The sequence below is a fragment of the Idiotropiscis lumnitzeri genome, chromosome 4, assembly GCF_059441095.1.
Source record: "Idiotropiscis lumnitzeri isolate Australia: NSW breed Sydney's pygmy pipehorse chromosome 4, RoL_Ilum_1.0, whole genome shotgun sequence".
Lineage (NCBI taxonomy): Eukaryota > Metazoa > Chordata > Actinopteri > Syngnathiformes > Syngnathidae > Idiotropiscis > Idiotropiscis lumnitzeri.
In genome coordinates this window covers 24899657-25975745 of record NC_142394.1, presented here as the reverse complement: position 1 = coordinate 25975745, position 1076089 = coordinate 24899657, and the positions used below count along the sequence as shown (strand labels likewise).

The 1076089-nt window shown below is 44.2% G+C and overlaps 130 protein-coding genes, 9 long non-coding RNA genes, 5 other non-coding genes and 2 pseudogenes across 232 annotated transcripts in view; 72 read left to right on the top strand and 74 right to left on the bottom strand.

Moving 5' to 3' along the window:
• LOC148338871 (uncharacterized) overlaps positions 1-7414 on the bottom strand; it is a 7761-nt gene extending 347 nt beyond the window's left edge. The window contains exons 1-8 of one of the 2 annotated variants that reach the window (XM_088295037.1): positions 7220-7414; positions 5915-6024; positions 5667-5751; positions 5370-5565; positions 4183-5183; positions 2739-3523; positions 1680-1883; positions 1-1029 (exon numbers count right to left, since the gene is read on the bottom strand). The exon at positions 1-1029 is cut by the window's left edge and continues 347 nt beyond it. In XM_088295037.1, the coding sequence (XP_088151163.1) occupies positions 737-1029; positions 1680-1883; positions 2739-3523; positions 4183-5183; positions 5370-5565; positions 5667-5751; positions 5915-6024; positions 7220-7311 (2766 nt within the window). In that variant the 5' untranslated portion in view covers positions 7312-7414 and the 3' untranslated portion in view covers positions 1-736. Of the gene's footprint in view, positions 1030-1679; positions 1884-2738; positions 3524-4182; positions 5184-5369; positions 5566-5644; positions 5752-5914; positions 6025-7219 lie in introns of those variants that run through there. The other variant, XM_088295038.1, reaches the window with a different exon arrangement.
• Positions 7415-7783: 369 nt separating this feature from the next.
• Positions 7784-25041, bottom strand: LOC148338869 (uncharacterized). The gene is made up of 4 exons (XM_088292799.1): positions 24876-25041; positions 10878-11203; positions 9090-9401; positions 7784-8750 (listed from the first exon to the last, which is right to left on the bottom strand). The coding sequence occupies exons 2-4, from the start codon at positions 11046-11048 to the stop codon at positions 8604-8606; spliced, it is 630 nt and encodes a 209-aa protein (XP_088148925.1). The 5' UTR covers positions 11049-11203; positions 24876-25041; the 3' UTR covers positions 7784-8603.
• Positions 16352-24718, top strand: LOC148338870 (uncharacterized). The gene is made up of 13 exons (XM_088293512.1): positions 16352-16502; positions 16675-16696; positions 17317-17376; positions 17461-18036; positions 18277-18642; positions 18763-19857; positions 21310-22292; positions 22364-22422; positions 22491-22678; positions 22745-22914; positions 23396-23457; positions 23701-23849; positions 23928-24718. The coding sequence occupies exons 2-13, from the start codon at positions 16693-16695 to the stop codon at positions 24014-24016; spliced, it is 3801 nt and encodes a 1266-aa protein (XP_088149638.1). The 5' UTR covers positions 16352-16502; positions 16675-16692; the 3' UTR covers positions 24017-24718.
• An 8666-nt stretch (positions 25042-33707) lies between the features above and the next one.
• On the top strand, positions 33708-34641 carry LOC148338868 (uncharacterized). The gene is made up of 2 exons (XM_088292801.1): positions 33708-34150; positions 34262-34641. Exons 1-2 carry the CDS (start codon positions 33861-33863, stop codon positions 34485-34487), a joined length of 516 nt encoding a protein of 171 aa, XP_088148927.1. The 5' UTR covers positions 33708-33860; the 3' UTR covers positions 34488-34641.
• A 6237-nt stretch (positions 34642-40878) lies between these two features.
• LOC148338867 (uncharacterized) lies at positions 40879-42640 on the top strand. The gene is made up of 4 exons (XM_088292802.1): positions 40879-41184; positions 41560-41618; positions 42054-42202; positions 42284-42640. Exons 1-4 carry the CDS (start codon positions 41122-41124, stop codon positions 42370-42372), a joined length of 360 nt encoding a protein of 119 aa, XP_088148928.1. The 5' UTR covers positions 40879-41121; the 3' UTR covers positions 42373-42640.
• Positions 42641-46584: 3944 nt separating this feature from the next.
• pde5ab (phosphodiesterase 5A, cGMP-specific, b) lies at positions 46585-58531 on the top strand. Of its 2 annotated transcripts, none has more exons than XM_088292538.1 (22): positions 46585-46926; positions 47875-48349; positions 49203-49376; positions 50255-50344; positions 50484-50555; positions 50682-50771; positions 50853-50993; positions 51555-51619; positions 52751-52862; positions 52940-53024; positions 53091-53266; positions 53395-53445; positions 54654-54800; positions 54867-54992; positions 55267-55361; positions 55445-55532; positions 55601-55701; positions 55817-55894; positions 56139-56202; positions 56671-56745; positions 56817-56900; positions 57401-58531. In XM_088292538.1, the coding sequence occupies exons 1-22, from the start codon at positions 46847-46849 to the stop codon at positions 57518-57520; spliced, it is 2589 nt and encodes an 862-aa protein (XP_088148664.1). In that variant the 5' UTR covers positions 46585-46846; the 3' UTR covers positions 57521-58531. The 2 variants fall into 2 exon arrangements, with proteins under 2 accessions (XP_088148664.1, XP_088148663.1); XM_088292537.1 differs by having other exon boundaries at positions 52937-53024.
• mad2l1 (MAD2 mitotic arrest deficient-like 1 (yeast)) lies at positions 57913-61906 on the bottom strand. Its single transcript, XM_088292540.1, has 5 exons — positions 61667-61906; positions 60911-61057; positions 60206-60326; positions 59092-59195; positions 57913-59019 (listed from the first exon to the last, which is right to left on the bottom strand). The coding sequence occupies exons 1-5, from the start codon at positions 61728-61730 to the stop codon at positions 58847-58849; spliced, it is 609 nt and encodes a 202-aa protein (XP_088148666.1). The 5' UTR covers positions 61731-61906; the 3' UTR covers positions 57913-58846.
• Positions 61907-62943: 1037 nt separating this feature from the next.
• Positions 62944-69269, top strand: sh3gl2b (SH3 domain containing GRB2 like 2b, endophilin A1). The gene is made up of 8 exons (XM_088292539.1): positions 62944-63169; positions 65801-65869; positions 65939-66155; positions 66822-66955; positions 67032-67190; positions 67291-67394; positions 67460-67590; positions 68548-69269. Exons 1-8 carry the CDS (start codon positions 63125-63127, stop codon positions 68742-68744), a joined length of 1056 nt encoding a protein of 351 aa, XP_088148665.1. The 5' UTR covers positions 62944-63124; the 3' UTR covers positions 68745-69269.
• Positions 69270-72204: 2935 nt separating this feature from the next.
• Positions 72205-75804, top strand: LOC148338863 (acidic leucine-rich nuclear phosphoprotein 32 family member D-like). 2 transcript variants are annotated; one of them, XM_088294033.1, is made up of 7 exons: positions 72205-72371; positions 73498-73647; positions 73731-73853; positions 73932-74115; positions 74203-74303; positions 74905-74980; positions 75064-75804. In XM_088294033.1, the coding sequence occupies exons 1-7, from the start codon at positions 72318-72320 to the stop codon at positions 75144-75146; spliced, it is 771 nt and encodes a 256-aa protein (XP_088150159.1). In that variant the 5' UTR covers positions 72205-72317; the 3' UTR covers positions 75147-75804. The 2 variants fall into 2 exon arrangements, with proteins under 2 accessions (XP_088150159.1, XP_088150158.1); XM_088294032.1 differs by having other exon boundaries at positions 75061-75804.
• On the bottom strand, positions 75247-80211 carry LOC148338862 (coronin-2A-like). Its single transcript, XM_088294034.1, has 14 exons — positions 80075-80211; positions 78666-78866; positions 78484-78600; positions 78262-78411; positions 77993-78193; positions 77817-77933; positions 77607-77711; positions 77420-77516; positions 77077-77192; positions 76920-77010; positions 76700-76839; positions 76390-76548; positions 76095-76163; positions 75247-75995 (listed from the first exon to the last, which is right to left on the bottom strand). The coding sequence occupies exons 1-14, from the start codon at positions 80087-80089 to the stop codon at positions 75930-75932; spliced, it is 1644 nt and encodes a 547-aa protein (XP_088150160.1). The 5' UTR covers positions 80090-80211; the 3' UTR covers positions 75247-75929.
• Positions 80212-80464: 253 nt separating this feature from the next.
• On the bottom strand, positions 80465-82635 carry LOC148338861 (uncharacterized). Of its 2 annotated transcripts, none has more exons than XM_088294413.1 (9): positions 82486-82635; positions 82306-82371; positions 82126-82232; positions 81908-82031; positions 81806-81835; positions 81658-81737; positions 81500-81590; positions 80898-80969; positions 80465-80831 (listed from the first exon to the last, which is right to left on the bottom strand). In XM_088294413.1, exons 1-9 carry the CDS (start codon positions 82514-82516, stop codon positions 80719-80721), a joined length of 714 nt encoding a protein of 237 aa, XP_088150539.1. In that variant the 5' UTR covers positions 82517-82635; the 3' UTR covers positions 80465-80718. The 2 variants fall into 2 exon arrangements, 1 of the variants encoding a protein (XP_088150539.1); XR_015842916.1 differs by having other exon boundaries at positions 80750-80831; positions 80898-81196.
• Positions 82636-83332: 697 nt separating this feature from the next.
• On the bottom strand, positions 83333-90646 carry LOC148338860 (FHF complex subunit HOOK-interacting protein 1A-like). Of its 2 annotated transcripts, none has more exons than XM_088294812.1 (16): positions 90465-90646; positions 90205-90388; positions 89488-89709; positions 89256-89418; positions 89067-89178; positions 87444-87545; positions 87295-87351; positions 87142-87228; positions 86753-86920; positions 86608-86687; positions 86265-86437; positions 86084-86195; positions 84941-85908; positions 84491-84669; positions 84174-84294; positions 83333-84054 (listed from the first exon to the last, which is right to left on the bottom strand). In XM_088294812.1, exons 1-16 carry the CDS (start codon positions 90567-90569, stop codon positions 83825-83827), a joined length of 3063 nt encoding a protein of 1020 aa, XP_088150938.1. In that variant the 5' UTR covers positions 90570-90646; the 3' UTR covers positions 83333-83824. The 2 variants fall into 2 exon arrangements, with proteins under 2 accessions (XP_088150938.1, XP_088150939.1); XM_088294813.1 differs by having other exon boundaries at positions 86265-86419.
• Positions 90647-93351: 2705 nt separating this feature from the next.
• On the top strand, positions 93352-103251 carry LOC148338859 (carboxypeptidase Z-like). The gene is made up of 11 exons (XM_088294464.1): positions 93352-93665; positions 94495-94524; positions 95379-95753; positions 97643-97870; positions 99220-99461; positions 100123-100284; positions 100379-100537; positions 101199-101334; positions 101466-101605; positions 101688-101787; positions 102088-103251. The coding sequence occupies exons 1-11, from the start codon at positions 93578-93580 to the stop codon at positions 102438-102440; spliced, it is 2013 nt and encodes a 670-aa protein (XP_088150590.1). The 5' UTR covers positions 93352-93577; the 3' UTR covers positions 102441-103251.
• A 706-nt stretch (positions 103252-103957) lies between these two features.
• On the top strand, positions 103958-123695 carry LOC148338856 (uncharacterized). Its single transcript, XR_015842875.1, has 4 exons — positions 103958-104005; positions 105423-105487; positions 113079-113186; positions 123007-123695. It is a non-coding gene; the product is annotated as an uncharacterized LOC148338856 (long non-coding RNA).
• On the bottom strand, positions 110888-114403 carry LOC148338858 (homeobox protein HMX3-like). The gene is made up of 2 exons (XM_088293864.1): positions 114035-114403; positions 110888-112133 (listed from the first exon to the last, which is right to left on the bottom strand). The coding sequence occupies exons 1-2, from the start codon at positions 114369-114371 to the stop codon at positions 111715-111717; spliced, it is 756 nt and encodes a 251-aa protein (XP_088149990.1). The 5' UTR covers positions 114372-114403; the 3' UTR covers positions 110888-111714.
• On the bottom strand, positions 117163-119577 carry LOC148338857 (alpha-2 adrenergic receptor-like). Its single transcript, XM_088293863.1, has one exon. It carries the CDS (start codon positions 119393-119395, stop codon positions 118094-118096), a length of 1302 nt encoding a protein of 433 aa, XP_088149989.1. The 5' UTR covers positions 119396-119577; the 3' UTR covers positions 117163-118093.
• On the bottom strand, positions 120668-133523 carry dok7a (docking protein 7a). The gene is made up of 14 exons (XM_088293859.1): positions 133380-133523; positions 133236-133281; positions 132717-132947; positions 131638-131838; positions 130940-131059; positions 127736-127834; positions 126837-127519; positions 126616-126664; positions 125736-126227; positions 125288-125323; positions 124817-124902; positions 124436-124505; positions 122992-123171; positions 120668-121147 (listed from the first exon to the last, which is right to left on the bottom strand). The coding sequence occupies exons 1-14, from the start codon at positions 133431-133433 to the stop codon at positions 121011-121013; spliced, it is 2484 nt and encodes an 827-aa protein (XP_088149985.1). The 5' UTR covers positions 133434-133523; the 3' UTR covers positions 120668-121010.
• hgfac (HGF activator) lies at positions 133516-142781 on the bottom strand. 2 transcript variants are annotated; one of them, XM_088293861.1, is made up of 14 exons: positions 142491-142781; positions 142356-142407; positions 141820-141913; positions 141588-141661; positions 140262-140405; positions 139813-139944; positions 138658-138768; positions 138090-138264; positions 136604-136701; positions 136247-136508; positions 135859-135998; positions 135533-135673; positions 134630-134772; positions 133516-134176 (listed from the first exon to the last, which is right to left on the bottom strand). In XM_088293861.1, the coding sequence occupies exons 1-14, from the start codon at positions 142554-142556 to the stop codon at positions 134003-134005; spliced, it is 1806 nt and encodes a 601-aa protein (XP_088149987.1). In that variant the 5' UTR covers positions 142557-142781; the 3' UTR covers positions 133516-134002. The 2 variants fall into 2 exon arrangements, with proteins under 2 accessions (XP_088149987.1, XP_088149988.1); XM_088293862.1 differs by lacking the exon at positions 139813-139944.
• Positions 142782-144110: 1329 nt separating this feature from the next.
• Positions 144111-167753, bottom strand: rgs12a (regulator of G protein signaling 12a). The gene is made up of 18 exons (XM_088294593.1): positions 167578-167753; positions 164301-166079; positions 163681-163773; positions 155765-155786; positions 155019-155182; positions 154341-154433; positions 154131-154274; positions 153781-153963; positions 153531-153681; positions 153366-153463; positions 152698-152889; positions 152440-152513; positions 152231-152357; positions 151981-152080; positions 151216-151274; positions 150913-151027; positions 149614-150159; positions 144111-144979 (listed from the first exon to the last, which is right to left on the bottom strand). The coding sequence occupies exons 2-18, from the start codon at positions 166044-166046 to the stop codon at positions 144717-144719; spliced, it is 4170 nt and encodes a 1389-aa protein (XP_088150719.1). The 5' UTR covers positions 166047-166079; positions 167578-167753; the 3' UTR covers positions 144111-144716.
• Positions 167754-168630: 877 nt separating this feature from the next.
• Positions 168631-170623, bottom strand: msantd1 (Myb/SANT-like DNA-binding domain containing 1). The gene is made up of 3 exons (XM_088294458.1): positions 170163-170623; positions 169771-170082; positions 168631-168969 (listed from the first exon to the last, which is right to left on the bottom strand). The coding sequence occupies exons 1-3, from the start codon at positions 170417-170419 to the stop codon at positions 168684-168686; spliced, it is 855 nt and encodes a 284-aa protein (XP_088150584.1). The 5' UTR covers positions 170420-170623; the 3' UTR covers positions 168631-168683.
• A 3037-nt stretch (positions 170624-173660) lies between these two features.
• Positions 173661-182130, bottom strand: dtx4a (deltex 4, E3 ubiquitin ligase a). Of its 2 annotated transcripts, none has more exons than XM_088294739.1 (8): positions 182003-182130; positions 179561-180599; positions 176817-176878; positions 176059-176220; positions 175919-175980; positions 175517-175837; positions 175330-175419; positions 173661-174380 (listed from the first exon to the last, which is right to left on the bottom strand). In XM_088294739.1, exons 2-8 carry the CDS (start codon positions 180391-180393, stop codon positions 174150-174152), a joined length of 1761 nt encoding a protein of 586 aa, XP_088150865.1. In that variant the 5' UTR covers positions 180394-180599; positions 182003-182130; the 3' UTR covers positions 173661-174149. The 2 variants fall into 2 exon arrangements, with proteins under 2 accessions (XP_088150865.1, XP_088150864.1); XM_088294738.1 differs by lacking the exon at positions 182003-182130 and adding an exon at positions 181421-181803.
• Positions 182119-182190, bottom strand: trnaa-cgc (transfer RNA alanine (anticodon CGC)). Its single transcript has one exon. It is a non-coding gene; the product is annotated as a tRNA-Ala (tRNA).
• Positions 182191-183903: 1713 nt separating this feature from the next.
• LOC148338849 (uncharacterized) lies at positions 183904-185545 on the bottom strand. Its single transcript, XM_088294916.1, has 2 exons — positions 185449-185545; positions 183904-184417 (listed from the first exon to the last, which is right to left on the bottom strand). The coding sequence occupies exon 2, from the start codon at positions 184413-184415 to the stop codon at positions 183924-183926; it is 492 nt and encodes a 163-aa protein (XP_088151042.1). The 5' UTR covers positions 184416-184417; positions 185449-185545; the 3' UTR covers positions 183904-183923.
• Positions 185546-186056: 511 nt separating this feature from the next.
• On the bottom strand, positions 186057-192438 carry coro1b (coronin, actin binding protein, 1B). Of its 2 annotated transcripts, none has more exons than XM_088292829.1 (12): positions 192241-192438; positions 192062-192169; positions 190833-191041; positions 190639-190761; positions 190423-190552; positions 189274-189455; positions 189087-189206; positions 188400-188504; positions 188184-188329; positions 188043-188100; positions 186964-187251; positions 186057-186564 (listed from the first exon to the last, which is right to left on the bottom strand). In XM_088292829.1, exons 3-12 carry the CDS (start codon positions 191034-191036, stop codon positions 186442-186444), a joined length of 1479 nt encoding a protein of 492 aa, XP_088148955.1. In that variant the 5' UTR covers positions 191037-191041; positions 192062-192169; positions 192241-192438; the 3' UTR covers positions 186057-186441. The 2 variants fall into 2 exon arrangements, with proteins under 2 accessions (XP_088148955.1, XP_088148953.1); XM_088292827.1 differs by having other exon boundaries at positions 192255-192438.
• A 620-nt stretch (positions 192439-193058) lies between these two features.
• trnar-ucu (transfer RNA arginine (anticodon UCU)) lies at positions 193059-193147 on the top strand. Its single transcript is given in 2 exon segments — positions 193059-193095; positions 193112-193147. It is a non-coding gene; the product is annotated as a tRNA-Arg (tRNA).
• A 153-nt stretch (positions 193148-193300) lies between these two features.
• Positions 193301-201275, top strand: LOC148338846 (oxysterol-binding protein 1-like). 2 transcript variants are annotated; one of them, XM_088292825.1, is made up of 17 exons: positions 193301-193646; positions 193856-194028; positions 194899-195107; positions 195398-195569; positions 195923-196034; positions 196483-196669; positions 196945-197062; positions 197152-197209; positions 197724-197888; positions 198012-198257; positions 198403-198523; positions 198616-198719; positions 198829-198924; positions 199024-199211; positions 199614-199849; positions 200169-200207; positions 200309-201275. In XM_088292825.1, exons 2-17 carry the CDS (start codon positions 193892-193894, stop codon positions 200449-200451), a joined length of 2331 nt encoding a protein of 776 aa, XP_088148951.1. In that variant the 5' UTR covers positions 193301-193646; positions 193856-193891; the 3' UTR covers positions 200452-201275. The 2 variants fall into 2 exon arrangements, with proteins under 2 accessions (XP_088148951.1, XP_088148952.1); XM_088292826.1 differs by lacking the exon at positions 200169-200207.
• Positions 201276-202321: 1046 nt separating this feature from the next.
• Positions 202322-205362, top strand: LOC148338845 (N-acyl-aromatic-L-amino acid amidohydrolase (carboxylate-forming) B-like; annotated as a pseudogene). Its single transcript, XR_015842911.1, has 6 exons — positions 202322-202490; positions 202617-202812; positions 202903-202996; positions 203251-203358; positions 203429-203541; positions 204074-205362. The product of XR_015842911.1 is annotated as an N-acyl-aromatic-L-amino acid amidohydrolase (carboxylate-forming) B-like (transcript).
• A 227-nt stretch (positions 205363-205589) lies between these two features.
• LOC148338844 (claudin domain-containing protein 1-like) lies at positions 205590-208619 on the bottom strand. Its single transcript, XM_088294249.1, has 4 exons — positions 208127-208619; positions 206844-206951; positions 206512-206649; positions 205590-206184 (listed from the first exon to the last, which is right to left on the bottom strand). The coding sequence occupies exons 1-4, from the start codon at positions 208416-208418 to the stop codon at positions 205964-205966; spliced, it is 759 nt and encodes a 252-aa protein (XP_088150375.1). The 5' UTR covers positions 208419-208619; the 3' UTR covers positions 205590-205963.
• Positions 208620-210667: 2048 nt separating this feature from the next.
• Positions 210668-212703, bottom strand: LOC148338843 (uncharacterized). Its single transcript, XM_088293792.1, has 4 exons — positions 211822-212703; positions 211651-211715; positions 211227-211372; positions 210668-211128 (listed from the first exon to the last, which is right to left on the bottom strand). Exons 1-4 carry the CDS (start codon positions 212461-212463, stop codon positions 211043-211045), a joined length of 939 nt encoding a protein of 312 aa, XP_088149918.1. The 5' UTR covers positions 212464-212703; the 3' UTR covers positions 210668-211042.
• Positions 212704-214267: 1564 nt separating this feature from the next.
• LOC148338842 (uncharacterized) lies at positions 214268-219933 on the bottom strand. Its single transcript, XM_088293511.1, has 10 exons — positions 219815-219933; positions 219412-219647; positions 218756-219038; positions 217855-218216; positions 217696-217781; positions 217579-217622; positions 217291-217535; positions 215908-216632; positions 215392-215450; positions 214268-214730 (listed from the first exon to the last, which is right to left on the bottom strand). The coding sequence occupies exons 1-10, from the start codon at positions 219931-219933 to the stop codon at positions 214268-214270; spliced, it is 2622 nt and encodes an 873-aa protein (XP_088149637.1).
• Positions 219934-220538: 605 nt separating this feature from the next.
• On the bottom strand, positions 220539-228811 carry LOC148338841 (uncharacterized). The gene is made up of 10 exons (XM_088293510.1): positions 227096-228811; positions 225884-226442; positions 225179-225834; positions 224852-224970; positions 223688-224535; positions 223286-223471; positions 222523-223009; positions 221540-222330; positions 220799-221475; positions 220539-220625 (listed from the first exon to the last, which is right to left on the bottom strand). The coding sequence occupies exons 1-10, from the start codon at positions 228809-228811 to the stop codon at positions 220539-220541; spliced, it is 6126 nt and encodes a 2041-aa protein (XP_088149636.1).
• A 6939-nt stretch (positions 228812-235750) lies between these two features.
• Positions 235751-267773, bottom strand: LOC148338840 (uncharacterized). Its single transcript, XM_088293508.1, has 82 exons — positions 267743-267773; positions 267497-267657; positions 267359-267423; positions 267117-267287; positions 266871-267081; positions 266725-266789; positions 266473-266642; positions 266019-266236; positions 265870-265934; positions 265618-265787; positions 264296-264513; positions 264147-264211; positions 263895-264064; positions 263447-263664; positions 263298-263362; positions 263046-263215; positions 262592-262809; positions 262443-262507; positions 262191-262360; positions 261737-261954; positions 261588-261652; positions 261336-261505; positions 260888-261105; positions 260739-260803; positions 260487-260656; positions 260039-260256; positions 259890-259954; positions 259638-259807; positions 259190-259407; positions 259041-259105; positions 258789-258958; positions 258341-258558; positions 258192-258256; positions 257940-258109; positions 257492-257709; positions 257343-257407; positions 257091-257260; positions 256637-256854; positions 256488-256552; positions 256236-256405; positions 255788-256005; positions 255639-255703; positions 255387-255556; positions 254933-255150; positions 254784-254848; positions 254532-254701; positions 254084-254301; positions 253935-253999; positions 253683-253852; positions 253235-253452; positions 253086-253150; positions 252834-253003; positions 251362-251579; positions 251213-251277; positions 250961-251130; positions 250507-250724; positions 250358-250422; positions 250106-250275; positions 249652-249869; positions 249503-249567; positions 249251-249420; positions 248803-249020; positions 248654-248718; positions 248402-248571; positions 247919-248142; positions 247241-247305; positions 246992-247158; positions 246584-246910; positions 245007-245593; positions 241890-241954; positions 241638-241807; positions 241451-241546; positions 240915-241030; positions 240384-240866; positions 238216-240197; positions 237234-238182; positions 237083-237147; positions 236836-237011; positions 236484-236683; positions 236305-236366; positions 236047-236195; positions 235751-235952 (listed from the first exon to the last, which is right to left on the bottom strand). The coding sequence occupies exons 1-82, from the start codon at positions 267771-267773 to the stop codon at positions 235864-235866; spliced, it is 15453 nt and encodes a 5150-aa protein (XP_088149634.1). The 3' UTR covers positions 235751-235863.
• A 1791-nt stretch (positions 267774-269564) lies between these two features.
• zcchc4 (zinc finger, CCHC domain containing 4) lies at positions 269565-275669 on the bottom strand. Its single transcript, XM_088293999.1, has 13 exons — positions 275232-275669; positions 275037-275155; positions 274717-274799; positions 274350-274622; positions 274031-274111; positions 273875-273947; positions 273582-273732; positions 273401-273501; positions 272584-272705; positions 272407-272482; positions 271959-272010; positions 271645-271783; positions 269565-271456 (listed from the first exon to the last, which is right to left on the bottom strand). Exons 1-13 carry the CDS (start codon positions 275317-275319, stop codon positions 271360-271362), a joined length of 1455 nt encoding a protein of 484 aa, XP_088150125.1. The 5' UTR covers positions 275320-275669; the 3' UTR covers positions 269565-271359.
• Positions 275670-276186: 517 nt separating this feature from the next.
• On the top strand, positions 276187-291886 carry ablim2 (actin binding LIM protein family, member 2). Of its 6 annotated transcripts, none has more exons than XM_088292945.1 (21): positions 276187-276434; positions 279991-280140; positions 281789-281972; positions 283106-283218; positions 283303-283429; positions 283742-283835; positions 284169-284256; positions 284343-284401; positions 285010-285087; positions 285197-285340; positions 285436-285553; positions 286536-286595; positions 287430-287537; positions 287903-287956; positions 288283-288320; positions 289056-289164; positions 289251-289309; positions 289492-289552; positions 289733-289740; positions 289842-289922; positions 290053-291886. In XM_088292945.1, the coding sequence occupies exons 1-21, from the start codon at positions 276422-276424 to the stop codon at positions 290164-290166; spliced, it is 1860 nt and encodes a 619-aa protein (XP_088149071.1). In that variant the 5' UTR covers positions 276187-276421; the 3' UTR covers positions 290167-291886. The 6 variants fall into 6 exon arrangements, with proteins under 6 accessions (XP_088149071.1, XP_088149070.1, XP_088149076.1 ...); XM_088292944.1 differs by lacking the exon at positions 276187-276434 and adding an exon at positions 277552-277682; XM_088292950.1 differs by lacking the exons at positions 276187-276434; positions 286536-286595 and adding exons at positions 277552-277682; positions 285719-285946.
• Positions 291887-292184: 298 nt separating this feature from the next.
• afap1 (actin filament associated protein 1) lies at positions 292185-309902 on the top strand. Of its 4 annotated transcripts, none has more exons than XM_088292942.1 (18): positions 292185-292298; positions 296598-296726; positions 297022-297104; positions 300688-300796; positions 300879-301090; positions 301299-301478; positions 303334-303414; positions 303586-303661; positions 303756-303911; positions 304557-304768; positions 304887-305032; positions 305129-305243; positions 306111-306275; positions 307219-307348; positions 307709-307873; positions 308201-308391; positions 309187-309354; positions 309481-309902. In XM_088292942.1, exons 2-18 carry the CDS (start codon positions 296600-296602, stop codon positions 309505-309507), a joined length of 2343 nt encoding a protein of 780 aa, XP_088149068.1. In that variant the 5' UTR covers positions 292185-292298; positions 296598-296599; the 3' UTR covers positions 309508-309902. The 4 variants fall into 4 exon arrangements, with proteins under 4 accessions (XP_088149068.1, XP_088149067.1, XP_088149066.1 ...); XM_088292941.1 differs by lacking the exon at positions 292185-292298 and adding an exon at positions 294252-294412 and having other exon boundaries at positions 300688-300769; XM_088292940.1 differs by lacking the exon at positions 292185-292298 and adding an exon at positions 294252-294412.
• A 2026-nt stretch (positions 309903-311928) lies between these two features.
• senp3b (SUMO specific peptidase 3b) lies at positions 311929-319631 on the top strand. Its single transcript, XM_088295056.1, has 12 exons — positions 311929-312283; positions 313565-313690; positions 314075-314743; positions 314962-315075; positions 315189-315300; positions 315401-315548; positions 316756-316803; positions 316898-316975; positions 317044-317181; positions 317310-317393; positions 317479-317529; positions 318729-319631. The coding sequence occupies exons 2-12, from the start codon at positions 313603-313605 to the stop codon at positions 318837-318839; spliced, it is 1641 nt and encodes a 546-aa protein (XP_088151182.1). The 5' UTR covers positions 311929-312283; positions 313565-313602; the 3' UTR covers positions 318840-319631.
• An 870-nt stretch (positions 319632-320501) lies between these two features.
• On the top strand, positions 320502-325269 carry LOC148338834 (eukaryotic initiation factor 4A-I-like). Its single transcript, XM_088293673.1, has 11 exons — positions 320502-320628; positions 321679-321721; positions 321797-321929; positions 322015-322154; positions 322244-322412; positions 322983-323092; positions 323185-323328; positions 323397-323534; positions 323622-323711; positions 324371-324450; positions 324542-325269. Exons 1-11 carry the CDS (start codon positions 320606-320608, stop codon positions 324684-324686), a joined length of 1215 nt encoding a protein of 404 aa, XP_088149799.1. The 5' UTR covers positions 320502-320605; the 3' UTR covers positions 324687-325269.
• On the top strand, positions 322740-322880 carry LOC148338835 (small nucleolar RNA SNORD10). The gene has a single exon (XR_015843032.1). It is a non-coding gene; the product is annotated as a small nucleolar RNA SNORD10 (small nucleolar RNA).
• Positions 325270-326088: 819 nt separating the features above from the next.
• On the top strand, positions 326089-328620 carry LOC148338833 (uncharacterized). Its single transcript, XR_015842919.1, has 2 exons — positions 326089-326167; positions 327242-328620. It is a non-coding gene; the product is annotated as an uncharacterized LOC148338833 (long non-coding RNA).
• A 623-nt stretch (positions 328621-329243) lies between these two features.
• On the top strand, positions 329244-333362 carry LOC148338832 (transcription factor Sox-19a-like). The gene is made up of 2 exons (XM_088294279.1): positions 329244-330290; positions 332149-333362. Exons 1-2 carry the CDS (start codon positions 329632-329634, stop codon positions 332405-332407), a joined length of 918 nt encoding a protein of 305 aa, XP_088150405.1. The 5' UTR covers positions 329244-329631; the 3' UTR covers positions 332408-333362.
• Positions 333363-337973: 4611 nt separating this feature from the next.
• LOC148338831 (mannose-P-dolichol utilization defect 1 protein-like) lies at positions 337974-341776 on the bottom strand. 4 transcript variants are annotated; one of them, XM_088294106.1, is made up of 7 exons: positions 341523-341776; positions 340342-340407; positions 339916-340048; positions 339762-339847; positions 339249-339367; positions 339046-339156; positions 337974-338282 (listed from the first exon to the last, which is right to left on the bottom strand). In XM_088294106.1, exons 1-7 carry the CDS (start codon positions 341647-341649, stop codon positions 338115-338117), a joined length of 810 nt encoding a protein of 269 aa, XP_088150232.1. In that variant the 5' UTR covers positions 341650-341776; the 3' UTR covers positions 337974-338114. The 4 variants fall into 4 exon arrangements, with proteins under 4 accessions (XP_088150232.1, XP_088150233.1, XP_088150231.1 ...); XM_088294107.1 differs by lacking the exon at positions 339046-339156 and having other exon boundaries at positions 339219-339367; XM_088294105.1 differs by having other exon boundaries at positions 338143-339156.
• An 892-nt stretch (positions 341777-342668) lies between these two features.
• On the bottom strand, positions 342669-345297 carry LOC148338830 (mannose-P-dolichol utilization defect 1 protein-like). The gene is made up of 7 exons (XM_088294578.1): positions 344918-345297; positions 344593-344658; positions 344197-344329; positions 344037-344122; positions 343683-343801; positions 343113-343223; positions 342669-342985 (listed from the first exon to the last, which is right to left on the bottom strand). Exons 1-7 carry the CDS (start codon positions 345042-345044, stop codon positions 342848-342850), a joined length of 780 nt encoding a protein of 259 aa, XP_088150704.1. The 5' UTR covers positions 345045-345297; the 3' UTR covers positions 342669-342847.
• Positions 344105-345797, top strand: lto1 (LTO1 maturation factor of ABCE1). The gene has a single exon (XM_088294581.1). The coding sequence runs from the start codon at positions 345362-345364 to the stop codon at positions 345785-345787; it is 426 nt and encodes a 141-aa protein (XP_088150707.1). The 5' UTR covers positions 344105-345361; the 3' UTR covers positions 345788-345797.
• A 915-nt stretch (positions 345798-346712) lies between these two features.
• On the top strand, positions 346713-348352 carry mblac1 (metallo-beta-lactamase domain containing 1). The gene is made up of 2 exons (XM_088294579.1): positions 346713-347125; positions 347963-348352. Exons 1-2 carry the CDS (start codon positions 346715-346717, stop codon positions 348203-348205), a joined length of 654 nt encoding a protein of 217 aa, XP_088150705.1. The 5' UTR covers positions 346713-346714; the 3' UTR covers positions 348206-348352.
• On the bottom strand, positions 347827-354047 carry LOC148338826 (uncharacterized). Its single transcript, XR_015842936.1, has 3 exons — positions 353834-354047; positions 349717-349869; positions 347827-348201 (listed from the first exon to the last, which is right to left on the bottom strand). It is a non-coding gene; the product is annotated as an uncharacterized LOC148338826 (long non-coding RNA).
• tm4sf21b (transmembrane 4 L six family member 21b) lies at positions 349713-352926 on the top strand. Its single transcript, XM_088294580.1, has 5 exons — positions 349713-349916; positions 350815-350880; positions 350964-351115; positions 351779-351965; positions 352673-352926. Exons 1-5 carry the CDS (start codon positions 349725-349727, stop codon positions 352673-352675), a joined length of 600 nt encoding a protein of 199 aa, XP_088150706.1. The 5' UTR covers positions 349713-349724; the 3' UTR covers positions 352676-352926.
• A 4-nt stretch (positions 354048-354051) lies between the features above and the next one.
• gal3st4 (galactose-3-O-sulfotransferase 4) lies at positions 354052-364504 on the top strand. 3 transcript variants are annotated; one of them, XM_088294576.1, is made up of 4 exons: positions 354052-354149; positions 360286-360402; positions 360724-361024; positions 361615-364504. In XM_088294576.1, exons 2-4 carry the CDS (start codon positions 360287-360289, stop codon positions 362689-362691), a joined length of 1494 nt encoding a protein of 497 aa, XP_088150702.1. In that variant the 5' UTR covers positions 354052-354149; position 360286; the 3' UTR covers positions 362692-364504. The 3 variants fall into 3 exon arrangements, with proteins under 3 accessions (XP_088150702.1, XP_088150701.1, XP_088150700.1); XM_088294575.1 differs by lacking the exon at positions 354052-354149 and adding an exon at positions 359050-359326 and having other exon boundaries at positions 360727-361024; XM_088294574.1 differs by lacking the exon at positions 354052-354149 and adding an exon at positions 359050-359326.
• On the bottom strand, positions 359790-366408 carry LOC148338824 (uncharacterized). The gene is made up of 3 exons (XR_015842935.1): positions 366133-366408; positions 365022-365104; positions 359790-360467 (listed from the first exon to the last, which is right to left on the bottom strand). It is a non-coding gene; the product is annotated as an uncharacterized LOC148338824 (long non-coding RNA).
• trappc14 (trafficking protein particle complex subunit 14) lies at positions 365834-371844 on the top strand. The gene is made up of 11 exons (XM_088294573.1): positions 365834-366420; positions 366854-366937; positions 367468-367597; positions 367833-367919; positions 367996-368116; positions 368253-368400; positions 368608-368669; positions 368734-368906; positions 368986-369119; positions 370018-370169; positions 370798-371844. The coding sequence occupies exons 1-11, from the start codon at positions 366040-366042 to the stop codon at positions 370925-370927; spliced, it is 1602 nt and encodes a 533-aa protein (XP_088150699.1). The 5' UTR covers positions 365834-366039; the 3' UTR covers positions 370928-371844.
• LOC148338822 (IgGFc-binding protein-like) lies at positions 371830-417885 on the bottom strand. The gene is made up of 120 exons (XM_088293507.1): positions 417824-417885; positions 416782-416807; positions 416161-416310; positions 415813-416081; positions 414107-414191; positions 413884-414033; positions 413637-413801; positions 413250-413347; positions 413093-413171; positions 411952-412053; positions 411313-411506; positions 411096-411237; positions 410745-410989; positions 410495-410643; positions 410130-410258; positions 409857-409995; positions 409625-409766; positions 409306-409502; positions 409078-409216; positions 408932-408982; positions 408656-408849; positions 408439-408580; positions 408088-408332; positions 407838-407986; positions 407475-407603; positions 407213-407351; positions 406981-407122; positions 406662-406858; positions 406434-406572; positions 406288-406338; positions 406012-406205; positions 405795-405936; positions 405444-405688; positions 405194-405342; positions 404831-404959; positions 404569-404707; positions 404337-404478; positions 404018-404214; positions 403790-403928; positions 403644-403694; positions 403368-403561; positions 403151-403292; positions 402800-403044; positions 402550-402698; positions 402187-402315; positions 401925-402063; positions 401693-401834; positions 401374-401570; positions 401103-401284; positions 400995-401050; positions 400723-400916; positions 400506-400647; positions 400155-400399; positions 399905-400053; positions 399541-399669; positions 399268-399406; positions 399036-399177; positions 398717-398913; positions 398489-398627; positions 398338-398393; positions 398067-398255; positions 397850-397991; positions 397499-397743; positions 397249-397397; positions 396886-397014; positions 396624-396762; positions 396392-396533; positions 396073-396269; positions 395845-395983; positions 395699-395749; positions 395423-395616; positions 395206-395347; positions 394855-395099; positions 394605-394753; positions 394240-394368; positions 393967-394105; positions 393735-393876; positions 393416-393612; positions 393188-393326; positions 393042-393092; positions 392765-392958; positions 392548-392689; positions 392197-392441; positions 391947-392095; positions 391582-391710; positions 391309-391447; positions 391077-391218; positions 390758-390954; positions 390530-390668; positions 389206-389322; positions 388218-388342; positions 387038-387183; positions 386740-386883; positions 386444-386551; positions 385595-385764; positions 384773-384975; positions 384001-384145; positions 383679-383929; positions 383122-383299; positions 382570-382678; positions 382295-382389; positions 382016-382192; positions 381117-381470; positions 380010-380107; positions 379620-379931; positions 379261-379388; positions 378276-378547; positions 377916-378124; positions 377115-377259; positions 376732-376982; positions 375952-376081; positions 375643-375847; positions 375368-375529; positions 374649-374779; positions 374293-374495; positions 373729-373864; positions 373171-373308; positions 372944-373040; positions 372604-372644; positions 371830-372192 (listed from the first exon to the last, which is right to left on the bottom strand). The coding sequence occupies exons 1-120, from the start codon at positions 417883-417885 to the stop codon at positions 372137-372139; spliced, it is 18435 nt and encodes a 6144-aa protein (XP_088149633.1). The 3' UTR covers positions 371830-372136.
• A 1705-nt stretch (positions 417886-419590) lies between these two features.
• zanl (zonadhesin, like) lies at positions 419591-466845 on the bottom strand. Its single transcript, XM_088293506.1, is given in 90 exon segments — positions 419591-419624; positions 420358-420404; positions 420536-420580; positions 421273-421369; positions 421493-421630; positions 422074-422209; positions 422635-422837; positions 422996-423126; positions 423464-423625; positions 423739-423943; positions 424031-424160; positions 425086-425336; positions 425467-425611; positions 426868-427076; positions 427228-427499; positions 428008-428135; positions 428318-428629; positions 428708-428805; positions 429915-430268; positions 430814-430990; positions 431091-431185; positions 431365-431473; positions 432230-432407; positions 432785-433035; positions 433107-433251; positions 434058-434260; positions 434876-435045; positions 435373-435480; positions 435721-435864; positions 436022-436167; positions 436773-436897; positions 437725-437841; positions 437996-438134; positions 438217-438413; positions 439046-439187; positions 439263-439398; positions 439475-439603; positions 439689-439837; positions 439929-440173; positions 440253-440394; positions 440478-440712; positions 440714-440804; positions 440900-441038; positions 441510-441706; positions 443729-443870; positions 443946-444081; positions 444158-444286; positions 444372-444520; positions 444612-444856; positions 444936-445077; positions 445161-445354; positions 445437-445487; positions 445583-445721; positions 446193-446389; positions 448416-448557; positions 448633-448768; positions 448845-448973; positions 449059-449207; positions 449299-449543; positions 449623-449764; positions 449848-450041; positions 450124-450174; positions 450270-450408; positions 450880-451076; positions 453103-453244; positions 453322-453457; positions 453534-453662; positions 453748-453896; positions 453988-454232; positions 454312-454453; positions 454537-454730; positions 454813-454863; positions 456318-456396; positions 456475-456575; positions 456855-457019; positions 457102-457251; positions 457334-457418; positions 458519-458580; positions 458670-458685; positions 459555-459823; positions 459899-460048; positions 460290-460391; positions 460659-460737; positions 460816-460913; positions 461196-461360; positions 461443-461592; positions 461675-461759; positions 462599-462867; positions 462947-463096; positions 466794-466845. Coding segments are annotated over 90 exon segments (13467 nt in total). The 3' UTR covers positions 419591-419592.
• Positions 466846-467463: 618 nt separating this feature from the next.
• trnas-uga (transfer RNA serine (anticodon UGA)) lies at positions 467464-467546 on the top strand. The gene has a single exon. It is a non-coding gene; the product is annotated as a tRNA-Ser (tRNA).
• A 2489-nt stretch (positions 467547-470035) lies between these two features.
• Positions 470036-473868, bottom strand: c4h4orf54 (chromosome 4 C4orf54 homolog). Its single transcript, XM_088294552.1, has one exon. The coding sequence runs from the start codon at positions 473866-473868 to the stop codon at positions 470179-470181; it is 3690 nt and encodes a 1229-aa protein (XP_088150678.1). The 3' UTR covers positions 470036-470178.
• Positions 473869-478055: 4187 nt separating this feature from the next.
• On the top strand, positions 478056-484185 carry LOC148338818 (solute carrier family 2, facilitated glucose transporter member 4-like). The gene is made up of 11 exons (XM_088292853.1): positions 478056-478263; positions 479400-479495; positions 479778-479938; positions 480818-480942; positions 481010-481125; positions 481204-481366; positions 481682-481869; positions 481934-482038; positions 482587-482688; positions 482772-482975; positions 483188-484185. The coding sequence occupies exons 1-11, from the start codon at positions 478231-478233 to the stop codon at positions 483404-483406; spliced, it is 1512 nt and encodes a 503-aa protein (XP_088148979.1). The 5' UTR covers positions 478056-478230; the 3' UTR covers positions 483407-484185.
• Positions 484186-484193: 8 nt separating this feature from the next.
• On the bottom strand, positions 484194-488406 carry LOC148338817 (Y-box-binding protein 2-A-like). Its single transcript, XM_088292854.1, has 10 exons — positions 488221-488406; positions 487260-487323; positions 487148-487181; positions 486994-487083; positions 486040-486279; positions 485488-485570; positions 485129-485318; positions 484947-485060; positions 484800-484873; positions 484194-484713 (listed from the first exon to the last, which is right to left on the bottom strand). Exons 1-9 carry the CDS (start codon positions 488303-488305, stop codon positions 484838-484840), a joined length of 936 nt encoding a protein of 311 aa, XP_088148980.1. The 5' UTR covers positions 488306-488406; the 3' UTR covers positions 484194-484713; positions 484800-484837.
• An 841-nt stretch (positions 488407-489247) lies between these two features.
• serpine1 (serpin peptidase inhibitor, clade E (nexin, plasminogen activator inhibitor type 1), member 1) lies at positions 489248-497215 on the bottom strand. 2 transcript variants are annotated; one of them, XM_088294974.1, is made up of 8 exons: positions 497063-497215; positions 492191-492438; positions 491640-491864; positions 491153-491347; positions 490875-491073; positions 490066-490166; positions 489736-489822; positions 489248-489573 (listed from the first exon to the last, which is right to left on the bottom strand). In XM_088294974.1, exons 1-8 carry the CDS (start codon positions 497185-497187, stop codon positions 489449-489451), a joined length of 1305 nt encoding a protein of 434 aa, XP_088151100.1. In that variant the 5' UTR covers positions 497188-497215; the 3' UTR covers positions 489248-489448. The 2 variants fall into 2 exon arrangements, with proteins under 2 accessions (XP_088151100.1, XP_088151101.1); XM_088294975.1 differs by lacking the exon at positions 497063-497215 and adding an exon at positions 493697-493845.
• On the top strand, positions 496958-499750 carry trmt10a (tRNA methyltransferase 10A). 2 transcript variants are annotated; one of them, XM_088294977.1, is made up of 7 exons: positions 496958-497569; positions 497746-497851; positions 497974-498045; positions 498205-498279; positions 498451-498600; positions 498705-498810; positions 498898-499750. In XM_088294977.1, the coding sequence occupies exons 1-7, from the start codon at positions 497382-497384 to the stop codon at positions 499074-499076; spliced, it is 876 nt and encodes a 291-aa protein (XP_088151103.1). In that variant the 5' UTR covers positions 496958-497381; the 3' UTR covers positions 499077-499750. The 2 variants fall into 2 exon arrangements, with proteins under 2 accessions (XP_088151103.1, XP_088151102.1); XM_088294976.1 differs by having other exon boundaries at positions 496961-497569; positions 497746-497914.
• A 643-nt stretch (positions 499751-500393) lies between these two features.
• slc1a1 (solute carrier family 1 member 1) lies at positions 500394-508882 on the bottom strand. Its single transcript, XM_088294568.1, has 12 exons — positions 508108-508882; positions 506731-506871; positions 506556-506648; positions 505761-505875; positions 505637-505679; positions 505461-505559; positions 504955-505139; positions 504408-504515; positions 503984-504106; positions 503489-503683; positions 502762-502896; positions 500394-502253 (listed from the first exon to the last, which is right to left on the bottom strand). The coding sequence occupies exons 1-12, from the start codon at positions 508205-508207 to the stop codon at positions 502013-502015; spliced, it is 1578 nt and encodes a 525-aa protein (XP_088150694.1). The 5' UTR covers positions 508208-508882; the 3' UTR covers positions 500394-502012.
• Positions 508883-509642: 760 nt separating this feature from the next.
• On the top strand, positions 509643-517640 carry rap1gds1 (RAP1, GTP-GDP dissociation stimulator 1). 2 transcript variants are annotated; one of them, XM_088294566.1, is made up of 15 exons: positions 509643-510084; positions 511442-511549; positions 511616-511738; positions 511813-511938; positions 512953-513099; positions 513418-513546; positions 513842-513967; positions 514323-514466; positions 514536-514667; positions 514751-514885; positions 515031-515156; positions 515742-515881; positions 515969-516095; positions 516173-516301; positions 516921-517640. In XM_088294566.1, exons 1-15 carry the CDS (start codon positions 510081-510083, stop codon positions 517046-517048), a joined length of 1824 nt encoding a protein of 607 aa, XP_088150692.1. In that variant the 5' UTR covers positions 509643-510080; the 3' UTR covers positions 517049-517640. The 2 variants fall into 2 exon arrangements, with proteins under 2 accessions (XP_088150692.1, XP_088150693.1); XM_088294567.1 differs by lacking the exon at positions 512953-513099 and having other exon boundaries at positions 509644-510084.
• Positions 517641-519472: 1832 nt separating this feature from the next.
• Positions 519473-526325, bottom strand: LOC148338812 (tetraspanin-5-like). 2 transcript variants are annotated; one of them, XM_088294570.1, is made up of 10 exons: positions 525881-526325; positions 525408-525458; positions 524589-524735; positions 524304-524474; positions 523501-523626; positions 523364-523411; positions 523057-523173; positions 522916-522977; positions 522240-522339; positions 519473-521802 (listed from the first exon to the last, which is right to left on the bottom strand). In XM_088294570.1, exons 1-9 carry the CDS (start codon positions 525959-525961, stop codon positions 522267-522269), a joined length of 876 nt encoding a protein of 291 aa, XP_088150696.1. In that variant the 5' UTR covers positions 525962-526325; the 3' UTR covers positions 519473-521802; positions 522240-522266. The 2 variants fall into 2 exon arrangements, with proteins under 2 accessions (XP_088150696.1, XP_088150697.1); XM_088294571.1 differs by lacking the exon at positions 522240-522339 and having other exon boundaries at positions 525881-526322.
• Positions 526326-527138: 813 nt separating this feature from the next.
• Positions 527139-531272, top strand: LOC148338811 (eukaryotic translation initiation factor 5A-1). The gene is made up of 6 exons (XM_088294419.1): positions 527139-527419; positions 529403-529590; positions 529658-529762; positions 529834-529965; positions 530634-530708; positions 530868-531272. The coding sequence occupies exons 2-5, from the start codon at positions 529423-529425 to the stop codon at positions 530694-530696; spliced, it is 468 nt and encodes a 155-aa protein (XP_088150545.1). The 5' UTR covers positions 527139-527419; positions 529403-529422; the 3' UTR covers positions 530697-530708; positions 530868-531272.
• A 245-nt stretch (positions 531273-531517) lies between these two features.
• gps2 (G protein pathway suppressor 2) lies at positions 531518-536207 on the bottom strand. The gene is made up of 11 exons (XM_088294417.1): positions 536035-536207; positions 534923-535040; positions 534712-534821; positions 534337-534449; positions 534180-534259; positions 533981-534060; positions 532638-532800; positions 532474-532557; positions 532042-532118; positions 531875-531970; positions 531518-531791 (listed from the first exon to the last, which is right to left on the bottom strand). Exons 2-11 carry the CDS (start codon positions 535014-535016, stop codon positions 531699-531701), a joined length of 990 nt encoding a protein of 329 aa, XP_088150543.1. The 5' UTR covers positions 535017-535040; positions 536035-536207; the 3' UTR covers positions 531518-531698.
• Positions 536208-536463: 256 nt separating this feature from the next.
• On the bottom strand, positions 536464-538557 carry gabarapb (GABA(A) receptor-associated protein b). Its single transcript, XM_088294392.1, has 4 exons — positions 538302-538557; positions 537220-537298; positions 537008-537126; positions 536464-536926 (listed from the first exon to the last, which is right to left on the bottom strand). Exons 1-4 carry the CDS (start codon positions 538389-538391, stop codon positions 536846-536848), a joined length of 369 nt encoding a protein of 122 aa, XP_088150518.1. The 5' UTR covers positions 538392-538557; the 3' UTR covers positions 536464-536845.
• Positions 538558-540225: 1668 nt separating this feature from the next.
• On the bottom strand, positions 540226-546084 carry LOC148338808 (serrate RNA effector molecule homolog B-like). 2 transcript variants are annotated; one of them, XM_088293799.1, is made up of 18 exons: positions 546041-546084; positions 545799-545909; positions 544955-545077; positions 544680-544790; positions 544464-544607; positions 544340-544400; positions 543956-544253; positions 543437-543582; positions 543079-543369; positions 542941-543002; positions 542798-542876; positions 542553-542717; positions 542326-542478; positions 542081-542234; positions 541139-541251; positions 540818-541049; positions 540507-540699; positions 540226-540431 (listed from the first exon to the last, which is right to left on the bottom strand). In XM_088293799.1, exons 3-18 carry the CDS (start codon positions 545071-545073, stop codon positions 540356-540358), a joined length of 2397 nt encoding a protein of 798 aa, XP_088149925.1. In that variant the 5' UTR covers positions 545074-545077; positions 545799-545909; positions 546041-546084; the 3' UTR covers positions 540226-540355. The 2 variants fall into 2 exon arrangements, with proteins under 2 accessions (XP_088149925.1, XP_088149924.1); XM_088293798.1 differs by having other exon boundaries at positions 543079-543372; positions 546041-546082.
• ift46 (intraflagellar transport 46 homolog (Chlamydomonas)) lies at positions 545453-548508 on the top strand. 3 transcript variants are annotated; one of them, XM_088293801.1, is made up of 6 exons: positions 545453-546595; positions 546693-546794; positions 546869-547179; positions 547404-547497; positions 547571-547702; positions 547864-548508. In XM_088293801.1, the coding sequence occupies exons 1-6, from the start codon at positions 546554-546556 to the stop codon at positions 548209-548211; spliced, it is 1029 nt and encodes a 342-aa protein (XP_088149927.1). In that variant the 5' UTR covers positions 545453-546553; the 3' UTR covers positions 548212-548508. The 3 variants fall into 3 exon arrangements, with proteins under 3 accessions (XP_088149927.1, XP_088149929.1, XP_088149928.1); XM_088293803.1 differs by having other exon boundaries at positions 545454-546618; XM_088293802.1 differs by having other exon boundaries at positions 545967-546401.
• Positions 548509-548860: 352 nt separating this feature from the next.
• radx (RPA1 related single stranded DNA binding protein, X-linked) lies at positions 548861-555700 on the top strand. The gene is made up of 19 exons (XM_088292927.1): positions 548861-548942; positions 549745-549847; positions 549915-550089; positions 550244-550338; positions 550400-550510; positions 550588-550751; positions 550825-550981; positions 551631-551742; positions 551856-551944; positions 552020-552136; positions 552214-552309; positions 552373-552528; positions 552655-552779; positions 553240-553385; positions 553459-553506; positions 553579-553622; positions 553692-553958; positions 555159-555308; positions 555385-555700. The coding sequence occupies exons 1-19, from the start codon at positions 548880-548882 to the stop codon at positions 555504-555506; spliced, it is 2340 nt and encodes a 779-aa protein (XP_088149053.1). The 5' UTR covers positions 548861-548879; the 3' UTR covers positions 555507-555700.
• On the bottom strand, positions 555646-558582 carry asgr1a (asialoglycoprotein receptor 1a). Its single transcript, XM_088292929.1, has 7 exons — positions 558417-558582; positions 557754-557861; positions 557559-557648; positions 556503-556568; positions 556303-556395; positions 555972-556242; positions 555646-555882 (listed from the first exon to the last, which is right to left on the bottom strand). Exons 1-7 carry the CDS (start codon positions 558472-558474, stop codon positions 555735-555737), a joined length of 834 nt encoding a protein of 277 aa, XP_088149055.1. The 5' UTR covers positions 558475-558582; the 3' UTR covers positions 555646-555734.
• Positions 558583-558651: 69 nt separating this feature from the next.
• On the bottom strand, positions 558652-561186 carry cyb5d1 (cytochrome b5 domain containing 1). 4 transcript variants are annotated; one of them, XM_088292930.1, is made up of 6 exons: positions 561039-561186; positions 560420-560939; positions 560259-560342; positions 559422-559498; positions 559140-559358; positions 558652-559061 (listed from the first exon to the last, which is right to left on the bottom strand). In XM_088292930.1, exons 2-6 carry the CDS (start codon positions 560502-560504, stop codon positions 558831-558833), a joined length of 696 nt encoding a protein of 231 aa, XP_088149056.1. In that variant the 5' UTR covers positions 560505-560939; positions 561039-561186; the 3' UTR covers positions 558652-558830. The 4 variants fall into 4 exon arrangements, with proteins under 4 accessions (XP_088149056.1, XP_088149057.1, XP_088149058.1 ...); XM_088292931.1 differs by having other exon boundaries at positions 560420-561186; XM_088292932.1 differs by having other exon boundaries at positions 559769-560939.
• On the top strand, positions 560465-567199 carry plod3 (procollagen-lysine, 2-oxoglutarate 5-dioxygenase 3). The gene is made up of 19 exons (XM_088292928.1): positions 560465-560818; positions 562103-562194; positions 562250-562386; positions 562460-562623; positions 563019-563131; positions 563208-563271; positions 563349-563446; positions 563550-563651; positions 563732-563863; positions 564379-564500; positions 564574-564678; positions 564769-564894; positions 564979-565120; positions 565220-565333; positions 565422-565493; positions 565808-565912; positions 566013-566159; positions 566352-566477; positions 566560-567199. The coding sequence occupies exons 1-19, from the start codon at positions 560695-560697 to the stop codon at positions 566713-566715; spliced, it is 2241 nt and encodes a 746-aa protein (XP_088149054.1). The 5' UTR covers positions 560465-560694; the 3' UTR covers positions 566716-567199.
• A 624-nt stretch (positions 567200-567823) lies between these two features.
• Positions 567824-578087, top strand: camta2 (calmodulin binding transcription activator 2). 3 transcript variants are annotated; one of them, XM_088293781.1, is made up of 26 exons: positions 567824-567904; positions 568394-568487; positions 568565-568653; positions 569198-569265; positions 569334-569469; positions 569547-569618; positions 569775-569922; positions 570006-570134; positions 570420-570603; positions 570894-571632; positions 571737-572207; positions 572498-572624; positions 572715-572849; positions 573276-573460; positions 573527-573708; positions 574357-574435; positions 574513-574714; positions 574783-574920; positions 575935-576059; positions 576136-576308; positions 576435-576639; positions 576731-576802; positions 576978-576998; positions 577233-577429; positions 577508-577582; positions 577648-578087. In XM_088293781.1, exons 2-26 carry the CDS (start codon positions 568451-568453, stop codon positions 577700-577702), a joined length of 4044 nt encoding a protein of 1347 aa, XP_088149907.1. In that variant the 5' UTR covers positions 567824-567904; positions 568394-568450; the 3' UTR covers positions 577703-578087. The 3 variants fall into 3 exon arrangements, with proteins under 3 accessions (XP_088149907.1, XP_088149909.1, XP_088149908.1); XM_088293782.1 differs by having other exon boundaries at positions 567897-567996; XM_088293783.1 differs by lacking the exon at positions 576978-576998.
• LOC148338801 (stress-associated endoplasmic reticulum protein 1) lies at positions 577934-578683 on the bottom strand. Its single transcript, XM_088293784.1, has 3 exons — positions 578413-578683; positions 578227-578302; positions 577934-578166 (listed from the first exon to the last, which is right to left on the bottom strand). The coding sequence occupies exons 1-3, from the start codon at positions 578494-578496 to the stop codon at positions 578126-578128; spliced, it is 201 nt and encodes a 66-aa protein (XP_088149910.1). The 5' UTR covers positions 578497-578683; the 3' UTR covers positions 577934-578125.
• A 1147-nt stretch (positions 578684-579830) lies between these two features.
• On the bottom strand, positions 579831-581196 carry nppcl2 (natriuretic peptide C-like 2). The gene is made up of 2 exons (XM_088295083.1): positions 580993-581196; positions 579831-580079 (listed from the first exon to the last, which is right to left on the bottom strand). Exons 1-2 carry the CDS (start codon positions 581092-581094, stop codon positions 579831-579833), a joined length of 351 nt encoding a protein of 116 aa, XP_088151209.1. The 5' UTR covers positions 581095-581196.
• Positions 581197-582852: 1656 nt separating this feature from the next.
• On the bottom strand, positions 582853-588008 carry eno3 (enolase 3, (beta, muscle)). The gene is made up of 14 exons (XM_088293780.1): positions 587873-588008; positions 586885-586974; positions 586672-586767; positions 586541-586599; positions 586161-586230; positions 585950-586083; positions 584668-584784; positions 584484-584589; positions 583761-583958; positions 583609-583685; positions 583412-583536; positions 583218-583326; positions 583065-583123; positions 582853-582993 (listed from the first exon to the last, which is right to left on the bottom strand). The coding sequence occupies exons 2-14, from the start codon at positions 586967-586969 to the stop codon at positions 582924-582926; spliced, it is 1305 nt and encodes a 434-aa protein (XP_088149906.1). The 5' UTR covers positions 586970-586974; positions 587873-588008; the 3' UTR covers positions 582853-582923.
• A 1757-nt stretch (positions 588009-589765) lies between these two features.
• Positions 589766-592048, bottom strand: slc25a11 (solute carrier family 25 member 11). The gene is made up of 9 exons (XM_088292869.1): positions 591847-592048; positions 591308-591460; positions 591122-591239; positions 590944-591032; positions 590701-590791; positions 590516-590606; positions 590337-590436; positions 590216-590267; positions 589766-590126 (listed from the first exon to the last, which is right to left on the bottom strand). Exons 1-9 carry the CDS (start codon positions 591909-591911, stop codon positions 589971-589973), a joined length of 915 nt encoding a protein of 304 aa, XP_088148995.1. The 5' UTR covers positions 591912-592048; the 3' UTR covers positions 589766-589970.
• A 312-nt stretch (positions 592049-592360) lies between these two features.
• Positions 592361-598491, top strand: trappc1 (trafficking protein particle complex subunit 1). 3 transcript variants are annotated; one of them, XM_088292872.1, is made up of 5 exons: positions 592361-592418; positions 597290-597388; positions 597823-597893; positions 598073-598211; positions 598286-598491. In XM_088292872.1, the coding sequence occupies exons 2-5, from the start codon at positions 597290-597292 to the stop codon at positions 598412-598414; spliced, it is 438 nt and encodes a 145-aa protein (XP_088148998.1). In that variant the 5' UTR covers positions 592361-592418; the 3' UTR covers positions 598415-598491. The 3 variants fall into 3 exon arrangements, with proteins under 3 accessions (XP_088148998.1, XP_088148997.1, XP_088148996.1); XM_088292871.1 differs by lacking the exon at positions 592361-592418 and adding an exon at positions 596708-596901; XM_088292870.1 differs by lacking the exon at positions 592361-592418 and adding an exon at positions 596920-597188.
• LOC148338797 (voltage-gated potassium channel subunit beta-2-like) lies at positions 592644-595581 on the bottom strand. The gene is made up of 15 exons (XM_088292868.1): positions 595379-595581; positions 594911-595184; positions 594643-594686; positions 594537-594574; positions 594368-594447; positions 594255-594299; positions 594138-594182; positions 594025-594068; positions 593830-593916; positions 593658-593743; positions 593458-593578; positions 593283-593377; positions 593091-593211; positions 592931-593019; positions 592644-592836 (listed from the first exon to the last, which is right to left on the bottom strand). Exons 2-15 carry the CDS (start codon positions 595180-595182, stop codon positions 592744-592746), a joined length of 1260 nt encoding a protein of 419 aa, XP_088148994.1. The 5' UTR covers positions 595183-595184; positions 595379-595581; the 3' UTR covers positions 592644-592743.
• Positions 598492-598643: 152 nt separating the features above from the next.
• Positions 598644-603408, top strand: LOC148338795 (7SK snRNA methylphosphate capping enzyme-like). 4 transcript variants are annotated; one of them, XM_088292864.1, is made up of 8 exons: positions 598644-599162; positions 599816-600113; positions 600333-600577; positions 600761-601031; positions 601391-601916; positions 602001-602213; positions 602308-602393; positions 602463-603408. In XM_088292864.1, exons 1-8 carry the CDS (start codon positions 599114-599116, stop codon positions 602464-602466), a joined length of 1692 nt encoding a protein of 563 aa, XP_088148990.1. In that variant the 5' UTR covers positions 598644-599113; the 3' UTR covers positions 602467-603408. The 4 variants fall into 4 exon arrangements, with proteins under 4 accessions (XP_088148990.1, XP_088148989.1, XP_088148992.1 ...); XM_088292863.1 differs by having other exon boundaries at positions 598852-599162; positions 602285-602393; XM_088292866.1 differs by having other exon boundaries at positions 598855-599197; positions 602285-602393.
• A 1125-nt stretch (positions 603409-604533) lies between these two features.
• Positions 604534-614436, top strand: LOC148338794 (disks large homolog 4-like). Of its 2 annotated transcripts, XM_088293590.1 has the most exons (20): positions 604534-604575; positions 604667-604777; positions 605359-605429; positions 606104-606220; positions 608587-608637; positions 608741-608865; positions 608924-609093; positions 609161-609297; positions 609406-609556; positions 610270-610538; positions 610621-610723; positions 610819-610915; positions 610979-611155; positions 611235-611272; positions 611349-611387; positions 611703-611804; positions 612682-612854; positions 612982-613091; positions 613164-613255; positions 613519-614436. In XM_088293590.1, exons 1-20 carry the CDS (start codon positions 604557-604559, stop codon positions 613623-613625), a joined length of 2259 nt encoding a protein of 752 aa, XP_088149716.1. In that variant the 5' UTR covers positions 604534-604556; the 3' UTR covers positions 613626-614436. The 2 variants fall into 2 exon arrangements, with proteins under 2 accessions (XP_088149716.1, XP_088149715.1); XM_088293589.1 differs by lacking the exons at positions 604534-604575; positions 604667-604777; positions 605359-605429 and adding an exon at positions 605797-605841.
• Positions 614437-615367: 931 nt separating this feature from the next.
• Positions 615368-622351, top strand: LOC148338792 (uncharacterized). 3 transcript variants are annotated; one of them, XR_015842860.1, is made up of 3 exons: positions 615368-616076; positions 617042-617140; positions 620743-622351. It is a non-coding gene; the product is annotated as an uncharacterized LOC148338792 (long non-coding RNA). The 3 variants fall into 3 exon arrangements; XR_015842862.1 differs by lacking the exon at positions 615368-616076 and adding an exon at positions 616741-616954; XR_015842861.1 differs by lacking the exon at positions 617042-617140.
• Positions 615400-619093, bottom strand: LOC148338793 (rano class II histocompatibility antigen, A beta chain-like). Of its 2 annotated transcripts, none has more exons than XM_088293716.1 (6): positions 619005-619093; positions 618319-618591; positions 616938-617151; positions 616808-616875; positions 615928-616041; positions 615400-615851 (listed from the first exon to the last, which is right to left on the bottom strand). In XM_088293716.1, exons 1-6 carry the CDS (start codon positions 619057-619059, stop codon positions 615754-615756), a joined length of 822 nt encoding a protein of 273 aa, XP_088149842.1. In that variant the 5' UTR covers positions 619060-619093; the 3' UTR covers positions 615400-615753. The 2 variants fall into 2 exon arrangements, with proteins under 2 accessions (XP_088149842.1, XP_088149843.1); XM_088293717.1 differs by having other exon boundaries at positions 618319-618564; positions 619005-619062.
• On the bottom strand, positions 619262-623057 carry LOC148338791 (H-2 class II histocompatibility antigen, A-U alpha chain). The gene is made up of 4 exons (XM_088293718.1): positions 622909-623057; positions 620753-620998; positions 620278-620565; positions 619262-620167 (listed from the first exon to the last, which is right to left on the bottom strand). Exons 1-4 carry the CDS (start codon positions 622964-622966, stop codon positions 620046-620048), a joined length of 714 nt encoding a protein of 237 aa, XP_088149844.1. The 5' UTR covers positions 622967-623057; the 3' UTR covers positions 619262-620045.
• Positions 622899-624143, top strand: LOC148338790 (uncharacterized). Its single transcript, XR_015842863.1, has 3 exons — positions 622899-623081; positions 623254-623365; positions 623596-624143. It is a non-coding gene; the product is annotated as an uncharacterized LOC148338790 (long non-coding RNA).
• Positions 623149-632133, bottom strand: ctc1 (CTS telomere maintenance complex component 1). 2 transcript variants are annotated; one of them, XM_088293713.1, is made up of 24 exons: positions 631955-632133; positions 631576-631663; positions 630958-631048; positions 630681-630885; positions 630342-630553; positions 629575-629704; positions 629218-629490; positions 629033-629155; positions 628200-628435; positions 628001-628142; positions 627298-627512; positions 626680-626843; positions 626473-626587; positions 626054-626411; positions 625629-625718; positions 625387-625556; positions 625203-625288; positions 624967-625102; positions 624817-624885; positions 624596-624749; positions 623970-624025; positions 623752-623908; positions 623567-623663; positions 623149-623335 (listed from the first exon to the last, which is right to left on the bottom strand). In XM_088293713.1, exons 1-24 carry the CDS (start codon positions 632012-632014, stop codon positions 623250-623252), a joined length of 3513 nt encoding a protein of 1170 aa, XP_088149839.1. In that variant the 5' UTR covers positions 632015-632133; the 3' UTR covers positions 623149-623249. The 2 variants fall into 2 exon arrangements, with proteins under 2 accessions (XP_088149839.1, XP_088149840.1); XM_088293714.1 differs by having other exon boundaries at positions 624596-624746.
• A 1663-nt stretch (positions 632134-633796) lies between these two features.
• Positions 633797-637846, top strand: LOC148338788 (high mobility group protein B2-like). Its single transcript, XM_088293719.1, has 5 exons — positions 633797-633984; positions 635828-635986; positions 636111-636262; positions 636368-636542; positions 637120-637846. The coding sequence occupies exons 2-5, from the start codon at positions 635837-635839 to the stop codon at positions 637243-637245; spliced, it is 603 nt and encodes a 200-aa protein (XP_088149845.1). The 5' UTR covers positions 633797-633984; positions 635828-635836; the 3' UTR covers positions 637246-637846.
• A 660-nt stretch (positions 637847-638506) lies between these two features.
• LOC148338787 (phosphatidylinositol 4,5-bisphosphate 3-kinase catalytic subunit alpha isoform) lies at positions 638507-647044 on the bottom strand. The gene is made up of 28 exons (XM_088293720.1): positions 646801-647044; positions 645615-645724; positions 645441-645544; positions 644987-645149; positions 644710-644919; positions 644296-644363; positions 644001-644129; positions 643886-643939; positions 643640-643749; positions 643436-643577; positions 643288-643373; positions 643007-643112; positions 642763-642915; positions 642555-642686; positions 642356-642480; positions 642199-642280; positions 641488-641652; positions 641281-641384; positions 641111-641210; positions 640966-641037; positions 640787-640893; positions 640466-640587; positions 640321-640399; positions 640082-640252; positions 639795-639912; positions 639585-639736; positions 639371-639519; positions 638507-639101 (listed from the first exon to the last, which is right to left on the bottom strand). The coding sequence occupies exons 2-28, from the start codon at positions 645697-645699 to the stop codon at positions 638977-638979; spliced, it is 3213 nt and encodes a 1070-aa protein (XP_088149846.1). The 5' UTR covers positions 645700-645724; positions 646801-647044; the 3' UTR covers positions 638507-638976.
• Positions 647045-647741: 697 nt separating this feature from the next.
• Positions 647742-651883, bottom strand: tsc22d4 (TSC22 domain family member 4). The gene is made up of 5 exons (XM_088292420.1): positions 651579-651883; positions 650328-650848; positions 649452-649573; positions 649338-649374; positions 647742-648407 (listed from the first exon to the last, which is right to left on the bottom strand). The coding sequence occupies exons 2-5, from the start codon at positions 650829-650831 to the stop codon at positions 648198-648200; spliced, it is 873 nt and encodes a 290-aa protein (XP_088148546.1). The 5' UTR covers positions 650832-650848; positions 651579-651883; the 3' UTR covers positions 647742-648197.
• A 631-nt stretch (positions 651884-652514) lies between these two features.
• On the bottom strand, positions 652515-655595 carry mogat3a (monoacylglycerol O-acyltransferase 3a). The gene is made up of 9 exons (XM_088292786.1): positions 655317-655595; positions 654863-655041; positions 654729-654789; positions 654520-654663; positions 653933-654063; positions 653821-653864; positions 653621-653711; positions 652805-652913; positions 652515-652719 (listed from the first exon to the last, which is right to left on the bottom strand). The coding sequence occupies exons 1-9, from the start codon at positions 655408-655410 to the stop codon at positions 652565-652567; spliced, it is 1008 nt and encodes a 335-aa protein (XP_088148912.1). The 5' UTR covers positions 655411-655595; the 3' UTR covers positions 652515-652564.
• A 2422-nt stretch (positions 655596-658017) lies between these two features.
• Positions 658018-664394, top strand: atp1b2a (ATPase Na+/K+ transporting subunit beta 2a). Of its 2 annotated transcripts, XM_088292782.1 has the most exons (9): positions 658018-658296; positions 660248-660376; positions 660456-660560; positions 661037-661116; positions 661187-661312; positions 662329-662388; positions 662492-662518; positions 662710-662805; positions 663242-664394. In XM_088292782.1, the coding sequence occupies exons 1-9, from the start codon at positions 658191-658193 to the stop codon at positions 663404-663406; spliced, it is 894 nt and encodes a 297-aa protein (XP_088148908.1). In that variant the 5' UTR covers positions 658018-658190; the 3' UTR covers positions 663407-664394. The 2 variants fall into 2 exon arrangements, with proteins under 2 accessions (XP_088148908.1, XP_088148909.1); XM_088292783.1 differs by lacking the exon at positions 662492-662518 and having other exon boundaries at positions 658022-658296.
• Positions 664395-664560: 166 nt separating this feature from the next.
• Positions 664561-668254, top strand: eif4e2rs1 (eukaryotic translation initiation factor 4E family member 2 related sequence 1). 3 transcript variants are annotated; one of them, XR_015842797.1, is made up of 8 exons: positions 664561-664728; positions 665473-665548; positions 665630-665764; positions 665830-665934; positions 666027-666179; positions 666899-667035; positions 667291-667430; positions 667579-668254. XR_015842797.1 is itself a non-coding variant. In XM_088292785.1 (7 exons), exons 2-7 carry the CDS (start codon positions 665484-665486, stop codon positions 667328-667330), a joined length of 630 nt encoding a protein of 209 aa, XP_088148911.1. In that variant the 5' UTR covers positions 664561-664728; positions 665473-665483; the 3' UTR covers positions 667331-667496. The 3 variants fall into 3 exon arrangements, 2 of the variants coding, with proteins under 2 accessions (XP_088148911.1, XP_088148910.1); XM_088292785.1 differs by lacking the exon at positions 667579-668254 and having other exon boundaries at positions 665473-665543; positions 667291-667496; XM_088292784.1 differs by lacking the exon at positions 667579-668254 and having other exon boundaries at positions 667291-667496.
• A 1018-nt stretch (positions 668255-669272) lies between these two features.
• LOC148338782 (retinal guanylyl cyclase 2-like) lies at positions 669273-679905 on the top strand. 3 transcript variants are annotated; one of them, XM_088294022.1, is made up of 24 exons: positions 669273-669406; positions 671059-671306; positions 672049-672279; positions 672349-672504; positions 672742-672884; positions 673797-673952; positions 674051-674200; positions 674265-674481; positions 674568-674643; positions 674823-674907; positions 675232-675348; positions 675414-675497; positions 675555-675731; positions 675803-675956; positions 676120-676263; positions 677032-677180; positions 677253-677416; positions 677566-677689; positions 678274-678342; positions 678445-678619; positions 678740-678838; positions 678943-679028; positions 679457-679542; positions 679670-679905. In XM_088294022.1, exons 2-24 carry the CDS (start codon positions 671066-671068, stop codon positions 679755-679757), a joined length of 3171 nt encoding a protein of 1056 aa, XP_088150148.1. In that variant the 5' UTR covers positions 669273-669406; positions 671059-671065; the 3' UTR covers positions 679758-679905. The 3 variants fall into 3 exon arrangements, with proteins under 3 accessions (XP_088150148.1, XP_088150151.1, XP_088150149.1); XM_088294025.1 differs by having other exon boundaries at positions 678445-678635; XM_088294023.1 differs by lacking the exon at positions 669273-669406 and adding an exon at positions 669471-669678.
• Positions 679906-681329: 1424 nt separating this feature from the next.
• Positions 681330-690951, bottom strand: LOC148338781 (uncharacterized). Of its 3 annotated transcripts, none has more exons than XM_088292477.1 (33): positions 690804-690951; positions 690657-690716; positions 689659-689724; positions 689520-689582; positions 689400-689441; positions 689210-689236; positions 689082-689120; positions 688145-689002; positions 687971-688072; positions 687797-687889; positions 687654-687716; positions 687535-687594; positions 687427-687462; positions 687272-687337; positions 686732-686776; positions 686603-686671; positions 686447-686518; positions 686279-686365; positions 685462-685524; positions 685277-685357; positions 685089-685199; positions 684980-685021; positions 684854-684907; positions 684641-684733; positions 684411-684530; positions 684233-684343; positions 684105-684146; positions 683974-684036; positions 682793-682867; positions 682680-682719; positions 682526-682577; positions 682106-682451; positions 681330-682018 (listed from the first exon to the last, which is right to left on the bottom strand). In XM_088292477.1, the coding sequence occupies exons 1-33, from the start codon at positions 690822-690824 to the stop codon at positions 681617-681619; spliced, it is 3564 nt and encodes a 1187-aa protein (XP_088148603.1). In that variant the 5' UTR covers positions 690825-690951; the 3' UTR covers positions 681330-681616. The 3 variants fall into 3 exon arrangements, with proteins under 3 accessions (XP_088148603.1, XP_088148601.1, XP_088148602.1); XM_088292475.1 differs by having other exon boundaries at positions 684233-684340; positions 690804-690842; XM_088292476.1 differs by having other exon boundaries at positions 684854-684904; positions 690804-690842.
• Positions 690952-691466: 515 nt separating this feature from the next.
• On the bottom strand, positions 691467-701560 carry ndrg2 (NDRG family member 2). 3 transcript variants are annotated; one of them, XM_088292481.1, is made up of 16 exons: positions 701254-701548; positions 697561-697645; positions 696552-696593; positions 696368-696473; positions 696166-696286; positions 696008-696070; positions 695867-695927; positions 695695-695781; positions 695562-695618; positions 695182-695285; positions 695072-695110; positions 694938-694989; positions 694818-694865; positions 694695-694730; positions 693149-693200; positions 691467-693065 (listed from the first exon to the last, which is right to left on the bottom strand). In XM_088292481.1, the coding sequence occupies exons 2-16, from the start codon at positions 697633-697635 to the stop codon at positions 692902-692904; spliced, it is 1107 nt and encodes a 368-aa protein (XP_088148607.1). In that variant the 5' UTR covers positions 697636-697645; positions 701254-701548; the 3' UTR covers positions 691467-692901. The 3 variants fall into 3 exon arrangements, with proteins under 3 accessions (XP_088148607.1, XP_088148606.1, XP_088148604.1); XM_088292480.1 differs by having other exon boundaries at positions 696552-696596; positions 701254-701547; XM_088292478.1 differs by having other exon boundaries at positions 694818-694989; positions 696552-696596; positions 701254-701560.
• Positions 701561-705710: 4150 nt separating this feature from the next.
• On the top strand, positions 705711-709298 carry LOC148338779 (uncharacterized). The gene is made up of 5 exons (XM_088294066.1): positions 705711-705862; positions 706866-706924; positions 707043-707113; positions 707194-707365; positions 708286-709298. The coding sequence occupies exons 2-5, from the start codon at positions 706892-706894 to the stop codon at positions 708466-708468; spliced, it is 459 nt and encodes a 152-aa protein (XP_088150192.1). The 5' UTR covers positions 705711-705862; positions 706866-706891; the 3' UTR covers positions 708469-709298.
• Positions 709299-709540: 242 nt separating this feature from the next.
• LOC148338778 (kelch-like protein 33) lies at positions 709541-711362 on the top strand (annotated as a pseudogene).
• Positions 711363-712213: 851 nt separating this feature from the next.
• Positions 712214-715051, bottom strand: LOC148338777 (kelch-like protein 33). The gene is made up of 5 exons (XM_088294306.1): positions 714310-715051; positions 713670-714235; positions 713195-713565; positions 712943-713113; positions 712214-712857 (listed from the first exon to the last, which is right to left on the bottom strand). Exons 1-5 carry the CDS (start codon positions 715049-715051, stop codon positions 712338-712340), a joined length of 2370 nt encoding a protein of 789 aa, XP_088150432.1. The 3' UTR covers positions 712214-712337.
• A 455-nt stretch (positions 715052-715506) lies between these two features.
• Positions 715507-717295, bottom strand: ltb4r (leukotriene B4 receptor). The gene is made up of 3 exons (XM_088294248.1): positions 716778-717295; positions 716427-716703; positions 715507-716362 (listed from the first exon to the last, which is right to left on the bottom strand). Exons 1-3 carry the CDS (start codon positions 717245-717247, stop codon positions 715979-715981), a joined length of 1131 nt encoding a protein of 376 aa, XP_088150374.1. The 5' UTR covers positions 717248-717295; the 3' UTR covers positions 715507-715978.
• A 487-nt stretch (positions 717296-717782) lies between these two features.
• On the bottom strand, positions 717783-722946 carry LOC148338775 (leukotriene B4 receptor 1-like). The gene is made up of 6 exons (XM_088293594.1): positions 722056-722946; positions 721048-721231; positions 719724-720279; positions 718783-718983; positions 718670-718710; positions 717783-718411 (listed from the first exon to the last, which is right to left on the bottom strand). Exons 3-6 carry the CDS (start codon positions 720267-720269, stop codon positions 718114-718116), a joined length of 1086 nt encoding a protein of 361 aa, XP_088149720.1. The 5' UTR covers positions 720270-720279; positions 721048-721231; positions 722056-722946; the 3' UTR covers positions 717783-718113.
• On the top strand, positions 722155-723580 carry LOC148338774 (uncharacterized). Its single transcript, XM_088293505.1, has 3 exons — positions 722155-722209; positions 722276-722617; positions 722698-723580. Exons 1-3 carry the CDS (start codon positions 722155-722157, stop codon positions 722808-722810), a joined length of 510 nt encoding a protein of 169 aa, XP_088149631.1. The 3' UTR covers positions 722811-723580.
• Positions 723005-730664, bottom strand: tec (tec protein tyrosine kinase). 2 transcript variants are annotated; one of them, XM_088293592.1, is made up of 17 exons: positions 730572-730664; positions 728041-728246; positions 727857-727961; positions 726715-726796; positions 726501-726629; positions 726348-726400; positions 726094-726269; positions 725871-725936; positions 725713-725767; positions 725404-725486; positions 725199-725332; positions 725027-725101; positions 724770-724941; positions 724402-724683; positions 724210-724328; positions 723954-724111; positions 723005-723880 (listed from the first exon to the last, which is right to left on the bottom strand). In XM_088293592.1, the coding sequence occupies exons 2-17, from the start codon at positions 728176-728178 to the stop codon at positions 723797-723799; spliced, it is 1911 nt and encodes a 636-aa protein (XP_088149718.1). In that variant the 5' UTR covers positions 728179-728246; positions 730572-730664; the 3' UTR covers positions 723005-723796. The 2 variants fall into 2 exon arrangements, with proteins under 2 accessions (XP_088149718.1, XP_088149719.1); XM_088293593.1 differs by lacking the exon at positions 730572-730664 and adding an exon at positions 728490-728846.
• On the bottom strand, positions 729655-733509 carry mrpl48 (mitochondrial ribosomal protein L48). Its single transcript, XM_088293596.1, has 8 exons — positions 733235-733509; positions 732713-732741; positions 732615-732646; positions 732448-732536; positions 732207-732376; positions 732026-732128; positions 731172-731261; positions 729655-731095 (listed from the first exon to the last, which is right to left on the bottom strand). Exons 1-8 carry the CDS (start codon positions 733304-733306, stop codon positions 731018-731020), a joined length of 663 nt encoding a protein of 220 aa, XP_088149722.1. The 5' UTR covers positions 733307-733509; the 3' UTR covers positions 729655-731017.
• Positions 733510-733644: 135 nt separating this feature from the next.
• LOC148338771 (E3 ubiquitin/ISG15 ligase TRIM25) lies at positions 733645-739018 on the bottom strand. Of its 5 annotated transcripts, none has more exons than XM_088295134.1 (9): positions 738895-738997; positions 738218-738278; positions 736156-736788; positions 735967-736075; positions 735322-735420; positions 735006-735239; positions 734902-734924; positions 734672-734820; positions 733645-734609 (listed from the first exon to the last, which is right to left on the bottom strand). In XM_088295134.1, the coding sequence occupies exons 3-9, from the start codon at positions 736773-736775 to the stop codon at positions 734278-734280; spliced, it is 1566 nt and encodes a 521-aa protein (XP_088151260.1). In that variant the 5' UTR covers positions 736776-736788; positions 738218-738278; positions 738895-738997; the 3' UTR covers positions 733645-734277. The 5 variants fall into 5 exon arrangements, with proteins under 5 accessions (XP_088151260.1, XP_088151261.1, XP_088151262.1 ...); XM_088295135.1 differs by having other exon boundaries at positions 738872-738919; XM_088295136.1 differs by lacking the exon at positions 738218-738278 and having other exon boundaries at positions 738895-739018.
• Positions 739019-739974: 956 nt separating this feature from the next.
• LOC148338770 (FACT complex subunit SPT16-like) lies at positions 739975-748917 on the bottom strand. The gene is made up of 24 exons (XM_088294765.1): positions 748583-748917; positions 747636-747728; positions 747389-747559; positions 747152-747304; positions 746931-747077; positions 746711-746862; positions 746291-746463; positions 746126-746216; positions 745990-746063; positions 745783-745895; positions 745424-745489; positions 745255-745353; positions 744869-744984; positions 744637-744790; positions 744436-744563; positions 743887-744149; positions 743697-743815; positions 743374-743612; positions 743163-743238; positions 742881-743050; positions 742681-742810; positions 742477-742603; positions 742317-742391; positions 739975-740319 (listed from the first exon to the last, which is right to left on the bottom strand). Exons 1-24 carry the CDS (start codon positions 748646-748648, stop codon positions 740219-740221), a joined length of 3096 nt encoding a protein of 1031 aa, XP_088150891.1. The 5' UTR covers positions 748649-748917; the 3' UTR covers positions 739975-740218.
• Positions 748918-749414: 497 nt separating this feature from the next.
• On the bottom strand, positions 749415-755419 carry LOC148338769 (TOX high mobility group box family member 4-B-like). 2 transcript variants are annotated; one of them, XM_088292895.1, is made up of 9 exons: positions 755296-755419; positions 754087-754155; positions 753728-754012; positions 753393-753653; positions 752767-753090; positions 752603-752683; positions 751933-752535; positions 751503-751657; positions 749415-751402 (listed from the first exon to the last, which is right to left on the bottom strand). In XM_088292895.1, the coding sequence occupies exons 1-9, from the start codon at positions 755299-755301 to the stop codon at positions 751345-751347; spliced, it is 1842 nt and encodes a 613-aa protein (XP_088149021.1). In that variant the 5' UTR covers positions 755302-755419; the 3' UTR covers positions 749415-751344. The 2 variants fall into 2 exon arrangements, with proteins under 2 accessions (XP_088149021.1, XP_088149020.1); XM_088292894.1 differs by having other exon boundaries at positions 754269-755416.
• A 379-nt stretch (positions 755420-755798) lies between these two features.
• On the top strand, positions 755799-757942 carry anapc10 (anaphase promoting complex subunit 10). Its single transcript, XM_088292899.1, has 5 exons — positions 755799-756016; positions 756128-756250; positions 756522-756612; positions 756682-756802; positions 757589-757942. Exons 2-5 carry the CDS (start codon positions 756136-756138, stop codon positions 757820-757822), a joined length of 561 nt encoding a protein of 186 aa, XP_088149025.1. The 5' UTR covers positions 755799-756016; positions 756128-756135; the 3' UTR covers positions 757823-757942.
• Positions 757848-764410, bottom strand: LOC148338767 (F-box/WD repeat-containing protein 7-like). 2 transcript variants are annotated; one of them, XM_088292898.1, is made up of 13 exons: positions 764165-764410; positions 763227-763309; positions 763008-763143; positions 762166-762300; positions 761932-762055; positions 761611-761726; positions 761428-761541; positions 761159-761340; positions 760785-761010; positions 760123-760189; positions 759916-760059; positions 759710-759859; positions 757851-758916 (listed from the first exon to the last, which is right to left on the bottom strand). In XM_088292898.1, the coding sequence occupies exons 1-13, from the start codon at positions 764201-764203 to the stop codon at positions 758735-758737; spliced, it is 1698 nt and encodes a 565-aa protein (XP_088149024.1). In that variant the 5' UTR covers positions 764204-764410; the 3' UTR covers positions 757851-758734. The 2 variants fall into 2 exon arrangements, with proteins under 2 accessions (XP_088149023.1, XP_088149024.1); XM_088292897.1 differs by having other exon boundaries at positions 757848-758916; positions 761428-761726.
• A 203-nt stretch (positions 764411-764613) lies between these two features.
• trmt44 (tRNA methyltransferase 44 homolog) lies at positions 764614-770036 on the bottom strand. Its single transcript, XM_088292896.1, has 11 exons — positions 769538-770036; positions 769062-769179; positions 768673-768892; positions 768286-768354; positions 768108-768215; positions 766929-767000; positions 766664-766770; positions 766401-766584; positions 765895-766165; positions 765626-765742; positions 764614-765152 (listed from the first exon to the last, which is right to left on the bottom strand). The coding sequence occupies exons 1-11, from the start codon at positions 769848-769850 to the stop codon at positions 764917-764919; spliced, it is 1815 nt and encodes a 604-aa protein (XP_088149022.1). The 5' UTR covers positions 769851-770036; the 3' UTR covers positions 764614-764916.
• Positions 770037-771044: 1008 nt separating this feature from the next.
• tnk1 (tyrosine kinase, non-receptor, 1) lies at positions 771045-778597 on the top strand. Of its 2 annotated transcripts, none has more exons than XM_088295140.1 (15): positions 771045-771184; positions 771443-771534; positions 771997-772309; positions 773305-773514; positions 774133-774203; positions 774293-774463; positions 775378-775530; positions 775601-775878; positions 776011-776137; positions 776210-776451; positions 776766-777014; positions 777096-777154; positions 777411-777817; positions 778030-778125; positions 778269-778597. In XM_088295140.1, the coding sequence occupies exons 4-15, from the start codon at positions 773358-773360 to the stop codon at positions 778443-778445; spliced, it is 2187 nt and encodes a 728-aa protein (XP_088151266.1). In that variant the 5' UTR covers positions 771045-771184; positions 771443-771534; positions 771997-772309; positions 773305-773357; the 3' UTR covers positions 778446-778597. The 2 variants fall into 2 exon arrangements, with proteins under 2 accessions (XP_088151266.1, XP_088151265.1); XM_088295139.1 differs by having other exon boundaries at positions 777093-777154.
• Positions 778598-778861: 264 nt separating this feature from the next.
• Positions 778862-783792, bottom strand: LOC148338764 (phospholipid scramblase 2-like). The gene is made up of 8 exons (XM_088294951.1): positions 783587-783792; positions 783109-783155; positions 782688-782962; positions 782427-782469; positions 782143-782363; positions 780745-780906; positions 780191-780352; positions 778862-780096 (listed from the first exon to the last, which is right to left on the bottom strand). Exons 2-8 carry the CDS (start codon positions 783113-783115, stop codon positions 780037-780039), a joined length of 930 nt encoding a protein of 309 aa, XP_088151077.1. The 5' UTR covers positions 783116-783155; positions 783587-783792; the 3' UTR covers positions 778862-780036.
• Positions 783793-785671: 1879 nt separating this feature from the next.
• LOC148338763 (uncharacterized) lies at positions 785672-787735 on the top strand. Its single transcript, XR_015842890.1, has 5 exons — positions 785672-785781; positions 786789-786872; positions 786970-787109; positions 787421-787490; positions 787573-787735. It is a non-coding gene; the product is annotated as an uncharacterized LOC148338763 (long non-coding RNA).
• Positions 787736-787738: 3 nt separating this feature from the next.
• phf23b (PHD finger protein 23b) lies at positions 787739-791994 on the bottom strand. Its single transcript, XM_088294103.1, has 5 exons — positions 791450-791994; positions 789864-789895; positions 789699-789791; positions 788986-789526; positions 787739-788776 (listed from the first exon to the last, which is right to left on the bottom strand). The coding sequence occupies exons 1-5, from the start codon at positions 791475-791477 to the stop codon at positions 788583-788585; spliced, it is 888 nt and encodes a 295-aa protein (XP_088150229.1). The 5' UTR covers positions 791478-791994; the 3' UTR covers positions 787739-788582.
• A 50-nt stretch (positions 791995-792044) lies between these two features.
• On the top strand, positions 792045-794870 carry elp5 (elongator acetyltransferase complex subunit 5). The gene is made up of 8 exons (XM_088294102.1): positions 792045-792349; positions 792419-792479; positions 792557-792637; positions 792823-793034; positions 793194-793363; positions 793438-793518; positions 794454-794554; positions 794636-794870. Exons 1-8 carry the CDS (start codon positions 792265-792267, stop codon positions 794736-794738), a joined length of 894 nt encoding a protein of 297 aa, XP_088150228.1. The 5' UTR covers positions 792045-792264; the 3' UTR covers positions 794739-794870.
• Positions 794871-795662: 792 nt separating this feature from the next.
• Positions 795663-800002, top strand: LOC148338760 (CTD nuclear envelope phosphatase 1A). The gene is made up of 8 exons (XM_088293943.1): positions 795663-796270; positions 797329-797395; positions 797476-797594; positions 797670-797741; positions 797822-797938; positions 799160-799271; positions 799343-799427; positions 799539-800002. The coding sequence occupies exons 1-8, from the start codon at positions 796166-796168 to the stop codon at positions 799597-799599; spliced, it is 738 nt and encodes a 245-aa protein (XP_088150069.1). The 5' UTR covers positions 795663-796165; the 3' UTR covers positions 799600-800002.
• A 1181-nt stretch (positions 800003-801183) lies between these two features.
• LOC148338759 (kinesin-like protein KIF1C) lies at positions 801184-815667 on the top strand. 2 transcript variants are annotated; one of them, XM_088293830.1, is made up of 27 exons: positions 801184-801419; positions 803882-803997; positions 804096-804172; positions 804244-804322; positions 804402-804502; positions 805057-805122; positions 805190-805368; positions 805527-805638; positions 805696-805773; positions 805848-805913; positions 806007-806082; positions 806779-806857; positions 806932-807080; positions 808176-808375; positions 808460-808539; positions 808608-808683; positions 808802-808881; positions 808962-809056; positions 809432-809515; positions 809588-809768; positions 809855-809927; positions 810011-810109; positions 811041-811202; positions 811297-811566; positions 812298-812411; positions 812481-812673; positions 812852-815667. In XM_088293830.1, exons 2-27 carry the CDS (start codon positions 803892-803894, stop codon positions 813577-813579), a joined length of 3603 nt encoding a protein of 1200 aa, XP_088149956.1. In that variant the 5' UTR covers positions 801184-801419; positions 803882-803891; the 3' UTR covers positions 813580-815667. The 2 variants fall into 2 exon arrangements, with proteins under 2 accessions (XP_088149956.1, XP_088149955.1); XM_088293829.1 differs by having other exon boundaries at positions 801185-801419; positions 806004-806082.
• A 315-nt stretch (positions 815668-815982) lies between these two features.
• gp1ba (glycoprotein Ib platelet subunit alpha) lies at positions 815983-819147 on the top strand. Its single transcript, XM_088294547.1, has 6 exons — positions 815983-816181; positions 817207-817302; positions 817375-817566; positions 817665-817760; positions 817826-818005; positions 818132-819147. Exons 1-6 carry the CDS (start codon positions 816020-816022, stop codon positions 819041-819043), a joined length of 1638 nt encoding a protein of 545 aa, XP_088150673.1. The 5' UTR covers positions 815983-816019; the 3' UTR covers positions 819044-819147.
• Positions 819148-819691: 544 nt separating this feature from the next.
• Positions 819692-824676, top strand: LOC148338757 (uncharacterized). The gene is made up of 4 exons (XM_088294549.1): positions 819692-820006; positions 820310-820468; positions 821731-821954; positions 823090-824676. Exons 2-4 carry the CDS (start codon positions 820318-820320, stop codon positions 823225-823227), a joined length of 513 nt encoding a protein of 170 aa, XP_088150675.1. The 5' UTR covers positions 819692-820006; positions 820310-820317; the 3' UTR covers positions 823228-824676.
• Positions 824677-824735: 59 nt separating this feature from the next.
• LOC148338756 (uncharacterized) lies at positions 824736-828038 on the bottom strand. The gene is made up of 6 exons (XM_088294548.1): positions 827932-828038; positions 827250-827506; positions 826300-826445; positions 826083-826222; positions 825834-825992; positions 824736-825098 (listed from the first exon to the last, which is right to left on the bottom strand). Exons 2-6 carry the CDS (start codon positions 827498-827500, stop codon positions 824919-824921), a joined length of 876 nt encoding a protein of 291 aa, XP_088150674.1. The 5' UTR covers positions 827501-827506; positions 827932-828038; the 3' UTR covers positions 824736-824918.
• Positions 828039-829086: 1048 nt separating this feature from the next.
• LOC148338755 (uncharacterized) lies at positions 829087-833877 on the top strand. Its single transcript, XM_088292393.1, has 5 exons — positions 829087-829234; positions 829915-830374; positions 830547-830711; positions 830781-830985; positions 832056-833877. Exons 2-5 carry the CDS (start codon positions 830230-830232, stop codon positions 832762-832764), a joined length of 1224 nt encoding a protein of 407 aa, XP_088148519.1. The 5' UTR covers positions 829087-829234; positions 829915-830229; the 3' UTR covers positions 832765-833877.
• Positions 833878-833898: 21 nt separating this feature from the next.
• cyp17a2 (cytochrome P450, family 17, subfamily A, polypeptide 2) lies at positions 833899-836582 on the bottom strand. Its single transcript, XM_088292391.1, has 9 exons — positions 836043-836582; positions 835831-835951; positions 835622-835760; positions 835125-835354; positions 834980-835066; positions 834712-834906; positions 834478-834644; positions 834312-834415; positions 833899-834243 (listed from the first exon to the last, which is right to left on the bottom strand). Exons 1-9 carry the CDS (start codon positions 836240-836242, stop codon positions 833948-833950), a joined length of 1539 nt encoding a protein of 512 aa, XP_088148517.1. The 5' UTR covers positions 836243-836582; the 3' UTR covers positions 833899-833947.
• Positions 836583-836765: 183 nt separating this feature from the next.
• Positions 836766-838484, top strand: LOC148338753 (uncharacterized). Its single transcript, XM_088292390.1, has 2 exons — positions 836766-837136; positions 837257-838484. Exons 1-2 carry the CDS (start codon positions 836773-836775, stop codon positions 838165-838167), a joined length of 1275 nt encoding a protein of 424 aa, XP_088148516.1. The 5' UTR covers positions 836766-836772; the 3' UTR covers positions 838168-838484.
• Positions 838485-840286: 1802 nt separating this feature from the next.
• LOC148338752 (uncharacterized) lies at positions 840287-846272 on the top strand. 2 transcript variants are annotated; one of them, XM_088292389.1, is made up of 5 exons: positions 840287-840540; positions 840997-842972; positions 843112-843210; positions 845156-845472; positions 845547-846272. In XM_088292389.1, exons 2-5 carry the CDS (start codon positions 841000-841002, stop codon positions 845582-845584), a joined length of 2427 nt encoding a protein of 808 aa, XP_088148515.1. In that variant the 5' UTR covers positions 840287-840540; positions 840997-840999; the 3' UTR covers positions 845585-846272. The 2 variants fall into 2 exon arrangements, with proteins under 2 accessions (XP_088148515.1, XP_088148514.1); XM_088292388.1 differs by having other exon boundaries at positions 845156-846272.
• Positions 846273-846628: 356 nt separating this feature from the next.
• Positions 846629-850274, bottom strand: LOC148338751 (uncharacterized). 2 transcript variants are annotated; one of them, XM_088292394.1, is made up of 5 exons: positions 850129-850273; positions 849906-849971; positions 849377-849523; positions 847757-848734; positions 846629-847223 (listed from the first exon to the last, which is right to left on the bottom strand). In XM_088292394.1, the coding sequence occupies exons 3-5, from the start codon at positions 849491-849493 to the stop codon at positions 847176-847178; spliced, it is 1143 nt and encodes a 380-aa protein (XP_088148520.1). In that variant the 5' UTR covers positions 849494-849523; positions 849906-849971; positions 850129-850273; the 3' UTR covers positions 846629-847175. The 2 variants fall into 2 exon arrangements, with proteins under 2 accessions (XP_088148520.1, XP_088148521.1); XM_088292395.1 differs by lacking the exon at positions 849906-849971 and having other exon boundaries at positions 850129-850274.
• A 291-nt stretch (positions 850275-850565) lies between these two features.
• cnga1b (cyclic nucleotide gated channel subunit alpha 1b) lies at positions 850566-857757 on the top strand. Of its 2 annotated transcripts, none has more exons than XM_088293337.1 (15): positions 850566-851934; positions 852048-852124; positions 852874-852921; positions 852987-853037; positions 853165-853245; positions 853588-853692; positions 853761-853867; positions 853935-854109; positions 854187-854323; positions 854399-854571; positions 854631-854756; positions 855725-855877; positions 856027-856258; positions 856348-856523; positions 856595-857757. In XM_088293337.1, the coding sequence occupies exons 2-15, from the start codon at positions 852063-852065 to the stop codon at positions 856778-856780; spliced, it is 1812 nt and encodes a 603-aa protein (XP_088149463.1). In that variant the 5' UTR covers positions 850566-851934; positions 852048-852062; the 3' UTR covers positions 856781-857757. The 2 variants fall into 2 exon arrangements, with proteins under 2 accessions (XP_088149463.1, XP_088149462.1); XM_088293336.1 differs by having other exon boundaries at positions 852045-852124.
• trnag-ucc (transfer RNA glycine (anticodon UCC)) lies at positions 850911-850982 on the top strand. Its single transcript has one exon. It is a non-coding gene; the product is annotated as a tRNA-Gly (tRNA).
• Positions 857758-857801: 44 nt separating the features above from the next.
• nfxl1 (nuclear transcription factor, X-box binding-like 1) lies at positions 857802-863428 on the top strand. 2 transcript variants are annotated; one of them, XM_088293333.1, is made up of 25 exons: positions 857802-857931; positions 858307-858509; positions 858589-858765; positions 859079-859188; positions 859267-859397; positions 859472-859516; positions 859581-859714; positions 859790-859875; positions 859958-860033; positions 860110-860207; positions 860288-860402; positions 860467-860591; positions 860680-860802; positions 860868-860958; positions 861034-861154; positions 861341-861497; positions 861581-861672; positions 861742-861763; positions 861826-861948; positions 862064-862218; positions 862370-862439; positions 862659-862763; positions 862843-862923; positions 863009-863062; positions 863145-863428. In XM_088293333.1, the coding sequence occupies exons 2-25, from the start codon at positions 858350-858352 to the stop codon at positions 863355-863357; spliced, it is 2664 nt and encodes an 887-aa protein (XP_088149459.1). In that variant the 5' UTR covers positions 857802-857931; positions 858307-858349; the 3' UTR covers positions 863358-863428. The 2 variants fall into 2 exon arrangements, with proteins under 2 accessions (XP_088149459.1, XP_088149460.1); XM_088293334.1 differs by lacking the exon at positions 857802-857931 and adding an exon at positions 857942-858246.
• A 119-nt stretch (positions 863429-863547) lies between these two features.
• On the top strand, positions 863548-872988 carry corin (corin, serine peptidase). 2 transcript variants are annotated; one of them, XM_088293704.1, is made up of 24 exons: positions 863548-863686; positions 864496-864640; positions 865308-865547; positions 865917-866028; positions 866105-866209; positions 866271-866452; positions 867673-867786; positions 867872-867979; positions 868083-868193; positions 868266-868388; positions 868470-868541; positions 868640-868871; positions 868981-869123; positions 869202-869309; positions 869386-869499; positions 869746-869856; positions 869934-870057; positions 870171-870299; positions 870403-870452; positions 870543-870729; positions 870846-871008; positions 871107-871215; positions 871355-871488; positions 872059-872988. In XM_088293704.1, exons 1-24 carry the CDS (start codon positions 863642-863644, stop codon positions 872242-872244), a joined length of 3147 nt encoding a protein of 1048 aa, XP_088149830.1. In that variant the 5' UTR covers positions 863548-863641; the 3' UTR covers positions 872245-872988. The 2 variants fall into 2 exon arrangements, with proteins under 2 accessions (XP_088149830.1, XP_088149829.1); XM_088293703.1 differs by having other exon boundaries at positions 868266-868541.
• LOC148338747 (uncharacterized) lies at positions 865253-868531 on the bottom strand. Its single transcript, XR_015842859.1, has 3 exons — positions 868248-868531; positions 865659-866490; positions 865253-865576 (listed from the first exon to the last, which is right to left on the bottom strand). It is a non-coding gene; the product is annotated as an uncharacterized LOC148338747 (long non-coding RNA).
• Positions 872989-873125: 137 nt separating the features above from the next.
• LOC148338745 (sodium/hydrogen exchanger 9B2) lies at positions 873126-875965 on the top strand. Of its 3 annotated transcripts, none has more exons than XM_088293705.1 (13): positions 873126-873373; positions 873449-873536; positions 873731-873901; positions 873975-874117; positions 874184-874311; positions 874372-874453; positions 874545-874638; positions 874706-874812; positions 874884-874955; positions 875132-875240; positions 875306-875442; positions 875531-875705; positions 875869-875965. In XM_088293705.1, exons 2-13 carry the CDS (start codon positions 873449-873451, stop codon positions 875943-875945), a joined length of 1383 nt encoding a protein of 460 aa, XP_088149831.1. In that variant the 5' UTR covers positions 873126-873373; the 3' UTR covers positions 875946-875965. The 3 variants fall into 3 exon arrangements, with proteins under 3 accessions (XP_088149831.1, XP_088149833.1, XP_088149832.1); XM_088293707.1 differs by having other exon boundaries at positions 874884-875033; XM_088293706.1 differs by having other exon boundaries at positions 873444-873536.
• A 1197-nt stretch (positions 875966-877162) lies between these two features.
• LOC148338744 (sodium/calcium exchanger 1-like) lies at positions 877163-913567 on the top strand. 4 transcript variants are annotated; one of them, XM_088293196.1, is made up of 17 exons: positions 877163-877346; positions 900005-900216; positions 900427-900566; positions 900649-900801; positions 901204-901431; positions 901650-902042; positions 902137-902247; positions 902312-902464; positions 902557-902653; positions 902741-902932; positions 903863-904055; positions 908799-908905; positions 909037-909161; positions 909463-909498; positions 909894-909993; positions 910303-910575; positions 911314-913567. In XM_088293196.1, exons 1-17 carry the CDS (start codon positions 877303-877305, stop codon positions 911691-911693), a joined length of 2937 nt encoding a protein of 978 aa, XP_088149322.1. In that variant the 5' UTR covers positions 877163-877302; the 3' UTR covers positions 911694-913567. The 4 variants fall into 4 exon arrangements, with proteins under 4 accessions (XP_088149322.1, XP_088149323.1, XP_088149324.1 ...); XM_088293198.1 differs by lacking the exon at positions 877163-877346 and adding an exon at positions 884045-884172; XM_088293199.1 differs by lacking the exon at positions 877163-877346 and adding an exon at positions 896157-896264.
• Positions 913568-914511: 944 nt separating this feature from the next.
• leap2 (liver-expressed antimicrobial peptide 2) lies at positions 914512-916549 on the bottom strand. Its single transcript, XM_088292906.1, has 3 exons — positions 916320-916549; positions 916070-916221; positions 914512-914880 (listed from the first exon to the last, which is right to left on the bottom strand). Exons 1-3 carry the CDS (start codon positions 916398-916400, stop codon positions 914826-914828), a joined length of 288 nt encoding a protein of 95 aa, XP_088149032.1. The 5' UTR covers positions 916401-916549; the 3' UTR covers positions 914512-914825.
• An 806-nt stretch (positions 916550-917355) lies between these two features.
• On the top strand, positions 917356-943866 carry shroom4 (shroom family member 4). Of its 2 annotated transcripts, XM_088292903.1 has the most exons (12): positions 917356-920339; positions 920597-920945; positions 927216-927367; positions 933730-933915; positions 936291-938826; positions 938925-938983; positions 939397-940119; positions 940331-940969; positions 941058-941184; positions 941273-941545; positions 942161-942303; positions 943134-943866. In XM_088292903.1, exons 2-12 carry the CDS (start codon positions 920823-920825, stop codon positions 943288-943290), a joined length of 5118 nt encoding a protein of 1705 aa, XP_088149029.1. In that variant the 5' UTR covers positions 917356-920339; positions 920597-920822; the 3' UTR covers positions 943291-943866. The 2 variants fall into 2 exon arrangements, with proteins under 2 accessions (XP_088149029.1, XP_088149028.1); XM_088292902.1 differs by having other exon boundaries at positions 917356-920945.
• Positions 918251-920225, bottom strand: bmp15 (bone morphogenetic protein 15). Its single transcript, XM_088292905.1, has 2 exons — positions 919749-920225; positions 918251-919508 (listed from the first exon to the last, which is right to left on the bottom strand). The coding sequence occupies exons 1-2, from the start codon at positions 920074-920076 to the stop codon at positions 918637-918639; spliced, it is 1200 nt and encodes a 399-aa protein (XP_088149031.1). The 5' UTR covers positions 920077-920225; the 3' UTR covers positions 918251-918636.
• A 174-nt stretch (positions 943867-944040) lies between the features above and the next one.
• btr12 (bloodthirsty-related gene family, member 12) lies at positions 944041-949203 on the top strand. The gene is made up of 8 exons (XM_088295121.1): positions 944041-944178; positions 944849-945303; positions 945383-945574; positions 945651-945746; positions 947252-947485; positions 947690-947837; positions 947912-947938; positions 948015-949203. The coding sequence occupies exons 1-8, from the start codon at positions 944172-944174 to the stop codon at positions 948551-948553; spliced, it is 1698 nt and encodes a 565-aa protein (XP_088151247.1). The 5' UTR covers positions 944041-944171; the 3' UTR covers positions 948554-949203.
• On the bottom strand, positions 944332-946711 carry LOC148338740 (uncharacterized). The gene is made up of 3 exons (XR_015842986.1): positions 946545-946711; positions 945488-945656; positions 944332-945427 (listed from the first exon to the last, which is right to left on the bottom strand). It is a non-coding gene; the product is annotated as an uncharacterized LOC148338740 (long non-coding RNA).
• Positions 949204-949970: 767 nt separating the features above from the next.
• LOC148338738 (E3 ubiquitin-protein ligase TRIM39) lies at positions 949971-953179 on the top strand. The gene is made up of 6 exons (XM_088294129.1): positions 949971-950765; positions 950951-951046; positions 951117-951347; positions 951437-951584; positions 952166-952192; positions 952260-953179. Exons 1-6 carry the CDS (start codon positions 949971-949973, stop codon positions 952811-952813), a joined length of 1851 nt encoding a protein of 616 aa, XP_088150255.1. The 3' UTR covers positions 952814-953179.
• Positions 953180-953434: 255 nt separating this feature from the next.
• On the top strand, positions 953435-972402 carry pea15 (proliferation and apoptosis adaptor protein 15). 2 transcript variants are annotated; one of them, XM_088292980.1, is made up of 6 exons: positions 953435-953501; positions 958849-959041; positions 961474-961581; positions 970944-971153; positions 971228-971383; positions 971597-972402. In XM_088292980.1, the coding sequence occupies exons 4-6, from the start codon at positions 970982-970984 to the stop codon at positions 971659-971661; spliced, it is 393 nt and encodes a 130-aa protein (XP_088149106.1). In that variant the 5' UTR covers positions 953435-953501; positions 958849-959041; positions 961474-961581; positions 970944-970981; the 3' UTR covers positions 971662-972402. The 2 variants fall into 2 exon arrangements, with proteins under 2 accessions (XP_088149106.1, XP_088149107.1); XM_088292981.1 differs by lacking the exons at positions 953435-953501; positions 958849-959041; positions 961474-961581 and adding an exon at positions 964525-964882.
• Positions 954158-961174, bottom strand: casq1b (calsequestrin 1b). The gene is made up of 11 exons (XM_088292979.1): positions 960439-961174; positions 956390-956483; positions 956206-956306; positions 955917-956028; positions 955766-955839; positions 955508-955638; positions 955387-955432; positions 955255-955309; positions 955083-955183; positions 954898-954972; positions 954158-954797 (listed from the first exon to the last, which is right to left on the bottom strand). Exons 1-11 carry the CDS (start codon positions 960673-960675, stop codon positions 954576-954578), a joined length of 1248 nt encoding a protein of 415 aa, XP_088149105.1. The 5' UTR covers positions 960676-961174; the 3' UTR covers positions 954158-954575.
• A 1922-nt stretch (positions 972403-974324) lies between the features above and the next one.
• Positions 974325-981281, bottom strand: LOC148338735 (broad substrate specificity ATP-binding cassette transporter ABCG2-like). The gene is made up of 19 exons (XM_088293668.1): positions 981231-981281; positions 980652-980705; positions 980452-980579; positions 979930-979989; positions 979727-979841; positions 979326-979478; positions 979104-979261; positions 977986-978088; positions 977871-977919; positions 977695-977793; positions 977532-977630; positions 977309-977454; positions 977156-977238; positions 976610-976699; positions 976408-976532; positions 976103-976257; positions 975941-976030; positions 975620-975696; positions 974325-974870 (listed from the first exon to the last, which is right to left on the bottom strand). The coding sequence occupies exons 2-19, from the start codon at positions 980685-980687 to the stop codon at positions 974723-974725; spliced, it is 1914 nt and encodes a 637-aa protein (XP_088149794.1). The 5' UTR covers positions 980688-980705; positions 981231-981281; the 3' UTR covers positions 974325-974722.
• Positions 974741-987426, top strand: LOC148338734 (protein phosphatase methylesterase 1-like). 2 transcript variants are annotated; one of them, XM_088293669.1, is made up of 16 exons: positions 974741-974942; positions 977299-977467; positions 980958-982345; positions 983119-983295; positions 983633-983822; positions 984150-984207; positions 984364-984415; positions 984984-985138; positions 985338-985428; positions 985504-985569; positions 985635-985785; positions 985988-986150; positions 986738-986802; positions 986995-987059; positions 987156-987181; positions 987306-987426. In XM_088293669.1, exons 4-16 carry the CDS (start codon positions 983237-983239, stop codon positions 987308-987310), a joined length of 1146 nt encoding a protein of 381 aa, XP_088149795.1. In that variant the 5' UTR covers positions 974741-974942; positions 977299-977467; positions 980958-982345; positions 983119-983236; the 3' UTR covers positions 987311-987426. The 2 variants fall into 2 exon arrangements, with proteins under 2 accessions (XP_088149795.1, XP_088149796.1); XM_088293670.1 differs by having other exon boundaries at positions 974745-974942; positions 983119-983352.
• Positions 987427-988323: 897 nt separating this feature from the next.
• Positions 988324-993322, bottom strand: rnf150b (ring finger protein 150b). Its single transcript, XM_088293372.1, has 6 exons — positions 992505-993322; positions 991804-992054; positions 991388-991542; positions 991124-991220; positions 990799-991042; positions 988324-990289 (listed from the first exon to the last, which is right to left on the bottom strand). Exons 1-6 carry the CDS (start codon positions 992959-992961, stop codon positions 990171-990173), a joined length of 1323 nt encoding a protein of 440 aa, XP_088149498.1. The 5' UTR covers positions 992962-993322; the 3' UTR covers positions 988324-990170.
• Positions 992564-1006860, top strand: sh3tc1 (SH3 domain and tetratricopeptide repeats 1). The gene is made up of 20 exons (XM_088293373.1): positions 992564-993026; positions 994429-994490; positions 994675-994737; positions 995100-995230; positions 995522-995627; positions 995705-995845; positions 996268-996466; positions 996903-996979; positions 997633-997828; positions 997911-998041; positions 998184-998222; positions 998307-999608; positions 999811-999951; positions 1000038-1000256; positions 1000376-1000556; positions 1001423-1001573; positions 1002044-1002166; positions 1002397-1002547; positions 1002645-1002841; positions 1003723-1006860. Exons 2-20 carry the CDS (start codon positions 994460-994462, stop codon positions 1003954-1003956), a joined length of 3813 nt encoding a protein of 1270 aa, XP_088149499.1. The 5' UTR covers positions 992564-993026; positions 994429-994459; the 3' UTR covers positions 1003957-1006860.
• A 1624-nt stretch (positions 1006861-1008484) lies between these two features.
• Positions 1008485-1020446, top strand: ache (acetylcholinesterase (Yt blood group)). Its single transcript, XM_088295046.1, has 9 exons — positions 1008485-1008673; positions 1012006-1012499; positions 1013414-1013637; positions 1013718-1013978; positions 1014761-1014983; positions 1015051-1015251; positions 1016461-1016650; positions 1016728-1016906; positions 1017043-1020446. Exons 2-9 carry the CDS (start codon positions 1012070-1012072, stop codon positions 1017162-1017164), a joined length of 1830 nt encoding a protein of 609 aa, XP_088151172.1. The 5' UTR covers positions 1008485-1008673; positions 1012006-1012069; the 3' UTR covers positions 1017165-1020446.
• A 109-nt stretch (positions 1020447-1020555) lies between these two features.
• On the bottom strand, positions 1020556-1034430 carry phka1a (phosphorylase kinase, alpha 1a (muscle)). Of its 2 annotated transcripts, XM_088295044.1 has the most exons (35): positions 1034295-1034430; positions 1033746-1033993; positions 1032794-1032952; positions 1032096-1032143; positions 1031835-1032003; positions 1031673-1031755; positions 1031499-1031579; positions 1030800-1030898; positions 1030025-1030171; positions 1029866-1029919; positions 1029660-1029782; positions 1029441-1029536; positions 1029266-1029373; positions 1029115-1029193; positions 1028450-1028584; positions 1028276-1028385; positions 1027600-1027744; positions 1027440-1027518; positions 1027192-1027352; positions 1025982-1026143; positions 1025818-1025912; positions 1025514-1025659; positions 1024508-1024661; positions 1024266-1024424; positions 1024069-1024198; positions 1023849-1023950; positions 1023655-1023770; positions 1023120-1023155; positions 1022854-1022889; positions 1022591-1022620; positions 1022204-1022248; positions 1021920-1022081; positions 1021697-1021750; positions 1021223-1021423; positions 1020556-1021147 (listed from the first exon to the last, which is right to left on the bottom strand). In XM_088295044.1, exons 2-35 carry the CDS (start codon positions 1033821-1033823, stop codon positions 1020974-1020976), a joined length of 3756 nt encoding a protein of 1251 aa, XP_088151170.1. In that variant the 5' UTR covers positions 1033824-1033993; positions 1034295-1034430; the 3' UTR covers positions 1020556-1020973. The 2 variants fall into 2 exon arrangements, with proteins under 2 accessions (XP_088151170.1, XP_088151171.1); XM_088295045.1 differs by lacking the exon at positions 1023120-1023155.
• Positions 1030769-1038721, top strand: hdac8 (histone deacetylase 8). 2 transcript variants are annotated; one of them, XM_088295047.1, is made up of 14 exons: positions 1030769-1030943; positions 1031191-1031295; positions 1031373-1032216; positions 1033917-1034865; positions 1034945-1034997; positions 1035071-1035201; positions 1036239-1036380; positions 1036450-1036562; positions 1036631-1036708; positions 1036800-1036908; positions 1037046-1037218; positions 1037669-1037763; positions 1037977-1038082; positions 1038324-1038721. In XM_088295047.1, exons 4-14 carry the CDS (start codon positions 1034752-1034754, stop codon positions 1038344-1038346), a joined length of 1137 nt encoding a protein of 378 aa, XP_088151173.1. In that variant the 5' UTR covers positions 1030769-1030943; positions 1031191-1031295; positions 1031373-1032216; positions 1033917-1034751; the 3' UTR covers positions 1038347-1038721. The 2 variants fall into 2 exon arrangements, with proteins under 2 accessions (XP_088151173.1, XP_088151174.1); XM_088295048.1 differs by having other exon boundaries at positions 1031191-1032216.
• Positions 1038722-1039601: 880 nt separating this feature from the next.
• LOC148338728 (uncharacterized) lies at positions 1039602-1053169 on the top strand. Of its 4 annotated transcripts, XM_088294911.1 has the most exons (16): positions 1039603-1039760; positions 1041324-1041464; positions 1044699-1044993; positions 1045070-1045234; positions 1045488-1045549; positions 1046436-1046538; positions 1047826-1047911; positions 1047997-1048097; positions 1048230-1048300; positions 1048378-1048485; positions 1048619-1048689; positions 1048767-1048884; positions 1049059-1049223; positions 1049985-1050080; positions 1050156-1051393; positions 1051556-1053167. In XM_088294911.1, the coding sequence occupies exons 3-16, from the start codon at positions 1044805-1044807 to the stop codon at positions 1052307-1052309; spliced, it is 3327 nt and encodes a 1108-aa protein (XP_088151037.1). In that variant the 5' UTR covers positions 1039603-1039760; positions 1041324-1041464; positions 1044699-1044804; the 3' UTR covers positions 1052310-1053167. The 4 variants fall into 4 exon arrangements, with proteins under 4 accessions (XP_088151036.1, XP_088151037.1, XP_088151035.1 ...); XM_088294910.1 differs by having other exon boundaries at positions 1039602-1039760; positions 1044734-1044993; positions 1050156-1053168; XM_088294909.1 differs by having other exon boundaries at positions 1050156-1053167.
• Positions 1053085-1056359, top strand: LOC148338727 (maternal B9.15 protein-like). 2 transcript variants are annotated; one of them, XM_088294914.1, is made up of 4 exons: positions 1053085-1053216; positions 1054091-1054228; positions 1055367-1055495; positions 1055657-1056359. In XM_088294914.1, the coding sequence occupies exons 1-4, from the start codon at positions 1053137-1053139 to the stop codon at positions 1055904-1055906; spliced, it is 597 nt and encodes a 198-aa protein (XP_088151040.1). In that variant the 5' UTR covers positions 1053085-1053136; the 3' UTR covers positions 1055907-1056359. The 2 variants fall into 2 exon arrangements, with proteins under 2 accessions (XP_088151040.1, XP_088151041.1); XM_088294915.1 differs by lacking the exon at positions 1053085-1053216 and adding an exon at positions 1053370-1053960 and having other exon boundaries at positions 1055367-1055553; positions 1055657-1055838.
• Positions 1056360-1057473: 1114 nt separating this feature from the next.
• Positions 1057474-1074802, top strand: ehbp1l1a (EH domain binding protein 1-like 1a). 7 transcript variants are annotated; one of them, XM_088294819.1, is made up of 31 exons: positions 1057474-1057918; positions 1059312-1059369; positions 1059471-1059566; positions 1059660-1059713; positions 1059782-1059960; positions 1060034-1060179; positions 1060346-1060414; positions 1060533-1060727; positions 1060953-1061093; positions 1061203-1061322; positions 1061428-1061571; positions 1062286-1062462; positions 1062606-1062665; positions 1062743-1062833; positions 1065898-1065954; positions 1066318-1068362; positions 1068452-1068503; positions 1068626-1068823; positions 1068959-1069405; positions 1069675-1071066; positions 1071196-1071256; positions 1071332-1071498; positions 1071616-1071664; positions 1071758-1072258; positions 1072638-1072677; positions 1072757-1072800; positions 1072886-1072997; positions 1073086-1073185; positions 1073255-1073328; positions 1073447-1073561; positions 1073623-1074802. In XM_088294819.1, the coding sequence occupies exons 1-31, from the start codon at positions 1057815-1057817 to the stop codon at positions 1073714-1073716; spliced, it is 7182 nt and encodes a 2393-aa protein (XP_088150945.1). In that variant the 5' UTR covers positions 1057474-1057814; the 3' UTR covers positions 1073717-1074802. The 7 variants fall into 7 exon arrangements, with proteins under 7 accessions (XP_088150945.1, XP_088150947.1, XP_088150948.1 ...); XM_088294821.1 differs by lacking the exons at positions 1061428-1061571; positions 1062286-1062462 and having other exon boundaries at positions 1057475-1057918; XM_088294820.1 differs by lacking the exons at positions 1060346-1060414; positions 1060533-1060727 and having other exon boundaries at positions 1057478-1057918.
• The last annotated feature ends 1287 nt before the right edge of the window (positions 1074803-1076089 follow it).

Genomic DNA, 1076089 nt, shown 5'->3' with positions numbered 1-1076089 from the left:
ACTATACAAAAAATGGTTGAAAAGACGCAGTCCATGTCTGGGCCTTGAAAGCAGCGATTCCCAACAACTGTGCTGCAGGGAAATGTTTCAATTTTTAAACTGATAATCTGAACATATCTGCAGTATGAACATCAGATTTTAGCAAGCGCATTTCAAAAATACAACTTTATTCTTTTAATAAGACAAAAAAATATATTTTTGGGGGACGGTTTTCTCTCTTTTTTTTAAGGTTTATTATGTTTGCCACTAGTCCACATACGTAAGTGTGTATTTTTTGTTTAAATGATGTTTCATTGCATTTCCCACCCCTCACGCTACACATGGCGGACCACCGAGTATCCCCGGTTGGGCGCTAGTTTGAGAACCACTGCTTTCAAAGGCCGGAACGACGAGCTTTACACATTCATGTTTGGTCATCCGAATGGCTCCCTGTGATGCTACTACATGTGCAGTTTGTCCACGTTGCACAATAACTAGACTGCCCCACCACACCCCAAAGTCAAACGCCGCTTTTTTTTCTTTGGCTTTTTTTTTTTGTGTGTGTGTGTGTGTGTGTGACGAAAGGGTGCCACTGACGGTAAAAGAGGAAAAGTGTGATGATAAACTAAATCCTCTACCCATCCCATATCATGTCCTTCCATGCTCCATGTATGATGAATTTGCCCGTGGGCATTTATTTTACACAAAAGAGAGTTTGCTGGTGGATCCTACCTTACCCCGCCGCCTTTGTTCTGGTTCAGCAGACGGCGGCAGCAGCCGCGGCGGCAGCGGCGGCGGCAGCCGCAGCAGCAGCTATGGCGGCGCTTTCTCGCCGGCCTTGCTTCTTCAGCAGCTGGATGCGGTTGTGCACATAGAACTTGATGGCGCGCCAGTCGCGCTGATTGCTGACAAGCAGCGGGCAGAGCTCCAGGCATCGCTCGCAGTCGGCCTTGGCAGGTACGCGCAGATCAGCCAGGTTGCGCTTGAGGTGCGTCTCCACGGCGACGCGTTCCGCCTCCGACCAGGGACGCTTCAGCACGCCGCGCTTCCCTGTGGGATGTAAACGCATTGCGTGGATGAATGCATATAGTAAAATAATTTTGGGGGATTTTTTTTAAGTTGCAATAAATAAATACTTTAAAATGCCAAATATAAAAAAAAAATACAATAAAAAATATCACGCATTTACTTATTTTTTTGTCTGATTGTATCGAAACATAAAATAGTTCATACAAAAAAAATAAAAAAATAAATAAACACGTTTTTAAAATCAAATTAAAAATACCCATAGGGTGAATATTATTAAATAAAAAATGAGGGGGGGAGTCTATTCTAGGGGGACAAAATTTATTTTTTTAATTCATTGTAAAATTATTTGACACCCATTGTGTCAAAGTGAAGTCATTTATAAAGAAAACATTTTATTCATTAAAAATGAATAAAATGAGACACTGATTAAAAGAAAAATGTAAAAACGTTCAGTGTTATTAATATTAAGATAAAAAATTTAAAGTTCTTACAAAATTAGGAAAGTTTGGGGACTGAAGTTTTTTTTCTAAGGAACAGTCCAAAAAACAAAAGCAAAAAAAAAAGGAAATCATGAAGAAAATCAAGAAATGACTAAAGCCCATTATAGACTTACATGAAATAATAAAGAAGCAGAGCTGGCGCTCACGTGACACACTAGCAACTCGCGTTACCTGATTTGGGCGGGAGTGACCTCCTCTTCGGGGCACTGGCGGCTGACGTGTTGACTGGCGAAGGAGTGGGCGCCCTCTTTTTCTTCGGGGGTCTGCCCGGTCCTTTCTTCTTCACGATCACCTCCACCTTTTCCGGCACCTCCTCTTTCACGTCCTCCGCCTCCGAGCCTTCCGAGAAGGAGTCGACAGAATTGCCGGACATCACTGCCGTACACAAAAGACGTCACATAGTCAAGTTGTCAGCGTAGTTTGCCAATCATCTCGGTTGTGGGAATTCTTTATCCTTCAATCCAAAAGGTCTTTTCAGTTCTACAAGGTTGGGCGTGTAGAATTGTCGTTCGCGCTTCTAAACGCACTCAACTCGACAAGAAATGCTGATTATTAAATGTCTGAACTAAAGTCTGCAGATGTTTGCAGAGGACGCAGCCCTGAACAGAATAGATGGATGCTACCTGTACATCAAAGTTTTAGAATTTGGAAAAGACCCTTGGAAAACTATCATCTCAATGTGCTATTTTTTTTTTTAGACACAGTCTAGTCCAGGGGTGGGCAAACGTTTTGATTGGCGGGCCACAATGGGTTCTAAAATTTGACAGAGGGGTCAGACCAGGAGCAGATGGATGGAGTGTTTTGGTAACCTCAATAAATACATTTCATTTGAAATGAAAGTGAACAAAAGCATTACAGCAATATATACGTCTATGAAAAAAAACAACAGTATTTAGAAAATAAAACATGAACAAGGTTTATTCATTCAATTTTTTTCAAGTTCGGCGGGCCGGATTAAAACGTTTAACGGGCCGCATGTGGCCCCCGGGCCGTAGTTTGCCCACGCCTGGTCTAGTCTCTCACTAAGATTTTGCAAAGACTACAATTTTGTAAGGCGACTTAAAGACAACTAGATTATAAAACATTATTATTATTAATATTAAAATGATTCTAAATTCTAAATGTTCAAAGAGGCAACTGCTCGCATGTGACTAAAATGCAAACCTGAAGGACCTTTTTGGATTAAAGGTGAAACATCTACAAGTGGCTTCCTTGCAAATGGAATCTTACCGTCTAACTCCAGACAAATGTGCTGCAGGCTCATCCCGCGGAAGAGAACGCCCTCCTTCTCGCCGTACAGAACCACCCGGCCCACCCGGCCCATCAGGGCGGCGTCCCGCGAGATGGAGGAGCAGTTCTGCGTCACGTGGTACTCTGTCTCCAGGAAGTTCTCCAGGCGCTTGGTGGTACTGCCTTGAGCCTGGCCCTCCTCCAGGAGGAGGAGCTGCGTGAGGATGGCCACCTGCCGGCGCACCCGAGTCCCCGTGATGGCGCCGGGGTTCTTGATACCGCTTGCTCGCGCCAGGTTCCTCAGGAGGTCCGTGCCGCGGAGCGGGGTGGCGGGGGAATGATAAGGGCGGGAGAAGACGTAGGGGCTCTCGGGGTCCACGCCCACATCGGCGCTGGTTTGAAGGAGCAGGTCGAGGCAAGACTCGCAGTTGGGCGGGAGTATGAGGGGCTGGACGCGGCCGCGCTTTCCCATGACGCCGGCCCTCGGGAGGTGACAGAGGACCCTGCGCTCAAAGGGCGACAGGAGGGCCTCGGTGCCGCCGCAGGAGTTCTCCTGCGGGGCGGCTCGCTTGCCGTAGTCCTGGATGCTCAGCTTGGCCACCTCGCACTCGCGGTGGCGGTTGTAGAGGATGAGCAGCGACAGGCTGGCGTGGCACAGCTGGCGCCAGGCCTCGGCCGAGCGAGAGCGGCCCAGGGACAGGAAGGAGGCGTGCTGCTGCTGCCGCAGGTACGCCACCAGCGAGGACAGCGAGGACAGCAGCGGAGACATGTGGTGCCGACGTGACCTGGAAGGAGGACAACACTTGTTGGAATGAGTCCTGAATGGCGCGTTCACGCTTCCTCGTCAACAGCAAGTGTGTTCAAGTGGCAGTTCCTGGAAGGTTTGAGATGATCATGCTAATTCCAATTAGCTCCTCTCTGGCATTTTGCATGTCAGGTTAACATTACGCGAAAAGCTTTCAGTCGAACATTTTGTTGTTGGAATTAGGCAAAGACAAATTCAGCATTTTGACGATCAGAATCGATTTATCAGGCTTCCGCAGAGCTTGCCGATGAGCTCATTTGAATCGGGAACATCTCAAACATGCAGGATCGGGGCCCTCGAGGACCAGAGTTGGAGACCCCCGCTTTAAACTCATTGTAAATGTAATATTTGACGATACAAAAACATATGGACGATGCTGGATGGGTAAGTATTTAAGATGACTTTGATATTAGATGAAAGTTTTTTGGGGTCATAGTCTGTTGTTTAGCAGAAATGAATTGTAATTTAGCGATCTAAGAATAACGCTGACGGCCTGGGCCAGCCTGAAATAATGACCAACTGATGAAGACCGACTTCCGGGTCTACCGCTGACGAAAGACGGAACTTCACTGACTATCACCCACGAATCGTGGGGGGGTTACTGCACTAGAACAATTCTCAAATGATTCAAAATCCAACCTGGCGGTCTCGCCGTTCTTCTCCTCCGGAACGTCGCCGTCTCCATCCGCACTCAGATCGAGATCTTCTTCTGGATCGATGTCCGGCTCTGGCGTTGGAGGAGGAGCCAGATCTTCTTGAAGCCGCTCCACCTCCACCTTTTGCTGTTCTTCGAGCTTCTCCCTCTTCATCCGGCGACCTCTCCTGGGAGGGGACGGGGGAGGAGGCGTGGGGCTCTTAACTCGGGGCATCGTCGGCGGGGCGGCACGTTTGGTGGTTGGCGGCGACGAGCTGGGCGCCGCCTTCTTCTGAGCGGGCGGCGACAGGGAGAGTGAGAAAGAAACGCCGCCCGAGCGGGTCCCCGGCGATTCTCGGTCCCTGGCGAAGAGCGAGGGCGCCGGACCGTGGGCGGAAGGCTGCGGGACGGCGAAGGAATGACTGTGAGTTGCAGAGGCGGGTGAGGGGTTGCTGTTGGAGTGCGCGCGGAGATGCGCCAGCTCCATGGCCGAGCGCACCTCGGGCTGATTGGCGTGATGCTTCTCCAGGTGGCGCGCCAAAGAGCGATAGTGGCGCCCGCAGTACATACAGTGCTGGCGCCTGCTCACCGGGGCGCCGCTGGAGCTGCCAATGTTTATGTTGATGTTATTGTTGATGTTGGTGGTCGGAGGGGCCATGGCGCCCACCGGCTGCGGGTTGGACCTGGCGGGAGGCGCCGAGAAGGACGAGCAGGGACGCCCCGGCCCCCGGGAGGAGGTGGACGCCCCCTTTTTCTTCGAGTCAACCACGGCGGCGATCTTGCGTTTCTTGCGGCGGCGAAGCATCCGGCCTCGCATCTCCTCCATTTCCTCCTCCTCCTCTTCCTCCTCCTCATCTTCGTCGTCGTCCTCTTCCTCGTCCTCCTCACGATCCGAGTCGCTGGGCTCGGAGTGGGTGAGCGGCGAGGATGAGGGCGACAGCGACCAGGAGGGGGTGAGGTAATCGGAAACGGAGAGGGACAAGGGGTGGGGGCCGGCCTCTTCGTCCTGTTGGGTGCACACGCAACAGGTGCCAAATATTAGCATGATCAAAGTTGGTATACAGCCAAACGCCATTAAAAACAGTCCTGCCACAGATTGCAAGAATGAATTTTATTCTAAATAGATGATATCAAATCTATTCGGCGCCACGCTCAACCTACATTTGCATGACCATTATGAAATATTTCTCACCATGGCATTCTCGCCCCAGTCCGTCAGGCTGTAATCCACCGTGATCTCTTCCCCTTTGGCGATGTCTCGGATCGCTATGACCACCAGTCGCACCTGAGTCCCGCAGTGCACCTCGCGAATGCGACAATTGGGAGGCGGGTGGAAGAGCACGGGCCCCCGGACGCCGCCCGCCCCTTCCTCGCCCAGCTCCGGCACGCTGGCAAAACAAAACAAAAATGCGCATGTGAGTATTCGGTAGACCTCGGCAATGAGGGAGGCGGAGTCTGCGTAGTTACCATGGTAACGGGTCCTCCTTACCAGAGCTGAGCAGGGTCTGTTAGGTAGTAGGGACTCCCCGGGGGAGGGAGGCCATCCTCGGTGCCCTCCGGATATTGGCCCTCACCTGAACGGACAACAGATTACCTATAGCACTACTCACACAAAGTAAAAGTAATAAACAGTCCAGCAAGGACTTTGTGAGATTGTTGCAAGTGCGACAACTAATCGTGACATTCCGGAGGGAATGAATAGATGAAGAGTGTGTGTGTGTGTGTGTGCCTACTGACCAGGACTGTAGCTGTGCTCTGACATGCTCTCTTCCTCCTCATCTTCCGTCACGTACGCTCGGTCGCACACCTTCACCGGCGTCCCCTTGCGCTTCCTCCCACAAACGCGTCTGGAAAACCAAAAACAAGACGTCTTTTCTCCATCAATGTATAACTTTTTTTCTTGAAAATAAATGCTGTAAAATGTCTTGGGCTGGTTGTCACATTTGAGGTGCATTATGAACTAAGAGGGTACACTTATTTCAAAGGCAATATTGGGACTACTACCTTCATATATATTTGTGTCTTAATTACACAGCAAAATTAATAATATATAATATGCTTTCATTCCCCTATGCTCGTATGGTTTTGGTAAAGAGCTTTTGTTTATTTTGCTCCTTTTTCATGGAAGTTAACTGATGTAATTTATTTTAACACTTTCATCCAAACAGAGTTTTTGAGACAAATTCCACAACATGCATTTGTTTTTAAGAAAGAGTTAGTAAAATTCAATGTTCAATATGCAACTGTATTTTATGTTAGTTGCCGTCTCTTGGCCTGGAGTAACTTGACAAAGAGTTTTTTAAGATCATTGGAATATTTCCTAGATAAATAAAGGATAATGTTTCCTTGGACAAAATCTGGAAAATGTCATCATGGAAAAAACTTAATTTGCTATTTGTTTTTACCGAAAAAATATAACGTATGGTGCTTAAATAATAACCTAGTTTCCTACTTCTATAGTTTAGTCCTTCCATCCTTGCGATAATAAATGTTCAAAAATACTTTGAACAGCTGACCCCACTTAATGAGGCTAAAGCGTCCCAGTACACATGCTTTAAATGGCTTATGTTTATGACGTTTATGTTTTGATGTTGCTCAGATGATGATGATGATGAAGATGATGATGACGAGAGTGCGGCCTGGGCTACCAGTCCATCTGATCTGTAATCGGCTCGAATCTAGCCAAAATCCAGTTGATGTTCCCCACTGGGCTCTTGATGCTAACGCCGCGGCTAACCAGTTAGCTTCCCCACCGCGTCAAAACATCACCACTAACCGGGCCGGGGTGTGTGGAGGGCGGCACACGCTGACCAAAAAGCGAAAGTGAGCTAACGGCTGCGAGGGGAACTGCACCACCGCGACTCACAAACGGACGAAAAACACAAAAAAAAAATACTTGCTTTTTTCATTAAAATCCCACATGAGAAGGGGGGGGGGCTGAGAACGCGAGCCTGCTTCGAGTCCTGATAAAGCCAAGCTAACAAAGCCCAGTAAATAGGAGGGGGAACTGTGCAAAAAGCAGGCCCGATCGCGGTCACTCACCCCCGCGGCGGCGGCGGTTTGCTGCCGTCCCCGTCGCTGTCGAGCGTCGGTGGCTCCCGGTAGTCGAAAGGCGAGCGCACATTCTCCGCCATTAGGACTGCCAGCCAGTGCTTCCCTCCAGTCGGCCGCCGAGGTTCCTCCTCCCTGCTGGAGGTGGTGGTGGTGGTGGTGGTGGCGGTGGTGGGGTGGAATCGACTCACTGCGCATGCGCAAAATATCCTTTAGCGAAGAGGCCGTGCTCAAGCTGTTCAGATGCGGCACTTTCGCAAAGAATTACATCGGTTTAAACTTTCAACTAATGCTCGAACAAATCTACATTAAAAAAATAAAATCATAACCCTTGAATTTTCAGCATGTGAAATATGAATGAAATTAAAAAAGTCATTACATTACTACTACTTTGTTTTTATTCTCGTAAAAGGACTGTCGTGGAAGAGAAGCTTTTCTTGAAACAATTTTTTTTTGACAAACATTTGTTTTATAGTTTATATAAATATAATTCATTTTCCTTTCCTTTGCAACATGACTTTTTTTTCATCAAAACATCTACAAGGACACCATCAAGATTTTTAAATGTGATTTATTTCTGGCGACACAATAAAAATTGATCCGCGCCAATTTTGGGTCCCCGACCCCTGAGGTTGGAAAACCTCTGGTGGTTCCAACAGTGTAGCAGCAGCACATTCAAGTAGAACATCAGGAGCAAATCATACACACAATAAAGTCCATCCTTTTTTGGAAGAATGCAGAGAGAGAAAAAAAAAACAGTCACAGTTTGTCAGTCAGTCAGACATTTTTGGCTACTTCTAGCAGTTAGTTTGTTAGTTTGTTAAATAGGTTCTAATAAATAGAATAAATTACACACAGGATTTTTGGAAAGTGGATCACTGCACACAAGCCTCAAAGCAAATGGTGACCAACTGGAGGTCAATTTAGCACTCGCAGAGGAAATACCACCAGGGCAAAGCCGGGCCTTATTAAAGGAGCTTAGTTGTTAGTGAATCAGTGTGTTGTTCCACGGGATTTGGACAGTGACAGTTGAGTTTGCCTTTTATACACCAGCTCCAATGATAACATTGTCGGACAGAACAAAGTATTAAATATGACTGCAAATAAACCAGCGTCACGTAAAACGATGCATTATTATGAATGTCAGGTGTTCTGACAAAAACGATGTGGGATGGAGACGTTTATTCAGTGCGATTCAAACATGACATGAATGCCACCGCAAAAAGGGCCAATCAGAGTTGAGCGTTGTTACGCTGGATTGGAAGTAAAACTAAGATGAGGAGTGGTGTCGAATAAAGGGACCGCCACTGTCCAAGTGGTCACATATTAATGATGGGATGCCGGCGGTTAGTGTGGAGTGAGTTCATTTGCCGCTTTAGACGTCCTGCGTTGCTCCTTCCCGCTGCGCGTGCAGAACGTGTAGAGCCCGCGTGGCGTGGTCGGCCCAGTGGACCAGCTCCAGCAGCACGCGATGTGTCCACATTTTGAGCTGGAAAGCTCCCCCGCCCCCGCCGTCGGTTTCCTGGCCACAAGACAGCCAAAGAGAGTCACCGTAACATTTTGCATCCGGTCGTTTTGTGACATGATTACGAGTACACGTCGTGTTCAATTCTGCCAGAAGGCGTATTATGAGCACGATCCTCACATTGTGGGCGGTCAGTCGGCAAAGCTGCGGGACGAACAACTCTTGTATTGGATTTCATTGGACTGTGAATAATGTTGTGTGATAGTAGACAGAATGCTGACTTCTTAGCACCATGACATGGTGAAAAGTGAGCGTTATTATCGCCGTTATTATATCGTGGGTGGTCAGACTACAACGTTGTGGGACGGACCAGTGGATAATATGCAAAGGGCGTACCTCATCACTCCGGATGTCCGGGGTGACTTCCAGTGTGGCACCGTCTGTCTGCAGAAGATGTTTGGTGGTGTGAAGTAAATGCTCTAGCCGGATTCGGACGGTGTGGCGCAGGGTCTCGTAGTCGCCCTCCAACTCGCCCCACTCCTCCTCGGCTTTGGTGATGGCGCAGTGCAGCAGGCCCAGGCACTGGCGCAGGGCAGCGTGCAGCCGGCGAACGGCCTCCTCCGGGTCGGGTTCTTCGGGGCTCGGGTTCAGGGACACCATACGGCCGCCCTCGGGGGGCTGCTCTGACAAGAAGGTCTCCTGCTCCGTCTGGAAGCGGTTGTGATTTCACAGTCGTATTGATTATTAGATGGATCGTGGCAAAAGAAGCCAGGCACAAAAATACACAATCCATTAGGGAGGCGGGAGATGCGTGGCGGCTTGCTTTTAGTCTGATTACTGTCCGCATCCTGGTGTGCTCAGGACACGCGAGAGCGTTTCCACGGGCGTGCTCGGCCAACGCGCAGCGCCAACAACTCAAAGCATGAGCAATCTTGCGTCATCCGTCCACGTCGTATGCAAAGCCTTTTTGGATGAGAGGCGAAATGTTTTCTAAGAAAATCTAGTTGTGTCTATTGGCGATCGATTCAATGCCCGGAGGAAGAAATGAGAATATCCACAAGTTTCTAGTATATTGTACACGCATTCAATTCGAATGACAAAATCCCCTGGACGACGCCTTAAGATGATGACTGTCGAAGACAAGATGATTTGAGAAAATGAAGCTATTGTTAAAAAACATTTTTGTTATACAGTGAACATGAAACCATAACTTAAATTTAAATTACTTTTGCAAAAATTCCATGAAGATAAAAAAAAAAAGCTCCAATTAGTCAAAACACGAAATAACGAAATAATAAATAGAATAAATAAAAATAAAATGTTCTATAAAGCTGCAATTAGTCTAAACATGGCATTTTGATAAATATTGCGTTTGAGGAATATAAAATAAGCAGCAAAATCCACTTGTTTTTATCCATCTCAGGGTGTGGCCATTTTGCCACGTGCTGCGGACTGAAAATGACATCAGTTAACAACCAATCATGGTTCAGCTTGCGAATGTCATGTGACCAAACTCAGAAAACAGGTGGATTATATTAATATTAATCATAATGTGCTTAGGCCAGTGGGGCGCATAGAGCATATTGTAAAGAAAATTTGGGAGTTGACTTCCCCTTTAAGATTTTATATCCAAAAGGCAAACATGTAGAACTGATTAAATTAAATCAAACCATATCATTTAAAATAAAAAGCAAAAATATATGGATATTAAAATATTAAATTTAGCCTATTTTTTTCCCCTCAAAATAAAAAATATAGATATAAAAACTGCAAAAATATCAATCATATAAGAAATAAAAACAAAAATTATATTTAGAAAAAATAAACTAAAAATAACACACCTATCCAAGTCTTCTCCCAAATCAACATATAATATAAAAAGTGCAAATGCAAAAACATGAAATTAAATCTGAACTAAAAACAAAATCATTTTTATATAAAGTACATTTTTAACAAACCCCCAATGTGAATTCTCCGTGTCAAGTCAACCAAAAAAAAAGTGAGCCCTATAAATAAAACATTTATCTAGCTGGGCTGCATCAACATTATTTACGTTACGACTTGTGATGCATTGCAACTACCCGCTGCCACCCGCGGTACTAATTCGAAGAATTAACGGACCAAAATAACGCATTCCAATGACGGAACGGAACGGTGCTGGATGTCAAAATAAGCGAGACTCACGTATAACTGCAGCAAGCGTGAACATTCGTATTGCAGCAGCCGGGCGAGGGACAGCGCTTTCCCCGTCGGCGAGCCACCAGGCACCGGCGAGCTGGGCGACCTCGTCCCCTCCTCCTCCTCCTCCTCCGGTAGCTGCTGCTGCTGCTGCTGCTGCTCCTGCTGCTCGGCCATTCCGCACAAATACGTCCGACACTTCGGTCACGGCCCACCCACCGAGCGAGGGGAGATGCCGAAAGGTGCTCGTTTGGGTGTTGCAGCCGTGGGGGAAGAAAGCTTGTCTTGGTCGCTGTTGCGGGAGGGGGACGCTAATTGGTTCCGGCGAGCATCTGCGGCCAGAGGGCGTTTTTAGGGGGACGTACAGGAGAGACAGGGGGGCTTTTTACTGTGGCAGCAACCCACCCATACAATTATGGCAAACATGCCTTGCATTGGCGTTTGTGATTCTTTGCACCTTCGCCGCCCCGCTTTTTTTTTTTAACTACAACTTTGTCACCGTTTCGATGCGGACCCAAAAAAATGAACCTTTTAAAATGAACGTATTTTGTGCTTTATTTATATTTGAATATTCCCCATTTGATATTAGATGTCATTTATTAAAAATTGGGGAAAGAATATTTTGTGTTAGCTCCAATTTAAGTAAGATGTAAACTTAAAAAAACAGCTCAGCGATTACAATGACTGAATATTTACGATAAGTATTCGTGCTAGAAGCAGTAATAGAATAAGTAGTAGTGTAAATTCATTATTCCTCTAAACTCGAGTTTGAACAGTTCTGACACCTACCACCAGGTAGCGCCAAAGGACAAATCGCATTTCAAGTCTGGGTTGCTTTTGGTTTCCTGCGACTGTATTCTTTTAGTTCACCACCAGATGGCAAAAGGTTCTACACACTGTGCCGTTGAAAAAAAAAATTATGATGACGGAGAAGAGAAAATCACCTTTTTTTCCTGTCACATACAAATGCATACACAAAATTTGACCTCTGCATTTGATCCTTCACAATGAACACACGTTAGCCGGGAGCCATATAGATACCGGCATCGATATAAAAAGGCTGAATTTCATCCATAGAGGTGGGATATTCCTTTGGCCAATCCGAACGAGCGTCATGAATACCCAGACTGCACGTGCGCTGTCTTGACGGAAATGTGTAGTGACATCTTCATATACGCACTTTGAATCAAGAAGCTGCTTTGATAAAACAATTTAAAAAATGTGACTACTGTGCTGAATAGATGAATGAACTCCATCTTGATAAATCACGTTATGTTATCGATCTATACGTGTCACACGGCTGTTACGCGGCTGATCTGATTAACGAGTTGGAGCATGCAAACGGGGGATCGGAAAATATCTTCATTCCGTCTCCACGGAAACCCGGCTGTTCGTGGCACCCGCTGCAGTTCAGGGTACGCGTGCCTTGCTCAAAGATATGCCTTCCTAAAATGGCATCTTGCGATCAAATTTAGCGTTCATAATGCGGGCGCGCTATTTGGGCAAATACAAGATGGAAACGCCAGATATTTCTCAAACTTAACAATATTTCTTCATTTTCTCATCAATACCTCGAAATGGGCTGATGGCGCTCCACTCACTGTCTTAATTTATAATAACAAATCATGTGAACCTGATGTCATGTCCAGTCCAACAATGGAAGCACTACGACATGTGACAACACCCAAATAACAATGAAATGATGACGTCTGTGATTTTGCCGATAGCTGAGCAAGAAGCGTAAAGAGCCTTATTGAATGAGTGTTTTTTTTAGCATAGCGATATTACCCAATTGAAAAAACATTTTGCAAAAAAGATATGAAATCCAAACATCACCTTGCAAAAACATGACTGGAGACTTAACTACATTTACCATCAGCAGCTAACCCACAGCTCAGATTATCAGCTACTGTTAGCTGTCTACTCCACATTCTTTACGAGTTTGAATTCCAGAGTCTTGCTTGATGTTTGAACTGTGTTTTAGTGTGTATAGAAGCCAGCCTGCTAGCCTAAAGCTAAAGCTAGGAATAGGCTAGCCTGTTTGCTAAATACTAGCTGTCTGGTTAGGTTATTGCTAGCATTAGCAGTCATTAGCAGTTACTGTAATAAAACGATAAATCATTCAGCCCAAATTCCAGATTTGGGTTCAATGTTCGTACCATGTTACAGTCGGCAAAGCAACTAGCGGGCTAATCTACAGCTAGCGCCAACTGCTAACATTAGTGTTCAAATCATTTTGGTGCTTAGGTTTTGTTTGATATTTGGAGCGTGCTAGTGGGCAACCTAACGCTTACCAGAGATGGGGACTAGTCTCTAAAGCAGGCGTGGGCAAATACGGCCCGGGGGCCACATGCGGCCCGTTAAACGTTTTAATCCGGCCCGCCGAACGTGAAAAAAATTAAATGAATAAACCTTGTTCAAGTTTGTGGTTTTTCAAAGACAGATATTTTGTTGTAATGCTTTTGTTCACTTTCATTTCAAATTAAAAAAATTAAAAATTAAAATCCATCCATCTGCTCTTGGGCCATTCTGTCAAATTTTAGAACCTATTGTGGCCCGCCAATCAAAAAGTTTGCCCACCCCTGCTCTAAAGCAAAATCCAAGTCAAGCCTCAAGTCGACGACCCACAAGTCCAAGTCAAGTCCAAGTCTTTAGATGCCAAGTCAAAATCAAGTCCAAGTCTCTGATCATGAGTCCAAGTCAAAAGCAATAACGCACAGCAGCGCTGCAGTAGCCTCTTGTTCCTCCTGTTTGGAAAATAAAATAGTGAATAGTAAAAAAATAACAACTTAAGTCTCTCACGAGTCTGATTTGTGAATCCCCAGCTCTGCTGCTTATTGAAGCACGGGGTCAACCGTTTTAAAACTGAGAGCTACTCCTTGGCTATTGATGAGGGCGAATGGCAACCAGTTTGATAAATACTTTTAAAATAATAAGTGTGCTCAAATTACGTTTATATACTATAATTTAAGTATTCTACAGTCAATGAAATTTAAATACACTGTAAATTTACATTCATGTGATATTATTATTATATGTTGTGATTAATAAATATATGAAAAGAAAAATGTGTTCATTTTGTAATTGTGTCGGTTCGCTTTTCCATTTCGAAAAAAAGCGGCCGAGGACACCACGTCACGGAAATGTACTTTCCAACGCAAAAAAAATGGCCAATTCTGTGAGGACAGTCCTGATAACAGTCAGCCACTGCAAGCAAGCCTGGTCGCTAGACAACAATCTGCAGCACAAATTCGATGTTAATCAGCAGACAGACACTCAAAGACGTGGGAAGTAAGTATGCCAGACATGTGGACAATGCGCTTGTGTGTACGGCGTAAAAAAAAAGACACAAAGGCTGAAAAAACTTTGACGTTGGTCTGTCGCTGTCATCGATGGATAAGCATCATTCGCCAACGCGAATCACTCGAAGGGTTTCAACATTTTCAGAACCAAGAGCAAAAATAGACCAGGGCTTCATTTCGAGGCTTGAAATGTTCAAAAGCAAAAACATATCATTCAGAATAGCAATTTCAGAAAGTAATGTATTGGCTTACATTTCATGACATTTGATAGAGTCGAGTTGCTCTTTCTCTTTCTGCCCACCTACTTTTGATGTTGATAAAAGTATTATCTTATGTCATCAAAATCAAAATGACTCTATTTGACATAATGTCAAAATGCTTTCACCTTTGGTAAAAGCAAGTAAGTAATCATTTTTACAATGTATTAGTCATCAAGATATATTAAATAAATAAGTAAAGGCTCAATTACATCTTTATGAAATAATGGAAATAAATGATCTAATATGAATAATCTTTATCAACTGTATGGGCCAAACGTTTATAAATTCACCTACTCATTAAAAAAAATGTTTTAAACAACTACTTTTTTATTTTAAGAAGCGAACAATTGGTTACAAATATAAATCTTCAACAAGTAGGTTGTTGTTTTTTATGACCAAAAAACTATTCAACAGTGACTCGTATTTTTTTTTGTAAATGTAAAATGACAAAAAAAATAAAATTTGTCAGAAAAACATTCATGCAGCATATTATTTTTTTTTAATATTCCTAATATTTAAATCAAAACGATTTGCCCCCTGCGAAAGTATACATTTATTTCCAAACATAAAAGAATCATAAAATGTCATTGTAATAGTAAAATAGTGAGTGTGACAAACAATTTGAGACAAAAGCTCATGAAAGCTTAAATCGTGGAACAAGGAAATTAATTGCCGTTGGGGTTGAGCGCATGCGCGGATCACGTGATGTCGCCGTAAAATAACAGTGACGCTCTTCCGTCAACCCCCCCCCCCCCCCCCTCCTACAACAAAAAGAGCTCAAAGAAACAAAATTGTTCCTCCGATAAGACACACCTTGACAAACGTGTGCGTGTGAGACTCTGCACCATTTCTCATGAAATCGTGTCACCCTGTTGTTTTCAAGGACATTTATGTGTGTCGATTTCTTGCCTGGATTCCACTTCCGTTGCCAACTGGACTGTCAGTCTGTTTGCCAAACGCAAATTTGACACTCAAACAATAAATGTGTCATTCATGTGTTTCATCATGACTTAATATGTTTGCGTGTTGTTCAGTATATTTACTTTTATTACACATCAGGTTCGTTAGAATGATCAATTATATGTCATTCATCAATATTTTTGGTGTGTAAATTCATTAGTCTATGTTGATAAAATCATTTACGGCGTACAGTCTGGGATTATTTATTTACTGGACAAAATATCAGTTCCAATCATTAATAAATAAATTAAAAATAAATCTTATTGATATAAATATTGATCAAATGTAGCATTGAAATATTTAATATTAAAGTCCATACTATGGAGTTAAATATCGTTGACTTTACCAGCTAGAGTATGATTGAAAATTTTGCATTTTCCTTTCAAAGTGTCCAATTCATTATTAAATAACATTAAATAATTATTTAAATAAATTTGGAAAGGAACTTATCCCTTTCACATGCAAGTAACATGTAATATGTAATATATTACATTTTGGAAGTAACTTGCCCAACACTAATGTCAGTATAATTTCCCAGTTCAAATCCATCATTAAACAATTCATGTTTTTAAGTATATTTTACGCTTTCTTAATGACTCACTTGAGCCAATTCAGACAGCAAATTGGCCTTTTTTGCAAACAGGTGCATCTTTTGTTTTCTTTCTATTTCTTCTTGACAAGTGTGCTTATTTTGCGCCCCAAAATTCCTTTGTCATGAGAAACTGGACCTGTTGCAACATGCACAAAAAAATATTGTCGCATGTTTTCAATAAATATGTCGCCAAGTTGGTTGACGCAAGTGGAATGTTTGACTTATTGTCTTGAGAAGTGACCGGGGGAATGGCACAAAGAAATGACAGTGGTTGGGGCAGTTTGGTTTCTTTTGTTCTCTCTTTGTCTGCATCACTTGATGCCACGAAACCTTCGGCACAATTTGTGACCAGCGTCACTTCCCTTCACCTTCTTCCATACAAATACACAAGCACGTACAGTATACATGCAAACACCGGAGACCACATTAAGACTGAGCAACCCAGCAGGGTGGACAAAACCACATACACTTCTGTTTTAAAATTATGCAGATATAAAAAAAAAAACAGCAGGGACAGGTAAGTGTTTTGTAAGTCTCAAGCTATTAAAATATATTTGTAATTATTTGTAAACATGGCAACCACTGCTAACATTTTAAAAATAAACCTTTACATGAAATATTTCATAAATATCTAATTATGTAGAAGTCACAATTATTTGGTAACACTTTTAAATTGTTTGTTTCTGTAGGTATTTTTCAATTTGGGAATGGGTAAGTGCATTTATTTCTTTACATTGAAAATGTGATGAAAATTATTTTGAAACCGAAATTAATTAATTTCTTTTTATTTAGATATTTCTAAGGTTACAAATATTAAAACATTTCTTAGGAGATATATGTTTAAATCTTTGACACAAAAGACCGTAAAACATGAAATCCTTTATTGGAAAATGAATTAATTAAATTTTTTAAACTAATTCAAGTTTTTAAAAAATTTGCACATGATCATTTTTCCAATAAACTATTTTAACCTGAGATTTTATCTCAATGGAGAAATAAATAACACACTTTCAAAATAATTGTTACATTTTATTTTACAATATTCTGTCATTTATACACGTAGGAGAAAAACATGTTATGTCTTCATAGGGAAAATATATTTTAAAAAAATAAATAATTGAAATAAAATGTTAATATAATTGTAATATTGTGGAATAAAATGATGAAATGACACCTATATTATAAAGCATACTGACACAAATTCACATTTTGATTCATTCATACAAAATTACAACTGAACATGACATGAAATTGAAACTCAACTGCAATGACAAAAATTATCGTAATAAAACTGACTGTTCAAATGTTTAACTGAAATTTGTGTTTTGCAGGTCCAATAAAAGAAACAATGCGTGCTGCAGAATGCTTAGTAATTTGTCTACTACTTTACGGTAATTCATCTCTGCGCTATGAAGAAAATGACCGGTTTAAAAGGTAGATGACTAATCTTTCTGATCTTCACATCTTCATCCAAGTTGGTGCAGACACCACTGAAATTTTGAGTACAACTGGAGAAGCAACAACTGAAGTTGAGGCAACAACTGGAATAGCGACAACAAATGAAGCAGAGGCAACAACTGAAGTTGTGACAACTGGAATAGATACAGCAGCCGGAATAGACACAACAAATGAAGCCGAGACAACAACCATCGTAGCGACAACTGGTGGTGCAACTACCACTGGAGGTTTAACTACAACTGGAGAAGCAACAACTGAAGTTGTGACAACAACCGAAACAGCTACAACAACTCAAGCAGAGACAACAACTGGAGTGGCAACAACAACTGATGGCGCAACAACCACTGGAGGTTTAACTACAACTGGAGAAGCAACAACTGAAGTTGTGACAACAACCGAAATAGTGACAATAACGGAAGCAGAGACAACAACCGGAATCGCAACAACTGGTGGTGCAACAACCACTGGAGGTTTAACGACAACTGGAGAAGCAACAACTGAAGTTGTGACAACAACCGAAACAGCTACAACAACTCAAGCAGAGACAACAACTGGAGTGGCAACAACAACTGATGGCGCAACAACCACTGGAGGTTTAACTACAACTGGAGAAGCAACAACTGAAGTTGTGACAACAACCGAACTAGTGACAACAACGGAAGCAGAGACAACAACCGGAATCGCAACAACTGGTGGCGCAACAACCACTGGAGGTTTAACTACAACTGGAGAAGCAACAACTGAAGTTGTGACAACAACCGAATTAGTGACAACAACGGAAGCAGAGACAACAACCGGAATCGCAACAACTGGTGGTGCAACAACCACTGGAGGTTTAACTACAACTGGAGAAGCAACAACTGAAGTTGTGACAACAACCGAAACAGCTACAACAACTCAAGCAGAGACAACAACTGGAGTGGCAACAACAACTGATGGCGCAACAACCACTGGAGGTTTAACTACAACTGGAGAAGCAACAACTGAAGTTGTGACAACAACCGAAATAGTGACAATAACGGAAGCAGAGACAACAACCGGAATCGCAACAACTGGTGGTGCAACAACCACTGGAGGTTTAACGACAACTGGAGAAGCAACAACTGAAGTTGTGACAACAACCGAAACAGCTACAACAACTCAAGCAGAGACAACAACTGGAGTGGCAACAACAACTGATGGCGCAACAACCACTGGAGGTTTAACTACAACTGGAGAAGCAACAACTGAAGTTGTGACAACAACCGAACTAGTGACAACAACGGAAGCAGAGACAACAACCGGAATCGCAACAACTGGTGGCGCAACAACCACTGGAGGTTTAACTACAACTGGAGAAGCAACAACTGAAGTTGTGACAACAACCGAAATAGTGACAACAACGGAAGCAGAGACAACAACCGGAATCGCAACAACTGGTGGTGCAACAACCACTGGAGGTTTAACTACAACTGGAGAAGCAACAACTGAAGTTGTGACAACAACCGAAATAGTGACAATAACGGAAGCAGAGACAACAACCGGAATCGCAACAACTGGTGGTGCAACAACCACTGGAGGTTTAACGACAACTGGAGAAGCAACAACTGAAGTTGTGACAACAACCGAAACAGCTACAACAACTCAAGCAGAGACAACAACTGGAGTGGCAACAACAACTGATGGCGCAACAACCACTGGAGGTTTAACTACAACTGGAGAAGCAACAACTGAAGTTGTGACAACAACCGAACTAGTGACAACAACGGAAGCAGAGACAACAACCGGAATCGCAACAACTGGTGGCGCAACAACCACTGGAGGTTTAACTACAACTGGAGAAGCAACAACTGAAGTTGTGACAACAACCGAAACAGCTACAACAACTCAAGCAGAGACAACAACTGGAGTGGCAACAACAACTGATGGCGCAACAACCACTGGAGGTTTAACTACAACTGGAGAAGCAACAACTGAAGTTGTGACAACAACCGAACTAGTGACAACAACGGAAGCAGAGACAACAACCGGAATCGCAACAACTGGTGGCGCAACAACCACTGGAGGTTTAACTACAACTGGAGAAGCAACAACTGAAGTTGTGACAACAACCGAAACAGCTACAACAACTCAAGCAGAGACAACAACTGGAGTGGCAACAACAACTGATGGCGCAACAACCACTGGAGGTTTAACTACAACTGGAGAAGCAACAACTGAAGTTGTGACAACAACCGAAATAGTGACAACAACGGAAGCAGAGACAACAACTGGAGTGGCAACAACAACTGATGGCGCAACAACCACTGGAGGTTTAACTACAACTGGAGAAGCAACAACTGAAGTTGTGACAACAACCGAAACAGCTACAACAACTCAAGCAGAGACAACAACTGGAGTGGCAATAACAACTGATGGCGCAACAACCACTGGAGGTTTAACTACAACTGGAGAAGCAACAACTGAAGTTGTGACAACAACCGAAATAGTGACAACAACGGAAGCAGAGACAACAACCGGAATCGCAACAACTGGTGGCGCAACAACCACTGGAGGTTTAACTACAACTGGAGAAGCAACAACTGAAGTTGTGACAACAACCGAAACAGCTACAACAACTCAAGCAGAGACAACAACTGGAGTGGCAACAACAACTGATGGCACAACAACCACTGGAGGTTTAACTACAACTGGAGAAGCAACAACTGAAGTTGTGACAACAACCGAAATAGTGACAACAACGGAAGCAGAGACAACAACCGGAATCGCAACAACTGGTGGTGCAACAACCACTGGAGGTTTAACTACAACTGGAGAAGCAACAACTGAAGTTGTGACAACAACCGAAATAGTGACAACAACGGAAGCAGAGACAACAACCGGAATCGCAACAACTGGTGGCGCAACAACCACTGGAGGTTTAACTACAACTGGAGAAGCAACAACTGAAGTTGTGACAACAACCGAAACAGCTACAACAACTCAAGCAGAGACAACAACTGGAGTGGCAACAACAACTGATGGCGCAACAACCACTGGAGGTTTAACTACAACTGGAGAAGCAACAACTGAAGTTGTGACAACAACCGAAATAGTGACAACAACGGAAGCAGAGACAACAACCGGAATCGCAACAACTGGTGGTGCAACAACCACTGGAGGTTTAACGACAACTGGAGAAGCAACAACTGAAGTTGTGACAACAACCGAAATAGTGACAACAACGGAAGCAGAGACAACAACCGGAATCGCAACAACTGGTGGTGCAATAACCACTGGAGGTTTAACTACAACTGGAGAAGCAACAACTGAAGTTGTGACAACAACCGAAACAGCTACAACAACTCAAGCAGAGACAACAACTGGAGTGGCAACAACAACTGATGGCGCAACAACCACTGGAGGTTTAACTACAACTGGAGAAGCAACAACTGAAGTTGTGACAACAACCGAAATAGTGACAACAACGGAAGCAGAGACAACAACCGGAATCGCAACAACTGGTGGCGCAACAACCACTGGAGGTTTAACTACAACTGGAGAAGCAACAACTGAAGTTGTGACAACAACCGAAACAGCTACAACAACTCAAGCAGAGACAACAACTGGAGTGGCAACAACAACTGATGGCGCAACAACCACTGGAGGTTTAACTACAACTGGAGAAGCAACAACTGAAGTTGTGACAACAACCGAAATAGTGACAACAACGGAAGCAGAGACAACAACCGGAATCGCAACAACTGGTGGCGCAACAACCACTGGAGGTTTAACTACAACTGGAGAAGCAACAACTGAAGTTGTGACAACAACCGAAATAGTGACAACAACGGAAGCAGAGACAACAACCGGAATCGCAACAACTGGTGGCGCAACAACCACTGGAGGTTTAACTACAACTAGAGAAGCAACAACTGAAGTTGTGACAACAACCGAAACAGCTACAACAACTCAAGCAGAGACAACAACTGGAGTGGCAACAACAACTGATGGCGCAACAACCACTGGAGGTTTAACTACAACTGGAGAAGCAACAACTGAAGTTGTGACAACAACCGAAATAGTGACAACAACGGAAGCAGAGACAACAACCGGAATCGCAACAACTGGTGGTGCAACAACCACTGGAGGTTTAACTACAACTGGAGAAGCAACAACTGAAGCAGAGACAACAACTGGAGTCGCAACAACAACTGGTGTTGCAACAACCTCTGGAGTTTTAACTACAACAGGAGAAGCAACAACTGAAGCAGAGACAACAACTGGAGTCGCAACAACAACTGGTGTTGCAACAACCTCCGCAGTGTTAACTACAACAGGAGAAGCAACAACTGAAGCAGAGACAACAACTGGAGTCGCAACAACAACTGGTGGTGCAACAACCTCTGGAGTTTTAACTACAACAGGAGACGCAACAACTGAAGCAGAGACAACAACTGGAGTCGCAACAACCTCTGGAGTTTTAACTACAACAGGAGAAGCAACAACTGGAATCACAATAACAACTGGTGTTGCAACAACCTCTGGAGTTTTAACTACAACAGGAGACGCAACAACTGAAGTGGAGACAACAACTGGAATAGCGACAACAACTCAAACAGAGGCAACAACTGGAGTCACAGCAACAACTGCTGTTGCAACAACCACTGGAGTTTTAACTACAACTGTCGTAGCAACAACAACTAGTATGGTAAACACAACCACTCTATCGACGACATCCACACCAACAACGACCACCACAACCCTTGCACCTGCCCCGGTTGTGATTGTTGTGATAGTAGTTGCTGTAGTGTTTGAACCATTTGTACCGCAACTGGAAAATGTCAACAGTCCAGAATACAGGGAACTTTCTGCTCGAATCCTCTTGGTGGTGAGTACAATCATGGTTTGGTGTTTCATTGTTTGGTGTCACTGGAGCGAACGTTTGTTTTCTTGCCACAGTATGACGTCATATACAGAAGGTTCACAACCTACAGACGCTGTGTCGTGAGAGGCTTCCGGTAACATCAGCTCCAAATCGATGTAGATGTTGTCATGTATCAATGTCAATAACACATTTCGAATGCAGCCGAGCTGGGACCGGCATCCGAATAGATAACACCGAGGCGGATGTCGACATCGAGTTCAACGAGAACACCACAACTGGCGAAGCGATTCCCAGCACACAAGCCGTGGCCGATACGTTACAAGAAGCCGTTGCCGACTCCAACAACAACTTCAGCCTCGCCTTTGACCCGCAGTCCATCGAAGCTTTTGGTCAGCTATCGCTCGTTCAATCCGGAACCACTTCTGAATTCATCCACTTACGATTGATTTTTACAGTGAGCAGCACAACAAGCACGACGACTGTTGCGCCGGCGAGCACAACCAGCGCCGAAGCAATCACAACGCGACGGGTGACGTTCCGATCGGCGGGAGAGCAGTTCATCACCGACTTGTTGGATTCATCTACGGCGGCATTTATCAGTCGCGCCTTCACCATCAAGACAACAGTAAGCACAAGAGATAGCACTGACATGAGACATGAAATGCCGTCAAATTTCAGCATTTCTCTCGTAAAATGCCAACATTTGTCTCATATTTCACAATTTTGGCAACATTTCCACTGTGCCAAAATATCAATTTATTCCTATAAAAGCTGACATTTTTATTGTACAATCACACCATCCATCTTTATCGTAGTTCACCATAGGTGTGGTAACATTCCGACTTCAATTGCGCAAAATTACGACTTAACGCTCATATAATTCAATGACAATTTCTGATTGGCATGATCTGCGTAGTATCATTCGAACCTTAAATGTGCCAAATTACAGTACACACACACATACATATATATATATATATATATATATATATATATATATATATATATCAAATTACTTGATCAGTACTGTATTTGAAAAAAAAATGGAGAATTTCTTTGGTGTTTTGGTCGTGCTACGACTGCATCTTTTGTTTGTGTTTCAACAGCTTGAACCTCTGTACCGAATGAAAATCTCTTCATTCCGAACCCTTGACTTGGTTTCATTCAGGTCAGTTGTTGATCAAGGCACAATGGACAATAACAGTGTTAATCATAATAATAATTAGGGATGGGCCAGTACCAGGTACAATTCTAGGTACCAGACCTTATTTTAAGGGGTCAGGTACTCATGGAGGAGACTGAAGTACTGTACTTGTATCAGTCTGGGAAAAAAAGTAGCACAAAATATATCAAATAGAAATGATGGCAATATGGATACAATGCATACAAGTGTGCCTTGTACATCTGGCAGGAACGGCTCCATCATCAACGACATGAACTTGAGGTTTGCGTCGAGCTCGGTGCCCAACAACAACGTCATCGCTAGCGTTTTGGTGGACGCTGCGGCCAACATCACGGCCTTTAACGTGGACACGTCGTACATTTTCGTGGACGGCATGCGTAAGAGAGCCAAAAAGTGTCCAGAAGCCGTTCGACTGAGTAAAATCAATAAATGACATTTCTTGTTTTGTTTTTCAGAATTTTCAAGTGGAACAAGCCTCAAAACGAACCTGATCAGCACCTCCTGCCTGGTGCTGCTCTCATGGTTACTGGCAAAGCAGCAGTAATTCGGCTTTTTTTTTTTTTTTCAAAGTCTGCATTCGAGGGAATATATGATGCCCTTTTTGACATGTACTGTTTTTTTTTCATATATTTAGATATATATTATAAATTACAAAATCAAGTGTGGTCCCACTTCAGCTTTAAATAAACCAAATTATGACATTTTCTTTTGTAAAATGCCAACATTTCGTGTCTCACCAGTCTGCTAGTTAAACAACTTTTAAAGTGCAATTGTTTTTGTAAAAAATCCGTTTCTGGTTCAATGACAACATTTTGATGATGAAATATGGGAGCATTCTGACTTCAAATGTGTGAAAATGAAAAAGACTTTTTGCAAAATGCTAACATTTGTCTGATATTTCGCCAGGGTGCTTAACAAACATCTTCACACATGCCAAATTAGGAAAATAATCCCTTAAAATGTGATGTTAATGTTTTTTTTCTGTAAACTACCAACATTTACGGCACAGATCTGGTGACAATACGACTTTAAATATGACAAAGTGCACAGCTTTTCTAATAAAACAACTTTTTTTCTCGTTAATAGCAACATTTTTAGCTGGAATGAGACTGATCAACTAATGTTGAGAACATTTTCTTCTACATTCGCTTCTTGGACCAAACTAGTTTTGTGCTGAAAATACGACTAACTATCCCAAATCTGTACTTGTATTGTTTGCGTGACAATAAAGCAATTCTACATTTAAGCATGTGTATTTTTTCTGTTCACAATCCTCCCACACACACTTGGGGAGAAACGAGTCCATGAGGAATTCAAATACATGGATTAAAAAAAAATGCAGGTTTAGTTGGTGTGAAGATAAATCAGGTAAACTGAAACGACAATTGTTCGGTAACACTTACGTCACTGGTGTGAAGGCCACTTTAAAAAAACAAACAAAAAAAAAAAACAACCCACAATTGCTGAATTGAATAATACAGCACCGGCGATCAGCGTCACCTGCTAATGGCTAGCAGCTAGCCGCTAAACGAGTGCCCCATAAATGCTGGCAACAGCCGTTGCACTTCTTTTCAAAGGGAGGTTTATTCCAGAGGTGAAAATGGACTCTCTTCCTTCTGATCAGTTTTTTTTTTTAACAAACCAGGCTTAGTCAAATGTGCTCTTTTAGCCAGCAAAATTGATATTTTGGCAAATAGCCCCAAATCTCACCTACTGTTTTTAGAGAAAATACGGTTTTCTGCTAAGCACTGTTTAAATCGGGTGTGGGCAAACTACGGCCCGGGGGCCACATGCGGCCCGTTAAACGTTGTCATTTGGCCCGCCGAACGAAAAAAATTAAATGAATAAACCTTGTTAATGTTTTATTTTCTAAATACAGTGGTTTTTCAAAGACATATATATTGTAATGCTTTCGTTCACTTTCATTTCAAATTAAATGTATTTTTTTTTTCTACGATGAGGTAAGGTTACGTAAACACTCCATCCATCTGCTCCTGGTCCAGCCCCTCTGCCAAATTTTAGAACCCATTGTGGCCCGCCAATCAAAAAGTTTGGATCATGCCTTTTCTGTTGCCGGTCCTTCCCTATGGAATGACCTCCCATTAAATTTGAGGCAAGCCCCCTCTCTGTCCATTTTTAAAACTCCATATGGAAGGCGCTTTGTTACAGCTCCAGCTGTTGTGAAATGTGCTATATAAATAAAATTGTATTGAATTGTATTGTATTTTTAAAAAAAAAAGAAAACGAGTTGGTCATTCATTAAGTGAAATGTGCTATTTTTTCTTTAAACCAAGCATAAAATAAAAAAAAAAAAATATATATATATATATATATATATTATTATTATTTTTTTTTAATTATGAATACTCGATTATTCAATAGCTGGGGTATTGAAATACAAAAATATTAAATAGCTACAGCCCGAATACATCCATGCAGATTGTTTTTAAAACACCTTATTCTGCAGATTGCTAGTGAACCGGTAGAACGTGTGGAAAACAAAACAAAACACGTCAGGAATGCACAGCCAAAAAACACAAGCGTTGCCTTTTTCAGCGTTATTCACAGAATAAGGAAGCGAGCGGAAGCGTTATGAGACGAAGCAGCCGCTATAGAAAGCGTTGCCACCGTAGCGCCACCCTCCGCGCAGCCGCCATCTTGATTTGTTGAGTGAGCGTTGTCGATAAAGCAGAGCTTGCCGTATTCTGTGTCGCGGTCACAGGAAAAGCAGGATGAAATAGCTCGTAGAAATTGCAACAGTTACCGAGAAATCAACGCAAGGTTGACGCAGAGAATATGTACATTCTACAACTACAACAAGTCCTCCAGTTACAACGTACTTCACGTATGATGTTTCGACTTTACGACGGCTGTGCCTTGTCTGACATTTTAGGTCCTCACTGCAGGCAAATGCGACCCAAGTCAGATTTTATTTTTTGCGTGTATGTGACATGTATTTGATTTTTTTTTATTATTTTTTTTTTGGGGGTAGTCTGATTATGTGTGGCACCCGATTATAAGGCTTGCTTCTATGAATTTCACACACTGGCACACTCGTACACACAGAAAATTTGAATTTACCACATTCACCCCACTCTTCTACACCTCAACCAGTTTTCTTTTTTTTTTTTTTACCTTATTAAAAAAAAAGGGACTGTTTTATCAGCCTCAGGGGGGATTTTTTGCCTTTTCTGTTGCCGGTCCTTTCCTATGGAATGAGCTCCCATTAAATGTTAGGCAAGCTTTGCTCTTTGTCCACTTTTAAAACCCGTTTGAAGACACATTTTATTTAGCCTTCGACTCAACACGAGACTGTCGCTGTTCTGCTATTATTCTGGTGTCGATTGTAAATGTGCTTATGTGTTTTAATTTCAGTTCTAATCACCTGCTAATTTATATGACGCTTTGTTACAGCTCCAGTTGATGTGAAATGTGCAATATAAATAAAAGTAGATTGTATCGTAGGCTGTGGCGCCACCTTGTGGTTTTTGAGGGCAATACACTTAAAACCAATTATCCTTGTATTTCAAAAGGTAATCAATAGTTTTCGTGAGAAAAGCATTATAACAGGATTATAGTACCTGCATGAGAGTCAATGGGACCCAGAATGGTCCTGTAGGAATGGGAGTGTAGAGTGTGTGAAAATAGATAATTATAGATTTCTAAAATAAATCGTCTGATAGATTTGCAATAGAAGCCCATCAACCTTTAAATAAAGCCATCTGTGGACTATGGGGGGGGGGGGTAATGACAAAAAAGTGTCCCAAGGTGGATCAAGGGTTAAAAGTGGGTCGGTGGGGTTGAAGTTTGAGGCTAAATATTTGAGATTATGTGATAACACTGGTCAACAGCATTTCTTTTATTCAGAGATGGCTTTATGTATCCCTAAATAAATTTTTGAGAAAGATTTAAAATATTTTTTCTTTTTTCAAGCATACGAGCAAAAATATTTCTACTATATATTACATATCATATTAATGTTATTATTGTCACCATTATGAAACCTTGTTGTGCCAGAAAAAAAATGAGAGCAAATTTGGAATCAGTGCAAAAAAAAAATATATCATCCAGAAAAGTTTACTTGCATCTCTGATTAAAAAAAAAAAAAAAAAAAAGCAAAATGTTGACCAGTGCAATATTTATGATCATAATCTAATTTAAACTGACTGTGAAACCATGTTCACACCTGCCACCAGGTAGAGACAAAAAACAAGTTATACACTTCAAGTCTGGGCTGCTTTTTGTTACCCGCCACACCGAAAGACTGTTCTAAAATCTTTCTTTGATGCTTGAATACGATCTAAACGGAGTCATCTGGACGGGCATTTTTCTTCGAAACAATTCTCAAAACGTCTACAATACATTCAGTTGCGCCCACAAGCACCACACTCCAGCAGTGTTGATTTGCGAGGCCCAGTGGGAACTTGAGCAGGTTTGCTTGCACTTCCTTTGACCACCACTAGGAGCTCCCGCGTCTCCTGCCTGCCTGATGTCACGTCTGGTAACAATTTGCACTTAAGTGGAGAAGATGTAGAAAGGTGTCATGTGTCATCATCAACAAGGGGGGGTGCGGGGGGGGTATAGATGCTGGAGCCTATCCCATGACTTCAAGCAAAAGGCAGACTACACCCTGGACTGGTTGCCAGCGAGTCGTGGGAACCCAAGATGCCCGCGAGCACGTGTCATCATGGGAAAGTTAGAGTTAAAGTGTCGTGATTGTGAGCTGATGTTGTTTCTGTACTGTAATTTTTAAAAAGATTTATCTCCGTACATTTTTATTTACAAAGCAAGAGTTTTGGCGATAACGTGATTCTTTTTTTTTTTTTTTTAGCAATTTCTCTAGCTTCGGAAAACAATCTCACAAAGTATTGCTGGCGTGCCTAAAAAGTGGAGACAGCCAAAAGATAGCTAGCTAGCTAGCTAGCCGGCTAGCTAACAAGATAGAGAGATAGACTGACAGTTGAAACAAATCTCCCGCTCCTTTGTTGATGTGACTTGCGCCCCGAGGCACAGAAAGTAAAACTAACCTTGAAACATTTCAAACAAATATTTCATTTGCCAATTTGAGATCAAAGTTTTGGAATCCTTTCTTCTTTTTTCTTCTGGATCCCTATCACTCTGACTTGAAGGGAAATTACGTGTGATTCATTCAGCAGAGACGCAAGCCGCTGACAGATGCCGTTTCTGATAAGGTTCCTCGTCTCACTTGCAGGTCGCAATTGCAAGCAGGCTGTATCGGTCACGTGACTTTTTCTCCACTTTTTCCGATTTTCGATTCACTTTGATTGATTTTCGATTCAATGAAGGATTTTACGCCGTATCAATTTGACTTTTGTATGGAAGGCATTCTCAGAAGAAGCAATGCTGCAATTAGTAGGGACTTCTTGCTGTAACGACGAGTATTAATAAACATATTCATATTTATATTAAAAATTGAAGCCTTCCTGATCAAAACAATCAATACATCTGCCTTCATGCTTGTTGCCGCTTCCGCCATTTTGTTTTGAGAAGCAACTTTCGCTTAGTGACAAATCTCGCGTGAGGCGTGAAGTCATGTCAATTTATGGGGAAAAAGACATTATTAAAAGTATCGCGGAATGGTTTTATGAATCAGTATCGGGCTGAGAATAGAAAAATCGATTGAAATTGATATATCAATTTTTTTTTTTTTTTTAAAACCCAGCACTACCTCATGGCTGATTGTCAGTCACCAGACTCCATCGTTGAACCTCTATTGATATCTCTTTTTAAAGCACTGATGAACTTTCTGAATAATTGCACACCCAAAGTTGCATTACATGTGTATATATATATATATATATATATATATTACTGTTTTCAGAATTGTAAGTATGGCACCACCGATCACTGTCGCTCCGCTCTTATGACTTTCCAAATCGTCGCATCATATACTTACTTGTGTGTCTTTAATTGATTCTGATTATTTTGTAGATGAGTTGGTTCCCTTTTTTTTTATTGAATGTCACGACACGTCAGGGTGCATTCCAAACAAATGTTTCTTTTTTTTTTTTTTAAATAGCCAGTGCAGGACCGTCGCTAGACAACAATGTGTAGCAAAATGAAACACAAAGCACATATGAATCATTTGCAAACATGACCCTGTTAAAAAAATTTTAAAAAATGAATAGGCCAGCATGGTGGTGTTGGGTTTTCGTGCCGGTCGTGTTGGTGTGGAAAATCACCCAACTGGTTTCAGTTTCAGTTTTATGAAAAATAGATGAGGGTTACTTTTTCGGCATTGAAATGTTCAATTCTAGTACAGATGATTGTATTTGGACCGCTAGTGTGCCCATTTTAGTTCTCAGTGGCTCAATTATTTCTTTAGGAAATAATACAAATAATCAAATATGAATAACTTAGCAATTGTATTGGCCACACAAGAATAAAAATAAATTCACCTGCTTCATTTAAAAAAAAAAAACTAAACAAAAAAAAAAACGACTACTTTTGAATTTAAATTTTTAGACAAAGCCTAAAAAGGAGTGACCTATTTTCAAGAGGGAAATGTTTCTGGACCAGGGTCAAACTGTCACCAAGGTAAAATATCCTTGTCATTGTCTTACAGTGTTAATTAAAAATACATTAAATGACTGACATTAATAAAATGCTAAATGTTAGTTGCAAAATGTGAATTCTTGTAATTAAAAGAAATGAAAAAACTGCTAAAAAAAAACTTTTTCTAAAGATTTGGGATTGAAAACATTTGAATTTAAATGAAAAAAACATCTCAGTCGAAAAAAAAAATTGTCAACAATAATTAATATTTTCTGTAAGAATAAAATGAACAAAGAAAGAAACTAATTGAAATAATGTATTGGTTAAATAATATAATATAATACAATACAATACAATACAATACAATACAATACAATACAATATAATATAATATAATATTGTAATAAAGTAATATTAAAAAAATTTGCCCCCCTGCAAAAACAAAATATATATTTTTTTTTGTTTTAAATGGAAGAAAATCCAATTTAATTCAAATGTGAGATTAGTGGACGCAACAAAGCTTTTCAGACAAATTTTAAGATCATAAAATGTTTCACATAAAACCAATAGAGAGGTAAAGAAATTCATGAAAGATTATTAAAAATTTCTGAAACATCACTGGAAAGCAACGAACCGCCCAAATGTGCTATCAAATTCCAAACTTTTTTCATGTCATAAGAAAAATGGAAACGGAAACTAACTTCAAGACGTCTGGACCGAGACACATGCACGAATGCATCACGTGCCGGTCCCTCGTGATAACGTCGCTCTTGGTCAACTACTTCGTTCCACAAAAAGACCTTCACAAATGTGTGTGTGTGCGAGGCTGTCCAGCATGCTAAAGCATGACATGTCAGTTTAAATTCCCAATCCAATTATAACATTAAAACAAGGAATATTTTTATGCTTGTTATACTTCTTTTAGGCCGCTCACGATAAATTAACTCATTCACTACCAGCCGAGTAAAAAAAAAATGGATCTTTGACGTCTTTTTCCGTCAATGGTAGTAAATGAGTGAAGTGCAATTATCTTTCAATTCTCAAGCATATTGATCATTTGCATTGGAATGTAGAACAATAACATATCTTAGATTTGAAAATATAAAAATAAAAATGATTGAGTCTGTCAAAAAAAAAATTAAAAAAAATTGCGCACCCAACCGCTTACTGCCGGTAACGTCAGAATCAAATGAGATGCCTTATCTCCCTCACAATGGCTGTTTTGCAACTCCACATTTTTTTTTTTGGGCAATCTGTACTGTTTATCTCATCTGCAGTCAGATTAAAAGTTCAAGAATGATCACAACAGGCGCACGATGCTCGCAACATTATTATGAGGGCCATTGTAAAAGATTTTTATTTCATTTTTTTTATTTCTCTACCGAATCGCACTGCACTGCCGCACATTTCTGCCATCTGTGTAAAAGATTTTCGTATGCCTTCTGTATAGAATTTATTGGGTTGGGTTCCACTGATGAACCTTTTGAGCGGACGAAAGTGGTGGAAATCGGACAAGGGCGAGGTCTGGGCGACAAGAGGGCATGTGGGAAGCAGGCCACAACCTAACTGGTTGACAAGCATGCTGATGCTGCGTCCTAAAGTTCCCCGCCCTGCAAACATGGAGCTAGACCGAAAAAATAAAATAAATAAATAAATGCAAAAATTGATGTATGATTCGCTTGACGCAAACCCTTATTGTCTCAAGAAGTGACCGAGGAAACACACAAGGAAATGAAAGTGGTTGGGGCAGTTTTGGTTCTTTTGGAGGTGCCACAAAAACTTCAGCACCATTTGTGACGTAACTTCCCTTCACCGTCCTCTTTTTCTCCATGTATAATAAAGACGGTGCAAACGCAGGAGATCACAACACCGAGGATCAAACCGCGCTCATCTGATATAAAAGTTCAGAACAAGAAGACAACAGGTCAAGGTAAATTCTTTTTACATTTCAATCGTGATTAATGTAGATTTTTCTTTTTTTTAACATTGGAAAACACTTTTAAGTAGATTATTTTTAATTAATTTATTTTTTTTTAATCTGCCATAAATGCATTTGATTACTTTTACATTGAACATTTACGTTAAATGTCATTGTTTTTAAAAGTGCAATTTGTTTTGCTGCATTTTTTTTTTTACATTCAGAGTATTACGTAAAATGTAAAATTTCTTGTTTTTTTAATCAGTGACTACTACACTTTTGGGTGTAAAACACAAAATGCTTTAGTGAGAAATATAATTTTTTTTTTCATGGAACCAAACATCTCAGCAAAATAGTGATCATTAAAAACTGAAACAGCAAGAAAAATTCCTTGAATGTTTGACATTCATGGCCAATCAATGTGATTCCAATTCGAGGAGACTAATTTGGAACTTTTTTTTTTTTTAACCACATGTAGATCGATGCCTGGATGATGAAAATAATGTTTAGCAATGAATTAAAAGGTTAATATTTATCGATTATGTATCTAAATATTTAGTTTGATAATATATTTAATTTAATAAACATTTTAAATAAAAACATTTTATGTCTCGATAAAAGATAAAAATAAAAACTAATAATTATTTAAATTGAAATAAACAGCGACGATGATTTTGGATTTTTCATTGTAGTTGGATTTCATTTCATTTGAATTTTTTTTCAGTGAGTATTTTTCAGTTTCAAGAGCAGGTTTGTAAGTTTTAATTATAGGTAGTTGATTTTATTTATTTTTTTAAAATGTTTTGTTTTAGTTTAGGTTTTGTTTGTTTAAACTTATTTGTCATGGACAAGAAAAAAACAAAAGGTCAAAAACAAATTATAGCGTAATAAAGTAAAAAGCAGTTGTCAAAAAAAAAAACTACCTTGAAAGCTCATGTACTGAATGATATTAATCGACAAAGTCAAAAATAAAGTGTGAAGTGTGTTAGTTTTGTAAATATAACGTAAGGTAAGCCGTCTTTATTTATACAGCGCATTTCACATTTCAAGGCAACTCGGGGAAAATTCATAAAGAATGAGCTCCGGCCATCGCTAACTCCTTCAATTGCCGTTCATTCGCGTCGACGGTTTTCTCTGTCTTAGCAGAAAAGATATTGCGCTACTATACCAGCGCAGACACAATCCTTGAGAGAATTTGCCTCTCGATGCGCTTCACACAACAAGAGACACAGGAACTGTAATTTCAGTCTTCAATTTAAAAAGTATTTTTGCTTTCACTTCATTTTGTTAACAAAAATGTTTTTCTCAATCATAGTTCCATTCAACTATAATAACATTGACACCTAAATTATACAGCATATTTACTTATTTTTATGATTATTATCAGTTATTTATCTATGAGACAAAACATTCTGATTTTTTCATACGAAATAACCCCAAAACCTTTCATAAAAATGGAAAACAAGGAAAAGACAACCCAAACTCCAAAAAGTATTGACGCAAAAGCTTCTTGGATTTTTTTGTGTTTTCATATTTTGCAGAATCAAGGAGAGAAACAATGGCTGCTGCGCGATGGTTAGCAACTTTGCTGCTGTTTTTCGGTAAATCTGCCATTTCTGTGTAATGAAGCAAATGACTGGTCATTTTAAAAGTAGAAGACGAATCTTTACAATTGTCACATCTTCACCCAAGGCGTAACAGCAACAGAAATTGCCATAGAAGCCAGAGCAACTGGAGTGACAACAACGGGAATTGGGACAATAACCAGTGGTGCCGTTGGTAGCGCCAATCCATGTGAAACACCAGGCTCAACAACAACCACAACAGCTGTGTCAACAACCGCAAGTCCATGTAGAAATCAAAGCTCAATTTCATCCGCTCCAGGTGCGACAATGACACAGGATCCAAGTACAACATCAAGTGCAACAACAACTGTGCCATCAACCGCCAGTCCATGTGGAACATCAGGGGCAAAATCACCTGCGGCAGCTACAACAACAACCGCCAATCCATGTGCAACATCAGACTCCACAACAACCACAACACAGGTGCCAAAGACTGCCAATCCATGTGCAACATCAAGGCCAACATCAACTGCGGCAGCTACGACAACTACCACCAGTCCATGTGCAACACCAGGCACAACACCAAACACAACAACTGTGCCAACAACCGCCAATCCATGTGCAAAATCAGACTCAACAACCACAACAACGACACCAACAACCGCTCATCCATGTGCAAAATCAAGCCCAAAATCAACTGCGGCAGCTACAACTACCACCAGTCCATGTGGAACACCAGGCTCAACACCAACCACAACATCTGCCCCAACAACCGCCAATCCATGTGCAACATCAGGCCCAACATCAACTGCGGCAGCAACGACAACTACCGCCAGTCCATGTGCAACACCAGGCACAACACCAACCACAACAACGGCACCAACAACCGCTCATCCATATGCAACATCTGGCTCAACAACAACCACAACACAGGTGCCAAAGACTGCCAATCCATGTGCAAAATCAAGCCCAAAATCAACTGCGGCAGCTACGACAACTACCGCCAATCCATGTGAAACACCAGGCTCAACACCAACCACAACAACGGCACCAACAACCGCTCATCCATATGCAACATCTGGCTCAACAACAACCACAACACAGGTGCCAAAGACTGCCAATCCATGTGCAAAATCAAGCCCAAAATCAACTGCGGCAGCTACGACAACTACCGCCAATCCATGTGAAACACCAGGCTCAACACCAACCACAACAACGGCACCAACAACCGCTCATCCATGTGCAACATCTGGCTCAACACCAACCACAACAACGGCACCAACAACCGCTCATCCATATGCAACATCTGGCTCAACAACAACCACAACACAGGTGCCAAAGACTGCCAATCCATGTGCAACATCAAGGCCAACAACAACTGTGGCAGCTACGACAACTACCGCCAATCCATGTGAAACACCAGGCTCAACACCAACCACAACAACGGCACCAACAACCGCTCATCCATGTGCAACATCTGGCTCAACACCAACCACAACACAGGTGCCAAAGACTGCCAATCCATGTGCAACATCAAGGCCAACAACAACTGTGGCAGCTACGACAACTACCGCCAATCCATGTGAAACACCAGGCTCAACACCAACCACAACAACGGCACCAACAACCGCTCATCCATGTGCAACATCTGGCTCAACAACAGCCACAACAACTGTGCCAACAACCGCCAATCCATGTGCAACATCTGGCTCAACAACAACCACAACAACGGCTCATCCATGTGCAACATCTGGCTCAACACCAAACACAACAACTGTGCCAACAACCGCCAATCCATGTGCAAAATCAGACTCAACAACCACAACAACGACACCAACAACCGCTCATCCATGTGCAACATCAGGCCCAACATCAACTGCGGCAGCAACGACAACTACCGCCAGTCCATGTGAAACACCAGGCTCAACACCAACCACAACAACGACACCAACAAGCGCCAATCCATGTGCAACATCTGGCTCAACAACAACCACAACAACTGTGACAACAACCGCCAATCCATGTGCAAATTTTGACTCAACAACAACCACAACACAGGTGCCAAAGACTGCCAATCCATGTGCAACATCAAGGCCAACAACAACTGTGGCAGCTACGACAACTACCGCCAATCCATGTGAAACGCCAGGCTCAACACCAACCACAACATCTGCCCCAACAACCGCTCATCCATGTGCAACATCAGGCTCAACAACAACCACAACAATGGCAACAACAACCGCTCGTCCATGTGAAACACCTGGCTCAACATCAACTGCGGCAGCTACGACAACTACCGCCAATCCATGTGATACACCAGGTTCAACACCAAACACAACAACTGCGCCAACAACTGTGCCAACAACTGCCAATCCATGTGCAAAAACAATCTCAACACCAACTACAGCAATGGCACCAAACACCGCTCGTCCATGTGAAACACCAGGCTCAACAACAACCACAACAACTGCGCCAACAACCGCTCATCCATGTGCAACATCAGGCTCAACTGCAACTGCAGCAGCTACGACAACCACGGACGCGAGTACAACAACAGTCTCAACAGTAACCACAACATGGACGACAACAACCCCGAATGTAGGTGAAACAACAGGCTCAACAGCATCTACAGCAACAACAACAACCACGGAAGAAGGTACAACAACAGGCTCAACAGCATCTACAGTGGCAACAACAACAACCACAGAAGCAAGTACAACAACAGGCTCGACAGCATCTACAGCAACAACAACAACAACCACAGAAGAAGGTACCACAACAGGCTCAACAGCATCTACAGCAGCAACAACAACAACCACAGAAGAAGGTACCACAACAGGCTCAACAGCATCCACAGTACCTATGAGACCAACCCCGGAAGCAAGTACAACAGGTTCAACAGCATCTACAGCAGTAACAACAACAACCACGGAAGAAGGTACAACAACAGGCTCAACAGCATCTACAGTGGCAAGAACAACAACCACAGAAGAAGGTACAACAACAGGCTCAACAGCATCTACAGTGGCAAGAACAACAACCACAGAAGAAGGTACCACAACAGGCTCAACAGCATCTACAGTAGCACCACCAACAACCACGGAAGAAGGTACAACAACAGGCTCAACAGCATCTACAGTGGCAAGAACAACAACCACAGAAGAAGGTACCACAACAGGCTCAACAGCATCTACAGTAGCACCACCAACAACCACGGAAGAAGGTACAACAACAGGCTCAACAGCATCTACAGTGGCAAGAACAACAACCACAGAAGAAGGTACCACAACAGGCTCAACAGCATCCACAGTACCTATGAGACCAACCCCGGAAGCAAGTACAACAGGCTCAACAGCATCTACAGTAGCACCACCAACAACCACGGAAGAAGGTACAACAACAGGCTCAACAGCATCTACAGTGGCAAGAACAACAACCACAGAAGAAGGTACCACAACAGGCTCAACAGCATCCACAGTACCTATGAGACCAACCCCGGAAGCAAGTACAACAGGCTCAACAGCATCTACAGTAGCACCACCAACAACCACAGAAGAAGGTACCACAACAGGCTCAACAGCATCTACAGTAGCACCACCAACAACCACGGAAGAAGGTACAACAACAGGCTCAACAGCATCTACAGTGGCAACAACAACAACCACAGAAGCAAGTACAACAACAGGCTCAACAGCATCTACAGTGGCAAGAACAACAACCACAGAAGAAGGTACAACAACAGGCTCAACAGCATCCACAGTACCTATGAGACCAACCCCGGAAGCAAGTACAACAGGCTCAACAGCATCTACAGTAGCACCACCAACAACCACGGAAGAAGGTACAACAACAGGCTCAACAGCATCTACAGTGGCAACAACAACAACCACAGAAGAAGGTACAACAACAGGCTCGACAGCATCGACAGCAACAACAACAACAATCACGGAAGAAGGTACAACAACAGGCTCAACAGCATCTACAGTGGCAACAACAACAACCACAGAAGCAAGTACAACACCAGGCTCAACAGCATCTACAGCAACAACAACAACAACCACGGAAGAAGGTACCACAACAGGCTCAACAGCATCCACAGGAGCAACAACAACAACCACGGAAGAAGGTACAACAACAGGCTCGACACCAAACAAAACATCTGCCCCAACAACCGCTCGTCCATGTGCAACATCTGGCTCAACAACAACCACAACAACTATGACAACAACCGCCAATCCATGTGCAAATTTTGACTCAACAACAACCACAACACAGGTGCCAAAGACTGCCAATCCATGTGCAACATCAAGGCCAACAACAACTGTGGCAGCTACGACAACTACCGCCAATCCATGTGAAACGCCAGGCTCAACACCAACCACAACATCTGCCCCAACAACCGCTCATCCATGTGCAACATCAGGCCCAACATCAACTGCGGCAGCAACGACAACTACCGCCAGTCCATGTGAAACACCAGGCTCAACACCAACCACAACATCTGCCCCAACAACCGCTCGTCCTTGTGAAACACCTGGCTCAACAACAACCACAACACAGGTGCCAAAGACTGCCAATCCATGTGCAACATCAGGCTCAACATCAACTGCGGCAGCAACGACAACTACCGCCAGTCCATGTGAAACACCAGGGTCAACACCAACCACAACATCTGCCCCAACAACCGCTCATCCATGTGCAACATCAGGCCCAACATCAACTGCGGCAGCAACGACAACTACCGCCAATCCATGTGAAACGCCAGGCTCAACACCAACCACAACATCTGCCCCAACAACCGCTCATCCATGTGCAACATCAGGCCCAACATCAACTGCGGCAGCAACGACAACTACCGCCAGTCCATGTGAAACACCAGGGTCAACACCAACCACAACATCTGCCCCAACAACCGCTCATCCATGTGCAACATCAGGCCCAACATCAACTGCGGCAGCAACGACAACTACCGCCAGTCCATGTGAAACACCAGGCTCAACACCAACCACAACAACGGCACCAACAACCGCCAATCCATGTGCAACATCTGGCTCAACAACAACCACAACAACTGTGCCAACAACCGCCAATCCATGTGCAAAATCAAGCCCAAAATCAACTGCGGCAGCTACAACTACCACCAGTCCATGTGGAACACCAGGCTCAACACCAACCACAACATCTGCCCCAACAACCGCCAATCCATGTGCAACATCTGGCTCAACAACAACCACAACAACTATGACAACAACCGCCAATCCATGTGCAAATTTTGACTCAACAACAACCACAACACAGGTGCCAAAGACTGCCAATCCATGTGCAACATCAAGGCCAACAACAACTGTGGCAGCTACGACAACTACCGCCAATCCATGTGAAACACCAGGCTCAACACCAACCACAACAACGGCACCAACAACCGCACATCCATGTGCAACATCTGGCTCAACAACAGCCACAACAACTGTGCCAACAACCACCAATCCATGTGCAAAATCAAGCCCAAAATCAACTGCGGCAGCTACGACAACTACCACCAGTCCATGTGGAACACCAGGCTCAACACCAACCACAACATCTGCCCCAACAACCGCTCGTCCTTGTGAAACACCTGGCTCAACAACAACCACAACACAGGTGCCAAAGACTGCCAATCCATGTGCAACATCAGGCTCAACATCAACTGCGGCAGCAACGACAACTACCGCCAGTCCATGTGAAACACCAGGGTCAACACCAACCACAACAACTGCGCCAACTACCGCCAGACCATGTGCAACATCAAGCTCAACAGCAACCACAGCATCGACGACATCAGTCCCGGATACAACTACAACAACTTGCTCAACAGCAACCACAGCAGCTACGAACACAACACCGGATACAAGTACACCCCCAGACTCAACAGCAACCACAGCCTCGACAACAACCCCTAATGTAGGTGAAACAACAGGCTCAACAACAACCACAGCCTCGACAACAACCCCTAATGTAGGTGAAACAACAGGCTCAACAACAACCACAGCCTCGACAACATCAACCCCGGACGCAGATGAAACACCAGACTCAACAACAACCACAGCCTCGACAACAACCCCTAATGTAGGTGAAACAACAGGCTCAACAACAACCACAGCCTCGACAACATCAACCCCGGACGCAGATGAAACACCTGACTCAACAGCAACCACAGCAGCTACGAACACAACACCGGATCCAAATACACCCCCAGACTCAACAGCAACCACAGCCTCGACAACAACCCCTAATGTAGGTGAAACAACAGGCTCAACAACAACCACAGCCTCGACAACATCAACCCCGGACGCAGATGAAACACCTGACTCAACAGCAACCACAGCAGCTACGAACACAACACCGGATCCAAATACACCCCCAGACTCAACAGCAACCACAGCCTCGACAACAACAACCCCTAATGCAGGTGAAACAACAGGCTCAACAACAACCACAGCCTCGACAACAACCCCTAATGTAGGTGAAACAACAGGCTCAACAACAACCACAGCCTCGACAACATCAACCCCGGACGCAGATGAAACACCAGACTCAACAACAACCACAGCCTCGACAACATCAACCCCGGACGCAGATGAAACACCAGACTCAACAGCAACCACAGCAGCTACGAACACAACACCGGATCCAAATACACCCCCAGACTCAACAGCAACCACAGCCTCGACAACAACCCCTAATGTAGGTGAAACAACAGGCTCAACAACAACCACAGCCTCGACAACAACCCCTAATGTAGGTGAAACAACAGGCTCAACAACAACCACAGCCTCGACAACATCAACCCCGGACGCAGATGAAACACCAGACTCAACAACAACCACAGCCTCGACAACAACCCCTAATGTAGGTGAAACAACAGGCTCAACAACAACCACAGCCTCGACAACATCAACCCCGGACGCAGATGAAACACCAGACTCAACAGCAACCACAGCAGCTACGAACACAACACCGGATCCAAATACACCCCCAGACTCAACAGCAACCACAGCCTCGACAACAACCCCTAATGTAGGTGAAACAACAGGCTCAACAACAACCACAGCCTCGACAACAACCCCTAATGTAGGTGAAACAACAGGCTCAACAACAACCACAGCCTCGACAACATCAACCCCGGACGCAGATGAAACACCAGACTCAACAACAACCACAGCCTCGACAACAACCCCTAATGTAGGTGAAACAACAGGCTCAACAACAACCACAGCCTCGACAACATCAACCCCGGACGCAGATGAAACACCAGACTCAACAGCAACCACAGCAGCTACGAACACAACACCGGATCCAAATACACCCCCAGACTCAACAGCAACCACAGCCTCGACAACAACCCCTAATGTAGGTGAAACAACAGGCTCAACAGCAACCACAGCCTCGACAACAACAACCCCTAATGCAGGTGAAACAACAGGCTCAACAACAACCACAGCCTCGACAACATCAACCCCGGACGCAAATGAAACACCTGACTCAACAGCAACCACAGCAGCAACGACAACAACGACAGATCCAATTATATCACAACTGATAAATGCAGCAGCGGCAAAGTCCACCATAACACGACGGGTGACATTCCGATCAGTGGGAGAGCAATTCACCATGGACTTGTTAAATTCTTCTACGGCATCATTTATCAGTCGAGCCAACACAATCCAGTCAGAGGTCAGCACCAGAGCTACACTTACTGATATGAAACATGGTCCAAAATAACATCAACTGTCGACATTATTCTCGTGAAATTTGTCTCATATTTCACCATTGTTGAGAACATTTTGACTTTAACCGTGCCCCAAATTTTTTTCCTTGTAAAATCCATTGTTGTCCAGTTGCAGCGCCGCCAAAAATGGGAACGCCCCATTTTGAACACAGGAATGAACGACTCCTATCATTTTTCAACTAAAAGATTTGCATAGTAAAACTAGACCAGCGTATTAACATCACAACTTTATATGCGCCAAATCATATTTTTTTCCCGCCATATTTCATCATTGTTTTGGAAGTATTCCTTCACTTTGTCCTTTGCTTGTGTTTCCACAGCTTGAACCTTTGTACCAAAGCGAATTCTCTTCATGCACCGTGGACGTGGTTTCTTTCAGGTCAGTCGTCGCTTATGGCGCTGGTGACAATAATGATGACAAAAACAACGATAATAACAGCAAAAAAAAAACAAAAAAAAAAGGCTGAGATCGAGCAAGTCTTTGGCAGTCGTTGGTGCTATACTGCGGCAGTTTGACACATGGGAGAATCGTCATCTGCTGTAGAAATAACACTCTTTGTTTTTGACTTAAGTCATTCACTCCCATTGACGGATATAGACGTCAAAAAGTACATTCATTCTACCGGGGATGGCAGTTAAATTTTATGTACCAAAAGGACAACCGGTATGAATACTGGGCATCGGTGAGTCGTACTCAAAGAGTGAATAATTGTACAGGCATCAGTGTGAAAAAAAATGTGGTATCAAACATCCCTAATGTTAAGAATAATAACACGGATATATGACGGACACGTGTATGTTTCCCATCTGGCAGTAACGGCTCCATCATCAACAATGTGGACCTGAGTTGTCCGTCCAGCTTGATGCCCAACCACAGCACCATTGCTCAAGTTTTGATAGACGCCGCAGACAACATCACGACCTTTGACGTGGACACGTCGTACATTTTTGTGGACGGCGCGAGTAAGATCTTCATTGGACATTCGGGTTCGTCAACTCAATAAATGGCGTTTCTTTCCAATTGTTTTTGCTTTTGTTTTGCAGAACTTTCAAGTGGAGCGAGCCACAACGCCAACTTGATCAGCGCCTCCTGCTTAGTGCTGTTGTCATGGTTACTGGCAATGCAGCATTAATTGCACTTTTGTCACGTCTGCATCCGAGGGAGCTTATTGAATAAATATAAATATGAATATTGGCACGTGCAAAGTGCTGCATACTGCAAGAGCTCCCCATGCGGATGGTGTTGTCGGCCGCGCATGTGACGTGGGCAATGGAGTGGTGCCGCGCGGTCAGGCCATTGCCAGTAAAATTATGATTTGTACAATGGGTTTTGACAATGAGTTTGAGAAACTCCGTTAACTCAGTTGGATTGAATTAAAAAAGAATTTGCATACTTTGCAAGTATTGTACCATATTACTAGTACATCTTTAGGAGATCATCTCAGAACAAAATACCGCACTCAAGTTACCACTGGGTCTTGCAAACTAACACTGCTGGAGTGTGGCGTTTGTGGAGCAGTTTTGAGAAATGTTTCCAAGAAAAATGCCTGTTTAGATGACTTCGTTGAGATCATATTCAAGAATCAACGAAAGCTTTTCGAACAGTCTTTGAATTAATTATACTTCATATTTGGTGATTTTGCATCAATTCCGAGATATTATTCAAATAAATATCTGTTACAAGCTTTGCAAAAAATTGTAGTTGAAAAATGTGATTAATCGCGATTAATCATGGAATTTTTTTGTGATTTAATAGTTTTAAAAGAATCTAATCACTTGACAGCACAATTTGAAATATAGCTTTTATTATTGATTGAAGTTTTCTTTGTAGGATTAACACAAAAATATATTGAATTTACTCTGAACTACCTTTTTGGAGGGGGACTTATGCTCCTTTTTTACAAAGTTGCCAAAGGAAATTTTTAGATTGCAGGAGTCAATTGTGAGATAATTATAAATAATGAAAAACAAATGGAACTTTATGTATAAATCACAATAAAATCTCTCTGTCTATAACAATGGCAGCAACTGTTATCATTATTTTAATAATTTACTGAGTGTCCTCAAAGTCATGTTCTACCCTGCTAGTTGGGTAGATATAATTATATATATATATATATATATATATATATATATATAAATATATATATATGTAAATATATATATATATAAATATATATATATATATATAAATATATATATATATATATATATATATATATATATATATGTATATATATAGAAAAAGAAGGGCAGACTAATTTAAAAAGATTTAACGCAGTTAAAGTATTCAAATTGCGAACATGTGTCTCATATTTCACCAGTGTGCGAACGTTACAACTTTAAACGTGCCAAGTTATGGAAATATTCTAATAAAATGTACCATTTTCGTAACTAAATGATTTTTGTTTCTTCTAAAATGCAAACATTTGTCTTCCACTGCGCTGTTCTGGTCGCATGACGACGTCAAATAAGACAAATGCCAACGTCTTTCTCTTCAAACAGCAATTTATTTATTTATTTATTATTTTTTTGGGGTTGTTGTTAAATACCACACGCAGTTGATAAACCCGCATAGATTGTTTTGAAAACACAGAAGCCGGCGGCGGATTGCGAGCGAACCGGTGGAACTTGCCAAACAAAATAAAACATGTCAGGAATCGACGGCCAAACGATACGAGCTAAGCGTGATAAAAGCGATGGCGGGCGTCATGGCCACGTTACACGCGACACTTCGCATTTGGACGCAGTTCAAACAAAAACGAGAAAACGCCGCAATTTTTTTTTACTTTTAGACAGGGTTGAATAAAGTTGTGCAAAATTTCATAGAATATATTATATTGTAAAGAAAATTTTCAAGTGGACTTCCCCTTTAATTCTGACCTCATATAATACCATCATCACATATTTAATGAGCTCTGTGATTCCCATCCCCAAAATAATGATATTGTGATGTCATTTTCCACGGCAGTGTTTGGAATCACTGGTTTATGGTAGAAATAATGACCAATCGTACAGGATTTCCTCACAATATTCCGTAAATCGTGAGAAAGGTTTTTTCGGTCAATCCTAGTTGTGTGTTTTGATGACCGTAAGCGTGGGCAGGAAATGACTTCCCAGATGATCCCGGTGAAGGAATGAGCACTCGGTGCCTCTCATGCTCTTCCTGTGACATTCACTTTTGTTTGACATTGTGCAGACACGTTTGTCTGGGTTTTGTCAAACTTTCTCCGTATCGAGGGAAGCCATCACAGCGGCGATTTGAGTCGGGCTGCCGTGCCATTCTGAAGCTAAATTATTTGAAATTGCAAACAAGAAAAAGTTTGGGGAGAAAAAGTACCTCACATAACAACAAAGTTGCGATATTACGAGACTTTTGCAAGACAATATTGCATGGGGGGGAAAAAATGTGAAGTTTTAACGAGACCAGGAAAAAAAAAAGCAGAAATAGTCACAGAAAATAGTCGGAATATTGCAAGAAAAATTCACAACAATAAGATTGTAATATAAGGAGAATTAAGTGGAAAATTATTTTGTGAGGGGGAAAAAAAAAATCCCAATCCTGTGTTACAAGAATATACAGAAAGATACATATATATATATATACACACATATATACACATATATATATATATATTTTTTTTTTTTTTTTTTTTTTATATATATAAAATGTAGCGAGAATAAAATAATTTTTTTAAGAGAAAAATGACATTTGGTGAGAGTCGTAAAACTAAAAAGTCAGAATGCTAAAAAAAATGTAGAAGATTAACAATATTTTTTTTGCCACATTTCAAAAATATTCTAAATAAAAAATATACACGCGTAAAATATGTACCGTAATTGACATATCCCTAAAAACGTTTTTATAATAGTTTCAGATCTAAATAAAATAACATGAACCTCAATACACATTATAAATTCAAACTTTCATTTGCCATAACAGATGATTAGTTGGTAAATATGCACTCGAAAGGTATGCGACAAACAATCTCTCCAAAGATCTTCCGCTAACAACCCAGGCTGAAACGCACGTATCACTTAAGCTAATGGTTAGCCATATATATATATATATATATATATATATAAGTAAATAATAAAACAAATATAAGCTTGCTACTTTGCAGATTTTCGTCTTTGAAAGCAAAAGTTTTTGTCTTTTTGCGTCACCAACATGGAATAGACTGCTCGATTGGGAGACCCTGCAAATGTAATGTCCAGCCACCCCCCACCAATTCCCTCTTGCCCTCCTCCAGGGACATCGAGCCACCATCTGCCAGTAAGGAAACACCACCCGGCGGGGGAAGGGGGGGGGGGGGGGCACGTGTCCATCTGGAGGGACCAAAGTCAAACCAAGGCAGACACATAAAAGGCTGGAAGCCATGAAACAATCAAAGTCAACCACCTTCAGGTTGCCCTATGATGTCTATAAAAATAATACGAGCGTTTGACTATTGTAAAATGTCTGTTTTCTTTTGTGCGGACTAACCTTCAGTGTGGTTTTATCTGTTTGAGTCAATACATTACACACTGGGAAACGTTGCAATATACAGTAGCGATGATTAAAATGCTTTATTACGGTTAAAAAACTTGTGAAACTGAGAATTCATTCACATTTTTGTTGGAAAAACTTGTAATGTATTTTGACGAGGCGATTTTGGAAAAAAAAAAAAAAGAAATGAGGATTACGCTGAAATTGCGTGAAGACAAATTCCAATTTGATATGAACAAAGTCAGTTGAGCAACTTTGGACGTCTTACAGAAATTACGTAACATTTTTTTGCGAGAAAAGAGTTATGCTATAAAAAGATCAAAGCTGCTAAAATTGTGTAAAGAAAGCTCAAATTGTGAGAAATACGTATCACGATATCAAAGTCGTAACAGAACGAGAACAATGTTGGCATGTTATGGGAAGGAAGATAAATCTAATTTCTGTTAAAAATATCTCGAAAATCTTCTGAGAAGACAATCTTTTCCCGAAAATACAATTTAGGAGGAAAACAAAATTCTGTCATGTCAAAGTATAACAAGATTAAAACTGTGATAATAGAAAAACATTTTTTTTTTAAATAAAGTCCTTTGGAAAAAAACCCGGAATATAACAGGAAACGGAACTTGTGAACCGCTAAATAATTTGCAATAAATGATGTTTCATTTAACACCGTGGTAGGACCCAAAAACTTTGAGAAGCCCTCCATAAACTGAATCTTTGAAGTGTTCCGATGCTTTCTGGGGCTTGGGGGGGGGGGGGGGGGGGTGGAAGGTGGGCGTTGTGCGACTTTGCCCCCGACGCTTGTAACCCCGCGCACCGCCACTGCGCGTCCGTCGGAGTCGGTTGCTGTCTGTGTTATCTCCGCATGTTTGACAAGAGAGGAAGTGTTTGCCTGATCTCTTTCTCCCTCCCCTCCTTCTCTTCTTTGAATCTTATCCCGCACACACAAAAAAAAAAAGAAGAAGAGAAAAAGTGGCGTCCTGCCTGTGATTCGCGCGTGCTACGCGCTGTTTACTTTTTCGAGCTTGCTTCCGCGCATTTGTCTTTTTTTTTTTTTTTTTTTTTGCCATATGGGGGACAGTCGCGCTATTGTGGATATATAGAGGCATAGACACGCCATGGAGGACGACATGATGGAAGCGTGGTTGGACGACCACCTCGACTTCACGCACTCTTACTTTGTCAGGAAAGCGTCCAGGTAAAAACGAGCGACGAGCGCGTGCGCGCGTGCGTGCGTGCGTGCCTGTTTTTGTTTTGTTTTGTTTTGCTTTGAACGCGCCTTTATCGTGTTCAAATGTGCGCTGACTTGCAGTGTGCATGTCACATGAAAATTGCGCAGGGGTCAGTCAATGATTAACTTTTACAGCGCATTGTTTAATTTGTGCTCTCCAATGCGTCCTCGTGACAATTAGACAAGGTAAATATGTGCGCACTTCCAAGTGCGTTATTTATTGTTTAATTTGACGAAAGACAGGCACGAAGCTGAAAGAATAATAATGGCTAATGGCTCATGTTTAGCCATTTTAGAAAAAAAATCAATAAGAATCACGAAATACTTTTTTTGATCAAGCAGTTGCTAATTTAAATAGCAAGCAAAAGTCTACACACCCCTGTTCAAATGCCATCAAAAACTGCGAGGAAGATGAAACATTTAAAAATGTTTCCACCATTCATGTGACCTATAACCTGTCCAACTCAATTGACTTTTTTTTTCAAGCTTTTAAAGAGCGCAAGTAAAAATAAACTGCCATAATGCGATTGCATAAGTTATAACTGGTGACGTATCACATTCAAACTCATTTTAAATTGGAGTCCGCACAAACGTGCCACCATTTATGTTCTTTATATTCTTTAATCGTTTGAACAAGGGGTGCGTAGACTTTGAAAAAGAACATGTCAAGAAGACTCTCCGCAACGACCCAGGCTATTGTAGCTCCTCCCCGATATGAGGGGGTTTATTTTAACAAGCTTCCTTGGAGCAAGTGTCCTATTTTGCTATTTAGACCGGGCTTTTCGTGGCATCATGAGGTGATTCAGAAAGAGCACCCTGCCCTCCAAAAGTTTAGCGGACACTGAAGACCTGAGCCTATGCTGGCTGCCTCGGTCGCTGATGATCAATGAATGGACTTTTATGTCCTCCTAACAGGGACATGGTGAATGCTTGGTTCGCTGAACGTGTCCACGCCATCAAGCCGCCTGCCTCCAAAGACAACCAGTCCTCCACGGATCCCGCCGGCCTTGGCCTTTCAGGCAATCACTCCGCCGCAGCCAACGCGGTCCCCAACCAACCGCCCGCAGCCCCGACTCGCAAAATCTCCGCATCCGAATTCGACCGCCCTCTAAGGCCCATTGTGGTGACGGACGAGGAGGGCTCAGTGACGTTTCTGAGCGACGCCGAGCACAAGAGTGTCGCCCCGCGCGGCGCCGCAATGCCGGACGGGGACGTCGGAGGCGAAAGCGCCAAGGCGGCGAGTGGCGGCAGTAACCGAGGCGATCGTTGCGCTCGACTGCTGGAGCTGGTGAAGGACGTTTCGAGCCATCTGGACGTGACAGCACTCTGCCATAAGATCTTCCTCCACATCAACGAGCTCATTGCTGCCGACCGCTACTCACTATTTTTGGTGAGGCGGGGGGGGAGATAAGGAAATCAAAAGACCAAATGTGTGGTTTGGGTCAGACAAGTCATGTCCGGCTAACATAGTTTGGATAATCAGGATTAATTTTTTTTTTTTTTGTCCAAACAGACTTCAGGCTACTTTTGGTGTAAGGTAGCAACCAGCATAAAAAAAACTCTCTGAGTAATAGACACTCCCCTAAAAAGGTTTAAAATTGCTTGTAGATGCCACTAGATGGCGGCAAAGCACCATTTTCATCTAAATGAAGCTCCTCAAATCATTTCAACGTAGTTGCTTGAAACCAAAATGGCAACAAAGTACTGATTTTGTCTAAACAAAGCTCCTCAATCCACTTGAACATTGTTCCTTGGTACTATGATGCCACAAAAATTACAGTGAGTTTTTCAGTGAGTAATGTTGGATAAGTTCCCCCACAATAAAACGTAAATTGGTGAATGCCGAACCACATCGAGCGTAAACGGAGTTTTTCTGTATTAGGAACTTTCTTTTACTCATTCAATGCCATCCCTAGTTGAATGAATGTACCTTTTGACGTCTATATCCGTCAATGGCAGTGAATGACTAACCAAATTTTAAATTCGATTTTCCAAGTCTGGGATTTGAGAAAATTAATCTGAGTGATATGATAGCTCGTTGTGGCCATGATGGATCGACACTCAAACAAAATAAAATCCACATGGGAGGGCTTTAGTTTAATAAACTTTTAAGATCAGTTTTTAACTTCTACGTTTGTGCGATTTGTGGCAACGCTTGGTCCTTATCACTAAATTGGCTTTCATTTGCTCTTACGATACTTCACTTTGTCTAATAAGGCAGCATTTTTTGGGGGCTGTTTCAGGTGGGCGAGGACAGCTCCAACACCAAGTTCCTGGTCAGTCGCCTGTTTGACGTGGCCGAGGGCTCCACGCTGGAGGAATCGTCCAGCAGCAGCATCCGACTGCAGTGGAACAAGGGCATTGTGGGACACGTGGCGGCCACGGGACAGCCGCTCAACATCAACAACGCTTATGAGGTCATGTTGACGTTTACACGTGACGCAAAACATTGCCTGAGTGATTAGTGGCATTTTATGATGACATTATTTGCCGTCATTCGCTGCGGTAGAATATACAGGAAGCGTAGACGGTGCTCAAATTTACCATCTTTTGTTTTGTGTAATTGTCCATTTTTTCCCTCCTTCATACTGTAAAATATTTAATGAAAGCACATTGTAGTGTTTTCCCGGAATCGTGTCAGTGCTTTCATCGTGCGGTTGATTAAGCCTGTTCCCTCTGATTGCTCTGTCCAATTAATGCTCCTCTTTATGTGAGTGCTCTTGAGTGTTTAAGTGTGTTTATTATTATGTGTTTATTATATTTCGTCCGGTTCAAACAGGCTAACGCCACATCAACTTTAACAGATACTCGCGTTCGATTTAAGTCAAAATTATCCCCACAGCCTCTGACGCGGGATAAAATGAGATTTAACGATATGGATTGTGACGGTTCGTTTTAATTTTTGGGTCAAAAACGTCAAAATCAGGTGGCTGGATTTGAAATTTATCTAAATTATGCTAATCAATCCCATCGATCTTTACCGTAATTGGACGGGTTTTCAAGTCAATCATTTAACTCATTTAATCTCAGATTTGTTCGCTAGAGGAAACCCCACAATTCCAGCGTTTTTCTGGATTTTGACTGAATTTGTGAGGCCAACAGAATATTCTGTTCTAATGCTAAAAACACGGAACTATGACGAAAAAAAAAAAAAGGCTAAGACGTATAAATACGTCTTTGGGAGGCAGGGACTACATTTTTGAAAACGTATATGTATGTCTTATGCATTGTATGAGTTAAGACGCATTTTATTTTTATTTTTTTAATTAATTAATTCTGGTTTGCCGACCCGCAGGACCCTCGATTCAATGCGGAGGTTGATATGATCACAGGTTACAAGACGCAGAGCATTCTGTGCCTTCCCATCAAGAACCACCGAGACGAGGTAACGATAGTATTGTGCCATTATAAAAGCAAAAAGGACCTCAGAATAAAATTTACACAAAAAAAAAACTCCCCAAAAAAAACATACATGGTCAGTGTAAATGTAAAGTAATGAAATGTCTCAAACCAACCAATGGTAGGTTGTCGGAGTGGCTCAAGCTATCAATAAGAAAAACGGCAACGATGGAGCCTTCACCCAACAGGATGAAAAGGTACGTAAAACTCACATTTGAACATTTTTGGCCATTTTCATCAGTGGCTCTTTCGTCCCCATTTTTTGTTGTTCTAACATCGAGAAACAAAACAAAACAAAAAAAATGGCTTTTCTTTCAAAACAGGACTTCTCAGCTTACTTGGCCTTTTCCGGCATCGTTCTGCACAACGCCCAACTCTATGAGGCGTCGCAACTAGAAACTCGACGTAATCAGGTACACGAATCCGCCGAATCTCACTCTAAATGATACCATATGTCGAATAGAGACAAGTCTTAAAGGTGACGATTTGCTCAGGTGCTGCTGGAACTGGCTAGTCTCATCTTCGAGGAGCAGCAGTGTCTCGAGGTTTTACTGAGGAAGTTTGCGGGCACCATCCTGTCCTTCATGCAGGCCCAAGCTTGTACGGTCTTCATTGCTGAGAACGACTCCACGGAGGTCAGCACCAAAGTGACCCTAGGACATCTCAGGCGGGGCCGCATGCGGGCCACGGGCCATAGGTTTACGCACCCTTCGTTTTCGGGACTTTTACATGCCTGCAGAAAAAAAAAAAACATCTTCTCGAAACTACTTAGCCTTGCCAGTGACCCCAAGACGAGTCCAAACATTGGAGGATCTTTTTCTATTTATAGCCCGTTTTATGACCTAAGGGAGTGACGGACTGCAAGGGTAGGGGAGCAAAGTTTTCCTAAACAAAAAAAGTGATTCGTTTATCTTTAACATCCTGTTAAAATGGGAAAATCTTATTGGGAGTGCATGTCGAGTGAAAACAAGTCCCTAAAAGGAGGGCGGGAGCGGAACAAAGACATGGAATGTTGAAATAAACTCCTAATCTGGCAATGCTTGACGTGTAATGGACCGTTTGCTTGTAACTTGGACGAGTTGCATCGTCTTAATGGCTTAACTGAAAGATATAAAAGTTGATTTGTCTTGTAAAAAAAAAAAAAAAAAAAGTCAAAGGAAGAAAACTTCACTTTTGAACTTTTTTTTTTTTCGCAGAACCCGTTTTCCAGTGTCTTTCATATGGAATATGAAAAGAGTGAAGTCCATAATACCACCGAAAGGTAAGATCAAGGCAAAGGGTGAATCCATTAAATTCAATATTATACGATGAGAAAGTTGGCCTGTCATAATGTTGAAAAAATGCTGAAAAAAAAAGATATGTTACCAGAAAAAAAGTCGTTAAGTGACGAGAGGAAAATGAAACTTTACATGAATAGCGTAATTTTCAGAGAAAAGGTTATGAGAAAAAAGTTAATAAAATCATGATGATAATAAAAGCAAAGGATGATATTGTTAGAGCTGCGCAATTAATCTAAATTAAATTATAAATTATTACACTCAGTGATTACAAAATTGCCATAATCATAAAAAAATATATATACGTATTTATTATTATATCTAAAACATTGCTAAAAAAATAAAAAATTTACAATGTCTAATTCTGTAGTGAGTATACTTGAGTTCAAAATTTTGGCATTCTATTGAAATTGTTTATTGAGCTGTTACAACAGTTCTATGGCAATTTAAGTGAATTTAACAAAAAAATACAATGCACTTTGTTTACACAAGGAAACCATACTCGAATTTTTTTTGTTTGCTTCTTTTTTCTTGTTTTTTATTTTTTTATTTTAATATAAAATAAATTTGATTTGTCTTAATATTGTTTCCATTCAAACATTTTCATCAAAAAATAATTGTTTGAATAATCGTGATTTCAATTATTACCAATAATCGTGATTCATATTTTTTTCCCCCATAATCAAGCTGCCTTAGATATTGCAGGATTAAATACAATAAATTGCAAGTTTATTTCATAGCGCATTTCACAACAGCTGGAGCTATAATGAAGCGCTTTCCATACGGTGGAGCAGTTTTAACGTACAAAAGAAACCGGTTGTCATGTTAACAGAATTAAGTCGTAATTTACAAAAAAAACATCTATAATATTACAAGACAAAAGCTGTCAGACTCAAACAAGTCTGACTTTATTTCAATAAATCTGACTCTAGAGTATTCCCTAATAGCATTTTTTTGCCTTCAAAGGCCTTTACAGCACGCCCATTTAAACTCTCTGGTTCCCCGTGTGGCCAACAGTGGTACTGATGTCATACTAAATTCATGGAAAATAAAAAATACAGTTTAATGCGAAGAATTCCTATTTTAATAATCATTTTTGCTGTAAATCTCCTCAGAGAATCTCCTTGTGTCAACCAGATCAACTACATGTACGCTCAGTACGTTAAAAACACCATGCAGCCCCTCAACATTGCCGACGTCACCAAAGATCAACGCTTCCCCTTGACGGTTTGTCTTTGAAACAAAATTGGGGTATCTTCTTTTTCCTACTAAATTATTGTCTTTTTTTTTTTTTATTCTAGCAGTGTGAAAAGCAATATCAGACCAGCAAACAGACAATGAGTTTGCTTTGCACGCCGATCAAAAATGGCAAGAAGGACAAAGTCATAGGTAGGAGGTGTTGCAGCAATTGGTGTCAGTTGCTTAGAAATCACAGAAAAAGTCACACGTCTGTAGGTTGCTGCCAGTTAGTGAACAAGATGGACGAGGTGTCAGGCGCCACAAAAACGTTCAACAGGAACGACGAGCAGTTTTTGGAGGCCTTTGCCATTTTTTGCGGCCTCGCCATCCGGAACACGCAGATGTACGAGACCGTGGAGAGAACCATGGCCAAGCAGCAAGTCACTCTCGAGGTCAGTACACGCCAAATAATGTCGGGAATCAGCTCAGTGATCGTCGAAAGGATCCGAAGTAGAACCTCGAATGTGCGACTGCTGTCGTGTGCGGTTTACTAAATAAACGCTGCCCGTGTGTTTTGCAGGTCCTTTCATATCACGCTTCGGCTGCTGCAGAAGAGTCCCAGGGGCTGCAGGTAACTATATTTAATTGGAATACGCACACACACACACACTATACAAATATACAGCGCCATGAAAAAGTATTTTCCACAAACAAAACAATCAAAGAAATTTTAATATCTCAAACACAAACAAAGTAAATATGAAATGTAGATTTTAAATTAGCATTTAATCCATTTATCCAAACCTATCCGGCCCCCATGACAAGAAGTTAATTGCCCCTTGAACCTAATCGGTGGTTGCAGCACCCTTGGCAGCAATAACTGAAATAACGTGTTTGCAATTACTGTTGCTGAGATTTTGCACCGCGGTAGAGGAATTATGGCCCACTCTTCTTTGTAGAATTGTTTTCATTTGGTCATATTGGAGGCTTTTTTTTTTTTAATAGGAACTGCCTGCATAGTCATACCACGGAATCGCAATTCGCCATTGGTGGACTTGTTAATAATATGTTTAGGGTCCTTCTGGAGCTTGTGGGCACGCAGTGATAGCCGAATGTTCAGCTGCAGAATTTTATGGTGGCCAGAATTTATTGTTGCATTAGTCAGAGTAAGTAGTCCAGGTCGTGAAGGCGCATAGCAGCCCCAGATTAAATGTTACTTTTTACAAACGCCAAACACCTTCCGAAGAGTTTGAAATTTTTGTCTCGAAGGGGTGGGGGGGTCATCAGGGATGTTTCTTTCAAATGTGAGCCAAGCCTTTTTTTTTTTTTTTTTTTAAATTCATCGTGGAAATCTGCCACCAAGGCAACCCTCCGCCAAAAAAAAAAAAAAACAAGTGCATATCTCATGGCTGAGTCATTCAGTGATCGCAACTGAGATTAGTGAGGCTTGCAGTTCTTTCAGTGTTGTCTTTTATGGTTTGATTGTGACTTCTGGGTGGGTCTTCCTTGCACTCTTGGGACTCATTTTGGTTTCGAGTGTGGTTCGCTCGAGTGCCAAAGCCTTGGAAAAGTCACATTTTCCAGACTTAGTTTCACATTTGTTCTTGATTTTGTCTGTCCGGTACTTAGGTAGAGGACTTAAGTCATTTTGCGATTCAACAAATCTGGCCTAAATCAAACTTTGGTTCGGCCAGTGAAATAAACCTCCGATTTGCAAAAACACTAAATGATTTAACAAGGGGGTTTATTTGTTCACACCTGAGTGGTTCTTTCAAAGGCCGTTAAAACATTTTAGTAATGGTTAACCACCACCATCCGATCCATGTGTCCACTGGGCAGGCAGCCACAATTCCATCGGCCCAGTCGCTGCGACTCTTGGACTTCGGCTTCAGCGACTTCGACTTGTCGGACACCGAAACCACGTTGGGCACCGTGCGCATGTTTGTCGACCTCGACCTGGTGCACAACTTCCACATGAAGCACACGGTAGGCGTCATCGTCAAAAACCATCCGAAGCGGATGAGCAATAACAATAACTTCTACACCGTTTAGAATTTATGCCAGTGGATTCTGAGCGTGAAGAAGAACTACAGGAATAATGTGGCCTATCACAACTGGAGACATGCTTTCAACACGGCCCAGTGCATGTTTGCCCTCCTTAAATCGGGACGTTTGCAGGTTTGTCATATTGTATGAGTTGGCAAAAAAGAATTTCAAGAAGGCTGGCATTTGTTTAAAGGTGGGGTTGCGGTGCAAGTCCGGTTCTCATGGTCCCCCATCCAACTTGTTTTTGATGTACACAATAATCAGCTTATTGGGAAGCTCTGAGAACGATCGTGATCATTTGAAATTGGCGTGTTGGAAAAGGGAGACATCAAAAACAAGCTGGATAGAGGGCCCTTGAGGACCGGAGTAAGAAACCCCTGGTTTAAAAGCATTTGTTTCCTGACAGAATCGTCTTAGGGACTCAGAGGTTCTGGCTTTGATGATTGCGACGCTCTGCCATGACCTGGACCACAGAGGAGTCAACAACTCGTACATACAGAGGTAGAGAAGCAGTAGATGAGTCACAAAAGTGTCCGTTTTAGTCCAAGTCAGCCACTGGGTATTGAACTTGTGTTCATTATCAGGAGTGAGCACCCACTGGCGCAGCTTTACTGCCACTCCACCATGGAGCACCACCATTTTGACCAGTGCCTCATGATCCTCAACAGTCCAGTAAGCATAAATGCAATTTTTATCCCCGTTATGACACAAACAGGGTTCCCGTTCTCTGACCGTTTCAGGGCAACCAGATCCTGAGTGGCCTCACCCTGGATGAGTACAAATGCACTCTCAAGATGATCGAGAGAGCTATTTTGTCCACCGACCTGGCCCTGTACATTAAGTAGGTACAAAACACGACTACTTTATCAATATTTTCCGACTTATTTGACATATCACTTATTATGGGTCGTAAAATTGCAATTTTTTTCCACATGAGCTTTTCTGTCTGCCAACAGGAGACGCGAGGAGTTCTTTGAGCTCACTCACAACAGACAGTTTGTCTGGGAGACTGATCACCACCGAGACTTACTGAGGTGAGATGATCTCATCCAGCCTTGGGGGTTCATTTTTATCTACCGTATACACTATATTGTCTATATACTTTTTTAACAACTAGGGCTGCACAATATATTGAAAAAAATATTGATATTGCGATATGCAAGTTTCGGAATTGTATTCTTTTGTCTGAATTTGACCAGTTAAACTTAAATGGCTTTTTTTTTTTTTTTTTTTTGCAATATCGTGCAGCCCTATTCACAACAGTTCATGTCTCCTTAGGTCAATGCTGATGACCGCATGTGATATATCAGCAATCACCAAGCCCTGGCCAGTGCAAAAAAGGGTAATGAAAAACAGAGATTGTGCCAAAATATTATATTTAAGAATTCCAATTTTGTTCCAGTGATTTTTTTTCTTCTTGAAGACATCTTTGTTATTGTATGGCTTTCACCCGCTTGCTTGTAATAGCACAAATGTATTCTCGTACCGTCTCTTCCCCGTGAGAAAAAAAAAATTATCCTTGCACAAGGCATCTTGCAGCTGCGTCCCAACTATTTAATCTCCCTAGTGATCTTTGTTAGTCTGCACCTTGTTGGTAAGCACAAGCCTGGTGGAAAAAACACAGAGCCAGTCACTCGTAAATTGTATTTGTTTACATGTGAGAACGCGTTTGAAAATAATTATACCCTTCGGAAAAAAAAGAAAAATTGAATTAATTAACTCCATTTCCCTCCATGTGGCCCCTGAGCTAAAATGAGTTTGACACCCCTGACTTAAGCTATTGTCTGAACTTTGTTTGTCCCTTGCACAGATCGCAGAGCTGGTGGCGACGGAGTTCTTCGAACAAGGGGACAAAGAGAGACGAGTACTGAACATTGAGCCCAGTGTAAGACAATATCAGAGGGAATTGCATCCTTTAGTTATTACACTTGCAACTACAATCTTATTTTATTTCAGGATTTGATGAATCGAGAGAAGCGAGATAAGATTCCCAGCATGCAGGTCTCCTTCATTGATGCCATCTGCACGCAGTTATATGAGGTAAATTAGTGCAAAATGGTTTTGGGATTTTTTTTTTAATTAATTAAAAAAATAATATATTTTTTTTATTAAATATATATATTCTTAATTAAATATATATTTTTTTAATTAATTATATTTTTTTAATTAAATATATATTGTTTTTAATTATATATATATATATATATATATATTTAATTAAATATATATATATATTTTTTTTTAATTATATATATTTTTTTATTATATATATATCTATATAAATAAAATGTAAACAGAACATTTCCAACAGATATTCGTTAACAGGATTTTCAAGCATAAAAACTGTCACAGTGGAATCAAATTCACAAAGCTCACTGTTGTCATAGAAACGGATGACCAAAATGAAAAGCTCACCAATCTTCTGTTCAATCAGTAATGTAATTTTGTTAACAAGATCGCGATAAGATAATTATTGATCAAGCATACTGCTCATTGTGGCGTACTTGTTCAGTCACCGTTGCACACTTTTATGATCGCAGACCTTGGCGGACATGTCTGCGTATTGTTCTCCTTTGCTGGAGGGATGCCGGACGAACCGTCAGCATTGGAAATGTTTAGCTGAGGAGTACGAGAAGGGCCTGGTCAAAAGTCTGGTGTGATCGTCAACACGGACGGACGCCCTTGTGGCTTGTTCACATTTTTCCTGTCTCACTCACTTTATTCTTATTTATTGTATTTTTTTTTTAACCTATTCTTTTCTAAGGTGATGAAAAAAGTCATTTCACAACACACACCGAACAACGCTATCAAGAACAGCGGCCTCCTGAGGTCATTACAAGCTAAAACTAACGATACAGAAATGGTTTGCCAACAATGTAATTGTGCAATATACTGAAAGAAAATTAGCGGAATTGAGTAAATCATACACACAAATACAAAATGGCGATACTGTACAACAGTATCACGATAAAAAAAAAAAAAAACTGCGATAAGTTACATCACTAGATACAAGACGAGTTAGGGCTTTTTTTAACACCCATTTTCTTATTCATTGCATGCATTTTCAACCACGGGAATATGTAACAATCAGTGGTTGCCATGGCGATAGTCTGGTGTATCAGTGGACCAGCAAGGACAGCTTTCATCATGCGTAACAGTTTGTGTGTAGTGCTTATCACAAACGTCATTGGTCATTCTTGTTTTATTTTTTGTTTAGTCATTACAGTACAGAAGCTATTTATTCTTTTTTTTTTTTTTCACCGAGTGGCTTTGAAGTCATAGCGTACAGGTATGAATATAAAAAAAATAATAATAATTTACATTGGGATGCAGATTTTATCTACACACTATTGCAGTGTCCGTCTCACGAAGTACAGTCAGCTTGCATATTTATTTGTTTAATATATTTATTAGGTTTATGTATATTGTCTTTTTTAAAGCACTTTTTCAGAAGAAATTTTTAAATTGTTATTTTTCGTACTAACTAAAGAAAAAAAAAAAGCTTTCTCCACTGCCTTGACAGAAAATTACAAATGCATTTTTTAGAAATGTACACAATGATTGAACTCGACATGGATTGATCGCCTGAATTATGTAATTGGTTACAATGTGATTATTTGGACCTACCTCTCTGACGACGTTGCCCCATGAAATAAATTCTGTTGAACTAAGATTTTTTTCTTTATTTTTTTTTAAACGGGGGTCTTTATAATGCCACACCTCTGATAAGAAATGGTTATTTCCAGAAGTTCATCAATTGGGAACACAGAATGACATGATGAACTTGTCCGTACCTTTCGTGCTTGCTTCATAGATGCTTCAAAAAGGTGTTTGCATTAAAGCAGGGGTGGGTGTACGAGTTGTGACTTAATAAAGGCCATACTAAATATATGAAAAAAAAAAAGGTTTATTATTATTGTATGAGTGGGGTAAATGTCTGTGGTTTTCTTGAGTTTTGGTTATGTTGTCCAGGCTTTAAAGACATTTTAAAGTGGGCACGTCTTCTTGTAAGTGACCATGCTGCACACCTTGTGGATGGACGTGGTGAAGGAGCGCAGGCGCACCTCCTCCGGTTGGTTGATGCTGTGCGGGCCGGACTCCTCCCACCTGTCTGGAATGGCGAGGTCTTTGTCGGTGTAGATCAAGAGGTTGAAGCCGCCTGGGGTGAAGAAAAAAAAGAAGACATCAGTGAGGGGAAAACTGTGGCAAGTGAGCGGACGGCGGGTCTTACATGGCGTTTCCAGCAAGGGCAGGAAGGTCACGGAGGCGGTGATCTGTCGGAGAACTGAGCGGATCTCACCCTGGATCGTTTGAATGGGCTTTTCTCGAGGGGCACTAACAAACACACCGCAATCAATACTCAGTCTAGGATTTTTTTTTAAAGAGACATAAACATACTTTATCCATGAGTGAAATTCACTGCTCCAGTAAATAAAAAGCAAAGAAATTAAACCAATTATGCGGTATGAAGTGAACAAAGAGCTTCATTTTGACAAGTGATGGGCAACTTAAATCGCAAAATTCTTTCATTAGTGCTACTCAAGTTTTTTGTTTTGAGTAAGACCTATATTGAATATTAATTCCTTTTTTATAAAGAATTTGAAGGATTAAAAAAAAATTTTAAAGGGGGGGGGGGAGTGGGATTTTATTTATTTATTTTTTGTAAAATCAAGCACTCAACAAAGTGTAGTCAAGGTACATGCAGCTAGCCAGTTGGCCATTCCTGATTCAGATGATAGTGTCTATATCTGGATGCCTAGTAACTAAATTTTAGTGTGTTGGAGTTTCTTATGACGCAAAAGTAATTCTATGCTGCCATCTTGTGTGGAATGGAAAATTTCACATTTGATATTGTAAAACTGGTTTCAGTAATTGTAAATTGCAACAACTTGTACAATTACAATATACAAGAAATGACTCCAGTCTGGTGGAGACGTGAAGCCGACTGACCGCATTTCCACGAAAGGAAGAAACTACGGGTTTAACAAAAATCAATTTAATTCAGAAAATAGGTTTTAATTCAAAAAGATAGTGTAGCGAATCGCCCAGAAACATTCCACTTTACAATATGTCACGATACAAATGTAAAATGACAATAAACTCAATAAACCCATTACATCATACGCTCTCGAACTGAGCCGTACCAAATCAAATCGTAATGCCACTGAATTCTACTGAATCTTAAAAATCAAAACAGCAATTTCCAAGATATTTACAGAATCGCCTTTTATTGGAACGATGGACGCCTCTAGGAGAAACCCCCTCCCTTTTGGCTTTGGACTTGTAAGTTTACTGTAGTAGGTAAGCAAGTAGACAACAGTCAAAACAAAAATGGTGACACCCACCTGCACTCCATGGCCGTCTTGTCGCAATCGATGTCAAACTGCCAGCGCTCCAACACCTCATCAGTGTTCAGACACGTGACCACCAACACCAGCTTCTGCACCGTGCAGTTGAGCAGCCACTCTGTACCATGATACGTGGAAATTGCAATATGTTCTGATGTGTAAACCAGAGTTTTTGCCTTTAATTGGACTTAAAGCGCCGTTTTGTTTCAGACTTCCCCTGAGAGAGAGCCCATTAAGCGTACTGACATATATTAAAAGGGGCCGAATGATTATGGAAATTCTACCTTTTAAATTTGTATATAAATAGTTTAGTCAATTGCATAATTGAAGTGACTTATAGGTCAGTTAGCGGCCAGAAACCGGCCCGCTGGAAAGCAAAATGGCGAGAAAAAAAAAATCTATCATTTTGAAGGAGGTGCATTTTTGCAAATTCTGCAAGTATAAGCTTAAATTTTCAAAAAATAAAAATCTAAAAAAATCAGGTCAGAGAATACTGTGAAACCTTCCACACACAAACCTCGTATTCCCAGTACCGTGCAGACAAAATTGAAAAGTCACAGCACATTTAGAGGGCAGAAATTACACAACGCACGCAGCTTCAGCAAAAATTAAAATTTTTCCAAGTTTCATGTCATGACTGCCAGCAACACAACACACTGCAACTGTATTCAAGTTAGCAAACAACACACTCTGTCGACTAACCTTTGACCTGCGACACGACACTGTCAAGATAGTTCTTCAGTTCAGGATCTGAGGTGACTTGGAGACTCATGTCATACTGGCTGACTCTGGTGAACTGCTCCGGAGGATAGATGCCACGCTGGTACAGGATGCTGTTGATGCCAAAAGCTGTGGAATGACCAATCAATTAATACATGTCAGCATAAAACATCATCGTTCAATCAATCAATCAATGCATTATTGATCAGTTGATTAATCATTGATTGGATTTGTCATTATCTTGACATTTTTAATGCGTTTATATGTTTAAGGTTAAGTCACTGGTGTCACGTAGCATTTTTGAGAAGTACAATTCAGGCTAAGATGTAATATATGTCACAAGATTTTTTTTTAATAGTTTGGAATTGATTTTGATTATGAAATGACTGGTAACTAACATTTTTTAAAAGGAAGAAGGCATTTTGAAATAAGATGCCTTTGTGCCAACCATGCTTGGGCCTACAATTGAGATTTTTTTTTTGTTTGGTTTGAAATGATCCCTTACAACGTCTGAAAAGTTGCCATGAATGCACACATCGAGTGAGATTTCCAAGACATTTGAAGTCTGCTGCCGTTGGTTCTTTTATGGGTTAAGTAGTCTGAGTACATTTGCCGTTACAGGAAATGTACTCGACAGTACTGTAGTCGAAAGAGGATAATTTAACGTTCATTGCCAAATTACTTCTTTACGCCATTTTTGATAGTGGCACGCCAAGTTATGTTCGGATAAATACTTACAAAAAAAGTCAGCCACAAGCTCCGCGCTTCCTTTGAGCGTAATGCCTTTCAATGTGCTGGTCATCGTGTGGTTTGATTTTCGTCGCTTTTTGTCTTTTTTTAAAAGCTTTAGCAAACGTTAGGCGTGTTTTCTTTCTTGCTCAAATGCTGCCCGCGGTTTGGTTTGAAAATGGCCTGGAGTTGCGCATGCGCGAGAGCTTTTCTCTTTTTTTTCCACCTTCTTCTTCTCCTTGACTGCTGTGCATATGGTTACCGAAAGAGCGTATTAGCGCCATCTATCGTCGGTTTTGGATAGTCTGTTTTTCTGTCTGTCAATCTCAATCGCTATTGAAATAAGAGTACTGTAAATTTCCCCAGACGGTTTTGGAATGTCTGTTTGTCTTTCTGTCAATCTAGCTCTCTATTGAAATAGGAGTACTGTAAATTTCCCCAAAGTTGGGATGGTTTTGACAATTATACTAAAGTACATCTCCTAAAGTTACCCTGGTTACAACAAGATAACTGTAAAATACCAAAAGTCCCACAAAAATGACCATAAATTACCCAAAAATGCTGTATTGGTTGTGAAAGGAGTAGCGTAAATCTTGCGCTGGTCAAAATAAGACTATGGTTACAAATGAGCCTTGAGATACTAGTGCATTAACTTGTGCTTTTTGTTAGATACGAGGTACCACTTGTTTGATTTTTTTTTTTTTTTTTTGCGATGTGAGCAAAAATCAGAGATATGAGTGTACTTCAAACACTAAAATTAGATGGCTGAAGCAAACTTCAAAACATCCGGAGACCTTCAATTCCCAACCACCAATAAAAACCCTCCAGCCACCCAACATACAGGCCGCTTATCCTCACGAGGGTCGCAGTCATGCTGGAGCCTATCCCGGCTGTCTTCGGGGTACACCCTGAACTGGTTGCCCGGCAATCGCAGGGCACAAAAAGACAAACAACCATTCACACTCACAATCACATGTAATTAACCTACCATCTAAAAGGAAACCGGAACACCTGGAGAAAACCCACGCAGGCACAGGTAGAACATGAACGTTCCATTTTATGCAATACAGTGGAGCCCCGTTTACTAACAAATAAATTAATAAAAATACATATAATAAAATAAATGAATAATTGAAAAACAAACAATTAAAAAATATATGAATAAATAAAGCGTCGCTCCAAAGATCGCTTATGCTAAGCAGATAGCGTCTCGGTTGAAGCGCAAAAAGAGCCTCGATCCCAGACTTTTGCTAACCATATCGCAATAGACGATCTCTGACGGACCATCCTCCTCCTCCTCTTCCTCATCTTCCTCCTCCCCTGTTGTCTTTTCTGTGGACTGCAAAGCGAACACAAGGCAGCTACCTCGCTGCGTGCAATCATCCTCACGAGTGGACGCCGAGTGGACTAAGGTCTCGTCCGTCACCGTCTTTTCATCGCATTCGAGTCCATTTTGGAGCCGCGGGGATGTCCGTCGCGGGGTTGAAGAAGCAGTTCCACAAAGCCACGCAGGTACGGCGTCGTGCGCGCGCATCTCCAGCATCCTCGCCAACATCCAGACGTAAACACGACGCGCCCGCCAGGCTGCCTTCCAAGCAAATATCCACCACGTTTTGCTACATTTCCTTACACACGTGTGGTCCTCTTGGAGTTAGGCAACCATTTTTAAAGAAATTGTGTGTGTGCCCGTGCGAGGAAGCGTGTCTTCTGTGTGACTGATAAGTGTACGATGGGATGTAATGTTACGTAACAGCGTGGCCTTTGAGACAGCGCTTCTGATTGGCTGTTGCTGCACACAACAGGGAATTCCCTCCATCCTCCATCACAGCATCTTTCCCTTCTACACGTCACCTCCATCATCCTCAACTCCCCGGACCCTCCCAACGCAAGATGTTCACCCACAAAACGTTCATATTGAACCTTTGACACTGCCCACAATTGTGTGTGTCCTTGAATGCATCACTGCTATGATCCAGTTTTGCCAGCCACAAATATTCCCACCCAGGAGCTCAGAAAGTGGGACAAATCTCAGCGTGTGTACGTGTTTGTGTGTGGGTGTGCGTTAGTTAGCGCTGCGGTGCCGCAGCGTGGCCGCCGCCATCATCTAACGTGGGAAACGTGACACCTTCGTCACCTGACTGAATAAAACATGAGAAGAAGGGCGAGGGAAGCTATAAGGCCTTGACTGGTTTGATACAGTGTCCCTCGCTTACGTTCGGTTGAAATTGTGTGTTGGATGTAGCATTGTGTGTGATGTTACAAGCTGCGGTAGTGTTCGAGAGTGGTTTAGATCCTATTTGGCAGGGAGGACATTTTGTGTTAGCCTTGGGTGCCCTGAGCCCTACTCTGCCACACTGCCATATGGTGTTCCACTAGGTTCAATCTGAGAGCCCCTGCTGTTTTCATTGTATTTGCTGCCCCTTGGAGTTTGGCATTTATTTTCACTGTGGTTGACCTTAAGATCTATGTCCTGCAAAAGCCAAAAGAACGCTTTCTCCTTCTAACCATTTTTTGACCTGTGTGGAGGATATTAAAGACTGGATGGCACAAAACCTCTTGAACGTGTTTGAAAAAAAATAGAGAGAGAAGTTATGGTCTTTGGTCCCAGTGGCCATTGTAGTTCTCACCCTGTTGACCTGCCCCCCCACGCCCCACCCCCCTGGACTCTTACCTAAAGCCAGCTGTCTTGAATTTGGGATTTAAATAGGACAGCGGTTTTAAATTAAACGGACTGGTGCCATTGTTAAATGCAGCTTTTTAAAAAAAATCTTTATCTGTTCGGAAAAGGAAAGCCTCTCCTTTCATAATGGCACTTAGAATCAGTAATCCATGCCTTTATTCCTGTATATCTCGGCTGGATTACTGTTATGCGCTTCATTTTGGTGTCAGCCAGTCTTCCCTCAAGCTTCTCGAGTTGGTCCAAAATGCTGTTGCTCGCTTCTTAACTGGAGCTCGTTGGAGGGAGCACATAATTCCAATTCTGCCCTCCCTTCACTGGCTCCCTGTACATTTTATAGTTCATCTTGAGATTCTTTTCTTTGCATTTTAACCTTTTTAAAATCGTCTGAACTCCTCAAGCTCTACCTTGGCTTTCGACTCAGCCGTATTTTAGTGTTTTACTGTGTTTACTGTTTTTATGTTACTAAATTATTATTTTAACAGTTTTTGTTTTCATGTGTTTTTTATAATATAAAAGACTTTGAATGAAGCCGTGGTTGTTTTTAAAGAGCTTTATAAATAAAGTTGAGCTGAGCTACAGCCAGGTAGCTCGACACTCATTCGCTGGCGTCACAGATACTTCAGTAGGACGTGAGGACGGAGACCCCAAGTGGACAAAAATAATGCTTTCACCTCACATGTACACTACATGTTATCGTGTTTCTCCGTCCATTACTCGATTAAAAAAATAGCTGTAGCCCTTCTCATAAATTAGGGCACTTGCAAGTCAAGGCATCGTATTAATCCCAAACGAGTTTGTTGCCAGGTCGCCATGTTTACCATCCTCGCGACGGCACCGTTGTCCTTAATTTTACAGCGAGCTGAAAAAGCCTTTTGTTTTGGCGGGCTCTTGAATGCAACATGTAAAATTCCCCCTCGCTGTTCAGAGGATGGTGTCGCCATGGCAACCGCACACATGTGAGAGGCGGGCGAGTGTGACACACGCTGCGGTTGGCCGGGTCAATAATTGATGGACCTCGAGGGAATCACACGTGACGTTCGTTTGTGTGTTTATGTGATGAGGTTTGTGTTGACTCGCGAGTCAAATTGACGAGGTGCTCATCAGATGCCGTAGAAGGTCTCGGCAGTTGAGTGTTTCCACTTCCTGTCGGATGCCTAGACGCATCTGGAGAGAATGCATGCACACACAGACGCACACACGAGGCCCCGTCTGAGGAGGACATTGTGGAATAACTTCCGGAGATTGCTTATGTAACATGAGGAGGGCCCAAGGGCTGCGTTTCCATGGTAACTGCATCCTCACGCTGCATGTTTGTGTCTTGATGCGCTTTTGTTTTGGGGGTTTTTATGCCCTTGAGTGGGCGGAGCGGTGTATTTTGTTTGACCCACCTGGTCACGTGGCAAAGCACAGCTCAGTTGCGCTCATCATCCTTACACTCTTCTTCTTCTTTACGCTCAATACAGAAAGTCAGCGAGAAAGTGGGCGGCGCGGAAGGAACCAAGCTCGACGATGACTTTAAAGAAATGGAGAAGGTAAGTGTGTTGACGTGATGAGAAAGAGGATGAGACGCAAGTGTCTGTAAGCGCTTACGTCCCCACAAGAAAGTGGACGCGACCAGCCGAGCAGTTCTGGACATCATGACGAAAACCACAGAGTACCTGCAGCCCAACCCGGCCTCAAGGGCCAAGCTAAGCATGATCAACACCATGTCGAAAATCCGCGGCCAGGAGAAGGGACCTGGATACCCGCAGGCCGAGTCCGTGCTGGGAGATGCCATGTTGAAGTTTGGACGAGAACTGGGGGAGGACTCCTGCTTTGGTAAGGAGGCTCCTCCTCCTCTTGCAACGCTCATCGTCATAATTATTACACCTGTGGCGGGCCGTGCACTTCACACGTAGGCCTTCAGTGAAGTCCGACTTAGTCCGACTTAAATCAATCCCCCTCATGATATCATCATTTATGACACCACGCCTGGACAAATAAGATACAGAAGCACACTTACACACTACTGAGTGAGTGTTGGACGACCTAGCTTCTCTTGTAAGGTCCGTCTTGAAAATGGCGTCGCGAGTGTAAATCCACACTTTTCCCTCTGTCTATCAACTGTATGAGCCCCAACACTCACTCTGAAGAGACGCCCACTCAATTGTATCTGAAAGCCTTGGACGAATAGTGCGTGCTACTGGTATCATGAAATCTGCCTGGCAACACCAACTAGCTGAATTCTGATTGGATAAAAACTCTCAGCTAAAAATACAACACTAGGATATAATATGACATCAATGTGAAGAATATGATCAGAATTTGTTGATTTTGTTAGGCCAGCAGTGAAGGCCCGGAGCGTCCGCCACTGCATTACACACATTCTCATGCTCATTTTTTTGTATCATTCGTGTTGTATTCTTTTCACCTTTGTCCTTGTTGCCGTCCTCCTCCTCCTCCCCTTCATCTTTCTTAACCTCAACCTGGTCCTTCCGAACTGAGGCCTGGCACTCATTGATGCGGGCGAGGCGATGAAGGAACTAGGCGAGGTGAAGGATGCTCTGGACATGGAGGTGAAACAGAACTTCATAGACCCACTGCAGAACCTCCACGACAAAGACCTGAAAGAGATCCAGGTGAGCGGTACAAGGTAGTCAAAGGTGATGATAACCAACACACTCACGTGTCCTCCCCGTCACTGCTCCTCCTCAGCATCACCTGAAGAAGATGGAAGGTCGCCGTCTGGACTTTGACTATAAGAAGAAGCGTCAGGGCAAGGTGCAGGACGACGAGATCAAACAAGCTCTGGAGAAGTTTGACGAGAGCAAGGAGATTGCCGAGCAGAGCATGTTCAACCTTCTGGAGAGCGACGTAAGCCCGCCACATCCTCTGTGGATTACTTTAAAAGTCCGTCATTGATTAGGCATCAACCAGAGTATGAGATTCAGTATCCAAAGTACTCACGTTACAGATTGAGCAGGTGAGCCAGTTGGCGGCACTGGTCCAGGCCCAGTTGGAGTACCACAGTCGCACCGCTCAGATCCTCCAGCAGCTTTCCAGCAAGATGGACGACAGGTAGGGAACAACCACCTTGTCGTCATGTTTCGTCGTTATTCTTCTGAAAGCTTCCAAACCTTCAGGATAAAGGAAGCGTCCAGTAAGCCCAGGAAGGAGTTTGTTCCGAAACCGCGCATGACCTTGGAGCTTCTGCCGCCCAGTGAGAGCCACAATGGTGGCCTCCACTCTGCTAAATCCCCCGGAAGATCACCAGGTACAAAAATGAACACACCTAGGTACTTATCTACCTACTTACCTAGATATCAAGATACCTACTTCGGTAGCAGCTGGGGATGACCGGGGTCGTCCAGAAACCTGTAGGTCCGCTGTTAGATTCCCGCGCTTCCCAGGTCATGTGACGTTGCATCCTTGGTCAAGCCACTTCACTTACCTTCCCTCCAGTGCCTCATACTCGTATACGGCCGGGTGTGAATGTTTGGTGGTGGTCAGAGGCAGCGCGCCAGCAAACCACGCTTCCCTCAGCCTGCCCCAGGGCAGCTGTGGCTTCACCACGTAATTCACTGCCACCGGAGTGTGAATGCTTGAGCGCATGAATAATGTAACGTGAGCGCTTTGAGTGTCTGGTTGTCAAGAAAAGCGCGATATATATCAGATTTGGTATCAAATAACCAACCTGTGGACCAAGCGACTGACGAACCTAAGTAGTTGGGTCACCATGGTTTCTACCTACCTTGGTATCTTAAGTAAGGCTGTGTTTGAGAAATCTATATATGAATTTGGATCCATTTTCCTTTTCATAGCCCGACATCGATTCATAAAACCAGATATTGATACTTTTAATAACGTCTTTTTCGCAATAAATGTGATACAGCAAAAAGTGTGTACTAATTGCAGCATTGGTTCTTCTGAGAATGCCTTCCATACCAAAGTAAAATTGGTGCCGCGTGAAATCTTTGATTGAATCGAAAATCAATCAAAGTGAATCGAAAGTCCAATCGAATCGGGCCCGTGTGTACCGAATCAAATCGATTTTGGAAATTTGAATCGATACCCAGCCCTACTACCTAAATACTTACCTACTACTATATACTGATGTGTCAGCTCCCGAGCCCCCTTCTTCCCCCGCCGGGGTGGCTTGGCTGATGGCAAGTGTTGAAAACTGCTCGATGAACTCCGATGTGTCTGCGTCGTGTCTGTGTCTGTGTCGCAGCCCCGCTGGACCAGCCGTGCTGCCGGGCGCTCTACGACTTTGAGCCGGAGAATGAAGGCGAGCTGGGCTTCAAGGAGGGCGACGTCATCACGCTGACCAATCAGATCGACGACAACTGGTACGAGGGAATGATCCACGGCCACTCCGGCTTCTTCCCCATCAACTATGTCGACATCCTGGTGCCGCTCCCGCATTAAGGCCCCGCCACCCACACGGCCATCGCCACGGTCCTGTTTTAGCATCCTCCTCTTCTCCTCCTTGTCCTGTCTTCTTCTTTTGCTGTGCTTTGTGCGACCGCGTTGATTGTCGGAGAAGGCAAGGCTTGCGGGACTCGAAGGGAGCGAGCAAATGACCACATGATGTTTGCTGGCTCGGCGCGTCGCGCCGCTACCGAGTGGGGGTAGTCCCACTGCGTGTGTGTGTTGAGTAAGTGTGTCGTCTTGTTTGCGTCGTTCCTATCAGGGCGCCGTCGCATGGCACTCGCCTCATCTTCTTTTCCTCCTTCTTACACCACTTTGGGCTGTTTGCATGAGCTAGCCCCATCTGAGTGAAGCAGCAATGCATCATGGGATCATAGCTGCTCAGCAATAAGTTAAAAAAAAAAAGTGGGGGTGTTGGGCAGGGTTAAGCGGACACTTCCAAGTTGAGTGTTTTGTGTTGAGAGGCTGCTTGTTGACTTTTTATGTGGCTTTTGCATGCGGGACGGATTACTTGATTGATTGATTGATTGATTGATTGATCGGTGTTCCATATGTCACAAGGTCACAGTGGTGAATTGTGAGTGATTTAGTGGCAAAAGCAGCAGTAGTTGTGGCTTTGTTAAACATCACCAGTCAGTATCTATCCGCTGTGTTCAACCTAAACAACAAACCAAACCACACGAGTGTACTGTACAATATATTACCATGGTGAGGCCACTCAATGGCGTCCATTGTGCTCGCATGCCGGCGTCCTCCACATCCACAAAACGATTCCAAACAGTGTTCAGATCTGCTAACGGTACGGTATTCAATGACAGCGGAGGTCGATAATGGCTAATCTGTTCACATACTAAGTGAGTATTTAACACAGTTGCGGGATGAAACAAAGTACAAATACTCCCTTACTGTACTTTGGTTGCTTTTTTTTTTTTTTTTGCTTGAAGCGGGAGTTTTGCAATTTATTTATTTTAAGAATCCACAGGGAACACCCCGGCAAGCTTCGCTTGGACTTCAGGAGCTTTTTGATTTTGAATTGATTTGACATTCCAAAAGATTTGGTGTTATTCTAACACTATTACAAATAAGCTAGCATGCTACCAACATAGCAGCTGTGGCGAATGTCAGCTCGTTTTCAGTGCTAATGCTAGCTTACTCTTGCTAGCAATGTTTTGTTGAAGCTTGACAACCTTCTCTTTGACTACAACAAGTCACTTTCATAATCGTGTACGTCATTGCGGCGTGAGGCGACATTCAAATCTTGCTATGCTAACTGCAAACTCCCTCTTGAAGTATTGATTACCTGATAACTTTAATTCTACTCTCGACAATGAATTTGCGATGACAACAGACTTTCTACACCTGAATTTGTCAAAATAGTCTTGTTAGTTTTTTCCAACCTCCACGGATGATGGTATGACGTCAACAGACGGAGGAAAAGGAAAATCTGAGCTCTCGAGTGACTAAAATCTCGGGCAGTGACTTTGAGGAACGTAAACCGGGGAACATAAAACGATACGGCAACAGATTTGGAGAGGGAACTGATTAGTGTTGTCAGCTACAAGAATGATTAGTGGCGAATGTGTTTTGTCTCGTGCCAGCCTAAAAACCACCAGTTTCTGGTGTTGACAAATTCTGTCTTAGCTAAATTCAAAAACAAAATGGGTGTGTTTTTCCATTCGTTATTGTCAGCTAATTTAGCATGTTTTGTAACTTGAGTCACAATGTTAGCAAAGCTATGGGAACACGTTTTGCTTACGTAAAAGTCAAACGATCTCGCTTTTTTCCGATAGCATAAATGTCGAGCCAACGACTTCTTCTGTACTGAAGGAGACTGAGTCTGTACTTTTTTTTTTTACCTAAGTGATACCTGTTTGATCGCTACTTCCACTTTCACCAGGCTTTTTTTTACACTGTACTTTCACTCACGTACAGATTGGGAGTACCTACGCCACCTCAGATTTTGAAAAGCACAAGTTGATATTCTCGGGAACAACTGACCCTGCATAAAACACAACACGAACACTATCAATATGATCAGCTATTCACTGTGAGGGCAATAAAAAAATAATATTCTAATAAACTAATCTACGTTTAGGGGCTGCATGCTTTGCATCATGGTGGCCTGATGCGCTGTTGTGTACCTCCTAGTACCCTTACTGAGAGCTTTTTTTTTTTTTTAATGATTTCGTCTGTCGATGGCGGCGTGTATTTTGACCTCAGTGAGGGACCCGTGCGGCCTTCGTCGTCACGTCACGTCATCGCTTAGAGTGAACATACTTGAAGATGTATGCAGTGGCATTTTGCCAGTCGGACCACAATTGGTGTGATCGTGTGACCTTGCTTTGCCTTGCGGCTGTATAAAATAGCCTCATGCCTGCCTGGTGTCTTCTGCTGAGCTATGTGTTTACCTTATTTATTGTATTTATTTATTTATTCCTGTGTCTTTTTATTTGTTAACGTTAAAGAGCATACACCTGTGGCGTACTCTGGAGACGCACGGTAGAGGGGGTGTGGTAAAAGCTAGCCTGTAATACTAACTGTTGCTCTCCTCGTATTGGATGATAATGATGATATATACAACTCGTATATGTATATCTGCTTGTTGTGAGAAGACCTGCAATGTACTGACAATAAATGATTAACACGTCAGATGCTTACTATTTTTCTGAAGAAGCTCAAGAAATATAGTCTAGAAAATGGCTGAACAGATAAATGCATGTCGAGAAGGATAAATCAATATAGTTTATCGACATTGAACTAAAAAGCAATTGATTCTCGTGTAGTTCGGTCATGTATCCACCGGGGGCGCTGACGAGAGTTGTTTTCGTCTCGATTCCGTTTCCCTCCTTTCCGCTGACGCATTTAGGTGTTCCCCAAACTGTCGGATATTTGTTGCCTTCTACAAGCTACGTAAAGTCGTCATTTTCGACGAATACCCACTTGGAAGAGATTACGCGTGTGCGTTCGAGTATGCTCAAAATAAATTTGCTTGTATACTGAAAGAATAAGTCAACAAAATCACCCCCTACAACCTATTTTGCAGCGAATCATCAATTGAGCTCGATGATTTGATAGGTTAAGCCACCAACTATATTGTTTATTAGTTTTGATAAGAGAACAGACGTTTAACATGGAAATGCGTTCAAATAATTGACAAAGCACACGATATTTAGCGCAGTAAACGTCTGACCCACTTCGCACGCAGCATTAGGGCGAGAAAGCCAGACAGGACTAGTACGATACCTCACCGGAAGTACAACATCAATCATAAATTAAACGAACGTAACCTGAAAGAAAACACATACAAAGAACGTGTGATGATTTTTAAAATACGTCTTAAAGCATTTTTTCCGCACACATATCAATTGATTAAGTTGTACTATTCTGTAACTTCATTTTAAATGACACTCGGAGCGTAGGTTTCGAACAATTTGAAAATCTCCACCGGAAGTAATAATTTTCTCACAAAAAAAGACTTCACACTCATCCGGCGTGTTTTGGACAAGCGAGGATCGCGGAGAAACAAGTTTGTCGAGCCAGAGACCCGAACTGAAGCGAAAGCCGGAGGAAATGGACTTAAAGAAAAAGCTTTCGTTGGAGCTGCACCAACGGTCACCGAAAGACGTAAGTATCCGTTTTATAGTTGTTTGCGAGAGAGACGTTGCGGCCCCCCCCCACAAAAAAAAACGGCACCGAGTGAGGCTGACGAGCACATGGCGCACTTCTCCAGATTACAAAACGGTCCAAACGGAATGGAAATGTGCGAATGATATGCCAGACCGAGTCAGACAATCATGGAGCGAAGGTGGGGGATGAAATGGCCAAATTTGGCTGACTTAGGAAACCGACGTCTTTCATCTCTGAGCTGGCCGCGGAGACACATGGCGCCATGTTCTTTATTGTAGTCAGCTTGTGTGTTACGCGCGTACGTTTTCGTCAACTTGTGTACCAAATAGAGGCAACTTCTGCAATGCGGTGTTATGGGCTTCGTTTGATTTTGTATCTTAAATAAATAAATCCCTAAACCTATATGAAGTCGATCGCCGGATAAGCGCACGTGCTCGAAACGCAGTGAAGTTGAGAAATAAGTTACGGTCTGATATCGAGCGCAAACTAAAAGAGCGCCTGTTATATCTTTAGTCACCACCATGCGTTTTAATGGCCGCGTGTGTTGTTTCTAAGACGGTTCCAGGTATTAGTCGGTGCCCCGCTCAGTGGCGCGCAGCTAACGGCGTGCTAACGCTAGCTGCGAGCTAGCCGAAAGGTTGTTCGTTACGAAGACGAACTTCGACGTGACTTTCTCTCGAAGTCTGAGCTCAACGTCAACCTTCCATTTGTCTTGTAAATCTCTTTGTATGCGACACCACTACTGCTAAATGGTATATAGCTTGGCTTTAAGTTAGCAACGATTGTTTGTGACTTTCGGCTTGTCCAGCGCAGTGAGTTTTTGGCTTTATAGTTGAATTGGTTATATTTTAATGGAGGAAAAGAAATAATCACAAATAATAATAAAATGTTAAGAAAATTGTTTAGATAAAGTGGAGTAATTACAAGTGTTGAATTTGAATGTTGCGTGTTTACCTTTAAGGGGTGTGGCTTGGTGACACTACAAGTTGCAGTAAAGTCTGGCGGTGTGACCTCACTTCAATTTTCATGCCAGTGTTTCTGCGTAGTTGGGCAAAAATATGGCAAAGTGTTTCTAAATTCCAGACTAAAGTTTCACTCACGCTGTTGATTTAACCACACTCAGGTTCAGGATCTGTTTCTGAACAACTGCCCTGCCACCGATGGGAGAATTGAAGGCATCACAGAGGAGTTCTGCAATCTGGAGACGCTGAGTCTCATCAACGCCCGCCTGACCACTTTAGAAAATATTCCCAAACTGGACAAACTGAAAAAGGTGGGCACGTATATTTATATGTATTTGTTCTTAAGTGCTAGTTATTAAAAGTGTAGAAACTGAGTGTGTTTGGTTTCTTGCAGTTGGAGCTCAGTGACAACAGTATATCAGGAGGTTTGGAGGTTCTGGCGGAGCGGCTGAAGAGCTTGAAGCATCTTCACCTCAGTGGCAACAAATTTAAAGACATCAGCACCCTGGAACCGCTGGTTGGTCTAGCTTGGAAGCTAAATCAGGGGTAAAATAACGCCTTCACTAAAACTCTTCACATTCCTCCTCCCAACCAGAAAAATCTGCCTCAGTTGAAGAGTCTGGATCTCTTCAACTGCGAGGTGACTAACCTGGCTGACTACAGAGAGTCCATCTTCAAGCTGCTGCCCAACCTCACCTACTTAGACGGCTTTGACATAGACGACTGCGAGGGGTCCAACTCAGAGGGTGAGGTGGATGGGGCTGAGGACGATGATGAAGGTGAGACTAACCGTCCTTGTCTCCAGCTATTTATCCAACTCAGCCCACTCAACCTGTCTTTTTTAAAAAAAAAATTTTTTATTCCAGGCTGCGAATCGGAAGACTTTGAGGATGAAGAGGATGAAGACGAAGAGGACATTGTGGCTGTAGAGGACGATGACGAAGATGACGACAGCGGCGATGATGAGGTGAATGCAACACAACACGCAAAAAGCTAGTCTATGACCGGTGTCGCAGGGGATGGAACATTTCATCTAAATTCCCTTGGAATGTTAAGATGAGGGATTTGGGAAATAAGCTCAAATGTGTACACTGTTTTGTCATAAGTAGACATCCATGCAAAATAATGTTAAAAATCATAAAATTTCAACACTTACATAAATAGAATTTTATTGACTCAATTCTTTCACTAAAAGAGCGAAAATGTGAATGTTGAGTTAAATCTTACATCCTCTGCCGCAACGCATTCAAAAACGAATATAAAATGCAACCCACTCCTCATTCAAAAATACTATAATACTACACTCTCCATTTTATGCTCTTCAGATTCTGCTATACTTGAATATTATCTTGCTGTTTTAGTCTGCATTAGGCCAAAGTACATTTGTCTAACTGTTTATCAGTTCAGTAAGAGTCAACCTCCAATTTTAGAGTTGATTATTAAAGTAAGAGATGAAATTATTTTCAGCCACCACGTGCTTGCTTTGAATGTGATGACGAAGCGATTAAAAGCGCACCTGAAAATCCTCGCAACTTTCGAGCCCTATTTCTAACATCTTCTTTCTGCAGGACGGACACGTAAACGGTGATGTTGACAGTGATGAAGATGTGGACGATGAAGAGGACGATGAGGATGATGATGAAGGTGTGTATACAAAAAAAAATCCCTCACCCATCCACAGACGGTTAATGCATGTATATCTGATGGACATTTTGTTGTCCCAGTAGATGATGGTTCGTCTCCGGCAAAAGGAGAAAAGAGGAAGAGGGACCCTGAAGATGAAGACGAAGACGACAAAGACGACGATTAATTCCCATCCTGATCTCTCTCGCCACCTCCCGGGCTGCATTCCATTTCTCCAACTGGTACCCACCTATTGACGCCATGTCACTGTATTTTGTGTTTGTGCGTTTTGTTTTTTTTTTAATATAACTGGCATCGAAAATTATGTTGACTTTAAAAGTTTGATGAGACATTATTGAGTTTAGTGCCAATGGTGTCACTGATGTCATCCCAAAGTTTCTCAGGACTTAAAGCTCCTGCTCTGCCAGCACGCGAAGGTCATTAAGCGTTTTCATTAAACGCATCTCAAGAAGTTCTCTAGGTGTTTTTTGTCATCGATTGCTGGAACAGTCACTTTTACATTTAGATAAGGTATATCGGCAATGCCCGTGGAGGTAATTGCGCCAATATGTCCCCCAACGAACCAACTGATGATGTCATCAAGTGCTCAGGGCGAAATGTTACCTGTCTTTTTTTTCTTTGTTGCCAATTTTTTTCCCCCTCCAGAAATGTAATTGATTGACCGGGGGAGAGCTTTTTTTACCCACCTCCTCACCCTTCCCTCTTTGCCTTTTACGTTTACACTGACTCGTTTTGTTTTTGTTTACTTTCTGTAAGTTAAAGGAAAAAGTACCAAAAAAATACAAAAATGGAGTTTGTAAATAAAATCTTAACATTTTGCTTTTTTTCTGTCTCATATCTGGATTGATTTTCCTGGATCTCCGTCAGCCCTCAGTGCACAAATAAAATGTTTTTTTGTTTTCTTTTCTCCCTATTCTTGTTGCGGTTCTGTGCTGAAACGTATCAGATGTCACTGCGTCGTACTCTGGTCATTGTTGGTGTCTCTGACTTCCTCTTCCAGCTCGGCGATCCTGACCTGTCAGTTGGCAACCCAAAAACTAATGTTAGTGAGGGCTGAAGCCATGAAATGAATACAATGGTAGAAAGATGGACGCCGATGACCGCATGTACAGACATCTTTCTGGTCGAGTAGTTCTCTGAGACCTCTGATCTCCTCATGCTGTTTGTAGAACGCCTCGCGGAGCTGTGAAAACATGGTCAACGTCAGATTCTGAACTGAGTGCCCACTAGGGGGGGCAATTAGATTTGAGCTAATTTTACAGTATGTCTCTGAAAGCGCACCCGCAGCACAGGATAAGTAGCGCAGAAAATGGTCAATACCAGCTAGTCATGGAACCTTTAGATTTGAAGGTGGCTACGTCTGCATTTTACATGTTGGGGGAGGGGGGAGAACCCTGACAGGGTTTTACCTCATCCTCAGTGGTGGGCGGCGGCCTCTCTGTGGGCTCGCAGCAGTGGGGCGTGACATCGTACATCCACTGCTGCAACTCTTCTGGATGCCACCCTGAAAGCTTGTACGTCTCTCTGCGGTATTTGGCATCCTGATAAGCCAGCTGCTCCAGAAAGTTCTAGTGCATCCATAACAACAAAATTAGATGTCTTCACTTCTGTTTGGTGTCGTTATTCGGAAGTGGGTGGGTTTGTGTATTTGTCAAAATGATGACTTAATGTACAGCATCAATTATCCTAAAAACTCCCCTTAACGCCATGTGTTAGGACCTTTTCGATGACGCCAGGTGCCAAGCGGGGTAATACTTCTGTGGCCAGGGCCTTGGGGTACCAGCTCTTGTCAGCAAGGCTTTCTGTGTAGGGGTTGACTACTTGAGTGCCAGGATGTAGCGACATCAGGACTGGGCCTGCTGGAACCAGAGGACGAGTTTCTGCCCAGTTAATGTGGAAAACCGACCTCTGTTGTTATTGTTCAGATGGTTTCGCTGACCCCTGTTGGTTCCTGCTAGCCACTCTTGAGCCGTCATTGCGGCCCGGTTTCCCGCCGTCATTGGGTAGAGATCCTCGTGGAATGTCGCAGACTGATGGGACAGACGAAACATTTGAAGCTTTTAACGTTGTCAACCGGTCTTGCAAATGAGACCAACCTTCTTTCGTGGCACGATCATGGACAGTGGCTCCACCAGACCTTTGACGGCGATCAGGCGATAGAATCTGAAAATCTCGCAGACATTGACATCCAGGCCACGCTTTGGCATCACCGCTGCGCTGCCACGGAGGTTAGCGTAGCTCAAATTAAATTGTTTGGCCTTTACAAATAAGGCATATGCTTGAACTCTGAAAGTTCCTGAAAAAAGTCATTGTAGCACTGATCTATGGTGTTTAATGTTGGAGGTCGATCACTGATGATTTGGTTGTACTTTGTTTTAAAGAGTAGCCAACGGATTTGAAAATTTTTCTTGAATTGTGTACGCTTCGAATTAGTCTCACCGAGTCCTTTGTGAGGCAGCGGAGACCTGAACTCAGTCAGAAAGCTGATGTAAGGTTTCGCCGAACTCAGCTCATAGTACTTGATGTTCCCGTCACCCTGCAGCACACAAGCTTGAGTTGACATTCGAGCGTTGATCTGCAATGTTGATGTAAAGCCAGCTTTAGTGATTCACGTGGATGCACTGACCTTCCCAGCGAGGTAAAGCATGTCAGTGTCCGGATCAAAGAACGGGAAGAGGACTCCTGCAGAACCGTCGAGATCTTCTTCATACAGAGGGTCTGACAAGTCATCCTGCTTACAGTAAAACACAAAAGGCTTCTGCTTTCTTCCTGTCTTTCTGTACGACCAGTGAATATAATTTGACTTTCTTTCCACTTTAGAATGAAGTGATTTTACCGGGTCCCAGAGTACGAGCTGCCTGTGGTTCCAAGGCGAGAAACCGGTGCTCAGCAGCATCCTCAAGCCTCCGATGTACACAACCTTGTTAGCCCTGTGAGACTTGTTGCAGGACACCTGCAGCACCAACGCACAACGTCAAACGTTGTCACAAGTCTCTTAACGCCAAAACACACCTGGAGAGTCTTTCCTGTGCGAGGGTCCAGCACTCGAACACGTCTGTCTTTGGACGCGACTGCCAGACGATTTCCTTCCTGGTTGAAGCTGACGGACAGTAGCAACATCTCTGATGGAAAGCGGTGGTGGACCGGCGCCATGACTACACGCACCGGGCACCTGAGCACCACTCCATCCTGAGACACGTCCCAGAGGAGGACCTAGAGCCCAGAGAAAAGATTTCTTCTGGAATTACTTTTACGACCACCGCCTTTATTTTGGACCTAACCCTGTAGTCGTAGGCGGAGCTTAGAAGAAGGTTCTCAGCAGTTGGATGCCACTCGATAAGCCCCACCCTCCTGGAATGACCTATCAGAGTCTTCCTGGCCTGGGTGAGGTTCTGTTGGATGCCACAGAGCGGAATATCCCAGATCTTTACCTGTGCGGTGGCACATTAGGCCATAAGTGCCAAGCGAGCAAGAGTGGAAGACATAAGTCAATCTGCAAGCACCGTGCAGTCCTCCGAACACGAGGCGATGCAGCTGTCATCAAACGGGTTCCACTTGACGTCAAGAACCTGAGCCCTGTGACCGCACACCCTCGGGTGCTGAGGGTCCACTTTGCCTGTCTGGAAGGAGACAAGTCAAATATTTCTTTCCTGTGTCCGATCTCTGATGATCATGGTGTGCCTACGTGATGGATGGGCAGCACCAGGAAGGACCCGCCCCCGGCGCACTCGGTCACCATGGCAATGAAACAAGGATTGACGGAGCAGTACTGGTTGTCATGGACGCTGCGTGTGATGGGAACGCCGTCGTAGCTGCGCTCCTTGCTGGAGGCTTTCCCAAAGACATGGCGGAACTTGGAGCAGTGGAAGGACGAACGCCACGACATCTGCAGAGTAACGAGAGTAACGTAGACTGCGTTTGTCTATTGCATGATGTGTAAGGAGCCAGCCCGCATGGCTCATGGCCCCTTGTCCATTAGGGGGCCCCAAAAATGTCAGGATATTTTTAAACATGTTGGACCTTAATCAGTACTGCCTTGAGTGCCCCAACGTACGAGTTTTTCGAGTTACACACTGTTACTTGGTCATGTTGGGAGGGAGGCCCGAAATTAAATTCTGCTTTCGGGTCTGTAAAGGCTTGGACTGCATTGTGTGTGTGTGTGCTGAGGTCCATGTGCTGCATGATCAAGTCAAATTAATAATGCAAATGTCATTATTGGGTTTAATATTCTCATTCATAATAAATCAATACACATGCACACAAAGTGACGAATTGGTCATCTGTAACAGATCACCCACCTCTCTCATTAACTATTCATACGTGACATTTAAATTTCCTGTTTGGCAGGTGGAGGAGGAAAGCAAGACACTAAGATGCACTGAGAACACCTGAAGGAATCACATGCTACTTGATGAAAGTTAATTGGAAATGACTTTTTTGTGCGTCAGTAAATCAGATTATCCAAGAACACAACATAGAAGCTAAAGGTTGTTTCATGGTAATGCTAATGTTGCTAAAGCTAAGCAACAACGAACCCCCTTTTTCACAGGAACACAAACACTCACTTGTGAGAACTGTAAAAAAAAGTTTTACCATCCCTAAACTAGCAGGACAGTCCTGTTTTACCAAGTAATGGTACCAGATCCCAAATTTGCTGCCCAGTTAACATGGTTCTCTCTATACAGTGGTGGAGGTTTACCTGAAAAAGGAAACACTGAGGAGTCTTGGCTTTCAATAAAAATGTCTCTATTTACACACTCAGGAGTTACCAGAATCAAATGCATCGACGTCCAACGTGACAGCTGCGGTAGTGATCAGAAGACGTCGCGGGAAAACTACTCGAGTGGAAAGTCCACAAAGGTGCCCACATTTTCCAAACAAACACCAATGACATATGACACAAATAGAAACGGATTTCATATAGTAAAGCCGAACTTCGTGGCCACACAAAATGTGCAAGCCTGAAAGCGCCACCGACCTCGACCATCGTGACCACATGACAACGCAACTGTTTGGCTTAGTACAAAGTCTGGAATTGCAAAGGAGCCATGTGTCACTAACTCAATCAAAGTCAATGTTCATACTCTGTCTTACCTCGGACACGGCCATTGAGAGCTGACGCCTGGCAGAGCCTCGATGCCAGCTGGAACAACACCTGAATGCAAGCTAGGTGGTGTCAAGTAGAAGTGCTAAGTGACTGACTTGTGACAGCCACTCACGGCCTCCACCCGGCAGCACGTCACATCGCCTCCTGATCTCTGATGTTCTGCCTCCCCGGGCACATGAGCTGGGACGGGTTTATGCACGGCTGCCCACACACAAACACACCGTAACATGTGACACCGTCGAGGGACACACTGGGGTGGCCTGCTGATCACGACTTAACTGCTGCAAAAAGGTGAAAGCTGAGTTTCACACATCCATCCTAACTCAACGGATAAAAAAAACTTTTCAAATTGTTTTCTGTAGTATAAAACAACAGAGAAGTGTTTCACAACCTTTATTGAGCCAAATATCGCGGGAAAACATCAAACAAAAATGTGACAATCACTGTTAAAGTTAGATGAATGAAAAGATCTCATCAGTCCAAATAGGAAGATGAGGATGAGGAAGTGATGCGCAGGATGAATTGCAACATCTCAGCTCAACAGAGAAGAAGATAGAACCACAAAATGTTATTCCCACACAACTCACTCTATCATTCAAACTTGTGCTCCCTCACGTTGGGTGATGCCATCTTAGTTAGGCTCTTTCTCAGCGGCGTCCGATGGATCGGACACCTCGATTGCCATGTTGGAGTCTTCCGTGTCGGAAGCCTTAAAATGGTTTACGTGCGTTTCTTCATGTGGTGCTAAAATGGTAAGGTACACTCAGAATTCTGTCACATCTTAGCTGAGCGTAAAAGAGATAGCAGTACCCTGTTCTTCTGATTGCGGAGTCGTGCCATTGACCGCTGTAGATATGGAAAGGTCACAGGGAGTTTCTCGGCCTTGCGGGGTCACAAAATATGTTAGCATATGTGATCATGCTGAGCTGACGAAATTAGCAACTTTTTTTGCTTGCAAACCTGGCGCCAGATTAACAGTAACTCTTTGCTTGGGTTTTAAATAGGACAGTGATTTTAAATTGGATCGGCAAATCAGTGCTGTACTTTGATCCAGCTTCTTCCATCGTAGGCAGCTGGCTAAGGTGAAGACCTTTCTTTCACAACAGCACCTAGAAACAATAATCCGTGGCTTTGTTACATCGAGATCACAGTAATGCACTTTATTTTGGAGTCAGCCAGTCCTCCCTCAAGCGTCTCCAGTTGGTCCAGTGCTGCTGCTTGCCTTTTAACTGGAGCTCGGAAGACGGATCACGTAACTCCAATCTTAGCCTCTCTTCACTGTCTCCCAGTACACTTTAGAGTTCGCTTTCAGATGCTTCTGTTTGTCTTTAAATCTTTAAATGGCCTCACCCTGTCTACCTCTCTCAGCTCTGGTACCAGCTTAGCGTCAAAAGGGATATTTAAAAGCGCACCTTGGTCATCCAGGTCGAAGGCCTCAAAGTTTCCCACAGGATCCCCCGCATGATTGCCAGGAGCCCCATGCCTTAAGTCAAACGAGTACGTCTACAACATCAAACAAAGAGAATGAGAACTGATCTGCTTATGAGGTGTGCCAATGTGCCACTCTTACCCGGGATGCCCTCCTCATGATATAGAGGATAATTAGAAGGATAACGATCACCAGAAGCAGCAGCACCAGGAGGATGTAACCTAAAGAGTGGGGGTGGCATTTTGTCAAGGGTCTGAACAGAACATGTTCACCATCACACAACTCTTACCCCAGAAATGAGTGGAGCCCACGGGGGATGCTGAAAGAGACATCCATTGTCAGCAATGGCATCGATTGTATTTGGTGCTGGTGAACGTCATTGTGACCTTACCCGCCTCTTTTGTGACACTCAGCACTATTGTGGAAATCACCGTGATGTCTTCCGTTGGTATTATGGGCTTCGGCTCATTGCGATCATGGACTTTGTCGTTTGGCGTCTCGTGGTCAAGGTGCCCCTTGAAGAGTCAAGCATTTTTTTTCCGACGGTACTAAAAATTTGATAACCGCTGGCTAAGGATAATGACGGATTACGACAGAGATAAGCGGCACCATTGCAGTTGACAGCACATCAGGTTGATTTGCCGAAGTCCGATTCTGATGAGACGGCATTGGTGTTGTTGATTCTTCCATGGTGGGGGGCGCTAACGTAGGAGCATCTGGAGAAAACACAAAAGACAAGAGATGAGATGTGGACTGGCAGGAAGACAAACATTTTCATTTTGACCGTACCTGAAATGCGGTTCCTCAGTGTCGCTGTCTGGTTTTGTCCTCGGCAAACACATGCTGCTGCCAAAACTGAAAAGAGCCGATCTGTTTAGCTGAATCTCGAGACTTCATTTTGACTTTCCATGTGAATGATCTGCATGAATGTGCCTTGCTCCAACATATGAGGTTTGCAGCTGCACCCACCGAGGAAGAAAAGTCCAGGGCTCATCTTCATCGCAGTTCAACTAAGATGTCGACCCAGATTCGCGTCTCAGTCCAATACAAGCCCTCCAGAAAACTCCTTTGCTCGTTTAATAGCTGGTATTTTTATCGCACGACGCTCGCAGCGCTCTGTTGCCCTCACTTTCAGGAAGTGAGACACCAACCACAGGGCGAGCAAAGGCCACAAAGACACAGGATGTAGTTGCTCGCTCTCCTCACTTATCACACGAACATGAGATCATTTCATTTAGTCTGGGTTGTGCGCTTTAAATCAAGTCAAGTCAGTTTTATTTAATAGTCGATCTACTGAACAAGATGGCTGTTTCGTGACTGTCAGCAGCTGAATCAATTTTCCTCCACAGGGTCTCTGGACTCTCCCTAAGAGTGATTAGTTCTATGCCCTAAATGGGGAAGCTCAGACTCGAGCTGCTCCTCCTCCACATTGTGAGGAGCCAGATCAAGTGGCTAAGGCATCTGTTCAGGACTCCTCTCTAAGCGAGGTGTTCTGGACATGCACCACTGGGAGGAGGCCCAGAGAATGACCCAGGAGCCGCTGGGTAGAAGTCTTCCTGCTGACCCAGGGATGCATTGGAATTTCCCAGAGGCGGTCATTCGTCAGTGCTTTATTCCGTCTGTGAGTTCTCGTCAGTATTTCAGGCCTTGCCAGTTGGTCCGAGTCAGCCAAACAGCTTGAGTACGGACTTACCAGTCACATGTCACATGCAGGTGACAAAAATGAAAACTAAAACCGTGTCGTATCCCTTTCAGTCCCACAAACAATGACATTTCCCATAGTGGTTTTATCTCACAAATCACCACACAGTGCATGTGTGTGTCTCTTGTTTTTATTTATTATTTTTCTGTATATGACCTTGTGTGGAGCCTGCATGTGTCATAGAAATTATGTACTCAACGCCAATTGGCTGTTGCCGACGAGGGACGGGCTGGGCCCTTGTGGGTCCTCCTGAAATACTGACAGGAACTTGGACTGATAATGCCCATCTCTGGAAATGAATGTCGTGTGGTTCTCACAAAAACTCATTCAAGCACGATCAGAACAGGACCTTCCCCAAATTGTCCCCACGAAGGTTACATTTCAGGTATGTCCATCTTTTTTGAATTTCATTTCATTTTAATTTCATGATCTACAAAGACAACATTGAATACACAAAAAGACATCAAAAAGAAGGGTCAGCGCTTGTATTCAACATACATAAAATCATTTTTACATTGTGCTAAACAGTCCAAAAATTCCAGGGTTTTCAGGACATATAAATAAATAAAGTGGCTCTTCAAAGTTTTCAGATGGGTTCTGCCTCCTCTACTCCTCTGTGGTCCAATCCGGAGTGATGCTATGCTCCAGGGCGAGAGCGGCCAGCTCCTTCAGGAATTCTGCATATAGAACAATGGCGAACACTCTGCTCTTGTCTTGGAGTGGGATACTCGGACAGGGAGGTAGGAGGCCGAGGTGGGGGGATGCGAGAGAGTTCCTCACAGAACCATTGGGAAGAAGGCCGTCCGGATCTTCAATGACCTGAGCCTGGAGGCTCTCTGGAACAAATCCAGATTTGCTGGGCTTCAATGCATGTCATCTTTTAACGTAGGTTTAGTATTGTTTGATTAGATTTTTTTTTTGGCGAGTAGCCACTGGAGGAGTAATGCTCACTAACCTCGGATCTTGCTGTCGTGGTCTTTAGCCAACAAGAACCTCCATGCTTGTATGACCAATGCGGGATACTCTGGTCGAGCTTGGATGTAGCGCTCAATTTGGCCGTGCAGTGAGACCAGCACCTATGCAAACAGACACGCATTTGGAGCCTTAAGGCACTGGTTCCCAAAAGGGTCCGTGAGATAATTAGCAGGTCCATTTTTCCGTTCTCAAAAGCCAGCGACAATGGGTGCAAATTGTATTCAACTCAATTGAACTTAAGTGCCTTTCTATTAAGCAGATCTTGATCATGACCAGGCAGGTATGTGTGTGTGTTACCTGGTGCAGTGTACACACACCAGCCTGCTGGTGTGTTTGTGTACCGAGCAGAAACGCCGTCAGCAGAGGTTGCGGGTACGACGCCAGCTGAGCAAGGATGCCCGTCACCAGCAGGTTGACGGCGATGGAATTCTCCAGTAGGTTCTCCAGCCGAGACAGAAGGACACTGATAAAGGGCCCTGTGGTATCATGGGACAAGGTTAGTGTGAGTGACAGAAATTTGCAGCGAGATCTCAACAACTAGTTTGTGATGATATAAGTTTATTGAAGCAACCTTGCAAGATGGACAAAGTCCACTTGGGTCACTTGACCCTGAACCATGGAATTGGACCGTCTCTTTTACAACTAGATGGCTCTGCCTGTAGAGGTTGCTTACTAATAATGCAATCGAAGAAAGTGTCATCGTTTTCCACCTGGAAGCTTGTGTTATGTCGTGGTCTGTGAACCCACCTGTAAATGGAACACTGTGCTTCGCCCCAACTTCTTCTTCCTCCTCCTCTGTCATCTCTTCATCCATTTCCTCTCGAGCTTCACAATCCTCATCAACCAATCTATGCTTCAGTTCTTGAATCCGCCTCCTGAAGGTGGAGATGTCATCCAGGATGTTGTCACACTCCGGCTCCGCCCCTAACGAGCGCATTAGCTCATGGTACTGGGAGAGGAAGTCGCTGTTTTCACTATGGAATTTGTTGTCGGGCGTATTTGGCATCTGACACGTGGAGTCTTTGTTTGTCAAATCCGGAAGGCCGTTGAGTGAAGTGTGACTTTGTGTGTCCAGAGTGCCGTGTGCATCACAAACATCTGTAATGTGATTGATGATGTCCTCGCAGCTCCTCGATTGGCTTCCGTGATCCTCACTCCGTCTTTCCTCCTTTCCTCCTTCCTCACTCATCCTACGTGATGACATGATGTTGTTAACGGTTTCATGTACCGTTCTTCCTGTTATCGCAGAGAAGACGCCGCCTCCACGTGCTCGTCGATTTGCTGCTATCATTCTTTCCAAAATGGCAGCCTTGGCATCTTTTTGGGCGACAAGATCGTAGACCAGAACATCTTCCTCAAATTCACTCTCCTCCACATAAGCGCCGTGCACCAGCTTGATGGCACTGCGTCGCATCTCTTGGATGTGGCGAGGAGGTAAGGGTGGGAGAGGTGCAAAAGAGCCACCAACTGAGGATGATAGATCCTCATCCACAAAAAGGTCATCCCACTCCAGCTCTAGCGCAGAACCGGCTCTACCTGCCTGGTTACCCTTGGAGACCACGTCCACGGAACAAGAGGTCGGGGAAGCACCAACAGAGTCGCTCTTCAGTTGGCGTTCCATGTCATTCTCATTTGTGTCGTCCACTGTGCCAGAACAGTCTTGGACAGGTAGCGGATTATATCCGTCATAAGGTGCAGACCAGCGCCGACAAGCCCTGAGGGACGCCACGATGCATCAGTCAGGAAAGTTATGATCACTTGTACAGCACCACAGGGTAGTGCCACATGACCTCACTAATTAAAGTTGATGTCGTTTCTTGGAACCAGGATGCCACCAAATGGTGCCAAAGCAATATTTCTATATCTTAGCTGTTGGGCGGAACCACTGACCTGTTCGAAGCTGCGATGGCTTGTCGGGCGTCTGAGAGGTAATGGAGGTAGTTGGCTTCCATCAGGAAGTCAGAACCTCGCCAGTAACCAACACTGTCAGCTACGGACACATCTGACCAGCACATACCACAAGTTCAAACGTGTGACCGACTCACTCACACCATCACCAAAAAACCATCACCTGCTCCTTTGGGCCAGTGGATGTGCTCTGAGGCTCCGTTTGTGTTCGGCAGGTGGATGGGGCACCAGGAGGGCAGGAGGAGCAGAAAGGAGGTGGCACTCGAGGAGCACCATGCCTTGTGCTTTAAGGAGGACCGCTGCTTCCTGCTCAGGTGGCTGCAAGCAATTAAGAACCTGAAGACACATGACACGCAGCTAAACAAGTCATCTGTACTACACTCCCCTAGAGCAGGCATTCTTTAAAAATGTGGGCTGCAGGGAACCCTCACAGGTTCGTGTCATTCAACAAAACAAGCATTTGTACCCTAAAATGCCAGAGTTGTTATTTTTTCCAACAGGCTTACCTGAAAACGAGCTGCAGCATAACGTCCTCGCAGAAGAGACCAATGAGCGTCCTGAACAGAGCCAGCGACACTGTGCCCAGCTGAGGAGCATCAAGACGAGGTCTTTGATTTGGATCTGCTTTCGGTCACACGTCGGGCACGTTACCTGGAAGGGTGTGTTGACTCTGCTGACCAGCGTGTCCAAGATATGCACGTTGTCGTGGGTGTGCAGCAGTATGAAGGACAGGAAGGTCTGCAAGAGGGCGGGCTCTGAGATGGAGCGCAGGAACAAGTCCAAGTAGGCTGTGGTCGTCATGACCTCCTCCACAGTCAGCTGTACACAGACGCACGTGTACTCTTTAAAAACTTGGACATCTCAGAATTACGGACATGTATAAAAATGTACTCGAAAGCTGCAAATAGACAGAGACTGTTGTAAAAGGTGAATTTGTAAATAAGGAAATACAAATAAACTGGGGATTGCTGTACATACTAGTGTAATAATGTTGAAAACTTCAAATCAGCATGATGAACTACAGGGATGTGTTGGAGTACCTTATGCAGAGCAGGAGCCAGCACAGGCACTAGGAACCCATTGTGGATGTAACTCAGAAGCTGGGAGCGGATGGAAGGATGAGTCACCTAGGAGAAGGTTAGGATGAAGAACAATGTCGCTGACTCTAGTTTGTGTGAGAGTTGGTGCATTACGCTGGTGACGGCGCTGCAGAAGCCCAGCGAGTGCAGGAAGTGGACGAGAGCCGGAACCTGTGGAAACATCAGAACATCGGCATCATTAGGTCGTGCGCTATAATACCCCTCAATGAGTCACGCTTTCTGCGTGCCGTTGTCACGGTTACCTGTTGCCAGTCGGGCCGGTCCAGACAGTGCCAGTCTTCGCTGTAAACCTGCAACCTGGCTGGCAGAGAGGAGTAGAGGCCAGAAAGACCTGTGGCCAGAACCTGCACCCAGTACACAGTTTGATATTTAGTAGTCCCTGCTAAATCACCTTTTTGTTTTTAAATCAAAACGATCTGTAATTTTGATACAAATGTCAGATTTGTTTAAGTGATGGGCCAGATCATTCCCGCGGGCCTTGAGTTTGCCACCGGTGGCTAAAGGCAGCTCCATCACGCAGAGACGGACATCTTTCAAATTATCAGTGAGTGGAGGCGGAGACAGCAAGATGCCCTTGAAGTCTGGTAGCCAAAAACGAAAAGCGGAGAAAGAAGCCAAGGGTGGATAATATGTCATCTGGTTCTCCTCTCGGCAAGCTGTGTAAATGGTTCATGTGATGGAAAATTCCGGAGCAACAGCTAGCAATAAGATTTCTTCCCCTGCCTAAAGGTGAGTACAGTCACAACACAAAACCAAACACATGGATCAAAATTCTAGCGTGGGATTATGCGGGAAAAAAATGAGAGGGAGATTTTATTTCTCATTCCTTCGCCGATGGAAAGGGGAGGAGCCACAGATTCAAGCGCCAATCAAAACAAGAGCAGTGTCAGTGGCGGCAATGCTGCTCCATTCACATGCAGCAGATTTGCTAATCCTGCTCTGGACTGCCGGCCAATCTCGTGCTCATTTACTAATCTCTCTCCAAGAAGATTGAGGTCAGCGTGGTCACATGGCCTTAAATCTGAAGGCAACATGTAATGTTAGTTGCCATGCACACTGTTGCTCGTCAATCGGTATGCATGTTTTGTTTTTGTATAGTGGACTATATAGTTCACGAAAAACAACTACTCAAAAGACCATAATTGTGATCAGGAAGTAGAGATTAATAATTGATTCCAAAGGCAGAAAAATAAATAAATAGAATCATTAGCGAGTAAGGAATAAGTGATGATTCATTTCTGATAGAGCCAGCATGGGCTACTGTTAAACAAAAAAGTTTGCTAGAGTCCCTGAAGCCGTTTTTTTCACAAGTGGCTGCTGGTGAATAATGCACAGCGCCCTCAGGTGGCATGGAGTCGTCACAGCGCCTCCTTAAATTATACAGGGAGTAACTTTCTCTGCCTAACCAAATGCCTTGAGCTTGTTAGTAGTGATGGGTAAATGAAGCTTCAAATCTGCTTCATGAACCAGTTGTAGTATTTTTGGACTCCCGTAGATGGCACTCTCGGTTCAACATTGGGCTGAAAGCACATTGACATTTTTTAAAGCCTTTATTTAAAACAACAGTGCCATCTAGAGGACTCAGAAATACAACAACTGGTTCGTGAAGCAAATTTGAAGTTTCATTTTCCCATCACTACTTGTTCGGTTGTTACATAATGTGAGACAGTGAGATCACATCGAATTCTGCCACTTAACTCAACAAAAGCAACGTTCTCCTTGGATCATGAAAAGTGTTCACCAACAAACTCATTTGCTTTTTATTCTGAATCGAGGCTTTTTGCTCGAGTAGCATTAGCTGCGCACATTCTCGAGTAGTGGCGGTGTTGTTTGCTGATGTATGTTGGGTGTGTATGAGGACTTACCGGACAGAAGTATGTGTTCTGGGCAATGTGCTGGGCCACGCGAGGCTCCGAGGCTGAAAGCGACATGATGAGCAGAAGAGCTTCTCGGGCCTGCTGACCTACTGGGCCTTGTCTGAGGATGTCGAAGGTATCATTCAGCGTGTGCTGCTTGAAATGATTTTCACTCAATGTGTGTGTACGTTCAAGAACCTGTGTGTGTACGGGATAAGGAGGGAAAAGAGCAGGAAGTTGGCGGCACCCTGGTCCTCACTGGTGTGGAAGAACAGTTCCAGCACCGAGGGGTCCTTCACCAGAGCCGCGCACAGTTGGTTCAACAGTAGGACCAGCTCTGCCTCCACGCAGCCGCCTGCGTCTAAAAAAAAAGAGTATAGAAGGTCAGCCGAGGAGGTCGAGTCTACCGAGGCGACGTAGCGTTGCATACCCGCGCCAGCGCCGCCGCAGGAGGCCAGCAGCGTCATGAGCGGCCGCAGCAGCGGCTTGTGGTGCAGGAGCGGCTGGTGGGCCTTGGTCAGGAGCATCTGGTACATTCTGAGCTGCTCCAGTTTCATGTCTTCTGTGAACTGTCGCCTCAAGCTCCACAGGAACAGGCGCTCCATCACACCCTCAAGAACCACAAACTCCAAAATGGGACCCATCGCTCCTCCTGAGGATTGAGATCACCAGGATGTGTGTTTATTGACTTGACTTTGCTGTCCAAGAGACTGGACTTGACTTTGACTAGAACATGACAAGTCAACATTTTGTTCTTTCAATTTGCACCACCTGGCAATATAATCAGCATCACTTGTTGGTATGAAGTGGCTAACTATATAACTTCAAAAATGGGAGCACCTCCGTTGATCACGACATTTGATTATCTATTCCGATTATCTTGTCGATGATGTTGGCAAAAAAAAAAAAAAATCATGGTTTGCAACTCACAGAATGAAGAAACAAGAAGGACGTCTAAATTCATTCGACTGCAAAACCCACAAAGACGGACGGGTAAGCTAGCGATGCAAAGACCGATTAAACCCGTTGGTTCTTTTATCTCAGACTTAAATTTGGATTTTTAAATGTTAATGCGCTTCCTATAAAAACATGTTTGTTTCGTTGACAGCTTGTTTCTTCTTGAAAAACTGATTCTTTTGGCTCTCACCTTGACCTGCCTCCTCCTCCATGAGCAGGAACAACATGTGTTCCACATAGTTCTGAACGGCGCTGGCCTCATCGGCCGGGATGGAGCTGAGGCGGGCGCCGCCGCTGCCAGCGTGACCTGAGAGGAAACTCAACGCGCTAGTGCCGCTGCGGCCCGGCTCGTGTTTCTCCAGGATCTTCACCACCTGGAGGCCAAGGAGACCCGGTGAACTGGTGAAGCCAATCACGGGACGTTGACGGTGTTTGGCACTCCACGCTCACCTGCGCCCAGTGATTCTTAAACACGATCATGCACGTCTCCGGATCTACTCCTTGCAGCGTCAGCGACTTCCTGCTGTCGCCGCCGGCCACGGCCGAGGCCATCATCCTGACTTTTGGGCGGATGGCTGCGGCATGGTGCGAGGGCGATGTGGTGATCCGGCCGTTGCTCTCAGCCAAGGATCAACGGCTGAATAGTGGAAACGTGTATGAGCGTGCATGCACAGTACATGACACCAATCAAGTGATCTTTGAGGGGCCGATCAAGTACAGTTTTGCCTTCAATTCAATGCACAATATGCTGCTCCTTCTGTCATGTGTGTCTTGGCTACTTGGGGGCAGTACAACACACATGAACACTTCTTTCACAACTAACTTAGTAAATTCATAATGTTATTTATTTATTTATTTTCTTGCAGAAAATATAAGCCTGTTCGTATTGTTAGATTATCTGCAGGGGTGTTCCAGTCTGGTTTATGCTGCTCATTCCGACGCCGACCATCCATGAGTGAAATCGGACGATACCGATGACGATCAACAGGATTAGCTGCGCATTTTTCTCACTAACAATTATTTTAAGAATCGATAATCTGTCAATTAATTTTTTCAATTAAGTGAAGAAAAAAATCATTCAATCCAATTTTCCATTCCTTTATTATACTAAAACGTGACATTATTTCAAATTGAATTTGCAGAAAATGCACAAACATTATGATTCAGTTATTTATTTTACTCAAAGGGGAAAAAAATGTCCAAATGATGACTCATATCTCGAAAGCTTGTAAGTAAGGTCATTCATATCTGAAGGCACACGCTGTACTTTATCATTACAGACAGGATTTTGAGAAAACAAATTCACACCACCTCTCTACTAAATTATCCTAAACAGCAACAAGAGATTATCAGCGGCCAAAAGTAAACAGGAAAAAGGGAAGGGGACCCACCCAGAGTGTCTGGGACATTCTGTGAATTCCCAACTTCAAGAAATCCTTATTAGCACCTCCAGCACCGCAACAGTAGCCGCTTCTGCGTAGCCTGTGAGAGAAACAACATCAAGTGTTGACAAATGGTCACTTTCACAACATGTCAAGGAAATCACAATATCCCATCACAGTTGCACTGTTTCAAGGACAAGCCAATGGGCCACTGGGTGCTCCAACTGTGTTGCCCTCACAAGACTGAAAACCCAAACATGTTTGTGGAGTGGGGGGATTAATCCCAAATGAGACGGTGATGTTTAATCCCAAATGGCCACTGTGCGTGTGTGTGTGTGCGTGTGTGTGTTGTTCCCATTAAACTCAGACTGTCACATGCCAGCACTCAACCAGAGATTAAGCAAACAACACAAAAGGTTTTCCTCTTTTTGAATGTACTGTTCATTTAAATGTCTTTTACTGATAGCGACACTCCTTTGACACCAGAAAGTGTCCTTTTTGTATGTTTTAGAGTTTGGATGGACAAACATTTCTACAGAATGTGTCTCAAAAAGATCAACAATAAAATACATATTTTAATAAATGACATTTTCAACATTTTATTCATATGGGATATTAAATAACGTCATTTGCAATGATGTAATGGTTGATGTTAAATTGCTGTCAATTGCCTATTGGTCCGGAATATAGGGACCCCTTTATATAATATTATATTTAAAAAAGTCAAACGGAATTCAATGTTTTTATTTACCTTGGCAGTTGTGATTTAGGGGGCTGGCAGTCACTCCTGAGGGACGTCCCAAGTACTTTGTGAGCTCAACTCCGCTCCTGGGGCTTTCAGCGTTCCAGCTGTCAATCATTACTAGGTCATTCCTGACCACGCCCACTGTTTTGAGCAAGCCACGCCCCCGGAGAGGTGGAAATGCTCTCGTTCCGCTTCCTTTCCATTTGTTTAGAATTTTAAATTCCAAAAAGTCATTCTTTTCGGATTAAGGCCGCCAGTGAAAAAACAAATATACATATTTGTCATAATTTTCTTTTCTTTCTAGATTTCTTTCTTTTTTTGGGGGGGAACAGGTGACTCTTATGATACTTAACTACTTTAAACATTTGTATTAACTCAAAAATATTATTTTCCTGGACATATTTGACCTCATAGGGCCATCATACTGTACATAAACAATTAGTTATATTGGACACAGGCGCACCAAACAACAACAAAGTCCATTTTAATGTCTTGATCGGAGCCATTGCTGTGCTCCTCAGGTTGGCTGAGCTTCTTCATTTATGAATGTGGACCGCCACTGGGGATCATCATTAAAGTTACACTCGGCAGGATTTCGCCCCAAAATATCATACACGTGCACACGAAGAACTGAGTGCGCATTTTCATTCTTTGACCACAGGTGGCAGTAGCAATTACAAACTCAAAATCCTGCTGAGTTCAGTTTTAAGTGCTAGACCTACTTCAAGGTTATTGCCAACATTGCCAACCACACACTTAGGCCTACTGCACGACTGTACTGTGGTTGGAGACCTGAGAATTTTGGAAGTTTTGACAACCACTCTTATTGAAAATCACAATTATTTGGGGGGCGTCACACTGATACTTTTTTTTGTTTTCGTGAGAACCACACTTTTTTTTTTATTAAAGCAAAGACAAAATTTTGCCATAAACGCTGCTAGCTTAATGCTAACACACAATGGGAAAAAATATGTTGTAACCCTTTAAAGCTCTTGTGAAATGCACTATATAAATAAAGTTGTATTTAAGAAACCGATATTTGAATGCTTACAGTTGGAGAAACACATGTAGGCAGACAATATAACAGTACTTAGCTACTTATTCAGACATCAACCACTTAAAATGCCATCAAGTAACACCTAAATACACTTCCTATTATTTTACGCGACGTCACGTGACCAAATTCAAATTTTACAACAGCTGTTTGGACTTTACGTCGCGTCACCTGTCAGCCAGCCAATAACGGGGCTCGGAGTTCTCAAATAGTCACTTTTTAGTGGGTTTTAACTTGGCCTCAAAATATTATTTGGCGCGCCTGTAACGTGATATCAAGACTGCGGAAGTTGGAATAGAGTCGCCCTCTCGAAGGAGATTTTTTTGGGGGGGGGATTTTTTTTTTTTTTTTTGCCACATCGCTGGAACAGAAATTGTGGAAAATGCGCATCATGCTCCTCGTTGCGCTACAAATTCTCAGCGCCGTGCTGGTGACGGCTTTACCTCCACGATGCGACTCGCAGATTCGAGGTAAAGTTTTTGTTTTGGTTTGCCATTTGGAAGCGTTTACCAGGCAGTCATTCCGTGACGCGTGCATGCTGCGTCAAAACGCACCATGGCTGCGTTTCTTGCCTTCCTCCTCTAACCTTGCCGAAGGCTTTTGCAGCTTTTTCACAATCAAAACGTTACCCCAGATACAATATTTGAGTCAATATTGAACCGAAGCACCATTTCCTAGTCAGTCCATTGAACCTCATGTTATGCCAAAGTTGCCATTAGCATTTTTTATTTATTTATTTATGACTTTTTTCTATTTCGTGTCCACAAAGTCCCAATAAAGCACCTGTGGGAGGCTAAGTGTTCCTTTTACACAATATTTCGTCACGTTAGGAGAGGGGAAGTGGCAGTTTTTATGTGAAAGTTGGAACAAAAAATGCAGTTGAAGTGTATGTAAAAAAAAAAAAAAAAAAAAAAAGTTAAATTTAACAGGCTAAAAATAATTATTTGACAATTTTACAAATATACCATTAAAAAAAGAAAGTCAGAGTTTTACAAGCACACAGTTGGAAATTTGTATGTGACTTTTTCATAAAGTTTTACCTGAATTAAGTCATAATTAATGTAAACTTCAGAGAAATGGTCATAAAAAGTCAGAATGTTCCATTGCTTCAAAGTTATGTTATAACTCGGAAATGTACTTGTAAAAAAAATATTTTTTGCAACAACAAAGCTTTTCCTGAAACCAAACTTTACAAGGACAAATGTAACCAACGTGAAATCACAACAAATTGCTAAGAAAAAGTTGCCAAGGTGTTTATTTGACCAGAAATCTTGTCTTGACTGCCTGCATGTCTTCCAGGTCACTGCAAGCCAATCGTGGAAGAAAAACGTGAGTGTTCAACTCCTCCAAGGAGGAGCTTTCAAGACGTACAGTAATTCCAAACACTAAGTCACACTGATGGAATGTGGAGTCAAAAACTATCCGGGCCTGTGTCGCATGTGTCACATTTTTAGATGATCCACAGCTGCATGGAATGTTCACATTCTCATTTGCCGCAGCGCCAGGCTCATCATCAAAATGCCGAATAGAGAATACAGCAGAACAATCTCACAGGACAAAAAACAAAATGGGACTGGAAAAATCTCTTCTCAATTTCTTTCTACTCATTCAGTGCAATTTTAAATACTTTAGTTTGGTTAATCATTTGTAAAAAAATAACACCCACACGAGGCTATGAAATGAAACAATAAAAATGTGCTTTAAGTGGAGAGTCTGACCTTTTAGATTTCGGATATTTCCATCCAAATAGAGCTAGTAGGAAGTACAACACATTTTATATGTATTTTTTCTTTACATGGTTCTTCTGCAGCTACGGATGTTCAGCAATACCAAAATAAAAACATTTCAAATGAACCGCAAAAGTTCAAGTGTCATATTAATTGACAACAATTAACACAAAGGCCCTTTTTGATATAATTATGTGCAGTTTTTGATTTTTTTTTTCATGACTTTTCATTCGCTGCATTAACCTCGATTCCAAGGTGTCGCCATTTCTCTCACAATCGACGTGACCGACTGAGCTTCATCAAATCAAAAATCTTCAAAAATCTTTGATCTCAAATCCAAAGCCTTGCAACACCGCCATCTTCAGGGATCTGTTAGTCATTACAGTGGCTTACAAAACTGAATTTAACTTGTAACTATGTTGCTGTCCATCCCTGCTGCTTGATTTTGTACTCCAGCCAAATGCGAGGAGATGCAGCTGTCGTACTGCGAAGACATGCCGTACACGCACACCCTCTTCCCCAACATCCTGGGCCACAGCAGCCGCCTGGAGGCCGAGAGTGGAGTGGAATACCTCCTCCTGAGCGTGCTGGAAACGCTGCTGGGCAGCGAGTGTCACCTGCAACCACGCATGCTGGGCTGCGCCGTGCTGGCGCCACGGTGTGAGGCCGACAAGGTGCTGAAGCCGTGCCGGCGGGTCTGCGAGGCGGTGCGCAAGCGCTGCGTCCACGCCTTTGAGGCGATCCAGATGGCCTGGCCCTACTTCCTGGACTGCGACCGCTTCTTTGTGGCTGACGAGGAAGGATGCTATGACCCGCTTCACGACCTCAACGGTGAGCGCCACCCACATGCATGCATGGCTGCTCTCTTTTTTACATGGAAAGTACCCAGACTCGCCTGCAAGAACAGAAACCGGAACGGAAAGCCGGCAGTACATGGATGTTGGTGATGAATAGGGGAAAATGACAGTTTTCATGCAGGAACAGGAAGGGACGGCCTGCAGGAACGAGCACTCAGATTTAGGAAATCAAAAAACAGTCCTGTAAGGATTTTGACATTGAACAGAAGCAGAAAGACAGGATTGAAAGCGTTGAACATGGGGAAAAAAAAAAGGGCAGTTCTCCAGCAGGAACAGGAACAGGAGCACAAAGCTAGCAGGAACAAGAGAGCAGGCTAAACACTGTACACCCACTAAACAAGAAAAAAAAAACAACACAATAAGGGTTATGACACGGAACAATGAAAAATGACGATTCTCCTGCAGGAACAGGAACTCCAGTCAAAGACATTCCGGGAAAAAAAACTACAAGGATTAGGGCACTGAATAGTTTTTATTAGTTTGGGATAATGCTCCTGCAGGTGCAGGAACAGAAAGCCTGAGAGCTTGCAGGAACAGAATGCAGATTTGATAAATGAACTCCAAAGCAGCACAGCGGCATTGTGACACTCAACTGTTTAATAAATTGGAAAATTCCTATTAAAATGTGCGACCTCTCACTCTATGGTAGGAACAGAAAGAGGAAGTCAGAAAAATGACTTTTTCCGCCAAAAGCAACACTATAATGATTATGACACTGAATGGTCTTTACGAATTGAAAAATGACAACTTTCCTGCAGGAACAGGAACAGACAAGGAACATAGGTGAAGGAAATTACGATTAGAAAAATAAGATGGGGATAATAAATGGCCTTTATTAGTTGAAAAGTTAAATTTCTGCAGGAAGAAGAACAGAGCATCAGGAACATTGGCAAACAATCAACGGAGGCAAATCACATTTTGGAGATGTGTATTTGTTTGCGGTACATTTGCAATTGAATCACTGCTCTGAATTCAGTATAAATAAAAAAAACAACATCATCCGTCTTGCCTGCCAAAATATTGTTTTCTATTTCATATAGTCAATAAATTTGCAAAGAAATGCAAATGCAAAAATTCTTCCTTGAAGTCTTGTATTTGAAGTGGTTTCCTCTGCATGTCCAGGTTCCTGTTCCTGTTTCACATTTGTTTGTGACTCAGCTAATTGGAAAAAATCAAAGTAAAAAGAAAAAAAAAAAATCTAAAGGTCTGTTGAGCTCAGGGAAAGGGATGCTAACAGTTGAATTCTGTTGTTGCGGAATGTTCCCATCTGGCGTGCACACGTGCTCGTCTGGCTCCAAGAAAGTCCGAGCGGAATGCCAGATTTCCCCCAGCCTCCCTTTCTTGTCTTCCATCTGTTTTCATTGGACGCTTGTTTGCATTTCATTCCCGACTTGTTTTGCTGTCACATGACCCGAGCTCAGCCTCCAGTCCACTTACAAGTTTTTAAAAATCTGTAATCATCCCCCCCCCCCCCCTCCTTTCGTTTGGTGCTTAAATGTGGTCGAAAAAAAAATGTTTGGGAGGATTCAGCAAGCTCAAGAGTCAGAATAATAACAGAAAATAAGTTTCATCATTACAAGAATTTTTTAAAAATATATCTATTTATTTTTATTATTTGAACAACTATTTAATTAATTTATTTGGTTATGCATTCATCATTTGATCTTTCTTTTGAGAAATTGCACACAAAGTTGTATTTTTTTTTAAATTTATGATGCACCAAAAAAATCCAAATTTTACACGAAAAATCTTAATCATTTCAAGATGCGTCTCACTGCTCTGTATTAAATATCTATTTTGCCATTTTATCACCCTGCTGGTTGTGTACCGTTTTTAAAAGCCAACCTTCTTCTTTTGTGGCAGCGCAAACGGACAGCGACGACGACTACATGTTCTTGGACGTGCCCCCGGTGGAACCGGCGCTGAAAATCAAGTTCACGTATCACTCCAACGCTCAGCTGAACAGCATCTTGAAGCGGACGGAAGAGGAATGCGCCGACATCGCCAGAACTTACAGCATCGGCCGCAGCGCCGAGGGCAAGGAGCTGCTGGTCATCGAGTTCTCCGACAGCCCCGGACAACACGAGTTGCGTAAGTACGCTCCCTGTCCCACCCGTACATTCAGAAATCGGAATGAGAATGACCTCAGCGTACGACGAGATTGGACAGCTTCCCCTCTCCACTGCAAATATAAATAAATAAAATAAAAAAGACACACATTTAAGATGTACTTCCTTAATATTGGACTGGCCATCCCCCAACTAAATTCCCGGTCATAGTTATATCTCGTGAAATATTCTCGGAATAACTGGCCTCTCTGCGGACTTGCGCCAGACAATACGGCGCCAGATTGTTTACGTTTTAGCTCGTAAAAGTCACACAATGGTAAAGATTTGTAGGTTGTAGGCAAGGGTGAACAGAAACATTTTTTTTCGAGTGAGCACTTGAGGTTGTTGTTTGGTGCTCCATTTTTTTCTTTTTTTCCTGACCTCATGAATGAATTTGGATTTACGGCACATCTGGACGAGATTTATCCTTAATGTGTGTTTAATATAATTGTCAGCATAATAAAAAAAAAAATGTATTGCCTTCCTCTGACTTAGACTATGTTCACGCTCAATTCAGATTTATTTATTTATTTATTTTCCAAATCTTCCTGGACCTCTGATGTGGATAGAAATCATATATACCGTAGTAGGTGCGACGCGTCCGCGATGTGAACGCTCTTCCACACACATCAGACCTATCGTCATCAAAAGTCATCAGAATTGCTCCCGGATATATACATGTATATTTAATTTTTTTTTGTGCACATGCACATCATGGACAATTTTTTTTTTTTTTTTTTTTACGTGAACGACTACATAAAAAGATCGCATTTAATAGAAAAAATTCAAATAGGGCATCACGCCTAGCCTTACAGTATGAGATTCAGCGAGCTTACTCAGCACAATTCTCCAGGGCAGTCGTCCTATGTCCACTCTTTTTGCACCACGGACCGATTTGACGTCAATTCGTATTTTTATCTATCGCGTAAGCCGTGAGGCGGCAACACGGTTTTTATTTTAAAGTTGGCTCTCCAAAGCCGTCGTCGCGGTGGCTGACTTGACTTTGAACTGAGCTACAAAACTGAATGATTGGTGCTCAAAAGTAAGGAGACACACTTGAAATGGAGCCTGGTATTCAATTTGCAGTGCTCATGCGCACCAGCGCACCCCCCGGTTCTAGTTTCATGACGTTCCAATACACTGATTATTAGAGCGATGTTTTAGATTCTTCAGACACAACCTTGTTATCAAAATAAAACCGAATCAATCAAATCTAGCTGCATCCAAAAGTTTCTTCATTATTCTCCATCTTTATCTTGGCGACTTCCAGAATTGTGAGTCTAACGCAAAGAAATTCCCTTGACGTGGTCCTGAGCAAGTATTTTTGCACAGTGGAGCCAGAGATGAAGTTTGTGGCCAACATGCACGGGGACGAAGTGGTGGGTCGCCAGCTGCTGGTCTACCTGGCGCAGTCCCTGTGCTCCGAGTACCGCCTGGGCAACGAGCGCGTGCGCACCTTGGTCAACACCACGCGCATCCACATCCTGCCCTCCATGAACCCGGATGGCTTCGAAGCGGCGTTTTCCAGCCACCACGACAGGAACAGCGGCGCCGACGATGACGATGACGAAATGGTCGGTAATATTCAGGGAATATTTTTATTTATTTTTTTTTACATCACACTCAAATATTTTTTTATTGGTGCGAAAATAGTCTTTTTTTTAATCTGTAGAATTACATCATTTTTTTAAAGTAAGTTTACTAATATGAAAGACACACTGTTTTGAATTTAAGCTAAATGACCAAAGCGTTGAATGTTGCAAGAATTAAGTACATGAAAAAAGGTGGACGTCGTATAACACCACTGGCTCAAATTTCAGATTAAATATGTAAATTTCAAAGGAAAAAGATGTCATAATCCAAGACAGAAAGTTGTAATATTGCAATTTTTACAATATTAGAATCATACTTCTATCTGATACAGACTAACATCACTTTTTTTTAATAAATAAAATTAATCACATTTGGATTATAAAGTTGCAATGTTATGAGAAAAAAACTATTGCCAAAAGTATGAATGGAAGAAATCATTACGATGCAAGTCTTTCTGTTATATTTGAGTGAATATAGATCTGGATTTCAAAAGTATTAAATACGTTTTCAGCAAAAAAATTCTGCTTGTACACTGCTTAATTATTATTATTATTTTTTTTAAATCATTATGGTAGTCTTTTGGATTCAATGGTTTGAGAACCACTACACCGCAGTTTATGTTTTGTGTGGATTTTTTTCCAGGGTCGCAGCTATAGTTCCGCCAACGTGGGCAGAAACAACGCCCAGAACATCAACCTGAACAAAAACTTCCCCGATTTGACTTCCATCGTTTACAGCCGCCGCCGCCAAAAAGGCTACCGGACCGACCACATCCCAATCCCTGACCATTACTGGTTTGGCAAGGTACGGCATGACCTTTGAGCCACGCAGCAAGCTTCCCTGAATCTCATGAAGTCAAACTGTTCTGTTTCTTGCTTGGGATTGCCACACGGGCAAGGTGGCGCCAGAGACGTACGCCGTGATGAAATGGATCCGCTCCATCCCGTTTGTGCTCTCCGCAAATTTCCACGGCGGTGATCTGGTGGTGTCCTACCCGTATGATCGCTCCAAGCACCCGCTGGATCTCAATCTGTTCTCCCCCACGCCAGATGACAAGGTCAGCAGCTTCAGAGGTTGTTTTAAAATTGTATTTTACTTTATCACACAGTACATTTTCATTGTGCACTTGACAAATACTCTATATATTAAAAAAAACAAAACTAAAACCAATTCTAATGCTAATCACATTAAAACCAAACTAAAATTAGCCATTTCAGAAACAATTAAAACTACCAAACCTGTTTTAAAAACATATTTAAACTAACTGGATTTCCATAGCAAAAATCAAAACAAACTATGATGAGAAATCGAAAACTATTCTAACCCTGATTTACAATACAAGTACAGTATGTATTGTATCTTTAGGTGAGTGGGTGGGGGGGTTACTGTGGTTGCCCCCCCTTCTTCAGGTGGATGCCTGCGACTGAAGCCCCTCTCATCTCCTCCTTTGCCCACCTCTGCAATAAATATCACTGTGAAGCACTTGAAGCCAAATCAAAAGGAATGAGAGAACAATGGGCACAACATCACCAACAATAATCATCGCATTTTTATAAATCTCTGCGATGGTTTACATGTTCTAATTGTCATTCTTAGGAAATTACAATGCCCTATCACTGAAGAGCTATTTTTTAGAACAGGCTATTGGGTGCCCATGCTTGTAGGATCATATGTATTTCTGACTGTTTTGGAAAATAAGAGAAATGAATGTTTTTCAGGTATTTAAGTTTCTGTCCAGAAGTTACGCCAGCACGCATGAAAGTATGTACACCGGAAACACTCGCTGCGGCTCGGCTTACCCTCACAGTCACAGAGGAACGGTGAACGGAGCGCAGTGGGCCAGCAGCGCAGGAGGTGAGACAGTACCGGCCGTGGCCACCGGAGGGAGCCAAATGACCAAAGTTCCCCTGTCGAGCAGCTCTGGGTTTAACATGCATTTAAATTGTATTTATTTATTTTTTTTTAACTTTTTGTCTGGTGGCCAGGCATGCAAGACTTCAACTACCTCCACACCAACTGTTTCGAGGTGACCGTGGAGTTGGGCTGCGAGAAATTCCCGCCTGAGGACGATTTGTTTATCAGTTGGCATGAAAACCAGGAGGCAATGATGTCGTTTATTGAAGCGGTAAGGAATCGGCGCCTTTCTGTTTTCCTGTGTCTGAGATTATTAAAAATAAATAAATAAATTAAAATACTGTTCTCCTCAGGTCCATCGTGGTATCAAAGGCATCGTAAGAGATGCGGAGGGAAATGGAATCAAAGGTGCGAGAGTGTCGGTTCGAGGAATACGCCATGACATCATCACAGGTATGGCATGTTCATCAGTTATTATGTTTCGATTCAATGTAAATAATGATTGAGTGTTTAATTGTGCATCCCTCATGTACCGTAGAATAAGAATCAAGAGAACGAGCGGTTCGGATAACAGATTTTTTTTTTTTTCGCTGTTTTGCGTCCTAGTCAAATTTACAAAAAGGTTCTATTGGTTAATTGTAATATTTTTAATAATTTTAATACAGATTGATATGTTAATTTTTGTTCCTGGTTAAGTGGCCTCTTGCCACTTGCACAGACAAATTCTCTGACATCCCTTCCCTCTTGGAGCAGCTGAAAACGGAGAATACTGGCGCCTCTTGAGCCCGGGCATTCACATCGTGTCGGCCGCTGCGCCCGGGTACACTCGAGCGGCCAAGAAAATCCACTTGCCTCCCATGATGCACTCCGCCGGACGGGTGGACTTCATCCTGGAGAAGGAGGCGCTTGAGCCTGGCCAGCTGGAGGAGGAGGAGGCGGCGGTCGCGGCCTACCAACGCTTCGACCCCAACAACCAGTACGAACGCTACACGCAGATGGCGGACGTGAGCCAGGTCCGCACGGAGAGAGTGGAGAAGCCCTGGTGGTGGAACTACTTCGTCCTGCCGGGGATGCCCTCTCCCACCTGGCTGCTTATGAGTCACTAACTCACATTTTCATGATTAACGCTTTGCTCTCTTCTATGACCTAATTACATTTGTGCACACTATTTCACCATGCAACCACTTGTACAGTCAACCACCATTTACTGCAGATTCCAGAGTATAAACCATAAATGTATATTTTTTTTGTGTAGTTTTATCCCTTGCACATGCTTTAAATGCATGAAAACCCTTTAAAACTCACCTAAACGTATTAAAACACATTTTTTAAAGTATTCCCAAAGGCTTGTTCTCGCTCTCGCTCTATCTCGTTGTGAACAAATGGGAATATAACATCACTTGAAGGAAAAGGAAAAGAAGACTCCAGTTCCATGTTTGTGCATTTGATTTAATCATTTACATTTCACTGCCATTGTTTTCCAAAGAGAGGATTCTTTTCGTTGACTGCATCGTAATGACATCATTTCTGTTCAGTGTTGAGTTTAAGTCTAAGCAACACGCCATCGTTTTCCATCCAGGACACAACATGATTTATGGCTTGTGGTTCCACTGACCACTGTCCCGTCAATTGCAAGTCATGACTAACGCATGAGAAGCAGCCAAGTTCAGACCCTGACGTGAATAATGTTGCTAAATGACGAGTTTTCGAGCCTTCAAATCTTTTACGCTGCATCGCTTCCGACAACAGCGCGCATAAGCGGCCCACATCACAGTGCGGTGTGGTGTAGTATTTCTAATGGTTCGAGTCTTTGGTCTTAATGCCATTTCCTTTTCCATTTTCCAGGACAAATGTAAAGTACATATTATTTTCGAGAAAAAGTACAACTTTTTGAGAATACAAGTTATATGATCTTGACTTTTTGACTCAGCACTTTTCTGTTACCCATTAGAGGTCTTATTAGGGTATTTTGAAGAAAAAAAGTTTTAAAAACTTGTAAAATTGTAATGTTATGAAAATAAAAATATCCATCCATCCATTTGCTTCCATTCCATAATTAAAGGGCTCATCCAAAAACATTTACATCCATGTAAATGAGAAGCAATTAAGGAGCAATTAAATATTTACGGACCTATTCATGTTGCAATATTTATCATCACAAGTTACATACATTGTTAGTTGTAAACTCATGAAAACATTAAAAAGTATCTTAAAACATTCAGTGTTTCAAAGGACAGTTTGGCTTCCAAGCAGTGTCACGATTTTTAACTGTGGTTACAAAATTGGGTTTAAAAAAAATCGAGTGTCATTATGTGTGACTTTGCGATTTAAACACATGGAGTAAGCAGTTAAGAATTCCAATGACCCATTCAATATGGCGGTTGCGCTTACGTATCCAAGTCCTTCAAGGTGTTTTCAATTAGTCTCACTGGAGCGTACCAAAATAACTGAGGAGGCGCTTTGGAAGAGAATTTTATCAGGTAATGTCCTCTTTTGTATGTTTCGTGAATATAAAGAGTTAATCTGTATAAAGGAAAAAATGAAATTATGTGAAAAAAATTACGTGTGTAGTCAATTTAATATTAAAAGAAGTGATGTATGTTCTAGTTTACGCAATACCATTTCCAGCCGTGGTAATGGTTCATGCTAATGTCTTGCTGTGGCTAATTCGGTGAGTAGCTAATTAGCTTCTTAACTGGGTTTTTAATTTCAACAAAACAAAGCCCAATATTCCATTATTGAGTAAAGTGACTCTAAAACTTTACCAGACATGTGAGCCAGAAAAATCTAAACTAGGATTAGGCTCTTTTTTTAGTGCGCATGAGCAACCGCAGCATCATATAAACCACGTTAGCTTATGCTATTGAGCGCTAATGTTTGTGGTAAGCGAAGCATTCGTCTTTAGAACGTTATTTGTGCTCAATTCTGTTGGTAGAAGAGCATTATATCATACGCCTAAGCCTTTCTAATCGTTTACCCCTCGTGAGATTACTATTACGGACCAATTATTTCTAGTTAATTTGACAGGATGGATTTTAGCTAGTCACCTACTTTATAAAAGCACAGCCAGTGTTTCATATTTAACAATTTGTTGGCTATATTTGGCAATTTATCTGAGTGCTCTTTTAAGAGCAACAAAGCAAAAGGCTATCAGTGAGTTTGATTCCCACTAAAAAATAGATCTGCATCATTTTAACTTGGTTGAAGACAACGTATCAAAGACTATGTTGCAAAAGTCATTTATTCACTCATTGCAAACGTTTGACCCTTGATGCAAGAGCAAGCTGGAAGGGGTGTGGCTCGGGTAATTCAATACCACTTTTTTCATTTATTTAATTTTTCCACCTTTAGTACCAGCAGCCTCTTCAATACCCCATTATTAAAGCCACATACTAATACCTTGATATCGATACTTGCCAAGCCCTTGGTTTGGCATTACTCTTCAATACATGTGCTTGATTGTCCATTGCTGAAAGTTAATTTAGGAAGTCGTGTCACTGCCATGGACGTTTCTGTTCATCAACTGGGATACATACATTTGGAATGAATACATTTGGCAAGTACATTTCTTAACATGTAGATGTGGAAGATTGTCTCGCCCAGCTTGTCTGTCAGCACAGCTTCAGAGTAGAAGATAAAGATTTGGCAGTGAAGCTTGACTTGTCGTTTCGATCACGATTTTTCAGGGTTCAGACCCTGCAGTTTGGGGCTCAAAGTGGTTCTAATAATGACTTTATGATTTATTTGCACCTATTGTGATATTTCTCATTCGCGTAAATGTCAAAACATTATAGGATGTTTTCACATGCTTTTTATTGACTGAAGACCAATGTGAAGGCAGTTACTTGGAAGGAAGCCCGAGAGCTCTCAGATGTCCCCCATTTAGCCGCGACTAATGTTTAAGTGGAAGAGACACAACTTGTGACCCCGACCTGATCTTCGAATAACACCCGCAGCCACCGGGAGCCTTGTCTGTGCCCATCTCATCCCAAGTCTGTGTTTTGTTGCCAACCACACTGAAAATGACACCGCTAACCGAGCCAAATGGTCACGTGCTTCCTCCCTAATATTTCTTTGTGTTTTTCCAGAAGCGAGCGACAATGCGGGGCGTCACATGACTGTTGTCTTCAGGGGTCAAGCCAAGATTTTGAAGGTAAATGTCAACATTTTGGCGAGTACGGTCTTCTTTTAGCACTATACCGTAGCCATTAAGGAATATACTGTATCAAATTTACTGTTATATGAATAAAATATAAGCCTGTGTTGTGGTAAAAAAAAAAACTGTTGCAGTCTTATGAGAAGGAAAACACAATTGTATGACAGAACATGGCAGCTAGCCGCTTGGAGCGACTGTGAGTCGGCAGCGGCTGGCCGAAATGTGGCAGTGAGTGTCGGGCCGAATCAGCGCACGCTTCTCAGGGTTCCTTCGGCCGAGACCCGGGGCCTCTCGTTTTTCCGGCCCCCTTTTCTCAAAAGCGGTTGCAGTTATGGGCGTGACAACTTTGAGCACGAGCTAATCGCCTCGAAAAAAAAAATGTGCAAAGAAACACCCAACATAGCATAGCCTGGAGGAAGAAGGTTGTGCTGCAATGATCTGAGCAGATGACACTGAATACTCACACCAGTATTTTTGTATTTGGCTCTTTTTAGCTGTAATTTTTTAGCATATTTAGCTGATCATTCTGGTATGTCGTCGGTCCGATTTCACAAGCCTTACTTATGCTAATCGGCTGTGAAAATCGGACAAAATGGATTCCACTGCAGTTAATTTTCGTCAATTCATACTCAACTCATAATGTCGAAATATAAAGGCAAGAAATATTTTATTAAATATTAATAAATTTTAGGAGTAAAATCTTTTTACAAGAAAAAGCTCAAAGTGTTCTGAGAAGCAACTCGTAAGGTGTTGGAATTTAGAAGTATCGGTGCAACCATTCATAGAATTATCGATTATCAAATGAATCGTAAACTATTCTGAGAATGGATGTATCGTTTAGAGACGGTTCACTTAAATGATTTTTATAGTCTTCCATGAAAACAATTTACCTTATTGGTTAATCAAAACGAGACATTTGCAAACATCTGCTTTTACTCTGGAAAACAATGATCTCCATTTTTGCTCATTTTCTGACGGATGTTTTGGATCAAAGCACTAAGTGAATCATCAAGTTGTTTGTGGATTATTTTCTTTGCACTGTCAATTTCAAATAATGTTTTTAAACGCTAAACCAATCAGCCGTAATGAGCCAGGTAAATCAATTATTAAATGAATCGTTAGTTGCAGTCCTAAAAACGCAACGTAACATTTCAAGACAAGACAAGAACGAGGCAGAAACAAACACCTTTGCGCTTGCTAATAAAGGCTATTAGGTAATGGTTTCCTCTTCTTGTCATCATCCATCATAATTACACTGCCGTTTCTTCACCTTGCATCCATTTGTCGTGTTGACATCAAACAGCCCAGCTAATCTGTAGCATGTGCCGCGTTAGCGGTAGCAGCTTCTGCCTGCGGCTGAAATGCAAAAACAGGCTTTGACAAACATTTGCGGTTCAAGACCCCAAACTTGGTACAATCTGAATCACAAAGCATTTCTGTTGCCATGACTACAACATGTACTCTACATTTATTGTAAAGTTCAGAATGTTACCATTCTTGTAAGTGCTACGACATCATTCTGGTAATTCAATTCTTACCCCCCCCCCAAAAAAAAAAGTGTCGTTACAATCACTTAGAGTTGGGCAAAGTCAGACTTTGTGCCTCCTGGTCACATGTTTGTCAGTCGATAAATGTCCATTAAGAACGGCTGGGCTGTCAAAGCAACCTGTGACCCCGCCCCCCCCTCCTCTCCTCTCGCCCCCTTGGAGCCCAACTGGCCTGTGATGTCCGTATCAATATGAATTCCAGCCTCCTTTACAATTCCCACCGTCCATTAGTGTCAAGTATCAGTTTCCTCCCATGTGCTATCGATTCCCGTATGTAAGCTCGTCTTAAAAAACACCTCGCAAGCGCTTCTGAAGTCTCTTTAAAGAGCAAGTAGCAGTCATTTGTGACGGTTGGTCGTTTGTGAGGTTGATTTCATGTTTTGCTTTGTATTGCAAAACAAAACGCGGAAGGAAGAGATGAGCTTCAGATAGGCTGCCGCTAGAGCAAGGTGAATAAAATAATGCCCTTGCACGTGGGCAAGGAGAGGCAGAGTTTCTGATGCCTTCTCAGGTGATTACATTGTATTTGAAAAAGAAAAGAAATCAACTTTGTTCTTCAGATTTTTTTTTCGTGCTGACTCAGAATTTGCCCTCATTATTTTTACCACTTCATATTTTCATAATAATAAAAAATAATTATATAATAAAAACAATATAATCTGATAGTATATTTTAGAATATTTATGAATTATGGGTTAGGTTCAACAACAGGCAGAATATTTTTCTGAAACGTCACAGCTCTGAATTAGACTTCATGGTAAAATTTGGATTGCGCAAGGTTTTATAGGTCAAGCTTAAAAAACAAAAATGAAATTTATCTAAAAAGCCGGAGCTACATTTTTTTTTTAAATCGGCGTCAAAACTATGTTTAGGGACACACAAATCCATCTCTGATTCAAATTTGCTGTTGACTAGGATTCATTTCATCAGCCATTTTTGAATGTAGTCTCACTTTTAGCACATTTAGTCAATCTCATCCTGATTTGATTTAGTTTAGTTTTAGTCTTTATTTTAGTTTTTGAGTCGCTCTCTGTCTTCTTGAACGAAACCTGCAGTTCAACTGAAGTCACAGTTGCCTCATCAGTGACGTGCTGTATCTCAGTTAGCACATATTCAACTTCGCACACAAGGGGCAAACACTCACACACAAACTAATCAACCCACCCGACTCCAGCTCCTGATGTCGCTCACGAGGCCACGCCCCTTAAAAGCTCACATCCAGTACATACCAGTTTAATATTTTTTTCTTTTGTCTTTTTATACGTTTTTGTTTGTTGTTTTATTTAGTGTCATTATTTCTTGAAAAGGTGATTTTTTTTTTCTTCCTTTTTTTTATGTATTAACACATTTATTGGCCAAACATACTTGGCCAATAAAGATGATTCTCATTGAATCTGATTAATTTCAGCAGGATAAATCAATGAATTAATTTCAACAGAATTAATGTTAGACACATTTAATGAAATGAAGTTAGAATATTATCAGATAAATGTAATGTTGCAAGAGTCACGTTACCACAATAAAAGTGTTATTACAATTTTATGACAACTGTCACACATTTAGCTACTTGGGGTTTCCCTTTGGGATGAGCATGGTTAACCTTTGGCCTCAGTGATGTCGCCGCCACACGCCCCTTTCATCTGATACAAGCGGGTTGTAATCCCTCAGCCCCCATTCAATTTATGGAGAGCCTCTGTCACTGCAGACCGCAACGACCACCACAGCCGCCAATCAATAAGTCCCCTGAAAGCCTGTGAAGAAGGCCACCGTCCCCTCAGGTCGCGATCTAGTTTCGGCTCCTTAATGAATGGGCTCTTGTTTAGGATGTAAAGTGCCGTGTCACTCGGCCCCTTTGAATGAGTTGCCCTCGGAGCGCATGCAAATGAGCTCCTTCACTTGCCTCTTCAAAATAGGAGGACACAGTTGGACCAAGCACATGGGAAAGAAAAAAAAATGGCATTGAGGAATTCAGATTATAAAAACAGTTAAAGTAATGCAAGGAAAAAATGTTTTGACGATGCTTTGAAATTGTGAAATGATCGGATTTGAAAAGTATATCGCAAGAAAAATGTAATAGAAGAATTCATTGTAAAGATGCAAGAATAGATTTGGAACACTGTGAAACTGAAACATAAATTATCGTGTAAATGTCATAATTTTAGAGAAATCTACCTATAAAATTTCACGAACAAAGCCATAACGTTTTGAAATAACCTGAATACAAACATAAATTTTGAGGGAAAATGTTGCAATATGACAAGAAGTCGTAAAGTTGCGAGCATAAATTTGGAACCCTGTGAGATGACCCAAAATGAAATTTAAAACTGATTCATTATTTAATGTCGTAACTTTTAAAATGATACATTTACAAGAATGAAGTCATAGCGTTTTGAAATGACCTAAATTGACCGGTAAAATGTCAAAATATTCCAACAATAAAGTCTTGAAGTTACAACAATAGCCTTGTCATGTTATGAAGACGATCAAAAGAAAATATTTAATATTGTAAAGTTGCAGCATAAAAAAAAACAACAACATAAAATTCTGAGAATAAAGTTAGAACAAAATGAGAAGAAAGTTACATGATAATTACATTAAAAGTTATGCGGATAATTTCCAACATCTCAATGCCTGAAAACTACCAACGAGGGCTGCATAATCACTTGCATGTAATGCTGAATTGAAACCATGTGACGCTCAAACGGAACCGAGCACGCTGACAGCGCTGCTTGGCCATGAAGAGGTGGCGGGTCGGTCGGGTATAATATCCACCCTGAATGCGAACCAAACAAACTTTGTTGCCTGCGGTGGCTGTGGCTCAATTGCACGTACGTAGCATAGATGTGCATATGGCGTCCTGAATTTGGCGTGGCTTTTTGATCATTTTTAATGGGTTTGTCTTTACCTCTGAGAAATGAAGGTGGGTGGCGGTTTCGGGAGTAGGGCGGGAGGGCGCTCAGACACAAAGCGTGTCAAAGTGTCCGACAGCACAAGCGTCAGGAAGTCTGGCGAGCAGCTCAAAGCTCCTCGGGCGTCCACCTCCGCCTATATCCAAGCCGAGCGCAATCTACTTTAGCGATGCAAGGCGCTAACAATGTGACGCAATCACTTGGGCCGTATCGTATGGATTCTTAAAATTAGACGAGTCGAAACTTGCAGGGTGAAACCTTTTATTTTAAAAAAATGTAACAGACAATTTAAAAACAAGTGCAAGTGTAAAAATTGCAATCCAAGCGATTCATTGAAATACGAATTCAATTTGTTCCATGACCACGCTTGAATTTCAAACACACTTTCCTGTATTGAAATGATTGCAAAGCCAAAAATCCACAAAGAAACACGAATGTTTTTGTTTCTTTTTTTCTGAAAAGGAAAAGTAGCACTTTACACTAATTTATAAAAACAAAGTTGTGACACAATAAATTCATTATGCTGCTCCATCTGGTGTGCCCGCCCACCTTGGCAGTTCTGCTGGAGGCATGACAGACACAAATAAAAAAGAATAGATTACTTTGACTACTACTCAGGAACTTGCTGTTTTATAAGTCATTTTTCATTGGGGATAAATACTGCATTCCTATGATTATTATTATATTATCTGTCTCCATGTGTTGTTCCACCACTTGTGTTCAAATTTTTATTGCAGTGTAAAACTGCAACCATTAATGCTAACCGTTAGCGTGTCAGTGGGATTATCCATTATATTTTAAATTTGTTGTTTTAGTGTTGTAGCTTGGTCTGTTTTCAAAACGCAATGTGTAATTCTCTTTTTTTTATTTTTTTATTTTGATTGGAATTGAGCTGGGAGTGGTTTTTATACTAAGCTCCTTTTTTGGTAAATTGTTCACTATTTGCCAAAGAACTGTTTATTGTGAAGTCGGATGAATTGTGTTCACTGCCAGCATCAACACTTGAAACTCAAATTTGCGCTCATCGTTTGAAACCAAAAAATCAGCCAATGGCTGCTCATATCTCGAAAAACTCGCAAGTTGCGTGACTAGTGCCACTGTAAAATGTGACTGCAGCATTATGGTGAAATACAAAAATAAAAAAAAAATCCACCTTCCCAAAATTGCATGCAGTGCATTCAAATGTGGGGGGAAAAAATGCATTTGGTGTGCAACCTACCTATGGCCCACAAGCGCACTGAATGCGGGCCACCAAGCAATTCTAGATGGAAACATTGTTTCAAATGAAGCTCCTTTGTTTGTAATTATTGCGTAATACATGATTAAAGATGATTAAACGTTCACAGACTGGTTGTAAACGCTCAATGCAAATTGATGCATTGATTCCCAACCAGCCTCACCTAATTATTTTGGAAATTATTCTTTTACGACAAATATATCGTTATTCTTCTGTCTATCTATGCCAGCGATATATAATGCCAGCCGGAACAATTGTGTGCTCTTCCACTAGATGGCAGAATGCACTAGTCTATGATCCCTTCGACTCCATCAGTTACCATTCATGCGGCAGAAGAATAGCCAAAACGTTTCACATCAAGTTCTTTGAGATGAGATTGCTCTACACGACATGCCGACAAAAGTCCGTGTCGCAAAGTCAAGGCCGTCTCTTGTCTTTGTGGCGCTGCGATATTAAATGTCAATTTCAATTTCAATTTCCGCGTTGTCCAAGTGGAAATTGACTCCCTGCGTCTTTCGGTTGTGGCTCTCCTCATCTATCTGCATCGAAAAGTCCAAAACATTTTGCCGTGTTGGAGAAGTAGAAGGTGTTTGGATAGAAGACGGCGGGGAAGGCCGTTGGGAGCAGACATCCGCCCAGTAGGCAGTCGCTCTCTTTGTAAATGCCGCGCACGGGCGCGCTCCCGGGCCCGTCATCGCCCACCGACAGTTGCCTCTTGAGCTTGTTGCGCCGGTTCTGGAACCAGATCTTCACCTGCGTCTCGGTGAGCTGCAGCGCGCTGGCCAGGCCCGCTCGCTCGGAGCTGCTCAGGTAGCGCTTCATGTCGAACGTGGCCTCCAGCTGGAAGATCTGCCTCTTGGAGAAGATGGTGCGCGTCTTCTTTTTGCTGGCGTTGGGGCCGCTGGCGCCGGCGCTGCCTGAGGCGGGCCGTTGTTCTGACGTGTTGAGGGCTGCGGATGAATGAGTCAATATTCCACAACATCAGATTCCCTGTGACCTTGTTTTTTTTTTTTTTTTCATTTTTTGATTGGCAAACAAAAGTCCAAAAATATTTGATCTGCTTTTAGTCAAACACAGAACATGACGATCGTGCTCTGGACTGCTTGTATCTTTACTTGTGCTCGTTATCAAATGATCAATTCTAATAAATGCAGCCCTGTTGACCATTTTTTATTTTCCTATTTTTATCTGAGGGTAAAATTGAAGTATGAATGAAGATGATTAGGGTTTTTTTTGTGTACGTAAATAATAATCGCTTTATTTTTTGATTTCCAAATTGAAAAAAATTGGATGGTGGTTTGCGTATTTTGTATTGTATTGAAGTGAAATCCAACGCACACACTCTCAGGTTTTGCTGTTCTTTTATTTTATATAGAGTATGTATTTTATATGCATTGCATTCCAAATCTATACTGTAATTATAATATAATTGTTATTACTGTTATTACAACAAACACTTTTTTTCTCCAGCAAAACAAGTCAAATGTGCTTATTGTAATTATATAATTTTCTGCATAATGTAGTCTTCAATGTTTTGCATATTGGATGTCTGTGTATATAATAAATATGTATAAAAATGCTTTAATTGTGTCGTGCTTTTATACAAAATCAAATTTTTAGAGCTGCATATAACCCGTTGTAACTATCATTTTGTTATGTTAGCTAACTACATGGAAAAGTGTTTTTGTTTGTTTTTACTGCAGAAAAAAAGCATTTGGAAATAAAATAAAATATTGATTTCTGTTTAAGTTATTCTTTTTTTTACCTATCATAATGCATTTTTATAAAAACAAATGTTGCCATCAAAATAATCTTTACTTAGATACGGATTGTCTGCATTATACTTTACGTCCTTGTGTGTGTGTGTGTGTGTGTGTGTTTTTTTTCATTACTAGAACTCAACACGTGAACTGGCACGCGTTGAAAGCCATGCAAAATACCAAAAAGATTTGAAGTGCTTGACCGTCCAATGTGCTGAATTGCGCCAGAGGAACTAAGTCAAAGTAAGTTTTGCTTGTTTGTTTGTTTTAACTTGAGTGCCTCATTTTGCTAAATAAGTAAACAAATGGATAAATGTATAAATTACAAATAAATTAAAATGTAGAAATTATTATCATTACTTTAGTAGTAGTAGCAACAGTATTGTTAGAGCCTAAGAACGGAGGATAACTCTTCTAAAATGTTTCTTTTTGATAAATTGCCATTATGGACACGATAATATTCACTCTAATAATATTGAATATTATAATAACAGAAGTAACGGTACTATTATCTTTGTTTGTCTTCGTTTTAGTAGACTTGGCGCTTGAATGGAGAATGTATTGATTAAAATGGCTTTCTTCATTTTACAAAATGGCCTTTATTGGGCCATACATTATTATTATTATTATTATTATTGGTGCTAATAGTAGTAATGGTAGTCGTGGTAGGGCCTAGTTAATGAGGACAGACTTATTGTAATATTTTCTATTATTACAGAATTTCCTATATGGGTGCTTTATTATTTTTATTATTCTAGTAATAGTAATAGTAGGGCCTAGGAAAAGTAATCATTAGAACAGCAAGAGTAACTATTAGTTACATTGTATTAGTTTTAATCGTCTTAATGCTTGAACAAAGAACAATCCTATTAAAATTGCTTTGTTCATTTTGCAAAATGGCCTTTATGGGGGCATATCTTTTTATTATTTGTGGGGCTGGAAAAGGATAACCTATTTTTTTTGTTTGTTTTATTTCTGTGCTGTGCTTGAGGTCAGTCTTAAATTATTATTTTATTTGAGGCTTTTGTCAATCTAAAGTTGAGTGTCATGTCATGAGGCAAGGCAATAAATTTGTCATCCAGTTTGCTCACCTGTTTCCCGGGGTATACCCTCGCGCCGCCTCGGGGCGTCCCACACCTCGCCAAAGGCGTGTTTTTCGTGCCCGTTTTGCCCTGAATCATCCTTCCCCGGCCTCAAGTTGAGGATGTTGTCGATGGTGAAGTTAAGAGAAGCGCTCCGACCGGCGGCGGTCCCCTTGCTCATATTCCTCACCGTGTCCCGACGTAACTCCGTTTCGGGCGTGGGGGGGCGCGCGTTGCTGCCAGCCGCATGGCTACAGAGCGCGCTAGGAAATGGCCTGCCGTTTCTCACACGACCCCAAAAGGCTGCGATGTTCTCATAGGTCAGCTTGTGGGCAGGGCTTGCCATGTTGAAGCATTTTACAGTACAGTGGGTCGGAGGGGGTTGGGGGTGCACCACAATTTGAAAATCCCTCTCCTCCCCTCTGAGCTTGTGACGCGCACACACACACACACACACACACATGCTGATAAAAAACAAACATCTGTTTACTAGCCGTTTTTAGTAACCTGTTATTCACAGTATATACAAAATCCTGATTATCTTGTCGGAATTTACTTGCACGTTTACTATGCTTTTGTGAAGTCTGGGCCTGTTTTTTCATTTGTATCCTTTGTTTTTGTTTGTGTCCCCCCCCCCCAATTTAAGAGTTGTGTGCCAAGGGCCACAACATGCAGGGCAACACTCATCTGAGGTAGCGTGAGCCACCATTGGTGTTTTTGCGGCGTTAGCTAGCACACAATCGCCCAAACAAGTGGGACGGGCACGTTATGCGTATGTATTGTACATACAGAAATGCGAGGGCTGCATTTTGAGATTGAGCCATCTTTCGAAAGGATCATTTTCGGGATCCCAAAAGATGTGAATGCCTTTGCTGATACACGGAAACGGGGCCTGGTGGATGCGACAAACGGATTGAAGTAAGCACGCTTCGCCTCTTGCTCTTTGGTGCAAGCGAGCTAGGATCGTTATGAAAGAGAATATTTTAAAAAAATAAGAATAATTTTAACAACTTTGTATATTTTAATGTTGAAATGTGTTCAAAGCTTGTGGGGGCGGCAAAACAAAACATATTTCATGTTTCATTGCAAATCTTTGCAAATTTTTACTATGTTGTGGAAGAATCTGGAACATATCCCCTACAATGAACGGGCATCCACTTTGTTCTCTGCTTGGGAAATTTAGTTGAAATCTTTGCTATTATTCTGTTGTATGAATTATGTGTTGGTATGTTGGAAAAAAGTTGGCGCACTGCCCCTCTCCTGTAAGCACACTTGTAAAAATTGTCGAACCACAATGTGACAGCCGTGTCGAATGGTGGAGGGCTTCCCAAACTCTGGTGCATGAGCGCCCTCCAGAGGATGTGCAACGTTAGACTGGTGTGGTCATTATTATAATCATAACAACACATTAAGAATGTTCTTTTTTTATGGCAGACTCATGATTTTATGAGCCAAGGTTGTTTGATGTACTGCACTGAATTGGTTAGATACTTAATCCATTCACAAGGTAAATTCACTTATGAAGATGAAACACTTCAATATAATTGCACTCATTCAAATCTATAATAATGTGCTTTTATTATTTTTATATCTTTATTAATACTTTTAAACCCATCTCTGTATTCGTTTTATTGAACAGGTGTACCTAATGAAGTGACCGGGTGTGTGCACTTTTCATCAGGACCACTTGAGGTCAGTGTGCATGCATTTCATGCAATTTCACACAGATGTCCGTCAAATTAAAGACAGACAGCAGACAAGGTTTCTCCTCCTCCTCAGTATGCTCTCGTTATGCAAATTAATGTTCCCGCATTATAACAGAATCTTTTAAGAGGTGTTGTCCATATTAACAGCCATTAGAGCGGAGCGAAATAAGGGTGAGAAAAGAAATGAGGTTTGTCCATTATCTTCTGGTGGTTTCAGGTAGTTAATATTAAATTCCTACGAAAATGTTCCTGCTTGAGATTATTTAATATTGAGAGACAAAAACAAACTGGGGTGGATAAACACCACAGAAGGGAATCAAATTTGAGTCTCAAGGTTCCACTTTGCTCTCACGTCATGTAAGATTAAGGTTTACTCCTGGGCACAGCAGACCATAATTTACTCTACAAAACCATAAAATTTGGAAAGCCTGAAAATTTCATGCTACTACCTTGACCCCTTCGGATGCCTTTTTCAATGCAATTCACAACCGGTGAAATAATTTGTGAAACGGTGATCATTTATTTTTCTAACTTCACACATCAGACCACAAGGCCGCCAACAGAAGGTCAGCGTGATTTCATTAATTGTGCAGGACTCAAAACACGTTTCACATTCAGGGACATTCTGCCTTTCCCAATATAATGAATCACAATGTGTCCGCGGGAAGCCTGCAGCTTGAATAAAACCGATCTCACGAGGCAGCAGTACGTGTCTTCCATTTATGACGGGCGTAAGAAGAGCTTGACAGAGATTCATAATGGTAAAGAGAAGCTCGGAGACGTCTGTATTGTTCAGCGAATGACAGCTTATTCCCAAACGGTTCTGTTCTGTTTTTTTTTCTTTTTTTTTTTTTTTTTTTTTTTTTTTTAAATATCATCTTGACTTTTGCTGACAAGTGGGAGAAATTAGACAACGATTCCTGTTAGAATTGTAAGACTCATGCGTCCCTACCACAATTCCTTGGAAAATCAGATTTGATTATACTCTCAAATACTCTTCTGCTAGCGAACTCCATTTTTAAATGTATCTGTTCGCCCTCTGTGAGCAGAATAGTTATGACTGAATGAGTTGTTCACATCAAGGCAATCTAACTGGTGATGCAATGACATCGTCATTTGAAAGTGCAGAGTTTTTTTGGGCATGTTGAATTAATTAGCATTTTGAATTGCATACATGCATCCTACAGCACTGCCAGTACACCAACACTCGGATTGTGCTCGGCAAACAAATGCTGCTGCGGCCTCAAGGCATCCAGTCCGCATATCCTCCCCAGCAAGAGCCAATAACTGGAAGGAAATCGAAGCCGCTTGGGTGCGGAGCCAAGCGTTGACAGAAATTGTACCCACGTCCTATATGGCATGAGGAATTTGGTTTGCTTTGGATTGAAATGTTCAGCCACCCCGTTCTTGTTGGCGCTCCCACACTTTGACAGCAGAGAATGCAATTAAAATAAATTGGAAGCTGGTAGAACATTATTTTAATTCAGTTAAATTTATTCCGAGTGGGAAATTGTCATATCCAATGGCAAAAATGAATCAATCGATTGATTGATCACATCTGAAGAAACTGAGGCAGCATGGGACACACTACTTGGCTGCGATCAACAGAAGCGCTGTTGACTCTCAACAGGTTTGCTGGTCCATAAAAGGGACAGAATAGCTTCAAGAGCGGCATTCACATGAACTTTGGCCGCGTTATTTTTGCTCAGGGCCACACTGTCATGGAAACAGGAGTTCAGAACATTCAGAGAGATTCTTCCATGGTCCTTTTCCATGTCATCAAAAAAGTGGGATGCCAAGGAAGGTAATCCCTCCAGTTGTACAAGTACCTGAATAAAAACCAGAACTTGGAACTTGGCAAGCAACCTTCTCTGACATTTTGATTAATCTCCAAAAGTGCTGCTTTAAGTTGTGTTTAAGCAAGTTTAGTTTTCCGCTTGCGGAGCAGATTTTCACTAGATGGACTGCGATCACACATGGACGGGTCTCTGAACAAACCACACAGTCTGTTGTTGAAGATCAGGAACCGTGACTTGAAACTGCAGCCTGAGATTCCAAGTCGCCACTCTGAAAGGACTGCATGTTATTATCAGGAAGGCCCGTCAGAAATTGCGGTTGAGGATGGTGTAAATGGCTGGGTCTCGAAGCAGAACTCAAAGACGGGTTTGGGATTTATGTGATCTTAAGACTTGAAACGGAAACCTTCTGACATTTGGTGTTTTTCCCACATCCTGCATGTTCTACTCTGGAAGGCCTTCCTGAAGTTGCAGTTGAAGACGCTTGTTCCTGGCAGGGTTGAGGGGCAGACCTTCATGAGGGTCCAGGACTTGAATCGGAAACCTGAAAATTCAGGTTTGCCACCCTAAAAGGACTTTTTCCAGGATTTGCACAGGATCCTTTGGAAGGCACGTCTGAAGTCACGGTTAAAGATGGTGTATATAGCCGGGTTGAGTGAGCTGTTGCAGTACCCAATCCAGAAGAAGAATTTAAAGAGAGGGTCTGGAATCTTGCATGAGTCCCTGCACACGCCATACAAACTGTAGCTGAAGAAGAACGGAAACCAGCACACAACGAAAACCCCCATGACCACGGCGAGGACGAACGTGAACCTCTTCTCCCGGGCTTGGGAGAGCTTCTTCAAGGCAATGGAGCTCCTCCGTTTCCTCCTGGAGGCAAAAATATCAATGGATTTGTTGCTGACCCTGGATTTACATGCGGCCTGTTTGGTCAAGGAGCCCCTCTTCGGGTTCTCCCGAGGGGAGTCTGGCTGCTTCCTGACACTTTTTCCCTCTGATGAGGAGCTCTCGTCCAGGTCGGCTTCCTCCGTGTTTTGCCCCTGGGTGGCCGTCCGGTGACTCGGGGTGGGCGGGCACTGGCAGTGCCCATTCTCCGATTGAATTTGAACGGCACCGCCGTCTGCCCGCCTCTTCTCCGACATGCTCCTCGTTCTGGTTTTGGCCACCTGGTAAATCCTGACATAGACCAGAATCATGATGAGGCAAGGGGCGAAAAAGGAAGCTACGCTGGAGGAAATGATGTACCAACTGTCGTCATTGAGCTCACACTGGGGCTGAGTGCTTCTGTCCTTGTTTCTCTCCATAGACAACAACGGTGGCGAGGAAATAAAAGCAGATATGAGCCACACAATTAAGATGATGCACTTAACCCGCTTGGGAGTCCGCTTTAAATTATACTCAACTGCTTGCGTGACGGACCAATAGCGATCCAGGCTTATTGCACACAGATGAACAATGGAGGATGTGCAGAAAAGAACATCCAGCGCCAAATAGATGCCACACCAAACTTTGCCAAAATACCAGTAGCCCATGAGTTCGTTGGCGAGACTGAACGGCATCACCAGAGTGGCCACCAGGATGTCGGCCGTGGCCAAGGAGACTAGGAAGAGGTTCTGTGGGGCTTTGAGTGCCCGGCTTGTCAGCACGGCGATCACCACCAGCACGTTGCCGATCACGGTGAACAAGATGAGGAAACTTACGAGGGCAGCGATGCTGGCGACGGCCGCTGATGAGTAGCCGTAGGATGAGTTGAGTTGGATGACCGTGTCCAGACCGGTGCCATTGAGCCAATCCATCCTGGCGTCATAATAATCATAACAGTAATAATAACTCCCGGTACAATCCTTGCGCAATGAAAGGCAACACATGCAATGTGTTGTGTGCGCGGCGCGGCGCGGGCGCTCCCTCCCCCGCTTTTTCTCGCATCCCAGTGATGCTTCATGTGTACCGCCTCCTCCCCTCCTCTCCTTGACTCTCCTCTTGTCTACTGGCAATCTTGAACACAATTGATTGATTTTTACTCATCAAAATGGCTTGTGCAGTGGGCAGTTTAGTCTTGATTTAATTTCTGGGATTTAAAAAAAAATATTTATAACGTGTAAAAATCTCAACTTCAACACCAAAACACGAATGGTATCGCTTTGAAGAACTTTGACGAGCTGGTGCAAATGACTTCCTGATGCTTGTTGCTGTCGCCATCGTTTCCCGTAGTCCATTCTGGTGATTCTTTACTGGACCCCAATGGGACCAGCACATTGATTCTGTCGCCCTCTTCAATCCATTATCACGATGGTGAGAAAGCCTGCGGTCATCTCATTCTGCATTTGATAAGCAACTTGGAAAACAACCTAAAACCAAACTTTGCAATTATTCCTTTCTGCGTGAGAGCGAGCGAACCGTCTTTAATGCATTTTCCTAATTTACCGTTAGAACGAGAACGAGAAAGTGGTACAAATGGAACTTTATCACACTCAGTGAGCCTGTTCTTGCTGTTCTTTAGCTGTGTGTTCAGTTTTGCCCAACATGTTCACGCCTGTGAACTGGCAACAGTTCGAGAATGGCCGCCTGTTTTGCGCAATTATGTAACCGCCGCCCAGACAACCACAACAACACATTTCACCTGCTGGCCAGAAAGGAGCCGCCAATAGAAGAGAATGCATTGTACTGATTGCCTGTCGCTTTGATTTTGTGTGAATGCTGAGAGACAAATGTTTATTTTTTTTGTGTAATGTCGCCATGTCAAAATATGCAGAGTGTGAATGCTGAGAAACGAGCAGTCGCACCACTGCTGTTCTGCGATAAGCTGTTTATTCTCACAATTTGTTTTTCTCGTGATATTACGGATTTAATTCTCACTTTATGACCGGCACGAGCCTAGTAACTGGTGGGTGGATGGATTTGATTGGGTTTGGAAAATGTGACCAAAAGTCTGCAGTCTTTGAGAAATTGTGAATTAATACTTCTGACAAACAAACTAAGCGCTAATGCATTTTTGGTCGATGTAAACTAAAATGTTTCTTGAATACCATCAACAATGCAAAAACTCATACAAACAAACCAATTGCCTGTTTTCCTTCAATTATTTTAATGTTTTACGAGCAGAATTTGGTATCCAAGGAGAAAGACGGTAGCAGTGGTGTCATTAAAAAAAATCATTGTTTTACAATAGAAATGTGTGCCATGTACATGTACTTATTCCTCACATATATATATATATATATATATATATATATATATATATATATATATATATATATATATATATACTGTACGTGCATGGGGTGTGATATGTAGCAATCCACTTCAATCTCAGAATACAATTTATTTACAGATATATAAAAAAAAAAATTAAGTTATTTTTCGTAATTATTAATTGGGCACACAGTATTAGGAACAATAGTACAAATGCTCACAACTAGAAATTCAGAAAACAACAGTACTTGTAAATGTAGGCGTTTTGCAGCCATTGGCTGGTCCTTGAGGTCAATGTGGCGTCCCCTTCCTTCTCCTCTCCAGGGTGTGCAGGCCCTCCTGGCGACCCAGAGCATGCTGGGTGCCCACCTTGTGGGCGGTCTCTGTGGCAGTGATGTCAATCTGGGCATATTTGGTTGAGCCTTTCCCTGTCCACACACAGCAGAAAGCGTCTCTGAGTACAGTACAGGACATAATGGTAACTTTCAAGATACAGTTTAATATTTTTGGCGACAGGAGTTGCTTCTATCACTTGTCGCACATAATTCCTGAATGGTTAGGAGTACAAATGTGATGATTTTTTTTTTTTTTATGGATTTTACTTGGGGACCCAGTTAGCCTGGGAATTCAATGCGGTGCCCAACAACGACGCCCAAATAAAGGTTTGTCTGCACATCTCATTTGATCTTTTCTTCATTTCTCATCCATTGCGTCTCTTCATTCCACGCCAGTCTTGTCAGGTCCTTGTTCTACGTCTTCGTCCAAGTCGTTTCCTTCTGAACCTGTCCCCAAGTCACCTTCTTTCAAGCCAGCGTCTTCGCCTTAACCTGTTCCATTGTTTTTTCCAAATTTACCTTTCCTAGTTCAGATACACTTGGTCTCTCTTGTATCTTGTGCTCCCCAACATGAATGGCGGCAGGCTCCCATCCCTTTTCCTCAGCGTTTGCAGGCTTCCGTACCTGCTCTCCGGCTGCAGACTCCCGATCTTGTTACATGGAGGCTGCAGGCTCCCTTTCCTGCGCCGCGGCAGTTTCATGCTCCCGTTCCTGTTTCTTGGTGGATGCAGCTTCCATCCCTGTTCTGCGGTGGCTGCAGGCTCCTGTTCCTGTTCGTCTGCGGCTGCAGGTTCCTGTTCCTTTTCCTTGGCGGCTGCAAGTTCTTGTTCCTCACTGGTTGAAAGATCCAATTCCTGTTCCGCGGCAGCTGGAGGCTCCTGATCCTATTCCATGGTGGCTGCAGGACCCCTTTCCTGTTCCTTGGCGACTGCAAGTTCCTGTTCCTCAGCGGTTGAAGGATCCAATTCTTGTTCCTTGGAAGCTGAAGGCTCCCATTTTTTTCCTCAGTAACTGCAGGCTCACATTCCAGCTCCTCGGCAGCTCCAGGCTCCCATTCGAGCTCCTTGACGGATCCATACTCCCACTCCCGTTCTTCGGCAACTGCAGGCTCATGTTCCTGCTCCTTGGCGGCTGCAGGCTCCCATTCCTCGGCAGCTGCAGCTTCTTGTTCCTACTTCTTAGCAGCTTTTTGCTCCCAATCCTCTTCTTTGGAAACTCGAGGCTCATGTTCGAGCTCCTCGTCAGTTGCAGGCTCATGTTACGTCTCTGCAATGGTTACAGGCTCACGTTCCTGTTCCACGGTGGCTGCCGGCTCCTGTTCTGGTTCCTCAATAGCTCCAAGCCAGCTTCTTCACCCCGTTCCATCCCAACAATGGAGAAAACTCCATCGTTCACCTTCCCTAGTTCCTGTACATTTGGTCCCTCGTGTTTCTTCTGCTCCCAACCTCTATGGTGGCAGGCTGATGAGCCAGATCTCCCTTTTCAGGCGGCTCTCATATAACCTGTGTTTTTGCTGTCTGGATTTTATTTGGTTTTACATTTTTTTTTCTCGTATTTAATTTATCACCCAGCTAATTCGTTTTTTTTTGTTGTTTCCACCTGTCCTTGTCAATCTGGTCCCTTGTGTCTTCCAATCCCTCAGCCACTCTTGACTTGTCCAGGTGGTCTTTGCGATCTCGTCATTGTACTCGTATTTAGTTCCTGATTTCATTCAGTCTTTGACGGCTCATTGTGTTTTCTACGTCTGTTTCTGTCATTGTCAGAGAGGTTTTCACCAAATCATAACTTTTTTAATTTTGCAGTGACTTAATGCCACTTTTTGGCTTTTGGTTCATTTCTGGACTTTGTTATTTTAGTTTTTTTTCCCCCTCCCAGTACTTTTTGGTCTTGTTAAACAGTGCATGATGTCAAAGGGAGTTAGTTTATTCTGGACACACCCTTCTTCTGTCCAGTTGCAGGTACCACAGTACCCCAGGTGCCAGTTTCCTGTAGTTCCAACTCCATGTAGTTGAGCTGCTTCTTGGATGTTGGACTCACTGGAATATTGACATACGTCACGTTGTCACTGCGAGACCTTTCGGCAAGTGAAGCCTCTGGCGGATACGCTAACGCTGTGCCTGCAAGAGAAACAGCAAGATGGTTCATTTTGAGTTAAGAAGTGGCATCAACAACGCAAAATGTTCATAGAGGCAAATTATTGTTTGTCAGTGGTCTAAAAACTATGGCTCAGTGTCTTTTTTTGTTTTGCCCAGCAGATTATTCTAAAATTGATAATTGCCATGAACCCATGTCTTCCTTCACTCTTGTTCAATTTTCACTATGTTCATTTTGTATTTATGAATAGAACTTTGTTTTTGCCGATGTTTTTTTAATTTATTTATAATTAAATTGAGTTGTTTTCTACTGATGCTTTTATTAAGAGCGTTTCTGGATTAGTAAGAAAAAAATATTCCGCAAAACTATTTATTGTATTAGTAAAATAGTACACCATTTCTTTTCATAATATATCAAATTAAAATTAATTCAGGAAACATTTGCAAAAAGTGTGAATCACACCTGCTGTGATTTTATCCTTGACTTTTTTGCTTAATCACTTATTTTCTTTTCTTGTATTTTTTTTCTTCATATAATATACAGGTATATACAATTATAAAACCAATGCATTATTGCTGAGTATGTCTTTATGTACACTGATAGATTGGGTTTGTTACTGTAAATAAAGGTGATGAAAGCCCATTTTATCCTTGCATTGTTCTGTGTCCTGAATCTCCTACAACGCGGGAGTTTTGGGCGACAAAAGTTGTGTTTTGCCTCTACCATACTCGTGACTCACAAAAACAAAAGATGTAATGTTTCGTTGATGTGTTCTAACCATGTTACATATGAATTCAAAGGTAGCCGTTATCAGGAGCTCTGTAGCAAAAAGCCCGGGGGGACACTCTATGAGAGGCCATTAGACGCCGGCGGAGCCTTTTGGCGATGTCTTAAAGAAGCATTGAAACCTAATTGATCCTTGCACAAGCGCTGTGTTCTATAATGGCTCCCATTACAGCAAGTGACTTGTACCCACATTGAGCATGCATCGGCGGAGCGTGGCGAAATGTTAACTGCATTTGAAGGGAAAGCTCATCTAATTGGAGGTGCTCCTCAGCGTACTGAATAATGGTACTATTGTCGTGTATATAAAATAATACAATGGAACCACTATTCTGGACCAAATTTACAAATAGGGAACCCGAGAAGCAGAAATGATCTGTAAAAAAAGTATGTTATATTTTAGGATGACATTGAGATATCAAACCCAACATTTTGCCCTACACAAGTAACGGTGGCTAGTTAATAACATCTGCTGTGTTGATACTGCAATGTGGTCATCCTTACCTTCCGTTTCTTGAAGCAACTTTTGTGGACCACAGCTGAGCATCTGTTCGTACTTAGTTTTTTCTTCCGCCTGCAAGACAAATACATTGAAAAATACCCATGTATCTAAATCTAAATCGATGTGCCGGTTTGAGTGATCCGCTATTCTGCTATGAAACAATTTCCGCTGCTCATATAGCGCCAATTCACAGCAAGGTATCATGGAATTTCTAGAAGTCTGAAGGACAATGTGCATAATACAGCATGTCACACATTAGCTGTTTATAGCTGTTATAATAGTAATAATAATAATAATTGCTTGAAACTCAGTTTGTGCCGCAGTTGGGGGATGTCAACAGTCAATAGCAGAAAAGCTGATTGGGGAGTTTTGTGTCAGCCTACCTCTAAATTTCTCTCTGCTCTGGTCTTCATGATCTCATAAGCAGGATCATCTCTGTGCTTCTCCCCTCTGCCACTGGGCCTTTTATCTGGCGAGGGTTGGGAAAATATGACAGTAACCTTAATTTTTCTGCAGCATTGTGATGGATGATTCCTGGAATGAATAAGTGTAATACAAAACAGCAGCACACACTGGTAGGTTTTCATCATGAGTATGAAGGAACACACTCAAGCTGCATGCAAGATGCAAAAGGGAAGTAGCTGTGTTTTTTTAATATCATTGCATTACTTAAAAAAAGGTAAATTGTGATATTTCTAAATATGCATATATCCAGGAAGTCTGCTTTGTTTTCGAATATGTCAGGTTTATAAATACAGAATAGTTAATCCTTTAACATATGTTTCACTTATAAGCTTAGTGCATTTCCATCAATATTCAAGGTTGTGGGCACATGATTAATGAAAGCAAACTACCTGCATCAGTGTAGTGGTTGTAGCCCCGAAAGTCCTCTACAAAGAAAAGGGAAGTGAATGTGTAAAATATTTGATGTTGCTCTTTCGATACTACACGATCAGAGATAATGTGATGTATCACAATATTGGATTATCTTTCACACCTCTAAGACATGGGTGTAGCCTCAACAACAAAAATAGGGCATGTGCCGTGATATATCACAAACAAGGTTACATAACCACATCAGACTGTAAGTAGTGGGTCATTTCAGAGTTGGAATGTAAACAAATGCAATCGTTGATACTTCAAAAGGACCTTGTAAGCAGATCCAGAGCAAAAGGAAAATAGAAAAAGGTGGCAGGATTGGAGAGAAAAAAGTCCCAGACGAAAATTCATGGTTCAGTTGGAGATGCGAGAAGAGGGGGAAAAAAATGCTGCAAGGACGCGAAGGAAAAAGAGGCCTCTTACCTTCACTGGCCAATGTCTGACAATTCATCTCCTCTTTTGGACTCACGGCCTGAAGCGCCTCGCGAGCAGAACTTTTCTCTTCTGGGCTTTTCTTTAGGTGCAGCCCGGTTATAAAGGTCTGCACACTGAAGATTTTGCTGCGGCGTTGCACTTCGGCACGGGTGCCTCGCGACGGCAGGCGACAGCGCGCGCCATCGCACTTGGAACAGTTTTCGTAAATCACATCTGCCACTGATGCATGGGCGCCAAATGATGGCGGTGGCTTGAGGTGGAACGCAGGGCTCATGGCTTCGTACAAGTTATGGCGTTTGAGATTCGATTCCTTGGGTACTCGGGAATTATGCAGGATCTCGGCTAAAAGGCTTGCAAGTTTCTCCCATCCTTTTTTGGGAAGTGGTGAACCCTCACGTGTCCTCTCTAAAGTGCGACTGCGAACTGGGACCAGAATGTCGGCATAGCTTCTGAGTCGGGATTTGTCAACAATTTGATCTGCTGGATGGGAAATATCACTCGGAGCATGCAGAAAACACATTCTGATCATGAAAGCTTCAGATCATGCAGGCGTTCATGCATGTAAGAGAAAACACATCGATGTGCAAAAGTAGCTGTACAGTGAACCCGTATATTCATGGTTGGATATTTGCAAATTCATGTATTTTCTATTTTTTTATTTGCTTCTGCTTTTGGTGTCAAAGAGGTGAGTTGGGGATGTTCACTTATACATATGGACTGCTATGCCACCATCTTGTGGCATCCAAAAGCAATTACAATGCTTTGGGTAGGGACATCAATGACTTGCAAAATTTTGCTTTGCACCACAGCTAGCCACTATCCCCAGCGAATAGTCAGGGTTCACTGTTTATCAGGCGATTCTACCTACCTGGTAACGCCGGTATCGGTGCACCACTTGCCGGGTTGAAGGGCATCCCCTGTTAAATGTGAAACATTAGGATTCAAAACATTCACTTGGTGGATGAATTGTTTTTGACTGGGAAAACCAAACACAATGGCATCTCCACCTACTGTGGACTACAAAAAAAACAAACTTGCACTATGGTATGACCTGTAGAAACTCCATGAGAACAAACAATTTAGTCTCACCTGAAGTCCACCGCATACCGAGCAGAGGGTCACAATGGTTTTGTTTGTGCTGGACTCCACACTGCCACTAGGGGGTACGCCCCTTGTTTTCCTGCTGTGTGAGCTGACAGTTTTGAGGTGACACTCAGCGCCCCCCTTTAAAGGCTCCGCTACAGGCTCAGGAGAGTCCTTAGCTAAATTGGGGCAGTCCTGTGCAAGACTCCTGGGAGTGTCATACAGATACCTGAGCGAGGTTGGTACTTTGTACTCGTGTCCTGAAACATTGGGGCATGAACAAGGGCTGAGGTCGTGAGCCAAGTGGGGAGGCAGACAAAAAAACGACCCAAAGTCCTCACTACCGCTAACGTCCAGACTTCCTGTGTATGAGGAGAAACTTCCAGAATAAGAGGAATGACTACCAGTGGCAATTCCACTGTCTAAGGAGCTTTGGCGACCGATTTCCTGTAGCTGCCTGGGGTCTTTGACTCCCGAAGCGTTCCCGCCACCCTGGTTGGCCAATTGCTTTTCCACACTCGCAATTTTTTTGCCCGCAACATTGTTGTCTGCGAGGTTACTGCCGGATTCGGTCCAAATGGCCAAACAGCTGGAAACACTGCTGTCCGATTGACTGGTGTCTGAGGTGTCTGAAGAACCGGATATGCTGCGGTCGTCGCCTCCAGGGGTTGCACAGTACATTGAAGACGCTGCAAACAAGACATGCTTAAGGGTCTTTAATCAGCAGCTCATACATAATGCAGCAACAGTTGCATGCTGCGTCATGACAACAATAAATCACAAGAGTGAGTGAAGTGAGACTAACGGGCTTAATTTGTAATGTGATGGACTGTTCAACGGGAGAGACACTGTGGGTATGCAAACAATAAAAATGCTTCGAACGGTCAGGAAATAGTAATATGTACCTGTGCTGTTCCGATTGGAGAGCATACTCAGTCTCTTCTCCAGTTCCCGCGTCTCATGATTCAGCCTCTCCTCAGAGTTGGTCTGACTGGTATTTGGATCTGTCAAAGAGAATGACAAGATGTTAACGGCAGTTTGCTTTCTTTTTCATGGAGACTGATGATCAGATTCAATGGACCGTGATTCTCCATTTGCATTATGGAGTTGGAGTAATGTTGTACTATTACATTAAAGTATGCAACCGACTACTATTAACTATCCAGTCATCCATTTATCTATCCATCGATCAATTTTCTTCCACTTATCTAAGGTCAGGTTGCAGGGCAGCATCTTTAGCAGGAAAGTCTAGACTTCCCTCTCCTCAGCCACTTTGGCCAGCTCTTCCAGGGAGATCCTTTGGCATTCTTTGATCAACTGCAAGAAAGAGTCTCTCCAGCGTCCATGTGGCCTCCTCCCAGTGGAACCTGCCCAAATTGCCTCACCAGAGAGACATCCAGGAGGAATCTTGATCATATGTACAAGCCACCTCATCTGTCTCCTCTCAATAAGGAGGAGCAGTGCCTCTACTCGTCTATGCTTCTCACCCATTCTCTAATCGAGAGCATATGTGAGAGTAGTATGTAGTATCTTGTTCATTCGGGTCGAATCCACAGCTTGTGACCATGGGTCAGATCCACTGGGAAATTGAGAGCTTTGCCTTTGGCTCTGCTTTTTCACCACGACAGCAATCCACCTATCGGATCTACCAATCCATCCTCTCGCCACTTTTGAACCCCAATATATTTGTTATGGACCATCTGAGACAAGCACTTAAGTCCAGCAACAAGACACCTCTCGGTTTCAGATTATCATGCACATTTAGGCCTTGTTGTCTTTGCCCCCGCAGAATGAGGGAGTCCTGCTCTCCAGCACACCCTCCAAGGACACCATAAAGGCAAATTACTTCGAACTGCTGTTTGGTGCCTCGGCACAAACAACAGTCAGAACCCATCCCCTCACCTGCAGGCCCCACCGGGCTGAACCACAATGTACAGTTGCCAAGCCAAGGCGCAATAATTATGCATGCACCCACTCGGCACCTCCCATCGTGAGCAACTGTAGAGTGGAAGAGAGTCCAACCCTTCTAAAAGTTCTGGTACAAGAGCCCAAGCTGTGCGCTGAAGCAAGCCCAGCTATCTCTAATTGGAACTTCTCGACCTCACACACTAGCTCAAGCTCCTTAACTGCTAAAGAGATGACGCTTCATACCGCTAGAGTCAGCTTCTGTAACTGGGCAAAGGACATCCTTGGTCTGCTGTCCACTTCACACTGCACCCGACCAATTTGGCCCCTCCCACTGACCGGAAGCTGATGCGAAGAGGGACCCACATTGCCTTTTAGGGCTGTGCCAGGTCGGGTCCCATCGCTGCAGGCTCTCACCACCAAACAACTCTAAGCCTTTGCCCAAACCAGTTACTTCTCTAGTACGGTGAATAATGAATACAGCGGCTACATAACTCCAGCCTACCCGAAGCATATCTAATTTTATCGTTACCTGAAAGCTCAGGATCTTCCTCTGGCGCTTAGAATCACTGCCAAATGTGTTGGAGGACACTGTGAGGCTTAAATCAAAACCAAAAGTATTCTATTGGAGAATGTGTGATGTTCCCAGCTGCCAATCAAAGGTCAAGAGAATGAAATTCCAGCGAGTCCGCTTAAATACGTCATTGTTTTAGCACCATCCCCACACACTAAGTCCTGACTGACGACCTCCACTGTAATCAATATGCACAACGTCAATTGAATTAGCACAAAAACAGAAAGTCTTTGAGGCTTAGTGGCCATGTGTGCAAGTAGCATGTCCTTGGAGAGGGTCACACGGGGCGTTTGTGCAACACGACATGGTTTATTAATAGCGCTGTAAGCGTTTCGCGCCACTCTGTGTCCATGTGAACGACTCTTTCATGTTCTTTGCAGTCTGCAATATGCTATTATAGTTTTGTTTTGTTTTAGTATTACTTTAGCACCGCATATCGATACACAAACCTGCGAGAGTGCTTTTTTTTAATCCCTCCCCCTGTAGTTTATATTTAGTATTTAGCGGTTTAGCGGTTTTGGTAATTTAATTACATTAATTCTTCTAAAAGGAGAGGTTACTAATTTACTATTGAAAATTATAATTGCAAATACAATTAAGGTCCAACTCTGTCCCTACTGTAGGAACAAATACGAGGTTGCAAATGGCAAAATATTAATATAAATTAATACAGTAAATTGTCTATTTATTTTAAGTAATTTTAATTTTGATTAGGGTGCACGCTCAACCCACCCAGAAACGATATCAGAGAATGCTGTGGCTGATGGTACATGGATGCCTCAAGTGATTAGGAGGCTTTGTCTGCGCCGCTCATGTGAAACCCTCGCGTCTATTTATTCTCCGGCGGGAATTGATCGCATTTAAGTGTACAGATATGGAAAAATGAAGAATATCCACAAGCCCCCGCAGGTGAAGCCAAACACATTTACTGTGATGTCGGCAAGAACATTGGCTGTTAGAAATTGGAGAGGTGTTAAAAGTGGACAGAATGAGAGCAGCGTTAAATGTGGTGTTAAAACGCACGAAAAAAGTTGAGTTAGAATACTTTGAACTTGCACATTGTTCTGGAAATTCACCAGAGCAAACTGCTACCTACGATCACATGATAATCACTTTGTGCCTGAGGTTTCCCTTTGAAGGCTTTATACTGTATGTTCCAGGAAGTAAACATCCTCAGGTCTGTTTGATAGCTAATGTTTATCCCGCCGGACTGATCGCGATTCATGTCATCAAAATATAAAGCATCTTTTTTTCTAATTTCTTTCAGTTCATATTTTAAGACTCGCCAGTCCATTAGCATCCTGGAGCGAAAAGTGTTGAAGCTTTCGCTCTAGTTTCCATCGTGTTCTATAAACAGCCAACTACCAACTGAATTTGCTGCTGTAAATTAGCCAACCTTGAGGTTTAGACAGCAGCGGCGAATTCAGGTGGTGCTTAGAGCCCTCAAAAGGCCACTAAAGATTAGATGGGGAAAAAAGCAGCTGCCGGTCATAATTTAGTGGCATCTAAGGAGGTCCGTCCACTGTGGAATCCTTTGGACTCTTTCTCCCATTGCACTCGAGGAATGAAGCACACTGAGTTGCAGCTCCAGTGTGTGGGATGCGCAACATCAAACACCTCCAACACTGACCTGGCAGGATGGGCTGCAGGCCAAAAGGACCCCGGGTAGGGGAGACACCTCGGACAATGCAGTCGAACAGAAAGCTTATCTGCTCGCTCTCGGAAGACGTGAGCAGGAAAACGCCAGCCCCTGTGGAGTGCAGGTGGAAAACTGTTCAGGACAGGAATATATTCCGTGAAACAGTTTCTACATTTACAGACGTGAAATTGCTAGAAATAAGATATTAATTGCACCTTTGCAGAAATGATAGCCTCGGTTTTTCCTTGGAATGCTTTCTACAACATTGAAGACTGCCCCTCTCTGACCTCCTTGTGACAACAAACCTGCTGACACCCATTAAAGGTCCTTGTGTCAACGCCATACCGGAGACCACCCACCCCTGACAACATTTTCTGGTCCCCTCAAGTCAAAGTGATTATCTTGTATTCATTATTAATAGTCATTCTTATTATTATAAAGATGAAGTGTTTGGCTCATTCAAATTGTGCCTTTAATTATCACTCAAAACACATTGCTAAGACAATAAAACAAAGCCAATGAATGACTCATGCATGTGGGGGTTGTTTTTTTTTTTGTTTTTTTGTCAGGACTGAATCATTCCTTGTAAAACATTTATACCCGCAGATGTTCTCCATTGTCCTTAACCCAGAGCGACTAAAGCGACTTGTGCAAAGTTATTCCCGTGCCCACATGACCGGTCGACTTACAGTAGCCACAGCGCGTTCCTCCCTCGAACACAAATCCGTTTGGTACGGGCCCATATCGGCGCAGGTCCGTAAGGTTCCAGTGGCCCACGACGACGGGGGATGCGTCCCGGACGAGAGCTAGCAAGTTGTTGCACAAGTGGAGGGTTGCCGGACCGCTTTCCAACTTTGTTCCCGCCAAGACACCCACACTGAACCTGTGAACTGGGCATGACAAAAATAACAGTCATCAATTTCATGCGGTATTGTCATGTACGGTTCTACCTACACCTAGACATGAATTCTGCTTGAGTAGTGTGTGATTTTTGTGTTTTGTATTGTTAGACAGACTCCAGGCACTTTTTATGACTTTGATTGCTCAATGACTTCTACATGGCATAAACATCCCTCTCCTTTAGACTGCTTGTTTTTGTTATTGTCAATCTGAGGAAATGTCAACCTCTTAAAAAAAAGCTTTGGTACACCCACGGACAGGCAGGTGACATTTCTACTTGCCATGACATACTCCTCTCAGTGGCATTAAGCGGTCAACTGCACACACAATAGACTGGAAGGTGCCCGAATGTAACCATTAGTACCCGCCTTAACATTCAGCTGGACCGCCGCCACCAGCTATTAGTGGCGCCTATGAGTTTCTCCCTTATGTAACATTTAGTGTTCCCATATAGCACACGGGGCAAAAGCAGACTTTAAAATCTGTACATACATTCTGCATCGTTGACTCCTGAATTGATCCAGAAATATTTCAACCTCTTTCAAATGAGCAGGTGCCCTCTTGTTAATGCTTAAAATCTGATCTACAAGGTTCACAACCTGCCACTAATCAACAATTACATTCTTGACATCTTGCAAACTTCATCCAGAAAAGTCTGATCTTAGTCAGGTCCTAGTCGGCAATTGCACTTTTGTTTTCACTTAAAGATGTTCTATAAAGATTTGAAGGAGTGAAAAAAAAAGCACTCCTAAAGGTGGCCCAGATAGGTCTGATCCTACGACCAATTAGCAGGTGAGCTCATGTGGACTCAACAAGATCTAGAAAGGTCCCAATCTGAAGAGGTCCTCACCACAGCGCCTCCTCTCACCTTCTCCAAGACTATAACGCAGACGCACTTCCCACGCCTGCAGAGTCTCCTTGCTGTCGAAACCCAGCAGAGCCGCCTGCGTCAGGCAGAGAATGGCCAGCGTGAACGACGCACCCTCGCACCACCGTCCGCTTTCCAGGCCGCAGATCTCCTCCAGAGTGACGCTGGCCCGCTCCTTGTTCCCGTCGGCTTTGTCTGACTTGTCTTTAAAAATCAGCAACACGAGGCAATCTGGAGGCGTCAAAGAGTATGTGGAGCATGCAGTTACAATCAATGTCAATTTACAACTAACGCTGACAGCTGGAATAACACCGGCAGGAAAGAGCGGACCAGAGCCAAGTGGCATTTTTCTGGAGAACGAATGCGGAACCAACACATACTTAATCCAATTAATTGGCGAATATTAATGGGCACTCCAAACGAGCATGTTAGAATTTTAAGAAGGTAAAAAAAACTGGATTGTATAATTGCGACAACATTTTTATTACAATAGTCATTCCCAAGATGTTTTTTTTTTACCTGCTACAGGGGACGGCTTGCGAAGAACGATCCACCTAGTTTTCCACTGCCAATGACAAACCAAAAAAGAAGTTCAACTTGTTTCATTCAAATTCAACACCAACATTAACACTCCCCCTCCCCAACAATCAAATGAAGCTTTACCTTTTTTCCGTCTTTGAGTCTGGCGTATCCCTCCACGACAACCGAATCGGTCATCTTCAGTCATGGTTCCTGACAGCTGCACAGTTGGCTGCCCCAATGAGGTGGGTCACTTTCAAAATAGCTGCAGCGCCCTCGCTCGCTTGCTAAGCCACCCCCACCCTCACCCTTAAGTCCCCGCCTTTGACAACAACAACAACAAGAGCAGCATGGAAAATGGCGTGACCGCACGAAGAAATGCATACTTTGCATGCCAGTGAGTCGCAAAAGCTTTAGCACGACGGGCCAAACACTCGTTCTGTGTAATTTAAAGTTAAAACCGTTTTGAGGTACTGTTTGTCAAATTTTAGAGGGAAGTTGTTCTTGAAAGGGGAATGGTATACTAAAAAAGTTGCGACGCGGTACAAGGATAAGGGGTGTTGAAGACGACACACGACAAAGACTGAAGTACTACGACAATAAATTTTTATTTTTATGATAAAGTTGACATAAGAAAAAAAAATCATTTTTATAGTGAAAGTATTTATTCAGTCTTTTATTGTTTCACAGTGGGAGAGAGGTCATCAGCCATTAACAGCTAAACAATAAAAAAAAAAACTACAATTAAACTCTTGACAAATCTCATTTCACGTCTTCTTGGCTTTCCGTTTGATCACAGAATTGATCCAGTCCATGTAGTTGGCCACTTTAGTGTAAACGCCCGGCTTTCCTGAGCGGCCGCAGCCCTCCCCCCAGCTGATGATCCCATACAGGAAGTTGACGCCGTCCTTCGCACAGGCCAGCGGGCCCCCAGAATCTCCCTGACGAAAAGTGCATGTGCATAGCTGCGTTAGCAATGGCCATTACGTACCCAAAGAGAACAAAGCTTTTGGGACATCGCTTTGTTATACAAGACACTAATTGGAGATCTCACGCTAATTGCTAATGTCGCGCTAATCGCTAAACTCATTAACCAAAACTGCTCTTAAGATGTCACAAGATGGTGGCAAATATTCGAAATTACATAATCTATATTTTATTTTTAAGGGTAATGTTGTAAAATGAGTTTCAAAGTAGATTAAAGTGTTGTGTGATCCTAGTTTTGGCATAGATTTACATTTAAAATTATTATTCTAAAAAAAAATGGTGGACCGTCAATTCCATCTTTGCGACTGGAGGGTTTATTGTGTGGCGTTCAAATTAAGGAATTTAGGTCGGACTTGGATCTCAGAATCTCTTGGTCTTTGCCAATTTTAAAGATGTCACCCTCTTACCTGGCAGGCGTCCACACAGCCGTTGAGGCCAGCACAGATCATGTCTGAAGTGACGTGGTTGCCGTACACGTCCGGCTTCCTGCAGGTGTCATGGCGGATCAGCCTCACTCCCGCCTCCTGCAGGCTAGAATAACCATCTGCTTCTGTAAAAAAAAAAAAACATAGACTTAGTCATTGTCAGTTACATGCTAGTTCTCTGACTTGAACATATATGTGCGTTCAAGGCTTTGTTTGCCTTTGTGACACACAAAAACAAAATGACCACAAAAGGGCCTTGGCTGGCTAAATTATTAATTTACTGATATACTACGCCACCTTTCTACTACTTACTGCGCAAATGCTCCGGTTTATACATTTACATACTATGTTTGAGTTTGGCCTGCGTTTACTTGTGTGACTTCTAATGTCTCGGCTATTTCGCTTCCTCAAAATCGACAAAACAAGCTGCAGTTGATTTTTTTTTTCTTTAACTCAAAAGCTGTGCTGATCTCACATCCTAAGTTACACACTATGTACAGGGATCATGTAGTCATCACAGTGGTTCACAATCCTGAATTTCAAAGACAAGCTGGACGAGACCCTCTTTCACGTCTACCTGTTGAAAAGGGGACTTGCAAGTGTATTTTGTTAATTGTGTCAATTTTACACTTTGAACATCAACTGGGAAAGGCAAAACAGCAAGCATCCTGGCCTCTTATTTGGAGAACTGCCCAAGCGAGTTTGTGAGAACAGGTGTGACGATATACTTGGAAAAATTGTCTGCATTTAAGTTGAAGTGTGTGTTTATGTTCTAATATATTAACAATGTATTCACAATGCGTTCTAAAAACGGTTTCAAATTGTGCTGGCAGTTCTTTTAAGGATTAAACTATTTAAAAAATATGTTTGTAAGCTCTCACTCACTCTCATGCATGTGTCCCCAGCCACTGATGCAGCAGCAGTAGTTGTCCGGGAAGGCCACGGCTTTTTCGGGAAGACAGATGGGCCTGATGAACGGCGTCCGCTTCACACAGTGACCGTCCTGCTTCTTCAGTTTGACGAGAACTGGTCCATATGGGAGGTCAGGGAAAAAAAAAACAGCCGGTAAACTTTTTTTCTTGTTGTTGTTTCTTTTATGAGGGGCGGGGGCGGGTAGGGACGCAGCTGCTTAGTGACGTACAGCTGTGCACGCATGCATGAGGTCATTAAGTTTGGGTGATTCATCAAAGTGCGTTTGCGTGTTTGACTACCAATGTCATGGAGCGTCGGGTTGAACACGGAGAACTGTTTGGGAAAGATGTACTTGTCCACTCCAAAGGTGCGTGTGTCGGGACCACTGACGTTGAAGTGGTGCTGGCCGAGCACAACGCGAAGCTGCGACATCAGGGGGCTGATGCAGTCCCAAAAAAAAATCACACACCACCCACATGGTCAGAAGTACGGCTGTGTAGTTAATCAAAATTCAATTACGATTACGATTATTTCGCTCAACAATTACAAAAAATATATATATACAGAATTATTATATAAGTAATATTTTTAAAGTAGTACTCATTTTCTAATCTAGTTTTACAAGCAATGAAGAAAGAGAATCATTTTGGAGTAGCCAACTTGTTTTACAAAGAAGTGGGGACATACTTGCGGAAGAAGCAGTGCGCCGCCGAGATGACCCAGCAAGAGGCGATCAAAGTCCCGGCGCAGAAGTCCGACTGTCCGATGTAAATGGCCGCCATCCATGGGTGACTTCCCGGCAGAGCCGAGTTTCCTCCCATGATCCTTGCCCTTGCTACGGACACCCGCTTCTGGTGTTTTGTCCCGCACACCGGCTTCTTGGCTGGCACGGAGCGGTCCGAGTCTCCCAATTCAGGTAACATGTTCATGTTCATCCTACGGGAAGATGCTACAGAAACAAATGTTTTAGTTATTCAATTTTCATTAATTTACATGCTAGCATTTATATTTTTCCAATGACCATATTTTTCTGTCTATACTCACAGACTGGCATCCGGCAGGAGGGAACTGCACAGTACTCCCAGGAGATGGCGCCCTTGCTCAGAGTGTAGCACCACGGCATCTTGTCCCGATCAGGATTCCTGCACACACAGGTATGTTCTGATTCCATTGAGACATTTTGAAATGTTTATGTCCATACCAGTCAGATTATTTGTTGGATTTTTTTTTTTTAAACAAAATGTTTTGGGGATTTTTTTTTCTCTCACAAAGGATGAAAAAAGATCTGGTAAAAACGTTTGATCAGATTTTATTAATTAATTAAAAATCATTTATTTTAATATTAAAACATTTGAATAGCGAAAAATACAGGCGTATTTGATTCGCTCTCTAAAAATGTTTTGAATTTCCTGTATTAGTAGTTTAAATGACATATTAACCCCTAAACTGTGATCAAACTGATTTGATTTTGAAAAAAAATGTATCAAAAGACATCATTTAAGTACACACCAACCCATACTAAACTAAGGTCCACAAAAACATACAAAGCTTGTTTTTCAATCAAGATGTATGACTTAAGCATACTTCCTTGACACCAATTCCGAATTTGACAGTGCTCTGGTGGCAAAAACACCAAAAGGTGAATTAGTGAATAGTATCGTCCCCTGTAGCCCTATCAATTCACTCAACTTTATTTCTAGAGCAGCTTTAACAAGTCACCTGTATGTAATAATGATCAAACATAAAACTCAGTAGCTCATAACACCACAAATTAAATAAATAAAATATTCATTTCTAATTATAATGGACTTATTTCAAAACAAACTCTTGCAGCGCCTCGTCCGTGCCAGATCTTTATTGGCCGCCTGCTGTGCGTAATTATGCCTGATCCCGAGGTTCTATATTAAGCAGCGGTAGAACTTAAGCTGATATGTATTACCTAACATCACACCATTTCTGCACGGCACATATTTGATGTATTATACTACATTAATATGTTATTAAATACCACTCTCCATAATTACAGTGCTCACTAATTGTACAAATATTAGGCAAGGCAAGCTTTATTTATATACCACGTTTTGTACACACGGCAACTCAATGTGCTTCATACAAATAAAGACATGACTATACTTTATACTTGCTGACCAAACAGTGCATCATCTTAATCTTGTGGGGTTTTTTTTTTTTTTTTTTTGGTAAAATTAGATTTAAATTTCTTTTAATCCCTTCACAATGCTTCTCATTATTTTTGGGGGGGGTTTTATTGGTTCTACTTCATTAATATATAAGCGTCTATTGTATGTGTTAAAATTCACAGGCTATATAACGAATATATTTAAGTCATCAGAATTAGAATACATACATGTGCAATTAATAATGCCAGTTTATCTTCAATAAATAATGTAACTTTTTTTTTTTTTATTATTTCACTCTCTCGCTAGCTTGCTTTTTTTTTTCTTTAATGGATAGTATAAACATAGAAAACCACTAAGGAGGGTGTCGCCGCATACGAACACAACATACACACCTGCAGTAGGCATGCTCCCCGAGGCCCATGAGGGGCGCGGCAGCCACCGTACCCACATGGAGCTCGTTGTACAGCAAGTCTGAGTTCCACGGCAGACAGCGGGCGCCAGACGTCGTCGTGGACACCACGCCTCGGTAGCTCGTGCCCCGGCTGTTGTAGCACTCGCTTTCTGGCTCTGTTTGGGGAGGAAAAACGGAAAGTTTTTCGATAGTTCCCCTCCAATTTGGGGAAAAAAATGATTTATATTCGCCCTACCCCTACAAGTTCACATCTGAGTTATCAGGTGCATCAGTAAGCTACCTAACTACGACCTTAAAATTCCCTTCCGATAGTTCACTCGGATTGCTGATTTAGAACGCCTCATTGTTGGCTGTGAGTGCATGCACGTCACAGAAAAAAAAGTCAAACATGACAGCCAGCATGTGGATGTGGGCTTAACACTGGCATAGCTAATTTAGAGCGCCCTGTTGTTGGAACTTGGGCTATAGTCCATATGGTAGAAGGATGCTGGAAAATGAGCCAAAAGGAAGAACCAAGAAGAGTCAAAGTCAGATTTGGTTATACTCACTGAAGCTACAGTGCGGTCCGCCGTAGCCGTGTCTGCAGTTACACACCTCCTTGCCGGTGGCTGTGATCATCCGGCATGTTCCGTCATTTTGACACGGGTTGGAGCTGCATGCTGGATGCATAAAAGTGCGTGATATCAGGTCGAGCGTGACGGGATTGAATATCGTCGTCATTTCTTATTGAGGATAAAGAATGTGTGCCGGTGAATATCGTTATATTACACTCGTCAACAATTTGTATCAGAGATGGCTTTATGTGTTGCTAAACAACTTTTTGACGCAGATTTAAAAAATGTCTACTTTTTTCCCAGCATGACAGGTTTTGGGGATATCTTATTTTATTTATTTAAGTTTTACCGATAAAAGCTTGCACAATACCGATTTTACCATTCATAGCAAAAAAAAAAGAAAAATTCCACCTGTTGCCTGAGCTTACCATTAAGTCTGAAATACTACGTATTATATTATTGTGATTATACTATTATTATGAAAACCTGATGTGCTAGAGGCGGAAAATAGGGCAGATTCTGAATCACCACAAAAAAAAAAAAGTTTGCTTGCATCTCTAATTAAAACATTTTGTAAAAATGTTTTGATCAGTGTTATGTGTACAAAGTACATTCTTGATGGGTTGTAAAACCGCAATCAAAGCTAACATTAGCATTTCAATGGCTTTTTCCTTTCGTGTTAGCAAGCTAGTTTGTGGGAGTCAGGCAACATAGTTTACTTGTTTTAAATACACAAAGTGTAATTCTCTGTTTATGTTTGATCATTCAAGCATTGGCCATGAAATATGGCCGCGAGGGCCCGTCTAGTGATGCTTGGAGCTTTAATCAGGGTCCCTTTTCTCCCTGGATAAGATCGGCTTGGCTCCCGGCCGAGTGAAAGCACCGTTGCGGCTTTGCTCCTTTCTCCTGTGAATACGCATGAACCCCCACCCTCCACCTCCCACCTCCAACGGACCTGTGGGTGTGTCCCAAAATACCGTTCCTTAGTCACCGTGAGTCATATAATCTGTCTTTTCTTCCCGGTGATCAAAGGAAGGGTGTGGGGGCATGTTTAATATCTTGGCCGGGAGCTGGGTATATTTAATTTATGTGCTACCGTATGTGTCGGTAACGAAAGCAAACAAGACAGCCGTGTCGCGTGAGTCTTACGCGTGTAGCGGGCCCGTCGGCACTGGATTTTGCCGCCGAGGCACGTGCACTGTTCCACGTTGCGCAGGTGAATGCGGCCCCAAGACTCTCCGACGTCATAATGGCGCAGGTGTACGGTTTCGTAGCACTGTTCTAAAAACAAAACAAAATGCACAGCGGAGACAACAAAGGCGAAAGAAACGAAAAAAACCTGACTGTGCGGTTCTGGACGCCTCTTTCCAAGCAGTAATTCAACGTGTAGTTCATGCTATTTTTTTTTTAGAGTTAGAATTTCCTTTTTATATTTAATGCAAAAGTGTGTGTTCATAAACATTCAAAAGTGTCCTAAAAAGCGCCTTCAGCTCTACGTTTGGCACACCAGCAATCAGCACTTTTGATGGATCCACGTTGGTGCGCCTTGCGCGTACGGCATCAATGTGCGTCCGTATCCCCACACGTGGCATACTCACTATGCTCGCATAATCTTCCGGAAAAGCCGTCGGGGCAGGAGCACTCGAACGTGGGCCCCCGTAGGATCGGCGTGCAGATGCCGCCGTTTTGACACGGGTTCAACCGACACGCATCGGTGATCCTTCGTGACGTGTGCACAGAGACTGGGGGGGAAAAAAACAACAAAATGTACGTTTATATACACTATTCACAGAAAGTTACGGATATTTGGATCTGGGGCATTTTTTTTCAGAATGGACAAAAAAAGAACTACTGTATTTTCCGTACTATAATGCGCACCTGCATATAAGCTGCAGCAACTCTTTTGGGGAGAAGGGGTGGACATACAAAAAAAACATGATATACAAGCCGCACCAGGCTGTAAGCCGCAGTTTTCTTTGTTGAAAAAAAAATGTTGTGAAGTGAATATATACAGAACGATTTTGTACTGTGAATGGACCTAAAGGTCGATAAACAGATTGTTAAAAGAGTGCCTTTTAACACGGCGACAACTTTGCTCATTAAAACAGAACAAACCCAACAGAAAAAAAAAATCTCAATTATTTAGTGTATTTTCTGAACCATAGAGCGCCCCTAGTGGTGAAAGAAAAATCCACGGTAAATACGGTACTACTACATAAACGCCACTGCTTCAAACCTCCGTCGAGCCAAGGCACATATTTTACATTGGAAAAAAAAAAAAATCTCACGACGCACCAGTAATCCGCCCTCGCCATATCACGATTCACTTTTTGCGGTCTCACCGTAAATTTTTACATAAATTGTAAAAATCCAATTTCAGATTGTGGATTTTTTTTTTTTTTTCATGTTTCCACATCCATGAATGACACGGCAGATTTATGAATCAATTAGCGTGTGTCAGGAGAAAAAAATACATAAATGACAGAAAATGTCCAAAGTTTGGTATCATTTTACACTGCAAAGCAGAACCGGCTTCTACAATTGCACGTTAATGGTCAAGCAAATATTTTTAGCTAATTTAATAAAACCTTCCACTGCTTGCAACAACCAATTATTGTCGGGTTAATAAAAGTATGCGGAGGGTCATAAATTTATGGTTGCTGCTTTGTGGGGCGCTTCTGCAAAGTAACACCCCTGCGATGCATTCGGGACGATTGTATTTTTAGCATTTAATTGTTGTGCTTGTCACTACACGTCGCAGGCATAGATAGATGAACAAAGATGTCGATCATTTTAGGACCCTCTGTGTCGCGGCACTGTGCTTCCGAATCAACGACAAATACAACGGTGTGTTTTCAAGGAAAATATGACATTGTCTGGGTGAGCCCAAACTTTTGAAACGTAGCGCGTATGCTAATGCTAACCATTGGGATGCCTTCGCTCTGACGCACAGAAGCCCCACTTTCGGTCCCGGTCGAAATTAGACGTAAGAGAGCACCTGTGGGAAGACAAAAGAAAGCATCTTTTGGAGGACTTTGCATCAAAAGTTTGCCGTTTGTATTTAATACAGAGCAGGAATTGGCTGTAAATGCGTAAAAAAAAAAAAAAAATGACGGCGCCCTTGACTGTTTTTGTTCTCCCGCTTTGAGGACTCACCACGGTCTCGAGGTGAGGACAGTGATGCAGTGGTGATGAATTCTTCCGCCCTGGCGAAATGGAAGTGCACATTGCTTGCCAGTTGTGGTGACAACTGTTAACGGAGGGAAACAAAAGTTTCAACATTTGACTCTCAGCATTTTCACGGAATATATTTGCGGATGCTTATCTCCGAGCACTCCTGGTGTTTACTTCTGAAACATCGTGTTAGTGTCCACGTTCGACTCTTGTTTTCCCGCAACATATTTTGACCGTATATGTGGGAATGCTTGCCTCTTAGCATTTCCAATTCAGAACAATAATTTGAGTGTGAGTGCCTGACTTTAAGCATTCGTGCTACTCATTTTGTTTGACAATGGTAAAAAATTAACCGCTTCAAATTTCAAGATTTTATTTTGATTTTTTTACATTAGTGTGACTGCTCATTCAGCATGTCCACAACATGGTGACAGTAATGAAAAGTTGACTCTCAGCATGCTCACTATTTTCTAGAACAACTTTGAGACTGCTTGAAATGCATGAACGTGTTGGGTTACCTTTTTGGCTCTTTGCATATGGCTCTTTGGAGATAACGGTCTCGCGCGCAGCCTGAAAACAAATCAAAAGCAAAGTGCGCACTTGATCACAGAAACATTCATGTTTAGCGTTTTTTTTTTTTATGTTCTACTTACCCCCTGCGTGCTGAGAACAAATGGAAGAAAAAGTAAGAGCCCGTATGTCATGGTGGAAGTATGCATCGACGTGCTTGGGGAAGGGAGGAAAAAAAAAAAAAAAACGAAAGCTGCCGTCACGTCATGTGTGGAAGTTTGAAGCGACTCATTGCGCTTTTACGCGCGTGGATCTTTGCAAGTATTAGCCTGTCCCGCGTTGAGTAAATCCATTGCGTCATGGGGCTTGTCTATGTCCTGGCGTATTCCGTCGCCGCCTCCCGCCCGGTGCTTCCGCCGCGGACGCCCCGCGCGCGCTGCCTCGTCTCGACACTGACAAGTAGCCTCGGAGACCTGCGTGGGATTTTTTTTTTTCTCTCGTGTGCATATCTTGACACTTCCAGGGGAAAGTCTTAGCTTAAATGTCTAAAAAAATATATATTTTACTGAAGTAGAATATCTCGTTGAAATGAATTTAATGAGAATTTGCTTTTAGAAATGAGAGAGCTTTCTCAGTAAATCTCCCAAAAGTTTCCAGTAAATTTTCCACAAGATGGTGAGTTGTGTGTAGTGCCTTGTGATAAATTCATGTCATAAACGCTTGGATCTCAAATCATATTTCCCCTCTGTAATAAATGGAAATTGCATCTATTACAGTCGTGGGCAAACTACGGCCCGGGGGCCACATGCGGCCCGTTTAACGTTTTAATCCGGCCCGCCGAACTTGAAAAAAATTAAATGAATAAACCTTGTTCATGTTTTATTTTCTAAATACTGTGGTTTTTCAAAGACGCATATATTGTTGTAATGCTTTTGTTCACTTTCATTTAAATTAAATGTATTTCTTTTCTCCGATGAGGTGAGATGACCAAAACACTCCTTCCATCTGCTCCTGGTCCGGCCCCTCTGTCAAATTTTAGAACCCATTGTGGCCCGCCAATCAAAAAGTTTGCCCATCCATGTATTAGAATATTACATTGTTAAACTTTCACTTTCATAATATTATGTTTTAATCTTTAAAAATGCGACTTAATTATCCTGAAGTTGCAACTTCTTACCCCGACCGAAGTCATTCTTCTTTTTACGATTGCTGCCTTTTTTCCCCATAAAAAAATAAAACTAAAACTTTCTTCAGAAATGTATAACTTTTTTTATCAGGCATATCGGGGAAAAGGTGCTCATTATGTTTGTTTAGTATTAAATACAATTCTCCTCTGTACCCCATAAGGTTGAGAACAAAACCTTTTTTTTCAGGGAGAAAGGCATGCTTTGTGGGCATTCCTGCAGGGACATGTTGTGTTTAAAAAAATAACAGCAAAACACAAGAACCCCATCCCATTATCCAACCTCTAATTTCCCCCAGCTGGTCCAGATGCTCGCAAGCTCAGCATTTAAAGAGACGGCTGCACAACCTCAAGTGGAAGTCAACCCCAAACCTTTCTGAACAAATGCAGCCCCACAAGTCCAAACGCAACATTCAGATTGGATTTTGCTGCTTAACTCATATTCCACAAACACAATATTAACCAGAATGTCATGTTTAGACCATAAAAGATCATTGAAAATATTTTTGGGGGGTGACTTCCCCTTTAGTCAAACTTTTTGATTACACTTTACAAACAACTCAAAAAGGACTGACAGCCATCAAGGATTTGTTTTTAATTGACAACTTCAACCACAGAAGCAGAAAGTACAGGAAATGTTCAGCCATCAGGAATCAACACAGGAAGCACAAAGGAGGAATTCATTTGTTGGTCCTAAAAAAAAAATGCAATGTTTTGGTTTCAAATTTTTAAAAAAATGAAAAAGGGTACTTGGGGGCGGGGGAGTAAAATAAATATACATATGATTTAGGAACCTTAGTCCAAAATTGATCCTGTTCAATGGAATTTAAAATAAATCAAATCATAATTTACTTTGGATTGTTGAGTAAATATCAAATAAAACAAATTATTTTCAAAATCCAAATTAAAGCAATAGATTTTGATAAAGTCCTCAGAGGGACATACTAAATGAAATAATAAAACAAACACAAACAATATGCCATATTAGATGTTATTTTTCATCAAAAACACAAAATTCCACCGACAGAACGTACCAGAATTCCAATTTACAATAACTATCCTTTTCATAGAGGGGCGACCTTCACGTCTTTGTACATGCAGATTTGTTTGATCCTTCCCTCGTGGCTTTCAAAGTGCAGCAGTGGATTCGGAAGGAGGGGTGAGGGCGGGGGTTGTCGGGGCTCTGTTAAACCACGGTAGCCTTAAAGAGGTCCGCCTTGCAGTCCGACTCATCTGGGCGAACGGCGCCGTGAGGCATCTGCTGGGCGTTCCTCATCCGACTCTGGCACTGGCGCAGCTCGGCCACGTAGCCCTGGAAGCTCAGGCTCAGCTCCGACTCGTCCCCGCGGGGGCTCTCGGGCGGCGCTCCCTCTTCCAGGTGCACCCCTTCCACGTCCATCACTTCCTGCGCCAAAGCCTCTTTCTCGCCAGGGGCTTTGGTGTTACCGCCTGAAAATGGAAGAAGGAACGCTTAAGATGGTTTCTTCACGCGACGAGAACAAAAGCAAACAATTTGATGTAATTTTTTTTAAAAAGCTTTACGATTGGTTTTTATTTAAAAGCCCTGCAGACCATTTTAAAAAATGGTTATTTTGAGTCCCGACACCCCCGGGAAATTTCTGAATTCAGACCATCGCCAGGCGCGAATTTAGGAACGCCATTTCCAAATGGTCTATCCCTGGGGTGGGCAAACTTTTTGATTGGCGGGCCACAATGGGTTCTAAAATTTGTCAGAGGGGCCGGACCGGGAGCCGATGGATGGAGTGTTTTGGAAACCTCACCTCATCGGAGAAAAAAAATACATTTAATATTAAATGAAAGTGAACGAAAGCATTACATTATATGTCTTTGAAAAGCCACAGTATTTTGAAAATAAAACATTTACAAGGTTTATTCATTTAATTTTGTTTGAAGTTCGGCGGGCTGGATTAAAACGTTCAATGTGCCGCATGTGGCCCCCGGGCCATAGTTTGCCCACCCCTGGTCTATCCTTAATGTTTCCATCGTGTATCACTTATATCACTATTTACGCCGTCATCATCAGTTAACAGTGGATTGTTTTAAAACCTTTATTTTTAATTTTGCTTGGAATTTGAAAAAAAAAAACAAGCGGTTTGAACTGCTGTCACATAATTGTTTTTAGCTACTTAATCCAAAAGATTGACTGGCCTCGTGGTTTTGGCCTTTAATCATCAGTTAGAGATTTATTGCTTTCAAACATTACTATTTTTACTCTCATCCAATTCCAACTTGGATAAAAGGTTTTGGAGGGGGAAATGTGCTCGTCAGGACTTTTGTATCAGCCGACAGCGTTGCGCAATTGCGGCCAGCTGCTGAATACGAAATGGTTTCCCCTGGGATTCACTTAACAAACAGACAGTGATTAAGTGCCACTTCAGTGCTGATGTAAACACCGCCTCCAAACTACAACAGCTGACCTCCTTCAAGGAAGGGGGGAAAAAAAAAAGGATGACACAATGCGGAGGGATTGGGTAACAACCACACCAGGAAGTGATGTGTTGAGGCTGGTATGTAGCGACGCAATTCTGTCACTTCCAAAAAGAGTAACCATAGTTTCCCAATATTTTTCATGACGTCTGTAATTTCTTTTTTTTTTTACTTTTGTATTGAATTTTTTTGGGTTGTTCTTTTCTGTTCTCTTTTGTTTTTGCTCCAGGGCGCATTTGGGAGAAATGTTTAAGATTCTTTCCAGTTATAGTTACATATTATTTAATTAATGGTACCAAATCAACCACTTTATTATTAGTAATATTTGTTTTTTATTAATCGTATGTATTATTATTATTTCTGTACTCTTCCGCACTAGGCTAATTGTGAAACTGGGGTCATGGTGAAAATGTTAGTCTGTGCGATGTCTCCCTCTAGTGGGCAAATAAAAAATGATGCCTGTCTATCATAGTTAATAAAACCCTAGATGCATTCAGAATTTCGTATTAATATACAGAATAATATATGTTTATATTTAAATATTAGCGTCACTGTTGGACATTACCATCAAAGTTATTGTGGGTTTGGACCAAAACGGAATCCATTGTTTTCTCGCCATATTATTGTATTATATTGGATCAGCGGATCTGATAATGGATGGATGAATATTATATTTTATTTTTGTTATTCTTCGTTAGTTTCAAAATAGAAAGACGAATGGCTAGATATCAATGGTGACACTTTGGAAGTGCCGAGATGAGGTTACCATGGCGCCGAGCGGCAGCGGGAAGAATCAGGCAGAGGCGCTCGGCAGCCGATAACACGGCAACCATTTTGAGTGCGAGGCGGTGAGGTCGGAGCAATGTTTGAGTCGGTGTCTTTTGTGTTTGAATTGGTGTGTTTTGTGATTTTGAGGCGCTCGTTCAAGGACCATTCTTTGATTGCTGGAGGACGATCAGAGCACTTAGCCAGTGTCCATCAGATTGCTTTACAGCAGTCATTCTCAAAGCATGGGGGAATAAGAAGAATCAAAAAATTAAATGTTCACTAATTAATTTGTTTTGAATCCTTTACAGTACATTAGTAAAGCACAGTTCTGTTGTATTTAACTTTATAGCACAATAAAGTTGCATTTAATCGTTTCAATTTTTTTTTTTTTGACCATTTTTTTAAATCAGAGATGCAAGTAAACTTTTCTAGATTTTTTTATGCTGATTCCGATTCGGCCCTCATTTCTTCTCAAGCACATCAGGTTTTCCTAATAATATAATATGCACTGGAGTAATATGTTTCGTAATACATTTTTAATCAAGGGTTAGATTCAGCAACTGGTGGATTTTTTTTTTTTTTTGTGATACATCGCAGCTATAAATTACAACACGTGGTAAAACCCATATTGTGCAACATTTTACAGGTCAAACTAAAAAAAAAACAAAAAAAAAGAAAATATCTTAAAAACCTGATGTGCTTGAAAAAGACAGTCAGGACATGTTTTAAAGAGCGTCAAAAATGCCTTTGGAACACACACACCAAAAAAATATGTTAAACAAGACTCCAGTATATCACTTAAGAGTTGCTTGTTGGCTTTAGTTTATTTCTTAATTTTTACTGTTGCGTTTTACTTTAACGAGAATTAAACGAGTGTTACTTTGCCTTTAAAAACAGTTGTCTTTGAATTTCTGCATCTTCTGTGGCTTTGGATTTGCTGCATTTTTCCATAATGAGATTCACCCTTTACTGAGTGAGTCGACAATGCAGTAATCTGTTTTTAAAGATAATTAACTATATTTTTTTTTATTTTTTTATTTGCTTGTTTTTTTTTATCTAAATTTGTGTTTTCTTAGACAAAAACTCAGCCGGGAGTTTCAGCCACCGTTCCGGCAAACCGCTACACTTTGGTTCATTCCATTGACTGCATTTCTTTTGTTGTTTTAAGCCGTTTACTTCTTCTAACACATAAATGCCTGTTAAGAATGTTAAACTGTTCCTTTTTTTTTTTTTTTTTTTAAGATGTCATTTCCATTATTTCCAACGGGGAAGAATGTTGAATTGCAAATGATCTTGTGGAAAGCGTCAGACAGGAAAGGAAAGACGTGTGTGCATGGGCAGAAAGTCCAATCCAACACCACAGCATTCCTATCACCCGCTACGATATGCCGCAACCCAAGAAGATGGCATCCTAACAAGCCTTTGCAAACAATCCACAATGCGACACCCTAAAAGTAACCACCACCTACACCACAGAGCTGGAAAGAGGCTAACGATAGAAGCCGAGCGAGCATACATCATTATTCACACCCCCGCGCCATCAAGAAGCGCATGCGGCAACACCAAAAGGATTTGATGAGGACGATGCTAGCAGGCAAAGAACAGAGAAGGCATGCGGAGGCGGATCAAAGAAAAAAAAAAAAAACAGCATCACATCCGATTGGAGCTTTTATTCCATGGACTAAATGACAGGTACACAGTTGATTGGCAGATCCAAAGAGAGATACAGAATCACAACCATCGGCGGCGCTATTGCTCTGACATACTCGTCTCGTCTTCCTGACAGCGGAAAATAAGTTTGGAAAATAACGTCCCGCAACGGCGTGGCAAACATTCACGACACGTCCTCCATATGCCGTTCACACGCTGCTTTGGGATGGCCTTCCGCTCGGGTCGTCACGCAGTCATGAGCAGAGGTGGAAGGACGTCAAACGTCGTCTTAATTTGAAGCAAATCACATACGACCGGAACAAAAATCCAGCAAGTCAAAAGGAGTCCCGCTCAATTTCAAGAAAGTCGAGGCTAGTCATAATTTGAGTTATGTAAGTCATAAATGAAGTTGTAGAATCTTGCTCATTCACAATATACTTGATATTTGAATGTAGCCACTTTGTACTCAGGGCTTGCGTTAGGCTTCACACGATCCAGACTTTGGAGCTGATCACTCGTCAAGTCAGTTTAAAAAAAAAAATAAAACTACGGACAATCTGATCAGAAGATGGATCAATCTATTTCGACGATTCAACTTATTTACTGTACAGCAAATACCAAACCAGCCAAAAAAAAGCCCAAATTTGTCTAAAATTGACACCCATTTATATGCATTGGGGGGAAAAAACGAGTTTGATGTGGTCTTTGCTGTGTCTCAAATCTTGGAGACTGAAATTCTTGAAAACTCCCTTTGTGATCGCCTCAGTGCGGCTTGAGAGCTTTGCATGCACTTACACAAGAAAAAACTTCCAAAAACAAAACAAATGGCAACTTATCTTGAAAGTGCAATTTTTAAATGCAGAGTCACGTAAAGTCAAGTTGAGTCAGGTCATGTGACTTGAGTCTCCCACCTCTCCAAATGAAGGGCTTCCCACAGCAGCGTGTGACCATTTGGACGTTGCCCTCTTTATGCAGGAGCTTTTTAATTCTTCCACATCCTACCAGGCCCGCAAACTGCTGTGAGATGGCGTTCCATAATTGACACAAATTCCCCAACTTATTTTCAAAATTGTACTGCCAACAATCCAAATTCTGGACCAAATATTTACAGGACAGTGTCGACGGATGAACAAATCGAGAGAATCCAAATCCATTAAAGTGCACGAGGGGGTGAAGTGATGGAATGGAAACGGGAGCGCTGGTGTACTACGCGGTACCTGGAGTGGACTTTGCGTCGGCGTCTTGAGGGTGAGGGTGAGGGCAGGGCGGCGGCGGCGGGGTGAAGTTGGCCTCGGGAAGGCTCCCCTCCAGGGACGGCATGGGTGACGGGGACGCGGGTAGCAACGTGCTGTTGGGGCTGTTGATGTCGCCCTCCCCCACCAGGGTCAAGTCGGCTTGAGCGTCCTCCTCCACGGTGTGGAGGCTCGACCGTGTCTCCGGGGGGCGCGGGATGGGGGACAAGTGGGAGCCGAAGGGCGAGTGGCGAGACGGGGGCATCAGGCACCGCCTGGCCCCGGAGTGTCCGAGGGAGGAGTCCAGACTCTCGGAGCGGAGCCCTGAGGCCAGCGGCCCTCGGGGGTGGCCGCCATTCTCACGGGTTTGCTTCAAAGAGTCCGGCGTGGAGCACGCCGGGTCCGAAGTGGCGCAAGCAGGAAGGGGGACCAGGCGCAAGAAATCTGGAAGTACCAAATCCTCTTTGGTCAGTAGTCCACGCTGGTCGTTGGCCCGGGTGCTCTGCGCCCGGCTCAGCAGCTCGAAGAATTCTACCAGGAAAAGGACAATTTTTTGTGCATTAGTTTGACAAACTGGCGAGAGATACATTTGGCATGCAGATAGGCCAGGAAAGCGACCCCACAGACCAAAGTCGGGTTGTCTCCCATGTTGGATTCAAGCAGCCATTTCCAGTCCTTCAAAAGCAACCTTGCTCGCAAATGTGGCGCACGTGTAACAGCCCCGTGATCCTCCACTGTGTCGTGACAGATCATCTCGTGTGCCGTGAAAAATGTGACTGGACTGGTATGAAAATGATGAGTGATTTATTCCAAATGTCTTTTATCTCTCTATGCCAGTGACTTATCGTAGCAGGCAGAACAATTACATGCTCTTCCACTAGATGGCAGAAGGTGCCATTAAACGTGTCTTCAATTGAAGCGCCGTACAAGAGAATACTGTGAACTCATTTTTGGTCTGTTATTTGGCTCACGGCGGTTTGTCTAATCTAAGAAATATTAGTGGAGAAGCTTCATTTGGTCAGGTCATACATACGCAAAAAACATTTGCGCCTCCATGTGGCGTCTATCTGCAAACTTGACAACTTGCCCTAAAAGCAGAAACTCGCGTTGCTGACATGAAATTCGCTCATGTGTACGCCCACAGAAGGGACAGAAGTCTGTCAATTTGGTTTCAGGCGGCTATTTGAGAGATTTGATCCGATTGTGACGAGTTTCCTGCAAGGTTTGCGATGCCACTTTGAAGCAGAGCTAAGCTGTGAGAGGTGAAACAACGGGGAGGTTTACCTTCAGCTTCGTCTATATTAATCTTTTTCTGTTTTCTCTTTTCGCCAGGGAGCGCCAAGTCCGGTCCACCTGCTCGCCCGCAAAACTCCTTTGGCGCTGCTGACCTCTCATCTCCCTGCAGACGCAACAATGATAACGCTGTTAGGGGGCGGCCAGATGGGACTTTTGTCGTCCGCCGCGTGGCAAGGATGTGAGTCGGTTAGTCAGCCGGGTTAGGGTGAAGAGGAAACCCCCGCTCATTGCATGGACCCAAATGTTAATGCGGGTGAATGGAGACGCGGAAGGAGACGGTGCGGAACTTACTGTTGCCGAAAGACTCCTGGTCGGCGGTTGGCTTTTGAGGGAGGAGCTCTTGGATGCGTCTGTGGACCACAAACGGCACGTGAGACCTTTCAATTCGAGTCCGTTTAAGGCAAAAAGTCAAATCAACCTTTTTATTTTATTTAACACACTAATTGTAACTGAAAAATATCATTTGGAATTTGTTAGCAGTAGACCATCTGTACAGATTCTGGAGTATGAATAGTAATTCAAATAATTGTGTTTTACATGATATACACTACTCAGGGGTGTCAAACACACTTTGTCGTAATTACGGTTTCCCTCAGAGGGCCGTTATGACCATGAAGCCATAGAAATGCCTTACATTATCACATCACAACAAGTTAATCGAGAACTACTTTAGAAATGAGAAGCACAAAGTTGACATGCATGATTTGCCTTCGCCGGGCCCCTTTAAATGATGTTGCGGGCCAGATCAGGCCCCCGGGCCGTGTTTTTGACACCTGTGGTGTATATTTTTCTTTTTTTTAATAAACTGCGGAAGTGCATGCTGTTAATTAGACGACAGGCTTCTGCAGTGTTGTTTTGCAATTAAAAAAAAGAAAAAAAGTTTCTTGATACTCAGGTGCAGTGATAACTTGCCATTTATCCGAGGCAGACCTTAAACTGTACACATTTTTGTGATACTGTCAGAAGGGGCCTAACTGTACAAAGGAAGTTTTAAACTGGTGGAAATATGAACTAAAATCTATTTTCCCACTATTTGACAAAAGCGAAACGCCGTACCTTTGGCTGAGGCCGCCGCGTCAATGCGCTCCAGCACGACGCGTAAGCCGTCCAGACTGGATATGGGGGCTCCTAAGTCCAAAGATTCCGTCTGGCCGCTCTACAACAAAGCACACAACGCATTTGAACTGCCGGCGTAACACGGGATAAAAGTAGAAAGCCGCGGGACTCAAATAAACCCCATGAGTGACGAGGAGTAATTGTAGCCCCGGTACTCCACCCTGTGGCACGCCAAGCCCACACAACTTACTATTTTCACCACCAGTTCAGTGAGCAAGAGGCCATACTTGGCCACCACGGGGCGTAAGACTTCGGCAACCGGCTTGGTGGGTTTGGCTTTCAGCCCCACCGAGCGGTTAATGGGCACCAGGTCCAGTCTGAAAGGAAAGAGAAGAACACGATCGTCACAAGAGTCAACATGCACGCGGCACGACGCGTTGTCACGTTGACGGTTTGCACCGAAACAAGGTCCTCTTCTCCAGTCGCAGATCTCGGGAGCTGAGGGTCATGCAGTCTTGGTCCAATACTAAAGGCTTTCATTGAAAAATGAAAAATAATAATAATACATTTTATTGATGAGCACAGATTATTTAATGGCAGAGTTGTTCAGTTTTAAAGTAGTGTTGTGTCGAGTAATATTTTATTTGATATAAACACAATACCTATATGTTTTCGTTCATGTGTATTTTTCATGCGTCCTGGACTTGATTTGTTCACCTTTTCGCCTCCCACCAGGAAGAGATCCACCGCCGCCACGTTGACACTGATGTTGTGACACAAAACTTGGAGGACGTCTCGAATGGAAGCGCCAGGCCGAAGGGTGATGGAAGAGCAGGAGCCGTCCGGCAGCGTCACATTGCAGTGTTTCGGGGAGCGTTCCCACGCACCCACCGAGTGGCGATTGTCTGACTGCAAGTGAGTAAAAACAACAAAAAAAAAACATTTGGGGGTTTTAATGTTTCTCAAGCCCCCGTGTATTAAGTAATATTAAGCCGTCCCTCAATTGGCATGTAACGATGTCTGAATTTCCACCGTATTTGTTTTTGAATCAATTTAACTTATGAAATGTAAATTATGGCCAGCGTAAGAAATTTCCCCCGACTGACACGTCACATCCAAACGGCAGTAGTAAAGACAAAGGCTAAATCATCTTTCAAGCTGATTCCTCTCTTGTCTCAATTAATCTGCCTCCAATGACAAAGAATTTTTTTGTTTACTACTGTTGCCAGTTGTCACCACCTGGAAGTCCGTGTGTGAGTTTGTCGCTGCTTAAATGTGCGCCAAGAAAAAAAAAATAAATCTGAGTGGGCTAGAAAATAAGAAAAATGAAAGAAAGAAAGTTGGCTCTGTGTGTTGCCATGGTGATCTGCCCAGTGGAATGTTACCTCCATCTTGCCGGCCGAGCAGGAAGTGGGCATCTCCAAGCTTGTACTGGAAGACAAGGAGCCCTGAGACTCCCTTCGGCCGTTACTCCCCCAGTAGTCTGCACACAGAATCAGGGGAAACCCCCTTTAGAGGGGAAAAAAAAAAAAGTTGTGTGTGGCACTCACCGAGGTTTATGTCACCAATGTCCTTCTTTTTGGGACCCTTGCCGAAGCTCCGATTACGAGACCATGAAAAGAAAATGCCGCGTTTTTTGTCGGCGCTCTCGTCTCTGCTATCCTCGTTGAGCGACCTCCCGGAGCGCTGCTTCCTCACATCCTGCAAGGTTAGACGGCAGACGATGTAACAACTCGACTGATGTGGAGGGTTTTGGGTTTTTTTTTTTCTTTCAAAAGGCAACCCAAAAAAAAAAAGGACCTTCTTGGGAGTGGAAAGGGTGGAGCGGTCCGAGCTGGCGCTGTGTTTAGATGGCGCGGGACTGCAGGGGATCTGGTAGGGATCCGGCAAGGGGAGGCCGTCCACCTCGGCACGCATGCACTCCTTGTAAAGGGAAGACTTGAGGAAACGCGAGTAGCTGTCAAACTTCATCAGGTTGAAGATCTGCAAATGGAAAACCGCAGGACAAATTAGGCTGGCGAAAGAAGTGCATGCTGCATCTTTTTTTTTTGGGTCCGCCTCATGAGGAGAAAATCAGTTCTACTGTAGCGGGACAAACCCAAAATGGGCTCGCATGTTTGTAAATCACAACAACATTTGCGGTGGCGTACCTGCAACTGCTGCGTCTTGAACATGTCAGGCCTCGGCGACGTGAGGACGTCGTCGGCCAGCTGAGCTTGGCTGTCGATGTTCACCGGCATGGTCGCCTTGCTGGACAAGAAGCTGTTGTAGATCTCGCCGGCTCTCTGGGACAGCTGCCGGAAACGCACCTCGGGTCATCTTTGAGAACACGGCGGCGTGATGACATACGGCGGATTTACCTGTTTTTTGTCACTCGCAGGAACATGATTGAAGTATTCGCAGGCTTGCCAGAACAAGATATTCTCCTCACTAAATTCTTTCTTGAGAAATTCCTGCCGAGACATCAATGACGACTTCTTATTTGACTTCCAAACGTCTGTTGCAGTTTAACTTTATTTACATTCCTGCTTTATTGATGATGCTGGCGAAAAAAAAAGTGTTCAAATCAGTTCCTCAGTAAAGTTGAGCCAGATGAGCGTTGCGCAGAATTTGATTCCGATTTCATGCACTTATGAAAAGGCACCAAATAAGCGGTTTTGCAAAATTAGCAAAACACGTTGAACAAAACTGAGAATCAACCGCCGTTCTAAAAAGCTCTGCTGAAGTCATTAATGTGAAAAGTGATCCGCGAAGAAAAACAAAATTGAACCTTTGACTGTTTGAAAAATAGCAGAAGCATGTGGTCTCTTCTCATTGTTGTCCTTGCTTTGTGGTTTTCAAAGGTAAATGTTGCTCTTCAGCTGGTGTCGCTGCAATTTGTTGGATTTTGGCTCAACAGTTGTGAAAGCAGCCGAGGCACATTATCATTCCTGTGTCTTGTTGATATTTGACTTGCTGTTTTGCTGGCGAAATTTGCATTTGAATTGCATCGTGGTGCTGGAGAACAAAGCGGAAGGAGGAGGGGGGGGGGGGCGTACCGAGAAGTAGCGGACGCCGACCGGGTCCTGGAGAAGGCGCTCGAAGCAGGCGGCCCAGCTGGCCACGCGTTGTTCCGGAAGCCCCCGGTGGCCGCCGGGGAGGCTGCCGTTGCTGTTCAGGCTGCTGTGGCTGCAGCATCCCTGCAACTGAACGCCGCTGGAATCTGCAAGGTTCAAAAGGCACGCATTAGATTGACAATTTCACAGTGATGAGCTTCTTTTGGTGAATATTGTCACTAACCGTCTAAATGTTTTTTCTAAGAATCAATAATCAACAATATTTTTATCAGTTTATTATAATAATAAGAAGCAAACTGTGATGCAACCCACCTTTATTGTGTCAGTTACACCATTGTCACAGTTCTTACTTTTTACATTTGATAGTCATCAACGGCTCTTGGCTACCCAATGCGACTCACTTTGCATTGTCGCCTTTGTCATTAAAGGTAGGCCGTTTGACTCGTTGGTAACATTCCAGCTGGCCGAATCAGATCAGTTTGCTCAAGGCGTAGAGCAATAGGAATAGGAGTGGAACTGTTTGCAGATACAAAGTGGTCACTTGAATAAGAGGAGAATAATTGCATTGCAAAATTCAATCAAAGTCTTGCAAAGTTGTTTTTTTTTTTTGTTTTTTGTTTTTTTTTTTTTTTGCTCCGGTGAACACAAAATGGTCATTTAACAAATCTGGGACCAAATCAAGAAGGCAGACGCAACGGGGTCCAAACAAAAAAAAGTGCATTACTCACCGCCGTCCGAGGAAGCCGCCGACTGAAAGAGAACAAAGAGAGACATGAGTGAGAAGCTGCCGTCATGACCTCCTGCAGGGTGTGCAGACAGCAGCGAGTCTCCGGGCATCTCAAGATTGGTCTTAATTTGTACGAGGGGGGCAGAAGGGTAGCCTCTTTAAAACTTGTTCACACCTCCACAAGGAGGCGGGCGAGGGGGGCGGGGCGTAGGCACCGCCTCCCCCTTGTTTGATTTGCTCCTCAGAGCTGCCGGAGTGGCCATCAACGGCTCTAATGGTCCTCCATTCACTTGCTAATTGCACCATTGAGTGCTTTTATGTGCACGTGGACATGTCCTCCACGAAAAGGGCAAGCGGGAACAGACGAACAAAATATAGGTATTTATTTCAAATTAGGTGTCGTTGTCTACGTAGGACAGTGACATATAAAGTCAGCCACTACATGGCAGAAGGTGCAAAATGAATCTGTGTTGGCAAAATTTGCATCTTGGGGTGCCTTGAAATTTCTACAAAGATACTGAGAGATGAGAAGACTTGCGGAAAGCCATGGAAGGCGACATCCTATGATTTTTTATTTTTTTTTTTGTAATGATTTCTTCTCTTCAACTCCTTGTTAGAGAACAGCGCTTTGTGCAAAAATGACTCAAACACTGGAAAGTTGTCCATGTGTGGTCAAAGGTTTGATTGTAAAAAAAAAAAAAATCCTGCTGTAAAATTTGCCGTGTATTTCATATTCACCCAAACGGTACCTACATTTTGGGAGTATATGCCTTGGCTCAAGTCAAAAAAGGTTGGGCGAGACTTTATTCAGGCACACACTGAGTTGTTATAATATGACCAGCCCTTTGCATGTTTCAGTCCAACGAGCTGATTGGTTAACCAAAGACAATGACATGCAAACCGTGTTGCGTATCGTTTGCCCAGATGACTCGACAATTTTGTTTTGGTCACCGTCTTTTCAGAAAAAAAAAAAGTTGGATGTTGGAAATGAAAGCAAGGAACTCCGTGTTTTGTTTGGCAATCTCTGGATATTCTGCCGTTGTTTGAATGCAGGCTTGTCTCTTAATGGCGGGAGATTGTCACGCTAACACGCAAGCGTAAGGGGTGGTGGAAAGACGAACACGATTTGAGACTCGATACGTTGTTTTCAACGTTGTCCATGAGCCGCAGCACAGGCTCGGACATGTCGTGTCCATCGCGCTGTCTGAACCCCGATCATGACGTTTGTGACCACATGTGAAAGCTCCATCGGACGCAACCCACCAAACCGCTAATTGTCTGCGTAGCCTCTTTACAACCCTCCAGCTGCCGTGTTCAACCCTGTGTAGTCGACACCCAGGAAACGCCCCCCCCCGCGGTAGCCGCCATGTGTGTGGAGCGGCTGAGGAGAACACAAGACTGACCATCTGCGTGTCCCTTTGGAGCTAAAAAAACCCCCCCCCCAAAACCTCAAACCGTAACTACATGGGGACTGCGATAGGTTTTAAGGTAGGAAGAAAGACATCACACTTGTGACGTTCTGTTTGCTTTTAAGCAAAGCAAAAGCAAAAGTGGAGAATTTGTCAGACCTACCAAAATGACACATGTGAAAGACATTCGCCTCTAGGAATGGAATAGAAAGCTGTAGACGGAATCACTTCTTCACGTTTCCTAATTTTAACATCATGTTATTCACAACTCCAGCGACAGCACATCTCAAAGTTGATCGTTGACCCGTTCGAATGCGACTAGCATGGTAAATATCACAACGTCCAGAGGCTATGAAGGTCTACGTATTCATGCGGGGACCACACACATAAGCGGCCCCTGTCCCCTAAGTGACACTACCCCAACTTGACCACACACTCCCTTCCTCTCTTGACGCCTTGGATGATGAGTTGCCTCACAGTGGGTGGCTACAGAAAAGGGGGACCAGTCCTTTGAGTCGCCCCCAACACGCACACAGAAAGTCCAGCAAACGGGTTAAATCTCGATTCGCCTGGATGGATCGAATACCGTGTCGATAAACGCAACATTTCTGTGGCTGCCGAGTCTGGCGTGCCCAGTCGTCACGTCGATAAAAAGTGCAAGAACCTGACAAAAATAAACTAATCCCGATGCAAATAAGTCACTGCTTAGCACCTCTGCTGGCGTCGCTTGGTGTTTCCTTTTGGGTTTTTTAAGGCATGATTTTGGAATTAAAAGCAGATAAACGTATCCAGAGTCAACGAAAAAAGTGACACAAATAAACCACAAGCCCACCACAGTTGGTCCCGTGCGAGGGACGAGCCACCGAGAGAGAGATGGGAAGAACAGCTGACTCGTACAAAAACAGGAGTTGGCAACTGCAGGGGGAAAAAAAGAAAGCTTACTTACAGTGTTGAAGTTCCACGTCCTCTTGAAGGAAAGTCTCTTTTTGAGACTCATTGTTCCCTCGACTGCTCGGCGAGCGGCACGCAAGGCAAAGAAGACGTGCGCATACCTGAGCATTCCCCACCCAAAGCGAGGCCAACCATGTCTGTACAAGTCGGCGAAAGAGAGGGAGGGGGAAAACCCTGAAATTTGACATGGCACTGGACTCGGAAGCAGAAGAAGAAGAAGAAGCAGGGGGTGGAGGGGAAGGTTTCCTCACTCGGCAGCTGTTGCCATGGAAACCATCCCGACGATACATACCGGTCTCTCCAACATCGACGAGAAAGAATCATAAGCCCCCGTTCTTTCCCCTCGACAAAACCACAATAGCCCCCCCTTTCCTTTTTGTACGCTGGTCTCGCTTGAAAAAGAAGAAAAACACAGTCGGGGCAAATTGAAACCATATGGATTCCGTTGAATCAAACGTCAAAGTTTGCAAAGGGGAGTTTGTGTCGTTTGACTGACTTCACGTGAAAAAGTCGCACATTTCGCATTCCAAATGTGACGAATTGCTGTTTACCCGCAAGTGTCACATTGAGCCGATCAAATCCCTAACTTCCCTTGTTGCCACCCAAGCAAAAGGAAGGGAGCGCGTGACGCAACCAGGAACTCGCTAACATGTAGCCACCTAGCATCAGAACACAAACGTACGGATGCAAACACGTGACGTCGTATGTTAAACAAAATACAAGGCAAAGTGAGCGGGAACTTGCGAGAAATCTCATGCGAACATGAAGGCACCAAGCATTGTAAGAGTGGGAACACACGACATAACCGGGAACTAGCCAGAAAGCTTAAAACCTTCATAGATTGGAAGACTAACACATCACGGCAAAGTTGAATAATGTACAAAAGCTTTTGTAACAGAAAAAAAAATCAGTTAAACCATCGTCATCCAAATTTGTAACTTTTTTTTGTTAGTTCCTTGATATACCTCAAGAAATGAAAAAAAAAAAATCAAATACACACCAGGCTTTGTTGACTCCTTGTGGGGTCTTAAGCATGTTTGATTAGGCTGACTAATACATATATTAGCATTATGAGAATCAAACTGTTCCGAGAAAATATATTGGATTTTACGGGACTCTGGCGTAAATTTAATGAGAATAAAGTCATGAGTTTATGAGGGGAAAAAAATGTTACTATAATCCTTGCAAAATGCAATTTATGAGAACAAAGTGGCAAGTGGCGGTTTTGTTGGTATGGCAGAGTAACAAATGGTTTTCTTGTGATGTTTTTGCTTGTCACAAGATGTCTAATTACATATTTAGATTATCGCAGTTATCTGCTACGGATGACAAATGAAAATAACATCAAGGCGACTTCCTTTTGGAGGAGAGGGAGCGACGGGGTGCGGCGGGCGACTGATAAGACGGAGGAGAGATTTCCTTCCAACGCAAGGAGAGAGTGTCACTCGCCAAAGCGAATGTCATGCTTCTGTGGTTAATGTGCGTGGAAAATGTCTATTTTATAATGACGTAATAGTCCGTTTTTATGAGACTAGAGTCGGAGAAAAAAATGTTGGGAACAAATTTGGAATATTACGCAATGAGTACGAGATCAAACATCGTTCTTATGAGAGTTAAGTCCCGTTTTCTTGTGAAAGGGGAAAAAAAATAATCTTTTTTTTTTTTTTGCAAGAAAACAATGTGTGAATAAAATTGGAAAAATGACAACGGTGTGCGCGAACAAAAAGCAGCTTAACCAGGAAAAAAAATTGACTCTGCAAGTAAATTGACAATATTATCAATTTGTGAATAATTTCATCATTTAACGTCATTGCACATGTAAGTAAAGAGGAACAAACATTCACTTAAAGCTACAGCAAGTCCAAGAGATGTTTAAAAAAAAAAAAAGACCAACAGAGGGAGTCAGCATAAAAAGCTTGATAGGTTGTCAGACAGCGCCCTGATTTTCTTAGATGAAAAAGAAATATATAAGGAAAGGAGAGTGTGACAAGAAAAAAAAACAAAAAAAAAAAACATTTCAATAAAGTGTCATTTTAAATTTTTTTCTTGAATCGGCAAAATCGACGAGGAAAAACACAAAGTTTTCCGGGAATAAAGTCGCAGTTTATCCAGGAAATTTTTTTTAGCTGAAAACCTATTACGAGAATATATTTATATATGTCACGACAAACGCTACAGGAAGAAAGTTTCATTTTTTTGTTGTTGGAATGTTGGCCCACAGGCCGTAGGTTGCCCTCCTGGAAAGCATCCATGGGGCGCGTAACGCAATATGTGAAATGAACGCCCGAGTCCATAAAAGCAAGCGATAGCCCCTCCCCCTCAGCGTATATTATCAAAAACGAGGCCCCGCGCTCGCATAAGCCTGGAGGGCAACCACATAAGACACGACCACACCCTCGCGCTGCTATTCCTCTCCCATAAAAAAAAAAAAAAAAAAAACACCCCAAATGGACTTTCCGAGCTTGAAACCCGACACGTATAATTAGCCTGGTGACTCTTGCCCCTGTTTTCCCATCTTGCAACAAAGCTCAGAGTGGGTACGCTCGGCGTGATGCGAGGGCGAGGGTGATTGCTCACTTCCTGAGTTTACGTTCTGCCGTCTAATCGCTTTGGTCATGCAGGGAAAGCTGATCTGCTTGAAAAAGAAAGAAAGAAAAAAAAAGCGTCTGCTTTATTCTTTTGGAAGGACAAATTCAAATATCCTCACACCTGCAACATTTGTTCAATAAAAGGCCGCCATTCAACAAAGTAATAGAAGACATACCCAGCTCCGCTTGAATTAAAAAAAAAAACAGCACTCCTCTAATCGTAGGCTACGTTCTAATTAAAGACTTGCCCCAATCGATGAATTGCTTTTGTTCACATAAATAACAAATGTCACACCCCACGCAAACGCTCGACAGTATTTCCTCTCGCTGAGCTATGTGCTCCGTTCTGATCGAAGCCATGTCCCGTTTAATCGCCAGGCGCATTGAATACAAAAACACAAAACAGATGCCCTGTTTCTACTTGAATTAAAAGGAGAAAGAGTTTTCCCTCCAATTGACACCCTTATCTTCAGACGCCCCCGTAAAAAAAAAAAAAATTCAGGTGGCACCTGTAAAGCTGACAGTGAACTTTCGAGATGGCGCCAGAATAGACTCATTGAGCGCTGCCCGTTTCAAAACCCCGCATGGTTGTCTGTGCAGATGACGTCGAGACAACGCGAGATTTCCAGCGGTGCTCGGAGAATGAACTCGGCAACCGCACTCACATCTGCTCCTCGCCTATCCAGATGCGGAGCACGTGGGGCGACAGAAGTCAAAATGAAAGCGCTGAGAAATCATCTTCTCATTTTCCCAACCACACTTTTTGCTGACAATCAAATGCGTGCTGTGTCCGGCCTGCGTCGCCAAACTCAACGGCGACTTCTTTTTTCCGTCCAAACGCCCACACGACACCGATGGACTTTTACAAATACCGTATTTCCTCCAAAAGCGGGCCCTGCTCAAAATGCCCAAATTCTTTGCCAGGTCCTCTTGAAGACAAAAACACCACACCACAAACAGACTACCAGCAGTGTCTCCATTTATTTCGAAGCCATACCCTGATTCATTGCGAATACCACTCGTAAAAAATGCCTGACCTCCAAAATTCAGCTGATGGTATTTCCTCTCATCGTAATCTCAATGAATGAATTCGTCGCCGGGTCTTCTGAAATGAAAAACACCGCACTCCAAAAGAGCCAGCCGGCCGTATTTCCTCTAATTATGGGCATCCCTCCCGATGGGAGCCCGAGCCCAATGAATTAATCACCACAGATGTCTGACTCCAAAACAAATCACTGGCGGTATTCCCTTTAACAATCCAAGGGAAAACATTCCCCGAGTAATGATTCGCCTGGTCCACAAACGCTTCACTCCAAACCAGATGACAAGCTGTATTTCATCAGATAATCATCTCCATTCTTCTAGAAGCGATGCCACAAGTATTTTCCAGACTTTCATAGAAGACAAACATCGAATAATCTGCTGCACCCCAAAAGAGACTACCTTGCAGTATTGACAACAAATCGCTGCATTTGTTCGGTTTGGAAGCCATACTTCAATTAATCGGTACTTCAATAATTAAAACACGGCCACCTCAATTAGACACCCACTCAGAAAAAGAATGTTCTCTCTTTGATGGATTGAATCGTGGTGGCACAAAACGCCGGGGAGAGAAAAGTCACCTTTTGGCCGTTCACGTAGGAATCAAAAACATCAACTTGATCACTTTGCATTTTTGCAAGAATCAGATGGCCCGACGCAACGCGCCACACGAGAAACAATCGGCAGCAGCCCACAAAGCCGGGGAGACGAGAGGACTTACGGAGTTGAGGGTAATTGTGGGCTCCATGTATGGCACGCAAACGGGTCCATTCGCGGGAGCCGAACGCGCCGAGTGCGGGAGAGCCCAAAATCCCAACAGCGACTGGGAGTCGAGTACCGTGACTCTCGCTCGCTCTCCCTCCCTTCCTTCTCTCTCTCTCTCTCTCTCTTTGGTCGCAGCAGATTCCTCCTCTCTGTTTACCTCCCACCTCCCGCCTCCGTGTCTTCTTCATGCCTTCCCTTCGACGCCCACAGGCGCCACGGGAAGAAAAAAGTCAGTCGTGTCTAATGAGCAACTAGGGTGCAAAGCAAGTAGGACAAAAATGCCGGGTGGAATTTCTTCCGTTTATCCATTCTACCCCCCCCCTCAAAAAAAAAACCTGGACATTCTTTGTTTTGTGTTTTTTTTAAAAAAGACAGATATTGCTGCATTGTATAAAAACATAAAAGTATTTCAAGCCATAAACTAGTTTTATGAAGTCCAATGATGGTTAGTCAGATATGTGCCGTGGCGAGGCGTGATTTCTGGTGCTGTAAGTCTGCATGTGAGTGGGTGTGAGTTGTGGACAGGAGCAGCTCCTTGTGAGTGTTCTCATTTCATGTTTGTGCTTGATATGCATCGGCGACTGTGGCTCTTCTCGGCCATGTGTGGGCATAACGTTACTTTGTATTCGCCAACGGTTACCAACGGTTGACTGCCATCGACGGATATATTCATCAATAACAGTTTTCAATGGGTAGGCCTGGAAGATTGCCTTCCCCAGCTCGTCTGTCAAATTCAAGCCTCTACGTAAGTGTAATGATGAAGAGGCGTCAGTAGATGGCGAGATGGAGTAGCTTTGGATTTGAGAAGATGAGGCAAGGAATTCTGGTTTGTCACGTTAGGGCTGCACAATATAGCGAAGAAATATTGATATCGCGATATTGGAGCATGCAATAAGTTTCCCTTGGAACTTTATGCTTTTATTTGAATTTGACCAGTCAGTGGATCGCCATCCAATAGTTGAACATTATTTAGGGGAATTCCAATGAATTAGCTAAGAATTCAGCCTGCTTATTTTGCTGCATGATTAAAAAATATATAATTCTTTCATTCAATAATAAAAATGTCATTTATTTAGGTACACGCTAAATATTGGCCGTAAAAAAAATTTTGACATCAAAAACAATTCCCAGCCTTGTTTTTGCACAGTTAATGTAACGCTTACCTCAAGGTCATCCAGAGATCGGGCCAGGCTAAGACGTTTTGAAGAGCGACGTTTGGAGGCACGGAGCGCACCCAAGCCCCAAAACCTGGAGCCCTGTCACAAGACAAATGGGGTTTAGTAAAGTTTGTTCTTCAAATATAGTACACTGATCTCCTGCTCATTGCAAGAGTTACGTTCCAGACCCATTAACGATGAGACGCAGTAAAAACATGTTTTATGTACTTTAAGCTTTCACGTACCCTTCTAAAACCTGTTCAAACACGTTATGTATGTATTTTAACAATTAAAAAAATCATAATGTCGAACAGATAAATCTGTGATGTGGCGTCAAAGAGAGAGAAAGTCATTCTTGAGGTGTGTTTTGCTAAATAGAGCCACAGCTACATCTTGTGGCCATAATAAGAATAGCAACACTTTGGCACAATATTACAAGAAAAAGCCCGAAACATTTCAAGAAAATGTTTCAATTTGTAATGGAATCAAGTTGTAATGATATAGATAAAGGTTAAATAAATCAGTAGATATAAATGTATTTTTGTTAAAATTCCAACATCCTCATCGTGTTATGAGAAGTCCAAATTGGTCCTGTAATTTGAAATCAGTTTAGCTTAATTACTCACATTTTTCCCACGCCCTTTCTTCCGGTGGACAAACGCTTGGGTCAATTCTTCTTTGGGGGGCATCATCAGGAGGAAGTCCGCAGACCGATACCGGTCTGGGGGAATCTGACTCATGGGGGGTGGCAAGTTCCGCGTGCCGGCACCCAGGCCGTCGCCATCTAACCAGTTGTTGTCGTCGTTCCACGTCACCCGACTTTCTGCATCACCACTGAGGGATTTGGGCCACTTTGGCTTGGAGAACCAACGCTGGCTACCACGGAGACGCTCTTCTGAGATGCTATTTTTTTTATCCAAAGGGGGAACAGGAGGCGGGGGCTTGAACTGGAATTTGAGGCGAGGCGGAGGCCCGCCGTAAAAGTCGGTGAGCGAATCGGGCCCAGGTAGTGACTCTGAAAGGGAGTGTGTGCTGCCACAGTTTGACGGATGATATCGTTGACCATTATTGTAGAGGTTTCTCGGGATATGGTCTGGGGATGAGGGATTATCCCATGGACAGGTGGGAAGGAGGACCCCGGGGTGGTTTTGGATTACAGAAGGGAAATCCCTGGCGGCTCTCTCCTCAGGGGGCGAGGCGTTGTCAATGCCGCTGTCTCCGTTACTACTGGCGCTACCTTGTTGGACGTTTTCCTTGGCTTGCTGCTGAGCCTCCACGTCCAGTTTGACTCGAAGCCTCTCCACCGCGTCTCCCATGTCGCTGTACAGGACCGTGACAAAATGAAGGACATCCGGCGGAGTCTGGGGGAACTCCAGGCAACCCGAGGTGTCCGGATCGGGGGTGCAGTTGAAACGGAAGCGCCCGGCGATGCCTGCGTGCTCCTCGTGGTTTCCCAGTTCTGGGTCTATGAAGAAAACGTGACAGGAGGCCCTTAGCGGAGCGTCCTGCGGAGGACAACCATTGATGATGTGCGCGGTGGTCACCAGGCAAAAAAAACGAGGGTCCTCGGTGCAAACAGCCCCGAGGACAAGGTTCTCGGTGGGAAAGGCCGCCAGAACGGCTCCCATATCATCGCAAAGTCGAATGCAGTCAAACGTGACCCTCATCGCGACCAGCGTGTGGGTATCCTGCTCCGTTCCCAGCTGGCGTATTCGTTCTCGGATGGCCTTCAAGCTGTCGTCCTCCAATTGAGACGTATTTAAGATCAACTCTGTGGAGCTCAGGTAGCCCACCACCAAAGTCATGTTTAAAATGCTCCAGTCTGGATTCGCCTCCTCGCCATCCGTACAAGCAGAATGCCGTTCGTCCTTTGGCTCTTGCATTTGAGCGATCTGCTGTTTGGACCACTGCGACATGTCCGGCTCTGACAGCGGCCTCTGCTTGCCAGCCGACACTTGGTGCCACTTGTTGGAATTAGGTGAATCATGCGAGATGGCGCGGAAGACTCCAGCCTTTTTAGGGCTTATTAAAAACTTTTCATCTTGTAGGATGGGGTTCCCAATGACCCGGCCTTCGGTGTGCACGACTAAGCGCAGCGGCCCGATGCAACGGCCGATCATCTGCACCACAGTCTCGTGCAAAGCGGTCGACACGTCGGCTCCGTTGATCGCCATGATGCCCTCGCCTTGTTTGAGTCCCACCAGGTCGGCGGGACTTCCTTCCAGGATGCCGCTCAACAAACATGGCCACTGTCCCGAGATAGTGAAGCCGTAGCCTGTCCGACCACGGTGAACGTCCACGCGCCGTAGCTCGCCAGATGTGTTTAAATCCAGGCGCCTCCTTGCCCCCTCTGGTTGTCCCTGGATCCTCATCTTGGTGGCCAACACTATTGTGTTGTTGTCATGCTAGAGTGACACAAAAAGACAAGGACAGTTAAAACTGTGGTGAAAAGATCGTGAGCATAAACTGTTAATCATCCTGACCCATTTGCTCTTGTAATGTTATAATTTGCCGATTGATTAGTTACATCATTAATCGAATCCGCAACGTCGTTCAAGTCCAGATAAACTCGTCTTGCTGTACCTCATCAAAGCCTTTCTAGCTAGCGCGTAGCTTGCTAGCTGCTAACAAAGAGACACACTTATTTTCACCTGGCTCAGCAGACATTAAGTCTAAGTTTAAAGTGTTCTGATTCTCATGTGATAATGTGTACGCAAGACCGATGAAAAATGTTCCATGATATTCCATCAACATCTAGAATTTGTACATAATTAACCGATTAATGTTGAACGGCAATGCAAACTAAAACTTGTGTGGGTCGGCAACTAGGTAAGCATCCCATGTGCCTTGAATTTACAATCAAAGGTTTAGATGCACTGCACATGAACCAGGAAAAAAACCTGATATTAAGTGATCAGAGCAAGTCCTTGTTTGGTTTTAATGGTGAAAAGTGGTCATGTCAAAGATACCCATCCAGATAGCCATCACGCTAATCTTCTTTCATGCGGCTTCATTTTCCCCCCTGTTTTACAATCACTGAGTGACTGTTGCAACCGTATACCGCAAAGGTGTTCACCATTGCTGTGACTTGCGAACATAAAACTGACAGTTTGCCCTCAAGTCGACCGCTTGCTCTCGAACATGGCCCATAAATGTGACATCAGAGTCAAAAGGTCTATTCAATGGTTCTCTGCGTTTTGGGGAGTTTCTGTTTTTAAGGTTTAATTGTTAATATATATATATATATATATATTTATTTAATTTTTTTTTTTTTAAACTTACTGATCAGTGATCGTCTCCAAAAACTGGACCTTCTCTAACCCTAACTGGTAACACCAACCCTTACACTTAACTCTAACCCCAAACCCTAACCTTGCGAGACCAATCCACAACTGTGGTTAACCTCGTTTTACACTATTAATACTACGTTACTTCAAACAGTTACTGAAAGATTATGATATGATGGATTATTTCCGTTTGAAATAATTTCCGACAGGAAAAGTTGTTCAAGTCCCATTCATACAAAAACAAACTCATGATCAAATATCACGTTGAAATGAGTAAATGGTGAGTAAATGATCCAAGTGTGTCTGGTTTAGTTGAGTTATTATCTGTCAGGGATAAACGCACAGAGGGCTTTTATATCCTCCCCCGAAGCAGAGTGCCAGCTGGCTCTCAGCCTCAACAAAAACTGTTTAATGACGACCAGACGTTTGGTATTCGATGACTTTTTAAAATGTCACACATTTCAAACACTTTGGAAGTAAACCACAGGAAGCGTTTTTTTTCTTTCTCTCTTCCTGTATCGCGTTTTACAAACCGTAGCAAGACATTAGTAACTACCACAACTACTACTACTTTAATACTATCTTGTTACTACACGACCGAACTTTTTATATTTACCTGTCGGACGCTCCCCCTCCTAATAAAACGTCCAGGCAGCTTTTAAACGTCCAAAATTGTAATTTTCCCGTCACGCGACCCTTTTTTTAAGGGTCAGTTATTACAAACAATACATTAGGGTTGTGATTTAAGTCTCCCCTATATGCGGCCGCGTCGTGAACGCGCCATCTCTTGACGCGCACGCGCACAAGACTGCTTGAACAAAACGACATTGACGAGTAACCATAACAACGCAACGTCTTGCGTCACCTGGTCCGCCCCGTTCTCTGTGTTTGGCCAATCGCCGCCGCGCTCAATATTCAAAACAAATAGTGCGATCCTATTGGCTGCTCATCTTAGTAGGCGGAGGCAGTCCAACACTGACGTAAACAAACGGTTTAAAATACATTGTAAAATATTTTAAAAATGCACATTTTAACGTGGTTTAGCTATAATTCAATCTAAAATATTCGATTTAATATTCTAAAATATACATTTAACAGCAAATAAATACATTTTTTACTTTGAAAAGTATTTTACACCAAAAGACTATTAAAAAAAAAATTGCTCAGTTCTCAAGATGTATTCCTCAAATATAAATTTGATTCAAATGTATTATTTAATTTGGTTAAGATAGTATTAATTTTTTAAACAATTATATGACATGGATTTGGTGCAGTATTGTATTCCCAAAAGGTTCATTTATTTTACAGACATACAATACATTAATTTTTCCTTAAAAATATATTTGGCACGGTATACTCAAAATTATTTCTCTAGCGTGATTATGTTCATTTAATTTTTGTACACTACTTTGTTTCGCCTACATTTTTTTAAGTGCTCAATGAATAAAGTTAAGTTGAAAATTTGCTTACGCATCCCCCAACCGTGCCTTAAACAGTACAACTCGGGTCAAAGTACTCCGACTCATTTTCAGTCCCGCCCCCACCATTTGCGGAACTGCAGAAGCTCATCAGGCCACAGAAATGACTGAAAAAAAGCATACAACTATATAATGTCAAACTATTAGGTTTAATTCTACAGCAATTCAAACAAGTACTTATATGCGTTTATTTTTGCTTGTGGCGGAATTAAAAGCTTGAAGTCAAAACAAGCAAACAAAAAAACTAAAAGGATCCCACATTGGAATTTGCTATTTGCTTCTTCCCGCTCGTGGAGGACGGCAGAATCATCTTCTCCAGAAGGTTCATCATGCGCTCCTGCAGCTGCATGCATTGGACCTGAAGCAGGTTCTGCTGGTGCAGGGCCCGCCGGACCTCCCTGCATGTTTCCTCGATGGCTTGGTTGGAGCGCTTTTGTTGCCGCAGCATGGCCTGCATCAGCTGCAACTTCCGCCGTTTCAGGGAATGCTGTTTTTTTGTGCTCTTTTGCTTGCTCGAAACCGGATGGGAGCTGAGGAGAAGATAAAGGAACGATCAGGGACAGCGCAAGATCAGAGCCAAATTGTCATGGATGCAGATTAGATGTGAAGATTTTTCATTGAATAGTGAAACACGCAAGACACTCCAAATTATGTTCATTTTCGTGTTTAAGTAATTTGGATTTTACCAAAAAAAAAATAATAATTCTGGATGACACAGCTATGTTTTTTTTTTGGGGGGGGGGTTCTTTTTTTTTAATCTAAACAACAAATTTATGTTCATTTGAAAAAATATCTGTGGGAATTCCTGATTTCCCGTGAAAAGTCTCAATTGATATCGCCATTTTAGTAAATATTTTTAGTTTGCTTTTTATCTGAAAAAGAAAAATAATTTAGATGCCTACTTTCAATTTACAAAATGTGATTACGCGTAGCTTTATGTATGCGGGGATCGCTTTGTCAAAGCCACTTCTAAAACGACAAACTTGGCGCCACATCGCCATCTCTAGGTTGGTGGAAGCATTTGCAAACCCATGTGGAGATTTATGATTCGTTAAGTAATTTAGCAAGACATAATGGCGGGCCTGCTTGTAAGTGACTGCATGACATCATGTCACTGTCAATCTGTGCCATTAATCGAAGAAACAGAAAAATCAAATGATCGGTCAGACCCTCATTGATATTGTTTACTATGTCTGAATTTCTACATCCCTTTAAAAGAGAGAGAGAGAGATATTTTTCTTTCCGTGGCAAATATCCCTTACATTTGGTTAGTTAAGTTTGGAAGTAGTCAATTGTATTGCTTTGTGATTTCATGTCAAATTGGGCATTACCTGGAGCCTCGCGTGTGCTCACTGTCAGAGCTCCAAGAGTCCAGCTCCTGCTTGACCTCCATTTCGTCCGAGGATCCCGTGTACTCGGGCAGGAAGCCCATCACCTCCTCCTCCGGCTGGGCCAAGGGGGTGTCGGTCTGTGAGGAAGTTCCGGCGCTCACCGAGGTCTGCGACTCGGCCTGCGACTCGGCCTGCGACTCGGCCCAGTTCCCTCGCCCCACCTCCAAAGTCTTGGATAGGATCTTCTCGATGGCCTTGTAATACGGCCAGTCGGGCGTCTCGACACTTTCCGCGGCATTGGATTTAAGTCGCCTGTTCAAAAAGAGAAAAAAAAAAAAGAACAATGAGCAACACTTTTCAGGGCGGGTTGGAGATGTTTGAGGTAGACTGGCCTGTACTGGAAGGACATATTTGTGATCTTCATCTTGATCTCCTCTTTGAAGCGTTGCTCGCCCGTCAGCTGGAAGAAGCGCTGTGACATCTTCTCATAAACCTTGGCGTTCCTTTTGTTGGTTTTCAGCTCGTTGTGGTTCTCATCCCAAACGTAGAGCAAGGCCTTCATTTCGCCGTCAGTCCAGTTGGGAGCCCGCCGGTGCTTCTCGCCATGGGGGGGAGGAATAAGATAGCCAAAGTCATCACCCGCTGCCATTTCTCCCCCCGAAAGGGCCTTGGCTTTGAAAGGCTTTTACGGTTCAGTGTGGTGCGGTGAGCTTGCGAGGCGAGCGGGGAAGCGCACGCTAAGGCCTGCCTTTGCACCTCCCCCCCTCCTGGACAGACTGAAAGAGCACTCAAAATGGGGCCTAGCGCCGGAGAGGAATCCGGTTAAAAGCTTTTAGTGCTTGATGATGTCACAGTTGCCCCGGCGACGGCCGAGGGAGGCCCTTGTTTTTCACCCTGACCACTCCCACAACCACCCCCCCCCCGCCGCCCAACCTTCCTTCCCGCTGCTGCAGTCGGCTGGGACATAAAAAGCTTTTAGCTGAAAGGCAGCGGGGTGAGCGGGCGCCATATTGTTGAAATGCGGGCAGGGGGGAGGGGAGGAATGCGCAGACTGGCTTTTGTCTCCTTGATGACTCGGCGGCCGAGACGGACTGCGCTGCCTTTAAAAGCTTTTGTCGAATCACTTCATTCCCTGCTGTGTGTGCTTCGCCAACTGGGCTCCCCAAAATAAATTATCACCATGTGCCATTTTCACAAACTGCATACATCTGGAGATTGGCGCACCAAGAAAACTATCATACGAAAGCAATTCTTATTTTTAGGCCAGTTAAAAGCCCCTCTATAATTGTGACATAGCCATTAAATATGATATTGCTCTGCAGATTAAGGAGAATTTTTTTTTAACACAAACGGTATTTTATGACAGGAATAAAGCCCTATATTTTCAAAAACAACAAAAGAATTGAAACACTAATATTATGAGTAATTTTTTTGTTGAAATTCACTTGTTAAAATAAGACTTTCTTTGCTTGTTAACATTAAATTTAACGCAAACATAATCATAATATTTTTCATTTTGAAAAAAAAAATGCAGCTTTATTATGATGACTGTGCATTTTTTCTGTCTAAAGTTTTTCTTCTTTCTTGGAAAATTCTTGTAAAATTACATTATAACATACGAAAATGTGCAAAATGCAAATTTGTGACCACAAATTTCATGGCTGCACCATTGCGCCAATTCATCAGGCAACTCCCGAATAAATTTACTTTTAAGACTGGCCACACACAAAAATAAATTCGACAAAATGATGATTGCAACACCAATTTCCGCAAGAGACAAAAAAAGGTATGAGCCGACTGGCTAACGTCTCTTTTTCTTTTTCAGGGTTTAAAGTGGAAGTAATCCAGACTGTTAATCCAAGGGGCAGACTAATCTACAGATAAACCAGCCCGGCGCTGCTCAGGTCATTCAACTAATTCACTGTTAGTTTTATTGAAAAGAATTGTGCGCGTGTAATCCATCCAGTAAAATTCCATTAAGGGTTTACATTTTTAATTTATTAACATAATACAGAGAAAACTGTATTTATATTTGAGTATTCTTTTAACACGTTTAATTAATTTTAATGGCTTCATTCATTTAAAGAATATTTTATTAGGATAAAATAAAAAAATCTTTTAAATTCCGACATTATGAATAAAATAGTATTTAAGTGTTTTAAAGACATTTTTCAAATGTGAATTTAATATTGCAAAAGTAAAAATACAGTTGATCATAAACGGACATTTAAAAAATAAGCTGGTTTAAAATAACACACGCAGAGGAAAAAAAACAAACTTTAATGCAAATTTATCCACATATATAACACATACATACGAGGTGCATACATCCATACATAAAATATAAATGCTTTTAATAATTACGTATACCATTTCATAGCAAAAATGACAATAAAATAAAAATGCTGCATAAATAACTAAGAAATGTCTCTCCGTACCTAAAATAACACCAATAAATAGAAAATCAAGTCAATGCAAAATCCAAATACAAACACGTCAGCTGATGATTTTTATGTTGTCAGAAGTGACAAAATGAACAAAACGGAATGTAGTTGCCAAAAAGTAACTCTAGAGGTCAGCAAACATCCATGCGCAAATGAAGTCACCAGGGTGGCACTTACATTCTTGACATGAAGTCTCACAGTATGAAGTAAATTGAACACTGACTGACTTGGACTGGATGTGCACAGTGGTGTCAAAACGCAATATCGCAGGTCATGCAGCCGATCACGGTTGACGCGTTTTTTTTCTTCTCTGTCACTGTTCCTTTAAGACGGGGGTGGGGAAGTCCTCAGAGCACCATTGTAAATTCATGGCGAAAATATGGTGAAAATGTTACATATGTAACAATTGAAAACGAGAATGATTTTATGATTTGAAGTGGACTTGAAGGTTCGTTCAACATTAAAAAAAAAATGTTGGTGACGTGACGATGTTTTGGAACCTGAATCAGGCAAAAAAAAAAAAAAAAAAAAAAATGACAGCATTACTGTTTCCCATGTAAAAGCTAACGCGTTTGAAAGACGATATAAGAAATTTGCCCAAAAATGCGAACAGTGTGCGGGAAAAAATATTAAAATGTAGAAAAGTTACGCAAAACTTGGACCACCGCTTCCTAAGCTACATTTCTATTTTTAGGATTCGTTTATGTGTGACGGTTGGATTCAAAATGTTGTCGGTGTGTTGGCTATTTTACATGACATCATCCTTTTTGGAGCCTGACAACAATTGCGTTACCAGTTTCCATGTAAACGTGTAACGCATCGGCCGGTAGATGGATGCACTTGACAATGGGCGCAATGAAGCAAAGGTTCAAAGTACTGCTTCGGAGGCGACGTTAACGCATCAAAGACAAGTTGAAAATGGTTCGATTCCACATGACATCATTTTTTTTTTTAGCCAAAAAGACAAACAATTTTAAACTGGTAACAACTGTGTCGCTGTTTTCTATATTATGCTAGGTTCACGCCAAACTTGTTGCAAGATTTCTGGCGGCGGAATTGAATTGAAGTAAATGGAGTTTGCGCGGATGATGCGTTTGGGATGCGTAGCGAAGCATCGAAAAATTGGCCCGTTCGCCCTTTCGGCGCGCTCGAGGCAGCCAATCAGCTCCGGGACGTGCTACGTCACACTTAGCTTCATGTCCACTTGTCGGGTTGTTTGAAAAGAGAAGAAAGAAGAAATGAAGGAGAAAATAATTGTTGCCGTCTATGGACATCCAGAGCTTTACAACACTACTCGAGGGAGAAAATATTTTTTTAAAAAGTGAACGGAATTGGAGACAAGTGAGCGAGGAGCCTGGGGTGCCTGCTATTTTTAATTTCTTTTTTTTTAAACAGCTGTTTAATTTGATCAAGACGGCCATATTGTTTCCATTAGCATTAGCATACTGTTACCAGAAGCTTTGTCGTCGTCACAAAGCAAAGCCCCTCCTCTTGAGCGTGTATGAGCGGCTGCATCGTCAACACCCGCGCGGTGAACTATCTAACGGATTTGGTGTGAACCTAGCATTAATGCTAAAAAAACTACAATCTGTGGGGGGGGGGGGGGACGCTAAGACAGACGCTAACGTTTAACATGCGCTAGTACCTGTTAATGCGTGAAAGACGGATTTAAAAGTTTGCTGCTTTGTCGATAATTGTACATGAAATTGGTGTTTGGAGCTTAAAAACACAAACAAAAGTAGTTTTTCAATTTTACCGCTATAAACAGCGGCTATGTGCGATTCTGCCAAAGTATATAGGAGTGTTGTGGGACTTTCTTAAACAGCTCCTCTGAGGTTACAGATCAAAAGCTAGGTTCCCCCACCCCTGTTTGAAGGTAAAAATCCTGACCTCCCCCAAGGATGCTTTTCCACATGATCCGTTTTAACGTTTGGCTCATTCTCTGGGAAGACATTCGTCCTCGGTGATGCCCTGAGCCTTGAGCTCCTCCAGAACGTTGTCCAGGTGGCCCGGGTCGGGGTAGCCGTGGCCCGTCAGATTGGAGCCAAACTCCGTCTTGTGGTGCACCTCGTTCCAAATGACCGTGTCCGACTCGCCGGTGGTGCTTGACGTGCCCACGGAAAATATGAGGCGGCGGTCCCACGCCACCAGGAGCAGCCTCAGAACCTGAACAAGTAAGGCTGTCTTAATACTTGGTGAAGTTTCATGCAGTCGTCACATAAAAGACTTCTCAATGCTGCACAGGAGTTTCGACAGCAGTGATTATCATACTGCACGTGTTCGTGGGCTCCCTCTAGTGGCAGTTGGAAAAAATGGGCTTCAACTTTTCTCAAGTGCAGCTCTGTTATTTTAAACTTGAGTACAATCCAAATGCATTTAATCTTTCAGATCAGTTTGGTTTAAAAGCTTTACAGTTGACTCATGCGTAGTTGCGCCTCGACATTTGCAGATTTATTAAAATTTTCTTTTACTTTTTTTTTTTTCTTTTTTTTTTTTTGTTCTTTCTGGATTTTTTTTCAAACCAGATTCCTCCCCACATTTTTTTGTAGATGATAAAAATCTGTCTATCAGCGTTTCTGTGAAGAATTTTGTGGGTTTGTAAGAATTTTTCCCTGATGCATTTTAATGGGTTTCAATTCCACACAGATTTTCGCTCTTCATACGCCGGCCAGGTCCCCGGTTATGCAAGTCGACTATTTTTAGGTACAGTTTTATTTAACTTGTGCAATACGTTTGAATGGATGGAAACATGATTTAAGTAAAGTTTTACATGACTTAACATTTTTTCGGCGTTACTTCGGGTAAAAAGAAACGTTTCATATCTTTAACGCACGGCAAATTAGTTTTGTTTTCAAATGTGTTTGTCGTATGTTTAAAAACCAAGCGGGAATTCTCTCTTCCAAGAAGAGCAGCGTTTTCTGCTCCTAAATACTATGAAATATATTCTGCTATATGCTTTAATACTTAAAGACAAGTTTCGCATATTGGAATTTCATTTTGATACCACATCTCCTACAAACATTCCGAAAACCGTGGCATAGGAAGTCCATTGTGAATATTTTTTTCCCTGACAAAGTCACTCGCTCGGGTCTCGTCTGTGAATATCTAACAATACCTTTCGTCCCTTGTCGCTGTCCGGGAGGTAGCAGTGTCTCGGGAAGCCGCGGGCTGTGAAGGGTTTGCCGGGGTTTGGGTGCTCCAGGCCCTAAAGAGAAACAGGTTCATGACCTCGGGCAAGGCGACAAAAAAAACAAAAAAAAACAGACACACGCAAGTTGTGCAAAATATGACAGCCGCTCTACCTGAATGCCGGGAGGAATGTTGTAAATAATGCGGATGGTTTTGCAGTCAGGGTGTCCGGGAAGCGAGTGGGGGATGACGTGGTACTCCATCTTGCCGGGGGGCTGGTTCCCGGTTTTGACGCCATATATGGTCTTGCACGTGGGGCACTGCAGGCTGCCATCCTTGTTACCGTTGTTGTACATGGCCACCAGGCACTGCAGGTGGTACTGATGGCCGCACTGCGCCAGGCGGCCCACCGACTCCGCGCGTGAGATGCCGCCCACGCCGGGGCCTTTGTAGCCCGACGGACCCGACAGAACTTCCATGCAGATGGTGCAGTCCTGCAAAGTTGCAATCGTTATAGTAAAGCCGACATTTTTGGGGACACATCCGATATTTTTGGGGACTAACTTAGAAGTTACCTCTTCAGGAGGATTGCGGACTTTCTGAAGGTATCTCTTCACCACCTCCTCCGGGGTCCTACCTATGACAAGAAAGCAGAATGAGAGTCATTTCAATGCACTTTTGAGCATGTTTTTTTTTTTTCTGTCTCTTTGCAGACCTTTGCGGGCCTGCTTCTTGGTGGTTTTACGACAGCAGTGGCCGAGACCTGGCACGGGTTTGATGTCGCTCTTGCTGACCGGTGGTGGATGGAGCACCAGCTTGGGAGGACGAGTCAAGCAGACAGGAAGTCCCGCCGCGCTCATGAGGATGCCGGTAATCCCTAAAAAGAGCATGCACAACTTTTTAGGATTTTTTTTTTAATCCAAATTAAATATGACTATTGTGTGTATGTTGAAATGTCATCAGATCAGATCTGATCAGTGATCAGCAAGTTTACCTCCCTAGAAATGTTTTTTTTTATTTTATATGCAAATAATAATAATAATGAATTTGATTTTAAGGCATCTCACTGTTACATTATGCTGTGGAATGAAATATTTAAAAGAAAAAAAATGACTACCAATCATCAATTTTGCATAAAATGCAAAATTTCTGCCGATCCGATCCAGTCGATCAGATCGGTGCAATGTTTAATAATAGCACACCTTTTATTCTGAAAAAAAAAAAACAACATTCTTTGCAAAAAAAAAAAAAAAAAAGCAGGAAAATATTCTTGAAAACGCAATTTGTTCTGGGGAAAAATTACTTTATTCCTATACTAATTCAAATTCCATGGAAAAAAATAAAATATTTATACAGGGATTTAAAGATTTATGCAAATGAGAGCTTTGAATTGGCCCAAAGACGTTTGTTTCATTGGCACACCCTGAATGTGCTGCGTCGTATAGTATGGAACGTATTCATGACTAAGCTCACCTGCCAGGGCAGGGTGCACAGGACTGGAGCCATTCAGGTTCTTGACAGGAACCGTTGGCACCCTGCAAGACAAAGACGACGGCCATTGATACGTGACAGGTCAGCATTAAGGTTCCAAGATCCGATCAGTCTGGTGCGAACAGGTGGTGTGAACGCCACAGCTGGCCGCAGCATATGTCAAGTTCGACCGCACATCAGCAGGTTAAGGAGCTTTTGCACAGTCACGGACGAGAGAGGTTCAGCTAGAAATCTCTTTTGCGGCTTAAAAAAAACAAAAACAAAAAACATTTTAGCGGCATTGTGTCATCACATAAGGGCCTATTGACACAATATTTAGAGAACCGGAAAGCACTGATCAAGTCGAGAGTGCTCAATTGATTTTAGTCGTGAACCGGCATACCGTTGCAATCTCAAAGAACAAAATGTTCCATTTGTGTCGGGATGTTAAAGCCAGTGTGGGTCCGAAATACAAGAACAGTCAAGTCAAGTATTTTCAATTTTAATCAGATGTATTTTTTATGCGAATTTAAAAAATGTATTTAATTTTTTCTAGCATAAAAGGTTTCTGAGACGTTTTCCTTTTTTGTTTTGAAGGCAAGGCAACTTTATAAAGCACATTTCAGACACAACACAAACACAACATTCAAAAGCAAAGCGGAGAAAAAAAGTAGCTTACAAAAATGACGTACATTGGCAACATTTAAACACGTTAACAGAAAACTTTAAAAGCGTTTAAAAATAAAGTCGAGAAATAAGTTTCTGAATAACTTAGAGTATTTTTGTTTAAAAACTTGGCATATAAACGCTTGCGCAATATGGACTGTACCGACTTTTAGGAAAACCTGATGTGTTAGGAAAAAAATGAGGGCAAATTTGGAATTACCGCGAGAAAAAGCAATCGGAAAAATTTACTTGCATCTCTGATTAAAAAAAAAAAAAAAATTTATAAAAATATCCAGAAATTTTTTTAAATAAAAGAAACATACAATCTACTTCATACTTACGGCCGGCCACTCTTGATTACAGTCATCTCCGAGAATATTTTGATAATCCAGACAGGGGAAAAAAAAAAGCGCTCTGCTTCGGCGGTTGAGTTGAACGGCGACGTGACTTGTCGCGCCTCGCCTCAGCTCGCTCTTTTATAGCGCTAATCCGCCTTTTCCCATCTGGTGACTTAACTCGAGTTGTAGGCCATTCAGTCGTCACATCACGGATTACCCGTCAGGCCATAAGGAAGCTTATTTGGCCAGCATAGGGCACCCGTCTTTACTTCCGCAAACTTTCACACAATTTGGCTAATCCTTAACTGGATTTGAAGCCATTTTTGATTCTATGGAGAAAAAAAAAATCTTTTTTTTACCAAAACTAGCATATATATATATTTTTTTTTTAATAATTTATTTACAATGTCAGTCACCCCTTTCAATGCTAAATTTTGCACATTTTCGGTAAAAAAAATAAAAAAATTTAAAAAATAAATAAATATATATAATTTTTTTTTTTCTGTTTGTTTTTGTTAAATTATTTTATATATAGTATGATAACATATTTGATTCTGGAAAAGGGCTAACAAACCCATTCATTCACCTGCAACACATCGTTCAACTGTTGTGGCAATTCCAGCTCAGTAATGCCAACCGCCTGCCTTTTTCTCCAAATCTCTCACTTAGACCACCCAAACGTCAAGTCGTCTCAAGGAACAGCGATCAAAAATGAGCTTAGCGTACTTCCTGTTCTGGGCAATATCATCGCACTCTCCCTGTGGCTATTTCAGTTTGTTTACCAACAAGGAAGGAGAAGCATGTCAGCAAGTCACGTTTTTTGGATTGCGGCTAATCTTCCGGCATTAGGCCAGCCTCCATCTGGGACTGGGAAACCTTTGTGCATGAGCAACTTTTAAATGCAGGAAGAAAATTTGAATTAGACAGACAGAATTTCATTTCCTCTATTTTTTCTTCCATTCTCACATGTTTTGTGCCCAACTATAATAAGTCCTGATTTGGAGAATCTTCATTCACAACCTGTCACATGGGTCCTATTGGAGGCAATAAGAAAATGTGAATGGCAGCCTTCACTGTCAAGGTTATCCTATAGTCACTATTTTTCCAGATTTTCTTTTTTTATTGCAGAATATCAGGCAATTTCACAACTATTCCACATTAATACATCAAACAAAAGAAAAATCTTATTCCAGCACAGTAATTTTTTTTTTCCACGAACTACATTTTGTTGAAAAGAATAAAAATAAACCAATATATATATATATATAATATTAATAATAAACCATAATAATTTGGACTGTTTCCCAAATTTACAGTTTGGGCAAAAAAAATAATTTCTATTGCAGCATATCATGCACTGTTGTGGCCTGGTCCATCTTAATACTGTAAAATAAACTGATCCAAAAACAAAATGGAGGTGAAACTACAAAGTCACACACACACACGCACACCCCGATTTAGACATGTAATACCCCTCTTGTAATCCTGCTAACTGACAAACCAAGTGACCAACATACTTTAAGATAATCAAAACAAACTTTTCCCCTTTGCACTCCTGGCCGAGATCATCAGTGAGCAGCAGGTGGAGCGCTCTGTGGGTTTTGATCTGAAGGGCTTTTGATTTTCTGACGTGGGTGCCAGCAGGCTCACCCATCTGCTGCATGGACTCTCACCTGACAACGTGACCGACCGCAAGTCCAGTGTCCTGATAAATGTGCAAACGTGTCAACTGGGTCTACTCACCCGGAGGCGATGAGTGCGCGGGACTGAGCCATGGCGAGACGCTGCAGCGCCGGTCGGCTCAGTCCCGCCAGGCCGGACCGCGGCTGCAGAGATGTAGTCAGCGGCCCCAGGACGCGGGCGGAAGGTGAGGGCGCGCAAGCCGAGGCAAGAGGTGGGCCTGCGGGTGGCGAGGTGGAAGCGTGAGGCGGGGTGGCCAGGGGGGGTGGAGGAGGCGGGGGAAGCGATGGCGGCGGCGGGCGGCCAGAGTTGAGGGACAGGGTGGTGGTGGCTGAGCTGAGAAGGGAGAGTGAGTGTGCAAAGCCTGCACCCGTGCCTGCACTTCCCATACCCAGACCGCTACCCGCGACACTGAGGCCGCCCGTCGCCCCGACGATCGACGTCCTGTGAGGGGAGAGCGACCGTGAGATAGAGGGCAACCGTGGGAGGGTGAGTGACAAGGCCCCTCCGGGGATCAGGTGGCTGTTAAGTTTGGGACTGGGTGCTTTAGTCTGCGGCGGTCTCCGACCCAGCGTTTGAGCGCTGGCCATGGTGCCCACCTTGACACTGAGCAGCAGCATGCACTGTTGGCAGGCGCACGGCGCTCCCAAAGAGGTGATAGCTGAAGCGGGCAGCGCCCCACTGGGGTACGCGCTCCCATTGCCACCCCCGGCGCCAGCCATCCTGATTCCCGCACCCACTGGGGGAACGTCCACAGGTCCTCCGGGGTGAGGCACGGACGTGGGTGCCCACGCATGATGGGATTTGGGCAGAGGCCCCGACACCAAGGGGTACGCCAAATCGGCGCGACGCTGGATGCGGCGGCAGCGCTGCGTCTGCCCATTGATTTGGGTCATGCTTCCGAAGTCGATGAGGTAGCAGAAACCCAGCGGCGCCAGGTCCAGCCAGGGCTGCTGGCGGTCGCGGGCCGCCTGGATGGCGATGCCCACCTCCGTGTCGTACGCCGTCCAACTGCCCACGTCGTTCTCCCACTCCCACAGCCAGCCCTGACCGGGCGCCGAGGTGGGCTCGTAAAAGCTGCGGCGGACCGCTCGAAGGGTACCTGGGGAAGGGCAAAAATGGCTACGTGAATAACCCAACTTGAGTACTTTCAAGTTATACAATTTTATGCATTGTGAACAAAATAATTCTTTCTGACACAGATGATGATTTGCCAATGTGTCAAACTGATGCAGTATAGCGCCAACTACAGCCGAGGAGGACTAACGCCAATTTTCTTTCCATTATGTATCGATGGCTGGTATCTGCAGCCTCCGCGAGTACACAATACCTCAAAATGAGGCCAGCGTTAGCCTGATACAGATACCTGGTATCGGTACTTGCTCATCGTGAAACCAAATGCATAGAATTCTCATCCCGATTCTGTCACGCAGAAGACAGAAAGGTGGTAAAATCGGATGTTTTCAACGTCAACGAAAGAAGAAACGTGTGCTGCGCAGATTGCCGGGTTGAATTACCCCCTATGTCATTCACGTTTACACAAAATGTGGTAAGAAATGACGCTATTCGGGGCAATATATTGAAAAAATACACATCAGGTCATTGGTACTTCAATGTTGGTGGAAAATGTTAGGCTTGGCTTCTTCGTTCCTTCATTCGGCGTCGCTGCCTTTTACACAGAACACGGAAAAGCGCCGGCTTTAAGTAAAAGGGGCGCTTATTATGCCCATTTTAAATATTCCACCTAAATCAACTTGTTCCTCTGCCTATTGATGCTCTGTAATTCCTTGGGCGTGTTGACTTACGCCCACCGCGTCCCATTACTTTCGGACTAGTTGCACAAGCACAAGTGCAAAAACAAGACGTCATTTTGCGCCAGAACGGAGGTAAGAAAGATGCCTCCGGAGCGGCCCGCTCACCCACCCGTGTCCTGGCGAAACTGGTGCATGGACTGCAGGTCGATGATGTAGGGCGAGAGGCGAGAGTCCACCTGGCCGAGGACCACGCTAGCGCAGCGCGGCTCGCTCCGGATGACCGCCTCGATGTGATGACACACCGCCGGGCTGTAGGGCCGCCAGCGGCCGTGCTCGTTCAGCCATTCCCACACGACCACAGCGGACGCGAGTAACATCCTACTCGGCGTCGTCCCGACACATCAACGCGGCAGCGGCCACAGCAACATCGCGACTACACGCCGACCACCATCTTGTTGTGTTGCTCGTGTGCGTTATTTGCAACATATTCGGCACAGATGCAAATCGTACCTGCCGTGTTTGTAGTTCCGGGTGTTGCAGCAGCAACTGGTCGACCCCCCCCCTCCCCCCAAAAAATAAATATATACACACACGCACTAAGCCTTAAAATAAGAGATTAATAAAATAATTAATAGTACCGTCGTTTAAATTAAACAAATACGCAGATGAGTGACGTCTCATGAAATCAAAAACCGTTTTGTATATTACGGTTAATCCTCCGACAGCCAATCAAAAATAGAGACGAGCCTACCTTCAGCCAATCATAAAACGAACTTGAACAGATGCATCGTTGTTTCTGTAATGTTAAGCCTTTACTTTCAAGGCAGTAAAAGCCATTTAACAATCCGCTGTCAAAAAAAAATATTGTGGAGATGCCGGGGATTGAACCCGGGACCTCATACATGCGAAGCATGCGCTCTACCACTGAGCTACATCCCCACGTATCGTGTATTCCGCAAAAAAGTAGTTTTAACTGAATATTGTATGCACTACAATTTCTGAAGTCGCGTCGCTTTTTGGAGCAATAACACATTTCTAAACCCTCCGTATGAAGGAGGGGTGGGGTGTCTCTATCAGATCAGATGTGGCATTTATCAATTTAAATCCACCGGCAATGAATGGATTCATCAATTTGAGCGGAGGTAATTTGCTGAGGATATTTTGAGACGACATTTTACCGAAGGTGGCACTCGCAGTTGAATTGGGGCATTTAATAAAGAGAGGCCACTATTTGAGGAAATACATTATTTCTGACGTCAATTAGGACGTTTGGCAAAACTGCCTTGCAACGGAGGAGATTTTACGTCCCATCCATCACGTTTTAATATAATGCACATACAAAATACTAAAGCAGTTTCTCAGTAAATGTTTCTTGACCGCAGAACACATCTAATTTAAAGAAACTAAGCGAAAAGAATGCTTTCAAATAGTTTTAAAAATACCAAACAAGTCTAGAGTGGCCCCCCCAAAAATAAAATTTTCTCTTGTCCCACCCCCTAATGACCAAATTGAATCTCGAATTAAACAGTTAAAATGAAATTTAAACCATTTATTTCATTCCTGTCTCTTGTAACCATGGGGACATTTGTTTCAATTAACATTTTTCAAATAATAATTATTATTCATGGAACGTGTGTCAAACAACATTCACGCAATTTATGTTACCTTGGTAGAAGAAGAAAGCAGTGAATCACGTGGTACGCTGGACGTGACATCGTCAAACTGTTTTCCAAAAGAATGGGTAGAGCAAAGGTATGTCTTCTCATCTATTTTTCATATTTTTATAACACTCATTCGACCTCATGCAACCCTGTCATGCCCATGGTCAGAATAAGACTTTTGTTTCCTTAATTTATTTCCACAAGTATGTTTGTCGCCTTGGTCAGGTAACTGTTGGCTAAACAGCTAGTTTTTATTCCTGACATTTCTGCGATATTATACACCGATTCTGATATTGAATTACTTCTCTTCTTTTCACTTAACTACGAAGAGAGTGAAGGTTGATTAAATTATAGTATCAGAAGGTTCTGTTTTTCCTGAGAGGTGTTAAATATTCAAAGTGAAACGTCACAAAGGCTCGTTAGATAGGAGACATTCCGGTGAGTACCGTAAATCACAAGGGAGCTCTTCTCTGGTAATCAGATTATTCTTGGGATAGGATTATTATTTTTTTTTTTTGTATTCCGAGTTGACCAAATGGTTCTGGGGGAAAAACACTGTGGGGGGGACTCTACCCCCTCCTCTAAAGGCTTTTGGGGGGGATTAAAAGAGGAAGGTGTTTGAGGTGTAGTTTTAACAGGGTTGCACCTTCTCCAGGTTACTCCGACATCAGAAACTAATATTTGTAATTTTGTAAACTAATTGAGGTAAATTTTCAATCATTACTTTTAAGATTGATGATTATGTAGCTGGAAATCATAAAAGGGAAGGTTTATTTTTCAGGAGTTTGACTCTATGTAGGAGACTATTTAAGGTGTGCCATTTATTTATAATCATTAAGTGCAATGACTTAAAGTAAATGCAGTTTAACTGAGCTCAGTGGGTTCTCTTTGAAGAACCCTACATGTATGAAGTTCATGTCAACATGAGAAGCAGGCGTGTATTTGAGGTGTTGAGGTGAGGCGTGTATTTGAGGTGTTGAGGTGAGGCGTTTATTGACGATTGAATGGGAACTATAATCTCTGATGCTCATATGTTATCTGGTTTGCGTCGTCCTCTGACCACAAGACACTCCCAGAGAACTGATTTAAATTGACAAACACATCAGCTTCCTTTGAATCCTCTTCTGTGTCACTGTCTTGCCTTGCCATGACGCCCCAGCCATGTGGTTGGCCATCTTCACTTTCATTGGACTGGCTCCCGTCACTTCCTCTACTTCTACAACGCTGCTCCTTTTGTCTGGGCTTGTCTTGAAAATCCTGCATTTCTTCCCCGTCCTCATCGGAATTGTCGCGGGGCCGCAATTGGACTCCCAGGCGGGTCTCCAGGATAGCTATCGCCAGTCTGGCGCGGTCCCGGAGCCCTCCTTCCTTATCGACGACACGCCGCAAGGTGTATTCCCCGTTGGTCTCCCTGTTCAACTTCTTGTACAGGATGATGAGCAATAGGAGCAAGCCGATGAAGATGAAAAAGAGCAAGACGATAGTCTTGGTGGAGTCAGCCATACCTAAAGCAAAGATGGTCGCGGCATGAAGATTTAGATTTCTTCAAATTAATTTGGAAACATCACCAAAAAAGAAAAGTACCATTGATTAAGGATCTGTTAGAGGGGAAATTCCATCATCACTTTTAGTGTACTTGGCCTCCAGAAAGGTTCTATGCAGGAATGTGAATATTGGGCGCCGCACTATTGCGTTTCACAGCCAGCCACCAAATGTTGGCGTTGATATTAACCGTAAAGTTGGACCTTTTAAGTGAGCCGAACGGTAATTGAAATGTTCTAAAAGCTCAGTGTGTTTCAGTGTGATTTACTTGATGGGTTATACCAAAGTCCAAATGTCAATGACAACAATAGTGGCAAATCCATTCAAAATTGCGCTTTCCAAGATGAGTCATTTTTCCTCCTGCACGCGGAAACATGCGACTTCAGCATCCTCACCCGCTGTGCCCGTTGTGATTGCATTTCAAAGCAACCCGCCAAATAATGAAACTGAAAACTCCGTAATTCGGCTTTATTACCCCGATAACTGTGATTAGCTCAAAATTGCACACACGTTTACATTAAATAATTGGTGTAAATAGGAAATTTTACAAGAATTTTACACTTTTAAACATTTTAAATTCATATCAGGTTTCAGGCCATTATCGAAAGATTACAACTCCGTTTTTTGCGCCGCATTTAAAACGGTAAGTCTGAGCATAAGCCACGCTGTTGTTCCAGTGTCAAACAGTAAGTAGATACAGAGAAAATAAGTCGGCATGTACAGGAAGTGGGGAGACTGCATGCAGTTTTGCTGGTTTCCTGAAGCGATGGCAACTAAGCAGCATCCGACACGCTTGCATTGCATGGAAGCTATTCTCATGTCTATCTTTGAAAAACTTTATTAGAAGAAATAAGAGCTAACAACCCATGTGGTATCAATGGTGACAATACTCAAATTAATGAAGCAGTTTTGTTTAAAAAAAAACACAATTTGAAAATTATGAATTTAAAACAAAAAGCATTTATATGGCAAAAATAACAAAACAAAAACTTACCAAAGTTGTGAACAAGTGGATCGTTGGAGGGGTAAAAATATGTCAAGTGGCGCAAGAGACCTGACTTGTTTTGAGCACGACGTGATATTGAGGGGAGGCGGAAAATGCAAGATGATTTGAAGGAGGGATGAGGCGGAGGAATAGCAAATACTGTACATACGATATTTATAGAAAGAGGAAGACATTTCATAAATAGAGGTTAATTTTAAAAAGTGAAACTGCAATTTGGATGACCAAGTATTATGATTTTGAATTAGATTTAAGTACATACATTAATAAAAAATAAACAAATATATTGATAGTTATGTCATAAGAATGAGAAAAAGTCTTCGCATTAAAAGTGTAATTTTACATTTGAATATATGTAATATATTGAATGTTTTATTTTTTTTAAAATTCTCAGGAAATCAGAATTGTATGACAATTAGGATGTATTTGTTTCACAATTAGGTCATATAAATTTCATATTTTGCAAGAATTCTGAATGATAATGATTGAAAATGTTGTATAATAATAATAATTATCATAATACAGATCCCCCGTTTTCTTAAAACTATTTCAAGATGACCTGACCTTTATTCCAAACAAACACGTAGATCACAAAACAGTTGTGTGAATACAAACGACACTTTATTCCATTTGCTACAACCACATCCAAAGTGTTGCGATCAGTGCATATAAAGATGGGAATGTACAACAGACTGAGTAACAAATCATTCAAAATCTACAAAGTAAATAAAAGCAAAGCAAAACAAACTTGAAAAGCCACGTTCAACTGACACCAAGTTCTAAATTCACAAAACTCATCAGCTAGTCGTCACAGTTGGATTCTTTTTCTTCCACGAGCCCCGAATCAAAGATTATCAGATGAGGTTACGCGCTACATGATAAAATTGAGGTCTTGGATCTGATCACAGTTTAGCAGCGTTCAACTACCTGATTAAATAGCCCTAGAGGTTCTTCTTCTTCTACGAGAGAGCGAAAGGCGCTCGTTCATACGTCGCCGTCCTCGATGCGAGCCAGCTGCCTCTCCAGCAACTCGATGCGCTGGCTCTGAGCGAGCACCACGGCACGCAGCGCCTTCATCTCCGACAACAGCTCGTTCAGAATGTCGTCCTGGAAACAAACGCAACGTCCGTTGAGTGTTTCTCAGATAAAACAAACAACCTCCCGCTAGCTGTGGCTGAGACCGGGGATGCAGAATTTATTAGTTTTAGTATTAGTTTTATTTTTTTAATAGAGTATTTGTCAGGTGTTGTGTAATAAAGTAAATCAAATTACAATTCTTAAATGACTATTTGGCCATTTCACTATAATTATAATTAGTTTTACTTTTTTAGAAAGGGAAGCTGTAGTTTCATTTTTTAAAATTTTATTTTCTTAGTTTTCGTTAATATAATAACCTTGAAACATGAGGAAAAGGGGACATTGTTGGACCAAAATGACCGCCCCGCATTCTGTACTAGAACTTTATTTATTTTTTTTTAAACAAAAAAATGGCATGTTGTGACACACCTCTCGCTTAGGCCTCTCCGTAATGCCGGGTGTCTCCCTGGTGGCGGCACGTGGCTCTTCGTCCTCAGGCTCCTTGGCGGCGGGAGTCGCCGCTGGTGCCGAGTCCTGCGAGGCCAGCTTGGGCTGGCTCCTGAGCGTGTCGCGGTGCTTGGAGGGCGGCGCCGCGTAGCCTCCGCTCAGGGACACCAGCAGCGGCGCTGCGTCCCGGCCGGCAATCCATTCGTCGGCCAGTAGCGCGGGCTCTAAACCGGCCGTGTCCGGGTAAAGGTCCCCTTGGAAGAGATCGGACTGTACGAGCCACAACAAAGAAGACCAAGTGAACTGATGCCCACCAACGGATACGGTAATATAAGAAATTCATGCACACTTTGTCTGAGTAGACCACTGAGCGTTAGCAAGAGGCCTGTAATAGTGGTCACATTGATATTGACATTTTTTCCTAAATGTGGCTCAAATGTGTTCTATTAATTTATCTCAATTGTTAACTGAATGGATTTATTTCAAATGATACACAAAAAATACCTCTCCAATATCCAGTAAGCAATTAATTTTTTTAACTAAATAATTGACATGAAATTATTCTTTATTGACTTACACTGGGCTCTTTTTTGCGTAAACGGGGACAAAAACGGCTCATCTTCATTTTTGTGCTAGGGTGTGTAGTTTGTGAATTTGGTAGACGGCGCTCTGCCATGCTGGGCGTGCCGGTGGCCTGAGGGTGTTTTCTTTAACACGCCCCCCGGCGCAACAAAACATTTGGTGTCAGAATCTAGAGTAAACCTTAGAACAGCAAAAAGCAGGTCAAAGTTGTGGCGCCGGTGGTGTAACGCGATTTTGGTGTATTTAATCAAAGTGCAGGCTCAGATTCTTCACTCTGCTTGTTTGTGCGGTGGAAGTCAACGTATTTTATGTATAAATATGACAAGAGCCGTGCCTCTAACACTCTGAGTTCTTGTAGAGGTACATGGATTGAATGCATTACCTTAATATTTATTAAATTTTTCTTTAAAACACCTCCCTTGGCTGTGGCAGAGCTATGCCAGTAGCATTTAGTGACCGGCAGAACAATCACGTTTTACCTTTCTTGGTACGGTCATCGAAATGGGTTCCACTTTCCTTTCATGCAATTTGTAGAACCTACGACCAAAGAGAATTTTTTTATTTTATTTTTTGCTTTGTCATAATCCTGCATGGCAAATTTGGGTTTGCAGAATTCTTACCTGGCAATTTCACACTTGTTGACGTCCACCCCTCGTTTACTGAGGAAGCCTGCCCCTCTCTGGGGCTCCTTGCTGCTGTATAGACTAAGGAAATGAACGTAGGGAGATTCGTCCGTCACCTCAAAGTAGCGAATGGTGCAGTCTCCCTGGAAACCAGATGACAATCACGTTAACGGCGGGCCGAGCAAACGCCAACACGTGCCCGTACGTCCTCACCTTGCCCAACAGGTACACCATGTTGGTGTCGGGGTCGTAAAAGGGGAGAAGAACGCCATTGCTTGTATCCATCTCCTGCACCGCCATCGGCTCTGAGAGATCTTTCTGCAACATGACATACAATGCTTGTAATTTCATAGACGTGCATTCAAGAATACTGTTGGACGAAGATTGCAGTCAAATGTCTAGAACAGGAGTGGGCAAACGTTTTGATTGGCGGGCCACAATGGGTTCTAGAATTTGACAGAGGGGGCCGGACCAGGAGCATAAGGATGGAGTGTTTTGGTCACCTCAGCTCATCGGAGAAAAAAAACAAAAAACATTTAATTTGAAACGAAAGTGAACAAAAGCATTACATCACATTAATCGTCTTTCATTGATGATATCTTGGAACGTATGAGAAATTGGGCTGCTTAGCTTGACATTTCTTGTATGGAGGAGAGCAATCGAGATTTAAAAAAAAAAAAAAAAAAAAATCTTTGTGACAGTTGCATGAAAAAATTTTGTTTCATTTCCGCTTAGCATATGATTTAGAAAAAATACCAGCTTTAAGTTACTTAACCGGAATTGCTGATCGTCGGAGGGCAACGACATACATCAAGCGTGCAGTCTTAATTTGACTGCCGTAAGAGAATCGACCACTGGGCTTGACATTTGAAATACACACTGGCAGGCTTGTGCTTGTACCGTATCCCATAGCGCCACTTGTCTGTCACTCATCCGGCTGAAGCCAGTGGTCAGGATCTTGCCGTCAGAGAGGAACACGGCTCGCATGGGTCTGGTGCCGTCGTGGACTTTTTCCCTCACCTGGACGCATACGAGGCCGTCATTCAATTTCCGAATTGAAAGCTCTCAAATGAGCGCCGCGGGCTACCTTGAGGACGGCGCCCCTCCGCGGGTCGATGACGCGCAGCGCCTTGTCCTTGCACACGGTGCAGACGGCACTTCCGTTCTTGTTCCAGCCGACGCTGTAGATCAGGTCCGGGTGGGCGTCGGCCAGTTGGTACAGCAGCTCCCCCGTGCCCACGTTCCACACCACAATCACGTTGTCGCAACCTAGGGGGGGAAGCACATGTGGCTTTGTCAACTCACTTTATTTACTTAGCTCAAGAGATAACCAACCAGCTGTTTGTTAGAGGCAAGGACTTGAGTAACTCATTTTTTTGCATGGTCTCACGGTATCTGCTGTGAAAACATGCTTTCTCCTGATCACCTTGATTTGTAGGAGGACAACTCGTCCTTGGGTAGGTTTCAAAGAAACTGTCTAATTGATATCATTTAGTCTTACTATTTTAAACCGAAATGTAATGTTTTTAAATTCATCTTATTTTCAAGTTATTCGTATAATAAGGTAAGGTATAATTATTGCCATCGCCTGCTTGGGATGTGATCTTTAGCTTCTAATAAATTTCAATTTTTTAAATCATATAGTAATGCTATAAATAAATAAAAAGAAATGCTGCATTGAAAAATTCTTTGACATCAAATCACATGTGCCACAGTTCTTAGCACCCCTCGATGTTAATACTTTGTACTAGCCCCTACTGCCAACAAAACCACGCCTAATCTTCTCCTGAATGTGTGCATGGGTGAATGTGAGGCTTTGTAAAGCACTTTGGGCACCTGACTGGGTGGATATGATTTGTGGATGGTGGTTCTTAAAATTCTTTATGATTTTTGTTGCAAAGAAATTCCTGTGATATTTTTTTAAATTTTGCACAAAAAATGCACCAAATAATGATAAAAAAAAAAGTAATACTAAAACTAATAAAAGCTAAACTAAAATGAAGAATTTGGGGGAAAAAATAAAACCAATTAAAAACTAACAAACCCACTCTCAAAATGAATTAAAACTAACAAAATGTAAAACACGCAACTATAACGAACAATGCAAAACTATTACAACCATGCGCTACTGTCGACACGACGAGGTGCCGAACAGGGCTACTAAGCCATGTATGAACACAGCCTGTAGGGGGCATCTTTGCACGGTATCTGCAAAGCAAATGCTCACTTTTGTTACCTGCAGTTAAGAGGATGTTGAAAGCAGTCGGATGCCAGGCCAGGATGCCCACCCTTTTGCTGTGCCCCTCCAAGGTGACCACGGCTTCTGTCATGGGTGCCGTCAAGCCCCCGTCCGGGATCTGCCACACCTGCCCACACCGGAAGTGACATACCATATGATAGCACAGTAGCTCCAGTCAACTAACAAGAAGAAACATGGATGAGGAAGTCGGACCTTTACGGTGCAGTCCTCCGAGGCGCTCGCTATGATATTGTCGTCATGAGGAGACCACTGAATGTCCAACACCGGCGCTGCGTGGCCGCACACCGTTGGGCACGACTGATCGATCCTGCCGCTCTGTTGTTAGGGACAGTGCTGTCAAAGGGCGCCGTAAAAACCCCGCAAAAGTGGATGAAACGTGCGGAAACCTTGCCGATGGGGACCACTAGAAAAGCCCCGCCACCTCCCGCTTCGATGATGACGGCCAGAAACTTGGGGTTGACGGCGCTCAGCGGGCTGTCCCACGTCACCCGCGACACTCGCACGTCGTCCAGGCAGTGCTCGGCTTTCCATGCCTGCGCAAATACGTGGCGAAACTTGCTCTGTCGCACCACACCTCGCCGGAAAGACATTTTGCCTGTCGAGGATAGAGGTTTCATGGTCTCATGGTGTACTTTTATAGTGACCGAGGATGTGTGTTTACTTGTCTGCAAAGCGGACCAGACATCAGGAATTTATCAGCGCACAGCCTGTAGGGTAGGAGTGTCAAACTCAATTTTTGTCACAAGCACCATTGTAGTTACGATTTCCATCTGAAGGCCGTTATAAATGTTTAATTGCCTTTATACACAACAAATGGATGGATAACTTGTTTTAAGTCAAGAATAATAGTTGCTCAAGTTACATAAACAGAGGTTTATAACAAAAAAATGCTGCAAATATCTGCAGATTTTTTTATTTATTTATTACATATGAAAATGTGAAATGTTAGCAAATTTTAGAAAGAATCATGGAAGGCGAAGCACAGGATTTGCAAAAATAATGTGGTGGGCCAGATCTGGCCCGGGGGCCTTAGTTTTGACACCAGTGTTATAAGGGGAATTTTGTCTGATAGTATCTACTCTGACATATTTGCTCAAATAGTGACCACCAGCTGTGTTTACTTACTGACCAGCAAAAATGACCAGATGTGTTTTAGGGGTGAGGAGTCTAGATTTCAAGGGGCGATTGTGCATCGTCTCGCAATACGTGACGTATACTGTTTTGCGTGTAATTGCAAATCCTGTTAATCTTCATTGCATTCATGTTTACTTTTATTTTATATTGTTTGAAATATCCACTTGTCGTATAATGTGTGCAATGTAAAGTGGGTTGGACTGGTAACTCTACACCCGCAGTGAAATAATAACAGCAATGTTCACTGGAAGGAAGGAAGGAAGCACAATAGGTCCATATAGGGACTGCTATCCTCCTATTTAAACAGGGCTCACAGTGTGTACTGGGCCTGTGCATCATCGCTTTTGTTTCTCCTGTCTTCGTGCAGCAATAACGGGGTTCCCCGTTCCAATTGTTTGCTGGGCGAAAACAAATGCGCATGCGTGTGATGAAACGTAGTCATAGAAAAAAAAAACGCATAATGTTGCATTTCAGTGCCTACCTGGCTTCTTTTCGGCGACTTAGCGAGAAACAGCGTGACAAGAAAGAGCAGGCCAATAATCCAACTGTAACTTAATCCACTCCCGAGTCACGAAGTGGCGTTCACGACCTACAAAACACGAAATACTGGCATGCATTTTCAAAAAAATCGAGATGCCAGTTCTTGGGAGCGACAATTACGCATGTTCGCTGACATGATCAAGAGCGTCGCCGTTGTGCTGTGACTGGAAAACGGCGTGGCTGGAGACGGGGGAGATGAGGAGGACGAGGATGATGATAATGGTGGTGATGATGAAGACGATGATGATGATCGGAATGCGCATCGAACAACGGAAGGCAGGCACCTATCTACGGAGAGGGAAGGGGAAACTAGCTTTAGACATGTGACGCGGACAAGCCAATCATATTGAGCCCGCAGACGTAAAGTTCTTCAATTCGATAATAATTGCACGTTTAGTGTGCGATATTAATTGTAATTAAAATGACAAGAAATGTGTATATAGGAAGAGTTCTTGTAACATTCGGTGCTTGTGTAAATAGGATTTGTAGCCTTTATGTCACATACTGAGCCATTTTAAGTGTGGAAAACCGAGCTATACTCTTCATTGAGACTACATGTTCCACAATGCACCTTCGTGTCGTTTGTGCAATGAAGATGTTCAGCCACTAGAAGGCAGTGGTCGTCCATAGTTACATAATTTGAACATAAATACTAAAATGTTACTCATTTCAATATGTAGCTGTGATATTGTATATTGTTCTTGTACATATTTTTAAATAAACGACACACAGTTGTCAACACAGATTGGTTACGTCGTAAATGACGTAACGCCCCAATTATATATACTCAGGCACGAACGTGAGCAGTGTTTTTCCGAATATCCCTCGTTTTATGACAAATTGAACATTTTTTTACTCTTCGGATGCGTGTTGAGGGTTACACCGGCGCGATTGTGTCTTGCTATATATATATGTCATATTAAGGGTGACCAACAGGTGGCTCCGTGGCGCAATGGACAGCGCATTGGACTTCTAGCTTGAGTATGTAGTAATTCAAAGGTTGTGGGTTCGAGTCCCACCGGAGTCGCATTTTTCGCCATCATTGTTTGTACGTCAGCATTGCTTCCACTTGCTTTTTAAAGGTGAAATACCGATTTTTGTTTGTGCACAAAGCAGAAGGTATTGGGTGAAAAAAAATCCACGTCGATACTTTACAGACAAATCTGCGCATGCGCTACGGTTGTTTCCACACGGAGTGCAATTCTTGTGGCACCGGGTGGACCCACCTAGCACTATAGGCTAGTTAGAAGTAGCTAGCTAGAGTTGTGCGCAGCTGTACAACTGTCACTCTTCACACGCTTAGCGAGAAATGTTTCATCCATTTAACGGCGGCATTTTAATCTACAGCCACGACAGCTGCTCTTTTTGGACGCTTTTCTCCGCGTATTGTCCTCCGTTGTCGACGTTAGCTTGCTGTTCAGTTAGCCTCCGTGAGCTAAGTAGCCATTTTTACTTACTACTGGTGTAGGTCTCACTATTAGCAGTGACTTCGCTTGTCTGAGCTGTCATCTTAGAGACACATCAAGGTAAACATGATATTTTGTGTTTTTGTTGCACGGCAAAGCATGGACGGGACAAAAAAATTACGTGTTATTTGCACTGCAACTAGTTGCACTTTGACCTGTCAAGCCACAGCATATTTAGAGTAGACTCAGTGCCCAAACTTATCACACTGGAGTATCTAAAACGCTTGTTTTTCTTCCCTGCCCTCCTTTTGTCTTCCTGCGTCTTTTAGGTTCTGTGCATCAGTGTCTGGGTTCTGGGGATTGTGATGTCCGAGCCCAAGACAGCCAATCCAACCCCAGCTGGAGACACATACAAGGGATGGGTGTTCAAGTGGACTAATTACATCAAGGGTTATCAGAGGCGCTGGTTCGTCTTGAGCAATGGCTTGTTGTCCTACTACAGGTATGACAGTGCTGAAAAAGAAAGGGAAAGCCCCCAGTTTCATTTGTATTTGATTAAAAGCTTCCACAATGGAAAATGGGCTGTCACTTGCAAAGCACTTTTCTACCTTCGCCACTCAAATCACTTCACACTAACCTGATGAAATACTTAATTGGAAACTAAAGGATTATCAAATTAATCAACAAATTGAGAATCGAATTGTTTAGAGATTTTCTTCCACTTCACATTGTCGAAATTCTTGGAATTCCTGCCTGCCAACAGCAAATTTTTGTAGTTCATGAAAGGAGACCGATTGTCATGGTGTGGTTTACAAACATCTGTTTTTGCTTTGGAAATCATTGTCATTTGCTCAATGCATTTTATTTTAGTTGTTAATTCTTCATTAATGTATTTATTGCGTTCAGGACCCACGTGTAAATGGGCTACACATTTTTTTCTTTTAATTATGGCATCTTCATTTTTATTTTTATCATTATTTGTAATTTAAATGACCTTTTAGATTTCTGAACATATTTTAAATGCATTAATCTTAAACCTTAAATTCCTCAATGTTCTATTGATATTTCCTCCATGAATATAATTCATCATTCTATTATTTTTGTAAAGTATTATTTTGTGATTGCTATTTTGTAATTATTTTATTGTCTTAAGTTGGCTTTCATAATACAGGTAGAAATGTGCCAAGCATTTTTTTCATTATTGTAAGAGTATTAGTAATAATCAGTATTTTATTAAAGGTATACATTTTTTAATTACTTTGAAAGTCACATAATTATTTCCCTTTTGAGTATTATATTTATTGTTTGTCTTTTTATTCAACAAGTTATCATTTCTGTCATGAATTGTTTTGTTTCCCTCTCGACTTTTCAGGACTCAAGCGGAAATGGGCCACACTTGCCGCGGCACCATTAACCTGGCTACGGCGACCATCACCGTGGACGATGCGTGCAATTTCGTCATCTCCAACGGTGGCGCGCAGACGTACCACCTGAAGGCCAGCTGCGAGGTGGAACGGCAGCGCTGGATCACCGCACTGGAGCTGGCCAAGGCCAAAGCTGCACGCCTTCAGCCAGAGTCGGGTAAAACAAACAAAGTAGCAAAGACACTCGAGAGGCTTGTCACTGTCAACGTTACGTCATTGTGATTATTTATGTTGTAAAACTAACTATTTACCTTCTGCACTACCACTCCAGTTTTTTTCTTGTATTTGGGACTATTAATGGAATATGAGAAATTTTATTTTAAAATATTACAACTTGATTGTTAATACACTTCTCATGTATTATGTTTTTTATTGCTTATTGAAATAATGTTAACGGTCAGCGACGAGGAAATGGAATTGATTTCCTCTCGCCCTCAATGTGACTAGACGACTCGGGTGACGACTTCACTCAGTTGGCCCCGACTGCGCCTTCCGGACAAGGCGGCGGCGGCTCGCAGAATTCTGAAGTCCAGTCGGCGCTGCGGACCCTGGGCAGTAAGGTGGAGGATCTGAGCACGTGTAACGATCTCATCTCCAAGCATGGCTCCGCTCTCCAGAGGTCGGTTCATCTTAATCAATATAATCCTCGTGTCCCCGTGTTTTTTCATCTTCAATTGGCAATTAAAAATGAAAATATTAAAAAGGGATTGGTTAGTTTTGTTAAAAACATTTTTAATCCAACACAATGAGGACAGATTTTTTTTTTTATCATTAGATTCAAAATTCCCTCTCCAATTCAAACTGAACATTTAAGAAAAAAAAATTGTGGTGTGTATTTAACGAAAACAAAACTGAAGAAAGTCACCTATCTTAATGCTAATATACCATGCAAAGATGCCATCGACATGCTAACAAAACTAGCATTGGTTAAGGTTAAGGTTTTAAAACAAAATGTTGATTGCTGTGGCGCAGGTCTTTGTCGGAGCTGGACAGTTTGCGTCTAACAGGAGAGGCGGGAGATAAAATTCGTCAGGTGACGGAGAGAGCCACGTTGTTCCGCATCACCTCCAACGCCATGATCAATGTCAGTTCACACTTCTTTCATTCTCTTGTGCTATCTTTATTCTCCGCTTGCTGCCATTGGTGTCGTTTCAATTAGTGATCAAAATGACAATTTTACTTTTGTTTTTTCTTGTATTTTACCTTATAAATTTCCACCTTAACTTGCGTTACTTTACAAGGTTTTTCTTGCAATTATTTATGAATTTCATGTTACAACAGTTTTTTTTTCTTGAATTTATTTTGTGATGTAAAAATCCTATGTTTACATTCTTGTGATGCTTTGGCTTTTTACCTTTTTAAAATGACATGTTAAAAAAATGAATACATATTTTTGCTAAAATATTAATTTCCCTTGTATTTACAATATTTCCATAAGTTTGACTTTTTATTGTGTAAAATGAAGACTTCATACTTGAAAGTGTCACGTTTCTTTGGCGTAATTGCGTTTTTGTTTCGGTGGAACTTTGAAGGCGTGCCGAGACTTCCTGGCGCTGGCGCAGGCACACAGCAAGCGTTGGCAGAAGGCGCTGCAGGCGGAGCGGGAGCAGCGGGTGCGCCTGGAGGAGACTCTAGAGCAGCTGGCCAAGCAGCACAACCACCTAGAGCGAGCTTTCCGCGGTGCCGCCGCGCAGGCCAACGCCACCGCCGACAATAAGAGTAAACGGGCGCAGCGGATGCTGACTTTAAAAAAAAAAGATCACCACATCATTCTCATAATACCACTTCTTTATGGATTTATTCCGTATGATTTAATTTTTTGTTCTCACATTGAGTTTTTTCTTGTTGGATTAGGTCATTTTCTCTTAGTAAACTACAAATTTTTATTTCATTTTCATGATAGCCTTTATCGATAAAATTATCATTTTTATCTTTGACTATGCTTATACTATCACAACAAATTCCAATAGTATTTTCCTCATATGATTGGACAGGCGCCGTTGCTGCGGCGAAAGGCGAAGCCAGCGATGAGGACGACGACAACGAGTTTTTTGATGCCGTGGAAGAAGCCCCCGAGTTCATCACTGTTCCCGCGGACCCTCACTTCCACAAGTCAGTACCCCCCACGGAGACACAAACTGCCTTTTTTTTGTGCCGGTGTTGTTTGTTCTGAACGTGAAAATGTTCACCTTTTGTTCCAGGAGGTCGAGCAGCAATGCCAGCGGATTTAATAGTGAAATGTGTTCCGATGATCAGTCGGTAAGTGACTTTTTTAATTGCTATTCTACAAGTAGCGAAGTCCGATCATAACATGGACACATTTTTACACCGATTTTTAGATTTATTATATATAGCAGAGATATTTTATCATCTCAAATTGCATCTTTATTAATGTTACTTGGTTCTTCCTCCCATTACTGTTTTTTTAATTCTCATGTTAAAATGACGACTTTTTACTCATCCATTTAATTACATTTAATGGTGTCATTCTCAGTTTTTCTTGTGATTCTGACTTTAGCTTTTGAAATCTTGTAATCCTTGTTACTCAGATTTTTACTTGAAATTGACTTCTTTGTAATAATATATTTTAAAAATTATTTTTAACTGTTAATGCTACCAGGTTTTTATCGTTTTATCCTCTTAAAGCAGTCCTAAAGAGGCGACTTTATTCTTGACCTTTTAATGGTGGCCTTTATTCACATGCTGTAAAGAGGTTCTTTTTTTCTATGAAAGGAGAACTTGAATCTGTTAAAAATATTTGCTGCCTTTTCAGCTGAACGAGGAGCCCCTGGCCATGAACCAGGAGTCACCCTCGCAGGAGTTGTTGCCGCTGAAGAAGCGGCGCACGCGCATCCCGGACAAGCCCAACTACTCCCTTAACCTGTGGAGCATCATGAAAAACTGCATCGGCAAGGAGCTCTCCAAGATTCCCATGCCTGTGAGTGGACAGGATTTCACTATACTGCACATCTACATACGTGTTACTCGTCCTTTTTTTTTTTTTAAAAAAAACTATTTTTTCAAATAATCTCCCACTCTCTTCTCATTTTGCATCCCGAAGGTGAACTTCAACGAGCCAATTTCCATGCTGCAGCGTCTGTCCGAGGACCTGGAGTACCACGAGCTGCTGGACAAGGCATCCAAGTGCCACAGCTCGCTGGAGCAGATGTGCTACGTGGCCGCCTTCTCTGTGTCGTCCTACTCCACCACCGTCCACCGCACGGGAAAGCCCTTCAACCCGCTCCTGGGCGAGACGTATGAGCTGGACCGACGGCGCGAGAGTGGCTACCGCTCCCTCTGTGAGCAGGTGAGGTGGTCAATCCAAGATGAAAACCGCTCGGTTACCTTTGTGCGCTTGTCACTTGTGAGCCAAAGAATTCCGATACTCTACATTGTATACAGATGAGGCAGGAAATGCTTTAAATACGCTCGGCGCTTGTTGCTCCCTCCAGGTCAGTCATCACCCGCCGGCTGCGGCCCATCACGCCATCTCCGATCGAGGCTGGACTCTTAGGCAGGAAATCACCGTCGCCAGCAAATTCCGCGGAAAATATCTCTCCATCATGCCGTTAGGTAAGAGCGCATCACAACGCAACACAAAACGAAGCGACGCCTTCTTCCTAGCTTGTTGAAAACCGTGACTTGGACGCTGGGCATCCCCGCAGGCACCATTCACGCCATCTTTGAAAAGGGCAACAATCACTACACGTGGAAGAAAGTGACCACCACCGTGCACAACATCATCGTTGGGAAACTTTGGATTGACCAGGTGAGATAAAAAAAAAAGCAGTCTTTCTCTATCAAATCCATAACCAATTTCCTGTTTTAATATTAGTGCTTTTCTGGGTGATAGTTACAAATGTCCTTTCTCATCTTAGTCAGGAGAGATTGATGTGGTTAACCACACGACAGGAGACCGCTGCCATTTGAAATTTGCGCCTTACAGTTACTTTTCCAGAGATGTGGCCAGAAAGGTGAGAATTGCGCGCATTTTTTTTTTTTTTTTTGGTCATCTTCATTTACTCCTTTGGTGCAATCTCCTCGCGCAGACTTACGTCTCTGTCCCTCCTCAGGTGACCGGTGTGGTGATGGACAAGGAAGGAAAGGCCCACTACGTACTATCGGGCACATGGGACGAGAAGATGGAGTTTTCCCGCGTGATGCAAAGCAGCCGCGGCGGGGAGAACGGCTCCGAGGGCAAACAGAAGACCGTCTATCAAACCCTGAAAGCCAGGGAGGTGTGGCGGAAGAACCCTCTCCCGTAAGTGTGTGGGAATATCAGTGGAATTGAGGCGTGTGTTTGAGCAAAGGCAACTAGGTGAGGAAAATCAGTCATCCATAACAATAATAAGTCAGTAAGGACTTGTGTTGAAATTAGCCCATGTGTGTACTTTTCAGGTGTGGCATTCATTTAAGTTATGAATCATGCCGTATATTACAACACAGGCCACAATTTGAGGAAATGCAGTAAAATGAAGTCAAATGAGGAATTTGGTAGAAATTGATTTCTGAAGTCCATATACAAGGCATGTATTTCAAGTGCGGCATTTACTTATTCAAGGTTATCCATCGATTGTCTATTAGAATGGAAGCTGCTATTTGAGGACATTTGGCTACTTCCTTCGAGTAACCTCGACAATTTGTCATCTCCGCCTGTCCGCAGTGACGGCGCAGACACAATGTACTACTTCACCGCCTTGGCGCTCACTCTAAACGAGCCTGAGGAGCCCGTGGCGCCCACGGACAGCCGACGCCGTCCCGACCAACGGCTCATGGAGGAAGGTCACTGGGACGAGGCCAACGGCGAGAAGCAGCGGCTGGAGGAGAAGCAACGCATCGCCCGGCGCGAGCGTGAGAGGGAGGCTCTCAACCAACGCTACTCCAGCCACCCTGATGAAGGTTTGAACCCGTTCTATTCAATACTCTTCCTTTCTCTCCGACTGGAATAGGGCACTCCTTCCAGGATTTCTGCTTTTAATTTTGGGCCAATTCCAGACTTCTCCTTCTTGAGCGTTTGTTTGTTTAAATGCTTTTCACCTTGGTATCTTGGTTTCTATATCTGTAATTTGTTCATTTTTTGCCAAGTGGTGACCCGTCATCATCGGGAAACGGTTAATGACGTGGCTTATGACAACAAAATCCTGGAGGGACTGATAGAGGTGTTTGTAAAGTAAGGGATCAAAAAAGAAATCCATGTTGCAATTCTCTTTTTCAAAAGCTGTCGATGAGGATTCTCTTTCCGATCCATCACTGAAAAGCAAGTATTCCTTCCTTCCCTTGTCGCCTTCCCGTGCTCGCCTCAGTCCCGTCTGGGATTTTCGCTCCTTCGTTAACGCCGACTTTTTCCACTCTCCCCAGGCGCACCTCACGATCTGTACAAGGCACTTTGGTTCGAGCGCTGCCAGGACCGAATCACTGGTGAGCAGGTCCACATCTATAAGGGCGGCTACTGGGAAGCCAAGGAACGCGGCTACTGGGAGGGCTGTCCCGACATATTTTGACCACCGGCTCAACCGGTTAAAGAAACGGAAGAAGAAGAAATCTAAAAAAATAGCTCCTTGTAGGTTCTCTGTTCTAAGAGACCTCCAGGACGGTGGTGGGCCCACAAGCTTGTTGTGAGTAGTGCTTCCTTCCACATCCATCATTCAAATATGTGCGATCAATCGGTGGCCTTCATGAAGACAATTTCTGGTTTATTTGATTATTTGTGTCTTAACGTAACATGGCCTACTGTGTGTCCGTATGTTGTGTGTGTGTGAGAGTGCGTGTGTGTGTGTGTGGAGTGTGCTGGGCAGCGGGTGTGTTATCTTGTTCAACTGTGATAGAATAGTGTTCTACATTTCTCCTCGCCTTAGACAACCTGCGCTCACTTGTCAGAAAAAATGTGTGAGTGAACTGGACGCTCAGGTTTTAATACGGTTGGAAGTAAAACAAGGCCGAAGTGATTCTTTTTTTTTTTTTCTTTTCTGTTTTAAAGAGAAATACTTGTTTTATGGTGTGAAGAATAGACACATTTAAAGTAAATGCAGTGCTGATTTGAAAAAAAAAAAAATTGCAAGCACACTTTGACACCAAAAAAAGTGTTTTGTCTTTTTTGTTCTTGTTGTTTGTAAGTGTACTTAATCAAGACAAAGAATCTAAAAAAACATTTGATTTTATAAATGTATAATAATGGCTGGAAAAAACGGTGAGGCATTTTTCTGTTGTTTCATGTCACCAAAAAGGGAGATTTCGTGCTCGACCGAGAGAAGAGATAATAACATTGTTTGCGATTTTGTACCCAAGGACGAGGAAATCTTTAATAAACGCTGTAATGTCAAACAAATAGCTTTTGATTACTTTTATTTTTGCTTTGCATATTATGTGCAAAAAATGCTTTCCCCCCATTCAAAGCATGCAGCAAAATGTCACATCTGTTTACTGTATTCCGCCTTGCTATTGAATTTCTTTCATGTCCAACTGCATTTTAAGCCTGCACGGCGTGTAAAAGTTAAGTAAAAAAATATCTCGTATATCGAACCCAGCCAATATTCAAAACATGTTACTTTTATCAGTTTTGATTGATTTTATTTATTTATTTATTTTTTAAGCATATCGACTGTTAGCAGGCTATCATTCGATGATGGAAGCGCCGGAGCACTTTTTGTGCCCAGGTTGTTGTCCTTGAGTTAAAGAGAGCATGTCAACTTTTTATTGACACAATTTACAATCCCTATCCATGTACTCTAGCTGTCTGTCAATTTGTTATCATAGCAGCTATTTACTGTCTTTGCAAGTCGCATTGCCCCTGGCACATTCTGTGCTCAGCTTGCGTTCTGTTTAAATCAATAAAACCTCGCGTGCAAACAGTATAATAAAAAAACTAATCGTTATCGGGAAGCGCAGAAGTTTTTATTTTTTTCTAACTGCTGTTAATATTCTGAGAACGTAATATCTGATGCAGAGCTTTTTATAAGTACTTTGTACCACCTTCCTAGACCCCATAAACAGTTGATTAAATAAATGCCCCCCTCGGCCACTATTATTTACCAGACGGATGATGTCATTCTCCGCTGAGCTTGCGACCTCATCTCAAGGGTGAATCATTAAGTCTCCCCGCTCTCTCTTCTGAAACCGTCCCGGGACACACCCTGCGTGCAAAAGTGAGAGTGCTGACTCAGTGGGGGGGGCGTGAAAGCCCAGGGAGAGGGTGCAAAGGGAAAACGGCCGGGCGAGAGAGAGAGAGGGGGGGGGGGACAAAGCTAATGTCTTCATTTGGGATCTTTGGATGCTGAATAGTCATTTTATTTCATCAAGTGAGGTAAGGTGTTCCACTTCCTGCACGTTTCCACCAACGGGAGACCAACGCTAAATTGCCTGCTGTGCAATCAGATGGAGGTCCGCCTGCCGAGGTTGAGCCGAGTTGCCGTCTGCGGCGGTACCCATGGCAACGAGCTCTGATGAGGACGCCGACGGGTGCGGATGTGTCCGTGCGGGCGGTGCTGGCCAACCCGCATGCTACCCGGCTGGGCCGCCGATGCTTCACCCACGCCGCCCTCAAGTAAGGCTGCCGCACTTTTTGTCTCATCCCAAGTGTCCCATCCTACTGCTCCCATTCTGTACTCAGGCTGTCGGCATGTCAGCATTTAATCGGTTCTTCACGTGACACTCTTGTCGTCACCCTCAGTGCGCCCGTGACCGACGCAACCCCCTAGGAGATGACCCGAGCCCGGGAACGTGACGCCCTGCTGGGGCCCAAAGGGAGTCGGCGAGCTGTGGATCTCGTCTGTTACCTCCACAACAGCACGTCCAACATGGGCCTGTGCGTCATCGCTTTCTCCGACCGTGACTGGATCTGCTTGCATGTTTTCCGTCACCTGCAGGTATGCACCGAAAACTCAATTTTACATGTAAATGCATCAATTTTACCCGTGATAATATATGTTGATGTGACGCGTTCCGTGTTTTTCCAGAGGCAGATGCCAGATATACCTGTGAGGTACATTCATTTTGACGTCTCCAAAAAGGAATCATTTTCTCTTGATTCGGTGGGAAAACATGGTTTTGGTATGTGTTATTTCTGGATGAATCACTTATTCATAAATTCCCCTGCAACAGATATAAAAATGGTGGAGCAGCACATTTAGACAGATATGACAATACCATTGGGTATATATTCTTTATGCGCTACAAAAAACAATTCTTAACTCTGTCAGCCTGGAACGGATGAATCTAATTTCCACAGAGACACTGCATCGGCATAAATTTACTGTACATTTGCAAGCCACTCATAATTCCAAAGTGCTAATCTGTACTTTCAGCTTTAGAGATCGGTCCTCAGCCTCACGGCGTGGTGAGATCCAACATTTTCACGGCCATGAAAGACGGCCTGCGGGACACGCTCGACTGGGTGCGGCTCTTCAACTCGGGTATGTGAAAACACTGCGAGTCCGCGTGCGAAACGGGTCCTGCCTCATTTGCTCGTCTTCTGTGGTTCAGGCGCCGTTTTCGAGGGCGGGCACGTGGACGTGTTCACCGTGGTCGGGCACGTCGACTAACCGAGAGAAGGCGACTCTCAAAACATAACTGCGGCGATTCATCCGCAACTTCAGGTACAAAACTCCTGTGGAGATGCGAAATTCCACTTTCTCTTCGAGATAAACAAATCTGATGATGATTTGGAGCAAATTACGACCTTGTTGTTTGATTGCAACTTTGTAGAAAAAAAGTAACAATTCGTTCTCTCAATATTTCTATTGAGAAAATGCCAGTATTCTCTTGGATTTCCTTGAGTCTCTTAATTAAAACTTAATTAAAAAAAAAATCAAACTTTATTCCCTTAAGGTTACAGGACAAGACTTGATTCTTATCTGATCTTTTTTGGAATGGGAGATGTTTTATATTTTATTGTACTCAAAATTTATTTTTCGGAAAAATGCGATTTCATTCTTTAAAAAAATGTAAGTTTGTCTTTTTCCCCCAAAAATGACTTACTGAAAACCATTTGGGTGGTAATTAAAACGTTATTTTGTTGAAGGGGAATCCATTTTGTTTGCTGACAGTTACAACTTTTGACTGCAAAAAACAAAGTTTATTTTCCTGGGAAAATCAGTTGGTATCCAAAAAAAATGTCCATTCTGGTAGGACCGAGACTTCTGCTTGCTGCACCCTGATGAGCCCAATTTTCAGACGTTTTCGGGACAAACGCTGCACTACGTGGGCAGCGAACCTCTTTATCCCTTATTCATCAATGAGTGCGCCTATTACGAGAAGGGCGTGGCGCTCTACCTCGCCAGGAAGAGGAGTGTCACCCTGCCTACGCTGCGGGTGCACAAAGAGGACCATCCGGCTCACTTTGTGTCAGAGGAAGAGTAGAAATGAGACCAAAAAAAAAAATGTTGACAATCAACACAAACTTATTAAAAAAAAAAGGTTTTATTTAAAAACAACACATGTACGCTTACATCAAGAGGAGGTCACATACGTATTGAAGCAACATCGTCATTAAATATGTCATAGAAATCTGATTTAAGATGGCTGAGCAGAACTTCACAATCGCCCGCAGCTTTTAGAAATAATCAGGCAACAGCTGTATTGCAATATGGCCATTAGTGTACATTCATAATGCTTGACAGCAGGGATATTGATTTTACAAAATAAAAAATGGCTTCTTGACGCAACATATTTGAGTGTTGTTTCTACACTCTGGTGGTGTGTGTGTGTTGATGAAACAAAAACGGGACACATGAAACTGAAAACAAACACAAGGAAAGAAGCTCTTATAAGTTAAATTAATGACTAACCCCGACAATGTAAAAAAACAATTTGAAATAATAAATAAATAAATAAATACAAACTTAGTTTACAAAGTAATACACAGTTGTAATTATACACCGAGGAATTACAGTCACTGAAAAGAAGCAAATCTGAAGGGAATTTTCGACAGGGGGACTTGGCAGTATTCCCTTTTGAACCTAAATGCAGCAATGACAGTTTTTTTATCACTTTGTTCCCAATGTTTTGCCCCCTCTAGACTGACATGTTTTCTCCCCGCGGAATACATTTTCTTCTAAATATTTCATTATTTTCTTTAAAAACTACAACCCCATTTTGATAGGATTCAAGCTTCTTTTCTTTAATTCTCATCACATGCATTGCCAATTGATTCTTGTGTGAGTCAGGGAATGTATTTATTGAACTTTTTTCACACTAAAAATGAAATTTGATACTTGTAACCGAGTGGGGTTTGCCTCAAATTATTCTATCATGTAACATTATGGCCTTTTTTTGGCATAGAATTAAAAAAAATTGGAGTGAGAAAAATAAAAACCTAAGCCTTTCAACGGTATGCTCTTTTTCCCTGCTCATAAAAAAATCTTTTTTTTTTTTTAAATAGAAGAGCACCTAATATAGTGGATGGATGGACAAAGTGACATATTTTTCCCCCAAATACTACTTTTCTCGCAACGCCTTTATTTGAATATGACCTCGAAAAAAATACTACATCCATCGATTGTCGTAGGTTTATGACTTTTTTTGTTCATGAGAAGAGTAAAACTTAAGCCTTGCAATGTTAAATCCCCCCCCCCACAATAAAATTTTAACTTAATTTTAGTTTTTCTAGGAGTTGAATTTTTTTTAAATGCTTCCCCCAGAATATTATTCTACTTGCATCTTCCCCCAAATATTTTCTCACGAAAAAAGTAGACTTCATTCTTGTGACATTATTTTTTTTTCCTCAAAATATTTTTTTCAAGGAAATTAAGACTCTTGACATTAATAAAAACTAAAATGTATATCCATTTTTATTGTCGTATATTTTAGTAATTTATCGGTGTATTCTTCCCCCCAATGTGGTTTTCATACATAAATATATTCACCCCATGGATACCCGTTGGATAATGATGGCATACTTGTGATGTCATCAAAGTGCGTCTCAACATAGCAGCCGCTGTGCCACTAAGTGCAGTTCCAAACGAACAACAACGAGTCCGTCCGTTTGCCCAGTCGAGGACCAGGGCGTCATGCCGCCGGTTAAGCCACGCGGTAGGCGGCCATGCGGTAGTAGTTGCGGCCGTGGCTGCGTGCCGCCCATACCAGCAGGGCGGCCGCCATCATGTGGAGGGGCGAGGACATGAGCGCCAAATAGAGGGACCAGCCCAGGGAGTCGTCCACCTTGTCGGGGAGCACGGAGACCCTGTGGAGCAGGTCCGTCCCCGCCAGGTAGCAACACACCGTGGCCAACGAGCACAGACCTGCGGTGTGAATCAAATTTGAGAACTTTATTCTTTTAAGATTATAACTTTTTCTAATATATATATATATATATATATATATATATGCTCTTTAATATCTCTAACAATCAGAGGCGGTGAAAGATTTTAATCATGTCTTTTGAGCGAAAAATTATATTTTGAGACTACATTTCACCTCTATTGGTTAAACAAAAATAACTGTTCTCCCAAGACAATGACTTTTCCCCCTTAAAAAAATACAACGGAATTATTTTTAACAGCATTACATTTTTTCTTCTCAATATTGCTTTTTTCTCTTAAAAGAATGAAGCAAATAAAATGTGTTACCTGTTAACAGGTGAAGTACACCAATGGCGAGTGTGGGCGCGAGGCTTTGGCAGAGGCAGGCACAGAATCCGATGAGACCCGCCAAGACCTCCAGGCCCAAAGAGACGAGTGGCAGGAGGAACTGCAATCGCCACAAGTCTACAAAAACACCAGGCAGGTTGGGCTGTTTGGTGGCTGATTCATTATGATGGATTTGTGATTAATTTGAAAATTCAAAACTATCACATTGCGTCAGGTCACTTGTTGCTAGGTAGAATAACTACACCAAAGACAGATGATGGTGAAAAGTCATTTCCCAAAGCAATTCTTACATATGTGGCCACTGGACTTACATGTGCGTATCATGTCCTCTCCACTGTTGTGGTTTCCGGGTTCCTTGTATTTGGGTGTGAGCTGCTGCTGCAGAGTGAAACTTCTGCACCGCAACGCCATCTTGGCACCTGAGATCACCAAAATATGTGCAAGAATGGCAATTTAAGTTAAGATAGCAGTGATGTGATGCGTGTCTCACTCAAAATGGTCATCAGAGGAATTGGTGAGTAACAATATCGAATGGCCATGTAAAATGTCAACTTTACAGAAGCTAAGTCAACTGTCCGCATTGCGGTCTGTCTGAGGAATAGCATTTAATTGTGTATTTAGTGATCCAAGTGCATTGAGTGGAGTGCATCAAGTACTGTTGTTACGAATTAATATTTTATGAACTTTTCTAACATTGTTTAATTATCACTGTTATTCCTAGTGAATCGTTTAATAAATGGAATTTGAGTGTTACATTTAGTTTTGTAGTAGAAAATCACTCCTTACATGTTGGCATTTTTAATGAAACAAATACAGGCTATGTATTGGGTTTTTTTTTGTAAGATTTAAAAAAAAAACAAATGTGTCCGTTAATATGACAGAATTGTTTTTGAAGACATTACATATTACCTCCAATTACATTTTACTGTTTGAGCATATTTGTATTTCATTGCATTAGCAGCAACATATATTTGTAAAAGCAACCGATGGAGAACCCATATGACTATATTAACATATTTTTATTACATTTAGCAAAATACTTTAAATATATCAATTTACATGAATGTAATAATATATTTCAGTGTTTTGAGAATGAATCTAGTAATAGATATTTTACAAAAACATATTTTATGAATGTGTGACAATGACAGAATTTAAGCACATTATGAAATATATCAATTATAATTGATTCGAGAATTGTGCTCTCTTCGGCGAACCGCAAGACTGGTTAAGTCGCCAATCGTCCACCAGAGGGTGCTGAAGTAGTCAGAATGACCAGTAACTGGATTTTACTTTTGTATTTTCCAATTACTTTTACGCGAACGTCTTTCTTTTTTTTTACAGTCAATCGTAAATATTTTTTTTCTGAGACACAAATTTACAAAATATCTGATAATGATATTTGAGTATGTACTGCATATTTTAGGAGAACCGCTCTTTTAAAATAGGGGTGACCAGGTTTTTTCCGCCATTCGTCCACAAGACGTCGCCAAAGTGACGTGACGTCATTCGACCATTGTCATTCAGGACGTTTCAGCGTTTCTCCCGGACTGCCAAGCCCTTAATATAAATAACGCGTGTCGCGTGCACGTACCTGGCTCCTTGTACCAGTGCGGGGTGGCGGGCACGAGCACGCAGCGCCACCATAGTCCCACGCTGCCATTGAGTCGGAACAAAGTGTCGCTGTACGTCTTCTCGTCGAACTCTCCGTCCATGAACTCATCGTAGAGGCTGCGCAGCTCCGACACGTTGGCCTCGCCTCGCACCGGCGGGCTCCTATACTGGTACCAGTGCTGCGTGCCCACGCCCACGCACAGGTACACGGTGGCCATGAGGCTGAGCACGCAAGCGATCACCAGCGCAGTGGCGTAGCGGTTGTCCACCATTGTTGCACGTCACGAGTGGAGGAGGGTCGTGGGGGCAAGCATCACCCGCCTGAGTCCTCCGAAAGGCCGCCGTCGATGAGCGTGTCCCCGCCCCCGTGGCCCACTTCCACAGATGGCGCTCGGCTTTGCGCTCGAATCCGTCGTGCGGTCTCGTTAATCCGTCGCCTTTCCTGTTCCGGTCGGCTCCAAAATAACGCCGAGGAAGTCGATTGTTAGTACGTTGATGGATTCCAATATCACGCTCATTCTTCTGTTTTTATTTTCTCGTCAAAGAAATCAACAAAAGGCTGGAGATGAGAATCTACAACGAAAAAAAAAATCTTATCTGTAAGAAAATAATTAAATAAATCCTATCATTTGTTTACCGGATTAGCAGATCACAATTTTATAATGGTCACCAGAAAATTAAATAAAAGGCGTTTCAAGCCCTTGGTTGTCACCGAATCCTATAAAATTCCAAAAACGCAAATGACAGAACTTTTAAGATTCAATTCAAGGTGTAAATGATGACATACTCACTGGACAAAACTTGGCTCAGGATTGTTATCATTTTTTAAATAGATTAAGACTGTGCAATTCCTCTGCGCAGTAAGAGGTTCTAAGGAACACAATACAGGAGGAGGTTAAAAGTCAAGGCCTTCGCTAAGAATTTGAGCAAATGTTACAGCAATAACTACACCTGCCAACACTAAAGCAAAAACCTTCTTTGCTGTCATTGCCTTCATGGATATATTTTTTAATTGTGATTTCATTGTGTGCCTCTTAACTATTGTTAATTACTAATTATAACGTATATTGTAATGTGTGTGAAAGACTTAGTGTCTTGCTCTCCAAAATGTATTCCTTGGAATTGTACTTGCATTTTTTTTTTTTAATTTCTTTTTTTTATTAATTAATTTTTTTACATCATGGCCAGCCAGGAGACGATGAATGAAAAATAACCTTTTGGCTAATTCTGGCTTCTTTTTTTTTTTTTTTAAACCATGATTTTTTTTTCCCCATTTGATCTGTAAAATTACATTGTCCCATTTCAAATAAATGAATATAAAAATGAATGTATCCTTGAAATGTTTTTCAGCAATAAAAAAAAAGAACAAAAAACTCATGGTAATAATTAAATATAATCTCCCACTCTCTGACAAAAACTAATTGTAATAATTAAATATAATCTCTCTCTCTCTCTCTCTTTCAAAAACTAATGGTAATAACAATTAAATGTAATTTTTCTCTCTGGCAGCTCAGTGGACAACTGGTTAGCGCATCTGCTTTACTTCTCGTCGTGCACTGCACGGTAAGTCAACTGAACACTTAGTTGTGAGCGTGAAAGGTTGTTTGTCTATGTGTGCCCTCAGGTTGGCTAGCAACCAGTTCAGAATGTACCCCGCCTACTAAAAATAGGTCTGCTATTTTTATTTACGTATAATTTTGACCTGCTAATTCTTTATTCATATTTTCCTTTTAAAACGTGTTCTCCCATTTGCAACTTTCCATACAAATAAAAGGTGATTGCTGTTGAAGTAAATATATTTTTTTTATTCACTTGTATGTAGCGTCAATATTCACATTTTAATGTTCTTAGTAGCGTTTCTTCAAATAATTAGTGTTCTTCACACAATTATGATAGTGAAGAATACAACTGATGCAATTATTTTTGGGGTGTTTACACCTTTTTAAATTGCTCGCCGGTATTTTCATAGTTGTTGCTTGTTTGCATTGAGCAATTAATTCCTATTTTCTCTGTTTGGCTTGACGCCGCATGCTTTCTGTTGACGTCAAGCATCGCCTTGTATGTTGAGGTGTGCCTCGCAATGTATGCTCATCTAATACGGCTGTTATGAGGAAAAGTTGCTTTTGAATCGCTTTGCTTTTTGTGTCTGTGGGGGCAAAAAACCAAAAAGCAAACAAAGCGCCACATTAAGTCTCTGACAAAGGGGCCCTGCCTTCTGTTATTATTCCGCCAAACCTGATCCACTGGCGTTAAGAACAACAAGCGTACACATGTATTGTGTCGTGTTATTGCAGGAAATGTCATCGGGCGTGCTTTTCATATCCCACACATAACCGGTCAGAACCTTCAAATAAATAACCGTCTGACAAACTTGAAAACTCAAATTTATTTTATTTTTTTAAAAATTTTTTATTGGGTCTCATTGCATTAGATGCATACATAATAGACACGGCATTGTCCTGAATTGATAAATAATAACCACCATTGTAGCGCTTTAAATAAAATACATTAAAATGAGAATTTAATAACCACAAAAATACCTCTGAAAGTGCTTGTCTGGTTTGAAACCCTGTGTTAGAATTAAATAATTAAAGCTGCAAGTTGGAGAGGAAGACGGCATCTTTGCAGTGATGTCTGCCAGGAGGGGAGCATGATAAATAACTTTGGGTGGGACCTCTGTCGCTTAAGTTGAAGAAGACATTCATTTGGTATGGCTCATAAATAAGCCTAAAATGGCCGCTTCACACCAAAATGCGTGGGGTAGGGGGGGTGACTCCTCCCACCCCTAGAAAAAAAAAAGTTATTCAGTCATTAATGGAATTTTTGCATTGAAAAAAAAAAAAGAAATTAAATGAAATTGATGGCAGTCCTGATGTGAATCCATAAGCGGTGACGCTTATTGCTGAGTGGACACGATCCATGAAAGAGCCGCAAGAAAGGATGCGCTGACCAGGCTGATCTTGTGGTTCGGCCCGCTCGAAACTGGAAAAAACACAATCACGTTGGCGTTCGAAATGGAACCAATTTTAAGACCTGTTGGAGTTTGATTTAAGTAAATTTAAAAGAAAAGAGAAATGTACCGATTCCTTCGATGGTGATGGAGCTTTGCTCGATGTCGAAGCCGCTGACGACCGAGGCGGCATTCGTCAAGACCGAGGCGATCGCCGTGTTATTTGGCGCCGTGTTGATGAACTGGAGGTCCATGTTGTTGATAACTGAGCCAGGTCTGCCGGTGAAAAAGACCAAATACAGCGCAAGATTAAATAATATAAATAATGTTTTCTAGAAGTTGAGGCAAAAACCAGAAGAGTTGACACTGAACTGAAATTCCGTAAAATTATTAATAGCTGCGTCACTGCGGAGGGGGATTTTTAATATACTCATTTCTAGTATTAATATAATGATAAATGTTCAAATTAAGATCAGTGAGAAGTACAGGACTGGTTTTCCCAATTTTCTGTATGAGCGTCATAATTCCTTTTTTTTTTTTCACAAGCACGTTACCTGAATCCAATGATAATCAGGACCTTGAAGATGTTACGAAATTCCCTTTGGAATAATGGTTGGAGCTGCAAAAAAACATTAAAAAATAATTGAGTGTTTTCATGCTTATTGTAGCAATCCGACGGTGACGTGAATAAAATTATTTTCCCAAATGTTTTCATTTTTTCTTACCTGACTTTTGATCATGGTCGATCGAATCATAAACCGGGAAGACGACTGATTCCACAAGTCATTTGTAAACGTGCTTTGAATAGATCGGAAAGAAACTCGTCTGACTATTACAGTAACGGCAGTCGCCGTCGTCGTAGTTGCCGCTTGTGTTGCTCCTGGCAAGGTTGTTGCGACAATTCCTGTCACTGGGTTTGTCGCGACATTTGTCATGGGATTTGTCGCTGCATTTCCTGTGGTGGATTTGGTTTGTGAAAGTGTTGATGTGTTTGTCGATGCGGTTGATACTTGTGCTGGAGTTCCCGTCACTGCTGCAGTGGTTGGTGTTCTTATCGTCGGTGTTCCTGTTGCTGACTTTGTCACCGTTGGTGTTGCGCCTTCCGCAGTTGTCGGCAATGCAGTTGCTGTTGTTTGGACTGATTGCGTAGTCGTAGGTGTTTTCGCCACAGTGGTTGCTTGCATTGTTGTCAGATTCGGTGTCTTCGTAGATGCAAATCCTGATGTCGATGCCTGTGAAGTTGTTGTCAGGATAGGTGTCCCTGTTTTTGCAGCAGAAGTTGTCAACACATCCGTCGCTGTTGTTGGATTTAATGGTTGTGCAGTTGTTGTTGTTGTTGTTGCCGCCTCCGTTGCTACCGATGTCATCACCACTGCAGTTGTTATGGAAGCTGATGTTCCTACGGTTGTCTCTGTGGTTTGTTCAGATTCAGCGGTTGGGACTACAGTTGTTTCACCAGGGGTTGGCACCGCAGTCTTTGCCGTTGCACTTGTGGCTGCAGATGTTGCTGCTATTGCTGATGTTGCAGGAGCTGTCTCCACAGTTGTTTGATCTGTTGTCACAGATGCTGCTGTTGTGGCTACAGCTGTTGTTTCGGCAGTCGCTGACCCAGTTGCCACCCCAGCAAGTGTTGATGTTTCACTTGTTGCTGCCGATGTCGTCAGTGCTGCTGTTGTGGCAATGTTTGTTGTTTCCACAGGTGTCTTGAATGCCGTTGTCGTCGATGCTATTGTTGTGGCAACTCTTGTTGTTTTGGCAAGTGATGTTACTGCTGTTGTTGTGGCAACTGTTTTTGCTTTTGCCGTTGTTGTGTCAACAGTTGTTGTTTCAGCAGATGTCATTACTGCTGTTGTTGTTGAGTCTGTTGTCAAAGCTTTCGTTGTTTCTAGCGGTTTTGTGGCTAATGTTGTGGAATCTGTTGTGTCTGCTCCTGCTGTTGTGGCAACTGTTGTTGTGGCAAAGTTTGTTGTTTCTGCAGGCGTTGTAACTGCCAATGTGGTAGAGTCTGTTGTGGCAACGGTTGCTTTTTCTGCCGCTGTTGTCGAGTCTGTTGTTTTGGCCACTGTTGTTGTTTCTGCAGGTGTTGTCACTTCTGTTGTTGTTCCTATTCTTGTTGTGGCCACGTTTGTTGTTTCTGCAGGCGTTGGAACTGCCATTGTGGTAGAGTCTGTAGTGGCAATGGTTGTTGTTTCTGCTGCTGTTTTAGAGTCTGTTGTTTTGGCCACTGTTGTTGTTTCTGCTGGTGTTGTCACTTCGGTTGTTGTTCCTATTCTTGTTGTGGCCACGTTTGTTGTTTCCGCAGGCGTTGTGACTGCCGGTGTGGTGGAGTCTGTTGTGGCAACTGTTGTTGTTTCTGCCGTTGTTGTAGAATCTGTTGGTTTGGCCACTGTTGTTGTTTCTGCAGGTGTTGTTAATTCTGTTGTTGTTCCGATTGTCGTGGCAACATTTGTTGTTTCCGCAGGCGTTGTGACTGCCAGTGTGGTAGAGTCTGTAGTGGCAATGGTTGTTGTTTCTGCCGCTGTTGTAGAGTCTGTTGTTTTGGCCACTGTTGTTGTTTCTGCTGGTGTTGTCACTTCCGTTGTTGTTCCTATTGTTGTTGTGGCAACATTTGTTGTTTCTGCAGGCGTTGTAACTGCAATTGTGGTAAAGTCTGTTGTGGCAACGGTCGTTGTTTCTGCCGTTGTTTTAGATTCAGTTGTTTTGGCCACTGTTGTTGTTTCTGCAGGTGTTGTCACTTCGGTTGTTGTTCCTATTGTTGTTGTGGCAACATTTGGTGTTTCGGCAGGTGTTGTTACTGCCGGTGTGGTAGAGTCTGTTGTGGCAACTGTTGTTGTTTCTGCCGTTATTTTAGATTCAGTTGTTTTGGCCACTGTTGTTATTTCTGCAGGTGTTGTCACTTCTGTTGTTGTTCCTATTGTTGTGGCAACATTTGGTGTTTCGGCAGGTGTTGTTACTGCCGGTGTGGTAGAGTCTGTTGTGGCAACTGTTGTTGTTTCTGCCGTTATTTTAGATTCAGTTGTTTTGGCCACTGTTGTTATTTCTGCAGGTGTTGTCACTTCTGTTGTTGTTCCGATTGTCGTGGCAACATTTGTTGTTTCCGCAGGCGTTGTTACTGCCGGTGTGGTAGAGTCTATTGTGGCAACTGTTGTTGTTTCTGCCGTTATTTTAGATTCAGTTGTTTTGGCCACTGTTGTTATTTCTGCAGGTGTTGTCACTTCTGTTGTTGTTCCGATTGTCGTGGCAACATTTGTTGTTTCCGCAGGCGTTGTGACTGCCGGTGTGGTAGAGTCTGTAGTAGCAACTGTTGTTGTTTCTGCCGCTGTTGTAGAATCTGTTGTTTTGGCCACTGTTGTTGTTTCTGCAGGTGTTGTCACTTCGATTGTTGTTCCTATTGTTGTTGTGGCAACGTTTGTTGTTTCCGCAGGCGTTGTTACTGCCGGTGTGGTAGAGTCTGTTTTGGCAACTGTTGTTGTTTCTGCCGTTGTAGTCGAGTCTGTTGTTTTGGCCACTGTTGTTGTTTCTGCAGGTGTTGTCATTTCTGTTGTTGTTCCTATTGTTGTGGCAACATTTGGTGTTTCGGCAGGCGTTGTTACTGCCGGTGTGGTAGAGTCTGTTGTGGCAACTGTTGTTGTTTCTGCCGTTGTTTTAGATTCAGTTGTTTTGGCCACTGTTGTTGTTTCTGCAGGTGTTGTCACTTCGATTGTTGTTCCTATTGTTGTTGTGGCAACGTTTGTTGTTTCCGCAGGCGTTGTGACTGCTGGTGTGGTAGAGTCTGTAGTGACAACGGTTGTTGTTTCTGCCGTTGTTTTAGATTCAGTTGTTTTGGCCACTGTTGTTGTTTCTGCAGGTGTTGTCACTTCGATTGTTGTTCCTATTGTTGTTGTGGCAACGTTTGTTGTTTCCGCAGGCGTTGTTACTGCCGGTGTGGTAGAGTCTGTTGTTTTGGCCACTGTTGTTGTTTCTTCAGGTGTATTCACTTCTGTTGTTCCTATTGTTGTAGCAACGTTTGTTGTTTCCGCAGGCGTTGTGACTGCCGATGTGGTAGAGTCTGTTGTGGCAACTGTTGTTGTTTCTGCCGTTGTTTTAGATTCAGTTGTTTTGGCCACTGTTGTTGTTTCTGCAGGTGTTGTCACTTCGATTGTTGTTCCTATTGTTGTTGTGGCAACGTTTGTTGTTTCCGCAGGCGTTGTTACTGCCGGTGTGGTAGAGTCTGTTTTGGCAACTGTTGTTGTTTCTGCCGTTGTTGTAGAGTCTGTTGTTTTGGCCACTGTTGTTGTTTCTGCTGGTGTTGTTACTTCCGTTGTTGTTCCTCTTGTTGTTGTGGCAACATTTGTTGTTTCTGCAGGCGTTGTAACTGCAATTGTGGTAAAGTCTGTTGTGGCAACGGTCGTTGTTACTGCCGCTGTAGTCGAGTCTGTTGTTTTGGCCACTGTTGTTGTTTCTTCAGGTGTATTCACTTCTGTTGTTCCGATTGTTGTAGCAACGTTTGTTGTTTCCGCAGGCGTTGTGACTGCCGATGTGGTAGTGTCTGTTGTGGCAACTGTTGTTGTTTCTGCCGCTGTTGTAGATTCAGTTGTTTTGGCCACTGTTGTTGTTTCTGCACGTGTTGTCACTTCGGTTGTTGTTCCTATTGTTGTTGTGGCAACATTTGTTGTTTCTGCAGGCGTTGTAACTGCAATTGTGGTAAAGTCTGTTGTGGCAACGGTCGTTGTTACTGCCGCTGTAGTCGAGTCTGTTTCTGCAGGTGTTGTCACTTCTGTTGTTGTTCCTATTGTTGTGGCAACATTTGGTGTTTCCGCAGGCGTTGTTACTGCCGGTGTGGTAGAGTCTGTTTTGGCAACTGTTGTTGTTTCTGCCGTTGTTGTAGAGTCTGTTGTTTTGGCCACTGTTGTTGTTTCTTCAGGTGTATTCACTTCTGTTGTTCCTATTGTTGTAGCAACGTTTGTTGTTTCCGCAGGCGTTGTGACTGCCGATGTGGTAGTGTCTGTTGTGGCAACTGTTGTTGTTTCTGCCGTTGTTGTAGAATCTGTTGTTTTGGCCACTGTTGTTGTTTCTGCAGGTGTTGTTAATTCTGTTGTTGTTACGATTGTTGTGGCAACATTTATTGTTTCCGCAGGCGTTGTGACTGTCGGTGTCGTAGAGTCTGTTGTGGCAATGATTGTTGTTTCTGCCACTGTTGTAGATTCTGTTATTTTGGCCAGTGTTGTTGTTTCTGCTGGTGTTGTCACTTCGGTTGTTGTTCCTATTCTTGTTGTGGCCACGTTTGTTGTTTCCGCAGACGTTGTTACTGCCGGTGTGGTAGAGTCTGTAGTGGCAATGGTTGTTGTTTCTGCCGCTGTTGTAAAGTCTGTTGTTTTGGCAACTGTTGTTGTTTCTGCTGGTGTTGTCACTTCGGTTGTTGTTCCTATTCTTGTTGTGGCCACGTTTGTTTTTTCCGCAGGCGTTGTGACTGCCGGTGTGGTAGAGTCTGTTGTGGCAACTGTTGTTGTTTCTGCCGTTGTTGTAGAATCTGTTGGTTTGGCCACTGTTGTTGTTTCTGCCGTTGTTGTAGAGTCTGTTGTTTTGGCCACTGTTGTTGTTTCTTCAGGTGTATTCACTTCTGTTGTTCCTATTGTTGTAGCAACGTTTGTTGTTTCCGCAGGCGTTGTGACTGCCGACGTGGTAGTGTCTGTTGTGGCAACTGTTGTTGTTTCTGCCGTTGTTTTAGATTCAGTTGTTTTGGCCACTGTTGTTGTTTCTGCAGGTGTTGTCACTTCGGTTGTTGTTCCTATTGTTGTTGTGGCAACATTTGTTGTTTCTGCAGGCGTTGTACCTGCCAATGTGGTAGAGTCTGTTGTGGCAACGGTCGTTGTTTCTGCCGTTGTTTTAGATTCAGTTGTTTTGGCCACTGTTGTTGTTTCTGCAGGTGTTGTCACTTCCGTTGTTGTGGCAACATTTGTTGTTTCTGCAGGCGTTGTAACTGCAATTGTGGTAAAGTCTGTTGTGGCAACGGTCGTTGTTACTGCCGCTGTAGTCGAGTCTGTTGTTTTGGCCACTGTTGTTGTTTCTGCAGGTGTTGTCACTTCTGTTGTTGTTCCTATTGTTGTGGCAACATTTGGTGTTTCGGCAGGCGTTGTTACTGCCGGTGTGGTAGAGTCTGTTGTGGCAACTGTTGTTGTTTCTGCCGTTGTTTTAGATTCAGTTGTTTTGGCCACTGTTGTTGTTTCTGCAGGTGTTGTTAATTCTGTTGTTGTTCCGATTGTCGTGGCAACATTTGTTGTTTCCGCAGGCGTTGTGACTGCCAGTGTGGTAGAGTCTGTAGTGGCAATGGTTGTTGTTTCTGCCGCTGTTGTAGAGTCTGTTGTTTTGGCCACTGTTGTTGTTTCTGCTGGTGTTGTCACTTCCGTTGTTGTTCCTATTGTTGTTGTGGCAACATTTGTTGTTTCTGCAGGCGTTGTAACTGCAATTGTGGTAAAGTCTGTTGTGGCAACGGTCGTTGTTACTGCCGCTGTAGTCGAGTCTGTTGTTTTGGCCACTGTTGTTGTTTCTGCAGGTGTTGTCATTTCTGTTGTTGTTCCTATTGTTGTGGCAACATTTGGTGTTTCGGCAGGTGTTGTTACTGCCGGTGTGGTAGAGTCTGTTGTGGCAACTGTTGTTGTTTCTGCCGTTATTTTAGATTCAGTTGTTTTGGCCACTGTTGTTATTTCTGCAGGTGTTGTCACTTCTGTTGTTGTTCCGATTGTCGTGGCAACATTTGTTGTTTCCGCAGGCGTTGTGACTGCCGGTGTGGTAGAGTCTGTAGTAGCAACTGTTGTTGTTTCTGCCGCTGTTGTAGAATCTGTTGTTTTGGCCACTGTTGTTGTTTCTGCAGGTGTTGTCACTTCCGTTGTTGTGCCTATTGTTGTTGTGGCAACGTTTGTTGTTTCCGCAGGCGTTGTTACTGCCGGTGTGGTAGAGTCTGTTTTGGCAACTGTTGTTGTTTCTGCCGTTGTAGTCGAGTCTGTTGTTTTGGCCACTGTTGTTGTTTCTGCAGGTGTTGTCATTTCTGTTGTTGTTCCTATTGTTGTGGCAACATTTGGTGTTTCGGCAGGCGTTGTTACTGCCGGTGTGGTAGAGTCTGTTGTGGCAACTGTTGTTGTTTCTGCCGTTGTTTTAGATTCAGTTGTTTTGGCCACTGTTGTTGTTTCTGCAGGTGTTGTCACTTCGATTGTTGTTCCTATTGTTGTTGTGGCAACGTTTGTTGTTTCCGCAGGCGTTGTGACTGCTGGTGTGGTAGAGTCTGTAGTGACAATGGTTGTTGTTTCTGCCGCTGTTGTAGATTCTGTTGTTTTGGCCATTGTTGATGTTTCTGCAGGTTTTGTCACTTCTGTTGTTGTTCCTATTGTTGTTGTGGCAACTGTTGTTGTTTCTGCCGCTATTGTAGATTCTGTTGTTTTGGCCACTGTTGTTGTTTCTGCAGGTGTTGTCACTTCGATTGTTGTTCCTACTGTTGTTGTGGCAACATTTGTTGTCTCCGCAGGCGTTGTGACTGCCAGTGTGGTAGAGTCTGTAGTGACAATGGTTGTTGTTTCTGCCGCTGTTGTAGATTCTGTTGTTTTGGCCATTGTTGATGTTTCTGCAGGTTTTGTCACTTCTGTTGTTGTTCCTATTGTTGTGGCAACATTTGGTGTTTCGGCAGGCGTTGTTACTGCCGGTGTGGTAGAGTCTGTTGTGGCAACTGTTGTTGTTTCTGCCGTTGTTTTAGATTCAGTTGTTTTGGCCACTGTTGTTGTTTCTGCAGGTGTTGTCACTTCTGTTGTTGTTCCGATTGTCGTGGCAACATTTGTTGTTTCCGCAGGCGTTGTTACTGCCGGTGTGGTAGAGTCTGTTGTGGCAACTGTTGTTGTTTCTGCCGTTGTTTTAGATTCAGTTGTTTTGGCCACTGTTGTTGTTTCTGCAGGTGTTGTCACTTCGATTGTTGTTCCTATTGTTGTTGTGGCAACGTTTGTTGTTTCCGCAGGCGTTGTGACTGCCATTGTGGTTAAGTCTGTTGTGGAAACTGTTGTTGTTTCTGCCGTTATTTTAGATTCAGTTGTTTTGGCCACTGTTGTTGTTTCTGCAGGTGTTGTCACTTCGATTGTTGTTCCTATTGTTGTTGTGGCAACGTTTGTTGTTTCCGCAGGCGTTGTGACTGCCATTGTGGTTAAGTCTGTTGTGGAAACTGTTGTTGTTTCTGCCGTTATTTTAGATTCAGTTGTTTTGGCCACTGTTGTTGTTTCTGCAGGTGTTGTCACTTCGATTGTTGTTCCTATTGTTGTTGTGGCCACGTTTGTTGTTTCCGCAGGCGTTGTGACTACCGGTGTGGTAGAGTCTGTTGTGGCAACGATTGTTGTTACTGCCGCTGTAGTCGAGTCTGTTGTTTTGGCCACTGTTGTTGTTTCTGCAGGTGTTGTGACTGCCGGTGTGGTAGACTCTGTCGTGGCAATGGCCGATGTCGTCTCTTCTGTTGTTGTTGCAGCAGAAGTTTTTTCTTCTGTAGTTGTGGCAACATTTGTTGTTTCTACAGGTGTCATCACTGCCGCTGTGGGAGAATCTGTCATTGGGACTCTTGTTGTTTCAGTAGATGTCATTGCTGTTGTTGTTGTGGCAACTGTTGTTTTTTCGGCAGGCATTGTCACTTGTGTAGTTGCTTCTGTTGTGGTCAAAGTAGTTCTTGCGGTTGCAGTAGATTGTGTCGTTGAAGCAGCTATGGGTGTTGACTCAACAGTGATGGAGCTGGTTTCAATATCAAAGCCACTGACAGTTAAAGCCGCATCGGACAAGACGTCCGCAATTTGTGTGTTACTTGGCGTGGATGAAGCTGTGAACTCAACATCCATGATATTCACAACTGAGCCCCTCCTGCAGAACAAATTGCAAAACACATTTGTAAATTGTGATTACTCCAAGATGTAGTTAACATTTTTGACAAAAAACAACACCATGGAAGTACCTGAATCCAATGATAATGCAAAACAAGAAGGAGGGACCGAATCTCGTAGAAAATATCTCTGTAAGCTATGGAATTGGAAATAAAAAAAAATGACAATCAGAATTCACAATGAATTGCGTTGTGTTGCACTTTTTTCTTCTAACATGACTTACTTGTGCAATGATCATGGCTGCTCTGTTTTGGTAAGCTGTAGATTTTGGATTCAGCAAATCATCCAGAAATATGCTTTGAAGAGACCTAAAAGTAACTCGTTTTGTAGTTGTGTCAATATTGTCTGCTGTGGCAACTGTTTTAGAGGATGTCATTCCTATGGTTGTTTTGGCAAATGTTGTTTCCGAAGGCGTTGTCACTGTGATTGTTGTTGCAATAATTTCAGCAGGTGACTTGACTTCCATTGTAGTAGAGCCTGTTTTTGTGCCAACTGTTGTGTTTTCCACAGGTGCAGTGGTTGCCGTTGTGGTCGAGTCTGTTGTTGTGGCAACTGCTGTTGCTTCAGAAAGTGTTGTCACTGCAGTTGTTGGGGCAGCTGTTGTTTTTTCTGCCGCTGTTGTGGAAACAGTTGTTGGTTCTCCAGGTGTCCTGATTGCCATCGTGGTCAAATCTGTTATTGTGGCCACTGTTGTTGTTTCCACGGGTGTCGTGATTGCCGTTGTTGTCGAATCTGTTTTTGTGGCTACTGTTGTTTTTTCTGCTGTTATTGTGGCAGCAGTTGTTGTGGTAGCTGTTGCTGTTTCCACAAGTGTTATGATTGCCGTTGTTGTCAAGTCTGTTGTAGGTACTGTCGTCTTTTCTGCTGTTGTTGTGGCAGCAGTTGTTATGGCTACTGTTGTCTTTTCCACAGGTGTCGTGATTGCCGTTGTTGTTGACTCTGTTGTTGTGGCAATGGTTGTTTTTTCTGCTGTTGTTGTGCCAGCTGTTGTTGTGGCTACGGTTGTCTTTTCCACAGGTGTCGTGATTGCCGTTGTTGTTGAGTCTGTTGTTGTGGCAATGGTTGTTTTTTCTGCAGTTGTTGTGGCAGCCGTTGTTGATTCCACAGGTGTAATCATTGCGGTTGTTGTCAAGTCGGTTGTTGAAGCCGCCGTTTGTTCTGCTGTTGTTGTGGCAGCTGTTGTTGTTTCCACAGGTGCCGTGATTGCTGTTGTGGTAGAGTCTGGAGTTGTGACAACTGTTGTTGTTTCCACAGGTGTCGTGATTGCCGTTGTTGTCGAGTCTGTTGTTGTGGCAACGGTTGTTTTTTCGGCTGTTGTTGTGGCAGTAGTTGTTGTGGCAGCATTTGATGTTTCCACAGGTGTCATAATTACCGGTGTTGTCGAGTCTGTTGTTGTAGCTACTGTTGTTTTTTCTGCAGTTGTTGTGGCAGCTGTTGTTGTTTCCGCGGGTGTTGTGATTGCCGTTGTCAAGTGTGTTGTTGTAGCTACTGTTGTTTTTTCTGCCGTTGTTGTTCCGACTGTTTTTGTGGCTCCTGTTGTTGTTTCCACAGGTGTCATGATTGCCGTTGTTGTCAAGTCTGTTGTTGTCGCTTCTGTTGTTTCTTCTGCCGTTGTTGTTACAACTGTTTTTGTTGCTCCTGTTGTTGTTTCCACAGGTGTCATGATTGCCGTTGTTGTCAAGTCTGTTGTTGTAGCTACTGCTGTTTTTTCTGCTGTTGTTGTTCCAACTGTTGTTGTGGCTACTGTTGTCTTTTCCACAGGTGTCGTGATTGCCGTTGTTGTTGAGTCTGTTGTTGTGGCAATGGTTGTTTTTTCTGCTGTTGTTGTTCCAACTGTTGTTGTGGCTACTGTTGTCTTTTCCACAGGTGTCGTGATTGCCATTGTTGTCAAGTCTGTTGTTGTAGCTACTGTTGTTTTTTCTGCTGTTGTTGTGGCTGCAGTTGTTATGGCAGCTGTTGTTGATTCCACAGGTGTCGTGATTACCGTCGTGGTCGAGTCTGTTGTTGTGGCATCTGTTATTGTTTCCACAAGTGTCATGGTTGCCTTTGTTGTCGAGTCTGTCGTTGTAGCAACAGTTGTTTTTTCTGCAGTTGTTGTGGCAGCTGTTGTTGATTCCACAGGTGTTGTGATTGCTGTTGTGGTCGAGTCTGGAGTTGTGAAAACTGTTGTTTTTTCTACAGGTGTTGTGATTGCCGCTGTGGTCGAGTCTGTTGTTGTAGCTACTGTTGTTTTTTCTGCAGTTGTTGTGGCAGCTGTTGTTGTTTCCGCAGGTGTTGTGATTGCCGTTGTCAAGTGTGTTGTTGTAGCTACTGTTGTTTTTTCTGCCGTTGTTGTTCCAACTGTTTTTGTGGCGCCTGTTGTTGTTTCCACAGGTGTCGTGATTGCCGTTGTTGTCAAGTCTGTTGTTGTAGCTACTGTTGTTTTTTCTGCTGTTGTTGTGCCAGCTGTTGTTGTGGCTACTGTTGTCTTTTCCACAGGTGTCGTGATTGCCGTTGTTGTTGAGTCTGTTGTTGTGGCAATGGTTGTTTTCTCTGCTGTTGTTGTGCCAGCTGTTGTTGTGGCAGCTGTTGTTGTTTCCACAGGTGTCGTGATTGCTGTTGTGGTCGTGTCTGGAGTTGTGAAAACTGTTGTTTTTTCGACAGGTGTTGTGATTGCCGCTGTGGTCGAGTCTGTTGTTGCAGCTACTGTTGTTTTTTCTGCAGTTGTTGTGGCAGCTGTTGTTGTTTCCGCAGGTGTTGTGATTGCCGTTGTCAAGTGTGTTGTTGTAGCTACTGTTGTTTTTTCTGCCGTTGTTGTTCCAACTGTTTTTGTGGCTCCTGTTGTTGTTTCCACAGGTGTCGTGATTGCCGTTGTTGTCAAGTCTGTTGTTGTAGCTACTGTTGTTTTTTCTGATGTTGTTGTGCCAACTGTTGTTGTGGCTACTGTTGTCTTTTCCACAGGTGTCGTGATTGCCGTTGTTGTTGAGTCTGTTGTTGTGGCAATGGTTGTTTTTTCTGCTGTTGTTGTGCCAGCTCTTGTTGTGGCTACTGTTGTCTTTTCCACAGGTGTCGTGATTGCCGTTGTTGTCGAGTCTGTTGTTGTAGCTACGGTTGTTTTTTCTGCTGTTGTTGTGCCAGCTGTTGTTGTGGCTACTGTTGTCTTTTCCACAGGTGTCGTGATTGCCGTTGTTGTTGAGTCTGTTGTTGTGGCAATGGTTGTTTTTTCTGCTGTTGTTGTGCTAGCTGTTGTTGTGGCAGCTGTTGTTTCCACAGGTGTCGTGATTGCTGTTGTGGTCGAGTCTGGAGTTGTGAAAACTGTTGTTTTTTCTACAGGTGTTGTGATTGCCGCTGTGGTCGAGTCTGTTGTTGCAGCTACTGTTGTTGTGCCAGCTGTTGTTGTGGCTACTGTTGTCTTTTCCACAGGTGTCGTGATTGCCGTTGTTGTCAAGTCTGTTGTTGTAGCTACTGTTGTTTTTTCTGATGTTGTTGTGCCAGCTGTTGTTGTGGCTACTGTTGTCTTTTCCACAGGTGTCGTGATTGCCGTTGTTGTCAAGTCTGTTGTTGTAGCTACGGTTGTTTTTTCTGCTGTTGTTGTGCCAGCTGTTGTTGTGGCTACTGTTGTCTTTTCCACAGGTGTCGTGATTGCCGTTGTTGTTGAGTCTGTTGTTGTGGCAATGGTTGTTTTTTCTGCTGTTGTTGTGCTAGCTGTTGTTGTGGCAGCTGTTGTTTCCACAGGTGTCGTGATTGCTGTTGTGGTCGAGTCTGGAGTTGTGAAAACTGTTGTCTTTTCCACAGGTGTCGTGATTGCCGCTGTGGTCGAGTCTGTTGTTGCAGCTACTGTTGTTGTGCCAGCTGTTGTTGTGGCTACTGTTGTCTTTTCCACAGGTGTCGTGATTGCCGTTGTTGTCAAGTCTGTTGTTGTAGCTACTGTTGTTTTTTCTGATGTTGTTGTGCCAGCTGTTGTTGTGGCTACTGTTGTCTTTTCCACAGGTGTCGTGATTGCCGTTGTTGTCAAGTCTGTTGTTGTAGCTACTGTTGTTTTTTCTGCTGTTGTTGTGGCTGCAGTTGTTATGGCAGCTGTTGTTGATTCCACAGGTGTCGTGATTACCGTCGTGGTCGAGTCTGTTGTTGTGGCATCTGTTATTGTTTCCACAGGTGTCATGGTTGCCTTTGTTGTCGAGTCCGTCGTTGTGGCAACGGTTGTTTTTTCTGCAGTTGTTGTGGCAGCTGTTGTTGATTCCACAGGTGTCGTTATTGCTGTTGTGGTCGAGTCTGTGGTCGAGTCTGGAGTTGTGAAAACTGTTGTTTTTTCTACAGGTGTTGTGATTGCCGCTGTGGTCGAGTCTGTTGTTGTAGCTACTGTTGTTTTTTCTGCAGTTGTTGTGGCAGCTGTTGTTGTTTCCGCAGGTGTTGTGATTGCCGTTGTCAAGTGTGTTGTTGTAGCTACTGTTGTTTTTTCTGATGTTGTTGTGCCAGCTGTTGTTGTGGCTACTGTTGTCTTTTCCACAGGTGTCGTGATTGCCGTTGTTGTCGAGTCTGTTGTTGTAGCTACGGTTGTTTTTTCTGCTGTTGTTGTGCCAGCTGTTGTTGTGGCTACTGTTGTCTTTTCAACAGGTGTCGTGATTGCCGTTGTTGTTGAGTCTGTTGTTGTGGCAATGGTTGTTTTTTCTGCTGTTGTTGTGCCAGCTGTTATTGTGGCAGCTGTTGTTGTTTCCACAGATGTCGTGATTGCTGTTGTGGTCGAGTCTGGAGTTGTGAAAACTATTGTTTTTTCTACAGGTGTTGTGATTGCCGTTGTTGTCGAGTCTGTTGTTGTAGCTACGGTTGTTTTTTCTGCTGTTGTTGTGCCAGCTGTTGTTGTGGCTACTGTTGTCTTTTCCACAGGTGTCGTGATTGCCGTTGTTGTTGAGTCTGTTGTTGTGGCAATGGTTGTTTTTTCTGCTGTTGTTGTGCCAGCTGTTGTTGTTGTAGCTGTTGTTGTTTCCACAGGTGTCGTGATTGCTGTTGTGGTCGAGTCTGGAGTTGTGAAAACTGTTGTTTTTTCTACAGGTGTTGTGATTGCCGCTGTGGTCGAGTCTGTTGTTGTAGCTACTGTTGTTTTTTCTGCAGTTGTTGTGGCAGCTGTTGTTGTTTCCGCAGGTGTTGTGATTGCCGTTGTCAAGTGTGTTGTTGTAGCTACGGTTGTTTTTTCTGCCGTTGTTGTTCCAACTGTTGTTGTGGCTACTGTTGTCTTTTCCACAGGTGTCGTGATTGCCGTTGTTGTCGAGTCTGTTGTAGTAGCTACGGTTGTTTTTTCTGCTGTTGTTGTGCCAGCTGTTGTTGTGGCTACTGTTGTCTTTTCCACAGGTGTCGTGATTGCTGTTGTTGTAGCTACGGTTGTTTTTTCTGCTGTTGTTGTGCCAGCTGTTGTTGTGGCTACTGTTGTCTTTTCCACAGGTGTCGTGATTGCCGTTGTTGTCGAGTCTGTTGTTGTAGCTACGGTTGTTTTTTCTGCTGTTGTTGTGCCAGCTGTTGTTGTGGCTACTGTTGTCTTTTCCACAGGTGTCGTGATTGCTGTTGTTGTAGCTACTGTTGTTTTTTCTGCAGTTGTTGTGGCAGCTGTTGTTGTTTCCGCAGGTGTCGTGATTGCCGTTGTTGTCAAGTCTGTTGTTGTAGCTACTGTTGTTTTTTCTGATGTTGTTGTGCCAGCTGTTGTTGTGGCTACTGTTGTCTTTTCAACAGGTGTCGTGATTGCCGTTGTTGTTGAGTCTGTTGTTGTGGCAATGGTTGTTTTTTCTGCTGTTGTTGTGCCAGCTGTTGTTGTGGCAGCTGTTGTTGTTTCCACAGGTGTCGTGATTGCTGTTGTGGTCGAGTCTGGAGTTGTGAAAACTGTTGTTTTTTCTACAGGTGTTGTGATTGCCGCTGTGGTCGAGTCTGTTGTTGTAGCTACTGTTGTTTTTTCTGCAGTTGTTGTGGCAGCTGTTGTTGTTTCCGCAGGTGTTGTGATTGCCGTTGTCAAGTGTGTTGTTGTAGCTTCTGTTGTTTTTTCTGATGTTGTTGTACCAGCTGTTGTTGTGGCTACTGTTGTCTTTTCCACAGGTGTCGTGATTGCCGTTGTTGTCAAGTCTGTTGTTGTAGCTACTGTTGTTTTTTCTGATGTTGTTGTACCAGCTGTTGTTGTGGCTACTGTTGTCTTTTCCACAGGTGTCGTGATTGCCGTTGTTGTCAAGTCTGTTGTTGTAGCTACTGTTGTTTTTTCTGATGTTGTTGTGCCAGCTGTTGCTGTGGCTACTGTTGTCTTTTCCACAGGTGTTGTGATTGCCGTTGTTGTCGAGTCTGTTGTTGTAGCTACGGTTGTTTTTTCTGCTGTTGTTGTGCCAGCTGTTGTTGTGGCTACTGTTGTCTTTTCCACAGGTGTCGTGATTGCCGTTGTTGTCAAGTCTGTTGTTGTGGCAATGGTTGTTTTTTCTGCTGTTGTTGTGCCAGCTGTTATTGTGGCAGCTGTTTTTCTTTCCACAGATGTCGTGATTGCTGTTGTGGTCGAGTCTGGAGTTGTGAAAACTGTTGTTTTTTCTACAGGTGTTGTGATTGCCGTTGTTGTCGAGTCTGTTGTTGTAGCTACGGTTGTTTTTTCTGCTGTTGTTGTGCCAGCTGTTGTTGTGGCTACTGTTGTCTTTTCCACAGGTGTCGTGATTGCCGTTGTTGTTGAGTCTGTTGTTGTGGCAATGGTTGTTTTTTCTGCTGTTGTTGTGCCAGCTGTTGTTGTGGCTACTGTTGTCTTTTCCACAGGTGTCGTGATTGCCGTTGTTGTTGAGTCTGTTGTTGTGGCAATGGTTGTTTTTTCTGCTGTTGTTGTGCCAGCTGTTGTTGTTGTAGCTGTTGTTGTTTCCACAGGTGTCGTGATTGCCGCTGTGGTCGAGTCTGTTGTTGTAGCTACTGTTGTTTTTTCTGATGTTGTTGTGCCAGCTGTTGTTGTGGCTACTGTTGTCTTTTCCACAGGTGTCGTGATTGCCGTTGTTGTTGAGTCTGTTGTTGTGGCAATGGTTGTTTTTTCTCCTGTTGTTGTGCCAGCTGTTGTTGTGGCAGCTGTTGTTGTTTCCACAGGTGTCGTGATTGCTGTTGTGGTCGAGTCTGGAGTTGTGAAAACTGATGTTTTTTCTACAGGTGTTGTGATTGCCGCTGTGGTCGAGTCTGTTGTTGTAGCTACTGTTGTTTTTTCTGATGTTGTTGTACCAGCTGTTGTTGTGGCTACTGTTGTCTTTTCCACAGGTGTCGTGATTGCCGTTGTTGTCGAGTCTGTTGTTGTAGCTACGGTTGTTTTTTCTGCTGTTGTTGTGCCAGCTGTTGTTGTGGCAGCTGTTGTTGTTTCCACAGGTGTCGTGATTGCTGTTGTGGTCGAGTCTGGAGTTGTGAAAACTGTTGTTTTTTCTACAGGTGTTGTGATTGCCGCTGTGGTCGAGTCTGTTGTTGGAGCTACTGTTGTTTTTTCTGCAGTTGTTGTGGCAGCTGTTGTTGTTTCCGCAGGTGTTGTGATTGCCGTTGTCAAGTGTGTTGTTGTAGCTACGGTTGTTTTTTCTGCCGTTGTTGTTCCAACTGTTGTTGTGGCTACTGTTGTCTTTTCCACAGGTGTCGTGATTGCCGTTGTTGTTGAGTCTGTTGTTGTGGCAGTGGTTGTTTTTTCTGCTGTTGTTGTGCCAGCTGTTGTTGTGGCTTCTGTTGTCTTTTCCACAGGTGTCGTGATTGCCGTTGTTGTTGAGTCTGTTGTTGTGGCAATGGTTGTTTTTTCTGCTGTTGTTGTGCCAGCTGTTGTTGTGGCTACTGTTGTCTTTTCCACAGGTGTCGTCATTGCCATTGTTGTCAAGTCTGTTGTTGTAGCCACTGTTGTTTTTTCTGCAGTTGTTGTGGCAGCTGTTGTTGTTTCCGCGGGTGTCGTGATTACCGTTGTTGTCAAGTCTGTTGTTGTAGCTACTGTTGTTTTTTCTGATGTTGTTGTGCCAGCTGTTGTTGTGGCTACTGTTGTCTTTTCCACAGGTGTCGTGATTGCCGTTGTTGTCAAGTCTGTTGTTGTAGCTACTGTTGTTTTTTCTGCCGTTGTTGTTCCAACTGTTTTTGTGGCCCCTGTTGTTGTTTCCACAGGTGTCGTGATTGCCGTTGTTGTCAAGTCTGTTGTTGTAGCCACTGTTGTTTTTTCTGCAGTTGTTGTGGCAGCTGTTGTTGTTTCCACTGGTGTCGTGATTGCTTTTGTGGTCGAGTCCGTTGTTGTGGCAACTGTTGTTTTTTCCGCAGGTATCATGATTGTCGTTGTTGTCGAGTCTGTTGTTGTGGCAATGGTTGTTTTTTCTGCAGTTGTTCCAACTGTTGTTGTGGCTGCTGTTGTTGTTTCCACAGGTGCCATGATTGCCGTTGTTGTCAAGTCGGTTGTTGAAGCTACTGTTGTTTGTTCTGCTGTTGTGGTGGCAGCTTTTGTTGTTTCCCCTCTTGTCGTCATTGCCGTTGTGGTCGAGTCTGGAGTTGTGGCAACTGTTGTTTTTTGTACAGGTGTCGTGATTGCTGTTGTGGTTGAGTCTGTGTTTGTGGCATCTGTTGTTGTTTCTGCTGGTGTTATGACTGCCATTGTGCTCGAGTCTGGAGTGGTGGCAACTGTTGTTTTTTCTGCAGTTGTTGTTGCAGCTGTTGTTGTTTCCACTGGTGTCGTGATTGCTGTTGTGGTCGAGTCCGTTGTTGTAGCAACTGCTTTTGTTTCTGCAGGTGTTGTCACTGCTGCTGTTGTTGTCGCAACTGCTGTTTCTTCAGCAAGTGTCGTCACTGCTGTTTTTATGGTAACTGTTGTGGTTTCTGCTTTTGTGACAGCAGTCGTCGTTGTTTTCACAGGTGTCATGATTGCTGTTGTTGTCGAGTCTGTTGTTGTGGCTTCTGTTGTTTTTTCAGCTGTTGTTGTGGCAGTTGTTGTTGTGGCATCTGATGTTATTGATGACATTGTTGTTTCAGTGGGCGTCGTGACTGTAGTTTGTGTTGAGTCTGTTGTTCTGGTAACTGTTGTTAATTCCGCAGTTGTCTTCAACGCTGTTGTTGATTCTGTTTTTGAGGTAACGGTCGTTATGTCTTTCGCTGTTTTCCCTGAAATTGTATCTTCGGTTGTCACACATTCAGGCGTTGCCATTATGGTCGTTGTTGTTTCCCATGCTCTGGTTGTCCTTAAACCTTTATTTTGAAAAAATGACTTTTGAACTCTTTTCTGTTGTGTACAGGATTATACAACAAATGTGACGCACAGATCAAGTTACCTGTTAGAATCAGGAACGTTGTCATCATCCGTCGAACGAGCATCTTGTTTGGTTTATTCTTTACAATGGAAAATATTAATTAGACAAACCTGCAGATGGGTGGCAGCAATGTGGGTTCTTGTCTTAGTGCTGCCCCATTCAAACATTTTAATAAACAAACTTATTGCCTGTAATTAATCAAATTAAATAAATATAAAAGTGACTCATCACTATTTCCCACCAAACACACTTTTGTTCAATTCTATAATAATAATTATTATTATTGTAAATTAACACATATCAATGAAAATCAGAATTGAACGTAAAATGAGATACAATATGATATTTGTCTTTTGTACTTTTGATATTTTAGCTAAAATTATATTGATGATATTGATAATGGTATTATTAAATTAAATTGTATATTAAACTATGTCAAACACTTCAGCTTTAATATTTAAAATAATATCTGAATACAATTCAAACACTGGAATTAAAATGTCTTAAAAACTAATTTATTAAAATGATAAATCCTGCATAGCACATTGCTTCTACTTTTTAATAACATTGCTGATATGTTTAATTATACATTAGAAAATATTAAATATATTGACAAAAACAGAAAATATTCATTAGTGGTGTTATTTAAATAAAATGCACAAAAAGTTTTGGTCTTCTATAAATCTAAAGTTGAATTTACCAAATGTATTTTCACATTCAAGAGTTAATAGGCGAAAATAAATACACATACCTTAAATTATGATCAAATCAACGCTGAAGCTTATCTTGTGTTGTATTTTTTGTATTTCCAGTTTTAGACGTCACCTTGTTGAGTGTCACCTCGCATCTTTCTCAGTGGCTTTTATAACGCGACGCTACAAAAGGCGTTTGGTGTGACCCTAAAGTGATGCATTTGGCTGCAATGTTGTAAAACATTATTGAACAATTCCTGGATCAGGGCTGTCAGCTGTCACTCACACCCTCCATTCTTTTGTCACCGTGCATTCCACCTATTTACCAATGTGACATTAAGTAAATAAAGAATGAGCAACGAGGGCGGAACCCATGTTTTTTGCGTCGCTCACTGCAAAAAAAAAAATTTTAAAAAAAAGCTACACCTTCATACAGTACATGAAGTGATGACATGAAAAAGTATGTATTTTTTACCTTGTCAGATTATGCTGTTTATATTTTTTTCTTTGCTCAGATGACTTAAAAAAAATGTAAATAGAGAGTTGAGATCTTTGTGTACGGTGGTAAAGAAAAAGAAAAGCACCAACATGGAGAAACACGACGCAGGGAGAAATGACATCTTCCCCATTGATGTTTTCATTTAAAAACCTACTGAAGTTCGATGTCCCCCAAAAATTATTGGTTTGTGATCATGTCAAGTGACTTATTTATTTCCCTTCTCAGTACACAGATCGTGCAAATTTGATTTTTTTTTTCCCCCCTCCTCATGCCAATTATCAAAATGGATCTTGAAGATAAGTGATTGTATATTGGATCTTGCTAACTGTAATATGTCTAATTTTAGCGGCAAGGATCCACTCCCAGGGTTCTATTGTACTGCAGCAATGAAGAGCTGAGAAAAAGATGATCCCCGTGACGTCTGCCTTCATTCATGTCACACGGTTGTTGGTTTAACGTTTCGAATGTCGCACTTTTGGAAACAAAACGACTTCAACGTGACGCCTCCGTTTTTTTGCACAATGTGTACATAACGCTGAGAAAGCCACCGATTCCATGATTCATCCGTTATGTCATATGAGGACAAAACATGCGTGCGGGATATTGAACGAGTAATTCGAGTTTATCGTAATTAAGTTTTAATGCGAGTGTCTGCCTCGTACAGTGCTTCCCGCCCACCGCTGAGGAAAAGCATCGCATTTACTTTAATTGGCCGGAAAATTATTTCTTGACGACTAATAACGCAGATTTTTTTCATCTATCTATGCCAGTGATGTTTTGTGACGGGGAGTATAATTAAATGCTCTTCCGCTAGATAGCGCAAGGTACATAGATTCACCTGTTGGGATATGTTCCCTTGACATTGCAAAAGACTTTTTGATTTCAAGAGGACAACAAATCGCTGCTCTGTATTAACTATAAAGTCAATATTTGAAAGAAAGAACATCAGGGCCATTCAGTGATCAAACCCAAAAGCACTGGACACTCAATTTGATACTTGACCTGCCTACGATGGCTTTAATTATTATATAGTGTGCAAAGGCTTTAATTTCTATAAAGACAGTGGCCACACCACAAATAATAGCGTTGGTAAATCCCAGAAAAACAAGTTAATTTTTGTAATTATTTTTTTAATCCCAGTCACAATTTTCAGATGACTTCTTATGAGTTGTTTTATTCATTTTTTGGGGAGTGTCTAAAGGTTTTATTATACAGCGTACAAAGGCTTTAATTTTTATCCAGTGCTCAAAGGGTTACATTCTCATACAATCGACAAAGGATTTGATTAGTATACAATGTATAAAAATTTAATTCTTGTACTTGAAAGGTTTCAAGTCTTGCATAGTCACCAAAATCTTTAATTCATGGCCTTGTATTGAAGACTTTGTTATATTGTGTGCAAAGCTTTCGTGACTAAAGGCTTTATTCTTGTGCAAAGGCTTTAATTACTTTTGCATCTTTTAAGTGTTCAATTCTTAGACAGTGTGTAAAGGCTTTCATTTTGTATACAATGTGAATTGGCTTTAATTAGTATACAGTGTACAAAGACTTTAATTCCCATAGAATGTTTAAAGGCTTTAATTATTATTCCGTGTAGTAAGGCTTTAATTATTTGTGCGTGTTTAAAGTGGTCAATTATTAGACAGTGTACAAACACTTGAATTCTTGTGCTGCCGAAAGCAGGAATGTCCGGTTCCGGTCCTCGAGGGCTTCTGTCCTACATGTTTTTGAATGTCTCCCACCTGCAACACACCTAATTGAAATGATCAGCTCAGAAAGCTGGGAAGAAGCCAGAAAAGATTCCTGAACATTTGAATCAGGTGTGTTGCCGGAACAACACACCGAAAACATGTAGGACAGTGGCCCTTGAGGACCGAGTTTGGACACCCTTTGTCTAAAGGCTTTAATTTTTATTCGGTGTGCAAAGGCTTTATTATTCATACAGATTACAAAATTGTCTAATTCATATACAATGTGCATTGAGTGATAAACTCCCAAAAATGATAGCATACAACATTACCATATACATGGTTATAAGTTAATAATAAGGCAATCGTAAATCACCAGGGACCAGTTTTGGGCCACCCTAACCCTTATATGGCAAACTGGCCCAAAAATGCCACTGCTGGCTCGCCGGTAAGTCTGCGTGGTGAGTGACGTAGCGCTCGTAACGGGATTCTTGGTGGCCGGCCGTCGTTGCTGGAGCCGCAGTGGTGTTGGCTTTTGCTGTCGTCGAACTTGTTTTGTGTGGAGATTCTGGCAAGGCAATTGGAAGACTCTTCGTTAACTTGTGTCCACAAAACAACTTTACGATAACAAAAATCTCTCCCTCTCTCTCTCTAATTATTTTCATATGAATGAAAAGTATGAAAAAATTAAAGCCTTATAACCTATTTGTCTTCTGCTCTTTTGACAATTTAGCTAAAATGATTATTGTAAAATAAATAAATAAATTACATGTGAAATTATTTACAGAACATTTGAACTTTAATGTTTAAAATAATTTCTAAAAAAAAAACAATTAAACCACTGAGATAACTATTGTACTTCTTCCTACTCCCTTGTACATTTAAACTGAGTTGATCATAGACATCTACCGATGATTTTCTTGCTTCAATTGTATTTTTTTATCTTGGAATGTTTATATTCGACCAATCAATACATTTAAAATGTTTTAATAATTAAAATTAATCCTCCATATCACATTTCTTCTATTTTTTAACATTGATGATATGGTTAAATATACACTACAAAGTATTCAATATATTGGCAAAAAAAAAATGAAAATACTCATTAGTGCTGTTTTTTAAGTAAAACTTAAAAGTTTTAGTCTTGGAGGAACACAAGGAACGCAAATTTATTAAAATGATAAATCCTGCATACCACATTCATTTAAATTTTTTAATAACATTGCCAATGTGTTTAATTATACACTAGAAAATATTAAGAATATTGACAAAAACATAGAAAATACTCATTCGTGCTGTTATTTCAATAAACAAGTTTTAGTCAAAGTTAAATTTACCAAATGTATTTTCACATTCAAGAGTTAATAGGCGAAAATAAATACACATACCTTAAATTAAAAGAAATAAAATCATTTCTGAAGCTTAGCTTGTGTTGAGTGTCACCTTGCATCGTTCCCACTGGCTTTAATATCGCAATGCTATGAAAGGCGTTTGGCGTGAACCTCAAAGTGATGCATTTGGCTGCAATGTTGTAAAACATTATTGAACAATTCCCGGATCAAGGCTGTCAGCTGTCACTCACACAAGCCATTCTTTTGTCACCGTGCATTCCGCCTAATTTCCAATGTGACATTAAGCAAATAAAGTTGAGCAACGTGGGCGGAACCCATGTTTTTGCGTCGCTCACTGCAAAAAAAAAAAAAAAAAAGATAGACCTTCATACAGAAGATGAGGTGATGACATGAAATTTAATTTTTCCATTAAAGATGAATATTTTTGCTCTCTGTTCTTTGGCAAATTATGCTGTTCATATATATATATATTTATTTTATTTTTTATTTTTTTTGCTCAGACGGTGACACGACTTGCGTCGCTCATTGGGAATAAAAAAAAAAAAAAAAAAGCTAAACCTGGCGACAGCGCACTTAAAGTACTGCAGCAACGAAGCGATGGAAAAAGATGATCCTCGTGACGTCTGTCTTCATTCATGTCACACTTGTTGGTTTAACATTTCTGCGTCATTCAAGTATTGGCGGACATTTTACGCGCATTGCCCGGCAAGGTTTAAATAATCAATATACAAAATTATTAAAACACATCATTTGAGTAAATTTGCTGGTCCTCAGGCCAAACCTAATAAATAAATATATAAATAAAAGAGAAATTAATGCTTGAAAATAGTACAATAAAATACTTAAAAAAATAATTAAATCTGGAGTGCCCCAAAAAAAAAATGCCATTTTCTCTTGCCCCACCTCGCTAATGACCAAACTGAATCTCAAATAAAATTAAATTTTAATTCATTTTTTTGTTGTTGTTGTTGTGGTAATATCTTTCTTTCCTGTCTCTTGGGACTGAGGGAACATTTTATTTAATAAACATAATCTTTCAAATAATAAAGATTATTATTCATAGAACATGTACCACACAACATGCACGCAACTTATGTTCCCGTAAACTTTTTAGCATGGGAGAACGAAGAAAACATAGTTACTTTATGCAACCGTGTTATGCATATGATGAGAATAAGACGCTTGTTTTTTGTTTTTTTTTGTTTTATTACATCCGTAAGTTAGTCCTCTTAGTCAGCAGTAACAACTAGCTTAGCGGCTAGCTTCTACTCCTGACAGAAAGCTAACATTCCTCCGCATCTATTACCTGCAACCCCGTTTCTGTGATTGCAGTGACAGAGTTCTACGACATGAAACGGGTTCTCCACTTTACTCAGACCTTAGAAACTATCATTTGTATTTTTTAATCATTATTATTACTTTTGTAGCATTAGTTAAAGGTTTATTTTCCAAGAAATATGAAGCCCAAATGTCCTCCACGTTTGATTGCGAGTGTCCATCTCATACAGTGCTCCCACCGCTGACAAAAAGAATTCAATTTACCTTAATTGGCCAGAAAAAGATTTATCGACGACTAATAATGCAGATTTGTTCATCTATCTATGCCAGTGATGTTTTGTGACGAGGAGTACAATTAAATGCTCTTCCACGAGATAGCACAAGGTACATAGATTCACCTGTTGTGATACGTTCCCTTGACATTGCAAAAGACTTTTTGATTTCAAGAGGACAACAAATCTCTGCTCTGTATTAACTATCATGTCTATTTTTGAAAGAAGGAACATCAGCCAGTGATGAAACACAAAACCACTGGACACTGCATTTGATATTTGTACAGCTTACAATAACTTTAATTATTATCTAACGTGCAAAGGTTTTATTTTTTTTTTTAAAGGCAGTGGCCACACAACAAATAAGTGGCGATAAATCCCAGAAACACAAATTATTGTAATTTTTCCATATTACTTTTTCCCCACTTTTCTAAAGGTTCTAAAATGTATTGTACAAAAGCTTTCATTTCTATTCAACGCTCAAAGGCTTTTGTGCTTGTACAATCTAAAAAGGATTTCATTCGTATACAGTTTGTAAAGATGTTAGTTCTTGTCGTCGAAAGGTTTCAAGTCTTAATACAGTGACCAAAAACTTTAATTCAAGGTAGTAGTATCTGGAGACTTAAATTTTTATACAGTATGCTAAGTCTGAATTAGCATACAGTGTATTACGGCTTTAATTTCAAAATGTTTGAAGGCTTTAATTCTTACACACTGTGCAAAGTCTTTAATTTTCATACAGCTTACAAAATTCATATACAATGTGCGTTGAGTGATAAATGCAACATTTCCATATACATGTAACTTAATGATGCAACAATCGGCGACCCCCAAGGGACCCGTTTTGGGCCCCCCGACCCTTATTTGTCAAACGGGCCCAAAGAGGCTACTGCTGGCTCGCCAGTAACCACGACAACAGCACCACGCCAAATGCGGTGATGCGGCTCGTCTTATGTCTCGCTCCACTTGAAACCACTATTGAAAAAAAAATAAACACATAAATCAATACACCTCGAAACATTGTGCAAAATCACATTTTTTAAAAAAAATTTTTTATGATATAGCTTACGTATGCCGTCCACAAAAATGGATGAGGTGTTCACGTTGAAGGCCGTGATGTTGGGCGCGGCGTTGATTAAAACGTTAGCAATGGCGTTATTGCTGGGCACCAAGCTAGATGTGAATCTCAAGTCCATGTTGTTGATTATGGAGCCGTTACTGCAAAAAAAAATATATGTATAATAATTATAAAATCCTGATTTATGAATACGAGACATAGAGTTCTACTTATATGGTGTTTTTTTATTTTTTTTATTTTATACATTACCTGAATGATGTTACTGTCAGGTCTTTAAACGATGAAAATGTGATGTTGTAGAGTGGCTCAAGCTGCGGAGAAAGCATCATAACTTATCAGCTTTGTTTTTCTTTGAGTTTGAATTCTGACAATGAAAGCATTTTTCTTCTATTAATAATTTGGTAAAGAGAGCATTCCTAGCACCTCACCGTCGTCTTGATGAGAGCTGCTCGACTGACAAACGCGGTAGACGACTGATTGAGCAAGTCGCTTGTGAAAGTCTCGCCAACGGACGTAAACCTCAAAGTCCGCGTGATGAGTGACGTAGCGCTAGTAACGGTGGCGGTCGTTGCTGGAGCCGCAGTGGTGTTGGCTTTTGCGGTCGTTGAATTTGTTTTGTGTGGAGATTCTAGAAAGACAATTGGAAAACACTTGGGTAACTCTAGTCCACACAACAATTTTACTCCAACAAAAATTACAACAATTTCCGATAATACCGGTCGAACAGACAAAATGATGGCACAGCAAAAATCCAAAAGGTTTTCACGTCAGTAGACTCACGAATGACTTGAATGCTTTCGGCGACGAGGCTGACGTTGAACGTGTTGTTGGGCTGACCGAGTGTTTCCTCTAAGGTGGCGACGACAACCTCATCCGCAGGAGTCGAAGATGTGTTCCTGAACTCCAGTCCGACGTCCACGCGTGTATTTTCCATTCGTGTCAACAACACAGCACGGCTGTATTGCAAAAACGAACAATCTAGTCTCTGTTGGAAATACTCTAATGCAAAACATTTGCATAAACTTACAAAATCCGAATAACAAAGGTGCGGATGAAGATAAAACCGAATCTCTGCCTGTAGATTGCGTCACACTGTGACATGGAGGGGAAAAAAAGACAAATTAGATAATAGAAACAATAGAAAAGAAAACCATACTCAAGATGACAACTGGACCCACAGATGTGACAACTCTATTTTGAAGAGCTTGGTACTGTGCACTGTTGACATTATTGAATTCTTCCACAAACGGCTCCTCCAAAGTTGCTGACAGCACAACAACCGGTGGTGAAGATGTAGGGACTGCTGCTTGAGTTGTTGGATTCGGAGCAGTAGTCCTTTGAGTTACAGGGACAAGGTTGGTGGTTGGCCCTTGAGTTGCAGGGACATGGGTGGTGGTTGGCCCTTGAGTTGCAGGGACATGGGTGGTGGTTGGCGCTTGAGTTGCAGGGACATGGGTGGTGGTTGGCCCTTGAGTTGTAGGGTCATCGGTGGTGGTTGGCCCTTGAGTTGCAGGGACATGGGTGGTGGTTGGCCTTGGAGTTGTAGGGACATGGGTGGTGGTTGGCCTTGGAGTTGTAGGGACAAGGGTGGTGGTTGGCGCTTGAGTTGTAGGGACATGGGTGGTGGTTGGCGCTTGAGTTGCAGGGACATGGGTGGTGGTTGGCCCTTGAGTTGCAGGGACAAGGGTGGTGGTTGGCCCTTGAGTTGCAGGGACAAGGGTGGTGGTTGGCGCTTGAGTTGCAGGGACATGGGTGGTGGTTGGCCCTTGAGTTGCAGGGACAAGGGTGGTGGTTGGCCCTTGAGTTGCAGGGACATGGGTGGTGGTTGGCCTTGGAGTTGTAGGGACATGGGTGGTGGTTGGCCTTGGAGTTGTAGGGACAAGGGTGGTGGTTGGCGCTTGAGTTGTAGGGACATGGGTGGTGGTTGGCCCTTGAGTTGCAGGGACATGGGTGGTGGTTGGCCCTGGAGTTGTAGGGACATGGGTGGTGGTTGGCCCTTGAGTTGTAGGGACATGGGTGATGGTTGGCGCTTGAGTTGTAGGGACATGGGTGGTGGTTGGCCCTTGAGTTGTTGGGACATGGGTGGTTGTTGGCCCTTGAGTTGCAGGGACATGGGTGGTGGTTGGCCTTGGAGTTGTAGGGACAAGGGTGGTGGTTGGCCCTTGAGTTGTTGGGACATGGGTGGTGGTTGGCCCTTGAGTTGCAGGGACATGGGTGGTGGTTGGCCCTTGAGTTGCAGGGACATGGGTGGTGGTTGGCCCTTGAGTTGCAGGGACATGGGTGGTGGTTGGCCTTGGAGTTGTAGGGACAAGGGTGGTGGTTGGCGCTTGAGTTGTAGGGACATGTGTGGTGCTTGGCCCTTGGGTTGTAGGGACATGGGTGGTGGTTGGCCCTTGAGTGTTAGGGACATGGGTGGTGGTTGGCCCTTGAGTTGTTGGGACATGGGTGGTGGTTGGCCCTTGAGTTGTAGGGACATGGGTGGTGGTTGGCCCTTGAGTTGTAGGGACATGGGTGATGGTTGGCGCTTGAGTTGTAGGGACATGGGTGGTGGTTGGCCCTTGAGTTGTAGGGACAAGGGTGGTGGTTGGCCCTTGAGTTGTAGGGACATGGGTGGTGGTTGGCCCTTGAGTTGTAGGGACATGGGTGGTGGTTGGCGCTTGAGTTGTAGGGACATGGGTGGTGGTTGGCCCTTGAGTTGTAGGGACATGGGTGGTGGTTGGCCCTTGAGTTGTAGGGACAAGGGTGGTGGTTGGCCCTTGAGTTGTAGGGACAAGGGTGGTGGTTGGCCCTTGAGTTGTAGGGACATGGGTGGTGGTTGGCCCTTGAGTTGTAGGGACATGGGTGGTGGTTGGCCCTTGAGTTGTAGGGACATGGGTGGTGGTTGGCCCTTGAGTTGTAGGGACAAGGGTGGTGGTTGGCCCTTGAGTTGTAGGGACATGGGTGGTGGTTGGCCCTTGAGTTGTAGGGCCATGGGTGGTGGTTGGCACTTGAGTTGAAGGGGCATGGGTGGTGGTTGGCACTTGAGTTGAAGGGACATGGGTGGTGGTTGGCCCTTGAGTTGTAGGGACATGGGTGGTGGTTGGCCCTTGAGTGGTCGGGATATCGGTACTGATTGGCCCTTGACTTGCAGGGACATGGGTGGTGGTTGGCCCTTGAGTTGTAGGGACATGGGTGGTGGTTGGCCCTTGAGTTGTAGGGATATCGGTACTGATTGGCCCTTGACTTGCAGGGACATGGGTGGTGGTTGGACCTTGAGTTGTAGGGACATGGGTGGTGGTTGGCCCTTGAGTTGTAGGGGCATGGGTGGTGGTTGGCACTTGAGTTGTAGGGACATGGGTGGTGGTTGGCCCTTGAGTTGTAGGGACATGGGTGGTGGTTGGCCCTTGAGTTGTAGGGGCATGGGTGGTGGTTGGCACTTGAGTTGAAGGGACATGGGTGGTGGTTGGTGCTTGAGTTGTAGGGACAAGGGTGGGGGTTGGCCCTTGAGTGGTCGGGATATCGGTACTGATTGGCCCTTGACTTGCAGGGACATGGGTGGTGGTTGGACCTTGAGTTGTAGGGACATGGGTGGTGGTTGGCCCTTGAGTTGTAGGGATATCGGTACTGATTGGCCCTTGACTTGCAGGGACATGGGTGGTGGTTGGACCTTGAGTTGTAGGGACATGGGTGGTGGTTGGCACTTGAGTTGAAGGGACATGGGTGGTGGTTGGTGCTTGAGTTGTAGGGACAAGGGTGGGGGTTGGCCCTTGAGTTGTAGGGACATGGGTGGTGGTTGGCCCTTGAGTTGTAGGGACATGGGTGGTGGTTGGCCCTTGAGTTGTAGGGACATGGGTGGTGGTTGGCCCTTGAGTTGTAGGGACATGGGTGGTGGTTGGCCCTTGAGTTGTAGGGACATGGGTGGTGGTTGGCCCTTGAGTTGCAGGGACAAAGGTTGTGGTTGGCTCATCAGTGGGGGCTAGCCCTTGAGTGGTGGTTGGCCCTTGAGTTGCTGGCACATGGGTGGTGGATGGCCCCTGAGTTGTAGGGACATGGGTGGTGGTTGGCCCTTGAGTTGTAGGGACATGGGTGGTGGTTGGCCCTTGAGTTGTAGGGACATGGGTGGTGGTTGGCCCTTGAGTTGCAGGGACAAGGGTTGTGGTTGGCTCATCAGTGGGGGCTGGCCCTTGAGTGGTAGTTGGCCCTTGAGTTGTAGGGGCATGGGTGGTGGTTGGCACTTGAGTTGAAGGGACATGGGTGGTGGTTGGTGCTTGAGTTGTAGGGACAAGGGTGGGGGTTGGCCCTTGAGTGGTCGGGATATCGGTACTGATTGGCCCTTGACTTGCAGGGACATGGGTGGTGGTTGGCCCTTGAGTTGTAGGGACATGGGTGGTGGTTGGCCCTTGAGTTGTAGGGACATGGGTGGTGGTTGGCCCTTGAGTTGTAGGGACATGGGTGGTGGTTGGCCCCTGAGTTGTAGGGACATAGGTGGTGGTTGGCCCTTGAGTTGTAGGGACGTGGGTGGTGGTTGGCGCTTGAGTTGTAGGGACATGAGTGGTGGTTGGCCCTTGAGTTGTAGGGCCATGGGTGGTGGTTGGCCCTTGAGTTGTAGGGACATGGGTGGTGGTTGGCCCTTGAGTTGTAGGGACAAGGGTTGTGGTTGGCTCATCAGTGGGGGCTAGCCCTTGAGTGGTGGTTGGCCCTTGAGTTGCTGGCACATGGGTGGTGGATGGCCCCTGAGTTGTAGGGACATGGGTGATGGTTGGCACTTGAGTTGAAGGGACGTGGGTGGTGGTTGGCGCTTGAGTTGTAGGGACATGGGTGGTGGTTGGCCCCTGAGTTGTAGGGACATGGGTGATGGTTGGCACTTGAGTTGAAGGGACGTGGGTGGTGGTTGGCGCTTGAGTTGTAGGGACATGGGTGGTGGTTGGCCCTTGAGTTGTAGGGACATGGGTGGTGGTTGGCCCTTGAGTTGTAGGGACATGGGTGGTGGTTGGCACTTGAGTTGAAGGGACGTGGGTGGTGGTTGGCGCTTGAGTTGTAGGGACAAGGGTGGGGGTTGGCCCTTGAGTGGTAGGCATATCGGTAGTGATTGGCTCTTGACTTGCAGGGACATGGGTGGTGGTTGGACCTTGAGTTGTAGGGGCATGGGTTGTGGTTGGCTCATCAGTGGGGGCTGGCCCTTGAGTGGTGGTTGGCCCTTGAGTTGCTGGGACAAGGGTGGGGGTTAGCCCTTGAGTGGTAGGGATATCGGTAGTGATTGGCCCTTGAGTTGTAGGGACATAGGTGGTGGTTGGCCCTTGAGTTGTAGGGACATAGGTGGTGGTTGGCCCTTGAGTTGCAGGGACATGGGTGGTGGTTGGCTGATCAGTGGGGGCTGGCCCCTGAGTGGTGCTTGGCCCTTGAGTTGTTGGCCCACGGCTGATGGTTGGCTGTTGAGTGGTGGGGACATGGGTGACTGTTGGCACATCTGTCGGTGATGGCTCTTCAGTTGTTGTAGTTTCTGATGCTTTGGCTGTTTAAAAAAAAATAATTGACAACAACAAAACGTTTCATTAATGCTAACTGAAGATAATTTGGTGGTGATTACAGAGGTCTTAACTTACAAATGACTGCAATTGAGTCTGGAGCAAAAGTGAGCGGGAAATTGTTGATGCTACTGTTCACAGCTTGTACCAATGTCTCAACGACAACATCAGCTTCTGGGATATGATCAGTCGGTGCCGAATTGTTGAACTCCAGGTCCATTTCGACTTTTGTGTTTTCCTTCTGTGGACTAAAAATATAATCAAAGATTATGTATTCAGACGGGAGAACAAGTTGAAATTGCCACATGCTTCCTGTATTTAAAATATTACCTAAATCCATTAATGATGGTCCGAATGAAAATGGTTCCAAATTCTTGCAAGAAGATCTGGTCACACTATAATAAGAATCAGTTCACTTCAGTTAAAGTAAGTGATCACAGAAAATGGTTGCATTAGCTCAATATGTCATGAAACAGTCTATCCATCCATCCATTTTCATATGTACATGTGAGTTCGGGTGACAGGGGCCTCAGTCTAACCATAGAGGTATAGACTTCCCAGTCTCCAGCTCAACTGGGGACAACCCAGCCCCCAGGCATTTTCACAGTTGAACGTGCCGGGAATACAACTCCAGTATGCTTACGTGTTGCCTCAGCCTCCTCTAGATCTAACAAAGAGTGGGAAAAATGGGCACCCTCTACACCAATGTGGTGCATGGACATTCTAGCCATAAAGATACAGAACCCGTGACAGAGGTCAGCCACCACAGAGTCCAACTAAAAGTTTTTGCCTGTAATTAAAACACCTTAAATCTTTACGCACCATTGATACCACTTGTGTTTCAAGTTCTTTGTATTGTTCACTGCTCTGATTTTTCAATTCTTTCACAAAAGTTTCTTCCAGAGTGCCTTCAATAGACACGACTCGTGATGGAACTGAGATGACTGCAGTTGTCTGAGTTGTTGATTCATCAGTAGTTGTAAATTCATCCAGTGTTGATCCGTCAGTAGTAGTTCCTGATTTGTTAGTAATGGTTGTTGATTTGTCAATTGAAGTTGTAGAGTTTTCTGTCGTAGCTGTTGATTTGTCAATAGTTGTCGCTCGTTCTTCAGTCGTTATTTTAGCAGTTGTTGATTTGTCGATATTAGTTGATTTTTCATCAGTAGTCAATTTGTCGGTTGTTGCTGATTCATCAAAAGTTGCTGACGAGCCGTCAACAGTTGTTGGTCTGTCAACACCAGTCAATTCGTCAGTAGTTGCGGTTGACTCATCATTTGTAGTTGTTGATTTGTCCGTAGTAGTTGGTCCTTCAGAAGGTGTTGGTTTATCAATAGTTTCTGTTGATACGTCAAGCGTAGCTGTGGATTTGCTAATAGATTCTGTTGGCTTGTCAATAGTTGTTGATATGTAAGTAGTAGCTGATGATACAGCAATAGTTGTCGATTCTTCAGTAGTTGTAGTTGATTCGTCAGTAGTTATTGTCAGTTTGTCGATAGTTGTCGGTTCAACAGGAGTTGTTGATTTGTAAGTCGTTGTCGATTCGTCAGTAGTTGTTGGTGATTCATCAATATTTGTCCGTTTGTCGATAGTTGTTGATTTGTCAGCAGTTGTAGATTGGACAGCAGTTGTCGGTTCGGCAGGAATTGTTGATTTGTGAGTGGTAGCTGTTGATACAGAAATATTTTTTGTTGATTTGTCAGTAGCTGTGGTAAATTCCTCAACAGTTGTCAATTTGTCAGTAGTTGTTGTCAATTTGGCAGTAGTTGTTGATTTGCTAGTAATAGTTGTTGATACAGCAATAGTCTTTGTTGATTCGTCAACGGTTATTGTTGATCTTTCAACAGTTGTTGATCCTTCAACAGCAGTTTTGTTTTTAGTTACTGAATTGTCCGTTGTAGCTGTTGACTTGTCAACAGTCACTGTTGGTTCATCAACAGATCCTGTCGATCCATCGATAGCAGCCGTAGTTGATTTGTGAACAGCAGTTGTTGATCTGTCAAATACAGTTGTTGATGCATCGACAGAAGTAGTTAATTCAGCAAGAGTTGTTGATTTGTCATTAGTTGTCACTTGTTGTTCAGTAGTTATTTTATCAGTTGTTGATTTGTCAAAATTAGTTGATGATTCATCAGTAGTCAATTTGTCAGTTAGTGTTGTCGATACATCAGCAATTGTTGATGATTTGTCAACAGTTGACGATTTGTCAGCATTTGTAGACGATCCCTCAACACTTGTTGATTTGTCAACAGCAGCCGATTCGTCAATAGTTGCGGTTGATTCATCGGTAATGCTTGTTGATATATCCGTAGTAGTTGTTGGTCCTTCAGAAGGTGTTGGTTCATCAATATTTTTTGTTGATATGTCAAGCGTAGCTGTGGATTTGCCAATAGATTCTGTTGACTTGTCAATAGTTGAGATGTAAGTAGTAGCTGACAATACAGCAATAGTTGTCAATTCGTCAGTCGTTGTAGATTCGTCAGTAGTTGTCTGTTTGTCGATAGTTGATGATTTGTCAGCAGTTGATTGGGCAGCAGTTGTCGGTTCGGCAGGAGTTGTTGATTTGTACGTGGTAGCTGTTGATACAGGAATATTTTTTGTTGATTTGTCAGTAGTTGTTGTCAATTCCTCAACAGTTGTTGATTTGTCAGTAGTTGTTGTCAATTCGGCAGGAGTTGTTGATTTGCTTGTAATAGTTGTTGATACATCAATAGTCTTTGTTGATTCATCAACTGTTATTGTTGATCGTTCAACAGTTGTTGATCCTTCAACAGCAGTTTTGTTTTTAGTTACTGAATTGTCCGTTGTGGCTGTTGACTTGTCAACAGTTCCTGTTGGTTCATCAACAGATTCTGTCGATCCATCGATATCAGCCGTAGTTGATTTGTGAACAGCAGTTGTTGATCTGTCAAATACAGTTGTTGATGCATCGACAGAAATAGTTGATTCAGCAAGAGTTGTTGATTTGTCATCGGCATACGTTGATTTGTCAATAGTTGTCACTTGTTGTTCAGTAGTTATAATATCAGTTGTTGATTTGTCAAAATTAGTTGATTCATCACTAGTCAACTTGTCAGTCGGTGTTGTCGATTCATCAGCAATTGTTGATGATTTGTCAACAGCAGCCGATTCGTCAATAGTTGCGGTTGATTCATCTGTAATGCTTGTTGATTTATCCGTAGTAGTTGTTGGTCCTTCAGAAGGTGTTGGTCCATCAATAGTTTCTGTTGATATGTCAAGCGTAGCTGTGGATTCGCCAATAGATTTAGTTGAATTGTCAATAGTTGTTGATATGTAAGTTGTAGCTGATGACACAGCAATAGTTGCTGTTGTTGATTCGTCAGAAGTTGTCAGTTTGTCGATAATTGTTGATTTAGCAGCTTTTGTTGATTGGGCAGCAGCTGTCGATTCAGCAGGAGTTGTTGATATGTAAGTAGTAGCTGTTGATACAGCAATAATTTTTGTTGCTGTGTCAGTAGTTGTTGTCAATTCCCTAGCAGTCGTTGATTTGTCAGTAGTTGTCAACTCGTCAGTAGTAATTAATTTGTCAGTAGTTGTTGGGGACTTGTCAATTACAATTGTTGCACTAACAACAGCTGTTGAGTCATCAAAAGAACTTGTTGATTCATCAATAGTAGTTGATGCATCAACAAAGGGTGTTGATTCTTCAACGGTTATTGTGGATTTGCCAATTGTAGTTGTTGGTCTGGCAGTAGCTGCTGTTGATTTGTCAAAAGTAGTTAATTTGTCAGTAGTTCTTGATCCGTCAAATACAATTGTTGATCCAACAACAGCTGTTGATTTGTCAATGGCAGTTGTTGATTCGTCAGTAGTTGCTGTTGGTTTATTAGTAGTTGCTTTTGATTTGTCAGTAGTTGATTTGTCGATTGTTAATGTTGATTTGTCAAGAGTAGTTGATTCGTCAATTGTTGTAGATTTGTCGATCGTTAATGTTGATTTGTCATCAGTAGTTATGTCAATAGAAGTTGATTTGTCAATTGTCGATCCGTCAACTTCAATTGTTGATCCAACAACAACTGTTGATACATCAAAATAACTTGTTGATTCATCAATACCAGTCGAGCCACCAACACCAGTTGTTGATCCAATGACAGCTGTCGATTTGTCAATAGTAGTTGATTCTTTAGTAGTCGTCGTTGATTCATCAAGAACAGTCGGTCCGTTGACAGCACTTGTTGATTCACCAACAGTAACTGTTGATTCAGCAATAGTTGTTGATTTGACAACAGCTGTTGATGTGTCAATAGTGGTTGAGCCATCAACTGCCGTTGATCTATTGACATCAATTGTTGATGCATCAACAAGAGGGGTTGATTCATCAACAGTAATTGTGAATTCATCTATAGTAGTTATTTTGTCAGTATTCACTGTTGATTCAAAATGAGTTGTTAATTTGTCAATAACGGTTATTGATTCATCACTAGTGGCTGTTGGTTTGTCAAAAGTAGTTGATTCATCAAGAGTAGTTGATCCATCAACAGCTGTTGTTGATTTGTCAAAAGCAATTGTTGACGCATCAGCAGGAGTTGCTGAGTTCCCAATAGGAGCAGTTGATTCATCAAGAGTAAGTCTTGATTCCTCGGTTATTGCTGTTGTTTCGTCACTAGCAGTTGATTTGTCAGCACTTGTTAATCTGTCAAATTCAATTGTTGATCCATCATCACCCGTTTGAACATTAACAGTAGTTGATTGGTCAATAGCTGTTGACCTGTCAACGATAATTGTTGAGTCAACAACTGTTGCTTGGTCAATAGTTGTTGTTGATCTATTAACAACTGTCGGTCGGTCAAAAGTAGTTGTTGATTCATCAAGAGTAGTTGACCTATCAATGACAGTTGTTGATTTGTCGATTGGAGTTGAGGACTCTTCAATTGTAGTTATTTTGGCAATTGTAGTTGTTGATTCATCAACACTTGCCGTTGACTTGTCAAAGGGAGTTGATTGAACAACAGTAGTTGATTTTTCATTTGCTGGTGTTGATTCAGTGACTTCAGTTGTTGATCCACCAACAGTTGTTGGTCCGGCAGTAGGAGTTCTTAATTTATCAACAACTGTTGATCCATCAACATCCGTTGTAGATCCGTCAACAGCAATTGTTGATGCATCAAAAAGAAGTGTTGATTTGTCAATATTGGCTGTCGATATATCAAAGGTAGTTGTTGATTTGTCAATAGTCTCCGTTGAGTCGTCAATCGATGTTAGTTTGTCAGCAGTTAAACTGTCAACAGTTGTCTTAGGTCTTGTTAGTTCATGAGTTGTAAGTCCACGAGTTGTTGACATAGGACTGTTTGTTGTTGAAGATTCCTGAGTTGTTGTTGTTGTTGTTTCTGTAGCTAAATTGAAAACAAAAGGAAAGATTAGTAAATAACTTCTGAAACAATGTTGAAAGAAGAGAATGTGAAATTTTGACTTACAAATTACAACAACAGAGTCTGGGTCCAAAGTGAGGTGGAAATTGTTGTTGGGACTCTTTACAGCTTGTACCAATGTTTCTACAACCACAGCAGCTTCTGGGATTGGAGCGGATATTGTATTGTTGAACTCCAGGTCCACTTCTACTTCAGTGTTTTCCGTTTGTTGACTTGAATGGAAAAAGTAAGGAGTAAGGAGTCAAGTCTGGATTATGAAACAGGACCAGACAGTTCATATAGTTCCAATATTACCGAAATCCAATAACAATGGTGCGGATGAAAATAGTCCCAAATGCTTGGAAGAAGATAAAGTCACACTGGAAGTAGAATCAAAATTCACAACAAATGAGCAACAGTTAGTGCTTCATTTTAAGAGAATTATTGCATTAAATCAGGTGACCCTCCAAAAATAAATACCTTCTTGTAGTTTATGGGTTTGATTGGCAAAAGGATCCTATGACCTATGTATGCTTTCAAAGGCTAAATTCCCCTAGTTCTTTCTCCCAAGGTCAAGTGGTCATTGCAAACAGGCAGACAAAGAGTGCTTCAAAAGACTTACAGAATCATCCATACAGACAGACTGTAATACGCCCAGACACGGAACAACCGGAACCCTACCATGGGGAGAGGGCTGGGCTCAGATCCCCACACAGGATCCCCAGCCTGCTCCAACTGCAAGGAACGCGCAGGGAAGACCTACAACACTCTGTAAGGGCAATGTCTTAAAGCGGCCCTGGAAGCAGCTTTGTGTATCCCCCTGTTAGACCAAGAATCTGGGTCTGGAGACAGGGAAGTATGGGCTTCCCTACTTAGTCTGCTGCACGCTTGATGCAAACTCAAATATTTTGAGGAAATCAGTTTGATGAATGGATGGATGGATAGATGAGCTCATAACATTGAACTAATGTATTCACTTAAATAGATACCCACCATTGATACTACTTGTGTTTCAAGTTCTTTGTATTGTACACTGCTGCGATTGTTCAATACTTCCACAAAAGGTTCCAGCAGAGTGGCTTGAACAGATACAACTGGTGTGGGAACTGAGATGACTGTAGTTGTTGTCCGGTGGGTCGTTGTTGATGATGAGTCATTAGCGCTTGTGGTTATGCCAAGGGAAGGCGTTGGTCCTTGGGTGGTTTTCGTTAGTTTTGCTGTTTCGGTGAAAGTCATTTAAAAGAATAGATCAATGTTTTGACAATGGCATTGAAAAAAAAGAATATAGAAATGACTATGAATTCATGGAAACGTGCATTGTCCCTCAAGGCAAGCAGAAGAAGGTTGATGTACAAATGAGGCCGTGAGACGGAGTTCTGCAGAACACCATTAGTTGTGAAAGTGATGCTGAATGTGGTCAATATGATTCGACCGAAATCGGTTGAAATCTGAAGGAGAGAATATTGCATGACTTACAAGTGGCTGTAATCGAGTCTGGATCAAGAATGAGGTTGAAAGTGTTGTTCGGACTAGTCACAGCGTCCACCAATACTTCTTGGACCACATCGGGTTCAGGGATAGCTCCAGCCGGTGCCGAAATGTTGAACTGCAGTTCCACGTCTACTTGCGTGTTTCCCATTTCTGGCCTTGAATGTCAAGAGTGCATTATTTATTTGAAATGGGCGTCATTTAAATGGTCGTACACAAGTCATTTCTTTCAAATCTTACCGAAATCCAAGGACAATAGTGCCAAAGAAAATGGAACCAAACGTTTGGAAAAAGATGAAGTCACACTGTAAGAGGAATCAAACTTAAGACAACATGATCAATTGAGAGATTCCTCAAATTCAGATTGTTTCAACATTGCTTGTACGCACCATTGTTACCACTTGTGTTTCAAGTTCTTTGTATTGTACGCTGCTGGGGTTTTTTAATTCTTCCTCAAAAGGTTTCATCAAAGTGGCTTCAACAAACACAGCTGGTGGGGGAACTACGATGGCAGTAGTCGCTTGGGTTGTTGCTGGTGGTGAGCCGTTAGCAGTCGTTGTTAAGCCAAGAGAGGGTGTGGGTCCTTGGGTGGTTGTCGGTAGTTTTGCTGTTTTGGTGAAAGGAATTTTAAGGAATGGATCAATATTGGTTTGGACAATGGCTTTATTGTTTTATTTTGCCCCAATTAAATGTTAATAAAGCAAATAAGTCTCTGAACCAATGTGGCCCCCAGAGCTCTGCGGAACACCATTAGTTGTGAAAGTACTGCTGAATGTGGTCTACATGCTATGACCGAAATCAGTTGACATCTGAAGGAGTAAATTTTGCATTACTTACAAGTGGCTGTAATCGAGTCTGGATCAAGAACGAGGTTGAAAGTGTTGTTCGGACTAGTCACAGCGTCCACCAATACTTCTGTGACCACATCGGGTTCAGGGATAGCGCCAGCAGGTGCCGAAATGTTGAACTGCAGTTCCACGTCGACTTGCGTGTTTCCCATTTCTGGCCTTGAATGTCAAGAGTGCATTATTTATTTGAAATGGGCGTCATTTAAATGGTCGTACACAAGTCCTTTATTTCAAATCTTACCGAAATCCAAGGACGATAGTGCCAAAGAAAATGGAACCAAACGTTTGGAAGAAGATGAAGTCACACTGTAAGAGGAATCAAACCTTAGATTTCATGATCAATTGAGAGAATCCCCAAATTCAGATTGTTTCAACATTGCTTGTACGCACCATTGTTACCACTTGTGTTTCAAGTTCTTTGTATTGTTCGCTGCTGGGGTTTTTTAATTCTTCCTCAAAAGGTTTCATCAAAGTGGCTTCAACAAACACAGCTGGTGGGGGAACTACGATGGCAGTCGTCGCTTGGGTTGTTGCTGGTGGGGAGCCTTCAGCAGTTGTTGTTAAGCCAAGAGAAGTTGTGGGTCCTTGGGTGGTTGTCGGTAGTTTTGCTGTTTTGGTGAAAGGAATTTTAAGAAATGGATCAATATTGGTTTGGACAATGGCATTATTGTTTTGTTTTACCCTAATTAAATATTAATGAAGCAGAAATAAGTCCATGAACCAATGAGGCCTTCAGATTGTGCTCTGCGGAACACCATTAAATATGAAAGTAATGCAGAATGTGGTCTACATGGTATGAGCGAAATCAGTTGACATCTGAAGGAGAGAATGTTGCATTACTTACAAGTGGCTGTAATCGAGTCTGGATCAAGAACGAGGTTGAAAGTGTTGTTCGGACTGGTCACAGCGTCCACCAATACTTCTGTGACCGCTTCGGGTTCAGGGATAGCTCCAGCCGGTGCCGAAATGTTGAACTGCAGTTCCACGTCGACTTGCGTGTTTCCCAATTCTGGCCTTGAATGTCAAGAGTGAATTATTTATTTTAAATGGGTGTTATTTAAATTGTGGTACACGGGTCATTTATTTCAAATCTTACCGAAATCCAAGGACGATAGTGCCAAAGAAAATGGAACCAAACGTTTGGAAGAAGATGAAGTCACACTGTAAGAGGAATCAAACCTTAGATTTCATGATCAATTGAGAGAATCCCCAAATTCAGATTGTTTCAACATTGCTTGTACGCACCATTGTTACCACTTGTGTTTCAAGTTCTTTGTATTGTTCGCTGCTGGGATTGTTCAATGCTTCCTCAAAAGGTTTCATCAAAGTGGCTTCAACAAACACAGCTGGTGGGGGAACTACGATGGCAGTAGTCGCTTGGGTTGTTGCTGGTGGTGAGCCGTTAGCAGTCGTTGTTAAGCCAAGAGAGGGTGTGGGTCCTTGGGTGGTTGTCGGTAGTTTTGCTGTTTTGGTAAAAAGAATTTAAAGGAATGGATCAATATTGGTTTGGACAACGCTTTTATTGTTTTATTTTCCCCCAATTAAATGTTAATTAAGAATACACAAGTCCATGAACCAATGAGGCCCTGAGAATGAGCTCTGCGGAACACCATTAGTTGTGAAAGTAATGCTGAATGTGGTCTACATGGTATGACCGAAATCAGTTGACAGCCGAAGGAGAGAATGTTGCATTACTTACAAGTGGCTGTAATCGAGTCTGGATCAAGAACGAGGTTGAAAGTGTTGTTCGGACTGGTCACAGCGTCGACCAATACTTCTGTGACCGCTTCGGGTTCAGGGATAGCTCCAGCCGGGGCCGAAATGTTGAACTGCAGTTCCACGTCGACTTGCGTGTTTCCCAATTCTGGCCTTGAATGTCAAGAGTGCATTATTTATTTGAAATGGGCGTCATTTGAATCGTGGTACATGGGTCATTTATTTCAAATCTTACCGAAATCCAAGGACGATAGTGCCAAAGAAAATGGAACCAAACGTTTGGAAGAAGATGAAGTCACACTGTAAGAGGAATCAAACCTTAGATTTCATGATCAATTGAGAGAATCCCCAAATTCAGATAGTTTCAACATTGCTTGTACGCACCATTGTTACCACTTGTGTTTCAAGTTCTTTGTATTGTGTGCTGCTGGGATTGTTCAATGCTTCCTCAAAAGGTTTCATCAAAGTAGCTTCAACAAACACAGCTGGTGGGGGAACTACGATGGCAGTAGTCGCTTCGGTCGTTGCTGGTGGTGTGCCGTTAGCAGTCGTTGTTAAACCAAGAGAAGGTGTTGGTCCTTGGGTGGTTGTCTGTTGTTTTGCTGTTTTGGTGAAAGGAATTTTAAGAAATGGATCAATATTGGTTTGGACAATGGCTTTATTGTTTTATTTTGCCCCAATTAAATGTTAATAAAGCATACAGTAATACCCCGGTTATCGCGGTTAATGGGGACCGAGACCACCCGCGAAAACTGAAAATCCGCGAAGTAGCGGCGCACCTTCAAAAAATAAATAAATAAATAAAAAAAATAAAATAAAATACTTATATATATACTTCGCACCTATATATATATATATATATATATATATATATACGGGTAGAGAGAGAGAGAGTGAAATTCATGTTATAACAAAAAAAAAAATTATTATTAAAACTTATTATTTTTTTATTCCCCAGCCATTATTTTTGTATTTATTCAATTACCTCTTTTTGTACTTATTTATTCACTTCGACTTTTACCTGCTGGAACGCCGTCCGGTGTGCTCTGTGAAATGAAAGGTGGCATTTTTCATTTATTTATTTATTCATTCATAACTGACAGCCTCGCGCTCCCCTCATGCCCGGGCGGAAGGTGTTCCTCTTCGGCTTAACTACCACGCACGCCGGCCCGACTCCTCCGGAGCTCTCGCACGGTCTCGAACGAAACGAAATGTCGCCGCGCGAGTTCCCGGGCGGAAGTTGTTCCTCTTCGGCTTAACTGCCACGCACGGCGGCCGGTCTCCTCCGGAGCTCTCGCACGGAGCGAAATGTCGCCCCGCAAGTGCCCGGGCGGAAGTTGTTCCTCTTCGGCTTAACTGCCACGCACGCCGGCCGGTCTCCTCCGGAGCTCTCGCACGGAGCGAAATGTCGCCCCGCTAGTGCCCGGGCGGAAGTTGTTCCTCTTCGGCTTAACTGCCACGCACGCCGGCCTCCTCCGGAGCTCTGGTACGGTCCGAACCGCGCAAAACATCGCCCCAAATCGTGTCCGGGGGAACGTGCTCTTCTTCGTCCACTCTCTTCTTCGTCCACTCTCCTCTTCGGCGCACGCCGGCCGTCTAACCGCTCCAGCGCCCCCTCGTGCCGCTCGGCGAAACTACAATGCCCCCGAATATTTTTTAGACCCGCGAAGCACTGAAGCCGCGAAAGGGTAACCGCGAAGTAGCGGGGTAATACTGTACTTAAGTCCATGAACAAATGAGGCGCTGAGACTGTGCTCTGCGGAACACCATTAGTTATGAAAGTACTGCTGAATGTGGTCAATATGATACGACCGATTTGAGTTGACATCTGAAGGAGAGAATATTGCATTACTTACAAGTGGCTTTAATAGTTTCTGGATCAAGAACGAGGTTGAAAGTATTGTTCGGACTGGTCACAGCGTCGACCAATACTTCTGTGACCGCTTCGGGTTCAGGGATAGCTCCAGCCGGTGCCGAAATATTGAACTGCAGTTCCACGTCGACTTGCGTGTTTCCCATTTCTGGCCTTGAATGTCAAGAGTGCATTATTTATTTGAAATGGGCGTCATTTGAATCGTGGTACATGGGTCATTTATCTCAAATCTTACCGAAATCCAAGGACAATAGTGCCAAAGAAAATGGAACCAAACGTTTGGAAAAAGATGAAGTCACACTGTAAGAGGAATCAAACTTAAGACAACATGATCAATTGAGAGATTCCTCAAATTCAGATTGTTTCAACATTGCTTGTACGCACCATTGTTACCACTTGTGTTTCAAGTTCTTTGTATTGTACGCTGCTGGGATTGTTCAATTCTTCCTCAAAAGGTTTCATCAAAGTGGCTTCAACAAACACAGCTGGTGGGGGAACTACGATGGCAGTAGTCGCTTGGGTTGTTGCTGGTGGTGAGCCGTTAGCAGTCGTTGTTAAACCAAGAGAAGGTGTTGGTCCTTGGGTGGTTGTCGGTAGTTTTGCTGTTTTGGTGAAAGGAATTTTAAGGAATGGATCAATATTGGTTTGGACAATGGCTTTATTGTTTTATTTTGCCCCAATTAAATGTTAATAAAGCAGATAAGTCTCTGAACCAATGTGGCCCCCAGAGCTCTGCGGAACACCATTAGTTCTGAAAGTACTGCTGAATGTGGTCAATATGCTACGACCGAAATCAGTTGACATCTGAAGGAGAGAATATTGCATTACTTACTAGTGGCTGTAATCGAGTCTGGATCAAGAACGAGGTTGAAAGTATTGTTCGGACTGGTCACAGCGTCCACCAATACTTCTGTGACCGCTTCGGGTTCAGGGATAGCTCTAGCCGGGGCCGAAATGTTGAACTGCAGTTCCACGTCGACTTGCGTGTTTCCCAATTCTGGCCTTGAATGTCAAGAGTGAATTATTTATTTGAAATGGGTGTCATTTAAATTGTGGTACACGGGTCATTTCTTTCAAATCTTACCGAAATCCAAGGACGATAGTGCCAAAGAAAATGGAACCATACGTTTGGAAAAAGATGAAGTCACACTGTAAGAGGAATCAAACCTTAGATTTCATGATCAAGTGAGACAAACCCCAAATTCAGATTGTTTCAACATTGCTTGTACGCACCATTGTTACCACTTGTGTTTCAAGTTCTTTGTATTGTTCGCTGCTGGGATTGTTCAATTCTTCCTCAAAAGGTTTCATCAAAGTGGCTTCAACAAACACAGCTGGTGGGGGAACTACAATGGCAGTAGTCGCTTGGGTTGTTGCTGGTGGTGAGCCGTTAGCAGTCGTTGTTAAACCAAGAGAAGGTGTTGGTCCTTGGGTGGTTGTCGGTAGTTTTGCTGTTTTGGTGAAAGGAATTTTAAGGAATGGATCAATATTGGTTTGGACAATGGCTTTATTGTTTTATTTTGCCCCAATTAAATGTTAATAAAGCAGATAAGTCTATGAACCAATGTGGCCCCCAGAGCTCTGCGGAACACCATTAGTTCTGAAAGTACTGCTGAATGTGGTCAATATGATACGACCGAAATCAGTTGACATCTGAAGGAGAGAATGTTGCATTACTTACTAGTGGCTGTAATCGAGTCTGGATCAAGAACGAGGTTGAAAGTGTTGTTCGGACTGGTCACAGCGTCCACCAATACTTCTGTGACCACATCGGGTTCAGGGATAGCTCCGGCCGGTGCCGAAATGTTGAACTGCAGTTCCACGTCTACTTGCGTGTTTCCCATTTCTGGCCTTGAATGTCAAGAGTGCATTATTTATTTGAAATGGGCGTCATTTAAATGGTCGTACACAAGTCCTTGATTTCAAATCTTACCGAAATCCAAGGACAATAGTGCCAAAGAAAATGGAACCAAACGTTTGGAAGAAGATGAAGTCACACTGTAAGAGGAATCAAACCTTAGATTTCATGATCAATTGAGAGAATCCCCAAATTCAGATTGTTTCAACATTGCTTGTACGCACCATTGTTACCACTTGTGTTTCAAGTTCTTTGTATTGTTCGCTGCTGGGATTGTTCAATGCTTCCTCAAAAGGTTTCATCAAAGTGGCTTCAACAAACACAGCTGGTGGGGGAACTACGATGGCAGTCGTCGCTTGGGTTGTTGCTGGTGGGGAGCCTTCAGCAGTTGTTGTTAAGCCAAGAGAAGTTGTGGGTCCTTGGGTGGCTGTCGGTAGTTTTGCTGTTTTGGTGAAAGGAATTTTAAGAAATGGATCAATATTGGTTTGGACAATGGCATTATTGTTTTGTTTTACCCTAATTAAATATTAATGAAGCAGAAATAAGTCCATGAACCAATGAGGCCTTCAGATTGTGCTCTGCGGAACACCATTAAATATGAAAGTAATGCAGAATGTGGTCTACATGGTATGAGCGAAATCAGTTGACATCTGAAGGAGAGAATGTTGCATTACTTACTAGTGGCTGTAATCGAGTCTGGATCAAGAACGAGGTTGAAAGTGTTGTTCGGACTGGTCACAGCGTCCACCAATACTTCTGTGACCGCTTCGGGTTCAGGGATAGCTCCAGCCGGGGCCGAAATGTTGAACTGCAGTTCCACGTCGACTTGCGTGTTTCCCAATTCTGGCCTTGAATGTCAAGAGTGCATTATTTATTTGAAATGGGCGTCATTTAAATGGTCGTACACAAGTCCTTGATTTCAAATCTTACCGAAATCCAAGGACAATAGTGCCAAAGAAAATGGAACCAAACGTTTGGAAGAAGATGAAGTCACACTGTAAGAGGAATCAAACCTTAGATTTCATGATCAATTGAGAGAATCCCCAAATTCAGATAGTTTCAACATTGCTTGTACGCACCATTGTTACCACTTGTGTTTCAAGTTCTTTGTATTGTTCGCTGCTGGGATTGTTCAATGCTTCCTCAAAAGGTTTCATCAAAGTGGCTTCAACAAACACAGCTGGTGGGGGAACTACGATGGCAGTAGTCGCTTGGGTTGTTGCTGGTGGTGAGCCGTTAGCAGTCGTTGTTAAACCAAGAGAAGGTGTTGGTCCTTGGGTGGTTGTCGGTAGTTTTGCTGTTTTGGTGAAAGGAATTTTAAGGAATGGATCAATATTGGTTTGGACAATGGCTTTATTGTTTTATTTTGCCCCAATTAAATGTTAATAAAGCAGATAAGTCTCTGAACCAATGTGGCCCCCAGAGCTCTGCGGAACACCATTAGTTCTGAAAGTACTGCTGAATGTGGTCAATATGCTACGACCGAAATCAGTTGACATCTGAAGGAGAGAATATTGCATTACTTACTAGTGGCTGTAATCGAGTCTGGATCAAGAACGAGGTTGAAAGTATTGTTCGGACTGGTCACAGCGTCCACCAATACTTCTGTGACCGCTTCGGGTTCAGGGATAGCTCTAGCCGGGGCCGAAATGTTGAACTGCAGTTCCACGTCGACTTGCGTGTTTCCCAATTCTGGCCTTGAATGTCAAGAGTGAATTATTTATTTGAAATGGGTGTCATTTAAATTGTGGTACACGGGTCATTTCTTTCAAATCTTACCGAAATCCAAGGACGATAGTGCCAAAGAAAATGGAACCATACGTTTGGAAAAAGATGAAGTCACACTGTAAGAGGAATCAAACCTTAGATTTCATGATCAAGTGAGACAAACCCCAAATTCAGATTGTTTCAACATTGCTTGTACGCACCATTGTTACCACTTGTGTTTCAAGTTCTTTGTATTGTTCGCTGCTGGGATTGTTCAATGCTTCCTCAAAAGGTTTCATCAAAGTGGCTTCAACAAACACAGCTGGTGGGGGAACTACGATGGCAGTCGTCGCTTGGGTTGTTGCTGGTGGGGAGCCTTCAGCAGTTGTTGTTAAGCCAAGAGAAGTTGTGGATCCTTGGGTGGCTGTCGGTAGTTTTGCTGTTTTGGTGAAAGGAATTTTAAGAAATGGATCAATATTGGTTTGGACAATGGCATTATTGTTTTGTTTTACCCTAATTAAATATTAATGAAGCAGAAATAAGTCCATGAACCAATGAGGCCTTCAGATTGTGCTCTGCGGAACACCATTAGTTCTGAAAGTACTGCTGAATGTGGTCAATATGATACGACCGAAATCAGTTGACATCTGAAGGAGAGAATGTTGCATTACTTACTAGTGGCTGCAATCGAGTCTGGATCAAGAACGAGGTTGAAAGTATTGTTCGGACTGGTCACAGCGTCCACCAATACTTCTGTGACCGCTTCGGGTTCAGGGATAGCTCCGGCCGGTGCCGAAATGTTGAACTGCAGTTCCACGTCTACTTGCGTGTTTCCCATTTCTGGCCTTGAATGTCAAGAGTGCATTATTTATTTGAAATGGGCGTCATTTAAATTGTCGTACACAAGTCCTTGATTTCAAATCTTACCGAAATCCAAGGACGATAGTGCCAAAGAAAATGGAACCAAAAGTTTGGAAGAAGATGACGTCACACTGTAAGAGGAATAGAACCTTAGATTTCATGATCAATTGAGACAATCCCCAAATTCAGATTGTTTCAACATTGCTTGTACGCACCATTGTTACCACTTGTGTTTCAAGTTCTTTGTATTGTACGCTGCTGGGATTGTTCAAGCCTTCCTCAAAAGGTTTCATCAAAGTGGCTTCAACAAACACAGCTGGTGGGGGAACTGCGATGGGAGTAGTTGCTTGGGTCGTTGCTGGTGGTGAGCTGTTAGCAGTTGCTGTTAAACCAAGAGAAGGTGTGGGTCCTTGGGTGGTTGTCGGTAGTTTTGCTGTTTTGGTGAAAGGAATTTTAAGGAATGGATCAATATTGGTTTGGACAATGGCTTTATTGTTTTATTTTGCCCCAATTAAATGTTAATAAAGCAAATAAGTCTCTGAACCAATGTGGCCCCCAGAGCTCTGCGGAACACCATTAGTTGTGAAAGTACTGCTGAATGTGGTCTACATGCTATGACCGAAATCAGTTGACATCTGAAGGAGTAAATTTTGCATTACTTACTAGTGGCTGTAATCGAGTCTGGATCAAGAACGAGGTTGAAAGTGTTGTTCGGACTAGTCACAGCGTCCACCAATACTTCTGTGACCACATCGGGTTCAGGGATAGCGCCAGCAGGTGCCGAAATGTTGAACTGCAGTTCCACGTCGACTTGCGTGTTTCCCATTTCTGGCCTTGAATGTCAAGAGTGCATTATTTATTTGAAATGGGCGTTATTTAAATGGTCGTACACAAGTCCTTGATTTCAAATCTTACCGAAATCCAAGGACAATAGTGCCAAAGAAAATGGAACCAAACGTTTGGAAGAAGATGAAGTCACACTGTAAGAGGAATCAAACCTTAGATTTCATGATCAATTGAGAGAATCCCCAAATTCAGATAGTTTCAACATTGCTTGTACGCACCATTGTTACCACTTGTGTTTCAAGTTCTTTGTATTGTACGCTGCTGGGATTGTTCAAGGCTTCCTCAAAAGGTTTCATCAAAGTGGCTTCAACAACCACAGCTGGTGGGGGAACTACGATGGCAGTAGTCGCTTCGGTCGTTGCTGGTGGTGTGCCGTTAGCAGTCGTTGTTAAACCAAGAGAAGGTGTTGGTCCTTGGGTGGTTGTCGGTAGTTTTGCTGTTATGGTGAAAGGAATTTTAAGGAATGGATCAATATTGGTTTGGACAATGGCTTTATTGTTTTATTTTGCCCCAATTAAATGTTAATAAAGCAGATAAGTCTATGAACCAATGTGGCCCCCAGAGCTCTGCAGAACACCATTAGTTATGAAAGTACTGCTGAATGTGGTCTACATGCTATGACCGAAATCAGTTGACATCTGAAGGAGAGAATGTTGCATTACTTACTAGTGGCTGTAATCGAGTCTGGATCAAGAACGAGGTTGAAAGTGTTGTTCGGACTGGTCACAGCGTCCACCAATACTTCTGTGACCGCTTCGGGTTCAGGGATAGCTCCAGCCGGGGCCGAAATGTTGAACTGCAGTTCCACGTCGACTTGCGTGTTTCCCAATTCTGGCCTTGAATGTCAAGAGTGAATTATTTATTTGAAATGGGTGTCATTTAAATTGTGGTACACGGGTCATTTCTTTCAAATCTTACCGAAATCCAAGGACGATAGTGCCAAAGAAAATGGAACCATACGTTTGGAAAAAGATGAAGTCACACTGTAAGAGGAATCAAACCTTAGATTTCATGATCAATTGAGAGAATCCCCAAATTCAGATTGTTTCAACATTGCTTGTACGCACCATTGTTACCACTTGTGTTTCAAGTTCTTTGTATTGTACGCTGCTGGGATTGTTCAAGCCTTCCTCAAAAGGTTTCATCAAAGTGGCTTCAACAAACACAGCTGGTGGGGGAACTGCGATGGGAGTAGTTGCTTGGGTCGTTGCTGGTGGTGAGCTGTTAGCAGTTGTTGTCAAGCCAAGAGAGGGTGTTGGTCCTTGGGTGGTTGTCGGTAGTTTTGCTGTTTTGGTGAAAGGAATTTTCAGAAATGGATCAATATTGGTTTGGACAACGCTTTTATTGTTTTATTTTGCCCCAATTAAATGTTAATAAAGCAGATAAGTCTCTGAACCAATGTGGCCCCCAGAGCTCTGCGGAACACCATTAGTTCTGAAAGTACTGCTGAATGTGGTCAATATGATACGACCGAAATCAGTTGACATCTGAAGGAGAGAATATTGCATTACTTACTAGTGGCTGTAATCGAGTCTGGATCAAGAACGAGGTTGAAAGTATTGTTCGGACTGGTCACAGCGTCCACCAATACTTCTGTGACCGCTTCGGGTTCAGGGATAGCTCCAGCAGGTGCCGAAATGTTGAACTGCAGTTCCACGTCGACTTGCGTGTTTCCCATTTCTGGCCTTGAATGTCAAGAGTGCATGATTTATTTGAAATGGGCGTCATTTAAATTGTCGTACACAAGTCCTTGATTTCAAATCTTACCGAAATCCAAGGACGATAGTGCCAAAGAAAATGGAACCAAAAGTTTGGAAGAAGATGAAGTCACACTGTAAGAGGAATAGAACCTTAGATTTCATGATCAATTGAGACAATCCCCAAATTCAGATTGTTTCAACATTGCTTGTACGCACCATTGTTACCACTTGTGTTTCAAGTTCTTTGTATTGTTCGCTGCTGGGATTGTTCAAGCCTTCCTCAAAAGGTTTCATCAAAGTGGCTTCAACAAACACAGCTGGTGGGGGAACTGCGATGGGAGTAGTTGCTTGGGTCGTTGCTGGTGGTGAGCTGTTAGCAGTTGTTGTCAAGCCAAGAGAGGGTGTTGGTCCTTGGGTGGTTGTCGGTAGTTTTGCTGTTTTGGTGAAAGGAATTTTAAGGAATGGATCAATATTGGTTTGGACAATGGCTTTATTGTTTTATTTTGCCCCAATTAAATGTTAATAAAGCAAATAAGTCTATGAACCAATGTGGCCCCCAGAGCTCTGCGGAACACCATTAGTTGTGAAAGTACTGCTGAATGTGGTCTACATGCTATGACCGAAATCAGTTGACATCTGAAGGAGTAAATTTTGCATTACTTACAAGTGGCTTTAATAGTTTCTGGATCAAGAACGAGGTTGAAAGTGTTGTTCGGACTAGTCACAGCGTCCACCAATACTTCTGTGACCACATCGGGTTCAGGGATAGCTCCAGCCGGGGCCGAAATGTTGAACTGCAGTTCCACGTCTACTTGCGTGTTTCCCATTTCTGGCCTTGAATGTCAAGAGTGCATTATTTATTTGAAATGAGTTTATTTTAAATTGTCGTACTCAAGTCCTTGATTTCAAATCTTACCGAAATCCAAGGACGATAGTGCCAAAGAAAATGGAACCAAACGTTTGGAAGAAGATGAAGTCACACTGTAAGAGGAAACAAACCTTAGATTTCATGATCAAGTTAGAGAATCCCCAAATTCAGATAATTTCAACATTGCTTGTACGCACCATTGTTACCACTTGTGTTTCAAGTTCTTTGTATTGTACGCTGCTGGGATTGTTCAATTCTTCCTCAAAAGGTTTCATCAAAGTGGCTTCAACAAACACAGCTGGTGGGGGAACTACGATGGGAGTAGTCGCTGCGGTCGTTGCTGGTGGTGTGCCGTTAGCAGTCGTTGTTAAACCAAGAGAAGGTGTTGGTCCTTGGGTGGTTGTCGGTAGTTTTGCTGTTTTGGTGAAAGGAATTTTCAGAAATGGATCAATATTGGTTCTGACAATGGCTTTATTGTTTTGTTTTACCCTAATTAAATGTTAATAAAGCAGATAAGTCTATGAACCAATGTGGCTCCCAGAGCTCTGCGGAACACCTCTAGTTCTGAAAGTACTGCTGAATGTGGTCAATATGATACGACCGAAATCAGTTGACATCTGAAGGAGAGAATATTGCATTACTTACTAGTGGCTGTAATCGAGTCTGGATCAAGAACGAGGTTGAAAGTGTTGTTCGGACTGGTCACAGCGTCCACCAATACTTCTGTGACCGCTTCGGGTTCAGGGATAGCTCCAGCCGGGGCCGAAATGTTGAACTGCAGTTCCACGTCGACTTGCGTGTTTCCCATTTCTGGCCTTGAATGTCAAGACTGAATTATTTATTTGAAATGGACGTCATTTAAATCGTGGTACACGGGTCATTTCTTTCAAATCTTACCGAAATCCAAGGACAATAGTGCCAAAGAAAATGGAACCAAACGTTTGGAAAAAGATGAAGTCACACTGTAAGAGGAATCAAACTTAAGACAACATGATCAATTGAGAGATTCCTCAAATTCAGATTGTTTCAACATTGCTTGTACGCACCATTGTTACCACTTGTGTTTCAAGTTCTTTGTATTGTTCGCTGCTGGGATTGTTCAATGCTTCCTCAAAAGGTTTCATCAAAGTTGCTTCAACAAACACAGCTGGTGGGGGAACTACGATGGCAGTCGTCGCTTGGGTTGTTGCTGGTGGGGAGCCTTCAGCAGTTGTTGTTAAACCAAGAGAAGTTGTGGGTCCTTGGGTGGTTGTCGGTAGTTTTGCTGTTTTGGTGAAAGGAATTTAAAGGAATGGATCAATATTGGTTTGGACAATGGCTTTATTGTTTTATTTTGCCCCAATTAAATGTTAATGAAGCCTACGCAAGTCCATGAACGAATGAGGCCCTGAGACTGAGCTCTGCGGAACACCATTAAATATGAAAGTAATGCAGAATGTGGTCTACATGGTATTAGCGAAATCAGTTGACATCTGAAGGAGAGAATGTTGCATTACTTACAAGTGGCTGTAATCGAGTCTGGATCAAGAACGAGGTTGAAAGTGTTGTTCGGACTGGTCACAGCGTCCACCAATACTTCTGTGACCGCTTCGGGTTCAGGGATAGCTCCAGCAGGTGCCGAAATGTTGAACTGCAGTTCCACGTCGACTTGCGTGTTTCCCATTTCTGGCCTTGAATGTCAAGAGTGAATTATTTATTTTAAATGGGCGTCATTTAAATGGTCGTTCACAAGTCCTTGATTTCAAATCTTACCGAAATCCAAGGACGATAGTGCCAAAGAAAATGGAACCAAACGTTTGGAAGAAGATGAAGTCACACTGTAAGAGGAATCAAACCTTAGATTTCATGATCAATTGAGAGAATCCCCAAATTCAGATAGTTTCAACATTGCTTGTACGCACCATTGTTACCACTTGTGTTTCAAGTTCTTTGTATTGTGTGCTGCTGGGATTGTTCAATGCTTCCTCAAAAGGTTTCATCAAAGTAGCTTCAACAAACACAGCTGGTGGGGGAACTACGATGGCAGTAGTCGCTTCGGTCGTTGCTGGTGGTGTGCCGTTAGCAGTCGTTGTTAAGCCAAGAGAAGGTGTTGGTCCTTGGGTGGTTGTCAGTTGTTTTGCTGTTTTGGTGAAAGGAATTTTAAGAAATGGATCAATATTGGTTTGGACAATGGCATTATTGTTTTGTTTTACCCTAATTAAATATTAATGAAGCAGAAATAAGTCCATGAACCAATGAGGCCTTCAGATTGTGCTCTGCGGAACACCATTAAATACGAAAGTAATGCAGAATGTGGTCTACATGGTATGAGCGAAATCAGTTGACATCTGAAGGAGAGAATGTTGCATTACTTACAAGTGGCTGTAATCGAGTCTGGATCAAGAACGAGGTTGAAAGTGTTGTTCGGACTAGTCACAGCGTCCACCAATACTTCTATGACCACATCGGGTTCAGGGATAGCGCCAGCCGGGGCCGAAATGTTGAACTGCAGTTCCACGTCGACTTGCGTGTTTCCCAATTCTGGCCTTGAATGTCAAGAGTGAATTATTTATTTTAAATGAGTTTATTTTAAATTGTCGTACTCAAGTCCTTGATTTCAAATCTTACCGAAATCCAAGGACGATAGTGCCAAAGAAAATGGAACCAAACGTTTGGAAAAAGATGAAGTCACACTGTAAGAGGAATCAAACCTTAGATTTCATGATCAAGTGAGAGAATCCCCTAATTCAGATAGTTTCAACATTGCTTGTACGCACCATTGTTACCACTTGTGTTTCAAGTTCTTTGTATTGTTCGCTGCTGGGATTGTTCAATGCTTCCTCAAAAGGTTTCATCAAAGTGGCTTCAACAAACACAGCTGGTGGGGGAACTACGATGGGAGTAGTCGCTTGGGTCGTTGCTGGTGGTGTGCCGTTAGCAGTCGTTGTTAAACCAAGAGAAGGTGTTGGTCCTTGGGTGGTTGTCGGTAGTTTTGCTGTTTTGGTGAAAGGAATTTTAAGGAATGGATAAATATTGGTTTGGACAATGGCTTTATTGTTTTATTTTGCCCCAATTAAATGTTAATAAAGCAGATAAGTCTATGAACCAATGTGGCCCCCAGAGCTCTGCGGAACACCATTAGTTATGAAAGTACTGCTGAATGTGGTCTACATGCTATGACCGAAATCAGTTGACATCTGAAGGAGTAAATTTTGCATTACTTACTAGTGGCTGTAATCGAGTCTGGAACAAGAACGAGGTTGAAAGTGTTGTTCGGACTGGTCACAGCGTCCACCAATACTTCTGTGACCACATCGGGTTCAGGGATAGCTCCAGCCGGGGCCGAAATGTTGAACTGCAGTTCCACGTCGACTTGCGTGTTTCCCAATTCTGGCCTTGAATGTCAAGAGTGAATTATTTATTTTAAATGGGTGTTATTTAAATTGTGGTACACGGGTCATTTATTTCAAATCTTACCGAAATCCAAGGACGATAGTGCCAAAGAAAATGGAACCAAACGTTTGGAAGAAGATGAAGTCACACTGTAAGAGGAATCAAACCTTAGATTTCATGATCAAGTGAGACAAACCCCAAATTCAGATTGTTTCAACATTGCTTGTACGCACCATTGTTACCACTTGTGTTTCAAGTTCTTTGTATTGTACGCTGCTGGGATTGTTCAATTCTTCCTCAAAAGGTTTCATCAAAGTGGCTTCAACAAACACAGCTGGTGGGGGAACTACGATGGCAGTAGTCGCTTGGGTTGTTGCTGGTGGTGAGCCGTTAGCAGTCGTTGTTAAACCAAGAGAAGGTGTTGGTCCTTGGGTGGTTGTCTGTTGTTTTGCTGTTTTGGTGAAAGGAATTTTAAGAAATGGATCAATATTGGTTTGGACAATGGCATTATTGTTTTGTTTTACCCTTATTAAATATTAATGAAGCATACAGTAATACCCCGGTTATCGCGGTTAATGGGGACCGAGACCACCCGCGAAAACTGAAAATCCGCGAAGTAGCGGCGCACCTTCAAAAAAAAAATAAAAAAAAATACTTATATATATACTTCGCACCTATATATATATATATATATATATATATATATATATATATATAGGTGCGAAGTAGTGGCGCACCTTCAAAAATGCTTAAAAAAAAAAAATATATATATATATATATATATATATATATACGGGTAGAGAGAGAGAGAGTGAAATTCATGTTATAACAAAAAAAAAAAATTATTATTAAAACTTATTATTTTTTTATTCCCCAGCCATTATTTTTGTATTTATTCAATTACCTCTTTTTGTACTTATTTATTTACTTCGACTTTTACCTGCTGGAACGCTGTCCGGTGTGCCCTGTGAAATGAAAGGTGGCATTTTTCATTTATTTATTTATTCATTCATAACTGACAGCCTCGCGCTCCCCTCATGCCCGGGCGGAAGGTGTTCCTCTTCGGCTTAACTGCCACGCACGCCGGCCGGTCTCCTCCGGAGCTCTCGCACGGAGCGAAATGTCGCCCCGCTAGTGCCCGGGCGGAAGTTGTTCCTCTTCGGCTTAACTGCCACGCACGCCGGCCTCCTCCGGAGCTCTGGTACGGTCCGAACCGCGCAAAACATCGCCCCAAATCGTGTCCGGGGGAACGTGCTCTTCTTCGTCCACTCTCCTCTTCGGCGCACGCCGGCCGTCTAACTGCTCCAGCGCCCCCTCGTGCCTCTCGGCGAAACTACAATGCCCCCGAATATTTTTTAGACCCGCGAAGCACTGAAGCCGCGAAAGGTGAACCGCGAAGTAGCGGGGTATTACTGTACTTAAGTCCATGAACAAATGAGGCGCTGAGACTGTGCTCTGCGGAACACCATTAGTTATGAAAGTACTGCTGAATGTGGTCAATATGATACGACCGATTTGAGTTGACATCTGAAGGAGAGAATGTTGCATTACTTACTAGTGGCTGTAATCGAGTCTGGATCAAGAACGAGGTTGAAAGTGTTGTTCGGACTGGTCACAGCGTCCACCAATACTTCTGTGACCGCTTCGGGTTCAGGGATAGCTCCGGCCGGTGCCGAAATGTTGAACTGCAGTTCCACGTCGACTTGCGTGTTTCCCATTTCTGGCCTTGAATGTCAAGACTGAATTATTTATTTGAAATGGACGTCATTTAAATTGTGGTACACGGGTCATTTCTTTCAAATCTTACCGAAATCCAAGGACAATAGTGCCAAAGAAAATGGAACCAAACGTTTGGAAAAAGATGAAGTCACACTGTAAGAGGAATCAAACTTAAGACAACATGATCAATTGAGAGATTCCTCAAATTCAGATTGTTTCAACATTGCTTGTACGCACCATTGTTACCACTTGTGTTTCAAGTTCTTTGTATTGTTCGCTGCTGGGATTGTTCAATGCTTCCTCAAAAGGTTTCATCAAAGTGGCTTCAACAAACACAGCTGGTGGGGGAACTACGATGGCAGTAGTCGCTTGGGTTGTTGCTGGTGGTGAGCCGTTAGCAGTCGTTGTTAAGCCAAGAGAGGGTGTTGGTCCTTGGGTGGTTGTCGGTAGTTTTGCTGTTTTGGTGAAAGGAATTTTAAGGAATGGATCAATATTGGTTTGGACAATGGCATTATTGTTTTGTTTTACCCTAATTAAATATTAATGAAGCAGAAATAAGTCCATGAACCAATGAGGCCTTCAGATTGTGCTCTGCGGAACACCATTAAATATGAAAGTAATGCAGAATGTGGTCTACATGGTATGAGCGAAATCAGTTGACATCTGAAGGAGAGAATGTTGCATTACTTACAAGTGGCTGTAATCGAGTCTGGATCAAGAACGAGGTTGAAAGTGTTGTTCGGACTGGTCACAGCGTCCACCAATACTTCTGTGACCGCTTCGGGTTCAGGGATAGCTCCAGCCGGTGCCGAAATGTTGAACTGCAGTTCCACGTCGACTTGCGTGTTTCCCATTTCTGGCCTTGAATGTCAAGAGTGAATTATTTATTTGAAATGGGCGTCATTTAAATGGTCGTACTCAAATCCTTGATTTCAAATCTTACCGAAATCCAAGGACAATAGTGCCAAAGAAAATGGAACCAAACGTTTGGAAGAAGATGAAGTCACACTGTAAGAGGAATCAAACTTAAGACATGATCAATTGAGAGAATCCCCAAATTCAGATTGTTTCAACATTGCTTGTACGCACCATTGTTACCACTTGTGTTTCAAGTTCTTTGTATTGTTCGCTGCTGGGGTTTTTTAATTCTTCCTCAAAAGGTTTCATCAAAGTGGCTTCAACAAACACAGCTGGTGGGGGAACTGAAATGAATGATGTTGTTGTTTTCGGTCCATGAGTTGTTGATGGTTCAAGTGCTGGAAATCGCAAAAGAACCGCACAAGACTTGTTAGTCATAATACTGTTTAGGTGTAAGGCCAGATAATAATATTTTGCTTACAAATGACTGCAACTGATTCTGGAATAACCCTCAATTTGAAAGGGTTGCTGGTACTGTTCACAACATCTATCAATATGTTTACAACGTCATCGTCTTGCGGGATTGGCTCTTGCGATGTATTCTTGAACATGAGCTCCACTTCCACTTGCGTGTTTCCCATTCGAGAACTTAAAAATGGGGGAAAAAAATGCTGAAGAATTGAAAAGTTCACCTTATTCAATGAGTCGTTAAACATTACCTCAATCCAATCAAGGCAGTGTTAATGAAATTAATCCGAAATGCTCTGATGTAAATGAAGTCGCACTGTCAGAAGAATCAAATTTTAGTCACCAAGAACTCAGAAAATTAGTTTCTTCTATCGTAAACTTATACACACCATTGACACCACTTGTGCTTCAAGATGTTTGTATTGTTCACTGCTGCGATTGTTCAACTGTTCCTCAAAAGATTCCTCCAGGGTCAACACAAGAGGCACAGCGACGGTTGTTCCATTATTCAAATCATATCCGCCAAGAGAAAAGCCAAATACCATGGTCCCTACGGCTGGAAAATCACGGTTAGAATTCTGAAGTCATTTATTTGTCACTCAAGAGTTGAATGGTTCTTTTTTTTTTTAACTCACCCAGAAGGACTGTAATAGTCCCAGCACCCATTGCGTCCCCTCTTTCACCTGCCAAATCATTCAGTTTACATTTTTTTCTAAAGATTCTTGAAATTTACATATAATCTAAGATCTGATGAATGTTCTCAGAGTCTTAAAAAGTCCTCATTAATTTGAATAAAAATACAAAAAGAAACCAAATGTTATCAAAACTCTAGTTCAAAGGTAAATTAATTTTTAAAATTGTTGATCAGAGACAAACCTTAAAATATATATTTTTTTAAACTTGCCTGCTTGAATAATTATTCAAAGTTCCTAAAAAAAAAATTATAATAATCATTTTCAGCCAAAGTTAAGACAGCTAAAAAAATTATTACAATCCCTGCAAAAATCCTTACGTTTAATGTCAAGTCAAGTCAAATTTGTTTGTTTGGCCTTCAATCACCGAAAGTCTCAGAGGGCTTCACATACCCATGAACAGCTTTTATTTTTTTTCCTCTCAAATAACCAATTATGTACATACAGTATATATCATTTGTAATACAAAATGTTAATTTTTTTTTATTTGAATAATAATACTTTGAACCAAATATAAGATGTTTCCATCAAATGATTATCCCTTTTTTCATACAACATAACATAGTATTTCCTTTCGAACCTATAATTTCATTTGTACATTAGTGATGTTACGTACAGTAAGAAGTTCTTTCACATTGAACCATCGAAGGTTCAACTTACCCTAAGTGGCAGAAAGTTAAATGAGTCCTTTTTGAGAAAAATCCTGCCCCGTCGCACAATTCCAGGAACCAGTCGTCCTTTTGTGGCTTACCTTTCGGACATGGAAGCCTTTTATTAAGTTATGCGGCAGCCATGAGACATCTTACAGAAATTTCAATCTTAATCCGCTAACAATATGCAGCCCTCAACATGACAGCACCTAGGCTCGCTGAATTCTAGGGTCCTCCCTGCCTTTTGTTTGACAATAAAATTTAAAACAACTCCTTGAGATCGCCTGTCAATCAAAATGCCACTTTGATGATGAGGCTGTTTGCTGACGTGCTTCATGCCAGAAAAAGGTTTGAACAAGACACGTGACAACAATAAAAAAATGAAAGGGAGAAAACGATTGCTTTTGAAAACGAACGAAATCTATTCTCATGACAAGCTGTCTGGTTTGGACTTGCTGCCGAGCAATAAGACCGTGCCAATTGCAGACGCGATGACAATATTCTTAAGATCAGTTGTATTTCTTGTAAGGTCTGAATTAAGTCGGAATCATGGTGAGAGAATTATTATTATCATTACTAATGTTAATTTTTTGAAGAATCAGTTCTTGGTATGATGAGAAAAAGTTGCACCTTTATAAGTTATAATACTACAATAAAAAAAAGTCAAAAATTGTCAGTTTTTTAAAGTAAAGACTTAGTTTTAATTAAATTAATATGACGTAATTTTGGAGACTAAATTTGCACGGAAAATTAATTCAGAATTTTGCAAGCGAAAAGGAGAATCAAGGCAACGAGGTGCTGCCTTATTTATATGGAATTTTTCATGCACAAGGCTTCACACTCGATGTGCTTCACACAACCTAAAGTACCCCATTTCAAAGCATTTCGAGTTTCAGTTCAAGACATTCAAAAGCAAAGAAACAAAAAGTGGCCAACCCAAATTATCAAGAGAATGTAAATTAACAGAATTATATGAGCATTTAGAAGAGTCAAAGACTTTCAAAAGCATAGCAAAGAAAATGAAAGTGCAATTGATGTGGAGGGGGGAGAGCATTGTTCTTAATCTGGATTTTAAAACAATCAATTGGGAATATTGTCATAAAAACTTTAAAGAAAACTGACAAAAGAAATGAGAAACTTTATAAGAACTTTACTCGTCCGTGTTAAAAAAATAAACAAAAAAAGTGAAACACATGCAGATGTGGTTTGACGTGTATTTATACAATACAATACATGTCTATTTATGTAGCGCTTTCACAACAACGGCAGCCGTAACAAAGCACTTTCCAGAGCATATAAAAACATTAATTGACGCCATTTGGCCACCACGTGCTTAATCTTGCATAACGCCTAAAATGGCAATGCTTGGCTTCTGTCGATTGGCCGCCAATTCCTGACGCGGTTTATTTTGTTTTCCGCAAGTTCCACCGGTTCACTTGCAATCTGATGGCTTAAGTGTTTCCAAAACAATCTGCGTGGATATATCAACTGTGTGTGGGAGGAATGTGAAGTGAAATTACAATACGTGACAATACTGTATCACTATTTTTGGACACCTCTCGCGCTGACTCAGGCGATACCGCACGTGCACGCTAATCACTAGTGATGGTAAAATGAAGCTTCAAATCTGCTTTATGAACCAGTGGTAGTATTTTTTTTTTGACTCCTGTAGATGGCACTCTTTATTTAACATTGTCCTGAAAGCACACTGACTTGCCATTTTTTAAAACCGTGATTTAAACCGACAGTGCCATCTAGAGGACTCAAAAATACAACCACTGGTTCATGAAGCAAATTTGAAGCTTCCTTTTCCCATCACTATTCAGTCTTCCTTTCACTTGGTTTTCACTAAACAGATACAAAATATCAAACATTTAAAGCTGCTGTGTCAATATGGTATATTTAGAAAAAAAAATGTGCAAAACCGATATTTTGTGGGTGGGAATTAAAGAGTACTTAAATGAGATCGAAATGTTTCTAGACAATAATAAAGTTGCGTTATAACATAAGATTGTAACGCTGAACTAACTATTCAGTAGAGTTGGGAATCATCAGTCCGTCACCAAGTTCCTGTCAGCATTTCAAGCTAACCCAGTCCGTCCCTCGCCGGCGACAATCGACGTCAAGGACAAAATGTCAACATCGCACGCAGATGCCGCGCAAGCAGACACTCAGCCAAATAATAAAAGAAAATGGATTAAAAATAACAAATAAATAAGAAAAAAATCAGTGTGGTGATCGGTGAAATCATTACAAAATGGGACAAATATCGTTGGGGTCTGTTGTACTGCGAGGGACACGTCACGGTTTTATTTTTTTATTTGTTTGGCTATGTGTTGTGGTACCGGTTAGTCAGTTCTCAACGCCGTTTGGCTGACTCGGACCGACTGGGCGGGCCTAAAATATTGACGTTAACTCACAGGCGTAATAAAGCATTGATGAATGCCCAACTCTGCTTCTCGTCCACTTCAACCTATAAAATATAAAGACGATCAGCGCAATAGTTTCAATTTCGTCGTGATAGTGTTTTTTTTTTTTTTTTTTTCTCGTATATGAGCTCACATTTGATGTCAATAAAATCACAAATAATCACATTTAGATTTTCACAGGTTGAAGCAGACAAGAGTAGGAATGTGGGTTTGTATTTAGGTGGCCATTGGGCACCATTTTAGACACGATGTGAGAAAAAGCGACAAGGCAAGCCAGAAAATAACCGTACAATGTTTGCCTCCTTACTTCAATGACATCGTCTGACTGACGTGTCAATCAAGCAGTCTCCTCACAATTTTGCTGTAAGTCGTCAAAAAATTTTTTTAAATTAAATCACTACAGAGTTTTTCAAGGGGGTCAATATTAGTGCTGACAACATTTTTGCGTAAAAGTGGCAAGTGAAAAAGGGAGACTTTTTTTTCACATCTTTTTATTCCCTACAAACGCTTTTTCTTTCTTTCTTTCTTTCCTCTGCTTTGTCTGGACGACGCGTCCTCTCTGGGATGTGGACCCACGACTGCGGAATACAAATTAAAAATTCAGTTACAAAATATCAAAAATAAAAATAAATCCTAAATGATTTTACTAAAATGTTTTGAAAATATAGGTGACATACAAATGAATTGCATTTAACAAATAGAGTTCTGGATTAAAAACCAAAGTTGAAGCCACCATAACATTTTGCAGCGTTTGATTTGGACTTGCCTGCTGATGCGTTTTCGAGGACAAGCTTTGTGTTTGTGCCCCGGGCTGGCACAGTTGTAGCAACCTTCCTCGCCTCTGCTTTGGTCACACGGGTGGTCCGGTAGGGCGCAGCGGCCACATGATTGACAGTGTCGCCATGCTTCGGGAAGGGCGGGGAGAAAGAAAAGTTCAGCGGTCAAGAGACACATTTGGCCACATTTTAAATCTGAGAAATCGCTGCCATTACAAACTCGTTTCTGGTTAAAAAGAAATGCATATAAACTTGAAAATTATAAATCAAATCTGAAGAAAATGAAGCCTAAATATGCACTCACATGGTTTCACACATCGCTCACAAACGGAACAATGTTTCCACTGGCGTCCATCCTGTAAATTGAAAAGATAAAAAATCGAACAGAAATTTTTAGTCAACTGCCATCATTTTTGACGGAATATCGTCACAAGCTAATAAAAAGCATATATCGCGATGTTTAAAGAAAAAAAAAAAGGTCTGACTTTTTATCCCGTTATGGGAATTCATCGTAACGTTGCCATTTGTTTTCTTGTAACGCTCATAAAATTAAAACTCGGTTTCCTTGTAAGAATTATTATTTTTTTTTTTTTTTGCGACCCTGGCCCACGGCACCCTCCCGCCAAATTACAACCTTGATCTTTTTCTTCATACTCTTATAGGCAGCAGACCTTGGATTGTGTGCTCAAAACAACACAAGATAAGAGACCATTTTTTGGAGTGGTGACAAAAGAGATAAAGATGCATTTTACCTTGGATGGGCAGACGTTGCATTTGGTACAGTGCTTGTTCAGGGACCACACGTATCTCTCGCAAACGGCGCAAAATCTAGCAGAATGAGGAACAAAAAATGTTTTCATCGGTCACAAAAACTTTCTGGAGGTTGTCTCTTTTTTTTTTTCATTTTTTGGGGAAGAATATGGGACGACCTGTAACCCTCTTCCTCGGGGAGGACAATTTCCGAGGGAGTGATGTTGGTGAACAATCGGACTGGAGACTGCTTCCTTCCTGTCTTCCCGTGTTTGTACAGGGAATGGTTGTCATAGTCGACCTGGGAAACAAGGACAACCAAGTCCACTAAAATGGAATATGACGACGGTGAAAAATTGTAAACATTTGACTACGCTGGGAAAAAAAAAAAATCACAAGCACAACATGGATAGAAAATAATGTATTGAATTGTTAAATCAGGTATTTTTAATATAAAATGAAGCTTCTGAACTCACTTTGAGACTCTTTGGGACCAAGGTTGTTAAAGTTAATGAAAACAAAAAAAATCACTAAAATTGAAAAAAAAAATGAAAAAAAAAAAAAGCTTTCAAATAAGAAAACTGAAACAACACCTTACATTTATAAGACTCACTAGAACTAACTACAATTGCAGTGAAAATGTCCTTCGTTTTCATCTTTGGTCATTGATATCACTCATGAGTTGTCAGGATTGATTTAGAAATATTTATTTAGATATCACTATACATTCATACAGAAGAAGGAAGGTCAAACAATTGTTTGAGGATTGCAGTTGACTTTATTACACAATACTCAGTGACCCTTAAATCTTGCACTTGATAAATGCTCCACATGTATAAAAAATAAACTAAAATGAAGCATTAAAAAAACTAACAACGTTGCTCTAAAAACTAACTGAATTAAAAAAAAAAATAAATAATTGCTTGTCACTAAGATGATGTCACTAAAACGCCACAAGAGGGTGGTAAAGCACATTCTCACAATGCCCGCCCTTACCTGATAGTCCAGCATAGTAAGAGAAGGGAAGCAGTCGAGGATGCGAGCTTCAAAGAAATACGGGAAGATCCATATCATGGGCATGTTGACATCACTGCTGTCTACATGAACAGAAATTAAAACCAGTAAAACACCTTTGCCCGCATCAGAATACTCCGGATGCTGAATAAAAAGCACTGACCCGAGCTTTGCTGATCCGTCCATGCCTGTGAGATACGAGAGAAGCTGTTGGCCAGCGGTTTCACAAGACCTCCGAACGGAGGGTCGGCCACCATCACCACCTTCTCCCCGTTCGACTCTCTGAGAAAGTCCTGGACCACTGCCCTCGAGACCTAAGGTAATAATGAGCATATTCGTTACACAATTATTCCTATGATTCATATTTGGCATAAAATATCTGCTATTAAGCGGTCATTGATATAGTTGAACAAAAATTGCAACGTCTGTTAGTAGGGGGGGGGCATCATTAATTACCTCATTATCAAAGAAATGATGATTGAACATGTTGTAGTGGCAGAACTCATCTTGGCTGTAGAACTGGGCGTATCTGAGACGTAAAGGACATAGGAGATTAATGTGTAGGACACTGGTGAGACCGAACGTTTCCGATGATCATACGTGCGAGCCGACCTGATGTCGATATCCAGCAGAAGGCTCTTCATTGGTCTTAGCTTTCCGCCAGGGAATTCCAATTTAATCAGCTCGTGGAGTCTGGGGAGTGAAAAAATCCAATAGTTTTACCGCACAGTCTTGTTGGCTGACTCCCGAATAGGCCCCACCTTTTAAAGCCACACACATTCACAGATACGACAAGTGTACATAATGAGGATGGTGACGCCAAGTGGAGAAAAATAAAATCTGCACCTCACATGCTTATTTTGTCTTGGTATTAAGCGTAAAGCTTTGGGAAGACTGTGTTGGGTTTACTGGCAATGTACAAGTGGCTCACCTGGGCGTGCCCACGCACAGCACCTTATTGAAGCGCAAGGCAACCAGAGTACCCAGCAGGAAGTGGGTGGTACGCTCTGTGAACAAATATTGCGCGTTGCTCTTCTTGTTGTCCAGAGGACGCAGCAGCCTGCTGGGCCGCCGCAACTGGGCAGCGGCCACGGGGACGCAAGCATGGGTGGCATGCGCGGCCGTCTCGTCGGCAAGGAGGAGAAGCTGGCAATCTTGACAGAATTTTTTTTCATCAAGCGGGAGCGAGATAAACTGTTGGAACCTGCCGGGGTGATGCGTAGTCACATTTGATGGCCGTCTGGCACAAATTAAGAACATGATTTGGATTAAAGCCTTAAAATAGCCATTACTCTTACCTTGCACTGTACTGCTGCTGGCTGAATGGTGCCTGCCTCCTTGTGTTCTCCGCCTCCCTCGCCGACTGACGGGCCTCTGACACCTTCAAATAAAGCAGATATGAAATAACATCCTTAGACATACTGTATGCTTGTGTTTTGCATTTTTATACACAATTGAGTCAGGGCAGAGATCACATCAGATTTACTTACACAGGTTAATTGTATTTTATATCATCTAGTGGAAGAGCATTTCATTGGTCTGCCTGTCACTTTACATCGCTGGCATAGATTAACGAGTCAACAATGATGACGATAATAACATTCTTTCAAATGCCTACTTTTTCGTCTTCCCACTGGAAAAAGTTGCAGTCTTTCCGGTCTCTGCAAGCCGAGCATGAGTAAAACCTCCTTCCACCCTCGCCCCGTTTCCCAACTTTCTCAAATAACAAAGTGGGTCCTGCAAACGAAATGGAAATGTTACCGAAAATATCTCGACCTAATGATCGATTAGCTGGGTCTGGATTCTTGTTTACCATGTGGGCAGCGCGGCGTTTCTGTGTCGTCACCCGTGAGAATAACCTCGTACCCAAAACAGTTGTCGTCCAGACCGACTGTATCCATGTGGTATGCGTGTAATATTTTCTTTGTATAACAAATTAAAATATTAAACGTGTGGACTGATGCTGTCGGGACGCGATTGAGTTCGCAACGTCGTCCCGCTTTGAAAGGCGTGGTCTTGTGCGTAATTGGACGCTCACGAATCACGTGCGCTGAAAAAATGCGGGTACTTCCCCTTTTTTTTTAATTGTACGTACAGTTTAAAAAAACAATCAAAAATTACACTAAATATACAAATCAACTCGCCAAATATAGGTTATTAAAACAAATGTCGAACAACATCAGTGTATAGCCCGTAGTGAGTCACATGATCAAGTAACTTCCGCTTCCTGTTGTTTCGCACTTAGCGTCTGCTCTCGTCACTGTTTTCTTTTTTCAAACCAGGAATTTTAGTCACATTTCTATTAGGAGGAGCAACTGTGGTCGCATATACATTCACACACGGTTAGCTATCGCCACTTCAGGACCGTTAGTATCCTTTCTACAAGCTTGTAGTCCAAACATGCCGCGCTCTAACCAAAACGAGTGCGGTTGCATTCCTTTGGGGACTACAATTCCCTCGCAAAGCTGTACCGCCCCCATCACTTTGAGCTGTCAGTTTCGCACCGTGCCGTTAAGGAAGATAGGAAAGTCCTTTCAATGTAAAAACTATAAGCCTTGGAGAAAACGTTTTAAATTCCTCTACCCGTCGATACACCTTATTAACTGTATATCAGCAGGACTATAATTACTAAAATGTATTGTTTTTGTAATTGGGTTTATTTGATAATAAATGCTAGTAAATAATTAGCTTTTATTTCGGCAGCCTACCAAGGAAACTAGTAGGATTCTATTTGTGTCTTTACATGGCTTGTTTTGCAAAGTGCGTCCACGCCCAAGCTGTCTGCGTTTAGAGAGGCGTTGCCGCAGTGTCTGCGGGCCCCAATACATCAGTACCATCAAACCAGGAGCCACCGGGCCTCTCGGCGGGGCTCTCCTGACGAAGAACTCCCCCACGCGCCCACATAAGGTTGTTAGTGGGCGGTGCGCCGCAGCTGCTCGCATCATTCATGCTGGACCGGTGAGGAGAGGCTCTTTATTTGCAGCGCATCATCTGACTGACACCATGAGCAGCACTGGTAAGACATTTTGATGGGAGCTAGCCCACTATGTTGAAATATTGATACTCTGCGACCAGAATAATGGGAGGAAATTTATTTACTAACATTCGTAGTACAATTTACCTCCTGTCATGTTGTTTGGTACCCCCACAATCCAACTTATTTACCCTTTGGGTCTTGCTTGGAGTTCTGATGTTGCCACTGCGGATGGTGACCCCAAGTAGGAACGTCCACCCTGCAACCATCCCAAGACAAAGTACTACAAACTAGTCTCTGTCAAGGTGTTCATCCCCCGACAATCCAAGTTTTTTTTCTTCCTTGCACCCATCATTGTGTTGTGGGATTTCGGCTCCAGGTGGTGGATGGCATCCCCAACAGGAAAACCCACACAGCTACTGTCCCCAGACTCAGAAAGACAATAGCTCTCCCCAGGTGTCCATCATTGGGTTCGGGGATTGCCACTGCAGGTGGCGGATGGTGTCCCCGACAAGACCATCCACCCAGCAACCGTCCCCAGACAGAATACAACAATCTAGTCGTTGTCAAGGTGTTTGATTTCCCCTTGTCCCAACCACTGGGTTCTGCGGCTGCTACAACTGTGTCCCCGAACTAATAATCTCTCTTTGCTGTAGCCCCTGTCGAAGTGTTTGGTTATGTTTTTTGGTTCTGAACTTGTTAAAAGTTCTGGTGATTGTTTGCATTTTAAGGTATATATTTTCAGTTTCATATCATATTCCAACGTTATCTTGGAAAACTACACATTTGTTCTCATGTCATTACAACTCATTGCATTTGTCATCATGTTACGACATATTTTTGGAAAAGGGGCATTTTTTTCATTCCTAGAGCATTTCGAGGTACACATTTTAGTTCTGGTTATTTGATATTAGTATTATGACGGGATTCTTGGAAACATGTCTCCCCTGTAGGAAGTGCCTGCATCCAGGAAGTTTGAGAACCCCTTATATAGGCGACCATAAGGCCCCCACCCCAATAGGAAAAAACAATTTCCCCACCCACCTCGTGTCATTCTCTTTGCGCGCCATATGCTTCTATTTATACCACATGTCTGGAATAACACAGAGTGAGAGTGAGCGAGAAAGTCACATGACCTGCAGCTCATTCCAGAGCTGGGGATAGAAGGCACGCTCTCATTTATTATTACACCACTGCTGCATAGCCGACAATCCAGGAGCTCTGAAAAGCTTGTTTGGATATCGTTGACGAAAAGAAGGGCTTGATCGGTGGCAATGCCAGAGGAAACAGGTAGGAACGAGCATGCCGTTCCATGAGAGAAGACCAAAAAAAAAAAACCCATAGTGGGCTGTTTTGATGAAACACCTGCAGCAGGATGAGCCTCCTCTTATGTAAGTGTGGAGCACTTTCTGTATGGAGAACAGCTCGAGCCTTGAGGTTGCCTGCTTTACCGATGGAGCAGTTCATATTTGATGGTAATCACTTGAAAAATTCTTGGGGATATCTCTGAGCGTTTCGGACTCTGTATCTTCAAAAAAACAATATATATATATATATATATATATATATATATATATATATATTTTTTTTTTTTTTTAATATAGATATTTTTTTAAGACAAATGTTTTGTTGTGGCCTAATAGTCTACTCCTCAAATTATTTTGAAATATTTGTATTAAAAAAACGAATTTTCAGTGATTTACTTTAGTTTAAAATGGTTTCATGAAATACATTCATGATTATTTTATTCCCTTGGCCCTCTTCCTTGCTAAACCTGCTCAGCTTGTGTTTTGGCCGTACAGTAGCTCTGCTTCAAGAGTTAACAACAATCCTCAAGGCTTTGTGACTCATACCCGCCCACTTTGAGATTTAAGCATCCTTTGTATGTACGATGACTTGTCAAAATCTTTTCAGTGTTCAAGCCATGGGAGAGTTTCCGAATATTCTGAGCTGCAAGTGTCGTCTTGCCATTTAGTGAAGGCATGGGCATCAGCGCTGTGGGAAATTATTTTCTTGGACTCTTCTTTAAATATGGCGACTGGAGGAGTGGTTAGCACATGTGAACGCGACCTGATTCGTTCCTGCAGATTTCGCTGCGGTAGGAGGAGTAAGTGAGGTTGGATGCAAGGTGAAGCAAGAAGTAAAACGGGCCAAAATCCAGATGTTTGAAAGTCAGGCGAGGTGGTTGACTAGTTCCGTACAAAGTGTGATTAAATCCAGCGGCCCTCAACTTTTTTTTTTTTTTCACGGCAGACGGGTGCACGCAAGTCCATAACTTTTGCGGACTGGCAACCACGTGCTCGGGGTGGGAGGTTGGTGTCGACTGACTAATAAAATGCTACGACGACAAACGCAAATGCACTGTGAATTTTTATGGACCTTAAGATGGTCACTCGTGTAAGGCGACACACACACCACAGTACGACGATAAAGTGCATGAACGCGAAACACAAAATGTTTGTGTAACGATATTCGCAGCATCTACCTGCAGAAAGAGCGTATCAGCATATATAACAATATAAGACAAGTAACACCTTGACACACGTCAAGAGTCCATCATCGATTGATATAACGGAGAGAAGCCGATTACTTTTCCGAATAAAATTTGTTTTTTTTTAAATTTTGAATAATTAAAAAAAAAAAAGCGCAATTACTGTTATTTTCTTTTTTCTTTCATCTGATCCAAAGTGGCTCGGTGTTTGGGGATGACTGATTCAAACAATAGAAAGAATCTAGAAATATAAATAAGTCCTCAGTGGAGATTAAAGAACCGACAGTTTGCTACATTCGCTCTTGAGCTCGTCCTTCAGCGTGACGTGACCCCCCCCCCCCGAAAGAAACGGCACAGATCCGTCACTTGTCGCACCAGCCTGGGAACCATTTCAAAGATGAATTATGAGCCACATGATCAACAGAATTTTCCCGACATGTCACTCATGAGCCGAACCACAAGAGAAGTCAAGAGCGACCATTTTTCGGTCATTTTGGCCATTTTCCGGAAGTCCTGTTTCGCTAAATTTAAGAATTAAGAAAATGTTGAAACAATTAATGAATGGACGTAGTGGTGTTGCGCTTCCTTAGACAGCAAAGTCAAGTCAAAGTTGCCCGCTGTGGTAATGTGAGCATCGAATGCGATAGTCCACAAACAGGAATGCTGTGGAGTATTATGGGGTATCCTATTTTTAGATAAGTCATCCAGTATAGCCTGGCACCTCGAAAAGGGATTCATGGTATAGCCCAAGAGCTCATGTTTTACTATTTAAAAATCTCTTCCGGTTAAACACGAACAATCATGACCTTGGCCAATCAACCACATGCTGCTTCATCACATCTGAAGACAAAAACATTTTTATTTTCTGTCCAAGGTTGTAGCGGGTCTCAATTCGTAAGTGAACTTGAACCTCAGGGCTATGTACACGAGGGGGTGGAGATGAAACCGGTTTGCTGACATAACAGCTTCCCGTGAAAATGAAGGCAATTAAGCCAAACCCTTTTTCGAGCAGCCACCTTACCAAGCTCCTTCACCAAAAGAGAGAAGCAGTTGTGTCAAATATGGATTCTCACATTCCTCCGCGTGTGTGTGTGGATTGCCCTTTAGTGATTCAGCAGCAGGCTGCGCAAAGCCCGACGGCGCAGCAGAAACCGGCACGAGGCCCCGTCGCCTGCCAGAACTGTGGGAAGCCTTGCAAAGGGGAGGCCCTGCGAGTCCAAAATAAACACTTCCACATCAAGTGCTTCGTTTGTAAAGGTGGGTACCTCTCACTCGTTCGGCCTTCCACCTTTCATGTTGCCGTCAATGCCAACAGGGATGCGCTGACTTTGGCGGTCTGGGGAACTGGACTTTATTACTTTCTCTGTCTGGATCGTCAGTCCGAGAAATGAAAAACAACTGCTCTTCGCTTCTTGAAAATGAAAGGATGGCAGATCCAATCAGTCTCGATACACGAAAACCGTAAAGTCAGCGTTAAGTTCCTGAAATGACAAAGGATGCCAACCTGGCTGACATTACTCCCTTAAATTCAACACACAAATGTAGCAAAGTTGGAGCAGTCCAGTAGAAAAAAAGTAGCTGCTCTTAGACAACTGAGCGTCCACCATGATGACCTGCTTGCTTCCGAGGCAACCTCGGCGCATTACTCAATCAAGATACTGTCGCTGCTGTGAAGAAAAACAACAGCGAAATGAAGTGACCGAAATTCCAAGCATGTCGACATGTTGACTCGCTAACGTTGCCAGCCTGGGGAACCTTACGCCATTACTCCGTCAGCATAACTCTGTAGTAAGTGCTACTCCAGTCCAAGAAAACGGCAGTTCTGCATCGATATGACATTTTGATGGGCGAACTTCGCCTTTTTTGAGGAATCTAACTTAGTACTTACTAACTCCTGTTATTTTTGTTTGTCAGGAAGTGCAATGGAGTTATTAAATCTATTTGAGCCTTTATTCAAAGTGCAGAGCACAAATAATAATAATAATAATAATAAAAAAGTGTCATTATTAACTGTATTATTCATCATTGCTTAATATTTATTGGAGATCTGATCGGCTGGATCGGATCGGCAGATATTTCGCATTTTACGCAAAATCGGTGCTAATCATAATTTTGCCGATGGATCGATGACGTCATTGATCTGCAAGAAATTACAGCAAACTCCACCTTGTTCACTTCGAGGACGCTCTGTGCGGTTATTGTTGATATAATACGAGGTTTTTCAGCATATTCATTCAGATCTTTTTTTTTTTAATTTATTTTTTTTGTCCGCCCCGCCGAATATTTTTTAATAATCTGCCGATTTTTCTTTTTGGGTGGTTGGGTGAAAGGATTGCAATGGGTCAGTGTGACTTGCAACCAAACAGTAGGCAACTTTTCATATTTCAGTGAAACAATTATCGCCAAAATTCATTTCATTTTTTTTTTTACCCTCCCGTAACATTTGGTTGTTTTTTTTTCTTCAGGATCATTAATTGTGATCTTAGGTCATTTTCATCTATTATCCCAAAAAAGGTCAGAAACGGGAAATGAAAAAAAAAAAAACATGTATTTACACTTAGTAATTAAAAAGGCCAGACATTTTACAATGGCCAACATGGTAGGAAAGTTACGTAGCGGGCATCCATGGATACGACATCCTGACTTTGTATTCGGGACAGGAATGGGCGAATAACTTGACTGTGCATACCTCTCACATTCTTGCCGAAAGCCCAAACAAACCTTCACACCTTACTGCAAGTTTGCATGCGTGTTTGTGCAAAATGCTTCGGCTCGGAAGTCAACATGAAAGTCCAAGCAAAGTACCGATGCAGGAAAAGTGGACTTGCGCCGATTGGCTGCCATGTATTGGAAGGCTTCCTTATTGTGCGATTGATGGAGCTGCCTGTTGTTCGTCTCTGGCCAGTGTGCGGATGCGAACTGGCCAACGGAGGCTTCTTCCTGCGACAGGGCGAGTACATGTGCACGCTGGACTACCAGCGACTCCACGGGACTCGCTGCTTCAGCTGCCAGGACTTCATCGAAGGAGAAGTGGTGTCCGCCCTAGGCAAGACCTACCACCCGCATTGCTTCGTCTGCGCCTCCTGCAAGTAAGAAACCACAAAAGCAAAACACGATGTTCACATTGTGTACGTGATGACGCCCAGTTATTTATTTGGAACAAAAAAGTGTTTTTAGCTGTCGTATCTTTGGAACACAAATTACATCTACTCTCAATTGGAATGAATTTAGCTTGCAAATTTCTTAACTTTGCTCAAGTAAATTGAGCAATATGAGCTTGCTTAGCCGATGTCTTTACTTTGTCCCCTCTCTTAAACCAAATTGTATTTTAGCTCTAACGTATGTGAATTTAGCCTAGAAAATTTCTTTTTTTTTTTCCTTTTTCACCATGTGACTTTTTTTCTCTTAGCAAAGCAATTTTGCTAATCAGTGACTACATTTAATTATTTATTTTAAGGAGCAATTTTATTACAATTAATTCTAGGGACAAGGGTTTTATTAAACAATAAAAATATGCCAATGTAACTTGAGGGTGAATGTCGGGATGTTGCTGAGAAATATTTTCTTATTTGACTATCTGACAAAAAAATCTACGGAATAATCATGTATTTGGATAAAAAAAAAAACGGTATATTTTGACTTAATGCGTTTCAATTCATAACAAACAACGTATTGGTTTCCTTTTTTTAATTTTTATATAATCAACAGTTTTTATTTCTTCAATTCACTTGGTGCTTTGCTGCAAATTGGATTTTACGGTCCAGGAACATTTTCAATGGGGCAGTTTCAAACACAATGAAAGGTTCAACTTAAATTTGAGCATTTCTTGTAAAACAGTACAAGAAAGACTTTCACAGCTTTTGTGCCACTTCACTTGAGCAGCTTGCATTTTAGCAAACAACATCATTAATAAAGTAGGATCATGTCTGTGCGTTTATTATCTTTGATCGGCATACTCGGAATAAGACAAAATTAATCTATCAAATGAAGACAGTTTTGCATTTCAGTGTGATTTGATTCAAAACCGCTTATTTCGAGCCTTGGCGTAGGAATTTGAAATCTTTTTTTACGTTGGCGAATTTAGCTGAGCAGGATTCCTTGTTTTGCTCAAGCCGTCACCTCTCTTACCGTAGGAACCAAAAATCCATCATGTAAGCCTTTCAACGTGAATGGGTGCTTTATTTTTCTCAAGATGCCGCATCATCGTCAATTTATGTTGCAGGCAGCCATTTCCGGCGGGTGACCGAGTGACTTTTAACGGAAAGGAGTGTATCTGCCAAAACTGTACCCAGCCTCTTCCTGCGAGCAGTCCTGCACCCATCCAGGCTGTCCACAGTCAGTATCGCTTTCATGACCCCGTCGGTTTGCACATGTATCTGTCCATATCGAAAGTCAGCTGGACTGTTGGCTCCCGTCTAGACTGCTGCGGCTGCGGGAAAGAGTTTAAGAACGAACAGTCTCTCGTAGCCCTGGACAAGCACTGGCATCTCGGCTGCTTCAAGTGCAAAGTGTGCAACAAGGTCCTCAATGCTGAGTACATTAGCAAGTGAGTCCTCCGACGACGTTCACCACCTCGATGATATTTGTTTGTGTTTTTTAACTCATTCAATCTACAAGACGTACATAGACATTTTCAAAAATATAGTGCCCGCCTCCCAAAGACGTATTTATACGTCTTAGCCTCTTTTTTTTTTTCTTTTGCCTCATAGCTCTGTGTTTTTATATTATTAGAACACAATATTCTGTTAGCCTCGCAAAATCAGTCAAAATCCAGAAAAACGCTGGAATTGAGGGGTTTCCTCGAGTGGAAATTTCTGGGATTACATAACTTAAACGGGGTCCTTCCTATTTGTACAAGGGACGGGATCCCCTTTTGCGAGATGGACTACCACGCCATGTTCGGCATCCAGTGTGAGAGCTGCAAGAAATACATCACTGGAAAAGTCCTGGAGGTAAGACGGTGTTATCGCCTTTCACCTACCGCAAAGTTCTGTTGATATCCTAAATTCAAGTCGCCACGCACGCTTACAGAAGGCTACGGTATGGCTCCACCTAGTGGTCAGGTGACAGTTCCAAGTATCTAGACCAGAGGTGGGCAAACTTTTTGATTGGTGGGCCACAGTATTTTGAAAAGAAAACATTAACAAGGTTTATTCATTTCATTTTTTTTCAAGTTTGACGGGCCGGATTAAAAGGTTTAACGGGCCGCATGTGGCCCCCGGGCCATAGTTTGCTAGCGCCTGATCTACACCCTCTTGGTCTTCGGTTTGTTTGTCGCTCAACAGGCCGGGGAAAAGCACTACCACCCGTCATGTGCCCGCTGTGCCCGTTGTGAGCAGATGTTTGCGGAAGGAGAAGAGATGTACCTCCAAGGTTGAGCTAAAAGACTTTTGAATAATTTCCCCAAACGTAGGCAGGCGGCAATCATCGAGGACTAAAAACTTGTTCATATCCTTTAGGATCTTCAATCTGGCATCCCCCATGCAGACAAGCAGCCAAGCAAGAGGAGAAGAATAAGGTAAGCGACCATCAGACGGTCAAAAAGTCCGACATTACTGGACAAAAATACAGAATGGGATAAACTGTATTAAAGAGTAAGGAAATTAATTGGGCCACAGCGTCGTTTAGAGCGCCGGTGCTACAAATAGTACAATGCAGACTGCATATGTTCCAGACAGGGTTATTATAGTTAGCAAAAACTCACAAAGTGACAAAAATTAAAATTGAAAAAATTAACTGAAGCAGCATCTTACGTTTGTAAAACTTACTAAAACTAACTAGAATTATAACGAAAATATCCTTGGTTGTTGTCTTTGTCAATTAATATCAGACATGAGATTTATTTGATTATTTATTTATTTATTTTGTGCATCTATAGCTAGAGTTGTATTGAGTTTTGCATTTTACTTTACTTTATTACACAATACTTATTAGCTTTTTTTTTGTTTGCCCTTGACAAATAATTCATATATATTTAAAAAAAAAAATACTAACAAAAAAAACTAAAATGAAACATTTTCGACAAATAAAAACTAATCAACTCCCCCTTAAAACTAATTAAAGTCAAAATGAAATTAAAAATGATTTATAATGAAAACTCACAAACTATTATAACTCTGATTCCAGGTGACTCGCACTTCGTCTGAGAGCATCACGTCTGTCCCGGCGTCCAGTGCCTCGGGCTCTCCCAACAGAATCATTTTTGTAAGACATTGCCGGCGATTCGACTCAACTGGACTCTCCGGTTGTTAGTGATTTATTTATGACCATTTTTTTTGGGGGGGGGGGGGGTCGGTGTCATCTCGGTCACCAGGCTAAGCTCGGAGAAGAGATGCTGGACTACAAGGACCTGGCAGCGCTTCCGAAGACCAAAGCCATCTACAACATCGACCGCCCGGACATGCTCTCATACTCGCCCTACGTCAGCTATGCGTCCGAAGAGCGGCACTACGGCGAGGTACACTGGGTCTGGTGTTGGTGGGGGTCCGGTATCTGCGCTCCGCCATGTTGCAAAAAGTTGCGACTTGATTCTTCTTGGCTTTATGCGTCCAGGGCGATGGGGAGAAGTCACCATGTCAGCATAGGCCCTCCAGCCCCAGTTCCAACAGCTCCTTGGGAGGCTACGGACGTTACACTCCATCCCGTTCGCCTCAGAACAACAGCCGACCAGGTACTGCTGTTGACTATCTTTCAATATTGTCTCGCTTTAAGTATGATCCATTGAGTATGCTGTGTTCGGCGCTCTTCCATCCCTCATGAAAAACGGAGTTCACCTTTAGACCTTCATCATTCGTTTGCATTGTCCTCATTTTGTGACGCGATATGTGACATTCAGGACCAGAAGTAGCGTTCCCGGGTACACTCGGGCCTCTCGCGGGTGCCGTCAAGTTCTCTTCCAGCTTGACCAGGGCTTCCCCTCCCCTCCCCACGCACCATTCCCAGGGGACAGACGGCTGTAGCAGTGCCGCTAGCACCACGCTATGGGGTGGCGGTGTGTCGTTACACCTGAACCCCACCACCTTGTCCATGCTGCAACAGCACAACTTCATCCCTTACTTCCGAGGTATCCCTCCACCGAGGCCTCATACAATGCAGACAGTGGATAATTTGCTGGTGGGTGGGACAAAAGAGCCCGCAAAAGACTAGAAATCTGTGAAGGAGCGTGTTTTTCGCTTATTCATTTGTGCTGATACGTCGATAATTCATAAATAAATAATTATATATATGTTATTATATACATATAGATCCTACAGCCTAGGGCTGAAGGACGAGAAAATGTCAAGGCAACAGTCTTGATCATTTCCTTTTATTTATAATAAGAATGCTTAATGAATCCAAACCGTACTGAATATGTTATATTGGAATTTATGAAATAAACCAAAAATGATCAGATTGTGTTAAGGCTTCTGCGGCTCACGGAATCGTAGATTTGTGTTCTTTTCGTCTTCCCATTCATACCCATTGTCACCTTCGGCACGGTGTCTCGGCACCTTCGACCACGCATCGACGGCACCGGCAAATCCCGCATTGTCTGTATTTCATTTGGGCTCCAATGGACGTGAAGAATGGCGTGCTGTGATGCATCCTGACTTTTTCACCAATCAGTTTTGAGTGAGGCATGACCTTCTAATCATCTCCTAATTATCTCTCAGGGTTCAAACAAGACCCCCTACCTAGGACATCCTTGCATCTCGCTTTCCCTTCCCCTAATGGTAAAACACCGGTTCTTTCTGTACCTCCGCCTCAGTGGAACAGTTAGCCGCTTTTTTGTGATGTCGTCTGTTATTGTGTTGTCGTCAGGGCCATTTGGATTTCTCGTTGTGTTTGCTCCACGTTCATCTGTGTGTGGACTTGTCAAGCTTGTTGCTACGTCTGGGGTGTCGGTAAAGGTGTGCAGTCTCCACATATTTTGTCTGTTAACCGGATCATCGTTTTTACTATCGTTTTTTTTTTTTCGACCATATGTACACACACTCCGTTCAAGTGTGAGGTTCCTAAACTTGGCCGACTTCCTCCCGTCATCAATGTGACAAGCCAAGATTCATCTCCAAATCTATGTCTTCCACTCAAAAGCTGTGCTGATTTCAAATCCAAAGCCATCGGCGGGGATCTTTTTTGTCAGCCAATAAGCTGAATTTCAAAGACGTTGGGCGAGACCATCTTGGTCTCTCTTGAAGACCAGTCAGAGCTGCTTTAACTGCACTGCCGTGTGTGTGTGTGTGATCCGAGTGACGGTCTTCCACTGCCTGCGACAGTGAAAGGGTTCTCAAACTGAGGGTTCGTGAGCTGTAGCGTGGTGGTCCACAAAAAAAAATTCTGATAAATTAGGTTGTTTCGTTTAAAAAAAAAGTGGGGTACAAATGGTTATTACGTTTAACGGGCCCTTGTGAAAATACCGTCCCCAACGTTTGAGAACCCCCATCATTATGTGGTGCATCCGTTGAACACATTACTCGTGAGGATCGTCCGTAACTGCAGCCACTCACTAACCCAACTCCTCATTGCTCTTTGTACCCGATGCTCACCCGTCATGTTCCCGACCGGAGGTAGTGAAAGTGGTCGGAGTACCCCCAGCCTTTCCACCTACTCTGACGGCAAATCCCCATCGTCCACCTCGACGTACATGGCTGCCCCTCGCCATTTCCACATACCAGGTAGGCACGTAACTCACAAGGTTGTTGCTCCAATGATTTATTTGATGGATTTCGTCATCAATAAACTCTTATTGCCCTGCAACACAGACTGTGTTACATTTACTAATTGAGTGCATGGATGATATGATTTTTTTATTTTTTTTTACTTGGAAAATAAAACATTTGTCTTAACTGGAACTTTGCAGTGCAATTATTTTGGCTTGTCATCCCCAAATAACTGCTAACTCATGCTTCTCTCTCTCTCTCTCTCTCTCTCTCGCTCTCTCTCTCTCTGTGTCTCTCTCGCTCTCTCCACTTCCTCTCTTTGTCTCTGATGTTTGCTTCTTTCATTTGATGTCCCTCTCTTTGCCTATTCCCATTTCCAGAGACTGAGGTCAAAGATAATATCTATAGAAAACCCCCCATCTACAAACAGCATGGTACAGTCCACTTCCTATTTAACACTTCCCGCTCTTGGTTCAATGTGTTGCATGCCCCTTTTCTGCTCCTCATTCCTCGCAGACTCATCAGAATTACATGCATTGAGTAAATGTAATGCGTTTTCCATAAGCGTAGCGACTTGCTAAATATGAAAACGTCTCGAATTGAGGAGAGACGAGACGCATTTAAGCTTCATACAGGATGAACTATGATACCTTTCTCGTCTTGATCTTGGGAAAATGCAACTTTCTCAATCTGTCGAAAGATGATGACTTTTTATCCTGCTCTGTGTGTGATTTTGTTCAAACTTTTGACTCTTTTGCAGCTTCCAGAACATCCTGGCAGGATGGTGACGATGGCAAGGTGAGCAAGTCATTTCCAATTTACTGTCGCCATTCTTTGTTTTACATCTACCCTAATGTCCTTTTTTTTCTTGGTTGAATATCTTAAGGGACGTAGAATATATAAATTGTAGCAAAATTTATTAGCCTACTAGAATATTTATTTTGGGTTAATCTGAGGCGCTTTAGAGGTGGCAGGTGTGTGCTGACGCTGCTGTGAATGTAATCGGTTAATTGTGAATGCAGCCATAAGCACCCAGATACAAGAGGGTGTGCACACTTGTGCAAACACATTATCTCAGTTGCACATTGTTATTTCATCTCGAATAGAATTCTATTGTTTGTTTTTTTTTTCAAGTGAAGTACTGCATACGAGTTATGAATCATATTAATGGTGAAGGTTTGAAATGATTTGGCTTGTTCTCATTTTTTTACATGACAAAAGCCTTGCATTTAAATAGGGGTGTGTAGACTTTTGTAATTCTCTTTAGTCTTCTTTTTTTAAGCACAAAATGGTCAATTATGAGTTATATTTTTTTAGCGTAGCCCTAAAAACAAAGGGTGTATTTTTTTTTTCAAGAATGTAGTTCCCAGTTCTTCCAAAAAAATTTATTTTGGAAATAAAAAAAGAAAAAACACATTTTATATTTTCTTTGAGAATTTAGCTCTTTTTCCAAGAACAAAATGCATTTTCTCCAGAAATAAAAACCATAGTTTTTCAAGAATAAAAGGCATATTTTTCTTTCTTCCATTTTAGAGGGGCAGTTGGATGATCATGAAAAGTGACATTGATGGCCACATGGGTCCCGAAGACCACGACCCGTCCAAGTCAACTTGCAGTTTGCCAATGAATTCCTCTCGGCCAAGTGAGTCTCGTTTTTATTTGGGAAGGTGGTGCCAATCACAAAGACCTGCGATTAAGCTAATTGTGTCTTTTGGAATATTTTGTCAGATTTTCCTCATAATAAATCTGCATCCTTACCTGGTTACGGGCGAAATGGCATCTACAAGGTAAGCGACAAAAAAAAAAATATAATACAGCAGAGCGCAGCAGGTGCTTGCATCAATTTGAAGGGAGGATGTGCATACTTTTGCAAATACATTGTTTCACCTGTTTGCTTTATTTCAGCTCTCTAAAATATTATGCAGATGCTTTATTATTTATTATTATTATTTCATATGTTTTTTTAAAGGCTGCTGAGATGGTTGAGGACGAAGCTGATCCAGATTCCCAAAGCTGGGGAGGCATGAGAGGTAAGATGTTTTGTTTTTTTATTATTATTATTATTATTATTAATTCATGTATTGTTGGTTTTTTTGGGGGGCATTTTTTTGTATTTTTTTTTTCAATGGCTGCTAGTACAATTGACATTTTTTAGGTGTGTTTCATCATATTAACTCAATTTTTTTCCCCTTTTTTTTGTTGTTGCTCAGAGTACAAGGTGAGATGATTTTCTTTTTTAATGTGAGCATATCTGAATATTTTAGTTAGTTACAGCTAATATGTGCATTGAATACATTTGGTTTCAAATGATATCTGCAGGTGTACCCTTATGAAATGCTGGCGGTGACATATCGAGTAAAAGTGAAGCTTCCCCGAGACATCGATCGCACTCGACTGGAGGTGAGCATCACTCAACGTGGGGATTTTTCAGTAGGACCGATCTCGATCTTCGATATAAAAATCCCAAAATAGCGATTAAGCGAACGTTTCCGAACCTAGCCGCTAACTTTGATTCTCCCCGGTTGGTCAGAGACATCTGTCGCCCGAAGACTTCCAGAAGGTGTTCGGAATGACTCTGGATCGCTTTGAGCGTCTGGCCTTGTGGAAAAGAAACGACTTGAAGAAGAGGGCTCGTCTTTTTTAGAAGAGAAGGCCACCAGTGGTCAGCGTTTGCCGTCCCCGCGCCCCTCGCTCCAAAGCTTTATGTGTGCAATAATTATGGCCATGTTGGACTGGCGACCTTCCGGATGAGCTGCAGTCATGTTTGCATGCCCCGTGCTCGTTGCGCCACTCGCACTCAAACATCTGCTTTAAGCTTTTTTCGCGTCTGAGTTTTCTCAAAGTCATTTTTCCTGAAAATCCTAAATTCTCGTCAACCGCCATAGAAAGTTCTCCATTTTTCTGCATCCAAATTAGCATTTTTTCCCCCGATTAATTCCCGTGGAATTACCATCTTTTTTTTCAATTTATTCTTGTCACATTACACTTTTTTCCTTCGGCATATTGCAACTTTCTTTTTTCTCATTAGGATTTTTTTTTTTAATTCGTAATATTACAGCCTTATTCTTATAATTGTATGTCTTTTCTGCATCAAATTAGAAAATCTTCTCGCAATGTGAATGGACAAGGTATTAATGTTACGAGAAAAAGACATATTACAACTTTTGTAATATTACGACTAAGTTCTTATAAAATGACGACTTTTTCGTCAGATCATTTTATAGGCTATTCTTGTTAAATGGTAACTTTTTCGTAATATCGTCACTTTATTTATTGTATTTTGACGACTTTATTCTCATTATATTACAACTTTGTCGTCATACATTCATGACTGGTAAAATTGGAATTGAGAATTCTTGAAAATACGACTCTTTCTCGTACAACTTTTTTTTTTTTAATATTCCGGCTTTTTCATGTAATATTACAATTTTATTCTCATAGCATTCTGACTTTTTTGTGAGGTTAAAACTTTATTTTTGTTAAGGTTCAACTTTTTTTCTGGTGATAGTACAATTTTCTTCTCATAACATGATTTTTTTTTTTTTTTTTATAAATTCCGACTTTATTCTTGTAAGTTTCCATCTTGTTCAAGTAATAGTTGGGTTTCATTCTCATAACATTACATTTTCTCATATTATGACTTGATTCTCACAACATTCTGATTTTTATCTCATAATATTACAGCTTTATTGTTGTAAGTTTGCAGCTTTTTCAGGTAATAGTACAATTTTATTGCCATAACATCATGACTTTTCTGAGTTTAGCTCTTTTATCATTGCTTCTTTTTCATTTTTGTGGTTTGCTGCTAAATTAAGAACATCAGATGGTTTTTTTGTTTTGTTTTGTGTGTTTTGCACTCGCCTCTCAATTGTTTGGATTCGCACACACTACCATCTTTTCTTTTTATATTTTGTGATTGACTGTTGAAGCCATGAATCCAAAACTACTATAATATCAGTTTAGCTTTATTTATTCATCGCTTTTTGTTTGTTGCTCGAAGGCATCACGGCATACTGGAAAACTAAAACTCATGACAATACTGCAAGATGTACTGTATGTACGTAAGCATCTACTACTGACTAGTACATATTCATATACAGTATATTGTATAGGATATATTTCTGTATACAAGCCATTGCATGATAATGATACTTTTCTGTTGAGAATGATATTAAGTGAAATAATGGATCAGCTGCTCGTCATAACTTATTTAATTGTGATATAAAGGAAGGGATTTTATTTTTATTTTTTTCAAGTTACATGCGTGCATATCAAATTTATGTTGCGCCTTGTAATTAAAACACTAACTAACTGTTTCCTGTTTCTAATACTCCTCTGCCATTAAAGTGCTTTATCCAACTGCAGCCTGGACACATGTCGACTGAAATTATTATGCCAATACGGCACTTTTATTAGTTTAGATTTAAATTTGGTTTTGAAAGTATGTGTATTTTAGTTTATGTATACTATTCTAATACAAATATAAATGTTTTAATATTTAAACATTTCTTTACATTTTAAAAATTACATGTCTAGAATTGAACAAGAATGAGGACCAATGGCATTCATATTTTTTTAATAAATATAAAAGTCTATATATTTGATTATTGATATATATTTCCCTTTATATGATTTGATTTCTTATGCCAACGCGCTATCAACAAATAAGCCTCGCCCCTTTAGCTCTGATTGGCTGTAGATTGTGTCGTCACTTCCGGCCTAGCCTCTTGATTGCCACCGCTCTGTGAACAATAAGCAACCTGAGAAAGGAGCAAGGTGAGCCACGTTTGCATTGATTTCACTCACTTTTATGCTGCTTTTTTCTGTCTTTATGTGTTTTCACGTATTTGTGCGAGTGAATTGTTACTTGAGGGAGCATGTGGCTGGAGAGGGGAGGAGGGCTGGCTGGATATGGTGAATGGCTGGGGGGGCGTAGTATTGTATTGTCCTGTCATTGAGAACTGGATGCTAGTTATATTGATCGTCAAACAGACACACGATGTCTTGGCAAAAATGGGGTTTTCTCATGCATGTTCCTTAAAAATAAACAAATAAAAAAAATCACATTTGTGCTGCTTTTTAGTTTTTCTAAGCAAGTTATATGTATTTCAGTATGTTTGGTTTTCCTTTTGTTTAAATTACCACATCATATAAATTTTTTCCGCGTAGTATTTATACATTTTGTTCTCGTAATGTGAGCAAAATATTGTGAGACATTACCGTCTTACGACTTTTTCCAAGTCGGAGAAGACTTTCACCTCATATTATGAGGTCGTTATTTTTGCTACATAGGCAGAATTTCCCCCTTTTCTTATTCTCATAATATTTGAACTTTATTCTTCTGACATTACGAATTTTTATTTCCTTTAATATTATATTTTTCTTCTCACGGGTTTACGACCTTTTCTAACAAGATTGTAATTTTTTGCATAATATTTTTACATTTTTTTGTAAAAGTTCAACTTTTTCGTCATAACATCCTGACTTCTTTTTGTTCCTGCCGCTTTAATCTCACATGTTGGCGACACTTTCTAATTGGATTATGATGCTTTTGTGAAAATACTGCAACTTTATTCTTGTGACATTACAACTTTTCTCTTAATATAGCAAATGTATTCTCATGCCATTGCAACTTCATTCTCACAGGTTTAGATCTTTTTTCTAGATTACAAGTTTTTTCTTTTGTTATGACAATTTTATTCTTGCAATATAATAATCCATTTTAAGATTTTCTTTTTCTCCTTGATTTCTCATAATATTACATATTTCTTGCTGTATTCTTCGAACATTTCAACTTTATAAGTTTCTGACTTTTCCCAGAGCCGCATGAAGTCAGTCATTCCGGGCATAGTTGGCTACGCTGTGAGGACAAGGCTTGCCTGTCTCCTAATGAAATTTTCCCAGCCGAAATGGCTCAACAAGGAGTTTTCTTTCTCCTTTATTTATTATTGTATAAAAAAATATTATATTTTTTGTTGGAATATTATGTTTAATCTTGTAAAATTATGTGTTTTCTTTCCCTCTTGTTGGTACATTATTCGCCTGCCATTACAACTTTTTCACTTGAACAAAAAGGATGCCTTTTTTTCCTCATAATTTTTTTTCTGATAACTTTATATACTTTCTACTAAGATTATGTTTTTCCCCCTCATACCGCAATATTTTTTTCCACATATAAGTTTCATGGGGAAATTGTTTAGCTTTGTTCTTGTATCGTACAACAACTGTTTGATTTTGACTTTGTAGTAACATTTGGACATTTTTTTGCGTATTGTGATAGGGTTTTTTAAAAAGAAATTTCTTGTAATATGAAAAATTTCTAATTAATATAACATGTTTTTGTCTTTTTTTATGATGACTGGCGGTATTATCCCTGCATAAAAATGTACCCTCATACCTTACTCTTTATTTTGACAAGATTACGACTTTTTTTTTCCATCTCGACAATTAAGTTTGTTTTTGGAGTGATTACGATTTTCGGTTTCATTCTTTTTCCTCATACTATTACAGTTTTGATTTTTTTTCTTTGCTAAAAGGGTGAATTCGTTTATTTCCTCTAAGTATCGTTACAATAGTGTATATAAACGAAACTTTTACATTTCTATGGCATTTGGTGGTACACGTGGTAGTTACGTTTAAACCCTCCCAAAAAAACAACACCGTTATGTCCGAGGGTTCGTGAAGGCGTCGCGTGGAGGGCGGTGAGGAAAGAAAACGGTGGGGGGGAAAGTGAGAAGGAAAAGGGAGAAGAAGGAGGAGGAAAATTTGTAGGGGGAAAACGCCTGCAACCACGGCGAAAAGTAACAGCGTGGACGTCTAACCGTGTATGGACCGTCGTTTGGCGGATTACATGATGAGGAGCGAGCCTGTGCTTTTTACTTCCAGCGGGGGTGAGTTTCTGACTGAGTTCGTGAGTGGCCTCAACTTGGATGCTTTTTTTTTTTTTGTCTTTTTTTTTTCGGACCTGACGGCGAAATGTTCCCCTCTTTACTACACAATGACTTCACTCTACATTAACACTCAACACTTTTTCTTTGTGTTTCGAGTTATCTATCGCCTAAATGTATTTTGTTGTTACGAGATGGATCTACCACTAATTAAAAACAGTCTTTGTGTTCAGAAGAGTAGTACTTATATAGGTCATAAGACCCCGCACCCCCCCCCCTCCCGTAATGCTCCGACCGACCTCCATTCACTTACCTTTTTTTTTTTTCCTTAACATCTATTTTCACACCTCCAGGCTAGTTCCAGTCTAATTGTGAGGTGGTGGTGGTGGTGGGGAGCAAATGTGTCCCTATCCACACTGCTTACAATTTGTGGGCCTCTTTCACTCATTGGTAACAATGTAAACTCAATTCCGTAATCAAACTGTCCCACGCATTTTACGAACAGTTTTAAACAATCAAAACTTCGAAAGGAAAAAAGTCATTGTATAAATTTGTATACAGTTACATAGCTTTTTTTTAGCCATTTCATCAGTAGGAAACACTAAATTAAATTCCACAGTCAAATTGTCACACAGGAGTAACAAAGAAGGCAAATGCAATACCTTATTTTCTATGATAATTATTTATTTAATAAATATTTTACCACAATGAAGTAAAAAATGTTGAAGAAAAACTCAACATTTAATGAGAATCAAGTAGTAATTTTCTAAGGATAAAGTAAAGCAAATGTGCTTTTTTTCCCTTAAATATGGCCTCTTTTTTTTGCTATTTCCTTCATTGGACACAACAGAGTCAAACTGTCACACAAATGAAAATAAATGACGATGTAAATTCACACATAAATTGTCCATCCATTGGAAACAACACAAAATTACTTAATATTCATTCAACTAATTATGTCTTATCAATACCAGTATTCGCTCTTTTCGTATTGATGTCGCTCATTCTATTGATATGTCAAATTTCATTGAACAAAATGATGAAAATTGTGGACAACGACCTTTCTTTCTGAAGTAGATGTAGTTACACCGATGTGTCCAACTGCCACAGTATGGCACCAACTACTCCTGAAGAGGACTTCCTCAATGACAGATTTTATTTGCCTTTAGTATCTGTGGCTGGTATCGACAGTCTCGACAAGTACTGAAACCTTAAAATAACAACTATTGATCGAGATTAGAGGTATTAGAAAAGCCGCTCTAAAACCAATTACGGATACCTGTAAAACCTACTTAACTACAGTATGAATGTATACTTGGTTACTTCCCACCACTGGTTATATGAATGTTGCTCGCTGTGTAACACTCACATCATTCATCCCAGGCTGTTCGCAGTTTGGAGGCTTGTGGTTAGCATCGAAGCACCCTCTAATTATCTTTGGGAAAGAAATACCAGAGGGCGCATCTTCACTCTCTCCAATCTGACTTAGCCCTGATCCCTCCAGCGCCACGCGGAGGTTTCGCAGATGTATACTTTCGGGTCGGAAAACATCTGCTTGTAGGTTAAACCACCTGTTTGATAGCAATCAAACCAGCCCTGTGATGTTTCGACCGAGCTTTCAACGGAATGACGTGAGCGCCGCAACGTTGTAATTACAGATCCGAGACGGCTCGTCTTTCGCCAGAAACTAATGCCGCTGCGGCCTCCATCCTGTGATTTGTCCGTACCGTTCTCCCGTCAGGCGCAGTGCCGAGTAATGCTCGAGGAGAAAAATACTTTCATGGCTCTTTGAAAAAAGTCGTACTGTTACAAGAATAGCAATGCAATACTCTGAGTAGAAGAAAAAAAAATAATGTATGAATGAATGTTCAATTGTTATACAAACTATCGTTCAAGTTATTGTAATAACGTAACAGAAAAATTCTTGCAGTATGTCAATGTAATTTATTCCTTATGAATATTTGAAATCTTGCTACAGATTTTGGCAAGCATCGTGAAAGCTGGCATGCTTGATTTGCTTGTGCAGGTTGCATCAAGCGATGTGTTGCGACCGATTTGGCCCTCGGGCCTTGAGTTTGATACCTGTGTGTTAGGAGTGTAGGCATTTTCTTCACCAAAGTTCTATTAGAATTATTATTCATTTTATTTTTTAAATGTGACTGATCACATTGTATGGCGGGTGTTGCAGCAATGGAGGAGCTGGTGTACGAGCTCCGGCTATTCCTCGACCTGCTGGACCGGGAATATCTAAGTGCCGGAATCCGTGAGAAGAAAACACACCTCTCCAACATCCTAAACAGAGTCCTGTCGGAAAAAGGTAACACTACACTTTGCGGCAAACTCTCAATGACCCCAAAAATGAGATGTTTGGTGATGTTGTGACTGTTTGTGTGCCTCTGTGAGTGCTGCTGTTTTGATTAGCAACCAAGTTCAAATGGCTTAACTCTCTGCTGTTCATGTCTGAGCTGTAGCCTGAGATATTTCCAGTTACGGACTGTTTTTTTTTTCTTTTAGGCAAGCGCAGGTGCCTATTCATTGAAGTGGACGGTGGGAACTGCAATTTACGTGTTGCGTGAAATTAATACCGAATGCATTTTGTCACTTTTCCACAGAGCCATTATGTAAAGCAGAGATCCACAGTGGACTACCGGCCCCACCTCAGATGCCACTGCCTGAAATCCCCCACCCCTGGCTGGTAAGACCAGACTCCATTTTTTTTGGGTGGTTTGTGGTGTTTTGTTTTTATGTACAAGAAAAAAAATGTAATCTTTCTCAAGGAAAAAGTTTGAGCTATCACGATATTGAGAGAAGAAATAGCACTTTTATTACAGGAAAAATGTGGAAAAGTTTCTCGATAATCAAGATTGTGATTTTGTGGGTAAAATGTTGTTAATGTTTTGATTTTGCAAGAAAAGTCATAAATATGAGACGTCGTAAAACACCAAAGGATAGACATTGCTATAGTAATGGGGAAAAGTTGTAATTTTGAGGAAAAAAATTAATTTGAGAAGTGCAAAACAGAAATCTTGCAGGAAAAATGTTTTCATATTACAAAAATAAACAACTATTACGAGAATTCTTTTTTAAATATTACAAGAAAGTGGCTAAATAGGGTCCAAACCTTTGGATTTAAGCATCACATTCAAAGAAACAAAAGGACACAAGGGTCACTTTTTTTTTAAAATTCTTCAAATTTAATTTATTAAACACGCTAAGATCAATCACGCAAACGATTATATTTAGTTTATTTTCAAGTTGATATGATGAACTGAGTTTAAAGTCATCGTGATGAGGTTAAAAATCGTCATGCTGTGATTTAATGTCGTCATGACGACATTAAAAGTCATTATGATGGCTTTAAATCTCATCATGACAACACCCATTCTCATATATTGGCCACCGTGTTCGGAACAAAGTTGAACGACAAAACTGCAATTTAAGGAAACACGAGCCTATTTTGCGACTCATCAATCACCGTTATATGTCGACTTGTGATTTCATGTTTGGGTGTATCCTGGCATCACTTTATGGTACCATGGACATCCTACTTTTTAGAATACCCTCGTCAACGAAATCTCAGCTTTTTTTCTCGCTGAGTGACACCATTACGCCATCGTATAATATAAGAACACAACAAACAACATTTTTGCTGAGGTACAAGATTCTGGGGTTTGTGGGGGTTTGTGGGTGTGTGTGCGTGTATGTGCGTGCTTGACTGCTACCTTTCGTTGCAGTAGGCTTCAAACAAACTTTGCAGGCTGGAGTCACTTGTTTTATGTCTGTCGCCGAAAAGCCAAACCACTTCCAAACAACTGCAAGTACTGCTCCCGGGAACACATTTTTTTCCCCCTATTTTGCCGTTGCCATGTGCTCTTGTTCCGCTACTCTGAGAAGCATAACTTTGGGATGGAAACAAGGGGCAAGGTGGAAGCTACGGAAGCTCATGGGGCGAACGCGCACTTCAAAAAATTGAAATAAAATCAATAAATCTTGATTTGATTTGTATATTTTCCAAATTATCCACAACAAAAAAAGTTTAATTTAAAAAAGGGCTACAAATATGACAGAAGTAAAGTTGTCTTTTATAAAAAAAAAGAAAATACATGGAATTTTCACAAAAAGTACAAACTATTACCCCAATTGCTGCTTTCGAGAAAGAAGTTAGCAGTCGTGCATCAAAATTAGGAGAAAGAAATCGCACTACTAAAAAAAAAAAAGAAAAAAATGTTGTTACCTTGCCGATGGAGCCGTGAGAAAATAAATCCCCATCTTAGATTTGAATAAAGTTTTCGCTTAAGCAGACTACGATTGGGTGTGTGGCTAAAATGCCGCGATCTGTGAGCGCGAGAAGTGAACTGTGTGCGAGCGGGTCGGCACGGGGGAGGAAGAGACAGCCTTGACCACAGTCTGTCTGTGACCCGCGCCAGCTCGGCCAAACCGGCGCGCTTCGGCGAGACTTCCAGCCTGCGGCTTTTCCGAGCTCTTCGAAACTGTGCTTTCCATGCTGCAGTCTGCGCTGGCCATTTGGATGAATCGCGGCCACTTCGGGGACTGTCGGCTCCCGTTGAGTGGCGGCCTGCGTTTAACTCATTCATTACCAGCTGAGTAAAAAAATGGATCTTTGACGTCTTTAGCCGTCAATGGCAGTCGATGAGTTAATAGACTATTGCCATACTGGCCCGCTTATAATTACAGCTCAGATGTTCATAGGCAGAATCACTTGTGGGCCTACGAAGGCTCGCAGGTGAGTCGCCAGCCAATCACAATTCCATTTTGCAACTCTTCGGGAACGGCCGACTGGCCAGGAAAATGTTTGGCAGTCCTTCACACCTACTTCCAGTTACGTCACGCTCCACATTTTGCGCAGCGCTCGTTTCGAGGGCGCACAAATGATTTCCATATGTGTTGATGTTGGAGAGCGATGACGCCCCCCTCCTCCCCTCTCGCTAACCCCCTCGGGGCGGGACCCTCCCTCTGCTTGGCAAGTCAACACACAGGGCGTTGCGTCACGCGAGCGCTAAAATTCCAAAGCATACATCATATTTATTTATTTTTTTTTGCCTTTTGTTTTGCTCGGCGTATGTAGGTCACCGACATGTCGACACTGTTCTATTTTCCTGGCTCCGCAATGGTTGGGAGAGGTGGGCTTGAGGACAGTGTGAATTATTTGTAAACATATTATAATATTTAATTTGCCTGGTCATTCTAGAAAAAATAATAACGACCATTATTTTGATTCACATTGAAATCACGATTATTCAAACATTTATTCATTGATTTCACAATGTTTTCCTTGAACTCGTAAAACTCAACTACCCGCAGCTATTATCATAGCATAGCCTAGTCATGCCAGCACATTGAACACTTTATTCTTGAACACTCTATTCTTTTTGTCAAGTACAAAATGACCTTGTGAATGTCATGTGAAATTCAAGCCCCTTTGCGTTTTGATTCTGCTACATCCACACCTTTGATGCCTTGCATCTTGGCATACATTGAAACCTTGAAGAAACATTACCCTTATCTCATTCTCATATTTATTTGAACTTGTGTTATTTTCACAAATCTTAGGACTTACTGGGCAAACCTGGGATCTCGGGGATTGTATTTTGTGCCATGTCATGTGGAAATGTGTGTTGGTACGACAAAAGAAAGTCCTTGGATCTTTGTATGCTTGGATTTTGAGGAAAGGGAGAAAAGAAAATCGCTTTGGGATGGCAGAATCATATACGCTAACACGCCTGCTGCACAAGCTTCATCATACATTCGGGGTACTTTCATGTCGGGAACTTTGATCAATCGTCCAGCCATACAGTTGAATATGATTCAAATACTCTACAGACTCTTCTCTCGGAATGGAACACCCTTACCAAAAAGAGACATGAATGTCATCATCCAAAGCATGTCGGCATTTTCTGTTCATTTTTCAACTTTGACTTTCTTTTTTACAACTCCAACTCAATTCCATTCATCGTTGTGAGGCGTAATTATACATCTCTCAAACCCAAAGTTGTCCTTGGCCTTTGCCTTGTTTTCATCTGTCGTGCAGTACCGTGTAATTATTGTCTTTTCCCCCTCGCAAACATTCCTTCAACTGATCCTTTACTGCATCTCATCTCCTTTTTTTTTTTTTTTTTTTTTTTATTGACTTGTATCAAAACATTCAGCGCAGATGCCAGATAAGGTTTTCGATAGATGAAATTCCGATGTTCTTTGTCCAGCTTCTGCCTATTTGGGAATGTTGTCCCTAATTTATCCAATTTCTATCCTCCTCACAGGCTCCAAATAACGGGCCTCCTCCACTACCCAGCTCTTCTCTGCCGGAAGGTTACTACGAGGAAGCAGTGCCTTTAAGCCCCGGTAAAGCTCCGGAATACATCACATCAAGTGAGTGATGTGATCTTTCACAACAAACCTTTCGATCCGTCTTTTTTTTTTTATATTTCACTCTGACGGTTTCCGCCTGCAGACTACGATTCAGACGCTATGAGCAGCTCCTACGAGTCATACGACGAGGAAGAAGAGGACGACAAGGGTCAGAAGACGCGCCACCAGTGGCCCTCCGAAGAGGCCTCCATGGATTTGGTGAAGGACGCCCGGATATGCGCTTTCCTCTTGCGCAAGAAACGCTTCGGCCAGTGGTCCAAGATTCTCTGCGTCATTAAAGATAACAAACTTCTGGTGAGGAGTGATTCTTCCTCGTTCGGCCAAAATTACTGCTTCGTTGTAAAACTAAAGTAAAACCACTAAAGCAAGGGATCAAAATTGAAAACAAACTGATTGTTTTGTGGAAACAGGGGCAGATTTAATGTCCTTTCAAATCAAACTTTCTCTTTTAGAAAGTGCAGCATTAATGCTGCCATGTGTTTTTGTTTTTGTTGCTCCGTAGTGTTACAAAACATCCAAAGACCACACGCCCCAAATGGAGCTGACCCTGTCAGGTTGCAGTATCAACCACATCCCCAAAGACGGCAAGAAGAAACGGCATGAACTGAAGATCATCCATCAGGGGGCAGATGCCCTGGTGCTCGCCGTGCAGAGCAAGGAGCAGGCCGAGGAGTGGCTCAAGGTAACAATATGCAATGTACAAATGAGAAGGAACAATTATAAAATGATCGTACAGCATCGAACCCAGAATCTCTAAACCACAGGTGTCAAACTCAAGGCCCGGGGGCCAGATCTGTCCCGCGACCTCATTTTATGTGGCCCGTGAAGGGCAAATCATGTACGTCAACTTTCTGTTTCTACCACATTTTCTTCCCTTTTAACAACAGTGAGATATGCCATATTGTCATTTATTTGTAACCAATCCTCCCCTTTTAAAATTGAAAAATTGCTCAACAAACTATTACTTACTGGCTTCTGATTTCAAAACTTGCTTTCCATCATTTTTTTGTGTGTACATGAAAATGTAAGGTGATCATACACTTATATGGTTTCACAGTCATAAAGGCCCTCTGCGGAAACCATAACGACGATGTGGCCCGTCCACAAAAATGAGTTTGACACCCCTGCTCTAAACTGTGAGGCGGACGTGCTAAGCAGTTGTCCACCGTGCCGCCTTGATCGTATTTTGTTTGGGATAAAAAAAAAAACTTGGAGGATTACTAAAATAAAGCTAAAAATTTCCAAAACAAAAATTGGAAAATATATCTAAGTCAAAGTTTAAGGGGGATGAAGCTCTATTTTAAAAAGTGAATTTATCAATTTTCATAATATTACCCCTATAGGACTTTTTTTTTTCCCGGAAGTATTTTTTTGCCATACAAACACACTTTTCCACTTGGTATTTTTTTTTTGGGGGGGGGGGGCACCACTTCACCTAAGTAGGCGTATCCCTTTTTTTTTTAATGAAACAACATAGTGACATATTGATTGCAAAATATTTTGTGTAACCCATATGTGAGCTGCTTTACGAGTCTCGGCTTCAGAGGTTCCGGTGTGCATGTGTCTGCCGCACTCACTGGCCTCCCTCTGCCAAAGCCATGGAGCCGCAGCCTGTCATTTCCCCCTACTGCAAACATAATTGCCGTATGCTCTCCCTAAGCCAAGAGCAGCGAGCTGAGTGCACTATGGCTCGCACCACAAGAAGAAGCGAGTGGACGTGCATCACCCAACCTCACTGGCAGATCCAGGTCCGCCGTGCACGAGGGTGACTGTAATGAACGCTGGCGCCCAATGCAGCCCTGCAAATCTCATTAACCCTTACTTGGCACGATTGCACCAAGATTCCTGAGCCATTGTGAAAGTCTGGGCCACTTAATGTGTGTAGCTGCGGTTTCGCTTAGCAACGTGAAATTTGGTAGGCATGCCACAAAAAAAAAGTCTCAAGAAGCCATGCCTGAAAAGCTGCGGCAAGTCTGCCATTTTGTTTTGTAGCAGCCATTTTAGAATCGTTTTGGTCATTTGCAGGGTGCTGTGTTCAAAATAACGTCATTTATATCTTCTTATTGCTGAATAAATTAATCTATTTATCGTAGTTTTCCTGCGTTATTTACATGGGTTGAAAAAAAAATAGTCTTAATGTATTTTGAAAAAGAAAGGAATGGGACATGCATATCTGTCACTTGAAAAATTGACACTCACATGCACAATTGACTACTGGTCAGAAATGTGGAAATTCTCCTCCGGACTCTCCATTTTCCTTCAGAAGCTCCACATTTGCAAATGTAGCAGATCTTCGTGGACCCTGCCCCTGTATACTTATGTAATCTTAATGAATGAGCATCTTAACTCTGTGGAAATATTTCAGGATTCCTAATCCAGCCATGTTTTATGGTCCTAACTTTCCGCTAGCCAAGCGAGGCTCAGCACCATATAAACCCATCCGCAATCCGCAGAATGTGTGCGGATTTTCCACTTCTTTTAATGACGATGACAGTCCCTTGTCGCCGATACCAGGTTTCTGATTTACATGTTTCTAGGTCATGAGAGAGGTGTGCGGTAATGGGACTTTTGAATTGGACCGCTCTGGATCACCTGTCCACAGACCTGAACTGGAAAAGGTAAAACCCCCCAAAAAAACGTGTAATTGTATGATCATCAGGTGATTGCACTCAACTGTAGTCAAGCATTGATTCTTTGTCGTAAAAACCTTTCAACATATGCTGCACTTTTTTTTTGTTTGTAGGTTTTTACTTTTTAATTAAAGCATTCTTTTGGTCCACTATTTTTAGAAATCATCATGTGACAGGCCAAGCTCAGATGGTGAAGCAACACACGAGAACGGACACGTCGACAACAAGGACCACGGTACGTATCAATAAAGAGAGCTTTTTTTGTTGTTGTTGTTTTTGAGGCTCCCATGCAAATCCATCCATGGGATCCTTCTCTGGTGGCATTCCAGGAAAAGGAAAGAAAAATTCCAAGTCCGAGCAGGGCAAGACCGGGACTGTTGGGAAAGGCGCTGGGAAGAAGATCACCAAGATTATTGGGCTGGGCAAGAAGAAGCCGTCCATGGATGAGCAAACTTCATCAGCAGAGGAAGATGTACCCACGTGTGGTAAGCTATGCACTGTTAGTGTTGCAGTCGTGGAAAGCAACCAAAATGATTTGTGACTATACTTAAGTAAATATTCCAGATATTTGTACTTTGCTTGAGTATTTGTATATTGGATGACGTTTTACTCCCTAACTTTGGAAACATGAACGACAATGATGACACATTGTTTGATTTATTTAAGACAAGTATGGAATTGTGCATCACATTCCCAGGAATCCCACATTTCCCGCCCAAAAAATGCAGTGATTTTTTTTTTTTTTAGGGTTATTTGCTAAGTGTTTTTAATGACGAAAATAGAAGGGATACTCTATAATATTGTGCTTTACAAAATTATATAGCATAGTATAATTAAGTGGAATGTAAAGAATTAAACCTCATCATTATGGGTCTTTCTGCTGTACGCAACTTGGCCACCAGTCGGCGGTATAATATATTTAACAGACTGTATTTAACTCCTTTCTTGTCCGATTCAAACCATCCCAACAAAGCATTTCAACAAAACATTTTAAAGTTTAGTGTAGACTTTTCAGACTTCAACATTCAAATTCCCAAAATGTTATTCCACAACAAATTTATGTTTTTACTCCTATTGTGCAAAAGAGCCTGTTTTATTAACTTCCCAACCTTGTTGTTTCCCATTGAAAGGCTACCTGAATGTGCTGTCCAACAACCGCTGGCGGGAGCGCTGGTGTCGTCTCAAAGACAACCAGCTGCTGCTGCACAAGGACCAGGATGATCTTAAGAGCCACATCGCTTCGCTGCCCCTCCGAGGTTGCGAAGTCAGCCCCGGCCTGGATCACAAGCACCCTTTTGCCTTCCGCTTGCTTCGCAATGGTCAGGAGGTGGCTGTACTGGAGGTACTTGAAGCCGTCATCAACATCGAGAGCTTTTTTTTTTTTTTTTTTCAATCACATATGCACACTAATATAAATAAAAAGAAAATTCTTTTGTTTCATTCTTCTTGGTTCTGTCCAGGCATCCTCCTCTGAAGCCATGGGTCGCTGGCTGGGAGTCTTACTGGCCGAGACAGGCTCCACCGCAGACCCAGCTACCTTGCATTACGACTACATTGACGTGGAGACCACCGCCAACGTAATCCAGCTGGCCAAACAATCACTCTGGTGAGAGACGTGCGACGGGTGGCCCCCGTCAGACGTCAACCAAGTCAATCGACAGCGGTCAGAATTCTTTAAATGACTTATTAATGTTTCTTCCAGTTTTACAAGTAAGCGTGCAATCTCCCCTAACCCGTACTTGGACAATCCAGTCGGCAGCTATGCCTGCCCCAGCGGGATGGCTCTGCACTACCATGACGTACCCATCAATGGAATGGTAATGCTCACGTTTCACCTTTTCCCATAGGAAATTATGGAAATAATTCATTCCATTTGGGGGTGGTGAAAGACAAGAGAAGTGGTCATTTTGACTCACCCAAAAAAAAAAAAAGGCTCAGAAAAAACGTTTGACTAGACCACGTGGTGTTCATTTCAAAACGTGAAATTTGGTAGGCATGTCAATGATGTGCCACCAAAAAAAGTCGTTAGCTAGTTTTGGTTAAAAATGGCCATTTTAGTGTCATTCTATATATAGTGCTCATATAGTGTCAAATTTTGAAAATTCAGTCCCAAATCCGATTTCTCTTACCAACACTAAATTTGGTAGTCATGTCAGTCATGAGTAACCCACAAAAAACGTCTCAAGCAGCCATGCTCATAAACACAAAAGCAGTCTACCATTTTGGTTGGAAGTTGTTGTGCTCCAAACCTGATTTGTAAATAATAATAATAAATAAATAAATAAATCATCCCCCAAAGCCTGTTTCACTTTGCAACATGAAATTTCGTTGGCAAATCAATCTTGAGCAGAGCCACAAAAAAGCTGTGAAAAGCCATAACCGTAAAGACACAAGAAATGTGCCATTTTTGTTTGAAGCTGTCAAACTTGTTCAAAAGATTTTGACCAAATATTGTGGCCATCAAATTTGAAGCGTGTATACTTGACACTTAATCCCTAAAAACGGGTCTTTTTGTCATAGCGTTGTCTGAGCAAGGCGACCAAATTTGGTGACTCGCATTGATGAGAACTCGGTGGGAGGGCCTTTATCCAAAGATTCTCATAATCTACTAACATTTCTCCTTCTAACACCTTTATGTCCCCTTGTATCTTCTCTTTCCTATCTCTCTTGGCATTAACGTGCAGCATTCCAGTCCCGGCACAGGTGGGAAGGAATTGCACGATGAGAACTCCTATGAAAACGTACCTTCAGCCAAGCTGACCGTCTCTACAAATCACTATAAGACACCTCTTTCTAAAGTCTCTTCTAAGTTCCTCACTGCTGATACTAAAACCAAAGCTGCTGCTCAGGTGACTAACATTGCTTAACACTTTTTGCTATTAACATTCCAATCAAAAAAACTGCTGATGTCTTAATAACAAGCTTGCCCTTTCACTTGAGTCTGATCAACCAGAAAGCGTGCAAAATTAGGCCAGAAGATATCGGTCTGTGACTTTTACGCGGAATTCCCAGCGACGTAAATGTGGCAGAATTTCTGTGCAAGGACTAACACAAATTCAGGAATTTGGACACCTAACCTTTCCTGTAGTTTTTGTGTTGAAAGTATTTTATGCATTACCAGAAAGTTACAGCTCCAATACTAGCGCCGGAAGCTGGAAATGTGCCTTGCTGACATCATCCCCACCAGTTTAGAGCAATAATAATTCTATCTTCTATGTGACTAGCGATTATTTCGGCCTTCTGGTGTGGAGTTTGCTTGTTCTCCTTGTGCCTGCATGGGTTTTCTCCGGTTCCCTCCGACATTCAAAAGACATGCATGGTAGTTTAATGGGACATTCTAAATTGGCCCGAGGGTTGAGTGTGAGCATGGATGGTTGTTTGTCTTTGTGTGCCCTGCGATTGGCTGGCAACCAGTTCAGGGTGTACCCCCGCCTACTGCTTGAAGACAGCTGGGATAGACTCCAGCACCCCCGGCGACACTTGTGAGGAGATGCGGAACAGATAATGGATGATTCAGTTCCGGGTTTGGTAGCTGGGATATTGCCAACAATGTTCATTTTTGTTTTTCAAAGTAAAAGCATATGTTTGCAATTGGTTGCAAAAGTCTTATTTTGAAAAATACAAAGATAATCATTCTGCTTTCATAGAGGACTGCAGAAATCTGAGAATAATTACTATTGAGAGGCTGAAATTCTTAGGATTTAGACAATATGAAGTTAAACAAGGATTATTTTGGTAAATGTTTAGTTGTCGATTAATTGTTGCAGCTCTGCTGTGTTCTGTTCCAACTAGTTTAAGGGAAAGAAGGGAACCACAAGCAATGGGTTGGCATCCAAACTGAAGGCAGATCCAAGAAGTCAGCAAAAGAAGAACGGAGTGGCGTGTATGAACGGGACAGCATCACTGAAACGCAATAACTCCAGTAAGTAGCACTAAATGTGCAATACTTGTTTTAAATTTCACTTGAACGAACGTTCCGTCTCAATACTAGGTACATGTTAGATAATAATACAAAAATATCTAGGATGAAAGCGATCAAATCCTGTTTCTGTCACCAATTGTTTGATTTGAAAGGAGAAGAAGAGAGGAGAAGCGGATGGCAAAATCCAAATGTCTAATAGAATAATTTATATGGCCGTTCGTTACTGTGTCTAATGTCAAATTTAATCTGGATTTGATCCGGATTGGCTACAATTGAAATTTGCCATCGGTGAATCTGGATCTCATTCAAATGGCGTCTCTGGCACCAATTTCAATCCGATCCGCTCGTTTTGTGTTCCAGATGCGGAGCAGTATAAATACGGGAAAAATCGCGTGGAGGCAGACGCCAAGCGGCTACAGGCCAAAGACGACGAGCTGACCAAGAAGAAACTCGACATCAGGAACCATCTGACCGCTCTGAAGAAGGAACGGAAGGATTTGCGCAGTGCTATTGAGGCGGCCTCAGGTGAGACGGAGAATAGAGGCAGGCTTACGTGCCAAAAACAATCGTACGACTTCAGTGTTGCCTCACTATATGGTGGTCTATCGGCAGGTTTATAGCCATCAGAAATTTCAACTCCCTGTTTTTAAATTCATGTTGCTTCAAGCGTCATATCACCTCCTCATAGATGGTACTTGTTTGCCCATCTATGGCGTTTTCCCATTATGCGTTAGCATTAAATTAGTGGTCTTAAATGTAAAATTATGTGCTCGTTTTAAATACAAAGTGTAATTTTCATTTATTTTTTTTATTAGTTCGACAGTAAACTCCAACTGTTTTTTTTCTTAACAGGCAAACGATCACAGGCCTCCCTGTCTGAACGTCTGAAGAAGGTGGAAGACGAGTGCAGGCAGAAAGAGGAGGAGCGCGTGAACCTGGAGCTGGAGCTGACCGAGGTCAAAGGCAGCCTGAAGAAGGCCCTGAGCGGAGGCGTCACCCTCGGCCTCACCATCGAACCCAAAGCCGTTCCGCCGACGGTCCAGGTCACTACACCACTGCCGTCACGTCAGCTTCATATTGATATGCTTGGGTTTTTTTTTTTGTTGTTCTTTAGTTAGTTATGCTTTGGTTTTTTTACTTTTATCCAGCATGAATTAAACACTATCCATCCATTATCTGAACCACTTTTCTTCGCGAGGGTCGTGGAGTGCTAGAGCCTATCCCTGATGTCTTCGGGCTGTCGGCGGGGTACACCCTGGACGGGTTGCCAGCCAATCGCAGGGCACACATAGACAAACAACCATTCACGCTCACACTCATGCCTAGAGGAAATTTAGAGTGTCCAATAAACCTGCCATGCATGTTTTTGGAATGTGGGAGGAAACCGGAGTACCCGGAGGAAACCCAAGCAGGCACGAGGAGAACATACAAACTTCACACAGGAAGGCCGGAGCTGGAATCGAACCCACGACCTCTGCACTGTGAGGCCATCGTGCTAACCAGTTACCCACCGTGCTGCCTAAAATTAGATATTCACAAATAAAATTTTCATTTTAATATTAACATTTTAGTTACTGTTTGTTTCTCTCCTAAAATTTCAACCTTGTCTTGTACTATAGCAGTCTTTTTGTAAAATTTTTTAAATTGATTTTTTCTAAATTTTTATATTGATCAAGTTGTATAGCGAGGTTGCTCACGCTCAATATTGTAATGCCAAGGACAACCACGCTCTGTATGAGATAAGGATTATTAATGTGTATATCTGCATGCATATACAGTTTATAAATTGCCATGTTTGTCTAGTAACTGGTGTTTCTCCTGGCGCTATTACAACATAGTCGCCGGCGTCCTTACGACGGGTCCAGGAGTCTTCACCCTTCTCCAGTTGCGACACCAGCGACACAGAGACCTGCTCCCTGCCCGTGAACAGCGCCTCCCTGCTCCGCCGCCAGCAGGGCCTCCCCAAGGCCTCGCCAGTGCGAGGACACGTCCTGAGGAAGGCCAAGGTCAGTGGTAACAAAAACACACAAAAAATCGCAACAATTATAAAATACTGTTTGTTCCATTGTAACTGCATATTTCATAAACAAACAAATAGTCCATCAATAAACGTTTGCCTGTTTATTTTCCAGGAATGGGAACAGAAGAGTGGCACATAAAGTCCTTCAACTTGCTCTTAGCTTCTCTTTTTTAGGAGCCACAGCATATGTATTTATTTGAGATGGTCTCGACCCACACACTTTTTTGTTTACCCAAAAAAAAAAAAAAAACAACAACAAAGAAATGCTGTTGCTGTTTTCAGACACTTTTCTACTGCATGCTTGGTGTACATACTGTTGATGTGTGTGTCGTTTGACTTTCTTTTTGTACTTTTGCTCCAAAGTCTCCACAGATTCAGTCCAAATTCAATATTTATTTGTAAATGTTTCAAGAAAAGAGGTAGTAGCTTCCTTCTATTTATGTTGATATATTTAAAGTATATATATAGAAAAGGAATTTCTTTACACCGCCAGTTTCCCCAAACTTGGGGTCGGACCCTTGTGGGGGAGGCATTTTGGGTCCAGATCCGCATTTTGGGTAGCCTTGCTTAACATGTTAATACTCTTGCTTTATTTGGAACGCTTATGGGTCTTAATTGCTCCCTAACAACAATTACAACCAGTCTGAAAAGAGAAAAAAAAATCACTTTAATACTCGACCAATCCCAGTTCTGTGCGCATTTTGCATTTATTTTATTATTGACGCAATGACATGTTTGCGTAATTTTAATTTTATCTCATCATCGGTATTTTATGAGGAAAAATGTCTTGGTTTTGAATTAATAGAAGGAAAAACATAAAAATAAAATAGAAAATAATAGGAGAGCAAGTTGTAATTTGGGGAAAATGGTACTCAAGAAAAATTACTCGATGAAAGTTGCAATTTGAGAAACAAGTTTTAATTCAAGAATTTCCCAAAAGAGAAAAGAAAATCTTAATTCTCAACGAAAAAGAGAAAGTTCAGAGATTGTTGTCACTTTACAAGAAATATGTCTTAATTTTACAAGGAGAATAAAAATCTTAATTTAAGTAAAAGACCCAATTTGGAGATAAGATTCAATTTTACATGAAAAAAAAGTTATTTGGGGAAAATATTTCACCAAAAGCTGCAACGTTAACGAGGAAAAGACCCAGTTAAAAAGATAAAGTTGCAATTTTACAGGAGAAAAAAAAAATCATTTATCAACAATACAGGGTAATAAAAAAAAAGGAAATTGGCTACAAATAAAACTTTGGAGATAGTTATTTTGGGAGAGCAGAACCTGATGCAACACAATATTAATAGGGAAAATGTTATTATTTTTTTCATCTTTTCAGTGTGGGCCTCAGGGTCCTTGGTCGTCTTGTAAAGTAATCGATAATATTTACGTATTATATATGGTAAGTTTTAGCCTTTTAGCATGTTGTGGCTTTACGCTGCCAATAAATGTGAACCTGCCATATGTAGCATAGCTTAGCTTAGCAGATCGGTTTGGGGAGAAGTAAGTTTGTCTGTTTTGTTTTTTTGCACCTTATAAATGTACTTTTATTTCACATTGGACAGTCGTCAGCTTGACGACGGTAACATGCTTTGTATATAATTTGAGAGACCCTCTGTTTACTGAATTATATCAATAAATATATTATAAAGTTGCCTTGTTTTTACCTTGTTAATACAACTTTATTTGTACAGCGCATTTTATAACAACACATTTAACTGAATATTATACTACAAATGACTGTTTCACATACTATTTTACTTTATGGGTGTCTTTTTATGGATGTCTTTAATAATAAAAAATGGATGAACAAAGACATTAAAATCACGTCATTCTGTTAAAAAAAAAAAGCTAAATCACTACCTTTCTTTCATTGTTTCTTCCTACCTTCCTTCTAAGCAATCCTTAATGCTTCCTCTCCTGCTTTTGTGCTTCTCACCATCTCTTTTAAACCCATGTGTTCGTCATATTTTCCTTGTTTACTTTCCATACTCACTATTTTGATTTAATTCAAATCGTGCATATCAATTTTAGCCCAACCCAATATATGTGAGTGTGTGTGTATTCTATTGCCTTCCATCCTCTAATGCCGAACGTGTATTCTCCTTTGGATTAGGGTCAAACGTTTAATATTTGAAAAGAAATAAAACAAACTAAAAGTTCGTGTGTTGATCTTGAATTATGAATAATATAACAAGCATACCTTATATAGGTCTATAATACACTTAACGCTCAGCATCAAGTGAAATCCTCGTACCTTCAAAATCGTCACTTTTCGGGAAACCCCAAGATCAACATGTTTGTTCAACCATTGATATTGTCTCACCAAAGACCATAAGTAATTTTCAACACCAAAGATTAGTCAATAATTCGTAAAAATCGCATTCACACATATTTGTAAATATAGAAATTACATGAAATTTCGTCCCGATATCACATATATTCAGCAGTAAACAAAGGATGCGCAATGTAGTATAGAATTAGATCGTTATATTATATATTTTTTTTTTTTGAAAAACCTACAAAAAAGATTTTGTGTTGGCATTTCATCTCGGAACTGTCCGCGTGACGCCTTTGCTGTGCGACGGCCTCGCAGATATGATGACGAGAGCCGCTCTCATCTGTTAGCTCTCGGAGCCAAATGAGACATTCCATTTTCACATTTGGCGTTATGCGGACACTAAAGTCATCTCCCTCGAACGTTTGCTGAAATTAGACCGTCGCGTTGAGGTTTTTCGGACGAGGAGGCGACAGCTGGCTTACTCCAGTCTCCCGACAGCCCCCCACACCTGACTTCATTCAATGAAGTGTTAGCATCACACTTAGCATCTGGGCTTTTTGTCACAAAAAAACGACGCACTTTCGACACGCTTCAGCCTCCTTCGGATATACTTTTACACAACATCGGTGACTAAACGGTAAGCGTACGCTTGTGCCGCGTAGCTATGCCTCACGGTGGTTACGCGATGTGACGTTACGATTTAAAAAAAAACGTGCTAACCAGCTAACCTAGCTGGCATTGCTAACGACAACATGGCTAACCCGCCGGCAAAATAAATAAAATCAAAAAGAACGTGGGCGTCGATGTTAAGACGATTATTTCCCCCTTAAGCCTTTTCATGATATAGCGCCACTCTTGCTTTAACGGTTCCTTCTTTACGATCGTAAAATTGGTTTCCACAGAAGCTTCTTTTGGCTAACATTAGCATGCGAACGAATTCTTAAGTGTGCCTTTATTGTGTTCCACTTAGAGCACAAACGTTGGTTTAATTTTTGGACTAATTTGCGAGTATCAGGGCTTCTGAATGCTTTTTGGTACCCGTGGGGAAATGAGTTTTAATCCACCTAAACATCTGTGCCCTGTGAACTCCTACATGCTGTGGAATTTGATTTGATTAAAATTTTTTAATCAACTTGAATATTCACGCCTTGTGTAATATATTATAAAGTAACCTTACTAAATTATATAGGATTAAATTCTCTATTTATCCACCATCAGTGCTACCTTCATCCTTTCCTTCTCCTTCCTTCCTTTCTACCATCCCGATGTCATTCCTCACATTTCCCCTCGCTTCGTCCCTCCATCATTCTTGCCCCGATTCTTTTTCATTCTATCCAACTTTGCTCCCCTCATATGTCTTTCCTTGCTACCTTCCATTCTTCTTTTCACCCTTCCATACTTCATCATCCCTTCCTTTTGTTATTCATCTTTCCGTCCTTTCTCCTGCCATCCTTCCCTTCTACCAATTCTTTCCCTCCCTTCATCCTTTCTTCCTTCCTTTCTGTTTTCTTTCCTATCTGCAGCTTGCCGTCATTTCTTCCTTTCTTCCTTTCTTCCTCTCTTCCTACCTTTTATTCATGCTCTTCCACCCCTCTTTCTTTCCTTTAATAGTGCTTCCTACCTTTCTTTCCTTCCTCCTTCCTTTACCAAATCCTCTTCATTCTTCCATCACTTCTTTCTTCCTCCCTTTTCATTTATCATTTATTTTTTCCATTTTTTATGCATTCAGTCTACATCCTTCCACATTCTCTCCATCCTACCTTCATTCTCGTCTTCCTTCCTTTATAAGGTAATCTAAAAAGTGTATCCATACTTTTGGCCCGCCCAATACATATTATAACACCAAGTCATTCTTCAACAAATAAAAAAAGCACTGTAAATATTCCTTTCTGTTTTCACTGATTGTTTTTGCGTGTAGGTGACGCGCTGGCGCAGGTCGCGGGGTGTCCGTGGATAATGCGAGACAGTGGGGGTAGCCTGACCCAGAACCGCTGGCAGGGAGATCTGGGTCTGACTGCTGTGGGCCAGGAAGACACTGGAGGAGGTATTTTTTTTTTTTTGGTGTTCATTTTGAATGGTACGGTGCCTGGACAATGTGGTCTGCCCCATCAAGTGCCAATTTCTAGCAGAAATCCATGTCTTGTTTTTTGAAATCTGCTATAAAGGGAGGTCGCCACCCTAGAAATATTAAACAATGTATCATGCATTCAGGCAATGTTGCTATTCTGATACAAACATAAATAGTGATATTGTTTGGGGTTGTATTTTAGTCATTTGAGTGCTGTCTTTTCTGGAAATTAAAAAAAAAAGGGGGGGGGGCATTTAGAAAATAATTTATATCAGGTAATATTGAAAATATTGTTTGAATGCTAACATATAACATGATTTTATTTTCCCCTAAACTTGATGAATGTTTATTTGCCAATAGGTGGGATTCCTGGAGACCACCTCATTGTCCCGGTGTCCGACCATAGCATCCCCAGCCCCATGCACCTCCGCCTTGGTCATAAAGAAAGGGTGTGGAGCGGTGAGGACGAGGCTGAAGAGGACGGAATGGGCCACATCGACGCAGAGGACGCTGACGACGAGTTTGAGGGCGGCTGCTGGGATGAGAATGAGGAGGACGAGGAGGAAGAAGATGTAGAAGACGAGGAGGAGGAAGAGCAGGCCGCTGTGGTGGAGTGGGACATGGCTGACTTTCCCCACCAGTCCACCCAGCATTACCAACACGCAAACTTTGGAGTGTTACAGAAGAATGAAGAAATGAGGACGGAGGAGGACGAGGCGACGCCGGTCACTCAGGCTGCAACGGGACGACAGACATCGGATCCCCACCTCCACAGATTCTGGGCTCTGCGGCGCGCCCGGTACCGGCGTCCGCAGCGGTTCCACGGCGCACTGGGCTCTCGGCTGAGCCAACACTGGAAGAGTTGGCGGCAGCGGGCCCAGCGAGTGTACTCCCTTGGCCTCCGTTGGAGCATGAAAGGACAGAAGTACAATTCTTACAGCAGGCAGAGGAGGATAAAACGCTATCGAGCATCGCTGTACACTGACGATGATATCAGCGACGACGAGAGATTCACAGAGGCCGGTAGAGGTACTAAAATCTGAATTGACATTGACTTACTGCAAATCTCACAACTGTTCCTCTGGTTAACATTTCTAAAATTAAAATTAAAATCAGAACTACCTGAAGTCATTGTGCTTAATATAAGACCACCTTAAATTCCCCAACAGTTGAAACAAGACTCAGGCAAAATTGCCCAGAAGTTGCACGGAGAACAACTGCAAATGTTTGTCATCTCCTTTGTTTAGACAAACAGAGTAGCGGATGCTCTCCGGACAGGCAAGGGGACCGAGGAAGACGGGAAGTGGAGGACAAACGAGCGGAGCCGGCGCTTTCCGAGGAGCACATGAGCTGTATAACAGGTCTGCGTCGTTTGTCCCTTTTGCACAGTCCCCCTACGTCACCAGCTATTTTGCTGCAGACGCGCAGCATCGAACAATCTGATAATCTGGTGTCTTTTATTGTCGCGGCCCAGATATTCTGGAAGAATCCCTGCAGAAATACGGCAGTTTGATCCCAATCCACGTCGAAGACATTGTGCAGAGGCTTCAGGACATCTTCACTGAGAACTTTGCACAGCCACACAGGTTTGACGCACTCTGTAAACTTTTTGTTTGTTCTCTCGTGCAATCTTAAATTGTTGTATTTCTTTATTCCCCGCTCTCTTGCTACCTGGACGCTGTTTAGGAAAACCATGGTCCAACATTTGATACAATCCTTCCAGCGTTCCTCGGGATCAGCTCTAGCCAAAACCTTCCGAGTCAACTATAAACGCCATGTTCTTACCATGGATGACCTCGGCACTCTCTATGGACAGAACTGGCTCAATGACCAGGTACGACCACAAGCAATATACCCTCGTCTTGAAAAGTCACAAAATTCATGCAAGGAACTCGAACTGTACAATTCACAACGTTAATACAACTAATCCTGACAGTTAACAAAATGACTAAGCATGACAATTCCCAATATTAATATGACTTGCCCTGATAGGTCACAAAATGACTACAATCACATTAAGTAGTACCAAGTAATGTGCTACAGTAATACATCTACACCAAACCTGGCTATTCACAATATTAAGGCAACTGACCCTAATCATTTAAATTATTTAGTTGAACTAATACAAATAAAACAAATTAGAATGTGTTTAGCTTTCAGCTATCATTTCATTGCTCTTTACTGATAACATTTTGCCGGGGTATTGTTTCCCTTTTTTGTCTTCTTTTAAAAGTATACGAAACAAATCACTGTATTTCCCAGACTGTAAGGCGCACATGTATATAAACCGCCCCCCCCCCCAAAAAACATACAAGCTGCACCAGGATATAAGGCGCAGTTTTCTATGTTGAAAAACAAATTGTACAGAACAAATTTGTACTGTGAATGCCCATAAAGGTACAGAAACAGAAACAGTGCTTTTTAACACAGCAAATATTTTGCTAATTAAAACAGAACAGACCCACGAGGGGAAAAAAATCTAGATTTTGCGTATTTTCTGAATTATAGAGCGCACCCTACTGGTGAAAGAAAAATCCACCGTAAATATTCACTGTTGTATTAGCCGCATGATTCAAAATCTAGGGGAAAAGTCTGGAAAATATGGTACCTGTCTTGTCAGCTGCTGCTTGTTGCAAACCGTTATTAATGCAAAATATTTAGCAAATATATTGAGCCACTATCAATCTTTACATCATGCAAAACTACGGTCTTCCAATTGTAGCTGACCTCTTAAATGGGAGCGGTACGGGATTGGAAATCATGCTGAACGGTAGCAGGACGGGCGTCGGTTTTTCTGATGGGACACGAGTAAAAATCCACTCCTGTGTCACCTTCTAATGTCGACATCCTACACATAGATTTGATGATGAAACACTGGGAAGTCGTTTTTACCAAGGCATAAAAGATAGCTGTCGGCATGTGTTAAAACGATAAACCCTAACATGACCTTTCGCAATGTTCATACTACTCAACTTGCTCAGTTATAGTTGATTTGTCTTAAAAGCTGTTACTAATTGTTGTCCTTCGCTTGTTCTTTTCAGATTATGAACATGTACGGCGACCTGGTCATGGACTCCGTTCCAGAGAAGGTGCGCACCAAGCAATTCAAACTTTTGAGGTTTCCACCAGGATTCTCTCACATTGCATCAGATTGTGAGAACTGTTTTTCTGTCCTCTCTCCAGGTTCACTTTTTCAACAGCTTTTTCTATGACAAGCTGAGGACAAAAGGCTACGAAGGAGTCAAACGGTGGACGAAAAATGTAAGCGAGCGCTATGAGAAAGGTGAAAGCAGATGATGCATGTATACTTAAGGCTCCCTTCCTGTCAGGTGGATATCTTCCAGAAGGATCTGCTGTTGATCCCCATCCACCTGGAGGTTCACTGGTCGCTGGTCAGTGTGGACATTCCTCGGAGAGCCATCACCTACTTTGACTCCCAGCGGACCCTCAACAGACGCTGCCCCAAGGTAGCGCAGCAAAGCCAATGATTACATTTTGCTCACTGAACATTAGACTCCGCTGTCTCTACCCTATGTTGTCAACCGTAATACCTGACCCGAATGTCTCTGTGTGCTTTTTCCTTTGTCCCGCTCAGCACATTTATAAGTATCTGCAAGCGGAGGCCATCAAAAAAGACCAGCAAGATTTTTTGACCGGCTGGAAAGGCTTTTTCAAAATGGTGAGACACTCAATCTGTTTTTCATACCGGAACTGACTCGTTTATGCGACGTTACTGAGACTGCGGGGGGGGGCGTGTGTTTCAGAAAGTGGGCCGGCAGAACAATGACAGCGACTGTGGGGCGTTTGTGTTACAGGTAAGTCTGTAACGGCTTGTGTATATTGTGTTTGAAATGCGCTATATAAATAAAGTTGTAACGTGAGGAGGCACTTACTTGTTTGTGGCGTCGTTGGCAGCCATAACACCAAATATTCTGCAGGTGCCTTGGCAGGACTTAGTTGTGAACAGACAATCGGTGATTGCGTAATCCTCCTGCCGTTTAGAGTATTTCAAGTTGAACATGAATTATGTCTTTCAAACATTTCATTGTTGCTCTGAAAGGAACGTGCCTTCCTTTTGCGATGCAAATCAACTCCCACATCTGCACCCAAAGAAACTGCCGTCTACTCACAACAATGTCTACATTTACATGCAGTCAATATTCAGGTTTAGGTCAAAATTCCGCTTTCTGAAATATTCGTAAGCTGTTGACCTGCCGGGGCGGACAGAGTATATATCCGCATTTAAACGGGGCAACACATGGACATCATCATGACGCAAATAGATGTCATTTGCGGTTGTTATTTTTTGTTGATATTCATTCCACAGGAATAAAACAGGCGGTTACCTCTGAGTTTCGTTAGGATTGTTCATCACTGATTGTGTATTTCTGGCGAGTTGCACGTCAGTCATGCGGACCTATACACACGTAAATGTACGTCTATATACGCACTATTGTTTTTGTCGTAGCGACAGAAAATAATGTGAAAACGCTGCAAAGAAATAAATGTGTTCAAGTTAGGTTCACTTATCGAGTGGCAACATAAGACGGCCAATCGGTGGCTTCTTTTCTCACGAGTGGCATCACCGCTGATCTCCGCGCATACAAGTTACAAGTAGTTCCTACACTACAATGATGTTGGTTGCCTTGATTCAAATGCTTTACTGAAGTAAAAAAAAAACTCTCTTTCTCTCTCTCTCTCTCTCTCTCTATATATATATATATATATATATATATATATATATATTAAATATTTTTATATTTTTTTTAAATAATACAGTGGTCTGTACAAGCTTATTTTTGTGCCTTCATGCTTCTTTTGAGTGTTTTCATTTTGTATTGGTGTGCTTGACTGTTTATCCCATTTAATAAACGGCTGAAAGTGGATTCGCAACTTTTGCTCTCCTTGCTCTCCACTTAGGGAGCATCTGCGCCACCTCGCGTTCAAAAGCAGTTTGGCCAAGTTGGACTGACTATTTGTTCCTTTTTCTCTTTCTACCACCTCAACTGTACAGTACTGCAAGTGTCTGGCCCTGGGGCAGCCATTCAGCTTCGGTCAACAGGACATGCCTCGCCTGCGAAGGCAAATGTACAAAGAACTTTGTCACTGTAAGCTCACGCTGTGACCCCCCCCCCACCCCCCTCCCTACCCTCACCGAAACCACACCAGCCACAGAGAGATGGAGTGGGGCTGGGGGCACCCAAGACCGAACATTCTCAGCCAACATCGTAGATCGTCGCAACCATCTTGTGGATTCTTCAGCGGATGCTACTCATGTAGATAGCCCCCCAAAAGGTTCTCACTTTCTTTGCTTAATGGTGTCTGAGTGTAAAAAAAATGTCCAATGGTTCCTCCTCGTACTGGTTATATTGATAGAGCAGGGCTGGGGGAACCATTTAGTGATCAGACCTGCAAGCGTTCTATGCCCCTAACATATATCAAACTTCTGTCTTACTTTTTCTGAAGTATGATTTCATTCAAAAGGTTCCCCCTTCCCGGTGCTGACAACTCTGCAACTGTCTCCAACACATTGTGTGTTTTTAGTTTTTTTTTTTTTGTTTGTTTTTGACACGTCTTTTATTGAGGTAATTTACTTTGCATTTATCTTATTTTTTTTTATACATGCGTACATGTCAAAAAATATATTGCTATGCTTTGACAACTGTTAATACAGGAGGGGTACTTTATTTTTGTTTGGGGGGGGGCAAGAATGAATTTGCTAGATTTTGTTTGTTTTTTTTCCTCATCGAGCGAGTTATCCTCGCAACCTTTTTTTTGTAACAAAATACTTTTGGCCCCTACTGTCCCCTCCTAAAAGTTGTGATTCAACTGAGTTGACTGTTTTATATATCTTCTACAATGCATAATGGTTGCTAGAAATTAAAAAAAAAGAATAAAAAAAAAGTTGGCCAATGGCTATTTGTGTGTTTCTGTAATGGAAGCAAACCAATACAAATCACTTTGCATGTCAGTACATGGCAATGGAACGTGTGTTTTGGCTGGACACAAATCAAAACAAAGCAGTTCAATAAATTGTATCCTGTTTTTTTCCTGACACCGGGATGCACCATTTAAGGTGGAAGGTCATCCTAATGAGGACAAGCTTGGCAGAGAATGGACACATGCTTGGCCCAAGCAAAAATAACCCCAAGAGTTGCACCATGGGCCAAGAGGGATCATATGGAGGTTTTTCGACACTGGTCAATGCAAAACTGTTGCTAATGGCTGTTCAGATGCTTCTGGAAGCAGCGGTACCTCCTGTTGGTGAAAGGGAAACAAGAACAATGAACGTAGTAGCAGTGTTGTCTGTGGCCCCTGGCAAGCGAGCATAGGAACAGACACAAATTGCCAGGAACCAAAAAAACAAAATGTTGGTGACAACTGTCTGGTAGTCTAATTGCAAACTGCATTAAGGCGGGGAATAACTGGTAAACAGAAAGAATACAGATGAATAGAGGGGAGTACCAGACGTTTTGGTCAATTGTAAAAAAAAAAAAAAAAAAAAAAGTTATGATCTGGACCCGTTGAAATGTTCACAAATTGACACCCTGTGTTCTTATACACGTTACAAACCTGTGACTCGACAAAAATAACAACGTGTTAAAGCCGTAAAACATGATTGTTTACGTAATTCCGAGAATAAGGGGAAAAAAACGATCTTTTGTCTAGAGGAGAAAGTTGAGCTATTTTTTAAACCCATCTCTTAGCGGACGTGACGTAATTTATAGAGTTTCTGGCCCACCCATTCACCGTAGACGTACATTTGAACCAATCACAAGTCGCTGTAGGCGGGACTACCTGTAAATGACTGCGCTCGGTTGCAATGAGAAAGCCTGGTTGTGCCGTCGACGTATATAAGTAAATTTCGCCATACTTTCTTTCTTTGTAATAATGTCGGCTAACAACGATGAGAGGTAAGCAGTGTTCGTGTGACCAAACGAGTTACACAAACTTATTGGACTGGATTTTGTATTAATCGTCCCTCGTAATGTATTTTTATTCGTGGAGTATTGTACAAATGGTGAAAATTATCCCGTTAAACGCAACAAGATTGAGTTTGTGTTGGGGCCTGTTAAAGGGGAAGAACCCGATCGTCCTCACGAAATGTGCGGGTTTTCGCCACTACAGCGTTTGCCTGTTTCATTTTGCGTTTATATGACTGGTTAGCCGTTAATTGTTGAATGGTTTTAACAAATATTTGTGTTGGGCTACCGCTTAGCCGTTAGCTGGAGCTAATGTTGCCGGGTGGTTTAGCATGTGACTGCTTGCGGACGTAGCAGTAGGTTAGGCCTCTGGTGGAATAATCTCTTATTACTATACAATCCGGGTCGTGCTGTGAGCAGTCTGGTCGGATTTTGGTGTGATATTGCTCTTTATAAATCGTCGCCAGTCGACTCTGAGGTGTGATGTGTTATAAGGAAGTCTTCTCGGCTTTTTCGCTGGGTGAGGCTGGCACATGTCGGTGGCGGACACGCCTGTGGTAACAATGTCGGAAGAGTAGGCCGCATCCCGTCAATCGTCGGGAAAGTTACTTTGTTCCTTTTGTACGGGTGGATTTTTTTTATAATCTCCGTTTCAGCATCACCGGCGGAGATGCTGAAGCCACATGAAAAAACAAGGAGGGAGGGGGCCGCAAGGAAAGCTAGCGCCGCGATGCTAAGGATAATTAGTTTTTCTTTTTCACACATCCGTTGCTATTCAACGCGATCTAGTTGTGTCGAATTGTGCAAATAAAGCGGAATGAGTCTGAATTTAACAGATCGAGCAAGGACGCGGTTGCTTTTTTGTCGCATGTCTCTCTTATCGACCGTGGAGCCACCATCTTGGACACGAAAAGCTAAAATGGCGGACTTACTTAAATCGACGTGTAGTTGCTCCTTTTTAATTAAAGGTTGATTAAACTTGGTAAGCCATACACATTTAAAAAGGCGCGAGGTGCAATTAAAGTTGTTGTTCATCCACAGAGACAATGGCCCAGAAGGCATGGAGCCAGATGGCGTCATCGAGGTAAGTTTCCATTCGAACGTCAGATGATTCCGATTTAATTTTGGACAGTAAAAATGGCAATCATTCATCCTGCAGAGCAACTGGAATGATATCGTGGACAGTTTTGATGACATGAACCTGCGTGAGGATTTGCTCCGGGGAATTTATGCTTATGGTTTTGAGAAGCCTTCTGCCATCCAACAGAGAGCTATTCTTCCTTGTATCAAGGGTGAGTTTTTAGACTAAGATGTCCCATTATGTTACACTTAGTTTCAGCAACAGACATCAATCTTCTGTCTCCTATTGTGTTTCAGGTTATGATGTGATTGCCCAGGCCCAGTCTGGCACTGGAAAGACTGCCACTTTTGCAATTTCCATCCTCCAGCAGATTGACGTGACGCTGAAAGGCACCCAGGCTTTGGTCTTGGCTCCCACTAGGGAGCTGGCTCAACAGGTAAAACCTTTTGTATGGTCACATATGCAGGATCCTCAAGTTGACCAACCTTGAGGAAAATGTCATCCCTTATGTTTGCTTTGATTCAGATCCAGAAAGTGGTGCTGTCTCTAGGTGACTACATGGGCGCCGGATGCCACGCTTGCATCGGCGGGACCAACATTCGCAATGAGTCCCAGAAGCTGCAGGCCGAAGCCCCCCATATTGTGGTGGGGACCCCAGGCCGTGTTTTTGACATGTTGAACCGCAAGAACATCTGTGAGTAAACGCTGCACAATTGTACATAAAGGTTCCACTCGTATCTTTAAGCGCCTCGTTTTGTATTTTTACATTTCCTCAAACACGGCCTTTTTGCAAATTGTCCTCAGAGAACACAGAAAAAAAATATCCTCACCGGCAAACAGTCTTTCCACATACTATCCAATTTGTCTCTTTTTGCAGGGTCATCCAATTGAAACAAAATTGCTGTTTGTGGGTTTTATTCTGCCATGTGTTGTCGATTTAATGTCATAATTGTGACCTAAACACCGCGACTTAAGAATAGCTTGGCACTTTGTCAGCAATTTAAGTAAATGAGCAACTTGCTGTATGTTGATGAAACCCATGCGTGTCAACTGACTCTGGAAGCCTTCTGGTGCGCTGCAACTCTGGGTGACGTTTTGCCAGCCAGAGTTTGCAGCTTGCCAGAGATCCCGAGATGTGATCACACTCTCACTTCTGAATACAGCTTATCTCAAATTGCAGTTCTTTGTCTCCCCACTTAATGGTTGAGACCTTAATGTCAGCGGCCTGACATTGGACTAATATTTCTTTCTTTTTCTTTTGAAGCTACCAAATACATCAAAATGTTTGTGCTCGATGAGGCCGATGAGATGCTTAGCCGAGGCTTCAAGGACCAGATCTATGACATCTTCCGGAAACTACCTTGCACCACACAGGTCTGGCTTCCTCGGGACTCTGTTTTTGAACCATGCTACTTCTGTCGCTTTTCTGTCTTAATTTAAAGGATTTCTGCTGTTGTTTTTTTTAGGTTGTCCTCCTGTCGGCCACCATGCCAGCTGATGTGTTGGATGTGACCAAGAATTTTATGCGTGACCCTATTCGCATCCTGGTCAAAAGAGAGGAGCTGACCCTCGAGGGTATCCGTCAGTTTTACGTCAATGTGGAGAAAGAGGTTTGTGTGGGCACTGGACGAGGGGCTGGGAATGCAGGCTGCTGATTGACCCCTGTTGACCGTTCCAGGAGTGGAAGCTGGACACTCTGTGCGATCTGTACGAGACCCTGACCATCACCCAGGCCGTCATCTTCATCAACACGCGGAGGAAAGTGGACTGGCTCACTGAGAAAATGCAGTCCAGGGACTTCACCGTTTCAGCCATGGTAAAGACTCCTCCGCCTCCGAACAGTTTGGACACTCGCTTGTCACCTGTCTGAGTTGTTACCACATTCTTTTTGTGTATGTTGCAGCACGGTGACATGGACCAGAAGGAGCGAGACTTAATCATGAGGGAGTTCCGTTCTGGCTCCAGTCGAGTCCTCATCACCACAGACCTGCTGGTATGTGCCTCCATTTTGTTGACACGGCCGCAAGTAAAAGTGGGTGTGACATCCATTTGTAGTGCCTCTCCCCACATAGTCGTTTCACTTATTTCTTTCGGCATTGTGTTCCCTCTGCCTCATTTATTCGCGTGGTGTGATATTGAAACTAATGCTGATACTATGAGTTCTGAACTCTAAATATGCTTACCAGAAGTGTCTTTTTTTTATAATGAAAGGCAGAAAGATGTAGTATTTAAATTACAGATTCCTCATTAAATGTTAGTTTTAATATCATTGAGTACTTTCATGTGATTCCATTTTTATCGTGCTTTAGTTTTCTTTGCTTAAATGTATTTTCTACTACAGGCAACTTTGCTAAGGAATATGGGAATTAAAATGGTTGTTAAATTGGTGTAAAAAAATCTCTTAATGATTCAGCAGTTGAGTAATGGCATTAGTGGGAAAAAACATGCCCAGGGTTTCCTCTCCTCTCAACTGTGGTGTTGGTGAAGGACTGAAAGTTCCTTGGTAGAGAAGTTGCTGTCTGACCTCCACTGTGGCTGGGCTCTTATCCCGGATCGACAACTAATTGGCAGACCACATCCCCCGCGTGTCGTTTACGTAAGGAATAAGGAATGCTATCCTGGCCTGACAAGTAACCCGCACGTCTCTTGCAGGCTCGCGGCATTGACGTGCAGCAGGTCTCTCTTGTCATCAACTATGACCTGCCAACCAACAGGGAAAACTACATCCACAGGTAAGTGGCGTTGTCGCCGTCCTAAAAAAAGAGAGGGGTGGGAGAAAAAGAACCATGCCCTCACTTCGCCACTTATTTGCTCCTTGGTCAGGATTGGTCGCGGTGGTCGTTTTGGCAGAAAGGGAGTCGCCATCAACATGGTGACCCATGATGACAAGCGTATCCTGCGGGACATCGAGACCTTCTACAACACCACCATTGAGGAGATGCCAATGAATGTGGCTGATCTTTTCTAGAGAAAAAAAAGTGATGAGCGAGCCAAATCCATCCGACCTCGTTCCTCCTCCCCCACCTCTCCAGTTTTAAAAAGACGAGGGAAAAAAACTCCAACTTTTTGTTTGTGATGAATTCCAATTGATGAACATGACCGTTACCCCCCCCCCCCCCCCTTTGGGGAAGGAAGACTTCTCAGCCTTGATTCCTTCCCCTCCCTCCCAATTCAGTTTTTGACCTGACCTGCTTAACATGGTTTGCCACATAGTCTCACTGAAATTGAATTGAATGCGGACATTCCAGCATCCCCCCCCTTGTTCTTGTGCTAATTTGCATCAACATGACGTTTTTAACGTGGACAGCCCCCCTCCCACCTCTCCACTAAAAAGCACAACTGTTGTGACGGCATCCCAGAACAAGGACTAAACGATAACATCAAGCAACAGCATCCATAAGGCCACCTCTTGAAACATTTGAAGTGAATGCTGAAAGGAAACAAAAAATGCAAACGGTGTTAAGGCGACCTCCAGTGTACTTAACCAGCTCTTTGGGGTCTTAGACTTGCACAGGACATGTTCAATAAAAAGACCTGTACAGTAAAATCAATTTTAACCGTTTGGAGCCTCTTAACTGCTGTTTTTTTAATCTAGAGCAACCCAAAAAAAAGTGGATAGAAGCTTTTGTTGTTTTGGGTTTTTTTTTTTTTAGTTGCTCAAGCAGCATCCTTATTTGTGCCTCTTTTGGCCATTGAGTGGAGGACTGCTGCCATATGGATGTTTACGGTGAGTCTAGTTAATGCTGGTTGGGGTTTCTTTTTCTTTTCTTTTTTTTCTTCCTGGTCTTTGTTTTATAGTCAAGACCCCTCCTCTCAACTGCCCGCTCCACTTTGTAGTTTGTATCTCTTGTTTTTTAAAGTGTTGCATTTATTTTCTATTAAGATGGTGGCCACTTTGTGTGATCTACCTCAACAAAAATGTATGCCCGGGGGGTGGGGGGGTTTGCTGTTCTTTAAGGACCAAACTTGCAGTTCAGAGATTCCACAGCCTCTTAAAACCTGCCTGGCAGTATCTTGTTTGGAGGTGTTTGGTGTTTTTTTTTTTATTTTGTTTTTTGAAATGAAAAATAAATTGTTAACCTTTTTCAGGCAGAAACAGTGTATCAAAATTTTATACATTGGATTCTGTATAGTATTTATTTTTAATGGTCTTTAAAAAATAATAAAAGTGTCTCCTTTATAACAGTGTAATCTACCTTGTTGAGTGTAAGTGTAAAATCAAACTGCTTTAGTTGGCAGATCATAGCTGAAAGATGGAACGTCACAACTGCTTCACTTTGACCAATCAGGTCTCGAGGACACGTCCTGTTTCCGGTTTCGTGACGGTTGCGCCTGAAATTAATTTGCTCAAAAGTTGCAGTCGTGGAGGACTTCGTCACATTGATTGTCGGTCAACCCGGAAGTTGCTGCACTTGTTGCTGAAACATTTACACGACAGTGAAGTGAAAGGTAAAATAAGTTGTTCTCGTTCGAAAGTAGAACGTCAATACGTTAAAGTGACGACCAAACTGAAACCTGCGCCTAACTCTGTGCCAATTTAACGAGCGTCATCATTTCTCCACTCGAGGTCGCCACTGTTGCGCCTTCATTCAAATTAGTTGCGTGAGAAGAAATCCTACGTTACGTACTTTAACTCTTTCGAAGGTCACAAAACTTGAAATGTCTGTCATTATTTCTATTCAGTAAAAGTATTGCCTGCTCGCTAAGTGCCGTTCAATTGGGCGGTCTGTTTGTTTCTGCTATTAAGATACGTAGCTAGCCAATATTTCTGCAGAAGGAAAGAAAATTCCACGAGGGGGCGATAACGACTCCCTCAGTACTCTGAATCGTGTGTGCTTTTAAATGTACCCTTATCATAAATGTTTACACCTGTTCGACATCACATTTGAAATGGGATGATTCCAAAGTCAACTCTTGCTTTTTTTGGTAAAATCTGGGAGGACAAAATGGTCCGTTATTTTTAAAACGTGTTAGGAACTCTGCGTCACACTATATCAACAAATTGAGTATTTTCACTTACTTTTGGTTATTTTTGTCCCATAAAATATTATTTTGCATGTTTGTTATTCTTTTCACACCACCACCATGAATGCTCGCTATGACACGCTTCATGAAATGGTGAGTAGTTTGACTTCATTTTAGTCTCATTATACAGTGGCAGTTTTACTTCTTTTGTCTCATCATTCATAAGTCATGTTACTGTTTGATTTACATCTGTTCTTGCTATTCAACAGTACTTTCATTTACATTTGTCTTGTACTGTACAGTAGTCGTGTTAGTTAAATGTAGTCGTCTTTTGCCTCATCACGCTACATGGAATGCTGAGTACTTTTCCTTAATTATAGTCTTATCCATAACTTTTATGTCTTCTACTTTCCACTTTAGACATTTGGCACGCCATGCTATATGACCTCCCGTACGGGATGCAGAGTAATTGTATTTAATTTTAGTGTTATTATGAATGCTCCAATTCCCCACATGAGTTGGGAAGCGCCGTATGAAATAAACGGGTTGTCGTTCTAGGTGGCCCCTTCTACTCCTTCTTCTTCCAGAGGCATTTTGGGAGCTACGCCCCATGCACGCCCATCCCCCCCCACTGGCCCATCACACACACCCCTGTCACCCCCTGTTGGGTGCTGGGTGGGGGGATTATGCGGAGTGGGAGGCTCGTAAAGGGTCTGCCAGGCTCTTTCTGTTGTGTGACGGATGGCTGGGAGGCTGAACGGGGACCTGCTTTGCATGAGAAGAGGAGCCAGCAGAGGGGAGAATAGAGGCCTATTCAGGGAGGCCTGTCACCCTCAAATCACCCCCCCCACACACACACACACAACACTGCCCCCCCTTCCTCATCCATCCCCTCATCCTTTTCATCCCTCCTCCATTTCGGCCTCCATCATCGTGGCCATCCTTACTTATTGATTTCATCCCCACTTCATTTCTGTTCCTTCACATTTCCCCTCCTTTCCATCAACACCTCACCCCCCCCCCCCCCTGCACTCCCCCCTCCAAGCCATCCGGTGAGTTCCGTAACATGGGTGTCAGGAGTCAACCTATTAATGCAAAAGCAAGTCATGTGAAGCCGCATCCATACTTGGGGAAGCAGGAGAGTTTAGAACTTTTTTTAATGGTTTTATGTATTTGTTGTTGCAGCATAATGTAAAGTTGAGCCACTAGGGGGCAGAAAACGCACTTAACACTTAAAGGAACGTCAAACACAATATGAGTGCTTTCCCGGTCCACCAATGTTGGCAAATGCAAAGGGCAAATGTTGCCCACCCATCAAATGTCTATTTAATCTTGTAATTATTTTATGTATTTTAAAATGTTTTTCCATGTCTTAGTTGTGGTTTCATTTAGTATTTATGTAATTTATTATACAAGTTTTTTTTTATATGTAATTAAATGTATTTGATTTAATCATTAACATATTTGCATTTATTATTTGTTTAGTAATTTGTACATGTGCATTTTTTGGTATTTACATTTTATATCTTGGTTGTTTGTATTTTGTGTTTTATTTGTAATTATAATTTGATGTTATCAAATTGTGAATTTGCAATTATTTTAATTTGTCTATTTAAATGTATTTATTTTTATCCATTCATCCATCCATTATCCAAGCCGCTTCTTCTCACGAGTGTCGCGGGCGTACTACAGCCTATCCCAGCTGTGTTCCGGCACCCTGAATAAGTTGCCAGCCAATCACAGGGCACATGAAGACGAACATCCAATCACTCGCACAATCACACCTATATATTTAATGTTTACTTGTTTATTTTCAGTATTTTCTGTAGTTAGCTTTAACATTAGATTTTGTCTTGTATGAGTTATCATAGTTGCTATGACTCAGTAAGCTTTTGTAACAGTCATTTTTGGCAGAGGATAAACAATATATACCTGTAGGTATTGTCTGTCTATATGTGTTGCTGCACCGTTTGTGAAATATACATCGGTACTTTGTGAAATATCCATCACTACGTTATGTATTAGCCTGTCTATCGCATTTTCACTTAAGCTAGCGGGGGCATTATTAAGACAGCGTGTAATTCTCTCGTGTTTTATATTTAATTTGACAGTAAACTTACAACTGTGCATGTTAATGAAGAGCTCGAATTTTTTATGCTTTGTTTTGCCAAACTACTACTTTTTTCAAATAAGTCGTGATTATTTGACCTCAACCATAGAGCAATCATATGTTAAAAGTGTGACCTCCCAAGGAAAAGCAAAAAAAAAAAAAGTCTCATGATCGCTTGTAGCTCAAGGTGCCACTTGATATGCTGTACATAGAATTTTATTTGATTTTTTTTTTTTATGCGGCCCTTGAAAAAGTTTAGACAGCCCTGCAGCACTTGGTTTGTAGACCTTGTTTTCCAGTTCAAAGTAAAGCTTGTTGACGTTAGTTATGAAGGATTGACTGATTGTGGAACTTGTGCAACTCGCTCCTCGTTTTCCCCTTATTAAGATATTGGCTCTTCGTCCTGCGCCCTAAAAAAGTCTTTGAGATGCTAATCGTCGCGCTCACTCCTGATTGGTCGGCTGCAGGCCGGCTTGAGAAAAGGATTGAATGGGCAAGCGAGGGGGTGCAAGTTGGGCTTGAATCGGGAGAGCGCGCTCGAACAACAAGTGGTTCAGAATAACAAGTTGCGGCGAAGAGAGCCAACTATTTTTTTGTCTTCGGAGCATCTGCTAAAACAAAAGAAAAAAGACACAAAAAAAAAAAAACAGGACAAAACAAAGTTGTGCGTGGTTTAGGCCGGACCTGAAGAAATCGCCTGTCCGGTACGCGTGGAGACTAATTAGTTAACTCGGTTCACCCGGTGCTCCCGCGCAAGCTGCGGGAACACCAGGTGGACTTTGCCGGCCAGGTTCACTGCGACCCCCCACAAGAGGCGAAAATCAACTCGGCGTCGAACATGTACAGCATGATGGAACACGAGTTGAAGCCCGGCGGGCAGCCGGTGCACCACGCGGCGCAGGGCATGTCACCGGCCCCTCCGGGCAGCATGACCCCGGGCAACGGCCTGCCTCACCCGGGCTCCAAAAGCGCCCTGCAGGCCCCCGGCGGGGGCGACCCCATGGATAAGGTCAAGCGGCCCATGAACGCCTTTATGGTGTGGTCCCGCGGCCAGAGGCGCAAGATGGCCCAGGAAAACCCCAAAATGCACAACTCCGAGATCAGCAAGCGGCTGGGTGCAGAGTGGAAGCTGCTGAGCGACGCCGAGAAGCGGCCGTTCATCGACGAGGCCAAGCGGCTGCGCGCTGTGCACATGAAGGAGTACCCGGACTACAAGTACAAGCCCCGGCGCAAGAGCAAGCCCGCGCTCAAGAAGGACGCGGTGCAGGTGCCCAAGTACCCGCTGGCCCCCGGCAACCTGCTGGTTTCGGCGCAGGGCCAGGGCGCCAGCCCCCGGATGGAGAGCTACGCTTGGGGGCCCGCGGGCGGCTACGCCAGCATGCAGGGTGAGGCGCTCGGCTACACGCAGCAGCTGCATCGCTACGACCTGTCCGCACTCCAGTACCCCCCCGCCATGACCGCCGCCCAGACTTACATGAACGGAAACAACTCGTACAGGTGAGCTCACCGACAACTTAAATCAGGTGCACAAGTCTTCTTTGAAATACTGTCACTGTTTGGAAAAATCTTTTTTTTAGTTTGTGCAAGAAAGTCGAGCAATGTCTTGAAAGTGGAAGAAAAAGGTTTGCATGTCTTTATTAACGTAAGCTAAGAAGTCTTAAGGCCCACATTTGTCTTGTTTTTAAATCTTCAAGTTCAAACTGAAAAAAAACCGATGTGGCCTTATGTAATTTTTCAAAAGATATATGCCAATAACTTCTAAATTTAAAAATATGATTCGGGTACATTTTGTCTTCAAAGTCTTGTATACATCTTTTTAAAACTTGTTTGACGGTATCTTTTAAACCATTTTTTTTTTAAACACAAGTGACATTTTGTCCTTTCGCACTCCCCCCATTTTTTCAAAAAAGAAAATTCGACCTAATATGCACAAAATCTGTTTTACGTGACATTTAGTCTTTTTGGTGAATATGCAGTGTGTAAAGTAAAATGTTTAATATTTATTTTTTTAATCTTTCAATTACAAAAAAAAACAAGAAGCGTGCCTATATTCAACATATCACCCTTTGGAGAAACCTTTGCACAAATACTTGTCAAACTTTTAGTCACTTCTTTTTAAATAATCATTTCGAAAAATGTTTTTCTTTTGATCGTGGCTAAGTGTGTCACTGCGCATAAGAGACGAAAGTGTCTCCTTGCTTGTTCTGAGTGCGCCTCATTCGTCCGGGCTCGTGGCTGGAATGTTGATCAGGAGCACTTGATGCGAAACGTGTGTGGTCTGTTTACCCACAATGCCTCAGTACTGCCCCAACACCTTACCCCTTATACTAATACTCTCTGCAGTTGAGTAAACGCATATTGTAATATTCACGTAACATGTACAAATATTAAAAAATTCATTTGTACAGATAAACTCGTTTCCCATGAACGCCTCATTCAAAATAAGGCGTCAGGATCTCTGTGCAATGGAGTAAATAAATACTAATTATTCATTAGAGAAAATATAAATTCATGGATGCATTTTTATCGAAGGCCTCATGGTGCCGTATTAGGTGACATATATCAGCTAACTGAACTAAAAAGACATCATCCAGCAACAAAAAAGAAAAAGTACAGGTACTCGCTCCAGTTGAGCAAATTCACTTCGAGAAGCCGTGCACTTAATGAACCCTCTTAAAACTGCTTGGTCAAAAATAATACATTTTTGGTCACAAATTAGACCAACGAGTGGTCAATTTTACTGTTACTTTCTGGGTTGTTTTATTTAAAACAACCCATTTTAATTTTTTCTGTAGAAAAACAACCCAAAGTTGAGTGATATTGACCGAAGTACTGGTCTGTAGTTTGATTTATTTATTAATTTTTATTTATCTTTTCACCCAAGCATCGGTTTTTAGGGAGTGTACTGCACTCTGCAGCCGAGTAAATGTACAAGTACCTCTTATTTGTGAAAATAATAATGCATATACATTTTTCGGGACAAAAGGCCTCGTCCCAAATTAAGGCCTGACCAAATATCAGTCTCTGCTAATTTACGTCTCTTGTTTTAAAATGCACGTTTGAATGCATTTCTAAATGTTGACACCATAAAATATTTGTGCCCAAATAAAGAAATAAAAGCCTTGCCCGTAATAGACGCTTGCTATTCTCTACAATAAAATATTTGATTGTGAAGCAAATGGTATTAAAACCCCAAAAAGTAAACATTAACGTAATGCAAGATGCCATAGACGGGCTAACGGAAACGAGCGCACTGCTGCTTTTGGCACACGGAGCAGCAATGTATACAAACAATGCATGTAAATTGATCCTTTTGCACGTATCCGCTGCTAACCTTTTTTTTAACCAACCCCAGCCCCATGTCGTACAGCAGCAGCCCCCAGCAGCCCAGCCCAGTCCCCATGTCCATGGTGAAAGCGGAAGCCGTGTCCCACTCGCCCCCGACGCCCACCCACCACCGGGGTCCCCTGCAGGGTGACCTGCGGGACATGATCAGCATGTACATCCCGGGGGGCAGCGATGGCGGCGACCCGGCGGGGGGGACCGCTCCCAGGGGCTACGGCGGCGTCCAGCAGCACTACCTCACCGGCACCGTACCCCTAACACACATCTAGTAGAACCGCATGGGACAATCTGCACTCGCAGCCAATGCCGCTCATTTGGGGCATCTTCATTCTGCATTATACATTGTTTTTAATACATTTTTAGGTTGTGTTTTGCTTGTTAAAAAAAACATATTAGGTGAGGAGTTTGGAAATGCTGCATTTGAGTAGCTTTACGTCAAGGGTGGTAAAGCACTTTTTTCTCGCCCTTCCTTCCCGCGCCTATCAATTAGATTTTATGTGTATAAGATGTATCCTGCTAACTTTGCTGTTTAACTTCACCTGTGGGCCCCCACTAAGTCGCTTTCCAAACCAGTAACACCCAGCCTTGCCGGACTTTATTACAACAATCTCCCGGCGCACCATCAAATGTTACAAAAGAAAAAACATTTTGAAAATAGCAATTTGCTCACAAATGTGCTTTCCTGTTGTACAAATGTGAACTGGTGGTAGGTTAATTGTGCCTTCTGCCATCTAGTGGATAAGCATAGAATTCTTTGACGTGATTTTTCTTTTTTTTTTTTTTTTACCCCAATTTGAAATTGGATAATTTTGTTGTGAATCGCTGCTGTAAACCCAACAAGCACGTTTTTTAAATTTTTATTTTTATTTTTTAAAACGTTATTTCCCCTCAAGATTGGCAGCCATTTACAGCATGCGTGTTTGTATATACTGTACATTGTGTAGATGCTGCTATGGACCTACAATTGGTTTACGTCTTCATCCATTACTAACTATATACTGTACAATTCTTTTAAATGACATGTGTGAATGTTTACATTTTTAACTGTTCTGTATTTTTTTTTTTATCCTTTCTGTAGAAACCATTGTGCGGTTTAGATAATGTATGTAGCGCTCTTGTAAATAATGTACACATTTTAGACTCTTATACTAAGAGTCTTGATGCCTTTTTGATTAAAAAAAATCTTTATGGCTTTCATGACTATTAATAAAAAAGTAAAAGTCATGGCGTCTTTATTTAATATATGTATGTCGTATATATTTATATGAACATTAACGGGTGTATTTTTTTATCCTCTTTGAAGAATCACTCTTTGTGCGGCTAAGTACAAAATAAGTTTATTTAGACTTTTATCCTGGCGCAAAACATTGAAAAATAATTGTTTCATGGGTAGAAAAAAAAACTGCAGCGAAAGACCCTTTTTAAAACATATGTCGTAAGGAACTTTCAGACGGAATGGTCATGTAAGGCGTTTAAAAATGTTATACGGATGCGTTTTAAGGAAAGGCTATAGTTAACATGGTCTTATGTAGTCCAAAACTGATAAGTTGTCTTTATTTAAGCCGATCTATCAATCTATCTTTTTTAAAATCACGTTAATTTTTATCAGCCCTTCCGGACATTCTCTTGATTTGATTTTTTTGGTAAAAGCTCTGCATGAAGACTGTCCATGCATTGGCCACAAGGTGTCGCCAACTCCACCGGAAGCTGAAGGGCGGTGCCAGGTTCAAAGACTTCCTGTTTGCGTATTGGTGACGCCCGTACCCGGAAGTGGCGCTGTTTTTCAACTGTCATGGCGCAAGAGTATTTGGATTGTATGATGATTAATGTGTTGTTTTGTCTTCGTTTTGCTTTCGTTTGCAGTGTCAGGCTTCAAGATGATTGGGAGCAATTAAGTGCAGTGCACTAAATGGCCACAAGCTGCAATATGGCAAGCAACTGGACTGCTTTTTCTTGAGCAAGCTAGCACAGTATGTAGTTGGATTTGGAAATTGTGAAATTATTTCACTTTTTTTTTAAAGTTGCATTTTGTTTTGCTAAGGTTTGACGCTAGCAGATCAGTCAGAGGTGGGTGTTTTACAAAATTTTGCCCATCATTCGTCAGTCCGTCTTTTTTTTTCAAGCCGAACCAACATGTAATCATCGATTGGTCAGTCAGTCGGTCAGGTAGTTTGTCAGTTTGTTTGTCAGTTTGTCATCGTTGTCCGTCAGAAGTCCGTTGGTCTGTCAGTCGATCTGTTTCACATACACTTGCCAGTCTTCTCATCTGGTGGTTGTTTTAACTCCTATAATACAAAAAAGTTTTAATTTGGCATATATAGATATATAATGTTGAATTGTTAATTTCTGTCTTTTTTTAATTTTGTTGTACGACGTTAGATTGCAGTCTAGGTCAATTTTTTTTCTTTTTTTTAATGCACAACTCAAAATAAATGTGTGGTATTGGAATTATTTGCTGCTTTGCTATATCAGAAATTGTTATTGGTTGCGCAATAAAATTTTAAGTTAAGGTTACCATTATTTTTATCCAAGCCTGTTTAACTCATTTACTGCCATTGACGGCTAAAGACGTCAAAGATCCGTTTATTGTTTTTTTACTCGGCTGGTTGTGAATGAGTTAATTACCCCCCCCCCCTCCCGCCGATAAAAATATGTAAAAACAAAATTCAAAAGCAGTGTCTGGTTTTCATTGGTTAATTTTCAATAATTTGCAACAAATTATGTCCGTTTCAAAATGTTTCCCTGACCACTATTGTTTTTTTCTTTTCCTTAATAGAGGGGTAATAACAATTTTGCCCACGTGTGTATTTAGTAGCACTTTAAACATGACGTCATGCCGATACATCAAGGATGACGTATCAGTCCTGGCCTTGGCTGCATGGGAACATGTCGGTGAACCGGGGTGGGGGGGATGATTTAAAGCTTTACTTTCTTATCTTTGTCCTCTTTAAAATTCACTTTCTCCCCAACCAACACACACACACACAGACACGCGGACACACGCATTCGCACACGCACAAAAGCTGTGCGCACGCACGCGCTCGCGCACACACAAACATGGTGGATGTCCCGCGCGTAATTGGCCGTTTCGGAGGCGCATTGTCCGCCGCCTTTCAGCACGCAGGTGCATATAGTAAAGCCGGAGTCTCCGCTCCTCCCTCAGGCGTCTTTGTTCCCATCTCCCGGCCCCCCCGCTGTGCAGAAAATGAGGGCTGCTTTCTGCTTTGCTTGGTCCTCACAGGCTTAACCCTTTCACCGACCGCCGCCTTTCTCATGGAAATGGGCCAGAACCCTTGCACCGGCTAATCGGTCGGCGAGGGGAGGGGATGGAGGTCGGGAAAAGTGGGAGGGGGGCCAGGGGAGGAGGGGGGCTTCCATAATCAACTAAGATTTACCAGCCAGAAGTGTTCCAAACTTCCCCAATGCAGTTTGTATTTTTGAAACATGAGCAAAATGTTTTCAGCGGGTTTTGTGAAGAATTTTCAGGCGAGGATTATTACTAATAAAAAAAAGTGAAGAAAGCGCATACTTGGTGGATGTATGCCCCCTACTGGTGCAATGACAAAAACCGAGAAGTTGTTAGACAATTCCAATTCTGAGAAGGAAAAGTGCCGTCACACTACTTTTTGGTTTGACTGACATGTCATTGCAGATGCCTCTTAGAAAACATTACGCAGCTTCCTGGTGTGTTTGTGAAAATTGCGACAAGGAGACGCCAATCAGTTATGTTTGTGGCTGTCAACTTCTTCTCAGACTGCCCACCCTTCAACTTGTTGTCGAACGGTATTATTATTTATTTCCGTTTGGGATTTTTACTCCCTTTTACACAAGTCCGGCTTGTCGAAATGTTCTCATGTCGATTTGCGGCTGGATTTAATTAAAAATCATGTCAAATTAATGATAAATGGCAGTGTTGTTTTGGCTGGAGACCACGGGGGGGGGTTCTTGGGGGTTTGGAGGGTGTGTGTGCGTGTACGTGTGTGTGTTTGGGGGGGAGGGAGGGGTGTCAATGGAGAGATTTTCTGGTCCAGTAGCTCCAATCACCTAGCAACAGGCAGCGAGGCTTCAACAAGTGGTTGCCATGGAAGCGCTGAGACTGACTTAAAAGTTTTCGACAAAGAGCTGCATGTGTGTGTGCGCATGTGTGTGTGTTGAGTTTTAATTGTCCACATTTTCGAAACCAATCATCAACATTGCCAACTTATATTGTACATGAATGTATGTGATCGAAATGATGGCCCGCTTCTTTTGTGCTGCAAACTAACTTGAGCGGCAAAATGTTGACGGTCGCAAGCGTTGAGTGGGACGTTTGCTTGATTACTCTGGTACACAAACGCACACGCACACGCACGCACGCACACACGCACCGCCTTTTGTGTTCACTTTTGGGTTGTTTCCTTTTGCTTTGCAGAGTCACGATGGAGCTGGGTGGTTGGCGGTTGCGAGTGTTGTGGAGGTTTGATCGCTAACTTCAGGTTTGCTGTCGTTGCTCCCCGACAAGTTAAATGATAGTTGAAGCAACAAAATAAATTAAAAGTGAGTGTTTGGAAAAAGAAAACAAAATACTATTTTGAAACCCTATGCCGAGTTAGAAACCCTCAGCCTAGTTTTAAAGTCTAAATTGAAACCCTAACCCAAGTGTGAAATCCTAATTTGGAACGCTAACCCTAATTTTAAAATCAAATTTGAAACCCTAACCCTGGTTTGAAACCCTAATATGAACCATAACCGCAGTGTGAAACCCAAATTTGAAACTCAAACCCTTACCCTAAACCCTAACCCTAACCCTAACCCTAACCCTAACCCTAAACCCTAAACCCTAACCCTAACCCTAAACCCTAACCCTAACCCTAAACCCTAACCCTAAACCCTAACCCTAACCCTAACCCTAAACCCTAAACCCTAACCCTAACCCTAACCCTAAACCCTAACCCTAACCCTAACCCTAAACCCTAACCCTAAACCCTAACCCTAACCCTAACCCTAACCCTAAACCCTAACCCTAACCCTAAACCCTAACCCTAACCCTAACCCTAAACCCTAACCCTAACCCTAAACCCTAACCCTAAACCTAAACCCTAACCCTAACCCTAACCCTAAACCCTAACCCTAACCCTAAGCCCTAAACCCTAACCCTAACGCTAACCATAACCCCAACCCTAGCCGCTAACCCCGAAACCCTAACCTTAAACCCTAACCGCTAACCCAAACCCAGAAACCCTAACCCCTAGCCCTAACCCTACCCTACCCCTAATTTGAAACCCTAACCCTAATTTGAAACCCTAACACTAGTTTGCAAGTGATCAATTCAGGGAGGCGAGGAAATCGAACAGACAAGAAAGTACCACTGAGACAGATTATGAATACAACTAAATTCAACAAAATGTAAATTAAACTTTTGAAGTCTTTAAATGGCGTCTCCCTGTGTTTGTTGTCTCTCACTCCGATTGCCATGAATGCGTTCACCTGGTCTTCTTAACGATGCTTTTCATCTCTGATTAACTACAAAACAGCGTTTTGTTGCAGTGCTTTTCTTTGGTGGATGTATAAGTTGAACAAAAAAAGAATTTTCTCAAACAAATGTGAACCGAACATTACAGTCCATCTTTATTTGCTTATACAATTACACGACAGTGAACATTTCTCAATATGCTTTAGTCCATACATAAACTAGTATACATGTGGATTATATTCATCGTTGACAAATGTGTTTAAAAGTTCCCAATGGCCTTCTGGAGCTCCTCCCTGATGGCGTTAAGCTCCACCCCTCCATCATTGAGTACATTGGCCGCCTCTTTGATACGAGCCACCACTTCCTTCTTGAAGGGTCTCTTCGGGTTCCGCGAGTCCTTGAAGTACTTTTCCATGCCGCCGTTAAGTCCGTGGACCAGTTGTAAGATGGCGTCCTCCCAGTCCTCAGAATAGTCCTGCGTGCCGGACCGGACGAAGACGCTGGACGAGACCTTCGTATGCATATCAAATTCTTTCGGGCACGTGTTGATCACTTGGGAGAACGACAGCATCCTGTTGTTGCTGTAGAAACTTTTTGGTGGCCTTCCAGTAGTAGAGCACCTGCGCGACGACGAGGCCGTTGCAGGCCACCGACACCACGTAGGTGACAACCAGCAGCATGTCGCCCGTTTCCTGAGGATGCAAGGTGCACGCTTCAAAAATAAACAAAAGCTCAGAGGACACAAATGGTTGGTTGCAGGTTAAGACCGGCATCATAAACCTAGAACATGGAAAAGTCAATAAAAACAATAAATAACAACGATAAAAAAAACAATTTTGTGTCATTGGTGTAAATGATTGTTATTATTGTGATTTATTGGAAAAAATGATTAAATTTAAATTACTAGTATTGAAAGCTTTTCTACAGTTGTCACAAACTTGATTTATCTGAAAAAAATATGATTGATATTTTGAGGGAAGGGCGATTATAAACTACTTTGGTGCACCCTCAAAAACTCACGGCTTGGAACAATTAAATTTAAAAAAATATATATTTTGTTTTGTTGTGGGATTTTTTTTAGGGTCGGGAAAATACTCGTTTTGTGAAGAATGTAAATTTGAGGTTTATGACCGTTTATGTAGAATTTTGTGGTTTTTACTGCAAAAACAAAAAGTCAAATGCGTTTCAGTGGGCATTAATTATACGTGGATTTTGGTGATTTGCAGGCTACCCCAGAGGTGTTCAAGCATATAGTTTTAAGTTGTAATATCGCCATTCACCACTGGATGGCAGACACTGATTGGTTGTGCTTGCACCAATTCTTATATTGCCCTTTCCTACAACGTGAGTACCCTTATCATGTTTTGCAGCTTTGAAGTGATATAGAGGAGAAAGATAATATCTATTTAAAATGTCATTTTTGTCACTCATCTGGTTAGAAAATGTGTGTTGTACCTGCACTGAAGTGAAGATGCGTGCAAGTGAGCCAGCAAACAATATGGTAACGGTAAGAGCGGACAACTGGCCCGTGTGTCCGTTGCGAAGGTTGGTGGCCGCCTGAATAATCTGCAGACATGATTGACCGCCAATTACCCCAAAAATAATAAAGAAAAAGTACAACAAGTCACTCTGATTTGGGGAAGGTTTGGCCCGCCGACCCTGCTGACGATGATGGCGGGCATGTTGGAGGCTTGCATGGCGGTGAGAACAGACGCGGGGGCCAGCGGCGATAACAGGAACGACAGCACGCCAAAGTAGAGCAGCACAAACAGCACGCCTGCACACAAGAATGGGATCGTGGTGGCGCGGGAGGGGTGCGGGCGACGACAGTCACCAGCAGAGGGCGGCAGATCACCAATTTCAATTTGGACATACGCCCCCTGCCAAGGTGGTCACTTCAACAGGCCGAGATCAAGTCAAGTAATTATTAAAAAGCCTAATCTAACAGTTTCATACTTTGTATTAATTATATTCTTTAAATGGGATACTACTTGCGCAGTAAATGTGCGTGTGTGTATGTACTCCAACTTAATTAAGTTGCATTAAAATCTAATGAGAAATTCATCAAAGAAGATTACTTGATAAAACACCACACTACCAACCTCTGTTGTATTACGGGAAAAAAAAAGTGAAAAAGTAATCTTACAAATAGCTCTTTCATTTCATCTCACCTCTACCGGTTCTGCCTCCGTAATGTTGAATGAGGAAGCCGATGGTGATCGTCTGCAGCATGACGAAGAGCGCCTCGCCCCAAGCGCTGATGTGACACACGACAGCGACAGGTGAGTCGATTTCCAACGGTCACTTTGCCGTCACGGGCCTCACCTGAAGGGGAAGCTGTGGGCCACGCTGTAGGCCAGCGATCCCGTGATGGCGAGCAGCTCACCGAGCAGTGACAGGAAACTCACGCCCTTGGCGTTCTTGGCGCCTATCAGCTTCGCGATCTGAGGCAGCTTCACTGGGAGAGGTGCAATCAATTTATCATTTAAATCAACTATTATATTGTTTTACTTGGATTTAAAAAAAAAAAAAGTTCCATTATATACGTTGTTAATAGAAGATATTTATAAAACCAAAAAATTGACCAACATTTAATTTATTGTAAAAATAACAGGTGAGAATGCATCTATTATAATAAAATACTTGACACATTTACCTTGTCTGTAAAACTCAATGTGGCACTTGAGAAAAGTTAACAGTAAAAGTGTCTGGGCTTGATTTAAAGAGCAAAAAGAAGTTAAAGTAGCATACCCATCATTGATCCCAGGATGATGACAGTCCCCAGACATTTGCTGAGCAGAATTTTCAGACATGGCCCTGGAAGAGAAAGGCTCACTTGATGTTAAGGTGGGGCAGGGGGAGTCTGGGTCAGACCTTCCTCATGCACAAAGTTCCTGCGGGTTGTTACAAAGCATTTAAAGACATTCAATTGCTTTTGCGGCCTTAAAAAATGTGCAGAAGCATTCATTCGCTAAAAAACACCCCATCAATATGGCGCCAGTTAGCAGTTAGCACTGAGCTAGCTCTCAAAGGGGTCTGCATCCAGACCCCTTTACAAGAGTACATCTCCCTCTTGTCAATTGGAACGACTCCAACTCTCGCGCTCTTTCGACTTGAGGTGCGCAACTCCCGACGATAGCTCAGGTAACATCGTGGGTATCATTTCCCGGTCATTTGCAGAACAGCTGCGTCACTAATGACGAATCAGTTTAAACGTTAACAAAATCATTGCAAAGAGTGTTGTGCAAAGGCGTGACGAACATAATTTAGCAATAATAAATATCTATCCATCCATCAACCAAACCACTTGACCTCACAGGGGTCACGGGCGTCCTGGAGTCTACACGTTGCTTCATGTTCCAATTGATTTGCTCTTAATTTGCAAAGACAACACACTGCTTCTGTTACCAGGGCTCAATATTTAACGTCTAGTCGCAGAAAAATGACCTTCACACTACTTTTAACTGTATAGTTTATCTTTTTAACTTCAAATACCTTTATAAATGACGATGAAATGACTGCATTAATTCAAAAGATATATTTGTATTTGGTAAACCTATTTTTCCCATATTGTTCATTAACAAATTTGGAGGAAAAAAAAAGACTTGAACAGATATAAACGTGCAATTAATTGAGTTATGAAAATTATGTGATCAATTATGATGAAAAACTTTCATCTGACAGCCAAATATACGTATCTGTGTATATGCGGTAAGAAATGGGCAAAATATTTGTTTTAAGTTGCATTAAAAAAAAAACATTCAATTAGATTTGCTGATACCCGCAGAAATCCCGCGTCATTGGGCGCTGTGGCATGTCAATTATTACACCAAGCACACTAAACATTGCTGAGGTGTTGTTTACCAACTTGTGAACGCAGCCCACAGACGCCCAAGAGGCTGATGGAGGAGCACGAAGCGACATACACTCACCGTCCGTAAAGTTGAAGCGCCGGAAAAAGGCGTCGGAACATGACTGCGGCAGCAAATATTCCAAATTCGCCCCCTCGAAAGGATCCAGCAAAGATGTCCCTTTATGCAAAAGGTTTACCTCCGCCATTTCTCTTCTGTTTCAAGGATGGAACATTTCAAAGTTCAGTTTGACCGTACCACTCGCATGCTCATTGGACCTCAAGTCATATTGTAAACAGTCAACATGCAAATTCGACTCAGAACTGACCGTACTATTAAAAATAAGAACATTTGTGTGGAAATATTCACGATAGCTTACAATCATTTGATTTTACAGAATACTTGATTCAGGGATAACGTTTTTTCTATAACAGCATTTAAATGATTAAAAAAATACAATTAGTAAGATGTCATATTTGATGAGAACTATTAGAGGGGTTTTAAAAATTGTGAATAATACAAATCAAGTAAAAATCTAAATGACATGCAGACACATTTAGTGATCATGAGAAACTGTACAGAAGTATATTTTCTACTCTGGCATAAATCTTTGCGTATAAATAATTAATCAATGTAATCATTAATATGCAAGCTCAATATTTCAATATTTAACTTCTTCCCTTTGAACAAGTAAACCGCTTTGATCTATGACATCTGCTGACGATTTGCTTTCACTTTCTTCCTGTTTTTTTGTTTTGTTTTATAATGTTCAATAATTCAATTTTACATTATAGACTGCACATCCTTTGCGCTTGTGAATACCGTACCTGCGCAATTAAAATAAACGATTAAAAAAAATGGGACAGCAATTCGTAGACTTTCATGATATACATTTTTGGTGTTCAAACTAACTTGACTTCGTATAATCGCATTTGCCTTGGATGTTTAGTTATTCAGATAATCCTATAAAAAGTTGTCTTTTTTTTGGGGGGGGGGCAAGAAGTGTATATTTACAATTATTATTTTCATCGTTATCAAGATGTGTGCACAATATGTTAACTCCACCCTGCTTTGCACACAAACACACAGATAAGAGATTGGCTCAGCAGGGCCAATGTGCAAAGGTTCATGAAACGCACACGCCGTGGAGGAACATGTGACGCCACCAAAAACGTTGCAACTCGGTCAAATAAGCCAAGGCACTGACTGACAAAGACGGCAAATCAATCAGCCTTCGTACAGTTTTATTCATAATCGCAATCAGAATGATTTTCAAACTTTAAGGAATGTCATTTAGTGGTTTTTGTTTTTTTTGGGACGGTGTGGCATGCTGCGTTTCTCATCAAGTTTCCCAGCCACCTTACAGTTGCGAGAGTTGCGAGAGTAGCGGCCGAGGGATTCTTGCTCTATTCTCGCTTCTTCTTCTTTTTCTTCTTCTTGCGCTCTACCGAGCTGTTCCAGTAGTAGAGGACCTGCAGGGCGATGATGCCGTTGCACGCCGAGGAGATGACGAAGGTGAAGGCCATCAGCGCGTCGCCCGTTTCCTGCGGACACGTGCAAAAATAAGTTCATTACTGGGAAGAAAAGAAAAAAACTGAAAAAATGTCAAGAATGTTTCGGTTGACATCGCAAAGTGGGACTAGAGTACGTTCCAAACAAAATGGCCGCTACCTGCAGTGAAGTGAAGATGCGTGCCAGCGATCCAGCGAACAAGAGAAAGACGGAAATGGCAGATAACTGGCCCGTGTGTCCGTTGCGGAAGTTAGTAGCTGCCTGAATCAGCTGCAACACACACACACAAAAACATAAACACGACATCTAACTTTCATTTCATAGACAGTAATAGTTTTAATTCGCTCAAATTATTTTTGAACGTCTCAAAGAATTATAGATCTATTCTCATAACATTCTCACTTTTTTCTGAAAAAGATTCAACTTTACCTTCAAAGTAAAACCACTTCTAGCATTTCTTTTCTAAACAAACATGAACAGACTGAACTAATTTATATCGGCTAACTGCAAGCGGCTAATCCTCGCCGGGAATTTGCAAAAAAAAAAAAAAAAAAAAACGGCGATGTCACCACACCCTTGTGGGTGGCTCCTGATACGTAATAAATAAATAAATAAATGTAATATACATATAGATGCTGCTTTTCAAGTCTTGCCTTCATAAAAGTAAAATTGAAAGCCAGCTCCTGCATAGAAACATTTTCTAGTTGGCGGAAATTAGACGGTGCCTACCCGTCCGACGACGATGGCAGGCATGTTGGAAGCCTGCAAGGTGATTACCACCGACTTGGGTGTGACCGGAGACAGGACGACAACCAGCAAACCAAAGTATGCCATCAGAAAAAGGAAACCTGACAAATACAATTTGTCATTACAACTTTTTTTCTCCACCCCAAAAAAACATTAGAACTGACATAACATTACAACAAATCACTCCTTTCTCTCTCAAAATATAACTTTTTTTTTTTTTTTTGGTAAAAGTTTGACTTTCCTCCCTATATATTTCAAGAGTGTGCACAGTGAGCAATGATTTCAATTCCTCAGTACTTTCTCCCCCAAAATCTTGACTTCTGCTTCTTGTCTCACCTCTTCCGCTTCTCCCAGCGTAGTGCTGAATGAGGAAGCCGATGGTTACTGTCTGCAGCATGAGGAAGAGCGCCTCGCCCCAAGCGCTGCCAAAATAAGCACAATGTTTCCTTAAACAAGGCATGGCTCTGTAACTGTGTGGCCTGAGCAGGGTACGCACCTGAAGGGGAACTTGTTAGTGATGCTGTAGGCCATTGTTCCCGTGATGGCCAGCAGCTCGAGGAGCACTGACTGGAAGCTCAAGCCCTCGCCGCTCTTTGCGCCCATCATCTTCAGGATCTGAGGCAGCTTCACTGGGAACACGGCAAGTGGCAAGACAATATTTTCAGAGTTTTCTTTTTTTTAATACCGGATACCCCGTTTCAATGTGTGCAAAGATGCAATGCAGCAAAGGTGTTGCTGCAGGAGAATGACATGTAAGCGGCTTGAATTTCACTTGATATTTACAAGGTTTTTGTATTTATTTTTTCCATAATTGCCCAGCCCTAATACATAATATTGCTCCGTTGTAGTTATTTAAAACTTAGTGTTATCATAACAATGAAGGTTGTTTTACCCATCACTGATCCCAGGATGATGCCGATCCCCAGGCCTTTGCTGAGTAAAATCTTCAAACATGGTACTGAAACACAGAATACGAATATGAGACAGTCTTCTACAATCGGGACAAGAGGTGTTACTAATGCCGGAAAATGCATTTGAAATGACAGCAAAAATCATTCACAGAACATACACATCTTACAAACCAAGAGACAAAACGCCTCAAAGGGCATGCAGTCTGTTTCACTTTCCATTCTCTCTCTTCAGGGGCATTTGGGCTTCGGGTAACCCACATTTGCGACTGTTCAAGAGAACAAAAACACCCAACACTTGCTACTCACCATCTAGAAAATTGAAATTGAGAAAAAGCTCATCGTAGCACGATTCTGGTATCAAATATGTTAACAAGACGCCTTTAAAGGGGTCCATGAAAGAGGAAGCTTTCTCTAAACCGACTTTTTCCGCCATTGGTGCAGCGGTCAAGTCACGTGTCCCGACTTGTGCAATAGCTTAAAGAGTCCCTAGCTAACAAATCCATGGACGCAGAGGTTCCGTGTGGAAATGGACTTTGTACATGAATTCCAAAAAGCATTATCATGCGGATTTGTAGAATAAAATCGTCCTGAAACAATTAAAGGATGTAGCTATCATTATTTTATGCGAAAAATGGGTGGGGGGGAATCTGTTTCCACGTTCCCTTAACGGTAAATCGTCGCCTCTTGATTACGTCACCAACACGCTTCACCGATCACGAGCTGTTTGAAAACAAAAACAGTCTGGAGACTATGGCGCTGGAGACGGGAAACACCGATATATTTGATTGTATTGTCATGGCGGAGGAAAAATTCCGTGGGGAGGGGTACCAGGAAGGCTTCGAGAAAGGGACTTACCAAGGTCTGCAGACTGGACGCAAACACGGAGCCTCTCACGGGGCGAAACTATCCACAGAGATCTCCTTTTATCATGGATTTGTCGTTACGTGGAAATGTCTTCTCCAGCACGGACCAGACCCCAAACTACGAAAACGAGCCAAAGCCCTTGAATCTTTTCTGGGTTTGATTCAAAATTGCAGCTGTGATGACCCCAAATCTGCAAAGCTGCAGGAGGATATGGAGAAACTTCGATGCAAATTCAAGCAGGTCTGCTCCATGCTCAGCATTCAGACTGACTTCAAGGATTACACCAGAACGTCTCATGAAGCTTCTTTCTGAATCTTGACAAAACGTAAGTGGCCAATGCAAACACGACGGCTGGCCTACTTTCGGTAAACACAAGGGTCTCCAAACTGAATTTCCATTGAGACATGAAGTTTTTGGAGCGTGTTTGTTCGTTTTTATAAGTAGTCTTTCTTTCCGAACTACTTTGAAGTTTGTAAACTTGACAACCATGGGCGATTACTCATTTTAAGGGGTTCCTTATGTTTGAATCCAAACGAATTATCGTCTTCAAATTAAAGTTTATTTTGTAAGGGGATGTGGGGACATATTGATGGAGACAAAGCAGTACAAAAAGTCCAAACAAAAATTTAAATTAACTTTTTTTGGTAAACCTTATTTCAACGAAGTCACAGAGAATAGTACAAATGTCACGAATATAGTAGCCATGTCACCAGTAGAAAACACCCTCAATAATAAAGTTATCACTATTAATGGAAAAAAATAAAGTTTAAACATGAAACATTACATTGTATGGTGAAGGCATTGGGCAGCATCATACATCACTTAAATTAGTCTCTCACTCATCTTCGTCGTGGTGAGGCATCTTGTGTACTAATATTACTTAGTATACATGCAATATAACGACAAATATATTTTGTTCTCTCAATATAATCGAAAAATACAAGTCTTAAAATGATCACTTCCCCTCCACAATATTGGACTTGTCACAGCAGCAGTGGCATCTCTAATCCGCCAGGTGGCGGCATTGACCAGATGCGGCTCGAAATATATATTTTTTTAACCATGTAGAGCCACATAACACAACTCAGATGTGCTTTGTTTGTATTCAGTCTGTACAATTCACTCATCTTGAGACAATAGATACTTATTTTCCCTTATTTATTCCGTAAACGTCGCTTTTGTACGTCTTATTTATGCGACAGCAATGACGTCATTCACGGCGCGGCCGCGTGTAAGTGAATGGCTTCCGTTGTTGACTTCCAAAAAATCCCTCTGCGTGAAACTCAGCTGGACTTCCCCGGCCAACCTTACTCAGTGTCGGTACTGAAAGTGGGCTACTACCACCCGCAGCCCGACGGAACGTTTCGAGCCGACGGAACCGTCACGCTTGTCACGGGAGCCGGCAACAACATCCTCGTGGACACCGGCGGGCCTTGGGACAGGGATTTCCTCGTGGAGAGCCTCCGCAAAAAGGGGCTCGAACCCGGGGACGTCCAGTTGGTCGTGGGGACTCACGGCCATTCTGACCACGTGGGGAACCTCAATCTTTTCCCGTCGGCTGTCGTCATCGTGGGATATGACGTCTGCCGAGGCGACGTGTATCGGCCCAATAAGATGGCACAGGGGCACGCGCACGTCGTGGACGAGCACGTAAGCGACGTCCACAGTGTCTAGTTCTATAATAATATTACAGGAAATAGTTTGTAATTTGACGAGAACTAAGAAATAATGTGCTATAATGAAATTGATTCTGAAAATCTGTAATTTTTCGAGAAAAAAAATCGTAAAACCTTTATACATTGTTAAACGACGACTTTCACTGATGAAATAAGAAATGCATAAAACGAGTGACCATAAGTAAAAAGTCGTGTTTTTTTTTTTAATTAATTTATTTTTTTTCTTAAAAAAAAAAGATTAAAGCTATCCCAAGGTGAAACATTTTTATATACCTGAAAATCATCAGTGGTTCAAATCAAGTAATTAACTAAAATGTGTTATTTTAAAAACATGTTTCTTCTAAAAATCAGACTTTACCGATCAGCTGAAAAACACATGATTGGCCCTGATTTCTGATCCTGTTGTTTGGGTCAGGACAACCCGAAAATATTTTGACTATATTTTCTGAGGAAATTTAATATTACTGTAATACTTTCATTTTTGGGGTAAAATGTTTTCATCCATAATATTCAATATTCAGACATTTTTTCCTCATGAAATGTGAATATGTATATTTTTTAGTACTCACGTATTATCTCCGATTCTTCCAATTGTCTCATATCCAGACTTTCTTGTAATATTGCCACTTGGTCATAAAATTACAATTTCATTCATGTGAAATGCAGAAATTTTTTTTGTCCACTTTTTTTTTGTAGTTATGACAGAGACAATATAAATGGGAAAAACACACATTTAGTGATGACATAACATTTTCATCTAGCAATAATCATATTCAACAGACCATTCTCCTCACCTGTGTGTGTGTTCCAGGTGTGTGTGGTTCCCAGCCCTGGCCACAGTGGACAGGACGTGAGCGTGCGGGTGAAGGGAACCTCAGCGGGTACAATTCTCGTTGCGGGGGACCTCTTCGACTGTTGTGCCGACGAAGACACATGGCGAGACTTGAGCCTGAATCCCGCCGCGCAGGAGACGAGCCGCCAGCAGGCGCTCCGCACAGCTGACGTCATCATACCGGGTCACGGCCTCCCTTTTCGAGTGCTTCGAAACTCCTGAAACCAGGAGTCGGGTGCTCGGATTGACTTGACAATTCACATTTCAGTACGAAATGTATCACAAAGAAGACTTTTGTTCATACTACTTCCTTGTGTGTTTGTCTAACATGGAATTAATTAGTCAATAAATTGTTCTTGTAATAAACTATATTTTGATGTCCTCATTACGACATAATTGCAAAATGAAGGAATTTATGAAAAGGTGTAAATTTACGTGTTGTAAATTATTTGACTGAATGAAATGGAAACATGATAATTCATGTGTAATTTTATGAAGGGGGAAACGAAACCTGAAATAATAATTTATCACAATGTCGCTTGATAAAAAAAAATCATAGTCTTACATCGACTAAATTGAAATCTGGAAGAATATTTACATTTTTGCATCCCGTAAACATCTTTTTATCTCAAAATAGTTCAGACTTTTGCTATCTTAGCTTGCGCCACCGTAGCTTGCGAAGTCTTTTTTTTTTTTTTTTTTTTTTTAAATCTTGGTGTTTTGCAACTTTTTTTCCTCTAAAATCTTCATTCCTGTGACATTTTATTCTCGACTTTACTCTGGCAAAAATGATTTTGTCTATGTGTCATTTGGCAAACTCCTCCGTGCGGCATTATCATAATTCACAATTCTTCCCTTGAGGGTGGTAGTGCCAGGCACTGAACACTGTTTACATAACCGCGACTAAAAACCTCAGTGCGTGTGAGTGAGTTTCAACTGTCAGCTATGGGCGCTGACACACCCTAAACATCTCAATAGCGCCATAATTCACTGATAAGATCGTCAAATTACAACACGCACGCACACACATGCATGCCCCCCCCCTCCAACCTCATGGCAATCAATGCAGTTGCTTTTTTATTTGCAACTTATCTTTGCATGTTTTGCATAAACTGAACTATTTAATACACGGCTAATATTTGGACAGATAAGATTCGCATTTTGATGTGATATGCTTTCACACTCTCTCTTTTTTTTTTTTTAAATTATGACTTTTTAAAATCATCCATTATTCCATTTTCTTCCACTTATCTGGGGTCGGGTTGTGTGTGTGTGTGTGTGTGTGTGTTTTCTTAAATATTAAATGACCTATTTAGTTCTAGTTTCATTCTTAATTTTGTCGAGTGTTAACACTCCTTTTTGCTTAAGAAATTTTGCATCTTCCATTTCGAGAATAAAAAAAAATAATCAGATTTTCTCTTTAGATTTTTGTCATAACTACTTCGTTCTTGTAAAACACTTTTTTAAAATCCTTTAGTAATTCACATTTTTCTCCATAACGTAGTATCGGAAATGAAAAAGGTGCAAAGCAATCAAAGCAGACTTTTATGGCTCTCATGGAAACTGTCGATACACACGCCCAGAATGTAAAGTCCAGGCCATAAAATGTCTAATCAGACTGTGCGCGCTTATCGCTTTTTGCACGCCCACCCTCCCACACATCGGAGCCTTCATCATATAAATAGTAATATTGCTCAAACAGGAATCCCCTCTGTGTTAATTTGCGCTTTCACCTGCAAACATGTGTACGGGAGCGTGCGCCAAGGTCATCGCCGTGCCGCTCTACATCCTGGCGTTGGTCTCCATCATCTGCAACATCGTGCTCTTCTTCCCTGACCTTCAAACCCAGTATGCGGCCGAGGACCGGGACGGACAGCCGCGGATCACTGAGGAGGTTAAATACATGGGAGGAGTGATCGGAGGAGGCATAATGGTGAGTTTGTTGGGATGCATGAAAATGTCCGTAAAATGGCCGCTTGGAACCAAAATGGCAGACTTGGGTTCTTCTTCTTTTTGGCACTTTACTCATGGTCCACATGGCTAAGAAATTTAATTTTGCAAACTAAAACGGGCTTTGGGGGGGTGAATGTTTGTTTCAAATCTGATGAAACTAAACTATGCAATGACCGCCCCCCCCAAAAAAAGAAAAGAAGCGTTTACAGATAAAAAAAAAAAAAGAAAAAGAAATCAACGTTTGTAATGAATTGACAGAAGAATGTGATAAATATTATCTGTGAACAAAAAGCAATCTCTGCAATGCAAGAAACCACTCTGCCTGAGAAAAACGAAGATAAAACGACCAATCAGAGGCAGAAGGTGTGACTTATCAGGTGTCAATCATTTGTTGTGCACAATGTGCTCATCAAACCGTTAACATTTTGGGTTTTTGTTCACAAAGAAAGTGCGCGTGAAACGTGATTTTCTTTTCATATTGGAAACTCTGACCATCTGGAGTAGAATACGTGAATTAAATTTGGTCCGCTCAACAAGTTTGTCTTTGAGACGACTATAAAACGGCTGCTGCTTTGAACCAAAATGGCCGACTTCCTGTGTGTTAGTCCGTATCGGCTCATGATTTTTTTTTTTTTTTTTTTGTCGGTCAGCTCATGATTGAAAATAGCTATTAACTATTACATTGTGACATAAAACTAGATCTGTTCATCTTGGAGACACCCCAAAATGGGTGCTTTGGACCAAAATTGCACATTTCTTGTCTGTTTTCCAGCATGCACTCTTAAGATAAAGCATAAAAAAAAAATCTAAGAAATGTCCATTATTTATTTTCTTTTTTTAAATACCATGTGTCTTTTCTTGCTGCTTCTATCTGCAAGGTCCTCATTCCCGCCATCCACATTCACCTGACCAGTTCTGGCAAATGCTGTGCTAACCGCTGTGGGGTAAGTGCAAAGAACAACAAAAAAAAAAAGCCCCCCCCTCAAAAAAATAAATGTCGCTTTTGACACGGTGTCCCTCCGCGCAGATGTTCCTGTCCATCGGCTTTGCGGCTGCCGGCGTGGCGGGGGCTATTTACAGCCTGAGCACTGCCGCCCTCGGCCTTGCCAACGGGCCGCTTTGCTTCTGGAGCAATGCGCAAAATCCCTTTCCAAGATGGGGGGTTCCCTTTGCAAACAGGTATCCATCCATTGGTTGGATGTTTTGCTTGGAAGGATTCTAGAATAATAATTGACGACCATAATTCAAATCCTCCGACCTGACAAAGGTGTCAAATTCAGGTCTCGAGAATGAACCCTGACATTGTTTGTCTTCAGCCGTAGGTGCTTCTATTCAGCCGGGAGGTAAACAAGCTGTTGAGTAGAAGCACCTGTGGCGAAAGACTTTTTCACTGAGGATTAAAAAAAAAAAAAAAAAAAATGCTTTTTCAAATTTTTTTTTTGTGTTGATTTTTGTTCAAATACGGCGACTACTGATGCAACGACTTAGCGTGTCGACGGTGCTCCAAATTGTGTGTTAGCTTAACGCCAGCGAAGGCAAATTTGTTTAGTTTGAGAGTAAACTTCAAATGGGAGTGATATTAAACAACCTGAAGCTTTTTTTTCTTTTGGGGAGGGGGGTGGGGCTTCTCTTTCTTCGGCTTAATGTGAAGCAAGTTGAGTTTAACTTCACTGCTACGATACGCTACTCATATCTCAAATAAGTGTTTGCAAGTCAAAGCATAAAAAGTCGGATCACTCGAACCTCAAGGTACAACCACATACACGACCTCCAGAAGACGACGTCACACATGTCGGATGTCCACTGATTGCCGGGCATCCCTCTGCTATTTGTCCCTTGCAGCAGTGGGAGCTACTTGACAGAAAAGCACATGTGGAATTGGTGCATCCTCCCTGAGGGTGTCGTTGAATTCAACGTGGGGCTGTTCTCCACCCTGTTGACGGCAGCCTGCCTCGAACTGATCCTCTGTCTCATTCAAATGATCAACGGGCTTTTCGGATGCATCTGCGGCACCTGTTCCGGAAAAGAGGTAGGGGCCACGGACCCCCTTTTCGTATTGCATTAGTGGAGTATTTTAAATGGTGATGATAAGACACACTGCGGTGCTATTCAGTACTAAATTCCGTTGCACTCTCTTATTTATTTATCTAATTTATATATTTGTCTGTATTATTGTTGTATTGCACTGGAGAGGGGAGCCCTCTAATCTCGTTGCACACTTGAGTACAATGACAATAAAGGGATTTCTAATTCTAATTCTAATTCTAAAATGATATTTCGGTATCTTGAAACTTAATTAAAATACATCAGTCTATTCTCAGTGCGTGTTCTAAAATAAAGTGTAATTGCACATCCACTCCAGTAGTTGGCAGTGGCGCTCTCATTGCCATCACTGCTGGTATTAACTCGCCGGTGTGGGTACGTTTTGCAACGAAAATTCTTTTATTTATAGTTGAGGTGGAGAGTGAGTGGTGGGATTGGGGCACGAATTGTTTTCTTCTTGCTGGGGGGCGTAACATAAAATAATTGAGAAGCACTGATATCATTGAGAGGGGAAAAAACCCCCAAAAAAAACATCAATAAATGGAGTCAATTTGAGGGTTAGAATATCATCTATTGTGCTAGCATTGCAACTTTCCAACTATATCACGATACGGCAATTTCAAATAACAATTGCAATCCATATTTAAAAATACCGTATGCTGATAGTAATGATGTCTGCGTGTCTTCCAACAGTAAGCCAGGCGAGGCAGACGCTCCAAGACGAGACGACCCGCATTGACGCCATCAAGCGTATCGACTTCGCCCTATTGTGCAATTAAAAATACAGTCTGGCAAATTTTTAGTCCACAGTGTAGGCCCTCCGATTACTCGATGATGCGATTCCTTTCTCTGCTTTCCATGACTGGCAACACTCTTAATGGCTATGCTGTATTTCTGTCTGCGTGTGTTGTACATGTTTGAACATATTTTTTGTTAATAAAGCTTACAATGAACATAGCGGCCTCATGTGTCCTTCGGGTATTGACGGAGGGTGTTAGGAAGGAAGGGAAAAAAACAAGGATGGATTGAAGAAGGCAAGTGAGGAGAATTAAGGAAGAAGGGAAAGAAAGGGAAGAGGATGGAAGCAAGGTAAAAAGAATTGCAAGTTGAAGTCAGGCGTGGGCAAACTATGGCCCGTGGGCCACATGCGGCCCCGTTAGACCTTTTAATCCGGCCCGCCGAATTTGAAAAAAATGAAATGAATCAACCTTGTTAATGTTTTATTTTCTAAATACTGTGGTTTTTCAAAGACATTTTGTTGTAATGCTTTTGTTCCCTTTCATTTAAAATTAAATCTATTTTTTTTTCCTCCAATGAGGTGAGGTTACCAAAACCCTGCTCCTGGTCCGGCCCCTCTGTCAAATTTTAGAAGCCATTGCGGCCCGCCAATCGAAAGGTTTGCCCAACCCTGGGCTGGATTAAGAGGACAGAGGCAGCACTCGGATTTCAAGCGTTGCATGGAGACGTCATGGGGAATAAGCATCTATTTAGCCGCTTACAGAATAAAGCAAAATATTTGTTTTATGGGTTAGGAGATGAACTCCAACTGGTTGCCTTGCGCATGTTATGGATGGCCTTATGGCCAGAGAAGGGATGACCACGCAGAGGCAAGTGTTTGAGAGCAGTGACACTGGCTTAATTCAAACAACACGAGATGTCGTCGCAAGAGTAAAAACTAGTTTGCACTAACAAGGACTCGTGGACGAGAACCAATGGAACAACAAGGCTATTTACAAAAATTAAACAGAAAGTGACCAAGAGCACTTAAACAAAAACGCACCTTACATACTCTTGGTCTGCTAACTAGACTTGTACCACAAACACAAAAACACAGTAGAACTTAGTTTAACTAACCTTAAATACTGCCGGCGCGAAGACAAATTGATCCAACTCGAGAGACCGCGGGATTTGGCAAGCAGCAGGACCACATGCAAGGCAATATTCCGGCAGTCTTGTTTGTTTGAGGCTGAACCTAAATACTACAGCCTGCTGATTAGGGACTGATTGGAATTGCTTCCCTTCTGTGACTCCGCCCACTACTCCACCAGGATGGCCTGTGGGTGGAGAGAACATACTAGCAACATAACACAGGACATGACAGCGCAGATGAGGAGCAACAGATTTATTGATCAGCGCCGTAGCCCACATTTGCAAAATATTCCAAGAGCAGGTGAGTAAATTGGTCACATTAGTGTGTGAGAACCAGTTTTGTAGGTGGGAATGATTTTTGCATTGTACTTGGAAATTGTTTGAAATGAGAAATTGGCAATATAAGTGGTTTGGATATTTGCAGAATCATCTTTTTCACTATCTTCATATCAATTTCATCAATCAGTAGATATGTTTTCTTTGCAACCAATAACGAATATAAATGACTTCTTTTTTTTTTACAATGGTTTAAGAAACATTAAACTTGGATTTCTTTCAATTAACTAATTTATTCCCAGCCGTTTTCACGAGAGGAAACACCTCAATCACAGCGTTTCCCCCCCCCTCAGTTTTTTTTTACTGTTTTTGTAAGGCCTGCAGAATATTGTGTTCTAAAGATAAAAACATGGAGCTAGGACGCCCAAAAAAAAAAAAAAAAAAAAAAGGCTATGACGAATAAATACGTCTTTGGGAGGCAGGTACTACAATTTTGAAAACGTAAATATACGTCTAATGGATTGAATGAGTTAAGTCACTATAAGTATTGTTTGTTGCGTCAAGATAAGGAATTTTCTTTGCCAGGTTTAGTCCAACACTGACGAAAAAAAATCAATTCAATCTATTCACGTCATCCATATTATTCATGTTTAATTCTTTTTCTATAAAATAAGGTGGATGGTTGTGCTTTCTAAAACTATTTCTAATGATATTGTTGAAAAAAAAATCCAGATTCCTTTAATATCATATTTATCATTTTCTAATAGTTTGGTATAATATTAATTTTTACATATTTTCAAAACTTATTTTTATATTTCTTGTATTTGTTTTGTGCTTCTTTAGTTTTGTATTCCATAAATTCCCTATATTGTGTTTTTCTTTTTGCAAGCATTTATTATTGCTCAGGTTTTATTTTGTATTGTTTAATTAGCCAGTTAATTAAATATTAAATTCAATATTTGAAGAAAGTCATCATAAGCTTTGTCAATCCCTTTTTTTTTTTTTTGTATTCCAATTCTCTTTCAGTAAATCGTTTTTTAAATCTCCCATAGCCTCCTGAGTTCTTATTCGGCTGGATTGTAGTTTCCTGTCATGGTTATGCTTGCTATGTTTACAGTCAGAAATGATGAATACTGGCAAGTGGTCACTAATATAATTTAGCAGTCGTCCACTCAGCACGTTCAACAGTGTTGTATTGTTCATTTTTGTTGCTCACTCAATATATTGAAAATTATTTCGTTCGGCTTCATTGTATTGCGCAATTACGTGTGTTAATTGTGCGTCGGCGGGATGGGAATTTGATACGTTTGTCATGAAAAACTGGTTTAGTCCTTGAATAGTATCTGGTTTATTTTCATGATGTGGTTTTGGGTGTGCGGGCGGGGGGGTAGTAGTTTAATTACCACAGGCCTCAGTTTGTCCCCTCTTTGTTTGCCAACGCGATGAGCTCTCTCTATTTCCACTTCTTGCTGCAGCTTTAACTTTTCAGTCTGGATCTTTTTTTTTTTTACATTTTCTTCTGTTGTCAGCCATGTTTGTTCTGGTGCCTCTGGAATCCCGTCAAACACCAACTTGTTCCTCCTTGACTGGTTCTCCAGCTATTCCTTTTTGCCTGCGACTGCCAGCAAGCTTTTGCAGACTTTGTAGACGTTACTCTGCAGAGATTTGCATTGATTATCATCTGTTCACTTCCTTTTGAGTCAAGTGTAAGCTTTGTTTTTATTTCCTGCAGCTTTTTTGGTCAGTGCGTCTATCAGTTTGTTAACTTGTGTCAGTGAGACAAATTCTTCATCGACTTTTGCCTCTGCGGCATTTTTTACGTCGTCAGGCAGTGCTCGGTGTGTGGCTATCTTCGACCACGAGGGTGGAGCTTGCAAACTCGCCTTCACCCGTGCCCGGTTGGCCTTCCACTCAGGCTTCAGCTCGAACTTCACGCACAGGAATCCATGCACCTGTGATCTACTTGCTTCAAAACTTAATGCCAGGATTTGAAGGGATACAATTTTCAAATCAATTAGACTATTTTGGGGGGTGAAGGATCTTATTTTTTGCAACTTTCTGTCCTATTAAAAGTGTTTGTGTTTAATATAACCCAGCAGTGGAAATTTCACGGGTAATTTTGTGAGATATTGCAAGCGTTGACTCCTACTTTCAAGTGCTTTGTGTTACACACTTTTTTGGGCCAAGTATAGACAAGTTGAAATGTGGGGAAAGCCTGCAGCTCCATGAAGCAAATGTTGCTCTAGTTGCTTCTTGTCCATACATGCGCCTTGCTTTAAGGCCCGTTCTAATTCCCCACTTATCAGCTTAGAGTGGAGGCATTTGGCACAACGGTTGCGAGTAATCTTGTTTGACTGATCCTGCACAAGGAACTGAATGGGCACAGGTTAACGCCGCTCTGGTATAATATACACTTGAATAATGTACAGGCCGAAATGCTCTAATGTAAGCCACAAAGTCAGAAAAGTTGCAGTCATTCCATGTTGTATCACAAGTGAAAAAAAAAATTACAAGAAAAAATAATTTGTGGAATTTGATATCTTTTTCACATTTTTTTTAACCTTATTAAATTAATTTTCCCATAAGGGCTTAAAAAAAAAACGCGTACCCTCGGCTAAAACTAGACTTATATATACACAGTGGTACCTTGAGATACAATTTTAATTCGTCCCAGAACAATCGTTGTATGTCAAAAAAGTTGTATGTCAAATCAAAATTTCCCATATTAATACATGTAATATGTATTAATGCATTCCAGCGCTATAAAACCACCCCAGAAATCAGTTAAATAACATTTAATCTAAACAATTTGTATAGAAATAACCGAGTAATTACACACATAATTATAAAAAACGTAAGATAATGTTAATAAAATCAATAGAAAAACTATTTTTATTGACCTCAGTGACGGTGAGCTGCGGCGTGCAGGAGGAGGACTAATAATACGTAAACACTACAACACTTGTTTCTACTTGCGTAGCCCAAAAACATTTCAACACTTATTTCGACATTTGTACAGTATACAAAATCTAAACTTATTCCAATTTTTTTGGCAGCTTTTCTCCATGCCGGATAACGGAACGAATACCACTTCGTTTCTTAAAGTTTTAAAACCATCCACGACTGGCTTTTAACTCTTCACTCCCTTGCGATGATTTCCCCTCCGTCTCGGCTGCTTCACACTTAAGGTCTTTGAAAATGTCGCTGACTTTCTCACAGATGATCGCTTCCGAAACGGTGTCGCCAGCCAATTCCTTCTCCTTTATCCATATTAACAGTCGCCGTTCCATCTCGTCATGTATTTCAGGACGTAATTCATAAATAATGTTGCGCTTCTTTATGTCTTCCTTCTGTTTGATGATCGTGGATGTAGTGGAAGGATTACGACCATATTCCTTTGCCAAATTGACGATACGAATCCCACGTTCATGCCTGGAAATAATTTCGTGTTTAATTTCCATTGTGATCATTTTCTTCTCACCACCTTTATCTTTGGGACCCATGGTTAAAAACAAAATCGCGTATTATTTACCAAAATAATACAAAAACCAGCACAAAACACTACGAATCACAAGACGTGTGTGTAAACAGTGAGGCGTCAGCAACCAAACAAGAGTCCGACAGTGTGACGTCACCACAGACAGAGCAGGCAGGCGCGTTCGTATCTCAAAGTTTTCCGTCGTATGTTAGGACATAAATTCATGAATATTTCCTTTCGTATCTAAAAAAAATCGTATATTAGGACGTTCATTCCCTTGCGATCATTCCCCGTGTATGTATATATATATATATATATATATATATATATATATATATATATATATATATACAGTGGTACCTTGAGATACAAACTTCATAAAGACATAAAGAAGCGTCACTGAGGTAAATAAAATTAGTTTTTCTATTGATTTTATTAACATTATCTTACGTTTTTTATAATTATGTGTGTTATTACTCGGTTATTTCTATACAAATTGTTTAGATTAAATGTTATTTAACTGATTTCTGGGGTGGTTTTATAGCGCTGGAATGCATTAATACATATTACATGTATTAATATGGGAAATTTTTATTTGACATACAACTTTTTTGACATGCAACGATTGTTCTGGGACGAATTAAAATTGTATCTCAAGGTACCACTGTGTGCATATATATATATATATATATATATATATATATATATATATATATATATATATATATATATATATATATATATATATATATATATATATATATATATATATATATATATATATATATATATATAGAGAGAGAGAGAGAGAGAGAGAGAGAGAGAGAGAGTGTGTGTGTTTTGGAAATGACATACGTTCTGCTTACAGAAGTCATTAAGCGGAAGTTACAAAATTATATATTATTTAGTGCTGTCAAAATTAAAGCAATTACTCGAGATTAATTTATATTTTTTAACGCAATTAGATATTTTAACTCAGTTAACTCCGTTTTATTTACTTCAAAAAGAATCTGCATGTCTTGCAAAGCCAAATTCAAACACTGTACCACATTAGGTGAACATCTTTAGCACTTCATCCCAGAAAAAAGCACCCTGCTCAAGTTACCACTGGGCCTTGCAAACCCACACTGCTGGAAGGTGGTGCTTGTGGGTACAACTAAATGTACTGTATAGAATAGAAAAGAAAAATGCCTGTGAAGATGACACCGTTTATATTTGGTGATATTACGTTACATGATATTATTCAAGTAAATACCCGTTATGAGCTTCACAGAAATAGTAGTAGAAAAATTAATTGTGGATTAAAAAAACGAATTCAATCGCTTGAAAACATTGTTATTATTGCATTTCTTAAACATTGAGGGGGGGAAATGAACTGGCCAGACTTGGTTTTATTTTGGAAGTGACCGGATGTGCTTCTCACCTTCGACAAGCTTTTATTTTGTAAGTAAGCGGAAGTCTTCTGGCATCTTTTGTCTCGCTCGCGCGCCGCCAGCTCATCTCTCTTGCGTGCACAATTAAGCAGCTCGAGGAGATAAAAAAAGCGCAAAGCCTACGACGTCTGTGGCCCTCGCTCCCTATCCGAATCCCAGCCCCGGCCCGGTTTACTTCATTCCCGCAGCGAGATGTTCCGAGCGCCCGGCGGCTGCACACGAACAACACCGCCGCCGCCGCCGCCGATACCGGTCCGGGGACACAGCGATGCTTTTCAAACGGAGAGCCAGGTAGCGTTCGCTTTCTGCGAAAACGGTGCAGATTGAGAAAAACCGGCGGAATTGCTTTGCGGGGATTGTGTAGGGAAATAAACGCAGAGATAGCGGGGGTGGGGTGTGGGGGATCCTTCCCTCCTCCTTCACACGCAAAGGCCTTTCTCGTTTTTCATTTCTTTCTTTTTTTTTTTGGGTTTATAACTGAGGTTGACAAAGAATGGCTCGCTACGTTTTTAAATCCGTCCCATCGAGCATATATTTTCAAGAGTCCTGTAATATTTGTTGCATCTGTTGAATTTTAGAGAAAAAAATGTTGCGGTGCTGCGAGAAAATATCAGGATGCTATGAGAGTCGAATTACAAGAAAAAAAGAAGTCGTGATGTTGCAATCTCACTGGAGTAATATTGTGGGGGGAAAAAGTCAATATTTTGCAACAAAATGAATGTCAGGAGGAAAAAAATACAATGTGACACATAAAGAATGCGCTCAGAATTCATTTGTAGTATTGTAAAAATAAAATCCTAATTGGTGGGGAAAGAGGTGGAATTCTTTAAAAATCCTTGAGGAAAAGGTTTTAATATTGTGTGAAAATAGCCATAATGTTACCAATACAGTCGCAGTAGTTCAAGAACAAGGTTGGAATAGTGTGAGGGGCAAAAAATGGAATGTAACAAGAAAAAGGTAGTGACGTTTTGATAATGTTGTGATATTGAAGAAAAAGTCAGAATGTTACCACAATTGCACAGAGTGGAAAAATAAGAAAAAGTCGCGAATAACATCAGAATGCGAGGAAGTAATCGTAACAAGCAAAAAAGTCGCAACGCTATGAGAATAATGTGTAATTGCAAGAAAAGAAGTTGTCACATTACAAGACAATAAAGTCTAAATGTAACAAGAAATGAAAGTTGTTGAAGTGGAAAATGTCCCAAATGTCTTGTCGAGTCATTGGGTTGATTCCGTCGCGCATGTGGCAGGATGTTGCGAGGGCTGGTGTGCGGCAGGCTGGGCCCGATTTGGATGTGGAAAGCTCTGCTGCTCTTCGTGGCCATAGCTTTCGCCGGACAACTGCTGGGAATTATCTTCAGCAAAAGGTAAATAGGGATTTTTCTTATTTTTTTTTCTATTAGTCAAATTGTTGCTGGAACAAAGTCGTAATCTGGAGAGAAAAGGGGGGGAAAAAATCGTAATGTTACGAGAAAAAAAAATCTGCAGTGTTTAAAGAACACATTGCGGGAAATAAATCTCGCCCTCGCCAGTAAAAATGCGTCATTTTTAGACCATTTTAAGAAAGTCACACTGTTGCAGAACTAAAATTTTACAATTGCACGGTGAGAAAAAAGTGGCAATATTGCGGGATAACTAAGAACAAATATGCTTTCTTCCTCGTTGATTTGAGTTTCCATCTTTTGCAGCAGCGTCCAGCCAGCCGCCCATTCCATCTTCTCGTCCCCTGACGCCCAGGGTCCGTCTCTCGGCGCCTGTCGGCCTCACACCCACATCATGTTCCTCAAAACCCACAAGACGGCCAGCAGCACCGTGCTCAACATGCTCTACCGTTTCGGGGAGGAGCGCGGCCTCCGCTTCGCACTGCCGCTGGGCTACCAGCTGGGCTACCCGTTGCCATTCAATGCGCACAGGGTCAAAGGTTACCGCGGCCCTCGAGTCCTCGAGTTCCACATCATGGGCAATCACATGAGATTTCATAAAGCAGAGGTGAGCACGTGAGAGGGTCGGAAAAAGTAAATGTGTTATGAGGAGAAAACTAAGGGTTGGGGGGAAAGGCATAATGCAACCAGAGATAATGACGTTTTATGAGGAAAAATAAATCATTGTGGCGATAAAAAGTAATTAAAAAAAAAACATATTTGGAGAAAACTCTAATTTTACCAGAAAAACATTGTAATGTTTCAAGAAAAGTTAAATTAACGTAACCCGAGAAAATGAAACGTTTGAAAGTTGCAAAAAAAAAAAAAAAAAGTAGATCAAAAGTCATAATGGTAATAGAAAAACATCCCAATATTTAATATTTCAGAATTATATATAATTATAATATTTTATACAGGCTGAAATTTAACCAGAAAAAAATCATAATGTAAGAAAAATTCAATCAAACCAACACATGAAAATGAAACACTATTGGAAAAACTCGTAATGTCTGAGAAAGAAAGTTGGAATTCATGATTCATTCAAAGATGAAATGTTACCAGATAAAAGACGCATCACGGGTTATAAAGAGAAAATGTCGTAATCTTGCGGGAAAAAAGTCGGAATTTTGAGGATTTCCGTCTTTGGTGTTCTCGTAGGTGGAGAAGGTGATGCCTGCAGACACCTTCTACTTCTCCATCATCAGGGACCCCGTTGCTCTGGCCGAGTCGTCCTTCGCTTATTATAAAGAAGTGGCGCCCGCCTTCCGGAAAGCCAAAGGCTTGGGCGACTTTGCGGACGATCCCGGCAAGTACTACGACCCCCGCGCCCGCAACAACCACTACGCCCGCAACTTGCTGTGGTTCGACTTCGGCATGGACCACAACGCCAACTTCTCAGAGGTTCTGGCGCGGCGCGGCGAGGCCGCGGTGCGTCGGACCTTCAAGCTGGTCCTGGTGTCTGAGTTCTTCGACCAGTCCATGATCCTCCTGCGGCACGCCCTGTGCTGGCCGCTGGACGCCGTCGTGTCGTTCAGCCTCAACGCGCGGCAGCAGAAGCCGGACGGCGGAGGCGCCGCCGCTTTGGCCGACGGTTGGGTGGGCAAAGTCAGGGGCGGGCGCTCACCAGCCAAAGCGCCGCCCAATCTGGTCCTCACGGAGGAGCAGCGGGAAAAGCTGCGCCAGTGGAACGCTTTGGACTGGCACTTGTATCGAGCCTTTAACCGGACCTTTTGGCGGGAAGTGGCGGCGTTCGGCGCCGCCCGGATGGAGGAGGAAGTGGCTCTCCTGCGGAGCCGGCGCAAAGCCCTCGCCGGGGCCTGCCTGCGGGACGGCGGCAAGCCCGTGGAGGCTCACCGCATCCGAGACAAAACCATCAGGCCCTTCCAGAGCGGCTTAGTGAAAATTCTGGGCTACGAGCTGCAGCCGGGACTGGACAACGGCACCAAGATGGCCTGCCTGAGGATGATCCGCCCCGAGATCCAGTACAAAGATGCGTTGGACGCCAAACAATTCCCGCGGGCGCAATTGCCGCAAGCCCCGCCGGGGCAGCAGAGCCCAATGTTAGCCTCTGATAGGTCTTTTTTCAAGCAAGACCCATCCAGGACAGGGGAAAAGGGGCGGGACCCGGGAGGGAGGACAGGGGACGAGGGGCCTCGGGATTGGGACGGAGGTCGCATACTGAGCCGCAACCGCAACGAGTCCGCGGCGAGGACGAGGAAGCGGCCAGCGGTTTAAGAAGACTGCTTGGACAAAACCTTTTCATTGTACTTCCACTTTCTACCCGTTTGCTTTTGGACGCGGGCAACTGCAAGACTGTTTTCTTCAATCAAAGGACCTACGGATGAGTGCATTGAGGCCACACGGACGAAGTAATGTCAAGTCGTGAGAAAAAAGTCAATTGGGTGGTGGTGTCGCAAGAAAAATGTTGTCATTTTGCGAGAAAAAAGAAGAAAACTTGCCTGTTTTTTTGTGAATGAAGTCGCAGTATTGCGAGGAGAGTCGGAAAGTTACCAGAAAAAGTTGCAGTTTTATGGGAGAAACGTCACATTCTTACAAGGAAAAAGAAAACATTGTCCGGTTACTGGATGAAGTTGTAATTTTACGCAAATAAAGTCAGAATTAACTCATCTGATGTTAAGGTTACGAAAACTGAAATATTACAAGAATCGCCTTTTTTTTGGGGGGTAAATTTTGCAACAATCAAGTATTATAAGAAAAATAGCCATTAGCTATATTGGAAGAAAGCTGCGATGTTGAGAGAAAAAAATTCCTAGTTTTGCAAGAAAAAGAGAAAGTATTGTGCGAGTAAAAAAAAACATTTTCAGACAAAGGCCAAAACAAAAAAAAAAAAGTCATATAGTTAAAGGAAAAAACATGGAAAATATACAGGCAAAGTCACAGAGTTACAGGATGTCGCGAGAACTGATTTTAATTTGAATTTTGAGAGAATGAAGATCAAGTATTACGGGGCGAAAAGTCATACTGCTACAGGAAATTCAGACGTAACAGGAGAAAAAAAATCTTATTTCAGCAAGTGTAAAAGTGGAGCGGAAAAGGTTTTTACGACAAAAGATTTGCAATATTACGAGACAAAATTCATCATAAGCTAATATTTTTATTTGGCTAAATGATGCAGTTTTTGCCCCCCCCCCCAAAAATACAACTTTTTCTAGTAATTTCTTTTGACTTTTTGTTTCATTGCAGACCGGGCCAGTACTTTTGTTAGACTTCAAAAAGGTTCCAGGCTTTTCCCGTTACTGTCCCCTTTTGTGTATTCATACATGCTTGAAAAGGTACTTGGAGTATACTTTGAAAGGTACTTTGTCAGACTGGAATGGAGTACTTCCTGAGTTGCACATCAATGGCTGCAAGAATGTAGAAGCAGTGAAGCAAGATGAATGACTGGAACGTTCACATCTTTTTCTGAGATTATTTGAAGAATCGTCATGCTTTTATTCATCAAATGATGACAACAATAATACAGATGAAGCCTTTTATTCAATTTCCCTCTGCAAAGTAAATTCTTGTGAGACATTTTTAGGAATCTTATCCAGAGATGTATACCAAAAATTCCTCAAACAGTGGCCGTCTGTTTATTTATTATTTTTTTAAACACCGTGCCTCTATTAATGCCACAAACAAATAATCAGCCTTTTTTAATTATTTATTAAAGTAGACATGTTATTTTATTGATGAGTATTTATTTTTACGGTCTGATGTTAAATATTCAAAAAATGCTTTGGTACGAATGAAGGCCTTTTCTGGAATTAACACCCAGCACTCTGCACTAAATAAATTCCCTTGGCCACTATTTGAGGAATACATCGCCACCAGAGAAGCCAAATCATGTGGCACTTGTCTTTTTTTTTTTTTCTTTTCTTTTCTCTCTCTCTCCCTCTATCTCACCCTCTCTCTCTTTTTGTACCACTGCATGGTTTACCAGACCCAACAATGCGTCCATTGATAATTTGTCACCGGACTCCTGAATATTTGAGTTGACAATAACTTTAGTGTTCAAGTCCATGAAATAAAAACCAGAAACAGACAACAGGGTTGCGACTTAACTTTCTCTGTTCGACATGGACATCTACTCCACATCAAGTAACAATAATGAACCACCAGATGTGAATTTTAGCTCCGTTTATGTGAAATTAAAAGTATTGACAGTACCTAAGTGAGTAAATATGAATGAAGTCCTTTTTTTTTTTATTGTATCTCGATGACGATAAAGTGGCTATTTTGAATAAATATATATATATATATATATGACCTAAATATGTAACTGATTTAATTTTATTTTTTTCCGCTGTAAGACCTGATCAGCAAAACCCAAAGAAATAAAACCTTGAAATATATTGATTTGCATATTATTCGTTTATAAAATACGGTAAAAGACGACAAAATTTTCAGGATATTATATATAAATATATATATATATAAATATATATACACACACACACACATACGGAAAGAATGAGAGATAAGGAGAGAGAACCGGAGTTGCTCATGCACTTTCAGCCATTTATTGACGAGCCATCCCATCAATACAAAATGAGAACACTCACAGAGGTGCCAAAGGCCACGATTGACATCCAGACGCTCACACGCCAAATGGACGCCAGCTGATGTCATTCACTATATCACGCCCCTAAAAGGCAAACAACCAACACATGAATGTTACAGGACATAGAGTCATAAACACATTATAAAAGCAGTTTATTTCCATGTTCTTTTTCAATGAGAATTTATTTTCATACAGCGAGTACTGCTATTTTTCTTTATTAAAAATGAATAAAAAGTGTTTAATACAATAAAATAGTGACATTGTTATGAGAAAAATGTGTAACTTGATGAAAAAAATGTTCAATGGAATGACTAGTTACAATTATTTTTAGGTTAAAAATAAAAAGTTGTAAATTAGCATACAATAGTTTTATTTAGGAAAAAAAGTAGTCACATTACAATAAGAAAGTTGTAACACTCTGAGAAAAAAAAATGTAAAAATGCCCCATTTGATTAAAAATGTAACGTGAGTGAAACACTACCAACAAAGTAGTTACACTATAATAAAACAGTCGCAATGTTATGAAAACAAAGTTGTGATATGATCAAAAATCCGTCGCATGAGAAATATGAATTAATGCATAAAAAGCATTTTAATATTAAGGGAACGAATGTCAAACATTTTGAAAAAAAATATTTAGCCATTTTTGTTTGCTATATGAACTTAATCTAATGTGTGCGATATTATTTTAAATATATATATTTAAATATTTTTTTCCCCACAAAGTACAGTAATAGCCAACTTCGACCAATCAGCTCAGGGGCACTCGTCGATCGATTACTTTGGTCTGCTACAAACTTCAACCCCTGAAAAGCCGCATCGATTAAAACGCTCTACTTTTTACCCCCCAAATAAGCATCAAATGCGAACTAACTAACTGCGGACTTTTTTTGTTTCTACGCCCAGCGGCATTTTCGGTACGCACGTCGTGGTCGCATGTCCGCCTTTGACTACGTCCACGTTCCCCTGTTTGTTTACATGGCGACATATGGTTAGTTAGCGTAACGTTTTCGACAGCCATGGAGTCGCTGTTTGAACACACTGTGTATTTTCCCGCCGCGGGGGAGGCGGCCGACCCGGCGGACTGTGACGTTCTTCGGCAGAGAACTTACTTTTACCTCGGGGAGACCGTCCATTTTCTTGTGGTGCTGCGGAAAGGTCGTTTGTTAAGGGCAAAGCCAATGGGCGACTTGTTCGCTGTGGCGACCGTTAGCGCCCAGCTCGACGACAGCCGGCTTCACTTGAATACGAGCGTAGAAGAAGAAGGGGACGCGGAGGAGGACCAGGGTGACATTTTGGATGGGCACCGTAGAAGAAGTAACAGCGCCATTCGGACGTTCGTAGAGTGTTGCCCGGTTCTCAACCACAACAATGCACGTCATAGGATAGAACCGGTAAAGGTAAGTTCCATTTCCTTCCACCCGGTGGCGCCGTTTACCGTTAAAAAATATCAAGTGTAATTACTGTAAGTGCTGCAGCATTTGAGTGTTGAATGTGTACCTTTAAGGGGCGTAGCCGCGGCCCACGTGTGAGTCGTGCCTTACTGCAGCTCCTTGTGAGTGTTCTTATTTTGCATTTTGTCCCTGTCCTGTGAAAAACGACAAAATGTCTAATTTGTGTTTGTAACACAGACCATTTAATTCACATAATAATAAACAATTCTGAAAATAAATGGACATAAGTGTTTTTCACAGAACAACGATGATTTGCATTGTCATCCCGTTCTATAAATCTGAAAGTGCACTGGCAACCGTGGCTCTCCTTGCGCACATTGCGAGGGCATTGCAGTCTCTGAATTCAAGGGTGACATTTTGTGCTCTGCTTGTCTTGCAGTCGACGCCATTATCAGAAGAACAGATTTCCTTCCGTCTTACAGTTACTCTGGACAAGCTCGCGGTCAATACAATCCAAGCCGAGGTATATTTGCCAATTCCCACCTTTAAATGAATAACTTTTATTGGGTGGAAAGACACAAAATTGAAAAACTTCCAGCAATGAGACATGATATAACAAGAAAATATACTATTATTGTTATTATTATTATTTTTTTAGGACAAAGACATTATGGGGGCGGACTGTTTCATTGTTAAAAGAAAATACACAATACGAAAAACATAATTTTATGAACTAATTTATTTTTTTTCTCCTGCAAGATTTCATCTGAGAAAACAACATTTTGGTGTCACAATAATGCAAGTCTGTATTTTATTACTACATATCAGGGACAAAATTGTTTAATGTAATGAGGAAAATGTGTTCTTGGACAAAGAAAGAAATAATATTTGACAATTTAAAAAAATCTGTTAAGGATACAAAAAAAAAAAAAATGTTGGATTTTATGAAATTAAGTCATAATGTTGCGCCGCGCCATAATGGTTTTTTTCTGAGTCACTTGATGCACGGCCACCATTTTGCATCGCGTTTCATGTCTGCTGTGCTTTTACCAGATAGTGGTGAGCATGTGGGAGCAGGATGAAGACCAGCTGGAGGTGAGGGAACACGGCTACCTCGGTCTCATGCAGCTCCGCTCGCCTGCACGCACTTTCCGGGAGGATCTCAACAAATTCAAGGCACAGGGTACGAGTGCTGCAAAGTATAGCGACGAACCGTCCACTGTGCGCTGTGAGAAATGATCCGGTTTCACCTAATTGTAAAATAAAAATAAGCAGCATACAGTATGAATTTAAAACACAGAGGATCATTGAAGTAGAATATACCAATATTCAGTTTGGATTGATATATATATTTGTGCTCTTAAACGCTATTAAGTCACTTGTAACTTTTGACCTGTGGCCTCCTCCTCCTCCCCCAGTCAGCGCCACATTGAATGTTCTGCCGCCCCCCAGCGTCGGGTGTCAGCAGCTGACCGTCTCTGGAAAACACCTGACGTTCCTCAAAGGTCAGGCACGCGTTGCCAACCCGCGCGTCGCATGGCGAGGCTTCCGGCTTTGACGGCCCCGCCCTCTCACCCTCAGTTCTGAACGGCGGCTCTCGGGAGGAGCTTTGCATCACAGACGTGAGGATCCTTCCCAACTACAACTCGTCCTACCTCCCCATGATGCCGGACGGTTCTGTTTTGATCGTTGACAATGTCTGGTAAGTGCATCGGGTCTCTGTATTGAAGCGAATAAAAAGGTTGCCCATAAAAAAAAATAAAATAAAAAAATGGCCATTTCATGGTGTTTTTTTTTCTTTTTTGGTTGATTTTTTTCCATATCTGACATTACTGCAGCCATCAATCAGCTGAAGTGACCACAGCTTCGTTTTACCGCGTGGACAGCGAGTGGTCGCGTCTCCCGAGCACGCTGCGCACCCTAGAGGAGCACAACTTTTTGTTCCGGCTGCATCTCCAGGACAAAGATGACCAGCACTCCAGTGAAGTGAGAGGCTAAAGCCGCACCAGATCATAAGGCGCACTGTCAATTTATAATAAAGAATTTTAAGGGCGCCGTAGTCTCCAAAATATGTCACCTGCACCTCACGTGTATATTTTGTGTTGTAGCTTGAAATGTCACCTGAAAAGACTGAATATTGGCAGCTTTTTTTTTTTTTTTTGTGAGTGATGTCTTTTTGGATGTTTTGTGTAGGGTTTGGAAGTCCCACTGATTGCTGTGTTACAATGGCGGACGTCAACACTCCCCCACGCGAGGTGACCACTCCATTATCGTGCGCCGCCTGGTGACATGGCTGACATTCCTTTATTTTCTCCCCAGGCACATCGCCACTTTTTACGCACTCCCCAGCATCCGCTTGAATTGTCCTCGGCTGGTGATGACAGCTTCCTGTCCAAGCGCCGTCAGGCCTCACGAGAGCTTCCCAGTCAAGTACACCCTGGTCAACAACCTGCGCGACTTCCTGTCCGTTCGGCTGCGCTGGAATTTTCAGGGTGAGTTCTCCCGCCATGTTGCCTCGTCTCATCCGGGAACTGACTTCCTTTCTGTCCTCCGCTCATCCGCCTCACGCAGAAGAAAGCCGCCGGGACGCCGAGGGGAAGGCGGTGGTGTGCCAGTCTCCCTTCAGAAACCTGGGACGTTGTAAGAAAGGCGCCAGCGTCTCTTTTACTATCACCTTCCAGATCCTTGGAACGGGAATCTTTGAGGTAGGGTGCCAGCGAACCACAACGTTTGCATTGTCAGCTGTTTCATCATTTTTTTTTTCATTTTCTAGCTATACCTCATTTCTATTTATTTTACAACTGAGATTTTTTTCATCACAAAATTTACATATTGTAATTCGTCATTGTAATGTGCTTTCTTTCAAAATGCTTCTCAGACATGCTAATTAGAAGGAACAATTTCTTTCCTTATACAGTTGCCAAAAGTGTTATTTTTTAAATTTTCAATACAATTCTATAAAATTTAACATTTTACATTTTATAAACATAACTCACTGCAAACTTCACTGCAAAACAATTTCATAAATTCATCCAGTAAAATGTTGTATTTTGCTTAGAAATTGTACTACTTCAAGAAATAACCTAAACTAAAGTATATTTAATAGAAACTTCCATTTATTTTTTTTTCCATGTCCATAAGTGATCATTTGAAATATAATTTTATACATTGCTTTAATACTGTGATATGGCCATTTTATTTTATTTTATATTTGTTAAACATTTAATTCTACAAATAAAACATTACACTTAATTTGATATTTTCCTATTTCACAACAGCCATAAAAGTGCTAATTGTTAACAACTGTCATACATTAATAATTCTATTTTATTTATAAAAAAAATTAAACATTTGTACAGGTGCTATTTTCACATTTTCACTTAATTTTACTTCTAACGTATTTTGTTGTACATAAATATAAATAAAACAATAGATTTAAAAAAAAGCATAAACCTAAAATATTTAATCCACTAATAATGCATGTCAAAAGCCTTGGCGTTAAAATCATGTGACGTTATCAAATCTTGAGACTTCAGCTCAGCAAGCATCTAAAGGATGATTTTTTGTTGTTGTTGTTTTTTTGCTGCCTCCCTTACACCTCAGTTAAGCCAGCACATGAAAATGAAGCTCCAGTTCACGGCGCCACCCGAGGAGCCCCGGTCACCCCAGCGGCGCGCGCCACCCTCGGCCGGCAGCGTGTCACGATCACTGAGCTTCTCCCACCAGCCGCCGCCTTCCAGACCACAACACGTCAGGTATGGAGGACCGCGCAAGATGCTAACACTACTTAGCAACTAACATTTTTATATGGATAACAAGTGGCCAAGCGACATCTAATTTAGCGGCTAACCAGTCAGCGGCTAGATGGTTAACTGCAACTTAACAGTTACGGCTTTCCATTGCATTCACTGTTAAAAAGTGCGAAAAGAAGTCAACCAGCATATGTACAGTATAAAGTACTAGTGGCACTCTGTATCAATACTGGCAAGTACTTAAGAGTGAATAATTGAATTGGTATTAGTCCAAAAAGAAGTGGTATGAAACATACTTAGTATAAAGTAAAATCAATGAATAGCTGAAAAAGTTGCCACAACGGCTCGGTAGCTAGCTGCTACTGCTATTTAGATGCTAACTCTAGCAACTAACAGGAAGGTTTTCAAGTAATTTATGAAACATTTTTTTTTAAAACAGGCAATGACTCATTTAGCGTCGAGCCAGTTAGTGGCTACTGCTACTTAGTGGCTAATGCTAGCGGCTAATGTTAAGATTTTTAAGTGAAAACTTAAACTTTAGGGGCTAATCAGCAGGTTGCAATGTAGTTAGCCGTTGTAATTTTCGGGAGACTTTAGAAACTCTTTTTCCTAATGCTGACTGGCTTTTCAGGACGGGCAGTATGATGGAGGGTCCATTCATCAGTTCCCCCTATGCCAGTCCACAGCAAAGCCTCGTTTCACCGGACCAGGTTGCTAAAAGGCAATGTCATGTGTTTGTGCTGGAAGACATTAACAGCTAAAGAAACGAGATTTTCACTCAGTCATTGCGCACGACTCCAACTTAAGTGCTTTTACTGCGCTGGCGGCCATTTTAGTAAAATACCCGTCCATTTTCTATTGCGCTAATATCCCTATTGGGCTAAATTCGAAAAGATAAAAGAGGACAACCTCGGCCTTTTTGACACATGGTCTAAAACTGGATCCAGGGTCAATATTGCTTGACTGGTTGCCAGCAAATCTCAGGGCACATGCTGTATAGACAAACCACCGCTCAGTGGACCATTTGAAGGTGTTTTGTGTTATAGAACGGGTTATGGTCAACCAAACTGAAGTCTTTACACTGGTTTGATTTGAATTCTTAGTTGAGTTATTTTTCAAATATTTATTTTCATTTGTTCACTCATTTCAATGCTTAATATACTGTGCAAAGCCATGTTTGCCTGCTCACAGACTTTTTTTTTCTCATAATGTTTGAATTTTATTATCTTAATGTGTATGTGTTTCTCCTTCATTTACGATATTTGTGAATCTTTTGCTCTTATAATATTTGGGCTGATTTTCCTGTGAAACTTGCCTTTTTCTCCATGAGATTTTATTTTTGGTAAATTAGTTATTTTTGTAAAACAGACAACTGCAACATTTCCTCTTAACATTTCTGCTTTGTTTCATGCCATAATCTACCTTTATTTTCATATTTATAACATTGTCATTATTGTTTTTTCCTCTAGACTATTCTAGTCTTCGCTTCGTTTCTAAAGTTTACATAATAATTTGAGTTTGTTGTAATAATTTCATTAATTGGTACAGTGCTTTGAAAGAATGTGTATTTTTGTTTGTTTTATATTTTAAGAATAAGAATGTGAACCTCTTTCCCTTCTGAAATGCAGCTTGACAAATTGGATAAAAAATATAATAAAAGAAACTCATTTTAATTTGACATGACGATTTGACACATTTCAAATCCAGATACGTATTTTTTCATCTAAATAAAACAAATAGTTCATGCATGAGTCTAAAAAGATTGTTTTTTTTTAAGTTGGTATTTAATTCACAAAAACATACAGAAAAGCACTGGTCATTGTTTCCAGTAGTTTTTGACTGCATAAGTTAACAATGCAACACAAAAATGGCGTGCATAAAATATTGACCCTTTCCATTTCATTTCTATTGAAGAATAAATTGCAAATCGCACCGGCATGATAAATGAAAAATGATGATGATTATTAATTCTACATATTTGTCATGTTGTTCCTTCTCTTTTCATCCATGTTCTCATAGGGGACACCTACGAAGAGAATTGCAAAACAAATCCAAATCAACTGATGTACTGGATATACATATATGTGTATATTTACGTATCTACACTTATGAATATGTGTTTGTATAATATTTATATTCATATATTCATATGCACATATATACTCGTTTAATATTTTTTTTAGTAAATAATCTGGTAACCCTAATAGTCTGGATTCTTTAACATTAAACTACGTTGATTTTTAGTAACATTAGAAACGAATTGCGATAGAATAATCAAAATTGCAAATAAGGATTACATAATGAATGCAACTGTCTTTATGGCATAAAAAATACTTAAATCAGGTTAAATAATAAAACTATTTTAAATTATGTGGTTTCTTGATTCAAAATGAATACAAACCCAATATCAATATTGGAAAATATTGGCGCTACATACTTTGTGACGTCATTCGGAGCTCGTCTTTCCTCTTGCTTTTCCTGTGAACACAATGACATTATCATTATCGCAGTAATAATTTGGTGTAATACATTTTTAAAGTTAATGCAATTAGTTTTAATTTAGGCGAAACAAAAAAAGTGCAGATCATTTTGATAACTACTTATTTCAAAAATATAAATGTCATTACTTTTTGAATTTACATTAGAATACAATAGTTTTTCTTCAAATTGACATTATTGGCTTTTAATTATTTTTAAAGTTTTTTTCAACTCTCATTTGTATCATTGTTAAGAGGACAAAAGGAAACAAATAAACAAAAATATAAAACGTGACTTACTTGCGGGCGCTTTTGCAAACGCACACAACGGTGATCACAATGATGACGACCACGGCGACTGACACCAGCACAGCAATCACAATGATCCAGTGGGTTTCTGGAATGCAATTTCAATTTCTTGTCATGTGACTTCTATATTCATCTGAATATTGTGACGTAATTCCCATGATGTGTTTTTTTTTTTTCTTGTCCAATTCCGTTGGTGTCGCTCTTGAGTTAGTCCTTACCAAGTCCTTGGATGTCCGTAATCTGGTCCTGGCAGTTGAAGCCCCCGTAGCCTGGGGCACATGTGCATGAGTAGGACGTGTTGTTGATGTCGTTACACGTTCCTCCATTCTGACAGGGACTGCTCAGGCACGGACTCGCTGAAAAGCAACACAAGTAAGGACAGAACCATGTTTTATAGTTGAACCCCCCACCCTCACCCAAAAAAAGGAATAAAAAATAGAAAGATGAGTTTATTTTCGCATTTTTAGAGTAATAAAATGATAACTTTGTGTATTGATTTCGTAGCTTAACTGCTTTTTATCTGTAATATTGAAGCATTACCATAAACGCTTTCATTTTATAATGCAATATTTTGACGGTTTTCCTTAATTTCAACTACTTTATTCATGAAAAATATCTAGGTTTTTTTCTTATTTAATTTTATATATATATATATATATATAACCTTAATCACATAAAATGCAGGCATTATTCTGAAAAAAAATTGTCTGCTTTTCACAAAACATTCAAACAAGTTCTTCATATCGCTTCATTTCCTCCACATACACGAAACGTACCTTTGTGACAGTCGCGTTTGTAGTCGTAAATGGCGCAGACGTAGCCTTCCTGGCAGCTTTTGGCTTGGCACACGGCACCCGTGGAGGTGCATTCGCACGCCTGAGCGCAGTCTTCGGTCACAAAGGTCTCCTTCAGCTGCGCGGAGCCCATAGGAAAAAAGAAATATGAGTCCTCGTCACATTCTTACATCTTTCTTTACCTTGTGTTGTCATCTGCGTAGGTTGGAAAAAACTGTAACAAGCCTATTAACAGAAGCATCTTGGAATCAAAAATACTCACAGGCATAGATTCCTTATCCTCTATTTTGAACAACTAATATTATTACTGCAGCTTCTTGTTCAATTGTGATCGTCTCCTTTAAGTCTAGCCATATGTCTGTATTATGCTGCCACCTAGTGGCCGAGGCTTGCACACCAGAACAAGAAGCGCAAAGTTGAAGCAAAAAAAAAAATGCTTTCAACGGGGAAATATGAGAATGTTAACGAAATCAATTTGTGTCAACGTTTTGAAAAGTTGGGAATCCAAGTAAATGCAATAAATGCATTTGTAATCCGTGTACTGACCGGGTAGTATCTGTTAAGGAAGCTGCAGCCGCACTGCGCGTACGGCACGCAGCCGCCCTCGCTCATGACGAAGCCGGGCGCGCACTGGCATCCTTCCATGCAGGAGGCGGCGGCGCACTCGGACGGCGCCGCCAAGTTGGCGCAGGAAGCCGGACACGCAGACATGCACGGCGTGTACGTGCTGTTGCCTCCACATGACAGCGCTGACGCACACAAAACAAGAATTGAGGATTACCGCAATTATAATATGACAACTTTATTCTGTGGGAAAAAACTGATTTTAAATTTCCTTCATCCACTCTTGCTGCAAAAACAATGCAAAAGTTGCCATCGTGCGACGGCGAAAGGTTTCTCACCACAGCCCAGCTGTTGTCTCCAGAGCCCGAGCGTGACTTCGGCCTCCTGGCAGGCGGCGGCGTAGGCATCGTAGCTGGCACAGCGCAGCTCTTCGCTGCCCTGCTCGGCGCACAGGTCGAACACACAGTCACTGCGCAAAAAAAAAAAAAATAAAAAAATAGTAGTGAGACCTAATGTTTTCAAAAACTCAATTTCAGGCAGCAGAGAACAGAATAGCTATTGACACACTTTTACTGAATAAATAAATGTAGGAGAATAGAAATAATGTTGGGGTGATGATTAGAAGCAGGGATGGGGGAGTACCGATACCAGCTAGCCTTATCTAAAGGTATCGATACTCAAACGGCAGCTGATATTATTAACTGAGAACGTGTTATTTTTTTAAATTTATTTATTTTTTGTGGTGAACTGTAACATGACTTCAAGTGTACAACGCAAAGTGAATGTTCTTCCATTTTGTCGGAGCTAAGCCAAAGGTATTTCATTGAAATCATCTGTCTTTGTTCAATAGGATTTTTATGTATCAAAATTGCTCGTGGGATCAGTTAAATTGGATCGGTATTGGGGAGTAATCAAGAGATGAGTGTTTGTGTTGGTATCGGTCTAAAAAAAAGTGGAATCGAACGTCCCTATTTAGAACCATGTTGGAGTTACGGTCAGATTTGTGTTGAAATCAGATCGGATCCACATTTTTTTGGATTCACGGTTGTGGACTCACTCGTAGTAGGTTGCGGGCGGCAGGACGGCGTGACAGGGGGCAAAAAGCCCAGCGGGATCCGTCAAGGCGCCGCAAACAGCGGGACCGCTGTAGATGGCCAGTTCGTCATCGGTGCAGTCGGAGGTCTCGAATCCTGAATCTGGATCAGTGTCCACTTCTCGCCTGAACTCGACACAAACGGCCAAATGTGTTTCTCGTTATCATGACTTTGCAGCTGGCAAAATTAACATTATTTTTCTTGTGAAACGACAACTTTAAGTGTTCGATTGCGATACCTTTGAACGTGGACGAGGCTGGGCGCTAACGGGGCGCTGTGAGGAGCGCGCACCGATCGGTCGCTGACCCTCCAGCTTTCTCCGAAGGCGTTCAGGTTCCTGATAACCGTCCCGTCCGGCTTCATGTACTCGTTGCTGCGGATCCCGTCGTAGTTTCCGCACAGCCCTTTGACGGCGTTCTTGTACGTGCTCGGCAGGATGATCTCTGCACGTGCAAAGGTGGATGTGTGAAGGAAAAAAAACAAACAAAAAAAACAAAAAAAACGAGGTGACAGCAGGTTCATCGACGGCTCATCGAGGCTCCTTTACCTCCACGACTTCTGCCGTCAAAGCGCACAGTGAGTCCGAAATCAGTGGTGAGCTGAACCTGCCTGGAGTTCATGGTGATGAGTAAACCTTCCACCGGACTCAGAGGGAGTGAAACGCGCTCCCCGTTCACCTACGGCAGAAACAAAAACCCCAACTTTACAATTATCCCGCAATTCTACCAGTTTTTCTTCTTGTAAAATTTTTTAATCATAAGCGCCGATCTTCTTCGAGCAAATTGATCAATTTTGTTTTTTTAATCAATAAATACTTTGCAAATTTATCTTGTAACTTTTTTTCCCTGGACTATTGTGACGTCGATGGCCTCACAGTGCAGAGGTCATGGGATCGATTCCGGCTTCGGCTTTCCTGTGAGGAGTTTGCATGGTTTCCTCCCACATTCCAAAGACTAAATTGGTCTCAGGTGTGAGTGTGAGAGCGGACGGTTGTTCGTCTTTTGCGTGCCCTGTGATCGACTGTCAACCAGTCCAGGGTGTACCCTGCCTACTGCCTGAAAACCGCTGGGATAGGCTCCAGCATTGCAACGTTACCTGGTATCTTTACAATACTTTTCTTGTATGATTGTGACTTTAATATCATAAGTGTCTGCTTTTTCGGCGATTTTTTTCCCCTCTTGTAATGTGTACGACATTTTCTTGTAAAATGACACATGACTCTGCTAACGTCAACTTTTTTTCCCCTTATCGTTTTTTTTTTGGCTCACTAAAGCATGACAAGGATTAGGAAGAGAAGGAGATAGCAAATGCAAGAAAAGCAGCGTACCAGGACTTGCTTCCGCTGCATGAAGCGTACGTTGACGCCATAGACGTCGACGAACAGCTGGTCCAGGAAGGACACCCTCCTGTTTCCACCTCGTCGGATATTCTTGCCCCTGACCGTCAGAGAGGGCAACGAGCTCTGCGGCGGCTGGAAGTCCTCCGTCAGGACGTACGTGTAAGGCCCCTGGAAGTGGTGTGTGAAACCGTCGAAGGTTCGGTAGTGAGGATCTCCTGCAATGCTGCACTTGGAGAACTCTAGAAAAAGGATTTTAGGGGTGAAAAATGGTTACTTTGTTCTCTGAAAATGTACAACTGTTTCTTTTGTTTGACTTGATCCCCTAAAATAACAAAATTTTTTTTTTTGAAGGCATGAAAACGTGGACTCACTGGTCGGCTTGCAGTAGACATCGCCGAATCTGTCCAGGTCGCACACCGAGTTGGAATCACAGCGGTGCTCCGTGCACGAGACCAGGCCACCAAGGTTACAGCGACACTTGGAAACGCATTTCGCCGTCAGCCAGGAGTCTCCCACCTACAAAATCACACAAAGAGATACACGAAGAAATTTAAAAAAAGAATGCACTCAAAATTTGCTTGCATGGGTTTCCTCCTGGTACTCCACTTTCCTCCCACATTCCAAAAACATGCATGGCAGGTCGATTGAACACTCTAAATTTCCCCTAGGTATGAGTGTGAGCGCGGATGGTTGTTCATCTCTGTGTGCCCTGCGATTGGCTGGCAACCAGTTCAGGGTGTCCCCCTCCTGCTGCCCGAAGATACCTGGGATAGGCTCCAGCATGCCCACGACCCTCGCGAGGAGAAGTGGTGCAGATAATGGATGGATTTTCGAGTGGAAATACAACTTTTTCCTCAAAACTAATTTAGATTTGCAGTGTTTTGAATAATTTTACTGTAATATAATGTATTCACCTTTTTACCTGATCGAACTCAAACGTTTTTATGATAATTGTACAAGATTGATCTCACTATATTGCATTTTTCCCCCTGTGCAATTACAACTTTTTACCTAATAAAATTGTGATTAATTCTGGTAGTTTAATGAAATTCCTATGCCCCCCCCCACACATTTTTGTGATAAAACTACATTTTTGTTTTATCTTCATCAGCATTTTTCTGGCCATGTGAATTCAGGTGTGGTCCTCCTGACTTTGGCATTTGCAAACTTACGTCGTGGTACTCGCCGTCGGAATCAAGGCAACCGCATTTGTCCAGTGGCACACATTTGCCGTCGCTGAGGACGAAGCCGGCATCACACTGGCAACCCTCCACGCAGCTGGTGGGCGGCAGGTGGCACGAGGTGGGGAACAGGTCCGAGCAGGTGGGAGGGCACGGAGCCGTGCAGTCCGAATAGTGGCTGTTTGGCGGGCATGGCAACGCTGCAGAAAAACAAAACCATAATTACTTTTTTGTAATATTTATCTGTAATCTTGTATCGTATTGTGACTTGACTTTTTTCCTGGCAATATCGTATTATAATTCCTGTCAAATGACAACTTTTTCCATAGAGATTAGCAAAAGTGGTCTTACGGCAGAAGGTCCGGTTCCTCCAGCTGACGGTGACACCGGCGCTGCTGCAGGCCTGAGCGTAGGCCGCCACGTTGTCGCAGAGCGTGGCCTGCATGCCGTCGTATTCGCACATGTCGTACACGCAGTTTCCCGTGAAGGCTTCGGGCGGCACCAGAGCGTGGCAGGGTCGGAAACTGTCTGACAGGAGCACGGCGGCGCACTGGGAGTCGAACGCCGCCTCTTCCTCTACCGTGCAGTTGGGGTGCACGTTGGGCCGATTGTCTGGCTGACAGCTAAAAATAGAAGAATGCCCAACAACAGAGTTTATTTTAATTCAAAAACATCAAGATTTAATTCATATTTTTAATTGACTTAATTTTATCTGGTTGGATAAAATTGCTTGGAATGGAATTGTTTAAAAAGAGAAATACACAAGTTAATTTTGCCCATATAGATTACTCTCTTGTTTGACTCTTTAATTGATCATTTATTCTGTTATTATTTAATTAATTGTGTCAGAACATTTACAAGTGTATGTGAAATACGTTTCAGCATATAAGTCATACAACACGTAAAAAAAAAGGGGGGGGCTTTAAAGTGTCTGTGTAATTGCCCATTTTGATAGAATACTATATCGTCTCTGATAGATTTTTTCAGAAGTTAAATGTCATATTCAAATATAAAATTGTTCCATAAGTCACTTCTTTAATTTGATGCTATCTAACCCATTATTCGCTAAAATATGTAAAAAAAATATAAGTGTAAAATTCTATTGTCTAAAATATGAAAAAATATATATATTTTTTAATTTAATAATGCAATAATCTTTATTGTATTCATATCTCAACATTTTTTAATAAAATCCTTAAAAATGTTTTAGCATGTAAAATATTCATAATTGATGTTTTTTAAGTAATCTATAAATAATTAAAAAATACATTTGAATTATTTACTTATTTTCCAATGTGTACGGAAAGTATTTGATTTGTATGACGGATTTGCTGACCCGGGATCGCTGTCTCCCTCGGACTTCCAGCTGTTGCCCAGTTGGATGACGTCCTTGGCGGGTTGCTTGTCTGGCTTCAAGTTGTCGTCAGACGTGTTGTGGTTGTAGTTGCCGCACATGCCGCACAGCTGACAAACAAGACAGAGACAATCAGACTTCCTCACAATTGGGGTTTAGGATTGCACAGCTCCAACTGTAGAGCCCGCGCAGATTAGTACTTTATGTACAAATTAGACCTTAACACTTACACCTAACATTACTAGGGTTCTTTTTTTTAATATTGTGAATTCCAAGAGAACATTATCAGGAAACCTACGCTGAACATGGCCCACATTTTCAAATGTGCGAGCGATACGCACCTTATTGAAGTATTGACCGGGTACGGTGATCTCCAGGTGATGAACGCCGTCGAATTTGACTTGCAGACCAAAGGTGGTGTCCAGGAAACTGTAGGCGCCACTGGTAATCACCTTCGCTCCCGCCGCGCTAACGAAAATCGGCGTTCGTACCCGCCGACCGTTTACCAGAACTCTACGGCCCTTCTGCAGCTCAATCTGGGTGTCGTGAGGCAGGAAAACCTTGACGGAGCGGACGTACGAGGCCTCGGGTTGGCCGCGCTCCTCGTTTTTCGCCACGATCCGGAACGGTGTCACCATACTCGCGTTACACACCTGACGGAGAGATAGGAAAGGTCAGCGTCACGCCTTGCGCGCCGTCCAATGGGAGCGGAGAAAAAACGGGCGTCGTACCTCAACGAGAGTGTAAGTGCAGGTGCCCATGAAGGTGTGCATCACGCCGTCAAAAGTGTAGTAGTGAGGGTCTCCGGCCACGTGGCACTTTCCTTTGTCTGAGCAAATCAACAAAAAAAATTCTCACTTTATCCACGTAAATTTAGAATGTCTCTTTTTTTTTTTTTTTTTTTGCAACTTTATTTTGGTCAAAGTACATTTTTTGTTTGGACGAAGACAGGACCTTTTTTTGTATATTTACAAGTCCATTGGAACATTGGACATTTTTTTAGGGTTAGATAATGTTTTTCTCCCAAGGACTTTATTCTAAAATGATTTAAACTTAACTGACTAAAAACTTTTTTTCTCACATTGCAACTATTCTCCAAAACGTATTTCATGTAAAATTAGTTTATTTATAGTTTATTAATGTTGTTTCTTGCAATATCAGTGACTTCAATCGGGTAAATTAATATTTGCTCAGGTGAAGTTCGGACTTCAGGTTCAATTACAGCTGAACAACATTTATTTCTTGATTTTGTGTTATTACAACTATACTAACATGTTAATCATTTAAATTATAATGTATTTTCTTATATTATCAACAAGTAAAATTATGATTTCATGTTTGTAAATTGAAATTTTTGTGGGAAAATGACAACTTCATCAGAAACCTTACAACTCATTCACATAAATTTGCAACAGTTCTCCTAAAAGTTGTTGATCTTGTAGAATTTTAGAATTTTTAGCGCAAACAGCAAGAAACTTTTTTTGCTCATAAAATGATGACTTTATTCCTGCAAAATTAGAAAAACATTTCCTGTAATTTTAGTGATTCGTTTAAAAATTCTTTTTTTTTTCAGGCAATATTTCCTCACATTTCCACTATTCTCAGAAAATTTGCTTGCATGTGAAATGTGTCTTTTCTTGTGATATTTAGCAACTTTATTTTTATTGTTGCTATTAAAAATAGTAATAAGAATAATGAAAATTTCTAGTTTAGCCAAAGGTAGACTTTTAGCATCATACAACAACTTCCAACTATTTTTGTGACATTATTCTTATTACACTCAAATTTTGGTTTGGGTAAAATGTAAACGGGACGTTATTAGGAGTATGATGGCTTACCTGTGGAATGGCAGTCCAGCACTCCTTCGAGCACTTTGCACTCCTGCGCGGGGCTGCAGCGCCACGGCTCGCATGTGACGTTGTCGTTGCCGTTACACTTGCAGCGTTCCGAGCAGTCGGCTTCTGTGAACCAAGTTCCGCCGAGCGGCCTGTACTTTCCCTTGTGGTCGGTGCAGCCGCACTGGCTGAGCGGCACGCATTTGTCCCCGCTCAAAATGAGGCCGAGGTCACACATGCATCCCTCCACACACGGCTGGTCGCAGGGGCCCTCCGGGTCAGCCGGATCCTGACAGCTGGGCTGGGCGCAGGCGGACCCGCACGGGGTGTAATGACTTCCAGCAGGACATTTGAGAGCTATGTCGGGAGGCGAGATGGAACATTACTCACAAAAAGACGTAATATCAGGACTATGACCACTCTGGTAATATGACTTTACCAAAGACAATATAGTATGCTAAATTTGAGTGTTTCTCTTGTGACTTTATTCTTGTAAAAGTAGGATTGGTAATTTAAATTTATTCTTGCGAAATTCTGACTTTCTGGTAAGGTAACATTATGACTTTTTCTCATCAAAGTGACTTTATTCTTGTGATGTTAAAACAATCTGGTAACTTGACAATTTTTCCTCATAACAATGTAAATCTATTGTTGTAAAATTGTGATTATCAGGTAACTTATGACCTTTTTCTCAATGTTGTGACTTTATTCTTGTAAAACGAAAACTTTGTTGTAAAGTAACTGACTTTTCTTGTAGTTTTGTTATTTTTATTTGTATAAAATTCTGTCTATTTGGGAACTTCAAAACTCTTGAAAAGTGACTATTCTCCAAATAAATCATTTTGAGAAGCGATTGAATTGTCCATTTTTAAGTGAGTGCTCGGTGACAATGGCCGACTCACGGCAGAAGGTGTTGTTCCTCCACGCGATGGCGACTCCCGCCGTGGCGCATATGTCGGCGTAAGTTTCCACCGCCTGGCACAGGGCGACGGTCTGCCCGCCCGTGGCGCACATGTCGTACACGCAGTTTTCCAAATAAGGCTGAGGGGCGACGACCGAGTGACATGGCTTGAAGATACCTGAGGCCAGATCGACAATTTTGGGGTGTTATTTCCCACCACTTGTTCTGTAAAAATGAACCAAGGCTAAAAAATGTTTTGAAAAATAAATAAAATTGTTACCGTTCGGATCGGCAATCATGCCGCAGCTCGTTGGCTTCTGGGCTTCCTCCTCCACTTTCGGGTCGCAGTCCTCCTGGCCGCCACCATTGGTACAACTGGACAAAAAGTGCGAATGACATTTACGATTTTCAATAATACAGCAAAACCCCGGCATTTCTCGAACGGTAATTCTTTTCTGCAGGACAACATAAACTGCCTAAGTACAGTTAAGTTCTATTCATCCTTTAACTTCAATCCTATTACGAATAGAAAGTGTTGAGGGTGTATAAACTTACTAGGGCCTTGGGTCAGGAACCTGCCAGCTTTCTCCGAGTTCATTGGTGGTCGAAGCGGGCATCTTGTCTGGTTTCAGGTTATCGTCTTTGGGATTTCCGTTGAAATTTCCTGTCGCCCAAAACAAGCTTGCCTTTTACATCAACACAGGACTTTGATTTGGAATATTCCTGTGACCCGACTTTTTTTTTTTTCAGAATATTAGCTAATTCCATCCATTCATTATCCGAGCCGGTCATCCTTAGAACTGAAAAAACAATTCTTTTTTTGTTCGTTTTCAGGGAAATTTAGAATGTAGGTTGATTGGACGCTCCAAATGTCTGTAGGTGTGAGTGTGTGCGTTCGTTATTGTGTACCCTGCGATTGGCAGGGAATCGATAAACGGTGTACCTCGCCAACGTCCCAAAGACGGCTGGGATAGTCTCCGGCACGCCCACGACCCTTGTGAGGATAAGCGGCTTGGATAATGGATGGATGTTTCATAAGGAGCCCAGGTAAGAGATTCCATCCAGGCTGCACTTCCAATATTGTACGTATACGGTAAATGTTCTCACCACACATTCCGCAAAGCTGTCCGTTGTAGGAAGAGGGCACGGTGACGTCGGCGTGGTGGATACCATCAAATCTCACCCGCAGGTGGAAAGACGTCTCCAGGACGACAAATTTGCCACTCAAGTAGATGTTAACGCCGCCGATCCACGCAACCGGCGGGACCACCGCCGTCCCGTTTACCTGGGGGTCAAATAAAACGCTTTACTGAGTTGGACAATAAAAGCAAAGCCGCTTTAATCGGGTTTCATTCAAAAATTGCTGATGTAAATATAAAAAATAGGTACTATTCTCATGAAATTAGACTTTTGTCTCATAATATGTCTTTTTTAAAACTGTATCTAAAGGTTTTTTTTACATTTTCTTTTGCTCGTCAAATTACAACGAACATCACAACAGACTCAGGCCATCGGATCTGTTGACAATCTTTTAAAAAAACAAAACTCTTTTTGCCATCTGACCACTGGTGACAACTGACAAGAATGACATCATTTTGTAAATGTTTTTTCAGTAATCCTTTTGATCTAACCAACTGACAAACGAGGCTCAAGACAATGTTCACCTGGACAGTTCGGCCCTTGCCGAGGATGACGGTCACACCGTTGACTTGGACCACGACGGCCCGGACGTAGGAAATCTTCTTGTTGCTACCTCTGTGCTCGTTCTGGGTGTCCACGCTGAAGTATGGCAAGCCGGAGGACGAAGCGTTGCAGGGCTTGGTCAGCGTGTACGAGCAGGCTCCCATGTAATGGTGGGTGCGCTTGTCAAAAGTGGTGTAGTGCGGGTCACCGGACACCGAACATATACCAGTTCCTGTTTTGTGAAAAATTACATTCAGATTTCCACAAAATTTGGATTTGTTTGTAACATTGCAAATAACCTACCCAAAGGACGGCATTGGTACTCTCCGTCGTGCAGCTGGCAGGTCTCGGTGACGGCTTTGCAACTGCTGTCGGAACAGCGGATCACGCCTCCGTCTTGGCACGTGCACTTCTGCTTGCAGCCCTCCAAGTACCAGCCGTCGCCCACCTCGTACACAAAAACATCGCCATTAAAGACTCCACACATGAGCTACTCAAACGCGGATTGATGTGACGGCGTTTCTGTCGTGTGTGAGCGTTTTAGTAGCGTTCATGAGAGCATTTTGGTTGAATGAGAGAGAAAATATTTTCACCAGTGAAATGCGGGAGCATTTCAGTCATGTGCATCAGAGCGTTTCAGCAATGAGTGGGTGCAAATATTTTTTATACTGTGTATCGTGGATATATAGTGTAATCTGAAAGTTTCCATTGCACGTGTGAGCGTGCAAACACTCGCAGAAGGGAGTTTATGTTTCAGTAGAATGGGTTAGTGAAAACTATTTCCGACGAGTGGGTGAGAATGTATCAATTGATTGCATGTAAGAAAAAAAAAATCAAAGGTTGCTTGTGAGAGTGTTTTGGTCATTAACGTGAGCAACGATGTTTTCAGAAGCACACGTGAGTGTTACAGTAATATGTGTTAGGGTTGAAGTTTCGTGTGTCTCAAAACTTTTGGCAGCAGTCTATGTGGGAGTTTTTCAGTATGCGTGAGTGTGTGTCTAAGTGTGTATATCTGACTGTGAACGTGCATGTACATGGGTGTGCATGTGAGTGTGCACATTTTGGGCCAACTCACCGGATGGTACGTCCCAGTGGGGTCGAGGCAGCCGCAGTCTTTGCGTGAGACACACTTGTCGTCGCTGAGGACGAATCCCGGGTTGCAGGCGCAGCCCTCCACGCACGCGTCGCCGCAGCCGGGCGCTCCCACCGTGCCCAAGCACGTCTCTGGACACGAGCTCACGCACAACGAGTAGGAGCTGTTGGTGGTGCAGTCCAGGGCTGCGCGGAAAAAGTGCAAATACTGTCATGCGTACATCAGATGCTCAATAGCAACAATCAGGGGCTGCACATGATGCGCAGGCCAAAAAGAGCAACTGCCGCTAATGTTAACAGCTGGCAATATTTTACCACATCTCATTGTGTTAAGGGGCTTTTTAAAAATTTTTATTATATATTTTATTGACTGAAAGTTTTTAGACATAGTCAAAAACACACACACACACACATATATATACATATACATATACATATATATATATATATATATATATATACATATATACATATATACACATATATACATATATATATATGTATCAACCTCTCTCTCTCTTTCTCTCTCTCTCTCATCTAATATAATTTTATATTTTACATAATGAATACATTTTAAGGCTTAGAATTCAAATTTCTATCCTGTTATTATTATTATCTATTTCACATACATTTTATTTGTATTTTTTTTTCAGTTGAAATAAATTTACAATGTGTATTTTAAGTTTAAATATGTTTCAAGTGTGTTTTCACATTGCGCAGTATCTCCAGCGCATCCCTTTTTAACGTCATATGCATTATGAACCCTTATTGCATAAACGCTGAGACAAGACTGATGAAAACTTACGACAGAAATGGGGACTCCTCCACTGGTGGACTTTGACTCCGGCACTGTGGCAGGCCTCCGTGTAAGCTTGCAGCTGGTCACACAGAACCTGCTGCTGCCCGTTGAACCGGCACATGTCGTACACGCAGCCCTGGAAGAAGGGAGTGGGATTGACCACGCCGACGCACTCCCTGAACAATGTGAGGGAAGCGCAGATAAGACTCACACTCCATAACACAAAGCAACCAATGTGCCTGTTCACTGTAGACCAGAGTCCGACATGTAGAACTATAACGCTAATCCGATTTGAGAGCCATGCGTATGACGTGTTCTAATCTTTATGGGTGGATGCTGATAACCGAGGTCACATTTTACACGACAGAACTACCCACCTGGTAATCTGACAGAAAAACTCAAAATCAATGAATAAACTACAGTGGAACCTCGGTTCTCGACCATAATCCCTTCCAGAACCCCGTTCGAAAAGCGATTTGTTCGAACACCGAATTAAATGCAATAGTTGTACGCACTACTTTTCTTTTTTCGCTAGTAGCAGCTTTGTTGCTTGCACTGACCTTCTTTGGAGGCATGATTAGGGGCTAAAACACTTCGCAGCACGTAGCACGTCCGCACGTGACAACAATTGGTCAATTGGCCGCTCAGCCCCCACCCTCGCGTGCGCACTCACGCGTCATACCGGCGTTCGAACTCCGATGTTTGTTCGAACTGCGAAGCAAGAATTTCTCTTTTTTTTTGTTCGAACTCCGATTTGTTCAACCTCAGAGTCGTTCGAGAACCGAGGTTCCACTGTAAATGACCACGATCAACAAATGTAACAAAAACGTCAACTCTCCAAAATAAGCAACTCACCGGAATGGTCCAGCGGTATCATTGAGTTTTCCACATTTCTCCGGCTTGACCACCTCTGCTTCTAGTTTGGGATCGCAATCTGGGTCGGGATTGGTGCTTGGGGAACACCTGAGTAACCAAATAAGTACGTACTAAATACATCAGCACACCTTACTGTTGAGATTTAAAAAAACAAAATAAAAAATTGATACAAGTGTCGGTTGAATTCATTATTACAGGTATATATATATTTTCTAGTTCCTTTTAATTTGGAAATGCAATTATCAGTCATCATATTCCCGAATGCAAGAATTTACGTGTCGTCCTCGTCTTCTTCCGTCTGCCAGCTGTTGCAGAATTCGTTGACGTCTGCGACGAGTATGCCATCTGGTCTGGTGAAGTCGTCGTTCGGGTTCCCGTCCAAGTCACCGCACAGACCGCACATCTGGTCGCGGTACGAGCTGGAAAAAAAAACTGGATTAAGAAATGTAAACAAGTGGGGAAATGATTTTGAATGACAATCAACGTTACATAAGAGGACTGGGACATAAGAGGACAAAAGGTCTTTGAAAAACCCATTCAAGTTTTACTCTGGTAAAAATCCCACTGACCAACCTGGGCACTGAGATCTGGGCAAAGTGATTCCCATCCCAGCGCACTTGGAGGCCGAAGGTCGTCTGCACCGTGACGTACTGCCCGGCACGACTGATCGTCACCTTGGGAGACGGGGAGTGAGGTAGCGCCACTCGTAGGCCGTTCACCTGTGAGGATGAACGATTGCGCAATGTTGGTATTGCACTGTGCCCAATAACAATATTGCCGTTTGCTTTGTTGCTGGCTTTTTGTGGAATGTATCCAGTTATGTGTCACAGAAATTTTGCTCGATTTGTTTGAAAATGAATGTATCCAAGCAGCCTTGTGGGATTTTCCATCCTTTGCCACATTCCTGGATATCACAAACCTTTTGCAACAAGTAGTACTTAAAAAAAAGAAAAACTACAGTAGCGTAAGTAGATGTGTTCATCAAAAGCAAGAAAGCTGTTTTATTCCTAAAATATATTAAATATTATGCTAAGCCAATGACACATTATGCACAGTTTGGAACATTAAAGGGAACCCCAAAAATGATTTGCAATAAAATGTTCTATGGGGTCGAAACATGGCATTCTGATTAGTATTGCGTTTGCGGAATATGAGCTAAGCGGTAAAACTCACCTTTTTTAGCCTTCTCAGGGAGCGGCTGTTTTGTCATTTCTGATGACAGTTGCTCAGGACTCAGATAACGACCAGCTTCAGAGAACAGGGGAGCCATGATTGGTCATTACCTGAGCCCCAAGCAACGGCGTAGATTTTCAGTAGACGGAAGTGACAAAATGTCTGCCCCCTGATATGTGGATTCTACTGCTTAAATATTATTCAACAGACGCAATCCTAATCAGAAAGCCATGTTTAGAATAGTGAAGGCGCATAAAACATTTTAGTGCAAAGATTTTTTGGGGTTGACTTCCCCTTTATAATCAAACTTAAATAAAAGCTTGACTACTACTAGATTTGAAATATGATGACTCCCAAGTAGTCAAGCATATAAAATTAGTGAGATTATGGCAGGAAAGATGAGCAAGACAATGAAAAAATTAGGCAAAAGGGTGCAAGCACTTGACTGATATACAAGAACACTAAACCAGGATTAGCGATGCAGCTGGCGTCAAGAATAAAGTTGGAACGTTGTGAGAGAAAAGCAACGTGTAGAATTTGGTTGGTATTGGCGTACTTTGCTCCAGGGTGCCGTACTGACCTGGATCCTCTTGCCTTTCATCAAAGTCACGGTGATTCTGTCCACCGTGATGTAGAGTTTGCGCAGGTAGGACACTCCTGGTAGCCCTCTTTCCTCGTTCTTCCCCTCCACTGAGAACCAAGGCCCTGCTCAAAGGGACCAAAATACCAATTATTATATACAGGAGGCTACTTTTTCTTTACAAGTATGCTGCTCCTCAGAAGACTCAAACCGGAAATGGCCATAGGTAGGGAAAAGGTTATGCGTAAAATAATTATTTGAACTACGATTTGTCCTGAAATCATCAAGCTATTTAAGGGGTGACTTGAATGAATGTATAATAAATAAATAAACACCTGAATAGGAAGTCTCAGTAGTACCACAAAACATGAACTTTTTAAGGTTAAAAAAAAGTAAGTTCTCGGGATAAGCGGGTGGGTTATTTATTATTTTTTTTGTCGAGTCCAATGTGGGAAGATGAAGATAAACTCTAAATTGGAAAGAAAAAACATGTACCCAATAAATAAGTGTCTGTAATTACCCTGACTCTTATAAACACATACGCAACCTACAGAGGAGCTGCCCCAATACTGACTGTGGTCGCCACATTACTTTGCATGAAGACCAAAAAAAAAAAACAATAAAAACATAGGCCTTCAGTGGAGTTCTACTTAGCTCAACTTAAATAAATACCCCTCATAACACCAGCATTTATGACGCCACGGGTGGGAAAAATAAAACACAGACACACTCACCTCGGCTCACGGGAGAGCTTCTTTTCAAAATGGCCTCACAAATATATCTAAAATCAAACCTAGACTTTTCCCTCCTTCGGCCATTGTAGGTAAAAAAAAGAAAAGCAGGAATATATTTTAAATTTTCGAACGGTCGCCGGGAAAGAATGTCAGGTGTCGATTTCCGCACAGCGCCGCACTGTCACAAGTGAGTATCGAATCACAAAACGCGTTTATATCTCCCGACAGCGACAGTATGTAAATATTGTCCTTACCTGTGTTGTTCCTGCATGTTCTGGCCAGCGTGTAGGTGCAGGTGCCCATGAAACTGTAGAATCTTTTGTCAAAAGTGTTGTAGTGTGGATCTCCACAGATGATGCAGTCTTGGGAGCCTGAACATGCCGAGTTCAAGAACAAGACACGAGAGCTTGTTACAGGTGTAACCCACTCATTAAACATTTCCTTTCCTTTCCTTTAATACTGTATCGCCTGCAATGGCATTTTTCGTCCACCAGAGAGCAGAAATAACTCTTCTCAGTCAAACGAGTGAGAAAGCGCAAGTGTTGCAACTATCGCGAGTCATTACGATACCGCAGACGAGAGTTGCGGAGAGAGGAGCTAATGTGAGAAGTGTGAGACGTACAGTTGAAACAGAGGTAAAAAAAAATGTAGCAAGTTTTAAAACAAGGGTTACCCGAACCTGTTTAATATGAGTTTTACAGACGACTGTAAACAGGACTGCATTCTCCGGTGAGTTCATTATTTGCCGTGCTGCGCGGTGCCAATGACGCTATTGAAGCTATGCTAGGCTGCGTGTTGAAGAAGCCATTTTGTCAATGCCATTGTAGTTGACTTTATATTGTCATTACCGTACTTGATGAGATGCGGTAAACAAAAAAAAAACAATCGGAGGATTGATGAATATTTGTACTGACCAAGTTAAATATATGTTGAGTTTGTGTGACAGAAAATTACTCTACATATTTCAGTGTGGTTTCATGTATTAGAGTTGTCCATGATTGCTCAACTATTAAAATTCCTAATGGTTGATGTGAAAAGTGAATATGAAATGTTAATTCGATTGACAAAGAAATATAATTCACCCTGCTTATGCAGATAGATTTGTTTCTTTGTATACATGGGTGTATGATTACGGACACTAGCTCCTTTAAAAACACACTACCTGGGAAGATGAAAAATATTTTTTCTCAGAGCTCTGGATTTCTTGTTTTCTTTGTTTCTTTTGCATTTCAACCAGAGGTTGAGACAGAAGAAAAAACACAGAGAGAAGTGAAAAGTTCATATAGTTATTGTTTTAAATTATTATTTAAAAAAAAGGAAGAAGTAATTTGGTTTTATTTCATGCATCTCCTAGAAAAAGTTCCTAAAAAAAAAAAAAATCACCTGTCCATTTACCACTAAAGTGTGCTATACAAGTGCTGTATAGATAATCCCCGTTACACATGGTAAAAGGTGACATCCTATCTGTTCTGTTCTATTCTGTTGAACAAATTGAGTTGCCTTGTGTATGAAATTAAATGTTAAATAAATTTCCCATAGCTTGCCTTGCTCTTACCTGCTAATAGTAGAGTTACTGACCTGTTGGATAGCAGCCCAGCTCTCCCCCCTGGACTTGACACTCGTGCATTGGGGGGCATTGAGACGCCTGACAGGTAACAAGGGGTGCGTCACAACGACACTTCAGATTGCAGTTCTCGACGTAGAATTCCTCTCCAGGCTGACGGACACACACAGTTGATTTATCGGTTCGGGCTTTAGTTGTATTTCACAGTCCGAATGGACAGTTGCTCGTCCATCTCGGGGTACCTGATAATATTGGCCATTGGTGTGTTTGCAGCCGCACGAAGAGTTGGTGACACATTTGCCAGCACTCAGGATGTAGCCGGGATCACACACACAGGACTCGGTGCACGGTCCGCTGCAGGAGGGGGGTCTGCCCGAACACGTCTCCGGACAGGGGTCCGCACAGGACTCATAGTGGCTGTTGGGGGGGCAGCTAAAAGCTGTGTGGAAGACGAGAGGGCTCAAGTTAAAGCATTGTCTTTTGACTTAAGAGCTGGCTGGACACATTCAGAGAGAAGGCTACAGCCAAGTCCCACGTCAATAATCTGCTCGTTCTACTCACGGCAGAAGGTTTCGTTCCTCCAGGGTCCGATGTTAACCCCACGGTCCTGGCACTCATTGACGTAGGCTTCGATGGCCTCACACAGAATGGAATGAGCTCCATCGAGCACGCAAAGGTCAAAGACACAGTCCTTGACGTACGCCTGAACGCAAAACCAGCATGCCACATCCGATCTTGTGACTCAAAATTCAAATTTTTGGCCGCACGCTCGCTCCATGTACTCGTGACTTACATTGGGGTTGACCTTGGCGTGACAAACGGCAAAAGGACCGTTCTTATCCAGCAGGATGCCACAATATCCAGAGCTCTCATAGAGTTTCTGCTCCTCTGGCTCACATCCAGGATGAGTGGTGTTGGGTTTCTTGTTACACCTTGTGCAAAAGAAAATATTACACAAAAACTAAACACAGGACAACGTTCACAATCTGAAATGATTCAAAAGACTGAATGAATGAGGGGGCAATCTTGTTCTTGTCGATAATGACATTTAAAAAGTAACACTCACTGTGGATCAGTGTTCCAGCTGTTTCCAAACTCATTTGGATTGTTGGTCAAAGACCAGTCCGGTTTGCGGAAATCATCTTTAGGCTCTCCATTGTAATCTCCACACAGTCCACATAGCATATTCTTATAGCTGTGGGCGACAGGTTACAAGATCCTTTATTCCAGAACTTGAGAAGCAAGAGTGTGAGACATGGGGCCTGTGAAACTATTGTAAAATTCTGCTTTAGACATATTTTTGCAGTTTTTAGAACACAGTTCTGTGAAAATAATTCCTTGCTGTGGTCAAAAAAATAAATAAAATAGAAATTGCAATCTCATTATAATCAACAGCAGCACTACGAGGACAGGGTTTCAGGTGACGCTCACTCTTTAATCACTTTGACGTCCATAAAGTGGTTTCCGTCGTAACGCACAGTCACACCGAAATCCAAGGACACGGTGTAGTGCTTTCCTGATTTGAACACAGAGACGCCTGGAAACGGATTCACTGGCAGGTTTACTTTGAGTCCATTTACCTGGGTGTGGAAAGCAGGTGAGACTCATAAGTGAGCCGGCAGGGAAGGAAATTAATCAATTTGATCACAGTATTGACGAGATTTCCCTCATCCCTTCTTACATGGACAGCGCCGCCTTTGAAGATGGAGACGCCACCGGATTCGACATACACATGAACCGCCTTCACATAGGATATTGTGGGTCGGTTGTAACGATTTTCGTTGTCGGCGTAGACGGCAAAGTTTGGCAACGCAGACGCATTGCAGACGCCAGTCATCTGGTAACTGCAGTTGCCCATGAAGTTGTACTTGCGCTTGTCAAAGGTTGTGTAGTGCGGATCCCCGGACGCGATGCACGAGGATGTACCTTCATGGAAAACAACAAAGCTCAGATGACCGATGACCATTTTGGAGACCGACTGACCAAAGTGAGGAGTTGAAATGAACAAGCAGAAGATTTCTTGACGTGTTACCTTTCGGGTAGCATCCGGCGGCACCGTTAACCTCGCGGCACTCCTCCGTCGGATCACAGGTGTTATCCACACATTCTAAAGTGTAGTTCCCCGCACAGCGACACAGCTTGGAGCAGCCGTCTCCAAATACGATCTCACCAGGCTAAAGCGCAAAAGTCAGCAACTTGGTCAGAGGGGACCGCCTTTATGCTGAACACAGGCGTTGTACTATTCTGACCTCATAATAGTTATTGTTGTGATCCAGGCAACCACATTTCTCCAGTGGCACGCAGTGTCTCCCCTTGAAGACAAACCCTGGTTTGCAAAAGCAGCCGGTGATACAGGAGCCGCTGCAGTTGGTGGACGGTTCCATACAGGTGGGAATGCAAGCTGGGCCACATTCGATGTATTCTGCATTTGGAGGGCACTGAACTACATGGTTGGGGGGGGGGAGTAGGATTGATTTAGTAGCTACTGAGGAGCTGTTGGATTAGCCTTTTAAAAATATACCATACCTGGCTTTGGTGTCGTCGGCCTTGGAGTTGTTGGTCCGGGTGTTGTTGTGTCTAAGATGTCATTGACATTCATTTAAAATTACTATAACAAAGATTTCTTTACTATGGTTCAATGAAAGAGAAAGGTTGAAAGGATGGGAGCATACTTGTGGGATAGCAGCCAAGCTCCCCCCCCTGGACTTGACACTCGTGCATTGGGGGGCATTGAGACGCCTGACAGGTAACAAAAGGTGCGTCACAACGACACTTCAGATTGCAGTTCTCGACGTAGAATTCCTCTCCAGGCTGACGGACACACACAGTTGATTTATCGGTTCGGGCTTTAGTTGTATTTCACAGTCCGAATGGACAGTTGCTCGTCCATCTCGGGGTACCTGATAATATTGGCCATTGGTGTGTTTGCAGCCGCACGAAGAGTTGGTGACACATTTGCCAGCACTCAGGATGTAGCCGGGATCACACACACAGGACTCGGTGCACGGTCCGCTGCAGGAGGGGGGTCTGCCCGAACACGTCTCCGGACAGGGGTCCGCACAGGACTCATAGTGGCTGTTGGGGGGGCAGCTAAAAGCTGTGTGGAAGACGAGAGGGCTCAAGTTAAAGCATTGTCTTTTGACTTAAGAGCTGGCTGGACACATTCAGAGAGAAGGCTACAGCCAAGTCCCACGTCAATAATCTGCTCGTTCTACTCACGGCAGAAGGTTTCGTTCCTCCAGGGTCCGATGTTAACCCCACGTTCCTGGCACTCATTGACGTAGGCTTCGATGGCTTCACACAGAATGGAATGAGCTCCATCGAGCACGCAAAGGTCAAAGACACAGTCCTTGACGTACGCCTGAACGCAAAACCAGCATGCCACATCCGATCTTGTGACTCAAAATTCAAATTTTTGGCCGCACGCTCGCTCCATGTACTCGTGACTTACATTGGGGTTGACCTTGGCGTGACAAACGGCAAAAGGACCGTTCTTATCCAGCAGGATGCCACAATATCCAGAGCTCTCATAGAGTTTCTGCTCCTCTGGCTCACATCCGGGATGAGTGGTGTTGGGTTTCTTGTTACACCTTGTGCAAAAGAAAATATTACACAAAAACTAAACACAGGACAACGTTCACAATCTGAAATGATTCAAAAGACTGAATGAATGAGGGGGCAATCTTGTTCTTGTCGATAATGACATTTAAAAAGTAACACTCACTGTGGATCAGTGTTCCAGCTGTTTCCAAACTCATTTGGATTGTTGGTCAAAGACCAGTCCGGTTTGCGGAAATCATCTTTAGGCTCTCCATTGTAATCTCCACACAGTCCACATAGCATATTCTTATAGCTGTGGGCGACAGGTTACAAGATCCTTTATTCCAGAACTTGAGAAGCAAGAGTGTGAGACATGGGGCCTGTGAAACTATTGTAAAATTCTGCTTTAGACATATTTTTGCAGTTTTTAGAACACAGTTCTGTGAAAATAATTCCTTGCTGTGGTCAAAAAAATAAATAAAATAGAAATTGCAATCTCATTATAATCAACAGCAGCACTACGAGGACAGGGTTTCAGGTGACGCTCACTCTTTAATCACTTTGACGTCCATAAAGTGGTTTCCGTCGTAACGCACAGTCACACCGAAATCCAAGGACACGGTGTAGTGCTTTCCTGATTTGAACACAGAGACGCCTGGAAACGGATTCACTGGCAGGTTTACTTTGAGTCCATTTACCTGGGTGTGGAAAGCAGGTGAGACTCATAAGTGAGCCGGCAGGGAAGGAAATTAATCAATTTGATCACAGTATTGACGAGATTTCCCTCATCCCTTCTTACATGGACAGCGCCGCCTTTGAAGATGGAGACGCCACCGGATTCGACATACACATGAACCGCCTTCACATAGGATATTGTGGGTCGGTTGTAACGATTTTCGTTGTCGGCGTAGACGGCAAAGTTTGGCAACGCAGACGCATTGCAGACGCCAGTCATCTGGTAACTGCAGTTGCCCATGAAGTTGTACTTGCGCTTGTCAAAGGTTGTGTAGTGCGGATCCCCGGACGCGATGCACGAGGATGTACCTTCATGGAAAACAACAAAGCTCAGATGACCGATGACCATTTTGGAGACCGACTGACCAAAGTGAGGAGTTGAAATGAACAAGCAGAAGATTTCTTGACGTGTTACCTTTCGGGTAGCATCCGGCGGCACCGTTAACCTCGCGGCACTCCTCCGTCGGATCACAGGTGTTATCCACACATTCTAAAGTGTAGTTCCCCGCACAGCGACACAGCTTGGAGCAGCCGTCTCCAAATACGATCTCACCAGGCTAAAGCGCAAAAGTCAGCAACTTGGTCAGAGGGGACCGCCTTTATGCTGAACACAGGCGTTGTACTATTCTGACCTCATAATAGTTATTGTTGTGATCCAGGCAACCACATTTCTCCAGTGGCACGCAGTGTCTCCCCTTGAAGACAAACCCTGGTTTGCAAAAGCAGCCGGTGATACAGGAGCCGCTGCAGTTGGTGGACGGTTCCATACAGGTGGGAATGCAAGCTGGGCCACATTCGATGTATTCTGCATTTGGAGGGCACTGAACTACATGGTTGGGGGGGGGAGTAGGATTGATTTAGTAGCTACTGAGGAGCTGTTGGATTAGCCTTTTAAAAATATACCATACCTGGCTTTGGTGTCGTCGGCCTTGGAGTTGTTGGTCCGGGTGTTGTTGTGTCTAAGATGTCATTGACATTCATTTAAAATTACTATAACAAAGATTTCTTTACTATGGTTCAATGAAAGAGAAAGGTTGAAAGGATGGGAGCATACTTGTGGGATAGCAGCCAAGCTCCCCCCCCTGGACTTGACACTCGTGCATTGGGGGGCATTGAGACGCCTGACAGGTAACAAGGGGTGCGTCACAACGACACTTCAGATTGCAGTTCTCGACGTAGAATTCCTCTCCAGGCTGACGGACACACACAGTTGATTTATCGGTTCGAGCTTTAGTTGTATTTCACAGTCCGAATGGACAGTTGCTCGTCCATCTCGGGGTACCTGATAATATTGGCCATTGGTGTGTTTGCAGCCGCACGAAGAGTTGGTGACACATTTGCCAGCACTCAGGATGTAGCCGGGATCACACACACAGGACTCGGTGCACGGTCCGCTGCAGGAGGGGGGTCTGCCCGAACACGTCTCCGGACAGGGGTCTGCACAGGACTCATAGTGGCTGTTGGGGGGGCAGCTAAAAGCTGTGTGGAAGACGAGAGGGCTCAAGTTAAAGCATTGTCTTTTGACTTAAGAGCTGGCTGGACACATTCAGAGAGAAGGCTACAGCCAAGTCCCACGTCAATAATCTGCTCGTTCTACTCACGGCAGAAGGTTTCGTTCCTCCAGGGTCCGATGTTAACCCCACGTTCCTGGCACTCATTGACGTAGGCTTCGATGGCTTCACACAGAATGGAATGAGCTCCATCGAGCACGCAAAGGTCAAAGACACAGTCCTTGACGTACGCCTGAACGCAAAACCAGCATGCCACATCCGATCTTGTGACTCAAAATTCAAATTTTTGGCCGCACGCTCGCTCCATGTACTCGTGACTTACATTGGGGTTGACCTTGGCGTGACAAACGGCAAAAGGACCGTTCTTATCCAGCAGGATGCCACAATATCCAGAGCTCTCATAGAGTTTCTGCTCCTCTGGCTCACATCCGGGATGAGTGGTGTTGGGTTTCTTGTTACACCTTGTGCAAAAGAAAATATTACACAAAAACTAAACACAGGACAACGTTCACAATCAAAAGACTGAATGAATGAGGGGGCAATCTTGTTCTTGTCGATAATGACATTTAAAAAGTAACACTCACTGTGGATCAGTGTTCCAGCTGTTTCCAAACTCATTTGGATTGTTGGTCAAAGACCAGTCCGGTTTGCGGAAATCATCTTTAGGCTCTCCATTGTAATCTCCACACAGTCCACATAGCATATTCTTATAGCTGTGGGCGACAGGTTACAAGATCCTTTATTCCAGAACTTGAGAAGCAAGAGTGTGAGACATGGGGCCTGTGAAACTATTGTAAAATTCTGCTTTAGACATATTTTTGCAGTTTTTAGAACACAGTTCTGTGAAAATAATTCCTTGCTGTGGTCAAAAAAAAATAAAATAGAAATTGCAATCTCATTATAATCAACAGCAGCACTACGAGGACAGGGTTTCAGGTGACGCTCACTCTTTAATCACTTTGACGTCCATAAAGTGGTTTCCGTCGTAACGCACAGTCACACCGAAATCCAAGGACACGGTGTAGTGCTTTCCTGATTTGAACACAGAGACGCCTGGAAACGGATTCACTGGCAGGTTTACTTTGAGTCCATTTACCTGGGTGCGGAAAGCAGGTGAGACTCATAAGTGAGCCGGCAGGGAAGGAAATTAATCAATTTGATCACAGTATTGACGAGATTTCCCTCATCCCTTCTTACATGGACAGCGCCGCCTTTGAAGATGGAGACGCCACCGGATTCGACATACACATGAACCGCCTTCACATAGGATATTGTGGGTCGGTTGTAACGATTTTCGTTGTCGGCGTAGACGGCAAAGTTTGGCAACGCAGACGCATTGCAGACGCCAGTCATCTGGTAACTGCAGTTGCCCATGAAGTTGTACTTGCGCTTGTCAAAGGTTGTGTAGTGCGGATCCCCGGACGCGATGCACGAGGATGTACCTTCATGGAAAACAACAAAGCTCAGATGACCGATGACCATTTTGGAGACCGACTGACCAAAGTGAGGAGTTGAAATGAACAAGCAGAAGATTTCTTGACGTGTTACCTTTCGGGTAGCATCCGGCGGCACCGTTAACCTCGCGGCACTCCTCCGTCGGATCACAGGTGTTATCCACACATTCTAAAGTGTAGTTCCCCGCACAGCGACACAGCTTGGAGCAGCCGTCTCCAAATACGATCTCACCAGGCTAAAGCGCAAAAGTCAGCAACTTGGTCAGAGGGGACCGCCTTTATGCTGAACACAGGCGTTGTACTATTCTGACCTCATAATAGTTATTGTTGTGATCCAGGCAACCACATTTCTCCAGTGGCACGCAGTGTCTCCCCTTGAAGACAAACCCTGGTTTGCAAAAGCAGCCGGTGATACAGGAGCCGCTGCAGTTGGTGGACGGTTCCATACAGGTGGGAATGCAAGCTGGGCCACATTCGATGTATTCTGCATTTGGAGGGCACTGAACTACATGGTTGGGGGGGGGAGTAGGATTGATTTAGTAGCTACTGAGGAGCTGTTGGATTAGCCTTTTAAAAATATACCATACCTGGCTTTGGTGTCGTCGGCCTTGGAGTTGTTGGTCCGGGTGTTGTTGTGTCTAAGATGTCATTGACATTCATTTAAAATTACTATAACAAAGATTTCTTTACTATGGTTCAATGAAAGAGAAAGGTTGAAAGGATGGGAGCATACTTGTGGGATAGCAGCCAAGCTCCCCCCCCTGGACTTGACACTCGTGCATTGGGGGGCATTGAGACGCCTGACAGGTAACAAAAGGTGCGTCACAACGACACTTCAGATTGCAGTTCTCGACGTAGAATTCCTCTCCAGGCTGACGGACACACACAGTTGATTTATCGGTTCGGGCTTTAGTTGTATTTCACAGTCTGAATGGACAGTTGCTCGTCCATCTCGGGGTACCTGATAATATTGGCCATTGGTGTGTTTGCAGCCGCACGAAGAGTTGGTGACACATTTGCCAGCACTCAGGATGTAGCCGGGATCACACACACAGGACTCGGTGCACGGTCCGCTGCAGGAGGGGGGTCTGCCCGAACACGTCTCCGGACAGGGGTCCGCACAGGACTCATAGTGGCTGTTGGGGGGGCAGCTAAAAGCTGTGTGGAAGACGAGAGGGCTCAAGTTAAAGCATTGTCTTTTGACTTAAGAGCTGGCTGGACACATTCAGAGAGAAGGCTACAGCCAAGTCCCACGTCAATAATCTGCTCGTTCTACTCACGGCAGAAGGTTTCGTTCCTCCAGGGTCCGATGTTAACCCCACGTTCCTGGCACTCATTGACGTAGGCTTCGATGGCTTCACACAGAATGGAATGAGCTCCATCGAGCACGCAAAGGTCAAAGACACAGTCCTTGACGTACGCCTGAACGCAAAACCAGCATGCCACATCCGATCTTGTGACTCAAAATTCAAATTTTTGGCCGCACGCTCGCTCCATGTACTCGTGACTTACATTGGGGTTGACCTTGGCGTGACAAACGGCAAAAGGACCGTTCTTATCCAGCAGGATGCCACAATATCCAGAGCTCTCATAGAGTTTCTGCTCCTCTGGCTCACATCCGGGATGAGTGGTGTTGGGTTTCTTGTTACACCTTGTGCAAAAGAAAATATTACACAAAAACTAAACACAGGACAACGTTCACAATCTGAAATGATTCAAAAGACTGAATGAATGAGGGGGCAATCTTGTTCTTGTCGATAATGACATTTAAAAAGTAACACTCACTGTGGATCAGTGTTCCAGCTGTTTCCAAACTCATTTGGATTGTTGGTCAAAGACCAGTCCGGTTTGCGGAAATCATCTTTAGGCTCTCCATTGTAATCTCCACACAGTCCACATAGCATATTCTTATAGCTGTGGGCGACAGGTTACAAGATCCTTTATTCCAGAACTTGAGAAGCAAGAGTGTGAGACATGGGGCCTGTGAAACTATTGTAAAATTCTGCTTTAGACATATTTTTGCAGTTTTTAGAACACAGTCCTGTGAAAATAATTCCTTGCTGTGGTAAAAAAAAAAAAAAAATAGAAATTGCAATCTCATTATAATCAACAGCAGCACTACGAGGACAGGGTTTCAGGTGACGCTCACTCTTTAATCACTTTGACGTCCATAAAGTGGTTTCCGTCGTAACGCACAGTCACACCGAAATCCAAGGACACGGTGTAGTGCTTTCCTGATTTGAACACAGAGACGCCTGGAAACGGATTCACTGGCAGGTTTACTTTGAGTCCATTTACCTGGGTGTGGAAAGCAGGTGAGACTCATAAGTGAGCCGGCAGGGAAGGAAATTAATCAATTTGATCACAGTATTGACGAGATTTCCCTCATCCCTTCTTACATGGACAGCGCCGCCTTTGAAGATGGAGACGCCACCGGATTCGACATACACATGAACCGCCTTCACATAGGATATTGTGGGTCGGTTGTAACGATTTTCGTTGTCGGCGTAGACGGCAAAGTTTGGCAACGCAGACGCATTGCAGACGCCAGTCATCTGGTAACTGCAGTTGCCCATGAAGTTGTACTTGCGCTTGTCAAAGGTTGTGTAGTGCGGATCCCCGGACGCGATGCACGAGGATGTACCTTCATGGAAAACAACAAAGCTCAGATGACCGATGACCATTTTGGAGACCGACTGACCAAAGTGAGGAGTTGAAATGAACAAGCAGAAGATTTCTTGACGTGTTACCTTTCGGGTAGCATCCGGCGGCACCGTTAACCTCGCGGCACTCCTCCGTCGGATCACAGGTGTTATCCACACATTCTAAAGTGTAGTTCCCCGCACAGCGACACAGCTTGGAGCAGCCGTCTCCAAATACGATCTCACCAGGCTAAAGCGCAAAAGTCAGCAACTTGGTCAGAGGGGACCGCCTTTATGCTGAACACAGGCGTTGTACTATTCTGACCTCATAATAGTTATTGTTGTGATCCAGGCAACCACATTTCTCCAGTGGCACGCAGTGTCTCCCCTTGAAGACAAACCCTGGTTTGCAAAAGCAGCCGGTGATACAGGAGCCGCTGCAGTTGGTGGACGGTTCCATACAGGTGGGAATGCAAGCTGGGCCACATTCGATGTATTCTGCATTTGGAGGGCACTGAACTACATGGTTGGGGGGGGGGAGTAGGATTGATTTAGTAGCTACTGAGGAGCTGTTGGATTAGCCTTTTAAAAATATACCATACCTGGCTTTGGTGTCGTCGGCCTTGGAGTTGTTGGTCCGGGTGTTGTTGTGTCTAAGATGTCATTGACATTCATTTAAAATTACTATAACAAAGATTTCTTTACTTTGGTTCAATGAAAGAGAAAGGTTGAAAGGATGGGAGCATACTTGTGGGATAGCAGCCAAGCTCCCCCCCCTGGACTTGACACTCGTGCATTGGGGGGCATTGAGACGCCTGACAGGTAACAAGGGGTGCGTCACAACGACACTTCAGATTGCAGTTCTCGACGTAGAATTCCTCTCCAGGCTGACGGACACACACAGTTGATTTATCGGTTCGAGCTTTAGTTGTATTTCACAGTCCGAATGGACAGTTGCTCGTCCATCTCGGGGTACCTGATAATATTGGCCATTGGTGTGTTTGCAGCCGCACGAAGAGTTGGTGACACATTTGCCAGCACTCAGGATGTAGCCGGGATCACACACACAGGACTCGGTGCACGGTCCGCTGCAGGAGGGGGGTCTGCCCGAACACGTCTCCGGACAGGGGTCCGCACAGGACTCATAGTGGCTGTTGGGGGGGCAGCTAAAAGCTGTGTGGAAGACGAGAGGGCTCAAGTTAAAGCATTGTCTTTTGACTTAAGAGCTGGCTGGACACATTCAGAGAGAAGGCTACAGCCAAGTCCCACGTCAATAATCTGCTCGTTCTACTCACGGCAGAAGGTTTCGTTCCTCCAGGGTCCGATGTTAACCCCACGTTCCTGGCACTCATTGACGTAGGCTTCGATGGCTTCACACAGAATGGAATGAGCTCCATCGAGCACGCAAAGGTCAAAGACACAGTCCTTGACGTACGCCTGAACGCAAAACCAGCATGCCACATCCGATCTTGTGACTCAAAATTCAAATTTTTGGCCGCATGCTCGCTCCATGTACTCGTGACTTACATTGGGGTTGACCTTGGCGTGACAAACGGCAAAAGGACCGTTCTTATCCAGCAGGATGCCACAATATCCAGAGCTCTCATAGAGTTTCTGCTCCTCTGGCTCACATCCGGGATGAGTGGTGTTGGGTTTCTTGTTACACCTTGTGCAAAAGAAAATATTACACAAAAACTAAACACAGGACAACGTTCACAATCAAAAGACTGAATGAATGAGGGGGCAATCTTGTTCTTGTCGATAATGACATTTAAAAAGTAACACTCACTGTGGATCAGTGTTCCAGCTGTTTCCAAACTCATTTGGATTGTTGGTCAAAGACCAGTCCGGTTTGCGGAAGTCATCTTTAGGCTCTCCATTGTAATCTCCACACAGTCCACATAGCATATTCTTATAGCTGTGGGCGACAGGTTACAAGATCCTTTATTCCAGAACTTGAGAAGCAAGAGTGTGAGACATGGGGCCTGTGAAACTATTGTAAAATTCTGCTTTAGACATATTTTTGCAGTTTTTAGAACACAGTTCTGTGAAAATAATTCCTTGCTGTGGTCAAAAAAAAATAAAATAGAAATTGCAATCTCATTATAATCAACAGCAGCACTACGAGGACAGGGTTTCAGGTGACGCTCACTCTTTAATCACTTTGACGTCCATAAAGTGGTTTCCGTCGTAACGCACAGTCACACCGAAATCCAAGGACACGGTGTAGTGCTTTCCTGATTTGAACACAGAGACGCCTGGAAACGGATTCACTGGCAGGTTTACTTTGAGTCCATTTACCTGGGTGTGGAAAGCAGGTGAGACTCATAAGTGAGCCGGCAGGGAAGGAAATTAATCAATTTGATCACAGTATTGACGAGATTTCCCTCATCCCTTCTTACATGGACAGTGCCGCCTTTGAAGATGGAGACGCCACCGGATTCGACATACACATGAACCGCCTTCACATAGGATATTGTGGGTCGGTTGTAACGATTTTCGTTGTCGGCGTAGACGGCAAAGTTTGGCAACGCAGACGCATTGCAAACGCCAGTCATCTGGTAACTGCAGTTGCCCATGAAGTTGTACTTGCGCTTGTCAAAGGTTGTGTAGTGCGGATCCCCGCACGCGATGCACGAGGATGTACCTTCATGGAAAACAACAAAGCTCAGATGACCGATGACCATTTTAGGGACCGACTGACCAAAGTGAGGAGTTGAAATGAACAAGCAGAAGATTTCTTGACGTGTTACCTTTCGGGTAGCATCCGGCGGCACCGTTAACCTCGCGGCACTCCTCCGTCGGATCACAGGTGTTATCCACACATTCTAAAGTGTAGTTCCCCGCACAGCGACACAGCTTGGAGCAGCCGTCTCCAAATACGATCTCACCAGGCTAAAGCGCAAAAGTCAGCAACTTGGTCAGAGGGGACCGCCTTTATGCTGAACACAGGCGTTGTACTATTCTGACCTCATAATAGTTATTGTTGTGATCCAGGCAACCACATTTCTCCAGTGGCACGCAGTGTCTCCCCTTGAAGACAAACCCTGGTTTGCAAAAGCAGCCGGTGATACAGGAGCCGCTGCAGTTGGTGGACGGTTCCATACAGGTGGGAATGCAAGCTGGGCCACATTCGATGTATTCTGCATTTGGAGGGCACTGAACTACATGGTTGGGGGGGGGAGTAGGATTGATTTAGTAGCTACTGAGGAGCTGTTGGATTAGCCTTTTAAAAATATACCATACCTGGCTTTGGTGTCGTCGGCCTTGGAGTTGTTGGTCCGGGTGTTGTTGTGTCTAAGATGTCATTGACATTCATTTAAAATTACTATAACAAAGATTTCTTTACTATGGTTCAATGAAAGAGAAAGGTTGAAAGGATGGGAGCATACTTGTGGGATAGCAGCCAAGCTCCCCCCCCTGGACTTGACACTCGTGCATTGGGGGGCATTGAGACGCCTGACAGGTAACAAAAGGTGCGTCACAACGACACTTCAGATTGCAGTTCTCGACGTAGAATTCCTCTCCAGGCTGACGGACACACACAGTTGATTTATCGGTTCGAGCTTTAGTTGTATTTCACAGTCCGAATGGACAGTTGCTCGTCCATCTCGGGGTACCTGATAATATTGGCCATTGGTGTGTTTGCAGCCGCACGAAGAGTTGGTGACACATTTGCCAGCACTCAGGATGTAGCCGGGATCACACACACAGGACTCGGTGCACGGTCCGCTGCAGGAGGGGGGTCTGCCCGAACACGTCTCCGGACAGGGGTCCGCACAGGACTCATAGTGGCTGTTGGGGGGGCAGCTAAAAGCTGTGTGGAAGACGAGAGGGCTCAAGTTAAAGCATTGTCTTTTGACTTAAGAGCTGGCTGGACACATTCAGAGAGAAGGCTACAGCCAAGTCCCACGTCAATAATCTGCTCGTTCTACTCACGGCAGAAGGTTTCGTTCCTCCAGGGTCCGATGTTAACCCCACGTTCCTGGCACTCATTGACGTAGGCTTCGATGGCTTCACACAGAATGGAATGAGCTCCATCGAGCACGCAAAGGTCAAAGACACAGTCCTTGACGTACGCCTGAACGCAAAACCAGCATGCCACATCCGATCTTGTGACTCAAAATTCAAATTTTTGGCCGCATGCTCGCTCCATGTACTCGTGACTTACATTGGGGTTGACCTTGGCGTGACAAACGGCAAAAGGACCGTTCTTATCCAGCAGGATGCCACAATATCCAGAGCTCTCATAGAGTTTCTGCTCCTCTGGCTCACATCCGGGATGAGTGGTGTTGGGTTTCTTGTTACACCTTGTGCAAAAGAAAATATTACACAAAAACTAAACACAGGACAACGTTCACAATCAAAAGACTGAATGAATGAGGGGGCAATCTTGTTCTTGTCGATAATGACATTTAAAAAGTAACACTCACTGTGGATCAGTGTTCCAGCTGTTTCCAAACTCATTTGGATTGTTGGTCAAAGACCAGTCCGGTTTGCGGAAGTCATCTTTAGGCTCTCCATTGTAATCTCCACACAGTCCACATAGCATATTCTTATAGCTGTGGGCGACAGGTTACAAGATCCTTTATTCCAGAACTTGAGAAGCAAGAGTGTGAGACATGGGGCCTGTGAAACTATTGTAAAATTCTGCTTTAGACATATTTTTGCAGTTTTTAGAACACAGTTCTGTGAAAATAATTCCTTGCTGTGGTCAAAAAAAAATAAAATAGAAATTGCAATCTCATTATAATCAACAGCAGCACTACGAGGACAGGGTTTCAGGTGACGCTCACTCTTTAATCACTTTGACGTCCATAAAGTGGTTTCCGTCGTAACGCACAGTCACACCGAAATCCAAGGACACGGTGTAGTGCTTTCCTGATTTGAACACAGAGACGCCTGGAAACGGATTCACTGGCAGGTTTACTTTGAGTCCATTTACCTGGGTGTGGAAAGCAGGTGAGACTCATAAGTGAGCCGGCAGGGAAGGAAATTAATCAATTTGATCACAGTATTGACGAGATTTCCCTCATCCCTTCTTACATGGACAGTGCCGCCTTTGAAGATGGAGACGCCACCGGATTCGACATACACATGAACCGCCTTCACATAGGATATTGTGGGTCGGTTGTAACGATTTTCGTTGTCGGCGTAGACGGCAAAGTTTGGCAACGCAGACGCATTGCAAACGCCAGTCATCTGGTAACTGCAGTTGCCCATGAAGTTGTACTTGCGCTTGTCAAAGGTTGTGTAGTGCGGATCCCCGCACGCGATGCACGAGGATGTACCTTCATGGAAAACAACAAAGCTCAGATGACCGATGACCATTTTAGGGACCGACTGACCAAAGTGAGGAGTTGAAATGAACAAGCAGAAGATTTCTTGACGTGTTACCTTTCGGGTAGCATCCGGCGGCACCGTTAACCTCGCGGCACTCCTCCGTCGGATCACAGGTGTTATCCACACATTCTAAAGTGTAGTTCCCCGCACAGCGACACAGCTTGGAGCAGCCGTCTCCAAATACGATCTCACCAGGCTAAAGCGCAAAAGTCAGCAACTTGGTCAGAGGGGACCGCCTTTATGCTGAACACAGGCGTTGTACTATTCTGACCTCATAATAGTTATTGTTGTGATCCAGGCAACCACATTTCTCCAGTGGCACGCAGTGTCTCCCCTTGAAGACAAACCCTGGTTTGCAAAAGCAGCCGGTGATACAGGAGCCGCTGCAGTTGGTGGACGGTTCCATACAGGTGGGAATGCAAGCTGGGCCACATTCGATGTATTCTGCATTTGGAGGGCACTGAACTACATGGTTGGGGGGGGGAGTAGGATTGATTTAGTAGCTACTGAGGAGCTGTTGGATTAGCCTTTTAAAAATATACCATACCTGGCTTTGGTGTCGTCGGCCTTGGAGTTGTTGGTCCGGGTGTTGTTGTGTCTAAGATGTCATTGACATTCATTTAAAATTACTATAACAAAGATTTCTTTACTATGGTTCAATGAAAGAGAAAGGTTGAAAGGATGGGAGCATACTTGTGGGATAGCAGCCAAGCTCCCCCCCCTGGACTTGACACTCGTGCATTGGGGGGCATTGAGACGCCTGACAGGTAACAAAAGGTGCGTCACAACGACACTTCAGATTGCAGTTCTCGACGTAGAATTCCTCTCCAGGCTGACGGACACACACAGTTGATTTATCGGTTCGAGCTTTAGTTGTATTTCACAGTCCGAATGGACAGTTGCTCGTCCATCTCGGGGTACCTGATAATATTGGCCATTGGTGTGTTTGCAGCCGCACGAAGAGTTGGTGACACATTTGCCAGCACTCAGGATGTAGCCGGGATCACACACACAGGACTCGGTGCACGGTCCGCTGCAGGAGGGGGGTCTGCCCGAACACGTCTCCGGACAGGGGTCCGCACAGGACTCATAGTGGCTGTTGGGGGGGCAGCTAAAAGCTGTGTGGAAGACGAGAGGGCTCAAGTTAAAGCATTGTCTTTTGACTTAAGAGCTGGCTGGACACATTCAGAGAGAAGGCTACAGCCAAGTCCCACGTCAATAATCTGCTCGTTCTACTCACGGCAGAAGGTTTCGTTCCTCCAGGGTCCGATGTTAACCCCACGTTCCTGGCACTCATTGACGTAGGCTTCGATGGCTTCACACAGAATGGAATGAGCTCCATCGAGCACGCAAAGGTCAAAGACACAGTCCTTGACGTACGCCTGAACGCAAAACCAGCATGCCACATCCGATCTTGTGACTCAAAATTCAAATTTTTGGCCGCATGCTCGCTCCATGTACTCGTGACTTACATTGGGGTTGACCTTGGCGTGACAAACGGCAAAAGGACCGTTCTTATCCAGCAGGATGCCACAATATCCAGAGCTCTCATAGAGTTTCTGCTCCTCTGGCTCACATCCGGGATGAGTGGTGTTGGGTTTCTTGTTACACCTTGTGCAAAAGAAAATATTACACAAAAACTAAACACAGGACAACGTTCACAATCAAAAGACTGAATGAATGAGGGGGCAATCTTGTTCTTGTCGATAATGACATTTAAAAAGTAACACTCACTGTGGATCAGTGTTCCAGCTGTTTCCAAACTCATTTGGATTGTTGGTCAAAGACCAGTCCGGTTTGCGGAAGTCATCTTTAGGCTCTCCATTGTAATCTCCACACAGTCCACATAGCATATTCTTATAGCTGTGGGCGACAGGTTACAAGATCCTTTATTCCAGAACTTGAGAAGCAAGAGTGTGAGACATGGGGCCTGTGAAACTATTGTAAAATTCTGCTTTAGACATATTTTTGCAGTTTTTAGAACACAGTTCTGTGAAAATAATTCCTTGCTGTGGTCAAAAAAAAATAAAATAGAAATTGCAATCTCATTATAATCAACAGCAGCACTACGAGGACAGGGTTTCAGGTGACGCTCACTCTTTAATCACTTTGACGTCCATAAAGTGGTTTCCGTCGGAACGCACAGTCACACCGAAATCCAAGGACACGGTGTAGTGCTTTCCTGATTTGAACACAGAGACGCCTGGAAACGGATTCACTGGCAGGTTTACTTTGAGTCCATTTACCTGGGTGTGGAAAGCAGGTGAGACTCATAAGTGAGCCGGCAGGGAAGGAAATTAATCAATTTGATCACAGTATTGACGAGATTTCCCTCATCCCTTCTTACATGGACAGCGCCGCCTTTGAAGATGGAGACGCCACCGGATTCGACATACACATGAACCGCCTTCACATAGGATATTGTGGGTCGGTTGTAACGATTTTCGTTGTCGGCGTAGACGGCAAAGTTTGGCAACGCAGACGCATTGCAAACGCCAGTCATCTGGTAACTGCAGTTGCCCATGAAGTTGTACTTGCGCTTGTCAAAGGTTGTGTAGTGCGGATCCCCGCACGCGATGCACGAGGATGTACCTTCATGGAAAACAACAAAGCTCAGATGACCGATGACCATTTTAGGGACCGACTGACCAAAGTGAGGAGTTGAAATGAACAAGCAGAAGATTTCTTGACGTGTTACCTTTCGGGTAGCATCCGGCGGCACCGTTAACCTCGCGGCACTCCTCCGTCGGATCACAGGTGTTATCCACACATTCTAAAGTGTAGTTCCCCGCACAGCGACACAGCTTGGAGCAGCCGTCTCCAAATACGATCTCACCAGGCTAAAGCGCAAAAGTCAGCAACTTGGTCAGAGGGGACCGCCTTTATGCTGAACACAGGCGTTGTACTATTCTGACCTCATAATAGTTATTGTTGTGATCCAGGCAACCACATTTCTCCAGTGGCACGCAGTGTCTCCCCTTGAAGACAAACCCTGGTTTGCAAAAGCAGCCGGTGATACAGGAGCCGCTGCAGTTGGTGGACGGTTCCATACAGGTGGGAATGCAAGCTGGGCCACATTCGATGTATTCTGCATTTGGAGGGCACTGAACTACATGGTTGGGGGGGGGAGTAGGATTGATTTAGTAGCTACTGAGGAGCTGTTGGATTAGCCTTTTAAAAATATACCATACCTGGCTTTGGTGTCGTCGGCCTTGGAGTTGTTGGTCCGGGTGTTGTTGTGTCTAAGATGTCATTGACATTCATTTAAAATTACTATAACAAAGATTTCTTTACTATGGTTCAATGAAAGAGAAAGGTTGAAAGGATGGGAGCATACTTGTGGGATAGCAGCCAAGCTCCCCCCCCTGGACTTGACACTCGTGCATTGGGGGGCATTGAGACGCCTGACAGGTAACAAAAGGTGCGTCACAACGACACTTCAGATTGCAGTTCTCGACGTAGAATTCCTCTCCAGGCTGACGGACACACACAGTTGATTTATCGGTTCGGGCTTTAGTTGTATTTCACAGTCCGAATGGACAGTTGCTCGTCCATCTCGGGGTACCTGATAATATTGGCCATTGGTGTGTTTGCAGCCGCACGAAGAGTTGGTGACACATTTGCCAGCACTCAGGATGTAGCCGGGATCACACACACAGGACTCGGTGCACGGTCCGCTGCAGGAGGGGGGTCTGCCCGAACACGTCTCCGGACAGGGGTCCGCACAGGACTCATAGTGGCTGTTGGGGGGGCAGCTAAAAGCTGTGTGGAAGACGAGAGGGCTCAAGTTAAAGCATTGTCTTTTGACTTAAGAGCTGGCTGGACACATTCAGAGAGAAGGCTACAGCCAAGTCCCACGTCAATAATCTGCTCGTTCTACTCACGGCAGAAGGTTTCGTTCCTCCAGGGTCCGATGTTAACCCCACGTTCCTGGCACTCATTGACGTAGGCTTCGATGGCTTCACACAGAATGGAATGAGCTCCATCGAGCACGCAAAGGTCAAAGACACAGTCCTTGACGTACGCCTGAACGCAAAACCAGCATGCCACATCCGATCTTGTGACTCAAAATTCAAATTTTTGGCCGCATGCTCGCTCCATGTACTCGTGACTTACATTGGGGTTGACCTTGGCGTGACAAACGGCAAAAGGACCGTTCTTATCCAGCAGGATGCCACAATATCCAGAGCTCTCATAGAGTTTCTGCTCCTCTGGCTCACATCCAGGATGAGTGGTGTTGGGTTTCTTGTTACACCTTGTGCAAAAGAAAATATTACACAAAAACTAAACACAGGACAACGTTCACAATCTGAAATGATTCAAAAGACTGAATGAATGAGGGGGCAATCTTGTTCTTGTCGATAATGACATTTAAAAAGTAACACTCACTGTGGATCAGTGTTCCAGCTGTTTCCAAACTCATTTGGATTGTTGGTCAAAGACCAGTCCGGTTTGCGGAAATCATCTTTAGGCTCTCCATTGTAATCTCCACACAGTCCACATAGCATATTCTTATAGCTGTGGGCGACAGGTTACAAGATCCTTTATTCCAGAACTTGAGAAGCAAGAGTGTGAGACATGGGGCCTGTGAAACTATTGTAAAATTCTGCTTTAGACATATTTTTGCAGTTTTTAGAACACAGTTCTGTGAAAATAATTCCTTGCTGTGGTCAAAAAAATAAATAAAATAGAAATTGCAATCTCATTATAATCAACAGCAGCACTACGAGGACAGGGTTTCAGGTGACGCTCACTCTTTAATCACTTTGACGTCCATAAAGTGGTTTCCGTCGTAACGCACAGTCACACCGAAATCCAAGGACACGGTGTAGTGCTTTCCTGATTTGAACACAGAGACGCCTGGAAACGGATTCACTGGCAGGTTTACTTTGAGTCCATTTACCTGGGTGTGGAAAGCAGGTGAGACTCATAAGTGAGCCGGCAGGGAAGGAAATTAATCAATTTGATCACAGTATTGACGAGATTTCCCTCATCCCTTCTTACATGGACAGCGCCGCCTTTGAAGATGGAGACGCCACCGGATTCGACATACACATGAACCGCCTTCACATAGGATATTGTGGGTCGGTTGTAACGATTTTCGTTGTCGGCGTAGACGGCAAAGTTTGGCAACGCAGACGCATTGCAGACGCCAGTCATCTGGTAACTGCAGTTGCCCATGAAGTTGTACTTGCGCTTGTCAAAGGTTGTGTAGTGCGGATCCCCGGACGCGATGCACGAGGATGTACCTTCATGGAAAACAACAAAGCTCAGATGACCGATGACCATTTTGGAGACCGACTGACCAAAGTGAGGAGTTGAAATGAACAAGCAGAAGATTTCTTGACGTGTTACCTTTCGGGTAGCATCCGGCGGCACCGTTAACCTCGCGGCACTCCTCCGTCGGATCACAGGTGTTATCCACACATTCTAAAGTGTAGTTCCCCGCACAGCGACACAGCTTGGAGCAGCCGTCTCCAAATACGATCTCACCAGGCTAAAGCGCAAAAGTCAGCAACTTGGTCAGAGGGGACCGCCTTTATGCTGAACACAGGCGTTGTACTATTCTGACCTCATAATAGTTATTGTTGTCATCCAGGCAACCGCATTTCTCCAGTGGCACGCAGTGTTTCCCCTTTAAGACATACCCTGGTTTGCAAAAGCAGCCGGTGATACAGTCTCCGCTGCAGTTGGTGGACGGTTTCATGCAGGTGGGAATGCAAGCTGGGCCACATTCGATGTATTCTGCATTTGGAGGGCACTGAACTACATGGTTAGGGGGAAGAGAAGGATTGATTTAGTAGCTACTGGGGAGCTGCTGTATTTGACTTTTAAAAAGATACCATACCTGGCTTTGGGGTCGTCGGCCTTGGAGTTGTTGGTCTGGGTGTTGTTGTGTCTAAGATGTCATAGACATTCATTTAAAATTACAGCAAATACAAAAAGGAATGAGTTGGCAAGGTGGAATATGTCACCCGGTGTGATCCCAGCATGGATCCTACACTTGTTCATGACAGGAGTCACCAACGGCTACCCCAAAAATGTGCCCGGACTTAATATCACATTTGTACCAAAGTGGCCCTTGCATAATTAGATTTTTCGTTAAACGGCCCTCAAAGGAAAATGTTTGGACACCGCCTGGTGTATGCTAAGTATCCCACCGCCAACAACAACAGGGATGGCCCAGGCTGCAAAACAAGACATGTCATACTTGGACTTGGCGTAGTTGGTCTAGGAGTTGTGGGTTTTGGCGTTGTCATTCCATTAGTTGGTGTTGGAGTCGGCACGGATGGCAGTGGCGTGGTTAGCTGACCTTTTAATGAAAGAGTTTGAGTCCTGTCAGTGAGGATAGAGTGCTTGATATAGCAATTTGAAATTACTGTATTTTCATCACTATAAGGCGCACCTAAAAATCCCAAATCTCCAAAATGGACCATGCGCCCTACATTAAGGAGCGTCCTTGTGTGGACCGAGCACTCCGCTGGGCTGACTAGGAGCATTTCCTGCCTTTTTAAAAAATTAAGCTAGCATATGTTTTAGCGTGTATGCATGCTAAGGTATTCTAACGTCGCTTTGAGGCGGGAGCACTCCCAGAATGCTTTGCAGCACTTGGGTTATGAATGACCCGAGACGTACATGTTTTGTGTTAATTTATTTATTTCTTCCTTGTTTTTTTTTTTTTTATTTATTGTTTGCTAGGCCTACACTAATATGCGATTCAGTGGATGTTGGGTGAGAGTTTTGATTTTAATGTAACATCGTAACCATACATCATTTGTTCATTAATGAATTGCTGAGAAGTTAATGTGACTGCTTGTATTGCTGTCGGCATCACATCTGAGGGGCTGCACGGCAGCAAGACTAACGGCAATGACGTCCTTCTTGGGTTTGACAGAGAACTATGAGGACTTGGTGCATTTGTGGATGAGGACTGATCAAAAAGCAGCTTTAGAACTTTGTTAAAAACTAAAATAAAGTACAACCGAACTCAATTTTGCTCCAAATGTCTTTCTAAAAATACACGCTAGCATGAATCCTCGGTTATGTTTGTGCCCAAGAATATAGTGCACGTGTTAAATTCAGAAATAACACCCGTAACTGAGACTGTGCTCTTTAAATACGGTGCACCCTATGGTTGTGAAAATGCAGTCATCATTTCCAGAACAGGCAGATAAAAATCAAAGAAGATTCACCAACAGTGAAATGTCTCATTCATGATTGACATCAAAAACATTCTCAATAGTGTTGAGGTCAGGGGATGGTGAGTTGTTTTTACCTTTTATACGATTGTAATGTTTGTTCATCTTCAATTGCACAGATAATTGTAACACTCTGTAAATACATTTTCTTACCTTGACAGGCCATGACACACACGTCATCAACAGCAATATCGGTCTGAAGAGTCTCTCCGTAGGTCCCCACAATAACAAACTGAAATTCAACGTGAACAGATTTTTTTTATGCTCCATATATCAGTGTCCATACAGAGATGGTAGCTTGAGTATTTACCTGGATGTCAGCATTGCCGAAGTGACGGACTTCGACAGGCACCCACGCTCGACCCTGGTTGCCCCCGACAGTGAAGAGAGCGGGCTCAAGGATTCCTCCTGCTAAGTAAGACCGCAAATCCAAGACCAACAAGAGTCAAGATTAGTTTTGATGAGTAGAGTTCAGATTTTGGAGATAAATCTGGATGCCAAATATTGGGAAAAATCTGCAAAAAATAACTCCTTGGATCCAAAATAGTCATCTGTTTATATGTTTTGCAGTCTGGGTCCCTGGCTGATTTTCACACATCATGTGTCAACTAGTGTCGAGTGCTAATACTTTAGTCTCGAGGGGCGCCACAGAATAAGTTTGTAGGTGGTCACATTTGTGATTGAAAACGTCCCCTACCTGTCAAGGTGCGAACACTCAGCTGCATGGTCTGGCTGGTGCCATATAGATAGTAATAGAACGTAAGCTGCAGGCATCCAGAAGAAGCGTTCATCACAGGACTTCGAATTTGACCCTCAAGTCCAGGCACAGTATAGGAAGAATCCATAAGCATGTAGGATCCAACTAAGAGGATGTTAAAGCATTAATGAGGTGCTTGGCTGCAAACCTTGATGATGTGTCTATTCAACCCGCTCCAACTACTTACTTCCCGGCATGGAGAAGTCATCATCGGGTCCGGTGCCTTCAGTGTTGGTTGGGCCAGACCATTGCTCAAAGCCAAATATGGTCTCGTCATGTAAAAGAGTCCACCCACAAATGTTTTCCGAAATGTCGAAGTTGCAGCCAGAAACACAAGCTGTGGACCAAACATTAGATTTATGTAAATTACCACTGGCAAAGTGTTGAATTAACACTGTGAGTTTACTTACTAGGACATGCTCCTTCACTGATGACGATGTTGTCGAGTGCCGTATCACAGGAATCGCTAAAGCCTCGCTGAGCCTCAAAGACAATCTAGTGAACCACAAGTGACACAATCGTCCAAGTATTGGCAAAGTTAATGCATCAAAAATGTGGGAAGTCCAAGTAAAAAGCCTGAAAAATTAACTAGAGTAAATTACAGATATTTGAAAAATCTACCATTACAATAAAGTATTTGCCATGTGTTAGTTCGAATCAGTGCAAACCATGCACGTGAGCGTGTTGAATAGCGTTATCACATATGGCTAGGGGTGTGGCACAACCTCAGTGATTCCGAAACAACCATAATTGCAAACACGGGTGTGACTTTATGATAGCTATAAAACAATACAAGGGCAAATGGTTGAACTGAGACTATATAAAGCGATAACGCGAGTTGCTCTCTGAACATATGTTGCTGCACTGATTAGATTATTGATCAGTGCACACTTTTCCATTTCCCACACCAAAGTCCAGAGCAAATCGAGGGTGGATAACAAATTGCCAATTTAAAACCATATTTACATCATAAAAAGTTTTTGTTTTTTGTTTTGGCGAATGCAAACTTCAACTTCAATTGCACATATTGTCGAGTCATTCTCTTACCTGACCCGACCTAGACGCTACTTCTTACCCAAACCTCAACTGTCGCGCAAACCTCAACTTTAATACTTTACCAAACTTGAGTCTTACGCCAAATTCTAAACCGAACTCCTAGTCCTCACCCACACCAGCTCCACGTGTCATTCAAGTGTGGAGCCTCGTCCTCTGATCTAACTTTACTCGAAACCTTAAACCTCTGTCTCTAACCCTACTCCCAACCCCAGCTTTGACCCAACTCCAAACACACACAATTAACTCTAACCCTTAACCAAACACAAACTAACCCTACTCCAAACCTGTATGCCCAACTGTAACCCTAACCCCTTATCTTACCCCTTAACCCAACCTTGCCTAGAGGAAATCAAAATCTGGATGTCACTTAATTTTCTGAATTTCAATGAAAAGAAGACAGAAGTTATGGTGTTTGGTCTCAGTGGCCCTTCTACTCTCAACATCTGTTGACCTTGGCCTCCTAACATCTCATCTAAAGCCAACAGTCTCAATCTTGGGTTTTAAATTGGACAGTGATTTTAAATTGGATCGGCAAATCAGTGCTGTTGTTCGATCCAGGTTAGGAAGCTCGCTTAAGTGAAGCCCTTTCTTTCCCAGCAGCACTTAGAAACAGTAATCCATGCCTTCATTACATCTAGGCTAGATTACTCTAATTTACTTTATTTTGGAGACAGCCAGTCCTCCCTCAAGTGTCTCCTACTGGTGGAAATGCTGCTGTTCACCTTTTAACTGCTCTTTGGTATTTGTGTTTATGTGTTCTAATTTCCCGCAAATTTCTATTACACCATATGGATAGCGCTTTGTTACAGCTCCTGCTGTTGTGAAATGCGCTATATAAATAAAGTTGTTTTGTATTGTATTGTATAACCCAAACATTAGACCGCAACCCCACTCATCCAACCTCTTAGTCCTAACACTAACTCTCAGTCCTAATCCCAATTTCAACCTTTAAAACTACGCTTAATGCTAGTCACTAAAAATTTCTTCTGATTTCAAACCCTCAACCTGCATTTGAAGCCACAAAGTATTATATGTGCTTTGCTTGGAAGCAATCACTTACAGTGTGTTCCTGATCGCTTGAACTGGACACAGTCACGGCACCCTTCAGCCACGATGGACTCTGGAAACCAGTTTTCTTCCACAGCTCTTGCTCACTATTTGGCCTCTTCACCAGTAGCCTCAACACATTGGAAATGTCCGAGCCGTACATGTAATATCGGAACTGGACGCAGATCTGAGCCTCCGCCGTCAAGAAGATCGTGGGACTCAGCAGACGAGTGTTATGCTCATCTGGCACATTGTCGCATTCCTGGTAGATGTAGAATCCGTCTAGGAAAGAAATTGCATTGGATTTTTTTTTTTTCACAAATGATTTTAGTGTTGACTGCCAGTCAGGTGCAGTACTGACTTCCATCTGGGTAATCGCCCGGAGGACCCGTGCCAGGTGTCGGGGTTGGACCTTTGTGCCTGGTCCAGTCGCCACCGTCTGACGAGTCCTGGAGGAAGCTGCAGAATGGTTTGCTATTGTTGTTGAAGTTGCAGGACGTCAGCACGACAGCTGGGGAGACGGAACAAGGGAAGCAATAAAAAGCCTAGAGCTGGGCTCGGCAAAGAAGGTTCTCCCCCAGTTGAGCTGGAGCCGATGCCAGCTGTCCAACATGGCCAGTTCCGCAGTCTTCTATAGTGCTTGACCTCTTATTTTGGAAAGTTCCACCTCAAATGACAAATAACCTCTATTGTTTCTTCCTTTTGACACCCCGAGGTCCAATTTTCTTAAATTATTCTTGGCCCTCAATCCAATATCGTCTATTCTTGCAATTGAACCCCCCCATGTACACTATTTCCCACTCTATTCATTCACACCCCTTGCGCTAAAACGGTCTGTTTTAACAAGTTAAAATGTACTGGGGTTGAATATTACTCTGGAACTTATAAACTAGTTTTAATGAAATGTTACTCGGTCGTCATAGGATGGCAACCGTTCGTCACGTGCTAATCACTAGCTCACAAAACTCATTCTTGAACTCACCATCGTTGGTTGGGTCACTCTGGAGGCTAAAAGAGAAGGACACAGATCAATTATTCAACATGTCACGCCTAAATATGACTCATGTACTTGAGAAGCACACCTATATTTAACGAACAAATAAAAAAATACAAATGTATTTTTTTTTTTTAGTCCAAGATCATGATGTGAAAGTATGTCTAAAGGATTATTAATATTAAATAGTGTGATGTAGTTTTATAAATATTTTAATATTTAGAAGTTATCCTTTTCCGACAGTTATTGTATATGATATAAATTATCGTAATCACTACTTTAACAAAACATGCAATTTTAGGTGAGGGAAATTCAATTTCCATTTTAAATCAAATTTACAATTCATCTTGGAAAAAAATATATCAGTACTTTATATTGTTTGCAAGTTCATCAAAACAGCACCAATACTCGTGTAGTAACATCAAAAAAACTTGAGCTGTGTCATTACTGATTATTGGCGAAATACATTTTGAATAAAGCAGTTAATATTTTGATATCGCTCTTAGAGCAAAACACTAGTCATCATTTTTAAAGCAGTCATATAATTTAACACTGTGATCATCCATCCATCATCTGTACCGCAGGCGTGCTTGAGCCTTTCCCAGCCGTCTTCAGGCAGCAGGCGGGTACACCCTGAACTGGTTGCCAGCCAATTGCAGGGCACCAAAAGACGAACAACCATCCGCGCTCACACTCATACCTAGGGGCAATTTAGAGTTTTCAATCGACCTACCATGCATGTTTTTGGAATGTGGGAGGAAACCAAAGTACCCAGAGAAACCCCACACAGGCACGGGGAGAACATGCAAACGCCACACAGGAAGGCCGGAGCCGTAATCGAAGCCACGGCTTCTGGACTGTGAGGCCATCGTCTTAACGAGTCAGCCAATGTAAAAATATTTATGAAAACATTGATATAGATTCAGAGTGGTGAAATTTTCTTTGGTAAATGAGTAATGATTAAATAATTTAATTTTTTTAAAAAGTCAACGAAATGAAATGAGATAAATGTATTTAGTTTGGGACTCACCTCTGCTGCTTTGTCAGTGGACACATCCATAGTAGCAAAATAAGAAACCGCATTGCATCCATGGCTAACTGTGCAGTTAGCAGGGGATGAAGACACACGGACACAGTGGGAGACTTTTATAGCCACGCAAAGTATCGTACTTGCGCCGTGAACCGCTATTGGGTGGAAATTGTACTGTATACTCTGATAGTTGCAAAATGTGTCAATAAGTAACAGTGCTTGATATGGACAAGGGTGTGTTCTTTGAGAGCGTTGTCTGCTTTTTGAACTCTAAGCACTTCACACAATGGGTGTGGATGCCCGGCACAAACTAGTTTATAAAATACCAACTTCTTCCGCCAGCTTGCGCAGAGACTGATGAGTGCACATATAATAAAATAATTAAATAATGACGGTAAATGTGGGAAAATGTGCTTTGTATTGTGTTGTAAAACAGTCCTAATGTTTTTTAATCCCAAATTCAACCAGTTTTCCAGAAAATGTTTCGGGATTTGTTATATAACAATCCTAGTGTTGCATAATTTGTCATTCAAATCAAAATTTGCAAAGAGAAAAAAATAAATACATTTATATATATTTTTTTCTTTTTTCTAATTTGATAATTAGAATATAATTTGGCATCCAATTAACTCTGAAACGCTCAACTGAACTGATGATTTGTGCTAATCTATGAGCGTGGGAAAAAAAAATCTGTTGTCATGAATTGAGGCTGTGAATAAAAGTGAACTTGAATATCGTATAAATGTTGTGCGCTGTGCGTGTTTCAAGGTTTATTGGATGGCCGAGTGGTCTAAGGCGCCGCGTTCAGGACCCAGTCTCCCCAGGAGGCCTGGGTTCGAATCTCGAATTTCCCCATTGTGGGACTAATAAAGGGCATCTTATCTTATTTATCATACACATGACAGAAATGTTTCCATTCACTTTTGATCTTTACACTTCTCTCCTTGAAGCCGCCGCCCCCCCCCCCCCCCCCTCTATGTCCACACGCACGCACACACAATTCCTTTACAGGCCATAATCAAAGCTGAAAGATCCCAATGTCATGCCACTTAAAATAAACACAACAGCAACATTTTGTGTCTCCAAGGGAGTGGCTCAAAGGGTAATTCCACGCATTTTCTGGCAATGAAAGCGCATTTATCAACAATGAATGGACTTTCAGCAAGTGATAATGTAAAAATGAATCAGACAAAATTCCACCAAAGCTTCTGTCATTGTGTTACACGAGTACCACACGTTTATGACAATGTGGATGATAAGAGTATAATTTCATGGAAAATGCAATTTTTGTAGAAATTATGGATCAATGCTCAAGAGCTGGTGCTGAACTGAAATGTCGCTTTCCATATGGTGTAATGTGAATTAGCTGGAATTAGAACACAAAATTAAAAAACATAAACAATAGATACCAGAAGAACGTCTCATGTTGAGTCGATATATATATATATATATTTATATATATATCCATTATCTGTTCTGCTTTTCCTCACGAGAGTTGCAGGGGTGCTGGAGCTTAACTCAGGAGTCAAATCATCTTTTTTTTCCCAAAATCAACTTTTTTTTCAGTTGGTATTTAATTGCCAAAAACATACAGCACTGGTCATTGTTTCCAGGTACAGTTTTGACTGCATAAGTTAACAATGCAACACACAATTGGAGTACAAAAAATATGGACCAAAACTACTCCTTCCCATTTCGTTTCTACTGAGGAATAAACTGCAAATCACACTGTTGTTAAAAAAGAAAAATTATGATGAGGCTTATGAATTCTACATATTTGTCATTTTATTTCTCTGTTCACCTACAAAGAGAATCACACACAAAAAAAATCCACATCAGTTCATGTACGGTATATACATTTACACATTTCATATATATATACAGACACACTATCTTTTTCATTTTTTTATTCAATAAAAAAATGGTAGTTGTTGTGATATTAGAATAATCATAATTGTACTGTATTTTGACGACCATAAGGCACGCCTAAAAGTCCCAAATTTCCTCTTCTAATGTACCGCGTGTACGGATTTGTATACGTGTCTTTCTTGAGCAGTCAGCCTGACCAACTGGGAGCGTTTCACGTTGCGTATTAGCACCCTCTGTTGAGACTACAAAGCGCTGCAGAATCGACTGGGAGAAATACATTATTTTGCTTTTGATGTAAAACCCTGACCGGAAGTCGTGTGGTGACGACTGACAGCCATGCCCCAGCATAGTGTGATCACGTACCGTTTAAGCTCATTTGTCTGACACACTGCTCGCATGCGTGCTAGTGCTAACTGCGTCCGACGTATGTGTTAAATAGCGCCCACAACTGAGACTGCACCCTTAAATTCAATGAGCCCAATGGTTGTGAAAATCCGGTAATTAATGATTACATATGAATGCAACACATTTTATTGTATTAAAAAATATATACCTAAATCAGGTTAAATGCTAAAATGAACCACTTTACACGTGGTTTATTGATTCAAAATGAATGCAAACCCTGTATTAATAATCATATAGAGTAAAATATGGGTGCTACATACTTTGCGAGGATTGTGCCATTTGGAGGTCGTCTTTCCTCTTCTTTTTCCTGTGAACACAATGACATTGACTTGCATTAAACAGGACCATTCTCCTATTTTCATATTCAAATAAAACTTAACAATCCAAGATGAATCAATAACTAGAGAACGAGGGGGAAACTAAAGAATGGATTCTCACCGACTGTCAGACGCCAGCAGCTTCTGAAGGGTATACATGTCTGACCTGGAAACAAAAAAACTCATTACTTGGATTTAATGTTGCAAATATTGCCAGCAAGCCCACTTGTCCCATTAGGGGTCGCCATTGCGAGTCACTCGCATGATTTGGATGGCATCATTTTTCGTCCCATGCCCTTCCTCACACAATCTTTCTATTTTAATGGGACAGTTGATGTAAATGCATGTAACAATTTTTTATACAAAATTATCAAGTGTCAAAAAATGTTAATTTAAATGATATTAAAATAAGATTACATCATGTCATGTATTTATATTTACATTTATGTATACTTATAGTATATACATATAAGTTATCATAATTAAAATAAGATTTTTTTAAAACAAAGAAGTGAATAAATTATTGTTATTTATGAGCAATTATATATTTTCTTTAAGTGGTCTGACACTAATGAATGTAATTTAAGTGTAATAAATTATGACTTAATTGTAAATGATTCCATTGGCTTTTAAATTAGATAATTATCGCAATAATAAAATTTGGGGTAATACATTAATAAGTTAATTTTAATTTACACAAAAGTTCAGAACATTTTGATAACTACTTATTTCAAAAATATAAACTTTTTGAATGTATTTACATTAGAATACACTCATTTTTATTTAAATTAACATTATTAGATTTGATGTTATTCATATTTTTATCATTGTTAGAGGACAAACGGAAACGTGACTTACTTGCCGACGCTTTTGCAAACGCACACAACGGTGATCACAATGACGACGACGACGGCGACTGACACCAGCACAGCAATCACAATGATCCAGTAAGTTTCTGTAATGCAATTTCAATTTCTTGTCATGTGACTCTGAATATAGTGACGTAATTCCCATGATGTGTTTTTTTTTTTTTTTCCTTGTCCAATTCCGTTGGTGTCGCTCTTGAGGTAGTCCTTACCAAGTCCTTGGATGTCCGTAATCTGGTCCTGGCAGTTGAAGCCCCCGTAGCCTGGGGCACATGTGCATGAGTAGGACGTGTTGTTGATGTCGTTACACGTTCCTCCATTCTGACAGGGACTGCTCAGGCACGGACTCGCTGAAAAGCAACACAAGTAAGGACAAGAACCATGTTTTATAGTTGAACCCCCCACCCTCACCCAAAAAAAGGAATAAAAAATAGAAAGATGAGTTTATTTTAGCATTTTTAGAGTAATAAAATGATAACTTTGTGTATTGATTTCGTAGCTTAACTGCTTTTTATCTGTAATATTGAAGCATTACCATAAACGCTTTCATTTTATAATGCAATATTTTGACGGTTTTCCTTAATTTCAACTACTTTATTCATGAAAAATATCTAGTTTTTTTTCTTATTTAATTTTATATATATATATATATATATATATATATATATATATATATATAACCTTAATCACATAAAATGCAGGCATTATTCTGAAAAAAAATTGTCTGCTTTTCACAAAACATTCAAACAAGTTCTTCATATCGCTTCATTTCCTCCACATACACGAAACGTACCTTTGTGACAGTCGCGTTTGTAGTCGTAAATGGCGCAGACGTAGCCTTCCTGGCAGCTCTTGGCTTGGCACACGGCACCCGTGGAGGTGCATTCGCACGCCTGAGCGCAGTCTTCGGTCACAAAGGTCTCCTTCAGCTGCGGTGCGCCCATAGGAAAAAAAAAATATGAGTCCTCGTCACATTCTTACATCTTTCTTTACCTTGTGTTGTCATCTGCGTAGGTTGGAAAAAACTGAAACAAGCCTATTAACACAAGCATCTTGGAATCAAAAATACTCACAGGCATAGATTCCTTATCCTCTATTTTGAACAACTAATATTACTGCAGCTTCTTGTTCAATTGTGATCGTCTCCTTTAAGTCTAGCCATATGTCTGTATTATGCTGCCACCTAGTGGCCGAGGCTTGCACACCAGAACAAGAAGCGCAAAGTTGAAGCAAAAAAAAAAATGCTTTCAACGGGGAAATATGAGAATGTTAACGAAATCAATTTGTGTCAACGTTTTGAAAAGTTGGGAATCCAAGTAAATGCAATAAATGCATTTGTAATCCGTGTACTGACCGGGTAGTATCTGTTAAGGAAGCTGCAGCCGCACTGCGCGTACGGCACGCAGCCGCCCTCGCTCATGACGAAGCCGGGCGCGCACTGGCATCCTTCCATGCAGGAGGCGGCGGCGCACTCGGACGGCGCCGCCAAGTTGGCGCAGGAAGCCGGACACGCAGACATGCACGGCGTGTACGTGCTGTTGCCTCCACATGACAGCGCTGACGCACACAAAACAAGACTTGAGGATTACCGCAATTATAATATGACAACTTTATGCTTTTTCCTCCTCCTCTCTGTTTACAACATCAAGTTTGCATCCAATTTTTTTGTCTTTTAAATTTCCTTCATCATTGTGCGACTGCTAAAAGTTTTTCACCACAGCCCAGCTGTTGTCTCCAGAGCCACAGCGTGACTCCGGCCTCCTGGCAGACGGCGGCATAGACGTCATAGCTGGCACAGCGCAGCTCTTCGCTGCCCTGCTCGGCGCACAGGTCGAACATACAGTTACTGGGCAAAAAAAAAAAAAAGAAATAAAATAGTCAGCGAGACTTAAAGTTTTCAAAAACTCAATTTGAGGAGCAGAGAACAGAATAGTTATTGATGCACGTTTACTGAATAAATAAATTGAGTCTGATGGAAATAATGTTGGGGTTGTGGTTAGAACCAGGCTTGGGGGAGTACCGTTACCAGGCATCAGTATTGGGCCGATACCAGCCTTATCTTAAGGTATCGGTACTCCAAACGGCAGCCGATACCATTAGCTGAGAACGTGAACGAGAATGTCAGATTTGTGTTGGAATCATATTGGATCCACGTTTTGTTGGATTCACGGTTGTGCACTCACTCGTAGTAGGTTGCGGGCGACAGGACGGCGTGACAGGGGGCGAAGAGCCCAGCGGGATCCGTCAAGGCGCCGCAAACAGTGGGACCGCTGTAGATGGCCAGTTCGTCATTGGTGCAGGCAGACGTCTCGAATCCTGAATCTGGATCAGTGTCCACTTCTCGCCTGAACTCGGCACAAACGGCCAAATGTGTTTCTCGTTATCATGACTTTGCAGCTGGCAAAATTAACATTATTTTTCTTGTGAAACGACAACTTTAAGTGTTCGATTGCGATACCTGTGAACGTGGACGAGGCTGGGCGCTAACGGGGCGCTGTGAGGAGCGCGCACCGATCGGTCGCTGACCCTCCAGCTTTCTCCGAAGGCGTTCAGGTTCCTGATAACCGTCCCGTCCGGCTTCATGTACTCGTTGCTGCGGATCCCGTCGTAGTTTCCGCACAGCCCTCTGACGGCGTTCTTGTACGTGCTCGGCAGGATGATCTCTGCACGTGCATAGGTTGATGTGTGAAGGAAAAAAAACAAAAAAACAAGGTGACAGCAGATGGGACGGCCCATCGACGATCATTCACCTCCATGACTTTCGCCGTCAAAGCGCACAGTGAGTCCGAAATCAGTGGTGAGCAGAACCTGCCTGGAGTTCGTGGTGATGAGTAAACCTTCCACTGGACTCAGAGGGAGTGAAACGCGCTCCCCGTTCACCTACGGCAGAAACAAAAACCTCAACTTTACAATTATCCCGCAATTCTTCTTCTGAGATTAGCTTCCTCCAACAAACGTACCACTTTTTAATCGTAAAATTCAAACTTCAAGCAAATTGACCCCCCCCCCCGCTCCCTCATAAAACTACGTTTATCCAATGAGTTTTTGTAACATTACCACTTTTCTGCTACTTTATTTCTACTGAAATGACAACTTTAATGATCAAATGTAGCCCTTTTATTCACATAAAATGACAACTTTATACACTAATTGTACCGTGTTTGTTTTGAAAACAACTACTAGATAGAAAGTGTAATGTTTTTAGGTCAATTAACACTACCTCATTAATACTTGCATTATAAGTTATCTGAAATATTGTGACGTTGCTTATGTGAAACTGCAACTTTATCTGGTAATTTGGCTACATTTTAATCCCCACCTAATATTATGAATTTATTTTCGTAAAATATTTCTGTCACTTTTCTCGTAATATTGTGACTTTAATCTTGTAAAAAATTATATATATATTTTGAATCAGGAAACTTCACTTTTTTTCCCCCAATAGAATTGTGACTTTACTTCTATAAAATTGCTAACTTATCTCATTTATCTGGTAATTTATCTGGTATTTTTGTGACTTTACCACAGTTTTCTATACTAAGATTGTATTTTAATTCTCATAAAAACACAACTTTAAATTGCAACATTACCTTGTATCTTTACAACAATTTTCTTGTATTTATTGTATTGTGATTTTAAATCTTAAGTGGCCTAATTTGGCAATTTTGGTCCCCTCTTACGATGTGAATGACATTTTCTTTTAAAACGACATCTACTCATGTAAACTTTTTTGGGCTCATTCAAGCATGACGAGGTTTAGTAAGCGAAGGAAAAAGCAAATCTGAGTGCGAGAAAATCAGCCTACCAGGACTTGCTTCCACTGCATGAAGCGTACGTTGACGCCATAGACGTCGACAAACAGCTGGTCCAGGAAGGACACCCTTGAGTATCCACCTAGTCGGATATTCTTGCCCCTGACCATCAGCGAGGGCAACGAGCTCTGTGGAGGCTGGTAGTCCGCCGTCAGGACGTACGTGTAAGGACCCTGGAAGTGGTGTGAGAAACCGTCGAAGGTTTGGTAGTGAGGATCTCCTGCAACACTGCACTTGTAGAACTCTAGAAAAAGGATTTTAGGGGGAACTGGTTACTTTGTTCTCTGAAAAATATACAACCGTTTCTTTTGTTTGACTTGATCCCCTAAAATAACAATTTTTTTTTTTTTGAAGGCATGAAAACGTGGACTCACTGGTCGGCTTGCAGTAGACATCTCCGTATCTGTTCAGGTCGCACACCGAGTTGGGATCACAGCGGTGCTCCGTGCACGTGACAAGGCCACCAAGGTTACAGTGACATTTGGAAACGCATTTTGGCGTCAGCCAGGAGTCTCCCAACTACAAAATCAAGCAAAGAGATAAAAAAACTAAAAAGAAAAATTCGATAACATTTCTACTCTCCGAATTATTTTTAAGTTTTGCTGTTGTGAAAATAGGCGAAAGAACCGCTGTGCCTTGTATTGGTCCCCCAACTTAAAAGATATACTGTACTTGTGTGACCTAAATTGTTTCCATAAATGTCAATCATTTACATTTTAAAGTTGTTTTAACTCCCCCCCCCAAAAATAATCTAACTTGTGTTTGTGCAGTTTCTTCAAATAAACTGCATGCAGAGACCAAATAATAATCAGATGCAGCTATGCTGCTTGCAGAGTAAATGTGGCATCTGTAAAGCTGAACTTCTTTTTACAGAGAAAAAAATTGTCACTATGTGACAACTTTATTCGATTAAAAATTGTTGTTTTTTTGCCAAATTAAAGTTACTCACGGCACTTTATTTTTTCCACAGCCTTTTTTTACGGCCTCATTCCAAAATAGAATGTGATGTCGTAGGTTATTTTTTAATTATTTTTCGTAAGTTTGCAAAAATTTCAGAAAAACTTCCATTTACATTGTCCTGCGGGGATAGAGTGCGGAATTTTGAGGAAAATTTTGAATTTATTTGATTTTGGAATAAGGCTATTAACATCAAACACAGTAAAAAAGAAGAGCTGGTAATATTTTAAAATTGTCTTCCCCTATAAAGTTACAATTATCTCTGGTGACTTTGTCACATTTTTTTGTAATATTGGATTTTTTTTTTTAACGAGATAAAATTGTCTAAAAATTGTTATCTGATAATTTTAGAACATTAATCTCCGAGTCTCAACATCTCATGATTACGAGTGCTCATTTAACGGCAATTTTATCAGAGAATTTGTGAAAATTTTCTCAATAATAACTCAATAATTACAACTTTCTACCTGATCAATTTCTGACTGACCAAAATCTAGTATATATATTTTTTAAATGTATCCAATAATACTGCACATTTTTATAGTAAAATTACAACTTTTTCTTCAAAATTAATTCAGATTTGTAGTTTTTTTTGTAATAATTTTGCTGTAATATAATGTATTTACCTTTTTACCTGATAAAACTCAAAATTTTATCTGATAATTTAACAAGATTGATCTTGTGCAATGACAACCTTTTACCTGATAAAATTTAGATTTAGTCTTGGTAGTTTGATGAAATTCCTCCTGTAATACTTCCACCCAATTTGTGATTATACTACATTTTTTATCTGCATCGTTTGGCATTTGCAAACTTACGTCGTGGTACTCGCCGTCGGAATCAAGGCAACCGCATTTGTCCAGTGGCACACATTTGCCGTCGCTGAGGACGAAGCCGGCATCACACTGGCAACCCTCCACGCAGCTGGTGGGCGGCAGGTGGCACGAGGTGGGGAACAGGTCCGAGCAGGTGGGAGGGCACGGAGCCGTGCAGTCCGAATAGTGGCCGTTTGGGGGGCACGGCATCGCTGCAAAAAAAACCCCAAAACAAAATAAGTTTTTGGTAATATTTATCTGCCATCTTATATTGTAACCTGACTTTTTTTTCCTGGCAATATCGTATTATAATTCCTATTCAAATGACAACTTTTTCCTTTGTGGTGAGCGAAAGTGTCTTACGGCAGAAGGTCCGGTTCCTCCAGCTGACGGTGACACCGGCGCTGCTGCAGGCCTGAGCGTAGGCCGCCACGTTGTCGCAGAGCGTGGCCTGCATGCCGTCGTATTCGCACATGTCGTACACGCAGTTCCCCGTGAAGGCTTCGGGCGGCACCAGAGCGTGGCAGGGTCGGAAACTGTCTGACAGGAGCACGGCGGCGCACTGGGAGTCGAACGCCGCCTCTTCCTCTACCGTGCAGTTGGGGTGCAAGTCGGGCCGATTGTCTGGCTTACAGCTAAAAACAGAAGAATGCCCAACAACAGAGTATTTTAATTCAAACATATCATGATGTAATTCATTTTTATAATTTATTTCAATTTATCTGGTTGAATAAAATTGCTTGGAATTCAATTGTTTATAAACGTAAAATACATAAATTAATTTTGCTCTTATAGATTGCTCTCTTGTTTGACTCTTTAATTTCTAACAGTTAATTCTGTTATTATATACAATAATAATGCAATACAGCATTATTTATGTAGCGCGTTTCACAACAGCTGGAGCGCTTTTCATTTGGTGTAATATTAATTAGTGGGAAATTAGCACACAAATTAAAAGAAATTAAAAATTAAAAGACAAAAAATGTTGATACAAATTACGGTATATAAATGTATGATTATGTGTAAAATACTATTGAAGTTATTTTTTAAGTAATGTATAAATAATCCTAAATACATTTTAACTTTTTTTTTTTTTTTTAATGTGTACGGAAAGTATTTGATTTGTATGACGGATTTGCTGACCCGGGATCGCTGTCTCCCTCAGACTTCCAGCTGTTGCCCAGTTGGATGACGTCCTTGGCGGGTTGCTTGTCTGGCTTCAAGTTGTCGTCAGACGTGTTGTGGTTGTAGTTGCCGCACATGCCGCACAGCTGACAAACAAGACAGAGACAATCAGACTTCCTCACAATTGGGGTTTAGGATTGCACAGCTCCAACTGTATCGGCCTCGAAGATTAGTACTTTACATTCTCAAAAAGAAAAGGCAATATTCTTAATATAAAAATGAGGACAGCTTGCTCCTGTCAAATGAAAATTTTAGTGTCGATACGCACCTTATTGAAGTATTGGCCGCGTACGGTGATCTCCAGGTGATGAACGCCGTCGAATTTGACTTGCAGACCAAAGTTGGTGTCCAGGAGACTGTAGGCGCCACTGGTGATCACCTTCGCTCCCGCCGCGCTAACGGAAATTGGCGTTCGTACCCGCCGACCGTTTACCAGAACTCTACGGCCCTTCTGCAGCTCAATCTGGGTGTCGTGAGGCAGGAAAACCTTGACGGAGCGGACGTACGAGGCCTCGGGTTGGCCGCGCTCCTCGTTTTTCGCCACGATCCGGAACGGTGTCACCATACTCGCGTTACACACCTGACGGAGAGATAGGAAAGGTCAGCGTCACGCCGTGCGTGCCGTCCAATGGGAGCGGAGAAAAAACGGGAGTCGTACCTCAACGAGAGTGTAAGTGCAAGTGCCCATGAAGGTGTGCATCACGCCGTCAAAAGTGTAGTAGTGAGGGTCTCCGGACACTTGGCACATTCCTTTGTCTGAGCAAATCAACAAAAAAAAATTCTCATTTTATCCACGTAAATTCAGAATAACTGCCCCCATTTTTTTTTTTTTTTTTGCAGTTTTATTCTGGTCAAAGTACATTTTTTGTTTGGACGAAGACAGGACTTTTTTACAACTTCATTGGAAATCTACCAACTTGCATGTAATTTTGCAACTGTGCTGGAACAAAGGACATTTTTTTAGGGTTAGAAAAGTTTTTTTCCTCAATATTAGTAATTTTATTGTTGTTAAGATTTTTTACTTTTCTTGTAAGAGGATAACTTTATCAGGAACGTTTCAAAATCTGTTCTCACATTGCAGCGATGCTCAAAAGCTTATTTCATGTAAAATTTAAATTTTGTTCCTTGTAATATTAGTGACTTCATTCTGGTAAAATTATTTTTGCTCAGGTGAAGGTCGTACTTCACGTTCGGTCACACCTGAACGACAGTTATTTTTTGATTTTGTGTTATTACAACTCTACTTACATGTTAACCATTTAAATTACAATGTATTTTTTTTTATATTAGCAACGTCAGTCAAGTAAAATTATGATTTAATTTGTATGGAAATTAGAACCTCACTGGTAAAATAACAAATTCAGAAACGTTACAACTTCATCCACGGAATTGGCAACAGTTCTCATAAATGTTGTTGATCTTGTAGGATTAAGATTTATGGCACAAACTGTAAAGAACTTTTTTTCTCATAAAATTGTTATTTTAATCTCGGAAAATTAGAAAGACATTACCTGTAATTTTAATAACTTTATTCTTGTGAAACCACAATTTTTTTCATGCAAGACTTTTTTTTTCACATTTCAACTATTCTTGGAAAATTTGCTTTCAAGTGAAATTTGTCTTTGCTTGTAATATTTAGCAACTTTACAATAATTATTTCTATTAATAATATTAACATCAATAATAATGTCATATTTTAGTTTATCTAAAGATGGACTTTTAGCATAATTCTACGACTATTTTTGTGGAAATTGCAACATTATTCTTGCAACAGTCCAATTTTGGTTGGGGCAAAATCCGGTCCAAATTACTACCTCAATCCTGTAAAATGTAAACGGGACGTTATTAGGAGTATGATGGCTTACCTGTGGAATGGCAGTCCAGCACTCCTTCGAGCACTTTGCACTCCTGCGCGGGGCTGCAGCGCCACGGCTCGCATGTGACGTTGTCGTTGCCGTTACACTTGCAGCGTTCCGAGCAGTCGGCTTCTGTGAACCAAGTTCCGCCGAGCGGCCTGTACTTTCCCTTGTGGTCGGTGCAGCCGCACTGGCTGAGCGGCACGCATTTGTCCCCGCTCAAAATGAGGCCGAGGTCACACATGCATCCCTCCACACACGGCTGGTCGCAGGGGCCCTCCGGGTCAGCCGGATCCTGACAGCTGGGCTGGGCGCAGGCGGACCCGCACGGGGTGTAATGACTTCCAGCAGGACATTTGAGAGCTATGTCGGGAGGCGAGATGGAACATTACTCACAAAAAGACGTAATATCAGGACTATGACCACTCTGGTAATATGACTTTACCAAAGACAATATAGTATGCTAAATTTGAGTGTTTCTCTTGTGACTTTATTCTTGTAAAAGTAGGATTGGTAATTTAAATTTATTCTTGCGAAATTCTGACTTTCTGGTAAGGTAACATTATGACTTTTTCTCATCAAAGTGACTTTATTCTTGTGATGTTAAACCAATCTGGTAACTTGACAATTTTTCCTCATAACAATGTAAATCTATTGTTGTAAAATTGTGATTATCAGGTAACTTATGACCTTTTTCTCAATGTTGTGACTTTATTCTTGTAAAACGACAACTTTGTTGTAAAGTAACTGACTTTTCTTGTAGTTTTGTTATTTTTATTTGTATAAAATTCTGTCTATTTGGGAACTTCAAAACTCTTGAAAAGTGACTATTCTCCAAATAAATCATTTTGAGAAGCGATTGAATTGTCCATTTTTAAGTGAGTGCTCGGTGACAATGGCCGACTCACGGCAGAAGGTGTTGTTCCTCCACGCGATGGCGACTCCCGCCGCGGCGCATATGTCGGCGTAAGTTTCCACCGCCTGGCACAGGGCGACGGTCTGCCCGCCCGTGGCGCACATGTCGTACACGCAGTTTTCCGAATAAGGCTGAGGGGCGACGACCGAGTGACATGGCTTGAAGATACCTGAGGCCAGATCGACAATTTTGGGGTGTTGCTTCCCACCACTTGTTTCCGAAAACATTAACGGAGAATTAAAAATAATAACAATAATTATCGGCGTTACCATTAAGATCTGCGATCATGCCGCAGCTCGTCGGCTTCTGGGCTTCCTCCTCCGCTTTCGGATCGCAGTCCTCCTGGCAGCCACAGTTGGTACAACTGGAAGAAAAGTGGAAATGACATTTACGATTTTCAATAATACAGCAAAACCCCGGCATTTCTCGAACGGTAATTCTTTTCTGCAGGACAACATAAACTGCCTAAGTACAGTTAAGTTCTATTCATCATTTAAGTTCAATCCATTACGAATAGAAAGTGTTGAGGGTGTATAAACTTACTAGGGCCTTGGGTCAGGAACCTGCCAGCTTTCTCCGAGTTCATTGGTGGTCGAAGCGGGCATCTTGTCTGGTTTCAGGTCGTCGTCTTTGGGATTTCCGTTGAAATTTCCTGTCGCCCAAAACAAGCTTGTGACCGCACTTTTCTTTTCGTAATGTTAGCAACTTTCATCCATCCATTATCCAAATTGCTTATTCTTAGAATTGGAAAAAAAATAAACATCTATTAATTTATTTATATCATATTTGTATTTTTTTGGTTTTTTTTCACAGGAATTTAGTGTTATGGCGTTCAACTTGTCTACTTTTTCAATAGGCTTCAAATTTTCCTTTTTCCCCAGACAAAAAAAACTTTTTCTTGTGGAGAGCAAAACTCTTACCACGCTGACAGTTTTGGCTGCCGCTTCAGCCTTCGTCAGAACTGTCTATTTTGAAGGTTGCCTGATCCGATCAGCTGTTTCAAAACATGTCACAGCGTGTGCGTGTGACAGCTTTGACAAAGTCTGAAGTGACCACCAAAACTGTCAGCGAGATAAGAGTTATCATGCTCAGGACCAGAAAAACATTTTTTGTCGGGAAAATAAAAACTTGAAAACCATTTTGGAATGTAGGTTGATTGGACGCTCCAAACTGTCTGTAGGTGTGAGTGTGTGCGTTCGTCATTGTGTACCCTGCGATTGGCAGGGAATTGATAAACGGTGTACCTCACCAACGTCCCAAAGACGGCTGGGATAGTCTCCGGCACGCCCACGACCCTTGTGAGGATAAGCGGCTTGGATAATGGATGGATGTTTCATAAGGAGCCCAAGTAAGAGATTCCATCCAGGCTGCACTTCCAATATTATACGTATACGGTAAATGTTCTCACCACACATTCCGCAAAGCTGTCCGTTGTAGGAAGAGGGCACGGTGACGTCGGCGTGGTGGATACCATCAAATCTCACCCGCAGGTGGAAAGACGTCTCCAGGACGACAAATTTGCCACTCAAGTAGATGTTAACGCCGCCGATCCACGCAACCGGCGGGACCACCGCCGTCCCGTTTACCTGGGGGTCAAATAAAACGCTTTACTGAGTTGGACAATAAAAGCAAAGCCGCTTTAATCGGGTTTCATTCAGAAATTGCTGATGTAAATATAAAAAATAGGTACTATTCTCATGAAATTAGACTTTTGTCTCATAATGTCTTTTTTAAAACTGTATCTAAGGGTTTTTTTTACATTTTCTTTTGCTCGTCAAATTACAACGAACATCACAACAGACTCAGGCCATCGGATCTGTTGACAATCTTTTAAAAAAACAAAACTCTTTTTGCCATCTGACCACTGGTGACAACTGACAAGAATGACATCATTTTGTAAATGTTTTTTCAGTAATCCTTTTGATCAAACCAACTGACAAACGAGGCTCCAGACAATGTTCACCTGGACAGTTCGACCCTTGCCGAGGATGACGGTCACACCGTTGACTTGGACCACGACGGCCCGGACGTAGGAAATCTTCTTGTTGCTACCTCTGTGCTCGTTCTGGGTGTCCACGCTGAAGTATGGCAAGCCGGAGGACGAAGCGTTGCAGGGCTTGGTCAGCGTGTACGAGCAGGCTCCCATGTAATGGTGGGTGCGCTTGTCAAAAGTGGTGTAGTGCGGGTCACCGGACACCGAACATATACCAGTTCCTGTTTTGTGAAAAATTACATTCAGATTTCCACAAAATTTGGATTTGTTTGTAACATTGTAAATAACCTACCCAAAGGACGGCATTGGTACTCTCCGTCGTGCAGCTGGCAGGTCTCGGTGACGGCTTTGCAGCTGCTGTCAGAACAGCGGATTACGCCTCCGTCTTGGCACGTGCACTTCTGCTTGCAGCCCTCCAAGTACCAGCCGTCGCCCACCTCGTGCACAAAAACATCTCCATTAAAGACTCCACACATGAGCTTTATTAATTTGTTTCAGTCATTCAGTATAAATGGAATTAAATGTATAAGATCAATAAATAAATGCACCATTAATTAAATAAGTGTCATCAATTAATTAATTACCAATGATAATTTGTAAAAAAAAATTTATATATTTATTTCTGTATTTAATTAATTCAATCTTTAATTCTTTATTTCTGCATTTAATTCATTATTTCATGGTCCCGCATTGCAGTGTTTCATGAATTTATCTCATCTGTCAAACTCGCCCACCAAAGATTGGTGGGCAGGTCTGAACAGCTGATTGGTTGGGCTACTCATCAAGTCAAGGCAAATCAATTCCAGGATAATAGATTGATGCCAACCGCCTCTACATTGGTTTGAATACTCAAGCAAAACCATTAAATACAAGCGCTCAATCAAGGGAGCTCATGAAAGTCGTCCGTCATCGCAGCCGCCATGCTTGCAAACACTTCAAGTCAAAGCAACGGCTTAGACAAGATTTGAGTTCGCCAGCGTTTATCCCCGCCCACTAACTTTGATGGGCGAGTTTGACAGATAAAACAAATTCATGAAACAGAGCAACACTGGACCATGAACTACTTAAATGAGAAATTATTAAATACAGAAATAATTATGTTGATTTTATTTCTTACATAGATTCATTGGTGATTTTATTTTAAATAATTACACATTTATTTATTAATTCCATACTTAATTTATAAATGAAACCTTTAATTAATGAATGACAAATTTAATTAAAAACAGGTGTGCACACTCACCGAATGGTACGTCCCAGTGGGGTCGAGGCAGCCGCAGTCTTTGCGTGAGACACACTTGTCGTCGCTGAGGACGAATCCCAGGTTGCAGGCGCAGCCCTCCACGCACGCGCCGCCGCAGCCGGGCGCTCCCACCGTGCCCAAGCACGTCTCTGGACACGAGCTCACGCACAACGAGTAGGAGCTGTTGGCGGGGCAGTCCAGGGCTGCGCGGAGAAAGTGCAAATACTGTCATGCGTACATCAGATGCTCAATAGCAACAATCAGGGGATGTACATGATGCGCAGGCCAAAAAGAGCAACTGCCGCTAATGTTAACAGCTGGCAATATTTTACCACATCTCATTGTGTTAAGGGGCTTTTTAAAAATTTTTATTATATATTTTATTGACTGAAAGTTTTTAAACATAGACAAAAACACACACACACATACATATATATACATACATACATACATACATATGTATATATATATATATATATATACACATATACATATATATACATATATATATGTATCAACCTCTCTCTCTCTTTCTCTCTCTCTCTCTCATCTAATATAATTTTATATTTTACATAATGAATACATTTTAAGGCTTAGAATTCAAATTTCTATCCTGTTATTATTGTTATCTATTTCACATACATTTTATTTGTATTTTTTTTTCAGTTGAAATAAATTTACAATGTGTATTTTAAGTTTAAATATGTTTCAAGTATGTTTTCACGTTGCGCAGTATCTCCAGCGCATCCCTTTTTAACGTCATATACATTATGAACCCTTATTGCATAAACGCTGAGACAAGACTGATGAAAACTTACGACAGAAATGGGGACTCCTCCACTGGTGGACTTTGACTCCGGCACTGTGGCAGGCCTCCGTGTAAGCTTGCAGCTGGTCACACAGAACCTGCTGCTGCCCGTTGAACCGGCACATGTCGTACACGCAGCCCTGGAAGAAGGGGGTGGGATTGACCACGCCGACGCACTCCCTGAACGATGTGAGGGAAGCGCAGATAAGACTCACACTCCATAACACAAAGCACCCAATGTGCCTGTTTACTGTAGACCAGAGTCCGACATGTAGAACTATAACGCTAATCCGATTTGAGAGCCATGCGTATGACGTGTTCTAATCTTTATGGGTGGATGCTGATAACCAAGGTCACATTTTGAACTGCAGAACTACCCCCCCCCCTCCAAAAAGAGAAATTAAAAAAAGACAACCTGACCCACAAACTCAAAATGAATAAATAAAATAAATGGCCACGATCACCAAATGGAACAAAAACGTCAACTCGACAAAATAAGCAACTCACCGGAATGGTCCAGCGGTATCATTGAGTTTTCCACATTTCTCCGGTTTGACCACCTCTGCTTCTAGTTTGGGATCGCAATCTGGGTCGGGATTGGCGCTTGGGGAACACCTGAGTAACCAAATAAGTACTGGACTAAATACATCAGCACTGTTCAGATTTTAAAAAAAGTGTGATGAGAACATGTTGCGATAATAGGCAAATGATGTCCTTAAAAAATAAATAAATGTCCAAAAATACATGAAAGAACGCTCAAGATTCATGTCGGAATGTCATGAGGAAAACATTTTGTTATAATGATATCTTATTCATCAATTTCCCGAATTATACTATTATATCTTATATACATACATGCCGTCCTCATCGTCTTCCGTCTGCCAGCTGTTGCAAAATTCGTTGACGTTTGTGACGAGGATGCCATCAGGTCTGGTGAAGTCATCGTTCGGGTTCCCGTCCAAGTCACCGCACAGACCGCACATCTGGTCTCGGTAGGAGCTGTAAAAAAAATAAATAAATAAATAAAAAGCAGGATCACAGGATGTAAACGAGTGGGGAAATGATTTTGAATTATAATCAACGATATATAAGAGGACTGGCAAAACAAAAGGTCTTTGAAAAACGTTTTCGTCAGATAAAAATCCCACTGACCAACCTGGGTACTGAGATCTGGGCAAAATGATTCCCATCCCAGCGCACTTGGAGGCCAAAGGTCGTCTGCATCGTGACGTACTGCCCGGCACGACTGATCGTCACCTTGGGAGACGGGGAGTGAGGCAGCGCCACTCGTAGGCCGTTCACCTGTGAGGATGCAGCGAGGAACATTGCGCAGTGTTGGTATTGCACAGCGGTCAATAACAATATTGCCGTTCCCTATGTATCCACTTGTGTGTCACAGAAATCTTGCTATATCCTGAAAGTCTTTGTTTTACAGTTTTTGAAAACTTACCTACTAATCAGAATGAAGGGAAAATTACATTTGTACGTAAATGAAATGTGTAAAAATGGGTGAATATTACTGCTTAACTCGTAAACACACTCTAAATGAGAAAGCCATATTTAGACGAGTGAAGGCACATAAAGCATTTTAGTGCAAAGAATTGTTGGGGCTTGACTTCCCCTTTAAAATCAAACTTAAATAAAAGCTTGACTCCTAATAGATTTGAAATATGATGACTCTCAAGTAGTCAAGCAGATGAAATTAGTGAGATTATGGCAGGAAAGATGAGGAAGACAAAGAAAAAATGAGGCAAAAGGGTGCAAGCACTTGACTGATATACAAGAAACCTAAACCAGGATTAGCGATGCAGCTGACGTCAAGAATAAAGTTGGAACGTTGTGAGAGAAAAGCAACGTGTAGAATTTGGTTGGTATTGGTGTACTTTGCTCCAGGGTGCCGTACTGACCTGGATCCTCTTGCCTTTCATCAAAGTCACGGTGATTCTGTCCACCGTGATGTAGAGTTTGCGCAGGTAGGACACTCCTGGTAGCCCTCTTTCCTCGTTCTTCCCCTCCACTGAGAACCAAGGCCCTGCTCAAAGGGACCAAAATACCAATTATTATATACAGGAGGCTACTTTTTCTTTACAAGTATGCTGCTCCTCAGAAGACTCAAACCGGAAATGGACCCTTGATCGGGGAAAAGGTAAAATAATGATATGAATCGTCGTATTTGTCCAAAAATCATCACGCTATTTAAGCCGTGACTTTAATGAATGAATGAATAATAAATGAATAAACACCTGAAATAAGACGCATTTATGAGGTTAAAAAAGTAAGGGATCGGGATAATTGGGTGGGTTATTTATTAAAATATTTGTGGAGTCCAATGTGGGAAGATAGTGATTCAATCTAAATTGAAAAGACCAATTAAAAATACGTGTCTGTAATTATTCTGACAATGATGAATACATACTGCCGCAATTTACAGAGGAGCGGTCCCGCAACTGACTGTGGTCACCACGTTACTTTGCTTGAGGACAAAAAAACAAAAACAATGAAAACATTGATGATAAAATACCACTTTTACCACATCGCTAATATTTAGATGTGCAGGATAAATATGCAGTTCAAGATGTGATTATAATTAAATTTGTTTTGTTTGACTCTATTGTCTAATTTTGTGACGCATTTCAGGTTTGAGTCTTTAAAATAAAATAAGTGTCATAAAACTCTACCACTACTACATTCCGTGGTAGCCACGTAGCATTGACACGTCAACATCAAAAGTCTGTCTGACTGTCAACCACGGATGTACGTTTGTGTGCATCGCTTTTTTTTTGGAATTCATGAAAAGTAGCAATTTTGGAGTTGCGAGGATTCAGCCCGACAGCAACAACATAAAAATATTGTCCCTACCTGTGTTGTTCCTGCAGGTTCTGGCCAGCGTGTAGGTGCAGGTGCCCATGAAACTGAAGTATCTTTTGTCAAAAGTGTTGTAGTGTGGATCTCCAGAGATGATGCAGTCTTGGGAGCCTGAACATTCCGAATGCAAGAACAAGACACGAGAGCTTGTTACATGGCATAAGGGAACATCCTATTCTGATAAGCTAATTAAGATGCCTTGTGTATGACATTTCCCAAAGTTTGCCTTGTTTACCTGCTAGTAGGACAGTTGAAGGTTACTGACCTATTGGATAGCAGCCGAGCTCTCCCTCTAGGAGTTTACACTCATGCATTAGAGGGCACTGAAATGGCTTACAGGTGACCACTTGTGCGTCACACCGACACTTCTGATTACAGTTGTCAGCATAGAACTCCTCTCCAGGCTGACATAAAAAAACACACACAATATTAGGTTTTTGAGTGCATTTCAAAGTATGAGAGAACAACTTTTCTAGATCTCAGTACCTGATAATATTGGCCGTCGGTATGTTTGCAGCCACATAAAGTGTTGGTGACACATTTGCCAGCACTCAGGATGTATCCGGGATCACACACACAGGACTCGCTGCACGGTCCGCCGCATGAGGGGGGTCTGCCCGAACACGTCTCCGGACAGGGGTCCGCACAGGAATTGTAGTGGCTGTTGGGGGGGCAGCTCAACGCTAACGAAACGAGAGAGGATTTTCAAGTAGTAGTATGTCTCAGTATCAAAATGTGGGATTTATTACAAAGCAAAACTGATTGATCTCTTTGCTGTCTGTAAGCCCAAGCTTCAAAACAAACATGGTGAAGCGGCATTTAGTTGTTATGCTGCACGCAAATTGAATAATTTGACATTGGAAGTGAAGTCAGCCACAAGTATTAAGGCTTTTAAATCCTGACTACAAACTAGGGTTTTTTTCACCCTCCATTTCTTAAGTGTTTTAAGCATTTTTAAAATTATTCTATGGTCTTTAATTTCACAAATTTAAATAGTTCCTTTGCTTTTAAAAAGTGTTGAAATCTTTTGGTCGTAAATGTGCCAAAATGTCAAAATACTTTCTTTTAGGAATTTTAATAAGCTACTCTTGTTCTCATCACGCTTGTTTTGTTTGTTCATGCTGTCAGATTTTGCTTTTGGGGCTGTGAAGCACATTGAGTTCGAAATGTACAACAGAAAGTGGCCTTGCCCTTTTTTATGGCTGATGGAGAATCACACACCATAGTTCAGTGTCTCCCTAGTCTTTACTAAGCCAAGGTCCTCACCAAAAAAACAAAAAAAAAAGTAAAATTCATACAGTTCAGTGCTACTTACGACAGAAGGTTTCGTTCCTCCATGGTCCGATGTTGACCTCACGGCCCTGGCACTCATTGACGTAGGGTTCAATGGCTTCGCAAAGAACGTGCTTGGCACCATCCAATGCGCAAAGGTCAAAGACACAATCCTGGAAGTAATTCTAAACACACACACACATTTGAAACTTCCCACCATAATCCTGCCAAATTTTTAGATCTCAGTTGGTGTGACTTACATTAGGGTTGACTTTGGGATGGCAAACAGCAAAAGGACCATTCTTGTCCAGCAGCAAGCCACAATAAGCAGAGCTCTCATAGAGACTCTCCTCTTCTTCATTACATCCCGGATCGGTGGTGTTGGGTTTGTTACACCTGTTGCAACAAGGGCAATGTTTCACCTCCTCCAAATTGGATTGTTGTGAAGTGAACTGCTGTTTTCAGTACTCACTTTGGATCAGTGTTCCAGCTGTGTCCAAACTCATTGAAATCGCTGGTCAATGAGCCATTCGGCCGGCGGAAGTCGTCCCTGGAATCTCCATTGTAATTTCCACACAGTCCACAGAGGACATTCTTGTAGCTGCGGGTGACGCGTTTATAAGATTCATTCTTCCAGAACTTCAAAAGCAACTATTCAAATTTCACCTTGTCCAGTTTGTACTCACTCGCTTATCACTTTGATGTCCATAAAGTGGTTGCCGTCATAGCGCACAACCACACCGAAATCCATAGAAACAGTGTAGAGCATTCCAGATTTGAAAACAGAAACACCCGGAGCCGGAGTAACAGGCAGGTTCACTTTGGACGCATTCACCTGAATGAGGAAAAGTAGATTAGCGCACAAGTGTGAGCAAGTACAGAGAATGAATTGGTTTGAAAACTCAAAACCAAGTGTATTCACTTACAAGCACCGAGCCACCTTTGAGGATGGAGACCTTGACTTTGTGTATATCCACGTGTACGCTTTTCACATAGGAGATGTAGGGATTATTATAGCGATTCTCGTTGTCGGCGTACACCGCAAAGTTTGGTGAAGCAGTTGCACTGCAAACGCCGGACATCAAGTAGCTGCAGTTGCCCATGAAACTGTAATGGCGCTTGTCAAAGGTCGTGTAGTGTGGATCACTCGTGGCACTGCATGTGGACATGCCTACGCAGAATCACCAAAGGTCCAAGACCATCAGGGGTGAGATACCAATTTACTTTTCTACAATTTCTGGGCAGTATACCTTTCGGGTAGCATCCTGGTACGCCGTTAGCCTCGCGACACTCTTCAGTGGGATCACAAGAGCTATTCACGCATTCAAAAGTATAGTTCCCTGCACAGCGACACACCTTGGAGCAGTCGTCCGCATACATGATATGTCCAGGCTAAAACGACACAACAGCGATTCACTTTGTAGAGGATGCTACTCAGATTTTTTTGCTCTGAACATATTAGTAGCTTTACTGACCTCGTAATAGTTATTGTTGTGATCCAGGCAACCGCATTTCTCCAGTGGCACGCAGTGTTTCCGCTTTAAGACATACCCTGGTTTGCAAAAGCAGCCGGTGATACAGTCTCCGCTGCAGTTGGTGGACGGTTTCATGCAGGTGGGAATGCAAGCTGGGCCACATTCGATGTATTCTGCATTTGGAGGGCACTGAACTACATGGTTAGGGGGAAGAGAAGGATTGATTTAGTTGCTATTGAGGAGCTGCTGTATTAGCCTTTTAAAAAGATACCATACCTGGCTTTGGTGTCGTCGGCCTTGGAGTTGTTGGTCTGGGTGTTGTTGTATCTAAAATGTAAGAGACATTCATTTAAATTTAATCTAACAAAGATTTCTTGACTATGGTTCAATGAAGGAGAAAGGTTGAAAGGACGGGAGCTCACTTGTGGGATAGCAGCCCAGCTCTCCCCCCTGGACTTGACACTCGTGCATTGGGGGGCATTGAGATGCCTGACATGTAACCAAGGGTGCGTCACAACGACACTTCAGATTGCAGTTCTCGACGTAGAACTCCTCTCCAGGCTGACGGACATACACAGTTGATTTATCGGTTTCGGTGTACAGTGGAACCTCGGTTCTCGACCATAATCCGTTCCTGAACCCTGTTCGAAAAGCGAATTGTTCGAACACCGAAACCATTCCTTTGCTGCTTGCACTGACTTTCTTTGGAGGCATGATTAGGGGCTAAAACACTTTGTACACCTATATAAAACGCGAGAGCAAAACGCAGCACGTCCGCACGCGACAAGAGTTGGTCACAAAGAGAGCAAGAGAGCGATCTACACCCGTACGCCGCTCAGCATCCCACCCTCGCGTATGCACTCATGCGTCGTACCGGCGTTCGAACTCCGATGTTTGCTCGAACTGCGAAGCAAGAATATCTCTATTTTTTTGTTCGGACTCCGATTTGTTCGAACTCAGAGTAGTTCGAGAACCGAGGTTCCACTGTATTTCACAGTCCGAATGTACAGTTGCTCGTCCATCTCACAGTACCTGATAATATTGGCCATTGGTGTGTTTGCAGCCACACGAAGAGTTGGTGACACATTTGCCAGCACTCAGGATGTAGCCCGGATCACACACACAGGACTCGCTGCACGGTCCGCTGCAGGAGGGGGGTCTGCCCGAACACGTCTCTTGACAGGGGTCCGCACAGGAATCGTAGTGGCTGTTGGGGGGGCAGCTCAAAGCTAACGAAACGAGAGAGGAATTTCAAGTATGAGTATTTCTCAACATCAAAATGAAGGATTTAATACAAAGCAAAACAAATTGATCTCTTTGCTGTCTGTAAGCCCAAATTTCAAAGCAAACATGGCTCAAGCAGTCATCCCCTCCTGCTTGAAAACTTCCACCATAATTCCTGTCCCCAAAAAGTCACCCACAGTCCACCTGAATGACTACCGTCCTGTTGCTCTCACACCAGACATCATGAAGTGCTTCGAGAGGCTGGTTCTCCAGCACATCAGGGACTCCCATCCTCCCACACTAGACCCCTACCAGTTTGCATACCGGGCTAACAGATCCACTGAGGACGCCATCGACACTGCTCCGCATGTTGAGCTGGGCCATCTGGAACAACGGCAGGGCTATGCCAGGATGCTCTTTGTGGACTACAGCTCGGCATTCAACACGATCATCTCAGACATCCTCATCACCAAACTGGACATTCTCGGCCTCCCTGCCCTCACACGCATCTGGATTAAGGACTATCTGACCAACAGACCCCAGACTGTGATGCTCGGCCCCTACACGTCCTCCACCCGAACCCTGAGCACCGGGTCCCCTCAAGGATGCGTGCTGAGCGCTCTCCTGTACGCCCTCTACACCAATGAAGGCAGCCCGGCCAACGGAAACAACACCATCGTCAAATTTGCTGACGATACGACCGTGGTCGGTCTGATCTCAAAAGGTGACGAGACAGTTTACAGGGAGGAGGTCCAGAGATTAACGGCTTGATGTGAGGACAACAGACTACAGCTCAACATTGCAAAAACAAAGGAGATTGTCATCGACTTCAGGAGGCAGAGGGACTGTGCCACCCCGCCTCTACATCAAAGGTGTGTGTGTGGAGAGGGTCCACACATTCAAGTTCCTGGGAGTACAGATCTCCAATGACCTCTCCTGGACACAAAACACCACAGCAGTGATTAAAAAGGTCCACCAGCGTCTGCACTTCCTGAGTATCCTCAGGAAATTCAACTAGGACAAGAAGCTGCTGCTGGCCTTCTACCACTCATCCATCGAGAGCCTGCTGACGTACTGTGTCTCTACCTGGTACAGCAGCGGCACTGAGGCAGACAGAGTGAGGCTCCAGAGGACGGTCAAAACAGCGCAGAGGATTATTGGCTGGCCTCTCCCCTCCCTGTCGGACGTCTACACCACCCGGTGCCTCAGCAGGGCTCCCAATATCGTCAAAGACAATACTCACCCGAACTCACACCTGTTCAACCTGTTGCCCTCGGGCAGGCGCTACAGGTGCATCAAATCAAGGACAAACAGACTGAGAAACAGTTTCTTTCCAAGAGCCATCTCCATACTGAACTCTCACTAACACACACACACACACACAACCACCCTTACCTTGCAGAACAGCGACATGATGTGTTTTTGTTTATCGTATTTATTTTCCATTTCATTATTTATTCTCTAATTAATGTAATTTATATATTTAATTAAATTATTGTTGTATTGCACTGGAGAGGGGAGCTTTCTAAACTCGTTGCACACTGTACAATGACAATAAAAGGATTTCTGATTCTGATTCTGCTGTCTGTCAGCCCAAGTTTCAAAGCAAACATGGTAAAGTGGCAATTAGTTGTTATGCTGCACGCAAATTGAATAATTTGACATTGGAAGTGAAGTCAGCCACAAGTATTAAGGCTTTTAAATCCTGACTACAAACTACGTTTTTTTTCACCCTCCATTTCTTAAGTGTTTTAAGCATTTTTAAAATTATTCTATGGTCTTTAATTTCACAAATTTAAATGGTTCCTTTGCTTTTAAAATGAGTTTATATCTTTTGGTTGTAAATGTGCCTAAATGTCTATATACTTTCTTTTAGGAATTTGCCCTTTTCAATGGCTGTTGGAGAAACACACACCATAATTCAGTGTTTCCCTAGTTTTTACTGAGACAAGGTGCATATTTTACCACCCAAAATATAAAAAATAAAATTAAAAAAATGAAAAGTCTTACAGTTCAGTGCTACTTACGACAGAAGGTTTCGTTCCTCCATGGTCCGATGTTGACCTCACGGCCCTGGCACTCATTGACGTAGGGTTCAATGGCTTCGCAAAGAACGTGCTTGGCACCATCCAATGCGCAAAGGTCAAAGACACAATCCTGGAAGTAATTCTAAACACACACACACATTTGAAACTTCCCACCATAATCCTGCCAAATTTTGAGATCTCAGTTGATGTGACTTACATTAGGGTTGACTTTGGGATGGCACGCAGCAAAAGGACCATTCTTGTCCAGCAGCAAGCCACAATAAGCAGAGCTCTCATAGAGACTCTCCTCTTCTTCATTACATCCCGGATCGGTGGTGTTGGGTTTGTTACACCTGTTGCAACAAGGGCAATGTTTCACCTCCTCCAAATTGGATTGTTGTGAAGTGAACTGCTGTTTTCAGTACTCACTTTGGATCAGTGTTCCAGCTGTGTCCAAACTCATTGAAATCGCTGGTCAATGAGCCATTCGGCCGGCGGAAGTCGTCCCTGGAATCTCCATTGTAATTTCCACACAGTCCACAGAGGACATTCTTGTAGCTGCGGGTGACGCGTTTATAAGATTCATTCTTCCAGAACTTCAAAAGCAACTATTCAAATTTCACCTTGTCCAGTTTGTACTCACTCGCTTATCACTTTGATGTCCATAAAGTGGTTGCCGTCATAGCGCACAACCACACCGAAATCCATAGAAACAGTGTAGAGCATTCCAGATTTGAAAACAGAAACACCCGGAGCCGGAGTAACAGGCAGGTTCACTTTGGACGCATTCACCTGAATGAGGAAAAGTAGATTAGCGCACAAGTGTGAGCAAGTACAGAGAATGAATTGGTTTGAAAACTCAAAACCAAGTGTATTCACTTACAAGCACCGAGCCACCTTTGAGGATGGAGACCTTGACTTTGTGTATATCCACGTGTACGCTTTTCACATAGGAGATGTAGGGATTATTATAGCGATTCTCGTTGTCGGCGTACACCGCAAAGTTTGGTGAAGCAGTTGCACTGCAAACGCCGGACATCAAGTAGCTGCAGTTGCCCATGAAACTGTAATGGCGCTTGTCAAAGGTCGTGTAGTGTGGATCACTCGTGGCACTGCATGTGGACATGCCTACGCAGAATCACCAAAGGTCCAAGACCATCAGGGGTGAGATACCAATTTACTTTTCTACAATTTCTGGGCAGTATACCTTTCGGGTAGCATCCTGGTACGCCGTTAGCCTCGCGACACTCTTCAGTGGGATCACAAGAGCTATTCACGCATTCAAAAGTATAGTTCCCTGCACAGCGACACACCTTGGAGCAGTCGTCCGCATACATGATATGTCCAGGCTAAAACGACACAACAGCGATTCACTTTGTAGAGGATGCTACTCAGATTTTTTTGCTCTGAACATATTAGTAGCTTTACTGACCTCGTAATAGTTATTGTTGTGATCCAGGCAACCGCATTTCTCCAGTGGCACGCAGTGTTTCCGCTTTAAGACATACCCTGGTTTGCAAAAGCAGCCGGTGATACAGTCTCCGCTGCAGTTGGTGGACGGTTTCATGCAGGTGGGAATGCAAGCTGGGCCACATTCAATGTATTCTGCATTTGGAGGGCACTGAACTACATGGTTAGGGGGAAGAGAAGGATTGATTTAGTTGCTATTGAGGAGCTGCTGTATTAGCCTTTTAAAAAGATACCATACCTGGCTTTGGTGTCGTCGGCCTTGGAGTTGTTGGTCTGGGTGTTGTTGTATCTAAAATGTAAGAGACATTCATTTAAATTTAATCTAACAAAGATTTCTTGACTATGGTTCAATGAAGGAGAAAGGTTGAAAGGACGGGAGCTCACTTGTGGGATAGCAGCCCAGCTCTCCCCCCTGGACTTGACACTCGTGCATTGGGGGGCATTGAGATGCCTGACATGTAACCAAGGGTGCGTCACAACGACACTTCAGATTGCAGTTCTCGACGTAGAACTCCTCTCCAGGCTGACGGACATACACAGTTGATTTATCGGTTTCGGTGTACAGTGGAACCTCGGTTCTCGACCATAATCCGTTCCTGAACCCTGTTCGAAAAGCGAATTGTTCGAACACCGAAACCATTCCTTTGCTGCTTGCACTGACTTTCTTTGGAGGCATGATTAGGGGCTAAAACACTTTGTACACCTATATAAAACGCGAGAGCAAAACGCAGCACGTCCGCACGCGACAAGAGTTGGTCACAAAGAGAGCAAGAGAGCGATCTACACCCGTACGCCGCTCAGCATCCCACCCTCGCGTATGCACTCATGCGTCGTACCGGCGTTCGAACTCCGATGTTTGCTCGAACTGCGAAGCAAGAATATCTCTATTTTTTTGTTCGGACTCCGATTTGTTCGAACTCAGAGTAGTTCGAGAACCGAGGTTCCACTGTATTTCACAGTCCGAATGTACAGTTGCTCGTCCATCTCACAGTACCTGATAATATTGGCCATTGGTGTGTTTGCAGCCACACGAAGAGTTGGTGACACATTTGCCAGCACTCAGGATGTAGCCGGGATCACACACACAGGACTCGCTGCACGGTCCGCTGCAGGAGGGGGGTCTGCCCGAACACGTCTCTTGACAGGGGTCCGCACAGGAATCGTAGTGGCTGTTGGGGGGGCAGCTCAAAGCTAACGAAACGAGAGAGGAATTTCAAGTATGAGTATTTCTCAACATCAAAATGAAGGATTTAATACAAAGCAAAACAAATTGATCTCTTTGCTGTCTGTAAGCCCAAATTTCAAAGCAAACATGGCTCAAGCAGTCATCCCCTCCTGCTTGAAAACTTCCACCATAATTCCTGTCCCCAAAAAGTCACCCACAGTCCACCTGAATGACTACCGTCCTGTTGCTCTCACACCAGACATCATGAAGTGCTTCGAGAGGCTGGTTCTCCAGCACATCAGGGACTCCCATCCTCCCACACTAGACCCCTACCAGTTTGCATACCGGGCTAACAGATCCACTGAGGACGCCATCGACACTGCTCCGCATGTTGAGCTGGGCCATCTGGAACAACGGCAGGGCTATGCCAGGATGCTCTTTGTGGACTACAGCTCGGCATTCAACACGATCATCTCAGACATCCTCATCACCAAACTGGACATTCTCGGCCTCCCTGCCCTCACACGCATCTGGATTAAGGACTATCTGACCAACAGACCCCAGACTGTGATGCTCGGCCCCTACACGTCCTCCACCCGAACCCTGAGCACCGGGTCCCCTCAAGGATGCGTGCTGAGCGCTCTCCTGTACGCCCTCTACACCAATGAAGGCAGCCCGGCCAACGGAAACAACACCATCGTCAAATTTGCTGACGATACGACCGTGGTCGGTCTGATCTCAAAAGGTGACGAGACAGTTTACAGGGAGGAGGTCCAGAGATTAACGGCTTGATGTGAGGACAACAGACTACAGCTCAACATTGCAAAAACAAAGGAGATTGTCATCGACTTCAGGAGGCAGAGGGACTGTGCCACCCCGCCTCTACATCAAAGGTGTGTGTGTGGAGAGGGTCCACACATTCAAGTTCCTGGGAGTACAGATCTCCAATGACCTCTCCTGGACACAAAACACCACAGCAGTGATTAAAAAGGTCCACCAGCGTCTGCACTTCCTGAGTATCCTCAGGAAATTCAACTAGGACAAGAAGCTGCTGCTGGCCTTCTACCACTCATCCATCGAGAGCCTGCTGACGTACTGTGTCTCTACCTGGTACAGCAGCGGCACTGAGGCAGACAGAGTGAGGCTCCAGAGGACGGTCAAAACAGCGCAGAGGATTATTGGCTGGCCTCTCCCCTCCCTGTCGGACGTCTACACCACCCAGTGCCTCAGCAGGGCTCCCAATATCGTCAAAGACAATACTCACCCGAACTCACACCTGTTCAACCTGTTGCCCTCGGGCAGGCGCTACAGGTGCATCAAATCAAGGACCAACAGACTGAGAAACAGTTTCTTTCCAAGAGCCATCTCCATACTGAACTCTCACGAACACACACACACACACACACACACAACCACCCTTACCTTGCAGAACAGCGACATGATGTTTTTGTTTATCGTATTTATTTTCCATTTCATTATTTATTCTCTAATTAATCTAATTTATATATTTAATTAAATTATTGTTGTATTGCACTGGAGAGGGGAGCTCTCTAAACTCGTTGCACACTGTACAATGACAATAAAAGGATTTCTGATTCTGATTCTGCTGTCTGTCAGCCCAAGTTTCAAAGCAAACATGGTAAAGTGGCAATTAGTTGTTATGCTGCACGCAAATTGAATAATTTGACATTGGAAGTGAAGTCAGCCACAAGTATTAAGGCTTTTAAATCCTGACTACAAACTACGTTTTTTTTCACCCTCCATTTCTTAAGTGTTTTAAGCATTTTTAAAATTATTCTATGGTCTTTAATTTCACAAATTTAAATGGTTCCTTTGCTTTTAAAATGAGTTTATATCTTTTGGTTGTAAATGTGCCTAAATGTCTATATACTTTCTTTTAGGAATTTGCCCTTTTCAATGGCTGTTGGAGAAACACACACCATAATTCAGTGTTTCCCTAGTTTTTACTGAGACAAGGTGCATATTTTACCACCCAAAATATAAAAAATAAAATTAAAAAAATGAAAAGTCTTACAGTTCAGTGCTACTTACGACAGAAGGTTTCGTTCCTCCATGGTCCGATGTTGACCTCACGGCCCTGGCACTCATTGACGTAGGGTTCAATGGCTTCGCAAAGAACGTGCTTGGCACCATCCAATGCGCAAAGGTCAAAGACACAATCCTGGAAGTAATTCTAAACACACACACACATTTGAAACTTCCCACCATAATCCTGCCAAATTTTGAGATCTCAGTTGATGTGACTTACATTAGGGTTGACTTTGGGATGGCACGCAGCAAAAGGACCATTCTTGTCCAGCAGCAAGCCACAATAAGCAGAGCTCTCATAGAGACTCTCCTCTTCTTCATTACATCCCGGATCGGTGGTGTTGGGTTTGTTACACCTGTTGCAACAAGGGCAATGTTTCACCTCCTCCAAATTGGATTGTTGTGAAGTGAACTGCTGTTTTCAGTACTCACTTTGGATCAGTGTTCCAGCTGTGTCCAAACTCATTGAAATCGCTGGTCAATGAGCCATTCGGCCGGCGGAAGTCGTCCCTGGAATCTCCATTGTAATTTCCACACAGTCCACAGAGGACATTCTTGTAGCTGCGGGTGACGCGTTTATAAGATTCATTCTTCCAGAACTTCAAAAGCAACTATTCAAATTTCACCTTGTCCAGTTTGTACTCACTCGCTTATCACTTTGATGTCCATAAAGTGGTTGCCGTCATAGCGCACAACCACACCGAAATCCATAGAAACAGTGTAGAGCATTCCAGATTTGAAAACAGAAACACCCGGAGCCGGAGTAACAGGCAGGTTCACTTTGGACGCATTCACCTGAATGAGGAAAAGTAGATTAGCGCACAAGTGTGAGCAAGTACAGAGAATGAATTGGTTTGAAAACTCAAAACCAAGTGTATTCACTTACAAGCACCGAGCCACCTTTGAGGATGGAGACCTTGACTTTGTGTATATCCACGTGTACGCTTTTCACATAGGAGATGTAGGGATTATTATAGCGATTCTCGTTGTCGGCGTACACCGCAAAGTTTGGTGAAGCAGTTGCACTGCAAACGCCGGACATCAAGTAGCTGCAGTTGCCCATGAAACTGTAATGGCGCTTGTCAAAGGTCGTGTAGTGTGGATCACTCGTGGCACTGCATGTGGACATGCCTACGCAGAATCACCAAAGGTCCAAGACCATCAGGGGTGAGATACCAATTTACTTTTCTACAATTTCTGGGCAGTATACCTTTCGGGTAGCATCCTGGTACGCCGTTAGCCTCGCGACACTCTTCAGTGGGATCACAAGAGCTATTCACGCATTCAAAAGTATAGTTCCCTGCACAGCGACACACCTTGGAGCAGTCGTCCGCATACATGATATGTCCAGGCTAAAACGACACAACAGCGATTCACTTTGTAGAGGATGCTACTCAGATTTTTTTGCTCTGAACATATTAGTAGCTTTACTGACCTCGTAATAGTTATTGTTGTGATCCAGGCAACCGCATTTCTCCAGTGGCACGCAGTGTTTCCGCTTTAAGACATACCCTGGTTTGCAAAAGCAGCCGGTGATACAGTCTCCGCTGCAGTTGGTGGACGGTTTCATGCAGGTGGGAATGCAAGCTGGGCCACATTCAATGTATTCTGCATTTGGAGGGCACTGAACTACATGGTTAGGGGGAAGAGAAGGATTGATTTAGTTGCTATTGAGGAGCTGCTGTATTAGCCTTTTAAAAAGATACCATACCTGGCTTTGGTGTCGTCGGCCTTGGAGTTGTTGGTCTGGGTGTTGTTGTATCTAAAATGTAAGAGACATTCATTTAAATTTAATCTAACAAAGATTTCTTGACTATGGTTCAATGAAGGAGAAAGGTTGAAAGGACGGGAGCTCACTTGTGGGATAGCAGCCCAGCTCTCCCCCCTGGACTTGACACTCGTGCATTGGGGGGCATTGAGATGCCTGACATGTAACCAAGGGTGCGTCACAACGACACTTCAGATTGCAGTTCTCGACGTAGAACTCCTCTCCAGGCTGACGGACATACACAGTTGATTTATCGGTTTCGGTGTACAGTGGAACCTCGGTTCTCGACCATAATCCGTTCCTGAACCCTGTTCGAAAAGCGAATTGTTCGAACACCGAAACCATTCCTTTGCTGCTTGCACTGACTTTCTTTGGAGGCATGATTAGGGGCTAAAACACTTTGTACACCTATATAAAACGCGAGAGCAAAACGCAGCACGTCCGCACGCGACAAGAGTTGGTCACAAAGAGAGCAAGAGAGCGATCTACACCCGTACGCCGCTCAGCATCCCACCCTCGCGTATGCACTCATGCGTCGTACCGGCGTTCGAACTCCGATGTTTGCTCGAACTGCGAAGCAAGAATATCTCTATTTTTTTGTTCGGACTCCGATTTGTTCGAACTCAGAGTAGTTCGAGAACCGAGGTTCCACTGTATTTCACAGTCCGAATGTACAGTTGCTCGTCCATCTCACAGTACCTGATAATATTGGCCATTGGTGTGTTTGCAGCCACACGAAGAGTTGGTGACACATTTGCCAGCACTCAGGATGTAGCCGGGATCACACACACAGGACTCGCTGCACGGTCCGCTGCAGGAGGGGGGTCTGCCCGAACACGTCTCTTGACAGGGGTCCGCACAGGAATCGTAGTGGCTGTTGGGGGGGCAGCTCAAAGCTAACGAAACGAGAGAGGAATTTCAAGTATGAGTATTTCTCAACATCAAAATGAAGGATTTAATACAAAGCAAAACAAATTGATCTCTTTGCTGTCTGTAAGCCCAAATTTCAAAGCAAACATGGCTCAAGCAGTCATCCCCTCCTGCTTGAAAACTTCCACCATAATTCCTGTCCCCAAAAAGTCACCCACAGTCCACCTGAATGACTACCGTCCTGTTGCTCTCACACCAGACATCATGAAGTGCTTCGAGAGGCTGGTTCTCCAGCACATCAGGGACTCCCATCCTCCCACACTAGACCCCTACCAGTTTGCATACCGGGCTAACAGATCCACTGAGGACGCCATCGACACTGCTCCGCATGTTGAGCTGGGCCATCTGGAACAACGGCAGGGCTATGCCAGGATGCTCTTTGTGGACTACAGCTCGGCATTCAACACGATCATCTCAGACATCCTCATCACCAAACTGGACATTCTCGGCCTCCCTGCCCTCACACGCATCTGGATTAAGGACTATCTGACCAACAGACCCCAGACTGTGATGCTCGGCCCCTACACGTCCTCCACCCGAACCCTGAGCACCGGGTCCCCTCAAGGATGCGTGCTGAGCGCTCTCCTGTACGCCCTCTACACCAATGAAGGCAGCCCGGCCAACGGAAACAACACCATCGTCAAATTTGCTGACGATACGACCGTGGTCGGTCTGATCTCAAAAGGTGACGAGACAGTTTACAGGGAGGAGGTCCAGAGATTAACGGCTTGATGTGAGGACAACAGACTACAGCTCAACATTGCAAAAACAAAGGAGATTGTCATCGACTTCAGGAGGCAGAGGGACTGTGCCACCCCGCCTCTACATCAAAGGTGTGTGTGTGGAGAGGGTCCACACATTCAAGTTCCTGGGAGTACAGATCTCCAATGACCTCTCCTGGACACAAAACACCACAGCAGTGATTAAAAAGGTCCACCAGCGTCTGCACTTCCTGAGTATCCTCAGGAAATTCAACTAGGACAAGAAGCTGCTGCTGGCCTTCTACCACTCATCCATCGAGAGCCTGCTGACGTACTGTGTCTCTACCTGGTACAGCAGCGGCACTGAGGCAGACAGAGTGAGGCTCCAGAGGACGGTCAAAACAGCGCAGAGGATTATTGGCTGGCCTCTCCCCTCCCTGTCGGACGTCTACACCACCCAGTGCCTCAGCAGGGCTCCCAATATCGTCAAAGACAATACTCACCCGAACTCACACCTGTTCAACCTGTTGCCCTCGGGCAGGCGCTACAGGTGCATCAAATCAAGGACCAACAGACTGAGAAACAGTTTCTTTCCAAGAGCCATCTCCATACTGAACTCTCACGAACACACACACACACACACACACACAACCACCCTTACCTTGCAGAACAGCGACATGATGTTTTTGTTTATCGTATTTATTTTCCATTTCATTATTTATTCTCTAATTAATCTAATTTATATATTTAATTAAATTATTGTTGTATTGCACTGGAGAGGGGAGCTCTCTAAACTCGTTGCACACTGTACAATGACAATAAAAGGATTTCTGATTCTGATTCTGCTGTCTGTCAGCCCAAGTTTCAAAGCAAACATGGTAAAGTGGCAATTAGTTGTTATGCTGCACGCAAATTGAATAATTTGACATTGGAAGTGAAGTCAGCCACAAGTATTAAGGCTTTTAAATCCTGACTACAAACTACGTTTTTTTTCACCCTCCATTTCTTAAGTGTTTTAAGCATTTTTAAAATTATTCTATGGTCTTTAATTTCACAAATTTAAATGGTTCCTTTGCTTTTAAAATGAGTTTATATCTTTTGGTTGTAAATGTGCCTAAATGTCTATGTACTTTCTTTTAGGAATTTGCCCTTTTCAATGGCTGTTGGAGAAACACACACCATAATTCAGTGTTTCCCTAGTTTTTACTGAGACAAGGTGCATATTTTACCACCCAAAATATAAAAAATAAAATTAAAAAAAGGAAAAGTCTTACAGTTCAGTGCTACTTACGACAGAAGGTTTCGTTCCTCCATGGTCCGATGTTGACCTCACGGCCCTGGCACTCATTGACGTAGGGTTCAATGGCTTCGCAAAGAACGTGCTTGGCACCATCCAATGCGCAAAGGTCAAAGACACAATCCTGGAAGTAATTCTAAACACACACACACACATTTGAAACTTCCCACCATAATCCTGCCAAATTTTTAGATCTCAGTTGGTGTGACTTACATTAGGGTTGACTTTGGGATGGCAAACAGCAAAAGGACCATTCTTGTCCAGCAGCAAGCCACAATACGCGGAGCTCTCATAGAGACTCTCCTCTTCTTCATTACATCCCGGACCGGTGATGTTGGGTTTGTTACACCTGTTGCAACAAGGGCAATGTTTCACCTCCTCCAAATTGGATTGTTGTGAGGTGAACTGCTGTTTTCAGTACTCACTTTGGATCAGTGTTCCAGCTGTGTCCAAACTCATTGAAATCGCTGGTCAATGAGCCATTCGGCCGGCGGAAGTCGTCCCTGGAATCTCCATTGTAATTTCCACACAGTCCACAGAGGACATTCTTGTAGCTGCGGGTGACGCGTTTATAAGATTCATTCTTCCAGAACTTCAAAAGCAACTATTCAAATTTCACCTTGTCCAGTTTGTACTCACTCGCTTATCACTTTGATGTCCATAAAGTGGTTGCCGTCATAGCGCACAACCACACCGAAATCCATAGAAACAGTGTAGAGCATTCCAGATTTGAAAACAGAAACACCCGGAGCCGGAGTAACAGGCAGGTTCACTTTGGACGCATTCACCTGAATGAGGAAAAGTAGATTAGCGCACAAGTGTGAGCAAGTACAGAGAATGAATTGGTTTGAAAACTCAAAACCAAGTGTATTCACTTACAAGCACCGAGCCACCTTTGAGGATGGAGACCTTGACTTTGTGTATATCCACGTGTACGCTTTTCACATAGGAGATGTAGGGATTATTATAGCGATTCTCGTTGTCGGCGTACACCGCAAAGTTTGGTGAAGCAGTTGCACTGCAAACGCCGGACATCAAGTAGCTGCAGTTGCCCATGAAACTGTAATGGCGCTTGTCAAAGGTCGTGTAGTGTGGATCACTCGTGGCACTGCATGTGGACATGCCTACGCAGAATCACCAAAGGTCCAAGACCATCAGGGGTGAGATACCAATTTACTTTTCTACAATTTCTGGGCAGTATACCTTTCGGGTAGCATCCTGGTACGCCGTTAGCCTCGCGACACTCTTCAGTGGGATCACAAGAGCTATTCACGCATTCAAAAGTATAGTTCCCTGCACAGCGACACACCTTGGAGCAGTCGTCCGCATACATGATATGTCCAGGCTAAAACGACACAACAGCGATTCACTTTGTAGAGGATGCTAATCAGATTTTTTTGCTCTGAACATATTAGTAGCTTTACTGACCTCGTAATAGTTATTGTTGTCATCCAGGCAACCGCATTTCTCCAGTGGCACGCAGTGTTTCCGCTTTAAGACATACCCTGGTTTGCAAAAGCAGCCGGTGATACAGTCTCCGCTGCAGTTGGTGGACGGTTTCATGCAGGTGGGAATGCAAGCTGGGCCACATTCGATGTATTCTGCATTTGGAGGGCACTGAACTACATGGTTGGGGGGAAGAGAAGGATTGATTTAGTAGCTACTGGGGAGCTGCTGTATTTGACTTTTAAAAAGATACCATACCTGGCTTTGGGGTCGTCGGCCTTGGAGTTGTTGGTCTGGGTGTTGTTGTATCTAAGATGTCATAGACATTCATTTAAAATTACAGCAAATACAAAAAGGAATGAGTTGGCAAGGTGGAATATGTCACCCGGTGTGATCCCAGCATGGATCCTACACTTGTTCATGACAGGAGTCACCAACGGCTACCCCAAAAATGTGCCCGGACTTAATATCACATTTGTACCAAAGTGGCCCTTGCATAATTAGATTTTTCGTTAAACGGCCCTCAAAGGAAAATGTTTGGACACCGCCTGGTGTATGCTAAGTATCCCACCGCCAACAACAACAGGGATGGCCCAGGCTGCAAAACAAGACATGTCATACTTGGACTTGGCATAGTTGGTCTAGGAGTTGTGGGTTTTGGCGTTGTCATTCCATCAGTTGGTGTTGGAGTCGGCACGGATGGCAGTGGCGTGGTTAGCTGACCTTTTAATGAAAGAGTTTGAGTCCTGTCAGTGAGGATAGAGTGCTTGATATAGCAATTTGAAATTACTGTATTTTCATCACTATCAGGCGCACCTAAAAATCCCAAATCTCCAAAATGGACCATGCGCCCTACATCAAGGAGCGTCCTTGTGTGGACCGAGCACTCCGCTGGGCTGACTAGGAGCATTTCCTGCCTTTTTAAAAAATTAAGCTAGCATATGTTTTAGCGTGTATGCATGCTAAGGTATTCTAACGTCGCTTTGAGGCGGGAGCACTCCCAGAATGCTTTGCAGCACTTGGGTTATGAATGACCCGAGACATACATGTTTTGTGTTAATTTCTTTCTTTCTTCCTTGTATTGTTGTTTTTTTTTTTATTGATTGCTGGGCCTATAACAATATGCGATTCAGTTGATGTTGGGTGATTGTTTTGATTTTAATGTAACATCGTAACCATACATCATTTGTTCATTAATGAATTGCTGAGAAGTTAATGTGACTGCTTGTATTGCTGTCGGCATCACATCTGAGGGGCTGCACGGCAGCAAGACTAACGGCAATGACGTCCTTCTTGGGTTTGACAGAGAACTATGAGGACTTGGTGCATTTGTGGATGAGGACAGATCAAAAAACAACTTAAGAACTTTGTTAAAAACTAACATAAAGGACAACCAAACTCAGTTTTGCTCCCAATGCTTTTTTAAAAATACACGCTAGCATGAATCCTCGGTTATGTTTGTGCCCAAGAATACAGTGCACGTGTTAAATTCAGAAATAACACCCGTAACTGAGACTGTGCTCTTTAAATACGGTGCACCCGATGGTTGTGAAAATGCAGTCATCATTTCCAGAACAGGCAGATAAAAATCAAAGAAGATTCACCAACAGTGAAATGTCTCATTCATGATTGACATCAAAAACATTCTCAATAGTGTTGAGGTCAGAGGATGGTGAGTTGTTTTTACCTTTTATACGATTGTAATGTTTGTTCATCTTCAATTGCACATTTAATCGTAACACTCTGTAAATACATTTTCTTACCTTGACAGGCCATGACACACACGTCATCAACAGCAATATCGGTCTGAAGAGTCTCTCCGTAGGTCCCCACAATAACAAACTGAAATTCAACGTGAACAGATTTTTTTTATGCTCCATATATCAGTGTCCATACAGAGATGGTAGCTTGAGTATTTACCTGGATGTCAGCGTTGGCGAAGTGACGGACTTCGACAGGAATCCACGCTGGACCCTGGTTTCCCGTGACAGTGAAGAGAGCGGGCCCAAGGATTCCCCCTGCTAAGTACAGACCGCAAATCCAAGACCAACAAGAAGTCTCGATTAGTCTTAATGTGTGGAGTTCAGATTTTGGAGATTTCCTAGGAAAAAAAATCTGCGAAAAATAACTCCTTGGATCCAAAATAGTCATCTGTTTATATGTTTCGCAGTCTGGGTCCCTGGCTGATTTTCACGCATCATGTGTCAACTGTCGTCGAGTGCGAATACTTTTTTACTCTCGGGGGGCGCCACAGAATAAGTTTGTAGGTGGTCACATCTGTGATTGAAAACGTCCCCTACCTGTCAAGGTGCGAACACTCAGCTGCATGGTCTGGCTGGTGCCATATAGATAGTAATAGAACGTAAGCTGCAGGCATCCGGAAGAAGCGTTCATCACAGGACTTCGAATTTGACCCTCAAGTCCAGGCACAGTATCGGAAGAATCCATAAGCATGTAGGATCCAACTAAGAGGATGTTAAAGCATTAATGAGGTGCTTGGCTGCAAACCTTGATGATGTGTCTATTCAACCCGCTCCAACTACTTACTTCCCGGCATGGAGAAGTCATCATCGGGTCCGGTGCCTTCAGTGTCGGTTGGGCCAGACCATTGCTCAAATCCAAATATGGGCTCGTCATGTGAAAGAGTCCACCCACAGATGTTTCCCGAGATGTCGAAGTTGCAGCCAGAAACACAAGCTGTGGACCAAATATTAGCATTCCCATATGTTGCCATATTGCCGCCATCAAAGTGTTGAATGAACACTGTGAGTTTACTTACTAGGACATGCTCCTTCGCTAATGACGATGTTGTCGAGTGCCGAATCACAGGAATCGCTAAAGCCTCGCTGAGCCTCAAAGACAATCTAGAGAACCACAAGTTACACATTTGTCAAGTATTGCATCAAAAATATGGGATGTCCAAGTAAAAGCCTGACAAATTAACTCAAGTAAATTACAGCTATCTGAAAATCGACTACTACAATCAAGTATTTGCCATGTGTTACTTTGAACCATGCAAACCATGCACATGAGCGTGTTAAATCGCGTTATTTCAAACAACCATAATTGCGAACACGGCGGTGACTTTATGATGGCAAAAAAACAATACAAGGGCAAATGGTTGAACTGCGACTGAACAAAGCAATAGCCTCTCCTCAACTGTAGCGCAAACCTCAAGTTTAGCCCTTTACCAAACTTGAGTCTTACGCCAAACCCATAGCCCCAAATTCTAAACTGAACCCCTAGTCCTCACCCACACCAGCTTCACATGCATAGTTCAAATGTGGAGCCTCGTCCTCTGATCTAACTTTAATCGAAACCTTAAACCTCTGTCTCTAACCCTACTCCCAACCCCAAACACACACACACTTAACTCTAACCCTTAACCAAACACAAACTAATCCCACTCCAAACCTGTATGCCCAACTATAAGCCTCACCCCTTATCTTACCCCTTAACGGTTATCATCAACAGTGACACCGGTGCATCTTTTCTTTTTAAATTCTGATGAAGGACTTTGCTACCATCCCCCAGAATCCTCACATTCTTACGTCTTGTCAAACTCTGCAACAGCACAAACAAATCTTCAACAAAACTTAAAACTCATGTGTATGCAATTTTGATAAGCCCTTATATTATATATTGTAAACGGGTTTCATGTGTTAAATGTCTGATCATTTTCTTCAATGTGCATTATCTGGATTAATTAATTGAGAGAAGAGTTGCTTCTTTGATTTACAATATGTAATTTTCTTCTGAATCCTTTGAGGTTGTGATTGATTGAACATTTTTTTAAGTTTCAAAGTTTTATAATGCAAAGTATAATTTTAAAATATATCACCAAATGTGACCAATATAGGGTAGGTGTGTCCAGAAGTAACCCTCCTTCACAGCACATGAATTTGCAAGAGAGGCCTGGTTTGAGGAACGAGGAGGAAGAAGCTGAAGCAACTTCCTGTCTCACGCTCTCTTTAGTGTCACTCTCTTTCTGTGCTTCTTTTGTGCCATTTGGTTCCTGCTTCACTTCTGACCACATGGGTGCACAGCCAGGGACATTTGTTCTGGCACATGTTGCTTTTCATGAATCTTTCCACGATGAACAGTTAACTGCTCACCGGTCTTGGAGCGGTACTGTGAATGAAAAGACACCAGCTGTACATAAAGGCATGCTTATCGAGCCCAACGAAACTGTTGGCCAGAGCAAACGCCCAGAATGCTGTCGAGACCTCCTCCTAAGGAAGGCCTGAGACGTCAAGCAGCCTAACACACACCGCCCACACGTGTGATGCCAGACCACTTTTTCATTTTCCTATGACTTTTCCTGACACCTCCTGTCTTCACCACTTGGTCAGCTCGACTGCAAGGCTCGAATCAGGACGACCTCCTCACAGTCATCCATCCCGAGGACAATCAGTGAGTGCAAATTATCAGGGTATAAAACGAAATTGGTGCTTAGAATTTATTTAAAAGGAGGTTAAGTTAATCATTGAGCCACATGTCCAGCTTTTGGGAATGTTAAGACTAGCTCGCGCCAAGATAATTTATTTTTAATTGCTTTTATTCTTTTAGTTTATTTCACTATTATATTCTGGTTCTTTCCCACCCTTTCTACCATAGTTAGTCTTTTTGTGATGTATTACTCCCAATTCCCGCGTTGATTTAAAGAATAAATGTTCATCTCATTAAACTACATTGTGTACTGTGTGTGTGCTTGAATAAAAGTTAGGACCCTCTAAGATTGAAAAAACGAATAACAACTCTAAATCTAGCAGCCTTCCAACGAAGGACTAATTTCAGAGGTTTTTCATCAGTTTAGGCCTTTTAAAATTGAACAAAGAAAAAAAACATGGTGCCCCTAGTGGCGGCTGAGTGAACAGCAGCCAGCAAAATTCAGCCACTGTTAATTAATAAAAAGAAAGCTTACGATAATCGCTACACCCTCAACCTGCATTTGAAGCCCCAATGTATTTTATGTGCTTTGCTTGTAAGAAATCACTCACAGTGTGTTCCTGATTGCTTGAACTGGACACAGTCACGGCACCCTTCATCCATGATGGACTCTGGAAACCAGTTTTCTTCCACAGCTCTTGCTCACTATTTGGCCTCTTCACCAGTAGCCTCAACACATTGGAAATGTCCGAGCCGTACATGTAATATCGGAACTGGACGCAGATCTGAGCCTCCGCCGTCAAGAAGATCGTGGGACTCAGCAGACGAGTGTTACGCCCATTTGGCACATTGTCGCATTCATGGTAGATGTAAAATCCCTCTGAGAAAGAAATTGCATTTGATTTATTTTCACAAATGATTTTAGTGTTGACTACCACTCAGGTGCAGTACTGACTTCCATCTGGGTAATCGCCCGGAGGACCCGTGCCAGGTGTCGGGGTTGGACCTTTGTGCCTGGTCCAGTCGCCACCGTCTGACGAGTCCTGGAGGAAACTGCAGAATGGGTCGCTCTCGTTGTTGAAGTTGCAGGACGTCAGCACGATAGCTGCGGAGACAGAACACGGGGATCCATAAAAAAAACAAAAAAAACAATGGCAGGTCTGGGCAAGGAAGGGTCTCCCAGCTGAGCTGGAGCCAATCCAAGTTGTCCAGTGGCCCTTGCATAATTAGATTTTTTGTTTAGCGGCCCTCAAAGGAAAATATATTTGGACACCTTCTGGTATTTGCAAAGTATCCCACCGCCAACAACAGGGATGGCCCAGGCTGCAAAATAAGACATGTCGTACTTGGACTTGGCGTAGGTGGTCTAGGAGTTGTGGGTTGCGGTGTCGTCATTCCGTTAGTTGGTGTTGGAGTCGGCACGGATGGCAGTGGCGTGGTTAGCTGACCTTTTAATGAAAGAGTTTGAGTCCTGTTTGTGATAGACTGCTTTATGGATTGATTTGAAAATAATCATTTATAGAACAGGCAAATAACAATCAAAGAAGATTCACCAATATTAAAATGTCCCATTCATGCTTGTCATCAAAAACACAGGTTTTCAATAGTGTTGAGGTCAGGGGATGATAAATGTTCCCACCTTTTATAACATTGTAATGTTTTTTCTTCTTCAATTGCACATTTAATCGTAACACTCTGTAAATACATTTTCTTACCTTGACAGGCCATGACACACACGTCATCAACAGCAATATCGGTCTGAAGAGTCTCTCCGTAGGTCCCCACAATAACAAACTGAAATTCAACGTGAACAGATTTTTTTTATGCTCCATATATCAGTGTCCATACAGAGATGGTAGCTTGAGTATTTACCTGGATGTCAGCGTTGCCGAAGTGACGGACTTCGACAGGAATCCACGCTGGACCCTGGTTTCCCGTGACAGTGAAGAGAGCGGGCCCAAGGATTCCCCCTGCTAAGTACAGACCGCAAATCCAAGACCAACAAGAAGTCTCGATTAGTCTTAATGTGTGGAGTTCAGATTTTGGAGATTTCCTAGGAAAAAAAATCTGCGAAAAATAACTCCTTGGATCCAAAATAGTCATCTGTTTATATGTTTCGCAGTCTGGGTCCCTGGCTGATTTTCACGCATCATGTGTCAACTGTCGTCGAGTGCGAATACTTTTTTACTCTCGGGGGGCGCCACAGAATAAGTTCGTAGGTGGTCACATCTGTGATTGAAAACGTCCCCTACCTGTCAAGGTGCGAACACTCAGCTGCATGGTCTGGCTGGTGCCATATAGATAGTAATAGAACGTAAGCTGCAGGCATCCGGAAGAAGCGTTCATCACAGGACTTCGAATTTGACCCTCAAGTCCAGGCACAGTATCGGAAGAATCCATAAGCATGTAGGATCCAACTAAGAGGATGTTAAAGCATTAATGAGGTGCTTGGCTGCAAACCTTGATGATGTGTCTATTCAACCCGCTCCAACTACTTACTTCCCGGCATGGAGAAGTCATCATCGGGTCCGGTGCCTTCAGTGTCGGTTGGGCCAGACCATTGCTCAAATCCAAATATGGGCTCGTCATGTGAAAGAGTCCACCCACAGATGTTTCCCGAGATGTCGAAGTTGCAGCCAGAAACACAAGCTGTGGACCAAATATTAGCATTCCCATATGTTGCCATATTGCCGCCATCAAAGTGTTGAATGAACACTGTGAGTTTACTTACTAGGACATGCTCCTTCGCTAATGACGATGTTGTCGAGAGCCGTATCACAGGAAGCGTTTAAGCCTCGCTGAGCCTCAAAGACAAGCTAGAGTGACACATTCGTCAAGTATTGACAAGGTTAATGGATGAAAAATGTGGGAAGTCCAAGTAAAAAAGCCTGAAAAATTAACGCGAGTAAATTATAGCGGTCTGAAAATTCTACCAGTACCATCAAGTATTTGCCATGTGTTACTTTGAACCAGTGCAAACATGTTGAATAGCGTTATCAAGTATGGCTGGGGTGTGGCACAACCTCAGTGATTCCCTAACAACCATAATTGTTAACACGGCTGTGATTTTATGATGGCTATAAAACAATACAAGGGCAAATGGTTGAACTGCGACTGAACAAAGCAATAGCCTCTCCTCAACTGTAGCGCAAACCTCAACTTTAACCCTTTACCAAACTTGAGTCTTACGCCAAACCCATCGCCCCAAATTCTAAACTGAACCCTAAGTCCTCACCCACACCAGCTTCACATGCATTGTTCAAATGTGGAGCCTCGTCCTCTGATCTAACTTTACTCGAAACCTTAAACCTCTGTCTCTAACCCTACTCCCAACCCCAGCTTTGACCCAACTCCAAACACACACACACTTAACTCTAACCCTTAACCAAACACAAACTAATCCCACTCCAAACCTGTATGCCCAACTATAAACCCAACCCCTTATCTTACCCCCTTAACCCAACCAAACCTTAGACCGCTGCCCCACTCATCCAACCTCTTAGTCCTAACACTAACTCTCAGTCCTAATCCCAATTTCAACCTTTAAAACTACGCTTAATGCTAGTCACTAAAAATTTCTTCTGATTTCAAACCCTCAACCTGCATTTGAAGCCACAAAGTATTGTATGTGCTTTGCTTGTAAGAAATCACTCACAGTGTGTTCCTGATCGCTTGAACTGGACACAGTCACGGCACCCTTCAGCCATGATGGACTCTGGAAACCAGTTTTTTTCCACAGCTCTTGCTCACCATTCGGCCTCTTCACCAGTAGCCTCAACACATTGGAACGGTCCAAGCCGTACATGTAATATCGGAACTGGACGCAGATCTGAGCCTCCGCGATCAAGAAGATCGTGGGACTCAGCAGACGAGTGTTACGCCCATTTGGCACATTGTCGCATTCCTGGTAGATGTAGAATCCCTCTGGGAAAGAAATTGCATTGGATTTTTTTTTTTTTACAAATGATTTTAGTGTTGACTACCACTCAGGTGCAGTACTGACTTCCATCTGGGTAATCGCCCGGAGGACCCGTGCCAGGTGTCGGGGTTGGACCTTTGTGCCTGGTCCAGTCGCCACCGTCTGACGAGTCTTGAAGGAAGCCGCAGAATGGGTCGCTATTGTTGTTGAAGTTGCAGGACGTCAGCACGACAGCTGGGGAGACGGAACAAGGGAATCAATAAAAAGCTAGAGCTGGGCTCGGCAAAGAAGGGTCTCCCCCAGTTGAGCTGGAGCCGATTCCAGCTGTCCAACATGGCCAGTTCCGCAGTCTTCTATAGTGCTTGACCTCTTATTTTGGAAAGTTCCACCTCAAATGACAAATAACCTCTATTATTTCCCCTTATTGACACACAGTCTAATCCACAGGTCAAATTTTCTTAGACTGCTTGTTTACTTTTGGCTCTCCATCCAATATTATTTATTCTTGCAGTTGAGCCCCCATGTACACTGTTTCCCACTCAACAGCGGTGGTTCACACCCCTTGCTGTAGTGTTAGTTTTTTATTTTTTTTTAATATGTATCTGTCTGTCACTGGTGTTTTAAAGTGTGTCTTAAGTGTACGTGTAGGTGGGTTGTAGTTATTTTAAAATGTTTTGTTTATATCGATATTGCAAATTTTTATTGTTTAATGAAATGTTACTCGGTCGTCACAGAATGGCAACCATTCGTCACGTGCTAACAAAACTCATTCTTTAACTCACCATCGTTGGTTGGCACACTCTGGAGGCTAAAAGAGAAGGACACATATCAATTATTAAACATGTCCCGCCTAAATTGGACTCATTTACTCTAGAGGCACACCTATATTTAACGAACAAATTTATGAGAAATATCTATGATTTGAATTCTTTATCGCATAACAATTTCACTTCAAGATCAGGTAAAAAAAAAAAGTATAAAAAAAATACAAATGTATGGAAAATTTGTATTAATACAAGACCACGATGTGCAATTATGTGTAAATGATTAGTAATAATAAATAGTGTGATGTCGTTTTATAAATATTTTTAAAGGTGATCAGAACACTGAATTGCAAGTTATCCTTTTCATACAGTAATTGTACAATATAGAAATTATTGTACTTTAACAAGATATACCATTTTAGGTGAGTGAAATTTGATTTCCATTTCAAATCAAATTAAAAAATCGTCTTCAATCGGTCAGTAAAATAGATCAGGACTTCAGATTATTTGCAAGATTATCAAAACAGCACCGGTTTACGTGTAGTAACTTTTAAAATACATAAGTAAAAAAAAATCCTTGTGAATCATTACTAATTATTGGTGAAATTAAATTTGATAAAGCAGTTAATATTTTAAGAGAGCAGAACACTAGTCATCATTTTTAAAATGGTATGATATCATTTAATCCAATACAATACAACTTTATTCATATTGCGTATTTCACAACCGCTGGAGCTGTAACAAAACGCTTTCCCATATGGTGGAATATAAATAGCGGTAAATTAGAACACAAATTAAAACACGTAAATACATTAAAACACAAACACATATACAATAGATACAGCGGAACTGAAACAGTCTAACGTTGAGTCGAAAGCTAAAGAATAAAAATGTGTCTTCAAACGGGTTTTAAAATTGGACAGAGAGCGGGCTTGCCTCACATTTATTGTTGAGGTCAATCCATAGGGAAGGACCGGCAAAAGAAAAGGCATGAAGCCCCCCATCCCCCCACCAAAATAAACAAATGTCTTTGTAATTCAAAGAGTACTCATGCATTGAAAAAAACTGTTGATTGAAAGAATCAAACACGACAAAAACAGGTAGTAACTTAAATTATGTTTATTTTAAACACTATTTAAATTAAATCTAAATAAAATAAAGGTGCACTGCCGCAACATTATCAAATAAAACATTTTGGGGAAAAAATGTTAATACTATATTTAAATGATTTATCTCCGAAGATGATTTTTTTTGTTTGTTTGTTTGTTTGTTTTAAAGTTATTTCCTTCTGACCATTCTCAGTTTGGGACTCACCTCTGCTGCTTTGTCAGTGGACACATCCATAGTAGCAAAATAAGAAACCGCATTGCATCCATGGCTAACTGTGCAGTTAGCAGGGGATGAAGACACACGGACACAGTGGGAGAATTTTATAGTCACGCACAGTATCGTACTTGCGCCGTGAACGTTTATTGGGTGGAAATTGTACTGTATACTCTGATAGTTGCAAAATGTGTCAATAAGTAACAGTGCTTGATATGGACAGGATGAAGCACTTCACATAGTGAGTGTAGATGCCCAGCAGATATTAGTTTATAAATTACCAATTTCTACTGTGAGCATAAACCAAGTTTGATTCGTGCACATAAACATCCCGATTGTCTCATTGAATAATGCGAATAAATGTGTCAAAATGTGCCTCGTATTGTGTTGTAAAACAGCGCTAATGTTATATAATCTCAAATTCAACCAGTTTTCCAGACAATGTCTCGGGATTTTCTTTATAACAAACCTGGTGTTGTATAATTTGTCATTCAAATAAAAATTTGCAGGAAAGAAAAACGTGCCTTGTACTTTGTGTTAAAAAAAAGGCAACAACATTTTTGTAACGTCAGAGGCAAAACATTTCCACCCCCCAAAATGACCTTTTTTCCAGGTAAATTTAAGTTTTACTCCTGGTATTTTAATGTGTGCTAATCTAGGAAAAAAAATCTGAATTTGTGTAGGGAGTTTTTACAATTGAAGTTGGAGTATTTTAGTCATTAATCGAGATTTTGGACAAAAATTTGCTTCGTCGGACTGTTGTGTTGCCAGCTGTTATCAAACACGTGACAGACATGTTCACTTTCACTTTTCATCTGACACAACTCTCCTTCGTCCACCCCACCCCTAACACACGGCACATGACCGGCTGGTTAGCCGCAGAGGTCGCCGGTTCAACTCCGGCTCCAGTCTTCCTTTGTGGTACTCCAATTTCCTCCCACAATTAAAAACATGCATGGTAGGTTGATTGAACACTAATTTGTCCCTAGGTACGAGTGTGATTGAGGATGGTTTAATGTCTTTGTGTGCCCTGCGATTGACTGGCAACCAGTCAAGAATGTACCCTGCCGACTGCCCAAAGACAGCTGGGATAGGCTGCAGCATATATTAGTGCTGTCAAGTGAATTTTTTTTAAACTAATTAATCACAAAAAAATCCATGATTAATTGTGATTAATCACATTTTCAACTACTATTTTTTGCAAAGCTTATAACAGATATTTACTTGAATAATATCTTGGTGATGCAAAATCACCAAATATGAAGTATATTTAATTCAAGGACTGTTCTAATAGCTTTCTTGGATTCTTGGATACGAGCTAAATGGAGACATCTTTGCAGACATTAATTTTCGAAACATTTCTCAAAACTGCCCACAAGTGCCACACTCCAGCAGTGTTGGTTTGCAAGGCCCAGTGGTAACTTAAACACAGTGTTTTGTTCTGAGACCTGCTAAAGACAGCTAATATGGCACAATATTTGCAAAGTATGCACATTATTTTTTAAGTAAATCAAACTGAGTAACCTGAGTTAAATTTTTGGGGATTAATCACCTGAGTTAATGCTTTAATTTTGACAGCCCTAATAAATATATATATATATATATATATATATATACAAATACACATACGCATACACATACGCATACACACACACACACACACAATACAATACAAGTTTAGAAAGGGAGTCTTTGAATTTATAAAATGTGAATTGCTAAAAAAATTTAAGTGCGATTTTTAACGTATAGTTCTCCCAAAAGGCGGCCATTTTACGATTTACAAGAAGTCAGTTAACTAACTTGCCTATGACAGCACAACCGTTGTCACATTAGTTAATGTTTACCTGGTTTCTTTGCTTGAGCGCTGAATGCCGCATCAAACTCCACAGTGCCCATCTTGTTAAGAAGGCGTCCATCTTCATGTCCACTAGAACAAAATTAAAAGCGTCCACCTTGTGAGGTTTCTCGCAGCCCCAGGTGCGTTCAAATGCAGTTTGGTTTTGTCAAATTTACTAACCAATACACACGTAAAACGTGGCTAAATGTAAACTTTAAAACTACAGTACTTATTCGCTCTTTGTGTGTTGCTTGAAAAGCAAGAACAGTGGTGATTTGAGTGTGTAACAATGTGATATAAGTTTACTACCGGCACGTCGAGGGGCAACCATAAAACGTCTCAGGGGTCCTGGGTGAGACGACTTTTTTATAATTCTATTTGTCATGAAATTCGTGTATATAATCATGACCTGGAAGTGTTTCTCATTCAAATATTTTTTAAGAAATCTAATTACGTCTTCACTTATCACAGGCGAGTGATACGTCGTTTGACTTTGACAGAAATACGTCGTAGGTGTGCTGGAAATTCCACTATCTGACGGGCGGACAGAGAGGTACGATCGTAGACTGGGTTTACTCTAATTCGAAAAAAAATATTTATTAAAAAAATATAAAAAATAAAATCCTCTGTGAGAAAACCTGTGTTAAAAGCGTATGCCAATAGTCATGGACATCACAGCTGCGATGGCCGAGTGGTTTAAGGCGTTGGACTTGAAATCCAATGGGATCTTCCCGCGCAGGTTCGAACCCTGCTCGCAGCGACAGTGTACTTCTTTTTAAGGCCAAAATTCATATTTTAAAATAATCCATTATTTTTCGCAGCGCTAGTGTGCTTTTTTAAGGCCAAAAGTCACATTTTAAAATAATCCATTATTTTCGCGTAAGTTCGAACCATGCTTACAGCATAGGCGTTTTGCATTGCAAGACTAACTTCAAATGTTAAAATAATCCTTTCTACAACCTTTTTTCCCCATAAGACTACAACTTTGTTTCTCTGTGTATTATGACTATGATCTGCCTACACCATTGTAAAAATACAAAGAAAATAAAAATCAGAGTTATTTTAACTGGTGTTTAAATCATGGCTCTGCCCCGTCCCCCCAAAAAAGTTTCAAGTTGAGTCAAGTTGTAAAACACCAGTCCTATATTACATAAAAGGACCAGAGGAAGTGCAAAGCAACTGATACATCAAGACAGGTCTAGGAACAACCAGTCACAACTGCTAACTAAATAGAAAAGTACTGATATTTCAAAAAAAGGTATTGTGGTTGTGGGGATTTAAAAAAGGATGTATTACAGAAATACTTTTTAGGAAAAAAATAACTGCTGTACCCAAAATAAACATGAGTTACTGCATAAAATATAATTATAAAATATTTTTTTCTTAATGGGTGGTACATGAACACCTCACATCTAATTAAGTTCAACAGAACTAAAATAAATATCTTTGAGAAAAAAAATCTGAAGCCCAAATACAGACAAGTGGCTCAGTAAATTTGAATCGACATTTTATTCAGCATTATTTAGATACAATTAACACCTTAACCGTAATAAAATTTAGCATAAAATGTTATATATTCCACGCAGACAGACATAAACTGAACCAAAGGGGGGGGGGAGCAAGCGTGGGGGTGGGTAAAAAGTTTATTGAAACGCTTTTCCAGATATGAACACAAGTCATCAGGTTGCTGACGTGCAAATGTGAAGTGAGAAAACAAAAATATGGATTTCATTAAGATTTCCTTCACATTTTTTCCCATTTAACATGTTCAATGCTCTCAAGCAACGCTGCTCACCTTCCCATCCAAATTGCAACACGCCACTCATCTCCCGCTTTCCGTGAGCCGTTCCCATCTCACGTTATAAACTACATGAGTCAGTATATATGCATATGAACATGTTATTAAATCCTGATCTGTTTGCAACATCAACCTGAAAACAACAATGACAGTCATATAAAACATCTACTGTATACATTTCACCGTATTATCCAGTCATTCCGACACAGAGAGGAGACACTGAAACTAAAGCAATCCAATCCAGAAGAGTGACATGTCCACGCACGTCTTCCAGCCTGCTTAGAAAACACAAGAGAAAAGGAGTCAAGGGCTGCAGCAGCATTTACATGAGCAACCAACCTACCTACAACTTACCCATTTGACCAACCATCTATACCAAGTAAATAATTTCCTTCATATCAACCAAGTAGATACTTGCTTGACTACCTACCACCTAGACACAACCTACTTGAAACCTATTTTCCTACCTACCAACTAAATACTACAGTACATACTGACCAACTTACTTAATGTACCTACTACCAAGTAAATCCAATTTCGCCTACTAATCTACCAGCTGACTTGCACACCTCCCTACACTACCGACCTTGTTGCCAAGCTATATCTACAGCCAACGAAGTACTTACCAACCAACCAACTTTCCAACATACTTACCTACCAACTATATATACTCAGCTACTGACTGACTTACAGAATGTAACTAACATTACTTAACTACCTTCCAACGTAAAACATACTGATTTACCAACCAACTAGGCAGCCCACTTGCATACATGCTCACCTACCAATTATACAAACTTTTCTACCTTGCTATCTACCAATCTACATACAAACTTAGCTAACATCCACTTTCCAACTAAATACTGCAAGCAAAACCCCCGCTTTCATAACAACCTACGTAACAATCTACCTACTTTTGAGTTAACAACCTTTCAACTTTCTTGGTCTTACCAACTTACAATTTTTTACTCTACCTACCAACTAAATACTTGCTTACTACCCTACTTCTACACTGAACCTACATATCGACCTAACCGATGCTGCAATTGTGTTTGGCCCAAGTTAAAATAACATGCATACAGTCCTACCCCTCGGTATGCGGGTCTGACAAGAAAGGGCAGCAACCACGTTGCATGCTGTGTTTATATAATTGGTGTTGATCGGAAGCCGGGAGAATTTGACTTGTCACTCTTGCCGTCTCCTATAAAAAGCCCGCTGAACCTGCCGCCACCCGACTAAGCGGCTTCTTGACATTAAGCAACAGCTGAAGGCATCCCAGCGAATCTGAAGCTGCCCTTGGGTCCTCTGTTGCACTTTCTATCTGCCTACGTAACTCCCTATCAACACATTTGACTAGGCACTAGGCATCAAACAACCGATTCTTCTACCTTTTTATACGCACTCTAACTCTCTGGCCTTCAACTTGGCTACGTACCCACCTTGCTACTTAATCAAATTAAGGATACTCGCTTAGGGTTTTTTCATGTCGATTCATGACAATTCAGGTATGACAATGAGAACAGTTTGTCATGAAGTGTATTAGAAATTAATGTGTCCCTTTTGTGGGATATGAATAAGAGGACTCACTTCTTTTTCACCTGTGCTCTACCACAAAGCTCATGGTTGTCCCGTCAAACGAGGGCGGGGCAATAATCCGGGGCCCCTGCTGCGACGTGATGCTGACGACCGGCTGCTTGCCTGCACTGATGCCCTGCTGCGGTCTGGCGATATTGACCACATTTGGCGTCCCTGATGCCACCTTTCCAGTGGTCATGTATAAGGGGGTCTCCATGTACATGCTATCCGACTGGTGAGGCGATGCCTTCTCACTGGTGTCGGCCAGCATCTGCGGCTGCACAAGCGTCCGGGTCGAAATCAGAGGGGGTGACGTCATGAAACCGGGGTAGATCATGTAGGTGTGTCCGTAGGCAGCAGAACCCAGGGCCAAAGGGGAAATTGGCATGGGAACGGGTGTCATGGGAGGTTGGGGCATGGGTACCTCAACAAAGTGTCCTGTTTCGGGGTCAAAGAGGCGTCGTGTGGCTGGTGGAACCGGGGTATCTACCAGGTAGTAGCTTCCACTGGTGGGATCCAGGAGCATCTTCCTCTGTGTGGCCTGGAATGGGTCTAGTACAGGTGCAGGGGTGATTGCAGGGGAGAAACAGTACACCTGTGGCTGACTTGCGGACATACCCAAGGGCATGGAGTGATAAATGGTTGCAGGGAGGACATCGGGTGAGTGGGTTGCCGAAGCAGTGTTGGAGCTTCTCTGGGACTGCTCCTCCTGACCTTTAGTGGCTGATGTGGGGATGTGGAAGGGAAGACTGGTTGGGTGGGACTGGCCCGTAAACACAGACGAGCCTTCTTTACTGCCGTTGGCATGAGACTTGACCGGAATGGTTATGTAGTTCTCATTATCAGAGTTCTGCTCCACGGCCACAATTTCGTTTGACTCACCGCATGTCTTCGTCGGGTGGACGTTCAAGGACATGGGTAATTTTGGCGACTTGGGGGCAAACGTTTTGGTGGTGTTAGACACAGGCGCGGCGTTGTTCGGCTGCGGCGTCTTCACGGTAACACCCATGGTGGTGCCCGCAGATGCCTTGAGGCTAGAACTGAGAGGAGCGGCCGCCAACCTGGTTTTGAGGCGGTCGTCTGAATCTGCAGCAGTCCTTAGCCATCTCTCACCTGCCACGGCTGGTGGCGTCTCGTTCAAGTTGGGGTATGACTCCCTTATCGCTATTTTCTCCACAGTGGAGCCTCTTAGTGCTTCCTCCTCACTGTTCTCCTCACTTGTAATCAGTGAGAGCACATGGCTGTCCATCAGGTGCCGCGGCTTATTTTTCCTTTTCCATTCATTTTTGTCAAACACATAAAGCTGTTCCATTGTTTTCACTGCTGCCTGAAGCTTTTCCAAAGCCCCTTGGTTCGACATTTGTTGCTTATCAGTAACCTCGGACACTTTGTCTTTCTTTGAAGCCAATCTGCTTTCAATTCTTAAACTCATCTCCTCTAGGGGATTATCCATGATCCGTGGGAGCGCTTTCCCGTCCACTCTTTGCATTACTGAATTTTTTGTGGCCTCTGGAGAGGATCTATCTTCAGATAAGTCACATTTGCTGCTGTTTGTATTCACTGACTGGCATTTTATCACAATGGGGGAAACAGATGTAGGATGTTGGCAGTCTTGGTGGCTGTCAGCAGTGGCAAAATTGGATTTATGATCCAATGAAACAAAGTGATAGGAGCTTTTAACTAATTTACGCACGTCTCGAACTTGGTGTATGGGCGTCTGCAGCTTTCCTTTACCATCTCGAATGTCTCGAACCATAAAATGCGGCACTTTATCCGAGGACTCACCCTTCAAAGCTGCAGCCAGGACCCCCTGGCCTTTGGACTCATCAGGTCTGATCAAACCGGCTGTGTTACAGCTCTGGAGATTAATTTTAATTTCTGGGGATTTGGACGCGGCCCCACTCCTGGAGTTTGCTATGTTTAAAGTGTAGTCAGATTCGAGCTGGAGATCCCTCTCCATCACCCCGCTACTGGCTACGCGTTGGATGTTTGGCACAAACAAATGTGACTTTTTAGTCAGTTTGCCACCGCTCGCTGAGTACCGATCCCCCATTCCCTCTGGAGGTGCCATCTCTTCTCGAGTTTTATCGTTTTTACGGTCCTTTGGAAATTCTAGCTCTTCATTCCTCCAGCATCTGAAGGCGCTATTTTGGCTGTGAAGCAAAGTCCCCTTGGACGCTTCCATTGCGCCCCTTTTAGCATCCATTGCTTTAGCCGGCGCCTCCGACTGAGCGTCTTGCACCAGAGAGTCGCGTCTCGAGCCGCAATCCATGTCGGCCAAGTCCTCCGCACTGTCAGAGTTGCTCTCAGAGAGTTTGGAGCTCTGTCTTTGCACCCCCTTGCTCCTGTGGCAGTCACCCTTGTGGTGAGGCTCCCTTACCTCCCCCCTTTCCATCCGGCGCTCCTGCTCAAACTGCATCTTTTTGGAAAGCACATTCTGAATCACGTTGGACGCGAAGATGGCTTTCTTGTGAGTGCACTCCATGCTTTTCAACTTAGCAGTGGCCTCTCTCCCCCTGCTGCCCTGCGAACTGTTAACGGTAACCTCATCCGTGGAACGTGATCCCACTCCCGTGGGGTTTGGAGCGACATTATCGCGCCTTTCTCCTGCGGACATTCCCGATTTTACGTTGCAGTGAAAATTCAGGGTCTCTGTAAGTCGTATCATCCCGCTGTGTCCTTGACCAAACTTCCTCATTAGTTCTATTTTCTTAGTGGTCGACGCACGGTGAGGAGCTCCATTTCCATTCAGCTGCTCAACAAAATCAGTGCTATTTGCCCCCCTTTCAGCTGTTGGCTGGGAAAGAAGACTCTGGCTCACGTTGGAGTACTTCAGGTCAACAAACGTGGACCATTTGTTGATCCCGCGTTCGGATGTGGAAGACTCACTGGAGGTGCTGAAGTTGATGGCATCCAAGTAAGGATAAGCCAGGCTCTTGAAGGATCTGGCCGTCAGGTTGCGCACCTCCTTGTCAGCGTCGTCCAGCTCGCTAGAAGCACAACTGGAATATTCTGTGCTTTCCTTTGCTTGCAATTTGCTGCCCGGTGTGGGAATGACACCCTTCGCCCTATCATGCAGCCCCTCAATGTTCCCATCCACTCCCCCCACCGCCGTGGGGCTCGTATCGCCGGCGTCTTTGGCATGATAAACAGTATTTTCTTGGATCGGGTCATTTATAGCACGCAAAGTGGTTTTGATTGACGGGTGGACCTGTCCACCACCCGCACCACAAGCGCCAAACTGCAAGGACGGATCGCTTTCACGCAGACTGCTGATCGCTGCGTCCCCCCCCTTCTTCATCATCAGCAACCCATTGCAGTCGAACGAGGCATAATCCACAAAGGAGAACACCTGCTGGCCATCCTCCGCGCCCCACGTGGATGAGGAGGAGGAGCCGGCACCCGGGTCCGAGTCGCCGTCGTGGCCGTCGGACAACTCCGAGAGCCGGATGGCGTGCGTGGTGATGTAATGAGACTCATCCTCGGTCAACACAGTTACGTCGTCGTCATCCTCATCCTCGCACTCATCGGAGTCTGTTTCAATTCCCAAATCGGACATTTGTTGACCCACGTCTTCACTGTCCTGCTTCAAGTGATCAAATTCACTCGACTTCCTGCTGGAATCTACAATTTGGAGGAGATCCGTCACCTCCCGGAGGCTTGTAGGCTGCGGCAGAGGACTCACGGCGTGGCTTTGTTCATTCTTCATGGCTTCAGCGCCGGGAGTGAGAGCACCCCAGGGTGCTGCTGCTGCAGACGGTGTGGCGCGCTAAACACCCCCCTACCCCATTCCAGCTGACATGGAAGAGTATAAAAAAGGGGGTGAGACATTATTAACTCCTGTCTGGGCCACATGATACTCTAAGATGTTCACCAATGGCAGGCCTTCCTCAAAATGAACTCATCCGTCCATGTTGTTCTCAAGCACTACAGGCAAAATCTGGACTGAATTAATCAATCTTTAATTAAATGGGAGCCTGTGTGAAGATTGAAAAAAAAAAACAACCGATATGCTGCAGCTTACTTAGGCACTAAGTTGTGAGACTCAACTTTGTTTGCCTGTTTAAATGTATTATACTGCCCCTCCAATGACTAAGACGTGGCATATGGGGGGGGGGGGACTCTTTCGCTTGTAGCCCAAGAAGCCAGAAGATAGCACCAAAGTCTGAATTTACAGCAAAGTAGAAATTGGTGTCAAGGAAGTTTGTTCCAAGTGATACATCTCGACATTTTAATATCTTTGAATTTTGGGGAGGAGCAAATTTAGTCAGGTTGGTGGTGCTCGCTGGTAATAGTATGGGGCGTGATTTTTTATTTATTTATTTATTTATTGCTGTTCACAGCAGGTCTCGTTCCATTTCCACTTCCACATCACCATTAAAAAATAATTAAGCGCCCTTAAATATAATAATTAAGCCAAAACATGTATTTGTCTGCATTATCGTTTGGGACGTATGATATTGAATGGATAGGACGCTACCATTTGCATTCTAGGGCGGGGGTTTCTGTTTACGCACACGGGTGCTTTATTTAGCACAGTATTGGAGTCCAACTACAGGACTTGAGGATAATGTTACTTCTGGAGAACGCATTAAAAAATTGTGGCCAAAAATGGATGTTAATGTAGAAGTAATAATATTATTCATATGCAATATTTAATCATTGCAAATGTATTTTAATATGCAATTAAGTTCTTTTAAATTGATATTTTAAGGTCAAATGTATTTTTTTCTTCTCATGATCATTCTGTATAATATTCACATTATTGAAAGTATTTACTTGTTAAAATGATGCAAAGTGAAAACAAATGTTTACAAGGCCTTGGATGACCTTTCAGACAAGAGGAAGTGAGCTTGCCAGTGCTTGGAAAAATTCTCTTGATTTGTTTTACAGCTGTCACTTAGCATTAGCATTAGCATTAGCAGCCAAGTGTATGTGTCATGTGGGTTGGGCGAGCGGGTGATAAAGTGTCATTTGTTCCTCATAACTTTTTAGAGTCACATCATACAGCGAGCTTTCACAGGATGATATGGATTGCGTTTAAAAGAGTACAAAAGAATTTCCATGAAATGACGAGGAAAGTTTTACCTTTAAACCTAAATGGCCGACTTCATGTTGTTGCGAAGCCAAAACATTGTCACGCACGTGAAATGGCCAAAATGACCCTAAAATGGCCCCTTCAAATTAAATCAAATGTTTAACTGAGAGAAAGCTGTGTTCTTACCCTTCCTTTGCCAGCAGTTCCGGGTCTTTTGACTTCCTTTGGTATTTCATATTGAAAACCTTCAGGCAAATTGAACAATTTTTAAATCAATTAAAATCAAATACAAAGTAGAAAATTCGCCTTTGTGGTGACTAACCGGCAAGTAAATCATCGTCTACGTCCGCTTAGAGGTTGGCTTGGGCTTTGAAATATGAGAATGGACCAATGCTGCATCTACGAAAATACGAAGAATCTACACAGAGCAGGGCTGGATTCAGAAGACAAGGAATATAGAAGCCAAATATGGGACAAACGGTTGCATGCGTTACTTGTGTTGAGCACTGGGTGGCGCTGTCACTAAGCATATAAAAGAAAGGACGGAGAAAGAGTGGACAGGTGTTGATTCAAAGTGCATATTGGTTTTTGACCGCTTTGGCTTGTGTTTTATAGCAATTTTGAGTTTGGAAAACTATTAATTAAGTATACACTTTAGTAAATCACTTATGGACTCACTGATCAATGACACAGCCAAACAACAACAGGATAACGTCAAACCAAGCCACAGCAAGTAACGACTGGCTAGTATATGGAAGAATGCTTATACTCTGAATCAAAGAAAACTTGACGTACTGACAACGTGTCACTGAGTAACTGGAGCGGAAATACTGTAGGACAGGAAGCCTATCTGACATAATAAAGGATCAAAGCTTAGAAGGACAATAGCAACTGCCTATCAAATGATACATAAGAAGAACCAGTCGCAAAATACTGAGCATACATTATGAGTATTTGTGGGGAATCAGAAAATTTAGCCCCTGAAGCCAGCTTCACTTACCAACATGAAAAATGTTCGGCATGTCTAACATGAATTGAGCTGTGGCAAAGTCACAAAAGGCCATCAGGAAAAGATACAGGAAGTCCTAATCCAAATATAGAGTATAAAAATGGTACAATTTTAAAAAATGACATTGAAGCATTTTTGTTTATTAATTCATATCATCTCATTCAAATTTTGGCCCTGACAATAAATCAAATATTGTATAATTCCATTTTTCATACCGTAAGTACGGGCCACAAGCCCCACACGAACAGACTTCATTGGACGGCAACGCGCAGCACCTGCCGGTGGGTCACGCGACTCCATTTAACCAGTGCATGATTTTGCACCAGCTGACCTACATGATACACGCATATGTAAACACACAGCCACGCCCACGTGACCGCGGGTGGGATGGGGGGCGGGTTGGGAACTGAGGGGCCGGATTTGGATGGCCGGTACCACATGAACCACAGCGGATATTTTCGGAAGAATGTCTTCCTAACGTACACCGACGACTGTCTAGTGACAAATGTCGCAAATCAAAATTGGTAACGATACATGACGGGATCAATATTCAGTCTTCAGGCAGTAAACAGCGTTTTGGTGGTATCATTAAACTAAAATTGTTTAACTGTCGTCGAGTTTTTGGGATATTGTTCGAAAAACTTCAAGTGACAATATCCTTATTCGATAGTGTTGTGTGGTGTCAATAACAATACATGGTGATATCACTAAAATAAGGAATACATTTTATTGATTTCCAAACACCAATGGTAAACTAAAATAAACATGGTCATTGCTGTTCTTTGACTCTTTTGAACAAAATTCAAACAATGCAAACAACGGAAAAACAGATTTGGTTTTATTGATATCACCATGTATCATCATTGAGTTAAAAAACTACTGATACACCAGATTATAGAATATTCACATCACACCTTGCAATAACAATAAAACTACTGTATTTTACGTTCCATAAGGTGCACTTTTTTTATAAGCCGCAGCAACTATTTTTGGGGCAAAAACAAACAAACAAGAAAAAAGAAAAAAAAAAAAAAACAATATACAAGCCGCACAAGGCTATAAGCCGCAGTTTTCTATGTTGAAAAAAATGAGTTGTTAACTGCATGTACAGAACGATTTTGTACTGTGAATGCACATGAAGGTACTTAAACAGATTCTTAAAACAGTGCCTTTTAACACGGCAACAACTGCTAATTAAAACAGAACAGAGCCAAGAGAAAGAAAATTGCAATTTATTTAGTGTATTTTCTGAACTATAGAGCGCCCCTAGTGGTGAAAGAAAAAAAAACACAGAAAAGCCGCACCGTCGTAATAGTCGCATGGTTCAAAATCTAGGAAAAAAGTAGCGACTTCCGGAAAATACGTGAAATGTTTGTTTTTGTTTTTTTTAACACTGTTTGGATTTTGTACGGAGGAGTCGTCACTTTTGCTCACCATATGACACTGATACATTGCGTAGAGATACACACCTTATCGATTAACAAATGGGTCTCAGTACCATAAAGTGCATCCCCAAATTTAGGTTGCACCTGTTCTGCTACGGCTTTGTTATGCGACTACAACATTAGCAGGGGTGCATGGGGTGAGGTGGAGGGGGGGGCAACCTTTTGGCATGTGCGCTAAAATAGAACTCCATTTATGAGTAGCGGGAAATACAGATAATGGCAATAAGTGGGTCAGAGACAAGCCCCTCTTCCAGAAAAGTGTTCTTTTATTGGAATAGCTGTCTTTTTTGACCTTCTTCTTTAAGCTGCAACACCACCACCGCCCCACTCGAGTCACTCCCAGCACCAACAACCAAAACCCCCCTCCCCCCTCCTTTTGGATAGGGGTATGCACGTGGTTGCACTTGGTGTCACTTTACAGGCCAGCCGTGGACAGTGGACAGTGTTGCTGAAAGGCAGGACAGGGCCACGTTTACTTTTTTGGATCCGATCGCGTTTTGTCTCCAAGCTTGAAGACCAAGAGGGGAGCTGCCGGGCGCGCTCTCTCTCGGGTAGAGCTTGACGGAGCTGCCAAAAGTCATGCCGGCCGGCTTTCAACAACTGGGAGGAGAGGTCAGTGGCCTTGGGAGGTATGCTTGAGAGGGATTTCGGCAGAGCAGCCCATCGCCATCTGGATGAAAAGTTTTTGGAGTGTTTTCCGTGAAGGTCCGGTTTCCAGAAACAAAACAGTCTTGGTTTGCTTCGGCGCTTTGACCTTGAGGCCGCCTCGTTTGACTGCTTCCTGCACAAACGTCGACTGTTTATGCTTCCCGCAAGATTATGATTTCGTTGTAGATAGTGGATATCTGATTGCAAAAAATTGCCATGTTTAGTTTTTAGTTCAATTTGTTTATTATAAATATACTGCTTAGATGTTTTCCAATTTTGATTGAACTTCTTTTTTAATTTAAAAAATATTGTTTAATTTTTTGGGGGAAAATATGTATGCATATATTTTTAAAATGGAAAATATCAGTTTCCCCGTGGCGAACATAAGCAGTTTATATTTTAAAATACTTTATCATATATATATATATATATATATATTTTTTTTTTTTTTTTTTTTTTTTTTTTAATTAAACAATCTTCAGAATGTCTTATAGAACCTTTTTGGTGATGTACTTTCATTTCCTTATGGATAACAATATAAACAAATTGACTAAAACGTTTTAAATATATATTAATATGCATGCAATTTGGTTCTATGCTTTTTTTTAAATAAAAATAATATTTTTTATTTTTATAATACATTGTTTTCGAATTGTTAAGAATTTATTGTTATATTTATAAATAAACAATGGTATCTCAGCTTTAATTTTAATTTATCCATATCATAGTCTTGATAAACCGTATTAAATAATTCATTAAAACAGTTTATTACTATATTTTGATTATTATTCATACTGCAAATTGAGGCATAATTAATGGAAGTTTTTTTCCCATGCGACATTTTAATACAATGAAAGCTCACTGTTCAAATGAGTAAATGATTTTGTGTCCTTTATTAGTCCCACAATGGGGAAATTTGAGGTGATTATTATTATGTTTGACTTAGTGGGTGGCCCCATTTAACTAAAACATTTTATCAGCGAGTGGAGGGAAGGTGCCATGTCTGTCACCATGGAAACAGGTGCCTGTATTGTGGCCTGATGGGAATATCTGGGTTATATTTATATACGTCAATATTAGCGTGTGTGTGTGTTTTGCAGACGGTGACTGCAACCCTTGCCCTATCCGTGTTCACTGCTGTACTCGGATCACTGGAGTTTGGATACAATATTGGCGTCATCAATGCACCTCAGAAGGTACGAGCAAAAGCGCCAAATTCAATTTCATTTCATTCCAATCAGATGAATTAAATTGTAAATATAATTCTTGACAAACCAAAAGAGCTTAGATATTACATTTAGCCATTCATCGAGTGAGGTTAAACCTAGAGGCCGTCACTGGTGTGTCATGTGACCCATTTCACCTTGAGCATCACGCAAACACCAGCTGACAAAACCAAAATAGGGGCCGAGATATTTATGTTGAACACAGGACTTGGTGCACGGCAAGCTCGTGACATGATGTTGCCGTGCTCTTAGATCATCGAGGAGGACTACAATGCCACATGGGTGCACCGCTACGGACACGCGATCCCGGCGAGGACCCTCACGTCCCTGTGGTCCCTGTCCGTGGCCATCTTCTCCATTGGAGGCATGCTGTCCTCGTTCTGCGTCGGCTTTGTTTCAGAGTGGCTGGGCAGGTAAGGGAGCGCTACTTGAAATTTCTCTTGCCAAGGCCGGGGGAAAATTCGAAAATATTAGAAATTGAACCCAACACAACTGGGGCCGACTCCATTGCAGAGTGTGGCCACATTGGAACGTTACATTGTGTGATGTAACGCGTGGCCCGGAGATGTCGCGTTCCAAAGAATAAAACGGAATGTTGTAGGTGCGTCGCCTACAGTTGAAAAACTGGAGCCAATCCTCGTCCAAATAAATGTGCATGTGTACTCCTTCCCACTTCAGCCTCTGTAAATATCCTGACTGGTGGTTTATGACCTGCTCGTCTGTATTACCTTTGCTATCTTCCACAATTACTCATATAAATCAGCCACGGAGAGGAAAGGATGTCCACATGAATTTTGGTGAAAATTGACCACCGTTTTTGGACGTTATAAGCATTGAAAGTAAGATTTCCAATGAAGAGAGAGAAATCTGTCCCTTCCGTTTACGCTGCAGTACCATGAGGGAGAGCAGAGGGGGGGCGTGGCCATATTCCTCATTAAAAGTATAGTGGTTTTTCACATTGTCTCTTATTTCCAAATTTCTCCAAAACAAAGAGATAAAAAGGTAATGATAACTCATTTCAGTTTCCTGATAAAAAAAAATATGTAAAAATATATAAACTGAACATGTTAGTGAAAATGGGCCATCTCTTTAGTATTTAAATTGTCTTTTTATCATGTGTTAATTAATTATTCAACCAAATGTTAGATTCTGTTTTAAATTACACGTTTATAGCTAGTCATAGTTAATAGCTTTTATATTTTATTCGTATCATTCTTTGTGGGGTTTTTGTTTGTTTTGTTATTTTGTCATAAGAAAAGTCAAAAGATAAAATCTTAAGTGCCTTTTTGTAGGAGAAAGGCCATGCTCATCAACAACCTGCTGGCCTTCGTCGGCGGGAGCCTGATGGGCCTGTCCAAGTTGTGTCGTTCCTTCGAAATGATGATCCTCGGACGCTTCGTCATCGGCGCCTTCTGCGGTGAGCGCCTCGCCGCAACGTCGAGTTTTTCTTCCGTTTGACGCCACTCAAAATAGTTCACCCCCAGGGCTGGCGTCCGGTTTGACCCCCATGTACGTGGGGGAGATCGCGCCCACCGGTCTGCGCGGGGCGCTGGGCACGCTGCACCAGCTGGCCATCGTCACAGGGATTCTCTTGGCACAGGTGAGACGGCTGGCGATTTTTCCATTAAAAGGACGGTCGTGGAACAGTCAGTGATTTTTTTAAGGCTTCTCCGTTCAGATTCTGGGGTTGGAGCAGCTGCTGGGAAGTGAGGAGCTGTGGCCCGTCCTGATGGGTTTGACGGTACTGCCGACCGTCCTCCAGATGGCGCTGTTGCCTTTCTGCCCCGAGAGCCCTCGCTTCCTCTACATCGTCCGATGTCAGGAGCACCACGCCAAGAGAGGTAAGCAGGGGCGCTGCCAGCGATTTTGGGCCCCATGAAAAGAAATCTCACTGAAAATATAATGATGGAGGGTCTTAAGTGGGATACACAGATTTCGGACGGGGCAATAGGACCCCCTGGACCCGGTATAGCCCCATCCCTGATTCTTGTTTTTCCTGTTCCTCCTTCCACCTCATCTTGTCTTATCTTCTTCCTCTTTCCACCTCCTATACTCCTTCCATTTAATCTTCCTTCTTTACTTCCACCTCCTCCTCTTCCTTCCGTGCCGCCAAAATCAATACCTTTGCTAATAAACAAACAAATGTGGGTTTACAGGATTGAGGAGGTTGACAGGCCGCCAGGATGTGGGCGACCTGCTGGCGGAGATGAAGGAGGAGAAGCGGAGGATGGACATGGAGCGGAAGGTGTCCATCCCAGAGCTGTTCCGCTCATCGCTGCACCGCCAGCCGATGGTTATCTCCATCATGCTGCAGCTCTCCCAGCAGCTCTCCGGGATCAACGCGGTAAGCCGTCAACATCACATGGGCAGGATCCATCCGATGATGTTTTTCTCTCACTTCCGTGCAGATTTTCTACTACTCCACCAGCATCTTCACCAAGGCCGGAGTCCAAAGTCCAGTTTACGCCACAATTGGAGCCGGAGTTGTGAATTGTGCTTTTACCGTGGTCTCGGTCAGTGGCAACAATTTCTCCTTTTCAGACTAGAGCGCAAGGCATTCAGAGCGCCACAAGCTTGGTACTCGAGCTCCATCAGGTTGAACTGGCAGCCATTTTGTAGTATGAGCTGCTAGCAAGCGCCACTGGACTCTTGTTCGCTGACTCCCATGTCACTCACCAATCAGGCTAAGCCACGCCTTTTAAAGCCACACGCATCCAAAGTCACAGAAACTACTGTGAAGAATAGGTGTGCAAAACTCATTTTATCGCAGGCCTCATTCTAATTATTTACGCATTATAACTGTGAACGCATATAAAAGTATGACCATCTCATATTGTATACACAAAAAATTGATGGACAACTAGTTCTGAAATCAGAAGCCCGTAGAAAAAAAAAATATTGGTTTCACTATGACTAATTAAAAAAACATGTTGGCAATATATCAACATTAAGAGTGAATGTCTCCGCCCACTTTTAAAACCCGTTACATAAAATGAGGGAAGAGTGGAGCGCAGTGATTACTTTCCAGATTTGCCAGGAATTAACAGCAACTTCTTGACAGCTCTTCCTAGTTGAGCGGATGGGCCGGAGGACGCTCCACATGCTGGGACTGGGCGGCATGTGCATCTGCGCTGTGTTCATGACCGTAGCGCTCACGTTATTGGTCAGTTAACCCTCCCCAGCGTTGCATTCCGCCCGGAGCCATACAGGCTATTTCCTGACGCTTGTCCATCCCGCTCCTTACAGGACACGGTCCCCGCCATGAGCTACGTCAGCATGTTGGCCATCTTCGGCTTTGTGGCCTTCTTCGAGGTCGGTCCGGGTCCAATCCCTTGGTTCTTTGTTGCCGAGTTGTTCTCGCAGGGTCCCAGGCCAGCCGCTATGGCCGTGGCAGGCTGCTCAAATTGGACTGCTAACTTCATCATTGGAATGGGCTTCCAGTATGTTGCTGTGAGTATGTTTAAAAAAAAAATTATCATCATCCAAAGCATACCACACGATTCCTTGATTAGATGCTCATGATGTGGTATGATTTGGATCGTGAAGGGTAACTTTCACTAGATAATGGATGACACTTTTGATCAAACTTTTTCTCATGAGAAGTAGTCTCCTGATCCAAAGTATAGCAAAATACATTCAACCCATTTCTCGTCCACCCCAAGGAGCTGTGCGGACCGTACGTGTTCTTGATCTTCGCCGCTCTGCTGCTCGTCTTCCTCATCTTCACCTTCTTTCGTGTGCCGGAGACGCGGGGCAAGACCTTCGACCAGATTTCCGCCAACTTCCACCACGCCTCGGCCGACGCCATGATGGACATGGACATGGAGCTCAACAAGACCGGCACGGAACTGGACTACTTTGGGGACGAAAGCATTAATTGACACTTTCCATGATGACACTGGGACAGATTTTGTTGCATTGATTAAACAGGAGTGTTGTGTTTTGACAAAACTATTAACACTTATTTCCAGGGATTACGTAATGCACATATTTCTAATTCCACACACTGGAATTTTTGCACTTTAATGACATATCCTAGTGGTCATTTTAAAGAAAAGAATTTTGGGTCGGTGAAAAAAAAAAAAAAAAAAAAATCCTAACCAATTCTAACCAAGACAGAAACTGACACAAAAATGTGATTGCTTTCATCTTGGCGTGTGATCAAAGTTTGATAATGCAAAGCCTGATAAAAGGGACAACCAAGTTTGTTTGTTAGACTGCTAAAGTTTTAAATGCGTGTGTGTATATAAATATTTAAAAAAATAAAAATACTGCTGGCATTCAAGCAAAGTTTGACCACCAACTACACAGTTTTAACTACTACCGGACGAGTGATGTTAAATTACAAAAATAAAAAAATATTTCTGTCATAGCGCGGACAAAGTTTGAAATCAGAAACTCAACAACTCCCTCGTCCATTTCAATACAAACTCGTCTTTGACATTTTGGGTCAATCTTTGTCCAATTTTAAGCACATACAAGACAGACGGCCAAAAATGTTGCCAAATATGCATCCTTGTCAATAACATTTCATAGCCAGTTGTGCTTTGACTCTTTTCCTATTCCCGCAATACCTCTTGTGTAGATATAAAATTGAAACAATCTTAAAGTTTGTGTACATTTCCTGCCCCATGATGTAAATAAAAATAAATCAACAGGACTGAATGCTTAGAATTGCAAACACGATTTTATTCACATTGACTTTTTTTTTTTTTTTTTTTACATTGCACATAATCCCCTCCATGAAAAAAAAAATTCACAAGTAAAACTAAGCTTTTCCATTAATAATTCACCCTCAAACGAGGATAACAAAGGGAACCTTTAAGAATTGTCAGGTGGTAACTAATGCCAGCCCCGTAAATGCACCTGCTTTGTTCTCCCCTCTTCAATTAAATTAAAACGTCAAATAAAAATCAAGGCTAGTTCCTGGAGTAACTACTTGATGCATCAATTTAAAGAAAATACTTTTTTTTTTCTTTTAAATGGGGAATTGGAACAAATTTTTTTTTTGGACCCATTTTCCTTTTTATGCCCCTTCTACACACCTGTGTCCTTCCTGCCGATGGAGTAAGGTGGGGGGGGCAGAGGCGTTCCGAGGGGGTGACGCAGGTTTGGGGGGGGATTACGGGGGCGTGCAAGGAGGGGAGACGTGCGTTCTCAAATAGGGCGACTCCTTCAACCCGTGGACCTTTCAAAACAAAAACGGTTTATGGAAACATGCTAGCCATAATTTGGCAAAGCGCTTGAAAACTGAACTAAAAGGTTATTTCCCACCTCTTCCCAAGGGTTCCTTGACTGTCCGCTCGGGAGCGTCACTCGGTCGGTGCCGGGACATTTGTGTCGACGGTCTGCAGCAAGTCAGGGTCAAAAGGTCACGGAGGTCACCCGCAATAACAGGCGGTGGTTTACTTGGCGCCTTACCTCGGGTGATTTGGGCGAGCTCTGAACGGAGCCCTTGGGGGATTTGGCTTTCAAGTCATCCTTCGACGTCTGAGGAGGGGTACCGGGTTCCGAGGCAGATTTCTCTGTGCCGTTCTACGACAGAGAAGCTCAATTCTAGTAAAAATCAAACCAAACGCGGCGTTTCGGAGACGGCGGCTCACTTTGGAGGCTGATGACTCAGAGTCCCTCTGCCGGCGGCGTCTGGGTTGGCGTTGTCGCTGCTTCTGGCCCTCATTGGAATCGGCGTTGTTTTCTGATGAATCTGGTTGCTCCCCGGGCGGGTTTGCCTGCTCCGGCTGAGTCGGATCTCCCTCCTTGGGTTGGGCCGAAGCAGGCCGTGGACGGAACGGTCTGGAAAGGTCAAGGTAAAGGCACCATAAAGAGTCATCCATCAATTATCCGATCGGTTTCTCCGCCCGAGGGGGTGCTTGAGCCGATCACAGCTGTCTTCGGGAAATAGGCGGACATGCTAACCAGTCAATATCAATTAATCAGTCGGGAAAAATAAATGCAACATTACCGCCGATATGGCCGCCAGAACCAACGCCGTGGCGGTCTTTGTGTTTGGTCTCCTTCTGCGGCTTTTGGCTCATCAGTTTCACCCTGACAAAACAAAGCATTGGCCAGTACAATCTGGGGAAATTGAACAACTTGATAAAATGCTCACAAGCAACTAGCTGGTATGATAACATGTAGCATTCGTACAAGAGTTTCGATTACAGGGGTGGGCAAACTTTTTGATTGGCGGGCCACAATGGCTTCTAAAATTTGACAGCGGGCCGGACCAGGAGCGGATGGATGGAGTGTTTAGGTAACCTCACCTCATCGGAGGAAAAAAAAATTAATTTGATTTTATATTAAAGTGAATAAAAGCATTACGACAATATATATGTCGTTGAAAAAACACAGTATTTAGAAAATGAAACATTAACAAGGTTTATTCATTTAATTTTTTCTTCAAGTTCGGCGGACCGGATTAAAACTTAACGGGCCGCACGTGGCCCCCGGGCCGTAGTTTGCCCACGCCTGGTTTAAAACATGCTTGGACACTAATTTTCAGCAGTTGTTTTACATTTGGCTGCGGGCGCGGTCGGCGCGGCCTTGGGCGCTGCTGCTGCTGCTGCTGCTGCGGCGGCGGTCTGCCGTCATCTGCGCGCCCCTCCTCATCGCCACCGCCGGGGGTTTGGTCATCCGCCGGCTTGTCCCCGGGCCGCGGGAAGAACCGCCGCCGGAAGCGCCGTTTGTTGGGCGCGTAACGGCTGCCCTTGACTGGCGCTCCGCCGGGGCCCGTCACATTGGCTGCTTCCGAACCCTGCGGGAGGTTTCAAATTAGTCAACTTTTCCCGACTTGACAAAATTTCAAGTTCTCACTTGTTCGCCAGTCACCATGAAATGCATAAAGCGCTCTGAATATTTAGGGCTGAAAAATACAATGCCCTCATCGCACAAAAAAAATAAGCTTATAAATCTGCATAAAAGGCTCAAATGTCCTCATCTCCCCCCAAATAAACAAAATGGAACCAGATGACAAAAAAAGGGGAGGTAAAATTACATCTATAAAGTCCTAAGAATTGCACACGCGAAAACATGGTGGTCGCTGTGTACAAAAAAGGATTTTTTATTTTAAGAGAAATTATATAAAATTCAAACAGTGTGTTTTAATAGTAGTTGGCAGAGATTGCATTTTTTTTTATATTCAAGACATGTTTGTCATTGTCAGGATTCTTTTAAACATCTTTATAAAATCCATTTTGTGAAAATAAACAAAGTCAATCTATTTCATAAAGTCTTAAAGATATTTTTTTTAATTATATGAACATTAATTTAAATCACTCAGACTTATAAACAATACATCTTGACATTTGTCCAGTGTTTAAAAAAAAAAAAAACATTTTCTTGTTTTATCAATTTCCTTTTTCCAAATGTCATTTTTTAACTCGTTTTCATCAATAGAATTGTACTTACCATTTGGTACATTTAATATTTTTTTTAAAAAATCCTCCATAAGTTATTTGCTTGATCTTACTTTGACCGCGTCGATCACGTCGAACTCGACCACTTCGCCATCGCCAACACTCCGGAGGAACTTCCTCGGATTGTTTTTCTTGATTGCAGTCTGAGAAAAGACAACAAACGTCACCGAAAGACGTTGGCTGCCGCCGACTATGGTCTCACTTTACCTGATGAACAAACACATCTTCCTTGGTATCATTCCTGAGGGAAAGAAAACAAAATCTGTCACTTCTACTTATAAGGCATTGATCATTTGTAAAGAAGAAATTAATAACATACCGGTTAATGAAGCCGTATCCATTACGTACGTTGAACCACTTCACTGTCCCTTGTACCAAGGTGGCTGAAGCAACGCAAAAATTGGCTTAAAAACATGGCCGACAAAATCTACACACAATGCTAATTATGCTAACAACTAGCCCCATGGATTCTGATGTGCGTGTTTGAGACAATCATTAACAGTAAGACTATGTAATGAAGTGCAGACCAGGTCACTGGGAAGGGCCACAATGTCATAAAGTGTTAAGTTGTCCATTTTTATCCCATCCTATTTTTCCCCTACATTCCTAACAGTAAACACAATCAATTTACGAGTTTAAATTGTTGTCTTGATTGAATGTTGTTCACATTTGGCACCTGACAAGTCTTCAACAGTAGACCGCTTCAAAGAGAAGTGGCGACTGAGCAACAAGTTGTTCCAGAGATACTGGAAGAGCCACAGAAAGATGTACAAGTGATCAACTACCAGTTGTGAATTTTAGTGCATTCATTGACCACTACAGGCATGGCCCCGAGATTGTTGTTATTTTTTTTTTTTTCCCCCTCCCAGGGAATAAGCAGTCCTTGACAGACACGCAAGGCCACTGAGAAAAGAATTTACACAAATTTGAGATCATCAAATAAAATGGGACTACACTTATTTCTGACTGGGTTCAAGCACCGCCTACCCCCGGTGTAACAGCAATGCAGCATTAAAAAAAAAAAAAATCCTAAAAGTTACATATAAACAGTACTTGCAAATATAAACACACACATTATAATTAATTTCAAAACTCGTGTTGATTACACTGAAATTTACATCGGAGCACGCACAACTATATGTAGGCTATATAATCAGCAAGTACTCAGATTGCAGAACCACCATGCAGTTTCACCCGCACATGAGAATTGGACTACAAAAATGGCTGCGCAGGTGAGCTCACTTACGCAGTGATTAGTCAATAAACACACTTTGATTCACCTAGGACTTTCCTCTCCGCTTGTGGCTTGTCTTCCACGGGGCCCGATGGTGGAGCGATCTGCGCCTCGGAGTCGGCGTCGGTCATGCTCGATGTCAGTTTATTGGCGGTGGCTCCTCGTTCCGTTCAGTTCCCGTGGTTCGTGCCCCGATCGAAAGTACTCAGGCCGGGGTCCACCTGTTCAGGTTTTTATCCAGGCGCAGCCCGGGGCCACCAGACGGAAGTCGCTTTCTGATTGGCGGAACGAGCGCAAGGGCGGGATTTTGACTGATAGTCAGCGGAAGTGCAGATCAACTCGTTTGTGTATTTTTTAACGTTATTGGGGGGGCATTTTACTCTTCTTGACGAACATCCATGTGTCAAAAAAAGTTATCTTCGTTTGACGAGAAGAATAAATAAAATCAAAACTTTAAGAGGTTTAGCACTTGTCCATAGTGACATGGGTGGTCCCATCTTAATCCATGAATATAAACTGTTCGCACCGTTATTACATTTACGTAGTTTTTGTACAATTTGTCCAAAGCTTTTCTAATAAAAGAAAAATAAATGTAAAATTATGACTTTTCACAATATTTCTAAAGTGTAAAATAACAAATTACTTCTCATGATCAATGTTAAAACTTTTACAGCATCATTTTTTTTTCAATTTTGTCTTTTTGTTGTTGTTGCCTAAAGTAATGACATATGCATGTAAAGTTCCTGCTGCTTTTCCATGTGAAATAAAGACTTCTTGCTTGCCGTTTTGTCACTTTTTACAGTACAATTTGCATTTTATTCTTTTAACAAGCTGTTTTGAATGCAAAACAAAGATTTTATTATTGTAATGCTGCAACTTTTCTCGCAAGTCATAATGAGTGAATTCTCATAATTGTTCCACTATTTTCAATGAAAAAAAAACATTGAATTCTTTTTTCTCATATCATATAAAGAGCTACTTTAATCTCGTACATTCCAAATTTTTGGGTGAAAAATGTGCCTTGCGGCTGTAACTTTTCAACATTCACACACACACACAAAAAAATAAAAAAATAACTTTAAACAGAATATATATATCTTTTAATAAATACAACATAAATACAAATGTAGCATGACAACAAGACAATGAATGAAAAGGAGTAGAAATAGGAAGTGCATCAGTGTCATTCATGTCAGTAAAGTCCTGGTTTTGAAAAGCTGTCTTCATGGTTTCCAGCAGTAGTCGGGCGCAGTGGAAGTAGTCGGATTCGCTTCTTAAGCAGGATGATTGAATTGGCCCATGAACAAAATGGCCCCCGTTAATTGGTGCTGGATCAAAAAGAGAAAAGGCCGATCCAAAGTGAGCTCCTCCACGGCCATTCGGGAAAAGAGCACAGCGGCTGAAAAGACACACAAATGCTTTACTCGACAAAATGTTACCACTTTTTTTCATAGAAATTACAACTTAATTTTCATCATGTTCTCACTTATTCGCATTATGTCGAGTTAACTCAACTTTTTGTCAGTATGTTCTCCCATTTGCACTTGAGGAAATGCATTACCTGTTGCCGCCGCTCCCTTTGTTCCTTGCTCGTTGACCTCAAGCTTGACTGTCTGCAGGACCTTGGACAAGCAAAGCCTCTCGTCGGCTAAAGGGAAGAATCAACCATTAAATACACTGTGGTTCCACAAATAGGGGGTTCAACTCAAATAAATGGCAGCCCGGCTAAAATAATGCATTTTTGACATCTATCGTCGTCAATGGCAGTGAATGTGCAATCTAATTTCCAATGTGAGACAAAAACAATCAAAACCGTGAGCAATTACAACTTGAATAATATCTCAAATAGTATGTGAAAGTCTGTTTCGTCCAGTTTTGTTGTTTGACTCACTTGTAATGCGGCTGAAATCAGCTGTGGCCAGATTGAACATGTTTCCCAGGCCCATGCTGACGAGTGCAGCCTTCAAGTTCACCTCCGAGTTCAGAGTAAACCTGCAAAAAGCAAAAAAAAAATACGCTACGTCATGCTATTCTAGGTCAAAAGGCTGAAAAGGAGAGAGCACGTTTACTTTTTTTTTTTTTTTTTTGGGGCATAAAATTAGGACATAATCAGGTCTTTTAAAGCATTTCAGTCATTATTTCCAAAATCTTGTTCTTGTGCTGTATGTTCCTTTAGCATCTTTTTATTTCGTTACTTTCCGTTGAAATGTCTTAAACTGTCCTGTTTTGCGTGTGTTTTGTTGTCTGATTTTACGTGTTAAATTCTTTCATTAAATACCTTTAAATGTTGTATTTTTGAATTACCTTGTGTATGAAATTGAATCGTCTTGTGATTTATCTCTACCTAAAATTCCAACTTAATTCTCACGACTCTCAGAACTTTTCCCACATGCAATTTGGATTTTACTCCGGTAAAATTACAATCTTTTTTCACGCAAATCTATAACTTTCTTCTTGTCCTGTTGGGCCTTCGTTTTCTCCATAATTTGACTTGTTTTTGGTAAAAGTACAACTTTATTCACAATTTTCTGAATTCTTACACATTAAGTTACGACTTTATTCTATTAATTTAGGACCTTCCTTTTTTTTTTTTTTCATATTATGACTTTTTTTCCTTTTACTCTGGTAACATTATGACTATTTCACATCATCTCACTACTTTCTTCAGTCGGAAATATTTTCTCTGGCGAGATTCCTTACCTGGGCATGGTTAACTGTCTGCGAACGCTCCTCAGCTCAGCTCGCCACTGCCGGATGCGCTGACTGCTCAGGTCGTCACTGAGCACGCTCAGCGGCATGTCGGCCTCGAAGGGCGATACCAGCAGCATGCTCAGCGAGTCGCCCTCATATGGCACCTCCACCACGTCATAGTCCACACCGCTGGCGGTCACAAACTCTCCTGCGGACGCAGGAGAAGAAGATTGTAACTCAAGAACTACAAGTACTCGAGTCGATTTTTCCGCTATTTTGACGCTAACCGTAGTTGAAGCGGTTGGTGAGTGTCATCATGTGAATGGGTACGGCGCTGCCGTTGGCGCAGTGGAACATCCTCTCGTGCGTCAGCCTGGGCTCGAACGGAACCTTCCAGAGTCCCTGGAAGTGGAGGGCGTTGAGAAGCACCAGACGGGTCTCGTCGCTCAGAGAGCCCCGGGGCAAGAATGCGGGAATTGCGCCTGGAAAAATGAGCGGCAACGGTGAAAACAGGTTAGATATCGGCGACTATTAGAGATACACTGAAAAGAGTGGGAAAAAAAACATTGACGAATAAGAACAAGTTACAAAACAAAAGGATGAAATTCGCACAGCATTATTAACTCATTCACTGCCATTGACGGGTATAGAAGCAAAAAAAAAAGGGACATTCATTTTACCTAAGCTGGCAGTGAATGAGTTCAAAAGTGACGTCATTCTTACTTTTGCTCGTAAATCACAACTCAGAGCACTAAAATTGTGACTTTTCAGTACCTGCAGTGTGGTCCGAGACCCAGGCGTTGATGACATCCACCGCCTGGTCGGGCCTGGTGAAGTCCACTTGGTGCGGGTGGCTCCGGAAGGCCTTGGACAGGGCTTGGCGGTATCCCTTTTCCAGGCTCATCTTCCTCTCCACCATGACTCCGCTGGCCATGTCCAAGCCTTCCTCCGAGTGGAGGTCGCGCTGCAGGAGGCGCTGCTGTCGAGACATTCCTCGCTCTGCCGCAGAGACATTGGCATTATTTCACATGCGAGAACTTTGACGCTATCTGTGGAAAATGACCGCTGGGTTCACGAAACGTTATGATTTTTGTTTATGGAATCATCCAGTGAATTTCCCTTCATGAAACTAAAACATCAATTATATTAGATTTGTTCGTTAGTCTGCCGTCAAACAGGAGTAGGCACAACTTGGAGAGCTGTTGCAACGACTGGACTGACAAACGCAATATGTCTCAAAAAGAGAAAATGCAGAAATGCGTCTCAGATTTTTTTTTTTTTTTTTTACAAATGAAAAAAATATATAAATGGATGAATGTTCTCACCTCGCAAGGAAAATCCCATGGCGGCAGTCATGGCCTTGTGAGTGTTCCCTGCCGCGCCGAGCTGCGCCATCGCCAGGACGGAGGAAACGCCGTACGGGGAGAAAAGCACGTTCCGATGCGGCGAGGCTCCGGCCAAGTGGCCGAAAACCTTCAAGCCCAAGTCGCTCTGTTTGTCCCGCAGAGAGCCCAATACGGCGTTTCCGCTCACGGCCACCAACAGCACAACGCTCACGTACTTGCGAAACATCCTGGAGAGGAAAACGTGGTTGTGATGAACATCTGGACTGTATTCTTAGAAAATCGAATTTTTTAAAAATTTGATATAAAATTGTGCCTTTTTTCCCTCTTATTTTTTTCTTGTAAAATAACAACTATATTTAAAAAAATATATATATATATCCCCTGTATTCTCCAAACAATTTCCCGCAACATGATTCTATTATTCAGCTCAAATGATGACGGCAATCCAGTAAAGTTTCCCCGGCGAGACGTGTTGCCGTTCATACTTGTTGTTGCTTTTTGGCCGGTGACCTTTCACTCACGTTTTGTTTGCATAACGACTCACTGCTAGCATTGCGCAAACATTGCAGCCCAAACTGCAAAAGTTGACATTTGACCAAAATGTGGCTATATTTATTCAAATAAAATGACAATTTTCCTTTTGTAATAATTTATGTTTTTTTTCTCAGACTAATATGTTTCCTCTTGTAACGACATGATTTGTCTTGTAACTTTACGATTCTTTTAATAATAATAATAATAATAATAATTTGCCCTTTATTAGTCCCACAATGGGGAAATTCGAGATTCGAACCCAGGCCTCCTGGGGAGACTGGGTCCTGAACGCGGCGCCTTAGACCACTCGGCCATCCTGGCAGCCCCCATGATATATTTATTTCTTGTAATAAAACGTCTGTCTTTTCATTCCACATGCTTTTTTTTTTTTAAATAACTTTCTGACCTTTTCTCATAGCTTTAAGAAACATTATAATTTTTTTTCATCTTGTAAAAATGTGACCATTGCTCATAACTGCTAAATATTTTTAGAATATGATGATTTTTCCCCCGAGAATTTCACCAATGTAACTTTTTTTGTAACATAATGACTTTCCCTTGAACAGTTTGGATTTTTTTTTTTTTTTTGCAATAATATGGCCATTTTTTGACATTATGATTTTTTTCTTACAACAAAGACAACTTCTTTTTTTCATTATACAATAACAATCATTACAATATGACGTTCTGTATTAACATTATCAAGTTTTTCTCATGACATGCCAACATTTCCGCAGAAAAATGCTCTGTTTCCTGTTCAAATATCGCAATTTCTTGTAACATAAATCTTTCCTCATAACCGCGGCGTTTTTTTTGGGGGTAAAAGAACAACTTTTCAACTTCATCCTGGTGTCCTCAAAAAGAAAAATTAAAGCTTTAATTGAATTTTCTCAAAATAAAAGACACCCTTTATTAAATATAGCTGGCAAACAATTAGGAATAAGTTCTTACCTGGTCGCTGGCGTCTACTAGACTGTCTGGTTTACTGCAACTACTGCTTGAGTGTAAATGATGCGGGGAGTTCCTTTGCTTTTATAGGGTTTGCACGCACACACACACGCACACACACACGCGCCGTATGTCACGTCAGGTCTGAAGCCTCACCCGCCCCCTCCCTGGCTTGTGCACACAGAGGTTATTTGTGATGATGATGTCATTTGGCAGTGTCTGGAAAGGCTTCCTTTTCATACACTGACACATACAAGTCCCCCTCCCTCCCCCCTTCACGCGTTCCTCTGTTTGGTGAGTGGAAAAAGTCACGTTAGTGTTTTCTCCTTGCCAATAACAACACACACACACACACACATCCCGATGGTATGCGGGGGAAAGTCACTGTCACCAGAGGGGGAAAGCGCACCCTTGGCTGTGGTCAATACCACAACAATGAACTAAAGTATCTCCAAAAATTGTTTTATGCTTACTAAGACCGGATCTGTGGTGACAGGCAAACATTAACGTCATTCATTCCAGATAATTCTATTTTGCTAACAGCCAAATTCCTTATTTTGGTCCTATGAAATCTAAAAAAATAAAATAAAATAAATGACGATTGACACATGGAGCTCCCAAAGACTGCATCAGCACTGAAAAGACAACGAAGGCGGAAGAATAAATGCTGACTCATGATCTTGCAATACTACAGCGCTGTGGCGTATATGATATCATGAGATGACATATCTAGCTGACCGACTTAAAACAAACTTGCCTTAAGAACGGCATGCTAGCGTAATGCTAAAAATTGTCAACGAAAATCCCATTGTTAATAGTTAGCATCGATCGTCGCAGCTTTCCAAGTCGATAAGCGTTGGCTATTTGAACACAAATTGTGCAGCAATACCTAATCATGCTCTAAAGCATATTGTCGTTATCCTCTCTGAAAATCGACTTATTTTTGATTAATTGACCACTAATTGATTATCAAATCATCCATTCAGCCATCAATCGATAATTATTTTTGATAATCAATGAATCATTTAGACCAAAAATTGTCCAAATCCGCCAAATTTCAGCCCCATAAAAGTAAATTGTCTCAGTTTTTTTTTAGTCCTTGATGAAAGCAGATTGATTATCATTGTGTTGATTCAAAATAAGAAACTGACAAGCATCTGCTTTTATTTTGGAGAAAATTATCGACATTTTTATCTATTTTATGACTTCTCATTGAATCATGAAAAAGTGCATTTTCTGCACTAACAATTTGAAAAAAAAAAATTTGAATATAGGGATGGAAATGAAAACATTTTCTTAAATCCATTTTATCGATAACTAAACAAAATAATTGACGGATTAATCCATTGTTAAAATAATTGTTAGTTGCAGCCCTAAAAGTAATTAATATTTTTGAAGTGGTAGTAGTAGAAGTACTGTTTTTCTTCATTTGTGTATGCATGACAGTAGACCATTATACTGCCTCCTGGTGGCCAAGGTGGGTACGACAGTAGGAGCAGCACAATTAATTGAATTGCTGAATTGCAGCATTAAATGATGATGTGCAAACGGTTTAATGCTCTACATTGGAAGCTTGGCAAGAGAACAAATAAAACTTGTATCTCAAGGTACAACAAATACACAAGTCGTCAGGTATTCGTACACTTTGCTGGCCGGTTTTGACTAGAACGTCCATGGCCAGCTTTCCGTAATGACGTACTAACCCTTGAGTTGGCATGCATTTTTTTCACATTTTTCCACACGTATTATTACTGTATTTCCCCCGAGGTACATTTCCGATATAATTCTCGTCATATGCTATTTTGCGCATGACAAGGGACAACTATTTATAAACCCATGCGGAGCACTTCCAAGAAAAAAAATATTTTAATTTATCTTTAATACAGTCATTCATGTAAGCTATCTCTGAAGGGTGACACATAAAAAGAACACATTTTCAAGGGAATACCAGCATTCCTTATCACGGTAGTCACCGAGCATCTGGTATAAACGGGAAATAACATGATTTTTCCATTCTGTGTAGGGGGTCAGATATTTGGCCACCCTCAAAAAGTCCCAATGGGCTCATTTCTTATCTAACTGGAAGACTTTGAGGCACCCACACCATAAATGGAAAGGGAAAGTTTGAGACAGACTTGGACAATAGTGTCTAAATATAAAAAGATGCATCAACACATCTGCTTGCTATTAGCCTCATAACCCGGTGATTTCTTTTTTCCGGTTCTGGAAAAAAGACCCATAAAAGGTTACACATGGCAAAAGCATCCAAGAGCACATTTGAGGATTTTGATATGCCCACTAAAACGTCCGAAACACCAAAAGCAATATTTCATGAAAAAAAAAATGTAAGATGATGAACACTTATTAGTACTCGCTTAGTTTTCTGTTTCTGATGATGGCGTCTATCGCCATGGCAACCGTCCAGTACATACAAGCCGTGACAGGAGGATTGTATAAGAGGAGCGTGAGTGCGTTGTGTTCAAAGTTGGCCGCCGCCTTGCTGACTCAGCAACACTTCATCCTTTCCATTCCTTCTTACCGCTCGATGACTGCTGCCGTATGTTCACTTTAGTGACTTTCTAAAAACACTGACGTGGAAATATTGAAAAAAAAATAAAATACTACAATGAATGTCTTTATCCCAGTGAAATAAAACACATGACTGGGGTAAGAAAACTATTTAAAATAATAATAATAATTCCACACATCCATAATGAAAGTATTTTAAGTATAGTAGAAAATGAAGGATAAAGAGGAGGAAGGAAAGAGATGGAAGGTATTCAAGGGTGAATGGAAGTAAGGTAGGGCGGTATGAAAGAAAGGATTGAAGGAAGTAAGGAAGGAAAGAAGTCAGGAAGGAAGGAAAGATTTAGGATGGTATGAAAGGCTGGAAGGTAACAAGGAAGTAAGAATGCAAGGTATGAATGGAGGGAAGTGTGAAAGGCTGAAAAGGAAGGGAAGGAGTGGTGGAAGGGGGGGGGGAATAATTGTACCAAAGGAGGATGTCTAATGTAAAGGAATGAAGGAACGAGGAAGGAAGAAAGGAGAGATTCCTTGGAAGGTGGAAACAAGGACGGGTGGAAGGAATAAAAAAAGAATAACATAAAATAAAGGGTGAAGGGACAAGGGAATGATGCTGAACTCGAACTTGGGACCCTAAAACGTGCCACGTGTCCCCAATTTGAAAACTTCACCCATGTTTAAAACGCTAAACCTGATTTACTTATCCAGTCCAAACCATAACCTGGACTATTGACATGCCCATTTACGATGCTAAACTTGAATTGAATTTCACGTCTAAAACTTTTTTCTGTCTATGTGATTTCTGATTTTAAAACTGTAAGTGTAAGTTAAAGATGTTTGGCCCACCTTGTGTTGGAAATGGCGTCTAAATCACGTTTCAAATGATTGAAAATCGTCGACGATGTGGTAAACGGGGGTTTTGAACGCAACACGAGGCGCCCTGAAATGACGTCACATTTTCGCGCTGCCATGTGTAAACTCAGCTCGACGTTGACGTGCTTGTTTACGCTTTATTTACATCTTACTTTGATTACAATCGTATGTCAGACTCCTGTTTGTATTCGAACACGTCCCTTTCTTTCTTTGGGTTGTCAAGATAAATACCAGTAACACCCGTGAGTTGATTACTTTGCGCCTTTTGCGGTAGGACGTGGTAAATTAACAAATGGATGACGACGACAGCGTTAAGCCCGATGACAACAAATTCCTAAATAATCATAATATTCACAACAATGATGCGGTGGGTGATGGCAAAGTAGACGGAGAGGACACCGAGAAGCAAGATTTGTCCAAAAGGCAAAGGAAGAAGCTTCTAAAGCAGCAGAAATGGGAGGAGGAGAGGGAGCTGAGAAAGTAAGATGATATCACTCACAATAAATAAATCAGTCAATCAATCCAACATTGTACCTCGATTAAACCAATCAGCGCAAGTGAAACATGCAGGCTTTTACAAGAAATAATGATTTTTGACTTTTCTCCCATAGAGATCTTGTGACTGCCCGATTAACTTGAAATGTGTCGTGATACAGGCAGAAGCGCAAGGACAGAAAGCAGCAGCGGCGGCTGCAGAGGCAAAGCAATCATCAGGAGGACGAAGGCAAAGACTGCAGGGCCAGGAAGCGCCCTCGGCAAGAGGTGATGCCCACCTCAATCAGGCTGGTGGTGGACTGCAGTTTTGACGACCTCATGTTAACCAAGGTGAAAGAGATCAATTCCGAAATGTGCTTCCCAATTCTCAGTCCTTCCCTTTTGCTCAGGATGTGCACAAACTCCACAAGCAGATCCAAAGGTGCTATGCAGAAAACAGACGAGCTTTGCGTCCAGTCCAGGTGGGTCGCTTGCTCACTTGGCACGTTTTATTCAGGAGGAGATGATGGGCAGTGAACAAAAAAGTCAGTTTTCCACTGCATGAATGCCTCAGTGGGAACAGTGTTTTATTCAAGAAAGTACAGGAAAAGACATTTTAAACTTGTGTCCCTTTTGTTCAGTTTTATCTGACAAGCCTTGGAGGACAACTCAAACAGAGTATGGATGAAAAAGACAAAGGATGGATCAACTGGAAGGTAAGCACACAGTTTCAATATGATGAAAAAATAATGTTAAAGAAAAAAAAAGTATGTTTACAAGAAAAAATAGATGTTTTATGAGAAAAATAAATAACATTACAAGGAAAATATCTTCCATGAATAAAATTATAATTCTACAAAAATGGAAAATTTTACATGTTTGTGCAGGATATCAACATTAAATTGGAGCACTACAGCAAAGTAATGGCCAAGGAGGATGTGGTCTACCTGACGTCGGACTCACCCAACGTGTTGACGGAACTGGACCCCAAAAAGGCGTATGTGATCGGCGGACTGGTGGACCACAACCATCACAAGGTCTTGGCCACAAACACAGAAAGCTGCCTCTGAAAAGAGCCGCGGTGTTCCACAAAGCGCGCCTTCCCGCCCACCTTCATTTCTTTCTCTTACCGACTCTTCAGGGGATCACGTTGGAGCGGGCCCAGGATCTTGGAATCTGTCACGCTCAGCTTCCACTCAGCAGCTTCGTCCAGATGAACAGTCGCAAAGTTTTAGCGGTGAACCACGGTACTGAGGCAGGATTACGTTGTTTGGCATCATTGCCATGCTGGACTTCAGCCTTTTGTTGAGGGTGCGGTGTTTATTCCCTGTCAGTGTTCGAGATCATCCTGGCGTACGTAGAGAAAGGGAGCTGGAAAGACGCCTTCTTCTCCGTTCTCCCTCAGAGGAAAGGAGCCAAGGCCGTGGATGCGGGCCCGGGAGATGACGACAGCAAAGAAGACAAACCAGAGAAGCACTCTGAATTTCACGAGCCCCGGCCAAGCGATAAGTGAGCCCCAAACTCGAGTTCCCGGATTATTTATTGAGCGCTATAGCCTCCTAATGGGCTTTTTCCTTCGTTCGATTATCAATACAACTTGACTTTTTAATTTCTGTATTGCTGAATTTTGCTTTCTGATTGTGCCAAATTGATTTCAAATCCAATGGGATGACATTATGAATGTTTGAGTTTATTGAAATGCTACGCAGTCATATTAGAGACGCATTGAATGAAGTTGTCATTTTATGGGAATGAAGTTGGAATGTTGAGGGGGACACGTTCCCTAAGTTAGTAAGTTTTGTATTTATGAAGATTAATGTCATTTTCTCATGACTTAATTTGATTTTTTTTTTTGCTCATAATGCGCCTTCATCCTTTAAAAAAATGCTCAGGATGTTACAACTTCATTCTTAAAGTCTTAAGAATTTGCCTTTTCTTTTCTCATTTCTCAAGAAATTGTAATGACAGATTTTTTTTTTGTAAAAAATGTTATGGTACAACTTTCTTCTTTTTTTGTAAAATAAACAAAAAAAGGCTCATTATATGACAAATAATATTTTTTTGTGAAACTACAATTTTTATTCTTGGTTTTGATTCTCTTCAAACGCGTGTTATTTTCTCATTACCACTTGAAATTCAATCAGAGATGCAAATAAACTTTTTAAGATTATTATTTTTTTGCACTGATTCAAATCTGCCCTTGTTTTTCCTCAGCACATCAGGATTTTATGATAATAAAATAAAATATAATTTAGTAATATGATTTAAGGGTTAGAGTCAGCAACAGGTTTTTGTTTTTTTTTAATTACATGGCATGGTAAAATCCATATTCGCTTTTTGGTTAAATTTATCGATAAAAAAATGAAAATATTCCCAAAACCACATATGATTCTTATTTTTTGCACTAATGATTTTATTCTTGATATAACTCTATTCTGATTGAATTCTCTCATAATCTAACTCGACAAAGGTTAAGTTAATGTTTAAAAAAAAAAAAAATCATAATTTTGCGACTTTCCATTGGGACAAGAACACAAAAAGAGTCGACGAGCTCCCGAGGCAAGACCTCAAGGTGCTTTGACTTTTCGAGCGGCGCCTAGATAACCGTGCACACTTGCGTTAAATCAAAGCGAAGCCATTAAAGGCCAACGGCGCAGCGAGCGTCCGGCGCCGTAGATCAGCAGCTACACCAGGAACATTGGGATCTATTGCACAAGATGTGCTGAAGCGAGCTTCTATTTCCGTCAGCTTTTTTGTCCCCCCCCCAAACCACATCGTAAATAACGGGACCGAGCAAATTACCCGCTTGGCAACAATCAATAGTCATTCGTGCTTTGGAAGCGACTTGTTTTTATTCATATACTGGACGGCGAATACATGAATCGACAAAATCATCAAGCACTCCAGCCACGTTGTCGATTTGCTCCGAAGAACCTTGTCCGCTTTCGATGGCAAAATGCGTAAGAGGATATTTAGTCGCGTCTTGGAGGACACGCGGAAAGCTGACCGGGGGTCACGAGAGCAAACAGTACAGTACGTTGGTCTCCTCGGTGCGTGTGTGTGTGCGCAAACCCCCCCCCCCTCAAAAAAAAGATTCTCATCTATGGTAGTTTGTAACAGCCTAAACACAAGACACTACTCAAGAAGCCTGTTCTCGGGAGAATTTCCTACTATATTTGACGTATTTTGTATATTATTTGAATATTATATTGTGTCATAAAAGTAGAGGAGAAATATTAGCAAAATATTTAATTTTGGCAATCACCTTGAAATCATTCCCACTTTCTCGCTACATTACCTACGAACATTTGTGTATAATTTTTAAATAGTTTAGCATAGGACAATATGAATATATATTTCTTTACAATGAATTTGGTATTTTCTTAAATGCAAATCTTCAAAATGTCACCTTGGAAAATTTTGATTCCTATTTTTTCTTTTCATGCCATGACATTATTTTTCCTCTCACATTGGCATTTTTTTCACTATTTTACAAGTTCTTCTACACACTTTTTCCAACCTTCATTTCTCAAGTTGCAATTTGTTTTTTCTTGTGATATTACAACTTAGCAACATTCTGACCTGACTTTTCCCCACACAGTACCGGCCCCTTTTTTTTTTACACCCCTCTGAGTCTCGTAACATTGCAACTTTTTCTCCTATCGTTACAATCATGACAATATTACGATCTTTTTCTCGTATTCTCTGTATTTTTTTCCAAAATCGACTTCTTTCTCAAATTCCAACTTTTTCACTTCATCCTTTTTTTCCTGTAACATACTGACCAACTTTTCCCTCCTGTAACCACATTTTCGCAACATTCCGACTTTTTCAGATATTACCCATTTTTGCAACATTGCGATTTTTTTCGCAACATGACTTGTCGCAATATGACAACTTTTCATCATAATATTCAACCCCCCCCCTCATGACCCCTTCAACAACATTCTTTTTTTTTTTTTCCAACCTTAATCTCATTGTTTCCTCTCCCTCGTCATATTCGCAAATTCCTGCGCCGTTTTCCCCCTGAAAAGGTCTAAATTCTCGCGAGAACAGGGCGGTACGCTTATTACGCGGCCAAAGTTCACAGTGTTTCACGACTCGAGCCTTCAAGTCAACTCACCTCGTCACAGGCATGGCACAGTTGTAACATTCTGTACAAATAGTTAATAGGAGCCGTGCGTTTCTACTCAGAAGCAAATAAAGCTGCAATGAGGAATGTCGCTGCTCAATAAACACACCTCGGATCCATCCATCCACTAAGGACTTTCCCAGGAGTATAAATGTATCGTTTCAGTGTAAAAAGGAAGCACTTGAAATCGGTGGTAAATGTCAGTGATGATGAATGGAAGCTGCTATTGCTGATGATAGGTGCTGATAGAAGGTTTTATCCCTCGGGGTATATGGCACTTTCTTCAGGCGGGGCATGGGGGCGGGGGCGTCGGAGGTCTAGAACTGTGACGTTTCGGTAAAGGAGATGGCGTCCGTCTTGTCGACGGCGAAGCCCCCGTTGACGTAGGATTTCTTGTCGCACTCGTCGCCATCCGGCGTGACCTCCAGTGCGAAGGGGTTGGCCACGTCCACGTCCGAGATCAGATCCATCCTCTCCAGTTCGCGCTTGGACAGCTTCTGGACGATGCCGGCGCCGTAAGCGTCGCCCAGCACATTGATCATGGTGCGGAAACGGTCTCTGCGGCAGAAGCACTCATGAAGTGGAATATTAACTCATTCAATTCATAAGACATAGATATACGTTTTCAAAAACGTAGTCACCCCAAATCCCAAAGACGTATTTATACGTCTTAGCCTTTTTTTCTCTTTTTTTTTTTAATAGCATTAGAACACAATATTCTGTTGGCCTCGCAAAATCAGTCAAAATCCAGAAAAACGTCGTAATTCAGGGGTTTCCTTGAGTGACATTTTTTAAATTTAAATGAGTTAACATGGCTTCACTCATATTCGTACTTTTTTTTCTAAAGGCTAAACAATTCAGAGAATGGATGAAAGGCATTCACGCTTTTTCTCCTAATCTGACTTGTGTATTTTTTTTCCTCTCTAAATTATTCTAACCACCCATGACGAAGAGGAATTGTGTCATGAAATGGAACACGTCGCTATAAAGTGGAAGCGACCGAACCGGCGCACACGATGAAGATGAACAGATCTCAAAGCCAGCTGTATGGAAACGTATCACTTACAGCAACCAATCCACAGCGACGATGAGCGTGACATCACTGGCAGGTAGTCCAACGGCTGTCAAGACAATTACCATGGTGACCAGGCCGGCGTTAGGGACACCTGCAGCTCCGATACTTGCCACTGTTGCCGTAATGCTACAACAAAGAAGCGATAACTCGTGAAATGCGCCCGACTGCGTTAGATACAAATAAACGTACAATATTTGAAACATGAAATGCAATCAGCTTGTGGCTGCGCGTACAGCCTGTCAACTCTAGAACGCTTCATTTTTTACATTTCAAATACCGTAATTTTTTTATCTTTAAGATTATTTGTTTTTAGTAGACGTATACTGATGAGCGTTTTATGTTGCCGATTCTGCTCATCCATAAGTGAGATCAGCTGATACTGATTCTACGACCGATCACGTGGAGTCACAAAACATTTTTTCAATTTTAGAGTTGCTCATTATTGATTATTTGAATAATCAATTAATCTGTCATTATTTGTTTTTATTGATTCATGAATCAAATTAAAAATAGAAATATCCAAATTCCCATCCCCTTTACTATGCAATAATTGTTTAAAATATAAATTTGTAATATTAGGCGGACAAACTTGCAACGTTATAAAAAAAAAAGTTAACGTGACAATAGAATATTCATAATAAGGGTTACGAAAAAGTTTCAGTTGTGGTGCACGTTATGCCCCCCCTCGCCCACCCTCAGGGAGCTTGCATGATCATACCTGATGGTGACAATCTGGCCCACGTCCAGGGCGTAGTCATTAAGCTGCGCGATGAATATGGCGGCGACGGCCTCATAGAGCGCCGTGCCATCCATGTTAATAGTGGCCCCCACGGGGAGGACGAAGCGGGTGATGCGTTTATCCACGCGGTTGTTTTCCTCAGCGCAGCGGAAGGTGACGGGCAGGGTGGCAGAGCTGCAACACATCATCTATTCACAGACGGTAGACTGCCGTTTGCCTATAGTGCACAGTTTTGGACGTGCAACCACATAACTTGCCATTAAAGTCCACTAGCTTAATGCTAACACAGAATGGGAAAAGCCATTGACCGGCTAACACTTAGCATAGATAAAAACCCTTGAAGTAATGGTTATTTGAACACAAACGATGCAGCAACACATACAGACATAATACGCAGCGGCATATTTTCTTTATCCTCTGCAAAGAAATATGTTCTTTTAAAGGCTTACAAGGTAAAATGAAGATTAATGGTACCTGGAGGAGATCATGAGTGCCGTCACGAGGGCCTGCGCCATCCCCAGCGTGAACGTGTACGGATTCTTCCTCACAATGACAAAGAAGATGAGCGGCAGGCAGACGATGGCGTGGATGGCGAGTCTATGCGAAAACAAACACGCGTCGTGAGTGACGACGCTGCCTTTTGACCATTCAAAGCACGCAGCAAAAATGCGCGCAAGTGGCCAGTGAGGTTGGAAAATGGCGTGGGCGTGTTTACGTATCCTTCTTGAGACCTTACTGCAGAGAATGCACTGACCCTTACTTAGATTTACAGGTGTGAGCTTATAGCTTTCATTACGCTATGTGCAGGTTGAGCAGTTTCGAAATGTCCTTGCCTTATCTGTGGCCACTGGACGGGAGAATTGGCCCAAATGTCAAGCATAAATCCTCCCCGGCTTACCCGCTCAGCACCGTCACCATATAAAGACCCATCTTGCGGAAGATCTCCCAGTCTTCCACTTCGATGATCTTGGCGGCAATTAGGAACAGGATCCCGATCGGCATATAGCTGACAAAACAAACAGAAAATGTAAGGTACCTTCATTTATTCGGTTCTAACGACAACAATTGTCACCTTCCCACAAACGGCTGGTAAGTTGTTTTTTTTTCACCTGAACATCCTGTTGTGCAAAATGTACTGAAAACAGGAGTTCTAGTGAGACTAGAGATGGGCAGGGAAAAAAATTGATTGTGCAATCTGGCAATTTAATTTAATTTAATTTAATTTAATTTAATTTAATTTAATTTAATTTAATTTAATTTAATTTAATTTAATTTAATTTAATTTAATTTAATTTAATTTAATTTAATTTAATTTAATTTAATTTAATTTAATTTAATTTAATTTAAGGAACCCCAGTGACAAAAAAGAAATGCTGCCTAAATTCAATCAACACATCCAAAATGGTTTTAAAATAAAAAAAAAATAATAATGGCGCGTAACCTACCACATAATTATATGCACCAGTTTCATTGTGGCATCGTTGAGGGCATCGAAAAACTCCAGAAGAATACGTCCCTTTTCCCCCATCTTCCCGATGACGAGTCCGAACGCGACGCAGAACACGATGAGGCCCAAAACGTTGATTCCGTCCGAGTACGTCCCGCTGATTTTGTAATCTTTGGTGATGTTCTGATGAGAGTGAGCACATGGAGGCCGTTCATTCACATTTCCGTACCTCCTCTAATGAAGTGAATAATAAAAAAACTAATAGGCTACACCTCAAAGAAAAATATTTTGTCTTCCACTTGGAAAAAAAAAAATTACACTTGACCTCAAACTGTGCTAACATTTGTGCTTATTTTCAAAACAAATTGGCTAGTTTTTTAGTAACTAATTAAGGAGGAAAATTAATAATTAATAAATTATTAAAATTAGTGCACAGCATGCTGTGTGTGGCACACCTGACATCTGTAAAGCTGATATGTGTCACATGAAATCAAATTAGCCTACCTCCACGGCAGCCATTACAGTCGTCGCGAGAGGCGGAATGTCCGTGGTTTCGACCGGAACCTTCTGAACCGGCTCCAACTCCTTGCGCTTTGTTTTATACTAAAGCGAGACACATGTTAGCGTTAGCGTTAGCTGCACCTGACGTGACACCCACCTGCTGCTGTACGTTTGCTTACCTGTTGGAAACAAGCCTGCACCAGGTTTTCCGGAAACATGTTTCTGGTCGTCAGAAAATGAAGACGGTTAAAAATGTGTCATAACATAAACATAGAGCAGAAAATGAATATTGAAATGGCGCACCTGAGGAGGTCGAGCAGCGTGTCAATGGTGGTGACGTTGGGCGTGGTTCCGGCTCTGTCGATGTGCTGCGCAGTTTGAGAGACTCCAGGCTTGATGGTCATCACCAAAATGATGCCTGCCAAGGATCCATGAAGACGCCATCTGGTATTTTTATTTGGCCATTTACAGCAACAGTGTCCAAACTACGGCACAGGGGCCATTTGTGGCCTGCCCTCCTTTTTCTGTCATGGTCCGATTTGTGAACATATCATAATAATGTCCTCAAGTATGCTTCAGCTTACAACCACAAATTGTTCTTGCTTTGGTTGCAAATGTGTAGAATGTGGGATTCAAAGGGATAAGGAAGATGGCGCCGTCACTAGTGGTCGCCTCGGTGTTGCGCTCTCTATCGATCCATGCACACCAAAACCAGCAGACATTTAAACAGCTTCTTTCCTTGATTCAAACTCTATGGTGGTACTTATAAATGTAAAAATTATTATAATAATTATATATATATATAAATATATATAATTACATAATAGTATACTAGTATTATAATTATAATATTTTTATTATTTATTATTATCGTAATTGACTGTAATACTAGTGTAGCTCATACAGCCCGAGACAAATTCCTTGTGTGTTTTACATACTCGGCCAACAAAGATGATTCTGATTCTAAAAAAGCAGGATAGCAAAATCTTCTCAAAGGTGCGGATGGCTATTGGCGGTGGTGATCACCTGCTAATGGCGAGCCGGAATCCTGTCCGATAAATTAAAAAAAATAAAAATAAAGAGAAAAATTGAACTCACCAAGGATGACAGCAATAATCGTGGTGGAGAAATAATAGATGACAGCTCGCAGGCCGATCTTGCCCGACACCTCCGAGTCGAGGGCTGCAACACCTGTGCACGTGACGCACATCACACTCAGCATGCCTCATAATTCACAGAGGTCGCATTTGTGGCTCACTCGTGCTTTTTTGACCTGTTATCATGCTAGAAATGATCAGCGGGAGGATGACCAGCTTGAGCATTCGCATGAGAATCTCTCCCGGGAAGCCGAAATACTGCTTGTGGAGATGAGACAGAGAGGTGTACTCTCTTACGGCAACACCCAGACTGATTCCTGCAATATGATCAGAACGAAATGCAACAACAAGACAGTAATGGCGCGAGACACTCTAATGGTATCCACGTACAGTACAAGAGTTGTGTCCCCATTAAAAAAGGCTCAACTCAGCTATTAGCCATTGATTGTAACTAGTGCATATGGCTCGTTTCGTGCCAGTTTGATTGAACGCAACCATTACGAATGACAAAAGCACAGCAGACTTTAACAAATCTCGCGAGACTTTAAAAGGTTTTATCCGTAATGTGGCCAGAGTAAAGTATGATTACAATAAAGTCGTAGTGGTAAGGGGATAAAGTAAGTTTATGAGAGAGAAAAAAAAGACATGATACGAGAGTAAAAACAGACAGTAATCTTGTGAGAATGAAGTCGTAACGTAACAAGACCAAGGTCATAATAGTACGAGAATCAAAATGTGCATTTTATGAAAATAAAGACCAAAATCGTGTTAGAATGAAGTCAAAATGTAACAAGAATAATGATGTAATTTGGTGAGAATAAAGTCGCAATGTTACGAAAATAGACATTGTGTTGTCGTAATGTTGATGATAATGAAATTGTAGCGTTACTCGAATAAAGTATCGTTACGACAAATAGTTTCATGATGCGAGTTGCTTTACGTTCAGATTTTTTTGGGGGAGAACAAACACATACTACATTTTCTTTTTTTTTTGCAAAATTAAAAGAAAAAATCGTTCATATTTCAAGAGTACCATATGCTACAGAAGTCGTGATGCAACAAAGACATCTTATCATTACAACAAATATCGGCGCAGTGACGAGAGTAAACAGATTAAATGTTATGACAATGAAGATATGACAATATTTTGAATAAAAGCTCACCATGAAGTTGAAACATCAACAACAATGTAATATTACAACAAAAGTTGTAATATTATTAATATAAATGAAGACCCACATGACTATAAAAAAAACTATTATGGTAACACTAGGACTTTATTGCGGTCATATTATTGTGAGCAAATGCAATTTGGTTGCATGGAATCAAAACCTGGGAGGAACCAACCACATCGTAATAAAACATTGAACCCACAAGTGCTGCATGGATGCTTGCAACCTGTTTTGTTTTTTTCATACATGTTATATGCCCGCCTACAAATACTCAATAGGGAAAAGGCTCCCCCACCCTTGATCTTAAGCATCACGTATGCGCTCGGCGTGCACCGCAAAAAGAGGCTGAAGGATAAAATGGAGATGGATGCACATGCATACCGAGCAGCACTGATACCACCGTGGCGATCAGCAGCCAGTTCTTCTTCAGCAAGCCTTTGCAACTGAGGGGTCGCCGGTCTTTGTCGCCCATCATGTCCATGGTGGTCCACGAAGAAGGTTTACCCCCCTTCCTCGCTCGGGCACAAAAGCCGAAATGTCACGAGCAGATGAGGCGCTGCTGCGTCGCGTCAGACGCTGCTGATGGCCAGCGACAGTGTGAGGGACGGGGGGGGGGGGGAAGGAAACAGGAAGGATGGAGACTCCAAACCCCCCCAACCCGACTCCTACTCCCTCACAAGGTGTATACCTGACATTTTCTCCTCAACGTTAGAATCCAGCACAGGAGGGGTATCAGTGATGGGAAACTGGTGGGGCGCATAATAACAGGACGAAAAAAAAAATCATTTGAGAAAGAGAGAAGAATTTACCAAGAAAAAAAGCAGCGTTACGAAAAAAATGCATAAGGCCACAATTTCATGTCATTTATGTCGACAAAAGGTCTGAGTGAAGGCGTAATATTACAAGAAATCGTTTTTACAATATTAATAGTCGGATGGGGTTAAAACGCATATGATGGATTCGCAAGGCAACAACTAATCAAATATTTGCATTTTTCACTGAAGCAAAAAGAGTAAGCAAGCCTGAGAGAAATTCAAATAAAAATCTACGTGACAAAAGTTACTGGTGCAGGAGACTCCGCCCACCAACACTCGCCACATGGAGATTGCAAAAAAAGAAAAAAAGCAAAGCACTGCGCCAACAAAACATTATTATGACTTGTGTGTCGTTTAGAGGGTGGAAAGAAATGTAATATGACACAAATAAATTCGCAGTTTTAAAGTCGAAATCATATGAGAAAATGGTTACAGTTTCACAAGATTTAAATTATACACAGTAAATTCCATACAGTACATTTTTGTCGAAATATATATTATATATAATATTTATTATAGTCCAAATAGGCAGAATAAAATTTACTCCGGGAATTTTACGATGAATATTTTACGATCAAAATGTACTCTATACGAAATTTACTCTGTAATATTACGAGAAAGGGTTTTCATAATTTTTCAAGATTGAATTTGGAATATTCTGAGGGAAATTCATACGAGAATATCGAAGAAATATTAGACAAAACGGGGCCCATCCCGTGATTTTGATCTGATTTGTATCTGCTGAAAAGGTCAGATTTGTACATTTCTTAAATCAAGAAATAAATATTTTAGTTATTTACTTGATTTCATCCACTGCTGATATAAACGAATATTCCAAGTAAAACTAAGATTTTTATGTGAAAAACTATTAAATTTTTACAACAAGAGTTGTTATCTCGCACGAGGAAGTCACAATCCCACCGAAATATTTCAACAAGAAAATGAAAGTTTGTGAGTAAAAAGCCAATCTACGTTATGAAATTGCCAATCATTTTATAGCGGTAATGACGTTTTATTTTTTAAGGTCAAGCCGGAAGTATTGACTTACCGACTTATCGCCGGCTTCACGTAGAAGGGCGTGTCTGCCCCTTTTTATTTTGAAAGCTTATCCGGAAAACTTCTCTTTACTTGCGACCTCACTCTTTCACCAGAGTGGTTCTGTACTTTATAAACGCCTTTCCTAAAAAAAAAAACAAAGAAATACAACAACACTCGAGTCTTGGCGTGGGGGTAGGGGGTGCAATGACAGGAAGTTAATCATATAGCAACAGCGAGTCGCAGATTTTTACCCTTTTTGAGGGAGTTGCTGACTGGCTGAGTGCTAGCTGGTTAGCTCACTCGCCACATCAGCGAAGACGTTGTGCGCGTAAGATAAGCGTGGCGAAAAGAAGAAGAAGAAGAAGCGGTAGCGGCAGCAGCAGCGCGTATGTGTGTATCGAGGGGAGCTGGCCTTCATTAGACCCCGCGACGACGAGCTGGAGAGCTTCCACACTCCCCCCCCCCACGTTCTTGTCTTTCCCGGTGCAGCATCCCGTCGAGATGGGTGAGTCGCTAGGCGCTCAGCTAACAAGCTAACCTGTCAATCAAAATCATCTTGGAGGGGGTATATTTTTAATATAATGACGTCATCACAGTCGCTATCTCAGTTGCTATGTTATTAGCGATATAAGGAGGAAATGGCAGTCTGGCGGGCGGGATATCTTGTGTGTGCGCGCGCGTGTGTGTGTGTGTGTGATTAGGATGCTGCATTGCAACGACAGTAAATAGTGTTCTGCTTCTCGGGAGGCTTGGGTGTGGGCTCCTTCGTCGGAAATGACACCGCCGGTTGCGCTGCTGATGGTGCAGATGGCACTCCTCCATCTTTACAGCTGTTACGCAACACAATCCGCCTGCATGTTACTCCGCTGGAGCATTTCTTTCTTCATTTAGGTCAGGGCTCGGCAAAAATAGGGCCACATACGAGCCGCCAGTCAGGACCAGCAAAGACTTCTGTGCTGGCAGAAAGACTGAACTACGTTGTGATTCTAAATTTGAGTATTTGAGCCATGAATTTGCGTGGACTTATTCCCAACTCTCAGGGTTTCTCTTGACTGCACCGCTTCTAATATCTGTTGGATTTATTTGTCCAAGCAGATTTGCACCTCTATGGCCCGCCACATACAGTGACATAACTTGAACTGTACAATCCATCCATCCATCCATCCATCCATTATCTGAGCCGCTTATCCTCACGAGGGTCGCCGGCGTGCTAGAGCCCAGCTATCTTCGGGCAGGGTACACCCTGGACTGATTGCCAGCCAACAGCAAGATGAACAACCATCCGTACTCACAAGCACACCTAGGGGCAATCCAGAGTGACCAATCGAGCAACCGTGCATGTTTTTGGAATGTGGGAAGAAACCAGAGCGCCTGGAGAAAACCCACACAGGCACGGGGAGAACATGCAAACTCCACACAGGAAGGCCAGAGCCGTAATCAAACCCTGCGCCTCTGTACTCTGTCTTATAAATTACATTTGCCAACTCACCCGTGCATATTTATTGTTGGAAAGCTGAATATCAATTCTGTGGTATGACTCGCCGGCTGGACCTCTCTTGGTGCCCGGAAACATTGATTTTATCTCTGTATTTTTTTTTTGTAGGGTGCTTTTTCAATGAATGACATTTTGCACTCATTTCTACGAGGAAAGATGAGTTGAGATAAATATGTTTTGTGTTACAAAGGTAGCCAGGGAACAAATTGAGATCAGATCTCAAAGCACTCCTGTACATATATATCATTTTTATCATATGTATTATTATGAAACTGATGATTCAATAGTATTTTTCATCTCAATCTCGCACAATGTGGTACCAATCGCTAAATACAGCCGATTCTCAATGAAGTCTTTTTGGTTCCAGACAACCTGAGTGACGCCCTGGCGAAGCTGAAACTGGCATCCGCAGACAGCGCCTCGGACAGCGTGGAGAGCTGTCTGGACTGCCTGCTGAAAGCGCTGCTCAACAATAGTAAGCTTCCAAATACGCTCACCCCGAGCTCCGACCAGAACCATTAACTGGATGCGTTTCCCGCAGACACGGAGGCCAGTGTGAAGATCCAGGAGATGGGCGTTCTTCCCTTGCTCTCCACTCTGCTACACCCTCAGTCATCTTGCACCCCCAAAGTCGCCAATGTCATCGCAGAGGTGGCCAAAAATGGTGAGGGCACATCTCCATGCAAAAAAAAAAACACATTGCGTAGTTTATGACCTGTGCAATGTTTTCCTTTCTAGAGTTCATGCGGACTCCCTGTGTGGAAGCCGGCCTCATCCCTCCGCTCATTCAGCTGTTGAACTCCACCGATCAGGAGATTCTACTGCAGACGGGTCGGGCTCTTGGCAACATCTGTTATGACAGCCGTAAGTTAGCTGTGTCGTATGAATGTTGAGTCCCGTAAAGGGTTTTGGCTTTCAAGGGCCCGACAGGTTGCGAGCGTTGTGGGCTTTGGGATATGATGTTTGCAGGCGGAAAAAAAACAGCCGAGCCACCAGTCACGCATATCATCTTCATGATGATTGTTTTTACGCAGTTATTGAAAAAGTCTGTCTGTCTCATCACATTCAAACAGTTGTTTCTTTCTTTTTTTTTTTCTCGGAAATGCAAATGACATGCATTGGACGGCTATTGATATACTTAATTGTTGTGTTTTTTTTTTTTTTCCCCCGCCTTTTTTGAAAGCTGTGATTGATACTTTCACGATATACCAACTGCTTTCGAATTTATGGACTTCTTGATACGTTTTAAAGACGGATTAAAGCACAGCCTGCTGTCGAGCTTTCAATACCAGCTGTCGGTTCTGGCGCTTTGTGTGCTGGAAAGCTCGCTCATCTGTGGAATTCTGTGGGATGTGGCATTTGTTCTTGGCTTGATTATGGACTCAATGGTGGGAGTGCGAAGAAGCATGTCGCTCATCCTTTTGCTGTTTAAAATGGTGGTGGGGAAAAAGATAAGAGTCGAGCCTTCCTTAGTAGATGTTTGTCTATTGATCGCTCGATCGATATATCGGTGCTGTCGAGCGATTACAATTTTTATCTAATTAATTGTAAGATTTCCTTAATTAATCGTGATGATCACATTTTTCGACTACTTTTTTTGTGAATCTTGTAACAGATATTTAACTCTTCTCGAAAAATAAATTTCTAGTTAATTAAGTGTATTATCCGTCTTATAGCACAAAATATGACCCCCAATTTCTTTGGATTTTTTTTTTTTTTTTTTTTAGATTTGTTGACTACAAATATTCTGTTGACTGTATGGATAGAACAATACATTACTAATAATTTCCCTTTTTTTTTTTTTTTTTTTTTTTTTAAATAATTAATAATTTTTTTTCTTTATGGTTGATTTGTGTCCCGGCCTCTTTTGTTTTGCAGATGAGGGCAGGAGTGCAGTTGACCTGGCAGGAGGGGCTCAGATAGTAGCTGAACACATTAAAAGCCTCTCCCAAAATACAGAGCCGGAAAATGAGAAGCTCTTGACAGTCTTTTGTGGCATGCTGATGAACTATAGCAATGATAATGGTAATGATCATCTAATACGCCGGTCTTCTCTTGTACGCCATTAAAAAAAAAAAAAAAAAAAAACTTTTCTCATCTCTCTGCCATGCTCAGCTATTTTTCCAGCTTTACCTCTGAAGTTAGATCATAAACTAATGATAACTTACCGCATTCTACACGCGAGGCAATGAAAATGGACCTGCGAGCAATTTGGGGCCCTTTGGTGGACAATGTGTTAAAGGTGTGCACAAGCTTTAATCGCGTCCTTCACGGTCACAATAGTTTTAACAAAATATCCGTCTGATTTTACGTTCCCACCGACACCCCCTTCCCCTTGTGTAGATTCCCTCCAAAGCCAACTGATCAGCATGGGCGTGATCCCCACTCTGGTGAAGCTGCTCGGCATCCATTCCCACAATTCTGCCCTGACGGAAATGTGTCTCATCGCTTTTGGGAATTTAGCCGAACTCGGTGAGTTTAGCTGCTCAGCCCACACGCAATCGGGAAAACTCAAATCCTTCTCGTGTCCGTCTGTTCTGGAGACGGAATTGAAAGGTGATTGCATTCAGGCAAAACCTCATGTTGTCTTTTGAAATGATTCTAGAAGTGGCCAAATAAATCCCACAGTGGCCACAATGGTGCTAAAATGACTGACAGTAGCCACAAAAGACAAATTAAGATGCGGAGCTTTGCCGAAAGCTGATGTTATTCAACATGGAGATGACGTCGTTTGTCATTTCTGAAGTGGCCGCCATTGTCTCGTCAGAGTCGAGCAAGGAGCAGTTTGCCTCCACCAACATTGCTGAGGAGCTGGTTCGCCTTTTCCGGAAGCAAGTGGAGCATGAGAAGAAAGAAATGATATTTGAGGTCCTGGCTCCCCTCGCGGAAAATGGTAATGTACCATGTTGTCCTTTTAAAAAAAAAAAAAAAAAAAAAATGTCTCATTCATAATATAAAACCTGGCCATAAAAACACCCAAAAAGTTTTCTAGTTCACTTAATTAGTCTCATCTATGCTTGTGATGTACGGTGACAGGCGGTGCAATTAAATGTTCTTCCACTAGATGGCAGTAAGCACAGTTCACCTGTGCATCCACCTGTTGCTAATCACACAACAGAAGGACATAAATAAAAATTTAATCCATCCATCCATAATCATACTTGTCATTATTAGAAGTAGTCATATGATTATTAGATTTGGAATAGCACACAAATTCCTGACTCATCCTTTCCTTCGCTCCCATGCAGATGTGATCAAGTTGCAGATGGTGGAGGCAGGCTTGGTGGAATGTCTCCTGGAGGTGGTGGCCCAGACTGTGGACGGCAAGCGGGAAGAAGACGTCGCCCAGCTGAAGACGGCTTCTGACCTCATGGTGCTCCTGCTGCTCGGAGGTAAAACGCCACTTTCACATCTGCGTCCCCGGCTCCATCCCCGTTCAAAATTCTTGACGGTCTGTGCAGACGAGTCCATGCAGAAGCTGTTTGAGGGAGGCAAGGGCAGTGTTTTCCAGAGGGTTCTTTCCTGGATCCCGTCGCACAACCACCAGCTGCAACTGGCTGGTGCGCTTGCCATTGCGAATTTTGCCCGAAATGGTAAGACTTAAGAAGCTGCCGATTTGTTGGATCACGTCGATAATTCAACGCCCGAACCCATTTTTTTTTTCCTCTGTGGACAGATGGCAACTGCATCCACATGGTGGACACTGGTATCGTACAGAAGCTTTTGGAGCTGTTGGATCGGCACATTGAAGAAGGCAACGTCACAGTTCAACACGCAGCACTCAGTGCTCTTCGGAACTTGGCCATACCCGGTGAGCCGAGTCCGAATAGTCGATATACTAACAGTCAACAGTTTGGACACGCTCTCCTGCTCAGGTCCAAACCTTTGACTGACAGTCTTTCTAAACGTATACAATCCAATGCCGTAACGTATGATTCTGTGTCATGTCGCACTAGTTGTGAACAAATCCAAGATGTTGTCAGCTGGAGTCGCAGATGTGGTGTTGAAGTTCTTGCAGTCAGAAATGCCGCCCGTCCAGTTTAAGCTTCTGGGGACCTTACGCATGCTCATCGACACACAAGGTAGACGTCCCATCCTTCAAGTCATAGCAATAGAGGGAGCGCCTGATTATCGAGGGGGATTACCTTCCAGGCCCACCCGCAGTTGCTGAAAATCAAACCATGTTTCCGGGTCATGATGACTTAAGAAGTTGCAATAACCTCCCCAAAAAAGATGCTAGAGTTATCTGTACAAATGAGCATTGATTATGAAATGTAGGAAGGTGGAAATGCCATGTTTGGGTTTTTTTTTTCATTTGTATTTATTTATTTTTTTAATTTTTATTTATTTTTATTTTTTTAACCTTTGTGTTTGTTTGGGTGGGGGGATTTTGTTTATATATATATATATATAAAATGTATTTATTTTATTTTATTTTTTGAAAAAAGGAAATACACTGTCAGATATGATGCTTGTAATAATGAGGTATGTGTTCAATACAGAAAAAGTTGCAAAAATTTCACTGATACAATGAGGATTATGCAAAAAATAATAAAATAAATAAATGCACAATACAAGGTGGCTGCAGAAGGTGAACTGCGAAATGACATCACCATGAAACAAGTGGTGATGAAAACGCCCTGAATCTGCCCCGTTGTTGGTTTCAGTGGAAGCTGCCGACCAGCTTGGGACCAACGGGAAGCTGGTGGAGCGGCTGGTGGAGTGGTGTGAAGCCAAAGATCATGCCGGGGTTATGGGCGAGTCCAACAGGCTCCTTTCTGCTCTCATTCGACACAGCAAGTCCAAGGTCTGACAGCCAGCCAGTTTGATTCGAAGCACACTGACTGATTATTACAGATTTATTATTATTATTTTTTTTAATATGCTCTGTCAGGATGTAGTCAGGACAGTCATCCAGGGAGGAGGAGTCAAGCACTTAGTCACCATGGCAACTAGTGAGCACATGATAATGCAGAATGAAGCGCTGGTGGCGCTGGGCCTCATTGCAGCTCTAGATTTGGGTGAGAGCAATGACCAGAAATGACTTCTGATTTTGAAACAGTCCCTGAAATAAGCTGTTCTTATCATCAATTCATAGTTGCAGCGGAGAAGGACTTTGAGGAAGCGAACCTCGTTGCTGTGCTTCACAAGCTCTTGTCTGATGAGAGGAGTGCGCCGGAGATTAAATACAACTCCATGATCCTCATCTGTGCCGTCATGGGTTCCGGTGAGACTACACACGTGTTTAAAAATGACACTTCTGTGGTAAATGCATAAGATAGTGATTTATTAATTTCTTTTATTTTAGTGGGTTCAGATGTTGCCTTCGTATCCCATTTTATTGAAATATCAAATGTAGTGTTGGTGGTGTTTACCACTCAACATTTGTGAGAGCACTGCAAGCTGAAGTGTGAAGTGATGGAATTGGAAGTGTTAGTGGAAGACAAATTACAGTTTACAGAGAAGAATTCAACTGCTCCAATCATTTTTGGGAAGCCAGCGTTAGCATGAAAGGTCTCTTTTTATGTTTGTGTTTGATTTCACTATTCCAATGTGGCCATCCTGCATATTTAAAATGAAAATGCAAATTCAAACACAAAATTGCAGATATTTGCTGTCGGGTGGGATCCTTTTTATATTGTCCCAAATCGCAACTTTTCAGGAAATGGTAAACACCAACTTCCTTGAGTTTCCATTTTTCAAGTTATTATTTTTGCTGTATATTGCGCACCAACATATCAGGAAAACACCAATCCAAAATCATGCTAAGCAATATGGATGGATTCACGTTTACATTTGTGGGTTAGTCGTGTCGAAGAAGCCTTGACTCCTCTCTGCGCTCTCAGAGCCACTCCACAAAGAAGTCCAGAGCCGGGCGTTCATCGACGTGGTGTCCAAGCTTCGCTCGCATGAAAACAAGACGGTGTCCCACCAGGCGTCGCTCACGGAGCAGCGGCTAACCGCCCAGAGCTAAGCGGCCGGGTTCCACGGCAACACCAACCTCCCCCCTCCCCCTCCCTGCACCTGATGAATGCGCCCCCCCCTTGTACTGTAAGCCCATCGTCACGTGCCAAGGTACCATGTTGCATTAACTACCGCACCGACATCCTCTTGCGTCGCGTATGAATATGTCATTTACATTTGCAACCGTAAAAGCAGTCGTAACAATGAGATTTATTGAGGCGAGGTAGCAGAGTTCCATGCGTCAATCTTTCCTCGACCTGTGCACGCTAGAGTTGTCACGGTACCAAAATTCGGACTTCGATACCCTACCTGTGTGAAGTACCTCAACACTGACGCTGAAACGATACCGCGGCAAAAACCTGAAACCGACATGGATGATCCGATTGCTCATGTTTTTAGTATTTGTGTCAGATTATATGTCATTATTAAATATAGGGATGTTCGATACCACTTTTTTTTTTACAATCGATAGTTGTACATGTATTTACTCTTGAGTACTCACTGTTATTTAAGTACCGATACTGACAGTTCTTTAAAAAATACCCCATTTTAATTGACGCAATATTTTACAGGAGACTATTAAATATCTTGATGCAAGGACACTCTGACTCCTTTTTTTTTTTTTTTTTTTGAGAACTATTTGTAGAAGCAGTGGTACTAAAAATCCGTGGTATTGTTTCATTTTTGCCGCTGTGGTATCGCTTTTGCAGTTCCGGTACATCGCGCAACGCTGGTGCAAGCGCCTTCGCAGCACTCTTAGAACGAACATAAACTGTGACGCCAGCTGCCATATTAAGTGTCGTTCTGTCGTGTTGCATGTTTACTTTGGTCCAGTTTATCGCTGATGCAAGAGTGGGGAACCCCTTTCAGTTTTTTTAAGAGGTCATCCATTTTTAGTAAATATATGAATATAAAGCTTTTTTTTCTTTTTTTTTTATTTATTTATTTTTTTTAGACTTGCCCGGCCGGCCACGCACCATAAACTACTCGCAAAATGTGAAGGATAGTTTAATGTGTGCATTAAAAATTTTAGAGGTCAGATTCCGTTCACCAGTTTGTAGTGCATTTTTAGGCTCATCCAGAAATTTCACGAAACATCCCCTAATTCTTTTTGGTGACTTCCCCACCTTTGTTCTGCTTGATTTGTTGAAGTTTAAATCTTTTTTTTGTATTTTTCTTCATTTTTTTCATTTAACGTTGATCCAGTACGTGTTCGGGCTGCTGACATCGGGTCTACAGATTTATGGAGAAAGTCGGAACAAACTAGTGAGGCACTTTTCATAAGTCGTGTCTCATTCACTAAGAAAACAACCGCGTTACCTCATGGATCGGCTGTTTATCTACTTAACTGCAGAGTGTCAGGCATCTGAGGCGGGTCGCTGGGGGATCCTTTTACACAAAACCCTAGCCAAGGCAGGATCTTTGAAATTTGCTAGGCATGTGTATCACATCACAAAACATCTCAACACACCCTACCTGAAAACGTACAGGAAGTCAGCCATTTTGGCTTGAAGCAGCCATTTTTAGGATGTTTTTGGTCATTTCCAGGAGTCTTTGAGATGTTGTGACACATATTAAACATTTGCCTTTTCATCATCGCTTGTGGTCAGCTTTACAGATGACATGTCTGCTCTGGGCATCCGGGCTAAGGAAATGCAGACCGCAAATTACTTTGCATCCCCCTCGGTTTGTGTCTGTGCTGTTTCTACTGTAGATGAAATCAAATGGAGTGCAGTGTCCATGAGAGTGAAGGCCACAAATTGGAAAGTACGGTTTATATCGGGGGCGGTTTTGTGAGTGGTTCACCCCCTTACCTGTGTCACTGGTGCGTTGTCGAAAACCTGTTGAGATATCATAACATTATTCGTTGGGAGCACAAAAAAAAAATATTAAAAAGTAAAAATTATTATTTTATTTTTTTTACACTTTTAGCAGTGATAAAAGCGCAGCTAGCGCCGGCAATTAAATGCACATTAGTGAAAGAAATGCATGAGCTGCCACCCCAATGGATATCTGAAGATTGCTTTATCATATCACATCGAATATACTGTAAATCTTGGCATGTCCAAAATCTATAACAAATATTATCATATTGTTGTTTTTTTCTCCTTTTTTTTTTTTAAAGGTATGAGTGCTTATTTATCAGATGTGCTCTTCATGAGTTGTATCCATAGCAACAGCATACAAGTACTATTAACGTAAATGTTTGTTGTAAATGTCAAAAAGTTGTACATTTGGAAGATTGTAACAGAAGATAATTAAAAGCTGATAGCTAGCGGGGGTTAACTGTCTTTGTTTCTTTAATATCCGAACTGAAAAATATATATATTTTTTTACGATAAACGCAAAGCAATGGCGGTGAATGAATGCAATACAAACCCCCGGACACAGCACGTTGGCTACACATTTTTAAAGTCCCTTCACACAATCTTGGTCAACATTTCAGTCATTTATTTTTAAACCCATCCCCCATTTTCAAGGTTATGTGTGAGAACATATGTACCATAAATAATACTTTTGTGGGAAATACCGTGACCTAAAACAACCCAACGAACAGTGGCCAGTGATGAGTATTTTACACACTCATGAATCATATAAAATACAATGCCTTTTTTTTTTTTTTTTTAGGAGTAAGTCATCGTGTTTATAAAAAAAAAAAAATAAAAAAAAAATCAAATACAAGATGCTTGTGCCAGGTTTCATTCAAGTGCAGAAACACAGTTGTCACAAATGAGCTGCAAAGGTAATATTCAATTAACGAAAACATGACAGCTCCCACCGCATAACCAAAACTAAACGATTAGTACTCGTTACTGACACATTTTTAAAACAGTGCATTAAACGCCTTCCAAAAACAACTACTTGTGCCCGAAACCTTTCACAACATTGAAGACCTCAAATGACACTTAACTCAAAACAAAGGGAAAAAAAACGTCTGAAAATTTTTGAACCCTCAAACTCGTTATGTGAAATGTGACGTGAAACATCATCAGTAAAGTAACGTTTTTTTTTTGTTTTTTTAAATGGATAAAGTTAGCACCCTCTAACGGTTCATGGTTTACGTAAAAAGTCACATAAAACATTATACAGTAAATCGAATATTTTTTGATGTCTAAAGTTGTACTAGAACCAAAGTCTAATGCAGTGGTTCTCAACTGTTGTCACGCTGGGACCCGCAGCTTCCCGTTGTTGCAAGGTTGTGACTCACTTTCCTCAAAGTTAAAAATAAAACATTTTTGGTTTAAAAATCGACTTTGAAAATACATGGTACGGTGCATATTTTTAAAAGCTGTTTTCAAATGAATTTGACCATACCGCCATTAGCATAGTGCTAGCAGTGATGCCCGTGAGCCACATTCCATATGTGAACTTTCATATTGTACCGAAAAAAATCAATTACTAATAAACGTCATTTTTTTATACGCTTTTCGGTCCAACAACCAGTTGAGAATCACTGGTCTAATGGATCATGTGTCACAAAAATAAATACAGCAGGGCTTTGTTCTAAACTAGACACAATACGGAAAAATACTGACCTAATGTTAAATGGGAAGTCAACCCCGAAATATTCTTTTCAATAAAATGATCTATGCACCTTCACTAGTCAAAACATGGCATTCAGATTAAGATTGCGATTGTGGACCACGAGTTAAGCAACAAAATCACGGCTCACCTGTTTTCTGAAGTTTCACCCTGAGCGACTGTGATGTCATTTTCAGTCGACAGAGGTGACAAAATGGCCGCCCGATGAGACGGACAAAACCGGGTGGATTTTATTGCTGAACTCGTATACCACAAGCAAAATATTCACGTATTTTCCGGACTATAAGCCGCTACTTTTTCCCTAGATTTTGAACCACGCGGCTTATACAACAGTGTAGTTTTTCTGTGGATTTTTGTTTCACCGGTAGGGGGCGCTAGTTCAGAAAATACGCTAAATAAATCTCTTTTTTTTTTTAATTCTTTCTCTTGGGTCTGTTCTGCTTTAATTAGAAAAGTTGTTGCCGTGTTAAAAGGCACTCTTTTAACAATGTGTTTATGTACCTTTATGTGCATTCACAGTACAAAATCGTTCTGAACATACAGTACATTTTTTTCAACATAGAAAACTGCGGTTTATAGCCTGGTGCGGCTTGTATATCTTTTTCTTTTTGTTTTTTCCTTTCCATGGGTTCACCATATAGTCCGTAAAATACAGTAATCAGAATGCCAGGTTTCGCCAAGTGGGCCTGCATAGAACAAATTTTTGTTCAGAACTTTTTGGACGGGATGACTTCCCCTTTAAAAGCATTTCTCAAATGCTCTGTGTAGTTCTCAAATGCAGTCATTTGAATCCCTCAAAATTCAACAGGTGGTCCTTTTTGAGTGGTCCAAGGTAAGCAATGTATTAGCCATGTTAGCTCAAAATGCTAACGTGACGCTACTATCCGTCAGCCCTAGCAAGCTTAATCTGTTAAACTAACGAGGCTAGTTCCTAGTTGTCCGCATTTAAATAATCTTATTGCTGTTTTTAATGATTGTAATGGAAAATAGACAACTAGACAACTTTACCGGAACAGTGTTTTAACTACAACAGTAAAAGGACGGGCAGTGTTATTCTTTTTTTTTTTTACATGTGTCTATACTGTACATACATCATCTTTTTCACACAGTAGTAGTGCCTTAAAAAAAAGGTGCTGGCTCAGTGAGTAGTGCAGGTGAATGTCCCCATCATTGACGTCCACACGGAGGCCTCAAGTCCTGCAGCTGACTCGTCAAAATCCACTAGAACAAGAGCAAGATAAAAAAAAAATTAAAAAAAGATCAAATTGGGTTGTTTTGTTAGCCATGGATAGACACATTTTTTTTTTGGGGGGGGGTTGCTTGTCATTGGCAATAATCTGACAAATGACAAACGGGGGAAAAAGAATGAGGAAGTACTCCCGTAGAAAGCAAGACAAGACATCACAACACATTTAAGCAACGTCACAACAAAGACACAAAGCACTGATGCTAACGCTAACGCAAAAAACAAAAAAATGTCCTGGCTGCTCCACCAATCAGGTGATCCCGTGTCACCATGACACCAACAGATACGATTCTCTTCATTACAAGCCAGTGCACATTGACGCCATTTTGAAATTTCCGTGATCTTTTTTGTGCTAAACGACTGGTGGTGCAAATGATTCTAAATGTTTCACATCAAGCCAACCAACACCCACCGGATACAAACACGCATAGCATGTGCCTCATGAGTAGTACGCCAGAGCGTTCTTGCCCGATTGAGGCGGGGGTCGACGTATGGAGAGTTGGGGGGGCACCCTGATGAAGCATGGGGGAAGAAAGATGGTGAAGTGACTTCCTGTATTGCCTGCTTGGAACCTCTCAAGTCAAATTTGTTCTCAAGCCAACCCGAGATGTTCACGAAAAATACCCGACACTTCTTATACACCAGTGCTTCTCGATTATTTTCTGTTGCGCCACTCCTAGCAAGAGGAAAACAATTCACGCCCCCCCCCACCGACTGTATGTCACAACTATGAATAATAGCATTTTGGTTGCAAAATAAACCTACATTGTAGAGTTAAGACTCGTTGCACACAATGAGCAAGGAGAGCGCCACTGCCAACTACTGGAGTGGAAGCGCAATTACACTTTATTGTAGTAAGGTGGAAAAAAACGTGTTTTTGTTCACGCATGCCACCCTCAGCATCGCACCGCGCCCCATTATTTGAGAAGCACTGTTATACACGCAAAAAAAATCTATATTTGACTTTAGAGATTCCACCACATCCTGGTCACGTAGCAAAATGGAAGCTAAAATGTGTTGAGATGAAGTTGGACCAATTAGGGAAAAAAATAATAATAATGTCAGTGGCATTGCGGTTATTTCCTTACCAACTCGCGCGCACGGCTTCTATGTCACTCACTAAGTTCTGCGCCAAACAAATTCCAAAGATCTGTGGACGAAAAAAATATAAACTCTTTCGACGAATTTTGCTGAATTAGCCAAGAGTGAAATAAGTTGGCGAGACTGACCTGGAGCAACGCAACGCCAATGAATATTCCCGCCACTAGGGTGAGGTTATCCTGTAGCCACTTCTCAAACTGCGGCACGCAGCCTTTCACGTTGATGGAGTCCTTCTGCACCGAGTCCTGTGTAACGCAAACACAAAAGTCACGCTTCATTTATTTATCTTTTTTTTTAAGAAAAACATCACTAAGAGCGTAAAGGCTTAAGCTACCAGCAAAAGTTACATCTCGAAGGTGTCAGTGTCATGACTCCATTCTGTATTGCTTGGTTGAAAATATGATTAATAATAATGTCTCTAAATGACACACTTACTGGTTTTGCTCGAATGTCATATCCACATTGCGTGTTTATTACATCCTCCTGAAGATGGGAAAAATAATAAATAAAATGATCCACCTTGTTTAAATAATAGCAAAGTGTCCATATAGACCAGGTGTCTTTGCACGTACTGCGGGGTCCTTGGTGCAGCAGGAGAAGGGAACGCCGCACTTTTCTCGACTGGGGTTTGCATCGGTGCAGTTAAAGTAGATGTTGAGGTTCCAGTCGTCCGCTCCAAAAGCGCCGCAGCACTCCCACTGAAACGCGGCAGTTGCAAAGTAAAACGTGTTACATTATTTGCCGTGCCTATTTTAGGCCACTAAAAACTAACACTCTTAATATTGCACGTTATAAAAAAAATACAGTATTAACATTATTAAATAGATCACGGACGGGCAACTGGCGGCCCCACGACCACACTCTGAGGGGCCACTTAATGATTTAAAAATTTATATCGAATAAAAAAAAATTATCATTAAAAAATAATAATAAATTAAATGTGTTTTCTTGTCTCAGCAGTTTTTGCCATCCTTGAATGGTAATTTTTAATTATTATGCAAGAAAAATGCACTGGGGAAAAGAAAAAAAATCACTGTATTTTTATTTAGTTTTTTGTTTCAAACCCTTTGTTGTTGGACTTGGACAGTGATACTTTTATATATGCATTGGAAAATGTATTATCAAAAATGAAATATATTACCAGCACGTACTTTGTCCATATTCAAAACAGCATTTTTGACAGCTGGTTCGGTAAATGTGTGGCCCTATGTGATGCTATTCGTTAGTCCGTCTATGGCATTTCAATAAGCTAAGCACACAGGATGAGGTTTTAAATACAAAACGGATAAGAAAATTAATTAATGGTGTTATTATGCGGCAATGCTTAACTCTTCATTATTTTGAAATAACTATTGAGCGTATAATTTGATCTTACATATTCCTGAGTGAAATCGATGAGGTTCTGCAGGTCGATGTCGTCCCGGTAAGCCCGGATATTGTTGTTGATGAACAAGTTCAACTGGTCCTTAATCCAGTCCTTGAAGACGAAAGCCAGGATTCCGGTGGTGAGCTCCAGAAAAAAGATGATTCCCAGGAACACCGAGAACTGCGGGAGGAAAAGATTTTCAGCCACGCGGAAAGAACGCCGTTCACACTCGGCCGACGGTTATCGGTCACGACTGAATGGAAGTTGAGCGTTCGCTAAATGCATGCAACGTACAAATTTGAGCAGGAAGGTGTTTTCCCGCAGTGCTCCGATGCACCCGGCGAAGCCCAGAATGAACATGACACAGCCGACCACCATGAAGAGCCACACCGGGTCTAGACCCCCCAGATCCGTGATGGACGAAATGTTGGACAGAACCCCCTGGAAGAGAGACACATAATCACGCATCACAGCGACAAGGAGCCGCTGCAGCACAGTGGGACCCTCGCGACGTCGGCTCAAGTGAGGTCAGCTAACATTTCACGTTAGAATATTGCTTGATAAATTATGTTGTGGGGTTAGGGTTAAAAAAATATATGTGACAAATGTCCAGCAGGGGGTGCTGTTATATTAGTTTTTTTGTTGGATACCCTAAAATGTTAAGAGAAATAGAAATAATACAATTAAAAATTCTACTTTTTGCTTTTTAAGTTGAATGTCTACACTAGAGGTGCAACAATTTTAACAACAACTAATCAATTCTCAAATTAATCATTTTTTGTTTATCAATTAATTGTATAGATACCTTATTTCAATTTAAAATGTTCTAAATGCCCAGAAATGTCAGCTTTTAAACACATTTCTTTGTGTTGCGTCACAATAAAACATTTGCTTAACTTTCAATGATCAAAATTTTTTTTTCTGAGATACAGATCAAACCAGTAACCGAATCATAATTAAGTTTTTGTGCATTTTTTGTAATGTGAATTTCAATAAAGGAATGGATAATCCAAGATATTTCTTATCCTATTGATCAATTTATTTGACAGAAATAATCAACAGATGAAATGATTATTAAAATAATTATTAGTTGCAGCCCTAGTCTCCACTCACCTTCTCACTCCATGCCCACAAGCCAATTCCAACCAAGGCCATGCCCAGCAGCTGCAAATTTAAAAAAAATGAAATAGAATTTGCACAAAAAAAAAGAAAGAAGTGAAATGAAAAACACTTGATAAACTCGAAATGCTTGCCATGAGCGTTAAAACAATTTTAAGCTGCCGATGTCTGTCCACGAAAACATAGAGAAGCACTTAGAAGTCAGCAAAACAAGTGTACAATACACAAAATGAAAATATTTTGGAAAGTGACTTGCAGCTTTCCACAAAACTTGTGTTTGATGTCTTTGTAAGGCTGACAATGAAGGGCACCAACAAGCCGATTAGCAGCTGTCACCCAGCTTTTGGTACTGCACCAGCAGGGCTCCATTCCGTTATTTACGGCGCAAAACGCGTCTCTGAAAGCTATTTGGCTGAATCTCGATTCGGAATCGGAACAGATGTGACGACGCAGGCCTTCTCGCTTACCCAAAAGAGGATGTTGAATCCAAAAATGAAGTATTTGATGCAGCAGCTGACTTCGTGGCCTTTGTAGTGATTCCCTGACATGTTTGCTCATTATCGGCTACTCGAGCGACAATAAAAAAGAAAAGGGGAAAGGAAATCGAGTGCAGCACAATTGAAAACAAAAACACGGACGGGCCTGCTTCACGGGCTTTGTGGAGCGGGTTCAAGAAGCACTCCGCGGATGCATCTCATCACCATATCCGCTAGTCGAAATGTTCTCAAAAGTCGTTCGCTGGTCAGTTTAATGTCATGATGAGGCGCTCCCTTGGCACGTATGCACGCAGTAATCCAAATTTAACAAGCGCCTTCGTCCGTTTATGGCCGTGTATTCAAAGACGCGTTCCTTCGCTTTGGGATAGTGCGCCCCACGGAAGGCGGAACCGACGAGGCAGGTGCTCTGCTCTCATTGGCCGACGGCAACATTGAAGGATACCACTGCAAACCAATCATAACGCAAAGGGAAAAATGCACTTCCGGCGCAGTAATTACTCATTTCCTGTTAAGACATAATTTTCCGACCAACATTCTTTATTCACCAATACCAGCATCTATTATCCCATGAAACTGAATTGCAAAATGAACAAACAGCACACAACCGGGCAGGTATGGAGCCGCTCAGAGAGGCAATGTGGAGCGAGACTACGAAAGAATCTTCAAATGAAGTCTAAATGGAAAGGGAATCAGTGGAAGCAGGCCAGAATTGGAATTATCTGCTCCCTCCTAAGAGCTCAAATAAGGGGGTGAGCAGCAGCATTTTGGACCAATTGGAGTCGGATGAGGGAGGAATCAGAATCAGAATGGTCCTTATTGACATCATTCTCAGTGTTCAACATGATTGGAGGGCTGGAGGACTGAGTGACTCAAAAATAAAGTGCATTACAGTAATCCATCTGAGATGTGACAACGTCATGGATTACTGTTTTTAATTGTTGAGAAAGGAGAGCCTTTACGTTAGCCAGCTGCCTTAATTAAAAATATAAAAGCTAGATTTAACAACGGCACAATTTCGCTGGTCCAATTGAAATGCACTGTCTAATTTAAAACCCAAGTTCAAGACTGGTGACATTACGAGGTGAAATAAGCGACTTAAATGTACAAAGTGACAAAAATGTCGGGCGAACGAATACGCCCCCCCCAAAGAAAGACAGTTTTATTGTGAAGGTCCAAACCGGATGTTGCGATTTCTGCTCCGTTACAAGACGGCTGGATGGGAGAGCGGAGGGAGGGGTGGGCTGGACCGGGGCCTCTGACGCCACATCCAAATAACGGGACCGTAGGGCGGGCGTGTTCTCTCTGGTCCGGTGTCGGACTTTTGACGATTGAGCCGAGTGGTTAAAAAAAGACGCAGTAGCGCGCTTAACAAAAATATCAGTAACAACGCCAATTGAGTCTGAAATGAAAGACTAATAACGACGAGCGAGCCAGACAAGTGGACGACGAGGCCACTCCGCAGGGGGATTTAAAAGTGAAGTCACACAGGAGATTCTTTGTCCATAAAGGGTGAGTTACGTATGAAAACATATATATGTGTATGTATATATATATATATATACATATATATATATATATATATATATATATAGAACATAAATATTGATATACTAGATAAATATGTTCTACATTCATATGAGTCGGCTTTCTCCGCTCAAGTCCGCACACCTGAAATTAAGCTAATTAAACATCGACAACACTAAACCTTCAAAATAATCTCTACGGACGTATTCGCACGTTTTAAATCAACACGAGTTCGTGGACTCGTGTATTTTGCAGAGTTTTCTGGCTGACTTTAAATCGAGAGAACGAGGTGAAACAAAAGTGTAGCATCAAGTAATGGCTTAGTCATGACAGCTGTAGCTTAGCTCGCACCAGCTACGTTAGCGGGCCAACGATCAACTGGAGAATGAGGAAGACTCGTGCAAATCGCACATTTGCGTGGGATGTGCTATTGTGACGTGTTTGCAGCGTGGACCTTTTTTTTTGGGGGGTGGGGAGCGGGGGGGGGGGGGTGATGCGGTCGTTCACGCCGACTCAGGGCGGTCATGGCACGCACGGACTAGGCCTCGGGCATCAATAATTCAAATAGGAATCAATAATCAACATTAAAACAAAACTTTAGTCTCAGTCACTCGATTCTGAGGATCTGCAATGCATTAGAGGGGAAAAGAGTACATCGAAATTATCTTATTTATCCTCATGTGGTTTAGTTTGAATACTAAAATATCCCAATATGATTCCTAAAATACGACAGTAAATATAATAAAGCGTTTATTTTTACATATGGAATTTATTTGGGTGGGAGCCTTTATTTTGCACCAATTATTGTATATGCCGATGTTTTACATTGAGCAAAAGTATTTGAGGTGAGGCATTTATTGTGGACTTGATGATTATTCCGTGCACGGCATCAGGGATGGGGGATATGGGCTAAAAAAAAATATCTATCAAAATACATTCTAATGATAATTTGGCAGTATTCTACAAAAAAAATCTAAGAAAAAAATTATAAAATTAAAATCTACATTTGCTTCATAGGACAATTGAAACAACAACAGCCATTGAAATATAGCGATATCCTACAGCAGTAGTTAACATTAAATAAATTCAAATTATGTCCATGTCAAGAGGGTAATGTTCTACTATTTCCAGTTACTTCAGAGGTCTGAATTAAAAGAAAATGTGATTTGTGCCTCATATTTCACCCTGGACTATATCATATGTGGACGGTAAGAGAAATACAACCGTAGTCTTTTGCCAGGTCGTCTCCAAAGTGTTCCTACACATACTGCAGATATGATATAGTTGCAAATGTCGCTGAGTATGAGCGTGTTACAACTGAATATTGAGTGAATATCGAACATGCGGCAAACCTTTACCCCCTCACATAAACCAATGCAGGTGATGGCAGAGTTGTCTCAATATCGTTTACCTGCTTTGTTAACGCCACAGTGCGTTTTTGTTCAATTTGGCAAGAAAGTCATTAGAGTATTGCTCAGCTTTACTTTATCTTTTCTTTAGAGGTAGTTGTGCTTGTGAAGTCACGTAAATGCCTCATATGTTCCATGGTGGAACAGACGTATCGGCAAATTGCTTTTCACTTCGACCTTTTTCCGTCACATCTTACAATATTTTTCAGTCTTGACGACCCTGAATCATTTCCAGGCTAGGGTCGTGGACTTATGTCTTGCTGTTAAATTACTCGCTAAAACGAGAGACTCCTCCATTTCTCCAATAACTCAATTTGTAAAAAATGCCCTCTTCCGTTCTACTTGGGCCAACGAGTCAAGTAACTGATTCTTGCCGGCTGATTTGCCGAATGAGGACTTTCATCACTTCCTCTTACTTTGTAGCGAATCAATGGACCGTGTTTTTTTTTTGTTTTGTTTTTTGAGACAGCATTAATACTCTAATGTTAAACTGAGCATCATGAAAACAATATTGACCATAATATTGATGACGATTGATTTGATGACGCTGTGTTCAAAGTGTGTGGCTCCACAGCAGACATGGCGGATGCAGAGCTGGACTTCCAGACGGGCGACGCCGGCGCGTCGGCCACCTACCCCATGCAGTGCTCGGCCCTGCGCAAGAACGGCCACGTTGTGCTTAAAGGCCGTCCCTGCAAGATTATGGAGATGTCCACTTCCAAGACGGGCAAGCACGGCCACGCCAAGGTTAGCTACCACACTCCATCTAGCATTCGCCACGCAAAGCCAAAACGGGTTTCGCTTGCTTCCGCAGGTCCACCTGGTTGGCATCGACATCTTCTCCGGGAAGAAATATGAAGACATCTGCCCTTCCACCCACAACATGGATGTCCCCAACATCAAGAGGGTGGACTACCAAGTGAGACTTTGCAAACACCGCTAGCTGCCAGTCCCCACATTTGCACAAACCTCCCCTTTCTTCTCTCCTAGCTGATTGGGATCCAAGATGGCTACCTGTCCCTGCTTCAGGACAGCGGGGAGGTGAGAGAGGATCTGAAGATCCCGGATGGCGACCTGGGCAAAGAGATCGAGAGCAAAAACGAAGCCGGGGAAGAAATCCTGGTGCGTATTTACCAAGGTTATTGTAGTTAATGAAAACTACCAAAAAAAAACTCAAACTAAAATAATAATAATAATAAAAAAAAACATTAATTAATTAATAAAAACAGAAGGTCACACAGGTAGTTTTACTTAATTGCACATTACTTAGTGACCTTTTTTTTTTTTTAAATACACTTAGCAAAAAACTAATAATAAAAAAAATAAAATAATATAAATAATAAAAACTAAGCTAAAATAAAGCATTTTCCAAAAAAACAAAAACACACTAAAACTAAATGACTATTTTGAAAAATTCCAAACTATTATAACATTGCCAGTTACTCAACTGCAAGTGTTAACGTAAAATAGAAATTATATGATAGATACGCACCCACTGAAGTTACTCAAGTTTTTTTTTCGGGCAAGTCTTTTATTTTGAAGGAGGCCTTTATTTGTGCTCGTACCACTTCACCTGTTCCTTGAGCGGGAGAAAAGCCTGGCGTGTATTTGAAATGAGGCATTTCGAAGCATGAAGCCAATGACGATTAATCAAGGCATGGCATCGATCAGAGCAAAGGATGCTATTTGCAAAATTGACACCGCCTGTTGTTTTTTTTTTTTTTTTGGAGGGGGGGGGGGTCGCCCCATGGAGACGTCCATTTGAGGCGAGGCGTTGACTTGTGTTTCAGGTCACCGTTCTCAATGCAATGGATGAGGAAGCTGCCATCGGCATCAAAGCTTTGGGAAAATAAAGCGGCGGCAAGGTAAACAGAGCATACATATGAGCTCCATTTTGTCCATTTTAGTCATGTCTTCATTTGAGGCGTGGCAGCACAAAACCTCCTCTTGATTTTCCTTCTGGTTTCTGACTGTTCTTTCCCCTTTTTCTCTTTTCAACTTTTCTTCTTGCAACTGTGTTACAGGGGCTGGAAGGAGGGGGAAGGAGGAAATGTTGCTATCCTCCTTTTGTTCTTTCTTTTTCATAGCTGTCCCTCTCTCTATATGTCAGAGCACGGGTTTCTAACGTTTATTATTATTGTATATTATGAGCATTTTGGGTGAAATGTCCTCTATCCACGAAAACACAAAAAGATTTGGGGGAAGGCAGAGTTCAAAGTGGCGTGAATGCTGCTCTATTTTTATTTGACTGTATTTTTTACTTGTTCCCCTGTTTTGTCAAAAGGGCTTCATTGCAAAAATAATGGAGACTTGCGTTACATTGGGGTTTCCTCATTTTAAGTGCGGCCATATTCATTTCCTGCCCGTGTTTATTTTCCAAACGCTCATCACAGGAAGTCCAATTAAAACGGAGGTTACCAACAAGTCCATTTGTTGTAACTGAGTGTTGATTCAACTCATTTACTGGAGCACAACACTGGTCATTGCAAACACAGAATGTTGCATCATTTTGGGTTGGTATAAAAAACATCTATAGCATATAATATATATATATATTACACACATAGAAAAATGATCAATAATGGTCTGTTTAAAAAAATTGTCTAAAACTATTTTTTTTTTACTAAACAACTGACGCATTGATCAACAGTGAATCAAGGGACTAACTCATGGATTTGCTCAACATTTTATTAAGCAATATACAGCAAAAGCTCTAATTGGAAATTTGTCAAAACATAAAGTGAGCATAAATTTAAAATAAACAAAACCAGGGGGGGCAGAATCCACACTCGCATGACCGGGCAGAAACTCCAAATGTCAAGATGAGGTGTGGAAGATTCGGGACCTAGAACGAGTTACTTGGCGTGGTGGTAAAACCTCTGGCCGCTCTGGGCGTGGGGCAGGAAGCTGTGGCGTGGCGCGGCCTGTGGCGAGCTCTGGAATGCGGCCTGGTTGACAACAGAGAGGGAGGGGTGTGTCGTGTCACGAGTAAGAGAAGCGGACGACTCGCTGCGGGGGGGGGCGGGTTTACCTTTGCCGCGGGAATCTGGACGGCCATGGACGGAGTGGGCAGCAAGCCCTGAGCCGACGGATGCATGGCGGGCGGGTGCATGGGCCTCAGGGCGCCCTGCGGGGAAAAGCGCAAATGGCGGGTCAGTTGGGTCGCCGTTTTCCGCTGGCAAAAAAGTGGCCACGTACCGCATCGGTAAAGCCCGACTGCTGATTGGCGTGTTCCAGCTGCTTCTGGAGTGGGATGCCGGCACCTGGGATGTAGCCTGACAAGCAACAGTAAGTCATATCAACTACTCAGCCCATCGTCCAACTTCATACTTTTTCTGTTTGTAAAAAAAATAAAAAAATCCCAATTCCTCCCCTTTTTTTTCATAGAAAGCATTGAATGTTTATCAGTGTTTTATGAGGAATCGTTTGTTTTTAACTTTTTTTTTTATCTACTCTAAAAATAACATAATAAACGATATTAAGTAAAACAATAGAGCAATAATTTATAATTGAACAATAACTTACCCCAATGTCAATCAAACAAATTTAATGTAAAAAAAATAAAATAAATAAATGGACAAATTTCTAAATATATAGATGCACGCCAGTCAAATATTTCCACAAACTGACCAGGCTGAGAGGTGAAGTGACTGTGGACTGGGTAGGCAGGTTGCTGGTGGGGCAGATACTGCATGGCCTGAAATGCGGACGCTCCTGGAGGTGCGAGATGGGAAAGTCACACGCTTGTAAATACCGCCGTCACGTGGCATTCCACAACGCGTGCGCGGCCGTACCTCGGATCTGTGAGCCACCGGCGAAGCTGACCGGCACGGACGGTCCGGGAGCGTAGGTGGCGGGATGCTGGGCCTGCGTCACCCCGTAAGACTCGTGGGCCCCGCTGAACTGGCCGTGTTCCGCCGAACCCGAACTGAACGCGGGCGTCTGGTAGTGACGTGTCTATTTCAAGAAAGGACATCTGATTCAAAATCCTTTCCCAATTGACGATATCGTTAGTCGGTCGTTTTGCAATGCCTTCAACGGGTTGGCAGCCTTAATCGACGCATTGTAAAATGGCGTGAACAAATGATTCTCACTGGGCAATCACAAGTAGTTCAAACAAAATTTCCCTTTCTGGGGAATTGCTTCATCTTCAGCATAAGACAAATTCACAAGTTAGATTTATTTAGTAAACAACCCAAAGATGAATGTTTTAGTGTAAATTTCAGTTTCAACTATTATTTTCATCGACATTCTGTCCTGGTTTTGGTAAAACAAAACAAAAAACAGGACTCAGCGATTCATTTCTCGAAAGTAAAGGCATCCGAAGTGTTTGCTAAGTTGTAGGAAAATGGTTCACAGACGGAAAGGCCTATTAACAGAGCTGGGCACGTGACCCTTTTTTTTGCCGGTCAGTCCTCCGCCGTTTGGCCACGATCTCTGGGACCCTTCGGCCTGATTCATAAAGATTGTCCGCCCCCGAATTAAAGCACAGTTTTGCCACACTTTTATGGGCCACATGGTGTCTTAATTAACAGTCACATTCAATAGAGAAATTGAGTAAACAAACTACTGACATACTTTTGACAGGTCGACGTTGCCAACTGATCAGGAGGCTTTCACTGGTTAACATCAAATTTTAATCAAAGGTGGCTTGAAGTGTCCCTAATTATCTTTTTGACACTCATATTGTTCGAACATTATTATTATTTTCTGAATCACATTTTTTGAGGGCCGTGACATGACCAAAGATTCACCAAACTTTGCAAATCTGATGTGCTAGAGAAAAAATTTGAATAGATTCTCAATCAGTGCAAAAAATACAAGTTTACGTGTCTGCATCTCTGATTTTAAAAAAATTATTCAAAATGGGTTGACTTAACTTGTTAAGTGGGTAATGCACCTTGCCGCCTGCTGAAGCCTATTTATTTACAGAACACAAAACAAAGTTCTAGTGGCAGCCATTTGATAAAGAAAGCGATGTCAAAATCACTTTCTAGTGATTAGGAAGTAAGAAATGGTCAATGATTAATTCCCTATGCGCTAATCACGAGATGGGAGGAGCCAAGTTCCCAAATGGTGGTGGGTTGACTGTCCGCAATTTTGTTAAAAAAAAACAAAAACATTGACAGCAACTTACAGGAAGAACAGCGCTCTGGAAAAGCTGCTTACTCCGATCTCCGAGCAGTGCGCCGGGTCGACTGTGGCTGACGGGACTGCCTGAAGGACAAGATGGGCATTTTTGAAAACTTAATTGAAAGGGCACCTATCACATTTGAGCATAAATATCCACATTTAATTGTTGTAACATGTTCCAGGGTATCCCGAGTGCGACTCACCTTGAATGTTGAGGAGGTGCTGACCCGCGTGCATGGGAAGACTGGCCTGGTAGCTGGCCGACGTCAACGTGGTGATGTCGCTGAAAGGACAGGAAGTGAGCAAACGTCGCATCGGCAAATGAGGGCTTGCGTCAGGCATCAGGTAAGCGGCGCCCACCTCTGCTCCTTGCGCCGTCTTTTCTCCTCTTCGTGGAGGACTTTCTTGAGTTGTAAGAAGAGCTGATGCTTCTCCTCTTGAAGCCCCTGAAGCTTTTCGCCCATCTTCATCACCTGAACAAGGATTCAAATTCATTATGAAGTCGTGGAAAAATACTTTTGGCACCTTGTTTCACATAAAATTGTCCAACTCCTTGGAATTTCAACTACTCAACACTAAATCAGTTATTTCTTATTCTATAAAAAAAAAAAAAATCTTATTTACTGTATTAAATAACACTGGCCAACATTTGTTTATGCTGGTTCAGAATCGGCCTCTCGTTCTTTTTACAATGAACAATGACACATAATTTGCATTGATTTTCTTGATCCAAACCTGTTCTTTGGTTTCCTCCAAAGACATTCGCTCCTCGATCTCCTTGGTCCGCTTTCTCTCCTCCTCTTCCTTCATCTTTTGCTCCATCATCTTGTCAACTTCCTCCTCCTCTGCGGAAAGAAATACAAACGAACAAACCAAAACATCCAGAACGTCATGTCGCTCGCCGTGTGTGTTGAAGGAAAGCGGGAAGGGGCGGTCTGTGTCTCGCCTTGTCGCTTGCGCTCTCGTTCTCTCATGATGTGCTTGTGGAGGGCTCGGGCCATCGCGTTGGACAGCTTGGGTCTCTCCAGCAGGGCGGGCATGGTGACGGGCAGTGGAGGGGCCAGCTAAAAAGTAGCATCACATCTTCATGGATGATTGTTATTATTAGAATTATTATTTTTAATTTATTTGCATTGATCCCAATAGAAAATGTATGAGACAAACGTATTCGGTGGGATAATTAAATATTAAATTTTTTTTTTCTTCATTTCAAAAATTTTTTTTGCTATCCATGCATCATCTGAATCGCTTAAAAAAATTTAGCCATAGTGGCAGCTTATCTTAGTTTGTTTATATGTTTTTAACACAGTTTTTTTTATTACAATACAGATTTCCTTTAATCTGTAGTACTATTACCGTTATAAAAAATAACTTTTTAATATATATTTATGTTTTGTTATTTCTTACAATAAAAAATAGCTTTTTTAATTCGTCAAATACTTATTTTCATTTTTATATTTTTCCCAATTGCAGATTTATTAATGCAAACACATTTATAGTTCTACTCCTGTGAATATAAAACAATCATAACCTAATGTTGTTGTTTTTTTTTTGCGATAAAATAAACTTTATTGCTTATCATCAGTCTACACTCTCTTACAATAAAAATCTATATTGTTTGGTTACTTTTATCACGTACTGGTTATTGTATTTTGCTCTTGAGTCGGTTCTTTTACTCCTGTCAAATAAATACGGGAGACATGAGTCGCCCAAAATAAAATGCAGAGTTATTAGAACTGATAATAAAAGCTGTTATACTAGCTTGTAATAGGTTAGTTAAGGCCTTACACGCCAAACCAGCAAGCCGATATGTTAGCCCTGCATTAGCAAAGGAAGCAGTGGTTACAAATATGAATGAATAATAATGTATGAATGCATAATAGCGTCTTAAAACGTGCATTTAAAATCAAGTAAGAGCACAAAGCATTTCGGGTCGCGCCACCTTCCGAAATGCAGCAAAATGGATCCAGTTTAGCTTGACGTAGCTAACTAGCTAGCGGCGTCAATTGGCTGGCGCGGGGATCGTGAAAATAAAATACAAAAGTGCAAAACGCTTACTTTTGACGTCGTGCGTGTCCTTGAACGTGAGGTCAGTTGAACTGATAACTATATGTCACTCTTAATTCAAAGCTAGGATTTTATACAAAAGATCGGCAGAATTTAGCCACTATAAACAGAGCGATGATGCCGATGGCAAAGACGCACTTCTGGTGTCTGATGCATTCTGGGAAATGTTGTTTTCTTCAGGCAACGATTTCTCTCGCGAGATTGACGTTTGTGGAAATATTGCATAATCAGTTTCATCTGCAGTCATATGATCACTGACGGTAGAGATTTTTTTTATGCTGTGTTGTATTTTATATGGTTAAATGTCACACGTATGAAACATCCATACATAAAAGTCGTATTTTCAAAATGTTTATCATTTACTATTTTAGGCATTCATAGTATATGCAAACATTATTGAATGAAGACAGGAGACACAAATAACTTTTGTCAAATTTTATCATTTTATGCTCACGAGTGGAGAGAAAGCGCCAGTAATGCAGCTCTATAGAGTTCTTTAAAAAAACGAAAAAAGAAAAATTGCACTCAATTTCACAATAAGCTAAATAAAGCCATCTAAAATGAACAATAACCACAATGAATTATAGTCAACATAATAGTTCCATAGCAGTTGGGAGGTAAGAAATGGAGGCTGATAGATAAACCGTGAGACTGACTAATACAGGAGATGCGGGGGACAAGGGTGAAAGTGCATCTGACGCCTTTTGCTCTGTGAACTCCAAGCTGCTGAGCTAGATTAAATATTTCCAATGGATGGATATACGCGTCACGGGAAGGCGGCGGGGAAGCGACAGAGCGGGGATCACATTTCCCTTTGGCTGCTCCCGTACACGCTCTCGTCGCTGTAGGCAATGTAGAGGAAAAAATCCTCAAGGTGGTGCTCCTAACGTGACAAAAATAGAAAGAGACATATTTAAACCACAGTGGTGTCTAGAATGGTAAACAAAGCGACCGATGAGCTCACCTGGTACAACAGTCCCATGGTGGCCGAGGTGGGTGGAATGACGTTGTTTACAAAGAAGAAGAGTGCATCCTCCGCTCGCAAGTGGATTCGTTTTCGGATGAGGAAATAAAACTGGCCCACTGGATTAAGAAAAAGAAAACAAAAATTGCAGTGGATGTTTTTATTTTCTCATGTATGTTAACCAATGGTTTGAGAAATAAATGTTTAGCCACCTGTCAGGTCGGAGGGGACGAGATACTTCTTCTTATCCAGATCACCTATTCTGGCTTTGGGAGCTTTCTCCACAATGACCTGGAAGATATACATTTTTATCATAATGGATGAATAAATCATGAATTTCATGCATTCATTGTTAAAATACATACAAAATAGGTATTAGAATATTTTATCTATTAAATTGATAATTCCATCAATTAATTGAATAATTGGATACTATTTTATTTTTGTACAAAAGTGATCGGAACGTTAAACCATTTCTCCATTTATTGTTTACTAACCAACTGTTGTTGTATAGTTGGTATTGTTTTGTGATTAAAAAAAATAATATCACACGAAAGTGATTAAGGTAATCAGCAACCTTTAGAAACAAATTCAGTTACTGGTGCAGATAATTTCCAAAGTAAAAGCAGATGTTTACCAACGTCTTAAATTAAATGTAAATCAAATCAAATAGTCTGTTTTGATAAATGCCTAAAATAATAAGTTACTGTTAACAGGATTTGGACAAGGTTAAGTTAAAAAAAAATGTCCAAATGATTACTCGATATGAAAATACCATAGTGGTGATTAATCAATTAATTTTCATGGCTCTGATACAAAATGTTAGATATTCTTGTTATTTGTTCTTAATTTCACCAGGAGTTACAGAATTGAATAAAAAACACAAGATTGTTTTCTTTTAATTGTTATATAATTCATGCTTTTTTCTATTACGTGGAATTATTTCAAGTTAAACGCGTATTTTAGCTTTCACGTTCACAACAAATCAATGACGCAATTACTAGGTGAGCTGACTAAATAAATCAATTTGAATTAAGCCAATTTCGTAAGTCGTGTCGCTGCCAAATGCGGAAGCTTTTTACTACGACGTTCAAGTGAAAGCTCGCGGCCTGCTGCTGCCCAACGAGGCAGCGTTCTCGTCAACATCCCCGCAAATGCGTTATTTTGCTTCATTTTCAGCATATTTGTAGAACGGGCGCGTTTAAATCCACACATTCGGCCAACACGAGTCGTGTTAGAAGAGCTCAAGAGAGCCACGCTCCAAGTTAGCCGCTAACGTTAGCCGACTACTTACGGGGACCCTGTCCGGGTACTTCTTCCGAATCTTCTCGCCTTCGGACCGCCTTTTCTCAAAGGGGTGCTCTTCTTTGTACTGGAACTTCATCGTTACGAGAGATGACAGACGACGAGTCGGTCGGTCGCTCGTTCCGCGTTTAGGCTCGGGTTAGGGGGGGAAGAAAATAGCTGACAAACCGTCCACGACAACAACAAACGATGCTAAAGTGGCTACCTATGGCGCGCGGAGGGATATACAATAACAACGTGACGTAAGGGGGCTACATCCACGTACAAGTCACATCGACGTATGATGGGAATTCGGTTGGTATAGTACAACAACATTCCCATTGCAGAATGGCGACATAGCTCAAAGTAGAGTCCTTGTTTGTGTGTTATTTAATAGAAGAGTTAAGTGGGGACTACTTTATTTTGATCATACGCCGCGCCTGACCACGTAGGGACAGGGTAGTGATACGGCTGCTGCCCTTGTCATATGACACTGCGGTTCCGCTGAGTTCCGCTTTGAACTCGAAGAGTTACGGTAAAGCGCCGCTTTCAAAATCTAAATCGGCTGCCATCAGAATGATTTTAAGCCATTGCAGTCATTAACCTTCTGCGAGTTACTAGACTTTACTTGGTTGACCCAAAGGAAGACGGACCTAAATATATTATTTCGCAATAAAAGCCCTTTGAAATCGGTTTGATGTAACTTTTATGGACAGAATTTCTAGGCGCAGGCAAGGCAATGAGGGGGTCCAGTTTGGTGGCTCCAACTCTCACTGGAGCGGTTCGCACCTGAGCGTAAAACAGCAGGTTGAGATGAAGATCAGCACCTCCAAATCTGAAACCATGGTTCTCAGTCAGAAAAGGATTGGAGTGCCCTGTCCAGGTCGGTCGGGAAGAGATCCTGCTCCAAGTGGAGGAGTTCAAGTATCATGCAGGGTCTTGCTCACGAATGAGGGTGGGATGGAGCGTGAGATCGAGAGGCAGATCGGTGCAGCGTCTGCTGTGACGCAAACTCTGCATTGTTCTGTCGTGGTGAAGGAGCTGAGGCAAAAGGCGAAGCTCTCGATTTCACGGGTCAATCTGTGTTTCTACCTTCACTTAACATCTCGAGCTGCGAGTTGTGACCAAAAGACTAAGATCTCAGATACAAGCGGCTGAAATGAATTTCCTCCGTAGGGTGTCCAGGTTCTCACTCAGAGATAGGGTGAGATACTCGGTCCTCCGAGAGGGACTCTGAGTGGAGCCGCTACTTCTCCAAGTTGAGAGGAGCCAGGTGAGGTGTCTCTTGCATCTGATTGGGATGCATCTTGGACGCCTCCTTGGTGAGGTGTTCCGGGAATGTCCCATCGGCAGGAGGCCCAGAACATGCTGGAGAGATTGTGTCTCTCAAATCTTGTGTAGTATTTCATAATAAAGGGCTTTAGTGAACTAGAAATAGAACATGTAAATTTCGTGACATTTTAAGTAATTTTCAGTAGTCACATTTACAGATTGACTTTATTAAAAAAAACTCATAATCACAGTTAACACTGAATTGATGCAATAATTTACAGTGATTAACAAAGCTGTAAAAATGAAAAGCATAGCTAAAAAGTCTATCCAAAAAATAAAATGAAAGAAAGTATTTGGGGTTATAAAGGCAATGATGGTCAGCAACTCTCAATTATGTGGAAGTTGGTCAGCTTCCGCTGCAGTCCATTCATACATTCTGGAGTTCTCCCGTATCAGTGGGAAAATATTCTTCCTGAACACTTGAGAGGACAAGCGGCGAGCACTCCAGCCGAATTCATTCTCAAAAAACAAAACAGCCTTTAAAAAAAGTGACAATGTGTTAAACACGTTACGGGCTGCTGCCAACATACAAGTCCCGTTGTATCAGTAAAATAAAACTAAGCTGTGTCACGATGGACTAAAATCATTGTCAAAGAGGAAGGTGTGGTTATTGTTGTCTTTATTATGACATCATGACTTGCAAAAGTGACCTTGGTCCAGCTGGAAGGAACGCACTCACGCACGCGCACACACAGAATAGAGGAAATCCTGGGAAACAAGGCTGCCGGTTGTTTAAAAGAAGTCCAGGTCATCGGGAGCGTCCAAGTCTCTGTACTCAATGATGGAGCGCGGGTCTCCTCGCATCCCCCTGACACGCACACACAGAAAATTACACAAAGTGTACACCGACATGGACGATCACGTGTCGTCGTCTTTTCATTACCTGTTGTTGGGATGTTTCCCCGGGAAGCCCAAGTTGCCCCTGAAGTTGTCATAGTGACCGCGTCCGGCCCCAAACTGGTTGGCAGGGTAAGGAGGAGCGCCGGGGAAGGTGGGAAGCAGAGGCCTGATGCCGGGCGGGTATCCCAGAAGGCTTTGCTGTTGAGGCGACTGGGCGGGAAAGTTGGCGGGCGGAGCTAAAGGGAGAAATGCAAAGGCGGGGTCAGGGGATCACGTGCCAGGGGTTGAGCTCACCTTCAACCGGGGGCAGAGCGAATTTGTTCTAGGGAAGCGCTCGTCACTTTTCGAGCTTACCTTGACTTGGGGGCGGCGGAGGCTTGTTCTCAGGCAGTGCCGGTCTCTTGGCGTCCATCAGGTAGTTGTTAAAGTAGTCCACTTCCTGTCGAACGGCGTCCACCTTGTCACCGTGTTTGTTGAGGATGTGTTTACGCACAAACTCGGGCGCCTTAAACTTCTTGCCGCTCAGAGGACACAGCCACTTGTCTTTGCTGAGCTCCTGCGTGTTGGCCGTCAAGAACTTCTCCACCTGCGTGCACCACGACATACGCCGTCAATAGTCGCACGCCAGATCACGCGATAGCGGTGGGTGGCGGAAGGATAGGGCCAAACTCTCACTTCCTGTTCCGGGTCTTTCTTTCCCAGGCGCGTGGCGTCGTCCGCACTCACTACCTCGGGCGGACTCAGCAGAGGAGCCAGACGTTCCTCACACATCTTCAGGTGTTCACTCACTGGTCGACCACAACAAAATACGTCACAGCTGGTTCAACCGCGCAGGTATGTGCATGCGTGTCAGAACAGTTTGGGATTTTACAACTTTGAAGTTCCTTTGACTTTTGTTTTTTAAATTCTGTTCATTTTAATTCGTTTTTAGAGTAGGTTTCTTTAGTTTTTATTTTTTTCATTAATTTATTCTTGATTTGGTTTTAGTGGTAGATTTAGTTTAGTATATGGAGCATTTGTCAAGTGCAAGATAAAAAAATAAAAAAAGATTCATTAATTGTTATGTCATGAAGTGAACTACAATTCTCAAGTTACTGTTTGAAATTCCTTCTTCTGTACATACAGCAATACAATTAAAATACTTTTAAAATGATCTCTGATTACTCATGTATATTAATTAACAAAGACAAAAATGAAGGACATTGTTGCTAGAACTATAGTTTATTTTATAAACATTTTTTGTAAGGCATTTTCATTTAGATTTTATTTTGCTTATGAAAATGTATTTTAAATTTGAGTTTTAGTTCTTTCCTTAGTTTTCATTCACTATAATAACCTTGGCGTAATTGAGTCGACGTCTCTTGGAATTTGATGGGGTCTACAACCTACTATCGGGGATGGGATCTCGTCTCGAGAGGCGGTTGAGTATTTCCTCTGGTAACTGAAACCTTCCGTCCGGACACAAACTTCTTGCCTTGGTACAAGAGCCTTCCTTCAGGAATACAACTTTCTCTTGCGACCAGACTCTTCTCTTGAGACTAGTGCATTCTCTCAAAACGAGGACCACCTCTCATGCCCGCTCAATGCAACATCTACACTTTTGTGTATGTGGTATACCTTCGGTTGGAGTGATCTTGGCCACGGGAAGAGGTCCTCGCACATGTATCAGTCCGCAGCGATGTGGCATGTGGTCCTCAGCGGGGTACTGGCAGAAGTTGTAGTAGTCCAGCGAGTGGACCACGCGCAAGTATATCAGCAGTGTGTCCAGAACCTGCACACACACACAAATGCAGTTGCACATACAACACCGCTCCCAAAAAACAAACAAAAAAAAAAACACACGGACAAAAAGCTGGTCCCACCTTCAACAAGTTTTTATCCGTCTCCACCATAACCTCAGAGGAAGTGGTGTCTTTGGCGTCACCCGCCTCGCCGCCTGTCAGCTCTTCCTCTTCGGCGCTCACCTCCTCGATGAGGTAATCGGTGATGTTCTTCAGGACAGGGTTGGTGCCCGTCTATGGTGGCGCATTCACACATGGGTTTAGAGTCAAACAGGAAGTGACGGAGGGAGGACAACGGGAAGCCGCACCTGTTCCTGCCAAAGCTCCGCCCTCTGGTCCAGCGTGTGCACGAGCCTGGCGGCCAGGCGGACGTCGTTCCTTGCCACGGGCTTGTGCTGAGTCAGCCCGTTGACGCTTCGGACACGACGACACAAGTCGCGGTTGACCACCGGAGACAGCTCGCAATCTCGGAGCTGCCAGGGGGCCGCGGAAGATGGTACCAGATGAGATGAGATGGGACGGGACGGCTTCAACAACTTGGGACGACGGTTACCCGAATATTCTGCAGGTTCCAGCAGGTCTCCTTGATGTTGACGCCGCGGTCAAATGTCAGCCAACACCGTCGGAAGAACCTGATGCACATTTGTACTGTGATGCGCCACCGCCACGTTTGACCATTGCGCACTTTCTACTCACCCCCTCTCTGGCTGAGGGTCTGACAGCGCCACCCGCAGGAAGCCCGAGTACCTGCGACACAGCTGCAAATACGGAGCAGGTGAGAGCATGTTCAGGGACGGTGGAAGATGCCCGCGAGAGAGCAGAGGCGGCACTCACTGCAGCAATCTCGTCTTTGGAGGCGTCAGGTGGGACGCTCCTGATAAAGAGCGAGGTGGTGAGGTGCAGCGGACGGGGAACGGCCGGCGACGGGGGCTCCTTCTCGCCGTCAGAGTGCGAGGAGTCGGAGGCTGAGCCTTCGCCGCTGTCAGCCGACATGCTGCGCTTCCTCTTGTGGCCTTTCTTGGCCTCCTCCTCTCCCTTCTGCTCCTTCTCCTCCTCCTCCTCCTCCTCCTCTTCCTCTTCTTCCTCCTCATCCTCATCTTCTCCATTCTGTTTGCCGTGTTCACCCTTCTGAGGCGTAAAATTCGTCAGTGCCATTTATTCAGATAGGAAGTCTGAGAAATTCTATTCTCACTTCACTTCGCTTTTTCTCCACATCGCCGCCAGCCGGCTCCTTGCTCGGGCTCACCACCGAATCGCCTCCACTGCCGCTGCTTTGCGCCCCGCCGGGCTCTAGCACCTTCAGGTCCAAGTCTGTGCCACCCTCCATCTTGATGACAGCTGCGGACGACAAAGTAAGACGTGAGGACCCGCATGCAACCTGCTGCCTCCTGGAACACGGCTGACCTGCTTCAAGATTATTTTAGTTCACAAAAACTAATGCAATAATTAAAATTGAAATAATTTTTTTTTTTTTGTTTCATGAAATCACGTAAAAAAAAATCTTTTTTACCCCATCATAGTTACGGTGATGTTTTTTTTTTTTTTAATCTTGCACACAAATGATAAAAAATTAAAATTAATACTAACACTAATGAAAACTAACAAACTCGCCCTGAAAACTAATTAAAACTAACAAAATATCATGAATAAAACTCAAAATTAAATAAAATCTAATTATTGATTAAAATTCCAAAGCTAATGTAACCCTGACCTGCATCCAGCACTTTGATGATGGCAGTGGTGTGGTCCATGTCCAGCGACACATCCTCCAGCCACTTGTTGTCCCATAAAAAGAGAAACACGCCCAGGCGGCGTTTGAGGGCGGCCAGGGACTCCGTCTTCCGTGCTGTGATGTCATCAGGGTGGTACTTGGAGCGGAACCACTCCTGCTCTTTGTGCTGGACGAAGAAGTCCTGCAGCTGCTGGCGTCGGAAATCCACTTTGTACTGATTATAGCGCTTGACCGCCTCTGTCTCGTCAACGCTGTCCTCTGTGTTCAGTAGGAAGTCCTGCGTGACACACGCTACAGCATCAGTCACGCGTCTTCTTTTTTTTTTTTTTTTTCCTTCATGCCCTCACCGGTTGCTTCACTCACCTTGAAGCTCCTCATCGTCGGGGGTCCGGGAGGCGGCAGGTCAGGATCCACCATCGCCAACCTGAGGGAAGGCAAAGTTGCATCTGACATTCCGCCAAGCATGCGAGTGCGCTTGTGTACACACCTGCCCTGAAGTGGGTGAGCTCCATGATGGATGGGCAATTGGGGGATGTCGGGGGGCCAGCCCTGAGGCCCCACCCTTGGGAACAGACCTCCGCCTCCTCCAAAGGGCTGCTCGAAGCGGTACGGCTCTCCTCGGTGGTCATCCCTGACAAAACCAGGACGCCCTGAGCTGCGATGCGTCAAAATGTACGCAGACTACACACAAGCAACCACTCACCAGTCTCTCCTCATGCGCTTATGCTGAGGGCTCATATGTCTTGGCGGCGAAAACCGCTCCCTGCGACCACGATCGTAGTCCCGTCTTCTCTCCCTACCGCGCTCCCAATCTCTGATTGTTCAAATGTTTACTTATCACAAGAGTCATCCAGACATTTTCACTCCATTTTTGAGTCAAGTGGTGATTCAAATTCAGGATCGCAGAACTGTGCATGATGCCATCATAACATGACCACAATATTATTATTATTTATTTATTTTAAATCTTAGTTCCACCTGTCAGGCCAGTCGTCGCGCCGCCTCTCTTCTCGCTCTCGGGATCGCTCCATGTCACTCCTCTCTCTTCGGAACTTGTCCCGTCGCCTCCTGTCAAATTCATCATCGCTGTCCCCCATCGGTCTGCACACAAATACACTCTTTGGTCTCACTGGCCGCCGCTGTACTGTTACAAAAATGTGAGAGAGGAAAAAAAATTCCAGAGATCTGGGTTTGTCAGTTAGTAGGCTACTTCCTGGTTTTTAGAGGATGTTCCACGAGATGTCAAAGGGTACAGTTTGCCTCATTTTGCCATTCATGCAATTGAATGATAGCTTTTTGTTCAACTAGCAGACTCCGATTTCACACTGGGGACATACATTTCTGATTAAATTGGGTCATCATCATTAATTCATCACATACATTTATTTACTAAAATAAAAACATGTGCTTTGGCACAAAAACGGTTTGGAAACGCTGCATTAGTAGTGGCTCAAGATGTTTCACACGGTACTGTACATAGACTAAATGAATCATGCATGCACACAGACATACGAGCCGCCTGATAAGCAATCACTTATAATATGCGAGGGTACTCATCATCGTTATTATTTAAGAGCTAAAATAGACAAAATAATTAGTCAAATTTGCTGTTTAGTGTAATGTAGTACATTGATCGAATACTAACTTTCCATTAGCGGCTAACGGCTAAGGTTCGCTCGACGTTAGCCTTCCTATAGCTTAAGCGTGACTGGTTAGCTCCACTCTCGCTCACTGGGCTTCGGACTACGACTTTAAAGCGTATTGAACAAAACTCTGTTGACAAGTTTATGTCATTAATTTTTGATGGTGCAGCACAATTTACCTGAAAACGTTGCGAACGAAAACAAGGAGACCAGCTCACACGCAACAACGGTCCCGCCGCCACAACGACCAATCAGGACAGCCTACCGGGCCCAAGTTGCCCTCTAGTGTCCTGGAGGGACAAAAGGAACTGTCTTTAGATGCACTTTTGGTGTTGAAGGAATTAATGAGGTGCCATTTTTTACTTCTGTGACTTTTAATGTGATATTGGTCCATTTTGTCGTCGAGAGAACGCTTATTTACCGCGTGTATGCACCAGTCCACGCGGTGGCGGTAAAGGATTCTTGCAACAAGCTGCTTCGTTTGACGATGGGAGAGGAAGAAAAACCCACCCGACGTCAGGCGAAGAAGAAAACAACATGGCGTCTCTGGTTGCTAGGCTACAGAAGCTTTCGCTGTTGTACTTTTGAGGCGTATCTGAGCGAGCTTAGACTGGGAATGATACTTTTCTACATTTATTACACTGTTTTGTTTACATTGCATTGTTTTTATGTGACCGGAGACTCCGCTTAAGGACATTGGTGACTGGAAAACCGTCGCGGAAAATCTCAGTTTGACCACAATTTTTCGTTTTTCGCTGATGCTAGGTGGCTAACGCTAGCATGTAAGCTATGGAACGATGTCACACATTAAATAAGAATAAGAATAGAAATTCACATGTCTGTTAAATGTAAATTACTGGTAAAGATTCTAACGTGTTAAAATCGATTTAAATCCTAGTCAGAGCATAAAACATAATTTGATGACTCGTGAAATATGTTGAGTCGTGAATTCAACCGAAGTTCAACATGTGACATGGTAAAGGCTCAGTATGTTAGCATGTAAGGTACAATGCCAAACGTCCATGTGCTTTGTATCTTATTGTTGTATCTCATTGAATATTTTGTTTGTGCAGTTGTTCATGGAGCGAGCCGACCGTCGACTTGTGAAGAACCAACCGTACGACGAGAGTGTGGAAGTGAGCGACTCGGCAGAGGAGGCGAGCATCCGTGGCCAGGTAACAAGGGTCCGCCCTCTCGTATCCTCATCCTCATGTGCCTGAGCAGCTGTCACCCATTTTTACTTTTGCAGGCCGAGGTCGGGAGGAACATCAAAGGGCGCAGCCTGCTGTCTGGTAACAACAGCAGCAGTGACGAGATGGACGAAGATCGCGAGCCTCCAAGGGCCAAAGGGCCAATCAGTCGGCAGCCCGGGGTCGGCCCCAACGAGGAAGATGATGAGGACGAGGAGGGAGAGTCAGAGGAATCGGAAGACGACGACGACGAAGACGACGATGATGACGACGATAGCTGCGAGGCTCCCGAGGGTGCGTACGACCCAGCCGATTACGCCAACCTGCCTGTCAGCACCGAGATCAAAGATTTATTCCAGTACATCGTACGGTGAGTTTGGAGTGATGTCTTTATGGTAGGGACACCACCCACCTACTGAATGACTAACTACTGGCTGACTGTCACTGACATTGACTTAAGTGAGTTAGTGATTAAGACTGACTGCCTGACACTAAGTAACTAGCACTAACTACCTAGTGACACGGACTAATACTTATTGGCAATTGCTGACTGATGGATTGACTGACTGATTTTGTGAACGTGGTCTCCGCTAGGTATTCTCCTACCTCCATCGTGCTGGAACACAGCCTAAGACCATTCATTCCGGATTTCATTCCGGCCGTGGGTGACATTGACGCCTTCCTTAAGGTAGCTTCCTCCTTGCCGCTCCGCTTGAACCCAAGTCAAAAATTCACCCGTTCGTTTCCCTTGCGGCGCGCAGGTGCCGAGGCCGGATGGTAAAGCGGACGGGCTGGGCCTTCTGGTTCTGGATGAGCCCAGCATCAAGCAGTCGGACCCCACGCTCTTGTCACTGTGGTTATCCGAGGAGACCAAGCAACACGCTACGAGCGAGGTACGAAACCCCAGCGAGCCAAGTTCAACTGACAATATGCAGTTTTAGTTATCTTCATACATGAATACATTCAATAGGCAATGTCTCTACTGAGTAGGAGGCTTTTTATTTTTATTTTGTCAATTTATCCGATAAATATTGATTTCTCACGTGTCTCCCAGCTGAAGGTGACCAGCGTGTCCAGTCCTCAGTCCAACCCTCGCGCTGTGGACAGCTGGGTAGAGAGCATCGGTGCCCTGCACCGCTCCAAGGCGGCCGCCAGCGTGCAGTACGCCCGCGCCATGCCTGACATCGACGCTCTCATGCAGGAGTGGCCGCCAGAGGTGGAGGAGATCTTGGGCCGTGTGCGCTTACCTCCTGCCCGTCTCAACTGCAGCTTACCACAGTACTGTGACATTGTGTGCGCTCTGCTGGACGTCCCTGTGTACTGCAGCCGCATCCAAGCGCTGCACCTGCTCTTCAGTCTCTTCCTTGAGTTCAGAGACTCGCAGCATTTCGCTCGTACTTGACCATGCCCTCTGCACCACATGCATTATTGGATTTTTCATGTCTCCTTTTTGAAAACTACCTTCAATCGTGCGTGTACCCCTATCTTGCTTTACAAGCCAGGCTGAATTTGGCAAAGTGTCTCTAGTCGAGATCACGTCAAGGTTCACCAACATGGACCCAGCAGGTACCAGGTAACTCCTAAGGACCATATGAGTAGCGTGCTGGTTTTCTGAAAATATCTCACTGGTGATGGAACATTGTGATTTCCAAGGAATGTTGTACAAAGGATTGTTTGAAAATAAAAACTGATATTTATAGACTGTTGTATATTGATTTTCATTTTCCTACCTTGATGAACCGTATGTAAAAGTTACTGTAAATGTCTTTAATAGAAAAGTTCATTAATTATTAACAATAACTTGAAATTAAAAACAGGGCTTTGGCACCACTTAGGCAAATTTAAGGCTTTCATTGTATTATTTTGTTGTTGTATATCTGCATGCATATTTTGATAGTATTTATAGGTCTTATAAGGACCAAAAAAGTCTTCAATTTAAAGCGATTTTAAATGATGTCATTTATTTTCCGAGACTTTGTGAATGTCTTGTATTTTGTCTCGTAACGCTTGCCGTCGCACGCATGCGCACTCGCAGTGCTGCGTCACAACAACAATCTTGACATTTGCAGCATGGCGGCGCCCGACTGCATTTTACGCCGAACTCTGGCGCGGTCCCGACCCGCTACAAATCAGGTTCTTAATCGTCATATTTCTTTTTGGTGTCTCTGAAATAAATAAATAGAAAAGCAGGATGTTTAAAAGCATGTTGACGCTTAACGTGAGTTTCGCAACAATGTGTGAGAAATGGATTCTAAAGCATTTCATTTATTGTTGTTTTCAGCAACTACTGTAATAAGATTTTATTTAACGTAATTTTTAAGGGAGGCCTTTATTTACATTTTGTGTATGACACCGAATTGTATATTTTCCCTCAGAGGAAAGGGGTGTTCTATTTGAGGTGATTTTTTTTAGTTAACCATAGCAAATTGGAATAACTGCAATTACGAGCACATTTTACCTGATGAGAGTCAATTTGAGACGTAATTTTTTTGTCTAAAGGTGGCACACTATTCTAAGAAGTATTTCAAGATCAGCCTAATTTTTGCTGAAGAGATTAGAAAGATTATTGAATGTTCCAATCCTCTCCCATCCTGCGTTTTATGCCTACAGAAAGTGAAGGTTCATTTTATTATGTGCATATTTGGACATGAATATTGATTGTCTGATTGTCAATGTTTCATTTGATGTATTTTATTATATTATTGTTATTTTATGTTAAAATGTTATTCTGTAAAGTTATTTGTTACAGCTGAAGCTGTTATGAAAGCGAAATACAAATAAAGATGTATTGTATTTTATTGTATTAACTTGACAGATTATTTTCGGATATTGGAGCGGATATGCCAGGCTAAGGACGAGCATTGTAAAAGAAAAACAAAACAAAACAATCATTTATAAGTCAAGGTGCCAATGTATCACTCAATTTTGTCTTCAGCGCTCACAGGTGGTTTGTCGGGAGACGCTCTACTTGTTGGATGTGTTGCGCTACACCAGAGACCAGGGCTCCTCTGTCTACTTCCCGCACACCGTCTTCACTAGTGAGTACGGCGTCCCATTTTGGGGCCCTCTTGCTGACCTCTGACCCCGAGCCGCTTCCATATCCAGGTGACAACCTGTACGACGTCACTCTAAGTGATGGCGACTGCTGCCTGCGGGTGACTCTGGATCCCAAGCTTAACGGGCTGGTGGAGAAGAATGTGTTGCAGCGGGGAATGGCCGTGCGGAACGCCACCCTGGCCCCCACCATGGCGGGCTTGGCGGACCGCACAGAGGATGAAAGGTAGCCCCTTAGCTTGTGAAGGGGTGGAGCATTTCCTGTGAATTTTTAATAAGACATTTATATTCCCTTATTGACAAAGCACTCAGAGCAGGAAAGGGGGGGGGGAGGCAATAAATTAGGCCAAACACTCACATGTGAGTCTTTCTTTGTGCAGCTTCATCATGGTCAGTTTGGAGGTGAGCGCCTTTGAGGGTCGGCAAGACTTGGACCGGGAGTCGTTAACTTGGAGCGGCTCGTCCGACGTGTCAGGTGAATGAACTCAACGGCGCCCAACGCCGGTATGCCGTTGGTTGACGTGCGTGTGCTTCAGGTCCTCTGCTGGCCAACCGGAAGCTCTTTCTGCCGCTGTGGAACAATGTGGACTTTTACGGGGACGCCTGGAAGAAAACGGCGCCTCCCCCGGAGGAGCAGGAGGGGACGGGTGGGTGCAAATTGTGCACCATGCCTCCACACCGAAGTACATACTTGATTCCTCTCTCTCTCGCGCTCTGGCCTCAGATCTCCGTCCAAACATGACCGTCGAAGACCTCCGCCAGGGATTCTTGGCCCGGGAAGTTTGGGCTCTTAGCACCATCCGGCGTCGGCTGATTGTGCGCGTCACGGCCAAGTCGCACCTGACGTATTACGGGAGAGCAGACAAGAACTGCACGTGCCCCTATCAGGTGGGTGACGGCGTCGCCTTCAAGGGAAGAGGACGCAGCAGCGGTGGCGTTTCGCGTGTGCTTGTGCGTGCAGGCGCAGTTGGAGGTGCACGACTCCTCCGGTAGCGTGTCGCTGGTGTTGTGGAACAGCGCGTGTGTCGATTGGTACCGGGTGCTCAAGATCAGCGACATCATCAGACTGAGCCACTTTCGCGTTAAGGAGCTCTACCAGTCAGACGGCGACGACATTGGTACTTCATTCCTTGCAGCCATTCGTCCTTCCTTTTTACCTTTCTTTCCTCATGTCTTTCTTTAGATTCTTCATTTCTTCTTTCTTATTTTCCTTGCTTCTTTCTTGATTTCTTCCTTTCTTCTTTCTTTCTTTTTGCTATTTCTTTCTGTCTTCCTCTTATCTTTCCTTTATTCTTTGCTTCCGTTCTTGTTTCCTTCCTTTCATTCATCTCGTTTTTACTTTTCTTCTTGCCTTAGTTTCTTCCTTCCTTTCTTTTCCCTTTTCTTTCTTTCTTTCTTTTTTTCTTTCTTTCTTTCTTTCTAAATTTCTTTCTTTCTAAATTTCTGTCTGTCTGTTTTTTCCTTCCTTCCTCCCTTCCTTCCTTCATTCTTTCCTTCCTTCCTTTCTTCCTTCGTTTGTTCGTTCCTTCCTTCCTTCCTTTCTTCCTTCGTTCCTTCCTTCCTTCCTTCCTTTCTTCCTTCCTTCCTTCCTTCCTTTCTTCCTTCCACCCTGCCTCCCTCCCTCCCTCCCTCCATCCTTCATTCCCTATTACCCTTCTTCTTTATTTCATTTTTCTCCCCCTTCCTTCCCTCCGTCATTTCTTTGCAAATACACACGCACGCATCCACAGGAGTGTGACGTTGATGACTGTCGCCATGTGCTCACAGAAATCAGCGTAAACAGCCGCAATCCAGCCGCTCACATCGCTCTGCTCCAGGAGGCGTCCGTTGCGCCCGACTGCCTGCCGCCTCCCACGCCGATTTACAACTTCTGCGACAGGTATGGGCATGCGCGCTTACCAACATGGTGACATTTTCCCAATGACGCCATTTTCAGTTTAGAAATGGACACCACGTCTTTGACACGATTGACTTCCGCTTTTCTTGTCATAGTGAGGAACTTGCATCTCGCTCGCACGGCGCCATGTGCGACGTCATCGGCTTGCTGACTTTCATGGGGCGTGCCGAGCGAATGAGAAAGGGTGAGTGATATCGCCGTGGCGACAGGATGCGAACACCCGCTGGCTCCAACTCATTACCGATTTGCGTGCGCACAGGGTCAGAGTTGTTGGAGTATCGCTTGCTGAGGTTGCAGGACGGCTGCAGCTCTCGTCCAATCTGGATCCAGCTTTTCTCCACCTCGCAGCCGCAGATGCACCGCGGGCTCCACCCATGTAAGATGAAAGAAAGGAAGAAATGAATGATTTAGGGAAAGAAGGCATGTTAACAAGAAGCGTGTGTATGTGCGCAGTGTCGGTGTTGGTGTGCTCTCATCTGAAGGTGGTCCAGACGGCGACGGGACTCTTGTACTTGACCAACACGCCGTACACGCAGCTGCACCGCTCAGGTAGCATCTCTTTTTGCGACTTTGTCATTGTGGCGTCACGTCAACGGCGGCCTTGATTGGCAGGTCACCGCCACAGCCAGCTGCCGGCAGTGCAGCGGTTCCTCGACTGGTTCCGGCGGCAGGACGAGAGACGCCTGTTGCGCTCGGCTCTGATTGGAGGATTCTTTGTGTACCCGCCCCCGCCCGTCTCCTTGGAAGCGTACATGAGACAAAGGCAAGGTCAGCTCTGCGCTTGAAAAGGAAATTGAGCAGGTCCTTCTCTCCTTCTTACCCACTTCCCTCCTTTTTTCCTTCATTTGCATCCTTCCTTTCTCTCTTTCCTTCCTTCCTACCTTTTTTATTCAGGTGAGCCCGGTTTCCTCCAAGGAACAGAACTTCTGAGGCAAATCAAGAAACTTGATTACAGGGAGCGACATACCTTCTGTATTCAGGCCACTGTTACCATGGTTACGTTTTGTCGCAGAGGAGAGGTATACACACCCCAATAATTCCATTGGTTAATTGTTTATGTATAATAATAACACTCAGCGAATTTTAATCATAGATGGCTTTTTGTGTCTCGACATGTATTTTTGATTGATTAAAAAAAAAACGTCTTTACTTTTTTTGAGACATTTTCAGTTTTTGGTTTTTCAGTTTAACCTATAAAAGTTTGACATTTCCGGAAAATAAATCCACCCGTTGCTGAATCTAACCCTGGATTTATGAATTTTACATCCACCCATCTGTTATATGATCTGCTACATATTATATTAATCTTATATTGTGATAATTTTCATTAGTATTAGAAAACCTTCTGTGCTTAGAGGGAAATTGAGGCCAGATTCGGAATCAGCACAAAAAAATAACCCGGAACATTTTACTTAGAAATTTGGTAAGAAATTGTTCACCAGTGCGACTCGGTGCCTAATAGTTTGATTCATGTTTTAGGAGGAGCGTTGCCTTTTTTGGCAAGATGCGTCTTCATCTCTGTCCTCCACCCCACCCTCCTCGGCGACGGCGTTCTCCGGGCTTTTGCTATCGCCAGCTGTCAGTCAGTCGACGCCCCGCCCTCTGTCATCCCCCACCGCTGGCAGGTAACAACGTTTCCGGCCTTGGCTTTCTCAGTTAAATCTGCTTTGTTCGTACAAGCGTGTTTGTGTGCAGCAGGTCGTGCAAGAGGAAGCTGCAGCTGCACTCGGACACGCCGCAAAAGGGGTGAGTGAGACTGGTTAAAAATGAAGCTCTCCGATTGGCCGAAGCGATGACGTAGTCCTTGTGTCTCAGCAGACGACCTCGTGCGACCGTCCAGCCAGAAGTCAGCAACAGGACAGGTGCGCCTCGCGTGTACGGAACATGACATGAGATGGTTAGCGTGCGTGTGAACGTGTCATCTTGTGCAGCCATGCTTTTCGACGCTTCTATGGAGTTCCTCCGAGACAACCGTGACGACGGCGATGATGAGGAGGAGGAGGACGAGGACGAGGACATCTCGTCGTACGCCACCTGCCCCTCCCCGCCAGATTTCCCTCATGTCGCCGTGGAGACACTGGCCATGCAATACGACCCCGCCCATGAGAAAAAACAGATTGTTGCCGTGGCGCTGGGAGGAACCCTGACCTGTGCGGCCGTCTTTGCCAGTGAGCACTACTACACGCTCAGGCTTAAAGGTGCATGATGTCAGAGAGGGGTCTGTTTTCCTTTTGTCCTTCCTTCCTTCCTTCCTTCTTTGATTGCTTTCCCATTCCTTTTTCTGTCCTCCCTTCATTTCTTTATTCTTGTCTTAACTTTCTTTCATTCTTTCAAACGTTCCTTCATTTCTTCCTTCCTTCATTCCTTCCTTCCTTCCTAACTTACTCTATTGCTTCTTTCTTTGATTGCTTTCCCTTTCCTTTTTCAGTCCTTCCTTCATTTCTTCATTCTTTCGTGTCTTAAAGTTCTTTCATTCTTTCAAATGTTCCTTTCCTTCCTTCCTTCCTTCATTCATTCATTCATTCATTCTTTTGTTCCTTCCTTCCTTTATTCCTTCCTTCATTCCTTTCGTCCTTCCTTCCTTCCTTCTTTGATTGCTTTCCTTTTCCAGTCCTTCCTTCATTTCTTCATTCTTTCGTGTCTTAAAGTTCTTTCATTCTTTCAAATGTTCCTTTCCTTCCTTCATTCATTCATTCATTCATTCCTTCCTTCTTTTGTTCCTTCCTTCCTTTATTCCTGCCTTCATTCCTTTCTTCCTTCACTCCTTCCTTCCTTTTTTTTTGATTGCTTTCCCTTTCCTTTTTCTGTCCTTCCTTCATTTCTTCATTCTTTCATGTCTCAATGTTCTTTCATTCTTTCAAATGTTCCTTTCCTTCCTGCCTTCCTTCCTTCCTTTATTGATTCCTTCATTCCTTTCTTCCTTCACTCCTTCCTTCCTTCTTTCGTTCTTTGATTGCTTTCCCTTTCATTTTTGTCCTTGCTTCATTTTTTCATTCTTTCATGTCTTAACTTTCTTTCATTCTTTCAAGCATTCCCTTCCTTCCTTTCCTCCTTACTTTCTTCCCTGCCATCCTCTCTTCATTTGTTCACTCTTTATTTTCCCCTGGCCTATGTCTTTCCTTTTTTGTCTTTCTTTCCTTCAGTAGGAGAAATCAAGACAAAGACGTTCTTTCCAATATCTTCCTTGAGTGCTGTGTTTAGAGTTGTGGGGGTGCAAAGATCTTGAAAAGAACATTTTTTACTTGACTTGCGGTTTAATTCCTTTCCTTTTCCTTCTGCCTTCCTTCCTGACTTTGTTTCTTTCTTCCTTCCTTTTCCATTCTTCCTTATATTTCTTTTCCGCCGTCCTTTCTTGTAAACGCCCGCCGACACGTAACGCATGACGTTGACCCCCACAGCTTTGTCGGACGGCGTGTGCATCCGCACCATCTTCCTTCCTCAGTCTTCCTCTCCCTCCCTCTCGCAAGCCTCCCACTCTCACGGGAACACCTGGGCCTCCATCTTGTCCCACGGAGCCTTCTCGTCTCACGCGCCCCCGCCTTCGCCAAGTGCGTACCTTCACAGTCATGCATCACAAAAACTGCCTCTCATAGGTGACAAAGGTTCCTGTCTTGTTTTCACCAGGGGACCTCATCGCCACGGCAGCATTGCTGGCCAATCAAAGGCTGGCGTGCTTGCTGGATGTGTGTAATCTGGGCGGAGACTCAAACGAGGTTGTCATCAGCCGGGCCTTCCCGATGACCTGAGGATACTTTTTTTTTTTTTTTTTTATACAGCGCGTTTGCATTGTGGTCAATCGCAATTTCAAATCGTTTTGTACATTTTTCATGACTTTTTTGCCCTTTTCATCATGTTTTACAGAAAAAAAAAACTGTTACACACCTATTACTGTGTGGGTATATTTGTTGCAATTTATTCTTTTATTAAAAAGTTTCAGCAACAGGCGCTTTTTTTGACTGGTTTTCCTGGCGTGGTCAGGCGTGCCTCTGGCAGAGGAAATCCAGCCTGGTGGAGCAGTGCAGGTCATTGAGGCGTCCGTCCGTGTGCACGTGAGCGCAGTCCTCATCTCCGGGTCCCAGACCGTGGTGGGTCCAGCTGTCGGGCTGCCCTGGCCGCCAGTGCCTGAGCCAAACAACCCAACCCCCCCGCCATTAATAAGCGCTTCACTTAAATCAGAGGATTAGACGGAGTGATGGACGGATGCAACCTACCTGCGGTTCATGATGTAAGGCGTCTGGTTGACCCACTCCCACGAGCCCGTCCTCTCGTCGCTCAGGCCCACCCAGAAGAAGTGGCCCGGCGAGTGGCGGCGCACAAAGTCCCACTCCTCGTCTGACAGGATGATAGCCAGGTGCGAATCGTGTCCGTTGCACCAGTCCCGAGCGTCATGCCAGGAGAGCAGCGACTGACTGAACCGGTAACAATTTGATCCCAACCTCTGCCAGGCCAGAGGACAGCAGCCGCTGCCTTCTGGTGCGGAACCTTCAAAAGCACAAGCCTCGTCAAGTCTGGTCAGCGTGTGCTTGCGTGCGTGTAGTGTACCGTTGTTGACGATGCGTTGGATGGAGCATTGGAGAGCGGTGACCGTCTTGCTGATGGTGTCCAGGGTGGTGAGCTGCTTCAAGGCCTCAGAGGCTGAAAAGAAAAAGTTAAAGAGTCAACATGTGATTGAGGTATGACAACACAACATGACATGATGATGTCATAATGAGGTGTATGTCACAAGTTTTGTCAAGTCTCACTTGAGCGCAGCTCATCTCTGTTGCTCGCCACTCCAAACTTGAGTCGCTCCATAGCTTTGGCGGCGTCTGTGACATTAACAACAGACAAGCACGATGTGGTGTGCTACGACATAACAACATTGTATCATTCAGGGGTCTTCAATCCTGTTCTTCAAGGGCCGCTGTCCTGCCAATTTTCCATCTCTCCCTGCTGCAACACACCTGATTCAAATGATCACATGATAAGCAGGGTCGATCCTGATCATTTGAATCAGGTGTGTTGCAGCAGGGAGAGATGGAAAATTGGCAGGACAGCAACCCTTGAGGAACAGGATTGAGACCCATGTATCATTATAGTTCATTTTCATTTTTTTAATTCAGTTAATTTTTAGAGCATTTTATGTTAGTTTTTTTTTTTTTAATGGATGGAAGCTTCATTTTATTTTATTTTTTATTATTTCTATTAGTTTTCATTTTTTAGATAAATAGGAATGTTTCTCCATAAAAAAAATGAAGGCCAGTTTCACTCGGATTATAATCCATTTTATAAATATAAGTTTCAGTTACTGTATTTTCCGGACTGTAAGCCGCTACTTTTTTCCTCGATTTTGAACCATGCTGCGAATACCATAGTGCGGCTTTTCTGTCGATTTTTCTTTCACCAGTAGGGGGCACTCTATAGTCCAGAAAATACATTAAATAAATCTCGATTTTTTTTTTTTTCTCTCTTGTTGCTGTTCTGTTTTAATTCGCAAAGTTGTTGCCGTGTTAAAAGGCATTGTTTTAACAACCTGTTTTTGTACCACTGACAGCATTTTTTAAACAGAAAATGGCGGCTTATATCCTGGTGTGCCTTATCTCTTCTTTTTTTTTAGTTTGCTGCGGCTTATATGCGGGTGGCTTTTATAGTCCGGAAAATACGGTAGTCATTTAAAAAAAAAAAAAAGCATTTTCACTTTTATTACATTTCGTTGCTGTATTAGTTTAAGTTATTTTGTTAGTTTTTATGACTTATGATAACCTTGCATTGTACAGTAGACTATCATTGTGCGACATGACAGCAAAGTAGAAGGTTACCTGCAGTGAGCTGCTGGACGTCGCTCAGTGATTGGCTCATGTTGGAAACACTTTGCTCTGCCAACCACAAACGACTCGACATCCTCGAGTCTGTCACACAGACACACACACACACACACACACACATTTCTTTGCTGTGCGTGTAACAGAATTGTAGATGGTTGTGTTCAGTGTGCGCATTTTATTTGTGCTCACAGCTGGCTGCCAGTGCAATTGTCAGAATCAAGATGGCTGTGCCGGTCAGAATAGGAAACAAGCGGCGGATGAGCCTGGACGTGCTTGAGCGAGGGCTGAGAGGGGGATCTGGTACATGGAACAAATGTGAGCTATCGCACACGACGCGACAAACACGCAAACACACAACTTAAATCATACAAACTATACACTAGGGGTGCCCATGTCTGGTCCTTGAGAGCCCCTATCCAGCCTGTTTTCGATGTCGCCCTCCGCCAACACACCAGATTCCAATGATGAGGTCATCAGCAAGATTTGCAGATGTCTCTGGAGATATCTAAAACAAGCTGGATAGGACTGGACGTGGGCGGCCCTGCGATACAACTTACATGCAACACACCACGCAGACACACATACACACACGGTATCTACAAGTATGAACGCACACACCATACAACGCACAATCACATTCTATAGAACACATGCTCCAACACATACAAAACTAACACATGCCATACATGCTCCATATAACATACATACATGCTAAGTTACAACACACATATATGGTACACGCATAAACACATGAGACACGTGTGCACAAAAGACGCATGCCATACAACACCATACACACAAGACACGTTTAAACGCCATGCAACCTGCATAGACCACACACGCAATTTGTACTTTTGTTCCAAAAGGAGCCGCTGTCCTCGTCGACGTCATCATGGTATTCTGTCGTCATGGTGATGAGCTTCTTTGCGTCGTCTTCGAGATGAAGAGGAGCGCGGCCACATAGAAAGTTGACGACAACTCAAGGTGACTGACCGCCGAGCGAACGAACTTTGAACCGGACCATTTGCCGTGTGTGTTTGTGTGTGAGTGATCCGGTGACAGGGTTAAAAAAAAAAAAATCACACACTTCAAATGTTCACAGACGTGCTTTATTTGCACAACTAGGTCCTCCGTCACAACACGACATGGCGTTGATATGACAAAACTTGGCATTCTATTACACTAAATGGTCCAACATGGACAGATTGTACGACACGGCGTGATTCATGACAACAAAATATGGCATGTTGCAAATCAGTACGGCATTCACCCCTCAGTGAGGTCGTCGTTGAAGTGAAGGAGGATGGCGGGCGTGAAGAGATCGCAGTCGAGGCGCAGCTTCTGCAGCTTGAGGTCGTCGTCTGGGACGTTGTTCTGGCTTAGGGTCTTGGTCATGTCCAGGCTGACGCCGTTGTGCTTCCACGTGTAGCTGCATGCGTGTGAGTTGTATGGCAGGTAGCGCTCCAGGATCTCCGCCAGCGTCTCTTCAGAACACACCTGAATCAGAAGAGGGTAGGGAGAGGAGCCATGAGCCTAGCTTCTCACGAGTGGCGGGAGGCTCGGCGCGTGGTCCACCTCCAGCCGCTGCTCCTGCGACGTCAGCGTGTTGATGACACGTATCCACCTGGTCTTGGCAGACAGCCGTCCCACCTCATAGCGCCGGTCGTTCCACCAGGCTGGCTCGATATCGCTGGCCCAGTCGGAGCGCGGCCCAGCCGGCGGGATGTGGATGAAGCGACCGCGCGGCGTGTAGTAGCTCACACAGTCGGTCAGAGGGTGGACGAACGTCAACACCTGCGCACAGGGTGAGCAATAAAAGCCGCTGTGCGATTAGTTGCTGTGTATGTGCACACTCACATCTTCGGTCTCGGGGTCGAACCAGCTGCTGATGTCCTTGCCTGCAAACTCCATGATGGGCAGCAACAAAACATCACCTGGGTTAAATTAGTCCAATTATTATGATTGTGTGAATGCTGAAGAGTATATTCCAGTATTTCACATTTTCCATGACAAAATTCTCAGTTTATATAATCATATCTCGACCAACTCAAACCATTCCAACTTTGGATGGTTCAGCTCATTCAGGGCATCAATGAAACCATTTTTCACATTCACATTCTGTTAATTCCACATTCTAACACTAACATTCCCAGTTCCTCTCGTTCTAATTCTGATTATAAAACTCCGATGGTCATGCCCCTCACCCTCATGCTGCCTCATAAGCGGGGTTAGGTCACACACTTTGCCCAGGAAGGACACCCAAAGATCAGCCGCTGTGTTGTGTGCTGCCACCTGAGCAGGTGTGAAGAAGCGTGGCCTGTTTGGCATTATACCGCCGCTAAATTTAAATAATTAACAAGTGGCAGCTTTTTTTGTCGCTATCTTGTTGCTGGGTTACCATCACAACAATGGGCGGTGCTCACGACATGTTTTTTTTATAATGGCAAAAAAAAAACGCCTAAGATGCCATCCCTCTTACCCCGCAAATAATAAAAAGGATATATATTTTCATGGCATCATATGTGTTTAAAGTATCACAGCAGCCTGTAGGTTGACAATAAAAACGTTAAGAGTTAAAGTGTGTGACGTGGCAAAAATAACTTTCTATAGCCCCAGGACACGGAAAAAAATATCTTCCTGTGATTGGTTCGTTCGTCGACACGCCCGATTGGCGACGGGCCCCGTCAGCCAGACCTGTCGAGCTTCTTATTGGCCACCTCTTCAAGCGTGGGAGGCCAGTCGCTTCCCATTGACGCAACGTTGTGTTCGGTGTCCGACCTGCAAAGATGCATTTTCATGACGTCATAATGTGTTTTTAAAGTTGTCACTGTGCTTCTTAAGTGTACAATGAGAACCTAAGTAGTGAACCAATGCGACGTGGTGAAGTTGAAGTCCTCCTTCGCAAAATTTCTGTAGCTCGAGGACAAGAAAAAGGCACATTTGCTTTCCTGTGATTGGCAAGAAGCCCTGTCAATCAAGGCTATCGGACTTCTCATTGGTCTCCGCGTCAAGGACGGGTGGCCAATCACTTCCCGTTGACGTTTACTTGCCAACTGGGATTGTTGTCCTCGCGAGATTACGCCAGGCTTCCATCTGAGCTGCGGAGTGGAGAGAAGGCGACTAGTTAGCGATGGAACGCAGACGTTTACATGGTCAAGTGGCCGCTGCCATGTGGTCTTGGCTCCTCGGCTTGCTAACATTCGGTGTCGTGCTCTCCGCTTCCTACGGGTCTCAACCGCGGAGCCTCTCGCCAGGTAAGGCCTCTCTGGAGGGTCTCCAGGCGGGCCAAGCGGACCGCCGTGTTCCGCTGAAGTCTCTCTACGCCTTTCCTTCTTGCCGTCTTCCACTCACACGAGCGCCACTCATCTTACGTCACTGTAACGTTAACATAGTGTTGGAATTTCTAACTTTAAATGTACCAAAAGTTCGAATTAATTATCTGACCCCATTAATGGTTAACCAAACACGACCTACATTCATCCAACAATTATGCGCGCTCGTTTTTGAGAGAAAGATGCCCAGGAAGCCGGCACCTTCACACGGGAGTGGATTTATTCCTAACAGGAGATCTAATACAAATCTGGGGCTCGGGTCCCTACCATTACAGCTCTGCGCGTCCCTGTACCCAACAGAGGACGACGCCCCCCCCCGAGTTGCCCAGGATCATTTATACATTTCAGCAAACAAAGCAAAGATATCCTACTATTCTACTATTGGCTATATGTCATCTGCAGTTAACTTTAGCTTTCTCTTAGTGGACGTCTTCTGCCCGCAAGATGACGTGTCGGCTCGTCCAATCTCACACAGCAGCGCCTTGATGTCGGGGAGGCCCTGCGTCAGTACCCCCGTTATCAGAAGTGCGGCTCGTCCTGTGCAAAAAATATCTGCCACCTACGCATTTCACACAGCCTGCCCTGACCTTCCACTGCACATCGAATCAAAGCACAATCAGCAAATATCTTTATTGCATTAAACTGAATCCATGTAACTTGTAGTCAATCGTATAAAATCCTTTAATAGTGACTTTTCCACACTTACTTCAACTCTTGTGAAGTCAGTCATAACTCTCCGTTAGATGGCGCCAACTCCTTGGTTATGTGCCCCCCCTAAAAGACGCAAGGCCTGTACATTGAACCCCTTGCGTATTTGCAATATGGCACCCAAATTGACAGATGTTCTTGGGATAATATCCTTTGTCATCACCTATTTGCTGTTTTGTGTTCAGGTGGAGCCATGTCTAATATAAGAATATTGCTTTGGCTCCACCTAGTGGCGTCATGGTGCTGAGCGATGACATTGACCTGAGGCGTTAGCCAGACTCTTGGCTCTGTCATCGCCGCTAAAATTGCCTAAAGTCACAATCATATTGTATGCCCTAGTCTGGAGGGAGGGAGTTAAGCTAAACTACACTGTTGTCATGGAAACAACTTTTGCATTGTTCTAAATGGCCCTGAACACTCGTCCTTCCCCACTTTTTTTCCCACCTCAGTGTGGAATGCCTTCTTTTGCAAAATTCCAACGTTTGTGTGTGCATGCAGAGAATCTTCTGGTCATCACGGCTGCAACGGAGGAGACAGACGGCTTTGTGCGCTTCATGAGGACAGCCAAAGAGTTCAACTACACTCTGAAGGTAATTCATTGATGATGATGATTTGCTGTTTGGTGATGGTAATGCTGGCATTCAGGTTCTGGGCCTGGGGGAGGAGTGGAAAGGGGGCGATATTGCTCGTACGGTGGGTGGCGGGCAGAAGGTGCGCTGGCTGAAGAAGGAGCTGCTCAAACATTCGCAACACGAGGACCTGGTGATCATGTTTGTAGACAGGTAACGCCCACCTTCCTGTTTCATGGCACTGGCCCGGATTTCAAGTGAACCCGGTGTCTCTCCCTCCCTCCAGCTATGACGTCGTATTCGCGTCGGGTCCCGAGGAACTACTGTACAAATTCTCACGGCTGGGCCACCGCGTGGTGTTCTCCGCCGAGGGCTTCTGCTGGCCAGACCAGAGGTTGGCTCCCAAGTACCCCGCCGTGCATTTGGGGAAACGATACCTCAACTCAGGAGGTAAGAGCACCACTTGGGCGTTGCTGAGAAGCCTTGGGGTCATGTCAGGATTACCTTCCTGGCTCTATTTTGCTCGTTTGGCTTAGCTGTAACAGTTTTACTCAGACCAACCAATCGGAGGATGGAAAAATGCTGATGTCATTCTTAGGTGAATTTAAAATCTGATTGGTTAAAAAAAAGTAGTCCCATTACTAATGTAGTCTTGGCCATTACTTATACTGAAACCCCTGGACAAATTATTGACATGGCAACACAACAGAGGCTGAAATCTGATTGGATACAAAATGAAACATACTCATATGGGAATAGTACGTTTGATGTTTTTGATTTTGTGAAGCACTTGAGTCCTCTCTGCGAGAAGTATCTAAAAATGAAATATCTTATGTGTCTGTCAGGGTTCATGGGCTTCGCGCCGGACGTCAACGGCCTAGTCCAGCAGTGGAAGTTGAAAGATGACGACGATGACCAGCTCTTCTACACCAGAATCTACTTGGATCGGACGCAGCGGGTATAATGTCGTCCGACCTGCCACACTGCCGCCATATGAGCGTTCTTTTTTGTCACAGTCACCTTCCCACCCACAGACCAAATTCAACATGACACTGGACCACCGTTCCAGAATCTTCCAGAACCTCAACGGCGCCGTTGGTGAGACCCCGCTAGCTGTTAGTTGCATTAGCAAGCGAGGAGTGACTCAATGCGCGACTGAAGGACGTTTTTGTCAGATGAAGTCGTCCTCAAGTTTGAGAGGGCCAGGGTCCGCGTGAGGAACGTCGCCTATGACACACTTCCTGTTGTCATTCACGGCAACGGACCCACCAAGGTAGGCTGCTCGGCACTTTCTGGATCATGAGTATTATTTAATTATTCAACCTATCACTCTATGAAGCAAGATACATTATTTGTTTGTCACTTGTGCTCTGCAGCTGCAACTCAACTATCTGGCCAACTACGTCCCGACAGCGTGGACATACGAGGAGGGTTGCGGCAACTGTGACGACAACCTACTTTTCTTCGATGAAGTCGACGTGCGTAAGCTGCTGCCACTGGTCCTGGGCTGCAGGTGGACCGTATCAAATATTTTCTTTTCCTGTATGTTTGACTTTAGGACGAGGACATGCCACTGGTGCATGTGGCCGTGTTCATCCACCACGCCACGCCCTTCATGGAGGACTTCCTGGAGCGGCTGACCACACTCAACTATCCTATCGGACGCATCCGCCTCTTCATCCACAACAACGTGAGTCGGTGGAGCAGCCTCTGAAGCGCTCGTATTGATGAATAATAAAAACGGCAAACTGATTATGCTGCAGAATTGAGTGACATGCTAACATTTAGCAAAACGGTCACCTGTGAATGGAAAGCAAATGTCCTGCTTGAGCTGAAGTCGGAAATGTTTCAACTGGTTTTGAAATGTGGAAGAGAAAGGTCAATGTGTAAAATGGCTCTTCGCTTGGGAGCTTAAATGTGAAATTCTGAATAATTAGCTGGTATCGGAATGTGGAAAATGAAAGCCGACATGTCCTTAATGAGCGGAATATTTTCAAGTTAGAATGATTTGAAGCGGTGGTGTTAATATTGTCATAGACAGCATGGAATGGCAAAAGTGGTGAGTATTTCTGCAAATGTCCATAAATAAGTATCGAATTATGGATAGATGAGTTAAGTTTGAAAAGCGACTCCGGCCTCTTCAATGGGATTCAATTTTTTCCCTGTAAAGTGTGCCATTGTCATCATGCAACCTTTCCTTGGCAGGTGGTGTTCCACGAGCGCCACATTCACGAATTCTGGCAGCGCCACCGTTCGCTTTTTCCCGACGCCGTGCTGGTCGGACCCGAGGAGAACCTGCAGGAGGACCAGGCTCGCAAGATGGCTGTGTGAGTGCTCGACCAGTCACGGCGAGCTCGGATTCTTCCGGAACTTAACTTGCCATTGTGCGTGTGTGTTTAGGAAGGCGTGTTGGAAGGATTCCAATTGCGATTACTACTTCAGCATCGACTCGGATGTTGTCTTGACCAACCCCGACACCTTGAGGATCCTCATGGAGGAAAACAAGTAAGCGTGAAATGTGAACGGTTTAACTGGGATTCGCTGACTGTATGATTTTTGTCATTCCTGTTTGACGAATGCCGAAATGTTTTCCAGGTCCGTCATCGCGCCCATGCTGTCCAAACCCGGGAAGCTGTGGAGCAACTTCTGGGGCGCCCTGAGCGCCGAAGGCTACTACTCCAGATCGGAAGACTACATCGAGATTGTTCAAGGGAAGAGGATGTGAGTCTCTGCAGCCAAGACGTTCTCGTCCCCCTCAGATACCCGACCGCTTGTTGACTGCGTGTGTGTGTGTGTGTGGTGCAGCGGCCTGTGGAACGTTCCGTACATGTCTCAGGCCTACTTGATCAAAGGGAGCGTGCTGCGCTCCAAATTGTCCAAGGTCAACCTGTACGAGGACCCCATTTTAGACCCAGACATGGCGTTCTGTCGGAGGGTCCGAGACCAGGTAGCTTTCATCGCCGCAGACTAGCACGTGGGGGAACAAAAACCGTCAACGTAAAAACACACACACTTAAACATCTTTCTCCCTCTCAACAACCCACAGGGAGTGTTCATGTTCGTGTCCAATCGCGACGACTTTGGCCGTCTGGTGTCGTCCAACAACTTCAACTCGTCCAGGTTGCACCCGGACATGTGGCAGATCTTTGACAACCCTCTGGTGCCCCCCAACACACACAAACAACTCAGCATTTATCTTAATATATTTACTCACTTAATATTTACACAATTTTTTTTGTCTGTGGCAGGACTGGAGGGCCAAGTACATCCATGAGAATTACTCCAAGATCTTTGAGGACCCCAAGAGCTTTGTGGAACAAGTTAGTTATTATTATTATTATTATCGATTCAAAAGCATGTACACTTGGGACTGAATTCACTTCTGTTTGCATCTTATTTTATTTGCATGCAGCATAAGCGCTAAATGCCGATTCACCATGTTTGCTTTGAACTATTGGCTCCAGTAATTGACCAAGTCCGCAGACCTCGGAGCCCGACTTGGTTTATATTCCATTAACATATCTTTCATGTAATCGGGACTTAAACTATTCAGCGATTTATAGACCAGTAGCAGAATTAAAAAATCTATTTTACATGGCAAATTATTCTGCTAACTATTTGTGCACCATAACAGCCATGTCCGGACGTATACTGGTTCCCGGCCTTCTCGGAAAAGATGTGCGACGACCTGGTGGAGACCATGGAAGACCACGGCGAATGGTCCGGCGGCAAGCACAAGGTGACCCCCTGACCTTTCTACAAGATGGTCAGAGGTGATATATGGTGCTAACTGTTGGTTTGTGTTGCGTGCGTGCTCGCGCGTTTGTGTGTCACGCAAGGACGAGCGTCTGGCCGGTGGCTACGAAAACGTTCCCACTGTGGACATCCACATGAATCAGATCGGATTTGAGAAGGAATGGCTCAAGTTCCTTAAAGAGTACATTGCGCCCATCACGGAAAAACTCTATCCAGGATACTCGCCTAAGGTACAAGTTCCCTCGGTTCTCAATAAGAGTTGATGTCAGGGATGATGTTGACGCCATTGCTATTTGTAGGATTATCTTAATGTGAGGCTTTTGCCTGATAGAAACTTTAATAAGCCTTTATTGGAACAAACCCATTTTGAATCACACAAATTTAAAAATATCCTCAATTTTAATTCCTTGCGCCGCATGCAGGCTCAGGCTATCATGAATTTCGTGGTGCGATACCGTCCCGACGAGCAGCCGTCTTTGCGGCCGCATCACGACTCGTCCACTTTCACCATCAACATCGCCCTCAACAGCAAGAATGTCGACTACCAGGTACTTGCACTGGCTCTATTAGCATCACCCAACACACACACACATCCAAGGCTTGACTTAGCGACGGGTTTGCTTACATCAGGGTGGAGGTTGCCGGTTTCTGCGTTACGACTGCACTGTGGAGTCGCCCAGGAAGGGCTGGTCGTTCATGCACCCCGGCCGCCTGACTCATTACCACGAGGGTCTCCCCACCACCAGCGGAACCAGGTACATCATGGTGTCATTTGTGGACCCCTAGGCCTGTGAAACGAGAAACTTGTTTAAGGAGCTTTGGGATTTCACTTCTATAGCTTTTTGGAGGGATTTCTCTTGTTTTTTTTATGGGATCATTTTTTCACAGTGGTGCCTTTTTCTAGAAACTCCAACACACTGTGTGTGTGCATGTGACTTTTAAGACATTTTAGAAAGAGTGAAAAAGATTATAATGTTGAATATTTTTACCTTGGTCATGTAAGTGGGGCTTTTCCGTGGACTATTTATATTTCAAAAAAAAAGGATCCACCTCCATGCTTGGCTTTGTATAAACTGCTTTAAATTATTTAAAAGCGAATGACTAAACTTTTAAGATTTTTTTTAAACAAAATGAAAATACTCCAAGCTCTTGTGAGTTCATCCCAATTGTGTTGGATCAAGAGCACCACTGATGGTGAGAATGTGAGCTGTGCTGTTATAACAGTGTGAAGAAAAGTGCTATACAAATAAAGTATAGATGTAAAATGACAGTGAATGTATTTGGTGTTTCTTGTTTTGGCGAAGCGAACGTAATACCGAATATCCACACAGGCACAGTTGACCAATTTTAGTGCTCATATCATGTTCTTCAACCCATCAATCCTCATGCTCTTGTCTGACATATTTCTCTTTTTAAAAAAATGAAATATCTATGCATCATTTGGCTGTGTTGTTGTTGTGCTTTTTGCATCTTTTTTTTTTAACTGGAAAAGCTCTTTTGTTCACAATTTTTAAAACCAAGGCTGTCTTCCGGACTTATTTTTACATTCGGGAGACCTTTTGTGGCCAAAAACTAAAATCACTACAACGTTTTTTACGCATTTCTTTCCAAAAAGAAGTGCGAATTAAGTAGAGGTACATATACTTGTATCAAGACAATTTTTTTTACTAAAACACTGCCGCCTGGTGGCCAAATCGCGCACCCGAGAATAAATCAGGATGCAAAAACTGTTTAATTCTTGACATTATATCCATTTATTATATGGCTATGATTTCACAAAGCGCAATGTTATACGGTTCTATTTTCCTTATAAAATCACATGCAAGCCTCGGTTTCTCCATCCCAAGCTTCAAGCCTTCCAGGACCTCAACTGCTGTTGAGCCGGCATTACGGTAATACCATTCTACTGGGCATTACGGTCTCAGCTCAAAGACGTCAGAGGAAAGGAAGATGGCAGCCGGGCTGAAGGCGGAAGGTAAAGTAGTTTGTGGAGGTGTTGGTGTCGAACTGCAGTTATTGGCGAAGTGTCTCTAGCTTTAGCGTCGTCTGGCACCGCCACCCTCGGAGGTAAAGTCTCGCTCAGCTTTTTCCGATGGAGGCAAATCATTAGTTAGAAAGGCTAGCACAGCTGGCCTATCTGAGCAGCTAAAGATAAATATTATTCCCACTTGACCACTTTGACACGGAACAACGCTTGTTGGTTTAGTCGAGCGTGCTGTGGAAAAGACGACGCGTATTCTAATAGTTTAAAAAGCAAAACAAAAGTTCACCTCCGGGAGTGGCACAGCTCGTAGCCGGCAGAGATGCACCCACAGTCGAGGAAGCAGCTAGAGGAGTACGCGGTCTGATTCAGGCCTCCACAAGCAAGGGCTCCCTTTTACGGTGGTTGCTAAGCAACACGGAACTGTGTTTTCTCATAGTTGGCCACTGTGAGTTGAGCTTGCGTGTTTGTGTGTGCGTGTAGTGGGTCTGTGTAGGTGGCCGTGCGTCGTGTGAGACCACCTTGCATGGACTCGTCGCCATGAGCAACAAGGAGATGGTTTCCATAGGTCACACTGGTCAGTGTCAGCTCTGTTGCTATGGTAACCGTGTACATGGGAATGTCAAGTTTTGATGGATTGTGTGTCTGTGTCAGAGAGTAAAGGACAGAGAAACAAGCTGCTGGAATGCCTGCCTCGCTCGTCCAGTCTGCCCAACGAGTGGCTGAGATGGAACACTAATGAGGTCAGTGTGAGCTGTGTTCAAATTAACGGAGCACAGACGCTCCCCAACTAATGGTCATTTGTCATTTGATAATTTGGATTGAATGCTGTTCTAGCCAGTTGCGGACTGGCTATTTGGTACGCTTTAGTAAGGACTTACTTGGCTTAATTCCACTTCTTCATACTGTCATAATTACATCACAATGATATTAAACATTCAAGACTAAACAATTTGAACTTGGCTTGTTCTGATCAGCCACTAAGACGAGGGGGAAATGCTGATGCTATTAGTTGAATTTGAAAGTCATTAGTGAAAGAAACATCCGATTGGTAATATGATTTATGTTGCATTGACCAGCACTACTGATTTTGAAAGATCTGGCCTTCTACAATGTGGACAAGTGAAATGAACAGAATTAACGAGTTTGTATGCCATTGTTAAACCCAAAATAAATACTTCCAAACAATTCAAATTATAAACTACCCTCTGCAATTCATCTTTTTTGTAACCAGGTTAGATTATGTATTTTCATGCTGAAGCTTTGATTGTGTGCGTATATATGCAGGAGATCGCGTCTTATCTGGTTAGCTTTGATAAGCATGACGAGTGGCTCTCCTGCACCCTTAAAACCAGGTACACGCACACAAACACACACATACACACACGATAGATGGACTCTGCTAACCATGCCCCCATTCCAGGCCAAAGAACGGCAGCATTATCCTCTACAACAGGAAGAAGGTCAAGTACCGGAAGGATGGCTACTGTTGGAAGAAACGCAAGGATAGGAAGGTCACCCGAGAGGACCACATGAAGTTGAAGGTGCAGGGCATGGAGGTGAGCAGCGGCAACCCCCTGAAGCTCACTCATAAGTCTCGCGGTCTCATTGGGGCGTGACTTCACTGTGCTTGCAGTGTCTCTACGGTAACTACGCCCATTCCGCCATTGTGCCAACATTCCACCGCCGGTGCTACTGGCTTCTGCAGGTAATCCCACAGACATGTACGTTAACGCATGTGCTTCCCAACCTTTATTGGGCCAAGACACATGCACATATACTTCAAACCGAAAGTAAAACACACACACCAGATGCATTATCACACGCTCGTGCAAACATAAATGTTCCCTTTTTATTTGAAAAGAACCCAGACATTGTGCTGGTCCATTATCTGAACATGCCCTCCTTGGAGGATTCTGGCAAATGCAGTCCGCTGCTGTGCGCTGTGACCAGTCGCCACGACAGCGTGAAATGGAGCCGTGACGACTTGCTGAGTCAGCTCAAGCCCATGTGTAAGAACGTGCGCGACAGCAAACACCGACGCACGTAATATACGTCAAAGTCGTGTGTAAGTCAGTATGTGTGGGTGTCTCAGTTCACAGCATCAAGTGCTCCAGCGGGAGCGCTGATTTCAGCATCGAGGATCTGGTGCAGCTCATTTTGGAGCGCCAGAGAACCAAACCGCAGCCGCGCACACACGCCTGCCTCTGCAATGGCAGCCAAGGTAACGCGCACCTGCTGTCATATCTCAAATATGCGACCCAACAAACATAAAGGGATGAAAAATGAAGTCATTTTAAAAAATGAATGTATTCATTTAATATAGTTGTTAATAGTAAAATATAAGAATTTACTAAGTTAAGTTAAGATGACATTTATAAATCCCCCTTTTTTTTAAGCCTCATCGACGAATAAAAAATGCCAATTTGTGGTGTAGAGTTAGAAAGGGAAACGTGTTCACACAGTTACCCAAACATTGTGTGTGTGTGTGTGTGTGCGTGCGTGTCAGGAGGGAACATTCCCCATAGCTGCAACAGCACCAAGCACCGGATCATCTCGCCCAAGCTGCCGCCGTCGTCGTCCTCGCCGCTGGCCTCAGAGACGGGGGAGTTGGGTGGCGGAGGCGGTGACGCCAAACTGCCCCAGCTCCAGGCTCAGGAAAGCCCCGCCCCCTCTCCCGGCCCCGCCTCCACGTAAGTGAGCCTTAATTGGTTTGTTACAGTGCAATTATGTACCCTCAAATAAGAAATTCAGCCGTGTTGTAGAGTAAAAACACGACTGCCGCTAATTTATTCTCCTTCCTTGTTCTGCTTCTGTGGTGTCTATCGGCAATGTTTTTATTAATCGCACCTGACTACAACTAATTGATATTTTCCTTCCACTGCACGCGAACCAATGTGAGCAGACGATGATCATAATGTGAAACAAATGAATGTTAAATCCCTAACATGTTAACGTGACCTCCTGTAATGTCCGTTTGCAGCTCAGCCACGTCCCCTCCACTGACCACCGTGGCGCTGCCGCACAACGCCGTCATCGTCATGGCGACCACCGCCGCCATCTCCGAGGGCAGCGGGGAGGATACCCCCAAGGAGAGCCTGGCGCTCACCCGCTCCAGCCAATTGCTTCTCTCGCCCCCACTCCCTCCCCATGGAAAGTCCCCCTCACCCTCTCCGCCCTCCCCAACAACTTCCTCCCTGCCCGCTCCTGTGCACCACACCCTCTCCCTCACCCTCCTTCCCTCCCCCGTCATAGGAGGCCTGCTCCTCACTCCCTCCTCTTGCGCCTCCCCTCCCTTGTCGTTCTCCTCACCCTCTCTTCCCCCGCCGTTCCTCCCGCCCGCTTTTGACCCCGACTCCTTCTTGAACTCCCCTAAGCAAGGCCAGACGTACGGCGGGCCCCTTCCTCCGATCATCTGCTCCTCCTCCTCGCCGCTCTCCCCCTCCTCTCTGGCGCTCTCCCCCACGTCCACCCCGCCCTCGTCCATATCCCCTCCCTCGTCGCTCTCGTCGTCCTCCTGTGAGACGGACAGGAAGGACTCGGCCTCGCTTCCGCCCTCCTTCCTATTGTCGCCCACTTCCTCTGCGCCGTCGCCGCTCCTGCCGCTCTGTCTGGAGCTCGGAGCTGTGGGGGTCTCGGCGGAGGAAGTGGGAGGTGACCGTGAGGAGAAGGAGCGGGGACATGATGCTCACATCTTAGCGCCTCCCACAAAGTTGTTGCAGGTGAGGTGTTCACGTTCTTTGTTGTCATTTGGCTCAAACAAAGCAGAAAGCAAAACATGTTTTAAATAATGTAATCGCCATGGCAACGTGTCTCTGTGATGCAGCCCAGCCAGTCGTCAACACCGGGAACTGGCACCGCATCACAAGAGCAGCCCTACGGTCACCTGCCCGGTTCCAACGCCTCCCCCAACCCTCAAGACATCACCATGGAAACCTCCATCCACGCGTCACTCACCCTGCAGGGGAAGCAGGTCAACGGCCTGGCCCCTGATGCCGACCCCCCTCCCATGGACACGCAGCAGGAAGCCGAGGAGCTTGAAATCACCTTTGACTGCCAGTTCCCTGACCTCATCTCTGATCTCATCACGGTGGAGTCCAATCCCGAGTCGGCGGCGCCTACCTCCGCCCCCGTCGACACGGCCCCCGGTCCGGCCGTCTTCTCGGCCGGGATTCGCTACATGGTGCCCCCGCAGCCCTCCCCCTCCACCTCCTTCCTGCCCTTTCCTCACCCGCTACCATCTTCGTCGCCACTCGCCTCCATCACGGACTTCTCGCCGGAGTGGTCGTATCCCGAGGTAACCAGCAACAACAACCTACTTTTGTGGACCTCCTGTTGTCTCTTGTGCTGAAGGGGCAAAAGTGCTCACCCTCTGTATTTAAATAGACGCATAGAGACTTGTGTTTAAAAAGACTGCTAAAAGTCTAGACTCAATTCCTGCACAAGTTCTGCTTATATAAAAAAAAAAAGGCATTTAAAGTTCAGATTTTGATTTCAAGTTTAAGATGTAAAAAGCTGCCAGGAAAAGTAATCCTCCGTCTGAAAAGCTACATTAATCCCATTTTGTGTGTGTATGTGTGTGTGCAGGGTGGTGTGAAAGTGTTGATCACAGGACCGTGGAGTGAGCAGTCGGGTCGATACTCGTGCGTGTTTGATCAGAGCGCTGTCCCGGCTTCACTGATCCAACCTGGCGTGCTACGCTGCTACTGCCCTGGTACACACACGTGCACACTCACATATGTGCACACACACACACACACACACACTCAAAGTCTAATGGCACCATTTGATCTTCTCACTGCAGCCCACGAGGCCGGTCTGGTATGTCTTCAGGTCGTAGAGTCCGGGGGTTCCGTATCGTCGTCGGTTCTGTTTGAGTACCGTGCCAGGAATGCCAGCTCCTTGCCCAGCTCGCAACTTGACTGGCTCTCATTGGATGGTCTGTCTTCCATTATTAATATGATCCATGTTTTCCAAAGTATACCAAACTGTAACGCCAAACCACCAACCATATGGAGAAAAAAATATAAACAAAATAAATGAAGAAGCTCGTCTAAAACAAAAGAGTGCATTTCAACAACAAGCAAGCTGATACGGTGACATAAGTTCCAAGTCGTGTTTTTCCGCTCTGAATTACAGTTTAAAAAAACACGTGTTGCATCCATTTTCTTCAAATAAGCGATAATGGAAAAAAAAAAAGAAATATTTTATTTGAGTCGTTCTCTTAGTATAGTTTTGAAAGTGCTTTTCATTTTAAACACGAATTTACCTTAATTCTGTTATATCTGCACAACAGTCATTCTGTCTATTCTATTCTCATCAAATGGAGTGACCCCTGAGCTGTTTTTGTCCTCCTCTCCTCCAGACAATCAATTCAGGGTGTCCATCCTGGAGCGCCTGGAGCAGATGGAGCGCCGGATGGCGGCCATGGCGGCCCGCGACGTCGCGCAAAGGCAGCAGCAGCAACATCAGCAGCAGCGGCAGCAACATGGCAGCCAAATGGCCGCCACCGCACCGCCTCCTCCGCACGCGCCCGAGGACCGCGAGCAGGTGAGGAAGCCCGAGCTTCAGCCGCGACAACGTCGTCGTCTAACGGCGTGCGCGTTTGTGCGTCAGTCGTCCCAGTGGTTCGAGAGGAGGATTGTGCGCGTGTGTGAGAGGATGATGAGAGGAGTGCAGTGGAGCGAAGGTGACGAGGAGCGGCTTCAGCACTCGCCGCGTCACCGCGGGATGACGCTGCTCCATCTGGCCGCCGCGCAGGGTTACACACACCTGATACACGCGCTGATTACCTGGAGGTACACGCGCACACACACATCATGACTCAATTCTTATTCTTTGTATATGTATATGTTGAAATTATTTAGAAAAATTATTGAATCAAGTTATTTGGTCTAAATAATTTTAACATGTAATTTAATTTAAAAAAAAAAAAAAAAAAAAAAAATATATATATATATATATATATATATATATATATATTTAAATATTAATATATATATTTAAATATTAATATATATATATATATATATATTTAAATATTAATATATATATTTAAATATTAATATATATATATATTTATTTATTTATTAATATATATATTTATTTATATATATTTATATTTATTTTATGTATTCTGTTATTTGAAGAGATAAAACAAAATTATTATTCTCATTTTTTTAAATTGCGTTTTAAACAAACTTATGATCAATTTACCAATAATTTATTAAAATAAATAAATCTTTTGTGAAAACATTTCACTAATATTCAACCGAGCATTTATTGAGACAGATGGATAAATGAATGAATAGTAAATACAAATACCTTATAATCCGCCAATTTTCTGAAAACCTGCTAAATCAATGTAACAAATGTTTTGGAACGCTAAATGTAAATGCTCAATTGGCTCGATTAAATCCCGTACGTCCCAATGTTGTCTTTTCTAGGCGTATACACAGTGACAGTTTGGACCTGGAACAGGAAGTAGACCCTCTCAATGTGGACCACTTCTCCTGCACGCCGCTGGTACATCTTGCACCGTTCTCTGCTCTCTGATCAGAAACCTTGTCAAAACCCTGTTGCCGTGGTTACCTGCGTTTCAGATGTGGGCGTGTGCTCTCGGTCACCGGAAGGCGGCGGAGCTCTTGTACGGCTGGAGCGCCGTGGCTCTCGGCATCCCGGACTCGCTGGGCCGCCTCCCTCTGGCTGTGGCCCGCTCGCGAGGTCACACGTGTCTGGCCGCCGCTCTGGAGGAGCTGCACACGCACGCCAACGCCTCGCCCGCCTCGACCAGCCCGGACACAGGTGACGCGCACGCCGTCATGTTGGACGCCGAGCTTAGGCCCTAAACACGCCTCTGCTTCTCCCCGCAGGCCTCAGCTCCTCAAGCAGCCTCCCATCGTCCCCCTCCCAGTGCTCGGCAGCCCCCATGGACACCTCCCCTTCATTGCCCATGTCCCCGTCCTCCTCTTCATCGTCATCCTCCTTGCCTTTAGAGGAGCCACACGCAGGTAATATTTGATGAGCACACACCACAGTGAAGGCGTGCCTAGGTTTGCTATTCATTGCATATTATTGTGTGTTCTTCTGAAATGCCGAAATAAGAATTAGTGTCAAGGAAGTCTATTGAAGTCATATCTCAAATGAGGGACAAGTTTTTTGTGTGGCAGGGAGGAGCAAAGTTAAACTCTAGTTGTTCGAGGAAGTTACAGAGTAGGGATGTTCAATACCACTATTTTTAATACCGATAGTATCAGTGCGAAACACTTGAGTAGTCATAGATATCGTTAACACTGGTACATTTGATAAATAAAATGTGAACAAAAAAAGAGAGCATTTTAAAGAAAGGCCTATATATTTCAACATGTTTTCCTCAAAATTGCATGAAATTAATGGCAATTTTCTATGATCTTTCTTCCATTTGTTGATAAAATACATATTTTGTACAGAAAACACAATAAAATGAATTTAAATAAACAGAAATGAAACAAATTATCCAGTGGTCAGCCAAAGTGCTCATCAAAATATGTGGTTGTATTCTCTTCGACGAATGCAGTGGCGTTAAAAGAATAAAACCTACTATTTAACCAGAGTTTTGGAAACACAAGTTGTCACTGTTTTAATTGTTGTCTCAGTCTGAAAATTGGGTGGCACCCACATAACGACGTACAAGTCTTGGAAGAAAAACACATCTAGACATCATGTCATAGAAGTCTCCTGTGCTGAAAATAATATCAATTAAAACCAAATACGAGACTGTCGAGAATTACACCACGGACCAAGAACGAATGTCCAGTACAGTCCAAGACGGTGACCTCCGCCCAATTTCAAACTATTTGTGGCAATCGGAAGCTAGATGCTAATCACGTCCATGATCGTCAATCTTTTAATCCGAGTCACGGGTGTCATATCTAATCTTCAATTGTTAGATATCTGTGATAATGACTGTTAAGCCACTCGGTTTCTAATCAAAAGTGGAGTGTCGAGTGTTCACTGTAGAAATACGATGTCTTGGCTTCTTGCAGCTTTGACTCTCTCGGCGTGTGCAAGCGAGGGCCCCGCATCCCCCCGCTTTCCCCCCACCCTGGCGGAGCAGCTTCTGAGCTACAGCGACAACGTGGAGAATGAGGAAGAGGACGACGAAGACGAGGTGGTGGTACTGCCGCACAAATGTCTGTTGTCACGGCAACGCAGCGTGTTTACACTTTGCTCTCCCCGCGTGACAGGTTGACATGGCAACGCTGGCGGAGCAAATCATCGAGGCGACGCCGGAGCGAATCAAACACGAAGACTTCCCCAGGGGGGCCGAATCGCTGCTCCGTGAGAGGCGGGACGTCGAGGACACCTGGCTGGCGACCTACCTGGACACGGTCGACGCCCACACTCAGTCTCTGCCCAGGTAGCCTTTTATGCCCCACGCATTCCTGTGGTTTCGCTGCAAATATCGGCCCGATAAGTGAAAACAAATGTTTAGTTGGCAGTATACAACTTGTCCACATTGCAACCGTGGTGTCCATCTGTCCAGGCGGGTGCGCCCCCCCTCACCCCTCAGCGCGTTGGCCCTCCAGAGGCTGCGGCCGCCCTCCTCGGCGGCATGGGCCGAGTTTCTGAACGCGTCTGCCAACGGGCGGATGGAGCGTGACTTTGCCCTGCTGACACTGACGGACGGCGAGCAGAGAGAGCTCTACGAGGCAGCCAGGATCATCCAGAACGCCTTCCGGAGATACAAGGTAAGCTTTTTCTTTTTTTACACTCGCCTTTACTGCCCCCTACTGGGCCTTATGCTCATTGCCTCTGTGTTTGTTGGCATACGTGCTGCAGGGTCGCAGGTTGAAGGAGCAGCAGGACATGGCCGCAGCTGTTATTCAGAGATGCTACCGCAAATATAAGCAGGTATGTGCATGCTCGTTTTTTTAAAAATGGGTTTTCCATCTTTATAATTTAATAAAAATACCGTTTCTGCTTCTGAAAAGTATTGTTTTGTAAGGCCATGTTGCCCGGCCCTAGTTTGTGTGCTCCAGCTTCACTAACACTTAACTGCTGTCTCTCCACCTCTCTCTCTGGCTAGCTAACATGGATAGCTCTCAAGGTAATATGGTGACCAGTAGATGTAGATGTGTGTGTTAGTGTGTGTGTGTGTGAAGCCCGTAACTGAACGCTACAACAACCAACCCATTTAGTCAGCAAACTAGTTAAGCTTGTAATGCGCCCATGTATAACCAGTTTGGAACACAAACTGGTTAAGCCCCCAGAAAACTTTAAGCTACAAATGCTATTGGTTACCCCCCCCCCTAACACATCTTCCTTTGCCCCGCCTCCCCAGTACGCCCTGTACAAGAAGATGACCCAGGCGGCCATCTTGATCCAGTCCAAGTTTCGCTCGTACTACGAGCAGAAGCGCTTCCAACAAAGTCGGCGCGCAGCTGTGCTCATCCAGCAGTACTACCGCAGCTACAAGGAGTACGAGAGGCTCAAACAGGGCCCGGGTGGCGGCGGCGCAAATCACAACCCCAAAATCAAGTAAAGACAGTCGGTAGTTGCCGTGTGCCAGTCAAACGGCCAATCCAGTGTTGGTTGTGAGCTTGCTTTGTCCATCAGGGGGACCTTCCTGACCAAGAAACAGGACCAGGCTGCACGCAAGATCATGAGGTTCCTGAGACGCTGCAGGCACCGGTAACTCACACACACACACACACACCAAATAATGAGCCACTGATTGCACACACATGTTGCCGCAGGATCAAGGAGCTGAAGCAGAACCGGGAGCTGGAGAGACGAGGCCTGACCACGTAAATCCACTGCTCTGCATCCTAATGAATGTAGTTCCCGGCAGGGAGCACGTGGAGGCAATTGTCCATCTCTGTTCTTATTGACATGTTGGTACGCATGCATCCATACATATAATACACGGGACTTTTGAAATGCTGTTATTTATGACTGCAAGTGAGTCTTAATGAACTGAACTGTGATTGGGAGGTCGCAGTCTGGCTTGTTTTGCATGACGCCATCGACAAAGGAGCGGTGTAGAGAAAAATATCGTCTTTAATTCAGACACGGTTTGAACATCAACAAAACAAAGCATTGTGATATGTGTCGTTCACTTGCTTTGTGTGTATGTGTAAAAAAAATCTAAATCTGATCTACAATGAAAACAAACTAAACAATGACTAAACGAGAACAGTGTGTATGTGTCAACATGGGTCGGGGAACAGCTCATCACATGCCTTGTCTGATACTCTGGATGATCTGGAAGATGGCTGCAACACACAACACATGTTATAGTGGGAGACTGTGCGATGGTGTCTTTATGAACTCACCTGATCCACAAACCACGAAGACGAAGAGCGCCAGAAGCCACGGACCCACCGGAGACTTGTCCTCGTTGACCGGTCGCTGCAAGGCAAAAGTGGAGCGGAAGCAACTCCTCGTCGTTATAGACGTTTTCAGTGGAGATAAAAGACAATTAGCCGAGTTAGCTGTGTAGCTTAGCAACGAGTACCGACCGAGGTTTTCTGAACGTGTCCACGCTGCGTGATGGTTTTGCTGTGTCGCTCGTTCGCCACCTTCATTCGCTGCACCGCCGACATGGTTGCGGGTGAGACGGGGACGGGAGGGCGACGACGCGGATTGCTGTCGAAAAGAAAGCCGCTGCTCCTCGCGTCCGATGCTAACTGTTAGCAATAGCCAGACGGAGACCAGCTCGTCACGTGACGTGCTGAGGCTTCTCCGCGGCACTAACGCGCTTCAGGAGCTCACACCGCCACCTGCTGGACGGCGGCGTGATTACTAACACCTTTTTTTTCCAGGTTGCACGAAAGTTTATCGCCCGCTCTACTTCTACGTGCCTGTCTGACGCCTTTATATTTGTCAAATGCAGTCAACGTCACTTACCAAGTCACGGTTTTGTGCATGTCACAGTCTTGTGACGGCACCCAGTAAATTAATAAAAAGAAATAGTAAAGAGCGTAATTTCGCGTAAGGTCACAGTCCAAGTCCCATTTCCTCTTGAAATACTCAAGTAAAAGTAGACATTAAGATGCATTAACACTACTCTGAGTAGAACACAGGTCATCAAAGTGTTACGATTTATTGTATAACCATGCATGTAAATTCCGAGATTTTTTTTTGTTGCTTCCGAATTTGCCCTGTTTTTGTCTAGCATGCCCCCCCCAGATTTACAGTTAATATAGTTTATATAATATAGTAATGTGTGTAATAAAATTGATGGTTAACATGTGGGATGTGTTCTTAAATATAGCTTTAAATTTCAACACATGCTAAAATCCCTATTGTGCAAGCTTTTAAAGGTCAAACTTGAAAACAATGAAAGTATCTGAAAAACATGATGTGCCAGAAAAAAAAAGTCACGACATTTTTGAAAACGGAAGCAAAAATACATTTAGGTACACATAAAGCCGTTTCAGATTAAAAGTTTTGGTTGATCAGTGTAATATATCATCCCTAAACACTGAAATAAATAAGAATGTAATGTAAGTATTTTATACTACCCATGCATGAAATTAATCTTCAGGTGCTGTTCAATATTTGAGCTGTTGAATATCTTTCAACACTGGCATGCACCAGTTTGTTTGAGGTGGAAATTTACCCTAATGAGGACGAATGTGAGAGAAAATGGATAAATGTCAATCAAAATTGACACAGCTGTTAAGGCCAGAGACAAAAGAGGAGATTTTGAAAATGCCATAGACGAATGAATGAGCAAACATCAAATTAACTTTTTCTTCTTTAATTCAGGTTCTCTCTCTTTCACACACACACACACACACATCCAGTAATGGAATGTTGTCATGATACTACAACTTGTCAAAACACAAAATGCACATATTTAACATATGCTTGTCTTGTTACACGCACGTCTTCTAGCATCCTTTGCCAGGCGTCAGAGGTAGCATGTCAGAGTTCAGCATCCAAGCCCGCTGACGGCACCGATGCGATCCATCTTCAAGCCGAAGCATCCTCGCCCTCCAAGCGACGTCCACTTCCCGCCGCGCCGCCTAATCTTGGCGTGCCGCCGCAGGACGTCCATGACGAAGCGTGACCCCATCGCCTCATCCTCCTCCCGTTTCGGGGGAACCGCCGAGCCTTCGGACTGGGGAGGAGCGGCCATGAGGAGGGAGGAGAGCCGCGATCCAAATAGTGCAGTCATGGCCTGAAGACACAAGCAAGTATGTAATTGGTCAATTTGTTCACTTGGAATTAATTTGTATTTTATGGCAGCGCGGTGCACTCGTGGTTGGATTATTGTTATGATACGAGACGAAAAATGTTGAAAAAGAAATTTAAAAAAAATCTGGACGCTTCATCCCAGTTTTTCAATTCGCTTTCAGTCTGGATACCGAGTAGGTCACTGGATGTCTTATTGAGCCACTCCTTTGTTGCCTTGACAGGCTCCATTTCCGCCTCTGTGCTGGATTGTGAGGATGGAGTTGTTACAGTGTACTTACTTCTCGTCTCTTCACGAGGCAAAGTCTTGCGAATAATTTCAACTCAAGGGAATTTTGTGAGCCTTCCATACCAAAAGTTATCTCTTTCTCACAAGCCTTTTCCTGATAATTTTGTAACCCATTGCAGCCTTGTTCATATCTTTTTTTCTGATCTGACATTTTTAGGCTTGCCCTTAGTGAAGTGCTTCTCAGTTATTTTTTGATGCCCCCCCACACCCCTAAGGGGAAAAATAAAAACTTTTCACGCCCACGTAACTCTCTGCTACAACTATAAATCGCGTCATTTGTCTTTAAATTTGTTGTAAATACACCTCTTCCGAAGAACCAATACTCATTGTGAACTCTGACAAAGAGAGTGACACTGCCACCTGCTGTAGTGGATGTGCAATTACACTCTTCTAGTATGGCCAAAAATGAAAAAGTTCCCTGGGGTTACTCCCGTTATATTTTTCCCAATGACCGCTTCATAATCTTTAAACAAGCTAAATATTTGTACCTTCAATTAAATACCTTTTCAAGTGAAAAATCATAAAGTTGACTCATGACATCATGACTTAAAGACTAAAAATTTCTCTTGGTTGGTGATGGAAGACCATCTGGATCTGGATCTGGACCGACCTTGACATCGCTGCTCGGAGGTGCCGGCCGGGATTCGACGGCAAGGGTTAAGATGAAGATGATGACCAAGAGGGAGAGGAAGGAGGTGACTGAGGCGTCCATATTCAGGTCAGCAACGCTGCGCTGTGATTGGCCAGAAGCTGCCACTCGTTGTCGTTTCGATGCGTGTCCCAAAATCCCGACACAGCTCGTGTCGGTCGTCAATAGCTAGTCGATAGAAAGTCCTCTCAGAGTGATAAAAAAAAAAAAGTTCCTCCCAGTCGGGACGCGTCTGAGGATCGAGGTCCCGGACGGCCTTTTATAGCGATTCGGTGGCGTGATGTCACGCATGCTTGGCACTGGGGTCGCCGTGGTGACTGAGTCGCTCTCTCACGCATACTCACAAAGTGAAGGTCTGCAAGCGTTGATTGGGAGGCGGGATTGATGAGTGGATGGGAAGCCACCTGGACATGATTCCATACATGTTATATCCATCCATCTTCTTTAAGGGGCGGGGCACACCGTGGACTGCTCGCCAGCCAATCGCAGGGTGCGTAGCAAGATACAGCCATTCGCATTCGAACCTGGAGAACTTAGTCTTCAGTGAACTTGACATGCTTGCATATTGTAAAACCGTGCAAGTTAGGTTGATTGAAGCAAAAATTTGCAAACCGATCCATTCGTCGCCGGCCAATCGTACGGCATATCTAACAAACGACCATTCTGATTCACACCTCTGGACAATTTTGGTTCCCTTTGTCACCTCCATCCCGGTTTTTGCAAGGAAAGTCATTGGTTAGCAACAGGTCGGCCTTCATCATCATCATCATCCTCACTTTTTTCCACACGGTGACCCCCGGACTTTGCATCCCGCCCACTCGTAAAGTGTCGCCGCGGCGACCGGGTCGTCCCGGTGAAATATTTCCTCCGCGAGGGGGGCCTGGGGGGGGGCGCTACGGAGGTTCACATGGTGCAGAGCCGAAGGTGCGGCTAACGACCCACCCCGCCCCGTTTTGTCTCGACCCCCTTTCAGCAGATTGACGTCATCGCACACATGCTCTGATGGGCCTTTTTTCCCCGGTGATTGATGTGCTATTGTGTCTGTTAGCTGCCCACACACACACACACACACACAAATATATACACACATGGAACCGTGCTTCCGGATAGTATTCACAGTGCTTCACCTTTTCCTCACTTTGATGTGCTGCAGCCTTATTCCTCTCAAAAGACTCCATGCAACCCCCCATAACAACAAACCAAAAAAAAAATCAATCAATCCTCAAATTTTTAACTGCTGAATTGATAGGACATGATTTGTAATGAATAAAAGATGAAGTGCAAGGAATTGTCCATAGAACTGCACGGCAGGATTATCGTGAGTCGCCCAATTGGACTTGGAAGAAGATTGTGAAATGATTTCCTGCTTAACCTGAGGCAACTCCAGAGGAGCCAAACTGGCCTTGACGTTCCAATACTTTTGGAGGGAACTTCAAGCGGGCCCAGCTTGTGGCATCATATCCAAAAGGCTTATTTTTAACTTTCTTTAGATTTAAAAAAAAAAAAAAAGTTTAAATGATGGGGCAGGGGAGAGAGGCTTTCATTATGGGGTGTTTGTGTGTGCGCGTTTTGCTGGAACCTCTCTCTCTCTCCCTCCCCCTCTCTCTCTCTCTCTCTGTCTCTCTCGTTCTCTCTCTCCCCCCCCCCCCCGCCCCCTCCCACTTGGACACAGACGATGGCAATGGTTTTGTCTTTGATGCTGTCTTGTCACATGGCCGCCGCTCATCGCCTGGCAACTGGCGGCCTTCGCCCAAACGTCCACGTTTGACGTCACAGAGGCGTGTATGTGTGTGTGCATGTTATTGACTTGGGGCCGTTAAATTGTTGTTTTTCATTGTTTTTATTGTTGTTATTGTTGTTTTGTCTTCTGTAGAAAACAGCGGCCGCGGCCCTCACTGGATCTTGGGGTGGCGGAAGTCCTTCCCAGCGAACTTGGCCTTGTCGCCCAGCTCCTCCTCAATCCTGGGGGGGGCGCAAGGAAGGAAGGAAGTAAACCAGAACGTAAACCAGAAAGTAAACCAGGAAGTGCTTACCTCATCAGCTGATTGTATTTGGCCAAACGCTCGGACCTGCAGGGGGCGCCAGTCTTGATCTGCAGCACATACAGTAGGTCATGATGTTACTTTATTTTCGCAAAATGCAACATGTGATCTTTCTTAACGCTTTTTGTTTGTTTCGTGTATGACCTGTCCAGTGCAGAGTCCGACCACCAAGTCGGAGATGAACGTGTCCTCGGTCTCTCCAGAACGATGGCTGACCATCACGCCCCAGCCGCTGCTCTGAGCCAGCTTGCACCTGCCACACACACACACACACATAGGTGAGGTCAAACACACGCGCACACACACACACACAAACAGACCGACAGGCGGGCTCTTACGCGCGAATGGACTCGGTGACGGAACCGATCTGGTTGACTTTGAGCAGCAGGCAGTTGCAGGCCTTCTTGTCTACCGCCTGTTGGATCCTCTTGGGATTGGTCACTGTCAGGTCGTCACCTACGATCTGATGGGTCGCTGTTTTAGCTCAAGCGGACTGGCAGATGTTGTGTGTGTGACGTGGGACGGTGGCAGTCACCTGGATGTCCGTGGAGGCCGTGAACTTGGCCCATTGTTCCCAGTCGTCCTGGTCAAACGGGTCCTCGATGGACTGGACTGGACAGAGAAGGCGGTGGTTAGCCGGCTAGCTGCTAGCCACCTCACAGTTTGTTTTTGTTTTTTTTAACCTACCGGGGTAGTTCTTGATGAAGCTGCGGTACAAGTCGCCGAGCTTCTCGCCGCTGATGTGTCTGGAAGGGTCGTCGGGCGACTTAAAGTCCAGGTCGTACTTTCCAGCGCGGAAGAACTCGGACGCCGCCACGTCCATTCCGATGATGATCTTGTCTGGGTAGCCGGCCTTCTCGATGGCCGTCTTCAACAGCTCCAGTGCTGGGGGCGGTACCATGACAATGTCATCAACATGTCAGGAGCACGGACATATATACAAATATGCGGAACATATGTACACCGCTCCGCCATATTGGATGTGTCAAAGTGGAGCAATGGCTAATGATTGATTGGAGTTGTAGCATACGAAAGAGCGTTTGCTCATATTGAAAAAATATTTTAGCAATAGAGTTTGCTGACCTTGTGGCAGGAAAGTGTGTGTGACTGTAAGGTCTGCTAAACAGTGTGTGTTTGAGAAAGAGAGAGAGAGAGAGAGAGAGAATGTGTGTGCGACACATTCAAGTATGTTGCGTGCATGTGTGTGTGAGTGTGACAAAAACTGTGGTGTGTATGAGCTAACAAGAGGGATACTGTTAAGTGGCCGCAAGCGAAACTGAAATGCGTCAATGTGAGTGAGTTAATGTCCATTGACTGGTAGAGATCTGACACATTCAAGATGGCCGACAGCTGACACGCAGCAGGCTGAGTTTGATTGTATTTGACGCTGACGTGCTGCTGGCGTCTTACCTTCGTTATTTTCCAGGATGTTGGGCGCAAAGCCTCCCTCGTCTCCCACATTGGTGGCATCCTTGCCATACTTGGCTTTGATGACGTTCTTCAGGTTGTGGTAGACCTGCGGGACGGACGTGGTGCAATTAAATCACTGGCGCCGCGACAACTGCCGCTATATGCGGGCAGGTCGCCACCTCACCTCAGCGCCGATCCTCATGGCCTCGTGGAAGTTGGCGGCGCCCACCGGTAGGATCATGAACTCCTGCATGGCCAGCTTGTTCCCGGCGTGACTGCCCCCGTTGATCACGTTGAATGCCTGCGAGTGACACGAGCACCTAAGACGACAGGCTACTAATGCCTTTCTAGCATTTTGTCCAGATCGTACTAGTGCACTAAATCGTCCCTACGAGTAAGGCAATTCGAACGACTGTCTGATTTGTGACATTTTTGAGAAAACAGTTTTCACGACATGTGAAACATTTTTGCACGCTAGTAGCACAACTACGACGCACTAGTAGAACGACTGTCCTAGGAATGTTGATGCTACTACTGGCTGACACTGCAGTGCACTAGTAACACAATTATGTCTTAATTATGTTATTTTTTCCCTTGCCTGCTAGCTTTCACTACTGATGACATATATATCTCTGCATTAGTAAAAAAAAACTAGGGCACACTAGTTGACTGGCTTATCTTACTATAGTGACATTTTTAGTGAGGCAAAAATGCACTTGTTGCTGTGTGCTATCAGGGCGACTAATGACATTCTACTTGATGCATCACCAGTGTATACTAGTGCCAACTCCAATTGTAATAATGACGAGGGGGCACTAGTAGAACAACTAGGGTGCACTAGGGATTTTTTTTTTCACACTATGTCACGTCGGACACCCTAGTAGAACAACTACATGTTACTAGTCAGGCAAAACTGCTTGTTGACATCTGTCTGATACTAGTACTAGAAACATACTAGTGACACACCTGATTCAAACGATCAGCCCATTAGCAAGGTTTGCAAAAGCCTGATATCGACACCGTTGATTTGAATCAGGTGTGTTGCAATAGGGATGCACCTAAATCATGACAAAGGATCTCGAGGACCAGACTTGGGCAAGCTTGCACTAGTAGAACAAATGTCTTACTCGTGAAGTTTTTTCACAAGTTCTGTATGACATTTCTGTGTACAATTAAGACAAATGTCGCCCACGAGGTCGAGCTGTGCACTTGGCACCTGCACTCTATCATGCCAGTGACAAGAAATTCTTCTCATTAACACCTAGTGCTTCACTAGTGCTGCTAGTAACAGCAGAGGTCAACTAGTGCACAGTTTAGCTTCACTGATAGCTACTAGTGCGCCCTAGTCATTCTACTAGTGCATTCCATTGTCTGACTAGTGAGGACAGAGTGTACTTGTACGCTGACATTTGAGCGCACTAGTAGGATACGGACTAAATTCTCAAAGGCTTGCCCAAAACACTGACGGGAACGGGAAGGATGACGTCCTTGTGTCCGGCCAGGTCGGCAATGTGGCGGTAGAGGGGGACTCCCTTCTCCGCGGCCCCCGCCTTGCAGACGGCCAGCGACACTCCCAGGATGGCGTTGGCGCCAAACTTAGCTGCGGAGAAACAGACAGACGACGGGTCAGACGTGCATAGACGAGCCCGAGATGCACGGAAAGACAGACAGACTCACATTTGTTGTCGGTGCCGTCCAACTCCAGCATGAAGTTGTCGATCTTCTCCTGCTCGACGACGCTGAAATTCTGGAATGTGACAAACATCTGCTTAGTGCCTTAAACCAAAAGTCCCAGCGAACACACATGTACTACTTTCCTATCAGATGAGCAAAAAAAAGCAGCTATTGATGCTACCTGTTAGCATGTCAATGCTGTTTTCCAGAGAGCCATCCAAACGGCAAATTTGTTTGCTTGATTTAAGTACCTAATGTGTAATTCACTATTTTTAATGTTTAATTTCAAAGTCAATTTTAATTGGGAGAGGCGTTTAAGCCTTTTATTTTTCTTTTGATGATAATGTTCTAATCGTGAAATTTTAAGACACGGCTTTATTAACCTTGGCAATGAGCTGGGGGGCGATTTCCTTGTTGACATGCTCCACCGCCTTCAAGGTCCCTAAAATAAACAAACAATTCAAGGTCTGATTGTTGTCGCGGCAATGTGTTGAAGGGCGCCGATGGCGCGTACCTTTGCCCAGGTAGCGGCTCTTGTCGCCATCTCGCAGCTCCAAGGCCTCGTGGACGCCGGTGGAGGCGCCGCTGGGGACCGCTGCTCTGAAGTGACCTGAGGAGAACGGACACCTGAGTCTTTGTGATTGCTAGGCTAGGCTAGGCTAAACCCAGCTAAGCTAAGAGAAGATAAGGTAAGATAAAATAAGATAATCTTTGCTATGCCGCTCACCCTTTGCGGTCCACAGGTCCACTTCCACTGTGGGGTTCCCTCTGGAGTCGAGAATCTCCCGAGCGTGGATCTTTGTGATGGACATCTTGTCTGAGGACGAGAAGTAGCGCATGTGAAAATCATTTAACCGCCCCCTCCTGCTGCCAATTGGAATCAGTATGAAAGCTGTGTGCGTGTGTGTGTGTGTGCGTGTGGGGGGGTGGGCAACACTAGTACTTTAGAAATATTTGCGCTATTAATACTGTGACCTTCTCTAATCATTTCAGTGAGCTAAAGGATTGGCGCCGTGCTAACTTCCCAGCATTTGTAGCTGCTGGAACTACTTGGCAAGAGAATGAAAAGTTCTTTCATTTTCTTATATTCATTGATCAGTTTTTTCCCTAAATGTATTATTTTTATTCTATTATTATTAATTTACACCATAAATAATTTAATTGACAATATTGTAAATATCAAACCTTAATATTTGTGAGACAGAACAAATGATTGGTAAATACCTTGTAATTATAAATAATAAAATAAAACCATTTTAGGGCATTATTATATAATGATGAGCAATTAAAAAACACTGAAAGTAAATTAATAATTTAACATTTTATAATTTATTGGATGGCAAATTACAAAGTGATTTTATTTTTTTTTTCAAACGCACGTTTTTACCTTATTAAATAATTGTTTAATTCATAATGGTTTAATTAGCAACAACACAAATTCGAATTGCTTTCTTAATTAAAACAATATTCCATTCACATTTGACCTTTTTTTTTTTATATGTATATAATCTAACAAGAATGACCTTTTTTTCTAAATCTAATCTAAAAAAAATATGTCCCTTGAGCTCCCGTTTTCCCACCCCTCTGAACTTTGTCCTGACTTCCTGTTTGTCTCAACTTTGACCTTGTGTTGAAGGTCGCTCACAAATGACAAGAAAATAGCACAAGTGCAAGGGCTGGAGGAGTGTGAGTGCTTGGGGGCGGAGGGGGCCTACCTCAGCTGTCTTCAGTGCAGGGGGGCTGCTGGTAGGGGTGGTTTGTCCGATCGGAGAGGAAGTGTCCCACGGCCACGAGGAAGTGTCCTGCAAGTGGGGATGCAAGTGGCCCTTTATGGACCTCGGCAGGCCTGGGGGCGGGCCCAGTGGGAGGCCAAGGGACCGTGGAGAAATGTTTGCAGCTGTCATCTTCGAGCTTGCGTGTGTGACGCTGTATGTGTGAGAGAGAGAGAGAGACTAAAGTGGCTGTGCATGTGCGCGTGTGAGACGAAAGTGTGAATTTAAGCGTGAGAGAGCTCCCGATATCAATAACAAATATCGGGCCGATATCAGCCGAAAAAATAAGATCAGATTATATCACTCTACTTACCAAACTCACATTCAAGCAGTCCTTTCCAGACTCTGTTCGCATCATATACTGAATGTAAAAAAAAAAAAATATTCTGAATGTACTGAAGTAAAGTTGAATTGTTTTTTTGCACTTCAAAGTGTAGAATAACTTTTTTATTGATTTTATTAGGGTTATTTCTCAAGGTCCTTTCCTTTACTTTGCATTTTTTGTTTTCACTGTTTGAATAGTATTACTTGATCAAGTCTTTTCTAACATTCATCCATTATGCAAAACCGTCACAGGGGTCGTGGGTCTTTTCATATCATACTAAAAAAATAAGAGCATGTATCATTCCTACTGATATCGGTTCAGTATCATTGGAATATCGGTATTGCATCGGAAAGTGAAAAGGTTTGTGTGTGTGTGTGAGACTGTGAACTCATGTTGAGTGTGCACGTGTGTCGGGGTGTGTGTGTGTGTGCGTGTAAGAGAGACAGACTGTAAGGTGTGTGTAAGCGATGTGAGGGAGTCTAAAGTGTGTGGGTGTGTGTTATTGTGAGCGCAAATGAGACTGTGCGTGCATACGCACGTGTGTGCGATGGCAATGCGTGTGTGTGAGTATGTCCATGATGGTCACATGATGCAAGAAATTGCCAACTATCAAACTTTTGAATTGACCCTCCACATTATCATCATCATCTGTCGCTATGGTAGCTCTGCTTGTATTTGTTAAGCCACAAATTCAGTAAATACACATTTATTACAATCCTGTCAACCATAAGAATAACGTTGTACTGTATATGTGTGTGTGTAATAGTCAGACAGTCCCTGATGTGCCCCAAGAGAAGGTCAGAGTTCATCAAAAGGAGAAATGTGACACGCTCAGCCTTCAAGCAAAGGTCAGTCACACAGCAGCACACACACTCCAACCTTTCCGTTCACCTTTAGCAGCGGAGAGCAGAAATAGAAAAGTCATCTTAAGAACTGCCCGGCGCAGCGCCCAAGCGGTGGGCACGTCTGCCTCGCAGTTGTGAAGCCCGCAGTTCGAATCTGAGCTCGGCCCTCCCCGCGTGGACGTCCAGCCTTTTGAATGACTGCATTTTGTGTTCAGTGTCACATGACCACATTGGCTCTTTGTGTCTTATTGTGTGTCCATGTTCCTCGCTCTCTCAGCGTTACTGTTTTAGTCTCCATTTGTGTGTCTGTCTACAAGCTAGTGTGCGTCCTTCAAGATGTGTGTCTGTGTTGTTTTTGACTCATGTCTCTACATGTCAGTTTTTGTGTCTCTTTGTTTGTGTGAATGCGTCTTTCATTTGTGTGTCTTCATGTCTGTGTGTCCCATTGTTTGATGCATGTCCATTTGCGTGCGTGTGCGTTTTTGTCTGTTTCCATATGTCCATCTGAGAGTGTCTCGGTTTTTGTGTATCTTTGTTGTGTGTCTGTCGGCGCGTGTGTCTGTTAGTGAGCGTCCCTGTTTGTCATCTCCATGTTTGCGTGGACGTATCTCTGTGTGTTCATGTCAGTCACATGATGCAATAACATGGCATTGACAAAGTCCAACGTACTGTCCCAAACTTTTTAATACACCATCATCATATTCAGCATTTGTAACCATAGTTACTCTTGCTGCTGTTGGGGCGTTTAAGCGACATTATGCTCTAATCCATGACCTAAATCCCCATTAGTTCCATTCTTTTTACAAAAAGAATTAAATTGTAACACCTGTGCATGTGCGTGCGTGTGCGCGTGTGTGTCTCTGTCCGCGTGTTAGCGTTCGAGAACGTAGGTCTTGTACAGGCGGTTCATTTGCTCCAGGAAGATGAAGGTGAGAACGGTGTGCGGTCCGAGGCGAGCGTAGTACGGCGTGAAGCCTTTCCACAGTGAGAAGAAGCCCTCCTTGCCCACCACGCGCATGAGCACCTCCTACAGGTCAGAGCGCACATGACACCGGCACGCTTACGTCTTGATTTTTTTTTTTTCACCGTTTAGTTAGTTATCGATTTCAGACTCACCAGGCCGTTCTTGTACTCGGGCTTGCCGTCGATCATCCTCATGTTCTGAATTCTGGAAAAAGACAATTTAGGGAGGCGCTGAGAGGCGCACGGCTCGCTCCACCAACTGCCGGGGTCTCACCTGGTCTTGACGATGTCGACGGGCATAGACGCTGCTGTGGTGACCAGGCCGCTGATCATACTGGCGCAGAAATGACACAGGATGTCGTCACCGAAGTAGCCTAAAAGGTACGAGACGCACGTGAGTGGTCACGAGCGAGACAAGCCTGAGTGCGAGTGTGTACGTGTGTGTATGTTTACCCGAATCTAGCAGTGCCTGTTTGGACTGTGAGTAAGATGCTAGTTGGGCGGCGTTGACCACCACTGCCCGCGCCATGGTGGGAATGCACCCCTTAAAAAGAAAAAATAAATAAATAAAAAATAAAACAGTGGGCTAATGCAGCCGAACAAATGCGCTTATGGTCGGTAGGCAGGCAAGCGCTCACCCTCCAAAGCGTGGTGACGCCCTCTTCACGCATGATTCGAGCCAGCGCGTTAAACACGTTGGTGTACCCTCGTCGCTGGTCAACAGGAAGTCTGTGTACATGATATATTTTGAGCGCACATCACAATTGCACAATCGCCCTTCGTCCGCTATGTAGTGGTGACGTATGAATGATGTATTAGTGCTACAGGAAGGACTGATGGATACAAGAGTAGTGGCGGTGGGATGATAGAGTGACCCTTACCGCCCGTCCGCCGTCATCCGGATGAGCGCCACCTCGGCCGGCGTGCCCACAAACGCCCCTGTGGCGCCAGCCGTCATCCCGATCAGCGCCTGCGGGGGGAGCATAGGTCAGCGTTAGAGCTAAGCTCCAATTGGTGGGGGTCTGGTGGTGAGGGGAAGGCAGCTGTTGCGTCGGGCACCTTGAGGAAGAAGTTTGGCGGGCGACCGTCGGCCGACGTCATCTTCTCGAACAAGATGGTATATATGCCGAGACGGGTGGTAGTGTAGGTTGCCTGCCGCAACAGACCTGCAGACAGTCTGAGACACGCGCACAAATGTTGGACACTCACCACTTGACAGGAGGGTGAAAGGTCACGGCGGCCTACCCAGTGTAGATGCCACCTATGCCCTCATTCTTCAGGATGGAGGCGAGCGCGTGGAAGCTGGTTTTGTACTCTCGAGCCTTGGTGCCCTGACCACTCAGTTGCATGCGGTTCTTCACCAGGTCCAGGGGCTGCACGAACACTGTGGCGCCCATTCTGTTTGCCTCAAACACACACACGCACGCACACGCACACGCACACAATCACACCCAAATGCACACGGTTAATCTGGTTTGAGGCGTTCATAAAAGTTGGCTTTGTTCCAGCAGCTTTCTAATTTAAAACCGGTTTACCATTCACCAACAATGCTGGACTTGTTCTGATTATTTCAACACTTCTATTCATATTGATCATGGTAAATAATGTACAGGATATTCTTTATTGGCCACAAAGATGGGGGAGAAACAAAAAACAGACTGTCAGTCAGATATAAAGAGCTCAAAGGTGATCGATAAACTCGGGACTGGAAGCTGCTAGCTGGCTAAATAGCTCGGTTACTAGCTGTTAGCACGCTTGTCTGGGAAGCTAGCAATGACGCTTACCCGGCCAAGCCTCCGAAGAGGAACTTGATGGCCTTCGGAGACGTCTTGCTCTTCGGAGACGTCATGGTTGGCCCGCGTCGATTCCAATTCCCGGCTCCCTTCCTGTCTTTGTGCCTGCCTGTGGGCCGGACAGTCCACCTGCAGCAGCCGGGGCCAAGGTGACACTGAAGAGGCACGGCGGATCACGTGAGATGACGGGCCAATCAACAGTCGCAGCCGAATGTTTCCGAACACATGTTCGGGCAGCGGACCAATCAGCAACCGTGGCCGAATAGCTCCGAAAATGCATTTGCCTTTACCGAAGCTAGAAAATGTGAAAATTGGAGGCTAACGCACAGTTAATGTTTAGATTCTGGCTGTGACAAAACAAAAAAAGTTAAAATATTTTATTTTGAGCTGTTTGGGACATCTGGCATATATTTTTCGTGTGACGTAAAAGCGAGTCGTTTACATACAGTCGTCCGTTCATTGGTTGAGAAAAGAGGGGCGTGGTTAAGTAACATTTAAGGAATCGTAAAAAGCCTCAACCAAGAGTCGTCAATGGGAACTCGGTTACTGAAGCCAAACACGAGGTACTCTTATGTCATTTTTAAATAACTTACGAGCTATCATAGGTGGTGTTCTCTCGAGAGCACACAGTAAAGCACCGTGTGTGATCAGTACGAAATATAGACGCAATGCAATGCTACCATCTTGCGGATAGCTCTACTAACTACATCAAAGTGAAAATGGAACTTCCGTCTTCTGCAAATGACGTGCGTTTCTGAGTGTGAGTCAGTGTTCGTTCAACAACAAAACACCAAAACCAAAAGTTTTTTTATTCGTCAAATGGGAAGTGTTTGTCATTGACATTCGGGATATTTTTTCTACGTCCCGCCATTTGCATATGGCTGCCTCTCAGGATTTTTCCTCCCTCTTGGGCTTCCGGGGCTTGTTTCCTAGCAACGCGTCCATCTCTGCAATGAGGGCTGGAGTCAGCTGTGACAGGACCTGGGAGACAGAGGGAAATGCTCCGTTTTTCGCGCTGTGCGAGTGCTTGGCGTGCAGTGATTCTGATTGGTTGGTGGTTTTTGCCTTTGGTTACCTGGATGGAGCTGAGGTTCTCCATTAGCTGCTCTGCGTTGGAGACGCCCAAGAGAACCGAACTGACGCCTTCACTGCGCAGACACCATGCTGACACACACCAAGTTACGTCTTTATACTTCGTACTTGAGTGCGTTGTGCGCGTGTTCGCGTGCGTGTACCAATGGCAAGCTGAGCGGGGGTGCATTCCAGCCTGTCCGCCAGCAGGTGGAGCTCTTTGACTTTACTCAGCTGCTGCTTGCCCTCGTCGCTGCAGAGACGCTCCTTCAACCACCCGTGACCCTGCACATGCACGATTGGTCACCATGGCAACAGATGCATGTTCAAGATGATGGTGGTTTTTACATGCGCACCTTCATGGCCGCTCTAGAACTTTGAGGGACCCCACTGTTGTATTTTCCTGTGAGCATTCCGCAGGCTAAAGGTGACCACGTCATAGCCCCGACACCTAAAATATGCCACATTAACCCGGTGTGTGTGTGTGTGTGTCTCTCTCTGCGTGTGTGTCCGTTTATGTGTGTGTGGTACCAATCTTGTGGTAAAGTTCTGGCAAGTGGAGTTCCACTTTGTCTCGCTGGAAGTAGTGATACTCGGCCTGCTCACACACCGGAGGAACCAGATTGAACTGTCGAGCGATAGAGTATGCTTCCTGTCAGACCACACACACACACACAAGACATAGTTGAAGCACACTGAAGTTTCAATCTTCAGACCAAGATGGAGTTTACCATGATCTCCATCGCATTCCAGCGTGAGGTGCCCCAGTACATGGCCATGCCCTGGTTGATGACAAATGTCATCGCTCGCACCACCTCTGCATACACACATGAACACACACAACTGTTCGCTAGCAAGCTAATCTTAGCATTGTCGCTTTGGATGCCAAGTACGTTCCCGAACCTTCCATGGGCGAGTTGACGTCCCTCCTGTTTGCAAAGACGATGTCGACGTAGTCCAGCTTTAGCCTGGCCAGAGAACCACGCAGCCCTTACACACAGGCGCGCACACGCACACACATTCTCAGCTGCAGCTTTGAGTTCTTTCAAGCTTTTGTTTGTGTCTGCGCATGTTTGTCTCTCTTGCACGTGCGTTTACCTTCAATGATGTGTTTCCGCGACAGCCCTCGCTCGGTCTCTGCCCTGCAAAACGCAACGCAAAAGCAACATCTATGCACGTCTTGTGATTGTGTGGCTGTCAATCATACTCACTGTCCTCCCCAGTAGATTTTTGTGGTCACCACGTAGCTGGACCGCCTTGTCAACAACAACAACGATCACAACAAAAGCAGGACACGCGAGTCATCATCATCTTCGTGATCACTTTACCTCCAGCCTTTCTTCTCTAGGATGTTTCCCAAAGTTGTCTCAGCCCTGAAATACACACATGGTTGCATGATTACTTCTCATACACACACCAACACACTTGGTGTGTCGTGTACCTGCCGGAGGCGTAGACTTCAGCTGTGTCAAACAAGTTGATGCCGTTGTCGTACGCCAATGTCATCACGCTTTCCGCCATCTATGCACACACACACACCCCCACACACCCACAGTCAAGGACTCGTTTGGTAGTTGATCACAAAACCACACCCCCACACACACACACACCTCATCTGAGATCTGACAGCCAAACGTCACCCACGTTCCTGTGAAAAGATAATAAGTATTTAAGTGTGTGTGTGTGTGCGCGTGTGCGTGTGCGTGTGTTGTTCACCTAGTCCCAAACATGACACTCTGAGTCCAGTTTTCCCGAGATATCTGAAAAAAAAAATGTCGGCATTGTATCTTTGGAATTGAGAGAAATAAAATGACTCTCTGATAAAACCCAAACGTAAAACTAGATTTGAATAACTGAATAATTTGTTTTTTTTCGGTAAGCGAAGTGGAACAGTCAATGAAATTCACTTGTGGCCATGGGATGTGATGGAAGTGGAGTGCCCATATAAGGAGGTGCTCTGGGCGTGTCTGCGTGGCTCACTCACCTGTAGGGCATGCCGCTGTCCTCCATGGTGACGTCACACTCCCTCATGTAGATTTCCAGGCGCCGCCTCTCCATCACCCGCTTGGCCGCCTCCAGGATGTGAGACGCCAGCACCGATTCTTCTTTCTCCTTCGGGTCCTTCTTGCCGTCCGCTTTGTCCGCTTTCCCACAATGCCCTCTGGTCACCTTGGGCTTCTTGGTGAAACCGTACAGCTCTTCCACAGAAAACTTTGTGCCTTTTCCCGCCGTCGCTGGTGCCCGGCTCGCGAACATGGCTGAAAAAGGAGCGCCGACTTTACCGCCAACACTGGCGACCATGCAAGAGCTTCAACGTTAGTTTCCGAAATCAGTTTCCAGACTTTACGTTAGCTTCCATGTTAGCTTTCAAAGTTAGCTTTGATTGTTAACATCTGGAGACTTACGTTAGAGTTAGCTAGTCTTTGAAGTTAGCTTCAACGTTAGCTCATACCTGACCTCTATTGGAATCTTCCGTCACGCTGCTGTCTGAAGTCCAGTCGACCGATCAACCAGTGGCCAATGCTCGCAAACATTGAACGACACTAAACTTTAATATTTATTTTAGCAGCGATGTAAGATGATAATGCTATAACTAACAATGCTAACGCTAATGACGAAGTATTGCGTTTGACTACCTGGTCATCCGCGCCGCGTCCGTCTGTCCACCTGATACGCCCGCACAGCCACATGCTTTTTAAACCGTGCTCCTGCACTAATCCGACCTATCACAGCTCACGTATCCCGATTAAAAGTTAAAAAAAGAAAAAAAAAAAGCCAAATTACTCGAGCCTGTGCACAGATGTTACACGTGGACGCTTGCCCACTTTTTGATTTCATCTAATCCCCTTGACCCCCCACCCCATCATATGTGGTTACAGCTGTGATGTCTCCGGACTTGAACTAACAATCCAGGATGACCTTGAACGGAGGACAGAGGATTTGGTTTCTCCTGATTTGCCAGTCTTTCAGGTGCATTAATCTTGATAACCTCTATTATCCCCTCGTGACACATGATCTAACCCAGGGGTCGGTTTTGCTCAGGCCATCAATCCATATTTCTATACCGTTTATCCTCTTAGGGTAAATTTCCCTCTCAAATGATAACCTGGTGCAGATTAGTGTCGAAAAAAACCCAGCTATTATCCCAAATGTTGACATGGTTGATTCCATGGGTCACTTTCGCTAAGGCCAGCCATTCATCCATCAGTTTTATATTGTTTGTCCTCATTAAGGTCACAGTGAGCTGCTGTCAATCCTAAATGACTTTGTGTACACCCGGGACTGGTCACCACAAGTCAATCGCAGGCCACATAAAGACCATGGCAACCGTCATATTCACACCCATGAGCAGTTTTGAATCTTTAATTCACGGAAATGAAAAAGACATTCGCACACACGACCTCTCGATTCCCCCTCCCACTGAGCTATGTTTTTAAGTCTGTCTCTGCTTGGAATGAGGGGACGTCAGTGACGTGACGAGGCCGTTCGTTACACGCTTGCTTTCCCAACCAACCGGGTTATGGTTGAGGCAATCATCTGCCGCCACCTGCTGGACATTTGTAGACTAACAGCTCCGACGTACCAACGAGATTGTTCATTAGATTAAGTCTCACAACAAATGTTTAGTAGGTAGTCAGGCATTGATGAACAAAACCCCGATAATGATTTCATGACAGACATTGCGTCTTTACAAGTTTATCGCCGCTCCAAACGTAGCGTCATTGTGACACTAGCAGGACCACGGGACAGCTGCCCGCTGATGCCGTCAACCTGCACTCCATGTAGGAATTAATTTAGTTTCAAAGCCAAGCACATACGCACGATTCGTTTAATGAATTAAATAATCACCACTTTCTTTTACTTCAATTTTCCTTTTTTAAAAGTGCCAATCATTATACGGCGCGTATATTGTAATCAGGCAATTGAGCAGTCTACTCTGGATTGGGGGGGTCCATTGGGTAATAGGAAAACAAGGTAAATTTGGATTTCATTTCATAAATGTTCTCTTTATTTTGACTTTAGACTTGATTTCCTTCTTTCAATGAAAGCCATTGCATTGTAATAATACGGTGACGGCAAGTACGGTGCTTGTGAGGGAAGTGAGCGTTTAAATCGCTCGAATACAAATGTATACCGGGGAAGTCGGCAGCACTTAAAAGTGGTTAGCACGTCTGCTTCACTGTTCGGTTGTTGGTTTGGATCTCTCTTGCATGTTGTTCTCGTGCTTAGTTGGAGTTTGTCATCCCATATATCAAAAACAGGTTGCTTGCTCGGCTGCAGTTCTAAAAAAGAAAACATCATAGTAAATGGATTTGTCGAAATGGTGATCTAATTCTGATAAGTTTGTTCTTGTGTGTTTCAGATGACAGTACATAACCTGTATATATTCGACCGAAATGGAAAGTGCCTCTATTACAACGAGTGGAACCGAAAGAAGCAAGCTGGCATCTCAAAGGAGGAGGTACAGAAGAACTTCATGTTTTGGATTTACAGTAGGAACTTGAATTACAAATTTTCCAACTTCAGAGTTATTAATGGAGTTAAAAACGAAACTAACATCGATGTTATAGTAGTTGTAAACAGCATCTAACAATAATCTTAGGCATATATATATTTTTGCTGCGAAAAATAACTAATACTGTTCAAAATGTCAATTGAATTGAAGCATGAAATCATGTAAAGTTGCTAAATTCTTTACACTCTATTTAGGTATGTTGTTACTGCATGTTTCTTACAGTTAGTTATAGTCTTGTAAAAAATTTCATCTGTGGGACGGATTAAAAGCATTTCCATTCATTGCAATGGCAAATTTTTATTTGAGTACAAGTGATTTGAGTTTATTGAATGACTCTTTTCAAGGGAGATTTAAAAAAAAAAAAATTGTTTTGCCTGCAGGAGTACAAGCTGATGTATGGGATGCTGTTCTCCATCCGATCCTTCGTTAGTAAAATGTCTCCTTTGGACTTGTATCCTTTGGACTGCATGGTCAGTCTGTTTGTCATCCATTTATTTTCACATGGCGCCAGTTCTCATGAGGTTAGATTTCCACTTCTACAAATGAATAACCTGGACACGTGTGTCAAATTACAGCCTGTCAGTCAGTCGCTCTGTCCACATCGTGATTGTGTTCCTTAGCCGTTTTCAGGAAGGAGGGCTTCCAGTCGTTTCAGACCAGCCGCTATCGTCTTCACTACTTCGAGACCCCAAGTGGACTCAAATTTGTTATGAACACCGATCTGTCCGTGAGCAACGCCCGGGAAGCGCTACAACACATCTACAGCAATGTCAGTGAGATGTCACATAAAGCCACACCATTGACCCCATGTGAATGATGTGCACGCATGCGTGTGTGTTTCAGCTGTACGTGGAGAACATCGTCAAGAACCCGACGTGTGTCCTGGGTAACACATTGGACAGCGATCTCTTCAGCACAAGACTGGACGCTTTTGTCAGAGTTCTGCCCTATTACAACCCTCGCACCACTTGACACGTTTTTCATTTTGAGGGTTCTGATGGAGGCAGATGGATGTTTGAGTTAAACATTAAAGGGGTGCAATACTCAAAGCTTTGGGTCTTTTATTTACACATGTAAAAAACATCAAAGTTTGAGGCTTCCTCTGCTTCATCAATTCTTCCTTGATCATTTTTTCCTTCAATTTTTCTAATTTTTTTTTCCACAACAGTGACGATCAAGATTTCCTACTATATTCTTACATTCTTTTTCCCTTCTCTCCTCCAATTATTCCTCATCTTGACCCCTCCCTCCATCCTTATTAATACAATCCTTTTTTCCTTTCTTCATGTTATACGTCCTTCTTTCCTGCTTCCCTCCATCCTACTCAACCTTGAACACATCCTCCTTCACTCCCTTTCATCCTGTTTCGTTCCACCCTTCCTTTTTACCTTACTTTCACAAAAGCTTGTTCCTTTCAGTCGCTTCTGACTTCTTAAAGTCTACTTAAAAAGTGCACAGTTCCTTTTAGCCCACCCGTATATCGAGCTGTGGTTTGTTTTTATTCAGGCGCCGCGAGGGACATCTCTTCTCTCTGATTGGTGCATTTGTGGGAGGCGGACAGACAGCTTGTCTTGTGATTGGTCAATCTTGTCGCCAATCACCCGTGCTGGCGTGTCGCCTTGCTCTGACTGGTGTAAATTAATACAGGCCGTCTCGCAACTACGAGAGACGATGCCAAACAGCTCACACGGACTAACGCTAGCTATGTCGCCTCGTCGAGGTACATTTGACACGCACATGCACTCCAAACCCACGGTATGCAATGTTTCTTCTCGTTGGACTTCGCGGAGGAGTCGAGTTAGCACCGTGCTGGTCACTTCCTACAAACTGCTAATGAAAAGCTAACTGTCCGCTGGGCTTGGTCCGCGATTGGCGTATTTAGCTTCCGGTGGGCGGGACTAGAAAAGAGCACTTTACTTTTCTATTTTTGCCTGTCACACACTTGGGAGAGGACGTGAGAGTCTTTTGGCAACAACACACTGGAGAAGACGCAAGTCTTTAGACCAAGTAAGTCGCTCCCACAAAAAAAAAACAGAGGTTTGTACGAACTAGCAAACATCATGACAGCATCCTGCATAAAGAAGGGAAAGGTGCAAACTGGGTGTGTGGAGACATGCACAGAATTCCCAAAGCTTTATAAATATTTAGTATAGTGGTTGTCGACTGTTCTTACCCATGTACCGGCAGTTGAAATTGAAATCTTTAAAAAAAAAAAAAAAAAGATGCAAGCATACACTAATCTTAAAATTGTGAGTAGGTTTTACGCATGAACTGTAAAGCCTTCTCTCCTTCAATCCTGGACTTAATTGATCTTTTGTTAACTTTTCAGTGCACTTGTCAAACTTTTCAACATTTCACAACTTTGTTCTGTAGCAAGGACCTGGATCAGCTGCAAGATGATGTCACTGGACAAGTCGGAAAAGATTTCCATCGGTCGTCAGCCCCGAGCCCCAACAAACGTGAGCAGTCAGAGCACACTGTCGGCGCCCGCACAGCGCATCCCAAGGAAGCGCTACTCTGTAGGTGTCACCTTCAAGGGGCCGGCCAAGCGCCGTCGCCGTGTTCGCAGTGAGAGTCAAGTGGAATCCTTGCTGCCCTCTCACTTCTTGTTGGGCGGGAACATCTTCGATCCACTCAACCTGAACTCGCTGTTGGATGAAGACGTCAACAGGTGAGGAAGAGCCTAGATCCGGAGGTGGCAAAATCTCTCGCCCCTGAAAGGCGCATATTCATTAAAGCAGTTTCTTTCTTTACTTACATGTTCTTAGTGTTTGTACATATTTGTACTTGGTTGATTCCCACCACTGCCAATATTTATTTTGTAGTTTGCCTGTAGCAGCCCAGCTGTTCTTTGCTGAGCTGGCGCCTTTTTTCCATTCGTCATCATCAGGGCAACCAATCAGACGACTCCAGAGTGTTCACCCCTGCCATCCCGCAGCAGGGATCCCGTGGATATTCTTGTTCCCCGAGACATCACGGACCCTTTGAACCTGAAGGGCGAGGGAAGACGAGGCGGCGAGGCGGAAGGCGTCCTACTGTCCCCTCTCAAGTCCAGGAAGAGACACAGGAACCATCATGGCAGCGACAAGGAGGCTGTGACCCGTCCCATCTTTCCCTCCTCAGATGGACTGACTGGTGAGACACATGCTGACATGCATACAGTACAGGCAACCTCGCTTTTAAATGGGTTGGGGACCGTGACCAGTAATAAATTGTCGGGAAAAGGAAAACCTTACTATCTCTTTTGCCCATTCACACGATTGATACTTTCTGCAAAAAAACAAAACAAACACAGCTCATGATGTTTTATTGTGACAGTTCCAGTATTGTCCATAGAGGGCAGTGTTGCAGTGTCTCCTCTGCCTTGTGAACTCAACACGGCCATCACCTGTCGAGAGGACATCGCCCCGCCTCCGATCCTTCCCAGGAGGCATTCGCACCCTCCGCTAGGTTCTGCACGCAAATCCGGTGACCGGCGGCAGAGGGGTCGTCGGCGCACCACCTCGGCCAGGTCAACACGTGCCGTCACCGACACGGTGGATGCAACCCGGTTCCACACCCCATTAGCAGGAGGACCAGGACCCGATAGGTGAGCGTTTCGGGATGGCATTGACGGGTTGTAACGCTGTCGACAATTTCTGGTTAATTTTCTGATTCATTTCCTTGTGAAGACAAAGGTGAGAAATTTGAAACAGCATCATAGTCATATAATATTGTATATAAACATTTTGTTTTGTCCAAAGAAGAATAAATAATATAATTAATTTATATATATATAATATTATTATTATATTAATTAAATAATTAATTGCTAATATATATATATATATATATATATATATATATATATATATATATTAGCAATTAATTATTTAATTAATTGAGTAATAGCATTCTGTATATTCAACGAGTTGTTTTAGTCAGGAATTGCATTGCATTGCTCTTCAGGTGCACGCGGAAGCCCCCGGAGAAGAAGGACAAACACCGCTACCAGTATGGCAACCATTGCCGCTTCTATGGCTACCACGGTTTCTACGGCAACGAGTGGGAAGGCCGCGTGGGGTCGGCGGAGGACGCACGTCTCCGCTTGTTGCAAGCCGATTGGTTCAGAGACAAGAAGGTGCTGGACGTGGGCTGCGGCGCCGGTCACCTGACGCTCACCGTGGCCCGCGTCTTCAACCCAGCGCACATCCTGGGGGTGGAGCTGGATGGGCGACTGGTGCACGCTGCCAGACAGAACATCAGGCACTTCCTGTCACATGACTTGGTGGAGGAAGAGAGGAGCAGGAGGCGCTCCCTCGTGTGTAGAGATGGAGCCAAAAAGGAGGCGGAGCTTAAGGAGGATGAAGCTGCGCGTCTCATGGCCTTCCCGCTGTCATTGAGGGTGAGTCGCGGTCCTTTGGCCGCGCCCCCTCTCCTGCTCGCCGCTCCCCCGCCCTCTCGCAGATTTCCCAACAACATCTCCTTCATCCAGGTGAGTGTCGCTCACTACAGTACTTCCCGTTTCTGGTCATCATGGCGTGAGAACATTTATAACATTGTGTGGCTCCTGCCACAGGGGGACTACGTGTCAGAGCAGGAGGCGTGGCCCGGGCAGGGTCAGTATGACATCATCATGTGTCTGTGCGTGACTAAATGGGTGCAGCTGCAAGCCGGCGATGAGGGCGTGGCCCGACTCTTCCGACGAGCCTTTCAGAGCCTGTCGCCCGGCGGATTGTTCATCCTCGAGCCACAGCTGTGGCGACGCTACGGCCACAGCAAGAAAGCCTCGGTAGCAAACACGCGCACATTTATGAAGGTTCACTTTATGCTTTGATTGACGGGACTGCTGTTGTCTCCTAGGCAACCACATACCATCACTACAGGAGTTTACAAGCGAGACCAGAACACTTCACTGCCTACTTGATGGACAATGTCGGTTTCAGCTCCTACAGACTCCTCACACACACTGGTACATGCGCACACACACACTGGCACACACACTGGCGCACGCTCACACTGATCTGAAGTTTGTTTCCAGGTGAGAAACAGCCCATCTACTTGTTCCACAAGAAGTGAGGAAGCCCCCATGGTGACGTGAGCTTGCGATTGGATTACGCACCGCAGACAGGAAGGGTCGCTCATTTGTTTGTGTTGTGCTAAGACGGGACGTTTGCCCCATCACGCATTTGGAGGTGATTTGAGATTGTTACCCAGAAGTCCGTGTGGCGGTGTTCCCGCTCACCTGTCAGGTGTCCGCCGTTCGATTTTGAAAGAGCATCCATCCGTTTTGTACAACACTTGCCCTCTTTGTGGTCGCGGTTGAGCTGGAGCCTATCCCAGATGATTTGGGGTTTGAGACGGGGGGGAAGTTGGATCAGAGCTCACCTGCGGAGTCTTCTCCGGAGTGAGACAACGGAACTTGAGGTGACAAGACTTTGTGTTTTTAAAGTCAAATTGTAAATGTAAAGCTCCTCAGTATTTTACTTGTAGGGTTTTACACTGCGGGTTTATAACAAAGCATTTTTAATCTTTAAAAGGTGTGAAATGGAAACCATAGTTTAGATTGGGGCCTGGCCAATATTTTTTTTTTGTGGCCAATTATTCACAAAAAAAAAAAAAAGTAACTTCTCTTTTGGTGCAGTAAATTTTACAGCAACAATTTGAATAAATATGAATTACAGGCAGAACATTTGACTTTTTTTCCAATAGTTTTCCCCTTAATATTGTTTTTACTTTTGCAGCAGAGAGGAGTATTCAAGTACAAAATCACGTGCAAAAAAAAACATGAACTGATGAATTTATCTTTCAATTCAGGCCATCGACCTAAGCACTATAAAAGCCACATCATGAGATTATGCCACTGGCCCAAAAATGTATTTATGCAGCCCCATGATGCCCTTAAACATTAAATACCATTTCCTCTCTTCTGTTATTTTGTTTTACTAGAAGTGATGACTTCAAAATAAAAATCAGAAGTACCTTTCTCTCATGTCCTACCTTGCATGTCATGTTTGACAGAGTTACATTTAAAATGATGATGAGCACAGAGAAAGTTCAACTCCTCCGTTGAGCTCTTCCACAATATTGCCGCGCAATATAAATGTGAAATAAATTTAATTAAAAAGGCCATAAAACACAATTCAATAATTACTCATCCAATATTGTATTTCTATGACATAAAGCCTTCACACACTTGCACGCAATACAGTAATCCCTCGCCACTTCTGCGCTTCATTTTTCACGGCTTCGGAATTATGCATATTTTTTTCTAATTATTCCCCAAAACAAAAAATACAAAATATTGGCAGCCATATTGCGGAAAGACGTGTCCTTTCAAATGGATGAGTTGACTCGGAGGCTTTGTACATACCTACGGGTTCTCATACAAGGCACGTGATTGGTTCCCGGACACTCACAAACACACCGAGGGACAATTTAGAGCAGGGGTGGGCAAACTTTTTTGATTGGCGGGCCACAACGGGTTCTAAAAATTGACAGAGGGGCCGGACCAGGAGCAGATGGATGGAGTGTTTTGGTCACCTCACCTCATTGGAGAAAAAAAAAATAAATTTAATTTTAAATTAAAGTGATTAAAAGCATTATAACAAAATATATATTTGTCACACCACATTATTTAGAAAATAAAAAATGTATTCATTCAATTTTTTTTTTCAAGTTTGGCGGGCCGAATTAAAACGTTTATCGGGCCGCACGTGGCCCCCGGGCCATAGTTTGCCCACACCTGATTTAGAGTGTTCATTCAACCTGCCATGCATGTTTTTGGAACGTGGGAGGAAACCGGAGTACCCGGAAAAAACCCACGCATTCACGGGGAGAACCCACGACCTCTGCACTGTGAGGCCATCGTGCAAAAAAAAAAAAAAAAAAAAAGAGGTCCCAAATAGACATGCGTCATGTTTCGCAAGTCTACCCCCCCGTTTGCATGTTACTTGCCTGATCATTAAAATCAATCAATCCATTTTTCATGAATGATGTCGGTGATTCCTTCATGTCTGATTGAGTCCTGCGTTTGGCTTTGAGTGGAGTCCATCTTTCAAGCGGACTTCACTCCCCAGCATGCAATGCGGCTGACAAATCCCTAAAGAGGATTTCCGCGGGATCACAGGACAACATGCCGCTGAAGCGAGACGGTGAGAGATGACCATTTTGTCATTTTCAACAAATGCTTCTTTGCATTGCGTGTGTGCGGTGCTTTGGCTCACGCCTTCCGCGTCTTTCCAGACACTCAGCGAGCGCTGCAGCTGATGGAGGCCTGCTCTGATGGGGTCAAAGGGAGAGAAGCCGAGAAGCTGCTCAACATCTTCCAGAGTGACCTGTTTCAGGCGTTGCTCGGTACTGCAATTTCTAGCGTTGATGAACATACGGTGGATATAAAAAGTCTACACACCCCGTGCTCAAATGTCAGGTTTGTGTGACGAAAAACCGCGTTCAGACTTCATTGCGTTCAAATTCATCTTAAATGGGAGTTGGCGCTCACCTATCAGCATTTAAAATCTCCCTCAAATATTCTAAAAGGCATTTTACATCATGTCATATTAATATAGCCGCTTAAATCCTCATCGGTTTGGAATATATCGTCACGTGACTACGAGGCGCTCTAAAGCGGCCATGCCAGTGCGATAACCCGGTCGACAAGCTGGCCGACATTTTGAACCTCGCTCGGCTTCCTCTGCACACGCTCACCGCTGACAACGAGGCGCTCTGAAAGCAGTCGTGACAGCAGACTATCTGACGAGAAAAATGCATTTTCGTGTGTTTACGCCTATCTCCGCTACTGATTAGTACGTCGCTCTCAATCTTTACCCCTTTTCAGCAGTTATCTTCCAACATATATCATATCGCTTGAAACAAATCTCTGAGTTCCCTTCAAGTCTTTGTATTTCCAAGCACTGAATATATAAACATGTGCGCAGACATCCAGGAGTTCTACGAGCTGACTGTGTGTGAAAGCCACGCGGCGAGTCGTCCACAGACACCTGTCCAGGTATGCTTGCCGTCTAACAGCCGGCCGCCGTTCCTTAGCAACAGCTGCATCACACCATGGCAACGAGTGCACAGCCCCCTCCTCTCCTCTCTCTCTGTCGTCAAGGAGGTGACCCCCCCCCGCCCCCCCAGCAGAAATAACACACTCGTTGCATCGCCCCCCCCCCTTCTCCGCCCCCTCCTCCTCGTTGGCTCATTGTCGACAGACGGTGGGAAGCGGAGGAGGAGAGCAGCGGAGAGAGGGGGGGGGCACAAAGCGCTATCGAAGTGTGTGTGCGTGCGTGTGTGCGCGGGTGTGCGCGCGTGTGTACGTGTATGAAAATGTGTGTGTGAGTGTCTGCGTGTGCGTGCGAGCATGCGTGTGTGAGTGTGTGTGTGTGGATATGGACTGCCTCTGCATTGTCACCACCAAGGTAAGAGCAGAGCGACACACATCAGCATGCTCGTGTGTGTTTTAACATAAGCCGTCCGTACTTACACCTGTGGGTGTGTGTGCGTGTGTGTGAGGACTAGAACATACCACTCGTGCGTCTTCCACTTCCTGCTCCTCACTCGGGTCACACAAGTGTCGGAAGACGGCGCCGCCGGCTGTTTCCGGGTCACGCTAGTCGCCGAATGCTAAATCTCGCGTTGTGACGGGGTGTGTGTGTGTGTGTGTGTGCCCCCCCCTTGCAGAAATATCGTTACCATGACGACGACGACCAGCCAAGCCCTGGAAACGTGACTGACGGACACACCCCCGAGTTTGCGCGCACACACCTGGACACCCTCACACGGCCTGCTGCGCTCACTGTACGTACTGACACACCCACACGCACATGCTTTGCTGCTTGTCGCTATAGCGATGGACAAGAAATGGGGGGATGGAGGGGTCTCCATGGCAGCAGTAGTCTTCGTGTGTGTGTGACATCACGCAGGGGAGGTGATTCCTGGCATGGGTGGGGGAGGGGGCATAGAGCGAGCGAGAAGAAACGCAGCAGTTGAGTTGAGCACAGCGAGCGGGGGAGGATGAGGATGAGGATGACGAGCGCCGAAGAGCGTCGTCTTCTCATCGGCGGATTTGTTCGTTAGGCCTTCTTTTTTTTTTTTTTTTTTTTTTCTTCTTCTTTTTGCTTTCTTACCGGGATGAGCCGAGTCAACGATCACGGCAAGACCTAACGAGGCCGCTCGATCGTTCACCCGTCACTCCTCCATCTTTATGTAACGCCCCCCTCCCCACGACCCCCCCCCCCCCTTACCGCGAAGGGGGCAAGACGCCGCGGAGACAGGAAGTGATGTTCGTGTCGGTGTGGTACGCCAAGAAGATGGGACGACGCTTCATCAACAACGTGCGCAAAGCCAAGAGACACCGACAGAGGATGATGGTAACGTTACAAGTTCACCTTTTGCCCGGCTCAACCAATCAGGGGGTACGTGTGGGGGAGGGCGGGCGGGGATTTACCGCCCGGCTTGTCGGTTGCGTCGGTCAGCATCATGGGCAGCATGGCGTCGGGGGGGGTTTGTGTGTCTGCCTCCGGTTCTGAGGTCGGGGCTTGATTCTCTTTTGTGTGGGGTTTGCCGGTGTACCAGCTTCCTCTCACATTCCCAAAAGCTTCAAGACGGTCGTCCTCCTCCTCCTCCTCCTCCTCCTCCTCCTCCTCATTGCGCGATAAACGTTCGTTTTTTGACCTCCACACGCACGCGTATGCACACACGGAGGTGTCATGGGAAACTGAGTGTGAAGTGTAACTAACATTGCTGTTACATAATCACCGACTCCACAACCTCCTCCTCCTCCTCCTGAACATAAAACGTGTCATCTCCTCATCTTTCCACCTGCCGCACACCCATTCCGCTCCCCCGCTCAAGTCCGAATTTGTGACCTCCGCCGAGCATGACGCCCCAGTCAACCCCTGGAAGCGGCGAAAACCTGCCCGTAATTGGCGCTCTCGGCTAAAATCAATCAAATTTGCCGGTGTCAATAGTTGAAACTGTAAGTACATCCCTAACTATGATCCCCAAACACTTAAATGTCATTTTAAAGTCATCCTTTAACATTAATCCTAAAGATGAAATATCAAATGATGTGCAATTCAACGCAATTCACAGTAAGTTACAGTTTGTCTTGAGAATGCCCACGCTAGCTTAATGCTAACACTAAATGAAAAACACCATAGACGGGCTAACGGATAGCATTGACAGTTGTGGTCTTATATCCCTTTAAGCCACGGCTATTTGACCACAAACGGTGCAGCAACATTGACAAACAATCTCACATTATACACTCACAGACCGATATTCTTTATTTTGGAAAAAAAAACAAAACAAAAAACAGAGCAACTAATATTACAGGAGTCTACAACGTCATAGTACAGTGATTGTAAGTAGTAGTGAAATTATTCTTCATTTGTGTGCGCTTGACGGTATTATCTTGCCAAAAGGGGACAACCCAGTCGGAGCAGCACAATGAATGAAATGAGCTCATTAAATCGCGATGCACAAACAATTGAATTCTCTCTCTTCTCTTCACCAGCGCTATAAGAATGCTGATTTCCTTATTAACTCATTCACGGCCAGCCGAATCTTTGACGTCTTTAGCCGTCAATGGTAGTTAACCAGTTAAACATTAGACACATGACTTGAAAAGGATACAGCTTGAGTCAGAAACGAGCATTTGTGTACGGTGGAGAGGAGCTGAGTTTTAACCCGGGTTGTTAGTGGAGAGTGCACGTGTCTACGGTGCTCTTCGCCTGTGTTTTCGGGGGGTGAATTAAAATCGTCGGCAAGCTGTGTCTTTTTAATGATGCGAGATGACTTTGAATTGATATTGCTTGGGTTGTTTATCATTTAAATTATTAATATAAGCGATTGTTAATATTTTTAAAGGGCGGATGTCAATTGGTCTTATTTTTATTTTTTTTTTTATGCTGCCATCAAATATTGTACAATGCCTCATTGCACAATCCTCACGCAGGACAGGCGGAAGTGATGTCATAGCAACGGCTGTGACTTGAGAGAGCGTTAGAGAGAAAGAAAGAGACGCTTGCCATGGCCGCCTGGGCCCTGAAGGCGACTGTTGCCGTGGCAACCGGTCTCCAGGAGTGGGCGGGAGTTGTCGTGGGGGTTTGGTAGGTGGTAGATGCGCGGAATGCGATTTAACTCTTAGTGCGTTTTCACAGATGAACGGTTCGGAAGGAGAGCTGGAGTATGAGGAGATCACACTGGAGAGGGTGAGCACGTGCACGCGCACACGCACACGCACACGCACACGCACGCTTTGCTTGCATCTCAAAGCAACTGTGTGTAGTTTAACCGACACGTGTGTACGCGCAGGGAAACTCAGGGTTGGGTTTCAGCATCGCAGGAGGAACCGACAACCCTCACATTGGAGATGACCCGTCCATCTTCATCACCAAGATCATTCCGGGCGGAGCCGCCGCTCAGGATGGACGTCTGAGGTACGCACGCGTGCGCATGCACACACGCACACGCCAACATTTGCGCGACCGTCCACAGGGTGAACGACAGCATCGTGTTCGTCAACGACGTGGATGTGCGTGAGGTCACTCACTCGGTGGCTGTGGAGGCCCTGAAAGAGGCGGGGCCCGTGGTGCGGCTCTACGTCCTGAGGCGACGCCCGCTCAGTGAGCACGTCACCAAGATCAAGCTCATGAAGGGACCCAAAGGTAGGAACGGGGACGTTTGAGTTTGAACCCCCGTCGGAAAGGAGTGATTTTGATATTTTGGCGTCAGGTCTGGGCTTCAGTATCGCCGGCGGGATCGGCAACCAGCACGTCCCCGGTGACAACAGCATCTACGTCACCAAGATCATTGAGGGCGGCGCGGCACAACGGGACGGTCGGCTCCAGATCGGCGACAAGATCCTGGCCGTATGTAACCCGTCTCACTCTGTATTTATATTTCAATTTTTATATTGGTGTGCGTATTGTCATCCACTTGTGCCATGCTACCTGACTGGTGAGCTTTGACCCCTCCAGGTCAACCATTTGTCTCTGGAGGACGTCCTGCATGAAGACGCCGTGTCAGCCCTGAAGAACACGGGAGAGGTGGTCTATTTGAAGGTGGCCACGCCCACCACGCACTACATCCACCCGGCCGAGCGATTCAGCCCGCCGGACCTCACCAGCTGTACGTCTGCTGTCAAAATAACCGTGTTCTATGTTGAAATGAGCTGGAGCTTAATATTTATGTCTATATATGTATGTATATATGTATATATATATATATATATATACATATAGTGAGAGTGAGAGAGTGCGTGAGTGAGAGAGGCGAGAGTGAGAGTGTGAGTGAGAGTGCGAGTGAGAGTGTGAGTGTGAGAGTGAGAGTGTGTGAGAGAGAGTGAGAGAGTGGGTGAGAGAGTGAGAGAGGCGAGAGTGAGAGTCTGAGAGTGAGTGTGAGAGTGAGTGCGTGAGTGAGAGTGTGTGAGTGTGAGTGGGAGTGTGAGAGTGAGAGTGTGTGAGAGAGAGTGAGAGAGGCGAGTGTGAGAGTGATTGCGTGAGTGTGTGTGAGAGTGAGAGAGAGAGTGAGGGTGAGAGAGTGAGAGAGGCGAGAGTGAGAGTCTGAGAGTGAGTGCGTGAGTGAGAGTGTGTGAGTGTGAGTGGGAGTGGGAGAGTGAGAGAGAGAGTGTGAGAGAGAGTGAGAGAGAGAGTGTGAGAAATACAATTTTCCTGTGACATTTTCTCCATTTATTTATAAAACACATATTAAGGTTAACTGTCCAAAACAAATCCCATTCAAAACATGTTTGTCCGACAACTTTGAACAAATACAATTCTGGTTCTCGTCTTTTGCATCCCGGCCTGGCCGCATTTGGACATGTTTCCGTCTCCCCCATGCAGCCTACATGGAGCCGGACTACATGTGTGATTACCCACAAGCCCTCCCGCCGCCGTCCCCGCGCCGCTACTCGCCGCTCCACCGCGGCATGATGGTCGAGGACGACTACGGCCGAGAGCCCCGTCGCGTGTGCGTGCAGCGGGGCGGCAGCGGCCTGGGCTTCAACATCGTGGGCGGCGAGGACGGCGAAGGGATCTTCATCTCCTTCATCCTTGCCGGGGGGCCGGCGGACCTCAGCGGAGAACTCCAGAAGGGCGACCAGATTCTCAGTGTGCGTGTAACACACGCGCACACACACGCGCCATCGCCGTGCTATCACACCCGTTCGACAGTATGTGTGTGTGCGTTTGCAGGTGAATGGCGTGGATCTCAGGTTTGCCACGCACGAGCAGGCCGCCGCAGCGCTCAAGAACGCCGGTCAAACGGTTACCATCGTGACACAGTACAGACCTGAGGGTGAGTGCCCGCACACGCATGGACGCACCGGTGTTGCTTTTTGTGTGTGTCTGCGTGTGTACACGTGTGTTCTCTGTGTATGTGCTGATGTGTAGAGTATAGCCGCTTTGAAGCCAAGATCCACGACTTGCGGGAGCAGATGATGAACAGCTCGCCAGGAAGCCTGCGAGCCAACCGCAGCTTCTACGTCAGGTAACAGACACGCACACGCGCAAGTAACTCAGCGATTCGCCAACGCCATCTTGTGTGTCACAGGGCCTTGTTCGACTACGACAAGACGTGGGACTGCGGCGTTCTGTCCCAAGCTCTGGACTTTAACTTCGGGGAGGTGCTTCACGTGATCGACAGCTCGGACGACGAATGGTGGCAGGCCAGGCGGGTCAACCAGCAGGGGGAGCTGGAGGAACTGGGATACATCCCGTCCAAACACAGGTGAAGCCCCGTCGCCACCGCCGAGCCCGCCTTGGCTTTGCGACTGACGCCGGGCTTTTGTTCACGTGTGTGTTTCAAGGGTTGAGAGGAAGGAGTGGTCCCGGATGAAGACTCAAGGTGAGTTGCGTGCTGATGGCGAACGTGATTCGCGGATGACGAGGCAACGTGTGACTGCTGTGGTTTCCCCCCGAAGGGCTGGTCCAGAGCTACGAGGCGGTGGCGCAGACTGAAGGTGGGTTGGGGGGGTTTGAAACATGGGGGAAGTGAAGCCCTCGTATTTGCAGGCTAACGGGGGGGCGGGGGGTCACTGTAAAGTGAAAATTTGATAAATAAACAAACCCAATGACCTGTCATCTTCTAAAAGGACGAATGATGAGTTGAGAAAGAACAACCAAAAATTGCATCGGTCGATTGTTTACAGGGAAGTGCTGAGTGCAATAAAATAAAAAGTCAAGGATTGCAAAAAGTCGGCGGGCCGCCCCTTTTTTTTTTCACATAGAGAGTAAAACGTGAGCAAGTGACGAGCCACTAACTGCTATCTCCGCAGTGGACTACGCCAGACCCGTCATCGTACTCGGACCCACCAAAGACCGAGTCAACGACGACCTGCTCACAGATTTCCCGGACAAGTTCGGCTCCTGCGTGCCACGTGAGTTGTGAGGAAAAAGCTCCACTTGACGGCGACATGCACGGTGATTTACCGTTCTCCTGAATTATGGACCGTCGATGAGAATGAACTGCACTTTGGCAAAGAGTGAACAATTCTTCTTCTTCTTCTTAAAAAAAAAAAATTGAGTTTTCAAGCTGTTTATTCCAAATCCCTGTTGAAGTTTTCCGTCAAACTAAACCAAAAACTTGGAGAATGACACTTTTTGTTATTAAAACAAGCAAATATCTTAGTCCAGGGTGCCCAAGTCCGGTCCTCAAGAGGTCCTATCCAGCCTGTTTTAGATGTCTCCCTCCTCTAACACACCTGATTCTAACGATCAGCTCATCAGCAAGCTTTGCAGAAGACCGATAACGATCCCGATCATTTAAGACAATCTAAAACGGGCTGGATAGGTTGCACCCCTGTCTTTGACTTTAGCCTGCTAGCCCAATGCTAATGCTAACATTTAATGGCAACATTTGGAACGACTCATATTTGCGTGCATCGACACTTTAGATATAAGATTACTCCCAGTCAGCCTTTCATCCATACTGGGATAGGCTCCAGCGCCCCCCACTTGTTCAGTGCACTGACTCGCTAGCTGACAGCCAATCCCAGTGCTCAATTAACCCGCCAGCCCGACCCGATTCTAATTGTTAAATTGGCCGAACACGCCCCCCAAGACGCCCCAACAATGGCACGCTACACCAAACCGATGGAGTGTACGGAGTTTCCGACGGGAAACGTTGGATTGGTGTGTAGAGGGCGTTATACTGCCATCTGGTGGCCAAGTCGGGTATCCATTCAATTGATGCCAAGTGTGAGCATTTTCTTGAATCATGTGCTTGCAATATTATAAATACTTGCACCTCCACAGACACGACTCGCCCTCGCAGGGACTACGAGGTGGACGGGCGGGACTACCACTTTGTGGCGTCCCGCGAACAGATGGAGCGCGACATCCAGTCGCATCACTTCATCGAGGCGGGCCAGTACAACAACCACCTTTACGGCACGTCGGTGCAGAGCGTTAGACAGGTGGCCCGCCAGGTGAGACGCGCCGCTCGCTTTGGCCATGGGCTGCGCCTGGCTCAGCTTGAGTTTGCCATGGCGCTGCTTGAACGCTAGATGTGATCAGCTCTGCTGTGTGTGCGCGTGTGTGTGTGTGTGTGCGTAGGGCAAGCACTGCATTCTGGACGTGTCGGCGAACGCTGTCAGGAGGCTGCAGGCCGCTCAGCTCCATCCCATCGCAATTTTCATCCGACCGCGATCTCTGGAGAACATCCTGTGAGTCCGTCAGGCCGCATGTGGACCGACCGGCAGGAAATATGTTCATTTTGCGTGTGTGTGTGCATGTAGCGACCTGAACAAGCGTCTGTCCGAGGATCAGGCCAGGAAAGTTCTGGATCGAGCCATCAAAATGGAACAGGACTTTCTGGAGTGTTTTACTGGTAAACATTTACATCCTGTCATTCCATATGATTTTCAAGTTTTCTGTTTCAATTAAATTTTTTTAGGGCTCAGATAGCCACATAATTAAATTATCATTAAATGACATTATTAAATTAAATTTGTATTATTTATTTTTTTTTTGCCTTTTGTAAAGGAAGCGCTGTGGTTTGTGAATACATTAGTGGATGCACTTGTCCTTTGACGTTTTTTTTGTACGTGACTGTTAACGTGTGTGCGTGTGTGTGTGTGTGCGTGTGCGCAGCCATCGTGCACGGGGACACCTTCGAGGAGGTGTACCACCAGGTCAAAGTGGTCATTGAGGAGCAGAGCGGGCCCTACATCTGGGTGGTGACCCGCGACCGGCTCTGATTGGTCAGCAGAGTCCCCACCCCACCTCCTCCTCCTGCGCACATGTTGTGTATCCGTGGCAACGCCGGAGCGGGCGATGTACGATCAGTGTAGAGTGTAGGTAATGTGTTTATATTCTACTTTATTTACAGATTGATTGATGGATGTTATATACACGCAGTGTGCGTGTGTGAATACAACAATGGGGCTCAAACACATATTCGCGCACAGACTTCAGGGCTTTGAGATCACATGATGCTTTGCTTCGAGCACAACACTGGGTCTTGTCCGATTTTTTTCTTTTTTCCCCCAACAAACACCCTCCCTCCCCCAACATGGACTACATCTCCCACAATCCCGTTGTGCAACACTGTGGCCACGCCGCGGCTCCCGCCACCTCCACTGTACAGCACAGAGACTCAATGAGCTAACGCTAACGCTAACGACTGTCAATCGACACTTCCCAATGATTCCCCCCGCCGCTGCGTCAGCGGGAGGAAAAATGGCGAACGGATTTGTGGAAATCTTGGAATAAATTGCTAAGAAAAAAAAAAAAAAAAAGCCAAGTCTCCTGAGTCATGACTCCGGCAAATTGACATAAGGGCACTGTCTTTTGAGCACTTATTTGAAAACCGACCAGTGCGCTGAATGATCCATGTCGTGGCGCAAAAAGTATGGATGCGGCGCAAAGGGGCGCCAAAGCGATGGGAGGAAAATAATTTTTGAGTGGCCATTTGATGTGTTAAACAGCTATTTGTTAACGGGTTTGGTTTGATCAGTGCGCACGGCCTCGAGTACGCGAGCGGCGAGTGTTCACAATTCAAACGTCTGGTGACGCAAAATAGAAAGTGCTGCAAAATGAAATGTTCAATAAAAATTGGATACGAAAGTTTAATATTCCCCCCCAAAATGTATTTATAGGCTACATAATTTTTTTTGGGGGGGCGGGGGCTGTTATGTGTCCGCATCCCCCCCCAGAAAGTAGGTAGTTGCGCCCCTGCATGTACTCGTAGATTTTTTTTTTTTAACTCACTAGAAAGACAATTCAGCGCGCTAGTAAAACGAGTAAAGCGCATTAGACGAAATATTTTTCCACTTTTCAAATTTCATTCTCCTCATGCACATTTTTTGTTTTACAAATGATACAAAAGAGTGTCTGAATAAATGCTCAAATGGCTTTCCCTACTTCTTGGCTGCTGGTCCTGAAGTCCTCAACATCCTCACACACAAAAAAAAGAAAAAGTCATCACATCACAATTGATGACGTTTATTCATAAAAAGCAAAGCAAAGCCGTCTTGGATGATTTAGTCCGGACTGGTTTGGTCTGATCTCATCGCATCTTGTCGGGTCTTGCACCGTTCTAGTCAGGTCTGTTGGCTAATCTCGTTGTGGTCGTCACAGAACTTTCTAGTTTGAGCGAATATAGTCTGTGCTGGTCACGTCCGTACCAGGATGGGCCACACTTTTTTTTTTTTTTTTTTGGGCTGGTCTAGTCTGGTCTGTACTGTTGTTGTAGTCTAGACTGTTCTAGTCCAATATGTAGATTTGTCTGGGCTGTGCAAGCCTTTTTTTTTTCAATTGAAATTTAATGTGGTCTGTTGTAGTCCACCGAGATCAGGGGTGGGCAAACCTTTGGATTGGCGGGCCACAATGGGTTCTAAAATTTGACAGAGAGCAGATGGATGGCGTGTTTTGGTAACCTCACCTCATCGATGGAAAAAAAATCAATTTGATTTTAAATGAAATTGAACAAAAGCATGACAACAATATATATGTCTTTGAGAAACCACAGTATTTAGAAAAACATGAACATCATTTCTTTTTTTTCCAAGTTCGGCGGGCCGGATGAAAACATTTAACGGGCCGCGTGTGGCCCCCGGGCCGTAGTTTGCCCACGCCTGATCTAGACTATTCTTGTTTATTCTGCTTAGTCTGGTCCAGACTGTACAAACCTGCACTAGTCTTACTTCATCTGATACAGACATTTCTAGTCTAGACTTAGTTTAATAATAACGCGCTAATCATTGTGTGCAGCGAGGGCACTTATTCGGGGACGGCTGGAGTCAATCAAGGAGGACAAATTGGCGGCCAAATCACTAAGAGTTGCCAAATTAAGCTAATTGCTGAACAACCAATCCAATCTATTGATCACACCGCGCGAACAGAAACGCGCACAATCTTGATCAAACGCCGCAAGCAGGCTGGTCTGGGAGCCGGTTTACTCGGGGGGGGAACCAGAATGCGACCTGCGTCCAAAAGTGAAGAAGAAGAATAGTCAAGGAGAGGCGGAAGGAATCCTTTGACGTGATGAGCAAGTCTTACCGTGACACTGCTTGCGGTAGTACACAAAGCCTCCCAGGGACAGGACCACACCCAGAGTCAGTCCAGACGCACCAATGGCTAACTTGTTCTTCTCCGACTTGGGGAGGGACGGATCTGCACGGAGCCGAGAGAAACACGCATGCAAACAGGTGAGTGAGAGTGAGACAGATCAAAAACATGAGAGCTTTCCCCCCTAAAGTTGTATTATTGGGGGAGAGAGCTGATTTTCAAACTGGAAATTATTTTCAGTATGAATAAAGTTAACAGGAGTAAAGTCAATATATTTGGAGAAGAACAAAAAAAAAAATCAACATTATTCCAGCCTGAAGTCAGAATATAAGAAATACAATATGAAAAAAAGAGAGTAAACTGAAAACAAAACAACAATTAAGTTGGAATATTACATGACAAATGAGTAATTTACGAGAACCACGTCAAAATAGTATCAGCACAAACTTGAGACCTTTACAGGAATAAAATTGTTGCGCAAATAGTCACGTGAAAAATTCTATTAGGAAAATAAAGTTGTATTATTGCGAGAAAATAAGACATTGTTTGACAAGAATAGAGTCAAAATATTACAAGAAGAGAAGATTACGAAGTTGTAACGTTACAAGACGCTATTTTAGAATAGAGTAATCCGCGGTAACATTATGCAGTTTGAAAATGAACACTCCGCTTGAATACGGGGGAATTGTTATTTAAATGACTTTAATAACGATTCAATTAAAACGGATTAAATGAACACGTACTATGAAAAAAATTAAATAAATACACCAACTATAACGAGTTACCACTAGGGGGAGCCCTCCTCCCACCAAAGATTCTGGTACCGCACTAAGAATTACTGCGTTAAAGTGAGAGACAGTCGGCTTTTTACCCCAGTCCACTTGAAGAGGTTTCTCAAGGCTGGCGTGTTCCACCACACAGGCGATCTTCTCGCCGGACCTTTAGAAACAAATGGCAAGCGTTACTTTCTTTTCATTGTCATGAACGGCGAAGGGACTCACTTCGGCGTATAGAGCAGGTGCGAGTGGACCTGGTAGTACCAGTCTCCGTCGGGCATCTCGTCGGTGGACGTCACCTCGTCAGTGACTTCCTTTCCGTCCCTCAGCCAGGTGACGCGGACGAGTTTGGGGTAGAAGTTGTAGACGCTGCACGCCAGCATGGCGGAGTGGTGGCGGTCCGGAGGCAACTCCGAGTGAAGTCTGATGTAAGGCTTGGCTGCAACGCATCACGCAAGTAAAAGCGTCTGGCTTTCCGGTGAAAAGCGTTTCGAGCAAGGATCTGCAGCGCTTTGCTTTTTCCACACTTTCTTGTTGGACTCTTTATTTTTTTGCTCACAGCACTCAATAATCTGGAGGAGGGCGGGGCGGGGAGGGGGCGGGGCTGTTGATTACTCTGCTGGCCGATGTTATCGCTTCGGTAGATTTTTTTTTTTAACATTGCCACTTTACAATATTTGACAAAAATCTAAACTGACCTATTTTTCTCTCGATTGTAAAGTTAAATACTATAATATCTTGGAATGAATGTAAAATCAGCAAATATTAAGTGTATTTTAAATCAAAGACAGTTCCAACATATTTCTTTGATCCTTGAAATACGATCTAAACTGAGCCATCTTTACAGGCATTTGCCTTAGAATCAATTCTCAAAACTAGTAAATTATTATGTGGTAACTTGAGCAGGGTGTTTTATCCTGAGATGATGTCCTAAAGATGTGCACACAAAATGGTACAGTGTTTGAATTTGGATTTTTTTTTTTTTTTTTACTTTTGGAGAATCCTCACCTCGTATGAGTCATTGTGTACTCGTGGTATGACAAAGGTTTTGTGGGTCCACAAGACCAAAAAAAAAAAAGTGGAAAGTGGGAACCACTGGTCTTGTCCAGTGATTGCCCAAGTGGTCGTAGTACGTGGTACTTTTCCGTTTCATCCAGCCATCCATTATCTGAACTGCTCTATCCTCATTTGCATTTAATCTTCAAGAATTTTTTGTTTTAAATAATTCATTTATAGATGCTTTTTTTTTTTTTAAACTTCTATTTGTGAAACATTTTTAATGAATAACAATGTGTTTTTTCGTCAGTGTAACGTTCAAATTGCATGCTATGAAAGTGGCTTGCAATACTATCAAATATAGTTTTTGATGTACGCTACTATTATTTCAATATTGTTCATAAAAGTGCTACTTGAATAGTCGTGCTGTCATGATGGAGTGTTTGAGTGCACACGTGAATTGAATTTTGCCAAACGGCTGTAACATAAGAGCTGCAAATACTTTCCAGACGCCATGTTTGCTATTACAGACAAACACACTTTTTGGATTTTACTCTTAAGTGGCTGAAGAACATGTTTTTTTTTTTTTTGTTTTTTTGTTTTTTTTTACCTGACTTGGTGAGCACATTGGCATATAAATTCTTAACGTTGGTGAAACATACGACTTCCTTTGCGGCTCTCGCCCTTCTGATGATGTCCTCGTCGTGGTTCCAGCGGTCGGCCATCTTGATGCCAAACTCGGTGTAGCCGACGAATCTATCCCAAGTGCTGCTGAAGCGCACCAGCTCCACTTTGTTGTAGTTGTGCGACTGGTAATACTCGATGTCATTCGGATCACTCGAGTTGAACACACAGCCTTGGGGCGCATAATACAGGTAGGCATCTACGCAGACAAATGACATGATTTATTTCACTCTTATGCTTCGTACATTTTTATGGAGGACTGAAAGTGCCAAGATTAAATCAATGAATACACCATGACATGTTTAATTGAAATTGTCATTAATGGTTTCATTTATTCATTACATATGGGATTAAATAAATTAGATAAATAAATAAATTCACCATTAAATAATTAAGTGTGTCATTAATTAATTAAATGACCAATGATGTTTTATATAGTTATATAGTTTAGTTCCATACACCTATTAAATTATCTACACTTTACATTTTTTATTTAATACAGTAAATGTGCAGTTATTAATTTATGTGGTCGTACACATTTTCGTTATATAGAAATATATGTAGTAGCAGACTGTACCTTCTGCATATATAGTTGAATGTATATACACGTACCTGCCATGTAGAAGGTGACGAAAAGGAGACAGACAACTTGAGTGAACGAAGCCATGTCTTCAAGTTCACAAAAATGAACCGATGAGGAAGTGACTCTTCCCAAAAAAAAAAAAAGGAGCAGGTCACATGACCTGTGTCACTTGTTGCCAGGCAAACGAGTCAGCTAACCTGAGCATAAACCAGTCACAAGTCCTAGGATGCAGTCCAATGTGAATCCAGGAAGAATATTCGGAAGACCAATTGAATCGGATAAGGAATAACGAGAGGAATATCCTTTTATTTTTCACCATCTTCAAGGAAATAAAAATTTGGCAAAGAAGCAGACGGAATCACCAGAGATGAGAATGTATAGTGAACCCCCGAATATTGGCGGCTCCTCTTTTGCGCCTACGCTGTAACTGCAGATTTTTAAGCGATTGATGTTGTATGCGTTTTTATTGTTATAAATGCTAATTTCCCTTAGCCAGTCTAATGTACTTTCTGTTACATGTTAGCATTAAGCTAGCAAATTTGTGTCATTCTAATTGGGGATGTCCGATACTACTTTTTGTCACACTGATAACAGTACGAGTATTCAACTCTTTGAGTACTTGCTGATATAAAGTGCTGATACCTCTAGTTTTATACATAAAATCTCATTTGACACAATGACCCAAAAAATACGAACAAAAACCTTTTTTCTGACACAAATCATGATTCGCTGATGTGTGAAATTGCCGCTGTATAGCGTTAACTGCAGAGGAGGACTTACTTGACTCATTCACTCCCATTGACGGGTATATACGTCAATGATCCATTTTATTTACTCGGCTGGTATTAATGAGGGGGGGGGGCGAATATCAGTGGCTTATCGGCAAACTCCACGCGTAACCGATCCCTTGAAATAAGTGCATGGTCAGCACGATACGGATACCTTCTACCTTCGGCCACCCCTAATCATAATGTTTGTCTGTATATTTTGTTGTTTAAAACCCATCCATCTTCGGCAATAAACCGGGGTTCACTATACTGTTTATTCAAGCAGGAAAGAAGGTGACATCATCAGTTCCATTTGTTTCCTTTGATGAGAAAGAATGTTCCGGTGGCTACGCCCACGAGTCCCACCGTCAGCCCCAGTGCACAGAAGACGGTGGCTCTGATACCTGGCTGCTTCAGCTTCACCCCTGGAAACAGGAAGTTGCGATTAGCATTTGTGCTTGCAATGCGCTTATACCTCCTTTATCCTCTGTGAAAACTTTTGCAAGCCGAGCGTTTGTTTGTGAAGCTCACTCACTCCAGAAGGTACTGCGCGGCCGCTCCAGGGCCATGTGTTCCACCACGCACGAGTAGATGTCGCCCTGTGCGGGGGTGAAGTCCAGTTGGAAGGTCTGGTAGAAGAAGTTGTTCTTATCGACGTGGGCGCTGCTGGCGGCGCCACCTGCGCCCGCCAAATGCTCGCCGTTTTTGGTCCAGTGGACTTTGACGGGCGCAGGATAAAAGCCGCTCACATGGCAGATGAGCTTGTTCTTCTCTTCGAGCACAACCTCGTCTTTCGGGTAGACGATGGGAAGGGAGGGAGGATCTGAAAAGACAAACGCATGCGTGTTGGGACACAAGTGTGTTTGTGTCTCTCTGTTTGGATGTCTGTCTCTTGTGTGCTCACATGCGCATGTCGCTGTCATGATGTTTTGTGTCCGTGTTTGTCTTTAATTTGTGCTCGTGTGTGTCTAGAATTGTGTGTATTTTTGTATCCATGTAGGTCGCAGTACCAGATTTCGGCTGATCCTTCACTGCTTTCTGGATTTGGTTGAGGTTATATCTGCATATGATTGCACCGGCCTTCGCCAACTGAAAAGCGTCTTTGCCATAGCTGATGTGATCCACAAAGCTGGGCTGAGTATCCACGCCCCTGTTGGCAGTGAAGTCCACAACCCAGATGTCCTCATCGTCCAGCTCTATGAAAGCGACGTCCTCTGTGTCTGAGCAGCCAAGGAATTGCATCTCTCTGTGGGGGACTAAGAAAAAAGTGGCCCATCAAAAATTGCCTCTCCAAGAGATGACACTTCAATGCATGTCCAGCAACTTTCGTTTTCCACGCAAGTCCCACCACCAACAGCAAAAAAAACAAAAAACAAACAAGTAATTGACCCCCATCCAAAATGTTTATCGTTGCGGTGCCCTTGCGATACGAGTCACGCGACTCGCGACTTTTTCAAGATACAAGCTGCCGTTCGGCCGGTTATTTGCTTTGACTTGAGATACGAACGCCACATGGCGACGGTAAAATCAACTCAACTCCATGATCAGTAATTTGGGAAATAGTGGGGATGTAACGTGAATCGTTACAAGCCCCGATTCTATTTCGGATTTTCAGTTCCCGATTTTCGATTTGATTTTATATATATTTATTTATTGATTTTATTTTAATTTTTTTTAATTGATCCTACGCTTGTCTCTTATGTGGTGCTGCAGCCACCCACAAACGCAATGCGTATTAATGTTTAGCGCAAGCGTGTAAATGTTTGGTGCATTTTAAACGGAAACAAAAACTATACAAGCCGAGTTGCACTATTACTATGAAACTCATTATAAATAATAATAAAAAACATAAACATTTCACTTTTCATGCACACCAATCCAGGTTGATGCTAATAATTAGCAACTATGATCATTTCCTATAACCCTTTAAGCAAGGGACTGAATACAAAGGGCCAACATGTAAGCCCTCAGTCGCATATTCTTTATCCCGTGCGAAGAACGATTAGAGATAAGAGTGTTCTGAGTAAGGGGCGTGGTCCGAGCAAATGAAACTTCTGTTGAGGGACTGCTGTAATTTAACCACTAAAAATACAAAAAACAATAGTCCTTCAATATGATTTAAAACTCTTTTTACCATTCAAAATAAATGTCTTAGTGATACGTTCATATGGAAAAAAAATGCACGGAAATGTACATGAGCACGGCAAAGACTACCTTCTGCTAACAGCCCAGGCTAAACTTGGCTCCTCCCTAACGTACAAAGTTTGTCTTTCAGTTAAGATGTATTACTTGAACACGAGCTGTAAAAATTCAGTACATACAGATGATAAAACTTGTGACCTAAATTATGTCCGTTATAACAAAATAATCGTTCATGCTGTAAGGTGCTACAGATTTTTTTTTCCTGTGGTGCATTTCTTTGGGATGCTTTATTTTGGGGTGAATCCTGTTACTGTTGTCTAGAAGTGAAAAAAAATGGAGTTATTTGTAAGAAAATGTTAATATTTCTATTTTTTCAACACATTTTGGGCCTGATAAGTGATTTTATTTTTTGTTTCATTCTGCAGTACAGTATTGTATTGTAAAATAACAATAAAAAATAAAGCTGACTACCTCGCGGATTTCACCTATCGCGGTTTATTTTTGGAACGTATCCCCCGCGATAAACGAGGGATTACTGTACAAAACACTACAAAATCCGACGAACATTTTGGCTGCTGTGAACTAAGCAGCACAAACGCGGAAGAGGAGTCCTGCCTGGACTGTGTTAAATATACCGCGAGGGGAAGATTATGTAAATAAGAAGCAGGTGATTAGTTTTTAACTTCATTTATTCTCTCTGCCTGTGCGTCTTTGGGTCACCTAATTTCGTCCATGAGCCAACACGCAAAACGTTAACAAATACAATGCACACCCACGCAGGGAACTAAACATAAAAAGAAATAAGAAATAATCACTCATTTGTAATAAATATGTTTACTTCCAGTATTTACGTACATTTTATATTGGCAAATGACGTTCAATGCTGAAATACAGTAAGTGTCAGAAACTTAAAAAAAAAACTTCGATTCAAGTTACTCTAACAGTTGATTTTCGCAAAGACCAAAGTGATTTCCTGTTACGTTGTACTGCTACTCAAGTATTGCTTTTAGGTGTCTACATTTACCGTCCGCTGCACCGTCGCCACAACGGAGGAAGAACACGAGGAAGACGAGCGCTATCATCTTGAAGACTTGAAGCTTCTGCTGCGCGACTCGAAACCTGACAAGCAACTCGAGAGCAGGAGCTGACCTCGGGCCAATCACAGCGCAGAGAATTGCAGGTGTCATCAGTAACCGGGTAGGCCAATCTCAACATTACCAAGTCGAGTTAGTGAGTGTCAAACGAAATCAAGGAGACTCAGAGCTTGTTTCACTTCACTTTATTTTACATTTGCAAAAATCATGTGACTTTCTGTTATGTTGGCTGTTGCCACGGAGACCGCACATACACAACTATATTGTTGGCTCAGTGTATTTGCAGGCAGGTGAGCTTGAGGGGGGGCGCCATCCTCGTCAGAAAGTCCATCTTGCCACGTCTCAACATTTTGACCTCTGAAACAAACCACTGTGCTGATCCATGGGGTAACACATTTAGCCATTTTGTGCGTGTTGTTGTGATTTGTGTGCCTTTGTAAGTAAAGTACTATATGTCTGTACGTGTGTTTGTTTTCGTATATGTAAATATCTCCATTTTGGCGTTCGTGTGTGTGTGTGTTTCCGTGCAGGTACGGCGTATTTGTGAGTGTGTGTCCATGCATTTGTGCGCGTGTGTGTGAGTGTTACCTTCTTTGGCCTGGTTTTCGATGCTGCAGGTCAGAAACAACGAGTTGACGCCTTCCACGCACAAGAAAAGGAAATCAAGTAGCCCGTCATCACACATCTGCAAGAAGGAAGCGGGAACCGGCTCACTGATGAGCGGCCAAACACCTTCGTTAATGGGGTGAGCGGATCCGGGGGTCCGGTCTGACCTGGCTGCGCCCACGTGGGTAAACTTGGATGTGTCCTCTGGCCTTCACTGCTCTTTGAAGCCCCTCCCATTGGGAACAGCTCAGTCCCAGGAGCTGGCGCACGAGCGCCCCGGTGAACTGCACGTGAGCTTGGCCTGTGCCGTCCTCCATGACCAACCTGGTGGCCATCATCGCCGTCATCATCAAGGTAAGCTGTTGCCGATAATGATAATACTTACTTAGCAGTGCAGCCAAAGACAGCTGAGGGCGAGAGACACTGACCACGGCAAGTTGACTGAGAGAAAGAGAGAGAGATTAATCCTCTCCACCCCAATTTTATTTAAATGATTTATTGTATTTTAATCCCAAAAATTCTTCAAACATGCTTTTAAATATTTAGTATATGTTTTCTATGAAAAATGGGAGGAATTGTGGAAAAAGAAATCCCCCCAAAACTGTGAAAAACTGAAAGTATATAAAAAAAAAAAACAAATTAAAAAGTAAAATGAATCTGAGAATATTTGAATCCATGGCTGCCGAACCGTGAGTATGCAAGGGTCGACTGTAGTTTTGATTATTCGCTGGAAGCAACTAAGTTTATCAGTTGGAACACTAAACATTGTGTATTTGCAGTGTATTCCATTGGTTGAACATGATTTGAAAATCATTGTATTCTGTTTTAATTCACATTTTGCACAACGTCACAACAATGGAATCGGGGTTGTACCCCTGGTTAGGGAGTGCGTGGATCGACGTGTGGACACAAAATCCGCTTATTTTCCCCACTTAACCCCTCCACTGCAGGAATGAATTACGCACTCTCGTGTTTTGGTCTTTGTGTGCGTGAGTGTGTGTGCGCGTGTACCTGCACGGACACACTGCCACATTCAAAGCAGTTCCACTGCAGCTGCAGGAAGAGGAAACACACCACATGACCTTTGACCCGGCCCACAGTGCGACTGCGCTGCGTCCACAGAGCAAGGTGCATGATTGGAGCAGTTGGGCGGTCCTGCCACCTGCTTGAGAACAAGTTCAGGTGATGCGCGTGCATGCGCGAGACCACTCAGAATGTTGGACGCTTGCCACCTCTCATCTCGAAGGCGCAACACCGCCACCCAGCTGACTGATATGTTACTGCAATACACACGTCCTGACCTGAAAAACACACACAAGCAGTCATGTACATCCCGTGTGTGTGTGTGTGTGTGTCTTTCTGAGTGTGTGTGTGTGTGGCACCTGGATACCCTCCTGCGGAATGCAGACAGCAGCAGTGTGTTGCCCGGCAACAGGCCAGGCGGGTACGTATTATGGTTGAAGTTCAGGAAGACATGGAGGCTCCTTCCAGTTTGGTCACACATTGTGAGGCGCATACCTACACAAACACACATTCCCAGTTGGTGAATTGCTTTCTTTTGTCAAACGTGTGTGTGTGTGTGAGAGAGTTAGAGAGTGTGACACACACACACACACACCAATGTCAGTGTGTCCAATGTCCCTTGTAGTGTCATTCAGATTGATCCGGTCTGAGATGAAACCCTGAAAAGACACTACATCAGCACTGCATTGCACACACACACGCACACACACGCACACACACAGAGTTGAATTGATTGATGCATCCAGTGACAATGACATCACATAACGAGCGCCGCCCACCTGCCGTCCAGGACTTGTGACACCGTTGACTGTGCAGGCCGGACGCTCCGTTGGCAGGCTGGTACGAGGAAGGGGCGTGTCAACGTGTGGAACTTCCAATCAGACTGGACCGCCAGCGTGACATCCTGGCTCCACGGAGGGACGGCGTCGCCCGCCAGAACGGTGACGTCCTGTCAGACGGCCAACATTGAGAGGGCGGATGGCGAAGGAAGATGAGAATGATGATATGCTGGCATACGTACGTGCGTGCTGCTCGCCACCAGTCTGTAGAAGCGTCCCGGCTGCAGGAGAGGAAACCAGCGAGCCGACGCGCCTGAACACAACAGGGTCACCTGTGCGCGCACACGTGCATCATTTGTGAGTTTGTGGTTCTGTGAGTTCATATCCATTGGTGTGTCGCTTTGTCTGCGTGGCTCCATGTTCATGCGCCCAGCTGTGTGTGTGTTGTGTGTCAGTGCACATTCACGTGGGGGTGCGTTGTGTGTGCGTGTGTGTGTGTAGCCGTATGACTGTGTCCTACATGTGTATCTTAGTGAGTATCCTTATGGACAGGTCCATTTTTTTTGTGTTCCTCAATCGCCATCTATTCGAGTCGCTCTGTTCGCGTGTGTGTGTGTGTGTGTCTGTATTATGTATTTGTGCTGAAGCCCTTAAGTTGACCTTTCACCTTTTTCTCATCGCCTGTCTCAAAATCTTTCATTGGCCCGTTCTTGGGGTCCTGCCCCCAGGCCGCCACTGTCCCAATCAACGCTGCTGTGATGGAGAAAGACGCCTCCTCCTCCTCCCGCCACATCACGCCGTCCTTCTGCTCCACCCGGAGGACCACCGAGACGCAGGTTGTCGCTGAAGATGAAGGCCTCGTGGGCTCAGGGTCCTCGTCCTTTCGTCTTCGCTTCCTCACCACGACTTCCTTCTCTTCTTCTTCCTCTTTCCCTGACTCCACCCCTTTGTCACCTAAGTGCATTTCCATGGCAACGGATGGACTCAAGATTTGGATGCTCTCCTGGGAGAACTGGAGGTAAATTCTGTTTCACACACACAAACAATCAGAAACCACACAAGTATGATGTGTGTGTGTGTGTGTACCTGCAGTGTTTGTGTGTGATGAACTTGTGCTGATCCAGATGTTGGTAGGAGGGGAAATTTGATTGGAGGAATCGCTCCGTTACCATGGTGAACTGCTGGAGACACACAAGGCAACCTGAACGCATTCGCGCGCACACACACACACACACACGCACGAATGAGTAAATACAGCTTGTACTTTCTGTCAATCGGTGTGTGCGCGTGTACCGAGCCATGCCGTGTTGAAGGTGGCGCTGTGGCCTCCCGTCGCTTCCTGGATGGTTTCCGTGATGATGCAGGCGATGGTGCCCGTGCGGTCTCTCAGCTGCAGCGTATGTCGGGACGGACCTGACGGCAGCTCCAACACGCCCACAAGCAGCAGGGGGCGCTGTCTGTGAGCCAATATATGGTCAGGTGAGAAGCTCCAGGCACATATTTTATCGGACAAAAATAACCCATATTTGGTCAAATACTTTTCACATTTGCAGTTTTTTTTTTTTCATTTTGCAAGGCGCAACCCCAGATTTATGGCTTTTTCCACATTTTCAAACATTTAAAAAACCACTCTTTACATATTGTGGAGAATATGTTTGATGGCTATTTTATTTTTTTCCACGTTTGGCAAATTAAGATAACTTTTCTGGTACATTTGATCATTTCGTTAATTTTGCAAGGTCTTTTTTTTATTCCCATTTATTTGTACTTTTTTAATTATTTTTTTTAAATTAAACAAACCCCCCAAAAAATCCAAACACACAACAACACACATTAGCATTTCCCCCCCAACTTTTGGAACAATACTTTCCCCATTTTTTTGTTCAGGCTCATGCAGGGCTGGAGGGTTACCTGAGCGTCTCTCCGGACTGCAGCTCGTGTTTGGAGTCCGACGTCAAAGTTCTGCTTGACCAGGCCACGGCGGCGTTCATCTGAGCTCGAGTCAGACCACTCCCAGCAGGTGGCAGCAGAGAGCTGAGACACAAGGAAGACCAACAGTCCTCCTGAAGCGACTCTCGGAGTTCTGACAGGCTGACATATTGATGCTGCACCGAGTCACCGTCATACTGGAAAGATACGCAGGTACAGACCCGCCCACAATGGGTGAAAATCCACAGCACACAGAATGCATGGAAAAACATGAATCGCTGAATAGAACGGTCAAACTGGATTATGTTAGTGACTTCAAAAAAAGAATATTTAGTAGAGTTCAGTTGTATTTAATTTGTAAGTATGATATACTGTATTTTCATTTCATCTTACAACTTCTCAGTTTCAATCACTTATCAATTATCCGAGTTTCATTTACCTTACATTCAAATTAATTATAATTTAAGCACAGTTTCTTTCCTATATTTAAGTCTTGATGTTTAAACTACAAAACGTACTCTGCCTTGCTTTTGATGAACTCTTGGGCCTGCTTGAAGATCTAAGTATCTTTTTTAAGGTGGTGCTTGAAAATCGCAGTATTTACAATAATGTAAAAAGCTGTTTAAAAAAAAACAAAAAAAAAACAATGGATAGTGACATATTTCTGTTGCTGTGGCGCGTCTACCTGTGTCAGCGGACAAGTGTGAGGCTCATCCAACATTTCAGCGTAGATGTCTCGTCTGTGTCGCTGTCCTGGTCCAAACGCAACCTCCATCAGTTTCCATGCCAACACGCACGTGCACTGTGGCGACGTACTGGGGAGCAAGCTGAGACGGATACATGAGTTAGTGTGGGAAGGATAATCGAGGCCTTCCACTTTTTACCTGTGTCGGAGTTGAGAGCACAAGTGGCACATCCAAAGATACCGGGACACGTCCGGGTTCCTCTCCACCAGTAACCGCGGCAACACGCCGTCGTCGGGGCAGTTGCAGTCCGAGTCCAAGCCAGAGCGTAGAACGGCACTAAACTTTGTCACCGTCACAGTGGAGCGCAGGCAAGTGCAAAGCATGCTGGGGGGGAAGTCGGGACACAGCTGGTACAGGAAGTGAACGTGACGGAGCTGGATTGGGAAGGCAACATGGATCCTTTTATTAAATAATCACGCTTTGCAAGCAAGTACGGTGGCTGAAAAAATAGAAGGAAGGAAAAATGCTAAGTGGTATGTTAAGCGCTGGGCAGAAAGATGGAAGGATGCATGAATAACAAGTGGATCTAAAAGGAGGAAGGCCAGAAGGAAACAAGAGGTCAGAAGGTTAAGATGCCAGAAAAAAAAAATACAGGAAGGCAAGAAAGAGGTTTGACCAAAAGTAGTTTCAGCAAACGAAAGATGGAAGTAAGCCAGTATGAATGAAAAATAGGTGTGACGGATGGAAGGAGAGCAGAAAAGTAGGTTCAAGAGGAGGAAGGCAGGATGTACGCTGCATGGATACAAAGCAGGTTGAATAGGAAGGAAGAAAGAAATGGAACAAAGGAAGGAATGCAAAAAAATAGGGTCGTGAAGCATGCAAAATGCAAAGCGGTTCTGATGCAAGGAAGGAAGGAAGGAAGGAGGTGAAAAGCAGGTTGGAGGTGGAAGGAAGGCGTAAATGAAAGAACAAGCTCACCTAATTTTGGCTAACATGCAAAGCTTGGGCCCGAGTGGCTAATCGGTGCTCACCGCCAGCGCATCGCCAACTCGCAGCTTTCTCTTCAACTCGGGCTGATAGGCCAGGCACAGGCCCAACTTCCCGTCCATGATGTAAAGCCCCGCCCCCGCGCTCACCACCTCTGTGACCGTTCCCTAACACGAGAAAGAAGTGGCATTAGGTCAGGCATCCGCAAAGAATTTCCACCGCTTCTCACCTGGTAACTGATGACTCTAGACTGTTTGGTCCTGCTGTCCGATTGGAGCTCACATCTCTCGGGCTCTGACATCGGTGGTGAGGGGGGCGTGACCGGCGGCGCGTCCTCAGCCGGTGCGCGCTGTCGATCGTGCGTCTTTTGCACCCCGGAGTGATCGGTCGTGCACAGGATTTTCTTCCCTCCCAACGGTCGGAGAACACACACACGCAACGCTGTCACGTGCACACACTCGCCAACCGACACGCACTTTGCCCACCAGAGCTGCCTGCTGTTCTACACACACACACACACACACACACATCACAAACAAAAGTTCAAAACACAATGACCACCGTTCATGTGTGTGTTTGTGGCTACCTTAACCAGGACGGGTAGTGTGTGCGTTTCGTCTGACAGCGTGAAGAAGAAGAAGGAAGTTCCTGAGATGACCAGCAGGGGGCAGACGGAAGACACCTTGCCGAAAATGGACAGACGCAGTCCCGGCACCCTAACGGACAGACAGACAAGAAGTCAGAGGGAAGTCAAACTATTTGCTGAAAATTTGTTTTTTTTTCACTGTAAACACTTCTGAGAGCGCATTTTGTGCTAGGATCGCTGTTTCGGATGCAGATGAATCTTGAATAGCACTCGCGATATACCTTATAAGAGAAAATGTCAAATCGCATTCTTACCGATGAAATGTGTATGTAGCGCTTCTCCCAGACTCATTGGACCAACTGTCTGCTAATGTTGATGCTAACAATGGAAGCTGACATCAGCTATGGTAAGTAGACAGAGAGTTGTTTGTTTTGTCTGTGGTAACGAGTATTGGGAACGAAAATCTGGCACTCTTGAAGAAAAAAACGAACTGTCGTCCGAAAAGCGTTCGCACACACGCCAGAAAAAAAATGGTTCATCAGGCAGAAATACATTACGTTCACGTTTGCTGAGAAAATGAACGAGTTCGTGAACTTTTGTTCCTTGAACTCATTTAGGTACAACACAGCTAATAATATAATAATATGACTAATGGGAAAGTAGTCTTTGGTACTTTAATGTGTTGCGACATACACTCCAGCATCCTCACACCTCCAGATGTATTTTCCAAAATAACGTAAGTTTGGAATGATGAAAGTGTGACACACCTGTCGTGCATTATGGCCGCAGCCTCTTTGATGGCGACAGGACTGGCGGCCAACCCCTGTGCAGGACCAGGACACAGCAGAACAGGAGAGCCAATCAGCTCCACATAACCTGGGGCTTCTGGCTGCGCTTGCCCAAGTGCATCATGGGGGATGTAGTGCCAGTGGGGGAGGAAGACGAGACGACCCATCCACAGAGGTGAGGGAGAGACAACCTAGACAGGGAGACGTCATTTCCAGAGCGCTACAGAAAATGGATGAATGGATGCTCTTACTCGGTTATGTGAAACGGAATCATTTCCTGAGACACTCCTGGTGATCAAAATGGTTGCGCTGACTCACCTCACACCCGACGCTGCCGCTAGCGTCCGTCAGCATCCACTCTCCACCATGGCCGTGCGTCAGGTGGCCCATCAGCAAGAGGTGCGCCCGGGGTAGAGCCCGCCGACCTGGCAGCGCCGCCGCCCGCTCCTGACTGGTGCTCCACGACAGGTTACTGACGCACGCCAGCCGCTGATGAGAGAGAAGCTCGGAGATGCACACCAGCCTAGTGAGCAGACGGCAAAAGTCAGCAATGCGTCTCAATGCCGGCAGAGGGACGGGGGACAGCATGTCTTGCCTGTAGCTGACAGGCAGCGTGAGTGTGCTGGACATCTTGCCTCGGATCCTCTTGAGCACAGTCACACTCAGGTGGGACACACCCTCATCAGCTGCAAATCATAGATTCTAGTCAAACGTGGAGAGAACATGCAAACTCCAAACAGGGTGGCTGGAGCCTGATCTCCACACACATACATACATTGTTTATAAATCTTTCAGCTTCATCACCTCATGCTATTTTCCAACCTCATAGTTTCATACATAACAGCTAACAGTTGAACCTATATTATTTTTGCACTTCAATTTACTTTAAACAAAGACCAAGACTCAATGATTTAGATTTATTCTGCCATTTTATTTATTACAAATTAATTCTAAATCAGACTGAGTTTTTGTGTTTTATTTTTAACTTAATTAATCCATTGCAGAGTGACTGCTCTGCCGTGTGTCAGAAATACACAAAAGATCTTTCTTTACTAGAAATTTTATGTATCAAAAGTATCGGTTACATGCTATTGATGAGCACTCAAGAGATGAGTATTCGTACTGGGATTACTCGAAAAAAAAAAAGTGGTATCAAATACACTCACACACACAGACAAGTGAGAGAGAGAGAGGGGGAGAGGTTGGGATTCACCTGTCTGACAGCAGGGGGCGTGGTCAGAATTCAGAGGCCACAAATGCTCTCTGACGAAGTGAAAAAGTTCCTCTAACCATTTGGCCTCCTGTAGACAACATTAGAGAAGATTTTACATTTTAGAACCTTACCAATGTGAATGGACTCTTTTACTCAATAGACAAGCAACTATTCCATGCGAGTTGTATGGATGTGTCGAGTAGTCACATGAAACACCCAAGATCGATCGCATCTGGTGCTTGGGTGGAAGTCGAAACGTTTTCAAAGACAACCGGAGGGGTCGAATTTTGATCGAGTTAATGCCCAGAGAAAGGAAAAACATGGGATATATGGCAAAACTGTATTCACAAGAAAGAAAATCCACTTTTGTGATACTGACGGCTTCACTCTGCGGATTGAATTGATCCCGGAACAGCTGCACGGCGTCCATGTCATCCATAAATTGTACATTTGATTTTTATAAAACGAACAAAGGCGCGTTGATGATCGTCCGTGGTTTAAACATGAAGCTTCCTGGACAGCTACGGCGGCCGCTGAGGCTCCAACAGAACGCGAATGTTGCCGCTTTGTTTCAGCTCACTGAGCATTTACATCAAGTCCTTTAGTTTTTATTCCCCTCAGATTGGGGCCTCAAAGTGTTTTTATTATTATTATTATTATAGATTTGGACAGGATAAAATAAAACAACTAACTAATAATATCTTAGTATTCGTATAATACTACCTCAGATATAGTAGTAATAGTTAACACTGCAAACACCACTGTACAACATTATATAATATTATCTACAATCGAAATAATACTTACTCGGCCCAAATGCTTCCATTCTTCTACATGTAGAAATGTTTTTAACAAAGACGGTAAAATTCACTTTTTAAAGCATTTTACCTATTTTACATCAGATTGTTGCATGATTTTTGCAGGGATTTTTTAATACGGTGTCTTTTGTAATGTTGATGTATTCTACACATTTGTTGTCAAATATGTGTTAAATCATTTGGCATAAATAATTGTTTACGTCCTTAGACTTGCTCAGAATTACCAGAATACTGAAGGACTTGAACCTTTTATTATTTGACTCCTTGAGTTTTAATTACAGTTTGAAAATGAATAAATAATTGAATTATATTCCACTTAATAAATAGTAGTGGTGATTAGAGACATGTCAAATAATTGGCAGCAAAATTTTAAGGATCCATAATAAAGCTAGTAATATAAGAATTATTTTGGATTAAATTGCTGGGGTTTTTTTTTCATTTATGCATACATTATGAAAATGAATTCATGATGAATAATGGGTTGAAATCCTCAAAATAATTAGATACTCGATCTTTTTTTCTTTGCCTGTAGTTGAGGGATTCATATGGGCTGATATTTGTGCCACTAGAAACTGAATATTTGAATTGAAGACTGGATATTTGAATTGAAGATTGAATATTTGAATTGAAGACTGGATATTTGAATGGAAGACTGGATATTTGAATAATTAATAATTAAATAATTCAGTTTTCAGTTCAATAATTCAGTTTTTAATTCAAATATCCAGTCTTCAATTAAAATATTCAGTCTTCAATTCAAATATTCAGTTTCTAGTGGCACAAATATCAGCCCATAGATTCAACCAAATGAAACTATGAAAAGATCACGTATGATGATCGCATGGAGTGCCCTGCGATTGGCTGGCGACCAGTTGCGGGTGTATCCCGCCTCTGCCCAAAGTCAGATGAGATAGACCCCACATCACCCGCAACCCGAGTGAGGAGAAGCGTTTGAGAATGCGGATGGATGGATTTTATTATAGTTTGTTTGAATGTGCCAAAGGGGTAGTAGACCTGGGTTAAATCTGACAACTACATGAGAATACGTGTATATTGCTTGGGTTGTTGTTACTTTATGGAATATGTATTTTTTATTTCCTCCAATTACTGTGCAGAGAAAATAACGGTGTGTTTGTTGACAAATGCAGTGATAACTCTACAATAGCTATTTCTGTCGGCGCCATTTTACCAAACAAAACAACGTAATGTGACCACGACGTCATGCTTTGATTGACATCGGCTGTGACCAATTGTGCAACGCTCTCAACTTGCCCCGCCTAGTCAAAACGATAATTTCCGCCCCGCGTCAAAAATGCAGCCAATCAAATACGAGTATTGACCCAAGCCCCACCCCGGGCACCACCTTCCCTCCGCCCCTCTGATTTGGAAGAAGCGACGTGGGGGGCGTGTTCTGTGGGCGGGAGCGGTCCTCAGCTCGACCCAGTTTGAAAGTGAACGGACGGTCCAGTCTCCGCTTCAGCCACCAGACGTCAACAATAAGCTGACTTGTCAACAACAACAAAAAAAGAAAAAATTAAACAAAAGCACCGGTCCCAAGTGTGCTTCATCCTGTCGCCGGCCCTCCTAACGAGTGAGTACAGCCGGCCATCTTGTATGGGACGCGGGTTTGCAAAAGCTGGGGCACAGCGCTCCATTCACCTCGGCCAGAAAAATTGCATAAAATGCACTGCGGCCGGGCTCAAAGTGTGTCTCTATTACTGTCATTTTACGTGCGTGACCTCTGGTGACTTTTCTAGCCGCGTTGCGGTGACCAAGAAACGCCCATTTTGAGGCACTCTTAACGCCAGGAAATAGTCTACGCCGCCCCGTGCCTGTGCCTCACTCACTCTCCAAAGCATAGCCGTAGCCCTCGTAGTTCAAAATGCGTTGCACTGTGGCATCGGGGACCCTATTTCCATTGCAAACACTAAAGTGTCGCTCGGGTAAGCAACGGAAAATAGGCGATTAATGCTTTCTTCTCCGGGCCCCTTTGTGTTCCAAAACGGCCCTGTTGTGACGTCTTGTAGGGGGATGGGAGGCTCGCTCCGCAGAGGGCGGGAAGCAAATGGTGGCTCATTGTTCTGGTAGCCAAGCTAAGCTAACCGTTGCTAACTGCTTGCCCACCAACCATCCATCCATCCATCCATCCAGCCCCCGACGCTTCTTCTTTTCCTCCCCCGACTTCAAGCGGCTTGTGCGCCGCGGCATTCTATCCCCTCTCTCCTGCGACACATCTCGGCCCCCTCACGTTGTGCCACTCCGACTGAGGAGAAAATGGATCCTCATCGGTTCTTTGTTAGTAGCCGGAGGAAGGTCCCGTTTTTTGGCCCCCGAGTGGGGGGTTATCGTCAGGCTTGTTTAAAAGTAGCATGTCCATCACTATATAAATTACGTTATTGTTCCTACTAGCTGTAATTATTATATTGTTGGTATTATGAAAAAATGTCACATTTGGATTTATATTCAAATAAATGTGCCATGTGATTGGCCGGCGACCAGTCCCGGGAGTAACCTCTCGAGCCAAGGACATCTGGTGAAATGGGGCTTGAAAATGTCGAAAGATCACCCTCACCCGCCAAGAAAAGAAAATATATATATCTGTCAAACCACAACAATCGGTGAGCCGCTTACAACAGGCAAAGTGATTGAATCTCTTGCTTGGAAAACGCAGAAAAAAATCCATTATTACTACTTGACTAACAGCTAATATATCAGTTAGTCAGCCAGGATAGGCTGCAGCTCACCCTAATTTGCGTAAGTGTTATAGGAAATAAATGGATACATAAATAATATGTGGGTGGGACTTGGGTGGTGATTAAGAGTCCATAAAATAGCAAGCAAAGATTCTTTTTTTTGAGGTGCAAATGGTTTAATCTGATGGAGGGGAAAAAAAAAAAAAAAATATATATATATATATATATATAATAAATATATATATATATATATATATATATAATAAATATATATATATATATATAATAAATATATATAATAAATATATATATATATATACACAATAAATATATATGTGTATGTATCTATGTACGTTATTTGCAAGTGCACTGCTATGAACAAAAGCACTTAGCCATATTGTATGCAATTTCCCTAGAGCTGATCATGAACAAAAGCAAAATGTTTTTAGTGCCTATTCAATGAAAATGTGTGACAAAGACAGCAAACCACACATATAAAACCAAAAAAAGGTCATCAATGTGACTGGTGCGTATCAGGGTCATTATAGTTTGACATTTTTCATTTTAGTTTAATTTTTATTTTGTTATGACTTTTATAGATCCACTAATTATAGCGACAAAAAATGTCATTTCATTAGGTACATGTTAAATATCGCAATAATATCTGTACCACCATAGCCAACATTGTGCAGCCCCAATGTACAGTATGTATGCATATTGAGCCTCTCTGTCACATCTCAGGCCGCCACCATGATGCGAAAGGACGTGAACAAGCCCAAGGGGAAGACGTCGGCGTATGCCTTCTTCGTGCAGACGTGTCGAGAGGAGCATCGCAAGAAGAACCCGGAACAGTCAGTCAACTTTGCCGAGTTCTCCAAGAAGTGTTCAGAGCGATGGAAGGTGAGGTCCGCAATTGGGGTCGGGGGGGGGGGGGGGGTTTACGCAGCATGATGGGCACGCGGAAGTGGGTGCACACTGAGGGAGTCAGGGATTCTGTCAACAGTGAACATTTGTCTCTTTGTAGGGTTTGTCTCCCAGTGACAAGAAGTGCTTTGAGGACATGGCCAAGGCCGACAAAGTGCGCTACAACAGGGAGATGCGAGACTACGTCCCACCCAAAGGCTTTGGAAAGAGGGGCCGCAAGAGGAAAGACCCCAACGCACCCAAACGGCCCCCGTGAGTGTAATTCCTCTGATGAGGACCATTGGCGCCTTCCCTCCACCAGAGGGCGGCAACCTTCTTGAGCTGACAAGCGTGTCTGTGTGTGTATGTGTCTTGTAGGTCGGCGTTCTTCGTGTTCTGCAGCGAGTACCGTCCAAGTGTGAAGCAGCAGTACCCTGGCCTCTCCATAGGCGACTGCGCCAAAAAGCTGGGCGAGATGTGGAGCAAGTTGTCGCAGTCCGACAAGCTGCCGTACGAGGAGAAGGCGCAGAAACTCCGGGAGAAATATGACCGGGTGAGAAAACGCGCACACACATGTACGCCATACACCATCATTGTAGCCCCATCCCTCCACTCCTATCCTGCGTGCTGCTATATTGCAATTTTTTGTGGAACAAATTTACTTTACTGTTCAATATTGAAAAATTGAATAAAATGAAGTAAAAAGTCAATACGTGTTTAAAATAATCTACATTTAATCTTATTCTCGTGGGCTCTGATTGGCTTCTGGTAACATCACACATCCAATAAAATAATCTTAGTTGGGTTTTAAGCCCTTTAATGGCACCTGAAAGTTTCTAGTAGTGAGCGTAAGTGTCAGAGGAAGATCTTGACCATCCAGAAGAAGATGAAACTCCTGAATATGCTTCAGGAAGGACTTCATTACCCTGCTGTTGTATAGAGAACGCTTTAATTCTATTCCCTCAACACATGACCGCCTGCTTGTCATGACGCACAACAACAACAAAAAAAAGTATTTTATTTTGGCATTTTATGTTGGAATACATCTGCTATGGATTTAAATAGTCTGTTTAAATGTGTTTAAAGCATGTAGCAGGGCTTAGACTTCATTGTACTTCCTGTCCTCCTAGGATATGGTCGCTTATCGGGGTGGCGTCTCCTATGCCAGGAACCCCGGTTCTTCCGCTCAGGGCGGTGAGGAAGAGGAGGATGACGAAGGCGAGGATGACGATGAAGAGGATGATGATGATGAGTAGGGACCCACGGTTGTGCGTACGTGCGTGCGTCTGTGTGTGTGTGTGTGTGTATGTGAAAGGGAGAAAGAGCATCAGAGAGAGGAGGGGTAAAGTAATACATTTAAAAAAAAAAATTGTTATTTTTCTTTTAAGACAATACGTCTCCAAGCTGCTGATTGGCTTATAAAGTGGCAGGGGCGGAGCTTCACAAGAGGCTCGGTTAGAGCCAATCAGAGGCACTTGTCTTGCCACGGTGATAGCCACTCCCCCCAATGGGCTGATGCCTTTTTTAAATTTTAATTACTTGAGTTCTCAAAGCACCTTGCTTCCTGTGTGGTGGTTTCCAGATGTGACATAAACACACTCTGGATGAGTGATTGTGCGAGTGTGTGCGTGTGTGTAGTTGAGGTGAGGTCAGAGGACGATGATAATAGAGCCCACCCCGCCACCACTGTTGCCATGGTTACCCCTACACCAGCCCCCTCCCCTCAACCAAGCTTACCTGTATGTTGCCATGGAGACCCTGGACTCTTCATTGTTTTTGTTTTTTTTTTGTTTGTTTGTTTTTGTTCACAGTCAATGTAGAAACAACTTTTATAATAAAACAAGAGAGGAAAACGCACACATCTGTTTTTTTCCCCCCCTGTTTTAAAATCTCTATTTGTCATAGTGTCCATCACGTCCTGGGCGACGGAGCGGTGAGTACCGGTACTCTTGGTGAAAAGTCATGGTGGAGGTTTAAAGCAGTGTTTCCCAACCTTATTGAGCCAAAGCATCTAGTTTACGCAATGAAAATGTCGCAACAACAGAATAAGTCTTACTGTTTTATGAGTGGCAACAGGTCAATGGTACTGTCGGTGTCCTGCCTGTTATTATACATCATTGGCAAAGATAAACTAAAGATACACTATTTCTAGTCAATAATTTTCAGAAAAATCAAGTGAAATTGGATCTTTTCATGTGTTGTAGCAGTTGGTTGGGAATCACTCGCTTAATGTTGCATCATTTATTTTTGCCGAGATGGGCGAACAACAACTTTGTTGCACGCCGGAGGCCCCGGTGAGGATAAGTGGTTCTGAAAATGGATGCACCATATGGATAACATACGCCATGACACCGCACTGTGTGGTTCTGGTCATAATTACAGGTAATACTTGAAACAGGAAAAGAAGGAAGCGAAGCAAATCATGCACCTGAGTCGTAGAATCTCGCGCTGTGATTGGGTTATTAGACCTAGATGAAGTTCCTGGTTGATTACGTGGGAGCAACAATTGAGAAACAATTCTTTAAATCATTTATTTCATTAATTTATTTAGCAAAAGTCACACCTTGTTATAGCAAAGTACTGTCACACAGTGCAAACATCACTATACATTTAGTGGACTAAATCAATACACAGTGATTGCATCATTAACCAGTCGTTCTTCATCATTCACTAATTATGCCGTCGGAAAAGGAGATATTTCAAAGGTTTAACCCTCCCCTTCCAAAAGAAGAGTTTACCAGTGCTAATGAGATCTCCCCCTCCCCCTGCTAGGCCAGGGCTGATTGTCTCAAAGTTTTTATTGCTTTTTTTTTTTTTGTCTTCACAGCAGCTGGTCAATAAAATTTGCTTCAAATGTATGCTACAACAGCAGCTCACTGGCTTAACATTAGCACCGAAGAAAGGGACGACGCCTTTGGCATTCTCGGACCCGCGACCCTGAGATTGGCGTTGCTGCGACAACGCTGTTGTGCGTGTGCGTTAATTAGTTAGTGCTCATTGGGCATGTGTCGGATGGTGTGGAAGATCCAGTCCATCTTGGTGCTCCAGCCTCCATGATGAGCGTCATTCATCTGTTTGCTGAAGTACTCCAAAGCCTCCTGCTGGCTTTTCTCTGTCCCCCCCCAAAAAAATACTTTATTAGATGCCATCGGAGCAAGCCGTTGGAGCTTTTAATCAATATCCTTGATTTCCATCTTAAGATCACCAATAGTATGCCCTCAAACGGCCCCGAATTGTCTTACTGCCAAAGAGAAAGAGTGTACTAGTAAACGGGCCTCAAGATGGAAATTAGGATATTAAATAAATGATCCAAGGGTTTACCAGATGCTGTGATTGTTTTTTTTTTTTTTGGTGTGTTTGCACGTGTGTATGTGTGTTTACCCAGTGCCAGGGTTTTCCTCAGGTAGGCAATGTCGTCAAAGCTCTGCAGTTCAGGCATCCCGCATCCAAGCAGCAGTGAGAACAAGTTGATGAAGAGGCTGGCATGCTGGCGAATGGCCAGGTAGGCCTTGTAGCACATCTCCTGAAACCTGGCAGCGAGACGGGTGGGTGAGAAACTTCCTTGGACACAAACAGAAAAAAAATACACGACCACCTGTCAAACTCTTTTGTCTTGGTCGACTCCTGGACTCCTTTGCTGATGACGATCAGGAAGTCCTGTGTGAGGACAAAGGGAACGCGCTCCCGCTTGTAGCCGAACTTCTTTTTCTTGTGGTCCAGGAAATGACCAAAGTCAATGTGGAAGAGCTGCGGGAAAGCTGCAGGTCAGAGGTGGGCTGGGCATAGGGTGGGTAGGACAGCTCACCTGTCCGTTCTCCTTCACCATGATGTTGGAATTGTGGCGGTCGCCAATTCCCAGAATGAACGTGGCCACGCAGTAGCCTGCACACGATCTGGTAAACAAGTCGATGGCACGGTCATACCTGAAAGGGTGAGGTTAAACTTGTTAATAACGGCTTGGATCCCTGTCCAGTTGTCCCACTAAATTGCAGTTCACCTATTGTGGACATGCAATATCAGAGATTTCTCTCCTGGTGCAGATGACAATTTACGCCGACAGACAGACACACATATAGACAGACAGATACTGACGCCTCGCCGCGGTTCTTGTCTTTAATCCAGTGGTGTAAAGTGTTGGAGTTGAATTGCAGCGCCCCCTTCAGGCCACCTTTGCACTGAATCTGCATGATGGTGAAACTGCTCTTCACTACCTCGATGAGACCAACACAGTCGCCAATGGACAGGCATCCATATGGGAGCATGCTGAGACCAACAGACACCAAGTGTGAGTCATGTCTCATGGGTGTCCGCCATTTTCGTTGATGTCTCACCGCAGGTCCAGGCCTTGGTTCTGCCAGATATTCTCCATGATCTTGATGATCTGTAGCGTCAGCATGTCCTGCCGTAGATCTGCAAAACACACAAAGTGGTTACACGAGGAGTATATCACCGACAAGCGCATGTAAGACATCCTACCATCGCCATTCTTGAAGATGATCTCATTGTTGGTGAAGAGGAGTTCCGACATGATGTCAGGGTTCTCCCAGTTCAACCACAGGGGACGCTTAGCAGACGACATTATCCTGCACTCCTCCAGCCTGACAACACAGGTCAAGTTTGACAGGCTCACAGGTAGGAGGAGCGAGTCATAAATACCCCCCAAAAAAGTCAAGTGGAGTCTTTCCTAAATTTTATTCAAGGATGTCCCACTTCCTAAAATTGGTGACTTAGGTCCGTCTCAAATCAAACGCTCCACTTTGTGTTGCACAGCAGCAGCAATGGAGGAGGGAGTATCACCTGAGGTGTCCCAGCTGATGCACTGGGTTCAAAGGGGAGACGAATCCTTGCAGAGCTTCCATGTAATCAGGACGGGACATGTGCTCAACCAGGAACTTCATCTGAGTCTAACAACCAATCACAACATGAGATTATATTACGAGTCAGACTCAGGTGCATGATTCGCTTCGCTTCCTTACTTTCTGCGTCTCGTCCTTCTTCTCCTGTTTCAGCGTATCTGTGAGGTTCACCAGTTTGTCCATGGCCTCCACCTACCGGCACACGTGCATAACCCCTGTGGATCAACCAATCAAGAACCAAATAATGACAGAAGGGCCTCCTCACCTGTCGATTCAGATGTTTGAGGTACATGCCACAGGCTCTGCAGAAAGCTTCCAGCAGCAAGCCAAACCGACGCGACACTGTCTTGTTGTGCATCTCTGACCTGTCGAATCCAAAATATTGCTTTCACGTGTTGATCTCACAAGTCATCGTCCTTTGGCCATCTTGCTCACTTGAGATGCCAGAAGAAGAAATGTCCAATCCGTTGATTGGTCAGTGCTTTCTTGATAAGGAAACGGGCCAGCGGGTTGTCCAAGTACATCTCATACTTCAACACCTGAACACATATTACAAATATACTTGTGCTTGTGTTCCATGGTGGCATACCTTTCCTTTCTGGACCTGGATTTGCCACCTCCGCCTGAGGGTGAGTAGCGAACCTGTACGAGCTGCAGTAGGTACTGGGATAGCTTGTCATCTGTCAGACTCTGGACCAGGCAGCGTAGCGCAAACTCTCTCACCATCGGGTCAGGAAAGTTGCAGTCCAGCAACTCCAGAGCTGACTCAGACTCCATCAGAGGCCACTCTTTCAAAAGGCAGTACATCTGATCATAGGGGAATGGGAAATAGGTGAGGTAAGAGAAATTGGGCAAATTGGGACCTAAATTTAGGTATGCAAATTGTGCCTGTAGTGAAACATTTTATATTGGACATTGTAAAACAAATGTTTGTGTGTTTGTTTGTCTTTTATTACATTTAATAGCGGATTGCAACAGTTCAAAAGACAAAAGGTATATCTACTCTGTCTGAACAATAGCGAAAGGTGGAGCTGGAAGCCAGATGTGCGCAAGGAACCCTCTTAGCCTTTGAGATCTCCCTGTTTGGCCACATGCTGTTTTTTTACTTTGATCACCTGACTGTGACTTGACTTGACTTTGACTTGGTATGCGTGAGTCTTAAGTTGAACTAGAATACATGATACTAATCAAGCAGAGTACGACTTGCTTGCTTAACCCAAGTAATGACTAGACTTGTTTGAAATTTGGTGTGGAATGTTCTCAATTTGACTGGCTAAAACTTGATATACTTCTGACGTGCACATGTGTGCCTTACTTCCTCATGACTTTGGAAACTGGTTATACATCTCTTACCTGAGATACTTCATCTCTGGAATTCCATTTGACGGAAAGAAGCAGCTTGGGAAGAGACTCTGGGATATTGACACAGTAATGTCTGCAAACGAGAGAGACGCACACAAAAAAGAGAGACTACATGCTTGGTTGCATGCGTGGGAAGTTTGGTCCTCACCTGTGTCTCCACAGGAAGTCCTTCTCTTGTTCCGAGAGTTCGTAGAGAGGATCTTTGGAGCAGAGGCATCGAAGCTGTTCAGCGTCTGCTGCTGAAACACTGCTGTCACACGCCAAGCGACTGTTCTACACAGTGAGACAGTCTCCGTCTGTCCGCCTGCCAGGCCATGCGTGGATGTTTGTGTGTGTGCATGTGTTACCAGGCCATGTGTGTAGTTGAAGCCCAGCTCCCTGCTGATGGTCCAGTTGGCGTGTTCTTCAATTTGCTGCTCGTCTGGAAAAACAACCGGCTGGTTGAACCAGGAGAACTCAAGTTCGACACAAGGTGATTCCTAGTAATCAGGAACAACCAATTAGGAAAGCTGATCTAGGACACCAGACCATACTCAAAAACCCCAGGTGGCATACTTTGTTAGGATTGGAACCAGCCACCCCAATCGGGTTCAGCAAGTCCTCGAGGCCGTGAGGCACGGGCCATAAACTGAGCGCCACTTTCCCTGAAACCAGAATGTCCTTATAGTCGAAAAGGTTCACGTTTCCCCAGGCCAGCGGACAATGTTCCTGACAGGCAAAGTGCATAGAGACATTCATTTGGTGGGTTCTATTCCTCTGCTCTTCAACTTCCCGTTTCCTTTCTCCACTCCTTTTCTACCTCCTTAGCTCCTTTCCTTCCCTTTACAGAGCAGATAGACAGGCAGAGTCTGGCTGAGCGCGGCAGGTCGGCCAGGTAGATGTCGTAGGTCAGCCATTCGTTCCATCTGTGTTATGCAGAGGTGGCAATACTACTCAAAGGTGTACTTGAGTTGAAGTACGGATACTAGTGAAATAAAAAGTCCAATAAAACTAGAAGTAATTTTCAATTCCTTTACCAAATTGCAGTAAAACAACAAAAGAAAAGGGAAAACTAAGTGTCACAACTGTTGAGTGTGTTACCTCGGGTTGGAGCATGGGACTCTTTGTGTGTTGACATTGTCGCAAAGTGGCTCTCCTCCATGATAAATGCCCGTTCTTACGTAGATCTACCCACATCGTTAGACAGAGTCAGACAAAGAATTTGAGAGACAAATACGGCCAGACAAACCTTGTCGATGTCTCGGATGTTGACGTTGACATAGGTAGCGCAGAGCAGTCGGACCCGCAGACGGGTGTTGAAGGCCCACAGTGAGCGTGGTGGAGAGCCGTCTGCCCCTCCGGGACAGGGAGATGGCTGCGGAGTCCGACGGCTGAAATAAACACAAATAAGTCCTCAAACCTGATTGGTTGTCAATTTTAGCGGTAACCTTGCCTGTAGGAAGGCGTGACGAAGCTGGAGGCGGGAAGTTGACAGTAAAGACTGTCTTTCGACACCAGCATGAGATGAGGAAGACGACCTACGATGATACAGGAGCGGATGTACTGCGGACAGAAGTCAAAGGTGAGACTTTGTTTTTTTTTTAACTTATTAGTATATGAACCTTCCGGTCATATGGAATAAATACTCAAACAGTTTTCCATATAGGGAGCGGTAGGATCTATCCATGAAAGCTGTTACCTTGTACTGACTGAGTGGATACTTTTCCAACAGGTACTCGTCACAGCCACACACCTGAGGAGATAGTGTGAGCGTGAGTCAGACTGCCATGGTACGGGTCGAGTTCCGTGTCTACCTTCAGGATGTACTGGCCCTGGTACTCCTGTACACAGAGGCGGAGCTGCTGAGGGGAAAGGTGCATGGATCTGCTCTTCTTCCGGATGGACTCTGCTATCAGCTGTTCAGGAAGGCTGTCATGGGTCACCTCCCGAGAAAAAGATATCTTTCAGGTGAGTTATTAAAGTAAAAAAATAACAACAACCAATGTGGCAAGTGCCCCCATTATATTGCAGTTTGTCTACCGTGGCACAGCTATATTATAACTATGGCCTCTCTTTCTCAATATAATATTTCGCTGTATTCAAGGTTACCTTCAGCGTATATTTCTGTTTGGAGTTTGTTGGCGACACAATCACCCAGATAGTTACAATCAATCTGCCTGTGGAGAAACACAAGAAAGCAAGTCAGTTCTTGTCATTTCTTTGATGGAAGGGCCTAGTGCAGGAGTGGACAAAGTTTCTTCCTGTCCCTCAAAGAGCCTACAGGACTCTCCATGTCCCTTCAAATCTCTTCATTTGCTTCATAGTGTCTATGTATCAACAAGTCCCTATAAATCGTGTCTCTAAAAGTCCTTTAAACTCCCAACGAGTCTCCCAATGTCTCTAAAAGTCCCTAAAATCCATGGCTCTACAAGGCACTACAAATTTCTTCATGGCCTTACACATACCTATAAGTCAGATTTATTCAGACATTCAAGGTGCAGTTTGCGGACCCGAGTCTTATACCTTTGTCCAGCTTGCTGTAGATGTGCTGTGGGAGTTGGGGGCTGGACTCTACATTTGGAGGGTAAACATAGAGTGCTTGGCTGTGGGCGCCGCCCCCCTCTCGCTCCTCCATGGCCTCCCTGCACACACCCAATATGGCTCGACGGAAGTCCTGAACCTCTGGGTCCTTCATCATCTCAAACTCGCATACAGGCATCCCGATGGCGAATCCTATGGGTCAACAATGTGGCGTTGTCTTTTGGAACTTTGCCACCCCGACCTGCTCCCCACATCTTACCGATCTCTCGGTTCAGGATCTTCTCCTCCCGATTTCCCAGCGGCTCGATCACTTTCAGGATGGGGTGGAACAGGCGGAGGTCGCACAGCCGTCTCGTCTCATCGTAAAATTCTTCCCTCTCTGCTTCCTGGGTCACACCCACAAAGATGTAGCTGGACTCCTCCTATAGTCGGCCAGAGAGCAGAAGGGCCTACATTTCACTTCATGTTCCTACAACCAGTACCTTCAGGTTTTCTCATTCCCCTGTAAGTCTCAAGTTTTTTCATGTTCCTAAAAGTCTCTTTATGTCCCAACAAGTTACTAGAAGTCCCATCTTGTCTAAACAGGTCCTGACAAATCTCCGTGTCCCTACAAGTCTCTCTGTGTCTTTCAGTTCCTTACAAGTCTCTTCATGGCCCCCCATTAATCCGTCAGTCCGTATAGTCAAGGGTGCCGTTCCTGAGGAAAGCCGTACCTGCAGAAGGTGGTAGAGGGGATACTTCCTGGCCTCTGTGAAGAGCTGCTGCTTGATGCTTATGAGAGGAGTTTCTCGAAGACACTCCAGACTCACCATCATCCCTGCGCACGACAAATCACAGACATTGGAATCTGTCGGATTGGAGCACAAAACAGGGGAGCAAACTCTTACCGTTGGGAAGGCAGCAGTCCACCAGGATGCGTGGGGGCATCAGGTGGAGACCCCATAATTCTCCTGACGATGGTCGGGGTGCCATAGCAACCACCTCACCTGCGGAGCACCTGTCAGACAGACAGGTGCACGTGATAATGTCTGTGGCATTTGTTCATCTTACTTTCTGCTTTGAGTCTCTTCATGTCCTTACAAGTCATTTTTATAGCCGTAAAAATTCCAACAAGTCTCTTCAAGTTCCTAATAAGTTACAACTCTGTTCATGTCCCTTTCAGTCATGTCCCTCCAAGCCTCTTAATGTATCTAAAGGTCCCCACTAGTCTCTTCCTGTTCCTTCAAGTCTCTATGTGTCTGTACAACTCTCTTGCATCTCATCATGTCCTGAAAAATCCCTACAAGTCCTTTCCTGTTCCTAAAAACTTAAGTCTCTTCATTTCATTACAAGTCTCTTCATGTCCAAATAATGTCCACACAAATCCGTCTCTAAAAATCACTGAATGCATTCTGATATTTCTTCAAATCTCTCTCTGACGACAATGTCATGCGAACCATGTTACCCTATCTGTGGCTATTGTTTCTTTGATTGTTGTCTTCAAGTCTCGTCCCTAAAAATCCCTAAAGGAAATTTTAACGTTCCTACAAGTCCCTATAACTCTCTATGTCCCTCCAACCCATGTCCTTTCAATTCCCTTCATGTCTCTGAAAGTCCCTACAAGTCTCTTAGTTCCCCTGACAATGTTGAGGGTGCCATGGCAACCGCCTCATCTCCGGCAGCTGACACAGACAGACAGTCAGTCAGACAGGTGGATGTATGTCTGTAGGCCTTTTATTCCTCTTTGTGGAACCTTTTTGATGTACTCGGCTGTCTTATTTTCTCGGGAATCTCCGTTGGTGTCTTCACATCTTTGTGTGTTTTCTATGGAGCCGTCAAACAAAGGCCACAAAGTAGGACACATGCGCGCACACGCACATGCACACATTTCCTGTTGCTCTGTGCAGAAGAGGATTTGTCACTAAAATGATTTATATCTGCTAGGTAGACCATGACTTGGCTTTATCAAAATGAACCAACCACCTCCTCTTATTGTCTCCTCCTCATGACTTCAGACTATGATATGGTTACCATGACAACTGGAAAGGTAGCATCAGGCTGAGATTACCCCTTTGTTCAGTGTGTGTATGTCACCTGAGCTTGTTCCCAGTCCAGCGGCGTGTCTTCACTCAGAGCATCCTTGTAACCACCCGGTGTGTCTTTGTCTCCCGTTTGAGTGTCAGGCTCCTAATTGTGCGTCATCAACGGCGACCAGGCGTTCCAACCCGGCCCTCCACCGTGGGGCGTGCGTCCACATCCAGCCTAGGCGTCCGTCAGTCTGTCCGTGTGTGTTTGCCGCGGAGGGCGGCGTGCGGAGGAAGCCGCTTCTCGCCGGCAGTGGCAGAACAATGTGCTGGAGGAAGGGGGTGGGGGGAACCAGGGGGGGACTTATCTTGCTCGCTTCCTCTCTTAAAGGGGCAGCATCCTCCGCCAAAGACAGAAACAAAGTCCTCTCACTCTGTTATCAAAGCAAGAGGCCATTTTGTCCCAGGTTTATTCCGATTGATTAGTTTCTGATTGGAATTTTTGAAACTCTTGTGTCGTAGACACCATTTAATATTTGGAAGTGTTTGGAGGAAGAACAATGACAGAACATTGTTGGGTGCCGCTTGAGTACCAGAGTGATTCCTCTGTCCATAGTTGACATCTCTAAAGAAGCAGAGGATCAGTGATGTCACATCAGCTGTTAATGGTACACACTCTCCCTCTCTCTCACACACACACGCGCATGTACACACGCATTCTGATGGTAGTTGTCAACAAAGAGAATCTAGGCAGAGATTAGGGGTGCGGGGGATTAACATAATGTGTTAGGAAAATCATGATGCATATTTTTTTGTGTGATTTTGATGTCGGTGGTTATAAAAAGCACAAGTCCGAAATTAGAACCTTTGAGAAGCAGTCATTGTTCACTTTCTGCGTTTGAAAAAAAAAAAGAAAAAGTTTTGTTGTACAGACAATTTATTTTAAGACCACTACATCCTTCACTGATCACTTGTCAATCACACAGAGACACAAAGCGATCAAACATCACATCAACTGCCCATGATTGTTTATTTAATGGACTGCACGTTGGACTAGTGGTTCACGTCTGCCTCACAGTTCTGAGATTCTGTGTTAAAATCTCGGTTACGGCCTTCTTGAGCGTGGATGTTCTCCCCCATGTTTGAGTGAGTTGTGTGTGGGTTCCCAAAGGTATCAAGGTGAAATAAATTTTTTTATTTTTTATTTTCTTGGGCCAAAAATTGTTCATAAAACTAGCCGGCAAATAGTCCATGGTGTGCCCTTGCCAGTATACAAAATGGATGGATGGATGGCTTCAGAAAAAAATGATCCATGAATTAGTCCATTTGAAAAGAGGTGGCTAATGGAGGTTGTTTTTTTTTAACAGTCACCATTTTGCTATTTGAAGTCTAAATTTGCAAGCACAATAGAAAGTGGACTGAAGTTAATTTGACAGAACGTCAAAGGTTCTGTTGGTGTGGCAACCCTCACGCTCCCCCCTGTGTCGGACTCTTGTCTTGTTGGCTCATTGGTGCAGCGGCAGGTGAGGGAGGCCTTGGATCTGAGTGTGTATGTGTGCGTAGGACGCGGTTCTCGGCCTCCAGTTGCTGGTTCCTCTCTTGTAGCTCCCTGATTTGCTCCCTCAGAAGCTCCACCTCTTCTCGTACAGCTAGCATCAGATGACTCTTCACCAGGTCCTGAGTGTGGACAGAGGGTAAACGTCAGATGGGAGGAGACATCGCAAGACCCAGCTCAACCCAACACCCTTAAAGGTGTCTTCGTGTCCCTAAAGGTATTTTTAAGTTTCTTCGTGGCCCATATAGTCCCTACATTTTCTTCCAAATTCTGACCAGTCTCTTCAATCCCTTAAAGTCATTTCTCCACAAGTTCAGACAAGTCTTTTAAGTCCCTAAAAGAAAGTCTCCTGAAAGTCTTTTCAGTAACTACAAATGCCTTAATGTCCCTACGTTCGTCTCTTAATGTTCCTAAAAGTCGATCCATAAAAGTCCTGATAAGTCTTTTCAGTCACTATAAGTGTCTACATAAAGTCAAACAAGTCTCTTCGGTCTCTAAAACTCCTGAAAAGTTCTCTCCTCTTCATTTCCCTAAAAAACACATCCCTCCAAGTTTCAGCAAGTACCCCCAGTCCCCACAAGTGTCTCCATTTTCTTCATAACACAAGTTCTGACAAATCTCTTCAGTCACAATAAGTGTCTTCATGTTCTTATAAGTCCAAAAGAGTCTGTGCTTATGATGATCACTTGTCTTTCCTTTTTAAATATTTTACTTCTGATTAAATTAATTTCTGTTATGCGTTTATATGTTTAATAAATGAATCTCCTTGTATGTTCCGACAAGTCTGTTCAGTCCTCAAGTGTCTTCATGTCCCGAAAAGTTCATACAAGTCTTTTCAGTCCCTAAAAGTGTCCTCATGTTTCCTTACGTCCCTTAAAGTATAATAAGTTCTGACAAGTCTCTCCATCCCCCCCAAGTGTCTTCAAGTCCAGAAAAATCTCTTCATGTCCCTCAAAGTTCAAGTCTCTTCGTCAAGTCTCTCAATATGTAAACCACAATATAGTGGGGTGCCCCATTAAAAAAAACGCTGTTTCCTGATGTGACCCACTCACCATGGCCTGTTCAATCTTGTTGTCGATGGCAACCACACTGGCGATAGACAAAAACACATTTAATCATAAAAAGCCCTCTCCAGTTTTGCTGTCTCCAGACCCACGCAACCCTACCTGATGTCCGCTGGTAAGCTGAAGGTAGCGCTATGGTCCAGGCCGAACGCTGCCGGAGTAGGGATGAGGGTCAGAGTGGGAGGGGGAGAGCTTGGCTGAGAGCGAGACAGCCTGAGGACAGACTGATACACAGAGAAAGCAAAGATTTTGTGAAATACTTTGAATACTCTCATCTGTTATTCTTGATCAAATGCAACCTCAACGTCATCTTGGAGTTCACCATTCTGCTTTCTCTCAGACTTCAACCCGACTAAATTGCTGCAAGTCTTTTTTGTCTCCCTACAAGTCCTTCCAGGTCTTTTCATGTCCCTAAAACACTCTTCATGCTTCTACTAGTCCCCTCATAGCTTTACAAATCTCTCCATGTCTCAAAAAGTCCAGATGAGTTTCTTCAAGTCCCCAGAAGTCCCAACAAATCTCTACATGTCCTTTCAAGTCTCATGTCTTCGTCATATTCTTTTCCATTTTTTAGCTTCCTGCAGGTCTCTTGATGTCGTTGCAAGTCTTTTCATGTCTCTTTGTGTTTCTACAAATCTCTTCTTGATCTTACAAGTCCCGCAAAGTCCCTATGCGTCGAAAAGTCACGTCTCTTCATGTCCATAAAAATCTTTTCAGTCCCTACAAGTTGTTTCATGTCCGTCAAAGTCTCTACATAACCCTAAAAGTCCCTTTCTGTCCCTAAAACTTATATTGGTACAAGTCTCTACATGCCCCGACTAGGCATGTCCCTATTAGCCCCAACAAGTCTCTTTGAGTCATCTCCCAACAAGTCCTTTCAAGTCTCTTCATGTCTCTTCATGTCCTAACAAGTCTAGTCATGTTCCTAAAGGTCCTGCTAAATTGCTTCATGTCCCTATTGGCAATTCTTTTTCATACCTGTCCCCCGGGATTAGAGGCCAAGCGTAATGGAAGAGGTGGGGAAGGAACTAGTCGTCCCACCATTTCCCCGTCTCTGATTGGCCGAGATGGTAAATGGACTGCTCCTCGGATTGACTCCAGAGACTCCAGTGATTGGGCGTGTCTCATGCTGTCCATTACCCGCTTCAGCCCCGGCCCTTCCGTAAAGTCCGTGCACATCCAACGGCCACGCCCATATGTGTCGCCATGTCCTCGCCCGCCTGTACTGCCTCCGGCCAAGCGGACCAGGCGGAACCTGGAGGAGGTGCCTGCCCCCTGCCCTAAGGCATCATGCGATATGTGTTTCCTCTTCAGGGAGGGTGTCGTGGGCTGGGAAGAGCAGCCCCGGGGACTATGGGAGGCAGACGATGATTGGACAACTGTCAGTATCACGCCAGGAGCTGATTGGCCAGCCCAGGTTTGACTGAAGTCGGATTTCACGCTGGTGATCTGGAATCCACTGCGCTTTTTTTCACAGGTCATCACCGAGCATACGCTCCCTGAACACACACATACACACGCACACACGTACAAAGAAAAGTAGAAATTGAAAATTAATGGCTGGATGGATGACCTTAGCAAAATTGATCCATGAGTTAGACCAGTGCTTCTCAATTATTTTCTGTTACAAACCCCCCTCCAGCAAGAAGAAAACAACTCAAGCCCCCCACCCACTCTCCGCTGCAACAATAAATAATAGCATTTTCGTTGCAAAACAAACCTACACTGTAGAGTTAATACTCACTGCGCTCAATGGGCAAGGAGAGCGCCACAGCCATCTACTGGAGTGGGTGTGCAATTACACTTTATTGTAGTGCGGTGGAAAAAAAGCATTTTCCCCAAGTTCACGTTCTATTTGAACCCTGCGATTGGGTGAAGACAAATCCAGATTGTACCCCTCCTCTCACCCTAAATCAGTTGGGCTATATCTCAGGCAAGACCCAAATGAGGACAGGCGCTCTGGAACATGGATAAATGAAGACTGTGGAACTGCCAGTTTTACCAGATCGTTCTCCAACTACAACTTAAATAACATATCAAAATATTTACACAGAGGGAGGAGACATTCCCACTCCTATGGTGCACTAAAATTGGGAATTTTATGAGGATTAAGTAAATGCTCTATTTTTAATCTAAGCACAGTCTATTTTAGCGCAGGTTCATCCTGCACATTGATTATGTTGTTTAATGCCACCTGGCGCTATATAGTTTCTTTAAGCATTGTCTCACCTGCTTTTTTTGCGTCTTTGGAATTGTTGTCAAACTTCCTGTTTCTCTTCTTTACTTTTCTTCTTTGCTCGTCCTGTCAGCTGCCGCCTACGTTACTGCGCGTGCGCCAAGAGGCTTCTCTTGTGAAGGGCGGAAAATAAAAGGCAAGAAGAATTAAACCATTGCGAACGCTTGCACGACGGGTCGCAATAGTTTTGTCGTCTTCCACTTTTGCGACAATGCGGTTAAATGGCATTTTCGGTACGCGTGACGTCACTGGACTCGAGTTGAACACTCGGTGTAAACAGCTCCTCCTCCGTCCTGCAATGATGTCACAATGGAGCGATTCTTTTCTTTTTTTTTTTGTCTCGCACTTCAGTGGGAAGGGCATACCAGCTGAGTGCGCATGCGCGTTTTACGACCACTGGCCTCGTGAGTTCCGGTGAATTTTTGCAAATGAAATGAAAAATTTCATTTACTGAATTATTTTCTTGATAAATTTGACAGGAATTCGTAACAGATGTATTTACTGTAACTAATTGCAGCTCTTTAAAAAAAAAAAAAAAAAGGTCACGTGATGTCACTTGAATGTTGAAGCTTGTTTTCACATTGATTTCTCGTAATGTATTGGATTGAATTGAGTTTCAGGATATATATATAAATATATATATAGAGAGAGAGAGATTCGTAAATCTGTGTTTAATTAACAAATTAGTTATTGACTACACATAAAAACCATATATTTTTAGAAAAAATAGCAAGGTTAATGCTACAAACAGAGTATTTATTACAGTACTTTTGATCATGTAAATGCTCATTGGACCAAATTCCAAATATGTTGCCCGCCCCTTTGTATTAACTTATTCAGCTATAGAAGCCAAAAAGAACATTAATTTTACAAAGGCTGGCAGTGAATGAGTTAAGCAAAAAATATAGATTCATATTCTGTCACTCAAGCAATTTTTCATATGATTTTTATTTGACAGAGAAAGAAAAGTGCAATAATGTCAGGTGAAGTTCAGGTGTTGGTGCTCCTGCAGACCATATTCATGTTTGTGCCGCTCAAACAGCTCGCTCAGATGCTCCAGGTAAACTTTATGAAGACGGTCGATATCCTCGCTGCTCGGACTTGGACTGGTTGTGACTGGGATTGGCTTCCCCACTGCAAACAGACACGCCGGTGAGTGGCGCAGAGAAACAGATGCAGACCCCGAGGGTGGGGGTTGACATGTCTGGATGGATCGTACCAACTGTGAGTATGGCTTTCCTGTGTGGCATCAACCCAAAGCTGTACTGAAAGACTCCTCTGCCGTTGATCAAAGGCAGTGCTATTCCCATAATGCTTTGCAGTCGGTCCTGTCACAGAACAACAGACTTCATGTCCCTACAAGACTCTCCATATCAAATTACTACAAGTTTTTTCACGCCCTTAAAAGACATGCTCCAGCAAGTCTACAAGCCCCTTCATGTCCCGACTAGTCATTTCCCTTTCAGACTCATATCCTTACAAGTTCCTGCAAGACGCTTCATGTCTACAAGTTATGACGTGATAAGTTCCTACAATTCTCTGTCTTGTCTAGTTCAGGGGTGGGCAAACTTTATGTTTGGCGGGCCATAATGGGTTCTAAAATCTGACTAAGGGGGCCGGACCATAAGCAGATGGATGGAGTGTTTTGGTAACATCACCTCAATCGGAGAAAAAAAAAATACATTTAATTTTAAATGAAAGTGAACAAAAGCATTACATTAATATATGTCTTTGAAAAACCACATTATTTAGAAAATAAAACATTAACAAGGTTTATCCATTTCATTTTTTTCAATTTATTAAAATGTTTAACGGGCCGCATCTGGCCCCCGGGCCGTAGTTTGATCATGCCTGATCTAGTTCCGATCAGGCCCTTCATGTCCCAATAAGAATCTTCGCTGTCATAAAAGTGCCTAAAAGTTTTTTCTTGTTTCTTCGCGTTCATGAACTTCCAATAGACGTGCAAGTTGTACCCACCTCTTTTCAACGAAACGGCACTCATGCATACTAGTGTAACTATGGCAACTAATCTCACCTGCAGTGTCCTGAGAGGAGAGCCGGTCGGGTTTTGAATCTGATCAAACAGCTCGTTTTCTCCAAACGAGAAGACGGGTACCAGTTGAGCTCTGCGCACACGCACAAACACACAAGAAAAAAACAAAAAAAAAAGCAGGTCAACCTGCCTGTGCTAGCCCCCGGCCACCTCCTTCAGACCCTCATGCCGAAGTCACACACCCGTGTCTCAGTGCCAGTTTGATGAAGCCCTTCCTTTTCCGTAGCTGTAAGAAGAAGAAACTTTATTAAAACGAACAAACACACGTTTTAATTCCATGTGCCCATTTCACACCTGTAGCGTCAAAGCTCCTGGCCGAGCATCCAGCGCCTCTGGAGCTGCGCCCACTGCAATGACGGCGACGTTTCCTCCTTGAGGACGACTTAGCAGGTAGGAAAGGCTGGACTTGGAGCTTGATACCAGACCTGAGAGACATACAAGTGCCACATTGTTTTCCTTGTCAAGGTTTCAAACGGGTCAGAACCTCTGGTGGAATTTGTAGCACACCGGACAGACAATGAGGAGGCAGGATGTGGCCTCCTCTGGTCACAGCTTCATATGTCCTTACCTGTCCTTAGAAGTAAAAAAAAAAAAAATGTTTTCCTGTCCCTACAAGTCTTTTAACGTCATCACTTGTACCAAGAAGTAATGCTCCTGTTAGTTCTTACAAGCCTCTTTGTGTTTGTACAAGTTCCTGCGAGTGTCTTCATGCCACTAAATGCCCCCACAAGTCTTGTGTCCCTACAAGTTGTGTGTCTACAAAGTACAAATCTCTAAAAGTCTGAAGGTCTCAACATGACTCCATATTCATTTCGGGACCAGGCGGTCGAAATGCAAGCGGACCAACCGAAAGACAGTCAGACAGACAGAAACGTGTTTACCTCCACACATGATGTAATCTCTGAAGAGCGGCACTTTGAACCAGAAGGGCAGCAAGAGCAGATGAGACGTGAGTCCAGGAAATAGACCGGTGAAACCCGTCGATTCAGTGCAGAAGTTACAGAATGCCCCGGTGGCCAGCACCCCTGGCGAACGACACAGGGACGAGTGAGACAGGCAGCCTTGGTGTACAAAAAGGCGAGCGTCTCACCATGTGGATGGAATCCAAATATGTAGTTCTTGCCAGAGTCCAGGTCAACCGTTTTCACCAGCTGAAGATAGATGAGACTCGTCAAGTCCATGTCGCGTGGCACACTTGTGACTCTGTCATGCAAGTGGAGACACCTTTATGGGGAAGTAGTCGCGGAAATATTCCCACACGCTCCAGCGCCGAATCCATTGCCACCTGCGACCTCCGCGATTGGGTGTGTCCCAGTCCAGCCACAACCAGCCAGCGTAAACCAGCGCCACCAGCCACCAAGCAGAGAGAGACAGGAGGATGAAGGTGGCCAGACAGCATTGGGCTGATGGACAGATGGGTAGGTTGGAAGGAGGACATGTCCGTACCAGTATCATTATTGATCATTATTTTCTTGCGCCCCCAAAACAACAAGATTTAAAACATTTTGTTGCTTCGATGGTAATATAAAAACACATGTGTATTTTGTATACTTTGATATAATTGTCTTCAGTTAAAATGTTTTAATCAATCTTTTATTCACTCACACTGTTATTCTTCCAATGCAGCGACAGCGTTGAAAAAATGTCGTGAGAGTAAATATTGGCAAATTCTCTTTACCTAAACCCAGGAAGGAGAATATCCACTGCAGCACGGCAGCAGTCTGCAATCTTCGCCTCAGCGGCACGTTGAGCGGGGCAATGCGGATCTGCATGGGGGATGGCGTCAGGGCGAGTCACGCGGACTCAAACTTGTTTGAAGTCTGGCGGATATTCTCGCGGAAACTTTTAGCACGGACAAACTTTGTAAACACCACTCGTCGCTCTCTACTACGCGCGTATGCAGCGTCCGTGGGCGGTATGGCGCTGGCCAATCACAGCACTCAGTGGAGTGTGTTCATGTGGGTGTGGTTAAATGATTGGTTAAATATTTGCGTATTCGAAGTTCGAATGTAACTTCTTAGGCTAATGCCGTTTTTATATTCTTATTGTGTTTTTATCGTCCATTCATTATTATTTTTTTCCTGTGTAACATATATCATGCATCGAAATTGAAGAACATTGAGTGACGTTTCACGCGACGTGACGTTTTGCCTTATGACCAGCAGGTGGTGAGCGAGTTAATGCTCATTGGTTCAGGGACACAAACGCCGAAGAAGACGGCGTAGCCGAAGGAAGACGAGGGCGGGGGAGGCTGCTGTTTACTGGCTTGGGTGTTCGCGTTTCTAACCATCATTAGTCTCATTGTCCATGTTTGTTAGTTGACGCCAAATAGTAAAAAAAAAATACAGGCTACGTTTACTGGTGTGAGATCGATCTGAAAATGCTAACGTTTCAAATCGTATATAGGGGTCGTATTCGTGGTTCCATTTTCGGACCCTGCGTGACCCAATTTTTGCACTATTCCTACTTCTTACACGTCTTCCTTATAAAGGTTGTCCCCAACTCGATTGCAATAACAGAAAAACAAAATAAATTAAGATGATAAGCAATGGCAGAACGATGGCATAAATACAACCAACAGGTTAGCGCACCTGTCCCCTGTGCAAGTCCTAAACTATCATCATAACAAAATTATGTGTCATAAATCAGGTCATGTAATCTTGTTTTATCGCGACAAACACTTTTGTCACTTTGCACTCAGTACAACGGTAAATTTAGTTGACTGTACCAACACATTCTCAATCACGTCCCCTTTTTGCGATTTCAAAGCCAGGCTACTTCTATTAATTGTCTTCTCAATTAAACAGTATGAAGCTTAGTTATTGTTTCACCAGCTGTCGTGCGTTGACTTCAGAAGATAAGGTAGTTTACCTGTCTTTGTGGGTTTTATAGTGACAGATAAGCTTAAGTAGTTATCTCTTATCTTGCATTATTAAGATAATATTATATTTATATATCATACATATTTGGGCCGATGGTTTGACCCTCAATTTTTTTTTTTAAAAATCGTGCATTTCGAAATAATATATAATTATAATAATATATAATAATCCAATAAAAAAAATTGTTGCTGTCTCGTGTGACTATGGGGATTGCTTTGAGAATTAAAAAAAATGTTTTTCTTTTCTTTTTTTAATTCTTTACCTTAGTTTGTGTTGCATTGCTGGATGGAGTGTGGAGCAAGGAAACAGAAGACAAATTATTTGGGAATGCAATTGTGCCAAAAAAAAAAAAGGCAACAGAGAGAGCATCCCAAGCTTCCGGCTTGATCTCATTTTGGAGTTCTCACTGTACACTTGAAATAGCTCCCTCTGGTTAGAAGGGCCTTTGTTTCCATGACGACGACTGAGAACAACGCCAAAGTTCCTGTGGCTGACTGCAGCATCTGTCCAAGTAAAGTAATATCAAAACCAGATGGTCCTGGTCTTGGGGGTGCTGGAGCCTATCCCAGCTATCTTCGGGCAAGTAGGCGAGGTTTGTCGAAGCAACAATACAATCTTTAAGATCGTTTACAGGAAAGATTTATTTGCAGATACCAAACTAGATCCAACTACCACAACATTTTTCTTGAGACTAAATTTCTTAGAGATTATTTGACTTTGAAAAAATGCACCAGAAGTCCAAGGACACCTGTGTTCATGTTACCACTTTGCTGCCCGTCAAAATACCAATTACTACTTTCCTATTAGCCATTTTATGTAGTTTTTGATTCAGTGAATTCCAGAGAGTTTGTGGCCACTGTAAAATGTTTTGTTCAGTGAAAATGTCTTATATTGATCAGAAATACAGTCCAGACGGTGTTAATGTGGTAAAAAGAAACTGGCGCACTTACTGTACCTTATGTTGAGCAGCTATCTATACTGGAATTGAACCCACGACCTCTGCACTGTGCCGCCTCAATTTTAGTTCAGTCCTACAAAAAAAAAAAATGCAAGTGGGTATGGGTTTGCTGTGGTTTGCTGTACATTTAATTAGCTAATCCATTTAGTTTGCCTGACTCAATGGGATGTACTGAATTAAATATTTAACAGTGCATCTTGGGAGTGTTTAGGAAGACCATTTATCCTGAAACTAGTGCGCGGTCTGTGCACTAATCAGTGGGAAGTTATTCATCTTAATCGACCTCTTTGCCACAACTGTCACGTTGCAAATATAGAAGCAATTAATTCTATACAACAGTACGCAAGTGTGCCACTAATAGCAACAGTTCACAATCATTACCTAATCACGTGACAGGTGTTAAGTGCATCTTGTGTAAAACGTATGGATCATGACATGTCAAAAATATTGTGGATGCTAAATGTCATTCAAGTGTTTTCTGTCCTGAAGCATTTGCGTGACGTAGCGTTGAGCGCACGCGCAGAGAGCGGCGTGCGTGACGTCACGCGGGGAGGTGCGCTGCAAGTGACGTCATCTCGTCCCTTCGACTGTCCTTCCCTCCTCGCAGAGCATCCTCCTCACCTCCGCCATCGCCATCGTCATCGTCGCTCGACTCTCGTTTGTGTCCTTTCGCCAGGCCTTCGTCCTCCTCATCCTCCTCCTTTTCTTCATCATGTCCGCCGCCAAGCAGGAGGAGCGCAAGGGCTCGGGCGAGTGGCGTGAGTTCTTCTGGAACCCGCGCACGCACGAGCTGCTGGGTCGAACCGCGGCCAGCTGGGGTGAGTCGCGCGCACGCGCGCACTAAATTGCGTGCCGAAAAAGTGATGCTTGACTTGAAATTGCGTTTTACGTAATCGCGTAAATGTAATCTTCATGGCGCGTTGGGGAAGTTGTCTATTATTTTTTTCGAATCAGTTACTTGAATGTGTGACTGGTTCATGACTGCAGGATGTCATGTTTTTTTTTTATTTTTTTATTTTAATTATCCAACATTGTGAAAGCCGCCCCCTGGTGGCTCTCATGTTACCTCATTTTTTTTGCAACACACACACATTAAAACATAAGGACATCAACTCTTTGCATAACCCCCTGTGATGATGTCATACATCCCAGCATGCACCAATGCAGTGGCGCTTTGGCCTTGATGGAGGCTGAAGGACAACACACACACACACACACACACATACACGCAGATGAACAAACGCATCTAACGGAGGGGGGGGGGGGGTCTGTGTGTGCATGTAAGTGTGTGTGTACTTTAATCAGGATTATTTGCCAGGACGCAGTTGAGTGGATTGTAATCTGTTGAAACATTTTCCATACCTCCGAGGACCAACGTGTGAGGAAGTATGTCTGTCACATACTTGCTCTGCTTACCGTTAAACACAATGGGAGTGATTTATTATTTTTTTTGTTTGCATGTTTCAATATAAATATTTAGGACTATTTTAATAGTAAATAACATAGTTGGATTGATTGTCGCTTAATATTTATCCGTCGTTGCTAGCTGAGATGCGGGCAGAAAAGTTGAACACATTTTTACAAAGGAGCTGCTGTAGGCCACAGCTCACGCTGAGATGACGTCACACGTGCGCTTGTAATTTTGTATGTGTGTGTTCAGAAATGTGTTTTCCTTATACAGATGTTTAAATCGTGTGATATGGATGAACATTTATTTTTATTCTATATCATGGTTTATCGCCAGTTGGCTCTTGCTTTGCCGAATTCTATTAAAGCAAGGGTGCCAAAACTCTGGTCCTCAAGGACCGCTGTCCTCCTCGTTTCAGATCAGGGGTGGGCAAACATTTTGATCGGCGGGCCACAATGGGTTCTAAAATTTGACCGAGGGGCCGGACCAAGAGCAGATGGATGGAGTTTTTTGTGTTTTGTGTTCACCTCATCAGAGAAAAAAAACAAACATTTAATTTTAAATGAAAGTGAACAAAAGCGTTACAACAATATATATGTTTTTGAAAAACTCACAGTATTTAGAAAGTAAAACATTAACAAGGTTTATTCTTTTAATTATTTTCAAGTTCGGCGGGCCGGATTAAAACGTTTAATGGGCCGCATGTGGCCCCCGGGCCGTAGTTTGCCCATGGTTGTTTTAGATGATTCCCTCCTCCGTCACACCTGATTCAAATCATCAGCCAGCTAGAGCTTGACACCTGCGTAATAAAGCATGCAAGGGATGAAAGTGAAAATAAAAAGCCTTTAACTTGTCGGGCCTGGACCCGGTCCAGTTCTGCCGTGTGAGATCAGTGCAAGGATTGCGGCAAATCCTGTTAGTCCAAACGCGTTAATCTTCCGCACGCAGCAACACTTTTAACGAATTTAAGTCTGCACGAAACCTGTACGTCTGGAGCCACGTGAGAACCCACAGGGCTCCTCTTGAAGACCCTTTCACGGTGTTCCCGATTTCTTTTGTGGTCCTGGAATGAAAGGCCAGAGAAGATGCTTTGGCGTGAAAGAAAGTACTGTCGGTAATGTTGGATTTCTGGGATAAGAGGATTTTAGGACTCGGGTCTGTTGCTGGCTCAAAAGTGTCAATAAGTGACAAAAACAACACGCGTAGCAACCTCCCCCCCTCCATTCATTCTGAATTGGGTCATCAGTGGAGGAGGCGGGGCTTAACAACACAAGAGGATTACAGACATTGAGAGCATGACGGGGGAGGGGGAGACTGCTCCCCGAGACCCAAATAATGAGTGTGACCCACCCCCTCCCTAGGTCTGATCCTGCTTTTCTACCTGGTCTTCTACCTGTTCCTGGCCGGCATGTTCACGCTCACCATGTACATCATGCTGCTGACGCTGGACGACTACAAACCCACCTGGCAGGACCGCCTCGCCACCCCAGGTAGCGGAGGGGAGGCAATTGCGATTGGTCGATAAGGTCCAGATTGTGACCGGCTGACTCTGTTGTTGCCATCTTTCAGGGATGATGATTCGTCCGAAGGGCAATCAGCTGGAGCTCACCTACTCTTTGTCTGAAACCAAAAGCTGGGAAGGCTTTGTGCAGAATCTTGATTCGTTTTTGACCCGTAAGACGTCCCTTCGTTTTATTTACCTCAAAACAAAGTTAAGTTACCAATTTTAGGATTTGAGGAACATTCAATATTTGCATTTTCCTGATAGTGTCCTCTATTTTTTACTGTGACACGTTTGACCTCAAGTGTGTTTTGAATTTTTATTAACTCGAGCTTTGAATAGACAACACCACAAGGGGGCGCAATATTCCAATACATAATGACAATGTCACGCATACAACACCATATCATGTCACATTTTTCAATTTTATTTTGGGATGAGTTGACTGCCGCCGTGCAGCAGTCGCCACTGCGTGCGAAAACATGTTTGGACTTAACTTACTTGAATTTTATTGGTGATTTTTGCCTCAGTATCTTGAGACTTATTTCTGAATTTCACTTATGTGGCATACTAAGACCTCCGGGATAACGATAGGAATCCTCTTATTTTATGAATGGCGTTCATGTCCCCTTTTTCTGTCTTTGCGCAGCGTACGACAACACCCAGCAGGTTCAGATGAATGACTTCTGTCCTCCCGACCAGTACTTCATCCAGGAGGACAGTGCGGAGGTAAATCCATCTATCTCACACCCAGCTGTCTGCACTCGTCTCACCTGTCTGTTTGTCGGTCTGTCTGCAGGTGAGGAATAATCCCAAGCGCTCCTGTCAATTCAATAGATCAATGTTGGAGGAATGCTCAGGGTCACCCGATCGTTTCTATGGTTACAGCCAAGGGCAACCCTGCGTGCTGATCAAACTCAACCGGGTATGTTGAAACCTTTTTAAGAAGTTGTCTGTGCACATGCAGGCTTCATATTTTTTTGACCTTGCAAATTGTATTTGTTAAATCGTTTGACGTCTAGACACAAGCAAGCCACTAGGGGGAGCTCTAGGGCCTTCTGTTTGTATCCTCATTAGGTTTGCAGGCGAGCTGGGGCCGACCTGAGTTGATCCTGGACACTTATTATGTTATGTTGTGTAATAGTACAATGTTTTTAAAAATTGTAGTATTAAAGATACAAAGCTATTTCCCGCACTTTGGTTTGGTTAATAATTTGTAAAAAAAAAAACAACCCAGATAAGGATTGACCAATAGTATCAATTTGTGAATCACAGAAGCACATTTTTGCTTTCATAATTGAAAAGAGTTTCCTGATGTAACATGCTTTGTTTGAGAACATTTCACTTTCTGTAAAAAAAAAAAAAAAATATATATATATATATATATATATATATTATGCTTTTCTCTTAAAATGGTATTAATGGTTCTGATTGGAATTTTTTTTTATAAAAATATAAAAAATATTTTTGAAGTGTGACTTATGTAGATTCCATTCTGTACATTCATTTTAAGGATAACTACAGTGGGTTAGTCATATTTTCCTGTTCTACTCAGAGATTCATTTAGATTAAATAATATATATATATATATATATATATATATTAATTATTTCATTTGTTTTATTTTATTTTTTAATTGTTATTTTTAAGTCCCAGTTTCTACAGTGTGTCCCTGTCTCATGCAAATGAGAAACAGTCTACACAGCAACACCCAGGTGGTTTGTTTGGGGCTGAAACAGATTCACAGACATTTAGTTCATTTTGATGGGGACAATTGAGTCACGTGAGTCGCAGTACAATAGTGCAGTACAGTACGGACTTTTATGATTTTATCAGAATATGACCAGTCAGATTCAAACTTAAATGTGCCTTTCAATAGTGGAACATTATCGAGGGGAAGGACAATTCCACCCTAACAAGGCCCTTTCTGTCCACCCGCAGGTGATCGGGATGTTTCCGGGAAAGGATGGACAGTCTCCTTTTGTCACCTGTGCAGCCAAAGTAGGCCTATCCGTCTGAACATCTGTCTGTCTGCACATCTGTCTGTCTGCACATCTGTTGGTCTCTTTGTGTACACGGCGTGTCACCCTCCTCTCTTCCTCAGTCGTACAACGTGGGAGAAGACGAGTTGGTAAGACGAGTAGAACCTGGCAAAGTTTCCTAGGACTCGCCCCGTGGCTTTCAAATAGAAGGAGCCGTTTTTAGCCACAATGGAAGTCTTTCTCAGAAGCACCCTATAAATGTTGAATGCAGGACTTGCAAATGGTTATTTCCTTTTTGACCAATCAAATGGCATCCGTGTGTGTGTGTGTGTGTGTGCAGAGGGAAGACAGCGATAAGATGGGACCGCTGGCTTATTATCCTCCAAATGGAACCTTCAACCTCATGTATTACCCATATTATGGCAAGAAAGCTCAGGTGACACAAATCTACATTCCACCTTCTTGCGCAGAACTGAGGTTGGATGTCTCTGATGGCCCAAAGCTGTCAGAAGCACTGACTTTTATTCACAGCCTGAGTTTGAATATTTGTTCTGTCGAATTGGATCAATGTAATCCCGGTAAAATACTCTCTTCATTTTGTGACATTTCTCTCTCTATTTTATTCGCCCAATCAGATTCCGGCTTCTGTGTTGCCATGTTAATGTAATCTGCCGAGGGCTTTCAGAATCAGTCGTGCTGTCCCTTGTAATTTCAACTATATTAACAACGGAACAGATTGCTTAAAAAATCACAAATACGTCTGAAAATGATGTACAATATTTGGACACTGCCGGACCAGGTACGAAATCCACCGCCCACCAGTGTTAGAAGTTGATATTGATGTTGGGCTTCTTGTGTGTTGTGTTTCTCAGGTGAACTACACTCAGCCACTGGTAGCCGTCAAGTTCCTGAACGCCTCTCTCAACACCGACATCGATGTCGAGTGCAAAATCACCTCCAACACGCTCGCTCCCGGCAGCGAGCGGGACAAATTCGCCGGCCGCGTGTCCTTCAAGCTACGAATCGACAACAAGTAGCCGCACGGCGCAGACGCGCAAGGCCGCAAACATCACCGCACTGCAATCATGACTCTGACCACTCCCAGTTTTCTCCCACTTCACGCGCAAACTCGCTGAACAATCACAGCCCCTTCGCAGTTTGACGTCAGCTCACCAGAATCTCAGTCTACCTTGCCTAACCTGAATCAACCCCTTTATTTATTTATTTATTTATTTATTTATTTATTCATTCATTCATTCACTCACTGTCACCATATCCTGGAACCTTGGCTGGCATTTGGCATCGTGCACAAGCCGTAGCCCGAGAGTTCACAAAATAATTTGCAATAAGATAATATTTCATATCATTTTTCAAATAAGTGCATACCTACGAATGAGGTAAGGTGTGTCAATAAAACAAACACAGCAGTTACTCCTCCCTATTTTATTGTTAGGCCAATTAAGAGCTCTAACCAGATTATGTATCATCAAGTACGTTTGAAATTGAGGAATAAAATCATGTTGTTTTTTTTTTCTAGAAGAAAAGGTGTCATTGTATGAGAATTAGGTTGTAAAGGACTTCTTACCCTCGTTAAATTTTGACATTCATATCATGTCTTTGACAAAATGTAATTTATTCACAAAGGATAAGAACTGTTTGTAAAGATGACTACTTTTGCTGAAAAAAAAATCTGACTTCATTCTCATAATAGAAGAGTTTTTTTTTTTAATGAATTGCTTTTCAGTAAATCACTAATTACGGGTCAAATGTTGGACTTGTTGGCAGCCACCGTCTGTCCGATGTCACGGTGGTATTTTTTTTCTCTTCAATTTGGTATTGCAATTAGTTTCTGACTTCACAATTAGTTGAACAGTTTGTCTCATTGATTTTTCCTCACAAGTCTTCTCTCTTCCATTCACCTTATTTTGTGTGCAGCCAATCAAGATGTTGTATGATGTCATGTGACTTGGGTTGTCCTGTCTGAACATAACCACGTGATTAAAAACACAACGATTTTGTTCCTTCTTCGGCGATTCTGTGCCTTCTTCCGTCATATTTTACTTACTTTTTACTCTCTGTTGTTATCATAACAATCATCGAGCCACTCATGAATAATTAATCCATAATGCTGTGGATGAAACGCTGAAGATATCTCGATTGTCCTTTAACGAGCGCCGTAGTATTACACTGTTAACGCGCATGCGCGTTCGGCCACCACTATAGGAAGCAAATCGTGACGCGATGATGAGAGTCACGCGTACAAATAAAATCAAGTTTTAAAAGCGACGTCAAAACAACGTAGCTCCACTGCGCAAAGTTGCAGAGGACCCGTCAGAAAAGCAATGAACCCGCTGGACTGGTAAGACACAACTGAATCTGAGAAATAGACCCAAAAAAAGCATCTGAAAAGTTAGCCGCTGTTAGCATACTCAAGTGTCACACAGGTGGATTAGTTTCAGCAGGGAGTTTAACACATTTTAGCACAGGCCGAGACAACAAGTGATTAAACAAATTATTGTTATATTACGCTCGTCATTGTTTTACACCCTCGCGTTGTTTTCCGATTCGCGCCCACGCTTTATTTTCTCTATGTTTGCAAATGTAAGCAAATAAATCATCTTCAAGAATGCTTGCTGAGCCGTTTGATAAATCTTGTTAATAAAATGTTTCAACATCAATGCCACGTTTTGTTCTTGTAGTCCTGAAATCAGGCTGTGCATTTGCACGCTACAGTCGAGACAAAGATGGAAATGATCACTGTGACGATTGTTCTTAATTTCTGCAGTATCCAACGAAATTATACAAAATAATAATAGTAATAATTAAAAAAAACTGTATAAGCAATGTCCCCAAACTTTTAGCTGTATATTTCTTATAAAAAAAAGTTATTTCCCCAAGCCCCTTTTCTTAAACATCGTGACATTTGATTTTCACATTGTAAAATTATTGAAGTTTTGTCAAAGCAAATATTAAATGCAAACATTTTTAGGTATTGGTTGTTAAAGGGATAGAGAGAATATTCTTAATGATCCAATCTACAATGTTTTTGCAACACTGACATCACTCAAATAATAACAGTGAGATTCCTTATTTGCATTTGCAGTCCAAATGTAGATGTGGAAGAAACCAGATGTCGTCATGACAACGGCGAAGTTGCTAACAACAGCGGTCGCGGCAAGGTTACGTCACCACCACCACTGTGTCATCCCTGTTGTCTGTCTGTCTATATCTTTGGGTCTGCCTCGTGTCTGTGTGTGCAGACAGTGAGTCCAGCCGCGGGAGAACATCCTCTACAGTACAACTACACATTCTGGTACAGCCGAAGAACGCAGCGTCGTCCTGCCAACACGCACAATTACGAACAAAACATCCGACGGATTGGCACTGTGGCATCGGTATGCGCATCCTCAAACATGCTCCCTTCTCTGCATTTCTGGTGCTCTAAAGTTTGTGTGCCCAGGTGGAGCAATTCTGGAAGTTCTACAGTTATCTGGTGCGTCCAGGAGACCTGAGTGGACCCAGTGACTTCCACTTGTTCAAGGAGGGCATCAAACCTATGTGGGAGGTAAGGATAGACTTCTGATGGTTAGCTAGCAGGTTGTTGTCTGTCGTAAAGTGCGCACCGACCTCACCGTTGCGTCTTCGTCCTCCTTTTAGGATGAGTGCAACCGCAGCGGGGGCAAGTGGATCATCCGGCTTCAGAAAGGGCTAGCAAGCCGATTCTGGGAGAACGTCATTCTTGCCATGGTCGGCGAGCAGTTCATGGTGGGGGAGGAAATTTGTGGCGCCGTCGTATCAATACGCTTCCAGGTATGAGAATATGATTGGGATTTTGCCACCGGTAGCAGTTTATGCAGATGTAATTCGGGTTGCAAATTTCGGCAATTTTCCAAATTGGAAATTCTCAATTGGATTGAAGAGGAATGAGCATTTTTTTTTTTTTCAAAATAAAAGGGGAACGTAAATATTGTTGGGGATCGAGGTACAACAATTAATCGATTAATAACTAATTGATGATCAAATTAATCGACAACTGCTTTGATAATCTACTAATCATTTTCTTGACCGCATTCAAATTCATCAATCCTCAGAATTTCAATTTCTCAACAGTAAATATTCTCAGATTACTGTAGTCCTCCATGAAACGCGACCATTTATTTTTGTATTTAATAAAAAAATAAAAGATTTGCAAACATCAATATTTTTGAGTGGAAAAGTCCTGAATATGTATCGTCACTTGTACCTCAAGGCACCGCTGTATCCTTCACTTGGCATTCTTACATCAGAATAGTTGCAAAGAGTTCAACTCAACAGGCCCAAATTTCACACCCAATAAATTTGAGACTGAATTGAGACTGTTATTACCTCACTATTAATAATTAGATAAAATCCAGAATCCCATTGTATTCTTGGTAAAAAATATTATTTTGCCACCAGATTGAAGAAAGTCAAGTGGATTTCATTTGCAGCCGCCAGAAGTATCCGTTCAAGCGAAATGAACTGTTTGTGTGTGTGTGTGTGTGTGTCAGGAGGACTTCCTTTCAATCTGGAATAGGACGTCCAGTGATCATACCACAACATCCAGAATCAGAGACACTTTGAGACGGGTTCTTAACCTTCCTGCCAGTACCATCATGGAATACAAGACGCACGACGACAGCCTCAGGTATGAATCCCGCAATGACTTCGTTGTGGCAGTCAAAACGAGGCATCGTAACAGTCAAACGCGATTTATTGTAACTCCAGCAAAGCATACCGGCAAACGCCTCCTCATCCGATACGTAACATGAGCGCGGTCCGTGTTCTGTTTAATGTCCACCTGACTGTTTCCATCGAGCGTCAAGCGCAGTTTTTCCTTTAATACCCCTGGTAAATAAACTCACAAATCAATCAATGACCTTTACGATGTGCTCTGTTTTAGGGACAACTCGAGCTTCAGAAATTTGAAGATTTCCCACTGACGGTTGTTCCTGCTTGCTCTCCTGTCCGCGTTTGGAACGGAACGCCCCTCGTCATGCCCTTGTTTTGACTTTTTAGAAGTTACCTTGCAGCAGATTGTGTGTGAGTGTGTGTGTTTCTTTGATTATTGTGGCAGTGAACCGATTAAACCCAGTGCGAGTAATTTAACTATTTGCTTTCTTTTTATTTTTTTTTGCCTCTAACGTTTGACTCTGAAAATGAGAACAGCACTTATCCGACTCTCTTCCAGACCTCACCCGGCTGGGCTAATCCCGTCTCTATTCCTGGCCGCGGACCAGCTGGGACAGTAGAACTAATCCAGATCTGGATTATTAGATTGGCTCTCAATGGCGAAAGCACTGTACCCAGTGAAAGTCGAGTCTTGATCTAAACTAAGCTGGAGCTGCACTCACATCCACTGTATCAGTGATTGCCAACTGCTGTGTGTCAACCATTACGTGTGCCTTGGGAAATGAACCAGTTTCACTTAATGACTTACTACGATCTAGGCCCGTGATGTAGACTGGCAATCGGAACCATTTAATGCATTAGATGGCACAAAGCATATAACCTGTTTATCCACTTTTGGTAGTGGACTTGAGACTTTTTATCTTTTTTTGTGACATGTGAGCGGATGGATATCAGACTCACACGGACTTCCCAATGTAGCCTGATTAAAGTGTGCACAAGAATCGACAAAAAATTAAATTTGAAGAGAGAATGGAGAGTTGTGCCTGCGCAAATGTAGTCTTTCATGTGGCCATCAGATCCAGAGATGGCAAAAATTGTACTCAATTGCAAGTACAGATACTTGTGTAAAAATGTATAAGATATGGGACTTAAAGTCAAAAGTATGAAATGAAAAGTACTTAAAGGGGAAGTCAACCCCCCAAAGAATCTTTGTAATAAAATGTTCTATAAAATCACACATTTTTAGCTATCTCAAAGAGCGACCATTTTGCCCCTTTCTGTCAACTGAGCAAATGTGATGTAATTTTCAGTCGACAGAGGTGACAAAATGACTAAAAACGGGCTTTTACTTAACTAATGTTCCGCAAACACGATATTAATCATAATGTCATGTTTTCACTAGTGGGCCTCCACATAGCATGAATAAAAGTAGGTTGACTTCCCCTTTAAGTACAAAACTAAAACTTAATCATGTTCATGTTACATTTTAGAGCTAGCTAGCGCTCTCACGGTTATGCTAACACTGTAAACTGAGTAACATAAAAATGCTGACTTATCTAATGCACACAACTGGGGAAAAATACACTGGTATAATTGGTAGTCCTGGTAGTATCTTCTACTTTCACCGAAAATTAGTCGTCCCAGGGGCTTGCATTCAACGAGTCTGCGTGGAGAAACGAAGGAAGCACTGGAAGTCCTCGCGTTCGGTTATTGACTTGAGGTGCGTTCAGTAACCACTCACAAAGTAGGACATCTCAAACTTACGTTGAAATACTCATTCAATGCACCAACCAGCAATGACAAGTATCGTGAACACGTTGTAGGATGAACGTGCAAACATTTTTATTTAATTTTGAAAATCTGGTCAACCTGTAGGCCGACATCACGTTTTTCAATGTAGCTTCTGTTCCTGCATTTGACCACCTTCTAAATCCCGAATATCTCCATGAAGCTCCCTACTACTGTTGACCTTTGCACTTTTCATTATTGCCTCTTATTGAACGTCCAACCGTTATACATGCAAGTTGAAATAAAACGTAAAAAGAAAAAAGTTGCCAGAAACAAAGTTCAGATAGCCTAACTGTAAAATTCACTTTGTACACACTAACTTTGTAAATGAGAAAACAAATGATCTGTTGTTGGTCACCTTCTACTTCCCACCACTGCTCAGTTGAATTTCTTAACAGCTGATTGGAAGACCTGGGCTCTGTTTCGCCAGCTCACCTTGCACTCGCGCACACACACAGCCATCAAGTTCTCATTAGATGTCACCTGAAGTTAAACAAGATTAAAGTCAAAGCCTCTTTCTCGCCCTCGCCGGCTCCTTCGACCTGACTCAGCGTCAGTTTGCTGGCTTTTCTCTGGACAAATGAAGCTCGGAGACAAAGGTAAATAGTGCGTCCTTGTTACCCGGTCTTCATATACTTATTGCTGAAATATTTGCTTGTAAAATGTCAAGTGCGTTTGATAGATGGATTTCTTATGCTGAAAGACTAGTTTTTTTTGTTTGTTTTTTTTAAACGCAAACGTCCTAGATTCATAATTAGAACGATTGCAACGCCCTAACAACGAAAATGCTTTTATTCGACAATCTCCGGTATTCTTTGGGAATGGAATGACGAGTCGCCAGTCGCCATTGTACTACGTCGTTGATTGTCCGGTGAGCTGATCAACTGACATTGTTTTGGCATTATTTGGTGAATTGCCTTGGCGCTGTACGGCGATGCATTGTTCGCATACAGGGAAGCATTTGTTTAAGTGGCCAAAACAGAAAAATAGGGCATGTAAGTGAACCAACTTCGTTCTGGCAAAGAGAAAGAATTTCAAGCCATTGTTTTTTGCCGCAAGCATTTCGAAGATCTCTGCTTTCTCAACCATTTTGCAGAAATAGGTGGGATTTACAATCCATTTCGAAAAACGTGTGGCGTGTTGCGTGTATTGCGACAGCTTGTGTGCTTGTCTGTGATGCATGTATGTGGATTGCGCATGCGCTGAAGCAGAACGGCGAGAAAGGAGGAAAAAAAGACGAATGCGAGTGACGACTGTTGTGTAAACAAGGAGCCGAGGGTAACGAGCGGGCGGGTCCCCAGACGATATATTTTCCCATTCTTCCAGTCTCAATGAGTCTTGTCTCCACTCCAGTCGTTCAGGAAAAATATTTTCATTCTCCTCAGCATCTGGCTCCTCCTCCTTCAACTCTTCAATTATGTGGATCCCCTCAAATACGTTTGATATTTCGCTTTCTGAGTCAATTTCCGACTGGTTCAATATTCTCTTATTTATCTAATTTATATATTTTATTATTGTTGTATTGCACTGGAGAGGGGATCTCTCTAATCTCGTTGCACACTTGAGTACAATGACAATAAAGGGATTTCTGATTCTGATTCTAATACTTTTTATCAATCCCTTGGAATGACGTCACACTTCCGGGTTTGTCGCTCGGCAGAATCTAACTTCGGGAAAACTATTATTTTGTCAAATATACCAAAACAAATTTTTTCCATGCTTTATTATTTGTCTTACATGTAAATACGTTACTTGTCAAAAAATATTTAATTTGACATTTTTGAACTAACTTCACACTACGTCTTTAATTGAACGAAATCACATGTTGAATTTTAAGGCTTTGGTACACTGTGCATTATTTTGTATTGAATAGGTCACACATTGGACTGTGGTATGCACCAGGAGTTGTTTAAAAATGTTTGTTTCTCAGCTTTTGATGATGACCTCCTTGTGTTTTTTTTTCTGTGGAAGTCCAGGGCAAGCGCTAGTCTAGTCCTTTTATTGCAGTTGTGCAGGAATTTGGAGGTAAACGACTTTTGCGACATCAGGTTGACGGTCACAAGTGTTGTGTGACGTTTACTGCTTGCTTGACTGCTCTGGTGAGGTGTTTAATCCTGTAAAGCTGCCAAGTAAAAATATCTCTGAAACCAGGATTAGACGCACGCACGCACGCACACGCACGCACACACACCCACGCACGCTATCTTTTGTGTTCAATTGGGTCTTTGGGTTGTTTCCCTTTCCCTTCCAGAGTGAGCATGTTGCTGCCCAGGTGGTTGCTGGGGCTTTGTTTGTGGTGGCTGAGTGTCGCAGAGGTTTGGACCGCTACCTTCAAGTTGGCTCTCATTGGTCCCTGGTCCTGCGATCCAATGTTCTCCAGGGCGATGCCAACGGCGGCGGCCAATTTGGCGCTCTCAAGATTACGGGTTGACGGCAGCCTGCGCCGAGGCTATTGGTATGATGTCAAACTGTTGGATGAGGAATGTTCCACTTCCAAAGGTGTGTATCGTGGTAATAAATTGGGGTACTCGTATTGTACTGTATATCGATTTGAATCAATACCATATATTGATACTTTTGATAACATCTTTTCCCCTATATATATATATATATATATATATATATATATATATATATATATGACGTGACTTCACACTTCACGCGAGATCTTGTCACCACACAAAAGTAGTGTATCAAAACAAAATGGCGGAAGCAATGATGTCAGCGCCAACGAGCATAAAGGAAGATTTGAGAAGTTTGTTTTAATTGCAGCAAAGGTTGAAAATGCCTACCATACCCAAGTAAAATTGGTCCAGCGTGAAATCCTCGATTGAATCGAAAAATCAGTCAAAGGGAATGAAAAATCAAATCAGGCCTTTGTGTATCGAATTGAATCAATTTTGGAAATTGGAATCGATACCCAGCCCGGCAGTCAACCACAAACCCAGTGGGTACGCTCAAGCAGAAGCTGCTGTTGGCCACCGCTCACACCCCGACACTCACACTCAGACTCGCCGTTGTCACCGGCCGCCCTACCATGCACGGCCTCTTCAAGTTTTGTCTTTTCTTTCCTCCTGTGTTCATATATATTTATGTGTCTAAAAAGCGCATTTGAATGAGTCGCAAGTCAAATGTCTTCTGTATCTCCTGCGAAGAATTTGAGCTAATTGTAAAAGTAAACTTGCTAACATTAGCGGAATTGTTTGCATACTAACAACTGCTGCTCGCTGTGATTTTGAAGCTTTAACAGAACTTGGTGACATGGAGGGTTACGGCCACGCCTACGTAGGACCTTTTAACCCCGCCCTATGCCACGCTGCCTCTTTATTGGCTCAACACTGGGAGGCGGGGCTAGCGTCACCAGGCTGTCTGGATGCCGATTGGCCTAACCTGCCCCCCGTCCCCCGCCCCAGCGCGGTCCTGTTCGCCGTGCTCCGGTTCTTCCACTGGGCGCACGTTGGCATCATCTCGGGTCAGGAAATGTGATGTCAACTTTGTTGCGAGCGTTGAGAGCTGGCTTACCGATCCGCTTCTCTTCCAGTTCCGGTGGACATTTGGAGGAGTACCGGACAGGAAGTGGCCTCCGCCCTCCGGGCCCTCGGCTTGCCGGTCGGCCCCGTTGTTACCATGGAAACAAAGACCAAGGACGGCCCTCGGGATGCTCTTCAAGCAATTAGAGATGCGGACAAGGTCAAAGGTGAACACCGCTTTGGGTTCACACTTGGGTTGACTTTGTTTGTTCTCGCGCCGCCTGAACATCGTTGACTCTGTTGGGGGACACCTTGGCAAGTTTTCCGTCCGCGAATGCGTGATGTTATCAGCAGCCTATCAGAGAATGAAAATCCCGCCTGTTCACTCAAAAACTGGGCGACCCTTAACACGGTAATGGTCACGTGACATAGAAGAGCCCTGAAGTTGTGTTTTTTTTCTACAGTGGTGATCTTGTGCATGAGTTCTCTTCTTATTGGAGGGGAGGATCAGCGAAAGCTCCTATTGGCCGCTTTGGACATGGGCATGGTGTCTACCGGCTACATCTTTATTCCATATGACGCGCTACTGTACGCTCTGCCCTACCAGGTAACGAACTGAACATCACAGGAAACCACATTGGGGTCCGTTTACATCACCAAACTTGTTTTCAGGAAATGTCAAAATCAATAGTTTTTCCTTTTGGGAAAATGTGACATAGTTTGAACTTGAATTTGCCATTCTTATGAATTCCCAAAACTTGGAGCCCATTGAAAGCATTCCAGAAGAGCAGTGGAGGGCTGTGGATTTCATACGTTGGCCTTCAGTGAAGTCCTACTTAATCCGACTTGAATCAGTCCCCCTCATGATATCATCATTTATGACGCCACGGCTGGAGAAATAATGAACAGAAGGACAGTCTGACTTGAAAATGGCCTCGCAAGTGTATCTGCAATTAAATCCACACTTTTCCCTCCTTCGGCCGTTGTGGTTTAAAAAGGCAAGAATATATTTTAGAATTTTGAATGGTCGCCATTCATGACATCCAGGTGTGTTGATTCCTGCCCCGTCACAAATGAGTATCCAATCACAAGACGCGTTCATCACTTTCAGCGTAAGGCCAGCGAGAAGGCTCACTGTAACCAACTCGTGATCTGATTGGCTATCGCAACTGTCAATCAACTTTAAAAGCCCCCTTAAGACACAGAAGAGACGCCCGCAAAATTGTATCTGAAGGCCTTGGACGACTAGTGCGTGATTCTGCTATCATGAAGTCTGCCCGGCAACACGAGCTATCTGAATTCTGATTGGATAAAAACTTGAACCTAAAAATTCAACACTAGGATATAATATGACATCAATGTGAAGAATATGATCAGGATTTCTTCGTTATGTTAGGCCAGCAGAGAAGGCCTTGAAGGCCTTGTTAGATATTGTACACAGCAATTTGTTTGATATTTACATTTAGCAGTCAGTGAGCGCCTCCTGAAACCTTTTTCCTTCCTTCCTTCCTAATTTAAGGACACAGCGTTCCCCCAGCTGACCAACAGCACCCAACTCCGTCACGCCTACAGCTCTGTTCTGACTGTCACCATGGCGTCGGATCAGAATTTCTACGAAGCTTTCCGTCAGGCCCAAAGGAAAAGAGAGATCAGATCGGCCGTGGCAGCGACGGAGGTACAAACATGAAAACCAAAAACACGGCGATCGTGTTGCTTGACAAATGTTAAACTTTGACAAAAATGTTCTTTTTTTTTTTTTTGTCTTCCCAACAGGTGTCTCCACTCTTCGGGACCATCTTCAACATGGTGTACTTTGTGGCAAAGGCCGTGGAGGAGCGTCGTCAGGCGGCCGGCGGGCGCTGGGTGACCGGTGATCAGTTGGTCCAATCGGACGGAGGCTTTGACTTTCAGGGATTCAACCAGGTTGGTGTTTGTTCCAAAAGCAAGCAGTGCATCGTTCCTAACACGCCGCTGCGGCTGCCACCAGGTGTTGCACGGCGGCAGGGATGGCGAGGGGATGCAGGCCGGCTATGTGGTGCTGGACTGCGACGGCGACAAACTTGTGCCCACGCACACACTCGCTCCAACGCACACCATCGGGCCGGTCGGAAGTCTGAAGCCGCTGAGGCGTTCCTTCAGCTTCCCGGGAGGGAAACCCCCGAGCGCCAGCTTTTGTTGGTTCAATCCAGATGAGGCTTGCACAGGTGTCGTATGAGCCACTCGGTCCGTTTTAAAGTCTAAAGTGTCTCAGCAACATCACAAGGTTATGATATTTTCTTTTTGTCTGTAGACACCGGCGCTATGATGGGCTTCTTGTTTTTTATGTTGATCTGCATTCTGCTTGGAGCCATTTTCTTTTGGATCAGGTAAGGAATAGTAGCAGTAAGTATTTGTATGAAAAACACTTTTAGGCTGTAATTATAAAACAATGAAGCAATTTCTTATTTCTCTTTGGTAACCTTGAAACGTTGGTACGGTCGTCAAGCGAATGTCTTCAGTTCTTTCCTCCTAAAATAATGAACCCAATCACAATTTGTTTGCACAGGAAGCGCAGAGGGGTAGAGAACACCTCGAAACTCATTTTGACGCTCGATGACATCGTCTTCATTGACACTCAAGTCAGCAAAAAGGTTCGAAGTTAAACACACTTTTACAACATTACCGGGCGTAATTTTCAAAAATAAACAATTTGAATTTAAGAAATAAAAACTGTTGATTTTATTAAAAAAAAAAAAAGTAACCCAATTGTTCATTTATTATATTTACATATTTTTATTGATTAATAAAACACTTGTTTCAATTTCCTTGGGGGAAAAAAAAAAAGCAAAACAAAGTTAAAAGTAGCTCCTCAAATGAAATCATTGGGCAGTTTTTGGAAGACGTTTCGTACGAATCGACACAATTGTGAGCTGGTATCGGTATCATACGTCCTGTGTTGTGATTGGACTCCCCAGAAGCTGAATGACGAGTCAATCATGAGGAGTCTTCTCGAAATCAAAACGCCATTCCGCTCCATCGCCAGAAGTTACATTCTGACCACACCCGAGAGCTCCAACATCGGCATACTTGAGGTACGCGTGTTCTCCGGCCGGAAGCGTCCGCTCGCTTTGATTTCCTAATTCGGCTCTTTTATCAGGGCGACTGGGTTTGGCTCAAAAAGTTCCCGGCGACGGGGACGATGACAGCTGTCAATCAACACACGCAAAAGCTCTTCAGCCAGGTATGAAAGCGACGCGTCCCAGGAGTCTGCCAGGTCTCTGAATTGCTGTCTTCCCAGTTGAGGGACATGCGACACGAAAACCTGAACCTCTACTTGGGCATCTTCGTCGACTCGGGAATCTTTGCCATGGTCGTGGAGCACTGCCCTCGCGGCAGCCTGTCGGACCTGTTGGCCGACGGCGACATGAGATTGGATTGGATGTTCAAATCTTCCCTGCTAATGGACCTCATCAAGGTGACGACATGACCGCCGCGTTCAGGTCCAACCGGAAGCGCAGCTGACCTGAAGCGCCGCGTGTTTTTCAGGGGATGAAGCATCTCCATCTACGCGGTTTAAGTCACGGCCGTTTGAAATCCACAAATTGTCTGGTTGACGGCCGCTTTGTGCTGAAGGTCACGGATTACGGAATTCCCATCCTCCTTCACTCCGAGGGCCTCAACATTTCGGACGACCCGCAAGGTGACGACGACGAGTGTTAGTCTGACCACTGCTCCACACACGTTTTTTTTTTGTTTTTTTTTAATTAATTCTACATCCAACAAACACATTTAGGAGATTTTCCCCCAAAAGGTTACCCCGATTGCATTTTATTTTGTGTGTGTGCGTGTGTGTATTGTGCCAGAACTGCTGTGGACTGCGCCCGAGATCCTGAGGCGTCCCGTCAGAGGCGGCACCATGGCCGGGGATGTTTTCAGTTTCTCCATCATCATCCAAGAAGTCATATCACGAACTCCGCCCTACGCCATGATGGACATGCCCGCCCCAGGTGAGGACGTCCTCTGATGCGATGTTCCCCAACCTTTTTTTCCCGCCGCTGACCGGTTCATCCAACTCTAGAACTTTTGCGGACCAGTAACGGAGGGTGGGTTGCTACCTGCATACTTTGCAGAGCGGGCTTCATACATTACTAATTTCGCGAGATTGTTGGTTTAATATTAGCGTAATGCTAACGCGACAATTAGCATCTTGACACGCATCAACTACAAGATTATAGTTTTTTTTTTTCATCTGTGCGGCGAGCCACGGCCCGGTGTTCTGAAATTCCTTCCTACCCATCGAGACGTCCTTCCAATGCCTAGTGCGCATGCGCACAACGTCGAAAATGTTTTCGTGGGAAGTTTGGAGCTTTTTGTCCTACATGTCGTTTCTTCGATTGAAAGTGGGGAGTACTTAATTTTTTTTTATTTCCATTGAGTCTTATTTGAATTTTTCATTGCCTCAAAATAGACCGACGTGTGTTTCTGTTGAGCACTTTCCACACGCAGTTGTATGTAAGCCACACTCGTTTGATATCGCTCGTAACAGTTGTTTGTAAACATATAGATATATAAATTAAACTGTCAGGACGTCCGACCTGCTTATGTCTACGTGTATTTTACTCAGGCATTTTTTATTGGTTCTACCTATATGCTTGAAAACAAAACAATCTGAAAGTGCACGGTAATACTGGCGACAAATTAGCCACGCCCCGGGGATCGCTGCTCGGACGTGTGTGTGTCAAAAGTTGACTCGCATCACTTATCTTGTCTGCCAGAGATCGTGGAGCGGTTGAAACAGCCGCCCCCTCTCTGCCGGCCCCTCGTTTCGGTGGACGAAGCGCCGGCCGAATGTCTCACGCTGATGAACGAATGTTGGAACGAAGACCCCGCCAAGAGGCCGAGCTTCGACGAGATCTTCAAGCAGGTGAAGCGACTGCACAACATTCATCTGATGTTGGAGATCTTAGTTTAGTTCTTAGTTTTCATGTTGCCGCAGTTTCGGGGCATCAACAGAGGGAAGAAAGCAAACATCATCGACTCCATGCTGCGGATGTTGGAGCAGTACAGTTCCAATTTGGAAGATCTGATCCGAGAAAGGACGGATGAACTCGAGGTGGAGAGAAACAAAACGGACAAGCTGGTGGGACAACTGTTGCCCAAGTGAGACACGTTGGAATTGTCGATCCTCGTTGTGCGTTTTTTATTTGATGAATGAGAATATCCGCACGCATGTTCCCGCTCTGGTCATCATCGTGGGCAGTTTTTGACATGGCAAAGTTTTTATTTTAAAAGATGCTAACTTTTTTCAGGTCGGTGGCTCAGGCTCTGAAGAAAGGGAAGCCGGTTCGGCCGGAGCATTATTCGGACTGCACGCTCTACTTCAGCGACATCGTCGGATTCACGACCATCTCGGCGCTCAGCGAGCCCATCGAGGTACAAGTCGCTCAAGTCCAGCAGCTGTGCGACTTGTAATTGACGTCATTCAATTATTATTATTTTTTTTGTAGTTTAAAAGAAGCCTACCACATCATCATGTTTTCAAAAAAGTCCTCTGTGGAAATGATGAAATAATACGAAAAAAAAAACGTAACTATAAATATTTTTTTTCTTTTTAAACGCCTTGACTCAAGTCCATTTTTTTGCATCTTTTTTAAATTGACCCACGTCGTTTTAAAAATGCCTTCTTAAGTTTTATTTAAAATCAGCTCATTATTTTCTTTTTAAGTACATCACAACATTTAAGATGCCTTATTCCACATTTTTACATCATGTCATTTAAGAATAATCCTTTACGGACTTTTATTTATTTATTTTTTTTACATATACCAAATATCCCGTCAAAAAGATGTATTACTATGCATCAAGTCCTTATTGTTTTTTTTGTTTTTTTTTAAGACCTTAACATGCATCCAGTCCTTTCAAAACAATTTTTTTTTTTTTATATATTAAAAATTGTCTTCCAATTCGTCATGTCGTTTCAAAATGCTCTGTCGTATAAAATGATCTGTTTCTCGTAGGTGGTGGACCTGCTCAACGACCTTTATACCATGTTTGATGCCATCATTGCGTCTCATGATGTCTACAAGGTAGGACTCAACTCAAGGAAGGATTTGAAGCAAGCATGAGGGTTCCCGTTTTATGTCAAGCTGATTATTATTTGAATTTATTTGCTTTGCGTATGTGTTCAGGTGGAAACGATCGGCGACGCCTACATGGTGGCGTCCGGCGTTCCCAACAGGAACGGCAATCGCCACGCGGCCGAGGTGTCCAACATGTCGCTGGATATCCTGCACTCCATCGGAGCGTTTAAGATCAAGCACATGCCCGAGATTAAAGTCAAGATAAGAATTGGACTTCACTCTGGTATAAAAAAAAAAAGGTTCAGCAGCTAGCATGTTTTTTTTTTTGTTTTTTTTAGCAATGGTTATTTGAAAGTAATGAATAAAAAGAAATGTGTGTGTGTGTGTGTGAATGTATGTGTAGGTCCAGTTGTGGCAGGCGTGGTGGGTCACACAATGCCCAGGTACTGCCTTTTCGGCGATACTGTGACCACCGCCTCGCACATGGAAGCCTCCGGTCTTCGTACGTGCAAACTTCCAATTGTTTGTGAATCTTGGATAATGTGCCCAAAAAAACAAAACAATTCCATGATCTTTTTTTTTTTATTTTTTTTTTTTTATTTGCAGCGTACAGAATCCACATCAGTCTGTGCACAGTGAAGGTCCTGACCAGTCTCAAACTGGGTTACCACATGGAGACCAGAAAAGCTCAGGTATAGTACGGGATACTTTTCGAGCCCAAGGGCTAATGTCTGTTTTGTTAGTCGGGCTTCAACGGCAATTCGAAGCATGTGCTTTTGAGGTTTAAAAAAAAAAAAAAAAAAAACTTTACTCATCCCTTTTCATGCGATGCCAATGCATAATCATAATGATAAAAAAAAGAAATAAATCAAGAAAAATCAGCCTTTCAGTTAATGCATTTCTGTATTTTATTTTTTGTCATTTTATATTTGTCAAACATGCATTATGATAGAGCACGTTGCTTAACCAAAATCATTTCTCTGACTACCCATCATGCTTATTTTTTTAAGGCTTATACATATTGGAAGATTTGTCACACGTACAAATCGTCTGAATGTACACATTTAAAAAAAGTGCATTACTATGATGTGAAACAATTTTTTTATTTTTTTTATTTTAGGTGAAAGGTTCAGAAGACACCTTTTGGCTGGTGGGGCGAGACGGCTTCAATAAACCTTTGCCTGTTCCTCCGGACCTGAAGGGAGGGTAAGGATGGACGTTGACGCGCAACACCTGACACACTTAAATAAAACGTTGATAGTGTTTTAGGAGTTGTGGAGGGGGGGGGGGAGCACGTCACTGAAGTGTGTGTGTGTGTGTGTGTGTGTCGCAGGGCCAGCAACCATGGAATCAGTCTTGATGAAATCCCGGTTGAGAGAAGACAGAAGTTCCTGGATCGACAGAAGAAAATGAAGAAATAGACATTGCCAATGGATGCACACACACATTTACGCACGCACGCGCACACACACACACACTACCTCTTGTGTCTGAACAATTTAGTGTAAATAAAACAAAAATGTGATTTTTTTCTTTTTTAAGGAAATTAATAAAAACTGTAATATCTGAGTGGACATTTTATTCTCTTCAACAAACCAGAAGTTTCCTGTTGAAATCGAAAACGGTTCATTGTGAATCATAAAAAAAAGCAGAGGAGCTCATTGCAGAGAAGCGCATCGCCAGACCTTTTCTTCATTTGAATTTTTGTGGCGTGAAATCAAAGCAACAATTTCCACGGTAAGACAACGCGGTCATCGGGACAGCTCAGAGGCATTGAACATGCAGAAGAAGAAGGATGGCTCGGATTGGCGGACGTCAGGCCTACAGGTCATGTGCGCATTCAACAAGCGCAGTCACGGATGCATATCTGGATGGACTAACAAGCAGAATTTTTGTTCACTGAAACTAAGAAAATAGCATGAATATGCTGCAGAGAAATCAATGTATTGAAGTTAGGTGAATTTAGCGGATGGCAACAAAGGATGGCTGACATTGTTATGCTGCATTTGAGGAAGGCAGAAATTCCCGACGTTGGTTTGTATAAAGATGTATAAAAAAAATTCACTTTGAAACCCAAACCCTAATTTGAAACCCTACTTTGAAACCCTAACCCTAATTTGAACCCAGCTTTCAACAAACCCTAACCTGTTTGAAACCCTACTTTGAAACCCTAAACCTAGTATAAATCCGTACTTTGAAACCCAAACCCTAAATTTTTTTTAAAGAAATGACCATGTATAGAAAGGTGGTCTTTTTAAAAAAAAAAAAAAAAAATTGCTTTATCAAATGACCATGTAGAGAAAGGCGGTCTTTATTTTATTTTTTTTTAAATCTTATTTTTTTAAGAAAATCATGGATAGTGGGGCGGTCTTTTTTTTTTTTTTTCTTTTTTAGAAATTACGAAATATAATAAGGCAGTCTTTTTTTTAATCTTATTTTTTTTAATAAATGACCATGTAGAGTAAGGCGATCTTTTTTTTTTTTATTTATTAATTTTTTTTTAAATGACCATGAAACCCAAACCAGTTTGAAACCCTACTTTGAAACCCTAACCCCAGTGGCGGCATTTGTTTCGTAAGGCGGTCTTTTTTAAATTTTTTTAATTTCTTTATCAAATGACCATGTAGAGAAAGGCGGTCTTTTTATTTTTTTTCCTTTTTTTTTTTTTTTTTAGAAATGACAAAGTATAGTAAGGCAGTCTTTATTTTTTTAATCTTATTTTAAATTTAATTCAGAACGTTTCTTACTCCAATTCTGAGACAGTTCGCATTCCCCCTGGCTGAACTCATGCTTGCATGTCTGCAGAGAAGTTTAATAACATTATTTTAAATCCAAACCACTGACATGCATGCAGGAGTTTGTCAGCTTTTATTTTAAAGGTGGCCAACCTTCAGCCATACGTGACCTTTTTTTTTTTTTAAAACTGCATTCAAATGTGTGCAGTTGCATGCTGCACGGATAAATTGTACAAGAAAAGGATTCTCTCAAACAAGTGTGAACAGATCATGACAGACCATGTTTATTCGCTTATATAATTACATGAGTGAACATTTCTCAAATGGTGTTCTATACATAAACAAGTATACATGTATACATAAACTAAGACACCTCCAGTATATTAGTGGTGCCTAAATGTAATCCTTTATTGGATAGCAGAGAAATTGCCTTACAATCAGATGCGCTGCAAATGTATTCAATCAATTTCATATTGATGACTTCAACTTGACATGACGTTGCAGTCTTTACAGTCTTCAAACAGGTCCATGTTTATGCTTGACAATTAAAAGTTCCCAATGGCCTTCTGGAGCTCCTCCCTGATGGCGTTGAGCTCCACCACTCCATCATTGAGCATATTGGCCGCCTCTTTGATACGAGCCACCACTTCCTTCTTGAAGGGTCTCTTCGGGTTCCGCGAGTCCTTGAAGTACTTTTCCATGCCGCCGTTAAGTCCTTGGACCAGTTGTAAGATGGCGTCCGTCACCTCCACGGCTCGCATGACGGGCGAGTCCACCAAGCTGATCATCTGCACCGCCTTGCGCACCTCCCAGTCCTCAGAATAGTGCTGCGTGCCGGACCGGAGGAAAGGATGCCCGCGCAGTTTGTACAGTCCGTGATTGACAAAGTGAAGAATCTCGGCCAAGGCCCGGAACTCAAATTCATACTGTTGCAGCACCGCCTCCACCTGCAAACCAGCGCACGTTGCCACAGACCTTCGTATGGATATCAAGAATATGCAATAAAGGCTTGAAGGTCTTTCCATCGCGCTTACCTTCTTGCGCTCCTGCGTGCTGTTGACATTATTCGATATGGACGCGGAAGCCGAAGTGATCCCTCCGGCGGTGGCCACGCCCACCCCGACGGCTGTGACGATGAGAGAGGCGCCTAAGGTGAACGGTGCCAAGGCCAGGCCGGCGATGGCCGTCACGCCGCCGACGGCCGCCGTGGTACTGCCGGTGATGCCGGCCGCTTTGGTTTTCTGGTGGAAGGTGCTAAGTTGGTCGGCGAGGGCGTGGAGCTTCACCACGTGCTGCCAGAAGACCTCGGCGCGCTCCGTGAAAACCTTGTTGAACACGCACAGGCCTCGGTTCACCTTGTCGGCCAAAACGGTGAAGGACCTGTCGGAGGTAAAAGTTGGTGAGCTGCCAAGTTCTGAAGAGAGGGGGAGATCGGAGCACTTGGAAGCACATACTCGGAGTCATCGAGCTGTTTGGTCTCGTCGTCCGATGGCAACTCGTCCCATTCTGGAAGACAACCCGGCGACAGACCGCAGATGAACACGTGAGAAACAGCTCTCCAAAAGTTTGCAGACTATCGCGATTTTCCGTTTTTCTCCGGTGACTCACTCTCTACGGTGTACCACCACGCCATCAAGCTGTCCGTCTCCTGCGACGAAAGAAAGACAATGAGAACAACGAGCTGACGGCGCTGGCGTGACGCACGTCGATAATGCACTGACCCCGTCGCCTTCTCCGTCGCCGTCCTCCAGGCCCGCCGCCACACGCTCGTCCTTCTGCGCCGCCATCCACTCGGCCTGGAACCCCAAAAAAAAAAAAGAATAGAATGAAATTTTTTTGTCATGTAAGAGTAGAGAGCAATGAAAAATCATTTAAAACAACCCGTTCAAGAGATTAAAAAAAAAAAAATAATGACCAGCAGAGGGAGACAAAACGAAGAGATTTGCCAAAACAGTGCACATTTCCTTTGATGAAAAAGAAAATATAAGGAAAGGTGAGGCGGGGAAAAAAAAAAATCCAAGCTTTGCTCTCATCACGGAGGCGCACAGTATGGGACTGGGAAAAATAAAACATTGCACATGAATAGGACATCTACACAACATAACTCAATTACTTGCGCATGTGATGAGGAGGCGGTGACGGCAAAAGCGCACGAGAATGAGATGAGGGGTGCTGCGCCAGCATCCGACATCAAAAAACGAGTCCGAAATACCGGTGGTTTTGGAAACAGACTGTCAATAATTTCAATCTGCCTTTCTACGGAGAGTTCAACGGGCAATTCTTCAGTTCAAGTGTCTCAGATGTTGCATTCAACCCGCAATTGAGTTCACTCGTGCCGAGTGTTGACCTGCACGCCGCAGTCCATCAAACACGACCGGCATCCAACCATGATCGGAATCACTTTATCCCCACGAGAGTCGCAGGTGTGCTGGAGCCTAACCCAGCCGTCTTCGGACAGTAGGCGGGGCTACATCATGAACTGGTTGCCAGCCAACCGCAGGGCACACAAAGACAAACAACCATTCACACCCAAAGCAGGATTTTTGGGAGAAAGTTGCCGCAGGGAGGCTGGAATGATCACTTCGACGCAAGACTGCACAAGGCCGTCAGCAAGCGGAGGGGAGCAGAGTTCGTCGAGAGCCAAGAAGACGGGCGATAAGAAAGTCATTACGTCTCTCAGCAGTCAACACGTCTCTGAGTAAATAATGAAAAAAATTCCAAAAAAAACCACGGGTCGTTGCGTCATGACAGACAGTGAGCGCTATGTTGCCGTGCCAGTTGGCAGAGACCGAAAAAACTAAACACGGACTTCTTGTGTGTTTACATTCCACGCGCTGCACTTCCAGCTTTTCGCAATTTGCGTCTTCAAAAGGAAGTCATCGGATGAGCATCCCAAACTGACCTGTGCCGCCTCAGACAGGTGGTTGACTGCCACGTCCTCCGCAGTGGCTTCCCACACTTTGTTCTGCCAAGAGACACAATTAGAAACACGCCTGATCACAAAAAGCGTCAATTAGCGCTCATGCCGCTCACCTTTGCTTTGTGCTTGCGAAAGACTTTACGCTTCACCTTTTTCTGTCGAGGAAGAGCAAGAGTGTGGTGAGTCGCTCGCCGGCGTCAAAGAACCTAACAAGGTGATCCCGTCCGTCCCCGACGTTTACCGGTTTGTGAAAGCCCAGCTCATCCTGTTTGTAGTTGTAGTCCACTACGGGATCCGCGTGTTGTCCTCCGCTCAAGGAACCGTCGTCCTCATCCGGCCAGTTGTCCGCCTGCTGACGTTTAAATCCATAAAAGAAGCCAAAGCACGTTCAACGAACATCAAATCCAAAAAAAACGTACCCAGGATGTCTGTGCGAAAGCAGCTTGGCCAAACGTCATCGGCTCGTCCGGTGCAGGGGAACTGCGGCTTGGCTTTGGTTTGCGCGGCAGCGGGACCGGGGCCTTGAACTTGTTCTTTTTCTACATAGAAACAAATATTGACGATGACATGTAAGTATTACCGAGGACCAATGACGGTGAGGAATCTGTGAAATAACGAAAAAGAAAAAAAACAAAACAAGCAAACAAACCCCTGTGTAGTTGTCTGCCACAGTCGGCGCGTCGTAGTTGAGCTGCTCTGCTGGGAAGTTGTTTTGTTTGGGATGTAGGACAGGCACGTCCTCCTTGTACACGCACAAAAAAAAAAAAAAAAAAAAAAAAGACGTGACGCTTCGTTTCCTTCACAAACAACAATGCACTTGATTGTCTTCATGTATGAAAAAAAAACAAAAAACGACACGTACCTGGCTGCCAGAATGAAGCCTTTTCATCTCATCCATGTTGTCAAAGCTGCGCTTCTGGGACAATATCGATTTTATTTCATTAAAAAAGTCAAAAAACAAGAGTGCATGCCAGGTGTTTGACGGTACCTGCCACATGTCAGCACCACCGAAAAACTGCTCTTCTCTGTCCTGGAGGAAGTCAAAGACACGAGACTGTAGATCACATGACATCGCATGAACTCATTTTCGTCGGTACCGTCGAGTCCTGGCGAGGGGTGTAGCCATGCGCCCCCTGGGGCAGCTCTTCGCGAGAATGACTAAATCCTTTATGAGGGCCAAACTTCATCTTTATCTTCTTTTTGCTTTTCTGGAGAGGAAACGCACATTAGCAATGCGCTCAACCTGCAAACTGCTTGGAAAGATTCGTGCATTTGACAGACTTACGCCGGTGTAGGCGTCCGCCTCGTCCAGTTGCGCTCGCGCCATCTCCTCTTCCTCACCTTTGTCGTAATCAAACATGGCCTCCTGCAAAAGAGCGGCATTAGTGTGTTGTTGTGGGCAGCTGCTTGGGAATGCATTCGTGATCGTACGAAAGGGGTGGCTGCCTGCCAATCGCGGAACATCAATACCTGGGAGTGCCATCTCAGGGTAGATTCTTTCATGTTCCTTTTTTTCTTGAGGAAGTTGTCGTCCTGTCGTGTGACGAGAGGCACGTAAGCGGGGAGAACAGTTGACGTGTTTGCATGTGTTCACTTCAGCAATGACTGTATTTTGCCGCTACTTTTTTCTGAGATTTTGAACCACTAATAGAACCGTGTAGCGTTTTTTGTGGATTTTTCTTTCACCAGTAGTTCTATAGTTGAGAAAATACACAAAATCTTTTTTTTTCCTCTTGGGTCTGTTCTGTTTTAACTCATTTAATCCCAGACATTTTCACTAGAAGAAACCCCTCAATTCCAGCGTTTTTCTGGATTTTCACTGATTTTGCGAGGCGAATAGAATATTGTGTTGTAATGCGATAAAAACACGGAGCAATGACGCAAAAAAAGACAAAGACGTATAAATACGTCTTTGGGAGGAGGGGACTACGTTTTTTGAAACGTATATGTATGTTTTATGGATTGAATGAGTTAATCAGCAAAGTTGATGACGAGTTAAAAGGCACTGTTTGAACAATTTGTTTATACACCTTTATGTGTATTTACAGTACAAAATCGTTCTGTACATGCAATAAACAAATTTTTTTCAACATCGAAAACTGCAGACTATAGCCATAGCCTGGTACGGCGTGTATGTATATATATATATATATATATATATATATATATATATATACACATATTTATTTTTTTTATTTTTATTTTTTTTTATTCATTTTTTTTCTCCAAAAAAAGAGTTGCTGCGGCTTATATAAATGTGCACCTTATAGTCCGTAAATTACAGTACCTTGCTAGCTGTAGCCGGAAGTCGCTGGACGAGGCTGGTGGACGCACGCCTCAGCAGCTTGTTGACGGTGTTTTTCAGCGGCTTTTTCTAGAGAAGAAAAAGAGGTTAAGGGAGTCAGACTTGGAAGACACAAAAAAAAAAATTTGAAGGGTACGGAAAAAGTCTTACTTTGCCCTCAGACCAACTTTGCTCTCCATCTTCCCTCTTGGCTGACGGGACGTTCATCTCGTAGAAATTGCCCTGAAAGAAATAAGAGCAAAAATTAAGACACAGGAAGGATTCGCCTTCATCTCACTTCACTTCAAATGATGCCGGCTGATTTACCTTTGAGTATTTCCCTTGAGCGGGTAAAGTCCAGCTCCGGTCATCCTTCATGTCATCAAACAGTTTATCCTGGCGAGGAACATATTTGGAATCACACTTGAAATTCTCACTATGAGCTGATTGTTGTACCTTTGAGCCTCCTCTGGTCAACAACAAAAACTTCTTGTCCTTTTTCTGTGAAAGATGTAAACAAGGAGATGAATGAAGAAGCGTTGACGTCGTAAAGCAAGCAAGACGGAAATCGTTGTGCGGGATAAAACAACTCGCGTCAGCAGAAATATTTGGGTCGGTTTTTTACGGCGCTAGAATTTTTGCTCGAAAGGAAAGTGTCTCGAAACAGAATCGTGGAATACCACCAATGATGAGAACGCAAAATTTCTATTCCAGGACCGAAAGGATTCAGCGGATGCTTCGGAACCTGTCTCGCCTTCAGGTCCACGACCTCTCGCTTGACGTCTTTGAGAAACCTGAAGACGATAGACTCTCAAGCGTCTGCTGGATCGAGCTTTGTGGATTTCGGTTTCCAGTGCAGCCAGGGACAGACTTTCCATGGCTTTGCTCAAACACAAATCAAACGCCTTGACTCTTCAACTGAATTGCTCTTCACGAACTAAGAAAAAAAAAAAAAAGTGTTCGGAATCTGAAGTGCACAAATGCTCATGCTATCACCTTGACGGATACGACAGCATCTTCCTGATCTTCTCCTCTTGCTCCTTCCTCGGACTCCTTCATGACCTGAAAGGAGAAGCTCAGCTTGGTTGCTTTGACTCTCGACTAACGCATCCAAAAAATTTTTTTTTTAAAAATGCAACGTCGCCACTCACCCTCAGGGATTCGCGGCGGAGTCGAAGTTTTCCGGACTGGGAAGACAAAAACCACAAAAATGGGCGCCGATGTGAAAAGCGGCGAAAGTGCGACCGAAGTTGACTTACTGGTTTGAAGTCGGGCTGGGACTGAGGACTGTCTTCCGGCCAGTCTTCCACACACTTTTCCTGTCAAGACATTCCACTTGTTGCATTCACAAAACAATCAACATTTCCTCGGCGCTCACCTGTCCAATCAGGAGGATGTCCTCAAAGACGTCGCAGTCCTCCCGTTTGAGCGCTTTCTCGTCCTAAGAGACACGCAAAGACAATCAGCTTGGATGGGTATTTGGATCCAGCACACGCTGCCGTCCGCAACCACGCGGCGCACCTGAGGCTTGCTTGTGGCGCCGATGACGGAAACAGGGAGCGCTTTGGTCGGTTTCGGAGGAGGTTTTGGTGGCCCGCTTGGGTCAGGCTCGAACTTGACGAGCAGAAGAAGGTTATTCACGCGGCACCGACCAACAGACGGCTCGCAATGCTGACGGAGGTGACGACCGTTTACCATGTACGCCGGTTTGGTGGACTTATCCGGCACGGGGGGCTTGCCCAGCCTGGGGGGTCTGGAACGAGGAAGCGGCTTCGGCGGGCGCCGGGTGAGCGTCACCTGGTGACGTCCAAGGAGACATTTAGAAAGAGGAAACATGATTTGAAATCGCAAAGAGCAAACGCTACACACGTGATCCAACTCGGTCGGCGAGGAGTCGGGCGACGCACTCAGATTCCGGGCCTGGCTGAAGGGGGTTGGTCGGAGGATTCCGTGTTTGCTTCCTTGAGGAGTGGCGAGCACTACGTCACGTGGCGCGTCAGAATACATGGATGGGACGCTCCACTCCGAGAGGTCCGACGTTGATTTGGTCAAACCGCTCCCGGCGAACGTTTCGAAATATTCCTTGCTGTTGGGACTCTTGGCGACGAACTCGCTCGAACTGCCGCCATCTGTGAATAGCTCCTTGACGATCGTGCTCGAGGCATTCGACGAAGGGGAGAATACATCCACATCTGATCCGGATAATCCGGAATAAGACAATTTGTCGTCATGTGAGGATTTTCCACCGTTGGTCTGAAACAAATGTGACGCAGTGGTTGAGGACGCGTAAAACGGATTCCCGGGAGGATCACTTGAAGAGCCGAACAGATCGTCCGTCGTGTTGGAAGAAGACTGAAATGGAGGTTTATCCGAGACTTTCCCTGACGATGCCTCGCGGCTAAAATCCTCTGGAGAACCTCGTAAAAGATCCTGCAGGCTGGCGCTCTGCAGGTTCTTGAAGAAGTCCTCAGGACGGTTTTCGGTCGCGGTGCGTGATTGCCCAGCAGCGGCGTCACTTTGAGATGTGGGAAATCTGTCCGCCATGTGGTCTAAGATGAAGTTGTCGCTCAGGTGCTTCTGAACTTCAGACGCCGTGGCTTCATTTTCCTGCCAAGCCAAAGGAGAACGCTCGAATTCCGGCAGAGGAACGACGTGGCCATCCGATCGCGCTTGTTGATACGATTTGCGTCCAACATCCTCGCCTTCGCCATACTTGTTCGCAGACTCCTAACGTGACGATTGGAAGGGGGAAAAAAAAAATGAGCCGCTGTCGAGAAACCGATCAAGAAATGTTGCTGGTTCGTACCAATTGATAGGAATAAAACGGGTTACTGTAGGCTACGGGCTGCAGGGAATAAAAGCGAAAAGCATGTTAAATTGGATGCGGATCATCTCACAAGTCAAGATGTGTGAGGTGGGCGGCATCAACGGTACCTGAGGGCTTGACCCGTGTGCTCCGTTCTATAACATGAAAGCTACACATTAACAAAGGCGACTTGCAAACTGGTTGTGCACATCACCAAGTGTGAGTAAAAGGCGAAAACCAGGAAAAAAAAAAAAAAAAGGGCGTGTCGTGAGATTGGGTGGAGGAAGCAAGCAATCCAAAAAATCATTTTGACCTCACCTGTGTCAGATCACTGGTAGGGGTCACGTTTGCCAAAGAGTCCTATCAAAAAAAAAAAAATCTATTGTTAACACAAATTTCCAGTGTGCATACGATATCACTTTAAAAATCTTCTCTCACTTGGTTGCTTCGCGAGCCCTCCGCAGGCGACCAGCCGGAGTCTGAAGGCGACGGAATGACAGCCTGAGGACAACGAAGCGGATGATTAGTCCCGTCCCGTCGTCACGGAAAAATGGGACGCTGGCAAAGCGATAATTACCTGCTGCTGATTGAGGAACGGGCTTTGAGGGATTTTCTTGAGCATGTTTTGCAGCACCACAATACTCTGCAAAAACAATGACTCAGTTTTCTAGTAAAGCAGTACGAGACAATAAGCGCGGTGACAAAGAAATCAGGTCAGGTGGTGTCATTGGACAATTTGTTGTTTACTTCTAAATGATAGAGCAGACGGGCCTCTGCGAATGGTGTGCGCTCAATAAGATATTTAAACGTTGACGCCACTCTCACTTTCCTTTTCGTGCAGTGCAGTTCTGTTGTATTTAACTTTTTAGTACAATATTTACAAATATTTACTTAGGTAGAAAATGGCTATTGCGTAAAATACATTTTAATTAAATTAATAAGCACATCATTTTCTCCATTGGGGGTGCCTCATGAAAGCATCCAATTTCACTTTACTTGGTCAGATTTTTTTTTTTTATTGTCTTTGCTCATCTATGTCAGCTATTATTAGTGCAAGTCAGAACAATGAAATGCTTTTCTATTCGCAGAAGGTACTAATAACCTTTTGTGTGCCCATGTTGCCATTCATAGAACATAATAAATCAAACCAAGACAAACTCATCATCACTTCAGTATTCATACTTCTTGAGAGAATTTTCTAAACTGCCTTGACTAAACAACTGCCCAGACTACTAGTTCGACCACAAAATTTCCCATACTTGATGCCAGACCACAACTGCTATAATAGGCCGCTGTACTTCATAATATATGGTAATATACAAAATACAGTATATGTGCCATATTACTTTTTATCTCGACTCGGTGATGTATATTAAAAGCTAAAAGCTAAAGCTAAACGTTAATTGTGAAAAAAGAAGATATAAAAAAAAAATGTAAGTTGAGTTTAAACGATGATGTCACATGATAAAGTGCATGACGATGCAAAACACTCGTTCTCAGTGGCGTGCTTCCTGAGTACAATAACATGGATGACAACAATCCGAGAAATAATAATAATAATAAATAATAATTTACGGGTCGTCTTTGGATGAGGTCGCTCTCCCCCCGCTCGCCGTTCGCCCCCTCCTCAGCCTCCTAATTTGAACAACATTGAAACCAGATCAAACTCTCACAAGAATAAAAGTGAGCAGGAGAGTAAGCGTCATATTGTTCGCAACTTACCGTGCTCGTAACGGCTCTCATGTTTTGTCTTTTTACTCGCTTTTTGCTCGTTTCTCCGGTTGTTTGTGCTCATTTACCATCCAGCTGCTGAACGCACCTGTGTCAAGTCACCGTGTGGACGGCGCAACATCCGCTATTTGCCTTTCAGCGTAAAGGTCCCATCCAGGAGTGGTGACAAAAAGGGTTCAGAAGTCGTGCTAAAGTGCTACTTTTAATCGGATTTAAAAATAAAGATGAGGGACTTAATTTTTCCCCCAGGTTCGTCGCTCCTGATATGTTTTATTCCTATGTTGTGCGTGTCGCAAATTAAAGTTGAGTGACGCATTTCCGGTTTGTGTCTGACAAAGTTGACTTGACACAGGTGCCTGCGTCCTCTTTGACTTCGAGCAAGCCTCAAATCTGGAAGATCACAATGTAAACCGACCGGTTGTCCTCGCCCTGCTGCTCTTTCGTAATGATCCACCTCCACCCTAACTTAAAATTGAATTGAATTTAACATGAAAACAAACTTTATAGGTTAAGGGTCAAATCATTGTACATGGACACGCTGCTTGCAGACACCTGAATGACTTCACAATTTAATCTGAACGCTTAATGGTGGATTTGAATGGAATTGTGCTTGCAAAAAAAAAAGCATGTTGACAGTTGCAAAGACACAAGATGTCCATTGTAAGTTTTTATTGACGTCTATGTTGCACACTTACTTTTGTCACACAAGTAAATGGGATTGCATTTTCTTTTCAAAGTTTATTACATGACTTTGCCTAACGCAAAATAAAATATGTATAATAAAGTTACAAGTGAAATATCACACAGTGGACTAAATGAGCACTTGGGGAAAGATCCTCACAAAGATGAGACACACAACTAGGGAAAAAATAAGGACAAAACGTCACACATCCATTTTTAAATCATCACGTGAGAGCTGCTCATGTTCCCTTTTTTTATTCACTTCCTTTGCCTTCACTTTGGCTGAAACCTTCAACATTGTTTTTCTTCTTCAAAGTATACCTTTATTAACAACACAAAATGTGTCAGCCTCAGTCCACGTACGTTTGTTGAAAACACGGCTAACGGACCTCCTGGCAGTGCTTTAGCTTTCCTTTACCTCGGCGAGCGTCTTCCCCGCTTAATCTTTTGGAAGGTTCGCAACACTGCAGATATTTTGACTCCAGTTGCATGTGAGAAAGGATTCAAATGTAAAACCAATCTAGAATACAAACTGATTATCGCTCACTTTTTAAAAGTGTCTCATTGCATTGCTGGCAGTGACATTTTAGCAGTACAGCACTTTCTTAACAACATGGCGGTTGTGAGGAGTTGCTTTGAGCGCACATAAACTCAAGTATGGCGGCTGGGTTTCGTTAAGAGGTATCTGAGGTTTGGAGAGTGTAAAACCCAAAAGATAACGCAGTGATCCCTCGCGTGCTACGTAGCGACGTCACTGCGCATCCTGGACACAGTGCGGGGACTGGAAGCACTCGGCAAGCGACCGGCGTCCTCACGTTTGCCGTCTGACGCATATTACGAGTAGTCATTGGATGAACGAGCAGCCTTGAAAAGCCGACACCCACCCAAAAAAAAAAAAAAAGAAAAGCTCCCCGTCTGTCTCCTTGGTTGGAAACACAAAACGGCAAACGTAGGCTGGAAGACGTAACAACAGTACAAATATGCTAACGTAAACTAGGCTAAGGAGTCGAAATGAAAAAGTAGCTCGGAAGGTCGTCAAGACATGATTTCTGCTATCGGCTACCGTTTGTGTACAGCACATCAGTTGTCAGCTTCTTTTTAGGACTAGGACTATGAGTTAGGGCCTCTAGCGACCTCATACTTGTGCTAATTTAAAGGGCTAACAACAGAGCTGGGGGGCGCCATGTTGTGCCCACCTCCATTTATTCACAAAGAATCTTTTCTTTCCTTTTGGACAGCGGGGATGCAAGGATTTGGACGACTGATGTTTCCCCCCTTTTCCCTTTGCGATTTTTTTCCTGCCTAGCTGGGGAATGACGGGAGTTGTGACAATGAAGGGAACCCATTGGTCTCGACCTTTTTCCATCTCTCCTGGCTTTCTCCCCCCCCGTCCGCGCCCGCCTTCTCTTCAGCAGGACACCTCCATGGTCTGTGAGGGGCTGGGCGGCATCTGCCCCCCCTGCGAGCCCTGGGAAAGCGTGCGCGAGCGCGAGCGAGAGCCCTCCATGGAGTACGAGGACGACAGCGAGGTGGTGCGTGAGCGGGACAGGCGGGTCATGCAAGATGAAGCCACTGCGGGCACAACAGGCCAGGCGGGCAGGTTAGAGCGCGCACGTGGCACACACGCAGAAAGGAAACGCGCGGCGCTCACTTACTGTAGCCCATTCCCTGGATGAAGTACTTGAACGCCTCGGTCAGTTTTGCAGGCTGCAAAGGAAAAGATTCTCCCGTCAAATGTGCACTTTTCACTCGTCGGAACAGGACGTACAGAGGCGCCTTGAGATGCGAGCGACAAAATAGTTTACAGATTTGAGCTGTCAATCAGATGATTGCGAACGGTGTGTGGATGTAGTGAACTCAATGCAGTTTGGCAAATAGCCAACAATTCGTCAGAAACGAGGCTTCAAGCTCTGTTATGTCACACCAAGCAGTAGCTTAAAAAAAAAAAAAGAAAACAGAAACCACATAATTACACGTGTATTTAAAAACAACCACAATTTTTGTGATGGGAATGTCCGCTGAGCTTAATGCTGTGAAACAACATTGAAAGTCATGGTTTTAGAAGCCATGGATATTTAAACACAATTGTGGAGCAGCACATTTATACAAATATATATTAACATTATTCACAGGCATATACTGTTTTTTTACGGCCAAAAGACGCAATGTATCAAAGGGTGCAGCACCAGTTGAGGGTGCTATTTCTGTGATTAATACTTAAACTGGGCGCGCATGCTAGCTCGCGCATGCTAGCTCGCGCATGCTAGCTCGCGCATGCTAGCTCGCGCATGCTAGCTCGCGCATGCTAGCTCGCGCATGCTAGCTCGCGCATGCTAGCTCGCGCATGCTAGCTCGCGCATGCTAGCTCGCGCATGCTAGCTCGCGCATGCTAGCTCGCGCATGCTAGCTCGCGCATGCTAGCTCGCGCATGCTAGCTCGCGCATGCTAGCTCGCGCATGCTAGCTCGCGCATGCTAGCTCGCGCATGCTAGCACCCATGTGACTAAGGGATTTCTGCCAGGAGCAGCACCTCAGACCAATGAGAGTCTTTGCCGTGTGTCTCGGCATAACTGCATTTTACTACCACCAGGCAGTAATAAAAAAAAAAAAAAAAAAGAAGGAGCAGCACATCAAATAGGATTCCAGAATTACCCATAGCGCACAAACTGTTTCACTTTAAATTCTATTTAATAATCAGTCAGTTGTAGAATAGATTTTAAAATTCTGCTACTGGTCCTGAATAAATAAAAGAAACGCTAACGGACTACAAGCCAGTAGGGCACTGAGGTTTGCAGACCGAGGTCAAATTAGTGGAGCTCAGAGTTCAAAGCAAACATGGTGAAGCAGCATTTAGATGTTATGCGGCACACAAAAGAAATAAGTTGCCAACGAGCGATTTTTTTTCATTTCTTTCCTTTTAAATGTCTGTTTTGTTTGTAAATGTGCTTTTCTCAAGCACATTGAGTTAGCTTGAGAAGGAAATAAGTATTAAATTGCCTTGCCTTAATTATGCTATTATTCAGTTTTTTATGAAATAAAATATTACAAAATGCTATTTTTCATTACGACAAAAGAAAAAAAAAAGTTTAAGAGGATTATGACCTTTCCATTCATTTCAATGGAGAGCTGATTTGAAATAAAGTGTTTTGAGTCAATCTAAATCTCAAGGCACCACAAAAGTGACATTTTAAATTTGCATTACCTGAGTGAGCTGAGGGAGGCCGCCAGCGTCAGCCATCTGAGGAAACAAGGGATGGTGCAAAAAAAAAAAAAAAGAAATTGTCACGACAACGATATTGGCAGAGAAGGAAAGCAAGAACGTCACCTTGAGGAAGGAGGTGGTTGTGGGGTCCAGTTTGCTGTTGCATTCCACCTGTCGAGTGACAAACAAACTGTGAGAATTGTGATGAGGTCGACGAGGCGGCTTGCTACTCGCTACACTTACGGCGGCGTCCTCGTACGGCGCTTGGTCCCCCACCACCAACATGACGGGACACCTGAGCGGCCGCACAGAGAGAAAACATTCATCAACCGGACAAATCAAATGATTTGAATTATATCAATAAATAAAAACGGTACTTGAAGGTGCTACTGCGGTCCAGGTTCAAATCTCTGCGGCTGTAGGGATAAAGAAGGTGTGATTGCCGTGGGTGCCATTTGTCTGCAACTTTTTGTGCGTGTGAGATGACCTGTTGTAAGTTTTCCAGAAGAGTTCGATGTTGAGCCGGTGAGGCGCTTTGTTGATGCGCTCTCTGTGAGACTGCACCACGTCTGTGTTGGAGGACAGCTCCTCCTGAGGGGCGTGCATGTTACATGCGCACGTGCCAATTTACAGATGCGAGAGAAAGCCCCAGAAATTTAAAGAAAAAAAATTGGGTTATCATTTCAGACGCAAAGGGAGAGAAAACAATATTTGGAAAGATGGTGTGGGGGTAAAAAAAAACAAAAAAAAAAAACACCACATGGCTGTCACAAAGGCGCAATAAGTGTGTGCGAATGAGAAATTCAAACTTTCGCACGTACAGGCTGTTCGTGAGTGTGTGTACATGCGTTTCTGAAAGCGACGCACCTGGCTGAAGAGGTGCGTCATGATCTGCTCGGTGAGCGAAGACGTCACCGAGCTGAGCTGCGGACATGGAATCGTTCACATCCGTCAACCCTCAGCTAAGCGACAGCACCATCCATCAAGAGTGGCTGCTTACCTTTTGGGCCGCCCAGTCCATCCAACCTCGGGCGTTTGTGTCGATGTTGACCAGAACCAAACCCTCCACAGAATCTGGGTTAGCGAGCTACAAACAGACACAAAGAAGAAATGACGGGACATCTTTTTTTTTTTTTTTTTTTTTAAAAGGGGGACCGGCCGTCGATGCTCACCGTGAATTTGGTCAAGATGTAGGCTCCGGCGCCCACGCCCACTCCAATTACGGTACGGAAGCTGCGGGATACGAGGACGACTTTAACACGGGGACACCTTCGCAAGTGAGCGGCGACACCCTGTGCTTGTTTTGAACTTACTTGAAGAACTGCAGAACGGCAGGGATCATCTCGGCGATGGTCTCCATGGATGGGTACTGGTAGCTGTTGGTAAAGAGAGGGTCAACATTTATCACGCGGATCTCCAAATTCAAAATGATTCCGTGAAAAATGAGGACAACGAGGGAGTGTAAACTCACCCGGCCGGGTAAACAGCCGCCCCGTCCTCTTGACCCGGCGCATCGATGTGGATCAGCGTAAAATTTTTAACGATCTCTTGCATCTCCTCAAACTTGAATAAGGACAGGAAGCAGCTCTTGCCTGCCAACGCGACAGAGAGACGTGAACGGCGTGCGCGGCCAAGAAAACAACAACAGCGGCAGCGACGAGGGAGCCACGCACTGTCCAGGCCGACGTCGTGGAAGGTGAGGATGGCGGGCCGGCGGCTGTTCCGGGTGCCGTGAAGGGTGACGTGCAGGATGCCGTGAGGGGTCTCCACGCTGTGTTCCTGCAAACGGACGCACAAGAGTTCATGCTGATCCTGCACCCGGTCGCACGTTAAGATCACGGCGTGCCGTATTCTCACCTGGCCCTGGTCCAGGAGGATCCTGGCTGCCAGCTCAGCATCCTGCTGGAAAACACAGGAAGACAAAAGTACACTTTCCCATTGGACAAGTTTTGACACTTTTTGCTTTGTGTTGCGAGCCGAAATTTTGAAGTTCTTCGTCAGTCCGGCACCAGATGGTGGCAACAAATAACGCAACTCATTTCACATTAAGCAGCAGTTTGGCACAAAGGGCTCACATCAAACGGTTTGTTGCCACTCCCAGGTGACGTCAACTGTCAGACGTTGAGTAATTCAATTAACCATTAGACAAAATTAATGCTAACACAGCCAAACAAAACTAGCCACAATGTGTTACTGAATGATATTGCAGCCGACCAAGTCACTTATTTGTGAGACTCTTCTTCACGTACAATGCATATCAGTATTATACTGCACTCTGGTGGCCAAGTCAGGCTAGCCGAAAGTTGCTGCTCGATTAATTAATCATAATTCACATAAACCCCAGAATGCAATTTTTCTTCAATAAAACCTCAAAAATGCTAAATATCAGTTTTTATTGAGGGGCTTGAACAGATTCTTCAATTTCCAGTCATTCCAACGGGAAAATACGATACAAGAGGTTTGAGTCATAAATGTGGTGATCAAATGGACAAGACACCGCTGTCTTCAGACTGTGTCGGCTTGTACTTCCACCTTTTGCCACCAGGAGTCAGTAGCGAGAGGTTACGAGCAACATCAGCAGGAGCAAAACCGGAGAGACCACCTCCCACCACCACCACCTCCTCCAAACTCCCCCAGGGCTTTGACGTCAAACTAGCTGCATCACAGCCAGCCAGCACTGCAGCACATTCGTGTGCGTCAAACACACACACATGCGCACGCACACACACACACACACATACATACTGTGCTCAAGGATGATAACACACAAAAGCGGGGCAGCTTATTGAAATGGCACGCAGCATGTAGTGTGTACATAGTGTGCGCAACCGTATACATTTGTGTGTGCGTGTGTGTCCTCTCTGACCTTGCTGGAGTCAGCCTGACTAGTGAGCAGCGGCTTCTCCTCCGTGATGGTGATCTCTTGCATTTCCGTCGTCATGGCGATTCGTCTTGGCAGAAGTAGAATGCAGAAGACACCAAAATGTCAAAATGTGCCGACAAACACACACACACACACAGAGAATATGTTGTTGAGTTCTTGTGGCGGCTCATGAAAGTCAATTAGTAATTAGCACCAGCAGAGATGAGAAGAAAAGATTTGGAGTGAATGAACGTGCTCCTCCTAAAGACTTTGCATGTTATCATACAAGCATACGAAAAGCATTTTTGGATTGTTGACGGGACGGCATTTCGAGCAGCTTTAACTAAATGTTTGCCGACTCGGACATATCATGAAAAGTACTCGTCGACGTGCACGGTATGAAGATGTGCGGCCAGACGCGCAAGATGGTGGTCATATGACCACAGTGATAACGCAGCTCCGTCGGTCTAATCTGTTCCCCCTTATATCCTGTCACGTTTTAATCGGCCTAACGCTCCGATCATGGCGGAGCCAGTGAGCACTTCCGCTGTGGTGAGCCCTCATGCCCCTCTCCACAGATTGGTACAGGGACACTCGGGCCACTTTGGATGTCCAAGAGAAGAAGAGAGCAAAAGCAGTCAAACACAAATGGGCCCTCCAGTAGTTCTACACCGGAGTTAAAAAAAAAAAACACGCTTGTTTATTTTTTTTTCTTCATGGAAAACCAATAGCAAGCCCGTAATGTTTGGCCTCATGGCGCGAACCCCTGTTGTGAAGAGACGTGTGACACCATGGCAAGAAATCGATCACGGATCAATGGATTGGATTTGCCAGCAGGAGGCCGATGGGTTTATTTTCAGACACACGTAACGTACCGACGCCGGATTCACAATCGGGAGATTCCTGAGAAAGGTGCAGGAAAATGAGACTAGGCAGTTAGAACTGAGAACAGAGCAGCTTTGTGGCCCGTTAGCATCTGGACGCCAGCCAGCGGGAGAAGAGCTGAGCACCCCAAGCCACCTCGCTCCAGGACCGTCGCTCTCACATACATAAAACATGTTCTCGCACACTAGCGGGTGTGCAGTATCTACGGTGTATGCGGAAGACAGTAAAATTCTGGTCTACGGTGGAGAAACACAAAAAATCTTGTTGATAGCGCATTTATATCTGTCTGTGTGTAAAAATGGAGCTGACTTTTTTTTTTTTTTTTAATTTTCCTAATTTATTTTGAACGCCGCACCACATTGAATAGTCGATCCTCTCTGCTTTCTCGGCTACTCGCGAAATGGAGGAATGCGAAGCACAAAGCGAACGTGCCCCGCTCCAGACATACACTATGTTTACAAATGTCAGCTAAAAGCTGCGCTTTGCTAGGTGGTGCCGCTAAACGCAATCCTTGCTCTCCTCTAAGAAACTAATCCTCGCCTCGGTGGCGGCCAATAAGATGACAAGTGTTATCACAAAAAGGGTAATGAGGACTAACGACTGAGCAAGGAGAAAAAAAACAGGAGAAGTGGAGAAGCTATGCTAACCGCTAAATTAATGTAAAATGGAGACTGTGAGCAGAGAGACATACTTTTTGTGCGTGAACAGGAAATATTTACTTTTAAATAAATCATTCAGAAATATTTTCACTGCAAAGGGATTCAATTTATAATGCGATGTGAATTTTAAGCCATATTGCCTCAGACTTATTAACCAATTGGTCCCTCGCGGCTGAAGCCAGAGAGCAGCCATCTTGCTTTGCTAATCTTACGAACAACTTCTGTTCGGTTTCAGATTAAAACACACTTAATAGTGTTTTATGCCAGAATCCCTTAATTGATCATTGAGAGCCTCTAAAACAAGTGTGGGCAAACTATGGCCCGGGGGCCACATGCGGCCCGTTAAAAGTTTTAATCCGGCGCGCCAAACTTGAAAAAAAATTAAATGAATAAACCTTGTTAATGTTTTATTTTCTAAATACTGTGGTGTGTCAAACACAGATATTTTGTTGTAATGCTCTTGTTCATTTTCATTTAATTTTTTCTTTTCTCCGATTTGGTGAGGTTACCGAAACACTCCATCCATCTGCTTCTGGTCCGGCCCCTCTGTCAAATCTTAGAACTGATTGTGGCCCGCCAAGCAAAAAGTTTGCCCACCCCTGCTCTAAAAGAATGAACTTCACTGTTTGCATCGACTGTCCATTCACAGTATGTCATCTAAATTTGGAGAATTGTAACTGGTTAGTTTTATGCTGCAGACGAACCTTAGTGTTTTGATATACCTCACAAGAGAAGATTTCTAACGGCATTCATACAGGTGCAATGTGCAAGTTGCGCTTTTCCCAGACTCATCAATGCAACCACACGTGGAGACTGAGAAATAATAAAAACGCTGCGGTGAAATCAATACATTCAATTTAAGCGCGCTTAGCAACACAAGATGGCCGCCCAACCACGTAAGTAACATTGTTGGTCCATCATAAATATGTCTGTACAAATTGCCCACACAACTTGCAGATCTATCAACGCCAGAGAAAGTCTCAGCCGAGACATCAGTGAGACGGCTTTCCTCGCATGGACTTCCACAAACCGGACACCCACAGAGTCAACGCTGAACAACAACAGCTCAAGTTACAGGAACCCCCAAAACGGACTTTGCAGGAAGTCGAGCCCACGCAGTTGAGCTCAATGTCAAGATTAAAAGTGTTGAAGGCGCACAAGGCAGAGACGCCTTCCTTCAAGATCGCTGCCAATGGCCAAGAAAACAACAAAACGGTCCGGATCGAGATTTGCTCCAACCCTCGTGCACCTTTTTTTTTTTTTTTAGCCAATAGATTTACACAAATTAGAAGCAGTGATGACAACAGAGCTTCGTCGATTCCGTTAATATCGACTTTGGACATGTCAGGTGCAACCACCCAAACATGAGAATTCAGCCCTCCCTATTCACATCACAGGTCATCTGAAGGTCAAATTGTGTTTTTTTCCCCCCACTTTTGTCTATCGAGTTAGGAGGCCTGGAAGCAAAATAACAGCAAGTCCCCCCCCCCTTGCACTTGGTAAGAGGGTGAGTCGCTGTGCATGTCTATGTGTGAGAGACTCCAAATGCGGCATGACTCACGGAATGTGCACGCACGCGCTTGCTGAAAAACAGTCTGTGCGCGTGCCTGTACGTGCACGTGACCCTTCATTCAAATCAAGTGCAGCGTTTCTTTTCTTTTGCCCTCCAGCCAGCTCTGAAAAGGTGGACAAATGAGACACACCCCCATTTGACATTGAGGAGCATTGTATGTGCTGGACCCCCCCCCCTCCGCCGTCCCCCCGTTTCTTCTAAAATTCCACCTATCACCTCTTGAAAACACAAAAAAAAAGAAAATTCGTGCACCAAAAAGAGTTCTGGAAGCTGACCTTAATTTTATGACATGAAAGCGCGTGCACGCTGTTTACTTTAATTGTTCAAGTTCATACAAGAGGAGAATGTCAATAGTGACCTATTTGCAGCTGTCATGATTGGGGGGTGGGGGCGGTGGAGGGGGGGCTATGCCACGTGTGCGCGTCAATAAATGCACACTTGGGAAGTGGACAAAGAGGGTTTTGTGGGGGGAAGGGGTACAGTGACATGCATTCATATTTACAAATCTCTCACGCGCGCGGGTCCAGTTTGTTCTCATTCAAGCGCAGCATCACCGCGACTACATCCGGGTCATGTTACCTGGTTGTGCGGCGCAAGCTTGGAGAAACGGCTCACAACAAGTCCAAGTCGGGCCAACGAGCTCCACACGGGTTCTGGTGCCGATCGACTGGGTCCCAGGTCGTCCGCGTTGGTTTCCGCTCTAGTCCGCTCGTGTTTGCCTCTCCAGCGGGAGCGGAGTTCTGCACAAGGGGGGAGGGGGCGGGACTGGCTGAGCCCGTCAATCAAAAGGCGACATCGAAAGGACTCGGTTGGGGGGTGGCAAGTTCTATGTCCTCACATGCGCCACAAAGCGCTCACAGTGGGTTTATTGTATAGTTCGTTGGAGGTACGCGCGTGCGTGTACACTGCGTGACGTGCCCGCGCGTGCAAGAATGGAGAGGGTCCTGAGGAGCCCCCCCCTTATTTTCAGACTTACAGTGGTACAGTCCAGCCTTGTTTAGCACGCAGATAAACTATCGTTATATAATATATGATATGAAACCACATCAAGAAATTAGGAGAACTTATAAGTAACAATTTGGATATGCACGAAGCTCTTTTAAATCTGGTTTACATAGGCTACTTTAAATTTTAATTGCGTGTATGTATTTATATATTTATTTCGTGCAGTTGGCAACAAAGAAAAGAAAAGAAAAAAATTGTGAAACTGGCCGAAAAAATGTAGGACAAGTACCAGATTTGACATATTCATACATTTAAAAAAAAAGGAATGCGTAGCTGAATGTTGCTTTGAGATAACAGTAATATTCCAATATTCACAGGGGGCTTTTGAAATCGCAATTTAAAATTGAGATAAAACATTGCAAGTATAAATTATATTGTATATAAAGTATATATATATAGGCCTACATACACATATTGGTGTATATATACAGTATACAGGTTGTGCCCCAAAATCTACATACACTTTAAATACAATGAAATTTAAAGTAGGTGTTCATTAAAATTCATTCAATTATATGTTGAACACATACAGGGCACGGTGGGCGATTGGTTAGCACGATGGTGTCAAAGTGCAGAGGTCGTGGGCTCCGGCCTTCCTGTGTGGAGTTTGCATGTTCTCCCCGTGCCTGCTTGGGTTTTCTCCGGGTACTTCGCTTTCCTCCCACATTCCAAGAACATGCATGACAGGTTGATTGGACACTCTGAATTGCCCCGAGGTGTGAGTGTGCGCGTGGATAGTTCGTCTATGTGTGCCCTGTGATTGGCTGGCAACCAGTTCGCTGCCCGAAGACAGCTGGGGTAGGCTGCAGCACCCCGCGACCCTTGTGAGGAGAAGCGGCTTAGATAATGGATACAAAACAATACAATCACACGTTGTTTATATAGCGCATTTCACAACAGCTGAAGCTCTAATTTAGCGCTTTCCATATATGATTTATATAAATTAGCGGAAATTATAACACAAATGAAAACACAAACACATATACAACGGATACCAGAAGAACAGTGACAGTCTCATGTTGTGTCGAAGGCTAAAGAATAATACCAATGTGCTTTCCAAATAATTCAAACGGGACAGAGGGGGGGTTAATCTAGATACATGGATAGAAATAGTACACACGTAGTTTTTTATATATATATATATATATATATATATATATATATAAAATGTGTGTGTGTGAACATTACACATTACCAGCAGTTTACACTCTTATAACAAATTAAATCTGTGTGTGTGTGTGAGTGTGTAATAAATAATACATAAAAAAAAACATAAGCATGCAGGACAACTGCTGCACACATGTCAATCGTGTTGGACATTGCTGGACGCAGGCTGCCAGCTGTCCTGCTCGGACAGATTAACGAGCGAGCCCTCGAGTGATGTAACCCACAAACAACACAGCACGACACAAACACGACACACCTCGAGTGTGTCGCACAGCAGTCACACTTGTGCTTGAGAGTGGGCCTTGTGTATCCAGTTAACACGCGCACACACAGTGTCAAACATTGTGTTTAAGTGGTATCTATTTAGCCTATACATTTATATTCTTTCAAAGCATAATAATAAATAATTGAGATACTAATACGCATCTTACTGAATCATTTATGAAACTCTTCTTCTGTGGGAGTCACTATATCTGCATTATACTGCCCCCAGGTGGCCAAAGTGCGCATGCCAGAAGGAGCAGCACAATTCCTTATAAAGTGAAGCAAATAAATTGAAGCAAAAACGCTTAAATTTTGTTTTTTTTTATATTAAGATCAATTTCATCATTGTCATTTGCTTTTTCAGGCGTCAAGCGACAATTCAACCATGTTGTTATCACCTATCAACTCCAGCGTTTGCGCCTTTGCAAAGTTTCGGCCGAGGATCAATTGGACTTTGGCAAGGTGAAATAAAATCCAATGACGTTACTATGGCAACGTGCTGGTTGCCATCATAATCGGTGAGTGGCTCAAAATAATTGATGCTAGCATGTGTTGACAGGAGACACTCACATGAGTCCTTTCGCCTGATGGGTCAATAAGCCGCAAGGGTGCATTTGTTTCGCTTCACTTCACATGCAGCGCTGGCATTACGCTAATAAACCTCGGGTTCATATTAAAAAGATATCCCCCACCCCCTCGGTCCACACCCCACAATTACTCACACGCACACACACAATGAGGGCCCAGTGGGATTGTTTGATGCTGCAACTTGAAATCAAAAATAGCTTCACAAAAACTGCACATCACAGACGTCCTCTTTAACACTCCATAAGTGCTTTGGAGAAGGAGCGCAAAGAGGTCTTTGAGAGTTTTGTTTTATTGGAGTGTGGGGGGGGGGGGTTTATAGATGAGAAAGAAGTTCTCAGAGATGATGAAGTGTAGCTGTCCGTGTGACTGATAAGATAATATTCCCGTTATTAGTCCCACAATGGGGAAATTCGAGATTCGAACCCAGGCCTCCTGGGGAGACTGGGTCCTGAACGCGGCGCCTTAGACCACTCGGCCATCCTGGCAGTGATGTAAGTACAAGCTCCTTGTGCTTGATTGAGACGGCTTCAAATAAAATGGAAGTGGAGTGGGAGGGGGTGTCAATCTTTTGGGGTTTTTTCAAAGTAAAAAAAAGAAGAAAAAATCGGAGGGGGCTGTTAGTTATTGGCTACCGGCTGACTCCGGTGTGACATCACAATTTGATGACTGACCTACTTTAAGCGCCCGTGACGTTGCATTTATCTCCTCCGTTCTGTAACTCAAAATCCCCCAAAGCCCCCCCCCGCCCCCTGTCCTGCTGAGCCCCATGATTCATTTACACTTGCCAATAACCTCCTTTCCAAAGATGAAAGATGCGCTCATGAATATTCATGCCGTGACACAACAAAACGCTCTGACGAGCTGCGGCCATATGGAACACACCATCGGAGATTAGTGCTACAAACTGCATTTTCAAAAAAGAAAAGAGAGCAAGAAAAAGAAAAAAAAATCCCCGTGTTCCATACAAGAACGCATGTTTTGCTCGTGACAATTATCTATATTTAAGATTAATTTACTCCAAATGACAACATCTGTTCGTTTTTTTAAATTAAGAAATACAGCACTGCACTATTTTGTCACTTGAGGTGCGTTTGATTTGAAGCTGCCGATGTAGGTACTAGCGTTGCTGTTCATTGTGCTTCCATGAGATGGCGCTAGAGTGTGTTCGTTTCGCATGCAACGACAGCCTGAAGATTAGGAAATACAGTGGCGCGTCGACATTAATTGAATTTTGTTCGACAATTGACCGCCAGAGGTTGGAACATGTAAAGTTTGTGGCCTGCCGCCGTCTCGCAGCCCACCCTTACCCTGAACGGCGATGGCTTACACCGTCGCAATAGAACATTCTGCTTCAGGTAGAAGACGTCTTGGTGGTCAAACAATACTGGTCAACAAATGTTTGCTGTTTTTTGGTTTTTTTTTTATCAGAGACGCAAATAAACTTTTCTAGATAATATATATATTTCTTACACTGACTCCAAATCTGTGCCCGTTATTCCTCTTGCACAGCAGGTTTTCATAATAATAATAATAATAATAATAATAAGCGGCCTATGGAATTCGTTTCTGAACGTTATTGCTATAAACATGACAATACAGGTTAAATCAGGGTAAAAACAAACTGGTGTGCTAAATAAAAAGACATTAAAGGAAAGTAAATATATTTTTAAATGTCCTGTAAAAAGCACCTATGTCCATTTTTTTCAGATTTTTAATCTTTACATGAATGGGCTTTCTGGTTTACATTATATTAAGGTGGAAAGAAAATTGGACATAAGCGTTTTTCACGGACAGCGACAATATGCTGTTGACGAGTGCAAAGAAGCCAAAAGAGTGCATCTGCATCACTCACCTGCTGTTAGGAAGGCTATATATATATATATTTTTTTTTTAAATGTTGCTCGTTAATAAACTAAATGTATTGCATGAGAACATCGCACCGCATAGCGTCCACGTATACGCTTTATTTTGAAATCCATTAATTCTCTACGCACTTCCGCCCTGAATCCCACTGATATTCCCGTGGCCAGAGCTGTCAATCATCTCTACGAGTGACGTCATGAGGGATTTGCGACAATGTCAAACATCGTCGCGTGTGTCCGTTTATAGCGTCCAAGCACCAGACTCCATTTAGGTCGTATTGCGTCTTCCACATGTGTTCGAGGTAAGACTCGCTACTATCTTCTTGATTTAAATTGTGACTGCGTCAAATGATTCGTTTGGGGGATTTTCGGCTCGTGCGAAAGTCAGAAAAGCGGTCTGCTTCGTGCTGAATGGGAGTTAGTAACGTTGGCGGCATCATTCGCCGTCTGGTCCTGATGTGAAAAGTTGCCTGTTATGTAACGCGAGTGCGGCACGTAATCGACATCAGAACACACGTTACCGACAGGACGACACATGTCGTTAGCACAATCGGATAGTTGCCCAGTTCATGTAAGAACGATTTAGGAAAAAAAGGACGAAAAAAAAAAAAACATAATAAATGTGACAAACAGTCAGGTTGCCTCGACTGAACCTTCACCAATTAATTGAATAATTTATTTCGGTGAATCAGTTCTAATCAGATCACAGTTTTTTGTTTTTTCAGAAAGCACATTGGTATTTTTTTACTTGATATTGTGACAGTAAGTTGAATGAGCCAGTGGTTCTCAAATCTCTTTACACCATACCACCTAAAAAAATACTTTCTCTCCAACTACCACCACAATGGCCAACACTCCAAAAAAATTCTATATTATTACTAAAAAGTATACTTACTACATTTACTTAATACAATTGTAAGCAACGGTAACGCTGTGCACCGTTCGAAGATTAGCACGGCCCTCAAATATACTAAAGAAACTCCTAATCATTCAATTAAAATGTACTGTACATAAAATTGAAATCCAAAATAATTTTTTTAACCTGAACCGGTTTTTGTGAAACAACGTAAATGTTATTAACTTAAATATTAAACACCATTACTAGTAGTATCAATACAACTTCTGCAGTGATTCTTATGCATACCACAAGAGGGCGCTCACGCATCACACAAGGAATTATGCAGTTATGCTGATTGGTTAACGACGTTATTGACAGAAGACGTGTTAAATAAACTGGAACATTATTGACTTTTATAATTGACATATTTGCATGTCCTATGTTTTTTTTTCTTGTGTGATTGGCAGGAGCAACTGAATTTAGATCAGTCACCATGACCCGTAATTCTGAGGGATACGGAACCGAGGTACCCTAGAATCGCATCAAAAACACAAAATACTTGATTTGATATTATTATCAGTCTGACCTCTTGGTTTTTCCCAGTAGCGGCACCAAAGTTAACATTCACTTTCCTACATACGCAGGAGGAGTGCGTGCTGTCCGATCCTCAGGGAGAAAGCGACGCAGACGCCGACATTGAGGACGCCGACTGCAGGTGGCGCCGCTCCCACCCGTCGGCTTCACCACAGATTGCAAGCTTTTACCTGACTGCTTCCGATAACATCTTACCTCTAGACTCCAAGAGCCCGGTTCGCTCCAGCGAATCAGCTCACGGCGCCGCAAACGACAGCGTCTGGCGCGGCAGGACACCACCGAGAGCGAAGACGATGGCGGCCTCACCCACACTTCGCATCGCTGGAACTTGCGGCTCAGTCCGGACAGGACGCACAGCCGCACCATCCTGGAAGTAAGCGTAACATGCATGATGATGGAATGATTTGCTCTTAATAATACGGAGAATACCCGAGAAAAATCATTGAAAAAGCTTAGTCCAGGTGTGGGCAAACTACAGCTCGGGGGCCACACGCGGCCCATTGGAAGTTTTAATCCGGCCCGCCGAACTTGAAAAAAAAATTAAAAGAATAAACCTTGTTAATGTTTTACTTTCTAAATACTGTGGTCCGGCCCCTCTGTCAAATTTTAGAACCCGTTGTGGCCCGCCAATCAAAAAGTTTGCCCACCCCTGACTTAGTCTCATATCAAACAGTGACGAGGTCCTAAACACTGATTGACACACATGACCCCTGATGCAAATAGAGAAAATCCAGCAGTAATTGACACCCTACCCTAAAAAGGTTTACGATGATACTGTATCTTTGTGTAAATGAAACTCCTGAACTCATTTCAACATAGTTCTCTTCCACTGAAATGGCCCAGGATGGTGACAAAGCACTACATTTGTCTAAATCCGCAACTCACCTTTACTTAATCCCTTGACACCAAGGTGACAAGACGGTGGCAAAGCACTATTTTTGTCCAATTCAATTTCCCCCAACTCACTTCAACATAGCTCGTCAACACTAACCCAGGTCCTCGAGGGCCCCAACCCGCATGTTTTAGATGTCTCCCTCCTCCAACACACTTGATTCAAGTGATCAGCTCATCTGCAAGCGCTTGAAAAGCCTGACGACAATTTGGATCATTTAAATCATGTGTGTTGGAGGAGGGAGACATGTAAAACATGCTGGGTAGCGGCCCTCGAGGACCCTTATCTCAATGAAGCATCTCAACATAAGCACACGATGGCGTCAAAGTAATACATTTAATATAAATGTGAGCTGGAAAGTGTAATGGCAACAATCCTCACTTCTCATGACGTCCGCACAGGAGAGCATCTCGCAGGTGAGGCCGCTGGTCATCTCCAGGCACAGTGCCGACACGCGGACGGATGCGGGCCCAGAACCGCACACCTGTGGGTGGGCGCCGCCCCTCGCGCCCCCGCTGGTCGTCCTCTTGCTCGCCCTCGCTGCCGCCATCGCGTCCTTCCTGCTCCCGTGGGTCAGAACCTGACGAGCCGAGCGGAGAGTCGGATGGGATCAAGCACAAACATGAAACACGTCAAACATCAGAACATTCACGTGTCTCGGGTGACGATTTCGATCAGACTCGACTCACCTCATCTTCAAAATAGATGTGCACTCCCAACAATGACGACTATGCAACTCCTCGGTTTCTTCTGCGCTTGTTGGCCCGGCGCTGAAGAACGCCCCCGATGTCCTTGTCACCATCTCAGCTCCACCCACCGCCCTCTTCAGGGGGGGGGGGGGGGGGCAAACAGACCCGATTTAAAAAGCAATAGCAGGAGATGTCCGCCATTTTAGAACTTTATGTACCATCATACACTCGTAGCTGAAATTATTGAACAACACCTGCTGGAAAATCCGTTGTTGAAAGCAAAACTGTGATTTTAATCATTTTAAGTGTTTCGAGGGTCCACAGTGTTTCAAATAAAATGACCTTTTTAAATTTGACTTCATGTGGTAATGACTTAAAAAAAAAAAAATCATCATCTTGTCAAATTCGACTGCGTCTCTGTTCCTAATGAAGTGGCCAGTGAGTCTATTTCCAGAGCGTCACAGACGAATCAGTACCACGACAGTTTTAAGGTTGACAAACACGCGGGCTTGAGAGCTGCGAGCGTGTTGACAACCTTCCGCAAGTGACAAACTCCTTGAAAAAAACGTCAACTTGACCTTGTCGTGCTTGACTCCTTCAATCCGACGCCACTGTGTGCGCCTTCCGAGCAATCATTCAAACAATATTTACACACACCTATTCAGGATTTTGAGATACAAAGTCAAATGTGGAGCAGCAATATGTAATTAAAGGCATTTATTTGATCCGTTTTTTTTTTTTTTTTTAGTTTAGTTCAGACCACAGCACAAAATTCATTTCCAAGCTTCTGATGAGCTTCGAGTGTCCGTTGGTCAACGCGTGAACGAGCCAGCTGTTTGCTTCCCATCACAGCGTACACTGCAACAACAGGTGTAAATGTGTTGTCTCGCCCCGCGGGCCTCCACAAGCCTCTTGATCCTTGACCCAGATTCCTCAGTGTTTGGATGCACAAGGCGCAATGTGAACCCACGACGGTAGAAGGCTCCGCCTACATTCCACCGTGATGGCAGCTGTCAGCTCCCTGGTGAAGAACAATTTGAAGCACAATGTGGGTGAGGGAGAGCACAGGTACTCGATTTCTTTGGCTCCAGACGTGGACCTCCGTGGGTTGGATGCAATCGTGGACTTTGCCTACACTGGATGCATATCCCTTCTGGAGGAGGACACGGTGATGCATGTGGAAGCTGCAGCTCAGCACCTGGGCGCCCACAGGGTGTTGGATTTTACCCGGAAGAAGGAGAAGGAGAAGTCCTCTACCTCCGCTGCAGAACAATTGGCCATCAGCCTTCATTCGATTAGAGAGATGCGGATGGACCGGGTGGGATGCGATGTTGTTCTCGAAGCAATCGGAGCATCGCTTCCTGGTGAGTAGCAAACCCAAAGAACATTCAAACACATGTTCTAAACCAGAGGTGTTCAATCCTGTTCCTCGAGGGCCGCTGTCCTGCCTGTTTCCCATCGCTCCCTGCTGCAACACACCTGATCGAAATGATCAGGATCGTTGTCCAGTTTCTGCAGACCTTGCCGATTATTGGATCATTTGAATCAAGTGTACCCTCGAGGAACAGGGTTGAATACCTCTGTTCTAAAATTTACCGTCCACTTCAGGATAGGATGTGTCAAGTGTGATTGTCCTGCCTCCAGCTCTCAGGGTCATCCTGGCAGCCACCAGCGACTTCTTCCGGGGAATGTTCAGCTCTGGGATGAAAGAGTCCGCTCAGTCCCATATCAGTCTTCCGTACCTGTTGGCTTCAGACTTGGAGGTGCTCATTGAAACCTCCTACAGTGGCACCGCCCCCCTCAGCTGGAGTCGTGTATTTGAGATCAGCAGCACCGCCTTACAGCTTCAGTGCCAACCGGCACTCTCCTTGAGTCTTGACTTCCTGCACCGAGAGCTCAATCCGCTCTTCTGCCTGGACGTGGTATCGTTCCCAGATGACACAGCTTCTCGAAGTCGCCAACGATTTTGTGTTGCGACAATTCCAAAAGGTGGCGTGCACCACCAAGTTTACGGACCTGCCGGCCAAACAGCTCTTGAGATACCTGAACAGCCGCTCGCTTTGTGTTCCATCTGAGTTGGTCGTGTTCAAGGCGGTGGCAGACTGGATCCAAGCCAAGCCCAAGACCAGACTAAAACATGCCAGGAAGCTCATGAAAACCATCCACTTCCCACTCATGACGTTTGAGGAATTCAAAGAGGTTCAGTCTGTGAACTTGTGGTCCGAACACAAGCTGGCGGACCTCTACGAAGCAGTGTGGGAGCAGTTCTGTTCCAACAAGGTGGCACCACAGAATCAGTGCCGCGTCTACCTGCTTAAACAAATTCTCGTCTTGACCGAAGGGGATCAGATTTCTGAAGACCTGGGCGGGCGGTGTATGAGCAAAGAAGTCTGGTTCGGGAATTCTCTGGTGAACCACACGGGAATAAGAAAGGCGATGGAGTGGAGGCGGCTGAGCGAGATGCCAGATCCGGCAAGATTTTGTCATGAGGCTGTGGTGCACAAAGGCCAACTGTACGTGTTTGGTGGGAAAAAGTACTACGGCACAGAAGACATCCTGAACTCCGTTTCTCGGCGCTGCCAGTGCCTCATGTGGGGGCCGGAAGTGCCGTTCTGGAGGGGAAGTTATACGTGTTGGGCGGCTACAGTCAGGAGGACTACAGCGATACTAAGATGATCCATCGCTACGACCCCGCCCTCTTCAGGTGGGAGAACATGGGAAAGATGCCGGGGCCGAACAACGACCTGCGAGCATCTGTGCTTCTTTTGCCACCACATGTACGCGTGTAGAAGGACATTTTCTAACATAAATTGCTTCGGCAGAGCTTCAAAAGTAACGCGCATTCTCAAATAATGCATTTCGTGATACTTTTGTTCGTCTGAGTGTTTGTTATTACAGAACCTATCTTAAATAAAAACCAAACAACCACAAAGCTCTTGAGCATTGTACTTGGTGGAAAAGAATTTCAAAGCTAGGTAGAAACTGACCACTGGTCAGCATCAGTAGGTCAACCTCGTTTTTGTCGCGGTCATTCTTGAGTTGTCTTTATGTTGAAAATAAAATAATGAACACGATGTACAGGAATAAACACACAAAACACTTTTACTTTTGTACTGCTACCTGTGTCGGTCCATTTTGTTTAGAAGTTCCTCCCACATGGATCTGTGGTGTCCGTCCATTTCTTGCAAGGACGTCGTCACTCGCTAGTCGCACCTCACTTGAATGTATCGAGTTTGCCGCAGCATTTTCCACATTATTTTCTATCTTCACGGCTGTTATGCCACAGTGGTACCAATAATTCCGGGAGAACCGCTACATGCACATTTCATCAATAATACAAACGGAAAGTGATTATAAATTTTCTCTTATAAGTCGGAGTGCTACTCAAAGATCCGTCTGCTTCGTGGTGTCAGAACCATCGACAATGAAATGAAAGCAAAGTCCAAAAATTTGGGACAAATGCAAAGCTAAACTCTCATCACTCAAAACATGGATCTTGCCGTAAAACACGCACTGATAACTGTTTTTAAGAGACGATAATTGGAGTTGTCAGTAGCAACGGCAACGTAAGATGGCTGCCCTCAATCTGGCTTCAGCGGCGAAGGGCCGACTTTTATTCCGCTCACATATGTCCGTATTTTCTTCATGTTGACGTGGTATCACAAAAATTCAATGGATTTTAGGTTGTCATTTTTGTGTTGGAGAAGTTACATGCTCTAGACTATCAGCACATTGGTGAGGAAACGCAATTTTAGCTCTGCAAGCTAGCATCTCATGTGCTGCGGTAGTTGGAGCACACAGGCTCGAATGTCAGTAACAGCTGCTGGCACTTTTCCCATTCTCTCCCAGCGTTGTGTGACACGATTAAACCTGTGGACGAGTCCAGATTCGCCATAATCCTCCTGGCTGTACCCTCCCAGGAGATAGACATTCTCCTCCAAGACGGCTGAGGCCGCGCCCACATGAGGTACGGGCAGCGGTGCAAGGGAGGTCCAACAATCAGCAGCGGGATCGTAAACCTCACAAGTGAGCTGGTCTGTGTAATATTTCCTCAGGTTGCACACACCGCCGGCCACGTAAAGGCGACCGCGCAGTGCCTCCATGCAGTGCTGGGCCCGATCTTGAATCATTTCTGCCATGCGGACGCTTCCCGCCTCGGGGTCGTACACGAACAGAGAAGCAACACAAACATACTCAGAGTCAAAACCTCCAGAGACGAACAGCCTTCCATCGAGGACTGTGGCGGCTTGACCACTTAGTGGATGGTTCAGAGGATGGACAAAGCTGAGAGAATCCAAGAACAGCATGAGGACGAGATTCAAATCAAGCTGAGCCAATATGTAACAAGCTACTTCCGCCGTAAGCTCACCTCCAGGTATCGGCATCGGTGTTGTACATCTCCACACTGTTTAAATTCGTGTTGAGCTGCTTATCTCCACCAATGGCACAAAGCTGACCTCGGTGGACCACCACTGAGAAGTTACTTCGACATTCCTGCATGTCAGTGCATCTCTTCCAGAGGTCTTGCGTGGGGTCATAGCTTGTATGATACAAAGAGACAGAAATGAGCGATCATCACGGCGGAAGCACCAAAAGGGATGTGCGCATCAATCGTGTTTACCTGTAGGTGGATTTCATCACATTGTCCTCGGCGTAGAAGTGACATCCTCCAATCACAAACAACCGTCCCCCGAGGCTTGCGACGCCATGTCTGAACTTTGGCCTATCTGGAATCTGGGTCAGCTTCCTCCACTCAATGTCCTTCACCAGGCCGATGCCCGATCGCAAGGAGTTTACAAACCACATTTCGGAGCTTGGTATACGTTGACCCATATCTGGGTCCAGCCGGTCCCCACCGACAAGAACCAGGGAGTCTTTGGGGCGCCTCACCCGACAGTGCTCCTGCACTGAGAGGGTAGATCCAAACTCCTTAAAAGCAGAACCATGAAGGTGTACATCTTTGGTCTCCATGCGCAGGTTAATGGCCCTGACCTAGACCAAAGTTCACAAAGTGGAAGAAGGAGTGAGTCATGCGACTTCATTTTAAGCAATTCATTAATATGCTTTTGGTCAGAGTCTCAAACCAGATCACTCACCTCCCTGAACTCTCGAAAGGTCATGAGGGGGAACCGAACGCCTCTCATCAGTTTGCCGGCATGCCTCAGTCGCTCCTCAGGATCCGCCTCCAGCCAAGAGACCAATGCTCGAAACACAACAAGCTCAGATGGCACGCTGAGACCATCGCTACAAAGAAAGTCTAGAAGCTTCTCAGCTTGCAGGTCCAGAAACTTTTCAGTAGCGGACACTTCCAAGAAGTTTCGTAGCACGTAGTCATTGGCTTCCTCAAGGAGCTCTGACATCTCATAAGCTTCAGCAAAAGAAGCCACGTCCAGGCATGAACCTGATCCCATTTCCTGTTTCATAAAAAGGAGGCAAAGCGAGACGGCTGACCGGAACTGAAACTGGAGTGCCGTGCAGGCGAGTTCGAAGACGCAGTCCCAGTTAACAGGAAGTACCCCGCAGTAGCAGAAGCGAATCAAAGCAGTCATCTCGGGGATTACTTTTAAAGGAAGGACAACACGGGCTTGACGGGACTCCCTCATCCCGCTGGTGAACATGCCTCGGAAGTAGTCACTGCTCGCAGCCAGGATCACCCTGTGGACTAACAGAAGAGGTCGTTCACACCGAGCCAAAGCAACAACAAAACAACTTCAGAATAAGACTGACTGCACAAACCGTGGAACAAAGCTCCGCTCACATCCAAAATGACATCGCAGCCCACACCGTCTACCCACAGCTGTTCTATGGAACGAAGGGTTCGTCTCATTTCCTCTTCGGCAGAAATGACTTGTTCCTTTATCGGACTTGCCTTCGCTCCTGCAATTTGGGCACAGAGGTCCAACAATCTTGGAACTCCAAGTGCACCAACTGCTGCCTCAATTTGTGGTAGGTTGTCATTTGTTACAAGATCCCCGGTGTAGGCAAATTTGACAACCGCCTGTAGCCCGCAACGATCCACATGCGGACCCAGAAACAGACACCACTGGTTGGGAGCCACATCGCACATTTGAGTTTCTTCAATCACCCTCGCCTTAATGAAAGCGCTGACAGCAGCAAGGATGGGAGAGTGAACGTGGAAGCAGCTCCCATCGTCCGTGGTCAATGTCAGATCTGTGAGGAGACGCGATTCAAGGAACTCCCACAGGATCTTGAACATCTCACGAGGAACGCTTTCGCTCAGATACGGTCGGACATGGTCTCCAGGACTCACGACCTCGCTGAGCTTGGACACGCATAGTTCCGCCCTCTCAGTTGTCAGCCCCAATCTGGAGTCATTAAAGGCCACGATTCTTCTTAGCTCACGTTTGTCCTGCTCAACACCTTCGCTTCCTTCTCCTAAGACTTGTTTCCTCTTTTCCTTCTCACTCCTCCATTGCTCTTCCCATCCCGCTGGCAAGTCGCTCCTGCTCGCCTCCATGTGGATTCAACCAAAGTAAAAATAAATCAAAATAAAAAGGAAAGTGTGCCTTGTGCACGCTTCGCTCTCTGTGAGACTCAAAGTTGCCTGCTCGCACTCCCACTGGACGGAAACAAGATGCTATTCTAAGCGTGGCCGTCACTCAGATTCGCTTTCACATCACGTTGGCACAATCATGTGCCGTATTTTCCGGACTATAAGCCGCTACTTTTTTGCTAGATTTTGAACCATGTGGCTAATAAAACGGTGCAGCTTTTCTGAGTTTATTTTTCGTTCACCAGTAGGGGCGCTCTATAGTTCAGAAAATTTTCAACATATGACACTGCAGCTTATACTCTGGTGCGGCTTGTATCGCGGGTTTTTAGATGCGCTGCAGCTTATATACGGGTGCACTTAATAGTCCGGAAAATAATTTGTGAGTCTAATTCCCCACATTCAAACTCAAGAGGTGCATATTACTTTCCAACAATCACTTTATTGGGTACTTTAGCCGCTCTAAAAACATCAATTTGCTCATGTAAAGATTCTGTTCAACGTGACAATTACTCAAGCGACCTCCGATTTGGTCCTAAGCTACCATGTCAAGTTTTGTAAATAATGTGGTGAAACAGACAGGAAGTGTCTTTCGACAGATGAAATCTTGTGTTTGTCGCCACAGATCTTGATCGCGCAATTTACGTTTGGACCTGCTCTCTGTGGTGCAATACAGTTGTTCATTACTACAACGACAACCGATATGATAACGATAATAAACATATTGGTAAATGAATACCGCTCACGCAGGCAGTATTAGCTTTGAGAAGGTACCAAAAGTTTCTGTAAAAGATGGACGTGGGTGGAATTTTAGGTATTCAACAACGAAAGCAAAATGAAAAGTACAGTTTGAAGAATTCGAAAGAAAATTGATCACGGCATCAATCAGATGCGTTATTCTAACGGCTCAACACTTGCCAGAGTCTTGAGTTCTGGCTCGTCCATCTCTCTTGTCCTCGCGTTGCTTCCGTCTCCCTGCCTGCCTCGGAACGGCTTCCCCAGTTTGATTGACAGCGTCTGTAGCACCGAGGCGTCCTCCCGCGACGAGCTGGTGCGTCCGCTGCGAGCAAAGGTGGACGTGCTCCTGCTCTCCGAGTTGGTGGCCTCAAAGAGCTTGCCCATGAAGTTGAGGCCGGCCTGGCGGATGTGGGAGCTGCCGGCAAAGACGTACAGAATCGGGTTGACGGCGCTACTGAAGTAGGCGAAAGCGGTGACGTTGGGACGAGCCATGAGGGCGGCCGCCACGGTCGGCCGGCTGCCCTGCGAGAGGCCGATCACCTGGCGGAGTGGAGCAAAGGGTTAATTAAATGCGATCGTGGACCTCGGAGGTTGACAGAATCACCTCGATGATATTGACGATGTGATACGGCAGCCAGAAAATGGCAAAGGTACAGATGATCATCAGGATCAGCCGACTGCCTTTGCCCCGCCGATGGAACATCGCGCTTTGCAGGCGGCAGATGACGGACGAGTAGCAGGTGTTGATGAGGGAGAAGGGCACCAGACAGCCCATGATCGTCTCAAAGGTGTACTGAAACATCTCATGGCCTGCACTTTTCCAGTGGTATGGCACGCAGAATTTCAACGTGGTGTTGTTTGGAAACCTTTTTATCAGGTTGCTGCACAGACACACGCAAGAAGACAAGGCTGCAATCGGGTGGCACAGCACTAGCCGTGCACATGCAGGACTTACCTGCGGTAAAAAGGCATCGGAACGGACAGCAGGAAGGCCATGACCCAGATTCCGAGGAGGAAAATCAGCAGGGAGCGCTTAGTCCGCATCCTCTGCGATAGGAACGGCCTGGAGACGGCCAACCAGCGATCCATGCTCATCAGGCCGATGAGGTAGATGGACACGTACATGTTGACACTGCACAGGTAGTGCACCAGCTTGCAGGCCGCCGAGCCAAACTCCCATCCGTGCCCCCCGGCAAGGTAACGCAGGAAGATTGGTGCCGTGAGCAGCACCAAGGCGTCTGCCACAGCCAGGTTGAGGACCAGCAAGCACGTCACTGAGCGCTTCTGGACACGGCAAAGCACCGACCACACCACAAAAAGGTTCCCAGGGAAGCCCAGCGCAAAGGCCAAGGTCAAGATGCCGATGCCGACCTTGGCTGAGGTGCTGATGGGCACGGAGAAGCTGGCGGTGCTGTTGGACACCATGGCTTGATCTGTTGAACGCTCTGACCTCTATTGTAGACTGCGCGCTTTCATAGACGGAACAGGAAACAGGATATGTTGAATTAACAGCAGCCAGGCAAGCTGATCTCTGCTGAAGTCACGTTACAACATCAACGTTTCGCAATAGTGAACAATAAGATGGAGATTCCACACAAAATGAAATCAAGTTACCCCGAGTGGATGAGAAGGACGCTCTGGAGGCTGCTGTGGAGGACACAATTTGCGCTGATACAACCTGTGCGATGATGTAGAACTCCGATGATGCTTTCAGCGGACAATTCATTCCGTATAACGGTATATCGTTAAGTGTCAGAAAGAGGTATTCCTAATATCCGGTTAACAACATGATCGGAGTTCAATTATTAGATAAAGCTCTCACTGCGATGCCGTGCAGTTCTATTGTTAAAGGACAAGTGTAGAATATTTATTTGGCTTGTACAGTTTTACCCAACGAGAGGGCGTCCAGTTGTGCAAGCGGAACATGAATGAACAACGACACAAGAAAAACATCAGGAAGTCTCTTGACGGCAAGTCCGGGATGTGACGTCTCCAGAGACTCGTCATCTTGGATTTTTTATTATTTTTTTTGTAACATTGTCGCGGGGCAGCGGGAATAATACTTTACATTTTGTTTATTTGGACCTTTTCTGTCACACAAACACATTTGCATAATACAAAAACATAGACCATTGCAGGAAAAGATGGATGTGAAGAGGTGCCAGAGCTTTTCTTTTGAGCTTTTGAGATAACGTTTCGCCGTTCTAGTTGTTCATCAGGACAGCTCACGGCGCCATTGGACGGACGAGACATTCAAAAAATGCGGCGACGTGATATCTGACGCTTCAACGTCACCTCTGAGGCTTCAGCACTTTGACAGCCGAGCTCAAGTCGGGCTCCTGAACTTTGTCCTTTAGCATGACGTCTTCCGCCTCTTTGTCCTTGTCTCGACTGTTCTGGCTGTTCTGACGACTCTTCCTACTGACCGAGTCCAGTCCGGCCGCCTCAAATAGGCGGGCCATGAAGGCCAGACCCTCGCGGCGGATGTATGACTTGCCGGCGAAGAAGTAAAGCACCGGGTTAGCGCAGCTGCTGATGAAGGCCACCGAGGATGTGACTGCGCGGCTCCGGTGCCAGATTTTTGCCAGCCTTTTAGGAGGAAAAGCTCTCATGAATGACAGTTTGAGATGAAACGGACAACTTGAAAATACAGGACCAAAACACTTTCGGGGGAGTTCCTGGTTCGGCCAAGCAGAGAACTGGCAAAGGGGAAACAAAAGAAAGAGGGAGAGGGAAAACCTCAACCGAGTCCAGCAGCAGGAAAAAGACGAGGTAGAGCCGAAAGACAACAGCCAAGCGGGATGATGGAGAAAGGCACAGGTGTAAAAAGGACACCAGACGACTTACATTGTTTTGAAAGCACCATCGGGACAGAGCGCCCATGTGACCTAAGGACACAAACGTCATGTAAATGCCTCTGTGGACGACACGTGTGCACGGCAATTTTCACTGGCACGTACGTGCACCATGTTGACAATGTGGTAGGGCAGCCAGAAGACGCAGAAAGTCACCACGATGGCCAGGATGAGTTTCTCGCTACGGATGCGCCGGCGGAATTTGGTCTGACGGATTCGGCGCAGAATGCAAATGTAGCTGACCACCACGATGCTGTACGGGACCAGGAAGCCTAAAATCAGCTCCAGCGTGTACTGGATGACCGTCTGCACATAAGAAGACAACCATCTGTGAATGTTGGGTAGCGAGTGCTCGCGGCTGGGTGAGTCAACCATTGAATTGATTGGACAGAAAATTATAAATCAAAGATGGCTTCATGTATCCGAAACGCAATTTTGACACTGATTTTTAAAAAAAAAAATGCCTGTACTTTTTGTATATGTATAGCTATGACGTTTCTGAAAAAAAAATTCTACCTGTTGCTGAACCTAACCCATGCGTTTGGGAGATTTTGAAGTTGAAATTTATTGCAAAAAGTATTTTTGGCGCAAACACAATTTGGACAACTTTTCACCAAAAGAACATCTTATGTGGACCATAATTTACGAACAGTTCCAAACTTCAGGCTTATGCTAAAAATATCTTTTTTTTTTTTTTTTTTTTTTAAATCAGGAAATGTTGACTAGAAATATCTTTAAAATATTTGGGGTTAATCAAATGCCCATAAAATTTATTTAACATGAGTTTCAGGTCACATTATAGGTGTTTGATCATTTTTTAAATATTTATATTTATATTGATTTTTATATTTATATTTATATTTATATAACCATGACTTAGCATTTGGAGTACTGCTATATATGGACATTCAGATCCACGTTGGTGGTGGAAGAAGCATAAAATAAACTCCTGACGTAGACAGTCTTATCTTCCTCTCCATTTCCTACCGTCTGCTTGTTGTTTTAACTGAAGGAAATTAAAAAAAAAAAAATCAGAGACAACTCACGTGACTGTTTTCATCGTGGTAGGAGTCGCAGATGGCGCGGTCAGCACTCGTCCTCACGTCACGGAAGACGATGGCGGGCACCGAGGCAAACGCCACCAGCGCCCACATAATCGCCAGCGTCCACGTCACCATCTTGTGGCCCACAATGGTGCTTACGCGCTGCGGTCGCAGCACGGCCAGCAATCGATAGAGACTCATGAGCGTGATGATGTGGATGGAGGCGTACATGTTGGCCAGGCACAGGTAGAAGAGCACCTTACACATCACCGTCCCAAAAACCCACCTCTTCATCACCAAGTAGGCGATGAAGAACGGCGTCAGCGCCATCAGCGAACCGTCGGCGATGGCGAGGTTGAGGATGAGGAGCGTGGTGATGGTCTGCTTCCGGGCCCGGGCCATGATGCTCCAGATAACAAAGAGGTTGCCGGGTAAGCCCACGAGGAAGACCAGGCCGAGGATGAGCGCGCCCATGGTGGTGGCGGCCGTGCTGTCCACGATGCTCTCGTTTTTCACCAGGTGCGGCGTGGAACTGTTGGCTGGCGCCATCGCGGCGCAGCTGAAAAAAAAAAAAAAAAAAGAAAGAAATAGTCACAACATGGCTCAGCATGAGCAGGTTTTGTCAAGTGTGTTTGTGTGCAGGGAGGGGCGAGCTTAACGGGTTTAAACAGAGACTCTTAATTCCAGAGTCCAGACCAGACATGCTCGAGGTTGAGCAACATTTGATTCTTTACCGTCAAGTAACTTTAATGGACAAAACTATCAAATAATTCAAAGAAATGATCACAATCAATTCGCCATCCACATTTTCAAAATGCCTCCCCGCTGAGTTTGGGCAAAATGAAAATAATCCCAAACTGTTGGGACGTTTGCTCCAGCACAGCGACGCTCTTCTCGTCCAGGAAGTGTCCGATGCTCACGACGTTGCGAGCAAGCGCGTTGCTTGGGTGAAGCAACCACCAGATGTTGAAAGGAGGAAATTGGCGCAAGATCTCTTTCTCAACATTCTGGTTGATTGTCTGGCCCACATTGACAAAGAAAACTTGTTTGGGTTGAAAAGATCTCTTTTGGATCGCCAGTCTTCTCCAAAACATCTCGTATTTCTCGCCTATACCCAACTCATGCCGTCACTCTCCACCACCTTGCTACTGAAACTAAAACATTGCGCAATCCGTTTTGCCTTGTGAGTGGGTGCGTTTTAGTTTCCTGTGACTCACAACCTGTAAAGTAATCATAGCCACAGCACACCCTTCTCAAATCGGAGCCGCTCGGATAACGAATACGCAAACACTCCCACGGGGACAAGGAAGAGCAGGCCAAGACTCACCTGTGAAATCCCAAATGGGAACCCGACGGCGTCCGGAAAGAATTCTGAAGATGAACACGTTGGAGTGCCTTTTTTTAACCTTTGCTCCCGCCCACCGACCTGTCGAGGAGTCGCGCCTGCTGCAGCGCGCCGGCTTTGTAGGGCGTGGGAGGTGCTTCTTCTCTACCTCTCCGCCTACGCCTACCTGGATGGTGAGCGTGATGCAGCAGAAAAGGACAAGGAAAGCCCACAAAGTAAATGCAGATAGTGAGACGACGTTCACGTTTTGGTACATTCTATTTTTAAATGCAAAGACTTGAGGCTCAAGAGAATTCCGCTGGCACCTTATATTCCTGTGTAGAGTTTGCATGTTCATCCCCGTGCCGACGTGGGTTTTCTCCGGGTACTCCGGGTTCCTCCCACATTCCAAAAACCCGCACGGTAGGTTGATTGAACACTCTAAATTGTCTCTGGATGTGATTGTGAGCGTGGATGGTTGTTTTTCTTTGAGTGCCCTGCGATTGGCTGGCAACCGGTTCAGGGTGTCCCCCGCCTACTGCCCCAAGACAGCTGGGATAGGCTCCACCCCGCCCCGCGACCCTCGTGAGAAGAAGTGGCTTGGATAATTACATGGAAAAATATAGATTCGAGTGACTTTCTCTAAACTACAAAGGCAATGTAAACATACACATCAAGCGATGTGGCAATGACGTGTGTCCACATAGCTGCGGGCTAGAGAGAAGCTTAAGTTCTGAAATGTACACAAAAAAAAAAAAAGAAGTGGTGGGGGCGAAAGGGAGTGGCCTGCACCCTTTTTTCAGGTGTCACTCGAGCTGTCAGACTTCACTTGATCTTCAGACATTTAGAACATTCTACACACACACGCGCGTACAAACTACTGCTGATGTCCAAAAGGGGCGTGGCCTGTTTCAAATTCCACAATTGGTTTGTTACCAAAGTGATTTTGGATGCTTTGCCACAAAATGACATGAGACGTAAGGTGAGTTTCTGCGTCTTCCAACGACTCACCACAGACCAAAGATTGTACGTTGACTTTGACGGGCGCCAGGATTTTGGGTCGTCTGGCAGAGTGAGTCCACCTGAAGTGCTCGCGGTCGCTCCAAGAAGATGACGACAATCTTCCGGGTCACTCTGCTCATCGGCCTGACATCCAGCTGCGTTTGTGAGTCGCCCTCCTCCGACACATCCAAAGCGGAATGATCACGTGACCTCACGTTGACTCCTCCAGGCGGATTAGTCGTGAACGGGACTCAGGACTCCTACCGGGCTCAAGAGAATGACAACATCACTCTGGGTTGGACGTTTACCAGCCATGCCAACGTGTCCCTCGCCTCGCTTCGGATCCTCTGCGAGCTCTTCAGGGAGGGCGAGGTCACCGTCCTCTTTCGACTACAGGACGGCGTAGTGGTTCATTCGGTCGGACGTGTGCAGTGCGACAGGGATGCGCTGAGACGGGGACATATAAGCCTGCAACTGTCCAGACTGAGAATAGAAGACTCGGGCGTGTACCGATGTCAAGTCAACACCAGCACTGGTGTAGATTCTGGAAAATCTCAATTAATCGTCACAGGTAAGCCTCAAAAACGGATTCATGAAACATAAATGGCAGTTGAAGCGCATCCTTACTTTTGCTGTTCGTTGCCACTGCAGTCGACAGGACAACAACGAGTCCCCCAACGGAGAATGCGCAGATCCTCAAGGGACTCCTCCTGTTCGTGGCGGCGGCGGCATTTGCCGCCGGCTACCTGCTCTCACTGAGTTGATTTGATATTTGACACCAAACGGAGCCTTGGCACTGGCAGCAGAGGAGGCCAGAAAAAGCTCGATGGCTTCACTTCTTTTATTGTTAACAGAATTTTAAAATACTGAAAGAAATTGTGGTTGCATGTTTCAAGTTCAATTTCAAGTGCATTTGGAGGGGATCAGTTGCGATGAAATGAGAAACAATTTTGCATGCTTTTTCGGGCAGGATTTTAATGGCTCAAATGCAATCTGGACACCGGTTTGAGAATTTGGCACAGTGGTGCCTCAAGATACGAGTTTAATTCACTCGGTGGCCATGCTCATTACTCAAAACACTGACATCTTAAATCATCTTTACTCATTGAAAAAAAATAAAGTATCAATAATCCATTCTTGCCTGCCCGCCCTCCTCCCAAAAAGAAACATTTTGGTAACTTGGCAAAAAAAAATAAATCTATAATACTGTGCCTTGTAAGTTTTTTTTTTTTATTTATTCGGGCGCTCCTTTTGGTGTACTCACTTTGGCCACTAGGGGGCAGTATAATTCAGTCGTAAAGACAAAGGAAAACAGGTCACCACAACTCTCAGTGGCTCAATAAGACACATTGTCTGTCAACATGCGTTGCTCAATAGGTTATCAAACTGCTACAATTAAATCTGTCAGTCCATCAGTGGAGGTTTCCATCATGTGTTAACATCAAGCTTGCAGGGACATTCCTACGGAAATGTTGTTAGGATGTTTTCAATAAATGTGTAATTGTCTTTGTTTTATGTACTGCGAGAGGATTAAACATCTTGAAGCATATTTTTTTTTTCTCTCGTCGCTTACTTCCTGCGTTGACTTGACAGCGCTCGTACCTCAAGTTTCTGCCCACCAGTCCAAGCAAAAAAAAGAAATCGTCCAAATGACAGCACCTAGAAAGTCAGTTCACTTTTATCTCAAGGCGCTTAAGTCTTCTTCTTGGGCAGCTCACCGACACGCATGAGACGTGGATAACGACGCCTGTCAGTTGGCGAGTGCAACATCGCCCTCCAGAACATCAGAGATCATGAGGCAGAGTTGAGAGAAGGATGGACGGTCCTCCGGTCTCTGTGGACACAGCAACAAGAGTCATTCGTGTGTGGTCAGAAATGACAACATGCCGGGTGTGGGGTGAGCTGACCTCCTGCCAGCACATCTGCATGATGTCATAGATAGCTTCTGTGGCAAGTTTGGGCTTATAGAGGCGGTGACCCGTTGTTACCAAGGCAACAACCTCACGGTTGTCACTCTGCTCAAACGGCATGCGACCTTCTGTGAACGCCTCCCACATCAGCACCCCTGCATAGTCAATGAGATGAAAACGCAAACGTAAGCGCAGACAGTAAATCACATACACAAAATGTATCTGCGGTTTATGGTCAGTTGTGACGTCGGACCGTAGGACCAGACGTCAGACTTGCTGCTGTATTTGCAGAAGTTGAAGACTTCTGGAGGCGACCACTTCACGGGGAACTTGGAGCCCAAGGACGAGGTGTACTGGTCGTCCAAAACGTACCTGCAACACACAGCGGGACACCTGCCAATGCTGTTTTATTCACTTGATGGAGGGCAAGCGACGCCACGCTCACCTGGCCATGCCGAAATCAGACACCTTGACCACCAGGGCGTCATTCACCAGGCAGTTCCTGGCGCCCAGATCTCTGTGAATGAAGCTGCTGTTCTCCAAGTGCTGCATGCCCTCGCAGACATCCAGGCAGACACTCAAGAGCGAGGCGGCGCCCATGCTGCCCCGCCGATTCCGCAGGAAGTCCAGCAGGCAGCCGTGCTCCATGAACTCGGTGACGATGTAGATGGGCCGCTGCTGGCTGCACACGCCGTACAGCTGCACGAGTTTGGGGTGGGACAACTTCCTGGTGGGATGACAAAGTCTCCGGGTAGAATACAATTGTCCAAAAATGCCATCGCCAAAGGGTTGGTCGCCATCTTTCTAACGTACATCATGACCTTGGCCTCCTCGATGAAGTCCTCTTCATACATGGCGCCCTGCTTGATGGCCTTGATGGCAACTTTGTGCTGCGCTCGCCACATGCCGAGCCGCACCACCCCTGCCTGACCGCTGCCAACCTCTTTCATGAAGGTCAGGTCGCTGGGGTTGATCTCCCACTTTTCTGGAGGTGAAGCCAGATGTTGCAATATCTCTTCATCTGAGTAGCATCATTTAAAAATAAATAAATAAAATAAAAAAAGACCCACCGTAGCTGAAGCCAGCTGTGGACGGAGCAAACCTGTCCTGTTTCCCGACAGGATATCTTAATCTGGTGACGAGCCCTGACGTGACAACAGTTGTTCCATTATTGTTACACTGCAGGTCATCTACGACTCGTGACACCGATAAACTCTTTCATAACGGCCGTGTGTGGTGCACCTGCCGCGTTGTGCTGATGGTACGTGATGAGCTCGGCAATGGATTGGAACATGTGTTTTCCTGCCAGGTAAAACCGCTTGGGCGAACCTTTGGTCTCCCTGATGCGGTAATGTTTAATGGCTCCGCCTCCCTTCCTGCGGACCAACGCAACAAATGTGACAACCGCTGTCATCCGTCAAGGCAATCGCAAGTGTGTTGCGTTTACCCTGCCAGGGACTTGGTGTAGAGCGACACCGTGTAAGTTCCCCTGGTGCTGGACTCCCTGACAATGAAGGTGCCTTCTTTGTCCTGTAGGGGGCGACAAAGACACAGATAGTGAGGTGATGCGTATTGCAGAGATATGTTCCAGACCCAACTGTAATAGGGAGCAATTAAAAAAAAAAGGCATATAAATTTAGGAAAAAAACACCTTTTAAGGCATTGTAAAAGCAAAAGACGGACTGCAAATATTTTAATTTACTACAAGCTGTGAGAATAGCACCAGCTTTAAAAAAGGTATCAAGAAAGTCCTCACCTCTTTCCGCAGGAGCTCCTCCGCCTTGTTCCTGTTGACGTGTTTGCTGTACCAACTTGCTTGACACACATGACAGAGACACACACACAAAAACACACACACACATTCTTCTGGGGAATTCTATGAAGCTCACAATTATCGTGATTAAAACAACTCACGCAAACTGCGCCAGGTTGCCAGATTTCTTCTCTGTGACATAGTTACTTGGGATGTAGCCTTCCTCCCTGTGTGGGGAGATGTTGACGATTGAGAAAAACACGTCGCTACCGCTCAAAGAGTGTCACGTGGTGACTGAGTACCGAACCCATTTATGTGTACCGTTTACCAGTCTGGGTAAAAGTACATGAGTGCGGACGTGCCAACGTGACGTTCCCGACGTACCCGTCCTGGTTGAGTGCTTTGTACCAGTTGACGTCGCAACGCTCCACGATGACGTATTCGCCTCCTTTGACCAGCCTCAGGTCGTGCGGCTCGCTGCCCGCAAAGTCGTAAAGCGCCACCACCGTGTCCTCGGCGCAGTCGTCCTCGCACGCCTCGGGAGGGAGCGGTTGCAGGTGCTAGAGGAGTGAGGGGCGGGTAAGAGAAGACAGTGAGAGTGGGTGGGTGTGCGCGGAAGTGCGCGAGCGGGTGGTTACCCTCCCATATGTGCCGTCCTCAGTGGGAATCGGGGGCAGCGGTTTCCTGGAAGCTACAAAAGAGGAAGGGAAAGTACAAGATGAGCAAACGAGTGTGAGTTGTGTCGTGTTGTTTGTGCAAGCCTTTAGAATGAAGGAACGGCGGCCGCTCACCATTTCCAAACAGGTTGTACTCCTCACAGCCGGGGGCCTGCTTCTCCACCTGACGGCAGCACAGCCACTCGCCCTCCCACCAGAATTGCGGATGGAACTTGGTCAGGATCTCCAGGTTGTCTCGGATCTCTGCACACGCACGCGCATCGTCCGACAGGTTGCGTTCTGACATTGGCCTATCGGAGGAATGCTGAGAAAAGCAAACAGAACTGACCCTCTTTGATTCGCTGGACCCAGGCACTCCTGCTGTCGTGGCTTGGCGTGAACACGTACAGTGTGTTCGTGTTGTGCACCACCTGTAGAATTGTTTTGAAACGTTAGCAGAGGCGGCTTATAACACGCTACATTTACTCACGTGCAAGCATTCTCAGAGTAGTTTCAATGTAATGTACTTTTCACTAACGCTGTTGATGAAATCAAATGACATCTATCCATCCATTGTCTAAGGGTCGCGGGCGTGCTGGAGCTCATCCCTGCCGTCATTAGGCAGTAAGCAGGGTACACCCTGAACTGGCTGCCAGCCAATCGCAGGGCATACAAAGACGAACAACCACTCGTGCTCAGACTCACACTTACGGCCAATTTAGAGTGTCCCATTAACCGACCATGCATGTTTTTGGAATGTGGGAGGATACCGGAGTGCCTGAGGAAAACCCACGCAGGCACGGGGAGAGCATGCAAACTCCACACAGGAAGGCCAGAGCCAGATCGAACCATACACTTTGCACCAGTCGTCTACCATTCCACTGGCACCAAATGACAATATTTGTCTTTTTTTTTTTTTTAATTACTGTACTCGAGTACAATTTTGGGCTACTCAACCCAACTCTGATTAGTACTAATGAGGAGGTGGTCTGTTGGTTTTGTGTATAAAAGTGAATATAAAATAATTACATGTAGGTGCAAGAACGCTAAAAGTTAAACATGATGATTTCACATAAAAACGACAACGTAAAATGAACGTTGCTTGTGTAAACACATTTTTTGTTGCAATTTTGATATGTTTGATGATTACATTAGATTCACCCCTAACACACAACACACTCACCAAGTATTTAAATATACTTTTTTTTTTAAGGTTAAGTCTAGGTGGTTAAAAATACTTTGATCACATTAACTAGATGATGTGTTGTAAAATGAATTCAAACAAATTCAGAAATAGGCTGCAACGTGTAAAAAGGGAAGTGCAGTGAATCCTTTTTGGATGCACCGTAATTAATGGTTGCTAATAACCCGGCTCTTGTTATGACATATCTTAAGAGTGTGTGGAAAGGAGTGGCTCTTTTTTTTTTCCAGTGTGATTGAGGTAACGTTGAAAAAGATCTGCATTTTATTGAATGAGCTCACACAGCATACCTGGAAAGGATATTTGTTCTGGCAGGGGTTGAGCCCGCCCACATCTTTGACCACCTCCACACATCGGATGCGACTCAATTCGATGGAGCCTCTCTGGAACTTTTTCTGTGGACAACAAGAATAACAATTTTCCAAGCTGCTCTTCACTTCCTGTGCGCGCGTGATGACAAACGAGGAGCGTTACCTCTGCCCTGCCGTCGTAGTAGCTGAGGCTGCTCTTGGTTAGAACAAACAATCTCTCCTTGTAGTTGAGCGGAGACATCCTCCTCTTCTGCTGCGATCGCTTGATCAGCTTCTCCTCCAACAGCGGCTCGCCACTCATTTTGGCCCCGCATCAGTTCAGTCATCCCATCACCGGTCGCTGACACAAGACACTCGACTCTATCTGAGCTGTGGGACAATGAGTGTTCTTGTTAATCATTTGTCCCGCAACGACCTGGGCAAAGAGCAACTCGTGCGCCACTTAACCGCAGTTTCTAACCAAGTCAAAATAAATAACACTCAGTGTTGAACGTCGGTATTTTTTTGACATGGCGTTTGGCATTAACTCCGTGAACGGAATAATTGTTTCTCACGATCGTGACACACAATTTCTAGAAACGTCCAACCCTCGTTGGATAATGAATGCCTCACCTCTGGTCCCGGAGAAAAGTAGCTTATTGCTAGCAGACATCTTTAGCGGCTAACTGACGAGTTTTTTTTTTTTTTGGCTACCTGACACGTTAGCAACTAGTGCATAACCACCTGACATCATTAACAGCTACAAGACAGCTATGTGAAATCGTCAGGAACTACCTGACACCACAACAGCTCGATGATACAGTTGGCCGCTAGCTGCTAATTGACCGACATTGCTATTGAGGCGCGAACCGCTAAGTGACGTCATTTGCGGCTAGCTGACACCATTAGTAACAAATCACTTATAATATGCATATACGCCGGATTCTATTAAAAAAGAACAAAATTGTGCCTGGAGGGAATTCTCATATTGTGGACATAAATTGGGAAAAAAAAGCATGGCTTTTACCTGATAAATTATGTATTACTAATAAAGCCAAGGTAACACATTTTAATATCTTACATAATATATATCCGGCTAATTCCTTCATATTAGCAATATTAGCTCTTTCTGTGGGAATGACACTGAAACAATATCTCATTTATTCTTTGATCACAAAGCAATTTTGGGCAGATTTCATGCTTCATTTCTTTAAACCATCTGAACCCCCCTGTGTTCTTAATATGAAGGATGTTGTTTGCTATTATAGTAACCGAAATGATCACAATTTTGCATATTTAATTAATTTTATCATTCTTTATGCAAAAATTGTTATTCACAAACAGAAATTCTCAAATTTGTGCCTTTCCTGTTCCATTACATATAAGTAACAATAAACCCACGTTATTCTCTGTCCATCGGGGACAAGCTTTGCTACGAATCGTACAACTCTGCAAACAATTAACTTTAAAGAGGTTTGTAATTGCATGTAAATTGCTATGGAAAAAAAGTGTTGGCCCCCTTCCTCATTTCTGTCTTTTTTGCATATTTATCACACACAGAGGTTTCATTTCATTAAACCTATTTTAATATCACACTGAATCAACACAAGGATATATAAAATGCAGTTTCTAGATGATTATTTTATTTACCAAGGGGGAAAAAAACTATATAAACCTATCTGGCCCTATGTAAAAAAGCTAATGCCCCCCTTTGTAAAATCACAGAGTAACTGTGAGTCACCAAAGTTTTGGGAAAGCTGAGTTCAATTTCACAGGCAACACCCAACCACCGCCTCGGTTGAATCAGAGAAATCACTTTAATCGAATTTGTTGGACAAAGTGAAGTAGGCAACAAAATCTCACCAACAAATGCATCATGCCACGATCCAAAGAAATTCCAGAAAAAAAATGATTGAAATCAATTTGGCTGAACTCGCTATTATGTTGAGGGGGCAATTACCTTTTCACAGCAAAAAAAAGTCTACATTGGCAGTTGAGTAGCTAACAGAAGCAGAAACAAACTTTCACTTTTGAATGTTCATTCAATAACCTGCCAACAAAACAAGACGTCTCAAACACAGATGGGTTGCTAACACAACCAATGAATTAAATTTAACACCACCACCAAGATTCCACCACACGGTGCCAAAGTGATTCTTTCATTGGTTTGGCCTGAGTTCAAAAACAGCAAATAGATGAGTTTTAAGCTGATAATCAATATACAATGTTAGCAAGGTGCTAACAACCTAATTAGCGCACTTAGCGGCTAGCTGATATGTCTGTAAGAAGCTACAAAACGACGAGAATTTCAATTTCTATTGTAATCAGTCTGATTGAGAAAACGTTTAAAAATATATATGCTAATTTAATGTCTCTCATGATAAACTAAAGTGAACATGCCAACATTCGTTTCTTAAACCAAATCAAAGAGAGCTACTACACTCCAATACAGTTCAGCTGCTTGTAAGCGAAATACGGGCATGTCATAGAAATATTTTACATTGAGGAACACTTCAGCATAGAAGCAACTCGGCTTTAGCTTTATCAAGATACGCTTTTGCTCACCCTTCATCATGCCACGCAGTGGGCAAAAAAAAAAAAAATGAGGGCTTGAGGAAACGAGATGGGGTTGGACCAACAAATTCAATCACAGCATAGATTACTAGATTTTGTTCTTGAAAATGTCCAAGCATGCAAATATGATAAATGACTTACACATTGGGTGGCACTTGTGTGGGTGTCACAGCTGTCTGGTGCTGGATTTTCTTCTTTGTCTTCTTTCATACTGTTTCTAAAGCCATAAAGCTGATGTGACTGCCCCCGCCCCCCCCCAAAAAAAAAAGTGACGTGATGTCACGTAATTTGCAACTTTCACTTCTCCTTTTGATGCCGTCTACCTCGCATGTGTTTGACACACGCATGCATCGGTCCGAGTCAACTTCCTGCCAAAAACAGATACTGAATACAAAGCGGGAGAGCAAATGTTCAACTCAAATCAATGATTAATTCAGACTCAAACTTGATAATGATGAATACTTGAAATGACTTATTTTCCCCCCGCCCATGGACAATAAAAGAAAAACACTAATAGGAAATCAATTTTTTTTAACTCAGCATACAGTGCCAAAAAAAACGTATACACACACAAGCAACATTTTTTTTTAATGGCCCATCTGAGCCACGAGACCCTCCAGCTCGGGTCGCGCCTTGAAGCGGGCCAGGAAGTCTGCCTCCGTGTGCTGGGGGCAAAAAGAAAATGGAAACATTACGTCGTGTACATTTGGGAGAGAAGGTTGCCCATCAAAGTCAACTCACCTCCTTCACTGACAGGTCGACCCCCTCTGGCTGGTTCTTCAAAAGGACGTCCATCAAGACTGGACACAGCGTCGTCTTCAGACTGCTTAACTGTGTGTGTAGCAAGCTCAATTTAAACATCAGACACTTTGGATGTAAAACGGTGCCTCGTGATATGAGACACTTGACAAGAAGCGGCAACTCTTTCATTAGTCTATGGATGAGTGCTGCCCCCCTGTGGAGAACAACAGAAGGAGCAGCACAATGAATTGACTTAATGCGCAAACTGATTAATTATTTTTTGTATTGAATTATTTTTGCAGAACATGATAGAGTGCTATTTTTCCTGTTTAGAAAAATGCATACAATTTTTTTTCTTAAGTTTTCTGGGCAAGCCCGAATAGATTAATGGCACTTCCATTCGTTCCAATGTGGGATGATGATGTGAGCTACGAGCTTGGTCAAGCCACAGACGAAACTCATATTTTCAAAAAGCATACTTTTCTTTTCAACTACATGCAAATGTCGCTGTTAGTCATTTAACTGCTTTATTTTGTTGGAAAACGCTGCAGAGGGAGATGCCTTTCCAAAACTTTGTTCTCAACCTGCAAGACTTGGCGACATGAACTCCTCGTGCATTTCAACTCCAGTGACTTAAGAACTGATTTAAAACATCATGAATAAGAGGGAATGTGTGACCTGGAACACTACGACATCATGTGACTCTTTTTTTCAGAGCTCAGCCCTATGACTGGCTGAAATGAGCTTTAAGCATTTTCTTGTGGACAGAGATTCATGTTTTTGGATGGGTACGTATATATTTTTTTAACTGCTTGAAAAATGTAACATCTTAAAAATATCTGTGCAAGTGTTACCTGAATGACACGTCTATGCGTCTTCAGAAGCGAGTCGACGTACATCTTGGTGCCACTTTCCTGCATCAGCAGCACCTCAGTGCTTTGGGTGGGCAGTGCATAGCTGAGTGGGAGGAACAACACACACAGTTTTTCACACGTCTACAGCTTTTGAACATTAAAAAGAGCTGTTTTGTTTCACCTCTCTGCCACGCTGATGTCAAGTCGGTTGCACAGGTTGTGTATATACTGAGCGAAGTGTTCCACCGTGGTCATGTCGTAGCCTGACACGTGGACGTTGAGGGTCCCGTATGCCTCGTTTGTAGCGGCCGTGATACTCGGCATCTGATGCTTGTCTTTGTTTCTCTTTGACTGAACATGAAGATAAATTATTTCCAAGCTGTGATGATGGAATCCAATTCAAGGTGCTGGCAGTCACTCACCGCTTCTTTGGGTAAGAGATGCCGCCACCTCCCGATGCCTTCGGTCGGAGAGCCTCTGTATCGCCTTTCTTGTGTCTGAGACACGCCTCCTGCACGCCACATAGTAACATCACATGTAACCAACATGAACGGCCACAGAGCAGCACACATTTCTCGTGTGTGCTTACCCCACGCAGGAAGTCGGTAGCATGCTGGAGCCCTTCAAATACAAAAGGAGGAGTCAATGCCAAAGGAAATTTGACTGAGAGCAATGTGGGGTACTTGCCTGCAGAGTATCAGCGCTTGACTCCGCACCTGCTTAAGTCAAACAAAACATCAGACTATTAAATGGATTATGTAGTAGGAAACTTTATGGCAAAATGTCATTTGCAGAACTGAACAACACTGATCTAATTGGACAACCTGCTTATGCAATTGTGTCAAATAATGTACCTCATTGATGAAAATAGGGAGGGCAGCCGCCACACACGTGACCCAAAAAAATGTAATCATTCGAGTGACTTGTGGCACACCTCATGGGACATGTCCAATGTCGCAACATGTATATACTGAACTGTATGTCACCTGTCCCATTTTAACGCGCAAGGGAAGCTCCTTCTGTTTAAAATTAAAAAAAATAATTGACATGAGTAGTGGAGTAGCCTATTAGACGTTTCATGTTAACCTTCGTTTTTAAATTCAGCTAACTTTCAAAAAGGACGCCAACAACACCGAAAGAAGCTAAAGTAGATGACTTAAAAAACTGAATTAAGGAGCAATCCAAGTATAAAAAATATGCATACTGTACCTTTTGCAAGACAGGATTCATATTTGCGCCCTTGTGCAACTCAAAAGGGCTAACCGGAAACTGGTACGTCATTTTCGCTAGTCCGGGTATAGGACAAACATGTGCTTTCTTAGCATGTTTTTTTTCCCTTCTTTACATTCAACTTTTATCTTTTTACAGAAAGAAATATAAGTAACTCACCAGACTAAATATTTAAACACAACGATAAAAGCAGTAATTTTAAAAGCTAATTATAAGAATGTCGCAAGTGCTAACCGGATGTTAGTATTTCCCTGTGCGCGCGTGCAGGTGCGCGCGTGCATTTACCCATTTTAAATTTAAAGGGACATATGTAATAGGTATGGGTGTATTTTTTTGGTATTTTGACAAAATATTGTAATGAATCAGAAATAAGTAACGATTAGACAAACTTTCATTTCAAAAAATATTTTATTAATGTCCCTTTTCACAAAATCCACCTGTATCAAAACAGATTTCTTTCCAACATTCAAATTTAGTAGGCCGAACGTAGCATAGCAACCCATTAAATGTAGTAAAGTGCAAACTCTGGCTTACATTCCAAATAAATTGCCAAGCAATCATTCAGTTGCTAGCGCAATGCAAACCATCTTGAATTTCTGCACACAAAAAAAAATTTCAACTCTTTGGCTAAATTGCATGCTTGAAGGAATTAATGCGAGACAATAAAGTCTCCACTGTTTGTGGCTGGCTATATGCGAGAGGCGGTGACTGGTCGCCAGTCAATCATAGGTTGCATTATTGACAAACAAGAGTTCACATATAATCTAATGTCTCCAAACAACCCAACATGTGGATTTTTTTTAAATGTGGGGGGATAAAAGCCACAAAAGCACTGTGATAACATGAAATCATCATAAGGGTAGGTTTGAGCCACGATTTGAACATTGCTTCTAAGTTTTTTTTAGTTTTTTTTAAGGGAAAAAGACAGTATCATGATAAAAATCAACAATACTGGAGTCACATGCTTGGATTTTACATTCTGCTGTGTGTTCGTGCGTGTGTGTGTGTGTGTGTGTGTGTGTCTAATCGCCCTCTTCCCCATCATCAATATCGTCATAGTCCGCTTCTTGAGCTTCCTCTCCCCCCTCTTCTGAATCTTCCTCCTCCTCCTCCTCCTCTTCTGGGAGGTAAAGTTCATCATAATCACTCAATTCACGACCGTCATTCTCCAGGCCTTCCTCCTCCTCCTCCTCCTCCTCAGCCTCCTCTTCATCCTCGTCCACATCCTCCCCGCTCATCTCATCCTCGCTACCGTCATCAAGTCCATTGCCATCATCAGCTTCGCCGTCTTCGTCCGCCTCCCTGGCCATGTCCTCATTTTCACCTCGCTCCTCCTCGTTATCACCGAGTTGACCTGATGGGAGGAAACGTATCAGCTACAACTGTTGCCGCTCGGTTCGAGACGGACCGGCTTACGTATTAAATTGATGGCTGCAAAGATGTAAAACGTAAAATCCAGATTGAGCAATTTTTGCATTTCCTCCTCCATAGTGATGCCCAGAAGCGCGGGGTCGATGTCTACGTATTCCGGGTCGAACATGTTCTTTTTCAGCAGTTTATGACACCTGGAGTATGGGAGCAAAGTTTATCAAATAAAGTACGTCCAAAAAATAAATAAATACTGCAATAAAGAATTGGATGCTTACTGTTTTCCTGTGGTCTTATAGGCCTGAAGGGAAGACACAACATGAAAGAGTCATGAAACCAAGGGGCCGGTGCGCACAAACTCGTCTACAAAGAAGCAACTCACCTCAATGAAGCGGAACGGGTCGCTTTCCTCCATGAGGCTCTTGATGCCGCAACGTAGCTCGCGCAGACGACTCAGGTCCTGGCAGATGCGGGTGATGTTCTTCTGGATGGTGGACCCGTTGCTTTCGCAGTTGCTGCGCACGCAATCCATCAGTCGGCTCACGAAGGCCGACACTTTCTCCTCCAGATCCTGACGCAGCCTGGCCAAGCAGACCTCGCAGCCCTCCATGAACTTCTGTGGGAGATCAACAAGGGGGCGTGGTCACGGAGAAGCGCGGATCATGTGACATGCCGGAGAGGCCCCCCTCCTCTCTCACCTTGTTCTGTCGTTCCCGCTCTGTCTCCTCGTGGAGCGTCCTCTTGGCAATGCTGTACTTCTTCTGGGTCTTGTTGAGCTGCTTGTGTAAAATCTCTTGCTGGAAGGCACCAAAAATGGCTTCGTCAAACATGCGGTCGCTGTCGGGCGTGGTGACTTTTACATGTTCTCCCAAATTCATTATTGCTTTGTGCCCCGTGCGTATTTCAATACGTTTTAACCAATTTCAGGGACTGACCGATTAAGCCACCGATAATAGCCCTTCAAACATTGAGCATGAATGTTCGCTCTCTCTCTCTCTCTCTCTCTCTCTCTCTCTCTCTCTCTCTCTCTCTCTCTCCCTCTCTCCCTCTCTCCCTCTCTCCCTCTCTCCCTCCCTCTCTCCCTCCCTCCCTCTCCCTCCCTCTCCCCCCCTCTCCCCCTCTCCCCCCCTCTCCCCCTCTCCCCCCCTCTCCCCCCCCCCTCTCTCTCTCTCTCTCTCTCTCTCTCTCCCTCTCTCTCCCTCTCCCCCCCCCTCTCCCCCCCTCTCTCCCCCTCCCCCCCCCTCTCCCCCCCTCTCTCCCCTTCCCTTCTCTCTCCCTCTCACTCACTCTCCCCATCCCTCCCTCCCTCTCCCTCTCTCACACTCTCTCTCGTTCTCTCTCACCTTGATATCGATCATCGTGTTCCTCAGGGTCTTGATTGTGTGTCCCGCATGTCGTCCTTCGATGGTGCATGCATTGCACACGCACACTTCATCATGAAGGCAATAGTACCTGCAAAACAACCAAATTTGAGACTTCCTGAAGGAGTATTGTGGATTCTCGGCGGTGCATGCGCCTCCTCCGACACGTACTTGAAGATCTCATCATGGTCAGGGCACTTTCTCTTCCAGAAGTCCCTGATGGGTTCTGTCAACGGATGCTCTCGAAACGCCGGCAGCTCCAGATGCGGTTTGACGTGCTCAGGGCACATGGACACTTCGCACTTGAGGCACATTTTGACTGCCATGTTGGAGGCGGCGGCAGCCGATGGCATGTCTCCTTTTTCTGGCGATCCGCCGGTGTCGACAGGAGCGACAGCACCTGCTGACTCTGCGGCGGGAGGAGGGCAGTAGTCACATGGGACGCAATCTTGTTGGCCGGTCGGGATGGATGCGACACAATCTTTAAAAGCCTGAGCGGACACGTTGGATGCGGTAGTGGCGGTGGCCGCTCTACGGCGACGGCGGAAGTCGAAAGCAATGTTTGCCAGCTTGAAATTCTTCTGGAAGCTCCTGTTGCAGCGGTGGCTTTCGCGGCACTCCGGGCACTGGAAGCGGCTCTGATCCGTTAATCGCCGCAGCCGATCCAAGCATATCTTACAAAAGTTGTGGCCGCACGGAAGCAGGCGCGGGTCATGAAAGACGTCCAAACACACGGGGCAGGTCAGCTCCTCTTGCAGGACGTTGGACTGGTCTGACAAGCCCGTTGCCATATTGGCGACGGCGCTGAGGAACAAGTGATGCGACAGATGAATGAAGTTCGGCAAATTTGATTATACTATTTGCAATTGACTCCCGACCACTCCAGTCTAGGGTGTAGCACATCCTTGCCCAAAGCGCTACAGGGCAAGGATGAAGGAGAACATAGCGAGAATTTACATAACAATACTTTGATTTTTACGCTCTGTACTTTCTTTAAATTTACCACTCTGATGACTTTACTTACGGCACACATATGACATTCTGATTGCTGGCCTGACATATTTAAATTGTTATATTGCACATGAGAGGGGAGCTCTCCAATCTCGTTGTACACGGAGTATGATGACAATGAGGGGCATTCTGATTCTGATTCTGATACTTTCCAGGTAGGAGCCATCTCATCTGTGTAGAGAGGGTGATTTACGGGAATCACGACAATTCATAACCTGCGGTATTCTCAAGAAGCATTCTTGTATTTCTTTTTACTCGCCTGATTTTGTCTTGAAACACACAGAGCGATACCATGGCACCCAGTATATCCACCAAGGTTCTTATCGCTTTCATCTTGTCTGTAATACTTTTAAAGAGTGCCCCCTAGTGTTCAGACTGAGTGGCACACCATATACTTGAAATGTCTTATAGGCGACATAAAGAAAACTGGGCAAGAATGACGAAACATACAGTTGAATAGTAAAAGGTCCCATGTGACTAGGGATGGGTATTGATTCAGATTCCCAAAATCAAGTTGATTCGCTTCACATGGACCTCATTTGATTTACTTCGACTTTGGATTCAGTTAAGTATTCCATGCAGTACCAATTTTACTTTCATATAGTGGACATTCTCATAAGAATCAAAACATAATCACGATCAAATATATCCGCAAATCTCCCTCACATAATTGCAGGGTAGCATTTCCCACGATGCTGAGCTGTGCGCTGCCTTGCGGCGGTATGAGGTATTACCTCTAAATAGAGTGCGTACACAGGTCTACCAACATTCTTTTTTATTAAGGTAACAAATCAATTTATGTTTTATGAATCGGTATTTGGCTATTAAATGAAAAACTTTTTTTCAACCAAGCTCTACTTATGACAAGTTGTTGCTGTAGTGTATTTTTATATCTACTATTATGGACATTTTAGTAATTCTCTAATAACTGAGGGAATTGGAGACTATCTGCATACGACGAGAAAAAAAATCTCTTTCAAACAAAAATGGTGACAGAGAAGTTTTTTCCCCATCACCAATTCTGCCATGCATAGCGACCCGTCCGGAGGGAAGCTGAGCCAGACCCACACATCAACAACAGAATATACCACATTACTCATATTAAAGTGTTTAAAGTTACGCGAGGGGATACGATCGACAAGTCCAAAGTACAAAACAATCAAGTCAACAAGCTAGCAAATCCTCTTAACGATCTCGTGATTTGGGGCTGCCGTGTACTCACCTTGATGAAGGGACAGACGGGCGGCCTGCTGTCGAAGCTCTCCGGCCAAAAGCGAGGCTGTCTATCACGGAAAAAGGCTGTGAGGACGACCGACTTGGGCGGTCTGGACTAACTGGCCGAGGCGAACAATCCCGAAGCCGCAGTGCACCTGCCTGCCTAGCTCCCGCGTGACGTGTCCATAAACACAATCCGCCTTTTTGACCGCCTGCTCGTTGTACTATTGTTCCAAACAGCGTTTCTTCCTCGAAATTTCCGTAGGTTACACGATAGTGCGGGACGGAAGGATGTGGGATTGACACGAAAACGAAACTGACAGTTGCCAGTTGAGGAGTGAGGCTTTCATCCAGCTACTTTCTGTATGGTACTTGCTAACATCTAAGGAACGCCGTTACACTTTAACAAATGTCGTTAAAATAACATGGCGGTCTGATTAATATTGTAAAATGTCATTTCGTGTATAATAAAAATAAAATAAGCAATATTGGAGTTGTCTAAAGTGAGAATGACGAGACGAAATACTAATGAGACGTTCAAGGTACGCTCCGAAAATTGAGCAGTTGTCAAAATGTGCTCTTAATCTCCTCTTACTTTTCAACTACCAGCGGAAAGTCTCACATTTGACTGACTTTGTAGAAGTAATAATACTTATAATACCTCAGATAGAACAGAACGCTCACCTCCAGTTGGTGCCCGCAGGGAGTTTACTGTGACGTTTCAAGGCGCTTTGGTGCTCGTGACGGTGCAACACGAGTCCAAGAGGTAGCTTTGCGTTACGTCACAGTGACGTTGGTGACCCTCGCTTGCCACGGTTTGTACAATCGAGCAAAAAACTAAATTATAAAAGGTACTATTATGTACGGAAGAGAATTGCATCCTCAGTTTTTCTTGATTCTTCTTGGCAGTCTTGTTGTCAACTATGGGCTGATATTTGTGCCACGAGAAACTGAATCTGAATATCATCTAATTTGAATATTTGAATTAAAAACTGATTTGAATTGAAAAGTGAATTATTGAGTTACATAAATTGCATAATTGCTTAGTTTGAATCAGAATTTTTCCATCCACAATTTATGTAATTCAATTTTCAATTCAAATATTAAAGTTAAGCAATTCACATTCAAATTGATATTTAGATTCAGTTTTTAGTGGCACAAATATCAGGCCACGGGGGTGCCGCTGGATTCCAGATACATAGATCAGAAAAAAACTTCCATCTCACTCTTTGCGAGTGTGATCCTCATTGAAATGAAACAGAAGCGACATCAACATTGGGTATCGATCACATTCTTGAAAGTTTAGCTTGAAAGACTGAGATGGTCGCCCGAGGAATGCAACATGACAAGCAACAACCTCGACAAAGTGACAACTTGACGATGGGGAGTCCATGGAGGCAGGAAATGCAAAATGCGAAAAATTTAAAATATTGAAAAATGCAAATATTTATGCTGGTAGATGCGCGAGGCAGTTTAGAGGGGGGGGGGGGGGGGGAGTGCCTGCTCTTGACACTTCAGAAACAAGTCCACACAAACAAGTCATTTCTTCCTTTTTATTTTATTACAAAAAAAACAAAATCATTCTTAGAATTAAGTACAACAAACATCTACTCAGAAAAGAAGAAAGAGGGGGCAGACTGTGTGTGTGTGTGTTGTTTACAAACCCCATTAAAAAACAAAACAAAAACATCCCCCATGAAAAGTTGTTGAACGTCCTCGGTTGCACGCAACACAAGGGCGGGGCTCATCCGAAAAACACTTGTACTGAGGCGTGTCACGTGTTTTCTTTGGGAGCCAAAAGAAACATTGGTGGTAAAAACGCATTTTGCGCGCGCAGACACACATACACAATTTAGACGGATGAGGAATGAAGAGAAAATGAACTTTGCTGGTTCATCACCATGATGACGTGACGTGACATGGCGGGCGGGCGGTCTCCATGTCCACACACACATGGTGTGAGCCAGTCAGAGTGCAGGAGGGCGGGGTGGGCTGGGGCGGTGCACGTCTAGGACCGCCTCTTCTTCTTGACTGGCGGCAGCGTCGACGAGCGGCTCTTTCGCTTTTTGTTGGACGTGTCCTCATCCTCGTAGTGACTCTCCTTGTCGGCTGCGTATGACAAAAATGAGATTGGGTTTCATCCTCAATTTTACTACCTGGCCATTTTTGGCCAAGTTTACGGCTATCCATCCATCCATTATCCGCCGCTTATCCGGGGTCGGGTCGCGGGGGCAGCAGCTTCAGCAGGGAAGCCCAGACTTCCCGCTCCCCAGCCACATCTTCCAGCTCTGCCGGAGGGATGCCCAGGCGTTCCCAGGCCAGCCGGGAGACGTAGTCTCTCCGGCGTGCCCTGGGTCGTCCTCTGGGCCTCCTGCCGGTGGGACATGCCCGGAACACCTCGCCTGGGAGGCGCCCAGGAGGCATCCTTAACAGATGCCCGAGCCACCTCATCTGGCTCCTCTCTACGTGGAGGAACACCGGCTCGACACCGAGTCCCTCCCGGATGGCCGAGCTTCTCACCCTATCTCTAAGGGAGAGCCCAGACACCCTGCGGAGGAAACTCATTTCGGCCGCTTGTACCCGAGATCTTGTTCTTTCGGTCGCGACCCACAGCTCGTGACCATAGGTGAGGGTAGGAACGTAGATCGACCGGTAAATCGAGAGCTTCGCCTTTTGGCTCAGCTCCCTCTTCACCACAACAGACCGATACAGCGTCCGCATCACAGCGGCGGCTGCACCGATCCGCCTGTCGATCTCTCGCTCCATCCTCCCCTCACTCGTAAACAAGACCCCAAGATACTTAAACTCCTCCACTTGGGGCAGGATCTCCTCCCCGACCTGGAGAGGGCACTCCACCCTTTTCCGACTGAGAACCATGGTCTCAGATTTGGAGGTGCTGATCTTCATCCCAACCGCTTCACACTCGGCTGCGAACCGCTCCAGTGAGAGTTGGAGATCACGGCCTGAGGAAGCCAACAGTACCACATCATCTGCAAAAAGCTGAGCTGAAATACTGAGGTCACCAAACCGGATCCCCTCATCGCCTCGACTGCGCCCAGAAATTCTGTCCATAAAAATTATGAACAGAATCGGTGACAAAGGGCAGCCTTGGCGGAGTCCAACCCTCACTGGAAACGAATCCGACTTACTGCCGGCAATGCGGACCAAACTCTGACATCGGTGGTACAGGGAACCAACTGCCCGTATCAAGGGGCTCGGTACCCCGTACTCCCGAAGCACGCTCCACAGAACTCCCCGTGGGACACGGTCGAACGCCTTCTCCAAGTCCACAAAACACATGTAGACTGGTTGGGCGAACTCCCATGCACCCTCCAGGACCCAGTAGAGAGTGTAGAGATGGTCCACTGTTCCACGGCCAGGACGAAAACCGCACTGCTCCTCTTGGATCTGAGATTCAACCTCCCGACGGACCCTCCTCTCCAGTACCCCTGAGTAGACCTTTCCAGGGAGGCTGAGGAGTGTGATTCCTCTATAGTTGGAACACACCCTCCGATCCCGCTTCTTAAAAAGGGGGACCACCACCCCGGTCTGCCAATCCAGAGGCACTGTCCCCGATGTCCACGCAATGTTGTAGAGGCGCGTCAACCATGACAGCCCCACAACATCCAGAGCCCTAAGGAACTCCGGGCGGATCTCATCCACCCCCGGGGCCTTGCCACCGAGGAGCTTGTTAACCACCTCGGTTACTTCAACCCCCGAGATAGGCGAGTCCACCACGGAGTCTTCAGGCTCTGCTTCCTCAAAGGAAGGCGTGTCAGTAGGATTGAGGAGGTCTTCGAAGTATTCTCCCCACCGACTCACAACGTCCCGAGTCGATGGTATACGGCTATATTATCTCTCTATCGATCCATCCATTTATATCTATATAAAATGTTTTTTTTTTTTTATTGTTTTAATAGACCAAATAAATTAAGAATAATTCCTTAATCAGAAAAAAATATTTTGCAACAAAATTTTACTCAACATAAATTGTTCAATTAATCGAAGGAATAACTGCTAGAATAATCGTTTTCAAAATTATTCAACAGCGACAGCCCAAGTTGAACCCAAGACTGCTGACAATTAGATGAGCAAGCGCCACGCACCTTTCTTGGCCTCTTCCTCCAGCTCGTCCCAGTCCTTGCCGCTCTCCTCCTCGCTGCCCAGTGATGCACTGTAGTCTGCAGGCGACGTCGCACGGCTTTATTGGTCAAGACGCAAGTTTCGCATCGACGGGCGTTCGAGGGAGATGGGGCACAAACGTACCGGAATTCTCCGTCTCGGAGCTGTAGTCTTCATCGCTGTCTTCCTCCTCCACTTCCGTCTCGTCGGCAGAGGGGTTAAATGTCTCGTCCTCCATCTCGGACTCGGAATCTTCTTCGGCACCGCTCCCCTTTGTGGGCAAAGGACACAAATTGAGCCGAGGGTGGCAGCGAAAAGCCACGCGGTGCGGATGAGTGCCGGAAGGACCTCGCTCTCCGGGTCCAGGAAGGACCAGCCTCCTTGCTCAAAGAAGCCCTCGGGGTCATCCACTATGGTCTTCATGATCTTGGTCCAGTTGAGGGACTGGACACCCTCCGTGTACTTGATGTCGCACGAGCTGCACAAGAGAGGAAGAAGGTTTGCTGAAACCGGTGCGGCGGGTGCCTTTTCGGCAAGGGCGTTCTTACTTAAGCCACTCCTTGATGGGGTCCAGGGAGTTGACAGGCACGGCGTTGATCATGGTGACCTTTTTGTTGTAGTCCTTGTAGACGATAACCACATCAAAGTTCTTCAGGTGGAACTGCACACGCTCAAAGTGGACCAGCTCCACCTCGTCCAGAGTCACCACAAACGGCGGCTGCGTGCGTTCATGATTTTGGATTAGGCTTTAATAGTGTTGCCGTTCAAAATGTGTTTCTTCTGTGATCTGCATGCCATGTTTAAAAACAGGTGCGCCTGTGTTCCCTCACCCATTCCGTAACGTTGACGAGGGAACTGGAGGTGGGCTGCAGCAGGCAGGTACTCCTGTAGGGGGCGCCCTGGAAGCTGCAAACACATTGGAGTGCATGTTACTATGGCTGACAGATTCAAAACAAATATTCCAGTGGAATAAATTGCTTGAAAACAGTTTAACAAATGAATTTTAACAAGGGTCGTTACATCAGAGGCGGCGAGACTCACCCCAGGTCCCGGAAGGGAACCTCGAACTCCAGCTCTTCTCGGGTAAGCGTCTCCACTTTCTCGATGAAGTTCTTGAAGGCCGACTTGAGCTTGTGCCGCATCTCGCGCTCCATCTGCTCGGCGTAGAGGTCGTCGCGGTCGTGCATGTGCTGGTGCTTGCCCAGGTCGGTGGTGATCTCGCCCACTTCCGTGTAGAACTGCACGTCAGTGTGGCGGCGCTTGCCGAACATGATGGCGTTCTACGAGGGGAGAGCAAAGTGGACACTCTTCAGCCTGACTCGGGAAGAACGTGGCCGCGTTTTCCCTCGAGCACCTGGCGGCACCTTGAGGTGGAAGTGCAGGACGATGATCATCTCGCCGTCGCACGGCTGGAAGATGGCGTGCTTGATGTTGTTGTAAAGGATGTCCACTTTATCGCCGCGGACAGACGTGAAACGGAAACCTGGCCGGGGAGACCAGCAGGATTGAAACGAAGAAGGGTGTCGCGGGCGAAGGCGCGACCTCCGACCTTACCGTTGGTGTGCGCCTCCAGCGAGCCCTGCATCCTCTTCTGAGCGATGTTGGGTCGGATGTAGAGGTCTTTGAGTTTGGGGTTGCTGCGATTTAAATTGATGACCAGTGAGTCCTGCTTGACGATGCCCTCCTTCTCCTTCTCCTCGGCTTCCCGCGTCTTGTAGCGCTTCTGCACCTCCTTGATGATGCGGAAAGCGTTCTGCAGGTTGGTGGATGGCACCGAGGTGTCGCCGGGCGCCTTCAGGTTGGACGCGCGGTACGTGCTAAAGGCGCAAGAAACAAGCGTCAGTTGACAGCTGGAAATTCACGTCGAACATTACTAGTCCATCTGGTGACGCGATGCCAAGACCAGGAAGACGAAGACGACTGAGATGAAGAAAAAGGCTAAGAAGAAGAGTGCCGGCCGGACGGAAGTGCAGTTAAAAATAAATAAATAAATAAATAAATTTTAAAAAAGGCAGGGTGACGATGATGAACGGGTGGTCCGGCAAAATTTACCGACGCGCCCACGTTATTCTCAACATTAAAACAAATCAGTCCAATACGTACATTTCTTTAACAAAAGTGGCGTCCGGATTGGGGAAGATGTTCCCTTCCTGTCGGCCCAAGGAGCTGCCGGGAACGTAGAAGTTGATCCTCAAGTACGTGTAATCTCCTTCCACAGACATACTGATGTTCTAGCCAACCACAACAGAGGTCAGGAGTAGTCAAACTCGGCAAGTGGCGAGAAAGGAGGCCGAGATGGCGTACCTTGATAGTGGCGATGTGAAAGGGCGTGGCAATGCCGAAGATGGGCATGACGACCGTCTCGTATTTCTTATCAATGAAGATCTTCATATCTCGGATGTCTTTCTCTCTGGGCATCTGGGACACGTTCTTGTAGGACACGTTGGATTTTCTGGCCCTAAAGAGAGAGGAAGTTGTCGGAAGTGGAGTCCGGTTCTCGAGCTGCTGCTGATTTTAATCTGCAGCCGACACTCACTTTTGGATCTGCTGCTCGCCCTTCTGCTCCGTCAGTCGCCGCTTGGCCTCCTCGTTCAAACTGTTGGCAAGCTCCTTTTGGTGGGCGCGCCGCTTCTCCTCTGCCGTCATCTCATTCTGAGCACACACACAAATTCACGTCATGGGTGGATCAACACACGAAACACAAACACACATGCGGTGGTGAAATGCTGATCATGGAAACATGAATATACAAATACACAGGCACAAAAAAAAAGAAAACACTTTTTGTCATCAGCGAGGGATTTGAAATGAAATGCTGACTACTTACCTTCCCAAGTAGCTAGTAAAGACCAAAAAGACGCACACGCTTAGTCAGCAGCTCTCACGTGCGCATCAGGTCAACGCACCGCCACGTCAACTCACCCGGGTTCTGTCGGCCAGGAGCGCCGCGCCGCGAGCGCCCTTCCCCAGCAGCTCCTCGGCATCGTCGCCATCCTCCTCCTCGTCTTCCTCGTCGTCGTTCTGAGAGAGGCCACGCGTTCAGAAGACGGCAGCCACACAACAGCGGGACTTGTCGAGAAGTTGCGCTTACCTTGAGGAAGATCCCCACGTTTTTGATCTTCTTCTTGACCGGCGTGAGGACTGTCGCCGCCTCCTCCTGTCACCGCCACACGCGCACGATTTGTGGGGCAACAACCGACGACAAACAAAATCGATTATCAAATCATGTTCATCAGTTTACATCAAACAGCTTTTCGCTTCAGAAACGGCGAATGAATCACTCGCTCTATTTGGTTTTGTTTCATAATTAACACTTTTAGAAATAGTCGTCAAAAAAAGGATTTTGAAAAACTTTATTGCCAAGTTAATTTTTAATCCTTTCTAAAAATCAAATCGATTCTTTAAAAAAAAAAAAAAGGGATTGCACCAGCTTGCGTGAGTTCAACTCACCTCGTTGATCTGCACCGTGTCACCAACAAACAAGGCATACTTCTTCTGCTCTTCTTTTTTGCCGTCTTTATTCGTAAGGTCGGCAAAGCCTAAACTGACACTCAGCACCATGCCTGCCAGACACACGCACACGCACCAACAAAGAAAGAAATGAAAAACCCCGCCACTGGCCACTATTGTGGTCAGAATTTAACACGACATTGGTACCTTTCTTCAGTTTGTACTGATTCTTGGAGTTCAACACCAAAGAACCTTCTCGGAACTCGATGCCCATGGCAAACCTGCAAACGATCCACATGTGAGACGAGCGTGCTACGGTGCGCCATTCTTCCCGGGAACCTACCCGAGGTTTTTGGTCAACTTGGCGACGAGATCCACTTTCTCCTTCTTTACGTATTCTAGAACAGTGTTGTACGCGTCACAGATTTTCACACCTGGGGAAAAGCACCCAAGTCAAATAAACAAACAAAAAGTCCCACGGCGCCCATCGCCGAGCTCATGAACGCACCGTGCTTGAGCTCCTTCAGCAGCTCCTCCTCCACCTGCAGCAGGAAGTTGTAGTTGTCTTGCATCTCCTGGGGGGGGTCCACCATGAGTGTCCGCACCAGGTTGGAGCAGTACGACTTGTAGCGGATGCCCATCGCACACGTGATGGCACCAAAGTGCATGTGGTTCTTGTCACTGGCCGGGAGAAAACAAATCCATTTAGCAGTCTCCTACTTCTTTGGCTTGAATCAAATTTTGGGCATTATAAGAATTTCGGTTCTTGGACAATATGCCGGATCTTCTGTGTATACTTCATGCTCTGATATGACTTCAGATATCAGAATCGGCATAACACACTTGAGTCGTGACAATTATATTGAAAAAAAATAATAATAATACAATAACAACCATATGAACTGTTAAGAGGCAGTTAACGACCTACCTGACGACGCTAAACTTGAGGCTGTAATTTCCGCCGCTCTGGATGATGGGAGGGTAACACATCTCCACAGTAGAAGGGTCCACCCCACCCAAGTACTTCTTCTCCTCGATTGCCTTTTCCACAGACTCGGCCAGTTTGCTGTGGCGCACTTTCTGTTGGCGGGGGAAAAAAACAGGTGAGGGGGCGGATGCCGTTTTTGCCCCGAATTAGGCGTCCTCACCTCATCCGCGTCGACAATCTCCATGACTCGCTCCTTAAAAAACTTGGAGTACATCTCACTGGTGATGGCCGCCGCTTTCTTCATCAGGCCGAGCTCAACGTCCTCCTTCACCGCCATGGTGTACGCCACCACGGCGCTGATGTCCACCTGCAAGCAAAGAGGAAGTGACATCACACTCCTTTGGGGAAATGCCCGGCCGGCAGCCGCCAAGCTCGACTCGCCTTCTCCAGTCCCTCGGCCGTGAGCGTGTCGTTCCAGCTCTTCATGTACTCGCCGGGAAATTTGTCCTTGCTAAACACACCAACAGTCTTCCCTTCACGGCTGCCGCGAATTGCCTCTATCATCCTGTCAAAGTTGGGCTTATTGCTCTCATTCTGAAAGACAAGCGGCGTCCACCAACGTTACTTTTTTTTTTTCCCCTATAAGAAGTCGAATGAGGGTAGGTCGGCGCATCTTACCTTTTCTCTGGTAAGAAGAGTGATGGGCGGGACACCGTTGGCGTTTTCGTTGCCCTTCGTTATGGCCACCTGTTTCAGGAAGTCCACTTTCTTCTTGCTGGCGAGGAAGAGGATCTTGGTATCACAAAAGACCATGATGGTGTCCGTCACCTCGTATCCAAATAGCCAAGTCTGAAGACAGATTAAGAGCGTTAATAAGACAAGGCCTCGTTATGTACTGGCTGATTCATGAACCACATGCTCTCACCTGTATGGCTGTGGATTTGGCATAGACAATTTCCTCATCCACTCCAACAGACACCACAATGGCATCAACTTTACCAAACTCATCCTCTCCTTTCTGGGAAGAAAAATATGATATAGAAGCTTATAATGACAAGTCTTTCGAATTGAGTCACTGACAATTACAGCTGGCTTGCTCAATTTTAATCAAGTTAAGTGAGAAAAATTAACAGCGAAAATGCATCTTTAAAACGAATAATGGTCTGGCATGTAGGGACACTCGGCACTAGCGTCCCCTTGTGGTCTGAATATGTAACTACCGATCTATACACAAGCCAGATACGCATTTGCAAATCGCCACACGCTTTTGTCATCAGTCTACGGCAGGACTGTACCAAAAGTCACAAATAATACACATTACACATTTGTGACTGTGGTTACAGATACGGATTCTTTTTACACATTTGTGGATCGGGCTTTTGCTGCAATAATGGACCCATATAGGTGCACTTTCACTTCTTTTAAAAAGTGAAAACTTTCCAAAGGTTTGCCTCTGGGAAATTTGACATATATCACTGGCATCGTCTTTAAATGCCCCGTCTGATCATACAGATCTCGTGTGACTTCCAACACATTGATGCGGACCATGTGTTACGCTCGAGAACAAAAGTTGAGCTGCTCTTGCCTATTTGCACGCCTCCTCTCAACCACTCACTTGCCTGCTAGCACTAGCATGAAGCAGAATTGCTGGTCGTGGCGACAAAACGTCAGCGCAATCGACTGTCAGGAATTTCTTGGTGGTAGCGCGTTGCCTGGGTGCAATTTCTGCCCCGACGACGCGCACCTTTGCAGAATAGCAACTGCGTTGATTCGGTGCTGTGCTAGCTAGCGAGCTAGCTAGCGGGCTAGTTAGCTTAATAGTGATCTGGATTCGACTGGACCGGCAGCTACGAGTGCCGCTCACATGTTTACCTTCCAGTTGCCATAGAGTCTCTTAATCCGCCGGTAGTACGCTTCCTTGTCCAGGTTAGCCGCCATGGTGAGTCTGGTGCCGCACACTCTGCCGCCGCCGCCGCCACCGGCCTCGCGTTCAGCTCAGCAGGCCGGATGGTGAAGATGAGGAAGATGATGATGATGATGATGCGTGTGAACGAACACGACGCGGCGTCGTCCTCTTCTTCCTCCGCGCACAAATGATGCCGCCGCTAATACCACTCGCTTTTAAGATGTGGATAGGCAAAGGAAATGTAACGGATTCGTGTTTCTCTTCCTTCCGAACACGCGCACCAATAAACGAGTCCACCTCCTGAACCCCCGCCCTTTTTCTGAGTGTCTAAAATAATAATAATAAAATAAAATTGTCACTTCTAAGCTCAAAATCTCATCCTTTTTATTTACATTTTTTGGGATGGGGTCATGCTTTAGTTTATTTTTTTATTATTTTTATTAATTTCTGTTATGTTGTGATTCTTTTCCTGTCCTATTTTGCGTCTCTCAACAGCGCCCCCTGTCGTGTGTTGACTACTCTGCTATTTTCCCGCCACACTGGGTCTTTCCCGCCTGGGTCATTGAACGTCGTCAACCGCCTCAAATCTCGCGACAAAAAAGCGAGAGGATGACACGGAAGTAAAAGTTTAGGTTTTTTTTGGAACAATTAAACAAACAAAAAGGAACCCATATGAACATACAACGTCTCTTTACATCGATTGAGAATAGGAACTATAAAAATGCAATTCAAAATATAACATAAAAGAAAACAAAATAAAAGATAGCAAACAGATATTATATTTGTAAGGAGGCTTTCTACAGTAAATCAAACATTTCCAATAAAGAAAATAGGCAAAGGGCTTTTCTGTCCCTGATCAAGGTCAGAGATTTACAAATAAATTAAGAAGTTATTTTTGCAGTGCAGTAGACACGGCTTTGTTCTCAAATACAAAACATTCAAGACAAATTCCCATTTCTTATCTTCCTGAAACACATTAAACTAAATAGCCTCTTCATTTTCAGATTGCAACCAACTCCCTAAATCACTCCAGAAGGAATATGCAACATTGCAATGGGAAAAAAAAACTAATGGTTTTGATTACCAACATCATCACAGAACACACAATTATTCAAATCAAAATCAAACATAAAAAACATTAAAAACTCCTCTGTCGGGTAAATTTCGTTCAAGATTTTAAATTGGACCTCTTTTGCTTTGGAAATGAAATATTTATGTTTGTTTTTTGTGTTTTTGCAGGTTTGTGGCACTTAGAGGTGCTGCCAGCGGTGACTGAGAATGTGCCTTTGCTTCCACTAGCAAATATGTAGCAGTTCAATAGTAGTTGTTCAGTGTTCCTTCATTTGTTTACATTGTTTGATTTGCTTATAAATTATCATCAATATCAGTGTTAATGTAAAATATTAACCTTTTCAAGGGTATTATTACCTTATAACATTTTTAAGTTTGAATTATTTGTGTGTGTACCTTATGAATGTAGATGTATTTGTATGTATGTGGCATAAAGAATAATCTATGAATATATCTGACGCCATTAAAGATTTTGAATGGTTAAAAGCAAAAATGAGAAGGATTTAATTCCACTTTCAAGAGCACAGTCACTTTTTTTTTTGCTCAAATCACTCCTGCAGTTATATTTATTGTGACACACAAAAAGATAAAACTGAACTCTTTGGTATCATTTGTGAGGTCACAAGACATTAAAACACCAGCTATATTAAAACATAAAATATTTTATTAGCCATCCCCCGTTCCTGCTGAATTCCTCAGCCCACAAGCATTTAATATTTGATATTCTTTTTTTTTTTTTATTAAATGCTCTTAAATTCATTTTCAGTAGCATCAACAGGATTGATGTATTTTTCACTCATGACACTTTCACCTCAGTTGTTCCACACAACACGAAATATGCATCACAGTTAATAACAATAATCCAAGCGAGAGGACTTTTTTTTTTTTTTTTTTCTGAAATCGTAGCACCAGTTCTTGAGTGTTGCTTTGTCCTGAAAGGACGCTTGTACGAATTGGCGACCACCTCGCTAAAAAACCTTGAGCCCTCTCTTGTAAACCCAAACTAAAACTTGTGTTCATACCGAAAGTCGGTTTTATCCCCACTCAAGTCGGAAGCTGCCTTTTAGTGGTCACCTCGCGAACACGACAAAGGAGAGCGACAAACGTGATCCATCGAGCCAGATGACAAACAAAAAAAAAAAAAATTAAAAATTGTGCGTGATGGTATAAGATGCGTTTGATTCACTTTCTTTGTCAACACACAAGGAAGCTGCTGCCCAAATGTTTACGGAGGAGCTCACTTTTCACATTTCACTCACACACCTCAATCCTCAATATTACACAAACACACAGTTGAATCTTCGCAAAGAGCGGAATAAAGAAACGCCTGGCATCAACGTCTCGACTCCTAACAGGATCGAAGACGTGTGCCGATACCTGAGCCTCATCTGGCCTTCACTTCACTCGCTCACTTGTCCTTGGTCATGCGACGGGGTCACCGACTGTCGGTGTGAATGGTTGTTTGTCTCTATGTGCCCAGTGGGTGGACTGGCGACCAAGCCAATGTGTAGTCCACCTTTCAGCCGCTGTCAGCTGAGATGGACTCCAGCTTCCTCTAACCCTGAACAGGTTAAGCACTAAAAATATTTAAAAAAAAAAAAGAAAAATTAAAAAAGAAAACTGATTGATGAATGGACCGGTCACAAGGGTCCCTCCGCTAGGTGACTGTTGTGGAATTCTGCCCTCGGATAGCGCACCAGGCTGTGAACACGTCCCTGGAGAGGAGTAGGTAAGGGAAACTTAGATAAAAGCTGCCATTGAGGAAAATAAATAAATAAATAAATAATAAACAAGAAAGTTTGAAGGAACATCCACCTGCAGTGTGTGGCGACACACTCGTTGCTGCAGTACTCTTTGTCCCAGTCTTTGCTGTCCACTGCTGGGTTGGAGCAACCGGTGCGCACGCAAATGTTTGCACTGGCAGCGGGTGTGATGCCAGGCCCGGGGGCCACTTTCACCTCCACCTCCATCTGACACACAAGCGACATTGGCAACATCAGTGTTAGTTTAAAAAAAAAAACGGAGTTTTATCAAAACAAGAACAACAACATCAAATGAGGATCACATTTGAAACCTAATCTAAAGGATTCTTCACACTGCACTTAGCATTTCGACCATTCCTTGCACCATCACTCCATTTTATTTGGACTTCATAAAAACTATGCGAGAGGGCCAGTCAGAGACTGGTTAACATTGCCACCAGCGCCCTCTGGTGGGGCCAAACTACAAAGTCAAAGATACATACCCCTTCCTCGGTCTCCATCATTTCACCGCCTCTTGTCACGGCAGCAGCGGCGCCCGACTGTCCCGCCACCTTGGCCAAATCCGACGTTTCGCAAGCCGATGTCACAATGAGCGGCGTGCCGGGATCCGCCTGACGTACAGACGGAACCACCTTGATCTGTAGCGGCGGGGGAGCCGCAGAAGCCACCGCGCCGCCTCCCCGAGGCTTGGCCTGCAGGGGGGGCGGAGCTTGGGCGTGCACCATCTGCTGCAACCTGGGCGGCGGCGGCGTGTTGTGCATTTGCTGCAGCGGCGGCGGTTGTCTCGACGATGAGACGGGCATGGCCGTGACCGACACGCCGCCCGAGGGCAGCTGCGTCTGCTTGATGATGATCTTGGCGACGGTGGGCGGGTTGGAATCGGGTGGAGGTTGCGGTCGAATGGCACCCGTGCGGGAGCGCGTGGTGACCTGAGGAAGGTCCAAGATGATGTTGGAAGTGCAGATGTTGGTGATAGTGTTCTCTTCGGGGTTGTACTGTTGGGCTCGGCTTGGACGAGACGGGGTTGGGGCCGGGGGCGCCGCTGGGGGCGGCGACGGCGCTGAATCCAACACTTCAATGGGGACCTGTAGAAAAGGCGGTTGGAGAGTAAAACATGTCGGCCGCTCTCATGAGCAAATAAGATCGTCACACCTGACAATTGAGGGTGGCCCTGTACTCTGCAAGCGCTCTCAAGTAATCCTTTTTGGCCAATTCATTTTTCCTCTTGTAAACCTGCAGGAGAGAAGAGAACTATTTGTTGCTTGTGAAGTCACTCGAAAGTCAAAGTAGCCCCGCAGACATATCGAGCACATGACCTGCTTCTGCTCCTTCCCGAGGCTGTCCCACATGGACGCCACGATCTTCGAAACGTCTCCTATGGTGGCTTTGGGGTTTTGTCCTTTAATGGCTGCCTGAGTGTCCCTGAAGAAGAGCGCGTACGCTGGCACGGGCTTCTGAGGCTCCTTGGGGTCTTCCTTCTTCTTCCCCGCCTTCCCACCTCTGCCGCCCCCTCCCTTGCGGCCGGTGAGCGCCGAGATGCCGGAGGAGGGGCCGGACGACGGCGCCTCGGCCAAAGTGGGGTCCAGGGAGATGACTCCGGGGCAGTAGGTCTGAGAGACCGGAGACTCCACCAGGATGCTCTGATGGGAGGGGAGAGAAGAATGTGTCGCATCACAAAACTATACAAAACCACTATATAAACCAGAAATTTACAAAACCAAAGGTTGGATCTGAATAGGGAACGTAAATACAGAACCATTCTGACAAAAACAACCACATTTATGCAAATATAGTTGAATATCTGAAGTTTTAATATCCCTCCTCTATGGGTCGGCTAACATGCGTGCTTGTCTGCTTATGAAAAAAGAAAAATATTCATGCTTGAAGATGATTCCTTTATATTCATCCTCTGATCCAATTACAAATAAAGCAGGAAACTCACCCTACGGAAATCATCCATGTCGTCATCCTGCAGCGAGCTGGTGGGTGACGCCGTGGCCGAAAGCGGGCGCTCCGGCGACTGTGGGCGCTGCAAAATATTCCCGGCCCCCAAACCGAGACCCAGCTGAGCGCTGAGCTCCGACTGGTCGATGGTGGTCAGCTGGTTGGAGCCCAGCAGGCTTTGGCTCATGTCTCCCAGTGGAACGTCAATGGTGACCGGAGACGAACCGCTAAACTGCGAGCCGATGGGATGACCCAAATCCTGCGCACACGGGAAGGAGAGGAGCGTGGTTGTGTGCGTCCAACCAACCGCGGTTCGGTCGGGAATGTCCTTACCATTCCCAGGGACGAGCCCAACAGGGCACCTCCGGACTGGTTGATGACTCCCAGACTCAGGTGCTCCAGACCCTGAGAAGGGGGGTGAACAAAAGTGGAGGCAAAAGACGGGTCATCGCCTTCCACCACGGCATTCCCAGGGACCACCACATTGTCGGACGGACTGGCGTCCGACAGCTCCCCAAAATGAGACACCACGTCGGAAACAGTGAGGGATGAATCCGGGTCCAGTGAGATGGGAGGGATCTCGAACTCCTCATCGCCCAGACTGGGAGTGTGGAAGGTCTGGAAGGGGGGGGGGGGAGATGCAGCAGTAGTAACAGTCAGATGACCCGGGACCTACTGGACGGTTTACTTACCTCTGACGGAGCCAGGAAGGGGTGACCCGACCCGGAAATTGTCAGGTAGTTGTCACTGCCACCTGGGAACTGCAATAATGGCAAGTGTATTAAAAGATGGAAACAGGCAGTAGTAATTAATTAAATCGGCGAGGCGTGGATTACAAATGACTACAGCACCCCATTCAACACGCTCGGGTCACCTTGTTGTCTGTGTCAAATCCGTTGAAGGACTGCGGGTCCAGGAACTCTGGATCGCCGTCGTGCTGCCCGCTTCCGCCGGTAAGATGGGAGTAAAAATTCAGGTCCATCACGCCCCCCACCCCGGACCCCAATAAATAAAAATAAAACTGAACGGCGAGTCGTGGCTCAATAATCACAATAATATTGTCACTCTATGCTTTCGACAGAATGTACAAAAAGCCAACAGAATCGGCGACAGCGGCAATCCAACATGTGGACGCCCAAAATAACCCCTCCTAACGTGGTTCTTCCCACGTCGTACGACCGTTTAGCTTTTAGCCGGATTTGACGCAAGGCTGCGGTATTGCTGCTCACTCGGCGATCGCTCGTCTGCTTGTTTGCTTGTGTGTCTCCCCCGAAAACAAACGCCACTTCTCTTCCCAGTCAGCCGGCACGCAACTACCAGGCTCCCGGCATGTCACCGCCGGTTCAAACGACTTCAAGCGTGACCGTCGCGTCCGACACAAATCGCCGACGTCTGGCACGGCCCAGGCTGCTCAATGGAACCCGAGCCATCGATGGGGAGGTGGAGTCAAGGTACGCGTAATGACACGGCGGATATGCAGCCATGTTTGTTTCAAAATAAAAGCAGCTGAGTTCCTCCTTCGGACAACAGTCCACTACTCCACAGCGCTGCCGTGTATCGAAAGCTTTACTCAGAAACGCTGTCAAACTCCAAACTAGTTCAATTGGCGTGTGCTTTTACGATGACAAACGCGACACACCCGGCGAGTGTTGCATCGCGCGCAACAAATATAAAGTTAATCTTGCTTCAGTTAGAGGTGTGCTCATTGGGGTCCACAACACGCGCACAAGCACACACGCATACAAATTGCGTGGAGTCAAATAAAATCACGATTTACGACAACCCTTAGTTTATAACAGGCAATATATTTTGTTTATGTTTCTTAATCGCCGCTAGCCATCACTCATGACGACAAATGTCGTGATCATTTTTACGTCAATAGGCATCACACTCCCTCTTACCTCCATGGTCACTGTCAAATTGTGCTTTTAGTGGAGTTTTGGATCCACTTTGCCGAGTGAACTTCGGCCACAATCGATTTCCTCAACCATCACAACATGGCACCGGCGGCACCTACCGGATTGGACAGTGTCCGATTGGAAGTGACGTCAGTAAATCCGAGTGGGGCGTTTGCGGACCCAACCTCAAGGTAGTACATATAACATCTCAGCGACATAACACAAGGTAACACGTGTATGTCGAATTGCTGGTATTACAAACGTAAAACAAAACATCTATAGAAATAATTTCCTGTATTTTTTAAGATGAAGTAAAATCCTTCCATCCATCCTTCAAATGTCTTTTGTTCATCAGAGGTTAGTTTGAGTAGGATCCAACAAGGCAATTACCACATGATACGTTTAGAGATGACTCCATATTTTTATACTTACAAATGGCAACGACAAACAGCAGTAACAGTCTCTCTCATTTCATTAATGTATGACTTCGTGCCGTTCAACTGCTTTCCGCTCCAGTTCGGAAGGTGGCAGTACAAGCGAAAATTTATTCAAAGAAGAAAAGCAACAAGCAGAAGCGTCTCCCATCTTCTGCGCTATTTTACATTACAGTAGTGGAATTTCGCAACTTTTCCTACACCAAATGTTGTTTCTAAGCAGCAGGGGCCCGTCGTAAACCGCGTCAAAAAGTCGTGAACACGGACTGAGGGGGCGTTTAGCTACAAAGGTAAAAATTAGCAACACAAGTGTTGTGTGTAATACAGGTTCTGTTTCGCCAGATCCGCAGACGTCAATGCAGTCCGCTTTGTGCTCTTATGTTATATTTCTCATTCCTCAGATCAGAAGATGGCCACGCCGAGCAAGACGCCGCCCGGAGCCGACCCGAAGCAGCTGGAGCGGACCGGTACCGTTCGGGAGATCGGCTCGCAGGCGGTGTGGTCGTTGTCATCCTGCAAACCGGGTCAGCTCCCACCTCCAGAAGTTTTAGAACCCAATGAGGTTTGCCCGCCCAAAAAAAAAAAAAAAAGAGAGGAAAAGAAAAACATGACTGTTATGAAGTTATTGACATAACAAAACAATAAGAAATATTTACCCAATGTAAGTGCAATGTATCAATAACCTGAAGCGTGGGAGGGGGGGCAAGGATTATGAAAACACAACCAAGTACGCAAGTTTGCAATTCATACTGGTCCATGATCTGACATCACCTGACCACTTTTCCCCTTCCTCAGGGTTCGGTGTGGACCAGCTGAGAGACGACAACCTGGAGACATACTGGCAGTCGGACGGATCCCAACCACATCTGGTCAACATCCAATTTAGGTACGCGCTAGTGTCCCTGCTCCCTTTTGTGCGCCACCGTTTTGTCGTCTCACTGCTGCGTCCATGCAGGAGGAGGACCACGGTGAAGATGCTGTGCATCTATGCAGACTACAAGTCGGACGAGAGCTACACGCCCAGCAAGATCTCCGTCAGAGTGGGCAACAACTTCCACGACCTGCATGAAGTCAGGGTGAGAAGGTCCATATCTCGATTTTTACAGTCCACTATATCAAAACTCTCTTGGCTGTGATTCAGGAAAGGGTAAATTATTACTGCACACTATCATTGATTTGTTTTATAACTTACTGCTTTTTAATGAATTATTGCTATTTATGTTTTGCATTGTTTGAAATCATTCACTCATTCCGGACTAGTCAGCAGTTGTTCCCGCCACTTCCTGTTTAAATTTACTCTAAAACCAAACATCCTTTTTGCAATGGATGGAACACAATTGGTGCAGCAACATAACAAGACAGACAATATAGTAGTACGTAATGATTCTTTATCTACCATAGAGTTGCAACTAAAGATTATTTTTACGGGCAAATACCTTATCGATTAATCGATGAATGAGATCGAATAACATGTTTGGATTTCCATCCCTTTATTCCAAAACGGGACATTTCAAATTGACAGTGCATAACGCTGCTCCCTAAAAAAAATGTCGAATAAAAAACTAAAACTAAGACGAAAAGATCGACTACCATTAGTGCTGTACTGATGAGCTCAGAGGAGTTGAGACATCTCAGTGAAGAGTCTCTGCCTCTCTGTGGTCATCGATGGAATATATGATCTAAATATTTTAACACATTGTATTGTTTCAAGCTGGATGATTTTCATCCAAACAAAGCATCTGTGTTGCTCTCTTTGGATTCAAAATGTGTCTTGAAGGTATTCAGAGAACGAAATCGCGCTACGTACCTGACAACCCGTTTGCTTTTCTTCTTCATCTTTTTCTTCTTGTTGGTGCGAGCAGCAGTTGGAGATGGTGGAGCCCAGCGGCTGGATTCACGTGTCGCTCCTGAACCAGCGGAGCAACGAACCCGTCCGGACCTTCATGATCCAGATCGCCGTGCTGGCCAACCACCAGAACGGCCGAGATACGCACATGCGGCAGATTAAAGTGTACACGCCGGTGCAGGAGAGCTCCGTGGGCAAGTTCCCGCCGTGCACCACCGTGGACTTCATGATGTACCGAACTATCAGGTGATACGCGGCGCTCCGAGGACTTGTGCTCACTTTGTTTCTTCTTTGTACTTTAAAATGTTTGCCAGAGCCACAGTTGTGCCTCCCCTGGTCTGTGCCCGAATAAACTTCTTTTAAACATGAACTGTCGCTGTTGTGCCTGCAACGTCTTTCAAAAAGTCGTCTTTATTGACATCTGCACCGTTTCGCCGTTAGTTTAGCAAAAGCACAATATGTACACGCTTTTCTTGGATTTACACTATCTTACAACTCTCACACACCACGGGTGCAACAACTAATCGATTTTTTAAAAAATGGATTAATCGTTTAGTATGGAAAACGATTCTCACAGTTTTTTTTTTGGCCAATTTTCTGACAGATGCCGCAGACTAAAGCAGCAGCTTGAATCATCAATTTGAAACGTCGTACTTTTCAATCAAGGGATGGAAATTTAATCAAGTTAAAAAATAAATAACTGGCAGATGAATCGATAATAATCGTCAGTTGCGACCCAAACACACACACACACACACACACATATACATACCTGCGTCTATCTAGTGGATGCAAGTGTTTAGCTTTGTTTCTGGCAGGCGGCGGGGGTGGAGTTCCTCCTCATGAATATATTGAGAATAATCAAGTGATTCTTTTGCATTCCAGTGAAAACACTTTGATTTGGCAATCATATTCTCACTCTTTACAGCCGACGAAGTCCCCAAACTACAGACTAATTCGCGATAGCAAGACATTTTGGCCACGGGAAAGTCAACAAGAGCAAAGCGATCCCAGCAAAGCGTGCACTGGGGATGTCAACCATTTGGACCGGTCTGGCGTGGATGGAGTTCCTCGTTGGTTAGCAGCAATGGGAAGTCAGCACTTTCTGGTGCCGGAAATGTTTTGCGTCGTCAAAACGCGGATCCGGCGACAAATTTGTTTTTTAATGAACGGAATCCTCAGCGACGGGTTCTTGGTCCGACTCGGTTTGTTCGCTCTGGTCCGTCTGCGGATCATCTAGGTCGAAATCCAGCACCAGCAGTTTGGTCTCCTCGGTGCCCATCCTGCTGCCGGCCGCGCAAACCAGCCTGGTGTCGGAGGCTTTGATGCGCCACACCACGCCACCTGGTCGTGAAAAGTGGATTGTTTACCGTGTTGCTATATTGACAATTTCCAATTCCTGTTATGATATTCCAACCTCAAAGTTTACAATTTAGACAAACAAGCACCGTATTTTCCGGACCATAAGGCGCAACTGCATAAAAGCCGCAGAAACTCTTTCCGAAAAAAAAAAAAAATAAATAAATAAATTTAAAAAAAAAAAAAAAAAGACATAGGCTGCACCAGACAATAAGCTGCAGTTTTCTATGTTGAAAAAAAAAAAGTTGTTTATTGCATGTACAGAATGATTTTGTACTGTAAATGTACATAAACAGATTGTTAAACCAGTGCCTTTAAACACGGCAACAACTTTGCTCATTGAAACAGAACAGACCCAAGAAAAAAAATCAAGATTTATTTAGCATATTTTCTGAACTATAGAGCGCCCCTAGTGGTGAAAGAAAAATCCACAGAAAAGCTGAACCGTTGTATTTGCCACATGGTTCAACAAAAGAGCACCGAATCTTCTCGTAATATTTCACGAGATGGGAAAATAGAGTAAGAGGGATCTTTAGCTCGCTCCACAGGTTTTCAATGGGGTTGAGGTCTGGGGATTGACACTGACTGACTTGTCTGGTCAACCATTTCTAACATTTTTCTGCATGAGAGTATGCTTATTCAATAAAAAAACGCAAATTTTAAGGCTTTGAACACATCTTAAGCAGCGTTGCCACTAATTATGGAGGGCACCGTATACTTCAAATTGGTTTCAGAAGCACGACCTCAGACAACGACGCGTGTGAAAAACGGCGCTTACCAGATCCACAGCTCTGCAGCGCCACCACGTCGCGCACCCAGGCGCCCGTTCGGAGGTCCCACAGTTTGACCGTGCCGTCGTCCGAGCTGGACAGGACCAGACCCCGGCAGAACTGCAGGCACGTCACGGCCGAGCGGTGCTTGTTGGGACCTGACGGCGACGCACCGTCAGTGACGGGCTCGCGTTACACGGCGCCGACGCCTCACCTTGCAGGGTGTGCAGACAACGTCCCGTCCGGATGTCCCACACGCGAACGGTGGAGTCGGCGTTCCCGGATACCAGGATGCGGTCTCGCAGCTCCATCCCGCTGGTCAGCGACTGGTGGCCGGTCAGCGTGTGGACGCAGGCGCCTGCGGGGAGACACGGCTAGTGGAAATCACAGCCCCCTCTTCACACGCCATCAAACATCCCACCTGTTTCCGCGTCCCACACTCGGATGGACGTGTCAAGCGAGCCGCTCACCACAAAAACGCCATCAAACTGCACAAAGCACACCGACAGAATGGGGATCAGGCCTTTCGAAGTTCTCGTGTTTATTCAAGTCAACATTTTTACTTGTGATTTTAAAATGAGCGCTTCATCAATTTGTTATGTACATATATGTAATAACATGATAATTAACCATTGTGAGAATAAGCGGATCAGATCATGATGACTGAATGGGTTCACAGTCATAACGGACCGTAACTACAATGTGGCACAGGACAAAAATGAGGTTGACACCACTGGCGCTGCTTTGATATAATAAAATTGAATTTAGCACAATCATCAAATATTGTGAGCAAAGAGCTGACGTTCTGACCCAGATCATGCTTCGCCAATGTGACTGCCGAGGAGGACGTACTGGATTTTAGATTTTTTTTTTCGCTTAAATATCAGTGGCTAGTATCGGTAGCCACTATGAGTGCCCAACACCTTAAAATAAGGGCGGTATCAGCCCAATGTCGATACCTGGTATCGGTACTTGATCATCCTTGGTTTGCAGAATCATCATTTGTTTTATGGCCGAACTGTGGCTAACCAACGACCAGATGAGACAGTGTGTGTGCGTATGCGTGTGTGTGTGTGTGTATACCTGTAGTGAATACACTCGGTTGGTGTGTCCCTGTAGAGTGTGGAGACACGCCTCCGTTTGGGGGTCCCACACCTTCACCATGTAGTCGTAGCCCCCCGACACCACGCGGCGGCCGTCGAACTGTACGCAGCGCACAGCCGCCACGTGGCCCGTCAGCACGTGCTCGCATCGACCGCTCAACACGTCCCACACCCGAACGGTCGTGTCACGGGAGCCCGACACCACCCTGAAAGTGGCACACACCAGCACACGCACACACACACACGCACATGCACACGCCGCTGTTTATGTTTTCCAACCTAAGGGATACAAATTGTCCGAAAAGTCATAAAGCAAATGTGCAACGTCTGTACAGAAAGTGGACGTGTTGTTACCGGTTGCCATGGAGATGCATGCAGCGCACGGTGGACGTGTGGCCGTGCAGCACGTGGTCGCACTCGCCGCTGTCGGCGTTCCACACACGCAACGTCCGGTCGGTGGAGCCGCTGATCACCACGGCGGCCGCCATCTGACTGCACCACACGCCGCCCGTGTGGCCCGTCAGCGTACGCAAACACTGAGCACAACATCGGAAATGCACACAAAGTGTTTGCATAAGTGTGCACACCCCGCGATTAATTGGGACGTGGCAGGCAACTCCCACCTTGCCGGTGATGGCCGACCACACTTTGAGCGTGTTGTCATCAGAGCCGCTGACAATGAGGTCACCGCTGAACTGGAGACATGTGATCACATGGTCGTCGTGACCTTTCAGCACCTGCAGGCACACGCACTCAGTCCCCACGTTTATGTGTGCGCGTGCGCGTGTGTGTGTGTGTGTGTGTACCTTGGCTTGGCGCTCGTCCCCATTCCTCCAGTTGTCGTCGATGCGGTGTTGTCGTATGTACGTCGACTTCCACGTGACGCACTTCCTGCGGCGAGGTGACGAGCACTCGGACACGCCTACGCACGTAAGAGACAACAAACGTCAGATTAAGAATTACATAAAGTTTTTTTTGTTTTTTTTACTCGGCTGGTAGTGAATGAGTTAAACTACCAGCGTAAGAAACAGTGGAAGCAGTGATAATTAAGATTGAATCTGCAACAATTTCTGACAAAAGAAAACTTGCGTCGATCTCTCGATGGCTTTGATGACCGGCCGACTCACCTTCCTCACGGCACTTCTCCCTCCACAGCAAGTTGTCCTCGGCCAGGATCCGCCAGTACCTGCAGGTCTGGGCTGCCCGTAGCAGGTCTTCGGGAGCCAGGAAGTTCAGCACGTACAGAGCCAACTGAGGACACACACAGGGGTGTTCATGTATCGTGTGTGCGTGTGTGTGTGTGTGTGTGTGTAAAAAGGGAGAGGGAGGGGGGGGGGCTTGTGTGCCATCTGCAATCTGACCTCTTTGGGCAGCAGGGAAATGAAGTCCCTCTGGAAGTGCGGCTGGATGAGCTGCATCACGTGCTTGAGATGGCCCGTTTCACACACATCGATCAAGTGGTCCAGCGCCAGCAGCCTCTCGGGTCCACTCCATGCCTGCACACCAGGATGTAATTGTTCACTTGACACGTTGCCCAACACCGGGATAGATCTTCAAGCAGGACTGATGGTCAGCCATGGGAAAGGATTCAATGTTCATTTAGCGATACCATTAATACATAGAGAATGGCTAAACAATTAAATTCCGCTCCACTAGATGGCAGCACAAGAAACTTTGGTCCATTTATAAGTGAACGGAGACCAGATCATCAAGTTTCAGAATTTACACCTTTAGTGGGGCCACACCAATATAGATTATTTTTTTTTGCGCCGATTCCGATATTTGGGAAAACAAATTCCCAATAACCGATTAATTGGCCAGTTAATTTAAAAAAAATATGAAATTAATAAAATTCATATATTTTATTTTTGGTCCCTAAATAGTTACGTCAATAAAAGATGACTGATTTATAATACTTTGTTCTTTGGTATTTAATTTTTTATCATTTTCTTAAGTTGTTATGAGTTAATATGTAAACAAAAAACAATTGTCAAAAAAAAAAAAACTGACAATTTTAAAAGAGCTAATATCATCCGATTAAATCGGTTCACCTATCAACCAGGCCCTAAACTTTTATCTTATGGTGTGATTTCTCAAATTAAAAAAAAAAACAACACTGCTCTGGTTTCATCTTTGTCACTCTGACAACTACACTCACGAGCGTTCCAACAACAAACACGCCAATAGGAGAGGAGGGCAGTGCCTGAAAGGTGTGAAGCCAGTCTTGCAGGCCGCGAGGGGGCGGGCCCGAGGTGACGCGCCGCCGCTGAGCCGAATGCCCGTTGGCCAGTCGGAGTTCCCCAAATGTGGTGGGTGCGCTCTGAACCGCGCCAGGAGGACTGCAAGCCCAAAGGAAGCCAGGAAGGAAAGCTGAATAAGCCAACAGTCGTAAGCATTCGGACGCCGCAGTGTCCCAGGGTACCTGAAGTAAGCATCGCCTCTGCAATGCTTCTTTCCTGAGGAAAACGGCCGACCGTCGGGACCGTAATCCAGCTTCCTCTTCACCTGAATGGAGGACAGCAAAACAAGCATTTTTCAGCATTTGCCGCTTATATTATATAGGGACTTTTTCCATCATGAGCTACACAAGGGGTCATCAATGTGTTCAATTCAATTGTATCATAAATTGTCAATAACATATATTTCTGTTTTTAATTAATATTATTATTGTTCAGAAGTGTATCAGGGGAGCCCTTCGCATTAATGAGCAACCAAGAAGTAGCTCTCATTTTCAAAAAGGTATAGATGGAAGTATATCTGTGTCAATAACAAACAGACAACTCCATCCTTTCAAAATATTAATCTTGAGAAATTCAACGTTGAGCTTCGAAACGTAGCCATGCCAAGCTAGGCCTGCAGTCAAGGCATCAGCATTCAACGGCAGTTTATCACGTTTAAGCCCCCTCGATTGGCTGACTGCTCCATCGGTTGCTTTGGCCTGGCTTCTCAAAGTGAACCGGAAGTGACATATTGCTAATTTGCAGCTGAATGTGGAAAATTTGTCGCTGACAAGTGCACATTGAATGTTTGATGGCAATTCAATTCAAACTGGGAATGTTCTGGCCCAGACATGCCATAGCAAAGCCTTCGCCATCACGTGCAAGGTGACAATCACGCAGCAATTCCCATTTGTGAGCGAGATTTTCAGACGAGAGCAATCAATTCTCCAAGATGTCATTCGGGTTATTATTGCCATCGTCGTTTTTTTTTTTTTGTGGTTCTTGTCACGAGCGCTCTCCTCTTCCTCCGAGCCGCAGTGGGCCACGCGCACGCGCATCGCAAAGCGCCTCGTCATCGACAACGCGCGCACGCTCGTCTCGGTTCTTTTGGGTGGGAAATGTTTGCCGCTCGCTGACTCACCTTGTAGAAGATGAGCTTCAAGGTCCCGTAGAAGCCCATGGTCGCGTCTCTGAAAGCTGCCAAGGAAGGAAGGAAGGAAGCCCCCACAACACCAAAGGGTCGTCTCGTCTCGCGTGCGCGTTCACGCCGACGCTGAAGTTGGCTGCACCGTCGCGTGCTCGTCTATTCCATCCTGCGTTCAAATATTGCAATTGCGCTTTGATCCTGTAGGTGGCACTGTTTACCGGTACAGACGCTGCTTCTACAGCAGGGATGGGCAACTTCAATGCCGGGAGGAGCCGCAATTAATTTATCATCAGTGCTACTGGGGAGGGGTGCACATAGAACCATCCACTTCCTAACCAGATACATGACAAAAATGACGATGTGCAAAATACGTACCCTTAATATATTTATTTTTTGATCAGACATTTTTCAATGTATGTATAAAAGATCCACTACGCTAATCCCAAAGGGTTGGAAGCAAAAAAGAAAATTCCACCAGTGAAACATATGATGGAATTGTGTAGTGGCAAATCGAGATGTATATTTTCTTGAGTCTTCATTTTGCAAAAAAGAAACCACGCCTCTCACAAACAACTAAAAAGTCATAATTTTTTACCAGGGTTTATTTGTATTTTCTCCAAAAATGGCACGAAATGTCCTGAGAGTAAAAGGGCATTGCAAGCAAAACCCTGGAAAGCGAAGGAAAAGCACCTGGTGCTAATATTGCAAAAAAAAAAAAAGTCAAACCACATTTGAAGGTGCAAAGCTCAAATGTGCCCATTTGTCTTGTTCCTCACAGGTCTGGTGGACTCTCGCAACTCTTCAAGTCCGTGAGCGAAGGTACACTTTTCCGCCAGTAGGGGACAACCCTGAGGGTGATGCCGGTCAAACCAGCAGAGGCGAGTTTTAAGGGCGCCAGGGGACACCTCCGCCTTCCTCTTGCCGTGGGGGCACCTGGGCTTTGTGTCTCGCCAGTCTCGGATGCTCACCCGTCCACCTTCCACTGAAAGACAAATTGGAGCGCCTCCCGCTATTACACGCAACTTGAAGAAGAAAAAAAATTATATCATCGTGTGGTGACCCACAAGGGAGACCTACATCCTCCTACATCATTCACCGCAGCGCCACGATTTTTTTATTTTTATATTATCAAGGAAAAATGTTCAAAGTTATTTGACGAGGATTAAACTGATTCAATAATATCATAATGCAATTGGATGCAACCTTTGCAAAATAAATTTAAAAAATCAATAAAAAACATCCAAATACATTTTTATATAAGATGTAATCTTTTTTTCGGTTCGACTATAACGTCACAATGCTACAAAAATGTGACAAAAGTTTGCGTTATGAGAAAAAAGCTCAGATGATTATAACGAGAAGTCAACCATTTTTTTTTAGAATAAAAAGCTAGGCCAAAGACGATGAAAACGAATTTCACATGCTTGCCATGAATGCGCCGTGTGCGGGACGTACCTTGAAAAACTTGATGGTTGTTCTTGAGGAGCGTCTGCAGGCCGCCGCATTCGTTCTTGAGCTGCTTGAGCGTGTCTTGATGCAACAACGCCGCCACCTCGCCTACACACAAGCTGCCTAAAAGCAAAAGGCAAAAAAAAATTTGCATTTTCGCATCATAAGGGTCAAAATGGTAGGACAATAAAGTCGTAGGACTAAAAGAGAGAAAGAGTTCCGACGATTTAAGTGAGTTAGGGCTGGCCTTTTCGCCCCCATTGACGTTTGTCTACCTCCTCGCTTCCAGTCCCTTGAGGGTCGGCGCTCGTCGGACATTCCCAGAAGGGCCTCTGCCACGCGTAGCACCACGCCGTCCACCAGGTCCCGAGAGAGCGCCATGCAGTTGCGCACCACTTCTACCCTCTCGCGAGGTCGGAACCCCGATTCCCGGCCGCCCTCCCCTTCGGATGCAGCGCATCGGCTCTGGATGTAAGCGGCTCGCCGATGCTCCGCCGAAGTTTCGTCGCTCTCCTCATATGTCCGTCTTTTTCCCAGCAGACACACCTGCACCAACAACAATCAAAATCTATTTCGGGCAAAAATATTTTAAAGCTGTGCCCTGCGGCTGGCTGGCGACTAGTTCAGGGTGTACTCCGCATTTCGCCCAAACTCAGCTGAGAGAGGCTCCAGCATCCTCACACGACCCAGGACAAAAAAATATGTCAATGTGTGAACTGAAATTAAAAACATGCCCATAAGATATCATTGGCCTTTTTTTTTTTTAGGTTTTCCGCCGCACCCGTTTGGTGGAGGGAATCCTGAGGCAGTCCTGTAGCGTGTGGAAGCCGCTGACTTGGCTCACTTCCTCGATGAAGTCGATGTATTCCTTGTACTGAGACTTTTGGCTGTTCCGCCGCCGGTACTTTCCGAAAAAGTCGAAGAAGCAACAGGGGAGGACCAAGTAGCGGCACGTGTACGACGACCTGCAAAGCAAACCGACGGCGTCAGACCGACATCCAAAAGTCCCTCCCTCTTAACCAAAGCCTAAACTTAACGACTCACCTGGCCGCCATGACGGGGATCCACGGCGTCAGCTCGTCCGAGTGGTTCCCGATCAGCCAATCCGTTTGCGGGAACAAGAAGTTCTCGCCGGGAGTGATTGCTTCCTCCTGAAAACGCAGGAAATGGAACCAAGGAAAACATTGGGCTGCTCTGTTCAACATTTTGCGCTGCCATAATGAAATGATCAATATGTTGACAAGATACTTTGATTTCGGATATGATCATTATGAGATCCAGTCAATCACATAGCCTTTAATTTGCTCACCTGCAGGACAGTGTGTGGGCCGTACATGTCCCAGATCTTCCGCTTACGAACATCAATGCCCTTTCCAGGGTGCTGCAAAAAAAAAAAAACGTGCCAATTATATTACAATAAAGTCGCAATGCTCTCAGGGATGATGTCACTTGAGCAGAATAAAGTTGTAAAATAAGAAAAAAAATGCATCAAAACTTAAATCCTGATTTTACGAGGCAAAAGTCCGAAATTTACAGAAAAAAGCCAAATTTTATGAGAAATATTCCAAAGATTGGAAAGCAAAAGCCAACATTTTACAAGACCAGTTGCAGTTGCATTTTACAACAGAAAAGACATAACATGAGAAAAAAATACATCGAAATGTAAGTCAAGAGGAATAAAAAATACCCAAATTACAGAAAAAGTCAGAAGAAAAAACCTTTTGTTTAAAAAAGAAAAATCACATTTTACAAGGATAAAATTCAGATAGAATAAAATTATATTTAAAGGAATTCAGTCATATGCAGTAGAAAAAAGTCCTTAAATCATGAGGAATTTTTTTTTAAACTTTACAAGAAAAATGTCATATTTTATGGGAGAAATTAAAAGCACAAAAATAATCTAGTTAGTTAATAATAACAAAATTACAGGAATCATTTTGTAACATGACATGAAAAAATGCGCACAAATAAAGGTTTTAAATGGAATGAAACCTCACAAGACAAAGCCGTTTTTATGGTGAAATATCATAGGTGGGCAAACTTTTTGATTGGTGGGCCACAATGGTTTTTAAAATTTAAAAGAGGGGCCGGACTTGGAGCAGATGGATGGAGTGTTTTGGTAACCTCACCTCATCGGAGAAAAAAAAAAAAAAACATTTAATTTTAAATGAAAATGAACAGAAGCATTACAGCAAAATATCTGTCTTTGACACGCCACAGTATTTAGAAAATAAAACATTAACAAGGTTTATTCATTCAATTTTTTTCAAGTTTGGCGGGCCGGATTAAAACGTTTAACGGACCGCATGTGGCCCCCGGGCCATAGTTTGCCCACACCTGTTGTCCATGGACTAAAAAAAAAAAAAAAAATCCTTAGCGTAATGAGTCAAGGAATATAAAAACGCTTTTTCAGGGACCAGAGTTGTAATTTCAGAAACTAAAGATTTACTGTGGCCCAAAAATGAAACGTGTGAAATATGTGACTCACCCCTTCGTTGGTGAGGATGTGCACCAGGAGTCCGTTTCCGCAGCCCAAGTCCACGAACGACTGGCGGGCCTCCACGTCGAGTTCTGCCCGCTCCTCGGACCAAAGCACCTGTGGCAGGGGCAGCATTTGTAAAACTAACGCTCAAGTCCCATCCATGGAAATGAAAAGGAGCACCCACCAGGAGATATGTTGCGATGGCGACGTCCTCGTAAACAAATTTCTCCGGATCCGTCACCTCGGGCCACACCTAAAAACACCCGAGAAATTTGTAAAACAAACTTTTTTTTTGTCACAGCATTATAATATTCTAAAAATATGGCGACTTTAGTGTTTTTTTTTTTTCAACTCTCACTGCAGGATTTTTTTTTTCCTCTCTCTTTATCTTGACTAAATATTTTTGGGGACAAAATTGCACCTTGATACTTTTGTTGCTGTCTGCAGCCATTGTGGCATTATAAATGAGAATCGATTCTCAACTGCCTTAGCTAAAGTTTCAATCCTTTGCCAAAGTTTCAATTAAAAAAAAAAAAAAAAGATACATTTTTGTTGTTGTTCTTGCACTCACCTTCACCATGGCCTTGTACTTGTCCTTGAGCTTTTGGTACACCAGGCTGTACTTCTCGACGGGCAGTAGCGACAAGGTGTTGGGGAAGTGGCTGCTCTTGCACGCGACGGCCCAGCGCAGCAGCTTGGGCAGCAGGTCGCCCTCCAGCCAGGCCAGCTTGGGGTAGGCCACGCCGTCTGAGTACCACGCCTCCGCTGTCTGCACGAGCAGCTCCAAAGCCCTAACAGTCATGATCAGCAGCAACATTCAGCTACTACTTTGGGGGAAGCCCCAATTTTTCCATTTAAAAGTCATAATATGCACAACAAAGACTTAAAATACCGGCGGGAGGCCTTCATAGATGTTCAATACTCTCTGCAGTGGAGTGTGATGAAAACATGGCCACTCACCATTGGCCAGAGTCCACCAGGCACAGCTTGATGCTGTAAATGTTGTTTTTCTTCACTAACACCTGGCCCGCTTCTGACTCCTCGAAGGGAACAAACGTCACCTGCTGTCCATCCAAGTCTATGACAAAGATGAGATGATGCGAGGAAGTCAAAAGATAACAAGATGACAAAAAGCAACAAGATAATAAGACAAGAAGAATATAACATGAAGACAAGCAATAAATCCCCAAGGGGACAAGACAGCAAAACAAAAAAAAATTAAAAGAAGAAGGACAAGAATGTACGACGATAAAAAGTCAATTGGAAGACAATTTTTAATTGGACGAAGGCAAGAAAAAGATGACAAAGACAAGCAAGAAACTAAAAGAAGGCAACAAGTAGACTGGATACCAAGACAGGAATATGAGACAACGACCAGAAGTCGAGAACAAGACAAGTGTTTGCAGTTTCGCTTAGCCTTCGACACCAGCTTTTACCTTTGACAACGAGCTCTTTCTGTTTGCGTGTACCATATATGTCAACTTTGGGGATAAACGTCCTGGCATGAGAGGACAGACATGTTCGGTGAGTGCCATGGGTGCCGCTGCCGCTGAGCAAAGCTACAACATCCTGCGGCAACAACCGCAGCGCTTCTTCTTCATCGCCTTCCACACTCTCGGTCTCCTGGACGCCGCACAGGCGCTTGTTGACGACGTGGGGTTTCTTTATCCACACGTCCACGGCTGACCAGAAGCCATCGGGGAGACTTTCACATTCCGCCGGGAATTTGATTTCAAATCGTTTGGACATCGTTGAGCGTCTGCGACACTACAGCCACACGTGTTTTCGAGCAACAAGATCACTTATGGATTCATTTTTCCAATATAAACGTCCGCTTGGTTGAACATAAAATCTTGCTTTGTGCGTAAAAATAAAAAAAAAGTGAAAACAATCCCTCAACAGAACAGAATGTTTGTTTGTGTTGCCGAATCATTGTCGCCGTGTGATGACGTTTCGGATAGAATTACTAAAGAGGGCGGGGTTTATTCGTCCAGAAGATGTCATTCTGTTACCACAAGAGGACGCACGAACAACGTCCAAAACAACCTTTACACTATTGTTTTAGATTTTTGAATACGTCCTGTTTTAATATACTGTTGTATATTTTCCGAAAATAACAAGAAAATATTTGTATAATAATAATTAATTCCGAATAATTCATTAATAATAGTTATTTGAGACGTTCGTTAATTACCCAAACTCTTTGTACAATACTAAAGCCCAGAAATATGCGCTTTGTAATCAATAGCGGCGTAGAATTGTTACTAAAATATCAAATACACCTATTCAGGGATTTAATCCCTTTTTGAAATCTCAGTTTACCACGAATGAAGATAATAATTATTGTCGCTGCGTGATGACGTACCACGAGGTAAAACTACTTAAACGACAGCTACATTTGTTGTGAAATACTCATGATTTATATCACTAAACGTTTGTCAAATTACTGTGTCGCAATTTTCATGAACTTTACATGAACTGTAATGGAAAAAGGTTCACCGCCTGTTCCGCTGGTAGAGAATTATGTTATGGCACATCATATTTCTCAGACAACATCTTAAATTCCACAGCAAGCCAGTCACCGACTCGTGAAAGAGAAATTAAAAACAATTTCTACACTGGAAGTATCAGGTGTAACTACACTTCCTGTGACTCCCAAAAATTGCTCATCCAGTCCTGGAAATAACAGAGTTGCGCAATACAACCTATGGGCCTACAACATTCTAAAATAATAAATTATTTTAGACCTACGGGCTGGATGGTCCCCACCCCTATTGTAAATGCTTGTTATCGCCTTTTTCCTCACTATAAAGATCAGCAAAAACATCATCCTGTCAGGGGGGAGGAGCGACTGTGGCAGGAAGTGCAAAGTTCAAGCGAGACTGGCTACTTGCTGACAAACACGTCAGAGGCTGCAAAAAAAAAAAAAATCTTGCTGAACCTGTTACGCAGCAGCCGCTGTGGAGAGAGAGAAACTCTTGAGAAACACAAAACTTCACCAGAGCACTTTTCAAAAGCCAAGTGATATTCATGAAGCTACCGCAATACTTATTTTTTAGCGAACACATTATCCATTAATACAGGTGAATACTTAACACTTGTCTGGAAAACATGACAGTGGTAATATGTTTATTTTTTCCAATAAAATGTTTGGGGGGGTTTTATTTTGGTATGATCAATAATTAAATCGTGTTTTGTTGAATTGTCTTAAATGAGGCAAACTGCAGTAATGGTAATTATCATCATGACTAATGCAGTGGTGACGGCTAAATGTATATCCAAAATGTTATTTTTTTTCCAATGGCATTTCATTATTTTATTATTTTGATTCCGGGCTCCAGCCTTCCTGTGTGGAGTTTGCATGTTTTCCCCGTCCCTGCACGGGTTTTCTGCGGGTACTCTGGTTTCCTCCCACATTCCAAAGTCATTCAAGGTAGGTTGATTAATCACCGAGTTGTCCTCCAGGTGTGATTGTGAGTGGTGAGAAAGTTTGTTTGTCTATATTTGCCCCTGCAATTGTGTGGCAACCATTTAAGGGTGTACTCCGCCTACTACCCAGAGACTTCTGGGATAGGCCCCAGCATGCTGGATGGACAATATTGTAATATTGCAGAAATCTAAGAAAATTATCCATCCATTTAATTTTTATAATGTTGCAATGTATATATAATAGTTCTGTTTAAATAGTGAAAGAAAGAAAGACACAATGGTATTTATTTATTTATCTGCACATTTGAACTTTTAATACGTCAGCTTGTTCCAGTGGTATAACTTTCAAATATGTATTACGTTGCTTTTAGATACTTTTAAAATCTAAAATCTTGTTCGAGTGATATTTGCCTTGATTTTTTTTTATTTATATATAAATATATATATCGTTTGCCTGTCGATTCAGGTATGGCACGACCGGAAAAAGGCGTGCCCAATCCCGGAAATGAAAAAAAAAAAAAAGCCGCCCGGACAGGTACGATCCTCGAGTCTCACTCGCTCGTTGTTGACTTGCTCCAAAGTGGAACTGAAAAAGGCTCTAAGCGACGTTTGGCATTTTTTTCACTCTTTGTGGAAGAAAAGACGGATTTTGTGGTATTGTGACACCTTTTGAGGACTTTCCACAGATTTGTGGGGTGGGGAGGGGGGAACATGTCGTCTGGCGTCAAGGTGTGTGTGGGGGGGTGACAACGAGCTGTCAACAACATTCGTCGTTTACAGTAAGTTTCACACAAATCACACTGGAAAGATATCTAGAAAACTGAATATCGTTCATTTCTAATGAATTGTAGCAGTTACTAACAGCTAATTGCACTGCTATGCACATTCCTTTATATGCTCCGACATGAAGACGTTTTATTATCAAGAATCATTTGATTATTTAGAAATAATAGAAAACATATGTAATATCTATAATTAAAAAAAAATGTATTTTTTTTAAATGTTTTAAAATATGGTAAATCAGGGTTTAGTGTTTAGCACGTCTGCATTATTGTTCTGGGGGTCTGGGTGATATTCTGTGCACTAATTTAGCCGTTCAAATATGTTGTTAAATTGATAAGAATTCAATGAAAAAAATGATGAAAAACGAATGTAGATATTTTATTCCACACATTTGAACTTCTTTTATTTCAAGCTTGTCTGTGGTCTATCTGGTCATGTCCACCCATTAAAAAACTAAATTCAAATGTCCAAAGATGTGAGTGCCAATGCTTGTTTGTCATTAATGTCCTGCGATTGGCTGGCGACCAGTCCTGGGTGCATCCTGCCCAAAGTCAGGACAAGTGATGACTGTCAAAATGAATGAATGGATGGATGCTAAATGACCAATGTGTTGACGTTACGGACTGCGCTCCCAAGGCATCAAAAGTGTTTTCAGTAGCCAAGCCGGTTAACGATTCATCACTGTGCACATAAACGTTAGCATCACAGGCACTCACTTTGCTAGTTCCTGTTCATTTTTGCACACCATGCTGACAACTTGGCATATTTGGAGGCAGATTGAGCGGCTTCGGAATCAGAATAGTTTGTCATTGTACCACTGGGTGCAACATAATGGAAAAGACACAAACCCATCCTAGAGACAGAAAAACAATGACCAACACAAGGATACAGTTTGCTGGGTCACCTTTTACAGTTCTCAAATGAGAAGAAAAACAAGGAAGGTGGGAGGGGGAAAAACAACCCTAGACAAATTTCTGTGAAACTGTTGCAGAAGACCTTCATTATTGTCCGCCGGCTGCCTGGTTGCGGTGCGAGCGCCCGCCGATGGAGCAGGACACGCAATGGTTGTATCAACTCCTGGCCGACGTACAGCTGGAGAAGTTCTACCTGCGCGTCCGCGACGGCCTGAACATCACTCGCATCGAGCACTTTGCCTACGTCAAGGAGGCTGACCTGGAGCACATCGGTATCAGCAAACCCGGTGAGTCTCATATTGTCGCATCTCCATTTTGATATTCATAACAACGTTGACATTGAAACTTGCACTCTGTTGGATTTCATTGGACGGTAACAACATCCTCGACAACTACAAGTGTGCTGTCGGAGAAGATATTCGGCTCATAATACGGATATGTTGCTAGTCTACTTTCTTGGTTTTCAATGGACAGCATCAACATTTGTTGCTAGAAAAATGCTACTGTGACGTGAAAGGACCAATCAATAACACAGTTAAAACAAAACAGGGCTTAACAATGAGCCCTGAGGAACGCAAACGGGTCACTCTTTGAAGCCGTGAGTCAGCTTTACTTGCATGTACATATTGAGATCTGTTGTCCCCAAAAAAAAAATGCTGATCCGAGAAAATTCCACACTAGCTCATGAGTCACTATATCAAAAGTTTTGCTCAGATCATAGAACAACCCAATATCGTACTTTTTTTTGTTCCCAATTGCGTTTGATATAACATTGTGTGATAGTTGGCCAATGTATTTGAATCAACTGCTCATAGTTTTCATTTTTCACTGCATAGCAGTAATATTTGATGCTAATAAAACAATCTTGACATGGCAATTATTTATTTATTTATTTATGACCAAAGCCCAAAGAAGATTATGGGACGCACTAAAACGCCACAAGACATCCCGAAGCGGTCGCTCGTGGGTGCCCAAGGTATGACTATATGAAAAAAAAAAAAACGCAACTGCTCTCACGGCGGATGAACTCTGAACCTGATCCGCTGTGACATCTGCGCATTGCAGGGGCCGAGCGGTCGCGGTCCCGATGGAGGCGGCGAGCCCAACCTGGAAGGCGGCGGCCGAGCGCTCCCCAGCCTCATTCAGGACAGCGAGCTGGTTCTCGGCGACAGGCTGGGCTCGGGCTCTTTCGGGGTGGTCAAGAAGGGGGAGTGGCACACGCCCACTGGAAGAGTCGTAAGACAACACAAATGCAAATATGGAGATAATGACAGCTATACGCTCACCTTGTAACAATTTACACTCCAAGGATTTGTTGTGAGTTCAGGCAGAGGCAGAGCTATGTGGCCACACCTTGTCACACTCTTAAGCTCAGTAAATTGTTCCTTTTTACTTTGACTTGTTCCTGCTTGATTGCGAGTGTGATGAGGATTGTTCTGGATATGTATGAATTTTATTTCATGGCTGTGGAGGATTTGTTAAGGAACGTTACACACACACACACACACGCGCACTAATGGCCACCCTTCAATGAGGTGTTGTGTCATCCTGACCGTCCTGCTAAAGATTTTCTGGCTACGCCGGCGTGTTTTGAGGCTTTTGATAAAAATGATACCAAGAAAAATGATAAAATCATGAAAAAAAAGAACAAAATAATTTTAAAACAAAAACTTAACCCAGTGAGATGAAAACCCAACTAATATAAATTAAATAAATAAAGACATCTGCGAGTAAAATGAATGAGCAAAAATGAAAGTGCATTATGACATGAAGCCAAAGCAAAATACAAAGCACATTGTAAAATAAAAAAATAGATATAACGCACAACACAACATTCTATAAAATCAGTTTAAATAAACAGAATAAGAATATTATGAAATAAAATGAAAGAAATTAAAATATTAAACAAATACATACATTGAAAACACATCTTAAACAATAAAAAAAAAGTTTCAATCAAATATTCATCAAATAGTAAACAAAGAAAAACTGTAAAATGACATTTATTAAAAAAAAGAAAAAAAAATAATACATTATTTACAAACACTCAAACTCCAAATAAAATGATAAAGAATTCAAAATGAATGCAAAAAAAAAAATAAAAGAAGAAAACGTTATTTTGTTTTGTCATCCTGCCTGTTGTGTTGCAGCTGCCCGTGGCAGTGAAATCCTTACGGAGCAGCATGTCCCGCCATGCGGAAACCTTGACGGACTTTTTACAAGAAGTCACCAGCATGCAGTCGCTGGACCACCCGCACATCATCCGACTTTACGGCGTGGTGCTCACGCAGCCCCTCAAAATGGTAAGCGGACCCCCGCCTACCCCCCCACCTTGCCATCTCCGTGCCGATGAGCCTCCCGCGCTCCCCGCAGGTCACCGAGCTGGCCTCGCTGGGCTCGTTGTACGACACGCTGCGCTCGCGGCAGTTCGAGTACCCGTTGGCGCGCTTGTGGCTCTTCGCCTGCCAGATCGCGGCGGGCATGGACTACCTGGAGACGCGGCGCTTCATCCACAGGGACCTGGCGGCCCGCAACGTCCTGCTGGCGTCCAGGGAGATGGTGAAGATTGGCGATTTCGGCCTCATGAGGGGCCTGAGCCATGACGCCGACCATTATGTCATGTCGGCGCATAGGCGCATTCCCTTTGCGTGGTGAGCGCTCGTGTGGATGATCGCGCCACCTAGCTTGCGTAATATTTGGCTTTTCTCCCTTTGATCTTGGTCACTCTTTGGAAACTTGACGCCCTGGTTGCCTCGCTATTCATATATTTTTGTGCCTGCCAGGTGTGCTCCGGAGAGTCTCCGCGTGGGCTCCTTCTCGCATGCATCGGACGTGTGGATGTTCGGTGTAACGCTGTGGGAGATGTTCACGTACTGTGAGGAGCCGTGGTTCGGCCTGTCGGGACGGCAGGTAAGCGGGTAGCCGGGCCGGCTGGGTGAGCACTTTACGGGAACGCCAACTGAGCGTACGTGCGAATTGCAGATACTATGGCGCGTGGAGCGCGAGGGCGAGCGGCTGGAGAAGCCGCCCGACTCGCCCCAGGAGCTGTACGCCGTCATGAGGAAGTGCTGGGCGTGCGAGCCGACCGAGCGGCCCGACTTTGCGCAGCTCATCGCCATGGTGACGGAGGCCAAGCCCATGGAGGTCCAGGCCGGTCGGGAGTTCGCCGAAGCCAGGAAGCTGGCGCTGGCGCCCGGCGACCTCGTGACCGTCGTCGAGCACGGGTAACTCGCCGAAAGTCCGCATGGCGTCTGTAAAGCCGTCGCTAACAGAGGCGAGGTGAGCAAAAGGTGATCGAGGTTTGAAAAGGTCAAGGGGTGACGGTGTTCGTCACCTCCAGAGCTGGGCACTTGACCCTGTTTTTGACGGTCAGTCCCCCGCAATCTCAGTACCGTTCCGGCCTCGACCCCCCCGGCCTTATTCATAAAAATTGTCGGCCCCCGCCTCCATTCCGCCATGTCTCGCTCAATTGCATTTGTCTGAGACAAGAATAATGAAAAAAAAAAATGACTGAGCTGATTCATTGTCCGCTCTGCAGCCTGGAGCTCAGCGAGTGGCGTGGCCAGAACCAGAGGACGCTCAGCGTGGGCTGGTTCCCTCCGAGCGTCATCGTGCCACCCATTCCGGCACCGGCGCTGGTCCCTCCCGTTGTGGTCGGCCCCGCCAACTCGGCACCCAACCCCGTCTTCAATTTCATCTCGGCGCCGGTGAAAGGCAGCCTCCACCACGCGGCGCACGGGGACGTCCATATGGATCGCAGCTGGGGATCGCCTGAAAACCTCGACGAGTCAGTCGCCGCAATACATTGGGGGAATCACCTATATTCGGGGGACGGCGTTTTTTCTTACTGACTTCTTCTGTGCAGAAGCTGTGGCATCGGGAGGCAAGCCAGGGAGAAGGAGGCATCCAATCTGCTCAAAATGTCAGGTGCCGCATTTACTCAAATAATGCATGCGCTCCCATCCGATGGACGCCCTCGCCCCATTCATGTGCCATCCACGTAATTAACTTGGCAATGATGACCTTCTGATGTGGGTTCAACTTAGTTCATTCCATCATGACAGATGGCATCGGCCAAACTTTTTTTCCCCCCTCAAATAAATACATGTAATCTTTTGTAAGGCAAAGTTGAATCAGAACTCCGTAGCGGCGTCCAGTATGTCCTGATGGGTGCCGTCCGCAGGTATTTCCCGAAGCCTGGAGTCAGTGTTGAGCGGCCGACAGTCGCGGGCGCCTCCGCCAGCCGTCGCGGGCAGGCCGGCGATTCCGGTGATGGCGGCCCGCAGCGTGGTGATGCAGCAGGATACCCGGCGCTTCAGCGAGGCCAGCGTCCTGCCGCCTCCCCGCCCACCACCGCCTAACCTCAAGCGCGGCAACTGGAAGCCTCAGAGGAGGCCCACCATGCACCCGGTCCCGGGCTCCTCGTGGCCGCCGCCACCTCCGCCGGCCGGTGGCACCAACCTGGCCAAAATGTCCCAGCTGGCGCGTTCCACACCTCAGCTGGATGAGCAAGTGGACGGAAGAGAGCGGCTTCGCGAGAGGGAGAAGTCGTCTCCCGTGCACTACGCCAGAGACTCGCTCATCTCGCAGGTAACCCATCCCTTTTTTTTTTTGCCAAGAAATGTAGATTAGAATTATTTTATTAAATACATATTTCTCATAAAATTCCAACATTGTCCAATAAAAAACAAAACAAAACACAATATTCCTTTTTTATTATTTCTCGTCAGATTACAACTTTGTCGTCTCGTTTGTCAAGAACCCAAACGCGTACTGCAGTCTTCCTGTTGTGTTGTCTTCAGGTGATGGAGGCCGTGCACGGCGTGACCATCGAGGAGGCTCACAACGCACTGCAGCGCAATGAATGGAACCCGTTGCGAGCAGAGCAACAACTCAAGGCAAGTAATCAAATTTTCCTTGACTTTGATTCCCCCCCCCCCAAAAAAAAAAAAGGAATGCCATCTAGGACAAGATCTTTGCCGCCGCGTCTTTTGCGGCAGTTCACGTTAACCCTAACCAGAATGTTGCACCCCATCCCCAGTTGGAGCAGCTCTACTCGCTGAGTCTGTGCTCGCGCGAGGACTGCCTGCGGATCCTGTCCAGGTACCAGTGGAACCTGCAGCTGGCCAGCCGCTACTTGATCCGCTGGTCACGCGACGACCGATCGGCTTCGGGCGAGAGGGAGCGAGCGGCGCTTAGCGGTGAAAGGCGCGTGTAAAACTGCATTGTCACTTTTTGAAAGACACTCACTGGTTCTTACACTTTATTTTAGTATTTTTAATATACATAAATGACTATTGATGGGACCTTTGTTCATATTTCCTGTGTATATTCTGTTAAATAAATTGATTTTGGAGGATGTCCAGCATCTTTAATGTTTTCGACTACTATTCACTCTCATTCTGAAAATGGTAGAAATGGTTGACCAGACACAGAATCAAGCTCCGCCCATGGCCATGTCTGTCCCCAGACCTCAACCCCATTGGAAACCTGTGAAGGGGACTAAATAGGAGAGGACTGGTCAAAGATTCTTTTTCTGTATTCTCCCATCTTGTGAAACATTAGAGAAGATTAGGTGCTCTTTTATTGGCAAAAGGCTCTTATACAATGTATTAATAATAATTGACGCACTCATGATTTTAGGTTGTTTTTATTGTGGTGCTGTATTATTATAAGACAAAAAGTATATTTCAGCTAAAGAACAATTACTGTCAATAATTACAGGGGAAGTCAACCCCCCCCCAAAATTTTTTTTAACAATATTCTGTTTGATATTGCGTTTGTGGAATATGAGTTAAGCAGCAAAATCCATACATTTTTATCCGTTTTAAGGACGGCCATTTTGTCACTCCTGTCGACTAAAAATGACATCACAGTTGCTCATGGCTCAGCTTCTGAAAACAGGTGAGCCGAGATTGCTCCTTACCTGAGCACCTGTGATGTCACTTTCAGTTGACAGAAGTGACAAAATGGCCGCCGACCTGAGATGGCAAAAATGGGTGGATTTTAGTGCTTAACTCATATTCTCCAAACGCAATATTAATCAGTATACCATGTTTAAACTAGTAAAGGCACGTGGGACATTTTATGGCAAAAGTATATTTGAGGTGGACTTCCCCTTTAAGGAATGTGCTGTCTGTCTATAGGGAACACATAAAAACAACAGCGTAAGACATTGTAAAAGCCTACGCTTTAATGTAGATATATGACATTGGTCTTGTAGCACACAGTGTTTAAATTTTTTTTTTTATATTCATCCTGATTAAAAATGTCACAAACGTCGAACAGGGGCGTAGAAAAGTGACTGTGTTGGATCAGAGGTAGCGTCAACATTTGGTAACATTTCTTGGAGTGGTTAAACAATCAGGCACGCTCATTGGAAGCTGGCACATTCGCAAAAGAGAACTGCGGCGTTGGGTTTTGCAGGCACCGCTGGATGACTGGCACAAGTTCAGTGGAAGCAAATGCATGGCAAGGCGCACTATTTACAATTTGCACACATTCGGACTGAGCCCGGAAGTCTATCACATAGAGTCGGGTTTCCCAAAATGAAAAACACATTAAAGAAAAGAAAATGTTTTTTCACAAAAAGCCATTTTAAGAGAGTAGGATTAGATTTTTTTTTTTCCTGCCAATGGTCTGCAAATCTGTGTTTATTTACGTGCAGTCCACCGAACAGGGAAAGCACATTTGGACTATTTCAATAGAAATGTAGAAATATTCCACCAAACACACACAAAGCGAAACTTCCTACTGGAGTTTTTTTCAGTGGCGGGCGGACGAAAATGCTTGCCTCTTCATTTGCCGTTTTAGGAGAAGACGGAGCTGCGCTGGTTGGCCTCGCCCACCTTCTCAAAGAACATGAAATCCTGTCAAAAGGGGACAGCAAAAAAATAAAAATAAAAAAGAGAAGCAATCAGCGTTGCGTTTTGAACCAATGAGAGAGACAGGAAGCAAACGTACGATGAGGAAGCAGGCGCCCAGGAGGACGGCTTTCATCTTCACGTCCAGGTCCAGAGGGAACTGGATGCCGAAGTTGTCCGTGTCGGTGAAGACTTCCTTCAAGAGACCGCTCCACTGCTTGCTGATGCGACCGATCGCCTGACCGCCGTCTTTGCCCGTCAACTGCACATCCAAAACACAAAATACAATTGTACAAGATTTTTTTTTTAAAAAGCAGAATTTTTGTATGAGGATCATTTGGAATTTTTTTTTGGAGTCACTCTCCACTCCGAACAAATGTGAAAAATTGCACTTTTTCCACAAAAAAAAAAAAAGAAATCGCTAATTGACTTGTTTACTACCATTGACGGATAAACACGTCAAAGATCCATTTTTTTATTTTCTCGGCTAGTAGTGAATGAGTTAATTATATAATAATAATTAAAAGTCACCTCGTAAAAAGTTGCATTTTTACATAAAAATAGGTGCAATTTAACAGTTTATTATATTATTTATTAATTACAAAAGAAAAAAGGGCTACATCTTAAACTTAAAGGCGTTGCCGCTTGTGTGACCTCAAAGTTGACGTCCCCGCAGCAGTTGCAGGCGAAGCAAGGCCCCTCCAACTTCATCAGGGTCTCCTTGTTGGGCCCCTGGATGGAGAAGCGCGGGAGGAACGGGTGCCAGTCCTGTTTGACGAAGCCCACGGTGGTCCCTGGCGGCGCCTGCACCTCCATCTGCGGGTCGCACACACACAAGGGGGGCGGGGGGGTCATGGAATGGCTTGGGCATGCATGGCTGCTCCTGGAGCGGTTAAACTAGTCTTTATGGATGATGGAACTCATGATGTCAGCAGCAGAATGAATGTTGAAGTCTACGAAACCATTTGGTCTGGCAAGTCACAAAAAAAAAAAATGCATGTACACCCCGGACTGGTTTCCAGCCAATCACAGGGTACACAAAGACGAACAAACCATCCGCGCTCACAATCACATCTAGAGACAATTTAGAGCAGGCGTGGGCAAACTACGGCCCGGGGGCCACATGCGGCCCGTTAAATGTTTTAATCGGGCCTGCCGAACTTGGAAAAAAAATTCAATGAATAAACCTTATTAATGTTTTATTTTCTAAATACTGTGGTTTTTCAAAGACATATATGTTGTTGTAATGCTTTTGTTCACTTTCATTTAAAATAAAATATTTTTTTTTTTCCCAATGAGGTGAGGTTACCAAAACACTCCATCCATCTGCTCCCGGTCCGGCCCCCCTGTCAAATTTTAGAACCCATTGTGGCCCGCCAATCAAAAAGTTTGTCCACCCCTGATTTAGAGTGTCACTCACCCTATTGTGCAGGTTTTTTGGAAGCGGTAGGAAACCGGAGTACCCGGAGAAAACCCACGCAGGCACAGGAAGAACATGCAAACTCCACATAGGAACGCCGGAGCCGGAATCGAACCCTGCACCTCTAAACTGTGAGGCGGATGTGCTAACCAGTCACCCACCGTGCCGCCTCTAAATATTATAATTAATAATATTCTTCTCATACTTTTGAAGTAAACTGAATACGCAAGGATCAATTGGCAGGTGAGTCACTGACACTAGATTGTTGCCGATTGTCGCATACACGTGGCGCCCGAACGGCTCCGTTGGGACGCCGTGTGAGCAAACATCACGGAAGAGGCATGACTCCAATTACGAGCGCAAACAACAGCCCCGCAGTCTGAGGAGAGCACAAGCGACCTTGTGTCCAGACAAACCAGTTGCTCGGCTTTTCATTCTGCAAGGCACGGCGGGTTTCGGAAACTGGACTGGATTTGAGTTGCATGAAAATTGAGTGAACAGCGAAAGGTTGACCAAAATATCTGATCACCAATCAGATTGCGACAGCGCTAGGCAGGGCAGACTAAGACTGACACGGCGACACAAAAGCTAAAATCCGATTGGAGCAGCAAAACATATGAAGGAAAACAGACCTCCTGCAAGCAGCACGGACACCAGCACGAAACGCAGCGGAAGGGCCTGATGAGGCGGATGACCTCGCGGTCGCTGTTGTCTTTGATCTTCATGTCAAAGCTGCGCAGCGAGCCACAGCAGTTGCGCGTGCAGCAGTCGTTCTTCTCCTTCGCTTTGTAGATCTTCTGGCCCAGGCTGTTCTTGATCTCGTACTGGTTGTTGGTCTCAAAGCCGATGAATGCTAGCAAACGACAAGCGGTTAGCGCGCGGCGGCTTTAAACCAGGCGGCGCCAGAGCGGCCTACCTTCCAGGAGTTCCACTTTCTGGTGGATCAGTATCTGGTCGATCTAACAAGGAAACAAACAAGCTTTTGGCACAACACATGACCTATAAAATTCTCACTTTTACACAACCCTCCACGGCGCGTCGTTCAAAGGGCAGAGAGCGGCACCATGTAGGCAGGCAGACCACACCTTTGATCGAGATTTTTTTATTTATTTAATTGTTATCAAACAAGTAAAAATACTGAATACAAACTGAAACATTTTGAAAAAAATGGACTTACCTGAGTGAGGTATTCTAGTCCTGGCGGGACCCCGACGGCAACCACAGGAGCAGGCGCAGGCGTAACACCCCCGGGCGACCCGCCGTAAGCGGGGGCCGCCCCCATGGGTCCCGGTTGAAACATAACAGGAGGTGCACCTTGGTTGTAGTTCATGTTGAAGCCGGGAGCGGGGGCTTGAACGGGGTCCCCATAGCTGCCCTGAAATGCTGGGTAGGGGGCCACCGATTGGCCCCCCTGGTGCGGCGGCACTGGGTAGGGCGCCTGATGGGTGTAACCTGGAAAAAAACAGCCACCGGAAACTTGGTATGCTGATGGAATGTTACAACAACCACTAACATTGGGACACAAAAAGTGGTGTGACAGGACCAGGGAATTTGTGTTAAACTGCGTGAAAAGAAATGACTTAAGTTAGTGTACTGACCGGACATGATGACTTTGTGTGACTTCCGGTTACTCCTTCCTGGGAAACTAATGGGAGGGGAAAAAAGAGGGTTGAAACATTCTTAACGATAACGTCAATTTAAACCAAACAATTATTTTTTTTTTCAAATAGATACATACAAGCAAAATAAATGCCCCAGTAAAGAAAATTTCCCCGTATTTTAAGACAACTTTATTTTCATCGCTAGCGCTTGAGGTCGTACTTCATAAGCGCCTCGAGGCCGGGTCGCTTCGTGCAATTCGTTAAATGGGTGAAAATCTCCGTTGGTGACTAAAATGACGTTAAATGGCAACATTTAAGCGAGTGGAAACGAAACATGGTTACTTTTTCGTCAGACTCCTCCTAGCTTAAACAGCCCAAAAGCGAAACAAACGTTGTTTATGTTTTTGGGTTTTTTTGTTTTGTTTTTTGGTTACTGTTATTTTCAAAGTTGAAGCTACGCACAAAATAAACTCACCAGCAACAGTTTGTGCTCCTCCAAGAAGACAGAGTCCACACTGGAATCGTTTGGGTCGAATGTGTTTTGGTGGATTCCTCGCAACCGTCTTCCCGACTCCTCCACGCCCCCTTTTTTTTTTTTTTAATTCATCGGCGTCAATGAAGTGAACGGAAACGCCCAATCCTTAAATCCTGAAATGGTCAAGATTGAGGCTCCATAGGAAGGCGAAGAGACGCATGATGACGTTTGTAGGTTGCACTATTTCAACTTCACTGCGAAATGAGCATTTATAGAAACTGACGTCAATGGACTTTCTGCTGTTGTGCCACTTACGTTCACAAGAGGGCGACATTACTCCACTCACGCATACACCCCCCATCCCAAAGAAAAATTGAAAACACGTTTACTGTAGTTGTTTTTCAATTCATAAAGAAAACATGAAATAATTAAATAAATAATTGTCTTCATGGAAATAAATAGTTGTTGACATTTGATTAAAACAAATTATTTGGCCAAGTTCCTCTTGACCAAGTGCAACTCAAGCAATTTTTTTTTATTACTTAATCACCAATTGAATCTGCAATTAATTACGAAAAATCAAAATGTTCAACTACTATTTTTTGTGAAGCTTGTAACAGATATTTACTTGAATACCATCGTGGAATTAATACAAAATCACCAAATGTGAATTTATTTTAATATTAATTAATTAAATGTAAATTTTAAATTAATTAAATATTAATTTCAATATTTTAATTCAAAGACTGTTCTAATAGCTTTCTTTGATCATTGAATACGATCTAAAGTGAGTCTACTTAACAGGCATTTTTAACAATTCTCAAAATTTCTACAGTACACTTAGTGTTGGTTTGCAAGGTAACTTAAGCGGGGTGTTTTGTTCTGAGATGATGTGGTACAGATCTACAATACAATGCAATACAACTATATAGTACATTTCACAACAGCTGAAGTTGTAACAAAGCACTTTACGTATAGTGTAATATGAATTAACAGAAAATTAGAACACAAATTAAAACGTTTACAGTAGATGTATTTGAACTAAAGATGTGAAATCATTTTTTCAAATAAAAATAAAAGTATCAAATTAATTAATGAATCAATACATGGAATAAACCCATGTATATAATTATTAGTTCAGTTTTTATTGTCTAAATTGCCTGGATTGAGACTGTATACGGTGTCTGTCCACACTGGGTGGTCCCCATCCACACGAGGCCTTTGATGAGTCCTCGATAAGAACACTAATCAGTCAGTACGTCACAATACTGGAGCTGCCTCGCTTTATTTACGTCTGTGCTCGCTTGCGCAATGCTGGAAAATGCATCTTGCAGTTGCAGGAAAAGAGCAGACGTGCTCAATGTGCTTACCTGTGGGAATTCGGCACGTCGATTCGGCACCAAATGAAATATTTCACAAAACTTAGCATTGATGTAAATTACACTTTTAGATGATAATAATACTTTCACAAATGAAAACAGTCACAAAAATATCATTTGTCGTGAATAACAGCAGTTACAGATTTTTTTTGCAAGCGAGTCACTTAGTTTTATAACTCTTCTTTGAACCTGCTTTTATGTCTGCTTTATACTGCCCCCTGTTGACCATGGCACATACATCAGGAATCATTAAATCGCGATTCACCTGCCGCTTTATTCCTCAAATTGTACGGAATTATGTGAGCATTACATGTTTTTGTATAATACAATTCCGACGAGTGCCTTTTATTTATATATATATTTTTTTAAAAACTCCAATTTACGTCGGCATTTTTCAGGGTGCTGGAATGGATGAATGGCATTTCCATTCATTTCAACAGCTGACGTTGAGTTGTATGCATGCTCAACTCAAGTCTACATTTTCAAGACAAGGAAAAATAACTATATTACGAGAAGAAATTGTAGCAAAGGGATTGTTTGGGGACGTGAAGAGATTGCTCCGATATGTTCTTATCTTGGCATGTGAACGTGTGCCAAGGCGTGTCGTACACATTTTTCCTGTTGTTGATAACGTGAAGATGGAGATGGAGCGTAATTGTCTCGAGTTTAGCCTAAACAGCCCTCCTTCATTTAAACCCGCCCTGGACGCGGTGCTACAAAAGCCCGCACGCCGCATTTATCCGCACCGCAACGCCGCGCCGCCGCACGCAACAACGCCGTCGTCACTCCGCTGCAAAGCTGAAAAGCTGAAACGAGGTAAGCCCTTCAAAGGACAACATCTAAATCCCATTTTCCATTTCAATACTTATTTAAACGCTTAAATTGTCCAAAATTAAGTCAGGATTTTATGAGGTACGAGTTTGCAAAATAAGAAAACAAAAGGTCATATAATTTCCAAGAGAAAAGAGCAAATATGACAAGGAAAATTATTAATTTTTACAAAGAAAAACTAATTATAAATTTTCCAGAGAAAGTCATCATTTTAGTAAAAAAGTGACAATTTTACAAGAAAAATGTAAGAACTTTATCTTAGAAAAAAAGTCAAAATTTTACAAATACATTTCAAAAGAAAAAATTCGTACATTTTAAGATAGGGAAACTTTTTTTTTTTTTTTTTTTACAAGTGATTATTTTATAAAATAAGACAAATCGATTTTACAAAATAAAATCACAAATTTTACAGGAAAAAAACGGGAAAAGTAATCAATTTTCCCCAAGAAATAGTCATACATTAAAACAAAGCTTGTAAATTTTAAAAGATTTAAGAACTGTACAAAAGAGTCTGAATTTTAAAAGGAAAAAGTGAACTTTTCAAAGGAAGTCATTTTCCAAGGGAATTTCTTTTGTTGTATTTTAGTTTTGTTTTACAAGGAAAATTATTATTCTAAAAAAGTCATCAATTTTACAAGAAAAATATAAGAATTTGCTTGTAGATGGGGGGGTAGTCTAAAAGAAAAAAAGTCAACTTTTCCCAAGTCCTTACTTTCCAACAATAAAGGTAAAAGTCCTACAACGCCACTTAGTCTTTATTGTATAGCTAAAATTAAAATTTCTGAGAAAAGTCATAACATTGTAAGATTATAAGAATAAACATTTTACGGCAAAAAATGTATCGGTTTTAATTTTTTTTATTCCGTTTATTTTTATTTCAACAAAAAAAAAAAAAATCAACGTCAGAATCAATTGTTTGCTTCTCGTGAAAAGTCAAAAAACCTTGAGCTTTTTTTGTTATTTTTATTCCCCCCATCCTGTCTGCGATTCAGATGCATTGTTCCAGATGTGCGCTGTCCTTGTTGGCTTTGTACCTGTTCCTGGAAGTCGTGGCTGCAAGACCCAGGACCAGAAAGGTAGCCCCTCCTCATCATTTTGAGAGCTGCTATGATTTGCTACGATGGGCCTCCATTCTCTCGTTATTCTCTTGTGACGTGTCTCTCATCACATCAGGAAGTCAGGGTGCTGGAACAGGAACAGGGGAAGGAGCAGGCTGCAGGCTGGGACGTCTCCGCCGCGAGTGGCGAGCACAATGCACAGCCGACGGTGGTCCTCCGCACTCGCCACAGCCAACATACCAGCAACCAACGGAAGTAAACAAGAAATTTTATAATTAAAAATCGACTGACTAATGTTAGTAAGCAAATCACAGAGCAAACACTAAATTAAAAAATGTTTTCCTTTAGGCAGTTGTCATTTTTTCACAAATTTATGAAAATAATGGTCACAACTTTTCAAGGAAATAAGTCCTTTTATGATATTGCTTGACAACAAAACCAAATATGCAGCCGATTTTAACGAGTCCGAAAATTACATTAAATGAAAAATAATTTCGCAACATGCCGAAGATTTGAGCATCAAGCCTGATTGTGAGGAGACTGAGGAGTTGCATTTGTTTACGCAGGAGGAAGGCGAAGGTGGCTCGTGTGGATTCCATCAGCAGCTCACTGATGCTGACTTTCAGGAAAGCAAAGGTGGCCTTTCCAAAACCAACTCACAATTAACACGCGGATGGTTGTTTGCGAATAACGTTGCGTTCTTTTTTTGTTGTTGTAGGAGTAACCAGACGACAACCGACAACGCCAAATTCATTTGAATTATTATTGTAGGCGTCTGATGACTGGCTGTCTGCGGGGGCCAATGAGAGCTTTGCATGATTTTAAAAATCACCCCCCCCCTTTTTCTTTTTATAAATATAAATACTGTACAATTCGTTTCAGTGTTATGTTCCCAAAGACTTTTATTTTCTTAAACTACAATTAAAGAAAACAATATTGGACTGCAGAAAATATAGATTTTTGCATTGGCTTTCACATATGTACAGTTGACAAAGAGGAAGATATGTACAGACCCCCCGCTACCCCGTAAGAAGCAAGAAATTGCCAAAAACATCCAACACATTCTCCAACAGGGAAGAAAACAAAAAAAAACCTGATGTGTTCTTTTTCGCAAGGTGGAGACAAGCCTAACAAAGATGAGCTGACCCATGAAAGAAATTCTGAAGAGCCCACGACATCTTTTGAAATAGGGGGGAAAAAAATAAAAAATAATTGGCATTGCTAAGCGCTCCGTCGTGAACGTACTTCAGACGACCTCCATTCCAAAAAGTGCAATGCTTTAAATGTCTTTTGTGCTGTCAACAAAAAAAAAAAAATTGCCATAATTCTTCATTTTAACAAATATTACTTAAAAAGTGAGGGTTTCCAAAAATGGGACTTTTATCAGGTGCTTAAACTTTAATTATTTTTCTTATCATTAGGCAGATTTTGCTGTCGTTTTCTTTAAAGTGACATATGGCATCAGTGTCCTTACCACTGACAATTACGCCCCCTCCCACCCGAAAAAGGGGGGGGCAGTGGGGTAAAGACATTCTCTGGTGAGAAATTACATTTTCTTTAGGAGGCCAGTAAGAGAAACATAACTGATTCTAAAACGCTGATTGTCAAAAGAAATCATCCGACTGTGGTTAAATGTGCGGCTGTTTTGGCTGTAGGCAGGGGGGGGGGGGGGGTGGCAGAGGGAGGGTCAACAAAGCAAGGACTTTCTTCTGCTGTTTTCTTTTTTTTTCAAGTGTCTTTCTTGTGTCCCGAGCGCCTGGAGTGCATGCACTTGTGGCAGTAGAAGATGTCGGGCACGTTGGACTTCTTGATCTTGACGCAGGACAAGTGCACCCAGATGGCGCACTGGTTGCACTCGATCATCGGCCGCCCGGCGAACGGCTTGCCGCAGTAGCACGTGATCAGGTCCCACGAGTCGTCGCCTGAAACGCACACATACCGACTAAGCACATGCGTGACTACAATCAACGGTAATAACAACCACGCAGACACAGAGAACCCGAAAATCGGGGTGGGGGGGAGGGAGAGAGAGAGAGGCAAGAGAAAGGAAGAGTGAGAGTGAAAGAGGGTGAGGGGGTTTACAGAGCCCCGCCCACTAAGGACACATCCTCCCGACAAGATAGCGACCCACCTGATTCCACCATGATGTCTTCGTCTGCGATCCAGGTCTCGCCCTCGCTGGAGCTCATCTCTGCGTCTCTGACGGCCTCGTGTGGCGGCGTTTTGTCGTGGGCGGCATGTGGCGAGGGTTCCCCGCGAATGGGCCGCCACTCCTCTGAGTCACTGTGCGGCGGCGGCGGCGAGCTCTTCAGCTTCTTGGCTTTGGGCTGCTTGGAGTTCTTGCTGCGCTTAATGCGCGCCCGCTTTTCACCCTCGCTGCTGCCGCTGTCGGCCGCCGCCAGCGACAGCCGCTTCAGCTTTTTGTCCTTTTTTCGTTCGGCCTTGGCGCCGGGCGCCTGGCTCTCGTAGAGCGAGTCCTTCAGGCGCATTTTGTCCAGCAAAGTGCTATCGGGGTGGACGCTTTTGCCCTTGTTGGCGCGGGCTTTGTGGACAAACGTGTGGATGGTGTGGATATCTGGGCCGCCGTCTGCCCATGTGCCGCTAACGCTGCCAACGCCATCCGCAGATGAACTGTGGGCGGAGCTGGACGACGTCGGCGACCACGAGCTTTCCTACAAGACAGGAAAGACACGTTTTGTTTCTGAACGAGTGACTGTTCTGTCATCTCGTTTTGCAGAGTTTTATTATAAATGAAAAAAAATAATCCATCAACATCATTGAAACGTGCCATATAAAATAACGTTGCTATTAATCATGATTATTATTATGAATAGTGAACCTGACCTCTTTGGGACTTGGGATGTAACCAGCATAAGCCAGGACAAAACTGCAGAACTTGTTGAAGTCCTCCACAGTCCTCCTTTTCCTCTCCGGGGGCTACACAAAAAAACTTTTGTTAAGTAAACAACAATTTTGGACCAATGTGAAGCGTCTATTTAGGGTACTTACCAAAGGTTCGGTTTTGCACGTCAAAAGCGAATCTGTAGGCAAAGAAAGACAACAATTTGTAACGTGGCCAGATTTGACAAAAATGACAGTCTAAAATGCTAAGTTTGGTTGGAAGGATGACTTTCAATATTTTGAACATTCCTTTATTGGGGATATTGATGTTTTTTTTAGGGGGTAGGGGGTTTTGGGTAACCTTTCAATTAAATTGCTTGTAAAGAATCTGGAACTTGATTATTTCTGGCCTCCTTTCATTTGATCTGCTAGTCAGGCAACCCCACACTAACGTTCCAGTTCAAAATATGAATCCATAAACAGGCACAGGCCAAAATTCTGAGGAGTTTGTCATGTCAAAATGACCACAAGGTCGCTTATCATGCAAACTTTACAGAAATAGCACAAATGTAACAGAATTGGTCAAGTCTCTTCATTTGACCCCCCCCCCCCCGAACTTATTTGTTGTGGGGGACTTTGAAGTGCTCATTCCATGTATTAAGAAAGTTCCACAAAGATGGCAGCCACTTGTCAAGTCGCTACATCAAGTTAGCCAGTTGCTCTATAAATTTCACTGGTCGTTATCATCAATAACAAGCTTTAGCGCACAATTTCTGGCGTTCCATTCATTTGTCGAAATGTATCCCCTCCCAAGGGCCACACGTTTCGGACGTTGGCCAAGCTAACTAACGCTAGCATTAGCCGCTAAACGGCTCAATATCTTAAAGGGAGATTATTCAGTGATACATGCGTAGTGACCCAAACACAAATACGGTTGAGTCATTAACAACTTGCTAAGCAAGACACCGAAAACGATAGCGACGAGTATACGCGGGCGGTAATTAACCATATTTGAAGACATTTCAAGCGTGCGTTTAATGCATAAAAAAAGACGCTGGTTGATTGGTCGGGCAACTTGCAGCATGTTTGAATTGTCTTGGAGCTAATCGGCTAACATTAGCCGACAGCCAGGTCACCGAGAGTGCAGCGATTTAGCGTTCCCATTCGGTGGTCATTCGATGGCGATGAGACGATCTCGATAAAAAAAAACAACAACAGCCAGTGGCAAAACGTCAAGGAAAGGAAAGTTGACTTAGCCGTTAGCAGCTAACGTGCTAATCATGCCGGAGCTTTCGAGAGTCAAGTGGAAGGAGTCTCAATGTCGCTTGTCAACTCGCTTTTGGGGTCAATAGTCGACGTAGATTAGCTTCGTTTGCTGTGGGAGAACAGTGTCAACTCTCCCCACACTAAAGTAGCGCAACTTTAATCCGATATGCGTGTTGGGCAATGTCGGCGAGCTCGGCGCGGTTACCGACAGAGATAAACCGTTCAAACACAAAAAGCATGCACCACCACCCAAAATGATAGGACCAATCTCCATCAAGAGAGAACTAAACTGCATTATTTAACATCAACAACTTTGCGCTCGTTGTCGCGAAAATAGAGAATTGTGAGCGACGCAAGCGAACGTAACGGCAACATTAGCCGCCGGGCTTTCAAAAGCTCAATTTCCCCTCAGTGAACGTGCTTAAAGCCCAAAGCGCAAAGCAAAGCGGCTTACTTTATGAAGCCCTCATCAATGCCACAAAACATACCTTGGTGCTCGGACATTATGTCAAGCATTGTCCCTTCGACGAGCAGGCCTTAAGGTCCGAGAAACGGAACCAGCAGCGGGCGCGCTAGCCTGAGCGAGGCGGCCGTCGCGCTGTGCGTTCTCCCGGCGCGACTGCGCCCAAACTGTCAAGAAACTGCTGGGCCACCGAGGCCAGAAACGAACAACAAAAAAAAAAACGTTTCTTCAACAACTACACGAGTTGCAAAGGATCACTCTTCACAGTGTATTGCTCCGTCCAGGTGTCGCCACGCTATCGACACGAGCGAGAAAAAGCACTTTTTCTACCGCTCGTACCATTCCGTTGCATTTAAAATCCGTGCCGCCAACGTACAGCTCGGCTGTAAAACATTGTTAATTTCAAGCCAATGGCAGTTGAATCGCGCTCGGAACTTCTCCGATATATATAAATATATACGTCGATATATTAGCTCCCGGAGTCAGGCTACACAGCAGGGAGGATTCCCAACAGGTCTACGCGCGGTAGAAGCTTGTAGAGTGCATCGGAAGAATGGTTCGCCCCAGAGGACGATGGGTAATGAAGTTTGAGTAGGTGACGAATTATTGCGAATCTGCCCTCATTAAACTACATTTCCCGTGGGGCACTCGGACATAAAGGCATCGCCGATATGATTTCGCCAGGCTACGCCACGAAATATTTGGACCAGGCGCGGCAGTCGATGTATATGGATTTGTGAGACTATAAAGTTAAGTTAGGTTAAGTACAGCGGGAATGTTGCGCAAGCCGTGCTGCCACTTAGAGCCATTTCGTGGCAAGCGTTCCACTGTAGTAGGCATATGCTAATTAGCTTTAGCATCTGTAGCACCATGTTGCATGACTTGCTACAAGGAACTGACCCCAGAGGCTTTCTGATCATACAAGGTACCTGGGATTCAGCATGCTTTACAGTGACATTTAAAAAAGACTAACGAAACCTGTACCGAATCAAAGATTCCTGTAGTTGTTCGGGCCGACGGCTTCTTTGGAGCTTCATTAAGGCTGCGTTGAACAGGTTGTCAAACACGTTGCCGTATAGTTAGTAGGCATCGGATTGACTGTTGAGACGTGAATTAATGGTGTGAATTTTAGGACAGAAGCAGTCCATCTCCTCAGCTTTGAGGTCAGCGAGGATGAGCTGAAAACTAGCTTGAAGGGATCCCCCATCGAAAGGTATTTATTATACAACTTTATTTGTATAGCACATTTCACGACAGCTGGAGCTGTACAAAAGCACTTGACATATGGTTTAATATCAATTAGCAGCAAATTTAAACACAAATTAAAGCACAAAGGGCTGCCACCATTGCAAGGTTGATTATTTATATATATATATTTTTTTGCGGCTGTCTTTCCAGGCTCCACTTTCACAACGCTTACAGCGACCCCCTGGGCTGGACGGGGCGCGCTGCCTTCACAGTGGACCAGTTCTGCGGGGAGAGAGTCATACAGCTTATCAAGCAGTCATCACAAGTCAAGCCAGCCATTTTAGCCATCGACTCACTCTCTTGGATCCTGAGACACGTCAACCCGTCTGACGTCTGCAAGACTCTCCAACAGATTAAAAATGGTGATCTACAATCGGTTTGTTCCCAGAACAAATTGCGTTTGCGATATGCGCTGATGTCGCACTTGAAACTTACGTGACCTTAGACGCATTATTTTTAAGAAGCACAAGAGGTTTCCTGTGTAAAATGGCAGATTTAAGTGTGCACCTTTTGTACATCAGATGGATGTGTGGGAAACGTCATCGGACTCCTCCATTCAGACATGCACTCGCGAGGTACGGTGGGCAGCCTGCGCCACTTGGCCACGTCGCTCATCACTGTGGCGGCAGAACTGAAAGGTGACCAAGCAACGTTAACCAAGCGCTTAAAGTCTGGAAAGGTTTTGCAAGATGTAAGTATTAAATGCGTGATGAAGACTTGTGGAGGGGGAGACTGAAAGAACATGAATTATTTGTCGATACGTAGGTGGAAGTGTTCACCATCACAGAGGACTTGATGGTGGTCGGACAGAGCAAGCCCAGCCGGGCTGAGCCACAAGAACAGAAGGTACTGTCAAAGTTATTACAAATTGTTCATATCCAACTTAGTCCTTGTAATATTAATCTCATATGACCACTTTCTGTAAATACAAAAAAAAAAAGGTCTCACGACATTGCGCAAATAATAAAATGGTATTCCTCCAACACCGTTTTACTATTCTCATCATACTTTTTTCCTATCACGTAATGGAGAGGGCACAATTTCTTTTTTAGCAATTGTGGCACGTTCAAACGACATAACTTCAAATAGATGTTTAACGAGTGTAAATTATTTGGCGACAAGCAAGCTCCGTCCTCGTTTTAGCCTGTTCAAACCTTGAAATAACTTATGTAAATGTATTGCTTACCTTTTAATCAAATGTGTCAAACTGAGGAATCTCTTATTCTATGATAATGCTTATATGAGGCATTCAACCAAATGTGTTTCATTTGCATCCTCAGGCAATTCCATGAAAATGCATTTTTATAAAGTGATATGTAATGTGTTTAAAGTTAATATTCAATTAGCGTAAATGTCACGGCTACAGTGCCTATATTTGCTCGTTCGATGCTAAAAGCCCACTGTGAGTTTCTGTACAAAAAACAGACATAATAAAACAATTTCTGCAAAGTTGTTCAATATGTGTGTCATCGAGTGATTTGTGGTTGTGGTCCATATTATTTATGTGGATAATAAATACATAAATACATATCATGTACACACTGATGAATGTATATTATTATGTTAAATTGAACAAAATCAGATGCACTCACTTTTTGAATTTATTGTCGGGGTATTGGATTGGGACTCGGGATGGGCACATACTTAAAATCAAAGACTTGGACTCAGACTCGGGCGCCAAAAACGGCATGATCGGGACATCCCTACTATAATGTATGACATGGCGAAATGATTTGAAATTAATTAGAAGTACTAAATGAAAAGTGTGGTTCTTCTTGCAGGCAGACCCAACAGCCAATTTGACCTTCAATCTACGCTTGTCTGACAGCCAGCGTGAGGCCAAAGAGAAGCTAGCGCTGCCCTTCGTCTTCAGTAGTGAGAAGTAAGAGACACTCTTGAGGTTTTCTTTGTCATATTTCACTTTTCTGGGCATTCACATTTTGCTCTTGTTTTTGTCTGGTAGGAAAGCAGCTCTTCTCCACACCGGTTCAGGGAGAATCGTGTACGAGCCCGACGCTAACGACGACTACGACCAGGAGGATCCGGACGATGATCTCGACGTGTGATCGTCTTGTTTGCTTTCACTCGTGCAAACTTTGTGTTTTTAATGGCTTTCAATGAATTGTTGAATCTTTAAATGTAACAATGGGTGAGTAAAAAAAACATACAATAAAAAAGTGTCTTCTGGTGTTCCATAACCATTCTGTACCTGTGTTTTGAATTTGACGTAGGATTGGGTCGATGTTCAGTGTATATACATAGTTGGCTGACAGTAGGTATAAAAATTATTTTCGTACATACACAGATTTTATTTGTGCTCCTTTTACTCCCTGGCCTGCTTTTAATTTTGCGGCCCTTCCTTGCTTCAGTATTTGTCAGACACTGCTGTAGAAGAAACTTTCGTTTTCATCACCACTAATTTTTTGCCATGATGAAACATACTTTAAAACTACTGACATGTTTTGTAAAATATGCAGCTATTTTTTGGCCCACTCTGTAGAGATGAATGAAGCAGGTCAGTGATTCCTGAGCACTGCATTGTAACCTATTATCAAATTGCTCATATTTGTTCTTCTAACTATGCCAGCAAAGTATAGTGACAGGCGGATACCAATAAAATGCTCTTCCGCTAAATGTCAGGAGGTGCAATTAACTTGCCATTTATAGAACAGCTTTTGTAGAAGAGCTCAGTCAATCTGTGAGTAAAATGAGACGAAAAAGTATTTCAGTATCAACATTTTGCAAATCTCTTGGATCTATTTTTATAACAAGGTTTGGGGCGAATCGTGTAATTATTCGAGAAATCGGGTGACTCTCATTTCAAGTGACTAATTTTTTCGTGTCATTTGTTTGGTGACGTGAGATTTTCTCAATGTGAAATAACTTGGCTGAGTAAAGGTTGGGAAACAGCCAACTAGAAGATTATTGACTGAAAATATGAAACGAATGAATGAAGTGACCGAATCGCCGTCCACGTCTGTTTATTTTCCTTCCACGTGGACGTGCTGCGCGCGACCCCGAGATTCCCTTCCGGAAGTGATGTCACGTCGCCAATGGCGGCTCGCAGTTTCATTCCGGATTTCCAGTGGACTACAAACTGATTTTAGCCCCACAAGTTGAACTCTGGGGGAGTTTTTTTTAGAACGACTTCGGACTCCGCGCATAGCGAAGTCGAAACAGACTAGCGTGTGAATACGAATCGCCCGACGGCCGATCGGCTTATTTTGGAGCCGGGTACAAGGTGGTCACCCTGTCGAGCGAGCTAGCGGGAGCTAACGCCGCTTAGCTCAACGAGGTCCAAAACAGCAGCAGCCCTTCCGAGCGCAATCGCGTTTGCTTATTATGCCAATCTCCTCCATTTAATGGTCATCGTGCCACAAGCGTGCAGATCGACGTCCTCACGCCTCTGCCACGAAATCGCTCGATTGGCGGCTAATGCCGACTGTCAGCTGCAGTTCTTCCGCCGACTGCTGACTTGTCTTGGCCCGTCAACATGCTGAAGACCCGCCAGTGTTTACTCGGCATCCGCACTTTTCTCGGTGTCACGTCCAGAATATGGGGCTTCTTTATGTACATCCTCAGGAAGCACCTGCGAACGGTAAGATGTGCGCGCCCGTGAGGCACACCTGAACGAGAGAGAGGTGCCTGTCAAAATGAGCAAATATACTTTTCAGATTGTTTTCCAAGACATTTGGCCTCTTCGGTACTTTCTGCACGATTGGCTGTCTTATTATAGTACAACTCTAGCCTATCTAGTCCGAGTGTTAGTCTCGGAACTCAACTATTTGTCTCCCACGTTAGTGGCTTGCCCCAAACCACCAACGATGTTACTGCTTTGCGATGCAAAACGACACTTGATACACAAGTGAAGATGCATTTAAAAGAGTCCCTCGCCTGCTAAGTCATTGGAGTGACATTACCCTTGTTCATCTTCCACGTAGTTGTACCAATGGTCGTGGAGGCACCAAAAGTGTCTGTGTTCTTCCCCCAATGTTTGATAAAGGCTAAATTATTGAGTTACTTTGGAAGGGCATTGATATGACCTGAACAAAAGGACCACATAAACAAATTTTCCATTCCTTGCCCAAGGCCTGGCTGTTTCACTTACTCATCTTTAGAGACCACCAGACACCCAGCATTTTCTGCCAATACGTAAACTTTAAGATGACAACTACAGCCGATTACTCACAATGTGGCATTATTTTCCTAAAAGCTTTGTCGTAATAATCATTTTTTTTCTCAAAGGATCATGACTGAATTCAGTGGCTCACAACCTTTATTGAAACAAGGCATATATTTTACATCTGACAGCACACCACCAAACAAAAAGGTCTTAAAAAGTATAAATCTGAATCATGATATCGTCTCATCTTATTCACAAAGTGATGAATTGCAGGAAATGTGACTAATTCTGTTGCATGAATTGCAACTCGCAGCTTCGCAGTTTGAGAGGAGCATGTACTCCTGCTCGTCACTATTTGTCACTGCCATAGAGAGATGAGCAAAAATATGTCATGAATAATTTTTGGGATCAGTGAATTGAAATTTGGTAATAGAGTCGTAACTTACTTAATTCTTTCTTTCTCGAAATATTGCCCACGTGTCTTTTCCCTGACTGTTCCGAATTTTTCCAACTGCAACTGTTATGCTTTGCAGATCATCCAGTATCAGACTGTGCGATACGACACCTTGCCTCTATCGCCTATCTCCCGAAACAGACTAAGTGAGTATACGCTCGCCTAACAGGCCGACTAGCACGCGTGCATAAACATAACGCCGTTGGCTTCTTGTCTTCTGCTCCAGACGGAGTCAAGAGGAAGATTCTGGTACTGGACCTAGACGAGACCCTGATCCACTCTCACCATGACGGGGTCCTGAGGCCCACGGTGAGGCCGGGAACTCCGCCGGACTTCATCCTCAAAGTAAGTGCGTCATATTTCGATTGGTACATGACTTCTGCCTCGCCGCGACTGACTTTGATTTGTCTTTCCGCGCAGGTCGTCATTGACAAGCATCCGGTGCGATTCTTTGTACATAAAAGGCCACACGTGGACTTCTTTTTAGAAGTGGTACGTGTTGTAGGTCGTGTTGTGTGCGCGTGTGTGTGTCTCCGTGGACGCATTTGTAACGTGTGGCATGGGTTGCGCAGGTGAGCCAATGGTACGAGCTGGTGGTGTTCACAGCCAGCATGGAGATCTACGGCTCAGCGGTGGCCGACAAGTTGGACAACAATAGGAACATTCTCCGACGCAGATACTACAGACAGGTAGCACACAAAGCCCTTCAAAAATCATGCTCACGGGAACAGGTCAAAATAATGAGAAATAATGTTTGAAAAATTCTTGTCAAGATTGGAACTTTTTTCCTCTCAGCTTTATGATTCTCCAAAAATGATGACTGTGCTCTGCGTATTATTCCAATTAATATTGCATCTTAACTGTGTTTATCCAACAATTTACATTTGAAGTGATTTTCTGTGGGTCTTTCAGGTCACCGTCACATTTTTTACATTGCGCTCGATGAAAACAAACGTGCGCATTTCTAGAATTCGGGAGTGAGTTGTCATAGACAGCAAATATTTAAATAGACTGACGTTGTTTGCTGCAAAACTGGAACTGTATGCAAATTTGAAAGATCATAGATGATTAAAAGGGATTGTTAAAAATTTGATTGGTTCCAAGGGGGTCTATATTTGAACCACTTCTCTTAATTCTGAATATCAATGATTTTGTTAACGCTTGGAAAGTGCTCCACAATATCGCAAGTGAGCGCTACCAAATTTCCAGGAATAAACGTTGATGAATCGCTAAAGCTTAGAAATCATATTGATTCTCTTGTGTTTAAAAAAAATAAATAAATCAAAATATGTGCACCTCTTTTTTTAAACTCTGATATTTTCTTCAACCTCCAACAAATTAGTACAAAACTTTCCTAGCTTCACAAAAAAAAAAAAAAAAAAGTCCCGAGCTCTGCAAAATAAATTGGGATTTTTTTCCTTGTCCGAATGCCCTCACTCGCCTACTTTTTCGTCACTATGGAACATCAAGAATCCCTGAGATCGGTATCCACCACAATCCATGTTTAATGGATCAAGTAATCAATAATTTGAACCGTGACCTCAGCAAGCTTTTTCCAACTACCTCCTCTCAACATGGACAAAACACCGGAAATAAATGGAAAGAAGCGAGGGCTTCAAACTAACATCTTAATTTAGTGTTGTGTGTTTTGGCCCACAGACCTGGAAGCATCTTAATGCACACACCAAAACTGCCCAATCCCTCCCTATTGTTATGAGGAACTTAAAAACGGAATTATTGACTAGATATTCATAATTCGGCTGAATCTACTGACTGGAATCCACTTCCTGTTTGTTTGCAGTCATTGTTGTCTTGATTTGTTTTGTCTTGTATGTATTTAAATATCTCGAGCCCCCACCCAATCAGCTTGAAGTGAGTGATCGGATCTCTGTCTCTCTCTTTTCTGGCAGCATTGTACATTGGATCTAGGTAGTTATATCAAAGACCTGTCGGTAGTACACGACGACCTGTCCAGTATTGTCATCCTCGACAATTCGCCCGGTGCTTATCGAAGCCATCCAGGTAACGAAACCATCCCGACCTCCCAGTGTCAAATGTAAGTGTAAAAGTAAGCCAATCCTTGTGCTCTCCAGACAATGCAATACCCATCAAGTCCTGGTTCAGTGATCCCAGTGACACAGCACTTCTTAACTTGCTGCCTATGCTGGATGCGTTAAGGTCAGCATTTATGTGTGTGTGTTTTTAAATGATTACATTTCCAATTAAAAAAAAAAAAAAAAATCCTGACCTTGGGTTATCATCATACCAACAAGTTTGTGTCTATTTTAGGTTCACCGCCGATGTGCGCTCCGTCCTCAGTCGAAACCTCCACCAGCATCGGCTCTGGTGATTGGCCGAATGGAGAGATTTGGTCAAAAGATGACCCACCGGCGCCCCCTCATCGGAGGGGAGGGTTGGGATGAACACTTTGGGTGCCAGATTTTTAGCCCCGCCGCAATTTTAGTTCTCTATTTGAGCCCTCGCCCGACCCAAACAAAACAATGAAACGGGTCACCTCCAACGCCTTTCTAACTTTTTTTTTTCCTGAGCCGGTGATGAAGGATTCACAAAGTCACCAATATTACTTCACATTTTCATGATTTACTGATCAAATATACGTTCGACCCCCGGTTTTTCAAAAGGATACAATGTTTTTGCTTGCAAGACATCTCTCATCCTTGGATTTTTTTTTGTGGGTTTTTAAATAAACAAGACTGAAAATCACGAGATTAAAACATATGGCTTGTACCCATTCTATGGACTGCTGTGCCATCTTTCCATATCCATCACGATGAAATAACTTTTCAGTTTGCTCATGGAATTTGCAATGGCACCCGTCCCCTTTCTATTTTTCTTGTATTTGATTGACAGCCCTCCCTTTACTGTATGGATTTGAGAGCCTTTCAAAATGCCTTCAGAACAACATGTCCAGGCTCTGAAGCCACGGCTTTATTGGCTCTGTCTTACTAATTAAAAAAAAAAAAAATACTTGTCAGTATCAGCTGGAAGAACTGATATTTTTATGTTCTCGTTGAGCATCAAAAATGTCCTCCTGGAAATAAATCGGACCCCGTCAGAAAGTCTTCATTATCTCGAACTGACGGTTTCAAGTGTCACATCATTCAGGTGCAACAATAAGCTTGAAAAATGAACTTAGTTACAGTACATTATTTGTATGTTTTCAATTATAACATTTTCCCCATCTTTAGAAAAAGCAGATATGGCATTTTACATAAATAAAACCTCACCAAAGTACTGAATACTGAAATAATAATGTGCATGAGCTCCTAATTTACTGACAAATGCACTTATGTGGGTCTTTCTTTTTGAATAGTAACAGACGGATAATATAGTTGAATTAATTGTGCCTTCTGCCACCTAGTGGAAGAGCATTAAATTGTTCTGCCTGTCACTAAGGATCTGACATCAAAAGATGAACAAAGACTTTTCTGTCTTGTTTTTTTTGGTCAGCACATAGACCCACTATGCTACTGTAATTTAATTTAATGTTGGGCATGATGGTGGTTGAGTTTTGAAGTAGAACTTGGAAGCACGTGAGTGCTGCTTTACATGATTTTAAGTCAATTTTCAAACTTGCCAAGTTTCCAAACAAATATAGAACAATTTAAAAAGCAGCTAAACTCGTTGTTAGAGACTTTTTGGGAGGGTGAATTTGCTAGTGTAGTCTGAAAGGTTGCTCATTTTTCCCCGAAAAAGTGCCATGTTGGCATAAATGGTTGCCTCTCGCAGGACGTTTCCCTGAAAATTCCATCCAAATGTGATGTAGACTTTCAGAATAAGAGCCAACCATTCCGGTTCTGGCAGTAACTCGACTCCTGCTGGAGACTGGGCGGGCCCACGCGGGTCTCGAGGCTGTGCGTCGCGAACGCGCCCGTCAGCTCAGGCACGCACCCGCCGCGCGGCCACGCCACCGGCCAGGCTCCCCCCCCCCTACCCCCGTCTCCTTCCTGTTGTTCCAACTCCATTTTCCCCTCTCCAAAAGCCACCTGGCCGCGGTCGACCGCGGCCACGACGCGCGGAACAGCGGCGAAGCGCCGAGGGTCGCCGGGGCCCACAGTCGCCGCCACCGGGTCTCGAGTCCGCCGAGTCTTCCACTCGCCCGGCCCGCAACTTTTCCAGCGGTCACGGTGACGTCAGCTCCGTCACTTCGTAAGTCCTTCAACTTTTTCTTGCGCCCGGCGTGTACGAGCGCTCGTCGCCAACTTTATGACGGGGTGTCCCGGTACCGAAAGGCCGGGAACGGAAGCAGCGCGCGGCGGCTTCCGGACATGGTGGTCGCGTGAGGCGATCGTGACACTTCCACCCCGCAGCAACGACACACACACTCGTACACGCTCACCCGTAAGGTAGAATTGAGTTGAATGACGTCACAGACGGTGAGCTTATTATGTAAGCGTGTTGTTAACAGAATAGCTTGCATGTCTGGCTCGCACTTGTTGGGTTCTAGGTTCGAATCTCGACTCAAGCATTTCTGTGTGGAGTTTCTATGTTCAACCAGCTTCCGCTTACATTCCAAAAACATGTCATTGAAGTCCTGAAATTGTCAACCTGTGCCTGTAAACACTTGTTTGTTTATAAGTCCCCTGTGATCAACCAGTACACCTCTCACCCAGATTCAGCTAGGATGGGGTCCAGGTGACCTGTGACCCCAATGAAGATACGCTTGGAATATTTCCAATATGTGATCACATTGTGTTTGTTCGTCTGCGGTTTCGCTTCAATCAGCATGGCGGTTTCAGGTTGGAATTTAGACTCCGGCCTTCCTGTGTGGAGCTTGCGTGTACGTTCTGCAGATACTTCCTCCCACATTCCAAAAAACACACATGATGGGCTGGCTATACTGTTAGTGCCATTCACTTGTGACGAGTTCAGGGCTACAGATAATGGGTCGACTGATGATGGATATCATTTGCTCAGGGGTCACCAACCTGTTTGAATCTGAGAGCTACTAATTGGCTACTGATTAGTGCGGAGGGCCACCAGTTTGATACACACATTTGTAATAACAAATTTGCTGAAATGATGTTTAATTAAGTTGTTATTCACGTTATAATCAGGGGCAGGGGAAAAAAAGGTGACTAACTCGTCGGCTAAGTCGATCACAAAAAATTGGCAGACACCAAAATTTCTGCCTCAGAATGGGGTGGTTCGATAACCCGTGTAATGGATGGAATAACGCTATCGACAAATTTTCCTACATATTTAATCAGCGATTCAAGTAAACTTTTCTAGAGGATTCTTTTTCAGAATCTGGCCCAGGTTTTTTTTTTTCTCAAACACATCAGGTTCTTGTAAAGTCATGTACGTCTTCTTCGGCAGTTTGACACATCAGCGAATCATCAGCGTCAGAAAGAAAGGTCTTTGTTCACAATTTTATTGTCATTGTGTGTATTTATGTTTGTTTATATCAAAAGTACAAGGGTCGTCGGTTTTGATGAGTACTCAAAGTGTGAATACTCAGACTGGTATCTTCTGGAAAAAAAAGTGCGATCGAGTATCCTTAATAACGATAATATAATATGTAATGTATTATATTTACTTGTAATTAAAATACTACTTCTGAATTAAGGGTTACGTTCAGCAACTGGTGGAATCGTTACCTAGAAACGTCATAGATAGAAATTACAATACATGACAAAAAGTCGAATTGTGCAAGGTTTTATGTAAAAACGAAAAAAATTAAATTTCTCCAAAACCTGTTGTGCTAGGAAAAAAGTAAACCTTTTTAAGCTTAGCCTCCAAAGTACATTTATCAATTTGAAATTTTCAATTCAAATTTGCTATTGACCAGTGTAATTGATTGGAGAATCAATTCTCACAAGATTAGTTATTCATAGCCCAACTTTATTAATAATTAATGACAATCATTTATGTGAAGACACTGATCATATTAATGAATTTTCACAGTAGTAATTAGGTAACATATACACCAACATTTTCTATAAATGTCTTTTATTATTTACATTTTCAAATTTTCAAAAATGTATTTAACATTCCTAGAAAACCACCCCATCACCGATGAGCTATTTTTTGGCACAGGCTCGCCGGCAACTCATGTGGTCCTTTTGAACTCGAAACGATTCCATGAGAAGAGAAGATCAATGATATTGACCCACACCTTGTTTATTCAGGTTGCGTTGCCGTGGCTACCGCTGAACGCCGTCACAGGACAAAAGCAGAGTAAATATTCTCCGCGCGACACGGAAGCCGTTTCCTCCCGACGGGTGGTTGCTACTCTCGAGTTGTTGCTAAAGTTAGCGTGCGTGGCTAAAGTGGCGCTCATTCGGCATCCCAGCAATGCGTGCGTGCGCGCGTGTGTGCACGTGTGTGTATTTTTAGCTGCATGTTGTTGTGACTGGGGTGATCTTCACCACCTGAACCGTCACTGATCAATACGCACACAAACGCACGCGCAAAATTGTCACCAGGTGACTGCGGGCGCCCGAGGCCAGGGCGTGGGAAGCGCCACGTCGACCAGACGTCGAGGTAGCAATCAGCGAGGTGGCAGTGGGAGAGGGGGGGGCGTGAGAGGAAGAAGTGTCTCTCAGGGAAACCCGTTTTAAGGACGACCTTTAACCTTTGACTTTGGCTCTTTGATTGGCTGTTCAAAGGTGGGCTGAGATGGCGGGTGCTTCGGTCAAGGTGGCGGTGCGCGTCCGGCCGTTCAACGCCAGGGAGACGGGGCGCAACGCAAAGTGTGTCATCCAGATGCAGGGAAACACCACCTGTGAGACACACACACACACACACACACACACACCCCTGCGCACCCCCACACACGCACACACACGGGCAAGCACGCTCAGCTTTGTGTTGTCCTTTCAGGCATCGTCAACCCCAAACAGCCCAAAGATGCAGGCAAGAACTTCACTTTTGACCACTCCTATTGGTCGCACACCACGGTAATGTCACCAACACACACGCACGCTCACGCACACACACAATTTCATACATCGTCCGTGTGTGTGCTTAGGCCGATGAGCCGACCTTTGCGAGCCAGCGTCAGGTGTACCAAGACATCGGCGAGGAGATGCTGCTGCACGCCTTCGAAGGTGACCCGTCGGACATGACGATGTCGATGCGGCAGCAAAAAAAAGTACGCCCGCTCACTCACCATTTTGTTTGCCGCAGGCTACAACGTGTGCATTTTTGCATACGGTCAGACTGGGGCGGGGAAGAGCTACACCATGATGGGAAAGCAGGAGGCGGGGCAGGAAGGCATCATTCCGCAGGTAGGTTAACATGTGACAAAAAAACAGTTAATTTCTGCCAATTTAATCAAACAGGATATTGTTTAAAATGGACAGTAAAACTTTTTTCTGCTTTCTCTGTACTTCAGTAGATTTCAGTGTACTTTTTTGCTTTAGTGGAGTTGAAAAAAGTACTTTTACAATTTTTTTTTTTCATTACGCAAATAAAAGGCCAAGTATCAATTTTACGCATTTTTTTGACCGGCTTTCATCCACTGAGAAAAATAACTGAGGGAGTTGTCAGTTGTATTTTGCACTTAATTCATTACAAAAGAGTCCTAAATTCAGAGTTAGTTGTGTTTTATTTTTAAATAAATTTCTTTGTGGCAGTGACTTTTCTGCCTTTTGTTTGAACCAATCAAAAGGTCTCTATTTAAAATTATTTGTCATTGGTTTAATATAAGTTTTACGTGTTAAAAGTAATAGTGGTATCGGTTGTGTGGTATCGGTTGCGTGGTATCGGTTACGTGGTATCGTCAAGTTGTATCGAACGTTCCTTGCACAGCGTGTATTAACGTGTTCATGTGCGTGTTCAGCTGTGTGAGGACCTGTTCCAGAGGACCGGAGCCAACGCGGATCCTGAGCTGAACTATTCAGTGGAGGTAACCCCCATCGTGCCGCACGTTTGTGTCAGAACCACACGCTCGGCTGACAGCGATCCCGCCGCAGGTGTCCTACATGGAAATTTACTGCGAGCGCGTTCGGGATCTGTTGAACCCCAAGTCACAGGGGACCCTGCGGGTGAGGGAGCACCCTATCCTGGGACCGTATGTGGAGGACTTGTCCAAACTGGCTGTGACCGGTTTCCCTGACATTCGGGACCTGATGGATGTCGGGAACAAAGCCCGGTCAGTTTTTCTCGCCGCTTGAGACGTACCACCATATACATCAAATATTCATGGACCCGGTGCGGAATCTTACATATAAATGTCGCCTCTATATGGAGTGTGTTTAAATGTCACTAAAGTGATTGTGATTGAGTGTTTGTCTCCGACGGGACCGACAGAACGGTGGCGGCCACCAACATGAACGAGACGTCGTCACGCTCGCACGCCGTCTTCACCATCGTCTTCAGCCAGCGGCGCCGAGATCTCCTGACCCAGCTGGATACGGAAAAGGTGAGCGTGCGGCTTGACGCACGCGTGCACTCGTGACGTGCGTGTACGTCTTTTCAGGTCAGTAAGATCAGCCTAGTGGACCTGGCAGGGAGTGAACGCGCCGACTCCTCAGGGTCAAAGGGCACCCGATTAAAGGTCAGAGAACAAATGGGTGGTTATTTTTATTTAATTTTTTATGTTTGGATAGTTACTTTGATATTTGTGTGTAGGAAGGAGCCAACATCAACAAGTCTCTCACCACATTGGGAAAAGTCATATCTGCTCTGGCCGACATGGTACGACCACCCTTGCGCCACCCAACTTTTTTTTAGTCCCTGCTCTTCATTTTCATCATCTTCATCTTGCCGTCACTGGTGGTGGTGCAGCAGAGCAGCAAGAAGAGGAAGAGTGACTTTATTCCCTACAGAGACTCGGTGCTGACGTGGCTACTCAAGGAGAACCTGGGTGAGAATGTGACTTTACTAGCCGTTAATGAACAAGTGATTAGTTTTGTTGTTTGTTTTTTAACGTGACTTTAAATACAGAGAAAATATTTTTTTTCCTGTTTCAATTCTCTTAAATTTGAAGTGACCTGGAAATGTGTTTACAAGCAGATTAAAGACACATTGTTTTGTTAGTTGCCACTTCATCAAATCTCTCATCACGGCCAATTATTATTTGTATTTTTGTCATTTTTATTAAGTCCAACCTCCAAAAATTATTTTGCTCTCCAAGTACCAATGTCATGACCAACATTAAAATACAGTAACGTAGTAGGCGCAGGTGTTCATCAGAAAATATTTAATTTAATTAATTTATCGTAAGCCCCTGGAACATTATGAACAATTTGAACATTAACGCTGTGCGTCAAGAAAGGAATATAAAATAAAAACATACTTCAATAGCGATTCAGTGAAAATGTATTGTAATGAAAGTTTATTAAAAATGACCTAAATAAATGTTGGATTAAGATTAAATCAAAAATATTGAATTTAAAAGTTCAATACAAGCTAGCCTAGAACTGAATAATTAAGTCATGCATTTTCCCTTTTTATGAATTATATAAAAAAATAAATAAAACCAATAAAACAATCGGTTCATTTTTTTTGTTTGCTAATTGGGAATCGAGTCTTAATGTGCGAATTCCATGTACGGTTGCAGGCGGAAACTCTCGCACGGCCATGATCGCCGCTCTCAGTCCTGCTGACATCAATTACGAAGAAACGCTCAGCACTTTAAGGTGAGAACTCCTCGCGCTTTCCTTCTATGGACTTTATCCCCTTTGTCCTGATCGCGCTTGTGCCGCTGCTGCAGGTACGCCGATCGAGCCAAGCAGATCCGCTGTAACGCTATCATCAACGAAGACCCGAACGCCAAACTGATCCGAGAGCTGAAGGGGGAAGTAGAACGACTCCGGAGCCTTCTCTTCGCTCAGGGCCTGCACGAGCTCATCCACAACCAGGGTATGCTACGTTCCACTGTTCGTGCTCGCCGCATTCCATCGAGCGCGCTCACTGCATTCCACACGACATCATGCTATGTGCGCGTGTACCATATTATTCGGCATCGGCTGTGTCAAACTTTTATTTGATTATGGGCCACATCGGATGTACAGTGGTACCTTGACGTATGAGTTTAATTCAGGGATGTCCAATTTAGAGGGCCAGAGACAGGAAAAGGACATGTTTGAAAACCTGCTAACCAATTGAATAGGGATGTTAACAAATGCTAAATATATTAAAAGGGAAGGGGGGAAAAAATATCTATTGAGTTATTGTTGACAAAGCAAAAACTCATTATTTTTAGTGATGTCTTTAACATTCAAAATATACAGCATTATATTTTTTAAATTAGATTTGCTTTTCTCATTTTTAAAAATGAAAATTGCCAGCATTTTGTAACATTCCATGCTTTAAAATATACCAGATAAAGTGTAGTGTTAATATAATAACATTATTTTTGTGAGAATTGAAAAAAAGTGTGACAGTTAAATTTTAGAATACTAATATTAATCATGTTTTTAAAATTACAATAATAAATGTGTTCTCTTGGAATCAAATTTTTCCATGTTTATTTTTAACAAATGTTTTAATATTGATCAATACAATTTTTCTTTCTGATATGAGCTATGTTTTGAATTCATTATTAGAACATGTGGCGGACCAAATGAGAATGAGCAGTGGGCCACAAATGGCCCCAGGCCGGACTTTGAACACCCACGATTGAATTGCTTCTGTGACCAGTCTGTCAAATTCTTTATAAAAATAATAATAATAATAATTGTGAATAATTGCAATTTTGCTCCGGACTTTCTGTCATTTAGCAAAAAACATACCAACACTATTTGCTTTAAAAAAAAAAAAATAAATAAAAAAATCACACGGCAAGCCGGATCTGGCCCTGGGGCCGTGAGTTTGAACCATGTTCTACAAGTACACGTGTGTGCGAGTGCATTTTCATGCTATGTTTACAGACTGGTATCTACAGATGTGCGCGTGCCCGTCAGCGTTCACATTCCAAAAGTAATGTGAAACAACCCCACACCTCACTCTCTATAGCCAACAACAATGGCTCCTCCTCAGTGGGCTTGTCCTCACCGCTGACTATCACAGCAAATGGGACGGACGACCCGAAAGACGCCGCCTCTTCAGGTGTGTTTGAACTCAGTGAGTCAGCAGATGTCAATCATCATCCGGCTGGGGACGCCGAAGTTGCCACGGAGACTATCAGTAAAGAGGAGGCAGCTGAGAGACTGCTGGTATGAAGAACATGATGGTGATGAAGATGATGTTACAACAGAAGCATACACTCACACACATTCTCTCACGCACGTGTGTGTCAGGAGACAGAAAAGATCATGGCTGAGCTCAACGAGACTTGGGAGGAGAAGTTAAGGAAGACGGAATCTATTCGTTTGGAGAGGTGAGCCGAGCTCCTCCGAACATCTCCAACTTTTCATTCGCATCGTAAAACGTGTGCGCGCGTCACAGGGAGTCGCTCTTGGCCGAGATGGGCGTGTCCATTAAAGAAGATGGAGGGACTCTTGGTGTCTTCTCTCCTAAAGGAGTGAGTGACCTGGCAGCACACACACACACACACACACACATTTTACTTCAATGAGGAGTTTATACAGTAACCCAGGTTTTTATTTTGAAAGGTTCACATTGTGTGTGTCTGTGTTTAGACTCCTCACCTTGTCAACCTGAATGAGGACCCGCTCATGTCCGAATGCCTCCTCTACTACATCAAGGAAGGATTCACCAGGTTGGACCTTCTTCCGCTCGTGGTTGGGTGCAGCTAAGAGGAGAGGAGACGTTTTCAAGTGTGTGTCCGTGCATACTCAGGGTGGGGCAGCAGGACGTGGACATCAAGCTGTCTGGTCACTTCATCAAGGAGATCCACTGTGTGTTTGTGAGTGAGACCAACGAGCAAGGAGAAGGTGAGCATGAACACAACTGCGTGTGTGTGTGTGTGTGCGTGTGCGTGTGTGTGTGACTTTCTCTCTTTTTGTGTGTGTGTTTGTCTCTAAAAGCTGCTCTGAAGTGTGTCAGGTATTGTATCTAGTTAATAACTTTGCGGCATGCAGTTGGTTGGGCAACTTACCAATTCGCTATTTATCTGTTCAGGTCAAAACCATGTTGAATGTAAAAATGCTGCTTTGGCGCCATCTTGTGTCTCTTCTATTCCGGTCGGGCTTTATTAAATGACAATTATCTGGTTATACCCATGGAAAGCTCCCAAGTTTGAAAACTGCAACCCTCGTGGTGTCTAACATGGCACGCGCCTGACGAGTGTCACTGCGTCGTGTTTGCAGTGGTGGTCACTCTGGAGCCACTGGTGGGGGCGGAGACGTACGTCAACGGGAAGCAGATCGCGGAGGCGGTCGTCCTCAAGCAAGGTGAGCTCGCCATGCAGTGGAACGAAGGTGCGAGGCTCCGTGCGGCCCACTGACATTTTTCTGCTCGCCCAGGGAACCGCATCGTGATGGGCAAGAACCACGTTTTCCGCTTCAACCACCCGGAGCAGGCCCGGCTGGAGCGGGAGCGCAGTGTCACGGCCGAGCAGCAGGGGGAGCCCGAGGACTGGACGTATGCTCAGCGGGAGCTCCTGGAGAAACAAGGCATTGACATCAAACTAGACATGGAGAAAAGGTACGCCCGCCGCTGACCCTTTTCCCCCCCTGCTGTGATTGTAGCTTTGATTGACAGCTGACAGCAGGATGATTGACTTGTTGTAGGCTTCAGGACATGGAGACGCAATACCGCAAGGAAAAAGAGGAGGCCGACCTGCTGCTGGAACAACAGCGGCTGGTGCGTGCCACTTCATCATCATCGTCATCATCACCACAACTTGACTTCTCACCCTGCCCGTGTGTGTTTGTGTGTATACAAAGTATGCAGACAGCGACAGCGGAGATGATTCTGACAAACGCTCATGCGAGGAAAGCTGGAGGCTTATCTCCTCCCTTCGAGAGAAACTACCAGCCAACAAGGTACCAGTCATGTGTGTCACCTGCAGTGATGCCGAGAATGTCCACATTTTTGAGCAACAACTAACTTATCGTGTTACTTATTCCAGTCAAGTAATTGGACTACAGTTACTCTTTCAAGTGTTAGTTTGTAAGTCTCCCACATGTAGGTGACATCTGTATTTCTTACTGGCCCCTTGAACCACCGTTAAAGTCACGAAACAAATGACTATACATTGGAGAAACAAAAGGAAATTGTTAATCTTGAACATGGTGAGAGAGATTTGCATTTTGAAGCTGGAACTGGTTACTATTTTGAGTTGGTGTCAGCTAAAAACAAAATATGCAAATTTAGAGTTATTTAACTTCAAGAAATTCACGTCAAAAACAAAAAAAAATCGAATAAAACCACAGATAGCATGAGAGTTTGCATTCATGCTTACAGAGAAAGTCCCACCCGATTGTGTGACTGACTGCAGGAGGTCCCCAAATTTAATTGGAAAATGTAAGTTATAAATGTTGAATTTTTCCATTTCTACATTGATAGTGTATGTCCAGTAAAAAAGAAAAATCCTGCATTTTAGATTCTATTAAAAAATATATATTTATTTTAAGTAAATTCTGGAAAGTCTGTCTTAAAAAATAAATTAAAAATAAATAGCCTATTAACGTTAAGTTTCCTTTTTTAAATACCGTAAAATAATTACATTACGTCAAAAAGCTTGTCTTTATTTCATAAAAAAAAATTATTCTATGCTAAGCAGAGTTGTTGGTATTTTCTTAATGTCACCATTAAAGTAACATACAATTGAGCTTAGTTGCTTCTATAAATCAAGTAATCATAAAGTAACTAAGTTACTTTTTCAAGGTAAATGTGGCAACAGTAGTCACTTGTCTGTCTGTGACATCTTTTGCTGACCGCGTGTGTGTGCGCTTGCGTGTGTGTTTCTTTCAGGTGCAGTCCATTGTGAAGCGTTGCGGTCTTCCGAGCAGCGGCAAGAGGAGGGAGCCTCAAAGAGTTTATCAGATTCCTCAGAGGAGGAGGATCAGCAAAGATCCGAAGCGTGTCACCATGGAGGATCTTCGCTTACAGGCTGTCAAAGAGATCTGCTACGAGGTCTTTCTCACTCGCTCGCACAAGCACACGTGCGCTAAGAGACAAGTTTTGTATGATGGGGAGGGGTAAGTATAACCTGGGTTGTTGATGGAAGGTGGCCCTGGGAGACTTCCGACACTCCCGTCAGGAGATCGAGGCGCTGGCCATCGTCAAGATGAAGGAGCTGTGCCGCATGTACGCCAAGAAGGACGCCAATGAGAAGGACAGTTGGAAGGCGGTGGCGCAGGACGTGTGCGACACGGTGGGCATCGGCGAGGAGAGGAGCCCCCCCTCGGAGGAAGGAGGAGGAGGAGGCGAATCCGGCGAAGGGGGGGCGGCCTACGACCTGAAGGCTCACATCGACAAGCTAACAGACATCTTGGAGGTGAGATGAGAAGTTGTCTGTGTCCACCATATTGGATGTGGCAGATCGGCCTCGTAAATCAAAGTTAATGGGCTGAACTTCATAGAGCAACGACATTTTTGTTACGATATTTCTCAATGTGTTTTTAAAGAAATTCCACTATCCCGGCCCAACAATAAAGGGTTTGAAGCTAACAAAACAAACCTATCCTGTGAGGGTTTTTTCCACATCCTTTTCCACAAAAATCAACTTGTGCAAAATTTGAATATTAATCAGGTACTGTGTTTGTCCTGCACAGCCTTCTACATCTGCAAAAAATCTTTGCAGTATAGGCCAGAGTGTAAGTGCAGCAAAGACATTTCTGCCATCTGGTGGTGATTGGTGATATTACAACTTAAAACTTCCGTCAAATTGGTTTGCCGTTCTGCACCTGTGGATTTGCACATTTGCAGATTTTTTTTTTCAATAGTTTTTCATATTTGGAATTTTCCACAACCTTTACAGGATTTCTATTCCCCATATACCCCCATTTTTCATTTCATTTCATTTTTAGCCACAAAATCAAGTCATTCTATTGGTAAAAATTATGTTTTCATGAGATCTGGCAACATATCATCAAACCACTTGGCTACATCCAATATGACAGCGATGTTGACGTGCAATTTGGAGAGGTGGGCTCTAGTCATGTTTGATGTTTTTGGTCATGTGAAGTTGTGAACTCACAGCCTGACGTCACGTGATGTCACGTACAGGAAGTGAAGCTGCAGAACAACATGAAGGATGAGGAGATCAAATCGCTGCGTGACCGAATGATCAAGATGGAGAGTGTCATTCCCGTCAAGGTGGAGGGCGCAGCGTCTGACCAGGTAACACCTCGCCGCCGGTGCTTCTTTTAACCCACTCCACTCAGCGCTGACCTTCGTTGTCCCCGGCAGAACGAGGAGGTAAACAGCGAAGAAGTGGGCGGGGCTCCCCAGAGGGAGGACCGAGTGCAGCGTCTCATGGACGAGGACCCGGCGTTCAGGAGAGGGCGCCTCCGCTGGCTGAAGCAGGAACAGCAGAGGATCGGCAACCTGCAGCAGCAGAACATGAGCAAAAAGCTGCGAGGCCTCAACCAAAGCGAACCCGGTGAGGAAAACTTGCGATACTTCGGTCATGTGCTCCTTTTGTTACAAAAAAAACGTCGTTGGCCAACCATCCATGTGACACAACAGTGCAAGTTCAGTGTAAGGCATCAGTTGCTTCTGAACGTTCTGAAAAGCTTTTTTATTTGTGGTCTCACTCCGGCACTGATCGCCCCCTGCAGGTCAGAACGTGCATCTCCCCGGAACCGGACGCTTCATCCCTCCCCAGGACTGCAAGCTCAAGTTCCCCTTCAAGAGCAACCCGGCGCACCGCTTCTCCTGGGGACCGGCCAGCGCCGCCTTGCAGGCGCTGGGTCTGGGGGAAGGAGGGCTTCCGGGGGAGGTGAGCGGAGGAGCTGAGGGAGGCGGGGAGGAGGGGTCCCACACCCTCTCTTTCCAGGCCCCGCCCCCGCGCATTCGCAGCCCTAGCCCGCAACGTGCCTGGCAACAGCGGAACCACGGCAACCAGCGACAGCCCCGCTACCGCCGAAACTCATTTGATGGCTCTGCCCCCAGCAACGGTAACCATGGTGGCAATGAGCAGCACCAAATGGGCGGGGCTCACCAAGGAAGATCAAGACAGAGGAGAGGGCCGTCACCCGGGCCGGGCGGACAGCGGGGGGGAGGTGATGCGAGCTTCCATTTCAACCAACATCCTGCCCCCCCTCCTCCTCCTCCTCCTCATCATCATCATCATCATCATCAGCAGCAGCATCCGCATCTTCATCATCCGTACTACAACGCCCACAATGCACCATTCCCAAACTACCATGCTGCCCCGCCCCATCCCGCTCAAATCCTCCTGGGTCCACCCTTGACCGGGTGGGGCTTTACCACGCCGCCGCCACGCATGAGACGACAGTTCAGCGAGCCGGACCTCAACAACCAGCAAGCCCCCTCTGACCTCTGAGCCGGGATTCGCTACTTCTCCATGCTGTATACAGTAAAGCTCCGCGATTCACAGGCTGTGGGGACCAGCGGCCCTGTCACAAATCGTGAAAAAAAAAGCCATTGACACTCCCCCTGAAAATGTTCACAACTGCCCAGTTTAAACCACAAACTAGGATCCAAAAACATTCATTAAGACATACATCCGGATGATTTCATTTCAGAAGAGCAAAAATGTACACTTACAAAAATAAAAAAATTGGATGAACTTACGCCTTATATTTTAGCTTTGACTCTTGTAAATAATTCATTTAGCCCAACCTCAAATGTTTTGCTTTATGTCAAATAATTTCTTAAGATGAAGCAAACGTATTACTTCAAGTGTTGATGAGTTAGCAAATTTGACTTGGAGACTTAGAGATCGAGAGTTTGAAATCAAAGTTCTGGCCTTCCCGTGTGGAGTTTGCGTACTCTTTCTGTGCTTGCTCCTTGTCCTGCAGTTTCTTCCTTCATTCCAAAAATGTGCACGTTAGCCTTTATTGAAGACTCGGAATTAGCCTTAGGTGTGAAAGTGAGTTTGTTCCAACATTCATAATTGTTTACATATGAATTAAAAACTTTCAGGCACAACTGAAAAGATTACATTAAATTATGAAGCCCACTTAATTGTTTTCATTTTTGATCATGTGAAATGATTGGTTTGCTTCACTTTAGGAAATTTACATGAAGTTCCAAAATTCAGATCGCGCTAAATTATTTACATGAGTCAATGCTAAAAAAAACGAGGTGTAATGGATTTTTATTCGATTTAAGACTCCAGAATTTCCGCTAACAACCCTTGCTAAACTTTGCTCCTTAGTGACACATGAAAATCTTAAACAGTCGAGATGTCTCACTTCCAACAGACTTCATTGACAGCAATTACTACGTTGCTGTTATGCCGGCCTTTGGTGCCATCTTAGCGTTACAGAAAGAGTACAAAGTCTGAAAAATGCAAATAGGAAAAATTGACCACAAATAGTGGAGGGGAGACACTCCTCGAAAAATAATTTTGAAAGGTTAGCTGTGAATATGCCGGGGATTACTGGTGTGTGTGTGTGTGTAAGTGCGTGTGTGTGTGTGCACAGGGGTGCGCGTGTGTGTGCGTGTGTACACTGTTGCCTTGGAAACAGGTCATGTGCTGCAAGCACTTTTGTAGACTTGATGGTGGTCATGTGATCACATTAGCTCCTGTGGCTTACTGCTGTTTGCTTGTTCTTTTTTTTTTGTTGTTGTTTTCGTTGATTTTTTTTTTTTTTTTGCCCAGGACTTTTGTTGTCTTATTATGCTACAGGGATCGAGCTTTGCGTAGCATCGGGGAATGCGGTTGAACACACCGACAACATTGTGTACAATTATGAAGACAACCGATGATATGTACAGAATGGCTTCCAAAGTTAGCAGGTTAGCCGCCTGCTAACCAGTCAAACCAAAGATGCAGACGCTGTTTTTCAAGTACGTTGAGATGGACGGCAGGAAATTGAGCAAGTCAGGATGATTATTGGGATGCGGAAGTGAAGGTTGTGGAGTTTTAGAAGAACATTCAACAAAGCTCAGAGAATCATGTTTTGGGAGGTTTTGTGTTGTTTTTTTTTTTTTGGTGTTTGGGAGCGGGAAGTGCCGAAGGTGCCGTCGTAGATTTTTTTTTTTTTCAATTTTAATTTTTTGAGGTGTTCTTTTTCCTGTTAGCCAATGGCGGGGTCTACAAGTGCCCTGTCCCCGCTTAGCATGATGGGAAATGACCACGCCTTTAGTGTATTCCCCCCCCCCATGTGTGTGCTTTCTAACCTCATCCTCACTCATATTGTTATTCATTTGATTATTATTATAATTATTATCATAACGCGTCTTCAATTGGGGGATTCTCTTGGGTGCTGCTTATCAATCTGTATGTGAGTGTGCGTGTCTGCCCGCACACACGCGCGCGTTTACTGTTTAGAATCACAAAGTGAAGGTTGTTTGGCTTCTAAAAAAGCTTTTTTTTTTTTGTCATTGTCTCTAAACTTTTATTTTGCAGTCTTGAATGCCCACACCTCAAAAGACTGGACCCCAATAAACACTACAGCTTCAATTTGTGTGTTTTTGTGTCACTTTATTTCAATACTTTGATATATTCTGCAGTTTTATTCAGACTAACTGCGTGATATTATTCAAGCAATCCGCGTCAAGGAAATTCGCATTGTTCATCAACTTGAACTATTTTCTTATTTTTTTTCTTCATATCAAACTAATAACCGCGCAATATTTCAGTTCAGCATTAGCGCTTGAGCATTCTCATGCAATTTCCACCGCAGGACAACACGTTATCAGGCAACACACTTCCTGTGTATGCCGCTGGCACTTAAAGAATACACACACACACACACATGCGGAGTCATACATCAAATTTGCTTCCCTGGCATCGCTTGAGCGTCACCTTCACCATGAAACTCTTCTTCTTCGTTGCCCTCCTTTGCGTCAGCATCACCGCCATTTCAGCTGTGGACGGTTGCAGTAGTGACCGGGATACGTACCACAGAGTGCGGCTCAACTGTACCGCGGCCGGTTTCGATAGTCTTCCTACGGATCTACAACCTACGATCGAGGTAAACGTGCCTCAGCTTCTGGAAAAATAAAGCCAAAGTTTAATTTATGTTCATCGGGTATAGTTTTGTTCATCTATCTAAGCGTTGTGAAATGTATTGACATTGGATTATTTCTCACGGCATTTATGTGAATGTACCTATTGTGACATTTGTATTTGGTGGTGTGCCGTGAGATAATTCTCGTGGGAAATATGCACCTTATCTGAATGAAGGTTTAATGTTGAAACTAGTCTTGTTCCGATACCAATACCCGCATTTTAAGGTTTATCGCCATCGAAACCGATACCAGTATCGATATCGGTGCCGATACTACCTTAAAATACTGGTATCGGATCGGTAAGTACCAACCAGTATGGTCCCGCTACTCTATTGATTATCATGCTTCAAACGCTCCAAATGATATTTTTTAATAAATTTAGCTTTGTGATGGGACAATGATTTTATTGACATATTCTGACATCAATGTACATTAGTATAAAATGTAAAAGATTTGGGGGTTTAAAAGAATGCATTTCCATATACACAATTACGCATAAAGATGCTTCAAATTTCAATCAAATCTTATAACCCAGTGTCCATGAAAAAGAAAACCATAACTGATATCAAGTGATCAGAGCATGTATGTTGTGATGGTGTTAGGTGTCCATGGTGAAGACTTTGACAGCCTTTGCGCGTATGGTGAATGAATAATTTGACATCCAAGTGACTATGAAATTCTTTCGAATTACAAGAAAAATAGTGCTTTTATTTGGATTTTTCAAAAGTATATGTACAGTATCGGTATCGGCCGATAATGCACAGGCAGTTAGCGGTATCTGTATCGGGACCCAAAAAAAAGGTATCGGAACAACACTAGTTGAAATTTTAACTCCTGTATATTCTGGTTCTTGCCCGTCACTGTCTCATAAATGTCAAGGGATATCTCTCGTTTGCCAACTGTTGGATGGTCGTCTTTGATTGACACATCGCAGACAAGCGCACACTTCCTGCTTCCTGTTTGACAGTTTCATCCCTTCCCCTGTGAGGTTCTCTTGTTTCCCAGGAACCAGTTCTCCAGCCTGTTGTGGGCATCCTACCAGATCTTCACCAAGCTGTACGAGCTGGACTTGACGGCCAATGAGGTGATTAGGAGTCATGCAAGGAGTCATGCGGTCTTTCCATGTTGCACTGAATCCACCTCGCTGTCCCCTCAGGTGAGTGAGGTGACGGCGACCGCCACGCCGCTTCTGCCGGGCCTCAGCGTCCTCCGACTAGGACACAACCGCCTCACCTCTCTGGCCGGCGGAGCCTTCTCCGCATGCCCGGACCTGACAAATCTCTACCTGAACAACAACTCCATTGAATCTCTTAGCGACGACACGTTCGGCGGACTCAGCAAATTGGAGGTTAGGTTCCAGCGTGATCGACTTTGGACCGAGACATAAAAAAAAAAAAAACATGATTTTGCTTTTATTGCCAGTTCCTTATCCATCCTCCCTTTCAGATCCTTGACCTGAAATCCAACCGCATCAGGGTTCTTCCGCCCCTCTTACTTCGCCCCCTGGTTACCATAGAAACACTCCACCTTGAAACCAACCAGGTGGGAGATGAGCGATGAAATTGCGCAACACCCGTGAGACCACCATTTGTGCATTTCTTCCTCAGATCAGCGAGATTCCGGACGATTGGTTCAACCCGAGGGAGGACGTGCCCTACCTGCTATTCGCCGCCAACCCGTGGGCATGTGCCTGCAGCCTGACATACCTGCACACGTACTTGCAAGAATTCTTCTTCAACTTTTACGTGCACGATGGCAAGTTGTTGCTGAAAGATCACAAGAGTTTGGTGAGTTGGCGCACAATATCAAATCTGCAATTGCACCTTCTGCCATATATGGCGAATGCTAATGTACGTAATAACGTGAGGTCAGATGTGTTCCACTAAACGTCACGCCCCACTCTGGCCTTGCAGGTGTGCCATTCGCCACAGCGATTCAAAGGTCAAGCCGTCTTCGATCTGGACCAGGACGACATTTGTCCGCCTTCTATGCCGTCACAGAGCGCCACCACCCCGCCACCGTTCAGCCCCACTGTCAGTTTTACCGAGCGTCCGGAGGAGGAGAGTGAGAACGCCAGAGGCGACGGGGCTGTTGTTTGGCGGCCTACACTGACCACTTCAACCGCTTCACTTCCTGACCGTCCTGGCACCACTACCGCCCTGCCACGCCCTTCGACTCCGACTGCAACACTTCCTACGACCGAGTCTCTTCCTACAACTCCAACTGCATCCCTTCCCGCCACTCACCCAACTATAATCCCCACCAGCTCTGAGGACCCGCGGACGTGGCGGTGGGGGATGGATGAGGGTGGCGCCACTCCCCACCGCCGTATACCCGGTGCCGGTGTGTTTTGTGTGTGGTTGTTGGCTGGTTACGTGTGTCTGTGCGCATTGGGCACGGCAAGTTCCCTCATGACTCTCGTTAGACTGGTGATCTTGTACAGGGATGCGTACAAGCCACTGAGAGCCGTGCTGGTGAGTGGGGGCGTGGCCCAGCAGGTGAGGAGCTACGGCGGCGCGGGAGCGGTTTATCGTTCGGTCCTGTTTGTGAGCTGCAAAGAGGGCGAGACGGTCCAAAACGGCGCGGTGTACAGGACGACCCTGCACCGTGCGGCCGGGACGCAGGTAGCACTGCAGCAGTGGAGTGATGTCATGGGAGGCCGTCAGGATGGCGAGGATGGCGCAGGTTGGAGGCAGCGCTTCTGCGTGCTTCTGCGCCAGGAGAGGGAGGGGCCAGATGGTGGGAGAGAGGAGCGAGATTGGGTGGTGGGCTCGTGGCTCTCGCAACACCTACCTGGCGTGACCGAATGTCGGCCCGCCCACTGATGCCCTGCTATTCATTTGTTTGCAAGCTTGCTAATGCTAATTTCATTAAATGGTTCATACAAGAGGCACATTTAAAATGAAGACAAATAAATCAAATCTAGCTAGACTGCTTCTAGGAATGTCTTATTCTTCAGGATTCAAAAGAATATGAGATCAAAACAACCTTCAGTGGTCTTTTCCGAGAAGAATCCAGTTGGCCGTAAACTCATAAAGCGCTTGTATGGCATGCAGTTGTACCAGTAACTCTGGGGAAAGCCCAACATGCACATTTCGTCTTAAAAATGTAAATTTTAAAAGCCTATTGTGTTAAATTTGCTGCGAAAATGTAAACCTAAACTATGGAGGGCACAAGTCACAATACTGAGATAATATACTCTGAATGGTCAACGCAAACAGTGAACCTGGTTTGTTGAGAGCCTCTCATTACTCAATACAGGGATCCGAGCCTGCCATGCGCACTTATAACAGTGTTTTAAGCGAAATAATAATTGAAGTTGCACTCTAACTTCAGACGCTTTTTTTTTCTTTTCATGCTGTATTACTAGGAACTATGCTGCCCCTCACAGGTCAATGTTGGTATTACGACAGACATAGTTGTACATGTGGTGCCCCGCGTAACATACACTCGAAACACAGTAAACACACACACGGACACTTTTTTCCCTCGTCATGCAGAGGGGGTTGTCCCATTTTTAAAATTCGTTTTCGATGTCCAAAATCGACCGACAAACAAACAAAACCACAGCCCAGTCTTAGCTCGCAACAGTGACGTCATCGCCCGGCCATTGGCTGAGCGCGCGGCTCCTACAATCCGACTGAAAAAAAAAAGAGAGGAATCGCAACAACAACAAGGACGACGACGACGACGACCACCACCACCAAGACGACGACAGCTGCTCGTTCGCCGGCCGCGACCACATTTCAACTTCGGGCCCAGTCGCCTCCTCCACAGCAAGGAAACCGGTAAGAAAAAGCGCCGCGTTTGCTTCTTTTGGCTTCTTGCGAGTCGACCCGCGGCAGCTTCCGCCCATTCGCAACTTTCTTTTGTTCACTTCAAGAGAACGAGCCGGCGTTTAGGAGCGCGTTTGCCTTCGAACAAATGTGTAATAACACATTTCCAGGTGCTCCTCATTGACAGAACAACCTTCGGAGCGGCTGTTCGAGAGCAGCTGTTGGACTGTTGCTGTTGTTGTCGCCACTTTCCAACTGCTTTCTTGCCAACAGCCAAACTCTCTCCTTCTCACGTTTTGTTGTCCTTATTCCCAGATGTCACAATGGCCGCGAACTTCAGGATATCAGACAGCGAGTCCGAGCCCTCTGAGGAGGTAGAAGAAGGGGACGACGGCCAACGAGCCGCCGAAAAAGAGCAGGAGCAGTACCTCCGCCAAGGCCTCCGCCTCCCTTTGCCGGAGCTCCGAATTGCCGGTGGGTCAGCACGCCACAACACTCGAGTAGCCTCCCTCAACATTACCAACTAACCCGGCTTTGTCTTGGTCTTAATTCATTCCATTCTCCTTGTTAACAAGACGGCCCAAACCAAAATGTTTTTTTTATTTCCATAAACCCACTACAAACTTTTTGCAGGAGTCTTTGACGACAAGACAGGCTTTTGGTTGATTTACACAACATCCACGTGCGCAAAATCAGGCGCAAACCTATCGCCCTAGGCTAAGATCAGCGATGATGGGACATTGTGATTTCCCAGGAATGTGGAAGAGATTGTCAGAACAAATGTGTACACTTGAAAAGATGTACAGAAGTGTTGCGTATTTGTAGTTATTCATTCACTTCCTTAGTAAATCATTGGTGAGAATTATTGTGAGTGATCACAAGCATGATTATTCACATTGATGAATATGAATAATTATAAATAATAGTGGATTTGCGCTAATTTGTTGTTGTTTGCTCTAACTTGCTAAAAGTAGCAAAAGTAAACCAGTATAGGATGGAAGTTGTCAGGTTTTTCCACTTAATTTCATTTCATTCTGTAAAATAATTTAAAAGCAACAAAGATGGAGCACAAACCTGTGGATGAGTTTAATTGAATTACTTTCAAATTCACTTGAAATGCAAACACATAAAATCTGTTCCTGATATTAAGCGAAAGAGATTTTCAGCGAGTGCTAAACAAAATACAAAAATGAAAAAAAAAACTGTAAACGAAATTTTATGAAAATGAAAATTATTTAAAAAAAAAAAAAAAAACAAATAACGTAAAATCTATTTTACATTTATAAAACAAACTATAATTACAAGGAAAAAGGAAGGTCAAACAGTTGTTTGAGAATTGTACTTTACTTTATTACAATTTACTCAGTGACTTCTTTTTTAATTATGTACTTGACAAATACTCTACTGTATATTTTAAAAAAATACTAAAACTATTGAAAAGTATGTTGTAAACTAAAACGCCACATTTTTAAAACAATAAAATCCAATACTAACAAACCTGCTCCTAAAAGTAATTAAAATGAACAAAATTCAAGAGACAAAAGTCAAAACGAAATTACAACTAACTGTAATGAAAAATCCTCAACTTTTATAACCCCTTTTATTACTTCAACTACTAATTCAAATCTTGTTGATTGTTAATTCATTGCCCTGATCCAACGAGATACCAGTTGACACAAAGCGAAGTACCATCAGCGCGTCCGTGCGTCTCTTACATTTTATCGTCCCTGTTATAGCGACGTCTGGCCGAATCCGGCTCAACTCGGAGTCCCACGCTTCGGCGGTGTCGCGCGACGAGGAGCTCCAGGCCAGGGCTGACGAGGAGGCCTGCACGCCCACCGACGGAGCGCCGTTCCGAGGACGCTCAAAGTCGGCACCCCCCGCGCTCTGGGCTGCCAAGAAGTACGGCCGACAGCTGCGGCGCATGAGCGACGAGTTCGACAGCCTGATGGACAAACGGGTGAGAAGTGCTGGTCATTCAACTGTTTTGTTATTTTGTTCTGTTCTGTCTTATGAACACAGATTGGACAGTTGGAGCTCTTCCATTTGTTCACTTATTCCAACAATCACGTTTCTAATGCACTCAATACTTCCGCCCGCCTTGAGCGTTGCGCAACAATCCTGCTGGGAACACTTAACTACAAACCACCTATTCTATTGTTACATCTTTTCTTTTTTCTTTTTTTTGTCAACTGCCTAAATGGCAACATATTTCACAATCGGGGCCTTTTTTTAATTCATTCACTGATTTTTTTTTTTTATAAATTACATTTATTTATTTATTTTTGGGGGAAGACAGAGAGAATTTCATTATCTTTTCAGAAAAAAAGGCTTCATATTGCAAATGACATTTTAATAATTTCCTTCATTGTTATAACGTGACTTCCTACTTTCCTTAAATTTAGGGCAGCGATGACTACCTCGAAAAATACTCTGGTAATGTTTTTGTAAGATGACAAAATTTCACCAAAGTACGTCTTTGTTCTTGTAAATATTGAGATGTTTGTCTCGAAAAGAAAAATCCAGTTTATCCTCATATAACCGTATATTTGAGACTATACATCACTCCGCTGTATAAGTTTGACCAGTCAAAAAAAATCACAAAGAAGAATAAAACAAGTCACTGCAGATTATAAAACAATTTTTTTTGGGGGGGGGGGGTTTACTCTCCAAAAACAGAGACCAAGAACAGTAGAGCTCCTCGCCCCCAAAATCCCCACCCTCATTGCTGGTGCGTCCGGAAAAATGCTCAGTGTGGGCACTCCGAATGTTGGGGAACTCAGAAAGTTGTACAAATGTGCCAGTCCCTTATTCAGAGGGCCCCCAAAAAGGGAGTGACGAAGCCCAGTGCGTCAGGCAGTACAAAAAAAAGTAAACCAGTGTGCATGACTTTTTCAGAAATTGATATTTGTTAACATAACATTGCAACTTTTTTCTTTCCATGGAAAAGACTTCACGCTTTAGTTGGGTTCAATTCGGATTACGAGGGCAAAATGGCCTGTTTGCACCCCTCCCCCCTCTCTCCTTAACCCGTTGTGGAATATCCACGAGAAATGGCCCACTCTCACCTTGTTGTCCAACTTTTTTGGGTGCAGGAGTTAAAGTTGAAGAGCGCCGGCGGCACATCCACGACCATCCACCACTCCAAAACCTGGTGGAGCTACCTCTTCAGCCACCAGGAGGCAGAGGGCGAGAACAACCACCACGACAACCACACTTATCGCACGGAATAGCCTCCCGACTGACACTGCGGAGAGGTGGGGTGGAGAGTGGGGGGGGGTGTATTGTGCTGTTCCGCCGGACTTTTGGCCTGCCATCATTGAAGAGACGCAATGACGCGGACTCAGGTGTCTTTTCTTCAACCACTTTTCATGTGATTTTTGACGATATTGTTGGGTCTTTTACGGACGTGGTCTTACCACGGGACTCGCTCATCTCGCGCCAACACTATGCAACGATGTAGACGGACAGGGCAGGTGGGTGAAAAACAAACAAGCGTTCCAGACAGTGGACCTGAAGTCCAGCTGGTCCAACTCGTACTGTTGCGCTGACTCGACTCAACAATCATCGGCGTCCTACGGCACCACGCAAAAGCTTTCGGCCGTCCGAGCAAACGTCTTGCCGGCGGACTGACGCTTTTGCACGCTGCTGTATGAAATCAATCAAGGAAAGAACAATCTTGTACACAGACAATCTGAATCCAGTCTTTAGGTCAAACGTCAGGGTTCCGGAGAGGAAGTGACTTTTTTAAAAGCACAAAATCCATATGAGATGTTTTAAAAGATTTCTAGCGGTGTAAATATTCTTGTTGCGCGGCGGCGATCAGAGCGTCTTGTGGTGTCGTCATGTCGTGTTTCGCAATGTGTTTGCCTTCCATGACGTTGCGTTCGGTGTCACCAGGACACATTTCGACGCGACTTAGAAGGGCCGGCGGGGACATGCTCCCATTTTTGGCTGGCGCCGTCGTGCGTTCTTCACATGACTTAACACTGGCTCAATACGTTTTTAAATTTTTTTTTGTTATGGCCACTTAAAAAAGTAGCATTGACATCTATGTGATTATTAACTTTGATAATCGGTGCGTTCGTTCTGTCTCTGAATGATTTGTAGGTTCTCCAAATGAAAATCAAGATTTTTTTTTTTAAATGCATTCACCCACATGTGTGATCCAAAATTATCGTCACAGTTGTGTGATTATGGATTGACTGAAAATGGTATCTAAACCCACAAGACCTTTTTAAGAGTTCCGGTTTTAAAATGTTGATTTTATTTTATTTTTTTAGAGGAGTGATGCGACCATAAATGAAATATTTAGGTGTTGAGAGAACTGCTGTCAGGGCAACAAAGTGGACCTGCGTTAAGCGTGTGTACACGTGAGCCAAACACCAACTGAATCTTGTCAAATGCCTTCGATTTAGGAACGCGACGCTGCACGGTACCGCCTTAAACTTCAACACATGATGATGCCCAAGCCACACTAAAAAAAAAAAAAAACTCGGAAAAAAAGGAGTAAGAAAGCTGGGCATGTGCAGTTTTGCAACGGTATTACTTGAATCTGTGTGGAGAAAATTTTAATTCTTTTTCTTTTTTAAGGAAATTTGTACATGGACTTTATCTACAGCTGTGAAACTTCTTATCCTATATGCTGTCCTGAATAAATAATGCTTCGGACAAAAAAAAAACGTGATATTTATCCTTTTTGCTTGTACTGAACATTCACAATCCAAATTTAATTCATCCATGAAATTCAGGTCATTTATTCCGATGACATCGGCATTTTCCTGTCCTCTGATTGGTTGAAGCAAAACTTGTTACAGGTAAGTTGAACAAGATGAGTATGATGCATTTTATTCAAATGATGATAGTAGTGCTATTAGAAAGGTGAATTAAGTCCCAACTGGCAGCCCGGCTCGGGCTGGTCCCATCAAACCACTTTGGAGGGGTCCCAGCAGAACCGGTGTCCTCGATCCAAAGCTGACAGTTTGTCCATGTCGCTGTCGCTCAGCGTGAAGTCAAAAATCTTGGCGTTCTCCCGAATCCGCTCCGGGTTGGACGACTTGGGGAGCACCGGGACGTCCTGCTGCACCGCCCAGCGCAGCAGCACCTGAAAAGAGCAGAAAACGTAAGTGTCGGTAACTTTTTCTTTTTTTTGGTGAGAGCTGCCTCTTGGCTCCTGATTAATATGAAGGCCTACCACTTCTGAAATAACACATTGGCAGTTTTTTTTTCATTTGAGTTATTCATTACCACCATAGGTAAGTGGAAGCATGAATTAAAATAAATCAATAAAAATGTACTTTTCAAAAAATGAATTGCATTCGAAAACAGTACTAGTAGCTATGAAAAAGCGTATTTTAACATTTTTAAAATCCAGTAGAGTCCATTTTTTTGAGTACAGTTAAGTTCTATTTAACTTAAGTACAACAAATGTGTTTTTTAAATATTAAAACCTCAGCCTTTGTATTTTTGTCTGTATTTTCTTGTTGGCCGTTAGGAAGGTACTTGGAGAGCTCATTATTTTTGGAGGTGGCACTTGGTGTAAAAACCTTTGAGAATCGCAGATGATGAGTTCTCACAAGAATTATCCCCAAAGATTTAACAAAGTGGGAAACGGGTGAATATCAATGTGCAACATTTGCTAAACCAATTCAAGTGATCACATTCTATGGAAATCACAATGTCCCATCACAAGTGAGCTAGGTAATAGTGCAATTTTTTGGTTAAACCTGAAATGTCACCGAAAAGTTTATTTCCCTACCTTTTTAGGAGAACTAAGTTGTTTGCGATAACTTTTTTTTTTTTTTGTTTAAAGAAAAGTGTAAGTGTGACCGACGTTCACCTGAGCGGGCGTGCGCTGGCAGGTCTCGGCCACTTGGACCACCTGCGGGTCTGTGAGGAGCTCCCCCCTCCCCAGGGAAGTGTAGGCTTGGAAACACACACCAAACTCCTGACACACGCGCCTCAGCTCGGCCTGCCGTTCAAGTGGGTGGAACTCCACCTGATAGGAGATGCCAACGTCAGTGTCGAGACACAAAAAAAATACACTGGTCGGGATGAATAATAAACGTCCACATTTGTTCGGACAAACCTGCAAGACCGCGGGCCGGACCTTACAACTCCCCATGAGCTCCTTCATGTGCGCAGGCGTGTAGTTGGACACCCCGATAGCCCTGAGTTTCCCGTGAGCGTGCAGCTCCTCCAGGGCAGTCCAACTCTGAGCTCTGTTGCCTGCTGGCACCACCTTAATTAGCGGCACGTCTTGAGAGGAACTAAACAGAAGGTCTTACGCAAATCCAGCTACTTGCCTGGGTTGCGCTGATCAGCGACATCGAGGCCCTGAGTGCCAGGCCAGTGGATCAGGTAGAGGTCGATGTAATCCATCCCGAGGCTGGACAAGCTGTGGAGGGCTCCTTCCATGGCTCCCTCGCCCTGATCTTTGGGGCTCAGTTTACTGCAGGGGGGCAGAAGGAACGCACCTTCAACATTTGCTGTACTTGAAGTATTCATACTCGGGATACTTTTGTCAAAAACAAGACTCTGGACAATATACCTGTACAAGTATAGAGTCAAATTCTCTGATGGATATCATAAATCTACACACCCCCGTTCAAATGACAGGTTTTGGGTTATAAACAAACGAGCGTTAAATCATTTCAAAATTATTTTACGCCTTGGGAATTCGTTTGTAGCCTACTACTAACTAATGACTGATTTTGATTGCATGGAATAGGGTTATTTTGTAAATACGTTACATGAATGCCAACAGCTTGTAAAATTAGAATACACAAGAAGTGACTGTCTGCTCAAGAACAACTGCGAAAGGCGGAAGTTGGAAGCTGCACGCATTTCCATGAGAGGAAGGACCTCATTTCCCACTTTGAGACCACATGCTGTTTCTTTCTTTGTGCTGACTGTGTCTATGTGTATTGACCGCATCATTAGCATATAGGAAGGTTTAAAAATCCAGTTTTGAGGGCCCTCTTGGCCAGACCTTCATAATGCTGCATGTCACCCTGTCGAATTCTTTGACCAAAGAGGCGAGTAACTTTGTCTTCAAGTTTTTGTTTCTGGTTTTCTCAAGTCATTTTTTGTCACGTGACCACAAAAAAATGTCAAGAAAAGCCTACAAGAACATCTGAACTGTATTTGAGATTAATCAAAGGCACTTTTGCGGGGTCCCACTGAACATGATTTTCATACACATTTGTAAGAGGGTACGAACACTTGTTAACAAGACACACACACACGCACACACCTGGTGATGAACACGTCCTCTCTGGTCAAGCCATATTTTGGCAGGAGCTCCTTGAGGGCGTGACCCAGCTCAACTTCATTCCCATACACGGCGGCGCTGTCGAAGGCCCGGTAGCCCGCAGCCAGGGAGGCATCCACAGCTTGGAGCACGGCATCTCCGCCGCAAAGTTTGTACAAGCCCAAACCCAAAAGGGGCATCCGAACCCCAGTGTTGAGCGGGACGGATGGTCCAATGGAGTCTGCGGAGGACATCTTGGTCTGTTGGGTTAATGTTCTGAGTTAGGCAATGCCCCACTGGTCTCATGACAAAACTGTAACAAGTGGAGCAGTGTTGTATGCCACCACGTAAAACTCCGCTCTTATATAAATCCATAAGAGAATACAAGTTATAAAATCTTCTGTTAAGAAACAGAACAAATGATCTTGAGAAAACGAGCTTGTCAGTATTGAATTCTTTAACTGAATTCTTCACTGTAGTTTTTCACTTAAATACACGAAGAAAATTAAATAAGCAACGTGTAATTGACTTCCAGTGAGAGTATTGGCAAAGAGGAGGGAGCCTGGTCACAGAAAAGTACTCGAGTAAATTTACTTGGTTACTATCAACCCTATGGAACTAGCTGGTAGTCCGGCACTGTATTGACGTTGCATTAATGTGTTAGTGAACTGAAACGTTATCTCACCTATCGGAGCCTTACTACTGCTTTCTTCGTTCTTAAGGCTGCAAAGAGGAAGTAAGATGAAAAAAAGAGTTGGAGGCAATAAACGCGCACTCAGCCATAGACACTAGTACATTATCTAGATTACGCCTTAAATTGTACGTCGACGCCGCTGCCATATTGGATGTGGCAAACATGAACGAAGGGTGTCGAAGCAGCAAAAACAACGTTATTTTTCGAACGTTTGCACAAGTGTTTATTTACAGTCACCAACGAATGTAACATTGTTGATGGTAAATATTTAAAGAGAAATGGAAGTATAAGTTCTTACTCATAAAATTAAAAGTATCTATACGTTGTTTGTAGTACTTTTGTGTGCGTGTGAGTGCGCGTGCGTGTGTGGTCGCGTGTACGGGTAACAGGCACTAGTTGTGCACTTTCAGTCTTTCAACAGTGTCCGCGTGGGAATAATCCCAGAAATTAAAACACAATTAAATATAATCTGAACCGTTGGTTGTAATATAGATCAATTTATTGCTTGTGTGACACACATCCAGGAAGAGGAACCAAAATAAATTATTGCAAATTAAACGACTGAAATATTGGTGCGGGGGATCACAATTACAGTATTTTTCTGAATTATTCAGCCCTGGTTGCAGGAAAATAGTGAACGATTACGGAGACAGCTTTCTTTTTGCCTTGTTGCTAGGGGAAGAAGCCTTCAGAGCACGATGTGCTGTAATTGGCCAGGAACCTGCCTCATCAGCCAATCGGAGTCCAGCGATTCCTGCGACTGGCGAAATCAACAATGATTAGTCGTGATGATAATCATTGATCAATAAACTGTTTAAAATCCACTACATTCAGTTATAACAAATAAAAGTTATTATGACTCCGCTTGCTGTGTTATCGCCGGAAAACATGTTGAACAATGTAAAGTCAAAAGGATGATACCAAGTTGGCTATTTTTCAAATTAAATGCAAACGATGGAATAAATGTTAACGTTGTAGCACGATTAGGCGGCGCCTTGTTTGCTCGCTCGATTTAATCAAATTAAACTCTAACAGTCAAATATGACAAGAGACTCCCGTCTATTTGATCCTCAGACCATCGCGTTCAAACAGTCCGCGGAGAGAGCTTTTGTTTTGAAAGTGCACCGGACGTAGGTGGCGCAGTATTGTGAGCTTGCCGCGCGACGGGAGCTGATGGCGGCGGGGCTGGCGGAGGGTCTCACGGAGGAGGCGGGGAAGGCTCCAGGCAGAGCGAGGAGGCCCCGGCGGTACCGACACACCGAACCAGAAGCCCACAACTAGGACTGATGGAGCGGTACGCCTTGAGTTTGTCTTATATGTGAACAGAACGTGTGTTTGTTTGGATGTGGCGTTCACAAACCACATGCTATCATGTCTTGGTTGTTTTGCTCTGAGTCGAGTGTACGCGATAAACCTGCTAGCTGTCTCTTGTCATGACATCTTCGAATGCCAGGGGGCGCTAGTGAGTTAGTGCGCCGTCAGTTGTCATGGAAACTGCAGCCAACGCACACGTGACCGCCAGAGGCAAAATTAACACGGTATGTTACTAAAATAGCAACAAAGAAGCTCGAAGGAGGAAAATACACTACTCTCAATATTTCATAATCTCTGCTAAGCCATGGCACACATTTTTTATTGAAAAAAAATATAGATAACTTTTAACAACATCACAAACGTATATCTCCAAATACTTATGCTCCTGTCTCAGTTTATGCACAAATTCAGTTTCAGTCTACTTAGTCATGCTGCTTACATTTTGATATCATGAGAGGGAGATGACACTAACAATCATCAATGTGCAAAAAGTACAGAAACATTTATCAGTCAGACATGTACATTCAAAGGTGGAGAGAAGGTCGAATGAAGTTCACCAGTAAAAGAAACATTAAGATGTGACAGCTATGCCAAAAAAAAAAAGTGGAAGTCAGGGAGCAAACCCTTTTTCCCGACATCGTATGTCTTGTGTCTCTGCAGGTGGGATCGCCTCTCGGCTGCCATCTTGTCGCCTCCGGCTGTTGTGTCCTCTTGCGTGGCACTTGAAGGTTTTTGCCTGTTAGCGTAGTTTTGTGACATCTCTGTTGTCAAAACGCTAGCAGGCTGACAACACGAGACAATTCTCCTCACAGTTACCGGCAATAAGATAGCTGAGTGCTGGGATTGTTGGGGCAGAATTGACTTGGAGTAATAATAATAATGGAACGACAAGGATCAGCCTCTATGTTCAGTGGCTAGCAGGTTGTTGGCACAAGTAGCTAGCAGTGGCGGGGAAGTGGTTGGAGCAGGGGTGCGATGGAGTACCACTCCGGTGGTAGCCTGCCCCTGCTGGGGAGACCGCGCTACTGCCCTGGCGCCAACGCTAACGGCGGCTACCTGTGTGAGACGGGGCACTGCTGCGGCGAGACGGGCTGCTGCACGTACTACTACGAGCTGTGGTGTGAGTTGTTCGGAATCATTCCCTATGCACTAGTGGCCTATAGAGTGACTTTGTAGTGGTGTTCAAATGTCTTCTGACAATTATAGTGTCCATTATTTAACAACGACGGTCACGGTTATGAGTGAATGATTTGTGGATGTCACCTCGCTTGTGATGATAATGTCACGTGTAGGGTTCTGGCTGCTGTGGACGGCCCTCATCATGTTCAGCTGCTGTTGCGCGTACCGCCACCGGCGAGCCAAAGTGCGAGCGCAGCAGCAGCAGCGGCGTCAGCGAGAGATCAGCCTGCTGGCCTACCAGGGCACCGCCTCCTACCCGTCCTCCATGCTGGACCTCAGTAAGTTGTGTGTCTCAGAACGAGGAAATGCACCTCCACGACGGATGTTGACGTGTGACCTGCTCGCAGGTTTCCTGGCGTCGCTCAAGCTGCCGTCGTACGAGGAGGTGGCGGCGCAGCCCTCCACGCCGCCGCCCCCCTACAGCTCTGTTTTCACGGCGCCGCGCTACCCGCAGCCCCCCCGCACCGCCGACCCCCACCTGCTCATGCAGCACGACCCGCTGCTGCACCGCCCGCTCAGCGACGGCCCCTCCTCGCTCAGCTCGGACAACAGGTGCGTCGCCGTGATGTTTGTCTTCGTTCCAGCGGTCAAACGATGCCAGCCAGTCACATGACCTCACGCAAGGTCTCCGTGCTCTCACGTTGAATATTTTGTTTTCAAAGTAAAACATGATAAAAAAAACAGCAGAGTGGCTCGGGATGTCCTCTCCTAATTTTTTCAGACGGATACCAGTACAAGTATTTACTCCTTGAGCGATACCACGTAACATTACCTTGTGATCATTTTTCAATCGAAAATTCTGATATATCTGGGATTTTGGATTTATCAAATATTATTCAACACAATGACAAAAAAATGTGAATTAATACCTTTCTGGTGCTGTTGATGATTCACCATTGTGTTTGTCACCAACTACTGCACGGAGTTCCTAGTCCATGCCAGATTTTTTTGCCTTAAGCCATATGACACAGAGCGATGAAGGTGTTTGCGCGTGAAGTGAATGTTTTTTTTCTTTTTTTTGGATCAAGGTTCTTTCAACGTTGCAAACAGAACATTGAACGTGTTCAAAATTTCTCGGCAACAAGAAAAACTTTGAGATCATAAAAATTGTTGGCGAACGTCTCTGTGATCGTTTGCGACCTTGAATGAACCCAGATGAAAAAAAAAACAAAAAAACAGTCTCTTTGTGCACACGGGCTTTTCGCGTTGGGTTCTGATATTTGCAACCTCCATGATTATCTGGTACCTTAAAATAAGGCCGTATCGGCCCAAAACGTACTTGCCCATCCCTACTAGTGGTAGAATTTGAGTTATTTTCTTAAATGTATTAGATTAAATAAAATTAAATTTATTGTTGTTTCACTTACTCCTACTTGGATACGGTTTGCGGTTACTCGACCCACCTCTGTCCATTTGTCTTGCACTGGCTTCCCTGTCCACATTTCTTTTGTCTCTTTTGTTCTGTCCAACTGACTGCATTTCCAATAACCATCCATCACGAGACAGAAAAACTCCCTCAAGTGTTGCGACATAAAAAGACCTCCATATCCACCGTACTGCATTAGCAAGCAGCCGAAGAGGACAGGTTCAAACAACAAACCTGCTATTTTTTTTTCTTGCAGCTCCAGCTGCTCCTGTGACTCCTGCTGCCCCTCCTCTCTGTGTAGCTCGTCCCCTTCCGCACCCTTAACCTATGAAACGGATACAAGCCACGCCTCCACGCCCAGCGAGCTGGCAGCCCTCCCATTTGATGTCGCCACGGAGACCCCCCCACAGGCTCCTCTCTCTCCCGGTTCCGACACCCCGCCTGCCCTCGCCGACACCGCCGCTGCATCAAAAACCAGCTCGCCGCCGCCCAGCAGTCCGCCTCCACTCATAGACCCAGATTCCACCCCCAAGACACTGGCGTCGCCCGAGTCCAGCGGGTGCGCGGCCCCCTGCGCGCTCGCCCCTCCCTCCACCTCTTTCCTCCTGGATGCACCGCTACCCGCCCGGCCCACTCAGGCCCCGCCCAAGCAGACGTTCTTTTCGCCGTGCGTGGATGTCTTTCAGGCGGAGCCGGAGGAGGAGGCCAATGAAGATGACGTGGACGCCGACGAGAGCCAGTACCGCCACCGCAGACTGACCGGCGACTCTGGAATCGAGGTGTGCCGCTGCCACGTCCAGGGCCGGGAGGCGCGGGAGGAAGACTCCGCCGAGCCAGAGAGCGGCGCTGGGGGGAAGAACGCTGATCTCCACGACAGCGTGGACTGCCCCTCCAAGTGCGCTGCCACGCCGTGCCAACCCCCGGAGGAAGCGGGCGACGTCGTGATCGTCGTGGAGACGGCGTGATGGGCAGAGGCGGTCACGGCAGATGATTGACAGGCCTGTCTTGAGATCCCAAATGACGAAACGCTCCAGCCATCCATCTTCATTTCTCATCCGCTTCCTGATCAGATGTACACACTTCACTTTTTCCAATGTTGACACATTCTGTTTGACATGAACCCGCCTTGATTGGACATGGACATCACCTGATTGACATGACAACTTACTGATTGGATGTAGGGCGCTGATGGACATGTATATTTGTCATCGGACAGTTCTTGTTCGCATGACATGGACGCGTTCTAATTGGAGATCCGTTTTTGGGCGGGGTTGGTCAAATACAATTCCAGCTGGATATGTACACTAGCAAAGTGGACCTGCACTTCCTGTTTGGACCTGGACACTTCCTGTTGAATGTCAACACACACAGTACACTCCCTGATCAACATGGACACTCCTTGTTTGGACATGGATACATCCTGACAGTCGAGACTTCCTGATTGGTCATGCACACTTCCTTAGCGGACATGAACTCTTCCTGATTGGAAATGGACACTTCTTGTTGTACCGTTTACTTGACAGACCGGTGAGTAGAAAATAAGGCTCCACTCCACGCCTCCTCTCTGTGCTAGATGTGGTGCTTTTCTTCTTCTTTAGCTAAGGGACTGGAGCTGCAGAGCGCCCTCTGTAGTGGATTACTGTTACTACAGCTAGCCAAGTTTGTAGCTCTCTTCTTCTTTCTCCTTTTGTCGCTTTTTACTCTAGTCAGAACACCCAACTTGATTGTAAGTACGCCGACACAGATGCTAACTCCTTAGGAGCCCGGCGATAATCACCGGTAGCGCACCGTTTGTCACCTCAAAAAAAAAATCAATGGTAGCAAGAGTTTGAAAAGCGGCACCTCATCTCTTGTAAAGCCATTAAAACTAATGTGATTGAGTTTTATTTTTGGCTTCAGTCACAGTACATCACTAGCGTCTGGTTTACAACTTTTACGCGTGGACGGGTTCAGTTTTTCTCTGCTCGTCGTTACTTCCTGTTTGTGTCGTGATGAGGCCAATTCTTCTAATTCTGATGATCTTGAATACGTGTTTCGGTGTGTGAGCTGTGCTAAATAAACGGATCACGTGTACAACATTATTGTTTATTGAAGCACATCATGTCATTTCAGATCTTATTTGTTAATCTTTGATGATAAAAAGAAGAATTATGACATTTTCATCGCAACTGGTTCGTTAACATGAGTGCCAACTTCCCACCCCGCCCTCGGCCTGACGGCGACCTTATAAGGCAGCGGCTGCAAGACCACGCCCAGACGCCCCCGCAGGTCGGGTGGGAAAGCCCCGTCTGGCAGCATAAAGCTCATCCGCTGGAGCATGGAGGACAAGAAGAGGAAGAGCTCCATCCTAGCCAGTGATTCGCCCACACAGATGCGAGGCCCCGCCCCAAATGGCAGGTAGCAAGATGGTGTGACCCGCTGACCCTGGTCATCAAGGAAGCGATCTGGAGGTTTTATGACATGTCTTTAGGTTTACTTTTGGATCCTCTTTTGGCGTGTTGGGCTGGGTTACCTGGCTTAAACAAGTCTGGTTGCTCCCAGTGGTCAGGATGGTGATGGATGGCCCACATGTTGACCAACACTCGAGTCCCGCGGCGGATGGCGTGACATTCGATGCTGTGGCGAGAAACCAATATCAGCCCGCACGGGCACACTGCGTTTATGCTCATTTGGCGTACCTGCTGTCAGTCATAGCGATGTGCGGGATCAGCACCGGGCTCACCGGCCGGATCCGCATCCCCTCCTTGATGATGCTCTCCAGATACGGGAGCCTCCCGCGGTCCGCCGCCCGCACGGCTCGTTCACCCACTTCCTCGTCCAGCTCCTTCTGCGCGCGCTCCTGGACCTGCAGGAGGTGCCGTCGAGCAGTCATCCGATGAAGTGGCTCACCCAAAATGCGTGTGGGCGTGTACCTCAGGGTGGTGCAGTAGGTACGCCAAGATCCAGAGCAGCGTGGTGGACGTGGTCTCCACGCCAGCGCCGAAGGCCTCCGCCGCCGTCATCAACACGTGATCGTCTGTGATCGCCGCCCCGTCAGCTGCGGGTGAACTTTGACCCTTCAGCAAAGCGTCCAAGAGATCTCGAGGGTCACCATCGCGCAGCGCCACCTGGAAGCGAGACATTGCTCAGTGATAGATTGCCACCGACGAGAAGCCGGTGCCTTCTCCTGACATCTTTCACCTTGTGTTCGTGCAGTTTTTGCGCGAGGAGGCGGTCTCGCACGGCGATGCACGCCCGTAGCTCGCTCAGCGACGCGTTTGGGAACACCTGAATCGCAGCAGAAGCTTACGACTTGGTGGAGTTCCACCAATGGGTCGGCTCGTACCTTCATCCAGGAGAAGATGTCAACCAGTCCGCCTCTGGTGATAGTCCGCACGATGCCGTCATTGTAGCGCATCACCTCCTGCAGCTCTCCGTCGCCGTGTTTGTAGGTAGTACCGAACACCAGCGTGCACACCACGTTCGTGACGGCCGTGGTCACGGCGAGTGACGGGTCGAAGCTGCGCCCATCGCTGGACAACAGCTCTGCGCACAGATCGTCCACCTCGGACAGAACTGACAAAATGTCATCGCCGTAGGCCAGGAGGTCCAGATCACAAACTTATCGCGTTCCAAAACAAGTTCCCCATTAAAATGAATGGAAATCGATTTAATCCGTTCCAGCGTTTCTCGACAGCCACTGCGGGCTCATTTAGAGCAGAAAAACAATAAGATGTCGTGACTTTCCAAATTGAAGTCTAGTTTGTGATCCCGATCAAAATTTGTCAGAAAATTTCCGGCATGAACACGTACGGTTGTGACCCGAGAGTCCACTTTACATACCGATGTCCTGCAGGCGGCTGCTTCCTTCTCCGAACAGAGTGAACGATGTGTGCACCAGGCGACGGTGCAGCTTCCACCGAGGCGAGTAGTCCGCGAAGGCGATGTCTTTCCCGCCTCGGGTCAGCAGATCGGTGGTCACCTGCCGATCGTGACGTCAGCTGACAGGTGACACAAAAAGGAAGTTGCTCGACGGCTTCATGATACGGCACCATGCTGGGGCGCCCCGCGAAGTCTCGTCCTCGCTGCAGCAAAACCTCTACGGCGTGGTGGTGGGCGTTGACCACCACAGTGCGATGCGGCCCGAGGTAGAGCTCGAACAGCGGCCCGTACCTGCCACACACGCACACACACACACACACACACACACACACGCTTTAGTGAGCATAGGAGGTCGTGCCTGTCCACAGATTCAAGATCTCACTTTCGGCCCAACTGCATGAAGAGCAGGTGCGGGGGTGTGGCCCCCCTCATCCAAGGCAGACTGCCCACCACGGGCAGGTGAGGCAGGCCAGGCATCCCGCTGGAGTGCTGAGCAAGCGTCAGCAGGACGGCGATCGCGGCGAGGACGAGGACCGCCAGAAGGAGCGGCGAGATGGTCACGGGAAAGACATAGGCCACCATGGCGATGAAATGAAGACAGAGGCGGAGGTGGCTCGTCTTTTAAAGTCTGAGGGGTGGATAGACCTTGCGCAGGTTGGAGGTTGCGTGCGCCTGTTTGTTCTGCGTCAGGCGACCTTGCTGATATCATGCCAGTCCAAAGCAGGCCCAATGTTGATCATAGGATGCCAAGATAAACACGGGTCTCTGATGGTTGCCATGGAAACACCAGCCTCTAGGGGGCGCTGCGAAGCATGTTGGCGTCTTTGATTTTTCAACTTAACTCTTGTGTGAAAGTGCTCCTGTCGCCATGGAAACCTGTGGATGGTTTGTCATCCACTGCAGCAAACGTGATTGTTGTGTGTTGGTTTGGCAGACAATGTTGTTGTTTGCACTCATCATGCAGATTTTCATCCAAACAGCCGTTGCCATGGAAGCAACACCACACATGCACACACACGCGCACACACACACGCTCGGTGGACGTATCTGCAGCGGGTGTCAGATGCACTGCCGCAGTGAGGAAAGCCCGCCGCTCCTTTTATGGCGCGGGGATGCCCGCCGTCACCGCAGGAAGTCGGCCATGTTTGGGCATTCTTGACGTGCACGGTGGGGGGAATCCCTCGCGCCGCTCTCCGCCAATGAGGCGGCGCCAGCGTTGCCACGGAGACGGAGGGTATAAAAGGGCTGGCGAGCACAGCATCTCGGCATCCTCGGCACCAAGTGAGCACCGCAACGCAAACTCCGGACGCACCATCCTGCCTGGAAACCCATCTGAGGGAATTCCCACCTATCTTTGGACCGCCATGCTTGCTGAACGCCACTGCAGCTTCCTGTCCGACTTTGAAGACGCATGCAGCGCCTGGGTGAACAGCGTGGAGTCCAATCGCTGCGACGTCAATGAGGCCGATGTAACAGGTGAGTTGTCGAAGCACCATCTTCATCATTATCCTCTTCTCGTTAGTTGCGTGCTGATGTCATCGTGCTGTTATGCAACAATAACAAATGCCCCCCCCCCCCTTTTCTGTCGCTCTCCAGTTGTCTCTCCGGGAACTGACGCCTCCGACTCAGATTTCTTCTCCGACTTCAGCGACTCAGACTCGCTCTCGCCCTCCCTCGACTTCAGCGGCAGCTTCCTGCCTGAGCCGACCGCACCGACGGCCGTGGGCCTGAGCAGCACAGCGGACGCCATCCTCAACATGATCACGGAGATTGTGGGAATCTGCACCGAAATGGAGCAGCAGGGGGACGCCGCCTACCCTCCTTTGGCCACAATCAAGAGCGAGTCATCCGGCTCCAGCTGCGGGGCCAATTCCCTCGCAACCCCGGCCGCTCCGGACTTTATCGAGGCTCTTCTGAGCCAAGACAGCGGCCAGAGTGAGACGAAGGCATTGGAGGTCAAGCAGGAAATGGTCGGGCCGGAGAACTGGGCGAAGAACTGGAAGGTCGGCACTGAAGGCGACCACGTCAAAATGGAGGTGGACCTTCACTGTCCTTCCCCCTCCACCTTAGACTCCGACCTCCTGTCATCCCTCCTGCATGGCTCCTTTCCGACCGTTCACCTGAGCGGCATCCCGGCAGGTACCAAAGTGTCCCGGAAGGGCCGCAGAGCTCTTGCAAAGACCGGCGTGAAGGCCAAAGCGTTCCCGTGCTCCGTGGAGGGCTGCGAGCGCCGCTTCTCGCGCTCGGATGAACTCAACCGGCACGTGCGCGTCCACACGGGACAGAAGCCCTTCCAGTGCGGCGTGTGCGCAAGGAGCTTCAGCCGTAGCGACCACCTGACCACGCACACGCGCACGCACACCGGCGAGAAGCCCTTCTCTTGCGACGTGTGCGGCAAGCGCTTCGCACGCAGCGACGAGAGGAAGCGGCACGGCCGCGTGCACGTCAAGCAGCAGCTTCGGGCGCAGATGATGGCCGCCTATTCGCTGGCTGTGAGCGCCGTGTGAGACGCAGCACCCGGCGGAGTGTGCCACAGCGGTGGCGTTGGCAAAACCTTCGGGACCTGGAGAAGGTCCACTTTTGGCCTCCTGACGAGACGCACGTGGGCCCAGCAGGTGCATGCTGGGATTCGGCGACTTGGGCGAGACCAATCGACTGTCCTGCATGAGGGTGAAAAGTGACGTGACCTCCATGTTTGTACAATAGCTCTATTTTTCTAGATGTTTCTATGACTTGTCATGTGACTTTTCAATGACTTGCACTGATACATTGTGGGATATGTGTTTAACGTCCCTGCTTGAGGATGCTTCAATAAAAAAGTAAGAAAACAGCTGAATGGAATCCAATGTGCTTCCTCATCATCATCATCAACTTTTTAGCATGTGTCTGTGTGTGTGGAAGATTGGGTCGCCATGGTAACTGAAGTTGCGTGAGTCATCTCGACAGCCGTTTCATACACAAGGTCGCTGTGGCATCGGGAGGCATCGTCATGGCGACGACGTGTAACATGAAGGTCGGCCAACGTGATTTTATAACAACAACAGTTAGTCCTGTGACCCTGAAGGTCCTACGGGCGCCATCATGGCTCCATGCGTCTTTGTTCGCAAGGAGGTTTGGAGTCAAGTCATGTAATAACCTTCTGTTATTATTAAATGTTTATTATTAGGTCCATCCATCCATCCATTATCTGAACCGCTTCACCTTACAAGTGTCGCGGGTGTGCTGGAGCGTATCCCAGCTGCCTTTAGGCAGTAGGTGGGGTACACCCTGAACTGGTTGCCAGCCAATCAGAACGCTGGGCACACATAGACAAACAACCACACAATTACACCTAGGGACAATTAGTCGTGTTCAATTAACCTACCATGCATGTCTTTGGAATGTGGGAGGAAACTGGAGTACCCGGAGAAAACCCACAAAGGCACGGCAACATGCAAACTCCACAGAGTAAATCCAGGCGGCATTCTGATTATTTTAGCTTCTGTGGGATATGAATTAAGCAAAAAAATCCACCTCTTTTTATTCATTCCAGGGGGCGGCCATTTTGTCACTTGTCGGCTGAAAATGACATCTAAGTTGATCAGGGCTCAGGTAACAGCCAATCATGGATCAGCTTCAGGTGAGCAAGTGAGCCGTTATTGGTCATTACCGGAGCCCTGAGAAACTGTGATGTCATTTTCAGTTGAAAACTTGAACGCTGTAAAGCCAGCATTAGCCTGTGAAATATAATTTATTTCTCATTTAATTGCGAGTGTTTTACTTAAAATATGACCACATCTTTGTGTTGTTTATTTTGGTCCATTGTCTGTAAAATTCAAAGGTAAAATGTTTAACTTGCGCGTTTTGTTTAACCAAAGTGTTTAATCATGAAATAACATACTAAAAATTGATTAATTCATACATTTTACTTGAGGAACAAAAGCTTTTGGCGTACTCGTTCACAATGAACAGATGAAGATGGAGTACATAAATAAAAATTAAGCGCTAGGTGATAGAAGTGTGGATATATTTTCTTTTCTGATTATTTTTTTGCCCTCAGCATTGATGAAGTGCTCTTATTGGTGTTCAATAAGTGTTTGGAGGAGAGGTGACACGTAACATACAACATACAAATATAAAAGTAAATTTATCAAAATCAGCATACGCCATTTTAATTTAATTTTGTTTACCTGCAATTGATTGCATTGTTACAGTATAATCCACAGTAGTGAGTGGACGTCTTAGTTACTAAGGAACCTCAAAGAAGCCTGCTAAACAGTCTCAATCATTCATCGACATTTTGCAGCAAAGTTTGTATCCCTCCATAATCCAATTCTTGATTTTAGCAGCAGATATTGAGGCCATATCCAATTCCAGTTCTTTCAGAAAGACACAGAAAGTAGGATTTACCTCAGTAAATTTACATTTGCGACTATAAACGTCACTACAAAGATAATGTGGTTGAGACATACACTTTGCACTGTAGAAAGGCAATTTATGATGTCTGGTGGTTCATTTACTTGTGTTATAGCAGCACAGCAGCCACATCTAAAATGGCAGACGCGCTGTCGTATCATAGCAACAGGTCAACTCGCTCAAGACGTCTTGTCTATGAGCTACATCATGATGGTAACAGAACATCCGGGCAATTGGGTTGTTCCACTTCCGTCCACCAGTGATGACGTTCCACGCGTCCAAAAGAAGAAGAAGCAGTTTAGCTGTCTGTTTGGCGGCTAACAATCCATAAAATTTAACCAATGTGTTGACGGGACGCGGTCGTCCTTTTTCTCCTCAAATCACCCGAAGTCAAGGAGCGTGAAACCTCAAATTTGGGTACAGACGGGGGAGTGAGAGCCTCATGAAAAGGTGCCGGTTCGAGCAGCGAGAGTGATCGCGACCAGGTAAGGAAGCTAACCGCCTTAGCATGCTAACAGTAATTAAAACAACGATCAAATATAGTACGTAGAATATCACTTTTCAGTTATTATGGACGCGGTGCCGCTAATGTGCTGTTAGCATTACAGACAAATTTGCTGGCGACTATGACTGAGGTTCCCCGACTTGTGATGATAAAAAGTCAATATTATTCAAGTGTTTGTGGCTTTCTGTTTTCATTGGCTCAAAATGAATGTGTTTTGTTTCCCACAAATAATCACTTATGATTAAAAGGGCATTTTTATTTGAGAAACTGTTGCCCTGCTCCCGTTGGCTCATTCTTAAATTATGACGTGCAATGTTACGTTATGCTTAGGTCACTGTTAATGAATTTTTTGTCTCTTTCCATCTGCTCACACAAATGTTGATTTATTTATTTATTTTTTCATGAAGACCTTTTGTTGCATCTCTTGTGTGGTCAGGTGATGGCCCCTACGGCTATGAAGCTGCGTGTTCGCCGCCGTGATAACAACAACGGTAGCCGCAGCAACCGACCACCCGAGGAAACAGAGAGGAGCCGAGGAAGTCGCAGGAGGAAGAAAACGAGCACCGACACACAGGCTGCTGCATCGTCTCCTCCGGCAGTGTCGGCCCGAGCAGCTCTGACGCCAGCGGATGCGTCACCCGATTCAAAGTGTCCCATCTGCCTCGACCGCTTCAACAACATGGCGTATTTGGACCGCTGCCTGCACCGATTCTGTTTCCCATGCATCCAAGAATGGTCGCACAACAAGGCCGAGTGTCCGCTGTGCAAGCAGCCCTTCGCCTCCATCTTGCACTCCGTGCGTGCCGAGGATGATTTTAAGGAGTACACGCTGCGGCCCCCGCCCACCGGCGGCAGCGTGGCGGCCACAGTTGCCATGGTGGCTGCTATGGCGTCGGCGGCGAGGAGTGACCAGTTGAGGCTCATGCTGAGGAGGCACCGGGTGGCCGACTCCACCGAACCCCCCGCCAGGAGCCGAAGGCGGGAACGAGGAGGCGCGGGGAGGAGTGAGGATGACCAGGGGGTGTGGGAGTGGTACCTGGACGTCCCGTCGTTTCCTGTGGCCCCGCATCAGTCGGACCAGGATGGCGACCGGGGCCCGGGAGGGGGGGCCGACCTGGTCGATCGCGGTGTCATATTTGAAAGCCTGTCAGGCCTCAGTGAAGCTGCAGCGGGTCGAGCTTCGCGCCGCCTTGTCACCCGATTGGCCGCCAGGCTGCGTCTGCAGCGAGAAGGCGTGGCGGCGCGGCGTCTGAGGGAGGGCGAGATGGTGGCCTTTCGCCGCGCCCTCTATCGAAGTGGCATCCGCGTGCGCGGCGTGGCAGGGGCCAACGGCGCTGAGTCGCAGCGCGACATCTCAGTGGACGGCTTCCGCCAGGACCCCGGTCAGCTCAACAGACTGCGGCCTTGGCTGAGGCGTGAGCTGACGGTGCTGTACGGGGCGCACGGCTCGCTAGTGGATGTCGTGCAGCGTGTTATCACGGCACGATTGGCTCGCCGCGGCTTGGAGGACGCGGTTACCATGGAGGAAGAGCTGCAGCCCTTCCTGTTGGCGCAAACGGAACACTTTCTCCATGAGCTGCTCTGCTTTGCACGCTCGCCACTCAGCCTGGACGAGTATGACTTAAATGCGGCCTACCATCCGCCGCCCGCTAATGGCAGCGGCTCCGCTTCCAGCTCCGTCATCGCCATCTCTGAGGAGGAGGATGAGGAGGGGCAGCGGCGCAATGACCAGACGCCGGGGCCCTCGTACTCTGCCACGTTGACTTCGCCGCCCTCAAGCCCCGTCCCGCAGGAGGACGAGGGGGAGTGTATGATAGTGGGCTACAAAAAGCCCATAGCCGAGCGCACGCCGGAGCTCGTGCAGCTGTCATCCGACTCCGGGCGCTCTTCGCCTGCCGTCCCGCCCTCTACTTCGGCCGCCTGCCAGGAGAAGGAGCCCGCGCTGGGCTCGGTGAGCTCAGTCTGCACAGTCAGTCCGCCGCCGCCACCCGCTGACAAAAAGAAGAAGAAAAGGAGGAGGAGCCGGGACCATTTGAGGAAGAGCGGCACTTTAGCCAATCCCAACCGCTCCATTTATCCCCCCATGATGCGCTCCATTTCGTTCTCCAGCCTGGAGTCCGACTCCCCACTCGCCCTCAGCCCGCTGGACTGTGGCTGGCAATTCTCTTCCTCCTCCTCCTCGTCCCCCTCCTCCTCATCCTCCTCATCATCCTCGTCGCCTCTTTGCTCCTCTTCGCCACTGCCGCTGTCCCCTCTCTCACCATCGCGATCCGGCGGAGAGAAGCCGAGCGGGAAGAGGAAGTACAAGAGCCGTCACCTTGACGAACACAGCCACCCCGGCAGCAGGCGGCGAGGGAGAGGGCGTAGCAAGAGAGAGAGCGACCCGGGCAAGATGGCCGCTGGCGGCGAATGGTGAGGCCTTTCCGCCCTTTCTCTTTGCGCCGTAGACATCGAAACGTAGCTGGACCCACCTTGAAATCTGAATTGCACGTTTATATTGATGCTTGTTTGCGTCTGCTTGACCAACTCCCTTCATTTTCCTGTCCTGCAGCACAAGAGAGCTCCAACGCGAGCGCAGTCCCAGCGTGGAGATCGTGTACGAGGGCACCATCCCACCTAAGCGCCATCGTAAGCCGCAGCAACATGGCAGGTAAAAACAAAGCCTTGAACAGTTACCAGGGCAACCAATCAGTAAATATTAAAAACTAAACCTGCAAGCAGCTATAAAAGGCCCTCGCAAACCTGTCCACAATGGGGTGCTTGAACGTTAGGGTACTTGGACCAAGAGCATTAAATTTGACCTCTTTCCGTTCTCTAGTAAGTCAGCCGCTTTGCCCAAAATCCAGAGAAAACTAGCAAACAAGCATACCAAGCAAAACAGCAACTTTGATTCTAATATATTGTTCTTTCTAGGGCTGGGCGATATGACCTCAAATCCATATCGCGAGAAATTGAGCAATTTTACCTCTAACGATAAATGCACGATAAATTCCCCCCGTGGACTAAAATCAAAATAAATGCAGGAAATGCATATTGACTGTTTTTTTTTTTTATTGACCAACTGGTACACATTACTTTCACTGAAAAATAAAAGTACAAAAATCATTTGTATAAACATTCCAAATAGCTTGCTTTGCATGACTTTAACAATGTCACAAAGAAAAAGGGTACCTCTTGCAAAATCTTTTTCTGCAAATAGATTGCACCAAGATGCTCTCATGATGTAAATAATGGCAAATAAAAAAATGCTAAATATAATGAAAGAAAATGTCAATGCAAGACAAATAAACAAGTGTGCATCATCGGGGAAAAAGTGCCGTCTCGAGTACTCTGGTGCGCAAGCGCCACTTGTCGTCTATGTAATGCACAGTCAGGCTCAATCAGGGATCCATGTTGCGACCCGACCTCAAGTCGGATGTCGATGCAAAATGCTTGACATGTCTAAACTCCCGGCCCGATATAGTCCATATCGGGAAATACGGCTTTCATGAAGCGTTTAAATCGTGTGCGCGCCACTGTAACTAGAGGAGCTTTATCTTTAGCTATGTGCTAGGCTATCGCGTCCACCTCTGAGACGTTCTCTCGTATGGTGTCGCCTCCGTTAATGGGCTGTTGTCACTTGTCGAACCTTGCTTCTCACTTTGAACTTTCAGCAAAGCATGGTTGTGTTGTGGGTGGTGAAAAAGCTTCTGGATTTGAATCGCCAGCTACGACAGCGACGTCTGTTTTCTTTCTCGATCAGACGGGTGGAGTCACGTGACTAGAGGCGCTGTAGCGGTCTTAAAGGGGCATGAACACTGCCGCAGACAGAAAAGGCTTTTCTTTTTTTTTTAAACACCGAATTTACCGACATGGGCGAAATGATTTCCGTAATAGTAATACATTTCGGTAACGGTAAATTTTCGGTTTATCGCCCAGCCCTAGTTCTTTCGTGACATCGCTAACATCTGAACAGTGTTTCTCTTCTATGACACAGCTAATTTGACATTGAGAAATGCTTTTGATTGCATAATAATAATCTATATGATGAAATACTGTGAGTGGCGTCAACTGACCTGAGCGGATTGGTCAGCTGCTCGTGGTTGATCATGTGACCATCTCGTCATCCTCGCCATATTTCCGAGATTGCTGTTGTATTTTTTTCATCTAGGACACGCACGTATTTCTGCTAATCATCATAATACAACATTTGGATAAATATGTTGCCTGTTTGAATGTATGCATCAGATTGTCAGGCTATAAGGCTGTTGACTGCGTGCCGCCATGTTAATAAAGTGCCCCCTACCACACTGTAAACAGTTGGCCAACAGAGGGCATCTTCAAATGGTGCACTGCTTTCTTCTCCTGGCAATTTGGCTCATTATCACCCCTCAAAGTGATTATTTAAAGGGCCAACGCATCACACCTTTCGACCCCTCCAACTAAAACATCAAACAACATAACTCGATCTTGGCGCTGATTGGTGTGATTCTAATTGTCTTTTTGAGTCGTTCTTGGCATTTAATGAATTTAGGACAATGTATGCGTCGAATAGTGTGAAGTGGGGGGGGGGAAATGTTGCGAGTTACTTTGGATTGACAGCGCTTGTCTGGCAGGACGCCGCCCATCATCACGCTGGACAGCAGCGACGGCGACGACTCGCCATGTCTTCTTGCCGCGCCCTCGCCGTGCTTGGACCCTACCAACCTCTTGGACGCTTTGACAGACGTTAAAGACGGCAGCTTTTCAAATCCGACGCAAGCGGCCATTTGCCAGGTAAGAAGCACCCCTCCCCCACTGATGCGGGCGCCTCCGCTCGAACTTCCGGATGAAGGCACCAAGGAGGAAGAAGTCAACTTTTCCCCACCCTCCTCATCGCTTGACTTCCTGTCCGACGCCGCTGACCTCTTCCAAATCGACGCGCCTGCCGGAGGTGACCTCAGCGCCCCCACCTCCCCTTCCATCATGTCATGCCCCCTCTGATGTCATCGCATTCTTTTCTCCCAGTCACGTGGCCCAAACTGCCTTTTTGCACTGCCTCTTGACGTTCAACCTGTTTCCATGGCAACGCGCCCTGGACTCCATTCAGATGCCATTGTTCATTCGTGGCCACTGGGTGGCGCACTGAGGCTTCGAAATAATGGCAGCCTTTTTTTCTAAGTGCGTTTAATGTGAAATTGAGTAGCAGTGAGTATGTTGACGACCGCACGCGCGCACACACACGTACGCACGCACGCACGCACACACACTTGATGACAATAAACACTTTCAGGGGTTTTAAAACGTGTCCTTCATTGTGTGGAAGCATTTTCCCGCCACGCCCACATTAGAGCACACAAGTGCCGGTCCATTGTTAGCAGTTTCCTAGCAACAAGGCGCTCTGTTGTCAAGGACGACCAGCGTTCTGCCTCGCCAGTGTGGGGGATGACGAGCATACACGGTATGATGCAATCTGTGCGCAGGCGTGTCTGGCATTGCTGATACTTCCTCGTTCCTTGTTGTCGTTTTGTTTTGTCCACGAGCGTTTGTGGTCCTTGTAGTCCTCCTGAGGAAAGTTGTAGTCCTTTCACACGCGTCCCACACAATGTCTTGCTGGACCGTAGACAGCAGTTGAAGAAACGGGAGAAGTGTGGTCTGTCGAGGTTGTTCACACAAGACTCATCCTCTGAGCGACAAAGTCTGTGTATCTTTCATTCCTTCCATTTTTGTTTGGCAACGAATCAAAAAAAATGACAGTGACTGATTAGTTGTTTTTTTTTTTTAATCCTAAACCCAAAAAATAGAAACGTTTCACAATTTATATCATGGCTACAACTAAAAGTTATCAAGTAATATGCAGTTGTTTTTTTTTACTTATTTTTTTCTTTTAACCTGAATTGGATGAAAAAAAATGTAATTTCCATCCCTTTGCTCAAAAATCATTTAAAATTTCCAGTGCAGAAAGTGCTGAAACATAAAGTGATTATAATTTGGTTCCTTATTTCGGTGATGTTTGAAAATCTGAAAAATATTGATCATTGTATTCCAAAGTAAAAGCAGATGTTTGCAAAAATCTTAATTTTGATTCAACACAAAAGATCATCATATTGACTGCCAAAAGACTGAAATTGTAAGCACTTGGATAATTTTCAATGGTCTTTAAACGAATCGATGATTAATTTGATGATCAATAACTTGTACCTCTAAATCCAACACCAAACAATGAGAAAAGTGCATGTTTAAAAAATGAATAAATACATTTAAGGCTCAGATTAAAAATGTGAAATTGAAAAAGTCCTAGAGGACTGAATTTAATTTGGTTATTTGATTGGATTGGTGTGACGCTGGGACCAATCAATTTTATTGATTGATTAACTGTCACATCACATCCTTTACATCGTATTAGAATATAATTTTGACTTTTACCCAGCCTGAAACTGAATTATGAAAAATCAAATTTGTCAAATTTAAAAAAAAAAAAAATCACTAAATAATCAGCCACTTTGTCTTTTTTTTTTTTTTTTTTTTTTGAGAAAGCGGGAGTGACACACGGATTCTCCACCGCAAACAGCCAACGGCGGGCAGCTTGTACCCCAACTGTCCTCAGTCCAGTGCCAACGTGCCAGCGCAGCTTCCTGTTTGGGCCCCGGGCGCCGACTAGAAGAACCACCGGAAGGCCTCGCCAGTCGGGACAGATGGCGGCCTCTACAGAGAGTTGGGAGGGGGGAAAAAAAAAAACGTGTGAAAGACTCGATAAAACCTTCTGACCACACACATGCACACATCCGCCATGTCGTCAGTCACACTCGCGCCACGGCTCCAATTAGCGTGTAATTGACAAAGATTAGCCTAATGTGCTAGCACGTGCGCATCCTGTCGGTGTGCGTGGGTATGTTTGTACGGGCTAATTAGCTACGGTTTGGAGCGACTCTCACGGGAGGAAGTGAGGATGAATGGAGATGTCGTCCTGGTCCAGCAACGCTCGTTAATTGAGCCACGCACGCACTCGCAAAAAAAGCCGTTCGCAGGGTATGACCAATTTTGTCTTCTGAAGAGACAAATCTTTTTTTAAAAAAAATTAAAAAAATTGTTTCTTACAGATTTGATTTTCCAAATCGAATTGAATAGCAACCTAAATAGTGCAAATCCGCGTTTGGGCGGATTTGTCGAACTCTTGAGATCCCGTGCGTGTGTGTGTCTGCGTTTTATGACATCATAGGTTCCCAAGCCCTCCTCACCTCAAGTGCCCCTCCCCCTCCTCCCCCCGGCTTCTTCTTGAGCTCCTCGCACTTCCTGAACTTGCAGATCTGGTGGCCCGTCTTCCTGTTGCGGCAGGACGAGCACACGCCGCAGTTGATGAGCCGCCGGCACGGCCCACACACGCCGCAGCGTTTCCGCTTCCTCTTAGACGACGAGGACGATGACGACGAGGAGGGCGGCGACAGGACCGCGCCGCCCGCCGCCACGCCTGATGACGAGGGCGAGGACGAGGAGGGGCAGGGCGAGGAGCTGGCGTGCTGCTGGCAGTCCGCAGGCCCCCGCTGGCCGCCCGTCATCTGGAAGGCGCTGCCGGCGTCCGTCATCCCGCCTGCCGTCGAACCCATCGCCATGACGATGACCCCCGGGGGTAAGCCCAGCCCCCCCAGGAAGCCGCTCCCCAGAACCCCGCCCCCGTTGCAGCTGCCCCCCTCCGATAGGCCCATCACATCCGGGTGAGCGTGTCCTTGCTTGCCCGCGCCGCAATCGCTGCCCCCGCCGTAGCCGGGTAAGAAGTTGGCATTGCTGGGCGCCATCGGGTGGTGGTGTGCCGTTTGAGAGGCGGGAAGCGAGGCGGCTGAATGTTTTTCAGTTCGTCCCCCCTCGTCCGAAGCCCCGCCCTGGGGCATGCCGCTCCCGTGGGGATGCGAGGGGGTCATGTGACCCGCTGGCGCCGCCGGGTGGTGGCGGTGGTGCGCGCCGGCGGGTTTGGGTCGGCCCCAGAAGACGGCCGCCGGGTGGTTGACGTTGTCGTGGCAGCCCCAGGGCGCCGTGGCCATGGCGCCAAGTCTGGTGGCGGCGGGGGGGAAAATGGGAGCAGCGGCTGCCAAACGCGCCGCCAGCTTGGCCGACTGCGGGAAGTTGCCCACGTCCACGTTGGTCTTGTAGAAGCTGGCGATGGACGAGCGGTAGCGGTCCATCTCGCTGCTGTAGTCCAGCATGGGTGCCAGCGTGGTCACCTGCGACCAAAGGGGGGAGGGGGGGGGGGGCACAAGACACATCTCAGTTGCCAATCTATTCCTCTCATTTAATTCCATAATTGATTTGTTTACAACTTGTCGATTAATTGCTATATCTCTACTTCTAAAACTTCTGACAGACTGCGCTTGCTTTTAAGCTCTGTAACTTGCCGAGTCTTGCGTGTTTGGGTTTTGTAAATCTGTGGTTCAAGGTCATGTTTTTTTTTTTTTATTTATTTATTTTTAATTGCGCTAATCAAGCAACCTGCGTGTCTGTGCTTATCCAGGAGCCGCTTCTTGAAGCAAATGTTACACATGGATAAATATGGATTTGAGGATTATGTTTTTGATCAGTTCCTGGAAAATGAATGTCACCATGGAAGGTTTGCAACTCAAAGGTCAGAGTTACGACGACTTCGACGTCGAGTGTCAACAAGACTTGACTGGCTTAATTAGGACTAACTTGGGACTTGTTTGAAACTTTGCAATCAAGGCTTGAGACTTACTTGCAACTTGACGTGAATTGCACCACCTCAATTTCCTCCTCGCGCACACTTGCTTTATTTTTGTCGTCGTGAGTTTCACGCAAGGTCAAGACTTGAGACATGTGACTTGAATGAGACTCAAGTGGTTGTGACTCACCTGGCCCTGGCCTCCGTAACCGTGGTGATTGGGGTGATGGTGCGAGGAGGCCGAGCTTCGCTGCAGCACGGACGACAGGTCGCTCTCCACGCACACGCCGCTCGTCATGCCCGACATGGCCGCCGCCCGCACCTTTTGTTTACTTTCCTGCGAGGGACAAAACACAAACATGCTGACTTCTTGTGACCTCTGACCTGTGGCGGCAAGCAGCCTGTGAGCGCGCACCCCGGAGGCGGGACTAATTATCCGGTCAGCGTGACAGAAGGTCACGGCAGCCGCCGACCGAGAGAGGAAACCACTCTCCCGGGCGGCACATTAACGCCCCCCCCTCTTCCTTCTTCACACCGCCCCCGCCTCCCCCTCATCCCACAGGCGCAGCAGGAGGAAGACGAGGGGGGAGGGGGGGTGGCTTGAAGGCGGCTCGTAAAAGGCTAAAAAGCGTGAAGGCGGCATGCGGTGGTCCAACACGCGCACGCACACACGCACACAGAGGCAGAGGAGGAGAAGAGGAGGATATGAGGCTACTCACCAGGCCCGCGAGGACGACAAGAGGAAGAAGAGGACCGTCTGGGAATTAGCCCGCCACGGATCATGGCTGGCGGGGAAGGAGATGGAGAGAGGTGGAGGAGGAGGAGGAGGGGGTAGGTGGTGGGGGGGAGAGGAGCACCGGGAGGGATTTGTCGGTCTGTCAGTGGCAGGGAAGGGGAGGGAGGGGGGTTTGATGGATAATGGGAGGGGGGGCGTATAATCACCTGGGCTTGGCACAAGCGAGCTCGCGCGAGGCAGGAGGAAGGAGTTCAATTAGCAGGTGGCGTGGAGACAGCGAGAGACCCTGCAGGGGGGGAGGGGGCGATGAATAATGGCGGAGGTTATGAACGAATACGTGTGTCGTCCTCACGACGCGGCGGAGGGAGGGGGGGTGATGTGGGTAGGGGGTGGGTGGGGGGGGGGCTTGTTGGCAGGCTGATGCTCGCTGACAGGAAGGGGGAGGGGTAGCGCGTGTCGGCTCGTGCCCTCCGCTGCGTCTGGCGCCACCCGTGGCCGCGCGCCGCGTGGCGTCTGATTGGCGCCCGGGGAGGAAGAGGAGGCGGCAAAGTGTGAAGATGATTGGCGGCTCGCCAGGAAGAGATGGCTCTCACACACACACACACACAAAGGCACACACACGCACACACGCACAGCCATACGCCACCGTGAGAGGCTTCTGCTGCTGCGCTGTCATTAGTCGTTGCCTTCATTCAGCAGAGGTCGCAGGTAAGCGTTGGCCTGTTGAGCTGAGACCTTTGACCCCCTTCTCAAAAAACAAATGAATTTGGAACAATAGGTGCGCGGTACTCTGCCCTCTAGTGGACAACAATGGAAGGTGCAACATTAAAGGGCATAAATAACTCCACCCTCCTCCTCGAGCTGACGACAAGAAGCTGAAGGTGGGGAAAAAAAACAAGTTGAGACACGTGTCCATCTATAAATAGTCAAAAATTTGTTTGATATTTATAATTAGAAAATGACAATTCCTTCCCCTGGTGTTAACACGGCGTTGGTGGTATAGTGGTGAGCATAGCTGCCTTCCAAGCAGTTGACCCGGGTTCGATTCCCGGCCAACGCAAGCATTTTTCTTCAGCTTTTTAGCTTCATTGTATTCGATAATTATGTTTTCATTTCTATTATTGCGGCTGTTCTGAAAAAGCCATTTCAACAACCTTAGCTATCTTATGAAATAAGCATCAGAAGACGCATGTAGTGTTCCAAAATTAATTTTCATTTCTCCTGATGATTGTACAATATAGTCTGCTAGATAAGATGCCGACCATCCATTTTTATTGTTGTCCCGTTTACATGTGCGCATGAACTTTGACCACACACTGTTAATAGGACCCACTGCAAACGTGGCTGCTAAATCACCCTGGAGTCAATTTAGAGTATCATGCGCGAGGACATTGCAGCTGTGTGTCCAAGGGCGGGGCTCGAACCGGCGATGACGATTTTAACTACATAGCTAGGCCCACAGCGGGAAAATGAAATTCCCAATCTAGTGTATAGGAAATAGAGAATAAAATGATTCTCGGCAGAGCCCTTGTCTTCAGCGCTATCTCCTGGTCACTATAAACCTCTACCGCCGCTATCTTTCTAACTACACACACTTAAGCCTGTCAAAGCTGCCTGTGTGTAAGAGTGTGTGTGTGCTGACTCATCTAAATGAGTATGGCTTATTCTTTTCTTCTTCACTTATTCTGCTCATCGTTTGTACTTCCTCCTTGTCTACTCGAATCATCTCAAGTGCAACTTTTATCCAGTTGGACACAAAAGTTAGAATTTTTAAAAATGTTTGTTTGTGCCGAGGTTAGTTGTGTGTGCGCGTGCGTGTGGGTCACGCCCGATCATCCGTCCGCTAATCTCTTTATCTGCAACTGAACGCTTCTGCTGGATCGAGGGAAAGTTTTTCTTTCTTCTGGTGGATTTCAAGGTTGTTTTGGGCCGGGGCACAGTTGTGTTTCCATGGCAATGGCTTGGATGCAGACGGCGTAACCTGGGGGGGGCAATTGAATACCACCTGACAGGTGAGTGATGCAATGGCTCCAAGGCAAAGAGATCTCGTCCACATTGCATGTGTGTGTGTGTGTGTGTGTGTGTGTGTGTGTGTGCTTTTGTGTGCGTGTGTGCATGGCAGAAGGAAGGAGCGCAATCAATGGCCCAGGTTTCACCACTTGATGTGGCCGCCCCACTCGTGGACGCCATGGATGACCACAGGTGAGTAACAAGCGCAATGATGAACATAATCAAGCACAAATACTTCATGACTGTACTTGAGTAGATTTCTCAGTTTCATCTATGTGCTTGAGTTTTTCTTTTTCATACAACATTTTAATTTTACTTCCAATTTGTGGAAACTTAGATCTGGCAAGGTGGAAGCTACAAATGCATTCTTTCGTTCATTTAAACCGCTTATTACAAGGGTGGGCAAACTTTTCGATTGGCGGGCCACAATGGGTTCTAAAATTTGACAGAGGGGCCGGACCAGGAGCAGATGGATGGAGTGTTTTGGTAACCTCACCGCATCGGAGAAAAAAAAAAAAAACATTTAATTTTAAATGAAAGTGAACAAAAGCATTACAACAAATATATATATCTTTGAAAAATTACAGTATTTAGAAAATAAAACATTAACAAGGTTTATTCATTTAATTTTTTTCAAGTTCGGCGGGCCGGATTAAAAAGTTTAAGGGCCCCCGGGCTGTAGTTTGCCCACGCCTGCCTTATTTTCTATATATATATATATATATATATATAAAATCATTTTTACTTATGTACACTATTAATGAACTCATGAGTTAATTTCTGGGTCTTTTTTTCTTTATTGTCATAAATGAGTTGAATGAATCCTTTTTTTTTTTTTTTTTTTTTAACACAAGTATCAGTACTTCTACTTACAGGGTGTGAGTTCTTTTGCAACCTCTATACCTCTGCTGTGCGTGTGACCGGCCAGTCATGTGTTTCAGATGTGCGGGACGTCTCTTCAACGTCAACAGCAACAACAACAAAGACAAGTAACACACGCACGTCACACCACTCCCAACGCTCGCCACGACACACATTTGCCGTTCTCTTGTAGCGATGAGAAAAAGAAGAAAAAGAAGAAGAAGGAGAAGAAGGACAAGAAAACGTAAGTGCTTTTGCCCTTCTCAAGCCAAGACAAATTCGCCAGTCATTTTGTTTTGTTCTCAAGAGTGGTTCGGAGGTACCGATGATTGGATGTTTGCCTCCTTTACTTCTGTTTGCTTCCTCCACAGGAAGGAAGAAAGAAAGAAAGCTAAGGGGGAGGAAAAGGAGGAAAAGAAGGAAGCCAAGGAGGAGGAAAAGCAGGAGGCAATGTAGGTTGTTTGTGATGACGCTGACAGAGATGATGGATTCAAGTCTTGGACTTAAGAATTAATTGGAGTCGGACCAGCTCGGCTAAAACTTATCCAAGACTCAATTTGTTGTTGTGTTCGTGAATGATTTGCTTGATTATCCGCCCATCTGTTATTGTTCCTGTAAATCTGGACTTGTTGAAACCTAGAAGGCTAAGACTTGACATTTATGACTTGCACACTTGAGGGGTGTTTGAAAGATTCCGGAACTGGTGTCAAAAAGAAATCCAAACGACAAATATCCTTTGCGACGCCACTCCCGAAACTCAGCGACTTCCGTAATTGTGTTTGGATTGTCCTCAGTCCACGGGAGATCACAGTGGTGGACCCGGCGGGGAACACATATTACCACTGGCTGCTGATCATCACACTTCCCGTCATGTACAACTGGACCTTCATCATCGCCAGGTAATGTTCCCAGTCTTCCCAGTCATCCCAGTGCTCCGCCCCCAACTTCTGCGCTGGGACCACATCAGGGCGTGCTTCGAGGAGCTTCAGATGGACTACCTACGCTACTGGTTCTTCTTGGACTTTCTCTGCGACTTGCTATATGTGGCCGACATGGTCTTCAGAACCCGGACAGGTTCGTGCACCAAGTCGTGGTCTTGGATATCGGCATGGTTCTGGGCAAGGTCCCCGTGTGCGTGCAGGCTACTTGGAGCAAGGTCTTCTGGTGAAGGACGAGGAGAAGCTACGCCAGCGTTACATCAAGAGTTTCCAGTTCCGACTGGATGTGCTCTCCATGGTCCCCACTGACGTTCTGTACGCCACACTGGGCCTCAACTACCCGGAGATCCGACTCAACAAGCTGCTGAGGTTCAACAGGTGGAAATTGGCGGCAACATCTGTGGTATCGGTGTTGGTGGCCAATGAGCAGCATGACACGTGTCGCCACTTTTCAGGATGCTGGAGTTCTTCCAGAGAACCGAGACCAGAACCAACTACCCCAATGCGCTGCGGATCTCCAACTTGGTCATGTACATCGTCATCATCATCCACTGGAACGCTTGCCTCTACTACTCTTTCTCCAAGGCAATTGGTGGGCCTTCCCAGATTTCCTGATTCTAAATTTCTGCGTGTTTACAACTACGCCTTGTTCCTCCGCCCTCCTCAGGTTTTGGCTCCGACAGGTTCGTGTATCCTGACCCAGCAAATCCAGAGTTCGGGCGCCTGGTGAGGAAGTACGCCTACAGTATGTACTGGTCCACGTTGACGCTTACCACCATCGGAGAGACTCCGCCCCCCGTGGAGAACTCCGAGTATTTCTTTGTGGTCACCGATTTCCTGGTGGGTTTCATCACATCGGCTTCTCAAAGACCACGGCACTCACTTCCTGTCCGCCGCAGGTGGGCGTGCTGATTTTTGCCACCATCGTGGGTAACGTGGGCTCCATGATTACCAACATGAACGCCGCCCGCGCCAACTTTCAAGCTCGCATCGATGCTATCAAACAGTACATGACTTTCCGGAAGGTCAGTGTGGCCACCGCAGTCACGTACAGCAACGTTTGCAGAAGTTACCGGTGGCGGGCCGTGCATTTCACACCTTGGCCTTCAGTGAAGTCCTACTTCGTCCTACTTGAATCAATCCCCCTCATAATACGATAATACGATAATATCCAGAAACACACTTACAAAGTACTCAGTGAGTGTCGGACAAGATAGCTTCTCTTGAAAGGTCCGTCTTGAAAATGGCCGCGCAAGTGTATCTGCAATTAAATCCACACTTTTCCCTCCTTTCCGCCATTGTGGTTTAAAAAAGCAAGAGTATATTTTTATATATATTTTAGAGTTACGACTTTGTGTTGATTCTGTAAATCGTGAGTATCCAATCACAAAACGCATTCATCGCCTTCAGCGTAAGGCCAGTTCGAAGTCTCACTGGAACCAACTCGTGATCTGATTGGCTATCGCAACTGTCTATCAAATCTGAAATCTCATTGATTTTGACAGAAGAAATGCCCGCACGATTGTATCTCAAGGCCTCGGAAAGAATAGTGCGTGCTACTGGTATCAGGAACTCTGCCTGGCAACACGAGCTACCTGAATTCTGATTGGATAAAAATTCAACACTAGGATATAATATGATATCAATGTGAAGAATATGATCATTTTTTGATGTTGTTCAGCCAGCAGAGAAGGCCTTGATGGCTCGCCACTGCAAGTTACTGTGACAAAAATCAAACATGTGAAGTCATCACAAGTCATAATTCAAGTCGTACAATCTTGCTCAATCTGAAATATTCACACATTGACCAGCTATCGGTGAAATTATTGTCTACTAGTTGGTTGCTATCTTTGCACACACTAACTTTTCTCTCAAAACAACAACAAATGGCACACCATCCTAAAAAGTGTCCATTTCCAAATATGCACAGATGGCAAAACTTGTCAAATCGTATTTTTATCCAAGTATCTGACATAATTTCCGTAACCTCCAGGTAACCAAGGATCTGGAGAAGCGCGTCATAAAGTGGTTCGACTTCCTGTGGACCAACAAGAAGGCTGTGGATGAACGCGAAGTCCTCAAGTACCTTCCGGACAAGCTGAGAGCCGAGATTGCCATCAACGTGCACCTGGACACACTCAAGAAGGTCAGAAGCCACACGGGCCGGCGTCGGCGGCGTGACACTCGCTCTTGCAAATTTGAAACATTTTATAACTCTTGTTCCAGTTGGGTTAGAAAACATAATGAGCGACGCAGTTAATTGATTTTAGGCATCGTTTCCGTGTTGGCGTGCAGGTGCGTATCTTTGCCGACTGCGAGGCGGGTCTGCTGGTGGAGCTGGTGCTGAAGCTGCAGCCGCAGGTCTACAGTCCCGGAGACTACATTTGCAAGAAGGGCGACATCGGGCGCGAAATGTACATCATCAAGGAAGGCAAGCTCGCCGTGGTGGCCGACGACGGCATCAAGCAGTTTGTGGTCCTGAGTGACGGCAGCTACTTTGGCGAGATCAGCATCCTGGCCATCAAAGGTGACCATGAGAAATTCATTCTCTTCCGTTGTCGTAACCCCAACAAGAATGTGATTACTTTGACGTTTTCCCGTCTTCCTCGCTAACAGGCAGCAAAGCCGGAAACAGACGAACGGCAAACATCCGCAGCATCGGTTACTCCGATCTCTTCTGCCTTTCCAAAGACGACCTCATGGAGGCACTAACCGAGTACCCTGACGCCAAAGCGTTGTTAGAGGAAAAGGGGAGACAGATCCTGATGAAGGACGGCTTACTGGACCTGGAGGTACCCTCGGCACCATCAACCCATTTCCGAGAATCATCTTCCGCTATGTTGTTACGCCTCTTTTCCTGTAGGTGGCAGCGCAGGGCCCTGACCCCAAGGAGATTGAGGAGAAAGTGGAGCGGATGGCGAGCACGCTGGATGGCCTGCAGACGCGCTACGCTCGACTGCTGGCCGAGCACGAGGCCACGCACAGCAAACTCAAACATCGAGTCAGCAGACTGGAGAAGAAGCTCCCCTCGCAGGCAGCCACCGAATGACAAGCAGTAGTATAGTCTTCCCGATGTCATGTGAATAATTCCTGCGTGCATTTGTTTATGTCGCCATGCCGGCATGATGCGAGCGATATCGGCAGGCGAAAGATTTACCATAGAGAGCAGTGATAAAATTCGCATTGATCAGTCATCTTTTTGATGAGAATGACATAATTAGATACATGTGCAAGATAGACAGGTTGGATATTACTGGCGCTCAGACAAGCATGTGTTCCATTTCTGCAACTCCAATGATTCAAATGAGCAGGCTACTTATCAGGCTTCTTCAGAGCTTGCTGGTGAGCTGATCATTTGAATTGTGTGTGTTGCAGCTGGGATTGAAAGCATGCAGGGTAGTGCTCCTCCAGGACTGGAGTTTGACACCCATGTTCTAAACCAAGACCACAAAATAATAACTGCTAGACCACAAAAGAAAGGGGTCTCAAAATTTTGGGCTCCGGGGACATCTTACAGATTTTATTCTAGGGACCTCTTTGTAATGCTAAAGAACATTAAACATAGCTGCCTGAGTTAAAAGGGTCATTAAAATATAAATGTTAATTACTGTTCGACAGTTTGTAATGTTCTTAAATGTTTGGGTCCAGGGAGAGAATTTCTAGCTCAGGGCCCCTCATTATGCTAATGTAACTAGTTAACTCCCATGCGTCCTAAATGTCATTGGAATTATATTTAATTTTGTTTCAACATGAATTTTCATCACCTGGATGGAAATTAGAAATTAGAATTTATCCAAATTCAGCTGAATTAAATTTAACTATTCTCGACCAACCCAAGCTGATGTGCAGCGCTTCAGCATTGTTTTTTAGTTGCTACATTTTGAGTTTTCAGTTTGAGAACCCCTGCACTAAAGCACCAAAGCTAAATAGTCAAAGTATGATTTGTAGCAGAAACATGCAGCTCACAAGTTGTTTCTTGGCATGATGTGGACATTATGAATGACAATAAACAATATTAATGAACAATCATTTGCCACGTCGCCTTGCTTCCGTAGTTCGACGTGTGATGGGATTTGTAGTACTCTACCTTCCCGCTCGCTGCTGGAGATGAACTACAAGTCCCAGCATGCAGCGCGAAGTGGTGCGCGTGGCAGTTGCGCATTGATTCACTACTGCTGCAACTGCGAGAGAACAACCGAGGTTTGTACACCTGCTTTAAGTGTCTTTTTCTTTCTGCATTCGTGTAACGCGCTCGACTCTATGCGAGTAGACGCAAATTTACACGTGTATGTTCCATAATGACTTTCATATTGCTTTATGGAAGCTTCTTCCGCTCGTCTTTGTGACAACTAGCTAGCCGGCTTGTTAGCTTGTGCTAACTTTTGGAACGTCATCTGTCGTCTAATGAGACCTTGCTGCACTACTTACTATTACTGTTACTCTTGTTGTTGCTGTTAATGTTCAACATTCATTCGAAGTGACGTTTGAATAGGTTGAACAAAGAAATAAACAAAGGTAAAACAAAACAAAGAAAGAAACCGAGGTAGTTTTCACAAAGAATTCCATTTCGTGTAGGGGGGGATCAACTTGAACGTGGGACTTCGTCCCAGTGGCTAAGATGGAGCCAGCCTGGAGACCTCAGGGCAGGGGGCGTGGCCGAAAGCCGGAAGCTCGAGGAGAAAAGGTGCGAGAGAAGCCGGGAAGTGGCTTAGGAAGAGGAGAATGTGGCACAGGAAGAGGTGGCAACACCAAGATGACAGTAGCCGATGTTGGGCACGGTGAGGATCACGTTAAAATTCCGATACCGTGTACTGCTTTAGTGGGGTGCTGACCCACTTTGTGTGTCCTGGCGGACAGGGGCTTCCAAGTTCCAGGAGATCCGAAAGTCCAACCAGGCCGCTGCTCAGCGACTTATGGACCGTCAGACCAACTGCTCCTCTGAGGATGAGGACGATGATGACGATAAAGACGATAAAGAGCACAAGGACGCGCGCGTCCTCAAGTCCACTTTCAACACGTACGCCAGTCATACAGGTGAGCCACGTCAAACTGCCAGTCGAAATCCCACGTTTGACACATTGCGGTGTTGGTGTCATTTGTTTTGTTTTTATCGCTTTGTTCACCAATGCCACTGACATATAGTGACAGGGTAAACAATTACATGCTTTCCACTAAATGGTGTTTTTTTTTTTTGTAGCCTATCCTCATTGAGGTCGCCGGTACCATAAACTGGTCACCAGCCAATCGCAGCGCACTCATAGAGACAAACCATTCAGCCATTCTTTTATTGGCAGCAAGCTAAATATTCAGTTACAACTGTTCCACATTGCTCACTTGTCTTCACCAGGTGGCGACGTCACAGGCCTGCAGAGAACAGGACAATACGTCAGCGAACTCTTTCAGTCCGGAGCACTCACCTGCCTCATCTGTATCGCCTCGGTCAAGCGGACTCAGGCGGTGAGTAAGAGAAAGGAGAGTCGGTTAGGTCAGGTGATGCCTCCGCTGACAGGCTAACGTCTACCCGCTGCCCTCCAGGTGTGGAGTTGCTCTGGCTGCTTCTCCCTCTTCCATCTCCTGTGCATCCAGAAGTGGGCCAGAGACTCTGTGTTCCTGCTCTGCTCGGCCACCGACGAAGACTTTGGGCGCAAGCAGCATCCGTGGCCCTGGTGAGGCAAAACATATTGAAAAAGAAGCGGAAAAAAATCATGTCATCATTTATTTCATGATTTCCCCTCCACAGTCCCAAATGTCGGGCCGAGTACTCCCACTCCGCCACACCCACCAGGTAAGCCGCCTCCAGGACGAGCGACATGATCGTGGTCGTGATTGTGCGCGCGTGTTGTGTTCAGGTACGTGTGTTACTGTGGGAAGCTTGAGGATCCTCCTGCCGATCCTTGGTTAGCGCCTCACTCGTGTGGCGCTGTGTGTCATAAGGAGCTGAAGCCTTCCTGTGGACACGCGTGTCTGCTGTTGTGTCATCCTGGTAAACACGCACACACACACACGCACACGCACACACATGCTCATTGTCTTCATCTCACTTCCTGTCTGTCCACAGGTCCGTGCCCACCGTGTCCCAAGATGGTGTCTGTTTCCTGCTTGTGTGGCAAAGCCAAGCCCCTGCCCCGGCGCTGTAGCAACAAGGTGCGAACACACACATTTAAAAAAATAATCGGCACACTCGTGCAACCCCACCAATAATTTCTTCATTTGTTTATTTTTTCAGGCTTGGTCTTGCCAGCAACAATGTGGGAAGTTGTTGCCATGCGGGCAGCACACCTGTACCCAGCCGTGCCACGCTGGTAAACACGCGCAAAGTGACCAGTGCCGTTCCTTTCCACATCCTGTACACTCACCGTTTGCGTTTGTGTGTGTCAGAGTGTTCTCCTTGTCCTAAAGTCAGCGTTCAGAAGTGCGCGTGCGGTCGGCAAAAATCTCAGCGACCTTGCGCCGGCCCCAAGTGGAAGTGTGAAAGTGTGCGTAGCAGGCTGGCCACTTTATTAGGAACAGCTGGCTGACACAACATGACTGACTGCACCTTTGTGTCGTTCCTCAGATGTGCGGCGCCATCCTCTCTTGTGGCAATCACACCTGTGAGCTCGTGTGCCACGATGGCCGTTGCCCGCCGTGTCCCCGGTCTCTCAGTAGATCGTGTCCCTGCGGCAAGACCAGTGAGACGCACACACATTTTGAGTCCTGACGAGGATTGCAAGTAAATTTCCTCATGTGTGTCAGAGTCCACCCTGCCGTGCACGGAGGAAGTGTCGCTGTGTGGCGACACGTGTGAGCGCCCCCTGTCTTGCGGGAAGCACACCTGCTCCATGAGGTGTCACCGTGGGAATTGTGACACTTGCCGGCAGGTAATGCACGTGCATCTGTGCGTGTGTGTGTATGTGAGTGTGTGTGTGTTGTGCTGCTGTTGACCTGCTGTGTGTGTGCGCATGTCAGGAAGTGGAGAAGGAGTGCCGCTGCGGTAAATACAGAAAGCTGATGGCGTGTCACAAAGAGTATTTGTGCGAGTCCAAATGTTCAAAGAGCAGAAGCTGCCAGAAACATCCATGTCGGAGGAAGGTGAGTCATCATTCTTGTGCCCGTCTGCAGCACCCGCTAACCATTCCCCGCTTGAATTGTGCCAGTGTTGCCCCGGCAACTGCCCCCCTTGTGACCAAATCTGCGCTCGGACTCTGGGATGTCGCAACCACAAATGTCCGTCAGTGTGTCACCAAGGTAACGGGCCTTTACTTTGATGTAGGGCACATGTGTGTGCATTCATGCGTCTAATGAGTTTTCCTGCACCGCCAGGAAGTTGTTATCCGTGTCCAGAGACGGTGGACGTCCGTTGCTCGTGCGGCGCCGCCTGTCTGACGGTGCCGTGCGGGCGCGAGCGGAGCACCAAGCCACCTCGCTGCAAGGAACTCTGCAAGTATGTGCGCTACCTGTACAGTAGCCATATTTTTCCTCGTTCCAGTTGAGCTCCTAGTTGGAGGCGGACGGATAGCAAGTTAATAAGTGCAAAAAAATATATGCGATGTCTTGGATGCGTTGACTCGGCTTTCGTCACCTTAGCGGCGTTCATAACCGACCTAAAGTTGTTGGCTGCCCTCCGCAGGGCTCCATCTTCCTGCCACCACGCGACCCGAGAGCGTCATCGCTGCCACGCCGGGCCCTGCCTGCCCTGCACGCAGCCCTGCTTGCAGCCTTTGGTGGGCTGCCCGCACACGTGCCCGCGGCCCTGCCACGACCTGGTTCTGCTCAAGTCCCCGCAGGTACTACACGTGTCCTGTTCTTCTGGAATTATATTTGTCTCATCATGGCGTGCGTCTCATCCGGAACCGTCTTTGTGCCTCAGGTGCAGCTGTCCGGGCCGTGGGAGCAGCCGTCAGAACCGGCGTTTGTCACCAAGGCCTTGCCCTGTCCCCCTTGTCAAGTGCCGATACCAGTGTATGACACACACACACACACGAGCTCACGAACGCGCACGCAGGTTTTGACTGTCTGTCTCTCTTCCAGTTCCTGTTTTGGAGAGCACGAGGTAAGAACGTTTCTTCCACGGGCTTGGTCGATGTGGCTCGATGATGTCGCTGTGTTGTTCAGGTGAGCGCCGTGCCGTGTAGCCGCCAAGGCCGCTTCTCTTGCAAGAGGCCATGCGGGCGACTGCTGCCCTGCGGTAACCACGCGTGCGGCATAGAGTGCCACCTGCTGGACAATGGCAACAAGGTAAAGCGTGTCCACCACGTGTCCGCCATATTGAATGTGTCACTTCTGTCCTAGCGCAAGCCATTGGGACACTGCGCTTGAATATTGAAATATTAACAGTGAAGTGTGTCGCTAGTGTGACGACTGCGAGGAGGGCTGCACCAAGCCCCGCCCACTCCTCTGCCCCCACACCTGCCCACTGCCCTGTCACCGTGGCGACTGCCCGCCGTGCAACCAGATGATTCGCCAACGGTGCCACTGCAAGATGAGCACCATCTATGTGGAGTGCATGTGAGCACATATACGCATATGCAATTCAGTGGACCGACATCATTCCTAAAATGTCTTTGTAGGGATTGAGGTGTCGAGGATGTTTGCAAACACTTCAGTCATCATTCCCACTATCTGGATGTCATGATATATCGTCATCTTTATGTGACAGGAAGATGACCGTGGCCGACGGGGAGACAAAGATAACGTTGGCCTCGTGCAAGAACCAATGCCCCAAAGAGGTATGTGCATCTCATTGAGCCGCCATCTTGTTGGCACGAGGTGGGAGGCCGCATGGTCGCCCGCCTGGATGAACATCAGGAAGTAGAAGAAACAATCCGCTAAATATGTGTGCTTGTATGTGCATCCGTGTGTTTCTTCTTCTGATGTGCAATTTTTATTTTTGATTTTTGTTTGAATGTGTGTGTGCTATTTGACGGTGTTTCTGTGTGCTTGTGTAGCTGAGTTGCGGTCATCGCTGTAAGCAGGTGTGTCATCCTGGGTCATGTGGAGTTGAATGTCACCAGAAGGTCAAGCTGCGATGTCCATGCCGAAGGATCAAGAAGGTACAAAATGGCCACCATAATTTCCGCCACCCATTTCCCATTTGTTTCACCGTCATGGCTTCATCGTGTGTCTGCGTAGGAGTTGGCGTGTTCGCTGTCATCTTCGCGTGTTGTCGAGTGCGACCACAACTGCTTCGAACAGCAGAGGAAAGTCAGCGAGGTGAACACACACGTACACAAGGGTGCAGTGCGAAGATGTCACAGAAAGTTGTCAATGAACCATGAATACGTTTTAATGCGTCCAGCTGAAGGAGGCGGAGCAAAAGGCGGCTGAAGAAGAGGAGCACCGGCGACATCAGGTGAGGATGAAGAAAAAGAAAAGGGTCACATCCCGGTGACGCCACCACATTAAGCTAACTGCTCGAGTGCATGTGTGTCCAGGAGGAGCTTGAGGCATTCGCCAAGCGGCGCGCAGGGCGCCGGGCAAAGAAGCGAGGGCGGCGAGATGAGGACGACGATGAGGATGGCGGCCGGATGGGGCGCTGGCGGAGGTACGCCACCCTCGTCCTTGTCCCGCTGGTTGGCGCTGCGCTGTCACTTGCCGCGTACTTGTTTCTGAGTGCGGCTCAAGACGGCGGGGGGACGGAGTCATAGAGTCATTCTGGTGTCATGATAAAAAAAAAAAAAAGGCTTTGTTTGACAAATAAAAAGTCAGTTGATGATGACTTGTGTGTGTGTGCGCGTGTGAAAGCAAAGTGACGTGTCGCGTGCACGCGCGTCACGTCCATTCGCGGTCACGTGGCGAAAACCGGAATAGGAGGGGGAGAGGAGGAGGAGATGATGAGGGAGGGGGCGGGTCTAGCAGCTGCTCGGGTCCACGGCTGTGGCCGCAGACTTCAGTTGGCGCGTTTGTTGAGACGAGGCGGCAGAGGAAGGTCATGTGCTTGTGGCCGCGCGTCACCTTCAGCGCGGGAACGGACACGGTGAGTGTGCGTGTTTTTGTGCGCGTCTCCACGTGGTTTTCAGCGACGCGAGGAATAATCCGGAAGCAGAAAAATGCCCACCAGTGTTGGTTTCGGATTTGCACTAATTGCCTCACGTGACTTTAAGACGTCTCGCTCCGCCCCTCGTAAGTACGTCATCATCTAGGGCATTGGTGAGCAAACTAAGGCCCTGGGCTACCTATCATTTCAGTAATCAAGGATCCTATGTGGAACTAATTTTCCCAAAAATTGGTTATTGAAATGTATTTTTTTTTGTCATTTATCTCAAATTGCTATTTGATTGATGTTATTACACAGGTATTTATTTGATTTTAAAGGCAATTGATATTTTGCATGTTAAATCTATAGAAAACTATTTGAAAAATTTTAAATGCATTTTGTTTCATAATTATTTCATTAATTGTACAAAAACGTTCTAAACTAAAACCATTGATTACACACATAAAAATGTATTCTTTTATGAAGTAAATGTGATTTATTGCAAATAAAACAATGTAACATTTGAGATTTCATGCTGTATTATTTTACAAAATAATTACTTCATTGACTTACTGTAGATAAAATATTAGTGATATATTTGAAACACCAAAATTTAAATAAATGATTTCATTCCAAAAGGACCATATTTTACATAGACGCACATTTTAGCTGTGTAATCCTGACGCTTCTTTGTACTTTCTACTTGTGCTCAGTTTCAATTTCACCAGATAAAAAAACTACGCTTTTTTTGCAATCATTACGTATTGTTGTGATGTCCAAACAAGTCCCACTGGTCTGTGCTCCACCAGGTGACCAGCGGAGTAACTGAAAGCAGGATGGGTGAGGAGGCGTGTCCTCACAAGCAAAAGATGTCCGGCCGCCTCAGACTCGTTTACGTCCTACTTCCCGTCGCCGGCCTGCTGGGCGGTGTGATGCTTGTGCTCGGCCTCACCGGTATTCTCACACACGCGCACGCAGTCACACGCACACTCCTCTAGAGGTCCTTCTGACATGTTGGTTCGACACAAAGAGTGTGTGCGTGTGAGGAGTTGTCATGACAACTAGGAGGTGTCCGCCAATCAGGAGCGTGTGTAGGAATGTCAAATATTTACAAGTGCCGTAAAACATCTTGTCACCTTTTCAGCAACTTCATCTTGTCCGAGCTACAAATGACTGTGTATGTGTGTTTCTTTTCCTGCCGACCATGAAATGACCTTGGAAGGCGCGATAAGCACACAAACATTCCCGCTTTAGTGTCACAAACTAGCCCTGTCTGGCACTTGTGGTGGAGCCCCCCTCCAGATCCCCCCTTCCCGAATGACTGTTATTATTAGCCGACATGTGAATGTGTGAGTGACTGAGTGAGCAAGACGTGTAACTGGGCGTAGCCATGGTAACCAAATCCCTCCGACACTATTCATAGATGTGCACGCTTGTGTATTTTAAGTGAACCAATTGAAGAGCCCTTGCCCACACCCATGCACGCACACACACACACACACACACACACACACACACACGCCCACCCCCACCCCCACACACACACACACACACTTACACGCACAAGCACTCATATTGAAGTTGCGAAACAGTTTTTTTTTTTTTTGCCTCCTTTTTTCAGGTGTGATTGGCGGCCATGTCTCAGACGGGCATGTCTCAGACTCCAGCCCCCTCCCTTCTCCCGAGCCGATAGCTGACAGGGACCCCGGTTACTGTGGGAACGCTACAAGCCCCTCCCTCTCGGCGGAGGCGTCTCAGGCCCCGCCCACTTTACCAGTCACGACAGCCACCAATTTGCTGACGTCTGTCCCCTCGCTGAGCTCCACCTGGCTGACTGGCGCCACCTCTGCGTCGGACGCAGGTGTGTTTGTCTGTGTTTAACCACCCATGCTGCAGCAACACATGTAGACCGACAATGTAACAAAACTCACAGACATAAAGTAGTCTTTATCCAATGTGAAGAACGACTTACATTACTCCAGCCAAGTTTTCTTTGTTTCGCCATCAACCTTTTTTGTAGTGGAAGTATTATCCTGCTCCCTGGAGGTCAAGAAGCACACACAAGACACACAATGCTCATTGAATTAAAGCCTAAAATCATGATGCATCAACTGTTTCATAATTTGCATTCATTTTTATTTCATTACTTGTTATTATAACTATGTATATTTGGAAAGTACTATACTGTGGAGTGATTTATTTTTTATTTTTCCATTCAAAATGTGTTTAGGTGGTTGTCAGGCACTGGTGGAGCCCCAATGTCACATGTTGCCATACAACCAAACATGGCTGTCCTCCCCTGCCGCCGTGGTGAAGAGCTCAGAGGTGGACATGTTGCTAAGGTATTGGTGGGCGGAGCTTGATGGCTGTAGGAATGAGGTGAGGCGTGTTGGGGAGGTGACGTGGCGTGTCTTGCAGGTTCTTCAGCTACTTGAGCAGACTCTCCTGCTACAAGCACATCATGTTGTTCGGCTGCTCTCTGGCTTTGCCACAATGTTTCCACGACAACGACGCTCAACATAGGTAGCCGCGGGACGCTCTGCTCGCCATGTCCCAGAATGTTTGCTGAACTCCTCGCCCGCAGGTGGGTGGTGTTGCCGTGCGTGTCCTTCTGCGAGGCGGCCAGGGAAGGTTGCGAGCCCGTCCTGCAGATGTTCAACGCCTCCTGGCCCGACTTCCTGCGTTGCTCACAGTTCAGCCAGGCCACCTCATCCTCCGCAGCGCCCCCTGCCTGCTACACACCCCGACAAGCTGTCGGCAAACCATGTGAGTGGCATGTCTTTTGATGAAGTCACACCCCTGCCCTAATGGGACACAAATAGGGTAGGACAGGACATGTAGGACAGGACAGTAAAAGACAGGAAGGACATTCTTCTGTCTCATTTTAGTTTACTCTGATTGGCCTACCATGAAAGAAAGAGAAGAAACAAGTCGCAAATAGGATAGGATCGACTAGGATGGGACGGCAAAGGATCGGGTTGGGCAGAACAGGACAGGACGGTTAAGGACAGGACATTCTTCTGATATCGTTTGTGGTACCAAGCGGTGCTCTCTATTGACCGGCCATATTAGAAAAGGACTCAACAAGAAGCAAATAGGGCAGGACAGGACGGGTAGGACAGGACAGTCAAGGACAGGACATTCTTCGGTCTCATTTTAGTTTACTCAGATTGGCCTACCATGTAAGAAAGAGAAGGAACAAGTCGCAAATAGGACAGGATGGACTAGGATGGGACGGCAAAGGATCGGGTTGGGCAGAACAGGACAGGACGGTTAAGGACAGGACATTCTTCTGATATCGTTTGTGGTACCAAGCGGTGCTCTCTATTGACCGGCCATATTAGAAAAGGACTCAACAAGAAGCAAATAGGGCAGGACAGGATGGGTAGGACAGGACAGTCAAGGACAGGACATTCTTCGGTCTCATTTTAGTTTACTCAGATTGGCCTACCATGTAAGAAAGAGAAGGAACAAGTCGCAAATAGGACAGGATGGACTAGGATGGGACGGCAAAGGATCGGGTTGGGCAGAACAGGACAGGACGGTTAAGGACAGGACATTGTTCTGACATCGTTTGTTGTACCAAGCGGTGCTCTCTATTGATTGGCCATATTAGAAAGGGACTCAACAAGAAGCAAATAGAGCAGGACAGGACGGGTAGGACAGGACAGTCAAGGACAGGACATTCTTCGGTATCATTTTAGTTTACTTTGATTGGCCTATCAGGTAAAAAAGAGACATAAGCATAAGTCACAAATAGGACAGGATGGGACAGTTAAAGATTGGGTTAGGCAGAGTCGCACAGGACGGTTAAGGATAGGACATTATTCTGACAACTCTTTGTTGTTTTGTACCAAGCGATGCTCTCTATTGATTGACCATATTAGAAAGGGACTCAACAAGAAGCTAATAGTGCAAGTCAGGACTGGACATTGTACCAACCCTGTTTGGCGTTGTCATGCGCTCCCTCTCTGATTGGCCGGCAGCGGCATGCGGTGGGAAGGATGACTTCCTGTGTGCCACGGGGATTTGTGTCCCTCAGAAGCTTGTGTGCAACGGCCAAAACGACTGCGACGACTGGAGCGACGAGGCGCACTGCGGTGAGCACGTACGCATGCATGTACGTTTGAAATGTCGTCATCGCGTTGCCACGCCATCATCACAATTGATGACGTCATCATTCAGTGTGTTCAGACACGCACTTCCGCTGCTCGACGGGCCGCTGCCTTTCGCCGCTTCTGCTGTGTGACGGCTACGACGACTGCGGGGACCTAAGCGATGAGCTTGACTGCGGTGAGAGCGCACACGCTATACCGTACTTGTCACGCTATATTAGACCTAAAAACAGTTTGACAACCTTTGCGCTAAGCTAGGCTAACTGACTTTTGTTTGTCAGTCTGCGACTTGACGCAGGAGCACCGCTGTGGCGACGGCCGCTGCGTGTCCAGGGATTGGCTTTGTGACGGCGACCACGATTGCGGCGACAAGAGTGACGAGCTCAACTGCTGTGAGTTGCCATGGTGACGACGGCCCCGGCGCTCACGTTGCAGGAACGACTCACCTGTGTGTGTGTGTGCAGCATGTCGGAGCCAGGGTCTTTGGGAATGCCGTAACGGCCAGTGTATTCCTCCGGCTTTCCGTTGTGACGGCGAGGACGACTGCAAAGACGGCAGCGATGAAGAGCTTTGCATGCGCGAGCATCGTGAGACATCCGCCTGGCAACAGTCTGCCTTTGTGTGTGTGTGTCTGTGTGTGTCACTGCGTGACCGTGTGTGTGTTGCAGCTCACAACAAATGTCCCTCTACCCAACCCGGCTGCACTTCCACTTCCTGCGACAGGCGACACCCAAACTGTAGTAAGCCTTTGACAAATGCGTCGATAGGCAAGGTTCCTATTTTTATTCCAGTTCACAAAATGTCTTTTGACTCCCTCCTCCTCTTGTGGGCGTGTCAGCTGGCTGTGAGCCAATCAGCTTGGAGCTGTGCATGAACTTGCCCTACAACCACACGCGCTTCCCCAACTTCCTGGGTCACGTGTCGCAGCGGGAGAGCTCCGTGTCGTGGGAGTCGTCGCTGTTCCCGGCGCTGGTGCAGACGGGCTGCTACCAGTACCTCATGTTCTACGCGTGCACGCTGCTCGTACCCAAGTGCGACCCACTCAGCCTGAGCACCGTGCCACCCTGCCGGTGAGTGCGCGTCAAACCTGTCCTGTCCTGTTCCGTTCCTTGCTTGGATATCTTTCATTTCAGACCGGGACGAGCCAGGCATTGTCACTCGGCATCTCCATCCTTACAGGTCTTTGTGTCGCACGGCCAAGGAGAAATGCGAGTCGGTGCTCGGCATCGTGGGACTGCAGTGGCCCGACGACTCGGACTGCGCTCAGTTTCCGGAAGAGGGTGGAAACTCGACGTGTCTTCTGCCCGAGGCGGGCGTGGACGGTACGTTCCCGTACATGTCGGGGCTCACTCAGCTCACTGTTTTCTCACTTCCTGTTTGCTGTGTCGCCGTGGCAACAGAGTGCTCCCCCAGCCACTTCAAGTGTCGCTCCGGACGCTGCGTCCTCGCCAGCAAGCGCTGCGACGGCCTCGCCGACTGCGACGACCGCAGTGATGAAGACCACTGCGGTGAGACCGCCACCTCACATTTGTGACACAAAAGTGGAGACGGTCACGCTGACGTCTTTTTGCGTGTCATCGGCAGGCTGCACCGAGCGCGCTCTGTGGGAATGTCCGGGCAGTGGCGTCTGCATCAAAACCAGCATGATCTGCGACGGATTCCCAGACTGCCCCCTGCTGGCCGACGAGGTCAACTGCTGTGAGTCCTTGCCCACCTGTGGCGTCATGTCACATGACATTCAGTGTTCGCTTTCGAGCCTCTCGGTTGCCTTCCAAGTCTAACTTCCGAGTTCGAATTTTTCACATCTTCTTACTTTTAAAATTGTAGCTTCCAAGTAGCACCAACTAGGTCCAAGGTTCTAGCTTTTCAATTTTATCTTCTCACTCCCAATTTACAAGGTGCTCGCTATTTTATTCTTACTTCCGTATGTTGTTGTTGTGTTAGCGGCGTGCGGAGATAACGAGTTGGCGTGCAACAATCACAAGTGCGTGCACAGGACGTTGTGGTGCGATGGGAAGAAACACTGCACCGATGCCTCAGACGAGTGGGACTGTGGTAACACACACACCCCAACACACACACACACACACACTTTGGGAGATGACTGCGTGTTGTGTTGTTGTCGTGTGGAGTGTCTCTGAGCCAGTCCTCAGGTTCCATTCTGACCGTGTCGAGGACGGCCGACAGCTATCACGTGTGTGCAGACGAGTGGAACGAGCAGCTCAGCAGACTGACCTGTGACCAGCTGGGACTAGGGTAAGGTCAGTAGCACACACACACACACGCACGCACGCACACACAAGGACTCACATACACACATGCACACACAGGTGATGTGGCCGGTCCATCACAGGTAGCGTTTCCCGCAGGGTTCCCGCCTCCGTCTCCATGGTAACCAAGCAAGGAGATCCCCCGGGCCGCCGTCGTTGGTTACATGTTCATCCTGAGTGGGAGGAGCGCCAAGGTTCTGCTCTACAGGCACGCCTTGAGAAGAGGAGGTGTGCGTGTGTGTGTGCGTGGGGGGTGTGCGTGGGGGGTGTATGTGTGTGTGTGTGTGTAACATTGTATGCATCTCTTTTTGTGTGTGTACATACATGTCAGTCACTCGTGTCATTCCGGCAAGCAAGTGGCTCTCGTCTGCGTCAGAGATGGTAAGCTTCATCCCCTCATAAATCCCTCCGATGGCTCTCCTTGGGCGTCGTGGACCGAGTCTACTTCCTGTTTTCCCGTCTCGCCGCCAGAGTGCGGCCTGCGCCCTGCAGTGGGCGCGCATCTCTCGAGGCGGAAGAGGATTCTAGGAGGACGCGTTGCCCGGCAGGGGGCGTGGCCTTGGCAGTGCTCCCTGCAGAGCGGTCAGAGCGGGCACGTGTGCGGCTGCGTCCTCATCGGAACCAAGTGGGCCTTGACGGTGGCGCACTGCTTCGAGGGGTGAGCTCGCCCGTGTCTCGCTTTAAGTGCCACTTTGGAGGGGCTCGCTTTTAGATTTTTTTTGCTAGCTTACAGCTCAATATTTTAGCCTCTCATAATCAACCTGACCCGCGCAGAAGGGAGAAGGCCCACCTTTGGAAGGTCCTCTTGGGTCTCAACAACTTGGACCATCCGGGTGTGCACAGTCAGAGGCGCGGAGTGCGGGCCATCACAGTGCACCCGCGCTACAACCGCGCCGTGGTGGACTACGACATCAGCGTGGTGGAGTTGGATTCAGAGGTGAGGCATCCCCACGAGAGTTGAGGTGAATATTTTTGGAGCTGCTGAGGAATTGTGGGACCATGCCCCCCCCCCCCCCCCCCCCCCCCTCCTTCCAGGTGGAGGAGACAGCATGGGTGCGGCCTGTCTGTCTCCCGGGACCCAATCAGATTCCCACTCCGGATTCCTACTGCTACATCACAGGATGGGGTCACATGGGCAACAGAAGTAAGTCCAAACACCCATTTCCCCAGCTCTTTGTACTCCTAGCTTCAAGGCTCTAGCTTTTAGGGTCCAGCTTGCAAGCCTTGCTGTCATGTTCAACTGTGAAGGATTTCCCACGTGAGACGCACTACCTCCTCCGCAGTGCCGTTCAAGCTGCAGGAGGGCCAGGTACGGATCATCTCCATGTCCCAGTGCCAGTCCTACTTCGACATGAAGACCATAACTGCCAGGATGCTTTGTGCCGGTTACGAAGCCGGGACCGTCGACTCCTGCATGGTAACCACCGCGCGCCTACGCGTTCTAGTTAGTCGAAGCTTCCATGTTGTTGCTTGTAAGTTGTAGCGACTGCTGATTTTAAAAGGTTTTTGCGTAGGGCTCTCAAACTCTGGTCCACGAGGCAGGAGAGCGGAGTGCTTGAGTAACTTCACCTTATCGGAGAAAAAAAGTACATTTAATTTTAAAAGAAAGTGAACAAAAGCATGACAACAAAATATATGTCTTTGACACACCACAGTATTTAGAAAATAAAACATTAACCAGGTTTATTCATTTAAATGTTTTTCAAGTTCAGCGGGCCGGATTGAAACATTTAACGGGCCGCATGTGGGCCCTGGGCCGTAGTTTGCCCACACCTGCTCTAGAACGTAGCGTACAAGGTGTAGCTTCGAAGGTGCTAGATTTTAGATTTTAGGTTCTAGCTTTAAAGTCAACCTTCGGAGCTCTTCCTTCCAAATTTCAACTTCTAAGTCAAGCCGTGAAGTTTTAGCTTCTAGGCTCTCGCGTCAATGACCTCTCTGCCCTTTTACGCCCTATGCCGAGCGCGGTGTTTTTCTTTTCCGTTTCCAGGGCGACAGCGGCGGCCCGCTGGTGTGTGAAGAGATGTCGGGGGGCCGTTGGACGCTGTTCGGCTTGACGTCATGGGGCAGCGTGTGCTTCAGCAAAGTGCTAGGACCCGGCGTGTACAGCAACGTCAGCCACTTTACGCCGTGGATACGCCAGCAGATCTTCATACGCACGTACCTGCCTGACTGACGCGCGCCGTCCTGCGCTTCCTGTTCCTGAGAGGAAGTGACGCGGCGCCGCACACGCTCATTTGACACCGTTAGCCTTCTGATGCTAGTTGCTATCACATTAACATGACAGATGCTAACACGTTAGCCTCTTTGAACACTTTAGGGCATATTCATAGATTGACTCTTACCAGTAATGATTTTTTTTCACTTTTAGTGCCACTTTTGGCCTCCTGGCACCATTTATTCGATATCTTTTCCATCCGTCTTCAAGTCCATGTATTTGTTCTACTTGCCAAAAGTGCACTAGTACTTGGACTTTCATCTGGACGTCAAGGATGAGGAATTAACGCTCAAACAGCTTTTCAGAGCAGTAGAGGTTAACATCGTGTGACGTTGGTGATTATTCCTGTGTTGCGTCAGTGTTGTTGCTAGCTCCACTAGCTTAGCGTCGGCTAAAAGAGGGAGCTAACATGCTTATGGCGACAGACAATGAGTCCATTTCCCGTGACGGAAATTCGGTGACTTGTTGATGTTTTGCTCATTCCTTCACATCCACATTCCTGGTCGCTCGTCGTTAGCCGTCGTTTGGAAGATTTGCTTTTTTTCTAGAGTATTTTTCTACACTTTTTTGTACATCACATGTGTGTGTCAGGTCAGAGGGGGGGGGGGTCCTCCTATGATGTCACTTCCTGCTTTTGTATTGAACCATGTAAAGGAAGTGGAATATTTTTTGGTGTTCAACAGTAAAGCTACACACACCTGCTCTCACTCTTTTTGTTTGTTTCTACGTCTGTGTGTACATATGTTTTTATTTTTTGGGTTTTTTCTATATCGTGTACGTGCACGTGGGCTTTTAGTGTATACGTGAGTGTCTGCATGTTTGTGAACGTGTACTTAAAAGTGTGCGTATGTGTGTGTGTTTCAGTGAGTGTTTATGGAGTGAGACAAGGAGAGAGATGGATGGAGAGAAAACAAGGAAGGAATTCACAAAGCACACATACACATACAAATGGGGTCAAAGTGCAAGACTTTATTGTGTGCGTGTGTGTTAAAGTCACACTAGTTACGGTGCATTGTGATAGTAAAGGTCAGGACGGTTCAGCGAGATCGCTGCGGTGGTGACAACGACGGACGAGCTGGATGACACGGTGAGTTCCACCACGCACACACACACACGCACACGCACACCCACACACACGCACAGTCATTATGTCTTAGTGTAGATGTGTTCCTGCTGCGCCTCGTCATTCGGCCACCTGAGGAGCAGATGTCCTCGACCGCGTGGACTCATCAACCTGATTATCACCAAAGGTGCCAACCAACCAGTCCGTCGGTACACGTTTAGGCTCTCAGCTAACGTGTGTGTCCGTGCGCGTGTGTGTACGTCTCTATGAATGTGTGACCATTTGTGTGTGTGTGTCTCTTTCTGTCTCTCAATTTTTATCTCTTCGTGTCTGACTGGCTCTTTGACGCGTGTGTGTGTGTGTGTGTGTGTGTGTGCACAGCATGTGTGTTGGTGCTGCTCTTTGGCGCAGCGTGGTCAGTAACCGGCAGCGAGTGTTTGCCGGGAGGGCGAGTGTTCGGTGTGGTCATCATCTTCATCAGTGCGGTGCTGGGGGGGCGACTCCTCGGGATGGTCCAGTTTCCTGGCCTGCCCCCCATCCCCCCACTGCTTGGTATGACCTGACATTAGTCTGCCTCACACACACACACACACGCACACACGCCGCTTCGTGTGTGTTTTCCCAGGCATGCTGCTGGCTGGCCTGATCCTGAGGAACGTTCCGTACGTGACAGATGCCGTCTACGTGGACGCCTCCTGGTCGGCGGCTTTGAGGAGTGTGGCTCTGTCCATCATCCTGGCCCGAGCTGGTCTGGGCTTGGACCCCTCGGTAACCGCACGCACATGAGCACACGTGCGCGCGTGTGCACACGTGGTGACAGGGGTTTTCTTAAAGGCGCTGCGCCGCTTGAAGGCGGTGTGCCTGCGCGTGGCGGTCGGGCCGTGTGTCACGGAGGCGTGCGTCGTTGCCGTGGTTTCTCACTTCTTGCTGGCTCTACCGTGGGCGTGGGGCTTCCTGCTGGGGTACGTGTTGCATGTACGTGTGGTTGCGTGGTTGCGGGTCATCACGTGACCTGTGCGCAGATTTGTCCTAGCGGCGGTGTCACCGGCTGTGGTGGTTCCGTCCATGTTGCTGCTCCAGAAGGAAGGTTACGGAAGCGAGAAGGTAAGCCGGTGTTTTTCTCGGCTTAAAGTTGTGCCGGGCTACTCCTGAAGTTCATCTTGGCTTCTACCGAAGATGTTCGGGGCTTCCGCAGGGCATCCCGACGCTCCTGATGGCTGCCGGGAGCTTTGATGACATTTTGGCCATCACGGGCTTCTCCACGTGTCTGGGCGTGACCTTCTCCACAGGTTCGGGTTCCGGTTTGCTTTGGGCCCGGTTGAGTTTTGTTCTCTATGGACATGTGCGTGTGTGCAGGTTCCACGTGGATGAACGTCCTAAAGGGTCTCCTGGAGGTGGCGGGCGGAGTGGTGGGCGGCATCCTTGTGGGCGTCTTTTTGTGTTTCTTCCCCAGCGTGGATCAAGTGCGTATGGAAAGCCGTTTACGTTTGGAGCACGTCTTTGATATTGGGCTAAGATGGTGGTACTGGTGCAGGAGGACGTGGTGGCGACCAGGAGCTTCCTCCTGCTGGCCTTCTCCATCTTCGCCGTCTTCTTCACTCAAGTGGTGGGCGCCTCGGGGGCTGGCGGCCTGTGCACCTTGGTTCTGGCTTTCCTGGCCGCGCTGGGTTGGCGCGCAGACAAGGCAATCATGCTTGACCCGTTGAGGAAAAAAAAATGTCATTCTGTGGCCTCCTCTCGAATAGATGCCGTTCCTCTAATGGACAGCAACTGACATTGCAGGTGGGGGTGGCGGCCATATTGGGGAGGTGCTGGGACGTGTTCCAGCCCCTCCTCTTCGGCCTGATTGGAGCGGAGATTGTCATAACGACGCTGAGCCTCAGCACTGTGGGTGAGAAGCACGCCGTGGGGCGGCGACCCATCACGTTGCGACGAGTCATCTGCGGTCCTGTGCAGGTTTGGGTGTGGCCGTGATTGCCATCGGTCTGGCGGTGCGACTGGCCGCCACCTTTGCGCTGGTGCACGGCGCGGGCTTCGTGCTCAAGGAGAAATTCTTCATCGCCATCGCTTGGCTGCCCAAAGCTACAGTGCAGGTATGTCGGCGGTTCCCTTGGCCAAAGGTCAAGGTTCAACTCTGTCATGGTGGGAATGGCCCAAAACTCAAAACGAAACGTGTGACAGGCGGCTATAGGCTCCACGGCCTTAGACACGGCGAGGGATGTGGGAGATGAGACCTTGGTCAAGTTTGGTTTGGACGTGCTAACGTTAGCCGTGTTAGCCATCTTGATCACTGCGCCCATCGGAGCGCTGGGCATCGGCCTGGCAGGGCCACGCCTACTGAGCCGGCAGGTCAAAGGTCAGCGCAGAATTTCCTTGTTGTGGGAATGCAGAATGGTCTGTTATAATTCAAATCATTTATATCAGTCCAGTCTCCGCTTTCTTCAGAAGTTGCCTCTCCAGTTTACTTGATTTCCTGACAAGTCATATTTTTGCAATTTTTTTTACTTTTTCTCTGTTAGCGCCGGAGGCATTGGGCGGAGCACCATCTCCGGCTGGCCAAAGGGACGAACCCGTGATTTTTGAGAGCAGGCTGTGATGAGCTGATGAAATAAACCAATACAATACAATACAATACAATACAACTTTATTTATGTAGCGCATTTCACAACAGCTGGAGCTGTAAAAAATGCTTTCCATATGGTGTAATATAAAAATGAGTGGGAAATTAACACAAATTAAAACGCATATACAATAGATGCCATCCGCACCACAAACTGTAAATTGGCCACAAGTACTGTTGACAACAGCAATCTGCTTTTTTTTTTAAAAATTTTTATTTAATTTTTTTAATCTTTATTCTGGGATACAAAACAGAAAAAAATAACAGTTAAGGGAGACAGACAGAAAGGCAAAAAAAATTGTTTTAAGATCGTTTGACTTCATTTTCAAACATACAAAAATTCTCTGTTAATGTTTTGTCATTTAGCCAACGTTTTACTAAGATTAATCTGCTAATGATCTCACAATGATATTGAAAAAAATAACCATATGGTCCGTGTCTCTTTTGGTTTTTGGATATTATGTTTGGATGCATATTTTAAAAACAGTAAAACGAATGGTTATTTGATTTTCGTTTCAAAATAGAAACAGCAAAATTAAAATACAGTTCAATTTTCACGTCTGTTATCTGCAACGGGGAAAGAAACTAATAACTTAATTTTTCAATTTTAATTGGCAGCATTTCTCATACTGACCGCAAGATGGCGACAACTTGGCGCCTGAGGACGGTGTAGTGTCTTGAAACAATTCATCTCCAGCCTAAATTCCACTCAACTACACCATAAAATTGTTGGTGCACGTTAATTCAAGGGAGATAATGATAAAAATAAATGATAAAATAATACTAATAATAAAATGAAGGAAACCAAATAATAAAAAAATCACGAAAAAAAACACTGAAAATTAACCACAAAAACGCTTTTGAATTGTGGTTCAGTAGATTTATCAATTGAGGCAATTAATGCAATCATTGCAAATATTTCTGTAGCTTTCAGTGATACTTCTGCACCTCTCGTCATGTATTTTGGCCCACTCTTAAATGAGCAAACTGTGACTGATAGTCATCTTTCTACCACTTACTCACATATGATAAGTGTTTATTAACTGACTTTAAGCCGTCCTTCTGAGAACATTCTTTTTTCTACTATAGTGAGTGCACTACTACTACTACACAGTAGATGGCAGTGGCGCTCTCATCGCGAGCATGTACGCAGGGAGCATGCAGCTCCGGATGTCACGTGACTGTACCCCGCGTTCATGCTGGCAGGATACTAACGGGGAAGTAGAAGACTCTACAATGAACAGCAGTGATGCAATTAGTTATCAGTCAACATTTTGTCCAAGTGAATTCACGTCTCAATTTGATGAAAAGGACAAAGTGAGATATAAGTGCAATGTGGACAGGTTGTATAATTTACAGATCTACAGAACTACAATGGTGAGTCCTCACGATTAAGGTTCGGAAGGTTACAAGTTTAGGTTACTGGCCGAACTCGGCCTGTAAATTGTAATGTAACGTCTCAGATAAAGCGAAACTAAATGTGGCAGTGGTTGAACATCGGGAGAGACGAGGTTAAGCGGGAAGAGAAATATTAATATCGGGGACAGAGCGTGTGAAACAACAAGAAAAGAAAGTTTAACGTCAAGTGGACTTGTTTTGTTTGTAAACACCCAAACAATTTTGTTGTGGGAACTGATGAATTGTAAACTGGTTAATCATTTAAAAAGAGGTCGAATCGAAGCAAGCCTCGCTGTTAAAGCATCGCTCTCTTGAGGAAGTCTAAGTTGGAGAAGATGCCGCTACTTTTTTGAAATGTTCACGCCACTTGAAAATAAGGGCATGGATGTGCGTGTATGTAATTTAACGTGACTATTTATATCATGGGTGGGAAATTTAAATGTCGGTTCAGCACCCACGGATTTGCATATTTTCAGATTTTTTTTCCCCCAATATTTTTTAATATTTTGTTTTATTCGTGTGATTTTTCACATTTAGAACGCAGACTAATCAGTGTTTTTGTAAAAGAAAAAAAAATGGTGTTCCGCTAGTTCCCCAACTCTTTTTCTAAGATCAGTGTAAAGTCCATATAGTGTTGCATTTGCGCGGGGGGGGGGGGGGCTTTATTTTGGGAGGGATTAAAGGAATAATGCAAGGAAGAAGTCGTTTTGGTTGGATTTGGCTGTCAAATGAGAGGCATAGAATTATTATCCATTTAAATGCACAAGCACACGCGTGTCATTTTGGAGCGCTCGATGATGCAGCGAGAGTGACGAGCAGGAGCATTTTCATGTGCACACAGGAAGAGTGTGTGTGTGTGTGTGTGCATGTAAACGCGCGTGTGTGTTTTTGTTAAGTCCTCTGCTTTTTAATCTGACTGAGCCATACAATTAGTATCCATTTATATCCCCCTGTGCCAACCTCGCCCTGCCTCCCTGCCCCTCATCTGGTGTGTTATATTTGGAAACACACACACACACACACACACACACACACGCACACACCCCAGCAGGCGTGCGTGCAAACCGCCACAACGTGTGCGTACATACGCAAAACCGCTTGAGCGTTTCTTCATCATTCACGCACTAGTACGGGCTTGGTCCTCACTAGTAAGACAATTCAACATGTTCGCTGAACTACTAGTCGAACAACTGAGTCTCACTAGTTATTTCTTTTCCACTAGTGTATTTTGTCGCACTAGTAGCATTCCTAGGTGTAGACGTACATCAACTTCATTTTACAATAGTCAGGCAAAACTGGACGCTACTAGTACCGTGTCTAATTTTATCATATCGCTAGAGTTGCTAGTAGCACGCAGATGTCAAGTCATGAACACTTTTGCTTCTTTTATAGCATTCTACTAATGCGCAGTAATGTGGTTCAGTTGTCGCAAATGTTCCTCATTACACATTGTCGTTCTACTCGTGCGCCCTCGTCATACCACTAGTGTACTGAATTGTGTCTAGCTACTAGTAGACAACTTGGACCTTAAAATGGATGCTAGTGTGCAGTCACATCATGCGCTAGTTTGAGAAATGACACAGTCCTTCTACTAGTACACTAAACTGTGCTACTAGTGAGAGCGTATCAGTACATGGGCGATTGAGCGAACTGGTAGGATTGTGAATAAATGCTCAAACGGCTTCCCATGCACTGGCAATGCAACTTCTATACATGTTACTAGTGAGGGAAAACATGCAACTTTTGACATCTGCGCACGAGTACTACTAGTGACATCATTAAATTCTACATGTTAACTAGCATTACTTGTACTAGTTGTATACAGTTGTCTGTTTGTGTATTTAGTGCAGAGTTTTGCCTCACGAGTGACACGTGGCTGTTCTACTAGTGTGCAGAAATGTCAAATGTCAGTAATGGAAAGCACAAGTGGGGAAATAATGTATATACTAGTGCGCTGAATGTTGTTACTAGCGAGGACAAAGAGCAAACTAGTGCGTGGACCTTTTACTGGGCATCCAAAGTAAATGCTGAAAAGGCTTCTCACATGCCAGCAGTGTGAGCGGTCTTTCTTCAAGAATGCTCTTTGAATTGAAGAAGCCGCTTTGAAATCATTTGGCGTCAGAGCAAGAAGGTGTGAAAAGAATAAAACCCGACCCCCCCCCCCCAAAAAAAAAGGTGTCCATCGCTTCACAAAGTCATCCAACGGCAGACAGATGCAAAAGTTAAGAGAGAGACGAATATGAGCAGCCGGGCTGGAAGCCTTTCATGGCTACGTGCTCATTACGGGCGGGCGCTCCCTCTCTGTACGACGGCGTGATCACAAGGTTGACATATGGCAGCCTTCTAATTCAGTCTGCTCCACCCGCGTCGCCGCAAAAGCTTGGCGTTCTGGCTGAAATGGAGACACTCTGGCCAGTTTCAGGGTTGCATCCGCAAGTGGTGACTTAACCGTTTGCAGGCATGTTCAACTACGCCGCTTCATACTTCGGACTTGTCGATATTGCCTAGACCGATGAAATGATTTCAAAGTCAATGATACTTCATTCAGGTTTTGAAGGTTTTACACACAGAGCTGGGCACTTGGCCCTTTTTTTTGCCAGTCAGTCCCCTCGACCCTCCGGCCTTATTCAGAAAAACTAACGTCCCCCGCCCCCATTCTGCCGGCCTTTTTTTTTTTTTTAAATCTGTCACCCCCCCACCGCAAAAATGACCCTCCAGCCGGGATGTAGGGTCGGACCGTTCCGCCCCCGGGACCGACTGCCGAGCTCTGATTACACAAAAATTCAGTAAAATCTCAGCAGACTAAGAACAAGCATATTTTGACTTTATTTCCGAGAGTCGCATCAAATTTTCTTTTTTTTTTCACTGTACTTATTGAGCAACCTGCAGCTGTGACAATTTACTCCAAAGACGTTGATACAATCTGACTTTATTGCGCAAGCTAGACAAAGGAAGGAAATTGGTTTTGTAAGACAACCACGAGTCACGCGCGCACGTCAGCTGTCTTATCGTGTCCGCCTGGAACACCGCAAACAAACCAGCGCAGCCCTTCTTCGTCACTATCATCACACGCACACGCACGCGCACACCCAATTGTTTAGCTCTCACCTGGCTTGTGGATGTTTGCTGCTGTTTTAAGGGATATGCTTATCGCCGTTGGTTACGGAATTACGTACACGGAAGCCTACGATTTTGCTCAAGTGAACACGTTGCTGCTGATTTTGTAGACATTTGCGTCTTAATGGCACAATTCGTCTCACCATTCATTTTACGTATGAATTGACATTAAGATGTAGTGACCACTAGTGGTGCGATCATATTCATATTTCCGGAGATTCATTTGGGCATTCATAGAGATGCGCGCGTCAGTTTTCATAGTGATTGGTTGTAGTCGGAGCGTTCACGGATGACGTGCAAAGGATTTGTACATGCCGGAGCGTTCCCTCACTTTTGGTCAAATGTTGGACTGTCCCCCCCCTCTACGGCGGACGATTCCTTCTCCATTTGCTTCACTCAAACTGCATGTGGCTATTAGCGCTGATGTTAGTGAATCAAACGTCATCAATGAGGCTCATTTGCATACAGGGCAATTTTCCCCGCCAAATATATGCACATTACCTCATTTAAATACCACCGGCGCACCGAGATGCGTTCTGCTTGCCAGCGCAGTTAGTGAAGCATTTCACCATCTGCGCGTGATTTGTGAATTAGAAGCTTTTTGTTTGCTCCATTTTTATTAGTTAACACCACACAAAAACTTACACAATGCTTTTGCGAATTCGGTCTGACATGTATCGGATAGAAAACTTTGCAGTCAACAGGCCAGAACATGAAACAAAGACCAGTTCGCAGTTTTGGGTGTTATGATGACGATGGCACAACACCATCCCCAAAAAAAAAAAAACAAGGAGAGGAGAAGCCATGTGAGATGAAGATGATTTTGCTGCGTCCTTTTCTCCATCTCGGAGCGTCCTCGTTCCCGCCCGCATCACTCTTCTTCCATCTCATCATCCTCTCTCATTTTTTCCCCGCCCTTTGCTTCTTTCCCCGCGGTGTATCTGCGATGCGGACTGAACTAGTTCAGGCAGAATGCGACGCCGTCATGGCTCGTGTTTAATTGATGTTGTTTGATAGGAACAAGCTGCTTCAGTGGCATGGAAGCGCAGCGGAGCTCAAGCGCAAGCGAGAGTCGGCGAATACGAGTCAACCGGCGTGAAAAGACGAGATCTCGCTAACGGTTTCCGCGGTAGCAAGTGGCGCCGCCTTCCACGCGGCTAGCTCTTGCATAAGCGTTGTTTCATTTTTCTTTTTTTTTCTAATTCATGCATTATTGGTGCGGTTACTTATGAATTATGCCATCTTGTTTTCTTATGTTCCTTTAGGCCCGTTGAATTATTCAACTGAACTGAGGTCAGACCCGTTTTTTTTGTTTTTTCCCCGCCCTTTTGTCATGTTGGCACAGTCGGGGTGTCACTCGCTTTTTGCGCGGCGTCAAATTGGCATGTTGCGACACAACGCGGGAAGGCGCTGCGATGTTTACAGGTGTGTGCGAATGTGCGAGAGATATGAATCAGAGTGAAAGGTCCGAACTGTTTCAGGCGAGAAGAAACGGAGCAGTTGCAAATGATGAATTGCACTTTGCCATCTTTTTTTTTTGTGACTTCTTGTCATCTTTTGCCTTTTTTGGGGTCACCAGTCGTCCAATTTTATTAAACTCATTTTCATAGACCGCTGCGCCTTGACATGCAAGTTTAATTCTCGCGTGGACTTCTGGTTGTACAAATCAAATACTGTGGCGGAACCTTTTTGGTGTTTGATTGTCTTTTATTTTCAGTGTCAAGTTTAAAGAAAACGTCAGCTGGGAGTGAAAAGCAGCAGGAATTTTTGTCTTTCCCAAGCAAAACGGAAGTTTGAATGTAAACAAACAACTGCATTTTTTTTTTTTAACAAATGAGCGTTCACTGCACATAATTTGTAGCATGTGTGTGGGGTGGGGTGTTGATTTATTAACAGCAATAATCATTGACTTGACAGGATGGATGCAGGGTGGTCCACATAATGGTCGCCCTTGACGGGAATGTGTCAATTTGTGTCTGCGTGTTGTGCGCGTGTGTATGCGCGCGACAGCTCTGATGGCAAGACGGGGGGCTAATGAACATATCGCCAGATGCTTTGATTCGATTGTGTGGCTGTTAGCGCCATAATGTCCTCAAGTGGATGGGAAATAATCATCCCGGGGAGTGGGAGAAAGCCAATACTCAGCGTGGCTTACAAGTTGGTGGCCCGCGACTAACGATGCTGACGAATAATCAGGAGCGCACAAACGAGGCGTCGGGGGGGGGGCTTTGAGATGCGCTGCGTCGTGATTGGTTGATTGCAAAGATTTTTCACAATGGTAACTAGTTAGTGTTCATGCGGTTTATTTTTGTGTTCAGAGGTGAAGGTGTTGGAAATGGAGTGAACATTATGTGTGCACGTGTTGAGATTTCAAGAACGCGGACACATGGAAGCCCTGGAGTTACTCTAGCACACATCTTTATAGAAAAGCAATGGAGAGATCCCACGAGAGCGTCGTCTTGTGTGGCAAATTTGTGGAGATGGAGGTGGAGGGGGAGGGGTGAAACACCACACTGAAGAAGACACAATCAGTATTTTTTTAGCCGCGCCAAATATGAACTGACATTTTAATGCAACCAAGAAAGCAGTATCCATGCATAAGATCATCAAATACAAAAAATCTAGTTGGTGGACGATGATGATGAGGGTGAAGATCCCATTAGAATTTGGTGACAGTTTGCAGAAGAGCGCAGCCTCTTTGTTCTCACTCTGGAAAAACAAGCGCGTTCTTTCCTTCCCAAATAAGAAAAGAGAGCCAAAATTATGTCCTAGTCATTTGCATTTTAATGTTACATGCACCGCCTTCCAAAAGGGACTAAGTGTGTGTGTGTGTGTTTGTGTGTGCGTGTAATATTGTGATATAAAACAAGTGCTGCTACCCCACTTCGACCTCTATTTACAACTGTGTTGACCTTTGGCTATTTCCTTATAATAAACTAATTAAGAGGATGTTAATATGCAACATATTTGTGCGCTAGTTGCGACTGCTTGTAGAAAATACACCACATGCATCTTACTGAGTACTCGTTTGCATTAGAGGTCAAAATATCCTTTTGTGGTGTGCACTTCTACTACGCCAAGCACCTAACATAAACAACTATGTTCAAATTAAGGTTATTCAAAGGATGTGTGTGTGTGGGTGTGTGTGTGTGCGAGAGAGAGAGAGAGAGAGAGAGAGAGAGAGGGAGAGAGGGAGAGGGAGGGAGAGGGAGAGGGAGAGGGAGAGGGAGGAGAGGGAGAGGGAGAGGGAGAGGGAGAGGGAGAGGGAGAGGGAGAGGAGAGGGAGAGAGAGAGAGAGAGAGAGAGAGAGAGAGAGAGAGAGAGAGAGAGAGAGAGAGAGAGAGAGAGAGAGAGAGAGAGAGAGAGAGAGAGAGAGAGAGAGAGAGAGAGAGAGAGAGAGAGAGAGAGAGAGAGAGAGAGAGAGAGAGAGAGAGAGAGAGAGAGAGAGGAGAGAGAGAGAGAGAGAGAGAGAGAGAGAGAGAGAGAGAGAGAGAGAGAGAGAGAGAGAGAGAGAGAGAGAGAGAGAGAGTATATCGTGGAGTGCGCATGCTCAGTCGCAGCCGCCGGCGCTGGAGGAGGAGAGGATGAGCGCAGCGGCGCATTGAGCCGCTGAACGGGTCGCTGAAGGGTGGGATGATCACACGCGGCGACGATGAGCCACTGACCGAGTCGGACACGGTCTAACACGGTGAGCTACTGCGTGCGCGTGTTTCCCATCGGGCCAATTCGCCCCGGATAGGAGATTGCACGTGTGTGTGCGTGTGCGCGCGCGTGTTTACGGGGGGGGGGCTGGAAAACAATGCAATGCGAGAGCCAATCGGTTACGCACGCGTGCGTAAATATGCTGCAGCCTGCATGCGGCGCGCGTGGATGCGGCTTGAGGGTGGCACGCACGCTGGTTGTCCTGGGTAAACACGTCGAAATGTGGTGTGCGCGCGCAGCGCACGCGCGTGTGTGTCACAGAGACGCATTGGGGTGCGTAAAAATCCCGAAGGGGGGGGGTGGAGGGTGTGCCACAGGGGCCAAAGGCTGAGTGGAGACAGAGGCGAGGATGGGGGGGGGGCAGGAACGCACCCCAAAGAGCCATAATAAGAAGTCATGTTGGGGATTTGTTTACAATTTGGTTTATTTTGCGATTTATATTTCATGGGTGGGGGTGAATATTTTGGTCCTAAAATTATGCTTTGTTTTTTTTGTATTGTTTGTATCACCGCGATGATGCAGCAGGAATTGACTGTCATTGCAAAGATGCCACCAGTGATAGATGGTAGTCCCCCCCCGTTGGTATGCAATCAATTAACAGGAGTTTCTTCCTTTCAAGAAAAAAAATAGTAGTTCTTTGATAATGAGCTCATTTGTGTGTTGGTGTGCCTTTAAGGGGCGTGGCTTAGTGAGTGATATCAGAAGTGTGAGCGTCTCCTCCATGCTCCTTGCGAGTGTTTTTATTATTCGGATGGCCGATGGCAACAATGGCATCTTAAAGGCACCCTGTGGGGTTTTGGTGATGACAGGGGGTGGGGGGGGGGTGATGAGCATGGCGCATCTTTCACGCTCGTCATGTCGATGACCAAGAATTAATGGCAGCGTTCATCACCATGACGTTTTCAAGCGGGCTAAATAATTCAAACCAAGACATGTCACCCACTGAATAATTGAGGCGCGCAAGCTGTCGAAAAGAAGGCTGGAACTTCATTTGCATAATTTTAAGATCACGTCAGCAAGACCAGTTTTTGGTGGACTTGTGATTCTCATCCGGCATCAGGGACCGTGAGGAAGAACTGGGACGGGTTTTAGAGTGTGTTCTGCCAATTGCGTGACACAGAAAGCACTTTTCGGAGACAACTTGAAAGGACATCGATTATTCAGAGTGGAGACATTTTGAAGTTGCTGTTCATCCTGTGATGATTTGCTTCTCCCAAATGACTGCAACGGGGAAAAACATTTGCTCGGGGCTTGCCACGCAGTTCTTTCTCCTGAGCGCATGTCCAACGCAACCCAGACGTTTCACTGTGTGTCATCCCGGGAACTTCAACGTTGATTTTTGTCACAAGGGTCGTTAGTCCCGCGTTCAAGACGTCTGCTTGTGAGTGCTTGCTGGCGAACGGACCGAGGGCGTCCGCAACTAATCTATTAACGACTCCAAACAAGCGCCGGTGTTTGCATTCTCGGCCTCTATTCTGGTGCGCGCTAAGCTGGTTATGTGTATCGGAGCTTCCTCGACGCTCTTGTCAACTTAGTCCATCTGGTCCAATGGCTGAGCGCGGCGGCCCCTCGGCCATAATCCGCCTTTCTCCCGTGTGTGGCTGCACACTCTCTGTGGGGAGGGGGGGGGGGACACGGATGTATCGTGTATGGAGGGTTTGTACGTAGATTGAAAAGACATTTGAACTCGCAGGTCTCCAAATTAGAGGCAAAGCATGCTCGTGTCAAGTTTATTTCTATCTCCCACTTGATTTACTGTAAAACAAAATAGTTAATCAAACATTGTGTATTTAAAACTCATTCACTACCATTGACGGCTAAAGACGTCAAAGATCCATTTGAACATTTTACATATTACTCGGCTGGTAAAATAAAAATATTTTTAATAATAATATTTTCTTGCGAACAATAGGGTTAGGGTTGAGGTCTGCCAGCCGAATGCTAGCATGCAAAGTGAAACGCCATAGACGTGCTAATGGGAATTAGCATAGATGTTGTGGTCATTTGAAACCGCAAAAATTAACACACAGGGAGCAGAGCAGTGAAACATTCGACTTTGTCTCTTCTTCTACTTCTCTTCTGTTATAATAACATCCAGTGGTGCTCAGTGCTGCCCGGCATGTTGTGGCACAATGTGGTACTGCGCTGAAGGCACAGAATTTCACTTAGGGACTTGCCCGTAAAAAGCCATAAAAAAATACCAAATGGCCTTTTTATTTGCTCATTTTTATTGTATTTATTTTACTTGACCTTTAATTAACCAGCTAGGTCAGTTGAGAACCATTTCTCGTTTATAATGACGACCTGGCCAAGTTGCAGCATAAAAAGGCAGTTACTCCAAAGTGATAAGAGCAATGATGCCATGCAGATGCATTAAAAAAGCATCCACATGGTGATTCATCGTTTTTCAGAGTTCCTCGCACACCGGCCGCGTCTGGCTCGGCGCCGATGCCTTAGTGATGAACGGCCGAGTCATATACGAGGCTGCGGCGCTGACCCGAGAACTACCAAACATTTAAAGTGAGTCTTCTTTCTTTCTCGGTTTCAGGCGACGGCAGAAATAAACAAGTGAAATCCAAATGAAATATTTACAGCAAAATATTTTATACAATTTGTATGTTGGGGTTTCATCGCCTATTTAGCCTTTTTCAAATCTCTTCTCCAATTGATGTAACCAGCCAAATTCAGGCCAATCGTTTGACTGCGTGTCTGTGACGATTGGCGAATTTGCTCCGGGCTCTTTGAGGTTTGAGTTGTTGTCGAGCTTCCCGGCGGGTCCTCGTGATTGCCGGCCGGAGGAGGTAGCGAGGAGCAGATGGAGCACTTGCTGCCGGAGTGCCTGCTGACTTTTAAGTGGCCTCTTTTCTTCTCCCGCCCCTCCGCCCTTGACGCCCTGTCATTTGGCCTCTCCACCCAACTTGTGCGGCGAGCGCTCTGGCACGGCAGCCACTGCCACGAGAGCATCTCCCCGGAAAAAAAAATAAATAAAAGACGAGAACCACTACTAATTCCGGCTCAAGCATTTGCTCGCCGTGAAGGCTCAAATGAGGTCAACTAAGTTCCATCTCGATGTGGAATTCCTTCTACTTGGTTTCATTTCTAAGCTGCTGATCTTGTAAAAGCTGAGGGGGGAAACATTTTCCGGTTGGAAAAGTGCAATCGCATTCCAAACAGTATTACTGTGTTGGACAAAAGGAGTGCTTTGCTGCCATCTTCTGGCATCTTGGTGGCACGGCACTAAGTTGGATTGAACTGAGGCCTTTCATTACTCACAAGTAGTGCTTTGCCGCCATCTGATCCATCCTCTTCTTTCACATTCTTGTGAACAATAAGAGAAGAGAACCATGTCACATTTTTGTGATGCATTTATTGTCATTTATTTTTTTTTTAGAGTGCGAATCTGAATAACTGTGATCATTCAGGATAGCGATGCGCCATTTCCACATTTTCAGCCACATAAAGCAATCGTGACTGAATCGGAACATCCTCCATTTGCATCTCGATGTGTGACTAAATTGGCCGCAAACAAGCTTGCTCTTGTTTCTTTCTCATTTAGTTTTTTTTCTTTTCTTCCCCGAGCCTCCAGCTCGTCCAACCCGCCGGCATTCCCGTATTCGGCCGTGTCTGTAACCATGGCGTCCTCGCCTTCCTCCTCCTGCCGTCCGTTCCTCATCCTCAGTCTGCCTCCTCGCAGCTTGTGGTCTCGTCCCGGCTGCTTTTGCGCTCTCCTCCATTATTCATTTGGCTAGAAGCAGCGCAAACCTGTTTTACATAATCTGATAATCGCGCACACACACACACACGCACACACACGCGTGTGCGATTGTGTGGGCCTGATTACGACGATCATAAGCGATTGACCAATCGGCAGGAAAACAATAGCGGAGGAAAGTGAGGTGGCAGCGTTTGATGATTACCCATAATCCCTCATCTTCTTGATTTTTTTTTTTTTTTTTTTTGTTGAAAGGCCACAATCATCGTGGCCTTTTTCATAATAAGGGCAGAATAAATGTTCGTCTCGGTGACGCCATGAGACCTGAGATTTTCGGCGCCGGACCAAATTTGTCCCAAAAGTAATTTGTGAATCTTCCTCTGGCAACGCCACGGCCTTCCTGCGCGTCTCCGTGAGCTCCGCACACTCTGCCCAGTTATTTGTTTGCCGCACAAAGCTGGGGGAAAATCAAAGTCTCAGAGTCATTTGGAAAAGTGGCAAAAATGTTACATTGCGCAACAGCGAACCGCCGCTATATTATACGTCATTTTTATAGTCGAATTTTATCATTCATTTTTGGCTGACTTTTGGTTGTCGCGGCCAATCCAAATTCTGACTTGCATGTCTTCCGTTTAGTACGACACAACCTCCTGAGCATGATGTTGCTATAAACAAGTGGTCGTGGACAACACTATGTCACACACGTTGGGCAATCTAACGTCTAACAACCAGAAGGCTAAACAGAACGCTTTTTTTTTAACCACAGTTATGTCCCGCAAATGAACGCGAGCGAGAATGTTTACACACACACACACGCGCACCCCCACCGACGCAAACAATGTAAGCGGCCGTTGATCAGCGAGGGCGTCTTTTGCTAACTTGAAGCGAGCGAGTGTGAACTTTGGTTGACGGTTGCCAGACGCTGACCCAGAAGCACTTGAAAGCGCCGCCCGTAGCTGGAAGGACTTTAAATCATTTGGGGACAAGGATGATGGGAAACATGGCCAAAGGAGGAGATGGTAGGGAAGGAGGAGGGGCTTCAAAGAAGATACAGCGCAACTCAATGTAGTCCCGGTTCAAATCCATTTTCCCCATTGAAAAGAATTGAAATGTCATTAACCCCTCCCACTCCCCAAAAAGTTTTGAAATGAGAAGATTAGCAATGTACTGTATACAAACACAGTAGTTCTGCAAATTAAAAAAAAAAAAACCATAACAGAGTAATAACATAGTAATAACATAGTAATAAGAGTTCCATGGAGTGTAAAGTGTAAAACCGTGACTGCGTCATGATTTCATGTTGCAACCCAATTCAGCGTGTTGCTCCTTCTGGTGTGCTTGCCTTGGCAACCAGTGATCAGTACAATAAGGTCATGCCGACGCAAATGGAAGCGAGGTTTCACCTGCTGCTACTTCTCACTAAGTTACTGTAATGTTCATCATCATTTGTCATAAAGAACATATCCCTGTGATTACGTTGACTGCGTAGGCCGATTATCGGTCTGTGTTGCTGCACCATTTGTAGTCAAATACCCATCGCTTCCCAATCCGCAACTATCGATGCTAATTGTTGTATTTCAAGTAAGGAAACACTTTTACCTTACTCGGACTCTTGAAAAATATGAATGAACCAAGAGTGCTCCACTGGGTTTCAGTTGTGTTTTGGCATCAGACCATCGTCAACGAGACCACTTTGCAGCCTCCGACGTCTTGTTGCGTCCGCTGCGCTTGTGTCACATTGTTTCAGTGCACTGGGCATTTCCTCTCCATGCGCAATGTTGCCGCTCGGCTAAATAAATTCTTCAACTCTCTCAAGTTAGCCCTGGCCTGAAATCTTTTCTTTTTGCGCTTTATTGACCCGCTTGTGTCAACGACACGGTGTGTGTCCTTTTATTCCATTGGTCTGTTTTGTTCCGTTTTGTTGCTCAGTGAGCAGAGAGGAGTTAGCGTCAAAAGCCAAAGGATGTCCATATGAGATGGGGAAAACTATGCGTGCGTGTGTGCGTGTGTGTGTGTGTGTTGTTCAGTTGCTCCTTTCCAGAGATTTCATGTGCCTCCTTCTGAATCTGTTGTGTTGACCGCTGCGCTGCCATTACCTCTCAGCATCACAACCATGCAGACCACACACGAGCGCATCCATAAAGAGAAGCATGCACAAGCTAATATGCATACAGGCGCGCATGCAGGATGACAGCCAATCAGAGCGCGGCTGGCAGCTATTGTTCCGTGAACATCTGCAATCTGGCGAGTGCGGACAAAGCGTATCGGTGGCTCGCTCAGGGTGGAGATTATGCCGATTGTGCGTTGCGTAACGCCATACGTGTCGTATGCATTATGGGATGGCATACATTGCGCGGGCGGGCGGCGGGGGGGATTAAGGTTAAATCGCCAGGGCCAGTTAGAAGGATGAGCGGCACATCTGCACGCAGGCCCAACACCTGGACTCCGTTGCACGCAATCGCACACTCCACGTTTTCAAAAGCGATGCACGGGACACGTCAAATATTCCGTTCACAATTAAATACAATTTTTTCACTTTCAAATGTTATTATCTCATTTACTGCCATTGACGGCTAAAGACGTCAAAGATCCATTTTATTTACTCGGCAGGTAGTCATTGAGTTATTTGCCACGGAGTTAATTATCGCGAACAATAAATGATGTCACCGGCCAGGTGGTGAGTCTTCGGCTCATCCAGATTATGATGACGTGTTGACAATTAGGGATAATGTGGATTATGATCATGATGATGATGATTAACACGCAGATTAACCTCACGATAAAAAGCACAACTTTTGGTGTCATTTAACAGTCATTTAAGTTGAAGCAACTTTAAAATGTAAATTTGTGGCAATGATTTTGGTTCGCACAACAAAGCAAGCAAGTTACTGTGTTGTTTTTACTTCCTTCTTTAAATTGAAGTACAATACGAGGAACAATTTGTTCCGTAAACTCGCATTTCTTTGTTGAAAAGTCGATTTTCGCTTTAGCAAAACTTAAACATGCTTCGTTGAATTGCCCAACTTAAAATTTTTCCCCACATTTATTGCCGTGAAATTTAGAGTTCACCACACTTGTTTTTTTTACGCCGCTGCTCCAGATTCTGTCGTCGCTCACGAGGCCACGCCCCTTTAAGGCACATTCAACACAGCCACTACTACTATGTTTCGTTAAGTTTTTATGGAATGCGACGCCAATTTTTCGTCAATCCAAACCATCAATAATAATAACATAATCATAATAATGTTTCAGTTGGGAAAAGTGATTTATGACTGTGGTCAGAGAACAAATTAAACTCGCGAGTCAAGCACGTTTGTCAACACCTGTTCCTAATGAAATGGCCAGTGAGTGTGAACAAAGCTGTGAGTGTTGCCTTCTCTTGCTCTGATTGGCTCTGATTGTTTCTTTCGTTTCCCTTGCACACACGCACACACACGCACACACACACGCACGCACACACCCGCGCACGCGCACACACACACACGCACACACACACACACGCACACACGTTTCTATGTAGGCGGTGTACTTATTACCGTCGTGCCCCAGGTCTGCCGTCTTCGTCATCACTCTGTAAGGCAAAGAGGTCATGTGGCGCTCCAATGAAACAATAAAACATTTACACACACACACACGCACACGTATATATATTAACGCACACGTTCATCTGTCTCCTCGAATCAAAGTAAAGTTGGCTGTCTTGCTCACCCCGAAGGGCCTTTGCACACTTTTGTCGTTTTCCGCGTCCCTCGGTCTTTTCCTCTTATCTCTTTTCATTTTTTTTTCTCCGCCCCACGGAATGTGTCACATGTCTCCTCGCACTCTTTTGCCGATCTGTTGCTGGCTTCAGTTGTGCTTTTATGTGGATCAAAGTGGACATTAGCGCACACACGAGCAGCGCGTTGAGCCTTCTGCTATAGTTTCTGGCTTCAAAACACGGATAAATGTGCTGCGCTCGCTTTGAATATTAACACACACACACACATACACACACTTAGCATGGAGGCGCATTAAAAATGTATAAGTGTAGAAGCGTTAAGAGAAAAAGGCGTGCGCCAGGGACTGTGTGCGCTGGAGTGTACGATGGGCAGTGCGGCCGCTTGGAGTTTCTTCTCTGTTGCTCGGCTTTCAGGAATTGTCTATGGACGTTTATTTCTTTTTTGGGTCCAATCAAATTTCAGCCTCTTTGTGTTGCCATGTCAATCAATCACACCAACGAGATTAGCAGCGGTACTCTTCAACCGATCCAATTTCACATTTGCCTCACGGATGACATCGGCAATTTTCCGTCCTCTTCATTGGTTGGCCGGATCGAGCCAAGTTGAGCTAGCAGAACCCATTTGGAACGATACACTCCTGATGGCACTCTCCATCTTTTTAGAACTGTGTATGCCTGCAGCGCTCCTTCCAAGGCGGCACTTTTAATTCATTTTTCCCGAGAAGCGCCGAGGGGGGTCGACTCGCTGATTTTTGAATTTGAATCGCTAAGCCCTCTCCTCCCCACCGAAGTCGAGGCGACGCGTAATCGAGCCCAAGATAAAAGCCAAGAAGCCCGTCTCGTGCACTTTGTGATGCTGCTCAAGACGGTTGTAGCTTATTAATCGCCATGGCAACGGCATCAGCGCTACTTTTTGCACTCCCTTCACACTCGTGCGCGCACACACACGCACACACACCCCCACACACACACACCATGACAGATTCCGGTTCCATTCACATTCACACTGCAGCCGCGGACTATTATTGGATGCGACGCAGCGCTGACAGGCAGTCATTGCTGCTTAGATTTTGTCTTTGCGAGTGTTGGTGTTGGAAAGGGAACTCGCCAGTAAGTCAAACAAACTCAAGTGAGTGATTTGCAGACGTTGAGGCAGGCGTCACCTTGGCCGCCTGCGTGAATCCACTTTACGCTCGCGTGTGTGTTGGGTCGGGAGCTGAGAAACAGGTGAAAAGAGCTCAAGGTGTCTTCAAGCCACAGCAGATGGGAATTCAGATGTTATTGGAGCGTATGCTTCATGACTCATTCATGGTACATATACGTGTATGTGTGTGTGTGTGTGTGTGTGTGTGTGTGTCTTGTCCTGCTATCTATGTAGGTACTTGCACTTGTCACCTCGAGGGGCTTATATAAACACAATTATGCACCCGCCAAGGCACAGAACAGTAAAGACAAAGAGACATGCACACACACACATGCGCAGTAGTTTCCACTAGTCTGCTCCAAACTCTGGTTGTTACTTTCCTTTGAATTGGTGTCACTTGGCCTGCCGTAAAATCATGCTTCAAACTGTTTGCTGTCAATCCCAAATCAAGTGCACTGTTCAAGTCAAGTGCACGGCTTATAAGTAATGCTAACGATAACATATAACTCAGAGAGAGAGAGGGGGGGAGAGGGAGAGAGAACGAGAGAGACAGAGAGAGAGAGAGCGATATGCGTATCGACACTAAACTCCAATGTAACTATCTGCACCGTTTTTTCCTCACAAGGGTCGGGGTGGGGGGGGGGAATGCTAGAGCCTATAACAGCCGTCTTCGGTAGGCGGGGGACACTCTGAACCGGGTGCCAGCCAATCGCAGGGCACATAGACGAACAACCAATTACACTCACAATCACACCTTGCAGCAATTTAGAGTGTCAAATCGAACCCTACACCTCCGGCCTTTAAAATAACAAATTTTATATACAAAGCGCTTCCCATATGGTGTAATCTAAATTAGCGGGAAAGTGATAAAAAACAGGTTTTGTTCTTTTTAATCGTTGTTTATGATGTCTTTGTTTTTGTATGTACAATATTCGAGAGTACAATTTGTCCTCATTAAACAGCAAAATGTGTTTCTTGGGAAGGAAGCAGGGATGGATGAATGGTTTTGTCATTTATTTCAATGGGAAAATATGATGATGTGTTTGACTATGTTTCGAATACAAATGGAATGTTTCCTAAATAAGCCCGCTTGGGTGTTTTTTTTTTTTTTTTGAAAGGATGCATCCTATTTGCGTGTGTTCTGAGACAAAGTCAAACCTCCAAATGTGCACAGCAGCGTGACTCACCTGCTCCGCCCTGCACACTCTTGGTCTGTGTGTGTGTGCGTGTGTGTGCGTGCAGTCCATCAACCCTTTTGTCCACTGCTTTTCGGCGACGCTTTACCTTTTTCCTTTCTTTTTTTTCTGTCTTCGCTTGCGTGAATCCGTCGGTTTAAATAGCGTAAATGACTCGTGTGGGCCAACAGAACAAGTGAAAGCCACGCACCCCCACACACACACACACAGACACACACAATTGTGAGATGATCTTGTGCTTGTGTTGTCCTTTGCGACCTTTGAGCGCTGTGCTGCACGCCGGGATGGATCATCAGTGTGCTTCTAATTGTGTGTGTGTGGGGGTGAACCAGTTTGTGTGTTTTTTGTTTTTATGTGCGCAAGTATGACAGTGAGTGTGTTTGTGTTTGCATTCGTGTCTGTTTTTTTTTTGGGGGTTTGTGTGTGCATGCTATTAGTAGAGCGATTGTACTCTATAACGTCATCTATTAGCTCGTGTTGATTGGTGCAAATGGATCCTGATCAATATCGGAGTCAAAGCAAACAGATCAATTGTGATTATGTGGCTTGTTAATTGGAAAGACTTCCCCAAATGGCGGGAGGAGCGGCTCCTAATGAATCCGATCGATGATGCTGCGGGCGGACGGTCGGAGCTCGGTGATCTCAGAAACGGATTAATGGCGTTTCTATTCATTTCAATGGCGAAAGTGTAGTCACGGAACAAATTGAACATGTATCTCAAGGCGTCATCGTAGTGTGGATTTTTGCCTTTAGCGAGGTTTCTGCACATGTGCCCAACAATGATCAAGGCTTCGCTTTCGGAACAGGATCCTCCTCTCGGGACATTCCGCTGTTGATGAGCATGTCTCGCTCATGCACGCAGAAAGCTGCGCTCTTGATTTTGTCGCGTCTGTTTGCCCTATTTTTGTCCCCAGCGCAAGTCTAGCGCAAAGTGCAGTCGAACTGTGCGCATGGTTGGAGTTTTCTTTCTTTGGGTATTTTCGCATTTGCGCCGTTGTGGGTGTGATCACAGCTCACTTGATTCCTGGCTAATCAAAGTGGAAATTTAGAGCAGGGCAGACATGTGGCCTATCATGGCAGACGCATGACAGACTCACTAGAGTCCGTGCAGATTATAAAAAATGTAAATGCGTAGTGAGCACTTTTAGACCGCTTGCCACCCCCGATTGCGATCTACGTGACGCCCCCAACCTGAACCTTTGAACAGGAGAATTGAGAATGTGATCCAGTGGCGGAGATGAATAGCCCAGCCGGTTCCTTGGTCATCCTCTGGTGCCTGCCCGACAAGCACACAAAGCCAACGAACGCTGACAATGTTGTTATCTGCAGCTGCCTCGCTTCGGGTGATGCAGAAAGCGTCGGTCCCAACAAAAGAGGTTGCCAGCCTTTCCAAGATGGAAGACGATTGGAGGCCAAATGGCTTTTATTTACGGCCGCTGCATTGTTTTGTTAGTGACCGGTACATGCAAACTACTTCATTGCCGAAGAGCAATTGGGAGATTTTTCCATGACTGCGTAAACTGACATTCAGGGAAGATATCTTTTTTTGGGGGATTTACATTATGCATATACTATATTTTCATCCGAAAGGAAGAAGTCAAACTTTTCTAAATGTACAATACATACATAGATACGTTTTCTCACTCCGACATTTTCTTTGTGATATAAAGTTTTGTTGAGATACGGATGCCACAGATCATTTTTTTCATTTATTTATTTTTTTTTGTCACAAGCTGTCAATTGGAGGGTTATTTATTTATTTATTTTATTCACTATACGCGCTGTGTATGTACAATCGGCTGTTCGGCAGACAGAATGAGTGAATCATTTTTCAGAAAAGCGGCTTCAAAATGTTTTTTTTTTTGCAAACTAAGCGTACATACTCTCCGCTAGCTTTATGCTAACCTTCGGCACTAATTAGCATCCATGTGGTTCAGCAACACGTTTGTAGACAGATAATGTAAAGACACTCACCGGCATGTATTCTTTATCCTCTGTGAAGAATGACTAATCTTCCTGCCATCGTGAGAAAAATTGACCTTGGGGGGAGCTCAATCCGACCTTCCCGTGCGTCATATGACGCGTGCTAAAGCACGCCATGCTCCATCTGCGTGTGTGTGTGTGTGTGTGTGTGTGGCGTGTGACCTGTGGCTGTGTATACACATGACACACGAAAACACACACCAAGTCTGCTGGTGAATCAAGTGCATTCATGTAAACTTGAACGTTCGACAGTCCTCAGAAGCCAAACGTGCGCTGTGCAAACTAAAATCCGGACGAGCGTGCGGCTACGTTTACTTGTACAATGGTAAGAGTTTTCATTTTGTATTCGGAATGGCTGTACGTGAATGGGCCACATTCTTTTTTTGTTGGTCTTTTTTTTTTTTTTTTTTTGCAATGAGCATCTTCTCAAGACAACGCGTCGAGATGTCTATCCAAATGTCTGCCGCATGACGTCACACGTGATGTTTGCGTTTGTGCGCGCGTGTGCGCGTCGATGTCCTTCCTGGCCCGGGCTAAGTGATGCGTGCGTACTGGAGCGCCATCGGCCCGGCTGCTTTTCCTTCCGCTGGGGTGCCTTCGAAGGGCCCGGCTGATTCGTCGGCCTCCCCTAACCGACTCGGACAGCTCGGCATATCGGCGGCCCGCTCGGGAACCGTCACGCCGGCCCTCCGATCTGACTAATTAAGTGTCACATCATGAATGTCCCTAACACACACTTGACTCGTTTTTAATGTCTAAGTTTTCTTCTGGGCTTTGATCGACATTCTCACTTTTGTTTGTTTCTCATTGATAGAAAACAGAAAATTCATGAGTAACACTTTGTCGGATTAGTAAAGTTTGTTCTACTTCCTTCCAATGTCTGCACACTAAAAGATCAACTACCGTATTTTCTGGACTATAAGCCGCTACTTTTTCTTCAATTTTGAACCATGTGGCTTTTCTGTGGATTTGTCTTTCACCAGTAGGGGCGCTCTAGAGTAAAGAAAATATGCAAAATAAATCTCGATTTTTTTTTTTTTTTTTTTTTTTTTTTTGTCTTGGGTCTGTTCTGTTTTAATGAGCAAAGTTGTTGCCGTGTTAAAAAACACTGTTTTAACAAAATCGTTCTGTGAACAACTCATTTTTTTTCAACCTATAAAACGGCGCCTTATCGCCTGGTGCGGCTTGTATATCGTTATTTTTTTGTTGTTTTTTTTTGCTGTGGCTTATATGCAAGTACGCTTTATAGCCTGGAAAATACGGTACATGTTGATGATGAGACTATAAAAGTTTTAGGTCGCAACCCGCTCGTGGTACTACTAGCACAATCAACTAGTGCACAGTTTTGTCCTCTTAATGGCCTGCCGCATGTTGCTATTCCGAAAAGTAAATGAACTAAAACATTTCTGATTAAAAATTAAAACATTGTCAGTTGAATGTGACACGGTATCCCGCTTTTTATTTTTGGTAACACTGGTCAGCACACATTTACTGCCATTGACGGCTAAACACGTCAAAGATCCTTATTTTTTTCTACTCGGCTGATAGTGAATGAGTTAAGTGCCAAGGAAATTTTGATATCGCCAAATCCAAAAACGATTTGTCGGAATTGACTCTGCTTTTTGAAATATAGTAGAAAAGTGCAGAATGAAAAGAGCAGACAGGCAGATGTTGGCTTCCTCGTGGTGTTGTACGCCTTTTCAAGAGGAAACAAGCAAAGCCAAGATGCAGCCAATCAAGATTCATTTAACCCTCAGACAGCATTTGCCCTTGGCGGTGTGCATATGTGCATGCGTGTGTGTGTGCGCGTGTGTGCATGTGTGGACTCATGGTGTCAAGCGAGGCAGAAGAGCAAAGTGCATCTGATGTGATATGACTCAGCAAGCACGGTCAATGAAGGCCTCCAAACTGGAGTGCGATGACAAATGCTCTTCTTACACATTTTTAGGAGGACATATATATGACTTTTCTCCGCTTTCGCCACATTTTTAATTTGGGCTACACCTGCTCAATTCAATGGAAAAAAAAAAACATAGTAACACTTTTTTTGGGGGGACATGATTATCGTTATCAAGAAAGATTTCTATTGGACGATTGAGCGTGTTATTTCTTGTCCTCAGTCGCATATTGCGGCCACAGATTGCCGTGCAGATTTTTTGACGGCGTGCAAGGCGCGATAAGGTCGAGTGGACGTGTGAAACAAATGAGCGAGCGAGTGCGAGGGTGTGTGAGGAGGACGTGGAGAGGGAGTTATTATGGAGAGGCGGCGGAAATGTGAAGTGAGTGTGAGTGTGCGTCGGCGGGGGCCGCAGGACCGGACTTAGCCGGAGTTGACCGTGCCGGGGGCGGGGGGGCTTTTGATGATGAGAAAGATGAGGAGGAAGGTGGTCAATTCAAACTATGTCCGGTGCTTGATGGCTTTGTCCTTTTATGGGACACCCCGTGGACAAAAAGTATGGGGCCGCACCTCTTAATGAGTTCATAAATCAAACGAGGTTTGGAGTAGGACAGAGGCCCTCCACTGTACAGTGTGTCCTTTGTCGCTCCGTACAAAACAACGCGGGGGCAATTATGTAACATCATGGGATGGTTAGTAGGCCGGGCCAATTATCAGGGCCGATACTTGGCATTTTGCCAATTATCGGCATCGGCCTTTTTTTAATTCATTCACTACCAGCCGGGGAAAAAAAAGACGTCTTTGACGTATTTATCCGTCGATGGTATTAAACGAGTTAACTTTCAAGGCCGCTAAATTAAACGCTGGTATATTTTGGCTTGCTGCAGCACACATCTCTCTCTCGGTCTTTCTGCTGTGCTGGTGGCCCTGCGTGCAGAAGCAGATTGTCCCGCCCACAGCACTATCTGGTTCCCTTTAGCAGCCAATCAGCAGTAAGCTACCTGTTTGCTTTTTCACCTCGAGTCACACGCACGGCGGAAGAGGTCCTGCGAGCAGAGGAAGGAAAGGAAATTGTAATAAATGTCCGTCTACTACAAGTCACAACTAATAGAAAATGATTAGACATGCAGCTGAGCCTGGCAGCTCCGTGCACTTTTTGTTAGACTTTTGAAACTAAGTTGTGTATTTTCTATAAAAGCTTTAATATGTTGTAAATCTCTAAAATTGTTTACATTTAAATTTGTTCAACTATCTGCTTAAAGGTATTTAAACTAAGTCAAGTTTTGGAGTTGTTATTTTTCAAAATTTTGACATCATTTCAACCCTTTTTTTTTTTCAACAAATATCGGTTATCGGCCTCCATGACTACAAATAATCGGTATCGGTATTAGTCCTGAAAAAAAAATACAAATAAAAATCATATCCGTCTATCACTAGTTAGTAGGCTTCCCGCGTGGATTGTGAAGGAAGGAACAAGAAGTCTCTTTCGCTACATGCCTTGTCTGCAAACAAACACATTGCAGCTCAGCTTCTGGTTAGCGGACGCCATGGCGATTAATGCCACACATTAAAAAAAAAAAAAAAAAAAAGATAGCGCTGGTGTTGAAACAGCCTCTTCATTCTACCATGCTTTCTGCTCGAGTAGATAGACGTTATTCCCTGAAACGTTGTTTCTTTGAAAATATCGTTAAACCTGATTACGCAATCGTCTGTATGAAGTTAAAACAAAGCCCCGTAGCCGACCGTGATTACACATTGACGCGCTTGTATTATTCTACGTGGCCTCCTGAGGGCAAGCCGAACTCTCCGGTGACCTGTGATGAGAACATGTTTGACACCCATGCGCTGGCATGTCGGGGATGCGCATGTATGTGGGCTTCCGATGCTTTGGCGCAGTGTTGACGTGACAAGTTGCTGTCAGTGCGACTTGACCTTACGTGATAGACCAAGACAAGGTCAACCAGTCCCTGCTAGTGTCACCACAAATGACGAACCGCCGTCGGTGTGCCAACCCGTTCTCTCTCCAGTCCAGGTCGCATGAATGTTGAGTTCAAGGGGTCAAACTTGTTTTCATTGGTGCTTCAATAAGCAATAATGCAGCGCGGCAAAGCCTGATACCGGCTCGCCTTTGTTTTTATTGTCTGCTGTTTTTATTTTTCCCCTTCTAGGTTGAGAACGCCTCTCTTGGCATCTTGTAAGTCCAGTTGGAAGTGGTGCGGAACCGTCAGAATGCCCCCGCCTGCTTCCTACCTGTCCTCCTCCTCCTTCTCCTCTCTTCTCTTGTGTGCCGTCTCACTTGTGCTCCTGTCCTGCGCCGGATGCGTCCACGCGCATTCACCTGAGACGAACTGCTCGGCCGGGGGGGACCCGTGTCAGAATGGTGGGTCTAAAATAGGCATTTTTCAATTTTTTATTTGTTGTCTGTGTTTGGCCTGTAAGGATTTGAGTGTCAACCAGTTTCCTGTTCTTGGTTTTGAACCATGTGCGATCGTATAGAATATTAGATTATTTTTCGTACCGGAGGGATTATGAAGCATTGCATTACATTTCTCCAGCATCATATTTCGCTTGTTATTTGTACTCATTTTAGGTGTGCTGCTGCCTGTGTGGAACCCCCAAAACCCATCAGTGGGGGACAAAGTGGCTCGGGCAATCGTGTACTTTGTCGCTCTTGTCTATATGTTCCTGGGCATGAGCATCATCGCGGACCGATTCATGTCCTCAATAGAGGTAGGAACTTCTCAGCGGGAGGAATGCAAAATATGTGTGCTTAAAAAGTTGGATTTACGCAAAGGATCTCATCCCACTCCAGGTCATAACATCCCAGGAAAGAGAGATAACCATCAAGAGGCCCAACGGCGAGACCACCACTGCCACAGTCAGGATTTGGAACGAGACCGTTTCCAATCTGACCCTCATGGCTTTAGGCTCCAGCGCCCCTGAGATCCTTCTGTCTGTCATCGAGGTGGGTCTGGAAGAACGAGACTGGCACAAAACGGGACTTGAGCCTCACCCACGACCGCAGGCGGTCTGTGGTGGGAAATTGGGCAAAAGCATGCTTTGATGCTCGTTTTCATGGCCATAGACAGCAGACTGACCAATAGGGTTTGTGGGTGATGCGCATTCTACAGGTCTTGTGATAAATCAAAAACACCAGAAGTAGTCTGCAGAATAGGAATTACAAATGGCCAATGCACAATAATTGTAAAAGTGGCGTTCCTCAGGAGTCATGCGCAAGTACTCTGCACTTTCTATTTATGAGTTACCAAAGGCTGAAATATGCCTCACTTTTTTCACATATTCATGCAGAACCAAGAATAGTCGGTCAATTTTACTCGTGCAAACCAGTTTTTTATTTCCTCTGCAGGTGTGCGGTCACAACTTCTCTGCAGGCGCTCTGGGCCCGAGCACCATCGTGGGTAGCGCCGCCTTCAACATGTTCGTCATTATCGCACTCTGCGTCTACGTGGTGCCTGATGGGGAGACGCGCAAGATCAAACACCTGCGGGTATTTTTCGTGACGGCCGCCTGGAGCATCTTCGCCTATATTTGGTTGTACCTCATCCTCAGCGTCTTCTCCCCGGGCGAAGTGCAGGTAAAGGCACCGTAGTCCATGTATCCAAAAATGAAAATGTCACCTGATTAATCTTTTATTGTTTTTTTAACGACACCAAAACATGAAAATGTACCTAATTTTTAATATTTTAATTTCAACACCTGATGCTAACTTGCTGTCATATTGTCACCAACCTTCGTGATTGCCCACCACTGAGAAAAATTGAAAAGTCTTGAATGCAAATGTTTTTTTTCTAGGTTTGGGAGGCAGTGCTGACCTTCCTCTTCTTCCCCCTCTGCGTGTTCCAAGCGTGGGTGGCCGACCGGCGTCTCCTCTTGTACAAGTACACCCGTAAGCGTTACCGCGCCGACAAGCACCGGGGCGTCATCATCGAGACGGAAGGGGGGCCGGGCGTGGGCATGGGCGGGGAGCTGGGACAGGGCGGCTTCACCAAAATGGACATGCTGGAGCTGGACGGCCAGATGGCGCTCAACTGCCACAGCGCCCTGGACGGCGGACTGTCGGAAGAGGGCGTGGCCAAGGACGAGGAGGATGAGGCCCGGCGGGACATGGCGAAAACGCTGAAGGAGCTCAAGCAGCGTCACCCCGATAAAGACATGGAGCAGCTCATTGAGATGGCCAACTATCAGGTCGGTCCAAAATGACCCGGGTCTTTGAAAATCCCACTGTATGGGACCCCTTGGCTCCAAAAGGTTCTCTAAATTTGTGGTCTTTGCCAATCAGGTTCTGATTCAGCAGCAGAAGAGCCGAGCGTTCTACCGAATCCAAGCCACCAGGATGATGATCGGAGCCGGAAACATCCTCAAGAAGCACGCTGCCGACCAGGCCCGCAAGGTCAACAGCGTACCACCTAAAACGCCACAAAGGATGCACTCATTGAGTTTTTTTTCCCCCACAGGTGGTGAGCAGCCACGAGACCCAGCCCCAAGAAGAAGACCCGCACACGGTCAGGCTGGAGTTTCAGCCCGCTTTGTACCAGTGCTTTGAGAACTGCGGCTCACTCAACCTGACCGTCGCCAGACATGGGGGGGACGCTGGAGTCACTGTCAAGGTGAGCCAAGGATGACAGACATCCAAACCTGTGAGTGCATGTGTGTGTGTGTGAAGTACATCTCCCACCGTGGTGTCTTCCTTGCCTCCCAGGTGGACTACCGCACCGAGGACGGCACAGCCAACGCCGGCTCTGACTACGAGTTTGCCGAGGGAACGCTTCTGTTCAAGCCGGGCGAGACCCTCAAAGGTAGACAATGAATAAAAAAAAAATTTTAAAAAAGGAAAAAAAAAGTCCTACCGGCGGTATTCGGACATTTGGAAATTCCCTCGGCAGAGATCACGGTGGGGGTGATCGATGACGACATCTTCGAGGAGGACGAGTACTTCTACGTGCACCTGAGCAACCCGCGATTGGTGGGCTACCCCGAGATTAGCACCTCCTCCCTTGATGCCGGCTCCGCCCCCAAAGCCGTGCTGGGAGACAACCACACGGCTACGGTGACCATTTACGATGACGATCATGCTGGTAAGGCGTCGCTTCGACATGTCGGCCAATCACACAAAGAATCTTTCAACCTCGCCTGAATTCATCACTGAAGCTAACTTGCGTTTTTGCGTTTCCAAACTTTTTGTATCCACACACCACTTTAGAGGAAAGGAATTAATATCATGATTAAATGAATATTACATCACTATAACATTTCAAACATCCATTTTTATTTGTGTCATATTACGCCTTTTATTTTGCAAAAGAAAAGTTAAATTCTGCCAAAATATTTCACAAAGTGTAGTTGGACTTTCACTGCCAATACATGGGCGCCCTCTAGTGGCATGTGCAAGAATCACTGAATTAAAAGGTCAAATGCAAATCTTCACCATTATTACAATGTACAACAGACTGAAGCTCGTCGCGATGCATACAATTTTCTTTAAACTTTTTTCCTCCCGCTCCAGTGCATTTTCATTCAACCTTTAAGTAAAAAATAAAATATATTTACATTTCGTCTTTAAGAAATTAATGCGATATGTTCAATCGTATTGGAGATTTTAATTGGCCTAATGCTAAGGGACGCTAAGAGTCATTCATTTATGCTTATTTTTTAACAGCGTCCTTTTTTAAATTATACCACATAATTATTTATTGCCAGTTGGATTTTGTAAAATAACGAGAGATAAAAGTGCTTTTTCTTTTTTGGGTCACGCAAGTAACCTCATGTAGTTCGAACTAATTTGAAGTCAGATGATGAGAAAAGAAGATTTATTGCGCCTGTGGAAAAACAAGTGTTTGATCATCAGCGTGGCGGTTCTGTTGGGATGTCATCAAAGCTTCTTCCAGAACTTTCTCAAGATGGGAGCGACGTCCATGTGATGTGGGGGTGTCCGCTCTCCCGCTTTGATCACCTTTTTATCAGGGGTTTTCATTTCTCCTCCTCCTCATCCGCCTCTCGCTCTTCAGGTATCTTCACCTTCGAGAGCAGCAGTCAGCGAGTCAGCGAGAGCGTGGGCGTGATGGAGGTGAAGGTGCTGCGGACATCGGGCGCTCGGGGGCTGGTGGCCATCCCGTACCGCACGTTGGACGGCACGGCCAGGGCGGGCGAAGACTACGAGCCGGCGGCGGGCAAGCTGGAGTTCCACAACGACGAGACCATGTGAGTTGAATGACTTTTTCAATTTGGGGCAAAATTGCGCACTCGTTGGTTATGCGAATATTTCAGTTGATCCAACGGCCACTTCATTAGGAACACCTGAGCTCCAAAATGTGTGTTTCACGGACGTCTCTCGCGGGGCATTAAATGTCACTTTTCTTCACCGGGGTGTTGTCGTTCCCGCAATACTTTAGTGACTCCACTTCATGTTTTTTTTTTTTTTTTTTTTGCCCCACATATTTGGATCTTTCTCTTTGTTTGCGAGCCGCTTGATCCGTGCGATCAAGTGTGCATTTGGGGCTTAAGGAAGCTTGAAATGTTCCCTCATTAGCCAGCTCCCGTGAGCTCTTGCTCTTTTTTATCCCTCTCCAGCGTTGACTTGTCATCATCTCCGGAGCACGCTCTTCCGTAACGAGCTTTTCGCTCCTCGAGGAGAAGAAATTGAGAATCGCTTTGGATTCGGTTGCCACTGCTGCTCTATTTCCCATCGTCTTGTCGACAGTTGTTGAAAGTGGGTTTTTTTTTTTTCATTTTAAATTCACTGCAAAAAAAAAAAAAAAAAAAAGAAAACCGTAAAGCAAAGCATGACTGTAGGCAGCGTCTGAAGTGAGAAGGCTCAAATCCTCTCTCCTGTTTGGTCCTCCCGTCCTTTTGGCGAGTGTTCGCTTCTTCAACTTAACATCCTTGCATGGCGTCTTTGATGTGTGAAGGCTCATGCAGCCTTGACTTTTTTCCGTATGAGCTCGCTGCTGATTCTTTTGCTCCTTGTTTAGTTGGTTTCCCCTTCTTCCTCTCCATCCAGCCAGATGTTTTTTTTTTTTTTTTTGTCCTTATTCAATTTCACTGGCTTCAGTACCCCTGTTGTAATTCATTGCCTCCCCCGCATCCCCTCCCGCATCCCCTTCTCCTCGTCCTTCCCGGCCCTCCAGAATGCTTGTGTTTACTTGTCACATCTCTTGTTTGTTCGCTCTGTTTGAATGAGCTCCCCTTTCTGAGTCTGGCACAAGATGCAAGTGATAAAAGTCAGGGGAGAAGAACGAGTAAGTGGCGCACCAAGGAGCAGAAATAAGCAGTGGTGAGGAAGGAAGGAGAGTGATCCAACAACATTACTGCCCATCCAATTATCTTCCAAATGATCAATTAGTTGTCCAAACAGATCCAAAACCTGCTCGCTTCAACCTTGTTTTTTTTTTTTTTTTGACACTGCCAGTTGAAGTTTACTGTGAAACTCACAAAAAAAGAGAATGCAAAGTACAAAAGTAAAGAATGCTTCTAGACACATAAAGCCTTCCCTAATTAAAATTAGCTTTTGACCAATGTTATTGGAGATTAGGAGGGGACCTTCTCTGCCTCTTAATTACTGCATGTCGTCCGGTGAGCTCTTCACTGCCCGCCCGGCATGTTGTGGCAGAGCATGGTACTACACTGAAGGTGTGCAACTTCAAAATTCTGCAGACGGGAATGATGTCCATTAAATTAATTGGAATCAATAAAACCCGTAAGTCAGGGCGTGTGTGCGTCTGCGATTTGCGTGTGACTCCATTTCCATGGCTCTGACGGCCGTGTATGCCGTTTGCCGGTAGAATTTTTCCAAATCAAAAGGCGGCACTGTTGAAGTTTGAGTAGCTAATTAAAACCAAGCCGCCTTTTTAATTAGACGAGAAGTAGGGCGTGAAGATCCACCAAACTTGCTTAATTTGGCCGTTAGTGGTCGGCCATGGCTGCGAGGAAAGTCTTGTTTTTCCATCCACTCATTAATGCTCTTCCTGTCTTCTTTATTATGTGTGCGTGCGTGCGTGCCTGACACAAACATGTCGCCTTCTTGCCTCTGCCTGCTGGTTTCTCCTGCATCCAACCCTCCATCCGTCGATCCGTCCCGAGAGCCCTCTTCATCCCCACCGAGTCACTAAAGTCAGCTTTAAGGAGCTTAAAGTCCTCATCGTTTTCACAGCTTTAAGAACACTTGCACTGCGTGTGTGTGTGTGTGTGTCCATGTTCATACCCATTACAGCAACACATTTTCTCATTTGAAATCTTTCATGATTAGTGGCTGGCATTTTTCTCGTTGCCATGGTGACCTTTTGTTCACCCCGGTATCTTGAGCGTCTTTTTCTTTCAATATCATGTGTGCGTGTGTGCTAGGGCTGGGAAAATAAAACTGAATTTAATTGTGATATCAGTTTTGGCTCTTTAAAATGTTCTTATCAAAGAAAAACGACTAAAATGCAGAATGGTGTGGTGCAGTTACACATTCCAATGCTGTGAAAAGTAACCTGAATGCACCTGAAATGTTTCTTGTTTGCTAGCGTTAGCATATGTGATTCTGTCATCCCTGAGCGTGCTTGAAGCTGTTTAATGACACCCTAGTTAGACTTTACTGAAAAACTAAACACACAAGAAAAATAATTACACACGTTGTATATTTAAATACAAGTTTTCAAATCATCGCTAACGCTAATAAATGAGTGTAAAATCCCATTGATACGCTAAATGTAAATTAGCATCGACTTCCGGGAGTGATATTCCTTCGAAAAACGAATATTCACACACTAATGCTGTAGAAATACAAACACACAGGTTACATAAATTATTCTCAAAGGCACAAATTCTTCCCAATCTGTGAAAAATTAGTGAAATTCATATATTTTTAAATAAATTATTTTGGTATATTCTTTTAATTTCTTACTAATTGATTTTCTTGTTGTACTTTTAACTTGTATATGAAGTTGCGTTTGCAAGGATTAAATGATTAAAAAAAAAAAAAAAAACATACAAAGATGCAAGAATTTTATTTTTTTTTGTTATACCAACAGTTTACAATTTACACATGACACCAAAGGTCTCGGGTTAGCTCAGGAAGGCCAATGACCTGTGAAAATAAATGGAAATGTAAGCGGCTTGTATTTCACATATTTACGAGGTCATTTTGTACTAGATGAAAACAGTCAGTTCAAGAAAGACATGAGTCTATGATCGTAGTTTTGAGTAGTTGATACCGATGAATAAGCGTTTTATTGATCTTGAATTCAAACTCAATCAAAAGTCACCATTCTGATTAATTCCACAATCATCCCGTCGTATTGTGCGGCCCGCCGGTGAGAGGAATAAATTTGCGCAAACTGTTTCTCCGTCTACCATCTGCCGTAGCCTTGGAGGAATTTACTTTGGAGTCGCGGCGCAGGCGCCGAGCATTCTCAAAGAAAGCCATTAGCAAATAGAAGCAGAGATTTTTTTTAGGACATCATTAAAGCTTCCGATTGGTTGTTGAAACGAAAACTAGGGGAACTCTTATATCCATCCATCCGTTTTTTTTTTTTTTTATCGGGTTCACGGCTAAACTGGATTCGGGGTGAGAGGTGGTGCCGTGCGCCCCGGACTGGTCGCCGGTCAGTGTCAGGGCACATATCCACAAAGAGGGGACCGGTCGCCAGCAGGCGTCTGCTTGGACAACCTCACTTCTTTTGAAGTTGACGCGAACGTGATGAAAGTCGAGTCGAGTATGGTTATTAAAACGGAGGGGACGATGGTTTTGCGTTTCATTTATGTTCACCACCGACGCCACAACATTCAAGATGCTCCCATGAGGAGGAGGAGGAGGAGGAGGAGGAGGAGCTGCGGTGAGATGAAGATTGGAGGAGAAAGAAAGAGCATGTTTGCGTGCATAAGTTGGCCTGATGATGCGCTGCCGCAGCGTGGACACGCAAACGGATTTGTGTCACGTCCAGTCCGATCCGCTCTTATTTTAATGCAGTGGCAGACGTGTGTGCGTGTGTGGGAGGGAACGCGAGAGTTGTCCATTATGCTCCATGTGATCAATCAATTGTGTTCATTCGTTCAGACGAGTTTCGCTCGTTGAACAGTTTTGCCCCGACCAACCGAGCGGAGGACGAAAAGATGCTGATGTTGTTGTAGGCCAGTCGCTGAAATGTGATTGGTTGAAGAAACCGTCACGTTCATGCGCTAATGATTGGATCTGATTGGACAAAAATAAAAAAATAAAAATCCAGTACCCGCTTGACGAGTGGGAATAGATGAATCCAATCTCATGGAAAAAAAAATATTATAATTTAGGTTGGAAATGCAGCCACAGAGCAAAATATTTTTCCTACTCAGTCAGTTTCAAGTTGTTTTTGAAGTGTGTGCGTGTGTGTGTGTGTGTGCGTGTGTGTGTGGGTGTGTGTGTGTGAGCGTGTCTACCAGCCACAAGCAAAAACAGTAAAACAAGAGTGTGTCTATAAATCATCCCAAGTGAAGAAAATACTTTGCCAATTGCGGCACACACACACACACACGCACGCACACGCCCACACACACACGTAGCCAGTGGTGCTCGATCAAAATGACAGTCAGGAAGTGAATGCAAAGCAACAAAGTCCTAAAAAAAGAATCTTTTTCCAGATGCTTCATTGAACTTATTTGAATATTTGCGTTTCGGAAACTGGAAGAAAGTCACGCGTGGGCAAAGGCAGAGTAAAAAATCGTGGACTGATTGTGAGATGGATTGATGATCATCGGCAAGCGCGCGAGCAGAGGACGAGCCGGGGATTTTATTCCATATAAAAATGGATGTCGATTGTCGGGAACGTGTATCGGAGTTTTTGTTTCGCCGACCCCTGCTTCGGCCACCCCCAAGGATAAAAATCTGTTGGGACTATGACGTCATCATTCACGCCGAGCACAGATGCCTTGTGAAGTCACTGGCGTAGTCTGGCCACAAATGTTAATCAAGTGTCTCCTCTCGCGCAGGAAGATCATCGAGGTGAGGATTATCGACGACGAGGAGTACGAGAAGAACAAGAGCTTCACCGTCGAGCTGGGCGAGCCGCTTCTCTTGGAGATCGGACAGAAGCACGGTGCGTGTCTAAGTGTAATCCGGAGACAAAAAATGAAGAATGAGACAAAGTTTTGGAGAATTTATTTGTAAAAAGCCCTGAAACGTGGAATGTCACGTGAAGAGTGTGCATGGTTGTTGTCGGTTGGTCAGGAGACTCCAATGAGAACAAACCGGCGGTGGGAGCGGAGGAGGACGAAGTGGCCAAGATGGGCTGCCCCAGCCTGGGCGAGCACACGCAAGTCCACGTCGTCATCGAGGAGTCCTACGAGTTTAAGGTACCGTGCTGACGCCCGTCCATCCGCTTTCTGGAGCTTGTCCTCATCTCGGTGGCAAACAATTCTGGTAAATGTCCAGGGACATTTTGGAAGCAGTGCGTTCCAAATTGGATGGTTTAAAATTGCGATGCTAGATTGTAGATGAAGGTTGTGCTGGTGTACCTAAGGAAGTGGCCACGTGAAACCTGTTCGGAAATATTGAAGTGAAGTTCAACCCTTTCTGGTCAAAAGGGCAGACGGCTTAAAGTGTACCACGTTGTGCTCATTTTTCATTTTGTTATGTGTGTGTCTGTATGTGCAGAGAGCAGTGGATGTTCTTTTGGAGCGGCGAAGCAAGGTTGTCCATCCCAATCTCTCTCTCTCTCTCTCTCTCTCTCTCTCTCTGTCTCTGTCTCTGTCTCTGTCTCTGTCTCTGTCTCTCTCTCTCTCTCTCTCTCTCTCTTTCTCATTGTCTTCATTGTACACTCGCATGATTTATTTATTTTTTTTTGTCTTTCTGCTTGTGTGTACAAACACATACGCTCGCCATTTCCTGCTGCTTTACATTGATATACTGTCTTTTACAGCTCTTTGAAAGGCTTGAAATCAGCACTTCCCCCGCTGTCTGGGAGTGATTTAACAACTGGAGATTTCTCTCGCTTTGCTCTTTTCCGCTGTGCCTGCCTATGCTCGCCTACGTGTCTTACGCGTGTGCGTACCTGTGTGGGGGTGTGTGTGCGTGTGCGTGTGCAGAGTACAGTAGACAAGCTGATCAAGAAGACAAATCTTGCCTTGGTGGTGGGAAGCAGCAGCTGGAGGGAGCAGTTCGTTAGTGCGGTGACAGTCAGTGCAGGTACACGCACACGCACACACACACGCTGAACTGGCTCAGTTAAATCAAATTAAATTTCATAAAATAAATAAAACAACCTTTAATAAAATTAAATAAAATAAATTAAATAAGATAAAATGTAATAAAATTAAATACAATTAAATACAATTAAATATGCACAATGTCACCTTAAAAAGCGTATGCAACTTTTTTCATTTCCATTGACACACAATAATCCATTTGAGGGAATTCAAGAAAATCTTGAAATATCCCATAAAAAAAAAAACGTCAGCTGGTTGTAATGGGCTTTCTTCTTTATGGGTGTGGCAGGAGATGACGACGATGACGAGAGTGGCGAGGAGCGCCTGCCGTCGTGCTTTGACTACATCATGCACTTCCTGACCGTGTTCTGGAAGGTTCTGTTCGCCTTCGTGCCGCCCACCGAGTACTGGAACGGTTGGGCTTGCTTCATCGTGTCCATCTCACTGATCGGCGTCTTGACGGCCGTCACCGGCGACCTGGCGTCGCACTTTGGCTGCACCGTCGGGCTGAAGGACTCGGTGACGGCGGTGGTCTTTGTGGCGCTGGGCACCTCGGTGCCAGGTGAGGCGCCGGCGGGGGCGGGGCATCCCAAATTTGTCGACGACAACAATTAGTGATCTTTTTTGCACTTAATGTATGACATTTCTGTGTATTAGTCCAACAACTAGGGTACACTAGTGGAACTACAGTCTTACTAGTCCGCCCCCCGCCCAGCATTATGGGCATGTGCGCTTTTTCTCTGCGAGGAAAAAAAAAATTAAAACAAGAAACTATGGACGCGTTCGTGGATTGTGGGGAGACCGCAGTATAGACCAGGGGTGGGCGAACTTTTTGATTGGCGGGCCACAATGGGTTCTAAAATTTGACAGAGGCGCCGGACCACCATTTTGGTAACCTCACCTCATCGGAGAAAAAAAAATGCATTTGATTTTAAATGAAAGTGAACAAAAGCATTACAACAAAATTAAGACACCAAAGTTTATTCATTTAATTTTTTTCAAGTTCGGCGGACCGGATTAAAATCTTTAACGGGCCGCCTGTGGCTCCTGGGCCGTAGTTTGCCCACACCTGGTATAGACTGTTTCTTCTCCTAAAAGGTAACAAATTTGTTTAATGGCACTCTGTTTTCTAATCAGCTACTGGCTTTCCAGTTGGCTAAATTGAAATGCTACGTATAATTTCCAATAAATGCGCACCAAGTAGGATGACAACGTAGGACTAGTCACACTATGCGGCAAGACGTAAAAAAATTCGGACATGACAGATATTTTCATCGTTTCTGTGTGGTGTGGCCTGCAGACACGTTCGCCAGCAAGGTGGCGGCCATCCAGGACCAGTACGCCGACGCGTCCATCGGCAACGTGACGGGCTCCAACGCCGTCAATGTCTTCCTAGGCATTGGCGTGGCCTGGACCATCGCCGCCGTGGCCTGGCGCACCCGCGGCCAAACCTTCCAGGTGGACCCGGGCAACCTGGCCTTCTCCGTCACCCTCTTCACCATCCTGGCGTCGTTATGTGTCGCCACGCTGCTCTACCGGCGGCGGCCCGGCGCGGCCGGCGGCGAGCTGGGCGGTCCAAGGACTTGCAAGGTGCTGACGTCAATTTTCTTCGTGTCGCTGTGGCTGGTCTACATCCTGCTCGCCTCCCTGGAGGCCTACTGCCACCTGCCGACCTTGTAGACGCACGCACGTGCGACAGGGTCCAAATAATCCAGCCACGCCATTTTGCTGTGGTGCAGTGCCAACATGGAGGAAGGAGAAGTTGCGTGCAGAAAACTCAAGAAAAAAGGGAAAAAGAAGATCATGCATGGAAAGCGGCGGCTACGTTGGGAATCGTTCATACCCGGCCGGAATCACTACATCGGGATTTTTAAATAGTGGACCGAGATAGTGCCTCTGCTTAAAATCTCTTTGTAGTGATTAGAAAGTAGTACGGACGCTAATGGCTGCCACATTAAAAAAAAATAAAATAAAATTCACCCCCACATTATAACACACAGCAATTTACGAAAACGACATCATTTCCTTTTTCCAAGATTTTCCTCGTCTTGTTTGTGTGCAATTGTAATGGAAATAAGGACTAGGAAAACTAACAACAAACAGGTGTTAAAGATGAAAATGATGAAATGCCGCTGGAAGTTGCATTTTGAAATCAGCCGTGACATCTCAGAGCCAGCGCCTGACTTGCACTCTTTGTGTTTGCGCGGGAAGAGCGCGAGACAGCCGCACGTCTTCTCCCTTCCTCTAATGTGTCATATGATTGGTCCTACATTTGATTCGAATCGTTTTCATGACTTTGCAAAACCACAAAATGAGAAGAAAGCTCCTCTTTGTTTACACTGCAGGGACTAAGGAAGCCACGTTGAGCCAACCACAGATTTGTTTTCTTTGCTCCAAGAATCCCGACTGGACTTTTGTTTGTCCTCCACAAGAGAAAATCCCACAAGTGTCTGTCTCTTTAGCTAGATGGGAACGTAGTCAAAGTTTCTTTTGTCTTAAATGTCGCTCTGCCCAACTCGTTCTTAAATGCTTTCATTTATTATACAAAGTCTTTTTGTTTTTGTTTTTTTACATTCCAAAGTGAAGTTCACGAGTTGAACCCATCTTGCGTCCCACTAGCATGGGCCTGTGTTGCCACCTGTAGGCGGAAAAGTTATTTTCCAATTGTCAGAGAACAACTGCAATCGCGATGTTAAAAAATGTTACATTCCTGTGACAAGGATTTGCAAATGTTAACAGTTCAATGTGTCTGAGCAGATTTTCTTCAATGTTTAGCCTGAGAAAGAACGAGTCAAGAAGGAATTCAATGCAAATGGTCATCTGAAAGCATTTGGAGCCTGTTGGGTGGGAACTGTTTAATTTTCTTGTGTCCCTTAAATGATGCGCCCCCTTCGCATTTGTCCGGTTCCGTATTATTCACAAAGTGCTTCTGTTCCATACATAAGAGGATTCAACACTCATTTTTATTTGTTTTCATTATTGTGTTTTCATCTGTCAATGAAACCCCCAGAAAGCAGAGCATTGAGAAAAAAAAATGGACTTTGTGTGGGCGCTCGTGTGGGCGCACATTTCTTTCACGAGTGTGTCGATGCATGAATTGAACACATTCAGGATAGACTGTTGTTGTTTCCAAAGTAGAAAATAGTATTTTTAAAAATCTCCAAATAAACCTTGTACAAGTGTCATAAATGTTTACAATGACCAATCTATGTTTTTTTGGGTGGGTCAAAGATTAAATAAAACTTGCGAGGTAAATCATCGCAGAGTTGTATGTCAGTATTAACAAGATGTATGTGTGCCATTAAAGAAAATAAGCAGAAGTGTCAAAGATAAAGGGAAGATTTCTTCTTTTGATTATATATGTATATAGTATTTAAGTATGTGTATTGGACTCAGAGTTGAGAAAATATATATATATATATTTACACTAACAAGTGTATTCATTCTCTTTTGTGCAGTATCACAGATGAACTTATTGTAATGAACTGGGTTATGTTCTGGCAAAAGCATATGATGCACCTTTTCCCAAATTAAAGCTATCCCTTGTGTCTTAACGTTTGTGGCATGCTTTTGTTAAAATACCCCAAGGATCAACAATTATTTTTTTTATTTTTTAAATTATAATAAATTGCCGCTCTGCTTACAGTGCGCGAAGTCCAGCTGATCACGTCATTAGCCGTGATCCCCAGTGCAGGTGCGTTTATGTTAATTTGCCCTATTGCTGCTAAATGGTCGGGCGGAAGTGCTCGCTCACATATTTTAGAAACACAGACATAAAATGAGACGTATCTGTTTTTTGCTTTTTTTCCTTTTTATTTCACACTTGATGTGTGGACACTCTAGATATAAAATTACTTCAATAGCAATACTATATAGCCAATTTTCCCAAATATCTCCTGAAATGGTAACCGGCTAATCACGTGTTTATTTGTAGTTTTCCAAATTCCGATGGTCCATGAAAGCACCTTGTGTGTGACTGCGTGATTGGTAGAGAATGCGGAAGTTTCCGTTCTATTCAATGTGTACTTTTTTTGAGTTCGTTCGGGCCGAAAAAAATTTTCCAAGCGCTTGCACAAACCTCATTGCAAGCAGCAGCGTCGCGGTGTGTTTTCGCGACAACGGAGTCGAGACAAACTGACTCAATGCGATGCCAAAAACATCTTGGAAAGTCTGTGAGTCCGATTTTGTATTACATCAAAGATTAATTAAAATATTGAAAAAATTGTAATAATTGAAATCATAATTATTATTTTTTGGGGGGTACAAAATTTCATTATATATTCTAGTTATGTAAATATTCCAAAAACATCCATGGTAGGTTGATTGGACTCTCAAAATTGCCCCTTAAGTGGGATGCCCTCATCATTTTTTTCCCAATTCCCCAAACTTTTTTTTTTTTTCAAATCAAATCTCTTAATAATAAATATAAATGAACAATGTTCAAGCTTTAAGAACTGAATGGCAGATAACAACATTGGAATTAAGACAAAAGCAATGATCACTTGCACACATCACCTCAGTGAGTTTGTGTTTTATTGCAGCTGCAACGCAGAGTAGACAGCCAACAGTACAAAGATATTTTGGTGTTTTAAAAGTGCTACATTTCCTCATCAAAGTGCACCACATCCAAGCTTTTCCTAGAATGTAAATCATGCTGATAAAGCATTGCAAAATCGTGTAGTTTGATGTGTGATGAGTGAATGTGTTGGAATAAATAAAATATGGAGGAATCACAAGTGAATTAAGTTTGAATTGTGAACACGTTACAAAGCTTTCATCTCATTTTGAGTAGAATGTCGGCCTCGGTTGCGTCTAGTCGTTGAGGGGCTCAGAGGGTGGTCGCTGGTGGGTTGAGCAGTGTCCCGCCCTGGAAAAACAACACCGATTTAGTCAATCAACACCTCGCTCAGAGCATGAGTGTTATAGCCAGGAATTGAATTACATTTTTTTCCACACTTGCTATCATTCATGTGTGGGCTGCAAAGTGGATATTATAGAGCCTTGGGGGAGGTCTTGTGTTTCAACATGTGTGATTTGGAATGGATTGGTACAGATCCCAAGACATGGCGTTGAAATTGTGGCTAGATATAGATGAATATAACCTGTGCGTGAATATTGCTCATTTGGATAGAATATGCACATTAAAAAAAACAAAAGCTGCAAAAGAATTGTCTGTATCGAAATCAATAAAGTTTTCAGAATCTGAATCCAACACTGGATTTTTGTGATGAGAAAAAAAAAAGAGAGACCAAGAAAATAATTTTCAACTTTTCCCACCATTAATAAAACTTAGAACCTGACAAGAAAATTAAAAAAAAAAAGAAATCTTTTCAACATAACGTCAGCGCTCACCTGCCAGCATTGAAATAAAGTGCACATGTTCTAGTCGGCTTTTCCTGACATTTTTTAACTTCGTAGCATAAGCTTGAAGGTTTTGTGCTAACACTGACTGCTGTTGCTAAGGCGATATGAGACTTCCCATCTTGCCACTTTAACCCTTAACCCTGACATACGTATGGGAGATTGTTGTCACATGTACTAAACTGCCAACACTTGCCAGAAATTCCTGCCGCTCTTTTTTAGCCAGCCCTGACCACTTTGCGATGGACGTTGAGTTCTTGCTTATGTCACCGTTGTGTCATAAGCGTCAGGAATGGCTAGCCCATGTGCTGGGCCCCCTGAACAGCTGAACTTGATCTAGTCGGAGGCGATTAAAAGGGTGGCAGGTGCATGCTGACAGCCGTTTAACAAAAGTTTAAAAGGTGATTGGTTTATTTTGAACACGGCCACATCCTCGTTAGAAGAGTGTGCGCACACTTGTGTATTTTTATTTTTTTGCCCGCTCAAAATTATTTTTCCATTAATGAATTGCCATAATAATTATGACCAAAATCGTACCCACATGTTAGTATTTCATGCACCCTCACACTTTAAATACGTTTTTATCATACATACTTCTTGACCATGATTTAGTTTTTTGGTGGTCACAATTAACTTTTGTTTCCCCTCTCAGATGTGACGCTGCTGCATGAGACGGTGACGATCTGCAAAATTACCTGCAGAGTCCAGTGGAGCATTCGTAGTTGTTCTGGCAAAAAGCTCCAAAAGGTTTGCTGTTCATAATCCTCCACAGCGGGCTCATGCGGACGACCCTCTTGTGCGGCGAAGACGGACTCTGCTCTGAGGAGGCCAACGGACCCGAGCACACCTGCCACAGGCACGCACACACACGCACACGCAGACACGCAGTTAAAATTGATAAGTCTCGGTGACGCTTGCGTTCAGGCCCGTTCAGTCAGGACTCACCTGCTGGGACAGAAGCAGCAGCAGCAGCATCAGGAGGCAAAGAGAGAGTCTCCTCTGGGGGATGCCGCTTTTCTCCTGCATGTTGATTTAAACTTTATGCTTGCAAAAAAAAATAAATATAAAAAAAAAAAAAAAATCCACAAAAACAGCTGATGCGAGCCTGACAAAGTTTCCGTCGTCTTGATGGTCTGACGTTGGGGAGTGAGTGGCGCCACCAGTTTGGACTGACTGCACCGCCTTATAAATACACGCTGGCCTGCTCATGTCGTATGTGCGTGCATGTGGGGGTGCGTGCGCGTGTGTGTGTGTGTGTGTGTGTTTGTCATTTGTGCTTGCTCATCACCTGCTCGCAGCCTTTTGGGGGGGTGAACGAGGTGGGGGTTGTGCGGGTAATCACCTCAGTGGCCTAAATGGGACTTTGTGTTTAAAAAAGAACACACACACACTTTACCCTCGTTTCATGTATGCACAAAGATAACACACGCACACGTGAGGTCACGTTTAAATTACGTGTGTGTACGTGTATGTTACAGGTGACAGAGGAACTCACACTTTGTACTTAAGTAAGAGTAAAGATACTTGGAAAAAAAAGGAGTCAGAGTGGAAGTACCGATCCATTTTTAAGTAGAAAAAAAAAAAAAGTAAGGCCTCAATGGGTCGTCATTGCACTTCCAACATAAAAGTTGGTGAGAGTGTTTATGTAGGCGTACATCGGTTGAGAGTTGCAGCGCCCGATCGCCACCAGGTGGTGTCGCTGTCATTTGGCAAGAAGTCATTGTTGACTCAGACTGGCCTTGAGCACAAATACTTGGCAAAACATTTTGGGGCGGCTCGAAGGACTTTGAGCCCCGCTTTGTGGACAGAAAGAAACGGCCAGTAGAAGCACGTCTGCTTCTGGCAAGGGTCAGAGTTCAAATGTGGGCTCCAGAGCCAAGAGTCTCATTGCAACTTGTTTCTTCCTTGGCCATCATGCTAAGTGATGAAGAACAAAAAAAAAAAATGTACGTGAAAACCCTCCACGGGGTCGCAGTTTATTTTTTTTTTGCCATAGTTCTCTGTAAATTGACATTTGATGTTAGCATCAAGCTAGCAGCCTTATGCTGAAATACGCTTGGAGTCAACACTTTGGTGTTTAAATCCAAATCTTTTTGAGTTTCCAGTCAACTTCCGGAGTGACAAGAAAACCGCTTGAGAATTTTATTAGGAGAAGTGAGTAAGCTAGCGAGTGACAAGAATAATTTAAAAAATGATCAATGCGTGCGGGGGAGGTCAAACATTTTTGAAAAAATAAATAAAAATAGCGCATCCTCCCCGATAAACGGGGCTTGTGTGTGCGCGCAGATGGGCGCCGCGTGGCATCGCTCAACTTTGCTGTCCCATCAAACAGATGCAGACGTGACCTCATCTGACTATCTGTCCGGTTCACAGAACTCTCATACCCAGAAGCATTTGGGAGATTACGCCATTGTGGACTTTGCCTCGCCCGACCTAGATTCGCATGTTGAGACCCGCGTGACCCACTAATCTGCTAATTTACGACAAATGTGCAACTTGCTGAAAATTTCCAACGGCGTCCACTTCTTGACCTTTCTGTGACCCTTCCAGTCTGTCTCGTGATGACACTCGAAATTAGCGATTGGCAGAACAATAAAATGCTCTCCCACTAGATGGCAGAAGGTGCCAGTTTGGGTTCGACTAAACAGGCTCAGCTTTCGGGTTAAGTGCAGGAAAGGTCATTTCAGATCGTCAGATATTTCAGGTCAAATGTGTGTATTCAAGTATACTTTGTGGTCAAGGTGCGCCTTCTGCTGCACTGGCGGTGTTGGTGCAACAGAATCTTAGATTGGAATGTCAGGAATGAAGATTATGCTGAGAAAAAGTTTTGATTTCGGAGGCCTCCTGCTAACTTTAGTGAAAACAAAGCAGAAAGATTAGGCTTTAGAAAACATGCAGTTTATTTTATTATTCATTTTCCCTCGGAACCCCCTCCTGTTATAAATAGATACAAAATCGATTTGGGCTTCACATCCGACACGTTAAAATCGTCTTGGTCAGCGTTATGGAGAAGCGAGTTTAATAAATAAGCCAACAAAAAAAAAAAGGCATTTCAGCATTTGGATCGACAAGATGACATGCTTTCAACGTTTGAGTTTGGAATGCCTTGGAGAGAGTTAGCCATATTTATTTTCAGTGCTTAACACAAAGTGACGCCGACGCGTGGACGTTCTCATCTCGGCATGAATGCAGAGTCCAAACGGCGCCCCCGGCCGGCGCCTGCTTCTGATCGCGTTCACGCGTGACGCGCTCGTAGCAGCCCCTAGCGGCACGTGCACGACTCGGCGACCATGTCCTCCAGTTCTTTGTACTCCACCTTCTTCTTGTGCACCTCCAGCACGCTCATGGGCATGTACTTGTAGGGCACGCAGGAGGGCGGCGGGACATCGCCCACCCCCAGCTCGTTGATGATGGTCTGGATGATGGCGTGGTTGGGCGAGTGGTAGTCGTAGGTTAGCACGCGCGGACAGTCGCCCTGGCAGAAGCGAGGGTTGTAGACGGGCGGCGCGATGTAGTGACCCCAGTCTAGTTCGTCGAAGGACAGGCGGAAGGAATGCAGCTTGCAGCGGTTCTTGGGCGTGCCCATTTTTCTTTTCACAGCGGCGGGAATGTTGGCGATAACTGAGGCGGGAGTGACCGGAGGATCCGGCGAGGAGCTTTGTGAGCTGCGGCGCCGGCGGAAGAAGGGGTGCCAGTGGCTCAGCCGCCTCATGAGGTCTCCTCCTTTGACCGCTGACAGCGGCCTCATCATCCAGTCCTGGCTGTCCCGCTCCTCCTCCAGGTACAAAAGCAGCGAAGGGGCTTCCAGGTGGGGCTCCCCGCGCCAACTGCGGGGTGGGCCGACGCCCTCTTCAGCCCGCTCCGTGCACCAGTACTGGGCGGTGAGGGTCAAGCGCCCCCCGTCCGCCTCACCCCGGAGGACACGAGTGCCAACATCCGCCTCCATCCAGCGCTGGTGGGGCTCCATGGTGGTGAGCAGGCTCTCCTCGCCTGGCCAAGTGACTCGGGCGTGGCAGCGGGGTGGCGGCAGGGCGGCAGAAGACGAAGATCGAAGGTGCACAAAGGATGCTCGGATCAGCTCCTCCGAAGGAAGCACGTCCACGTGGTACTGGACGCTGAATGTGTAGTGGTGGTCTTCAAGAAGTGAAAAAAAAAAAAAGAGAGATTAAGACAACAAGACCTCAGCATTTGTCTCTTAGCATTCAGAACATGATCAGATATGCAGTGATCGAAATGAAGATCCTGATTAAACTTCTTTAGACTTTTAGCCCCATTAAATCAAGTAGTTTGAACATGTCAAGCTATGACTTTTGTCTTTTTTAATACAAACAGAAACTCCCTGGCAGACGTCATGCCACTGAACGTGATCTTCACCTCTGGACGCCGGCAGGTAGTGCACCGACGACGCGGAGGGTCTGAGCAGGCGCACTGTGTTCGAGCCGAACTTCCGGTGTTGTTTGGGTCTACCGCCCGGTCCCGCCGCGCTGCGGTACAAACTCAACATGAACTGCAGGTTCTGGTCGGCCTTCTGTTCGTCGGTCAGCGGCCGGTGGTGAGCGCCTCGGGTCTCCGCGTCCCGGCGACGCCCGCCGCGACGGGAAGACATTTTGGATCCGGCCGCAACCCCGCACGGCGGGAGCGTGAGGAGGGCCAGGCCCAGGGACAGGAGCAAGACGCGCGGGAAGCGGTGCTGGCCACGCATGTTCGGAACGAGAAGCGCTGAGCGCTAGTGAGCTCCACCAAGGAGACGACAAACGGCGACCATCGTCGGCGTGGCCGCGGGCGCGACTCACTGCAGGCTCGCCGGCCGTCACGGACGCAACTTAACGCTCCCAGGGAGTCAGGGTGACCCCAATTAACCCTTCGGGTGCGAGGGAACCGCCCACCGAGCGCCGTGAAGCCACGTGACCCGTGCGTAAAATGTGCGTAAAAGTTGCAGCGCCGTGGCGGCCTCAGGTGGAGGAAGTAAGTAACACTTTCATGTCACTTCCAAAGCGCAAAAAAAGCAGACTTTACACAACATTCCAAATGATAACACTCTCAGCACGATTACTGAATATTTTAAGTCAACTTCAAAGATAAACTAAACCAAAGCTACGTGTAAAAAAAGTGCGAGAATAAAATGCAAGAATTGTTGAATGGGTGTTAAATTGAGTTTTAAGTGCCGTTTTTTTTAATACTTAAAGATTATGTCTCACTATGAACGTTTTTTATTCCCGTAGAACGCCTTGAAGACGCCACCGCAAACTAACTGTTGCTTTCCCATTGGCGTAGCGAGTCGTCAATCACGCCCACGGATCGTGCCAGTGGGCGTGGCTATATACTGCCTCTCCAAACTTTTCCCAAAGTCCCTCCCACTCTCTCGCGTCGGTTGGTCGGCGACGCGTGCATCTATTGTAGCCTCGGCGCCGATGGGGAAGCGGCGGCGGGCGGCAGGCAACCGGCAGCATGGAGACGGTGGAGCAGCTCGTCTCCTTCCACCGCATTCAGGTGCAGCTGAGTGGCGGCGCGCCGTGGGGCTTCACGCTCAAGGGGGGCACCGAACACGGAGAGCCGCTCGTCATCACCAAAGTGAGTCGAAATCCCTCCCTTGCCTGCCCTTCGCATTGTTGCCCAACGTGGCTCGCTTGCTTCCATCACAGCTCACTTTTGCACTCAGGAGTGTGTAGTCGTGTATTCAATGTGGTTGGCTTTGTTTTGCCGAGCTGGCTAAAAGTTTTCACAATGGTCACTTAGAAGTTGATGTGCGGATGGTAAGGTAAAAAAAAAAAGAGAAGAAAGGAACGACAAAATACCGATTCAACTCCCGTGCTAAATTCAAAATAAAAGTACAAAATCTGAATTGTACTTCAGTGCAAAAGTTTTTTTTTCCTAATAATCAATTACTCTGTTAATTATTAATTTTGATTAATCAGATATTTATTTTATGATATATTTACCCCTTTGTTCAAAACGGGACATCATTTCAAAGTGACCGTCAGCAAATCAAACAAAGTGTTCATCATTGTTTTTCAAAGTAAAAGCAGATGTTCAGAAATGTTTTATTTTGAAAACGCATAAAGCGAATGCGTCTTTTGACAATGTTAACTGTTTAGAGGCTTGAGGAGTTGGACAAGTTTAAATTAAGCACGGTCTTTAATCGATTATCAAAATAGTTGACAATTATTTATCGATTAGTTGTGGATTCATTGGTTGTTGCGCCTCTGTTTTTTTACTGTCAAATCTCTAGAATACCCGTTTTCATAACTTTGCACAGTAACGCAAAAATCTTTTAGACACAAAATAATTTGCCTCTTATCCGAATTAACAATGTTAACTTTTCGTCTTTCGTTGTTCTTTTAAACCGACAGCTAGCTAGCGTTCACTTGACGTTCCAAATGTGTTCCTGACAACATCAAATCATTCTCCAAAAGTCAATGGATGGGCAATATCTTACTTCTCTGAATCCATTGCAATAATTTGGCGTTATTCAAAGTATTTAGAGACAATATGGAAATTCGATAGCGCACGAAACATCAAGTATTGGTTTCAATGTTCGAGAATCTTTCTGAATGGAACCACGGCGCAGAGATCAAGTAGAAAGTCAAGTTCAGATGACAACGTTATGACTCGGCAATTTGAAAGGCGTTGTTAGCTTTGTGTGGTGCGTACCGCGTTTTTATGATGATGACTGCAATACTGCCGTCTACATTCGTTTTAGGAAATGAATCGACAATAAAAATAAAAAAAACACAAATATTGACATTTCTAGTTTCTTTTGCTCTCTCTTGTGTTTTTGTCGAGAACGAAGCTGAGCTGCATTGTGTTTGTTCACAACCTGGCTTCTCGCTCTTAAATCAAAAGTCAAATCTGGCAGCTTCCCTCGCCGCGTCACTCGAATCCGTGCCGTCGTTTGTTGCGTGTCTCGTCTTCGGCAAATGTGCGAGAGGCATCCCGGCAGCTCGTTGTGTGCTCTTGTTGTCACGCTCCTTGAAATAAGTGCGCGTGTTTGACTTTTACTGCCAGTAATTATTGCTGGGTGGCCGTGCGTGTTTATGTCACGTGGATCGTGTAGGCATACGTGTGTGTGTGTGTGTGTGTGTGTGTGTGTGTGTAGGGGTGTACGATACATTTTGCCCAGCCCGCGCCTCCATTCACCGGTCCAGCCAGGCAATGGAAAACCATAGCTCATTCATCTGGAAACACACTCACGCACACGCACACACGTGCACACGCTGGGAAAATGTGAGCGGGAGAGATAAAAATCCAAACTGGACTCTAATTTTGTGTCCTGTGGCTATGTCGAGCTCAGAAAGGTCTGAGTGTTTTTTGCAAGCTGTTCTCGTTCCGCGTGAGAGTCCCAACAGTTACACACACACACAGAAGTTTGTGTGTGTGCGTTGTGCGCGCACTTCGCCTGAAGGGCAGCTTGGGGGGGGGGGGGGGGGGGGGGCTCCCAAGACGGCAGAAGGAATAGAAGCCATTTGGTCAACATTCCAGCCGAAGCACAACAAATTGCTGCTGCAGGGTGTGTGCAGACGCGCGTGCGTCACACACTCATCATCAGCTGTGTGACGGCACGTCGGCGGACGGGCGCGTCACGAGCTTGCTCAACATGCGTGACGAAATGGGTGCAGAAAACTTTTTGCAATTGCACGCCGATTGTCAGTGGCGGACAAGATGTGAAAAAGACCAAGATGCACTGGTCAGGCTCACGCACACACACACACGCACGCGCGTGTTCTTCGATTCAAAGGAGACATCACTGGCACATTCCTATCCTCTTTTTCTCTCCTCCTGCTGCTGTCAATGTTGACACAAAACTGTGCCAAATCATTTTTGAACATATGCTGGAAGGTGCAGGGCAATCTGACGAGCACAGTGTGTGTGGGGGTGCGTGTGCGTGTGTGTTTTAGTCTCTACATTCCAGTAAAAGTAGCCTTCAGTCCGTCTTCTCTGTGGGGGGTGGATGAGGCTGCCATCAGATAGAGATGCTATTGTCCGGGCCGTGTGTGTGTGTGTGTGTGTGTGTGTGTGTTACTGTCCTGACTGAGCAAAAACACATGTAGTGTAGCAGCAGTTGTGTACAACTGATGAGCTGGACGGCAATATTTATGAAGCAAATGCACCTTGCGCCACAAAGAAGCGCGTGTGCATGTGTGTTGTGACAACATTATTTTTGTTTGTCTCTCCGTTCAGGTGATGTGCAAACTGTCTAATGATTTCTGGATTTGGTGTGTCTATATGCATAGTGTGTGCCTATGTCCAGGTGTGTGTGTGTGTGTGTGTGTTTTGGGGTGGGTCTGGAATGTGTCTATCTGTAATCTGGAGCTTTAAGCTCTTTTCTCTCGGGCGGCGTCTGGACACAGCGAGCGGATGTTCCAGTCAATTTGAGGCGCTTGATTGTTGCTTCAATTCAAAGTTGAACTAGAACCCCGTCTACGTGCTTTGTGATATAAGTTGAGTTTGCTCCGAAATAAGCCATTCTTCCGTTGCAGCCTTCCCCCAAATAGCAAATAGCACTGAGTGATATTGTAGTTTGAATGAAAATGAATTCAAGCAATGTTTTTCATCCTACGGCGATTGAACGGCCATTGTGTTGCTTTTTGCCCATCTTGGCCACTTGGGGGCGGTCTAAGATTGAGAAATTGCAACTTCTCTCAGCTCATCAGTACGGCACTAATGAATGTTACTGTCGTTATTTGCAGTGTGTTATATTGTCTATCTACATGTGTTGCTGCACCGCTTGTGTGCAGTTTGTTGCTTAAGGCGTTAAAGGACTGCATTATAGATACTTGTTAGCATTAGCATGAAGCTAGTTAAAATTCAAGTACAAGTGTAAATCTCTTTTTCTTATTAGTTTGGCAGTAACATTCATCTTTTTGCGCCAATAAACACGTTGAAGCCTCTTTTTTTTGGAGCAGTCGTTGACTATTTACCAAACTCCTGTTCCCGATGTAGCGAGTTGCGCTTGGCAAATGCTGTTAAATCACTTCTCCGATGGAATGAGTTTCAAAATGGCTGATAAGAAACTCGAATTAATACAAGCAGTTATTGTGATGTAGAATAAGAAAATTTAAAAAAACAATCAAAATGACTTTAGGTGCCTAATAAGTGTAACTTTAATTCAAGTGATGTTTCATTTCTTATAGATTTACTTTGTAGCTGAATGAAACTCTATTTTGTTTTTCTTTTCCCTCCAAACATGATTTGCCTTGACTGCCCTCCTGGTATTGTGGTTATGGACAGAATTTTGCAAAAACAATAAAACAAAACAGTTTGTGAGGAAGTCAAGTCTATGTGTTGCTGCAAAACGTTGGTGTCGTCTCATCGCGACATGACGCAGTGATTCATTCTTGCCGTGAACATTTCCTTTTCGTTGCGCTTCTGCTTGGCTTTTCCACCAGACCTGCTTTGTCATCTTGTCCTCCCCTTTTTTTTTTTTCTTTTTGTTGTCATGTTTACTGTTTCTTGCCACTGTCCAGGCACATTGCTAGGCGGGCGCCGTGTGGTGCGCGCTGGCGAGAGTCGAGATGGAGGTGGAAAATGGGAGACAAAACTCTCATTGTGCGCGTCACCCCTCTGACTCCGCCCCTTCCCGCTACAGTCATGGGAGCTACTTTGGGAGCATCAAGTTGCGTTTTGTGTTCCACTGTTTGAAACTTAGCCAAATACCATTTTGGACAGGCCTTGTAATATAATGTCATTTATCAATATTAAAACCTAAACTGTTTTTCTCAAGTGTAAGCAGAAAGTCGCACTTGTTCATCGGCTTTTAAAGGGGACGACAACTCATAAAAAATTATTTGCGATCATTTGTTCCACGCACCTTGACTAGTCTAAACATGGCGATCGGATTAATATCGCGTTTGTGGAATATGAGTTAAGCAGCAGAATCCACACGATTTTAGGCATCTCGCGGGTCGGCCATTTTGTCATTTTCTGTCGCCTGAAAATGACATCACAGATGCTCCACGCTCAGGTAATCACCAATCACGTCTCACGTTTTCTCCAGCTGAGTCATGATTGGTCGTTATCTGAGCCCTGAGCGACCGTGATGTCATTTTCGGGTGCCAGTATTGACAAAATGGCCTCCCTCCCCCCGAGACGGCTAAATACGGGTGGATTTTACTGCTTGACTAGATTCCACAAACCTTAATTTGTTAATTAATCAGAATTCTGTGTTTCATCTAGAACAGGCGTGGGCAAACTACGGCCCGGGGGCCACATGTGGCCCATTAAACGTTTTAATCCGGCCCGCCGAACTTGAAAAAAATTAAATGAATAAACCTTGTTCGTGTTTTATTTTCTAAATACTCTGGTGTGCCGACACATAAATTTTGTTGTAATGCTTTTGTTCATTTTCATTTAAAATTAAATGTATTGTTTTTCTCCGATGAGGTGAGGTTACCAAAACACTCCATCCATCTGTTCCTGACCCAGCCTCTCTGTCAAATTTTAGAACCCATTTTGGCCCGCCAATCAAAAAGTTTGCCCACCCCTGATCTAGAACATACTCTTTTGAAGAAAATGTTTAGGGTTTACTTTCCCTTTAAGAGGGCGTGGCCTAGTGAGTGACTTCATGAGCTCTGATTCCAACTTGGGTCTTCTCCTTGCAAGTGTTCTCATTTTGTATGTGTTTAATTGTCTTGTCAATGAACAGATGAAAGCAAGCAAAAAAAAAAAAAAAAAAAAATGCGGCGGCAGCAGCTCGTAATCTGTGGCCAATGCCCGGTGTGTGAGCGTGGGAGCTTTTCCTTTTTCCATCTGGGCCCCCTCCCCTCAGCCCGCCTTGATAAAGAAGGCCTTGTATGAGGAAGGGAGGAGAAGCTCACACGGCTGCGAGCGGAGGGCAGAGGTCCAAAGCGTATTTGTCCAACGTGCTGCGGTTCTTCTCCTTGTTCTCCGAGGAGGCCTCGCCACTTTGAGGGTCTTTGGACTCTTCTGGATTGTCTTAGGGCTTCTTTGTTGCGGGCCAAACGCTGACAGATGTTCTTCTTCGGAATGGCTAACAGCTGGGGGCTAAAGGGCCACCACAAGACCATTTGTTGTCGCAGATGTCCTTTATTAGTCCCACAATGGGGAAATTTGAGAAAGATCAGAGATGTGGACGAGGGTCATTGGGACTTGGTTAAAAACTCAGGACTTGATAATCTTACGACAAAATGGCAATAGACTTTGAGGTTAGGACTTGAGAGCACATGTACGCAGATATTAGGCATTCTATGCGGAGGATAAATAATATATGCCTGTTATTTTGTCTGTCTACATGTGTTGCTGCATCCTTGAATCCTCGAAAACAAACCTTGCGTGTGCACTGCCACTTCTTTTTTTTTTTTTCATTTGTGCGAAGACACACGTTCACTCACACCCCCACACGCGCGCACACACACACTGTTGACATACTTTCTCCAAACGTGAATCTGTCATTTTCTCGGCCTCGACCTCGCACTAATGTAAGGTTTCACTTGCAGCCTTTTCATGCTTAGGCACCGCCTTACACACATACAGAAACACCGTCACACACTCACACACACGCGCACACACCCCAACACATACAAATGAAGTAAATTTTCCCCCCCAAAAAAGGGTGTGTCTGACCGGGGTGTGTGTGTGTGTGTGTGTGTGTGTGTGTGTAGTGTAGAATATGCACAGAGAGGCTATTCTTCTCTGTCTCGCTTTCTTGAATGCCGAATGTGACCTCACCCTGTCTGGATGCACGCACACGCACGGCAGAGGAATGTCAGTGAGTGCGGGCCGTCTGAAGATGCGGCACAAAGCAAGGAAGCGTTGCCATGGTGACAGTCACCTTCCAAGTGGGCGCGCGAGGATAACTTTTTTTCCCGTATGCGTGTGGTCCAGATCGAGGAGGGAGGGAAGGCGGCCCGCTGCGAGAAGCTGAAAGTGGGCGACGAGCTGATTAACATCAACGGCTCGGCCCTCTACGGCAGCCGGCAGGAGGCGCTCATCCTCATCAAGGGCTCGTACAGGATCCTCAAGCTCGCCGTCAGGAGGTAAAATTTGCAACCCCAATGAGTCATAAAACAATGACAACAATTTATTTATTTGTTTTAATAGTGGAAGCTCTGTTTTTGACCAACTTGCATTGGGCTTAAAATGTAATATTACCTTCATAAAAAGTCAAACCAGTGTTTAATATGCTCATTATATCCATTTTATTAGTCATTTATATTTATTCTATGTTGTTTTCCGTATGTTATATTATCATTATTCTGTATTAAATGGATGTTTTTGTTAATATATTTTGCTGTCGGGAACAGATCAATTGGATACGTTATTTACTATTGGAAATTCTGCTTTGATTTTCGTACATTTTGGTTTTAGTCAGATATTTTTTATTTATTTATTTATTTTGTCACCAAAGCCTAATTTCCACTCTATGAATGACAACATTAGGGGAAAAAATATTTTTATTATAATTTTTTAAACAATATTTATTAGTTATCTGTCCCATTTTAAAAATACAGTTTACAATAAAATACTTTTTTTTTAAACTTACATTTCACAACAGCTGTAACAAAGCGTTAACAAATAACATAAAATGGAAATAATTCAATGACAAAGACGCTGTAATTGAAAATACTAATTAATGATACCAACACATATACAGTAGACACGGGAAAACCTGCGTCGAAAGCCAAAGTATAAAAATGTGTCTTCAAATGAATTTTAAAAGTTGACATTTAATAGAAGGTCATTCCAGAGAGGAGACCGGCAACAGAAAGGGCTCGATCCCCTCTCGGCTCCTCCAGTAGCGTCTAGTCCGCAGACCTGAGGCGGCGGGCAGGTGTGCTGGGGCGAGGCCATTTAAAGATTTCAAGAAAAACAGAAGTATCCTAAAAAGATTTCTAAAATGCACTTATGTGCTCCCTCTTCCGTACTCCAGTTAGAAGTCGAGCTGCAGCATTTTGGACTGGAGACGCGTGAGGGAGGACTGGCTGAATTCTACATGATCATTCCTGAATGAAATAAATAATTAATTCTAATTCAATTAGGAATTTTAGAAAATTATAAAAACAATTGAAAAGCTTTTTCAAAGCCGCTTGATTCGAATGAGTTTACAGTGAGACATCGGCAAACCGTCGCTCAGCATTTTGGATTTTTACAAGATGATGTCAATGTGGGGAAGGCAAGCTCGTGTTTTGCAGGAGCCTCAGACGTGTTTTTTTCCCCTCGATATTCTGGTTACGCTATAATTTTCTGACTTTAGTGTGTGTGTGTGTGTTTGTTTCTGTGCTGATGTTGATCACATGGCTGGATTCTTGAATCTTGTGATGGGCAATTAGTGCTTCACTCCCAACCAACGTTCTCCCATCACTCATCCTGATTTCCCGACAGAAAGAAGGGCCAGCAGGCGGCGTGCAGGCTAAATCTGGGAAACCACGGGAATTCCATGCGCCGGCCAGAAGCTCGGGTGGATGGCGGTTTATGTTTGGGTTTGTTTTTGGATTAGGATTTCAAGCAAGGATGCTTTTTTTTTTTTTCTTTCCAATGTGTGTTAAAGGCAGCAAGGTTCAAGAATGCAAAGCTGAAAAAGTGCCATCTTTGCTTGCTTGTTCTCTCACTTCTTGGGCTTCATCCCACATGACCGTGGTCACTTGAACTTTCTCCCCGTTATTCATTTGTGGATGGGAAAGATACTCAGGAAGCTTTTGTCGCCTTCACCTGGAAATGTTCCTCCTGCTGTCCTTCCTGTTTTCCGAGACCCACCGCAACTGGACATTCCTCCGCTTGTGCGCAATTTCCTCTTCTTCCCAAAGTCTCATCCTGTGAACGTTTGAGAGACGTAGAACAAGATGTGTACAAAAGAGTACAATTATTGTTCTTGAGTATATTATTAAGGCAATTTTACTTGAGTATTTGTTTATTTGATGCTATTTTACTTTTACCTACATTTCACAAAAGATTTGTGTACTTTGCACTCATGAGATGATTTCCGATTGCCACTTCAAAAATGGAAAGGGCAAATTATACCTAGTTGGAAATGAAGCTCAATTGCAGCTGGTTGGTCCACGCCAAACAATCACCTGACTTGCGTTGCGCTACGCCGCCTCCGCCGCACCGCGCTGATCTTGCTGACCGCTGCTTATCTGTTGTTAGCAGATGCTGGTTCAAAGCAGCACAAAGACTTTTGCTGGCTCACATGCATGCTTTGGATTGTTTGGGAGTTTGACTGCCGACCGATGGATGGGCTGAATGGACTCACACACACACACACACACACACACACACACACACACACACATCCGGTTTTATAGCTATAGTGGGGACCCGAGCAGGACTGAAGTCTGCGGTGGCCAAGTAGTTGGCAACACAATAGTCTGACCCCCCATCGGTGCTTTTCCAAAGCAACAATACACATTCTTGGGATTCCTCAAGACCTCTTGCTCGCTCTCTCTCTCTGTCCCTTTCTCACTCTGTCTCTCTCGCTCAGTTGAAGTTTACTGTCAAACTACACCTAAAACGAAGAATTCCAATTTTTGTTTTTTGGTTGCTTCTAGTTTGGTACCCGAATGCTACTGTTGACATGTACTGTGAAATGGCATAGGCAAGGATTAACATCTATGTGGTGGTGTGATAACCTCTTTAGCAACGGATATTCAAACACAAACAATGCAGCAACACTTGTAGACGGACAATTCTACAGTACTGTACATGCTTTATCTTCTCTGAAAAACGGCTGTCTCCTTGTATATCCATACAACTGTCTTGTACTACCACCAGGTGGCCAAGGCAAGTGTGATGTTTATTTTCTGTCATGACTCTATATTTAAAGGGCTGTTTCTGTCTTTGAAAAACCACATTTTTATTTAATTTTATTATTTTTGGAGCGAAGCTGGAATGAATTAGTGGAATTTCCATTCATTTCAGAAGGGAACGGCGATTTGAGATACAAGTGCTTTGCGTTACAAGTATGATCATGGAACAAAATCAAGTTGTCTCTCAAGAAACCACTGCTTGTTCCATGATTATTTTTTTTTATTCATCTTTTCCCAACAGTCTACATTTGCTTGCATTTCTTTTGCATGTCTTTTTTTTTTGGGTCCAATCAGATTTCAGCCTGTGTGTGTTGCCATGCGAATGTAATCTGCCTTGGGCCTTCACAAGCCGCAGTTCTGGCCCATGTAATGTAAATGGACAGTTTTTTTCTTACCAATCTTCTCATCACTCCATTCAGGCGGAATGAGTGCCTGTGTCAAAGTATGTGATGATAAGCCATGGGGCAAAATGATTGCGCTCGCACACACACACACGCACACTCACACATAAACAAAGCACGCGAGCCCTAAAGCAAACAAATAGGTCCCGATGGCAGGCAGCGACACAATGGTAACAAGGGGAGGAGGTGAGCTTGTTTCGGTTTTCCCGCATTAGCCCTTTGAAGGCAACGTGCGGAATGTAAGGAATCTGACAAGCAACACGCATGTACGTAACACACATCCTTATGGAGTCTACCCAGGAAGTCGTTTGAGGCCATTAGTGACCTCAAACGATTCCCTGGGCTACTCAACTCAATTATTTTAATAGTTGAAAAAAGTCCCAGTGATTATAAAAAGGGTCAAACAAAAAGTTGTCATCTTTATTGGAAAATTGATGATAAAAAGAGTCGAAAGTGTTATTTCTCTGAGATAAAGTTTCAAGACAGTCGTGCCTGGAGAGACAAGAGACCTGATTTGAGTATTTCCAAACAAGCAATTGTTGAGCCAACTTATTGGTTTAACTTGAAAGCGCAGATTTGTGATACAAGCGCTGAATGGTGGCTGTAAGCTAACGGCAACTTCTTTCGTGAGAAGCGGCACTTTGGTGGATGGTGAACAAACGTTCCCAAAAGAGGCGTCCAGATAGTTAATTAAAAAAAAATAAATAAATAAAAAATCATACTTTAAATTTAAAGCAACCGCGTGCGTCACTTTGCTTTCGATAAGTCGGTTTAGCTTAATGCTGACAAACGATGCAAAACGCCATAGACGGGCTAACGAAGAGCATGCGATATCTGAACACAAAAAGTGCGGCAACACAGGTAGACTCACAGGCACATTCTTTATCTTCTGCAAGAAATTAAAAATGGCTGCAGCTTCCTGAGTCTGTTAGAGGAGTTGCGGAAACCTTCATTTGTAGGAAAAGCCTCCTAAAACTTCAAAACCTTCAGCTCCAGAAGTTCTTGATGTCGATCCGCATGTTTTTTTATTTTTTATTTGTCACATTCCAATCAAAGTGACCGTTCTCATTCAGAGCTTTTCTTTCGCCACATCTTGTTTTTGGAATGGAAAAAAAGCCCCCGTCGTCTGTCACCTTTTCTCAAAGCCACTTAGGAGGAAGTACCTCCGCATTTTCCTCCCCATCAAACAATCACATTTCGGAACCCTTTGCTATTATTTTAGCGACGGTGCCGCACTTTATCTGCCCTCCACAAACTTCCTCTTGGACTGACTCACACATCCTGCATGCAAGGGAGGCAGGCAAAGATGGGGGAGTGAGAAAGTGAGAGAGAGGGTGGGCGCGAGAGGAAAAGTCCCGTTTTGCCTTCCAGCAGACGAAGGATGGAGAGGGGACGTGAGGATCCACGCCAGGGCTTTCCCGCTTAGTCCGGAGCGACCGGTGACGCGGGCTCCTCGCCTTTTTTCCCGAGCCCCCCTGGTGGTCACAACCGGGCGCTCCGGTCACGTCGGGTCTAGTGGAAGGAGGAGCTTGATCTCCAAATCCGGGCGGGATCTCAGAGACTTCATTGTTTGGACGTTGGAGAGCGAACGCGTTGAACTTGACATTTGCCTCTGGAAGCTTCTCCTCGTCACTCGGGTGGGTTTCCGTGTCAACTTGACTTCTTTTGGAGCGTTTGCGAGCGCCAAGAAGTTCTTATCGTCTCCGTCTGGCCGCTTATCTTTTCGTCTGGCATTGGCGGGCGAATGTTTTGTGGACTGAGACTGTGTGTGTGACTCAGATTATGCGCCTTGACCTTTGCGCTATCGCTCAGCTGTGTGCTATGAAGTGGGACATTCCAGCAGATCCTTTCTCAATCTGACTCTTCTATTTCCACTTTTGTCATTTCAATTCTGTAGTTCATCATGGATTTGGTATCAGCATCCTGTAAATTCTGGAGCGTGCGTTCGTTGTTGCCCGGCATGGCCACAGCCAGAATTTCTGGAACGTTCCAGAAGCGTATTCTTCATTTAGTTATCACTTTGTTTGACTTGACAGTAAGCTGGCAGCGAGGCGATACTTGCTACTGTCAAGGTGATACTTTGCGCTTGTTGATTTCCTGCTTGAGTGCTTTGTTCCTTTTCTTTTCCCTCATGGTGCCAACATCCGGCCTGCCATCTTTTCTTTTCTTTTTCTTTTTTTTTTAGTTGACGGCTGGGTTTATGGTGCATTCTACTCTCATGACAAGCACGGACAAGATTTTTTAAAGTTTGGTGTCATGTCAGATCTTGGTTCTGTTTAGTGTGTGAGATCAACTGTCACCACTTGATGTAGTATATATTCAGGAATACATTTGTGGAGTATTTTCTGTGCAAAAAGAAGGCATGTATCCATCTTGAAGCGTCTTTGATTGTCAACAAAAATGCTATATAAATCTGCATTATTATTATTATTATTATTAAAAATAATAATAATATATTATTATTAAAAAATTAATAACATTTATTATTATTGTTAAAAATAATAATATATTTGTCATTATTATTATTAAAAATAATAATATATATTTATTATTATTAAAAAATAATATTTATTATTATTAAAAATAACATATATTTATTATTATTATTATTATATAATATCCAGCTGTCAGGTAAAATGCGCTAAACCTTTTGTCCAACTGTTAACTTTTTAACTTGCTGTTCCCAAGCAAAGATAAGATAAGATGTCCTTTATTAGTCCCACAATGGGGAAATTTGAGAGGACCTAAACGTTAAAATTTACAAGTGTTTGATTCCTAAAAATGGACTTTAGTGAATCTTGCTGTCTTGTCTCTCTTGTAACCTGCAGATGACACCTTGTGACACTTTAAGACAGCGAGGTACTGTTGACAAGTTGTTCAGCGTTGGCTTGTTCTCATGATGTCAAAATTCAAACGACGTGACCAAAAGGTCTCTTGAACTCGTTTGCTGCCGTTGACGGATAGAGAAGCCAAAAAGTACATTCATTTTACCTAGGGCTGGTAATGAGTTTTAACTAGCGTTTATAATCTCATCAGTTCATTCATGGATCAATGTTCTGCTTTTTAAGAACGGCAAGTCTATAAAAATTTGTGAAATATTTTAAGTTCCCCTGGAAAATCATTGAGAGATTTCACCCGGAAGCCTGATATCTAGTGTGTATGACCATTCACCTCTCCTCCCGCTTGTCTCTGCAGACGCAGCATCCCACACATCAGGCCTCCCTCCTGGTTTCCAAACGACCTGCCCCCTCCTCCTCCGCCTCCCCCGGCCTGCCTCCCTCTCCCGGGCGACTCCCCCCCGCTGCCCCCGCCTCCCGCTCCACCTGCCATGCAGCTCCACCCCTGCGCTTGCACGCTAACCTGGAATACGAGCGACAACAGGTGAGACGATGTAATTCAATGCAAATTCCGACCAATCAGAGTTATGTTTTTTTAACGAATACGGCCAAGTCGGACTTTTGCCACATTTTTGCCACATTTTTGCCACAATATGCTTGGCACCACTGTGCTCTTCTGGATTTAAATGTATCGTAAAAGGTGAAGAAGATGCCCTACTAAACTTTGCAATTTGTTACTTTTGGGTGCCAATAATTAAAAAAATAAATAAAAAAATATCCCCATTTATTATCTGCAATTTTTTTTCAACAAAAATGAGCACAAAATTGTGTAATAGCCAATTTTCAGAATGTCACTGGTGGGAAAAATGATCACTAACCGTTCATTTTAGTGAAAAATGAAATTTGTGTTCCGTCATCGCAGGCCATATTGGCTCCCCCGATGGGCCGGTTCTGTCCCGCTGACCTTATGCTTCACACCCCTGAGTTTAGAATTACTGTAACATCTATGCTAATCCGATTAAACTGGAGTTCACTGTTCGTACTCTGCACCACCCCCGCAGCCCAAATTTGCCAGCGTACGGTTGACATCATCGTGTTTTAATCCCACGCAGGAAGGCTCTTGTTCTATTTATAAACCCTTTATGTCAACACTTCAGTGTGATAACCAATCAGATCCCCCAGTGAGCTGTTCTTTGTCTGTCGGTGGGCCAAGCGATGGGCTTTCATTTGGTTTGTGTTCAATTGTTCCACCGGCCGGCAAACCTTGTGCGTAATTTTTACATCCAAAGCGTGTTGACATCTCAAGCGACAACGTCGACGACGTCCGCACGGGCGCGTTGATGTTTGGACAGTCCGGACCGCCGATGTGGTGAATTCCTTGAACGTCGCTTGATAAACAAGCAAACGTCTCCAAACAGTCTTGAGTGACCGGGGTTTCTAAAACTTGTTCTGACGGGGACGTCGTCGACATTTTCCAAGGACCCCTTCAAAATCCTAACGCCAACTAAGCAAAAGTACCACTTGTACCCGTAAATGTCATTGAAATGAAACATTTAAGAGATGAAAACGTCATGCAATGACACGCCACACTCAAATCAGAGCTTTTGATTGGCTGTAAACAAAAGAAAGGAGGAGTCATTCTTTTTACAAGTCTTATTTATTAGCACCAAGGGCCCATTACAAATTATTTTGCCGATCCCCAAGCGATAAGCTCGTAGACCACCGGGGGTCCATGTGCCCCATCCTGAGAACCACTGGTCTTGCCAGTTTCCACTACCGAAGCCTTTTTTCTATCGTCTATTGGTGTGCTGTCACATCGACATATTTGCGTTATGATCTTGTGGAGATTAAACTCTTGGTCCTTCAAAGGAAATGGGAACTTGCTCACAATACCAAAAAAAAAAAAAAAAAACGCCTTCGTCTTTGTTCTTCAGCCTCTGTCGGACAGGAATTAATGATATCATGCACCTCTTTTAGACTCACGTCTCCCATGAAGCGCGTGTGTGTGTGTGTGTGTGTTCTTTTGCCTGATCTCATCCACACAGGCGCGTAACTGCGCACAATGGCATGTGACTCCCAGAACAAGTGGACAAAGAGAGGAAGAGGTCCTTGTGTGGTGCTTGTGTGGGACCCTTTTTTTTTGTTTCTTTTTTTTTTTTTTTTTGTCCGCTCCGCACAATCCGCCCGCTCGAAATGCGTATTGGTGCCGCTTGGTCTGTGCCAACCAGCTGGCTCGCATGTTCCACGTCACGCCTCATTGGCCAGGAGTGACGGTCATTTCCTGTCCTGCTCCTGTCTCATTTCCTCTCTTCCTCCCACTGACATCCAGGTCAAAATCTTTGCAGCAGCCCAGCTGCAATTTATTGGTGTGTTTTTATACATTTACAATGTGTTTGTTTATTTATTTTTTATGTTTACTCATGTTTTAATGGGTAGTGTGTTTAACAGGTGTGAAAGAGGTCAAACTAAAAGAGGGCGTTTAATTATAATTATTATTTTTATTATTATTTTATTTTTCGTCACCTTTCCTGATTCTATATTGTTGATTATCTAATGCGGGGTTGGGCAAATTTTTTGATTGGCGGGCCACAATGGGTTCTAAAATTTGACAGAGGGGCTGGAGTGTTTTGGTAACCTCACCTCATCGGAGGAAAAAAAAAAATTTGAAATGAAAGTGAACAAAATCATTACAACAAAATATTTGTCTTTGACACACCACAGTATTTGGAAAATAAAACATTAACAAGGTTTATTTATTTAATTTTTTTCAAGTTCAGCGGGCCCGATTAAAACGTTTAACATGTGGCCCCCGGGTCATAGTTTTCCCACACCTTATCTAATTTAATGTCCTGTATAACGAAGACCCACGCAGAGGAATGAATGTCATTTGATCTAAATCCCTTCTCCGTCTCCTTGCAGTGACTTGCCCATGCAGTGGGGCCAGCTGTGCAGACCGTACTCGTCCACCGATCGGAGCAGTTCCCTCGGCTCCATGGAGAGCTTGGACACAGCCACAGCGATTACGCAGCCTTACTCCGACTCGCACCGTTCACCCGTCGACCCGGCACTTTTCAATAGCCAGAGAGACTCGGCCTACAGCTCCTTCTCCGCCAGCTCGAACATGTCCGACTACACCACGGTGCCTCTCAGGCCCGGCGACGTGTGCCCCATGGACAGTTTCCTCCAAAGCTTGGACCCGGCTTGTCCGAGCGTCACGACCGCTGGAAGTTTATCCGGCGAAGCCCGGGTTGACGCACAGCGGCTTGGCTTCAAATTCAGGTCATTGACCCGGCCCAGGCAAAGACCCGTGGAGGTCAAAGAGAGACCCTCCTCCTGTTCTTACGAGGAGGACACGAGGGTCGGGGATTTTGACATTGTAAGAAATGGCGAATGCGGAAAAGAAGCACAGACCAATCCCGCTCAGTCTCCGAACAACAGGGACAATTTCAAGAACAACCCGAGTTGCCCAAACAAACGTTGCTCTTCCGCTCCGACGGATTTTTCCTATGAGGAAAATGTGCCTTCCCCAACCAATGTGGCGGGAACTCAGAACGGCTTCTTCAAAGTAGAAGAAGCCAGCCAGACTGGACATTTCGAATGCATCTATAGCCAAAGTCAAACGGAAGACTACACATGTGACATGAGCGACGGTGCGGATGCAAGCACGCATCAGCTCTCGTTGACCTCCGCTGGACCTGCTTCATTAACATCACATGCCTCGGTCGACGTTCACGAGCAGTCCCAAATCGATCAACCCGCTTCGACCGGTCTTCACTGGCAAAAAGAACTCGAGGAGACACAAGTTCAGTGTTCACAATTTCATAGCAACAACTCCTCGCCAGAACCTCATCGTCAGCCTTTTCCCTCGGATCCTTCTTGCAGCCACTGGTCTCCAGTGGAGAGCCAAGAAGCGTCAGACAAACATTGCCCGGAGCCGCCAAACATCTGGCGCCAAAGCTGCTGCTCCACTCCTGAGTCTGTGTTCTTGGATGAAGGAATGCGAGTCATTCAGCATCACCACGCTTGGGGCCGCTCTGTGAGCGTACCCGAGGACACAGCTGCCTCGTCGACACACGGCGGCAGGCTGAGTCCTGACCAGACAATCGGAGGCGATTTTGAGCCTCTCAGTGCGGCTGCAAGCGTCGACACTTTACTGGAGGAGGCACAAAAGGCAGACGAGAGGAGTGAAAGCAAATTAAAGGACACCGTCCCCGTTGACGCTACCGCGAAAAAGCCAAACACATCGAGGAACCATCGGCGAAACCGCCGCCGCAGCGAGCGCTTTGCAACCAACCTCCGGAATGAGATCCAGAGGAAGAAAGCTCAACTTCAGAGGAGCGGCGGATCAGGAGGATTGCTCGCTTGCGGGGAAACGGTCCAGGAAGAGGATGGCGCAGACCTCCATGAGGAGTCTGAAGACCAGGACGCTCAAGTTGAAGAAAGAGAAACCAAAGTTCCATCCATTGCTTCCACCGACCAAATCGGAGCACCAGAGGAGAAATTAATCACTTCAATCCCAAAAAACGCCAACAATTCATCCTCCACAACTCCGGCTGTTCAAATTGTGGACATGGGTGTTCCGAATTTTCCTGTTGGCGTCCGGGTTGTGGAGGAGCCGGCGCCTGCGGGCAAAGCTCGCCGCTGGCGTTGGACTCCTGAGCACAAGCTCCAACCGGAACCGCAACCGAGCCGACTGTATGGCGTCATTGGAGAGAGTGTGTTAGGAGTCACGCAGTCAAGGCACGGCGTTTGCGCCTTCACCTCCACTTGCGCGCCCCCTTGTGGTCGCTCCGCGTCCTGTTCTCGGATGGAAGAATCCGACATCCTTCCCTTTGCGGATAGGATGAAGTTTTTTGAGGAGACAAGCAAGTCCGCCGCTGGCTCCACGGTGTCTGGACTCTGGAGTCGCAAGTCCCAGGAAGGGGAGCACGGTCCGTACACAAACCAACGAAGGTTCTCCTATCAGGGGGGGCTGCAACAAGAAAAGCCCCCGCTTCCAAACGCCGTGCAAGACAGGAGGCCTTCAGAATGTACCAGCAGAGACGGACAAAAGAAAGAAAGCGAACAGATTAGAGAATGGGAGGAGAGTGCTAGACGGAGAAAAAAGGACGACATGTTGCGAGAAATCGAGATGCAGCAGGAGAAGGAAAGGCAGGAAAGGGAAGTGGAAAGAGAGAAGCTTCGGGAGAAGGAGCGACAGGAAAGGGTGAGACTGTGGGAACGGGAACGCGAGACAGAGCTCGAGTTAGAGAGGGCCCGTCTCAAAAAAGAACGAGAAGAAGAGATGCCAAGAGAGAGGGACGAGTTTTACAGCAGTTCGTTCGCCAAAGACCGAAACCGCCAAGACATTTTTCATCCGGGCCACGGCAGCCAAGCGCCAGCGTCTGCTTTCTACCCGCTCGATCAAGCGACATTGCAGCAGCGATTCGCGGGAAGGAGCAACACCCCGACGCATGTAAGTGGACGCTCACGCGTTGACGAGATTTGTTTGGAGGTTGCCGGGTTCGATTTCAGCGAGAAGTTGGTTGTGATTACTTGTAAATATCCTTGCAGTGTCCTGCTCGGCAACACGAAACGAGCAAGCTGAGCAGGAAGTACAGCTTGACCGAGAGGTGAGACCATCCATTTATGCATTCAGTAACATTTCTGCAAGTGTTACGCTCGCGTCATCTTTGTCTGATTGTTCCCCCAAGTGAATCCCGGCAGAATTTGGGCGGGTGGGCGGGGTTGTTTAGGGGTTGGCAGGAAATCCCGCTCAGTCATGCTCCGAGTGTGGAGAGCAAAGCGACCACACTCAACTGGAGGATTGCTGTTTATTAGGACACGCGTGAGTTCAGTCATTGTGAGACTCCTTGGACTTGGACTTTCTCATTAATATTGATTAAATGCCATGATGTTTGTCCCCCTCCCCCCAAAAGATTATAAATAAAAAAGAAGAAAAATACTTCGACTTTTGTGCGCTGCGTGCACCTTGCAATTGGCCGTGACCCATTTGTCATTGTTGTTTGGTCTCTTCTTATAACAGAGACTACACGGGCTGGAGACGGGAGCCCCAGCCCCCGGACGGCATCGCTCTGCATCTTCAGCCTTCCCAGCAGGCATCATGGATCCCAGAGCGGGTGGTCGGCGACAGAAACGACTGCAACGGACACACGTCAGCCCCCCTCTCGCAACGGGGGCGCACCATGTCCGAAAATGATCTCCACATTGACGCCAGTCAGCGCTGGTTGCCGTCGCATTCCGTCACCGCCGGCCAGACGCTGAGCGAAGTGGAGGAACGAGCGGACGGAGAGCAAGACCTGTTGACCCGGAAGAAGAAAAACCCTCCCCCAAGGCCACCGCCGCCAAAGTGGGAGCAGTTCCACCGGAGGCGATCGTCCCACCACACGCTGTTTGCTTCTTCTTCTATTGTTCCCCCGCAGCATCCCAACGTGACCCCGCCCTCGCGAGAGCAACACCCTTCTGCTCATTCTACCTCCGAGCCGTCCAGGCAGAGGTCGTACAGCCTCCCACCGCAGAGGCAGGAAGTGGTGGAGAGCTGCCCGCGCTGCAGCTGCCACCAGCCTCGGATTCAAGAACCCGCCTTTACCCACGCCCCGCCAGATGGCCATCAGTTTCCCGAGCGCTCCTTTTCCATCGCCCCGCCCAGTCCCATGTTCTCCAGGCGCAGCTTCAGGCCTGTGGTCCCGACATATAGCACTGATCAGCACGAGAGGGAGATGGCGGCCCCGCCAGCACCTCAGAGAAGGTCAGCTAAAAAAACACAACACTGACTGCCATCTTGAAAAGTGATTCCCATTGCCGCTGTATTCTATTCTATTTTTTTTTTTTTTTGTGTGTCGTGCACACCCATCCAACCCAAAAGGTCCGACATATATCGCGCATGCCACCATACTTGGTGTATAAATAAATTGTGTTGTATTTTTTTGTGATTGTTTTCATCTTGTGCGTCTCTCCAGTGAATCGGACTCCAACCGTAATCAAATGTGGAAACCTCACCAACCGCCATCCAGACCTGGAGCTGAGTGGACGAGAGCTCTGTCTCCCAGAATTCAAAGCAACATCACGATTCCACCTGCCGTGACAAATGGACACCTTGTTGGTGTTTTCCTTCCTGAATGTTTTTCTGTGCTGGACCACAAGCAGCAGCAGCAGATGTCTGTGGGCGCAAACGTCCAGAGTCCAGAGCCACCAAAGATCTTTGAAACCGGAACCGAGTCGGAGACCACCCTCAGCCCGAGCCCCACGCACAGCCTGGAGGCAGAGCTGGACGTCCCTTTAGAAACGGACATAGACGACTTCCAGGAAGACGACGACGGTCTTCCTGCGGAGGAGGAGGCGCTGACCAGTGAGCTTCCTTGCTTCGCGTTACCGGCCACCGTCTTGGAGACGGACATCGACACCTTACCTGAGCCGCGGGCCGATCCGGTGGGCGGCGTCCGGGCAGATTGCAGCTCCGTGGAGGAGGAGCTGGAGAGCAGCAGGGAGGGGCTGAGCTTAGACGAGCTCTTCCCCCACAGCAGTGAGGGAGAGTCGGGCACGGAGAGCTGGAGGGGGGCCATCCATAACGCCGAGCACAATACTGACAGCTTGGACAGGTAACGAGAGTTGATTTCGCCTTTATATCGAGACGAATGTCCTGTTTTTTTTTTTTTTGTAATATCCTCCTTTGTCCTCCCCTGTCAGGCAGTCGGGCGCGAGCTCCAGCTGCTCTTCTTATTACAGCACATCGGCAGCCAAGGCTCAGCTCCTGTCCCAGATGAAGGACTTGACCGACAAAGAACGGGAAGAGGACGACGAGCTTACCTACAAGGTGAGCTACCGCGCCGTCCACTCCTCTCGCCTCTCGCCTGACTTCCCGTCTTAGCAGTTTTTTCCCATCCCTATTTCCCGGCGTGTAGAGACAGTTGATGGAGAGCTTGCGTAAGAAACTGGGGGTACTGAGGGAAGCCCAGCGTGGGCTTCAGGACGACGTCCGAGCCAACGCGCAGCTGGGGGAGGAGGTGGAGGGCATGGTGGTGGGCGTGTGCAAGCCCAACGAGGTGGATAAGTTCCGTATGTTCATCGGTGACCTGGACAAGGTGGTCAGCCTGCTGCTGTCTCTGTCGGGACGTCTGCTGAGGGTGGAGACCACGCTGGATATGCTCAACCCTGACACAGATGATGATGAAAGGGTGAGGAGGCGGGAAAATCTTCCCTATATACCGTATTTTCCGAACTATAAGCCGCTACTTTTTTCCACGATTTTGAACCATGTGGCTAATACAACGATTCAGCTTTTCTGTGGATTTTTTTTTTTCACCAGTAGGGGCGCTAGTTCGGAAAATACGCTAAATAAATCTCGATTTTGTTTCTTTCTCTTGGGTCTGTACTGTTTTGATTACCAAAGTTGTTGCCGTGTTAAAAGGCACAGTTTTAATAATCTGTTAATGTACATTTACAGTACAAAATCATTCTTGTATATCGTTTTTTTTTTTGGGGGGGGGGGGGGATTTATTTATTTATTTATTTGTTTTGGGGTTTTTTCCCCAAAAGAGTTGCTCCGGCTTATATAAAGGTGTGCCTTATAGTCCGTTCTGTAAATACTTAGGAGGCACAATGCCGCATACACAATGAATGGGTTGGTCGACTGCAATTTGAAGTGCGGCTCACGGCTGTACGACGACCTTGCCATAACAGTTTGTCAGCCACAAATATGTAGTTCCCCTCGTTTAGGGAGTGATAGCATCTCCAACCTCCAATTGAAGACCACTAAAATCCACTCTTGTGCTTCTTTGGCTGCTGTCTAGCTCTCCCTGCTGGGGAAAAGGCGGCAGCTCATGAGGCAGCTATCCGAGGCTCAAGACTTGAAGGATCACGTCGACCGCAGGGAGCAGGCCGTCAGCCGAGTTCTGGCCCGGTGCCTCTCTCCAGAGCAGCACCGAGACTACAGGTACAACCTGGGGAGGGTCCTGCATTTGCTGCCCTTCCCACCCACTTCATCTGTCTCTTAACTCAATTCACAACCAGCCCAGTAAAAAAAAATGGATTTTGATGTATTTATCCGTCAGTGGTATTGAATTGTACAAACCGTTAATAGTATACAAAGAAACAATGAAAGAGGAAGAAACTGTTGCACTTACTTTACATTATCTAATCACATGACTAAAACATTTAAATCATCATAGGGGCTGTAGATGGTTACTTTACCCCATTTTGCCGGTCCGTCCACCCTCGACCTGGGCACCCTTCCGTCTTTGGTCCTTAATCATCAAAGTAATCATCCGTCTTTGTCCCTTTAAAGCTGTGCTTCTCCAATAGTGGGGCGGTCCGTGCGATGCAGAGGGGTTGCGTGTCGCCCTCGGGAAGATGATTTTTTTTAATATATATAAAGTGTAATTGCACATCCACTCCAGTAGTTGGCAGTGGCGCTTTACTGACCCATTGTGCGCAGTGAATATTAACTCTACGTGTAGGGTTTTTTTTTTTTCTTGCAACATTTATAGTTGCGGTGGAGAGTGGGTGGTGGTGAGGGGGAGCAAATTGGTTTCTTATTGCTGGGGGGCGGTGAGGGAGGGTCGTAAGAGAAAATTATTGAGAAGCACTGCTTTAAAGTGAGTCAGTCCTTAAATTTCGCCCCTGACCCTGAAAAAAAAAAAAAATAATAATAATAAAGACCGTGTATGTTAAAATAAAGAAATAGAATTTTCTAGCACAAGCAGAGTTTGTGTTGTAAATGTAGGTCAGTGCTCCCACCTAACGGCCGCTTTTTGTCCCCTTCAGCCACTTTGTGAAGATGAAGGCAGCGCTGCTGGTGGAGCAGAAGCAGCTGGAAGACAAGATCCGTCTGGGAGAGGAGCAGCTGAGGGGGCTCAGGGAGAGTCTGGGGCTGGGCCTCGTTCTGGGATTGGGAATGTCCGTGGGATACGGGCATTACTGACCGGATGCCTGCGGGCGAGACTCCTCAAAGTCGACATGGGCACAAACAGCTTCACGCTTCTCAGGTTGCCACGCAAACGTTCAAGCAGGAAGGACGCACGACTTGATGCGAGACGCTATTCATGTGTGCGTGAGCTCACTACCAAAGAAAAAAAGGCTTTTTTTTTTTTTTTTTTAATTTTGGGTGCTTTGCATTAAATTGCAGTTTATTGTTTTTGTCTATGACGCCATGGCATCATATCACTGTGTTACGTTTAATTGACTGCGCCGAGTTTGACACTCCGCTCACATAAATGTAAAGAAGACCCTCGTGTTTATAATGTATACATTGTGTGTGTATATAATGGATTTGAATATCGCTGGAATGACCGGTAACAAATGCTTAGAAAGTGAGCAGCTGTTCTAATGATTATGTATATTTTTACTTTTTTTTTTTTTTTTTTTGTAAACTGCATAAATCCGTTGAAGTTGACCGCCCTTTTTTGCATTGACATTTTTTTTTTTTTTTTGCATTAAAAGCAAAATGTCACATTGTGTCTTTGTCATCATCCATTAAATGTTGTCCAAGTGGCCGCTATTCCGATTTGTGTCAGAGCAGTTTGTACGTCATTCAATGCTGTTTGTTGACGAGCCGGTTGGTTGTTTGTCTTTCGTTTCTTCCTTTCAGTTGTGCGAGTTTTGTTTGTGAGCAGCCAGTCAAGTCGGTGACAAGAATACATTTGACGTGACAAAGGCAAACAAGTGATGTGTTCAGTTCGGGTGTCTGGTTTCAGGACGCCGCCCTCGGGAGTGCGTGGGAGGGCCCCCGGGCTGGCTGCGGATCCTTCTACCAGGGCGCGCGGCCTGTCGGCTTGATTGCCAAGGGAGCGCCGTCAGGAGAGCATGCAGAGTGAGTTTGAATTGACGGGATGAGGGAATTCTTTCACTTTTTTTTTTCTACTCCAATGCCTCTTGACTATTGTCGCTAAGTTTGCAAGTCCTTCTTTTATTCCTTATTCTCAGTAGATTTGTTAAATATTTTTTTTCATTAGAGATGAGCAGCTTTAAATTAACAATCTTTCCGTCTTGTGTAATGTACCAGTAAAAAAAAAAAAAAAGTTCTTTCACCCAAATGTTTTAATTCTAAAAAAATCTTTATTCGTGAATAATTTTTTTTTGTGCCTCCAAAAAGTAAAGCACATGATTATTTCTTGAAAGTTTCAACTTGCATTCCACTCACCGTCAGGTGGACGCTCCTGTTGGCCGACATTCCTCACATGCTACTTCCTGCTCGACTTGAGCGTGATGGCTAATGCTCACTTTTGTAGCGTGAGCGTTGCTGCCACTTGAAGGAAACCTGTTTGCACTTTTCTCTGTCTCTTAATCAGCCACAATTGCCCAAAAAAAAAAAAAAAAAAAGTCATATTAGTGGTAGAAATTGCTTGAGTTGAATCAGTACTTCTCTACATCTCCCAGGGTTTTTTTTTTTCTCCCTAAGTAGATGTTTTCAACCTCCGGATGTTTGTCACATGCGCTCCAGCTGAACACTGAGTTGCTCTCAACTGTCTCCTTGATTCCAGACGTGAACTCTCCAGGAGGTCGTGTCCTCAACGAGGACCAGTTCAGCTGCTCCATTTGCCTGGAAGTGTTTGTGGAGCCCGTGTCCACGCCATGCGGCCACAGCTTCTGCAAAGCCTGCTTGCAGGGCTACTGGAACCACAGCAAGAAGTTCCTGTGCCCCATGTGCAAGAAGAGCTACAGCAGGAAGCCCGAGATGAGCGTCAACAGGGTCCTGGCGGAGATCTCCTCTCAGTTCCAGGGGATGGCGGTAGCCGGCGGGGCCGAGGCATCCACGCGAGGGTCCATGCTCAATCTCAGTTCAGACCCGGGATCCCCAGGCTTTGACACCGGCGAGTTTGCGCGGGCCGGAGATGTTCCCTGCGACGCTTGCATCGGGAGGAAGATGAGGGCACACAAGTCGTGCGTCAACTGTCCCGGGTCCTTCTGTGAAACCCATCTGAGACATCATAAAAAGGTACGGCGACAAAGCAATTTGGGGGACGGGGTTGTCAGAAGCACTGACTTCCTGTCCGATGTGGGACTTGAATGTCCAGGTCAAGTCTCTGACGTCCCATCGCCTGATCGAGCCCACCTTCCACCTGGAGGACAAAATCTGTAAGAAGCACGAACGTCTCCTGGAGGTTTACTGCCGTACCGACCACGTCTGCATCTGCACCGCCTGCGTGGAAACTGCTCACAAATCACACGATGTGGTCTCGACAGACCACGAGTGGAAGAAGAAGCTGGTCGGTGGTCGCAGCCACGCAGGTGCACTCCGGCGTCGTTTTCTGATCACATGACCGTGTTGTCTTTCTTCCACAGAGCAGCCTGGGAAAGAAGCGATCCGAACTGAAGCACCTGATTAAGGAGCGCGCCAAAAAGCTGGATGAACTCAAGCAATCCATTAAGGTCATCAAGGTAAGACCACTTCAGTTGTCGATCCTCAACCCTTACACACCGCTCAGTTTTCATATAGTAGGAAATATCTTTTAGCGAATTATGAATTATAAATCCTCTATATATTCATTTAATACTCGCTTGTCTCAAATTTATAATTTATTAATCTTTTTTTTAGAAAAAGGAATATGCCTTTTTTTTTTAAACACCATTCATTTTGGGATAAAACGTCTCCCATCAAACAATGTGGTCTCATATTTGACAAAGACCAACAGGTGCACGTAAACGGGGCGGGAACATGTCAACGAGAAAGAGACGCCAAATAAGGCTCCTTTCATACATAGTCGCAAACATTTCCTGTTCCCGTTTTTAGATCCTTGTGGGCAATCCGAACAATGGGGGGATTATTCACTTACGAGGAAGCTCGCTGTGTAAACATGTTTTCGCCCAGCAAGGTCATTCTTGCTCTCAGAATGTTTTCCTGGTTCACGTTGATTGGTTGTACCAAAATTTCTTTTGGCTCTTTTGGAGTGATTGAACCCAAATCAAAACTAATGTTTCATGTTTCCCTTTTGTCCCAACTCGAAAGCGTGGTAATGGTTGCATCTGATTATATCGTGGGGGTTTCGGTGGTATGCTAGCGGAGATTTCAAGACAGACGGTTGAACTGTTTCACGTTCCGTTTTGGGACTCCACAAGCACACGTCATTAGAAAATACGCACAGTTACGACCTGTACATTGCCATCGATTTCCTAGATTGACACCTACTTGTACGTCTAAAATCCATCCACTGTAAAAGCGATTTATATTTGACTGACCGGAGTGATGGAAACGTTGTAGTTCCACTCCAGTGCTGAAGGTGGCGCCAGTGGACATCACAAAGTGGGTACTCGTGATGTGGCCACTGAAACTTGCCATTTTCAGCCTTTCCTGCTCCTCTCGTGCATCAAATCCAAGCGAGGCGTTCGCGCGCGCTCGTCAAACCAGTACAACTAGTTTGGAGAAAAGCCCTGCTTTTGTTTGCGCAGTCCCGAGGAGTGTCGTGATGTTAGGGCTGAAATTTTAATTACCGCCCACATTGAGTGCTTTCATTTTAGTGGGGTTGTTTGTGTACAACTTGTCGAGTGACTTTGTTACATATTTCTCTTCTCTTACACACACTCAAAAAAAAAAGATAATTGGGCTTTTGAGTGTAGTTTCACAATGAACCTAAAATGTAATATAACTGTTACAGGTGAAATTAAAAGGGGAGTTTTCAATTTTAAAACTATAAGCAAGCTTTGAACGTAATCTCACTTCACTAACACCTTCTCTCTTTTATATGTTGTCCTTTCTCGGTCGAGCGTGGTGGACTCTCTCAAAATATTAATAAATAACTGAAAACTCGCCTTTTAAGTTGCCCTCGAAACTTTTGAATGCACAACAGTTCACTGTTAAACAAGAATGTGTGCAGAAGACAAACGATAACTCAAGTAATGTAAACACTGTTTGAGCCCTCCCGTTTGTGCATTTGTGTGTTTCGCAGACCAGCGCCCAGAAGGAGTTGGAGGAGAGCTGGCAGGTGTTTGCCGAACTGCAACGCCTGGTGGAGCAAAGCCAGGCCGAGCTGGTGGAGCTCATCGCCACGAGGCAGCGCGAGGCCGAGCGCCACGCGCAGGAGCTGGCGCGAAGCCTGGAGAACGAACTGAGTCAGCTGAGGAGGCGGAGCCATGAGTTGGACACCCAAGCACAAAACAAGGATAAAGTGGTCTTTTTGCAGGTAGGCCTATAGCAAAGTAATTGACCCTGCCACTCGCTTTTTATTCTGTTGTAATCACATATAAACGTCAGCAGATGGTGGCAAATGTCTACTTTTGTGTAAATTAAGATCTTAAACCCACTTTAACACCACCAAATGGCACCAAAATAAAACTGTCTGTATGGATTCTCAGTAATGTTCCGCATTCCCATTTGCTCCATGCAGCACTTGGCCACTTTGCCCCCACTTCCCGAGCCCACCGACTGGTCGGCGGTGAGCATCAACACGGACCTCTACCTGGGAACCATCCGCTCGTCGGTCAGCGGCCTCGTGGACAAGTTTCAGGAGGAACTCAAAAGGCTGTACGGCAAAGGTAGGACCGTAGCGACGTTGCTTTTCAAAGTGAAACTCATTTGTAACTTAAGCTCTTTTTGTCTTGTGCCTTAGAACTCCGCAAGGTGCAGAACTACTCCAGTGAGTATCTTTGCATTGATGATAGCCACCAGATGGCGCCACTCACTCACTCACAAAGTTGCTTTTTGTTGCTCAGGTGAGGTCATCCTGGACCCGGCCACCGCCCAGAAGAACCTGGTGCTGTCCGACGACGGCCGCCAGGTAAGGTACGAGGAACGCAAGAGTGCCCACTCCGAGGGCCCCAAACGTTTCAGCCCGGCCCTCTTCGTCTTGGGACGGGAGGCAGTGAGCTCGGGGCGCCACTACTGGGAGGTGGACGTGGCCCGCAAGACGGCCTGGACTCTGGGCGTGGCCAACGCCTCGGCCCGACGCAAGGGCGAGATCAAGCTGAGCCCCGCCGGCGGCTACTGGTGCCTGTGGCTGAAGAACGGCCAGGTGAAAGCGCTGGCCTCCTCCCGCCTTCCTCTCACGCTGCCGTCCCAGCCCGCTAAAGTTGGGATTTTCCTGGATTACGAAGGCGGCCAGGTCTCCTTCTATGACTCCAAGGCCCGCCTGCACCTCTACACCTTTGTTCACAACTTTAACGAAAATCTGTACCCCATCTTCAGCCCCTGCCTCAGCCAGGATGGCAAGAACGCGTCCCCACTCGCCATCACATCCGTCAAACACACCTGACTTTGATTAGGATTGCAAAGCAGAGGAAGGAAAACTTCCACCGTTTCTGGTGAATTGGGGGAGTTTGGAAACTTTCCATGGGAATTGAGGATCATTTAATGGACACGGGGCATTTTCCTATATTTTTTTTGTCATAAGCAGATATCAGTACAAAATAGATGGCACAAGTGAGATCAGTAATCTGAATTGATCCCCATTTTTTCCTTCGAGCAGCAGTGTTCCCAAAGCTTGCTGACGCCTCAAATTTTGTCTTGCAACAAATAGCAAAAACAAAACGACCAAACAATTGATCCTAACGTGAAATATTGTACTTTAGGCACTCATAAGTCAAGGTAGCACTGTACTCGAATGAAGTCTGCTTGCTTCCAACTTCGATTTTTTTCAAATTCCCATTAATTCACATTGATTATCCCCCCCCCCCCAAAGGTTTTCCAAGTCACGTGATTTTGAAACTTGGCGCTTTGGAACGCAACTGCAGAACACCCCGAACATAAAATTCATTCGACACGGACAAAATTCACGTTGGCACTCTTTTCGCTTCAGGTGGCCTTTGGAAATCAAATGTTACTGACTTCGGGATGATGGAACGTCACTTTCGTTGGTCCCGTATTGACTTGCTTTTGTTGAATAAAGATGCCTTTATACTTAAAGACCTGACAGATATAACGATGTATTTGTTTTGCCCTTCTGATGGCCTTTCCATGCTTGTGTATCTGGGTTAAGGGGAGGGGGATATATTTTGGGTCGTAGTTGTGCGTGTGTGTGTGTTAGTTGCAGCTGGTTTCATGTGTCAGTGCACAGCAGAGCTTCGAAGCAACTGGTGAGTCTTCATGACTTTATGACAAGTGTGTGTTCTGTTTCTTCTTCTTCCGTTTGGTTTCGTATTTGGAATTTTATCTTGCCAGTCAAAAGCTCTCTGTGGATTACGACCGCTTATTACACAAGCCTGTAATCAACGAGTCGTTGTTAGCCCTTTCCACAAGGAGGGGGGTGAAGGAGTGTCTATGGCAAGGTGGGGGCCAGACTATAAGTCGTCAATTTTAGGACTTGGGACTTATTTTATGAAAGGTATTTTTGCTTATCGAGCATCCTGGATTTAGTTTTTGGGGTACTCGGATCCTTCTTACCCGGGATTAAGGTTAGAGTACTAAAAGCACAACACAAAAATGATCATACTGGACTGCATCTTTGTAATTCAACTAAATTTGAACTGAATGACCTAAAATAAATTATATCAAGAAATCACAAAATCTTCATAAATAATTGGGGACTCATTTGGACCAACTAATTTGGGACTTTCACAAGGTCAAGCCTTGAGACTTCTGCCTCGCACTCGTCTGACTTAACTGCCACTTCCGCATCTAACCCTCACAACGTCGTTGTCACAGCAGGTGGAAAAAAAGGCTGCTCGGTTAAAATGACGCTGCCTCTTCGCCGTGCAGGGATGTCGTCCGCCGGGAATCTCTCAGAAGAGCAGGTCCACTGCTCCATCTGCCTAGATGTCTTCACCAATCCGGTGTCCATCCCGTGCGGACACAACTTCTGCCAGGCTTGCATCCTCGGATACTGGAAGAGCAGCCCGCTCTACCAGTGTCCCATGTGCAAGAAGTCCTTCTACAAGAGGCCGGATATAAGCGTCAACACTGTCCTGAGGGAAATTGCCGAGCAGTTCAAGGAGATGCGGTTGAAGAGTATGGCAGCGAAGGGCGTGAAAGGGAATAGGTGGAGCGTGGATCGGTGGAGGGAAGAGGACGAGGAAAGGCTTTTGGAGGATGACCGTGAAGACGAGCTGAAGCCCAACGAAAAGGATGTCAGCAGATGCGAGGCTGGCAAAACGCCTGCATCAAATAAACCTCCACAGGAGCCGTCTGCATCTCCGCCTCCGGCATCTAAACCTGCAGCTTCTCCCTCCTGGCAGGAGGTCCTCTGTGACGTTTGCCTCGGCGGAGGTCGTCCCAAAGCCGTGAAGTCCTGCCTGGTGTGTCTGACCTCCTACTGCGAGGAGCACCTGAAGTCGCACGCCAGCAGGTTCACCAAACACAAGCTGATGGAGCCGGTGGCCAACATGGAGGACCGCATGTGCCCCAAGCACCAGCGCCTCCTGGAGCTTTTCTGCAAGAAGGATCAGATGTGCGTGTGTGTCCTCTGCACGGAGACGGACCACCGGGCGCATTACACCGTCCCTGTGGAGCGGGAATGGACCGAGAAAAGGGTGAGTGAAGTTATCTGCGGTTGATCAAACTGATTCCGATCAGCTAGTCTGGAACTCGCAACTAGACTCCGAATTCAGGTTTAGACTCAGCGGGCAAAGATCCCAAATAGTAAGATTGCCCTCGCCCCCTATTGTGTTTAGCCTCATTTCTGGAGTACTTCCATTGAGTACTTGTGTTGTTCTAGGCACAGCTGAAAAAGATCCAAGTGGACGTGCAGCAGTTGATCCAGGACAGAGAAAGAAAGGTGGAGGAGATAAAACGCTCAGTCGAGCTCAACAAGGTGAGATCTTGAGCACATGTTCAAAAGACTTTGAGCCCCAAACTTTGCGTTTCTTGGCTCATGATGGCAGGCAAGCGCAAAGGCAGAGACGGAGGACAGCATGCGGGTCTTCTCCGAGCTGGTGCGCTCCATCCAGAGGACTCAGGCCGACGTGGTCGCAGCCATCGAAGAGGAACGGAGGCGAACGGAGAGTCGAGCCCAGGATCTGGTCGCCCAGCTGGAGCGGGAGATCGAGGAGCTGAGAAGTCGCGGCGTTGACCTTGAGAACATGGACAAGACCGACCATATTCATTTCTTGAAGGTGGGCGATGATGTGGCGAGCCAGAGTTTACAATGATTCAATCATTTGTTGCACACTCAACTGTTTTCTCCGCATCTTTGGTTTTGTAGAACTTTCCAGCTCTGAGCACTGCCCCGTCCATCCATGACTGGACCGACACAAACGTCCCCACTGATGTTAGCATCGGCTTGATCAGAACGGCTGTGTCCAAACTGGAAACGACTCTCAAGCAAATGGTGGACAAGCTGGCAGACGGAGGTAGCATATCCGTGTTGGGAATTGTTCACTCATTCATGAATCGCTAGTCACGAGATCGGGATTCGTATATCGTGGAACGAGATTGTTCCTCCACTAAAAATGCATTTTTAGTGATTAGGAAGTCGCGAATGATTGAATGATTCCACATGCAGCCACTGCATATATTCTGTATACAGTGGACTACATAGTCGACTGGACTGCTGAAAGGATTAATCGAATCTTCTCGTATCACTATTTAGTTCTTTTTATATTCTCTCTAGTCACTAATAATAGAAGCAAAACTATTAGCCATGGTTCATGTTTATCTAAAAAAAACACACATTGACAAGAGCTTACCCTATCATTGCTCTCTGCTTACCATGCATACCACAACCTGCACTCTTTGTTCCAGCACTTTTATGACCCTCTTGGTTCACAAAGTCTAGACTACTTTTGATCAACATTCTTTTCTGCGTTCTGATGAGGAGGGGTTTGAGTCTAGTATTAAAATGAAACACAATGTATAGGGGACGACAGCTTATGAGGAATGATTTCCAACATAGCCTAGATCTCATAACCTATCCCACTTTTCTTTCCTACAGAGATCCAGAAGGTCCTAAAGTATTCAGGTATGCTGGATGTCACGTTCCCCCACCGCCGCCTTCCCTGACTAACTAAGCATCCTTCCCTCCGTAGAGGACGTGACTTTGGACCCGGACACGGCCAACCCGTGGCTGCAGCTCTCCCAGGACCGGCGGCAGGTGCGTCACCTGGGGGCGTGGCAGGACCTACCCGACCACCCCGACCGCTTCGACACGGTGGTCATCGTCCTGGGCCGAGAGGGCTTCACCTCCGGCAGACATTACTGGGAGGTCCAGGTAGGTGAGAAGGATGACTGGTACCTGGGTGTGGCCAAGTCGTCCGTCAAGCGGAAGGGCCGCATTTCTGTGAGCAGCGCCCACGGGTACTGGGCCCTCGCCATGAAGAAGGGCCAAGGGTACCGCGTGTCCACCGTTCCGCCGCTCTCGCTGGCGCTCAACCCCAAACCCAAGAGGGTGGGAGTCTACGTGGACTACGAGTTGGGACAAATATCCTTCTACGACGTCAGGGCTCGCACACATCTTTACACGTTCACTGACAGGGTGACTGAAAAAGTTCTGCCATTTTTCTACTTGTACTGCTGTGACAAAGCCTCTGACACTGTCGTCATTTGTCCCGTTGTGGAAAAAGCACTGATTCAGCAAAGTTAAGATTTGGTGAGAAAAAGTACCGTACTTGCACTATGTTCTTAAGTAGAAGTTCTGAGAAAGTTCATGGCGAAGAAAAGACTGTGGTGAAAGAGTCACTTACATTCGATGCATTGGTAACTTGGCACCACAGAAAAAAAAACAGTTTCCCTTTGGTAGAAACTTGTAGTGAGAACAGCAAATTAGTTTTATGTTCGTTGAGTTCTGTTACCGCTTCGCCTTTCCTGATGGACACAAGAATCCAATATAAGATTTGAAAAAGCTCCAATCGTCTTGTTTATTTTACACCGTAGCATTTCTCCTCTTATGCTACGTTCATACCTTGTTTGAAAAGAAAGAATATGCTCTCTATTTTTGTGTTATTTCACCCCTTAGCGTTAAACTGTCTGTCTTAAATGTTGAAATGTGTTCTGTTGATTATTGTAATTAACGAATGTTGAATAAAGATTAAAAAAAAAAACTCGCCACCAAAATCGCGCGCAAACCTACAGGAAGTAAGTGACGCAAGAACGTAAACGCGGAAGCAGTATATCAGAAAGCAAGTCGATATTTTTCTAAATAAAAGCGCAGGACCCCCCCCCCCCCCCCCCACAAAAAAAAAACAAGAGAAGAAGAATGTGCGCATGCGCGCGCATGCGTAGTAGGCATTGGTAGGACGTCTCGGTGGGTAAGAAGGATTTTCAGAACACCGGTATGTTTTACTTCTTTCCTCTTAAAAATTTCTTACATTAGCTTTAGCATAGTGTCAGCCACTTGAATGCAATGTCAAAACATTTTTTCTTTATTTGCAACCGGAAACATTCACAAAATGAAGCCCCTTCCCCGTGAGCGCGAATTGCGGCTGCGTTGTGAACACCACCGCAGTGAAACGCCGGCGAATTAAGCAAAGCGGAACACTCAAATGGATTTGGTGTGAGCGTAGCATTAGAGATCATTGTCAACACGCACACATATAGTGCTTTATGGGGAGACACAGTGGATATAAAAAAAAAATCTACGCACCCCTGTTCAAATTCTCGATTTTTGTGATTAGCAAAACAGAGAGCAAGGTAAATTTCTTTGCTTGCTTTGGAAGCTTTCTACAGCAAACCTTGGCTTGTGCTATGTGATGTGATGGAAAAATGTCAGGAAAAGACTGCTAAAACTGCTAAATTTAATATATCAGTGGACTGAGTTAGGAGCTTGGTCACAGAGTGTGCCACTGTGTTACCATAGTCAATAAATAACCTTAAAAATTCATTATTCATAGCTTTACAGAATATCAAATCATGATTTCCCCCATTGCGTGCTGTGCAAGATATGTCGAAATAAATACAAGCATGACTGTTTTTGTTTTGTAGTTTTTTTTGTATTTGGGATGAGAGAGCAGAAACAGACAGCTACTTTATGAATGAATTTCATGTCAGATTTTCCATCATCATTTTAAGACTCTCCAGCGATTTGTTTTTATGTGATTATTTGTTTTTAGTATTCTAAATTATTTTTGAGATACTTTACATGAAGTGACTATTTCTGAGCTCTGAACATGTGATGCAAGGTACAAAACGTGAGCGAAGTCAACTTGTAGAACAAACCCATGGTTTCATTCAGCGACGGGCGCGAGCGCCTCCTACTGGCCCTCACCGGAAGTGAAAAGAGAAACCCTCACAGTTACAACTGGACTGAAAGATGGGTGTTTTTATCCATCATTATCGTCGTTGTCATCGTGATTTTCGTCAAGACACAATTTTCAATGCAACTGGACTGAAATGTGATTCTGATGTTTCTATTCGTCATCGTCGTCATCATCGTCATCGTCATCATCGTCATCATCGTCTTCGTCATCATCGTCATCATCATCATCATCATCATCGTCATCCTCGTCGTCATCCTCGTCGTCATCATCCGGGTCGATCTTTCCTGAGAGCACGTCTTCAATCCAACGCTCGAGCTCGTCCGCCGTGGGCATTTCTTCGTCATCGTCCATTTCCATCCACACGCTGTCAGCCTGCCGAAAGAAGGAGAGGAGGAGGAAGAAGAACAAGAAGATCAGCGCTAAGAAGTCAGCGTCATCCATCAAACTCACAGCAACAGCAAAGACTGCTTACGTCCTCCACGTCAACCACGCCGATTTGGGGCGAGGACAGGTCGATGCGGAAGGTCTTCTCCCAGTACGGGACCAGCTGAGAACAAGTGAACACAGCAACGTAGACGTTAGACGAGGGATTCTTGAATATTTTGGGTCCAGAGATTTCAAAGCAACGGGTCCGTTGTTTGCGCAAAGTCTGCCTACCAGGGGGAAGTTGTCGGGGTCGATCCAGATGATGCTCAGGTTTGGATTGTCTGTGTTCTCGCGGGCAACCTCCTTCAGGATCTCCAGGAACTCAAAACCATCTGCGGAGTCCAACATCAAACTTAGGATTCACGTCAGATCGGTGGGTGGAGCGGACGCATCTGACTCCTACCTGGGTCGTCTTCCTCAGCGAAGGCCACAATATGCTCGCCGTCGATGTCATCTTCCTGATGTGAGAGAGTTTTTGGGCCGATATGTTTTTTTGTTTGGAGGATATGAAATGTTTGTTTGGCGACGTTCTTACCCAGATTTCGTACATGCTGTGAGGTTCAAGCTTCCTCAAAGTGGGTCTGAAATGAAGCAAACGATGCACAGTGATACGCTTGGCCATCAGCCGTGCTTGGATTTAAGCTTTGAACTTTGACCTGTCGTGCTGCTCGATGTACTCGACCAGCTCAGCCTCGGTGTACGGCTTCCCGGGAATGGTGACGGATTCCTCCATGAAGGGCTCGTAGAAATCCACTTCGTTCATCTTTAGTTTCAGTTTCTTGGCAATCTAAAGGGAGACAGAGAGGAACCTCTGAGAGACGCAAACAACGTGTGTCATTCGTTCTTTCCAGATGATACCCAGATTCACGAACTCTGGGCTTCGAGTGCTAACGAGAAGACCTCGGACTGCAAACCTTGGGGTCAAAGGTGGCAAAGAATTTGATGAAAGGGTGAAACTCCTCAGCCGCGTCGTCGTACTCGATGAAATCTGCAAAAGACGTCAGGGCTGAAAGGACGGTGCCAGCGGCTCGAGCGTTCCTTTGCGTGTCTGCGTTGTCCACCTACGAGCAGATTTCTCGCTCTTGAAGTAGCCCACCAGCTTGATGACCTCGTCCATGTTGTGGAAGCCCTTCAGCTCCCGCTCGTTGTCGATGATCTCCACGGGCTCTTCCATCACCTGAGACGTCCGTCAATGGGAGAACCGTTAAGTATCGGTCCAAAAGGACATTTCGCATCAGCCATCTATGAAGGGTGCGACTACAAACCCTTTCGTGTCATGTGACCGAGCCGGAGCCACTTCTGACATTGTGGCTCAGAGCATTCGAAAAATCAAAGTCGGCTGTTTCATTCTTACGTCATAGAGGAACTCCACCAGGGTGTCAGCGGCCAACTCGCCGTCATACTCGATGATCTCGTTGTTTGCGAAGATGTAGACGCTCTCCACCTCATCCAGGCCTGGCGGGAGAATGAGATGAGGTGGGTCAAGCAATTGGACCGGGCATGGAAAAGAAAGGCCGGAATTAGAGAGAGAAGCCTACCGAGCTTTTTGGCCACAGCGCTGTCTTTCTTTTCATCCACAAGGCCAAATCCAATGTCTTCGTCTTCAAGATCGTCCAGAACTTGAGCTGCTAGCTGTACAGAAAAACGGAGAAGGGAGCTTGAAGGTGTGACGTGATTGGTTGGACCCAAAACTGGCCCACTTTCAATGCTAACTTCCAATGGTGGGAAGTCATCAAGCTCAATTGCTTAGTTACTGGATTGATGTTGTTTTTTTCAGGTGTCTGGACTTTACTAGAGTTTTAGTTTCTGCTGACTTATTATTTAGACTCTTAACATTTCAAAACGTACATTATATAGTGGATATAAAAAAGTGTAAATGTCACATTTTTTGCTATGCAAACAATTAGACTACTATAAATCATTTTCAAACTTTTTCCACCATTAATGACCCATAACCTAAGCAACTCAATTGAAAAAAAAAATAGCGGGTAAGTAAAATAAACTGTGGTAATGCAGTTGCATAAGTGTGCACACCCTCTGATAACTGGAAATGCGGCTGTGTTTCGAATGAACCAATCACATTCTGACTCCTGTTCAATGAGCAGGACACACCTGCCGTTATTTAAAGTGTCTCTGATTAAGCCCAAATAAAATTGGGCCCTGGTACACACCATTCCAATTTTATCCTCAAACTTTTATACCGCTTCTTTAGCTACCTCCGCTAACTTTCTGGTTCTTAGTGTATAAGTTGCCGGGTGACGTCGCCGTCACTTCTCATCCACCTCAAGACCTTAAAAGCAAAAGCGTTGGCCTGCTGCCTTGCACTTTCTAAATCGGAACGAAACCAGAGCCAACAATTGACAGCCCCCCCTGTCGTGCGACCCCCCCCCCCCACCCCCCAGTTTAACCCTCCCCAAAGCACTCACAAGAGAAAGGGAGGTCTTGGCGAGGGTCACAACTTGAGGTGCTGCAACAGGTGCTTCACTACCTGCAGGTTGGATTGCGGATACTTTTTTTCTCATCGGTCCGTCACATATTTTGCTCATGAAATAAAACCCGGGACACATCGAAAAGTTTACGAAAGAAAGTTGCAATGTTGAAGGATCGCACGATCGTTTTTTGGCCCTCGGTGGAAAAAGTTTGGACATACCTGATGCTACGTGACTATGCTTAATTTACACTATGAATCGCTTTTGACTAAACGGGCTTTATGTTTGTGTCAAACCCCCCCCCCCCCGCTCCGGAACTGGAGCATATTTGTAACGAGTGTATTTAGAGGAGAGGTGAGAGTACGTCCCTGACGCTATTTAAGGCCTTGAAGAAGGCACATCGAGAGCAGAAAAGCATTCTTTACAAAAGTGGGCCGGGCCAAGACGCACCTGACACGCTCACGTCTGTGTTTTCTGATTTGTCTTTTTTTTTTTTTTTTAATTTGCCAACATTGACACAATCACTGTCTTCACTTCAAAGATAAACATTCATTATGAGGATATTATCAAATGCTATTTAGTAAGAAAACTTGGTTCAATTCATGGAGGCCAGAGTTCAAAGTGAACACGGTAAAGCAGCATTTAGTTGTTATGCTGCATGCAAATGGAATTAGTTGCCAACAGAAGCGAAGTCGCCTTTTAAATGATTTGATAAGGTTTTAAATCATCGCTTTCCTTTTTAGTCATTTTAGAAAACAAATTGTTGACTTTATTTTTAATTATTTTAAATTGCTTCTGTTACTGTGTTTAAATTTTGCCAACGTAAATTAGTTTAGTAATTTTGGCCATCTTTTGTTTTCTCGACTTTGCTACTGAATGTCATTCGCTGTTGTGTTTCTAAATGCTTTTTCGGTGTTGCGTCTTTGCTTGTGTGAAGCACATTGAGTTGTCTTCTGCCTGCGTGATTTTTCTTTCCGAAGTGCAAATAAAATTGGAAGCTCTTCACGTAAGCTGACGCCAAATCATTCCTGTTTTTGTATATTTATGCAGATAGATATAACTCTCTGGAGTAGCTTTTATTACTCTAAATGCGCTCGATAGATAAAGTTGTATTATACGCATTGTGTGCATATATAAATATATTTATTTATAGAACTGTTTTGAGGGGACATACTTGAATACCTTTGTCACTCTACAAATCTGTAGCCCAATGTAAATATTTCAAGGACTCCGGTATCTGCTTTTTTTTTTTTTTTTTAATATCTGTATATATATATATATATATATATATATATATTTGTGGATCTACTGTGTGTAGCCCTTTGTACATATCTTTGTGGATGGATATACTGTACATATCTATACACTTAGAACCTTAGTTAAATAGTATTACACACACAGTAAATCAATATTAGCTGCTGACAAACACACACACCCACGCACTGCCGCACGTGCGGCTGGCCGCTACACAACATCATGAAAGATGCATGGAAATCCATAACTGAGCATAAAACACGCTGGCCCGACTGAGACTGGCCACCAGCTGACGTTTTCTCGTCCCTCTCCAGGTTTACTCCGGAGGGTAAAGAGGCCTTAAATCTCCTCATTGGAATTGACGGCGAGGTCACACGGGTCAGATGACGCAACGCAAGCTGCTCCACAAACGCACTGCCAAAGGGATGATGTCACCTCGGCCTTTTGGCCAGGTTGAGTCGGGTGGTTGCCACGCTGTCCCGCAACCTCCAATTTAGCGACCGCAAGGTGACTCCGGCCGTCCCCGATGTGCGAACGGCTTTCTCTTCCTACGCGCAATGACTTTGTTGAGGTTCATTGATCTATTCGGCGGAACCTGCTTGACCCTGGTGGGATTGAACTGATGTTATGTTTGCAGCTTGTGTTTGCATAGCAGCAGCTTAAATTTAGCTTTGGGACGCTTACATCATCGGAGATACACACGATGAATCGCTGAGCCACGTGCACGTCCTGGAAACGGGGACTTCACAAATCTTTGGGGTACAGGGAAAGAGAATTTTGTCCAAGGACCCTCTAGTGTGGTCCACTAAATGCCGATGGCACTAAAATGACATTTTCAAAATCAATCAAACTCATTCTTTATCCTCATAATATTATTTTGTTTATTATGTAAAAAATATCTTTCTTTTCCAATAAAATAGGACTATATTCTTGGAAAAAAATACATATCCTGTTCTCCATAAAATAGGAATTTATTCCTGGAATAATATTATCAGTGCTTTTAATTGTTTAATTAGGGAGGAGTTTATTAAATTTCTTCTAATGGTACATATGAACTTTTTAAAAAATGATTTGACAATCATTTACTGCAAATCATTTTTCATTTTTCCGAAGCCCTGTTGCCAACTGACAACTTTGAAAAATGTCACTGAAAGGCGCTGTTAATTTTCAACCTCCATTTTTGCAACAAAAGAAAGACATTTGCCAGCAGGAAATGTTCTGCTGGTCATCCGGCATGTGGTTTGGTTCCCATAGCAACAGTCTGACTTTCCTCCCGGCGCGCCAAACAGCAGACAAAAGAAGCTAAAGTAAAAATTTCACTCAATGCAGACACTAGATTAGCATTAGCATGTAGCCGAATAAATACGAACAGCTTACTAAATCAGTATGCCGTAGCGGAAAGTAACAAAGTACAAGTACTTTTTCAGGAATCTGTACTTGAATTAAATATTTAGTTGTTTTTTTTTTTTTGATATTTCAAGAATGACTTGTTGTGTGTGTATGTTTTGTGGTCTGCTTAAAAATTGCAAGTCTGGCCCTCAAAAATTCTCCGTCCAATCTGAAAGGTTTTTCAATTGGTATCGTTAGCTAATTTAGGATATTGAGTCCAAAGCTGTTGAATTATAAACAAATGCTCATGCGGGACCTGTTCAGTCAAGTACTGTCAATTCAGTACTGAGTCTCCTGTCCTAGTTTTGTTTAGACCACTGAGTTTGTTTTTCTTCCGCGTAGAAACACTACTCAATAGTTACATTTTTTTCCAATTTTGCTATGGCTCAAGAGTTGGGCCGATCTTCAGGCCTGGCTCCCGATCGTAACCGTGCCAGCGATCCATCAATGGCCATCAAACTCCAACGGCAACTCAACAATCCTCAAATCCTGACTCCCTCCTCCCGCCGACCCACCTCCAGAGCCAGCTCCTCGATCTGGAACTGCTTGATGGCGTTGCGGTCCCCGTGGACGTTTCTGTGGTAGTAAATGACCATCACGTCGTACTGCTTCATGATGGACTTGTAGTTCTTGGCGCTGAGGTCGTGAACACGGTCTCTGCCGTCATACTCTGGGATTTTCAGGCCATTTTCGCAGGACGCCAGGGCCCCCAAGGAGAGGAGGACCCCCAATATCGTCCAGCCCCACTTCATGGCTTTTGTCCTCTCCTCCCACTCTGAACCTTGACTTAATGGTCCCGAAAACCAAGTCTGCTTCCTGTCCCTGCTGGCGAGAGAAGAGCTGGACCGTCCGCAAGCGGCTCCCTTTAAGAAGCGCGTCCACGTGGATTTGCTGACGACACGGGGCGGGGGGCTTCGCTCCTCCGAGAGACAAACTGGAAGGGCTGCCAAAAATGTCACAATTAGAAGGGTGTGTGGGAGGTGGCGGGGGCGAGTTTAGGTTGCACGGCCACCTGTTGGAAGTCTCTTGTCGGGGGAAGCGTACTGTCTCGGCCAACGAAAGAAGACCCCGATACCCGACGTGCCATTCCCTTATTAAGTTTGGCCGAGCTGCCAGAGTTCCCCTAAAAATAAAACCGCTGCGGGACAACGTTGTGGACAAGACGTCGTCCATGGACCGAAGGCCTGCGAGTCAACTTAGAGAAAATCCCTCGGGTCTAGCCAAAAACTGCCAGTAATTCACGACCCTCCAAAAAATGATCAGGGCCGCGAATAAAGTCGGTGCCTACCTTGATTTTCAAGATCAATTCTTTCCACTTAATTGAGAAGCGCCAATTGGGAAAATACATTTAATTTTAAATGAAAGTGAACAAAAGAATTCCAACATTATGTCTTTGAAAAACCACGGTATTTAGAAAATAAAACAATTGAATTTTTTTTCAAGTTTGGCGGGCCAGATTAAAACGTTTAACGGGCCGCATGTGGCCCCCGGGCCATAGTGTGCCCATGTCTGCTTTAACCAATCACCAATTTCAATTTGCTCCTTTACAGGACCAGAAGGATGACCCTTGACCTTTGCCAGTTGCACTCTGATTGGTTGGTCAGAGCAAAATTGTTTGACAAGAAAGACAAAGCTGTTGCGATCTTCACTATTCCCTGGTGAGTATGATTTTTTATTGAAAAGTTTAGTTTTTGTCATGTAATTGGATAAATAATGACCATGAACCATATCCAGGTGATGTACAGCACATGGCACAGTTGTGTGGTTTCTAAATTATTTTTGGTTTCTATAATTGTGTCGGAGTGCTAGTGGTTCTCCTAAGAGGTTGGATTCGGTCCACTCTGGTGAAGAGGATTCAATCAGTCCCCATTATGAAACCCCAGCCACTCATATGCTACACCACTGAGGTCAACAGCGCCCTCTAACGGTGAACGCACACACGCGCTCCACTGTTGAGGCTCTGAAACTGTTGCCACGGCGACAGAGCTCCAAAGCACATTTTAACACATTGATACCGATGAGAAGCGTGTTGAGGGACGTGGCGGAACACGGTGGAGTCTCGTGGCGCCTCAGAACACACTGACACATCCAAGTCAGGGTGCTAATGAGCCCCAAGCAGAGTTGCCATTTGAGCTTAGTATCGCAAGACTGAACAACTTTTCCGACTTTTTCTTTTTAAAGCACCTAACCACAGATTTAGTTGTTCATTGTTCGCAACTAAACAAATACGGGTACAACTATATATAAGATGAATAACATAATGATAAAAATGTTCCTATGTATATGTATGTATATTTATTTATTTATTTATTTATTTAAAAAAAAAAACTAATTCACATGACAAATCCAAATCATTTTTACCGAGCTGAACGGTCGATTTGAGTACATATCACAGTGTAATCCAATGGTATTTTCCATTATATGCTAGCATTAACCTTGTAAGGCGGCGTAGTATGCTAGCTTGAAATAGAAACAAGAGGAAATATTGACAATTTGCCCATTGAGATCCTACTCATATCTCAAGTTTGCACTTGCAAGTCAACAACCAAAATCATCCCAATGATGACTTCTGGTGCCTCAAAAAAACAAAACAAAAAAAAACAAAACATAAGTAGCCACATTTGAACCAAGGGTTGATGTTATCTGATCAAAAGTTGTTCAGAAGCAAGTGTGAAGCTTACTTTTTTTTTTTTGGGTGCCATCTTGCAGGCTGCAAAACACCTCCTACTCCTCCTACAGGCCCACACGTCATATTTTGTTTACCTTTAGTTTCTGTAAAAAAAAAAAAAAATCTCCTACGAATCCCTCATCACGCACCTGTCACCCATTTCCCCTGCCCGCCATCTCGCTATATGAAGTTAAATGCATTCATTCGCTTTTCCGACATTTGGAACTGAATTTGTGTGTCAGGCGCGCGTGAACGTCAACCTTTTTTGGTCTTAAAATGTGTCAACATGACAGCTGGAGGATGAGTGGAGGATGAGAGGTTGCCTAGTAACCACAAACCACACTCATCAAGCTTCAGCCTGCAAACAGTTGGTGCATGTAGGATGCTGAATATTTGTGTGTGTGTGGGGGGGGTGTATGTGCATGTGTGTGTGTCTCAATCTGTGCAACAGATATGCAGAGCTGTGCAAGGTCATGGGTTTTAAACCCGAGAGGGGACGCATATACAAACAACCAAGGCTAATCAGAGACAGCTTAATGTGTTATTTTTGACGCAGATTGAAAAAAAATCTCTACTTTTTATTTAGCACGTTTTTTTTTATATGTAGATATTTTCATTATTTTCGTTTTTAAGTTTGACCTATAGATTCTTTATCATGTGTTTCAGAAATAAATTCCACTTGTTGCTGATCTTATCCTTTTAAATCATGTCAAAATATTTTACATATTATGTTATTGTAATTCTACTAGTTTTTTGAAAACCTGATGTGCTCGAGAAAAAACGTGAGCAAAATCAATGCAAAATAATTTATCTTGAATTGCCTACTTGCGTCACTGATTATAAAAAAAATGTAGTAAAATGTGTTGAGCAGTGTAATCTTTGAAAAATCCTCAGATAAGAAATTGAGGGGTTCGAGCTGCACTTGTCTATCAATTTGAGTTCTGAAGTCACAAGAAGTCACGAGTCCGTCCACCTGTCATGACTCAGCGCATTTTGTTGACTTCATTTCCACCTTTTCTTCCAGTTGTGTCTCACTTTCTGCTTCTCCTCCTCACTTCCTTTTCCCTTTTGCTCGTCGGATGCGGTTGCTTCCTCTTCGCTCGTCTGAGGACCAAAAGGAACTTGTGACTCTAATCGGGGCAGATTTTGGAAGATTTGGCCTCTGCTCATGTCGCTTGCCTCGGCTGGCGGGCTCGGTAACAAAAGACTAATTCACCATCTTCACGTTGAACGCTTTGAAGAAGTTTTTGAAGGTCACGTGGTGCCTTGGGAAACAAACACACAAATAGCTTTGATTTCACACATTCCGCAGATGACGAGCGTTCTCACAATCGACACTTCAGCAGCACAGAGCAGTACTTGAGTCAAAAAAAAGATTCTGGAAGTGTGATTTTGACGAAATAAGCTGCTATTGCACATTAGGATCTTGAATGAAAGTCCTGGCGTATCACAGTCAATTACACAAGCGGCTCCGGTTACACGTTTTTGGATTTGGATGGCCTTGTGATGGAGGGAAAACAGAGCAGCAGAAGAGATTTGGAGGCCGGAAGGCTCTGGTGACATCAGCTTTGAAAAATTTGTGGATGTGTGTCCGTGTGCGTGTGTGTCCGTGTGTGACTACAAACCTTGGAGTCAGAGTAAAAGAAGACCGAAAGATCTCTCACTCGCTTTTTGTCGTTTTTTTTTTCCAAGTTAAAAAAAAAAGTATTGGAAAAATGTTAGAGTGGTTTGCCTTGTCGTCGGCCAGCTATCATGTTTTAGGTTCGAGGTGTCTCACCTTAGTTTTGCGAGCCTGTTGTGAGAGACGAATGAAACACTTGATTCATGCTAGTGAGCCACTGTCGCTCGGAGACGATCTCTGATTGAGAGAAAGAGCGCGCGAGAGCGAGAGAGAGAGCGAGAGAGAGAGCGGGAGAGAGAGAGAGAGAGAGAGAAAGAGAGAGAAAGGGGGGGAGTAGAGGGAGAAAGGCGTTTCCACGCTTGCTCGCCGGTTTTGCGCTCCTGTTCGCGGAGAGCAGTCACGACCATCCTCGGCTCGCTTGGTGCGTGCGCGTCCACGTCACGGCCTTGGTTCCCACGCCGAGGACCCCCTCCCCTGCCTCCTGTCCTCCCCATTTCGCTCCTCATCGCATCACCGCGACATCGAGCCACTGGACTTTTGCCTTTTTTCTCTCTCTGTCCAACGTCTGACCCGTTTCCGGCTCCGATTCAAGCTGCACTCCGCCATCAAATCCCCCCCCCCTCCCCCCGACGTCCAAGCTTCCTCGCTGTGACGCTTGGCCGCGCGCGAGGTAAGTGATTGTGTGCGTGTGTGTGTTTTTACTCCAAAATATAAAGCAGGAGGCAGTTGGCATGCCTGTACGTCTCCGTGACTACCCATCCTCCTCCCCCTTCCTCTTTTTCTTTTTCTTCTTGTTTCTCACAAAGGTCCAATTCTCCCTTGCCCAAGAGGGCATTCAACATAAATAAAACATAAAAACATAAAACCACAACAAATGGCACATTTGCGGTTTCAACTACTCGCTGCTTTTTTTTTTGCTCATGCCAAAATGACAGTGTTAGTTTGGCGCCATCCTGTGGCATCTCCATGCATCTATGTTGAAGTAAGTTGAGGAGTTTCATTTGGATACAAATAGTGCTTTGCCACCTGCTGTGGCCTTGTTGTCTATCAATAGGGTGAAGCGAGTTGAGTTTCATTTGTATAAAAAAAAAAATACCACCCAGGAACTATACTAAAGCGAACTGAGGATTTTTGTTTTTTATTTTGACAAAAGGGGAATTTTGAATATGAATAGTGAATTGAATTTGTGGCATCTTTATTTGCCAAGGAACTATGTTTAGTGGTGTTTCAGGTGTTTCATTTTTTGGCAAAAATAGTGCTTTGCCTCCGTCTTGTGACATGTTGGTGTTATGGAGCGATGTTGAAGTGAGTTGAGGAGTGTCATTTAGACAAAAGTAGTGTTTTGCCTCATCTTGTGACATCTATAGGCAATTGCATACCATTTTAGGGTTGTCAGTTACTCACGCATTTTCACTATTCTCGGCAGGGCTCGAACCCCCCGCAGTTGCATTCTAGCTAAGCATCAGTGCTGCGTTTGACCGCCTTCACATAATTACTGTCACAGCTTTCCGGTGTGTGTTTGTGTCAATCAGAAAGGTCAGCTGATGCGTTTCGGGGATGTAGACGCGCCTGAATGTGAGCACAGGGAATGAGTCAGCAAATCCAAACACGGAAAGTCATTAAACGCATCGTTTGGAACTGCTTCCCATTTGTGGGTTTCCTGTCCCCAGTGTCCCATAGGTCCAAATCACATTGTGTGTGTGCGCGAGTGTGCGTGTGCGTGCGTGCGTGTGTGCGTGTGTTTGTGAGTCAGCTTTTCAGGGATCGATCCGTCCTCTGGGGCAAAACAAGTCAGCCTTTCTTTGCTTGGCTTTTGTTGTCCACCTCCTGTTTTCTGGCGTGGGGGGTGTGTTGTTGTGATGTTTGCGGCGGAGACGAGTGCAACCCAATCCAAACAAAGGAAAGAAGGCCTTCAAATGTGTGAAACTTGTTGATCATGTGGAAGCAGCCCCGGAGCCCTCCGTGGTGCATTCAAGTACCGGATGAAAGCATCTGGGCGCCAGTTTTGACTTCCTGTTTGCTGGGCATGCCTTCAGGAACCTGCCAAGTGTCTGTTGACCATTGCGTGCCTCTCGCAGCCGGATTTACCACATTGTCCAAGACACTTGAATGCACCACGCAGGTGCGAAGACATGCTTGGCTTGTGTGTTCGGCCCTTTTAGAGACCATCTTCCTGTTGGATGTCATCCAGAGTTTGATTGCCTATACAGAAACATCCTCACATTGTCCCGTGTGTGCCACAATTTCATACACGCACACACACACACGCGCTTCCTCCTGTGGCTTTTCCTGCCATGCTGCAAATGAAGCCATTGAGCACAAAAGTTTGCCCATTCATCATATAGGATAATGAGGATGATGATAATGGAGCAGGAAATGAGAGCTATTTTTTACTCTGACGTCGACTCCTGACGTGTTTCTCACCGTGTATTTAAAAAAAAAAAAAAAAAAAAAGCCACTAATGCGTGCTCTCTCGCCGGAGTCGGGGGGGATGTGATGGACTCTTCCACCCTGGTTTAATCAGCACTCGCCGCCTCCTCCTCCTCCTCATCCCAGAGGCACTGGGATATTTTTATCCACTGCAAAGCTTCCAAGATAATGAAGCAGCCACCTAACAAACATCGACGTGCCTCTGCTGTCGTCGCACGTGTGTGATGTCATCAGCCTCCGATGCTCAACGGGTCACATGACTCCTCTTTTTCTTGACTTCCCGTTTTAGCCGTCTTGTGGTATCTTTGTGCATCAAGCGAGTATGTTTAAGTGAGCGGAGTTTTATTTAGACAAAAATAGGCTGAAATGAGTTGAGGAGTTTCATTTGGATAAAAGTAGTGCTTTCATGACCATCTTTTGACATTTTGGTGTCAAGGAGCTACAACTAAGTGACCGGCGGTATTTCATTTGGTTTAAAGTGTCGCTGTGCCATGTTTGTGTGTCTTTCAAGAACGTGAACGTTAGCAGACGACCATTTTGATGTCATGTTGTGTCTCGTCAGGTGCTGACCGCCGCGAGCTTGCTGCCCGTATTAGCGGCAGGGAGGCGGAATTTCAACGGATTAGTCAATTAGGTGTGACGGCGCTTGCGTGACCGCGCGTCGTCTTTGTTTGGCTTGGCGCGCTGCCTTTTTGGCTCCTCCCCCCCCTCTCACCGAGGGTTCACCCGCCCGGAAATAAATGCACCTTTGCTCTGCTGTCGACGCGCTAGCCTCTCATCGCGCTTCAGTCAGCCCTGAAAGCCAAAATTTGTGCAAAATTGACTCCTCAAAATGTTAGTTTTGAGCAGGACAAAAATGCCAAATCAAGCGCATGAGATCAAAAGTAAATTTTTGGGGAGTCTGGAAAAGTCCTCCATCACAAGCTTTCTGATGTGCGCTTGTTTATGAAAACAAACTCTTTGTGCCCAAGGGCGGGCGGAAGGACTCGGAGGAAGAGTGGATTAGGTGTACTTTTTTCATGCTGTTGTCTTCCTCTTCCCAGACGCAACGCCAGGAAGTACATCGTGCCGACAGGAAGTCGGCCATTCAGCCCTTGTGCTCTTTTCTTTCCATCTTTCTTTGCCTCTGGCAGCAAACACGTTTCCACGAACAAATGGTTTTGCTATCTGCATGCCGGACACATCCGTGTGCGCCCACAATCTGTGTGTGTGTAGCAACCCACGCGCGCACACACACACACATGCTCCCTGCTGACACTGTGTGCTGGAGCTCAGACTGAAATGTGAGAAACATATGCGGTCAAACAAAACAAAAAAAAAACGCTTTGGGGTTGGGAAATATTCATCCAAAGCAATACATTGAGACGCTTTTTTTTTAATTTAAAAAAAAAAATTTTTTTTTTTTTTAGACGAAGCAAACGACCATCAAAACAAGTTTTGTTTTCTTCCTTCTGGTACTTGCTTTATTTGAAGATTTGATCGATTTTCAGCCATGTTTTCGCCAGTAAACGGAGATCATAAAAATGCCACGTACAAATGCTTCCTCTTGGAAAAATGTTCTTGTCGTATACGAACAAATGTGAAGCTAACGACTTCACACCTAAACCTTTTGCGGTTGTTCTTAAGCAGACAGACTGGAGTTTCTTTCTTGCGTCTTCTAATTCAAAAAAATTGTGCCATTCACTATTCAAGGTACCAAAAGCGTGAAATGTTGCATTACATAATTTTCTGGAAAACAATAATAATAATAATGTGTCGTAAGCCATGGCAGCTTGGCAAGCGTGAAGAAAGTCAAGAAGAGGCCATTACGGCACATGCTTGGGTGTTGTTGCCATGGCGACGGCGGATGATGTTTGAACATAGTCACGAAATGGAGCGTTTCTCTCGCACCGATGAGAAGGCCAAGCGGAGCGCCGTTGCACACGGATGCACAGATGTGTTGCAAATCTTCTTTTCTGCTCAATGGCAAGCGGGCCGCTGGCCTACATTCTTCCACGCGGATTAGCGAGCGCTTCACGCACGCGCCCGGCGACATGGCGGCCACTACTGACACTGAGAGGGATCGGGACAAAATGATGGCCGGCGTTTGCGAAGCGTTCAAAATGATTTAAAGTGGTGACTTGAAATAACAGTTCAATTTGTTTCGTCTCAAATCATCTTTGCCCATTAAAATGAATGGAAATGCTATTAATCTGTTCCGGAACGTCATCACTCCCAATAAAAATAAATAAATCATAAAATGTAAATAGAATATAAAGCTGTTGATTTAATGCTGCAGTCCAGTTCAATGCGCTGCTCCTTCATGTTTGCCCGCTACTACTCAGAAAATTGCTGTACTTTTATGTGTCATTTTTCCCCGAGGATAAAGAATATATGCCTGTGCTTATTGTTAGATTTGTCGAAAAGGTGTTGCTTTGTCATTTAGGTTCAAATATCCATTGCTTGAAGGTTTTTCAACTGTTGATGCTAACTGTTAGCATGTTCATACCATTTTACGTCATTACGCGAAACAAACTTGCCCTAGGCAGACTTACGTACAGAAGTCGTTTCAAATAAACATGTAATTCTCTTAGTTTGGTGTTTAGTTTGACAGACTGCTGCTTATTGCACAGCTAGTCGAATTGTGCTGCATTTGGAATCCTTCTCTCATTCCCTACCCGGTAATCACTACAACGCCATTTTCTGTTTCGGAACCATCTCGGTCCACCATACAGTATCGAGTACGGTTGAATTTCTTTGTGATAAGGGAGTAAATGATTCCGACCGCAGCCACCGTTTTCGCCATCAGAAGAATGTTTTAACCTCTAATTCAGTTGCCGTGGCGACAACCGAAGCCAAGAATTTTATTTCGTAAGGGGGGATGGTGGGGAGACCTCTGCCCCGGCTGTTGCTAGGTAACCGTCACCATTGTAACGCGATACTGTAAACTCCAGCAATCACATTGCATGAACTTTGATTCGACGTTCGTATGATGTGATGATCGTCTATCTCTTGTCAGTCATGACAAGCTGTGTGTCGTGAACAGTAAAGTAGTTCAGTCAACTGACTGAAAATGTAAAAAAATAAATAAATACATCATAAAGTCTTTATGTTGTGCTTAAACTCGCTTCATTAACTGCCAGTGCATGTGGTTGCGCAAGCTCTCGCACACACCGAGTAGACAAAGGCGTGTTTGTGCGCACGGGAATGTGAGGCGCACACTGCTGCTTCTTCTTCTGTGTGGACGTCGTGTCACGCTCATCTCCGAGAGGGGGGGGGGGGTTCGGGGCTCTGGGGGACGGGGTTAGGCGATACATTTTATTGCTTCTTCCACTACCTTTTCTACTTCATCATAACGGGAGTATTGATCATATTGTCAAGTCATGTTAGTGAGTGTGTGTGTGTGTGTGTGTGTGTGTGTTGGGGGGGCGGGGGGGGTGATTCGCTCAATAAAGCTCCTCTGTCCATTGTTGTCTTGTTGTCTCCAAATTGCACAAAAGCAACATTGGAGCCAGCGTTAGCACAAAACCTGTTAAAAAAAGCCTCCTAGAACAGCTGAACTTTATTAGAACCGACAGGTCGTCAAAGTTTTCCAAATACGCCTGACAAACAAGCTCTCCCATTCACTTCAAAAAAGTCTTGACCCGAAGCTAAAGTGCACGTTTCCGCCGTGTGGGAAGGAGGCCAGAAACCAGATTTGAACTCTTGAACTTCAAAGTGTGAGGCAGAATTGCGAACCGCTAGTCCCACCGTATCGACTTGAATTCGGATTGAAGGGGGAGTGACGCTCTCGCCGAGGCTTTAGCTCAGACCTCCAACGGAGCAAGGCAACAGCAACCGTGCTAATGTAGGTCACGCTCTGCTCTGTCTGTCTGTGAGTGAGCGTGTCGAAATGTGCGCAACAGCGAGGTGGGGTCAGAAGGTTTCAATTCGAATGGGGATGCAAATGTGATAAGATGAAGATAAGATCAGATAAACCTTGAATGAAGTCACTGTCCCAGCTAAACGCGCCATCGTTTTTTTTAGTTTGTTTTGATTCATTTTTAGAGATCATTTGTTGTTTGCATAAAATTTTTGGTCTTCATAAAATGTTTCATTTTAAATGCGTTTTATTAGTTTTAGTTTTTGTATTAATTTTAGATTTTTTTTTTTTTTAAATATCTGAAGCGTTTATCAAATGCAAAGGTAGAAAAAAAAGTCTTGCGTAAAAAAGTGAAATCTAATTTATTTTGTTCACAATTTAAAAAAAAAATTATTTTAATTAAAATATTTGGAGTTATTTAGTTAGTTTTCGTTAACCGTAATCACCTCGCCCACTGCAGATCCCGATTGTGGTTGGTTGCGTCGTGCGGCTCGGAAGATGGCCGAGTATAGCTCTCTGCTCGGCGACCTGTCGGAAAACATCACCAACGAGGACCTGGAGCAGCTCAAGTCGGCTTGCAAGGAGGACATCCCCGAGGAGCACAGCAACGCCATCACCTCCTGCAAGGAGTGGTTCAGCTACCTGGAGAAGAACGACAAGCTGGCCCACGGTGACGCAAACACGCACGCGCACGCACGCACGTGCACGCACGCGCTCATTTCTTGTCACCGTCTCCCTTCTCAGACAACCTGTCGTACATGGAGCACATCTTTGAGATCTCGCGGCGTCCCGACCTCCTGACCCGCGTGATCGAGTATCGCACCACCGTGCTCAAAATCGATGAGGACGATGAGATCGACACCAAGCTCACGCGCATCCCCTCGGCCAAGAAGTACAAAGGTCACACACATTCCTATATTCGTACTTTTCCTACGTGCTATTTTTTCCTTATGAAAAAAAAAATAAATAGACAGATTGTTTTTTTAGGCGGTGCATGCATGGGCTGGAAGTGATTATTACCATTCCTGTTCATTTCATTGGGGGAAGAGTTTAAAAAAATAAAAAATAATAATAATAATAACAAAATGAATGTTTTTGTTTTTGTCGCCACAGACATCATCCGCCAGCCATCCGAAGACGAGATCATCAAGTTGGCTCCGCCCCCCAAAAAGGCGTGAAGTCGGCGACCAGTCAACTTGCCGGCTGACACGAGGCCCTTACACACACACACACACGCACACGCACACACACACACGCATAACCAAACTGACAACATATTTGTACTCTCCTGTCATGGATTCTGTTGTTGATGTTTGACGGTTCTGCCCCACGTTTGGATGTTTTCTTTTATATATATATATTTTTTCCCCCCTGCTAGCTCGTGTCCATCAGGAGCAAGCTGACTTTAGTGCACTAAGTTTGTATGTCTGTCTTGTCGAGAGAATTGAAAGCCTGAACTCACACTGTGCCCGCCCCCTCCTTCCCCGCCTTAGCCCGAGCATTTAAAACATCTTCTGGTCGTGGAATGTCCTCCTCTTGGCTGCTCCTATCTCTCATCGTTTCTTGTCGCCGTCATCTGGGCCGTCTTTTGCGCTTATCACAGCTGGAAAATGTACACAAAGTCTCTTTACAATTCGAAAAATTCACAACATAAAACAAGTGTCCAAATGTTCTGCTCATTCGGAACATTTTGGGAATTGATCACATTCCTCCATAATTGCCACATTTTTTTATGAGTCCGCATTTTTCCATGACAACGTTCCCAAATATTTGACCAATTGACCACTTTCTTCCACGTTTGCTCCAACTTCACTCATTCAGGATTTCTTGGAAGCGTTTGATGACATCCTCAAAATGTCCACATTTTCAAAATGAAATTCTCAAATGGAGTGATATTTTACTTATTGATCCATGTTTTTCCCATCCTACTTGAAAATTATATAAATATAATATAATTATTAGTGGTCTCAGAAAAAGGCATTATTAATGGGATATATAAATAAATAAATTAAAATAAATAAATATATATATATATATATATATATATATATATGAAAGGGATTTATTTTATCACATTCCCCCACTTCCCACATTTTTCTTGACAAAAATCCCAAATTCACGGACTGACACATATTCCAAATGTACTTCCGCATTTCACCTTTTGAAGTCGAGCAACAACTCCTCAGCATTCAAAGCGCAATTTGTGCGTCAATTGTACGTTGTCGTTTTGTCATCATTTCCGCGGATTTTTCAGTGTTTGCTTTTGTAATAATAAACGTATTCAATTGTAAAGAGACTTTGGAGCGAGCACTCACACTTGCAACTGCACGAGTCGCATGTACTGCCACCGCTTTGCCGCGGCTTATTTGCCGGCCCCCGTTGTGAGAAGGAACTCTTCAAACTGCACTTTTCCCAGCCGGACGTCCACATCGAGTGGACGATGGCGTTTCCTGCCTTTCCGGTGGACGTTGAGCCTCCGGTTTCGGGTTCCAGCATGCTTGCACATGTGAGCCGATGATGTCGAGGCTGTCTTTACGTCTTTTGTTCCTTCCTTTTGAAAATTGCGACCCGCGTCCGTGCGTGACATTTGTGAGCAGCCGACTTCTTCTTTTGTCATTTGTACACTCGTTCACTCTCTCGGTCCAAGTGTGCGCCAACTGTTTGCTTTTCGAGGCGGCGGCGGCGGCGGAGGCGCAGCCCCTCGCAACTTCCCGCTCGGTCGCCATGGTAACTGTGAGCCAGACGTCGATGAGGCACATAGCAGAACAACATATCAACGACAAATGATGTCCGATATTGATTTCCATCGCAAGTACATATCAAGTTAGGAAACAAAACAGAGAGGCCGATTTTTAGTGAAGTCATGTGTGCTTAAAGACTGTTTCGTTTTTCATTTTCTTGAATATGTAAATATGTATTTTAAATATAAACCACTGTGTTAATTTGATATGATTAATTTATTTCAAGCCAATATGTTGTTGTTTGTACGTGCGTGCCCTGATGTTTGACTAACTGGCAGTGCTGTGACGAGACCTTTTATTTCCCGAATGGTGACAGAATTTGTCCACGCTTTGGACTCGACTGGTGATTTGTGACTTGTGTGTCGTGGCGCGTCGCGCTGAAGGAGTGACCGCGCTTCTGGAGTTTGCATGATGCCATTCAAGCCGTTTGGGGAAGTCTTTCCGGATTGTTTTTTCCAACAAAGTGTTTTATTCCGCCGAGCGTGAAATTGCTGCTTATTGTCATGACTTCAAGTCAAATGTAATAATGCCATTTTGTCATTGTGCTAAAATGAAGATAAATATTATATTTAAATATATTTGCTAACCTACATTGTGTTGACTGGGCCTCTTTTTTTGTACTTAAGCATAATTACATTCAGTACAGTGGTGGGAGGGACAGCGCCAGTGAAATGCGGGCTCCCTCTAGTGGTGCATGAAAAAAATTACTGTCTGCGATACTTTTTAGTTGAGAATGAAAAAGTATCTATCCATTGTGTGAACCGCTTACCGCCTCTATTGAAACGAAATATCTATTTTTAGATGAGCAGGATAAAAAAACGTTGTTAAATCTCCTGACCTTATCGCACCTTTGTCGAAAATGTCATCAGGTCAAAATGTGATGAAAAATGCTTCCTTGTGAACACAGCAAACCAGCGTCATTGCAAAAATGACAAATTGTTATCCTAATAACATAAATGTCTCAGTCATGTTTGAATGTTTTCGCAAAACAAAACAAAAAAAATCAATCAAACAACAGCCTCGATTCAAGCTTTCCAGATTACTGTGTGGATGACCGACAAGCTACACAGAAATCAAGAAAAAAAAACACATTTTAAAAATTGCATGTGGTTAATTTTTATTGACGTGACCTTACATCAGAAATAACTTTCGCAATTATGTAAAGTAAAAAATATTCAAATGGCTTCAAACTAAGAAATCAAAACATTTAAAACAAACCTACTCAGAAATCCAGTAATGATAAAAATATTCAGCTAGGAATACATAGCATCTATAGATGGATATTTAACATGTATATGACAAATTAGAATATAAATCAAGTTAATACGATAAGGTAATAAATAATAGAACGTAGTACAATTAATGTGAGTGTAAGTTGTGCATTGCATTTTTGTGTCCGAACAGAGGCAAGTTGATGGCCTTTTGTTCAAACTTTTAGGACTTCTTTTCAATATAGATTTTTTTTTTGGAGTGGGGGGGGGGGCGTGTCCAAGGTGGTCTAGGTGAACTTCCGGATGAATCGCAGTTTGAGGTAAGCGATGACGAGGAAGCACGTAGTCATGAGCCCGAGGGCCACGTGGTTCTGCCAGAAGCCCCAAGCCGAGTATTCCACGCCTTGGTCGTCCAAAAAGTCTTCTCCTTTGCAACTGGGCAAATATCCCAAAACAAAGGACACTCAGGAAAATATTTTTCACATTCCCTAAACTCCAACCACAAAGGTAAGCGCATACAAGGTGCATTCCCGACGATTAAATTGCTTAGTCTGCTGTTTTTTTTTTTTTTTAATGATTCCTTTCAAGACCTTTGAAAAAGACTTTGGGAAGCGGATGTTAATAGTCCTTTCCTTGTGTGTAGTATTAAAAACTTTTGGTGTGGTTGTTGTGTCGTCCTGAGTGCAGCCTTGGATGTGATGGCAGGTGCTGACGTCATAATCAACTGACGTAAAAGACGTTAGCAGTTTTTTTAGTGTATGAGCGATTGAAAAACATTTGAAAGTTTGATTTCTGTCGATGATGGTGCTGCACGGTGATATAAGATTACAATATAGGCTATATCAACTATATTTCACGAATTATGCATCGAATTCAAACTGTCGGAGCCTATTGGTTTTTTTTGCCTGAAGACAAACTCATTTAAAAATGAGCAATGGCTCCGCCTGGTGGCCATTTCTTTATGTACAGGCCAGCATGGAATCTCATGTGTGCGCAGGCTCATCAACATGTTTTGTTGATTGGAACAGGTGCGCTTGTTAAGAAAAATTTTGCCACCTCGCCTGTGGGTTACTTTATTGAAGCTGTGACAGCGGATTTATTTTAGATAGTCGTGTGGGAGGAAAGAAAATGAAGTAATCTAAAGGTAAGACATACAGCGAGCCTTTCATGGCTACAGTTCTTACATTGTTCCCGGTGGCAGGCTGCTGCTGTTGAGGCCGCGGCAGAAGTCCAACCCGTAGAACTCGTTCACCTGAAGAGCCTGGAGACCCAGAATGAATTTGTGGCGCATATGTGCGCTTACTCAAATGAAGGCATCGGGACTCTTCTTGGTTCTTGAAGACTCTTCACTTTTCATATGAGAGTTGAGTTTTTTGTTTTTGATCAAAATATAAAATAATTTAAATTGAATAATTTAACATTCAACTTTTTTTGCTTAACTAACCTGGATGATTGAGAATAAACCGACATTTATATGATAGGTGGTGTATGGATGTCTGACTTACACCAAGCCCATAGCGTGGTATGCTCAAGTATTTCAGCCAAGCCAGCCAGCTAACGATGGAAGGAAGATTGACCAGCAAGCCTGCAAAGATCTGAAAGCACCCAACCGATATTGTGGCCGTTTATCTGTTTCCGTGCTTGAAGACGACTGGTGCGAGCGTCACCATCATGAAGACACAGGCGATGGTCATGAAGATGTTGGCGATGGCCACCACCGTCTGGTCGGCAGAGATGGCCAGCGCCATGGCCGTGGCGGTGTACGCCACCAGAGTCACGGTGAACATGAAGAGGAAGAACGCCTCCGCCGTCGGCTTCAGGCCTGCACCAAATTCATACACGTTTTTTTTTTTTTAAGTTCTTTATCTACGACTTTGGCTTACCATTTAATTTAGGGGGCGGGGAAGCAACTGTTGTATACTGAAGAAAACAAGATGAGCAAAGCCAGACATTTGGCTGATGAATGGCCTACCAATCATAAAGTAGGCCACACAGCTGAAGACAATTGCAGGGATGGTCCTCAGCGTGAGAATGTCGGAGAGGATCTTTGACAGGAAGTAGACAGACACCCGGTAGTAGCCGCTGATGTACTCATGACTGCATCGATAGAGAGTGAGAGAGCGTCACACATGCACATTTTCATGCATTTACGTGTTCTTCTGCATCAAACGCACATGAAGAGTTTCCTCTCTGCGATGAAGAGCTCGGCCGACGACAAGGAGCTGAAACACTGGTTGACAGTGATGAAGAAGAGGGCGCCGAACCTGGAAACGCACCAACAATGGGATACAATTTCACCCGGAACCTGTTACTATTTCTTACAGCAATGGAGAGCGTGGAGAAAAGAGCACAGGCCGGACAGAAGCAAAGGGTCGACGTCAGTGCTTCATCTTCATCATTTGAATCCCTGGCAATGACCAGGAGACGGTGGCTGGGAGTGGCAGAGTTGAAGCTACTGAGATACTTTTGGGTGTGACCATGATGGATGTAATCAAGAAAGGGGTACCTTAGAGGGAGAGCACAGATTGGAATGTTTGCGAGCAAAGCTCAAGGCGCTAGACGGAAATCGTTTGGACATGTGACGACTGGAGGCAATGGATACGATTTCTGACAGAGGATACTGGAAACCGATGGAGAGAGGAAGGAAGGTGGTAAAGAGATAGAAGAGGACGATTGCCCGCTGTGATCCCTGATCCCAAATGAAAAGAAGAGAATATAACCTGTTTTGGATCCCGCTCTGGTCTTCCTGGACATTGAAGAAAATGGCTCCGACGACCAGAGCCAGGAACAACGTAACTGCGACCTAAACAAGAAGTGCCTCAGCCGCAGTTCTTCTCATTCCCACTTGTTGCTTGCGGTTAAGGCTTTCTCACCTGAGCAATGGAGGTCTGCGGGTTGAGCAGGAGGTTGCGGAATGTCCTCTTCAGCACCCAGCGGAACTGCGTCAGGAAGCTGGTATTGTAGGTGATGGTTCTGGAGAGAATCGAGTGGCTCGTCTTCTTCCCTTGAATGATTCTCTCTAACGGAAGACGGTGAGTTTTTCTTTCTATTTCTGCTTCTTTTTGTGAGTCTTTGCTGTGATGTTTTTGTCCCTACCCAACTCTGCTTTGGTCTGCTTGAAGTCAGAACAGTTTCTGTATTCCTCCACCAGTTTGTCCTCGATTCCCTGCCTGGATTTCAACACAGAGTCCGAATCTAGGAGTAGGATTAGAGGTAGTGACACAAAACTGAACACACAGAACGTAATCTCGCGGCACACCTTCTCCGTCTACGCTGCGGACGGCAATTGCCGTGGAGTCCCCGTTGATCACATCCAGGAAGAAGTCTGCCGGGTTGTTGTGAGGTTCACAAACATACCCTGAGAAAGGAAGTTCAGATGTGAGACCTCAGAAAAGATACTCAGATAAGAGTAGATAACAGTGGTTCCCCTCCTACCGATTTCCGAAAAGTAGTCCAGTGCGCCGTGTGCCGGGCCGTGGTACACCTGAGTGAGTAGTTGAACAGTGTCAGAAGTCACTCGAGCACAATTAACCTCAGTGGTGCAAGAGACCTGTCTGCCGTTGACGAGCAGGGTGAGGCTGTCAAAGAGGCGATAGATGGAGTAGCGAGGCTGATGAATGGACAGGATGATGGTGCGCCCGCTCTTGGCCATCCTGCAGACATGAAAATGAGGCAGAAAATCATCGGAGAAAAAAAAAAAAAATAATTTTAAATGAAAATGAACAAAAGCATTAAAACAAAATACATACCTTTGGCTTACCACAGTATTTAGAAAATAAAACATGAACAAGGTTTATTCATTTAATTTTTTTCACGTTTGGCGGGCTGGATGTGGCCCCCGGGCCGTAGTTTGCCCACACCTGCTCTAGAACCTCTTGTGACTCGTCTGTGTCTCCATTTCAATCTAAACGGCAAGTGACAGAACCTGGGTTCTTTTGTAGGTTAGGGTTAGTGTGTGGTTGAGTTGGTTTTCTTAAATACAGAAAAGGAGGGGTGAGGTTCTTGATTTGTTCAGTGAGTAAAGTGTCTTGAAATAATTTTAGTTCTGGTGCTATATGAATCATATTGACTTGACTTCATCCATTATCTGTACCGCTTGTCCTCACAAGGGTTGCGGAGGGTGCTGGAGCCTACCCCAGCTGTCTTGGGGCAGTAGGCGGGCGACACCCTAAACTGGTTGCCAGCCAATCGCAGGGCACACAAAGATGAACAACCATCAGCGCTCACGCTCATACTTTAGAGCAGGGGTCTTCAATCCTGTTCCTCGAGGGCCGGTGTCCTGGCCGTTTTCCACCTCTCCCTGGTGCAACACTCCTGAGCGATCGTTATCTAGCTTCTGCAGACCTTGCTGATTATCTGATCATTTCAATCAGCTGTGTTGCAGCAGGGAGAGATGGAAAACCTGCAGGACACCGCCCCTCGAGGAACAGGATTGAGGACCCCTGCTTTAGAGTGTCCAATCAACCTGTCAGGCATGTTTTTGGAATGTGGGAAGAAACCAGAGTACCCGGAGGAAACCCACGCAGGCACGGGGAGAACATGCAAACTTCACACAGGAAGGCCGGAGCCGGGATCGAACCCACGACCTCTGCACTGTGAGGCCATCATGCTAACCAGTCGTCCACCGTGCCGCCTTGACTTGTTTTCTGTTGATGTGTGCGCATGCACCTTTTTAGCAGCATCAGCACAGAGTTGGCAGTGCAGGCATCCAAACCGGTCGTGGGTTCATCCAGGAAGAGAACGGGCGGGTTGATGATGAGCTCCATGCCAATGTTGGTGCGCTTCCGCTCGCCCCCAGAGATGCCGCGAATCAGCTGTGTTCCCACCTGCGCATTATGGGGACGTTAGTACACAAGCTGACACTCTCGTCTCCCGTTTTCCAAGTCTCACCCGAGAGTCGGCCACGCGGGTCAGTCCAAGCTCCTGGATCAGTTGTTCTACTTTCTGCTCCTTGACGGCTTGAGAAACGCTCGATGGGAGTCGGAGTGCTGCTGAGAACCTGAAGTTCTCTCTGACGGTCAGGGTTCCCATCACCACGTCATCCTGTGACCGCAAGTAAATGTTGTTGACCATGAGAATGAGGAAAAAAAATAAATCTGTGTGGTGCACGGTGCGGAATATTGTTTTAAATGCATGAACCATTTGCGGTGGAAAGTACAAGCAAGCTACTGGAACTAGAATTCCAGTCCTGCTGAGTTTCTAAGTTGCAATGAGGTCAAAGGTTTCGACTATTTTTTTTATTCGCCCCTAAAAGTCACTCGGTTTCCTGTTCCTGTAGCGAATTAGCTCACCTGTACCACATATCCCGACAGACATTTAAAATTGGGCGGCTGAGGGGCGCCGTCAATGAGGACTTCACCGGACAGACCTGCAGGATCTTTCCTGGCCGCCAAAACATCCAGGAACCTTCAAGCCCCAAAACAAACGTGACATCACATGATGATGATGAATTTGATTTCTGGACTTTTTTCTTTTGTTGATTTACGGCACTCACGATGACTTTCCACTTCCGGTTGCTCCCATGATGGCGTTGAGGCCTGGCTTCATGATCCCACTGCGCAGGGAAGCAAATCTTTTTGACGGTATCAAGCAATGATTAAAAAAATAACCTCAGAAAGTGAGCTCTGCTGAATGAGCTGTCCGCACGTGTTTATTGATTTGAACTGGCCTTCACCTTCAGCTTGGATTGGTCAATGATTACATGAGCTGGATAGTAAAACATCGGAGATACAAACACACCAGGTGTGGCCTTTGTTCAGACACGATATTCACGACACTCTCTACGCTTCTCACCAAAGCTATGATCTTTTGTCATCTAAAAAATAATGACAAGGATACTCGATAAGGAACGCCCGACATTTTGCGTGGACTGAAACTTCTCTGTTTCGTTTTGGAACCATTTGTTTATTGGTTAAAGCCCAGCTCATTGTTGCGCGTGTCGAACAAAGCACGCTTCCTTCCTGGTCCTCCAGCACGTACACCGATTCTCGCTTCCCAGTTCAAAAGAGTTTCTCACTTGAGGTCAATGAGGATCTCTTTGGTGGTCTTCTTCTTCCTCCAGCACAAACATCCTGCGGCCTGTGTCACCTTGTAGTGAATGTTGTGGAAGCTGACCGTGGCGCCTTGTTGCGGCGGACCGGCACACTGAAGACCAAAAAGCGCACAAAAGCAGACTTGAAGCTTGTTTCTTGATATTACGGCGTTGGGATAAGGTACCTGGTCTTTGACGGCATTTCTCTGCTGCGGTTCCATCCTTCCTTGATCGCCCTCCTACAAAATGCAAAACGGATTAATTTGGTAATCGCCACGATATCGGTGCGGAAGAACGGCCGACTGCCAACAAGCAAAGTCGCAGAAATGTACGAGCACCTTTCATCCAGTTCAAATTAATTTGGAATGACGTGTAACTTTTCTGGGAGTTGACAGTTGTCGGTGTTGGCATTGAAGTTGTAGCGTGCGTTATGTCATAATCGTGTAAAGTGGCACACCAATAATAACGATCTTTTTGCATGTCCGATTCAGGATGACCGAGCTCCATCACTCAAGTTCTTGTGGGCGACTTCCCCGAAGCCGACTTTTCAAAGCAAGAGCTGAACAATCTGCGCCTGCCGCGAGCGTGCTAACATCTCAAAGTCCTTGATCTGTGGAGGAGTTACACAGAGCTTTTCAAAGCCTTCCTTATTTGACCTCTGACCTCCTTCGTTTCACTCCACTACTGTGCTCATTTTAAAACTTAAAACGCGCGTTGGTATTCACTTTGTAAATGGTAAAGAAGAAGAAAAAGGGATCACTCACCGTGCGCGGCAACAATCAGGCTCCGGCTGTCATCCAAACTCAAAGCGCTGCTGCACTGCAGGAACGATTGCATGTGTGTGCTGTTCACATCAATGGGAGTTTTTTTTTTTTTTTTTTTTTACTGCCGTGCGCAGCCCGTTTTTATAACTGAAGGTGTGAGCCGCGTTCCTGATAGCTACGGTGTGCAGGTGTCTTGCTCATTTTCTACACCCGAGTAAAAAAAAGAGTAACAGAATTTCACCGCATGAGACTGATGACGAAAGATAATTCTGTTAACGTAGCAAACATTGTGAAGAGTAATTGTTTGTTGCACTTTCTGCGAGCTGTTTTGGTTGCAAATGTGGAGATGTGTTTCTGTTGTGTCGTGAAAAGCGGCTGTCTCGCCCCATATGGTGTTCCACAGGGTTCTGTTTTGGGGACCCTGGTGTTTTCATTCTATTTGCTTTTTTTTTTTTTTTTTTTTTTTTAATGAGAAGAAAGCATGGTGTGTGTTTTTTGTACATCGTACCCTTTTGGCTTGGGCACCCTGACAACGTATCCAAAGCGAACAATCTCAAACCTTTAAATTGGACCGAAATTGGTGCTTTTGGTAAATCCAGCTTTATATTTTTTTATTTTTTTTTTGTTATCTTTGGCAGCTGGCTCAACTAAAGCCTCTCCTTTCACAACAGCACTTACAAGCAGTAATCCATGCCTCGGTTACATCTCAGCTGTATTACTGTTAAATGTGTTTTATTTTGGATTCATCCAGTCCTCCCTCAAGCGTTTCCAGTTGGTCCAAAATGCTGCTGCTTTGACTGGTACTCGTAAGAGGGAGCACTCAACTCCTATTCTGGCTCTCGGTGTATTTTAGAGGTTTTTTTTGCCCGGTGTCTCAGGTCAGCAGACTGTGTATATACTGTATTTCTGGACTTTCCCCATTAGGCTGCTACCCCCGTGATCTCTGATAAGTGGAAGGAAATGGATGGATGGATTTTTTTTTTTTTTTTTAATCTGATAGTTGAGGACGGGAGTCTTCCCCTGCTGGTTCCTAGGATACTGTCTGTCATTCACACCTGAGGGGAATGCTTGCTGCGGCTGTGCATGTGTCACTTCCAACTGAAAGTGAAATGCAGGTACTGGAGTTGTTGTCAAATCATGCCTCTGGTTGGAACTTTTAACCTTCAGGACTTGAATTGATTTTATGAGCCTTCGCTGAATAGTATTTAATAAACATATAATGACTATCCTTTTAATAATTTTCACCTTTCAAATTCATTGGAAAACAGCAATAAAATGAACTTTGGATATTCAGTGGTTTCGTGAGGTAGAAATTCGATTTGTTCTGTGACCACACGGGTACCAAAAAAAAAAAAAACACTTAAATTATCTTTCCCCAGTGAAGTTAATGAAATGTCATGTTCGTCATTTTTCTTGAAGGTTAAAGACAATATCTACAGCATAAAAGGGTTGTAAAGCTGCCACTATTGATGCTAAGCATTCATGTCAGCAAAAACATTTTCCGTTAATATTAAGCTAGCGGGAGCTGTGTAATTCTCTTACGTTTCAACTGGGAGTAAAATTATACATTTTAAATTTAAATTTATTTTTTAAATTGTTGACTATTTGCCTAACAGCTGTATAATGTGAGATAAGTTATGAAAATTTGCAAAATGGGTTTCAATTGGCCACTGAGGAGCGGCAAAGCACAATTTAACATGAACAGTAGACGACCTTATAAATTTGGATCGTTCAAGTTCGTTTAATTTGAATCCCATTAAGACTCAAACAAATGCCTGCTATGTGATGTTTTCTTTAGCGAACGGTACACGACTTCTAAATTCTGCAAACCTATACGCACAAGTGTAAATGACATACGTGAAAAAGTTTGAAGCGCGTCAATCTGCAGGCCCACTCCTGTCGCCGTCAGCCGATGGGCCACCGCCAACGAGATGACGCCTGACACGACCAGCTGACTGGTTATTGTTCTGCCGTGCGTATCCGTGCTCTTCTTATTCGCTGGATGGATGTCGTTCTTCTGCCGGACGGCGTGGAGCGCGTGGGAGACGTTTGAGGGAAAAGCCTGGTGAGACTACTGCGACTGAGGAGCAATCATGTGGGAGGAGAACTTTGACAAGGAGCAGTAAGTCACCCATTTTTTTAGTTTTTTATAAATTGTGTCTCTGTCCCTGATTAAAAACTTGGAGTAGCAATGGAATACAAAGTCAATAAGTCGACAGTTTAATTGTGCTTCTCGATTTAATACGGCAATCCAATTCATTGTGCTGCTCCTCCTGGTGTGTTCGCCTTGGCCACCAGGAGGCAGTCTAATTGTCATCTTGATTATTATCTGCCAAACTGCTTGTTGTGAAATGAGTTGAGTTCAGTAAGTTTGTCGTTTTGTGTGCCTCCATATTGACCAGCGACGTGGGCCAGAACCTGGACTACTCGCCCGTGTCATGGCAGGAATATTTTGAGCAGATGGAGGACGTGAGCGTGGGCCAGGCTGACAGTCGAGACGTCTTTAGGGTTTACAAAGCGGGACACGAGGGTCCCCTGCTGGTTCTTCTGCATGGAGGAGGACATTCGGCCCTGTCCTGGGCCGTTTTTACCGTGAGTGTGACCTCAGGCCGCTGCGGGAAGCTGAGCTGAACAACTACATGATACTATTGAAGCAGGACTGTGCACGAGTTGACAACTGTGCTACTGATATTTTCTGACCTACAATTGTACGATTAAACATTTAGCGTTCATCGGAATGACTAGTAGCAGGCAGATATCAACTAGTGCACAGTTTTGCCTCAAATAACATGTTTACTTGTTTGCCGAATTGCTTATGGACTATTCGGCGCTCGAGTAGGTTATGGAATAAGTGGTTCAAAGGCTCGCCATTGGACGCGCCAGCGCGTCATGGACTGCCGACTCTTTTGTGCGTTGCAGATGGCCATTGCTGCTAGAGTAGGCTGCCAGGTGCTCGCCATGGACCTCAGGGGGCACGGTGAGTCTTACATGTCCATGTGCATACGTGCACCTCACATGTATTTTTTTTTTTTTGCATCGGTATAATGTAAAATCCAATGTTGAATTGTAAAAATATTCACTAGCCCCTGTCATAAAAAAGTGGATTCATTCTTTTTTTTGTCCTCCTGTCTAGGTGACACTCTGGTCCGCCAATCGGACGACTTCTCGACTCAAACCATGTCAAGGTAAGCACCAAGGTTATTGTAGTTAATAAAAAGCAACCAAATAATGACAATTACGGTGGAGACAAAACATTTATGTAAATTTAATAAAATTTAAAATGAGGGTGTTTAAAAAAAACAAAAAAAAAACCCTGTTGTTTTTAATCGTCCAAAACAGGGTTATGTATTTCTTAATTTGGCACCCAACAAGTGTCTCCTATTTTTAAAAAAATAATCATTTTAAAAGTAATAAAAAGTCAACTAAAACAAAGCAAAGTATAAAACAAATGCGCCGTTTTCTTATTAAAAATATTTTTTATTAAAATAATTTTTTTACATATTTTTTATCAAAAATATTTGTATTAAAATTATTATTGAGAATATTTTTATTAAAATTATTCAGAAATATTTTTTATTAAAATTATTAATTGTTTTATTAAAAATCATTTTAAACTGAATTTTGAACAAAAAAACAAAACTAACTATAATAATGAAAGAAAATCCCAAACTATTCCAACCCAGGTAAGTGCATACTCACAAAGCGGCCGCTCCGCTAACCAGATCCTAAGCCGACGTCCTATGCTACTCACAGCGATGTAGCGAACGTGGTCCGGGCCTGCCACGGCGAGATCCCTCCTCCCGTGGTCCTGATTGGCCACGGTGTGGGCGGGGCCATCGCCGTCCACGTGGCCAGCAACGCTCTGATGCCCACCGCCGTTGGACTTGTGGCCATTGACGTAGTGGAGGGTGAGGGCGTTGTTCACCTTTTATCGCGGATTTGCTTTCTTTGAAGTTGCAGGTTTATGCATATTTAAAAACATGGGAGCAACATTTTTAGACGTATTTTCGCCTGTTTTGTGCGGCTCGGTCTGAATTATCCCTGCGATGAATACGGGTTCTCCGTACGCTCGGCGGCTATTTGTCCATCCTGCAACGGACGCGGCAGGAAGTGCAATGGAGGCGCTTCACAGCATCCAGAACTTCCTGAAGGGGAGACCTAAATCCTTCAAGTCTTTGGACCACGCCATCGAGTGGAGGTGAGCCAACTTTGAACCGATTACGGTTAAAGACCCCGCCTCCATCGAGACCTTTTGCATTTCATCCTCTGTTAGCGTCAAGAGCGGACAAATTCGGAACCTGGAATCTGCCAGAGTGTCGATGGTTGGTCAGATCAAAAGGTTGGTTTTGCTTTTGATTGGCGGCTCCGCCGCTGGTTGCACGCAAGTTTGTGGCTGTGTGTCAGGTGTGAGGCGGAGGAGGTCGACGCCCTGGAGAGGGCCGGCCCAGCGAGGGATGATGCGGTGGAGGACCGGAATGAGGAATTCTACGACCGAAGTTACGTCGATGATGAGGAGAACGCCGCCACGGAGGCCGGCGGCGACGGAGAAGGCCAGGTATGGAGACGCGCATGCTTCCGTCTCACATTCACTATTATGAAATAAATCTGTATGTTGAGCTTTTGGGTGATATTTCAGTACTTTTTGCTTCTCCTAATTCCATTCTACTTGTTTTTGAATAAGTTTCTGCTGCATTCACACTTTGACATCATGAACCCAAGACGAAACGAGGTGACAATCCTTTGGCGCGTTTCTATAGAGCGTCTATAAATGGCGTGTAGACCTGTCCAAGTCCGAGAAGTACTGGGACGGCTGGTTTCGGGGAACTTCCAACCTTTTTTTGGCCTGCAACCTACCCAAACTCCTCCTGTTGGCAGGAATAGACCGGCTGGACCGAGACCTGACCATCGGTCAGATGCAAGGTGAGCCACTGTTTGCCATGCTGGGCACGACGTGAACCCGCTAATTGCTTCATCGGCAATGGCGATCAGTGGGTTTCTGATTTTATGTGAATACTAGTGAGGATCAGATTGTCTCTGTCTTTGGTGTCATCAAGATTCAAACTAACTCATGACAGTACAAAGTTTGAATCCAACCCCCAAAAAAATCATAGGCAACTTTTTAATTCCAATGGCATTTGAAGGGTAGCCCAAGCGTGTCCAACTTTGGTTTTCGAGGGCCCCTATCCACAATATTTCAGACGTCTCCTTCTCCTTAAATGGAGACATCTAAACCAAGCTGGATTGGGGCCCTCGAGTACCTGAGTCGGACATCCCTGTAGTAGGCATGACGCCAAAAAGTTAACGAAGCCCTGCTGTGGCCAAAGTAGACTCTCTCTTATTTTATGCCGCTTATGTATCTTCACTCCTGTTGCCATGGAGATCGCGACTTGCTGCTGTCTGTCAGTCAGACGCCCCGCCCATCAGCGTGTGAAGGAGGGCAGTGACAAATGGGGTGGCGTTGAGATTTAAAAATTCAAGGTGCCCTAAATAAGTATGTTTGTCTGCAGGTAAATTCATGATGCAGGTGCTGCCACCTTGTGGTCATGCAGTGCAAGAAGACCAACCGGACAAAGTAAGAAAAATAAAATGGTTTGAAAAGGAATACATGCGAATACTGGTAGAAATCAAGGCTGTTTCAATGTTGGCATAGAAGGCAGCCCACTTAGAACACTTTTTTTTTTAAAAGCTTAAATGCTCGCATAGGGAAATGTTTACCATCTTCCATGAAATATTGCTCATAAATAACTTTAATGATTATGTGAAGGTTGCTGACGCCGTGGCCGCGTTCCTGTTGCGACACAAGTTTGCGGAAGCCAGAAGAGAAACAAGGTAAAAATAACCAATGGAAATAGGAAGGAAAAGTGCGTTTGATCAGAGTAAAATGAAGAACGACTCATGGCTTTTCTTTTCATATTCTCTCCCCAGTCCAAACTCTTCTTTGAAATCCAATGGTAAGTCACATTCCACTCTTTTCTCACAAGTGAAGGATGCAGTGTGCACGTGGAGCCACTTAAGGAGCAGCTACAGCAAAAACATAAAAAAAAAAAACAACTCTATATACGCATTGCCTTTCAGAATAGCAAAAAGAACCAAACAGAAAGAGGATGGAGGGATCTGAATGCTTCAAACAACTCTAAACTTTATCTTCATCATTGATGTGACACCACTAAAAATTAAAATGGACTGTCAATTTGAATACTAGTAGCCAAGGCTGTTTTTTTTTCCTTCCTTTGTGGTGGTCAAAATGCATCGGTGGGGACTTTGAACCTTTTCTGCCGGTCCGTCATCCGTTCTTAGATATCGTTACGCAGCGTACTGGAAACTTTCTCAGACTCTTGTCAAATTCACAAATGAGCTTGGACCGGACTGTAGAGATGGCTGTATTGAATTGCACTTCATCCCTTTGCGCAAATTAAAACGCAACTTAAAATTCTTATTTTTGGCTCTCAATTGCTTCTTCACACAGCCTCGCGCATCGCTTCCGTGATTTTGCCCAATTCCAGTCTCGCGCTCGCTCTATGTTGAACTCTCTCTTAAAGGTCGAGTACGCACAGCAGCATTACAAAATTTAATTCTGATCAGAGTACAAGTATTTTAATTCATGCAGTACTTGACCCAGTTAGGGACGATTAGCCCCCCCCCCTCAAAAAAAAAAAATAAATTCTGTCTTTGCTTAGTCCAGTTCTTAATCATTTTCTTACGCCCCCCCTAGCAAGAGGAAAACAATTCGCGCCCCCCCCCCCACACACACACACACCACTCTCAACCACAATTATAAATAACATTTTTGTTGCAAAAAGAACCTCGATGCGCACAATGGGCAAGGGAAGCGCCACTGCCAACTACTGGAGTGGATGTGCAATTACACTTCATTGTAGGACGGTAGAAAAAAAAATAACGCATGTTCCCCAGGTTAACCCACGCCCCCCTCAGCTTTGCGCCCCCCTCCAGGGAGGCCCATCCCACCATTTGAGAAGCACTGTCCTAGTCCGTCCATTTTAAAAAAAATAATCCTCATCCTTCATCCCCAAACTGCGTGCCTATCTATGTCAAATGAACAAGTCTGCCCAAATCACTAATAAGAAGACAGGAATCCTTACAACACAACAGAGAGAAGTTTAATTCGAACAGCATTCACAAAAGAAAAGCAACCATGATGATGCGTCGTCATCACCACATAATACAGCGAAAAAGCTCTGCACCATGTTCAAGTGCTCAAATAAATGGATAGCAAGGTAAGGTTTGACGAGAACAAAAAAATGAATCTCCCAGCTCCCAACAAAATTTGCAGCCACAAATCATCCTGGGAAGTTTCTTAATGACCCAGCGACACTAAGAAAAGGGCGTAAAAAGTCATCACAGCTGGACTTGAAATGCTTTCCGATACAAAGAATGGCATCATGTTTCCACTTAACAGAAGCAATTGGATGCAGCTCACTCAAGCAAATGCAATGTTTCTTGCTTCATGGATTTTGTTCTGTTCATTTTGGCAGAAAACTCAAATTGACACTTTTCTTCATTCGAGTCCACCCCCGAATGTCTTCTTTGAAACCAAATTGGACAGTATGTTCAAATATTCGCATGCCACTATTTTCCATGACTTCTGATTTAAAATGAATCTGTTCTTGTCATACAGTAACATCCATTTACTGTACATAGGAACAGAAACGCAGTTGGCAATATGAAAAAAAAAAAACAAAAACGGAAGTGATTCTCCATTGAAACTGAAGCTACCACGTGACAAAAAAGGGAGTTCAACACCCGTTCATGTTTTGGATGCAAGCTGTGCAAGTTCATTATTCAACATGGAAAAATGGTGACCTTTCCGACATGCGTCGCTTGGCGCCGTTCACTATGTACAAGACGCCGCCAGCAGGAGAGGGGGAGTCCACTCAGTCTTCTTAGCATTACAAAAATAAACATCTCCTCTGGTAGCAAAATAGATGACAATCTGGAACTCTCGTCGTCTCTCCGCGGTGCCGGCGGGAACAGTGCAGGAGGGAAAAAAAAAAATGGTACGAGACCCAAACATTGATTGTCGGTAGATGGGACTAAATGTAGAAATGGGTTTGAAATCCTTGTTCACTCGCCGTACCGACATTTCTTGCCATCTTTTCGGGGACGGAGAATGAACCCTAAAATTGTGACACACGGGCATCTACAAACGCTGAGTTCTGCCAGTTGGAACGCTGCCGGGACCAAGTCGGCACAAATGTTCACCCAGTGGCCTCCGGGCGGGATTCCGTAGTAGGACAGGAAGTGAGCGGATCAGTTCCTGGAATATTCCGAGGGAAGGTTGACAAAGCGGACAACCAGAGGTGGGAGGAAGTCACGTGTGCAAGTCCCAAGTTGCCATGGCCAAAAAAAAAAAACAAGTCGTGTCAAATGGTTGCTAAATTTCAAGCAAGTTATGAGTTGGGTTGAGCGAGTCAAGTCGGACAGTCTCCCTTTTGTTTATTACTTTTTTTTCTCCATCAAACTTAGAAGTGACGGGACATATTCCTTGAATCATTACATGTCAACGGGTAAGACTTGTCAAGTCTTCTAGTCAAAGTTCCAAGTCGAGTCTCGTGGGTTTTAGCCAAGCCAGAATTGGTAACTTTCAGTCTGACTTGACTCGTGACTGGAGTGAGACTCGGTCTTTTCCTCGTCAGTGGTTTCGGGTCTCTTTAGATTCAGAAAGTCCAGTGTGAATACGGAGAAGTCGGGGAGTGGAGATTTGGGACACCGGGCACGATTGGGGAAGACGCTGACAAGAGTCAACCGTTTCCATCCCGGAAGAGGAAGACGCCGACCCGAGCCGACGGAGTCTTTGAGGAAACCCGGCGTGGTTGAAGTGCTGATTGGGATCGGACAAAACTCAAAAGGAGGTCCTCTTTCATGTCGCTTGTTATGATTTTGGATTTTTTTTTTTTTCTTTGAATTTGTTTACATTTTTTTTCAGGACTTCTCCCCCATTTGAGACGCATCAACGGATCCCTCCTCGTCCGACAGACCCGTTTCCACGGCGATCACCAGCGACGCCACAGAGATGCTGCTCGCCATCGGCTGGAGCTCACCTGCAACATGCGAGACGGACACGCGGGGACCAACATCAAGTAAAAGATCCTGCCACATTTCCATGGGAAGTTAAGATGATAAATCTGGTGAATTTTTTACAGTGGTGCCTTCAGATACGAGTTTCATTCGTTCCGTGGCACTGCTAGGAATTCAACAAACATTTGGATATTAAATCATCTTTCTCCAATGAAATGAATGGAAATGCTGTTAATCCGTTCCAATCACCCACCAAATTTTTTTTAGAGCAACTCTTTAATCTTGTACCTTTATAAAAACTGAGTAATAACAATTTAATAAACCATTCAAATAGCACATCATGATTTAAATTCCTTGCGCTGCTCTCTGGTGTGACTACCAGAATTAGTACTGTCTAATACAGGCATGCAGATAGAAAGAAAAGACGACTTCTACTACTACATCTGTAAGTGACTCTGCAAGCTTCAGTAATCTTAGTTACAGAAGAATGATTCCCATGAAAGTTTCCATCTCGCGATTGAGGTCGGCTCACCGGTGTGTGTGTCAGTGGTGGCTGTCAAGGGACTGTCCATCAGCGTGTCGGGCGGGTCCTGGTAGTCCTGCGGGAGTCCCATACGTCTCACCCCCGGGTCCAGAACCACTGAGGATCCTCCCTCGCTTAGCGTGCCGTCGCCAGCCGCCCCGGAAACCACGGCCTCCAGCGCCAGGGGCCCCACCCCGCCGCCCAGAGCCAGGTCGTAGTCCAGCGGCAGTTCGTCCAGGCAGTCGGCGTTCAACTGGATACGAGGGGGACAGAACAGACATGATGCCCACGTGAAAGCCGATGAGGCCCTCCCCGTGTTCGCGTCTGTACTCACAGCGATGCCCAGTGCCTTCAGGATGTTCATCTTGCACATGGGGCACGTGCGATGGTCCAACAGCCAAGGGTCCACGCAGCTCTTGTGGAACAAATGTCTCCAAGGGAAGACACAAGTGCAGTCAGATTTTTTTTTTTTTACCGCTAACCTTCCAGGTAAATTTTGGAAATTTTACACGGAAATTAAATGGAAAAGTTTACATTAAAACTAAATACAGCTACAGGGGGGGTGGCTCAATAGGAAATAACGCGAGGGGTAATATACCTGCATGGCAGGATCCGGACCACGTCATTGGCCTTGTAACCTTCGATGCACACGGCGCAGTTGTCAAAGTCGCCCTCCGTCTCCTGGTCACCCTTCCTGATGGTGCGCACCTGCAACTTGCCGATGGCCTTCTTGGCTGCGTCACCGAGGCGGCGCTGGAGAGGAAGACGGTGAGTTGGGCTTATTTCACTTTGCAATTAAAAGCATGTCTGGGAATCACTGACTGAATTAAATGTATTGCTTTGGCACACTTTTGTAGCATAGTTGGGTGATTATATGTCTTTTCAGATCCGTTGGCATTGATCTATTTTTAAGAGGACTTTCAAGTGACATGAGTAAAAATGAGATCAAATTCCCTCTACGGCGATGAGCGAGCGATTCCCAACACAGTCGTCGTGTGGCCGTCCCGTTTGTACCTGATTGCGGTCTCGCGCGTTGGCGTATCGGAACCGTTGGATGTAGTAGAAGACGAGCCAGGCCAGCGAGATGATCATCAGCACGATGAAGGAGATGGACACAAAGACCACCGAGGTCCTGCTCACGTACTTCTGCAAGTTCCTGGTCCCGATGGTGATGGTCAGGGTGACTGTCACGTTACGCTCCAGCAGCGACACCACCTCGCGACCTTTTGGCTCCGGGATCATGATGGCCACGACATCGCCTGTGCCTGTGAAGGGAGGAAAACGCTCAGTTGTGGAATACGTTGCTTGAGGACAAGACCTGACACCTTCCACAAGCAATATTCTTTTCTTTTTTAAGATGCTTGTTAGAGTGCTTTATCATCTGCAAACAGTTCGACTAGCGGTGCCTGTTTTTCAACACACCATCTGTAGTCACTTTCCAGGAACTGAACACCTCACTGTGCTGCGTGAAAAGTTTGGGATTTCAGGTGAAATTTCAGGATGAACCAAAACTGCGATACATAACCTCAGTTGCAAAATGCTAATGTTATGCTCAGACGCTCACCTCCTGTTTGAGGGACTGTGGATGAATTGTGGGGTGTGACCTTGATCTGATGATGGTCAAATTATATTCCCCTGTTCATCCTGAGATTTCACCCCAAATCGTTTATGACTATACAAGTACGAAGGAGAAAGGAACGTAGAGGAAGACGCACCCGGATGAGGCATAGTGATGGTGTCGTTGGCGTTGGTCGAGCCCACGTTGAATATGACCACGGCCGAGGCGTTGCGTTCGGCGGCGTGCCGAATCTTGTCCTTGTACGTGCAGTTGCCGCGGGCAATCAGAGCCACCCAGGCACCGGCGTGGACCGGTGGCAAGAACGGGGTGGCGGGGTCGCAGGCCTGGCGATCGTGTGGGGCGGCGGGCAGGACTACCACCCCCTTGGCGTCCCGCTTGGGCGAATGTTCCCCGTAGCGGCCACATTCGGTCTTATCGGTGCGCAGCGCCTTGGTGGCGGGCTCCACGTAGGTGATGTTAACGAAGGCCGTGTACCACTCCTCCCGCTCGGCCACGGTGAAGTCGAGGCACAGCAGGTGGACGAAGCAGAAAGACAGCAGCCACGTCGAGAGGGCCAGGCTGCGGCAGGCCGCCGCAACGGAGCACGGAGCCATGACCGGACGGAGCTAGGGTCCTAGTCCGCCATGGGAGCCGGCACGGAAGCGGTGCACGTCTGGAGGTCCGTCCGTTTGTCGCTCTGTCTTCCTGTGCACAGATCCCCCGCGGCAGGCTACGTTAACAACAGGCGCCCGCTAGCCGCCTCCATCTGCAGCCGACAAAAACATCCGCGCGAGGTTTGGGGGGGAACGCAAACGTAGCGTCGGCGGCGGCGGGTCAAAGAGCAAAATCAAAAGACGACACCGGCCGTGAATCGACGATCAGGCGATGGCCATTCGGTATTCCCGTTAAATTGTAGACGCCATTTAAGATGCATTGTTTTGACTGGGCCCCAACCTACGGGCGTCAAGCTAGCACCTCGCGGTTAGCGAGGAAGACTACGTTCGGTGGTGGATTGTCAAAACAAAAGTATTGAGAAGATCCGAAAAGCTTCTAATTATTGACCGCGGCGTTGTAGCCGTTGCATTGATTATGTTTTATACTAAAAAAGCTCGTGTTCATCGCTCGTTTTACTTTAATTCGATTGTTCAACCAAAAAAGAAAGCCAAATTAGATTTTATTTTGAAGTAGAAATCTTTTAACATCCGCTTTGTGCCATTCTTACTCGATTTCTAGTCGCCGTTGGTGCAGTATTATTTAGCTACGCCACCGAGCGGTCTGATATGTGAAATGTTTGACCCGGTGTCAGGCTCTTGCCTTACAAAGGTAAGTCTGGACATTCTGAAGTGACTACGGTTTTGGGTCTTTTGGGTTTGTTGATTATTCCCCTCACATTTTTCTTGCCATATTTATAGCCGGTTTCTCATACACTTCACTAACTGCCCTTGATAAGAACATCAGATTAATATAAAATATTTTTAATGAGTTTACCTTGGAAAGCATCCCATAAAGATGGTACATTTTGGATATAGTTAATTGGGTTGCAGGTTATGTCAAGAAGCAGTCGGACTTCTGTAGACACGGTCAGTACGTTAAGCCGGAGCTGCCCTCTGCTCCTCTGCACAATTTTGGGAAAGCAAACATCCTGCTTTTTTTTTTTTTTGCCCCTCATTTTGCCGCCCCCGCCATACTCCACATTTTTAGGAGAAAGTGGTTTGTTTGTTCAGAGTGTGATGATTAACCAACAAACAGGACGACTGAGGGCGCATGCCTGCATGCACACATTTAAGACTAGTTTTTGTCAATATGGGAAACTAAAGACCTGTACAATCATTTTGTCAGCCATGGAACAAAAGGAAAAGGTGGAAGGTCACCTCAATATAAGAGTCGCGCCGTGATGGTAAGAACGTGGAACATTTCATTCCTGAAAGCAAAATAATGAATTTGACATGATTATATGAATTCTTTTTGCGACTACCTATGACCACTTAATTATTTAACTTTTATTTTGGAGAGTCAGAGCCGCCTCTGTGGGCTTGACATTTGTTTCCTCCTCAGAAAAGTGCTGATGTGTGTCCTCACAGTGTGCTTGTGTGACCAGCAGAAGCGAGTACGATGGAAAAAAGCAGACGACACAGCAGACTTGGTATGCAAAAAAAAAATATTTTTTTAATATTGTAGCCAGTCTTGTCAATCAAACACAGTATTCACTAATGCCCTTTTAATAGTTGTTGATTTTTTAATTTTTTATTTTTTTTAGTCGGAGGGCTATGCCACAATTTGAACAATTTTGAACATATTCCTTTCTTTCCTCTCCATGTCTCCTTCAGGTGCTGCTTTCTCAAGAGATGCCACCAGTCTGAACGGAACATCTGATGAAAACCTTCCAACAGGTCACTTCTTTTTTTTTTTTGCATAGGCTATATGCCATATTGCATGCGTTTGTCGAAAGCTCGTGAAAAGAGAACTATGACGTGTAAAAGCCTAAATGACCCCAGTAGTCGACATGTCATGTGAGTCCATTTCAAGCAGTTTATGCATTCACCCTCGGAAGTCACTGATTAATCCTGAAGTCTGTATAAAACTGCAGTTAGAACATACAACTCAACTGTTTATTTCCCACAATTGACAATGAGACAAAAGTAGTGCGCTGTTTAGTTACTACACTTCTCAAAATAAACATCTGCCACCGATGTGAAGGCATTCGCGAATATTTAGATGCCGATCCCTGACTTTTCGTGCACTTTGTGCTCAGCTCTGCCCGTGCGCCTGAATGTGGTCATGGGCCTTGAGCGTCTTCCTGCACACGAGGAGGCGCAGGAAATGCTGCGGGGGAAACTGCGCATTCAGCAGGCCGACAGCACTGAGCTCAGCGCTCTCATTGAGGTATGTTGCAAAAAAACACTCTTGGAAGCTTCGCATTCAGATTCTGGAGGTAGTTAGCGGGGGGGAAAAGTAAGAGATGATCAAAGTTTCCACATTCTGTACTTAAGCAGAAGTACAGAGACTTGTGGAAGTACTTAACTCATTCGCTGCCATTGACGGCTAAAGACGTCAAAGATCCTTTTTTTTTTTTTTTTTTTTTTTTTTTACTTGGCTGGTAGTGAATGAGTTAATCAACTCATTAAGTCAATCGACCAAAAAAATGAATCTAAAAAGGAATACTGTTTCATATAGGAGTTGTCTGCTCACCTGCTCGCCATTGACAGTGAAGAGCAACTGATTTTTGTCACGTTCAAAGCTTTCGAGGAAGTGTGGAAGTTCACCACATATTACACGCAAGGTAATTTGGGACATCTCGCTCCAGCCTTTATCATCCAAAATGTTTCTCATGCGGCTCTCGTATGATATTTACAATAGGTCAGCTCGGTCATTGCATGGAGCATCTGTTGTTTGACCAGAACTTGTGGCTCCTTTCCTTGGAAAACAATCTTGGAATTGAAGTTTCCGCTCCGGTGGACAAGCTTCATGCTCTCTACACATGTGTCCTCATGCAAGAAGGTATTTCGAGGCGCAAACAGGATGATAGTCATAAACATATACTAGAAAATAATGTGAAAAGGAACTTGTTGGTTGTCCGCTGCTCACAAATAATTGGTTATGTACCTAAGAAGGCTAATGAAGCTTTAAATGTATCGTAAACATTATTGATGGTATATACATGTCACTGCATTTAAAATTTAGAGGTATGGTGACAAATGACATTTTCTAAAAAATATGCAAATAAAAAGACTCAAGTCATGAGTTTCAAGTTGGACTAAAGTCACATTAAGTGAAGTGGATTTATTCATAAATTTAATCTGAAAGTCCTAAAAATTGGTGACTCAAGTCTGTCCTGAGTCAAATCGTGTGACTCAAGTCCGCTCGTAGTGACGTTTGATTGAAAATGTTGGCGTCAAGAGTGCTGTTATCTATGTTGCCAGCGTCACTGTTTGCTCGCTGCACCGCCAGCCAGATGTTTGACAGTTGCACCTCTGGAGCTGACCTGTACCTGGAGCAGGGCGACATCGCACTTTTTGAGCCTCCCTTCCTGGACTCGGGCTGGACTGTCCTTTGCCTGGCCGATGGGGCCCGAGGCACCGCGGCCAAACCTGCACTGGAGCCCGTGATACCTTTTCATCAGTGAGTCAAAACATTAGGAACACTTCATACAGGGAAGCCCTGTTTAATGTTGGGAGATACCGGGTTCCAGATCTGATTCCACTGCTGATAGGTGTAAAAATGTGATAAAGAGACCTTCTGGGAAATATTTTAAATTAGTTTATTTGTCCTTCACAGTTGAATTTTACTGTAAAACCAACAAAAACAAAAAAGTATTAAACGCTGAACACAAAATTGTTCAAAGTCCACTTTGAATGCAAAATGCCATAGATGGGCTAACGGATTATCATGAGCATCAATATAATTCTTAACATTAGAACAACTGCTACTTTAACACACATCTGCATCACATACAGCAAAAAAGAAAAAAAAAAAGAATCGCTGGAATGTCCAACTAAACCACCACCTTGCAATGGTGACCAAAGTAGCCATTGTCTTTCTTGTGATGTGTCCGCAGGTGGTTTCTCAAGTCTTGTGCAGAGAACATTTTGGTGGGTGATGGCAAACCTGTCCATGACTTCCCTCTGGAATTTGGTGAGAAGGCAATTTGCATTTTTGCAGCATTTCCCAACTTTTATTGAGCCAAGGCACAGTCAAGTGGTGCTTTGAGATATGAGTGACTCCACTTAAAGGGGAAGTCAACCCAAATCATTTCTTAACAAGAATATGTTCAATGCGGCCCCACTCGTCAAAACACAGCAGTCTGATAAAAATTGTCTTCGTGGAATATGAGTTAAGCGGCAAAATCCACATGTTTTTTGACATCTCAGGGGGCAGCCATTTTACCACTTTCTGTGCACTGAAAATGATATCACAGTTGGTCAGGGCTCAGATAACGACCAATCGTGGCTCAGATTAAGAAAACAGGTCAACAACTTTGATGTCATTTTCAATCGACAGGAAGTGACAAAATGGCCACCCCCTGAAGTGGGTTAATCCAAATCAAATGTTGAGCCTAATGAAGGCATATAGAATATATTTTTATTATATATATGTATATAATTTATTACATGTCGCCAGCATAGATAGTTGGTTTAAGTAACTGGTGATTTTCAGATCATTTAAGTGAAACTGGATAATTTCTCATGGCACACTGGTTGGGAATCGCCGTAATATTGCCACCAAAATACATACAGGCGATATCCGGTTGAATTGTTTTTCTAATCTCATCATCTGGCTTTATTCAGCCACAGGCACATGCTTGGCCACCGTGCATTATGACGCAGAAGGTCCGGACGAGCTGAGCGTGTCCCCGGATGATCCAATCGTCATCGTGGGACGGCTTGTGTCCTGTCACGGCTGGTTTCTGGGCATGAAGGAGGAAACGGGAGAAGCGGGTCTGGTGCGGACGAGCCAAGTGAAACCGTCGGGTGACACCCACGAGTGAGTGAGCGGGAAAGCGGAACATGCAAAATCGGCTTTTAAAAGCAATGACGTGTCGTTTGTCGTCTTATCGTGCATCCAGATCGGTAAACGCTCTTTTAGACGGAGAACGAGTCGACTTTTTTGGTCTGCGGGAAGACGGCGTCATTGAGGAAACGGCCGCCTTACTCAAGAGCACGTCTCAAAGTGATATCGGCCGAAACTACAAACTAGGTCAAATTTTTAGTTGCCTATAAATTTATTTGGAATGTAAAAGTTATGAATCAAAATGTTAAAATTTGCGAACAAGTACTGCAGCGCCGTAGTCCAAAAAATGTAAAGGTACAAATGTATGCTATTTATCGTTCATTCGCAGATGTGTTCAGTTACCGAGACTCCAAGACGAATCAATCGAGTAAGTCCTTCTCCGCTGGTCCCGAGCAGCAGGCATGAAGCACATTCCGGTCTCAGCGTCTTCTTATTTTTCTTTTTTCCGAAGGCCCTTCGTCTCCAGTTGAGCCCGACTTCAAAGATCTGTCGCAGCTTCTCGACCGACAGAAGCATTTACCCCCCGAGTGTGTTTTTCCGAGAATCCAAGAGGTTGTGACGGATCCACTTGAACTCGCGAGAGCTCCTCGTTTCACTATTCAGCCCGCTGAAGGAAGACAACGCTCCGAGAACATCGCTTTGCTCCTGTCCTTTCTGGAAGATCGGGAATCCAAAGAGGAATTCCGAGCCCTTTACATACTAAGCCCCGAACTCGTGTCGTCCTCCGTCTTCTCCGGCCACTCATGCTCGGATGAGTTGATTTCCTTTCTCTCTGTCGCCAGGGAAACCGCCCGGAAGAAACGGCTCTTGTGGTCCCAAACTCGTTTGTGCTTCCTGCTGGGCAAGTTCTGCGCCGCCAAGTCCAAATTCAGCCAGGCCCGCGTTTACTTTGAGGAGGCTCTCGGTGTTCCACGTGAAACCTTCGCAGACGTCCGGCTGCTGGCGAGCATTTATTCCAGCCTGGCCGCCGTTTATCTTTTACAAAAGAACACCAAGAGCTTCTTCAGCTCGTCCGAGCGACTGGCGGCCTTGTTAATGGGAACGCCGTACTGCTTGGAATGTGTGAAGGAAAGCTCGGTTCTAGAATACGCCCTCAAGAAGGCGGTTCTGTCTCAAAACGCCATGGCCGAAGCCCGAGCTTGCTATCTTCTGGCGATGCAGCACTGGACTCAGAAAGAGTTGCCAAAAGTTGTCCCTTACCTCGAGAGGCTCCTTGTACTTTGCGCCGGAGCTCAGGGAAAGTCGAGCGTCTCGCCCAGTGGAGGACTTTTAACCCTTGGGAGGCTGCACCGAGAAATGGGCCTTCGCCATCTCAGTATTTGCTCAGCCGGAAGAGCGTTGCTGCATCCCTCTGCGACGCTGAGCGACGGCCTAAGCAGCTTGCTCCTCGTCTCAGACGACACCGCGGACTGCGACTCGTTCCCAGCCCACATGGCTCCATATTTGCGTCGCTGTCTTTCTTTGACCGACGCTCAAGGAGCGTCAAGCGACGGACAACGTTTAGTTTCCAAGCACCTGTTGACCCTTTGTCTCTCGCAGCTCTTTTACCGGCACGGGATGCTCGGCCACGCCATCCGACTCATGCGCGCGCTAATTGACAGCGCACCTCCGCCCCCCAACATGACCGAGCAGAAGAGCGCCCTCATCTGGCTGGCATGGCTCCTTATCCAGGACGTTCAACCGAGCGCGGGGCTGCATGTCTTGGACTCGGTCTTGGCCTCCCTGCCGGAACACTGCACCACACCGCTGGAAGGTCTGTTTGGATCTCTTTCTCGTTTCTACGTTTGAGCAAATACGGGGGACTCGAGTCACATGACTTAAGTCACCAATTTTATGACTTGACTAAATCTTGTAAAAGACAGAACTTGACGATGACTTGGCGTTCATGAGACTCGACTTAGGTTGGACTTGAACTTCATGACTTAGTAAGTGTTAACTCCTTGATTGGCATCAAGGGCTGGTATTCAACATGCGGGGCGTGGCCCTCCGGTGCATGGGTGACTTTCGCCGAGCGGCCGAGAGCTATCACGCCGCTGTGGACATCTGCCAGGAGTACGAAGACGGGCCAAACTGGGCGGTAGCGCTTGCTAACCTTGGTATTTTATGTATTTATGAACACCTGATGATGGCATGAGTGGAATTTCCGTAAAAGACTTAGTGCTCCCTTCTCCTCCTCACTAAGGTCTACTGTGTCTCAAGGCTGGAGCTAAAGGACTAGCACAGAAGCACCTGATGGAGTCTGTGCAGCTCTTTTCTGCGCTGGACGGCGGGCACGAGGAGACCTTCATCGCCGTGCTGCTGCAGCTGGGACAACACTGCATGAAGGAGCGGCGGATAGATTATGGCAAAGGATGCTACGAGTGGGCTTTGCTGCTGGCGATCAAAGCCAAACTCTCAGACTGTAAATAAGATGAATTCGATTTGGAAGAGATTACGTTGCGATATCCAAAATGCTAGTTACCGAGTGACTGAGCATGTATGCAGACCACACCAGATCATCTCAATGTCCGTGTTTGCCAGGTCAGCTGACGGCGGTAAGACGTCTGTGCCACCTTTACGAATGGGACAGCCCGGACCGGGCGAGACGTATCATCTACAACCAGTACCAGGTCCGGTTGCTTCGTGGGACACCCGACCGAGAACGGGAGGGCGACACGTTGGAAGCCATTAGCCAGCTCTTCCTCTCGCTGGCCACACACAGGTGTCACATGACAGTTTAATTTGGTAATCTCGCTCGTAATGCACAGTTTTGCCAGTGGTGGGCGGTCAAGGCCTTCAAGTCCTTCTCTGCTGGCCTAACATAATCAAGAAATCATCATCATATTCTTCACATTGATGTCATATTATATCCTAGTGGTGTATTTTTAGGTGAGAGTTTTTATCCAATCAGAATTCAGCTAGCTCTTGTTGCCAGGCAGATTTCATATTACCAGTAGCAACACTATTTGTCCGAGGCCTTCAGATACAATCGTGCGGGTGTCTCTTCTGTGTGTGCGTTGGGTCTTATACAATTGATAGGAAGTTGCAATAGCCAATCAGATCACCAGTTGGTTACGCTGAAAGTGATGAACGCGTCTTTTGATTGGAACCTCACTCATGAGGGGGGCAGCGCTATGCGGACTCAACACACCTGAAAGTCTTAACTGGCGACCGCTTGAAAATCTTAAATATATTCTCGCTTTATTTAAACAACAATGGCCGAAGGAGGGAAAAGTGGGCATTTAATTGCAGATACACTTGCACAGCCATTTTCAAGACGGACCTTTCGAGAAAAGCTAGCTCGTCCAACACTCACCGAGTAGCCCGCCACTGAGCTTTGCTACTATGGCCTAGTAGAAGGTTCACAAAAGTCATTCTTCAACATCGTTGAATAAACTTACTTATAGTGGGGTTTTTTTTTCTCCACTATTGTACGACATAACCACATACTCGTTGAATAACTGTTCCTGGTGAAGCAAAACTGTGCCACTACGTTATTTGTGCGCAGCTAGTCAAGTGCAAGATGTTAACTTGTAGTATTCCTCCAATCGTTGTTTTTGTTGTGACCTAAAACGTGCGCTTGCTTAGGGCCTATCGCGCGGCTCTCGACCACACCAAGAGCAGTCTGGCTATTTTCATCGACCTGGGCTGCCGGGAGAAGGAAGCGTACGGATGGCTGCAGGCCGGCAAGATCTATCACCTCATCGGCCAGGTGGAACTGGTGGAACTTTATGTACAGGTGTGTGGATGCTTGGTTGATTTTATTTGGCCCAGTCAGATTTAAGTCTCCCCGTGTTGCAGGGTCAATCTAATCTGACAAATCATCGCAATCTGTAGAGAAGGCCATTGTCACGCCGGCTACTTTAACAATGAGGTCGTATGCTGAAATCACACTTGGTGGATGAGGACACACTTGTTGAAGTGCTTTGAGTACCTTAATTATTGAATTATTAATTTTTTGATGCACTAGCTGGCCCACAACAACGTCAGGATTTTTCTGCCCTCTGATTGGTTGGTCAGAGCCAAACGATAAGAGCTAGGTTTGACTAGTAAAACACGTCTGCACACAAAAAGTAAGTTTTTCTCATGTTAGGATTTAAAAATTGGTTCTACATTGCTGCGCATGATGTACATTGCACGGTTGCGTTCTGTTTTTATTTTCTAGTTTACGTCTCTTTAATTTTCAATTTTGGGTCTCGTGGTGGTCAGGCAGCTCAGGAGGTCGCTCTGAGCACAGGAGACACCAAGTTCATCTTGAAGCTTCTAGAAGCTGCTGGAGATATCTTCTTCAACAGCAGCCAGGACCGAGACAAAGCAATCGTCTACTACCGGGTACGCACCCCCGCAAAACTGTGTTTGGACATTCTCTCGTTCCTCCTGGCTCGAACTTACTGCTTCATGAGCAGGAACATTTCTCAGTGTGGAAAAGACATCTTAAAATCCTGATTGTCATTGTACAGGAATGCTTTTATTGCTTTGGCCTGAGCACAAACTAATGAAGGGTAGATCGGGTGTCGGCTTTGGTAACTTTGATCATTTGGTGTGTTGTGCGCTTGGCGCAGGATCGCGCTCTTCCCATCGCGGCCAGAACCGGCGATGTGTCCGGCAGGCTGAGGCTGTGCAACAAGTTGACAGAAGTCATGCTCAATCTCCAACTGTACGGGGAAGCTGTGGAGTTTGCTTACACCGCTCTGGACATCAGCATCACGCTGGGTAGGAAGTGACAAGTTTTTGCTCTTCTCTTCACAATCAAAGCGAGCCTGATTTGGCTTTTAATGACTCGACGCCAATTGGCGCCTTTTCCGTGCAGGTGAGCGCCTGAACGAGCGAGTGGCCTACCATCGTTTGGCTTCCTTGTACCATCATTTGGGTCAGTGTGAGCTGGCTGAACATTATTACCTGAAGACCTTAAGCCTCTGCCCGGCCCCTCTGCAGTTCGATGAGGAATCTCTCTACTACGCCAGGGTCTATCGCACCTTGGGGGACATCCTTTTCTACAATCTGAAGGTACGGGATATTTGGACACAAATCTTGTTTCATTTATTATCCATCCAGGATCCATGCCGCTTATCCTCACAAGGGTCGCGGGCATGCTGGAGCCTATCCCAGCTGTCTACGGGCAGTAGGTCAGACACACCCTGAATCAGTTGCCGGCCAATTGCAGGGCTCATAAAGATATAAATAAACACTCGCGCTCACAAATGCACTTAAGGCCAATTTAGAGCATTCAATCAACCTACCTTGCATGTTTTTGGAATGTGGAAAGAAACCGGAGTACCCACAAAAAAACCCTTGCAGACGCAGGGAGAACCGGAATTGAACTGTGAGGCGGACATGCTAACCAGTCGTCTGCCGTGCAGCTGCTTAATTCATTATACAGAATGTAAATGTAATCAGATCACGTTTTTTTAAAAAATATATTTTTCATGCAAAAATTGGTTCATTTAGTCATTGTAAATAATAAAATAAAAAATTGTTGCATGTACATGTAACATGTTTGTATTTATTTGGTGTGAGTATAAGAAAAATATTTTATTTTGATTGTATCAAAAATAGAACTTGATTAACTAGCTATTTAAAAGGCAAAATAATGTACATTTATGTATATTAGTCATTTATGATAAAAATTTTATTTTTTTATGTTTTATTTTATTTTTTTTTTGCCCTGGAGGAGAAAGGTTTGCCCAGCCCTCTGCTGGAAAAAGATGAGTCCCAAGTTCTGTACCTCTCCTCTCAGTCTAAGAAGATTGAACCCCACCCACCCAAAAAAAAAAAAAAAAAAAGAAATATATATATATATATATATATATATATATATATATATATATATATATATATAAATACTCTTATATAGTGTTCCTTTCCAAATATGCCTTTGTTCTCTCCAGGATCCTTTTGATGCGGCAGGCTATTACCACTTAGCGCTGGCCGCAGCCATGGATGTGGGAAACAAGAAGTGGCAGCTGGTGCTGTGCACCCGCCTCGCCACCCTCTATCACAACTTCCTCATGGACCGCCAGCTCTCGCTCTTTTTTTACAAGCGATCCCGAGGCCTCGCCGCAGAGCTCAACGTGAGGAGGGTGAACGCGGCAGCGGATCGCGCCTGTGTGGCAGTTTACTAGGTGGCGTCAGGGGACAGTAAGAAACTCGCATGATGTTCCTGCACACTACATAGTCAATTTTGTGGAGCATTTTACTTTGTTTTGTTTTTTTTGGTGCCAGCAAACAGAGTAAAATTTAAGAGTAAAATGTTCAGCATATAAATTACTCTGAGAATTTTACACTGAAAATTTTACTCTCAAATTATACTCAGTTTACTCGGACCAAATATAGACTTTTTAGAGTAACTTGTACTACACAAAATTTACTGTTAGCACCAAACGTCAACTATTACCTCACCGGTAACATGTAGATGTTGGACTAACGGGATTTTAATTCAATTAGAGATTTTATTTATGATTTTTGTTTCAGTAATTGTATTTTGTTTTATGTACAGCACTTAATTAGAGCTGTGGTTGTTGTGACTTAAAGTTTTGTTGAGCTGACATTAGCGTGCCCTCATGGCTCTACTTGTGTGCAGAAATGTCATACAGTAGTGGAAAAAAACAGTACTAGTAAGTAGCGACGGGAAAATGAAGCTTCAAGATGCTTCATGAAGCATCTCCTCTAGATGGCGCTTTCTTTTCAACATAAAATGACACCGACTTGCCATTTCTTAAACCCCTTTATTTAAACCAACAGTGCCATCTAGAGGAGTCAAAAAATACAACTGGTTCGTGAAACATCTTGAAGCTTCATTTTCCCATCACTACTAATATATAGGCATGTGCCCATGACTTTTTTTTGCACCCAAGTCACCTGATTTTGTCTTGAGTTTTTAAGTTGAAAATATTTTTTTTAAAGCTTGATCTTTTTCTACTGATTCTGATCAGCTGAAAAGGACGTGATCGGGACATCCCGAGTAGTAAGACGTAGTCGCTCGAGAAGTGCCCTGAATCTTCATACTGGAGTGGACAATGAGCTGACTAGTACATGGCCAATTCAGTGCATTAAAAAAAGAAGGCTGAGTGAAGTTGGGCACTTGTGTAGTGTTGAGTAATATCGGCGTTGAGCCACTGAGGGTCAGTGTAATCTTGTCTCATGGGAGGAATTTGGGCCTGCCAGGCTGCAGTATTGAAAATGTTCAACACACAAGGCATAAAATAAGCTAAAAGTTATTTGTAAGATGAATAAAGCCATATATGGAAAAAAGCAACGGGGTCATTTGCAAATGTGACAGATGCTCATGCTGAATGGCAAGCTAAAGATGTACAAAAAGACTTTTGAAAATGCAGAAGAAAAAAAAATTGCATTTGTTTTGAATCGGCGCTAAAAATATCAGTGTGACTGACCAATAGGATTGTGAGGCTGACATATTTGGAGCACTACTGTAAATTTAGCTGCCGCGTGCTTGCGTGTGTCCTTATGCGAGTTGAGATGTTGTCCACGGAGGGACATCCTTCCGTGTTGTACGTTGTTGGCCTTGCTGGAGGTTTTCGCTCCCAAGATTGCTTTTCTACTCACTCAAGGATTGATGAGTCTTTTAAATCCCTCCTTTATGCTATCTACTCATTCGATCTCCATCAGTGGGTCACAGAGAGAATTGTATATTCCTCTTGCCAAACATTGGATTAAATCAATTCCATCCCACTAAATATGAGGAGAAGTCACAAAAGGCGCGTCAGCAAGCACAGGCGGATGAGCCGCCCGGTTAGGAGGGAGGGAACGGCACTGCAGATCCGGACGGAGGTTGGAAGAAGGCAGCTAGAGATTGATGTTGTGCCCAGTCAGTGTTGCTGCAGTGGCAATTAGATAAGAGGTCTGGATCAGCAGTCGGCGCGCTCAGGCCGCAGTCAGCGCAAGGCTATTAGAGATTAGTCGCTGACATTTACATGGCCAGCAGATGCTGTGCATAGTTGCCATATGAAGAAAAACACACTTCACCTGGCTGGTGGTCAGATTTGCTTTTGGAGCTCCAGACATGTCACACAACAAATAGACACCTTTCCGACTCTGAGGAGGATGAACATTTGTCCAAGTTGGGAAAAAAAAGTCAAGACAGATAAGGAGGGCTGGGCGCCAATGGGGAAAAAAAAACATACTCGTCATTATTACTTTGATTGATGATGAAATCACGATTAATAAAAATGAAAGTCAACTAATCAAAAATAACATCATAGCCTCATGCACATTCATCCATACGCATTTATTGAAACCTTTATTTTTGACTACTTTATTCTTTTTGTCGAGTAAAAAAATGAACTTGTAAATACCATGTAAAATTCAAGCCTCTTGCATTTTCATTCTGCTGCAGCTGCACATTTGTAGTATTGCATCTTTGCACACATTCAAACTGTGAACTCTATCTCTTTAGCGTTTTTTTTAAATTTATTCTTATTTTGTTCTACTTTCATTTTTACAAAATTGTGGATTTAATGGGTTAATCTGGGAATTTTAAATCATATTTTGTGCCATAACGTGGAAGCGTTGTATGTGTCGTTACAGCAATAAAAAAATTCTTGAATTCTTCAAAACTCAACTTTAAGTCTAACTTGTAAGAACAATCAGAAAATACATAGCAAAACTAAAGTATGTTAAAATAATGAAAATTACAAAAAAATAAATAAATAAAAATAAATACCTGTGGTTCCTGCGGTGTGCGTATTGGCCTCTTGGGGGCAGTGCGGTGTCATGCATGCAGGGAATACATGTACTAAAATAAGTGTAGAAGAAGAAGGTTGCGCTTGCACTCTATAAGTATAACTCGTATTTCACAAATTTATTCAAATGTTTGGCTTTTAGTACTGTTAATAGATGTATTTATGTGTTGCTCAGGATTTGCTTGTGAATGTTTGTCATTTGAAAGAATATCAAGCCGAAAGCTGATGCTAATATTTCCTGTTAACATGTCAAGGGGATTTTACATTGACTTTAGCATTAAACAAAGCATGTCTTAAATTTAAATAAACAGTGTGTGTACGTTTTTATGTTGTGTGTTTGGTTTTACAGTAAGCGCCAACTGGGCTGTCATGAAACGGCTCAAAGCACACTCGGGGAGGGCATAATAACTTACATGCGACATGGTGCATTCAGGGCACTTTCACAATACATTATATTATATTACATTATATCGCAGCTATTATCCTGGGGAGGTGAAAAGTGTTTTTGGATTCATGGCCGATGAATGCCAGAAAGCAAAACGTGTACTGCACCAGATTCCCACTACAGTTGCCCGAGAGCGCACGTGTGCGTGCATGCGCGTGCATGTGTTTTAATGTACCCGAAGGAGAAGAGAGAGACGGGACAGGTCGACTTGATGGCACTTAAGTTGATTAAAATCTGTCCACTGCAGTGCCTCGTCCACTCTCTTCTAGCTCGGTCTCTTCCTGACATTCCTGCCTTGTTGACCAAAGGCGACCGTCGTAGCATTCTCCTTACTCACACTTTTGTCCAGCATCGGTGGCAAACTCCAGATTCTTAAAATAAACGTAGAAGTAGAAGTGTTGATTCCACTCATGTCCCTAAAAGCAAGTTCAGACGCAAATGTGTATCCTATTCATTTAGATGACTAGTTTACGTGTTGCCATTGGTGGCTGCTGAAAAAAAGTTGCCTTTCTGACAAAGTTGATAGAGGAAAGAGTAGAAATGTGGTTTGTGACTATGCTCTAATATCCCAAAACAGTTGTATTTCAAATCATCTTAACTCATTGAAATTAATGGAAATGACTCTTCCAGTTGTTTTGTTTTGATTATAACAACACTCACAGGCATATATTGTTTTTTCCTTGCTGAAAAATGATCAACATTACAGCGCCCTTCTGATAATTTACTCTTGAGTGTCGCTTTTATACTATTATATCAGCAATGAATTTGCCGTTTTCTGATTGGTCGTTCAGAGCCAGGCAAGTGGGATGAACATAACAGGTCTGTAATAATCATCAGCAGCTTTGGTGAGTATAATTAATTTCGATTAACACGTTTCTTGACTGGTTCATGCAGATAAATATTGACAGTGAGTTGCTCTTTCCTTTTTGTTTACTGTTGATGCTTTGTATAATTGCAACGTGCCACAGATCTGTTTAAAAATATGATATGGCCTGCATGACCTGTAAAAGCTATTTTTGAAAAATAATACACTTCCTTTTCAGTCAACTTGATTAAGTAACATCACAATCTGTCAAGTGCCATGGACAGTATTTTTCTTTTGTAATCCTGTTTTACGTGAACATTTATATCTTGAAGTATTTTTTTTATTATTTAAGTATTACTACTGCTGAACTCGAATTCAGTTGTTGAATTACTGTTTTGTGCACTCAAGTATTTGCCTTTCATGATTTAAAATCGCTATTTTTATTTATTTGTTTTTAAATCTTTTATAGTCATTGAATACACGGTGGTATACTTGTAAAGTAAGAATTTGATTGCTCAGTGCCGCTGTCGTGCATTTACAGTGCATCTTGAACGTTAGCGACAAACGAAAACCTTGAAGTTGTTGAGTCGAGACGAAGAGCTATACTCGCGCAAGTTCTCGCGAGACTCTGCGAGCCCTTCCCACTCCCCCCCCCCTTTCTCCCTCCAGACTCCTGTGTTGTCGTCCTGCTGCTGCTGTTGTTGCTGCTGTTGTTGCTGCTGTTGGATGTGAACACGACTCACCGCTGCTCGGAGAAGGAAGCGCAACCACAATTTGTCCACAACTGGGCATTTGTACGACCGAGAAAGAAGAAGAAAGACGACGAGGAAGAGGAGACAGACGCCTTCTAGCAAGTGCTCACTTTTGCTTTGCCGCCCAGGGGAAGCCAGGTAGGTAGGACCCCAAAATCACATCTTAAATTCCCACGATTCTAATGTCACGCACTCGTCGTTATTGGAACGATTTGTTTGGCGTGTTTGTCGACGCCAGCGCGAGCGGAGGAGAGGAGAGGAGCGTTCGAACACAACCTGCGCTAGCCTCGTCCGGTCCGTTGTTAGCATACGACGTAAAATGACTGATGCCCTTTAAGTTCATCTTTGCAACATCACCCGTAGCCATGGTTACCGGGTCAATGCACGGTCCAGCTCCACTTTTGCTCGATGACGGAAGAATGCACACGAACGCGAGTGCACCGTTTAATTTATGTACGTTGACTTCTAATTTCCTTCGCGTTCTTGAGAGAAAGCGAATGACAATGTGACATTCTGTTTTAAACCATCGCCCCCCCCCACACACACACACTTCTGTGCTTTTATATTTAAATATTTCCCACTATACCATTCAAGCTTAGAAACAAATGTTTTTGCGTCAACAATGAGGATGTGGGGCGTTTGTACCTCTCAGTACTTCCTCCTGTATTCCATAAGTTAATGTAACTAGCATTCTCCTCTTCTTGTATGTTTCTTAGCTCAAATCAAAGTCGCTAGAAAATAAAGTGTCCTCAGCAAGATACCCGAATGAATCCATCAAATTTGTGCTGCCACTTTTGAGTTTCTGCATCAGAGCACACATTTGACTTTTCATTACCTCTTCATATCAGACTGAGCATTGCGATGCATCAGTTCATGGACCGTGAATTGATTATCAAATTAATTGACAATTATTTTGATAATCAACTCATTGTTTAAATACCTTGTTTAATGTACCAGTAAAATAATCAGAATTCTCGGAACTTCCTCTCGACAGTAAATATCCTCTGATTAGGTGTCCTTTAAAGCAGACTGATTATCTTTGGGGTTTTTTTCTCAAAACAAAGCATTTGCAAACATCTGCTTTGACTTTGGTAAACAATAATCCACATTTTTGCCCTTTTTCTGATGTATGCTTCAGACCAAACTGAATCATAATCAATTTGTTAGAGAATTTTCTGCACTGTCAATTTGAAATAATGTACTTTTTTTCAATAAAGGGATTGAAATATATATATTTTTTAATTCAATCGATAGAAAAAAAAAACATTAACAACTTAATCAATAATAAAATACTCATTAGTTGCAGCCCTAATTGAGTGTCATTTTTACGTCGTGGTGTTTGTGTGTTTGTTTATGCACGGGTGCTGTTGCCAGATGGAAAATTCCCCCGCTGCCAGTCAAGCCTCTGCGCAGCACTCGAATAAGTCGGTGGCTCATTGGCTTGTTGACACTTCGAAGCATGCACCAAAAGGCATATCCACATAAAAAAAATCATCAAGTTGTCGACAGTGGCCTCAATTTCAAGTCACTTTGTTGAGCTGAAGATAAAACTCGTGTTCACTCTTTCACAGTAAGGAGGCGTGTGCATTGCTTGCACCAAATCCAGTTCAAGTGGTACCTCATGAAATGTCCATTGATGAATGTTACTCCGCTCATTCAAAGAGTGTTTTCCATGAGGGGATTTGGAAACATATGACATGACCCCCTCCCCTCCGTCCCCCCTCCATCTTGCCATCGCCTCTGCCTGTAAATTCAATCCTCCTGTGAACTTCATACACAAATTCCTCAGTCTAATTTGAGAAGTGACACACTTTCTTTCCACTCGGTGCACCCCCACCCCCCACCCCCCACGACACACACAAACACGCACCCTCCTCTTTCCACCGCTTCCGTACAGAAACGCATCCCATCCAAAGTGTTTGCATTGTACTGGAAGTTGTTCCGTCCACATCCGAACATCAGGAAGGATCACTTGCAAGGATGGGGGATCTTCACGTTAATTTTGTGTTACATGTCCTCAGTCGTGGATGCGTTTTCTTTTGAGCCTTCATCCATTTCTCCTCCTTCTCCTCCCGGACTGTACCGCGCGTCTATAAAAAGATAATCCAGCTGCCGCTCGTGTCCTCGCCCGGGCTGCCAAGAGTGGATCCCTCGGTTGTTCCGCAAACAATCTTGAAGCGTGTTAACATCTGACATGGAGGAAACCATTTTGCTTTTTGCCGAAAACAAATCAAACGGGTGGAAGGCGAGACCCCCCCCCCCCATTTAGTTGCGGTGTTAATGTGCTACAATACACAGATGTCGACCACCTGTCCGCTTCCAGGCGGCTATTTATGTTTTGCAATGTATGGTTGTCATAGCAACGAAATTAGCATTAGTAGCAACTGTGTGTGTCCGTGTGTAGGGTATCACCACTATTTTGGAACGTTCCCGCTCTGTTGTATTAGAAGCTCTATTTTGGCCATGTCACCAGCTTGCACACTCACCCAAATATTGCTTTTGACAATTATAACTGCATATGACGACGCAAGGAATCTCAACAGCTTCTGGCGTATTTATTGCTATATATTCAAACGTCAGTTCACAAGCTTAATTCGCCCTGAGACTCGTTCCGTGAATATTATATTTTCTATTAATTTTTCCCTTTTAAATGAATGGAAAAAGAGAGTAAATCTACTCCATCCCCTGAAACAATTTGTTTACCATTTTCTTCTGGGTTCGGTTGAAAAGCGCAAACAAATATATGAAACAGATGGTGCGATACATTTTATATCACGATATATATCCCGGCATAGGATTTTTTTTTTTCTTAAAACTACATGAAATTAATAGTTATTTTTCTGTCACACTTTTACATTTGTGAACTTGTCGGATTGATCGTCAATCGATTAGTCATGCCTAGAGGCGCAATGATGACTCGATAGAAAGGCGTCTTTTGTGACAATACCGTCTCGGACGCTACATTAGCGTAGCGACAGTGCTAACCCAATACCCCACGCACACATTTCACGTCAACCATATTGTAAATGATACGAACGAGGGTTTACGAAGCTCAAGTGAAGGTTTTTGATTCCGTCAAACCGAGCATCGCTTCAAGATCAGAAACACCAACACCATTCTCGTGAATAGCTGCACTATTATTTCCTTTTTTTTTTCAGAAATGCAGTTACTGGTAAACTTCCTGATGGCACTTGACCTTTTTGTCTTTCTTGACCTTTTCTCTTGATAAAAAAAAATAATCAGACGGCACAAGTTGACCTGCTTTGTCATTTGTTATGCCGTCATATCGTCTTAGTTGGTTAAAGCGACTCCTACCGATTGCGCAAGTTCACGTTCCACGCGGTTACCTTGAATACGCTTCGAGATGTCCTTGCTTTTATGTCCTCATCTGATTTATTCTTCCACTTTGAAACTGTTCTTCATCCCTCCGGTAATCCAATTACCTCGTCTCCTCCTCTGTCCGTCTGCAGGTCTGAAGGGAAACAGAGCAACAAGCGCCTCCGCCCAACCGTGTTTGGCGTCTCTGTCGCCGTCATGCAGACCGCCGTCCTTCTCCTGTCCCCGCTCGTCCTCTTCTCCCTCCTGGTTCCGAGCGCGTCCTCTCAGAGCGAGGCGGACCTCACCGTCGTGACCCAAGCGGGCCGAGTCCGTGGTATCCACATGCCCGTGCTGGAGCGAGGCCACGTCACGGCCTTCCTGGGCATCCCCTTCGCCGAGCCGCCTTTGGGGAAGGGGCGTTTCCGACCGGCCGAGCCCAAACGTCACTGGGTGGGCGTGTATGACGCCCATTACTACCCCAACGCCTGCTACCAGTTTGTGGACACCACCTTTCCTGGCTTCTCGGGCAGCGAGATGTGGAACCCTAACAGGGAAATGAGTGAGGACTGCCTCTACCTCAATGTGTGGGTGCCGCCGTCACCCAGACCACACAATCTCACCGTCATGGTGTGGATCTACGGCGGAGGTACGGTTCTTTGTTACAACTGTGATTGTTGTATAAGTGATCTAGAAATTGTGATGGGTTGCACAAGTGTACACATCCTCTTATAACTGGGAATGCGACTGCATTTTGAATTAATCACATTCAAACTCATGTTAAATGAGTGTCAGCACACAAAAGCCCCAAATAAAGTTCTGATGTTCTAGGAGGCTTTTTTCTGAGATTTCTTTCACAACCCTGACATTACCAAGAACTGGACATCCTTCAAAGTTGATGAAAAGACAAGAAGACAACAGTTCAGCAAAGAGGACAACATTCATGGAACTGCAGGGATTTCTGGCACGTGTTGGCTGTTTAGTACACGTGACAACAATCTCCCATCTTGTTCACTTGTATGGGCTATAGGGTAGGGTGGCAAGATAGAAGCCTTATCTTAGAAAAAGTCATACTTGAAATCTGCCAAATGGATATGAGACAATGTTATATGGTCAATGAAGGCAAGGTTGAACTTTTGGAATTAGAAACGCTTCCGAATAGCAGTCGGTGTTTGTGCAAAACTTTTAGGCTTCTGCTCGGAAAGAAAACATGCCGGGAAAAGCCGACTAGACGGGCTCAACTTCAAGTTGATTCGGTTTGAATGTGATTGATTAATTTTGAGCACAGTCACATTTCCATCTAAGAATGGGTGTGCACACTTCTGCAACCTAATGATCTCTGTTTTGGTCCTCGTTAGAGTTCACATTATTAGTGGAAAACTTGGGAGACTTGTTCTCTTGGTCTTGGCCTCCTCTATTTTTTTTTTGAGATCACAAAAACTGGCATTTGAACAGGGGTGTGTAGACTTTTTATATCCGCCGTGTAAGACTTACCTGACAATAATTTCTGACCGTCTACATTGTCCATCAAAAGAGTTGGCCAAAGGTTTCTTGTTTTTGCAGGCTTCTACAGTGGTTCTTCATCCCTGGACGTGTACGATGGCCGATACCTGGCTTACACGGAGACGGTCATCGTGGTGTCCATGAACTACCGCATCGGCGCTTTCGGTTTCCTGGCGCTGGACGGCTCGTCGGAGGCTCCCGGCAACGTGGGGCTGCTTGACCAGAGGATGGCCTTGCAGTGGGTCCAAGACAACATCCACTCCTTCGGCGGAAATCCCAAGCAGGTTCTTTTCATCTCCGCAAGCCTGACCGGACGTTTGCTCGCTGTGAGTGGCTCGAGCTTGTGCGTCTGCTTGAAAAAAAGGTGACCATCTTCGGGGAGAGCGCCGGCGGTGCCTCAGTGGGATTCCACCTCTTGTCTCCGGACAGCCGGCCTGTCTTCACCAGGGCCATCCTACAGAGCGGCGTCCCCAACACTCCCTGGGCCACCGTCAGCCCGGCCGAGGCCCGCCGACGGGCCACGCAGCTGGCCAAACTGGTGGGCTGCAACTGGGGGAACGACACCGAGCTGGTTGACTGTCTACGCACTAAAACGCCACAGGAGCTCATTGACCAGGAATTTCAGGTAATGACCGTCACCTCCAATGATGCCGGTAACGTGTTACCCCAAAATGTGGTTGTTGTCCAGTTACTTTTTTTCAGTTAAGTAATCGCACTACAGTTACTCTCCAAGTCCAATTACCTATTGAAGACTATTTTGACTTCTACTTGAAGGCGACATCAATATATCAAAGTGTAGCACCTTCCACCACCAAAGAGTGTTGGAGTTAACTGCCTCCAGGTTGCAGCAGCGAGAAAGAATTCAATAGATTTTAAATGTTCAGCTCATAACTTCATAACATATTAAGGTTTGTCACAGTCTGTGCTGTAGACTGTTATCTAGCTTCAATAACAGTACGTCAAAACCAAAACAAAAATCGCGGCGCAGTATGCGTTGAAGCTTAAAGAGAAAGTCCCACCAGACTTTGTCACTGCAATATATTTAATATTTTTTTTATTTTAAATTATTATTAATTTAATTCTATTTATTTTTAAATAAAAAGGAAAAAAACGGCTAGCCCATTTATATTAAGAACTGCAAAGACTTGAAATGTTGTCACCCGTGTGTGCCAGCGCAGCATTACACTTGCAACAAGTTTGTTCCACGCGGGGTCCGACGTCAGTGGTTATGCTGGGTCCCCGCATACCTTAGAGATGCGGACCAGTAAATATTTCAGAAATAAATCCATTGAAATCAGCATATTGTTGCTCTTCATCCACTTCAATAATTCCATCAAGCTGCGCACCTTTTTTTTTACGCTTGTTGATCTTTTCTGTCAAGCACATTTTGTGCCATCTTCTGAGCAGGTCCTCCCGTGGATGTCCATCTTTCGCTTTTCCTTCGTCCCCGTGGTGGACGGCGACTTTGTGCCCGACACGCCGGAGGCCATGCTCAACGCCGGCAACTTTAAGGACACTCAAGTCCTACTTGGGGTCAATCAGGATGAGGGCTCCTACTTCCTGTTGTACGGCGCGCCCGGCTTCAGCAAGGATAATGACAGCCTCATCTCCAGGGGGGACTTCCTGGAAGGTGAGGCTCTCCCGGGATGGGCGCGTCGGCCGGTGAACGGCTCTGAACGGTGACCTCTCTCCGCAAGGTGCCAAGATGAGCGTGCCGCACGCTAACGACATCGGGCTGGAGGCGGTGGTGCTGCAGTATACCGACTGGATGGACGAGAACAACGGCGCCAAGAACCGCGACGCCTTGGATGACATCGTGGGCGACCACAACGTCATCTGCCCTTTGGCTTTCTTTGCTCGCGCCTTAGCTCAGCACAACGCTCTCAAACCCAATGCGGGTACGCTCAATCTCAACATTCGCAAATTGGCCTATCGATGGATTCTCACGGGAAAACAAATGCCCTTTTCGAATATTGAAATATTGCTTTTGCATCTACATTGTCGCTGAAAAACGTAGACGTAGGGAGAACAAAAAATATTTTTTGAAATAGATTGACATCCTGCATAAGGACTCAACATTATGATATTTGAAAAAAATGTTTTTACTGTAACAAGAACTTCAACCTGCAGCGGCCGAGAAAAAATGTCAATGCTTTCTCTCTCTCTTGCTCACTCTCTTTCTCTCTCTCTCTCTCTCTCTCCCTCCCTCTCTCTCTCTCTTTCTTTCTTTCTCTCTCTCTCTTGCTCTCGCTCTCTCTCTTTCTCTCCCTCTTTCTCTCTCGCTTACTCTTTCTCTCTCTCTTTCTCTCTCTCTCTTTCTTTCTTTCTCTCTCTCTCTTGCTCTCGCTCTCTCTTTCTCTCCCTCTTACTCTTTCTCTCTCTTTATCTCTCTCGCTCTCTCTCTCTTTCTCTGTCTTTCTCTCTCTCGCTCTCTCTCTCTTGCTCTCTCTCTTTCTCTTTCCCTTTCTCTCCCTCTTTGTCTCTCTCTTTGTCTCTCTTTCTCTCTCTCTCTTTCTCTCTCTCTCTCTCTCTCTTGCTCTCGCTCTCTCCCTCTTTCTCTCTCTTGCTCTCTCTCTCCCTCTTACTCTCTCTCTCTTGCTCTCTCTTTCTTGCTCTCTCTCTCTCTCTTGCTCTCTCTCTCTCCCTCTTACTCTCTCTCTCTTGCTCTCTCTCTTTCTCCCTCTTTCTTGCTCTCTCTCTTTCTCTCTCTCTTGCTCTCTCTCTCTCTCCCTCTTTTGCTCTCTCTTTATCTCTCTCTCTCTGGCTCTCTCGCACTCTCTCTTTTTCTTTCTCTCTTTCTCTCTCTGGTTGCAATCGTGAACCTTTGAAAACCACATACTAAAACACTATCGCTATAAGCGAGTTTCTGCGAAATTGTGAGGATTTCCATTCCACACAAAATCTGGATGGACGGCGATCGGGAAGGAGCCTGCTATACGCGATACTCTTTGTTGAAGTTCTGCATTGTCAATTTGACGTTGACAAATTTGCCTATTCAGTCCCTTTCCCTCACTCTTACTGTTGTGTCACACGCCAAGCTCCATTTCATCCTTTTTTAGTCCTTCATCCCAGAGGCCAACCTATTTTCATCCTACTCTCTCTATCAGGGGTCTTTCTCTACCTGTTTGACCACCGAGCGTCCAATCTGCCCTGGCCCGAGTGGATGGGCGTCATCCACGGTTACGAGATCGAATTTGTCTTCGGCCTTCCCCTGGAGAAGAGATTGAACTACACCCAGGAGGAGGAGAAGCTGAGTCGCCGCACCATGAGATACTGGGCCAATTTTGCGCGATCTGGGTGAGATTAGCTTTAATCTGTAATCGGGTCGATTGGATCCGCCGGGTCACTGTCCTGTCTCTCTTGTTGGCACTCAGCAATCCCAACATGAACGTGGACGGCACAGTGGAGAGCAGGAAGCGCTGGCCTCAGTTCACCGTCGGCGAGCAGAAATATGTGGCGCTCAACACGGAGCCCGTCAAAGTCCACAGGGGTCTGAGGAACCAGATGTGCGCCTTCTGGAACCAATTCCTGCCACGTCTCCTCAACATCACAGGTAAGACCTGCTGAGGAACGATGGCCTTGGTGGCAGATAATCGCATCGCCGTTTTTATAACGGGGCGCCACGCGTGGGCCTCTCAATCACATCTCAAGACAACATAAGCACGCTGCTGTTCCTTTTCCTCCTCCAGACAACATCGATGAGGCCGAGCGCCAGTGGAAAGTGGAGTTCCACCGCTGGTCCTCCTACATGATGCACTGGAAGAGCCAGTTTGACCATTACAGCAAGCAGGAGCGCTGCACCGACCTCTGAGGTTTCCCTGGGAGGGGTTGGGGAGGGGCTGGGGCATAACCACCAGGGGGCGCCGGCGGGTTAAAGCCATACAAAAGGCCAGACAGAGCGGACAAGCTCATTTCCTCCATAGCCGCAATCGACTTTACTGACACCAGTACATAAAATGCTCAAACACTGTACATCGCTATTTATTATTTTTGAATGATTATAATTAATTTATTGACTATTTATATAGATTAATATGTGTGTGTGTATGTTTTGCGTCTGAGGGAAGTTAATGGCTATGGAGGGAACTTGCGGTGCGTGTCTTGACTTGCTCGTCTTTGCCGTCATCTCGCACTGCTTTACTTTTTTTTTTTTTTTTTTTCCAACACATCAGGGTTTGATTATTTTGGTGTTGATTGCTGCCACTAATTATGTCTTTCATTGTCGACATAAGCCATTTTGTTTCATTGCTGCTCCCTATCCACTATTTAGTGGCCTATATAGTGACTTGGCCATTTTGTAGTGCTGTTAGAACACGTTATCCTCTCTATAGCGCCCTCAATGCATTTTTCAAAAGTAGTGAGCAACACTGCTGATGGGTAACATCAAATAGACGCCATTTTAATAATTTCTCTTTGTTGGATGAGTTGTTACGGAAAACACGGACGGACATAAAGTGCCAAGTTTGAATTTGTTTTGTAAAATACACTCAGTTTAAAACTATATGCAGTGAATTTGCCAATTCATCGATTCCTATTTTTTTGGAGGGGGGGAACCTGTCTCCCATTATTTCCTGCCAAAGCCACTTAGAGCGGAACATTGTTGAAATGAGGGCAGAGCCTTCATTTAGTTAGCCCATTGCTTTGTCTAATAGAAAAAGATACTTTACTGCCATCTTGTGGCATCCATAGGCAATTACAAACCTTATTTGGTGGCTTTCAATTAGCTGCGTATTTGTGCTGTTTGTGGCATTCACTATAGTTGCATTTTTGGTTGAGGATTTCACTCACTTTTATTGCTGTTGATTTTTATTTATTCCGGAAGGTCCACCAGCTGACGTTGATTCAGTATGTTGTAATTGTGCAGCAACAATAATGTCCACTATTTAAGAATGTATATGTATATAGTGATTAAACAACTGGGAATGAGTGAATGATTTTTGAACACAGTCATTCATCATTCCCTACTCCCTAATCACTACAAAGGCATTTTAGTGGAGGAGCAATCCTTCGTCCACTGTACATAAAACCAATATAGGTAGTTGGCAATGAAAGCAGCCTCTGTGTTTGAGACGGCAATGTTTTGCAGTTATGCTGACTCGAAAAGGGAATCATCACAGCATGTCGGTGATTCGTTTTCGTCATCAATCGCCATCCACCTCCCTCCCTTCCCGTTATCCGTCATCCCGCTCTCCTCCACGTCCGACCTCCATCCTTGCACTCTCCGCCGCATCCCTTTCGCCATCTCGCTCTCCGGCTCTCTTTTCTCGTTCGCCTAATGGAGGCTGAGTAATTCACTCAGCGGCGGGATAATGTGACAGAGCGTTGGCTCAGCCTCTGGCCTGCCAGCCAGTGGAGCACGATGAATGCATGGAAGAGGCGAAGGAGGAGGAGGTGGAAAAGGTGGAGGGGGGGGATGTGATGGAAAGATGAAAAGACAGAATAACATCCTTGCATAACACACACGGGAGCAACGGGCTGGGTGTTGTTGAAAGCTTTAAGCCGCTGGGCTCTGTGCACGGCCATTTTTGTGCAACTCATTTCATTTCTTTTTCTTCAAGAGAAAATGAACATTGTTGTTGGAAATATAACTCGAGTTTCCAAGCGTGTGAAGATTTTTCGGATTATGTCATTTTCATCTTCAGCTCTCTAAGTACTTGTTTGTCTGTAATATACAATGGTGTCTTGAGATGTGACTCACGATTCATCATCCGGACGATTTTTATTTATTTATTTTTTGGCACATGCTTTAAATTCAAGCGCTGCACGGTGACAGTGATCTTAGTTGGATATAAGCAGCACTTTAGCAACTAGTGATCAATTCATCCCAAAAGAGGCTTCAAGCTGTTTAATGTCAGTGACAATTACACGTTTTATATTTGAAGATGGCCTTTATTAGTCCCACAATGGGGAAATTTGAAATGACATAACTTTGCCTTCCACTTGCTTAATGCTACCAAACCATGAAAAATGGTATGACCAACTAACGTTAGCATCGTTTCAGAAGCTATGGCTATGTGAACACAAATGGTGCAGCAACACATTTAGCTATTTTTGTTATTGGTGTCTTTTGGATGGTAAGTTTTGGATTTCTTGTGTTCATATCGCAAGGCACCACTGTATATATATCCACAATATACATTTAACGTCAAATTGGACCTTTTGGCTCTGTCATGTACAATTTCTGGCCAGTTGACTCCCATCGAAATGACACTTTAAATTTTTGTCACTTACTGGATTGAATTCTTGACTCAACAATTTTTGTTTTTGACCAGATTACATAAAATATTAGACCAAAAAACTTTCAAAAATTCATTTTTGAAGTCTGCATTGTGCAAACAAACTGAAATTTGAGGGGTTGAAAAAAAATGAAATTGAATGCATATTTTAATCCAATGACAAGAACTAGGGGTTAAAAACTTGATGGCGTAAAAGAAGAAAAATGGAACCTGAACTCAGCGCTTCGTCTGCGATAACGTGAACACTTGGCAACGTTGGCAACGGTTTTGTTGAACTGACATCAAAATGAATGTGTGTCGGCATGTTGAAGCTCGCATTCGAACCCTCGGACGGGCGTCGTGGACGTCAGAGTGAACTCTACGGATGGAAGCTGATGTCCAAATGCATGCGTTACGATCCCATCATCTTGCCGCTCTCCTTTGCCCTCCGATCCCATCCTAGTGCATGTTCTCCAGTTATCCCTGAAAATTGCTCCAGACTGTTATTTTCTGTAAAAAAAAAAAAAAAGTTTTACTTTTTAAGAATAATACCATCAAAGTGAGAACTGTATCTCTACTGTGTGCTAGGTTTGATGTTAGCAATAACAAAACACATGATATATTTGATATTTATTTCCAAAGGCAGTGAAGGCCAGGAAGTGATCCAACTCTGATGAGGCTGCGTTTTCAAAGCAATAGAATCGAAGCGTTAATTACGCCTAAGTGTTTCGTCTGCCTCACGGTTCAAATAGTTGACTCGTACGCCGTAAATGTTGAAGGCTTCTGTCGCTTCCCAATACGTCTCTGTGTATCTTGAATGCTGACTTGTAGCAACAGAAAAATGAATAAAGATATCCGTATGCTTCTGTCCACCTCCACCTTTTGCGACTTCTTCTTGTGTCTGGTTCATTCCCGAGTCGTCAAGCCCGTGGCAAATTTCAGACGCGTTTCCAAATCGTCAGTATATTTAGTTACGGGGAGAAACACTCAAACTTTCATAACCTTGATTTTATTGCCTCACGACAACATTAAACGACAATATATGAAAATCAAATCTACAGTTTTACAGCAGCAATGTCTGGTATCTACTACATGGTAATAACACTGTGATGCTAAAATAACGCGATGGAACGCTACTTTTTTTTTTCCCGTCATGCATAGTAAAAGCATGCTGTCATAGCTTTACACACGTGTTTAAAAAAAAATGTTTTTAGGGGACACACGCGCAAAATTGACTTTAATGTGTTGTGAACTTCGACATAAAGGGAGCTTTTATTAAGACAGAGTTGTCAATATATATTTTTTTCGGGTGAAAAAAAAAAACATCTGATTGGAGGCACTTGCTTGGCTTTATTGAGGAGATGTGAAATAAATAAAAGCTGAAATGAACCCGTGAGACTTCTCGTCACTGGACAGCGCACGAGCCGCCGGGCAGGAAGTCCTGCACGTATACCGCCACCGCCTTGGTCAGGTAGGTCATACTCCCAAATCGCCCGCTGGGGGCGCTGTCGTACAGCAGCCTGCACACGCCGGTGGCGGGGTCCCTATCCAGCATGTGCTCCTCTGCGCCGAGGTCTCTCTGGAGGGACGAGCGAGGGTGAAGGTTAGAGACGACGTGCAGGGTGAGCGAGGTCGCGGCCTTCGACCTTCTCACCTGATCTTTGCAGAACATGTCATTGGCGAGCTGTACGATCTTCTCGGCGTGGACGATGGAGCCGATGCTGGGGACGTCCACGTCGGACAGCATGGTGAGCACCAAGATGGCCTCCACCAGCAGCTGGCGGTACTCGGGCTGCGGGACGCGATTCAGCACCGTCTCCACGTGGAGCGAAAACTTGATCTCACCGGGGGTCATCTGAGGATTGTTCAGGTTTTTTTTTTTTTTTTACATATACAATTTCATCTTCCGGCCCCAAAAACTTCCACAAAATCATCATCATTATTTTACTTTGGATTTTCAAACAGGTAAAATTTATGTGGTAAGTATGCAAGTCCAAATTGTCTGAAGAATATTCAATGAAATCACCGTAACTTGTCAGTTTTACCTCATCTTTACAGATTTACGTTCAGCCCGGAAAAACCCGGAGTTCGAAAGAGTCATCTGATGCTTCCGTTTCGACGGACTCACCTCTCTGGTTGTGGAGGACGGGAGGACATAGCCCTCGATGGACAGGCCGTGACACTGGAAAACAACACGGCAGACGTGAGTCCGTTTCAAGCCGTATTCTGCATTTGTGCAAATCAAAAGTCTTAACCGTAAACTTTCTAGCCAGTCCCAAGTTACGTTGGCGGCAAAAATCAAGTCAAGTCATACAGTCTTGGCTGTTGTTTGACGAAGCGCAGCCACTCACTTTCTGCAGAATCTTCCAGACTTTCTGGTAGAAGCCGACGGGGACGCGGTTGAGCGACCCGTCCAGGCGCCTCCTGCGCAGCCACTGCCCGTGTCTCGTATCCTTGGCAACCGAGGCGCTCTCCGGAATGTCAAGCGACTCGATGGAAGGGAGTCTATACCTCTGAGGCGGAGCAAGCAAGCAAGCAAGAAGGAAAAAATGAACAGAGCCGCCCCTGGAGCTTGAAAAGTTTGCCGTGGCAACGTTCAGCTAACGACGAGACAATTTATTTTTATTTTTTTTACCCCTGACTCAATGTTGCTGATGTCCAGCGAGTGCGATCGGAGGTTCTGATGAAAAGACGCAGGAAGCACAGTAAAACCCACAACGCCAATAAGCAAGACACAAACACAAGACGGTTGCAGGTGACGAGCTCAACACATTTTAGACATGCTCACAAACATTTCTCAAAAAACGGCCCCCGTTCTTGGAACCTTCCGGAAACAATAATTGGGATATTCCTTTAAAAGAGAGCTCAATGTGTGCGGTAAACACGAATGAGCGTTCTCAAAATGTTCATGCCATGTCATTATATTCCGTCCATCATAATGACCAGGAGAGCAAAGCCGAGTGGAAGCGAGCAAAAGAAATGACGAAGGCGGCGGAAGAGGCGGCTGCTGAGCGTTTATCACCTTGTGAGCGGATGTCGTGTTCTGGTCCGGCTAAGAGGGAGGAAACACATTTTAGGAACTCAAAACTTCCCCGCGTTTGCCACATGGGCCAAAGTCTTGGGACAATTCGTGAACGGATCAAATCGGGGGAAAGTCTTAATCCTGTTGGACTTGACAAGAACACGTCAGCACTTGTTAATTGTCGTCTGTGGAATGTGTCCCAATACTTTTGCCCACGAGACGTGCCGTGTCTGTTAGTTTGCGCTCCTCGTACGACTGGTCACCTTGACTGCGTCTGACAAAGACACTCTGCGATCCGCCTGCAACAAAAACAACAAATATCATGCTTCTCCCCCATCGTCGGCCGTCAGAAGGAAGCGAGAGAAACGAGAGTAAGGACGATTCCTTGCTCATGAAACGCTTGAATCAGGAATATTTTTGGAGCGAGCGCAACCATTTTCATGCTGGGAATGATTTGCCAGAGCCCGTTCTCTGATGCCTCTCCCCCATGAAAGCCGGTGAATTAGCACCCCGAGAGTAACGTCGTCACCTGACTGGGTCCCCTCAGAGACATCCTGTGCTCCAGCTGCAAAGAAAACAAGCGGCAAGGCTGAAAATCTCAAGCTCAACTGAAGTTCCGCAGAAGCAACTCCATTCTTGCGCAACGGGAGACGTGGAATGATTCAAATTGGTCAAGAAATGCAGACTAGGGAATGGGAACTTGAGGAATGAGAAGATGACCTGAATCAACAAAACAGTAAAAAAAAAAAAAAAAGGGTTTTGAATCGGGAAATAACTCCAGCTGGATGATCCTAACGGCTTCTATTTAATTTGAGGACTTTTGCGTGGAATTTTTTGGAACTTTGCAAGTCATTCCTAACCTCGGCTAATTTAGCCTAAAGAAAGTCAGGACGCGACAAGCTAACAGCAATTACGGGATGAGCCGAATGACGACTGACTCGAAGACGCTACTCCTTAAAAATCACACTCTGATTGTCATCCTCCTGAGCGACGGCTGATAAGTCAAGACACCGTTTGTGAGTTGAGGGCCGACGCGAACGCCAGCACGGAGGTTCGCTTCCTACCATCTTCATATCGCTCTTGAGCTTGCTGATTCCCGCCCGCTCGCTCTTGGTGGCGCCCACGTTCCCGAGGTGATGGATGGAGATGGCCGGACTGACGCCGCTCTCGGCGTGTCTCACTGCGTGATGATAAACACGACGAGTGTGAGGCTACGGCAACGAAGCGAAGCTGAAGCCGAGGAGACGAGCGCGCTCACCGCTGCGCTCCACGCCGAATTCCTTGCCGCTCAGGATGTGGTGCAGGAGGTTCTTGAGCTCCGAGGGGCTGAGACTCATCAAGCTTTCCGTGGCCTCCTCCCCTAAACGCAAACAGTCATGGGAGGCCTCGGATTTGATGAGCAATTGAGCAGACTATTCGGAGAGTTACGATTTTTTTTGAATGGTTCTTGCTGAATAAAGCCCAAAAAAGTGAGGTACCGGAGCAGTTGAGCGACTGAGCCAGCTCGGTGGCCATGACCTGGATGATGAGCCCGATGCGGAGACGAAACATCTCGCTGAACAGGTTGGGCTGCGTCCTGATGCTCATGGCCAGGTACACCATAATCTCCTGAAGGGGAAAAGGCCCAGGGTGAACGCGAGGGGGGGGGGGCTCGGGGTGGTCGCTGTGGACTCACCTGGGTGAGAATGGCCACGCTGATGTTGTTGTCGCTGGCCTCGTCGATGATGGCCGCCAGCTGGTCCAGAGGGATGGGGGCCGTGATGGTCTTCTCGCGGGGCTCCGGGGGCAGACCCACCGTCAGGTGCTTCTGGTGGGCCAGCAAGTCGGAGCAGGCCTAGGGGGAGGGGCGAGGGAGTTCCCATCGTGACCAGTCACTCATTCCCTGGCTGTATCGCGAGTCTCACCACCAATACGAACCGAGTCAAGCTCCTCGACCTTCTTCCTCAGCATACCGGAGATCATCCTGATGAGCCCCCAGTGCTTCAGCTCGCCGGCCTTCTCGTACAGATCGCCGAGCAGCGACCGCACCGTCGGGCCTTTGCCGTGCAGACCGGTGTCCCAGTCCATGCCCCTGCGTTGGTGACAAGAAGCCGATGAGTGTGTCTGCGAGACGTACGCAAGAAAACGCCCGTACGGCGCCGCCTTGACTTCTCAAATCAGTTTGTCTCAATGGATGGAAATTAGGGCAGAGTTCGGTTCCGGCTCTGGCCTTCCTGTGAGGAGTTCAGGGTGTACCCCGCCTACTGCTCGGAGATAGCTTGGATAGGCTCCAGCACACCCGTGACCCTCGTAAGGAGAAGCGAATCAGCTAATGGATGGATGGATGGAAATTAATGAAGTTGAGATTGCCAAAAATTGGAACATGCTTTTTTTAAATAAAAATCACGCTCCACGGCACTGAAAATGACTCCAGCTTTCCCTCAGTTTTCGCGGGTCATACGTTCCATGATCCCCTCTACAAGTGAAGTTCGTTGAATTAGAGGTTGACTTTCTTTTTTTTTTTTTTTACGACTATACTAAACCATTTAGACCAGGTGTGGGCAAACTACGGCCCGGGGGCCACATGCGGCCCGTTAAACGTTTTAATCCGGCCCGCCGAACTTGAAAAAAATTACATGACATTGAAAGACATCTATATTGTTGTAATGCTTTTGTTCACTTTCATTTAAAATTAAATAATTTTTTTTTCTCCGATGAGGTGAGGTTACCAAAACATTCCAACCATCTGCTCTCTGTCAAATTTTAGAACCCATTGTGGCCTGATTTAGACCATACCTTTGGCTACAATGCGATGCAAGATTCTGGTTAAGGTAAGCCAATTTAAACTAAAAAGAAAAACTTTATTCACATTTCAATGTCGCCAAAATCAAAAATCTGGTGAGCACTCGTATGTCATGGCAGCGGTGTTTGATGCAAAGCTCACTTGTCCTTGAAAAGGATGTAGAGGATGTCGGCTTGGTCCTGCGGACTTTGCATGTCTTTCAGGAGACGCGCCAGAGCGTAGTAATCCACGGCTCCACTGGCATCCCGCGGCACGCCGCTCTCAGTTGTCACCATCACTTCCGGGACCTGAAACATCACAAGCCAAACGCTTCGTGACCTTCCTGGAGCCAAGGCACCCATTTCACACAAGAAGGACTTCAGATCAAGTCAGTAAAACTGAATCTTTTACATCAAACTAGTGGGTGGAAGCAGCAATTCGTATTCGATGAGCTCAAGTGACTCACCTGACTGCCTGGTGGTGCGGAAGAGTCCGGAAGGTTCAGATTGAGGGACGGGTGACGTGAGCGGAACAGCTTATTGGGCAGGTACATGTTGACCTCTAGAAAGACGAGGTTAGGGAGGAAATGATGGTCTTCTCTAAAGCGACAAGTTGTTCGTTTGCTCCCACCTTGCACGTTGAGGCCCTGGGCCTTGTTCATCAAGCTCACCATCTCTTTGGTTTTGGTGGCGGCCGCCTTGAACTTGCCCAGCCCTCCCACCAGTGCGGTGGGCTTCTTGGGGGCGGCGTGGGCCAAGAGTTGGTCCAGGTACTGAGCCAGGTCGTCAGCCTCTGTAGGAGGGAGGCAGGGAACTTGTTGAAATGGGTGTCTTGTCAACACTCGTCAAGTGTTAACGCTGAAGCACAAACAAGCATTCGTACTCACATTTTCACCTACGGAAAATTCTTCAATCTAGCTAACATGCATTTTTGGATTGAGGAAGGAGAAAAAAAATTACGCAGGCAATTCTACACAAAACGTCTGCAGGCCGGATTCCAACCTGGAACCTCAAATCTGTCGAGCATACGTGCAAAACCCTAGACGAGGGTTTCTCAAACTTTTTGGTTCAAGCGGAAAATAATCCCTTCATAATCCAAACCCCAATTAAACATAATTACCACAAAGTTTCACATAGGAAGAAACAGGTGACAATTTGATTTTCAAAAATGCAACCTTTTCTTCTGTAAAAGTAATTTTTATCCCCCCCGGGCCATAAGGCGCATAAACCGCAGCAACTCCTATGAAAAAATACAAATGATAATGATAAAAAAAAAACAATATACAAGCTGCACCAGGCTATAAACCAGAGTTTAATGTTGAAAAAAATGAGTTTTGTACTGCATGTACAGAACAATTTTGTACTGTGAATCCACATAAAGGTACATAAACAGATTGTTAAAACAGTGCCGTTTAACACGGCAACAATTTTGCTAATTGAAACAGAACAGACTCAAGAGAAAAAATAATTGAGATTTTTTGTGCGCGTATTTTCTGAACTTTAGAGCGCCCCCTACTGGTGGAAGAAAAATCCATAGAAAAGCCGCATGGTTCAAAATCTATGAAAAAAGTAGCGGCTTATAGCCGGGGAAAATACAGTATTTATTACAAACCCCAGTTTGAGAAGCCCTGGACTAGCCCACCGTGAAAGCAAAGCAATGCAAGGGTTTTCGCTGCCATGAAAAGTAAGTCCTCTTGAGGCGGAGAGAGGGTGATGGGGTCAGGGTACTGTTTGATCGATCTATTTGGAATGATGAAAAAGGACCGGAAGAAACGGGGAGGAATCCGGTCAAAGGCAACCCGTCATCCATTCGTCCTCTGTCTCCTCTGTTGTTTGCTTACCGTCATCACAGCCCAACTCATGCACGATTCCCTCGCCGTCAGCATCAGCAAACTCGTCCTCGGCACGGCTGCCCGTGCTGCCCGAGGCCTTACCATCCAAGAAGCTGAGGTGAGCGAAACACGAAGTGGTCAAGAATTCCGACAGCTTTCCCGTCTGGATCCTGGAGCGGGCGGAGGAGGGAGAGTCATAACGTTTCATTTAGAATTTACAAGTGGGAGAGATGCACCCAGCGCGGCTGCAGCTTGACCTTGCGCCGCCGTAGTAGCCGTCCTGCAGTTTCTTTAAGGTGGCCAGCACAGCGGGGTCCAGGTTGCTGTGGTCTTCGGCTGTAACGCGTTGGAGGGTAAACGTTAGAACGGATAAATGGCGTGTAAGAAAAACATGCGGCGGCGTCTCCATGCGCTCACTCAGCATCGTCTGCGAGATGGGGAACGTGACGGTGGGTCTTCCCGTCATCCTCCATCTGGATGCCAAGTAGGAAATTTCCGTCCGAAGCATCTCCACGATCATTTTGTTGTCCAGGGCCAAGTAGAACTGCTGGTGGTCGAGAAACTGCGGAATGCCGGGATGGCGGCGTGATTGTTAAAAGCTTCTCGGGGTTTCTCTCTTTCACTTCATGCAGCATATTGTAACCTTAGAACTAGGGGGCACGCGTGCAAACCACAAGACAAGACGCCTTCATAACCCAAACAGCAATTAAACACACCCGCTACACCTAAATTCCATAGAATTGAACGTAGCCTAATTTTTGTCAGATTACAATAAAAGTCATGAGAATAGTCATAGTCATGATATTATGCAATTAAAGTAAAACGTTTAATAAGAGAAGAAAGCTAATTCCCCAAATACTTCATTATCGATGTATTATGCCTTTTATTATGGAAACGATGCATTCAATGTCCCCCCCCAAAAAAAGATTAAATTATTATTATATTTCTTCCCGCAAATGTGCGTGCAATTTCCCCCCAAAATCGAACAAAATTCGTCTTTTGTTTTTTGGGGGAATAAAAAAATGTATTTACTTTATTTCTGGGATGGCCCATGCACCATTTTGAGGATTTCTTTGCTTGATTGGCCACTCACCTGAGGCGTGAATGAGAAGATGGTGTTCCTGATGATGTAGAACTTGGAGGTTCCCAGCACTCCGATCCTCCTGTAGGGCCGTCCCGTCAAACCCAATCTGGGGTTACGACCTGAAGCACAGCGATGTTGAGACACCGACCGCTCTCTTTGTCCTACGGACTTTGGCGGGCGTACCGAGTCGGGCGTAGATGTGGCTGAGCACTCTGGAAGGCTGCACGTGGATGGGATGGATGTCTGCCACCGTCTCCACGTCGATGCCGTGCTTCAGCAGCAGCTGTTTAATCTCCTCCGTCTCGGCCAGGACGGACACTGCCGGCACAGAGCGGTGGCGTGGAGTTTCATGTGTTCTAAACGCAGCGATCAAACACAAGGCTTCGGCGCCAGAATCAGCGCAATGCATCATTTAATCTGGCCGCTGGTTTTTGGGGCAGCAATTCTTCCACTTGAGGGAGACCGTCCACACAAATGCAAAACAGAAGCTTAGCTATGAACGCCTGTCGTTAAATTGCCCTTGCACTATTATGGCGCACCTGCACAATGAATGTGGTGGCACATTCCTGGCTGCGAAGGCTGCTCTCTGCAGGAGGGCAGTAATGTTGCCGCTCCAAAACACCCCACCCACGCCTCCACAGGTGCTAGTCGGTGTGCTTTGTATTCATTTCAGTTTGCTGAGGTTTTTGTTCCCAAATCCATACCGTGCTCTCAGTCTGGGGTTGGTTTCCCCCACTTCCCTCTCATCATTTTCTTGCCAAAAAAGGGGCACTGTTGTTCATTGTTTTTTGATGTCACTTGGATGGCTTTTGTCCAAAAAGCTATTCTGATTCTATCAAAGCGCTGACCTTGCACCACCACGTCAGGCTTAGGGATGGTGGAGAAGCGACGGTTCAGGGGGTCGATCTCTCCAGGAGCGAGAAAACCCTGAGGAACGAGGGAGGCACAAGGGTGTCATGATGAGAAAGTCTTATTTGAGGGGGGGGGGGTGACACTGACCTCAGACAAAAGCTTCCCCAAAATGTAAAGAGACTGTCCCCACTTGAGGGGACACTTCCCCATGGGTATCCTCTCCACGGTGTGAGGATTGACGTACTCTTCCTCCACCTGTTGCCCAACAAACGCAGATCAGCACAGCATAGTTCATCTCGCACGTGAAACGGTGGACGTTGACCTTGTCTGGTGGGACGCTGTAGAGCTCGGGCAGCAGTCGTATTCCGTCCTTTCGCTTGATCAAGATGCCCTCCAGAGCGTCCTGGTACTCCTGCACCTGCATGCGTGATCAATCGTTATAATTTTCTTGTGAGCCATCCCGAAGGCTCATTCAAAGAAAAAAAAAAAAATACAAGATGCACCGAGCAAACAAGAGTGTGCAATTCTGGTTCCGCTGTACCTGCTCGGGGCTGTTGATGAAAATCCCATCCAGGATGAGGTATGTCCAGAAGAGAGGCCACTCGCACTCGATGTTCTCAAACAACTTGAGCTCGGCCGACTCGTAATACAGACGGTTGGGGTCCTGACGGCGACAAAAAAGACGGCAATCATCAGATGCGTCCACGTTGTCTGATTCCCTCCCACTCTCGGCTTCCCGTCGTGGACCTCTTTGGGAGTTTTGTGTCCGTCTCGGAGGAACCTGCAGCAGCCGTAGCGACCCTGAGTGCGCACATGTAGACAGAAAGGTCACTAAGGACGTTCCTTTTTTTTTTCTGCCGTGTCACTTTTTTGTTTGAACCACACGGGACATTTTGATGTGAGCACCTGCAGCTTGGAGATGATCTCCTCCTTGGTCATGTTGACGATGCTCATGTCCTCCACGGCAAAGGCGGGGTAGGAGATGATGGCCAGGACGCCGGCATCCACCTCTTTGGAGACGGATGCTCTGGGGAGCATGGAGGTCAGGATGGACTAGTCATGAGGAGAAAGAACAACGTAGTCACTCACGGTGTTTGTCAAACTCAACCCCGAGTCTTTCCGGTTAGCAATCATGACCGACATTAGAAAATAGTAGTGCTTACATGAAGGAAAATAAACTGGAGTGAAATTATGATTCAATTCAAATATATTGCACATAATAATTCAATTTTTCAAAAAATAAAATAAAAATGTTCTATAGAACTAAACCAGGGGTGAGCAAACTTTTTGATTGGCGGGCTACAATGGGTTCAGAAGCATATGGGTGGAATGTTTTGGTAACCTCATCTCATCGGGTAAAAAAAAAAAATGCATTTAATTTTAAATGAAAGAGAAAAAAACATTACAACAAAAACCACAGTATTTAGAAAATAAAACATCAACAAGGTTTATTCATTTAATTTTTTTCAAGTTTGGCGGGCCGGATTAAAACGTTTAACGGGCCGCATGTGGCCCCCGGGCCATAGTTTGCCCACGCCTGAACTCAACAGTACTTAACAAACGTCTTGTTTTGGGTTTAAAAAAAAACTGTAATATTATACCCAGATTCAACATCATGATTCTGTGCTTCTTTTATATGCCACTAGGGGGAGCCCAATCACTGACCTAACGTGAAAGCTACCTGGCAGTGCTGGATGTCATCAGCGAGGGCGTGGACCACCGATCCGGGTCCACCTTTGGCTCCGAAGAGGTTGAGCTCGTCCAGAGCCTCCAGAGCGGCCTGGAATTGGAGGAAATTCTTGAAACCGACTGTTTAAGACATACGGTACATTTACAACAGAAATTCCAATACTTGATCAGTGAAATTAATTTCACCCTAACATTCAGATTGTTTCTGACTGTGACTTCCGTGACTGGGGTACTTTTAAATTCCTCACTGAAGGCCCAGGTAGCAAATGCACGGCTCGTCCACTATGTTTTGGTGATAATTACATTCTACCGGGAGGCCTGATTCCCAGTGTCTTAATTTAGCCACCGTGCATTTGTGTGTGTGTGTGTGCGTGTCATTTCAGAGCGGGAAGCCATTCTTGGAAGACACGGGAAACCTGATCCCTCGCTACAAGGCGAAGGCCCTCGCTCACACTGCGGCACCACGTTATTATCTCAAGTCTTGCCGTGTCAGTGAAATCTTACAACTATTAGCGCCTGGAATTCTGATTGCGTTGACTAGGACAGGTACTTTTTTTTTTTCCAGTGAGACTCCGCCGACTGACAGTGATGGTCGTCCCAGTTGCGTGGAGGTCATTTAAAGATCGTCGAAAAGGTCACAGGAGCGACCGGATACCCCGGGCGGGCTGGCTGGCGCTCGTCTATGACCTACCTTGGCCGTGCCGATGGAGCTGGCGTTGATCTCAGTGATGCCCTGGTTGGTTTTGTCCCCTCTTTCCCACATCCCATAATCCTGTGAGCAGCCAATGAGGGACTCAGTGAAGCACTCGGCAGGTAGATACAAACGAACAAAGCAAAAAAAAAAAAAATGGAACACGCCACTCACTGCCACTTTGTAAGCCGCCTCGATGTAGAACATGAGATTCTGCACGACGTCCACTTCATCCTGGGTGTAGACAATATGAAGACCTGCCACACAAAGAAACGATTGATCGTCAGTGTGCCGTCGTACGTTATTCGTTACATTGTAATTAAATCCCGCTCGTACCGGATGCCGTCATCTGAGCCAGGAAGAGCAGGAAGAGCGAGGTGGCGTCCACCTGCAAGTGGCCCCACTGGTCGTCGCCGACCACGGGGGCGCAAGTCCTGGTGTTGTACTTGGCGTGGAGCGAGTCGGACGTGCTGCGGCTGTACTTGAACTTCTCCACTTTGTCCAGCTGCGAGCAAGGAAAGGTCGCAAAGCCAGAGCTGACGAGAAAATACGTCAAGTTTGTCGTGGTGCTTCCCGCAAGGTGGTGTCGCCACGTACCTGCCGCATAATGCACTGCAGGACTCCTCTCATCAGCTTCACCACGCTCTTAAGTGAAGAAAAAAAAAGAAAATCTGTACTTTTCCACCACAAGACTCAAAGATCTCAACCTCAAACGCAGGTGGCTTTCCCTCTTTTTTTTATTTTTATTTTTTTAACATCGTGTTCTTAAGTGACGAGACTATTTTGACAAAGTAACAAGTAGAAAGTACACAACCTGGTGCCTTGATACAATTTCACAGAATCATCATTCCCCATTGAATTGAATGGAAATGCCTTTCACGCATTCCAGCCTATCCCTCCCCCCAAAAACCCACGATTGAGTTTGTGCTTTGTAATGAATAGTGCTTGATAATATTGTACTTTTTCAAATCAGAGAGTAACAACAAGTAAATAGGAGGATTGAATGCTGCAATCCAAATCACGGTGCTGCTCCTTTTGTTGTGCTTGCTTTGGCCATCGGGAGGCAGTATTGAGTAATATGCAGATGCAAATTAAGAAGAAGAAAACAGTTTTTTTCGCTCACAAATCCAAGCAAAAACAACAAACAACAAAAAAAATAATCTGACTGACGATGGCTCTTATGTTGGAAAACTCGAAAATCGGGCCATTCTGATCTCAAGGCACCACGGTACGAATAGCTGAAAAATGAATGAAGCACAGTAAGCAATTATTTGTACTTTCTTAGCTCCGCCCACCTGCTCAAGTTCATAGGCCTTGGCCTTGTCTTCATCCCTGTCGGCGTTCTTCCTGTAGGCCAGGCTTAGCGCCCACACGGACACGATGCTGTAAACGTTGTCTCGGACCCAAGCGTCCGGCTGATCGCTGCTTCCGGGCAGAAGGCCCGTGACGGGATCCTGTGGAGCATGTGCCGCCGATTTATTATCTTTCCAACTCCCATACAAGAGTACATTTCAAGTGTTTCCTAGCTATAGCACAGATTTTTTTTAACTACTTACCACTATTCACCTTACAATCATTTCATACAAACGGTTCTGTTAGTTTAAAAATCTTTTTAATGCGTACTTGCGTTTCGGCCAAAATTATAGGCTTGGTAGAACATTTTGGTGTTTAAACATTAGTTTAAACAACTGGGGGTGACAAACAGCTTGAAGCAAGCACACTTGGCGTCTTATTTGGAGAACCTTGCGAGTGAGAGTGAGAACAGGCGCCAGAGATTTTCTTTTTTTTTATATCTAAATTTAAATGTGTTTAAATTGCGTGAGAGGAACTGACCCCTCCATGCATGCCTGCACACATTTCCCCTTCGTGGATTATGATGAGGATGATTCAGGAAACACAAATCTGCTCATTAATGAGTTTGAAGAAAGCTTGGCAACTCCTTCAGCATTGAACACTGATTGCAAGCATGGCAAGTGCAAATCTTTAGAGCGTGGAAGGTTTTTCTCATAGCTTCAAATTTTTTGCGGATTGTTCGCGCCAGACTTTTGCATTTTTAAGCATCTGTCAGAGCCGGTTCATGGTTGAGTGTGAAGAAGGTGCAAACTGTCATTTAGGTCAATACTAACAACACGAAAAGAATTGCGCAACAGCACTTTACTTCCCTTTTGTGCAGCTAATGTTAGGAGGAAAGGGAACGGCTGTTATTGAAGTTTATTACTGCGATACTACACTGCTTGAAACACTCACTTGGTGCTGCAGGATAGTTTGCTGCACGATCCGGGCATAGTTGTCCAGTTTCACCCCCGAGTTGCTTCTGCTCCTCATGGCGACAAACTTTGTGGGCCTCGCGCTCGTAAACGCTTGACAAACTTTCTAATTGACCCACACAAAAGTCATTGGCTCTTTCTTGGTTCTCAGAGAGAAAGAGAAGACGGGCAAATTTGCACCAACAGCAAGCCAGCCGGGGGGAGTGAGGGTAAGCTAGCGGTCGGAATCTGCAGAAAAGCGGATATGTAATTTGTACTTTCAAAGTAAAATACATATCAAACGTGCGCCACAATTTGCTTTCAAACTAAAACCAGAATATCAGCGTTCAGTTTTGATGTTGATGGTCGAGCGTATTTGGTCTAATTTAATGCATAGAAAATATAACGGATAGATTGAGGATGTTGGCAATGGGATGCTAAGCTATAGCGCCCTCTACCGTTGCATAGACGAAATACTCGACACCCAAACAACTCTTTTTGTGGCAAGAAATGTAAAATTCAGGCATAAGTCAGCACAGAAGACACTCACCATCAATGTGGATTTGATTACAAATCTCTATTATTGGCATTATGATTAGCATTATAATTAGTGTTTGCTTTCAAAGCAGTTTAAAAAAAACATACATACTGAAAAACTACAAACAGTCCCAGCATGTCCTTTGCCTTTCGAGTCCTTCTTTTTAAAGCGTCCCACTGGGGACCCAGTTTTGATAACACTTTCGTCTTGTGTACCCTGACTTTTGATTGTTTAAAAAGCAGGTTTTCCAGTAAACAAGTGCTGCTGCTGCTACTAAGAATTCATTAGTCGTAGTTTTTATGTTTTGTACAAAGAAAACGTAAAACAAAACAAACGTGGTCAAAGTTGCCGGGGGAACATTTACACTGTAACACCAGAAGCGAGCCTGACTTTCCGCTCGCTCAACACTGTTTATGTTTTGATTTTTACCGTTCAGCACCTTATTTTTTTCACCTTTTATCCACACAGCATGAGTTGTGAAGGAGACGGCGATGACGCCAGCTCCACTAAACGTAAGGTCGCATATATTTTTAGTCAGGAATACATTGAAACTTGCGATTCGTTATCCAAAGTGCCGAACCGGGTGAGTTTGGATCGTTGCCCTGCTTTCAATGTGCAGTGTTTGGTGATGCAGGTTGAGAATAGTTTTGTCCATGTTGTAGGCGAGTATGGTCCACTCACTGATAGCAGCCTATGGACTCCTGAAACATATGAGGTTTGTGACATAAAGAGAGTGAGGAAAGTGTCAGCTGGCAACTTTGACTTGATTCTTCTGTTCTCCCCTCAAGCATTGTGAAGCCTCAGGTTGCCACCATAGAGGAGATGGCCCAGTTCCACTCAGACTTCTACCTGGAGCATCTTCACAAAATCAGCCAGGACGGAGACAACGATGACCCACACTCTGTTGACTACGGCCTAGGTGAGGGCTAGCACTAAATTGTTCTTGAATTATGTCCAGTCGCAGTGATATTTGTGTCTTTTTACTCCTTACGGTCGTGACCTCTTTCTCTCCAAGCTGTCCTCGACCTGTCTCTTGTCTCCTTTATCCAGATCCAGTAGTCATTGTGCATAACGTTTACCTGTGTTGCAGGAAAATAGGGAAAACACACGAGGAATGAGTGACATAATTGAATAAAATTGTGTATGAAAATGGAATATAACCAGGCAGTAGTGCTGCACAATTTCTCTTAAGCAAACTCATATTTACAAATATGAACACGGTGGTGTGCAACTGTAGTTGCCAGGTGACACTTTTATCCTCAGACTAGAGCAGACTTTTTATTATGTCATAATTAACTGAATAGAATAAGTTAATATTCCTCTAACAACCTGCCTATTACGACTTTATGCTTTTTCTCCCTGTTTGAAAACAGATATCTGCTGTTCCTCATTTGTCAAATTCATCTCCTTCCTGTTGTCCAACTCAGCAGACTATCGTACGACGTAAATCGGTTTTGCTAAATTAAAGTCGGATTGAAATGTTGACGTATCGATTTGATGGAGATCTTGAGGAGTTTTCTCTGCCATTCACAAATATACTTGTTAATTATTTTTTTCTATGGGTTTGGCCGTGGGAGCGTCAGATGCTACTTCACAGTAAATTTCAAAGTTGGAAACAACCACCAGTACATGGCATTGATGCCCCATTTTAGATATGAGCTCAGCATAATTTGAGTCCACTGGGAGAAACCGCTGCATTTTGTGCCATCTACCTTTTTCCAGTACTGATTATAAAAGAACGGAAAAAGGCAAAATGAAACATTTTTTTCTCCTGGTGAGACACTATTCTTTCCTTTGGTTGTTTGATAATATATGTTATCAGTGACCACAATATTGTGCGGGTCTTAAAAATGTCTAAAATGCCTGGAGGAAGTGAATTTAGGCGGGACGAAACGGCGACAGTAGAGAAGCCAGGAAAATTGTTGCGGCTTTTACCATGTTTTCACCCTCCTCCAGGTTACGACTGTCCGGTGGTGGAGGGCATATTTGACTACGCAGCAGCAGTAGCGGGCGCTACGATCACGGCCGTCAAGTGCCTGCTGGACCAGACGTGCCACGTGGCCATCAACTGGGCCGGTGGGTGGCACCATGCCAAGAAGTAAGCGTCGCTCTCCCGAGGCCCGATGTGACCACTCGCCGCTCAACCGCTTCCCTCCTCGTCCACCAGGGACCAAGCGTCGGGCTTCTGCTACGTCAACGATGCCGTCTTGGGAATCCTCAAGCTCAGGGAGAAATACGACCGAGTTCTTTACGTGGACGTGGACCTCCATCACGGAGACGGTACGCACGACTTTTGCGAGAGTTGGATCCATTTATTCTACTTTGTGTACTTTTTGCCTCCCCCGCAGGTGTGGAGGAAGCCTTCAGCTTCACGTCCAAAGTCATGACGGTGTCCTTGCATAAGTTCTCGCCTGGCTTTTTCCCAGGTCACTCGCCACTGGCTTTTATAAATGACACTTAGCATTTAGGTAACATTTCTTTTGTATCCATAAACCTTTTATGTGTGCGCGTGTGTAGGTACGGGTGATGTCACCAATACTGGCTTGTGCAAAGGCCGTTGGTACTCCGTTAACGTCCCCCTGGAGGACGGCATCCAAGACGATCGATATTACCAAATCTTCGCCAGGCAGGTCACCGCCGCGCCCAAAGAATTGACGATAAAAAGATTGCTTTGGTCCCATGGATCCATGTTGCGGAGTTGCTTTAGTCGGACCATCGTCTCGTCTCATAGGAACAAAAAATGTTTAACCGCTAACTCCACAGCGTCATGCCGGATGTGCGCGCTCACTTCAACCCGGACGCCGTGGTCATGCAGCTTGGTGCCGACACCATGGCGGGCGACCCCATGTGCTCGTTTAACATGACGCCGCCGGGGGTGGCCAAGTGTCTGCGGCACGTGTTGCAGTGGCGGCTGCCGACGCTGCTGCTGGGAGGAGGTGGGTGTCATGTCGTCTTACTCCTCACGGGGGCGCTCCTTCTTTGCAGGAATTCAGCCTTTCGTCATACACAAGTGGGATAACCTAAAAATAAATGCATGTCAGTACGTATTACAATACAAAACTCCACATGAAAATATTCTCCAGACCAATAAATATAAATGGTGGAAAACTTCCTTGATTTCAGTCGTTCAATTTAAAAAAAAGTGAAACTCTAATATGTAGTTTTTACTGTAAATCGAGTTGGAATTGGAATTCTCTCGAGATGTTTCCTGTGTTTAATGCAACTGTGCAAAATGACTTTCACTTCTTGAATTAGATTCCGACTGAAATAAATGACCATTTCTACCTTTGTTCTAAAATTGTGAGTATGAATAGTGGGCAGCTTTACGATATAGCGTGAAAACGATACATGTGATCAACAGTAATGTCATTGTCCGTCTCCATTAGGGGGTTACAACCTGGCAAACACAGCCCGATGCTGGACCCATCTGACAGCAGTGCTTCTGGGAAAGACCCTCGCCTCGGAAATACCTGACCACGAGGTAATATGTCTCACACGCACACATAAATGTAACGAGACGATCCAGAAGAATAGGTCGAAGAAAATTTAATTAGATTGAACAACAAACATGAGTGGGATAATCTGATACGATAGTCTTGGAATTGTTTCGTTTCCCATATCTCATTTTCCAACGTCTCTCCCTCCCGTATACTCATGTGCCAAATCAGCGCTTATGGTCTTTTTTTTTAATTAGTTTTTTACAGAGTACGGCCCCGACTATTCGCTAGAGATCAGTCCGAGCTGCCGATCCGACCGAAACGACGCCAAAAACCTGGACCAGGTCGTCGCCACCATCAAACGTACGTAAGAGCAAACGGACGGAACTGATTTTAGTCATTTAGTGCAACTCGCATACGATCTTATTCTAAAGTCGCGGTTGGATTAAGCATGAGTTTTTTTTTTCATAGATAAATTGAGAAAACCGACGACAAATTTGCCAATATATCATTTGCATGGCATTTTTGACTGCATTATTTTCTGTTTGACTTTTTGATATGGTTTTGCTGATTAATGATAGCTTATTTACTTTTTTCCCCCCAGGAAATCTAAAGAATGTCGTTTAGGAGTCCATACACTTTGAAGAAGACAATATGGAAGGCATGCGTTGGTTCAGCCGTCAGCCTTGCGGAATGCAGAAGGATTTTAAGGAACTTTTGGTGGGGCTCTACCAGGGAAAGGACTTGAAGAGGTTTTGTGCTTGTTGTCTAATGTTCACACGTTTGGATGTGTTTCTGTATAGAAATTGGTGCATTTGAATTACACTGTCCCCTCACTAAGATACACCAGGAGTTGTTAAGGATGAATTCAAGCCAACCTGGATTTTTATTCTAATGGAAAAAGTCCAACTTTGCACCACTACTTGTAAATAATCCATGTCTTTGTTTGGCATTTGTGTCTTTTGAAACTTTTAAAAGATGACTTGGAACATGTCCACTGTACTGTATAGTGTGTCTCTTCTACTTTCCAATTCAGCCAACCCCAGGCGTCAACACGAATGGAGGTGTTGCGTGTATTTGTGTGTTCGCCAAGTGACACGAAACTTCAGAGATGAGAACATTTAATTCTGCGCCTTCGATTTCTAGCAATAATATTGATTTTTAATCATTTATACACCTACGATAAACATCATCGCAGAATTACACATTTCAAGAACCAGTTGGAGATTGTTCTCATAACATTCCAAGTAATAAGATGGATACTGATTATCATCAAGGCTCACTAAATCTTACTAAAATAAACCAGTATTACTTATGGTTTCAAAAAAAATTGTAATTGCAATGTGCCAAAAATTATTTGGAGTGCAAGAACAACAATAAAGTGGAGCAACATAAAATTATTTTAAGAAGGAACATCAACGTATATGGTATGAAATCAAATACAGTCAACACAAAAAACAAAGAAAAGTAAATCTAAGGTTGAATAATAAACTTTTGTAAGCAAGTGAGTACATTAAAATGTGCAAAAACTATCTTAATCCTAATTTTTCTTTTGGATCTGTCTCAGTTCATCAACACTGGCCTCAAAATTAAAAATAAATAGGTAACACTTCGAGTCTCTGTTGACGGTTAGTTGCTCTTGGGGGCCCCCTAGTGGTCCCGGTGTTGCCAGCAGGTGCAACTCAAGTCAGCTTCGACATACATGCTGCATGGCATTTTCTCTTAAATAATAGCATTTATGTTTATTTGTAAAGTGTGTGTTTGTATGTGTGTGTGTGCGTACGCGCGACGCGTGTGTATGTTTTAGGGTGAAATGTTGTTTCTGGTGAAGGGTGGGGCCCGCGCATGTTTTATCTTGGCTGCACACAAACTAGCGCGCACACTCGTTGAGTGGGAAACACGCCTCACGTTTAGTTCGCGTGCACGGGTCAGGCACGCGCAGTAGTCAGCCTACCACGCACACACGCGCGCGCGCGCGCTGCAGCTGAGCGTCACCGGCGGTTGATCAGGAATGAGTTCATTTCCTTGGTGTGGGCGCTCGGTGAGTTGGTTTTGTCTCGTGTTGTTGTTGTTGTTGTTGTTGTTGTGTTGACTTGTGGCAGGTTAGCAAGCAGGTGGACAGGTTTCCACACTCCGCTGACTTTTGTGGCGTTTCTGCAGAGTTGTGGTCCCTCAACGTTGGTCCGCTCCTTCGGTCAAGGAGCGTCACTTCTTCGAAAAACGTCAGCCACATGTTGGTTGCTCCGACATTTTACAAATGCACTTAATGGTGGTCGGAATTGGTCTTGCTTAGACTAATATTAATCATCCCGCGACTCTTTATGCTAGCTGTGACCAATGTGCAGCACAAAAGAGACATCTGTCCTTGTTGCCATGGAAACCACTCAGACAAGGGACGGCCCCTGCTCCAGCATCCTGACTGCGAGAAGGCCAGCTGTTCCCTCACATAAAATGTCAAGTACAGTGTGTGTCCTGATTTAATACTGCAATCCAATTCGTCGTGCTGCTCTTTCTGCTGTGCCCGCCTTGTTCACTGCAGATACGCAGCCAGAATAGACTTTTTACCCCTACTGTGACGCTTTAAAATGCTGTAATATTTTGCATTTTCATGGAAGACAAATATATGCCTGTGATTATTGTTGTGTCTAGATCCGTTCAAATATCTCAACTATCAATGCTAACCATGAGCATGTCAATGGTGTTTTGCATTGGTTGTTAGCATTAAGCTAAGCAGACTTCATAAGGTTTGAAATACAGTGTCATTCAAGTTTTAGGTTTTTGCGTGACACTAAACTTCAGCTGGGAGTGGCATGAAGTAATTTCAAGTTCCTTTGTTGATGAATTGTTCATTATTTGCCGAGGTGCCGCTTGTTGGGAAGTGAGTTGAATTGAGGTCGCCGCCATCATGTGGCGCTCGTATCTACTAATGCCGCGTTCTCGCAAATTGGGAGAAGTGACGCCACCAGCGGCCATGTTGTGTTGCCGCAGTGGTTGTCGGTCGTAATGTAAGGTGGGCGCCCTCACCTCTGGCTTCAGCCGCGAGGGACGTTGATGGTCGATTTATATAGATACTGTATGTCCTGGTTGGGTACTTGTGAAGACTTGGATAGGAAAATATTCTTGAAATCTGCTTGATTGCAATGTCACGCCCGCCTCGATGTTTTTTTTCCCTCCATTTCTCACTCATTCCATTGTTAACACCTGTATGTGCTAACGAGGCTGCGCGCTTCTTTTTAGCGCGTACGTGCACGTGTTTCTCACTTCACATCTGACATCTTGTCACTGGTGTGGAAAATGCTGGAGAAACTTCCACACGATTTGTCACCTTGTGTTTGTCAGCCCTCATTTGTGTGTGTGTGTGTGTGAGTGTGACAGGTCAGATGAATTTGTACTGTCAATATTTGCGCATATCACGTCCACAGAGGTGTGCGAGCGCCAGTGCTGTGAAGCAGATTTGATGTATCACGTTGACGTTCCGGCGCGGTGTTAAGTTCCCGGCGTGAATGCAAGTGGACGCCGTGTTCCGACGGACCAGAACAATCCTGTTAAACGAGCTTTCCTCATTACCCCTCCACTCCCCCCCCGCCCCGTTTTCTTCAAACAGATTCCACTTGGCCAATTCAGCTCTGCGGTCTCCCAGCTGCGTTCGTTCATTCATCGCGTGCACGTCGGAACCACCAAGAGAATCGGCGGCAGAATCTCCTTGAGGGTCCAATCGATTGATCTGGCCCGCCTCTCCATTCAGGTCAGTGCTGACTCTGTGGGAATGTGAAGCAATGGTTGTTTGGATGGACGGATCATAATGAGGTAAGCAGAGGCACCAAGCGGTCGTGTTATTGTATGTTTGGAAATTTGCATGGGATGATGTCATCGGGGCTGGAAATTGGCCTCCACGAGGCGCCTCATCAAAACCAATCAACACACATGCAGCAACTGTCATGTTAACATCAAGCAAACAAAGCCTCGTTGTTGGGGAGTCGTTACCACGGCGAGCGGTTGCCATGGTAGCGTGCGGCATCTGCACAACAGACACGAAATAGCTTAATGAAGTCCACCGGACGTTCTTACGCTCTGGTGACTTTTGTGTTGTCTTCACATTTAAGTGACATCACTTCCCAGCTTTTCCAGATGCCCGCCGTCTTTCGATTTTTTATTTTTTTTTTTGCAAGCGTCGGCCTGGTTTGAAAGAGTTTTCAAATCGAACGTTTTTCACTGCAATTTGCATACGACAAATGTCAGCGGCAAACGTTTGCGTTTCGTCCACGTCAGTTGTGGATCAGAGTAGGGCTAAACGATTTATCGTTTGCTGATGGAAATTGTAAATCTCAAACGACACAATTTTGTCAAAACTGAGTTTTTATTTATTATTATTAGTTTTTTTTAAAAAAAGTCTTATTCCTCCAAGCTCACCAATCACAAGTGTGGCACACTACTCGTGGAAAGGTCACGCTAACCAATCCACTCCGAGCTGGTTACAAAAAAAAAAAAAAAAAAAAGTCCCATCCACGTTACGCTATCGCTGATCCTTCCTGAGTCTCTGCTTTGCCGGCTGCTTGTGAACGCTAAGCTAACATCCTCTCCTCTATAGTCACTAATCCTCGATAAACTTCTACCTGTTAGCGTTATCACAAAAGAGGATGAGGAATACTTAAGCATGCAACAACACCAAGTCAAAAGATGAAAAAGCTAATCACCCTGCTATAGTTGTGGCAAAAGACCATAAGTGCTTCGGTGTACAGACACAGAAGTCTGTCTGGAAAAATGTTAGGGTGGAGCGCAACTAACTATGAACAGAAAATTAGTGTTACAATTAGATCAAATAAGAAAACAGCTTCGAAACAAGAACAGGCTTGAACAGGCTCGAAAACTGGAAATGAATCGGGTGTCAGCCATGACCAAGCGTTTGTAAGGTCAAAAACATGGTTCATATTTACAATATCAGCATTGTTATTTGTATTTATTTGCACGACTGCACCACAGAGAACTGAGTTTTGATAATAATAGGTCTCGGAATTACTCCTAATTCTCTTTTAAAAATAAATTTAGATTTGCCAAGGCACTAAATAATTATATTTTGTACATGTTAACGTTTTAATGAAAAGGGTTAGAGGGAAGAAATAATATGATGCTTTTAACAGAAAATATTTACCTTTCACATTTATATAACCCATTCAGAAATACTCCCATAATTTATTTTTTATTTTTTTACACCACCCATTACTGGAAACGATAAATAATGTGATGTGAATTTCCTAGACACATGGCTTAGCCTTATAAGTCACTGTTTGAAGCAGTTTAAATCTGGATCATACCATTTTAGGCGTTGCACAGTTAACTATTGGTGTGTATATATATATATATATATGATTAGATATTACCTTTGGCACATTGACAATCGAATTATGAAATGTGAATTATTTTGGTGGCTATTTTAATGCCTGGCTGACTCAAACAGCCACCTCTCCCCGTGTGGTTGCCGCGCCCGTTTCACGAAGTCGCCCTAAAGCCTGCTTATGAGCGCGTCGACCACAAAAACAGGAAATAGTAAAACGATCAATTTGTGGAGCCTCGATTCCGAAAGTGGAACTCTTTATACAGAAATGATTTATATGCAAAATTTGTGTAACAAGGAAGTTTATTTTTTCTATACAACAAAATACGTCTGACATATTGTGCGTGACAACAAAGCTAACAGTCGTGCATTCATGCTAATGTGACAACATTTAGCTAGCGGTTTGATTTCCTTAGCGCAGGTTTGATTTTGGTCGTGTGGCGCCAGTTTTAAGGTTTAATATGGTGCTAGCCAAGGTTCACCAGGCAATCCTCTGAGAAATGACGATGAGACAAACAGTTGAATGGTCTGTCGACGCGGAAGCCGGCGCTAAGACTGACGTGGCCGCTAATGGCGCCTCTTTCCCGGTGTGTACGCTTGCCGGGCATCCCCGTCGTCCGCTTGCAGAAATCGGGCATGTTTAGTCTGCAGGGGCAGCACGGGGGTGGCTCCTCACTTTGTGACATAGAAAAGTGAGAACCAAGTCGTTTTGTTGGATTGGGCGGGGCTGTTTTTTCGAGAACAAGAATAAACATGAATGCTCTGAGATGGCTGAATGGAGGCAACGCCACTTTGGGTGTGTGCATGATGAGGAATAAGATTTTTAACATGGATAAAAGCTTTAAAAAAAAAAAATAATATACATGCTTTGAGTCTCCTGACAAAAATCTTGAAAAAAACATTTACACATAATTGATGTACAAATAGCATGTACATTAGTGCAAAATGTAAACCTTTTTTATTTTTATAAACACTACTAGTATTACACATAATTGCATATTTAGACATGTATGATGGCAAGCAGTGTCGGTGTAGCTCCATGAACCATTTTGAAAAACTTTGAAATAGGACCGCCTCCCTCACACAGCCTCTTCAGTGTCAGTGTGTGATTACGGTAATAGCTTTTAATGACATAGTAATTTTGTCATGTTTGTAAATGTTAACTGTGCATTGTGAATATTTCACTAAAGCTTGATTTGAATAAATTCGTGAATTGAATCAAAACCGGCTTTATCTGTCAGAAAAATTGTAATTCACTCTCTTCTTAAAATGTTCAGCCCTACATCCGAGCTTTCGTGTTGTTAGTGTGTCATTGACATAAGAAAGAGGAGCAGCAGGACGGTGAAGGAAAAAAAAAAGCTCTTTGCATGCAGCGCCAAGAAAAACCAGATCAGCAGGTTTTCGAAACACAAGTACACTAATGTCAGCTTTAACTTAAACTTGGAAATGACATTAATGTGGAAAACACACATACAGAGTTCAATCAATCCAACTTGGTGACAAGCCAGCTGTGGTTTGTGTGTGTTTGTGTATTTGGAGGAAGTGGCTGCTCAAAGGCAAGATTTTTTTCCCTGTACTTCATGTGTACAAACATTGATTGTCAACAAAGCATAATGAGAGGCGCCATTAACGCGTTGTGTTTTTTAGACGCAGCGAGTTGATTGGCCCTCACTCGTCTGCAGGGCCTTGACTCCACCATGTCCGCCTGCGACCTTATTGACCTTGCCGCCGCTCCCGTCCGTCCGCTCCCGGGATGCACTTGATGGACGGCGTCTTGCCGGCCAATAAGAGCAAGACGGCGGACAGAATGCCACCGCCGCCTCCACCACCACCGCCACCGCCGCCGCCGCCGCCGCCACCTCCGCCTCCCCCCTCACTTGGAGGCCTGAAGCTCAACAAGAAAATTCGGAGTTTCTTCTGGAAGACAATCCCAGAGGAGCAGGTACGGAAGGAAGCGCAACTCGTCGGGCCGCTTCCTGCGGTTGACGTGATTTCGATATTTGCATGTGGGCCGGCAGGTGCGGGGGCGCGCCAACTTGTGGACGCAGGGCCAGGCGCAACAGCGCTACCAGATCGACGCCACCACGGTAGAAGAACTCTTTTGTCAGAAGCAGGAGCGAGACGACGACACGCCCGCAAGGGGAGGGAAGGGCCGGTCCTCACTGCGGGATGCAAAGAACCAGGTGGGTGACGATGACGATGCTGATGACTGCAGTGTCAGTGATGACAATGACGATATTGAAAACAACAACAAGTGATGACATTGACGATGATGTCAATGACGATGATCACATTAACGACGAAAACATCAACAGTGATGACAACCACGACGACAACAATTCACTTCAATTTGACGAGTGACAACGAGCACGATTCAATTTACCTCCACGCCGATGACTCAAACGATGATTACGATGTCAACCTGTCGCCCCACAGGTCTCCATCTTGGACACCAAGCGAGGCATGAACGTGGGCATCTTCCTCAAACAGTTCAAGAGGTAAAAGACGACAAAGAGGCGCCCTCATGCCCCCAAGGTGTTGTCGGTTAAACATACGGCGCCATGCCGGTTGCGTGTCCGTGAGGGCAAGAAGCCATTCTGCTAACTAAGAAAGCAAAAGAAAGAACAAATGAAAAAAAAAAAATCTAAATTATTTTAGTTCTATTTAATTACATTTTGTAATTACATACAGTGTATACTGTATTTATTGTATTAGCATTAATAATTTTATGGTGATTTTTTTAAAATAATGTTATGGTGATTTTTTTTTTTTTTTTTTTACTCAAATGAATTTACAAATACTGATATTACTAATAACCAACTACATATTATTATTTTTCATATATGCAAAATATATATTTGTATTTTTAAATGCAATCATTAAATTGTATATTTTACTCATTTTAGATTAATTATTAACAGGTAATTAACCAATTATTTGCTAAACTTCATGTTAAAATGTGATTTTGTTCTTCCATTACTTAACCAAATTAAAGTTTACTCCTACTTTTCACTTTAGACAGTTCAATAAATTAATCTTGTGTTTAAGGATATAAATGAATCAGTTTTAATGATCAGATTTAATGAAAAAAAATGGCTAGCATTTCTGCATCAAATGCAGCAGGGCGCAATGCAAATAGCCAACATCAAGAACATTAAGTAAAAGGAGTAAATGTAGCAGCTGTGTATCAACACCAAAATAAGTCGAGTGCCGGTAGTTATCCACGGTGGCGCAAAGAATGACGGGAAGCCAAATGATGGCGACGTGTCGTTTGCGTGCTGTTGTTGAACGTGTTTACGCAACACTCTGGCACTTAGAGGCTGTTTGTACAAGCGGGAAATGTGCACTTCAAATGGAGCATTAGCAGTTTTCCTTTGTCTTCAGGTCCAATCAGGCCATTGTTGACGACATTCGCCACGGCAACAGCGAGCCTTACGGGGCGGAGCCACTACGAGAGCTGATGAAGCTTCTGCCAGAGAAGGACGAGGTATCGCACACATTTCTGCTAATCATTGACTCATCCACTATTCCGAAATCACGGTTTTATGTTTGCTGATTGACTGGAAAGACGACCAAAAATCCCTTCCGAGTGATTTGGGAGTAGAAAATCATTCATTTTCTATGCTCGAATATCATCAAATCATTCATCATTGTAGTGGAACCTCTGTCAGAAATATTGAACAAATAAGTCCATCTTCATAAAATATTGATTTCGAGACCGCGTAAAGTGAATTCAGATTTATTTTGAAATACGTTACAACATGTTTGAAGATAATTGCTGAAAACATGCTGGGCTGGCCTGGCCAATTTAGAGTAATGAGTGCTGTAACAGATTATATAGTTGAGATGGTTTTTCAGATCAGCAAAAAAAAAAAAAAAAATAGAACTTTGTTTTCATTTATTTTATAAAACGCTTTAGCCCATTAAAAAATAATAAATAGATAAACTCCTAATGTCCAATGTGGCCGTTTAGGATTTAGGAACGCGATATAAGGAAGGATACATTCTCATTTTATACATGATACGGTGTATAAAATAATATCCTGCCGGTCATTTTACGTGCTTTATAAAATAAAAAATGAAGGCGACGTTATATTTAGCTTGTTTTTTTTTTTCATAATAGAAAAGATCTTAAAGTACATTTTAAGGCACATTCCCTTCCTTTAAACATGGAGAGTGCATTACAAAGTAATCCAGGTCCACAATATTGAAAAAGAAAAAAGAAAGGAAGCAAAGGTACAGCTGTTGAACGACCAGCCGGGCACTTGTTGCTAATGCTAACAGCTAGCCACTAACTCCGGTGACTTGTGGCGTTATCATTCAATGCTGGCGTAATTATCTAGCGGTTTGTTAGCATACTCAATTAGTGACAGAATATGATTTCGGGTTGGCGTTGCGTTGATGTCGATGACAACTATGTAATGTCAATTGAAATTGCGATAAGGCAAGCCAAAACGTCAAAACGGGAAGTCAAGTTAGCTCTTACGCCAACTTCAAATTAAGTCTCACTGACTTAATGTATATTTTGTTAAGCCTTATTTCGAAGTTAGCCTTTTCAGAGGCGGTATGTTCATTGAGTATGGGACAGGAGACAGAAAAAAAATCCTGGATGATTAATTTGAAGACTCGTTTCACTGTATTTTTTTTTTTTTGAGAGAGAGCCAGTATGTGGAGCAGGCTTTTATCTGACGTGGCTGCTGTTACAGCGCCCACATTCCAACATCAAGTGTATGGAGTGCAAAGCGAGTGATTCCCAATTTTTGTTTGGAGCAAGGTGAAGAAGATGAAGGCGTACAGCGACGACGTCTCAACGCTGCCTTTTGCCGACTCCTTCGTGTTCCTGCTCATTCAGCTCCCCAGGTTAGACGCTAATCCTTTGATTTTTTTGCCCGGTGCGCTGCTGTCCGATGGCTCATCAATATCGCGCTGTCTGATTGGTCCGCAGTTACGCCATGCGCATCGAGTGCATGCTGGCCAAGGAGGAGATTCCTGGCATGTGCGAGGCCATGCAGGCACATATTGGCGTCCTTCGCTCTGCAACTAAAGGTGCCGCCAAAGCCGCATACATCAGCCCCCCCCCGCCCCGCCCTTCTCGTCCTCTTTCAAAGCAGCTCTATTTAGAGAGAGGTGCTAATGAAGTAGAAGGTGTTGATGAGCTCCTGGTTTCTCCCCTTGCAGAGGTTCTGGGCTGCAAGGAGCTGCACGCCGTCCTCCACTTGGTGCTGCAAGCCGGAAATATCCTCAACGCTGTAAGCGACTTGGCGATCCTCACCGTTTTAGCGGCGTGATGTTAAGATCTGTGTGTGTGTGTGTGTGTGTGTTGCAGGGCGGTTACGGCGGTAACGCAGCGGGCTTCAAACTCTCGTCTCTTCTGTCTATGGCTGACACCAAAGCCAACAAACCGGGAATGAACCTGCTGCACTTTGTGGCGCTGGTGGGTCACCACAAACAAAAACAAGACAAGTCCTCGTCCTTGTCTTCAAACTCATCGTTGTCCTCCTCCTCCTCATCCTTCCTTCCCTATTGTGACCGTCGGTTGTCCTACTGGGTTAAATTCATCTTTCCAGGAAGCCCAGAAAACAGAGGAGCGGTTATTGGACTTCCCGCTGAAGTTGAGTCGCATTCAGTATGCCTCCAGGTCAGACCGAATCCTCTCTTCTGGATAATGGACTCAAAGCTCGTTTTTATTTTATTTGAATTTTTTTTACAATGTAGGATCTCCTTGGAGACGCTAGACGGCGAACTGCAACGGCTGACGTGCCGCTTGCGCGCTCTCGAGGAGAGCATCCGGACTGACAGTGAGCTTCTGCAGCAGCTTGACAGCTTCCTGCAGGTAGCGCTGACGTGCAACTTCCACAAATAACTTCATCCGAAGACTCTAAAAGAAACTTTTGAGGGGACTGGACTAGACCCCATTTGCTGGATTTTTGCCACTAATTTGGGACTTGCCTGAAACTTTGGAGTTAAGATTTAAGACTTCTTTCTGACTTACTCTGTCCCGCCTCAGGACACAACGGACGGGCTGTGCTCGCTGCGCAGCTGTCGGCAGCTGTTGCGCAAGGAGGCTGGCGAGCTGATGGACTTCTTCTGCGAGGACGGCAGCACGTTCCGACTGGACGACTGTTTTGCCGTCCTGCACGGCTTCTGCTGCAAGTTCAGCAACGCTGTCAAGGTAGACTGCCGGCTCGAGGAGCGTTTGAGTTTTGAAGCCGATGTTGGTCAAGTTCAAATGTGATTTTAAAATGTTTTATTTTGATTATAAAATAGTGTTTCATTCTCATTTTTTAAAATCTTAAAATATATGACGATGTACATTTTGTTTCACTTATAAATATTTCATAAAGCTTTTAAATTTACCGGCCAAATTGTGTTTTTTGACCATTTTTGCACTTTATATGTACAATAAATCAAAATAAATTATAAAAATGAAAATAGCTTTATTCACAATTGAATTATGCTTAATGAGCCAATATTTGATCAAATAAATGCCAAATAGGTACATTTTAAATTTCACTAATATTTTTGTCCTATAACTCATTCAATACCATTGACGGCTAAATACGTCTTTTTTTTTTACTCACCTGGTAGTGAATTAATTAATTTAAAAAACTTTTAGCGTTTTGGTAGTAAAATATAATTATTTCCTTATGTAATTATAAGATAAATTATTATTATTAAAAAATTATTAGATACAATAAATGTGTACATGAACATGTGAAGTTTTTATTTTATTTTATTATATTTTATATTATATAATACATATTTATATTATTTTATTTCATTATTTACAATGAATCATTTATGAATCATTTCATGAACCAGTTTTAGAGGAAAAACATGCAACAATTTTGCAGGATTCTTTATCATATAAATTCTCACACTAACGCTGAGGCGGTTGTTGATGTTAATGGATGAATTGTTGGCTGATTGAAGGAGAACAAAGCACGGGAAGCCAAGGAACGGGCCCGTCGCTGTCGCTTACAAGTGGTGGAGGAGCAGAAGAGACATTCGTGGGCCGGCGGCGAGGAGGTAAAAACTCACCAAATCCCAAACCATGCAGCGAATGAGCAGCAAAAATCAGTTGACCAAATTGCGGTGTCTCAGGTGGGCAGTGCTATGGGCTTGTACTGCAGCAGTGAAACGGACCTTACGACGGCCGTGTTTCACCAGGACGACGCCAGCGCGCTCTTGGAGCTCCTTTCACCCAAGTCAAGTGGCTGGCGCGCTTCTCGCCGGCGTATGGGACACTCGCTGACACAAAGCCCATCCTCTCCCTCCGGGAACACGATGACGCTGACAACGCAATATGCCGACAACCTGAAGAGTCACATTCCCGTGGTCGCCGCCTCTGACTTGGACAACAACGGCCAAGACCACAGAGAAGCTTCGATGACACGGCTTGAAAGCCGTCAGTGCAAAACGCCTTCCGAAGATGACCACGGTGACCAAAAACACACTGACAGCTCGGCCGAAGGTAGCAACAACAACAGTGTCGTGCTCCTGGACAACTGCTCGCTGGTTCCTGAGCCAAAAGCCTCCAGTGAGGTCGATGGCCTCGCTAATCTCTGCGATGACACCGCTGCAACCACGGAAGAGTCGCGGGCTTCAGAAGAGGCCCAGGTGGCGGTTGGGTGGTGCGTGACCGCCGTGTGCAAGGCGGACCTTCCGGGAGAAAAGGAGCCAGCGTCCTTTGTTTCTTCAACTCAGTCCGAGCCCGTCCGACGTCAGCCGCCGCCTTCCTCGTCGCTTTTTGTCTCCCCCACAGATCCTACTCAGTCGGACCGACGTAAGAAGTCGGACTCATCCGAAAAAACTGCGACCGCCGTGAGCGGGAGCCGATCTAAAAGGGTGCGCACCCTCAACAGCTCTGAGAAGCAAAGCTTGAGGAGAGTGGTCCCCATCTCTAGGACTGGTAGAGAGAAGCGAGGAGAGAAGCCCTCCGCCACCCCGTCGTCTCGACGCTCCAGCCTTCAGCCCCGAGATTTAAAGGAGCGCCGGGTTCCCGCTGCTCGCAAGCAGCCGGAAGAGAAGATGTGTCGCTCTACGCTGCGAGCGCTCGGTGGCGAGGGCCGCCGCGCTCTCAGTGCTACCGTCGCTCCTTCTCCCGCCCCGTCGTCTTTTGCCCGAAACACTGCCTCGTCCTCTTTTAGACAAACACAAGCTGGCCTTCCACGAACCAACATCCTCAAACGTGCTTCTGAAGCCTCCACATCTGCAAAACACCCTCGTGTCTCTTCGTCCTCGTCGTCCTCCATGCCCAAGAGGCTCCATGCCCCGACGATGAGGACACCTCCAAGCATCGTCAGGACACCACGGAGTGTCAGTACGCCACCGAGTGTCAGGTCTTCGCCGAGTGCCAGGTCCCCGCCGAGTGCCAGGTCGCCGCCGAGTGCCAGGTCGCCGCCGAGTGCCAGGTCTTCGCCGAGTGTCAGGTCGCCGCCGAGTGTCAGGTCGCCGCCGAGTGCCAGGTCGCCGCCGAGTGCCAGGTCGCCGCCGAGTGTCAGGTCTTCGCCGAGTGTCAGGTCTTCGCCGAGTGTCAGGTCTTCGCCGAGTGACAGGATGCCATCGACAGTCAGGTCGTCGGCGAGTGTCAGGACGCCGCCGAGTGCCAGGTCACCGCAGAGTGTCAGGTCGCCCCCGAGTGACAGGACGCCATCGACAGTCAGGACGCCATCGAGTGTCAGGACATCACAGAGTGTCAGGTCACCGCCGGGTGACAGGACGCCATCGACAGTCAGGACGCCATCGACAGTCAGGACGCCATCGACAGTCAGGACGCCATCGACAGTCAGGACGCCATCGACAGTCAGGACGCCATCGACAGTCAGGACGCCATCGACAGTCAGGACGCCATCGACAGTCAGGACGCCATCGACAGTCAGGACGCCATCGACAGTCAGGACGCCATCGACAGTCAGGACGCCATCGACAGTCAAGTCGCCGCCGAGTATCAGCACGCCACCGATTGTCAGGTCGTCCCCGAGTGTCAGGTCATTAGCGAGCGTCGGGTCGTCAGCGAGCGTCAAGGCGCCTCCAGGCGCCAGCGCACCGCCAAGTGTCACGACATCACCACACATCAAACCCCCTTCAAAAATCAGGACATCTACAAAGGTCAGGACGCCTCCGAGTGTTGGGTCATCTCCCGGCTCGACGACCCCCGACCCCCCACTCGCCTCTAAAAGCCACAACAGCAGCTTCTCGGACAAGTCCGGCCAAGCTCAGCACTTGCTCAAGGTCTGCAAGCCCAGCTGGAGATAACACAAGACAAATAACACCATAAGCAAATACTCTTAAACAAGCTGGATGCAAAGTTCATTTGTACTTTGTGATCATTCCGTGGTACTAAAGGTGGCCTTTCTCGATGAAATGACAATTTCTAGATGAACTGATGACGGATGGTGCACCTTTTAACTTGACTGACTGACATGTATGTGTACATTGCGTTTGTGTCATTAAGAATGAGGTAGCTTTGAAAAAAATGCCACTCATCTGACTCAAAATATCTCAGGGGAACCTTTGCAATGCCACGTGTGAACAATGAGATCCGTCATTATTTGGATGAATGGAACCTTTAAAATTAATTTCTATTTATGTATATTTTCACATATTAAAATGTGTGCATCTGCCGAATAGAAATAAAGATCCTTGCAACTTCTCCAACGAAGCAAAAAAGCCAAAGTACTCTCTCAAATTGAGAATTAAATCCCGAGTTGTAATTCATAGTTTGACACAGTTGCAAAATAGGAAAGAAGTCTACGTGCTTATTTTTTTTCATCCTTTGACATAGTTGATTAGTTCGCTCTCCTCTCCTCTTTAAAAGTGCCGGATTCCACATCTTTGCTTCCAGGTGTGCAGTCACCGCATGGCGACTTCCACTACCTCTCTAATTCTGTCCCGCCCTCTTCCATCATGTGCTCCTGGTTCTTCTTTGCATCCCACAGAGGAAGTCCTGTTGCACCGCCAAAACAGTTCCAGCATGACAGCACGTACGGACCCAATGGAGCAGGACAAAAACAAAAAAAAGTCAAGGAGAGCTCTTTCTCTCGTGACGCTTGTGACTCACCTTGGCGACGTCTTCTACGGGAATGAGCGCCGACAAAACTCCAGATGCAGGCCTGACAACAGATGGCGCCGTCATTGCAGACATCAGCGTGACTGGAGGAGGGTGAGTGAAAACCGTATCATAGATTTACATTCATCCTCTGTCCCGAGAGCATTTTTTGGGGGGCGGGGGGGCGTTGCATGATACTGTCTGCGATTAATTTTGCCAAACGAGGACTAAAGAGGCCAACAAAACTAGTGGAATCTGTCAGCGGAACATCGCTAAAGCCATCTACGACCGCCAGTTGGTGTTGTCCTTGCGTGGATCCACGTCAGCGGGCATATAACTATCGTAAGACGGTGAACCCGCTGCATTTGATTTCCTGCGTACTCACATTTGGATGTAGGCAATGACGTCGGACGCTGCAGTTGTTGATGTTGTGTTGCCCACTTTGGTTTCTTTGCACGCTTTCTCCGCCGGGTGAAGAACCGCAAGCGCTGTCAGCAGTGATGACATCGTAAAGGAAAAGATGGTGGGCCATCATAAAGGCACAAACGCTGCAATATGAAGTCAGTGGGCATGCTGGAGCTTCGCCAGTGCCGAATCAAAGACTTAAAAAAAAAAAAAGTAAATATTCAACTTTTATTTAACCACGGAAGAAAAAACAAATATTGATAATTAGGACGTCATTTCATCACCCGCGATGAAGCAAGAGTTATCGGCCGTGTTTACGCTTATGAAGATGCTGGTGACCAAGTTGCATGTGCAAAAAAGTGAGCTTTTCATTGAGAAGCTACTGGTAGCCCTGAAGGAGAAATTTCAGGGCCACTGGTACCCTGACAATCCCAGCAAAGGACAGGCGTATAGGTCGTGTGCTTTTCTTATTTTCCACACTTTGGATAGACAAGGAAGCCAGCAGAAGAGCTCTCCAGAATGTAACCACTCATCATTCTTTTCTGGAAAAGTCCATCACTGTTGACGGTTGTGTCTTTTGCAGGTGCATTCGAGTCAACTTGTCCAACAGTCAGGATCCAGAACTTCTGCGGGCCTGTAAGGAGAGTGGCGTTAAATTCTGTGAGCTGGGATTGCCGCCTGTCCTCACTTTATGGGTGGACCCTGGTGAAGTGGCCTGCAGGTTAGACTCATGGACATATATAATGCCGCCTACTTGCAGTAGAGACAAGTGAAGCCATCTGCGGCCATCTTGCGTCGCTAAGCGCACCCTGACTTGATTACATTAATTTCTTCACTGTGTTATCACGTTATTTTTTTGGTTTCTACGACGGAAATGCCACCGTTTGGCATACTATTGTACCGATGACTCTGGGAGAAGCTCGAAATGCATGTTTCATCGGTCAGAATGCAATTATAAATTTTCTCTCATGGCGCAGAGTGCCGTAAGGATCATGATCAATGAAATGAAAGAAAATTCCAAGGAAAAAAAATGGCCATAAAATGTAAACCTATCTTCTTTATGTCACGATTTACGATACTGAGATAATGTGATCTGAATGTTTGATGCGCGCAATTAATTTGAAATTTGTTCTCATTACGCCATACAGGTATCCCGATGTAAAACATGCACTGGTTAGTGTTTTCAGCGAAAAAAAGAACAACAATTGTCAGTAACAATGGCAACACAATATGGCCGCCCTCTGGCTTTAGCTGCGAGAGATTATTGCATCCCACGTGCATAACTGAATGAGCTAATAATTGGACGGACAAAGACTTGTTTTACGCCAGAAACACTGTATGGAGACATGCGAACCTCTCAAAGAATGAACTTCCTGCTTTGCATTGACCATTCAAAGTATATTATCACCTTATGAGAGAAAAGTTATACCCGCTGAAATGTGCATGTAGCGCGTCTCCCACATTTACTGATTCCCCCATGTTCCACTGACTTTGGCATTTTCACCAAAGAGACAGAAAATGTGCACACGCTGTGGTGAAAATAATGTATTCCAGTTAGAAATTAGCAACGTAGGATGGCCGCCGGTGGCTTCACTTCTCGCTACGGTGATTTTCGACATTGTCAGTCTATTGTAACGCAAGTCTGTGGGTTAGATTGTTTGAAAGCAGCAATAAGGAACTTGGGCTCCCTCTACAGGCCTGAAGTGTAACTTTCCTCGCGCTCAAAATGGCAAATACCGTTTCTCCAAGCTGGCTTGACCATGATGCAGCACAGATGCTGTTCTCCGTATTACAAGCCAGTTTGCAATCATGTGTTGCCACTTTAGCGTGGAACCCGCTGACTTTCTTTGTGCGTTCAGGATCGGGGAGGACAACCCTTGCTTCTCGGTGGCCAGGTTCTCCAGCAACATTAAAGGTGACGCGTGCGCAGAGCTGATGGTCGTGGACGAAAGCTCGTCTTCAGGCAGCGATTCAGACTCATCATCCGGGTACGACAGCACGGACGCGTCGCCGCTTTCCATTTCTACCAGACGCTGCGGTGACACGGTATCACATCATGTGACACGTTTGTGATGGCAATTATACTTCTGAATGCTGGAATGTGAGCATTTGTTTTTTTTTTGTTTTGTTGTTTTTTTTCCACCACTAGGATGCATCCGCTTTTCGACTTCCCGCCTGGTATGCTAAGGCCTTGCTACCAGGAAAAAGTCATATCCTCCCTCGAGCTCACTAGGGCTTTTCAGGCCTTGCAGCAGAGTCCTGGATCCTTATTGTTTTATTCTTGTTTTCTGCTGTGCTTGTTCATATTTTTTACTTTAAAAACAAATATCAAGAATACGTGTCATCTTATTCATACACAGAATTTTATCTTTGTCACATGTCAAGATGCAAGAAAATAATTGGTCAGGCTCGTGCATTGCATTTTGGGTGTACTCTGTCGAGAGCCATTTGCAGTGCTTTGAATGAAAAAGAAAAAATCAGTGCTTACTGTTCGCTGCTGCAATGCGACCTTACGCTTCCGACTGACACCTCACAGGTGTTACGCTATATTTACAAAACGTTTGACATGGAATTGTTGGGTGTGATGCAACCAGGCATCTTAGTTACTGGTACCGGCCGGGATCAACTCCAAGCACACAATCGATCATTCCAACAAATGAAATCAAATTTGCAGGTGGATCTGTCTGTCTGTATATTTTGTACTTGTGTGAACAATATTCAACTCCCTGAGGGAAGACTTGTTACTCATACTGAATTTCTGGTCGGACCACAGATTATGGCTAGATCTGACACATTGTTATATACGCTAACCTGACCGCAGAGGAATCAGGACACCCAAACCCCAAAATAGTTTTTCCAGCTAAAACACAAAAGAACTTCCCACTGTGTGGTGCTTTCCCTTCATTCTTGCTGCATTTTCCTTTCCCAAATGCATGCTTACGGAGCGGCAAGCCGGTCGGTCCATAATGGCGGCCGTGACCATGGGGCATTTAGCTCGACATTCACACAGCATTTAGGACTGTTGCCGGGGGAATGAAAAATCAATATTCTGTCTGAGTCTGATCATATCAGCGTGTAGTCACAAACTCGAAACCAAGACGGTCTCTTTGTGCCACTCCATTAAAAACAGCTGTGAGATCCCAGAGCACAAATCAATTATGAGTTGACAATAAGAATCCCACGCCCAAAATATATTCTAAATTTTACTGTGAGAGTCACATAATTTGAATTTTTCAGTTGCTTGTATCAGGATAAATCAGTCGGGATCAAATTACTCTCTCCTGTGGCGTTTATGTTGATGTTGTAAACGCTACCCTCGCTGTCAGTAACAGATTATAAATAGACCCATAGCTAAACTCAATCTCATGAGGGGAGGGGAGTGGGGGGGGCTTTTCCATTTTGTTGGTTTGCCTCAACATATCCCACGGAGGCTATTGCAGATCGGACAGTTCATAAGAATCTGCAGAGTTGTAAAGAGTAGTAGGGCACATGAGAGATGATAATGCTAATTAGCATTATAAAGAACATAGTGTATGCATGAAAAGGTCTTTTTCCGGTTATATGCTTTTGAGCATATCGTGGACAGGGCTTCAAAATTGAGTGCCATTGTGCTTATCCTCAGTAGTGAGCTTGGTCCTCCCCCCGTATGACTTTTGGGGAAGAGATGGGCTCCATCCTGAACTGGTCGTCAGCCAATGTCAGTGAATATGGAAAAATTATGGAGTACTAATGTCGATTTTACATGCAAACCTATTATATAAGTGCCAATCTTGAGATCATTAAACAGTCCCTTTAGAAGTGGATATTGACAAACCACCCGACTGGTCGCCAACACATTGAAGAGCACATGAAAAACAACGAACAGATCACCGGTGAATCCAAGGCCCTTTCAGAGTAGGATACACACCCAATAACTTCTCACAAAATGTTTTATTTGGCATAAAAAAATACGACTTGAAAATAGTTATTTCCCTTGTGTGATGTAATGTATATCTCGTCGTTGCATTTTGACTTGCAGCATATGGCGACAAAGCGATGAAGTGTTCTTTTAATTTTTTCGAGTTTTATTTTGTGAAAGCGACGCCTCCTCGGCGACTTCCTGTTTGTGCTAACTGGTGTGAATTGACGTGAGGCCGCCGGGAGAGTCTCGTCGGGCGTTGAGGCGAGTGCGAGTGGTCCTCCCTGGATCGATCCACGCAGGTGGTCGTCGAGACAGGTGCTGCGTCACCTCCCGGGTGGGCGAAAGAGTCGCGGGAGATCACGGTCGCCGTCATTCATGTGGCCTACTTAACACAAATTAGTCGACGATGACTTCGGTTTGGAAGCGACTCCAACGAGTGGGCAAGAAGGCGTCCAAGTTTCACTTCGCTGCTTCCTTCCACCAACTGCTGCTGGAAAGCTCAAGTAAATGGTGAGTGATCACGTTTGAAACATCTGCAACGACTTCACGTCTGTTTGACGCGTGTTGCCTACTTGCCACTGTCACCTACTGTTTTTTATTTATTTATTCGTTGGGAGTGTTGGAATATGAGCTTAATTTATTATATACATTGATATACAGTCACTCTCATTTGAAATTGTGTCAATTTTACGGTTGCTGCTATTTTGTTTTTACTTGTTTTGGGAGGGGACGACACGCCCCTTCACTTCCGGGTCTTGTTGATGTTGATTCTAAAAAATAGGACATCGAAATTATATTCGCACAAATTAGCATAATCAAATCATCTCTCGGTCCTTTGTAATGTTTTTGTGATTTGCTGTTATTTAAAAAAGAATCTCTGTGTGGATCTGCTAAAAAAAAAAAAATAGGTAACACTTTATAATAAGTACATTCTAATAAGCATTAGCTAAGCATTTGTGAATGCTGAAGTTAACATTCATAAAGCATATTTCTGACATGAATAATTATTTGATTTGTGTGCACATTTCTTCATGAAAGAATGCGCAGAAGGAATAAAAAAAATAAAAAAATCTCGTTTTCCATTTTCATTTCTTCTCCAGTGATCTTTCAAGAAATGTAACAAAAAAAACAAAAATGTATGGGATGAATGTTTTGCTCCTCTTCTATCGATTCTGTTTTATTTAGTTGAGAAAAGTATTTTCTGGTTAGCCCCAGAATGTACCCAAATTCTGTCCTGGGTTTTACCAATCTGACTACCTAAAGTGAAAAAGAAAATCACAAAACATCTTGCAATCATCAAATTCGGACATCAATTTGGCGGTACTCATAAAAAAAAATATTACTCAAAGCAATGTATTGGTATCAGTGATATCGGATGTGTATTTACTTGTAATCCGATGGATAGCAAATGTTGCACCATCATGCACCCACCTCTAACAAACTCCGTGCAGCAGGTGTTGGATGGCTTTTAGTGTTAAATCCCTGCAAGGTTCAGAGTCTATTTCGGGTGAAGTTATGCAGTGACACATGCGCGCAAACACCCAAACATTGCTGCTCTGCCGTCTTCCCTATCACAGTCACAAGATTTGCCGCCTGGCCTGAGGAGAAAAGTTGCTGGGTCACTTCTCGGTCACAGAAGAACACATTTTATGAATGAAATGGTTAAAACCAAATTATTAAATGCTTAAGATAGCTTCACATTATTTATTTTATTTTTTCATGATGGATGATGATTAAGACTTCCTCTTGCACCATTCTGTGATAAACAGCACCATGTGACCTCAAATGTCATTTGGATGACACACTGCCCTAAAGAAAAAGAGAATAGCACCTGTTAAGTTGACCTACGCTCACATGTTTATGTATAATTTGTGTAACATCTGGCAATCTTCCGGGTTTCCAGGCAACCAGACAAACTGAGGGTGGTGTGGATCAGAAGAAGCAGACGTCACAGCACAAAGGTGAGAAAGGAAATTATTTGATGAGTGGACAAAAAGTATGGCTGGGGTAACATTCAGATGTAGTGAAAGCGCTCATCTTTTCATTCGATGTCAATTTACAGCTGCACAGTTGGCAGCCTGGGATTCAGAACCCCTACAGAGGTCTGGTACTCTGGCAGGTCCCGGAGAGTCTGGACATCACCGTTACACTCTTCAAGGTGGGACGAGAGCGTTAAACCTTGGCGCATCGGTGAAATGTTCCTTTGCGAGGTCGGCATCTCTAAGGCGTCCGCCCAATTTTCTGTCAACAGGAGCCGACTGCAGACGAGTTTGAGGACAAAGATTGGACTTTTGTCATTGAAAATGTAAGTCATAATTCAGATTTAATCCACGTGGCTGGACTTGACTTTTGTCATTTCTTTGGATTTGTCAGGAGACAAAGGGACGAAAGAAGGTGCTGGCCTCGGCCGACGTCAACATGAAGAAGTATGCCAGCGCCACGCCGGCGCAGTACGACCTGACGCTCAAGTTGAAACCTCTTTCGGTTAAAGTGAAAGAGGCCACGCTCAAACTCAACTTGTCCTGCGTCTTCCTCAAGGAGGGAAAAGCCACGTAAGTAGCGCCACTTCAGCAAAACCATATTACACTGAAGGCTGCAATTTTTTTTTCCTGTTTTTTTTTACAGCGATGAGGACATGCAGAGTCTAGCCAGTCTCATGAGTTTCAAGCAGAGCGACATCGGCAATCTGGACGATTTTAACGACAGTGATGACGAAGTCGGCGAAGAAAGGAAGGCGAGCTTTGGATCTGGACAAGCTACGCCTGCCACGGGTAAAACACGCAGAGACATTTTCCACAAATGATACTTCACAAGGAAGTTAGTGAATGTGAACTCAAATAGAGCGACCGAGCCGACTTTTGTTTCCTCTTTTCATTCATCTTTCATTTCACGTTTTTGTCTCGACCTTTCTTGTTGTTTCTGTCTCATGTTTCTTAGCCCTCGAGCCTTCTGCAGCAAGAATACGCGACCTGGCTTGGAGGCCTGCCGCCGAATCTGTCCCGAACTGTATAAGCTTAACAAAACTCCATTTCCATATTCTGCCATCACACTCCTCACTCACGCTCAAGTGCACGTTTCACTTCAGTCATGCGCCATTCTTCTTCTTTCCTTCCCTTTCACTCAGCAACCACAGAGATAGATCGCAAAACGTCCTCGGCCGTTTGCGCGTCCATCTCTGTTGCATCCGAACCCCATCACCCGCCCGTACCGACGTCCGCCCATCCGGCTCAGCCTTCCCTCTTTGCCTACTCACTGCCAGCCTTCACACAACCTCACCCTCCGGCACTTCCAAAAATATTCCAGCCTCGTTCTGGATCAGGTATCGCCCGAGAGACATCCACGTGTTTTTGTTTTGTGCGAAATGCTGACCAGAAAGTTTCGGATAGACAATGTAAGACCAAGTAGGGAATTCGGTGTCGAAACATTTTGGAGCAGCTGTGAAGTGACAGTTCTTGTGTTGTGATTAGCGATGAGGTGGTTTCCTAACACGGACGCTATGCTTCTGTTTTCTCTTCCATGTGTTTGCCACTAAAACTCTGTTCAGCAACCCGAGGGCCTCGCAACTTCCACAGCAAGACTCCCACTGAAGGAGATACTCAGGCTCTCCCCACCTTCAGTTCGTCTAAAGCCCTTTGTCATCCCCCTCCTGATCCCTCTTCCGCCTTAACGGGTAGCGCGCACGCAGGTACAACCGCAGGCGTATGCGCTCTCTCCCCGTGTCTTTTTTCATACTTCTTTGACTCCCAAAGTCCGTCTTCCTTTATCCACTTCTGTCGCCTCCTCCTCCTCCTCAGCGCCGCTCAGCTCCTGCCCTCCTTTTCCTCCGCTCACTACTACTCCCAGAAAGCCACAAGCAGTGGAGGCCGGCTTCACGCTGACCAGACCCACCAGTCTCCCCTCTGCCCCCGAAACAGGTACAGGGACCGCACAGGCCAGCGGGATGTTTTCAGATCCTTTTTTTTCTCCTACATCTCCCGCACCTTCCTCGCCTTTTCTTCCCCTTCTTTCTCTTTTCCTAGCTTCCTGGCAGAGCGAATGGAGGCCTCCTAAATGTCAAGCCCCTCTCGTACCGCCCGCCCTCTCTCCAAACTTCCTACATCCGTCTGTGGATGAACCCGGCCTGCCTTCTGTGGCGCACAAAAGAAAGAGAGTAGACGTGCCATGTAATGCTGTTGTCCTTGTTTACGCTTCTAATCTAAACCTGTTATCGAGTTCCGAGTCAAAATTCCATTGTTGTGACATTCTGTTAGAGGAAGGGGGGGGCAACTCCGGTCCTCAAATGATCAGCAGATCAGTAAACACGGCAGAAACCTGATCACGATCCTGATCATTTGAATCGGGTGTGTTGGAGGAGGGAAACATCTAGAACTGGGGTGCCCATTGCGTTGATCGCAAGTAGTTCGCAAAGGGGGTGTCGGTCGATCGCGTTGACATTCAGAGCAGCTAGTCATGCAGCCAGACGTGTTGCACGCACATACAAGCAACTAACTAGCAAAATTTTGACAGCCCTAGCATCAATATATACGAAAGAATTCTAATTCTATTTTTAAATAAATATCTTAATAAAGCAAGTAGATCACTTGGACTTGCTTATTTTCTAAGTAGCTCACATGCTGAAAAATAGTGGGCACCCCTAATCTAAAACATGCAGGATAGCGGCCCTCGAGGACTGGTGTTGCTCACCCGTGTGTTTGAGGAATAATTCCTGTACGATACTGGTTCAAATACGGCGCTGTGCTTGAAGTCTTGCCGAACGTTAGTCAACAACGGTCATGCTCAAAAAATGTTTTCCAAGTGTGCTTTGGGTTCGGAGTCATAAAATACCTTCCCTGTTTGCTTTCCTTCCTGTCTTTTCATCACGCAATCCTTCTTGTCAGCGTCATCCTGCCTGCCTGTGGGCCCTCCCTCCCAGCAAAAGCAAAAGGGCGCTTCTGGATTCGCACCTTCCACCGTCACCGTCACCCACCCGTGTCCTTCTATCGATCCTTTCTCTTCTCTTCCACCTTCTCAGGCTGCTTTACCCCACATTGACTCCCTAAGTGGCCAAAGTGCAGGTATCTCGTTGAACATTTTTGATGAACCCTTTGTAAGATTTTTCACGGTTGGAAAAATCTCATTAACCGTGTGCCGTCGGTGTCGAAACATTTGAATTGATAGTTGGATTTTCTGATCGTTGCTCTTTTGCGCTCCCTTGTAGAGTTCCATCGGCAGTTGAGCACACTGAGTGAAGAGGAGCAGCAGTGTACGACACCCACAAGTAAGGATTTGTGCAAAATAAATGCACTTAGTCAGCACGTTAGAAAATGAATACAAGGTTGACTTTATTTCATTCAGGCCCTGATTCCAAAGTAGCTGCCTTCCACGGCTTGGCATCGGGCGCCGGAGAGGCAGCATTTGGAATCAAAGTTGTCAAAGCGTCAACGGGGTGAGTAAATCGTTATTGTGTATTGTCAATAACACACACCCGCACACACACACACGTGTGTTCTCTGTCTTGTTAAGTTTTTGAAAAGGGAACGCTTTCAATGCACAAATGGCTTACTGGTGGTTTGGATTGAAATAAAATAGATGTAAATAATAACCTTGTAATAACAAGTATAATAAAGATCAGCCTCAGGTTGTCTCTTGGCATCCACCCTCATTCGCGGATTTGTATTTGTTTGCCCTTCAGACCTGAGAGTATGGCCTCTCTTCTGCCCTTTAGCCCCCGAGCGCCCTCAGCTCAAGATCTCAAGTATTTTGAGATGCCCAAAGCACATCTGGAGCGTACAGAGTTAAGCCTTGCAAGGACGTCTCTTGTCAAACCACAAAGCCACTTGTCAAAAATGTCCATTCAATTAGGAAGTCAAGTTGCCAAAGCAGAGCCTGCTCAGCCCGCGGCCCCGTTTTCAGCTGGTCCCCAACATTCGTTGCGCTTTCCTCAAATTGATACAGACACAACTCACAAAGGGGAAATGGGAGGGGGGCGTAGACAAGAAGATTTGAGGTAAGTGAACTTCAAAGTGACCCAGCGAACTTTTGAACACTGCCGAGTGGTCGTTTTTCTGACACCCGTCTCTTCTGCCATCCCCTACTCCTTCAGAACTGAGCACAAGACTGCATCAGTGACAACTAGTTTCACAGACCACAAGTTGGACGGCTGTATTTTAACGTCAGACGTGATGAAAAACATATCAGATGACTTCTCTGGAGAAATTTCCAAAGCAAAAAGTTCAGAGTGGAAGCAAAAAAGCAGCCCTGCTGCATTAATGCCCGCCACCGATAAGAAAACAGCGTGCAGTTCTTCAGGATTTGACTCCCACTTTGGGTTCGTCTCAGGACAGCAGCCAGCAAGCGACATGTTACTACAAGTGGAAGCTAATTGCGTGTCTACAGACAAAGTAGTATGCGAAAAAAATCAAGTTGCGGCGAGTCTCCCACAAAGTACAGACAAAGCATACAACTATACAGCGACGGCAGAACTTGGTCCGTTGTGTTCCAAAGACAGTTCTCTCCAAATTCTAAAAGATTTACCACTCCGATTACAGCCTGGGACGACAATGAAAGCGCCAAGTATGATTCAGTTACAGTCTGCTTGTCCTCAACGTTCAAACGTTCCTGGCATTCCGGCTTGTCATCAGTCCGATTATCCTGATCATACGAGTATATTGTTCCAGTTATTACACACTGAAAAATTGCCCTTACCTGTGTATTCAGACTTCCGGCGCGTCCAGAAACAAGCTGCTAGTGATGCAATTTTGTCCAAACAGATATGGCCGACATGTCCCAGAAATACAAATGTTCTTGGCTTTCCCTCTGCGTCCTTTAAGAAGGCGTCAAGCCATTCATGTAAGGCCGGTCTTCTTGCTTCGTGGCCCGAACGCGCAGTGATTGCAGGCATGCCGTTAAAAGAACGAGTTCGAGGGATAACACAAGAAGTGCAATGGCTGAATTTGAGGAATTTGTTTTCTTGCAAACACATGAGACCTAAATGTGTTCTGGTTCCGGATAGTTCGCATGAGAGCGAAAGGCATCATAAAGCCATGGTCAATATGCAAATTTCTTGTCCACAGAGAGCTTGCACTTATGGTTTACCTTCTGCTCCAAGGCAAAATGCTAACGTGGCTAACTTTCTGTCTACTTGCCCGAGAAGAAACAACATTTTTGGTTTACCGTCTCAGGATCCTGTTTGTGCTGCGGGCGACATTTGGAGTTTGGGTCAGAGCAGCTGCATCTTATTAGCGAAGCACTTAGGGAAGGAATGTGTTGTGACATCACACCCGATGACATTGATGCCCTCGTGCTCAAATATGACTCCCTCCTGCCCTCAAAAGGCCAAGGTTGCGGGGTTTCCATCGGCACTAAAACAATTGGCTAAAGAACCAAGCATGGTGACGTTTTTGGAGAGTTGTGCAAAAGAATCCACGGTTCCTGGAATGCCAACTAAAAACTGGAACAAAGCTCCGTGGGTAAAGGACAGCTTTCCGCTAAAGCCATCACGGAAGCATTCGGTTACAACACATCTGAAAGATATCTTGCCTATTAACTGTGATTGGCTTAGTAACATGGTCTGCATTGTGTCCTCGTGTCCACTGCAAGCCCGCTCGCCTGGCTTCCCGTCTGTAAAATGTCGAAAGTCACAAGATAATACAAATATGATTAATGTGCTCCCGACGTGTCCGCGACATTCCAGAATTAGTGGAATCTCCTCCAGATTCCCCGGTGGGTCTGATCGAGCACGATGGCCGGTTGACCGAAGGCCGCTTTGGGGAAAAACATGCGGCGACCCTGGAAAAATGACACTAACGCATAAATGCAAGATTTCTTTAAAGGAGAAGAACGTCGTTCGAGTTATGGTGTCCATGTTGCCTCCGTGCCCCAAAAACTCTAAAGTTTACGGAATTCCCTCCAAAGTTGGTAAAAAGCGCAGTTTGACGACAGAAGCCCCCAGCATGTTCAAATCCATTGTCACTTTCCCAAAGCTTGGTCAAATTCCAGGTTTACCCGCAATGGATGGTTTAAGAGAATATCGCAGTTGGTATGTGGAGGGGGAGACACTTTGGAAGAAGCCAGTCACGAAAAGGTCGCTAGTGGTCCACTCTGATTCGAGACTTGACGAGATGTCATTCAAGAACAGAGAAATGATGGTCAATATGCGGCTATACTGTTTTGGAGAAGCGTCGAAATTTGGATTTACTTCTGCAATGCAACAGCTAGCCGCTCCAAAGACATCAACTAGTTCACACTGTTTAGTGCAATCAGAGCGGCGAGTTAAAACACCATCGCAGGCGACGCCGTTCCCCATTTCAAATGAGTCTGACATAAAGAAAGGACATTCTGACATGGCTTTGGAGATAATTGATGACAAAGGTGGTTTGATGTTGGCAACTGAGGAAGAAGTAACTGCTTTAAAACGAGGGTGAGTTACTTCATGTTGTTGGTGTAAAGTCAAATGTCTGAAGATTTTTTATTATTATTTTTTTTTAAATCACTTTCAAATGATATTTCAGAAACACAGATGACCGAACACCACATTTAATCAGTGACACGCCAATACCAGACGAGAGGTGGGTTGTATGGGTTTGCAACCGAGAAATGGCATGTCGTGACTTTGCGCACAAAACACACATTGATTGAATTGGACGTTTGTCAGACTGGATTGGGAAAAGTCGGCGTTACTTGAGATGAGGATGTTTTGAACGGTGGAGAAATGTGCACGGATAACCAATTGGATATTGCTTTGATGCTGAAAAGTATGATAACGTTTGCGTGTCGGCAAAAGTGGCATGTCTAGCTTTGCGTGCTTTGACATTAGCTTCATTGACGTGAACGACAAGTTGCCCGTGACTGCACTCACCCTAGCTTGAGTGATTTGCTCCCGAACATACAAGCTCGAACTGTACTTCAACTTGTATTTTCCTAATCCTTAGAATTGACAACGTGGTTTCACCGCAGCCGCCACGCCAAACGAAAAGTATTGCCAGGCAGCAGATGCTCGAGCAATATCCCCCAGAAAGGCTCGAACAACGTGAGGATCTCCCAAAGGCATCTGGAGAATTTGCTGGCAATGTGGCAACGACTGAAAAAACTCTCAATCCACTTTCATCAGTCTCGTTCGCAAATTCCATCCCTAATGAGGAAGTGAAGAAGACTGTCGTGATAAACTTGACGCCGATGTACTCGCTGCCCAGTGGCATGCTTGACTGTCAGACTAAACAAGCCGGTCAACGCCAGAATTGGAAAATGGTGGACATGCTTCCCTGTTGCCCAAGTGTGTCCTCTATTCCTGGTACACCGACGTCGAGTGAAGTCATTTGTACATTTTGGTTAACCCCACCAGAGGCCGGTTTACCATCTTTGCTCAAAGCCGACCGCAAAGGCTGGGATGTTATTGGAATTACCCCCGACTTATGGAAGAGAGGGAATAAAATTGGGTCGGAATTAATTCGAGAGAGCAACAAAATGCACACGGATCTGAAAGGAGCTGTTTCCCTTCGTCAGTGTTGCCCAAGAGAATCAAACCTACCTGGTTTTGCCTCTGTGCAACAGCTGAGAGTGACTCGCAGTCTTGATGAATCCAGTCTGGTTAGTTTTTCAAGATCATGCTCGAACGTTTCAGGAATACCAGGATTCGCGTCACTTAATAAAACAAGTGACTGGACAGTCAACAGAAATCCACCATTTGAGCCCAGAATGGCTGAAAAGAAGACACCACTGATGGGAAACTTTCACAAAGATGAGAGGACAATGAAGACAATGGCTTCCCTTGTACCATCCTGCCCAAAAGAAGCCCTGATTCCAGGATTTCCCACTCATCCAAACCCCACGACTGCATACTGTGCACCCAATATTATAAGCCTTTACTCATGCTGCTCCCGTGTTGCAAACATACCCGGTTTTGCATCACTTGATGGAACTGAGAGCAGTTGGGTGATGGGAAATGAGTCATTGCCAAAGAAGAGGACATCGAAGAAGGACTTCACACGGGACATGACAAATGGTCCCAGAACCAAATGGAGAAACATGCATTCTCTTGTCCCATCTTGTGCTAAAGACTCGTGTGTAACTGGCATCCCGTCCAATCCACATCCCAAAGTTGTATATTATGGCACAAATATAATCAACCTCCTTCCTTTGTGCCCTCAAGTTTCTACTGTTGTTGGATTGTCATCAGTTGAAGGTAACAAGGGAGGGTGGATTGTTGAGCGCGGTTCATTGGTTCCCAAACCACAAAAGATCATGAAGTTAAAAATTAACAGTGTGCCAGTTAGTCTAAACAAAGCAAACAATATGTTTGCCATTGTACCTTCATGTCCAGAAGCATCCAAAATCCACGGACTTCCCTCAGTACCTCAAAGCAAACCCAAGGTTCAACCAAACATGATGAATTTGGTACCTTGCTGCCCAATGTCGTCATCGCTGAAAGGAGTTGCATCTCTGCATACAACCCCAATTGTAGGATGGCTACATGAAAGAAACTCCGTCCTGAGATCACCTCAGAGAAAGAAGACAGAGAGGATTATATCACTTCCTGGGCAAGAACCAAATGAGAGCAGTATGGCAAAAATTGTCCTCTCATGTCCCTGTAAGGCGAGACTCTCTGGGTTTCCATCTGCTCAAGTTGGAAACAAACCATCCGATATTGTCAGCTTATACTCAACTGCTCCTTGCATTTCCTGCACGCCAGGTTTCCCATCAGCGAGGATGCTTTCCTTTGAACATTTGAAAACAGAAAAACATCACTCATGCGAGGTGGACCTGCAGAAGAAGTACAAGACGCATGTCATTGCTGAATCCCGTGAAATCTATAAGCGTGAGCATGAAGAGCAGAAGCACATGGTATCAATAGCTCCGTCGTGTCCACATTTGACTAAAATTCCTGGAATGCCAAGCATTTCGCTACTGAGTACATGGAAATCTGCTGTCACTGGATCGCCAAATCAACCTAAAAGCTCCTGCACAACACTTGCGTCCGGTGAGATATTTCGTCTGTTAGCATTAGGCTCACCTTCTGCTTTCCTCGTGATTCTTCCTTGAACGTTACACCGTTTGCTTCTGTAACAGAGGCTAAATGCAGAGGCACGAGTCACAACACGGAGCCTTCATTTGATAATGAGTAAGTGAAGGAATCCACTGCATGTGTTATGCTGTGAGCCTAACATGGATTGCATGGATCATACATGTGAACTAGATGTTGCTGCGTGATTTATGCGGATATCATTGAATTTGGATCTTCAGTGTAACAAAAGGAGTAGCAGCGGATGAGGCCGAAACACAGACGAAAGATGGGACATCTGAGCCCGAGGTGGTCTTGGGCTGGGAAATACTGGAGGTCGAGGGAACGGTAACTGAAAAACAGACAGAATCTGTTCTACCTGCGGAGGCGGAAGAGCCACCTGGAATAGTACAAACGATTGTGGGTGTTCTGCATAAAGGGTAAGTGACTTGGAATGAGGAGCATGCAATCGCACACGTTTGACCAAGACCGTTCCTGTTCCTGATTGGACCCTTAATTCTCTGCTGCATGCAACCTCAGCTCTTGCTGACTGAAATATCCAAATTTCTCCACAGCTATGAAACAGTAGCATCCATTTTGGGCCCGTCCGATTCGTCTGTGCCTGACAACGATCCTCAACTAAATGTTGATTCAGCTTTGCGTCCAACAAACCAGACTGTAATCTCTTCATGTGACGATTTGCCTCATCGTGTGGACATTGAGTCCGAGCGCTTTGAGGACTATTACCTGGGAGAGGATCAAGTGGTACCCCCATCACCGCCTTCAGATAGTGACGATGGGTTTATGGTTTGTGTGAGTATGAAGAAATGGCCACCACTGACCGCTGAAGACATTACCGGGATGTCGATGGACATTCGACCTGAGGAACAGGAAGCTTTGCTTGATCAATGTCAGACAAGTGATCAGGACTCTGCAAACATATCAGTGTGCCTTGACAGTTGGTCAGAAAGGCATCAGAATGTAAAACATGAGGTTGAAACCTCTTTCGAATTGGACCATGGGTGAGTGTTTCTGAGTAATGAACCGCCTCCAGCTCGTGTTTGATTGCACGGTGTGCAAGCTTGATACTCATTTTTTTGTTCTGAGTGAAACCTCTATTATTGGCATTTGGAGTTTTCAAGGACCCTCTTCGTCAGAAGTAAGGTGAACTGCTGTGAAGTGTGTCACCGTTTCCTTGATGTGTTGCATGGCTGCATGGAGTACAAAAAGAGAGTGCAAAGTCTACTCAAAAATTCTGAAACGGTTCTTTTTTTTTTTTTTTGTCCTTAAGCCCCCAACTCGCAAGTGCTGATGCAACCCCTTTACATCCTACAATAACTGAAATATTGGTAGACGCCAAACCAAACCCAGAGGTACTATTGGACACAATCTTAGATGATCTGCATCTTTGTGCGGTTGAAGAAAAAGCACAGGTCACAGTTTCTCAGCGAGATACAACAGTTTCAGCAGTTAAACAAACAGGATGGCAACTGGAAAAAGCCACCATTTTACAACAGCCAGACCACGACCAAAATTTGGACGGTTTGTCTGTCCTTCCTGAGGTAGCCCCAAACCAACCTTGTGAGATCATTTTCACCTCGCCACATACAACTATGAGTCAAGAAAAAATGGATGTCCCTCTTGATGTGGAAAGAACAGATGCCCCAAGCAAACCTCTGACAACAGAAGACAGTGTCACCGCAGAAAAAGAAAAACTGAGAAGCAGAACGGTCCAAACCGGCAAACAATGTTCTCTTGAGGTTGAGACGGTTGCAGACGCAGAATATTGTCAAGATGTGACGACACCTCTAGGACCCTCCTTTTCGGAAACCAAGGAACAGGAAAGCATGGCACTTGGGGATGTTGTTGAGCAACATGCGCCCTTGTCAATTATCAAAAGGATTGGATTGCAACAAAATAGCATGAAAGTTCCTTTGAGAGAGCAACCCATCCCAAAGCCTCGGGTGAGGAAATGTGCGAGTGAAGAAGACGCCCACGCAGGAGGACAGACTGGCGACGATGCCGACGGGATATTGAAAGAGCAAGAGTTGACCGTACGCTTGAGGGAAAGCAGACCCTCAACCTTGCCTGTACCTAAACCAAGAGTTAAGAAGCGTCTTAGCAATTCGTTCCCGGATGATTCTGCAGTTTCTTGCTCACCACATACTTCCTTGTCAGACACTGTAACAGACACCTCTAGCCAAGAGGTAAATCACCCCAATGAGCCAGGGAGCTTGCCTGTTCCGCTGCCTCGAGTCAGGAAACACCTCGACACGTCTCTTTTCAAAAACACAACACCCGTAGACATTTTATATCCTACACAGAAAGACTCATCTGAAAGACCGCCAGAGGCTATCGGTGCCTTCTCTGAGGCAGCAAACAATGGGTCAGCATCGTGGGATTCAGGTGCCGTCTCTGAAAAAGGATCCTGTGATCAGGGCAATGCAAAAGAATTGCCATGTCCTGACTCATCAGAAAACGGAGACACAGAGAAGCCGTTGAATGCATTGGCCAAAGATGGAACCGGAAGACATGCACCGGTCCTGGTGACAAAGACGGATAAATCCTTTGCCTGCTCAATTACATCAACTCAGAATGACCGCTTGGACATTACAAACACCGAAGACTCGGACTGCAGATCTGTGTCTGTAAATTCTGTTGCTGGTTGTTTAGAGGAAGATAGGTAAGAATAATACTGGAAAATAAAAGTCTGTGCATCAAGTATGGCTTTGTGTGTTTGTGATTTTATTGTTCCATGGAACTCGAGCAAAGTTGTCATTTTGGATACACATGACATTGTTTTTATCTGCAGGAGCAGTTTGCACAAAGACATAAATAAAGCAAAACCGGAAGATACTTTGGCATCTGCAGAAGTAAGTTCACCAAAATATCTATATGAGCAATTTGCAAGCTGGAGAGCTTTCTGTGATACAAATTCCATATGGTAGAATCTTTCAGGAAGTCAAAACCTGGTCACGTCCAGTCAGTCTCTGCTGGAGTGGTGCAAGGAGGTCACTCAGGGTCACAAGGGACTGAAGATCACCAACTTCAGCACCTCCTGGAGGAACGGCCTGGCATTTTGTGCCATCTTGAATCATTTTCACCCGGAAAAGATGTAAGATGAAAACAGCACATGAATCAACAACAATTGCCGCTAGGATCGGGTTAGAGGTGTCTGAACTACTGATCTGGAAAATTCTAATTCACGTCTCTCTCTCTATTTTTTTTTTAGCAATTATGAATTGTTGGACCCCTATGACATCAAGCAAAACAATAAAAAGGTCATTAACATTTGATTTTTTTGTAATTTGTTGCTTCTAACTTAAAAACGTAACCTTTTAACAATGACCATGTGATTTTTCTGAACTTGTCAGGCCTTTGATGGTTTCGCTGAGCTTGGCATTTCCAGACTGATGGAGCCGTCAGACATGGTCATGCTCGCCGTGCCTGATCGCCTCATCGTCATGACATACCTCAGCCAGATTCGCACTCATTTTATGGGCCAGGAGCTAAGTGTGCTTCACATCGAGAAAGACGCCAGCGAGTCCAGCTATGCGGTGACGGGAGACCGGGAGAGCGAAGAGGACCCCGAAGCCGCTGTCCGCTACTGCACACAGAGGCTTCACGAGGAGGGCATCAGTCTGGAGACCAACGGCTCTGCACACGAAGACGAAAGCAATGCAGATGTAGCGCCGCCGCCCAGAAGCAAACGGGTACAGGCGTCCGGGGCCAGCGATGCGCAGTCAGTGGCTGGGCCGCCGAGGACTCAATTGGCATCCAAGTGTGGTTTCTCGCACGTTAAAGACGCCGATCTGGTCAAGAAGCGGCGATCTCAGCGGAAGAGTGCGTCTGAAGAGGATGGCGACACCTCCGTGGTAGGATGCTCTTTAGCATTCAGCTTTGTGGCTTTCGTGCTTCTCAAAAAGTGGGGCGGGGTGCGATGCTGAGGGTGGCTCGTGTGACCTTTGGAAACATGCTTTTTGTTCTCAAACCGCTGTACTACAATAAAGTGTAATTGCACATCCACTCCAGTAGTTGGCAGTGGCGCTCTCATTGCCCATTGTGCGCAATGAGTATTAACTCTACGGTGTGGGTTTGTTTTGTGACCAAAATGCTATTATTTATAATTGCGGCGGAGAGTGGGTGGTGGTGGGGGGCGCAAATTATTTTCTTCTTGCGATGGGGCCGTAACAGAAAATAATTGAGAAGCACTGGATTAATTGGAACTATTTAAGCAAGTTTCCATTTTTACAGGCTGTTGCGGAACAAGAAGACAGTGGAAGTATCAGAACCGGTCAGTCCATTTACTTGCACCGTCACAACAATCGGTGCGTATCGAATACGTCACAGCTTACCGGTGTTTTGCTTTGCAGAGACAACAGCAACTCTGGCTGAGGTGGGAAGACGAGAAGGCCAGGTTAGTTTTTTTTTTTGCTCAAATCGTAAACATGCACATACATCAGCTCTCAGTGCAATCTAGAAATCTGCGCGTGTACATTCAGGACCCCAGCCAGTATGTACTAAGTCAAATGCAAGCTCTGGAAGCAGAACAAAACCACATTGATACCAGAGCTGCAGTGGTGGAGAGGAAACTCCGACAACTCATGGAAACAAGTAATTAGTCTCAAAAATCATTTTGAAAACAAATTGTTTTGTGTTTGAAATTCGACGCCGTGTGTGATTTGCTGCCTTCGCCGAACAGGCAGTGACAAGGTGGAGGAGGAAAGGTTGATTCAGGAATGGTTTGTACTGGTCAACAAGAAGAATGCGTTGATTAGAAGACAGGATCACCTGCAGCTGTTGTGAGTTATCTCAAGATGTCACATGACGAGGATGACGTTCTTCGCGCTCACTCACGCTGTGGTTGATAGGCTGGAGGAGCACGATTTGGAAAGAAGGTTTGAGCTGTTAACCAAAGAGCTGCGAGACATAATGGCCCTCGAAGGTTTGTCCGGCACAAAAAAAAAAGCAATCATTCACTCCCGTTGCTTGAACTCGTCAGTTTCATCGTCTCGTTTGTTCTCTTCAACCTCCCTCGAAATCTTTGGCGGTGCGGCGTTCAGAGTGGCAGAAGACGCTGGCCCACAAAAAGAGGGAGCAGCTGCTGCTGAAGGAACTGGTGTCACTGGTCGACCAGCGGGACGAACTGGTCCACGATATGGACGCCAAGGAGAGACGGTGAGAGGAGGAGGTCACTGACGTTGCAACGGCTAGTTCATATTTCCGCTTCTGTCTCCAGCGCCCTGGAGGAGGACGAGCGGCTGGAACGTGGCCTGGAGCAACGTCGGAGGAAGTACGCCAAGCAGCAAAAGGAGAAGTGCCTGATGCAGTGAGCAGGTTTGGGACGACTTGAGTCAGGAGAGGAGGTGTGTCACTCCACATCATCACCAAAGATGTTTTTTATCATTTTATTTCATTTCAAGTCTTGCTCAGAATAACTGAAAGTGATTTAAAAAAAAAAAAAAAAAAAGTTTTAATGACATGGGAAGTGTTGCTTGATGCCAGCAGGTGTTTAAAGTCTCTTAATGAGAACTGTGTTACGATCTTACTGTGTCTGTCACTTTTTTCCTGATTTTTAAATCCTGTTTTCATTATGAGATACCTGCAGAGTATGGCAGTGGTCTCCAGGTGGCGCTAAAATACACACCTTCCATCAGTACTCTCCTGAAGAGTTTTCACAATAGCGCTTTACATATTATTTGTCATTTTTAAACGACTCGTCTGTTCAGCTCAGCTATATCTGCTGCTTTGGACTCTTGTTTTACTCTAAATACGCTATGCACTGAGACTAAAAAAGTCATATTTGAAACGCTTACTGAAAAAAATATATTTTATCCCCAAAGTGATGTTACTGTTGTGTGTTACATAATTGACTAACTTTAGTTTTGACTGTGCCTTGTTACTGAGGGATGTTTGTGACTTAAAAAAAGGGCTACTTTCATTTTAATGTGCTTATATATATATATATATATATATATATATATATATATATATATATATATATATATATATATATATAATTATCTTTTATTTATTGGCGCTTTTACTATTTATTCTGTGTTTGTGTGCTGCCTGCAGAACTACAGCAAGCCTTTTTGTTTCCTCTTTTAACAAGAAATTGATTGCTGCATGTGTCTGGTGCTACATTACACCGTAGGAATTGCATAGGAATTGTATATTCACAGGAAAGTACACATTTTCCAGTCATCCTAAAACGCAATAGTAGCCGATGAAAGCTTGCAAGCTTGCAGGGTGGATGGAATGTACAATTTGGTGGAAACTGTTTTGTCCAGAAGAATGCCAACTGTGTGACTTTTAGGAAACGGAACTGATTGTTGTTTTCTTGATATTTGTGAACATTTGTCAGGTTTTCAAAGCCCTTTATGTTTTGCTGCATTAAAAAACAGATATGTCGTAAAGATTTTGGTTTTGTGAGGTCACTTTGTTCAGAATCGTGGATTTGTTTCGCAGACACAGGCATTGCAAACACTTGCCTTCGCTGAAAAAAATGTTTAAGATAAAATCAGGAAGGGGGAAAACATCATCGGGCATAGCGCACAACGTGGCGGATGTTTGCATTCTGCTGTCGGGCCAACTTCTATCTTTTTATTGTTGAGGATGTTCGGAGTCAACTAGCAGAAGGAGGTGAGTCTCGTTACGATCATGTGAACTTAAAAAGAGGAAAAAATATTTAAATGAACTTCCTCTTTTGTGACTGTGTCTTTTTCGTGGGCATTTTCCATTCAGAGAAACAAAGAGGTTTTGGGTGGACTTGTCAGCTCCACATTGTGATTAAGTATTATTTCCATACCGTTTGTCATTATTAGCATGCGTTTGTTCATCTTTAGCCACAGTAACCACTCGGATGTATTTGCGCTTAGGATGCTACTGAACATTCGGTGCTCTTATCATACTAGCATACGTCTTTTTATGCATGAAGGAAAGATTTGAGCTATTGGAAGGACGATTAGAAGAGCCGCAGGCCTGTTTTCAAGGAACTGGGCGCGATACTGAAGGCTCTTTTGTCCCAGCTGCCTGTCCTGGAGGCGAGCCAGGAGGCCAACTCCATCACGCTTGGAGGCTGCAGCTGCCGTCTCAATGGATTAGCGTGCACTGTGAAAATGTCAACCAGTCGACTTCTGTGCAAGTGGAGGGAGGCTGTCGGAAGTCGATTACGGGTAGAACAACTAAAATCATGATTTTCGCACGCAAAAATGTACTGTATTATATTTCTTTTCCTCTATTCAAGGGCACTGTTGATGTTGGAATTACATAAATGCAGGTATGATTTTTTTTTTTACAATAAAACCTCTGCCTCAATTTTAATGCACAATTAGGCCTACTATTTTACTATATTATAATAATTGTCATTATTCTGGTCCTTGAGAAGGATATTTTTTTCCCCCACGAAAAATAACAATCGATTTGTATTTTATTTTACGTCATTTATTGCAAGGTGAAATTTGTGCTACCCTGATTATTTTAAGTACAGTTCCTTTTCTCATATTCTTCATGAAAACGTACCTGAGAGGTCCAGGATTTTTCCCTCCCGAGGCTAAAGGCTTTATGAGGCTTTATAAATATGTTTTGGAATATCAAATAAAATGCTGGAGGGGCTTAATTGGGGCTACACAGATATCAAGACCACTGTCGCCCGGGGGTAGTGCCTTCCTTGACATGATAAATCAATTCCACATCCTTTTTAA

What these genes read in the sequence shown, in the direction of transcription:
- LOC148338869 (XM_088292799.1), bottom strand. Translation starts at nt 11,048, where the DNA reads ATGGCCGAGCAGCAGGAGCAGCAGCAGCAGCAGCAGCAGCTACCGGAG. An exon ending in CACGCTTGCTGCAGTTATAC is followed by an intron (nt 9,402 to 10,877) that starts GTGAGTCTCGCT and finishes AACCGCTTCCAG; the next exon opens with ACGGAGCAGGAGACCTTCTT. An exon ending in CGGACATCCGGAGTGATGAG is followed by an intron (nt 8,751 to 9,089) that starts GTACGCCCTTTG and finishes TCTTGTGGCCAG; the next exon opens with GAAACCGACGGCGGGGGCGG.
- LOC148338870 (XM_088293512.1), top strand. An exon ending in CTGCTCGAATCCTCTTGGTG is followed by an intron (nt 22,293 to 22,363) that starts GTGAGTACAATC and finishes TTCTTGCCACAG; the next exon opens with TATGACGTCATATACAGAAG. An exon ending in CATTTTCGTGGACGGCATGC is followed by an intron (nt 23,850 to 23,927) that starts GTAAGAGAGCCA and finishes TTTGTTTTTCAG; the next exon opens with AATTTTCAAGTGGAACAAGC.
- LOC148338868 (XM_088292801.1), top strand. Translation starts at nt 33,861, where the DNA reads ATGTGGAACATCAGGGGCAAAATCACCTGCGGCAGCTACAACAACAAC. An exon ending in AACCGCTCATCCATGTGCAA is followed by an intron (nt 34,151 to 34,261) that starts AATCAAGCCCAA and finishes ATCCATGTGCAA; the next exon opens with CATCAGGCCCAACATCAACT.
- LOC148338867 (XM_088292802.1), top strand. Translation starts at nt 41,122, where the DNA reads ATGGACTTGTTAAATTCTTCTACGGCATCATTTATCAGTCGAGCCAAC. An exon ending in CCAACACAATCCAGTCAGAG is followed by an intron (nt 41,185 to 41,559) that starts GTCAGCACCAGA and finishes GTGTTTCCACAG; the next exon opens with CTTGAACCTTTGTACCAAAG. An exon ending in GTGGACGTGGTTTCTTTCAG is followed by an intron (nt 41,619 to 42,053) that starts GTCAGTCGTCGC and finishes CCCATCTGGCAG; the next exon opens with TAACGGCTCCATCATCAACA.
- pde5ab (XM_088292537.1), top strand. Translation starts at nt 46,847, where the DNA reads ATGGAGGACGACATGATGGAAGCGTGGTTGGACGACCACCTCGACTTC. An exon ending in ACATCAACAACGCTTATGAG is followed by an intron (nt 49,377 to 50,254) that starts GTCATGTTGACG and finishes GCCGACCCGCAG; the next exon opens with GACCCTCGATTCAATGCGGA. An exon ending in TTAAATCGGGACGTTTGCAG is followed by an intron (nt 54,993 to 55,266) that starts GTTTGTCATATT and finishes GTTTCCTGACAG; the next exon opens with AATCGTCTTAGGGACTCAGA.
- mad2l1 (XM_088292540.1), bottom strand. Translation starts at nt 61,730, where the DNA reads ATGACCAGCACATTGAAAGGCATTACGCTCAAAGGAAGCGCGGAGCTT. An exon ending in TGTCGTGTCGCAGGTCAAAG is followed by an intron (nt 60,327 to 60,910) that starts GTTAGTCGACAG and finishes ATCATGGTACAG; the next exon opens with AGTGGCTGCTCAACTGCACG. An exon ending in AAGACGGCCATGGAGTGCAG is followed by an intron (nt 59,196 to 60,205) that starts GTGGGTGTCACC and finishes TGTGTTTGTTAG; the next exon opens with TGCCCCTCGAGAAAAGCCCA.
- sh3gl2b (XM_088292539.1), top strand. Translation starts at nt 63,125, where the DNA reads ATGTCCGTCGCGGGGTTGAAGAAGCAGTTCCACAAAGCCACGCAG. An exon ending in ACTTTAAAGAAATGGAGAAG is followed by an intron (nt 65,870 to 65,938) that starts GTAAGTGTGTTG and finishes CGTCCCCACAAG; the next exon opens with AAAGTGGACGCGACCAGCCG. An exon ending in ATCCCCCGGAAGATCACCAG is followed by an intron (nt 67,591 to 68,547) that starts GTACAAAAATGA and finishes TCTGTGTCGCAG; the next exon opens with CCCCGCTGGACCAGCCGTGC.
- LOC148338863 (XM_088294032.1), top strand. Translation starts at nt 72,318, where the DNA reads ATGGACTTAAAGAAAAAGCTTTCGTTGGAGCTGCACCAACGGTCACCG. An exon ending in ACCAACGGTCACCGAAAGAC is followed by an intron (nt 72,372 to 73,497) that starts GTAAGTATCCGT and finishes AACCACACTCAG; the next exon opens with GTTCAGGATCTGTTTCTGAA. An exon ending in AACTGGACAAACTGAAAAAG is followed by an intron (nt 73,648 to 73,730) that starts GTGGGCACGTAT and finishes GGTTTCTTGCAG; the next exon opens with TTGGAGCTCAGTGACAACAG.
- LOC148338862 (XM_088294034.1), bottom strand. An exon ending in CGTGTTCGGAGGACTGCACG is followed by an intron (nt 78,412 to 78,483) that starts GTGCTTGCAGAT and finishes GCCACCGCACAG; the next exon opens with GTAAAGATCTGGGATATTCC. An exon ending in CACCTGGCGTCATCGAAAAG is followed by an intron (nt 76,549 to 76,699) that starts GTCCTAACACAT and finishes TGGATGCACTAG; the next exon opens with AACTTTCTGGAGCAGCTGGC.
- LOC148338861 (XM_088294413.1), bottom strand. Translation starts at nt 82,516, where the DNA reads ATGAAGATGAGCCCTGGACTTTTCTTCCTCG. An exon ending in TCATGAGGAGGGCATCCCGG is followed by an intron (nt 81,591 to 81,657) that starts GTAAGAGTGGCA and finishes TTGATGTTGTAG; the next exon opens with ACGTACTCGTTTGACTTAAG. An exon ending in CTTCGACCTGGATGACCAAG is followed by an intron (nt 80,970 to 81,499) that starts GTGCGCTTTTAA and finishes TGACCCCGCAAG; the next exon opens with GCCGAGAAACTCCCTGTGAC.
- LOC148338860 (XM_088294812.1), bottom strand. Translation starts at nt 90,569, where the DNA reads ATGATGGCCTCGGCCGTGGCCGGCGGCGACAGCAGGAAGTCGCTGACG. An exon ending in CTGCGGCGGCGCTGGCGCGG is followed by an intron (nt 89,419 to 89,487) that starts GTATGCAACGCT and finishes CTTTTTTTTTAG; the next exon opens with ACGCAGGCGGCTGCGTGGAG. An exon ending in GCCATCGCAGCTTCGAACAG is followed by an intron (nt 85,909 to 86,083) that starts GTCAGTGGTTCC and finishes GGCGTCCCTCAG; the next exon opens with GGCTTGTCGGCGCTGGTCTG.
- LOC148338859 (XM_088294464.1), top strand. Translation starts at nt 93,578, where the DNA reads ATGCGCATCATGCTCCTCGTTGCGCTACAAATTCTCAGCGCCGTGCTG. An exon ending in CCCGCTTCACGACCTCAACG is followed by an intron (nt 95,754 to 97,642) that starts GTGAGCGCCACC and finishes CTTTTGTGGCAG; the next exon opens with CGCAAACGGACAGCGACGAC. An exon ending in GTGGGCCAGCAGCGCAGGAG is followed by an intron (nt 101,335 to 101,465) that starts GTGAGACAGTAC and finishes TCTGGTGGCCAG; the next exon opens with GCATGCAAGACTTCAACTAC.
- LOC148338858 (XM_088293864.1), bottom strand. Translation starts at nt 114,371, where the DNA reads ATGGCAAGCCCTGCCCACAAGCTGACCTATGAGAACATCGCAGCCTTT. An exon ending in GGGTATACCCCGGGAAACAG is followed by an intron (nt 112,134 to 114,034) that starts GTGAGCAAACTG and finishes ATTCATCCGCAG; the next exon opens with CCCTCAACACGTCAGAACAA.
- LOC148338857 (XM_088293863.1), bottom strand. Translation starts at nt 119,395, where the DNA reads ATGTGTTGCCTTTCATTGCGCAAGGATTGTACCGGGAGTTATTATTAC.
- dok7a (XM_088293859.1), bottom strand. Translation starts at nt 133,433, where the DNA reads ATGACCGATTCGGTTGTCGTGGAGGGATACGCCAGACTCAAAGACGGA. An exon ending in ACCGATACCGGCGTTACCAG is followed by an intron (nt 126,228 to 126,615) that starts GTAGGTAGAATC and finishes TTTCCCATCCAG; the next exon opens with CAGATCAAATTGTTGACAAA. An exon ending in TCAGACATTGGCCAGTGAAG is followed by an intron (nt 125,324 to 125,735) that starts GTAAGAGGCCTC and finishes TTTTCTTTGTAG; the next exon opens with AGGACTTTCGGGGCTACAAC.
- hgfac (XM_088293861.1), bottom strand. Translation starts at nt 142,556, where the DNA reads ATGCATACTTCCACCATGACATACGGGCTCTTACTTTTTCTTCCATTT. An exon ending in CTCCTGCCGGATGCCAGTCT is followed by an intron (nt 136,509 to 136,603) that starts GTGAGTATAGAC and finishes TTGTTTCTGTAG; the next exon opens with CATCTTCCCGTAGGATGAAC. An exon ending in CTGGGGACACATGCATGAGA is followed by an intron (nt 134,773 to 135,532) that starts GTGAGTGAGAGC and finishes TTTTTTTTACAG; the next exon opens with AAGCAGATGGTTATTCTAGC.
- rgs12a (XM_088294593.1), bottom strand. Translation starts at nt 166,046, where the DNA reads ATGAGGATCCAGGGACAACCAGAGGGGGCAAGGAGGCGCCTGGATTTA. An exon ending in CCAGGAGTCTTTCGGCAACA is followed by an intron (nt 151,028 to 151,215) that starts GTAAGTTCCGCA and finishes TTGCGTCTGCAG; the next exon opens with GGAGATGAGAGGTCAGCAGC. An exon ending in TAATATAGACGAAGCTGAAG is followed by an intron (nt 150,160 to 150,912) that starts GTAAACCTCCCC and finishes TTTTCCTGGTAG; the next exon opens with AATTCTTCGAGCTGCTGAGC.
- msantd1 (XM_088294458.1), bottom strand. Translation starts at nt 170,419, where the DNA reads ATGGCAGCGGGTGATGACTTTGGCTATCTTATTCCTCCCCCCCATGGC. An exon ending in AATATGTCCTTCCAGTACAG is followed by an intron (nt 170,083 to 170,162) that starts GCCAGTCTACCT and finishes CTTTTTGAACAG; the next exon opens with GCGACTTAAATCCAATGCCG. An exon ending in GAGCACACGCGAGGCTCCAG is followed by an intron (nt 168,970 to 169,770) that starts GTAATGCCCAAT and finishes TCTTCTCCTCAG; the next exon opens with CTCCCATCCGGTTTCGAGCA.
- dtx4a (XM_088294738.1), bottom strand. Translation starts at nt 181,628, where the DNA reads ATGTTACTCGCGTCCGCTGTGGTCGTGTGGGAATGGCTGAACGAGCAC. An exon ending in ACATTCCTCCCGGCATTCAG is followed by an intron (nt 175,420 to 175,516) that starts GTAGAGCGGCTG and finishes GTTTCTCTTTAG; the next exon opens with GGCCTGGAGCACCCAAACCC. An exon ending in ACAGCGACAAGGGACGAAAG is followed by an intron (nt 174,381 to 175,329) that starts GTATTGTTAGAT and finishes TTACTTGTTCAG; the next exon opens with GTTCTGAGGCTGCTCCTGGT.
- LOC148338849 (XM_088294916.1), bottom strand. Translation starts at nt 184,415, where the DNA reads ATGGCTGACTCCACCAAGACTATCGTCTTGCTCTTTTTCATCTTCATC.
- coro1b (XM_088292829.1), bottom strand. Translation starts at nt 191,036, where the DNA reads ATGTCTTTCCGGCGAGGTGTGGTGCGACAGAGCAAGTTTCGCCACGTA. An exon ending in AAGTGGCGCTATGGGATACG is followed by an intron (nt 188,505 to 189,086) that starts GTACAAGCACAA and finishes GTCATGTTGCAG; the next exon opens with AAAGATCTCTCAGAGCCGAT. An exon ending in TGGTGTACCTGTTGGGCAAG is followed by an intron (nt 188,330 to 188,399) that starts GTGAGGACGTAC and finishes TCTGGTTTCCAG; the next exon opens with GGAGACTGCACCATTCGCTA.
- LOC148338846 (XM_088292825.1), top strand. Translation starts at nt 193,892, where the DNA reads ATGTCCGAGCCCAAGACAGCCAATCCAACCCCAGCTGGAGACACATAC. An exon ending in ACGCCTTCAGCCAGAGTCGG is followed by an intron (nt 195,108 to 195,397) that starts GTAAAACAAACA and finishes CAATGTGACTAG; the next exon opens with ACGACTCGGGTGACGACTTC. An exon ending in TCTCTCCATCATGCCGTTAG is followed by an intron (nt 198,524 to 198,615) that starts GTAAGAGCGCAT and finishes GCATCCCCGCAG; the next exon opens with GCACCATTCACGCCATCTTT.
- LOC148338844 (XM_088294249.1), bottom strand. Translation starts at nt 208,418, where the DNA reads ATGGTGGACAACCGCTACGCCACTGCGCTGGTGATCGCTTGCGTGCTC. An exon ending in GCACTGGTACAAGGAGCCAG is followed by an intron (nt 206,952 to 208,126) that starts GTACGTGCACGC and finishes TGGTGATCTCAG; the next exon opens with GTGCCAAGATGGCGTTGCGG. An exon ending in TGTACTTCACCTGTTAACAG is followed by an intron (nt 206,185 to 206,511) that starts GTAACACATTTT and finishes TTCACACCGCAG; the next exon opens with GTCTGTGCTCGTTGGCCACG.
- LOC148338843 (XM_088293792.1), bottom strand. Translation starts at nt 212,463, where the DNA reads ATGACATCGGTAGCAACGGAGGCGGCAACAACAACAACAACAACTGCA. An exon ending in CTGATTATCATTGGATTCAG is followed by an intron (nt 211,373 to 211,650) that starts GTAACGTGCTTG and finishes TTTCACCGGCAG; the next exon opens with ACCTGGCTCAGTTATCAACA. An exon ending in CATCACCATCGAAGGAATCG is followed by an intron (nt 211,129 to 211,226) that starts GTACATTTCTCT and finishes TGTTTTTTCCAG; the next exon opens with TTTCGAGCGGGCCGAACCAC.
- LOC148338842 (XM_088293511.1), bottom strand. Translation starts at nt 219,933, where the DNA reads ATGGATGTTGAGTTCACAGCTTCATCCACGCCAAGTAACACACAAATT. An exon ending in CAGACTCTACCACACCGGCA is followed by an intron (nt 217,623 to 217,695) that starts GTAACAACACCT and finishes CAACACCTGCAG; the next exon opens with AAACAACAACAGTGGCCAAA. An exon ending in CAAGAGGAACAACAACGGAA is followed by an intron (nt 214,731 to 215,391) that starts GTAACAACACCA and finishes AAACAACGGCAG; the next exon opens with AAACAACAACAGTTGCCACA.
- LOC148338841 (XM_088293510.1), bottom strand. Translation starts at nt 228,811, where the DNA reads ATGACACCTGTGAAAACAACGACGACTGCTGTCACAAAAGCAGAAACC. An exon ending in CACCTGTGGAAAAGACAACA is followed by an intron (nt 224,971 to 225,178) that starts GTAGCCACAACA and finishes TCACAACTCCAG; the next exon opens with ACTCGACCACAACAGCAATC. An exon ending in CAACAGACTTGACAACAACG is followed by an intron (nt 220,626 to 220,798) that starts GCAATCATAACA and finishes GATGGCAATCAG; the next exon opens with GACACCTGGAGAACCAACAA.
- LOC148338840 (XM_088293508.1), bottom strand. Translation starts at nt 267,773, where the DNA reads ATGGGTGCTGGGACTATTACAGTCCTTCTGG. An exon ending in ACTGCCTTGATTGGATTGAG is followed by an intron (nt 267,288 to 267,358) that starts GTAATGTTTAAC and finishes CCCATTTTTAAG; the next exon opens with TTCTCGAATGGGAAACACGC. An exon ending in CGAAAGCATTCAAGTCATTC is followed by an intron (nt 236,684 to 236,835) that starts GTGAGTCTACTG and finishes TTGTCTTTCTAG; the next exon opens with AATCTCCACACAAAACAAAT.
- zcchc4 (XM_088293999.1), bottom strand. Translation starts at nt 275,319, where the DNA reads ATGGATACAGTCGGTCTGGACGACAACTGTTTTGGGTACGAGGTTATT. An exon ending in GCAACGTCTGCCCATCCAAG is followed by an intron (nt 272,011 to 272,406) that starts GTAAAATGCATC and finishes TTCAATTTACAG; the next exon opens with GATGGACGCCAGTGGAAACA. An exon ending in TGAGCGATGTGTGAAACCAT is followed by an intron (nt 271,784 to 271,958) that starts GTGAGTGCATAT and finishes CCCTTCCCGAAG; the next exon opens with CATGGCGACACTGTCAATCA.
- ablim2 (XM_088292950.1), top strand. An exon ending in CTTCATCCCTTACTTCCGAG is followed by an intron (nt 285,947 to 287,429) that starts GTATCCCTCCAC and finishes TCCCGACCGGAG; the next exon opens with GTAGTGAAAGTGGTCGGAGT. An exon ending in AATGAATTCCTCTCGGCCAA is followed by an intron (nt 289,165 to 289,250) that starts GTGAGTCTCGTT and finishes ATATTTTGTCAG; the next exon opens with ATTTTCCTCATAATAAATCT.
- afap1 (XM_088292940.1), top strand. Translation starts at nt 294,349, where the DNA reads ATGGACCGTCGTTTGGCGGATTACATGATGAGGAGCGAGCCTGTGCTT. An exon ending in GCTTTTTACTTCCAGCGGGG is followed by an intron (nt 294,413 to 296,597) that starts GTGAGTTTCTGA and finishes CGGGTGTTGCAG; the next exon opens with CAATGGAGGAGCTGGTGTAC. An exon ending in AAATCCCCCACCCCTGGCTG is followed by an intron (nt 297,105 to 300,687) that starts GTAAGACCAGAC and finishes TCCTCCTCACAG; the next exon opens with GCTCCAAATAACGGGCCTCC.
- senp3b (XM_088295056.1), top strand. Translation starts at nt 313,603, where the DNA reads ATGCGAGACAGTGGGGGTAGCCTGACCCAGAACCGCTGGCAGGGAGAT. An exon ending in ATTCACAGAGGCCGGTAGAG is followed by an intron (nt 314,744 to 314,961) that starts GTACTAAAATCT and finishes TCCTTTGTTTAG; the next exon opens with ACAAACAGAGTAGCGGATGC. An exon ending in GGAAAGGCTTTTTCAAAATG is followed by an intron (nt 317,394 to 317,478) that starts GTGAGACACTCA and finishes CGTGTGTTTCAG; the next exon opens with AAAGTGGGCCGGCAGAACAA.
- LOC148338834 (XM_088293673.1), top strand. Translation starts at nt 320,606, where the DNA reads ATGTCGGCTAACAACGATGAGAG. An exon ending in ACGTCAATGTGGAGAAAGAG is followed by an intron (nt 323,329 to 323,396) that starts GTTTGTGTGGGC and finishes TGACCGTTCCAG; the next exon opens with GAGTGGAAGCTGGACACTCT. An exon ending in ACTTCACCGTTTCAGCCATG is followed by an intron (nt 323,535 to 323,621) that starts GTAAAGACTCCT and finishes TGTATGTTGCAG; the next exon opens with CACGGTGACATGGACCAGAA.
- LOC148338832 (XM_088294279.1), top strand. Translation starts at nt 329,632, where the DNA reads ATGTACAGCATGATGGAACACGAGTTGAAGCCCGGCGGGCAGCCGGTG. An exon ending in AACGGAAACAACTCGTACAG is followed by an intron (nt 330,291 to 332,148) that starts GTGAGCTCACCG and finishes AACCAACCCCAG; the next exon opens with CCCCATGTCGTACAGCAGCA.
- LOC148338831 (XM_088294105.1), bottom strand. Translation starts at nt 341,649, where the DNA reads ATGGCGGAGGTAAACCTTTTGCATAAAGGGACATCTTTGCTGGATCCT. An exon ending in CATCCTGGGATCAATGATGG is followed by an intron (nt 340,049 to 340,341) that starts GTATGCTACTTT and finishes CACCTCTCCCAG; the next exon opens with TGAAGCTGCCTCAGATCGCG. An exon ending in CGGAGGCAGAACCGGTAGAG is followed by an intron (nt 339,368 to 339,761) that starts GTGAGATGAAAT and finishes TCTTGTGTGCAG; the next exon opens with GCGTGCTGTTTGTGCTGCTC.
- LOC148338830 (XM_088294578.1), bottom strand. Translation starts at nt 345,044, where the DNA reads ATGGCGGAAAAAGTCGGTTTAGAGAAAGCTTCCTCTTTCATGGACCCC. An exon ending in ACTAACAAGTTCCCCTTCAG is followed by an intron (nt 344,123 to 344,196) that starts GTGCGTACCCTG and finishes TTATTTTGGCAG; the next exon opens with CGCTTGGGGCGAGGCGCTCT. An exon ending in GCATCTTCACTTCACTGCAG is followed by an intron (nt 342,986 to 343,112) that starts GTAGCGGCCATT and finishes ACGTGTCCGCAG; the next exon opens with GAAACGGGCGACGCGCTGAT.
- lto1 (XM_088294581.1), top strand. Translation starts at nt 345,362, where the DNA reads ATGGCGCTGGAGACGGGAAACACCGATATATTTGATTGTATTGTCATG.
- mblac1 (XM_088294579.1), top strand. Translation starts at nt 346,715, where the DNA reads ATGGCTTCCGTTGTTGACTTCCAAAAAATCCCTCTGCGTGAAACTCAG. An exon ending in CGCACGTCGTGGACGAGCAC is followed by an intron (nt 347,126 to 347,962) that starts GTAAGCGACGTC and finishes TGTGTGTTCCAG; the next exon opens with GTGTGTGTGGTTCCCAGCCC.
- tm4sf21b (XM_088294580.1), top strand. Translation starts at nt 349,725, where the DNA reads ATGTGTACGGGAGCGTGCGCCAAGGTCATCGCCGTGCCGCTCTACATC. An exon ending in GCTGTGCTAACCGCTGTGGG is followed by an intron (nt 350,881 to 350,963) that starts GTAAGTGCAAAG and finishes CCCTCCGCGCAG; the next exon opens with ATGTTCCTGTCCATCGGCTT. An exon ending in GGGGTTCCCTTTGCAAACAG is followed by an intron (nt 351,116 to 351,778) that starts GTATCCATCCAT and finishes TGTCCCTTGCAG; the next exon opens with CAGTGGGAGCTACTTGACAG.
- gal3st4 (XM_088294574.1), top strand. Translation starts at nt 359,304, where the DNA reads ATGCTTTTCAAACGGAGAGCCAG. An exon ending in CTTTTCAAACGGAGAGCCAG is followed by an intron (nt 359,327 to 360,285) that starts GTAGCGTTCGCT and finishes CGCATGTGGCAG; the next exon opens with GATGTTGCGAGGGCTGGTGT. An exon ending in GGAATTATCTTCAGCAAAAG is followed by an intron (nt 360,403 to 360,723) that starts GTAAATAGGGAT and finishes CATCTTTTGCAG; the next exon opens with CAGCGTCCAGCCAGCCGCCC.
- trappc14 (XM_088294573.1), top strand. Translation starts at nt 366,040, where the DNA reads ATGGAGTCGCTGTTTGAACACACTGTGTATTTTCCCGCCGCGGGGGAG. An exon ending in ACACCTGACGTTCCTCAAAG is followed by an intron (nt 367,920 to 367,995) that starts GTCAGGCACGCG and finishes TCTCACCCTCAG; the next exon opens with TTCTGAACGGCGGCTCTCGG. An exon ending in TCCAGACCACAACACGTCAG is followed by an intron (nt 370,170 to 370,797) that starts GTATGGAGGACC and finishes CTGGCTTTTCAG; the next exon opens with GACGGGCAGTATGATGGAGG.
- LOC148338822 (XM_088293507.1), bottom strand. Translation starts at nt 417,885, where the DNA reads ATGGATGCAATGCGGTTTCTTATTTTGCTACTATGGATGTGTCCACTG. An exon ending in CCAATGGCCAATATTATCAG is followed by an intron (nt 401,285 to 401,373) that starts GTACCCCGAGAT and finishes TGTGTCCGTCAG; the next exon opens with CCTGGAGAGGAATTCTACGT. An exon ending in TCAAAGGCGGCGCTGTCCAT is followed by an intron (nt 397,398 to 397,498) that starts GTAAGAAGGGAT and finishes TTCCGCACCCAG; the next exon opens with GTAAATGGACTCAAAGTAAA.
- c4h4orf54 (XM_088294552.1), bottom strand. Translation starts at nt 473,868, where the DNA reads ATGAAGAATGAACAAAGCCACGCCGTGAGTCCTCTGCCGCAGCCTACA.
- LOC148338818 (XM_088292853.1), top strand. Translation starts at nt 478,231, where the DNA reads ATGCCGGCCGGCTTTCAACAACTGGGAGGAGAG. An exon ending in TCATCAATGCACCTCAGAAG is followed by an intron (nt 479,496 to 479,777) that starts GTACGAGCAAAA and finishes CCGTGCTCTTAG; the next exon opens with ATCATCGAGGAGGACTACAA. An exon ending in TGGGCTTCCAGTATGTTGCT is followed by an intron (nt 482,976 to 483,187) that starts GTGAGTATGTTT and finishes GTCCACCCCAAG; the next exon opens with GAGCTGTGCGGACCGTACGT.
- LOC148338817 (XM_088292854.1), bottom strand. Translation starts at nt 488,305, where the DNA reads ATGACCGACGCCGACTCCGAGGCGCAGATCGCTCCACCATCGGGCCCC. An exon ending in GACCGCGCCCGCAGCCAAAT is followed by an intron (nt 485,571 to 486,039) that starts GTAAAACAACTG and finishes TTGTTTTGTCAG; the next exon opens with GGTGAAACTGATGAGCCAAA. An exon ending in TTCTGGCGGCCATATCGGCG is followed by an intron (nt 485,319 to 485,487) that starts GTAATGTTGCAT and finishes TGACCTTTCCAG; the next exon opens with ACCGTTCCGTCCACGGCCTG.
- serpine1 (XM_088294974.1), bottom strand. Translation starts at nt 497,187, where the DNA reads ATGGCAGCGCGAAAATGTGACGTCATTTCAGGGCGCCTCGTGTTGCGT. An exon ending in AGACAGTTAACCATGCCCAG is followed by an intron (nt 490,167 to 490,874) that starts GTAAGGAATCTC and finishes TGCTTTTTGCAG; the next exon opens with GTTTACTCTGAACTCGGAGG. An exon ending in AAAGGGAGCGGCGGCAACAG is followed by an intron (nt 489,574 to 489,735) that starts GTAATGCATTTC and finishes GTGTCTTTTCAG; the next exon opens with CCGCTGTGCTCTTTTCCCGA.
- trmt10a (XM_088294976.1), top strand. Translation starts at nt 497,382, where the DNA reads ATGGATGACGACGACAGCGTTAAGCCCGATGACAACAAATTCCTAAAT. An exon ending in GAGGAGAGGGAGCTGAGAAA is followed by an intron (nt 497,570 to 497,745) that starts GTAAGATGATAT and finishes GTCGTGATACAG; the next exon opens with GCAGAAGCGCAAGGACAGAA. An exon ending in GAGCTTTGCGTCCAGTCCAG is followed by an intron (nt 498,046 to 498,204) that starts GTGGGTCGCTTG and finishes CCTTTTGTTCAG; the next exon opens with TTTTATCTGACAAGCCTTGG.
- slc1a1 (XM_088294568.1), bottom strand. Translation starts at nt 508,207, where the DNA reads ATGGACATGATGGGCGACAAAGACCGGCGACCCCTCAGTTGCAAAGGC. An exon ending in GATTATTGCTGTCATCCTTG is followed by an intron (nt 505,876 to 506,555) that starts GTGAGTTCAATT and finishes GATCCTTGGCAG; the next exon opens with GCATCATTTTGGTGATGACC. An exon ending in CTGGTGCATATAATTATGTG is followed by an intron (nt 504,516 to 504,954) that starts GTAGGTTACGCG and finishes TTGTTTTGTCAG; the next exon opens with CTATATGCCGATCGGGATCC.
- rap1gds1 (XM_088294566.1), top strand. An exon ending in CAACATCTGTTATGACAGCC is followed by an intron (nt 511,939 to 512,952) that starts GTAAGTTAGCTG and finishes TTTGTTTTGCAG; the next exon opens with ATGAGGGCAGGAGTGCAGTT. An exon ending in GGTGCTCCTGCTGCTCGGAG is followed by an intron (nt 514,467 to 514,535) that starts GTAAAACGCCAC and finishes CGGTCTGTGCAG; the next exon opens with ACGAGTCCATGCAGAAGCTG.
- LOC148338812 (XM_088294570.1), bottom strand. Translation starts at nt 525,961, where the DNA reads ATGTCAGGGAATCACTACAAAGGCCACGAAGTCAGCTGCTGCATCAAA. An exon ending in TCGATTTCACTCAGGAATAT is followed by an intron (nt 523,627 to 524,303) that starts GTAAGATCAAAT and finishes GCCGCGTTTCAG; the next exon opens with TGGGAGTGCTGCGGCGCTTT. An exon ending in GCTGCACCAAGGACCCCGCA is followed by an intron (nt 523,412 to 523,500) that starts GTACGTGCAAAG and finishes TCCCATCTTCAG; the next exon opens with GAGGATGTAATAAACACGCA.
- LOC148338811 (XM_088294419.1), top strand. Translation starts at nt 529,423, where the DNA reads ATGGCGGATGCAGAGCTGGACTTCCAGACGGGCGACGCCGGCGCGTCG. An exon ending in GCAAGCACGGCCACGCCAAG is followed by an intron (nt 529,591 to 529,657) that starts GTTAGCTACCAC and finishes TTGCTTCCGCAG; the next exon opens with GTCCACCTGGTTGGCATCGA. An exon ending in TCAAGAGGGTGGACTACCAA is followed by an intron (nt 529,763 to 529,833) that starts GTGAGACTTTGC and finishes CTTCTCTCCTAG; the next exon opens with CTGATTGGGATCCAAGATGG.
- gps2 (XM_088294417.1), bottom strand. Translation starts at nt 535,016, where the DNA reads ATGCCCGCCCTGCTGGAGAGACCCAAGCTGTCCAACGCGATGGCCCGA. An exon ending in CGGTGGCTCACAGATCCGAG is followed by an intron (nt 532,558 to 532,637) that starts GTACGGCCGCGC and finishes TCGCACCTCCAG; the next exon opens with GAGCGTCCGCATTTCAGGCC. An exon ending in AGTCGGGCTTTACCGATGCG is followed by an intron (nt 531,971 to 532,041) that starts GTACGTGGCCAC and finishes TTTTCCCCGCAG; the next exon opens with GGCGCCCTGAGGCCCATGCA.
- gabarapb (XM_088294392.1), bottom strand. Translation starts at nt 538,391, where the DNA reads ATGAAGTTCCAGTACAAAGAAGAGCACCCCTTTGAGAAAAGGCGGTCC. An exon ending in CGTCCCCTCCGACCTGACAG is followed by an intron (nt 537,127 to 537,219) that starts GTGGCTAAACAT and finishes TTCTTAATCCAG; the next exon opens with TGGGCCAGTTTTATTTCCTC. An exon ending in CCATGGGACTGTTGTACCAG is followed by an intron (nt 536,927 to 537,007) that starts GTGAGCTCATCG and finishes TTGTCACGTTAG; the next exon opens with GAGCACCACCTTGAGGATTT.
- LOC148338808 (XM_088293798.1), bottom strand. Translation starts at nt 545,073, where the DNA reads ATGGGGGACAGCGATGATGAATTTGACAGGAGGCGACGGGACAAGTTC. An exon ending in AGAAAGACCCGGAACAGGAA is followed by an intron (nt 541,050 to 541,138) that starts GTGAGAGTTTGG and finishes TGGTGCACGCAG; the next exon opens with GTGGAGAAGTTCTTGACGGC. An exon ending in GGGAAACATCCCAACAACAG is followed by an intron (nt 540,432 to 540,506) that starts GTAATGAAAAGA and finishes TGTGCGTGTCAG; the next exon opens with GGGGATGCGAGGAGACCCGC.
- ift46 (XM_088293801.1), top strand. Translation starts at nt 546,554, where the DNA reads ATGTTGAGTCGTGAATTCAACCGAAGTTCAACATGTGACATG. An exon ending in ACATTGACGCCTTCCTTAAG is followed by an intron (nt 547,498 to 547,570) that starts GTAGCTTCCTCC and finishes TGCGGCGCGCAG; the next exon opens with GTGCCGAGGCCGGATGGTAA. An exon ending in AGCAACACGCTACGAGCGAG is followed by an intron (nt 547,703 to 547,863) that starts GTACGAAACCCC and finishes CGTGTCTCCCAG; the next exon opens with CTGAAGGTGACCAGCGTGTC.
- radx (XM_088292927.1), top strand. Translation starts at nt 548,880, where the DNA reads ATGGCGGCGCCCGACTGCATTTTACGCCGAACTCTGGCGCGGTCCCGA. An exon ending in GACCGCACAGAGGATGAAAG is followed by an intron (nt 550,090 to 550,243) that starts GTAGCCCCTTAG and finishes TTCTTTGTGCAG; the next exon opens with CTTCATCATGGTCAGTTTGG. An exon ending in GTCAGACGGCGACGACATTG is followed by an intron (nt 550,982 to 551,630) that starts GTACTTCATTCC and finishes ATGTGCTCACAG; the next exon opens with AAATCAGCGTAAACAGCCGC.
- asgr1a (XM_088292929.1), bottom strand. Translation starts at nt 558,474, where the DNA reads ATGACGACAGAATACCATGATGACGTCGACGAGGACAGCGGCTCCTTT. An exon ending in CGTCCAGCAGCTCACTGCAG is followed by an intron (nt 556,569 to 557,558) that starts GTAACCTTCTAC and finishes TTAATGTCACAG; the next exon opens with ACGCCGCCAAAGCTATGGAG. An exon ending in CAGAGATGAGCTGCGCTCAA is followed by an intron (nt 556,396 to 556,502) that starts GTGAGACTTGAC and finishes TTTTCTTTTCAG; the next exon opens with CCTCTGAGGCCTTGAAGCAG.
- cyb5d1 (XM_088292931.1), bottom strand. Translation starts at nt 560,504, where the DNA reads ATGTGCCTTTTTCTTGTCCTCGAGCTACAGAAATTTTGCGAAGGAGGA. An exon ending in CGCATTGGTTCACTACTTAG is followed by an intron (nt 560,343 to 560,419) that starts GTTCTCATTGTA and finishes GCATCTTTGCAG; the next exon opens with GTCGGACACCGAACACAACG. An exon ending in GCCAATAAGAAGCTCGACAG is followed by an intron (nt 559,499 to 560,258) that starts GTCTGGCTGACG and finishes AATTTAACCCAG; the next exon opens with GTGATGTTTTGTTGCTGCCC.
- plod3 (XM_088292928.1), top strand. Translation starts at nt 560,695, where the DNA reads ATGGAACGCAGACGTTTACATGGTCAAGTGGCCGCTGCCATGTGGTCT. An exon ending in ATTGTTCAAGGGAAGAGGAT is followed by an intron (nt 564,895 to 564,978) that starts GTGAGTCTCTGC and finishes TGTGTGGTGCAG; the next exon opens with CGGCCTGTGGAACGTTCCGT. An exon ending in CCAAGAGCTTTGTGGAACAA is followed by an intron (nt 565,494 to 565,807) that starts GTTAGTTATTAT and finishes GCACCATAACAG; the next exon opens with CCATGTCCGGACGTATACTG.
- camta2 (XM_088293781.1), top strand. Translation starts at nt 568,451, where the DNA reads ATGAGCAACAAGGAGATGGTTTCCATAGGTCACACTG. An exon ending in GCTACGCTGCTACTGCCCTG is followed by an intron (nt 572,625 to 572,714) that starts GTACACACACGT and finishes TTCTCACTGCAG; the next exon opens with CCCACGAGGCCGGTCTGGTA. An exon ending in CGCCCGAGGACCGCGAGCAG is followed by an intron (nt 573,461 to 573,526) that starts GTGAGGAAGCCC and finishes TTTGTGCGTCAG; the next exon opens with TCGTCCCAGTGGTTCGAGAG.
- LOC148338801 (XM_088293784.1), bottom strand. Translation starts at nt 578,496, where the DNA reads ATGTCGGCGGTGCAGCGAATGAAGGTGGCGAACGAGCGACACAGCAAA. An exon ending in GACACGTTCAGAAAACCTCG is followed by an intron (nt 578,303 to 578,412) that starts GTCGGTACTCGT and finishes TTTGCCTTGCAG; the next exon opens with CGACCGGTCAACGAGGACAA. An exon ending in CTTCGTGGTTTGTGGATCAG is followed by an intron (nt 578,167 to 578,226) that starts GTGAGTTCATAA and finishes TGTGTGTTGCAG; the next exon opens with CCATCTTCCAGATCATCCAG.
- nppcl2 (XM_088295083.1), bottom strand. Translation starts at nt 581,094, where the DNA reads ATGGACGCCTCAGTCACCTCCTTCCTCTCCCTCTTGGTCATCATCTTC. An exon ending in CTCCGAGCAGCGATGTCAAG is followed by an intron (nt 580,080 to 580,992) that starts GTCGGTCCAGAT and finishes TTGTGTCTTCAG; the next exon opens with GCCATGACTGCACTATTTGG.
- eno3 (XM_088293780.1), bottom strand. Translation starts at nt 586,969, where the DNA reads ATGTCCATCACAAAGATCCACGCTCGGGAGATTCTCGACTCCAGAGGG. An exon ending in GGACGGCACCGACAACAAAT is followed by an intron (nt 586,084 to 586,160) that starts GTGAGTCTGTCT and finishes GTTTCTCCGCAG; the next exon opens with CTAAGTTTGGCGCCAACGCC. An exon ending in AAATACAATCAGCTGATGAG is followed by an intron (nt 582,994 to 583,064) that starts GTAAGCACTTCC and finishes CGCCCCCCCCAG; the next exon opens with GATTGAGGAGGAGCTGGGCG.
- slc25a11 (XM_088292869.1), bottom strand. Translation starts at nt 591,911, where the DNA reads ATGACGTCTCCGAAGAGCAAGACGTCTCCGAAGGCCATCAAGTTCCTC. An exon ending in CGGATGACGGCGGACGGGCG is followed by an intron (nt 590,792 to 590,943) that starts GTAAGGGTCACT and finishes TCATGTACACAG; the next exon opens with ACTTCCTGTTGACCAGCGAC. An exon ending in GCGTCACCACGCTTTGGAGG is followed by an intron (nt 590,607 to 590,700) that starts GTGAGCGCTTGC and finishes TTTCTTTTTAAG; the next exon opens with GGGTGCATTCCCACCATGGC.
- LOC148338797 (XM_088292868.1), bottom strand. Translation starts at nt 595,182, where the DNA reads ATGTTCGCGAGCCGGGCACCAGCGACGGCGGGAAAAGGCACAAAGTTT. An exon ending in GGAATGCGATGGAGATCATG is followed by an intron (nt 593,579 to 593,657) that starts GTAAACTCCATC and finishes GTGGTCTGACAG; the next exon opens with GAAGCATACTCTATCGCTCG. An exon ending in CCCCGCTCAGCTTGCCATTG is followed by an intron (nt 593,020 to 593,090) that starts GTACACGCACGC and finishes GGTGTGTGTCAG; the next exon opens with CATGGTGTCTGCGCAGTGAA.
- trappc1 (XM_088292870.1), top strand. Translation starts at nt 597,138, where the DNA reads ATGTTGTTCTCGTGCTTAGTTGGAGTTTGTCATCCCATATATCAAAAA. An exon ending in ATCCCATATATCAAAAACAG is followed by an intron (nt 597,189 to 597,289) that starts GTTGCTTGCTCG and finishes TGTGTGTTTCAG; the next exon opens with ATGACAGTACATAACCTGTA. An exon ending in CTGGCATCTCAAAGGAGGAG is followed by an intron (nt 597,389 to 597,822) that starts GTACAGAAGAAC and finishes TTTTGCCTGCAG; the next exon opens with GAGTACAAGCTGATGTATGG.
- LOC148338795 (XM_088292863.1), top strand. Translation starts at nt 599,114, where the DNA reads ATGCCAAACAGCTCACACGGACTAACGCTAGCTATGTCGCCTCGTCGA. An exon ending in AGCTATGTCGCCTCGTCGAG is followed by an intron (nt 599,163 to 599,815) that starts GTACATTTGACA and finishes TTTGTTCTGTAG; the next exon opens with CAAGGACCTGGATCAGCTGC. An exon ending in GGAGGACCAGGACCCGATAG is followed by an intron (nt 601,032 to 601,390) that starts GTGAGCGTTTCG and finishes ATTGCTCTTCAG; the next exon opens with GTGCACGCGGAAGCCCCCGG.
- LOC148338794 (XM_088293590.1), top strand. An exon ending in GACACAGTACAGACCTGAGG is followed by an intron (nt 610,724 to 610,818) that starts GTGAGTGCCCGC and finishes GCTGATGTGTAG; the next exon opens with AGTATAGCCGCTTTGAAGCC. An exon ending in CGATCTCTGGAGAACATCCT is followed by an intron (nt 613,092 to 613,163) that starts GTGAGTCCGTCA and finishes GTGTGCATGTAG; the next exon opens with CGACCTGAACAAGCGTCTGT.
- LOC148338793 (XM_088293716.1), bottom strand. Translation starts at nt 619,059, where the DNA reads ATGGCTTCGTTCACTCAAGTTGTCTGTCTCCTTTTCGTCACCTTCTAC. An exon ending in CAATGTGCTCACCAAGTCAG is followed by an intron (nt 617,152 to 618,318) that starts GTAAAAAAAAAC and finishes GATGCGTTGCAG; the next exon opens with CCAAGCCTTACATCAGACTT. An exon ending in CACCTGCTCTATACGCCGAA is followed by an intron (nt 616,876 to 616,937) that starts GTGAGTCCCTTC and finishes TTGTTTCTAAAG; the next exon opens with GTCCGGCGAGAAGATCGCCT.
- LOC148338791 (XM_088293718.1), bottom strand. Translation starts at nt 622,966, where the DNA reads ATGATAGCGCTCGTCTTCCTCGTGTTCTTCCTCCGTTGTGGCGACGGT. An exon ending in TGGCGACGGTGCAGCGGACG is followed by an intron (nt 620,999 to 622,908) that starts GTAAATGTAGAC and finishes CTTTTTTCTTAG; the next exon opens with TCCCCCACAGAGAGATGCAA. An exon ending in GAAGGATCAGCCGAAATCTG is followed by an intron (nt 620,566 to 620,752) that starts GTACTGCGACCT and finishes TTGTCTTTTCAG; the next exon opens with ATCCTCCCTCCCTTCCCATC.
- ctc1 (XM_088293713.1), bottom strand. Translation starts at nt 632,014, where the DNA reads ATGGATGACATGGACGCCGTGCAGCTGTTCCGGGATCAATTCAATCCG. An exon ending in CGCCCCCTGCTGTCAGACAG is followed by an intron (nt 631,049 to 631,575) that starts GTGAATCCCAAC and finishes TATGATTTGCAG; the next exon opens with CTGATGAGGGTGTGTCCCAC. An exon ending in GAGTTGGCGATGCGCTGGCG is followed by an intron (nt 628,436 to 629,032) that starts GTGAGCACCGAT and finishes TTCCCAATCCAG; the next exon opens with CTCCGTCACGTTCACTTCCT.
- LOC148338788 (XM_088293719.1), top strand. Translation starts at nt 635,837, where the DNA reads ATGATGCGAAAGGACGTGAACAAGCCCAAGGGGAAGACGTCGGCGTAT. An exon ending in AGTGTTCAGAGCGATGGAAG is followed by an intron (nt 635,987 to 636,110) that starts GTGAGGTCCGCA and finishes GTCTCTTTGTAG; the next exon opens with GGTTTGTCTCCCAGTGACAA. An exon ending in TCCGGGAGAAATATGACCGG is followed by an intron (nt 636,543 to 637,119) that starts GTGAGAAAACGC and finishes CTGTCCTCCTAG; the next exon opens with GATATGGTCGCTTATCGGGG.
- LOC148338787 (XM_088293720.1), bottom strand. Translation starts at nt 645,699, where the DNA reads ATGGCACCCCGACCATCGTCAGGAGAATTATGGGGTCTCCACCTGATG. An exon ending in AACAGAAATATACGCTGAAG is followed by an intron (nt 644,130 to 644,295) that starts GTAACCTTGAAT and finishes TTTTCTCGGGAG; the next exon opens with GTGACCCATGACAGCCTTCC. An exon ending in TCAACTACACACATGGCCTG is followed by an intron (nt 642,481 to 642,554) that starts GTAACACATGCA and finishes CTCACTGTGTAG; the next exon opens with AACAGTCGCTTGGCGTGTGA.
- tsc22d4 (XM_088292420.1), bottom strand. Translation starts at nt 650,831, where the DNA reads ATGACCTGTGAAAAAAAGCGCAGTGGATTCCAGATCACCAGCGTGAAA. An exon ending in CCTCTAATCCCGGGGGACAG is followed by an intron (nt 649,574 to 650,327) that starts GTATGAAAAAGA and finishes TCTGTGTATCAG; the next exon opens with TCTGTCCTCAGGCTGTCTCG. An exon ending in AGCTTACCAGCGGACATCAG is followed by an intron (nt 649,375 to 649,451) that starts GTAGGGTTGCGT and finishes GTCTATCGCCAG; the next exon opens with TGTGGTTGCCATCGACAACA.
- mogat3a (XM_088292786.1), bottom strand. Translation starts at nt 655,410, where the DNA reads ATGCAGATCCGCATTGCCCCGCTCAACGTGCCGCTGAGGCGAAGATTG. An exon ending in AGATTACATCATGTGTGGAG is followed by an intron (nt 654,064 to 654,519) that starts GTAAACACGTTT and finishes TATGTCTCTCAG; the next exon opens with GTCTGGTATCAAGCTCCAAG. An exon ending in CAGGAGCTTTGACGCTACAG is followed by an intron (nt 653,865 to 653,932) that starts GTGTGAAATGGG and finishes TTCTTCTTACAG; the next exon opens with CTACGGAAAAGGAAGGGCTT.
- atp1b2a (XM_088292782.1), top strand. Translation starts at nt 658,191, where the DNA reads ATGTCCGCCGCCAAGCAGGAGGAGCGCAAGGGCTCGGGCGAGTGGCGT. An exon ending in ACGTGGGAGAAGACGAGTTG is followed by an intron (nt 662,519 to 662,709) that starts GTAAGACGAGTA and finishes GTGTGTGTGCAG; the next exon opens with AGGGAAGACAGCGATAAGAT. An exon ending in ATTATGGCAAGAAAGCTCAG is followed by an intron (nt 662,806 to 663,241) that starts GTGACACAAATC and finishes TGTGTTTCTCAG; the next exon opens with GTGAACTACACTCAGCCACT.
- eif4e2rs1 (XM_088292784.1), top strand. An exon ending in GGATTGGCACTGTGGCATCG is followed by an intron (nt 665,765 to 665,829) that starts GTATGCGCATCC and finishes TTGTGTGCCCAG; the next exon opens with GTGGAGCAATTCTGGAAGTT. An exon ending in ACGCACGACGACAGCCTCAG is followed by an intron (nt 667,036 to 667,290) that starts GTATGAATCCCG and finishes GCTCTGTTTTAG; the next exon opens with GGACAACTCGAGCTTCAGAA.
- LOC148338782 (XM_088294022.1), top strand. Translation starts at nt 671,066, where the DNA reads ATGTTGCTGCCCAGGTGGTTGCTGGGGCTTTGTTTGTGGTGGCTGAGT. An exon ending in AAGAATTGGACTTCACTCTG is followed by an intron (nt 678,620 to 678,739) that starts GTATAAAAAAAA and finishes ATGTATGTGTAG; the next exon opens with GTCCAGTTGTGGCAGGCGTG. An exon ending in TGGAGACCAGAAAAGCTCAG is followed by an intron (nt 679,029 to 679,456) that starts GTATAGTACGGG and finishes TTTTTATTTTAG; the next exon opens with GTGAAAGGTTCAGAAGACAC.
- LOC148338781 (XM_088292477.1), bottom strand. Translation starts at nt 690,824, where the DNA reads ATGAGAGCCGTTACGAGCACG. An exon ending in ACATCCTCCTGATTGGACAG is followed by an intron (nt 687,595 to 687,653) that starts GTGAGCGCCGAG and finishes ATGTCTTGACAG; the next exon opens with GAAAAGTGTGTGGAAGACTG. An exon ending in CCCCTCGCCAGGACTCGACG is followed by an intron (nt 685,022 to 685,088) that starts GTACCGACGAAA and finishes GACTTCCTCCAG; the next exon opens with GACAGAGAAGAGCAGTTTTT.
- ndrg2 (XM_088292478.1), bottom strand. Translation starts at nt 697,635, where the DNA reads ATGACGACGGAAATGCAAGAGATCACCATCACGGAGGAGAAGCCGCTG. An exon ending in CCACGACGTCGGCCTGGACA is followed by an intron (nt 696,287 to 696,367) that starts GTGCGTGGCTCC and finishes TCGCGTTGGCAG; the next exon opens with GCAAGAGCTGCTTCCTGTCC. An exon ending in GCCGTTCTGCAGTTCTTCAA is followed by an intron (nt 695,928 to 696,007) that starts GTAAGTTCAAAA and finishes CGTATCCCGCAG; the next exon opens with CTTCCGTACCGTAATTGGAG.
- LOC148338779 (XM_088294066.1), top strand. Translation starts at nt 706,892, where the DNA reads ATGACCCGTAATTCTGAGGGATACGGAACCGAG. An exon ending in ATTGAGGACGCCGACTGCAG is followed by an intron (nt 707,114 to 707,193) that starts GTGGCGCCGCTC and finishes TCTTACCTCTAG; the next exon opens with ACTCCAAGAGCCCGGTTCGC. An exon ending in ACAGCCGCACCATCCTGGAA is followed by an intron (nt 707,366 to 708,285) that starts GTAAGCGTAACA and finishes ACGTCCGCACAG; the next exon opens with GAGAGCATCTCGCAGGTGAG.
- LOC148338777 (XM_088294306.1), bottom strand. Translation starts at nt 715,051, where the DNA reads ATGGAGGCGAGCAGGAGCGACTTGCCAGCGGGATGGGAAGAGCAATGG. An exon ending in GAGCGGAGCTTTGTTCCACG is followed by an intron (nt 714,236 to 714,309) that starts GTTTGTGCAGTC and finishes CTCTTCTGTTAG; the next exon opens with TCCACAGGGTGATCCTGGCT. An exon ending in ACCGATGCCGATACCTGGAG is followed by an intron (nt 712,858 to 712,942) that starts GTGAGCTTACGG and finishes GGATTCTCTCAG; the next exon opens with CTTTGTCCATCCTCTGAACC.
- ltb4r (XM_088294248.1), bottom strand. Translation starts at nt 717,247, where the DNA reads ATGGTGTCCAACAGCACCGCCAGCTTCTCCGTGCCCATCAGCACCTCA. An exon ending in CCGATGCCTTTTTACCGCAG is followed by an intron (nt 716,704 to 716,777) that starts GTAAGTCCTGCA and finishes GTGTCTGTGCAG; the next exon opens with CAACCTGATAAAAAGGTTTC. An exon ending in ACATCGTCAATATCATCGAG is followed by an intron (nt 716,363 to 716,426) that starts GTGATTCTGTCA and finishes CCACTCCGCCAG; the next exon opens with GTGATCGGCCTCTCGCAGGG.
- LOC148338775 (XM_088293594.1), bottom strand. Translation starts at nt 720,269, where the DNA reads ATGGCGCCAGCCAACAGTTCCACGCCGCACCTGGTGAAAAACGAGAGC. An exon ending in ACCACGATGAAAACAGTCAC is followed by an intron (nt 718,984 to 719,723) that starts GTGAGTTGTCTC and finishes TCTTATGTGCAG; the next exon opens with ACGGTCATCCAGTACACGCT. An exon ending in ACATTGTCAACATGGTGCAC is followed by an intron (nt 718,711 to 718,782) that starts GTACGTGCCAGT and finishes TTGTGTCCTTAG; the next exon opens with GTCACATGGGCGCTCTGTCC.
- LOC148338774 (XM_088293505.1), top strand. Translation starts at nt 722,155, where the DNA reads ATGACGACAATCTTCCGGGTCACTCTGCTCATCGGCCTGACATCCAGC. An exon ending in CCTGACATCCAGCTGCGTTT is followed by an intron (nt 722,210 to 722,275) that starts GTGAGTCGCCCT and finishes TGACTCCTCCAG; the next exon opens with GCGGATTAGTCGTGAACGGG. An exon ending in ATCTCAATTAATCGTCACAG is followed by an intron (nt 722,618 to 722,697) that starts GTAAGCCTCAAA and finishes TTGCCACTGCAG; the next exon opens with TCGACAGGACAACAACGAGT.
- tec (XM_088293592.1), bottom strand. Translation starts at nt 728,178, where the DNA reads ATGAGTGGCGAGCCGCTGTTGGAGGAGAAGCTGATCAAGCGATCGCAG. An exon ending in AAAGCACTCAACCAGGACGG is followed by an intron (nt 725,937 to 726,093) that starts GTACGTCGGGAA and finishes CTCCCCACACAG; the next exon opens with GGAGGAAGGCTACATCCCAA. An exon ending in TACACCAAGTCCCTGGCAGG is followed by an intron (nt 725,333 to 725,403) that starts GTAAACGCAACA and finishes GTTGGTCCGCAG; the next exon opens with GAAGGGAGGCGGAGCCATTA.
- mrpl48 (XM_088293596.1), bottom strand. Translation starts at nt 733,306, where the DNA reads ATGACGTACCAGTTTCCGGTTAGCCCTTTTGAGTTGCACAAGGGCGCA. An exon ending in GACATCAGCGTGGCAGAGAG is followed by an intron (nt 732,129 to 732,206) that starts GTGAAACAAAAC and finishes CCTCCCACTCAG; the next exon opens with CTATGCACTGCCCACCCAAA. An exon ending in TCGACCTGTCAGTGAAGGAG is followed by an intron (nt 731,096 to 731,171) that starts GTGAGTTGACTT and finishes TTTTGCCCCCAG; the next exon opens with CACACGGAGGCAGACTTCCT.
- LOC148338771 (XM_088295136.1), bottom strand. Translation starts at nt 736,775, where the DNA reads ATGGCAACGGGCTTGTCAGACCAGTCCAACGTCCTGCAAGAGGAGCTG. An exon ending in TATAAGACCACAGGAAAACA is followed by an intron (nt 734,821 to 734,901) that starts GTAAGCATCCAA and finishes CCCATACTCCAG; the next exon opens with GTGTCATAAACTGCTGAAAA. An exon ending in TGCAGCCATCAATTTAATAC is followed by an intron (nt 734,610 to 734,671) that starts GTAAGCCGGTCC and finishes TCCTCCCATCAG; the next exon opens with GTCAACTCGGTGATAACGAG.
- LOC148338770 (XM_088294765.1), bottom strand. Translation starts at nt 748,648, where the DNA reads ATGGCGGCTAACCTGGACAAGGAAGCGTACTACCGGCGGATTAAGAGA. An exon ending in TCCTGCACTTCCACCTCAAG is followed by an intron (nt 743,613 to 743,696) that starts GTGCCGCCAGGT and finishes CTCCCCTCGTAG; the next exon opens with AACGCCATCATGTTCGGCAA. An exon ending in CCCATCAAGGAGTGGCTTAA is followed by an intron (nt 742,811 to 742,880) that starts GTAAGAACGCCC and finishes TCTCTTGTGCAG; the next exon opens with CTCGTGCGACATCAAGTACA.
- LOC148338769 (XM_088292894.1), bottom strand. Translation starts at nt 754,376, where the DNA reads ATGGACCTGAATTTTTACTCCCATCTTACCGGCGGAAGCGGGCAGCAC. An exon ending in ACATGGATGATTTCCGTAGG is followed by an intron (nt 753,091 to 753,392) that starts GTGAGTTTCCTG and finishes CCCTCCCATCAG; the next exon opens with AGCATCCTGGTGGAGTCTCC. An exon ending in TGATGGAGACCGAGGAAGGG is followed by an intron (nt 751,658 to 751,932) that starts GTATGTATCTTT and finishes CTTGTGTGTCAG; the next exon opens with ATGGAGGTGGAGGTGAAAGT.
- anapc10 (XM_088292899.1), top strand. Translation starts at nt 756,136, where the DNA reads ATGGCCACGCCGAGCAAGACGCCGCCCGGAGCCGACCCGAAGCAGCTG. An exon ending in GTTGTCATCCTGCAAACCGG is followed by an intron (nt 756,251 to 756,521) that starts GTCAGCTCCCAC and finishes CCCCTTCCTCAG; the next exon opens with GGTTCGGTGTGGACCAGCTG. An exon ending in CTGGTCAACATCCAATTTAG is followed by an intron (nt 756,613 to 756,681) that starts GTACGCGCTAGT and finishes GCGTCCATGCAG; the next exon opens with GAGGAGGACCACGGTGAAGA.
- LOC148338767 (XM_088292897.1), bottom strand. Translation starts at nt 764,203, where the DNA reads ATGGGCTTCTACGGGACCTTGAAGCTCATCTTCTACAAG. An exon ending in TTTCCCTGCTGCCCAAAGAG is followed by an intron (nt 762,056 to 762,165) that starts GTCAGATTGCAG and finishes GTGTGTCCTCAG; the next exon opens with TTGGCTCTGTACGTGCTGAA. An exon ending in AGTGTGGGACGCGGAAACAG is followed by an intron (nt 760,060 to 760,122) that starts GTGGGATGTTTG and finishes GTCTCCCCGCAG; the next exon opens with GCGCCTGCGTCCACACGCTG.
- trmt44 (XM_088292896.1), bottom strand. Translation starts at nt 769,850, where the DNA reads ATGTCCAAACGATTTGAAATCAAATTCCCGGCGGAATGTGAAAGTCTC. An exon ending in CCATCGCAACATATCTCCTG is followed by an intron (nt 768,216 to 768,285) that starts GTGGGTGCTCCT and finishes CCCCTGCCACAG; the next exon opens with GTGCTTTGGTCCGAGGAGCG. An exon ending in GGATTCCCTCCACCAAACGG is followed by an intron (nt 766,166 to 766,400) that starts GTGCGGCGGAAA and finishes TTGTTGGTGCAG; the next exon opens with GTGTGTCTGCTGGGAAAAAG.
- tnk1 (XM_088295139.1), top strand. Translation starts at nt 773,358, where the DNA reads ATGGAGCAGGACACGCAATGGTTGTATCAACTCCTGGCCGACGTACAG. An exon ending in TCGCCTGAAAACCTCGACGA is followed by an intron (nt 777,015 to 777,092) that starts GTCAGTCGCCGC and finishes TCTTCTGTGCAG; the next exon opens with AAGCTGTGGCATCGGGAGGC. An exon ending in GAGCAGAGCAACAACTCAAG is followed by an intron (nt 778,126 to 778,268) that starts GCAAGTAATCAA and finishes CCCCATCCCCAG; the next exon opens with TTGGAGCAGCTCTACTCGCT.
- LOC148338764 (XM_088294951.1), bottom strand. An exon ending in GACTAGAATACCTCACTCAG is followed by an intron (nt 782,470 to 782,687) that starts GTAAGTCCATTT and finishes TTTCCTTGTTAG; the next exon opens with ATCGACCAGATACTGATCCA. An exon ending in GCGGGGACGTCAACTTTGAG is followed by an intron (nt 780,353 to 780,744) that starts GTCACACAAGCG and finishes TTGGATGTGCAG; the next exon opens with TTGACGGGCAAAGACGGCGG.
- phf23b (XM_088294103.1), bottom strand. Translation starts at nt 791,477, where the DNA reads ATGCTTGACATAATGTCCGAGCACCAAG. An exon ending in ACATCCCAAGTCCCAAAGAG is followed by an intron (nt 789,527 to 789,698) that starts GTCAGGTTCACT and finishes CCTGTCTTGTAG; the next exon opens with GAAAGCTCGTGGTCGCCGAC. An exon ending in AGACATCATGGTGGAATCAG is followed by an intron (nt 788,777 to 788,985) that starts GTGGGTCGCTAT and finishes TGTGCGTTTCAG; the next exon opens with GCGACGACTCGTGGGACCTG.
- elp5 (XM_088294102.1), top strand. Translation starts at nt 792,265, where the DNA reads ATGCTAATTAGCTTTAGCATCTGTAGCACCATGTTGCATGACTTGCTA. An exon ending in AGGCTTTCTGATCATACAAG is followed by an intron (nt 792,350 to 792,418) that starts GTACCTGGGATT and finishes ACCGAATCAAAG; the next exon opens with ATTCCTGTAGTTGTTCGGGC. An exon ending in ATTAAGGCTGCGTTGAACAG is followed by an intron (nt 792,480 to 792,556) that starts GTTGTCAAACAC and finishes TGTGAATTTTAG; the next exon opens with GACAGAAGCAGTCCATCTCC.
- LOC148338760 (XM_088293943.1), top strand. Translation starts at nt 796,166, where the DNA reads ATGCTGAAGACCCGCCAGTGTTTACTCGGCATCCGCACTTTTCTCGGT. An exon ending in TGCTTATCGAAGCCATCCAG is followed by an intron (nt 799,272 to 799,342) that starts GTAACGAAACCA and finishes TGTGCTCTCCAG; the next exon opens with ACAATGCAATACCCATCAAG. An exon ending in CCTATGCTGGATGCGTTAAG is followed by an intron (nt 799,428 to 799,538) that starts GTCAGCATTTAT and finishes TGTCTATTTTAG; the next exon opens with GTTCACCGCCGATGTGCGCT.
- LOC148338759 (XM_088293829.1), top strand. Translation starts at nt 803,892, where the DNA reads ATGGCGGGTGCTTCGGTCAAGGTGGCGGTGCGCGTCCGGCCGTTCAAC. An exon ending in GTGTCTTCTCTCCTAAAGGA is followed by an intron (nt 808,684 to 808,801) that starts GTGAGTGACCTG and finishes GTCTGTGTTTAG; the next exon opens with ACTCCTCACCTTGTCAACCT. An exon ending in AGAAACTACCAGCCAACAAG is followed by an intron (nt 810,110 to 811,040) that starts GTACCAGTCATG and finishes TGTTTCTTTCAG; the next exon opens with GTGCAGTCCATTGTGAAGCG.
- gp1ba (XM_088294547.1), top strand. Translation starts at nt 816,020, where the DNA reads ATGAAACTCTTCTTCTTCGTTGCCCTCCTTTGCGTCAGCATCACCGCC. An exon ending in TGGACTTGACGGCCAATGAG is followed by an intron (nt 817,303 to 817,374) that starts GTGATTAGGAGT and finishes CTGTCCCCTCAG; the next exon opens with GTGAGTGAGGTGACGGCGAC. An exon ending in GCGGACTCAGCAAATTGGAG is followed by an intron (nt 817,567 to 817,664) that starts GTTAGGTTCCAG and finishes CCTCCCTTTCAG; the next exon opens with ATCCTTGACCTGAAATCCAA.
- LOC148338757 (XM_088294549.1), top strand. Translation starts at nt 820,318, where the DNA reads ATGGCCGCGAACTTCAGGATATCAGACAGCGAGTCCGAGCCCTCTGAG. An exon ending in GCCGGAGCTCCGAATTGCCG is followed by an intron (nt 820,469 to 821,730) that starts GTGGGTCAGCAC and finishes TCCCTGTTATAG; the next exon opens with CGACGTCTGGCCGAATCCGG. An exon ending in ACAGCCTGATGGACAAACGG is followed by an intron (nt 821,955 to 823,089) that starts GTGAGAAGTGCT and finishes TTTTGGGTGCAG; the next exon opens with GAGTTAAAGTTGAAGAGCGC.
- LOC148338756 (XM_088294548.1), bottom strand. Translation starts at nt 827,500, where the DNA reads ATGTCCTCCGCAGACTCCATTGGACCATCCGTCCCGCTCAACACTGGG. An exon ending in CGCTGATCAGCGCAACCCAG is followed by an intron (nt 826,223 to 826,299) that starts GCAAGTAGCTGG and finishes TGGTGCCAGCAG; the next exon opens with GCAACAGAGCTCAGAGTTGG. An exon ending in TCCGGCCCGCGGTCTTGCAG is followed by an intron (nt 825,993 to 826,082) that starts GTTTGTCCGAAC and finishes ATCTCCTATCAG; the next exon opens with GTGGAGTTCCACCCACTTGA.
- LOC148338755 (XM_088292393.1), top strand. Translation starts at nt 830,230, where the DNA reads ATGGAGTACCACTCCGGTGGTAGCCTGCCCCTGCTGGGGAGACCGCGC. An exon ending in GTACTACTACGAGCTGTGGT is followed by an intron (nt 830,375 to 830,546) that starts GTGAGTTGTTCG and finishes TGTCACGTGTAG; the next exon opens with GGTTCTGGCTGCTGTGGACG. An exon ending in TCGCTCAGCTCGGACAACAG is followed by an intron (nt 830,986 to 832,055) that starts GTGCGTCGCCGT and finishes TTTTTCTTGCAG; the next exon opens with CTCCAGCTGCTCCTGTGACT.
- cyp17a2 (XM_088292391.1), bottom strand. Translation starts at nt 836,242, where the DNA reads ATGGTGGCCTATGTCTTTCCCGTGACCATCTCGCCGCTCCTTCTGGCG. An exon ending in ACATCTTCTCCTGGATGAAG is followed by an intron (nt 835,067 to 835,124) that starts GTACGAGCCGAC and finishes GCTGCGATTCAG; the next exon opens with GTGTTCCCAAACGCGTCGCT. An exon ending in AAAAACTGCACGAACACAAG is followed by an intron (nt 834,907 to 834,979) that starts GTGAAAGATGTC and finishes TCTCGCTTCCAG; the next exon opens with GTGGCGCTGCGCGATGGTGA.
- LOC148338753 (XM_088292390.1), top strand. Translation starts at nt 836,773, where the DNA reads ATGCCCGCCGTCACCGCAGGAAGTCGGCCATGTTTGGGCATTCTTGAC. An exon ending in CAATGAGGCCGATGTAACAG is followed by an intron (nt 837,137 to 837,256) that starts GTGAGTTGTCGA and finishes GTCGCTCTCCAG; the next exon opens with TTGTCTCTCCGGGAACTGAC.
- LOC148338752 (XM_088292388.1), top strand. Translation starts at nt 841,000, where the DNA reads ATGGCCCCTACGGCTATGAAGCTGCGTGTTCGCCGCCGTGATAACAAC. An exon ending in ATGGCCGCTGGCGGCGAATG is followed by an intron (nt 842,973 to 843,111) that starts GTGAGGCCTTTC and finishes CCTGTCCTGCAG; the next exon opens with CACAAGAGAGCTCCAACGCG. An exon ending in AAGCCGCAGCAACATGGCAG is followed by an intron (nt 843,211 to 845,155) that starts GTAAAAACAAAG and finishes CTTGTCTGGCAG; the next exon opens with GACGCCGCCCATCATCACGC.
- LOC148338751 (XM_088292395.1), bottom strand. Translation starts at nt 849,493, where the DNA reads ATGTCGGGCATGACGAGCGGCGTGTGCGTGGAGAGCGACCTGTCGTCC. An exon ending in GTTACGGAGGCCAGGGCCAG is followed by an intron (nt 848,735 to 849,376) that starts GTGAGTCACAAC and finishes CTTTGGTCGCAG; the next exon opens with GTGACCACGCTGGCACCCAT. An exon ending in GAGGGGGAGGGGCACTTGAG is followed by an intron (nt 847,224 to 847,756) that starts GTGAGGAGGGCT and finishes AACTCTCTGTAG; the next exon opens with AGGCCGCCATCTGTCCCGAC.
- cnga1b (XM_088293337.1), top strand. Translation starts at nt 852,063, where the DNA reads ATGGCCCAGGTTTCACCACTTGATGTGGCCGCCCCACTCGTGGACGCC. An exon ending in AGCAACAACAACAAAGACAA is followed by an intron (nt 852,922 to 852,986) that starts GTAACACACGCA and finishes GTTCTCTTGTAG; the next exon opens with CGATGAGAAAAAGAAGAAAA. An exon ending in GGTCTTCAGAACCCGGACAG is followed by an intron (nt 853,868 to 853,934) that starts GTTCGTGCACCA and finishes GTGTGCGTGCAG; the next exon opens with GCTACTTGGAGCAAGGTCTT.
- nfxl1 (XM_088293333.1), top strand. Translation starts at nt 858,350, where the DNA reads ATGGAGCCAGCCTGGAGACCTCAGGGCAGGGGGCGTGGCCGAAAGCCG. An exon ending in TCCGTCAGTGTGTCACCAAG is followed by an intron (nt 860,959 to 861,033) that starts GTAACGGGCCTT and finishes CTGCACCGCCAG; the next exon opens with GAAGTTGTTATCCGTGTCCA. An exon ending in AGGAGCACCGGCGACATCAG is followed by an intron (nt 863,063 to 863,144) that starts GTGAGGATGAAG and finishes ATGTGTGTCCAG; the next exon opens with GAGGAGCTTGAGGCATTCGC.
- corin (XM_088293703.1), top strand. Translation starts at nt 863,642, where the DNA reads ATGTGCTTGTGGCCGCGCGTCACCTTCAGCGCGGGAACGGACACG. An exon ending in CACCTCTGCGTCGGACGCAG is followed by an intron (nt 865,548 to 865,916) that starts GTGTGTTTGTCT and finishes AAATGTGTTTAG; the next exon opens with GTGGTTGTCAGGCACTGGTG. An exon ending in ACAAGCTGTCGGCAAACCAT is followed by an intron (nt 866,453 to 867,672) that starts GTGAGTGGCATG and finishes ATTGGCCGGCAG; the next exon opens with CGGCATGCGGTGGGAAGGAT.
- LOC148338745 (XM_088293707.1), top strand. Translation starts at nt 873,449, where the DNA reads ATGTGTTCCTGCTGCGCCTCGTCATTCGGCCACCTGAGGAGCAGATGT. An exon ending in CAACCTGATTATCACCAAAG is followed by an intron (nt 873,537 to 873,730) that starts GTGCCAACCAAC and finishes GTGTGTGCACAG; the next exon opens with CATGTGTGTTGGTGCTGCTC. An exon ending in TGCCCAAAGCTACAGTGCAG is followed by an intron (nt 875,443 to 875,530) that starts GTATGTCGGCGG and finishes AACGTGTGACAG; the next exon opens with GCGGCTATAGGCTCCACGGC.
- LOC148338744 (XM_088293196.1), top strand. Translation starts at nt 877,303, where the DNA reads ATGTGGACAGGTTGTATAATTTACAGATCTACAGAACTACAATG. An exon ending in GGGGGACCCGTGTCAGAATG is followed by an intron (nt 900,217 to 900,426) that starts GTGGGTCTAAAA and finishes TACTCATTTTAG; the next exon opens with GTGTGCTGCTGCCTGTGTGG. An exon ending in TTTTGGAGCGGCGAAGCAAG is followed by an intron (nt 909,499 to 909,893) that starts GTTGTCCATCCC and finishes GTGCGTGTGCAG; the next exon opens with AGTACAGTAGACAAGCTGAT.
- leap2 (XM_088292906.1), bottom strand. Translation starts at nt 916,400, where the DNA reads ATGCAGGAGAAAAGCGGCATCCCCCAGAGGAGACTCTCTCTTTGCCTC. An exon ending in TGCTGCTTCTGTCCCAGCAG is followed by an intron (nt 916,222 to 916,319) that starts GTGAGTCCTGAC and finishes TGCCTGTGGCAG; the next exon opens with GTGTGCTCGGGTCCGTTGGC. An exon ending in TGCTCCACTGGACTCTGCAG is followed by an intron (nt 914,881 to 916,069) that starts GTAATTTTGCAG and finishes TTGTTTTTCCAG; the next exon opens with GGCGGGACACTGCTCAACCC.
- bmp15 (XM_088292905.1), bottom strand. Translation starts at nt 920,076, where the DNA reads ATGCGTGGCCAGCACCGCTTCCCGCGCGTCTTGCTCCTGTCCCTGGGC. An exon ending in CTACCTGCCGGCGTCCAGAG is followed by an intron (nt 919,509 to 919,748) that starts GTGAAGATCACG and finishes CACTTCTTGAAG; the next exon opens with ACCACCACTACACATTCAGC.
- shroom4 (XM_088292903.1), top strand. Translation starts at nt 920,823, where the DNA reads ATGGAGACGGTGGAGCAGCTCGTCTCCTTCCACCGCATTCAGGTGCAG. An exon ending in GGAGCAACACCCCGACGCAT is followed by an intron (nt 938,827 to 938,924) that starts GTAAGTGGACGC and finishes ATATCCTTGCAG; the next exon opens with TGTCCTGCTCGGCAACACGA. An exon ending in ACACAGATGATGATGAAAGG is followed by an intron (nt 941,546 to 942,160) that starts GTGAGGAGGCGG and finishes GCTGCTGTCTAG; the next exon opens with CTCTCCCTGCTGGGGAAAAG.
- btr12 (XM_088295121.1), top strand. An exon ending in ACGAGTGGAAGAAGAAGCTG is followed by an intron (nt 945,575 to 945,650) that starts GTCGGTGGTCGC and finishes TTTCTTCCACAG; the next exon opens with AGCAGCCTGGGAAAGAAGCG. An exon ending in ATAAAGTGGTCTTTTTGCAG is followed by an intron (nt 947,486 to 947,689) that starts GTAGGCCTATAG and finishes TGCTCCATGCAG; the next exon opens with CACTTGGCCACTTTGCCCCC.
- LOC148338738 (XM_088294129.1), top strand. Translation starts at nt 949,971, where the DNA reads ATGACGCTGCCTCTTCGCCGTGCAGGGATGTCGTCCGCCGGGAATCTC. An exon ending in GCTCAGTCGAGCTCAACAAG is followed by an intron (nt 951,047 to 951,116) that starts GTGAGATCTTGA and finishes TCATGATGGCAG; the next exon opens with GCAAGCGCAAAGGCAGAGAC. An exon ending in ACCATATTCATTTCTTGAAG is followed by an intron (nt 951,348 to 951,436) that starts GTGGGCGATGAT and finishes TTGGTTTTGTAG; the next exon opens with AACTTTCCAGCTCTGAGCAC.
- casq1b (XM_088292979.1), bottom strand. Translation starts at nt 960,675, where the DNA reads ATGAAGTGGGGCTGGACGATATTGGGGGTCCTCCTCTCCTTGGGGGCC. An exon ending in TACATCGAGCAGCACGACAG is followed by an intron (nt 955,433 to 955,507) that starts GTCAAAGTTCAA and finishes GCTTCATTTCAG; the next exon opens with ACCCACTTTGAGGAAGCTTG. An exon ending in ACCCCGACAACTTCCCCCTG is followed by an intron (nt 954,973 to 955,082) that starts GTAGGCAGACTT and finishes ACTTGTTCTCAG; the next exon opens with CTGGTCCCGTACTGGGAGAA.
- pea15 (XM_088292980.1), top strand. Translation starts at nt 970,982, where the DNA reads ATGGCCGAGTATAGCTCTCTGCTCGGCGACCTGTCGGAAAACATCACC. An exon ending in GAACGACAAGCTGGCCCACG is followed by an intron (nt 971,154 to 971,227) that starts GTGACGCAAACA and finishes CTCCCTTCTCAG; the next exon opens with ACAACCTGTCGTACATGGAG. An exon ending in CTCGGCCAAGAAGTACAAAG is followed by an intron (nt 971,384 to 971,596) that starts GTCACACACATT and finishes TTGTCGCCACAG; the next exon opens with ACATCATCCGCCAGCCATCC.
- LOC148338735 (XM_088293668.1), bottom strand. Translation starts at nt 980,687, where the DNA reads ATGGAACCGCAGCAGAGAAATGCCGTCAAAGACCAG. An exon ending in TGCTCGTCAACGGCAGACAG is followed by an intron (nt 977,920 to 977,985) that starts GTCTCTTGCACC and finishes CTACTCACTCAG; the next exon opens with GTGTACCACGGCCCGGCACA. An exon ending in AGCCTGCCACCGGGAACAAT is followed by an intron (nt 974,871 to 975,619) that starts GTAAGAACTGTA and finishes ATATTTGCCCAG; the next exon opens with TTGCAAAGGAGAAGACTTTT.
- LOC148338734 (XM_088293669.1), top strand. Translation starts at nt 983,237, where the DNA reads ATGTCGTTCTTCTGCCGGACGGCGTGGAGCGCGTGGGAGACGTTTGAG. An exon ending in TCGACTCAAACCATGTCAAG is followed by an intron (nt 984,416 to 984,983) that starts GTAAGCACCAAG and finishes TGCTACTCACAG; the next exon opens with CGATGTAGCGAACGTGGTCC. An exon ending in GAAGCCAGAAGAGAAACAAG is followed by an intron (nt 987,060 to 987,155) that starts GTAAAAATAACC and finishes TTCTCTCCCCAG; the next exon opens with TCCAAACTCTTCTTTGAAAT.
- rnf150b (XM_088293372.1), bottom strand. Translation starts at nt 992,961, where the DNA reads ATGGCTCCGTGCTCCGTTGCGGCGGCCTGCCGCAGCCTGGCCCTCTCG. An exon ending in ACGCGCGAGACCGCAATCAG is followed by an intron (nt 991,543 to 991,803) that starts GTACAAACGGGA and finishes CTTCCTCTCCAG; the next exon opens with CGCCGCCTCGGTGACGCAGC. An exon ending in GTCCGGATCCTGCCATGCAG is followed by an intron (nt 991,221 to 991,387) that starts GTATATTACCCC and finishes CTTCCCTTGGAG; the next exon opens with ACATTTGTTCCACAAGAGCT.
- sh3tc1 (XM_088293373.1), top strand. Translation starts at nt 994,460, where the DNA reads ATGGAAAAAAGCAGACGACACAGCAGACTTG. An exon ending in TGACTTCCCTCTGGAATTTG is followed by an intron (nt 996,980 to 997,632) that starts GTGAGAAGGCAA and finishes GGCTTTATTCAG; the next exon opens with CCACAGGCACATGCTTGGCC. An exon ending in CCGTCGGGTGACACCCACGA is followed by an intron (nt 997,829 to 997,910) that starts GTGAGTGAGCGG and finishes TCGTGCATCCAG; the next exon opens with ATCGGTAAACGCTCTTTTAG.
- ache (XM_088295046.1), top strand. Translation starts at nt 1,012,070, where the DNA reads ATGCAGACCGCCGTCCTTCTCCTGTCCCCGCTCGTCCTCTTCTCCCTC. An exon ending in TCATTGACCAGGAATTTCAG is followed by an intron (nt 1,013,979 to 1,014,760) that starts GTAATGACCGTC and finishes TCTTCTGAGCAG; the next exon opens with GTCCTCCCGTGGATGTCCAT. An exon ending in GCCAATTTTGCGCGATCTGG is followed by an intron (nt 1,016,651 to 1,016,727) that starts GTGAGATTAGCT and finishes GTTGGCACTCAG; the next exon opens with CAATCCCAACATGAACGTGG.
- phka1a (XM_088295044.1), bottom strand. Translation starts at nt 1,033,823, where the DNA reads ATGAGGAGCAGAAGCAACTCGGGGGTGAAACTGGACAACTATGCCCGG. An exon ending in TGCAGTGCATTATGCGGCAG is followed by an intron (nt 1,032,004 to 1,032,095) that starts GTACGTGGCGAC and finishes CCTTGCTCGCAG; the next exon opens with CTGGACAAAGTGGAGAAGTT. An exon ending in CTTTGTCAGACGCAGTCAAG is followed by an intron (nt 1,022,621 to 1,022,853) that starts GTGACCAGTCGT and finishes CCTCCCTCTTAG; the next exon opens with CCGGACCAGAACACGACATC.
- hdac8 (XM_088295047.1), top strand. Translation starts at nt 1,034,752, where the DNA reads ATGAGTTGTGAAGGAGACGGCGATGACGCCAGCTCCACTAAACGTAAG. An exon ending in GGACTCCTGAAACATATGAG is followed by an intron (nt 1,034,998 to 1,035,070) that starts GTTTGTGACATA and finishes TCTCCCCTCAAG; the next exon opens with CATTGTGAAGCCTCAGGTTG. An exon ending in CTCGCCTGGCTTTTTCCCAG is followed by an intron (nt 1,036,709 to 1,036,799) that starts GTCACTCGCCAC and finishes GCGCGTGTGTAG; the next exon opens with GTACGGGTGATGTCACCAAT.
- LOC148338728 (XM_088294910.1), top strand. Translation starts at nt 1,044,805, where the DNA reads ATGCACTTGATGGACGGCGTCTTGCCGGCCAATAAGAGCAAGACGGCG. An exon ending in CGCATTCAGTATGCCTCCAG is followed by an intron (nt 1,048,690 to 1,048,766) that starts GTCAGACCGAAT and finishes TTTACAATGTAG; the next exon opens with GATCTCCTTGGAGACGCTAG. An exon ending in AGCTTGACAGCTTCCTGCAG is followed by an intron (nt 1,048,885 to 1,049,058) that starts GTAGCGCTGACG and finishes GTCCCGCCTCAG; the next exon opens with GACACAACGGACGGGCTGTG.
- LOC148338727 (XM_088294914.1), top strand. Translation starts at nt 1,053,137, where the DNA reads ATGAGCGCCGACAAAACTCCAGATGCAGGCCTGACAACAGATGGCGCC. An exon ending in ATCAGCGTGACTGGAGGAGG is followed by an intron (nt 1,053,217 to 1,054,090) that starts GTGAGTGAAAAC and finishes TGTCTTTTGCAG; the next exon opens with GTGCATTCGAGTCAACTTGT. An exon ending in CCTGGTGAAGTGGCCTGCAG is followed by an intron (nt 1,054,229 to 1,055,366) that starts GTTAGACTCATG and finishes TTGTGCGTTCAG; the next exon opens with GATCGGGGAGGACAACCCTT.
- ehbp1l1a (XM_088294819.1), top strand. Translation starts at nt 1,057,815, where the DNA reads ATGACTTCGGTTTGGAAGCGACTCCAACGAGTGGGCAAGAAGGCGTCC. An exon ending in CGCCGAATCTGTCCCGAACT is followed by an intron (nt 1,060,415 to 1,060,532) that starts GTATAAGCTTAA and finishes CCTTTCACTCAG; the next exon opens with CAACCACAGAGATAGATCGC. An exon ending in CCAGCCTCGTTCTGGATCAG is followed by an intron (nt 1,060,728 to 1,060,952) that starts GTATCGCCCGAG and finishes AACTCTGTTCAG; the next exon opens with CAACCCGAGGGCCTCGCAAC.